At 44.0% G+C, this 1,110,740-nt stretch overlaps 4 protein-coding genes, 9 long non-coding RNA genes and 1 pseudogene across 25 annotated transcripts; 9 read left to right on the top strand and 5 right to left on the bottom strand.

Annotated features, from left to right (window-relative positions):
- Nucleotides 1–6,524: 6,524 nt before the first annotated feature.
- On the top strand, nt 6,525–12,559 carry LOC144382793 (uncharacterized). The gene is made up of 2 exons (XR_013450195.1): nt 6,525–6,852; nt 12,122–12,559. It is a non-coding gene; the product is annotated as an uncharacterized LOC144382793 (long non-coding RNA).
- A 4,804-nt stretch (nt 12,560–17,363) lies between these two features.
- Nucleotides 17,364–32,503, top strand: LOC118551586 (uncharacterized). 2 transcript variants are annotated; one of them, XR_004925143.2, is made up of 3 exons: nt 17,364–17,482; nt 26,283–26,467; nt 29,723–32,503. It is a non-coding gene; the product is annotated as an uncharacterized LOC118551586 (long non-coding RNA). The 2 variants fall into 2 exon arrangements; XR_013440750.1 differs by lacking the exon at nt 17,364–17,482 and having other exon boundaries at nt 26,132–26,467.
- On the bottom strand, nt 25,838–33,764 carry LOC144378865 (uncharacterized). Its single transcript, XR_013440749.1, has 3 exons — nt 33,669–33,764; nt 26,267–26,352; nt 25,838–25,986 (listed from the first exon to the last, which is right to left on the bottom strand). It is a non-coding gene; the product is annotated as an uncharacterized LOC144378865 (long non-coding RNA).
- Nucleotides 33,765–48,621: 14,857 nt separating this feature from the next.
- Nucleotides 48,622–142,474, top strand: ACTN1 (actinin alpha 1). Of its 3 annotated transcripts, XM_036117433.2 has the most exons (22): nt 48,623–49,003; nt 99,759–99,873; nt 103,801–103,920; nt 110,815–110,901; nt 112,699–112,786; nt 113,364–113,442; nt 116,899–116,980; nt 118,303–118,388; nt 125,639–125,731; nt 127,085–127,315; nt 128,988–129,135; nt 132,255–132,405; nt 132,864–132,972; nt 133,510–133,650; nt 134,464–134,646; nt 134,950–135,084; nt 136,276–136,455; nt 137,124–137,270; nt 138,177–138,257; nt 138,728–138,793; nt 140,020–140,178; nt 141,633–142,474. In XM_036117433.2, the coding sequence occupies exons 1-22, from the start codon at nt 48,899–48,901 to the stop codon at nt 141,789–141,791; spliced, it is 2,745 nt and encodes a 914-aa protein (XP_035973326.1). In that variant the 5' UTR covers nt 48,623–48,898; the 3' UTR covers nt 141,792–142,474. The 3 variants fall into 3 exon arrangements, with proteins under 3 accessions (XP_035973328.1, XP_035973326.1, XP_035973327.1); XM_036117435.2 differs by lacking the exon at nt 138,177–138,257 and having other exon boundaries at nt 48,622–49,003; XM_036117434.2 differs by lacking the exon at nt 138,728–138,793.
- A 29,202-nt stretch (nt 142,475–171,676) lies between these two features.
- On the bottom strand, nt 171,677–184,213 carry LOC118551583 (uncharacterized). The gene is made up of 4 exons (XR_004925140.2): nt 183,722–184,213; nt 176,501–176,908; nt 175,505–175,802; nt 171,677–174,132 (listed from the first exon to the last, which is right to left on the bottom strand). It is a non-coding gene; the product is annotated as an uncharacterized LOC118551583 (long non-coding RNA).
- A 65-nt stretch (nt 184,214–184,278) lies between these two features.
- LOC144378864 (uncharacterized) lies at nt 184,279–185,628 on the bottom strand. Its single transcript, XR_013440748.1, has 2 exons — nt 184,794–185,628; nt 184,279–184,475 (listed from the first exon to the last, which is right to left on the bottom strand). It is a non-coding gene; the product is annotated as an uncharacterized LOC144378864 (long non-coding RNA).
- Nucleotides 185,629–185,639: 11 nt separating this feature from the next.
- On the top strand, nt 185,640–192,339 carry ZFP36L1 (ZFP36 like 1 zinc finger CCCH-type). Of its 2 annotated transcripts, XM_036117431.2 has the most exons (3): nt 185,640–187,135; nt 188,101–188,193; nt 189,542–192,339. In XM_036117431.2, exons 1-3 carry the CDS (start codon nt 187,079–187,081, stop codon nt 190,499–190,501), a joined length of 1,110 nt encoding a protein of 369 aa, XP_035973324.1. In that variant the 5' UTR covers nt 185,640–187,078; the 3' UTR covers nt 190,502–192,339. The 2 variants fall into 2 exon arrangements, with proteins under 2 accessions (XP_035973324.1, XP_035973325.1); XM_036117432.2 differs by lacking the exon at nt 188,101–188,193.
- Nucleotides 192,340–203,661: 11,322 nt separating this feature from the next.
- LOC118551580 (uncharacterized) lies at nt 203,662–303,985 on the top strand. 3 transcript variants are annotated; one of them, XR_013440745.1, is made up of 5 exons: nt 203,662–203,811; nt 211,858–212,056; nt 213,910–214,037; nt 302,095–302,306; nt 302,788–303,985. It is a non-coding gene; the product is annotated as an uncharacterized LOC118551580 (long non-coding RNA). The 3 variants fall into 3 exon arrangements; XR_013440746.1 differs by lacking the exons at nt 302,095–302,306; nt 302,788–303,985 and adding an exon at nt 276,653–277,211; XR_013440747.1 differs by lacking the exons at nt 302,095–302,306; nt 302,788–303,985 and adding an exon at nt 257,357–257,453.
- A 32,181-nt stretch (nt 303,986–336,166) lies between these two features.
- Nucleotides 336,167–342,508, top strand: LOC118551575 (uncharacterized). The gene is made up of 4 exons (XR_004925130.2): nt 336,167–336,474; nt 336,743–337,024; nt 339,179–339,264; nt 341,974–342,508. It is a non-coding gene; the product is annotated as an uncharacterized LOC118551575 (long non-coding RNA).
- Nucleotides 342,509–365,169: 22,661 nt separating this feature from the next.
- Nucleotides 365,170–373,282, top strand: LOC144378863 (uncharacterized). The gene is made up of 3 exons (XR_013440744.1): nt 365,170–369,142; nt 372,191–372,424; nt 372,511–373,282. It is a non-coding gene; the product is annotated as an uncharacterized LOC144378863 (long non-coding RNA).
- Nucleotides 373,283–483,876: 110,594 nt separating this feature from the next.
- RAD51B (RAD51 paralog B) lies at nt 483,877–1,045,647 on the bottom strand. Of its 6 annotated transcripts, none has more exons than XM_078053834.1 (12): nt 1,045,596–1,045,647; nt 1,042,457–1,042,567; nt 1,041,271–1,041,384; nt 1,034,574–1,034,690; nt 1,015,767–1,015,903; nt 1,006,264–1,006,383; nt 1,005,024–1,005,207; nt 638,900–638,996; nt 536,185–536,288; nt 493,877–493,955; nt 490,057–490,203; nt 483,877–484,348 (listed from the first exon to the last, which is right to left on the bottom strand). In XM_078053834.1, the coding sequence occupies exons 2-11, from the start codon at nt 1,042,538–1,042,540 to the stop codon at nt 490,058–490,060; spliced, it is 1,182 nt and encodes a 393-aa protein (XP_077909960.1). In that variant the 5' UTR covers nt 1,042,541–1,042,567; nt 1,045,596–1,045,647; the 3' UTR covers nt 483,877–484,348; nt 490,057. The 6 variants fall into 6 exon arrangements, 5 of the variants coding, with proteins under 5 accessions (XP_077909960.1, XP_077909964.1, XP_077909963.1 ...); XR_013440743.1 differs by lacking the exon at nt 483,877–484,348 and adding an exon at nt 493,247–493,384 and having other exon boundaries at nt 490,162–490,203; XM_078053838.1 differs by lacking the exon at nt 490,057–490,203.
- Nucleotides 563,121–616,621, top strand: LOC118551577 (uncharacterized). Its single transcript, XR_013450194.1, has 5 exons — nt 563,121–563,504; nt 583,604–583,712; nt 584,233–584,440; nt 589,612–589,653; nt 616,494–616,621. It is a non-coding gene; the product is annotated as an uncharacterized LOC118551577 (long non-coding RNA).
- Nucleotides 1,037,104–1,038,105, bottom strand: LOC144382792 (elongation factor 1-alpha 1-like; annotated as a pseudogene).
- Nucleotides 1,045,648–1,047,111: 1,464 nt separating the features above from the next.
- ZFYVE26 (zinc finger FYVE-type containing 26) lies at nt 1,047,112–1,110,483 on the top strand. Of its 2 annotated transcripts, XM_036071183.2 has the most exons (42): nt 1,047,112–1,047,171; nt 1,047,662–1,047,938; nt 1,049,379–1,049,457; nt 1,053,733–1,053,822; nt 1,055,153–1,055,675; nt 1,056,271–1,056,401; nt 1,057,002–1,057,166; nt 1,057,313–1,057,401; nt 1,058,314–1,058,477; nt 1,063,084–1,063,287; nt 1,064,582–1,065,193; nt 1,065,433–1,065,519; nt 1,066,817–1,066,885; nt 1,067,583–1,067,734; nt 1,069,849–1,070,050; nt 1,071,029–1,071,292; nt 1,073,098–1,073,217; nt 1,073,310–1,073,474; nt 1,073,996–1,074,214; nt 1,075,231–1,075,333; nt 1,076,178–1,076,923; nt 1,078,563–1,078,759; nt 1,079,780–1,079,884; nt 1,081,492–1,081,614; nt 1,082,018–1,082,194; nt 1,083,641–1,083,887; nt 1,084,621–1,084,722; nt 1,086,717–1,086,880; nt 1,087,928–1,088,064; nt 1,089,959–1,089,990; nt 1,090,687–1,090,823; nt 1,091,923–1,092,143; nt 1,095,515–1,095,662; nt 1,095,923–1,096,132; nt 1,096,614–1,096,832; nt 1,101,366–1,101,563; nt 1,102,267–1,102,466; nt 1,103,511–1,103,652; nt 1,103,948–1,104,007; nt 1,105,220–1,105,402; nt 1,105,995–1,106,039; nt 1,108,432–1,110,483. In XM_036071183.2, exons 2-42 carry the CDS (start codon nt 1,047,745–1,047,747, stop codon nt 1,108,633–1,108,635), a joined length of 7,629 nt encoding a protein of 2,542 aa, XP_035927076.1. In that variant the 5' UTR covers nt 1,047,112–1,047,171; nt 1,047,662–1,047,744; the 3' UTR covers nt 1,108,636–1,110,483. The 2 variants fall into 2 exon arrangements, with proteins under 2 accessions (XP_035927076.1, XP_077909959.1); XM_078053833.1 differs by lacking the exon at nt 1,063,084–1,063,287.
- Nucleotides 1,110,484–1,110,740: the final 257 nt, after the last annotated feature.

The raw sequence follows: 1,110,740 nt of genomic DNA, 5'->3' as shown, positions 1-1,110,740 counted from the left end.
CAAACACCGACGGCTGCAAACCCCATTCTAAAGCTCAGCCCGCCAAGCGTCCTGGCAGGTGTGCATGAGCTTGGAAAGAAAGACACTGGGCACTGGAGAGAAGCAGCTTTGCAACCTATTAGCTGTGGGACCTTGGAGAAGTTACCTAAACTCTGAGCTGGGTCTTCCTCATCTGGGAAATGGCAATAGTATACTCTACCCTATAGGGCAGTCGTGAGAATTACATGAAAAAAGAATATGCAGCGTAGTCTCCAGTTTCACTGTGTGGGATGAGAATTATGAATCAGCCCCTGTTCAAATATTTTTCCCAGAGCCTGAACCACCTATGTGCTCCGGCATCTGGCCCTCCACTTTGACTTCCTCCCCAGGAATCCCAGGGGACTCACAGGGTTAGGGGGAGGAGAGGGGGCTTGCCAGATTGCTCATAACATGGAAACTGGGGTCACTTGCTTGCTTTTTGAGGGTGCCTGTCCCTATGGAGATCATGACACAGGCAGATGACAAGTGAATGAGTATATAAAAGGACCACGTTGTGACACAAGCTGTGTTCCAGTAGACATTAGGAGGCTCCTAGGTTCCCAGCTAGGGTGCCGGTGTCCTTGCCACCCCAGGGAAGTGACAAGTGACTTTCCATGCACCACTCTACCCAGACAATAGGCACTTGCTCCCGCAGGCAGTCAGCCTGCTACCAGCATCAGTCGGGGTGCTCAGAGGTACAGCCTGCATTACCCCCACCCCAGAGAAGCCCCTTCCCTCAGGCTGTTTCGGAGGGGCACACCTGGGCTCAGCCCCCAGCTTCTGCTCGCACCACTGTTGTGAGTACAGATTCCGGGCAGCCTTGGGAGAAGCTAACTCCCCTCTCAGAGAGCTCCATGCCTGGCTCTCCGCAGCTTGTTTCCCTGCCTTTTTCAAATCTATTCAAATGTCACCTCTCCCTGACCACCTGATCTAAATTAGGCAGCCCCACGCATGACCCCCACTCCACTCTCCTCCCTGTCCTGCCTGCCCATCTCCTTAGCCAAAACTAACAAGTGACTTTAGCAAGGTCATAGGATACAAAGTCAATATACAAAATAATTGCATTTCTTTTTATTTTATTTTATTTTTTAAAAGATTTTATTTATTTATTTGACAGAGAGAGATACAGTGAAAGAGGGAACACAAGTGGGGGAGTGGGAGAGGGAGAAGCAGGCTTCCCACGGAGCAGGGAGCCCGATGCGGGACTCGATCCCAGGACCCTGGGATCATGACCTGAGCCGAAGGCAGACGCTTAATGACTGAGCTACCCAGGCGCCCCTATTTTATTTTATTTTATATTTGTCAGAGAGAGAGAGTGAGAGAGAGAGAGAGAGCGAGAGCACGAGCAGGGGGGAGGGGTAGAGAGAGAGGAAGAAGCAAACTCCCCACTGAGCAGGGAAGCGGACCTGAGATCATGACCTGAGCTGAAGGCAGATGCCTAACCGACTGAGCCACCCAGGCGCCCCTAGCTAAAGGTTTTTGTTTTGTTTTAAAGATTTTATTCATTTGTCAGAGAGAGAGAGAGCACACAAGCAGGGGGGAGCTGCAGGCAGAGGGAGAAGCAGGCTTCGCACTGAGCAAGGAGCCTGATGTGGGACTTGATTCTAGGACCCTGGGATCATGACCTGAACCGAAGGCAGACGCTTAACCGACTGAGCCACCCAGGCATCCTAAGGTTTTTAAAAGATGTCCTTATCAAGGCACCTGGGTGGCTCAGTTGGTTAAGCATCTGACTCTTATTCTCAGCTCAGGTCTTAATCTCAGGGTCGTGAGTTCAAGCCCTGTGTTGGGCTCCACACTGTGGCATCCACCAAAAAAGGAAAAAAAAGATGTCCTTATCAAGTTAAGAAAATCCCCTTCTATTTCTTGTTTACTGAATGGCTTTTGAATTTTGTCAACATTTTTATGACTCTAATGAGATGATCATGTAGGGTTTTTTTTTAAATTGTGCTAGTATAGGGAATTACATTGATTAATTTTTTAATGGTAAACAAATATTTTATTCCTGGGATAAACCTGATTTGGACATGCCTCATTTCCCTTTCTATCTATTGTTAGATTTGATTTGCTAAAATTTTGTTAAGGGTCTATGTTCTTTACGGATTAATTTCTTTCCTTGTAATCTTCTAATCAAATCTTTTGTTTGACTTGGATATCAGGGTAGTATTGGCCTTAAGATATGAACTTGGAAGTGGCCCTTTTTCTTCCACTGTCTGAAGGACTTTGTGTAGAATTGATCTTATTTCTTCCTTAAAAATGTTAGGTAGGATTTGCTACTGAAGCCATCTGGACCTGGAGTTTTCTTTGTGGGAAGATTTTTTTAAAATCAATTTTATATTGAGATAAATTCCATGTAACATAAAATTCACCATTTTAACCATCTTAAAGTGTATAATTCAGTTTTACTACATTCACAACATTGTACAACTGTCACCATTATCTAACTCCAGAACTTTTTTATTTTCCTGAAAAGAAACCTCATACCTCCCAATTCCCTCTTTCCCCCATCCTCTTTTTTTTTTTTTTTTAAAGATTTTATTTATTTATTTGACAGAGAGAGAGATAGCGAGAGCAGGAACACAAGCAGGGGGAGTGGGAGAGGGAGAAGCAGGCTTCCCGCGGAGCAGGGAGACCGATGCGGGGCTCGATCCCAGGACCCTGGGACCATGACCTGAGCTGAAGGCAGACGCTTAACGACTGAGCCACCCAGGTGCCCCTCCACCCAATCCTTTGTTTAACCACTTCTACTTTCTGTTTGTATGTATTAGCCTATTCTGGATATTTTATAATATATGGCTTTTTGTGTCTGGTTTCTTTCACTTAGCATAATATTTTCAAGATCCATTTATGTGTATCAGGTATTAGTACTTCATTCATTTTTATTGCTGGATAATATTCCATTGTATGGCTATGCCACATTTTGTTTATCCATTTATCAGGATGGACACTTGGGTTGTTTCCATTTTTTTGTCTATTACAAATAGTGCTCCTATGAACATTCATGTACAAGTTTCATGTGAACATGTATTTTCAATTCTCTTGGGTAGGAGTGGAATTGGTGGTTCAAATGGTAACTCTGTTTAACTTCTTGAGGAACTAACTGCCAGACTGTTTTTCAAAAAGACTGCACCATTTTATACTCCCAACAGCAATATATGAGGTGCCTGAATTCTCCATATCCTTGCCAACACTTGTTATTTTCCATTTTCTTATTATAGTCATACTAGTTTGTGTGAAGTGGTATCTCATTGTGGTTTGGAGTTGCATTTCCTTAATGATTAATGACATTAGCCATATTTATATCTTCTTTAGAGAAATGTCTATGCAAATCCTTTGCTCATTTTTAAATTGGGTTGTCTTTTTATTGTTGAGTTATAAGTGTTTTTTATGTATTCTAGATACTAGACCTTTATCAGACACATGATTTGTAAATATTCCATTCTGTGGGTTGTGATTCCACGTTTTTGATAGTGTCCTTTGATGCATAATAATCTAATTCCATTTTTTCCCTTTGGTTGCTTGTGCTTTTAGTATCATAATTAGGAAACTACTACATAGGGGTGCCTGGGTGGCTCAGCTGGTTGAGCCTCTGGCTCTTGATTTCAGCTCAGGTCATGATCTCAGGGGTGTGGGATCGAGCCCCGCATCGGGCTCCCTGCTCCGCGGGAAGCCTGCTTCTCCCTCTCCCATTCATTCCCCCTGCTTGTATTCCCTCTCTCGCTGTGTCTCTCTCTGTCAAATAAATAAATAAAATCTTTAAAAAAAAAAAAAGACTGTTTCTCCCCCATTGAATGGTTTTGACAACCTTATAGAAAATCAACTGATCATAGAGGTGTAAGTTTATGTTTGGATTGTCAGTTCTATTCAATTGATAGACATGTCTATCCTTTGTCAATACCACATTGCTTTAATTATGATAGTTTTGTAGTGAGTTCTGGAATCATGAAGTGTTTGTCTTCCAACTTTGTTCTTCCTTTTCTTTCTTTCTTTTTTTTTTAAGATTTATTTATTTGAGAGAGAGAGAAAGAGAGAGGGTGAGTGGGGGGAGGGGCAGAGGGGAAGCAGACTCCCTACTGAGCCACCCAGGCACCCCCTATTCTTCCTTTTCAAAATCGTTTTAGTTATTCTGGGTTCCTTGCATTTCCATATGAATTTTAGGATCAGTTTGTTCATTTCTGCAAAAGAGGCCAATAGAATTTTGACAAGGGTTGTACTGAATCTGTAGATCAATTTGAGGAGTATTGCTAGCTTAACAATATTAACTCAATCAATGAACATGGAATATCTTTCAATTTTATTTAGGTCTTGTTTAATTTTTTTCTACATTGTTTGTGGTTTTCAATATGTAAGTCTTGCACTTCGGCAGGAAGGATTTATTGATTTATTTATTTATAATTTTTTTTTTAAGATTTTGTTTATTTATTTGACAGAGAGAGCACCAGCAGGGGGAGCGGCGGGCAGAGGGAGAGGGAGAAGCAGGCTCCCCACTGAGTAAGGAGCACGATCTGGGGCTCAATCCCAGAAACTTGGGTTCATGACCTGAGCCAAAGGCAGATGCTTAACTGACTGAGTCACCCAGGCACCCCTCCTATAGAAATAATTTATGTCTGCTTTCTTTTTTCTTGATCAGGCTATCTAGATGTTTATGAATCTTATTCATCTTTTCAAAGATCCAGCTTTTGATTTCATCAATTTTCTCTATTGTTTGTTTCATTAATCTGTTGTTTCATTTTCTGTTTCATTAATCTCCACATTATTATTGTTTCCTGCTTTTTGCTTGGGCTAATTTAATTTGCTCTTCTTTTTCTAGTTTCTTAAGGTGCAAACTTAGTTTATTGATTTGAGATCCTTTAATTTTTTTAATATAAGCATTTGATGCTATGAGTTTTTATTTTTTTCAGTTTTATTGAGATATAATTGACATACCCAAATCTTTTTTTTTTTTTTAAAGTAAGCTCTGTACTCAACGTGGGGCTCGAACTCATGACTCTGAGATCAGGAGTCACATGTATTACCAACTGAGTCAGCCAGGCTCCCCACTATGAGTTTTATTTTAAGCATTGCATTAACTGTATCCCATAAATTCTGATATGTTATACTTTCACTCAATTCACAGTATTTCCTGGTGTCCCTTGGATTTTTTGTGGTTTGGGGTTTTTTGACCCTAGGTTTATTTAGAAGTGTTCTTTAAATTTCCAAATATTTGAAAAATTTCCCAGAAATCTTTCCAATTGGTCTTTAGTTGAAGTTCCTTGTGGTCAGAGAATATACTCTGATTGACTTCAATCACTTTACAGTTATCTGACTGTTTTATGGCCCAGAATATGGTCTGTTTTGTTGACTGTTTCATGTGCACTATAAAGGAATTTATATAATGCTGTTCTTAAGTGTGTATTATAAATATCAATCAGATCAAGTTAGTCCATATTCTTATTTTTTATTTATTCTATTACTGAGAAAAACATTGAAACCTCTAACTGTAATTATGGATTTTCTAATTTCTCCCTTTTATCTTTTGATATGTTTTAAAGCCCTATTATTAGGTATATATACATTTAGGATTGTTATGTCTTCTTGATGAATTGATCCTTTATCATTTTGAAAGGTCCCTCTTTATCCCTGGTAATATTTGTTATTCTGAAGTGTACTCTGTCTGATATTAAAATAATTGCTTCAGGGCACCAGGTTGGCTCAATCAGTAGAGCATGCAACTCTTTTTTATTTTTTTTTAAAGATTTTATTTATCTGAGAGAGAGAATGGGAGAGAGAGCATAAGAGGGGGGAGGGTCAGAGGGAGAAGCAGACTCCCCGCTGAGCAGGGAGCCCTGTGCAGGACTCGATCCCGGGACTCCAGGATCATGACCTGAGCTGAAGGCAGTCGCTTAACCAACTGAGCCACCCAGGCGCCCAAGCATGCAACTCTTGATCTTGGAGGGTCATGAGTTCAAGCCCCATGCTGGGTGTAGAGCTTATTTTTTTAAAAATGCTTCAGTGTTCATTCTTTTTTAAGGTTTATTTATTTATTTATTTATTTGAAAGGGAGAGACGGGGTGGGGAGAGGAAGAGGAAGAGAGAGAGAGAATCTTAAGCAGGCTCCATGCCCAACACAGAGCTGGATGTGGGGCTCAATCTCACAACCATGAGATCATGACCTGAGCCAAAATCAAGAGTCAGATGCTTAACTGCCTGAGCTGGTCAGGCACCCCAAGTTTTATTTTAACTTAACAGCTTTGTTGGGATATAATTGACATATAATATATTGTACATATTTAGAAAATACAATTTGGTTATAAATTTTGATATATGTATACACCCATGAAACTATCTTCACAATCCAGCTTTCTTTTGATAGTGTTTGTATGGTATGTCTTTTCCTATTGTTTCACTTTTAATGTATCTATATCTTTATATTTAAAGTGGACTTCTAAGGGTGCCTGGCTAGCTCAGTTAGAAGAGCACACAACTTTTGATCTCAGGGTTGTAAGTTTGACCCCCACATTGGGTGTAGAGATTACTAAAATAAGTAAATAAATAAATAAACTTAAAGAAACAATAAAGTGGATTTCTTCCTCTTTTTCAATAAAATGACAATCTCTGCCTTTTAAGTGGAATATTTAGACTATTTTACTTAATGTAAATATCAATACATTTGGGGTTAAATGTATCATTTTACTACATGTCTTCTACTTTTCTTTTTCTTTCTTTTCTTTTCTTTTTTTTTAAGTAGGTTCCATACCCATCTTGGAGCCCAGTGTGGGGCTTGAACTCAAGACCCTGAGATCAAGATCTGAGCTGAGATCAAGAGTGGAACACTTAACCTACTGAGCCACCCAGGTGCCCCTTCTTTTTTATTACTTTTTTTAAGATTTTATTTTTAAGTAATCTCTACCCCAGTGTGGGGCTTGAATTTACAACCCTGAGATCAAGATTTTCATGCTCTACCGACTGAACGAGCCAGGCACCCCTGTTTTCTACTTTTCTTTGTTCATTTTCCTGCCTTCTTTCTGATTATTTTTATGAATCAATAGTATCTCCACTGTTGCCTCAATAGCTCTATGTTTTTGCTTCATTCTGGGAATTCTCACAGCTCTTAGCTTATCCATAAAAGAAATCCAGTAAGTTGAATTACAGTTTATAAGTGAATCTTTGCCAAGGTGTTGATGACTGATGATATGTTGATGATGACCTATCCAGGTGACATATTTGCACTTGAGACATAGTTTCACCCCTTCCTGAAGTGACCAGTAAGGAAAGTTTTCTGATCCAATAAGCCAAGTTCTGTGGGCTTATTCGACAAGTACATAGCCACTTAACCACGGGTTATGAGAGGTGCCAGGACCTTCCTCTCCTGGTTGTTGTGAAGATTAAATGAGATAATGCATTAATTCAACATACATTGATTGAGCACACACTATATAGCAGTCACAGCTCTAGATAACTAAGGTACATCAAAGAACAAAACAGGCAAAAATCTCCAACTTCATAGAGCTTATGTGATAGTAAAGGAGGACTTAGAATAAACATACAATCTCTGGTATGTTCCATGATACTCTGTGCTATGTTAGAAACATAAAGCAAGTAAGGAGATTTCGAATGTTGGGAGGTTCAATTTTCTTTCTTTTTTTTTTTTTTTAAAGATTTTACTTATTTATTTGACAGAGAGAGACACAGCGAGAGAGGGAACACAAGCAGGGGGAGTGGGAGAGGGAGAAGCAGGCTTCCCGTGGAGCAGAGAGCCCGATGCCGGGCTTAATGCAGGGCTCGATCCAGGACCCCGGGACCATGACCTGAGCCAAAGGCAGACGCTCAACGACTGAGCCACCCAGGCGCCCTGGGAGGTTCATTTTCAACCAGGGTGGTTATAGAAGGCCTCACTGAGAAGAGGATGCCTTAGTAAAGATTAAGGAGGTGGGGGAGTGAGTCACGCAGGCCTCTAGAGTGAGAGGGTTCCAGCCAGAGGGAACAGCAAGTGTAACGACCCTGAGGCAGGGGGACAACTGGTGTTTGCGGAGTAAGGAGGCCCCTGTGGCTGTTGTAGGGCGGGGGAGGAGTGGTGGCAGATGAGGTCGGACTGCACAGGCCTTGCGGTCCGCAGGAAGGGTTTCGGCCTTCGCTCCGAGTGAGATGGAGCCACTAGAGCATTTTGTGCAAGGGAATGACAAGAACCGGTTGACATTTTAACAGAATCCCCTGTGTGTGCCGCCACGGGGAGAAGAAACCAAGGGGCCAGGTCTGAAATGGGAAGACCAGCTGGGAGACCGTAGCGACAATCCCAGCTAGAGGAGCGTATCAAGCATGAGTGCAAAGTGACTGGCCCAGCAGGGACCTCAGGCAGGGACTCAGTCAGGACTGGCTTGGTTTCCAGGAGCAGAAACCCATTCACTCTGTCACAAGTTAAAATAATCAGGTCCAGGGGCGTCTGGCTGGCTCATTCAGTGGAGTCTGCAACTCTTGATCTTGGGGTTATGTGTTTAAGCCCCATGTTGGGTGCAGAGATTACTTAAAAATAAAAAATCTTTTTTAAATGGGCATTAAAGAGGGCACGTACTGCATGGAGCACTGGGTGTTATACGCAAACAATGAATCATGGAACACTACATCAAAAACTAATGATGTAGGGACGCCTGGGTGGCTCAGTCGGTTAAGCGTCTGCCTTCGGCTCAGGTCATGATCCCAGTGTCCTGGGATCGAGCCCCACATTGGGCTCCCTGCTCAGCGGGGAGCCTGCTTCTCCCTCTGCCTCTGCCTCTCTCTCCCTGTCTCTCATGAATAAATAAATAAAATCTTAAAAAAAAACCCTAATGATGTAATTTATGGTGATTAACATAAAAAAAAAAAGTCAGATCCAGGGGCATCTGGCTGGTTCAGTCGGTGCAGCATGAAACTCTTGATCTCGGGATTATAAGTTTGAGCCCACGCTGGGTTTAGAGATTACTTAAATAAATAAATCTTTAATAGGGGTGCCTGGGTGGCTCAGTCAGTTAAGCATCGGACTCCTGATTTCGGCTCAGGTTATGATCTCAGGGTTGTGAGATCAAGCCCCGGGTCAGGGTCTGCACTCAGCGTGGAGCCTGCTTCAGATTCTCTTCCTCGGGGTGCCTGTGTGGTTTAGTCGGTTGAGGGTCCCATTCTTGGTTTCAGGTCAGGTGGTGATCTCGGGGTTGAGAGTCAGGGTTGTGGGAATGAGCTCCCCACTCAGCAGACTCTGCATCCCCTTTCCCTCTCCTTCTGCCCCTCCCCCTGCTCGGGTGTGCTCTCTCTCTCTCAAATAAATAAATATATATTTTTAAGATTTTATTTATTTATTTGACAGAGAGAGAGAGAGAGCACAAGCAGGGGAGCGGGAGAAGGAGAAGCAGGCTCCCCACTGAGCAGGGAGCCCAATGCGGGGCTTGATCCCGGGACCCTGGGATCATGACCTGAGCTAAAGGCAGTTGCTTAACCAACTGAGCCACCCAGGTGCCTCAATAAATAAATCTTAAAAAAAAAAAAGATTCTCTCCCTCTACGCCCCCCCCCCCACCGCCACTAATGAGCAAGCATGCTCTCTCTCTCTCTCTCTCTCAAAAAAAAAGGGGGGGGGGTGGTCAGGTCCAGAGGGTGGTTAAAAGCACAGAAGGGAATCTGGATTTGGGAACCCGCTAGTAAGTTGGTGAACTGCAGGCTCCCCCCCGCCAGTAGGTCTCAGTGGTCAGTTGTCTCTCACCTGCTCTCACTCTTTCTGTGCCTGATCAGGACAGGGCTGAAGAGGAGCTGTCCTTCCCTGGTCTCCAAGGATGGTGTCCCCTCCCCTTTTAACTGGCCTGACTTCCCATTATTGACTAGACAAAAGCAGCTCCTGACAGGCCCAAGTCTCAGCCTCTCACAAAGTCCTCTATCCAGTTCTATTATTAAGAATGATAAAAATATTTTCCATTTATGTCCGTGTTTCATAGTTTTTAAAGCTGGAAAATAGCATTATTTAGGGCAGAAAGCATTATGGTTAAGATGTGGTTCTGGAACCCAATGCTTGGAGCTGGAATCCTGGTTCCACCACTTATTAGCTCTGTGACCTTGGGAAAGTTATGTGACCTCATTTATAAAAGCCGTTTCATGTGTTTGCTTGAATCGTTAGTCCATGCACAGTATAAAACTCAGAAGACAAAAGGATATACAATAACCATAATTTCCTCCCACCCCTGTCTCCTAAGTCATCAGTCTCCACATGGGAGTTAACTAACTACAGTGATCACTTTCTTACTTAACCTTTTGGAGCCTCAATTTCCTTTTCTGTAAAATGGGAATAGTGACACTTGCCAGCTTCCCACCCAAAGCTTTTATAGAGATCAAATGAAAGAATACGTGCAGAAGTGCTTCATCAGGGAGTGGCAGAGGCTACACAAATGGAAGGAGCCAGTGACTCTTGAACTCAGGTCACACCTTTCAATAGCCGGAGTTCATCAGATTGTCCTCATTGATCCCAAGTCTGGACTTTGTTAAGATAAAACAAACTGATTCACGGAGTCTCTCATAATTTTTGAATTGTCAAAATCCTACCTGTCTTTCAAATCCCAGCTCAGGCGTCGCCTGTTCTGAGAGGCTTTCCCTAGTTCCTTATGCAGACCCCTCACCCCAATTCAGATGTACTTGCTGTCTCTTTGGGACCCACAGAATCTCCTTGTAGATCTTTCTCTGCTGTGAGAGGTGTTTCCCTTGTTTGCTGACATACTGTAAGGCAGCCCTGTGCGGTGGGTCAGCAAAGCTTGGATTCTGGCATCACTTCCCATGGGCTGTGTGACCTCTAAACCTCAGTCCCCTCATCCGTAGATTTTGGTTAATAGCCACCTCTAAAGGGGCGCCTGGGTGGCTCAGATGGTTAAGCATCTGCCTTCAGCTTAGGTCATGATCCCAGGATCCTGGGATTGAGCCCCATGTTGGGCTCCCAGCTCAGCGGGAGTCTGCTTCTCCCTCTCCCTCTGCCTCTCCCCCTGCTTGTGCTCTCTCTGTCTCTCTGTCTCGCTCTCTCAATAAATAAATAAATAAATCTTAAAAAAAAAAAAAACACCTCTAAGGCAGCAGTTGTCAGATGTTTTGATCTCAGGACCCACAAAGAACTTTATTTATGCAGGTTATAGCTGAATAATTATTTATCCGAAAATTTACTCTATTATTATAGCTATATTTTTATTTATCCATATGTATCATATTAAAAATTAAAACTGAGAAATTAAAACATATTTATTTATTCCTTTAAATATAACAATAGCCAACCCCTTGCATGTTAACAATGTTATTTTTAATTTTAAAAGTTATTTGTGCTTTCCAAAACAAAAATATTTATGAGAACGATGTTCTTTTACATTTTTGCAAATCTTTTTAATAGAAGATAGCTAGATTCTCATTATTTATTCTATATTCAATCTGCTGAGATACGTACTTTTGGTTGAAGTATATGAAGACAATCCAACCTCATGCAGATATGCAGTTGGAAAAGGCAGGAGTATTAGAGTGGCCTTTTCAAATGATCGTGGATATTCTTCTTTGATATTATACCAAAAATCAGCAAGTGGGAATTTCTTAAAGGTCAACTGCAAAGTGCAACCTGAAACTACCCAAAAATCTTTTCATATTCTGTCCCATTGAAATCCATGGGTCTATCTTGTACTTTAAGTGGATCTTTTACCCATGCACGATCTTGCAATTCCGTGCATTTGTCATTTGGAAAGTATTGTTTTATTGCAAATCTTCTAAAAGGTGATACATTTGTTATCAACATAAAAAAAAATCACATGGCTAATACCACCAATTTCATCAGAAAAGCCTTTAAGCATCAGGAAGCTGTCAAGTTCACAGGGGCAGATACAAGTTTTCCAAAATTCTTACTGTTGTTCTCTTTGAAGTGGCAGGCTCATTTTGTTTATTTTTGAGAAAATGTCTGCCAAATATCCAAATATGAATACCATGATTGTCTGTCAGACTCTCTTTCGAGTCAAAATGATGCTCCATGAAAAAGGTGGCTAATTGGGGTCACAACTCAAAAGCACAGGTACTTTTCCTTGAGACAGCTACTGTACTTCGGAAGGCAATCACAGTGCTTTCTGTGTGCTTCTCATTTTGTCACACAGAATGGTCAAAAGCCAGGCACTCAGGGGGAGATTTAACAAAATAATAATTCTTACTGCCTCGTCGGGGACACTCCTCAGCGAAACCGGACTCCGCAAATGTGTGGTGGCGAGAAAGCCACGACCCTTCGTAGACTTCGGCACCGCTGCCTTGCCTCCTGCTAACACATCAGCGTCTCGGGCCCACCATTGCTTTCGTACCATCGGTGCAAATGTCCATACAGTGAAGAAGGCAAGTAACATCTTAGTAGTAGTATGCAAATGGTCCTAATCTTGAGGGATCCCCTGCAAGGGTCTTGGGGATCCCCCAGAGGCCAGCAGACTACACTTTGAGAGACACTGCTCTGGGGTTGTTGTAAGGATCAGACAAAATAATGTATGTAAAGCAGTCGGCATGGTGCCTGGCACATTCTAAGGGCTTAATAAATACAAGTGATTCTATTTATTATTCAGAATGATTTCACATATTTTATCTCACAGTGACCTCTCTGTCCCTACCATATCTAGCTCAGTCGGCCTGCGTGGTATGAGTTCACTGGGTTATACTTATGTAGGAGCTTCTCAAGGGCATGCATCTATAACCCAGAGGTTTGCCTAGTGTCCACCTTATTTAAATGAATAAATTAGTGAGTCAAGGTCTAGATGCCAATTTCCTATGCTGAGTGTCTGCGATGGAGTGACTTTTCAGCCGGTCACTGTACTGATAAGGTCAATGCTGAGGAGCAGGGGAGAGGGCTAGGCAGCAAAGTAGGGGAGATAATTTAAGGAAAAGACTGGTTACAAGGTGTGGGCATGGCTCAGGGAGACCAATAAGGAATGGTAGAGCCCCAAGATCTAATAAGAGGGACCGGTGGCGAGAACAACCTAAATCAACCAGAACTGTAGCTTTAAGGGTGGGCCACCTGGCAGAAGCTGCGGCCTTAGGGAGAGGAACACAGCTAAGGACAAACTGTGGACTAGCAAGGAGGGAGGCAAATACCCCGACATCTCTCTTCTCTCTTCCTGCCCTCTGATCTGGTTGTGCCCCTACTGGCCAAGCCATTGGGAATTTGGAGGGCAAGGGAACCCAGGGCATGGAGCAGGAAGGAGACAGGTGGAGAGTAAAGCTGAAGGGGCAAATGCAGAATATCAATCAGAAGTGTGATGCACTCGTTGCAAATAATGAACTAGATGTGCACAGAGCAACACGGATGGGTCTGAAAATATAGGACTGAGAGTAAAACCTAAGAAACAGAATGAGATCCACAGCACGATGCTATTTACGTCATTTTAAAAATGCATACAAGCTGGGGCGCCTGGCTGGCGCGGTCAGTACAGCATGCGACTCTTGATTTCAGGATCCTGAGTTCGAGCCCCACGCTGGGCACAGAGATTACTCTAAAAGATGCATACAATCTAATATATATATATGTAATTATACATGTATCATATATTAATAAAATGATACATAATAGCATAAAATACCTGGGAATCATGTAAGTGGAAGATATATATGCCCCGTACACCGGAAATGAGAGCACATTCCTGAGAGAAACTAAAGAACAAAACAAGTAGTGTGATATGCCCTGTTCATGGACTGAAAGAATCAGTATTGTGAAGACATCAGGGTTCCTCAAAATCAGTGCAATAGATTCAACGCAATCCTAAGCAAAGACCCATCAGGACAGCTGATTCTAAAAGTTATACAGAAATGTAAAGAACCGGGGCACCAGGGTGGCTCAGTCAGTTAAGCGGCTGCCTTCAGCTCAGGTCAGGGTCCCAGGGTCCTGGGATCAAGCCCGCTCAAGGGGAGCCTGCTTCTCCCTCTGCCTCTGTTCCTCCCCTGCTCGTGCTCACGCTCAGTCTCGTGCTCTCTCTCAAATAAATAAATAAAATCTTTTAAAAAATGCAGAGGACCAATAATAGCCAAAAAACATCTTTAAAAAGAAGAAAAACAATAGAACTCCACACTGCCTGATTTGAAGACTTATGATAAGACTATGATGATCAAGACAGTGTGGTATTGGCAGACTACACAAATACATAACAGGAGAGTCCAGAAGCAGATCCATGCAAAATATAGTTCATTGATTTTGAAAAAGACATCAAGGCAATTCAGTGGGTACAAGAAAGTTTTATCAACAAAGCATTCTGGAACAACAAGTTACTCTTTTTTTTTTTTTTTTTAAGATTTTTTATTTATTTATTTGACAGAGAGAGACAGCGAGACAGGGAACACAAGCAGGGGGAGTGGGAGAGGGAGAAGCAGGCTTCCCGCCGAGCAGGGAGCCCAATGCGGGGCTTGATCCCAGGACCCTGGGACCATGACCCCAGCCGAAAGCAGACACTCAACGACTGAGCCACCCAGGCGCCCCCAACAACAAGTTACTCTTATAGAAAACAATGAACCTTGACCCCTATCTCCTACCATACACAAAAGTTAGTTCAAAATGTATCGCAAACCTAAACATAAAAGCCAAAACTCTAAAGCTCCTGCATGAAAACGTAGGAGACCATCTTCACAAGCTTGGAGGAGGCAAGTTATTTTTTAGATGGGGTACAGAAAGCAATAACCCTAAAAGAAAAAAATTGATAAATTTCTCCCTCTTTCTAGAAGAGTCCCTGAGTCTCCCTCCATGGCTGGCACGCCTCCTCTGCATCTTGAGGTGTTGACATTCCCCACATGCCCCATGCAGAGCCCCCAGCCCTCCACTCCCACTGTTACCGTGTTTCCCCAAACTGAGGGCCTTTGGGGATCATTCATGCAACTTTGCCCCGATCTACTCAACATTTTCCTTTAAAGCAACTCACGCGCTTTCACTTAAACTTGCCCTACCTTCTTTAGCTGTGTCATAAACCATCATTGCTGTGAAGTCCCTAGTTTGATAGGCGTGTCGTTTTTCTCTATTTCATATTAAAATAAATCCTTAACTATTAAAGATTTTTGAAAATATGTGAATAACCTAAAATTATTTCATGTACTGCATTTTTTACATGTTCTTGGGAATATGGGTGTAAGGGTGTGTGAGCATGTATGTGTGCATCTGAAGGTGTGTGTGAGTACGTGTGCCTGTGTGAGCGTGTGTATGACTATGTGTGTGAGGGTGTGGTAGGTGAGTGTAGGTGTGTGGGGGTGTATGTGTGAGTGTGCGTCAATATGCAGGTGCATATCTGAACGTGCTGCTGTGTTCCTGAGTGTGCCTGGAGGTGTAGGGCTGTGGGGGTTAGGTGGGATGAGTTGGAGGAAGACTAGACAATCCACATAATGACGAGTCCTGGTGGGGGGTGACCACCTCCCCCTGCCCCCCAGCAACGAGCCCCACTCACCGGGAGCCATGCAGGGCAGAGAAAAGGCATGTGGCCAGCAGCCCCTCCAGTCACTTCCCTGTTTGTTATCCACAGGCCCTTGGAGGAGGAGGGAAGAGTGTCCTTGGCCAAGGGAGCACCTGGTTACAGCCAGCATCCTGGTAACCATCACCAGGGACTGAGAGTACTTCTGGGAACAGCAGGAGCCAGCAGGCGGGGGCAGATTCTCTGTTGCTATATTTATAGGTCTGGATTTAGCTCAGGACCTTGAGACAAGGGACTGAGCTCCCAAGGTTTCAATATGTTCATCCCCCTGCCAACCTTGTGCAAGGGATATCTTTCAGGAGTTCAGAGAGGTTAGGTAAATTGCCTAAGGTCACACAGCTAGGATATTCAGAACCAGAGCAGGACCCAAGTCTTCTGGCTCTAAGGTCAAGGTTTTTTCCACTATGGTGCAGGTCCACTTCCTGGACATGAGAAGCAAGAACGGCAAGTGTCTCCTGATTTCACTGTGGCTGTTTTCATATGGGTCAGCCCGCATGGTCTTGGCTAAGCAGTTCTTTGGCACATTTCCATCCGGGTACAGAAAACCCATGCGGGGGATGATACTCCACACAGCTCCCTGCGCACCAGGGCAGTGACCAAACAGACCTAACTTAGCTTGAGGGGCTGGGGCAGGTCCTGGTTGAGGGTGAGGGTCTCCAGGGAAGGGCAGGGGCAGCCAGAGCACTGGGGACACTTAAAGTGGGGGCAAGCTCAGGACTGGGACTAATTACCAAGCAGAATAGAAGCACGTCAATACTCAAATAATTCTGGCACATTCTGGCTGTATGTCAGCCTTATGCAAAAGGATTTCTGTACTTTGACTCTTCTCAGAGGTGGAAGATGAGGCGGTTCCTCTTTCCCTTCCTCCGTCCTCCACTCCCTTGCATTATAGACTGAGCCCTTTAGTGCTAGGGAGCACAATGCTAGAAACAAAAGATATTAAAATTTGGATCTCTGCCTATGCCCCAGGAGCTCCTGTTCTCCTTTTCTAAGAGATATGCTCTCAGAAAGCCAGCCCCAATCCTAGGCTGTAGGGGTGTGTCATGTGTCACCAGCCCAGGTTTTCCAGGACAGACATGCTAGGTAAACAGGCCCCTCAGACTGGCTCTAGAACTCAGTCCCCCACTGTCTCCTTCAGACTCCCGAGCAGCAAACATATCCATGAACAAGTCAGGCTTCACACTGAAGAGAGCTGAGTAAATCCTGCAGCAAGCATGATCATGGCCAACTCAGGGTGGATGGTTATTCCGAAGGCCCTAGACTTCTGCTTAGGCACCTGCCATACTCTTGCTTAGTGGTTCTCAAACTTCAGTGAACACAGAATCGCTCTAGGGAGTTAATAGTTAGGGATTTACGTTCCTGTGAAATGGAGAGAAACGACATACTTACCAAACCAGAGATTTTTTACAGTGGAAATTCAGGTAAGAATTCATGTTGCGGCCCTGAGTCCATATTCCACGGGGACTGTAGGCTGGGTTTCTATGTTGCAGTCTTGGTGCAGAATCCCGTCTTCTGAGACCTCAGCCTTTGCTCTTAAGGCCTTCAACTGATTGGATGAGACCCACCCACCTCATGGAAGGCTGTCTGCTCTACTTAAAGCCCACTGATTGTTAATCACATCTAAAAAAATACCTTCACAGCAACATCTAGGCTGGCATTTGACCAAATAGCTGGGTACCACAGCCTAGTCAAGTTGACATGTAAAATTAATCATCACATTTTCCTTGACCCCTAGGGAAGATGAGCACACCCTTCCCTCCGCACTCCATACTTACATGCTATTCTCGAACTAGGTACCTCTCCTTCATAGAACTACCATACTATCTAATACTATCTGCTTGGCTTTGCTGTTCTCCAGATTTTCCACCCTGTGCCCAAGGTGTGAATTTGTGTTGTTTATTTTCTCAGGACTCTGGGTGTTTATTCTCTGAAGATTGAGGTTTTTCCTCAATTTTGATCAATTCCCAGCCATCATGTCTTCAAATATTGCTCCCTTCCCATACACTCTTCAATCTCCTGGATATGCCGGCTAAGGTGGGCTAGATCTTGTCATTTCTTTCTCTATATCTCTTAGCCATGGTTGCTTTCATATTTTTCTTCTCTTCATTTTCTTACTGTGTACTAGCAGAGTGATTTTTTTCCCAGAGGTATAACGCAACTTGCTAAATGTCTTATTCTGATGTTTCACCAATTAATTTTAATCAATAATTTATTAAAACTGTATTTTTCATTTCTAGAACTTCTATTTGGCTTGTTTTCCATCAATTTTTTTTTCATATTATCCTGTTCTCTATTATTACTTCTTTTCTTTCTTTTTTTTAAGATTTCATTTTTAAGTAATCTCTATGTCCAATGTGAGACTTGAACCCACAAACCCGAGATCAAGAGTTGTAAGCTCCACTGACTGAGCCAGCCAGGTGTCCCTTCTTTTAAAAAATTCTTTATAATCACTTAAAATGTTTATTTTGCTTTTAGATTTGTCTATTACTTCTATTTCTGAGAGGGTGAATTCTTCCAAATTTTTTGTCTTGTTTTGTTTTTGTATTTACTGATGATCTCTTATCGATAGTTTCTTTCCCTGTGTGGTTTGTAATTTTGATTGGGAACTCATCTTCATTGGGAGTTGTTTTTGCTCTGGGATGTTTGTGAGCCCTACATTGTGAAAATGTTCTTACAGAGTACGTTGGGGTTTGCTTCAGTCAGGGCGTTAAGTTCTGAACTAATTTTTATGTTAACTTTTGGCACAAGAGTCCTGGGACCGGTGGCACAATGAGGGATAGGGAAGCAGTGGGAGCAGTCCGCCTCTGTCTTCCATGTGGGTCAGGCCCGGACCTTCCATCTTTCATAGGAACTTTTCTCCCCCCCAAGCCCAGGATGCTGAGAAAGTGTTGCTCCTTCTGCAGGCCAGGTTGGTAGAATTTTCCCAGCCTCCTCCTTCCCTGACTAGGGTTCTTTTTAAGGCTCCAAGCCTTAAAAGGATAAGTTCAGGGGCATGAATTCCAGCTCTCCTGCCTCAGACAGCCTGGGGCTACCTCCTGTCTCTAAAAGGGCCTTAGAACTCCAGGCTCCAGGCCGTAGAGCCTTTGTCTAGTCAAAACCCCATGAATCATAGGCTGAGCTCCCATTCCTTACTCTGGATTTGAGTTCATGCACTATCCTGGAATCTGAGGATTTTCTTTTCTTTCTTTTGAGCTCAGCTGCGTTGTCTCATGCTCTACGCAGCAGATGGTAGCAAGGGAAAGGCAACCTGAAATATCTCAATCTGACGTGTTGCCAAAAAGATTCTGATACATTGATCTGTGTATTGTCCAAGTAATATGAGTCTCCCTCACTAGACTGTAAACTCCATGAGGCAGGGACTGTGTTGGCTTTCGCCCCCCAAAAGAGCTGAGCATATGGTGAGAGCTCAATAAATATTTTTGAATGAATGAATGAAGAAATTCTCTCTGGGGACGTTAGTATCTAATTCATAGGGCTGTTGGCAGAACTTAGCAAGAGAAGATATGTCAGATGCTTGGTATATGGTAGGAGCCCAGAGACGGCATCTATTATAGTAACCATGTCTATTAAGGCAGAGGCTCTACCATGATGGTTTCCCTATGATTCAGCTCCCACCCCTCAGCTCAGACATTAGTTCTGGCCTAGCAGGGTAGACAAGTTCTGGGGGTCTGGCCTGCTGATCCTTCCTCAGAGGACAAAAATCAGCCCTTCCCGCCAGAACAGCATCTTAGTTTTAACCTGAGCCCCAACACCTGGATATGAATTGGCAAAACCACCACATTCTGAATGATCCTGTCCTGTCTAGGGGTCCCTGACCAAGCCATTACCAGTGATCCCTCCTATGGCCAGGACTTTTCTCTAGAAATCTTCATTTTTGAGAGGTTTATGGAGGAAAAATGCATGTAAGAGGTAATCATTGATCTATTTTTGCATCTTAATTAATCAAGGGCATTTAACTGCCAGGGCTTCCAATCAGTATGAGGTAAGATAATTTTAGCCGAATGCAAGGAAACAACATATCAATCAGGCTGTGCAGCTTTTCCCGGGTGAATGCGTGGGGGACCCTCTCCCCATTCCTAACCCAGGGATTTGAAGACTCCAAATGAGAAAGTCCTGTCCCGGCAGGGGGGACCCCCTAGTAAGAGCAGTGCCTTACAGATCAGACCTAAGGAGGACACAAAGAACCTTCTTACATGGGACCCAGGGGCAACCTTATAAGCATTACAATAATCCCAAGAAACTAGTTGGCAATGGTGTGAGGCAAGAGTGGGACTGACGAGGCTTACAGTTGGATTCATGCAGCTTCAAGGGGAAAAATTTTAAATGTATGTGTGTGGGGAGGGTAGGTAACATCTTCTTGGGCATGTTGTAAGATATACTTAACCAATGAGGGGAACTTTGAGCTATGGCTATAAATAATAATACATATTAAATTCCCATTACGTATCAGGCACCCTATTTAACTTGATGCTATTCCTCAAAACCCACCTGTGAGGTTGATACTGCCCTCCCGTTTTATAAATGAGGAAGTTGAGGCAGAGAAGTCTTAAGGAACTTGCCCAAGGCTATATGGCTAGTAGGTCAAGAGCCACTCATCTGACCCTCAAACCAGCCTCCAGCCGCTGGAGTACTGTCTCTCGTGTGCATGAGAAATGAGCATCAAGCACTGGGTCTCAGTTTCTGCTGCCGGTTGGAATCTCCTGGGGAGCTTCACAAAGTACTGATGCCTGGCTCCTACTGCTACAGATTTTTATTTAATGGAGCATCAGGATTTTTCCGAGGTCCCCGGGGGGTTCTAACACGCAGCCGAGCCTGAGCACCCCTGGCTTTGTGGATACCAAGCCCACCACCTGACCACCCCCAGGATTAAGAAAAAGACCAGCAAAGCCCAAGGCAGCAGCCCAAGCTCAAAGTCCAAGGTCTGTACCTGGGGCTGGCCCAGAGCCCACCGGGGAACTAGGAACCACTAATGGTAACATAATGTCAGTGACGGCGACGGGACAGTACTTTGATGGTAGTGGATAGAGCTGTACGGTGCTCTGCCGCTCTCTCTCCCCGCGGCGTCACTCACAGCGATGCCCGGAGGTAGGTGCAACAGTGTGTTTCTCCAGTTTGTAACTGAGGACACTGAGGCACAGACAGGTTAAGTGCAGGGTCACTCAGCTAGGCTGGGTTGGACAGTCGACCCCTGGCTTCTCTACGCTGCCTCTCCAATCCAAGGCCATCTCCAACTTTGCAGCCCCTGGGCCCCCTCGGAAGTCTTGTGCCACCGACAGCCCCCAGTGCCTGATTGGCTGGGTGTCTGCTCGGCCCCGGAGAGGTGGGTGGACAATAAAGGTGGGGAAGGGGGAATCCTGTCCCCCACCCCTGATGGGTCTCACAGTCTGGTAGGGGAGGGAAGGCCAGAGTATCCGGGGCTCTTAGAGCAGGCAGAGCGAGCCAGGACCTTGGGTGATCGGGGGCACATGGACACAGAGGACTTGAGGGTGTTGGGGCTCCTCCTGACTCCCCAGCTGATGGAGGGATCCTAACCCCTGGGCAGCAAGCTTCCAAGACCCCTCCGACCCTCAGGGTCAAATGTCAGAGGCTGGCTCCCTGGGCTCTCTTTCTGCCCCCACATAGCATCGGGACAGAGACAGAAGAGCAGTCAAGACACACGGGGCTCAGGGCCAGAACCTTCACCTCTGTGGACCCCGCTCCCCTCCCATAACAGGCCCTCCCGGCAGGTTCGGGGGTGGCGCGAGCAGCCGGGGCCAGCCGGCAGGTAGTGCTGGAGCCAGCCTGGCACTGGTCGGCGCCCCTCGCCCCCAGCCATTTCCTCCCCTCACCCTGCGCTTCATCACCAGCGCCCAGCGTGGCTGTCGAGCCACTTCCCGAGCTCTGACCGTCTACAGTGAATGGAAAGTCTGAGAGGGACCATGGCTCTCTGCATTTCCCCAGCAACCAGCAAGCGCCTGGCACCGGGCTTCTTCAGCAGCGCTCGCCAGGCTGAATTGTTCACGGCTGGCGGCGCGGCTCGGTGACTCAGACTGTCCGGAGCGATGCCCACGTACCCGGGGCCTTCGTTCCAGTCAGCGCCTATTAGCCAGCCCGGAAAGCCAGGGGTTCTCGGGCCGGCTGCGTGGGAGAGTCCGTGGGGGGCGCAGTGGGGGGTGCAGTGGGGGGGGGCGCAGAGGGCGTTCAGGTCCTGAGGCCCAGGGCGCCCCAGACCAGCCAAATCAAGGCAGCTGTGTCGCTTACACAGTCCCTGCCGGTGTCACCTGAGGGTCTTTGTGTTAGAAGACAGGAGTGTTAGCTTACCATACAGCTTCCAGGCATAGGCCCCAAACCAGATCAGTCTATCCTTTGACCCAGGCCTGAGGGATTTCTTTTTTCCTATTTTCTCATGATTTTATTTGCACAGTAAGGTGGAGGAACTTCTGAAGGACACCAGGGTGAAGAAGAAGCAGGCCCGGCCCGCGGGGGTACCTGGCATGGTGTAGCGGTGGAGGGCGTGAGGCCCTGGAGGGATGAGGAGGCACCTCTGCTGAGGGAGGGCCCAGGCAGGGCAGGAGGGTGGGGGCTGGGGGACTTCTTGCAGGAGGTAGGGCCACATTCCTCTCGTCCCTTAAGAATGAATTTCTGGAGCACCTGAGTGGCTCAGTTGGTTGAGTGTCCAACAGTTGATCTCAGCTCAGATCTTGATCTCAGGGTTGTAAGTTCAAGCCCCATGTTGGGTCCCATGCTGGGTGTGGAGAGTAAAAAAAAAAAAAAAAAAATTCCTTTTTTTTTTTTTTAAGATTTTATTTATTTGTGAGAGAGAGTGCACGAGAGGGAGCTAGAGAGAGAGAGCTAGAGAGAGCATGAGCAAGAAGCCCGATGCAGGGCTCCATCCCAGGACCCTGGGACCACGACCTGAGCCAAAGGCAGATGCTTAACTGATTAAGCCACCCAGGTGCCCCAAAAGAATGAATTTCTAAGGGTAGAATTTCCAGGGTGGTAAACAGAGAGGCAAGAGGAGCTTTTACTAATTTACTCATCCATCCATCCATCCATCCATCCACCCATCCATCCATTTATTTACTTCCTCTAATGTACTCCGGGGGCTAATCAGCTCGCCCTGGGGCAGCCTCCAAGGTCGGTTTCTCTAACCTCCCAGCCTGGGCTGAAAGGACCAGTGCAGGAACTCACACCAACCCCCAGGGAAGCTGGACGCAGGACAGAGAAGGTGTGGGGGTGGCTTTCAGTCCCCGGAGAGCCCTGGGAGCTCCTGCGCCTAGGCCACAGATCTGACCCAACCGTTCCCGGGGCCTTCGGAGCCTCAGGACCGGGAATGAAAGAGACCAGGGTCTAAATGGCCCCCAGGGCTGGCTGAGGGATCCCTGGGAGGCTGACCCCGGGGGCGGCAGCCATGGATCAGGTGACCACAGGACCATCCTGGGAACGGGCCCCTGCTTCTACTCCAGAAGCAGCTCTGAGGCAGACATGTGGTCTCTTAGGTGCATTAGCCTGAGCCGAGGCACCTTCCTCACAGTATGTGTCAAGTGGCCAAGGCAAGACATGTTCATTCATTCATTCAACCCTTGCTATGGGCCAGGCACTGTGCTTGGCTCTGCAAGTTAGCCGTGAACGACACAAATAAGGCCCTGCTCTAGTGGGGTTTACAGACAAGAAGGGGAACAGACAACAAAACCATTATAAACACATCAGTACAGAACCTAATCAAGTCAGTGGTGTCAGGAAAAAAGATGAAGCGAGATAAGGGGAGAGACAGCGTGGTTGGGGTGGAAAGGTAAGCTCTTTCTGCTCCTGCGCCAGGGAAGCCTCTGAAGGGAAGACACTGAACAGAGGCCTGAGGGAAAGGAGTGGGACCAGCAGATCTGAGGGAGGGAGCTGCAGGTATGGAGGTCCTGCGGCCGGAAGGAACTTGAGGAACTTGAGGTGTGACAGGAGGTCAGCACGGCTCCCGCGGTGGGAAGGAGAGTGTGGCGGCAAATGGGGGTGCAGAGGTAGGCAGGCCCGCATCTCTGTGGCCCACGGAGCCCCGCTTTTTCTGTGTGTCTGCAGGAGGCCACAGGTTGGCTTGGGAGGTGCGAGGAGCACGGGATTTGAAAGCTGCCGACTATTGGGAAAGTTGACGGGAGGATTCGATGCTGGGACGGAGGCAGGTGTTAGGAAGGAAGAGGCAAGGCTGGTTCCTAGTTTGCCTCCTGAGTTTCCAAGTCGACGGTGCTGGCGAGGGGAAGTTAAGAATTCTGCTCGGGACACGTGGCACTTGAGGTGCCCGTTGACCACCCCCAGGGAGATACTGGCGTGCGGCTGGAGATGGGAGGCCGTGAGTCCGGATCTGGGGTGGGGTCGGGCATGGCTTGCAGGTGGAGCTGACAGCTATTGGAGAGATGGGGTCCCTGGAGAAACTTAGAAGGGAGGAGCAGGGAAGAGAGCACCGAGCCCTGGGCCTCTACCACGGAGGTCCGCAAGAGGAGGCTGAACCAGCCCGAGAGACCGAACAAGAGGAGCGAGAGAGGAAAGATGAAGCCAAGCGGGTGAGGCGTGCTGACCAAGTGAAAGCACGCCGGCAGGGAAGGGGCAGGCTGACCTCCCAAAGCTGCTTATGGGGAGAATGTTTTAGACCGGCATGTTGGAGGCCATGGGTGACCTGGACGAGAGAGCCTCAGCGGGCTGGTGGGGACTGAGGCCTCAGGAGACTGAGTGCAGGCATGCATGGGACAGAGGGAGACCCAGATGCAAGGGCAGACAGATCTCCTTGAGGCGTTTGCTGCACAAGGGAACAGGGAAATGGAGCCGTAGACTAGCCAGTCGGACGTGCAGGGAGAAGGAGAAGGCAGGGGTCACCGATGACCTTGCTGAGAGCTTTCAGAGCTGCAGAAGTAGCCCGGGGACTGCTGTGTTAGTCGGGAGGCTGGCATGTCATCTTGGAGATTGGAAGGAAAGAGGTAAGGAAGGGTAAATATGCAGATGACTCTGAAGGGGACGGAGGGCCTCTGCCAAGGCTCTTTGTCTCTGGCCTGAAATTTCACCTTGACTGTTTTTGGAAGCCTGACTTTTAGCAACCAAAGAGAAAGATGCTACCTTAAGTGGCACTCCCTTATTACCAGCCAAGAGCAGAGCTGAGATGGAGGCTAGTGGAGGAAGGCCCCCAAATAAAGGGGGAGCTTTAGTTAGAGCCCTTTTGCCCACGGCTGCAGAGGCCTGGGTGGGTCATGAGAGCTGGCCTGGCTGGGGCCGCACCCCGGAGAGGACACCAGCAAACAGCCAGCCTCCCAGCCCAGGATTTTGCTTACTACTGGATGAAGCATTGACTTAAGAACCCATCAGCTCTGGCTGGGGGCCTGGTGACACAGAGTGGCTAATAGACCCCTGGCAGGGAGAGGCCCTTCCTGCTGTCTCGCCATTCCCAGAGGGCTTCCTCCACCCACACCAGTGAAATGATGAGGATGGACTTCTGCCTCTAGAAAAAGGATGTACCAGTTAGGATGCCTTCAGCCACTGTAACAGTAATGCTCCATACTCAAAGTATGGTCCCTGAACCAGCAGTATCCACATCAACTGGGATCTGGCTAAAAATACAGAAGCTCGGACCTACCAAATCAGTCTTAGTTTAATGAATTCCCAGGTGATTTGTAAGCACGTAAACACTGGCTTATGCTATTGGGTCTCAAATTTGCTACACCTTTGCATCACCAGATTTTTTAAAGTACTGATGCCTGAGTACCACCCTACCTTCCGCAGTCCTCCCAGAAATGCTGATTTTTACTGGTAGGGGCTGTGGCGTGGGCATGAGGAATCTTAAAAGCTTCCCAGGTTATTCTTTTTTTTTTTTTAAAGGAAATTTTTTTCTTAAAGATTTTATTTATTTATTTGACATTGAGAGAGGACACAAGCAGAGGGAGTGGCAGGCAGAGGGAGAAGCAGGCTCCCTGCTGAGCAGAGAGTCAGATGTGGGACTCGATCCCGGGACCCTGGGATCATGACCTGAGCTGAAGGCAGTTGCTTAACCAACTGAGCCACTCAGGCGCCCTTCCCAGGTGATTCTAACATGCTAACTTAACCACAAACTTTGAGAACCACTAACTTAAACTGTAAAGAAATTTATTTTGGGAGTTAGATTCCAGGGTACCTCCAGGGTAGGTTCAGCAACCCCCCGTGATGTAATTGAGGACAAACCATTATTAGAGGTTTTTTTTTGATCCTTAGGCTGGTCACCTCATGGTAGCAAGATGACTGCCATAGCTCCTGGAATCATTCACCCACATGACAGGGGTCAAAAGTTGGGAATGAGGTGCAGGGCCAATGCGATGAGTTTGTTTTTTGACTTCTCTCCTTTTGTCAAGCGGGGAAAAAACATTCTTAGATCCTTGCAACAGCTGTCCCCTTGGTTCTCATTGGGCAAAGATGGGTCACCCTTAGCTGCTGGGGAGACTGGGAAAGTGAATTTTGGGGTTTTTCACTGTCCATAGCGGGAAGCAGAAAATGGAGAAGAGGGCTGGAAAGGCTCCCGGGCAGGCAGTTATTGGTGTCCACCAGAAAAGGCACATCTGAAATACAAATGAACAGGCGGCAAGCTTAACGCGTGACGTAACCAAGTCATTAGTTAACTCCCCCCGCCCCTAAGCAAGAAGCTGCTCCCTGACTCCCCCACCTGGGAGTGTTCTCGGAAACTTCTGGAGACCCCGCCCACTTGGCCCAGTTTATGTTTTGGTGGAAACTCTTAATATTTCCATTGTCTGACTTGAGAGTGTTGAAATTATTCATCTTAATTACGTGTTGCCTAGGTGTTATTTTGACAGAGACTCTCACCCATTGAATTTTCTTTACCTCTTCTTTGTTTTAGAAGCCAAGAAGGAAAACGTATTGGTGGGAGGGTGACTTTCCCGCCTGCAGTATCTGCATCTGAAAGATTGCTGGAAGAAATGACAGTCAGGTTGGCCCCAGGCTGGCCTGACTTCCCACTCAGCCAGGTTTTTAGAAAGCCAGCAAGAGCTCTTTCTTTGCAGAAGTAGCTGCCAGGGTTCCAAGGTAAGTCAAATAACATCCCTTACTTAAGTAGACCAGGTGCTGGTTTCACAAGTGGACATTTATCCTCTGGACTAAAATGTGCATTCCTAATGTGTGCCAGGAGGTTGTGTGAGGAGAGGGAGCAAGTCTAGACAGGTGACCATGGGCAGCCTCTCAGAGGTGGTGGCATTTGAGCTGAGACCTGAATGGACATCCAACCATAAGCAAATCTGGGGAAACGGAGTTCCAGAGGAAACAAGGGAAGAGTCTCATGTGGGAATGAATTTGGCCATCTCTAGGAAAGACGGGAGCGTGGGAGGTCTTTTCCTAGGATAAATTCCCACAATGGGGTGACAGGACCAAAGGTTATAGATTTTTTTTTTAAGATTTTATTTATTTATTTGAGAGAAAGAGAGACAAAGAGCAGGGAGCTGGGCAGAGGGAGAGGGAGAGGGAGAATCTTAAGCAGGTTCCACGCCCAGCACAGAGCCCCATGCAGCACTCGATCTCACAACCCTGGGACCATGACCCAAGCCAAAACCAAGAGTTGGACGCTCAACTGACTGAGCCACCCAGGTTCCCCAGTTATGGACTTTTTTGTATGACTTTTGACACACACACATGCATATATATGGCTGGCTTGTTTTCCAAAATGAACATATATAGGATCATGTGTCCAATTGCTAACAGTTGTTATTCCTGGGGTGTGGGATTCAGAGGTTGACATGATGAGAAAAGGGGCTTTAAATTTTCCATCTTCTGGGATTCCTGGGTGGCTCAGTCGGTTAAAGCGGCTGCCTTTGGCTCAGGTCATGATCCCAAGGTCCTGGGATCAAGCCCCACATCGGGCTGTCTGCTCAGCAGGGAGCCTACTTCTCCTCCTGCCTGTCTCTCTCTCTTTCCCTCTCTCTGACAGATAAATAAAATCTTTAAAAAAATAAAAAAATAAAGTTTCCATCTTCTGCATGATTTGAATTTTGGCTATATATTCTGGTATATATCATTTGTAAAACTTAAAGTGACCTAATGTTTTAGAACATTGGTAATAAGCAGGGTTGTAGATACAGTGTTCTATTATTCTAAATATCATATATGCATTATATGAATCCCATTATTAGTATGAAATATTTCGTACTAAAAACCTGATTTTTATAAAGTGTATTAATTTATACACCACCAGGTAGCTCTAAATGTGACAGTTTCACTACATACACACGAAGATTGATGATTATTCCTTTTTAACATTTTTGCTTCTTTATTCGGGTTTAGGCTCTGATTTGCTCTGATGAGCTACTTTATACTCCGTAGGTTTCAGTTTTTTTGTCAAATGGGAAGAAAGATCTGACTAACCTCTCAATTCCCTAACAGAATTGTTCAGGGAGTTAAATAAAATAGTAAATGGAAGGCACTCTGCAAATTTTTATTTTTTTAAAGATTTATTTATCTATTTGAGGGGGAGGGGCAGAAGGAGAGGGAAAGAGAGAATCTTTTTTCTTTTTAAGATTTTATTTATTTGAGAAAGAGAGAGAGAACATGAGTCAGGGGGAGGGGCAGAGGGACAAGCAGACACCCCATTGAGCAGGGAGCCCGATGTGGGGTTTGATCCCAGGACCCTGAGATCATGACCTGAACCGAAATCAAGAGTCCGATGCCCAACTGACCGAGCCACGCAAGCATCCCTCTGTAGATTTTTAAATGCAATAGAATAGAATGGAGGAGGAAAGAGAATTAGGAAGGAATTTCCATCAGGAATGAACTCCCCCTTTAATCACATCTCACCAAAGCCAGCAGCTTCTCAGAGCAGCCTTCCTGGACTCTCCCATTCATCCTGATCTCTCCATTCTCTTAATTCTGTCTCCAACGTTCTTAACCCAAAGGCTACACGATGTGACCCTTTGATGGTTTTGTCCGCATTGACGATGACCTCCCCCGGTGAAGGGCCCCGTGAAGGCACCATGTCCTGATGGTGGGATCTGAGGCATTAGTGAGTAGGTAGAGACAAGCTAATTTGAGGGGAAAGGGTGGTCTTTCACAGAGAGTTGTACATGTTGGGAAGAGCTTCAAATTAGGCTGTGGAAGAACTAAGTTCTAGTTGGAGTATTTCAGTGACAAGCTCTGAGCATGTCAAGTCTTTTCACCTCCCTGGTGTCAGTTTTCTTGAGCTGTGGGGCAGTTTACACCTTCGTTCTGCCATTTACTCCCTGCGAGTCATTAAATGTCCCTGTGGTCAACGTGCCCTATGTTCACCACTATCCGGGCCTCCTCCCCTTCGCAGGGCCTGGAAGACTCAGCCCTCCTGCCGTTGGCTGGGGCCGTGGGACTAGTTCTGGCAAATGGAACGGGGTCCAGGCGAGCGAACACCGCATGCCTGCTTCTCCGGGCTCCCTCCTGCCCTGCCACGGCGATTGTGGAGGAGGCCTGGCGTGGACCCGGTGTCCTGAAAGGTGAAAGCAGCCGGGATCGCTGAGCCACAGCACAAAGGCTGCTGTGTGGTGGGAAGTGCACTCTAACTGCATAAAACGGCTGAGATTCTCGGGACCGTCTGTTACTATAGCACAGCCTAGCTGAGCCTAACGCATGCACAGACTGAGCCTCAGTTTCCCCTCCTCTGGGGGGAATGACACCTAGTTTACGTGGTTGCGGTGAAGACTGAGAGGATGGGTGTCAGATTCTGAGCTCGATGTCGGGTCACGGGAGGAGCTCCCTAGATGTTCGCTTCTTGCGCTCCCCTAGCAAGGTGCTCATTCTTGGCAAAGGCAGGCAAGGCCACCTGACCAGACCTTCCCGTGGACCTCTGGGGCATAACAGTGAGGTCAGTAGCTCCTCATGGAAGGAGGCACACAATCCTTATTAAGCAGCAGCTCTTCTGAGCTCTGTCTCTCCATACTTCCTGGTCCCTTCCATGTACATCCCGGGGCAGTAGTTTGGGCTTGTTGAGCGACGTGGGATGGACGGCTTCTGACATCCACCTTCCACTAGCAGCAAGCCGTGGCAGCTGCATGTTCTCCCCCCACCAGCACCAGCTGCCTCTGTCTTGCTGGGAGGGGACCGCGTGGGTGGGGGCGGGGGTGGGGGTGAGCCTTCCTCATTTACCGTGAACTGTCCCCTTGGTGCCATGAAACAGGGAAGACAGATTTGGGAATATGGGCATCCGGTAGGGCCTCTGCGCCTCACTTCGCCTATGCCTTGACTCTAATAACAACAGAATAAAAATAAATAAATAAAGTGAAAATAAACCTCTGAGCTGCAAATGCCCTTTTTTTTTTTTTTTTAAAGAGGGAAGTTTAATGAACCGGTGGTGCAAGGAGCAGAACATGAGCCGAGAGTTCGATGGGGAGAAACCAAGCCCCCACGGGAAAGCCCCCTTGCCTTGTGAATGATGGCCGGGTCTGTCGGGACGCGGCTCTGTGTCGTGACTCCTGCAACCAGGCGGACACTTCCAGGCACCTCAGGACGGCAATTTCTTGAATCCCACAGTGAGGGACAAAGTTGGTTAAAGCATTCTTAGGAATTTAAATCAGCGTGATGGCAGGATTTTCCAGAGCCAGTGACGCAGGATTGCTCACCTGGACACCTTCCCCACCGAAATCCAACCTCCCCCCCGGCCCACATCTAGTTATGGAGGAGAGGATGGGAGCAACTTGGAAATGCTTTTAGCTGAAACTTGAAAGACTCAAAAGAAAGTCAAGTCCATTCTCAAAGTCTGGGCCTGGCTGTGGGAGGGCCTGGTCCTACTTCAGCCACTCTCCCGACCCACAGGAGCTGTGGCCAGACAAGTAATGAGCTATCCTAGAGAGTTCAGAAAGATGGATTCCACTGCCTGTGCTCCATCTTATGAGAAACAGATGACTCCTTGCTCTGAAATGGCGAGTGCCTCCAGGAATCCATCCTCGTCCCTTCTTTGTTCCAAAGCAAACACTTGCCTTGGCTTCTGTTCTCACGCCCAGACGTGCTCTGTGGGAGTGGAGGTCCTGAGCCAAGGACCTGAGACCTGAATTTGAATGGGACTCAACAAGCCTATCCATGAGCTGTGACCACAGAGTAGTGGGACTGCCTTCATAACAAACCTTCCAGACTTACACATCCACCTAAGCATCGTCCCCTGCAACACGGTCACCTCGGTGGGCTACAGATTTATATCCAAGGTGACATTAATAGCAAGGTACCAACATTTATGGACCATTTACCAATTGTCAGGCTCTGGGCTAAAAACCTTATGGGTATTTCTCATTTGACCCTCACAGTCCCATTACCAGATGAAAAAACTGAGGTTTAGCGAGATCAAGTCATGTGACCAGAGGGTGATGAAGCTGGGAGTCAAACCCTGGCCCAAAGCTCTCCACTCCAGGGTTAGAATGACCTTGAGAACTTGGAATGACTGCTGTCCTTTCAGATCCTCACTGATGATGTGAGGATTCACCTTCACTCAGGTTCAGCCCCAGGGAATCAGGAACTTTCACATTCCTCTGCTATGTGTTGAAATCTCCCCAAGGGGAGGCATGCGGACAATCATCCCAGCCCCCAGCCATCTTCGGGAAGAAGCCAGGGACACTCAGAGAGGGTAAGGAATTTGCAGGAAGCGGCAGTGCAATAACTCTCGGGAATGGACTTGATTTTTTTTTTTTTTTTTTGAAGCAGCCAAAAGCTATTTGGAGCCAAGTCTACTAATCTAGGTAATTCATCCAACTTGGCAAAATTCGGCATGTTCAGTATAAATTTACAGAAGACTGATCATCTTGTGGGGTTCATGGTCTGGTCCTGAAGGCAATTCCAGAAGAGGCGTTTCAGGAATGGTTAGAAATTTCTTTCTAGTCTGAACCAAACTCTGCCTCCTGGTAATTTGCTCCACTTTGAATCCTGGAGCCACAGACTCGGCCTCATCACCACCACTCTCCACACCCTGCTCCGTCCTCACAAGCTCTGTTATCTGGTTTAGAAGCAGCAAATTAGAAAAGATGAACATGCACATTACAATCACCTGGGATGTCTCTAACCTACAACGTCCAGAGAGTCCAGCTTTATCCAACAGCCTGATGGATAAAAGCATAGTTGTTTTTTGCAGTTTTTGAAGTGACTTTAACACAGGGTTGAGAACCACTGTGTTAAGAAGAGAGGAGAAGTTAAACCTGGAGCAGCTCAGTAACTACTAGCCCAAGGCGTCACAGGAACCATGCCCCAGAGCTGGGCTTCGAGCCACCGCCCAACTGCCCCTTGCTTCCTCTGGACATGCCCACTCTCTTTGACCCACAAGGGTTCCCTGAGCTTGGGGTCCCAGCAGGGACAACAAAGGAGAAACAGTCTCCGCAGTGTGCCCCGTTCTGAAGGCCGTGCTCATCACCCCCCAACAATGCTGGATTCCTCGTTTGGAAGGCATCTGTGTGGGATGTGCTGTCTGCAATGCTGGAAAGCTGGATGCAGACAACGCTCAGGTGCTCCGGGGTTCTGACTCTGCTCAGCCTCCACATGAGGATGCAGCCCCAGCGACACGGATTGGGTCCAGAATCAGGAGGGGCCCGTGTTTGCGGACATTCTCTTGATAGCACTGGATTGTTAGAAGTGCATCCTCTGGAACTGTGATGTAAGCTCCATTGTAACAGGGTAAGGAATGCAACTTTCCAGTGAGATCTTACCTCCCAGGGATGAAGGCAGGCAGGCACCCCTCCCCACCCCCTCCAGAATTCCAAGGGCCAAAGGAAGCTACGGAGCTATGCTATCTCTGTCACTACCTTTCTTCTGATAAGATTTTGAATCCTTCTCTAATTTAATTTAACCTAGCCTTACAGGGATCGAGTGTAGCATCAGTCCCCATAACCTTTAGCTGGGGACATGAGGGCGGGCTGGCCTGCTGGCCCTCGCCCTGAGCCTGATAGGAATAACGGGCCTAAAGGAACCAAGGCAGGGGTGGGCTGGGGTTGCCTCCACTGCGGCTCCTCCCGGAGTCTGCCCACTAGCCAGGCCTTGCCTCCCTGGTCCCTCTCTCTGTAGGCCCTCTATTTCAGCCTCTCCAGTGGTCTTTTTTTTTTTTTTAAGATTTTATTTATTTATTTGACAAAGAGAGACACAGTAAGAGAGGGAACACAAGCAGGGAGATGGGAGAGGGAGAAGCAGGCTTCCCGCCGAGCAGGGAGCCCAATGCGGGGCTCGATCCCAGGACCCCGGTATCATGACCTGAGCCGAAGGCAGACGCCCAACCATCTGAGCCACCCAGGCGCCCCTGGTCTTTTTTTTCTTAAGCCCAAAGTCTCCCTAAACGTTCTGGTCCCAGCTCTCTGTTAGCTCTCTGCTGCTAACAGAGACCCCTATCTGGGCTGCTACCCCCTTTCCACTTCCCTTCCATGGCTGTCCCCACTCCCTTCCATCACGTCAAGGACATGCTTGGAAACGACAGGAGGGAATTTCAGGCCAAGAGCGAGGCACGGTTGTAGTGGTTAATCAAATGCCGACCATCTATTTACATGAATACAAATGAACTGCTTCCACAGACACAGTGATTTCTTGTGGTCTGCCATCAAAATAACCTTGTGTGATAATGTTATGGGCCCACTTGACTAAGCCACAGGTGCCCGGATATTTGGTCAGACATTATGCTGGGTGGTTCTGGATGAGATTATCATTTAAATCAGTAGACGGAGTGAAGCAGATTGCTCTCCTTAATGTGGGTGGGCCTCGACCAATCACTTGAAGGTCGGAATAGAACAAAAAGGCTGACCCTCCCCTGAGTAAGGGAGAATTCATGCTGTCTGATGGCCTTTGAATTGAGATGTCAGCTTTTTTCCTGCCTTCGGACTTGAACTGAACTGAAACACTGGCTTTCCCTGGGTCCTGAGCCTGTTGGCCCTTAGTACTGGAACCACAGTATCAGCTCTCCTGCTCCTCAGACATTCAGACTCGGACTAGAACTAACCACCTGGCTCTCCTGAGTCTCCAGCTGACCAGCTCACCCTGCGGATGCTGGGACTTGTCTGCCTCCATAATCAGGTGCGACAATTCCTTATAATAAATCTCTTTCTCTCTCTCTACATCCTATTGGTTCTGTTTCTCTGGAGACCCTGACCAATGTACCTTGCCTCACAGATATTGCTAATATTCCCATTCTGCTGATGGAGAAAAGGGCCGCCCCCCGCCCCCCGCTCGGGTGTACACTGCCCTGCCCTCTCTAGCAGCACTACCTGGATCCCACTCACTCCAGCTCTGCTCTCCTCCCCTCCCCTCTCCTTCTCACCTTGTCTCGGCCGAAGCTCCGCCTCCATCTCTCTGCCCAACTGGGCCAGGATGTGCCTGGATCTAGGATCTGTGACTCTTCCCTCCTTCTTTCAGAGACAAGTCAATATTCCTGGGGGAGTTAAAACACACTTGCTGGCCTTCGCTGGTTCTGCAGTCACTTCCTTTTTAAACAGTTGGAAATATTTCAGGACCCACATGATTCCATTTGGTTGTCAAGCCACATCATTGTTTTGGAGAGCAGACTGTATTTCCTGGAGACTGTGCCTAATCTCCATTTCTTTCCCCACCTCTTTACACATTCCTTTCTCACTCCAGACAATCTCCTCCTGCCTGCAGGTTTATTTCCAAAACAACTCAGGGAAAGGTGCTCCACTGGCGCATACATTTTGACCTGCTGTGTTTTCCCAAAATCTAGGGGGTAGATTAGCTTCTTCTTGGCCATAGGCTGGGTAATTTTCGTGCTACAGCAAATGTACTCTTTTAGATGGTAGAAAGAAAGGAAAGAAAGGAAGAACAAAGGAGAGGAAAGAAACCAATAGCAACACCCAACAGCCAAATTGATATGCACATTATGGTAATAATTCTGCAAGAAGAGCTTGTACTTGCAGATAACTTAGCCTCTGGCCAACCAGGAACGGGGGTGGGGGGGGGTACCAACACCCGGCAAGCTGTTCACCAACCACAGGATTATATCTGCCCAGGTTTGTTCCCATCCCTATTCAAAAACACTTTGATACATCAATTCTTCCTTCTGAGCATACAGAGAAACAGGTCGGTGAAGGGGATTGCTCAGGCTGGTGGACCAACGTGGGAGACAAGAAGATCTTTGAGGCCTGGACAGGGTTCCCCATGAGGCTTCTCCTCAAGGCTGGGGCTTGGGAGCTGGGTCATAAGCTGTAGCACAGTGAAGTTAGGGAAGGTGGAGGAAGGCTTTCCAGAAGGCGGGAGCATGATAGAGGGATTGAAGAAAAGGCTTGTGGAGGGCGTGCCAAGAGGGCCATGAAGTAATGTTCCCAGAGCCCTCCAGCCCTCTGGTTAAAGGACCATTAACAACGAATTATTATCCTGGCTATTATTTCTGTCTGCAATAACAGCCATGACAATGGATGCTGCAAAGGTCAACCCTGGGGCTCCTGTTGCCTAATCCATTTAGTGAAGGTTGGAGGCGGAAATGAGCTGATGAAGTTTGTTGTTGATCCAGACACGTTTCGGCTGGCCGGCCGCGAGGTCGTGAGAAACTCCAGATGGAGTTAATCTCCTCTGTGTCCCAGGCAAGGAGGGGAGCTAAAATTGAACCTGAGCACATTCAAGGTAAGGCACAAGGAGTGAAAGCTCATCTCTGCTTCTTTTGTGAGGACACGGGGCCGAGTCCTGACAGGGATGGGCACACGCCCGGTTTGGGGCAGAGGCCCGCCTTGGTCACCAGAACACGCAGCTTGCCTGCTGTAGAGGGGCCCCGGGCCCCGGCCTCCTGAGCAGCTGCTAGACCCACAGGGGTCTGGGCTGCCCATTTTATCTGGGGTCATCTCAAATCCCACCTGGCATTGCCAAGACCAGCCCAAGGTCACCCAGTTAGATGGAGGCTGAGCCAGGACCAGAAGCTGTGGCCCTTGGCTTCTGGCCGGAGTATTTCCACTCCACCTGTCTGCAGCTCCCCCGCCCCACCGGAGGCAAGTAAACGGCAGCCTTGAAGCTTCCAGCTGGAGATGGTGGGGGATGGGGAGCCCGGGGCCACCCCCCTCTCATGTGCTCTAGTCAGGCCTTCCAACAGATGCACATTGAGCACCTACTGTGTCTCACGCACTGTCACAGGTGGGGGATGAGGGCACGGGGTTTGGAGTTAGACCTTGGCCATTTAATCCTCTGAGCCTTGATTTCCTCATCTGGAAAGTGGGCAACATTAATCCCTGTGCCTCACACATATAGTGAGTGCTCCATGAAAGGTGGCTATATAAGAGGAGGGCCTGGCGCCCAAGAAGTTCTTGGTCTCTCAGCGGAGCCAGATCCATCAATAACGACACGCAGTATACACGAACAGTGTTTGGTAGCAGAGGCCGGAATAACTAACTAACCAGGGCGCTAACTAACCAGTGCTCTGCCACTCACCAGCTGGATGACCGCGAGCAGCTTCCTCAACCTCTTTAGAGGGGCCTGAATCTTCTTACTTGTACATGGGGATAATATAAATAGCACGTAAATTCAGGGTTATGGATTTGTGATTGGGACCTAGTAAATATGAAGGGCCTGATGCTCGGTAGGCAGCAATAGTCTCAGGATTATCACCAATTTTGAGGTGAAGTCAGAGAATCTTCACAGGAGGGGTGATACTTGAATTGGGTTTTGAGCAGAGCTTTACAGGGAGAAGTTAGGCAGAAAGGCATGGACCAGGGCATGAAGATGTGGAAGATATTCAGAGAAGAGCAAGCAGCTTGATGAATCTGAAGCAGGGAGTTCGTGGGAGAGCGATGCGGAGGGCTCTGAACTTTTGGACAATGAGGGCGACTGGAGGTTTTTGAGCTTAGGTAGCACAGGGTCAAATTGGCATTTTTAAGATATACTTTGTTACCACTTTATTGGTTGCTGGTTTTTTGTTTTGCCAAGAGCCATGTTATAACAGCAATAATACGATAGTGATGAACTCCCGAATAATTGTCAGAACTCTATCGGTCGCCAGTGACAGAAAACCAAAATCAAACTAGGTGTGGTGGTTTTCGGATATGTCCACAAATTCTTTGATCTTCCTTCCTTTGAGAAGGATTCCCCTCACTTTGAATATAGGCTTAACTCACTTCTAACAAACATAGTAAGTGGAAGTGACAACATGCACATCAGAGACTAACTCAAAAGGCACTCCTCACTTGCTCTCTTGGATATCTTGTCCTGGAGGGAGTCAGCTGCCATGTTGTGAGGACACGCGATCAGCCTCCAGAGAGCCCACATGACAAGGAGCTGAGGGCTCCCGCCACCAGCCCCACTTGGAGCCATTGGGAAACCATATCCTTCAGGCCCAGTCAGGCCTTCAGAGTCCTTGCTAATGCCCAGACTGAAATCCTCTGAGAGACTCTGAGCCAGAACCATTCAGCTAAGAGCGCTCCCAAATCCCTGACCTACAGAAAGTGAGATGAGAGATGTTCTTTTCAGTCACCACATCTTGCAGTAATTGACTGTACCGCAATAGGTAACTAATACACCAGCTTATGCAACAAAACAAAACAGGGAATTCATTGGTGCACATAAATTGAGACGTTCTGAAGTAGGTACCACTTGATGCAGGGGATCAAAATATGTCTCCAGGATTCAGTTTCTTTTCAGCCCTTAGATCTGTCTTCCTCTGCATTGGCTTTTTTCCTCAGGTTCCGTGTGGTGGCTCCTGAAAGCTCCAGGCTCCTATCATCCTTACTGCTAGGATCTCCAGGGGAGGAGACTGTGTCTCTCTCCCCCAAGGGTGCGTCATTCATTCTGATTGGGTCCCAAGCCCATTCCTAAACCAATTGCTGTGCTCTGATTGGCCAGTCCCATCATTTGCCCCGCCCTGGTGGTTAGAGGTGGGGCCACCCAACCAGCAGGATGGGGCCTGGGGCAAGGGAGGTGCCTCCCTAGAGGAAAATCAGGGTTCAGTTGCCAGGAGGGGAAATGGTTGCTGGGCAGTGAAACAATGGGTATCTATTATACCCACATTTGCATTGTACTTTTCCGCGTCTGCTATGTGTTATTCCACAATAGACACCTGATGTCCTGGCGGTTCCTCAAAATGCTTTAGCTTCCTCCATCTCATTTAGGTCTTAAGTGTTACCTACTCAATGAAACCTCCCCTGAACATGCCATTTTAAAAATGTAACCTCCCTCTACTTCTCCACTGAGATATTGTGATTTTTTTTTAAGGTTATTATTATTATTTTTTTAAGTAATCTCTACACCCAATGTGGGGCTTGAACTCACGACCCCGAGATCAAGAGTCACATGGTTTTCTGACTGAGCCAGCCAGGTGCCCTGATATTGTGATTTATAATAAGAAATATATATTGGCCATTGTGCTCATTTCTGGCACTAAGTTCCTAAAACCCTTGAAATTTCCTATGTGATAAGAGCAACGAAGGTGCTCTTATTGAACCCCTTCAATAACACTGGAGTTTATGTAAATGAGGTGATTTTTGGAAAGCACTGAGTGGTGCTGGTTGCCGGGGGAGCCAACCATGTGATGGAAGGGTTAGAACCTTCAGTCCCATCCCCCTGACCTTTGGGGAGAGGGGAGGGATCGGAGGTTGGATCAACTGCCAGTGGGCAATGCTTTAATCAGTCATGCCTATGTAATGAATCCTCCATAAAAACCCAAAAAAGGATGGGGTTTGGAAAGCTTCTGGGTTGGTGAACATGTGGGGAACCCAGGAGAATGGCACCCTGTCCCATAGGCATCTCTTCCATCTGGCTGTTCCTGAATAATATCCTTTTATAATGAACCAATCATCTAGTAAGTAAACCATGTCTCTGAATTTTGTGAGCTGCTCTGGCAAATTAATCGAACCCATGGAGGGGGCTGTGGGAACCTGGGATCTATAGCCAGTCAGTCCAAAGCGGAGGTAACATCCTGGACTTGGGATTAGCATCTGAAATCTTGCGGGTGTGAGTACTTAGCCAGGGGGCCTGTTGCTGGCACCGGGTAGACAGGGTCGGAATGGAGTTGAATTGTTGGACACTCCGATGGTGTCAGGGAATTGCTTGGTGATGTCGGAAAACCCACATTATCAGATCCCTATATGCTGTTCCCTTCCCTGCTTTGTTTTTTTGCCTTCATACTATCATACTATTTTCCTCATTTATCTTATTATCAGTCTCCCCTACTGGAATATCAGCTCCACAGGGCAGGGATTTTTGTCCATTTTGGTCACTGCTACACCCTGTGTGCCTAGAACATAGTAGGTACTCAATAAATAATGATAGGATGAATGAATGAATGTTCACAGTCATCCTGGGAAGTAGGTAGAATCAAGGTGATTCTCCTTCTCTCTCTCTCTTTTTTTAAAGATTTATTTATTTATTTGAGAGAGAGAGAGCTTGTGCGTGGGCCGGCAGTGCGGGGTGCACAGAGGAAAGAATCTCAAGCAGACTGCCTGCTGAACATGGAGCCCGAGGTGGGGATCCATCCCTCCAGCCATGAGATGATGACCTGAGCCGAAATCAAGAGTTGGATGCTTGACCGACTGAGCCACCCAGATGCCCCAGTGATACTCCTTCTTTTATAGATAAGGACATTGAAACTTTTTTTAGATTAAAAAAATTTTTTTCAGGGCACCTGGGTGGTTCAGTCGATTAAGCATCTGCCTTTGGCTCAGGTCATGATCCTGTGGTGCTGGGATTGAGCCCTGCGTTGGGCTCTCTGCTCGGCGGAGAGCCTGCTTCTCCCTCTCCCTCTGCTGCTCCCCCTGCTTGTGTTCTCTCTCTGTGTCAAATAAATAAAATCTTTAAAAAAATTTTTTTTCTAAGTAAACTCTACCTCCAACGTGGGGCGCAAACTCATGACCCTGAGATCAAGAGTAGCACGCTCTACCAACTGAGGCTGAAAGGCACCCCAAAATTTAAAAAATTTTTAACTGAAGTATAGTGTACATATGATCTTGTATTAGTTTCAGGCATACGACGTAGCGACTCGACAATTACACACGTTACTATGTACTCACCATGGTAAGTGGAGCTACCATCTGTCACCACACAAAGTTACTACAGTATTATTGACTATATTCCCTATGCTGGACTTTTCATCCTTGTGATTTATTTATTTTATAACTGGAAGTGTGTACCTCATCCTCCCCTTCACCTATTTTGCCCATCCCCCGCCCCAGGATATTGAAACTTGAGAGAAGGATCCTGTTGGCAAAAAGATTAAAAAGAACTTAAAACAAAAACAAAAACAAAACCTTTAATTGTTGAGTGATAATGAGAACACAGCAGAAGGGAACTTAACCCATTATAGTGTGTTCCCACCAAGTGAAGGTTAAATGGTGCCCTGCAGTGGTTCAAACTGAGAAAGAAGTAGGAGAACGGAGTCACTGCCTGGTAGGTGGTGATGCCGGGCGTCCACCTGCTCGATCACAGTCGCCCGGCAGCCTCTGTCTCGCTGGGGGTAGCAGGTGCATTTCGCCAAATAGCAACAGTCACATTCAAATTAACATGGCTTCTTTGAGTCTTACTGGTTTCATAGTTTCTTGTAGACAGGAATTTGTAAGCTTGTTTTGATTTTAATTTTAAAGAACCTAAAACCCTAAGAAGTGTGTGCCAAGTTTTATGTTCGTAAACATTTGAGAAACATGAAAACAAAAATTAAGTAACTTTGTGAGAACTTGTATCCTTTATAGAGGAACTTGCTTATATTCAAGATTGAGAAGATTGAGAAGCAGGGATTCAGAAGACTCAAACCCTCTTGTCATTGGTGGCAGAGAGGAGCCTGAGAAGGATGTTCTTAGGACAGGGCTCAGGGCTTAACGACCACCAAGCCCTCTTACTGTGCAGGTGAATAAACGGACCCAGGGAGCACAGGTCCCCTGATCCCAAGGATCTTTCTCTGATGGTTATCCTGCCAGCCAGATAAGGACACCTGACCTCCAGAAGATTTTTTTTTTTTTTTTTTTAAAGATTTTATTTATTTTATTGAGAGAGAGAGAGCACAAGAGGGGGGAAGCAGGAGAGGGAGAAGCAGACTCCCTGCCGAGCAGGGAGCCCGATGCGGGACTCGATCCCAGGACTCCAGGATCATGACCTGAGCCGAAGGCAGTTGCTTAACCAACTGAGCCACCCAGGCGCCCGATTTTTTTTTTTTTTAAGTTTTATTTATTTAAGTAATCTCTACATGCGACATGGGGCTTGAACTCATGACCCCGAGATCTAGAGTCGCATGGTCCTCTGACTGAGCCAGCCAGGTGCACCCCCACCCCCCACGAAGATATTCTATCACTTCTAGGAAGTGCCCTGGGCAGGCCTCTAGGGTTGAGCTTCTGAAGACCAGGGGGACCCAGCTGCTAAGAGGGGGAAGCTGAGGTTAATCGGGCTCCCCTGCAGCGACCTCATTCCCCGGGCCTGGAGTCGGCCGGCCAGCTCCTAAAACGGGGCAGAGGAGTGTCTTACTCAACAGGAATGTCCCAGCTGTGATTTGGGTGTTCTGCTCTGGTATTTGCTGGGAAGTAGAGCTAGCCGGGGGCGAGCTCGCAGCCCTCCTTGGAGTCAGGTGGGGCAGCTATCAGGCAGGACTATCTCTGCACCCGGAGCTGACCTCAGGGAAACTCTGAGCTGGAGATTTCTGAGGGCCCTGCTTGGATTTGACCCCTGGAATTTGGGGTAGAGATATATGCGAAAAGATGAGAAAGAGGGCCCCAGAGAGGCCAGATGTTCCATCACCTGACACCCAAAGCCGGAGAACTGGGCAGAGCACGGGAACCAAAAACTTCTGCCTGCTCCAGGCCAGTCCTTCACGAGACCGGGCAAGAGGGAAACTGACCGTGTTCTCTCCTCCCGGGAGCAGCCTGTGGTGGGAGGGGCAGGAACTGGCCTAGAGGCAAACAGCCTTTCACTGGTGGTGGAGACGTGGGCCTGGTGAGGGCTGAGAGCTGCTGGCTGAGGCATGTGAGCAAGATGGCCAAGTCAGTGTCTCCAGCACTAACCTCTTGGGTGGTCAGAAGACCTAGGAGATACTTACATGGACTATGTCAAAGGACTGGCCTTCCAGGGCCTCCCACAGCTTGATGAGGGAAACTGAGGCACAGAGATAGAATGTGCCTAATGCCATTTTTCATTCAGCAAAGATTGAACTGGACCACCTATGGTGTTCTAGGCCCTGCGTTAGGCTGTGTGGGGGAAAGAAGAGGGATAAGACCAGAGAGGGACAGTAGGAAAGAAAATGTGGACAAAGGAACACAATAAAGCAGAGGAAGTTATCTCAGTCAAAAACGGTGTCTATGGGAGTTCAGAAGAAAAAGCGATCATGAATTAAATTGCTACTGGGACTGGCAACAAAACTAAGGTCTCTGACCAACTGAGCTAGAAACCCAAGAAACCATGGTGATTTTCCCTCCCTCCTTTTAGCCTTCTACAGATACCACCATGCCCTTAGGTCTCTTAGGAAGAGCCGAGAAGGAGCCTATTACCATTAGGTGGGAGGGTTAGAGATTCAGGACACGATGAAGGAAACCCCCAGATCTTTGGGCTGGGAGGTCCAGGGTACTTTTAGTTTCCAGAATCTTGCAGATCCTACTTTTTCTGTGTTTCCCCATGGGGACTTACAAGGCCATAGTAGGGAAAGAAAAGGAACTTCTGAGCATCTAAGTGGTTGGTCTGCTGCATGCCAGGCACGAGGCTGGCACTCTACACTCCTGATGTCACCTCATGTGGCAGTCCAATTCATTTCTATTCTCTCGGCCTGTGCCTGTCAGTAAGTATCTGTTAGATAGTGAATGCCAGGGGAGGAAGCCCATTGTTTGGTCCCAGCTAGACCAGAAGGTTTGGGAGGAATAGGGCTCTTCTGTGTGTCTCCTAGCACCCTGCCTGGCACAGAGTGGGTACCCAGTAAGTACTCCCAGAATTCATAGACCTGAGAATTCCTCCTTCTTTCTAAGGAAACTGGGTCATCTACTCCAGAGCCAGGTTCTTTCAATAGCAAAGCACCTATGGCTTTCTGGGTGACTCATTCCCGACTGGCTTGGGGCAGAAAGAGCTGCCTGCCGTGCTGGTGGTAGATTAGGCTAGTTTCAGAGCCTGCTGCTGGTGAGTCAGGAGATCTCCCTTCCTCGAGCAGCTCCAGGGAAAGGCCTGACTGGGGCCTGAAGGGGCATCAATGTTGTCTTCCCTGCCTTGACTTGAGCAAACTTCTTGAGCCTCCGTTCCTGCCCACTGGCCTGTAGAATGGCAAGAACTCTGCCCACAGTCTTGGTTCCTTTGTTATTGCACCCAGAGAAATGCAGAGGATGAATGGAAAAGGGGCAACAGCGCGGTCAGGACTGCTTCGCAGATGAATCCTCCCATTTTCTTTCATGACCTTACCTCACTCCATTTTGGCAGCCCACATGACTCCAGGGATTTTGTTTTGTTTTTCAAGAGCTGTTTTCTCTTAAACTTTTAATTGAAAAGTCATATGAAATGGACATGTTCCGGCTTCCCACCAAAACAAGCCCAAACAAAACAGCTCCCATGGGGGCCCAAACAGCCTTTCCAAACAATCATTCACGGAAATTTATTAAGCATCTACTGTCTATTCTAAGAAGGACATGACCACTCTTGCATCTTTATCCAGTATGGTGCTGGGCATAGAGAAATTGCTTGCTAAATATTGAATGAATTAATTTGGTGAAATTGATATCATATGCATGTCATTGTCCCTTATCTCAAGCCCCAACACGGGGCTTGAACTCACGACCCTGTAAATCAAGACCTGAGGTGAGATCAAGAGTTAGATGCTTAACTGACTGGGCCATCCAGGTGCCGCTCAAGCAGTTAATACATCAAGAATCAATTGCTATTAAAGTGAATGGCAGCGGGAATGGAAGTTTTTTATTCAAAAGGTTGATAAGCCTGTGGCAAGATTAAACCCATAAAAAGAGACCACTCCTCACCCACTGTAATGGCTGAAATTAAAAAAAAAATTGAGAATACCTGGTGGTAGGAGGATGTGGAGCAACTGGATTTCCCACACCTGCTGCTGGAGAGTCAATTGTTACAGCCCATTTGAAAAAGTTTTTGGCAATATCTACTAAAAGTGAACATAAACCCACCCTATGACCCAATAATTCCATTCTTAGGTATATATCCAAGAGAAATGAATGCATATGTTTACCAAAATGCACATAAAAATGTTCATGGCAGGGACGCCTGGGTGGCTCAGTCAGTTAAGCGTCTGACTCCTGATCTCACCTCAGGTCTTGATCTCGGGGTCATGAGTTCAAGCCCCAACTTGGGCTCCATGCTGGGTGTGGCGCCTACTTAAAAAAAAATCAAAAAAAGAGTATTCATGGCAGCTTTATTCATAGTAGGTCCAAACTGGAAACAAGGCAAGTGCCCATCAATAAGAGAGTGGATAAATTACTTAGGATATACTTACACAATGAAATACTACACAGCAAAAACAGAAAAACAAAAACAAATTAACTACTGATACAAGCCACAACATAAACTAATCTCATAGACATCAAATTGAGTGAAAAATCCAGAAACCAAAGTGTACGTACTGTGTGATTCCATTTATATGAAGTTCAAAAACGAGTAAGAACAATTATCGGCAGTAGGAAGTCAGAATAATGGTTTCCTATGTTGATTGTGAGTATAGATTGGGAGGGGGCATGAGAAACCTGAGGTGCTGAAAATGTTTTATCTTGATGTGTGGGTAGTAGTTTCCTGGGTGTAAACCCAGGAGCAATTTCATTGAGCTGTATGCGGAACATTAGCACCCTTGGGGAATGTGTTTTACTCTATGTTATACCCCATTTTTTTTTAAGATTTCATTTTTTTTTAGGAATCTCTACACCCAGTGTGGGGCTCGAACTCATAACTCCGAGATCAAGAGTTACACGCTCCACTGACTGAGCCAGCCAGGCGCCCCTGTATGTTATACCCCAACTGAAAAAAAAAAAGAATGGATATTATAAACATGCATATAACTTAGTATCCCTAAAAAATTAACCCGTTTAGTAATTCTGTTCTCTCTATAGAAGGTGGTGTTATATGGGACTAATATCACCAGTGTGATGGCCACTAGTGAGTCCTGGATGGAAAGACTAGTCAATTCATCACCTTTGGTCCATCCCTTGGGGACTCCTCCCTATTGAGACACCTAAGACCCTCTTCCTATTCACTTATGGACACCCACGCCCATCCTCGGAACGCCTCCCCCTCTCAGAGCACCAGGGCCTTTCCTCTCTCTCTTTTTTTAAGATTTTATTTTATTTTATTTTTTAAAGATTTTAATTTTTATTTATTTGACAGAGAGAGAGAGAGAGAGCACAAGCAAGGGGAGCGGCAGGCAGAGGGAGAGGGAGAAGCAGGCTTCCCGCTGAGCAGGGAGCCCGATGTGGGGGCTCGATCCCAGGACCCTAGGATCATGACCTGAGCCAAAGGCAGACGCTTAACAACTGAGCCACCCAGGCACTAAGATTTTATTTTTAAATAATCTGTCCATCCAACATGGCTTGAACTCACAACCCCGAGATCAAGAGTCGGATGCTCTACTGACAAAGCCGGCCAGGCACCCCCCGCTTTCCTCTTATTGGCCCACACTTTAGCCCGTGTTCTTGAATCCACATGGTCCTGTCTCCTCAAGAACTATGCCATCTCTCACTTTTCTCTTGCTTGCATTTTGAATTCTTTCCTCTCAACTGAATCCTTCCTCTCAGACTACAAATAGCTCAAGTTTCTCCTATTAAAAAAAAAAAATTCCTCTTTGGACCCTCTCTAGGAATGCCATATATATATATATTTTTTTTTTTTCCCCCCCCTTCTATCCCTTCTATATTCACTGTTGTCCCTCATTCACTGCCTAGTGTCTCTTAAATTCACAGCTTTGGCCACACTACTAAAATTCCACAGGCAAAGGACACTAGTGAATTTTCAATGATCATATGCAAAGAATACTGTTAGGCCTTATTTTCCTGATACATCTGATGCTGCTGACTCCCCTCACTTTGAAACTTCATACCTTTGACTTTCACGACACCATGTGGCCCAGGCTCTGTGTTCTTGCTGACCCCTTCCTCTCTGTCTCCTTCAAGGCATCTTGTTCCTTACACTCCCTTCTAAGAGCTGCTTCTCCGGGTTCCACCCTTGGTCCCCTTCCCAGCCCCACTTAGGCATCCTTCATGGGTGGTCTCATGGTTGTCAATACCATCTGTCTGTTGACCCTCAGATCTGTTTCCCCTGAGTTCAGTCGGGGCCATGAGGTCAACTGATTGCTGGGCAACCGAGTCTGAACGTTCTCAGAGCACTTCAAGTTCAATGTGTTCACACTCAATCCAGGATTCCACTCCCAAACCTGAAATTCTTTATCTCAACGGTTGTACTGCCACCATTCACGAGATCATCCCAACTAGAAGCCAATAGTGAAGGCAGGGGTTCTCAGCCCTAGTACTGTTGATAACTTGGGCTGGATCTTTCTTTGTTGGGGGGAGACTGTCCTGACCCACTCGTAGATGTTCAGCAGCAGCCCTGGCCTCTAGTGACTGCATGCCAATAGTGACCCACCAGTTGTGACAACTTTTAGAAATCTCTCCAGACACTGCCAAATGTCCTCTGGGAGGAAGGCTGTCAAACTGTCCCCGGGTTGAGAAACACTGGGTCCAAAGCATGGGTTTAGGAGTCACATATCTGCGTGTAACCTTGCACTAGTTAGCTACCTCCCCGAGCCTTAGCTGGCTTTTTCTGTAAGGTGGAGACGGTTCTCATCTCATAGTAGAGCTTACATAGGTCGTATAGACGAAGTGCATGGTCTGTCTCACATGGGGCACTGGGCGAGAGGAGCAAAGACTCCTCTCTGTCCTCATGTTGAAAACCCTGAGGCCAGGGTTTCAGACAATACAGACAAGAATTTCTTGTCTACCCACTCTTCTCCATTTGCAATAGACTGAATGTTCATGTCCCGCCAAAATTCCTATGTTGCAAGCCTAACCCCCAGTGTGATGGTATTAGGAGGGTGAGTAGGTCATGAGGGGAGAGCCCCTTGCACCATGTGAGGACACAGAAGATGGCTTCTAGCAACCAGGCTGCAGGGCTCTCATCACACTGAACCTAAGCTTGGACTTCCCCACCTCCGGAACTGTGAGAAATAAATGTTCTTGTTGAAGCCACCCGATCTCCGATATTCCGTGACAGTGGCCCAAATGGCCCGAGACACCACTGCTACCTGGATGATTGAAACTGCTCTGCACCTGGTTCTCAGCTTCTGTCCAGCCTTGGTCCCCTCAGATCCGCACTTCCCATGGCGCACCGGGCCTCGGTGGTCTGGCAGCTGCCCACCTCCACGGCCCCGTCTCTTGCCCCTCCTGGCCTTGAATGTCTAGTCTAGCTACGCTGAAGTGTTAGGCAACCCTTTTATACCAGGCAGTGTCCGGCCCCCATGTACTCAGACTGATCCTTCTGCCTGGAAGAGCCTCCCATGCTCGGCGTCTGGCTGACTCTTGTTTTTAAGGCACACTTGAATTTCACCTACTCCAAAAAGTTACACCTGGAGCCCCCTTTCCCCTGCTGGGCTCGGTGGTCAGAGCTTTCCCGCTCACGGCTGCCTCCTCCCGCTATATTTTTGTTTCTGTATCTGTCTCTGCGCTGCATGGAGAAGGAACTGTGTCTTTTCATCTCTGTATACATAACATCTAGCACAACCCCTGACACGCAGACAACGCTCAGCAAGTATTCATTGAGGGAACGAGTGGCTACAGCACCGTATTACCCTCTAGTTAGGTTTAGAGCCACAGTTTCGAAATGGTTCTAAAATAGTCCGTAAATCGGGGGCAGTGCGTCCTCAGCCAGGGGCTTGTGGCCAGCAGGGCGCTGACCCGTAGCACTTGCACAAATGTGAGGTTGACTAATGATGCCGGTAGCTGACAACAGCATCTGCTGGCGGTTCCAAGAGGCGGAGGCACTCTCTTCACCTTTTCCATCTGTGGCCTTTCAGGTGTCCTCATTCAAGGCCCTTCCTGGCAATGCACTCTTCTTCTCACTCCTTCATTCGCCCCTGGATTGACAAGACAAGCTGGAGTTTCTGCGGTTGGCTCAGCCGACCCTCGGGGCACAAATATAAAAGCACTCCTGTGTGCATGACCTGTTGGAGGACTGTTCTTCAGTCCGGGATCCCCTAGAGGAGCCCACCAGGAGGTCAGGTCTGCCTCTTCCCAGTATCTGTCACCGCTGGGGCGGTGTGTACTAGGCCTGGGGAAGGAAGCCCAGGCAGGCATCTAGAAGTTAGAGGTGTTTGGCCAATCTTGCCCTCCTTCCTCCTCGAATAACAATAAGGCTTTGTTTGTCAGGCCTGAGGTTACAGGCTGGGCCTTGGAGTCCTGAAAACCTGCTAAATCCCGTTTCCAATTCAAATCGTTGAGCCTCAGTTTGCCCATCTGTCAGGTGTGTGTGTGTTGGGGGCGGGGCGTGGAGTAGGTAGACCACTCAGGGCCCTCCCTCCCAGTTTTCAGGGGGCTGCTGGGGCGTGAAAGAGGGTGGATCCCGGCTGCCCGCCTGCGGGGACGGGCAAGGGATCCCAGGAAGCGGGGCGACGTAGGCGCCCCCGGGAAGCCCTTAGGCAGAGCGGTCCCCTGAGCCGGAGGTCGAGCCAGAAAGGACACTGTGGCGAGGCGGGAAAGCTCTGTGGCCCCCGAACTCCGTTCGCTGGCCAGACCCCGGGCTCTCGGAGGGCAGGGGTCGGCTGGGTCGCGACGGGCGGGGCCGGGAGGGAACGGGAGGGAGAGAGTCAGGAAATTCCCAGGAAATTCCTTTCCATTCCAGCATTCCCTGCCCCCTTTCCTCGGGTGCTGACTTCTCCGGACCCTAGGAAGGAGACATGAAATGCGTCCCGGGTTTGCTCGCGTCCCTTCTCCAGCCCCTGGCAGCGTAGGGGGCACAGTCAGGCCGGCGCGCCCGAGTTCGCCGCCTTGCCGCGGGCGGGGAGCGTGTCCAGTCCCCGGCGGCGACTGGAGCTCCGGGGAGCGCTGCCGCTCGGTCCCAGAGCTCGGGGAGGCGTCCCCCGGCTTCGGGTCCCGTTCAGCTTAAGCTGGTGTCACATGAGCGGCGGGGGAGTGGGAACCCGGGGAGTGGGCGGGGGCGTGCGCGCCGGGAGGGGGCCGCCCAGTCCACCTATATGCGCCGCGGCCCGGCTGACGGATGCCAGGAATTCCCAATGAAAGGCGATGGGGGGAAGTTTGGGCAACTCGGCCTGGCCAATGGAGAACCTCGGGAGGGCTCTGCCCCTTCCCCCCGCCCCCGCCCGCCTCGGCTCCCGCAGCGCGAGTGTGTCCGCCTCGCTCACTGTGCGTGGAGATTAGGTCCCAGGCAGGCAGTCCGCGAGCTCCAGCCGCCGCCGCCGCCTCCAGCAGCAGTTATCGCGAGCAGCGCCGCGGCGGAACCGGGCGCAGGGGAGCGAGCCCGGCCCCGCCAGCCCAGCCCAGCCCGGCCCGACTCCCTCCCCACGCCGGGGCAGGAGCAGCAAGCAGCCGCCGCCGCCGCCGGGAGAGAAGGTGGAGGAAGAAATCCAGCTCGTAGCACGCGCGCACCATCATGGACCATTATGATTCCCAGCAAACCAACGACTACATGCAGCCCGAAGAGGACTGGGATCGGGACCTGCTCCTGGACCCGGCCTGGGAGAAGCAGCAGAGAAAGGTCAGCAGCCTCCCCAGCCCGCCGCAGCCCCCCGGCCCGACCAGCTCCGCCCGCCGCGCTCCCGGCTCCCGGCTCGGAACGGGCTCCAGGCTCTCACGAGCGGGGGCGGGGGATGCGCGGCCGCTGCGAGGTGGGGTGTTGGGTTACAGGCGCGGGCGGAAGGGGGAGAGCCCCTTTCCCAGAGCCCGCGAACGCCGAGCCCGAGCGCGGGGAGGTGGGGCCGCCGGCGGGCAGGTCGCCTTGGGGTCCGCGATTCTGGCCACCCGGCTGCAGCCGCACGGTCCCCGCGTGGGCAGGGGGTGGGAGGCGGTGCTTGGGAGGCTGGGGCTGAGCCGCTGGCTTGGTGGCTGCTTGCTCCGGATCGATTTTCCCTTCCCTTCCCCGCCCCCTGGCCGCCTCTCCATATGGCGTGCGGTGGCAGCGCGCTTCCTGGGCCGCCCTGGGCTCCGTACCTGCGGGGGGCGAGCAGCGCGGGACCCTGCACCTTCCAACCTCAGCCCGCAGGCCGCGGGGGGTGGGGGGGAAGCGGGCGCCGCGGGGATTGGCAGCCACCTTCGGGTCTGCCTGGAGGTGGACCTGCTGGAGTGGGGCCGGAGCCGAGAAAACCAGGGGGCAGAAGCCGGTTCCCCAGCAGGCCCTTTGGGGGCGGGGTCAGGACGGCAAACCGTTTTATTGCTAAACTCAGCTGCGGGCGGAGATGGGTTTGCGTCCGCGTCCTGCCCCTCCGACACCCGCTTATTCCTGGGAGAAGGCGAATTTGGGCAACTTGATCTGAGTTGAAGGGCTCCAGGACAAGAGGTTGTTTACTGGGATATCTGGGGTCAGTCATTGGGGAATCTCTGCTTAGCCACCGTCCCCAGGCGTCCCAGACGAGGTGTACCGGGTGCGCACCCCGCCACGGGGGCTGGCTCGGAGCTGGCGATGGGACCTGGGCACAGTGGCCGGTGGCAGGAAGAGGTCAGAAACCACTCTTGTGGGGAGGGAGGGGAGGGCGCCCCAACCCTGCCTCTGCTTCCTGCCTGAGCTATGAGCTCTTGCCCCAGGCGGCCACGTACCCTGAACACCCTCTTCTCCTCCCCCCTCCCCTCCAGTCTCCCCCCCAGCCTCCCCCCCCCCCGCTGTCCGCTCCCATCCGGTCCCTCCTCATTTCATCTCCCCCCGCCCCCCGCTGATCTGGGAATGGGGGGGGGGACAGGATGGCGCGTCCCTTTGGATAGTGCGGTTAGGGCTGGGCTTGAGGGAGAACGCTCATGTCCAAAAATGGTAACATTCATTCCCTTTTTTAAACTTAAAAGGGGGGGGAGTTTAGGGAGCCGACTGAAGTTTTTTTTTCAGCCAAAGGCATCCTGTATTAGCTCACTCAGGAATCCTAAACCCTGAATCGGCGCCCTTTTACTCACTTCATCATCAGACAAACAGAGGTAATTTAAAACACACGCACAAAGGGCTTCCTCAAAGCCCTGCGACCTGAGACCCAGGCAGGGGCTTCTGCTGGGCCTGGCCCTGTAGGGCAACGGCAGAAGGTCTCCGGCTTGGAGTTTACTTACTTGCAGTGTGACAGTTGCTTAAACATCCCTCCCCCTCTTCCTGTTGCCCCCCCCAATCTCCGGGGGGGGGTGCTGTGAGAGTCCCTCACTCACTGGGCTTATTTCCTGGGACAATTGGGCAGTTGGTGGAGCTCAGAATGGAGTGGTTAATTTGAAGATTCTTGTGGGGTCAAGGTGGGGGGGCCTTTTTAAAATTTCAGGGTGAGGACTTCTTGAGACTAGATTTTAAATTGGATAGGAGGGGGTGGGATTAGGGTGGTGGATGTCTTGGGCTCTTCCATGGCCAGTAGCGGAGACATCCCTGTTTGGAGAGCACCTATTATATGCCTAGTTGGGGCACGAGTGACAGGATTGTGGGATGAAGTTCTTGGGAGGGCAGAAACTCTTGTCTCCCCAGTGTTGGTCACTGGACCTGCGTATAGTATTCTGTATTAAATGAATGAATGAATATATTAAATATAGTTGGGGATAAAATTATATTGTCTCTGTCTCTGTATTATATATATACACACATATATAGACTTGTAAAACTCTGACGTGGGCGGTGGTGGGTGTGTCCCAGGCCTCTGTAGCCAGGTGGGAACGGGTCATCTGGGAACTGTGGTGATCTACGGGGTAAAATCAACAGTTACAAGGGCTGGCATTGGATGTGAGCCTGGCACACCTGAGGTTGAGGAAATGAGGGGCAGAGGGGAAAGTAACCAGTCCAGAGTCCCAAATGGTGCATGGCAGGGGGCTGGGGGGAAGGGCAGCAAAGTTGGACTTGGCATCCAGAGCCTGCAAGGACCTCTGGACCAAGGGAAGCCAACATGTGCTTTGGCAGGGTTGATGGAGGGGGTGGGGGCGTGGCACAAGCTCTGGGCCTGACTTTGAAAATCCAAGGTTTTTTTTTCTTTTTGTTTTCTGCCGTTAATTCTGTTACCTTGCATGGGCCTCAGTTTTCTTGTCTGAAAATTTCACCTAGTTCTCGGTGGGGTGCTGGAGATATAAGGAAGTGGTATTATGTGGGAGATCAGACCTAAAGTAACTTGTTGCTTTTTTTTTTTAAGATTTATTTATTTATTTGAGAGCGAGAGAGTGCACAAGCGGGAGGGGCAGAGGGCAAGGGAGAGAGCATGTCAAGCAGACTCCATGCTGAGCACCGAGCCCGACATGGGGCTCGATCTCATGACACTGAGATCATACCCTGAGCCCAAACCGAGAGTTGGAAGCTTCACTGACTGTGCCACCCCACGCGCCCCAAGCTGGGTGTTGCTTTTGACAGCCTCCCTGCTGAGCGTGGGAGGTGAGGGATGAGGACAGACAGACTAGTGGACAGAGGAGGCTGGCCATTCCAGAAGGAGGCAGGAGAGTGAGTACGTAGCTGGGTGGGTGGGAGGACACAGTGCAGTGGGCTACAAAGGCCTCTGGGTGGGAGGCAGAAGGCCCTGCTTTTAGCTGTGGTGCACTCACAACAGTTGGAGAGACTTCGGGCAAGTCATTTCATTTCTCTGAGCTTTTATTAGAGTATTCAACAAATACTTTCTGAGAACCTCCTCCGGCAGGCCCAGTTCCAAGTGCTGCGGCTGGAGCAGTGAATGCTCCAGACAGGTGCTTCCGATCTGTTTCCTCCTCTGTAAATGGGCTGCATTCCTGTCCTGCCCTGTCCTGCTGATCCCTCAGGGCTCTGACAGGCCTCGGATGAAATGACGTGGTGGCAAGTACTTCCCTGGTGACTGGGTGGGCCTAGGCAGGTGCAGGCAGGAGGCATGACTCAAGAACCCGCATCGGTGGGCTGTGGCTTGTCCCGTCTTCACAGAATGCTTCCGTGCAGAGTTCATGGGCCTGGACTCCTTGCCTCCAGACACAAAATGCAGTGGCTTGGGGAGTTGGCTGGCCTTCCCAATCTTCCTGACCTTCGAGGCTGAGCTCTAAAGCCGCCTTTTTTAAGGGAGCAGGTCTGAACGCCCCATCTTTGCAGGATGACGGTACCCCCGGTTTATTTGCTCATGTGCGTTTTGTTTACACCCTCCTGTGCGTGCCGGCCGGACACCAGGCCAGCTGGGGAGAGCATGGATTGAGTAGCACCCTGGCTCTACTTTTGCAGGCTTGTGACCTTGGGCAAGTTACTTTAACCTCTCAGCCTCCAATTCCTTATTTATAAAAAGGAGCTAATATCCCCACCTGCTGGGTTGACGAAGATTTGTAAAATGGCAGCTTTCAGCTGTTAAATTTTATTCTCTCTTCTCTCTTGAATCCCGGAGGCTCGGGTTTAGTGGGTATTCCCACAGATGCCAGTCCTGGGTTTTGTTTTGTTTTGTTTTGTTTCACATATAGGAGCTTTGTCAATATTTGTTGAGCTAATGGTGTTGAAATAGGCATTCACCTGGCAGGTGAATGAGGGCCCCGGTCCCGAGTCTGCACCCACACCATGCCAGGGCACAGCAAGATGGGCCCCCTTGTTTATACTCCCTGCTAGACTGCAGGACCATTGCAGGAGCTAGTCAAGGCCACTGGTCAAGGGGGAGGCCTGCTATGGAGGGGTTCACCTGGGGAGGAACAGGACATCGCCTGCCTTGAAGGTTAGGCTGCAAAAACCAGAGTGATGCCTGGTGGAAGTAAAATGTGCAGGAGGAGAGAACTGATTCTCGTTTCAGTCTTCCTGCCCTTCGCTGTTCTGCACTCCTGCCTGCTTCACCTTGTGCCCGTGGCCGTGGGCACGGGGCCCAGCCTCTTCTGTTCTCTGCTGAATCCCCGGTGCCTAGTACAGGACAAGGTGTTGAGAAACATAGCATCACGCATGGCTCCCAACTCCGGGATGGGGGGGTGGAAATAGGGATGGAATATTTTACATTCCAGACAAACCAGCTCATCTGGGGCTGTATCCTGGCTCCAGCCTCTGCAGACATGCTCTGGGCACCCTGGGTTCAAATCTTGGCCTCTTCACAGACTGCCTGTGTGATCTTCAGTGAGTTACTTACCTGCTCTGTGCCTGATGATGCCAATGGGGAAATGAGGAAATTAATCATTCCTGCCTGATGTAGTTGAGTGGAGGTTTAAACCAAGTTAATGTGTGTAGGGAATTTAGCATAGCACCTAACAGGGAGTGCTCAATAAATACATGTTAACTCTTTTGAGGAGCCAGAGTTTCTGTGGCCTTTACCCTATATTCTTGGGAATAAGGTGTAGTATATAAACCCATCTTAGGAGGAGCCAACTCCTAGTTGGCTAGGAGTATGCGGAGTTGTGTTCTTTGACCTTGGACCTTGAAGTCAACTCTGGCTCATTCCGCGTCACTTGACCTTTCTGGTTGCTCAGTCCCTTCACTATAGAATGGTGTAGAATCTCTTGCCTACCCTTTACCTACCTCCTGGGTGTCCAGGATGAAGAGATGAATGTGAAGTGCTCAAAAGCTTTGTCAGTTTGTTACAGTACAGGTAAAATGACCTCAAAGTATGAATTTCCTCTAGAGGATACAGCCTGGAGTGTCTTCAGGCCCCACGGTGAAGTAGCTGAGGGCATTCTTGAGGCCCTGTCCATGCCTCCCGGCAGCCTACCAGCCCTGCTTTGCTGCTTCCTCTCCCAAACCCGTCTCATGTGGGTACTCTGAGGACACGATTGCCAAAGCCTGAAGGAGCTGGGCGGGGGTCTGAAGCACGGGGCTGCGGGGCTGCCTCGGGCTACCACCTAGGCTTCCCTAGGATAGATGCAAGAAGGCCTGGAGCTCACTGAGAACCAGATTGTCCAGTTTTGTGGAATGATGAGATCTTTTTTTTTTTTTTAAGATTTTATTTATTTATTCGACAGAGCGCATGCACAAGCAGGGGGAGTGGCAAGCAGAGGCAGAGGGAGAAGCAGGCTCCCTGCCGAGCAGGGGGAGCCTGATGTGGGACTTGATCCCAGGACCCCGGGATCGTGACCTGAGCCGAAGGCAGACGCTTAACCGACTCAACCACCCAGGTGCCCGAGGAACGATGAGACCTCGAGGGGCTGTTAATCACTGGAGTTGGGCTTGTGGGTGTGATGGGCTTGCAGGCTCCTGCAAGGTCTGTGGTCACCAAAGGAAAAGGAGGGAAGTCATTTCCTGAAGCTGACTTCTTGAGGGGGTGCTGCCAAGGCTGTGCTCACTGGAGTGGGGGTGCGGGTGGGGGGGCCTGGACCCCTGGGCCCGTCCTTGCAGGCCGTTCTAAGTGTGAGGAGGTCAAACCACACGGGCATCCTGTAGTTTGCTGTTGGGATTTGGGCTTCCCTTCTCCTTCTCCAGGAAGGCCTGGAGCTGGGCGCCTGGCCAGTGGCCACAAACCCTAAGCCTGGCTTGAGGACTTGTCACACAAGACCTGGTGCCTCCTGTGGTTCTGGAACCAGGGTGGGGCAGCCCGAGCCTGAGACCTGCCATCTGCTGCTGTGTGTCTCTAGAGAAGAGCCGGTGTCTCTGCTACCTGCTAGTCCCTTCTAGTCCCTTCTTACTGTAAGAACATCCACGGTGTCTCCCGGCGGAGTCCATCAGTGAGCATTGGGTGAATCCCTGTTAGGTATCCGACGCTTCACCCGCCTGGGGTCGTGCACATCATGGTTTAGGTGGCGAGAGAAGCAGAAAGATAGAACGTCACACCAGGCAGCGCCCCAAGTGGCCCGAGGTGTGGTGGCGGCCGCTGTCAGGCCAGAGCCAGCCCTGCTCCCTGCCTGCGCTGGTGGAGAAGGGAGAGAAGAGCTGGTGGCATTGAGCTGCATCTGGAAGGATAGGCAGCAGTTGAAGACTCTGTGGGAAGCCTCCCCCACCTTCCCTGGCAGTTGGGCTGTGTGTGTGTGTGTGTGTGTGTGTGTGTGTGTAAAGGAGGGCAGGGCAGGAGGGAGCCAGAAGTGTGGAAGGGCAGACCAGAGGGCAGCCATGTGTAAGCTGCTGCAGGCCGGGCAACCCCGCTTCCATTGTTCTCGCTCCTTGTCCTTCGCCCAGAGCTGACCTCTCACCTTTCTGAGAGGCCAGGCTGTTTGTACAGCTCACAGGTGGGGCTCTTGAGCGCCGCACCTGTGCAGGTGTTGTGGGGACCATCCCAGCCAGTTAACCCCACCTGAGCTGCCCCCATGTGTAACCCACCCAAGCTTTTCCTAGGACGGGGTGTGCAACTAACGGGCTTGTGGTCTTGGGGCACCTTCCCCACTAGTCATGCTTTTCTCCTCTCTGAGTATGCTTGGTGGGCACGCATCTCTGCAAGGGCCTGGGGAGTGGGGCTCAGTTACTCGCCAAGGCCATGGGAGAGGTTCCAGAGCCCCCCCGGCTGGTTTGGACAGGTTAGTCCGCAGCTCCCTAGAGAGGTCATGGCCGAGAAGCCGTGGGCAGCGGAAACCCCTTAGCCTGCTTCCTTAGTCCTGGCCACAGTGGGTCAGCCCGCTCAGACTCCTGATTCAGACCCAGGGTTGTGTCTCATTGCTGAGGCACCCGTGTCCTGCTAAGCACTAATTGCCCGGACCTGGTCCTGTTGGAGGCAAGGGGCCTTGGGAGTGGTGGGGGCAGGAGACCCAGCAAATTGGGGCTCAGAGACAGCCTAGAAGCCCACTTTCCTCCTTTTTTTTTTAAATAGATTTTATTTTTAAGTAATCTCTCTGCCCAACGTGGGGCTTGAACTCACAACCCCGAGATCAAGAGTCACATGCTTCCCTGACTGAACCAGCCAGGCATCCCCACGTTCCTCTTTTTTTTTTTTTTTTTTTTAAAGATTTTATTTATTTATTTGAGAGAGAGAGAATGAGAGAGAGGGGGGAGGGTCAGAGGGAGAAACAGACTCCCTGCCGAGCAGGGAGCCCGATGCGGGACTCGATCCAGGGACTCCAGGATCATGACCTGAGCCGAAGGCAGTCGCTTAACCAACTGAGCCACCCAGGCGCCCCCCACGTTCCTCTTAACACATCAAGATTTCTCACTGGGTCCCAGGCTAGGCATCAAGTCCAAGCTCCCAGAAGCCTTCCTTCTCAGTGGGCAGGGGTAAATTTTTACACAGAGGGCTGGTCAGCTGCTCTCTTCTCTGCCTTGCCTGCCCTCACCCCTGCTCCCATGTCCTGGCTGGGGATTATCTAGCAGGTTCTCAACACATTGGGCACCTGGAGTCTGGGATAGTGATGCATCAGCCCCAAAGCCATGTGGGTAAGTCATGACCCCAGCTTGCCTCCTCTGTGTGCCCCATTCAGCCCTCCCAGACAAATAAGCAAAAATGATGGCAGTCCCCAACAGCCTGGGCACAGTCATCTTCCCAGACCAGAGCTGGGAGCAGAACTGTCCTTAAAAAAAAAGCTTTTTCGCATCATATTCATAGGGGCTCCCCCATTTCTGAGCACAGGCTAGGTATCCGGCACTGTGTTGGGGACTCTGTGCTGCATTAGCACATCTGATCCCGTGAGGTGGGCACTTTATCCCCATTTTACAGACGAGGGAGCTGGCTCAGAGCAGCTGCAGAACTTCCAAGATCACACAGGCAGTAAGAGGTGGGCCTGGATCCCCGGCTGGGCGGTGTGGCTTCCTCTGTCTTCTCACCACTTCGCTGCTTATTCAAGAAATGCTTGTGTTATCTGGAACATTTGACCAGAGACAAACATAGATGAAACAAAACCCAGGGATGAAAACATTCTGGAATTAGATAGTGGAGCTGGTGGCACAACCTTGTGAATACACCGAAAACCATACACTAAATATACTAAAACTTGCTCAAAACATGTATACACTAAATATATGTAAATATAGTCTAAATATATACATATACTATATATGTATAAATGTTCTAAAACCCACTCAAGTGGGTGACTTGTGTGGTATAATTCTATCTTAATTTAAAAAACCTGAGAACATGCTAAGTAATAGAAGAAAATGACAATTGCCTGTCCTCCCACCTCTGGAGCTAAGCAGCCTCCCAGGAGTTGCTGCTGCTCTCTGCCTCCTTGCCCCTCTTCCCCATTTGTGTCTCTGTTGCTCACTGTTTACTCTAAGGTCAGGGATCCACGTTCATGGTGAGTGAGTGGGAGAGCTGCAGAAGAGGAAAATAATCAAGAGGGGCATCTTTCATAAAAAAGCTTGATGTGACCCTGTGCTTGGAAACTGCTTAAGAATAGATCACACACAAGCACAGGCAAGTAGAAGGCTGGGGTGGGGAAGGAGGGGGTGGCTGTCCTCGTTTCCCCAAGGCCGAGTCCCACTGCCACCTGCACCTCTAAACCCTGTTGGTCTGGGAGCGCTTCTCACCTTCTGCCATCCCCCGGGTTAATGGGGAGGGGTGGGAGTGTCCAAGGGGGGCAGCTTTCCCCAGGCCCGAGTCCTGGGAAGGGGAGGGGGCCCGGGGTCCTCCCCCAGGAGGCAGCTGCACTGCTCTTAGGGTTGCCTAGCAATAGTGGGAAGAGGTGACTTAGCCCACTACAGAGGCGGGAGGAGAATCAAAAGCAGCCGGGGATGGAAATCGGGAGTAGCTGCAGAGGATGCTGTTACCCTGGAAACTGCCTTGGTCCTTGGCTGTGGTGGGCTACTTTGGGGCTGGGGTCTGTTCTTCATTGAGAGGTTGTGGGGTCCTCTCCAGACCTGGGGGGTGGGGGACACAGAGAAAACCCCTCTTGCACGTGGCTTGCATGTTAGACATGTTCTTTCGGTGGCCCCATTTAGCATCAGTGGCAGCCTTGGAAGGGATGTGGGATGATCACTCCTGACAGATGAAAATCCCAAGCCGGGAGATAGAAAGTAACATGCTCGACAGCTGCAGAGTGAGAAGGGCCTGGGAAGGAAGGTGCTGGTTGCCTGGGTCCTTAAGGGGAACCTTTTGGTTTAAAGCATTTCCCAAGCCCAAGATCTGGGAGGTGATGTAAACACTGCCTACCTCCTGGGGAGGGAAGAGAAGATGAGGAAGGGAAGGCTGGGAAGGAGTGTGTTCTGCTTTATACCAACCAGCCAGTATTTATTAGGAACGTCTTGGTTCCCCAAATAAGTAAAATGACCGATTGTTCACACTATTTGAGGGTTGTATGGCTTGGATTACCTCAATCTGTCAACCCTTTGAAGAAGGTACTGTTAATTTCCTTGTTGCAGACAGGGAAACTGAGGCTCAGAGAGGTTAAGTATCTTGCCAAGATCAACCAGCTAGTAAGCCAGGTTATGAATGAGCCCAGGCAGATCGACCTCAGAACTCAACTCTTAACCAGAAGTACCGACAAACCTTTTGCTATTCTGTAGTTTATGTTTTGAGAGACAAGGCTTATATAAATGAAATCATAAGGAACAACTAAAGATGGTTTATAATCAAGTGCTCATTATAGGGTTCATGGTTTTTTTTAAAGATTTATTTATCTGAGAGACGGAGAGAGAGAGAACCGGAGTGGGAGGGGCAGAGAGAGAGGGAGAGAGACTCAAGCAGATTCCCTGCTGAGTGTGGAGCCAGACATGGGGCTTGATCTCATGACCCTGACATCATGACCTGAGTGAAACCAAGAGTTAGATGCTTAACCGACTGACCCACCCAGGTGCCCCAGGATTCGTGCTTTTTTTTTTTTTTTTTTTAAGTAAACTCTATCCCCACTGTGGGGCTTGAACTCATGACCCTGAGATCAAGAGTTGCATGCTCTGCTGACTGAACCAGCCAGGTGCCCCACGATTCATGGTTTTTAGCATTTATGCTTTCACACGTGGTTTTCTCTTCATTAATCATGATGAGCAAACTTGTGAGGTCTTATCCCCTTTTTGTAGACAGGGCAAGTAAGGCTCTGAAAGGTGAAGTGACTTTACCAGGGTCTCTCTTTCAGCTTGAATGGGGTGGAGTGGTTTTAAGTCCAAGTCTTTGACTGAAGGGTCTGACAGGCTAAGCCAAGGGAGCAGGGCCTATCCAAAGTTACTTTTCTTGGTTGAAAAGGTAGGAGAACATTCTAATTGTATTTCTCCACACTTTTGAGTAGAAGGAGTAACTGACAGGAATAGACTCAAGTCCCCTGAACCTGAAGGTCCCTGTGTCCCTGGTGGCCTCTGTAGGGCTGACCCCAGCTTTTGGGAACTGGCTTCCCTGCTTTAAGACTCAACTATGTCCCTCCTCTTGCTCTGGTTCCCTCAGCCTCACCTGCTCATCTTTCCCTTTGTTGGGTCCCCAGGGGAACAGGCTTTGAACCAGGTAGCACGAGGCTCACTGTTTATTTTGATTTTAAATGAAACCCAAAGCTGGAGGTTCTTGTTTAAGCATTTAGACTGTTAAGAAAGTTGGTGAGGGAGAGTTGGGGGGCTTAGGTTGGAGTCTGTTCAGGCCTTTCAGCGCTGCGGGCCAGGCCAGGGGACAGCCCTGGGGGGAGGACGGTGCCCTTCCTGACCCCCAGTTTTGAACCTTTCGGCTCAGAGTGTAAATCAGAGGCCCCAAGTGGTTCAGCGGGCGGCGGAAAAGCGGTCAGTGGGGGAAGGGAGCCCGTGACAAGCTGCCTGCTGTCTGCCCTGTTTTTCCCGTTGCGTGCTGGTTGGTACCGGGGCCCGGTCAGAGCGCAGACACAGGCCTGTGATTTGAGGCCAGGCCAGGGCTCACAGGGCAGCACTTTTATGGACCCGAAGATTTATTTTTTAAAAGCCATCTGTAAAGCTGATTATAAACGGATGGGAACAGAATGGAGGGGTGCTCTGAGCTCTATTTTCAAATCCTCTGTAGGTGAAACGCCAGGAGGGGTGGGTACGTCGAGGTGGGTGGCCTCCTTCACGCAGGTCTCCGAATGGAACTTGGCTTTCTGTCTTGGAGGACAGGCCGCCCGCCCTGCGCGTGGGTGGGTGAGGGCCTGTTACAGTCAGACTGTCTTCTCTCCTTATGTCCGATGTGGGACTGTCCACCGTCACAGCCTGGGGTTTGGGGATGCAGAGAAGTCGGCCTTTCAGTTCTTCTCAGTCCCACCGCCAGGAAATGGGATCCCCACGGCCTCCCAGCGTGGGATCTGCGGGGCTGGGTGGGGGGGGCAGCCGCTTGGCAGAGGTGCTGTGCTCCCGACCTCCGTGTCTGTCCCGGGTGTGCAGGCCGTGCACACGCGTGAGTGCAGGCACACGTGTGTGTCCCTCTGGATTTCACAAGCCCCTGTGTTGATTTTGGCCACCGTCTTGACTTCGGCAGAGGAGTGGCTCCCTTTCAAACACCGCAGACATCCTCCAGATAATCCATAATGGCACTTTCCAGTGGAGTTCCCGATATTTCGGAAAGGTCTTTCTTTCCAGGAACCCAGAGTGCTTTTCCAGACTTGGCTCTGGGAGCTGGGAGATGGAGGAGGCGGCTTATGAATCCTGCTTTCCCGGAGCAGGGGAAGCGGGGCCAGACCCCTGGTTTCCTGCCCTTTATCCTGGATCCTGGCTGGGACTGTTCAGAGGTATCTTTGCATGCATGAAACCCTGAGGCCTCTTTTTAATTTAGATGTTTCCCCAGACTTGAGTCTCTGTGAAAGCCACTGTTTTTGTTTAAGTTAAACAGTAGTTAATTTGGAGGTTCATTGTACGTTAACTAACTTTAAAAAAATATTAAGGAATGCTGCACAGGGGTCTCAGTTCAGGGGGCCTGGCCGGAACCCCTGTAATGGAGCTGCTTGCACAAGCAGTAAGGACACAGTGGGGCGCAGGGCTGCCAGGCTCAGGGACGTGCCCCTAATTCCCTTTCCACGGGAGCTGCTGGTTCAGAAGGCCCAGGCCCAGGGAATGTGTCTGGGGATGTGGAGCTGAGCATCCGCCCCCCGGTGTGTACCAGCCCGGTAGGGTGGTGTGGGCCGGGCGCGGTCAAGGGTTTCCCAGCTATTAATTCATTTAGTCTTTTTTTTTTTGAAGATTTTATTCATTTATTTGAGAGAGAGGGAGCACAAGCAGGGGGAGGGGCAGAGGGAGAGGGAGAAGCAGGTTCCCTGCTGAGCAGGAAGGCCGATGTGGGGCTCGATCCCAGGACCCTGGGATCATGACCTGAGCCGAAGGCAGACGTTTAACTGACTGAGCCACCCAGGCGCCCCTCATTTAGTCTTCACAGCACCTTATGAGATGACTTAGCTGGAGATAAGGAAATTTAGAAAGGCCTGCAAAGGCTCAGGCGGTTCCAGCTGGTATTTCTAGGTTTTCTGCTCTGGAGGCCAGTGCACCAACACCATGTGTGTTATAGGTGGAGGTGAGGGGCCGGCGTGCCTGTCCCCCGCGCTGTCGTCGTCGTCCCTGGAAGTAACCGCTATCTGGTGTTCGGTGCTTTCTGTCCTCAGCGTGCGCTGTAGTAGGCACTCGCTGCCTGCAGAGTTGTCGGTATTTTAAATGGTGTCCCAGCCAACGTAGCACCGCACATGCACGCTGTCCTTTCTGCTCGCACCTCTCCTGTGCCCTGGAGCTGTCGAGGTTGGACTGGCCCCCCAGCTTCACGGATGAGACCACAGCTGAGGCCTGGAGGGGCTGAGGGACCTGAGGGACTTGTCCGGGTCGGGTCGCACAGGGGCTTACAGGTGGAGGCGAGACCAAAAGCTGGGTTTCCTGCCTCTGCGGGCTGCTCTCTGTGTTACCCTTCTGCTCCGCAACCCCCCCCCTCGCCCGGCGTTCAGGGACTCCCTGGTATTTGAGGAGGGAGGGGCAGGAGCAGCCAGCCTCAGTTTCTTCTTTTCTTTCTTCCCACACGTGTTTTGGCACCTGGCTCCCATTTCCTGGGGGGCACCTGCACCCTTGCCCGCGGCTCTCCTTTCCTGGGGCCTCCGAGAGTCAGCTTCTTAGGGACTCACTGCGTTGCCAGTTTTTCTCCTCCCAGAGTAGCAGTTGTGCTTTTATTGCTTCTTGATGAAGCAAATATGTAATGACAGAAAGCTACTGTGGATTTGGGAATGCTTCTAAATGAGTTTGCATTTTATGTCTCGCAGTGGCATCTTGCAACATCGGGAAGTTAGTCGTTCTCGGCACGTAGAGTTTGGGAAGAGGCCGAGGTGGGGAGCCACAGCTGAGCCCTTCCTGGCTGGGCCCCAGGGGCAGCCGGTGGGATTCCAGTTATGTCTCCCTGCCCCGGCCTGGTTTCCTGGCTCTGGCCTTTTCTTCCTTCTCTGCTGGCTCTCGGCCACTCAACGCTTGCCTCGCTCACTTAGCGCCTGGGTAGAGGATGGAAAGGACAGGCGTGTTGGCAGCCCCTTGGCAGCCCTCATCACCCTCGCTTTGGGCATTGTTGTGAAACTCTTGGCTCTGAGGACATTTGGAGGGTTCTCAGGGGATGTCACTGATCTATGAATGACTTGAGGCTCCTTGGATGATTGGAGGTGGGTCTGGGCGGGGAGGGGGGGTGGGCATCTCAGGAGCCCTCCAAGTAGGGGGTTTGTCGCCTGGCCTTCCTGGAGGCTCTGCTACTGCGATCCAGACAGACTCCTGCCACCTCGTCCCAGAGCCTTGAAGCCTGGAAGGGTGGTTCTCAAACGTGACCGGGCGTCAGAATCACCCAGAAGGCTTGTTAAAATACAGATGCTGGACGCCTTCCTCAGGGTTTGTGTCGGTCTGGGGTGGGCCCTGAGAATGTGCATTTTTTTTTTTTTTTTTAAAGATTTTATTTATTTGACAGAGAGACACAGCGAGAGAGGGAACACAAGCAGGGGGAGTGGGAGAGGGAGAAGCCAGGGAGCCCGATGGGGGGCTCGATCCCAGGACCCGGGACCATGACCTGAGCCGAAGGCAGACGCTTACCAACTGAGCCACCCAGGCGCCCGAGAATGTGCGTTTTTAACAAGTGAGCAGGCACCTCAAAGTTACTAGCAAAGGAGTTAGACCCAGGCAGGGGCCAAGAATTGGGGCTCCTTTTGCAATCTGCTATACAGGTTTTGACGTAGATGGTGACTTTGCTGATATTCACTACCTACTGCCTCCTCCCCCTCCCCCAAAATAAGGGAAAGCTGGGTCCTTTCTCAGTTTGGGTGGCCCAGGCCTGGGGAGGGAGATGTGCTTCTGCACCCTGAGCAGGGTGACTCCTGAGGAGCCTCCTGCTGGCGCAAGGTAGGTGCTCAGCAAATATTAGATGTGCTGAGCGGTGACAGTGGGTGCCTTGGGAGGGGGTGTGGCAGCCACAGTCCAGCAGGCGATGTCTGACGGATGCTCAGGTGTTGGGTGGCGACAGTCCAAGTCACCAAGGGCCGCAGCAGTGATGGGGAAGCATCAGCTGGAGATGGGGTCCGAGCCTAGGATGACCTCAGGCCCTGCTACGCTGCTCTGCAGCCCGCCTCGGGGTGTCTGATTGCAGGGTGGCCTGGAGCCTGTGCGCCCCCCGCCCCTGCCCCCCAGCTCCCTGTTAGGCAGCCCTGCTGTGTGTTTTCCTCTTTTGGCCAGTGGCCCACTTCAGATTCCTCTCCCGAGGTCCTAGTCATGCTGACACGTCCCTGCGCTCCCTGCCCTTGTTGCATTTGGCTAGCGCCCCTACTTCAGAAAATCTTAGGGAGTTTCTGGTCCTCTTGTGTGGGTTTGTGGGCCTCAAAGGAAGTAAAACCTCCTTCCAGCCCCAGCACTGAGGGTTCTCTCTCAAGCGGTGGATGTCAGCAGCCTGCCGTCTTTAGCCACAGCAGCCTGGGGGGCGTGGAACCTGACAGAAGCTTCAGACCCTCCAGCTCACCAGCACTGGGGTCCAGCAGGACCTTGGTCCACCTGCCTCCCTTTCTGTTGGAACCCTGGTGGGTGGCATTTAGGAGAGGAGTAGGTGTGGAAAAACCGTCCTCTTCGGAGAGAGCTTCCAGAGAGCTTGGGAGTGCTGGGGAGGACCCTGTTCTGTCCTCTGGGAATAAGGAGAGCAGGCGGGCAGGATGTCCCAGGGCTTGTGGCTGCTGTGTGATGCTGGACAAGCCGGGCCCGATCCTCACCTACAACATGAGGGCCTGGGTTATAGGATGGTGGGAGGGGCGTGTCCTAAATGCCTTACCTGGCTTTTCACATGGAGATGATCTCTAAGGTCTGGGTCAGGGCCAGCACTCTGTGTTTCTGTCCTCTTGATGGGGATTGCTCGGGAGAGCCAAGCACTTCTAGAGGTGATCTTGAGGTTGATTCCTGGGCTTCCCAGCCTGGCCCTGAGACAACTATTCTGCCAACCCACAGAGACTCTTATCTTTAGAAGTCTTCCGTGTCCTCAGCTTTCAGGAATTTGTTCCCACCCTCTAGGGAGGGCGTGGGTGGGGCCAGGTGAGTGAGTTTCCCTTATGGATCCAGGGGTGCTCTGTGTTTTGGGCCCTGCATGCACTCTTATTCTGGAAATGCCTGCCTGGGGTGTGGCCGTGTGGGAAGCCTGGTGCCGGTGGAGGGTAGGGAGCCTTATTTGGGATTGGTGAAGGGTCCCTTAGCTCCGCCTTCTCACCTGGGTGCTCCAGGTGTGGTCCGGGGGTGGGGAGAGCATCTCTGCCTACTGCAAGATGGACCGTTCATAATCCGTCTTTTGTGTAGGCTTAGCTGCATCACAGGACTGGTGCGAGGTAGGAGAAACTCCAGCCTGTGCCAGGGAGCAAGGATTTCAGTTTGGAATCTGCCCAAGGGACGGGTGTCAATAGGCGGCCTTGTCCTTCACTTTGTTTACTTCTAGAACCCAACTCTGGCCCTTCTTTCCCTTGTAGCAGTGGGAAGAAATCAAATCAGAATGCCAGAGCCAGAAGGGGACTATACTGTCACCAGGTTCTCCCCCCACTCAGATGAAGAGACTGAGGTCCATAATGGTGATCTGACTTGTGCAAGGATGCTCTGCCATGGGTTCATTCCTTGTGGGGCTGGTTTTGGGAAGGACTGTTTATTCAAGCCCATATGCACCATCTTCTGAGGTCATGCTTGTGGGTGGGCTCCAGAACACCTGCAGATAGACAGGCAGCCTGAGCCTCTGTGCTCTGGAGGCAGAGGGATGGAGCTGCTGGGGTTCTGGCTAGTGTGTGGGTGGTCAAGTTCAGGTGGATTTCACACATGACGGCAGCAGCGCTCTGCCAGGTTGGAGGTGGTGAAGGACAGGTGGGTCCTTTGTATGGCTGCCCTTATACTCAGATGTTCCGGGGACTGGCTCCCGAGATTGCAGTTGAGGAAGGGAGTGAGGAATGAGCCAAAGGGTCAAGGCTGGTGGCGCGGGTGGGACTAGCGGTCTCGGTCTGGTATTTACAGCTAACACGCCCACACGCCCAGGCTGTGCTAAGTCCGTGATGTGCTTTCAATCCATGAATCCTCATAACCACACTGTGCAGTAAAGGTACTATTCCATTCTCATCTCCACTTTACACAAGATACTGAGCTTTAGGGAGATTAAGTAATTTGCCCCAACCCACACAGCCCTTGAGCCGTGTTCTAGCCTTTGAACCCAGGGCTGCCTGGCCAGAGCCCACAGTCCTCACCGCCGACCTGACTGGAGACCGGAAGCCCCTCACTAGAGACAGAACTGGGTCTCCGCCCTCCTTGGGCCCCAAATACCTCTCTGCTGACACACACATTCTTGCACATTCCTGCGGAACCTGGAGCTGCCTATGGCTGCTGGGTGATGCTGGACGCGCCACACCTGCTCTTCACTTACAACATGGGGGGGGCTGAGTGATAGGATTGGGGGGGTGCCATGTTGTCATTGCTGCTGGAGTTCTGGTCCCTGACACTCCAGGGCCCAGTGCTGTGTCAAGCAGTGGACATGGGGGCAGCTCAGGGCTAGATGGGGGCTTCTCTTTGGCCTCTCCCTTTCTTCCCCATGTCTTTTCTCTTTCCCTCTTGCCCTGTGTGGCACCCCGGGCCCTGGCCATCCCCAAGGCTGGTCTTGGGAATGAGGCTGTACTGGGCCTTGCCTCTGGGGAGAGGTGGACGTCCTTGCCTTCCTGGGAGCGCAGGGGTGGTGGCCACGCTTCTACCGACTACCCCAGAGTGTGGCACCTTCTTGGCCACGTCCGGGGTGGGCTGGCCCTGCGTCTGTGGTCGTACTCCAGGCTCCACCCCCTGACCCAGTCATGGGGGCTGGAGGCCCTGTGTTGCACATCACGCTCTTACTTCATCCCCGCAACAAGGTAGGAGGCATTAACTCTATTTATAGGTGAGGGGATCAAAACCCTGACAAGTCAAATAACACACCGAGGCTCGAGTGCTGCAGGCCGAGATTCGCACCCAGGTCTGTGGGGGCTGAAGTGCCCCTCCCCTCTGAGGCCCAGAGTGAGCAGAAACCGGCAGCTGGCTCCAAGAGACAAAATCCCAAACCCCAAACGATAAGGAAACGGTGCTCAGCCTGGCTACAGCATCCTGGGTCTGGGCAGGCCGGGGAGGAGAAGGGCGCGGCGGCCAGATGGAAGGCTTCCACAGGCTTGCGGGCACGGCGTACGCATTAGGCTGTGGCTGGGGCATCGCTCGGGAAAGCTCCGGCGGGCCGGCAGAGTGGTGCAAGGACAGCCAGAACCAGTCTGAGCCTGTCTCTTGAATCTGGCCTTGCCTCTGGGATTTTGTTCTTTGCATTTCGAACTACGTCGTCACTTAGACCTGTTAACAGGCCGTAGGAGTCTGGTGAATAATACTAATGCAGGAGTCATGAAGTAACTCTTCCAATGCCGCGTGCCTGGCACTGTCCTTAGCTTTTTACCTCCAAGGGCTGGGGCAAGGACTTTCCACGCGCTGGTCCATAAAATCCGCACGACAACCCTGGGACGTGGGCACTAGGATCCCCATTTTACACGTAGGAAAACCGAGGCCCAGAGAGGTTTAGTCATTCACCCAAAGTCCTGCAGCCAGTAAGTGGCAGAGCTAGGATTTGAATTCAAGGATTTCCTGTCCATAGGACCATGATTCCCTTGAAGTCAGGGACCTCCGTGTGGCCTTTATTTCAATCTCCAAAGCTGGCCTAGCACCTGATACTGAGAGGGCTTTAGGAAAAGTTGTAATGATAGAATGAAGGGTGTTTGAATCCTGCCCTTTGAGGGAAAGCTGTCTTTTGCAGGTATCCTGGCCTGGCTGCCTGTGGGCGTGTGAGATCTGCAGCAGCCCCAAGGCCCACCCTTGGTGGCCCACCCTTGGTGTCCTGCAGCCACTTACTAAAAGGGGGGCTGCCCCCGTACAGGGGGCGACCGCAAGGGTAGGTGGAGGAGGCAGGGCTGGGGAGACAAGCCCAGGAGACACAGCGCCCAAAAGCCCCTCACTAGCTCTTCTGCCCTTTGGGGAGATCAGCATTGTCTTCACGTCACATGTGCCATCAGATGTTGAATTTTCCAGGAGGGATAAGATAGCAAAGAATTTAGAATTTAATCAAGTTTTCAACTCATCGTGGGGGGAGGGGGTTGTTTCTTATTTCTCTCTTTTTCCACCATGCCTGGCGTGTGGTAGGCACTTAGGGAATGTTAGTTGCATGAATAAGTTAAAAAAAAAAAACAACAAAACTTATTATGGGAAATACAAATACAGGAGTAGAGAAGAGTATAATGAATCCCCTTGTACCCATTACCCAGCTTCAACACTTAGCGAAACTGCCCTGTCATATTTAGCCATCTGGGCTAATTTACATGAGATGAACGTGCTCGCGTGAACTGCTCTTCTCACGTGTACAAAGGACAAGCGGAGACGAGAGGACCTTATAGCCCTAACGTGAACTCAGCCTCGTGTCATCTCCGTTCCAGGCACGGACGTGCAGTGCTCCAGAAGGCTTGAACTACTTGGTACCTGGCCACATGGCATGGCCCCAGCCCCAGGGTGGGAGGGAAGGCTCTGAAGGATGAGTTCAGCCAGATGTTTGAGGTGGCCAGACATACTCCGGGGCCAAAGGCACGCAGCCAACGGTAGTCTATGCACTCAGTTCACATTTACTGTGGGTCATTTCATTTTTTTTTAAATGACATTTTAAATCTAAGAAAAAGTATGGAGCAGAGTACAGCAAAGACCGATGAGCTTACCACCCAGATTTAACAGATATTAAGTACTTGCTCTTTCCAGGTCAGGGCCAGGTGGTTGAGAGCAGGTCAGGGTCAGGTGCTTGAGAGGCCTGTGGGTGACAGGCCTATAAACCTTGTCACAGTAAAAGACGTCACATGCAGTATAGTGAAGGGAGCCCAAGGGAGGCCTCAACCCACCTTGGAGGAGACAGGTTAAGAGTTCCTGGAGGAGGTGATAAAGTGAGCTAAAAATCGAATCTCTGGTATGTCTGGGTGAGTCAGGCCAAGGGTGGTGGTGGCGAAGGGCGGGGAGGTGGGCCAGGCAAAGAGTGTGACCAAAGGCATGAGCGATGAGTATCAGGCTCTGGGAAGGGCGGGGCAGGGGATGAGCGAGGAGGAGTGGGCTGGGAGCTGCTGGAGAGAGAGAGGCCTGGGGGTGGGTGGCAGCCTACCGGGTGAGTCAGCAGAGGGATGAGCACGGCCATCTTCCGGGCAGCAGTGGGCTCTGGGCTTGACCTGAGACCTGCTTGGCGCTCGGCTCTCTGGACCCTGCGTGCTGAGAGGGCTGGAGACCCATATGGTCCAGTGGGGAGGGTGGGAGCCATGTCAGGAGCAGTGGAAGGAACCTGGCTGTGTAGAGAAGGCTCCAGGCCAAGTTGCAAGGCCCAAGGGAGAGAACGAGTACTGGTGAGAGATGGAGTCTCGCTCAGAATTTCTAGTCGTCAAACTTTCCAGGGAAGGAATGAACTGTGGGGTCATGAGTTTCCTGGTCTTGAGGGTGTTTGGGTAGACTTGTTGAAGCCCGTGGGGGTGCTGGAGGGAGGAGGGCTCTGCCTTGCCTGGTGCCCAAGGTCCCTGCTCACTCTGTTCTCAGGCTTGAGGCTGGGGAGGGCGGGGTAGGTGACCCCTGTCTCGGTCGGAGGGTACTCCAGGGAAGCGGCTGTGGGGGAGGTGCTGGCCCGTTGCCATGGGAACCACCTCTGCTGTGGGTTTCTAGTTCTGAGGATGCCCTGGAAGGGAATGAGCTCACTCCACCTGCGAGGTGGTGATTCAGCCTCCTGTTTGCTCTGCAGGGCGAGGCTGTGCCTCAGACCACCGGGGCTTCTCTGCCCGACTGGAGAAGAGATGGACACAGTAGGGACAGCCGCCAGCCATTCTGGCAGCCCCGGGGACCCTGACTGCAGTGGAGGCCGGAGGAAGCCTCTAGTCCACTCGCCCTAACCTTGGCCCTCAGCAGGGGCTGAACCATCCCGTCCGCGGGCCACTTGGTTCCTGTGGCCCGGGCGCCAACCGCAACCGTGCTGGCCTTGGGCTCGCAGTCGGTCCCCTGGGCTGGACAGACACGGAGGCGGGGGTGTGGAAGGAGGCACGCAGGCCATTTGCAAATGTCCGTCAGGGGTGAGGGTAGTTTCTGGGGGTGGGTGAGGAAAGCTTCCTGGGGGGAGTGCCGTTTGATCTGACGTGGGAAGGCTGAGGGGTCGCTAGCTCGCCAGTCAAGTCCTAGGCATTTGGAGGTCAGGGGTCATGGCCGATGGCTCCCGCCTCTCTCCACAGCCGTGTGTCCAGGTGTCTAGTCTGTCGTTCTTATGGGGGTGTGCTCGGCACATGGCTGCTGGCGGATAGCGACGGCGAGAATCTCCAACAGCTTTCAGGGCACCAGGCGTCTTCCTCAGGACCCTAAGACATCCAGACCACACCCACTGGGTTCCAGTCCCTAAGGAGCCAGATGGGGGCTTGTAGCCCATCCCCTCCCCCAGTGTGGCAGCCTGGGGGGTGACAGGGGAAGGCCAGGGAGCTCTGGCCTCTGCTTGCCTGCTTCCTTCATCCACATGGGCTTCTGTTTCCATTCGAGAAGATAAACAACTTCGGGGGGTCGGGGGGGACATGACCATTTTAACCCTTTTACCTAAACACACAATTTATAGTTCCAGAAACCTATTTTTGTTTTCATCCTCATATATGCGTTATTTTGATAGTGGTAATCATAATGTATATACAGTTTAGTTCTGCTTTTTTATTTCTCCACATGGCATTTTATCAAAGTTTTTTTTTCCCCCCCATATAGGAACACAGCCTTTGTGTTCCTTCCCTGGAGAAAGTGAGAGCCAAGTATAGAGTTTGTTTCATGAATATTTTTTTATTTGTACTTTTTTTCGCCTTTCTCCAAAAAGCATTTGAGGAGAGCACATTAAAAGGCTCATGTATAACAAAGTTTTAAAGTTGCAAGATCTGAGCTTTGTCAGGGTGAGGAGGAGATAGTTGAGAAAACAGTGTTATAAGAGGTTAGTTTTTGTAAGTTTGCCTTGACCCTAGTTCGGAGCTTCCTGGTAGCCAAAGCAAAAGGGGAAATTGGAATTATCATATGTTTGTTTCTAATAAAAGGAAGTATATCAGTTCATGGGAGCGACACTTTTTGTAAGTACTGAGGGCTTGAACTTACAACTCTGAGATCAAGAGTCACCTGCTCCACCTGAGCCAGCCAGGCACCCCTGCATATTGGTTCTTAAATCAACCCCCAGGAGACATGATGTTAAGTCACAGTTAGATGAAGGCATTTCTGTGAGAAACTGAATAATGAAATCTCATCCTCTGCTTCTAGAGGTTCAGCCTTGGCGAGGTCTCACTCCTTGCAGATGCTTGTCACGGGAGACCCTCACTTGGAGTTGTTTGTCTGGGGCTGGAGAGCCGTCTGTGTGGACTCCTGGGCCCTGTGTTTATTAGAGGTTTTCCAAGACCTTTACAGAGAAGAGAACTGGTTGCTTTAGGTACGAGGCATGTGAGGACCAAAGCTGCTCTTTTGTTAGGAAAAAAAGAGTTTGGCCCGTCCACCTTTTCAGAAGGAAGGTGGTGGAGGCCAAGGATGTCCTCCAGAAGCACTTTTGGATTTGCTCCATGTCTCAGCCAGGCGTTTCTGGCCCAGAGCATCCCTTGCCGTGGAGCAGGGATGAGGCCCTGCGGGGAGAAAGTGGCAAGAAAGTGGCTTGCCAGTCGGGGCTGGGCCTGGTGGGACACCTCTACTGGCTGCTTCACTCCTCACTGAGGCGACAAATATTCTCCTCTTCCTTTTCCCAGTGGTGGACATTTCCATGCTTTTCAGTTTTGGGCTATCCTAGCTAATGCCTCTGTAAATATTACTTTCATGTGGATACTTTCCTGCATTTTAGGTTAATATCTGGGATCTGAGTTAATTGGCCAAGGGAGATGACCATTTTACATATTCATCAGTTGCCTTTATAAGATGGACTGACTTAATATGCCACCAGCAATACCAACCTATTTTTTTTTTAAACTAATTAAAAAGGAAAGTAATCCTTATTGTGGAAAATACAGCTAGGTATCAGGAAGAGAAGAAAGATGACCTGGAATTCTACCATGCTGAGAGTATGGAGGTGTTGGTTTTGGGCGCTGCTGGAGCGAACCCACTGCCCCTTGTCAGGCTGGGGTCAGAGCGGGGGCAGTCCCCTCTTAATGGCTGTCTTAGCTGCCCCCTACCCGGCAGGGGGGCCCCCGATTTTCCTCTGACCCCAGATATCTTCGCCACTGGCCTGCCTGGCTGTGGGCTTACATTTCTAATCTGAAGGCCTTGTTCACATTTTCATCTAGTGTTAGATGTGTAGAAGGTGATTCAGAAAACTGTCAGGACTTAAATATTTGGGAGGAAGATGTGAAATATGATCCCGCAGTGACAACTTAGCAGATTCTTCATGCCGGGGCTGGGCCTCGGGGACGGGGGCACAAGGAGCATGAGCATCCAGGGAGAAGTGGAATCCGAGGTGGGAAAGATTTCGCCCATACCTGGCTGCTGACCACATTCTCCAAGTTCCTGTCTCTCTGTGAGGCTTGTCAGAAGGACCAGGGCGTTTGGTAACCTTGAAGGGAAGTGGGAGAAGTCCTAGGGGAGAACCTAAAGCTGCTGGCTCTGCACCGGGCTCTCACTTCTCCCCGTTCACTTCCCCGAACCCAGCCTTCCCCGGCCCAGGCGCCGCTCTCCTGTCCCCCCCCCCGCGCCCCCCCCATCCATCCGCAGGAGGAAGCCTCAGGGCGGGAGAGCCTGCTTCCCGCACAGGCCGGGCCCCTGCTGAACTCTTGGCTGGGGTGCTGGTTCTGGGCTGAGGGTGGCCGCACCCCCAACCCGCAGTGCCGCTTCTGTCCCCGGGCAGCTCCACTGTCACCTGAGCAGTCACGTATCTGACAGAATTTCCCAGACGCTCGGATGGGAAGAGGAAGCTGGACTGTTCATGAAATGACTTGACCTGAAATAGGGAATGAGTCCTGTGTCCTTGGGAGCTCTAAGAGCCAACTGAGGATTTCTTAGGATGCTTCAAATGCCCACATGGGGGATGCATCGGGAGCACTTGGTGCTGTGCACGCACCAGTGACAGCCCTGGATGTTTGCATCATTTTCAAGACAAAAGAGGCGATGCACAGAAGGTTCCTTTCTCCTGCAGCTCTGGCCCTCCCAGTTTTTCCTCTTCACTGAGAACTCGATACGTGGAGTTGGGTGCGCTTTGGTCGGGCACCGTACCTGGAGGTCCGTGGGTGTTTCTCGGGGGAGGAAGAGGTGGTGCTTCCATGATGGCGTCTTCGAGTTACCCAAGCCCCTGTACCCACATGTGGAACTTTCAGGCTGTCTCGGAGGTGCACCTAGAGGATGTTAATGCTGAGTGTCCCTAATGCTGAGTGTCCTGTGGCCAGCCCATCCGACACATTGCACAGCCTTCCAATGTCCAGGGGCTGTGGAGGACCAGAACTTTGGAGCCATGGGATTTGCCAGGGGGGGGTTCTTCGTGCTGGGACATTTCCTTGGGGGCACCGAAGGGGGAAGCCACTGGAATGTCTCAGCTGCTGTTCGGGTTGTTCGGGTAAAGAGCTCCCTGTCAGGGCCTCATGGTGCTCCAGCTTGCAGCCATGTGCACGGGCTGGGATTGATTTGTTCTGTCTGGCTTGCTAGACACTCTACCCTCTTTGCCTCTCCCCACCCAGAAAACCACAAGGAACTATAAAGGCTGGTCTAATTAAGACTCATGGTCATTGGGAAGGAGAGAGGGACTCCTGAGGAGCCAGCAGACTTGTGCTTTGCTCTGTGAAGGAGAGGTTCCTTTGCTCTGAGGAGTGGAGGCAGGGGACAGTGAAGGGCCTCCTGCCTACACTTTATTGAGCACCCACTCCAGGTGACCACAACTCCTATAGGTCTTTTGGTTCCAGTGGGCATGTCGGCTCTCTGCCACTGATGCAGAGAGTTTCTTCACTCTGATGCCATATTTACTAAAGGGTGGTCCACGGCCCACCTCGGGTTCATGTACGAATTGTAGCCTCCTGAGCCTTGCCCAGACCTGCCATACCAAATGCTCTGGGTGCAGAGCCCAGGAATCTGCATTTCTAGCAAGCTCCCTATATCATTTTTGGATAACACTAGAGACCTCTGTGCCTTCTTTCCTGGAGAATCTTGTTGCTTCAGTCTGAATGGTAGGAGTATCCCCAAAATGTGAACCAAGTGTCTCTTCTGGACCCTAAACCCACATTACTTAGAGGGAAAGTAAGGAAAGGAAGGAAAAAATCTGTTCTTGCTTTCCTGACTGTACGTTGTTTTGGGCCAGTTGGCTATCTGCAAGGCTGTTTTATTTTATTTTTAATTTAATTCTTTTTTTTTTTTTTTTTAAGTAGGCTCCACACCCGATGGGGGGCTTGATCTTACGACCCTGAGATTAAGAGTCGGCATGCCCTCTTGACTGAGCCAGCCAGGTGCCCCTGCAAGGCTGCTTTAAAGCAATACTGCAGGGGGCGCCTGGGTGCCTCAGTCAGTTGGGCGTCTGCCTTTGGCTCGGGCTGTGATCCTGGGGTCCTGGGATCGAGCCCTGCATCAGGCTCCCTGCTGAGCGGGGAGTTGGCTTTTCCCTCTCCTGTTCCCCCTGCTTGTGCTCTCTCTCTCTGTATCAAGTAAATAAATAAAACCTTAAAAAAAAAAAAAAAAAAGCAATACTGCGCTGCTCATGCTTTTCTCATACTGGGCTTTCTGAGGGGCCCTCTCTACCAGACAGGTGGCCCTCCCTGCTCACCGAGCACAAACATCCGTGTCCTTCAGTGACTGTCCAGCTCTGTTGTTTGGTTTCCTATGGAGAGAGGGCTTTTCAATGGTCTGCATCCTGCCCCGCCCTGTCCCACCTTAGTGACCTCTGACCCTCTGGTGTCCATTGAGCCAGATGCTGCCTGTGGGGGCTGTTGTCTAGGTTCTAGCTTTCATGCAGACAGCGTGACCGCAGGGGTTTGGGTCGGCTCTGGACTGTGAATGCCTCCTCATTGTCATGCTCCTGGGTCTTTTCAGCCAGGGGTGGGGTGGGGGGCTGCCAGCAGCAGTGTGTTTTATTGGCCCAGACTCAGACTGGCCCCTGAAGATGGGCCCAGGCAATGGGGAGACTAGAAGGCCTGTGAGACTCAGTTGACCAGGGCAATTCAGTATCCCTGGGCATCATTTTGGGGGGCTTTAGGTTGAGGAGCCCTTAGCTGCCTGTCTATCAGGAGTTTCTCAGGGGAGATGTGGTACTGTGGGGCCGCTGTGTGGAAGGGGATCAGGGATCTCAGGCGTGGGGGAGATCGAGTTTGGTAGAGCAGGCCTCAGGCGAGCCACAACTTGCCAGTGACATCAGAATGGACTAGGGTTATCAGGATTGGCATGGAGAAGTTGGGCCTTGGAGCGAAGATACAATTCAAAGGATCTGTGGAGCACTTATTCTGGAGGCCCAGAGATGATGAAATCTTCCAGGCAATACACCTTCACTGAGAAAGAGTTCTACCAAGAAGAAGATCCAATCCAGGCAAGGTTCTAGTTGAACAAGTGGATGCCCTGTGTTCTGAAGGCGCTCGGGATTGGTGTGGCCTGTGGGTCAGCATGGTGGCTCATTTATGTAGCGAAAGCTGTGCCAATGTTCATACCCTTTGGCCTGGTCATTCTACTCCCCCAGCCTCCAGGATTTTTTCTGAAGAAAACTGTCTGGTTGAAACAGAAACACCAAAGAATGTTCTCTGTGCTATCTGGAAAAGAAGCTTCCATGTCTAAGTAACATTAGGGGAGGAATCTCACAAACCCTCCTGTTACCTGATAGTGCTGGAACATTTTTTCAGCTTTTAAAATGACATTTATAAATATCATACAGGAATGAAATATTCCGTGGTCTGTTGATTATTAAAGAACACTATATGGTATGTGCATTATAATCAGTTGCAACCGTCAAAACTAGTGTAAACAGAAAGATAATAAACAAAAATGAAAATGTCTGTGTTGAGGTTGTAGGATGAAATACTTTTTTTTTTTTAAGATTTTATTTATTTGAGAGAGAGAGAGCGCAAGCAGGGGGAGTGGCAGGCAGAGGGAGGGGAGAAGCAGGCTCCCCGTTGAGCGAGGAGTCCAACATTGGGCTCGATCCCAGGACCCTGGGATCATGACCTGAGTCGAAGGCAGTCGCTTAACTGACTGAGCCACACAGGTGCCCCAGGATGAAATACTTTTTTAAGAAAAAATAATATTTCAATTTTATAGCAAGTCAGGTAATTTCTGTCTGAAGCACCATCCCTCTCCAAATATTTTTTTGCTGTCACCTGTCCTTTGCTTGATTAATGGCGGCTCCATGAGACTTTACGGTCTGTCCTGAACACGCTCAGTGTGTGCTGTGTACTGTTAGGTGCTGTGGAGTGCACAGAAGGTATACAATGTGGTCCCCCGAGCTTAAGGGCAGGGGATGTGTCGCCTTGCTAGGGAGCTAGGATGTGCTTCCGCTGGGCCAGCTTATTAGTGCTAGGTCCTGAGGCATGGCACCAGCACGGATAGGGGGCAAGGGGAGGTGGGGGAGGATAGGTGGATGGTCTGGGCCTTCAGCTGGGGTTGGAAGGATCTGTTGGACCAGGAGAGCTTTCCGGACAGGGGAGCAACCAGTCTGGCAGCCCAGCAGACTCCAGCTCTCTTGAGGTGGGCTCTGTCTGGATCCTCACAGCCTTGCATGAGATCAGAGATAAATAAGATGCTGTTATTCATCCTTAGAGACTGTCAACTCTAGTCTTGGAAATGGACTCTTCTAGGAATCTCCACAGTCCTCTAGGGACAGGGCTGGTGCTCCCCAGGAGCTGACTGCCCTGCCTTTGCAAGCCCTCTCCATGCCTCCCAGGGGCAAATCCCCAGGCGCAGGAACCACCTCTGGAAGGCTGCCCTTTGGTCCCTTCTGGGCTGATGGTAGAGGATCAGCATTTCTTCTCCAGTGACCTTTCCTTTTAAATCTGTCCCTGGCTCGCATGGGTGCCAGGCACTCCTGGGGGGCCACCCCATCCACATTTGCCATTTGGGGACTTTGACATTTTGTTTAAGCAGGGATGTGATTGAGAATGTGTGAGGGTGAGAACCGGAGGTGCTGGCTCTTTAAGGCTCGGCCTTCAAGTGAATTTGGCAGAGGAGACACCGAATGTTTAATTTTAGGGCCAGGAGGGGGTGGGGGAAAGTCCCTACCACATCTGGTTTGTGTTAAGCCCTTCCCTTCAGAAAAGGGCTGTGTTTATGGTTCAAATCCGGCAGAGATGGTGCGGGAGGGGCGCCACTTTCCCCTACCAGGCGTTGGGGCGCCGAGAATGCACAAAGCTTCCTTCTGGTCCTGTGACCCCCACCCTGAGCTAAACAGTACCAACTTTGAGAACTCCCCGACATCCATTTTATCCCTGAAGTTACGGCAGATGTTCGCCTTCAGACGGCCTCTAGCAGCTGGGATTGCGGGGCTGAGGTCTGTCCCTGGTGCCGCAGAACTCCCCAGAGTTGGCCGGCTGTCAGCTCGGCCTGTCTGGGGTCCGAGGGTCCCGGATGGTGAGGGGTCAGCAGTGCTGCTGGGATCCCGGGATCTCAGAGATGTTCCAGGCTGTCAGAGCTGGAGGGTCCCGCAGAGACCAGCCCCAGGCCCCTCTTGACAGATCAGGAAACTGAGGCCCCAAAGGGCTGAAGAAGCTAGTCCAAGGTCATGCAGCGAATCAGTGGCAGACACGGGATTCAAACCACACTTTCCTGGCTCTCATTTTAGTTTGGCGCTCTTTTCAGGGCCCTGTATGGCTTCCCCTTCTGCTCTTGCAGGCTCTGCTCTCTCTGAGGGCTGGCTTGGGGACAGGGGGTGGGGTGAGACGTCTGGGAGGCTGTGAGTGCCTTGAGGCTGGGCTGCCCACCGGTTTCCCAGCTCTGGCACGGCCCCTGGCACAGGGCGAGAGCTTAGAAAACATGCAGTGAATGAGTCGTGTGGTCTGAGGGTGGGGGTGCTGGTCCCGTTAGAAGCGTTGCTTCCGGTGGGGGCTGGATACCAGGCATGTGTCCCTGTCTCGAGGCTCTCCTTGTTCCAAGGCCATGTCTTGTCTTCCCCAGCCCTTTCCCAGTGCTGGAATATCACCCAGCTGGTTCGGAAGCCCACGGTTTCAGAGCTGAAAGGAGCCGCTGATAGCAAGTGTTCCATCCCTTTCAAGTGACAGATGAGGACTTGAGGCAGGGCCACGCAGCTCGTCGGTGGGAGCATCGGCACCCGAGCCCGAGTCTGCAGCCCTCCTGGTGTGCTCACGGTGGGAGCCGAGGGTAGAAAGAGGAAAGGCCCATCTTGTCCTCTGTGCCTCCTCCACCCTGAGTCTTCCTCCATCGGGGGAACGTTTTCTCCGTCTCCCTCTTCCGTGCAGCTTCCTGTCCCCCTGAGGTGGAGGTGGCGGACGGGAGGTGGTTTCCCCAGAGCCCTCCCAGGCAGGGACTAGGCTAAGTCATTCCCTCGTGCCTTCCTAGAAGGGGAAATGGGGCAGACTGGCTCATTTCCTCCCAAAGCCGGAGTCACCTTGGAGTCAGAGCCCAGGGAGGGGCACCCCAGTTACCCTTCACCTCTGGCCCTGGGGGTACTTCCCTGCTGCTGTTTTCATGAAGGGTGAGGGTCGGGGCAGCCCTGTGCATGATCGCTGGCCCCCACCCCAAGTCTGCCTTTACTGCTTTTGGGGGGGGGTTGGTTTCTCATCCTCGGTGCCGGGCAGGCTGGCGCTGGTGGCAAGGAGAGAGTCAGGGGATGGCCTTGCCCCGTTGTGTGGAGTGGGCAGCTCTTAAACACCAGCATGGCTCACGATTTGCAATGTTTTGTGTTGATAAGTCGTCAGTGTCTCTTTTTATTGTATTATGAGAGTATAACTTGCTCATGGTTAAAAAAAAATTCCCTGCAGGTAAAATGGTTATTTTTCCTATGCCACACATAAGGTTTTATGTTTAATCTGCATCTCTCTATATTTATATATATATATAGAGAGAGTTTGTGGTAAAATATATGTAACTTAAGATTTACCATTTTTACCATTTTTAAAAAACTTCATTTATTTGAGAGAGAGAGAGAGAGAGCGCACGCACAAGTGGGGGGGAGGGGTAGAGGGAGAAGCAGACTCCCCGCTGAGTGGGGAGCCCGACGCGGGGCTCCATCCTAGGACCCTGAGATCATGACCTGAGCCGAAGGCAGAGGCTTAACCAGTTGACCCACCTAGGCGCCCCCCATTTTTACCATTTTTAAGTGTCCAGTTCAATGACATTAAGTGCATTCACAGTGTTGTGCAAACATCGACTCCATCCATCTCCAGAACTCTTGTCATCTGGCAAAACTGAAACTCTGTCCCCGTTAAACACGAGCTTCCCATGTCCCCCTCCCCCGGCCCGGGACAGCCACCCTCTGTCTTCTCTGTGAATTTGACTGCTTTGGGTACTGCGTTAAAGGGGAATCATCCAGTATTTGTCCTTTTGTATCATGTCCTCTGGGTTCATCTTTGTGGTGGCCTGTGTCAGGACTGCCTTCCTTTTTATGGCTGACCAATATTCCATGGCATGCATCTGGCACATTCTGTTTACCCATTCATCTTTTGGTGGACTTTTGTTTTGTTTTTTTTTTTTTTGGTAGACTTTTGGATTGCTTCTACCTTTTGGCCGTGGTGCATAATGCTGCTGTCAACATGGGTGTATGAATATTTGTTTGAGTCCTTGCTTTCGATTCTTTTCTGTATCTACCCAGATGTGCAATTGCTACGTTTTTTGTATTGACTGTTTATGCTTTTCAGGCACTTTGAGCCTGCAAGGCAGGGTTGATAGGTCAGCAGAGGGCTCTGGACACCAGCCCTTTTTCCTCCTCCCCCAGGGCCAGGTCCCTGGTCCGTTGGGCTTGCCCCAGTAGCTGCCTGCAGAGGTGAGTCGGCTGGCCAGCCGGGGGGTCACCATGGGGGTACCATGAAGTCTGGGGCCACTGAACTAATGAGAAGCTCTGGCATCTTATGGTGAAGAAGGGCCTTTTTGGGCCAGGTCCCAGTCTTCCTCCTGCTACAGATCCTGGGAAGGGGACTGCAGCCTCCTGGGCACTCTGGGGAGGAGTGGAGACCCCAGAACCAGAGGGCCCACTCTCCCCATGGCCACCCCCCTGCCCCCTCCTGTTCTTCCTGTCCCGTGCTGATTCTGTGCCAGAGGCTCTCCTGGAGGGTAATTGTGAGATAGATTTTTGGCCAGTGAGTTACAGAGACTGATGTAAAATTTCCTAGCTTCCGCTGGAGAGCAGTTCTGTTTCTTGATAACAGAGCAGGATCTCCTCTCCCCATTCCTCCTCTCACCATGTCTGCTGCACCTGCAGTTGACCGCTGGCTCAAGTCAGGCCCTCAAGTATGGCTGCACCCCAGAGCCCCACACGGAGCAAACTGGTTTCTGCCTGCTTGCTGGTGCAGACCTCCACCACGAGCCAGGACCCTGGCTCCCTGCAGGGATCTGTGCGTCATTCCCTCTCGGGTGTACAGTGATCCGTCAGCTCCATGTTGGCTCCCTGAGAGTGGTAGTTCTGGTAGTAGCTGATCTGCTACCGTGTACTCAGCGGAGGCTCAGTGAGGGACACAGAAAGCAGGGGAGGAACTGTGGAATTGGGTGTTAGGGAACTCCTGGGTTTCGATTGAGGGCTTGTTCTTTGCCAGCTGTGGTGCTTAACCCTCTGGAGCCTCAGTTTTTCCATCTCTGAAATGGGGTTCAAAATCTTAACTTGTAAGGTTGTGGTGAAAAGTCCACGTGATAACCGGTACAGAGTGCTTGCTTGGTAAGCAAGTGTCACTGAACGTCAGCTGTGGGCATTGCTGTGCCCTCTAAGGGGGAGGGGAGCCACCAGCCAGCAGGCTTGGGTGAGGACTTGGTGCAGGAAGGCGAGGTCTGGGGGCTGCCCTGTGCTTTCCCTCTGCTGCTTTGTTGTCTGGTCCCAGGCCGAGCCCCCCGGGAGAGTCTGGATGAGAGGAGGAAGGGGCGCTGTGATGCTCTCTGGCTGGGTGGCTGCAACTTCCTCCCGGTGCACTCTGTCATGGGGCCGGCTGCAGCTCCCTTAGCAGGGATTACGTGTTTGGGGGAGGGAGGGGGCCAAGGTACCTTGGGCTTCATTCCAATGCAACGTGTTTTTGGATCCCGGCACCCTCTCCTGCCAGACCCTCTTAGAACTCCTCACTTCTGCGCCAGGCATTCTGGCTCAGCACTCTCTCTAAGCTGGGTCTCCGAATGACTGTTTCTTAGGTGGGTCCCCCCCACCTTCCTAGATTGCAGGCTCCAGGACCCCTGCCCCCTCTTATTTGGGGACAGGAAATAGCAGCCTCCCCCTCCAGGCAGTGGAGTGCCCCTTTCTCCTGCAGGATAGGATGATTGGGACCACCCGTGCATGGGTCACGTCTAGGCTCGGGCGAGGGAACAGAAGGGTAGTCCTGCTTACTGCTGTCTTCTCCTTTCTGTCCCACCCCCTCCTCCGAGCAGGAGAGTCCGTCTTGCAAGGCTGCAGTGTGTTGAAAAGAGCCCAGCTTTGCGTCAGCAGTTCTGGGGTGAAGGGAGGCTCTGCCATCTTCGTCCTGTGTCCTGCAGGGTCACTGCCAGGACTAACTGAGAGGACGGATGTCAGCCACCCCTGGTGGGCTCCCTAAGTGTGGGCAGGGCTTGTTATTTCCTATGTGTGCACAGAGCCAGGGAGCGATTTTAGCAAACCCTTCTTGCCCCTCTCTGCCCAGGGGAGGTGGTAAAGACTTCCTCTGTGCTTCTCGAGCCTAGTGCCCCAGCTTGCTCGATTATAGGATTCACGTGGAGTACTTGCTACTTGTTAAAATTCTGATTCATGGGTCCCACCCCAGAACTCCTGAACCAGAATGGCGGTTGTTGGGGTGGGATCTGCATTTTCAGCATGTTTTGTAATGAGGCCAATTTTGGAAACTCTCATATTTGCTGCTTTCGGATTCCTGTCCCAGTGGCTGTATCATTTGATGTCACAAGAGCCCACTGAGACAGCTCTGAGGCGTGTACGGCCCCCCATAACGTGGAAGACTTTCTAGGTGAGGAGATGGCGAGGCTTCCAGGGCAGACTCAGACCCTGTGCTCCCTCGTGGTGGAATTGGAATTAGAACTCGGACCTCCCAGTCCCGGGTGTCCATTGTGCCTGCCAACGTTCTACTGAAGCATGGAGAAGGTGGGGGATGGAGAGAGGTGGGGTGACAGGAAGGAGGTGAGTATCACGGCTGCGGTGGTGGCAGAGGGGGAACAGTGGCGTCCTGTTGCCGCCCCTTGAGGGAGGCCCGCGGAGACCAGCCATAGTGAGCGGGCGGCAGGGCGGCGGGGCGGGAGCTCCCCCAGGTGTGCCTTCTGGAGGCCGGGGCCCCGCTGAGCGTGGTGAGCCGTGGGCTTTGTTCCGGGGCCACTGCGGATCCACAGAGGGAAGGAGGGTAGGGAGGCGGGGGGGCCAGGTGGACAGGGCTCGGACACCGTCTCAGGGCCGTTGGTGGAATCCTGCAAGTCCTGTGGGTAGCCAGTGTCCACTTCTCCTGCCCTTCCCCCCTATTAGGTTAGGTCTGGGAAGCCTTCTAGAAGCACAGACAGGGTGAACCCCCCTGCTCAGCTGGTGGAGGGCAGAGTGTGCAGGAAGTGAGGAATGGGTATTGTCAGGCCCCTCCAGGGGCAGGGGTCCACTGCCTCACTGCTTCCTTATTCCCAAGGTTGGCTTGGTCCATGAAAGGAAAATCCTTTTAGGTTCTTTATGTACCCCCCTCTTCAGTTAAGGGGCTCTTAATGAGGCTTTTAATGATTTCAACCTGATTGTCTCTGGGTTTTGGTGGAAAGGCTTGGGGAGGGTGGGAGGGAAGCACTGGATTTACTCCGTTAGGCTGTTCTAAGGCCCCGCTTGTCCACCCCTTCTGCGCAGTAGGATCGCCTTCCCTGGGGAGGCCTGTGTGTGTGCCTGTGCAGGCTCCACTCCTGAAGGGTGATCTGCCTGGGCTGGGGGGCTGGGGGCCAGTGGGCCGTGAGAGGGGAGGAGCCTCACGCTGGGCTTGTGTACGTCACCTGCTGCTGGGTGCTCGGAGGGGTCGGGAAAGAGGAGGTCCAGGCTGACCGAGCCTGTGGTTAGAAGCATGGGCTCTGCAGCCTGAATTCTGGCTCTTCCATGTGCTGTTTGATGTGACCTTGAGTGACTTTGTGTGCTCTGTGTGTGCTTTCTCATCTGTAAAATGGGATTGATGATAGTACCTACCTCATAGGGAGGTTGGGAGGATTAATGATGCCGATGCTGATAGAGCACTTGACAGTGAGCTTGGGAGGGAATCGTGGTCTCTCAGATCCTTTTCCTCTGACTTTCACTTTCGATTGTCAGGCTGAGGGCTGTAGACCGTCCTTTGTAGCCATGGTGAGCTGCTGGAGGTGTCTGGGTGGGCAGGGGAGTGTGATTTCGGTGGATGGCACCTTCATCCATTCATTCCTTCATCTCATGGCCCAGGTACAAAATCTGAGGGTGATCTCTGATCCCTCCCTGACCCCCAGGTGTACTTGCGTCTACCCGCTTCTCTGTCTCCACCACCGCCACCCTGGTCTAAGCCACTTTTCTCTCTTGCCTGGACCTTTGTGTGGTCCCTTACTGTTCTCTGCTGACATTCTTGTCCACCTCTGATCTGTTCTTCACACCAAAATTAGGAGTCTCTTTCCAAGATGCAGGTGTAATTATGGGTCAGCCAACACCTGATTCCTGCTCCCACCTCATCCTCACCCTCGACCCGCAGCCGAAGTCAGACAGACCTCTTTGGGGGCTTCCATTGTTCTCAGGAGAAACCATCCTAACCTCCCGAACGAGCCTCAAGACCGGTGGGCTGCTGACCTCAGCCTCTGCGCCCCGCCTTTCTCCTGCACCACATTCCAGTGGTTTGAGCAAGGCTTCATTCCTTGTGCCTGAGCACTGTGATACTTCGTTCCCTCTGCTGGGGCGGCACACCCGACCCCACACACATGCATGGGGTGACCATATGGCTTGGTTTGCACCTGTTGCCCTGATGTAATTATTTTTTTAAATTGAAATTTAATTAATTAACATATAGTGTCTTATTAGTTGCAGAGGTAGAGGTCAGTAAATCATCAGGTGCATATAATACCCAGTGCCCATGACATCACATGCCCTCCTTAATGTCCATCACCCAGTTACCCCATCCCACTCCAGCTTGTTTCCTGTGATTAAGGGTCTCTTATGGTTTGTCTCCCTCTCTGATTTCATCTTATTTTATTTTTCCCTCCCTTCCCCTATGATCCTCTGTTTTGTTTCTTAAATTCCACATATAAGTGAGATCATATAATTGTCTTTCTCTGATTGACTTATTTCACTTAGCATAATACCCTCTAGTTCCATCCATGTCATTGCAAATGGTAAGATTTCATTTTTTTGATGGCCGAGTAATATTCCATTGTATATGTATACCACACCTTCTTTATCCATTCATCGATCGATGGATGCCCTGATGTAATTATTAATAGCACCTCCTTTTATTTTGAAGTACCCTGGTTTGGATGATAAATTATATGGTCCCCCTTCACATTTGCAATCTTTTCATCTAATTAAAATTCCTCAGCTTTAAAAATTCACTGACTGGGGCGCCTGGTTGGTGTGTCAGTTAAGTGTCCGACTCTTGGTTTTGGCTCAGGTCATGATCTCAGGCTCAGGTCATGATCTCAGGGTTGTGAGATCCCGCCCCATGTTGGGCTCCGTGCTCAGGGTGGAGTCTACGTGAGATTCTCTCCTTCTCCCTCCGCCCCTCCCCCCCCCCCCGCTTGTGCTCTCTCACTCTCTAAAATAAATAAGTAAATCTTAAAAAGAAAAAAATTCACTGACTTCCTCAGGCCAGCAGTCAGGTGTGTGTGTGTGCATGCACGCTCCTACCCACACACGACCAGCCCTGTTTTAGCCCCAGACCTTCTGGAACTTTTCCTGTATGCATTTAAACTCAGTTTGCAAATATATAGTCATTTATATGAGTCTCTGATTAACATTTGTCATCCCCAGCAGACTGAAGGCTCCTTGATTTAGGAGCCCAGCGTGTAACCCCAGGCCCCATGTGAATCTGGCTCCCAGCTCACAGGCGGGGGATCCTGGAGCCTGGGTGAGTCAGGAGCATCTGCAGTGGACTGCTGTGGGGGAGGCTGCTGACATCAGGCCAGTCCAAGCCCAAACAAGCCAGTTGCCCACACTCTGGCATACATACCCCCGACTTGGCTGCCCCTCTAATTATACCTGATCTCTCTCAATGGGCTTTGTGTTCAGAAAGCCAAAAGAGATCAGAGTTCAAACCCTCTCTCTACCTCCCTAAAACTGAGACTTAGGAGAAAAACCTGCCTGGCCCATTTTGCATCCCCAGGGAGCCACCAGGTCCAGGACCTTCTCTCGTGGCTGGATGTGAGCGCTGGGGGTGACTCTTAGCCTAGTGTCCTGGGCTGCCCTTTAGCTACCCTCCTTGACCCAGGCCCAGGGACAGCCTGAGGACAGCCGCACCAGGTGCCCATGTGGCTCTAGACAGACTCAGGGCTGGTGCAGGATGGTGGGCGAAGCTGGGTGGTTGGGGCGGGTGGTGTTGGCTGATTCCTCATTTGTTTCCCACCCTGAATGAAGATAGAAGGCTTCCCTGGAGGGGCCTCAGCCCTAGCATAGTGGCAAGGGCTCAGGCTTTGGTGTCCTATGGACCCGGTTAAATTTCAGTTCTGTCTCTCACTAGTTGTGTGCCTGGGAAGGTTGTGAACACCTCTGGCCCTCGGTTTCCTCCTCTAGCATAGGATTGTTGAGCAGGTTTGCTGAGGTGGTGGGTGCCTCGCAGAGTGGTAGGGATAGCCAACATCTTTGATCTCATTGCCTCTCTGCCCCCCTCCTTGGGGCCAGAGGTCCCCATTGCCTTCAGTGCCCCCTTCGCGGGGGCTTGACACTGTATTTTTCTCAGTGGTTGTGGTGTGGTTGAGGGCTGTGGTGCCCTCCAGCTGCCCCTGCTCTCTGCACGCTTTCTGAGGTGAAGCCCAGAGCTGGGGGACAGAGCGGGTGTGGCTCTCCCAGCTTTGAGGGAGGCTGTGACCACACTCCCCCACAGACAGAAGCCCCGTGTCCTGCCGGGTCCCAGCAGAGTTGGAGGGTCCTGGCCACATCCACCTGCAGCTGCACTTCTTCCCACCCTTCCGAAAATGTGGATGTTTCTGTAGACACATCCCTGTTCCTCAGCCTCCTGCTTCCTGCAGCAGATCCCTTTGCTGCCCTGTCCCTCGAGCTGGGCTGGCCACCTGGCCACAGGCCCGCCGTGCTGGCTGCCAATGCCCCGTACTCCTGACAGGTCTGGTGGCCCGGCCGGGAGGGCAGTGGTGGCATGGGATTCCATCGGCCTGGGCCTGGGTGGGCTTTTCCTTGGCTCACGGGTTGTCTTTGGGTCCTTAATAGGGGGATTTTGGGGTTTCTGTGTTGCTTTATAATGTGCTGATCTGTGTTTGGGTTTTGGGAGAAGAAACTTTATTTTCCTGGACCTCAGGTGAAGAGAACTGACCTAATTAGGCCCTCAGCTCACAGCCTACTGTCACTGCAGGTCCGGGCCCGGTCACTGTGCATCCATCACCTTTTTACCCCACCGTCTTCCTACACTGGACGTGCGAATTGTCCCCAACCCCTCCCCTGCCAACACAGCCGATGGAATGATGAACATTCTCCCACCGGTGGGAGTGCCCGGTCTTCACCACGGGAGGAGTTCTTTGGGAGGGGGACTTCCGGCGGGCATTGCTGGGTAGCTGGGCGGGTGCACGTTGAGGTGCACGTTGTGCTTGACGATCTAGTGCTGGGTTGTGCTCCAGAAGGGCTGCACGGTCTGCTCTCCAGCAAGGCATAAGAACCCCTGTTTCCCTCGACCCCAGCAACATCCTAATTGCTTACCAGTCTCTTAGGTGTAAAGGGACAATTACTGCTTTGTATGCAACTCAGGAGGCCCTCCATGTGCCAGCCTCTCGTTCCCTTCCTCCAGTCAGCACTCCAGGAACCAGAAACTTCCTCTTAGGCGTGGGGCAATTGCTGTCACAGAGGAGAATTATGGAGATCTTCTGCAGAAAGCCCCCATGCCTTGGGGAGTGGCAGTTTATGGAGTCTGCTGTTGCCGCTTAGGAAGTTTGCGCCTCCCCCCTCCTGGCCCCCCCCCAGGGTGCCAGTCACCGGGGTGACTCCTCCTGGCTTGTGATGCTCCCACGGTTGTTGGACTCTGAGCTGGCGCCACCACCCCTGCTTTCTGCTTGGGGCATCTCTGGGCTCCCTGGAGCTTTGAGTTTTCCCTTGGGAGGCCGTGTGTCTACCTGTATTTGGTGGGAGGTCATGTGGCTGCTGGGTGGCAGTCCCCTCAGGAGGGAGGTGGGAGGCATCACGGCGTTTGGCTTCAGTCTGGGCCGACTGGTGCTGAGGGCCTCTCGAGGGTCATGTGGCCTTGGCTGGGTCAAGGAGTCCGGGGCTGGAGGAGCTGGGTCGCAGGGCCTGCTGGAGCATGCTGACCCAGACTCGGGAACACACACGGCACCGAGGCGACCTCCCTAACTCCCGCAGGGTGCCCCCTGACCGTTTTGCACACAGTTCATGTCCTCTTGCAGGACCGTTCCTGCCGAGTGTGATTTCACAGATGGAGGCTTTGAGAGGTAAAGTTGACGGTCACACCTCAGCTACACAGGGGAGTCCAATTAGGGTCAAGTCAGCCAGACCACAGATTCCTATATTTTAGGAATACAAGGCTGGGCCAAATCCTTGTCATCCAGGGAAGCATTCTGTGGAACTGAGTGGCCCATAGCTGTAAGCATCGGTGCCAGGAAAACCAAATGACCTCACTTTTGGGTGGCTTTTCCTTCTTTGGAAAAGGAATGTGTAGGCTACTCCAGCCTGCCGAGGCCTGTGTGCCGTCAGACCTGCAAGGGCCAGAACTGGACTCCAGACGTGGGGGAGGTGTCACAGGCGGGACCAGCTCAGGGTCAGCCGTGGGGAGCAGGCCGTTCTCACACTGGTCTCCAGAGCAAGGTGTCGCCCTGCTGCAGGGAGGTGTGAGGTGTGGCCAGAGGAGCAGGTGCTCTGGGCTGTGAGCTGCCCTGCAGAGTCACTACTCCTTGGGGAGGCATCAAGAAGGCCAGTGTACCTCCAGCTCGGTTCAGGCCTGGCTCCACCACTACATGTGGCAAAAGATGAGGCCAGTCCCTGTCACCTTGGAATCCTCCAGTTAGCTTGCTTTCAGGCCACAGGCAGTAGCCGGCTAGTCCAGTCCATGCCCTCAGCGCCTGGACCAGCGGAGGGTCCAGGGCCTGCCTCTGCGGCTGGTTTCTTGCCAGTGGGACTAATGGGTAAACAACAACAACAAAACCGCGGTAAAAGGCTTAGTGGGGTCCTGGAACATTTTAGTTTAGTTTTGTCCTTTTTTATAACAGCTTTTTTGAGATATAATTTACATACAGTTCACCCATTTAAAGGGTGTGTTTGGAAGGTGGTTAGTGCACTCACAGCTGTGCAACCGTCCTTACTGTCAGTTTGAGAGCATTTTTTTTTTCTTTAAGATTTTATTTATTTATTTGACAGAGTTGGGGGGGCGGAGAGCACAAGCAGGGGGAGCAGCAGGCAGAGAGAGAGGGAGAAGCAGGCTCCCCGCAGAGCAGGGAGCCCGATGTGGGGACTTGATCCCAGGACCCTGGGATCATGACCTGAGACGAAGGCAGACGCTTAACCGACCGAGCCACCCAGGCGCCCCTGAGAACATTTTCATCACCTCAGAAAGAAAGCCCATGCCCCTTAGCTTAACCCCACTTTCTCCCCTGCTCCCAGCCCCAAGCAACCAGGACTCACTTTCTGTTTCTGTAGATAGCTTTTTGGTTTTTAACATCTAGTGAGCACTTAATCTGCATCTCGCACTGGGCTAAGCCCTTTGCATTAGCTCACACAACCCCCCCGTGTGGAATAGACGCTCATTTTTGTCTTTGTCTTCCTGATGTGACAACTGAGGCCCGGTGGATCCGGATCACAAAGGCCACCAGAGCCTGCTGATGCCATCGCTGTACTTTGGCCTCTGGCTGCAGAGGTGGGGACGGTGGAGGCACAGATTCTCATTGGCCAGGAGCTAAGGGGACCGCCTTTGCTTCTTCACGGGGATCACAGGCCACCTGTCTTTAAAAAATGGTTCCCCATTCTCTCAGGAGCCGGCAAGTTCCCCCTACCCTGGCAGGAAGGCACTGGGCTGCCCAGGCCTCTGTCTGCTTTCTGAGGCCCTTGTCAGGAGGGAGGCCGCGGGCGCTGTCTCCAACCCGGGTGTGTTCATCGGGTCAAACCGCCTGCCAGGATGAGCCATTTGGGCCCCTGCTCCTTTGTCTCCCAACGTGGGCTGCAGGTGGACATAAAGGAGGAGACAGACAGGCCCCTGCTCCCCCGCCTAGTCTCCCCACCCTGGCTGAGAGGCTGGTCTCGAGGTTTCCTCATCAGTGGGGCAAAAAATAACAGGACGTCTTTCTTTCCAGCCTGTAGAGCTCTGTGAATGATTAACCTTGATTAAACAGAAAGGGATGGGAAGTGAGAGCAGTACGACCGCGGATGTTTATGGGCTCCTTCTCTGTTGTGTTTGCTTCCTTCCATTGGCCTCATTTTGACAACAGCCTGCAAAGTAGGGATATTATGTGTCCCCATTTGTCAGATAAAGTGTTGGAGGCCTAGACAGGTTAATTACGGTCCCACAGCCAGTGAGGGACAGAGGGGGGCTGGATTAAGACTTTTTAAGTGTCTGCTGTGAACATACTACCAGGCCGTCTTTGATTAAGTACATAAGATCTAACCTGGTTCTTTCTGATGCTGTGCTGTGTAGGTCCTGTGGGTTTTTTTTTTTTTTTTTTGTCAGAAAGAGAGCACAAGCAGGGGGAGCAGGCAGAGGGAGAAGCAGGCTCCCTGCTGAGCAGGGAGCCTGATGCGGGACTCGATCCCAGGACCCTGGGATCATGACCTGAGCTGAAGGCAGATGCTTAACCTACTGAGCCACCCAGGCGATCTGCTGTGTAGGTCCTGTTATCCCCATTTTATAGGTGGGCATCCTGAGGCCGAGACTGAGAATCCTGTCCAAAGAGAGCTAGTGAGAGGTGTAGGCTGGGGCTGCAGCCCCGGCTCCCTTGGGTGCCCCAGCCGCCTGCACCCTGAGTTTCCAGGATCCCAGCATTCCCATGGCCCCGGGGGGCAAGCTGTGAGAGAGGTACCCTTCCCAAACAGAGGAAACTGCCTGGCCGTTCTCAATTTTGTCAGCAACCACTCCCAGGTTGGGGGAAAGTAAATAGATCTGGGTGGAGATGTTCTTGAGGACTCTGCTTTTCATCTTCTAGCGAGCCAGCTGACAGCTTGCTTTGAAGGACTGGCAGCATGCCCTTGATAAGTGAACCAGATACTCCTGTTTATGTTACGAGAGCAGCGGGCATCTGAGATCACTTCTGGGCAGCTCTTTGCCTACACACACCACCCAGTGCCCACACCCTGGCTAGACTGGCCGCGTGCGGGGACCAGAGGGTCTGCAGGGTGGCCTGCGGGAGAGAGAAGGCACCCTGGGGGTGCCGGCAGATGCTGCGGAGAACTCGACCCCGCGCACATGTGGAGGAGCACCCACTGGGAGGGGGGTCGGGGCTGGGGGCCAGAGAACTGATTTTTGACTTGAGGAGCCTAAACCCGGTCCCTGGTTGTTCTACTCCAGGGAGGGGCACTGAGAATGAGCAGCCAGGTACCACCTTCAAGAGGCTGAGAAACTAGACTGGGGTTTTCTGGAGCCTCTTGGCGAGGGGCTGCTGCCCTTCATCTTCCCCTATGGTTAGCAGTTTACTAACTATTGGGGTGGATGTGTGTGTGTGTGTTTGATTGCTGGCTTATCCTCCTGTCCTGGGCCCTAATTATGACTTTCTTGGGGAATATTCTACACGGATAAGGCACTTTAAAGTTTTTCAGAACACCTTCTCTATGTAATATCTTATTTGATTCTCTTACTAATTTTTTTAAGTAGATGGGACAGTTTTTTTCCTTTTTTACTGTTCTTTTTTTACTTTGGAAACATCTGTTCCCCCCCCCCCCCGATAATACATGAGCACAGATCCCTCACCCCCACAAAAGAATTCCTAGAGAAATGGGAAGTTCCCTATATCCCATCCCAGAGGTCTGACTTAGATAAATGTATGCAGACAGACTTTTCTTATATTTGCATAGCTTTTTTTAAAAATAGGTAATGATTGTATGTGGTATAAAATTCAAAAGAAACAGAAGGGTATTCTGTAAAAAGCAAATGTCCGTCCCTCCTCTGTCAGGAGGCCCCAGCTCCCCTCCCTGGAGGCAGCCACTGTCTCAGGTCCCTGTATGTCCTTGAGGGACATTCTGGCCTACAGCTTTTGTGGATGATCCAGTAAACTACTAACAGGTGTCTGGTTGTGAGAGTGGGAACTGTCGGTCTCGAGATGGAAACACTGATCATACTTGGAGTTCATTGAGAAGAAACTGTCCCTATGGAATTTATTGGCCTCTTTTGATAAGCAGCAGAGCCTACCAATCCGAATCAGCCCTACAAGGAACAAAAGATTGCCCCTGCATGCTCTATTTGGTTGTGCTTTTTTTTTTTTAACTGAAGTATAGTTGACACACAGTGTTCCATTGGTTTCAGGTGTACAATAGTGATTCTCGACAATTCTATACATTTTGCTATGCTCGCCACAAGTGTAGCTCCCATCTGTGCTTCTGTCTTTGAATTAGGCACGTTATGATGGGAAAAGTTGCTGGATTCCAGCTTGCAAGGTGTGAGGGACTTATTTGGGGTTCCATAGCTGGAAGGGGTTGAGGTGACTTATCCGGGATCACACGCACACCAGGTTCCCTGACCCCTGTCCTCTGAACACTAGCTCCCCTGGAATGATCCCAGAGGAGCGGGAGGATGTGCCTGGGAGAGGTGTGGTCAGCACGTGAGCCTGGGGCCTGTGGTGGCTGGGTGAGGTGGCGCTGCTGTCCCCCCACCACTGCCACGCCATCTCATTTGGCTGCAGGTGGGTTATCTTGTTTACTCTGTTGCGCGACCAATAGAAAAGGCACCTTTGTCAACGGAGGCTTCTCTGGTGAGGTCAGCCAAGAGTGGATGGCCTGGATTGTGCTCGGAGGCGAGTAAACATCAGAAAGGAAAGTGCTAGCAGGGAGAAGGGTGAGGGGGCAGATCGTTAACACCGGCCATATTTGCGGATGCCTGATCAAGAAGCGGAGACAGTCATGGACATTCGCTTCCTGGAGCACCGGCACTGTTCACGTGCGGATGGGTTCTGTTTCGGGAGTTTTTCATGTTCCTGTGATCACTCACTTAGCTTTGAACCTGCAGTACATACAGTTCTGTATTCTGCTTTTTTGTTAGTTATATCTAAGGGTTCTTTCCATAATAATACATGGTTTCAGAACCTCTCATTTTGGCCGTGTAATGTTCCATTAAGTGGATGAATCATAATTTACTTTACTGATACTTTATTAATATAATTTGGGGCCATTTCTAATTTTTTCCTCTCAAGTAACGCTGACAAGAACATTTTCATGCTCACGGCCTTTGTTTAGCAGTGTTTGCCCAGAATAGCGCCCGGGCATCGGGCTAGGGCTTGTGCACATTTTACTTCCCTTTGGTGAGGAGCTTTCCCCAGGGTCATCCTGCGGCAGCCCGCCCACCGCGACGTCAGCCCGCTCGCTGTGACGTCAGCCCGCCCGCCGTGACGTCAGCCCGCCCACCGCGACGTCAGCCCGCCCGCCGCGACGTCAGCCCGCCCGCCGCGACGTCAGCTCGCCCGCCGTGACGTGTTGCGTGCCTTGTCACGGTACCCACGCTGCCATGGGAATTAGCAGAAACTTATTTTTGCAAAGGTAACGAATGAAAATCGGTACCTTTGTTTCAGTTCCCCAAGGACGGCAGTGTGCGTGGTACATCTGTCATCCCTGGTGACAGGTATCAATCCTCAGTCAAGCCCGAGTGAGGGGAGCCCCCTCTTCCCCGGACGGGAAGTCCTGTCAGCTTTTGCTACCAGCTCCCTGGATGGCCGGCGTCCGCTGTGGTGGTAGGAGGGGTGCCCGTGCTAAGCACTGTTGGGTGCTCAGTACTGGTGTCAACACATTGTACGTTCCTGTTCTTGTATGCGCCACTTTTTTGGTGAGGAGACTTAGAAAGATTTCATGTTTTCCCACTGTGGAGCCAGAGACCCTAGGAGTCTTTTTTTTTTTTTTTTAATATTTTATTTCTAAGTAATCTCTACACCCAACGTAGGGCTCCAACTCACAACCACGAGATCAAGAGTCACTCGCTCTACCAACTGAGCCAGCCAGGTGCCCCAGTCCTACTTGCCTTACACTTGCCCCTTCTGCTCATTTATTAAACCTCTTTGACGCTTCGTTTCCTCATCGGTAAAATGAGGAAGAATAATAGCACCTGCTTTAGAGTGGTGTTGTGAAGATATACGAGTTAAAGGGGGTAAAACACTGGGAAGAGGGTCTAGTACATAGTATGTGCTTGGTAGATGTTAGCTGCAAATATTGCTATTATTTAGGGCATATGTTTGTCTCCTCTAGGTTCTTGACTGAGGGTGATGTCTGGTTGTCACCACTTGGAATGGGGAGATGTTAGTGGCATCTCATGGCAGGGCCCAGGGATGCTGCTGAACATCCTGTGATGCGTAGGACAGGCCCCCCAACCCCTGACAAGAAACCAGCTCCAAGTATCAATAGTATGGAGGTCGAGAAGCCCTGCTCACACGTTTAAGTGTGACTCTTGGTAACTGATCTCTTTAAACACGTCTCTAAAGTAACATTTTCAAGGACTGCCTTGGTCTCTCAGCGAATTAGCATCATAAGGGAAGTTATTTTGCTCAGTCCCCAGGGGTGTGTGGATCCCTTCCCAGCGCCCTCACCAAGCACATGCTGTTGGCAGGTAGCACACTGTACATTCGACATGTGGTCTGTGACGACACCGAACTCTAGCCTTCCCGGCACCTTCCTGTCCTCCGTCCTAATAATGTAGCCACCATTCTTTGAACTTTATGCGTGGGTGATTGTGCTTAGCAGTTGCCATGTATTTGCTGCATTGATCCTCACCATCCTTTGAGGTGGGTTCTATTCTTATACCCATTTTACAGATGTGGAGATCCAGGGTAGGAGAAGTGAAGTCACTTGCCCAAGATCGCTCAGGGGCAGAGCTGGGACTGGATCCGGGTCAGTCTTGTTCTAGAATCTATATTTCTCACTTTGCTTCCTGCCTTGTCCTGCCCGGGGCTGCACCCAAAAAGCTTTTTGCTCATCCACGGGAGGGTCTTTCAAATCTTTGAGGTGAGCCGCTGAGTCCTCTCTTCTGTCCTCTCTGGTCAAAGAGTCCCAGTTCTCAGAGTTCCCCACGACGAAATGTTTCTGATCTGCTCACTATCCAAAATGCTCTCCCATGTCTTGGTAACCACCTGGCTCTGCTCCTGTCGCCTCTCTCCACCACGCTGCCCCCACAGAGGCTGCCCAGCCCATGCTAGCTCTGCTGATGCTCCATCAGCTCAGACTCTGTGCCACCGCTGACCCGAGTCACCCAGATTCCATCTGGTTGGTGGTATCATTTCACAGTGACCCATTTGCAACGATACTCCGTAAGATTCAGCCCACCCATACTTGCACCTGAAATCCACAGTGTCCTGGTGGAACAGGGAGTCAGGAGGCTGGGTTGTGAACATACCCAACTTTGTGGCCCTGGAAGAGCCACTTGCCTTCTCTGATCGTGTGTCCTCCGTTGTAAAGTGAGGCTTTGACTTGGGTGCTGTTAGCATCGCTTCCAGCTCTAACATTCTTCGATGATATGTGTTGAGCAGCAAGAACTTGTAATAATTGTGCTTCTAATTATTGTGGTAGCAGTAATAATAGGTAATTATTGGGCAGCCACTCGGTCCCAGGCTCTTTTCAGTGTTTTAAATGGATCATCTTGCGGAATCCTCCGACCTGTGCTGTTATTACCCTCATCATATTACCCCCACTCCACAGATGAGTGCCTTGAGCAGAGCCATGTTGAGTCGCCTGCCCACAGTTACCACCTGACCAGAAGTGGTTAGACCTGGAGTTTGCATCGTCTTCTTTAGAGTGAATCCTTCCAGTCTCTCGGATGCTTGCTCTCTAGAGTGATCCTGAGCAAGTGTCCTGACCTTCCTGTGTTTCAGCATCTCATGTTTGAACACTCCCTTCTCCCACCAAGATGAAGGGTATGAACACCACCTGACTTTAAAGGCTCAGCCTCTGACTCATGCTTATGGGGTGATCCTCTGTACCCCAGATCCCAGCTGAATGTGATTATACAGATATTCTTTTGGAACCTAAAATATAGACAATAATGATGGTGATTGTGACTATTTCTTACACATTTACTGTAGTTCAAACATATATTAGTAATACATTATCATTATTAACATAAGTTAGCAATATTAAGGTTAATATTATCTTTTTTCTAATTTTCTATTGTCTAATTTTATCTTACTTAATTTTCGTCACAGTTCTGCCTGGTAGATGCTATCATCCATCCCCATTTTACAGATTTGAAAACGGAGGCTCAAAGAGGCCCGTGTGACTAGAGTCACATTCTAGTGCATCTGAGCTGGGAGTGGGGGACAGCATGTTCTCAAAAGCCATTTGCTTTCTCAACACGTTTTAAGGGAAATATATACTTGTTAAAGATATAGTGGAAAGGTATTAGAGGATTCTCTGTGACAGCAGGACTGTGAGACCCATAGAGAAGGCAGACAAAGGTGCTTCTCCATGGCCAGCTCCACGGGACTCACCTGGGCTCAAGCACCCTCCTCACCTGTCTCCCCTGCTGTGATGTGTCTGTCTGTCCTCTCGCCCCCAACTTGGGGCCTGGCCAGGCCTATTCGCAGCCCTGACTTTCAGTGCTGTTCATTAGATAGGGTTAGATATGCAGATTGGATATGGGTAGATAATTCAGGGTCAGAGCGAGGTTGAACAGGGGTGCGGGTTCTCTGCCAGCACCCTCAGAGGTTGCAGCTGGAGGAGGGTGAAATGGGAAAGGGAACTTGTGAGCACTTCCAGCATGGGGCCCCAAGCACGTTTCCTGGGACCTCCCTGCATCTCTGAGTCCATTTCTACAGCAGAGTGCATCCACCAAAGGCCCATCAGCAGCTTCTTTCCTTTCTTTCTTTTTTTTTTTTTTTGAAGATTTTATTTATTTATTAGAGAGAGAGAGAACATGAGCAAAGAGAGAGGGAGAGGGAGAAGCAGACCCCCTCTGAGCAGGGAGCATGATGGGGAGCTCCATCCCCATCCAGGACCTGGGATCATGACCTGAGCTGAAAGCAGACGCTTAACTGCCACCCAGGCACCCCCCCATCAGCAGCTTCTGTCTCTTTAGACTGTGAGCTGAAGAAGGACCCAGTGATGGGCCTCTTGGAGCAACGGGAAGGTCCTATAGGGTGAGGCGGGGTTGGAACTAAGGCAGTAAAATGGCCCCTGCCCTTCATTTGAGTGAGGCTGGACCATAGCCCTGCTGGGGTAGTACTGCTCACCACGCTGGGGTGTCTGGGCTGGAGGCCATGGGGCCCTGGGGTCTCTAGCCATGGGCATCACTTGTGGTTGTTGGCGTTTCCTCCTTGCCGGACCCCTGGGGCACTGCTAAGGGGCAAGTGTCCTCCTCTGTCATAATGTTGGAGCGTGAGCGTCAAGACCAAGGTCTGTTGGCGCATCTTCACCATTAACGGGGACATCTCCACCCTTTGTGTGTCTGGTGGAAATTACTTGAGCTCTGTGCTTTGAATCCAGTTTAATAAGTCCTTTACTAAGGAGCTCCTGGAGGGCTGCCCTGGCCAGGGAACCGTGAACCTTCAGACTCAGACACAACAGGTGGGGTTATACGTTGGAGGAGAGAATATGGCTGTGTGGTGTGCCTGGAAGCCCACATTGTCCTCCCCACTCCTTTGCCCCGTTGATTTCTTCTCTGGTGAGGATCCACAAGGCCACTGTCCAAGTCACAGGCTTTCTGCACCCCACACCACAATGTTAGTCCTTTCCCGCAACACATCAGAGTTCTCACACACACCAGGCGTCATCTTGGGAAGTCAGGGCAGCACTTTCAGGGTGACAGAGTTTGGTGGCTGTGGGCAGGGAGGAGGCCGCAGGCTGGGGGCACAGAGCAGGTGAATCCACTGGGAGGTTTCAGGGGGAGCTGCTTTTTCTCTTCTTACCACCGGTGGTGCGCTAAGTGACAGGCACTTTATAAGTGTTTTCTAGTTAATCCTCCTGACTTTATAAAGTGCTGTCACTATCTCGCTTTTACTGGTCAGGGAACTAAAGTTTAGGGAGGGTAATCTCAAAATCACACAGCTGGAAAAGAGTTGAACTCAGATGTGGTACACCCTGACATGCATGGTCTCAGTCACCGAGTGACCCCCACCGTTCCCTACCTCGGCCTGAGCTGCATGAGAGGTGCTGCTTATTGGTGGAACTTTCCTCATTTGGGAGGTGCTCAGACGCCCCTTCAAGGCAGTTACCTGTGAGGCCCGGGAAGGGAGACTGAGGGTCTCCCAGGGCCATGCAGCCCCGGAGGCCTCAGAACTAGGGCTTTGTGTGGGAGCCATGAGCAAACACAGGTGCATTTCTGTCTCCTAGGGCTCTGAGCCTGGCTTCCCCAGGAAATGGGGCTGGCCTGCTTTCAACAGCATTTTCCTCTTGCAAAAGCAGTATTTTTTTTTCAAAACCAGTCTCTTCTTCCTCTCATCTGCAACCCCTCTTCACAACTGAGCAATAAACAGATTTCACAGCCCCCAGCTGTGCCAGTGTGGGTGATTCTTACCAGGACCCTGGCCACATTGGACCTGGACTGTCCCCTGCTGGGGGGAATCCACTTCCCCTCGAGTCTGTAGAAAACCCCAGGCAAGGGCTGAGTGAGGGCCTGGAAGGGAGATGAGAGCAAGGTGCGGTGGAAATTCCAGATGGTGGTAAATGAGAAAAAGCTGCCCTCCCCCCACATTATGTACAGTGTGATGACACCCGGGGCAGGAGTATGTGGACAGGTCACAGCTGGGAGAGAATACGGAACCACAAGATAAATTCTCTTCAAGATGAAAAAATTCTCTGATATGTTTTACAACAAAAAAAGTTTTAACAAAATGCAAAAAGAGGCTCAGTACCGTCTGGTCCCCTGCCGGGTTGTGGTGCCAACACTAGAGGCAGGGCACCGGGTAAACAGGCCTCCTCTGAGCTGTTTTACACTTCCAGAGGGTCCCTGAGGGCACTCTTTGGCCCATCAGCCCCCTGCCCTGATACCATCCAGCATCATCCACAGGTGTGGTTGGGTCTTCCAGAAACCCCCGCCCCCCGGCCTTTGCATGAGCTCCTCACTGGCTCCTTCACCCAGTTGTCATCCCCTAGAATGTCCACTGCACAGGGCAGGGGTTTTTACTCTTGGGTCACTGCTGTGTCCCTGACTCTGGTCTGGGACTCTAGGCAGAGCATTGAGTCCACACCCTCAGGAGCTCCCATTCCGACAAGTGGCCAGGCAAGGACCGTGCACTGGGATATGGGCAACGATGGTGTGGGCGCGAGCTTTGGGCTCTGTGCCCCCAACCCAGATGTGGCGGTGGGTTGTCAGGAAGGCTTCTGGGAGGAAGTGATAACTTGGCCTGATCTTGGAAGATGAGTGTGAGCTAGCCACACGTGACATGGAGGACATCCCAGGCTAAGGATCAGAATATATCCCCTGCCCACCCTCATCTGTGTGCCAGTCTTCCCAAAGCTTTTGGATAGCATCCACAAGCCTCTTCTCTGTCATGGGAGCAGACTGGCCTGCAGAGTGGATCAGTGTTTGTAGGGAGAGAGAAGTCACCTCGTGAGGCATGATTTAAAGATGAGGCCCGGACTTGGGGGTGTCATAATGCTGCCTCCTCCTCCCCACCTGCCTGGACTGACACCATCCCTTCTTCTTGCTCACAGGCTCTTCAACTCTTGCTTACCTAAGCAGCCGTTTCTTTTCCCCTAATGATCACTGGGGTGACATTCCTCCCTTCAGCCTGTTCATTGCCACTTCCCTTTGTTCCCCAGGGCAAGAGGAAGTGGTGGGGGAAGGGGGTCATGAGTCTGGTGACCTTTCTTAGGAGGAGGGGTGGTTCTGGTGTGGCTGTTATGGGTTGAGCAACACACCGCTCACCATTGCAACTTTGCAGGGCGGGTGGGAGGGCAGCTGACTGGAGCTGCTGTGGGGGGCTGGACATGGGCGCCTGAGCCCCCGTGTCGTTGAGGGTGCCATTTGAGGCAGAGAATTCTGGAGTTGCCAAGAAGTAGGTTGCATCTGAAGCTAGAGAGCTCTTCTTTCTGTTTCCCATGGAATGTGACAGCTGGGGAGAGACCCCTGCCCCAATTTTAGGCGGGCCTGGGAAGTGGAAGCACGCGCTTCTGTTTCTGCTCGTCGGGTCAGCCTGTTCCTTGTGCAAGCCTGGAGCTGGTGCTGTCGGCGCAGGACTGCTCGGTTGATCCAGGGGCCGCTTTGGGCTTGCTGCTCTCCCCCCCACAGACTAGAAAATCACAGTATAGATGGTCTTTCATTTAGTCTCCTCAGATTCCCTTCTGGAATTCTTCCTCACACATTTGCAGCTTGAGGTGCCTCACACCCCGACGCCAGACACACGCATGCACGCACACGCACATTGGGGTCCTCACCTTTGTCTCCTTGTCCTGAAACCGCGCCTCTGAACTCTGAGCCCAACAAGACTTACTAATTCTTTCCTTAACTGGCTGCCAAGTGGACAAAGATTTAATCAGCTCATTTGCCCTGATTAATTAAGGCTTACTGTGTCACCTCTGGGGTATTCTGCCTTGTACCTGTGATGATGGAAACTAAGCCTTATAACCTAAAAGGTAAATTGCTGGCCCTCCCAGCTGCAGGTGGGGAGGCATTAAAGGAGGGTCCATCCCACGGTGCCCACCCATGCCTTCCACACAGCAACCAGAGAGGGCATGAGGCAGGCGGGTCCTGGGGACGCACTGAGGCCCCCGTGGGGGCCTCAGAGACCTTGTGATGCATGGGAAGCTTGACCGCTTTCTCGTCTTTCCTTTGCCCAGACGTTCACAGCATGGTGCAACTCCCACCTCCGCAAGGCGGGGACGCAGATCGAGAACATCGAGGAGGACTTCCGGGACGGACTGAAGCTCATGCTGCTGCTAGAGGTCATCTCAGGTGAGGTGGGCCACCCTGGCCGAGGATGAGGTGCTTGCCTGCTGGGTTCGGCCACTTTGGGGATGCTGCCCCGACAGCTCGGCTTCTGCTCTGCCTTTGCTCATGGTGAGCTTTGGGTCTCTTGAAAGAAGTTGGGGGTGCCATGTGTGAATTCAGACTAGGAGACTGGGTTTGGTCCTGGCTTTGCTGCTGACCGTCCACGTGTCCTTGGACAAGCCACTGCCTTTCTGCCTCAGCACCCTCATTTGCAAAACAAGGTCAACCATGGCTGACCATCTCCAAACCTTGACTCCACTAGTACCTCTCCACCTATATGCAGCTGATCTCACTCCCTTATCTGGCCCCCAGGGTAGAATTTGGATGTCCAGAAATCCGGAGAGACAGCTCCCCTTGAATGCAGATCTCCGCTTTCTTATGAATACCTTTCCTCCACCATGCCTTAGAGGTTGGTGGTTCCAACATTCTCGCCTTGGTTCATATGCTGGGTATCTTAGCTACTCTCTTCACTTTACCTTCTACCTCGACACCAGTGAGTCCCAGACCTGGTCTCAGTCCAGCCTTTTCCCTCAGGCCCCGTCTCCACCCAGATGTCCCCCAGCGCCCCCTCAGCATGCCCGAGACTGTGCGGACTACCCTTGGCCCTGACTGACCTCTTTCCTCCTATAATCTCCATCTTGTTCTCCTGAACCTAATGTAGGCATCAGAGATAGCTCTTCCTTTGCTTTGCTTTCCAAGTTGGCATTCAGGTCCTGTTCATTCTATTTCCTTCTTCTGTTAGCTGTTTAACCTCTGCTGCCGCAGTGTCAGCATGGGCCTGCGTTAGCTCTCACCTAGATGATCCCCAGAGGCCTTCGACCCCCTCCCAGCTCCTTCCCCACTGCCGCAGTCCGTCCCCCGCACCACAGCCAGCCAGAGGGGCCATCTGACGGCCCAAATATGGTCTCGCTGTTCCCTGCCCAGAACCCTTCAGTGCCTCCCCAGGGCTCGAAGCCTGCAGCCCACATTCCGTAGCATAGCTCACAGGATCCTTTGTGAGCTGGCACCTTTTTGGTTTTCAACTAACTTCCCAAAAAGGTATCAGACCTCAGACCCTCTGCCACCCCAAGAGACACGCAGTCCTCACCAAGGGCAGGCTCTCTGCTCTCTGTGCTTCTGCATAAGCTCCAACTGACTTGTTCCCCAGTACTTTTAAATATCTTCTTGCAGGTGAAATCTGTGTGTCGGAGGGTGGGGATGGGGGATTGTGTGTGTGCGGTATAAACTACAGAACATAAGATCTAGCGTTTTGAACATTTTCAATTTCATTGAGTATTTCGTACACTCCCATTGTTGTGCAGACCCACCAGTGTCCATCTGCAGACTTCTCCGTCATCCCGCACTGAGACCCCATGCCCATTAAACACTAGTTCCCCGGTCCCTTCTCCCTCGAGCCCTGGGCAGTCACCCTTCTCTTAGTCTCTGTGAGTGTGACTGTTCTCAGCACCTCATATTAGTGGAATCAGACAGTATATGTCCTTCTGTGGCTCATCCACGTGTCAGACTCTCCTTCCTTTTTAAGGCTAACATTCCATTGTACGTACACACTGCATTCTGTGTACCTATTCATCTTCTGATTCACATTGGGATTGCTTCTACCTTTTGGCTATTGTGACTAGCACTGCGGTGAACATGGGTGTACAGGTATCTTATTTGAGTCTCTGCTTTCGGTTCTTTGGGGTCAATACCCAGAGGTGGAATTGCTGGACCATATGATAATTCTATGTTTAATTTTTTTTAGGAACCATTTTTAGGTACTGTTTTCCCCTACCTGCCTTTTAGAATGTCCTACCCTGCCTCCTCTTCCAACATTTCTTAGTTTACACAAACCTGGTATTGTTCTTTTTCATTCTTTAAAACTCAGCTCAGAATTTGCTTCTAGGAAGGCTTTCCCCATATGAGTGGCTGTCCTCCTCTGGGCTCCTGTCACACCCCATTCATCCCTCTGTTGTGTCCGTTTCCCCATGGCATGATCATTTTTGGCCCATTTGTGCTTTTCTCCATTCCACCCTGTGCTGCTTGGGGCAGGGACGGTCTCATCTCTGTGTCCCAAGTGCTCAGAATAGCACTTGGCATGTATGTGATGCTCAACAAATATCAGAGTGACCAGATGCCCTGCACTGGGCTTTTCTGCATAACTAGCAGCATTTTCCCCACGGAACAGGCGGGCCTTTGCACATCTGTGAACTGGACTTGTCTCTTTCCCTGGGGTGGGGGACATCAAGTCACTGAGACATTGCCTTTTCCTCCTTGAGCATCGTGAGGTGAGTAGAAGGACAGAAAGAAGGGGCTAGTGCCCCGAGAGGTCCTCTGAGTAGCGTCCCCGGACCACCCACACCAGAATCCGCAGGACTGCTTGTCCACATGCAGAGTCCCAGGCACACCCCAGACTTCCTAAATTAGAAACTTAGGAGGCAGGAGAAAGGGGCTGGGCATCAGAAGCGCGAGAACTGCTGGCCTCACTGCCTTCCCTGTCCCAATGGAGAAGTCCTGTTCCAGCCAGTGTGCACAGCTGGGGCGCTGGCTGGGGAGCCTAGGCTCGGCATGACCTAAGGGCTGGGGCTTTAGCAGGAGAGCCTTCAGGGTGGGGGTGGGATGGGGTGCTGCCTCATCCATCCTATGGGAGGGAGTCCCCGGGGCATTTTGTCTGCCCAGGGGGATGGTGGGGTACCTAGCTGGGGAGGCTGAGCAGCGGCCACAGCCTTGGGAGAGCTGCAAGTGGAAAGTCTTAATTTAATCATAAAAACCCAGCTGTGCTTCCCTGGGAGCTGCCAGGCCTAATCACATCTGTGGCAGGAAGTCTGCTCTCAAGAAGCCGGTGGCGGGGGAGGGTGGTGCTGGGAGGCCCCCTGGAGAAGTGCTGCTACCACATTGTGGCAGCCCCGCTCCTTGAGCAGTCATGGCGAGGCTGCTTACGTGCTGGGTGTGGCGGGGTGGGGATGTGTGGCGAGGTGGGGCTGGAGACCGTGGCAGGTGCAAGGGTCCTGAGTTTCGGGCTCTAGGATGGTAGTTCTCAGCCTTTTGGTGTCCCTGGCCTTTTAGAGACTCTATAGCTATGTGCCCTTCCCCCCGCTATGGGCACACATGAGTTTTAATTTAAAGAGGTCCCCGAGTGCCTCTGTTCTGAGCTGAAAGTGCTCTTAACGGGGTGTTTGGAAAACCAGCTCTTTTCCTGAAGCTTCTGACCCTGGAACCTGCGTTGGAGGAGGGGGCGGGCTGAGGGTGGGGAGTTGGCTTGGAGCTGAGCCAAGGAGAACCCACAAGAGGCAGCGGTTCTCCAGCGAGAGAGGAACACCGTGGGCAGCTCCGTTTAAACACTAGGGGACTTTTTCAGAATATTCTAAAGTGCCCACATATCTTCCTGGGCCAAACAGTATAGACTAGAAGGGGTTCAGAGCCTTTGCATGTGCTGTTCCTTCTGCCTTGATCATCGCTCCCTGCTGTCATGGCCCGGCTGCCCTCCCACTCGGAGGCCTTTCCTAACTATCCCACAACTCCTTCATCCCCCACCTGCCCTCCTTTGCATCCTCTTTTTAAGCATTTATCCTTCTTGATGTTTGTTCATTTGCATATATTTGTGTGTTTCTCTGTTTGAAGGTCTGTCTCCTCCTGGGCCAGAAGTGCACGAAGGCAGGAAAGTGTTTTGTTCACCCCTGTATTCCTAGCACCCAGCCAGGTCCCGGACATACGGGGCTTACTACAGATCTGTTGGGTGGAGGCAAGCAGTTGAGGTCTGAGAAGTGGCAGGAAAGAGGCAGGATTGACTCTCTCTGTTGTTCCCTGCGAGGGTGGCCCTCACTGCTCCTGGACAAGGGTGTCATGAAAGCAGCCCTGCTCCCGGGAAACAGCATCTGACCCTCCCTGCCCCCCCCCCCCTTGGTCTGCATTCAGGGGAGCGCTTGGCCAAGCCGGAGAGAGGCAAAATGAGGGTGCACAAGATCTCCAACGTCAACAAGGCCCTGGATTTCATAGCCAGCAAGGGGGTCAAGCTCGTGTCCATCGGAGCTGAAGGTGAGTGAGGCCTGCCGTCTGACTGCTCTACGGAACCTGATTTTCTGCTCCCTGTTCTCTTCGCCTTTTCTGCCTGACTCCCGGGTTCCCACACCCCTGGGTGCATTGGGAAGTGGGGCCACCAGCACCTCCATCTGGTCGACCTGTGGATTCTTCGTGTAACAACTACACTTTCCATCCATTCTCTGCCCCCTGGAAAACCAAGGGCCTGCTCCCTGCTCCTGACCCCCCTAACACCAGCCGAATCCTGGTGCCCTGAGATCCCATGAGAGTGGAATGCCACCTCCCTCACCCACAGGCCTGCCTGCACTTTGCTGCCTGGGGCAGAGAATTCTGCTGCCTGCAGAGTGTCAGACCCGGGCTGGGTGGAGGGTGAAGGCTGCCTTGAGGCCCCATGGAGCCCTGGGAAGACTGATGTCCAGAAGCCTTCAGGAATATTCCTAATAGCATTTCTCTGCAGATTAGCTTCTTGACTCTTTCTCCTTAGCTTGAAAAAAAAATTTTTTAAAGCTCAGTATAAATTGTTATTCGTTTGTTCTTAATGGCTTAAGAGAGGCAATGCAGTTTTTTGTGTGTACTGTGGTGGCCCCAAAGGATTTGGGGAGGGAACACTGTAGCCAGGCCCTGTCAGCACTGCGCCCCTTGGATTCAGCCGGGGCTCACTGGGCACCTGCTGTGCGTGCCAGAAATCTCAAGCTAGGGAGGGTTTCCATCCATTCGTTCATCATTTGACGTATGCGCACAGCTGTGATCCCCGAGCAACGCACCGTGGCAGGTACTATGCCAAAGCCCTTGGTGCTGGCATCTCGCGGATCCCTCCCACAGCCTCTCTGGTGGCTCTCGTTATTATCCTCATTTGATGAGAAGGAACCAGATGCCTAACGAGATGAAGTACCTTGCTGAAGGTCCCAATGTCAGTAAGTGGCAAAGCCGGAGCTCAGCCCAGGTCTGTGTCCGAGAAATCCCCCTAGAGCGTGGCCTTTTCTTGAAGAGGGCAGGGGACTCGCTCCAGCAAATCAGAGGAGTGCATCTCTTTTCTGGTGGGATGAGTCTAAAGCCCTCCCCAGGCCCCCCTTTCTTTCCAGAAATTGCGGGATTTTATATTGCTACGTCAAACGCGAATGTTCGCATGGTATCGGCAACCCCCAGTCCGCGGTGTCAAATCCGGCCGACATGGGTTTTCGTAAATATTGGAACCCAGCCACACCTGTCTGTTTACATATTCTCTGTGTCTGCTCTCCTGCTACAATGGGCAGAAGAGTTGTGACAGAGACCGTATGGCCTGCAAAGCTGAAAATATTTCCTGTCAGCCTTTGGCAGAAAAATTTCGCCAAGCCCTGCCTTCCTGGGGCTCAGGCTCATGCTTGAGCAGTTGTGGGTGCTGCCTCATGTGTCCCACCCAGCACATCTTCAGCTGTGAAGCAAAGACCGAGTCTCTACATCCGTGTGGCGCACACAGCAGGTGCTCAGGAAATGTTCGAAGGACTCGCACCTAGCGGGGTACTTTGTTTTGTGAGTGGAAACATATTCTCTGCTTCTTAAAAGAGTAGTTTACTCTCTTAGGGAAGATTAAAGACTTGGCAGAAAACGTTTCAACTAAGCAGGGCTGGGAAACCAGAGGAGATGGCGCTCAGCTGGTCTGGTGCAAGCTCACATGCCCCCTGGGACAGGGAAGTAAAGGATGTGTAAGGGGGGCCAGGGGTGACAGTAGGGATGGGTGGGGATTGTGGAGAACTGGGGAAGGCATGTCCTTCTAAGTGGGGCACCTACTAATCATTTGTTGCTGTGGGGGTGATACAGGTCCAGCATGGCTAGATCTTCCCATTTTTTCAAAAGAAGCCAGAAATCCAGATTTTTAGAAAGAAAAATTAAACAGCTACCTAACAATTTTTTTTTTTTTTTTTTTTAACTCTGAGGTCCAAAGGGGAGGAGGAAGGGGGAAGATGGGAGAGAAGAAGAGCATTGGTTCTAGCTCTTTGGCTAGACAGGATGCTTGGCATGGGCTCTCCCCTTCCACCTGTGGGCAGGCCTGTAGGGTGGGTATCACCAGCCACATTTTATAATCAAGGCAACTTAGGCTGAGAAAGTTGCTAGGGTGGAAGCCTGTGGTGTGCTTGAGCATGGGTTCTGGACCAGACTCCTTCCATGTGGCAGAGCCAGGATGAGCCTGGGAGTTTGGGCTCCAGAGCTGAGGTCTGAACCTATTCCCATAGCTGCGGACATGGCGCGCGGGGGCCGAGGACGACTTTCTTGTCTGCTTTTCCTCAGCTGCGGAGGGGTGGGTCAGGTTGGCTGTGCCTGCCTGGGCAGAGGGCGAGGAGCAGAGACAATCTCGGGCATAAACTCCACCGGCCCCTCTGACCTTCCGGGAAGTCAACCTAGCTGGCCTCAGATTTCCAGCTTTTCTCACACAGGCCTCACTTCTCTGAAGATTTTGAAAGGCTCCTTTAAAGTGAGATAATCCTGACCTCCTCACTGCCCTAGGGAGTCCGTGCTTTAGGCCGAGCCTTCCACTTTGAAATCACCTCTCCTGTTTCAAACTGAGCACTCAGATGAGGCTGGGATGGTTGCTCGGCTGTGCCAGGAAACTGGATGAGGCCCCAAATGGGTTTTGTTTATTGTAATGAAGTGCAGTTTATTGCTGTAGACTATAGCATAAAAGGCAGTAGAGCAGATCCCTTGGAGTGAGCGCTCGTGGGGGTCCAGGTGGGGAGAGATGTTGCCCGTTACGCTGAGGAGCGTTCTGGGCTGAGGGGGGCAAGCCCAGCGTGGGCAAGACCCCAGATCTTTAAAGGATTATCACGTGGTGCAGGACTAGACTCTGGTGAACCCCTGAGGGGCAGACCCAGGCCCAGGAGGCCCTATGGGAATGGAATGGCTGCTCTGGAGGGGCATATGGGCCCTGTCCCTGGAGGTGTGCGCTTGAGGCTGAAGGCAAGGAATTTCCGTACGTCCAGGAGGGATTAGAATAGATCCTTAGGGTTTCCTGTACCGTACTTGATTTAGAATGTCTAGACTTCATGGAATTGAGGCTTGACCTAGGTGAGTGGTTGGGATTTAACCAGGTGAGAGGACCCGGAAGGATTTTTTATCTTAGGATCTTTGGGCGGGTTGGGGGGGGGGCTTGATGGCTTTGGGTGCCAGGAGCCTGGGCGTGATCTTGATAATTGATCACCTGTCCTTGGGGCGGAGGGGGTGGTGGGTGCAGTAGCTAAAGTATGGGTCTGGGAGCTTGGTGACCCCCAGGGGTCTAGTTTCTGTCATGTGGAATGTCTTCATTCTACCGCCTGCATCCCTGGGGTGGGGGCAGGGGGTAAATGCAGGATGTGAATGCTTTTTGGCTGGCTATAGACCAGGAATGGCAGAAACATGCCCCCCCCTTCTTCTTGTACCCACAGCAGACATTATAGTCCATTCTCATGTTTTGTCCACAGGGCCCAGTTGTGGCCTGGGGACCCTCCTTTTGGACCCAGCATGCTTGGCAGCCCCATGACATAAAGCTGCTGGTGAGATGGGGCCTCCCTGATCCAGACATACAGATGCCTGGGAAAAGGATTTGCTCTGGGGGTGGGACAGGGAGCCAGTGGGCCCTGAGGCTGGGGTGGGGCATGGCGTGTCAACACATCCCACTCTTTTTGCCTGTACTTGGCTCTCCTGTTTCCTGCAGGATCTGGTATGAGTGAGAATTCAGTGAGCGATTCAGTGAGTTTCTGGGGGAAGAGAGAGAGGAATCAGTAGGCAAGACCCCCAAAAGAAGCCACTCTTGTCTCCCTTAGTGCTGGGAGGACACTGAACTCAAGGCCACAGGAGGCCAGGTATTTGGCCTTCACACGGGCACAAGAGGGGGCTATAGGATGGGGCAGAGGCGGGGGCCAGTGCTGCAACCTCTGCTCTTGGAAAGGTCAAGAGTGGAGGCCTCTTTCACCGGAGCCTCTTCTAGACGTTAAAAAAAATCCCCTGTATTTGAAACACCGTCCATGAAATTTCACACTTGTTTTTTCCACTTTCCATATTATAAAGATTTCTCCAGGTCATTAAAAACTCATGAATGTAATTTTTAGTGGCTATGTTAATTGCTGAGCATAGCTGCGCTCTGTTCCAGACCTGAGTTTTGCCCTGGAGGAGCCTGAGTGTGGTTATGTTCTCCCAGCCGCAGACCTGGGTAACCTCTGCCCATTCACCCATACATGTGTAGAGCCCTCCAGTACTCATTCATTCATTCATTCATTCATTCAACAAATATTGATGGAGGGCTGTCTCTGGGCCAGGCACTCTGCTGGGCTCTAAGCTGTGATGCAAAATGGAAAAATTGTTCCCCTCGTGGAGCTTATGCTCTGGAAAGGGGGAGAGAGAAAATACACACACACAGGTGTCAGGTGGAGAAAGATCAAGCAGGGAGTAAAGTGGGAAGTTTCCAGGAGAAGATGAGGTGGAGATGGAGAGAGGTAAGGGGCAAGTCCCGTGGATATCCAGGGAGGAGAGAGCTATGGGGAGGGTGGAGGGGGACTGTCAGGGCTTCACTGGCCGCTGGCTTTGACTCCGAGTCAGGTGGGAAGTCGAAGTCGTGGAGGTTCTGAGCAGATGGCTGACGGGCAGGGCATCTAACTCCATCACACCTTGTACTTAGTATATTCTCGCTTTCCAACTTGGGGCCATGATAAATGACCCTCTTCTGTACAGCAGCCTTAACTCTGTATGTCAGATCATCGGCTGGGTGTAGATTCCTAGAGGGAGACTTCACTGTCAAAAAGTCGAACAATTTCGGGGTCCCCGGGTGGCTCAGTCAGTTAAGCATCTGCCTCCCCTCAGATCATGGTCCCAGGGTCCTGGGATCGAGTCCTGCTTTGGGCTCCCTGCTCAGTGGGGAGCCTGCTTCTCCCTCTCCTTCTGCCTGCCACTCCCCCTGCTTGTGCTCCCTCTGTCAAATAAATAAATAAAATCTTTAAAAAAAAAAAAAAGTCAAACAACTTCAAGATGCTTGATCCTGTTGCCAAATTATTTCCCAGAAAGTTGTTGTTGTTGTTTTAACATTTATTTATTTATTTGAGAGAGTGCAGGTGAGAGCATGAGCGGGAAGGGCAGAGGGAGAGAGAATCTAGAGCAGACTCTGTGCTGAGCCTGGAGCCCGATGTGGGGCTCGATCTCACGACCCGGAGATCACATCCTGAGCTGAAACCAAGAGTTGGACGCTTAACCAAGTGTGCCACCCAGGCTCCCCAGAAAGTGTTTTTTTTAAACCAATTTACACTTCTAGCCACAGTGGGCCAGGTAGGCTTGTTACCATCAACACACATGAAGGTGTGGGTTCCTTGTTTTTTAACTTTGCTAATTTAAGAGCTGTAAGATATTATCTTCTTTAATTACAAGAGAAATTGAACATACTTATAAATTGGTTATATTTCATGCTTTGTGAAGTATTTATTCAGGTCTTTTGCTTATTGTGAATTTGGCCTTTTTCTTATCAATTTGTATAAACCCTTTAAACATTATAGATATGAAACCATTGGAAATCACAAATAAAAGGGCATTTTTTAAAAACCAGATCTTTATGAACTGATTCTTAGCTGATTGACTGCCTCTGCGTCCCCCGAGCGTGCTCTGCACAGTGCTGGCTGGCTGTTTTACTTCTTAAAGGAGATGGTCATGTACTGCTCATTTCTCTGTCTCTCACCCAGGCCCTCCTCCGACTCAGGTCTGTGCCCCACTGGTGTCTGCGGTTCTGGGAGCGGCATGTAAGGCCCTTGTTAGCAGGAAGAGTTACATCCTGTCCCCTGCCCGACATGGACACTTTTCGTCCTCAGCACCCCAGTGCAGGTTCAGCGGAGTTGCCCGCCCTGCCGGGAATTAGCAACAGCGCTCTGTACCTTGTTGGGCCAATAGCGGCTCGCAGTTTTGCCCTCCCTTTTGAGGAAGGCGATAAGATCTTCGAATATCATTTCCTTAGTGGAATCCACTCTTGCTTAATGGGTTTGTGGGAAGCAGACCCTAGTGGACATGGGCTCAGGATATTGGGAGTTCCTGCAAGTTACCCCTTCTCATGGTTCTGTTAGGTTTCTCCTGTAGTCAGTTTTTCAGGTTGGAAAAAATAAGATATTCTTTGGATGCCAGACTGTTAGCTGAAAGTACTTTGCCAGGGGCTGGGTTACTGTCTCCTGATTTGGAAGCAGGTGAGGGTAAGGAGTCTACATTTGATTGCCACAGGCTCAGCCCCCAAGACCTTAAACGGCTCCCTTGTTTTAGGCTCCTTAAAGACAGGTATTTATGTTTGTATTCTCTGCCTCTGGGCCTGGTACAGGAAAAAGAAATTACTTCATAGAATTTATAGCATTTTTTTAAAGTCTAAAAAGTGTTACTTAGACTGAATTTAGTGGGTTATCTCTTAATTGTGATCTTGAAGCTGTTCTTTGATTTTTTAAAAAATATGCATTTGATACCCAAGGGTTGATTTGTGACTTAGTGGATCCTTCAAGATGTCAGTTTACAAACCTTTGTTGGATTGATTCCTTTCTGTTGCCTACACTGGCTTTTTGGGTGTGGATGGCTATTTTGAGAGCTGTGATTGCCCAGACTTCCCCAACTCACAGAGTTGCCAGAACACTTGTGATGATTTAAAAACTTCTCCCTCTTCTCTGTCAGTCTCTCTTGCCTTCCCTGATGCACCCACTGGAATTGATCACCTATCTCGTGTTCCCCGGGTCACCCGCAAATAGACTTCTCTCCTGGCACCTGTGATATCTAATTGTACTTTTAAAAACATACTTACTTTTTCCTAAAAGTGGAGCTGTGTGGTCTTTGATTTCCTATGTGGTACATGCAGTGATGTGGGCACTCTGGGAATTTTAACTCTGCCCCTGTTAACAGCCATCCTAACATGTCCCGATGCCATTTCTGTAGAAATTGTGGATGGGAACGTGAAAATGACCCTGGGCATGATCTGGACCATCATCCTCCGCTTTGCCATCCAGGACATCTCTGTGGAAGGTGGGTCTCCTGCTGTTTCATTAGTCCCCAAGGCCCCCCCCCCCCCCCCCCCGCCCTCACCATCACGTCTTCCTCCCTGAGCTCAGCCTGGAGAACCCCCTGACCCCTGGCAGTGGGGGCCCAATTGTGGGCCACATCCTGGCCCCAGGGAATCCCACTCACTTTGGGACTGCCCAAGGGTGCTGTGGGGAAGTATTGGCTCTTGGGTTGTTAAATCCAAAAGGGCAGGGAAATAGCTTGGCAGCCAGGAGGCTGTGTTGCAGGATTCCGAGTGGACCCGAGGTCTTCCACTTCGCTCCCATAGCCCCCTCTGGTGGCCACGTCACAGATCTTTAAGAGGCCACTAATAGTCTGGGGCCGCGCGATCTCTTTAAACTTTTGGTTCCACACTCCAGCAGTTTTTGAGCTTTATTATCTGATATGTGTATATTTATTTTGTAATAAATTGTATTTGCGTATTGATATTCGTATTATGAAACACACATACCAAAACAAATTTTAAAAAGGTGAGATGGAGATAATATTTTAAAAATATTTTTTATTCATGGGGTGCCTGGCTGGCTCAGTTGGTGGAGCCTACGACTCTTGATCTTGGGGTTGCGAATTCGAGCCCCACACTGGGTGCAGAGATTCCTAAAATAAATAAATACGTAAACTTTGCAAAATATATTTTTATTCATTTTCATGGCCCAGGAATCTTATAAATATTTTTATTCAAAGTAATTCTTTTGATGGGAAGAATGTGGAATAAATTGCTTCCTTCTGGAAATTTTGGTTTGACACATGATGAGATAGCCATGTGAAGGCCTAAGTTTGGTTTATAGATGCTTGGTATTTAGGGCTGAAGCGGTTAAAAAGGTGTCCACAGTAGTCACTTCGAACATGGTTCTTGTGAGTGATGGTGGATATAAATCCATTTTCAAATTGCCTTCTTGGTGAGATCAATTTGATTCTTTGGGGGCTGATTTCTTGTTAGCTCTGGTTAAATTGTCATTGTTTTAATCTTGTAATATGGCTGATGAGCTTGAGCTGAGGAGAAGCATTAGCTTTGCTGATTTTTTTCATTGTTTGCATGTGCTTGAAATATTATCTTTGCAGAAATCATGTCATGTCATTTTAAAGTCCATTTTGTGAATTGAGAGTAAATGAGATCACCCATGAACCCTCTTTGCTGGGGTTCCATTTCTGCAGTTCACAGATGCGAGCACATGGGGGCAGAGTGGTTTACAGCCCTTCTGTGCAGGGAGCTCCTGTGGTCCCCTCAGATGCCTACCTGCTTTACCTTACAGACATGTGTCTGCTTCACACATACAGCAATGGCATCCACCCATGCATTAAATATAAGGAAACTTTATTTTTTAGATGATCCTAATGCTTCTGTCCCCCACGGTTGTGTGCACTCTACACCGCCTGAATACCCCAATGCGGAGATCCCAGGACTTCAGATTTCATAGACCAGTCAAACATAGACCTGACACGGGTTGCTGATTTACTTTGTAATGCTCCCTGTCTTTGAATAAAAGGGAAGGATGGGGAAGAGATTCTGAAAGTTTGAAAGGCCATTAGATCAGTATTTACGTGTGTTATGTGGCTAGCTCGTAAACGCTGCCTCACTTGCTTCTTTGTTTCTCAAATAACTTCTCAGACTTTGTTGAGGAAGCAGACTTAGTGGCCTGGTAGCCCCAGGGTTGGCATCTTTGTGTAGACCCCTCGTGTGGCGGAGCATGGACTCCGTGGGCACAGTGGGTGGGGCTTCCCGCACACTGACCTCTCTGCCCGCCGCCCCCCTCCTCCCAGAAACTTCCGCGAAGGAAGGGCTACTCTTGTGGTGTCAGAGAAAGACCGCCCCCTACAAAAACGTCAACATCCAGAACTTCCACATAAGGTGAGTGGCTGGGGGCTGAGGGGCTCTTGCAGAACCTGGGCTGTTCCCCCAAGACCCCCCGGCCCCCTTTGGCTGGGTTCGTTTCAACTCTAGAACAGAGCAGAGGTCCCTGGGGAAGACGTTGCTTTCGAGGGGCGGGTGCCACAGACCCTCTGATGCCACCTTCCCTCCCAGCGGTGCCTTCGATCTAGCTGCTTGCTACATACGCCTTCGGTTGATGCTCCTCGAACTGCTGGGGAGCTCCCCAAGGAGAGTGTCCAGAAAGTTCCAGCCTGGGGCACTGGAACAGAGCAGAGAAGGGGAGGGGATGGAGACCTTGGTGGAGAGTAGAGTTGGATGTGGTAGGTGTCTCAACTTGCCAGGCCCCCAAAATCTTGACCCCAGTGCCTGGGATTGTGGCAGGAAGAAATGCTGCTTCCCATCCTGTCTTCTCCTCACTCCTGCTCCGAAGCACTGTGTGTTCATCTCTGGAAAAAAGGAGGACCCTCCCCTGCAATCCTCGTTTAGAGCTTTCCCCTTAGTTAATGCCCAGTCCCATTTACCAGCTCGCCCCCCACCTTCTCTCTCCCTCGGGCAGCTGGAAGGATGGCCTTGGCTTCTGTGCCTTGATCCACCGACACCGGCCTGAGCTGATTGACTACGGGAAGCTGCGGAAGGTACGTGCGGTGGCTCCCGGCTGCCAGGTCCCTGCCAGGTAGGGGGGAGGTAGAAGGGCAGGCCTGGGGCCCTCTTCTGAGAGCCCATGGCCATGGTCAGGGGTGTCATTCCCCTTAGACTGGCCCCAGAGACAGCCTGTAGAAGTCAGAGAAAAGCATCTCCACTATGAGGGCTACTTGGGTTCCCTGTGTGCACAGCATACGTGTCCTTGCTGACCCAAATAGCCCACAGCGTATTAGAACCCTGCAGCATGTTGTTGGGGTGATGGGATCTTCACTCACATTTTCCCCTTCTATTTTTTGGGGTTTATAAAATGGTATAGTACTTCCACAATTTAAGCTATTGCATGTGAGAGGCATTTGCTCCCATCCAGGTCCAAGACTTGCTGTACAGTCCCAGCAGATTTCCACCAAACTCATTGCTGAAGTTTGGCTGGGGGATTTTCTTTAGCTACTGCTTAATTTCACTTAGGCTCTTGGCTTGAAGCCGCTGGGGGATTTTCCTGAGCATGTGTATGTACTGAGGAGCAGACCAGGCGGTGGGAGCTCTTCTGGTGTCGGGGCTGGCCTAGACCTTGGAGAGGCCTGTCGGGGACCGCTCTGACCTCACTCACCAGCTTCCCTCTGAGCCCATCCCGGTGCCAAGAGGCCACCCGTGGAGCCCTCCCCACACCCCCAGCTGATGATCTAGAGCTCGGGTTGGAATGTTGCCGGTCCGTGCGTGAATCTCTTGACAAGGCAGTTTCTAGGAATGCCTGTTCTTACATTTCTCCACTTGACCCTGACACTTGGAGAACACAGTGTTCAGTGAAGACCCCCACCTGGCTTGTGCCCCCAGAGGCCAGGCTTGATGTTGCCAGTGCGGGAGCTGCTCTGGCAAGTCCATCATGGTGTCAGGGCCTTAGTTTCCAGGGTGTGGGGGAGAAAAGGAGTAGACTCCCATATCCTCCAGTCACTCGAAGCCAGGCCGAAGCCTGAGGCTGGGCCCCGGGCCCACCTTGTTTTTTTTTTTTGTTTGTTTTTTTAAGATTTTATTTATTTATTTGACAGAGAGAGAGAGAGCACAAGCAGGGGGAAATGGGAGAGGGAGAAGCAGGCTCCCCACTGATCAGGGAGCCCGATGTGGGACTCGATCCCAGGACCCTGAGATCATGACCTGAGCCGAAGGCAGACGCTTAACCTACTGAGCCACCCGGACCCCCCTCAGGCCCACCTTGTGAAGGAGAGAAGCCCATGGCTTGGCCCTGCATGTGTCTTTGGTCAGGGGTCCAGCTCTTCCCAAGCCACCATCTTAGTGGGTGGGAGGGTCCCTGCACTCCAGCTCAGCTGCCTCGCAAGGAAGAAAATCAGGTTGAGAACCGCCTGACTTACCCGAACGCTGTGTGGCCGAATTAAACAGCCGAGGCAGGAAACCCTAGAGGTGGCGATCTTCTTCTTTCAAAGACATCATCACACACCTCCTTACTGTTTGCCTGATGCACCTAGGTGATAGTTGTGCGTGTGTCTGTTCCTGTGTCCGTGTGCTGGGGTACAGCCGGTTAACCCATAGCCGTCTGCCACCCCATATAGAGAGGGGCCCTGCTGACTGTAGCTCTCCAGTCCCTCCCCCCATGCCACAGACTGTAGGGTCTTGGCCCTCTGGGAGGTGAGAGTCTAGGGCCCTTTGCTACCCAGCCAGCTGCCCACCCCCGCATGTCTTGTCTTTTCACTGTTTCACTGTGTCTGTCTCTCTTCTCCTTAATTCAGTAGCATCAGTAAAATCCAGCCCAAATCCTAGCACAGACCTGGTCCCACTGAACCATGGATGCTTTCCAGAAAGCACAGGTTGCTGGAGCCAAGTGGCGTTTGAACGTAGGGGAGAGCTGTGGGGCTCTCGCCGGGAAGCTCTTCCTTCCCGCTGTGGCCTTAGCTGGGCCTGGGAGCCTGGCTGTGCCTGGAAACTGAGTGTGGCCGGCGGGTGTAGCCCGGGGCCCGAGGGCTGCTTGAGGCCCTGGACGGAAGTGACTTTCACTGCTTGGCATTGTTTTTTTTTTATCATTCTGGAAGCTGTCAGCAACTTTCCCAGAAGGACTCCACCTTCTCTATTTTGAGCAGTTTCTTCCTGAAAGCATCCTGGATGAATGTATTTATTTCTTTGTAACTTTGTGATTCTTGTCTTTGCAAACGGGGACACTGAGTCCTGGGCTGGAAAAACCAGGTTGCTGTAGGTTAGTCTGGGGAGCCAGGAAATAGTGGGGGAGGACCCACAAGGAACTCCCATTGCTACCTAGTGGTTTTTTCCCCACGTTAAAAAAAATTCTTTTAATTCTGGTAAAACATAAAATGTAACATATGTAAAAACACAAAACACGTATGATATAAACACTTGAGCCATGCTGAGGTGTACAGGGTGGTGGCAGGGACATGTCTCCCATGCTCTTGGTCCCGCACAACTGAGACCCTGCACCCATGAAACCATCACGCCCCGCTCCCCACTCCCCCGGCAGCCACCGTCCTACTTTCTGACTCAATGAACTTGACTACCCTAGATGCCTCGTATAAGTGAATCATATAGTATTTGTGTCTGGCTTATTTCCCTGAGCGAATGTTTTCAAGGCTGACCCAGGTGGTAGCAGGTGTCAGAATCTCCTTCCTTTTGAAGGCAGGATGATAATCCATTGTATGGACACCACATTGGTTTGCCTGCTCATCTGTCAGTGGGCAGTTGTGTTATTTTTGCCTCGTGGCTCTTGTGAAAATTGCTGCCATGAATATGGGCGTGCAGATATCGGTTTGAGTCCCTGCTTTCAGTTCTTTGGGCTGTATACCCAGAAGTGGGACTGCTGAGTCATATGGCAGGCAGGCCGAGGTTTAACTGCTTGAGGACCCTCCATACTGTGTTCCCAGCAGCTGCACCAGCTTGCATTCCCACCCACGGTGCCCATGGGCTCTGCTTTCTGCGCATCCTTCCCAGTCCCCAGTCTGTGTTCTGGAGATGGTAGCAGAAGTCAGAATAGTTAAATTGTGGCTGTTTGAAGGAGCCCCCAAAATTTCATGGAATGCGAGCAGCTTGAGGTCTCCTAGTCCGACTCCTAAATAGCAGAGGGGAAGCCGAGGGTGGGTTGCTGAGCAGTCGCACCGGCTCCTGGCAGAGCTGAAACCAGGAGCCAAGACGAGCAGCGCCCAGGCCTGTGACCTGCTCCCGGTGTGTACTTCTTAGCCGTTCTTTCTTGGGCCGCAGGCCAGTATGCTTCACGCTCTTTCTCTGACAAACTGAGACTTGAGGAGGAAAAATGGCACTTTAAACGCCCACCCAGCAAGCTCTAGAGGGGAAGCCGGCCTTGTACACCCAGAGCTGGGCCCTGGGGACCAGGGGGCCATAGACGTCCTCTCTGCACCCCTGTCTTTGATCACCCAGGTGTGGGTGACCAGTGGCTTCTTGGGCCCCCCCATGCCTTCATCCTCTTCTTCCTCTAGGACGACCCACTCACAAATCTGAACACAGCCTTTGATGTGGCAGAGAAGTACCTGGACATCCCCAAGATGTTGGATGCTGAAGGTAAAAGGTGTTTCCTTCTGTGCCTGCAGCTCTTCTCTCACCTGCCCTCCCCCCTCATCCCCCCACCCACCACTCCGTGACCAAGCTGGGTGGGCCCCAACGGCCCGAGGTGGGAGGGGAAGAGGCCTGGCTCTGCGACCTCATCTGGGGAGCCCTGGGGGGCACGTGCCTATCAGGGATTCCTCATGCCCTGCCGTTTGGAGGGGAGGCTAGCTGGTGCCCTTGAGGCTGATCTGCATCAACGGCCTGTTCTCATTTCTGTCTTGGAGCTGGGGTGGTGGGTGCTGGGGTGGAACACAGTGTTCCTTTGTTGTAGGGGAGGGAAAAACTCTTTTCCCCTACTTCCTTAGGCACTCCAGCTGGGATCCTGTAAATTAGACTGGCAAAAGACAGATTAACAAGAGAAAAGCAAAGAGGAGTCTATTAACATGTGCATTCACAGAGAGCTCTCAGTGATGAGTACTTCGCAGGGGTGGTTAGGAATTTGGGGTCTATATCCACACCTAACTTGTAGGGGAAAGGGAAGGGATATCCAGCATTTATGGAAAAGCAAGTGACTTTTTAGAAAGATGACTGGGCCCTTAGGAGACTAGGAGGGAGAGATGATAGTTGGTGACAATGTCTGTCTGGGAGCATTTTCCAATCTGTGCAAAAGCAGGAAGAATAGTATATAAACTTCCATATAGCCATCATCCCAAAGAAACAATTAGATTTTGCCACTTTTTCCCCTTTTGTTTTCTTAGTTGAAATATTTTAAAACAAATCCCAGACATCACAGCATTTCACCACTACATACTTCAGAATACATACTTAAAAATTTGGATATCTTCTTATGTAACCGTAAAACAAATTCCATACCTAGCAAGGTGACTGTAATTCCTTGATATATCTACTGCCCAATTCAAAATAAAATTCCCCCAGTTGGTTCTTTCGAGAGTTGGTTTGTTTTAATCAGGATCCCAGTAAGTCTGCACGTAGCATTTAGTTGTTCTGTTTCTCCTGTCTTTTCCCATCTGTAGCACCCCCCTCCTCCCTCCGTTCCTTTTTATTCCTGCCACTGAACTTGTTGCAGAAACGGGGCCAGCTGCTCGTGGAACGTTCCTTATTCTGGGTTTGTCGTTTGCTTCCTTGGGACACTGTTTCTCTGCTCCCTCTACCTCTTCTATTCTTGTAAGTGGAGGTTGATGCCAGAAGCGGGTAGGATTCAGGCTCAGCATTTGGGCAAGAAGACTTGGAGGTTCTGTAAACTTCTTTCCAAGTCACATCAGGAAGTGCATCACGTGTTCGCCAGCTGGCTTTTAACTCCAGATATTTCTTGACAGACATCGTTGGAACCGCCCGCCCAGATGAGAAAGCCATCATGACTTACGTGTCCAGCTTCTACCATGCCTTCTCTGGAGCCCAGAAGGTACCCGGGGCCCCCTGCTCCTTCGTCTCGCAGCACACCTCATGCCGGGCCCCAAACCATGCACTCCCACCCCACCCGCCTCTCCCTGGCAACAGGGTCCGGATGGTCTGTCTCTTTGGTAGAGTTAGCTCCCGGTGCCAACGTGGCGCACGCTCTTGCTCGGCTCTCTCCCACCCTGCATCTCCGCTCCTTCTCTCCTCTTCCTCTACAGTCTCTGAGAAGCCTGGGCTAGAGCTCGCCTTCTGGGACCCAGAGGCCCGGCTTGAGCAGGAAGAGCTGCATGTGTGAAATCAGGCTGGGGGTTCTGGACGCCTGGGAGGCGCAGTGGGCAACAGCCCCTCTGTGCCCACCTTTGTTGAAGCTACAGGCTTTCACAGAGCCACAGGGCTTCCCCTGGGGAGGCATCTCCTGTCTCCACTGACCTATTTTACAAAGGTGTCACGAAGCCCCCACCTTTCTCCCATTCACGGGCATGATTTAGCAAATCTGTCCACAGCTTTTTTGGGCCCTGGTGCCTTTTATATCCTTCTATATCCTGCCTGGGACCCGCATGTGGGGTCACTCTGCACTCTGTGTTCGCAGACATAAGCACAACCCCTTGGAGTGCGGGGGGAGGGGGGAGGTGGGCAGCTGTGAGCCCCTTCAAATGCTCTGGCTCAGTTTTGCTCAGGGAGGCCTGAGTTTAAAGTCCAGTTGTGCAGGTTCCGCGCTGCACAAGGGTACCACAACTAAAGAGCACCCATTCACACTGCAGACATTGAAGATCTGAATATTTTTGTTACTAGGCTTAGCTCAGGGAGCAGAAGCCCCTCTCCTAGACCCCTCTCACAGGCAGGACCCTGGAAACACAACAGGCCGGGCCTTCATGGTTTCGGGCCGAGGACCTGTCCCATCACATGGATGTGCTCAGGCAGATTTCCCACCCTCCGCATGGAGTCTGAGTGACCTGTCTCCAAATGCATGATGGGGGTGCTCCCCGCACCTCTGCCCAGCCTTCCCCTCTGCTCTCTCTCCCCCTTCCCTGTCTCAGTCTGTGCTCTCCCCTCCCCACCACTTTCTCCTCCCACCATCTCATTTCTCCTCTTTCTGCCCATCCCCTCATTTGCTGTCTCTGCGACCATCCTGTGTTCTCTCTGGCCACCACGGCTGTTTGGGTTTATTCTGTGCTGCTGCCGCCCCCCTTTCTCCTCTCAACCTCTTCTCCTTCTCTGTGCAGATGTGTAGGCACGCTAAGGCTGGATGGGAAGGCCATGTGACCTATTGTTTCATGTCACTGCCACGCCTTCTTGGGTGCGCAGAAGGTGAGCTCTCCCTCGGCCTCGCCCGCTCTCCCTGCCACCCTCCGCCCACCTCTTCCATCCTCCTGGGATGCTCCAGCAACAGTCCCGGGGGGCCGCGGCCCCTGCAGTGACAGGAGGGACTTGAGAAGGCCCCCTGCCTCTTGTGTTCTCTGAACCTTGGCCAGGACACCTGAAGACGCCCGAGAGCCCCAGCCTCTGGCTGGCCCCCTGTGCCTCTGTGCGTACACGCTGGGCTTAGTGGAGGCCACAGATGAGAAGGGAGCTTGTGGTCTCAGCTCCTTCCCTGGATGCTGAGTCAAGGGCCCTTATCCCAAGCGGCACAACTCATGGCTGTGCTTCCTGACTACTCCCTGAAACATTCAGGACCCCTTTGTGTTCTCTCCTTCCCGCTTAGGCAAGACCACCCTCTGAAATTACCCAGCAGAAGAGGCAGGGGGAAATCTTCCTGCCTTCTCCCTGGTATCCAGGCCAGAGGCTCAGGGCCCTTCCCAGCCAGGCCTGCCATGGCGTGGTGCAGGCTGCACACTCCACAAGGGTGCCATGGGTGCCCCATAGACCATGGAGGTGTGAATATTTCCTGCAGATGGCAGGAAAAATAGGCCCTAACCTATCAGTATGATAGTTTTCCATTAGAAGTGCCTTGGGGAGAGGCGCCTTTATTTAAACCATCCCACAGAAGCACCGTATGGGCTAGCGGCAGCCCTGTTCCCTGGCTGGATGGGCACCCAGAACCCTCCCCGCCTTCCTTCTGGGCCTCGCCTCGTTGGCACGGAGACAGGAGAGCTGTCCCAGGTGGAGGCTTCCTCACAGGTGTCCTGGCCCTCCCAAGATCTCCCGCCCCTTCCAACCTCCTCTCTGGTCTGCCTCTTGCTTCCTGTTTCTCTCTGTCCCGCCTCCACTGCTGCTGTCTTGCCAGCTTCTTCTGGCCCCTCTGACCCCCCAACCTTTCAGCCAGGCTGTGAGCAGCATCTGTCTACTTCCGGGGCGGGCCCCCAGCCCTGATAACCAACAGAGGGCCCGCTTGCCTGCGTCCGTAGCTAGAGGGCGCTCTGCTGTGGGGGTTTCCTCTTTCCAGCTCTTCCCCTCCCTCCCCTGCTTCTCCAAGGGTTCTGTCCTGGGCTTCATGCCTGCTGACACTGGCCTTCCCTGTGTCCTGGCTGATGATGGTGCTCGGACGGGAGTGTGTGTGTGTGCGCGCGCGCGTGCGTATGTGCGTGTGCATGGAGCAGCCTGCTTTCCTCCCTCCCAGACCTCATGCCACCTCCCCCCATGCCCTCCTCCCTCCCTCTCATCCTTGTTGCAACCATTTCACGCTCCTTTTGTCCACATTCAAGGACAAGGTCACCAGTGTGGGGCTGGGGGTGGGGTAAGGGTGGTGTGCCTCTCATGTCCTGGGTCGAGAGCCTCTCCCAGAGTCGTCCTGGAACGCTTCTAAGGATTCAGGCAACTGCTTAGAGCCAAGCGGGCCAGGCCGGGGGGAGGGGAAGCTTCGCCCTCTCCTATGGAAGAAGGAGGGTTCTTTCAGACTCACACACTCTTCTTGTCTTGACCGTCTCCATGTCTCGTGCCAGTCGGGGGACATATCCTGAAACCCATGCCCAGGGCCCTCCATCCCCACCACTGTCTTCCTCTTGTCAAGCCTTGGACGGTGGAACTAGAAAGGCAGCAGAGTGCCTTGCATCCACGCACGTGTCCACACGCGTGCGCGCGAGCGTGCCAAGTAGTCTACGTACCTGTACAGGCGTATGGCACGCAAGTGCACATCATTGGTTTTCCTTGTCGGACGAGGACCGACTTCTGTTTGACATGTTGGTTTGGGTTCTGATTGTTTCTCGGTTTCCTTTTCCCTTCCTCTTCCCCCGTGTTGATATAGAATCAACAGAAAGCAACAGATTTTGTTTATGTAGTTTGTGCTTTAAAGTTCATGGTCTATTGGGAACGATCGTGAGAAATAACCATCTAAGGCACAGACTAGCTCTGCTGTAGGTGTTTCTGGATGCTTTCAGGAGTAGATGGTGATGTTTGCATCTCTCTGGCCCGTCGGTTGCTTTTTTCACATCGTGAATCTCCTACGGGAAAGAAACCCCATTCCTGCCCTCAAGGGATTCACGGTCCATCTGGGGGAAGCCCTTACACCTAGAAGCCAACAACGGCTGCGGTCCAATCAGTGCCCGCTTTGCTGCAGACTGAGCGGGGGCGGGGCAGGCCGGAGGGCTGCAGGGCTGCACAACACGCATGCTTTCTTGAACTTGAGCTTGGGGGTCTTCAGGGTTGAGTAGGGGCCCTCAAGTGAAGATGTGGCAGGTGTGGGGAAGGCAGTCACAGCGTATGTGACAGCTTGGAGGTGTGACAGTACAGCTGCGAGGAGAGGGCGAGTTAGCCCTGCTGGCCGGGGCTCTCCCGCGGCCCAGAGCGAGGCACCCAGCGGAAGCGGGAGATGGCAGGTGGGGAGCTGAGCCCCTTTGCCCACGGGCCCCGCTGGTGGGGACACCGGGGCTGGGTGCCGATTTAGACACAGGGAAGGGCTGAGCTGTGGGAGGAAGGAAATGGGCAATTCTAGGTAGATTTGGGAAATTTTTGACTAAAAAGGTCACAGATGACATTTTGGTGGCATTCATGTGAATGCCCGTGGATGGTGGGTGACAGAGCCACTGTGCGTCATTTGGCCACATTTGGATGTTAGACGTCACCTTAATTAACTACCTGGACCAGTGAATTTGACGTTGCTTTTGAGAGTAGCAGCCTGGATTGGGATAGCTGAGTTTCATGTGGGATAGCTAAGTTGTTAGTACTCCAGGAATAATAGTCCCTAACTTGGGAAAAACAACACTATTATAAAACCAAACAGATTGTTCTGTGTTAAGCTGTATAATAATATAACTTAAAGTAAGTCATGAAAAAACAAACCAAGGGAAGGTAAACACAAATTTCTAGAAGTCTTCCTTTGGCATTTAGGAGTAATCCTTTTGCCTAGTGTTAAAAATATTTTCTCAGCCCATTAATGATATTTGTGCTTATGTCCTTTATCTCATGCAAATTCTGTTAACATCAGAAAGGCTGGGCAGTCTGGTTCTTCTTCTCGGTTCCAAAGCAGCCCTCCTCTTGCAGGAAGGATTCTTCCAGGGTCGGTGTTCTGATGGTGCTTCAATTTCTCTTTCTCTCAGAGAATGAATCTTTCCTCCCCTAGAACAAATCTCTCCTTTGAGCCGTCTTCATGACTTGGTGGTTCTGGGTACCTCTCTCCTAAATCCCCTATAGTGATGGAGTTCTTGTAGCCACAGGAGAAACAATTTCTAGAAAACTAGAAAGTGGGACAACTGGGGTAGGCATCGGTGTCCCCCCGCACCCCACCCCACCCCCCCCCGCCAAGGGTCTCACTTGCCTTCCACCTCAGCGAGTATGTCCCAAAGGTCTTACTTCCCTGCATGGCCTCTGTGGCCTCCTGGGCTGGGGGTGGTGGGTGACCGAACCCTTCTTTGTAAAGGGACCAATGTGGAAGCAGGTGTCACCTTGTAGGCTTCTGCAGGGGGAGTTACACAGTGAGCGAAAGAAATGGGTCAAGGTCTTGAACTTTCTACCTGTCTTTTTTTTTTTTTCCCTAAAATTATATCAGGATTCCAGGAGCCTGCTTCTTTCCTAAAGGGAACTGTGGGAGCAGGGCTGTCACTTGAGGGCGGAGGCACCCCTGGTGGAGTTTGCAGACGGGCCATTGCCGTTTCTAAAGAAAGTACTCTTCTTCCGTGGTGCCTGTGCTTTCTTTCCAAAGGCAGATATCCTGGTTATAATGATCGGTTTTCTCAGTCTCTCTGGGTGAAGCCACCTGGGCATGGGCAGGCTGAGTTGCAGGCTTGGGAAAGAGGCGGGTCTCTGTGAAAAATCCCCAGGTGGGCCACTGGGGAAGTCCCCCAGACTTCATCCGAAGGAGCCTGCCTTGACCCTGGAACAGGCAGCAGGCTCCGAGGGATGGGCGGGGCTCCCGAGGGAGGCTCCCAGGATCCATCTCCTAAAATTCCACGAACACAGGCCTCATTCAGTCTGCCGGTTTGACAAAGTGAACACAAGTCAAAGCTTAGGACCACTGAGCCCGGGATTTCAAGATGAATCAGGAGGTTAACAAGGCCAAGGAGGGCTTTATCCATGAAACATCACAGTGGTAACTGCTACTTGCCTGTGATGCGTGGCCATCTCTGATTCTTACCCACTTGGTCACCATGCTGGACATAGCTTACCTATGTCGGTACAGAGACCACTGGCTCCCCCGGGTCCCTCTCCCCAGCCTTCAAGGGAAGTGGCCCTAGTGACTTCAGGTGGATTGCTACCCCCAGCCCTCCTCGTGGGGCATGTCGGCCTGTTCCCTATGACCTTGCTCTTTCCAGGGCCCCACAGGGAAGGAATTTCCCTCCTTGTCACCTTTTGGGATTCCCTGTAGTTACCTGTTGGTTTTTAAGAGGAAGGATGATCAATCAGGAGTTCTACATGAAAAGTGGCCATGGCATCTCCAGGGCAGAGTTAGGCTGGAGGACAGAGGGGTGAGGGTCTAAGGATGTGACTCCTTGCCTCAGTGTCTTGAGACCTGGGACTCAAAGCACCCATCCTGTCTTGGAGACCCTCTGGCCATTCCCACAGTTGGACCTGGTGGAGGCCTCCTTGTTCTGACACCTCACCCTAGAGGTGCAATCTCTTGACTTTGAGCTTTAAAGGACCTTTATGCTGACCTCATTCTGCCCCCTCACACACACACATCCCAGCAGGCCCTCCCAGTACATGAATCAGTGGGTATGTATCCTATTTGAAAAGTTCTGCAAAAAAAAAAAAAAAATTTACATCTTAATTATTTCTTTTCAGTTCAAAGCACCCTCATTCTCAGGAAATTCTTCCTTATGCCTAGCCTCTGTTTATCTTGCTGCAATAAAAACTCATTTTGTCTTGTTCATCAACCAGTTGTGAGGTCCCATCTTTCTGTCCCTTAAGCCCTTGTCGTCTGCAGGGTCACCCTTCTCTAGGGCCCCAGGATGCATATCTGTCTTTTCATCGGCATTATCTGCTCCCACCCCTAGGCTGTCTTTCTATCCTAGGACCCCCAAAAAGGCTTTGAGTTCCTCTCCCCTTGTAGTTGGGTCATGATGTGAAAAGATGAATTTTAAAAATTACCAGAGCTCCTGGTGATATAGGGACATGTGGCCCTTGCTGGTGTTGGGTCCACAGTGCCCTCCAGGGCCTGAGAAGGCAGTGTCCCCTGGAGTTTCTGGGCCTTTGCCTCTGATTTCCAGTCAGTCCCCTCTCATTCCTCTCGTCACCAGGACCCATGTGGGGCATCTGCTAGCCCAGCACTCCCTCAGCGCAAGACCCGCACTTAGCCTTCCCACAGGCGCCTAGCTTTCTGGACCTTCTGCCTGTGCTTGGTTGGTCCTATATCTCGCCTTCATGCCGTAGAGGGTCTCCGAGTCTTCTCTGATGTTCTTTAGGCTTTGAGCCAGGAGCAGATTCTGTAGGGATCCTGAGAGGCCCTGCTGCTTCTCACTAGGCACCTTATTCCAGACTCCCAGCTTTGAATTTCTGCATCTCCCAAGATCCTGGCCAATTCAGCCTGAGAGCCTGAGCCTTCAGAATCCCAGGGCCTCCACTTGGGATTCTCGGCTGGGCGTGAATTTTCTCACCTCTTTACCTGAACATTTTGATTGTATCAGTCATCACATTAGTGTCTTCCCAACATGCATGATTGGCCTCAAACTCAGGTCCTTTTCCAGGGGCCCCCAGTTCAGCCACCAAGATCTCTCTTTGGGCTCCCTTGATCCGTGGGACCCAGCGTGGGCTGGCAGAAGCTGGCGAGGAGGCGGTGGATTCGAAGCCCTGAGAGCTGCCTTCTTGCCACGTGGAGCTGCAGGGGTGAGAGCTCTTGCTACCCAGGGCTGACCGTGAGCACCCCCTCCCCACCTTTCTTGTTGCCAGGCGGAGACAGCAGCCAATCGCATCTGCAAGGTGTTGGCCGTCAACCAGGAGAACGAGCAGCTCATGGAAGACTATGAGAAGCTGGCCAGCGATGTGGGTACCTCCTGGGTTCTCCTGGCCCGGCTCCAGCCAGGCTCTGCTACCCCACCCTGGGGGAAGAGGGAGCCCCCAGAACCTGTCCCCCCAAACCCGCCCCTGGGGCACAGTCTGAGGCTGGGTGTAGTCCTTGGTCCCAGCACAGCAGATCCAGGGAAGCTTCCGCTCCTCACCCATTCGTTCTCCCAGGAGGCAGAGGGGGGCGCCAATCGAGCCGAGTCCCCAGCTTTTTCTCTCACCAACAAACAGTGAGCCTGGCAAACTCTGCACCTCTCTGGGTCTTGTTTTTTTTTTTCACTTGTCAAGTGAGAGCTAAGCCAAGAAAGAGATCTCAGGGGCCTTTCTAGCCTGGTATACTGTTGTTCTGTGAGAGGCTTGGCCTAGAAAAGGAGGACGCCTGGTTCTGTGAGGATGTGACCTGGAGAGGGACCCGTGCTGGCTCAAGCTAGCTTAGCAGCTGGGCCCACCCAGGGGACAGGAGGAGATAGCGCTGGGTCTGCTGTTCTGGGTTTTGCCATTGACTCTATTTGGGTCACTTTAGGCTTTGAGCCAGGAGCAGATGCTGTAGGGATCCACTTGCTTTTTCCTTAAAAGAACTCAGCCTTCTGAGCCTCTGGTGGATCTGCCATCCAGCATACTAAGAACCCAGGTGCCAGGCTCTATCCATGCTCTTCCATTCTAGCCTCCTCACCTTGGCACCTCACGGTGCTCGGTCACCCCTCTGCAGCCTGGGGGAGGCTCACAGCACCTAACCCCATGGGGTTCCCGTCATTATGCCAGTGAGTTCGTTTGGGGGACAGGCTGGTACCTTGCAGGCGCTCGTTCTGCCTCCTGTGACCACCAACACTCCCCCCCCCCCCAGCTTCTCCACTGTCATCACCTTACCCAGGCTGTTACCTGCCTGTGCCCCAGAAGCCGGCCTCTTCCCTTTTGAGTCAGAGATCCTCATTCTAGAATTCTAGATGGCCAGGTGACTGACAAGGGCCTCGGGAAACAACTGTGCACCCCTCCCTGGTACGGATGAGGACACGGAGGCCCAGCCGGGTGGTAGAGCTGGAACCAGAGCTCGGGTCTGCTCCTAGTCGCGCTGACTTCCCACCAGGTCTGGCAGAGCAGGGAGGTGGAGTTGGCCTCCTCCCCTAGCAGAGAGGAGGCTGGTGGCCAGGCTGCATGAAGGAGCACCCTGGAACCTGGCCTCGTGGCCGGGGAGTGGCAGTTGGGACAGAATGTGCTGTCAGGAGAGCCCTCCCCCCAGCTCCCACAGCGTGGGAAGGGCCAAAAGGCCATCAGGAGGAGAGGGAAGCAGCCCTTGCCCCCGCTCCCAGCACCCTCACCCCTTCCGCCCTCCAGCTGTTGGAGTGGATCCGCCGCACCATCCCGTGGCTGGAGAACCGGGCGCCGGAGAACACCATGCACGCCATGCAGCAGAAGCTGGAGGATTTCCGGGACTACCGGCGCCTGCACAAGCCGCCCAAAGTGCAGGAGAAGTGCCAGCTGGAGATCAACTTCAACACGCTGCAGACCAAGCTGCGCCTCAGCAACCGACCCGCCTTCATGCCCTCTGAGGGCAGGATGGTCTCGGTGAGCGCCGGCCCCCCCCCCCCCCCCCCCGCCCCAGGCTGGACCGCCGCCTCCAGCCCCAAGCTGCTCCCAGTCAGGGCAGGACGTGTCTTCCCCTGCCTGCCCCCCAGGCTCAACCCCCACACCCCCCACTATTCCAGGCCCGACTCGCCCTGCCAGACCCAGAATATCCACCTGGACCCCCCAGCACCACCTTCTCCCCCACCCCTCAGAAAACCATCTTGGCAAACAAAATGCCTCTTGACATATTGAACCAAACAGGGCTCGATTCAATAGCAATTAAGATAATTTTTTATTGCCATGGAATCTTTTTTAAGCACTTTAAAAAAAGTGTTTTACCATACAAAAAATGTAATGGATTTTTTTTTTTTTTGGTTGGATATTTCAAAGATACAAATAGGCAAAATACAGAAAATAGAAATTACTCAATCTCAATTACCCAATATCAACTTAAAAAATGTTAGGGTGGCTCAGTTGGTTGGGCATCCAACTCTTGATCTCAGCTCAGGTCTGGATCTCAGGGTCGTGAGTTCAAGCCCCGAGTTGGGCTCCATACTGGGCACAGAGCCTCCTTAAGAAAAAAAAGATTTTTGGAAAAGATTCTTTTAGTCTCTGTAAATATAATTTTTAAGGAAATCCTAAAGCATGTTATTTGATAAGTTGCTTTTTAAAAAGAAATTAAAATTATATTGTGAATGGCTTTCCGAGTTGTTAAATTCTCTTCATTTAGGTTACTTAGGTTATTACTGCTTCCCGCTTACCCTGTCCTCAGACTTGGGAAGAAATGTTATGAGCCAGGGAAGCATGCAAAAGAAAATTTAAGAATTCACCAAGATAGAGCTTTTGCCCTTTAAAATGAGAAGTCATGAGGAGGCGTGGGCATATAAGGCGGGAGGGGCCGGGGACAGGCAAAGCCCGTTGGAAGGAGGCGGGATCCCGGGGGACCCTGGAGGAGAGGAAAGAGTCTCTGGCCATTGTATCTGCACTTTGGAAAGTGGCTGTCTTTTTACAGATTCCAGGCTAAAACAGCAACTTTTAGGTGGCTAGAGCCCCTGCTAACAGAGGGTACTCTGTGTGAGTTAGAAGAGCCCCCTCCTCCGGGTGGATGTAGCCCGTCCCCGGGGCCTCCAGGTGGCATGCAGGCCGGTTCAGCCCCTATCTGCCCAGCGGGCACCCTGCACTAATTGTAGGAGCGACCCTGTGGGTGGCTCCCTGTCTGAAGGGCTGTGGGTTTGTGCTCAGCAGCTGTCACTGTCCTCATGCTTGGCCACCTTGCCCAGACCAGGGTCTCTGCAGGCTCTAGGCTACTGCCCAGAGCCCATGAGCAGATCCAGAGATGTGGGGAGCCTGGGAGGCTCCCATGCCTGCTTGCCTCATTCAATTGTTGTTCTTTTCCCCTGGCTGGCCCTACATTCTCTGTGATTGGTCAGCATCCTGGGCCACAGAGGGCCTCGGGCTCTTTCCGCATAGAGCTGCACGCCCAAAGCCCTATAGCTGGGTAGCCCTTGTGGACTTGGGGCCTCACTCCCTGCCCAGGAGCCTGGGAAACACCAGTGTGGGGCTGGGTGGGCGTGGCTGAGATGGGGAAGGGGCTTCTTCTAGAAGGCATGGGGCAGCTGTGGTGGGTCTCGGGGGCCAGGAGGGGCTGACCCTGTGCCTCCCATCCCTACAGGACATCAACAATGCCTGGGGCTGCCTAGAGCAGGCGGAGAAGGGCTACGAGGAGTGGCTGCTGAATGAGATCCGGAGGCTGGAGCGGCTCGACCACCTGGCAGAGAAGTTCCGGCAGAAGGCCTCCATCCATGAGGCCTGGACGGACGGTGAGGCCAGCCCAGCCTCCTGTTTCCCCCCGGGGGTGCCGGCTCTCGTGCTCTACCAGCTGAGCCGCCAGCTACGGCTTCTCTCTCTTGCTGCTTGTTTGTTTTGTCTCTTACCAGTTCTTGTCATTAGACAAGTTCATTAGCCTTTTAGGTGTCTCCACTTCCTCGTCTGTAAAGTGGGGATAATCACAGTGCCAACTTCATAGGTTTAGGGGAACGGAATGAATGGATACCTGGGCTAGGATGATGCTACGTATGTGTAATTCATTGTTGGTTTTGGTCACCGTGATGATGTCTTCTTCCCTGAGTCCGTTAGGTTGGGGTTCTCATCCCAACTCTGCCACCTAGAAGCAGGGTAACTTTGGACCAGCGATTTAGCCCCCAGGTCTCGTTCCCTCATCTGTGACATGCAGATGACCATGCGCCCTCTCCTGTGTTAGCTTCCTAGGGCCGCCGGTGCAAAGGACCAGACACTGGGTGGCTTCACACAACAGAAACGTGCTCTCTCAGGAGGAGGAGGTCAGGAGGAGTCCAAAGCAGAAGGGTTGGCAGGGTTGGCTCCTTCTGGAGGCTCTGAGGACGAGGCTCTCCGTGTTGCTCCCTGGCATCTGGTGGTTGCTGGTCATCCTTGGTGTCACTGGCTTAGCTCAGTCTCTGCCTCCAACCCCCCATGGCTGCTTCTGTGTCTCTCCTTTTTCTAATAAAGGCTCCAGTCATTGGATTTAGGGCCCTCCCTAGTCTCCTATGACCTCATCTTAACTAATTGCATCTGCAAAGATCCTATTTTCAACTAAGGTCAGATTCTGAACTTCTGGTTTGACATGAGTTTTAGGGGACACTGTTCAACTCAGCCTGCCTCCTCCTAGGGTTGTTGTAGGAGTAAACATCATAAGGACATTTTATGCTTAGCTGAGCGCCGGGCACATAGAGCCCACTCCGTAAATGGTAGCCCTGGGTATTTTTCCTCCTCTGCCTTCCCTCTTCCTGTTTCCAGCCTCCCGTTATAGTGATCCAGAGCCTTTGCCGTCTTAGCACACGCGTGTCTCCATTACTCCAACTTGGAGGCACTTGGGGCCATGTCTGGTGTCTGCTTGTTGGCAGCTGAAGTTAACTCCAAAGAAAGAAAAATCACACCTGGAATAGTCTTTTCCTCTGGAGAGGGACCCACACTGCCCATCTCCTAGGGTCCTGCGGCCGCTGCAGCCGGAGCCTCTGGGGCAGACCCTCTTGGCTGGTGGAGCGCAGTGTCTCCACTCTCCCCCAGTCACCTCTGTCGTGCTCCTCAGATCTTGGGCTGGAGACCATTAGGGACGGCTGTACCCTGTGGCGTGGTGGGGGATGGGAGCGTGCTTGACTCGGCCTGAGGGGCTTGGGTTTAGCTCCACGTCGTAAGTACACAGGGACGCAGGTTGCTCTCCGCGCCGCCTCCGCCGCACGTGTAGGAAGCTATTCATCCAGGTGCGCCTGGTGCAGGGTGGAAGGGGGGATCGCACCAGCTCACCCACATGTTCCGATCACGTCCGCTCCAGGGCCAAGGCGCAGCTCACAGAAAGGTACAGAGCAGGGGCCGGCCCCGTCAGCCGGCCGCCACCAGCTGGTGTGCGGGCCGTGGACACTGGCACCACCTCTGGGCAGAGCAGTCTGGCTGCGCACGTCCACGCCCAGCCGTGGCCCTGCCTGCTGAGCCGGGAATTCTTGAGACTGTCTGAAGAATTAACCCTGAACGTGGGGAAATCACACGTCCAGAGAGATTTGCTGTGAGACCCTCTCTAATAGCACAAGCTGAGGGGCCTGGATGCCCCACAGTAGCGTGGCAGGTGGTCATGCCAGTGGTGGCTCAGCCACGGGAGGGGACACGTGCGGCAACTGGAGCCGGAGCAGAGACTCTGATGACGCGCTGCTGAGTGTTTGAAGGCAGGAAGGGCAGCTTAGATGTCCCTGCCGGGTGTAACACAGCATCTGCCTAAGGAAAGATGGGAACGGAGTAGGAAAGGAGGCTCAGCTGTAATTTTTTTCCCCCTAAACTTGTCAAATTATTATTCCGACTTAAAGAAAAAAAAAGTGGAGGGGCGCCTGGCTGTCATGAGACTCTTGATCTTGGGGTTGTGAGTTTGAGCCTCACCTTGGGTGTAGAGATGACTTAAAATCTTAAAAAAAGGGGCACCTGGGTGGCTCAGTCAGTTAAGCGTCTGCCTTCGACTCAGGTCATGATCCCAGAGTCCTGGGATCGAGCCCACATTGGGCTCTCTGCTCCATGGGGGTCTGCTTCTCCCTCTGCCTCTGCCCCTCCCCCTGCTCATGCTTTTTCTCTCTCAAATAAATGAATAAAGTCTTTAAAAATTCTTAAAAAAAAAAAAGAAGTAGAGGGAAGGAAAGAAAGGCCATATCGGGCACCGTCTTCCAGCCTCCATAGCCCAGCCTTCATTTGTTGAGCAGGACTGAGCATCCCTGACGGGCCCAGATGGGGAGGGTGGGCGTGCGGGCCAGGCCAAGCCAGGGCGGCCCTTGTCCTGTACCAGATGCTTCACGAGACAGCTGTCAGACATCATGTAACAACAGTCCCAGGAGGTTCGTTTCTCATCCCGTTCCTCCCGGGAAGCAGAAATCCAAGACAGGCCAGCCCCGCCCCACTGCTAAAGAGAGGGCGGTGCCCCTGACAGAGAAGGTTCTGGCCACTGTTGGATTCTGTGTAGCGTGCACTGGACATGCTGACCACAGTGAGAGTAATTAAGGGGTGGGGTCCCTGCAGGGCTGCTGGGGGCTAGCAACAATAACTGGAGAAGCTCTAAAGATGGGGCACCCCTGAGGCGCTTGGGTGGTTCTTTCCTGGCTATACCATGGGGCCTAGCCCTGTGTAGCCTTCGTGTGTAACCACTCCTCGTGGCCCCGTACGTGTTCCATGGAAAGTAGGAACTTCCCCGACTCGGCCTCTTAGTGGATGTTCCCGCTGCACATCACTTTCTGAAGCTCCAGATGATCGATCGCTGTATGGTGGACATCTGGGGATGTCGTGCCCCCGGATATGGGGCTCTTGGGGCCCCGAGGGGTAGATGGTCGGGGCCAAGAAGATGGGGCCTCCGGCTTCTGCTCAGCCTCGTACCCCCTCTCTCTGAACCCAGGCAAAGAGGCTATGCTCCGGCAGAAGGATTATGAGACTGCCACCCTCTCGGAGATCAAGGCCCTGCTTAAGAAGCACGAGGCTTTTGAGAGCGACCTGGCCGCCCACCAGGACCGCGTGGAGCAGATCGCTGCCATTGCGCAGGAGCTCAAGTAGGCGAGGCGCGGCAAGGGCTGGGGCTGCCGTGGGAGGCGGGGTGTGGCTGTGAGGCGAGGAGGGGGTACAGTGGGCGCCCGAGTGGGAAGGGCATCAATACAGAAGACTGAGTGTCGCCCCAGGCGGAGAATGAGCCCGTGACCCTACTGCTGAGGGCATCTGGTCCTTTCCTGGAACTAGTGCAGGGCCAGAGCTCTTGCTGGGCCTCAGAGGCTCCCTGCCGTGGGGCACTGGGGTCAAGACTGGCATTGCCTCCAGCCGAGGTGTGCCAGGGGCCCCAGACAGAACTGGCCTTCATTTGTCTCCCAGCAGTCTTCTGAAAGCCAAGGAGTTGGGGGGTGGGAGGGGCACCTAGAAGGCCCCCCCGTGCTTCTCGCACCCCCAGCCCCAGGGAGGAGAGCAGGTCCTGGAGGTAACCCGGGTCACCGGACTCTTCCTGTCTCTTGCCTTCTAGTGAGCTGGACTATTATGACTCACCCAGTGTCAATGCCCGGTGCCAAAAGATCTGTGACCAGTGGGACAATCTGGGAGCCCTAACCCAGAAGCGGAGGGAAGCTCTGGAGGTGAGGGCCCCTGAGGGAGAGGGAGGCCTGCCTCTAGCAGCTCTGGGTGCCTCTTCCTGCTTTGTGAGTCCCTTTGCTTTGAGCCAGAAGGCTCCGCTGGGTTCCCTGGACCTGCTCTGGCCTGCCTGTCGAAGGTTCACCCTGGCACTGGATTGAGCTCTGCCTTGCTGGAGACGCCTCCTCTCTGGCCCTAACCACACCTCCCCCTCCCGGTCTAGTGCACTTCGCAGCCCAACCCTAGCCATTTGAGAACTTTCCTATTCTACAGGTCAGACCGGGGGCCAGGCTGGGTGATTCCAAATGTGGGAGGGTCTGTAGATCCCTCATTATGAACCAGTGTCCCAGAGAAAGCCTAGTCTTTCTGTCTGACTTAGTCTGGTGCATCCAGACCTAGACCCCTTGTGGCTGGCCAGGAGGGTCTTGGAGGCCTGGGGCGGGGCGGGGGCGGTGCGGGGAGTGGGCAGGGAGTGATGATTCTGGATATGACTCTGCTGAATATTTCCCTGTCCACCCCTTCCCTTCAATTGTCACTCCCAGCGGACAGAGAAACTGCTGGAGACCATTGACCAGCTGTACTTGGAGTATGCCAAGCGGGCCGCACCCTTCAACAACTGGATGGAGGGGGCCATGGAAGATCTGCAGGACACCTTCATCGTGCACACCATCGAGGAGATCCAGGTGTGCTGCAGACCCCTCACCCCCGGAGGCCGGCTCCCCCAGGCCCCTGTGCAAACCTCGCTCCTGCAGAACTGCTCTGTGGGGATGGGGATAGCAGCCAAAGATTTTATACATTTGAATGAATTACATTTTATGTATTTTGATTAGGTAATATATGCAGATGGTATAAAATCTAGAAGATAAAAAGGATATGCTGTAAATTCTCCCTCCTACCCTAGTGCCCTCCCCAGAGGGAAGGGCATATGCAAGCATTTTTTAATTTATTCATTAATTTATATTTATTTTTGTGTTCTTTATGTATTTATTTATTAATTAATGTGTTCTTCCCCATACCCCCTTTAACACAGAATTATATACTGTATTCTGAACCCTTGTTTTTAACTTAATGTTTTGGAGCTCATTGCATATTAATAGCTTCCTCATTCTTTTATACAGCTGCAGGGGATTGGATTTAAAAGATTTTGCAAAGGAAGCCTGGGTTGGGGAGGGTCACCTGGGGAGCAGACCTGGGGCACCCTTGTCCCTGACCCGACTGTGGGGTGGGGTACACTCTAGGGTGGTTGCTCCTGACTTCACCGGCCCTAAGCATGAAGCTATTGCTTTGATGGCTCTGCCTTCACCTCCCCGTGGCTGGCCCTGCCCGCCTGGTTCTCAGCCATGAGCATCCTTGGTTGATGCTTCTGGGTCTCCCAGCTGGGGTGGGGCCAGGCCTTCAGTGGCCCTGGCACCCCTCTCTACCCTGGGACCTGTAGGGCTCCCTTAGTTCATCTTGCCCACAGGAGGCACCGGTCACTGTGCTTCTCTCGCACCCAGGGACTGACCACAGCCCACGAGCAGTTCAAGGCCACCCTCCCTGATGCCGACAAGGAGCGTCTGGCCATCCTGGGTATCCACAACGAGGTGTCCAAGATTGTCCAGACCTACCACGTCAACATGGCGGGCACCAACCCCTACACAACCATCACTCCTCAGGAGATCAATGGCAAATGGGAGCACGTGAGTGCAAGGGCTGGGTGGGGCATTGGCTGGGCCATTGAAAGTTTTATAAGGGCAGGGATTTTGTCCCCTTTTTTGGTTGATTTTTATTGATTTTTATTGATCTTATTTTTTTCACTATCACACGGTAAGTACTCATCGGTCCAGTTAATGAACGATGGAGTTTCTGGAACAGGTCCATGTGTTCACTCCTGTTCTATACCTGCCTGGCCCCTTCCCTTCATGCCTCTTCCATTTCCTCATCTGAAGTATGGGGCAGGTGGCCGGCCCGTTGCCCACGTGCCATGATTGTCCCCACCCCAGGTGCGGCAGTTGGTGCCTCGGAGGGACCAGGCCCTGACGGAGGAGCATGCCCGCCAGCAACACAATGAGAGGCTACGTAAGCAGTTCGCAGCCCAGGCCAATGTCATCGGGCCCTGGATTCAGACCAAGATGGAGGTGCGTCCCCTCACGGGAGGCAGGGATGGGGGCTTCTGCCCCTCTGAGCACCATCCCAGCCGTCAGGCTTGCCCTGTCTCCTCCTAGGCGGGACCCCGGGAGGAATGCCTGTCCCAAGCCCATGAAGGGCCTGCTGCCCTACAGGGGTGTGGAGCCTGTCAGGGAAGGCCAGTGGGTTGATCTCGATCTCTGGTTTGTGAGCAAAGACCCACCCAGGGCTGCCATTAAAGAGCCACATGAGGAAGTCCCACAGAAGGATGAGTGCCTGGGGAACTGACTAGCTGATTTATCCTTTGGGTTCTTTGACTGACCAGGTCTCCCTTCCTCCTGAGCAGAGAGCTTTGTCAAAGAGAAGGATCTTTCCAGAGAGAGAACTGAGCCTCGGGCAAGCATGGAATTTTTTTGTTGAGTTGTTGGGCCAGATCTTGGGGCACTGTAGATCAGGGAAGGGGCCCTGCTTGGGTTAGAGAGCATGGTGTCCCTCTGAGCTCCTTGAGGGCAGAGACCATGTCGAGCTCATGTTTGTGTCTCTCCTGCACCCCACCCCCACCTGCTTAGCACATGGTGCGTAGTAGCTGCTTAGGAAATATTTGCTGGGTCAAATTGAGTGTACAATTGAGGCTTTTACAAACAGGTTTTGTTTCCATAGATGAAGTCAAGACAGAAAGGGGGATGAGGCCTGGCCCGTGGGGCAGGTGGGATCGAGGCAGGCCAAGGCAGGCCCTGTGGGGGCAGAACAGCAGGTGCGTGGCCACTGAGGAGGCGCGTCAGGTGCTCTGAGGCTGTGAGGAAGCTGGATCTGTGGGCAGAGAGAGAGTCCCTGAGGTGGGTGATAGCTGGAAACAAGGCTTGGGTGGGGAGTTTGAATGGCAAGCAGAGGAGCGAACGTTTAGGTGAGGAACTGACTTGCAGCCCCTTTCTAAGGCTGAGAGGCACCCGAGAGACGGGAAGTATGTCATCTGGTAATGACAATTCTTCTCATACCCCTTTATGGTGCTGTTGCCACACCAAGGTGTGTCCCTGCTCAATGTGTCTTGTTCTTGGTTGACTAATGACCACTGATGGGTTCTCTGGTACTGGGGTGGGAACCGAGAATCGTCTGAGGGGCTTGACCGATGACCTGGGTGCCCCAGTCCCTACCCCAGGGACAGAGTGGGGCGGTCTGACAAGGACTTCCTTCCGGGTGAGCAGGAGATCGGGCGGATCTCCATCGAGATGCACGGGACCCTGGAGGACCAGCTCAGCCACCTGCGACAGTATGAAAAGAGCATTGTCAACTACAAGCCCAAGATCGACCAGCTGGAGGGTGACCACCAGCTCATCCAGGAGGCCCTCATCTTCGACAACAAGCACACCAACTACACCATGGAGGTGGGTGGCGCCGACCTTGCTTCTCCAGGAAGGGAGCCCCATATCCCCTTCTGCTCCCCACCCCCCGGGCTGGCGCAGGGGGCAGTTACCCATCTTCCAAGGGAAGTGCTCGTCGCAGGAGGACAAACTCTCACTTGGGAGTGAGGGGATACTCGCTGCTGCTGCCCTCTGGAGCTCTGGGTCTTCAGGCTCTTCTGAATTTCACAGGGAGGTTGTTGAGAATGCAGACTCGCAGGCTCCAGCTCTAGGATTTGATTCACTAGGTCTGGGATGAGGCTGAGCACCCTGGTGATTCAGATGCAGGTGGTCTCCAAACACTGGCTTAGGCACCTGCTCTCCAAGTGGTGAATTGTTTGGACCGTGAAGGTGTGTGTGTGTGGCGCTAGAGCGGAGATGTGCAGGGCCCTCCTTCCTGACCTGGCTCACGCCGTCAGTTCTGGTCTCTGCTGCCTCAGGTGGAGGCCAGCGCCCTCCTTTGCTTCCCCTTTCATCATCTGGGTCCTCTGTCCTGGTGTGTTGTCCTTGTCCTGGTGATGCTGTAAATCTGGCTGGCGGTCCGGATTTGATTGCTTGGGCCGTTTCAGTATTGGGGGAACGAGTAGCTGGGAGCGGCAGAGGCCCAGGCCTGGGGCCCCTTTGCTGACAGGCTCCTCATCCCCGCCCCCCAGCATATCCGTGTGGGCTGGGAGCAGCTCCTCACCACCATCGCCAGGACCATCAACGAAGTGGAGAATCAGATCCTGACCCGAGATGCCAAGGGCATCAGCCAGGAGCAGATGAATGAGTTCCGGGCCTCCTTCAACCACTTCGACCGGGTGAGAGCCCCACCACCCGCACTTAGAGCAGTCCCCAGCCCCTGCCCCAGGGCCCTGGAGGGCACTGCCCAGGAGGTGGGCAGCCATGCTGGGCCAGTTCCTGGGCAAGCGAGGAGGAGGAGGAGCAGAAGAAGGGAGAACAGGGAGTCAGCCTGCCCTGACTGCACCTCCCAGCCGGCCTTAGAAAGCCTGTCCCGGTGTGCTGTCCCTGCTTTTGCGGAGCAAGAGTGCATGTAGTGAGTGGAGAGAGGATCTCTGGCCCCGACCCTTGCTCTCTGGCCACGAGGAGTCAGCCCTTGGGAGCAAGGCTCCCCTAGCCTCAGGGAGGCTCCCTCCGCCCACCCCCAGCAGTCTTTGGGAGACTCTGTGGGGCGTCAGTGTTGTTCGTCCTAGGTTCTCATCCTGGCTCTGGGACAGGCTGGGTTTTACGTGGGCCGGCCCTCCCAGTGCCCTGGGGCTTCTGGGCGGCCAGAGGGGTCAGAGCATGGGGTTCAGTGCTGCCCACCGCCCCTGCCTCCTGCCCTGTCCTCCAGCCTCCTGGGTGGGTGAAGCCTCCTTGGAAAGCCGGGTTGGGGCCTTGGGCACGGGGTGGGCCGGGCCCTTCTGGGGGAGCTTCTCACCCCTGTGGCTCACCGTGTTCCCCTCTGGCCTGCTTCCCAGAGCAGGGCTGCGTGTGCCAGGGAGAGGGCACCCTCTGGACCTCGTCCGTGTGTCTAACCGTGTGCACTTTTATTTCCCCTCCCCCCCCCGCCCCTTCCACCCTCCACCCTCTCCACCCGCATGCCTTTGTCCCCGTGTCTCCCCACACACACCACCCTCCACCCGGGGCATGGCCCACCCCTTCCCCTCACGGCCTCCACCTCCCTGGCACCGCATGGCTCGCTGCCTGGCGCACGGCGGCCCCAGGATCACTCCGGCACGCTGGGTCCCGAGGAGTTCAAAGCCTGCCTCATCAGCTTGGGTTATGATATTGGCAACGACCCCCAGGTACTCGCCTCCTGCATGGAGCATGCTCAGGGGTGGCATCCGGGCCGAGAAATAACGCGTTTCTCCTTTTTCTTTTCTCTCTCTCTGTCTGGATCTCCCTGTCTCCCCTTTCCTGTGGGCCTCGGGGCTCGTCCTCTCCTGCTGTCTGGCCCATGTCGGGCTCCTCTTCCCACTGCTCCAACTGCTCTGACCTGTGCCTTCGGTCGTCTTTCGTGGGAACCTGCCCGGGGCCCACCTTCCTCTCTCCTTGTCACTCTCCATCCTGTGGACGGACTTTTGCCTCTCCCTATTCTCTCTCCTCCCTGTGGATGTGTCTCTTCCTGTGTTCCTTTTCCCTTCCTAACCCCCCCCCCAACCATACACCTCGACCTCCCCTTCTGGCCATCTGCGCCCTGTCCTCCTGGCCCTGGGCCGGCCCTTCCTCCTCCTGCCTCTGACCCTCCGGTGTCTCGGTGCCACTGCCCCCACAGAAGAAGACAGGCATGATGGACACGGATGATTTCCGCGCCTGCCTTATCTCCATGGGTTACAACATGGTAACGTAAACCCCGCCCTCTGCTCTGATGAGGGCCCGCCAGCTGGCCAGAGAAGCCGAGTCCTGGCCAGGGCAGGCTGGAGGCCCTCAGGCTAGGGGCTGCTCTCGCTGGAGGGGCCTCACGATTCTAGTCTGTCGGGAAGATGGCGCCCTGCAGGCTGGGCCCAGCCTCGTGGCCTGTGTGTGTCCCAGGGGTCTGGCCTTCTCACCTCGGTCTCTGTGCTGGCGTATTCTTTGGCACTTACTGTGGAGATGGGCTTTTTCACTCCCATGGTGGATGGTGGGGCTGAGCCCAAGGCTGGCAGGGAGGACTGGAGGTTTGGACTTCCCGGGTCGGGTTGGGCTCGACTTCATCTTTCAGGAAGCACAGAGGTTTCTGCCTCCGCCGTGGCGGTGGCTCCGGCCACGCCTGCCGCCCCTTGGCCTTCACAGTCTTCTCAGCTGTGTGCCCTCACGCAGGCCTTCTGAGCAGAGTGGGGGCCTGAGCTGGGCAGCCAGGCAGCTCCTGGGCCGCGGTGCAAAGGGCAGAGCTTGTGGGCTGCCCCGTGCCAGGCAAGGGCGCAGGCTTGAGACGCAGGGAACCCAGGAGTAAATCCCAGCTCTGCCATCACCAGCTTGGGGACCGGGATGAGGCGAGGGGACCCCAGCAGGACTGCGGTCAGGGCTCACTGAAGGAACTTCCGTGAGTGCTGTGCATGGGTCTGACACACAGAAAGTATGGTGTGGGGAGATCACAGGTTGTGGAGCCAGACCATCCAAGCTCAAACCCCAGCTCTTTTACCTGCTGGCTGTGTGACCTTGAGCAAGTCACCAAGCCTGTCTGGGCCTCCGGTTGCTCGTCTGGAAACCCGACAGAAGGAATAAGGACCTGCGCCATGCAGTGGTGGGGAGGGTGAAAAGAAGCGAAATGCCTGCAGCCGTTAGAAGAGCGCCTGGCACACGGTCCATGCCCCGTGCCGTCAGCCTCGACAGCTGTTGGCAGGACTGTCGTCGTTTGCTCCGACGGGAACCTGTGGGGCGTGGGAAGCCTGAACTGGGTCTTCGCTCTTGGGTCTGATGTCCCTGTGACGCCCTTAGGACAGCCCAGGTCAGGTCAGGGGGCCGCTGTGCCCCCCTCTCACAGCCTCAGGCTACTTTGAGCCCCCAGGGGCTTCAGGTCCATATGAGACATTCCCAGCAGCCTGTGGCTGAGAGGTTGACAGGCCTGGGGTTGGCTCTTCTCTCCAGGGAGAGGCAGAATTTGCCCGTATCATGAGCATCGTGGACCCCAACCGCCTGGGGGTAGTGACGTTCCAGGCCTTCATCGACTTTATGTCTCGGGAGACCGCCGACACAGACACAGCGGACCAAGTCATGGCCTCCTTCAAGATCCTGGCTGGGGACAAGGTGGGTCTGCTATGGCGTGGGTGCTGTGCAGGGTCCACTCCGATCTGGAGGGGAGGTCACTTGCACCCCGTGACCCCTTCCTCCCACTGGGCCTCCCCCTGCTGTCCACCTCCACCCATTTCTGTAATGTTTTGGGATCAGCTAAGGTGTTAGGACACAATATGAGCCTGTGGGGGTGGGGGGGTGTCTCCTGCCAGGGAGCGGGACTCCTTCGCACTTGGGCTGGAGCGATGAGTGGTAGAGGCGGGTGGAATGGGGTGGGGATGTGACCGAGTGATGGAAGGGCCGTCTGAGAACTCAGACTTCACCCTTACGTCGTGCCGGGCACAGGCGGGGAGCGGGAGGGAAGCATGTCTCGCACTGGTCTACCCTGAGCAGCAGTCAGTTTCGGTTTCCAAATTTCCCAAGTCCCCTGCCTGGCAATGGAACAGTGGGAATACCAGGGGAAACTGGCAAAGCGGGGGATGTCTAGAGGCCAGAGTTCCTTTCTGTAAAATTCATAGGATAATCCTTCTGCCATCCTTCCTCCAGACTGAAAAGATTGAGTTATAAAAAGCCAAAGCCAATGGGGAGCATAATTTCTGGAATGTCTCAGTCTATAAGGGAAAAAGACTGAGCCAATAGAGGTTCCTAAAGGTCGGTTCCTAAAGTTTAAGGACACCCTATTAGAGTCCTAGCACCTTGGAGCTGGAATGACCCTCAGAAACCACTTACTTGAAGTGACTCTGGGTCTCTGAGGTCCAGAAAGGGGCCTGGGCTCCTGACTTTTGGAGTGACCTAGGGGTGACCCCACCCTCCTCGAAACTGGTTCCTAGGGGACTCTGGCAGAGGTAGGGCATGGGGCTGGGGGCCCACCTTGTGGGTCAGAGCCTCAAGTGAGCTGTTCTGGAGCCTAAAACTCCTAAAAGAAGCAACTTCCCAGTAGACCTGTCACGGACACACACAAACCTGGGCTGAGAACCAGGCAAGGTGGGGGCAGGCCCACATCTCGCAACCGTGGTGGAGACAGCTGTCCGCCACGGCGATGTCACGCTTGGATGCTCACTGCATTTGCTGAAATTACGTGACCTCCAGAGTGTTCACTTGAGCGGGTGTGCGTCCCAGCCGGAGTCCCTGCTGGTGCTGCCCCAGCCCGTGGTTGCTGCAGACTAGAGAGATACGTGGAATTATAGGTGCAGGTGGCGCTTGAATTAGCTTGCACACAGGCCAAAGTAGGTATGGAAGTGGCAGGACAGGAGATTGAAAACGAACATATATTTTGTATATACACACGTGTGTATGTATGCAAGTGTGTGCATTATAAACACGTGCGTATATAAATGTATACGTGATATACATGTGCATGGGTGCGCGTGCACGTCTCTGTATCCAGAAGCAGGAGGAGGGGACGGGGACGGGGCGGGGTGCTGCCACCCCCAGTGACATCCCGGCGGCCCTGCCCGCGCTCTCTGCAGAACTACATCACGGTGGACGAGCTGCGCCGAGAGCTGCCGCCCGACCAGGCCGAGTACTGCATCGCGAGGATGGCCCCCTACGGCGGCCCCGACGCCGTGCCGGGCGCGCTGGACTACATGTCCTTCTCCACGGCGCTGTACGGCGAGAGTGACCTCTAACGCGCCCGCCCAGGCCAGCGCCCTCGCCCTGCCCGCTGTGCGCCCTCCCCCGCCCTGCGCCCCTGCTGCCCCCTCTCCCGCCGGGGTTTGGTCTCCTCGCTCAGCCTCGAGCCCGGCGAGCCGGGACCCACATGGCGTCAAGCCTCCCTGCCCGCAAAGTGACAGTTTACAAAATTATTTTCTGCAAAAAAGAAAAAAAAAGTTATGTTAAAAAAAGTAAAAAAAGCCAAAAAACCACATATTTTATTATAGAAAAAGTATTTTTTTCTCCACCAGACTTAAATGGAAAAGAGGAAAAATTAACTGTTTGCACCGAAATGTTTTGTTTTGTTGTGACATAGGACAATAACCAAGCACAATGTTCTATTCTGTACTTTTTATCGATTTTTTTTTTTCTCTCTGTATCATCTGCTGTATTCATTTCTCCAATCTCATGTCCACCTTGATGTGGGAGCGGGGGGGGGGGGTATCTCATCAGAAGGCACATTGGTGCATGTGTGTTTGCTAGCTCACTTGTCCATGAAAATATTTTATGATATTAAAGAAAATCTTTTGAAATGGCTCTTTTTTAAGGAAGAGAATTTATGTGTCTTGTCTTCTCGTTTTTAAGCCCAGAGGTGTGGTTAGTGCACTTTTTTTCCTTTAGTTTTAATTATTGCCGATTAAAAATGAGTAAGATTGGAGAGTGTGGACAATTTCGATATTACTTGTCACACACCATATTAAAGCAACAGTGCTCCCATGACCATTCTTGGCCTGCTCCTTGCTCACTGTTTTCCAGAAGCGTGCGTGGGTCAAGGATGATGGGGGCCCACTGTACCCAACCTTAATAGGTTTTTGACCCTGGCACATTCCATCCTCCTACACTTTGCTATCTTTATTTTAAGAAAGAAAAGGTGGTTTCCTCTGAAGGCTCCTGTGATTTGAAGATAAGGTCATGGATGTGTAAGGAACGGGCTGTGTAATAAGTCCTACCTTTGTTTTCTGTCGCATCAGACAGCTCTGTGACATCTGTGTGCCCCTCCCTTCTGCTTAGTTTTGCTATAAGGGAACACACGGAACTGTCTCAGTAAGAGTCCTCTTGACCCTCACTATTCAAAATGTCCTGCAGTTGGGGCGCCTGGGTGGCTCAGTTGGTTAAGTGTCTGCCTTCGGCTCACGTCATGATCTCGGGGTCCTGGGTTTGAGACCCGAGTCTGCTTCTCCCTCTGCCCCTCCCCCTGCTTGTGCTGTCTCTCAAATAAATAAATAAAATCTTAAAAACAAAACAAAATGTCCTGCAGACAGCAGCAGTCCAGCATCACCTGGGAATTTGCTGGAAATGCAGTCTCAGGCCCCACCCCACACTTTCAGAATCAGAATCTGCATTTTAACAAGATCCCCAGGGGATCTGTGTGCCCTGCTCTAGCCTCTCCGGTTTTTTCTCCTTGCCTGTCTGTCCTTCCTGAGGCTGTCTTTTACTTACAGGACAGGGAGTGACGACTATCAGTGATAATACCAGTGCAGTAGACTGTTGTTTCCAGTGGGGACACTGCACTATTGTTCCTTTAGCTATTAAGTGGCAATAATAGTGCTGTTGGAAAGCCAATGCAGTAACACATAGAGCTCCTAGAATCTTAGAACATTCTGGAATACTCACTGCCCAGGGAAAGAGGCAAGAGGACTGTTCAGAAGGAAGGACATGGGGTAGAGGTTGGCATTTGCTTTGGGAAACATTCCTGTAGGATTTACCACCGGCTGGTTAAAAGTCCAGTAAATGCTCGGTGTCGGTCTGTGGTGGGTGCAGCTCCATGGGGACAACCATGGAACAAGACCAGAGCCTGGCCTCAGAGGGTCAAAGTCCTTTGAGAGAGGCTAATACACAAGATACCCGGTTTTAGCTATTTACCTGCAAGTCTAACCGAGGGCACAGTGGTATAGGAGTTGAGGAGAGGGGGAAATTGTTCCAACCAGAAAGTTCCCTAAACCCAAGGTGCGAGCACTTGACCATACCACAGTTTCTAGAGGTCAATCGACCTTTTCACTGCTCACGTTAGAAAAGAACTGGGTAAGGCATTTGAACGAAAGTATGCTTACTGAGTTATTCTACATCCTTAGACAAATGCCTTTATTTGATATTCTCAATATTCAAATTTGCTTGTATGTGTGCAGATGACTATATCCTTACTTTACATTTTCAATCCTGCTAAAGAGATAAAATTTTTTAAATCCATTTCTTAAGCTATTTAGGTTATCACACACATCTTATTATATGGATAATGCCATTTTTTCTGTAAACATAGAAACCCTCTTGCTTGTCCTAATCATTCCTACATGTAACAGTTAACCACTCTGCAAACAATCCCATTTAAATCTCCCAAAATAAGTTCTTGTAAATATTTTAAACATATTTACAGATCTCAATAATTCTTTCCAGTACATCAGACTCGCCACTGAGGCAAATTCAAATTGAGGCCGCAAATTCTTGCTCAGCACAAAGCAGTTGAAATATTATTAAGTGTAAGTCAAGTTCTCTGGAGCAGTTCAAAGCTGTTTACTAACAGTTCTCTTCCACCTCCAAAATGAAAATTACACATCTAATCTCAATTTCACGTTCCAGGTAAAAACCCCAAAGCGAATATATGCCAGATTCTCTTATGAGTTCAAGCTCCTTAAATTAATCCACAGGTTGTCATGAGTATAAACCTGCTGAACACCCCCCAAAATCTTAATACTGAGAGTTGGATTTACTTCATCCTTGTACTTCTCTCTACGTAGGTGATCTCAAGTCCCCTGGTCACTCATTGCTGGGTTTTTGGGTCACAGGTTGAGAATTGTGACATGCATCACGTGAGGAGTCCGAACCAGGACACAAGAGGAGGCGCTCACCCACTTCCGGGTTTCACCCAAGGCCCCGGGGAACTCATGGCCTTGATTCAAGAGTCCAGCGTTGAGTGCGGTGTCACCAGGGTCCCCAAGCCCTGGCCCCTCCTCTGGCACTTCTGTCGCCTCACTCCCTCTCTGGTCATCTTTTGTATCTCACCGTGGGCCACTCTTCATCATAAACCATTCCAGCCTACTCTAAATGATTGGATGGATGGAATTTTCTACCCTGACGAAGGGGGCAGTTGATTGTTCCTGCATCGGTGGGATGAACGCATCGAATCTCTTTCTTGCCTACATAGGGCATGCATTTCTTTTGTGTTTTTATCTGCCTCTGCCCATACCTTTGGGGGGGGAATTTGTTGACAGCCTGATAAAGGCCAATCTGTAAATAGAGCTCCTCTTTCTCTGGCCTGTCAAGCCTTCGGTAAAATCCCACGACCCTTCCAAATCCCAGGCCTGTCTTGGGAATCTGCTGTGTCCTCTGTCACTGGGCCAACTCAGAACTGTCCCCTGGATACAGGACCAATGCCCGAAGAGTACAGTCAGTAGGGTGAGTGAGTTACCAGCACTGAGAACAGATAAGGTTTCCTTAGGTTGTAAGGAGGTCAGAGGCTCCGTCAGTTCTTTGGCCTGTGCCAGACGGCGGGGGTCCTCGGCAAGGACAGCGTCCAAGGGTGGTGTGAGGGGTGGGGAGTGCCCCTGAGCCAGCCCACCTAAACCTAGCCCTGGACTGGGGTCTGCCTTCCTGTCCCTGAGGGAGGAAATACAACCTCTTTCGACATCAGTGCCTTTCAAGGGAGACATGTGGGCTCAGGGGGGCCCTGCTACTTCCCAGCTGGACACATAACCTCCCCACATGGCGGCCACCATGCCTCTTTCTGTTTGTGCTGGTACATGGTAGGCAGTTAATAGGTGACAGTAGGTATTCATACAGGTGTTTTTTCTTTTTAATTAGCTGTGCTTTGTTAAGCTATTTTAAATATTCTTAAGGCAAAAAGGCCTGACTCTAGAAAAGTGTTAGTAAGGGGAGTCCTCTTCCGGTCTCTGAGCTCTGTGGGGGGCTGAGTACTGGTCACGCCCTAATCCCTGGAGCCCGTGGTTGCCTTACTTTACATGGCAGATGGGACTTTGCAGACGTAATTAAGGGTCTGGAGATGGGGAGATTATTCTGGGTGATCGGGGCGGGCCGTCATAAAGAGGTAGGCCAGAGTGTCAAAGTCAGAGAAGGAGAAGTGATGGAGGTAGAGGTTGGAACGCCGTAGGGCCGTAAGCCAGGGCATGTGGGCAGCCTGTAGAAGTTAGAACAGGCGAGGGAAGGGATTCTCCCCTAGAGCCTCCAGAAGAAATGCAGCCCTGCTGACCGACTTTGGGATTCTGACCTCCAGAACCATAGGCGTACCTTGTTTGATGGCACTTGGCAGATAATGTGTTTCTTACAAATTGGAGGTTTGTGGCCACACTGAGTTGAGCAAGTCTATCGGTGCCATTTTTCCAACAACATTTGCTCACTTCATGTCTTTGTGTCAAAGTATTTTAAAATCAAGGCATGTGCATTGTTCTTTTTTAGACGTAAGATTGTCGCACACTTAATAGGCCGAGGTATAGTGCAAAAACAACTTTTATATGCAGTGGGGGACCAAAAATTTCAGTTGGCTTGCTTAGTTGTGATGTTTGCTCTGTTGCAGTGCTCTGGAATGGACCTGCAGTAGCTCCGAGCTAGATGCCTGTATAAGATGATAAATCCATGTTGTTTTTAGCCACTATGTGTATGGTGATTTGTTATAGCAGCCACAGGAAACTAATACATGCTCCACTGTCCAGGCCTCTGGGAAGCCTGGCTGCCTCCCTGATGTCAGCGGCCCAGGTTAGAGGCTTAGGCTCTGGAGTAACCGCTCCAGCTTCAAAGGCCTGAGTTGTCAGTGTTGGCCCTTGGGAGGTCACCATAGCTGTCGAACCAGAGCCCCTAACCCTAAACACGCTAACCCACAGAGTAAGGAGATGGAAACTACCCAGCCCTGAAGCCCCAAAAGGGCCAGAATGGCTGGGCCCGGCAAGAGGTGGGGGAGCTGGTTAGTGGCACGGGGCTGAGGGGCTGGGGGCTTCAGGCAGGACACAATCTAGGACACTAAGTTGTTTGAGGAAATCAGGAGTTGAGGTTTTTATTTCATTCTCAGTCTCTGTGGATCAGACTTAATGGAGATGTCTGTCCCCTTATCCTTCCTTCCAGAATTTTCTGGGGAGCTCTCCCACGCTCTACTCACTGCAAAATTCTTTTTGGTTCCAAATTTAGATCCAGTGGTGAAAGCAGCTTTTCAGGAAGAGAGGGAGGAACCATTATCGTTACAGGTAGGAGCACGGTGAATGTAGAGGGGATGGGTGAGAGATTTCCAGGGAGGCCTAAGCGGGCCTCCGTGACAGGCTAAGTGTGGGATGAAGGACAGGAATGTCCATGGTATGTTAGTGTCCGAAAACCGTGGAGGTCACGGAGTCCAACCCTGCCATTTGACAGAGGAGAAGATTTCGGCTTGAGAGCAATGTCTTGTTCCCGGCCACAGAGGTAAGCTGAGGCAGAGCTGCGGGAGAAGCCAGGTCTCCTGACTCACAGCGCAGTGCTCTGTGCAGAGCAGCCAAGTTGGACACAAGGTGGGTGGGAGGAGAGAGAGGCAAGAAGAGAAAGAGAGAGAGGGATATTTCGTTTTCATACACAATCAGCATAATTAGATGTAGTAACTTGTTACCCAACCCAGTGTCATTTGTGGATGGTGCTCAGCAACTGCTAGGTTACGTACTGATTAGGACACTTCTAGTTGTCAGAGTCACACAACCCAACCTAAGCTGCTAACGCCAGACTGGTAGTTTTACTGGCGTGGATACCTGAAGTGTGCGGAGGTCATGCTGGCCTCCCAGGTGCCTGAGGCAGGGCCTCCCACAGTACCAGCGGCACGTGGTTTCTCTGGATTGATTCCATTCTCAAACAGGCTCTCCCTCCCAAATGGCCAGGGGCCCCCACCTTGCAATTTCGAGTCTAGCGAAGAGACTCTTGGGGAGAGAATGACATCCCCCGGAGGTAGGGAACATGGTGGCCTCAGCCGGGGCAACGGGATCTGCTCACTGGCTTAGGCCTGGCCTGGGTGCTCACCTGGAGCGGAGGGTGCAGCCCCAGCCAGGCCACCTGCACTTGGAGGGGGTGTGGCAGGACTCTGTTGCCAGCGACACACGAGACTCTGCCTCCCCGCAAAACTCACATGAGGAGTGGGCTCTCCAGAAGCTGATGCTGGCCAGTCAACAAACAGGACATCCTCCACGAAAGTGGGAAGGAATGGATTCCCAGCCCAGATCAGCCTCCAGAAGCTGCTCTCACGGCCCTGCTCACACCCAGGCAACTTCCACCTCCAGTTCTTGCATCTCTGTGCCTAGGGACTTTCCTCCCAGAGCCACCGAAGGCCACCGTGCCTGAGGATGAGGCAGGCTACCAGGAAGTAGCTCCCACGAACAATGCGTACCAGCTGCCTCCCGCCTTGGATGGCATTATTCTGAGGCTCGAGTTTTGCACGGTTTCACAGAGTTATCCCAACAGGATTAAGTCCAGCTTCACCCCGAGTTTATGGCACAAGCTCAGCCGAGAGGCTGCTCTGGGGATAACCCAAATGAACACACAGCCCATTCTCGGGGACATGCCCTGGAGTGACTTCACCGGAGAGCCTCTGTCTAGACCGTTGAGATGTGCTCCAAGGGAGTCCCATGCCCCGTACAAACACCATGCTAGAACACTTGGACCTGCTGGTTGGAGAGTCTATGCCCGCTGCGTGTTGAGAAGGAAACACCAAGTGCGCAGGCAGGGGGCTGCCTCCTCTCTCTGGGCTGCAGTCCGCGTGGTTCTTTATGTGTAGCCGGTGGCTGGGGGGGAAGGCAGGCGCCTCCTGTGGGCTTGCAGAGGAGTGGGGCATCCTGGTGTCAGGCATGTGGACACTCAGAAAACTGTCCCTCGGCACCTGTGGGGATCCCCAGGTTTAGGAGCAAAATTCCCATTTTATAATCCAAGGCAATGGGAAAACAGAGCTCTTCATGCAAAACCTTTCTTTATAGGTTATATTTAGGACACATCTATCCACTAAGCGCTGCCTGGAGGAGGGTGGACGTTCGGTAAAGCAACCAACCCAGAGTCCAGTAAGTCCTAATTAAGGCTTCCACCCTCCCCGCACTACTATCTGAAAATGCCATTTGAGAAAGCAGGTCTTAAAATGAGCTAGGTGGCTGTTGCCCTCCAGTGGCCAAGTGTGTCCTTACAGCGTGTGGCAGGTGGAGAGCGCAGGGAGCAAAACCTGCTTCCATCTGCTACCAACGTGTCTCGCCTGGGTGATTTCTGGGATGGCGGGGGTCCTTGATCTGTGCCACAGAGGGGAGGCAAAACAACCGGGCACACTTAGCAGGAGAAAAACAATGGCTAGCATTTGTTGAGCACTTACCTTGCTCTGGCCCAAGTCCTAAGCCATTTACGTGCATTTAATCTTCACACAGACTAATATTATCCCTTTAAAAACCAGGAAACTGGGGCGCCTGGCTGGCTCAGTCAGTTAAGCGTCTGCTTTCGGCTCAGGTCATGATCTCGAGGTACTGGGATCGAGTCCCGCATTGGGCTCCCTGCTCAGCGGGGAGTCTGCTTCTCCCTTTCCCTCTGCCCCCACCCCTGCTCGTGCTCTCTCTCTCTCTCTCAAATAAATAAATAAGTAATATTAAAAAAATAAATAAAAATAAAAACCAGGAAACCAAGGCATAGAAATCTTAAGTTAGTGACAGAACTGGGATTTGAACCCAGGTCCCTCTAATCCCAGAAGTAGAAGCAGTGTTTCATTCACCTTACTAGAGGTTCTCAGACTCTGCTGTGCTCAAGAATTGTTTGGGAAGTTTGTCAAAGATGCAGAGTCCAGGGCTCTGTCCCCTGAGCACATGATCAAGTAGGGTCCAAGAGGAGCAAAGACAACTGGAAATCTGTCCTTAGGACATTCTGGGCAGAATCCAGTAAGTAATCCAAGCAGGTTCATGGGCCACAGTTTGGGAAGCACCAGAGTAAAATCTCATCATTGCCAGGAGGGTGATTTTGTCTGGACACAAGAAAGAACTGTCTTTTTTTTTTTTTTTTTTAATTTTTAAGATCTTATTTATTTGAGAGAGAGAGAGAATGAGCGGGAGGGTGGGGGTGAGAGAGAAGCAGACTCTCCACTGATCAGGGAGCCCAATGAGGGGTTTGATCCCAGGACCTCGAGATCATAACCTGAGCTGAAGGCAGATGCTCAACCAACTGAGCCACCCAGGGCTCCAAGAAAGAACTTTCTAGTCATATATGCGGATTCAATTCATGTCTGCATGCCAAGCATTTTGATAGGTGCTCTCATGAGCACAGTGTCAGTCCCCCTCCTTGGTAACTCTGGGAGCTCAGTGTACCCAATGTGCAGATGATGATGCCTCCAAGAGAGAGCAAACCCCGCCCCCCCGCTTTCTTCTACTTGGAGATCCCTTTCATTCAGCATTCCACTCTGTGTTTACAGTGGGTCTCCAGTGATGCCCTCCAAAATAGGCCACTTTGGCACAGGGATTATTTTGAACTGAAAGTGATTGAAAAGCAGATACAAGAAAGGCGCCCTGTTCTCCTCCTATTTGCCGGAAAGCAGGACACGCAATTGTGAAAGGGTCCCCTTCTCCCCTCTCTACTAGGAAAGACAGACGTTGGTCACCAGAGAGAGCGCTGTACCCATATCTGCCCACAGTGGCACCAGAGGGGCCCATATAACAAACCTTGCTAAAACTAGCCTTTGCTACCATGCATTTCCCCATTTGCCTTCCCACAATTTGCTGTCCTAGAAACCCAAAGTCTTTTTCCTTTGTCTTGGTGCTTCTCTAAAAATGTATTGTTTTCTGTCAAGACGCTGTATAAGCCCAAGTTCTAACCACCCCTCTGAGTTACTCAACTCAGCTCTCCTGTGCGTATGTGGGAAGAACATGTTAAAAAACTTCTGTTTTTCTCTTGCTGATCTGTCTTTTTTCATCAAAACTCCACCCTTTATCATTAACTTACATTTACTTCATTTGGTACTTCAAAGTGAAGGATAACTTGGTATATTAAAAAGTTAATGAAGATGAAAAATTATCTCAATTTTCTTTATCTACCTTTTAAAGCAGTAAGTGAATTCCTTGTTTTGAGCCTTTTCCTCTGAAGTACAATGTTCATTATTTCAGATTTATGATTTTCACAGAGAAATATGGCTTGAATCAATAATCATCCATCTGACTTAAGGAAGATCTACCATTTAAAATAGACAGGGGTGCCTGGGAGGCACTTAACCTAAGTCGGTTAAGTGTCTGACTCTTGATATCGGCGCAGGTCTTGATCTCAGGGTTGTGAGTTTGAGCCCCACGTTGGGCTCCACATTGGGCATAAAGCCTGCTTAAATAAATAAATAAATAAATATTAGAACAAATACCTGAATCACTCCAGAAGATCTATCATTTGTTAACTTTGTTTTTTCAAATTTGTGAAGTATTTGTTAATTTTTTTTGAGAATCTGAGTCCAAATACCAATGGAAACAAAACTCAGAAGAAAATTTTTGTTCTAATATTACATCTGCTATTATAGAAGTAGCTCTAGATAAAGTGGAAAATACTTCTGAAATGTCTTTTGTTAGTCTAATTTACAGTGCCCCAGCCAATGAACCTGAGATGGGTAGAGGAAAAAAAAAAAGGTTTTCTTTCCTTCCCCTACACCCCCGTGGAAATTAAGCACCTTGATGTTGTTGGGGACATTTGCATTATCTGGCAAGGGGCCCAGAGACACATCTACCAGGACCCATCATCTGCGAGGAAGAGGTCCTGTGTGGTAAGCTGAGGAACCAGAGCAGCATGAAAACTCCCAGCAGCCTGGGAGGAGGAAGGCCAGCTTGCTCACAACTGGGGGCCCTACCACTGCGGCTCCTTGTGATCATCTTCCAAATAAACCATTGTTCTTAAACCCCGACTGAGCGTCTGTTTTTAGGGAATACTCAAGCCAAGCTGGTGCCCCCCCCTCCCGGGCCCAGAGCCTCTGGCATGTTGCTCCCTCACTGGCATGCTAGTCCCCGTGTGATATCTTGCTGGCTAGCAAATAAGAAAAGCTCTGGTTTGCAGTGTGCTGGTTTCTGGGGCGTGAGTACTCCCACTGTGGCTGATTTCCATCGGCCAAGTTGACGTCCCTGCCCACAAGGTAGAGAGGAGGTGCCCACTGCAGGCTCTCAGGGTGGTGTGAGCTGGCCCTGCACGGCCCCGCCCCTGGAACACCCGCCACGAGCTACCGTGAGGGTCCGCCCCTTCTCCGCGTCGCTCCGCGGTGTCCTGGCATCTCAGCACTCAGCAGTGTCCACTCATCCTCTCATCCTGGGAACAAATATTTGTTGAGCTGATGAGAGTAGCAAAGCCACAGTGGTAGTAGAGTAGAGGACTGCCAGGGAGGTGTGTCTGGGCAGAGGGGAAGGGATTCATGGGCCTGGGAGAGCCAAAGGCTGCCTGGAGGGAGTCTTCTGGACCGAGACCTGAGTCTCTGAATATAAACTTCGAATCTACCAGGCCTGGCAGGGAGAAACTGAACACACAGGCTCAGCAAGAATAAAGCCCAATTGGGGGGTAAGGGGCACGTGGGGGAATGTCAGTTCTTTGGGAAACAGGTGGCTGCAGCATAGAGGAGGAGAAAGGAGAGGTGTCCCCTCAGGGGACACCGACCCTGGTTTGATCTGCTATCCCACTGGCCCTCCCTAACCCCCCAGGCTGGAAGCCAGACAGGCCCTGCCAGTGGCCCACCAGCTGTTTTGAACATGGGAGCCCTGACTTGGCCATCCTGCTAGTCAGTTCCAGTCTGACAAGAGAACTTGCAATTTGTGTCTTTCCCCAAACTGCCACCTTGAGGAGCTCCTGCAGCCTCTTTCCCCAGGGCCTGGGGAGAGAAGCAGGGGGCAAGCTGGGTTAGTAAAGACCTAGTGGGGCTGGGAAGGCAACAGGAAACCCACAATGAGAGCCCGGGAGGACAGGAGGTAGAGATAGGCCAGAGAGGCCAAGTCCACTGAGTGGCTGCAGAACCAGGTGAGCTGGGGGCTATGAACCAGGCCTTCCAGAAGCTTCTGAGCTTGGAGCTGAATACGAAGGATTCAAATAGAGCAGATGAGAATGACCTACCTACCCTGGAGAATTAGCCAGGGCCTGAGGACAGAAAGGACAAACTGGCTTTGGTCTTGCCCCCCTCACTTTACCCAGAAGGTGAGACTCGGACAACGTAGTGGGAAGCATAGGGGCCAGCAAACCTGGGTTTGAATCCTGCTTCTGCTGCTTACTAGCTTTGTCACCTGGGAAGGCTGTTTACCCTGGGTCGCATTCCTCATCTGTGAGGTAAGGCTCCGGGGTTGTATAACAATGTTTGCTAGCTGACCAGCATGGTGCCGGCAATAGAATTAGGGTTCAGTAAATAATATTGGATTTCACTGAATCTAACATGTCATCACTTCTTATTTCTCACTTTATTGAGATATTATTGAATGCCACCAATTTTAAGAGGCATCTTTTGGGGGAGAATGCTTTTACAGCATGTATCTTGTACACTTTAAATATCTCACCATTTTATTTGTCAGCTCTACTTCAATTAAAAAATAAAATCACCTTTATTTTATGCTCTTCTAAGAAAGAGAACAAAGCTGCCATCAATTGTAAGATATATCCAGATTTCAGAGATAACAAAATGTGAATAAAATGCACGTCTTAGCACTGATGACATGCTGTAGTTCTTTTTTTCTTCTCATTTGTGGTTTTTATGCTTCTGGACTTTTCTGCCTCTGGAATATTGTAGAGTGGCATACCCCCTCACTGAGCACCCCGTCCCCGGCTGGGCTGAAGACATGGTTTCCTATCCTCTGCCCTCTCTTTTCCTTGCATATGCCGCCACTCTCCCACCGCTGGTGCTTGGGGGCTGGGGTCTGTGCATCCTTTCCGTTTCAAGGGGCCCAGGAAGTCAGGGTCTGCAGTGGCTCACACTGTGTCCAGGACTTTCTGTCCTCCCAGGGCTGTGGATGTGGGCCCACGTGGGTCTCCCATCTTTTGGGAGGCTGACAGGCCCGTCTGATTTCTCCCAGCTACGGCATGCAGAAGTTTAGGATACAGTGAAACAAGCCACGGGCTCCCTTGAGCTGCAACCCTGACCATGTGTACCCCAGGGGCTGGTCTCGGAGCCTGATGCCACCCAGGCACACGTCCCTTCAGTTCTCTGTCCTGTCCAATGTTTTCTTTTAATGCCCAACTCGTGACTTTACTTCCCTTTTACTACACTCTTAAGGTAAGGCTGATGGCTATGAAGCAAAAATTTGTTTCCAAAAATTTGTTTTTGCTGTTTTGAGATATCTCGGCTAAATGGTTGGTAGTTCTGTTTTGTTTTGTTTCTCTGTATGAAACTTATATCTGCATTCCAAAACCTACTGACCAATTCATGGATCTGCTCGGTGTACTCTGAAACCCGAACCCTGACTTAACCCTCACCCCAGTTTACCCTGGGTACTTGGACACCGAGAAAAATGGTTTTCTTTGGAAAATGTACAATAGCTTTTTTTATTTTATTGAAGCGTATGGGTTTTAGAATTAGATGGACCCTTCCTGGTGTGTTGCTCTTATTAATGAAGCTACAGAGGAAATTCTTGAACATTATCTTTGTACCCATGAAGGTGGATGTGTCTGTGAGGCTCATTATCAGTAATGGGATTGCTGTATTGATGAGTATGTGCTTTTATAATTTGATAGGGTGAAAATTCCCTCTCATTTATGTTCCCACCTTAATGTTTAAGAGAACCCATTTGTTTAAAGGTGAGCTTACGATTGGGACGCCTGGGTGGCTCAGTCAGTTAAGTGTCTGCCTTCAGCTCAGGTCATGATCTCAGGGTCCTGGGATCGAGTCCCGAAAGGGGTACCTTGCTCAGCGGGGAGCCTGATTCTCCTCTGTCTGCTGCTCTCTCTGCTTGTGCTCTCTCTCTCTCTGACAAATAAATAAATAAAATCTCAAAAAAAAAAAAATGAGCTTAAGACAATCTAATAGGATAAAAGCTGCATAACTAATTTGATATACGAAGTGGTAGGGATCATCATCAATTAGATGTCAGGATATTTGTATGTGTGTGAATACAAATACATAATCTTTTCATTGCCTAAGGTTTATAAATTGTGTGCCTGTTTAAAAACACTGCTTTATTGAGGTCTGATTGATAATTAGAAAGCTGTGGATATTTAATGTATACAAGTTGATGTGTTTGTGTCTGGCACCTTTTAAGTCTCTCCATCCCTGGAAATCACACAATTAACGTACGTGGGGCCAATAATTTAGACATCACTGTTGTTACGGGGCTTTTAAAATGAGAAAAATCAAGTCCAGTTGGGAGGACCTTGCCGCAATCCTGCTTTGGGCCAGCAGATGGCGCCTGTGCTCCCCCGTAGCCACCCCGCTGTGAAACTGGACTTAATATAGTAACCCCACGTTGCCCTGAACATATAATTTTCAAACCTCCTATCCCACCACAAGGAAAACCTCGGAGGATTTTCTTCCAGGAAGAGCAATTAGCCTAACCTCTTAGGAGGAGAAATTGCATCCCCGAGTTTGACTGGGAAAGTAAAATATCCTCCCTAAGCGGTCTTGGGGGGTGGAGAGAAACCACCATAGGCCTTCGGGAGGGAGGGGTTGCTGGGGAGGGCTGGGAACTGCAGGATCGGGGTTAGGGCTCGGGGTGGGAAGTGCCTCCGATCTGAGAACATCAGTTCCCAGCCTGTCAGCCTCTGGGTTTAGGTGGGAGGGTGATAGAGACACTGAGGAGGGGCAGGATTACTTGGGGTGGGAAAGGGGCCTCTTACCTGAGCCCAGCTCAGACCTATGGGGACCAGGCCAGCGCAGGAGACCTCCCCCCCATAATCTATAGAGATCAGATGTCATGGGGGATGCAGCTGTGACAAGGTAGGTATTGTCCTCCCCTCACAGAGCCTGCAGTTTGGGGTGGGAGCAGAGCAGCCTTTGGTGGGGTCGGGGACCCAGGTCAGTTGTCTTAGACTCTGGACACCCTGGGATTGGAGAGAAGACTGGAGGGAGTGATCTGAACCAGAGAGAATGTCCTAGAAAGGCCCGCACAGCAGGAGGAGAGCCAGCTACAACCAACCGATCATTGGGGGAGAGTGGAGAGCTCGGACGGAACTGTGGGTGGGGGTGGGGGTGGGGGCACTTGTCACTAAGGCTGTCAGTAATTAGAGCCAAAGGAAGCATCCAGATGGCCAAGACTGTGTGGCCCTGGGCAAATACTTAGCCTCTCTATACCTCCGTTAGGATCAACATCATAGGGCTGTTAAAAGGGTTAAACACAAAATAATGCTTGTAAAGCATGTAGCACCGTCCCTGGCCCCTAATAAGTTCTCAAATGGTTGTTGCTGCTATCATTTATCATCATCGTCATTATGAGTTGTCATCTGCTGGAAGAGGAAGGATGGGAAAAGATAGGCTCCAGATGGGCACCGAGAGGACAAGTCATGGGGTGGGGGAGGCGGAGCAAGCTGGACAGTGAGGGAACAGTGGGAGCGAAGGCCATGAGGTGAAGTGTCAAATGACAAACGTAAACAATTTAGTAATATGTTTGGTGTCTTTTATTTGAGGGGAATAACAGTCCATGGATGGAGGAGTACAGAGCCTTGCAGACGTGGAGCAGGCTTTCTGAGGGATTTGGGGCAAGAGTTTTTCGTGGAAACGGCGTGATTGGCTAGGGGGCCGGGGATTCCCTTAAAAATAGGCGGGTCCTATTTTCTGGAGTGGCGTGAGCTGGAGGGTTGTGATTGGTGTGTTAGGTTTCCTGACAGTGACGCACTTCCTGTTCAGTGCGGCCGGATGTAGGTTTAGACCCGTGACGTGGGCCAGGCCACGGGGGCGACCTCCATGTTGTGGGTCCGATGTATGGATTACTTTTATCAGAAGGGAACAGAGTCCTCGCTCCTCACGGTGTGGCCCGAGGACCGGCCGCAGCAGCCCCTGGAGCTCGTTAGAAATGCACACTCTTGGGCCCCAGCCCCGGCCTCTGACTCGGAAGGTTCTGTTTATCAAGCCACGCAGATGCTTTGTTTGCGTGTTGGCATCTGCGAAGCATCCTGTGAGCCAGGACTCCTGGGCGAAACCAGTTTGGTGTGGCAAACGGAAGACGGGAGAGACAGGTTGGGACCAATCAGTACACTTACCCCTGAGTACTTCTACATGCACCTTGTTAATTAGGACTCCGTATTTGTTTGTAGTCCCCCCCTTGAGGTAAAACATATATACCCATGAAATGGACATACTAACTGTCACAGATGCATCTGCCGATGAAACCAGGCTCCAATCAAGATATAAAATGTTCCCAGCAACCAGCAAGTTCCCCCCCGCCTCTTCCCAATCAATCCCTGCCCCAGCCCCTGGCGTTCTGATTTCTTTCCCACCAGAGGTTATTTTGCCAGTTTCAGAACCCCGCATAAGTAGAACCACACGGTAGGTTTTCTTGGCAACACTTCTTTCACTCGGCATAATGTTTCTGATACATCCATGGCATCGCGTGTATCTGTGATGTGTCCCTTTTCCTGGTGGAGTTGTGTTGTCTCAGCATGCCACTATTTACCCACTAGGTTGTTTCTGATTTGGGGTTCTTAAGGAGTAAGGCTGCCAGGAACATTCCTGTGCAAGTCTTTTCGTGAACATGTGTCTTCATTTCTCTTGGGTAAATACCCATGAGGTGGAATTGCTAGGTTATAGAGGAGGTGAATGTTTAGTTTTAAAAGAAACCTCTAGACCTTTTCCAAGTGATTGTACCATTTTATACTTTTACCAACAATGTATGAATGTTCCAGTCAACGTTCTCACTAGCATTTGGTTTTGTCAGGCTTTTCTTTTCTTTTTTAAGATTTTATTTATTTATTTGAGAGAGAGAGTGTGAGAGGGAGCACGAATAGTGGGGAGGGCCAGAGGGAGAGGGAGGAGCAAGCTCCCTGCTGACCTCTAGATCATGACCTGAGCGGAAGGCAGATGCTTAACCCACTGAGCCACCCAGGTGCCCCCAGGTTTTTCAATTTTCACCATTTTGATGAATGTGGAAGGGTATGTCACTGTGGTGTTATTTTGTGCTTCCTAATGATGACTAATAATGACTAATAATGATGACTACCTTCTTTTATACGCTTATTGGCCATTCACATATCTCCTTTTGAAATCTTTTGTTTAAATCTTTTGCCTATTTAAAAGTGGGGTTATTTGTCTTTTCATGACTGAGTTATAGGAGTTATTTCTATATCCTGGATACTAGTCCTTTGTCAGATATGTTTTGCAAATATTTTCTGTGAGTGGATTTTTACAGGAATCTCAGCTATTGGGTTTGGCCCCAGGTGGGGCTTGTGTGGGCGTGGGGCTGGAAGCGGAGTGGACTGCTTTGGGGTTGTTCCTTGTATGGGGCCATGGGCCCCTCCCTCACAGGGCTGGTGTGAATTGGGAATGAGAGAACACAGGTGAAAGTCCTTTACAAAGTATAACAAGATAAGCAAAAGTTTATCCTTGACCCTTTAACCAGGACAGGAGGAAGGACCATTTCTCTGCCCTTTCCCCAACAGTGCAGTCTCTCTTGGGAGCAGGAGAGAAAAAGCTACCCTTTGGCTGGAAACGGCCTCTCTGGTTAAGATCTGAGTGGTTATAGCGGAGCACCTAAAACGGTACAGGTTTGGTATCACATGTGGACTCAAATCCACATTCCGCTAGATATCATCTGTGCGCTCTTGTGCAAGTCCTCATTTCATCTGGAAACTGGAAATAACACCTACCTCAGCCCGGTCACTGTGAGGATTAAAACAGCTCTTACTCGTGGTGTTATGATTATTTGCAGGATGGTATGCTAAGAGGGCTGCAGATGCTTGTGCAGTCCTCACAATGACCCTTTGATGTAAGTTGTCTCACCTTCTGTTTTGGTTTTAGGCAGTTGGTGGTTGCTTAGAAGATGCTCCTGGAGCCTGTAGGAAGTTGCCTTGAGGCTGCGCTCCCTGGAGTCCCGTCGGGAGAGTGCTGCTCTATGTGCCGGTGCCAGAGAGGAGCCACCAGAGGGCGCTCGCCGCCTCCTCTGGGCCCGTGCTGAGACTGGGAGGTCCCCAGCCCCGAACTTTTTCCCACTGCCACCCTGCTCCCTTCCAGACTGTTCTCTGTGGCATTTTTGAGGATAGAGTGTAGTCTCCAGAAGGTCCCCATTTGGGGGTAGGGGGCTAAGTAGCCCAAGGGACCCTGCACAGGAAGGCCAGGGAGGGCAGTGTTGGTCTCTGTCCCCTTAAAGGTTTCCTTGGGACAGGGGTTCATGCAGGGCCCGAGGGCACAGGGGAGGGAGGCAAGCTGTTGAGCAGCTTTCTGTGCACCCTCCCCCACCCTCCACACCCCCTGTTACCTCCCTGGACTGCATGTCACACACCCCCACATACGCCCCATTGAAGGTACGGGTAACAACTCACGGCTAGGCAGGGCTGTGCCTGACCAGGCAGGACTCTGGGTCTCCTTTTGGCTTCCTCTGTCTCAAAGTTGAGGAGTATTTGGCACTTGTTCTCCAGAGCTTCTTGGGCTCCCACCTGCCCCTTGCTTACTTCAGTCTCCCCCAGAGAGTTGGCTGGGGGTGGGGGTGGGGAGTCCCTCTGTGTGCCCTTTAATGCACAGAAGAGCCTTAACTTGGTCCATTTACTTTGCCTTTGTGCTTCATGGAAGGTGTTGGGGGTGAGCTCATAGACCCCTAGGCGCCCCTCCCTCCAGCTCTAAGATACACAGCCCCACATTAGAGCAACAGCCTCATCCTCACCCCCTTTCTGACACATTATCCTTGCTCCTGGCACCATCTAGCCTGCCCCACCCCCAGTCCAGAGCCCAGGTGGGGTCTTACCCCCAGAAAGAGGGACCCTTGGCTCTCCTTGGCCATGGCAGTGAGCCCTTGGTAAGCCACTTCCACGCCAGCTCAAAGCCACCCCCTTAGGCCAACAGGCCGGGGCACTGAGCCCAGGGCCCAGGGGCCAGTGGCCAGGGGTGCTGTCCTGGCCGGGCCTACCTGCCTGTGCAGGGCAGCAGTGAGGCCTCTTGGCCGCCCACCCCACCTCCGCCTCACGCAGGGCCAATGGATCTCTTGCTCCTCTTTTCCTCCCAGCAGGGATGGGCAGGTCGATACCTCCCGGCCCAGGGTCCTCTTAGGCAATCCAGTTCTCAATGGCCCGTCGATGATTGACCGGGCCGGCCTGTTACTTGGTCATCGAGTGTGCATGTGTCTGGCAGGCACATGTCTCCCTTGTTCTGGAGACGTGCTGTCTAGGGAAGGAGACCTGGGGGGGAATTCATGGTGAGCCAGCACGTAATGGGCCACCCAGTCTCTCAGAAGCCACATTCCTTCCTCTCTCCCAGAGGCCACGTGACATAGCAGCACCGGCTCTTCCCTCCAGCTGAGCCATTAACCACCCAACTACTGGTTTACTAGTTGACTCATCCACTTGTGCACTGGTCTCCTCACCCATCCATTGGTCCCTTCACTCACTCAGCCACCTGCCCACTTGCTCACCCACTGGGGGCTGCGGGACATGTGGACCCACTCCTCCACTCCCTCATCCCCACGCCTGTCCACTCGTCTACTTGCTTGTGCACTCCCTCCCTCATCCAGTGAATGTCTGAATACCTCAGGTGCCGCTCCTGGGCTGGGAGTAGCCAGTGAGGAAGTGCTAAGTGGTGAAGGGCAAGAGGGACCAGATGAGAATCCTGATTGTAGGGTTTCCTGGCCACGTGACTATGGGCACATTCTCAAATTTCTGAGTGCCAGCCTCCTCATCTATAAAATAGAGACCCCATGCACCTTCCTCCTCCCAGGGTGGGTGTAAAGATTGGCTTCAGGATTAATTAAAGTGCTTTAACCAGAGGCCAGGAAACAGAGCTGTGGTTACTGGGCCTCTCAGTGGCCATGTCCTGGCCGTGGGGACCACACTTGGCCTATTTCCCCATGGCTACCCTGTCTCATCCCTGCCTCTCAGCGAGGCTATGTTCCTTGGGCAGGTGGCCCCCACACCCAGCCTTGAAATGGAAGGCGATAATCACAGCCTTCCCACGCTCCCTTCCCTCTGCCTTCTTGCCCATGGGGCACTCCGGGGTTGCATCAGGTCAGCCAAGACACCTGGAAGATCCAGCTTGCTCCTTCCCTTTTTGCAAACAAGCTCTCCATGACAGCTGTGGGGGGTGAGGGGGGTGGGGACAGGCCTCCAGCATCTGACCCCTTGGAGGGTCATTTCCCCTCCTGTCTTGAGGCCCATACCTGGCCAGGACCCAATTAGCTCCCACCCGGTTCCCTTCCTCAGGCCTGGTGTGGACTGTTCCCTTCAGCTGCTCTGGGGGCTCCTTGGGGGCAGAAGATGCTTCCTGGCTGCAGAAAAACTGGCTGAGCTGGAAGGGTCAGCTGGGGCGGAAGAGGGGAGAGGGACAGGGATGGGAGGTGGTTGAAGTGGTGCTCTGTCTGCGGGATTGCTTCCCCACCTCCCCAGCCCCGCCCCCGCCCCAGACAGTCTGGCCAGGAGGCTGCACAGTACATGGGGGAGTGTGGTGTGCTAGCCTCGGCTGGGGGAAACGTGCGCAACTGTGGGCTGTGGACTTTGGAGTGGGTCAGACAGGAATGCAAATCTTCTCCTAGCCCCATGACATTAAGTCACTGGTAAAACCTCAGTCGTTGAAGAAATGCCTGTGAGGGGCGCCTGGGTGGCTCAGGGTGAAGTGTCTGACTCTTGATTTCAGCTCAGGTCATGATCTTAGGGTCATGAGATCGAGCCCTAAGGCGGGCTCCTTACTGGGTGTGGAACCTGCTTAAGATTCTCTCTCTCCCTCTGCCCCTCCCCCACCTCCCTCTCGGGGGTGGGGGGGAAAGACAAAGAAATGCCTCTGATGTGCTGAGCAGGGAATGAGCCTGGCACCTAGGAAGTGCTCTGTCATCAGGGCACGCGGCTGTGGGCAGTGGCAGTGTACCAGCCTGGGTGGCCCCTGGCCATTCGACTCCGCCCAGCACCCTTACAGCTGCCTCCTGGAGCCTGAGGTGGGGTCCTGTGAGGGCTTGGAGGGATCCTACCCTCCCTCAGCCAGTCCTCAAGGGCACCTCTAGGGGAACCTTTCCTTGTTGGGAGAAGCCTTCTGTATTCTGGATGGGGGTGCCGGTGGGGGTGGTGGTGAAGGAGCCCAAAGCCCTCCGGCCTGTGTTTTCAGACTGATCTACTGAATGAACCTGCCTGGGGGGATTGTAGTCTAAAGATGGGCTCAGCTGTGGCGCGCACACAGGCAGATGCACACCCACACTTCAGCTGCAGCTGCCCATGGGGTTGGGGCCCCACCTCTGAACTCCTCACCCCTGGCCATGTGGTCAATATTAGTTTGATTAATTCACTCAGTTTTTTTTTTTTTTAGATTTTATTTATTTAGAGCGTGAGTGGGGGGAGAGGCAGAGGGAGAGGGAGAGAGAATCTCAAGCAGACTCCGTGCTGAGCACATGGGACTCGATCCCACGACCCCGAGATCGTGACCTGAGCCGAAGTCAAGACTCGGACCCTTCACCGACGGAGCCACCCAGGCGTCCGGAGTTCACTCAGTTTTAAGCTTCTAAAGGACAGGGACTTTTTTTCCTTTAAACCTGTGTCTCCTTTTTGCCTAGTCGTGTGACTGGCTCTGGCTGAATGAATGAAATGAATGGCCACTAGGCAGGCATGAGGTCAGAAGACGGCAGAGGGACAGTGAATACCATGTCTTGCCTGGGCCCCGAGTGAGCCAAGGTGGGCACCCCGGGCGGGCGTTCCGGAGTCCTGTGCACAGCCTGCCCCGTGCCCCCTACCTGCACTGAGCTGGGAGGCCCCGCGTGTGTGCAGCCTTCTTGAGCCAGGTCAGGGCTTTCCTATGCCCTCTTCCTGGGGCCAAACACTTCCTCTTTGGGGGTTGGCACCCTCTTCAGAAAAGCACTGCTTTGAGGGCGGGGGCTGCAGGGCACCTGGCATAGAATGGGTGCTTAGTAAACACTTGTCCACTGAGGCATCCGCTCGCTGGATGGGCCTGGCAGCTCTGCCCGGGAGCCGGCTGGGGACAATGCTCAGGACCTGGCCTGCCCAGCAGGCTCACCCCAGGGCTGAGGCACCACCCAGCCTCATACCCAGTCGAGAGGGAGGGCTTGAACCCCAGGAGGCTGGCCAGGAGCTGGAATTTCCCCTGAGGACGTGGCCTCTTCAGCTGCCTCTGGCCGGGCCCGGAGCAGGCTGGCTGGGAGGCCACCCTGCCCACGCCGGTGAGCCGGTGCAGGGAAGAGGCCGGGTCGCAGCTGGGGGAGCCGGCATCTGCCCGCAGCGGCAGCCCTCCGCTAGAACTGCAGGGCCAGGTTGGGGCCTTCCGGGGAGCGGGCGTGCTCACATGCCACGTTTCTGCCGTTTCCACCGTGGGGCTCAGTGCGATCAAATCGTGCTTGGCCACACACTGGCTGTGACCTCCGGGTGTTGCTTGTTTGCCCTCAGTCTGCTTCCTCCTGTGAAATGGAGGTGCTTCCATACAACGGAGCATTATTCAGCCGTAAAAAGAAACGGAATGCCAAGCGGGGTTAAGATGTGGAGGGACCTTGAAAATGTGCTAAATGAAAGAAGCCAGACACAAAAGGTTTGGCTATATGAAGTATCAGAATAGGCAAGTCCAGAGACAGAAAGCAGATTGGTGGTTTCCAGGGGCTGGCGTGGAGGGGGAAATGGGGAGCGACTGCTTAATGGATGCGAGTCTCCTTTTGGGGTGAAAATGATTCACAACTGGATAGACTTTGGCGGGGGGGGGGGGGGGGGAGGGTTGCACTATGCTTTGCCCGTACAAAGTGCCGCTGAATTGTTCACTTTAAAAAGGTTCCTTTTCTGTCATGTAAATGTCACCTCAATAACAACGATGGCGATGGCGTTGTTACTGACCTCACTAGGGGGTTGGGAGCATCCGGGAGAGGGTGCCTGTGAGGCCCTGGCTGGAGGCACGGAAGCCGCATCACCCCGGCAGCCCGGCCAGGTCCCTTCCTCGCTCTGCCCTAGACTCTGGGGTCCGACACAGAGGCCGAGGTGGGGAGGAGGGCAGGGGGCGTAGGCTGGCAGATCCCCTCCACCCCGGGGAAAAGGGGACTTCACCGGCTGCTTCGCCAGCTGTGGGCAAGGCTCCTGCAGAGGACCCAGGCTCCGGCCTCCAGTTTGCTGGGCGGCTTTGGGCTGGCCCTGCAACCCTGGCCCATTTCTTCATCTGCTCAGGCCTGCCTCGGCCTGCCTTGGAAAAGGTATGTGACCACTGCGTTTGACATGTCACCCCGGTCACATCCCTGTGGCCCAACTCCCATCTTCTTCACAGTGCACACCATTGCCGGGCAAGGTATCAGGAATCTCTTGGTTCTTGTGTTTATTATGCGTCTTCCACATAGAACGCAAGTTCCCAGGCGCCTGGGTGGCTCAGTCAGTTAAGCATCCGCCTTCGGCTCAGGTCACGATCCCGGTCCTGCTCAGCAGGGAGTCTGCTTCTCCCTCTCCCCTGCTCATGTTCTCTCTCTCTCTCTCTTTCTCTTTCTGAAAAAAATAAATCTTTAAAGAAAAAATGCAAGTTCCACAGGAGGAGATGCTTGATCTGTCTTGTCCATGACTATTTCCAGCATCCATTGCGGGGCACATAGTAGGTGCTTGACAAATGCCTGTTGACTGAACAGATACATGAATCCTCCTTCTTTGCACGGTGGCTGCCCGTGGTAAGTGCTGCCAGCGAACAGCTGTGAGGCCTGGGCTGTCAGTATGCCCCCCTTGCAGATGAGGAAGCTGAGGCTCTGGGACAAGGACGGCCACCACGGAGCTGGGATTTCCACCCAGCAGCCTGGCATCAGAGTCTAGGCCATCTCCTGCCCTCAGAGCTCCTGCTCTAGAAGGCAGCCCGGGCCCGGAGCATCCTGTTCCCTCAGCAAACTGGCCCCTCCCACTCCAGGACCTGGGCGGCCCCACACTCACCGCCCCGGAGCCTTTTTCTCAGGCTCACAACCACCTCAGCCCAGCTACCTTCCCTGAGAATCTCTGTCATAAAGAAGGTGAGGCCCTGATCTGGCCTGTCTCTCCACCCCCAGGCCTTCCTCACCCAAGGGAACCTTGGTTATAAATACGGGGGGTCACGCCTTGCGTTTGTATTAAGCACCTTTCATCTGGGGAGCTCCTGGCTGTGGGGAGGCTAATTAGCTGCTCTCTGGGAAGAGTGAGTAAGAGCTGACGTCCCAGCCCGGGCATCGGCTGATGAGAGCTGGGGCTGGCTCTCCCGGGGAGAAGTGGGCGCACCACCATGTGGGCCACTCACTCCTCCGTGTTTCTCTTTGCCGCAGGACCTCTTCACAAGGGTCCCCTTTCTCTGGCTGATAACGAAGGCCACCATTTACTGAGTGCTTACCATGTTCCAAGGGCTTGCTGAGCCCCTTCCGTCTATTGAATGTAGCCTCGTGTACCAAACACGGGGGCCCATGGCGACATGAGAGCAGTGGGACTCCCATTATCAAACCTTCCTCCTCGTGCCACAGCGGCCGGTGCTTCATGCAAGACTTCATGGAACTGACAAGAAGCCCTTATTAGCACAGTGCTTCGCGTGGAATAAACACTCGGTAAATGGTAGCTAGTACTATTCATCTTCAGAACGATCCTATGAGGCAGGTACTGTATGATCTTCATTTCCCAGAAGAGGAAGTTCAGGCCCAGAGAGGTTAAGCCACTGGCTGGAGATCACACAGTGAGTCGGGAGCAGAGCTAGTACTTGAGCTAAGCCGCACTTAGCTCTTCAGGTGCTCTTTCCTCTATCCCCTCGAGGCTATGACCCCAAAAGCCTTCCTTCGCATTGTTGTAGGGTCACTGAGCGGGGGCTTCTACTCATCTATCCCTCCAACAGCGTGGGCTTGCACCAAGACACCTTGGGGATCACCTCATACAACTCCCCCCCACCCCCCATTTTTCAGATGAGGAAACGGGAGGGCAGTGACTGTGCAAGGGGACAGGCCTAACGGGAAGATGCGTCCTCCTCACAGCAGGAGGAGTAGAGAGCAGTGGGGAAGGGCCGCAGCTTACCCCTCCTTCTCCCTTTAACCCAAGCATCCTCACGACAGAATGCCTGGCTTCCATTCTGTGGGACCCAGCCTGGCCTACCCGCAAGGAGCTGCCCGAGGGACACACAGGTGGGATGGGGGCTCCTGCTGCAGGCTAGGGACCCGAGACTGGGGGTGAGGGGTGGTACTGCACCTACCGCCCCCGCGAGGCGCTTGGAGCAGCAGGCCTCCCTCTGACCGCATGCCTGACGCGTCACGGAGGGACTTTGGTACAGACCCACAGTCGGGACTTAGAAACGCTCATTGGAGCAATGGCTGTGTCCTGGACCCACGGTGGGGAGATGAAATATGGAATGTACAGAGGGGTAGATGGCACCCCATGTCTTCTCCCCGTTGCTGGGTGAACTGGGTGATCCATCAAATGTGGCTCTCCTGTAGGCCTTGGGAGGGGGCCTAAACAAATCTGGTTCAGGCAGCGCTGGGCCACGCGCACTTAGCTGAGGTTCCCGCAGGTGGGACACCATTCCTGGGTGCTGAGGGCGTGGCTAAACACTCAATATCCACCTTCTCTCCTCCTCTCCTCTGAGTGTTGACCCTTCTGAAGAGGCAGGTCTGTGGGTACCAGTTGCACAGACCTAGGGGGCTGTGACCCTCTGCCTGCCCCCCAGCTCTGCCCCTCCAGCTTCTGCACCTCCCCTGGCCTCTACAGCTTCTCCCTGCTCTACCCGCAGCCTCACCCCTCCTCCCCTCCTCCTTCTGGCCTCAGCTTAAGGGTTTCCTCAGAGATACCTTCTCCAATAGCCCATCCCAAACTGAAAGGAGTTCCCCATGTAGATATCTGTTCTTTGAGCATCTTATTCTTTCCCTTCACAGGAATTGGAAAACTTTTCAGATGGAATCTTATATTTATTTATGAGATTATTTGTTAAAAACGAGTCTATCTCCTCTGTTACGGTAAGCCCCGCAAGGGTGGGAACTTGGTCGTGGTGGCTTCTTGTCCTTAGTGCCCAGCAGGTGCATTATATATTCAATGAGTGACGCCAGAATCCCCAGGACGGGATGAGCAAACTGAGCCCGTTGTTCTGTAAATGTGGTCCCAGGACCCCCAGCAGCAGCAGCCCCTGGAAACTTGTTAGAAATGCAAACTCTCTGCCCTTGAGTGTGGGGCCCAGCACGTGGGCTTGAACCAACGGTCCAGGGCACCCTGGCGCATGGTGAAGTTTGAGAACCAGTGGAGGAAGCAAATGCCCTGCTCTTCCGTCGGTGTGCACTGTGGCAAGGGGCAGCTTGGGCCGCCTGTGAGGAACCGGGGGTGAGCAAAGCCACGAGTTCAAAGGCAGCCGAGGGGCAGCCCTTCTCCGAGAAGGCGGGCGAGCGGGTGGACGCCGGGCCCCGCACGCTGTTTGGCGGGCCGGCCACTGGAGGGCAGTGCGACCACGTTCATGGCGCCCCTGCGAAGGCCGCCGGCGGGAGCGGGAGCAGCCCTCGGAGGCCAGCCCGGGACCAGCTGGGGTGGCTTCAGCCCGGAGCGGGGGAAGTGCGGCGGGGGTGGGGGGGGGCGGGTAGCCGGTGCAGCCAGCGGCCTCGGCCCGCCTCGCCCAAACCCTGGCGTCCCTCCGAGCGGAGGGCAGCCGCGCGCCCCCCTGGCCCCCGTCTCCCCGACGGCCCTCCCTGCCTCGCCGTCCAAGGCCGGCCTGGTGGCCAGTCTGGCTCGCCTTGGACCTGGAAAGTTCGGCGGGACTGCAGGACGCGCAGGGGAGGAGATACCGTCAGGCCGCCCGGGGCACAGCGCCAGAGAGGGCGGCGGGACCTTGACAGCCTCCCCAAGGCAAAGGGCAGCCTCCCGCGTGACCCCTCCGAAGTGCAAAACAAGTCGGCCATCTTGGCGGCCGCTTAACCCCCTCGTGGCCGGCGGCGGCGGCGGCGGCTCGGGGCCCGGGGCCCGCGTGCCCGGGAAGGGGGAGGGATTGCGAAGAACTCCAGGAAGACCCGAGACCGTGGCAGCTTCCCCAGGGGTGTTTGGAAGTCCCATCCCATGAGCCCTAACGAAAGCCCGAGCTTTTGTAAGAGAACTGGATGTGTTGCAGGGCACCCTCTTTCTTCTTGCCCCGTTTTCAAAGAGCATAAAGCCAGAGGCGGTAAAGTGGCTCCTCCTGGGCATCAGGTGTTGGTCCGGAGTCAGGATCTGAGACGTGTGTGTATCCAAGTGTGGTATCTTGTTGCTCACAGCATGAAGTGCCACTCCTTCCCAGGTCACACCGGTGTCCAAGCCAAGGGTCCAGGGCTGGCAGCCAGGGGCTGAGTCTGAGTGGCACCACGAGGACTTTCAATGCCATTCCGAATGCCACTTGAGGAGCTACAGGCCCGACAGGCCACACCACGCCTGTTGTCGTCTATCTGACCTGGTCTCACATCCATACTGTCTCTCTGTTATCTGGTACTTTTCAGCTTCTAGAATATTCTTAATATTGCCAGTCCTTCAAGGCCCAGCTTAAATATCAGCTCCAGCAGGAAGCCTTCCTCAGTTTCCCTCCCTTTGTTGCCAGTCTCTCTGCTCCTCTGCCCACCTGTGGTACCATTAGTCTTTTCTAACAGGACTCTCCTGTTTTCCTCCCTGCGTCTTCCTCCACTGACTTGTGGGCGCTGTGAGGGGAGGGACCATCAGATAGTGGTCTTTGTGTCCCTCCTGGTGCCTCACACATGTTGGTCATTCAGGAAGGGGTTGTTGCAAGAGAATCATGAGATTATCGAATGGGTTTTGGTGTTGGAAACAAAGTTCCCAAATATTTTGAACCTTGGGCAAAGGAACAACATATAATGCTGTTTTCTTAGGCCCTGTAATGGAATCCTTTTGTGTTTTTAATTGCTTTAAGTTATTTTTAGTGGAAATGTCAGGGTGCCATAGGAGAACAAACACCACCAGTCTGAGCTTGACCAAGGAGACTAACCACTGAGTCCTGGGATGTTGCTCCCTCTGTGTGGCCTTGGGGTGGGAGCCTGTGACAAGGGATGCCAGTCTTCAGGTCAGGCCCCAGGGGCCAGCCAAGGAAGGTCTGTGCTGGGCCTGAGGTCATGATTTCAGGCTGAGATCGCCAGAGGAGGCAGAAAAGAAAGTGCCTGGAGAGCCTTGGAGGAGGCTGAAGCTAAAGGAAGAATCCCTCTTCCTTTTAAAAGAATAAGCCAAAGTGCTTCATGAAGGACTCCAGAAAACCCCTTTCATGCCTCACCCACAGATGATTTGCTGAACGCTCATTAAGGGGAAAACAAAGAGGTGGTTTTGTTTATTTATTTAAGAGGAAAAATGAATGAGCTGTGACAAAACAATTTGAAACCAGGCCCCTCCGAGACCTGGGCTTTCACTTCCTTGATGGGAAGTAAAACAGAGAATCGAATCCCCCTCCAAATAAAAGTGAAGTTAATAATCAGACAGCTCGCGCCCTGGCCACATCCTGTGTCAGCTCCCTCCCTCCCTTGGCTCACTGTTTAGAGCTGCAGAGCCGCCCTCCTGAAGCCCAGAGTCAGTTTAACTCTCTCGTTCCCATCCCAGGGAAAGCCCAACCCTCTGGTGCAGGCGGGCCTCTGCAAGGCCGGCTCTCCCCAGGCCGGCCCTCCCCAGGCCGGCCCACGTGGGCCTGTCCCCCACGGGGCAGCCAGCCTGCCTCTCGGGCTCTGGCTGATCAGTTTAACAAGCCCCGCTTAGAGTTGAGTGATGTTTTCTGCTTGTCTGCAGCTGTACCCGGGCAGTTTTCCTTTCCTTCTCCACCCTTCCAGGGCACCACTAGCTATCATTTCTCCTCCAGCCTCAGGGCCTCTGCTCTTCGCAGCCTCCAGGGCCTGGTGGTCTCAGGAGGTGCATTCTGATAGAAGGAAGCACAGATACTTGGGTCTTCTGGTTTGCGTTGAGAACAGTACTCTGTGCATGTCCCCGAGCTGCTTTCTATGAAGACTTTAGGCTTCCTTCAAATACCTTCCCACCTTGTAGCACAGCTATTTCTTCCAGGAAACGTGGGGTTGTTAGTAGTGCATCCCCACCAGGCTGAGGAGGAACCCTTGCTAATATTTCTGAGGGCGGTTTCTGTCTAGCCATCGTTGTAAGCCCCAGCTCTGCCCTGTAGGCCCACTTGTTATAGACAGAGGCCCGGAAGGCTAAGCATCGTGTCCATTGTTACAGGGCTGGTAACTAGCAGAGCTGGGATTCGAACTCGGGCACCGTGGCTCCGAAGCTCTCAGCCCTCGCCCTCGAGGTCTCCCAACAGAGATTGTTCTCTTCTCCGGAGCCAGGGCGCTTGCAGAGAGTTTAGAAGAATCCCGCGAATGCATCTCAAAGTTCCCAAAGCCCAGGGACCTTTCGAGAGTGTTCAAATTTTGTGTAGGGAGGCCTCCCTCCATTCTGTTTCTTCCTAGGGAGGAAGTGCAAAGGACATGCAGCCGGCGGGGTGGACAGTGGTCTGAAGGAGAGAGGCTAGGGCGTGGAGCAGGTTGGGATGGGACAAACACTTTCATCACTTGGCAAGAGGCCATAGAGCAAGAATCTAAAGACTTGGGGTGGCTGCTTCCTAAGCCACAGGACTACCTTCTGCTCTGTCCCCTTGTCCCTTCCGGTCCTGTAGCCCTCACCTAAAGTCACGAACGCCTTCTCCTGGCTGGCGCTTGTCTCTAGAAGCCACTTACCAGTTGCCTGGGGACAAGTGGCAAAGACTCATGAACTGGCTCTGTGGGTACCTGCCTCTCCTGGGATCCTGGCCTCTGGACGCCATGGCTGCTTAGATTTGTTCTTGGAAGGGTTGTTGGTGGTCCACTCACCTTGCCCAGCCATTTGGCACCTCATCCCTCTGACCTGGGAGGGTGTGTTCTGCTGCCCCCTGGGGTCTGGAGGCCTTCATGACCGCCTGCCTGTAACAGCCCGGGTAGGCTGGAGAAGCTCCCTGTAGGGGTGCGCTGCTGAGCACAGGGCCTGCTGTCCATCTGTGTGCCCTGAACTCCTTGCCCCTGTCTTTGGGAATGAGATGATCTGCTGATCGTCTTCCTTCTTAGGATGCAGTTTGCCATTCAAAGCCACGGCCCCGAGGGGAGAGTGCCCTATTCCTCATTTTTCAACTCATTCTTCAACTAGAGAGAAAGTGGGGGGCTCCAACCCAAGTGGCCCGTTCTTCCCAGAGCAGGGTGACCCTTCTTGAGAGGGAGAGGACAGCAGTGGCTTCTGTGACACCCAGTAGGATTCCCAGCCCAAAGAGGTCTCAGAGTATGTGTATCTTGAGTTTGATCTAATTGCGATGTTTAAGTGAGGCCACGGCCGTTCAAACAGAACACCTAAGATGGGGGTGCCTCCAGTATGGTCCCGAGAAGCTAAAGGCTGACATTTGCCAACAACCCCTCAACTCAGACCCATCCTTTATCAGTGCTGACTAGTGCTAAGATGCTTCATGTACATTAATCTCATTTAACCTCACACCCTAGGAAATGGGGCACGTATGATTCTCCCCATTTTCCATTTGAGGTTAGAGAGGTTGCCCAATCTGCTATAATCGCTCTATGCTGGAAAAAATAATTCATCGTGCTTTAAAATACATTGAAACCAACCGAAGGATAATTTTCACTGAGTTTAAAGGCAGTGCCAAATGAACACCAGTCTCTTTGACGGTTTCTTCCCAGGCTGGGAGACCCTGAACGACGGGCCAGCGCTCTTGGTTCTCATGTGTGTGGGGGGAGGAGGGCTTGGGGCACTTTCCTACCCCCTGGGTGGTGGTCTTCCTGCCTCTTCTCCAGCCCTCCCCACTCCTGGCAGGTGTCCCACAGCCTCCTCTCCTGTCCAAGAGCACATGTCCTCAGGAAGTAAATATCATGTTGCAAGAACCAATAAGACAAGAATCCCTGAGTTAAAAACGTTTCAGCTTTTATGAACTTAAGACATTTTATTATGGAAAATTTCAAACACATACAGGAGGAGACAGAGGTGTGTGATGAATCGCCATGTACCCATCACCAATATCACCAACTCCTGGCCAAGCTTGTCCCCTGACACCACCATCTGCCTCCCCACCTCCCATATAATACTGAAGGAAATCCTATATATCAGGGCATAACATTTCATCTGCCAGTATTTCAGTATGTATCTCTAAAAAAAAACGAGGGGGGCTCGTTAAACTTAGCCACACGGTCTTTATGTCACCTAAAAACTAACAATACCCCTTAAATGTTAACAAGATTCTGTGAGTGTTCACATTTCCAGAACATTTTTGAACTCTTTGCCTTTCTACTTTAAGAAGGAAAATTGGCCCTGAAATAAGAATTTCTCAGCATTTGGTCATATCCTTACAGTCTAGCTCCTAAAAGGACAGATCTCTGAATTTGGACAGAAATGCCCGGTTATTAAGTCTCTGAGGCTCGTGATCCCTGCGTAAGCTTGCTCCCCCCACCGCCCTTGGCCTGGCCGGTGCTGGGCACATGGGGGGTGCTAGGTAACTACGTGCTGGGGTTCACGGAAGGATGAACACATGCAAGGGTGGGGATGCAGCCGAGTTGAGCTAATGCGGGAGGACTGGAGCGCAGCCCCCTGCGTCCTCCCACCCACGCTGTGAGTGGCTGTCCTTGGCTCTCCGCGCAGTGCTCCACCCGCCAGCTGCCTGGGCCTCCTCTGGGACCCTCTCCTCTCTCTTGCTCGGGATACTTGACTGTGTTCCAGTGACTCCGTGGAACCCCACTTTGTGGGGCCTCCAGCCTCCCTCTTGGTCTTGCCAATTCGCTGCTGAACACACAGCAACAGTTGACTGGGGGTGCTTTTAGGGAGGGAGGGCTGCTCACATGTGCCAAGCGCCTTGCTCATCTGTCCTCGCGGCCGCGGCCCCAGGAGATGGGGGTTGCTGTCACGGCCATTTCATAGCGGAGACTAGAGGAGGCAGGTAAGTCCCTTGCTTGCCTAGGTAGTGCCAGTGCCGGGATTTGACTGCGGTCAGCCTTGAACATGGGCTACTCTCCATTGGTTCCCAAATGTTAAGACTCGTTTGGCAAACTGCTCAGCAGCGTGGCCCGGGACCAGGCACTTAGCCTTTTGAGGACAAATCTCAACAGGTTGGGATCTTCAATCACCGTGCACTTTTCCCGGCAATGTTCACATCTTCCAGAACAGATATAGCATGACTTATTATTATACACACCCTTATTAGGAGATTAGCTCAGTTGAATGGAATAAATTTTAGGTCATTCAGCCTCTAATTTCCTGGTTTGTCTTTTCTCATGGTTAAATAATAGTTTGAGTCATAGATTATACGACTGTGGCAGGTTGGAAGGTGAGGAGGGAGGAGAAGAAACCGGGTTGAGTATCCAAGGCTACAACCTAGACGTGATCCCTGCGGTACATTTGGCCACATCTCTCCGTTTTTGATAGAAGAAAAATGTGACTTTTGGAACGTAGAGAACCGGGGTCAAGTACTTAAGAATTCTTGGGGACAAGGGCCGGTGTGCGCACTGTTTCCTTTGTCCCAGTCAATCAGAGCTCAGCTTGTGTGGCTTCCCCTTGACTGAACTTTGGGGGAGCAGTTTTAGGTGGCCTGGGGAGGCTCAGACCCCTGTGCACCAGGAGGCCTCCTCACCCGCTGCAGACGGCCGGGACGTGCCAATGCGGGGCGCTAAACCAAACTCACATTGTTACTTCCTTTGCTTCTTGATTTTGCCTTGGTCTGGTTCAGCTGTCTCCCGGAGACCCGCTGCCCTAGAGAAACGGACGACTGGGCAGAAGTGGGTGTGATTAAGTAAGGGAAATGAACGACCTGGGCAGACACAGACAAGAGACACTGGCTGACTCACGGAGGAAAAGAGGGGCAACAGAAGGCTGAAAGGCCCAGCTGACAAAGGGAGAGGAACCAGGGTCTTCTGCAAGTGTTCATGGGGTTTATGGATAGGAGGCATTTGAAGGTGAACTTCAAGAAACTAAGCTGTTTGCCACCTATCAATGAGAAAACTGTAGCTATCTTTAGGTCCCAGTTGGGAATGCCTGGAAACAAATTTAAATCATCTAAGTTGTTTCCAAAAGTTGCATTTGCTGGGACCCCTCTGGCTCTGCACAGAGTTGGGTATGCCGTCTTCCAGGCACCCCAGCTGTGTCTGAGGGCTGGGTTAGCCCTGGTCCCCAGCAAGGTGGCTGGGAAAAGCCCACCCTAGAAGATGGAAAGTGGATGGTACATCTGCATCGCTCCGCAATGCTTCTCCGTCACAGAGCTGCTCCTGCTCAGATCTCCCAGTGGGCCCTCCAGAGGGCACCATGATGGAAGCCACCAGACTCTGGGGTGAACTGGAATGGTTTTTGGCCTTGGTCCGGGGAAGATGAGCTCTCCCTCTGAAAAAGACCAACGGTGGCGCTGAGCTGGGGAATTGTAGGAAAAACAAGGGCATGCAGGAAAGCTTGTTTAGGACTGTCCTCTGCTCAGCCTTAGAAGAGTCTGAAATCCACAAAATGCACTAAGACTCAGAACATTACTGAATGTGGTTGGTTGAGGGTCAAAGCAGTTTTAAACTCATTGCTGCCTCTCTTTCCCTCCTGGGTCTCTCTCTCTTTTTTTTTTTTTTCTGGTATTGTTTGCTTTCACATTCTTCTCTTTCCAGAATATTTATAACTGCCCTTCTCTTCTTTTTCATTCTCAATTCCCTTCCCCACCCGACTCTGCCTTCTTAGCATAATTTTTCTTTTCTTTTGGCCTTCCTTGTTTTACATCTGGATTCCCGGATGGTTTATTTTGTCCGTTTCCTGAATTCCCCTCCTCTCCTGTTTCTTGTAGTTCTTCCTCTCCTTTTCCTTCAGCGTCAGTTCCCTCCCCTCAAGCTTTCCTTGGGCCACACAGGCTTTTAGTCTTGCTCATCTGTTTCAGCAGAGCTGGCAAGAAGGAGGCCACAGCCGGCAGGCAGAGCCACGGTGGCAGAAGAGGACCTGAGCATCTGAAGATTCTCCCGCAGTGGTGTCTCTGGAAGAGGAGCCCCCTCCTTGGGGAGGGGAGCTGGGGGACAGGGCTCCTCTCCCCCCACCTCAAGGGTTCACATCGGCTGCCAGGCCGGGGCTGAGGGCCGGGGCAGATGGTGTTTCCTCCACGGTGTGTGGGCCTGGGCCCCACTGCTCAGGGAGGCGGTGGAATCCGTCCCTCTCTGAGTGGACAGGTGGGGGATTCACCAGCTTCCACCCTAAAGGCTGGCGCTCAGGGGAGGTGCATGCCCTGGGAATGTATTCCTCGCAAAGCTCTGTGCTGTGGGTGGGACGACTTGCAGCCTAGGGGGCTGCCTCCTGGGGGAGTCTGGGTGTCCTCTGAGAGTCGCTCTCTGGCTGAAGACCCGAGGCGGTTTCCCGGCAGAAGGCCCTTCCCTCCCAACACCCCCAGCCCAGCCAGCGGGTGTTTTTAGGGCACAAGGAGAATGCAAGTGGTGGCTGATCATTTCAAGGTGTCTTAAAGGCGGTTGGCCACTGAGGAGAGGAGCTACACAGAGCCTACCTGTGGGAGGCCCTGAGGGTCAGCCCCATACTGATAGAGGCAGGTGGCACTTCTTGAAGGGTGCAGTGGCAGAGAAACCCTAGAAGTCGCAGCCGCGCCCCTCCTGTGTGGAGTGACGGGGGGGGGGGGGGGAGAGGCGCGTCCTGGCTCTGCTCCCCAGCTGTCTGAGGCAGATCGACTGGAGTCCATCTGGCCGTCCCCCACCCTCCCCACCCCCCGACCCATGCCTACCTCCCACCCTGGGACGTCGGTGCCACTGGGGCCTGGCTGAGCTCTGGGTGGGCCTAGATGAGGAGCAGCTGGGTCGATGCGCACCCGGGGCTGCGCTGCATCCCGGGCTGCCGGGGCCCAAGAGCACCAGCTGGGTGTCCGTCGGGCCGCTCCGTCTTCTCCTGGGCCCCGTGGTGATGGTGGCCGCGTGCTGCCCTGCAAGTGCCACCAAGGGCTCCTTCGCCTTCTCCACGCCTTGCTCGCCTGCCAGGTCCCCTCCGTTCCTCTTCATCTTCATCAATGTCCAACGTTCCTGCTACTTTAGAAAAATAGCGTTGATTATATAGAAGCTGGAGAAAGATCTTTGCTCATTTTATATTTTGCTTCTGTTTTCTAAGCCTTCAGCCCTAGAGTCTAACTCTTGGGGTCCAGCATCCTTTCAGACTCTAGAACCAGAAGCCCCAGGAGCCCAAAAGTCCTCCCTCGCGGGCCCTGAGGACCTGCCATGTCTCTGGTTGAAGGCAAAGCCTCCTTCCCTGCAGAGGCCTATCCTAGTCCGGAGGAACAGTTAGGGGACTTAGAGGAAGGATGGTGAACTTTCTTCTAAGTTCTCCTCTCAGCTCTGGCGGGAAGGCTGGGGGCAAAGACAGGCCTCTCTCTTTTTTTTTTTTTTTAAAGATTTTATTTATTTATTTGAGAGAGAGAGAATGAGAGAGAGCACATGAGAGGGGGGAGGGTCAGAGGGAGAAGCAGACTCCCTGCCGAACAGGGAGCCCGATGTGGGACTCGATCCAGGGACTCCAGGATCATGACCTGAGCCAAAGGCAGTAGCTTAACCAACTGAGCCACCCAGGCGCCCAAGACAGGCCTCTTTGATGTAGGAATTTGGGGGGGCGGTAGGATCCTAGTGGCCTCTCACCCTTCCCACCTGAGCCCGAAGAGCAGGCTCCTTACACCCTGCGGCCTCAGTGCACCTCGTTCCTGCCACCTCCCTCCGCCTTCCCTCTTCCCACATACCACGTTGTATAAATATTTACACCCCCAGGCTGGCAGGAATCTTTCCCTAGCCACTTCCACGGTCTCTGGGAGAGCTTGTTCTCTCCCTGAACAGCTGCAGCAGATCTGGTTGCCTTTGGTCAGACGAGGGCAGGCCCTGGTTTGGGGGGCCCATGGCCCCCGCAGGGTGGAGGGTGCAGTAGGCGGGAGAAATTCAGCTCGGAAGAAGTCACAGGGCTGTGGCAGAAATCCATCCTCTCTGTGGCTGCCTATGTGATGAGCCTCCAAGAGTTGTCTGATCCCGGCTCTGGCTGGGGAGGTGGGTCCTGCTTCTCAAAGGAACAGCTCCCCAGGGTGGGGTTGGTCCCTTTCTGGGCTGGGCACTGGGGGAGAGGGCTGGAGGATAATTCCAAAGCAAACTGGCTGGGGCTAGGACAAAAGAGAAACTTAGTTTACTTGTGAGCACAGTATGTCTGTGGCCTTTATTCTCTCTGAAGCAACCACCCCAGTTAGGAGCAAGAATCCCCTGGAGAATCTTCATGTCAGGCCTCTCCCGGCCTCCTGCCCCAGGCCACTCTCCCTCCCACCAGTCCCCGTTCAGTCCTTCTACCTGGGGGCTGGGGAGTGGAGAGGACGATGCTCCTTTCCACATCCTCCCTGGTGACCCGGGAAGCAGGAGTTTGCCAAGGAACGAGACTGTGTGCGGTACTTCTACATATTCTCATGTAATTATTTGAGTCATAAGCCCAGCAGATTTTTTAGCTTCCTTGTGTGTGTCTCCTCTTTCTGTCCTCAGAGAGCGAGCTGCATAGCAGCAAGTTCCGCGACCCAGGGCCCCATCTTTCTCTGGTCCTTTCGGGTTCAGTGGGTACCTCTGAGAGCCAGTCGGTGGACACAGAGCTCACCTCCCCTTCCTGTGCCTCAGTTTCTCCCACATCTGTGGGAGGTGATTAACCTGTGTTCCATAAAGCATTCCAAATTCAGCACAAGAACAGGTTTTTAGGAAGCAACATAGTGGTTTCATTTAACCCCCTTTTCTACGTATGGGGGGTGTGTGTGACACGAGAGACCGTTCAGGTATCAGGCAGAGGAAAATGTGTGTTCGGTGCTTGGGGGAGGCTGAGGAGAAGGAAGACAGGATTAAAAAGGCCTGGATTTCATATCCAAGAACTCCCCAAATTCAAACAGTAGAGCCACTGAGGATGGTGTGGGGTGTGTGGGATTGGGCAGGGTGTGCTGATGCGGCCAGGGACAAAGGTACCCACACTTCGTGCCAGAAAGCAAACGACCAGGTTCAATCTTCTCACTCTCTTGGAGGGCTCAGACCCCTTCTGGGAATGGGAGAAGAGCAGAGGTCACAGGTGCCTGGATGAGATAGCTTGGTGTTCCATGGGTAGAGAGCCCCCCTAAGGTGCGGTGGGAGGGGGCTGGGTTTGGCCTGCTGGGGAAGGCACAGGGAGGAAGCTGGGCAGCTGCGAGATATTCCTGCTTGCTGTCGGCCTGCCTGCTTCCCCACCCTCCAAAGGTGAAACAAAACCCAAATAAAAGCCTGACCCGGCAGATATTAATACTCCAGAGCCAGGGCTGGTGTGCAAGCAGCCACCTCCTCCCCCTCCTTGTGTTTCTATAAGCGGCTGAAATAAATTTAGCGAAACAACCCCACCCGTCTGAGGGCCTAAGATTTCAGAGCAGGGTGACTCTTTCCCCTGAAAGCCCCTGTTTTTCAGAGCCGAGAGCTTTTTGTTTAAATTCTCTTTGGGAATGGAATGCTCTCAATCTGAGATAATCATGGTCCTGCAGTCACCTACTCCTCATTGACGACTACGCCTTCCACACAGCATGGCTTGCCAGAAAGCTGATCTGCAGATGGGCTCCAGCTTCAAGTAGTCAACGCGATGGGGCTAATGCCTCGTTGGATCCACTCGGGTATTTATTGTAAGATTATTCTTCACAGTGTCTGAATGTTCAGGCAGGCCCCTCCGCTGTCCGTCACGAGGGCAGCGGTTACGGCTGGCTAAGTCACTAACGTAGAGAACCACTGACTGAGAGCCTACCGTGTGCTAGGTTCTGTTCCAGGCACCGCGGGTTGAGTTGAGAACAGAGCATATGTCCTCGTGGGAAGGGAGATGTCAAAAAGGTAAATGACTATAAAAAAAACCCTTGCAGCTAATGTTGTCCTTAATAGGAGAAGACTGAATGCTTTCCCCTAAGATTGGGATCAGGTGAGGGTGTCCACTCTCATTATGCCTATCCAATATTGTATACCATAAGTCCTAGACGGAGCAATACGGCAAGAAAAAGAAATGGAATGCATGAGATTGGAAAGGAAGAAATTAAGCTGTTCCCTTTTGTGGATAACACAATTGTCTATGTTAAAAACAAACAAACACACAGGGGTGCCTGGGTGGCTCAGTCGGTTGGGTGTCCGACTCTTGATTTCCGATCAATCATGAGATTGAGCTCTGTGCTGGGTGCGGAGCCTGCTTGAGATGCTCTCTCTCCCTCCCCCTCTGCCCCAGCCCCTGCTCACGTGCATGCTCTTGGTCTGTCTCTCAAAAAAAAAAAAAACAAAACCCAAACCAACAACAAAAAAACACACACAAAAAACAAAACCGAAGGAATCTACAAAAAAAAGCTTACAACTGAAGTGACTTTTGTAAGATCAAAGGATACAAGGCCAGTACACACAAAACTGTATTCCTGTAAGCTAGTAATGAAAAATTAGAAACTGAAATTAAGAGAAATATTATAATAGTTCCTCCAAATGGGGAAATAGTAAGTATAAATCTAACAAAACATGTATAGGATTTATATGCTAAAAACTACAGAACACCAATTAAAGGAATCAAAGACCTCAATAAATAGACATACCATGTATGTGGATTAGAAGACTCTACACAGCAAAGGTGTCATTTTTGCTGAATTGATCTGTAGATGTAATGCAATTCTAATAAAATTCCCAGTATGATATTTTTTTGTAGATATAGACAAGCTGATTCTGATTTTTTTTTTTAAAGATTTTATTTATTTATTTGACAGAGAGAGAGAGCACAAGTAGGCAGAGTGGCAGGCAGAGGGAGAGGGAGAAGCAGACTCCCTGCTGAGTGGGGAGCCCGATGTGGGGCTCGATCCTGGAATCCTGGGATCATGACCTGAGCTGAAGGCAGACACTTAACTGACTGAGCCACCCAGGTGCCCCTGATTCTGAAATTTATATGAAAAGGCAAAGTAACTAGAGTAGGTAAAACAGTTTTGAAAAATAAGAATAAAGTTGGAGGAATTACACCACCTGATTTTAGGACTTAACATAAAGCTACAATAATCAAGACAGTGTAACATTGGCAAAGGAGTGAACACACAGATCAAAGGAACAGAATCAAGAGACCCATATAACTATGGCAAACTGATTTTTGGACAGGCACAAACAATTCAATGGAGAAATGATAGTCTTTTAATAAACAGTGCTGGGATTGGACATGCATAGGCAAAAAAGCAAACCTCAATCTAAATTTCCCATCGTATATAAAAACTAACTCCAAATAGATCATAGATCTAAGTGTAAAACATAAAACTATTGAACTTTAGAAGAAGACGGAATCTTAATGACATAGGGTCAGGCAAAGAGTCGTGGATGGGCCACTAAAAGCATCATCCACAAAAGATAAAACTGAAAAACTAAACATCAAAATGAGAAACTTCTGCTCTCTGAAAGATATTTTCTTTCAGAGAATGAAAAGATAAGGTGCAGACTGAAGAAAATATTTGCAAATTACATATCCCACAAAGCAACTGAAGCCAGATTATATAAAGAACTCTCAAAACTCAACAGTAAGAAAACAAATGACCCAGTTAAAAAATGGGCAAAAGACTTGAACAGATACTTTACCAAAGAGGACATACGGATGGCAAATAAGCACATGAAAGATGTTTAACATCATTAGTCATGAATGAAAGGCAAATTAATTCCACTACGCAACCTATTGGAATGACTAAAATAAAAAATACTGACAATTTTAAGTGTTGGTGAGGTTAAGTGATGTAGAGCAATCAGAAACTCTCACATATTGCTGTTGGAGATGCATGATGTTGTATCCACTCTGGGAAACAGTTTGGCAATTGCTTATAAACTTCCACATACACTTACCATTTGGCCCAGCAGTCCCACTCCTACTTACTTACCCTAGAGAAACAGGCAGGGTGTTCACACAAAAATCTGTACACAAATGTTTACTGCAGCTCTATTCATAATGGCCCCAAACTGAAAATAATCCAATGTCCTTCAACAGATGAATGGATAAACAATGGTGTACCCATACAGTGAAACAGTAGTCTTCAATGAAATGGAACGAACTACTCATACATGGGACAACACGGATAAACCTGGAAGGCATTATGTTGTGTGAAATCATACATACTATGCGATTCTACTTATATGGCATTCTGGGAAAGAGGAAATGACAGTATAGAGAACAGATCAGCGGTAGCAGACTAAAGGATGGGGAAGGGCATGACTACAAGGGGGTAGCATGAGAGATGTTTTGGGAGTAATGAGCTGTTCTGTTTCCTGATCACGGTGGTGGTTGCATCAATCTATTGATGTTAAAAGTCTGTACACCAAATATAGCTCAATTTTTCTGTATTAAATTAAAAAGTAAAAAAAATGTTACAGGAACGAATATATACTCATAAACTGAAATAACTACTCTGAAGGAAATGAACATGGCATGAGGACATAAGAGAGATGATAGATACCTTGCCTTGTTGAGGGGAGGCGGACTCCAAGAATGGTTGAGGAAGTGATGCTGGAGCTGGATTCTAAAGGATAATTTACAACTTACTTGGGCCAAAGGAAGGTCAATTCAGATAGAAGAAATAGCAAGTGCCAAGGCCCTGGGGCAGAAGGAAGTATTGTTCATTTTCATCTGAAACTGACCAGAGCACAGGGAATGCCCTGGGGGGTGGGAGAGGTGGTGATGGGGAGGGAGGGGTATGAAAGCCCTGGCTGGAACAGTAAGACAGTCAGATTCTGCGGGACTGAGGCTATGGTTTTATTCTAAAAGGATGGGCAGCCAAGGGTTTTAGGCAAGTGTAACAATAGATCAGCTCTAGGTTTTGAAAAAGATCCCTGGGCTGCCCTAAGGAGAGGGGTTTGAGGGAGAGTGGGGATAGAGCCTAAGTAAGTACACAGGAATCTTGGAGTTGGAAAGAACCTCTACAACTGGGTTTCCCAGTTTGGGTACTATTCACATTTTGGGCCAGATACATTTTGTTGTGGGGGCTGCTGTGTGGTTGTTTAGCAGGCTATCTGAACTCTACTTTCTAGATGCCAATAGCATTGACCTTCCTTCCCCCAACAGTGACAACCAAAAGTGTATCTAGACACCGCCAAATGTTTACTGGGGGGTGAAATCATGCCTGGTTGAGAACTACTGCTCTAAAAGAAACAAATCCAGTGTTTCTGGCTTCATAACAGAATCATCTGGGGACCTTTGAAGATACAGATGCCGGGCCTCACCCCAGACCAACCGAAGTGGAATTTGTGGAGGTGGGGTGGGAGGGGGTGGGACAGGGCATCTGCATAGTTTTAAAAGCTCCCCAGATAATTCTGCTCAGAGTGATGGTTGAGCACCACCCGTCCAGCCCAACGCTCTCCATCTACAGGGCAGAACAGGGAAGCCCAGAGTAGAGGATGACCTACTGACCTAGAAGCAAAGGAGCTCTAGAATCCAGAGTCCTGACTCCTAGACCAGTGCTCATTCCATTAGACTCTGTCACCTCTTAACAGCTGCACAGAACATGCCCTGGGCAAGCTGCGGAAGCCCAGCCTCCCTGAATGACCAGCTCTGGCCTTCTGAGCCTCCCAGGGCTAAGACTGCCATCTCCCCTCGTGGCAGAGCCCAAGCCCTCCCTTTCTGCCACTGCTGGAACCTCTGTGATCCTTCTACTCCCAATGCCAAATGTAGGGTAACCAACATGTCCGAGTGGTTTCAACGGCAAGGGTCAGTAATGCTGAAAAAATGTATTACGTATCGTGTACCTACTCAGGACCTACTCCTGAGGCCCAGGTAATAGAGCTGCCCTCATCCTCAAGGAGCTTCTAGTCCAGTGGGAATAAACAGATAATTCCCAGAAAATGCAGCAGAAGGCTGGAGCGCTGTAGGCCGCAGGGGCAGGGCGGGGAGAGAGGCGGTTTGCCTGCTCAGGGAGCTGCCTGAAATCCCAGCAGAGGAACCTCTTGAGCAAAGCCCCAGGGAGGGGTGTGCAGCAACCACCAGCAACTGCGAGCACTTTGGAGTGACTGCAGGGCAAGGGGCTGTCTGAGCTAAGCACTGGCTGGAAGAGTTTAACCTTCCCCACCATCCCAGAGGCTAAGGGACCTGCTCGAGGTTGTGCAACTGGTGACTCGCAGAATTGGGCTTCCCATCGAAAAGTTTAGGTGGCTCAAAACTCATCAGCTTTCTTGTGTCCCTAGGCAGGCCCAGGCAAGAAAGGAGGAGGTGAAGCAGTGGTCAGCTGACCATTTCATGGATGTTTATACTGAAGAATCCTTTTGCAAAGTGAATACTCCTCCAAAGGTGTTTTGTAGGTGTAATAAGGCCCCCAAGAATGGTTTAGGTTACATACAATGGCTAGGCAGATAAAAGGTTTCTGCTGCGCTTGAAACTAAGCACTTCATCCGCCAGTTTTAGGCAGTATCATTATCCATATTCTAGAGATGAGAAAACAGAGGCTTTGGTCAGGGTCTTGAAAATGGCAGAGCCAAGGTTTGGATCCAGATGGCCCAACTTCAAAGTGTTGGACCACTGATTCCCAAACCCCTAACATCTGAGTCACTAGCAGGAAATTACTAAAAATGCAGATTCCTGACCCCACCTCAAAGCATCTGATTCACTGGGCCCGGGTCCAAGCAGAGGAATATGCATTCCACGGGCACTGCAGGTAAACTCTAAGCCAGGTAACTCTCAGGCCGCACTTGGCCCTACCTCCCCCTCTCTAATCCAGACACCTTGCAGCTGTCCCAGGGTCTCAGGTAGAAGAATTTGGGGGGTGGGGGGCAGGGCGAGACCCAATCCAAAGAATTTGGGGGTTTATGCAAATGACCTGAAGCCAAAGGGCTCTGGGATGGCAGGTCCTGTGTTGCAACCAGGGCCAGGAGGGGATCCCAGGGAGGGTGCCTTGGAGGGTGCTGGTGACGGTGATCAAGGCCGCGCCGACTAGGGGCCCGGCGCCCCACTCTCTCACCTGCTGCGAGGTGCGCCCACGGTCCAGATTGGCTCATGAATATGTCCGTCGCGCTTCCTCAATTCCGAGGACTTTCACTTTCCTCCTTGAACAAAACCTAACACCCCCAAGCCAAAAATACCTGGTTAGCCCCTCCTCGAGAGGGTATCGGCTCCAAGGGAGCAGCGAGGGCCCGAAGTCGGGCCTTGGACGGGGGACCCGGCCGATCGCCTCCCGGTCGGAAGCGGCAGTGCAGGTGAAGGGGCGGCTTCTCCCGACCCGGCGCGAGTTAGGAACCCGAGCGCCGACCGCTTGGCGAAGGAGGCGGGGAGGGCGGCGCACGGCTTTTGCCCGGCTTCCTGCCGCGGTCGGGGCTCGAGGCCATCCCCGCCGCCTTCGGGCACCTGCAGAGCACGTCCGGCCGAGGCGCGCCGGCTCGGGCCCCCGGACTCCCAGCCCTCCTCGGCCCGGCTGGACGCGGCTCCCCGGCCCGCCGGGTCAGCGAAGGGTTAAGGAGGCTCGCTCCCTCCCCCCGGCTCCCTCACCCTTGGAAAGTCCCTGAAATGACGTTTCAACCCGACAATTAAAAAAGAGTTTAATTATAGAGACAGGCTCTGAGAGCTGGAACAAACTCGGTGGGTCGGCGGGGCCGGTAAACAACTCCGGAGCGAGCGGGCCAGGCCGCCGCCCCGCGGAGCCCGCGCCCCGGGAGCGGGGGAGGGGAGCGGCGGCCGGGAGTTGGAAAAGCGGAGGAAATTCGAGGAATCGGCATTCTCTTTCGGGGGGGGGGGGGAGAAAAAGAAAAAAAGAAAAAAAGCCTTTTTAGCTAGCCTGCGGCGCCGGGGCCGCGTGACGGTACTTCTGGCCGGTCCTGCAGCCGCGGGGGGACAGCGGGTGCGGGCCGGGCCTGGGGCCGGGAAAGCGGCCCCACCCGCTCGGGGGCCCCCTTCCCCCTCGCTTCTCCACCCCACCTCCGTCTCCCCAGCAGAGCTTCGCGAACCCTCCAGAGTTAAAGACCAATGGGCCTTTTTTGGTGGTGGAGGGGGAGGGAGATAAAAAGACGAAATAGCTTCACATCAGGACGCAGACTAACCTTGTGGTTTTAACGCGCAGCCTGCTCTGTCCTGAAATCTGGAACTCATTACCTCATCACCAAGAAACTGCACGAGCCCCCCCCCCCCCTTCTTGGAGCTGGGGAAAGGAGCGAGCAGACACCCCTTTAAGAAAGAAACCTACACTTGTATGATTTAAATTAAGGTGGATGGAAGTTATTTCCCTTTCTGGCGCTTGCCAGATTTCAAGAAAAGCTGAAAAATGGGAGCAGGGGGAGGGAAGCAACAGGAGGCTGGACGGCAGCAGAAGGAAAGGCAAGGGGCAGCAGCCGGGTTAAAAACGGGGGCCATCATTTTAAGTCTGAGGGGCCAAATAAAAGCAGACCGGGCTGAGATCACGTAGATTCGTGGCTGCAGCAAAAGTTGTGTGTTTCGCAAAGATGAAAAACAACCGGTTCCTTTCGTTGTGATTTGGAAGTTTTCCCTGGGTCTGCTCGGAGGTTGACGAATACATCAGAAATGTAATAAAAATGCGTGTGTGTGTGAGTGCGTGGGTGGTGGTGGTGAGAGCGCGACTGGAGCGCTCTGCTCCGCCCGCCCTGTCCTTTCCAAAGAAACGTGCTCATAATGGGGTGACCTAATTACATCGCAATGGAACCCGCTCTTAGCCACTCAGCGCTCGGGGTTTCATAACAGACCCGGCGGCCTCGAGTGCTGGGAAGAAACGTGCGAGGGCCGAGGAGGCGGCCAGGCACGCGGGGAAATAGGAAAGAAACACAGCCCCGCGATTTCCGCCTGGGTCTTCGCTCCAGCACCCGGGGGGCCGTGGGCGACACGTTAACAACTTTTTATTTGGGTGGATGGAGAGGCATCCGAACCTAACAGTAAATATATAACACTCTTAAAAGAAGTAATCTATTGGGGGGTGCTTTCGGTTTCGAGGGTCCCGTACCTTCCTCCCCCATCCCGCCAAAACAGCGCAGCGTGACAAGCCATATGTTCCGTTCCCGTGGGGGCGGGGGAGAAGCAACAATAAGTTAAAAGTGTCGCCTCCCCCATTTCTTTACCTTCATTCTTGCCAAAGTAACTTTTTTTCATTGTTCAAGCGTCTAGGGGTGTGTGTGTGTGTGTGTGTGTCCCCTAGTTCAGAGCGCGCGTGGAAAGTTGTGCGTTAATGATTTTTTTTTTTAATTGGTGGGGGGGCGGACTGGAAAGGGCATTCATGAGGGTTCGGGTTTTCTTTATGAAAAACTTTAAGGTGGGACGCGTGAAATAAATCCCACTCCCAGGCCTGTTAAACAAACAAGCAATCGGCCCGGGCGGTGGTCTTTTCCGCCCCCCCCCGCCGTCCGGCTGCAAAGCGCAGGAGAGTGTAGGCGCGTGCGGCGCGCGAAATCGTGCTGCGCTCGCCCCGCCGGGCCGGGTCCTCCCCGGAGAAAAAAGTCTCCCTGGAGTTTCCCCCACCACTCTACCTCCGCCACGTCCTGCTGAAAAAAAAAACAAAACAAAAACCCGAAACCCCTAGACCTGAATGCTTTGTGCGTCCCAAATTCCCGATCTCTTGGCCCTGCCCGGTTGCGGAAGGCAGCCGAATGAGGACGAGAACTCGGGAAAAGAGTTAAGTTGTGGGGGGCACTTGGAGAAGTTTCAGGGGAGATCTGCTCAAGATGGAAACCGCAGCCCGGGCGCTAAGGACGGGCTTCTGCTCCCGCTTGCAAAAAGAGAAAGTCGAGCCCGCCTTCCTGCCCGACAAAAAACAACAACACAACAACAAGAACCCCGAAGAGGGTGGAATGAATGATGTCACAGAGCCGCGCTCGCAGCCTGACAAAGGGGGGGCGCGCCCCTCCCCCTCGCGCCGCTCGGCCCCAGAGAGGGGCGCCCCAAGCGCCGGGTAGCCGAGCGAGCGGACTCGAAACTTTTCCTCTTTAAGAAAAAAAAGTTGTGCGCTGCTCCCAGTTGGTTTTTTTTTTTTTTCTTCTTCGGCTTCTTTCCTCGTTTCCCCTCCCCCTTCTTCCTTTTGAAAGTTTCTTTTTTTTCCACCCGAGTTTGACCGCATGGCTGATTCAACTTCAGTGTCAATCAACTTTTTTTCCCTCCTCTTCCTCATTTAAATAAGTTTAAAGCTCCTCCTCCCCCGGCCCACCAAATCTGAACTTTATAAATTGGGCTTCGCGCGCCGCGGCCGAGGAGAGTCAGAAAGGCGAGGGGCGCCGGGAGCAGGCGTGTGGGACTCCAGACCGGAGAGCCGGAGGCTGCGCCTTCCCCGCACCGAGACCTTCGCGACACACCAGATCCCCGTCCCTGCCCCGTGCGAGCGCCCAGGATGACCACCACCCTCGTGTCTGCCACCATCTTCGACTTGAGCGAAGTTTTATGCAAGGTAAAGTGGGGCGGAGGGTTTGCTTCTCAAAGTTTCCTTTTTCCTTTTTTGCCTAAAGAAAGAACCCCCAAAAGTTCAGGTCTTGGGAAGCAGGGAGGAGAGGAGGCGAGGCGATATGGGTCTTTTTTCGGCCTCATTTCCCACCCAGTTTAAAGGAATTTGGCGCTCTCCACCCTGAGTTTCAACAGGTCCTCGCGGCGACTGCATAGGAATTTGGAGACCAGAGTTTTGGGGGGCGAAGTTTGAGTGGCGGGGCTGCCCGGGGGACGCGGGGCATTGGCGGACTGGGGCAGTTTTGCGGTGGTTCTGTCGTCCCTAATGTGCTGCTTGAGCCCGGTTTCGCTGATCTGCTAGGGTTGCCCGGTGCGCGCTCCGGGTCTCGCCGCCGCCGGGAGGGGTTCGAGTCTCTCCAGCCACACCGCCAGCCTGTGGGGTCAGCAGGGGCGCCCCTTGGGGAAGTTGAGTCTCGGGAGGACGCTTTGCTGGGAGATTTCCTCCTCTGATGTGGAAGGGCTGGGAATCTGCGAGAAAAAGGCCAAGAGTTGTGATTCAAAAGGATGTTGCAAAACGGGTTTGCAGTGGGGCTTCCTTCTGTGATAGCCTACAGTGCTGCAAACTTTGGGATGAAAATGGGACTAGGGTTGAACCCCTTACCTGTTTTCCGAGGGGGTGGGGGGACTCGACAACAAAATGCCGGCCTGAGCTCCAGGGGCTCTGCGAGGAAGGATTTAATGGGGCCTCCTTAAGTGGTGTAGCTTGCCAGCCGGTGTGGAAAAAAAGCAGGTTTTAAACACCGAATGTTCCAGGAGTGCGGTTTAGGTGTACATAGCAAAAGCCAATGGATGTTGAATTATTTTCGCCCCCTCTCCCCAGTTTGAAAGCAGGGAGCTGCTAGGCTACTTTTAATTGCTAAAGTGTTTTGCCTTCTTTTAAACACGTCGGGTCATGTCGCTTTCTTTTCTCAGCTTGCTTCTCCAGTCGGCCCAGCTTCCAGGGCCCCAGGGCTGCAGGGCTGGGGTGCAAGGAGGCCGAGGAGCAGAAGAGCAACATCAAAAAAAGTTTGAATTTCAGCTTCTTTCCCTCCTTGCGCCTTCCCAGACTCCTGTTGCCCTGGCAGCTCCCTGAGCTCTCCTGCACTTTTCCTTCTCTTCCTGGCTTTCTCGCTCTTTGATCTATTTCTCTTTTTCTCGCCCTCTGCACAGCCCCCCTCCCCCGCAGGACTTTTTAAATGAACCTTATTGTTGGGAACCGGCTCTCAACTTGGTTCCTGTAATCCGCTCCGTGGGGTGGTTGCTGTTACAGATTCCCGATCCCCTGCAGCTGATCCTAAGGGACCAACTTTAGAATTTGCACAATGACACCCACATGGGCTGGGAGCCAACTCCCAGGTCCCCGGCTTTCCAAACCTTGGGTACAGATTGGGCAGGTGACCAGGGGCCCATTGGAACAGAAACCTGTTTGTGGTGGCTCTGCTTCCCTCCCCACAAATCCACTATTGACTAGGAGGCGGGTGGGGGGATTTGGTGCCTTCCTTTTCCTTCCCACCTGCAGCTTTGCGTTAAAGATTAAACACTGGCGCTCTTATCCAAGCCTGCCCTTGCAGCCAGAAGACTAACAGCAAAGGCATCTTCCCAGTGGAGGGGGTGGGGTAGGCTGAGAATGGTGGGGAGACCATTGTAGAAGGCACCCCTTCCCCAAGCATGGGGCAATGCATTTTGTTTTTAGGAATCCCATCCTTCCTTCTCCTGGCCCTGACCCCCACCCCTGACCTAGGATTTCTCCTGTCCCCTTCCTCTCCCCCACCCCTCAGCAAGATAAAGCAAAGGCAGTCTGGAAACCTGTTGCCAAAGGAAGGGAACACTTCTGAAGGAGGAAGTGGAGAGTCTTAGGCCAGGTTGTGTGTGTGTGTGTGTGTGTGTGTGTGTGTGTGTGTTGTTAATGAAGGAGGGACTGATTAAAAGGGAGGTACTCATAGTCTCCTGAGGTTTACCTGGTTTTGTTAGGCGGAAGGGGAATCTGGAGAAGTCTTGAGTTGTGTGAGATATTTTGAGCTGAGGAATCTATTTGGGAGGTAAAGAAGTTAGATTTTGTGGATGAACGAGGTACTTTTGGGGACAGGATATGGGGGCACAGTCCAGGGGTGTGCAGGGAGTAGGGTGCATGTATAACAATTTCATAGCGGTGGGGATTTTGTGGTTTCTTCTGTACGGGGCCAAAGTAAAGCTAGGTGACTGGTCGTAGGGGGAAGAGTGGGAGGGGCTTGCCAGGACAGAGTTAGAGATGGTTCCTTAGAGACACAAGGGGCATTTCTGCTTGTGGAGGGGCTGCCCTTAGCGGTCCCTTTCTTGGCCCTGGTGGATGGCCTTTGTCACTAACCACGCTCTCTCTTCCCTCCCTTCCCTCCAGGGTAACAAGATGCTCAACTACAGTACTCCCAGTGCAGGGGGCTGCCTGCTGGACAGGAAGGCGGTGGGCACCCCTGCCGGTGGGGGCTTCCCCCGGAGGCACTCGGTCACCCTGCCCAGCTCCAAGTTCCACCAGAACCAGCTCCTCAGCAGCCTCAAGGGCGAGCCCGCCCCAGCTCTGAGCTCTCGCGACAGCCGTTTCCGAGACCGCTCTTTCTCAGAAGGGGGCGAGCGGCTGCTGCCCACCCAGAAGCAGCCGGGGAGCGGCCAGGTCAACTCCAGCCGCTACAAGACGGAGCTGTGCCGGCCCTTCGAGGAGAACGGCGCCTGTAAGTACGGGGACAAGTGCCAGTTCGCGCATGGCATCCACGAGCTCCGAAGTCTGACCCGTCACCCCAAGTACAAGACGGAGCTGTGCCGCACCTTCCACACCATCGGCTTTTGCCCATATGGGCCCCGCTGCCACTTCATCCACAACGCCGAGGAGCGCCGCGCCCTGGCCGGGGCCCGGGACCTCTCCGCCGACCGTCCCCGCCTCCAGCATAGCTTTAGCTTTGCGGGGTTTCCCAGTGCCGCCGCCACCGCCGCTGCCACGGGGCTGCTGGACAGCCCCACGTCCATCACCCCACCCCCCATCCTGAGCGCCGATGACCTCCTGGGCTCACCCACCCTGCCAGATGGCACCAATAACCCCTTCGCCTTCTCCAGCCAGGAGCTGGCGAGCCTCTTTGCCCCTAGCATGGGGCTGCCTGGGGGTGGCTCCCCAACCGCCTTCCTCTTTCGGCCCATGTCCGAGTCCCCTCACATGTTTGACTCTCCCCCCAGCCCTCAGGATTCGCTCTCGGACCAGGAGGGCTATCTGAGCAGCTCCAGCAGTAGCCACAGTGGCTCTGATTCCCCCACCTTGGACAACTCAAGACGCCTGCCCATTTTCAGCAGACTTTCCATCTCAGATGACTAAACCAGAGTAGGGAGGGACCCCCTGCCTACTCCACCCCTCCCATCCTTACCCTCATCTCCCTACCCATCTGATTCCCGACAACCCCTGCATTAACAAGGTTAAGCTCAACCCCTTTCCCCCAGAACCTTGGAATGCCCCCTCCCTCTCCCCCCTCCTAACCCTCCCCCCCAACATAAGGACAAGTCAATTTGTCAGTAGCTTCCTCTGGCTTGAAACCCCCCTCTCCTCGATTTTATAGCCCACTTACCACGCATAACAGACAAGTCCCATATTTGTCAGTAGATGCCTTTTTCTCCCCCCGGCTTAAGCCTTAAGTGCCAAATCACAAAAGAAAAAGCAGTAACAGTTTACAGAAGCAATTTAGTGCCTTGTAATCTAACTTTGTCACTGTGACTACATTACCTCTTCAGCGCCAGAGGGCACCCGTGGGCCTCCCGGAGCCTCTGCCCATGGGGAGGGGGAGGGGACCCAGAACCAGCAGCTCCCTCCACTGGCGACCCAACTGCACCTTCCCTTATTTCAGCCTCCCACACACTTCCTCCTCCCTCTCCCCACGACCCCCACACCCCTCTTGGGAGAGTTGTTGCCAGACTCGGGTTTTTGGGGAAACCTATCTTGACATTCAAAACCTTTTTCTTCCCGACCTGAACCTCTGTTGACTAATCTTGCCTGGGTTCGTGTAGGTCTACAGGAAGGAAGACTGAAAAAGTGGATGAAGATTGTGACATAAGTGGGACTTTGTGATTTAATTTTTTTTCTTTTCTTTTTTTTTTTTTTAAGTGGGGAGGATGGGGAAGCTAGATGGACTATGAGAGACTTGATTTTGGTGCTAAAGTTCCCCAGTTCATATGTGACATCTTTAAACAAAAAAATAACAAAAAAAATGAGAGAAAAGCTAAAAAAACATGTAAGGGGTGAGCAGTTAATGGTATTCATTCCACATACAATATCTGTGTAAAACGATTTCCTGTAGAAGTAGCTTTAATGGTTTTTGCTCTAGAATACCGTAGGTCTATCCTTAGAGCACTCACGCCATGCTTTTTTCCCTGGGTTTTAAACTTCATATAACTTTCAGAAATTGGAGAGCAAAAATTTTGCTTGTCACTGCACATCAATATAAAAAAGCTTATTTAACTTATCAAAACGTATTTATTGCCAAAACTATGCTTTTTTTTGTTAATTTTGTTCATATTTATCGGGATGACAAATCCATAGAATATATTCTTTTATGTTAAATTATGATCTTCATATTAATCTTAAAATTTTGTGACGTGTCTTTTTCCTTTTTTTTTCCACAGTTTTAATATATTATTCTTCAACGACATTTTTTGTAACTTTACACTTTTTTTGGTTATTTTATTTTAAAAAAATGAAAAATTAATTTAAAAAAATGCAAAAAACTGTTGGATTATTTATTTTAGAAATTTCCCCCCTTTGTGTTGGACTGCAAATTGAGTTTCTTCTTCTTTAGGCCTTTTCACAGCTAGGACTGAGAATGTATGTCAAAGTTCTGTGACAGTACAGAAGGAAAACAACTTTTATGTATGGCTTCTAAAAGGGAAAAAAAAAAAAAGAAACCCTTTGACTTCCACGTGCCCATCTCAAGACATTCCGATTGCAGATTTGAGGTTCTGGATTCCAGGTTTGGAGTTTTCCAATGTTAATGCAAACAGAACTGGCACACACATTAAGATGAATGTAATTATTATTCCTCTTGCTGGTCACTACCGTCGCTTTCTATTTCTCTTTCTTTGTGTGAATTTATTTAAAAGAAAAAAAACTTTTTGTAACGACTATTTGCAGTTTAAAAATCAATAAACCCCGTTTTTTTCAAGAAACATGGATGGTGAAGCTGGTTTTACTTGGTTTGTGGTTTTACTTTGCCTGTAGGTTTGTCCTTTGTATAGGATGCAGGTGCTGGGGAGGAGGAGGGGCACTGGTTGTTTTTTTTCTCCTCCTTAGAGCTAAACCTATGGCTTTGGCTCCCTCTGTTGATGCCGGAAGTCTCAGCGTAGAGGGGATGGGATGGAAATGTATTGCAAAGGAGCCCGCATTTCTGTTATCTTCCCAGTGTGTTGGTTCTTGATGGTGGACCAGCCTTGGGCACCCGGGCAGCTTTGGAGGGCCTTCAGAAAAGCTGAGGCCCATGGTTTTCCAGTCTTCTGTCTGTGGTCTTCATTCGTTTGGGTGGTGATTGGAGTGCCAAAATGGTGGAGGGGGAGCCTAGCACATGGTACTCCAGCCAGTTCGGGTTTGAGTGGGCATGATGAAGCATTGGCGGCTTGGAGAGGAGCATCTAAGATGGTCAGGGGCCCAAACCAGAGCCCTGGGGATGGGGGTGGTTCCCCCTGGAGCTGACATGCACTTCTGTATTTGGAGGGCTGTTAGGGGGAAGTGGCTGTTAAACCGGTCAGTCATAACAGGAAGTCCTCAGGAGTTCCCACCACCTTAGTCTTGTTACGCTCCCGACGCCATGCAGAATAGGTGGGTTGTCATCTTGGGGAGAGTGGGGTCCTCTTGGCTAGAAGCATTGCAGCCAAGGCCAGATGACCACTGGGCTGGATCCTACTGAAAACCCTGAGTCCAGTTCTTGAGAGCAGTTCTTTTTGGGGGAGGCAGGGATGGATATTGCTTTTGGAGGCTGCCTTTGGTTCCTTGCACTTGGTGAATTGTGGGGGTGGGAGGAAGTAAGTTGAATTTCCACCTTGATTCCACCTGGCCTCTCCCAAAGGCAGTTTGATCTGCAGCAGACATTGGCTGGGCTGTCCTTGAGGCTTGAGAAGACCTACCTTACCTACCCTGTCAACTCTTACTTCCCTGGCCAGCAGGTTCCTGCTGGGGGGCAGATGCATGAGGGAGAAAAAGGGATAACTACCTTTCCTAGGGCAGGGGCTGCTGGTGGAGGTAGGGGAAAAGCAGCCCTCCTTGGGACTGGAGTGAACCTAGGCTGGTTGTCCCTGAGGGAGGGAATGAGGCGTGTGTGTGTGTGTGTGTGTGTGTGTGTGTGTGTGTGTGTGTGTGTGTGTTGGGTGGTGATGGTGGTGGTTGGGGCATGTGATCTTCCTCACTGACTAAAGGCAAAAAGACATTTAATTGTCTACCTTGAGCTCATTCCCTGTAGGCGTAGATGAACGTATGGCAGACATCTTTCTAGTTCTTCAGCTCATGGTGACACTGGTTGGGTCCCCAGGAGCTAAGCATACCCATGGGCCTCCCCAGAATTGCTTCAGCTGGAGTTGGTCCCTTGAGTGATACCAAAGGTAGAAGCATTGACTCCTGGAGGGTGGGGGTTGCCTGTGCAGGCGAGGGGAGGCTCCCATGGCCTTGGGAAGCTCCCTGTCCCCAAACCTTGACCCTTTACCCCACCTAAGTGTCTCCATTGGAAGCACACAGGCTGGGATTGCAGCTGCTCAGGCCCATGCATGGTTATTACCACAAAGTTGGATTTTCTGCCATTTAGGTCTTTAAGGTAGAGGATGAGATAGTTTCAAAGCTATGTGGGAAAGGAACTATCAGGAACATTTTGGGCCCTTTCTTCCAGGATGTTAGAAGATGGAGGGGCCTGTGCTCTAGGCTGGTGAGGGTCCAGGAAGGTGTGAGCCCAGAGCTGGCAGGAGACCTCCATCCCTGAGCTCCTCTACAGCAGGGAGGTCAGGAACCTTGTAGGGATGGCTGGCGGTAAGGCCTACACCAAGGGAAGTGGAGCAGGGAAGGACCTTGCCTTTGTCAGCAAGGTCCTTGAGCACAAGGACTACTTCCCCACTTCCTGTCCCCAACCTTGGGGCATCTCTGGTTTGGGGGCCCACATGAGGGCAGGGCTTCCATGGCTGTTGACCTGGTAACCCATGGTCTGACCCTTGGCTGCAGGTCTTCTTCCCTTGGAGCAGCAAAAAGAAGTGAGCTATTTTGGCCACTGAGCAATGACTTACTTCTCTGGGCCAGGAGCCTCATTTTCAGGAGCAATGTTGGGGTCCTCCTGTACCTCATTGGCACTCTGGAGAAAGGAGGACCTCTGAGAGAGCAGGGAGCAGACATGAGATAGGTTTTGCAGCTCATTGGATCGTGAAGCCCTGGTTGCCAAAGGGACAGAGAGAGTCATGGCTGGAGGAAGCTTCCATGGCATGGAGAAAGAAGGGAGATGGAACACTTTGACCTGGGTTCAGATCCCAGCTCCCTTTGTGTCAGCTGTGCCTTGGGCAGGTGACTCAACCTTGGCTTTCTCATCTGTATCTCAAGAGGTGACTGATGATCAAGTGAACGGTTAGCAATGACAGCTCTTCGTAAGTGGCAGGGAGTCAGAACTTCGTGTGTGTGAGCTCCTTAAATGCTCATGTGACCCCATGGAGGAGGCACTTGTCTCATTTTCCATATGGAGAGATTGGGGTGCAGAGGAGTTCACTAACGGGTCACATAGCTCGCGGCGTTGGGCTTTGGAGCCAGGCAGGCCCGCTCCCTGATTGCGTTCCACCACCACGTCACCGGCTGGCGGCTGAGTACATTCGGCACAGTCCCTGGCACACAGTAACTGCAAATCGACCAGTGTCAGTTCCCGTCTCCCTTGGCCCCTGGAGACTTTGGAGGGGCGCAAGAAGCAGCCAGTTGGATTAGATGACTCTGCACACACCCCTTCAGTGTCATGATCTCATGTCCCACGCGGCCTGGGGTTGGCGTGTTTGGAGGACAGTGCCTGGGAGGAGGGGCAGGCCACCCCCTTGGACTTTCCCCTTCTCTGCCTGCCATGGGGTGGCTTCTGTTAATGATCAACAGAGCAAAGGGTGCCCCAGGGCCACCTGGGGAGTTGGCCCTGTGCCCTTCTTCCCCTGGGATCTCACTCCCCTGCACGTAGCCAACCATTTAATCACGTCTGGCTGGACTGCCTGAAACAGTGCCTGAGTTCAGACGGGGAGGGGGCTGGGGAGACTACCCAGGCTTCTCACCTCCCCCTGCTGCCTTGCAGATGGCCCTTCTCAGGCCGGTTTCTGGTCTGCTGGGCACAAGCAGGGACCCCGAGAGTTGCAAAGCAGGACAAAACCTTGGCCTTTTCTTGAGGTCAAGTCAGCACTAGGAGTCCCTGTAATGACCCGCGTTTTGGTGGGTAAAGCTTGGATTACAGGAAACCTTCTGGCCTAAGGGCCTACAGTGCTTTTGCAGGAGTCACAGAGGGTTACATCTGAGTTACTGTTGTGGGAAACTAGTCTCTGAGGAGCCAGGGCAAGGGCTGTCCACATGGCAGACCAGGTTCCTTCCTCCTGCCCCTGAGAGCCAGCTGCTGGGCAGGGGATGAGGATGCTCCCACCACATTTAGGCTGTTTGCAGTTGTTTCGACATGTTGGCGAAGGCCAGGTCTCAAGGTACAGAGCCAGGAGTGACAACCGTACCTGCGCCATCAGCTTGGGGGACAGTGAAAATAAATATTGGCAGCGGCCAATCTGAGGCAATTTTCTCACCACCCGGGGCCGGTCAGGTAGCTGCCCCCTGACTCCCACTTGTACCTCAGGGAGAAAGAGGTCATGACCACATGGGACAGAGTTCATTTCTGCCCACCCCACTGCTCCAGGGGGATGGTAGGCTTTGCTGCCCTGGGTGAGGAGCTGGTTTTGGCGTCAGAGGGCCATAGGTTCAAATCCCTGCTCAGGGTCAGCCTCACTCTGTGACGTCCAGCTAAAAACTTAGCAAGCAGCTTAGAGCCCCAGCTTCTTCATTTGCAAGATGGGATGAGGATGACGAGATGATGGTAATTACATCCAGTTCAATGGGTAAGCTGCGGTGTAGTCACACAATGGAATATTATACAGCTGTATAAAAAACAAATGACTGATAAACACAGCAACATGGATGAATGACAAAAATATAAAGTTAAGGGAGCGGGGCGCCTGGGTGGCTCAGTCAGTTAAGCAGCCAACTTTGGATTTTGGCTCAGGTCATGATCTCAAGGTCGTGGAATCAAGCCCTATGTCTTAATCTGCTTGCCCCTCTCCCTCTGCTCCTCCCCTCTGCTTGCTTTCTCTCTCTCTCTCAAAAATAAATAAAAAATCTTTTATTAAAAAAAATGTAAAAACCCCATAAAGTTAAGGGAAAGAAACCAGTCCAAAAGAGTGCATGTCGTATAAGCCCATTTATATGAAGTTCATAAGCAGGCAAAAGTGATCTACAATGACAGAAATTCCATTAGAAGATAGAGTTCATATACACCAAAGCTCATGGAGCTGCATGCTGAAGATTTACACACTTTACTGTGTGTAAGTTACACATAAATGTAAATACTTATAGCATTGTTATAAGTATTCCTACAGATTCAGGAAAAGTGAAATTCATCAAAAAAAAAAAAATGAAAAAAACGAAATGAAATGAATACCTGGCCTGTTATAGGCACTCCGTACACCGTGGCTGATTTTTATAATAGCCACGACCTGAGGATATCAGTCCTGTTCCCCTTGCCTTGTTATAGAAGGAGGGGATGGGTTCAGAGCAGCTGAAAAACTTGCCTAAGTGAAGTGGGATTTGAATTCGGGCACATTGGCCTTTAAGCTCACACAGCTGCCCGCTACCCAGGATGCCCCTCCGTGCACAGGTGTTGCTTCCTGAGAAAAGCTCAATACACAGTAATCCAGACGCAAGCAAGCTAATTAGTAAATTAAAAAATTTAATTAGTAAATATAATCATCCGCATTTAGGAGAGAGTTTTTCACTTTGCAGATTCAAAATTAATCTCCTGTGGCTAGTTGGTACCTCCCACACTTCTTGTGAGGCAGGGAGAGGCCAAGTTGGAGCCTGGCTGAGCTCTGTCTGAGGGGCTGGAGAGAGGAGAGCATGGCTGGGCAGGCCAGCATCCCTGTCCTGGGATTCACCCACGTGGCCTGCCTGTCCAGGTCCATCTCTCCCTAAGGCTGATGGGGGCTGTGAGGCCTCCGAGGGGACTGCCTGGCCCAGCCTGTCTTCCCTGGCCCTCAGGCTCAAGGGTGCATGGAAGCCTCACGTGGCCGTTGGGGCACCACTTTTGACCTCTGTTCCATTCCACTCTTTTGGGACTTGGTTCCAGTATTAAGGCTTTGGGAAAATATTCTTGGATCCTGCCTGAGGGAGATACCCAGCTCAGCCGATAGATCTGTCCACCTGAAGCTCCAGGGGCAGGTGGAAACAGTGCTCTGGGAAGGGCCCAAGGCTTGATGGGCTCAGGCAGCCGGACAGAATGTCAGATGTTCACTCAGGATGGTCCAAGTGAGTTCCTCCTTAAACTTGGCCCTCTTGGCACCTCACTGGCCTCCCTCTCATCCTACCCTGTCCAGCAGGCCTGGATGGGGAACCCTCTATATTGTACCTCAGTTTCCCCATTTATAAAAGAGGCAGAAAATCAGCCTCTCCTCTGCTCACCACCCCGACCCCCTGGGCTGTGGAGAGGGTAACCAGAGGGGATGGGCAACATCCCAAGAAAGGACAGGCTGAGGGGAGACATATTCTCCTCCAGGCCTGTGCGGCCCCAGGGGAGAGTGACTATTAGAACCCAGGCACTTACAAGTGGTGTGATCTTGGGCAAGTCACTTAACCTTTCTGGGACTCATTTTCCTTGTCTGAGCATGGGTACAGGAAACGCACCCTGCCCACTTTATGGGACTGTGCGGAGGACCAGATGGGGTGGAGAGGAAGGAGTTTTGGGGAAGCGAGCCCCTGGACAAAGGTGGCATTGGGAGTGTGGGAGTAACTTATGGCCCTCTGGAGGGACAGAGCCCCTCCTCCACGGATGTTTTCGTGTCATAACCTGGCGCGCTTTGCTGATGTGGCCCACCTTCCGGAGGTCCTGCCTCGAATTCGCTGTGGTGTGTCTGCTGTAGGTGATTCTTCAAAATGTACATACTAAACATAAGAACACTGCTCAGTGTTTGCGGAGACTTACTATGCATGCCAGTGCTGGCTTCAGCCCTCCATCACACGGTCTCACCTGACAGTACCTATAAGCAAGTACTATTATTAGACCCATTTTCCGGATGGGGAAAGCCAGGCTCAGGAAGAAGCCAGCATTCCCAGTCACATAGTTGTACCTGACTGAGCTGTGACCCCGGTCTGCCTGACCCCACCATACAAGCTCTCAGCCCCCACAATCCAATGGGGAGGCAGACGTTAGATGTTAGATGTTAGAGGTCACCCAGCAGATCTGGGTTCTAATAGTCACTCTCCCCTGGGGCCCCACAGGCCTGGAGGAGAATATGTCTCCCCTCAGCCTGTCCTTTCTTGGGATGTTGCCCATCCCCTCTAGTTACCCTCTCCACAGCCCAGGGGGTCGGGGTGGTGAGCAGAGGGGAGGCTGATTTTCTGCCTCTTTTATAAATGGGGAAACTGAGGTACAATATAGAGGTGGGGAGTGCACTGGGATCACCCTCAGGTGCAGCAGCTGCCTTGCAAACCAAGTCTCTGTGTCACCTCTGCTACAGTCTGGCTAGGGATGGGGAATGATATTTTACCACTCGGAGGGGTGTCGTCCTGCCTAATGAGTGACGGAGAAATCCTGGCTCCTGCAGGAGGCTCCTAAGGGCTAAGGGGATGGCGTTCTAACCGGCCTTACTGTCCACCTGAACGTGGGACCTGGGGGGCCTCCTCTGGAAGGCACTGGACGGTTGCTGGAGTTGTGTTTCTTCTTTTGGTGCTTCCTTTTCTGAGAGACGCTGCCTGTAATTATTTAGTGGCATTCCAGCATTCCCCATCCACCCAAGAAAGTCATTTATTCCTGCTAATGCAGGGGTCAGAGGGAGGAAAATGGTAGGTTCTTGAGCTCCAGCCAGTCCCTGAAGCCGGTGAGGGCAAAGGAAGGAAGCACTGCCCATCACCTCTTGCACCCCCCTCCTCAAAGCCTCCCCCAATTGCCTCAAGCTGGGGGCAGGAGGGCAGGACTCAGGGTGCTTCATTGATTGGCTCCGAAAGGCCTGTTTCCTCAGGCCTTTTCTTCCAGTGTTCCTGACCATTTTACTGCCCAGCCTGGAGTGCCCTGAGGTATTGTGCGAAGCCAGGCAGTTGGTCTGGGCTCGAGTAAAAGCCAAAATATTTTTGGTTTCTGTGTTGTCCTTGCCTCTGCTTCTTTCCTTCTGTCCTGCAGCTTTGGGTTTGGTTTGGAGCTAGAGCTGAGTCTTCCTGCACGGTGGACGGCCTCACAAACCGAACAATGCACATCAAAGCCAAATAGGGGCCCCGGCCCCTTCGGTGCGTAGTCAGATGTTCATGATGATTCCTGGACTGCAGGTCCACATGCAGGGGTGGTAGGGAGCTGGGCTTTCTCTTCTTAAACATACGTTAAAAATCACCGGAGGATTGGAAGTCCACGCCGCCGTGAAAGCGAATGTGGGATTCTATGTTAGTACCACTGCCCAATTGTGCCTTGCCTGGTTGGGAGGCCAGAGAGGACAAGTCCCACCTCGACCATCATTTGCTGATGAACCTGAGTGACCACATCTTATTTCCAGCCTTTCATTTCCTGGTTTTTGAAATAAGGGGGTTGGACCAGATGAGTTCTTAGGTTTGTGATTCCATGAATATCTTAGAAAGCAAAGCACACAGAGCCAAACTTCCTTTGCCATGCCAAATGATGGGGCAGTGGAGCCAGCAGGGTGGATGCTCGAAAGCCCCAGCTAGAGTTTGAGACAGAAGGGAGTTGCTGTGTCCTGTGAATGATGTCAGGTGACTCACGCGGACGGGTCTGGAACTCTAGAAGTTGATTGTCTGAACCTCCTTTGAAGTGGTGGTTTGAAGCACTTTTACGAACTGAAGGTTGAATGAGAACATGTAAGTCATCTCGTTGGTATGTTGTATTTTCCCAAACACACCATTTAAAATCAAAACATTGAAACACTGCCTTATTTTAGGATTGTGCTTTGCATTTGAACATGCTGCTTAACACCATTAGCTGACCGGTTTCTGTGACACTTGGAGAAGGAGTTACTCCTCCCAGGGAGGTAGATTTCAGCTCATTTCAGGAAAGAGCTTTTTCACAAGCCAAGCTGGCCTTTGGAGGTAGGGAATTTCCCGTCACTGGTAATGTTCAAACCAACGCTAGGGGCTTACCAACCTCCTTCCCAGGCTCCCACCGTGTTCTCCTGCCCACAAGTCAGGGAGATGGCAGCGTGATTCCCTGACACCCTGTCCAAAGCAGCCCCCTCCTCCTTACCTTGTTATACCATCCTGGTTTACTATTTTAGTACTTATCACTCTCTGAAAGTGTCACACTCATTTTTTTTTTTTTCTAGGTCATCATCTTGCCAAACTCCAAGGTCATTCTGGAGAAGTAGGCACCTGGACCCTTGTTCCCTGTTCTGTCCCCAGTGTTCCATCTCCTGGCACTTAGCAGATGCTCAGCACATACTGAATGGATACAGTTTTGCTATTGGTATAGGCTTTATAGCTTCTGAGCCTCCGAGCCCCTCATCCTCCCAGATTAGTCCCCTCAGGAGTATGGTTACAGATCTGGAAGGAGCTGAGGGAGAGTAGAGCGAGCACTGGGGATCGGGCGGGCAGAGACTCTCTCGCTGGCCATATCCTTGGGGTTGTCACCCAAACTTTTGGGGTCTTGGTTACTTCATCTGTAAAAAGAGAGAGCTGGATTCAGTTGTCTCAAGGCTCTTTCCAGCTGGACCACCTTGTGATTCAAGTACTCTGTGTTTGTACTCACTCCTCTGTTTTCAAACTGTTTGTTCAACTCCCTTTTATTAGGGGTTCTAGGGCTATTAAAACAGGAAAAAAAAAAACCCAACTAAGTAGCCTTGGGAAGTGAAGGGTAAACACAAGTGCAAATGGATTATTTTATTCCACATAACAAATTACAAGGACTGCAGGTAGTCCCCAAGGTAACTATTTAATTAAATGATCCCCAGGTTAAATATAGATAGTTTAACCCAGTCACAAATTAACAACTGAGGATGTTTTTTCCTGATATACTTTAGCCACCTAACAATGCGCTCAGCTTCAACACATCTAATAATCTCTGATTTGAAATATATTTTATAAAGAGGTTTGTACGGTCTTCCTCCTCTTCGGCCTCTCTAGGAGATGGTGAGTAAACTTGGATGATTCCATTTTACTTGTGAGAAAATTAAAAATAAGATAACTTTTTATTTTATTTTATTTTTTAAAAAAGATTTTATTTATTTATTTGACAGAGAGGGAGACAGCGAGACAGGGAACACAAGCAGGGGGAGTGGGAGAGGGAGAAGCAGGCTTTCTGCTGAGCAGGGAGCCTGATGCGGGGCTCGATCCCAGGACCCTGGGACCATGACCTGAGCCGAAGGCAGATGCTTAACGACTGAGCCACCCAGGCGCCCCAATAAGCTACCTTTTTAAAAAAATTTTATTTATTTGAGAGAGAGACAGAGATAGTGAAAGAGAGCACAAGCAGGGAGGAGAGGGAGTAGCAGATTCCCTGCTGAGCAGGAAGCCCCATGCGGGGCTCGATCCCAGGACCTGGAGATTATGCCCTGAGCCGAAGACAGATGCTTAACTGACAGAGCCACCCAGGCACCCCCAAAATAAGCTACTCTTCATGACACCATGAAAGCAGCCCCCTGCGGCTGTTTCTGGCTGCTGGCTTGTACAGATGAGCAAGGCCAGAGATGGCTAATTTTTTGCTGGTAGATACATTTGGGACTGGCCTCTGCATATTCCTCTTTCTTCCCTACATAGCGCTCTTTCTTTGTGTTTCTGGAAGAGATTTCTTCTGTATCTTGAAGCGTTAACCCACATGCTACAAATTAAGAATTACCTCTGTGCCGAATCCGTCAACCTATAGACAGGTATTGGGTACTAATACAGTGTGAAAAGTGCTCTAATGGTTCGAAAGGACAGAAAATGTGATCCTTGTTCATAAAGAGTTTGCATTTCAGTTGGGGAGGTAAGGCGTACATTAATGAGACTGCATTTTGTGCTCTGATGGCATTCTATGCTGATACAACAAAAGACTAGCTTGAGATAACGAGGGGATAGCTCGCCTTGTGATACTCTGTGAATTGGGTGGTACATTTAGTGCCAACGAGTCAGAGGAGGGAGAGGCTAGCAAGGACCAGTGTCTGTCTGGAGAGAGGCTAGCTTGTAGCTCCACACTGGTCTGGCTCTGGGGAGCACAGGAGGGACCCTACAACTGCTCCAAGCCATCCATCTCAAGGAACTGAATGTGAGTGGCGCCCCGTGGAGCGGTGTAGCACCCTGGCCCTGTATCAGGAAAGCTCACACTGTGGAGACCTAGACATGGTAAAAAGATGGAGAGGTCTCAAGGTCACTGTCCAAGGTCTGAGTCAGCCTTTGCGCCCATGAAAATGTACTGTGCCTTATACAATATTTCTAAATATTTCGAGCCAACATTTAAAAATCAAGAGATTTAAAAAATAATAACCCAGTTTTCTGGCATTTCTTGAAACCTTGGTATATCTGGCCATGGAAGACTCATATTCCCCTTTGGCATCGTTTGAGGTGTCAGTCACGTGGATCTAAGCAGTGTCTTTTAAGACAGGGCTTGTGGTGTCTGGCTTGCCCCGGTCCCCACCATTCCCCCCAAGTCCCCAGGACCTCCTACACCTTTTTCTCCAATGGTAGAGAAATATTTCTCTGTACTCCCATCCCTACTAAGAGTAAGAAAAATAAAAGCCCAAGAGGGCTGTGTGTTTAAAAAAAAGGGGGGGGGGGCAACAGGAAAAAGCCCAGTTCTTCCTAGAAACGAAGAACGTGCAAACCAAGGGCAGCGCTGTTGGAGGAATTCAGCCCACCGGCCTCACTCCAGTACATTCCCGCTGGGCCCTGTGCCAGGGGAGTTCGCGGCAAACACGGCCGACTGTACAACACAGAGGTACCGCCTTAACAACAGTCCTACTAGCTGAGCTCTATTAAGGGCTTATAGGTGTCCGGGTTACCTCACTTAACCTTCCCAGCAGCCCTGCGATATAGGTACTGCCTCTAGCCCCGTCTCAGAGTGGGGAAACAGAGAGGTTCAGCAACACGCCCAAGGTCACACAGCTACTTGGAGACAGAATTTGGATACGTGTCTGCGTGACCCCGGAACCCATTCCTGCTTCTGCTTCCTCCGCGCTGTGGGGCTCGAAGACAGATACCCCCCGCCTGGGGTGATAGATACGGGCCGCGTGCGCGCCTACACGCATGCGCCGTATCTCAGCATCCGGAGCAGTCTTGGCAGCTGAGAGGCTTTCGCTAAGTATCTTTGAATGTGTGCGCTGGGCAGATGGCTCCGGAGTCCCCGGGGGCTGGGGCTGTTTGCGGAACTTCTTCCTCTGAGTACGATCTCCTGCTGGGGGCTCAGCTTGGGCCTTTTGCCAGATCTGGGCAGGGTAAGAGAGGCGGGAGAGCCCCGCCCGCTCCACACCTTTCTGTTCCAAGACTGGCTCTTCCTCGTCTCTAAGTCTTTCCTCCTCCACCCACCTTCACCCTCCAGACCACGAGATGAGACAGTTGGTGGCTGGCAGAGTGAAGGACAAAGCAGCAACTGTTGACAAAGCCAGATGGTGAAGGAGGTGGTTCTTCAAGCCACTAGGGCCCTGTGAGGGGCTGTCCTGGGGTGTTTGCGCGCAGGGGCGCTGGGGGTGGGTGCGAGGGCAGTGTCTATGCAGCTGGCTCCCTGACTGGAGTGGGGGAAGCAGTGGAAGCCGAGGTCAGAGGCTGAGGGCAGCAGTGATTCTGTGGGGAAGCCCCAGCTCAGTGCCCACTGGTCTTAGTGGCTTAGAAGTAAACCCCAAGATAAGGATCTGAGTGCTGCTAGTTAATTTGAGAGGTGATCCCAGGAAGCCCCAATAGGAGAGTGGGGAAGTGAGTCAGAGAAGGCAAGGCAGCCAATGAAGGGTTTGTTTTCAACTTAGTTATCACTGGGTTGGCTGGACCTTGATCTTGCTGGGACGATCTAGGAACCAGTAAAGGACACATGCCTCAGAGAAGCATACCCAAGGCGGGGAAGGAAGCTGGGTATTCATACACCAATCTCTCAGTCACGGGTTGAGGGTCACTTGGCCCTTCTGGCCTGCTGTGGGGGGTGGGGGCAGGGGGGCTCTAGTGGCCAAAGAGAGCCCCCAGGCAGAGATTCAGGTGCTATAGTCGGCAGTTGGACAGGGATGCGCTGAAATGGGGAGGGTGAGGGGACGTGGGTGAGCGCCAACCCCCCTGCCACTCCCCTGCTGTCCATGTAGATGGAGCATCATGTCTGGAGCGTGGGGTGCTTTGCAGAGGTTCTACACCTGTCCTGTACCAATTAGCTTTTGCTACATAACAGACCTCCCCCTAATTTAGTGGCTTAAAATAGCAATCGTTTATTTAACTCACAGTTGGGGCGCGGGTGGGCAATTTGGGCTGGGCTTAGTGGGGTCATTCTGGCCTCAGCTGTGCTCACTCGTGTGTCTGTGACCAGCTGGAAGGTGGGCTGGGGGCTGGCCGGCCTGGGACCGTCTCTCATCCGCGGCAGGCTAGCTGCGGCTTGCTCTCTCGGCGGTGGCAGCACTCCAAGAGAGTGAGCGTAGGCAGGGGAGGGCTCTGGAAGCCTAGGCTGGGAACTGACACAGCATCACTTCCACCGCATTCTGTGGGCCAGAGCAAGTCATCAGGCTTGCCCAGATTCAAGGGGTTGGGAAAAAGACTCTGCCTCTCGGTGGGAGGAGCTGCAAGGTCACATTTAGGAGGATAGGAACATTTGTAGCCATTTTTACAAATGATCTATCACATGTCCCGTGCCTTTAGGCATCTTGTGGTCTGGTGGACAATCAAAACCAGTGTTTGTTCTACTCTTTTAGACATAGTAGGAGTCAGAAGCTGTCTGGGTCAAGTGTGGGAACGTCTCTGTCCTATAATATCTCCTCCACTGATGCTTTCTGTTAAACATTGTCCTTTCTTTGGTCGTCTTTAAGAAAGCAATTCTTTCTGAGGGATAGCACATTAAGCCTCTACTTAGGAGGCAGAGGTTCTGTGTGGGTGGGGAAAGCAGCCATGAGCTGAGTGGCGCCGGAATCCGCGGACCGCGTTCAGGGTCTGAACCTTTCCCCGTGTTCAGGGAACGCCTGCCTTCCTGCTCCTACTGGGTGGCAGCAGAGCCCGCCCCTTCAGAAGATGCACGTGCCCTACCTTCCCCCTCCCGGCCTCCCTTTACAGCCAGGCCATGAGCTTTGCCCATCCAACCTGCTTGCCCCCGTACTCAGAATAGGAGCTAGTGATGCGAAGACGTGGGGATCAGTAAAGTCTCCCTGGAGGTGGTGTGAGTTCCAGGGGCCAGTTCCAGCTGTGGGGCGAGGAGTGGGGTCCTGTGCCCGTGGCAGCCGTGTCCTCACTAGACAAGGCCCCGGGGTGTGTGTTAGGGGGATGGATTCTGGCTGCCGAGTCTCAAACTTGGTTCTCTAGCTCTTCCACAGATTATGTGAAGGATGAAGTATCCTTTTAGTGAATTTCTATTTTGCTGGGATCAGCCAGACCCTATTTCTGTTGCTTGCAGATAAGAAACTCCAACTTGTATGGTGGGGGTGGAGAGGGAAAAATACAGAAAGAGAGTGTGTTGGGGGTGGTTTGAAGGAAAGGAGAAACGGGTTCTATGTCACCATTTTGCCTGATGTAGCCCCGTTGGGAACTGAAAAAGAAAACCAGCTAACTGTTTTTGAAAGCATGTGATAGTTCGTTCGTTTAAAAAAAAAATTCCAGAAGATAAAAGGTTTGCCCCTTTTAGAAGCCAGTTGAAAAACTGACAGCTAGCCCTCTGAGAGTGAGGTGCAGATATGAGCCATAGGGAGGTTGTGTGCTTCCGGTTTGGAGCCCTGGAGCCAGACAGAAACGTCTGAGACTTGGTGGAAGGCCAGAGGGGGCTAAGGGGGGGATGTGAGGCCTAGCTGTGCATCCCCGAGTAAAAGGACAGAGTAGGAAATTCATTTATTTTTCTCTGAAGAGCATCCAGAGTTGGATGGGGACACGCTGCAGCAGTGAAGTTGAGCAAAGAACACGTATTTTTTAAGGCCTGGTAATTGCTTGGCTAATAAAAATTTTATAGAAAAAACATCGGTGAGTGGATCATGTAGGATATTACTGCTTCTCTTGGTTTATCAACCCTTAAGAGAAGTTTATTTTATTTTTTTTAAGATTTTATTTATTCATTTGAGACACAGAGATACAGAGAGAGAGAGAGAGAGAGCATAAGCAGAGAGAGAGGCAGAGGGACAGGGAGAAGCAGGCTTCCCGCCGAGCAGGGAGACCGATGCAGGGCTCGATCCCAGGATCCTGGGATCATGAGCTGAGCCGAAGGCAGATGCTTAACGATCTGAGCCACCCAGGCTCCCCAAGAGAAGTTTATTTCTGAGCTTGGGGAAATTTGGCAGCTATCTCAAATGTAGATGGCATATCCAGGAGGTAGTAATTCACCTCCCTACGTAAAATGCAAAAGAAATACAGTTACAAAAGGCAAGTTAAAGAGCATCCAAACAGTGTACAATACGGCCCTGCTGTTTATCTTGAGTGGATAGTTCTTGTCAAGACGTGGCGGGCGTGGGGTGGGGAGGACAGGTGCCTAGCAGTAATATTTCTTGGGCTGCCTGGGGTCATACCACCATCTTTGGGCTACCCACCCCCCCCCCCCATCGCACAAAGTGCCTCCCGCAGGCCCTTGGCTTTTTCTCTTCCACCACACTGCTCTTCCTGAGTTTACCTGAGCTGCCGTGTAGAACCCCGTTGTGTTCCTGCAGCACCATCAGGCTCAGAAGAGAGCAAATTCAGGTGTTGTCCCGAGGGCTGGATCTACAGAACCAGAGTGGGCAGGGAGGAGAGAGACCCCAGACCTTCACAGGGAGGAGATCCAGCCTGGAGAGCTAGACTTCCGTGTGAAGGAAGGCTGAGAGTCTCTGGCCCATCCGCGTTCACTGGTGGTGGGGGTTTGCTGAAGGGTGTGGAACAGCGTCGATATTAAGACATCCGATCTGCAGTGGTTGTATTGGAAGCCCCTCCTTCAACCCCAGGAAGTAGAACTGTTCTGCTTCTCCACACAGGACCAGCTGGGTGTGACCTGAGCATGCACAGTTCAAATACTCATGGCTCAGGATGAATCTGCAGTTCTCACTGTGCATTCTGGAAGCCAAAGGGACCTTCTTCTTGGCCCTTGGTGCCACTGACTGGGGAGACTCAGTCAACCAGCCCATAGCCTTTGTGAACATTTATGGAGAAACTCTTTGCCTGAAGGGCTCTCCTTCTTCCTGTTCTTCACCTCAGTCCCTGTTTTACAGGGATTTTTTACGGAAACTGAGGCTTCTAGAGATCAAATGGTTTGCCCAAGTTTACGGAGGTAGTAAGAAGTGGAAATCAAGTCATTTAATTCCAAATACAATGCTCCTATCTTAATACCTCACTATTAATCTTGAATTTGCTCAAATACTGCATTGAAGAGAAATGATTTAGAGTACAGATTTGTTAGTAGTCTTCCTTCAAGATGTTATACACTTTAGGAATGTTCCAGCCACCTTTTGTATGGCGTCACCTCTGTGATGATTAATTTTATGTGTCAACTTGACCGGGCTAAGAGATGCTCACATAGCTGAGAAAACATGATTTCTGGGTGTGTCTGTGAGGGTGTTTCTAGAAGTGATTAGCATTTGAATTGGTAGACCCAGGAAAAAAGAGTGCCCTCACCAGTGCATAATATTCAATGAGGGCCTGAATAAAACAAAAAGACGGAGGAAGGGAGAATTTGCTCTTTGTTTGAGTTGGACTGTCTTATCTTCTCCTGCCCTTAGACATTGGTGCTTCTGCTCTCAGACCTTCAGACTAGGGCTGGGATTTACACCATTGGCCCCCCAGTTCTCCGGCCTTTGGACTCAGAGCGGGACCAGAACTTACACCATAGGCTCCCCTGGTTCAGGCCTTCGGGTTTGGAACCACACCACTGGCTCTCCTGGCCTTAGGCTTGCCGGTGACAGATGGTGGGACTTCTCAGCCTCCATAATCCTGTGAGCCAATCCCTGATAATAAATCTCTTTCTCTATATCTCCATATATCCTATTGATTCTGTTTCTCTGCAGACCCTAATACAGACCTCCGTTCCCCTTCCCTGTATGCTCTGCAAACACACGTTTCTCATTGCCTCCTGCCCACACGGCCTTTCCTTCTCCTGGTGGGTACGGCCAGTGTCTCAGTACCCTCCCCTCCCCCATCACTGCCTCTGGGTGGTTGGTGCACAACACAACGGGGTGTCAAAGAGCTTGGGAAACCATGGTCAACAGGCCCATCTTCCACTGCTGTCAACTTTACTGGAAAAGTTTTGGGGGGAGAATCATAGTACAACATATATCTACCTATGCAAGAGAAAGTATGCTTTGAAGACGAGTGTTTTTTTATCTTTCAAATTAACGCAAAGAGATTCTTGCTTGCAGCAGCTGTTTCCAGAGATAGCCCTGGAGCTTCTAGAGACAGCTCAGTCTCCTCAGCAGGCCATGGGGGTTATTTGCTGAAATACAACCCTCATTATCTGAAAGGCTTGTTGGGTGTCTACCATAGGCCCCAGGACAATGTACTGAGTTCTTGCGTTCCTCATGTGCTGTCAGATAACTCTTCTAGTCCATCCTGTTAGGTTACACCCATTCTGAAGCTTTTGTAGCAGTAACAGCAAGTACCTACTACGTGCCAGGAGCGGGGCTGGGACAAGGGTGAGGCGAGCAAGGCACCTAGGATATAAAACTTAAGGGCACAGCTGTTGCCAACCTTGTACTAGCATGACCCCGAGAGACAGAGAGAGAGAGAGAGAGAGAGAGAGGGAGGGGGGCTTGTTGAATTTTGCACCGTAGGCTCCTCCCCTTTCCTTGGTCCTGCCCTGACTGATTCTTCGAATCCATTTTCTCATATGTTTTGTTACAACAGCCTCATTTTACGGATGGGGAAAATCTGAAGCCCACGGTGGTTAAGAAACTTGCCTGGGGATCCCACAGCTGGTTCCAGTACACTGTTGTCTGACGCTGACCTTAACCTCCTTTACTCTTCCCACCGCCCTGAGACGTAATCGGTCACCCATAGTATTGGTTCAAGAGGGCCGATGGCTAAATTTCCAGGAATTCTGTGAGTCAGCCATTAAACATGGCCCTTATTAAATAGCAAACGAGACAACCATAAGTAATTAAATAAACTCGATCAGAAGCGAATGTAGTAAGTCCCCCCAGCTCATTACTTTCTAGTTCTGGTTCCCCAGGGTCGGGAGGGAGTCCTGGCTCCACCACGTAGCAGCTGTGTGACTTGGGCTGTTCTGCGAGAGCCATGCCCTGAGGAGCCCTCCGGAGAGTGGAAGGGCAGGGAACGAGGCCCTCGCATCCAAGTCCCAGCTTCGCTCCAGCGATCGGTGTCCGTTTTCTCATCTGCAGACTGGGAGCAACGGGCAGACGAGCACCTTGTCACCGATGGCAGTGTCTGCGGGATCTGTCACATGCTGTTGAACACAGAGCTCTGGAACGCTGGCTGACCACTCATTATGTGCCAAGCATTGTTCTAAGCCCCTTGCTTATATTTTCTTACTAGCGTTCCAGCAACCCACTGAGATAAGGATTGTTTTTCTCCCATTTTTAGATGGGGAAATAGCCTCGGCACAATGGAGTCCCTTCCCCAAGGTCACACAGCTGGTACGTGGCAAAGGCAGGAGTCCCTCTTGGACAATCCCTGGGACCTAGGAGATGCTCAGTGAATGTGACTGATCAGCTCCCGCAGCCCCCCATCCGGGAGATGTCTTGGGCCCCAGTGCCATTTTCCCTGGGAGCCTCCAGGTCAAGTGTCAGAAAGCGTAAAGGCCCTTCAACTTTTCAGATGGTGGGTCCCAAAGCTGGCCGGACCCCCAAGCAGGCAAGCGGCAGAATCCTGCCGCTGCACCCAAACCCTCCTGTCCTCCCTGTCCAAGGGCACCTCGGCAGCTGCCGCTCTGGAGCAAAACATCCCTTCTCTTAAGGGCGGGAAGAGGCCAGCTCCTCCCTGAGCCGGCCCGGATGCCACTTCTTCCGGTCATTCTCCAGGGCGGATACATTGTGGGAATCAGCCACGCCGGCCACAAGGAAGAAAAACACCCGCTTCCCATACTCCCAGCACCAGTGGGGGGAAGCTCCAGGCTTGAGCTCCCTGAGACCTCTCCCTGGGTCCCAGGAGAAATCGGCTCCCCCCACTGGGGTGCCGTGCGTCCGTAGCCCACAGGGCCCGAAGGGGCTGACGGCCGAGGCTGAGGAGGCAGCGGGCCCCAGTGAAGGACCCTGGCTCTGTGTACCAGGCAAGCCTGGGTTTGAATCTCGCCTCTGCCTCTTATGAGCTGGGTGTCCTCGGCTAACTTTTCTGAACTTCAGTTTTTCCTTCTGCAAAATGGGAGAATACCCAACTTATGGCGTCTTACAGAGTTGTGGTTTAAAAGTCAAAGAAATGTGTACAAAGCACCTAAGACACAAACGGTGGAAGGAATGGAATACATGGGAAGTGAATGAATACTCATAGCAGTTGTGTGCTGGGCAGTGCGCTAGGCAAGGGAGGGCCCCACAGGGGCGGACGCGAGTGCAGGGCCCTGCAGAGGCAGAGAAACCGAGAGAGAAGGTGCCGTGGTGGCGGGGTGGGGGAAGAGCAGGGAACATTAGGCCCCGTCCAGACGCTCCCTGAGTTATTCTTGAGACCTACTATGTGCCCGTGGGGATTATGGGGGATGCAGCTATGCACATAGCCCAGCCCTTCCCTCTCAGACACGACACTGACACGCACAGAAAATTAAATGACAGCACAGGTGATGAAAGCCTTAGAGACTGGGGCACCCGGCTGGCTCAGTCGGAGGAGCGTGCGATGCTTGATCTTGGAGTTGTGAGTTCGAGCCCCACGTTGGGTGTAGAGATTACTTGGGAAAATTAAATAAATGAGAAAAGCCTGAGAGACCAAGGTGCAAGGAATCAGAGAGTGAGAAATGTGGTGCTTGACCACCTGAGAGGGACGGGCAACAGGGAGGACCCTTGTTCAGACTTGCAGTGGAGACCTGCAGGTGAGGGGCTTCCGGGGAGGCCTGAGTTTTTCTCCATTTTGTTTAACAAGGTGCAGGACAGAGGATGGGCCTGGCCAGAGCTTGCTTTCCTCTGCCCCAGCGGTCCTTCCCCCAGCGCCCCCTCTCTGCTTCCACTGCTTGGGCCCAGGGCTGAAGCACCATAGGAGCTGTCTCTATGGGACCTCGAAGCCAAGCTGGGAGCCTGCCTTGCTAGAGTGTCCCCACTCACGTGCCGCAGGAGTGCTGGTGCCATGCAGGGAGAGGGAGCGTGGAAGCTCAGGAAACAAAGCCAGTTCTTAAGTCCCTTGTGGGCTGGGGGGACTGGGATCGGAGCTGGCCCTTTGTCACTGATCTATTTCTCCCTCTTTGGCTTCCTCTTGTACAGCTTAGTCTCGGCTGAGTCACGCGGACCTTCCTGGGTTGAAGAGACAGTTCCAGAAAGAGTATGGAGGCAAGTCGGAACATGAGGCCCTCCCCAAACTTCCCAGGCGGGCCTCCTGCAAGGCCCCGGTAGGCATGGCCACCTTGCTTCCTTGGAGGCCTGGGTGTGTTCCTGCGACTCCCCTGCCCTCCCTTCGTGTGAGGTGAGTCTCTCTTACAGCACATTGTCTGCTGTGACAGCACGTTGGTGTGGGGGGACACAGCCTCTTGGTATGTGTGCCCTTATGCTTTACCAAGAGGCCGCTTTCTCCCCACCCAGTAACAGTGAACCCTTAAGAAGCAATAAAGGAGACAGCATGGTGATAGCCCACTCCATGCTCCATGCCCACATGACATTAAAAAGGGATCTGTTTTTAAAATTAGGGGAGCAGATGAAAAGCCCAGTCCACTTAATCATGCGGGGTGAGGGGCCATCCTGTCTCTGTGCTTGCCAAGCTCGCACCTGTGTCGGCGGGAGCACTGTTCTGTGGCCCCTACAGGGGTGTGTTTCCCCCAAGTGCATTTTCATGTTACAGATCACATTACCCTCAGAGAAGGTGATTCTTTTTGGAAGAAATAGGCTGTTTCTCTGCTCCTTATGTGGGGGATGGGAAGGGAGGTAGTAAGGACTGGTGATTACAAGAGTGGGCTCTGGGGGCGCCTGGGTGGCTCAGTGGGTTCAGTGTCTGCCTTCAGGGTCCTGGGATCGAGCCCCGCATTGGGCTCCCTGCTCGGTGGGGAGCCTGCTTCTCCCTCCCCCCACTTCCTGCTCCTGCTTTCTTTCGCTATCTCACTCTCTCTCAATTAAATAAATAAAATCTTAAAAAAAACCCAAAAACCCAAAAAAACAAAAAGAAACCAAGAGTGGTCTGGGAAGCTGGAAAGCCAGGTGTTTTGATCTGGACTTTGCCCTGTTACTCCTTGTATAACCTTGGGGAAGGCGCTTGACCTCTTGGAGCCTCAGTAGCCTCATCAATGCAGATGCTAAGAGTGAATGTCCTCGCAGAGAGCTTGTGGGCATTAGGTGAGGTCATGTGGGAGTGATGGAGCAGGAGGTCCGTGTGGGGGCCTCGGGGCCACTTCTTGCTGTGTGTGACTCTGGAAAAAGCACCAGCCTCCTGAGGTTTGCTCACGTCTGCAGTGGGGGTTACACGTCTGACGTGTGAGTTAGGGGAGGGTCAGATGAGGTCTCTGCACGATGAGGAGCAGGAGGTAAGTGCTCAGTAAACACGGGCCTGTGACAGGCTGGTATGACGGGGTGGGGAAAGGACAGGAAGATGACATCCTTTCCCACTTGGCTCTTTCTGTGTTTCTCTTAGGAAGCCGGGTCCTGGGGCCTGGGGCGGTGAGCAGCCAGCCCCCTCCCCCCCCGGGGGGCACCCTCCCTGCTCCTTTCTTGAACGGGCCTGGCCATCAGTGGCGCTAGGTGGGTCCACGCCCTCGGCCACGACAGAACCACGCTCATTTTGCAGCTTCCTCCGTGTGGAGGCTTAAATTCAATGGCTCCCGGACCGCGGGGCCACCTCCTCCCATGACCCGGCCATGTTTTCATTCCTAACCATCCTCACTAACCCAGAACACTTGGGATTCTCTTGTCTCCAGCAGAACCCCAAACACCTCCCACCCCCTTGTTGGTATAGTGGTTAATTAAGTGTCTGTCAGTCACAGAATCCAGAGGCAGATATCAGATGACTGTTCACTCAGCCTTTTCCCGAAAGGCCCATCTGGGCTGGTTTCTTCAGCTCAGCGACATCGGCACTCCTCGACCACCTGTCTTCTCGGCCACTAAGGGTGATGGCCCTGGGGCTGGTGAGCAGCTGTTGTCCATCTCCTGGAGCCAAGCGGGGAGCTCAGGCTGCAGTAGACAGCCATATCTGGTAGAGGCCAAAGGGAAACGGCCTGCTGATTATTGGGCTGCCGTGAAAACTTCACCCTGGAGGTCTTTCACAAACAGGATAGAGTTTCACCTCTCTGGAATGTGTTAGAGCAGCAAGGCCTACCCGTCCTCTCTGCCCAGGTGAAATTCATCTTCCATGAAGGACTGGGCCCCACGTCTGAGCTGCACAGACCTACATAGACCTCCACGGATAGAACATAGAGCCCCATCCATGGTTGCTAAGGCCTTGAATGACTATCTTTCTCCAGGTATGTGTTTATTTCTTTAACTCCCTTGAAGGTGAGGATTACGTCCCACGTGATAGCCACACATCACTTAGCATGGCGCTGGATACTTCTCAAGCATCCACTGAGGCCCTGTGGTAGTTAGGCGGCTGCCCCTAAGAGGGGAGCAGAGCTTCAGAGGATGGCTCACTGCACTGGTAGGTTTTGAGGAAGCCAAGGAGGGCTGGAGTTTGGGGTGCTGCCTAAGGAAAGTGGGCTCCACAGTGGGGCAGGACAGTGGGGCTCAGTGCTGGGGACAGCCAGAGAAGGTAGTAACCTGGGGAGAGAGGGCTGGAGCCTAAAGACAAGAAAGACAATCGATGGCCTTCAGAGCTTTGTTGAGAACCATCCCTGGAACCCCCCACAGGGTGCCTCTCTTTGTGTCAGCGTGGGGTTCAGACCTGGTGACCGCTGACCTCCAGCTGACCTCCAGCTGGAGGGGAAGGGGTGCAGGAGAAGTGCAAATGAGATGTGGTTTCAGGATAAATGGGGCCTCGGGTGGGCAGAGCCTCCAGGCCAGGAGTTTTACAGGGAGACAAGAACTCAGAATGCCCCAGACGGCAGGGCTTCCTGCAAGCCTGGGGATGTGGCCGCGCCCTGTGTCCTTAAGGAGGGATGGAGGCCTGGGGTTGACTGACCTGGGCTGACCCCTGGGGTGAAGGGGAGAATGAATAACAATGGTGGCCATAGCAATGCTTCACACACAAGTGTGGGGTTTCACAGTTTTCAGAGGGCTTTTGCACCTGTTAGCTCAGGAACAGGGAGAGGGGGCAGAATTTCAGGTGCCCCTACCCCATCTATTCCGGGAGGGCCTTAACCCTGACCCTCCCATTTCTCCTCCCTCTTTCTGGGACAGAGCACTCGTACTGGGATGTGCCGCCTCGCGCAGATCTGGAGCAGGGTGAGAGCAGGGACAGGCTCTGGAAGGGTGCACCTTGGAGCAGCCCTGCCTCCTCTCTCTTAATCCGGCCCCTCCTCCTTCCCAGAGGTGTGATCCCACACCTGGCTCACCTGGGTTCCCAGGAAGGCCAGGGAGGCGGAACCCCTCTTTCTATGTCTCCCAGAAGGGAGGAGCTCTGGGCTAGGAGCTTCTAGTACCTTATTGGCATCACAATAATCTGTTTCTTTCCTCACCTGTTCTACCCACTGGGCACAGCCCTGGCCTCTCTGTCTTGCTCTGCCAGTGGCTCTGTGGGCCTGGCGGCCCCAAAGGTCAGAACCTGTTTCCCACACTGACTCAGATCTCAGCCTCCTTCCTGACAGATGGCACATGGGGCAGCCCCAATCCTGGCCTTGGTAAATGCCCCGATATTCCTCCACCAGCACACGAATCTTTCCAACTTAGGGATTCTAGCTTCAGGAACTTCACCCAGCATCTGCAGGCCCGCCCTGGGCTGGCAAGGGATGTAACAGAGTCAGAGGAAAGGTATACAGAAGCCCAGAAGACACATGTTTTTGACAAGAAACAGGGGCATGTATCGAAGAACAGGAACGGAGGGCCACAGGGGAGAACTGCCTCTCTCGGAGAGATGGGACAAAGGGGCCAACACGAGGCACTGTGAACTTCGTTGAGTGTAGGGTGAAGAAGGGGAAAGTCGGCTGGGCCCAGATGAGCAGATCTGGTCTGGCTACATGGAAAGCACAAATAAGTTTGTTGTATATGATTCTGAACTAACCAGAGTGGCAGATCAGGACATGGATGTAGTTTTTGAACGTCCAGTGGCCTCACCTAGAATTTTCAGGCTAGGACATAAAAGTGTGAGTTAGATGGTCCCACCTGTTTAAAAAAATATCTTATTGCAACCCAGATCCACAAGACGTTGTCCCTTAGGAGTCACAAAAAGAAGTATGGGGTACTGTGAATGTAACAGTCAAGCATAATAAGTATTTATTCATTCATTCATTCATTTAGAGTGTGTGAATGGGTAGGAGGGACTAGAGGGGGAGGGAGACAGAGAATCTTTTTTTAAAGATTTTTTATTTATTTATTTGACAGAGAGAGTTAGTGAGAGCAGGAACACAAGCGGGGGAGTGGGAGAGGGAGAAGCAGGCTTCCCGCCGAGCAGGGAGCCCGATGTGGGGCTCGATCCCAGGACCCTGGGATCATGACCTGAGCCGAAGGCAGACGCTTAATGACTGAGCCACCCAGGCGCCCTGAGACAGAGAATCTTAAGCAGCCTCCACGTTCAGCATGGAGCCTGACACGGAGCCCAACAGGGGGCTCGATCTCACGACCCTGAGATCATGACCTGAGCCAAAATCAGGAGTCGGGTGCTTAACTGACTGAGCCACCCAGGCGCCCCATGCATAATGAGAAGTCTTATGTGGAGGGCTGCGCCGTACAGGAAGAGTGGTAGAACGTACCGCAGTCTGGAGAGTTTGATGTCATCCACTGGAATCAGGTGATCATTTCCCCAGTGAGAGTCAGTGGGGAACTAGAAGAAAAGCATACAGTCAGCTTGGCTGGGACACAACTAGTTGGCAGAAACAGAGTCGGGGTATGTGCGGTTACGCTGTGGTAATAACCACAAAATCTGGGTGGCTCGTGATAACAAAGGTTATTTTTCATTTGTACCACGTGTCTGTTGTGTGTTGGCTGTAGGTCTGCTCAGTGGTTTTCACTCCTGGGCTGATGGACAAACATTGGGACTTTTTGATCTGGGATTCTGACGGTTTCATAGCAGAGGGAAAAGAGACATGATGAATCACTTACTGATCCTCAAAACTTCTGTCTGGAAGTGACACCTGTCACTTCTGCTCATATTTCATTGGCCAATGCGAGTCATATGGCCTAGCCTAACCTCTCCTGGGAGAGCAAAGGATAATTCTCCTCTAATGAACAATAATAAATTGACCCCCAAAAAGTCCTAAAAGTCATTTTCTGCTTTAGGCCATAATTGGGGTCCACCTCACTAATTCTTGTGAGATGTAGAGACCTCAGAATTTAGTTGTGGACAATTGTCTTAGGATGGAGTTATAGACCCGTTGCAGGAGTAGAAGCTCCCAGGAGGGACAAGTGTATTTCATTCACTGGTATATCCCAAAGGCTAAGAACACGCCCCTCAACATATCTTTATTGCCGAATGAATTATACATGGGTTCAAGACGCAATATGACCCTCCCTGCCTCAGCCAAGGAGTATCCGTGTCCCATGTACTGACTTCTTTGGGTGTGGAGATAAACACGCTCAGAGAACCTGTGTCTTTCTGATGGATCCAGATGAGTTGGGGCTTCACCTTCTGCTTTGGGATGCTGTGTGTCCAGCCCAAGAGTCAGCAAACTTTTTCTGGAAAGGGCAGATATTAAATATTTCAGGCTTTGCACGCCATATCATATGGTCTCTGTCACAACTACGCAAGTCTCTTGTGGGGCAAAGCAGCCATCAACTGTATGTCAATGATCGAGGGTGGCTCCGTTCCAAGAAAACTTTATTTGCAAAGCCAGGCAGTGGGCCAGAATTGGCTGGGGGCGGTAGTTCGCCTACCCCTAATCTAGCCACGAAGCTGGCTTCTCAAGCTTTGCTTTCCCCCCGGGAGGGGGGGGTTCCTTTTCAGGACCATGTTAGAGGCATACATTTATCACTCTCATCTGCATAAAATGAATTACCACGAAATTGTAGTTTTGAAACGTCCTGATGTCTGGTTTGGGGTGTTTAGGGCTTCGGTTTATTTTCGTCCAGGGAGGCAGGTCCATCCCCAAACACCCTGATCTGGCCAGGTTTTGGCTCTCGCTGTGCTGTTGTAACTCCCAGGTGCTCCCCTCCCTCGGTATCCCCATCTGCCTTGCCTTTGGGGCATGCACCCACTCTCCCCATTTCACTTGCTCCAGGGACCCCCCAGACTGCCATGGGGGGAAGGGAAGGGCACATGGCTGGCTGAGGAGGAGGAGCTCGCCCCTCTCCTCACAGTTCAGTTGGTCTGAGAAGTACAGAAATCTATTTTCTTAGGGATGTGGCTCGGATATTTTCATTTCATGGAACCTGATGCCTCAGAATCACAGATTTTTTTTCAGGCCAGAATGCCTCTGGTATGATGTGACAGTCTGGAGGGTAATTAGCAGCCACCCCTTCTTTCTGGGTCAGTACCAGGCTTATGTAATTAGAAGTCCGAAGACGAGACGGGGAGACAGTCAGACTTACCCCGGCCAACAACCTTCCCCCAGGAGCCTTCTAGCTGGTTGTCACAGAATTCTAGAGCAGGAAGAGACCGTATACCTGGCGACCTCTCCTCCACCTGGCCCCAACTGGACATTTGAACATCATGAGGATCAAAATGCAACCCTCTTGTCCTAGGTATCAAAGGCGGGGCTTCAGACCCCATGAACACTCCACATCCTATCCTTCAGCTAACTTCCAGACTGCTGCCCGCCCCCGCTCCCCATCTCCTCCAACAAGATAAACACATCTGTGACCCCATCCTGAGGGGACCTGGGGGAAGGAAGGAGGGAGGAGGGAGCCTCCCCAGTGCAGACAGAGACTCGGCCTTGACTTGCGTTGTTATGATAGGACCTGCCTCTCTTCTCCAGCTGGTGGGAGCACTGACCCCAGGGAGCTCAAGTCCTGGGGGAGGAGAAGCTGGTCAGGGAGAAAAGATAAGGGAGAGAGGGGAGGAGTCTGGCCAGCTCCCACCTCCTGGTTGCTGTTCCAACCAAGTTGCTGAGCTGGAGAAAGAAAACTGATAACAGATAAGGATGCTTGCTTTCCTGTGGCCTTGTTTACCTAAGCTTGGGTTCTTGCTGGTCCCTGGGGGTGGGGTGAAAGAACTTTGTGGGTGGAAGGCAGTGCGGGGTTCCTGGACTGAGACTTGCTTTCAGCTGCCTGAGGTCTGGGTGGCATACAGATCTTCTCTTACCTCCCAGCCCCACCCCAGACTTCCTGTAAGAAGCCAGCTAGACAATGGCTTGACCTGAAATACGAGGCTCTCCACACTTGGAGTAGGGCCTTTCACCCCAAAAGCAGTGGGCTTGGTGACTCTGCCTCTCACCTGGCCTCCTGGATGTCTGAGCACCTGGGTAAAGATCTCCAGCCCCAGGAAGCCTTATGGTAACCTGCTTGAGCTAATCCAAATATTCCCTACCTTGTTTTTTCTGCACTGCGTTCCTCAGCCATCCTGCAGAAATGGAGTCTGAACTATACTATTATCTGAGGAGCTGAAAACCATCAAAGAGCAGTTGCTACGTGCTAGGGAATAGGCACAGAGTAATGAAAAAAATAGACACAGTCCATGCCCTCATGGAGATTCAAAGCAGTTAAGTGATTCTGTGAAGGATGGGCTAAGGCAGGATGTGCTATGGAAGCACCTAGAAGACACCTAACCTTCCTGATGGTTGGGAGAGACTTTCTGAAGGTGAGTAGGATTGTCTCCACAACTGAGAGAGATACAGGGAAAGAGCATCCCAGGCGAGGAAACACTGCAGATGGAAGCATTGGGGGGAAGAGAAAGAAAGTGGGGTATTTGGGGGGTGGGGGGAGAAAATAGTAGTGTTTTGTGAGACCCAGAGTGAGAAGAAGCAGTAGTGAGAGATGAGGCTGTGGAGATAGGCAAGGCTGGGTCATGGCGGGCAGGGAGAAGGAAGAAGGGGGACCTGGAGGGAGGAAAAGAATGGGAGCAGTGGCGGACTGGTTGGGGTGGGAGGTGGAAAGACTCCAGGAGACCTTCCTCTACAGAGAAATGAGAACCACAGTCATTTCTGAGATACTCTTAGCTGGTAACTCCTGGGGCTGAGCCCTCGCCAGCCTCAGCTGGCTGCCTTCCTGCGTCAGTGCTCCCCAAATGCTTGTGGGTTTGGGGCTGCCTCCCGTGGGTTCCTCTTGGTCTCAGCCTCGTTTGTGGTAGGCATCTTTCTGGTCCCTCCGCCCAGCCCTGGGTGGTGTGACATGACCCCAGGCTGGCAATGTTGTCCTGAGTGGTCAGCATCTCTGAAGCAGCTCACCCAGGTAGGACCTAATTCCTTTGAAGCTGCCCACCATCTTCATCTTGCCCTCATAGGGCAGCAGTTAGAAGGATCCAGAATACCTTGCTAATTGAGCTGAAATATGAGGCTCAAAGCTCGTATGTGTGTGTCACCCCCAAGACCCGTCAGCAACTCATCCATTTGCCCCGTACTCATCCCTTCCTTCCTTCCCTTCCCTTCAGTGGTTATTGGGTGCTTATTGACTCTCTGGACCTAGCGCACACTAGGTACCTTCATTGGCTCGAGCTCTATTCTCAGTCCAGGCAGTCCCAGAGCCGGTAACATTAAGTTTAGTGGGTCAGGGTACTGGCTCCAACTTCAGACCATGGGGGTTCAAATTTTCTAACCACCTCAGTGACCTGGAGGAAATCACTTTCACACGTCAGTTTCCTGATCTGTAAAGCAGGTAACAATAGGACCTACTGCATAGGCTGTTGGTGGATTAAAGGAGAGATTCCTGTATAAGGTTTTGAGCACAGTAAGTCGCTGAATATTAGTTACTACTGTTTATATACATCAGCTGCTTATTTTGGAACAGGAAATTGTTAGGAGGGAATCTTTTTGGAGTTTTTTTACTGAGATGGTAACACAACAAAATTAAAGCTATCTATGCTAACAGCAACTATTTTTATATTCACTTCCAGTATTTATCATGAGATAATAACACGAAGAAATCCAGAAGTCCATAGAACTTTAGACTTTCTTTTCTTTTCATCTACTCTAGTAAACTTGCTATATATAGACTCAGGAAATGACTGTGGTGTATGCAATCCACCCCCATGTCCATGCCGAGATATAAGAATGCTGGCTTTACACTCCTTCCACCTTGTGTGATTGTGGATAGCATCTTGGAACCTGTTTCTCCTCATCTGTTCGACGGCGATGATAATACCCTCTCTGGGTTATGGGAAGTAGCACTAACATGGGCAAAATGTCCAACACATAACAGAGGACTAATAAATGGTAGTTCCTGCCCCTTCCTCTGATGTAGTGTGGGGTTCAGAAAATGGGAGGTACCTAGGGGTTGTTGCCCCCAGGCTGTCCCAAGCCCCTCTGGCCTTCCCGTAGGAAGCCCCCAACCTACCTGAGAGGACTGGAAACTCTACTTTGCTTTAAAGAAGTCAAGGGGGTCAGCCAGCCTCTAGTTGTCTCTCTTCAGGGAAGGACCGGGGCCATGCCAGCTTCCTCAGCTGGCCCAGGGGAGGGGACCTGGGAGTGGGAGAAGGCAAGGCGGAAACACTTTCCTGGGAGCCCTTGGGGGCTCTGTCCTCTGTGGTCAACGTGGCCTGACAGCTGTTGGGAAGAAGAACGGTGGCACGTGCTGGTGGGTGAGCTGGGGATCGCAGTGTTCCGAAAGAGCTGATGGAACAAGCCAGGCACAATGAGAGAGAAGCTTCCATGACTGGGGTTTTGCGGCTCATTCAATCAGGCTGATGGGAGCAACCTGGCTGAGTCACCTAAATCCCCCTCTACTTCCCCCCACAGAGGGCCTTTCTCAGACACCAGGAGAATATTATGTTAATAATGAATAATTTTATGGGGAGCCTGGGTGGCTCGGTTGGTTAGGTGTCCAACTCTTGATTTTGGCTCTGGTCATGATCTCAGGGTTGTGAGATCGAGTCCCGTGTCGGGCTCTGCGCTGGGTGTGGAGCCTGCTTACGATTCTCTCTCTCTCCCTCTCCCTCTGCCCCTGCTCCCCTCTAAAAAAATGAATAATTTTTTGTTTGTACAACATTTTAGAAATCACAGCATTCTTTTACATCCATTTTCTAATTTCAGTCTCACAAAGAGGCGGGAAGGGAGGTAATAATCCTCGTTGACAGATGAGAAAACTGAGGCTCAAGGGGGCTAAGAAACTTGACCAAGTGTACGCAGTTCCTGAGCTGGGATGTCAAGCCAGGCCTTCTAGTGCCACGGTACCCACAACTGGACGATGAGCAGGAGTTCTCCAGGCAACTAGTGATGGGTCACTCAAATAATTTAGAACTTTCTTCCTTAAAATTTTTAAAAGATGACGGTACTGTCTGGCTCTTATTCCTGTTCAGATTCATCGGCTTCTCTTCGGACTTGGGAACTGAGCCCCATGGGAAAAGCTCCCTGGGGACAGAGCTCTACAGTCCTGCCCAGCTGGAGGGTTTGTGGCAGCCAGCCCTGCAGAAGGAGTTCAGAGTTGCTTGTTAATAGGTGACTAATTGAGGTTACAAAATCACGCTGTCTGGACATCAGCTGTCACCAATAGGATTAGGAGCCTCTTATCCATTTAGTCTGTCTCTAAGACATGACACTAACAAACAGTGTGAATGTGGGGCCTTGGGAAGCCCCATTCTCCTCTCTGGGCCTCCGTGTCCTCATCTGTAAATGGATAAACCTTGCTCTCCCCTCACCCCTACCTGCCATCCCGATTACCTTAATTTGATTTTCTGTGTGCAGGTTGGTGGCACAAACATTTCTTGAATTCCTGGAAACCAGTCTGGCTTTGCTATTACCAAAAGGTGGCCCTGGACCTGTCACTTAGCCTCTCTGGGTCATGGTTTCCTCCTATAGGAAAGACTGATGGTAGCTCTTTGGGGTCCTTCCAGTTCTAGTGTTCTCTACGGAGGCCATTCACCAGTGGTGGGCTGGGAAGCCTGCGAGGAAAGTGAAGCCTAGGGGCTTGCCTGGATGGGCCCGAATGACGGGACCGAGTGGGTGGGCAGTGGGTCATAGAAGCCAGTGGAGGGAAAGGAGGGCCTGGAAGGTCAGAGTTAGGAGCTGGGGCTGTGAAGAGGGACTCAGAATACCTGGCTAACCCCCTCAGGCCTTGCTCATCCTGCTGGGCTACCTTAAAGGAGGCTCTAAGGCCCAGATACAGGCTGGGGAAATCCTATAAGGAGGCTGGAGCCAGCTACCGTGAGACAGGCCTCTTTTCCTCTGCAGGCCTGTCTGACCTGCTCTCGGCTGAGCCGATCTGTCTGAGGCAGGCAAGGAGGAGAGAAATCCCTCAGCTGGAGCTTACTGTGGAGGCCAGCATGGCCAGGGCCAGGCTAGCACAGGGTTAAAACCAAGCTCTCTAAGCAAACAGTATCTTCGCTATCTGGTGTTTGGATCCCAGCATGGAGGAAAGGCGGAGTCCATAGGAGGCCACCGCTGTTATCTTGAGGCAGGGCGGTTCAGGGGGAGGGGGAGGGGGAGGCAGGCAGGCCTGCAGATCACTGTTCACTCCAGCTCTCGGGGCTCTTTCCCATGAGGACCACTGCCCTTCTTTAAACAAGTGCCCTGGAGCCACCTCTAGTCCAGAGAGACCTAGATTCCTTTTTCTCTCGGACCAGGGTGCAGAGCAGAGGGGTCTTGTGGGACCTGAGTTTCAGTTCTGGCTACCCCCTCCCGGCAAACTCAATCTCCCCTCTGTGATGCAGTGGTTTCATCTTTTCTAGAAGGAGAAGGGTCCCTTTGGCCACTCCTCTCCCTCTGGCTCATGAGGGTATCATGAGGATACAAGAGGTCCTGTTGGTCACAGAGCTGTGGGTCCTTAGTGAGCCCCTAGGAAAATATGGAGGTATGAGGTTCAAGAAGAGCCCGATGGTGTTATTACTCATTGGGTCCTGGCCACCATGCTGGTCCCAGGTGGGATGTGGTTAGCCAGGCTCAGACAGAGCAGGAAGCCAAGTGCACTTCCTTTTTTTTCTTAGTACAACTCAGCCCTTGGAGTCAGCTGATTCCCCTTGCCTGGCAGCCGGGAGAGAGTGAGCATGTTGGTTTCTGCACGGGAGCCCCTGAGTCTTCTTGGAAAATGACACATGTCTACAACCAGCCTTGCAGGCCATGAGCAGCTGAAAAATGGGACTGCAGGGCCATTGGCCCTGAGCGGTCAGCACCCTCTGTGATGAAAGGGTAAGAGGTGGGGACTTGTGTGAGGTGTCTCCTATCAGCTGGAGACAGGTGTCCGAACCCCAGAGTCTGAAGGCAGATCCCTGGGGGCTGCACCCCAGCCACGTGACCTTTGTCACACAAAAAAGTTCTCTGCCTCAGGTTTCACATCTATAAAACCAGCACTATAATAATAATACATGCCTTATAGGATTGTTGCAAGAATTAAATATGATCGAGAATGTTAGTGGTCCTGGTGGAAGCTTTAGCACGTTGAAAATGCTCAGTAACTGTTAGAGAAGGGAGAGAAGACAGAGTGGAGAGCAAGAGGAGTGGGCAGATGATCTTTCCTAACCTTTTGATGCCGTGAACTTGGGGTAGAAGTCCAGTGGAGACCCAAAGACACTAGTCTGTGGGGGGAGCGTTCTGGCCCAGGCAATGCCATTCTTTGGATAAAGTTATTTGGATTAAAGGGACAGAGGATGTAGAATAGGAACAGGTTCTCACAGGCATCCGCCCTCCTTCCCTCAGAGCCTACAAACAGTTCATCACTGAAATGCTCAGAGCCCAAAGGCCTTTGGAGGCAAGTATGGGGAGAGAGGGCAGGTTCTGTGGTCAGAGCCTAAGGCCGGGCACAGGGACTTCTGTTCTCCCGGAAGCTGCTTGTTACATCAACTGGAACAAATTTCTTAACCAGTCATCCCTGGGCAAAGGGTGAGGCAAATAGGTCTTGCTGCTTCTGAGCTGGGTGACCTTGAGCATGTCATTTGACCTCTCAGCCAGGGTTGCTCATCTGTGACGGGGATCATAATCAAGCCTCCTTAGGAATGCTGGTGAGGATGGAAATGAGATCACCATGTGCATTGGTCCTGCCTGGTGAATGGAAGGAGTGGTTGCAAGCGGCAGCTTCCGCTCATGTCAAGGGGCAGGGCTGGCCACCACCTGGAGTGAGCAGGAGGAGGTTCTAGGATCTTCTCCATCTCAAACACGGCCTCTGAGGAGCTTAGGTTAAAGGTACGTAGGGCCACCAGTTCAGAGGGCAAGGCTGAACAACAGGGAGGAAGGTTCTCAAAGTCTCCAATAACTTTGTGGGGCCACCTTAAGAGAAATTGGTTTGGAGCCTCAATTCTGAAGACTGGGCAAGTCCTACCCTCTTCCTAACAGAAGGAACAAATGAGAATTAATTAGTAAACGTGGCTGTCAAACGTGGTTGGTGTTGTTATTAACTTAATGTGTTTGTTTAAAAAGGGAGGCAGGCCTGCTCCAGCCTGGGTGTGTGAGCTGCCAGCCAGCCAGGTTTGATGGGAAACCCTGTAGATTGTTTCCACATGCGACTTCACAGCAAAGATAATTAGTTGCAGTGATGGAAGGCCTTGGAGGCAAGGACCGAGGGGTTCGGATGATGGATTTTGCAGTCCTTCATATAAAGCGCAGAGGCAGTCCCTCAGGGAAGTTTTGTACCAGGGACAGGGTGCTCCAGGCCAGGCACCTCTGGGCCAGCAGGCCGGGTGACCAAAGGTGTGGGGCGGGTGGGGGTAGGAGAAGACGGTGCGGAAAGGCTTGCTGGTAATGAACAACCTGAGTTTTCTAAAATGTGTTGGCATGTGAGGGTCGGCAAACGGCATCTCTTCTCTGAACGCCGCTTTAGTTGACTCTGGTTTTGGCTTTATTTATCTACTTCACTGCTCCTTCTTTCTGTATGCTGGGTTCCCAAGGCAGAATGGGGTAGCGGCCGAAAGCAAGGGCTCTGGAACCAGACTGCTTGGATTTAAATCCTGGCTCCATTACTTACTAGCTGTGTGACTTTGGGCAAGTTACTTAACCTCTCTGTGCCTCAGCTTCTTTCATCTGTGGAATGGGCGTGATGATATTTTATCAACTTGATTGTGGGGACTGAATAAGTTAACATTTGCAAAGCTTTTAGACCAATGCCTACCTAGCACATGGTAAATGCTACATAAAGGCTAGTTAAACAAATGAATGGGTTCTCATTGCCCTGATCCAGCGGCAGAGTGGGCTGCTTTAGGTTGCCCGTATATTTATATTATTTCCTATCCCCCAAGCCGTTTCAACACACAGTCTAAAAACAGTACGTTTTCCATGCTTTTGACGTTTCATTGCATGGCTCTTTCTGACCCCTTGGCAGCTTGCAAGCTACCTTACCCTGAGCCCAGCATGACTCTGTGCACCAATTTTCCTCATTGGGATCCCCAAATCTTGCCAGCTGCTGTGTCCTTTGTCCTTTGCAAGGTGATTCCTCATCAGGGAGGGTGGACCCGGCCTCTGTCTACACCCACCCTCCCTGTGCATCTGCCTTCCAGGGTTGGGCATTGCCTTGAACCCAGCAGAGCACTGTTCTTGTGGCATGGGAGACACGGGTGTGTTGGGGCACTGCAGTGTCCATTTTGGGTTCTGTCTGGAATCCTCAGAGTACCGTGGATAACTGCCGCGCTGGTTTGCCATGGGGCCAGGCCAGAGTCTTGTATGCATCAATGAAGGATGTTTTATTGACCGTCCCCTCGGTTTTTGCCTACTTTGTTTGGTGTGCCTAACTCAATATTTTCAGTAGTAAAGATAGAACACTGTGGAAAAGAATGCTGGAAAATAAAAGCTAGTATAAACCACAAATATAGATAAGTAATCAGCAACTATTTCTCCCTGAAACTGAGCAGACTGTGTGGTTAAATGTGTGTATAGGCGTGTTGTGTGTCTATCGAGAACCTTTAAAATGTTCACGTCTTTCAAAATAATATCATCTCTGGGAAACCATCCTCAGGAAACGCTAGGAAATTTACAAAATGTTTTATGCACAAAGATGTTCTTCATGTAGTTATTTATAAAAGGAAAAATTGCAAATAGCCAAAATGTCCAGCATTTGGGGTAAGGTGATATAAAACTATGGTTATACCAGTTCCAGTGGTTTTCAAATTTGTGTAGCTTTATGAATTGCTTGAGAAACCTATTAGGATGAGGATTCCCAGCCTCCACCCCTAGAGATTGATTTAATGGGTCTGGGATAAGATCCAGAAATCTGCATTTTTAACATACCCCATATAATTCCGATGCAGATGTTCTGCAGTTCACATTTGAGAAAACTGATCAACGTAATGGGATATTTTGCAGTTATTTAAAATGATGTTTATAGAGAGATTGTAATAACATGGAGGAATGCTTTAAAATAAAAAAGTATGTAAGATTGTATATATAACTCTGCATCCAATTATGAAATAAAGCTATGTAAAACAAAGCAAAAATGTATAAAAATGTAAACAGAGGCAGTCTCAGGGTGGTAGGGTTATGGCGATGTTCTTCTTTTTTCGTTTTTTATATTTTCCAAAATTTCTAAAACTGAGTATTATTTTTATCATAAACCCCGTCAAACCTATATGTTTAAAACAGAAGTTGTTCTTTTTGCAACAAATGAAGAGGCTCCCCATTTTGGGGGATTCATACTCTGTGGGGTTTCATTTTGTCTGTAAACAGACCAAGGACCCTGAAGCAAAGCAATGCTGAGTTCTTCATCCTCTGAGGGGCCCAGACCCTTCTTGGAAGTGCTCACCGCCAGGCTTCAGCTACAGACAGTTAATAAACTTCTAGAGTTATCCAGCACACATTTGTTCCCCCCCCACCCCCCAGTCATTGTTAAGAGCCTCCATCTAGGGGCGCCTGGGTGGCTCAGATGGCTAAATGTCTGCCTTCGGCTCAGGTCATGATCCCAGGGATCGAGCCCCACGTCCAGCTCCTGGCTCAGTGGGGCCTTGCTTCTCCCTCTCCCTCTGCCTCTCCCCCTGCTCATGCTCTCTCTCTCTCTGTATCTCTGTGTCTCGAATGAATAAATAAAATCTTTAAAAAAAAAAAGAGCTTCCATATAAAGAATTCTTTTTTTTTTTTTTTTAAGATTTTATTTATTTATTTGGCAGAGAGAGACACAGTGAGAGAGGGAATACAAGCAGGGGGAGTGGGAGAAGGAGAAGCAGGCTTCCCGCGGAGCAGGGAGCCCGATGCCGGGCTCGATCCCAGGACCCTGGGATCATGACCTGAGCCGAAGGCAGACGCTTAATGACTGAGCCACCCAGGCGCCCCCATCTAAAGAATTCTTAGCATGGGATGGTACGGTGGGTTATTTTGGGGAGCTGGACCATTTCAATGAAGGTGTCTTGAGAAAATTTTCGATGAGATTACAATTTGTGCAGGATGGTGACGTCCTCTCTCAGGGAGGTGGAGATAGAGAAAGCACAGCTGTTTTCTGAGAGATGCATGCATCAGTGTGCTAGCGCTACCCTAAGGAAGTACCACAGACCAGGCGGCTTAAACCGTAAAAATTTCTTGTCTTGGTCCTGGAGGTTAGAAGTCCGAGACTGAGGGTCAGCAGGGTTGCTTCCTTCTGAGGGCCCCAGGGAAGGATCTGTTCTGGGCCTTTCTCCTGGGCTTATAGATGTCTGGGTCATCCCCCCTCTCCCCCTCCCCGCCCCCCCCATCTTCACATCATCTTTCTTCTGTTCATGTTTGTCTTCAAATTCCCTCTTCTTAGAAGGACACCAATCATATTGGATTAGAATCTACTCTCATGACCTCATTTTAATTGAATTACCTCTTTAAAGACCCTGTCTCCAAATATGGTCACATTTTGAGGTGGGGGGCCTGCTTGTCAGAACTTCAATATATGAATTTGAGGCGGGAGAGACACACGGTTCAGCCCAGAGGAAAGCTTTACAGAGCTAACAGATGGTAGAAGGCAGACTTCATTTCAAGAGCCCAAATCGGTCCCCGACAAGTCAGATTGAACCGTTGGAATGTGTCCTGTAGCTTGAAAACGGAAAGTTCGAGGCAATGTGAGCTGTTTTTTTACTGAGCGCCGGCCGGAGAGGGGCCGCTCGGGCCCGGGCTTGCCACATGTCTGGTGCTGGTGATAGGTATGTGGCCCAGCTTAACCTGCTTCTCTCCCCGTCCGGTTGTTGGACTTTCCAGTCATGTGACGCGGGGGGATTGGTGCAGGAGCTTCTCCGAGCCTCCCCTGTAGAAATGGGAATTAAAAATTCCTGTCCTGTCCTATCTCCCAGGCTGTCGGAGATAAGGTAAGGAAGGCGCTGTATACACTGCGAAGCTCGTTCTGTGCCCCCCCCCCCCCCCGGCAGGCAGTGCAGGGACCATCCTGTCTCCCCGGCAGCCGGTGGGCACGAGTCTGTGTCTGAAGGCTTTGGGTTCACTTGTGCTCAGAAACAGCGTTCAAGAAGGTGAGGGAGCCTTGACTCTGTGCCGTACATTTGTTGATGAAGCACCATCATAAGGGCCCTAGTCATAGGCTTCCGGACATTGTTAAAAACAAAAACAAAAACAAAACCACCTTATTATGAAGGTCACGTATGTTCCTTACGTGAACATTTATAAATTGGATATAGAAAAACAACAAATAAAAGCTCCCCATTCCCTACCATTCTACCTCCTTCCTACCATCCGGAGACACACCCTCGGCCCCTGCCCCCATGACTTAATATCTTCCTGTGTTTCCTATGCTTATACAAATAGGTGTATACATACTTTTAAAAAAATGATAATTTGGTTCGTACTGTTTGAAAACGTGTGTTTCCAACTTAATGACTAACTGTGGCCGTCTTTTCCATGTCTTCTCAGGGAGATGGATCTTGAAACTTAGTGCTGCATAGTATACCATAAAATGGATATATTCCTTCATTAATGGACATTTAAGTTATTTCCAGTTTTAAAAAACATGATAAAAACGACTGCAGTGGGTATCTGTGAGCACTTGTGTGAATGGACCTCTGTAGGATGAAATTCTAGACATGAAGTAACTGACTCAAAGGGGATATTTACACATTTAAAACATCCATAAGTTTTGTAAATTGCTCTACAAAAAAAAAAAAAAAGATTGTATCAATTTACACTTTCTCCAACAGTTTCTGAGAAACTGTATTTCCCCATATTCTTGCCAACAATGGACGTTATGTTCTTTTTTTGCTGTGCATTCTCTAGAATGTCAAGGATGCCTATTTTTTTGAGACTGTGTTCTTTCTTTTTTTTTTAAAGATTTATTTATTTATTTATTTGAGAGAGAATGAGAGACAGAGAGCATGAGAGGGAGGAGGGTCAGAGGGAGAAGCAGACTCCCCGCTGAGCAGGGAGCCCGATGCGGGACTCGATCCCGGGACTCCAGGATCATGACCTGAGCCGAAGGCAGTCGCCTAACCAACTGAGCCACCCAGGTGCCCCGAGACTGTGTTCTTTCAATATCTTCCCAGAGGTACTCAAAATCATGATCACAAGGCCTACTGGAGAGAAGCAGCTGGGTCCAAGACCACTGGGATTTGTCAACAATTTATTTCTCAAGGAGCCCTCTGAGCACTGGGAGCTTATCTGAGGGGATTTTCTACCTGAACCCAGTTATTGCACAGACCCACAGAGAAGCTCATGTCTTGTCTTTCTTTTCATGTGAGAGAGGAGAAAAGAAATGAAGGCGAGTTTGAGCATCCAACCGGACCCACTGACCTTGAAACAGTTCTCTAGCTATCTGTCTATCTCATCTGATTGGTTTTTCTGCTTCCCTAAATAGTGCTTATAAGGGGTGCCCCTATGAAACGCTTAGTCAATCAACTCCTTATCAGCAGGGAAGGCTGGCCTTGCCTAAGCTCATTCACTCCTGATCTTGTGAGGACACAGCAGACACTGGCTTGTGCCCAACCCAGGAGGCAGGCCGAGTGCCTCTTAGGGTACCAGTGAGCCTGGGGCCCCAAAGCAATGAGAAAAAAAAAAAATGCAGCTCTGATAAAGTTATGCAGAATATTGCGTTTGGAAACACATAGAAAGAAGCGATTTTTATTTCTGAATAGAGGCGAGTTTTTCATAGTGTTTTTCTCTCGAATCCCACCGCAGATGGTGCCATATGTTTAGGGCTTAAGAATCAGTCTGAATCGATTCCTCTGGCATTTTCTCCCACCCCCAAGTCATGGCAGATTAAGCGTGCTCTGAGGCTCTGGGATTTTCCAGTCTTTCATGGAGGCCCTGCCTGCTGGGATTCTTGAGATGGGGCTTCATTTCAGTGATGTGTTCAGAATCACTACATCACAGGGTGGTGGTGGGGATTTCACTAAAAAGCATGTGAAGGCACCTGACAGGGTTGGTACTCAAGCGATATTAATTTCCTCCCCTCGTTAGAAGCTTGTTCCATCTGAATCATGGGATTGACAGGGCGGGACTTTAAAGACTTTAAGAAGTCCTTTATTGCTTTAGACACAAAGTTCTAGGGAAAAAAAAAAGGGAGAGGTGTGAAATTGGCATTTTGCTACCTTTCCTTGAGGCTATAGCCTATACTGGGCCCACCATAGGGTCCTCATACGTAGTTTTTCATTGAGTTGAGTTGAATTGAATCGAATCATGCTTGTCTTCTCTCTATCCAAGGTGAAATGTGTGTGATTCATGGAGCAAAAGCTTTCCTCCTTCCTAGAGCTTCTTAATTTCTGCATTTTCATGACCTATGGAAGACTTATCTTTCATGTTGGAGGGAGGGAAGTCAAACTGTGCATTTCCACAATGTGCTAAGCATGGTGCTTCATGTTATCTTCCCAACAGCACTAGGAGTATTGTTATTTTCTAACAGAAGAGCCAGAGTTCCAGGCATTTCTTTCCAGGGTCACATAGGTGATCAGAGGCAGAGCCGGGACTCAATGGCAGGTCCGCTGGACCGCATTTCGCTCACCGCCTCCTTGGCATCAGGCTGGCCGGAGTGAGTCCACATCAGCAATGTCAGCCCATTGTTGAGTTTTAGGTCCAAGTATACAGAGAACCCCAGCTCCCATGCCTTACCGGTTGGCTGGAATGTCAGGTGCCTCAGAAGCACCACAGCTGGGGGATAAAGCCATGTCATCCAGGGCCCAGGAGCTGGGCACAGAGGGACAGAGAGGACTCCGTAGGGGTCTTGGTGAGGCGAGTTTGCAGCCTCCTCCACATCCCAGGCCTTTCAGTGTGTCCTGATCAAGACCCTTCCATAGCCCCTTTCTAAGGAGAGACTCACCCCTTCACTAAGCCCCAAGGGACCACAGTGGCCCCTTAGAACCCATCCATTCATGTGTTCTGTCATTCATTCCTTTGTCTAGTGACTGTTCACTGAAGCCCCTCCTGCCCCCACCCCCCACCCCATTACTCTGGGTGCTGGGGATAAAGCAGTAACAAAGGAAGACACTCTCCTTGCTTTCCAGACGCTAACTGGGCAGCAGTGAGATAGCTAAAGTCAACAGATACAGAGGAAATGCATGGATCACACTTTTATAAGTGTGACAAGGAGAAGAAAGTGCCCAGAAATCTAGAAATAACATTTACACTGAGACCTAAAGGGTGAGCTGAATTTGGCCAGGCAAAGGGGTGGACAGAGCATTTATATAAACCCACCAGGCTTGTTTTAGTGCTTTATAAATACTTACTTAATCCTCCTAACAATCCTATGAATGGGTGCTATTATTATCCTCATTTTACAGATGAAGAGCCTCAGGCACAGAGAGGTTAAATGACTTGTCCAAGGTCACCCACCTAGGAAAGATCAGAGCCAGGGTGGATGCTCATCAGCACATGGATGGTTCTCAAAACAGGGATGGGATGGGGTCTCACTGGGTGTAAGCACAGCCCTAGAGAAAGAGAAGACTTAGATGGAGCGTGGAGTTAAGGAAGACCTAGCCCAATGGACTGAAAACAGTAGTTAGGAAGTTGGAATCAGAGGCAGGCAGGTGGGGGGCATGGAAGGAAGTATTTCTGTAAGGAGGGAGCTTTTACCTGGCCAAATGCTGCTGACCGGTGGGGGGATGGGGACTGAGAAGTAGCTGGTAGGTACTGTTGTAACCCTTGGCAAGAGGAGAATGGTGGGAGCAAAGCCCAATGGTAAAGGTTCAAGAAAAAAGGGGAGGAGAGGAGGTAGTGACCATGAAAATCAATAATTATTTTGAGGAATTTTACTCTAAAAGGAAGATGACAAATATGGTGGTGCTCCAAGAGAGACCTAGTCCCAAAAGCTCTTTTTTCTTTTTCTAAGATGGAGGTAGTGTAACACGCGTGTGCATGGGGCCGGGCTAGCGCACCCAGTACACGGTACCGCCCCTGGGGAGCGCGGGGGGGGGGGGGGGGATGGAGTCCAGGCAGAGCGCACGGCTGGCCCTGGGGTCTCTGCAGGTGGGCTGACAGCCACTGCCCCCTGCAGCCTTCCTGAGAGTCTACGGCAGCTGCCCTCGGAGCAGCACGGTTCTGTCCCTGGGTGTCACCAGTCTTTTGCTGATGGTGCAGGCTGAGGGGAGAAGAGCTGATGGTGGGGGTGCGGGTCAGTCTAGGCTGTATGCTTGCGGAGCTGGGAGCTGAGTGAGTAGGAGAGCGTTAGTTGCACCAACTAAGGGGAGTTTCCTTGAAGACTTGTGTGGCCCTTGCTTTTCAGGGGCCCTGGAAATCCCTGCTGTCACGTGATGGACTTGGGGGACACATAGCATCAGCTTATTGGACCAACAAGATAGCAGTGAACCAACAAGATAGCCGTGAACCAATTCCAGCAAGTTTTACTGTAGAGTTTCTAATGCATAAAATTGGCCAATCGGTGCCCTGGGGTGATGAACTCTTCTTCAGGGTCTGAACTTAAGAAATGCCTAGCCCACAGGAAGCACTGCGGGTTCCATCCCAGCACCCCAGCGTATACCTGCTCAGCCTGGCTGCGTCTGACAGAGAAATACACAAGACAAAAAGAGGGGAGGAACTACATTGGGAGAGCTTTGAATGCAAAATCAGGGGATTCCCCATTAGGGAAAAATTCCTCTGGTTAAAAAAAAAAAAAAAGAATTGGGTAAATGAGGCAGAAACACGGCGCTGTAAGACACCCGGTACACCACAGGCCTGCTTACCTCATTAACCACTTTCTCATGTTTTAAAAAAAAAAAAAAAAAAGAGTCTCAAAAATAATACATAGGTAGATAGCCCCTGCTCTCTGCCCAGGAGAACGTGTGTCAGTTTCTCTTTTCCCCAATTTATTGTAGGTTGTATTGTAAGTCGTCTTCCTACAAAGTAATAAAATGTAAATGTGGGTTTTAGGTATGCTAATGTTTCCGGCTGGCTGAGCAAGAATTCCCAGCCAGTTACGGGGCGAGGGGCCTACAAGGAAGCTGTGGGAACCGAGTGGGGGGTGGGGAGTAGAAGGGAAAACAGAAGTTCCCCATTGTTTCAGTTTGAGAAAACCAGGATTTAGGAAACCGTGTGATTTGATGTGAGCAGGAGACATCAGAAGGGAATATATCCATTAACCATCCAGAGGCAAGTTGGCTTTCAAAGGGCTGAAAGCAGTGAGCACAGCCCCTTCGGAAAGTCTCTCCAACCACACAGTAGGAGAAAAGGAGGAAGGATCTGCTTCACCTCTGGGCAGATGCTGGTGCTCTGCCTCTGGGAGGCTGAGCTTGACTCCTCCTGAAGCCCACCTCTGCGGAACCGGGCCGAAAGGGGCCCTCCGGGTCACTGGGATAAGGTCCCACGATTGCCCCAGCAGAACGTTGGGAGGCCTTCCGTGGGCTCATTTTCTTTTTTTGTTTGAAGTTTTAATTTTAATTCCAGTTAACATCCAGTGTTCTGTCAGTTTCAGGTGTACACTAGAGTGATCATGAACTCATTTTCTTTCAAATCAGTCCTCCAGCTTATAATGGACATGGGTGGTGGGGGAGGATTCATGTACAGAAATTGGTTAAACCCACGTTGATTTGGTAAACTAAGAAGTACCTGTAGCTCTAGGGTGGAATCCATCTGGAAAGACGGCACAAAAGCACGTGACTTGGGTTTCTCATTTCTGGATGGAAAATCCAACATTTACTATAATTTGAAGGCAGGCTGGGCCCCTCAGGGACTCCAGGCCAGCTGGGGAGACCCCAGGATGGAGGCGCAGAGGGCCGGCGAGGGGTGTGTGAGGATGCTTGGGGGCTGCTTAGGGGGCCAGACTGTAAAGAGAGGTTGGAAATCTACGAGTGGCGTGTTGGAATTTAATAATAGCTGAGAGCTTCCGAGAGCTTCAGGGAAAGTGATTTGATTCAAAGAGGTCTTGAGGCAAGTAGAGAGGCTGAAGCAGGGGGAGTCTGAGAGGGAGCTTCAAATTCTGTTTCAGAGATAATGGGCAAGAGGGACCGATGCTGGGGAAGGGTCGTCCAATTGGTGGAGAGCCGCAGAGAGGACAAGGAGTAGTTATCAGGTGAGGTGAGTTAAATGCGGATATAGGCTGGGCAGCAACATGTGCATTTATAACTATCGCCAGTTCCTGAGGGCCTACTATGTGCTTCCAGACTGTGGCCTCCCCGTGTATCCCCAGAACCTAGCACAGTGCCTGTACCTAGATGACACCCATTCATTATTTGTCTGATGAACGCATGGATGAAGAAATAATAACAACTAAAATGTCTTGAAGCCACTGTGGAAAACAGAGCTGTGGTTCCTCCAGAAAATTAAACATAAAGTTACCATATGATCCAGCAATTCCACTCCTGGGTATGTACCCCAAAGACTTGAAGTGGGGATTTGAGCAGATCTTGATATCCTTACACCACGTCCTCTCTTCTAGTGCCAGGACAAGACCAAGAGAATCAGAGTAGTCAGCAGAGTTCATGCAGGCACATGTATTAAGCACCAGCTGTATACTCAACTCTGGACTCATTATTAAGAAGATCAGATAAGTAGAAACACTATTCCTGCCCTCAAAGATGACTTAGTTATGTGGGACCATGCCGCAGATATCGATCTCAAAGGATCTCGGACTGGACAGCACCAGCCCCGTGGGCTATGAGATACAGAGGGAGCAACTCAGGGTCGGGGTGAGATCGTGGAAGACTGCTGGGGCCAGGGCTTCCTGGGAAGGAGTCATCCAGCACATATTACGTTATGACAGAAAAACCCAAATGTGTAAGTATAAACAATATTAGTACAAAGTCACAATCCCTAAACTGCAAGGCTGAGATTCAAAGATCTCAAAAAAAAGTTCTGGTTTTTTTTTTTAAAGATTTTATTTATTTATTTGAGAGAGAAGGCACGCACGCACGCGAGCTCGGGTTGGGGGGAGGGGCAGAGGGAGAGGGAGAAGCAGACTCCCCGCTGAGCAGGGCTCCATCCCAGGACCACTGACTGAGTCATGACCTGAGCCAGAGGCAGATGCTCAACGGACTGAGCCACTCAGGCACCCTCCCTTCCCCCCCAAAAAGTTTTATTTTGTTTTTTTTTGTTGTTATTATTTTGGACCAAATCTTATCTGGCAGCAAAACTTGACCTGAACTGGAGAGGCTCTTTACTGTTCTTACTTAAGCCCCTCCGAGTGAATGCTGGTGTGTTCACTGCAGAATCCTGAATGTGCCTGATGGTGGGCACTGCTCCAGGGCCCAGCGAGGGCAGTATGTTAGAGATGGTTATGCACCATGACTTCCTAAAAGAAGAAAAAAAACCAAGTGAAATAAGTGAGACAAGGAAAGACAAATACGTATGATCTTACTTACTTGTGGAATCTAAAAAAACAAAACACCAAAAAATAAACCAAACTTATAGATGCAGAGAACAGACTGGTGGTTGCCAGAGGTAGGGGTTCAGGGGTAGGCAGAATGGCGGAAGGTGGCCAAAAGATACAAACTTCCAGTTATAAGATAAACAAATCCTGAGAATATAAGGTACAGCAAGGTAACGATCCTTAACAATACTATACTATACATTTGAAAGTTGCCAAGAGAACAGATCTTAAAAGCTCTCATCACAAGAAAAAAAATTGTAATTATGTGTGGAGATGAATGTTAACTGAACTTACTGGAGCAATCATTTCACAATATGTACATCTATCAAATGATTAAATTGTATATCTAAAACTAATACAATGTTATATGTCAATTCTATCTCATTTAAAAAAAAAAGAAAAATGATCTTTGGACCAAGAGTTTGGATGAAGGATTGATAACCTATATTCGTCACATGTCAGACCATGTGACCCAGGCATTTTGCCGAATGCTTTCCCCACATTACCTCACTTCATCCTTACAACAGCCCTACGAGACAGGTCCTATTATTATCGCCATTTTGCAGATGAGAAAACCGAAACCAGAGAAAGTAAATAGCTTGCTCAAGGTCACAAATTTGTAAGTGATTGGGCCTGGTTGGACGCTAAGGTTCTTAGTTTCCAGTAGCATCTCGGTATGGCCTTGGTGGGAAGAATTTCAGAAGCAAGGTGAAGATGGACCAGATTATGGAGGCCCAAGGAGGAAAAAGCTGGAGGGGAAAGGGGACTCCAGGATTGGTTATCCATCTGGGTGTTGATAAGGAGGGGAGTACAGGTGAGGGTCTGAAGTGACATTCAGATCAGGTAGGCCCAGGTAGATAGCCAGGGTTGGGGGCTGTAGAGTGATTGGACCTCTTAGGGGAGTCTGGGCTCCCTGTGGTTGAGGCTGCAGTTTGGAGAGCACAGGACCCCTGAAAGCCTGGGTCCCCAACCTTGGCTTTAATTTGTCACCTACTCCCAGACATAAGGGGCCACCCTTAGGCCTGCAGCCATTCCACTTTCTGTTGAAAGAGGAAGCAACCCTAGAAGATCCCCTTTACCCACTCTCTGTGGTGTGAAGAAGAGGAACCTGGATCTGATTTGGATTTTTTGAAGAAATCTTGCTTTAATGTAGACCTATCCAACTTCTTCATTTGCTGTCCTAACAAAGACTGTGGTTGCTGTGCCTCCTCAGGGACTGGCCAAGGGGACTCTCTCAGCCAGGGACCCCTGAGGGTGGAGTTTCCCAGCCCTGGTTCCGTGACTCCTTGGGATGCCTCTAGTTATCTCCAGGGCTACTGGAACCTTCTTAAGTCAAAATTTAAATATTGAAAAAAAATTACTGCAAAGATAGACCTATGAAAAGAAATAAACCTATATAAACCTAACCAGTATTTCCTTGGAGAGGGGAGGGGAGAGAGAGTTATAATTTTTTCTTAAAGATGCCAGTATTCTAGAGGTGCCTGGCTGGCTCAGTTGGTGGAGCATGCAACTCTTGATCTCAGAGTTGTGAGTTTGAGCCCCAGATTGGGCATGGAGCCTACTTAAAATAAAAAATAAAAAATAAAAAAAGATGCCAGTATTCTAAAAACTGTCATCCATTCTTTTTTTGTTTTTTTATGATTTTATTTATTTATTTATTTGAGAGAGAGCACGAGCGAGCGCAGGAGCAGGGAGGGGGTGGGAGGAGGAGAGGAGGAGGGAGAAGGAGGAGGGGAAAGAATCCCCAGCAGACTCTGTGCTGAGCTCAGAGCCTGAGGCAGGGCTCCATCTCACAACCCTGAGATCATGACCTGAGCTGAAACTAAGAGTCTGATGCTTAACAGACTGAGCCACCCAGGCATGCCAAAACTGTCATTTATTTGAAAAAATGGCTCCAACAATTTCCTCACTGTATGACTTTGGACATGTCTCTTAAAGTCCTAATAAGGTAGGGCTAAAGATGGTCCTGCCAAGGTTGCTGGGAGGATTAAGCGAGATGGGGTCCATGAACGTGCTTTGTAAATTATAAGGCATTACACAAAGGCGAGAGATTAATGCGGCTGGGTCATCCCCCCAGAGCAGAAAATCCTTCCATCTTACCTGCATAGATTCTCCTTTCCTGATGGAGGAGGGATCTGACAGGCATCATTCAGAGTTACTCAATCCATACTTCCTTTCTCTAGGCCTCGATTTCCATATTAATCAGGCTAAGCCAGACCATGCTGCAGTGACAAAGAAACATCCACGTTTCAATGGCTTAGCACAATCAAACTTTATTTCTTGCTTTGATGAGCATGCATAGAACCTCTTCCATCTTGTCGCCATGCTGTCAGAGCCTTGTGAGCTGTAAGTTCACAATGGCAGGGAGAGGGAGGGACGGAGGAGACACATCATCTCTTTACTGTTTGGGTCCAGAGGTGACACCTGTCACATATAGTCTACTGGCTATAATTCACCACACGATCCCTACCTCCCTTCAAGGAAGACTGAGGAATGCAGGGGAGTGAATGCAAATGGACTCTGTCACGGTTTCCTCATCTCTCAAGTGGGAGGGTTGGACAACAGGATCTCAGAGCAGGCATCACCCAGCTCTGGCCTTCTGGGATTATGTGAGCCAGACCCCTAGAAGTTGATGACCTGTGGTGAGTGTTAGTGCCCTGGGCTACTGCGCACAAGCTTCCACAGAAGAACTGTATACCACCCTCCAAAAAGTCAATTTCACTTTCCTCACTGTCTCCCAGACCCATCTCTGCTACTCCTCCACGTAGTCCCAGATTCTGCAGCCTGTGCGGCAGGAAGGCCTACAAGCTGCCCCACGTCAGTGAACATGTTTTGCTTTCTGAAGAAATGGGGCCTGCCTTGAAGCAGGACGTTGACGAAGAGCTGATAGCCAGGCTGCTGACAGGTTGGGACCCTCTGGAATCACTGGGCCCTGGGATTCACCTTCCCTCTAGCATCTCTAGAGGGACTTGGGAATAACTCTAAAGACCTCCTCCATTTGCTTTCTCCAGTTTCCCTCTTGATCTGTGTACTTCCCACTCTCCTTCCCAGTCTGGTGGGATCTGCACTGCTCTTAGCTGAGATGATTAAAGACGGTCTGTGTGCATGGTGAAGGAGCCTGGCTGGCTCAGTCGGTGAAGATTGTGACTCTTGATCTTGGGGTTGTGAGTTCGAGCCCACACTGGGTGTAGAGATTAGTTAAAAAAAAAAACCTAAAAGGCATGGTGATCACTAGAAGCTTGCATGGGTTCACCAGGAACGAACCTTGGTCCCCTTCCCTTTTCTGATACAATGTCTGAGTTGTCAGATCAGGAATGGGCCATAGAAATATTTTTAAGTTTCAGCACAGGCATGCCATAAACTCCCATGCATTCTCAGGAGAGGAACTAAAGGTGCTCAGCTGAACCCATGTGATAGCATCATGTCACATGCTGCTGGTCTGACTCTGTGCACGTCCCAGTTGTGATAACTGGGATTCTGCCTTTTCCAGGAGACTCAGTATCCACCTTGAATCTCTGCTTTATTATAGGGTTCTTATCGTGGTAGCCTGGCCTATGTTCCTCTCTGCAGGAATGTCAGAGGTTTTGGAATATTGCTTCTCCTCGATTACTTATCACCGTTGAGTAGCCTGCTGGCTAGAATGTGGGCCCTGGCTTGGTGAGAGGGTACGGACTCTAAGTACTTCTGTAGCTGGGTGTAGGCTTCCAGTGCTGCTGCGTCTGGGCTCAGGTTCTTTGACATTACTTCCATCCGGAGGCGGGATCTGTGCTCCTCCCCTTGAATCTGATAGTCTTGTGAGGGCTTTGATCAGTAGAGTATGGAAAAAGTGATACTCTGTGACTTCCAAGGCGTGGTTCATAAAAGGTCCCACAGCTTCTGCCTGCTTCTCTTAGAATACTTGCTCTTGGAGATCAGCTGCCATGCCATGAGACACCCAAGCCACATGGAGAAGCCACATGTAGGTCTACGTGGAGCAGCTGTAGCTGAGTCCAGCCTGTGGGTCATCCCAACGCTGGTACAAGACGTGTGAACAAAGAAACCTGCCTTCCTTCGTTGGTATATAAATCGCTTTGATTTTTTATTGATATTTTGTTTATTTTAATTTATTAGAAACATTAAAAAATTTTAATTTAAGTATAGTTGACATATGATATATTACTTTCAGGTGTACAACATAGTGATCTGACAATTATATACATTATGAAATGCTTACCATGATAAGTGTAGCTACCATGCAAAGTTATTACAATATTATTGACTATATTCTCTATGCTGTACTTTCTTCTGTGTGACCTACTTATTTTATAACTGGAAGTTTGTACCTTTTAATCCCCTTCACCTATTTCTCTCATCCCCCTACCCTTCCAAAGAAACCTTTAGATAACTCTAGCCCCCAACTGTTCAGGTCACCCTCCCTCCCCCTGTAGTTGACTTTTCCCAGCTGGAGCCCTAGACATGGAGCCGAGAAAAGCCGTCTCTGATATGTTCTGTCCAAATTCCTGACTCACAGGATCTGTGAGCATAATAAAATGGTTGGTGTTTTATATCACCAAGCTTGAGGTGGTTTGCTCCATAGCGAACTGGAAAACCACCGTGTCCTTCTGCCATTAGCATGAAGATGAGCGGATCATTGTCAGCTTCTAGGAGGGAAGTCTCTGGTAGTGGGCTGCAGGACCCCTTCCTATCCAATCTCTTTAATGGTGACTTACAGGGAGCCATGACAGCAGGAGTGATAAAAACCACAGAAGGATCATTTGAAAATTGTGAGCATCGCACATTGAGATACGCAGGCAGGACACCGGGGGCTGGGGTCCGCATCCTGAAAGATCTCAACTGGCTAAAATGAACCTAAACCCTGCACTTACATTTTATTTATTGATTTATTTTATTATTTTTTTATTTTTTAAAGATTTTATTTATTTATTTGACAGAGAGAGACACAGCAAGAGAGGGAACACAAGCAGGGGGAGTAGAAGAGGGAGAAGCAGGCTTCCCACAGAGCAGGGAGCCCGATGCAGGTCTCGATCCCAGGACCTTGAGATCATGACCTGAGCCGAAGGCAGACGCCCAACGACTGAGTCACCCAGGCGCCCCCTGCACTTACATTTTAAAATCCAAATGTATACATAGAGGGTGGATCAGGGGTTAGCCGGGTGAATGGAGGGTTGACGATCCAGGGTAAGAGGGAACACTTGGAGTAACTGAGGGGGGGTCCTGTGGGTGGAGCACAGGAGGGAGTGATTCAAGATGACACTGGTAAGCGGGGAGGGTCGTGTCAGAGAAGGTCTCAAGGGCTATGGCAGGAAAGTTGTAAAAGGTGCTGGACCCTGGGGTGGGTTTACCCCATACCTTACCCTGCGGAACTCAGAAGTCTAATGGATCTGTCCAGTTAGAATCTTGCATTGCCAATCCTCCTTGCAGATCCTAAAATGGTACAGAATTGGTTAAGCTAAGCTAACTTCTAAGTATACAAAGCGGGAACCCAAGGACAAAAATGGCTGGGCTTCACAGGAATGTATTCTGTTCAGATTCTTTAGGGGCCCCCCCACCATCCAGTCCACTTACAGACTGGACACACAGCACGTTGGAGTGACCCCTTGGGTAGATGGCTAGGCCGGGGGTCCTCCTGACCCCTTCCCTTGGCAAACCCTGGCAGCGCTCATGCATTAGATTGCAGTGGGTCCCCATCTCACTTCACGATGCTGCTGAAAAGGCTGGGGTAGGGAGGACCCGGGATGGGGATGAATTCCTGGGGCCACTGTGTCTAAGCATGCTGGGATATGAGCACTGTGGCACATAGGCAGGGTCTGGTCTGGGTGCAGGGCCTGGGAAGGGAGAGGACCCTGCCAGCATGCGACTTCTGGGTGGCTCGACAGAGGAGGGATAACGTGGGTGCAAGTGGAGCATGGCCTCTGGCTCCCTGTCAGAGCTTATTAAGAGGCCATGTCGTAGCCAGGCTTGCTCCTCCTCCAGGCCTGCATGTCAGGGCTGTAGAAAAAACGAGGCTGCTGAGCAGGCAGTGACCGTGTCTGGACGGCGAGGCCCCCTCTAGGTTGCCTTCTGAGCCTCATGGGTTTGGGCAGTGAAGATGCTTTTGGAGACACCAAGCAAGGAGCAGAAGGGCCTTTTCTGTCCCTTGAAATTTAGGATGGAGAGGCCCATCCCGAGATTGCCAACTTACTGGGCCACCTGATGCTCTCCTGCACCCGCAGCTGCCACCTGTGCGAGGCTCTTCAAAGCCAGCCTGTGCCCATGGCCCGGGGCTCCCCCGTCACCAGCGCTGGGGGCCTGGGCTCTGCAGGGCAGGCAGAAGAGAGATGAGGGTGACCGCTCTCTGAGCAGGTGATTATGCCAGACTGACTTTTCACAGAACCACCTTGGTGTAATTCTCCTAGTGATCCTTTGAAACCGGTATTATTCCCATTTTGTAGATAAGGAAGCTCAAACTCTGAGAGGTTAATGGGCAGGTCATATTGTTTGTTAGGGGCAGAGCTGGGACACAAACCCACGTCTGCCTGACCCTAAACTCAGGACCCATTGCCACCTTTGAAAGGCCACCTTTCAAAGTCATGGGCCAGCAAGTGGAGACCCCCTGGGAACATGAAGCTGTTGAGGGGTGGTCCTGATGAGTATGGGCCCCGGGAATAACCACGTGGGAGACGTGAGCTGCAGCATGATGGCCCAGCAGAGTTCTACCTTGCCTTGCCTTCCCTATTTCCCACCCATGCCCTGCTGAGGGGCACAGGCTCTGTGGACACCATCTGACCAGCTCTCAGCCCTCACCTGACTGGGACTGGGCAGAGAGTGCCTCCGGATCCCCAAGACCGCATCCTCGGGGCTCAGCTTCCAGGCTGGCTGGGGTTGGAGGAGGGCAGGAAGTGAGGCTCTCCATCTGGGACATCAGGCGTGGGAAGAGGGCAGCCAGGTCTGACAGGACTGAGGTGGGCACTGAGGAAACACTGAGGTGGAGGGGCAGCCTGGGGGGGTTTCCTCACGATTAGCACGGCCCTGGGCATCGGCTTTTGTGGCACAGAGCCCCGCGGTGAGGGGCCACCTGAAGTTGTGTCTGGCAGTGGAGGGCGCCATGCTGGTGGCAAAGGTCCGGCGGCTCTCTGGGACATGGAGGCCTGACAGTTCTCTCTTCGCAACATCATTATCTTCTCTGTCAAACAGACTGTTTTAAGTTTTACAGGGACCTTGCTAGATATGGTACCTGAGCGCAAAATCTCCTGGGGTGGACAGAAGGTTGAGGAAGACTTGAGACGGGCAGAGGATTTCAAAATAACTCTGGGTTTGGGTGAAAATTCTAGGTATGGAGTTGGATGGGAGAGAGACATGGAAGCTGGCTGGGAAGAAACTCTGAGGTATTCCAGTCAGAAACACCTCAGGGCTCTCGCTCTCTCTCCCTGTGCAGAAGGCATCAGAAAGCTCCCTACCTACTGATAGGGTAAGAATTCTGGAATACTTTGTTGGGTGAAAAAGCCTGGGGCGCAATACCATGTATGTATGCTGTTATGTTACCTGAGTGCAAAAAAAAAAGAATGTAAAGGGCAATTATCTGTAATCATATTTGCTTGTAACTACACAAGCAAAATATGTAAGAAATGAATAAAGATAGGGATGTGGGCATAAGAACTGGACAGATGAGGGACAAGATAGGAGTGAGGCATGACCTATCACCTTCTATGCTTTTACTTCTGTTTTTCTTTTTTCTTTTTTTAGAGAGGGAGAGAGAGAGGGGGAGGAAGGGCAGAGGGAGAGGGAGAGAGAGAATCTTAAGCAGACACCACACCCAGTGTGGAGCCAGACTTGAGGCTCCATCTCACGACCCTGAGATCATGACCTGAGCCGAAATCCAGAGTCGGACGCTTAACCAACTGAGACACCCAGGCGCCCCTCTATGTTTTTATTTCTGACCATGTGATTATATTACCTATCCGAAAAATAAAATAAAATGTCCTTTTGCATTGTTGACAAAAACTCCAACCAACCCAAACCCTCTAACTCTTAGGTGCTCTCTGGGTCATTGGCTACCATCTTCTCCCCCTCCTCCCCGCTCCATTTTTGCTAACGTTCTCACTGCTTCCTTTGCCTGATTTTTTTTTATCTGAGCCTAATTCCAGACCTCCTGCTTTAAAGCAGAACAAACAAAGCTTTCCAAGCCTAAAATCTCTGTGGAACTGTCCTTGACTAGATGTAAACGTTGATGGTAATTGGTCTCCTTTATTCCTTCAGGATTCAGGCTCTGAAATCTGATTGTCCGACTCTCCTGGAGAAGGTGAGGCTGTCCCTGGCCATGGTAACCTGCCCCACACTCCAGTCATCTCCAGGACGTTCTTGAACATTCCACGTGGACACTCCTGTCTGGGCCTGTCCACCTGCGCTCAGCAGCTGTAGAAATGCAGCTCTGCCAATTTCTGTCGAATGACCAGGGCTGGCCAACTTTACACTTCTCCAGTGATCTCTCGGTTCTTTCCTTGCCAGGCTAAATAATCTTGTTTCCCATAACTAACTTTACAACCCAGTCATTACGCTTCTTTTGAAATCACTCTGAGCATCTCTCAATTTCTCGAGCCTCTGTTACATAACAAGAGGCTAAGCCCTAAGTACACAGAGACCAGTGAAAAGATCGCCGTGTGGCTTCCCTGCTTTCTTGCTTGGGTCCCTGTCGAACACTCAGGCTAGTCTCTTAGATGTTGTTTTTTGCAGTTTACAGAGCACCACCATCCCCTCGACCTCAGTCCATCAGGTCTTCTTAGTGTCTTATTATTTCCACTGATTCAGGGTAAGCTTGGCCCACTGTGGTCTTTATTTAGATCATCTCTATTATACCTGTGGGTAGATCTTGTAAGCAAGCCTTGGCACGGCTTTATTTGTGGGTTTCCTTTTAAAAGGTCACTGTGAAACAGGAAATGTGACTAAGAAAATCTTCTTCTTCCATGAAACCCTCTTCATTAACTGGAAAAAGGCACCCGTTCCCTCTCCCCCAATACTTACTCATGGCCCAAATAGACACATTTCAAAAGAACACATAGTTCCCAAAACACTGAAAAGTGCACCGTAAGGCTCACATGTGAGGCGAGTGGTTATTTGTCAGGTTGGCGCTGTCTGGGGCCGTCCTCATGCCGACACGTGCTGACTGTCCCCGTTCTTCATAGCGTCTGAGGACGGATGGGAGCCTGGGAGGGCCGGGAAGCCTCGTGGCTGACCGAGGAGGGGCGTGCCGCTTAGGAGCCAGAACAGTTGGGGGTGCTCCTCTGGATAAAGGCCGAGGCGGATGGGATCCCGCGTCTCCTGGCCCTGCAGCCACATTTGCCCAGTTAAACCACACGCCCATCTCCTTTAGCTTCTGGAAGGGCCCCCTGCATCTTTCTTCCTGTCTAGAAGCCAAGTGATGCTGCAGTGGGGGGGACACGGGCTTGCCAGGAGGGGCCCTGGGCACACAGTTCAGGCTTCCTGATGGGGCTTCCTTGAGGAGGCCGTCGTGGCTGTACTTGGGATCACCTGCTTTGCAACCTCGCTTCACTTTCCTCAGCCATACATTAGAAAAACAATAGTATAGGTTATCATGAGATGAAAATACATTAAAACACAGAAGGCGTCCAGGACAGTCTTGGTCTGCCACCCCTCTGTAAATGTTAGTTATTAGTCTGATGGGTTGGTTAGATTTCCTTTCAAGTGAAGGATTTGGCACCAACTGTGGGCTTTGTTGTGAAAATGGCCGCATTGAGGTCTTATCCTTGGCTAGTCCCTCAATGGCCAGTAGTTTGTCTTAAGAGCTGAAAAAAAAGGAAAAATACGGATGGTCCAAAGGCATAGTCAATACCGCTGGGGTCTGGGGGGGGGGGTTGCCTATCCAGACAGGCTGTGTGGCAGGGAGCCCAGGTCTGAGATGGCCTGGTTCAGGCCTGTGAGCAGCATCCGCTCCTCAAAGACATTGAGTGAGTGGTGTGGTGGGCCCTGGCGCCATCCCAGTGTGGCCACAGATCTTGTTATGGAGAATACAGACTGAGGCGCAGGATCTGGGGCTCCATGTACTCGGACCTGACGCACACAGGGAGTGTGGGAGGATGTGCGGGGAGTCTTGGCCAGGCTTAGGGGCGCAGGGTCTCAGCTTGACTCACCCCTGCATCTGCTGCTCTCACTCCCAAGGCCTTTGTATGCTGGGAAATTCCTGGGGGATGGCTAAACCCCACCTCTGTCAGGCCTGAGACTCTTTTCCTGAGCAGCGAGTTGCTTCATTCTGCCTAACAACTTCCTGAAAATGTAGTCTTGCTACACTGGAGGAAGGCTAGGTCACCGACAGTGTGGGACCCTGAGTCAGCAGGATTTAACAGGGGAAGCCAGCGCCGCGGCTGCATGTGTGAAGGTAACAAGGCCGAAGTTTTAATAAAATTGTTATTTCTGTTGCATGTGTCTATGCATTAGGCACCAGTCTGCATTCCTCCAATGTCAGCATGAACCTTTTGACTCTGTCTTCTTCCCCAACAGCCGACACAGCAGGGTCAGGGACCCTCTGTCGGGGAGTGAAGCAGGTGTGGCCCAGGTACAGAGACACCCTTTGCAGACCCCCCACTGCGTCTAGCCAACGCGTAGGCCTGGCTTGTGTCCTGCTGTGTAATCAGAGCCTTTTCTTTTCTCAGCTACTTTTGGTGGCTAAGATGAGCTATGCCTTTTCGAATGTACCTGGATGCATCTTAGTTGGCTTGCTGTAAGTGGAGGGGGTTGATGAGCTCTTAGAAATTTGCTCTGATGTAAATTATATCTCAGTGGAACTGGGACCCCCTGCCCCCATGTGGCACAAAGCTGGTATTCAATAAATACAAGTAATTATGATCCCATCCCCAAGAAAAAGAAAAAAAATGTGCTCTGTTTCTAAAGGGGATCAAAATTAGCCTAAAATTCTTTTTATGGATCCCTACTTGGGATCCATTCCATATTAAAACAAAATGACAATGGGCCAAATTTTCATTGATTTTGAACTGATTTGCCATGACACTAAATTCCTGAGTAAAAAGAATTTTTGGTAAACTTCAAAGTGGGACTGCTAGGTGTTTCCCATTTATTAACCTAGTGTTTAAAGGCATCATGTCCTGATTTTCCTTTTTTTCACTTTCTCTGAGGTCCCTCACTTTCCTTCCCTGAGTTCCTTATGCAGATCTGGGGAGAGGGAGCAGGGAGCGAAAATCAGGAGTTGGTTTGGGGGTTTGAAATGGGAAAGAGTAGACATTTCCAGTTCCCAATATCCCTCTAGTCCTGAATGTCTTCTGAATTCTTGGCTGCTTCCGTGGCCTTGAAATTGTGCTTGCTTCTGCCCTGGCCCCTGGGCCTTGGTCGAGGCACCCCTCTGCCAGCCTCCTGGGCATGGGCTGGGGGGGACCATGTGTGTGCGGGGGTGGGAGCCTCACACCCTAATGGGCTGAGCTGGCCATAACGCCTGTCTCTCCCAATTAGTTCCCCAAAGGGAACAAAGCCTTATTTCTTTCCTCTCTCAGTTCCCAGGCACTGACTGGGGAAAAACAATCCTTGGCAGCTCAGGGGTTAAAAATAAAACACAGCAAGGGGGAAAACAAGCCGGGCAGCTGCAGCGGCTCCTCACAGCCCACTCCAGGCTAAACAGAGGCCCCAGCAACTCCTTGGAGACTTGAACCCTGGGCGATGGAATTTTCCCTTGCATGGAGGCTATTGTCCTCTGGAAAGGGCCAGGGCCAGAGGAGGGCCTGGGGAGCACTGATCTCCCCGAGCTCACAGCCAGGAAGCTCCTGAGAGCCCAAGGGCTCTGTCCCACCCAGCTGGGGTTGGGTGAAAAGGCACTGGGGGTGCATCCACCCCTCCCCCTTTGAGAAAAAGGGGGGTCCATTGGGGGCTTCCAAAGGCCTGGGCACCAGTTGTTACCCCACTCCTCAGCCTCAACCAGCCAGTCACTGGGTTGGAATAAAAGGCTTGGTTCCCTTGGCAACGGCAGGGTCTATGGTCTTTCACAGAGTACACGATGGGCTTGGGGGTAGGGGTTGGGGGGGCGGCATGGGGGGAGGTGAGGGGAAGGGGGGGATGGGCAGCCTGTTTACCAGCGTTGTTTGAGGGAAGCTTTTGTAGGTGCTGGCTTGGGAAATGCAGGATACCCGAAGTGTGGGGGATGCTCTTAACTGCTTCCCAGTTTCAAGCCACAGTTGGTGGTCCATGGTGGGAACAGGACTGTGTAGGCCTCACGTTGACTTCCTGGATGGCTCAGGAGAGTCAAGTAGAGCCTACCTTTATAGGTACCAAGGTCTGGCCCTGTTTTATGACTGGAGACCCCTGGAAGTGTTGATAGATGCTTGAGCCCATAGAGAGCTATTTGTGAAGCCGAGATTAGAATAGCAGGCGCCTGTCTCCTGGGTCTGATCTCGATGGACCAGACAAAGCTATTTTTAATATCAAGCAAGAGAGTTGCTGAAATAATGACAAAGTGCAGAGCCTGGGCTGATTTTGTCTCAAGCACTAGACTTTGTGAAAGGAGTTAAAAAATCTATTCACATACCGAACAGATGCGTTTAGCCTCAGTGAAAACAAGTGATAAGGGACAGGAGACCTTGACCCAGGGTTTTGGGATTAGAGGTCCCAGCGTGTTGTCACTAGCACAGAGGTGTATGGGACTCTTGGTGTAACCTTCTCTGGGGTTTTCTATGGTGAGGGCTTGAAACCTGGCATTGGCAGATAAAGTACCTTTTGCGATGTCTTTCAAAGGGGGGGCATCTACCAAACAGAACAAGAGAATCAGTAAGTTGATATGGTGGCTTAAGAAGAGAGATGACTAGTGTAAATCAGCACATTGTTCAGGAGTCTTAAAATGATTTTCTTTTAAAAAATGAGAAACAAAACAAAACAAAAAACCCACCCAGATTCCTATCTGGTGTAGCCAGGCAGGTCTTAGAGACAATGAAAACTAGGTTAATGGTTGCTTCTAGTGGAAATCTTGCTTAATTCTTCTGCTTTTGCCTGAGGATTTGGGGGTGAGGAGGGGTCAGGGGAGAGGTGACCGAGTTTCCCTGAAAGAGTGGCCAGCCCCATCATCAGTGAAGTACTTCCTCACGCACACCAGGGTCAGTTCCTTCGAATCTGAACTCCAGTGGGTGGGTCTTCTCTGAAAGACACAATTTGAGGAAACCTAGAGGGTGGGTCCTAAGATGAGGAAACACCTGGGTGGCAGGTTCTCGATAAGGAAACAATCCTGAGATACCACTGCGGCTGCTTTGCTTGCATGACCTGTGGCCAATCAGACGGCCGCCTGTTTTAATCATCACCATCAAAATAATAATAATAATAATAAAAAGGAATCACTTATCCCCTAATTAATTTACTTACCAGCTGGTGGATTGGCAGAGAATAAGTCTGAGCAATGCGGAATAATAACCCATTTAGAAAGTATACAGAGAATGGGAACCCAAAGAAGAGAGACTAGCATGGGCTTAACCACACCTGTGTAGTTGTTCAAGTACATACAGTCTCATTTAAGTTTAATGACAATTCAGTGAAGTTGGTGTGATTATTATTCCCATTTTGTAGATGAGAAGACTGAGGCCTGCGTAGGTTAATTCACTTGAGCAAGATCCCATAGCTGAAGGTAGAGAGAACTGGGTTTTGAATCCTATCTGATGATCTTAGATGCACATAACAGCCACTTTCAGATATGAAATCTCACTTGATTCTCAAAACCACTTATTAAGGCGGGAGATTATTTCTGTTTATAGCCTCAGAAGCTGAAGGTCATGGAGTTTAAGTGACTTGACCTAATCACAAGACCAGTATGTGGTAAAGCTGTGACCGCTCTGGGGCTTTTCCCACAGTGGCATGTGGCCCGGTCTCAAGTTCCATTCTTCATGCGTCTAAGAAGATTTCAACGTCCGCCATTCGCTCATTCATTTATTCATGCAGTCATTCAGCTAATATCTGCTAAGTACCTGTCACAGACGAGGCATCGAGGGGAGCAGAGAACGAATTAGATTTTTAAAAAGTCCCTGGGAGTGAAAGGATTTTGTGACCTCGCTGTCCTGTGGCTGTCAATGGAAATCTTCCCACATCAGTGCGCTGATGTGTCTCATTCAATAAGCCGATACATTTACAACGGGAGAACGAAAACAGTAGGAACTCCTGAATCACAAACAAGGCGGGGAGACCTTGCTCCTTTAAATGGACATGGTCATTCAGCAAGCTTTGGCCAGACTCACGGTGGCATGGGAGTGAAGAAGTAGAGGGTGTGGCCAAGGCTGGGGGGGCGCCACATTCGCGCAGCCCCCCAGCCACGTGAGCATTCCTGTCTCCATGACTCCATGGTGAGGGGCCCCTCCCAGGGACAAACTTCCTCCCCCTATCTGATGTCACGGGCTAGCTCCTTCCTGGACAGAACCTAAACTTAACATGGGCCCGAGTCGGGCCGTATGCTGGGCATAGTCCCTACTTACCCATCTGCACAGGATTCCTTTTTAAAGATGATTTCTCACACACAGCTACCACGGGGAAACCCCCCCTCCCCAAGTGACCGAAGTCACCATAATACGTCAAGGGAGATCAGAAGCTCTTAAAGACAAGTGGGACGTGGTTGTTGCCTCTGAAGAGCACGCAGTTTCAGGCGGGCCCATAAACAAAATTTCATCCCGTCCACATGGCCCAACATTTATTCATTCATCTGGGTCAAGGTGCGGGTTTTATTAGAGCACAAGGTGGAGGGAAGCTAAGGAGTTTTTACGAGGAAAACAGAGATGATAAAAGAATGGGGGTAGGGTGGGGAGGGGAAGACAGGCCTCTGAAGAGAAAGGGTTGGTTCAGGTATTCATTCAACACTTACATACATTGAGTGCTTTCCCTGGGTCCTGGTCCTGCTCATGTTTACCTCGTGCCCAGTGCTTAGTAGGATCCTGTGAATCGAGGGCAGGACTGGGTTGTACAGGCTCTCTCAGAATTAGGGGTTGACCTCTGAGAAGGTAGGGACTGGACAGAGAGGAACATGGACACCAGCGTTCTAATGCTGACCTCTACCTCCCTCTGCAAGGCCTGGGGTTTGGTGCTGAGAGGCACCCGGGACACACTGATGGGGGAGACCCACTTGCTCTCCGTGACAGGAAAGAGTCTAAATTTTGGAGGCTTGATTAGGAAACCCTTCACATTCTTTTGGTAAACATTGATGACCCTGTTATTCATAAATGAGACTCAAACTTTTTTTTTTTTATCTTTCACATTTTGCTAGCAATTTACTTAATTTTATTGCCCACAATCTCTGTCTCTTTTTCCTTCTGCCTAGCTTCCCCTTCTCAAATAGGACTGCTGGATTTAGCATATCAAAATACAGGACACCCAGTTAAGCTGTAATTTCAGATAAACCACAAATACATTTTTTTAGTGTAAGTATGTCCCAAAGAATGCATGGGATATACTTACACTAAATAATTATTTGTGGTTTATCTGAAATTAAAATTTAACTTAGGTGGCTTGTATTTTATCTCATGACACCGCCCCCCCCCCCCCCGCCCCGCCACCTTCCATACCTGAACCTCTTTGGATTTATTTATTTGGATTTTTATTACCTGTCAGCACGTAGCATATCTCAGGGCAAAGAGTTTCCAGGTTCGTTTTCTTCTGTGTGAAGCAGTGTCATGAGCTGTCTTCACCTCTCTTCACTAATTGTCCCCTTCCCTGATATTTCGGAAAAATGGTGTATTTCTGTGGAGTTTATTTTCTTTTAATCTATGGGGGTCCACGTTCACATTTGGCTTTCCAAGCAGGACAGTGCTAGGCACATCCCTGACATTTTCCCATGACCAACTTATATATTCCTCCCATTTGGGGGGATCACCTTTCCTCGGGTCTCTGGTAGAGACTTCAGAATGGATAACATTTAATTGTAGCACGAATCCAGATATGAAGACCCAAGGGGATTAAGTATCAGCAGGCTGAGAGTCAAGATTCTCTGATGTTTTCCCAGTTTCCTTCCTGATAATGCCCACATTAGCCAAGAGCCAAATGTTTCTTGAGCCCATAGAAGATTGATAGGGACTATAAGGCAGTGCAGGTCCATTCGATAGAATCTTTGAAGTCTATATATTTTGGCTTTTTGTATTGTGTGTGTTGTATGTGTTATATGTGCGTGTGTATTGTGTGTGTGGGGTGTGTGTGTGTGTGAGTCTGATAACAACCTAGTAAAACAACGGCAAGAGTGGAGAAGGAAATAGAGTAAGAAAGACGATACTGTGGTCCTGATAGTGCTTTCAACACAAGAAACTCCACAGTGGAGACGGTGACTGTGTTCGGAGGCTTAAATTATGATTCTTCTCTCTCTTCTGCTTTCTAAACCATGCAATATAATTCTCTAATTTTTTTTAAAGATTTTATTTTTGGGGTGCCTGGGTGGCTCAGTCAGTTGAGTGCCGACTCTTGGTTTCAGCTCAAGTCACGATCTCAGGGTTGTGGGATCGAGCCCCGTGTTGGGCTCTGCTCTCATCAGGGAGTCTGCTTGAGATTCTCTCTCTCCCTCTCCCTCTGCCCCTCCCCACCCCCTGCTCGCATGTTCCCTCTTTCTCTCAAATACTTGAATAAATAAATACATAAATAAGATTTTATTTTTAAGTAATCTCTACACCCAACATGGGGCTTGAACTCACAAACCCGAGATCAAGAATCATGTGCTCTACTGATTGAACCAACCAGGTGCCCCTATAGTTCTCTAATTTAAAAATAAAACTGGGTGCCTGGTTGGCTCAGTCAGTGGAGCATGCGACTCTTGATCTTGGGGTTGTGAGTTCGAGCCCCATGTTGGGTGTAGAGATAACTTAGAAAAAAACAATCTTTAAAAAAAACCAAAAACCCCAAATTTGAAACTGTGCTTAAATTTTCAGTTTTTTAAAAGTGCAAGGTCTTGCTATTTAAATAGCATCGACTATAAAAAGAAAACATGGCATTATAAAATTGTCAAAACATGTAAATGCTTTATAACTTTCCATATTATTTTCTGAGTAACTTTTCCATGATCCCATGATGAAATGGTAGTGTTGCTGGAACCGCAACTCATGTCTGCCTGGCTGAAAACCCAGGCCCTTCCATTGGATCATAGTAGAAATATACTAGTTAGATCTTGTAGGAGCGTGTCTGTTCAGAATCTCAGGGGTAAATCTCCAGTAAAATAGACATGGATCCAAAAAAAAAAAAAAGGAATCTCAGGGCTAAAAATCACATGGATTTCAGCACTTTATTACTAAGTTATTTCTCTATCCTTGGAAAGCTTACACTGCCTACCTACACAATAATTGATTTTCATTATTGATTCTTTTTTTTTTTTAAAGATTTTATTTATTTATTTCACAGAGAGAGATAGCGAGAGCAGGAACACAAGCAGAGGGAGTGGGAGAGGGAGAAGCAGGTTTCCCGCTAAGCAGGGAGCCCGATGTGGGACTCGATCCCAGGACTCTGGGATCATGACCTGAGCCGAAGGCAGACGCTTAACGACTGAGCCACCCAGGAGCCCCTTCATTATTGATTCTTCTGCACAAAATTTATAGGGCTTAGGAATGAGTCAGCAATGAAAAGTCAATTATAATAATAGCTACTGTTTCTTGGATGCCACGCACCAGGTACTGAGATGACATTTTCATTCGTTTCACTAATTTAATCCTTGCAATCATTCGGAGGTCAGTTCTAACCCCATTTTATAGGTGAGGAAATGGAGATTCAGAGAGTAAGAGCCTACAGCTGTAAATCTGGAGGCTGAGATTCAGAAAGAAGAGCCTGGTTAAGTGCAATAGTGTTTCATTGTATGCCAATCCTTTAAAAATTCCATCACCCTTACGGAGGGTAGTAACTCTATGCATCAGAAAAGGAGAGTACTTTCCTCCCATCCTGCTTCTCTAAGCTGTGGGTAAACAGTTCCCATCTTAATAAGATCCTTAGAAGAAGAGAATGAGAGAGAACAGCTCAGATGGAATCACAGTCCACCGAGTCGACTTAACCCTTTGGATGCCTACAATTAAACTCAGAGGCACTTACTTTCTGAAGGAGCAACAACTCTGACACCTTTCTGAATACCCTGTTAAACTGCCCCTTTCCTTGGAGATTGTGTTGTGAAGGTTTCAGAGAAAATCTGCTTCTTCATTTCTTCCCAGGCCTCGGGAGGCTCATTTTCCATATTAAACAAAGCATCATACATTCCTGAGAACGCCTCTCCCACAGACTTGTTTTGACAACCAGGAGGGAAGATGGGAGGCCGGTAGAATGGGCTGCATGAGAACCCAAGAGGATCTAGGAGAGCCCTTTCCAAAACACTGGTTGATTATTTCCAGCTCCCTGTCAAGCTGGGCTTCTCAGAGAGCAGCATTTATCAAAGGAGAGACACCCGGTTCTCTAATTACCTTCCCCCGTGTCAGAGGTGTGTTCCGAGCCTTTATCACCCTGAAGGTGACCTGTTAATGTCCATGATTCTGGCCAAAGGTTTGTTTATGTGTTTCCCTGAATAGGTTGAGCATTTATCAACCATTATTGGTATTTCATAACTCTTCCTCTTGGTGTTGTAATTAGAATTCTTTTGCATTCTCGAATTTTGACATATGATTGTTTTTGTATGGGATACTTTGGTTTCAAAACCATGCAGTTTTCCGCTTGTGTGTTTGTATGGGCATGCAAAAAAGGAGCTCAGGAGACAGGATTCTCCTAAGACTTTCAATCACAATGCTTTCTTTCCAGAAAGCCCCATTTGGCACTGTTTTGGTAATGGATTTTATAATTAGGTTATGGGTTTCCTTGCCTTTATATCTCCATGGCAGGCATTACTTCCCATTTTATACAGGCAAGGAGAGATTATTGCCTAAAATCTTCGTGATTTTGCTTCCTCCCCAGAATAGCACTTTTATCGTTATGTAGCAAGAATATCTACCCAGATTTATTTGGTAAAGATTCTATTCAAAGGTCTAGGTACTGATTAACGCTGCTTGGCCCACTGAACAATGGGTGTAACCTGGGTTTGATAAACCAAATAAGACCTTTGTCTTGTTTTGCTGGCTGGCAAAATTGCCTGTACCATAAAATCCTTCAGCCTCCAAGGGGAGGCCAGGATTCTTCTGCTATGACCTGGTTTTTCTTTCCTGTCCCTGATGGGCAGTTGAATCAAGGGCGGCACGCACTGATAGGAAAGGCCTTGAGGACGTGTGTGCGCACGCTTCTGAGCATGTAGGTGTCTATAACACACTTGTGCACATGCTCACAAGTATACCACCAGCTGGGATCCTCGTTGTGGGGGATGGGATGGTGAAGCCTCCATTTGCACATGGAATATTGTTTGTGTCCAACTCTTGCTCCAAAGCATCCACATCCTTTTCCTCACCTGCACTGGTCTGGGTCACTTTGCTCAGGTGGATGAAACAAAGGCCTAAGGAAATTCCAGCTCCAGTAGTTTCCTGAAAGAGCTCCTCTGGTATCCTCTTTGATGTCTGGAGGATAGTGAATTTGAGTATGAGACTAGACTAGTACGAACCCACCCCTCTCTTGGGAAAACCGCTTGGGTTTGTTCCAGAATGGGGTCAACAGTGTCACACTTATTTCCTAAAAATAGCCCAACTTGCTAAAAACTTTTTTTTTTTTAATGGAATCCTACTATACCATGGTGTAGGTCTCACAGCTCTCAGAATCCTCCCTGTACCTTCGGATGAATCCCCGAGAGTGGGTTCCTTGCCCCAATTCCTGACATGGATCTGGTCTTCAAGATGAGAGAAAGAAATATTAGGAAAGCCCCACTCCAGCAAATTTGATGCCTGTCCATTAGAATGCATTACTTGGAGGAACTGAGGATGCTTAGCTTGCGGGGGTGGGTGGGTACTCTCAAAGGGGAGCGGGCTTATAGCTTTAAAATACTCAAAGGGCTGCCATGGAGAAGAGGAAATAGACTTATTTAAGGGTGGAAGGGTGGAAGTTTCCAGAAGGAGTATTTTGGTTCGATATAAGAACAATTGTCTAACAGTCATCCAGCAATGAAGGGAAAGCTTTCTTGAAGGTGCAGAGAAAGGGTCCAGTCTCAAGACCCTGCATGCAGAGGACAGCAGGGATGTTGTAATGTAAATTCCAGAAGTACGTGAGGTTCAACTGATGACCTCCAACGTTCTTTCCAGCTCTAAGATTATATGATTCTATATCTGTAATTTTCCATTTCCCTATTAAGAAAAAATTTTCCACATTCAAATTTTTTTAGTATTTGATAAAGGTTGTAGGATGATTTCTGCTCTATTTGCTCTAACATGGGGCTTACCCCTTTGCTCCATGGCTTGACAAGACATAAACAACATCAGTGCTCTTTGTTGAACAGAGATGGGAGTTTACTGCTGGGTGGGAAGGTGCTGGTTACATGGGGCCTGGAGTGGAGAAGTTGGGAACTCCATATCTTGCCTCCTACCCAGAAATTCCTCCACCCAAAGGATATCTTACCTCAGTCTTGGATGGTGGACACAGCTGAAGTGGTCTGGAGCCTGACTGCTCCTTAAACCTACTACCTCAGCAGTTCCTCTAGCATTCTTCCAACCCCCTGTCAATTCCATATCCTTCTCATGGACACTGTATAATATGGATATCTTCAGGAATCCTCGGAAGCTCTTACCTAACTTGAGGACAGAGTGAACTTTCCTTGAAAGCTGACTCTCTTTCAAGTGCTCCCTCCACTGAGCTATCGTAAAAAATAAAAACCTTCTATTTAAAAAAAAAACAAAGAGAAACACTAGCCTAAACACCCATTAAGTACTAAATTATAACTTTGACTTTAACTTTTAAGTGGAATGTTCTTTTGTTTAAACAAAGTTAAATCTTTGCCTTGAAGCAAAAATTGACTGGGTGATTTTTTTTTTTTCTTACAGTTACTTTAAGAACACCCTTTCTCTCTCTTTTGGGTTAAGGGTATGTTGCAAGGAGAGTTCTAGGAGTTGAAAGTAAAATCTGATAATCCAAAAATGAATAAATGCATCCTAACTGACTTTATATCAGTGTTCACTTCTATTAGTAGAGTGTGTCAATGATCTGAGATATGAAGACCTCACCCTTGATGGAATCCCCTGGGGGACCCAATGCTCAGCTCTTCCAGCAATCAGCAAGGAGAGATAAGCATTAGCTATCAGATCCCTTTAGCTAAATTTCAAACTAAAGGCAATGAACAAAGATGTTCAAAGGTGTTCAATTAGTCACCGGAGGAATATGAATCAAAGAGACCCTGAGATACCATTACACATCTATCAGAATGGCTAAAACTTAAAAAGAATGAGATACTCAAGTGCTGGGGAGGATGTAGAGCAACTTGCAAACTCACACACTGCTGGTGGGAGTGTAAATTGGTACAACCCCTTTGGGAAACAGCTCGGCAATATCTGGTAAAGCTAGAATGCCCATGATCCAGCAATCCCATTCCTAGGGATATACCTAAGAGAAAGGAGTTCATGTTAACAAAAGAAATGTGTACAAGACTGCTTTTGCAGTTTTATTCATAGCACCCCCAAACGGGGACCCACCACAAATGTCCACCAATAGGAGAATGGATAAATAGATTGCAATGGAATCCAACACGGAAATAAAAAAAAACAAACAGCTGAAATGACTGACACCACAACATTTTTTGAATGAAAGAAACCAGACCCCAAAGAGTATTTCATTTAAAGAAAGTTCAAGAACAGGAAAAGGAATCTATGATGATGCAGAACTATGATGACTGTGGTAGGGGGTAGGAAAGGGGAGGTGGGATGAAGGACATGTTCTGTATCTCAATCTGGGTGGTGATTTCATAGGTGTATGCATTTGCAAAAATCCATCAAGCTGATAATTTAAGATTAGTGCAGTTCAAATCACAGTGAGATACCACTTCATTCACAACCACTAGGAAAACAAAAAAGACAGTAACAAGTGTTTTGTTAGTGAGGATGAGCAGGAATTGGAGCCCTTGTAGATGGCTGGTGGGATTGTGAAGTGGTTTTTTAGAAAACAGTTTGGCAGCTCTTCATAAAGTTCAGCACAGAACTACCCTATGGCCAGCAATTCCACTCCTACGAATATATTCAAGAGAATTGAAAACATCCGTCTGCACAAATATCTGGATGTGAGTGTTCATTGCAGCTTTACTCACACTCACCGAAAAGTGATAAGCACGCAAATGTCCATCAACTGATGAATGGATAAACAAAATGTGGTGTATCTACCCAGTGACATGTTCTTCAGCAATAGAGAGGAATGAAGTATTGATACCTCCTCCAACACGGATGAATCCTGGAAACATGCGAAGTGAAAGAGGCTGGTCACAAAGGGCCATATGTTGAATGATTCCATTCACGTGAGATGTCTGGGATGGTAGACAGGAAGTAGATTAATGGTTGCCAGCGGCCGGGAGCGGACGCAAGGAGGAGGGACTACTAATGCGTACAGGGTTTCTTTCTGGGGGAATGAAAATGTTCTTAAACAGTGGTGATGGTTTGCACAATTCTGTGAATATGGTAGAAACCATTGAGCCGTACACTTTAGAAGGGTGGCTCAGTGGGTTGAGCGTCTGACTCTTGGTTTCACCTCTAGTGGGTAGTGATCTAGGGGTTGTGAGATTGAGCCTGCGTCAGGCTCTGTGCTCAGTGGGGAGCCTGCTGGAGATTCTCTCTCTCTCTCCTTCTCCCTCTGCCCCTGCCCCCACTCGTGCATGCTCTCTCTCTCAAATGCATAAATAAATCTGTCTAAAAAAGGGTGAATTTTATGGTATGTGAATTACATTTCAATAAAATTGTTTTTTTAAAAAAAGATTAGTGCACTTTGTGTGTATTTACACTCAAAAGAGAGAGAGAAGAGTAAAGATGGATTCTTCAACTGAAAACAACAGGGAAAGAAATGTGAGTTAAGGAAAGAGAGAAGAGATCTGATTTGCTTGAACATCTTCCCAAAGTGCCAAGTACTTTATGTAGAGCATTTCATTTAGTTGTCACAGGAGTCCTATTACACGGGCATTTCCACATGAAAGATGAGGAAACTCTCTTCTTCAGTAACTTGCTAAAGTTTCCAAAGCCAGGAATTGGGGTCCACGGCTGTTTCTTTTCCTCCTCTTCCAGCCCTCAGGTGCCTTCCTCCAAGGGCTAGCGTTGGCCTGGGAGCTGATTTTGTCTGGAATATTCATGTGGCAGAAGAGGACCCTGAGACCTAGGCATGTGGTGTGGCTTGTACTAGATCCCACGGCTAGCCTGGGGCAGAGCTGAGTTATACCCTGAGGTACCAGTGTAGGATTCTTTTGTTAATAGTTGATAAAATTAATAGCACTGTGCTAAGCCCCTAATTAAATAGCTCTGTTTGGTCCAGTCATCTCAGAGAGCAATCTGGAAGGGCTCAGTGTAGTGAAGATATGTCCACCTGGAGCCGAGAACCCCCTACTGGGATTCTCACTCAGAGCATTTCTTGCACGGGGCATCAGAATATTCACTTCAGCCTTGTTTGTGGCAGGTTAGTGATCCATCACCAAGGGAATGGGTAAGTTAACTGTGGCAGGCAAATACTGTGGACTATTCCCAGCTTTTAGAAGCAGGGAACTACAGGTACATTCCATAATATGACAGTTTTCCTAGAGCTGGGAAAAAAAAAGCAGGCAACCAAATGCTCTTTAGCACATACTATTCATAAATTAAAAACACAACTCTCCACAAAATAATACTATATATTTTGTAAGGATATATACGTAACAAAGGCCATCTAGAAACACATTTGTGTAGTGACCTTTGGGGTGAGGGCAATGCAGTGGGCATGGTGATGCCTTGAGTAGAATAGCATGATTAGCTCAATTCTTTATCCCTGAGGCCTTGGAATTTTTTTTTTTTTTTTAAATAGCATCAGATATTTTATGGAGACAGAAAATTGTCTCCTTTATTTAACTGACAGAGGCCGGAGTTCACCTGGAAGTGTCTAAATCAAAATCTACAAACAACACCTTTCAAAGTAAGGAGAAATTCCAAAGAGAGTGGTCCCTGGCTGGGTGGTGTTCCTTCTGCAGATGCTGCTGGCCTTTCAAGGACAGCTCACAGGGGGCTCTTTACTCCTTTCCACTCTGACATTCATGACACACATCTTCTTGAAGGCAGACAACCACACTGTCTTCCTCAGAAAGCCCACTGGCCTGGAAATGGGTTCTAGGTGAGGAAAATGAAGGCACAGAATGGGAACATGATTCAGCTAAGGCAGGTATTATGGAGCTGAGTTATAGCCAAAATTTGTATGTTGAAGTCCTAATCTCTCTGTACCTCAGAAAGTGACTATATTTGGAGACAGGGCCTTTAAAGAGGTAATTAAGTTAAAATGAGGCCATTAGGGAGGGCCCTAATCCAATCTGACTGGTGTGTTTATAGGAAAAGGAAATTGGACCCACAGACCCAGGGGGTGGGGGTCAGGGACATGTGCAGAGAAAAGGGCTTGTGAGGACATAGTGACAAGACAGCCATTTGCAAGCCAAAGAGACAGCGCTCAGAAGAGATGAAACCTACCAAGACCTTGATCTTGGACTTCTAGCCCCCAGAACTGTGAGAAAATCAATTTCCATTGTTTAAGCCACTCAGATCATTGTCCACTGCCAATAATTTCTTTACAAGTGCCACAGGCCTGAGTAAATATGTAAATATGTTTAATTCTATGAGATTTTATGGCAGCCCTAGCAAACGAATACAGTAGGAATCGACAGAGCTGAGATGTAGCCTCAAGAGGTTAAAAACAAGTCTCGGTCCTCTGCCCCCTGATTAGTTAAGTTGTCCTGGAGGTCTTGTCTTAGCAAAACTCTGGGGAAGTTTTCCCATTAAAGACACCCCCGAAGATGTGTCCGCCTGGAGCCCAGAACCCCCTCCTGGGATTCTCACTGAGCCTGGGAGGCTCAGTTGGTCTAGCTTTTGAGTCTTGATCTCAGCGCATGTCTTGATCTCAGGGTTGTGAGTTCAAGCCCCATGTTGGGCTCAATGCTGACTACTTTAAAAAACAAAACAAAACCCCATCTTTTGGGAATTGGAAGAGATGACTAAGGTGGATCTCTGGGAAGAACAAGAAGAATTCAACGAACTCACCCAGTCCCAGCACCCTACAGTTAGGGAAGCCTTGAGCAGCTGGCCGACTGACAGGGCACCTGGCAATTATGGGGCCCCAGGTGAGGGGGAGTCACCATATCTGGGGAGAGACATTCAGCTGGAAGTGCCCCTCAACTGCCAATCATTCCTTTACAAGTGCCACAGGCCTGAGTAAATATGTACTTCTCATGAGCTTTTTTTAAAGACTGCTTACTCAAACAGCCCATTGTAGGTTTTTAAAAAGCCCAAGTTCCTTCTGATATCAGACCAGAGATTATTGTTCCTATATCAAAGGACCAATGAAGGTTAACAAAGTTCAGGAATGGAGGGGCTGAGTCTGGTCAATCCACAGGCTGGGGAGCTCTGCTGGTACGGTGCGCCCTAGGAAAATGTCCCAGTGGGGAGCAGAGAATAAAGGTTACTTCCTGTACTCTTGAGTTTTAGTGATGTTGAGGCAAAGCAGCACCCGGTGCTCTTGATAGAATTCATAGTGGCCACGTTCTCACTCCTCAGTGTCACCGGTCTCCTAGGAGCCAAGGAGTTTTACTGGTAAAGGAGAATAGACACTGTGTGCCTGTGTATTTGGGGGGATACCTTGTAGCAGCAATTTGGGGTATAGGGATGTGATGGGAAGGTAGGGGTAAAAATAGGCAGAAAAAGGGGGAGGAGGGATAGCTCAAGTTCCACTGGCGCCCCTGAAAGTTTTGACAACCTCCTAAAACTTGGGCTTTTTTTCAACCAGCAGCAGGCAACCTTGGGGCCTGCCTTAGAGCCTTGTTAATGATCACAGGCAACACTGTTCCCACGCTCTTACCCTATTGGTCCATGACAGACCAAGCCAAGTCCTATAGGATTTAAGGCAGCCCAAGCCTGCCTGGGCCATTTGTACTTGTTTGCTTGGTTGGTCCAGTCGAAATACCTGTTGAAGAAGGTGTCTCAGTTTATCTTGGCTCAAGGAGGTTGCCTACTTCCCATACCCATATTCGAGGCACTGTGGCTGGAACCCAGCTAGATAGTCCTGGGGCTTCATATTCTACATCTACCACTTACATGGTGTGAGACCTTGGCAAACTACATAATACGTGAGCCTCAGTTAGCCCAACCATAAAATGGGAGAATCATTTTGATTCCATAGGGTTGCCGAGAGGAATAAGTGAAATAAAAATATAAAATGCTCCTGGCACAGGGTGGGCATTTAAAAATACTAATTTCTATCCTTTCACTCAAAGGAAGTTTGTATCATCCATCCATCCATTCATTCATTCATTCATTCAACAAAAGCTTATTTATCTATTTATTAAAAATTTTTTTGGGGACGCCTGGGTGGCTCAGTCAGTTAAGCGTCTGCCTTCAGCTCAGGTCATGATCCCAGGGTCTTGGGGTTGAGTCCCACATCGGGCTCCCTGCTCAGCAGGAAGCCTGCTTTTCCCTCTGCCTGCCGCTCCCCCTGCTTGTGCTCACTTGCTCTCTCTCTGACAAATAAATAAATAAAATCTTTAAAAAAAAAAAAAGTTTAGTGTTTAAAAAAAATTTTTTTTTAAGTAGGCTCCACACCCAACATGAGGCTCCAACTCATAACCCCAAAATCAAGAGTCACACGCTCTACCAACTGAGCCAGTCAGCACCCGTGCTCAACAAAGTTTTATCGAGTGCCAACTAAAAGCTAGCAATTGATGCCCCCTGCACTTCGGCAACATGGTGGCCCAGATATCCCTGCCCTTATGAAGCATTTAGTCCAGTGGGTAAAAGACAAAGTGGAATCAGGTGTCAGGGAAATTGTGGCGTCATGTTTTCTCAGCCTTGTTCTCCGATGTCTTGTCACTTGGCCATGGGGCTAGACATGAACATGATGCTCAAGGGGAATTCTGTGAACCAACCTTGAGAACAAGACCATGGTGACTCACAACAGGTTAGTTTCCGTCAGCAGCACACAAAGGGCTGGGGACGAGGTCAGGGAGCTCAGCAGCTGTCACAACAATCAGCACCATCTCCTACTTACGTGGGACTCTTCTCCCCTTGCAAGCTAAGTGTTTTCCGGGCATTACTCAGTGAATTCTCACAGCTTCCTCAGGTGGCAGGAGGGGCGGAGGTTATTAGAGATGAAACATGCATGGCGAAAAGATAAGTGCCTTGCCTGAAGTCACACGGCCGGCAGAGGCACTGGATCCAGAATTGGGTTGCCCAACTTGGAGCCCATTGGCTCACACTCTGACCGTCAGGGCCGTGAGGTCAGGATGCTGTGTGCGGCTGTGGGAGGCGGGGCTGATGGGGGTAGGACAGCCTTCCCGCTTGTTGGTACAGTCTTCAAATAAGGGTTCTAAATCTGCACTGTATTCTGTTCAGGTGGCTCTGAGTGTTCCATTTAGGGATATCCCAGTGTCCGGCTCTTCCTTGTCCCTTGTTACTGTCCTTAGGATGTTAATACAGTGGGACCCTAGAGGCAACCTAGCCCAATCCCTTTGTGGCACATATGAGAAACTGAGGCCCAGAGAGAAGAAATGACTTGCCCACCGTCCCACAGATGGGAAGTGGCTGGACTAGGTCTGGAACTCAGCTCCCAGCCACCACCAGCTGCCCTCCCCGCTCTGCCACTGGGAGGGCTCCCAACAGTGGCCTGGCTTTACAATCCCGACCCTCCCTGTTCTCATCTGCCACTCCTGACATCCCACGTTGGAGTTCCTCCCAGCAGAGCGCCTCTTTGGGATTTCTCTTGGAGCCCTGTCTGCCTTGAGAGCTGTCTTGGGTACTAGCCACAGGATGGATGCCTGGAACTCGCAGCGAATCCTGGAGCGTCCAAGGAAGGGAGCCAGAAGCTGCTGCCATACTTGCTCTTGTCTGCAGCACCAGCTCTTCTGAATCACCTTTCTCGCTTGAGTGCCGAGTGCACTTAGCACATGTGGGAATATTTTCCGATGACAGTAACTTCTTCTCCGCCAGAGATAACATCTGCGTTAGTAAACTGTTTTACCTACCAAGCTTGCCACTTTCTTCCACCACACGGTCACACACCTCGGGGGCCTCCTGTGCTTCAGTCAGCGGCTGCCATCTTGGACAAAGCTGTCTATGGCCTCTGTCCGCTGACTATCCTGCCTCTCCCATCGTTTGCCTTCTGGAGTCTTGTGGGCCAGCCAGACAAATTACACTCTGCTTCACCCTACAGGGTCCCCACACTTGAAGCCTTCTGGTACAAATGTGGGTAGATGGCCATGGGTGGGAATGATCTACTTTTTATGCTTGGATTTTGATGTCACCTTAGCGTTTTTTGGGGGGTTTTTTGATCTTCTCTCTCTCTCTCTCAGGGTGCTGGGAGCAGGGAGGCTTAAACTTTGTAGATCCCTGTGGCCTAGTTTCTTGGTACACTCACACGGACCTCACAGACACTCCTGCCACCGGGACGCTGCTGCCGAGGACTGTTGCAGATGGACCTCCCTCCCTGCCTCCCCATTTCCCCCCAGTACAGCTGGCCTGATCCCTGCCATCCTGTAGGGGCTTGCTGCGGAGATCCCACGGCTCTGGTTCACAGGAAGGCAGGAAGGGAGAGAGGAAAGGTCCAGGTGCAGTGAGGTGAGAGATCACTGATTCTATTATGAAATGAGTCCCCTGTGGCCCAAAGGTGATGCTGTCTAGTGACACAGCTCTAAGATTCTACAAGCATGGATGGGAGGCCTTCCCATGGAGCTGTGATAGAGCGCTCAGCACGTTCTTCTCGGTCAGGAGAAATCTGCTTTGGGTATCCACTTCGTGTACTACCTGCCCCCGTGGGGTTATCTAGCACCTCTCTTCCTGATGCTGCAAGCATTCGACATTTATCTCGTCCATCTGCACGCTCTGAGAAGTGGTATTATTACCACCATCTTGCAGATAGGGAAACTGGGGCTCAGAGCAGGTGTGGCGCATGCGTGGAGTGAGGCTGAGAACACAAGTCTGACCCCAGCTTCCGGTCATACTGTATCCTGTCCTGTCCACATTCACACCTAAACCCAAACGGCAGGAAAAAATGGCTTCAGAAGGAAAATAGTGTTAGTCATTTATCTGATGGTAAACATAATTTTTGTTGACTGTAAAAAATTCCAATAGTCACCAAATTTGGGATATAGATTCCTCAGATGGGGAAGAAGGGGGAGGGATGAGTGGCATAAGGATTGTCTGGGGGCTTCAGTTGTAATAGTAAGGCTTTCTGGTTTGGGTTTTGTTTTTGTTTTTGTTTTTGTTTTTTTGGTTGATGAGTGCATGGATGTTATATTTTTCTCGATTTCCTTACTGTATATCTTAAATGCTGCACACTAAACTCAAATCACTCAAGACAATCTCCAGAGCATTAGATTATTGTTGAAAATGAAGGAATTTAAACTACTATTTCTAATACCTGGGGCATTAAGGACTGAAAGGATTGTTTAAGGAACCAGAAAGGGGTGTACTTCCAGTGAGAATGGAGAAAAGCACTTTGGCAGAGAAACAATCATGGAATTCATTATTATGAAGTCAAAAATTACATCCGGCATTCTGCAAATAGTTAATGGGGGCCTATATGTGTCAAGCACTGGGTTAGGCCCTAAAAAATAGACACATTCCTCTTCTCCTGGAGCTTTCATCCTAATGAGAAACAAAGGTAAACATAGGTCAGTAGTAAGCAAAGTCATTGTACAAACTGGGCTGACGACAATAAGAAGGGGTTTAAGTAGAGCTAACATTGCAGGGGAGAAGGCCCCTTGGAAGAGAGGAGCCCCCAGTGGACCCATCTCTTGGTCCCAAAAGGTTCCTCTGTCATCTCCTACTGCACAGATTTGAGGAGCTGCACAGCAAACTCGGGGAACGAGGCGAGGGTGGAGACAGAGCCGGTATGAGGAGGACCAAGGAGGCCTCGAAGCCCCAAACGCGACCAGTCTGGTGCTGGTTCCACCCTGGGTGTGCCCAGAGCATGTGCATTATACTCTAATGAGGGGTTGGGCCAATGGTGGTGTGTTTCTTTCTTTTTTTTAATGAGGTGCTGCTTTGCATAGATAAATACTATGATTGTGATGTGGGAACCAAATGGCAGATCATTATGCAAAAAGCACTGGCAGAGGTGAGATTATGAAACCAGTTCTGCTTGAGGCCTGCTGCCTGAGCGTGGGAACTAGGAGGTGTATGACTGTCTGCGCCTCAACCTGGGCCAACTGGATGGAGGCCGCCCTCTCCAGCTCATCTGACAGCTGGGCCAGGGCAGGAAGCACTCCTCTTCACTGTGTACCACAGATTCAGAATCCCAGGAGAGGGAAGCAGAAAGGGGAAGGCAGGTGGCTCCCCCACTGTTGGTGGGACCAAAGCTCTGCCTTTAACTGATTCCTGATTGTGGTAAAACAAGAGTGGGGGCTGTGCGTGTCCCGCATGAGGCTCCAAGATATCCTAGGCCTGGGAGGAGGCAGAGGATAGGGAAAGGAAGAATGACCTTGGTTCTGAGTGTACAAGCTGGCTTTCCAGGGTGGGTAGCTGGGTCTCAGAAGAAGGAGGTGAGGACCTGCAGGGAGATGCTACTTGGGCAGTCAGAGAGGAAAACTCCAGCAGCCTGGAGAGAGGCAGAGAAGACAGCCGAGGAGGGAGACCCAGGGTTCCAGCATCCAGACAGAGGATGCTCCCGTGATGCCTCAAGAAAGGGGGACTCAGGAGCTGCTGGAGTGGTCAACCAGCTAATAACCATAGTGCACACAGTTTATGCTTTGGTGCGCCCATCCGTCTGCCTTTTGTCAGGCTCAGAAAACCTGCTGAGGGTGAGCATTGTTGACAGCTTCCAAGAGGTCAGATCCAGGAGATATATAAAGCCAAGGTCAGCAATGCCAGGGAGGAAGACACAGCCTCCTGCATCCCAGGTGTTCGCTGCAGTGAAGGCTGCAGTGAGAGCGCCCCCTACAGAGCACATCAAGGAGAGGCAGCCCGGGGAACAGGGAGCCCAAGGGTTTATCAGGCTGGGCAAAAGCCATCAATTCTTTTACTCAATCAAGAACTATTTGTTGAGCAACTCATGTTTCCATGGAAGTGAAATCAGAATAACCTCCTTATGTTACACATCTGGAGAGCAACCAGAGTTTTCCTTGGTTCCTCAGCACACTGTTACAACATCAGCTCTAAAGAGGAAGTGAGACTGGCTAATGGTCTTCATGACATCCAGATCTCCCTTCCTACTTCTACTGGCAGAGCAGCGGGAGAGAGGGCAGCATGGGAACTGGGGGAGGTGGTTCCACCTTTCCCAAGGTCTTGGGACTCAGTGGGACGCCTCTGGATATTCCCTAGACATGTTGGGTGATGTGGCAAGGAGTGTTAATGATGCAATTCAATTATGCCAGGCTGTTAATGAGCTAAGTGCTGTATCTTTATTATGCATCAAATACTGGAAGACATTAAATACCTACAGTGTCCCAGGCCTTCCTGATACAGAAGATCATAATTCTGTAAGAAGCTCGGAATCCCTACTTGTCCAACTTCTTCAACGACCTGATCTTAAATTGATCCGTAAAACTAACTATGACTCTTATTCCTAGGGCTCCAAGAGAGTGAATTAATGGGGGATTACAATATTCATGTTTCATGTCATCCCAGGAATGGTCTTTGGATCTTGTTCTACTCTGTTCTTATTGTCGATGCCCACCACACTACTGGTTCCAGTTCTGGGAATGAGTTCTAAGGAAATTATTCAACAGAAGCAAAAAACTGCATGTTCCACAATGCTTGCTGTTGTTAAAAATGGGAAACAACTTAGCACATAGGAGATATGAAATGTTAGAAAGCTAGTTGAGATGATAGCAAATCTGTAAATGGTACAAGATACAACCATTAGAAATGGTAATAAGAATGCCTTTGCAGAATGGTGGAAAATATTTCTTATTCGGCAGTAAATGGAAAAGGTAGAATATAAACAAGTATGTATATTTTGGCAATCTGTAAGGTATGCATTGATATTGAAGGCTGTTTGCAAAAGAGATAATTGTATTACAATGGTGGAATGCTGGGGATTTTATTATTTTACAAAATTAGTGTTAATGTTAAATGTAATTTAAATGCACTCTAAAAGAAGAAAAAAAATGCTACTTTAAAATATCATAGTAACCCTTCATGATTAGCCATTTTCCCTATGACCCTAAAATTGATTTTCAAAGTGAGGCGTGGGGTGACCTTGACATTATTTTCAACACGTTGATCGGGCCCTGCCTCACCTGGGACCAGAATCCCCTGCAACAGTAATCCAAGAATGAGAAGTTCAGCCAGGCTGTGAAATGATTCTAATGCCCATTCATGTTTGAGAACCACTGTTGTAGAAGTTCTCAGAATCAAATTGTAAACAAATGACAAGAGGGAGAAATTGATTTTCTTTCCTGAGAAGCAGACCAAATTTTTCAACTTAGCAAACTTATTTTAAACTTGTTTTAAACAGTAATCTTCCAAAATATATTCAATGAATATATTCTCCATGAACATCTGATTGCATTCTGCCTGAATATGTTGGTAACTATGCATTAAGAATATATTCTTATTCGATTCAATATATTCCTCATGAATATATTTCTTGCAAAATATTTTCATTAAATAACATACTTAAAAGAAAATATTTCATAAGAAGGATATATTTATATGAAAATTAAGTCATTCTAGGTCTCTGAGTTTTTGAAAAATGGAATATTCCTTAAATTGCTGTTAAGAAAAAAAATATTCATTGAGAATATTCAAGAAGTTTTTGTGAAATTAGTAAATTTAGTGAATTCAGAGTTGTCATTCAGCAAATTGATCCTTTGAGGGATTCAACTTTTGTTGAATTGACCTAGAGTCCTCTCGAAAAGCCCAAGGGACTCTGGGCTATGCTGAAGTTCAGGAGCAGATGAAGGTCTAGGAGGCTAAGGTTGGGTCAGCAGGCTGAGTAAGGATCTGGGTGTGGGAGGTGTCTCCTAAGAGGTCCTGATACTCACCCTGAGAGTCCTGAGGAGGCCAATGGTAGCTCTTCCTCTTTCCACATCCAGTGGGGGCTGGAGCCTGCCGACTGTTTCATCACAGGGAGAAAGCAGCCCTTACCACTGTTAGAGATGTTAAGACCCATTCTATGGAGTTTCAGAAAGGAAGGTAATGGTTTGCAATGCAATTGGAGAAGTGGGGACAGATTGCATTCTTAGAGGGAGCCACCGTATGTCTTACACCCCTCACCTAAGGGGGGACTTCCCCACAGAAATCTACTCTCTCCCCTGGGTGACCTTCCTCTGTGACTCTGCCGTACGTTTGTTGCTTATGCAAATTTGCACATGACCACCATTTTGGGTTTCACCCTGACAGCGTAGTGGCTATTGAAAGAGCCCTCAAAAGGAGCCTGTGCTGATGCCAACGGCCACAGAGAGTCTTAGATAATCCCTAACAACATCAGCTCACATCTATTGGTGCTTTCCATATGAGAGTCGGTGACTTTCCAACTTGCGTGCACAGTCTCACTTAGTCTTCACTACACTGAGATCCAGTGATGCTAACTCGTTCCTTGAGGCCTCACAGCACTGTGCAGTTGACCTGAACTTTGACACCAGGTAGGTCAGCTCCAGAGCTTCTGCCTCCTTTGGTTAGAGAGAAACACTCAGTTTTATTACCCGAAATCTGTCTGCTGCCAGTGTAGTCTTGAGGACAAATATTTTAAAGAGAAAATGAGGAAGTGAAGGAAGAGGTATTCTCATAGGTGGCCAGCTGTGAGCTTGTTACAGTTACAGTTTTTTAGACTGGGCCAAATGGACTCCGGGTCTTGGGACCAACAGCAGATGAAAGCTAGGGATTCTCTATTCAATAAAAAAGGAATCAATCTGCAATACAGGTCCTGAGGAACTCCTCTGAGTGTCATAGCCCAAGGGAGATACAAAGCACCTGACAAGGGCTTGTGCTTGTTTTGTTGGGTTGCTCAAGAAAATACAAGATGTCCAGTTAAATTTGGATTTCAGATACACAACAAATAAATTTTTAGTATAAGTATGTTCCAAATATTATAGGGGATATACTTATCCTAGTGAATTTTGTTGTTTATTTAAAATTCAAATTTCACTGGGAGTCTTGTATTTCTACTTGCTAAATCTGGCAACCCAATTTCTTGGGGGAAATAGCTCACAACCCAGGCAGTGTGTTTAATAAAGACAGAGCGAGAAGTACAGATAATGGGGCCTTTGGAGAAGGGAGAGTTCTGGATGTAAATCCAAGGAGGTAATGCGATCTTCTGGGCAACAGATTTAGTGGAAGGAGCTTTGTGATGGGAAGGCTTCCTGGAAGAGCTGGTTCCTAAGGATAGGAGGGAAGGATCCAGAAGGGTAGAGAGGTGGGAAGCCACCTCTCTGCAACACACACACACACACACACACACACCCCACTGTTGCTTATTCGGTTTATATAGGTTTCCACAGAAAATGAACTCCTGTTTTAACCTCAGATAATATTTACTAGGGATGCAATTTCAGCCTTGCATTCTATTATTTTGCCTCCAGCCAGTCCCCTAAAGATCCATTCCATTGCCAAAGCTGACCCTTCTTCTGTGGGTCCTCCTGCAGCTAAGACAACCCCTATTTCTTGTAAAATGTTTTGAGATCCTCCAAAGAAAAGTACTTCGGCAGCACATGAGATTGCTGCTACGTGACCAGCTCATCCCTTGCTTTGGCCCTGGCGCCAAGCCAATCCTGAAAAGCCCACTCAGCTGTTCTAGGTTTTCCCAGAAGAGCTACCTGGGCAAGAAAGGAGAGGCCCAGACATGTTGGAGATGGCAACTGTTCCAGCCCTTTCCTGGGACTGGGTGGGACGGGACAGATCCACAGGGGCAGGGCAGGAGGGAGGAGGCTCCCCCAGCAGGGGCAGGGACCTGGGTCCCTGGCTCTATCTGATCTTCTCCCTACCCTGGGGTGATTGAGGGCTGGGCTTATAGCAAGGGTGACTTTCCAGAATGGCCTGGAGGACAGGTGTGGCCCCAGGGAGGAGGGAGAACGTTAACCCATCCCCCACCCCCCAGCATGGGATCAGTACTCAGTGAATGCAAGGTGTTCAAACCCTAACTCAAACACACCATTTCCTGCCTGCTGCCCGCAGGTCTTAGGCCAGGTGACTGCTGCCTCTTCCTCCCATGGGCAGAGTGGGTGTGCGTCTGTCTCGGTGTCTTCCCTGGGGGACTGACCAAGGCCAAGGTGTACTTGGGCTCATGTCTCTTGCAGTAACAACAGCTAGCTTGCTCACGCCTGGATGGCTTGACCTTGGCATCAAGGTGACCCGAACTTCAGGGGTGAGAGTGGGGGGGGGGGCAACGTGCAAACTGCCCATTCATCCTCATTGTGCCAGCCACTTTCCCATGGGAAAGCCTCACAGGCTCACTTTACCCTCACACCTCATTGCCCAAGAGCTAAACCGTGATGCCCATCAGGGGTCCTACCCCAGCCCCACAGACCGGCAGCCTTTCCCCGTTCTTTCGGCAGCCCTGGCCTCTGCCTGGACTGTGTACCCTTGCCCTGAATGTCCTTCTTCCATCAACTTCTCTGTCCGGAGAACTCCTTAGGGGACAAAACTTGCCCCAAAGTCATCTCTCCCATGAAGCCTGCCAGTTTTCTCCTTTGATGCCTTCTTCTGAGGGCTCTCTTCTGTCCCTTTGCTGGAGAGAGCGCTTACAAAACCTCTTGCTCTGGAAGCTTTGTGTCCCCAGCTCCCGGCCCTGTGCAAGTCTCCACAGTTACTCCCTGACCCAGCCCGGGTCCACTGAATGTTTGGGGTCTAGCCTGGCTGGACTTGGAGGGTCTCTGGGAGACAATGCCTACAACCAGGGCTTTGACTTCCCTTTCCGCTTCCAGTGGCCTCCCCAGAGGTGGGCTGTTGCCCAAGCAGGAAGTACCCGGGTCAGTGCCCATGCACACCACCTGTGGCTTGTTTCAGCCTCACACCCGCCTTCTCTGGCTCATCTCGGAGGCACTGGGTTCCTCCTTTATCCCCCAGACTCCTCCACTGACCGCTCCCTGGCCTTTCCTGCTGAGTCAGCCCTCTGCTAATTGCCACCAGCTGGCCAGGCTGCCTTCCCGAGATGCAGCGGGCTGCCTGCGCGTGGAGGCCGACTCTGGGTGGCTCGTTTGCTGGGGAACTGGCATGGCTTCCTCCAGTGAATGTTGGGGGAGCTAGCCCAGCCAGGCCTGGGGGTAGGGTGAGCGAGGGAGAAAGGCCCAGGAGAATGTAGGGAGATGGGGAATGGGCCTGGGGGAGACCAAGGGGCCCCCTTCTACTGTCCATAGCCTTTCTTTACAGCAGTTGTTCTCAATGAGGCAGGGTGATTTCCTCTCTCCACCCTCACCTGCCTGGGGCATTTGGCAATGTCTGGAGGTGTTTTTGGTTGTCACAACTGGCAGGGGGAGGGGAGAGCTGCTGGCATTCAGGATGTAGAGGCTGGGGATGCTGCTAAACATCCCGCAAATGCACAGGACAGCCCCCACGACAAAGTATTATTTGACCCACAGTGTCCACAGTGCCAAAGTTGAAAAACCCTCCTTTAGAGAAAAGAGGCTGGGGCTGGCTGGGATAGGGGCCTCATGTCTGAGAGGTGGGCTTAAGCAGGTTTTCATTTGTCTGGGGGACGACTTGTTCTTAGGGCACACGTGCAGCCTATGCGAGCTAACCCGCCCCTGCGGGTCCGCACAGGGAGCCACCAGCGTCTCCCTGCCCTCGCCTGCTCCTCACGGTCCTCCCCGCATCCCCACCTCCACAATTCAAGCCCTGGGAGGGGGGCGCATTTCTGCAGCCAGCAGGTATTAGATGCTGAGAAATCCTCTTACCTTCCTTTATTTTGCCTCCTATCAGCCCATAGTTTCAGAAGGGCCAGGAAGCAAGGGCTTTCCTCCCATTTTTCCAAAAACACTATATATGAAGGAACATTTTATTTTCCTTCATCCCCTATATGATAACATTATTCACCACCATGCAATTGATTGCTTATTTTGTACCTGGAACTTTCACACACATGATATGGTATCATTGTCACAAGCTATGAAATAGCTACTGTTACTCCTTGAGGTCCAGAGTAGTTATGTAACTTGCCCAAGTCATGTAGGTAGAAGGGGTGGTGCTGAGATTGGGACCAAGTCCTTGGCCCCCAGATCGGTAATTGGAACACCGCCAAAGATTTCTCCTGTAAGAAGTCAGCATCATAGAGGAACTTTCTAAGTGAAAAAGACCACAGGGGCTCTTGTGTCTTCCAGAACTTTATGGGTATGAGTAGGGGGGACCAGGAGAGAGGCTTTGGGCCGCTAGGAAAGAGGAGGCTACCAGAGGACGCGACTGATTCCTGGGAGGGGTGACTAATGCTGCCATGAGTCAGCCTGGGCCCCGGAAGGGTCCTCTTCCTCCTCCAGGGCGCATGCTCCCTAGCGCTGGGGTTGATCAGGTGCCTGGAAGGAAGGACCGGGTGCCCCTCCCAGAGAGCATGGTCTGGCCCTGTTCTGTCCAGGCATCCATCCGGGGAGCTCTTGCTGGGCTGCTGAGCGCTGCTGGAGCTTAGAGGCTGCAGGAGGCAGGCAGTAAACAGGAAATGGTTAAGTAAGAGCAGGTGGAGCATGCCGGGTGCTGGAGCAGGGCAGGAAATAGCTAAGTGGCTGAATGGACTCAAAAGAATGCTCTGCCCTCCTCCCCGAGGCTTTGGCCAAGGGCTGTCCACCCACCCCTCCCTGCCCTGCATGGAGAGGTACCCAGCCCAGCAGCCTCCTGACCCCCCACTGCCCTCCTCAGTTCTGCTGGCGCCGGGAGGTGCTGGGAGGAGAGGGCCCAAGGTACCAGGAAGCCCAGCCAGGAGCGATGGGGCAAGAAGGAGCGGGTTCCTTCCCTCCAGGGCTGTGAGCCAGGCCCAGCTCCAGTGGCCCGGGAGTGAGGGGTTGGGGGGCGGGGCATAGACAGCCTCTCCAAGCCCTAGAGGTTGTTTTCCTCCTCCTGGTTCTTTGTTCCCTAGAGGGCCCTTTGTATTGACTGGGGCTCCTACCCTGGGCCAAGCCCACAGCCAGAACAGTGGCCTGGGACCTGGACAGAAAAGGCCGGATGCCCCAGGGGCCTCCCCTGCTCTCCCCTTTGCTCCTTACAGCAGCAGGTATCCCTGGCAGAGGGGTGGCACTCTCCTCCAACGTGGGATGAGGAGCCTGAGGTTAGGGAAGTTACGTGGCTCACACAGGGAAAGGGCGCTAGGGCTTGAACCCCCCTTCTGCCTCCCTGCCCTTCCCCTGCTCTCCCTCTGCACCTCGGTGCCTCTCCTGTTCAGAGAATTTTCTTGCTCTTCCCCGGAGTAAAATCAGTGGTGCTCTGGGTACTCTCTTGACCCCTTTCTCAGGGTACCTACCCTCGTGGGCAAGCAGGGCTCTGCTTCCCAGGGTCCTCTTGCAAGTGGGCTTCTTCTCTGCAGGGCAAAGGGTCCCATAGCTCCAGTCTTGCAATGTCACTGGCACATTACTGTCTGAGGACTCTGGGGCATCTAGGTATGAATACCCAGCCCTGGCCTCAGCAGGCAGGATTTCCTGGGTGCCCGAGGGGCCCACAGGGACACTGAGGCAGGCTTCGCCTGTTCCTGGTGCTGGTTGTTCCCCAGTACATGGCTCCTGGGTGCAGCAGTCTTGCAATGGGGAGTTGAAGGCCTCAGCCCCTGCCTGAGTAGGGGGAGAAGCTGTGCTCACGTATTTTCCTGATAGCAGTGGGCATCAAGGGTATCTCAACCCCCAAAGAATGGGGACAACTCAAGTTGATTGGGTGTTATGTTCTATTTGTTTATAGTAAGTATATATTTAAGTATGTGCATGTATATATTTATACATGTATTGACTCATGTAATCCCTACAGCAACCCAAAGAAGAGGTACTTGGTTTACTCCCACTTTCCAGATGAGGCCTAGAGAAGGGAAGTCACTTGCAGCGGTGGGTGGGTCAGGTACTCTGACTTCAGCCCCGGGCAGCTGGCTCTGGCCCATACTCTGGCCACTAGGCTGCATTGCTTTGTGCGGGAGCCTTTGGAAGAGGCCACATTTGTTCTCCTCGAGGTCCCTCATAAGATCCTTATTCTTTATGAAAAGTTCCTTGTCTCTCAGGAGCCAGAATTTCCTGAGCATCCTTCAATATATCTGAGTCTCTCGAGGTCTCTGATTGAGAATGCCAGAAAAGAGGAGGAGAAAATAGCTGGAGAGCTTGTCAGTTCTCCAGGCTGGGCCATGAGCATGGCCTCTTCCCGCTGCCACTGTTATGGGGCCCTGGGGAAATTCTGCCATCAATTCTGTTCATTCAAGAGCCGTGGGTTGGCACCAACTTTGTGCCAGTCCCTGGGCTGGGCACTGGGAGGAGTAGCTAGAGCAGACACATCGTGTGCCCTGGGGGGGTTGGCGGGAGCAGAAGAGTATTTTCGTGCGTCTTTTGATTCAATGTGGTAGATGCTCAGATAGAGGGAAGTGTGCGGGTGGAGAGCGCGGAAGCAGAGAATTGGTACTCAGCCAGCCTGGGAAGTCAGAGTAGGTATCCTGCAGGTGAATGAGCTTGGCTGAGCCTTGAAGGATGATCCCACTTAACTAGGAGGAAGAAAAGGGGTCCGTGCCGGGGGAGGGGAGGGTGGGCAGAGGTGACAGTGTGGGCAAAGGCTTGGAGGCCTGCCATGCTGGGGAAAGCAGAGCATAGAAGCACCCCAGCATTGCTAGAAGTAGCGAAATGGGAGAGGACCCGGTGGGGATGGCATCGCAGGGCCCGTGAGCCCACGTCAGGGCCCCAGAGCTTTGTCAGCCTCTGCCTCCTGGTCTGAAAGATCCCCACAGAGAGAAGGGACTTGGGGGAAGACAGCGCAAGAGGTGGACTCGTGCTCTCTGTTTTCAAGAATTACGATGAAGCTATAGTAATGGAGACAGTAGAAGTAATGGAAGGACAGACATTGATGATAGTGGGCACGGTAGAGAGTGTGGGAGATACCCCCCGCCCCATGCACACTCAGCTGCATGTTGAAAAGTGCAAAGGGAATTCCATGGGGAAAGGATAGTCTTTTTAAACAAAAATGGTGCTGGAAAATTTGGACATCCATAATGAAAAAAAAAAAAAAAAGGTTTGGCTTCTAACTCAAAAAATATCAAAGAAAAAAACATAAGAGAAGGTATGAAAGAAAAAAACCTAAAAGTATGAAAGAAGAAAATGCAGGAGAAAATCTCTGTGACTTGGGTTAGGTGAAGTTTTTTTTTTTCTTTCTTTCTTTCTTTTTTTGTTTTATTTAAAGCAACTTTTTAATTTTAGGCGAAGTTTCTTATTATGACACCAGAAGCATGATCCATGGAAGAAAAATGGACAAAGTGGACCGAACAAAATTAAAAACTTCCAGTTTTCAAAAGACATTTAAGAAAATGAAAAGAAAAATCACAGACTGGGAAAAAATGTTTGTAAAATCTGTATCTGACTGAGAGACTTATATTTAGAATATATTTAAAAATTTCCCAAACTCAATAATAAGAAAACGAACAATTTGGTTTTTAAAATGGGCAAAATAGAGGAACCTGGGTGGCTCAGTCGTTAAGTGTCTGTCTTCGGCTCAGGTCATGATCCCAGGGTCCTGGGATCGAGCCCCGCATGGGGCTCCCTGCTCGGCGGGAAGCCTGCTTCTCCCTCTCCCACTCCCCCTGCTTGTGTTCCCTCTCTCGCTGTGTCTCTCTGTCATATAAATAAATAAAATCTTAAAAAAATAAATAAATAAAATGGGCAAAAATATTTGAACACACACTTCACCACAGAAGAGATACGGATGGCAAATAAACACACGAAAAGATTTTTAACATCATTAATCACGAAATTAAAATCATAATGAGAATCCACGATATCCCTTTAAGGATAGCTAAGACATACACACACACACACACACACACACACACACACACACACACACACACACACACACACAAGTTAAAACCCAAAAGCTGACCATACCAAGTACTGGTGAGGATGTGGAGCAACCGAAACTCTGATTTGTCGCTGGTGGGAATGCAGAATGGCGCAGCCCCTGTGGAAGACGGTCTAGCGGTTTAGTGTACAGCTCAGCATCCACTTACCCTATGACCCGGCAATCCCACTGTTAGATACTTACCGAGAGAAATGAAAACTTACGTCCACAAAAACTTGTATGCAAATATTCACAATGGCATTTTTCATAATGGCCAGAAACAGGGTACAACCAGTACAATAGAAATGTCCCTCCATTCCTGAATGGATCACACACTGTTATGCCATCCATGGAGGGGGACACCGCTCAGAGATGGAAACAAACTGCTGATACAAGTCATAACATGGGCGAATCTCAAGTGCACCAGGCTAAGTGAAAGGAGCTGGACTCCCGTGGGTGGCTTTGTACTGCAGGATTCCATTAGCAGGCACACCTCGGAGATATCTCGGGTGAGGTCCCAGACCCCTGCAATGACGTGAATATCGCAATAAAGGGAGTCCAATGAATTTTTTGGTTTCCCGGTGCATACAAAGTTATGTTTACACTGTACTGTGGGCTATCAAGTGTGTGATGGCATTATGTCCACAAAAACAATATAGCCCTTCATTGAAAATGCTAACCATCATCTGAGCTTTCAGTGAGTTGTAATCACTGATCACAGATCACCATACCAAATACAACAATAATGAAAAAGTTTGAAATATTGTGAGGTCACCAAAATGTGACCCAGACACACTGTCAGGAAAGCGGGGCCGATAGACTTCCCCCTTGCACGGTTGCCACAAACCTTCAATTTGTGAAAAACAAAAAAACAAAAAACCACAATATCTGAGAAGTGCAATAAAGTGAAGGGCAATAAAGGAGGTATGCTTGTATTCAACATATTGGAAAAGGCAAAACTACAGGAACAAAAAAATTAGTAGTTTTCAGGGCTAGGGCCAGGTGGAGCAGGAACACTGGAGAATTTAGGGTGTGGTAGAACTCTTCCGTATCTTAATCATGATGGTTACATGACTGCATGCATTTGTCAAAATCCATAGAATGGATTGAATTTTACCATATGGAAATGATATCTTAACAAACTTGACTTAAAAAAACCCCAGTGCAGTACACTAGGTTATAGAACCTCATCTTATAACTAGGCTTTAGGCCTGGGAGTTGGGGAGACTCCCCTCTGGTCTAGTTCCTGATGGCCATTCTGCCCCCTCGGACCTCACCCACCCACCAATGGAAGCCTTGCTCTTTGTGATGTCAGAGGGCCGGAAGGGGAACCATTAATGAGCCTCACCTCTGGGCAGTTGTGCTCCCTGGTTTTATTAAATGCAAGTGCCCCTGGGAGGGCGAGTAACTTAAGCTGAGGGAGGCTCTCGCAGAATGAGAGAAGGGGATGGAAGGATGGGAAGGGAAACAGTTTCCCTGAGGTTGGAGAAGGGTGGGGGCGGGGTGGGAGGTAAGCCTTCAGTTTGGTTGGGGGCACTGGGCTGTACCCATACATAGGGAGTGTATCGGGGGCCAGGGATTAGGAGCTACATGGAAGGTAGACCCCCTCATTGCTTTGGCTTAGTATCCAAAATCCTCTTCCCCCACCTGGCGACCACAGCCCCTGCCTGGTCTTCCTTCCCCAGCACCTTCCTCCTCCACTTCCTAATTATCCAATCCCAATTATGGGCTGCCTAGACAGGTTGGGGGGATGATTTCTTTCTGGCATCTAAACACAAAAGACCTCAGCATCCTTTCGCCCATGTATTTCCACTCCTCTGGGTCCTTTGGGGTTCAGATCACCTTAGGCATTTCTGTGTTGGGAATATCCTTGCCAGAGAGGAGTAGAAGGTCTGAGTGGGCATCAGGGCCCCAGGCTTCAGTGGTCTTGTGATGCAAATTATGGAGTGGGAGGATTGGTTGGGGCACCTGCTTGGCTTGTATTTGTTTCTACAGCATTTTCTTCAAATGTGCCATTTACGTTCCCACCACAGGGCCTTTGCACACACTGTTCCCTCTCTCTGGGGCTTCTCACTTTCTGAAGTTTAATATAACCAGAATTTACTATGCCTTACTGTGTGCCTGCTATGGAGGATGCAGAAGGAAATAAATCTGGTCTTTTTATGGTAAGAACAACTTTGGCCTGGGGAGATGGTGGTAACAACAGCAACAGCAACAAAGGCAGGGCCATTTAAGGAGCAGTCACCGTGGGCCAGGCAGGCATTTATGCAGACAGGGTCATTCAAAACTCAACAGTCCTAAATCCTTGTCATTACTATTATTCCCATTTTCTAAGTGAGGACACTGAGTGAGGCTCAGAGAGGTGAAGTCGCTTGCTGAGCTGGCACAGGGCAGTGTTGGAACTGAGTCTGGGCCTCTGGATCTCCAAAGTCATGTTTATGACCATAGCATCATCCCACCCTCTGCCCCACGTGGAGGAAGGTCACCATCCAATTCCAGCTCCAACCTGGCAGGTCTTCAGGTTGATCTGCCATCGAAGGAGTGAAAAACAAAGAGCACGCTGGTCTATTCCATGGGATGCAGGCTGTAGCTGGAGATGCCAGCCCAAGATTGGGCAAAGGGGGCTGGGCAGGGATGCAGCACGCACTGGCCAGCCGGCCCCCACCTTTCCTGCAGGACCCTTCCCACTCACAGGGGATATTTTCCAAGGTGTGAAACACAGGACCGCCTGCTCAGGGGGACCAGAGGCTTCTGGAAGGTGCTCCGAGGATGAGCCTCCCTGACTCGATGCTCTCGCTCTCCATATTTTGGACAGAGGGAAGGCATATACTTGATGTCGAGTCCACGGCAGACCAGTAAGTCAGAGTCCCGGTTGGGCTCTGCTGTCTAGTAAACCAAAGACAATCATTCATGAATAATGTGGGCGTGATATTGTGTAACAGGGCTGGTGGATGGGCTGGGGGGTGACTCATTTCTGGAGGCCTTGAATCAGACCACTGTTCCTTCCTTTGGCTTCCAGTGGACCTAACCCGGACTCCCCTCAACACCTACCTGCCTCAGTCACTGAATCAGAGATGTGGGCTCTGGTAGGCTGTGGAGAGCTGTGACTTTAATGGGGGCCGAGGCCAGTTAGAGACAAATGCTTCGAGGAGGAGGTGATGTTACACGCTTTACAGAAGGGCTGTGGGACGAAGCAGGAAGAGGGAGCTTGGGCCAGGTGAGGTGATATTGAGACCACAGAGAGAGGGGAGTGCTGTATTTTCTTTGAAGCCAAGAAAGCTCAGGGGGAAAAGAGACAAAATCCGATCCTCCTCGAGAAAGATGAGACTCTCTTTTCTCTCCCTCCCTTCCTCCCTCACTCCCCCTCCCTCCCTCCCTCCCTCCCCCTCCCTCCCCCCCTTCCTCCCTCCCTCCCCCCCTCCCTCCTCCCTCCCTCTCCCCTCCCTCAGCACCATCAGTGCATCCTGAACTTTGGACAGAGTAAGCAAAAGCTCATCAAGGAAAAGAGGCCCAAAAGAGGGTGTGGAGGAAGATACCAGGAGGGTGACTCTGGGGCAGTCACCATGGGCAGTCATGCCCCTGGAGCTCGGGTGGCGGCGGGGTGGGGGGGCAGGCTAAGAAGGACATTTGACAATTTGACAAACTGTGCAGGTCCAAGTGGGAGGTGCCAGGCCACACAGAGTCAGGGGATATGGTTAGGAATGGTGCCCTGCTTCAAGCAAACCCAAGATACATGGCAATTATCCAAATAATCTATATCTCATGAAAAACACTGTACAAAGATTGACCCCCTCCCGGGACATCTAAAATTATTACTTGAATTGCACCATTTTAGCCCCCAGCCAGATTGGGGAACATATCAAATGCACAAAGCCTATTTTCATGCAAAATGTGCGAATGACAGGTTATTGAACTCCTGGGTCTTTGTTTTGTCACCCATCTCCTCTGTGACCTCAGAAGCCCCATGCCCAGGACAATTTGCTCCACAGATGGCCTGGACTCCTTCTAGAGGACATGGGCTGCAGAAGTGGGGGTTGTGCTGCTAAGGGTTTGCTTGGCAGCCTAGGCCCGGGGCTGGCAGGTGTCCCCCCTCCACAGTAGGAAGCGGAAGCACTGACAGGGTAGGCTCCCTTGCTTTGGGGCACCAGCCCTGGCATCACCAGATGTGAGCACTGGAAGGGGCTCAGAGACCTTAGTCCAACCCCGTCCTTCCTGGGAGTTCCTCCTAGAAGATTCCAAAGGCTGCTCTGTGGCTGTGTGGACGTGGATAGCACGGTCACTCATCTGGTTCCCGCTCCTGCCCACCCCTGTCTCACACATTGCCAGGCCTGTGCACCTTGCCCCAGACTTTACCCTTCTCCCTCACCCCTTCCTCAGAGAGAGACGTTTCCACGCACGGGTTGTACTGATGCTGCTTATCTAATCCAAGGGGGTTGGAGTGATGGGTATTTGCTGAGCGAGGCCTCTGGGAGAAAAGCCTATCTGACTCAGTGCTTCTGGCGAGTGGGGTAAACAAAGGCACAGTCTGAGAACAAGTTGCCATACAAAGAAGCTAGTGGTGAGGGTTAACAGGAAGCCGTGGGCTAGAACACAGCATTCTACTCACCGTCTTCCCTACCTTCCTCAGCCCCTCTTGGCACGTGTCCTCTGACACTCAGCCACAAACTCCCAGGTTCCTTGGCGTGCGGGGCATTCACAACCTCACCCCCCCCCCCCGGGCCTCCCAGGCCCCCGATCCCTCCCTCCACATTCTCATGTGCTAGCTACACTCATCCACCGAACGTTGGCGCCAGCGGTGGGCTTGGCGGCTTCTGGGCCTTTGCACCTGCTCTTCCCTCGGCCTAAAACACGCTGTTTCTCTGAGAAGCTACTCATTTTCAAACCCAAATCAGATCTCCCTGCCTGGAGTCTTCCCTGGGTCCCCACAGAGAGGGTTAGGCTGTCTCAGGGAGAGTTGCCAGCCTCCTTGAGGGCTGGTTGACCTCGTTGCACTGTAATTAATCGCTGGCCCTCCTGTCTAACTCCCCTGCCAGAGTGACCCCCTCGGGAGCTCCTGCTGCACCCCGCAGTAGTCGGCACTCAATAAACAGTCATGTGAGCGAAGAAATGAAGGAATGAGCTGGCGGCAGCTTGAGAAAAGGAAACAGAGATGCATCCTTCATGGGGAAACCGGCCTCTGAGCACCTTATCTGGGGAGTCCTCTCCAGAGGTCGGCTTCAGGCGCTGCTTCTCCCCCTCCTGCCCTCAGTGCAAAGAAATTCCTCAAGAGGCTGTACCACCTGCCCGGCTCCTCGAGGGATTTCTTCCTTGCCAATGGCTCGCTTGTGGCTTTTCTGGTCAGTCCAGCGCAGGGCTTGCACATGTGCTGGGGACTCATTGCCCAAGAAAGCCTGGGGATCTGGTGTGGGTTAAATCAGAGGAAGGACCTTACCCTGTGCAGTGAGATGAGAGAGCACACCCAGGGGCTACAGCAAGAACAGACAGGAAGGTGAGGCTCCCAGGTTTAGGGAGGATTCCTTTTTGGGGTGGGGGCGGGGGGGAGTCACAAGGACAATTGATTGGGTTGAGGTTGGGCGGTGGGGGGGGGGCTCGGGGGGCGAGGCAGGGGTGGGTACTGAGGGAGTGAATGTATGGGGCTGGCAATGGGAAGGGAAGGTGTGGGCGAGGTGTCACCGGGAGGAAAGAAGGGAACAGGAATGCGGGTGGCTCGGTGGTCCAGCCCTGCAGCAGCTGAATCTTCAGTCCTTGCAAGGATCTGCAGGGAAAGCTGGAAAAAGAAAATGAATCAAGGAAGCACAGGGGCCAGGATCTTGGTGGAGGGCACAGTAGCTTGGAAGTGCTAACTGGCGCAGAGGTTGCTGGACGCACAGGCGGAGAAGCAGGAAATGGACTTTAGGATGAGGCCCATGCTGGGAATGGTTCTGGACATTCCCCATCTTCCTCACAACACAGCCTTCGGGGAGCCCGAGGGATCTGGGGCCCAGGCTAGGTCCCTGAGGGACCCTGGCCCCACACAGCTGAGCCTGTTTCCCCACCGGCCCCCACCCCACCCCTGGTAGTTTGGATACTAATAGCCCGGCACCCCAGGAGGGGGCGAACGGGGATCCATTTGTTTTTCCAGAGTTTGACCTCTGGGTAAAACTCTTCCCCCAAAATGTGCCGGTTTAAGTGAAAGCGATAAATCAGCCCCTTTGAAATGCAGAAGCAGCTTGGGGAAGCCCCCTTTGATATGCAACTTGGAAACGGGGCACTTAAAACCTGGGTTAATTCTCCGTCCGGCTTTATTGGAGGCCGAGAAAGGGAAGAGGAGGAAACCCAGGGCCACTCATTAAGTCTGGGGCACTTGAAAGGCCTGGGGCAGGGGCCGAGCGGCCGCTAAGAGATCACGAAGGCACAGCGGCCCTGGGAAAAGCATCCCTGTCCCCGACCAACTCTAATCCCGGTTCCCACCCAGACAGATGAGACGCAGGGGGTTGGGGGGCGGTGGAGCGGAGGGGCGGGCGGCCTGGGAGAGGCTCCCGAGGATGGGGAGGCGGTTGCTGTGGAAACGGAGTCGGGGCGCCGCACACGAGAAAGCCAAGGGCCAACCTGGCAATTTCCTGAAAGAAAAGCTGAGAATTCCAGAGTGTGTGTCTCACTCCCTAGGCAGCTCCTCTCTCAGAGACCTGGGGGTTGCAGCCCCTCCATGGGAGCCAGGCGGGATGGCTTGCCTGTGGTTGCCTCCGGGGCCCTGGTCTGGGCCCTTCATTAGAAACATCTGCTCCTCGTGGCTCTCCATGTCACAGGGTGGGCTGAGGGCTCCGTGCAATTTTCAGGCAGGGGTGGGGCTCTGGGGACAGGCGGCTTCCACCATCCCACTCCAGAAGGGAGGAAAGGCTGAGTGTGGGGACACAAGGCCCCGAGGCCACTTGGTGCCACTGAGGTGACCCTGTGTCCTGGATTTCAGGATGGTTCCCACTGCTATCCCCACAGGTGACAAGTCCGTGTCTTGGATGGGTCAAGCAGAAGGCTCCGATGTGAAGCTGGGACAAGCAGCCGGGTAACTCTATAGTGGGATTCCCTAGAGCTTCCGAAGCGTAGCACCCATGGCTGATGGCCAGTCCTGCCTCCTCCAAAGGGCCACTGGCACTGCTGTGGGCTGTGGGCGGGGATGTGCAGGAGACAGTTTGGTTGCTGCCCTCCCAGCCCTGCTCTGCCTGCTCTGTTTTCTGTTGTGTGTTGTTTTGTGCAGGGAGGTAGGTGGGTGGTGGAGGATGGGAGCTGAGAAATTAAAAACCTGACCCTTCAGAGCTTGGTCCTCCCATTTCAGACAGGCCAGGGCAGACAACAGCTGACAGGCTCTTGTCACCCCCTTCCCCCCCCGACCTTGGGGTGCTGAATTCTGGGGAACGCATTCATCATGCAGCTGGGCTGGCCGTCGCCCCACACAGGTCCTGCCTCAGTGGGCTGGGGGCGGGGGGTGCTTGCCTGCAGAGATGCTCAGGGTGAGCTTAGCAGCCAGTGACAGAGGCCTTTTCTGAGCCCTCAACACATCTCCCCAATCCCTCCCTCATCACGGGAATCTAGAACCCGTGTCCAGTTGGAGGAGTTTCACCTTCCCCTTAGGCGCCAGCCCACCTTGGGCCACGCAGGGCCTCATGGGGCTGCCAGGATCTCCCCAAGCCTTTCCCTGTGTTAGAACAACATGCTTACAATTGCAGACCTACCCTAGGTCTCAGACATAGAGTCAACTAAATAAATCACAGAAATGACTCACTTTAAGCTCTTTTAACTCAGGGCAAGCTGAAAGCCCCTGGAAGGCACGAGCAAAGCAGGGATTTTTCTGTCTGCCACTCCTTACCCCTGAGAAATGGGAGGGAGGAGGGGCAAAGGACCAGGCGCAGCTCCCACAGAGCTTCTGCCCACCTCCAAGTTCCTGTCCTGCCCTTGGGGGTGGCCAAGAGGATGGAGGCTTCCCTGTCCCGCTTTGTCACGCCTCTCTCTGCGCTAATCACCTTCAGTCTCCAGATTAAATTAAATTAAATGACTGGAGCATTTCAGCAGGGTCGAAGCAGCAGGAGCTGGGATAGACAAGCTAGCTCCATGGTCTTCTAGAAGCCCAGGGCAGAGGCACCATTTTGTTCTCGCCTCCTCCCCAACTGCAGGGAAGGAGGGGCTTGGGAAAGGGGGGTGGGGAGCCAGGCTCACAGAATGCCTGCTTGGAAGCAGAGCCAAGGGGGATTAAGAAATTCGGGCAGCCCAACTGGAGCTACAATCCACTGAAGGCCCCACAGACAAAGGGACAGATGACGGAAAAAGAGGAGGTATGTAGGTCCAGAGAAAGGAAGGCAGGCGAGAAAAGGCAGACCACAGTGGCTGGGGGAAATGTCAGAACCAATCCCTGGTCAAAGGCCAAATTTGTATTGTCTGAGGTGTTGCTGGAAAAAAGAGCTGTGGCAGTGGTGATGGTGGGCGGATGAGTGTGCCTGGCTTTGTGTGTGCAGGAGACAGGAGCCTGTGTGTGTACACGCACACACACACACACACACACACACAGCTATTGGGCACACACATGCACACACACACACAGAGCTATTGGGTAGGCCGGTGCCAGAAACTGCCGCATTCCTCCTAACCCCAAAGCCAGCCTCCTTTCCAAAATGCTTTCTCATTATTCGCAGGCACATTTTTCTCCACCACACTCGGCTCTTGTTTCTATATTTCTATACGCTTGCTGCCGTTGAGACTCTTCCCTGCTCTGTAATGCAACTGTAAAAACACCTGCATTTTATTAATGCTGCCTGGAGCCGGGCGGGCTGGGCCCCTCTGCGCTCGCCCCCTGCTCTCCTTCTCCACCGTGCTCAGTGAAGCACAGCACCAGCGTTAACCCTGTGTGGCTGGGTCTCTGTCCCGGAGCCCTGGGTACCCGGAGGGGTGCAGACCCGGCAGAGGAGCTGGAGATCCCCTACGTCCCCGAGATGACGTGGCAGGAGCTCGGGGGCCTGCCCTGGCTCCATGCTTTCCTTGCCCTGGACCTTTGATCTGTTTCTCTTATCACTGCTCCTCAGTTTCTCTCTCCAGAATGTGAGAACACCATTTTGTCTTGAAAGGAATCCTGGCAGACTTCTAAGACAAACTCCTTAAGAAGCCTGGCCCTTTAAGTATCTACTCTGTCCTCTTGCCTCCAGGGGCCATTGAGACGAACCATTCCAGAAAAAGAGCTGCTTTCCTCTTTAAATTATTTTAAATAAGGAAAGCATAAAGAAGAAAAATGCCCCGGGGCGCCTGGGTGGCTCAGTGGGTTAAGCAGCTGCCTTCGGCTCAGGTCATGATCCCGGGGTCCTGGGATCGAGCCCCGCATTGGGCTCCCTGCTCAGCGGAGAGCCTGCTTCTCCCTCTCCCTCTGCCTGCCGCTCCCCCTATTTGTGCTCTATCTCTCTGTCAAATAAATAAATAAAATCTTTAAAAAAAAAAAAAAAAGAAGAAAAATGCCCCATAATCCTATCACCCTGGGAGTCCTGTTAACATTTCTTTTAATGCAATACATGCACATGACTAAAAAAAAGCGTAGAAGGTATCACATGAAACTTAAGTTTTTCTCCCTCAAACCACAGTTGTTCCTCCCAAAGCTAATAATTCTTAACAGTTTGTGTATCCTTCCAGGGAAAGAATTTGGGTATATACTGACATCTTTTTTTTTTAAATTAAAAATAAGTCTGGAATTCTTGCCATATCAGCACATGGAGACACCCTTCATTCTTTTTAATGGTTGCATATTAATTCGTGGTGTGGTTGCACCGTGGTTTACTTAACCAGTCTCCGAGTAATGGGCTCAGAGGCTGCTTCCAGTTTAGAATCTTACAAACACTGTTGTAGTGAGGATCTTCGGACATCTGCCTTGGGTGGACATATATGAGGATATCTGCAGGGAAATTCCTGTAAGTGCAATGGCTGGATCAAAGGACATGTTCATTTAGCATTTGTCTACTCTTTTTAAAAAAGAGTTGTTTTTTTTTTCCCCTGCCCTTCTCCATTTTTTTTCTATCAGGCAAACTCCTAGTCATCTATTTATTAGAATCCAGCTCAAATTTCTTCTCTTCTGTGAAGCCTTCCCTGACTGATCCAGGAGCCTGCTGACTTCCCCTTCCATGCTTCCTTAGCCTTCTTACTTAAGCCTTATCATAGCTCAATTTTCTAAAGTGTTTGTTCTCCATACAGGATTGCAATATGAGCACACTGACATCTCTCTTGAGGCCTTTTTTTTTTTTAAGATTTTATTTATTTATTTGAGATAGAGCACAAGCGGGGTGGGGGTGGGGAGCGGCAGAGGGAGAGGGAGAAGCAGGCTCTCCACTGAGCAGGGATCCCAACGTGGGGCTCAATCCCAGAACCCTGGGATCATGACCCGAGCTGAAGGCAGACTCTTAACCGACTGAGCCACCTAGGCACCCCTGCTTTTGTCTTTTTAAAAATTTTCCTTGTGCAATTCCTCTCCTGGGTATACCCCAAAGAGTTGAAAGCAGGGACTTGAGCAGATATTTGTACATCCATGTTCAGAGTAGCATTATTCACAATAGCCAGAAAGTAGAAACAACCCAAATGTCCATGACAGGTGAATAGATAAAATGTGGTACAGTGGTCTCCCTTATCTGCTGTTTTGTTATCCCCGGTTTCGGTTATCTGTGGTCCATTGTCTGGAAACGCATGATCCTCCTGATGTATCTTCAGAGGGTCAATAGTAGCCTAATACTACCTCTCGGCGCCTACGTCATTCCCCTCACTTCTTCTCATCACATAGGCATTTTATCACCTCACATCACCACAAGCGGGGTGAGTATAGTAGAGTAAGATCTGAGAGAGAAACCATAGTCACATAGATTTTATTACAGTATATTGTTATAATTGTTCTATTTTAATTTTAGTTGTTATTAATCTTTTACTATCCTTACTTTATAAATTAAACTTTATCATAGGTATGTATGTATAGGGAAAAACCTACTATATATAGGGGTCAGTGCTATCTGTGGGTTCAGGCATCCATTGGGGGTCTTAGAATGTATCCCTTGTGGATGGACATATATAACAGGAGCCCTAAAAGGAATGAAATTAGACACATGCTACAACATGGATGAACCTTGAAGGTATTATGCTACGTGAAATAAGCCAGTCGCGCAAAAAGGACAAATATTGGCTGATTCCACTAATATGAGGTACAAAGCCTAGTCAAATTCACAGAGACAGAGAGTGGTATGGCGGCTGCCGGAGGCTGGGGAGAGAGAGAATGGGGGGTTAATGTTTAATGAGCACAGAGCTTCAGTTTGAGAAGATGAAAAGTTCCGCAGATGGACGGTGCTGATGGATGCTCAGAATGTACCTCATGCCGCTGACCCGCACACTTAAACATGGAGGTTGGCAAATGTCATGTTATGCATATTTCACCACCATGAAAAAATCGTACCATGTCATAGACTCAAAGTTGTTTGCAAGCTCTCTCCATGGGTCAACGTTACCATCCCCTTACTTCAAGGCAATGCTGGCCCATCCAGGATGGGAGAGTACTTATCCTATTTTCAGATATTTCCAGGGAAGGGAGCCCATTACATTATTAGGCAATCTTTTCCAGTGTCTCAAAACCCCAGACATTCTTGGTACCAGACCTTTCCTGCTGCACCTGAAGTTAATTTTTTCTTGGTCAGTAAGTGCTTTGTCAGGCCACTGACTCTTCACACACTCAGAGGCTCTGGTTACTTCCCCCGCCCAACCCCCACCCAGTGTCTGGGCCAAGGGCACCAAGTAACAGGCTCATGGGTGGACTTTAAGGGCCTCATGAAACTCCCTTGCATCTCACCAGTATACTGGATGGAAGGAGCCCACCCATCTCTCACCTTATTTGAGATGCGGTTTGCGGGGTACTAGAGCTTTTCTCTCTCTCTCGGCTCTCACCTCTGCACCCTTCTGTTGAAGGCCTTTTGCTGACAGGGTGGAGCCCCCCCAAAGGACAGGGGCAGAATGGGTGACTCATTTCAGTAAGCCCCTTAGACTCTCCTTTGACCGAGACCACACGGCCCCTTAATGAGCTGATTGGAAGGGGTACTTGGCTGGCGTGTTCTTCACGGCCTGGAAGATGCTGACCTTGTCAGCTTAGAGACATCAAAGGGCTAATGAGGGAAAAATAGGGGCTGAGAGAGACACCATCACCCGGGTGCCTGTTGACTGCAGGCTTGTAAGGCCTGACGCGGCTGAGAAATGTTGTCAGGAACTCGGAGGAAGTGGGGCCTTCTCTGTTGTGAGGACCTGCTCCCAACCCCCTTCTGGGGCACAGGAAGGGGAGGGGGCGAAGCTAAGTGGCAGCCCCACGCTCAGTGGCTCAGAAGTCACTGCTACCACAAAGGGAAATCCGTGTGGGGGTGGGCACTTCCAGAGACCTCACTCACCTGCAGTTCGGGGGCTGAGAACATCACCCCTGTCTTCCTGTGCCAGGCCTGTCAGCCTCGGCACATTAGTCAACGGGCTTGGGGTGGTGCTGACATTTCTGATTTCAACTCATGGTTTATATGAAGGACCTGGCCTCAAGAAGAGGCTGACCTCTGAGGAAGACAACAGCCCTCATAGGTCCTTCAACTAGAGTGGAGATGAGGAAGGAGAGTCCCCGCGGGTCAGCCCAGTACCTGGGGTTTCATATGAACTAGACGCTGCACACTGACATTCATGGAGTTTGTGCATGATAAGCTGGTCTCCGTCCTTTACGTTTCCCAATAAGCTGGAATGTGGAACAGAGTGAATTCCAGATGCTTTGGTAGAATTTTCATTATATTCAGGTGGCTCAGGGGCTGTCCTCTACCTATAAGCATTTTGGAAATGCTAGTATTCGTATTTGGTTGTTTTTGTTTCTTTCCTTAAAATCACAGTGTGTGTGTTTATTTGTTGTTGTATTTATTCCTATCACACCCTCCCCCCAACCCCCAGACCACCCACCCAAGGAGCTGGTTTCAGGAATCACAGTCACGTGCTACAGAAGGTATGGGAAAGGTTGCCGGGTCTCACGTGAAGAAAAGGATTATATCTGTGTTATTCACCACTGAAGTCCCAGGACCTTGCACATTGCAGGCATATAGAGGCTCTGATTCATAGCTGATAAATCTTACAGAGAGGAGAGAGTTTACTTGAGCTGCCCGATATTCCACAGCAGATCAGCAACGAAACCAGGAGGAGAATCTCCTCTTCCCACCCACAGGCGAGTTCTCTGCAGGAAGCCATGCCCGTCTCTTTATAAGCATCCTGGGGATGGCTTTAGGTGTCAAGTAGCTCTCCCAGGGGAAGGAGTGGACAGGGTGGAGTCTTGAAGCTCAGGACTGGCTTTGGGACTGTGCCTCTGACAGGATGGGCAGGGCTCAAGGGCCTCGAAGGCCCTTCCTGCGGCCACCGGCAGGGGGATTGGCTTGGTCCTTGGGCTGGAGTTGCCAAATAGCTGAAGGTTAGGACGCTGATTACTGGAGGTGCTCCTGGAAAGGGTCTTCTTGCAGCCTGGCCCTTGGAGCTGAGGCAGGGCTGGGCCCTCTCCTCTAGGACAGGCTCCAGAGAGCCCAGAACAAAAGGGATCGTGCATCGGCCTTGTTCCTTCCCTTAGGGCTCTGTTCTGTTTCTTAAGGAGAAGTCTCCTTCCCCTTGGACAACTCTGACTGGAGCAGAATGTGAGCAGGAGGGAAATTGTCTTTCCAGGAGTGCTCTGTGCTTGGATTGACCATCCTTTGTGTCCCAGGACTGAGAGCATGGGCCAGAGGCAGGAGCTGAGCCAGGCTTTAGAACACCTTTGTTTGCTGTGCGTCGCTTTCGGAAAGCCAGCCAGGACCACACCTGAGACTGTGGGCAGCTCTGGTCCTTCCCTGGCTCCTGTTCTTCAGACTTCCCCAGAGTCGGATGTCCTTCCACGCAAACTCTTGTTGTTCAATCTGTGGCCTGAACAGCCTGAGGCCTGAGATGATGGTGGTTTTGCTGAGGCCATCAGAATGCTCAGTTGCTGGCCGGGCTCATGCCACCTCGCAGAACTGGTGTGGCTGCCATAGGCTTCCGATGGGACAATTAGCTCTCCCACTTAAAGTCCATCAAAGGACTGGGTCAATGTTCTGGTCCCCTTTCTGTTCATGTGCCCTGTCATCCCAGCACCCTCTCCCACTGCTGTGCCCCCCCCCCCCCCCAGCCACCTCTTGGCACCACAGCCCGCAGGGATCCTGACACCTGGAACACCTCGCAGAGCCAGCTTTTCTCAAGACAAGCTCCATTGCTGTGAGGAGTCTGAAGGCGTTTTCTTTTAAGGATAAGTTGGGAGAGGGTCAGGGAGTGCTGAGAAGTTATGCCTGTTTCTTCTTTCCTTTCCTTTCCCCCCCCTGGGGCTGACAGACCAGATTTTTTCTTTTTTACAGTACATTTTGGCAAGCCCCATTTTTTTCTGACAGAAAAAAAAATAACAGGCATATTTTGGGCGATTACTCAACTGGGGTCCTTTGTGACAGGATACGCAGCTGCGTGACTAATGGAGCTGGCTTTCTCCTGGCTTCCTTCCCCTTTCAGAGCTCTTGTTTACTGCCCTATACCCCCCCCCCCAACAAAAACCATAAGCTACAGATTTTTATATAAAAAAATGCCTTGTGAGATACTCAAAAGCAATAAATCCTTTGGATATTCCATTTCGAGGGCTGCAAACTCCCCACCCTCTCCCACTTTTTCTTTTCAAATGCTTAAGCTCTTGACTCACGACATGTGAATCTTCTTCTCCCACCCCCACATCCCTGCTTTCTTCTCAACATATGTCTAGCAGATCGTGTGTGTGAGTGTGTGTGTATGTTTGTGGCAGGGGGGCTGGGGGGAAGCAAGATGGGAACCATATTTTTGATGCTTAACTCAGCAATTGCTAAAGGAAGGAATAATGACTTCCAGGGGCCTCGGGACCTTTTTTCCAAGGCCTGTGTGTTTCCATAATCTATGACAATTTTGTGGTGTAAGCAAAAGTTATTACAAAACATAGAACTAGCCTAATGAGGAAGGGTATGTTCTAAACAGGGAGGGACTGTCTCTTTATAGAGGAAATCCAAATTTTGCCTGGCTTTGGAATTGAGAATCCTTGGGCTTCCCATAGAGCTTTTGGAAGAGATTCTCTCCAGCTTGTGGTGTTCGACAACTGGAACTGGCCTTTTAGTTTTTCTCGAGATCAAACAGCTTTTTATTTCAAAAAGTGGCCTGTGGATGGGAAAAACGAACTAGCTAGTCAGGTTTGATAGAGACAGATTTGTGTAGATGAGGTACATGATCTGTGGCCACTTGATGAGTTTGAGCCTCAGTTGGGATCTGGAGTAGGTCGTTTAACAACTGTAGGTCTCAGTTGCTCTCATGTGAAAATTAGGATAGTGTCCCCTCCCCCTAGGTGGCTGGCAGGAAAAGTGAGATGACAGAAGTCCAAGGCACAGGAAGGAACTGTAAAGAATTCAGTGACGCTTCTTCATCCAAAGGGCCGCTCAAACTTTAAGTGGGGGAGAGAGGCTTGTTCCACAAGAACTCACGATGAATGGGACAGAGGCTATTTATACAGCGGCCCGGGACACGATCTACGGGGGTGTTTCTGAAACTGGTATTGCCTCCAAGTTTGCCAAGTCCCTAGTGCTCTTCCATGTGGGTCTCAGAATCCTAACTTTGATCACGTACCTTTCCTACTTAGGAAACTTTCATCAAACCCAGAGAAAGGCACCACTAACCCATCTCACCTACCTTTTCTGTGACTAGCTCATCCTTTGCCCACACGCTGCTCCAGAGACGTGAACACTGACTGCAATTTACTCTAGCCCTCAGCCCAACATTTTCCCGGATGTTGCTTGGAGGCCCCCTCCTTCTAGTCCTCTTCCCGCTGCTTTCTGGTAAACCTTGCTCATTCGTCATTTCCTATAAGAGGTCACCTAAAATTTAGCTTTTCCTAGAGTCTACACTGATTAAGGACACCTCCAGGGGATACCCCGAACCCTCCAGCAAACCCTAGCAACTATCTTTCTTACTCTCCAGAGCTCAAGTCTAATGTCCTTGGTGAAGGCATTTGACTTGATTGCACCACAGGGTAAACTGAGGCACCAGCCAGGGAACCAACTGGCCAGGGATAACATACCAAGTCCTTGACACAGACAGGAATAGAAACCCCACATCCTGATTCCAGTTTGCCTGGAGTTTAAAGAGGCACCTTAGCTTGGATATCCCAGAATAGTTTCTCCCAGGCTGACCAGCTGTAAAGTGATATGTTGCAAGGGTTATTTTTTGCCTTGGCTTAACTCTTAAAAAAACACCCCAAACTTCCTAAAATCGGCCTAAGAAAATCCATTTCTCACAAAGTCGTTTGCTTGCCAAGTATAAACCTAGTATATTACATCATGGACGCCTTTGGACCTCACTCTCAGCTTACAACGACACTCAGGTATCTGAATTAAATTCAGAAATCACAGTTTATTGAAGGAAACAGATCATTAAGTCACTCCACTGGACTGCCGTCGACACTGCTTATTTGGAGAAGCTGAATGTTGAATAATGTTCTCTTGATTTAGGTGGACCTGGACGAGCTGGAGTTACTCAACAAATGGTGTGGCTATCCCATGGCATGAGGCCTGTGGGGGCTCACAGGAGGAGGGGAGGGGACAGCGGTATGCTGGAGCTGCCTTGCATTGGCTGATTGTTAAATTTTCAGGAATTCTGTGAGCCGGTTGTTAAACACAGCCATTATGAAAATGAAACTATATAAACCTACAATTGAATACATTATATTAAAAACAACAATAATAAGTACTAAAAACAGATCACATTCTAATTACTTGGCTTCAATTTACTATTCTCTATGCTTGTGAGTTACATGTCTCTTACATCCATATGGTGGGGATACCATATAGTCGTATGCTGCTGTGCATCTCTTCCCAACTCCACATTCAGTAATCTCACATTGGGTGGTTTAAAACCAGCCATGGTGAGAATATTTATGCCACAGAAATTGGCAAACTCTACAAATCGGGGCTTGATTTATGGTTTTGTTGGTTGCCTAGACTTAAGAAAGTGATAGCGAAAATACTAACAAGGTAGATGAAATATAAAGCGTGTCAGGTCTGTAGCCGTGACATTGTGAATAACATAAGGAATCGAGCTGATATTCTCCCAGTATCCAAAAATAACGATCCAATCCAGCGGTTGCTCCTGTCATTGACAAATGAGTGAGATACGTCTTGGTTGTTTCGCTGCTGTCTTACTTATCATTGTAAATGAAATTATCAACCAACAGTCATGTGAGTGGTACACTTGGAAAGCCGATTGTTAGACATTACCATCCCCTCCTGGAGAGGAGTGTCTGCCGACTGCTCCCTTGGGGTCCCAGAGGGAAGACCACTGTGGAATACCTGCAGCTCAGTGGTAAGGAGCATGGCTGAGGGACAGCTGTGGAAGAGGAAGGGCTTAGTCCTGGGAAGACACCAACACAGACGATCCAGTGTAGAGCCAGCAGCCAGAGATGAGCCCATTGGAACAGGAATGTGGAAAATGTACTAGACTGGCTAAGATGAAAGGTACCACTGGATACTGACAAGGTTAGATAGTAGAAAAGCCATGACTTCTACATTCAAGGTGAGGGTTAACACTGCATATTCACAGTGCTTTAAAGTTCTCAAGGCCTTTTTGATCCATGAGCTCATGTGACCACCGGGACAGAACCATGAGGTAGATGGGTAAGTTAGCTATTAGCCCCGTACCCGTTTTACAGATGGGAAACCGAGCCAATGGGTGGCTACGTAGTTCAACCAAGATTACTCTCTCCACATAAATGGCTAAGCTGGTGCTTGATGAAGAAACAGAAATAGCACAGACTCTGGGGTCAGACACATCTGGGTTAAAAATCCAACCTTGTTATTTATGTAACTTTGGTAAAGTTACTTTGCCATTTATTTATTTATTTATTTATAAAGATTTTATTTATTTATTTAACAGAGAGAGACACAGCGAGAGAGGGAACACAAGCAGGGGGAGTGGGAGAGGGAGAAGCAGGTTCCCCACTGAGCAGGGAGCCCAACTCAGGGCTCGATCCCAGGACCCTGGCATCATGACCTGAGCCGAAGGCAGACGCTTAACGACTGAGCCACCCAGGCGCCCATACTTTACCTTTTAAAATCTTTTTTTTTTTAAGTTACAAAATGGGGACAACAATGCCTAGTTGTCACAAGTATGTAGTGAGGGTTGGTTTAAATGAGATAAAAGGTATAAAGGAATTGGGACTTAGGACACTGTCAATAAATGTTAATTTCCTTCTCCCTCCTATCATGATGTTTTAAAATTATTTATATTTGATCGTGAAATGCAGTATATGACTCATTTAGCTAACATTTATTTTTCTAATTATAATCTTTAGGTTTCAGTAAAATTATTCTGCACAGTTTCGGCGGAAACTAATTAGAGGAGGAGGGGGCCGAGGCAGGAAGGAGAGGGGGTGGGCCTGCAGAGGGCCAGCCCAGAGTCCAGATTTCATAAAGGGCTCCTTCACTCACTGGTCATGGGAGAGAATCCACACACGCTGTCACGTTCAGCAAGGCCTTTCTGTACACCAGGACCTAGAGCTCCAGATGGCCTGCCCCTTCCTGGACCTAGGCAGAAGTGGGGAGGCCCAGCCTCTTAGCCCTCTGTCCCCTGAAACACTCACAGCCTCACCACCATGCTTTGCCTTGGGGCAAGACCAACCCCACAGGAGGCAGAGGCCTCAGGCCATTCCTCATCTGGCCAGAGAGGCAGCCCGCACACCCACCGGGACTCCTGCCCCTTCGGCCCAGATTTATCTTTCTTCTTAGCACTTGTCTCTCTATTCTGTGCTATGTAACTTATAAAACTGTATACTCCATGAGGGCGGGGCTTTTGTTGATTTCATTTGGGACCTAGAACAGGGACAGGGAACATGGAAAACTCTCACTTAAATAGTTACCCAAAGAAAAGAGTAAAATGGGTCATCACCCCACTCCCCAGTTTTTTCTTTTTGAAACAATAGTCCATTCTTTGATGGAGTTCAGTGGACTCAGATATGGCTCAGGCGTCACGAGTGTAAACTGTGGTGGTGGAGGGTGTTGTCAGAGATCTGAGGCAGAACCCCAGGAAGAGATGGGGGACCTTGAGGATGCTCCGCTGACTGTCCCATAGGGACTGAACGAGGCAATGAAGCTCTGTGGTTAAGAGCGTGTTGGTTAAAATCTGGCCCCTATCACTTATTAGCTATGTAATCTTGGGCAAGTTATTTTCTCTCTCTGAGTCTCATTTTTCTTATCTGTAAAATGTGGATAAAAATATCCATAAGGTTATGACATGGATTAATGAGATGAAACATGGTGCGTGCTTAGCACAGAGCCAGGCATGGAGAAAGGGAGCGATATCCTTCACATTGCAAAGGAGGTGGCAGAGGGGGTTTGTGCAGGGTAGATGAGCACGGCTGGGGGAGCTGGGAGAAGCCAGACATGCTCAAAGCCTCGGCTTCTGCAGACACAGCCAAAGCCAGCCTGGCATGGGGCGCTGCAAAGGGGCTCTGGAACAACAGTACGGACCCAGGGGGACCTGGCTGAGGCTCGGAGTTGCCTCCATCACAGCCGAGCCTGACCCAGAGGCTGCTGGCATGACTCCGGTGACTTCGCCTACATACGGCGTCTAACACAGCTTTCTGTCCTTGGGTAAAATAAGCATAAATGTACCTCGGCCCATGGGAGAGTGTGTAAGGGGAAGGATACAAAGGCTGACGCCATGCCCATGAATAAAGGACACAGGGATTCATGCAAGGCACAGAGTTGAGGACAATGGGGTTTAGAGCAGTAAGGAGGAGGAATAGGGCAAATGGGGAGGGCAGCCTCATTTTCCTTGTACAAGTCAGTCACGGTGTCATTCTGAAAGGTGGGTATTCAGGGGGCATTGAGGGCAGGGGGCATGGTGAAAGGGCAGGAGAAGACACATCAAGGACAGGAAGTGACATGTATGAAGGGGTCAAGTTCATGTGAAGAGGACTGGGCCGGGGGAAGCAGGGCAAGCTCTAAGTCTATGCAGCGTCTGGGCAGGCCCGGATACACCCATCACTAGGCGAACAGACTGTCCCCGAATGGGCTCCCTGGGGCCAGCCTGATTTAGGCCCGAAAGTCCCTCTTGGGCTTGGTATTTTAAATGCCAGGGGTGCTCGAGACCGTATGGTATACGGGAAGATAGAACTGGAATAGGGGCCAGGAAATGTAGTTTGAGGTTCCCGAAATGTCATTTTCTAGCTTTGACCTTGAGCCTCAGTTTCCTCATCTGGGACACATGGAGGACCACGCCTGGCTCCTCCACCTGGTCCTCACTGTCAGGGTTGAATGAGGTGAAGCATTGAATGTACGCAGTCTGTCTCCCAGGCCTATCTCTTACGAACCCCTGGGGCCTTTAGTTCTGGGTGCTCCTCAGACCACTCACTTCAGCAAGCCCACCTGGCTGGTGCGGCACCGTGAAGGGAGCAGAACTGCCCCAGTTGGTTCTGACCTCCTGCTGGCCTGCCTGCGAGTGGAGACAGTCCCTGGGTGCTGGGCGGAGGGGCTTGTCCGTCAGTCAATGCAGCTCAGGCGCTAAGCGCATAAATGGATGCCTGCAAAGCACTCTGGGCTCTTTGCTGGAAAGCCATTGGAGTGAGACAAAGGAGGCCTCCCTCTCTGCATTCCTCAGCAAGGGCCCCCCTGCGCCTGCCTCGTCCTAGAAGCGGCCGTGCAGGTGTGGACGAGTGCACTTCCCTGGACGCTGGTTCTACCCCCGATAGCGTGCAGCGCAGGTGCACATTCCTCTCTCCTGCCCTCCCTCTGCAGCTGTGGGCACGCCCCCCTTCCCTAATCTCCCGGGGTCTCAGTGTCTAGCGCTACCAAGTAGGAGCCATAGATACTCTAAACCTCCTGCCTGCTGGGAAAACTTCCAAAAGCTATTATGGAAGTTTTAGACTCTCTGGGACCTCTATGGGCCAGCCTGGGTTCCCATGCCAGAGGCAGCCGCTTCCCAGGTTCAAGTTCAGAGCCTTTGGTGTCCCCGAGTGTTACCTACGATGAGGGTGTAGAGCCAGCCTGACGAGAGGGGACTCTGGCTTCTACTTACTAGCTGTGTGACCTGGGCCAATCGCTTTAACCTTTCCGTGCTGGTCTTCTCGTCTCTACAGGGAAGACTCGTGGTTGCATTTACCTCAGAGGCTGTTATAGCGTAGCATGAGCTCATCCATTTGAGTTATGAGTTAATGCAGGAGTTAACACAAATGTATGACTTCATACCGTACATGTCAAGTGCCTGGCACATAGTAAGGCTAATTATATAAGTGATACACAATAATAACAATTACTATTGCCCATTTTCCACCCCAGTTATCATTCTGGTCCCATTTTCCCAACTGGCTCATCATAGCCTGAGGGCCTGGCCCTATTTACCCTTGGCTTGCTACTACCATGAACACCCCAAGACTTGTGGAAGCAGTGGGTGGAAGAAAGGTTGCATAAAGCAGGATGGGATAGAGGATTGAGAAGAGAATGCGACTAGGTTTAAGGGAGGGCCAGGGAGATGAGAAAGGCCTAGAAAACAGGATGAGGGAATAATGCCCAGGCTAACCTCTCAGAGGCCTGATAGCCCGAGGCAGTAGCAGAGTGTCTGTGGAATTGTTCTCACATCTGGGGTGCCCCAGCACCTATGTTTTTGGTGAGTGAGGCCTCATCTTTGCGCTCCTTGCGTGGGGTGGGAACTCAGTAAATGACATGTGAAAATTAGTGTGCTAACCAGTCAGTGTAGTAACTGTGGCTTCTGGGTCTCCGCCCTAGGCCTTTTCTTAGCACTTCGGTTACTGAGTTGGCCCGTCAGGGAAGCAGGAATTCCCTAGACACCCAAGCAAGCTGGGAGAATAGGGGTGCTGTCTCATGCTCATTTGCCTAGACTCTGTGCCCTTCCCTCTGTTCTTTTTCTTTTTCTTTCTTTCTTTCTTTCTTTCTTTCTTTCTTTCTTTCTTTCTTTCTTTCTTTCTTTCTTTCTTTCTCTTTCTTCTTTCTTTCTTTCTTTCTTTCTTTCTTTCTTTCTTTCTTCTTTCTTTCTTTCTTTCTTTCTTTCTTTCTTCTTTCTTTCTTTCTTTCTTTCTTTCTTTCTTTCTTTCTTTCTTCTTTCTTTCTTTCTTTCTTTCTTCTTTCTCTTTTTTTTTCTTTCTTTCTTCCCTTCTTTCTTTTTTTCTTTCTCTCTTCCTCCCTTCCTCCCTTTCTTGATTAGGGAGGGAGGGGCAGAGGGAGAGGAAGAGAGAATCTCCAAGCAGACTCCACACTGAGCACAGAGCCCAATGTGGGGCTCCATCCTATGACCCTGAGATCACAACCTGAGCTGAAACCAAGAGTCGGAAGCTTAACTGACTGCACCACGCGGGCACAAGCCCCCTCCCCCATCATTTCTAACCCATCCCATGGCACCATGTTAGGTTTGTGCCAGATAAAGCCCGAAGACTTGAGATCTCCTCAAACTATATCTCGGAAAAGCAGGGCCCCAATGCAGATGTTTTTAGATCCCCCTCAAACTCCCTCTAGATGTTAATAATACCCCAATCCTGAAGCTATGATCTTAAGGAAGGGGGCAGGAAAGGCCCACCTTGTTTAACTGCTGCTTTTCTTCCTCTCTCTCCTCTGTTTTTCTTCCTGGCCTGGAAGAGCTTTCTACATCCCTTCCCACCTGGAGGAAACTTCCTCGGGCTACCTGCTGTCTTTTCTGCACCAAGACATACAGTAAAGTCCCATTATTAGATTTCCTGACTTTGTTCTTGTTATGTAAAAGGAAGATTTTAGAATTGAGGAACCCTCTTTCCAGAAAGCCTCTAGCAACTCAAAAAAAGTCAACGTGGACCTTCCAGGCTGAGCAGCGGCCCATAGTCCCAGGTGGTGTCCCCTTGGCAAGAAGAAGCCATCTCGAGAGATGACTCACAAAGGAGAGGAAAATACAGTGGTTTAAGATGTTCACTGGTATTATCCCAGCATATCGAGGAAAGACACCGTATCATGATGCTATTTCTGTATAATTTGACATATCATTTAGACACCGTATCATGATGCTATTTTTGTATAATTTGACATATCATTTTATGCTTACGTGTGCATATTTAAAATAAATGGGAAGGCCATATGGTCAGTCTTTCCTGCATGGTGGCAATAGACATGATTTTCACTTCTTTCTTTTGGCTCAAGCATATTTTCTACAATTAATAAGTTACCTTAGAGTAAAAATTAAAAGACAAAATGGGTGATTTCTGACATTTGATGTGAAATTTTATATGAAACACAAAAATATATATATTTCATAAATAAATATGTAAGAATATATGTGAACAAATGTTTTATATGTAAAAAATTCTATATACCTCTTCATTTATATAATTAAATACTATATAATATATAATATGCAATATAATATATATTATCTATTGGTATATAGGTGACTATTCATAGAGAAACACTGGAAGGAAATTCAACAAAAACTTTCAACAGTTTTCCAGTTGTATTTTTCTGTATTTCCCAAGTTTTTGTTTTTGTTTTTGTTTTTTTTTTGCATGGAGCATTGGTTACTTTTGTAATCTGAAGGAAAAAAAAAAGCTGTGTGTGTATGTGTTTCACACTTTAGTGAAAACAAAAATTGTCAATACTTTCAGATCATTATTTCTGTGTGTGCTGGTAAGGTTATCTGCTTTTCTCAGCATGAAAACAGGCACAACTTTTTTCCTGTTCAGTAGCGTTACCACAGGATTTGATGTTTCCATTTGGCTAGACATGACTTGTTCATAGAACTGGTCAGCATGGTTAGGCAGACTGCGGATTAGCATCTAGGTTTGTTTACAAACAGCAAAAAACCCACACGGTAGAGAATGTTCTGGACTTAATTTCCATGCACGAGGAGCTCTGTTTTGTAGGTGTTGCCTGTCTGGAGGGGATGGACGGGAGATTAATCAGAAACACTGTTCACCGTCCAAAAAAGTGAAAGGTGAAAGACATCCAAAGGGGGATGGCGAGACTGCATGGTGGCTGTCCAGGCCCCTGGGGAGAGCAGCATGAAGGTCTCATGGTTATTTTCCATCCCTTATGACCTACGGGACTTCCCTGACGCTTGTGTAGCTGTTTGCCATTTGTCCTTTGGCTAGTACTTTCTAGATTGCTCGGAGAGAAAACACTGATTTCTCCATTTGTATTCTGGGGTGTATAAATAGCAAAGTTTTAGGTTCCCACCCTCTGTTTAGGGAGTGCTCCAGAGAAAGAAAGGTCTGAAATAGGTGGATCTAGACTGTCAGGAACCTCTGGGCCCAGATGGGTCCATCTGCAAACAAGGACTTAGTGTATCTCCTCCCAGTCCCGTTGCCCTCGGAATTCTCTGAGGGAACTTCCTCTCTGCTAGAATTTTGACATTCTCTGATGGAAGCTTGGTGTAATGGGAAATGTACTTTTGAGGCCCCAGAATGTTTTCCACTCTTCACCAATCAACCTTCCACAAAGCAGTTTTTAAATCCTTCCCTAGCACTAATAAGGATTGAGAAACAATAGAGGTTTCATGCTCTTGTCCAAATTGCATGGAAAGTTCCAGGGGCTACGGGAGGGAAGGATGGGGAGGAGAATAAAAACAGAACATCATGGTCTCAGGATGTCCAGCTTAAAATATTAGCCTCTGAAACTCACTCTTTCAAACATGTCACCAAGTCTGTAAATACCATTCTCCTCACCTGGGGTTGTAAAGCTAACATGGTTTAGCTCTCTGGCTTTGCATTTATGGTCTTGTTTGATTGCAGGACACTGTTCACCCAACCGCCACCTTCCATGGGCCTCTGTGGGATTCTAGGACCACCAGGGACTGCTTAGAAAGGGAAACTTGTTACACCACTGCCCCCAAGAAGGGACCACCTGGGCCCACACTCACAGCTAATGGAACATTTCTATAGTTCTTCCAAATTATACCTCTTTCTGATCACTTAACTATCTTTTTGGATAACCAATCACATCTGTAAGTATTGCCTAAGGCCCTACAGTGCTCAGAGCACTGGGGAGGCATCCTTGGGGCACACGTTCTGGGATAAGGTTGGGGGACACACAGAGGTCAATACATCTGAAATGAAGAACATATGCGATAGTCTTCAGTAAAGAGGTAAACTTTATTTGTGTGTGCAGTAGACAAAAAGAGCCACGAGTGGAGAAGGAGAGGACATGGGGGCTCCAGGCTTCCCAGAGGTGTGGCCGAGGGTTGGGCGGAGAGTGGAGGGCAGGGCTGGAGCTGGATCTCTGAAGATGGGCAACATCTAGATAGATATTGTAAGCAAAGAGAATGGAAGGAGCAGGATACAGGGCGGGTCTGTAGGTCTGGCCGAGGTGGAGTTCTTCGGAGAAGGCATGGTAGAGCAGACCAGAAGAGCGGTAGCATGGGGCTCTATCATGGAGGGCTTGCAACACTTCTTTTTCACTCTAAGTTCTCGTGTGCTCTTTTCCAGATAAAGACATGTTGCCGGCAACGACCTGTCCAAAAATCTGACATTTGCTCCAGACCTCTTCCTCTTGTCTCCTCCCTCGTACTGACCCACTAATACGCCCCCAAGCCCGGACCAACCCGGGACAGGTGGTTTGCCCTGTTATCCTGGGTGCCTCGTGGACAGTCCAGGCAGCTTTTCCTCTGCAGGGAGCTTCATTCTGCCAACAGAGCTGGACTGGGAAGAGGCTGGATCAGGGGTTTGGGCTGTGTCTCCATAGGCTACCAACTTGGGAGGGCCGGTGGCAGACGCCAGGAGCTGCCGGCTGGTGTCAGAGAGCAATCCAGTAGCCACTGAAGAGACCCTCATCCTCAGGGTCTGTGAGGCCACAGACACCTGCTTGGCTTGGCTTGCCTTGGCTGGGAGCATTTCCGGCAGAGAAGAGCGGGAAATGGATGGGTGGTGAGAGGGAGGAAAGGGCCTTCAGGGCTGAAATGAGATATTTGTGAACCCCTATCTGCAAACAGACAAGTGCTGGCCTTGGACGATGCCGCTGGCAGATGTGACTCAGGGGCCACTGTGGCCTGGAGAACTCCAGCGGGAGATGAGTGTGGAACAGACCTGTCGGTGCAGCTCTGCACGTGAAGGGAAGAGTAAAATGAGCTAGGAAGGCGAGGTGGAATGTGTAATGAGACAGAAGATGTGAGGGCTCAGGATGGGAGAGGGAAAGCCGTTGCTGGGGATTGCTGGGGATGGGCCACTCTCAGGGATGGGAGCCATGGTGAAGCGGTTCTTGGACCCTTTCCACGTCTGTGCTCCTGGCCTATTGCCTTCTACATGGATTCATGAGACCAAGAAGCAAAAGTAAAGGAAGAAGGGCTTCTCAGCAGAAATGCCGCACAAACAAAGCCTTACGGCCATGAGCAGAGCTGCAGCAGGGAAGGGGGCACACTTGCGACGCCTCCCTGCCTCGGAACCATGACTTTCTCACTCAAAGACTGTCCATCTGTCCATCCATTCCGCCAAGCCCCAGAACCCCATGCTGATTTCCTTTGGAAGAGCCCCAGCTCCTGGAGCGGCCACGGCAACAGCAGGCCCATGGACTGCTCCAATCCCCAACTTCCCATCGCAGGCAAGGGTCGGCCTGGTCGGTGGAAGTTAAAATAACACACTGGCTGTTTATGAGCAAGAGCCCTCAATAAAGTCATCGGTTGGTTCTCTAGGCAGCGTGTCTAATCTTCTCTGGCTGCTTTTCTGGGCCTGCGGCTCCTGATCTATTTTGGTCTTTCTCTTCTTTGACTCATTCTGGGACTTCCGTGCCATAAATCTGAGCCCCCTCCAGTGCCTGGTCCCACCAGCAGGCAGACAATTCAGAATTAGCTGTGGTCATGGTTGTCCAAACTGACAGGCAGGGAAACTGAGGCACAGCAGGCTCCAGGACCTTGTCTTGTCTCCCACCGCGACCCAAGAGCACAGCTGCCAGCAAAACCCAGGGTTCTGGCTGGGACTTTCCCACTGGAGTTCGTAGGGAAGGCTGGGGCCCTGTGAACGGCTATAAAGCTCTTATTGGGCCACACTTGGTACAAATCCCAGGGATGGGTGGCAAATGGGACTGCAGTGTGTGTGTGTGTGTGTGTGTGTGTGTGCGCACCTCTCAGGCTTGATGGTGGTGTTTGAAATCATCCCCATTCCTGGAATTTGACAAGCACAGTACAGAGAAGGACCAGAAAACCCAAAATAGTGGGGAAGAGAGAACAAAGAGCCTTCCCAAAGCCATGGTTCAAGCTGTGGGCAAAATATCTTCCTGTTTCTCATGCAAAGCCCCTGCTGCTGGGCCCAAGGGGCTGGATGGGCTGTTTTGGCCAGTCCAAGGTCAAGGCTAAACTCCGGACTCCAATCTCTCCCGCTGCCCCAGGCCTCCCTGGGTGCAGGCTTACGTGCTCTGGAGAGGGGAGTGGGGGTGGGGGAGGTGGGCAGGCTGTTAGGGTTTCAGACACTTTCTAGGTGCCTCGGGGGACCTACATATTTCCTATGTAAAGTTCAGTCTGTTTGCAATTAGGCTTCTCTTCTTTGCTTATTTCCGGAGAGATTAAAAATAGCGAAATCAGCTTAATCTGGGACTCTCTGAGATCAACAAGGCCACTGTTTCCAACAGTATGAAAATACCAAGCAGTCCCACCCACATTCATGGGTCACACCGCATGGCAGGCCTGGTGGGCTTTCTGTAATGAAGGAACTTTAAGTTGCATGAATTCTCAACAGATCAGGCTCTGTTTTTGGACCCCAGCAAGGATATTTTCAACTAAAATGGAAAGGATGTCACACTGTTTCGGGCCTGAAATCCTCTCTTTCCTTCTAAATGAGCTCGAAGCTGTGAATGTCTTTTCAGGAAAATGTACCTTGGTCCAATTACTTCACCAGTTTTTGCCTCTCCTTAGGGATGCGAGCACAGAGTGCATCCTGGGCAGGTGTAGATACAAGGATGCTGCTCCCAACCTGTCACCCTCCGCTGTTTCCTCCCAGGCTGGGAGCCATGTCACTGATCCTCGGCAGGCCCGGGGCGGAACAGCCCCCATCTGGGAGCTGGCTCTTTGGGCTGAGGAGGGCCACGGGTTGGAGGAATGTGCCTTTTAATGTGCTACATTGGTCAGAATGGGAACGCCATGCTGACATAACAAAGAACCCCACGTCTCATTGGTTATGTCACCTGGGACTGTGATGTCAAGATCGCTGTAGTCAGGGGAGACAGGATGGATGGTTGCTGAGATGCTTTTAAGGGCCAGCCCTCTAAGTGCCTGGCATCACTTTTGTCCACATCCCTTTGGCCAAAAGCCAGTCACATGCAAGGGAGGCTGGGAAACGTGGGATTTGGGGTGAGCAGGCATCATCAGAGGCTTTGACCTGCCATCATCAGCCATAAGGGCACTGAAGCCTAAAGAACACCATCAGAGAAACCTCTCGAGGCTGCCGGCAGAGCAGTACTATGAACTGACGGGGCCTGCCTATTGCTCTTGGCCTAGATGCCCATAGGAGTGTGGTTGCCTCAGGGAGGCATCCTGGAGCCTAGCCCCAGGCTGGAGGCCAAGACGAAGCCTATAGTAGGTAACTGGAGTGAATAAAATTAAGTACCTGGGTTATTAGTGGGTGTAGATGTCTTCCAGACCATCAGAAGGTGGGGTGAGGCCCTTTGGTTGGCAGCACAGGGATTTGTAATAACTTGTCCTTATTCGGGCCACAAGTCAGGTTTCCTAGTAGACCGACCAGGTGGAACGTTTTCATGTGTGCTTCCGATGAGGCTCTCCCACAGGCAGCACTGGGGGGGTGAACGCTCCCTCCTGCGGCAGGTGCCTTGCTTGGCACCCAAGGCTGGTCTGCCTTCAGCTAGGACACCAGGGATCTGTCTTCAGCCACTGGGGCCCCTGGGACAGGGCTCAAGGGCTTTTCTGGGACGGTGCTGGGAGGGGAATTCTGCAAATAGTGAAAAGTCAACCAACGGAGATCTAATAAATAAGAGCTGATTCACATATTTTAACATCAACAGAATTAATAAAGCATTTCCTCCAGATGGCATTAAATGATTATCATGGATTTTCTTCTCTGATGCGAACTGATAAGGGATGTTCTTTGTACTGTCTTGAGACTCTAAAGCTGAACCCTCACTAATATGTGGATGAGCAGGTGGGAATATAGTGTTTCACATGGGGTGAGATGGTTGATTTTACGTGTCAACTTACCTAGGCTACGGTGCCAGTTATCTGGTCAAACCCCAGCTCAGATGTTTCTGTGAAGGTATTTTTTAGATGTGATTAACATTTACAATTACTTGATTTTAAGTAAAGCAAATGATCTTCCACAATGTTGGCGGGCCTCCTTTAATCAGTTGAAGGACTGAAGAGCGAAGGCTGAGAATTCCCAAAGAAGAAATTCTGCCTCCAGACTGCAGCATAGAAAATCTGCCTTGAGTTTCCAGCTTTTGGACTCAAGACTGAAACATCATGTGCGACCCAAATCCAGTCTGCTTGCTGCCCTGCAAGAACCCATGAGCCAATTCCTTTAAATCTCTCTCAATCTCTATCTCATTATATATATTTTCTGGAGGACTCTAACTCTGTACAACTGGGGGGAAAGCAGATTAAATTAGAAGTCATTTCATGATTAATAGACATTTGTATTAATTCGTAGGGAAAGGGAGTAAACTATAGGGAAATACGAGTCATGATGCATAAATACGAAGTTTCACTATAGCAGTAATATTTCCTATTACATTAAATGTACAACGTGGGTTGTAACAAAGGCTAAACTTGATGGAAATGGTTTGGTGTTTTAGTAATTTCAGTTCTAAAGAGGTGGTGTTTGCCGGGGGAGCTTCCTGTTTGGGGCTCAACCTCTTCCTTTCTGGGCACATCCTGGTGCTCCTCTCCTCACATTAGAAGCCTCTGTCTGTGCACCTGACCCACAGCCTGTGTTTGCAAATTGCATGCCTATGGCTGGCCCTTCGTTCCGTTTCAACTATGCATGTGCCTTGAAACAACAACTGTCAACTAGGGCTCTTTGGCTGCCAGACAGAAAATTTGTCTCAAGGTGTTTTAGCCACAGAGAAATCTAATGGTCCGTGTAGCTGAAAGGTCCAGAATCAGGGTCAGCATCAGACACAACTGGATTCAGGGCTAAAATAATATGCTCTTAGGACTTCATTACTCTTCAGCGCTCAGCTCAGCTCTCTGCTATGTTGGCTGAAGACTCAGAGACAAAAACAGCGCCAGGCCTCGAACCTCTCAAATTTGAGGTTCAAGGGAAAAGAGGGAGTCTTTTCCCTAGAAGCCCTAGGAAAAACCTCAAGATATTTTATTGGCTCTGATTGATCAGATGCCTCTTCCTACACCAATCACTGTGCCCCAGGAAAACGGACTGCACTGATTGGCTGAGACCTGGGCCATGTGCTTCCTCCGGAGCTGGCGGTGGTATTGGCTGAGCTGGAATCTCACTGAGGGAGAAGAGAGGGCAGTGTGGGATTCCCCAGGAAGGAAATGGAGCATGGGTACCAGAAGAGAGTGGACGAATGCTGGATAGTTAAAAGGACAAATGAGAAAGCTTAAATATTCATAATCTATTTATTTATAGAAAAGCAGTTCTGGGGGCAGCTTCGATGTGAAGTTGGTTCACCCTTTTTTTTGACGTCCCCCGGATCCCTTTACATATGTGCTGGTACAATTGTGACTGTCAGGGTGATGTAAGTTCCAGCAGTAAAGTGTTCTTCCTTAAGTCCCTTTCCCAACACCCAGCTCTATTTCCAGAACCTGATATAGACACAGTTGGGGAGGAGGTAGGGGGACTATATTTCTGACAAAGCAATGTTTCCATTTCACACATATGACTAATAAGGAACTTGGCCAGGAATAGCTCTTTTGCAGTTTTGGAAACCCTGGCCTAGACCATAAATCACTGAATGAAGCTCTAGCCACATCCCTTAACTTAAAACTCAGTTTCCATTTGCCCAGGATCCTGCTTGAGGAGTGGAGCAACAGAAGAGCTGACCTTGGGTGTCTAATGGTGTCATCCCATTGGGACAGGCCCCAGGCCTGTTGGGAGGTCACCTTCCCATGGCATTGCCCTCAGCAGCGATCTAGGGTCAGGCAGAAACTCTGAGCTTGGTCCCTCACTCCCTTCTCCTGCTGCCTTGCCAATACAAGCCTTAAAAGTCATGGAAACATCTCTGGTTTTCAAACTCAAGGGATTCCAGCAACAGAGGTCAGAGAGCAGAAGGTCACATGGGTGTATGTGGAAGGACAGATATCGCTGGGCAGAAAGATGCTTGCCCTTGGAGCATCTGTGTGAGTAAGGGGAGATAGGGGATGAAAGCACAGAAGGATCATGGCTTGGGCCTCTCAGGAAAGAGAAATCAGGAGTGAGGGGCATTGGCAGGAAAAAGAAACATGTCTAGGCTGAGAATCCAGGACACTTAGTCAGGCATTTCCATTAGGATAGACATCCAGAAAACCTCAAAGCTTCTGACATAAAGGATAACATGGCAGGAGATGGCCCACAGGATGAATGGGTATGTTGATAGTTCAGTAGGAATGGTTCAGTAGTAAAGACTGGGTTGGAATGGCAAAAACCAGACCAACTCAATGTGATCAAACATAAGGAAGACACAGTAGATGGAAGATTCAGGGGCAACGAATAGATAGGAGAGAACAATTCCCTCCTTTATTGCCCTCTCCTAATGGAGAGAGCTGTGTCCCTCCATCTTGGCAGAATCTCCAACTTTCACAGAGCCCAGATCTTGGGGGAACCTTGTTTTGCCCTTTACCAGCTAAAAATAGTAGGGTGAAATGTGACTGACCAGAGAACCATTGACCTCTTTTGGGTTTAACTTTTGGACAGAGTTAAGAGACTCTCTTCTGAGTTTTATTTTGGTAAGAACATCATTTGGGGGAAGGATGGGGTGGGAAGAAATTCTGTAAGGGCAGGCTGAAGGGCACCATATTACTTTAGCTTAAACACGTAGGAATCATACTTTATGGTTGGGGAACTTTAAGGTCATGCCAAAAAGGGATAGGAAAGGGGTATTAGATAGAATGTAAAAAACCTCGTAGATGATTCTTTGCTTAAAATTTCTCTTGAAAATAAGTAATAGAACTGAGAGCTTCTCTAGCTACTAACATAACAACAACAATGGTACTTATATTTTCTTTCTCGTGTAGTATGTGGGCAGATTACCTGAGGTTCAAGTTCCCTGGTAGCCATAAAGAGTAAAACCTTGCAGCACATTGCTAGTTCATCCCAGCACCAAAGCAACACTCTCAATGGTGAGATTTTCTCTTAATAATAATCTGTAATAACTCTCCTTTCTTAAGTGCTTGCAATTTGTCATAGTGGTGGTCCTCAAGGTCAGCCTCCTGGGGCACAGAGCAGGGGGAGAAGGATGGAGAGGGGTCCTGGAGGAGTAAATGGACATGTGCAGCATAACGAGTTAACAAGTTGGGCTGTTTGAGGGCAACTTCTGCTTTGGGGTTCAGGGATCATCTCTTTCATGTAGAGGCAAAGGGAAGGCTTCTGAAGACTTAAGAAAGAAAATGCTGACCATTAGGAATCAGCATGGATTCACCAAGAAAAGAGATGGTCTACCAGTTGTACTTTCTCTGTGGGGGGCATGGGATGCCTAAGTTTGCTCATGGCATTGCAGTAGGGCAGCAGAACAGGAAGCTTATGGCGCTCTTGAGGACAGTGAGGGCTGGAAGACAGTGTAAACACAGTGGCTGGGGATGTGCTGAGTGAGTGATAAGCAGACAAAGTCAGCCTGGATGGGTGGTCTCATCCCACATCCCAAAACACCCTCCCGCCCCCCAGCCCTTACACTTCAGTGGTCTCACTAGAGACTAGGAAGAGAGTTCAGAGGGCAAGCTCACCCACTTGCAGCTGGAAGGAGTAGCTCATACCATGGGTAACAGAATTAGAATCCCCAAAGGTGACAACAGTTTGGATTAATTCTGGTGACATGTAACAGATGAGATATAATAAGGTTAAATGTACCTCTGGAATCTTGGGGAAAAAACAAAAGGAACTAGGCACATCTAGAATGGGGGAGATGTGAAAAATTTGGGGATCTGTGTTGATGGTAAACTTGAGAGGAGTCAACATGCACGATTACCAAGAAAACTGGTGTGATCTTAGGTGACATTAACTGAAGAAGGGCTTTGAGGATTAAGGAGGTGTTTCTTTTGCTGGACTCTTTACCATCCATCCCATCTGGAATGCCACAGCAGGTGTCACTTTTAAAGGAGAAGCACAAAGAGACTGCTGCATTTGGGGAGAGGCATGAGGACGGGCAAAGGGCCCTGACAGCATGTCACAGGGGGACCATGTGGCAGAAAAGAAGAGACAAATAAGAGGAAGGGCTAACAAGAGAGAAGTCTTTGAGGTGGTCATACCGAAGAGCTGTGTCCGTGTCATGCAGAAAGCAAGCACCAAGGCCAGTGGGTGAAGGCTAAAGGAAGCAGATTGAAGCTCCAGTTGCTGGCAGTCAGAGTGGGGTGTGAGGTCGTGAGTCTGCTCTCCCTAGAGGTGTTCCAGCCAAGGGCTGAGGGAGAGCATGCCCAGGCACTAAAAGAAAAGGACAGTCATATTGTTTCAAAGGAGCTCTGTTGACTCTGAATGCCTGGCCACATGAGTCATGTTTGCACACTGCACTTCCTCCATGTTGACCATCCATCAGCCATGGTGACTGATGATAAGCATACCCCGTAACTATTTGAGAACATTTGTGAAGATAGGTTTCCCCAGCGTAATGGAGAAACCCTGGGCTTTGGTGTCAGGCAGACCTGGGTTTGAGTCTCATCTTGGCCACTTCTGACTATGAGACCTTGGACAAATCCCTTGGCGTGCAGCATCACTGAGCTCCTACGTGCTGGCCCTGAGTGGGGAGCAATGAACGGATGACATTCCTGTGCTGGGGAGCTTGCTTCACTGCACAGATGGGACGGGAGAGATTGCTGCTCTCCGGGTGTGGTGAGGGACCGGGGACTAATGCATGAGGAGCCTGGGGTCAACCAGAACTGGTTTCCTTTCATTCTCTCCCTTACAAGTAGCTCAAAGCTGTGGACATTGGCAGGAAATCGTGGGCACCCAGAAATGCTCGTGGGCACTGGTGTGAGATCTGTCCCTTTCTGTTCTTCCGAAGGTTGCTGAGTGTCAAGCCTGCCCATGGCTAGCTCCTCCACAGCAGCCCTTCCTCCACCAGCTGCACTCCATTCTTGCTCCCCCACCCCCCAACTTGTCCTTGGAGATCCTACCCACAATTTGGTGGCAGTGGGGGGGACAGGTGGAGTGGGGAGGTTGGTGGCCATTTAGGGTGGGCACCCTTTCTTAGCAAGTAGGGGCTGCCTGGTCCTGTAGTCCTGGGTCCTGATGGTAGTGTTCTTAGTGTCCTGGGTGGGGCGAGAAGTCTTTCAGGGTCAGGTGTCTCCCTCAGCCTGAACAAGTCGGGGTTCCACCCATTTTTCAAGGTTCAGCCCAAACACTGCCTCCTCTGGGAAGCCTTGTCTGGTGTCTCCCCATCCCCAAACATTTTCTGCCCCATGACCAGGCACCGTCAGGGGCTGGCACGCCACTCTGTCTCCCCGCCACAGTGTGACCCTCAAGGGTTGGGACCAGGTGTTCTGATTTTCTGAACCCATAATAACTTTAGCTCCACGAAGACACATGGGCTCCTAATAAATCTTGCTGTTTGATTCTTTTTCAACCTTCTTCTCACAGATCCCTTTGTTAAGTCAAGAGTAGGAGGAGTAAACAGTAAGTTAGCATTCACTCATCCCACCAATATTTTACAAAGGTTTCAAACCCATGATTCACAAACTAAAACCTGGCTACAGGCACTCCTCATGAAGCAGACATGTTTGTTTGTTTTTAAATTATTGCAAATGTTAAAAGAAAAACAACCCAAACCCTGGAGATTTTACACAGAACTCTGAGTTTTTAGGTTCTCTTAAATATTAGCTGAGACTGACTTGTGGCTGTCCCCTTTGGATGGGCCTTCTCTGGGTCATGGCAGTCCCCACCCAGCTTCACTCCTCTGGCTTACTGCTGGTCCCCATCGGCATCTGAGTTTAGTTGGAGAGCTACTGACATCAATAGGAATCCTCTGAAATTTTGAGCTTAGCAACATCTGACTTCCTGGGTTTATTTCCTGACCCACTGTAGGATGTGCTCCTCCAACCCAGTCCAGGTCAAGATTCTTTCTCCCCCGGTGCAACCAAACCCTAATCTCCTTGTGGTTGCCGACACCTCCCGTTGCTCTTGCTGCCAGCTTTGCTGGCCCAGGACCCTGCAGAGCTTTTGGGGAGCACCAGGTGGGCTGGTGTGTGCCCCAGCAGGGCACGGCTCCAGGTTGAGCCCAGAGGGCCCCAGCAGCTGCTGTCCATGTGTCAGTTCCGAGGCAGAGGAAGGCTGTTTGGGGAGACCACCCACTCAACGGCTGGGCCAACCCTCTAGAACCTCCTTTCAAAGACACCCCTGGAAGTGACCCTCCGCTTGGCCCGGTGCAGTGACCTGAGGTTGCCCACACTCTCGGGGCAGGAGGGACCCTGCTGAGGTCCCGTTTCCTGCCTTCTGCAGGCCCAGATTTCAAAGCTGGCCATTTACTCTTCCTTCTCCTCCTGCCTGCCTCCCACCCTCTTCTCCTCCCCAACATTCTTTGCTTCTTGTTTATATTGCAGAAAACATCTGTGAGAGTAAATGACTGAGATGAAAGATCCTGGCAAAGGGCTATTTTTCTTTGCTTGGCTTAAAGGGGACAGATGAAGACTTCAGCCTCACCCTCGCCTTTCCCCCGACGTGACTCCCTCCCCCACCTCCCGGAGAGAGGAGAGAAATGGGATCTGAATGAAGACAGCCCAGAAGGTGGCCCAGCCGGCCCCAAGTCCCCAGGCAGGGGAGATTGTTTTTCCAGTGGAACAGGCTGGCCCAGAGGAAAAGGCTCCACGGAAGGTGGAGGGGAAGAAGATGGGCACGCTTCAGCTTCTGCAGCTGGCTCGGCCCTCTCTGCCCCACCGGCCTGGCCCTCTCTGCCCGTATTTCAGGCTGCATGGCCACTGGCCTCCACCCACAGCAGGCTCCTTGTTGCGGGTGCCTTGGCATGCACGCTATGGAGGAGAGACCACCCCCCCGCCCCTTGCTCTTCTCTCCTGAGTGGCTGTGCAGGTTTGCAGGGAGTGATGGCCTGGGCCTCCCGTCCTCTCTCTCACCTCAAAGGAGTTGCATGGTTCTGGATAAGTTAGTAATTTCTCTGATTCTCAGTTTCTCCATCAGCCTAGTCATTGTAACTAGTGGGGGGTGGTCAGTGGCCTTTGTCATCTAGACGAACCCCTGGCACGTGCAGCCTGAGAACAGGCCTGTCAGAGCTGGCTGGGGCCCCAGATTCTCCGTCCTGGTAGCCCCCACTGTCACGGCGTGGTGGCTGCAGGGTTTCCAGGATGGCTCAGGAGATCCCACAGCAAAAGGCAGAGGATGTGGCAGCCCCCCGAGAGCTGTTTGGGGAGCTCTTCCCACTCCATCTCACCTGCCCTCCCCTCTTTCCCACGTGGCTCCTCCTGGAGTCCTGCAGTGGGCACCGGCTTCTTGGGAAGGGCAAGGGCCGGAGCTTCGGAGGACATCGGCATGGCAAGGCAGTTGTCATTTGGGAAGATAATGAGCAAGTTCTTACCAGGATAGGAGGAAGTTCTTACCAAGATAGGAGGAAGAAAATTTGACACAGAGGCCTGGCTTAGGAAGAAAGCAGCCAGCATTTGAGGACAAAGGCAGGAAACCTTTTCCTGGCCACAGCATCATCCAGCCTGGGTCTACGAGGCTCCCCAATGGAATCCAAGGACGTTTGTTCGTGGAGGATGAAGCTGGTGGACACAGAGCAGAAGGCCCAGGCCTGGAGACCTGTCCAGAGGCTCCCGGACCTGCCCTGTTTCTAACTTCCATGGAGACATAACCTTTTCCTGGGCACAGGCCTCCCTCAGTGGACAAGTGCACACCTAGGAAGGGAAAGGCTGCATCTGTCTCCTCCTTCAAAGTCAGAAGTGTGAAACCCCCAGATTGGTCTCTGCGGGGGGAGGTGAAGGGATGCACCTTGGCCACTAGCTCATGTCTGCTCCTATGAGCTGGACGCCTAGCACTTGCTGCCAGGGTACACAGAAGCCTGGCTCCCATGGGGCTCACTTAGTAATGTTATTCAGCCATGTATTTAAAAATGGGGAAATTGGAGGGCCCTGGGGGTGGCTCAGTGGGTTAAGCATCCGACTCTTGATTTTGGCTCAGGTCATGATCTCAGGTGGTGAAATCGAGCCCCGCATCCAGCTCCATGGTCAGCAGGGAGTCTGCTTGGGGTTCTCTCTCTCTCCCCTTCTCCCTCTGCCCTTCCCCCTTGCTCTCATGCACGCGCGCTCTCTCTCTTTCTAAAATAAACAAATAAAATCTTTAAAAAATGGGGAAACTGAATACTGAGAAGTCAAGTCACACAGCGGTAAGTGTAAGTCACAGCCAGCGTGTGAGCCTGGGTCTCTGCCCCTCTCTGGTCGACCAGCAGTCTGCTATAGCAATATCAGGAGCCGCACTTAGCATCCCCAGGTGCTTTCATGAACTCGCTGAAATGAAAAGTCCAGTTTCTCAGTCACACCAGCTACACTTCAGTGCTCGCTAGCCACACGTGGCTAGTGGCTGTCACGGGGACAGTGCAGATATGGAAACTTCCATCTTTGAAGCAAGTTCTCTTAGCATGGCAGCTAGACTGAACTGACCTCAGCCATGCCGTTTAAGCTCTTTTATTCAGTTACAAATTAATCTATTCTCCTGACATCTATGCCCCTTTCCCCTACCCAGTCTGCCCGCAAGGAGAGGGTAATTATTCATGCCCTCTGGGGATGGATGGGAGCACTACAGAGCAGAGGGGCTCCATGGGGGCAAGGGCCAGGAACTCCGCCCCATCCTCTCTGCCACTCTGAACCATCCTTGCTGTGCCTATGCAGAACCAGGGCCTGGCTGGTCCCCTCCGGGCTGGGGGGCCACGGGGCCTGACTCCTTCACCCACTGAGGCAGGCCCAAAGGTCACACTGCCGGCCTGCAGTCGCCTTTTCAATTACCCAGCCCTCTGAATGGGACCCTGTGAGTGAGCTTTGTGCAAGCGCAGGAGAAAGGGGCTCTGTCTGGGAGTCTGGGAGCTGCTCTGAGCCCCGCACAGAGGCCAGCCCTGTGCAGCACCGCCCCGAGAAGTCCGGCCTGGGAAGGGCGATGACCTCCAGCATCCCACGCGGGCCTCCCTGTTCCCATATTGGCTTGTGTGTGATGGACCAAATCCTCAGTTACCCTACAGGGAAAAGGGGAGAATGAAGAATGTTAGAATCAGGCAAAGCTTCTATACCCTGCTGAAGGGTTTGTGCACCGCCTCACTGGAGGCCCCAGCTGCCCTGGGAGGTAGGCGGGGCCCCTTCCACCCTCCCTTTTGGCAGAGTGAGATGCCTGAGGCACTCAGAGAAACTTGCCCCAGGTCACCCAGCTAGATGGTGGTGGAGGAGGAGGCTGCCTGGAGCCAGGTGAGCCGGTTCCTGGGTCTCTCTGAGGAACGGAGGGGGTTCAGATCTGGATTTGCTTGAGCCCCTTTCACTTGTGCTATAAAAGCGGGTCAATCCGTTTGGCTTCTCCATTAGCTGGGGACTCCCAGAAGGCCCTGAACAGACATTAGATGGACGGACAAATGGCTGGGGCTGAATGCAGGTGAATGAGTGGGACAGCAGCGTCATCTGGCTCACGTCTGCTGGGAGGTAGGCAAAAAGTGGAAGCCAGAGCCCGGGGAAGTCCTCTCTGTTACCACCTTAACAAGGCACCGGGATGGAGACATTGGGAATTTGTGAAGCCAGGCCTTTTGGAACACTTGGTGCTCTCCCAGACCCCCAGATCTTAGGGACGGCCTCTGGTTCTTCTCCTGCCCCTTGGCCCTGGCTGTTGGAAGCCTGAGGCTCCCCCCAGGGCTGGCTTCCCGTGCCTGCTCGCTCCCCGCCAGGCCCCAGGGCTGGGCGGAGACTGTGTAACCGAGCAGGAGTGGCGTGTCAGAGGGGACAGGGCTGCACAAGAAGGCCTCAGCCAGGATGAAATAAATCTGCCCATCTCCCCCCACTCGCCTGCCCTCTCCCCCGACCTGCACAGGTTTGCAATTCATCCGCCGTCCTCAGATGCTGTTCCTGCTATCAGATGATGAAAATGGAGATTCGTCTTGAAGAAAGAAAGAAGTAGCTTGCTCCCCCCGTTCTGAGTCTATTTGAGCCCCCTTCCTCCCCCCTCACCATGTGTTCCTGAAACCTGGGGCTGTTCCAAGTCCTAAATGTGCTGGAAAGTATATCCCTGAGCAGCTGCGAACCTGCTCAGGCTGCAGTGGCCCGGGGTGAATCAGAAACCAGGAGCCAGGCAGGCTAACAATGCAGCCCCTTGTTCCTGCGTGGAGGGAGATCACCATCAGGGCCGGGGCTCCTGGGAGCGAGGGGCAGTGAGCTCACACACACACACACACATGCACACACACGCACACACACTCACACCCACCATTTACCTCTGGACACCATCCAGCCCACCTTGGCCCCCAGAGAAAGGCTGGGGAGAGGGGTTACATAGCAGGCCAGAGACCATCATGAACCAGCCAGCTGGGCTAGCCTCTGTCTAAGCTGCCTCTAACTCAGCCTCCTGCTCTTTCCTTTCACTCTAATGTAATTGGAAAGGCAGGGTGGGGAACTGGAGGGGAGGGTTTGCACAAAACCAAGCAGGATTGTCTCAAGGTCTCCCACTGAGCTGGGGGACCACGGGAGACAGTGGGATGCACAGCCAAAGGGGCTTCTTGGAGCCTGAGAAGGTTTGGGGAAGCGTATTTGCAGGAACCAGATACCCTGAAAAAAAGAATTTGCAGGCAAGTCTCAAAACCCGGTCATAGAGTTGGCAGCCGCTCAAGGCCGCGGTGGAGTCAGGGGGCCTCTCCATCAGGCCTGATTACAACCACTCACAGTCCTGGCCAACTGCAGGCATTAAGTGCCAAGTACCTACGGGGGTCTGAACCACCCACAGAAACTGCTCTGTTCATACTCACCACATCCTGGAGAGGTGGGGGTGTTCTCCGGTCACAAACGGACAAACTGAGGCTCAGAGCCACCTCAATGCCAGCCTGGTGGTGACAAAATTAGATGCTTAGTTCCTTGACCCAATTCTTAATGGTTGGGTTCTTGCCTCCAGACACCTCCCACCAGCCTGGTGTAAAGGCAGTCCAGGAAGAAGGATTAACATCCACACGTCCAACTCCCCAGTGTAAATGTACCCCCAAAAGCGCCATCTTCCCATGAGAGGCAGGCACAATGCAAGTGTGTTGGGAGTGTTTCCAGGACAGAGAAAGGCCTCAACTCCACGACTGATACTGAAGGGTTCCATCCACTCTGAAGCGTCAGGGTCACCTCCAACTCTCTTCCCTCTCTTTGTTCCTTAGCCACTGTGTCTGAGCCCTGCACGTTCTGTCTCAGAACAGGTTCTCAAATCCCGCTCTTCCTTCCCTTCCCAATCACCAAGGCCTTAACCCAAGCTCACCTCACCTCCTCCTGAATTACCATCATAGCTTCTCCCCTCACCATCCCATCATGCATCTATTCATCAGGCTCCCCAGCCTAAAAATCTCCTTGTTTTCTCTTATCCTCAGGATCAAGTGCAAACATCTCAGTCACACATGGCCCTTTATAAACAGAGGCCAGCCCCAGTTTGTCCTCATCTTCGGTTTTTCCTCCCCAGGCACTGCCATGTCAAGCACATTGAACTGTTCAGTGGCGCCCCTGTGTCTTTGCACATGCTGCTCCATCTGCCTACAATATTCTTTCTCTAACATCTGCCCAGAAAACTTGTGTCTATCCTTCAGATCACAGCTCAGATGCCTTCTAACTCCAAGCACAACCCTGCCTTCACACCTCTATTACAGGCCTTCTATGAACTATAACCATCATTTATATATTTGTCCAACCCATTAGACCAATGGTTCTCAACCCTGGGGTGACGTTGCCTCCAGGGGACATTTGGCCATGTCTGGAGACATATTTGGTTCTCACAACGTTGGGGAGGAGTGCTATTGGTATCTAATGGCTAGAGGCCAGGGATGCTGCTAAACATCCTACAATGCACAGGGCAGCCCCAACAACAAAGTCTTTCCTGCCCCAGATGTTAACAGGTTGAGACATTGTGCACTAGAATGTGTGTCTCTTGAGGTGACTTCTTATTTGTATCTTTTTATCTCCAGTGCTTGGTCTAAAGAGGTGTCTAATAACTGTTTTGAGAATAAATAAGCAAACAGACTGACCGATTGTTTCATACACTCTCTATCTAGCATGTGGCTCACTTTGAAACCACTAACTTAGAACTCAAGAAGATTGACTAACAGTGAGTGAGCATATGGAAAAGGATGGGATAAAATATGTACTTGGACCAAAATTTGTTTCCAGTGCAGAAAAGGACTGATGCTACACCATTGGAGTGGATCTCAAGTGAGGCAAGGACGCATGTCTTCACTGTAGTGCTTCGTTTTTCATGAGCCGGGGGCCTGTGATTGAGAAGTGTCAGGTGAATTCCTCCAGTATGCTCACCTGGCAGGAGTCAAACCTTATTAAGGCAGAGGACTCAAGGCCCAGGTCCACATCCTACGTGGGTTATGGCCAACTTGGAGACGGTACAGAAAGAATCCATGAAAAGGATGAAAGTTCTGGACACCTAGGCTTGATGAAGAAAGGCAGAAGAAATTGATACTATTTAACCTCAAAGAAGTGATGGTTGAGGGAGTAGGTATTTTCCAATAACACAGGAGGTTGCTAAATGGAAAGAGTGACCAGCCACTCTTTGGCACCCAGGACACAAGGAAAAGAAGCCAATGGGAGGAGGGTGGGAGTGGGATGGAGATTCAATGGCTTCCGGACAAAGTGAAGGGATGGCGAGAACGCATGGAGGCTCATTGTTGAGGGCCCTAGAGGACTCTGTTTCTTGCCTCTTCCCTAGATGCTATCCCTACTCCACCACTAGTACTAATGGAGAGCTGGGGAGAGGGCTGTCCAGGCTTCGGGGCTTCCTTCTAGAATTTTCCTTTGAACTGGGAAGGTGGGAAAGACAAGAGGAGCCTGGGAGGTAGAGGCAGGAATCTCGGGGAGGAAAAAAAAAAGGTGAGAAAGCAGGAGAAAGGAAAGCAAGAGCAAAGAGGCAGCTGGAGAGACATCAGGAAAATGTCAAGGCCTCCGCATCTGGAAAACAGACCGGAGCTATATTTAGACTGCCATGACTTGCAATAATTTGTGTGAGGGGCAGAAAAGGAAAATGTGTAGTTGGCGTCATTTTGGGGAGGGAATGAGTTATAAGAAAATGATGGCTTGATAGGGGAGAGCCTCAGCCCTTAGCCCTTAGGAAAGGGCGTCTAAACAGTGTAGGCCATCAAGAGTGAGCGATGGTGTTTACCGAGCCTCGTCCAGCTCATGTCCCTGTCCCCAGCCGAGAATTCAGGTGCATTCCTGGGCATACCAGGTGGCCTGGCTGCCACAGCACCAAGACGTGTCCGTGATGATGCAATGCAGGGTGCTTTCTGGAGAAGGAAGGGCCGAGGCCGGGGCTCTGCAAGGGGGCTCAGGAATACGTGAGCAGCACTCTGTAAATCCTAGGAATTTGTATATATTGCTGAGGCCTTTCTCCAGCTGGATTATAAATAGAGGATTAGTTCAAAGGCAGGCAGCCTTTTAAAGAGATGGTGCCAAGCAAAGCCTGCAAACCAAATACAGTAAAACCTCCTTAAGCCCCTGTTGGTTTATTCCAAATAGCATCTAAGTCAAAGTAACAGCATTTCCTGGGCTGACTAGGTGCCCCAATGTCCTTTCGGGGAAAGTCTAGAGGGTTCCAGCGGAGCTATCATGAAACCTCCATTAACCAAAGAGAAAACTGTCGTAGAGAGTGGAGCTCACCAGTAAGCTATAGGTTTGCCTTTTGAAATATCACATTTAAAAATTCAATCATTTTGGATGGAAATCTTTCTTTAAAAAAGTTACATACTTCCCAGCTTTTAAGATAGAATCGACTGATTTTAATTTAATATTTTTGTTCTGCCTAAGGTCATTTTGATCAACTTTCCTCACTGTGCTATTATTCCAGCAATGCCCAAACCCTTGAGATATGTGTGGTCATTTGTTTCTAGTCCAAGTGGGTTCATATTGCTGTGCTTTTGGGGTTTCTCGGTCTACTTTTTATCAGGGAACATGCCATTTTACCTTTAGTGACCTCATGACCCAGCTTCTTTTAGTCCATTCTGGGTTGAGAAACCAGATATGCAAACTCGTTAAAATTCTGTGCAGAGAAAAAGTAAGTAGATTATAAGTGAGGAACTTAGTCTTTTCTCTTCCACTTGGATTTATCCAGTCTTTTGTAGAGGGTAATAGTTCATCTAGTTCCCTGGGGACAGTTGCTTTGAATTATATGCTACTTTAAATAAACCAATATGAGCCCATGAAGATAATTTTGGCTGCTTAGACGTCACTTGGCTTCTCTCCAGGTTCTGGGCTGATTTTAGACAGTGAGGTGTTTGGGCAGTTGTGTTTTGGGTAGACAAAGTCTTACCCTGTTTGCAGTCTACATTCCCAAGGCCCTTGCATTTGAAGTAAGTGGGTTTTTTGCCTACCTATATTTGAGGTTGATAGAGTGATTAAACCCAGTGCAAGAAAGAGACCATAAAAAATGACCCTGGCCATTTGCTCATTAATGTCTCATTTTCTATGTCTTGGAAGATGATGGGGATTTCTGAGCAGGATGCTGAGCAGAAGAGCCACAATAAAGAACAGGAGGATAAGGGCGCCTGGGTGGCTCAGTTGGTTAAGCGTTAGACTCTTGATTTCGGCTCAAGTCATGATCTCAGGGTTATGAGATTGAGCCCCAGGTCGGGCTTTGAGTCTGCTCAAGATTCTCTCCTTCTCTCTCTCTAGCACCGCCCCCCCCCACCACCCAACTCCCTGCTCACATGCACTCACTCTTTCAAATAAATAAATAAATAAAATTTTTTTAAAAAAAAAGAACAGGAGTATAGTGACTCAAAGGTATTGGATTGTACATTGGTTCAGGGAAGCAAGGAGAAATTGGATATTCAAAATGGCTGAAAAGAGGCCAAGCCAGCCTGGGAGGGCCAAAATGTCCTTGGGTTGTTTTTGGCATCTTCTGGTTAGGCAGTGAAACTCTTTCTGTGGTTAATTAGATTTGGTGCTTTGTAAAGTCCTCAAATAGCTGATTTCCCATCGGCAAAGACTGGACATTCCTGAGAGATATTAGGCTCCAGCAGGGAAGTGACTTTCTATTCTCATAGGCCAACAGGCCAAAAGGTGACTCTCAGAGGCCCTGCAGCCAGGCCACCGCCTCAAGGCAGCCCTGGCAGCGAGTCTCACATTCTTTCATCAGTGTCCTGAGAAGTGCTATTCCTGACTCCTGCATAAGAGCTCAGGGTCAGACTTATTCTGCTCTCACATCAGTATCAGATTAAAAGACAGTTGGTCTTTTTGCTGAAGATGTTCCTCATGGCCAGTCTCCCACATGCAGATCTGAGGAAATCTGTCCAAAACAGCCATGTTCTGGAGGACATGCCTCATCTCCCCCGTCACGTGATTGGACCAGGGTAGGCACCTGACCCAAAGGTGTCCACTTACTGGTGACTCACCAATTATGACCAGTGATTGGGGTGGCCTGGCTCACAAAGATGAGCTGGGGTAAAGAAATGTAGCTGTGGAGTGGCGACCCTGATGTTTGTCTGAAAGCTGACCGTACTTTGGTGAAGTGGAAAGTGGGTGTAAGAATGGAGGGTGTGGATCCCGAGAACAAGCAGAATGCAAAGCCGCTAAGAGAGAGGTGTGTGAGTTCCTCATAGCCTGGTTGTTCTCATGAGTCTGGTTACGCTTGTGTTTCTGCCTGAGGATTTCTAGGATCTATGGTCTCTGCAACAAAAACAGCTTCGTCTAAGACTCCTGCAATCTCTTTAAAACACTCGCTTGCACGCCAGGAGCTTGAGGCTAGACCCATCTTAATACGTGCTTCTCAAAGCTGAGGAATTCCACGTCTGACTTTTCCCCAGAGGACCCATTTTCCAAGGCTTTAATCCTTAGGTTGTTTTTCTCTCATCCCTCCTAAAGATTTCCAAATCCTTCATGTTCCACTGCTTTGAATGGTGCCACGGTTGCCCCTGGGGATGGCCAGAATTGATTTTAGTGCACATTGTGGTCCCAGCCATCTGCCCTAGGACTGCACTCTGCTTGATTTCCTAATGGCAGAGCTGTCCTGCGGGCGGACTCGCAGATCTGCTTCTCCCTCACCCAATACCTCCCCAGGGTTATCACTGTTACAAGATGTTGGGGCAGGAAGGGACTTGGCGGTCATCTAGACCAACCCTGTCATTTTAGTAATGAGGAAACTGAGTCCCAGAGAGGCTACATAACTTGGCCAAGGTCAGGCAAAGTTGAATAACTTGCTTTGCTCTCATTGTGTACGTGCGCGCCGCACATGTGTGTTTTTGCCATTTTTGAGCTTGATCTCAATAGTTTAAAAATTCTTCAAGCTTCAGAGGGCATTTTGAAGTGTGCACATTCAAATTCAAATACATTATTTGTAATCCTTGGTGACCGATCGAAATGAACATACAGATGTTCCTCAGAATCCTGTATACACCCGGGGTAGAATGAACCCACAAATATCCTACTGATACTCATCTTTTTTTTTTTCTTTAAGATTCCATCCATTTATTTGACAGAGAGAGGCACAGCGAGAGAGGGAACACAGCAGGGGGAGTGGGAGAGGGAGAGGCAGGCTTCCCGCTGAGCAGGGAGCCCGATGCGGGGCTCAATCCCAGGACCCTGGGATCATGACCTCAGCGAAGGCAGACGCTTAACGACTGAGCCACCCAGGCGCCCCTGATACTCATCTTTTATATGACTGGTCTCTGAAGTAGGATATGTGCAAGCTGACTTATTGGGGTAAGTGAAAAAGATTAGAATGTCTATTTAAAAAAATTTTTACTATAATACATACATTGTAAAACACAACACATACACATATGTATTTGCGGGCTACAGTTTTTTTGTAATAAGCATGTGCAATCGACCTTAACACACAGTTCAAGTTCACAAAAACACTATATGATATAACATGAGGGGGATTGTGTAAATTCACCCTAATTCTGCTTTATGCAATCCCACTGGGCGAGGAGTATTTGTACTTCACAATTGAAAACTCACAAAGAAAAAAATGATACAATATTCATTTTTTTCCTAGAGATTTTATTTATTTTTTAAGTAATCTCCACACCCAATGTGGGGTTCAAACCTACAACCCTGAGATCAAGATTACCTCTACAAAATACTTTTAATAAAAATTAATTAATCACTCTTAACTTTTCCTCTTTTCTTTTTTAAAAACTTCTTAGGAAAATAAGAGACAATTACTTTGTTAACATGAAAATACTTTTTTTAAAATCTTAAATAAAAAGCCAAAGCTATTCTTAATGGCGCAACATTAGATGCCTTCTTGTTAAATGCAAAGATTAAAATAAGGATGCTAGCTATTACTTTTACTATGTAGTTTTATTCCGTAATAATAATTTTGAAGTTTCTTCCCATGCAGTAACACACAATATGGCAATAGGAGGTAAAACTCTTGGAAAAGAGAGAAATAAAATTAAGCTACAGTAAAATAGATTACTGTAAGATACATGAGTAAATACCAATAAGAAAAGCAAATTATATCACCATCCTCCAATGATCTGAGAATACATACATAGAAGTTCCTTTATATTTAGAATTTTAATGTTGGAAGAAATCTTCAAAATACATCTGACCTACAGAAGATGCTCAATAAGTATTTGTTGAATGCATGAATGATTAAATGACATAAATAAGGTCACTTTTTAAAAAATGATTTTATTTATTTATTTGACAGGGAGAGACAAAGTGAGAGAGGGAATACAAGCAGGGGGAGTGGGAGAGGGAGAAGCAGGCTTCCCGCGGAGCAGGGAGCCCGATGCGGGGCTCGATCCCAGGACCCTGGGATCATGACCTGAGCCGAAGGCAGACTCTTAACGACTGAGCCACCCTGGCGTCCCTAAATAAGGTCACTTTTAAGAGAAAATGGATTTTGCTTTGCGTAAACGAAGAGGCACCACAAATCATTGAGAAGGGAAGGACTTTATTCAGCAAATAGAGCTGAAACAAATGAAAGATTTGAGAGAAAAATGGATTTAGAAGCTCACTGCACATTGTTTCCAAATAAACTCCAAGTGGTCTGGAGAGTTAAATGCAAAAAACAATAAAAAGAACCCATACAGATATCTAGAAGGAAATATAGGTGAATAGATACATCTAATCTCTAGATGAGGAGGGACTGTAGGCCAGGGCAAGAAAGACTCACGAAAGAACTGGAAATTTGATTACATGTAATGTTTACATGCCTTTACTCTGGAAAATAATAGAAACTTAATTAAAAAAGCAAACAACAAACTGGGAGAAATATTTGCAGCAAAATGGGAAACACATAAGGTTATTATCTTGGAAGAGTCCATGCAGTTTGACAAGAAAAACAAAAACATAAGCCAAGTCAGGAACACGTAGTTAACATAAAGGGAAGTATTAAAGACCAGCCTTTGGAAATGAAGGGTCAGTTTCATTGATGATCAAAACTTTTTGAGTGATCATTTTCTATCTATCAGAGAAGCAAAGTTTTATTTCTTTTTTCTTTTCTTTTAAAAAATATATTATTTTATTATTTATTATTGTATTTAAATTCAAGTTAGTTAACAGATAGTGTAGTATTGGTTTCAGGAGTAGAATTTAGTGATATAACACCCAGTGCTCATCACATCAAGTGCCCTCCTTAATGCCCATCACCCAGTTACCCCAGCCCCCACCCACCTCCTCTCCAGCAACCCTCAGTTTGTTCTCTGTAGTTAAGAGTCTCTTATGGTTTGCCTTCCTCTCTGTTTTTATCTTATTTTATTTTTCCTTCCCTTCCCCTGTTTGGTTTCTTAAATTCCACATATGAGTGAAATCATGATATTTGTCTTTCTCTGACTGACTTATTTTGCTGAGCATAATACCCTCTAGTTCCATCCACATTGTTGAAATAACTCACAGCTGCCACTTTTGTAAGGAAACAGGCATTTTTGTTCACTCTTGGGGGAGAGGAAGCTGGCAGTGTTTTTGCGAAAAGACCTTTGGCCATAGGCACCCAGAACCTTGAAAATGCTCATCAACTTTGATCCATTAATTCCACTCCTGGGAATTCTACCTATGGTAAGTTTGCTAGATTTAGCAAATAAAAATATACAGGATACCTAGTTAAATTTGAATTTCAGGCATATAACGAATACTTTTTAAGTTTGCTCCTGGCAATATTTTGGGCAAAGTATACCATAAAATTATCCATTGTTTATCTGAAATTCAAATTTAACTGGGCATCCTGTACTTTACCTGTCGATCCTTGCTTATGGAAATAATCTAAAGTGCAGCAAAGATTTATGCACAAATCTTCGCTGCAATTTTATTTATAACAGCAAAAATACTGAGAGAAAAAATCCTAAATTTTCAGCAATAGGAGAATGAGAGAGGGGTCTGTGTCTGAAGTTCTTAATGCCAATGCTTACAATAGAAGGTAAACTTAAAAAAACAAGCAGGCGCCCCATACCCATTAGGATGCTACTATCAAAAAACCCTCCAAAAGAACAAGCATTGAGAAGGAAGTAGAGAAAAAATTAGAACCTGGGCGTGGATGGTGGGAATGCCATTCAATACAGCCAATGTAGAAGACCGTATAGCAGCTCCATAAAAAATTAAAAATAGAATTACCATGTGATCCAGCAACTTCATTTCTGGGTATATCCTCCAAAAGAAGTGAAAGCAGGGTCTCAAGGAGATTATTTGTCCACCCATGTTTATAGCAGCATTATTCACAACAGCTAAAACATGAAGGCAGCCCAAGTGCCTATTGACGGGTGAATGGATAAACAAAATGTGGCATCTGCCTGCAGTGGAATATTATTCAGGCTTAAAAAGGAAGGCAATGCTGACACAGGCTACAACACGGATGACCCTTGAGGACATGACGCTGAGTGACATAAGGCAGTCACAAAAACACAAGTACTGTATGATTCCACGTTCAGGAGATACTGTGAGTAGTCAGATTCCTAGAGGCAGACAGTAGAAGGGAGGCTGACAGTGGCCGGGGGAGGGGGGCATGGGGACTTTGTGTTTAACAGGGACAGAGTTTCAGTTTTGCCAGGTGACAAGAGTTCTGGAGATGGACGGCGGTGATGGTCGCACGACTCTGTGAATGCACTTAATGTCACCTGACTGCACACTTAAAAATGGTTTAGATGGTAACTGTGAATGTATTTTACCACAGTAAAAAACTTTTAAAAACAAAACAAGTGAGGCCAAAGCTATGAGCTCGAGTACATAAAACAATACGCTCAGGAGAGGAACACAAAATGTCAACAGTGGCCCTCCCTCAGCGCGGCCATGATGGGTTATTTTTATTCTCTTCTCTGTACGGTTCTGTTTTGCCTAATTCCCCAGCATGAGCACATAAAACCTTTTTTTTTGGGAGGGGGTGGTTGGCAAAACCAATTAAGAAAAATAAAATAAAACAAAACAGACTCAGGGGCTGATCAAAACCTACACTGCCGAGCTTGATGACACACCTAGGAGGGTCTGAAGGACCGATCCCTGAGGGGAGCTGGGAGGCAACACTTCAACCTCTCCCTCCTCTTCAGGGCGTGATTCAGGAAGGAGGACAACTCTTAGGGTGGTCTGTGGGCTTCAGAAGGTAGTAGGGAAACCTGTTTCCAGGCAGGGCCCCAGGAGGGACTCCACGCTTCAGAGGTATGCTGCAGATGGCCCTTAGATGGTCTCACAGAGAAGGATTTTGAGGGGGTGGTTCATGGGCTGGGGGCAGAGAAGTGGCAGAAAGAGGTAGGTCCTATAGCCACATGACCAGGAACAGGCCCTACAGTAAGGGTCCTGGGCCATGGCCTGGCACCAGAAGGGGGGCAGACACCTGGCCCGGCACAACCCTCCCCCCCGCCCCCCCGCAAAGACCATAGGGGCAACCTTCATTTCTGAGCATCCAGTAGGTGCTCACTGCATGACTATCGATGAACAGATAAATGCTTGTTGCATGAATGAGGATGCCACAATGCCCAGGGCAAGCCTAAAGCAAGGCCCAGGAAGAGGAAGGGAGAAGGGGAGCCATGGGACAGAGGAGGAGGCAACAGATGGAGGCAGACAGGTGGCAAAGCACCCCCATAACAAAGAGTAGGCAGCCCTGGAGAAAGGCTGGGGACCCACCCTGGGAGAGGCCAAGTCCAAAATGGAAGCTGAGAGATGGTGGCTTACTGATTCCAGCACCTTCTCTCATGCAGAGAGGCCCTGCCCCCCTTGCCATCTCAGTTCCTCTCCCCTGGGAACCTGTGTCTCTGCAGGGAGTGGGGTGGCTGGGACCCAATATTGTTGTGTTTGAGGCACAGCCTTCGAGGAGAGGTGGGTGACCCTTTCAGACCTGCCAGAAAAGGGGAAGACACAGGACTGGTCTGGTTTCTTTCCTGGCATGTGTTTAGCGTTAATGGTATTTTCTGTGAGTTATGTGTTCTGAACACGTTGGCCCCTTCCGCAGAGGAGTAGGATAAAAGGAAGTGATACGGGCAGACCTCATTTTATTGAGCTTCACTTTATCGTGCTTTGCAGATACTGTGTTTTTTTACAGACTGAAGTTTCAAGACTACAGTGGAGGAAGTAACTGCAGATGTGGTGGAAATAGCCGGAGAGCTAGAATGAGAAGTGGAGCCTGAACACGGGACTGAATTGCTGCGATCTCGTGATCACACTCGAACAGTTGGGGAGTGGCTTCCTACAGATGAGCACGAAAGGGGCTTCTTGACGTGGTGGGATCGACTCCTGGTGACGGTACCGTCAAGACTGTTGAACTGACCACAGAGGTCAGACTGTTGCTGACCACAACACAAGACTGTTGAACTGACCACAGAACTGATCACATTTGTGTGAATATGACACAAATGTAGTTGATAAAGCAGCCGCAGGGTTTGAGAGGATCTACTCCAATTTTGGAAGAAGTAAAGTGCCATCAAACAGCATCGCATGCTACGGAGAAATCGTTCATGAGAGCAAGAGTCGACTGATGTGGTGAACTCCATCGCTGTCTTATTTTCAGAAACTGCCACAGCCACCCCAGCGGTCAGCAGCCGTTGACGTCCAGGGGGGACCTTCCACTGGCAAAACGATTAGGACTCACTGGAGGCGCAGATGATGGTCAACATTTTTTAGCCACAAAGTATTTTTTAATTAAGGCATATACATTTTTTAAAGATATGATACTATTGCACATCTAATAGACTACAGGATAGTGTAAACATAACTTCTATATGCTCTGGGAAACCAAAACATTTGACTTGCTTTACTGCAGTGGTCTGGAACCGAACCGGTGGGATCTCGGAGGTGTGCCTGTGAAGGGCAGGGAAGGAGAGCGATTCTACCATCCACCTGCGACCATTTCTTCACTTCCCTCTTCAAATGAGGAAATAGAATGGCTCGACTAAACTACTTGCTTATTTTACAGGGATCTGGTTTAATCTTTATTCCTTTGCAGCTGCCATCCTCCTCTGGGCTCCCCTTCTCTCTGTAGCACCCAAAGCAGAGTTGACAATGAAGGTGGCCATCATTCATAGCCATGGCAGCCACATATATCCAGCTGACTTCTGCTGGACGCTTCTATCGGGTGTCCTTCTGAGGGCTTCAGACCCACCATTTCCCAAACAGAACTCCTTGTCTTCCCCCCAGACCTGCACTGCTCTGGCCTCAGTAGCTGGAGGAGGCACTGCCTTCCCAGCGGAGGGAGGCAGGAATCATCATCCCCTCGATATTTCTGAATTGGTGAAACGGTTAGGGCCTCTGGCTTTGTGATAAAATCCCGGCTCTGCCTCTCACTAACTGTGTGGCTTTTGTCTGTTTACTCACCTCTCAGTCTCAGTTCCCTCATTTATTAATGAACTAAAAAATCAAGACAACGCCTACAAAGCCCTTAGCGCTTGGCCGGCACGTAGGTCCCCTGCCTGATAACAAATGTTGTCATTATTACTACCACTGTCCTCTGCAGACCTTTAGCATCTTGTGTCTGAACTGTGTCTTGGGCTTCCTTGACTCTAGCCTCCTCTCCTGAAGCCTCCCCTCCAAGTAGCCCCCAGGATGAGCTCACCAGCACACACAGAAGACCATTATCCGTCTCCTGCTTAAAGCTCTCCGTGGTCTGTTACCACACTGGCTAGTCCCCACGCTCAGGGTCCCGCTGACACTTCCCATAGTATCGCTGCCTGTTCTGCTTCAATTTTATGGTCAGAGACACTAAACTCTGAGATTCCTGCTTCACCTGTGTCCCAGCACCTGTTCCAACACACACGGTGCCGCTGCTCCTCTCTGCTCCTTTGCTCCTAGGACTATCTCGATCTCTGCATTTACCACACTGCAGTTTAGGATCTGCTGGTGTGTCTGTCTATCCTATCAGAGTTTAAGCTTCTTGGGGGAGGGAATTTTGTTTGGGTCCTTTGGATATTCAATGCCCAATAAGGTGCCTGGCTCTCACTAGGTGCACAATAAATGTTTGCTGCACAAGTAACTGAGTATTGACACCAAGTGAAAGTCTTCACAAAGCAGGTTACTGCTAATCCTTACAACAAACTTGGAAAGTAGGTACCAGTACGCCCATTTCATAGATGGGGAAACTAAAGCTCAGAGAGGTTACATTTGCTCAAGGTTAAGGTGGTTACGTCTGGATTCGAACCCAGATCTTCTGACTCCTAACCCATATTCCTGCTGCTGCACCACAGAGAGTTGTTAAGTGAAGATAAAGCCCCACCAGGGGGTCGTGGGATGTGCTTATGGAAGATGCTAGGGAATCATTGTTGGCTGCTTCCCAAAGCCTCGAAGGCTGGCTCAACCCCACCTCCCCCTAGGCCTTGCGGGACTCAAACTGAAGGGCTCTTTTTCAGTACCCTTTCCTTGAAGTCTCTGCGGCGGTAACCGATTCCCTCTCTTCCCCCTGCTGCCTCCTTTTGCTTTCCTTCTTTGGCTCCTCTTCTAACTCCTAAGTGTGGACACTCTCCCTGCTTCCCATTTGCATTTCTGTTGCCACCACCCTCCTTCAGATCTCGGTCCCTGTCCCTGTCCTGTTGCAGAGATGACCACCAGATTGTCATGCCCCCCAGAGACGCATGGCCAGCCAGGACTACACATCCAGGGCCCCTGCCTGTGGGTGGGGCCAAGTGGCTGAGGTCTGGCCAATGGAATGTCTGGCTCATAAAAACCACCTATGAGATCCTCCACATTCTCCTGTGCCAGATGGATGTCTATTGAAGGGTGAGCCCCAGACCTTCCCTCAGTCAGGATCTTTGAATTACCGTAGGAGCAGAGCCCTGTTGGCGTTATATGAGCAAGAAACGAACTTCCAGTGTGTATCTCAGGCTGGCGAGGCTGTTGCAGAAGCTAGCACGTCTCCACTAAGATCCCTAACTGACCTTCATGTTCCTGGGCTCTCCCCACCCCAGGAGCCTCCCCATTCCACTCTACCCTATATCCCATTGTTAACCTAATCTTCCTTCAATCCATCTGGGGCATGTCCCTACCTCGCCCCCAAATCTTCAGCGACTCCCTCTCATCTACAGACGCAAGGACAAGCTTCTGGAAGAGGCATGGAGACCTCAAGCCACCTGCTCTCTCTCACGTTCTCATATTCATGTGAAATCGGAACGCCCAGAGCTGCCCAAATGTATCCTGCCCACGCTTATGTTTTCTCTCTGTCTTTGTCAAAAGCCCTCATTTAGAATTCTTCCTTCTCCAAGATGGACTTTTTGGGTTGTCCAGCCCTATGGACTGAGGAATGCCCACCTCACTCTGCCTGTGTGTCACCCAGGGCCCTCAGTCGCTGCCCTCCATTGCAGGAGTGTGTGCTCCCTCCCACCGGACTGTCGGCTCCCTGAGCACAAGCGCAGGTCCCCACTGTCACCCCTGGGCCAGCCAGAGCCCCCTCCCCTGCTCCCACAAGCCTCCACCTTTCTTCCTTCAGGGTGAGGCCGGGGGATTGCAGCTCATCCGTCTTCCTCCTCCCTACACACTCACAGGGCCGGCTGTGTGACCTTTTGCATCTGTGGATTCCCCCTCATGCACTCTCTCTCTTTTTTTCTTTTTGAACACAGGGTCTTGGAGCTCGCTCGGAGGCCTGGCCCGGCTGGGAAGAAGTTGTCTGCTCATTTATATTTAGGCCAGCAGAGACATCAATCTAAGTCTCTTTAAAAATAAAGTCCTGTTTCAGCTGGATCTCTGAGCGCGTCCCCACCCACTCCTAACGAGAAGCCGTTCGCCTCCTCCGGGTCCCAGTCTCCATTTCAGACCCTTCATGTGGCCCACACATGTGTGAACGTGTGGTAGATGTCCGTGAACAGTTGCCCTCCCTGGCCATGTTCAAAGGAAGATTTCTCTCCTCTTCTGGGCCTTCCTTTGCTGGGGCTTTTCTCTCCTTGCTGTTCTGGGGATCTTGCGACCTTCAAGTGTTCTTCCCTCCCAAATTAGCCAGAAGCAGTCCTCGTTGATGGAGAAAACACTGCCTCCTCCAGAGTTTCTCTGTCCTGCCCTTCTCCTTGCCCACAGGGCTGCTGCCTTGGCGGCCACGGGAAGAAGCAAACAGAAGACAAAGACCAGAGACTGAAGCAGAGAGCGGGGCTTGCAGTTAGCTGGAATGTGGGAGGGGGGCCTGCACGTGAACACTCCTTGTGGGCAGCCTGTGCGTGTGTGTGAGTGTGCACACGTGTGTGGAGCGTACCGAGGCGGCGCACGGGAACACTGGGGCCGAGCCTTCCTTCTCCTTGACTTGGCTGCTGCAGCCCTGGTTCTTTTCCATCCCCACTGATGAAACACTTCTTTATGTCTTATTCACATCCTGTCTTGACTACCACAATTGTCTCCTTGCCGGGCCCACATGTCTCTCATCACCAATGGGATCCAAATGTTGCTGACAAACTAATCTTGCTGACTTTGTGCTGCAATCACATTCCTCCACTTTTCCAACATTTTCTCTGTCTCCCGTTACTGGGCGAATCGCACACACAGACCACCACCTCTCTCTGCATCTTCGTTTCCCCCTCAGCCCCCACACCCATTCTTCTTTCTGCCTTTCCTACAGGCTCCTTTCCCTCCTCTTGCTATTCTTGAGCTCACGGCTCTTTCGGGCCTGGGCCGGTGTCTTGGCACAAGCTCCTTGCACTGTGTATTCAGTCGGCAAATGTTTATGGAGAGTGACAGGCACTCTTCTAGGCACTAGAGTGAAGCAAGAAACAAAACTGAGGGTTTTGCTTTGCTGAGTAGTCAGCAAAGAAAAATAGTCAAGGACTGTGAGTACTATGAAGGAAACATAAGCAGAGAGGGTCAGAGAGCAGCTCTGACACAGGGTGGTTGGGAAGGCCTCCCCCAGGAGGCCTGGAACGTGCTCCCCACCTTTCTTCCATGTGGGGCTCAGGACTGGCCTCTCTAACATCCTCCTGCTTTGCCAGAGGCCTCCCTTCACATCCTTCTCTTTGTTTGGATCATGTTGACCTTGACCTTGAGAGCCAGGGAGGCACTGGGCATAACTCTGCTGCAGCAGGAGACCTGCTGCATTATTGACTCATGGAAGACTCACTGGGCAGGAGGAACCGAGCACGCACACACGAATCACCAAACACAGGCCCAGGCCTCTTGCCCTGTCCAGAACACAAACGGTCATCTAAATATGGTGTCTGAATGACTAGTGGGAGCTCTGCCCGGCTGTCCCATCAATGTCCGAATTGTGTCTCCCCTTTCCTGGAATCAGCGAGCATCCATTGGCATTGGTGATCTGGCTCTGTGTACTCCAGCCAGGCCTCCCCCTCTTCAAAGCGCAGCAGAGCCTACCGCACGGCTGCCTGATGCCCAGTGGCACCATCTTCAGCTTTGAACAGCCTACAGGAAAAGCGTCAATGAACAATTTTATTAACAAGTGAAATGACTAACATTAAATTTGCATCAATCACAATTACTACCAGTTGTTTTTTTAAAGATTTTTTATTATTTATTTGACAGAGAGAGAGACAGCGAGAGCAGGAACACAAGCAGGGGGAGTGGGAGAGGGAGAAGCAGGCTTCCTGCAGAGCAGAGAGCCCAATGTGGGGCTCTATCCCAGGACCCTGGGATCATGACCTGAGCCGAAGGCAGACTCTTAATGACTGAGCCACCCAGGCGTCCTGCAATTACCACCAGTTTTTAACAAAATTGTCATCTCTGCGTGTTTTCCTTCCTGGGAGGGGGAAGCCTAGGAGGGGTAGGAAGATGAGGTCTGGCTTTCTGTTTAGATTGGGAACAAAGTTATGGATTGCTCATCTTTTCACAGAGGCTCTCGGGCAGCCAGCTCACTAGTGATCGTCATGCAGCCCGTAACAATTGTCCTTGGCCCAGGTGTCTTAGCACAGTCTAGCTAGATCCCCAGCAGTACATCAGCCGCCCATCTCAGCAGGCTACACGCAACTGGGGTGTGGCCAGTCTGAATCGATGCATGTTACAAGTATAATACACCCACCAGATTTTGAAGACTAAGTACAAAAAAGCAAACATGAAATACCTCACAGATCATTTTTATATTGATTACATGTTGAAATGATATTTTGGGGCTCAATTAAATATATCATTATATTAGATAAATATTATAAGTAATAATACTTATAAATGTATTTTTAACATTAATTTCACCTGTTTATTTTTACCCTTTTTTTTTAAGGATTTTATTTTTAAGTCATTTCTACACCCAAACTTCCAACCCCAAGATCAAGAGTCATTTGCTCCACTGACGGAGCCAGCTAGGTGCCCCCATTTTTAACCTTTGCAATGTGGCTATTACAAATCTAAAATTGCATATCAGCTTGTCTTTGTGGCCTGCATTACCTTTGTATCAAAAAGTGCACGTCTTGGATCAGATCTTTGCCTTCTAGAACACTGTTTATGGCAGTTATACTTTGGTCAACAGCAATTGTACACAGAACTCCGCTATCTAAAGCACCTAACAGTGGGGCTGCTCAGGTGAGAGAGGGGGATATTTGTAGGGAGAGGAGGCTGGGAGCGGGGGAGGAGCCCTATCCATTCTCTGAACCTGGCCTGGCTCAGTTATTATTGGATTGGGTCCTCTGTTCATCTGAAATGGGGAGAGGGGAACAACTTGAAGGAGGCCCCCATTCAATCACCCTAAGTGGAATCTGATCGTTATCTTGGGATAAACATTCCAAATGGAAGGTGAGTGCTGGGAGATTAGGAAGATAAGGAAACCATATGGCCCTGTCAGGAGGTTCCCAGGGCCTTATTCTTGAAAGGATTAATGAATCCAAAGAGGGGGGCCGTCATCTCGGTGTTGTTTTTTGAGGAAGAAGAAGTCCCAAAGCTGCAAATAGGGCTGTGGACCATCTGGAGGAGGAGGAGGAGGACTGGAACTCAGGACCCTTTCTTGCCTTTCCTGGCTGCTCTGCCCCTCTGCACTCTGTGTGCGCCCTTCACAGCAAAGCCTTTCTGAACTGCATTTAGCACTCAGGCCCTCAGAGGCTGGCGTTTCCGGGATCTGGATCCCTCACCCCCTTGTCAAGCAAAATTTCTGGAGATTCTACCTCTGTCCCCCTAGCCCCCCTGCCGCCCATGTTGGCCATTGGTGGACGTTAAGGTGGGTGCACAGGGGAGAGGGGCTCTCTGCGCAGGGCTGGGGGTGGCCGGGACTCAGGGCCACATGGTGGGGCAGAGAATCGCCAGCTGTGGGGGAGGGCAGGTAACATGAGCCCTGGCCAGAGGGATCTGGGGCTGAGGCGAGGGGGAGGGGGAGGCGACGGGCTTTTGAGCACGTTCTCTCCTCCCCTATGTCATGAGGCACTTCATCCTTCATTCCTCTGGCACTGTCTGTCTTGCACAGCTGTTCTCAGACCCACAACTGGAGGCTGTCAAAGGTATTCGGTTTAGGCGCAAAAGTGGGTGCTCATGGCAGAGAGGGTGGCTTCAGGACGGTATGATAGAGGTCACTAGTGAATAAGAATAATGTAAGACATAACCAGTGTTTACTGAGGGCTCATTTTGTGCCAGTGTCTACCTCGATTACTTGGTGAAATTCACAATGGTTTGACAAGGTAGGTGTCATTTTACCGAGAAGGAAACTGAGGCTCAGAGAGGCTGAGTCACTTGCCCAAGGTTGCACAGCTATCAAGAGCTGGAACTCGGAGTCAAACCCAAGACACTGAACCTTAAGGCCCAAGTTCTTGACGTGGACAGTGGCCCAGCACTCAGTTATTCCCATTAGACCCCGACAGTGAGGAGGATTTAGGAGAGACTCTCCTGCTTGGGTTTTGGACAGCCCCAAGGTAACGAGCAAGGCCAGTGGTGTCTGGTGCCAACCCAGTGAGTCTGGGCGGTCACACCTTGCCTGGGGGGGCGGGGGAAACCCAAACCCACTGTTGTCCAAATAGCCCCGGCCAGGAAGAGGTCACCCTGTCACTTCCTTAGGGAGAGGTGGGAACAACGGGGACGACAGGGGTCCCACAGAGCTCCAGCCATAGGCTTCCCGGCTTCAGGCTGGCCCTGGCCGATGGCTGGTTTGGGGGCTTTTCTGTGCTCTGAGCACATCTAAACATTTGGAGCAAAACAAGAAAGTGAACAATAGACGTTTGTGGGTTAGAGGACAGGGCCGACTTCCCCCTGGGACTCAGCACTGTTCATAAAGCGCCCCAGCTGCACTCTCACGCTGGGGATGTCACTGGGGCCTCCTTGAATCACAGCCTTGTCCTCGCTGGGGGCCGGCGACTGGCTCCTTTTATATCTCGTTGGGGGATGCAAATGCCGGTGGGGCAGCCGGCTGCTCAGGGGGAAGGCATGTTTTCCTGCCTGAATTTTGGGAAATCAGAAACAGAAAAGACGCATCCGAGCCTGGCATTGTAGCTCTGCCAAGTCCTCCCCTGACAGACGTGTTCTGATCAGAGCTGTTTGTCCCACAGGAAAAGAATCAGCTTTCTATCAAGTGGACTCTGGGCACCGCCCCAGAGAGCTCAAGCTCCCAAGGACCTGGAGAGTAAGTGGAACGGACTAGTGCTGAGAGCAGTTTGGCCAGCCAGCGATGGTGGCGGCACCCTCAGAAAGGGGCCGTGGGGTGTCGTGCTGGGTGGGGTGGGGGGCGGGCCAGTGGTGGGCTTCTCCGAGCTGAGCCCCCTCGGGCTGTTCAGACCATGGCTTCCCATTGTCACAGCCAAGGGCAGCAGGGCAGGGAGGGTGTTAGGTGCAGAAAAAGTCAGTGGGTGGAAGGGTACAAACTGGGGCTTGGACCCCCTTCTCGTTCACAGCTGACCCAGTCATGCCAGCTGAGGCCCAGTCAGTCTAAATCCCCCGATCCAGCGCTCCTGCGTCTACCCCTAGGACCCCCAGACAACTGAGAGGGGCTGACATGGAGTGTCCCCGCCTGGATGGCATCCCTGGAAAAGGCTGGAGTGTTTCTAAAGAGGCTGTTCAGACATCACATCACAGTCCCAGACGGCCGAGAGGTTCTTGCACTCACTTGGCTGCCCTCCCTGGGAAATGCTTTGGATCAGACAGCACTTCTGGGTTGTTTTTGCCTGAGGAAAGTGGTAAGAATTCAGCAAGAATCCCATGGTTGAAGGAAAAGTCAGTGGATTTACTTAGCAAAAGTATTTGCAGAGAACCGTCCCGGAGGTGAGCAGGGTGGCGCTGCAGGCCCGGGACTGAAGACACTGGTGTGGGCAAGAAGCCTCCAGATGAGAGCACCTTGGGAGCAGACCAGGAAGAATCTAGAGACAAATGGCTTGGCTTCTGGAGAATAAAGAAAGGGGCTTTTTTAGTGCCTAAGAAGTTCAAAATGGCCGTGCTAGGTCACGCCTGCAAGCTCTGATAGACAGTCTCGTGCTACAGAGTTCTTCCGGAGGGTCTCCCGCGCCCCGTGTCCCTTGGTCATTTAGCAGACGCTTCCTGAGGGCCGCCAAGCTCCTGCAGGCAAGGCAGCCGTGGTTGCACGGTGTGGAGGGTGGGCAGAGAGTGCTCGGTGGCAGGGCAGAAGCGTGAGCCTGGGTTCGCAGACGCCGGAGCCGAGTCCTCAGGAACGAGCCAGGAGTTGGCCGGGCAGTCGGAGAGGAAGGACAGCTAATCCAGGCAGAGCCCAGAGGGAAAGCATGCCCCCTCCCCACCCCTAGAGACAGCTGGGACAATGGCTTATGAGGGGAGCGGGTGCCCAAAGCAGAGTAAGGCCAGCCCTGCATTCTTTGCTTCGACTCTCACGGTTTTCTGTCAGCCAGGCGCGGGCGGGCTGTGAAAACTTCCTGGCACGAGGACCTCTGTTGAGTTAAGTTCCATCCCTTTTGGCACATTGATTAAAGGCCTCATCCCTGGCTTCGGTGCTGGGGTGACCCCCACAGAGAATGTGCCTATAGGACACACTCTCCTTTCATACCTAAAGCTTTCCTGAAAATTCGCCGGTCTGACATGCAAGAGGCAAAGCGAGCACTTGAAAGCTATAAGGGAGGGTTCCGTTCCCAGGGGGCCGAACAATATTATCACTGTATTTTCTTGATTTCCAGTCTCACAGCATCACCCTCACCCTTGCTCTGAAACACTGTCATTAAATCAATGCAGCTTTAGAACTGGGGGAACATGGGAAATTCCCAATCACACCTCACCTTTCGATCCAATCTTTGACCATGTTAGGTACGGAATGTCCTATATGCTCTCTAATTTATTATTCTCCTTCACAATTGAACACACAGGCGACTGGCTGAAATCCAGGGAACGTTTGATGGAGGCCACGTATTCTTGTGGCGCGCCTAATGATTTCCATCTTTGTCTCAATTATATTAAGTTTAGGAGACCTGCCTTTCTTATCACCAGCATCAGCACTTCATTTTTCCATTTTCCACTTGTTCTTATAAAATAACAAGGTCAAAATGCAGTAACATATTCAAATACTCGCACAAACACTGCTGAACAGTCAAAAGGTGATGCTGCTGAAACCAAACCCTTGGCCGCCAGGCAGCATTCCCACGTGATGGCTTGAAATGTGAGTTCATCTGCCAACGTGGGAGAGCTTCAAATCAGTGGTTGGCTGGCGCAAGGGGTCGGGGTGCTGTATATAGGTCAATGTAGAATGTATGAAAAAGAAGGGTGGGCCAGAGTGAAAGGTACAAGCGGAAGGTCGTCTACAGTGATCCCATCCTCTGGCGCTCAGTGGGGTATAAATCCGGCTACCTCCTGCCCAGATGTACAGGCGCCGCCACGCAATGGGACTGTTGCTGATGGCTCTTCTCCAAGCAGGTTGTATTGCATCACAGACATGCTCCGGTACACCTTCCAACATCTCTGAGTCTGCAGGTGTGTGTGCGTGAGGGAAGAGGGGTTGTACGGACCACCATCCCATTTTCCTATTCTGCACACTCATCGCAGAGAGAAGTCAATTCTAGGTAACACTTTCCCAAACAACTCAGCTGCAGGCTGATCTGCAGGCAGCGGGGGCTGGGGGCTGTTATCATCTCCAGAGATAGGGGGCTTACTGGCCAACAGAGTGGCGAAAGGACACTTAGTGTTAGCTTGAAGAAATTCCTAAGAAGACGGAAGGGTGCCTGGAAACAGGCAGCCAGGATTTCTCTGCCACTTAGCAACCCTGGCAGCTGAACGTGACTTAGGTCTCTAAGCTTGTAGCGAGTGTGGAGTGTGGTCCTAGCACACTCAGCAGTTCTGAGGGATATACTGAGAAGAGACTCTTCATCTCTCCACAGAGCTGTGTGAATACCAAGAACCTTTCCTCAAAGCGCCTGGCTCTTGAATCAGAATCCTTTATGTGGGAAGGATTTGTGAGGAAGTGGTAAGTGAAAACCTGGTCTTCATTCCATGCCAACTAGCACATTAGAAGTTAAAGAATCCAGTCGTGGACATAGGAGACCTGGCCTCCAGGCCCCCCTCAGCCCTGTCTTCCTGAGTGGTTCTGGGCAGCTTCCCTCATTTGCAAACTAAGAAGGTTGTTCTGTATGAGCTCTCAGCTCGAATACTCACTGTACTGGGGAGTTGAGACAACAAGTGAAATGTGAATCAAAGTGTGATTTTAAAAAGTACATCTCGGGAAATATTTATGGCCTTCGCAACTAGAAATGTGACCAAGGCAATGTAAGTCAACCCTCAGATTTATAACAAACCACGAGGGAGGATTCGGGGGCTCCCAATCAGGCCTAGAACACAACAAAATTACAAAGTCCTTTGCTTCTGAATCAAATCCTCCCAAGCCGGTTCCTCCTCCTTCACCTGCCCTGGGGTGGAAGGTTCACAATTTCCCTTCAAGATTCTGAGGGGTATGGGGGCTTTGGTTACAAGCGAAAAGAAGAAAACCTCCTTTTGATTAAACTGAGGACCAAACACTTCCCAGAGTTGCTAAGGCCCACATTTTGTGTTTTGCTTGAAGTTTGCGAGACCTAGTCTGAAAGGCAGTGTCCCCCTACCCTTAAAGAAAATGGGACGGAGAGGTGGGATTTGTGATTTTTCTGTTGCAAACCTTCCCAGTGCAAGGCCTCCTCCTCCTCCTCCTCCTCCTCCGTGCTCGTAAACAAACACCTGAGCTGGGAAGGAAAACTACCTGGGAGTCTGCAGGGAATGCCAGCAGGACAAGGGGAGGGAGGGCGCAGGGGCAGAGCCAGCTCTCCAGCGAGCTGAAAGCCTACTTTTGTTTGAACCTCATCCCAGTCCTCACCTACCTACCCTTGAGAGGGAGGGGCCAAACCAGGGAAGGTGTGATTTCCCCGAGGGCCCATTCCTAAAACCTGGCAGCAAGAGGGCCAGAAAGCTGTGGATGCAGAAAGCCCGGGGTGATGTCCTTTCTGCAGCGCCCCTTGGGGCCCCAAACTTGCGGGAAGGAAGGATTCCACACCTCACACCCACCTCCCCCCGTTCGGGTAGGTTTGCGCACGCCCGAGTGCCACACTTTTCAAAGTGACTGAGTGATAGGCACTTTCTAAATGCACAGCGACCGACTGAAACCAAGCGTCTGACTTGGCGGGTTCGCACCCCCCTGGCTGCCCGGGCACTGGTGCTCGGCTGAACTTCAGCACCTCCTTCCCGGCGCGCTTTGGAATGCTTCTGTTCACCCTCAGGGTCCCCATTTTCTGATTCTTACTGTTGGGGACCCCCCCCAAAGCCTCTGCACCCACCCCCAAGACGCAGCCCGGGCGACCGAAATGGCTGAGTCAACTTGGCGAAACAAGAGCGTCCCCAACGGGCCGGCCGCCCCCAGCCCCCTTCGCCCCTCGCTCGGCCCCACAATGCGCCCTTGTGCCGCGCCTGCAGCCAGGCCCGGGGATTTGGCGCAGGGATTGGGGGGCGGGGGGGAACAGTCGTCAGATATTTAAAACAGAGCTGAGGGAACAAAGCAGGCCTTTGTGCACAGAGACAGCCGGCAGCGGGGAGCGGGCAGCGCGAGGGGTGCTCGGCGCATGCGCGAGGCGGGCCGGCCGCGCTCGGGTTACCCAGAGTTTTCCACCAGGGTCCGCCCGGGCCTGTGTTAACCCCTTGCGGGCCGCTCCCCGGGGCGCAGGCGGACGGAGACGCTGCCTTTCATCTGCTGCCCGTTACACGTTTAATTGAAAAAAGAAATAGTCATTTTCCATGTTTCTATAGGAAGCACAGATCATTAAAATAAAATGATATACCAATTGGGAACCCAGATTTTAAATGAGCGGGATTTAATGGGACACTTGGGCAGTGTAAAAATCGAGGCATTTCGAAAAGACGCCTTCTTTGGACGCCAGTGAAACTTTTTTAAAGGACTAGCTTCTTCTGTCTTGTGTATGCTGGGTGATTGGCTGCTTCGTTTTCCTGTTTACAGTCGCTTGGGATTTGGAAGATATGTTGGTTATTGTCAAGGTTCTGACTTTTGTTTGGGGTGGTGGGCTGGACGGTGCTTATTTTTAAAAATAACTAAATAGAGGTAGAGTGTGCATGGTACAAAGATGAGATTGGGTCATGAACTAAAGAATATAATTAATCTCATCTATGCACTAGAGTTTCTTATAGAAAGACAGAGGGAAGGAGGGAGGGGGAAGGAAGGAAGGAAGGAAGGAAGGAAGGGAGGGGAAGGAAGGAAAGAGTTATTAAGCACATTTTGTTGTGTTGGGGGAGGAGATTGAAGAGGTCTCTCCAGTAGTATAGAGTAGGAGTGACTTGGGGATGGGATGTGCAAAGTACTCCATCCTGCTTTATACTAGCAATGATCACCTTCCCCTGGTATGTAATGAGGAGTGGCAGGCAGAGGCTGGGGAAGTTAACTGCAGATTTAGAAGTGAGTTATTATGCTTGAATTATCCAGATTCTTATCCTCCCTGGGCAGTCTCAAACCTCCAGGTGATTCTACAGCCTTCCAAACAAATCTCCTGGGCCTAAGGTTAGAGGGACAGCCCCCAACAAAGCAAGTCAGGGGAAGGGGAAGGACATCTCATGATGTGTGTGCTAGGACTCTGCATCAGCTTACTCTGCTCTGCCTGTGTCCATACATCTGAGGAATTTATGGCTCTTTCTCTTTCCTTCATAGCTTCATGACCAGGTGGTCACAAGAAAGCGGAGATTTCCGTGTGAGGTCATCTTGGCAAGAAGCTCCCTCACCATCCTTGACTTCCGGGTCTCCAGGGCAACCACTGCTGGGATGTCATAGGCACCAGAGCGTGTCCCTTGAAGTCCACGCTGCGCAGATAAGCAATTTTTTGGCAACTGTCATGTAACAAATTCATTCTCAAATGAGGATGATGTATATGGTTTTTTTCCACTCTCTTCCACATTCTGGCCCAGAATTCTGGGCATAGGACATAGTCTAAGAATGTACCTTGGGATGTGAGTTAAGAGAATAATGTGAGGAAGGACTTGGAGAAAGAAGTACTTCTCATCTGAAACTAATGATGTACTATATGTTGGCTAATTGAATTTAAATTTTAAAAAAAGTACAAAAAAAAAAAGTACCTTCTTCTGGACAGAGGGACAAAGTAGTTTTCCTTTTGGCTTCCCCAGTCCATAGCTTATTTTCTCTCCCTCTCCAAGCTCAATAAAGGAAGTTGTGGTAGACAGTCTCCAAATTGGTAGCCCCCAGTCTTTCCCTCCTGATGTTTATGTGCTGCTTCTCACCTCTCCAAACTGGGATAGCCATAGTGACTGGCTTGACCAACAGAATACAGTAGGTTACATTCTGGAACTTCCAAGGTTTGGTTATCAGAAGCTTTGTGATATCTGTCCGGGTCTTTTAGAAGCTTTAGTCCTGGGACACTTGCTCTAAAAACCAGCTACCATCCAGTAAGAAGTCCAAGCCACACAAAGAGGCTGGAAATAGGTGCTCTCATCAAGAACCCCAGCTGAGCTCTCCACCAAGATTCACATCACTGCCAGCCTTGTGAATGAATGGCATCCACTTGGCTGTGCAGCTCAGTAGAACTTTGGGGGCACTCCAGCCCTAGCGACCGGGTGACTGTAACAGCAAGAGATCCTGAGTGAGAACCAGCTAGCTGAGCCCGGTCAGCACAGGTATAAGAGAGAATAGTGAGTTGTTTTAAGGTACTACGTTTTAGGGCGTTCTGTTATGTAGCAATAGGTAATTGAACAGGAATGCAATGCTGGGTGGGGAGTGAAAGGAGAGGAGAGGAACTTCTGACAACGTAGTCACTTTGAGGGGCTCTATTTCTCTTTCTCTCCCCCTCGGTACCCCCAACACCAGCTGTTCTTTCTGAGCTGTGCCCGGCCCACAGCCCACAAACCTTGTCCTGCTGCTGATTGTTGCGTGTGTACTCAGCTCCTCCGTGGGATGGGGGACACCCTGAGGGTAGGGCCCTGTCTTATTTGATTCTTATCCTCCCTGGTACTGACAGATTCATCAGGCTGCTCTAGTGGATACACATGGAGAATAACTGCTGGAACAGGATTTCAAGGTGCTTAAGTGACTTGGCTTCTGATCTTTGACATTTAATACCTGATATCTTATGTCCCGGCTGCCTGGGCCCACCTAGGGGCTAGCCACACCATGGGGGAGTCTGAACCCCACCAACACTCAGGCCACTCAAGAGAAGGAGATCAGGGCCAAGGGGGCAGTTACAAATCTCCTGATTGGATTTGTCCCTCTGGAGGCTTTAGAACCAGAGAGAGGACACGTGTGACGGCTCTGGGAACCAGAGGGGGTTTGTAACTGTGCGGGTGGAAGGAGACCCCACGAGAGTGCAAGCCCCCAGGACTCATTAGTGGCACTCCCAGGAACAGCTGAGAGCCCATCGTGTGAAGGACACTTCCACATGTTCAAGGCCTCCCCCAGCTGTCCATCACTGGACGTGTGTGTTTAAGCCATGCCAGCCAAGGTCAGTGGCGGAGATGCGGGTCAGCTTGTGTAGAACCTGGTGTCTGCTCAGGGGCCCTGCTAAACCCAGGGCACACTCAGAGCTTGTGACAGAGGGAGGAGCAAGGCAGGGCAAGGGCAGCTCAGGAGAAATTTCTTTATCCCTTCAATAAACATTCACCTGTAGTCAAGCTTGGCTCCAGGCACTGGGCACACTGTAGGAGGCAGCCCCTGCTTCTGGGGGAGTTGTATCTCAGATCACGTCACCTGTGTCAGTAAAGCTTGGCTGGCAGTGCAAATCAGGGGAGCTGTATCTTCCCCCCTCATTACAGCTTAGCCCTCTGACTTCATTTAAAGGCCCGGAAATCCCCGTGCTGTGGAGGTGGTAATGGGTGTGGGCACAAAAGCCACATGATCTGGGTTCAAGTCCTGGCTTCACCAGAACTTACTGGCTGTGTGATCTTGGGCAAGTTGCTTAATCTCTCTGAACCCCTTCCCCATCAGTAAAAATAAGTGCTTCATCTCAGGGTTGTGTGGGGATTTGATGAGACCCTGTTGGCAAAACAAGCACTTAGCTCCATGCCCATAGCTTGTTTTCTAGCCTCCAGGAAGACTGGGCAGATGGGCAGATACCACAAGATACCATGCTGGGAAAGCATTTCTGAGACAGGGCAGCTGCCTCTGCCCACAGGTATGAGTTACTTTTGTGACACGTTCCTGTGATGTAAAGAAATCAGTGAGGGACCACGGCCCATTCTCCTGTAGCAAACAAGCATTTGCTCGAATCGCAGTCCTTTTCCCATAACACAGGTGTTATGCCACCATTCAGACGACATTGTCAGCTAATCATTCTGAGCATGGAGTATGTTCTCTGGTGAGAGAGGGGAGGGTCCATGGGGAGGGTCGTTTTTCTGAGAAAATGCCCACTTTACCTCATTTCTCAGGCTGTACTTCCTGACCAACAGGCTCCAAGTAAGTGAAGCTAGAGCTTAGTGTCTGGGAAAGATTCTAAACCCCTGGTGTTTCCAACACAGAGGGGATATACTTCCTGTAAATCTTCACTCTCCTTAAAGTAGTTTAACAGAAATAAGGCATTTGATCCTTCCTTAGTACATCTCAATAGTTCAATTTTCACTGTCATCTGAACTCAGGACATAGAAAAATAAAACAGAAAGCCTTATTGGGCCTACTGGTTTATCCATCATATTCTATTACCTTCTAAGAAGTCTGTCCAAGTAGCATATCTGGCCACTTGAGGAACACCTGGCTGGACTATTTAGGTGGTGGCAAGGGAAGGATTGGCTTATTTTCCTCCCCAGATGTAATTCTTTGGGCTCTCCACCCAGGGTCACTGCTAGCTCACATGCATCTCTGTGCAGACAAGAAAAAGGCACCCGTTCCTCTGTGTGGAGGCAGCCATGCCGGGGGGACAGCGTGGCCAGCAGAGCGAGGGCTGGATTGCAGTCCCTACTCACCATCTTGTGCCGTGAACTGCCTGCATGGCTCCACATGGTGGCCCTGCCTCTACCCACATCAGCAGGGTCACTAGGTCTGGTTTCTTTTCTTGGAGATGTGTCTGCTGGAGGGGGATGGGGAGGGGGTACTCATTGCCGTATGTTAGAGACAGGTTTCCCGAGGCCCAAGAGCAACACCTAATGTGGGTATGTTTGGAGGTCTGGGAGACTTTCAGGGTATGTGTAGTAGGGGCACTTTTTCAGGGACAGAGAACCCAGTCTTTGAAGTTAAGACAGTTCTGGGGGATGGAACAGCTGGTCAGTCTGCCCACAATCCTGCCGGGAAACCTGACAGCAAACGGCCTTGGATTTGCTCATTTGGATGCTTTATGGTCATTTCCAAGAACGCTTTACAGTCTTCTGAGAAAGAGAGGGTAGGCTCATGGCACTAGTCTCCCCTTGTCTTCTTTTGAGCTCTGTGGTTAGGACATCTGGGCACAGGAGTTTAACCCATCTCTGCTTTCATATCTAAATCCAATCACCTGTCAAGAGGCTGACCTTCCCTGCTTTAATGAGTCCATTTATGGAGTTCTCCATGGTGTGATCTGTCGGGGAAAGGGGTGGGTCCGGAAGACTCCCTGTGGGATCTCAGGGGTATCATCTTCCCTAGTTGTGACCCAGCAAACTCACCTCTAAAACGGAATGAACAGCACGCAGTGCATCCATATCATGAATAGATTCATGAGGACTCACGAATTTAAGTTTAGTTAGATTTTTTTGGTAAATGGATACATTACCAGACCCATCACCAAATGCTGTTAGTAACCAAGGGCTCTCAGGACATGTGGAGATATTTGTTCATTTCCTAGTTTATTCGTTCAATAAACATTTACTGCATACTCCCATGTGCCAGCTCTGTACTAGGCTCTGGGTGAAGAGGCAAATGAGAAAAACACTCTCTTGCTTTCTGTTTAAATGCCATTTCCTTGGGAAGGCTTCCCCGACTACACCCTCCCAAGGCTTGGGACCCCTGTGTATATTCCCTTTTGGTAAACAGCACTGTACTTTAATTACTTGATCCATTTCTATTTTCACCACTAGACAGCTTCAGGAGCAAAGGGGCCATGTCTGGTTGGCACTAAATTCTGGCGCCATATGGCCCCCCAAAATATGGATTGAATGAATCCATTTGTAACCCATCTCGTATACTAGATCAGAGTGGCTTCTCCTCCTGTGATACTCCTTTGTTTAGGGCATCCGGCTCATGTGGAGGGTTGAATCCCAAGTAGGGATTCCTCTGTTCCTGAGAGGGTCAGGACCAAATGATTGCCAAGGACTGTCCAGCTTAAAGCCAGCAGTTCTAGGACAGATGGGGCTCTAGAGGCCTAGACAGTAAATAGGTAACCAGAGCGTGGGGGTGTGGGCCAGGTGAGAGGCATGCTTGCAGGAACATTCCAGGTGCCTAGGCTCCAGACCTAATCCCTTCTTTGGGAAAGAAACAAAGATGTGAACTGGGAATGCAGCTCTGAAGAGGAGCCCCCTGTGGGCCTGATGCTGACCATCCTCCACTCCTAGCACATGTGCTTCAGTTGGGGGAGGTTGACCTCCAATGGGTCTGCCAGAGGCAAGAGGAGAGAGGTGAGTGGTGCTGTGGCTGTTGGCCTGCCTCCTACACCTGAGAGCTCTGTGTCTGGTTACACTCATTGTCACTGTGCACAGAACGGAGGTCACTGCTGAAAGGAGATTAGTTGGGCCCTGGTTGCTGACAGCACTGTTTTAGTCTTGCCTGGCCATTAAATCCTGGCTTTGTTGTTCTGTTGTCAATAGCAACAGGAGGCAAGGCAGTTTTCTCCATGTTGGGAGCTTATTTTTCTCTCCTGTTAGATGGGCTATCACCAGCCCAGGGCCCTTGCAAGCAGGCTGGGTGCCCTGGGTTCCTCATCAAGGCCTTAAAATCCACACCCTGGTGGCGGGGGAGGAAAAGGTCAGGTTAGCTCTGCCCAGACACACTGGGAGTGGCAGGATGAAGGGGGACCTGTGAGTGGGGAGTTATCAGCTCTTCTAAGATTGGGCTCAGTTGCCCCTCTTTAGTTTTAATAGCTACAAAATATCTGTGGTGGCTGCCTTAGGTATGCTTAAAATATGGGGAGTAGAGGAAGAAAAAGGAGAGGAAAAAAGGAGAAAAAACAGAAAAGGAATTTTAAGAGTAGAAGAAAAAGAGATGGGGAGGGAATGAGAAGAGGAGAAAGGTGTCTGTGGAGAATTGCAGTAACCCTAACTGCAGCCTCTGGCATCACTTGGGATTTGAAGCCAAAGTGGGGTGACCCCACAGGCCTGGATGAAAAAAACAGGGATACTCTCTGAATGGGGCTTTTGCTTCCCATTGGGAAGGAGCTGCCATCATGGAGGGGTGGACGGATGGATTGATGGATGGATGGATGGATGGATAGATGAATAGGACAAAGACCAGTGGGGTAGGATTTTCCAGGGATTGAATGAGTGAAAGGGGAAGAAATAGAGTGAAAAGTGAGAGAATCCAGTTATGGGGTGAACCATTTTAGACAGGGACTATCAACTATGATATTGGTGCCAAGCAGTGGTAGTGGGGGGACTTCTCTCCGGCCTATTGCTGTCTTAAATAAACATATGACCTAAGAGAAAAATAGTATTTACTATACAAATAGCTTGAAGAAAAATCCCCTAGCCTTTGTATTACCCAGTTTTCCATCTCTAGGTCCTCCTTTACGGGAACTCCAGAGCTGCCACTGGTCAAATGCAAGGCATTGTGTCCCCTTTAACTAAATCCCTTCCAAGACCAAGTGAATTTGGCTTGGATAGATAGGCAAGGGCCTGAAACATAATTAGAGGAAGCAGGGAAAATAAGCTTCAGATTAATTTGAGGATAGGAAGAGTTAAAGAGCCTCAAAACTGTCAGTCACTCCTACTCAGGGATTTGGAGTATTAATTACTCTAACAATAGCAAATCATTGAGTGGATTGTCTCTTTTCTCCCTTCAGTAAAAAGTGTTAAGTATAGACCTATTCCCAGGGAAAGCCTCAGTGGGAATTAGGGTCAGGGTCAAGGGTTAGGGGTCAAAGGGTTACACCCTCCAAGCCTTGAACCAATAGTGTGGGTGGCTGGCACAGAGGTGAGCCAAGCTTCTTTCATGGAAGTTCCTTATCAGAAGTCAGACTGCACAGAGGGATACTGTCAGTCAGGTTATAACAACTAGTGGTGGTGGGAGCAGGTCAGAAGGGGCATCAAGTAGAGGCTGTAGGGTAAGATTGCCATTCTTTGGGCCCTGCTACTGTAGGGGCCTGATGACTCACTTGGGAATCCCTGAGCTCCTGGGTCGATCCAGTCCAACAACCTGCCTAGGTACATCCTCAAGTAAGTCTGGGTTGCCTTCAATATCAACAAAATAATAGGAAAACACTGGCCTTTTCTCTAAAGAAGATGCAGTGTCATGTTCAAGCCTCTGTAAGAGTTGAAGAATGAGGAGGTCTGGTTCCCAGAGAGGTGTAAACCTTACCTGAAATCTTGGAAGTAGCCCTAGAGAGGGAGGGAAAGAGAAGGGCTAACCCAGGAGTAGTGGCCCAGGAGGCTTTGGCATTGAGCTCCAACGTGGGCAGAAGAAAGGTACATTATATTTAGGGCAAGGATCAAGTGAACCTCCAGGAAAAACATCAGTCCTGGAAGAGTGAATAGGCTTGTCCTGTTAGAAACCTCTAAGGGGACTTAAGTGTTCCTTTGATCAAGGGGAAGACACAAAAGGTGCCCTATGCAGAAATAACCTCCCTAGGAAGGCAAGTAGGTTTAATGGGTTTTCACAGAAAGGTGGAAGACCATTTCATCTTCCCTCTCTCAGACAGGGAGATGGAGATGCTGGACCCAAAGGTAACATGTTCACTTTTATGGTCTTCACTGTGGCCTAATATCTTTCAGGATAGACAGCCACTAACTTTTTGGTTCTTGTTGCTTGTGGGTTCCTTCCACCATTCCTTTGGCTTCCATTTCTAAATATGCTTCAGCCTGGGGGAGGCTGTGTGCCCAGCCCTGTCTAACTTGCTTTCTTGACCTCAGGAATACCTTTGTATAAAACTAACCTTCTAAAACTAATGGCTTTTCCCTCTTTATTATTTAAATTCCTGATTTTTAAAAACATTTTTCTTTATTCATGCTATTTATCTGTCTTTCTAGTTAAAAAATAAAAATGCCTTCTCCAAGGTGCATGTATCAGGAGGGGAAGATTTTTTCCTTGTGTGTTGAACCCTACTGGCCAGGGCCAAATGCTGAGTAGCTTGTATGAACTTCACCTTGATCCCAAAATGATGGCCATCCCCCTGTAAGTGGTTTTCATTTGGTCTGATGCTTTCTCAGCTCTCAGCAAGTTGTATCTGTTGCTAAAATCTGGAGGGAGGGACTTGAATTATCCTATGAAGCAGAGCAGCTAAACCAGGAATTCCAGTGTGGGAGTAGGAGACAATAAAGAAAAGGTAAGGTGTGGGGAGGGGGCACTAATTGCCCTAGGGCTTTTACTGTGGGGTAGTCTGCTGAAATTGAGTTTCTGATTTATAAGGCCCCAAATAGTCAAGGGTAGGCCAAGGGCAAACTAAAGAGAAAGTCAGAAAGTGGTCTGCCTAAGGTCATACAATTAGTGGGCAGTACATTGTTCAGTTAGGGACAGCATCAATAATTCTATAGTATCAGGGTCCTGGTGGGAAAAAGACAGAGAAGAATTTAATGAAAGGATTATTTAGCAAGCTTTGACTAGGGTTTAAGGGAACTAACAAAAATGGTGTGATACTCAAGGTTTAATAACATTGAGAAGGCATTACCATCCCTAAGTCTGAAGGGTCATGAGAAAGGAAGAGTTACTAGAACCTAGAGAGAGATCCTGACAGGACCTGTGACCTATGACATCTGCCAAATTCACAGTGATTTGGCAGAGAAGAAATTAGGGGAATAAATGATCTTCCTGCCTTCCAGCTTCCTGCTTGTACCTCTCTTTGCCTGAGCACAACTAGAAACCAGAGTCAAAGGAGCCCTATTGATGCAGTATAGACAGGTTAATCCTCTAAGGTATGGGGCAGGGTGAAGGGTGGAGAGTAGATCTGGAGAAGCAAATGGAAGCTATCCAGCCACCTGGGAACACAAATGAGATTTGTTTTTATAGCCTTTGCATTTTTGTTCCTTTCTCCATTGTCCTACTTGCTCCTGCATGGCCTGTAGATGCCAGGGTCTTTCTGCTGCCTCATACCCTGGGATCCCCAGTAAGTCATTAGTGTCTAACTTTTGGGCATGCCTTCCCTCACCATTATTTCTTTATCAGAATCAGGTCTTAAGATTTCTGCTTCTGGCCATGACAGAGCAACAGAATCCAGACTTACTTTCCCACCATAAACAACTAGTAAACTAAACAAAATAGATACATTGATGGCTTTTGATACTGCACAACAGGCAGTACAAGACAGTGATCCCTGAGATAGAGGAAATAAATGAGATGAGTCCAATGATTACCTCCGTTTCTGATTGGAGACACATTCTGGTATAGAGCAGGAGAAGGAATCCCAAGCTGTCTGGTGGTCTTGTTGAGTTAAGAGACAGAACCTGAAGGTCAATGAAACTTCGGATGGAAGTTGTGGGGCAAAGTTCTAGAAAAGCGGAGGCCTATGTGGAAAAAGCCTTAGAAATCTGCATAAGGGTCCTCTTGAGTATTTGCTTAACATGAAGATGTACACAGAGTGAAACTCCATAAGTCTGGGCAAAGAATGATCAGGAACTATCAGCTGAATAATTCAGAGTTCACATGGGACTGATAAATGTTCAAATATCAACCAGTTGGATCACTCAGGGCATTTAGTAGAGACCCTGTAAGGGTCATGCCCATTAGTAAGTTTAAACTGTTCCTAGAGAAACTTTAGACCCACCCTAAAAAACTTAAAACATGCCTCTAAAGGATTGAGCTTATCCATAAATAACCTAACCGCTTTCCAGATAAAACTTAACATTTTTAAAAGAAAGATAACAAAACAAGACAATCAATAATATAACTTAAAATACCCAACATCCAATCAAAAATCACTAGACTCATCAGGTAGCAGGAATATGCGACCCATAACTAAGAAAAAAAATCAGTTAATAGAAACAGACTTTAAAATGACAGAATTGATAGAATGAGCAGACAGGCACATTAAAACAGCTATAATAAATGTGTAAAATATGCTTAAGGATTTAAAGAAAATCATGAATAGAATGAGAAAAGAATGAAAGACGCATATATATGTATATAAAGAACCAATGGAACTTCTGGCAATGAAAAAAAATACAATATCTGAAATGAAAAGTCAATGGGTGGAATTCAAAGCAAACTGGACCTACAGAAGAAAAATAAATGAATTGAAAACGTAGCAGTAGAAACTATCCAGAATGAAGCACAGAGAGGAAAAAGGCAAGACAAAACAAAACAGAAAAAAGTGACAAGAGTCTCAGTAACCTGTGGGTCAATATCATGTGGTCTACCACAAGTAATTCAAAGGAGAAAAGGGAGAGAACAAATTTTTGATAAAATGATGGCCAAAAATTTTTCAAATTTGATAAATACTATAAGCACTTAGAGACCCAAGAATCACAATGAAAGACAAGCAGGATAAACAAAGAAAGCCAACAAAGAAAATCAAATTGCTAAAAATTAGTGATAAAGAGAAAATCTTTAAAGCAGCCTGACGTAGATATATTTTATGGAGGCACAAAGATAACTGCAGACTTCTGATCCAAACTATGCAAGCCGGGAGACAATGGAATGATATCTTTAATGTGCTGAAAGAAAAACTGATCAACCTGGAGTTCTCTATCCCGCAAAAATATCCTTTAAAAATGAAGGCAAAATACTTTTTGATATACATAAAATCTTAGAGAAATGTTAAAGGAAGTTCTTTAGGCAGAAGGAAAATAATACTTGGATCTACATAAAAGAATGAAGAATGCCAGAAATGGTAAACAAGAGGGTAAATATAAAACACTTGTTTTCCATTTAAAAAATTTAAAATATTAGAGCAAAATGATAACAAAGTACTATGGAATTTATCACATATGTAGAAATAAAATGTCTAACACAATAACATATAGGATGTGAGAGTATAGTTAATAAGTCAATATAGATAAAATGAAATCATAAAGAACCCTCAATCCACAAGAAGGCAGTGAAAGATGAAAAAGAGAACAAAGAACAGATGGAACAAATAGTAAGATGCTAAACCTACACCAAACGGATTGTAAGTACATTGTAAATACTTGTAATTAAATGTAAATGGCCCAAATTAAAAGGCAGAGATCATTAAACTGGATAAAAAACATTTTAAATGAGACCTATTTTGAATGTGAAAGCATAACTAGTTTAAAAGAAAAGAATAAAAAAAGATACACCATGCAACCCTTATCATAAGAAGGATAGACTCTATCAATAGAGAAAGAAGACTTGAGAACAAGGAATACTATCAGAGATAAAGATAGATAATTTCATAATGATAAAGAGAAAAGTTTTTTTAAGAAGACATGACAATCCTAAATGTGTGTTCATCCCCAAGAACTGACCAAATTGACAGGAGAAATAGACAAGTCCACAATTATACTTTGATATTTCATCACTTCTCTTTCAGAAACTGGTGGAATAAATAGGCAGAAAAAATAGAAGACTTGAACACTACTATTCACCATCCTGAACGGACATTTTTAGAACACTCCACTCCACTCAGCAACAGCAGAATACATATTTCTTTTCAAGTCCCATGGAATATTGATCAAGATAGACTACAATTTGGGACACACACACACACAGAGACACACACCTAAAATAATATTTAAAATGTAAAACTTTATTATAAAATAATGAAACTAGAATGAAAGCCAAGCCAGGAAGATGTTTGGAAAATGCCCACATATTTAGAAGTTAAATATCACATTTTAAATAGCCTATGGGTCAAAGAAGACATGCAAAGGTAATATAAAATGATTTTAAATTGAATAAAAACAAAGGTACAACATATCAAAATTTATGGGATTCAGCTAAAGCAGAGTTTGAATGAAGTTTTTAAAAAAAATCTTATTAAAAACGTATTTATTGATGTGCAATTTCCATATTATAAAATTCACCTGTTTTAAGTGTACAATTCAATGATTTTAAGTAAATTTACAGGGTCATGCAACCATTACCATAATTCGGATTATCTTTTTCTGGTCCCTCAGAAACTACTGTTAAATTGCAATTGCAATAAGGTAACAGTTGTTAACTTTTCTTCTCATGCATGCAGCCAGCTTAACATTTTAAAATTGAGATACAATTCAGATAATATAAAATTCATCATTTTAAAGTATGCAGTTCAGTATTTTTTTTACTATATTCACCATGTAATACATTAACAATCATCACTATCTTATTTCAGAATATTCCTATCACTCCAAAAAGAAACCCCATACTTATTAGCAGTCAGTCCTAACTCCCTCCTCTCCCTCTCCCCTGGAAATCATTAATCAACAACATTCCATATCTATGAATTTGCCTATTCTGGACATTTTGTATAAGTGAATCTTATATTATGTGGCCTTTTGTGCCTGGTTCTTTTCACTTAACATTTGGATGGAATTTTAAAGCTTTAAATGCTTATATTAGAAAAAAAGATCCATTTTTTGACATAGTTATCAAGATAGTTCAATAGGAATAGAATATTCTTTTCAACTTACAGTGCTGAGACAAATGGATCCCTACTTCACACCATATACAAAAATTAACTCAAAAGGATCAAAGAGCTAAATACAGAAAATTCTTAGAAGAAAGAATAACATGAATCTTTGTGACCTTGGATTAGGCAATGGTTTCTTGGCTATGACATGAAAAACACGAGCAACAAAAGAAAAAGTAAACTGGACTTCATAAAAATGAAAAACATTTGGGCAAAAAGATGCTATCAAGAAAGTGAAAAGACAACCCATGGAATGGGAAGAATATTTACAAATCACATATATGATAAGAGATTTGTATCCAGAATATACAAAAAACTTACAATGCAACAATAAAAAGACAAACATTCTAAATTTTAAAAATAGGCAAAGGATTTGAATAGACATATCTCCAAAGAAGATATACAAATGGCCAATATGCACATGAAGAGATGCACAACATTTTTAGTCATTAGGAAAATGCAAATCAAAATCACAATGAGATACCACTTCACACCTACTAGTATAGCTGTAATAAAAAAGAGACAATAACAAGTGTTGCAAGAATGTGAAGAGATTGGGACACTCCTATATTACTGGTGGGAAAGTAAAATGGTACAGCTGCTTTGGAAAACAATATGACAGTTCCTCAAAAAGTTAAACATAGAGTTACCATATGACCCAGCAATTCCACTCTTGGGTATGTATCCAAGAGAACTGAAAATACATGTTCACTACACTTATGTATGAATATTCATATCAGCATTATTCACATTAGCCAAAAAGTAGAAACAATCAAAATGTGCAACCAATGAATGGATAAACAAACTGTGGTTTATCTGTGCAATGGAATATTAAATCATAAAAAATAAATTCTGATTCATGCCACAACATGGATGAATCTTGGAAACATTATGCTAAGTCAAAGAAGCTAGACACAAAGGTCACATATTGTATAATTCCATTTATATGAAATGTCCAAAATATGCAAATCCACGGAGAGAGACAATAGATTAGGGGTTGCTTGGGGCTGGGAGGAGGGAGGAACAAGTAGTGACTGCTAAGGGGATTTCTTTCTGGGGTGATGAAAATATTCTGAATTAAATAGTAATTGATGACCTTGTGAATATACTTAAAAAAAAACCCCAAAAAACAAAAAACAACCAAACCACTGAATTAGGCACTTTAAATGTGAATTTTATGGTATGTGTATTAAAAAAAAAAATAAGGATCTGGGGCACCTGGTTGGCTCAGTCAGCTAAGCATCCAACTCTTGGTTTTGGCTCAGATCATGATCTCAGGGTTGTGAGATCGAGCCCTAGGTCGGGCTTCATGCTCAGTGGGGGGTCTGCTTGGGATTCTCTCTCTCCCTCTCCCTCTGTCCCTCCCTGCCCTCTCTCTCTCAAATAAATAAATAAATAAATCTTAAAAAAAAATAGGATGTGATAGAAATGACTTTATGCCTCAGTACTGATAACTGATAAAGGCTTAATGTGCCACTCTTACAGGAATATCTGTTTTAACTTGGACCAACCCCTTCTGCCAAAGGCTACAGAATTTATTTTCTCAGAAAGTCTGGCTCCTAGGACTTGTGATTTTATTCTCAGCTGTGATTTCTACTGGGCTGCCTCCAAAGCCTAAAGAATCCTGTAACAGGTCATGCAGGTTGAATTTGTTATTTTAGGATCTATGCTAACTTTCCTGCCATATGAATTCTTTAAAATCCATTGTTTATCTTGTTCCCATAGCCAGGCTCAGGATAAAAGATGAGAGTGAGGTACTTTACAGTTTACAGAAAGCATTTTCAGATTCACCACTCTTTTGATGTTAGGCATTTAAATTTAAATGGACGTTATAACTGGCCGCATAATGGCAGGCCCTGAACCCTAGCCCCAATTTCTCCAACTCCAAAAATCTAGTCTTTCTTAGAACAAGCCAAATGCGTTTGTGAACAGGTCATGGAGAAAAGGCCTCCCGTTCAGCCTTCCAAGGATATTACACAGGCTCTTTGGCATTTAAACAACAGCTTCCACTGAGAATCTTCCATTGGTCTGCATTATACAGAATGACCCCCAAATTCGTCATGGGGAGCACCCAGAGATTAAATGGCTTGCTTCAGTATGCCCACCTCCTTCACCATGCCATTTATGGACCCATTTTCACTCCTGCAGGGTCACAGACACTCCCAGCATGCTTGGGTGCCTGTGCGCGTGTGAGCGCACACACACACATACACACACACACACACACGCACACACACACACACACACACACACAGCGCACACACGCACATACACACAGCGCACACACACACATACACGCACACACGCACACACACACACAGCGCACACACACACAGCGCACACACGCACACAGGCACACGCGCACAGAGACCTCTCTTTAGGGCTGAGAACTGAGTCACCTGGCTGTCTTCTCCCAACAGGGTTGTGATCTAGGCTGAGTCCCCACTTGTATTTCTTTTGTTTATTATGGTAAAATATGCATAACATAAAATGTACCATCTTAACCAGTTTTAAGTGTACAATTCTGTGACAGTGTTCGCCACTTGTCTCCAGAACTTTTTCATCTTCCCAAACTGAAACTCCTTATCTGTTAAACACGAACTCCCCGTTCTTACCCCGCTACCCTCCATCCCTGGCAACCACGTGCTACTTTCTACTCCACTTTCTGCGTCTATGAATTTGACCACTCTAGGTGCCTCATATAAGCAGAATCATACACCATGTCACCTTCTGCCACCTGTATTTCTCGATGGCAAAGGGTCATCTGATTCCAGAGCTGGCCCATGGGACCGGGTGTTTGATGGGGTGACCAGCCCAGGAGGAGTGACAACAGAGTCCGGAGCACAGAAAGAGCCCTGGTCAGAATCAGGGTGGGGTGAGGGGCTCTCTCACCCCTACAACAGCTGGAAATTCTTTCTGCTCTTCTGCGAGCTGGGTGTGACAAACCGGAAACTTTTCAAACCCAATCCCAAACACAGGAGTTCTCCCCTCGTCAGTCTGTCTCCTGGGCCCCAGTGAGACCGCTGTACTCCCACGCAAAGCAAAAGCATTCGAGTCTGAGAGCCCTTTCCTGGGTCAGCTTGCTCCTGCTTAGCCTTGAAAGAGAACATAAGCTCCTCCCGAGAAAGAACTATTTTTCTGCTCCAGGTTGTATGGAATGTGGAGTAGAGGACTCTCGAAATGTCCCTTGCTGCTCCCAGCAGCGACGGCGCCATCTACTCCATCCCAGGTGGGCGGGGCGATTGATGTTTACTCAGCCAGTTCTTTGAAATTTACCAAAAGGATTTGAGTCTCAGGCATGATCCTTCCACTGGCTTTTGTGAAGGTAAATGAACCAATTCCTTCTGAAACTGAAAAACAGAATCCTTCTTTGGATTTGAGGTAAGGCCACAGCTAGACTGGAAGCAAGGAGTGCTGGAAATGAATCTAACAGGCGCTGGGATGCCCCAGGCCGAATCTGGTGGTAGGGGCTGAGTGCATTCTGCGCTGCGGATGCCCCGGCACAAAGCCCTACATAAACCTTTGCTGAATGAAAAAGCTTGGCTTTCTCCAAATTCCCACAAAATACCTATGTGACTGCCCAGTGTGGATAGTCATACAGAGAGAGGCGTGGTGTCCTATTGGACTTTTAGAAAAACACACTGATTTGTTTATTTTTATATGGTGCATTTCCTTATAGGAGCTACAAGCCTTAACAAGCTCCAGAAATCTTCCTGCAATGAAAACGGTGCTGTGGGGAGCACAGGAAATGCTCTTCCCACCCCTGCAGAAGACCTAGCTGGAGGAAAGATTTATCGAGGGTGTTGAGGGTTGGAGGGGTGGGAGATTTAGAGTAGAACAAAGAGATTTTTCCCTGGAGATGTTGGGGATGATGGCATCCTTTGCTAAGAAAGGTGAGCAAGCAATTTCCCTAGAGGGTCAACTCACTGTTGGCTATTCAGTGTAGGCCTGGGGGTGGTGGTGGAAAAACGGGCTGGGTGACCCCTGGCTCCTCATCCAAGGTCTCTCTGTTCTGATTCCATTCCACCCAGTGTGTGGGAGGAAGAGAAGAGTTGAAGGACAATTGAGCACATCTGTGGAGGGCACGTGCCATCAGACGATGGGCACTTTGTCACCCTAGAACTGCACCAGGAACCAGGAGGCCAGGGCTGGGATGTGATGCTGCTGCCAACTGGCATCAAAGACATGGGGCCACTCAGACCACAGTTTTATCATCTGTGAGATGAAGGGAAAGGACCCGATTCACATGTGTAGTTTCGAGTTGCGTAAGAGCTGTTCTTTGGCCTGTAGGACCACACAACCAGGGAGATGTGACACACACACACACACACACACACACACACACACACACACACTGGGATGCAGTTGTAATAGGAATCAAACACTACTCTAAGGGTGAATGGGGAAGGAGAGAGATGGATTCTACCTTTGGAATCTTACGGGTTTCTTGGAGAGGTGGGCTATGGACTAGGCCTTGAGTATGGTTGGACGAGGTGCTGACCGGTGGGTATGGGAGCAAAGAAGAGGAGGTGTCTCTGGCTGATGAGACAAGTAAACAAAAAGAGGAACCAGAGAACTGGGTGAGTGCAGGATAGCAAGTTCTGGGAGGGGAAAGTAGGGGACTCTGATCCAGGCACAGGAACACATCACACGGCAGGTCCTCAGTCAGTATTTGCGAGTGATGATGGCAGTGACAAGGACCCAGCTGGAAGGATGGGAGGGTGTCTCCCTGGCTGGGGAGCCAGGAGCAGCACCAAGGCCACATGGGTTTCAGAGAGGGAGACCGGCCACTCTGATGGGCTCGGTGTCCAAGAGCAGATGGACACAGAAGGGGTGAGGGGAAAGGTCCAGGGGAGAGATGACAAGGGTTTGCATTTAGATAGCGACATCAGGATGGGGAGGGATATACAAAATAGTGCAAAAGGAGATTCTGCAGGCTTCTGGAGGCTGATCAGATATGCAAGGAGAGGAAGAAGGAGATGAAGACAATTCTGAGGGTTTTGAGGCTGGGCAATGGGAGGAGTGGAGATCCATGAACAGAGATGGGCAAGCTCAGGAAGAGAGATGGGTGGAGAGAGGAGGTGATCAGTGTAATGGGAGAGACACTGGGATGTCTACACCAGGTGTGTATCTAGAAGGCCATCAGGATGTTTCAGTGGCTATTTGGGCTCATGGCAGTAAGGGTTGAAGATGTGGATGTAGGTAAGATGGACCGGGTGTGTGGGGAGGAGAGGCCAGGCAGAGGGGCAGGTAAAGAGTACCTGCATGGAGAGGAAAATGGAAGCCGGGCAGGAGGTTGCCAGGAGAGCCCGAAGAGGGAATCTGAGGGGGTCAGTGGGGGCCGATCCAGGCGAGGAGGAGGCGCTGGAGGTGGCTCCCGGCCACGCCTGTGAAAATGGCCCCAAGGAGCAGGCAGCTGCCAAAACCTGAGGAAAGGAAATCGAAGCAGGAGGTGTAAGGGACACTATAAAGAAGTCTGTAATAAATGGAATGAGCGCAAAACGATGGTGAGCTGAGAGAAAGTGGGGCCAAGGGAGGCTATTCGAGGGTAAGGAAGACATGGCCACGTTTTGGCCCTGTGCTTCTCAAATGTGAATGTGCACTTGCATCATAGGGAATCCCACTAAATGCAGCTTCCGATCCAGGAATGAGGGCAGGGGACGCCATGGCACGGAAGGGACAGGAGCCGATGATGCCCCCCCTTGGGCCAGCTAAGTAAGTTGTTTTGCAGAGGGGGACGGGGTGTCAGCTGCACAGAAGTGTGATGTGAAGGAACCGTGAGGTGGGGGAAAGAGGCACGAGGAAGCCCCTCCAGAGACGCCTGGACCTTCTCGGTCTGGTGAGCAGTGAGGGATTCTGCAGGTGGAAGGTGGAGGTGGGGTCTGGTGGGGGGGGGGGTGGGTCCCTGGAGGGCCGAAGCCTCAGGGACAGTGGTCTGGCTGACTTGCCGGCCAGACAGGAGAGCGGGTAAGTTGTGCAGCTAGTGTGGCCACAGAGTGAACGGGTGGTGGACCCACTGGGGTTCCTCAGCCTGAGGGTGCAGATGAGCGCTTGGAGGAAAAGGAAGCTCCCAAAGGGACATGGGGTGGGGGCGGGCACAAGAGAGGGTGGAAGAGAAAGCAGGAGAAAGGAAGAGGTGAGAGGGAAGCCAACGTTCCAGAGCTGTTGGTGGTGAGGTCTGGGAGGTGAGCACTGGAGGTGGCTCAGGGGGCCAGGTAGCCGAGACACAGAAGGCTGGAGGCTGGAGAGAGGAGGCCGTGCAGGTGAGGGGCCGAGGCACGAGGAGAGGGAGGCTGGTCTCATGGCAGAGTGATGAGTGACAGGAAGAACCAGGGCCCAGCAGCTCCAGGAGGGTGGAACCCAGGCCTGGCCTGTGAAATCGCTGTGGAAAGTCCTTCCACTTGTTAGCCATGGTGTTTGTTTGGAAGCCAGAATGGTCCCAAAGGCAGAGGGGGCCTGCCTTGCTCGAGCTTACTCAACCCCCACTTCCTGAGGCTCCTTGAGTGCGGCCCCGGGCTGAGCCTCATGCCTCTGGATGCGGAGGGAGGATGTGAAAAGTTAACTCCCTCCGGGAGGACTCACAGGCACCTGCTCGAGGACACACTGTGGTCACCCCAGCGACCTGCAGCTGCTACCCGGGGCCAGGAAGTTTCGAACCCCACTCTGAGGTCAAGCCATTTGGCCCTGAGATTCCAGCAGTTCCGCTTTCCCAGCCCCTGGGACCACCCCTCACCTCTCCCACACTGCCGGACCCGTCTGGAAGCCAGTGAGTGCTCCTGGCACAGCCCTGAGTGGGGGAGCTCTGCTGGGGACGGACGACAGGCCATGGGCACTTCCTGCCCTGGGACGACAAGCCAACCACGCGGCTGGACACCCCACTCTCAGTTTGTTCGGCTCAGTTTGATTCTCTTTCTCCCCCTGGTGAGCTTCAGCGTGTAGCTATTTGCTGGTCATCAGCAGTTTATGGGAACTGTGGCGTCGGGGGAGGAAAGAGGAGGGACAGGAACTCTCAGACACGGTGCTGGTGCCCAGGAGGTCTCCCCAGGCCTGGGGCGGGCCTCCGTGGGCTGAACCCTTGGACCCACAGCTCTTGTCAGACAGCCCCTCGTGGTGTACTTTTTTAGGCCCCTTGGGACTCAGACCAACGCCTGCCAGAAACCGCGTGGGCTCCTTTCCTCCAAATCAGAACTTCCTTTCTTTATTCCCTCTGCTAAGGCCTGGGGTTTCTTTGCCTTTCAGCCCGACTCTTCTTCCCTCTGGAGGTCTTTGCAAGAAGGGGGTCGGAGGTGGGGTGGCTGGCCTTCCTTTGGCCTTGTCCTCCCTGGGTGATCTATGGCCGCTCCCGCGTTGCCAGACCCTCTCTGTCCCCTGTACCACGGCGGGGGGGGGGGGGGGGGAGTGCGGGGGGGTGCGGGGGACAGCCTCTGGCCCTTCCTGGCGTTGCCTCCTCCGAGGCTGCTCGGCATTCTATCCACCCATCCCTGTGTTCCCTGTCCCTGCCCCGTGCCCCCGGTGATTTGTCCACAGAGGAGGAGGGAAGCTCTGAAGGATTTGTGCAGGGACCCCAGACAGAAGAAGATAAATGGAATTTGCAATAAATCTTGGAGCAAAGTTGTAACTTGACTTAAAAACAAACAAAAGGGCCAGAACTGCACTTAAGCTCAGCAGAAGCTCATCTCCCAGTGTAAACAGAAAAGGGCGGATGTGGGCCGAGGAGCCTCACTTGGGCCTGGGACAGCCAGGGAGGGGTCTGGAGCTGGCTGGCGGCCGCCCACTTCCTCTGGAAGGGACGGACGGGTGGTGGGGAGAGGTCTCTGCCCCTGGTGAAAAGAGAAAGAAGATGCTGGCCCTGCTGCTGTTTGCCACTCGTTTTCCCATGACTTACCCTTTTGAAATGACACTCTCAGGACTGGGAAGAGAAGGTTGTTTGGGGGGAAATGCCTTCTCAGCCTGAGACTGGGGCTGCGGCCGGGTAGATAAAAGCTTAGAGCAGTAGAGCACAAACCAAAGTGACGGGCGTGAGCTCCCAAGGCCTCAGCCTTTCCCGGACTGGAACATTAGGGAGTTCACTTGGACCTCTCCGCTGGCTCCAAGGGGCAGAGCTCACCGCACTGGTCTCCCCTCAGACAGTGGCCTGCTCAGCATGACCCTGGAGGGCTCACTCGGACAGGAATCACCATGCCTCACCTAGAAGTGTTAGGATGAAATACCACAGTTACAGGACCTTGCCTTTACGTAGCATTTTGAAGTGCTGCTACACAGATCCTCTGAGGTGGAACAGATATCAGCAGCATTTTACAGGCAGGAAAACTGACACAGAGAGGTAAAGATACCGATCCAAGGTCACACAGCAAATCAGCAGTTGACCTCGGTCGGTGCAGTGGAAAAGTTGGGTCTTGGGATACGGTCAGCTGATGATGAACTGTGTGACCTTGGGTGAGTTACTTAATCTCTCTGGGCACAGGTTTTCCTCCATAAGATGCAACTCGCTCCAGAGTTTAAGCAGATTGGCTGCCCCCTCTAACACTCTGTGCCTGGGCTTATCAACCTCAGGGGAACTGAAAGGTATGTCAAAAGAATATACAGAGCCACACTTTAAACATGGTACATCTTTCTGGAGCCTCATTTATATACTTGGATATTTCTGGAGGGGAAAAAAAAAATCTTTTTTTTTTTTTTAATTGTAAAACAAGATGGCTATACTATAGAAGGGAATGCAAAATTCACACCTTCAAAGTAACACAGGAAACTTAAGGACATTCTGTACTTGCTGCTGTTTCAGGTCCTCCCAGGACGTATTTGTTCTCTCGTGCAGCCTGTGAACTAGGTGGGGAGTTTTCTAAAGGGTATTCAGGGCCCACTAGGCAATGAATTGCAGAAACTCATATTCTTGGTGAATGTGTGTATGTGTATGTGTGTATGGGGGGGGCTGTATCCCCTTCATAAGGAGAGAGCTGTTTTCACAACATCTGACACAGTTGTTCTTATCCTGGGCTTCACATTAGAATCACCTGATGAGCTTCTGAAAATACCCACGTCAGGTCTTACCCTGACCAAGCGAAGCAGCATCCTGGGAGAGTGGTTAGTGCTCCATGTGTTTGAAGAGCTGCCCGGGTGATCCTAGTATGCAGCGTGGGCTGGGTAAATCAACTTATAGTTCAGACCTGGCAGTTCAGGGAGCCCCAGAGTGTCCATGTCCATGGAGGGAAGCAGTGACAGACAGACAGCTCCCTACCCTCTACCTCTTTACTGCTGCTCAGACTGGTGAGCGGATGAGGCCACATTCCAGAAGCCTGCACCCCCAACTAAAGGAAAGGGCAGTGAGTTTAGACGGAGGTGGAGAATAAGACAGAAGTTTGTCAGGGTGGGGGCAGGAAGGCTGTTCTGGGTTGGATAGTATCACCCTAAAATTCATGTCCTTCCTGGACTCTCAGAATGTGTCCTTATTTTTTTATTAAAATAGGATCACTGCAGATGTGATTCGTTAAGATGAGGTCATACTGGGATAGCGTAAGCCCTTAATTCCTTGCAAAGTTTAAGCAGGAAAACTGATGCAGAGAGGTAAAGACACCTATCCAAGGTCACACAGCAAATTGGCAGTTGGCATAGGTCAGTGCAGTGGAAAAGGTGGGTCCTGGGATACAGTTCCTTACAAGAAGAGGAGAGACACAGAGGGAGAACAACGCGTGAAGATGGAGGCAGGGACTGGGCTGATGGCACACCTGCCTGTCAGGGAATGCCAAGGAGAGCAGGCAACCATCAGAAGCTGGAGAGCGGCCTGGAACAGATGTTCCAGGGGAAATGTCTGTTGTAAGCCCAGCTTTACCAAGTTTGTGGTCCTCTGTTACAGCAGCCCTAGGAAACTAACACAGAGACTGACGTTAGGAATCCTTTGCTGTAGACGCTCCTCCTGAGACACTCATGCCAGGACCCCGGCGGGCTTGGGGCCGAGGATTCTGGGAGCTGGGAAGGGAATAGCAGTGGGCTCATTCTACCGAGAAGCTGAGGGCACAGAGTAAAGTGTGACCTGTCCAAAGTGTGAGTCTGTGAAGGTAAGACGAGAACAAAGGAGTCGGTTCATTCATGCGTTCACTCACTCATTCACCTCCTACTTGGGGGGCCCTACTATGTGCCAGGCTCTGGGAACACGAAGATACAGAGACCAGAGCCAGCCCTGCCCTGCCCTCAGGGAGCTTGCAGCTGAGGGGTCTCCTGCCCCTCAGTGAGGAGGTTGGGTCAATGAGCACTAAGTTTTCTTCCAGCTCTGACATTTGGTGGCTGGAAAGGGAGCAAGGAGGGCGGCCTGGCTGGGAGCCACTGGGCTGCCACTGGGGTATTTTGGGGGGCCACCGCTATCTCTCTGCCTGCAGGGGACGTGGAGCTGGACCCCTGCTTTCCTCCGCAGGCACAAAGGGTGAAGCGTGCCTTATTGGAGGGCCACGGTGGTGGGGGACAAAGGCTGGGCCCTGCCTGGCCATTGCAACCACCGGCGGGACACTGGGACACTGGATGCGGTGAGCTGGGCCTCAGCAGCCACCACTAATGGTACAAGACCGCAACATCTCGAGAATATTTTCAGCCTGTTTGCACTTATCAAATATCACACTGGAAACCCCAGAAATGTGCATAGCATCCTTTCCAGAATGAGGGCGATTTCACAAATCTGGCCTGGTGCAGGGTGAGTTTCTTGGAATTTTAGCCTCGGAGTGGGCCTGGCCTCCCTGTTCTGGTTCACCTGCCTGGGTCCCCAGGGCTCCAGCCCCTCGCCGGCCCACCTGCCACATGCCCAGGTGGCTCTGGAGACCCACTCTCCAGCCACGAGGTGTCTGCACTCCTCCTCCGGCTTTTTGGCTCCCTCTTCCCAGCTCTGGGAGTCCCGTGGCACTCAGCAGCTGGTGATTCTGGCAGTCTAAGAACTCCAGAGTTCAGGGCCCGAGGTCGCTGTGGCCTCCGCTGTGGTTTTTCTGAAGCTCCATTTCATGGGGGCCAGAGGTGAATCCTTTCCTCCAGAGACCCCGGCAGGCGGGTCTGAAGCAAAGTTCAAGGAACAGTCGCTTCCACCATGGCTGGGGTGTTGGGCATCTGGCTCAGACGCAGCCTGACAGCACTCGGACAGGCGGCCCAGAAGCGGCCATGGGACCGGGGCGGCGGGGGGGGGTCTGGGTGGGGTGGGGTGGTGGGGTGGTGGTGTACTGAAGTGGCCCAAGGCAAGGCGCCGTGTACCCAGCTTCCCGGCTCGGGCTTCCCACCAGTTTAACAAGAGCCGTCATCATTAACTCCCTGAATGCTTTTATTAAAAGTTCCATGTTACCCGACACTTGAACATAATTAAAACAGAACAACCGTTTGCAGTTAACTTTACCTTTTATGACCTCACAGATTTTTACAAGGATGTCCCAGAACGCCTTCTTTTCAAAGGAAAGCCAAGAGGTCTGCCAAGGGCCCCAAGAAAGTGCAGAGAGCGGAACCCTGAATCTCCTCATACTCATAAATGAGAAGATGAAAGAAAAAAAACATGTACTGTTTTTTTATGGTCATAAAAGTAACACATGGTCACAGAGGACAATTTGGAAGACACAGAAAAGTATAAAAAAATCAAATAGAAGCCACCCGCAATCCCACCCCTCGAGACTACTGTCAGTGGTCTGTGTGTACATGCCCTTCCTGAGTATGAAAATATCTCTTGGCATCTGCCCCTTTCAAAGAAAGGTAGAAACAGACTGGGGCACTACAATTCATGCTTTCATAAATGAGGCTCTAAAATGTGTCCTATTTCAGGTAAATTTGATATAGGGATCAGTAAAAAGAATCAAATGAATGAATCCACAAGTAAGTGAGGGCCTGCTTTGTGTAAAGTACTGTGGGGGGATTAGAGATACCCGTGGCATGGCTCCTGGCCCCGAGAAGGCAGAGGGAGAGGACAAGCAATGTGGAGAGTGGCTTTTGACATTTGTATCCTCAGTTCCTAGTGGAGCTCACTGTTGGGCCCTCTGCAGGGAGCTGCGTAGTGCCCAGCACAAAGGCTATTCATTATTCATTTACTGAACAGGTCTTTACCTCATGCCTAGTCTGAGTCAGGGGGAAATGTGTTCAGGTTTTGGAGCAGGGAACCATTGTGATGAGGGCAGCGTTTTAGGAGAATGACGTGGACACAGGCTTGCCGGCTGGTGGGGTGGTGGTTACCTTTATGTGTCCACTCCGCTAGGCCGTGGTCCCCAGATACTTGGTGAAAACAACAAGTTAGATGTTGCTCTGAAGGCTTTTTTCAGATAAGAGTAACTTTTAAATCAGTAGATGTTGCGTAGAGCGGATGACCTGCTGTGATGTGGGTGGCCCACATCCAATCCGTTGAAGGTCTTGAGAGAAAAGACTGGAGTCCCCTGAGGAAAAGGGAATTTTGCTTCCAGACTGCCTTTGGACTCAAGCTGCAATTTCAGACTTGCCAGCCAATTGCATGAGCCAATTTCTTAAAATCTGTGTGTGTGTGTGTGTGTGTGTGTGTGTCTGTCTGTCTGTCTGTCTGGGTGTGGCTGTGTGTCTGTCTGTCTGGGTGTGGCTGTGCATGTAGCTACATCTCTTCACACATCTGTATACATCAATGTGTGTGCGTGTCTATGTGCGTGTTCATGTGTGTCTATTTGTTTGGGTCCACTGGGGGCTGTAGGCAGGGATGAGTCTGTCATGGAGTCCCCAGAAGAGGACTTGGTTGCTAGATTTTCAGTCAGTTCAGACAGCTTGCTGGGGGCAACAGTCCACACCAGTCTGGGAAGCAGGCAGGAAGGGGGGGGGCAAGTGGGAAAGCAGGTCCTGTGGTGTCTGGAGCTGGAACAGCCCACAGGAAAGGGGCAGGAGACTCAGGTGGGTTTGGGAAAAGGACAGCCAGAGGCCAAAGTGGTACAGAGAGGCCTGGGAGACAGTTCAGGGACATACATGCCTCAAATCTAGAGGCATGCCTAGGGATGGGTTTTTGCCAGGACCGAGCAGGCTGGGACAGTAAGGGCCTGCACTGGGGGTTGTCTGTGGAGAGCGAGGTCTCGAAGTCAGGGCAGGGGATTGATTTGAGGACAATGGTGACTTCAGTTTGGACCTGTTGGGCTTGAGGAAGTCACAGAATAAGACTTTCAAGGGTGAGGAACAGGTAATGACCAGTGTCATGCTCCAGAAAGGACAAGGAGAATGAGGAATGGGAAAAGCCATTGAGCTTAACAATTAGGTGGTCTTGGTAACCTCAGTGGAGGTGACAAAAGCTGGTGTGAAGGAAGGAGGCAGTGGGTAATCGTGGTAGGAGGGGAGCAGCGTTTGTACTGTGCTATATGGAAAGGAAAAAAGAAAACAGGATAATAACACGAGTGGACAGCAGAGTTGAGTGATGGGAGCCCAGTGCATATTTGAATCAAGAATGAAACTCAATCATCAAGATATTTAGCCCTGATCTCATTAAGTACTTCCTCTGAGAGTTAGCAAACTGATATCCTTTAATCATGCCTTATATTTATAAAGGCGTCTCTCCAAAGAACTCCAGGTGCTCAATAAACATTAATTAATTCACTCTTGCAGCCTCCTTTAGGGAAAAGTTGGTGGCAGGTATCATCCTTATGTTTATGGGCACGGATATTGTGGCGGAGATGAGAACCAAGTTCATGCAACTAGTCATACCTGGCTCTCCCCCTTCTGCTTCTAGGCCATTCCTAAGTCACCCACATCTTGCCAGGACCCCCATGTTACTGGGGAGACTTGGCTCTGAGACAGACCAACTACAGGGTTCATGCTTTAGAGGGTAGCCTCAGGATAATCCCGGGGGGGTCCTGGGGCTGCCAGCTGTGGGGCTCTGGGAATGAAGCTAGTGTTTGCTTAGTCCTGGGCCATATGGGGGCCTAAGCAGCTTACTCTGTCTGCTGAGTCCTTAAGGGTCACAAACAAATGCTGAGTCTCAGCAACAACAAAATTGCCAAACTCAAGAAAGCATGCAGTTGTTCTGTTTGTGTTTCATGGGTACTCTCACATGGGAAATTCTCCAGTGTCTTCTAGTAGGGAAATGCCCCCGGTCTTTATGCTTTGCACTGTGCAAGATCCAACCATTTGCTCAGAAGCCAAATGATCTCTAAATGCCAATAGTAATCAAGGACAGTCCACTAAGATGATTTAGTCACCTCTGGTGGTGAGCTTGGGCTTTATCGGGCCAAGAAGTGAAGGGAATCCCCAAGATCCCAATGGTGAAGTTGGTCTGCAAAGCCCCCCAGCTGTGGCATATAGAGGGACAATTAACCTAAAGTCATGCTGTCCTTCCAGGATTGGGCCTGCCGACACCTGTTGAACTCTGTGAGCTGGCAATACTAAGACTCCTAGCTAATGAACACTGGCTCTTATGGGATCAGCTAAGCCGTTCACATTCCTAGTCCGGTGTTTATGCCACTTGGGTGGACCTGGGAAAATCAAGGGGCCACCGGCATGTTGGCCCAAAGCCAGGGTTTAATTAAGCCTTAAATCTCCAGTGATTCCACCAGGGGCCTGATCCTCGTGAGGCCAGCCAAAGGGAGAAGCATCCCAGGGAGCACTGGGTCGGCTTCTTTTGAGTCTTCCCCTCAACCCATTGTTTGGGGGAAGCCTTGCTTGTTAGTGCAAATAATCCCCTCAAAGTCACAGAGCAGCGTAGAGAAAACCAGAGGACCAGCCCTGCGCTGGAGCAGCCTAATTATGGCACCTCTATCACCGTAAGCAAGTTGTTTCCCACACCCGTCTGCTGCATTTGGTGGAACGTGGATATCCATGAGCAAAGAGAAGATAGATTAGCACAATAACACTTTACTTTCGAAGTTTCTGTTGAAGGATTCTTGGTGTTTGATCATAAATTACCAAAAATAAGTCTTGTTCAGGAAATGGAATGATTAGGGATGACTATTTGAATTGGAAGGCCGAGCAGGTCCTATTACCCTGCAGGGCAGAGGTCTGGGACACACAGCCGAGGTCTAATCTCTGGGGGACCAGCAGCCCCCTGGGAAGGAAGAGAGTGATAAGAAGTGCTTCTAATGGGGGGAGGGACCTGGGATTTTCTGGGGATTTTTATCTTTTCCTTCATGTCCCCATCCCTCTTTCATAGCCTTGGAGCAGAGAAATCGCAGCCTTTTACAATTTAGGGGAAGAGGACCAGTGCCAGAATGGGCAGTCGTGGTGCAGACCCACCTCATGTCTGGATGGCCAAAGGTGAGAATATTTTCAAAGAACTGCTGGATGAAGGACATGGATGCAAGTGGACCGCAGGTGGGGCTGATGGGATGGAAGATTGTGGGAAGAGAACTGCAGAGTCTCGTCTTTCTCTAGCTTATTTATTTTCTTATTTGAAGAGTGTAAGGGGTAAGTCCTCGGGTCTTGGGGTCAGATGATCTGAGTTTGCACTCTGGAAAATGCCACCTGGAAACCTGGTCCCACCCCATTTGGGAGCCCACCAGCCCCACAGTTCCTGTACCTACACGGAGTCAGTGGCTTTCCCAAAGAGGGTGGGGCCAGATTTCTGCCTTGTGGCATCTCCCTTCTGCAGCAGCTGGGGAGGTAGCATGCTAGCCTCCTGGATATTTCTGAAATGAGTTGTGACCTGTAACGTTAGGATGGCATCTGGCACTAAGTAAGTTTTCTGTGTTGTTAGCACCGTCCTCCTCCTCCTGAGCCTGGAGTTGGTTGAATATGGAGATTTGCCCCTGCTGCCCTAGCTCCTGGCAGCCTCCCTGGGTGCAAAGAGTGTGGGAACAGGGCACTGGCCTGTGTCTGATGGCTCGCACTGCAGTGGGTCACAAAGGAGCAGCAAAGGGAGCGGCCAGCTCAGATAGGGCTCTGGAGATGAAAGCCACCGTGTTTGCCTTCCCAAAGTGCCGCTGTGTTCCTGAAGGCCTGCAGCTTCCTCTGCCCTGCTGGGGTTTTTTTTTTTTTTTTTTTTCTTCCCAGTTCCTCTCAGTGATATCTTAAGAGGCAAACTTCCAGCACTAACAGGAGGTCTTTTGTTCTCCTTTTCTCTAAGTGGACTTTAACCCAGTTACGACAGATGAGTCATTGTAAAAACAAACAAATAATAATACTCCATTTTCTTAAAGGCTCTTCCATGCCTGCTGACAGAAAAGGGGGAACCTGACACTGCACTGGGCCTTTGGGGCTTCTCCCTGCCCCAACCCTATGGAGGCACAGTTCCGAAGAACCTTCCAGAACACACGAGAGCCCAGCACTGTGGAACTGTTCAGCAAAGCTCTGGCTTGTTTAGAATTGTGTCTGATTTGGGGTGGCCCTGGGGGCTCCGAGGAATTTTGGTCTCTGCACAGTCCTGCTTGAGATTTACAGTCCTGGATTCAAGTAAATTCTGGACTTACCTCCCTTCACACATTATTTATATGTGAAACAGGGTTAATAGACACGTGATGATTCTATCAGGAAGGACTTTGCAGTAGAATATCTTCTGCTCTGTTAGATGACATACAAGTGCAGTCCGCATCTATTCAATAAAAGTTCACCAGGCACTCGGGCATTGGGGTTACAGAGATGAGAAAGACCCACTTCCTGCCCTCAGGTAGTTAGACCTATAAGTAAATGAATACAGTGACTTCTGATACAGGTGAGACACAACATGTGCCAAGGTGGGGTAAGAAAGGGGATGACATTTCTATCCAGAAATATTGGGAAAGTCTTCTTAGAGAAGATGGCATTTGAGCTAAGTCTTGAACCATGAGGTTCCGGGAGGAGTGGGGCGAATATGGCAGGGAGAGGGAGAAAGGGGCATAACAGAAGGACTGAAACCCATGGCAGGTTGGGACCCACCCTGTGCAAACCCCCTCCAGTCTTTGTCCAGGCATTTTTGCCTACATGCTTAAGTAGAGCTGGACCCTCAATTTCCTAAGAAGGAGCCAGCTCTGGATGAACATGCTCAGGACTCAGGTCTGAGATGTCTTCTGGCTGCATCACCCATTAAGGCCTGTGTAGGGCCACTAGCCCCCAGGTTCATTGCTAGAGCACAGCGATGGCTCCTGAGGGGTGATGGGACACATGTTCTGCAGGATGCTGTCACCCACTGTGTCCTACATTCTGGAGCTCAGATGCATAGTGCAGTACACTCATGTCCCCAATGAGACCATCAGTCTAATTGCCTGGAAAACTCCTACTCATTATTCACCTCAACTTACAAGTCTTCTTTACTGGGAAGAGCTTCTAGAAGCTGTGGGTAGAATTAACAGCACTCTTCTTTGTGTACCCGTGGCTCGTTCTTCTTACCTTGCTTTAGGCTTTAACCATAATCTATTATCATTTCTCACTTTCCCTGAGTTCCCTTCTCCTGGGCTGTGAACTCCTGGAGGGGATGGTTGGTAATGCAGAGTATTTGGTTCATGTACATACAAGGTGTTCAATAGATGTTTGTTAAATGGACATGTGAATGAATGAATGAGGTTTGAGTTGGTGTGTTTTGCATGGTCTGACAATGATATCAACAGAAAGCTTCACCTTCATCATCTTTGATAATAAAATGATAGGGCCTAAGGATTTCCTACTAAAAGCATCACTTTGTGCATAAGTAGATTTCTCACCCCGAATGTACTTTCATTGAGAATTTAGATTAAAATCAGATTGAACCCTATGGGGTTCTAGGGCCAAGAGAACCCTAGTCTATTTTTCCAAGCTGACTTCTCTGCTATAGCCAATCCTCAGAACTGAAGCAGTGAGGCTCTTTAGTTTAATCTGTTGTTTTCATCCCCTGAAATACAATTCTTTATTTCTGTGTCGATCATCTGAAAAGTGAACATCTCCCCAGCTTGTGCTCTGGCAAGGATAGAGAAGGGTAGACTTCTGTCCAGCAGGGTCAGGCTATTCCCTTTCTCTCTTTCTTTCTTTTCTTTCTTTCTTTCTTTCTTTCTTTCTTTCTTTCTTTCTTTCTTTCTTTCTTTCTTTCTTTCTTTCTTTCCTTCCTTCCTTCCTTCTCTCTCTCTCTCTTTCTTTCTTTCTTTCTTCTTTCTTTCTCCCTCTCTCACTCCCCCCACCTCTTTCTCTCTTGAAGAGTCTTATCAAGGGCCAGGATGGTGGGAGCCTTATTCTACAGGGTAAGTGCTCCTCAGCTGGCCCTTCCTTGCCCACTCTTTATTCCCCCACAGGCAATCAAGAGTAGAGGGCACAAAATGAAATCAGTGGTAGGGCTGGGGCGATCATAGCTGCTGGGGATGGACCCCAGACTCAGTGCATAGCCTGGCCCAGCCTCTGATTCTTTGCTTTGGGATACTGCAGGGCCCTGCTTCAGACCTCATCTCCTGGGCTTTAAAAGGATGAGTAAAAAAATTCCAGGAACAGGCTTGGTCTCAGACATGAGATGGTTAATTACTTCTGTGAAAATGGAAACCTTCGTCTCCTGATATGTGCAATGACAGGCACCAGAGGAATTTTCCAGGACAAGAGAAGAATGAGTTTTCCAAGGACAGGCTGACTGAGAAAAGCCACCATCTGACCATGCACGAGAATTAGGTAATGCAGTCCCCCCCGGGGATGGCAGGGATGACCAGCTGGAATAGCAGACCACGAGAACAGTGACGCTCCCTGCTACCTTCTAGGTGTGTCGCCAAGATCTGCCACTGCCATTTCCAGTGAGGAGAAGGGGATGATCTTGACCATTCTGCTTCGGAAAGAAATGGTGATAAAGAAGAGCTAAAACTAGATGGGTTTTTAGAAATCTGTGACAGAAATGGTGTGTACGATGGCCTGTTCTCTATTCAGCAGCAGATTTTACAGTGGTTTCCTTCCATGAAATCAGTTATTGCTCCCTTTGTCCACTCTCAGCCCCCCCTCTATGCGGGACGCTGTTCCGTGAACCAGACAAGCAAAACCCAACTGTGTCAGTCCCTTAATTGTGTTCTTTCCAGTTCCCTTCCTTGTCCTTCCACGGTTCTCCCAAGCCCTCCCCTTCTAGCTGCGACAGCAGATTTTCACAACTCGGAGGGATAGGGTGCAGTAAAAAGGCTCAGGAGAAGGGATGATTCACCCTCATGTTTGAAAACCCACGGAGCAGCTGTTGAGGTTTGTAATTGTTCTCTGTGAGCCCCTATCTACTCATTTAAGATCCCGTGGAGAAGTTTGTTCCTGGTTAGAAGAAAAATTGGTTTTGGTACCATTAATTCCCAGTGTCAGGTGGGAAGGAAACCTTTCCAAAGCTGTTACTGTCAGTGAGTAATTCACCTTGGTGATGTTGCTTAGGACATCAACAACTCTGTGCCTCTTGCTTCTTAAGTATCTGTTGTGGGAAGGGCTGAGAAATTTGAATTTCCAAAATAAAATAGAGAATAGACATGGGATAAGAAACAGGAAACCCATTTTCTGGCCTTTAAGACAATCTTTTTTTTTTTTTTAATAATTTTTTCCCCCAGGTTTTGGAATAATATATGTTCATGGAAGAAAATTTGAAAAAATAGAGACTGGGTCGCCTGGGTGGCTCAGTTGTCTGGGCATCCAACTCTTGATTTCAGCTCAGGTCATGATCTCAGGGTCATAAGCTCAAGCTCTGAGTTGGGCTCCTTGCTGGGCATGGAGCCTGCTTGAGATTCTCTCTTGGCCCTTCCCTCCCCCCCAAAAAACAAAAAATAGAGACCAAAATAAAAAAAGTCAAGCCAAATCTTACTACCCAGAGATAGCACAATTAACATTTTTATACATATTCTTCCAGTTAAAAAATACACAATACTTTATTCTTACAAGACTGCTATGTTCTGTCCATACTGCTTTACAATTTGCTTTTTCCTTTTAATGATATGCTGTGAATATTTTCCCATGAGATTAAGCCTTCTTCTAGCACATAATTCTAATAACGGCCCACTATTCCATTATACAGATGTTTGTGTAACTAATACCTTATGGGTGACATTTAGGTTGTGTCTATTTTTTTTAAAAAGATCTTATTTATTTATTTGAGAGAGAGAATGAGAGAGAGAGAGCATGAGAGGGGGGAGGATCAGAGGGAGAAGCAGACTCCCTGCTGAGCAGGGAGCCTGATGCAGGACTCGATCCTGGGACTCCAGGATCATGACCTGAGCCGAAGGCCATCGCTTAACCAACTGAGCCCCTAGGTTGTGTCTATTTTGTGTTATTTTAAGTAACATAATGTACACGCTGGGACACTAACTCAGGCTGTTCCATTGTCCCGGTCATCAGTCACGTGGTCCTTCCTCAAAAGCCATTGGTCATTTTGTGGGCCAGAGAAACTATATCACAGGTGATTTCATAACCCTTTCTCAGAACACAAGGACAAATTTGATTTACTCAAATAGATTTAGCCTTGCAGGTTCTCTTAATTCCACAGAAACACCCACCAATGTAAAAAGACAGTTGTGTTTAACTCATTTATTCATATATGCACTATTTCAGACAAAACACATTCCCTTGTTTGGTTCCCCTTTGACTCCGGTCGTCTTTTGACAGGGAAGGCGAGCTTATTGTAATAGCAGCAGAAGCTTGTAATGAGCAAGGTAAATCAGTAGAGGCACCTGGAAGCATGCATTCTGGGATGAATCACAGGCCATTTTGAGTCATACTCTGCGTCTAGTACTTCCGGTGTCACTGTTCTGCTTGGTTGGAGTAGATAGTCCAGAGGAGAATAGCAGAAAGGACCAAGGCTCCCAGCAAGCCAAAGGGTTAAGAAGACTTGGCCACTGAGCAAACTCCCAGCTGAGAATTTGGGGCAGAATCTAGACCACTGGTTCCTGGTTTGAGAAACTCAAGCTGCCACCTGAAGGTATGCCTTACGTGCCTCCCGTTTCTATATTGCTGGCACTTTAGCCTAGCAGGAAGGCCCAGAGGAAACAGGCTGCCAGGTGAAGGGGCAGGTGCTTCATGCCTGGGAGCTTGGTCTGGGTGGGGCAGATCAGCAGAGCCACCTCCCGTGCCATCGCCCCTTCTCGTCCCAGTGGCCTCACATACACCTTCAACAGTCGTTGGAGGATGAGATCGCTAAGGAAGAAATTCTCATTTTGTGAGGCAAAGTCTAGACCCTCTTGCCATCTCTGAGGCCTGAGGCTTCCAGAAGAGGCTGGTAGAGGGAGAGGAGTTCAAGGGGGATGGCATAGGAACACACATGGTGGCTGAAATATGCAAAGTGTGAGAAATTAAAAATTTGCAGGGATGGAATGGTGGCATATGTGCTCATACTCACTCACTCACTCACTCACTCACAGTTTAATGGGGTTTCTGGGAGAGGAAATTGTGATCTTCAATGTCTATAAAAAGTCCTGGAGTGAGCTCTCAAAAGAGAGTGGGGGTGGGGAGCTGGGCGATCACAAGGTTCCCATCAGGCGAACATGTTTGTCTTACCTCGCTTCTCAGCTGCTCTGATATGTCACCAGACACCCCTGCCCAGTCTGACAGTCCCCTGGCCACAAACAGCACCCCAGTGAGCCACTTCTTTCTGGACTGCTCCAGCCCTGGCTGATGAGCTTAGTCATCTCCTCTTCTAGGAAAGCAGGCCGAGCTTCTAGGAAAGATTAACTGCAACAGAACATGGCTGCCTCCCACCACCTCCCTCAGCCACCCTGGTCTTTCTTCCAGGCTGAAGACTGATGTGGGGGAGGTTTATAGACGGGATGCTGGGAATAGATCAGTATTCCTGCCCTGGGTGATTGAGGAGCTGGGCAGAGTCAGCAGGAGCCTCTCTTCATGCCCATGACTGGACACCATGGCGCCATATAAATGCCAGCCCAGAGAATTCTCCACCTCCAACCAGCCCAGGTGACAGGCACCTGCATCTTGGCCTCCGTTAATTAAGAAGAAACAGCCCCATGCTCATTTGCCAACCTTTTATACCAAGGAATTCCCTTGAATTCCCTCTCTGTCCCATCAGATTTCATCTCTCCCTCTCCTTGAAGCCTATAGGGATAAGCCCTCACTGGTTCTTTCTACAGTTTTCTTCTCCCTACCAGTGGGACAACTTGGCCCCTACCTGCAGCCTCTGTCCACCTCAGCCTCAAGGATCCCATGTGACCATGGGCTGATGAGAGCTTGAGAGCCAACCCAGAGAGCCCACCATGGGGAGGCCCAACTCTAAGGGCATGTCAAAACAATTCTGTGGAATGGGCTCTGTTATCCTCATTTTCCAGATGAGGATACTGAGCCCAGAAAGGTTCATTAATTTTCCAAAAGTCACACAGATAAAATAGTGGCAGAGTGAGGATTTGCATCTGGCAGCTTGGCTTTGGAGTCCTGCCTGCAAGGCCATATACCAGATGGAAGGAAAATAGCTCTGTTTCTATCCGTCCTACTGCTGTCCCAGATCTGACCTTGGGCCTCAGTCTGACAGGAATCTGTCTTGCTCCTGTGCTTGGACTCTTGTTTTAGAGACTTCCTGGTATGCTTATCTCTCTAGGATACCTTAGGATACCCTAAGGTATTCTTACCATCCCTCATTTCAAGTTCTGGAATCCTACCCTAAGCCCATGTCGATGGTCATTGCCCTGGACCTTTCTGACAGATCCCAGACAATAAGATTGATGTCTTTCTCAACTCTGAGTCCCACACAGAGCTCCTAGCACAGTGCCTAACACACAAGAGGTGTTTCATTTACATTTGCTGAGGGAAATCAATGTCAAATGCTCTGCGCCTCAGTTTCCTCATCTGTTCAGCGAGAGCATCATAAATAGAGTTTTGTGAGAATGAATTAAGTGAATCTATGTAAAGCTTTTGGAACAGTGCCTGGCACATGGCGAGTGCGCTGTAAGTGTAGGCGGTTACTATTGTATATACAGGTGGAAGGCCATTCTGGTGAAGACTCTGGGCTCTGGGTCAAATCCTATCTCTGCCACTTCTCAGATTTACGATTTTTGGCATTTGACCTAAACTTTTCAATGCTTGTTTTCCCATTTAAAAATTGCATAACAATCCTTGTACCTCACAGGGGTTTTTGAGAATTAAATGAGATAATATATGCAAAGTGCCTGGCATAGAGAAAGATATCACTAAATGATAGCCAAAAAATGATTAACTATACTATCGTGATTATTTTACAACTGAGATGCATATGTTTAAAGCATTTTGGGTCACTCAGTCTTCTTCTTATGACAGATTTCTCCCTTTTCTTTTTTAAAAATATAATGATTCCACAATTCTATACATCACTTGGTGCTGATCAAGATAAGTGTATTCTTAATTCCCTTCACCCATCTTATCCATCCCCCTACCTACCTCCCCTCTGGTAACCACCAGTTTGTTCTCTGAAGTTAAGAGTCTGTTTTTTGTCTCTTTTTTTCTTTGTTCATGTGTTTTGTTTCTTAAGTTCCACATATGAGTGAAATCATATGGTATTTGTTTTTGACTGACTTATTTCACTTAGCATTATACCCTCAAGCTCCACCCATGTTGCTGCAAATGGCAAGATCTCATTCTTTTTTATGGCAGAGGAATATTCCATTGTGCATATATACCACATCTTCATTATCCATTCATCTGTCAGTGGGCACTTGGGCTGCTTCCACAGTTTGGCTATTATAAATAATGCTGCAATAAACATAGGGGTGCATGTATCTTTTCAAATTAATGTTTTCATATTCTTTGGGTAAATACCCAGTAGTGGAATTATAGGATCATATTATAACTCTGTTTTTAATTTTTTGAGGACCCTCCATACTGTTTTTCACAGTAGCTGCACCAGTTTGCATTCCCACCAACAGTGCTTGAGGGTTCCTTTTTCCCCACATCCTTGCCAACACTTGTTGTTTCTTGTGTTTTTGATTTTAGCCATTCTGACAGGTGTGAGGTGATCTTGCATTGTAGTTTTGATTTGCATTTCCCTGATGATAAGTGATGTTGAGCATCTTTTCATGTGTCTGTTGGCCATCTGGATGTCTTCTATGGAAAAATGTCTGTTCATGTCTTCTGCTCATTTTTAATTGGATTATTTGGTTTTTTTGGTGTTGAGTTGTGTAAGTTCTTTATATATTTTGGACATTAACCCTTTATCAGATATGACATTTGCAAATATCTTCTCCCATTCAGTAGGTTGCCATTTAATTTTGTTGATTATTTCTTTCACTGTGCAGAAGCTTTTTATTTTGATGTAGTCCCAGTAGTTTATTTTTGCTTTTTTTCCCCTTGTCTAAGGAGATGTATGTAGAAAGAATTTGCTACTGTCAAAGTCTGAGACATTACTGCCTGTGCTCTCTTCTAGGAGTTTTGTTTGTTTGTTTGTTTGTTTGGTTTCAGGTCTCACATTTAGGTCTTTAATGAATTTTGAAATATGTTTTGAATATATTTTTGTGTATGGTGTAAGAAAGTGGTCCAGTTTCATTCTTCTGGATGTAGCTGCCCAGTTTTCCCAACACTGTTTGTTGAAGAGACAGACTTTTCCCCACTGCATAGTCTTGCCTCCTTTGTGGAAGATTAATTGGCCATATAATCATGGGTTTGTTTCTGGGCTCTCTATTCTCTTCCATTGGTCTATGTGTCTATTTCTGTGCCAGTACCATACTGTTTTGATTACTACAGCTTTGTAAGTATATCTTAAATTCTGGGATTGTGATACCTCCAGTTTTTTTCTTCTTTTTCAAGATTGCTTTGGTTATTTGGGGTCTTTTGTGGTTCCATATAAGTTTTAGGATTGTCTGTTCTAGTTCTGTGAAAAATGCTGTTGGTATTTTGATAAGGAGTGCATTAAATCTGTGTATTGCTTTGGGTGGTATAGATATTTCAACAATGTTTGTTCTTTTGATCCATGAGCCCAGAGTATCTTTCCATTTGTTTGTATTGTCTTCAATTTCTTTCATCAGTGGTTTTTTTTTTTTAAAGATTTTATTTATTTATTTGACAAAGAGAGAGACAGCGAGAGCAGGAACACAAGCAGGGGGAGTGGGAGAGGGAGAAGAAGGCTTCCTTCCGAGCAGGAAGCCTGATGAGGGCCTCGATCCCAGGACCCTGGGATCATGACCTGAGCTGAAGGCAGACGCTTAACGACTGAGCCACCCAGGCGCCCCTCTTTCATCAGTGGTTTATAGTTTTCAGAGTACAAGTCTTTCACCTCTTGGTTAAGTAGATTCCTCCCTTTGATATTCGAGAAACACCTCTCCATTTCTCTCTCCCTTTCCTTGAACATGCACCACACACACACACACACACACACACACACAGGAGGACCTGGTACCTCAAGGGACAAACACCCAGGGAAGAAGACTGTCAGAGCAACACATGGGGCTCATGTGTTGATTTGATTTTTTTAAAGATTTTATTTATTTATTTGAGAGAGAGAGAGCACATGCGCAAGGGTGGGGAAAGGCAGAGGGAAAAGCGACTCCCCGCTGCGCAGAGAGCCCGCCACGGGGCTCGATCCCAGGACCCTGAGATCATGACCTGAACTGAAGTCAGAAGCTTAACTGACTGAGGCACCCAGGCGTCCCTGTGTGGATTTGATTTTAATGATCTGAGGGAGCTCTAGTTATATTATATATAATATTATATATATAATAACACCATGTAGTTATTTCTAGGGAAGTGTCCATCTCGGAGGGGTATTCTGGAGGGATTATGGATGGAAAAGCCAAAGAGACAGCTCCCTTCTTCCTCTTTACTAGTGGATGTGAGATAAGTGAAGCAAACAGAAAGGGGCATGCTCGAGACTCAGCCAGAGGAGCATGGCCGCCGTTCAGAATATACAGCTTCCCCAGCAGACTTTGGCATGTAAGACGGCCATTGTCCCACTCCTACTTCCAGGTCTTCTTCTTACTTCCAGTCCCCACTGCCCTCACACGTGTCACCCTGCTATTGGAGCCCAAGCTCATTACCCTGCGACAGCCTCCCCTAACCCACTGCAGGGAGGGTGCCATGACTCAGTTTCTCAACACAAACAAGAACCAGGGTTTTAACTTGTTTTAATAGGAAGGAGGGAGAAGGATCACAGGTGAGATGTATATGGCGACACTACCATGATCGGGCGAGGTGGAGACAACGGCTGCCTGGCCCTTCTCAAGTGGGGGCTGTCATCTAGTAAGGACATGCTGAGGTTTAGCTCAGACATCCCCCTCCTGTCCCTCTGGAAAGGCGCCTCTGTGGTGAGGATGTTGGAGATGGGACATTCTGAAGACCCCACCTTCCCCCATGGTCAGTATCAGAATGGCTCACAGTAGTCTGCAGTAGTTGGCGGTTAGCTCAGTTATGACCATGCCCTGAGAGGTAAATGCTTTGTTAAACTCTTCGGTAGAAATGTTGCAGAGACATGGAGAAATTAAGATTGGATGGCCCCTCAAAGGCAATGGGCTAATGTCAGGTAAGGCAGCAGGTGGTGCTAACATTTAGGACTCCAGGTAGGTCTGTCTCTACCCCCAGTGGGGCCCCCCCGAGGAGAAATCCAGGTGCATTTCTCAGCCTTGGGAAGCAATAAGGGGACCCAAGTCCCAGGTGCCTTTGACATGGACAGGCCCTCGGATGAAGACCTGAGGTCTCCAGGCTTTCTTTGCTGTGGGAACCAGACTCTGAGACAGGTGACCCCAAGCCCTGCAGGGTGGGTGAACGTGAATACACTGCTATGTAGGCAAGCTGGGTGGCATTACAGGTGTTGATGTGAGGAGCGGCCAGACTGGTTTCGAGCTTGTGACCTCCCCGCTGAAGACTGGTTTCATTTTGTAGCAACTGTCAACTCGGCCCCACCTGAGCCTTGGTGGCCTGGCTGGCTGGGGGAGTGGAGTGATACACAGCCGTTGGAACCTCGGCGCTCCCTCCATCACCCAGCCCAAACCTTCCACAGCGGGGCTCCTCAGGTATCGAGCCAGAGACTGAGGCCAGCCTGAGCTTTCCGCATCAGCATCTGGGAGGACGCACTAATCGGGTTGTCCTGGGGTGACCTGTGTGGGGACAGGCAGGGGACGAATGTGAGGTGAGGGTGGAGGCAGGGAAGGAGGCTTTGAAATGGGACTAAGTCTTAATGAAATAAATGTCAGTACCATTAACAAATACACATCGCGAGCACAGATCTGAATGCATCTAGAGCGTGTGTGTGTGTGTGTGTGTGTGTGAGTGAGTGATTTGAAGAGCTAAGGAAAAAGGGTGAAAAAATGAAAAAGAAAAAAATAAATAAAAGTCCTTTCTATCCCTGTAACCATTAGAAAGAAAATGAAGTCCAAATTGCGTTCAGGGCTGCTGGGACAGAGGAAGAGAAGCAAGAATGGAAAAAACAGGCCATAAAGATGCCAGGGCTGCTTAAGCAGAAACATCTGTTGAAGTCATAAGACTCGGGCCTGGTCAGGCTTCTAACAAACCCAGGAAGAGGAGAGTCTGTGCTGGTTCAGGACGATCCTCGTCCGCCCCAGGCAGGGCCCCTGGGACCCGCGGACGTGCAGAGGAGATACCCTCTCCAGGGCTCTGCCTGGGCCTGGCTTCCAGCAGGAGAGGAAGAGAGAGGGAGGGGAGGGAGAGGCGTCCCCAGGTCAGGAGCAGTTTTGAGCTTATATTTATTTCAAGCTTTAAATTCACTGCAGTAGCCTGGGGGAGCCACGTGTGACAAGCCCTGCAGCTGAAGAAAGACAAAATGAAGGTGGGGGAGGAGAGGGTCAGTTGCTGACCTGCACAGGAGCGGGGAGGCTGTGCTTGCTGTTTGCAAATGGGGAGGCCCCTTTCTTGTTGGTGATTTTCAGCCTCGGCCCGCTGCCGGAGGCTCACCTCTTTTAACAGCTGCAGGAACCACAGCTAACGTGTAGTGACCATACAGCACTCTCTGGGCCATGCTCCTTATGGGTATCACCTCATTTAATCACTCCAGCTCCCTGTGGTTCCTGAGTCCCCAGCATGGGTAGAGACTTGCATGGCATCTTCAGAATTGCCACCCCAGGAGGAAACTGAGGCTTAGCCAGGTTAGACGAGCCGCCCGGCTGGCCAGGTAACCGGCCAGCACATTTCAAGGCACACCCAGGAGCTGTCCCTCTCTCTGTCCCCCAGAATGAATTTGAAAAGCAGCGACAGCCAAGCGCCGCTGGGAAAGCAGCTTTGCAAAATGAGCCCAGCGGTCATGGCCTCACAGCCCCAGCGGGCCCCTGTGGCTTACGTGTCCCGGTGCTCAGCTGCCTCAGCCTGGGCAAGAAGAGGGAGCTATGGCCGAAGAACAGGTCAACACAGAACAAAGGGAAGATGGTCAGTGCTCCTCCCCCACAGGGACTGAACACTATCATCTCCCAAAGAAACGCAGAGATGGTAAGAGAAATGAAATCCAGACTCTATCCTACTAGCTTGTGGGAAACGGTCAAAGTGCCATTTATAAAGCTCCATCCCCAAAGTCAGATGCTGTGTGTGTCTCCTCTTCCTAGAAGTCCCTCCTCTCGACCTCGCCCTGCCTGTCTGTTCAGTCAGCTCCTTCACCCACCTCCATCTGAGGCCACAACTGTTGGCTTGGGGGTTCAGGTCAGGGGTCTATGAATCCTTTCAGAAAATACAAAAGTGAAAGCAAGAGGGCCAGCTGAAGCCCCATCTCTTGCGTAGCTGAAGCCCCATCTCTTGCGTAGCTGATTTGTGGAAGCAAATGATAGTAACGTTCCCTGAGCAATCAACTCTGTGCTGCTAACATTTACTGGGTTGGAGCCTCCAGGTGCCAGGCGCCTGCCTCATGTCAACCCTTTATGATATAGGTAACATCACCTCCGCTTTACAGGTGAGGAAGCCGGAGCTGAGAGAGGGTGTTTCTGTGCCTAACGTCACACTGTTACTGAGTGACAGAACTGGAATTAGAATCCATGCAGTCAGAGACGGAAGCACCCATATGTCCCCTTCTGTGCCCCCGTGAGTTGCAAACTCCACCATGCCTCCAAATACCTGGCTGTCACGTTAAAACGTATTTCCTGATTAAGAAGAGGTCTGAGACCTGCCTCTGTAAGGTGATGGCCACGCGCGACCCCAGGACCAGAGTTTGAGAAGCGGGGGTCAACACCCCGCGGGCTTTCTCAACCCATGCTCTCTGTGCCGTCGGGGCTGGCACTTCTCTGGCTCTCCAGTAGCTTTGCCACCAGAGCAGACCGAAAACCACCCGTGCAACCCGGCCAGCTACAGTGATGCACCTCGTTACTGATCGGCATTTCCTCCCCGCCATCACCAGGCTGAGTAGAAAAACCCCACCCGGCTTTAGGTAAGAGAGGCTGGCCGCCTGTGCTGGGTCCGTGAGGCCCAGAAGCGGATGTTGGGGCTGCCCTCCCCCCACCCCCCGGGCTGGGATAAGACTTTGATATGATTCTGTATCTCGGGGGGAATCTATGTGATGAAATCTCCCCCAGTTGGCCTCTCCCATAAGCTGACAGGAATTTCCTGTTCAAACCAGCAGAGGAACTCAGGTTTGCTCCTCCAGGGCCAATCTTGGTGGGAAAAGGCACAAAACAGCAAGAAGGCAGAAGCTGCTTTTTTTTTTTCTGAGCCCAGACGACTTGGGGTCCTGGTTCTGCTCCATTGGTAGCTGGGGGAGGGGTCTTCTGTGGCTTCTTAGTTGCAGCCCTCAGGGCTGGCTCGAGGGCTCTGAGTACAGATCTATCAGGAAGGCTGGGGTGACCTGCATTCCACAGAAAGGAGGGGCTGGGAGAGGCTCTGGCTCAGGTTTGCTCAGGAGCACAAAGACAGGCTAGAAAGAAAACCCAGCCCCTGCAGCCAGCCCCCTGACAACGCTCCTTCTTTCCTGTCTTTCAACGGACACCACTGAGAGCCTCCCAGTGCAGGTGCGGGGCTGACGCTGCGTGCCCAGAGGCCGGGATTCCCTGGCTGGGGCCCTGGGGAGCTCACAGCCAGAGGGAGCTGGTTCTTAAACGGATCTCTGAAGTTCCATGGAGTCTGTGCTGAGAAGTGGGAGTGTCTGCAGTTGGGGGGGGGGGGTTGCGGGGTCGAGGGATGGTTACAGGCTCTGGGTGCATATTCCCTCCCTGGTGGCACAATCACGCACTCGGGCTTTCCTTTCTCCAAGGGAAAACCCTCACCTCTTCTGGCTGGCGTGCCCACTCTCACTGCCTCACAGACATGGGTCTCCCCGTCTCCTCTGGCCAGCTTCCATCTCCCCTGACACCACCCTTTTAGGTTCCACTGGACACCTGGGTGAAAACCAAAGACCCAGACGGGCTTGTGCACCAGTGGGCATCTGGAAACTATCAGCGTGATGACTGGTGAGGTCGTTCCTTGGGAACTGTGCAAATGTTTGCCTTGGTCAAGAATAAAGGTGTGTATGGAGGGGAAAGGTTGGGTCAGCCCGGCAAACAGGAGGGGTTAGAATGGGATGCTGTTACGGTCTGGTTACCAGGGGCTTGTTACCACCCAAATTCCAACAGTCCTGGGCAAATGGCAGCCTTCGGAATGGGACTACGGTGGCTCTGTCCCTCCTCACCAGCCTTAGAGAGTTGGGATTGTAGCGTTTCTCCCCCTTAATGATCTCCTCTTCCCCAGGCTAGGAGGTGATGGGGTTGAGCGGTGGGGGTTTGGAGGAGGACTGATTGCAGCAGATTCACGATTAAAGGAAAAGCCTAACATGCTGCGGATGCCTTGCAGGGCGTGATGGGGTCTGCAGCGGATGAGCAGTTGCCCTGGTGACGCTAATGAAAAGCAGGCCTGGGAGAGGTCCAAGAACCCCCATGGGCTGAGTTATCTACCCCCTCTGCCGCTCCCCTCGCCTCCCCACCACCAGCCTCAGATCAAACTCCCCGAATATTTATAAAATCTCAACCAGAAACAGAGAAAGTCAGCCGCCCAGCCAGGCGTCTGCCCACGTCCTTCCGGAGCTGCTCGGGTGACAGTCTCCAACGTGGCTCATTATTCTAGTTTTCTTCCCTGCAGTGAGCAGGGCAACCAGAGCAGGAGGGAGAAAAGAAAAATGTTTGCTCTGCCCTATTCTGGCTGATTTTTGAATCAGGGAATTTACTTGGAGTTTAGGGGCCTATTTTGGGCAGGTCACCCTGTCCTTAGCCCCTAGTGTCCCTGGGCCACTTCCTGCTCTTCTGTCCCCAGTCTGTTTTTTGCTTGCTCCCACCCTCTATTAAAGGGGGCTCCAACCTAGACCCTCCACTTAGTTACTTCTTTACGCAGCCCCTTCCTGCTGTGGCCCACCAGCTTCTCGTCAGCCCCTGGGAAAGTCAGAAGGGACACTTACTAAGAGGGGAATCTGGGCTTCCAAAATGAAAATGCAAGGGATTATGGGGATTGGCTGGCCCTGTCATGGTGGAGCAGGAATTGGGCTTGTTCTCTCTGGAGAAAAGGGAATTGGGCCTGGCCTGAGAAAATCTGGGTGACCTCTGATAATCACTCCTCTCCGGGTAGTTATTAAAGTGGATAGCAAAGAACTTGAAAAACATAAGGTATACAGAAGTGAGCTGCAGCTCTGGATTCTGTCCTGCCGGTCACCAGGGAGGCACCATTTGCCATTCGATGAGTATATCGCGTGATTGTCTTTCATGACTGCCCCCTCCTTTGAGTGACAGAGACTTCTGTGTGGAGAGGCAGCGGGGATTTGTGGGCAAGTCCTAGATTGGGTCAAGAGGGCTGAATGTAATTCCAGCAGGTTCAGCCTGGCTATGTTATAAAACCTTTCTCTCTCTTGGTTTTACCTTTAAGACAACGAGGGTTGGACTGGGTGATCTTTAAGACCTCTTCCAGGCCTGTGATTTTTATATAACAAGCAAAGAATAACAATGTCATATGGTATAAAGGACTACCATGAACATAATTCATTTGACCAAGTGTGGGGTCTGGGTGATAAAAAAAATACAGGTGAGAAAGCTAGGGAAGGATTAATGGAAGGTATTGGGAACCTTTCATGGGGGTGGAGCCTCAAGCGTCTCTTGAAGAATGAAAGGGATTTGGACAGAAATAAGGAGCAAGTTGAGCCAGGGGTAGATGAACAAATATTGGGAGCAGGGGAGGAGCCCCGGGGGGAGCAGATGAGGTAGATGGAGTCAAGGTAGGTGTTGGGAAACACTGGAAGGTAAGGGTCAATAGAGAGGGCTGGCCCAGGCCATGCGGGAGGAGCGTGAGTGTAGGAGAGACCGAGGCTCTCCTGCTTCTCTGGAGATCAGTGGACCTGCTTTGAGTGACTCCCACCAGCACGCAGCAGGGAGAGGTGAGAGGAAGCCAGGTTGGTAAGTGGAGGTCAGGACCCTAGGCCACTGGCTCCTATGGCCTCAAAGAGGCTTCAGGGTCTGACTGAGGGATTTGACTCCTCAGAGAGAGTCCTTTTGTCACCTTTCTGCCAAGGAGGCCAGCCAAGTGACACAGGCTGGTGGGGATTAAAGTCAGGGACTGTGAGAGGAGGAAAACAAGCTCCCTACTGTGTCAGGACTGTGAGACCATGATACCTGAATGACCCCGAGGCACGAGGTGTCGGGCAGAGGCCCAGCCTGGGACAGGGAGGCACTGGGCATCCTGAGGACTCTTCTAGGAAACCTCTGGTGCTCCTCCTTCTAGTTTTCACTGGCCTCCCTCACTCCCACTAGGCACTGGCCTCAGCCTAGTGATGAGAGTGGCCCACGTATCAGGGGCCTGCTCCGGCCCTCCTCCAGCCACGGCCCAGTAGCCATGGGCCAGGTGTTCACTGGTGTTCACAGGTTAGAGGGCCATTTCCCCAAGAGCCACGCATGTCCTGCTGCTGGACCTTGCTTCAGGTACTGGGATCCTGGCATCCCCTCCCCAGTTCCCCGAGCTGAACCCCAATGCCAGGGCGGGACTCGAACCTAAGTCTGTTCTGCCAGCCAGAGTGGACTGCCACTGGTGTGCATACCTGTGGACCTCAGGGGGATGACCAAGGGGTGGCTTTTGGGGTGTGTGTGGATGTGGAGCTGGGATATGTGGGCTGGGTGTCACACATGTGTGCTCAAGGTGCTTCCTAGTGCCAGATGGAGCCAGGGTATGAAGCCAGCCCAGGGCTGGCACTCCTTAAGCCACTACGTTCCAGTGTGAAACTCCAAGGACTCCGCCAATTCTAAATTCAAATTTCACCTTCAGGATACCATGAAGGTATATTTGTCAACTTAAGAGAAGGCAACATATTCTATTTAATAGTTTGTTAACTTAATTTGCAACTTTCAAATATTTAGACATATAGAAGCTGGCCTCCATTGTACTCTTACCTGGACCCCCAAAGTCAGGGGAGGTCTACATTTCCTAACCCATTTTACGGCCTGTCCTCTGACTTACATGACACTAATGGTCACCTGGTCTCTGAAGAGCTCATGCCCTTCTGACAGGCCTACAGGTGCCCTAGGCAACCCTGATGGGCAAACCCAATGGACCCAAGTCCTTGGCAAATCACCCCCACCCAGCAGCCAGTTCCAGCAGCACAGCGGCCCAGAGTCCAGGCCTGCAGAGGGCCCTACACTCTTCCAAATGTGTTTCTCTGGCCTTGATCACCGCATGAGGCTAGGGATCCTGTGTGGGTGGGCAGGGCCTGCTTCACAGGAAGGCAGAGTGGGCCCCTGTGTGATTTTGAGGGAACCTGCAGGATCTCCTTGGCTTGCCAAAATACCTGCTCCCCACCCACATCCTCTGCCTCCACCAGTGAGGCCTAATATTTCTTTACAGGTGCCAAAACTTTTCAGTCACTTCCAGGTCTCAATTCCGTGCCTCTGCTCAGACTCTTATACTCTGAAAGTCTTCCCCACCCCATCTTCTAAAGGCAGACTGCTTGACAAAGAAGGGCCTGGTCAGAAGTCACCCATCCCTTCTCCTCAAAACCATATTGTCATTGCACTTACTATTATAGAAGTAATTCATACTCATGGGAAAGATCACACATCTTCCAGAAGGGTAGAAGTGAAAAGCAAAAGCTTCTGAGCCCCAGCTGCCCTTTTCCAGAGATGACCACGGAGACATAGTTGCTTGCGTCCCTTGTAGAAATAATCTGAGCATCTCCAAGGCTAGGTCCTCTTGGCATTCCCATCTGTGACCTGAGATCTCCAAGGGAAATGATAACAGAGATGAGAACAGAGCAATGCCTAGAAAGAACCTTAAGGAAATGGGCCTGGTTGGAAGGGACCGAGAGAGGCAAATGACCATGAGAAGGAAGCAGAGATGTTAAAGAGGGAGGGAAGAAACGTGGAAGAGCACGGCATCCTGAAAACCATGAGAGAAGACAAGGTCCCATGGACACCGTGAGAGAAGATGGTGGAAGGTGTGTGTCAGGGACAGCAGAAGGCTCAAGAGGATGAGAACTAAGAACCAAGTCACTGGAGTGGTTGAGGGAGCTGTTCAGTGGAGCTGCAGGGGCAGAAAACCACCCACATCTATAACAGTGTCTTCCCTATGCTGGTCACTGTTCTAAGTGCTTCCCACATATTCACTCATTTCAACCTGACAAGAATTCCCATTTGCAGATGAGGAAATTGAGGAGCAGAGTGCTAAGTATTTCAAGGTTACACAGCTAGGACAAGGCAGAGATGGGGTTGGAACCCTATGAGACCAGTGTAGTGTAGATCACTACACTCTAGCCAGACCATAGCTAGTCTGTGAGTAGGACGTGAAGATGTGGTGCCAAGTAGCGGGGCCTCCCCGATGTGGCTTCCGCCATGTCCAGAACTTCCCATAAGGTGTCCATGTCCACCATTTTCCAGAAGACTGAGACTAAGGAGGAAGAGGGGATAAATCAAAAGGGGAAATGAAATGAGAGGATCCTAGAGACCGGGCCCTTTCTGTCCTGGGATAGTGGCAGCCAGCAGAGGCCTCGGGAGGGGTAGCTCAAATGACTGCTCTGCAGGAGATCAGTGCCTCCTGAGATGGCACCTTTCAAAAGCCCCCTTCAAAGCTCCATGCTTGCCCTGCTGGGCCTTTTCCCTCTCCCCAGTCTCCAGTCCCTGTTGCCACCCACTCCCAGTTCTCTTCCACCTCCTCTTCCTGGTAAGATGGTCTTGAAAAGGCCCTTTGCAGATCTCTGTGCTCTTGACTGTGGGGGGCATATGCCACCTTTAGCAGCCATGAGCATTTGCTCCCTTGCGTTTTCTTTCCTGGGTGCTTTGGCAGTGGGGTTGGCCAGCCCGATCAGAAAGGATACCTGTGGGGAACAGAAGTTGGGCTCAGAAGTTGTGCCCCACACAGCAAGCCCAGTTCTATCTAGGCTGATTTGGGACTTACTGGTGTGTTTAGAAATAATGCAAATAGAATGCCAGATAAAATACAGGAAACCCAATGCAAATGGGATTTCAGACAAACAAGGAATAATTTCTCAGTGTAAGTGTATCCCAAATATTTTATGGACCATACTTATACTAATATATACATATATATATACATACATACATATATATATATATATTCACTGTTTATCTGAAATTCAAACTTAAATGGTGTTCTCTATCTTTATTTGCAAAATCTGGCAATGCTACCCTCAAACACAAAGCTACAGCCTGGCTCCCAGGACTCTGTCAGAAGGCGAGGCGGTGCTATGCCTTTGATCTAGTGGACCTGCTTAAGTCCTTGTACTCCAGGAATAAAAGAAATCTCTGAGCTGCCTTGGTTCATTGTCTGAGAAGCTCAAGTGCCAAGTGAAGAGGTCCCTCCCCCAACCCTCTCTGCCTACATCTCCGTGGGTGGTAACCACAGAGGGGCAAGGGGGGAGCTTGGTGATTTGGAAGCAGCTGGACAAAGGTCTTGAAACAGAAAGCCAGGGGCTAGTTCCTCACATGTGAGGCTCTGAAGTGACTTGCTTTTAGACCCTTGAATTCTCAAGGTTGAGTAAGGCCATGTGTGTAAAGGGAAATTGGTGGTGGTCTCGCTGGAGGGAAACCAAGCCTACAACCCAGATAGCTGAATACTTCACTACTTCTAAGAGCTAGGTAGGGCAGAACAAAAACCTATTAGATATCCCTCAAGTGCACTCTCCTGTCCTCCTTTCTGTTGTCAGCCCCGGATCTGCCATGTGTTGGAAGGCACACGGGTTGGGACATGATGTGTAAATCCAGACCACTTTCCCTGAACACCTTTGTGAATTTTGGTCCTCGTGATCCTGTGACCTACTCCTTCCAACTTGGTCTTGGAGTCACTTCAAGGCCTTTTCCCTATGAATTAATATATTTTTTTTTGAGGAAAGAGATTATCAAAAGACATTAAGGACCTGGGACTGAGATATGAAGCTTTGTTTGTTTATTTTTAACGAACTGTGTAGCATATCTTGCATGAGGTGAGCTGGTAGATTGTGAAAATCTCTGTGAAGGCTGCCATGTCACACTATCTGTGGAGAGAAATTACTTTATTCATTTTTGCTTTCTTTGCTATCATCACGATTAACAATGAGTTCTATGAGAGCTATAGCCACATTCTGCCGTGTGGGCAGCAACGGGTTTGATGCCAAACACACACCACAGAATCAGGAAGGTCAGAGTGTTTTCAGGAGTTTGCCTGATGGAAATGAGCCAGCTTCAAGTCCTACAAGGCAGCAGGCACACCCGACATTCCCTCTGAGTTACAATAATCTAGGCGAGAGATGATGGTAACTTTGACCAATGAAGCAGCAATCGAGGTGGTAAGAGGTTGTTGGATTCTGGATTTGTTTAGAAGAATTTGCCAACAGGATTTGCTAATGGGTTAGATGTGGGGTGTGAAATCCCCAGAGAAGGCAAGGATGACTTTGAGACTTTTGGCCTGAAAAGCTGGAAGGATGGAATTACCCTTTACAGATAGGGGGAGGCTGAGAGAGGTGCATGTTGGGGGACGCGAATCAGGAGTTTGATTCTGGATCCGTTAATCTGAACATGCCCAGTAGATATCCCAGTGGAGGTGTCAAGTGGGCACTTAGCTCTGCAGTTCTGGAATTTAGCGGAGAGGTCCAGGCCAGAGATTCAATTTGGAAGCTGCCAGCAGATAGATGTCCTACCAAGCTGTGAGACAGCATGAAATCATGAAGAGCGAATGAAGATGGAGAGGAGAAGGGGTCTGAGGGTGGAGCCCTGAGGTCCTTCTCTGCCATTCACCAGCAGTACTAAAGAGCTATGCTCAGCGTTCAGTGGCCAGTGGGTCACCCACAGCAAGGGCTGGTTCTTTTTGGGTGCAGGTTTTCTAACTCAAGAATAGGCTTGGGAGTGAGTGATGGCTGTAAGGTGAATTGCAGACCTGTTCTTTTGTACTTGGAAGAGGTATTCAGGGAGATAGGCAGAACTTGGTGCCCCAACCAAATTTCCACCTAGTGAAGCAGGCCATGAGACTAAAGGCGTGCACAGTGGGAACCCCTCTGAGAGCACGGAAGCTGGGCTACATAGATAGGAGATTTTGGTTGGAGACGGTCATGTGCTGGGGCTCTGTGAACCAAAGGTGTGGGCCAGACAATGTCTCATGAAGTGGGTTCCAGGAAGCTGGCTATGCTTAGGCAGGTGGGTGCTATGGAGAAGGGTCTAGGTAGATGAAATGGGAGAAGGCAGAGAAGAACTTTTCAGTGCAGTGCCTCAGAGAGTGGGCTCTGTAGTCTGGCTGACATAGGCTCAACTCGGGCAAGCTACGAAGCCATGCTATCAATAAGGAGTTGAGCATGGTGCCTGCAAATGCCCAATGATCCATAAATGGTAGCTGTTAGTATTTTAACGATCACTCATGATTTTAGGACACTGTGTCTATATCCAGGCCTATTCAGACAGAGATTGGAGGATACGTTTCAGAAAAAGCAGAGACAGCACACTGACCCTCTAAGACATGAATCCAGTTTTTAGAAATAGCTATACTGAAGTTTTACTTTCCATGCAAGGAGGACATTTATTTTTATGCAGTGGGGAGCAGCTCCCTTACTGAGAGAAACACACCTTGGAAGAACACATTATTGTCTCCAAGTGTGACAAGAAAGGGAGGAAGGCAAAGCAGCAGAGTCCAAAGCTCAGCCCTGGGAAGGTGGGGCAGATGGACTGAGTTGGTCATTGTATTAGCAAATAGGCTGACCTCAGCTGCAAGACACTAGGGAGGTACTGTCCGACACATTGTTTTTAGGGGGAGGACTGGAAGTGCATCCTGGGACCAGCCTCACCCTTTCATTTTGAGAGGAAACAGAGGCTCAGAGCAGGGAAAGAATCACCGCAGGTCGAATGGCTGGCGGGTTGAAGGCTAAGACCAGGTCCGGGAAGGCAGAGGCTGCGGAGTGGGATCTGGGTGAGGTGTGAGGAAGGTGTGAAGGGTAAAAGGTAGGAACTTTGGCTTATGGTCTGGGATGTAGAACCCTATGGCAATGACCAGCCCAGGATTGGATTTTTTTATTCTTTTTAAGTAAAAATCAGAGGAACAATGAGTAAAATCATTAGAATAATACTTTTACATTCCACTGTGGAAGCCTCTAGATGAAAGGAGTGAGGATTTGTCCTTGGTTATTCCTTTTTGAGGCTGGGCCTCCATTTTTAAAATGATTAAAATCATGGGTGTTGGGGATTAAGGAGGGCACTTGCTGTAATGAGCACTGGGTGTTGTGTATAAGTGATGAGTCACTAAATTCTACACCTGAAACTAACATTACACTGTATGTTAACTAACTGGAATGTAAATAAAACCTTGAAAAATAAAAAAAAATATATAAATACAATGATTAAGATCATGGACAAGGCCATAGGATAAGAAAGGCCCAGTGGCTTTGCTCTAGTTATCCTGTGGAGGGGCTAGTTCCTTGTGTTCCCATGAGCCTAGACCACGCAAACCTGGCATTGCCCCCTCTCTCCTTGCCCCGTGGTGTCTCCTCTTGAGTTACAATCATCGTGGAGATCAGGTTGGCTCTCTGGCTTTTAGGCTAAAGGTCAAGGCCTGAAAAGACTTGGAACCGAACTGGAAAATCTGCTTCCCTCTCCAGAACTCCCTGTCAGCTTTTAAGCTCCTTCTGTTTATACAAGTCGTGGAGAGGGCATTGGTCTCTTGTGTTCTGACATAGGCGCTGGCCTCTTAAGCTTGCTTTCCAGTGAATCTCAGCAAACCACAAACAGAATGGCCCTGTTTATTCCTCCTTTATCCAGAACTTTTTTCTAAATAAAAGAAAATTAAATGCTTTCTCTTGCTTTTGAAATAGACACACGCCAAGATCTGTTGTACCAAGGCAGTGGTGAGCTTAGCAAGGAGCATGGATTCTGAGTCAAGAGTTGGCTCACCCAGCCCACGCCCACCTCTGACCCCTTACTGGCCTTACATCATGCCCATGTCCCAAATCAAGGTCCCAATCTCGCCTCCAGCACAACCAATCCAACAATAGAGTTCAGAGGAGTAATACTGATCTAATTGTGAAGAGGCAATGATGCCTCCTACCCAGGAGCTCTAAAGAAATGAGGCCCAATCCTTCTCTGAGAATGTTTCCCTGCATCTCTCAGCACTAATCATGCTCACTGCTTTAGTGTCTCTATCTAGAAAGTAAGACTCATTCCTCATCACCAGGCACCATGGAAATGATGCCAAGAGACTTGCTTTAGAACAACGATTTTAAGTTTCACGCATCCTCAACTTTCCTGCAAAGGTCTTGATATCTCATTCTCCAAAGCCTGGAGATCCACAAAGGATGAAATTGGCTGCCTGGTGGGCAAACAGCGCGGTTGCAGGGGTGGCTGCTGGTTTCTAGAATGAGCAGGGCAGAGGGCCCTGGCAGTTGCCTAGCCTTCCTTTTTGGGACAATCCCAGCTCAACAAGGGTGTGCGCGTGTGTGGTAGCGGAGGTCATAGGAAAAGAGACATAATGTGTTCTGGAATCTAGTAGGCAAGGTTTTGCGATTCAGTGGTCAATTTCAACTTACCAAATGGGGTTCCAAACCCAAAGAAGCACCCACTGAGCTCATTTCACTCCAAATCAGCTGGACCCCAAACCTTTGTATGTTCTCAGTCTGGAGAAAAAATGCAGTCCAGGAACCTCCAGAGAGACATCAGAGGGGACTTGTTGTATAAGTTTTGGAGTCAGACCCAAGTTCAGATTCTGGCCCCACTCTTTAGAAGCTATATGAACTTGGGCAAGTCAAGTGACTTCTCAGAGTCTCAATTCCTCCATTTTCCAATTGGAGATAAAAAACACATCCTCATAGAATTCCTCATTCAGTAATTTTGACAGAATACCCCTGGCTAAGCAGTAAGGAGATGCATCGAAAGGGTGTGCCCCAAAGCCTGGCACAAAGCAGATGCTATCACTTGTTATCTAAGCCCATTCCCGTGGTCTTCCATTAAGGAAATAGTCATTCATGAGAAGCTTCTTGGAGGCTAAGGTCTTTTTAGTCAAAGACTTTTTTTTTTTTTTTAAGTAGGCTCCATGCCCAGTATGGAGCCCAACATGGGGTTTGAACTCACGACCCCGAGATTGAGACCTGAGCTGAAATCAAGAGTTAGACACTTAACCAACTGAGCCACCCAGGTGCCCCTAGTTAAAGACTTATTAAGGCAATTAGAAAACCAGTCAAAGACACATATTCCTTTTCTCTAACCTCAGAGGGGGTTTGGATGAGAAGACTTCCTTCACCCTCCTGCCCCTTTAGCCCCTTGGCCTATTTCCCCAGTTCCCCCCACACTCAGCAGCTTGAGACAAAAAGCCCTGGCTAAATTGGCAGGCTTTCACCCCACTTCGAGGACCTCTGGAATTGACTAATGAGGTCACCACTGGTGCCACCTTGCCACTAGCCATGAAAAATAAAAATAAACTATTGTCTGTTGGAGAACGGTAATAGGAGAAACATGCCCAGAACCTGGTACTATGGGGAATCTCAAACCACAGGGCTGTTTCAGTAACACATTTCTGTTTCACCAGCACAAGGTCCACTGACCATTAGGTAGGCCTGGTGGACTCAACGTGGGGGTCTGGGTGCTCTGGTCTCACTCTGGAAGTCCTCAGAGTGCTACCTCCACAGGCTGCTGAAGTACTGGATGGGAGGACAGGAGCCATCTTTTAGGAGAAATCAACAATGAGTTCTCAGGTCTATTATTTTAAATACTGTCCAGTGGGTGTGTGTGTGTGTGATTTTGAGGGCTAAGCATTCAACCCACGTGGCCAACAGTGTTGTTAGTGAAGATGTAGCTGCTTGCCATCCCTGGCTTGCTAGAGTCAGGGTGAGGGTAGAGGGAAAAGCTTTTGGATTCCCTTCAACAGGCAAGCGAGCATAGATAGATAGAGCAGTCAATGAGAATGGGAGATTGATCTTAGCCCAGAAATATGTGCTGCATGTTCTTGTTTGCCAGGATACGTGGAAGGAACGGGGCACCAGAGTGAAGCTCTGTTTTCATCTGTGAGCTGAATGCAAGGTCTTCCACCTGATGGCCCAGAAACAGGCATAGGTTGGGACCTGGGATCTGGACAGTGTCTGGAGGCTCCTTAGAACATCAGGTTTCTGGGGCACTTGGGTGGCTCAGTTGGTTAAGTGTCTGCCTTTGGCTCAGGTCATGATCTCAGGGTCCTGGGATCGAGTCCCACATCGGGCTCCTTGCTCAGCAGAGAGCCTGCTTCTCCCTCTCCCTCTGCTGCTTCCCCTGCTTGTGCTCTTTCTCTCTCTCCCTCTCTCTCTGTCAAATAAGGGAATAAAATCTTAAAAAAAAACCCATCAGGTTTCTGAGGGGAGTTTGGGGGATTTATATATTCATTCAACAAGTACATGCCGCAGCTTTGTTCCCAGCGGGAATGACATAATAAAAACAGAGACATATCTCATGTGTTATTTGATGATAATTTTATGGAGAATAGTCAGTCAGGTAAGGGGGATAGCGAGACTTTAGGTATGAGTGCCAGCAAAGATTGTTTCTTTACGTAGAATGTCAGTAAAGACCTCCTTGAGAAGGGAACAAACCAAGATACAGGGTCGGGGAGGGCAATCAGGGAGAAGGACTAGTAAGTACACGGGCACTGAAGCAGGCAGGAACCTGGCTTCCTTGAGGAAGATCAAGGAGTCCAGTGTGGCTGGAGAGGAGGAGAGAAGGATGGGGAGACAGAGGAGGTGAGGGCTGAGAAGGGGCAGGGCTATGTCATGTGGGCCTCTAGGCCACTGTGAGCCTCTGGCTTTTACTAAATAAGATGGGAGCCACTGGAGGATTCTGAGCAGAGGGGGGGGACATGAGCCGATATACTCGGATTACCCTAGCTGCTGGTGCCCCACAGCTAGGTTTGAATCCTGACTCCACATATGACCTATAGCACCTTGAGTGAGTTATTTAATCTCTCTGTGCTTCTGTCTCATCACCTGTAGAATGGACGAGTACTCGTTCTTCATAGGGTCCTTCCTAGGGTTGTTGTAAGGGTGAAATGAAGTAATGCATACGCAGTGCCTGGCATGCAGTAAGAGCTCAATCATTAGGCATTATTATGCTGCTGCTGATGCTGTTGGTGGAACACAGGCAGTATGGACATAGGAAGGCAAGTTCTACGGGGGCAAAGGGGTATTAAGATTGAAGTCACCAACAGGAAGATCAGTCATGGAAGCCAGGACTCACTGGGTCAGGAGAAGCAGCGATCAAGAGTGGGTGGACAGCCCAGCTCCAGAGGCCAGGTGATAGTCTGCAGGTGGGCAGTGGGGGGTACCCCAGGAGTTATCTGGATGGCTAACTGGACCTTGGCACCAGACCAAGAAACCAGGAAACAAGGAGGTGGGTCCCAGTCAGAGCATAAAGAAGGGGCTCTCCAAGAGAACTGAAGAACTGCCCAGCTGCAGGGAGAGCTCAAGAGCAAGTGACCAATGCCTACATTTTATTTCAAGAGTCCTGATGGACTTCATGAAGAGCAAGCTTTAGCTTCTAACAAGGTAGAAAGCGAGGCAGTGGCTGACAGTCCTACTTACAAGATGCGAAGCGGGGAGGTAGTTGGGCAGGGTCCATGAGGCAGGGTTGGGGCTGATGTGTGAGAGAGGGAATTAAACCCACTGTAGGGTTGAGAGACTCCAGGGGGCTACTAGACACTTAGTAGAACCCACTAGTGTATTTGAGTTAGAGATAATATCTCAAAAGGTTGACCAGACATTTAAAAATGTATTACAAACATCCCTGCTTCTAAGCTTAGACACAGGACATGGGACAAAAACCAAGGTCTTGAGGCCAAGTTTCTGTATGGAGTATGAACTAGCTATGAACCGGGGTCTGAGAGGGTATGTGGGCTAACAAACTACTCCAGAATGGCATGTTTTCTAGTTCTTGGGATTGTGCTTTATAGGTTTATTCTGGTAGGCAGTGAGATAAAATCAATGTTCACTTCCTGTGTCTGCCTCCAGCAGGCTTTCAGGCTTACAAAGCCCCTTCTTCCCGTTAGAGACTGTTCACTCTTATTTTTCTCTTCTTCTAACAGTCTTGATTATCCGGCTCTGGAGTGAGGACCTGAGCTGGGGTGTCTTTCAAAAACAGTGAGCCAACAACCAACCAAAAAAACAATTAGTATCTGACCAACAACGAACCTACTAACTTAACCTGGTAGGCAGAACAATGGCCTCTTAAGGATGCCCATGTCCTAATTCCTGGAAACCACGCTATGTTACCTTACAAGGCAAAGAGGAATTGAGGTTACTCATTGGCTGGCTTTAAAAAAGTCATATTGTCCTGGATTATCTTCGAGGGCCCAATGTAATCACAAGGGTCCTTAAAAATAGAGGGAAGCAGAAGAGGAAATCAGGGTGATGAGATGTGCGAAGAACTCAACCCACCGCTCCTGGCTTTGCAGATGGAAGAAGCAGCCATGAGCCAAAGAATGTGGGTGGCCTCCAGAAGCAGGAAAAGGCAAGGGAAGCGGGTTCTCCCCTGGAGCCTCCGGAGAGGAACGCCGTCCTGCCAATGCCCCGATCTCAGCCCAGTGACACCATGTCAGATTCCTGACCTCGGGCACTGTAAGAGACCGGATTTGTGTTGTTTAAGCCACTAAGTCTGTGGCAGTGTGTTCCAGCAGCAATAGGAAGGGAGCGCGGTGACCACCCAAACTCTCTGTCCCACTCAGTCCGCCCAGGGCTGCAGCACGTGGGGCCCTCAGCCTGGCTCGCTAGCCTTGGGGCCTGATGTCGCCTGTCTTGTCGCTTACCGTTCCTTGACCGTCCCTGCCTCTCACCTCTGCCAGTGTTCAAGACTCCTCCTTTTTTCTTAATTTTTTAAATTAAAAAATTTTTATTTTTTTATTTGAGAGAGTGAATGAGAGAGAGAGCACGAGTGGTGGGACGGGCAGAGGGAGAAGCAGGACTTGGGGCTCGATCCCAGGACTCCGGGATCATGACCTGAGCCAAAGGGAGACGCTTAACCGACTGAGCCACCCAGGTGCCCCCAAGGCTCCTCCTGAAAGGATTCTTATGTCTTATATTTGCACAGAGCTTTCAGGCTTACAAAGCACCTTCAGTGGCTGGTGTGAAGTTGAGAAGAAACAACATACATGTGAGTGCTTTGCAAACTGGAAAGCGAACACAAGCATGAAGTAGTGAGAGATTTTGTGTGGGTGACTCTCAGGCGTCCAGCCCAAGGCCTCTGACTGCCCACGGGGATTCTCCCCTCAGGGCGCTGGCCACAGTGTCTAAATGGTAGTTCCATGTGTACAAAAGTTACCCTCTCACTAGGTCTGAAGCCTCTTTGAGGGCAGGGCTCCGGACTTAAGTATTGAGCCTGGCAACCCTCATAGGGAGAAGCTTAGCTGTAGTACAAGTGGGCATGGGGATGAAAACAAGAGTCAAAAGGTCACAAGAGTTGCCGAGGGCACTGGCTCACCTCCCTGCTTAGCCACAGCTAAGACTCCCAGACTCAGACTCCCTGATGACTGGGCCATGCTTTTCCCCCTTCAAAGTAGGGTGTTTGGTAAACAGTTGTTGGAAGCATATTTCTCTCAGTACCCTGCCCTAAGTTCTTTTAGGTCCTACCATGAATTCTTACAGATGCCTCTGGCCCTTGTTTGATTCCAGATCTTCTTCTTCTTCTTCTTCTTTTTTTTAAGATTTATTATTTTTTTGAGAGAGAGAAAGCGCGCGTGCACAAGGTGGGGGCAGGGAGGGGCAGGGAGAGGGAGAGAGTCTCAAGCAAACTCCACGCTGAGCGCAGAGCCCAACTCAGGGCTTGATCTCACAACCCTGAGATCGCAACCTGAGCTGAAAACAAGACTTGGACACTTAACCGACTGTGCCACCCAGGTGCCCCTGGTCCCAGATCTTCTTACCTACAGTCAAAGGGCCCCGTGAAGAGAGGCTTGATTCTGGGCCCTCTCCTAGTCTCTAGCTCCCTCACTGGTCCTGCCCTGGGCTCTGCTCCAGGCAGGACAGCCCTCTGGCTACTCCCTGTTTCCACCGGTTGGGAGAATGGATGCAAAACAAGGAGCCATAAGGCGGAGGGACCTGGGTATGGGGACCAAGGGGCCACCAGGGCAGGCTTGCTTTTCCCGCTTGCTGGCACAGCCTATCCTGTTACTCTGGGCCACTTTAGGTAAACGGGAAAAAAACAATGTCTGTCAGCTACAAAATGAACCCATCAGGAAAGGAATGTTATTGCCAAGTGTTCTCAGAGGGCATGACAAACAAAGAAGGTGAAAACCTGTCTTTAACATCAGGCTCCAGTTCCTGACCGTGGCCCCTGGTGGCCTTCTGTGCACAGAGGTCTGGGGCCCTTTAAAAGAGAGCTCTTGTCTACCTGCCCCTCTTCACTTTTCCAGGCTTCCCTGGCCTGTTGCCTCAGCTCCGGGGTGAGGAGCTCCCAAACGAACAGCCCATGGGGCACAGAGGCTGCTGGGATTCAGGCTGCTGTCGGGCCAGGCTCTGTGGCAAACCTGAGAGCCCACCGCAGTGTCGCAGTGTCGGCTGCTGGCTGTGCCCTTTCTATAGTGGCATTTCCATCTCCAAGGAGGCAGCCACGTCAATACAGGACGTTCAGCGTCTTGCCCTCTGGGCGGGCAGGGGTGTCCCCTAGCAACTGGAGCTGTGATCTGCATATGACAGCACATTGCATCTATTCAGGACTTTCTTTCCCTGCTTTCTTTGAAACAAGCTTGCCCTATACCCAAGTTCCCTGTGAACCCCATACAATGAAAACAGCAGTTGACAGGTTCCCTGTAACTCGTGAAATCTGAGTGCATCCAAGGGGAGAAAGAGAGTGCTCATTACTGAAACACAAAACGAGCCCCTTTCAAGGCACAGCGCGTCGGCCCCTCAGTTTGCTGCCACTGACCTCACTGCCCTTCCAAGCACAATAAGCAGAGGGAGGAGAGGGGGAGAGAGAGGTCTTTACTCCTTAAGTTGCCAATTGATCATCCTCCTAACCCCTATGGGGGCTTCTTCGTCCAAACAATTCAGGTGACAGAGGTCAGGGCTCCAGCCCATTCCTTGGGGAGATCTTAGCTCTCCCTGCAGGGACTTTCCCAGGTGAAACAAAGACAAGCTCGAGAAGCCTTAAACAAACTCCTGCTGATGACGCAGAGCAGAAACAGAGAAAGGGGAAATTAGAGGTGCCCAGAATCACAACACTGGGCCTCAGCCCTTTCATCCAGCCAGACCTCAACACCCTTTTCACACTCCAGGACTGGGCCATACATTGTGGAAGCCCAGTCATGTCCAAGCTCCAACATGGCAGCTAATGACAACCACCTGGTAACAGGGTTGGGGAGAGAAGCCATATACGGGGTGGAAATGGCTCTATTTTTGCCCACACTGGCTTTTAGCTGATTAACCAGACTTCTCATATACAAAATATCAGAAGAGGAGAAAGAAGAGGCAGAGAAAGAAGAAGGAAGAAGGAGGAGGAGGAGGACTAGGATGAGGACAAGGATGAGGACGAGGAGGAGGAGAAAGAAGAAAGAAGAAAGAAGAAGAAATAATTTATGAGGTAGGTCTAAACAGTGCAAGCTTTCAAAGAAAGCCTGCGGAGAACTGCCGCCCATTCCTGAGGCTGTCCAGTGAGGGCTCTGGAGGATCCAGCTCCACTGCTTGAATGGTATACCCTATTGTGCACAAAGCAACACAAGCTAGTGTAAGTGAAAAAATACACTGGGCCTCTTGGGTTTATCCCATCCAGTCCTCAGAAAAGCAAGAGATGGCCAAGCAGGATAGGGCTTTGTTCTTTTATTCCTGATTCCAGAAGCAGTAACTGAGAGTGAGCATGCAGCCATGTTGTGCTAATGATCTCTATGGGTTTACTTGGGGACCACAGGCAGTCATCTAACCACTGGGCTTTTGAGTTTATCATCAAGAAATGCACTGTACCACTTGTAAGTCTCTAAATATGCCTTGTACTTTCATTTTTCCAATACGGTCCCTTCATGCTGAGTGCCCTTCTTGCATTCACCTACCTGGCAAATTCCTGCAGAGTCTTCAAACTACGTGTCAAGTGCTATGTTCTTTATATATATTCATATCTTAGCAGTGTTCACATTGTGATTTATTTACTTACTTTTCTGTCATAAGACCATCATTCTTTTGAACGCAAGATCACTGTTTGTGTGTTTTTTTCATTTTAGTATTGGTGGTTAGTGCATAGTAGCTACTCAATAATCACCTAAAGAACTGAACTAAACCATGATAAAGACCATTGTTTCTTTTTCAGGTCCTAGATTGGGTTTTATCCAATCACCAAGGGACTTGTGAACAGGGCTCTGGCATTGCATAACTCCAGGGACCCCATTCACATAGAATATAGTGGGAATGGGGCCCCTAAGTCTACACAGTATGGTGGCTTTGCTTATGGAACTCCTGCCATAGGCCAGGCTAATGGGGGGAATCTAAGTAGCAACTTACTCTCTAGTTACAGAGACAGAGCTAATATGGAAAGACGCAATAAAGACATAGTCAAGAGTGGCCCTGCCTATGGGTGCAGCAGGAGGCCTGGAAAAGGAGAGATCAGTGTGGACTATAGTCACTGGGAAAGGCTTTGTGAAGAAATTGCACTATCCATGATGAATGGGGTAGAAAATAGAATGATAAAAAGAAAGCATGCAGAGCCCAGTGTATTTTTAGGTCGTTGAAACTATTCTCTATGATATTATAATGGTAGATACATGTCACCAAACATCTATCCAAACTCATAGAATGTACAACACCAAGACTGAACCCTAATGTGAACTGCGGACTTTGGGTGATAATGATGTGCCATGGTAGGTTCATTGACTGTAAGAAATGCACCACTTTGTCAGGGGATGTAGATAGTGGAGGAGATTATGCATGTGTAGGGACAGGAGGTGTATAGGAAATCTCTTTACTTTCTGTCAATTTTGATGTGAACATAAAACTTCTCTAAAAAATAAAGTCTATTCAATAATTTAAAAAGAATGAGTCTATTTGGGATATTAATAAGAACAAGTATATTGAAAAAGAAGCAAGCAAAGCACAGAGGAAGATAATAAACGATGTGGCCTGACCATAGATGGTGGGAGGGAGTATGGATTGAAGAGTAATGAGAAATTAGGTTGGAGAAGTAAGGTGGGGCAGACAATGAAGAATCTTGAAAGCCAAGCAGAGAAGTTGAGACTTGATTTTGGAGAACATTGGGAACCTTATAGGTTTTAGGGCTGAGAAGCAATACAACGAAAATAGTAGATGTAGAAGTGGAGTTTGAAGAGTGTTTAGAGCGAAGAGAGACTAGAACATTCTCCTAGTTATCAAGGCACCAGGAGTTTCTCCAAGCTCAGTAGGTGTATGCTATGATCTCATGACTGTTTATGGACAGAGCTGTGGAAGAGTGTGGTTGATCTGGCAGCCGTGGGCAAGATCCTACAGTGTTCCATGAGTATGTGGATCAAGGTCACATGATGAGTGGAGTCTGCATGACAGCATGTGAGACAAGGAGTTCTCAAGCTTGAGGGGCTGGCCTGGCTTTGCTGCTTACTTACTTTGCTACTGTTTGAAATTTGGCTTTGATGTTGTTTTCCTAGTATCTAATAAGGATGATAAATAAGACAGTTATGTGGGCAATGGGACTTCTTGTTTATTGTTCATCTTCTTTTTTATTCTCTGGATTTTTAGTACAGAGTGTAAGAGATGAAAATGTGGTTTTCTGTATCTTGAAAACCAGACAGTCATTCAACAAAGAGTTATCGAATCTAAGGACAGAGCAGCAAAGAAAAGAGACAAAATCCCCTGCCTTTCCAGGGCTAAACATTCTAGTAAGAACCAATGTAAATTAGTTTCTCATCAGTTGGAGGGAAGGGGGAGTCCTGGAAATGTGCAGCCTGGAGCAGCTGGGAGAGAAGGTTGACAAAACCCAGGGAAATGTGGGGGGTTGGCACCAAGAATAGGGAGCAAGCTTACTTTGTTCTAGAAAAGCAGTCCTCAAATTTTCCAGCCAGCATACCCAAGGGATGCAAGTAGATATAGCCTCCCTCAGCAAGAGTGGCTTGTGGCCACAGTGGTACTAGGGAAGGATGGGAGTAGCAAACACCCTGAGAAAGAAGAGATCTGTGTTACACTCCTTAGCTGCATGGGGATAACCTGATGGAGGCATGCAGGGGAGCAGTTGCTTCTTTTGAGCACATTCTCCTAAAAACGCATCTTTTTAGCAATATCTTAAAAGATATTACTGATATGAAGATGTTAAGCCCATCATGAAAAAGCACTAGGGAAAAAACAAGAGTCAGTCTGTCCAGTATGTAGTCAAGATATTAATGATCAGGCATGAGATGTAGAGAGAAGCGGGGGCGGGTATGGGGGAAAGAGGTCAGCCTTCTTTATATGTCTGGATATCGGAACCTGGTGAAACTGCTGGTCAGCTCTGGAGAATTATTGTAAAACTGGGTCAATGGATCAAAGTCACAAAGTGGTGGATTCTATCTCAATATAAGAAAGAACTTCCTGAGGATGAAAACTTTCCAACAATGGCTCAGATGTCTTCCCAAAGTAGTGCGTATCCCATCCTGGAAGAATTCAAACCCCGTGATGGTCATCTGTCAGAGCATCCTGTGTTGGGATGACCAAGCAAAGCCTCTAATGCTTCAAATCTCAGATTCTGCTAATGGAAGGTAGAGGCCTGAAGAGTGGGATGAATCTGAGGACTATTCTTACCCAGAGCCCAGAGAAAAACCTTCCAGCAACAATCATAGGAGCCCAGAGACTGGTTCTTAAAACCGAATGGCAACAGAATCTATTCCCTCCCAGCTCTTCATCACCAAGGGCTTGGCAGTCATTCCTCCGTGTCATTATTTGAGGCTTGGAGGCATTTTCAAGATGGCTGAAATGGAGAAGTGAGAAGGTGAAGGGCCTAGTTCAAGGGGGAGACTTACCTAGGACTAGAACACAGTGAGGTTTGCTCTCAAGGGGTGCTGCAAAAACTCCAAAACAGAAAGACCTGGCTCTGACAGAGTCAGTTCTCAACTGCCCTGGGCCCTCCTTGGTCTCTTTTGAATGGGTGAACAAACGGCTCTAAATCACCTTTTGCGGGAGGAAGCCTGGTTCTCACCGGAGGGACTGAAATTGGCCCCTGATAAAGCAGCATGTCCTGTCTGGCTCCCCATCCACACCTTCCCAGCTGGGCCCCACTGTGGATGCTGTGGAGTTCAAAGACACTGCTTCCCTTGGACCCACATCAAGGACTGGAATGAGAAAAGGGTCCTCTGACCCTCCCATAGTGAAGGATGGGACCACCTTTGTGTTGCATGTGTTGAGAGGGGGAGTAGATTTTTCCTGTCACTATTGTGTTTTCATGCACTGGATGTAGACTATCTAAAAACAATCATCGGAAATAGTCTTTCACCTATGGCCCGGGGCTGGAGCCTGGCCCAGTGTGGGGACAGGCTGTGTCCACCCAGGGGGAACCTGGTGGCCCATGTTTAGGACACTCAGTAGGGGGCACGGCTGGGCTTTCCTAGCCCCTGCCTTAAACACTGGTGCTCTGTGACTCCCTTCTAGCTAGACCACGGGCTCTAATTGCAAGTGCCTTCTGCTTCCCAGTTTTCTCCACGGAGACAAACACCTAGAGGCCAAACCTTATCCTAAGTCCCACAATCCACCTCAATCTTAAAGTTTTCCACTTCCCTTCAATCCAATTTGATAGTCAAGACCATTCCAAGCCTGAAGTTCAGCCCTCTCCTGAGCTCTTGGGAAGGTGCCACGCGGTGGTGGCAAGCCGTGTGGGGAGACAGTCGGATTTCCACCCACCCTGAGGTTAAGCCTGCTGGGTGCTGGTGGTGGGAAGCTGACGAACTCTGTGGCTGGAAGTAAGGGAGGGGAAGGCTCCTCCAACCAGAGCTCCCCCACTCAGGCCTGGACCAGTCTCCTCTCTGGGAAAGAGGACCAGGCCACATTCTTTCTCACAGGCCTGTCCCACACTGGGAGAGATCGCCAAGCTCCAGAGGCCTCCTGTTATCGAAAGTGCCCCAGCAGTGCTAACAGGGGCGGTCCGGGCCTCTGCGGTGCGACCTCTCCTCAAAGGAGCAGCTGGACAAGCCATGGGCCAACACCCACAGGCTGAAAAGGAGACCGGGTACATTAAGGAGGGAAAAAATGAGAAGCATGAAGATTTGTACCAGACAGATCCTGGCCACAGCAAGCCTCTCTGCAGCCTTTTCCCACCATTCTCTGCCGGCCCTGAGGTTTCAAGGACCCAGTGGAGAAAAATGGAGCCCCAAACTGATTATGGCCCAACTTCCCCAAAAGACGTAGATCACCCCCTTTTTTTGCCCCTAACACCAGGTGGAGCAAATGCTATTAATAGCCCCGGCCCCTTCCCAGTCCACACTGGGTATGCAGGGCTGGAGGCTGCTTCTCGAACGCAGGTAGCTGTTCTGAAACAGGTTTGGGAAAGTGATCCTTGGCACATAATGAAAAGGGTGTGTATGTGGGGGGGGGGTACCCAAGAACTCTCTATCAGGGCCAATAATATTTTTAATTGCCGAGAATTGGCCTGTGGTTGTTGCTCAAGGCTACAGTGCGCAGGCTTGCCAAGCATCAGAAACTAATTTCAGAGGAGGTAAGAAAGCACGTCCCAAGGACTGTTCATTACGGAGCTGTCATTTCTTGTGGAAAGTCAGGTGGCTCCTCGGCGTTTATACAGTCCTCTCCCTACCACCTCTCCCTCTTTCGTTCCCATCTAGAAAGGGAGCAGTGAACTTGAGCAATCTGGGAATCTGGGTTTCTGCCCTCCTCCCGAAGCATGACCGATGGCCCATTTTTCAAGCCAAATCTCACCCCTTGCAGGCAGCTGTCAGGAAACCACAGAAGGCTCTTTGCAGGAGCACAAGAAATGGCTGGTTCTAATCTGGAGAAGAAAATGAATTAACAAGGCAGCTACTTAGGGAAGAATGTTTTCTTTCCTTCAGCCTCAGCCTGCATATTTTCACAACATGTGTACTCTGTTACCTTGTCACTTCCCTGTTTTCTTTGGGTAAATAACTGGGCTCTGGACTTAGGGGAAAGAAAGAAAGCAAGCCAGCCAGCCAGCTTGGGAGTATCACCGGGAAGGCTTGCCTGGCTGAGCTGGAAGGGAAGAAGGAGTATGCTCTGGGCATGAAAGGGGCGCATTGCAAACCCAGCCCGGCCCGTTCTGGATGGGGCTTTTCACTGACCTCTGCAAGTCACCGTGTGGGAGTCAGAGAAGGGAGGGGAAACCTGCTCCCGCAGCCTTGGGGCCTGCAGGCCCGGGGCTGGGGGAAATAAAGAACTTTTCTCCTTTGCCAAGTCAAATGGAAAGCCCTCTCTGAACTCGACAGAGTCAACAAGGCACACTGTGGCTCTGCTCCCAGCCTCTGCCTTCCCACTGGCCTGGGGGCCGCCAGGGTGAGGGAGGACGCCCTCCCGGCCCCCTCACCGTGCCCACGGTGAACCTTGGCAGGACCCGGGTCCTTCCGTGGAGCAACAGGCATAGGGTCTTTGTGGAGATCCATGGCCAGTGTTTGCATGTGTAGGCAACATTCTCCATCTAGAAAATGCCCGAAGGTTTTTGAGTCTCTGTCTTGCAGAGGTGTTGCTCCGTCCCTCTTCCCTTCTCTGGACTAGGAATGCTGGCCTTGTCTGTGCCATACACCAGAGGAGCACAAAACCACACTGGTTTTGTAGGATACCTTTTAGATACGCACTGTTGATGAGGGTGCAAGGGAATGACTAGTTTGTGGGGAACGATGAGTTAGTTACTCTGCTGAATTAGGGTCTTTTATTCATAAAGCTGTAGCGACACTTATTGTTTAGGTCCTCACAGTGAGTCATTAGAACAGAGAGCCAACGCTAACGTTGCTCCGAATATTGCACGGCATATAAAAGGAGTTCGTTTACCTCGCGCCACAACACGCCTGTGGGTGCTGGATCCATCCTGCAGGGGGAAACCGAGGCAGAGAGCACTCGATTTTGTGCTGAGACCAGCACAAAAGCCCCCACAGGCAACAGGACAAAGGCACAGGGGGATTCACTGGGTGCTCTCTGGGCTTCTGCATATGTGCATTTCCTTTCCCCATCTGCTCAGGACCCTTTGATTCCAACCTTGAACTCCCTATCTCACTTTGTAGATCACACAGCCTTCATCAGGCAGAGGTTTGGCATTCAAAACCGGAGTTTTTGGTTGCAAAGGTCTGGCCCCCACCTGTGGAGCGGTTCCTTCAGTATGACTGGAAGGGGCGGCGGATGTCCCGCAAGGCAGGGCGGCTTGGAGGGGAAGGGGGCTGCCGCCGCCGCCTAGTCCACAAGAGCACTTGCAGGACAGCAAGGGCTTGCAGCGGGAGCAAGAGGGAGACCCCAAAGCTTGCTGGGAACAGAGAGACAAGGACCCTCAGGGGCTATCCAAATTATTCATGTGGTCTAATTCGACAAGAGGTAGCTGCTCCCGGCAGCTGCGAGAACAAAGACGGCAGCTCGCCTTCCTCCAGCCCTGGCCGCTCCCAGGCCTGTCGAGCGCTTGGCGCAGTGACCTCAGCTACTCCCCACGAACCCCCTGAGCTGAGCTGGAGGAGCTTCCTCCTCAGAATTAGGGCGTTCGGGAGCAGCTCCTCTGTCTGGCTTGATGATGCCCCCCCGCCCCCCCCATTCCAGGAGAAGGCTCTACCAGCACCATCCCCAGTGGCAGAAGATTGACATGGCTCTTCAGTCACGGGGCCAGCAGTGTTTCCATGTGGAACCCCACAGCGCTGGTCCCTGAGCCGTCACACTGGGAACCTGCCTCCACCCAGCTCCCAGGTGCGGGCCCGCACCTCTCCGGTTTACGCCGGCGCCTCGGCCTCCAGGGTGCGGGCCCGCACCTCTCCGGCTTACACGGGCGCCTCGGTCGTGCTCTTGCTCTTCTGTCTTTACTGCGGCCTAGTCACCTCCACTAAGTGCCCTGGGCATGCTTTGCTGAGCTGAGGCCCCTGTGAGCATGCCTGGCCAAGCACTAAGCCACATTGCTCCCAGGGTGGCCCCTAGGCCACCAGCACCAGTCTTCTAGGTGCTTCAAGAATGCACATTCTCTGGCTCAGTAAGATTTTTGGCATTGGGACTGGAAATCTTCATTCTTAACAAGCTCCCCAAGGGACTCTGATGCTCCCTGCAGTTTGAGGCCCACCAGAGAGGCTCTCTCTGAACTAGGTTGTGTTGAACATAAGGCAGATGTGGCCCAGCAGAAACCGGGCACTCTGCCTCTTGTCCCCCCGGGGCTCTTGGGTGGGCACCGTGCGAAGGGCTCAGAGTGTGTTTGGGCACAGGCATGGGTGTTCTTACGTGGGGAGGCCGGGGTGAAAGGAATCGGGGGGTGGCAGAGAGGGTTTAGGAGGCTGTGCACCATTTCTGCCAGGCTATTTAGAAGTCCTAGATGGCAAAGGCCCTGGCAAAAGTCTCCAGCGAAGGTTCCAAGCAGAATGCCTCCAAAACCCCATTAAAAAGTCATTCCTAAATCTGGCCCATTTCCTGCTGGAGGATCCCAGCAAGCAGGACGGAGTGAATCAGACCCTAGGGCTTTCAGAAGGGAAGTCAGGCAGCCTTGCGAAGAGGAGAAAGCAGGGTGAAGCCCCAGGTGGGCCACCTGGGGCAGAGGAGTGTGTGAGGGTAAGAGCCATTTCAAGGCCTCTGAAGGTCACTTTCAGAGAGGCGTGGAGAGAGGGAGCTTTTGAGGGACCCTGAGCCCCTGGCTCATTAAAGGCATCCCAGGCAGGCCACTGTGTCCAGAAAATGAGATGGAGCTTTTAGTCAAGACAGTTTGGAGTTTGAAAAAAAAAAAAAGAAAGTTCTTTTAAAAATCCTTCATAAAATTGAAAAAGAAACGGGTTCCCCCCCCCCCCCCGCCACCTCACCAACAACCCCAGGACAACTGAACACAAAGGACTTTAAACTTGGCGTGTAGCAAGACCTCCATGAAAATAATTTCCCAGCTCATTTGCAGGGAAAACGGTGCTATTTTTGTGACCACCTATAACATCTGGGCATGCTCAGTGGAAGTAACTCAAGTGAAAAATCTATTAGTTGGGGAAGTGGGGCACAGAGGAGATACAGAAGGAAGTGGCGTGAGTCGGGGAGCCTCTGGGTGTGCGCAGACCCGACTTCTACGTGTCGCGACCTGTTTGTGCCCCCGTGGACCTGGACGAGCCATGTCATGTGTCCGGGTCTGGGTCTTCTCCTCTGAAACAAGGTAGGGGAGAATGTCGCTCGGCCAGCAGAGCTGCTGCCCTGTGGCCCGGGCCCCCCCGCCACCCACCCGGGCGGCCACACATGCCTCTGTCTATCCCGCATGCTCCTGTCCTTGTCAGAGTCCACCCCCAGCCAAGACAGACCTTTCCCATCATCTCATTAGTGGGAAAACCACAGGAAACAGATTAAGAGCAGCTCTGTGGTCTCTAGATTAATAAAATTAGGGCATTACTCAGAACTGCTCCTATGATTGGTATTTATATAGTGTCAAATATGTATTTATTAGTGTCATATATATTTATATGATGTCATACATCACATATACGAATCACATGTCCCTGCCGTTTGTATTTATATAGTGTCATTTGCAGTGTCATATGTATTTATATAGTATCATACATATTATGATATCATATATGATCATACATATATGATACAATATAAATACAAATCAGGGGTATTTGTATGCATATTACAAATAACCTATTATATCATAGTTATATATAGGTAAATGCATATTGTAGGTATTTTTATATACATATATACACACATATGTGTGTGTAGGTATTTGTGTGGGTATATATATATATATATGACATTATATAAATACTAATCACAGATACACACACACACATACACAAACACACAGTCACTAGTTGAGTAACCTAAGGCTTCCCAGTGAGGCCATGGACAATAAACATTTGACTCCTATTGTGGGTTGAATTGCATCCCAAGAAAATATATTGAAATCCTTATCTGTAAATATGACCTTATTTGGAAATAGGGTCTTTGCAGATGTTAACTAAGCTGGAAGTTAAGAGAAGGTCATGCCAGGGGAGGGTGGGCCCTTGTTCCAAAATGACTGGTGTCCTTATAAGAAGAGACACACTTAGACATCCACAGGGAGATGACACAGACCCACAGGGAAAACAGCCACAGGAAGATGGAGGCAGAGATGGGTGTGATGCATCTACAAGCCAAGGATCAACATGGTTGCCGGCAACCACCAGGAGCTGGAAGAGGCAAGGAAGGAGACTCCCCTAGAGCTTTCTGGTGGTGGGGCCCTTCTGACACTGTGATTCAAACTTCCAGCCCTCTGAACTGTGAAAGAATACACGGCTGCCATTTTAAGCCACCCAGTTAAGCACCAGTGTGTGGCACCTTGTTAGGACATCCCCAGGAAACTGACAGGACTCCTGCTGCAGAGTGGTAGGGAAGCACTGACCAGGCCTTTGCATCTGCTGAGCCCCCTGTTCTTGGCTGCTTTCCCTGGCTCGCTCTCTCCTGGGGAAGGGGTGGGGTGGAGATATTTAAGTGTTTCCAACTGAAGCCAACACTTGAAAGGTTATGAAGGCCCCCACACCCCCTGCTCCTCTGTGGTGATGGCTGATGGCTCAGGCCACCCCTCTACCACCCTCAGCCCAAGCTGGATCATCTGGAACTGGGGAGAGAGGATGATACTTCGTAGCCTTACTCTCCCGCACCAGCACCAGTGGCTTTGAGCCCTCAAAGGGTGCTGGGAATTTATGGGTAGTCTGCCTCTGGATCAGAGTTCCTGCTGTGAGAGGTTCTCTTTTTTCACTTTAATGGTACACAGGAATTCTTCCCATGCCCCCTCAAAACAGCTACACATCTTTTTAAAATTTGCACCTTTTTTTTCAGGCTGGTTTCCTATGGTGAAGGAGAGGCTAGGAAATGCCCAATAAATCATCTGTCTGTCCTCACTCAATTGAAAGGCAGGAAATGCAGAGAACAGTCCCTTACCTTTTCCACTTTGCATATAACAAGAGCTATTGGGACCTTTCCGAGGGCAGCCCCTCTGACAGTAATACTAATTCTTCAAGGCACTGGAGTTGTTCCCAGGGACTAGACCCAAGGGGGCAGGCACATTTGGGATGTTGATTGCCTTCACTACCAGCACTTTCCATGGGCAAACTTTCCAGGACTTGCCCTGGGAATTTGGGTCAAGGAATTTGCAATCTAGATGGTACAACAGCTAAATTGTGTCCAAGAAGATAATGACCACCTACAAGGGAGTTTATGGAGAATGTCCAAGGAGAGGTTGAGGGTGTGTGGGGAGGAACAGAGGATGCTTCCTGGTAGCCAGCAAAGACTTCTTGGAAGAGGTGAAGAAAGCTCTGGGCGGAGGTGTGAAGACTCGCAAGGTTTGGGAACATAAGAAGAAGGGATGAGACTGCTGGAGAGGCTGGGGACTCCTGAGAACAGCCTGGAATGGGGGGTGAGAGAGGCAGAAAAGCATATGGCTAAGCCAGGGAACCGTGGAACCCCATGGTGTGTGGAAAAGTTCAGGTGGGGTGGCAGGGAACGAGGCTGGCAAGGTAAGCGGAGGCACTTCTCCAAGAGGCCTCGAGAGCCTGGCTGAGGATTGAGGACCTGGAGAGAGGGGGACTGGAATTGTGCTTGTGACCTGCGCAAAGGGCTGGCCGTCCCTGCAACACGGCTTCCACTTGGACTCTCAGTCAGAGAAACACGGCAACTCCTAACACTTTGGGGCCTAATGTGATCGTTACTGCGGGTTTTCTCCAGAAGCCATGCAGGGGGTTCCCACAGTGCATTCACACCATACCCTCCCCAAACATTTCCCCTCTGGTTTCCCACACTCAGATTACCCCTCAATCTCTCCTTTACTCTCGTTCTCTTTCTAGCCACCTCCCCTTTGCCTGCCCCACCTCCACCCTGTGGGTCCCCCCACTGCTGTGGGCTCCTCCTCTTCTGACCTGCTTTACTCCCCCCTCAACCCTGGCACCTGCCATTCAGGACAGGTGAGCCTCTCCTTAGGGAATTAGAGGCGTCTTCTGCTGTGCCCACTTTTCTCCCCATGACTTAGCCCTCCAGCTAGCCTGGGGCCACAATCCTCCATCTGGCTCTGGCTTCTGGAACAATCTCAGGGAGGGGGAGATGCGGGCCTGCACTGCAAGGAGGGAGGGCACAGACAGGAGAGCTGGGAGGAGGCCACTGGTTCCTGGGCCTGGCCTGAGCAAGGCTCTAGGAAGAAAAGACCCCAAAGGGAGATAGGAAAGTCAGACCAAAAGGTGGCCCTGGGTCTGGACAGACTTTCAAGTTTGAGGTCTGTCCCGTTTACAGACTGGGAGCCATAAGCCTGAGTCTGTTCTGTTTACTCAGCTTCTCTAGGCCCTAGCACGGCGCTGAACATTCGGTGAACATTCAGTACATATCTACTGAATAAATGAATGTGGGGACGAAGGGTGGAGTGTGTAAGTGAGTAACTGAGCAGTGCTCCAACTGAAGAGAAGGGACCCTCTGCAATCCCATGGCAGGTGATGGGATTCAGAACACGCTACCCCAAAACACGGCACCTTGGCATATTGGGTATTTTTAGCTGAAGGAGTAGGAGGAGATGGCAGAAGCAGGCGTGTCACTCTGGGCCCCTCCCTCCCCACCCTGCTGCTCACCAACACTGCTCCCCTGAAACAGGTCATAAAGCCTTCATGTGAGGGGTGCCCTTCCCATACCCATAGGCATCTCTTATCCCCAAAGAAAAAGGGACAAGGAGAGGAATCCTCACAGACAGGCTTTCCTAAGCTTCCCCACAGTTTACTACACTTGCCCCCTGTTCCTTAACCTATCCCATTCCTCCACGACTGCCCACCCCTCGGCAAACCTAGCATCACAATACTCAGATCCAGCTGTTTCTTCAGGCCTCCATTTCCTTGTGGAGGCTCCCGTGTCACATACGACTTACATCACCCAAAATGGGTGCTTTTTCTCCTGCTACACTGTCTTTGTCAGTTTAATTTTCAGATCCAGCCAGGGACCCCAAGAGGGGTGAGGAAAACCTTTTCCTTCTGTATACAGGTCAATGAACAGATGTCCCAGGATTCCCCTGCCCAGCTGCCCACAAAGGTGGCAATTCCAACAGGTGAGCGGGAGGGAGCCTCCCTCCACCAAGGTGCCCCCTGCCTGTCTCCCATCTGCCCTGCACTGATTCACACCTGGCTGGAGTCACGGATGGTGTGGGACATGCCCGAGGAGACCCTGAGTCCCCCTCCCACCAGATGGACCAGGAGACCCTGGCTGGTCCAGGGTGTGACTCACCCACTTCCCTTGATGTGGGTTTTCCCTGCAATATCTGTTTCATGGATTGATGTCAAGGCTTAATGCATTATCCCTTCCAGAAATACTGCAATTGTAAAAGATGACCGTGCCGAGCAGATAACACTTAGCATGGGAGAAGGGAAAGAGAGAAAGGGAACAAACGTGTAATAATTCCCTATCATGAGCTAGTCACTGTGCTGATGTTCTTAAGGGTTTTTTATGTATTCTAATACCTCTACTGTTAGTCATTCAGCAATTACTCTTTGAGCGCCTGATATGTTCCAGGCTTGTTTAAGGCATGGGAAAAAGCAGGGAACAAAACAGACAGAAATCCTGTCCTCATCACACATTCTAGCAGAGAAACAAGAAAATGAATAGAACGCATAGCCTATTAGAAAGTGATCAGTGCTGTGGAGAAAAATAAAGCAGGGAAGGAAGACAAGGAAGTGCCGGCAGTGGGTGAGGGTGGCCGGAGGAGTGCAATTTAAAACAAGGTGGTCCGGGAAGGCACCACTGAGAAGGTGACAATTTAAGCAAAGACTCGAAGAGGGTAGGGCATGAGTCGTGGCCACATCTGGAGGAGAAGATTCTAGGTATAAGAACCACCTGCATAGGGAATGGTCCCGCAGCAGGAACGTGCATGGTCTGTTCCAGGCACAGCAAGACCAGTCTGGCAGGTAAAACACTAAGCCCTCTCTCTAAACATGGGAAGAACTGGCTTTTCCTGGTAGCTCAGCAGGTTAATTCATCTTGCTAAGGAGGTCAAGGTCGCAGGCAGAGGATATATTTGTTTTCCAACAAAAGTCATCTTGCAAGGACAAAGAACTTGGTCACAAAAGAATGTATTCATTATTCCAACTCTGTCCTTCATGCTGGTCTGGAGCCCAATTCCACTGCTGTTTGCACTGAGACAAATCATGCTATCTGAGCCTCAGTTTTCTCTTCTGCAAAATGGGGAATAAAGTTTAATAACACCTATCCCAAGAGATTAGGCTAATACATCGCATAAAGCACTTTGTAAACGGTGACACGTTATAGAAACTGTTCATTGCTGTTATTATTATACCGTAAGAGCAACTCAGGGTCTACATCCAACTCAGGTTGGGTCTGTAAATCTATTTTCATAGGCAAAGAGAACCTCTTAGCTCTCTTTGTTAGGTTGCAAAACTATTTTTACCTAGGTGTTACAGTAATCTTCCTATTTGGGGTGGAAAAAGATTTCACGAGGCTCTCACCAGCCCCTCTGAACTTTGGCTGGATCTGTCAGACCATTTCCCAAACCTGAGTCAATTCTATCCCCACCCTTACCCTCACCCCACCTTGGCTTCTGTCTCCCAGCTTTGTGGAGAGACTTGGGAGTCTGTGTCAATGGTCTTTATCGCTAAATCCCACGGGGTGACAACTGGGCTCTCAGTGGTGCCAAACAATTTTCATCCTTTGGTTAAGTCCTTGTTTGCTTCCTGCGGTGAGAGCTCGGCAGTCTAGTCCCCAACCCCTCAGCCCCTCCCCTCACTCTGGGCACATGGCTGGGCTGCAGCTGCACTGGGAGGTACAAGTTCAAACACACGGGCTCCTCCCCGCCTGGACATTCCTTACCAGACCTCAGTCTCCCCTTTACTCCACCCTTGTTCTCTAGATCCAGAGCCAACACCATCTCCCTGCGGAGGGGATGATCTCTTCCTGTGCCCATGGCTGATAGCACGCTTTCTATAGAAATAATCAGAGTGACCCCAAAGAACTTAGGAATAAGGAAGCTGATTGCTGTATTGTTTATTTTAAAAACTGAGAAGCGACTCTATGTCCAACCAAAGGGGATTGATTAAACTGATGATGGGCGCAGCCATGAGACGGCCAGGAAAACTTGATATCAACAGTATGTCCCAATCTTGCCAAAAGCCAAATAAAATCGGCAACAACAAACACAAACATTGCGTACGGGGGCGGGGGGGGGGGAAGACTGGAAGGAAATATACAAAAATATAAACAATGATTATCTTCAGGCGATGAAATTATGAGGGATTTTTTACTTTTAGTATTTTGCTACATTCTGAAATGTCTCCTGTAAGCAGACAGTATTTTTTATAATTAGAACAAACAGCAAAAATATGATTAACACTTCTCTGTAAAAGCTACATGTGCTTCAGTTCTTCTTGTCCCTTTAAAAGCAGCCTTTCCCCGGTGGGGTCTGGTTGGCAGCTGGACAGTAACTCTCATGACAAGGAAGGCCTAGAAGAAAACCATAACCAATTAACATTACCGCGGGAGCTGAGGCATGCAGAATGGAAATGCCTCAATGGGAACATGTTATTACTAATTTTTTTTTCCATCGTGGGACAGGTGTTTAGAGGAATGTGCTAAATTTGCTTCAGATAATTTATTTTTTAAGTACTATGGTTACTTCATTTTTCTGCCTCTGTTTACATGAGAACCTTTACTGTGGGGAAGCGTTTAGGGCAGATACTTCGTTCTAAGCCTGTTTAACCTTTTTACCTGAGGCCCTATTGTGTGCCCACCGTGGTGATACAAGGGGTTGCCTGTCGGTGTTTCTTACCAGGGGTTTGGAAATGTTTGGGGGGTGATTGTGATTGTCCAAATGATTGAAGGAAAGTGCTATTGACTTAGAGGCTGAGGGCCAGGCTTGCTGAATATTCAATACTATCTGGGACAGTCCCATGTAACCAAGAATTGAGGTCCCTCTCAGGCCACACCCTGGGGGAGAATCCATGAACAGGACAGTGGAGGCAGACAATGTCTGGAAGGGCCAGAGAGAAAGGAGGGCCCGGCTGCTTCTCAGCCTTATGCTAGGATTCAGGGTCACCGGATCTCCCCAGTTTGTCAGTGTAGCCAGAAGTGTAGATGATGATGTAAAATTTCCCGATTTTTTAAAAACACTGCCTGGGCCAAACAAAACACATCTGTAGGCCAGATTTGGCCCTCAGGTTGCCAATCGGCAACCTGTCTTAGGGAAAGACACAGTCCCTGTCTCCATGAGAGGAGTATGACGGAGCCCGTAGGAGTTCGAGTTCAAGTTCTAGAGTGGAACAAGCTGGGTTCAAATCCCAGCTCTGTCATTCACTACCTACAATTGCAAGCAAGTGAACATCCTCTGACCCTCACTTTCCTCCTCCCTAAAATGGAACCAATGGGAACACTCACTGGTTCATTACAGAGGTGAATCCAGGAAGGGGAAGTCCCCAGTGGGTGCACATGGGAAATGCTTCATGCAGTAGGATCGCAGTCTAGAATCAGTACTTTCTGTGAAGAGTCCACTGTGCTAGGTGCTGAGGGCTTATACATAAGTGTGAGAGAAAGCCCTGACCCAGAGGTGTTTTCATTCTGGGAAAAGAGATGAACCCGGGTCATAAATATTGTAAGCCGGTCAGATGTAAGAATGTGACCGACATCAGACAGTTTTAGGAGATCAGAGGCTGGTACCTCTCATGAAGGTGGTGGGGGGTCGGGGAGAGGGAGTCTAGCCAGGGAGAGAGGGAGGGAAGGAGTGGCCTAAGCCAAGGACTGATTATAAAATCATAGTAAGAACTAAATGCTTCCCACATGCTGGCCGTTCTCTGGGCACTCCATGGGGTGGCAGATCTGCTCCTTTGGCCTCATACACAGGAGGGATAAAGCATGATACTGGAAAGTTCCCCTGGAGCCGGGGCATGGGGGTGCTGACTGCCAGGCCAGAGCATGGTGGAGTATTCAATTTGTGGGCAGAGGAGTGGAAGCAAGGAAGTGACCTGCAGGAGCAGTACTCTGGGGTGGCACACAGGACGGAATGGACGTGGAGACGAGGCAGCAGACTTGTGGGGAGGCCATGCGTGAGGCCAGGGGATGGGTGGGGTGGGGTGGGGAGCCCCGTGGAGAGTTTTCATTACCACGTCTTTGTACGGACCCAATTTGGGGGGTGGTGGGGGATGCGGTCCAAACTGATTGCCTAGGGGACAAGGGGAATTTTATAGAGGGAAAACAGTTTTAAACTCCTGTCTTGTACCATCTCCACGCCCTCCTTCCTCTCCCTCCACTAACATGTCCCTGTTCTCCATTGACCAGGCCTCGTGGTTATAAATACCTTCTCCTTAACTATTTTTGAAAAAATTGGAAGCAATGCCCCTCTCTCACTCATGTGCTGTTATTTTCAAATCTCTCCAGAAGGCCTGTACCTACCCTCCCCGCCCCCCGCCCCCCAACCTCTCTAGAACACAGATGACTGCAAGGATGGACGGCTTGAGCTTCTAGACTTCTGGCCCATCGGGGCTGGCTGATATAAAATCCCATACTGCGAATGAAGAAAGAGTGTGCTTAGTGAATTCTATGAAACGCTTTGTTTTTGTTTTTTTTTTAGGGGGAAGTTGTTAATCCACTAGAATTAACTGTTTCCAAGTACTCCGATCTATTTGCATGTCAACAGGCAAAATGCTGTTTACACAGGAGGCCCATCTTTTTCTCAAAGTAGACCAGGCCACACCTCTTCTAGGGAACACTGTGTTAGCTGTGATTCTGATTTACTCTATAGGACTATAGGACGGAGAGCAATAAGACCATTTTGCTGGGGATGTTTGATGCCTGAGCTTCTCTAGACCCTAATCTGAACTAGTCCAGATCAGTGCAGCTTCGCTGCAAGGCAGCTTCAGCATGAACAGCTCGCAGCAGTAAGGAACTGCTACGAGAGTCCGAGCGGACCAGGGTTTTCTTAGGGCAAGTTTCCTATCACGGGAGGAGACCAGCCGTCATATACTAGCACTAGGATCCTGCCGTGGCTTCCCCCAGGAATCAGTAACAAAGAAACACCTATCAGACCTTTTTTCTTTCTTCTAGAGGTTTCTATAAAATGTATCCAGGGCAGGAACTAAGCACCAGATGTGGGCTAACAATCCTGTGGTTACCTGGCTCTGTGATTTGGCGCAAGTGACTTCTCATCGGGTTAGACTCAAAGAAATCTGAGCAGGCTCCTGGGCTCAAGCATTCTATGACTTATAGACAGAGACTCAAAAATGAGACCTTCCAGGTCCGACTCAGAGCCTTGGAATTAGGATTGTCCTGCTGAGGAGGTGGGACAGACAGCTGGAAGTCTATCTGGTGGATTTTGAAGGACCTGACGGGGCCCTGGCCTCAAAAGTCTCAGCTCCTACTCTGATTCCCCTTGCCTGAAAAGGCCTTGAAGTCTCTCCCTGGGGGATTTGAATCTCCGACCCTGTTTGGGGTCCCGTAATCAAATGCAAATTACGCCTCTAAGCACCAAAAGGGTGGGAGGGGGGATTAGCTGACAACCCTGGGAGCGCTGCCTAAGGCCCTTGGGAGTGACGGCCCCCCACAGGGGGAGGTCAGGAGGGAAAGAACAGAAAAGGGAGAGAGCTCAGGAGGGGTCAGGGGCCTCCGGCAGCCCCCACTTCATCCCCAGTGTGCCCCGAACACGGCCCTGGGTGGGGGTCTAATCCCAGGGCAGCCTGCCCTCGGCATTGTCTCGCCCGGGTCAGGACCCCCACCCCATGTGGCACTGGATGCATTCTGGCCCCTCAGCGTCGGTGCTCTCCGTGCTAACCCGCAATTCTCCAGGCCAAGGGCCCAGACACATTTGATCTGTCCTTCTCACTCCTCCCCAGGCTCAGAGAAGTCAGGCCTGAACACAAAAAGGGGGGGGGGGGGCTGATGGGGCCACAGCTTGGTGAAGAGGGGCGCACAGAGGGTGGCAGAGCCAGCTGGGAACCAGCTCCCAAAGAGTAAACCAAACTGCTCTCCTCCCCTCCCCGCAACTCTTTCCAATCAGGGAGTCTAAAATTACCATATTTACAGCATCTGCAGCCAAGCCGAGCACTAAACAAGATGAATAGCGGTGACGCACAAGCTGAGTAGAAGTATGTGGCAGGGCTGGGCTGGGCGGGGGCCCAGCGTGTGTGCCCCACGCGGGAGAGCGGGCAGTCCCTGGCAGGGGGACTGACAGGATTCACCCAGCACCAAGCCCAAAGGGAGGTGGGAGACAGACAGACAAAATGTGAAGACATGATGCCGACTTTACAAAGCGTCTCCCTGCTCAAGAGGAAACTGTTGAGGTCCCGAAGACAGGATCACTGGGGTCTTGCTTACAGTGGGACACCCATGTCTGTAAGTCTTCTTCCCAGGCAGCCTTTTCCGGGGAAGCTGTGGTCAACCCACATGGACTAAATGACTCCATTCATAGAGAAGGCCCAAGAGCCTGAGCTAGGCAGCTCTGGTAGAGACCAAGGCTGGGGGGTGGGGGGAATGTTCTGGGTCGTGGTGCTCCACCACTCTGCACCAGCCTGGACTCTTCTTTCTCTGGGAGGGAAAAGGCCAGGAAAAGAGTGACTCACGACCAGCAGATGCTCTCTCAGAAGTTCAGAGCCAGGGGGGACCTCAGTCCGACAGAGACCAGGGAAGAGATGAGGCTAAGGAATCTAGGCCCCCAGACTCTAAGGCCAGTGCTGATTCTCCTGCCTCAGAGGCTCACAGCAGATCCCCTGGAGCACTAGGACTCTGAGGGATGGGATTGCTAGACCCCTCCATTCCTCCCTTTAGCTAGAACATCTTCTCTTTGGTCCGTTTTGTGTCCTGGGCTTCCCTTTAAGTTCTCATTTCATTTCTGCAACATTTTCAGTGCCTGAAATAAGCACTGGCTTGTGGTAGCAGGCAGGAAATAGAAGGTAGTAAGTAGTACATGGGTGGCAAGAAGAAAGGCAGAAGGAGGTGTTTGTAGAAACAGGGTTGGATGGGGCAGGGAATGCTGAGAAAAAGAGGTTAATATGGAGGGAAGAACACTAACTTGTGAACCAGCTTCCAGAGGAAAACCTCTTCCTTGAGAGAACTGGAACCAGCCACCATTTGCAAAAACCCTGCTGGAACCTGAAACCAGATCCCAAAGTGGGGGCCATTGGTCAAGCAACTGCTTAATCCACATGAGCCATTTTTGGTAGGAGGTGATAAGAGGCAGGATTTGCTGGTGTTTGAGTTGTAGCTGTCCACTCAAAAAATGTTTCTAAGTTGAGAACACCATTGAATAGGCACACCATTCAGCTCATGACTAAATCTGGCCCCACCCCCAGGGTCTGTTAGAAGGAGAAACTACACAGATGTGTTTCTGTTCTTCCCAGTGACCCAGAATTGCTAAGAGCCTCCCTTTACCACTAACATGGTAAGAAATGGGCAGTATTAGTCAGCCAAGATGGCAGCTCCTATTCTCACTGCTCTGTCCTAGGTGGGGCTCTGATTTCTCAATGGTGGCCAGGAGTCCCCATCTCTTCTCCTCCTACTTCTTGGACCTCCCCTGTCTTTCCATTGCTCCTCTTTCCTACTCTCTCATTAAATTGTGTTTCCTCTAGGTTTGGGCTTCTGTTGTCTCTTCGAACTCTATTCTCCTTGAGCAACCTTGCTCTCTGCTGGCTTCATTTATCACTGAAAACCTGTGACCTCAGCCCCAGCCATCTCCTGGATTGTCCACATATATTTCCGACTGTCTGCTGAACATCTCCAGTCAGGCATTCTACAGATGTCTCAAATCACACATGTCCAAAACTGATCTCATTATCTACGCTCTCCTGCTTCCCATGACAAGTCCCTCCTTGGGTTCCTCCCCTCTCCTTTCTCTCTCAATGGTATCACCAGCCACTCAGACATCCCAATGGAAACCTTAGAGTCACCCTCTGACCCCTCCTTCTCCCTCATCAAGATCTGTCAGCGTTAACTCCAATGAGTCCTTTAAGTCTATCCCCCTCCATCTCTGCCACCATTGCCCCAGATTAGGCTCGCAGCATCTCTCTACTACTATCGTCCTTCTTATGGGATTACCCACCCTCACCCCTCAGATCCCCTCCACTCTACAAACAGGAGACAATTCTCTGAACACAGATCTGATTTGGTAAATATTGCTGAGGGCCCACTTTGTGCCCAGAACTGGGCATACAACAGTGAGTAGGACCAGGTAGGGTCCCTGTCCTCATGGGGCTCACATCCCCACTGGGGAGTCAGACAGGAACCAAGCACAGACCAGACAAGTGAATAAAATACTTCCAAGTTGTAGTAAGTGCTAGGAGAAAAATGGATCAGGGGCTGAGGTCGGAAATAATGGGGTAGGGTGGAAATCTGTGCCACCACCCACATAAAGACCTTCAAAGGCTCCTCGTTATGCACAGAACAAGGTTCAGACTCAGCTTGGCATGCAAGGCCCTTGCCAATCTGGCCCGATCTGTTTTTCAGCTCCTTTTCCACCCCCTCCTCCCTCCCCCCTCCCCTCTAAACCTATGCTCCATGTCCTATTCATCTTTGAATTCCCAGACCCATGTTTCCTGGCAAATAACAAGCAGGTAATAAATATGTGGAAGAATGAGTGATGGACAGAGTCCCCTATATAGTCAGGCCCTTTTCCCTTTTTCACGTCTGCTTTCTGGTGAAGCTGCTTTACAACAGCTCCTTCTCCTGAGTCTCCATAGTGTTTCTCACACTATTTCTGCCCCAGCTTCTTAGAACACTTGACTGTCTCCCGTGGTAGACTGCTAGGGCAAGGGCAGTCTTGTTCCACTCTGAAGAAAATGCCTGGCACACAGCAGGTGCCTGGAACATGCCAGTTGAGCTGATGGGAAGAGCATGAAGCAAACGGAAGTGATTGGTGTTCTTTTTAGACTACTTGCTGCTAAAACAACTCCAGTGGCCAGAATAGTTGGGTGGAAAGAAGCAGTGTGAAGTCCTCATGCCAAGTGGACAGCCAGAGGCACACACCTCCTCTCACTCAAGGAACAGCCTCGAAGAGCCCAACTTTATCACTATGCCTTTACTTTGAAAATACTTTTGCACAACCAAAGCAGGGAACAATGAAGCAAATATGTACCCCTGGACTCAAAGATCTGCCTGTATCCATGAGAACAGAAACTCCCCTGGGTTGGGAGTTGGTTCTAGGGCTCAGCTTATCCTTTCACAGGATCTATGAAGAACCAGCTCCATTTCCATCTGAGCAACCTAGGGTACTTGCTTCTTTCCAAGGACCTTAAGTGAAACCTAACTTCTCTGCTATTCCCACATCCCATTCTTGGAACTCCTTAATCATTATTCTCTGAGGCCAGAATAATTGAACACAGGGGTCTGTTGGTCTTTGGCAAATACATTTGTCAGGGTGGGGGGGAAATGGACAGGGAACCAACCATAAAAATTTTCAATAAAAATCTGATTAAAGGTAAGAATAAAAATGAGAGGTAGATTTTGTGAATTATTTTAGGCTTAGTGCCTGCTCTCAGAAAGGTACTGGGCAGGTGCCAATCTGCCTGGCTTTCTCAAATCACTGTTGATTCGTTTGAGTTTCACACATGGTCACCTTGTCCTCCTTTCTTTTTTGAATCTTTCCAGAAGGCACCCCACTCCTGACCTGAGCATTTCATTAGTCCTATCTCCTTGGAGACCATTTCAGATTTTTCTTGACAGCCTTATTTTATTCACTCTGGCTCGATGTCACCAACCCAAATGTCCTTAGCCAAGCCTCCAAAGGAAATATGATCCTCTTGCTGCGTCAGATCATTTGGAAATAGACACGATTGGCTTGGAGTCACTCCATGCAGGGCTATAAAACTGCTCTCTCTCCTTCTGAGTGGGTTGGGTCAAGCCCAAACTGAGGCAAGAGGTTTCCAAGGAATACAGAGAAGAGGACTATAGTAAGTGGTGGTGATTCAGCCAGTGGTCCTCTTGCTTCTGAGTCAGTGTTAACCTTTCACTGGTGGCAAGTATGCATAGGCTGCCTTCACAGTCAAACAAAATGGTAAGGTCTTCAGCACTGGGGTTCATGAAACATTTGACAAGACTAGCAGGGTTGCAGGCTTGGTGCGAATCTCTTCATTCAAGCCAATTTCTAGTCTAAATTTTTATGTTTCCAAGAGAAAGGAAAGTTAGGTAAATTGATTGTGAGATTTATGTATCTTGTGCAAAGTTGGCAAGGAGTTTATATTTCTATTGGGCCAACTCGACAAACTACCATTGAAATTCTCACATACGTTGTCTCAAGTTCTCTTTGGAATCTCACATGGGATCAGTTTCTTCTTTGAACTAATTTTGCACTGTGTCCTTTTGTTCTAACTGCTTGAGAGCCTCCGTGGTCTAGTGAAAGAGGCTAAGTTGGAATCAGAACACCAGGGTCAAAGTCCCAGCTCTATCATTCTTTGGAAAAATTATTTAGCATGCCTCAGTTGCCTCATCTACAAAATGGGAATTGTGCTACTTGTTTTGCAAACCATAAAGCAACATATAAACATAGGGAGGTTTTAACCTTAGCAGTGGCTGTGTGGTTGAAAATGAAGTGATTCTCCATATGCTGTTGAAGCCGTGGACAAAAGCAATGTGATGAGAACATGAATGTGGATGATCAGGTGAGCAGGACACTGACTGCCCTGATAGAAAGCCTAGTTTTAACTCAAGCCAATTCTTTTAATCTCATTAACTAGGATTTTATGCAATCTTTTACTTAAGATAAGTCTTAGAAGTAAACCATTCAATCTTGTACCCAATGGAAGAATTTTCCTCCATTTTTCCACCAAGAATATCTTGATAATGCTTGATAATCAATAATACGCCTTTACTGAATGGCTTCTAGGTCCCAGACTTCTAGCTTCGAAGGAATCGGAATAAGTCTTTGACTTCAAGGGATTTAGTCCTTTGAGGAAGATGTGCTTTTAGAACAGACAGTCATGGAGACAAAGCTAGAAGGGCAACAAACTGTCTAGGGCAGGGGTTGGCAAACTATAGCCCTAGGGCCAAATCTGGCCCACCACCTATTTTTATAAAGACAGTTTGGTTGGAACACAGTCACACTCATTTGTTTCCATACGTATTATCCATGGCTGCTTTGGTGATACAATAGCAGAATTGAGGAGTGGTGACAGAAACAGCACGGCCTGCACAACTCGAAATATTTACTATCTGGCCCTTTATAGAAAACGTTTGCTGACCCCTGGTCTAAGGGAATCAGGTCTTTTAAAGACTTAACTTGGGTCCTCAAAGTTGAGGAAGAGTTAGCCAAGTGGAGGACAGGAGAAAGGCATTCCAGTTTGGTCCAATAGGAAGTACAAAGGAATAGAGTTATTAAAAGGTATTTCATATCTAAGAAGCAGTGAGAAGTCTCAATGGTACATGACAGAGAATGATGGGAGATGAGGCTGGCAAGATGGACTGGGGTTGGACAGAGAAGGCCTTTACCTCAACGTTAATGTGTTTGAAATTAATCCTGTAGACCTTTGGTTTCCAAATGGGATGGACACCCCAGAGTTCCACAAGATGATCCATCAGGATTCAGGCAGAAATTATTAGAATTTTAACTTCATTTTTATCTAAGAAATAAGAAATTTGGCTTTATAATGTTTAATATACACATTGACACTCCATTCATGGCTGGGGCCATGGGTCATGGATGGTAAAGCATCCTGTGGCAAGATTTGGCACTGCACAGTGCAGAGGGCTCAGTAGTGGTGTCCTCAGTCCTCACTCTTCTCCGGGCTTTGAACAAAAGATAAATGACTACAGTTTACGTGTTTTTGGTTCATTGCATTATGGATGTTATCTAGTTCAACCTCACATATACAAAATGGGCAAGGGGACTAAAAATACTCCTGCATAGAAACAACAGATCAAAGACAGTGTTAGTAGTATAAGCACGGGTAAATAAGAAGACGAGCATTTATACTTCTCTTAGAATGAGTTCTCTTCAGTCATATTCTAGCTGAAAAGAAGTATCAAATTTTCAGATGCAACAAGAAGGAGAACCAACCACAATTAGAAAATTCTAAGAGAGCTATCAGACGTATGGATTTGCATCCTCTCTCAATTATGGTGAACTCTGCCTGACACATTTATTGAGTTTTGAGATAGCAGGTAATGACAATACGACGAAGCCATCATGATTAGCAAGATATTTTAAGCTGTTGCTTATGTCAACTTTACTTCAGCTTTCTAAAAAATGTAATCTTGTGTATGTTTTCTAATGTACATACATAGTATGTTAGTAAAGAAATACACATGTATAATGTAAAAATAAATATATATATATATAATGGGAGTATATGTTCAAAAATTGTTTAATTTTAGAGGGTTCAATAAAAAAGGGTGCTTGATGGTGTCAAACAAAAGGTGTAAATACTAAGAGCTGTTATTACAAATTCCACTCTGCCAACTCTCTCTTCTTTCCAAAATAAACGGTGTTAGGCCCAAGCAAGGCCGCAAAGGTTGGTGCTGACAATATAGCTCTGTGACGAGCTAAGTGAGTTGGGTGACATAAAAGCCCAAGAGTAGGTTCCAGAGATGGGAAAACATACCCTAAGAATATGGCATGCCACCCAGACTCAACTTTGCCCTCTGACCTACATGGGTTTCCAAGGCAAAGGATTCTTCAATCCTGAGGGATGTAGCCACTGTTTCAGCCAGAGAGGCCATTCCTGGTGCTGACAGGCATGATGAATTGAATCTGACGGGCAGATACATTCGATCAAGACTGTGCATAGAGGATGTGGCTTCTGGGAAGGACTATGGCATTTCTCCTGGGAAATGGGCCAGGTAGGCCATTAACCTATTCCAGCCAGTTCTCCTTAGCCATCTATTCCTTGCTACAAGGAATCTAGTTGCCAGATTTGAAGAACTTAACTTATATCCTTTCAAAGTCCTCAAGAACAGAAGAAGCTAAATGGAGCATACAGCCAGGGCAGTCCTTGAGAAGGAACCAGCACGGGTCTTGAACCTAAACCAAAAGCCCCAAAACATCAAAGGGAGTTTCCTTCTCTGTGCTCCACGAAGGAGGGCATGCCCTCTTCCTTGCTTTCTCTTTAAAGTGCTGGGATGGTGGGTAGGGATAAAAATAAAAACAAAATGAAAGCAACAGCAACCACTTTTTATGGACAAAGGTGGACTTAGGAAGGAAAAAAAAGAGCACACTCCGGCTTTCACGACTCTACATCATCTGGCCCTACTCTTCACGTGGATTCTTCATTCCAGTAACATCTGTTTCCTTCTCTCAAAAACACCATCCAATTCCACGCTTTGCTTCTGGTTGAAATTCTACTCAAATTTGGAGCCCTTGCAAGCCTCCATCAGCTTCATTTGGAGGGTGCTCCAAAACCCACCCTCTCTTTCTTCTCCTGGTAGGCAGTTCCAAATTCAATTAGGGCCCCCTTGTGTGTTTCTCCAATCGTTTCAGGTCTCCCCAGATGACTTTCTTGGGGGGGGGGGGGCTGTGTCATTTTGTGTTTCCACAACACCTAGATCTCAAGCCTCAAAACGAATGTTAGGAACTCAGAATTCTTTGCCCATGTTTGACCTGAGCAGATTGTTTTAATTCACTAGATCTTGTATTTAAAACAAAACAAAAGAAGGAACAAGATGGGATTCACTCATGACCTGGAAGCACTTGGAAGGGGCCGAGAACAGACAGATCTGTCCAGTGGATTTTCTCTGTCCTTGTTAGTTCAGCACAGCTGCTGGGCATGGATGCCAACACAGCCATGCTCTTCGGAGGACACAGCCTGCCAGGATTACAGGGACTAAAGGAAACACCGCCACCGAACACAAGCCTCACACCCTTTCTTATTGCATCCGTAAAAAATAGCAGACACAGGAGGGCTTAGCCGACAGCAGCCTAGAGGATGTGGGGCCCTGCTGGAGGCCACAGTTTAGCATCCTTTCACCCAGATGAGGGAAAAAGTCCCTTCTTTTCTCACCCCTTCCCCAAAATTAAAACAACGAAAATCAGTTCTCATTATCCCAATAATTAAGTCCCATTCAGCCAGCCGACAGCAGCCAAAGAATGATTTTTCTGTGCTGCGCTGTGTGGTTGCCCTCCATGGCCCCATTCATGGGCCACTGTGTGCATTTAATCACCCCGAGCGGGCTGAGCTAATGAAATGCTGGGGCCTTGCCCTGCCCTGACCCTGCTGCTATTTCTATCTGAGCTCAGCACGTCTTTTGCTTGACAGTTGCAACCGAACAAGCAGATTTTTCTCTCCCATCTATGGAGTGTAAAGAGCCTATTTGGGCAGCCTGTGGGGCTGGGGACCCCGCTGGAAAACCAGGGAATGCCCCTGGAGGTTAACTTGCAAAGCTGTTTTCCAGACCGAGAGGCGGGGTGGAGGAGAGGCTGAGCACCGGAGACCTAAAGGTTGGGAGGCCCGTGGCCCGTGTGCCTGGGAGAGAAAGGGCACGGGCTCCTCAGCGGCAGAAAAGGAAGATGAGCCTGGAAAAAGTAAGGGGCCACGCCATGGAGCTAGCTGATTTATCCGATGCAAACCTGAACAAAAGCTCTTTGTCAGTTATCAAAAAATCTCCCTCCCTCGCCAGGGTCAAAGTGAGAAAATCCATTCCGTTTGGTTTCCAGTTAGGAGGGTGCCGTGAAAGGGGGGGATCCCTGCCGAGAGATTGCTCTCTTGACATTCCTAGCTGTTGTTTTAATGACTCTCTAAGATTCAGAAGTTAGGGAATAGGATGCCAAAATTATATGCATTTATCCGTATGGAAATATAGGGGATTACACTTCGCTAATGAAAAAAATAAAACCAACCCAGTTTTCTCTGAGGGAAGTTGGAGAGAAGAGACAAAAAATGTGTTCAGTGGGTCAGCATGGCGGCTTTATATAGAAAAGACATATCTGATGAAGGACTTAAATCAGAGGTGACAAACTCAAATGCCCCCAGGGGCCAGAGAGGTCACCAGGATGACTGAAGGGAGGCGGGTGGGGACTGGGGCAAGCGGGACAGCCTGCCTCATCTAGAGCATGCCGTTGTTACACGGCCCCGGCTCCTTTCTGCCATATAGGTAGGCAGGCCTGGAATGACATGATTGTCTGTGTTTTGTTCAAAAGAGAAACCAAACATCTCTATTTTTATATGAAATCTCCCAATTGTTAATGTTGGAAACTAATTCAAGATGTTAAAAAAAAACCAAACCAAAACAACCCAGCATGCTAGCCAAACTAAATACGTTGGCATACGGCAAGCCCACCGCTCACATTTGCAGGGCCTGGGGCAAGAGGAGAAATGGAGGCCACATCTCATATGTCTAAATATTGAAAAGGTATAAATCAAGCTCACTGACTGTTAAACAAAATGTGCTCTGTCTGCCTACAGTGAAAAAAAATATGCTTTTCTAGCAACCTGGTAGCCAGGTGTGAATTCAGCATTCTGGGACACCACGGAGTCCCTCCCAGAAGTGAGGCGGCAGGGGGAAGAGCTGGCTCCTGGCCCCCAGTCCGTCCTTTCCCACACCCCCACTCCACCCTGCATTACCAGGGGTCTTGTACACTCGTGTGGACACTCCAGCCCACAAGTCCGAGCTCCGGCTACCCCCTACACCTCAAATGGCTGCCCCTTGGCGGCCATTCTGGCTTAGTGGTGCCCCCATCAAGGGTGCAGTCTGGCCTTGGGAAGGCAGACTCAAACGAGCTTGGAGACATTCGACAGTGAACTCCAGGGTTCTGGGATCCAGGATGTGGTCCAGGATGCGGTCGTCTCTGAGTGGTCACACCACTTTGGCCCATGAGATAAGACAAGGGCCAGAGCGAGGCCCTTTAAATAAAGAGCGGCATCTAAGGCCCCAAGTAAAGTACTGGCGTCAAGTTTAAATCCCTGACTTCAATAATCATATGCCCAGAAGTGAAGACATTCGATTTGGGGCTTGATTTTATGACTAACTAGCTATGTGACCTTGGATAGATCACAATCTTTTGATGAATCAGTTTCTACATGAATCAAATGGGGACAAAATACCTCTTGTAACCAACTCACTTGAGAAATAAAATGAGATTATTTATTAAAAAACTTTAAAGGTAGTAACTAAATAGAGAAATTTTTTAAAAGATTAAGGAAATAATAACTGCCACAGACACAGATTTTTTCAAAGAGAACATATATCTGAAGGTCTCACTCAAACGATCTCATTAAAAATCTATTTTATTCTGGGCGCCTGGTGGCTCAGTTGGTTAAGCGACTGCCTTCGGCTCAGGTCGTGATCCTGGAGTCCCAGGATCGAGTCCTGCATCGGGCTCCCTGCTCAGCAGGGAGTCTGCTTCTCCCTCTGACCCTCTCACCTCTCTTGCTCTCTCTATCTCATTCTCTCTCTCAAATAAATAAATAAAATCTTTAAAAAAAATCTATTTTATTCCAAGATATGGGCTAAGTCTACAAGAATTGAAATGATAATACTTTTCATCGAGAGTCTTTTCTCTTTTCCAACAATCCCTCAGAATGGGTCTCCTATCACACTGATCTTAAAGGATGTTGCAGAGGTAAACAAAACAAAACAAAAACAAAATAGATTTGTAGTGATTCATGATTCCTTTCCAAAAACAGAGCAACCCCTTTTAATCCACATTAGAACAGGATCTCTCTTTAGGGATCACATATGCTGTTATTGTGATAGCCATTCTAGAAATGTCGGGTCCCAGTTTTTAATGAAAGAAAACCAATGGGAAAAGTGGCAAAGGGAAAAGAGGGAAAAAGTATGAAAAATCTCCATAACAATCTAAATCGGTAACAAGTTAAGAATTTTATTTTTAAAGCCAAGAAAAAATAACTTCACAGAGGGAGACAAATTGTACAAAAGGTAACTTGGTATACCCGGAAACATTCATGTGACAGTAAATTGAAGAGTTCCTTCCAAAGAAATATTGTTTGATATCAATAATCATGTCAAAACATGGCTGGTTTGGTACTAAAAGAGATCTTTCTCTTCAGACCAGGTTAGGACTGACCCCGAAAGTGCAGCCAGAGAGGAGCTAAGGTTTTGTGACTTCTTAAATATCCATGGAGGAGCTGGGAATTGTGAGCATTTGTTGTGTTAGAATGCCTAGCATTCATTTCTTCTTCTTAACACCACCCCGTTTTCCTTTTGGGAGATAATCTCTTCCGCTTAGGATGAGTCTGTGGATAGAGCTGGATAGGAGGTTTGGGACCCAAGTTAGGCTAGTCAGATGCTCCCCCGTGGAATGTGAGTTTGGAGCAAAGGGACAAAGAGAATGGAAACATTAGGAGGGTCATCGCATCCAGGTTGGGTATCCTGACCAGACTTTTGGGACCCTTATTGAGGTTCTTACTTCTGGGTTCTGGAGCTTGATTGCCTCTTGCCCATTTCTGAGGCTGGTTCTCCAGTCTTCCAGGGAGCATATGCCTCAGTGCAGGACATGAGGCAGAGGCCTAACACACAAACAAATTTCCTCTACCCAGTTACACATACCCATTTTCTTTCTTGGTTTTCCGGAAACGTTGGAAGGTTCATTTAGTTTTTTACTTCATAGTGTGAGCTGTTCATAAAATGGCCAGCAGAATCTCAGCACTTCAAAGGGCGCTTCCAGAATGAGTATATAGTTGGAATCAGTATGACAGTGAGTCAGCCTGGTGATCCTCAGGCCTGCAGTAAGATTGATGTGTCAATATCACATGCTCAGAGCCTAGGTTCCAATGTGCATGACTGTCCTTGAAAAAAGTTAGTGGAAAAGGCTGAGGGTTTGCCAGGTGAAACTAAAAATAAGCAAGGAAGGGAGATACGTGGCGGGTAAAGATATGGAGGAAAGAACTGGAAACTCACAGCAGAAAGTGGCTGGTTCATAGTGAGAGATAAACAAGAGTGTATGACATTCAGGGCAGCAAATGCCCTACTCTAGCTTTGAGACTAGCTTTTGAAATCTGTAGTAATATTTATTGTTTAATTTTTAACCTCATTGCTCTTTGGTCATTTACCATCATCTGGGCTCTTAGATTGATATTGCACTGTATGTCCCCCAACCATAGGGAGGTGGGGTAATTTCGAGGTTCCGGATATAGGGGCCCCAGAGCCAAACTCCAACTAGAGTGTGTTTGGACTTCAGCTTTACCACTTGCTAGCTCCACAAATTAAGGCGAGCTATTTAGCTTCTCTGTGCCTCAATGTTCCTATCTATAAAATGGGGTGATAATAATAATACATATAAAACACTTAGCTATACCCTGGCACATTAGTGTTCAGTAAATAGTAGCTACCCTTATTTATTCAACAAATATTTACTGAGCATCTAGGATCTCCAGGCACTCTTCTAGTCTTTGAGATACATCAGTCAACAAAATAGACAAAGATCCCTACCCTCACAAATTTGATATGCTAGTGGGGGTAAGGAGAGGGGAAGAGACAATAAACAATGTTGGTACTGTTATTAATATCTGACCCAATTATTATTATCTGACTCAATATCCACCTTCTCCCCCAAACTTTCTGGAACTCCTTTAAGTCCTTATCCTCTTCTTTAAACATTCTGTTCATCTTGGGGCCATCACTGAAACCTAGTTGGCCCAAGTATATATGGTTTTCCCCATCGCACTCAAAAGTGGGGTCTGCTTTTTCTCTCATTGTCCATGTATCCCAGAGACTGACAATAGGAAAGTTGTCTTCCTTGCTTCCAACTTCTTCCATGCCTTTTCTCCAACTTATCCTATAAAAACCACAGCTCTTTGGATGCTCATTTCTTCAGACCATGAAACCTTTCTCCATTTTGTTGCTGTCATCAACCATGTCTCCATTACTCATTTATTTATTCAATACAGGAGAACCCAGCTCATCCTCCTCCCATTCACCCCTATTTCTGTCATCATTCTTGGTGACTTGAACATGCCTGGTCTCTGAGTTCCTTGACCTCCTCACTTCCACTGACTGTTCTTCCACCTTCCTCAGCTACTTTTAAATGGCCATAGCCTAGACCTTGTCAGCACCCCTTTCAAGTCTAGATTTTAATTGTCATATGAACCAACCACCAGTTTCATCTTTCCAGCCAGCTTTCTCTAGTGTTCCTTAACCAATCATGTAAGCTCACCTGTTTATTTATTTGTATTTTTGTTTTGTTTTGTTGTTTTGTTCTATCTAGGCCAAACTTGCCTAGAACACCCCCATGCTGGTTAAACCCAACTATTGGCTTAGCTGCAATGGCTCTGAGGCAGTTTAAGATGAATGGGGAAAATGACACCCTGAGTTGAATGATCCCACTTTAAGTCCAGGACTACTGTGGTTCTCAAATGAGTACTCTATATTGCCCAGAAATCCTGCATTATTTCTCCAGCAAGTTCATTCTGATTTTTGCAAGATCACTATTTGTGTCTCTTCTCCCCCTCAAACCTCTAATCATGACCCACTCTCGGCTGATGATCTGAACCCATGTCTCATTAAGAAACAGAAATGATCAGACTGAAACTCTCATTTCCCCATCAAGACATCTGCTAAAGTACTGGCGTAGTATCTGTGTCCCTCTTCCTGTTAAAGCCAAACCCCTCTAGTGTTTTGGGTCCCATCTTCTCTGATGTCTCAAGGACTTTGTTTCTGATGTCAGCCCCATCTCCCTTCTGCACAATCAGCCTCTTCTACTCTACTGAATTACTCTATCAGCATCAGCAACAGAATGCCCAGCTATCTCTCATCTTTAAAAACCCTCCCTTCATACCATGTTCTCCTCCAACTACCATCCTATTCTCTGTCTCCCTTCAAATTAGTTTTATGTAGAGGGAATGCCTTGACTATTTTTAAAAAGACTTTATTTTTTAGAGCAGTTTTAGGTTCACAGCAGAATTGATCAGAAGGTACAGAGACAGTCCCCTGCCCCCCCCACAGCCTCTCCCATTATCAACAGCCCCCACCAGAATGATTCATTGTTATAATTGATGAACCCACATTGACACATTATCAAAGTCCATAGTATGCACTGCAGTTTGCTCTTAGTGTTGTGCATTCTATGGGTTTGGACAAATGTATAATGACACGTATCCATCATATGGATATCCTCTGTGCTCTACCTATTCATCCTTCTCCCCCCACAACCCCCATCCTTTGGCAATTACAATATTGATGTTATCTTCAGCAAACTGCCTAACTCCCTTTTTATTTATAATACTTTTCCTATAGTATGGATTTTCTGTGTAAACAATCTTATTATCTTTAAAGGAAGCTCACTTGTCTTTTCTCTTTCCAATTCTTTTTTTTTTTTTTTTTTTTTTTGATTTTTTTCATTTATTTGACAGAGAGAGACACAGCGAGAGAAGGAACACAAGCAGGGGGAGTGGGAGAGGGAGAAGCAGGCTTTCTGCCGAGCAGAGAGCCCGATGCGGGGCTCGATCCCAGGACCCTGGGATAATGACCTGAGCCGAAGGCAGACGCTTAACGGTTGAGCCACCCAGGCGCCCCTCTCTTTCCAATTCTTATATCTGATTTCACTTTCTTCCCTCATTGCCTTGATAGGGCTGATAATAGGTATCATCATCTTTTTTCCCCTAATTTTAACAAGAATACAGCTAAGGTTTTACCATTGAGTGATGTTTACAAAGGTATTTGTTATATACTCTTTACCAATTAAAGAAGTTCCCTCCTATTTTTAGTTTGCTGAGTTTTTATAATGGAGAAACTTTGGATTCCATCAAATGACTTTTCTGCGTCTATAAGATGATCATGAACCTTGTCTCTTTTAATCTGTTACAAGTGGCCTCTTATGTTAGCAGCTTCTGATGTTGGGTCATCCTTGCATTTCTTAGATAAATTCCACTAGAAGATTTTTTAAAAATACATGCACACATCTTATCATCATCATCTCTGGTAATATTTTATTTAGGAATTTTTCATCTATGCTTGTAACAACCAGTCTACAATTGTATAGTCTTGGGTTTCATATCAAGTTTATACCAGCCTCATAAATTGGGAAATTGTCCTTTTTCTATACTCTAAGACAGCTCATATAACATAGAGTTTAGCTGTTCTTGATGGGTTGGTAAAAGATTCCTGCAAAACGACCTAGGTTCAATGTCATTTGAATGGACGATTTTGAATAGTGATTCAGTTCCTTCATGGGTTATTGGTTGATTTAAAGTTTCTAATTCATTAACCTTGATTCAATTTTGAAAATTAATTTTTCTAAAACTTATCAATTTCATCCATTGGCATTAAGTTGTTCATAGAATTGTTCATAAAGTTGCTCATCCTATTTTATTATGATTTTTTAAATCTCAGCCTTATCTGTAGTTTGAGCCATGGTCTCTTTTTTATTCTTAATATTATTTATTGGTTTTTTTTTCTTTGTTTCTTGAGCAGTCTTTAGAGCTTTATGTATTTTACCAGTCATTTCAATAATAACTTTTGGATTTGTTGATTCCATATTTTGTTGTTGTTGTTTCTTTTTCTTTTCCATTAAGTTCTGATCTTTATTATTTTGTTATCTGCTCTCTTTGGGAGTAATCTGTTGTTTTCCTTGCTTCTAGATTAAAACATTTAACTTCTTATATTTATTTTTTTTATTAATGAATTTCAAGATTGTGAGTTTCTCTCTTAAGTACTTTGGCTTTATCGTCAAGCTTTGATGTATAACTACATTTTTTTCTTTTTTAAGATGAGTTACTTATGAGATTAGCTTTTATTTAATTTCACTGTGGTCAGAGAACATGTATGTATAACATCAATTCTTAAAAATTTGTTGAGACCCCTTTTGTGGCCTGTTATGTCAATTTATGTAAATGTTCAATGTGTTCTTAGGAAAGAATATGTGTCCTTAATTGTTGGATTGTGAGTAAAGTGTATAGCAGTTTGTGGTTATATCTTTTAAGTTCTTAAAAAGTGTCTTTGAAAAAATGCGTTTCAATCTCCTACCATGATTGTACATTTGTAATTCCCTCAGTTTTTATTTTATATATTTTGAAGTTTCAAGATTGTGTTTTTAGAGCCATACAGATTCATGATTGTTATGTCTTATGGATGGAGAGTTCCTTCTATCATTACATGATTCTCTTTATCCCTATTAATATAAATTGCTCTAAATTCTATTTGTCTGCTATTTATACTCTGACACCACCTTTCTTTGGGTGTTTCCTGGTATGGCTTACATCTCTTTATTTTTAAGGTTCTGTATAGGTTGGCCTAGGTATGTGTTTCAAAAACAGCCTATAGCTGGATACTTAAAAAAATTCTAATCTGATAATCTCTGGCTTTTAGTAGGTATATTTGGTCCGCTTATACCTATTGTGGTTATTATATTTGACTTACTTCTTCCATTTTACTTAGAGTTTTCTATTTATCTTCCTTCTTTGTTTCTTCATTTTTTCCTTCTTTCTTGCCTACTATTAAATTGATAAGGTGTTCTGTGTTCTATATTTTTCTCTTTGTTGGTTTGGAAGCTACAGATTGAAGTTCTTCTCAGCTCATGATTACAATTATAATTGTAAATGTTTCAAGGTATAAAGATTTTTAGTATCTTATCCTCTTGACCAGAAAGGAGTCTTAGCACATTTTAACTATCAAATTAACTCTCCCTCTCCCATCAGATTGTCTCAATTAATATTTTGATTTAACCTTTATTTTAAACTCCATATTTACTTATTTTTATAATCAGTTGAAGTGCATTTTAATCAGTTTATTTCTGTGCCCACTATAGTTTTGTGATTCAGACACTTTACTAAAGACTTAGTCTTTTTCTTATTATAATATATCCTTTAAGGGTACTTACAGTGATGATCCAAGACTGACAAACTCCATTCCTTTTTATTTCTAAAAATTCCTTTAACTCTCTTTTAAGTGCTAGTTTAGCTAGATATAAAACTTCAGATTAACAGATTTTTCCCCTCAGATCTTTGAAGATACCACTCCATTGTCTTCTGGAATCTCTTGTTGCTATTGACATGTCTATTATCAATGCCATTATTATTCCTATATAAGTAACCTCTCTTGCCTTTCTGGTAATTTTCAATATTGTCTTTTTTTTTTTTTTTTAATCCTTGAGGGTCTATAGTTTCACTATAAAATATTTAAATGTGGATTTACTTTTATTTATCCTGCTCAGTATTCAAAGTGCTTTTTCAGTTAATAGCTTTTCAAATGTGGTTTCTTCAATATCTCCTCAATGTTTTTCTTTCAGAACTGTTACTAGACATAAATTGGAACTTTTCAATCTACCTTCCATGCTCTTAACTTTGACTCTGGGCTGCATTTTGAGTGACTTCTTTCTGACTACATTCCCATTCCCTGATCCCCTGTTCATCAGTGTCTTGTCTAAAGTTTATCCTATCTACAGATTTTACCTTTTTAATTGGTTCTTTTTCATATTTACCAATTCTTATTTCACTTATTCCTGCATTGTTTCACAATTTAAGAATAGGTGTTATTCCTCTTTATTTAAACACACTTAATTTAAAGTCTCTGCCAGATTATTCTCTTAATTTCTTTTGGATGAAATTCATCTAACAAACGTTAATTTTGTTGATGGTTTCTCTTAGTGTTGGATATCTTTGTTTGGATGCTAGTTGGAGTGTGTGTGTTGAGAGGAGGGTCGTCCTCTTTCTTTCTCTTTACCTATTCTATCCTAGAGATTTTACAGAGGTTTCTGGTTCAGAACCAAGTGATAGTTAGAAGCCTTGCATAGCCATGATAGTAGTGATGATTCCCCTAGTAGTTGAAGCATCCTGGTTTCTGTTGCTGGACTATGACTACTTTCTCCTGCCACCAAAGGCCTACAGTTTCATAGAAGCAGTCCCAGGTAGTGTCATCAGCATCTTTTTTCAGCCTCCTTTCCCTAGTGAGAAAGTTCCACCTCAGTGTTTCATTTCTAGCAGTGAGCCTAACTACAGTCATCTACCATGTTTGGAGCAATTTAGTCCCTGTTACTCCATGGGGCCCTCTTGTCCAGCTCCTGGATTTGGAACTCAGCCAATTCACCGTCTCCACATTAATCCACCTAGAAAAAGAACATCAACTGCATTTCTTGAAGCAGAATGGGTTGGAAATTATTTAGAGTGAACAGACCAGGGTGTCAACCACAGACTCATCATTTACTGGCTGGGAGGTTGGGGGAAATTTATCTAACTTGTTTGAGCCTCAGTTTGCTCATCGGTCAATTAGAAATGATAAAACCTTCACCACAAGATTGATGGGATAAAGTTTAAAACAGTGTCTGGCACCCAGTAGGTGCTCACAGCACATATTAGAATGATTATTAAACAATCATTTTAAAAGGTAAATATTTTGTTTCAAGCAAATCCATATTTGAAGTCAGAATTTTTTTTTCACTAAATATGGGACCTTGACTCAAGAGACTTTCTCCTTCATTCTCTTCATACCTCCTTCCTGGAACTTACTGGTCAAGATGTTTAGAAATATGAATTTTAATGGGCTGATCATGGGTTATTACAAGAGAATAGGTAAAATTTCATTTATTTTTTTGTACTTTATGATTTATATCCAACTTTCAAAGTATTCTTAAGATAGTTACAAGAAAAAAAATGTGTACAATAAGTTGGATGAATAAGATAAAGAGAAATTTAAACCATAGAGGTGGAAGAGAAAATAATTATGCCAAAAACCTGAGTTAACCATTACTGTAATTGAGCATTAAATTTGTTCAAGGCTTCTTGGCAGCTAAAGGCAAAAAAGAGGAAATGTGATGGGTGACATAATTCTCAGTGGCTAAAGTTTTTCTCTTAAGTAGTTTAGCAAGGTTATGGTGGGGTAGAAACCATTTGGGGGTTAAGCTCCATTGGGGCTGCCTGATGTGGAGAAGAAAGTATTCTTTACAAGGGATGGTAGAGTCTATCCCCATGGTTTTAGCAACAGATTAGATGACTTTAGCTTTGGATGGCTTAGTGCAAATTTGACTGGAGCCAGGAAACTGAGATTGATGACTTTTTAAACAATGATATTTTTTAAATTTGAGATAATAAAAATACATATTTATTATCAAAGATTTGAAAAATACAAGAGTATAAAGAAAAAAAGTATCTTCATAATCCCATCACTTAGAAACAATCATTATTAAAACTTTAATGAATTTCCTTCCAAACTTTTTTCTATGTGTACTTATATTATCTGACTTCTTACAGTTTTCTTCTAGTTAGATGACTCTAAATTAGGTGGCCTTTGGTCCAAGCGGTTGTTATATTTAATAATAAAAATATCTACTGCTTTCCTATTGAATGTCTAATGTGCTCCAGACCCCTGTATTGGTATTTCCAGTCCTTCTAATACCAACAGGTACAGGGCAGTTTTTCTGATTTGCAGAGAGGTTATGTAACTTGTCTACATCATGCAGTGAAAGGAGAGCAAAAACACAGATTCAGGTGTATCTGACTGTGCAGCTGAGTCTCCTTCTACTACCAGGTGCTGCTTCCCTGAGACACAGGCCTCTTCCTGGCACCTGTGGTTCACCTGGGACTCCTGGGAGTGGGGGTGCCTGGATCTGACATCATCTTGGCTGACTCATGGGGCCCAAATGGCCAACACAAAAAGCAGAAGGAGCTCATTCTTTCCCTACTCTCTCTCCTCTTTCCTCCCCTTCCCCTACATGCTAGAAGTCAAGAAGCTAAATTGCTTAGGTTCCCAGGTTTGTCCAGGCAGCTGTTGTGATGGTTTTGGCTTAGATAAAATTTTCTAATTCAAACCTCTTTTATAGAAATAAAGTTAAGAGAAAGTTGAGAATCTCAGTTCCGTTATTTTCAGTCCCAACGATACTAAAGAGCATGGAGAATTTTTGTTTGTCATTGTTATTACTACGGTTTGTAATTGAAGCTTTGTGCAGATATGACTTTCTTCTCTCCTGAGCCCCTGTATCTGCCCAGAAACTTCTTTCATGAGTGAGTCACAGATCGAAGTGTCCTGCAGCAGCCCCCAAGTAGCCAGGAAGAGCCTGCTCCCTCAGCACAGACCGGGCCACGTGGTTGCCACGGTAGGCTGGCTGCCACACCCAGAAAGGCAGCCTATTGTGAGTGGCCTCTGGCCAACACAAGCAGTGTCCTGGGCTGTAGGGGTGCTTCCTGCCTGAAAACTGGCCAATCTTCCCCCCTCTCTGTCACCACTTCTGGGGACCTATGAGCTAAGTCTTGAAGAACCGAGAGGCCTAAATGTCAGGGCTCCTGGTTGGCCACACAGTGAGCTGAGCTAACTGAGAACAGAGCTCTGAACACTCTGGGTGCAGCCTAGGCTGCCAGTGGGCATGAGTCAGCAACTGCGATGCCCTCTCTCCACTACACTTGCACGGCTCTAAGCACAGGGCTTGGTCTTTCCCTACAATCACTCATCTGACCCTGGCACAGCAGGGCCTGTTTCCCGAAGAAGGTGTTTGGGGGGAAAAAAGCTTTAAAAGAGGATGTTACACACCTGAGCTTCAACACTGTGTGGTGGCAGTTCCTGTCAATTGCTGGAAGTATAATACATGGCAAACCATGAAGAAGCTGGTTTTCCTGATGTGCCAAGTGACTTGCCCCTGAGAAATAGGACCAATGTAATTATAACAACATCAGAATGCTAGCAATACTAACAACTAACACTTACATAGCACTGAACACATGCCAAGCAGTTCTTGAAGTCCTTTGTGTTTATTAACTCGTGTATTTCCCCCAGTTTACAGATAAGAAAACTGAAACACAACGAATTTAAGTAACTTGCCTGGTGTCACACAACTAGGAAGAGACCAAACCTGAACCCCAGCAACGTTAGCTTCTTAACCCAGCTCAAGAGTTTGGCTTGGGTGTTCATGTGAGAGAAATGGCAGAAGATTGGGATAAATCACAAACTTTCCAATAGCTTCTTAAACCCAAGGGTGGCTCAGGTTGTCCCCCTGCACATGGTTCTATCATGCTAATTCCATATTCAGAGATCATAGATGTTGTGGCTATCTATCCGGAAGAGGAGAAAAATCCCCCAAACTTTGTGCTGGTCAGAAGTATTTGGCCTTTTTGATGGGTGTGAAGAGCAGCTCAGGTAAAGCCATAGATGTCTGGACCACACTGGAGAGAGGCCCTGGCAACAGTGCCCAGAAGTGGAACATCCCTAGCTGAGAAGAGGCCCCATCCAGGGAGAGCTCTGATGGCTGGAGTGTGTACATGTAGATGGTGCTTGGCCGGGAGGGCAGTGAGGGTTTTCAGATGGTCATTGGGAAAAAGCTAAGGTGACCATTGTGATTTTCAATCCCCAGATCATGGGATGGGGGGATGTTGTTGTCTTTTGCATTGCAGCTGTCTACCAGGCCCTGGATTTGTTTTCTATTGCTGCTGTAACAAATTACCATAAGTACAGTGGCTTAAAGCAATCCAAGTGTATTATCTTATAGTTTGGGAGGTCAAAAGTCTCACTGTGCTAAAATCAAGGTGTTGAAAGTGCTGTGTTCCTTTCCAGAGACTCTAGGGGGAAAGTACACTTTCTTGCTTTTCCAGTTTCTGGAGGCTGCCCACATTTCTTGGCTCCTGGCCCCCTTCCATCTTCAAAGCCAGCAATGGGTCACATTGCATCACTCTGGTGCTGACTCTATGCCTCCCTCTGCCACATCCAAAGACCCCGTGACTGCATTGGGCCTACTTATGCAATCCAGGATAATATTCCTATTTTCAAGTCAACTGATTAGCAACCTTAATTCCATCTATTACCTTACTGCTCCCTTTTCATAAAATATAACACATTCACAGGTTCCAGAGATTAGGACATAGACATCTTTGGGAAGCCATTATTCTGCCGATCACAGGCCCCAAATGGAAAAGCTGAGCATCCCTATCATGGATTTTCATAGCCCAGCTGAGAGCCTACTTAGGAACTGGCAGTCTATGCTGCGTGCTAGAGAAGAATCACTGGGGACCTGCTTCAGAGAGAAGGTTGGGCAATCCATATACGGTGTTCAAAAAGCTACAGATGCACCCACCTTCTTGAGAAGACCCAAAACACAAAAAGTCTCGAGTTTCAATGCTTTTGCTCCCCATCAGAACCTAGATAAAGAACCCATCCCTTGGGGTCAGATCAATGACACAGGCAGCTGGGAATCCTCCTTCATAATGACCGCAAGGGACAGTTTATAGGAGAGTGTGAGCATTCTCCCACAGTTAATGCAGCCTTAAAATCTCAAAAGCATGTCTCCAGAACATTTTTAAATCATGTGTTCTAGATCCGCCAGGCACACTTTATGTAAAACCAGCTTGAGCCTGTGGACATACTTAGCCTATCTATCTACTAGGGAAATTAAGTGTAGTACTTGTAATGTGCTTATATTTCTTGGTCTTGAAATACCTCTTTCAGAAGTGTTTCTAATTCCAACAGTCTAGTGGGTTATCCACTCAGAGTATCCATATACTATCTATATCCATTCACTTTTAGTCTATCCAGACTGAAAAGGTCGGATTTTTACATTTTAAGCATCTTGTTATATATGTTTCAAACTTCTCAGTGCTTCTAAGCCACTCTGGGATCATGATGGGAGCTTTCTCTGTTGGTCCATTATGAGCAGTGCTGATTCTGTGTATGTTCTTGGGCAGGTCATGTGACCTCTCCCTCTCTCACTTTCCTCATATGCAACATGAGGATAATAATAGTACCTACCCTATAGAGCTGGAGTCAGGAGTAAATGAGTGAACCATGCAAAGCCTTTAGAACAGTGCACAGTACTTGGTAAAGCTGTGATACATCTTGGCTCCTATAATTATTAAAAGAGCTAATAACACATGAACCTTTTCTCTTACAGTCACAGAACCAGCCATTTTGTTGTCTCCGGACATTGATATTCACCCCGTCTTGAGTGCAGCAGACACATTCCTAATCAAAGTGCCTTTTTTGCTTTGCTCTGTAGGCATACTATTCCCACAAAGGCTGCTGCTTATAGTTAAGGCAAGACATTAAGATCCACTGTCAAGGCAGTGGAGACAGGCAGATAGAGAGCTGAGTACTTACGCCATGGCCAAGAGAAAGCTCCTCTTCTCAGCTTGGGGTAGGGGCATGAATCTAGCAGAGTGGGTTCTCTTGGGGCTCTTTGGTGCCACATTTTATCCTAATCCAAACTCAAAAGGGAGCCTCCTCAGACAGTGTCATGTTGCCCTAATAGTCAATCCAGTCCTATTAATTCAAAAGGCCACCTGGACAGTCACTGTCATGAAGAGTTCTTGGCCAAGACAATTCTAATGTGGCTTCAACCTCCATACCCCAGCTCCACTTCCATCTCTGCACTTTGGGGCACAGTGCTGAGTGTCACAGAACTGCCCTGTAAAGAAGCACGAGCCCTAAAGCTTCCACCCCACCCCGGGGCTGCTCACTGACCTTTGACCTCTTGCCCTGTATTCTGTTTTTTGCTCTCATACCATTGGCTGCCCAGCCTGACTCCAAATGGCCGGATTCCACCACTAAGCCCAGAGGACTTTCGGGGCCAGAGAACTTTAACTCCAAATAGCACACAGGCCCCATAAATTCCTCAAATATGCACCCCAAAACAAGAGTCCGCAGGGATTCAGTTTATCTCACCAAGTTTCAGCTGAGGGAAAAACATTCTAATGGCATGTAAGGAAAGCTGTCAGAGAACTGTTTTTGCTCAACATCAAATGCATTCCAGCCCTTATCTAATCAGGGAGTCTTCTTCACAGCTGATGCAGAGGCTGTTCCCGGGCCAGGAGAGAGGCCTTGATTTTAAATACAAAATCATGGTTCTTTTGGCACAGGCAAAATTGGTCGGCAGCTGGAGGTTTGGAGTGACCCCTGACCCTCTCCCACAGCTCCTCCTGAGTCCCGCTGCACAAAACTAAGCCATGCTCAAATCCCAGGCTCTAATTGGCTCTGGTTTGTTTTGTTTTTCTATTCTACCCAGAGCTTCAAAAGGCGTTTCCATAATTGTTTGAGGCATGAAAAAGGCAGGTTTCAGCTTTCCTAACTGGAATTGGAGGTAATTACTGTCTTGCACACACGAGCCGGGACATGCTTCAAATCAGATGGCTCTGGGTTGTTTTATAAAGTGTAGCTGGGCCTCTGAGCCAGGACAGGGAGGATTATGGAACCTTCCAAAGGCGCTGTTCCGGAAAAAGAAAAATTCGGACACCTCAGAAACAGTGAGGGAAGCATCCATATTCCTCTGTGGTTACTTTAAGCGCTGCCCAAGGGGTTTGGCCTGAAAAGATTGTGCCCTCAACCTCATCTTTTCTAGGATGAGGAGGCATTTTGTTTTTTTTGGGGGGGGGTTTTTTTTTTTTTTTTTCGTCCTCTCTTTCAAGAGACAAAAGCTGACACCCCACATGACTCCCATCTTGCTTGTAATCAGCAACTGTGGGCTTGGCCTGGGCTGTCCACCTGTGAAACCTCAGAATGGGGCAAACTGAGTCAGGCATTGTAAGAGCCACCTCAGAGAACGAGATTGGGGATTCACTTCTGGATTCTCAGGACAGCAAACAAACATGGGCAGTCTCTGGCTTCTATCCCACCCACACCACCTGAGTGTGGACTGCGGAGCAAGACGCTGTTTCAAATCTAAGTCTTCTAGCGGTGTGTCCATAGGCACCTGACTCACCTCACTAATCCTCCATGGCCTTACCTCCAGAACGAGAATGGTGACTGGCTCAACCTCACAGGGTTGCTCTGACATCTCAATGAGGTCAACCTGTGTCACATGCTTGGCCTAGTATCTGCACATGGCAAGTGCCCCATAATAGCTATTGTTAATAATTGTCAGGGGCATATGGCCATGAGGGCCAAAGGGACCACTCTGAGAATGGTGGAGGTTTTCAAGACTCTAGAGATTCAGAAGTAGTGGAAGAAAAGCAGCTGCAGTACAGTAGAAGGAAAGGGGAGGAGAAGCAGCCTGACAGCCCCCACCTCAAAGTGTCTTCCCTCCCAAGGGCATCATCTTAAACATACGAGGTGGCCTGAAATTCCACAGATGAGAGGTTTAGCTCTGCCTTTTTTCAACAATATATCTCAGTGAGAACTAGTTGGTTAAACAGCATTCACACATCAGTGTAAACTGGTTTATTTGCTTTCTTTCTAATCCCTATGCACTCAGCAGCTTGGGAGTTAAGGAGCTTGGGACTGAGGAAGGAAGAGATAGTAATACTGTCTGGGACAAGGCCAGTCTGAATTCCGAGAGCTCCAGTTCAAGTCACTCACTGGTCCACAGACGACAGCCTGCCCGGCTCATGGGACAAGAGGAGCTGGGGGTCAGATGTGTGCTGAGGGCCCTGAATGCTACTTGAATGTGGACACTCCGAAAACAGCCGCTTCCAATGGCTTCCAGGACTGTCTCCTCTCTGGGAGCACCTCCTTCCCTGCCAGAGAGAGGTCACACACGGCAGCCCAGGGCACCGGGCTCAGACCTTGCTTCTCCTTTTGCACATCACCCCTAAATTATTATCTCAGGAGGGCTTGAGTCTGCCTCTGTGTTGCTCACTCCCAAACCAACCTCTCTCTTGATTTGGATATTTAGCTGCCTACTTGACATCTCCCTTTCAAGTGTCCCAAATTCTCAACAATCCCTTATACCACTGAAAATGATAAAAACAGAAAACCCCATTAACCAGGTCTCATATAAATGTTCTCATTGCAGATGATCTTTCAGAACTGTTGCCCTTTCTCTTTGTACCATGTGTGTATCTTTCACAGCACACAAGACAATGTATAATCACATATTTATTTTTGTATTTATTTGTATAATATCTGTCTCCCAGGAGACCATAAGCTTCATGAGGACAAGATGAGGTCAATCCGCCTCCTGTTCTTCCCGACACCAGCCCAGTGTCTGACATAGATTAAGTCCTCACTATACATTTGCTGAATGAATGAATGATTTCAAAGTGGACATGGGTCCCTGGATCAGGAAGAGAGTTTCTAGGTACAAAAAAGGGCTATGAAACCTGGCAAAAAATACTTGAGATCACATCTTGTTTTCCCAAAGTGGGCCATTTGGCCACTTCCCCCTCCCATTTGATGCAGTTTCATGTTTAATAAAAGCTCTGAACAGTTAGAGCAAGCATATAGGACTTGATGATGAATTTGATGAACCACTGCAAGCCTAAATGTCCGGTATGGGGAATGCCTAAATTATATTCATAAACATGACCGGCTCTCAATTATTCATTCCGGTGGATAATCTAATAGCCAATAATCTAATAGTTTGTAATTCAATAGTTTATAATCTTGAAAGTTTTACATGTGGCTTTTGTGAATTTGCATCAGTGCATAAGGAGCTCTGATGGTTTAGGAATTCACAACACTTTGAGCTCAGATGTTCAATGTTACCATCCCCAGTTGCCTATTAAGGACTTCTCTGGGCTCCAACCACATGTGGAGAAAATACTGCATTGTGTTTGGGAGGAAAGCACATTAGTTTTTTTTGTTTTTCTTTTTGTTTTTGGTCATAAGAATTGGGGTCTGGCACTTACCTGCTCTGTTTTCGTGTTACCTGGCCCCGTTGTTTTCTCATCAATACCTACCTCCCAGGACTGTGATGAAATTTTTCAGGAAAAATCAATGGGAACCACTCACTTGGGTAGATGCAAAACAAATCAAAAGTAGGGTTGGGTCATCCATAAACTCTGTTTCACAGCTGAGGAAAGAAAGATTCCTCTTTTTATCTTTTCTTTCTTTTTCTTTCTGCCTTAAGGGAGCTTCTCATCCAGGCTCAGTAGGCTAAAGTAAACAGGGTCCTTGCTTCACAAATCACATTTGGTTGTGAAAGCTTCTGCTAATGCCTGTACAACTCTGAAAGAAAAATGCTGTCTTGAGCAATCTAACATGAAAAACTGACCGTGGGCCCTCCCTGGGCTCCACCAGCCCTCTCAACAATACAAAGGATGGTGCATATGTCTGGGCATTTGCCCATGTCATCTTGGGTCCAAGTGTCAGGGTTAGAAAGTAGAGACATCCTAAGATCCAAGGCAGAACCAATTGTCTGTTGGGGGGAGGGGGCTAGAACCCCAGAGTTCCCACCTCCTTTTCCTGTCATGAAGTTTCTATCTCGAGGGAAAACAGCTGTCCATTCTCAGGCCAACTGGGACTGAAGCCAACTGTTGCTTCCAGATGCCAAGAGCCAGATGTACACCCACTCTTCTCTCCCACTCCTTAAGCCTGAAGTCTTTAACTTCACTGAATTTATTAATAACCTTCGCAACGTGCTAAAAAGGCATTTCCTCAGGCTCCCCCTCCAAAGAATCTGATCCTGTTAGTTCAGGTCGGCCAAGAAATCTACATTTTAAATAGCAACACTACCAGCCTCATCTTCTCTTTTCCCTAGGAAATGTTGATATATATATTATATATATATATATGATATATAATATAACTGATCTGAGAATCAGACTTCGAACGATCATCTCTATAGTGGAGGCAGCAGCTGGTAAATGTGTAAGGTTGGGAGTGGAGAAAGCCTGGTTTGCAGCTTGCCGATTTCTGGGATGTAAATATTCCCACCATGGTCAGTTTGAGTGACCAACATGACATCGTGATTTTGAAGTCGGGAAAAGGAGCATGCAATCAATCCTCACAACTCATAGGAACTGGTTCCAGCACATCACTGGGTAGAAGTCTCTGGATGCCTCCAAATGGTGTTTCCTGGGCTTTGGCATAGAAGGGCCACTGTTCAGCCCATGATGTCACATCCCTGAGTATTTTTTCCCCTCAGTCCTTAGCTCTTTGAAGGGTTTGTTTTGGTGACTGGTTCCCAGAGACCTCTAGGGGTTCCAAACCAGAAAGAGAGGAAAGAGAGAAAGAGTTCCAGGAAAGAAAACGCAATTAGCGTGGGATGTTGGCCTCAGCCACACTGTCAACCTTGTTCGACCCAGCTTTCAACAGGGAGGAGCTTTGCAAACACCTGCTTCTGCCTTCATTTGATAAGCTTTCTGGTCAACTCCCATGAACCTGATCCTGCTGACCTGGAGAATGATGAAAAGGCTGAGTGTTGGGGACCTGAGGGGATGAAAGGGGACGGGGGAGGACCACGGGGTGGTCATATGACCCGGGGTCGCCAGCGGCTTAAGGCTTCCCCTTTGTCTCCCTGCTCTGGCCCCATGTTGGAAGGTTCTGGTGATTTCCTCCCGCCCCCGACCAGGCCAACAGATGTGGAAAGGTCTCCAGTTCCCAGGGATCCGGACACAACCGCTTGTTGTTTCCCGCCTGCAGACGGGGCCTGTGATCACAGACAGAACAGCTACACAATCACTCACCGAAGAGCTGAGCCCAGTCAGGTGCGGGGTTCCAACCTACTCTGCATTTCTGCAGCAAGAAAAATGTGTGAGGGAAACTGAACGAGAGTGAAAAAGAACCATGTCTCTCCCTGTGTTCTCTGTCAGCTTCATAGAAATGCTGAGGGCTCCAGGAGAGGCTGTGTTTTTAGCTCTTCCACAGTGACAAAATCCTCACGGATGCCGTGACCGTTTGAGTATATGCCACCTTTTGGGCCTGCTGCTTATCTCATGGATGCAAGTAAGACCTCTGCCCACGTTAAGCTTGAGCTTGAAGGACCCTGCTCCCCTGAACGGGATGTCTTCCTCAGTCCACTGAGCTTTCACTGTGTATTGGATGAAAAGGAGAGAAGAAAATGTTACAAAGGAAGGGGTGCAGGTGTCAGCCTCCTCGTTTACCTTAATTATTCAATGTAGATAGTCTGAGAAATTTCTCGGTGCCTAGCTTCCTCCTGCCATGCACATACCTTTTACGAGTGGGGCAAACAGAAGCGTGAAAACACTCTAACTTCCCTTAAAGAACTTGTCTCACATCAAGTCCATCCACAAGAATAAGCTGATGCCTAATGATATATTTTCTAGTTTATGCAACAAAGGATGGCCATTACAATTGGACACAAAGACCTGGTACATGTATGTCTCAGCATGTAGTATGTTCACCCATAAATGCTTCCAGTGATAGAATGGCACCCTTTTCTCTAAAGCAGTGGTTCTCAAAATAAGATCTATGGAACCCTGGGGTCCCTGAGATCCTATGAGTGTGTCTGCAAGGTCAAAATCATTTTCATTATGATACCAAGTTGTCATTTGCCTTCTTCACTGTGTTGACATTTGGGTAAGATGCTGGCCTCAGACATTGTACTGGCGGTCATGATATTCTTCACTGCCAAAATGTCACAGGACAAAAAAAAAAAAGGAAACCAGTTTTGACTTAAGAATGTCTTAGACGAAGCAGTCAAAATTATTAATGCTATGAAATCTTGCCCCAAGTGCACGTCTTTTTACTATTCTGTGTGGCGAACTGGAAAGTAAGCATCCTGAAGCATGAAGGTGGTTTGGAAGAAAGGCATTCGTGAGGGGAGGAAGTTATGAGCTGAACTAGCCCTTCCATGAAACACCGTGTTTGCACAAAAGGACCAAATAACCTTGGTATTCAGACTTGGTTCTTGGACAGACACTTTCTCCCAAATGAACAAACAGAGCTTGTCACTTCAAGAAAGATAACTGACAGTATTTGTTGCCAAAATAAAAGCTTTTGAGCAAAAATTAGAATTTTTGAAAACTTGGATCTGCCACAGTGAGCTTAACACCTTCCCAGTACTTAAGGAAGTTTCTGAGGAGACCAGTGCTATTATCAAATGTGAATTTTTAGTTTTCATCATGAAATATATCCAATTCAGAAGATCTGCAAAACTTAGTAAAGCAGTATTTTCCAAATGACCCATGCATAGCATTATACGACCACGCATGGGCAGAAGAGCCATGCAAAGCGCGAGGCGGACCAAATGGATTTTAATGTAACTGAGCATGAAAAGTTCATGGATATCGTTTCAGATGCTACATTGCAACTAACATTTAATGAACTACCATTTGTTGAGTTTTGGTAGAGTGTCAAAGAAGAATACAGGCCAACCCCACTATCCAAAAGTAGAGTGTTCCTATGAAATCTTTTGTAAGCTGAAAAGGTGTAAAGAAGCAATCACCTTTAATTTCTATGGAAAAATTGTTTGAGGGTTCTCAGACTCCAAAATACTTCTCTTAGGCTTTTCTCATACCTTAGGACACATCTTGCTAACCGATGCACCTCAGAGACGCAGTTCAAAGCTCTCATGGCTGGATGCTCAGATGCTGAGTATAGTTCCCGGGGAAGGAGCGGGGCGGCGCCACTCTCAGTGGTTGGGGTGCACGCTGCCTCCATAAGGGTTCCCTGCAAAACAAATGCTGAATGAACAATATTTTCACTTTTTGCCTTTTCTCATAAAAGCGAAAATCCTCTCAGGATTTCTTTTGGTTAATGAAAATAGGCACTAATGTGGGTCTTTCACAGAAGCAAAATGGTGTAAAACAGACTTTCGGAAAAGTGGGGGTACCTGTAGCCACAATTATCTGAAAAGGCTGTTAAAATAGCCCTCCCTTTTCCAGCTACATATCTATGTGAGGCTGGGTTTCCTTCATATACTTCAATCAAAACAACATTATTACAGCTGATTGAATGCAGAAGTAGATATGAGAATCCAGCTGTCTTCTATTAAGCTAGACATTAAAGAGATTTGCAAAAATGTAAAACACTGTCACTCTTCTCACTAAATTTTGTTCTGTTTTGTTGTGGAAAGCATAGTTATTTTTACAAGAAGCTTAAGTTATTTTTAACTTTTTACAAATAAAAAATGTATGAAACTTAATGAAGTAATAGATATGACTATTCCTATAAATGAATATTAGATGGATTAACAATATTAAATATTCTTCTTTTTTAATTTTTAATATGGTAGAGGATTTAATTATCTGTTACTGCATAGCAAAATACTCCAAAACCAAGTGGCTTAAAACAACTATCATCATTTGTTACCCTCATGGTTGCTGTGGATTAGGAATTCAGAAGTGGCTTGGGGTCTCTCATGACGTTATAGTCATCTAAAGGCTTGACTGGGGCTGGAGGATCTGCTCTAAAAGTGGCTCACTCACAAGTCTGGCCAGTTGTTGCTGGCTGTTGAGAGGGGGCCTTAGTTCCTCCTCATGTAGGTCTCCCCCAGTTACTCAAAACGTGGTGGTCGGCTTTTTCCAGAGCGAACAACAGAAGAGACCAGGCAGAAACGTTGAGTCCCTCTTATGATCTAGCCTCTGAAGTCACACACCCTGTCTTCTGCCATTCTCTACCGGTCACCTAGACCAGACCTGATTCACCATGGGAGGAGAATACACCGGGCATGAATGCTAGGAGATATGGATCATTGCGGATACCCCAGGATTCATCAATAGATCCTACCCACAGAAACAAAGGCTTTTTGGGGTCTTCAACAAATTTAGAGTGCAAAGGAGTCCTTAAGACCAAAACATTTGAGAGCTGCTATCCTAAAGGAATTGATCCATATCTTAAAAGGGTCTTCGCCTCTCCTCCTCCTCCTTCTTCTCTTCCTCCTTCTTTTTCTCCTTGTTTTTTTGTCTTGTTGCTTTTGGTTATACCAGCACTTAAGCAGCTTCTTGCTCCACGAGCTCGGGGACACTGCTTTCTGGCTTTGTTTCTTCTGAACTGCAATTTATTGGGGACTCCCTCATGAGTTTAATACCCCCCGTAACCCTGGTTTGTTGGGTCTTTTGCTTGGCAATGCTTGGGACCTGCTTCAGTTCTATTCATTCTCTGATCAGGCTCCCTGAACAGCCCACGCCTCCAAGAGGGGGTCACCAGCAGGCAAACTCAGGTCACTAGTGGGCAAAGACGAGCAGCTCTGAGCCAAGGGCCTAAAGGCAGTGGAGAGAGCTGTGAGCTAAACAGAACAGGGTGTCTGCCCTCGTCCGGTATTCCTGGAGTTTTCTGTAAACCCCCATTGCATTCATGCCCCCGGGGGTGTCGGGCAAGCCTCCTTAGGAGCAGAGGTTCCAATGCCTTGTACAGACCTTCTACTACCTGTGTTGTAGAAGACAGTAAAGAGAATCAAGCACTGTGTGCAATTTTATTTAAAGAGTGCCAGAATGTTCTTTTTTTTTTTTTTTTCTTTTTCTTTCTTATCGGAAATGAAAGAAAACAGCCAGGGGAGATAGGATCTCAGGTCAAGAAATCCTAGCAGGTAATTTGGGAGTTGAAAACAAATCTCCCTTGAAATGAATTAAGCAGGTGAAGGGGATTCCAGCTTCACCTCTTAAACCACACCTTATCCTGGCCTGGCAAATGACTTCCTTCCAGCCCCAGGCAAATCCCAACTTCCACCCACTAAATGCCTGTAGTTAATAAATGTTAAAACAACAACAAAACCCCGAAGTGGAAAAAGGAAGACTGATGGGAGGCCAAGATACCAGAAGGACTGCTTGAGAACCTTCCCTGGGAGCTGCATCTACAGAAGAAACATTTAAGCAAAGAGGCAGGGCCTGGCCTGGGGGACCCAAGACATGACTGTTTTCAGAACATCAGAGCTAGGTAAATATCTGACTTGAGTTAAAATGACTGTTTTTCTTGATCAGACCTGCCCACTTGTTTCATTAGAACTTCATACCATGAACCACGTTCAAACCCTTCAAGTTGGCTAAAATCTCCAGAATCTATTGCTGAGCCACAATACGAGTCATGCCTCCTGCTAAGTAAGCCAGGACTAGAAAATCCCAAACTCAGGTCTAGATACGTCAGCTGAGGGTTGACGAGGAGGTTCTTATAGGTCCAGGGAGAAGTGAGAAAAATAAGCATCAAGTTATACTCTGAGGAATTCATTCAAGATTACTTTTTATTCCCATTTTACAAAACAGAAGACTGAGGCTTGGAGAGGTCGAGTGGCCCCACAGCTAGCCAGCAGCAGAGATTCATGTGATAAATCATAATGTCTATCATTTGCCGAGCACATTTGATGAGACTGGCAAAGGACCTTGTGCTCTGTGCATGTTAACTTTTTCATTTCTCGTGGGTTACTTCCTTTCTAAAGAAGTGAAACTGTCCAATAGAATGTCCTGCCATGTGGGAAATGCTCTCTATCTGCACTGTCCAATCCCATGAGAGTCACCAGCCCCACGTGGCTATTGAGCACTTGAAGTGTGCCAAGTGAGACTAAGGAACTGGATATTTTCATTTTATTTCAGTTTAATGGATTTAAATTTAAATAGCCACACATGGCTGGTGGCTACTGCATTGGACAATGTAGTTCTGTGAGGTTTGGTAGCTTTTTAGAAAAAGCTTTCAAAAAGGGGGCACCTGGGTGGCTCAGTGGGTTAAGCGTCTGCCTTCGGCTCAGGTCATAATCCCAGGGTCCCAGGATTGAGCCCCACATAGGGCTCCCTGCTCAGCAGGCAGTCTGTTTCTCCCTCTGCCTCTCCCCTCATTTCCATGCTCACTCTCTCTTTCTCTCTCTCAAATAAATAAAATCTTTAAAAAAAAAGAAAAAAGCTTTCAAAAACTTAAGTGGAAAGGCAAAGGTTGCATCCTAGGCTGACTGAACCCAGAGCCCATGCCTTTCCCTTCTCCCCTCCCCAGTGAGGTAGTCTGCATTTTGCAAAATGAGAGGCCCTGGGAAGGAAACTGACGAGACAGTATACAGTCAGGCAAAAATACAGCCAGACCCCCTAAAGGCCAGGTCTGTACTTGAGTCTGATTTTTCTGAGTGTGTCTAGAGGCCCCCACAGAGGTGCCAACAAGTGGCCAAACACCCCAGCTAGAAGCTCGAGACCCTGCACCAGCCACTTCCCAGAGTGTACCAATAGTGGCCCGGTTGATTGAGGGTTCTATGACTCATGGGTCCCAACCCTGCTATTTGAACATCAGCATTTCCTTTTTTTGGGCTTAAGACTAATTGGTATAGAGGTAGTGAGCTCCCAGGCCCAGCCCCACCCTGCTGAAACATGTAGCCCTCAAAGGTTTCCACTTGAGGCACCACCCATGAGGTAGAGCTACCATCTGCCACGTGTCTGAGCGCAAACATTTAACCCCAGCTGGCCCGTCATGCTGTCGTCAGCTTCCCTCCAGCCTTCCAGTGTGCATCCCTGCCGCATCACTCCCCTGCTCCAAAGCCTCCAGAGACACCTCATGATGCTCAGAACAAACGCCAAAGTCTTCCTTCCCTGAGCCGGCCCCACCCACTTCTCTGACCTCTGTCCCAGGTCATGCCTACCATTCACTCTGCTCCAGTCCCTGATCTCCTAGCTGTTCTCCCACACTTGTCACACTTGTCCGTGTCCCAGGCCTGGAATGCTCTTTCTTGGGCTTGAGTGTGGCTCACTCTCTCTTCATTCAACCTCTGCTCAAATGTCACCTCTTCAGATAGGTCTTCCTGACTCCACTGTGTGTAAAATAGTGCACCCCTCAACCCCCTCTCTACGCGGCTGTACTTTTTTTCACAGGCACCTATCACTAGTTGATACATGTGGATATCTACATATACACATGTGTATTTGTTGTCGGTGCTGGTTGGTTGGTTTGCCTATTGTCTGCCACCCCCACTAAGATGCAAACAGGGTAAGGAAGGACATTGTCTTTTTTCACTCCATATCTTCAGTGTCTAGAATAGAGTCTGGCACATAGGTGCTTACTGAATATTTGTTGAATGAATCAATGAATGAATGCATGCATGCATGACTTCTTACTCTGAGTGCAAGGGGGTGGGGAGGGGTGGGGAGGCTCAGGCTTGGCTCACTCTACACAGATCAGTGCTTCCATGGCTTGGATACTGAACCATGAGAAACAAAGAGATTTGTGGGTTTAATTTCTTTTGCCCTGGGAAAGTTAAAGATCACAGATAATCCAAAACTCAGTGCCAAGTTCTCTATTTATAATCACGGAATTATTCATACAGAGGTAAACAAGAGCAAAGGACTGACAAGTGAACTGTGGGTGGAGAATGATGGGAAACAGATTGAGGGCCCCGTACATCTGTGTGCCTTCAATAGGCCTGGGTTCCCACCAGCATTCACTCAACCTTGGATCCCGAGAACCCTTGACAATTTTCAGTCCCAGAGTCATTTGGGCCAGGCCACCCAGGTGGCTGTTGGGAGTGAGGTGGGGATTGTAAGCAGACACCGCCAGGTGAGTCCCATCCCTACGCCACAGTGATATCATTCGGCCATCTGAGAGGTACACCCAGAACAGCAGGTGTTTCTCTAGAATGTCCAGGCTCACAAAGTTTTCCTAAGACCTGGATTTTGGGGGGAAATTTTTTCCTTTCCTTCTTTCACGTATTCCACAGAATTATATCTCTTTCATTTCATCTCAAAACTTCAAAAAAACAAAATTAGCAGTGTCTAGAAGTGTCTGACACACAGGAGATAATCAGTGAGTACTGAATGAATGAATGAAAATGTCAAGGCAAAGTGAAGAATGGTATAGTTGAGCAAACTCGGATCGCCGGGAACCATGGGCTGGACCCTCTACTCCAGCTCTACGGCCTCGGTTCCCTATCTGTAACACTGGCTTGGATGAGCGGGACTTGAATTTCCCTTCCAGTTCTGACACTCTCTAATCCTCTGAAAAATTGTCTTAGAGATTTATTGTGGATCAGGTCTACCTAGCTGGTGTCCTACTGAAAGGAAGGCTTGCTGCTCTGGAGACCGTCCATTGTTTTTAAGCACGAGAGATTATTAAATAGCAACTCTCCCAAAATATTTTTTATGTCCTTAATGAAAGAAGATTCTGGAAGGTAGCCATAATCAAAATAGGAAGTAAAGCCAGGCTGGTGTTCCATTTAGCAGATAACGCAGACTCAGAGTTCCTGTCACCCCATATGGTGATTCTGGGAGCTTGACCAGATTTCAGAGGTTTTATATTCAGAGTGGTAAGAAATCATCTCTGTGGCTTGTGGGATTTAGTACCTATTTCCCTCCTTTCCTCAGCTCGGGGTTCTGGGTGCCAAGATAGGCTCCAGTGACTCTTCTCTGAGGGCCTCGGTGAAGCCGGTCTAGTGTCTGAGGAGAGCTCGCCCGATTGGCACCTCCAGGTCTCCCAGCGCTGGCTCAGGGGGCTCCCCTGTCCATGTAGCATTTTATTTTAAGCTACATGTGAGCGTGCCATTTCCCTCTACTCTTAGAAGTGTCCTAAAGCCCCAGTCCAGTAGAATTCAGACTCCTTCTCTACCTTTCCGACTCTGTTCACTGCCTCAGTGCACCAGGAGGATAAAGAACACCTCAAGAGTCTGAGAGAAGAGATGGGATGGCTTCTGCCTGGGGAATCTCCCTAGGCCTCAGTTTCCTCAGATGTGAGGTCAGAACAGAGTGCTGGTGGGTCACCCTGTCTCTTCCAGCCTCATGATCCACCCTGCCCCCAGCCCCCCCAACCCCCGCCCCGCACCAGCCCAGAGGCAGCACCAGCCCCTTCCTATGAGGGAGTCACAGTTTGCACTATATGTAACTTCCATCAAGGCAGGGGCTCCTCTTTTTCTTTTCTTTTTAATGTTTTTAGGTACCCTAAGAAGAGAGAAACATTTTTATGATCCCGGTAACCAAACAACATAATGAAAATCATGGCAACCATCAGCCTAATAAAACCCATGGCAAAAGCCTCCCCATTCTCAAATAAGACCCTGGGAATTCCATGCTTTCTGAAGCCCTAAGTGGCCAGAGCCTTGCTGAAGGCCTTGGGACGCCGGCTGATGGTTGATGAAAGGATTTTAACGCGCCACTGAAATTCTCTTTTCCAAAATAACCACTTTGAAACCTGTTAATTACAGACACACAACCAGCCCCAGCCCCCCCAACAGGACCCGGGGCTTTCACCAGAGAGAGCCTAGCTCCAAGGCTGGTTGCTTCCATGACGCTACACATGCTTTGTGTTGGGTGAATTAGCTTCAGGAAGAGAATCCAAATTAATTAAAACCACATGGCCACTCCCCTCACCCCCAGCCTCCTAACCCACCTCCCTCCCCTGGAGACAGAGGCCGGTTCAGTCTAATTTGGTCCAGTGTTTTTGTTTCCTAAAATCTGTCTTGGGCTCTGGGCCATTAATAGGTTGCAGCTGATTTTAATCTACATGAATCAGAGACCTCACTTCTTTGGTTTTAAGGAGATTACAAATTGTGTGTCCCACAAACGGGATGGAGGGGAAAGGTCCTGGGTAGGGTGGGGGGAAGGGGACAGATCCTGGAAGTCACAAAAACTCTGCTCTCCATTAAGTGGGTGGGTTTGAATGAGCCTGTGATCTCTCAAAGCCGGAGGAGGGGGGGTGAGGTGGAGGTGAGGGTCTTGCCGAGGTGACCCCATGGTAGGAACACAGAACCTGAGCCTCTGTGAATAGAATTGAAATCAAGGATCTGGAGTTGCAGAGAGGTCTCTACTCACCTATCTTCAACACATCCATTTCCCAAGTTTTTCCTGAGCACCTATCCCGAGCTAGAACGGGGCTCTGCAAACCATGGCCCATGGGCCAAATCTGGCGCACAGCCTGATGGTTGCTACACAGCCACGCCCATTTGTTTATGGCTCATCTATGGCTGCTTTAGTAGTGTGGCGAGTCCCAGTGGCCCACAGAGCTGAAAATATTTACTACGTGCCCCTTGTTGGTAACAGTTTGCTAACCCCTCAGCGGGAGAAGTACCGGAGAGCTGTTGCACTTACGTGACAACAAAGGACAGACGTAGGATCCACTCAGTCCCCACATCACAGCGAGATCTAGTTCCTTCTAAACATCACTCTTCAGGAAGTGTCTTCATGTCATTTAACCGATGGACAGCGCTAATAATCGTGCCACTCAGTTAAGGGCTTAAAGCACTCACCCGACAACCCTACCCTTCCACTTCACAGATGAAGGACAAGAGTCACTGAGATAAAGCAACTCGCTGAAGGTCACGTGGGAAACAGCACAGTTAGGAAGAACCAGGCCTCTGTCCACCAGATGATGGTAATGAAGGGAGTTGGGGGACTTCAACATAACACTACTCCTTATGTGTGTTGTACTGGCCATTTTACGAAGTTTTTTCATGTATGGGTCTACAAATAATCCAGTGAGACGCTCAGGGAAATATCCCTCCATTTTTTAGGTAAAGGTGTGTAGCACTGAGTATCAGTGGATGGGGATGAGAATCAGGCCAGACCCCTTGAAAAGCACCTTTATCCAAGGCCCAGTGGCTAGTGAATGTTGAGGGTGACCTAGATGACCTTCACCCAGTCAGGACCCCAGGCTGCCCCACACCCTCCAGGGTGCCTATAAGATAGCCCCTGGCCTTTGGGGACTTCCAGGCAAGCAGGGAAGACACAAGAAGGGGCAGATTATGATTCCATGACAGGCACAGTGATGGAGGTGTACATGGGGTTCCTGGGGAGGACAGAAGAGGGGAACCCCACCCTTCCCTAAAGGTAAACCCCTCTGTAAGGAAACCTGAGTGAAGAACCTCTGATGCCAAAGCTACTGGCTGGACATGCAATCAGGCCCCCTTCCAAGGCTGTTGGGGGCAAAGTAATTGCTGGGGTTATTGTGGGGCTGGGCAGGGAAGCCTGAAAAATCAGCATCCTCCCAGGGCCTCGTCTTGGCAGGCAGATGGATGGTGCCCAGGAATCTGCTGCCTTGAAGCAGGAGGGGCAAGTGCAAGTCTCTTCCCACAGGAGCCCATTTCCTCCAGGGCTAGGCCCAGCTCCAGGTAGAGACCCTTTCAGCCAAGGAAGGACATGTCTCAGGCTGCGATCATAGTTGTCTAGAGCACTCCGGAAGGTGGCTCTGTTGGGCCTTGCCCAGAGTCACAGATCAACAGAGTACTACCCTGGCTTGCATAGAAGGTTAACTCTATGTAAGGGTCCCCAGCAAACAGGAGCTGAGCGGGCCTCTGAAGAATGATGATCTGTACCTCGTTGTCTCCATCTCCACTGCTGCCTCAAGGTCTTTTTTCCTGGGCAAGCTTCTCCCTGAACTTTAGGCATTGCTTCAAAGGAGTTTCAGAATTCACTGAGGAGTCATAGGTCCCAATCTTTCGAGTCCTGCCATTGTTCAGAGGTCTCCCAGTGATGGGATTTTATGAATTGCTTGAGGGTGATGGAGGGTTGCCAACTGAGCAGGGATGGAATATAAAGCAAACTCCTATCACCATAAACAACTGAAGTCCTGCATTGGACCAGGGCAAACCCTGGGAAGTGACCCCATCGGCATCTTTGGGTCCCACCGCCATAGGAGCGCTGGGATCAGAAACAGCCTTAAGCAGGTCTTAGACCTTGGCCTGATAGAGGACAAGGTATGGCTCTTCTCACTTCTACCTCCCAGTGAGCCTCCTAACACACTCCCTGATTGGTACTCGTTCCTTCCACCACCACCAAAGGTTGTGGGTGTGATCTTCAGAGCTGTTTTGTCTAGACTTGGTTTCCAGATAGCTTTGGGCTCTCTGCTTCATGGAACCCAGGAGCCAGGAGATTGTGCTTCTCCTTCCTTGAGTCTAGACTACAGGAAGAACAGAGGCTCGTGACTCTCACACAGGTGCATCGGGAACCCGTGTGTGTTCAGGGCACCTGATCCAGCTACGTACCGTGCTCTGCTGAAGAACAATGGTGGCTCCGTTGACTCTGATAATGGCTTCATGTCCCTTGATTGGAATAGAATGCACCAAGGTTAATTAGCAGTCGCTGAGCATTTATTTTTTATTTTTTTTTTTTTGTTTTTTTTTTTTTAAAGATTTTATTTATTTATTTGAGAGAGAGAGAATGAGAGACAGAGAGCATGAGAGGGAGGAGGGTCAGAGGGAGAAGCAGACTCCCTGCCGAGCAGGGAGCCCGATGCGGGACTCGATCCCGGGACTCCAGGATCATGACCTGAGCCGAAGGCAGTCGCTTAACCAACTGAGCCACCCAGGCGCCCATCGCTGAGCATTTATTATGATCTGGGTGTCGCATGGATGGATAGACTCTGAGGAGTTCGCGTGCCAGAGAGTTTGTTTATAGAGTTCAGTTTCCCCCCATACTGAAGTGTTCAGCAACGTGTGCTCGTGTGCATGCCATGGTGGCGCTGGGTCGAACTCCCCAACTTCACTGGCGCTGCCGGTCCGAGGACCCTGTATGACCTGGGGCCCTCATACCAAGCACAGAGCACTTAAGTCAAGCTCTCCCCTTCCATGCCACCACACAAAAGCAAGTCAGAAGAAAGCAGAGTGAAAAAGCTCATAAACACTTCCCGGGGCCGGGCTCACAAACGAAAGCTCCAAGCAGAACAAGCCAGACAAGTTTAAAAACACACACACACACACACACACACACGCACGGGAAGTTCCAGCTGCTATTGGAGGAGCGGATCGAGCACTAACACAGCTTCGGAACGACAAAGGACAGAATTTTAAAATCAGATCTCTACCTTCTCTCTCTCCCAAGCATACGAGGGTGGGAATTATGGATTAATATTGAAAATTGATTTCACTGGTCCTTGAAAAGACACAGCACAGTGACTCCCCTGCACTCTGCTTCCACACCCTCTCAAAATACCCTGGCCCTCCACTCACCTCTGATACCTGGAGGTTTTGCTTAAATCATATTTTGTGTCCTGCATAAACAAGGGCTGGTAAGTAGTACAGGAAACGAACTTCACAAGCATTGAATGTGTACCAACCTGTGGCATGGGGAGTTGCCAAGATACTCTTCTGAGGATTTTCGTAGACTTTTGAAACTTTCTTTCAGCTTCCCCCCTGCACACTTGCATGCATGCACACACGCCATACGTGTGCACCTACCCGAACACTAAATTTCCCCTGAAATGAACAGAGGTCTGTGCTCCTACACAGACACACTCCCGCTCTCAAAACTTCCCCTTGGGTCCCCACTACCTCCATCTGTAAGTTCGAGCACCCAGGCGTGTGGGTGCTCCCGGAAGCCCCCTGATACACACACAGCTTTTGGCCCCCTCAGCCTATGCCCAGCACACAGGAGCCCAGAGCCATAGTTACAGCCCGAAGGGTGCCCACGCGCATGTGCGAACACACACACACACGGGGCCACATTCCAACCGGTTCAGTCACAGCCATGACAGGCCTGGGTCTGCTTCTTTTGTTTCTCATTTGCCTCTAACGGGGCGTTCATGTCAAAGAGAGTTCTGCCATCCCCTCTTTAGCATTTGCCCCGAGTCAGAGTGTTGGGAAGGTGGCTTTTAAAGGTATGTGTGGATGGCAGAGGGAAAAGCAGGGACAAAGGCGTCCCTTTGGGTCTCCTGCCTTCGCCTCACAGGCTAATGAGCACTGTTCTGGGTTGTTCGGGGCATTTCTTTATTTGCTGTTGTGTCAGAACCCAGGCTGGGAGGATGGAGGCTCAGCTGAAGACCTTCCGCAAGTCCTCTCTCAAGGTCCTGCTTTGCCACCTCCTTTTGCTCCCAGTATTCTAGGCCCCCCCAAGCTACCTAAGGGCAAAGTCTGGGTGGGAGGCATCAGCCACATGAGCAAAGACTAATCTGGGTAGAAATTCAAGGAGACGAAAATAGGCCCCGAGTGACCACTACCCCTGTGGGAACTTTGGTGCACAAGAAGAGCTGGTGCTCTGGAGGGCTCCCGTCCCCTCCCCGGACAGCAGGACAGCACTGCATGGGCAAAGGGGACACTGTCTGCATCACTAATAGGACCAGCTACTGTACAACTTCATTTATGTGTCCAAGAGCCAGATGGACTTCATGCATCTGAGAAACTAACCAGCTCGGGTGCTGCGTCCGCGGGTCTGGACAGGGGAGCGCCTGCCCTCGCGTCATTTACACACCGTCCTTTACTCATGGTACGCACGCACGGGGCTGCGACCGATTTCTCACTGCTCCACTGAACAGTGGCGAGCGGCTGTCTAGAAGTCTGTGTACTTTGTCCTCGGCCACTGCCTGTAAACTCCACCCCACTCCCTTCCCCAGCAGAGTCTGTTTTTCAAATAAAATCTTACTAAAAAGCCCGGTGTGCAAAAGTGATAAAAGTAGAGATGCTGTGGTTGCAGGGGGAGGGGATGAGTTAGCTGTGTGTGTGCGTGTGTGTGTGCATGATGGTGGCGGGGGTGGAGGGTGGTCCCATCTGCTCTGGCTCCATCCTGATCCGTGCCCCAGCTCTACTTCAGGTACTCTCTGGGGGGTTCCATGGAACCCAGTTTAAAAACCATTACCATAATGCACACCCTTTCTTGTGATAGCTGTTGAACTTTAGTACCCAAGAACACACACAATGACAAAGAGCTGTTAGGAATTTGACAACCCTTTCAAATAGCCTTTTACATACTATTGATTAGGGCTGTAGCCCACATTTGGTGTGGTGTACAGAGTTACAGACCCCTTGCTAAAACTCTACACCCCTGACCACAGGTCTGCAGCTCACAAATTGGGAATCACTGCACAGGAGTGAGAAGAAGAACAAGAAATAAGACTGGGGTCCCAGATGGAGTCATACCACGAAAGGGCTTCAGGGTCTAGTGAAGCAATCTGTTGCCTAACGCTATTCCTACTCGGCAGTGGAGAACCACTAGAAAGCCATGTGCAATTATTATTATTATTATATTATTAAAGCCAAGAAATGACATGATTGGGCATGAACCAGCAAAAAAAAAAAAAAAGGATTACTCCTTTGCAGTTAAGTCCCCTTACCCACCTCCAGTTGTCTGAGCCTCAACATCCACTGTATCCACCAGGAGCACTTTCCCCCCAGAGCTTCCCGGGTGGGTGTCAGCCCAGACACCATCTTCCTGTCTCCATCATCAGAGGGGCTAACTGTCTGGCATATTAGCACCCACTGATGTACACGATGAACACGCACCTAAATTAAAGAACGTGCATATGGGTAAACAGGGGGATTTATACTGCATGAAGGCCAAAATGAGATCTAATGCCTCAGCTTTGCCCCCCTCATTCCTAAACCTTCTCACTTCCACCCCCACCCCCTGAACCTCTCAGAAAACTTGGTATTATTTGCCGAGCCAGAAAACACAGCTGGGGGTAGCATCCAACACAGGTTTGGGGAATGAGGTCATGTTCCCTTCACCTTGGGGAGAATTGCAAAAGCTTTTGGTACCCAAACCCATCCATGCCTAAAATGAGGGGTTCTGTTAGCATGCGCTTACCAACTTCAGAAAGGGCCTTGGGGATGAAGATGTAATTAGAGCCTGTGAATGCTTTGTGCTTCCTGGATGAAAGACAACACTCTGAAGTTTTATTATCTACCTACTCTGCTTTTTTATTGTTCCAGTTCCCTTCTGTTTTTCCTTTTGGGGGTCTGTGTAAACTTTATTAGGTATTAATTTCAAAAAGGGCCTCCTTGCACCTCAGAGAAGGATTTTATTTGGTGCCTCAGAAAATTTCTTTCCATAACCCGGACCCTCAAAGGATTCCTCTTAGGGTGAAAGAGGCCTGCGTGTGTTCAGCTGCTCAGTTCAGTTCAATTTAACAAATATTTACGAAGCATCTACTAATACATGCCTAGCCCCGAGAGGCAGGGCAGGCCTGGGAAGAGGGGGGAAGGTTATGAACTTCGGAGCCAGGCCTCCTGAGGATTGAGCTCCAGCCTGGCAGCTCCATGTGGTCCTCGGAGAGCCTTGGTCACTTCTTGGAATCTCTGTTTCATCACCTGTAAAATGGAAATAATCCCGTCCATCTCTCCGGGCAAAGTAATAAAAAGATATAAATCTCACCGGGAGTAGTGGGTGGCAGGTCAATAATTCCCAGCTGCCCACCCCCTTTTTAGGATCTGGCCTCTGGAGAAGGGGGAGAGGAAATGCCTCTACCTTCATTTCTGTCTAGTCTACCCTGAGGCCCTCTGTCTAGTCCCTGTTCCTCCATTTTGGAAAGAATGCCAACTGGTTAAACCAGCAGTTCTGGAACATTCTCGGCTCAGCTTCCCCCAGCGCTGCTGGGCAACCCATTTCCTCTACACATTCCCCCTCTACCCAAATACCTCCCAGGCCTCCACATTAATATCCCCCTCCACCCTCCCTTCAAACCCATTCCCAGGAAGGAGAAGAAAAGAACTTTCTCATCCCTTTGAGAAGGAGAGCACAGGGGAAATGGCTTTGCTTTGTTGCACCCAAATGCACGGGCTCCTGGGAAGGTGAGCTGCAGGCAGGAGGGAAGGGGCACGAGGCCAGCAGGGTGGGCTGAGGATGTCCAGTCCGGGCAGCACCAACACAGCACTCAAGACAGAGCCTTTTCCCACGTTCCCTTGCCCCCTGGATGCAGCGTAGAGGATGACCCTAGAATGTTCCCTGCCAGATACCGCTGTCCAGTCTGAGAGAAGCGCACTAAAGGCACCCACACAGGACTCTGTTGGGTCCTGAGTGAGGCTTCTTGCTGTTTCTCAGGTTGCCAGGGAGGAGAGTGGATGCAAGGAAGCTCCGAATAGGCACCGAGAGGCCAACACACATTGAATTCAGCTGCCGAGGGGCCAGGCATCCCACAGATCCCCGGGAGCGTGGCGCTTGGAGGCGGCCTGTTCAGTCTGTTTGTTCTTTCAGAAGTGCACCAGGGAAGCCAGGAGCTATTGTTCCCGGAAAGGTAGGCACTCATCAGGTGGGTGGTCCTAGCATTTGCCGTGTGCTTTGATTCCCTCCCTCTTCTTTTCAGGACCACTGAGGGGGTTATTTCCCCTGGGCCAGCCGCGCTGGGGGGGGCTAGCCACACTGTGCCTCTGTGCTGGGTTTTCCCACAGGCCCCCGCAAGGGCAGCCTGCTTGCCTTCAGAATGCTCTGGGCGGCCCCGTGGGGGGAGCAGGGCTGCAGCTGTGGGCCCCTCCCTCTGCAGCAGGCTTTGATCAGTTCTTGTGGGGGCTGTGTGCAGCCTGACCTCCCATCTCCAGCGCCTCTCAGGTGGAAAGTTCTGTTCAGCCTGTCTGTGGCTTCAAAGGCTCTCCCTCCTTCAGGCTGGGACGAGACTGATAATGGTTCTCATTCTGTTGTCGTGTGATCTCCCAGCAGCCCCCATCCTTCCATTGACAGGCTTCTGCTTGTTTGCTTGGGCTGCTTTGGCCGAACTCAAACCACCTTTCTGGTTGAGGAAGCACATTGACATCCTCCCCCATTGAGGCGCCTTTGATGGCTCAGACGTGGCCTCCAGCCCAGACAAAGGTGACCGGGCCACCGCAGCTGGGCACCTGGTGAATCAGACTCTGGGCGTTGGGCAGGGCAGCCGTCGGAGAGAGGCAGAGGACTCCCCAAGCCTGCAGCCTTCAGGAGGAACCCGCAGCTCCGCTCTTCCCGCCTCGAGGACGCCGACCCTTTCTGCTCCAGCTCCCCGCAGGAATCCAGATGTGGGGGCTGCGACGTGCACCACCTGTGCCCACGTCTGGGCCTGGCTCTGTGCTGGGGAGGCCTCGAGGCCTGCAGACCCCAGCTTCCCAAGAACCCACCTGAGCTATTTGCTGTCTTGAGCCTCAGGCACCAGGCCAGCCAAATTCGGGAAGTTCCTTTTAGGGCTGATTATTTCCAATGGCTGTGGCCTTCTGGCCTCAGTTCTCAGCCCAAGTGGTAAACAACAGCGGAGCGGCCACTCCAGGGCCCACTTCCAGCGCCCTCCCCGCTCAGCTGCTGACCCTGAGCCTGGGCCTCCCAGCCCCCTGCCCAGGGTGAAAGGACAAGGCCAGGGTGACCCAGGTGGCTGTCAGCGAGTCTGGGCAGGATCGCCGCCTCCCCAGAGGTCCAGGGGGCCTCGGAGCGGTGCGCTGAGCCTCTCTGCGGATGGGGTTAGGCTGCACACTGCCCTTCGGTTTCCTCATATTTAAAATGAGGGTGGCCAAGGGCAACAGGAGCGGTCAGGAGAGCATCCTTCTTCCCCAGCCTGATAGCACAGTGCTCTTCCTTCCTTTTGATCGTACTCAAAACAACTGCTGCCCTAGAACAATGAGCCCGGGAGGAGGCCGGAGGGGATTTATTACGCTGTTGTCCCGTGGCACAGCCTCGCCCGACTTTATCTTGCACTGAGGCCTGCGTAGGAGGAAATCTGGCAGGCCCTGGGGTCGCCTCCCTGCTCCTGCACTCCCTCAGCTCAGATGCTGGAAGGACAGGGAAGAAGCTGCTGCGATGCACGCCCCGCACCCCCCCCCCCACCCCGCCGAAGCGGCAGCCGGAGGGAGATCAGTCCAGATCTCTCTCAAACTCTGTGACTCTGGGAAAGGCACAGGGACTCCAGGTGTCGGGCCCGCCTGCGTCCGTCCTGCAGAAGAGAGGGCCCCAAACAGTGTGCGTCTGCCCAGGACGGGGCTTGAGCAGAGCCTTGCTCTCCAGCCAGCTTCCTCTCTCTTCTCCTGGCGGGGCAGAGAGTTATGCTGGGTGGTTCTGTTTGTGGACTGTCCAGCGTCTTGATTAGGGGTTTCATCCCCCGCCCCCCGCCCCCGGCGTGGCTGAGGGGGGAGAAAGGCTCGGAGCCTGGGGGCTGAGAAGATCTTGATCAGTATCAGTTGGGACTAGATTTTCCTGGAATGTGGATGTTTTGCTGTCCATCTGCTATTAGCACGGTCTAACCAGATGCTCACCCGAACTGTAGTGTCAATGGTGCTAATATTTCGAAAATAAACAAACCTTTCTCATCAGCCAGCCGGGCACTGAGGGATGCTGTAGGATGCCCAAACAACTGTCTTTTGTAAGGCTTGAATCTTCCGTAATGCTGTGGATTCAGCACAGGTCTGGCACCACCATCATTCCCTGGATGACCTTGAGCAGGCTACATGACCTCTCAGAGCCTCTGTTTACTCATCTGTAAGGTGGGGATGAGAATACTAACCTCATAGAATTGTTTTGAGGATCAAATGAGATAATGTATGTAAATTACATAGCGTGTGTTAAACGTTCTGCAGAACATGGTCACTATTATTAGCACCATTTCAAATGGTCTGACCTGACCTCCTCAGATCCTGAGTAGCATCCTAGAGTGAGCTGTGGGCCCCGCTCTCAGCCGTGAGGGGCGAATACGCGAGGATCTCAGGAAGAAACAGACCTGCAGCACAGAGTTGATAAACTTCGCCTCAGACTCCAGCAGCAAATCCAGGCACTGGACTTGGTTTTCTAGATTCTCTCTCTCTCCTGTCACATCATCTCTCTGTGCAACCCCATTGTATTAGTTTCCTAAGGTGGCTGCAACAAATTATCACAAACCCGGTATCTGAAAACAACAGAAATCTATTCCACCACAGCTGTGGAAGCCAGAAGTCCAAAATCAAGATGTCGGAAGGGCCATGCTCTCCCTGAAGGCTGTCCAGGAGAACATGTCCCTGCTTCTCCCAGCTTCTGGTGGCTCCAGCCGTTCCTTGGCTTGGGGCTGCATGACTCCAGTCTCCGCCTCTGTGCTCAAAGGGCCTCCTCTTTTTCCTGTGTCTCTCCTTTGCGTGTCTCTTACAAGGACACTTGTCATTGGATTTAGAGGCCACCTGGGTAATCAGGATGATCTTGTCTCAAGATCTTTAACTTAATTACGTCTGCAAAGACCCTATTCCAAAGAAAGTCACATTCATAGATTCCAGGGGTTGGGATGTGGACATATCTTCTGGGGGCTGCCATTTAGCCCACCACATCCATCCACCCTGCAAAATGTCCCGTTGGATTATGACTAAAGAGTCAAGACGAAAGCTCTCACTTACGGCTGGTGAGGAGGATCATTCATTTCCATGTTGACATCACTGGTTCTCCACTCGGTCCCAAGAAAGGGGCGTGGTCCATCTTCAAAAGGTAATCTGGCTGTTCGTTCTTTGTTTCCTGAAGGGTAGTGAAGACAAGTTCCTCCTGCCCTGTGAAAAATTGAGATGTCCCTGTGTTCAAGGGCAGCGCTCAAATCAGAACTGTGTCCCAGGGCTTTTTATTCTTAGCCAGATACACTGGGGTTTCAGAGCCCATTGTGCCCCTGAAGCCTTATGAGGGAGCTGCGAAGACCTATTTCCAAATGGTGTGTTGAGTCTCCTTCCTGCCAAGCCCACTGGAAGCATTAATTCTCCCAGGGCTCACACCCTTCCCCTTCTTCTCCTTGCCATCCTCCTGAGGACTTATACTCACAGAAAATGCCCAGGAGACCCTACCTTTCGTAAAAGCCTCCTCTGGCCGTCCTCCTTTCTCAGGGCCATGCTCTGAGAGCTGCCCCCTGCTCTATTTCCTCCTTTCACTCATGTTCGGCCATAAAGATCCATGTTTAACAGAAAGGACATTGTCCCTGGGCTTTCCAGCCTCTCTCTCAGGAAGGCCTTCCTGCCAAATTGCTGATGCTTCAGCTAACCAGACTGTGAGAGAAGAAAGATTATCATACAGCAGTATTTTTTATTCGTCCAATCAAATGATACTTATATATAGATTTAACATAGGCCTTGACTCCTTCCAAATGGTTTCAAGAAAGAAACCAGCTCTATGCCCCTTTCTTCTGACCAGTCCAGTTCAGTGGGGCTCTGCTGATGGTCTGGCCTTTCTCCTCCACGGTTACTATATAACTTTGCTTTTGTCGCTTTCTCTTTAAAGGTGTTCCTCCTCTTTCTGGCCCACAGATGGTAATGGGTGGCATAGGTAGAGTTCAGCTTTCACAAATATGGAAGCTCTAAACATTGGACCACATACTAACAGAATCCCACATGTTTACTGGAATCTAGCTAAAGGTGGAAAGTCATTATGACCCTACAGTCTTGATAACGAGGTAGTTGTGACTCCCATCAGGATAAAATCTGACCTGTGGTTTTACATTGCTGGTGGATTGTAAAATAGTTCAGCCATTGAGGAAAACAGTATGGAAGCTCCTCAAAAAGTTAAACATAGATTTACTCTATGACCCAGCAATTCTACTCTTGCATAAGTACCCCAAAGAATTGAAAACAGTTACTCAAATAGATACATGTGCATGCAAGTTCATAGCGGCACTATTCACAATAGCCAAAAAGTACCAACAGCTCAAATATCCACTGGTGGATGAATGAGATAAGCAAAATTCAGTATATCCATACAATGGAATATTACTCAGCCAGGAAAGGAATGAAGTCTTAAACTATGCTGCAAGATGGACGAACCTCAGAAATATGCTAGTGAAAGAAGCCAGACACAAAAGGTCACGTACTGTATGTTTTTATTTACCTGAAACATCCAGAATATGTAAATCCATAGTGACAGAGTGCAGATTGGTAGTTTCTAGGAGCTGAGAGGAGGGGGGGATTTGGGAGCACTGACTAATGCGTGTGGGGTTTCCTTTTGGGGTGAAAAATGTTAGATATTGGTGATAGTTGCATAGCATTGGGAATGTACTTCTTGCCTCTAAATTGTTTACTTTAACATGTTTTGTGTTAGGTGAATTTCACCTTGATAAAAATTTCAAATGTAAAAAAAAAAAAAAGAAAAACGAGTAAAAGAAAATCTGACCTTTGTGCTCCATGCACACATGCCCTGGGTCTCACGCTCATTTCACACGTCCTTCCTTCCTGGGCACACCTGTGGGCCCGTTCTCAGCGCCGGAGCACCAAATCGGCTTAGAGTGCAGATTACTGTCAAGCTTGCTCTTGATCCCACTTCTGAGGCACATCCTCTAAAATTCCATGACTAAAGCTGAGTCTACACAGCAGCAACCAAATGTTTGAGCAGAGAACAATGGGTGTGGGTGAGAACACCTTAATAGCCAGACTGTTGTTTCCCAATATTTTGTTTCTGTGGCGGTAAAGTGGATTTTCTAAGCAAGATTAATAGGCTTGTACTTTTCCCCGTCTTTAAGAATTTCTACAGGCTAGGAGAAGACAAAGGACACAAGTGACAAGATACCTAGAAAAAGAGGTTCAAGGCCAGCATGAAGCCCACCCGGGGTTCTCTTTGAAACTATTGTTTGTTGAAGTTAAGGGGGAAGAAAGTTCATGCTCCCATTGCACCTGTTCCAACTTCATTTGAGGAATAGGAAGAGATCTTTTCATTTTGTGCTTCCAGAACAGAGAAGATTTGGGACTTCGAGGTGAAAAACGCCTATCAAAGGAACTGGGGCCATGGGGACTTCCCCATGTTAAGTGGGATAGAATGTTGGAAGTCTGATAACTGAGCTGTCATTCATCCAGGCACTCGCTCCCTCACTCACTCCACGGGGCCCACCGTAAGCCAGCAGGCAATGGGCCAGGCCACTGGCTGGAGTAGTCAGAGGGGCCCAGCGCCTGTCCGGACAGCATTTGCAGCCCCGTGGGGAAGTGGGGTGCACACGCTGCGGGCATCATGGCCATAGGGCGCCTGCTCAGTCCGAGGGCCGTGGAGCACCCAGAATCAGTATCCGAGGTGATAGGGAGAGCCCCTCCCTCCAGGGTTGGTGACATCTGAGCCCAGAGGCAGGGGACCAGCATCACAGGCAAGTAAGCACGGCAGCCGCATTGGCAGATCTGGGGAAGATGGCATGTGATTCCCACGAAGAGGGCCGTACACATCTCTGGAACATGTAGGAAAGGCCTGGAGTGACTGAGAGGTTGTCGCTGGAGAGGTGGGGAAGAGGATGGGTTCGGGGAGGACCCCGGAGGCTTTAACTGCTTTGGTGACCTTTCATTTCTTAAGCTGGGTGTTGGTGCAGGGAAGCTCTATGCCTTTTTGTACGTGTGAAATGGCCTCAACGACTTTTCAGTCTCTGCGGGAAAGCCCAGGGTATGCGGAGGCTGAGGAGCCCTTGCAAGCCTGGGAGCTTCTGAGCTTCCCACTGCGGGGGCATGTAAGCTGCTATTTTGTTATTCCCTTTGCCAAGGTCTCCGAGGCAACACCTCCACAGAAAAAGCAGGACCGTGAGCTTGACCCTCCCAGCCCTGGGGCGTGCGGTTACTGGAACTGAATGTTTCCCATCTAGGGAAGTGCGAGGAGAGAGGAACGAGTCTAAGCCCCATTTTGTGTCCTCTGGGACAGCTTATACGGCCCTTGATGGACACTGCCGCAAGTTCTTTTTCAAGTGAATTTCCCTTCAGCTACACTGTTTGCTTTTCCTGCCAGAGCATCCTGCCCCCTCCAGTGCAGTCCCGAGGAGGAGACCCAGCCCCTGCCTTCCTGGTGTGCAGAGCTTAAAACAAGAGCCCTCTGCCCATCGGACATCCTTACCATTTCCAGCTATTGAGTGTAATCAGGTGTGCCAGGATCTGATTTCAAAGCCCAAATCCAAGGGGCTCAGAGGAATCCTTTCTCCCTGTTGCTCCAGTGGGAGACAAAGGGGACTGAACAAACAGGATGTGCTGAAGCTGCACAGAGCACTGCCCTAAGCAAGACGGCCGGCCTGGCGGGAGGCAGGGCTGGACCTGACGGCCTGGGAGCTGGGGCGTTGGCACGTGCGGTTAACCATGCCCGAGAGAGAGAAGTAAGAAGCAGGACAAGAAGAGCAGACGCACGGATCCATCTGACAGCCTCTCTGGAGGATGGTTCCTTATGGATAGTCACGCTCTTACAGGGTCTGGGGAGTTACAGGATCCCTACCTACCAGAAGATGCTGACTCTGGCCATTCACCTTACAGAAGCTGTTAGTATTTCTAGAAATTGTGGGGCAGGAGAGAAGCGGAACTCAGGGATCTACAGACAAGCCAGGAGTGATGTGAGGTGCAGTTGGGGGGAAGACACACCGGTCGCAGCCCACTGTTTGGGTCCTGGTGATTCCATGTGTTTCTGTCCCGATTTCTGTCTCTTTTATCCCAGACTCTAATTGCTGGGCTTGGGAACTTATATCTAATGAACTCTCTCAATCATTAACTTGACAAAGAGTCCAAAGTCATTCTGGAGAACAGAACCCTTCTTAGGAGGATAGTTTCTCCTCTCTCTCCTACTGCCCAGTTTTGTATGGGAGAAATCAGAGTTTAAAATAATATTTATTGGGTGCCTGGTGGCTCAGTTGGTTAAGCTTCTGCCTTCGGCTCAGGTCCTGGGATCGAGCCCCACAACAGGTTCCCTGTTCAGTGGGGAGACTGCTTCTCCCTCTCCCACTCCCCCTGCTTGTGCTCACTCTCTCTGTCAAATAAATAAATAAAATCTTTAAAAAATAAATAAAATAATATTTATCAAGACCAGATTTGAAAGCAAACAAAGGTCACTGAAGGCAACAAGAGTAGGAAGCCATTTACACTGGGGATAGGCTCACCCTCTCACCAACGGTGGAACTTAATGATATCTGCCCCCAGTTCACCATCTCTCAGAGATATGGTCACTGGTACTTTCAGTCAGGGGTACTTGGAATATTGCTATAGGCACTTCTGGTTCTTCCAGGCCCTGGGGGACCCACCTCACATTCTGTGGATGAGGCAGGAAGGACAAATGTCCTCCAGGACACAGGGCAGTCCCATGCAACAGGAGAACTATGGCAGCCTTTTACTAATAGAGCAACACTGGTGGAATTGGTCGTTTCTGACACTCAACCCTGAGCTTCTCCGACCGAGAGTCTTTCAACATAAACCCTACAAAGAGTATCTGAGAGGGAGTAGCAGATTCTAAAGGTCACTGTTGGTTCTTGATGAAATAAAAAGCACTGGGAAAATGAAAACCTGCATGACATCTATAGTTCATCATTGTCTCTAAAGGCAATTCTGAAATAAACTCAAAAGTTTCCAAGAGACATTTTAATCTGGCATAAAACATCGGATTTATGGAGATGCATTGGATTTATGGAGGGGCTAATGTTCTAGGAGCTAGGGATTCAGAGGCTGCCTCTCAGATAAAATAGATCTGGGCATATACTTAGTTGCTTTGTCCCTGAGTGGTATAAATAGCTGGCATTTCCCAAGAAGGGCTAAGAAAGAAAATCACAGCTAGGGGTGGGTATATGGAAGGCATAATGGACATGCCAGTTATAAATGATTTCTGTTTATGTAAAGAGACAACATGATCGGAGCTTTTCCTTAGTTAAGTGGCCAGAGTGAAAACTGCGTGGGGGTTCTTGAGGAATTCTAGCTACATTAAATGAACTAACTAGAGCACGTTTGGGAGGGGGCAGGGGGAAACCAACAGATACATCCAGATATTTCTCCCATCCAAGTACTAACCAGGCCCGACCCTGCTTAGCTTCCAAGATCAGATGAGATTGGGCGCGTTCAGGGTGGTATGGCCGTAGACCATCCAGATATTTCTTAAAGGGAGAGACTTGATGAATCCATTATTCTGCTCATCAGCAAATGACCTTCCCAAAGAATTTGAATTCTAGAGAGAGCTTGAGCACAAAATTGCAATGTCTTTCAGAACTTGATCTGTGATTCAAGATGAACCACTGCTAACTCTGGGGTTACTCAGCCAGGGAGGGTAGGAAAAGCAGACTCATTCATCAAAAGGCGGCAGGAGACCCCTCCAGGTGGTAACTGAAGGAAGGGAAAAGGTGAGCCCAGGTGGAGAAGAGAAAGCCAGGAAAAAAAGAAATACCCCTTCTCTCTTCTCCTGGTGTGGCCAGGGGATAGATCTGCTTGAGGGAAGCCCAGGGGGCTGGTCTAAACCGAATTCTCTCTTGGAACCAGAGTGACTGGAGCTCGTCTGAGTAGAGTTGAAATCCTTGCTCCTCCACTCACAAGTTGTATGACATTAAAGCTGCCTAACCTGAACTTTGGGTCCCCACTTGTAAGATGGGGTTACTGGTATGCCTGCCTCAGGGTTGTTAGGGAAACAAGTGAGCATTTATTGAGCACCTTCTATGCGTCAGGCCTGGCGTCAGACCCTGGAGAGCCAATGGTGAGAGGGCTGACGGATTCACGAGATCACGTATGTAGTGAACCGGGTGCAGACACTGCCTAGCACATAGTAGCTGCTCAACGAAGTCTTTACCAATGTTTTCCAGCCTCAAATTATTACAGTCATGCTGTGTGGAATGAAGAGAGGGTGGACAGGCAAGGCTTTGCTGAGTGGTGATGGTGGAGCCGAGACCTGAAAGACAGCAAGGATCCAGTCTTGGGATCTTTGCCCCCTCCCCGCCAGACCCCTTCCACTCTACCAACTGGGCACCTGCTGTGGACAAACCGTTTTGCCAGGCCCTTGGGCCTGACATTACAAGCACTTTGTAGCTTCAAAACTGGCTTTACATATCAGAACGAATGTCAGCAGTTTTCTAATTTTTCCTTGGAGCAAGGTATTCCATGGAGAGCCTGCAGGCGTGGTGGGAGAGATTTTGAACTCATATTCCCTTCAACTAGAACAGTCCTTCTTTGGTTGGTTTTATATCCTGGACCCCTAAGAAAGATCCAACCTATTTACTGAGTGTCCTTGATGTGCGTGACACTGCTCTGGTGCTTAGGGCATTCAGTGAGCAAGTCAGAGATGCCTGGCCTCCAGAGCTTATATTGTAGCAGGGAAGACACACAGTGACTGGTGAACATAACCAGTTATTTATTATGTTGCATGGTGATGAGTGCTTTGGGAGAGGAAAAGTAGAGCAGGATGGGGGTAAGGAAAGTGGGCTGCAATTTAAACAAGGTAGGTCTCATGGAGAGGTGACATTTTGGCAAAAAGTTAGAGGTAAGGGTGTCATGGGAAAGGAGGTGAGGGCATCAGCTATGGGACTGGCCAGGGAATAGGATTCCCGCAAAGAGTTCAAAGTACAAAGTCTGTGAGGGGAAGAGTGCTTGGTGACGAGAGGAATAGCACAGAGAACGGGGTGGCTACGGCAGGTGAGCAAGGGGGGGCAACAAGAGATGGGATGGCAGGTGCTGGTGGGCACATTGGGCTCTAAGGGACAGTGGAGAGACTTTGCTTTCAGTCTGAGTGAAAAGGGAGCCACTTCAGAGTTTTGAGCAGAGGAATAGCATGATCTAATTTAAGTCTTATAACTACAGAATGGGTCATTGCATTAACCCAGGCTCAGGCCACCAGTGAAGGCTGGAAAACTACCCATTCATCTACATGGTCATCCCCATGGCCCCTTGGAACGAAGACTGGGCAGATTACTTCTATGCCCATTTTACACATTGGGAAATTGTGACTCAGGGAGGTCACAGGGGTCCTCTGAGGGCACAAAGCTGGAACGTGGTGGGCTGGGGATTGAAGACCTACACCTCCCATGACTTGGTCTTGGATGGGTTGCCAGACACGAGGGGCTAGCAGTCACCCCACTGTCCACCGGGGTCTCTTGTGTCCTTGAGAACTATTTCAGTGCAGACAAAAGACCACCAGGGTCTACATGGTTTTTCAAAATTAGTATTTTATTCATTAAAGTCACACATTAAAAAACTCAGCTGTCCCTTAGGCTTTAAAGTTCACCTTTACAAATCTTATTTTACTCTAGTTATAAATCAGATGCTCAAGAAAAGTTTGTGATGTCTGCACATTTCAAAAGCTCCTTCCCTGCCTTATGCCTTAACAATGAACCCAATACATTCCACCTAGTACATTGCACATCATGTATCCCACAGTAAATCATGCCAGAAAGGAAGAGAAAGCCCTGTTGGAGGTCTGGGCCAGACATGACCGTGACCCCAGGCCCGCGGGGTGGGGCGGACTTCCTGCCGGCACCCTGTTGCTGGCCAGGGTACCACGGCAGAAGATTCAAGAGGCACATGGATAAAGGAAGAAAATGAAGGTTTTCTCTTCCTCTATTCCCTGTTTCCCTTTTGCACCCTTACTCTGGAGAAAACTTTGTGAGGGCAAAGTCGCAGGTTGTTGAGCAGAAGCTCAAGGGGCAGCTTTCCAGCATAGACTCTCCAAGCTCCCCTCCCCTTCTGTCCACTGTCTACATCCCCCCACCCCGCCCCCAGTGCATCACAGCTTTGCTAACTCCTCTGCCCTCCCTCTGCCTCTCAGGACTCCAGTCTTTCCCGTTCACCCTCCCTCCTGCTGCCTTCCTCCCCTCCCCTCCCTTCTTTGGGCCTTGGGAGCTCTCCGCCCTCCCCCTCCCTGCGTGTCCTTCCAAACCCACACTCTTTGTTGCTGAATTCAAGGTTCTCAATACAATAAAGCTTTGATGATTGGCCCCGATTGAGAAGGAATGTCAGCTTAAATTAATGAAGGGTCTGAATAATAGAATTTTAAAGCAAAGTTTAGTTGCTTTCACATTTGTAAGACATCCTTTCCACAGGGGGAAGCCTTTGCATTCAAATGCAGTAAAAGCTAATGCTGAGAAATGGGGCAATATGTCTTAGAGACTCTTTTAAATGCTTTAACAGAAAGGACCCTCTATAATTGGCATATACTTTCTTTGAATCTGAGTATTTCTGCTCCTAAAACCTTTCATTTTTAGCGATCAACATTTCTTTTTATCACTGAGATTTTACTGGGCTTCTCTCAGATCTACCACAGTTTCAACTCCTGAATTCTTTATGACAGAGACATTTCCACATGAAAGTCTCTAAAAATTTTTAATTTTCAATTTCGTGAGCAATACAAGAACATGTTCTTGTTTTCTTGTTTGCAGAAAATTAAAACCTTAGAAATAACAATAAGTGAAAGCCTTATAAATAATAAAAGAATTCGTGTCCCAGTTTATATCACTTTAAGATGGTAACAATGTATGATCTATAGCAAAGGATCCTGCACAAAACTCCCTTTTCAGGGTCCCATCCAAAAGGAAACCATCTACATCTGACGGGGTCTTGCTTTCTTGCAAGAATAAGGCATCCTTGAGGTAGGTAAAGCCCACTCACTCCCCCGTCTCTCCCATTCAGTACCATGATGCCTCAGTCCATTCCCATTTCTGTACTGCTGCATTCCACCCCTGAAAGGAACACTCACCAGGATGAAACGAATATGGCCAATGGTAACAATTATTAAATCTAGATAAGGGTACTTGGGTGTTCAGTATGCTATTTTCTCTACTTTTCTGTATGTTTCAACTTTTTATAATAATAAAAGAAAAACTCACCAAATGCTACAAATAGGAAAACAGCCAAATAACCATTGGAAGAGAAAAGGACTGGTTCTAGTTAATGCTATTCTCTTCTTCATAGGGATTCCCAGCCCAGCATTGGGCAAGGCTGAACCTCACTTATAGGTACAGTTAACAAAAGAAGTGCATGGTGTACTTCTTAGCAATGTGCTCACATTTGTAAGCCCTTTCATACCTATTCTTCTTTTCCTTTGGGGGATAGGTAAGGCATGTATTGTCCCCACATTCCAGATGAGGAAACCAAAAGATTTGGTGACCCTACCTAATAATGCTGGCTCTGTTACTGCTTTCTTACTAGGCAGCAGGTATTGTTGTAGGCACCTACATGTATTAACTAATTTTATCATTACAACAACTCTGAGTTACATGCGTAACTTGCTCAAGATTGCAAAGCCAGTAAGTAGTGGGCTGGAATATGAACCCAGGCAGCATACTCATGAGCTGGAGCTCTTAAACACCTACATCCTCATGTGATGACAGTACAGATGTCTTCCCAGTAAGTAGTCCAAGAGTGGAAATCTGGCAGCCTCCAGGGTTCACTCAGACTGTAAATGTGCTGATTTGGCCCATCCAGTATTTTACAATTTTTGAATTAATTGCCATAATTTAAAAATTTATCTAAAGAAAGATTTCATCAGAAAATCAAGATTTCTTGTTCTCTTGAAAAATCAGACATATTGGCAACTTTAGGCTAGCATACCACAAAGTAGTAACTGGCTGGAACTGAGTATACATGGCCCCGTAGGCAGGGCACACTCTTGACAATTTGTCACATTCCCTACTACTCCCTATTATTGCACCTGGCCTCTTTTTGTAGCTCTGTTACCTAATGTGAGCATCTGAGATTGCAACCCCTGCACTGTAAAAATTTATACCCCCAAAGAAGTAGAATGTAATGTCAGCCCTGGTGGCATCGACGCACTACCTAAGTCATATATTCATCCATCTGTCTATCCATCCTACCATCTCTTCATGTATCCAAACGTCCATCTTTTTGCTCTGCCTATCTCAGCCACACTCCCTACCTAGCTTAGCCATTCTCAAACTGACTGTACAGAGTCCCATCTGCCATTTCTTGACCAGTATCTACTCTTCTCCCACTCAGATGGGCAGCATCAGAGGATGGGAGATTATCTGTTGAGGAAAAGTTATGGCAGCTGTTATGGACTGAACTGTGGCCCCTCCTTCCCCCCCTCCCCCGCCCCCACCGCTCCGCTACCACCACCAAATTCATATGTTGAAGTCTTAACCCCCAATATGACTGTGCTTAGAGGCAGGCCTTTAAAGGGAGGCAATTAGGGTTAAATGAGGTCGTAAGAACAGGATCCTAATCCAAGAAGACTGGTGTCATAAGAAGAGGAAGAGACACTCGGAGCGCACACATATGAAGGACCATGTGAGGACACAGTGAGAAGGTGCCCATCTGCAAATCAAGGAGAGAGGCCTTGGGAGAAACCAAACTGACACCGTGATCTTAGACTTCCAGTCTCCAGAACTGTGAGAAAATAAATTTCTGTTCTTTAAGCTATTCTGCGATGACAGCCTTAGCTGACGAATACAGCAGGAAACCATTTTTCATGTGTCCCCCACCTACCCTTCCACCTCCTCAGCCCTCAGCCCTTTTCCCCTGCACAGACTAATCACCTGACACCCAAAGCCATTTGGGCTAGTTACTAAGAGAAGTCATCAGCAATCCCAGTTAAGAAGGTCTGCTATTTCCCCAGTGGTGTAAACACAACCATTGGGATGCGCTGGGAGGGTGGGGAGAGTGTGGGAAGATGCCACCAAAGAATTTCATCAGTGAGATGCACTCAGGACATTTCACTAAGCCCCGTGTACCTGAAATAGGGAGATGCTGCCTGAGTGCATAGCATAAGGAGACTCTGGAGCTGAGATGTGGACATGGAAAATATTAGTAAAACCTAAAGTGGCTTAAGGAACATTGAAAGCCACAGGTTCGTCCAGCTAGTTGGCTGGTTTTAGCAAGCCCGTTTTTTTCCTGGACAGTCTGAGTCCAGCTTAAACAGTGATGGTCAAAATAATCACTGTAAAATTGGCTTCATCCTAAGGCTTCCTATGGGTTTCCTCCAGGTGTTCTGGTTAGAGAGACTTATACTATTAACATAAAGATAGGTGGTTGCTGATTAACCCCAGAAGGGCCTAGAAGACTGGGAGAAAGCCAAACTGGCTTCTGCTCCATCTCTGCATCAGCTTTCAAGCTGTTAGAGTGGTAATGCCTGTGGAGTTGGACAGTGGTGTTGGAGAGAGAGACAAACCCCAGATGGGTTTTCAGATCCCAGGGGACAGACAACGGCAATAGATTTCAACCTCAGATCTTAAATGGAATGGGCAGAGATCTGGAACTCATCCAGAAGAACTGGCTCTAGAATCCCACAGCAGCAGGTTTAGAAACGCCATCAGAACTACCTTCCCCACCATCATAGGCTCCTAGGGAAACTGCAATTTTAGTCAGGAGATAAAAGTTTGAATAAGGTTTGATGAATGATTTAATCAACACTGACATACCCAGAGCTCAGGAAAGGGCAGGGAAATCCAGGGTTGTTTAGACTTGCCTCTAATTCACTTCTAGCCTCACGTCGACTGAAAAGAATACAGAGATGCTGACATTTGAATGTAGGTGTTTGGGGTTGGCCTTTTAACCAGCTGACGAGGTATAAAGGCAATGGTCTCTAATGAGTAAAAGGCAAAGCCCAGTATCATAATTCAATTCTCCCCTAGTCCTCTCCTTGAAGTGTGAATTCAGACAAAGCATAATTTCTCTGACTCAGGTGAAACAGGGCAACACCACACACGACCAGTCCTCTAAAAATACCAGGGAGATTTGTGAAAACTGCCAATGAAGAGCTTTGGGCATACTGGGAGAACACGATTGGCAAAGACCTTATCTACACAGACTCCTTCACTTGTGTTTTAAACCATATTTTGAAAGTAAATTGCTTTGGACTTGATATTCAAGACTCTGGGACCAGGGCCCCATGAGGCCTGAGGGTGGGGGCCTGGGGAAATGCAAGGGTCTGAGATGGGAACTAGGGATCCTTGCAAGGGTCAGAAAAAGCTCTGGGGGATTAGCAGAGCCAGACTATCTTCCTGCTCTGCTCCCTCTGGGTCCCTTGATGGAAGTTTCTTATGCTTCTGCTGATGTTTGATTTTGGGGAAAGGAAAATTGCTCCAAAGATTAGGAGAAAGAGGAAAGGTACTTGGGTCCCATGGTGGGAATGGGATTTTCTTCAGCTAAGAAAGGGTTTTATTTCCATTCTTCCTTCCACATCTTCCCTAATTTTCCTTATATTCTCTAATAAATTTTAAGAGCTCTTCCTTCCCACTCACTAGTCCTATACCTCTGTGATTATGCACTTTAACAGGGTGAGAAGCAGGATGCTGGATCAGGGGTTGGTGTATGAGCGGTAATGGGAGCCCGGGCTGTGGCTGGAGATCAGGCCTACGGTGATGAGATGGGGGGAGGAAGAAGCAAGAGAGAATGAGTATCTTTGCAGCAATCCCATTAAGGGTTCAAAGAGCCCACCAGGGCCCATCCCCTCCTCATTCCCTCACAGACCCTCTAAAGGAAGCTACTTTGCCCCATGCTTGCAGCTCATCCCTCAGCCCACAGCTGACTGGCTGGCTAGTGACCAATGATGTTATCTGAGACAGAACAATAAGACGGGCCTGAGCCAATGAGATTGTCTCTTAGGAATTTTAACTAAGAATACCACGGAAAAAAGCCAATGGGAACTGAGGTTGAAAGGCTGAGGTATATAAGGAGGAGCTCAAGAGCTGAGGATGAGCCACATGCAAGCTGAAGTTTTGAGTAAGCGGAAACTGCAGTCTATAGGACATGTCTGCTGGGACATGAGTACCTCAGGCAGAAATGCAGAGGGAAGCAGAGACTCAGAGACAATAAATCCCCACGGCTGCCTCTGCTCCTAAAGGCTTTCCAATTCCAGGCCACTTATATCCTTAAAAATACCTGTTCCTTTTTACCCGAAGTAACTAAGACTCTTCTCAATGAAGAGAGCCCAACTATAACTAATAATTTGTACCAGTTCCGTGTAGGTAAGCTGACAAGGAATTATCTGAAGACATTTGCTTTGGGGAGAATGAGTAGGCTGGTTCCCTTGGCAAACCTGGCTACTGCCATTGCTTACTTGGAAGCATCTTGTGTACTTGAGATCAGGTTTTAGGCAGGAAATAGTGTGTCCTAAGTTCTCTCTTTGTTCTTATGATGTCAGGGTAGGCTAAGACAATGTTTGAATCCTGAAGAAAGGAGGTCTTGGCATCTACAAAAAGTGGGCTGGTCTGAGAAAGCTAAGTCCTTTTTAAGTTACTAAGATCCAGGTCTACAAATCTCTTAGAGGGAAGCTTTAAAACCATGACTTCTTACCTAGTTAAAAGGAGCAAAGAGGTGTGGCAGCCATGTTGGTTCACCAGTGGGATCTCGTGAATCATTTCTCATCTCCAATTTCAGGGCTTAGGAGGGCTAAACTGGAAGGAAAACTGAGAGCAGCTCTTGTCAATATGAGACCTCATCTATTATGTCCACAGCCTGTTGGAAATGTCCCCCGGCAAGGCTGCCATCAGCACTTGACTGAAAACACATGGAAACAGCCCACTCAGAGCAGGAATTCATTATTGGAAGTATAATAAGGGAAAGTTTTTTTTTCCCCCTCCTCTCTCTCTTTCTTTCTCTCTCTCTCTGCTGGGAGAGCTGCTTTCTGGAAAAGTCACAGGGCTTAGAGGGAATTTGAATCATGTCTGGTAATAAGGGGAGGAATGGAGGAGAAAGGGCACGTTTCCAGAAGCCCTTTCATACAAAGCGTGATAGTTATGGGCAACTCAAAATTAGTATTATTAATAATGTATTATTGAAATCAGGCCATGGCTCCCTTTAACCCCTTATCCTTTCCTAGAGTTATTAGTGTCTGATAGCTCCAAGGGAAAAGTATCCAGAGTTAACTGGTTTTCCATGGCTACTCCTCTCTTTCAAAATGGTTGCCTATAGACTAAAATGGGCTATAAAAGTATTTGGTCTTCTTTCCCCAATACTAGCCCATAAGTCTTCAATATACACTGGGTGATCCAAGGGAAAGTTATGTGCAAGGCATGAGTATGAAAGAAGGAGATAAGTGCCAGCTCGCTGGCTACAGCATTATGTGGCAGACATTACAAGTGTTCACTAATATCTAGTTCTCCTTCCCTTCCAAATTCAGGGAGGTTTGTGTTTCCCACCTCCTTGGAGCTGGGTGTGGATGCATGACTGCTTGGCCATGAGAGCAGAAGTGATGTGTGTCAATTCTGGGGGAAAGAATTTAATTGCCAGTGCACGGCGCTTCTCTCTCTTCCCCTCCTGTGGAACTGTGGAAGTGCCTGTGGACACTAAAATGGAGTCCTGAGTCATCACATGGAGGACAACATCCCGGGAGAGTCTCTCAGACAGGCAGACTTTAAGTCACTAAGATTTTGGGGGTTATTTGTTTAGGTAGCAAAACCAAGCCTGCCCTGACTTATGCCCACTGCTGACTGGTCGACTCTCTTCCCAGATCTTTTGGAGTTCTGGAGAACTTGTGCTCCATCTGAACACTGTGCTCACTGAAATTCAGAGAGGTAGGCAGTGTGCTCTCTCTCACGCTTAAGATACTCTTTTAAGGATTGCGATGGGCTCCCTCCTTCCATTTGAGCAAAAGAGGTCTCTGTTGAATTCTGCAGTAGAATAAAGAAAGCCCTTTCACAGCCATAGGACAAAAAGCGATGGCGACAATACTGAAACCAAAGCTCAGAAAAAAATGACACTCCCAAATGGCTCTAAGACCACACTTTTAAGGTCAGAATCTGATATTTTTGTACTTCCTCTTGCTTTCATTCCCCGCTTCCCCCTTACCTAATCCTCATTCCTCAGCTCCAGAGTTCTCATTTGGCACTCCTGATTTTGCCAGATAATCTTTTAAGTCCTGTCCCTGAGCAGTAACCTTGCTCACAACATACAAGACCCAATGCATAGAATTCAGCACTTCTGGGTTCCAGAAATGTTTACTCTGTGGGCTGATAGGGGCCACTTCGGAATCCTCACTAGGACTGCTGCTCGGAGGTTAGCACAGTTATGGAAGCAAAGTTGGACTCTGATATATAAATGTATATGTACACACACACATAGGGAAAAAAATCAGTGAGTTGCATCCAAGGTCAATACAAGATACCTCCCTAGCCTCTCACGGGAGGTACAAGTTTGGCAGCTTCTCAGCTCATGAATACCCCCTGTGTCTTCTTTCTTGTGAACATTTCCTGGGGCAACTTTCCAGAGCCCGTCTCCTAATCTTTAATCATGGTGGAAAGAGAAGGAGGTAGTGATGGAGTCTCTACCAAACTCTCAGCACCACTGCTCAGGCTTTCTGCAGCCACTCCTCCCAGTGCAAGATCAAACCACTAGTATTGCTGCTGGTGATTCTTTGGAAAACATTCATGGTGGTCCTATTATGTGCATGGTATTGTGCTGAGTACTTCAGTGAATTGAGGATGACGAGGAGAAGTTGTAACAGATGTGAACAGAAATACGACATGCGTGAGGGGTGAGAGAGGAAGAAGCAAGACTGAGTGGGTTCAAATCCACCTTCCATCACTTTCTAGCAAGAGACTGGACTTCTGCCTTGTTGCTCATCCGCGCAGGAGGAATACTGCGAAGTCCTACTGTGAGACTGTTAGGATTAGGTAAGCTCCCACATATGTAGTGTGTCTCAGACATGCAGCAACACTTAATAAATACTGGCAAGATGCAAAAACAGCACGTAGGTCCTGTCCTGGCAGCGTGGTGTGTGGTGAAAAGCCCTGTTGGAACTTGGAGCGGGAGAGTGCCGGGATTGATTTGCCAGTCACCGGGTGTAGAGCACTGTCTTAAGGTTTCCTGGGGTCAAAAAAATAGGCTCAACGAGGAAGACGTTTAATCCTTGCCATTTGGGATTGGGAGATGTCTTCCTTGTACCTTTCTCAGACACTGCCGATTGCCCTGTTTTAATGTGTGAACTGTTTAGCTTTTCTCTCTTGGTGGGCAGTGAAAGTGGAGAGAGACCAAATTAAGAGATACAGAGAATAAAACATCTTTCTCAACTTCTCAAATAGTCCCTTGAGATGTTTGAAATTAGTCAATTCATGTAGTAAGAACTCATAGGAAATGTACATTTATTCAGCCGCAAAAACTCAGCTTGGTTTTCACAAATGTTCTATTGGAGACCACAAGTTCCCAAAATGCATCTCACTCTGAGGGAGACAAATGACCACAGTCTGGAAAGTCTGCCTCCCCGACCTCTTCCAGGTCTACCAAAACCCTTCCTGCCTTCCATTGCCCAGCATGTTGTTTGCTCTCCAGGAATACCTTCCCTGATTCACTCCAGCTGGATAAAATGTTCCTGCTCTGTCCTTGCAGCATGTGGCTTGGATGTACATCTATCATATCATTTTATTTTATTCTGTTTTATATTATAGTTAGTAGTATGTGAGTCTTTTCCATTCCTCACAGTACAGTTCTCGAGGATGGGACGCATATATCCTGTTTTTGTGAGCTGCACCACAGCATTTGGTATGTGCTCAACAAATACTGAGTTGTTCAAAGACTTAGGCATTCACTCACTCTTCACTGATCCGTACCTACTTTGTGTGCAGCGTTCTGCTGGGCACTGCCGGGCACAGGAAACATGAGATAGGATAAGACCTGACTGTAGCCTCCAAAGCATTTAAAAACCTCTGGATGGGGAGCAGGTCCCCATGCCAAAGGCCGGGAAGATTTGATGCCTGTCTTTGAAGGAGCTGAAGCCCCCAGGCCTTGCTCTGAACCCAGTCTTAAGGCTTTGGTTGGAAACTTCATGGCAGTAGGAGGGCGTAGGCTGGGTGTTCTGCTGGAAACGACTAAATTACCCTATGGGTCACCAATTGGTTTATTTGCTAATTGGCCCAGCTTTGGGCTTTAAATCTAAAGAAATCATTTCATCCTTTATTAAATACTGCATGAATCTCACTCTTTGTTCTGCAGGGCTATACACAATATACTAGTGAAACTTGAATTTACACCACAATAGCCGTGCTACTAAGGACCTTCCAAATGCCACTAATACCATACATGTTCCGCTTCTCAGCTGGATCCGAACCTGCCAGTGAATTCTGAGCCCATCGACCTCCCTCTGACACAGGAGCAGACCCCCACACCCATGCCCGCCCCCAGCCTCCCCATCTTTCCATGATTTAATTTCTGAAATCAGTTACTCTGTGGAGACCCCAATTCCTTTACACCCACTCTTTTTATATGGTGGACAATACTTTATTCGGAAATGTTCCCTCCTGTAATTACAAATCCTGTTAGTCATCCTCCTCCTCTCCCCAGGGGGATTGTGGGCTTTAATTAATTAACGTGGCTAAACCGCTTTGAGGTGCCTGGTTGAAAGGTGCTATATAAGTGCAAATTATTATTATTATGGCTGTTGACATCCCATGGCGGCAAAGCCTTCAGCCCCACACATCTACAGACCTAAACAAAGGCTTCTTCATCCTCACCTTCCCTGCTAGGTCTGAGATGGCTGGCTCAATGGTATGGGGGCAAATCTGTTACCATCTCAACATCAATCAACTAATTAATCCCCATTATGTTGGCTTCCGTTTCCTTCTTCCAAGCAGCACCATCCTGTTTCATTTCACAAATCGTGCCCCCAGCAGCTCTAGACAACGGTCATAGTGTCCCTATGGCCTCTGTTGGCCTAAAGGAGAGAAACAAAAAAAAAGAGGGAGAGAAAATAAGTTTGAAAAAAAAAGTGTCATCATGAAATGCACTAACTTCTCACTAACAGTCTAAATAAAACTTTCCTTCCAGCTGTAGTCCCCTTGCACACATACATACCTTTCTATTACCTAGGGAGCCAGCAACCTCACAAACCAGAGACACCCAGAAATACAGCATAGGTGTGGGGTAAGGTCCCGCAGCCCTGGCTTGACCGCTGATAGCTACAGACAAAAGCCCTTTCTGGGCTGGGTGGGAAGAGGTCATCCAGAGAGGTGGGAGCCCCTCTTTGGCTTCCTCCACTAGCTCCAGGTTTCCCCTGAGAAAGCCAGCTGCCATCTGTAGCCAGGAAGCCCTCACAAAGACAGGGGACCATGATTTAGATGTTTTGTGCTGCACCTAGCAAACCTCAGCCCTTAACAAATGCCCAGTACTTCCACTGTGATGGTAGCCATTGAAAGCAGCCCTGTGGGGGAGACGTGGCCTCTCGAAGGGACGCTGCTGACCAAAATGCTCCTTACAAGGTTGTGCCTCAGACCCTTTGTTAGCGTGGACGTGGGCGAGCCTCAGGGGGTCATGTCTTCATCTGCCTCCATTTATCCTCCCTATTGAAGGGCTCCTTCAGGACATCGGTCAGTCTCTGTGGGAAGTGATTTGGAGGGCAACAAAAGAACTTGGGCCCTTTGGGGGGCCTTCAGAATTCAGTAAACATCTGGACACGGAAGGCCAGGTTCTCAAGCAGTCTAGCTGGAGAGATGTCAAAAGAGAGAAAAAGCTGTGTGTGCAATGCAATCTCTTAGTTCTGTGGCAACATTTGTTGGAGAAAAACACAGCCGCCCCAGTAGGTAGATAGGAAGATTTTTCAAAAGCTCCTCTATTTGTCAATTTTTGTGAGGGCAGAGTACTGTTTGTCAGCTCTTGTGGCATGTGTGAGGAAGTAGAAGTTTCGCATGGCTGGGGAGCAGCATGTGATGGATGTTCCGATTCTCTATGTACGATGAATAACCCATGGTTGCACAAGCCTGTCCTGGGAGTTGTTGTTAAGCATTTCTGTTATCCCTGAGGTTTGGAAAACACTTTCTAGTCAAGGTAACTTGTTAGATTCTCATCATGAGCACATTTTAATTGACCAAAAAATGAAGTACTAAGGCTAAGGGATTTACATTTCATCACATGGTGAAATACAGGATCTGAACTCTTGACTCTCAACATTCCCTTTATTATTGAATCAATCCATTAGAACACATTAGTCAGCATGATTCAACATTAGTCACATGACACTAATCAGTATTCCCCAGGGTTCCCAAATCTATCCTCAAACAGGGAAAGAAACTGGCCTCTATCAAGAGATAATCAGGGGCTGACGTCCAATTCAAGCCCCCCTCCCCCATGCACACTCTCAGGAACCTTCCTCAGTTATCCATTTGAAATGATTCTATTTCCTTTATCCATATCACATTATTTGAACCTCAATAATAGGTGTCACAGTTTGCCTTTGATCAAACTTATTTTGTTTTTGAGCTAACTAGATTTTGAGCTACTAAAAGAGAGGGACCATTTTTTTTTTTTTCCAGGCTTATATCCTCTGAGCACCATGGTTTACAAACTGTAGATACCTCAACAAATACCTGCTGAACTGAACTCACTGAAATGGAGCTTAAGTCATATTCCAGAAAGAACACCAAGTCCTTTTGGAAGAAGTTTTCAAAGAAAATCAACAACCTGAATTGATTTAACATCTTTTAGTATTATTACCTGGGCATTTTCACAAACGCAAATTGTTAGCTCTGCAAAGATAGCCAAATGGCTTCCAGGTTCTAAAAGAGTGTGGATCCAGTCTAACTATAGTCCAGGCCTTGGAATACAGTTTTTTTCTATAACCTTATTCCAACTGACATTTTGTTCCATGTTTAAAAAAATGTGGAGACAGGAAAAAACATTTTGGGGGAAAAATGTGTTTAGTCTATGACTTTGGACCAAAAGTCATACCCTGCTTTGTGCTATAAGCACAAGTAGCTCTTGTTCAAGTATCTTTCTTGCATAGTGTATAATAGCAGAACACATACTAAAGTTTCGGCTTGACAGAGATTCTGTTATGGTGGGGGACCAAGATTTTTGGTGCTGATCCTTGATGGCATTACTGATTGTGATACCCTACTTCTCTGCTCTAGACTCTACCAAAAAGGGTACTGATAGCATTTTTAACATACAATATTTATAATACAATACTTATGTTGCATTTCAACATGCTAAGAGCCCAACCCTAGGGTCTGTACTACTGCACCCTGGGGTCTAATCTCTGCAACTGTGCTCCTCTGAAAGGGATGTGTCACTGAATATTCATCTCTCCTTCTCTCCCATGGTAAAACTCCCAAAACTTAGCTGGGAACATGGACACCCAGATAAACAACTGCATTTTCCAGTCCTTCTTCCCATATATCTACAAATTGGCCAATATGATAAAGGTAGAAATAGTGTGTGTAACTTCTGGTTAATATCTTAAAAGAAGGAGGTTGCCCTTTCCTCCCACCATTATTCTCTACCCCATACAAATTCTGCTACAAATTCTGGATGGAGGTCATGATGTTGAGCCATTGTGGACCATGACAACAAGGGCAACATCCTAGGTGTGATGGGGCAACAAGCTAAGAGCCTGGGTCCTTGGACAAACACATGGGATGAGCTGCTATACTAGCTCTGGACTGTATTCCTCTGCAGTGCTATGTGAGAAAGCAGGAAACCTCTACTTTGTGTGCCACTGTTAATTTAGATTGTGATTCCACCCAGCCAAACTTACCACCCACCTCAAGAACTTTCTTGAGGGATTGATTACATTAGTGTGACTGATCCATCCTAGCTTAGGATTTCAAGATTCAAGATTCAGGACAGAACTGGTATATCCCATCAGAGGCTCATGAAGCCTGAGAAATAAGTTACCAGAGGGGCTTCCGTGTTGGAAGATGAGAGGATCCAAACCCATTTCTGATTTAATAAAATCTTAGGAGCCCTGAGTACCTAAAAAGGGCTACAAACATAATTTTGAGGCAGTGAACACCACTTTGCCTTTCTGGAACTCAGTCTGCTGACCTGAAAATAAGGGTGATGGACAAAACTAAAATCTCTCATTCTTGGAAGTGTATATAGCTAACTTTGGGAGGAATTAAAGTAATTTTTGTCAACTAATCATCTAAGTATATGCATAAAGCACATGTGTTATGCAGAAGATCCCTCTAGAGACTATGGAAAGATTATACCCCAATGGCAGAAATAAAAGAGGCATCCATAAAGAATACAAAGAAGACTGCCCATGGAAACATGACAACAAACTTATAATTACACACAGCTGTGTAGAAATTGGTCCACTACCTCCAGAGGAAGTTTAAATTGGTAAACGTCCTTGGAAAGCAACTTGGGAATATATAGTAAAGATTAAAATGTGCATACCCTCTGACCAGTCATTCCACTTTTTCTATATACCTACAGAAACCCTCATACCAGCATACCAAGTAGCACGTGCAACAGAATTCACTAAGTTAACAAATGACTGAAGTTTACATCAACAGGGGAATGGATAATATGGTATATTCATACAATGAATATGGATACCTCATTAAAGTGAAAGAATGTTCACTATGATACACTATGTGTATCAGTGTGGATAAATTGTAAAAACACAATGTGAAGTGACAAAAGCGAGTTGTGGAATGATGTGTATAATAAACCATTTATGCAAACTTGGAAAGCACTCAAAACAAATCATAATATTATGTGTGGATTCACATGTAGAAAAGTTCTTCAGCATGATGAGAAGGATGTATACAAAACCCTGGAGAATTTTTACTTCTGTGGAGGAGTGTGAGGCAGGGAAGGGAAGGACTGGGACAGGTACAAAGGAGTTTTTTATTTTGTCAAGTTTTATACCTATAATAAAAAAAGACCTGAAGCAAATGTGACAAAATTTGAGCATTTGCTAATTCTGGGTGTTCAAGTCATGGGTTTTATTATTTTCTGTCCTGTTCTGTATTTAAATTTTTTTTTTTTCACACTGAAAACAAAATCTCTCTTTGAAGCTGATAGCCAGAGTAAAAGAAGTAAACAAAGCAGAAGGTTGGTGTGAGGAGATGTCATGGAGGCTGGGAATGTGAAATAAACGTCAAAAAAGAGGAGAGAACTGGCAGAGGGGCATCCTTCCTCATTTTCCCCGGAAAGCTCCTCCCTGACAGGTAGGCAGGAGCCACAGAGGTCAAGGCCTTGGCCTGCCCCAGCTTTCTGAGGCTGCAGGGGCACCTGGCAGCCAAGAGACAACATGACAGACCTGCTCTGCCCTCTTGTCTGTGACCTCTGGGAGAGGAGTTCACTCTCTCTGCTCCACTGAATCCCAGGGCTCTTTGCCCAGGCTCCCACAAGAATGCCAGGCTATGCCAGGTGTGTGGGTTGTATTTATGAAGGAGACCTCCATACCTGGATGGAAATGGACTGAGAATCTTCTGGGTCACTTTGAGTCTACCAGGCAGAAAACATTTATATGGGTTACTAATTCCAACTGAAATCTGATGAACTTAGATGGTAGTATTTGGGGGAAAAGAATTTTTCAATAAATCATCCATTTGGCTCAGTGACTAAGAAAATGGGATGGAAGAATCTAACCCAACTCTGTGACAAGGGAACAAATAGAGGAGATTAATGCCTCTCCCAATAAACTTCAAAAGGCGATCAAACAACCGTTCTTGATTTTACAAGAAAGATGAGGTGCATAGCTTTCCAGCTCTTAAGAAAAATCATTGTTTCCTTGTTTTCTGGTTTCTTCTGAGTCCCTATATTAGGTGGCTGGAAAAACAGGAAACTAGCTTCATTTGCAGAGTCTTCTCTGGACCCATCTCAGGGTGCCCTGGGCTCCCCCTGAGGTTCCTCAGCCCCATCCCAAGGTTTATGCTGCTCATTCAGGCTTAAACTAATAAAGGACAGCACCAGAATCCAAATTCAACCTGTCCTACCTAATTTTAATTTTTTAAAAACAACATAAAAACCACAATTCTGTCCTACCAAGAAACTAAGCCATTATCTTATGTCCTTAACAACCTGGCTTTTGTTTTTTAAATGCTCCCTGGATTCCGAGGAAATGGAGAGAGTAGGGCAAAGGAAGAGTGAATAAGGAGGAGCCCCTGCTGACTTGGCCTCTTCACCCTCCCTGGCCAGCCCCGCTTCCTTACCAAGTCGACAGGCCTCCACGGCCACGAGGCCAGGACGGAGGCCAGGCTGGCTCTGGGAGAGCCTGGCCTTGGGGTTTCCCGGGGCCTCCTGCAGCATCAGCAACACAGCCTGGCTGTTTTCAATTACAGAATCTTAATCTTTATTTCTGGCCTGACCCAGAGGTCCAGAGGTCCCAGCTGTGTTCTGCGGGGCACAACATTTGGGGCTTGTTGGGGAAACAAAGAACACGACCAGAGCAGAACACAGGTCAAGTTGGAGTTCCCTGTAAATGCTCCCTTCCCTTCTGTGGCCATGTGGTTTTTGTGGGCCCATAATTAAGGCCGATTCCCAAGGCCAGCCCCTGCTTTTTCCTCTCCCCTAGGTTCCCGCGCCCCTTAGCCTCACTCTGAGCCGGCCAAAACTCTCAGCTTTTCTACCCAGTGGGCGCAGGAGAAAAGGATTCATGGGAGCCACCCCCACACCCTCCACCTTTCCCACCTCAGTTGCACAAAAGGTCTGTCTCTCCCTCTGCTGGGACCTGGCCCGTCTCAGAGTCTGAACCATCAGGAAGCTGGTGGCTGTGAGCTTCCACTCCTTTGGGGCCAAGTATTTCCAGGGTGTTGAGCCCAACCATGAGGCCACGATCTCGACAAGTGCAGGATAGACAAAGAAAACACAAACAGCAGAGCATTACCATGGGAATGGCCTGAGCAGGCGGCTTCCTGAAAATGCCGGGAGGATGGGTTTTCTTTTTACTTTTTCTTTTCTTTTCTTTTCTTTTTTTCCTTTCCTTTCTTTTCTTTTCTTTCTTTCTTTCTTTCTCTTTCTTTCTTTCTTTCTTTCTTTCTTTTCTTTTTTCTTTCTTTTTTTCTTTCTCTCTCTCTTTCCCTTTCTTTCTCTCTCTCTCTCTTTTTTTTTTTTTTCTTTTTGCAAAAGGAAAATAGTTCCGCTTTCTATTTTACGACAACAATAGCACGGACTGGCTCCTTCAAGTATTTCAAAAAGCAGCCTGAGAAATCTCTAACCAGGCCCCTCAGTCTCTCCGGCCTGCGGACGTATTGTTCCTCCCAGCCCAGGGAACAAAGGGGCAGGAAGGGTATAAGGCCCCCAGTTGCTGGCTCTTCTTAGCATCCTAATCCTTGAGAACTTGTGAGGGGAATGGCCTGTGGAGCTGGGAAATCGAATTTTGGCTCACCTTTTATTTCCACCCTCTGCTTATGCACACAGGAGCACTTCAGGTATTATAAAACCTCCTGGTGAGCAGGCTGGTAGGAGTCTTGGACTTGCTAAGGGGATAAAAGGCACTGAGGGATCATACCCACATTCACTAACCCCCTGAAAAAAGGGTAGCCTATAGGAATTGTTTCTTCTTACCACTCCAGGCTGGCTCCATTACAAATCCCGAATGTCCAGTCCCAAGGGGCTGGGCTGGCAGTTTCTTTTGTAGTCGGTAGCTGCCCTCCCTCTTCCAGCCCTTCCCCTCTCTGTCTCTCTGCCCCTCAGACATGGATTACATTCCCCCACCCCCCAATTCCTCAGTACTAGGTACCCACCAACCTCCATGCCAACTTGGGGCTATCTTGCCAGAGCAACCCCTCACATAAGGAAAGCTTCTTGGCCTTGGCTGTTGGTATCTTTCCAAGGGTATCACCCAGGAATCAAAGGTTTCTTTGCCTTAAACCCGGGGAATTGTGTAGGTGGGTTTTGTTTTGTTTTGTTTTTTTTAGCTCAGTCATCTGGTAAGAGTGGGGGGAAAAATAAGCTTTTATATTCTGGTGTGTGGAGATCTCAAGGTACAACTCTGCTGAGCTAAGTGATGAAAAGTACGCCATCTCCTAGGAGAATCAGATAAGCTGAAGGGTTAAGGCCTTTAGAGGTCACCCAGGCCAATGACTACAGTCCAAGTAAGAAAAACATTTTGCACTGTATATACACAAATTCATAAAGAACACACACTGTCACACAAGAAATATTTCATGAAACAGTGCAATACGTGTGATGTAATCTGATATTTTCTATTCTCCTCTATTTGATTTTTAAAAATTCTGGTTGTGACTCATTAATGTCATTTCATGACCCACCAGTGGGTTGCAACACAGTTTGCAAAGTGCTGAATCAAGGTCAACATTGTCATTTTCAAGCTGACAAAACTAGGGTGACAAGAGATTTTTCTCAAGATCACACCAGAGCTGGAACAGAAATCCACGGGGTCTCTCCACTAAAGGAGGGATCGTCATCTTTCTCAGGTTCAGAGCTCCTTTTTGTTTTCCCAAAGTCTTGGGAGCACACAGCTATTGGGGAGGGAGTGCCCAGAGGTTTGTATTCAGTGGCGTTCCTGCTAGGGGCAGAAGGGTTCTGCTGCCCCAGAAAACCTTACAGAGGGAGGTGTAGCTGGGGGAGTGGGGTCGAGAAAAAGCTTCAAAAGCAACCAGGTGAGGCACTGTGGCCTCCCAGACATTTTTATTTACTGGTCGGGGTTCCTGCATCATCGGACACTTTCCTGAATTTTTCTCTTTCCTGGACACACAGCTGTAGGTCAGCCTCCTTTAGTAATCCACCTTCTCCTTTGTTTTTTCTGGCTTTTTCTAATAGTCTTTGCAGATATTTAACCTCTACCAATTCATTTCACTTCTAGCCTCTACTCTCTGTCCACAATTCCTATTTCCTGTCCAAATCACGATCGTAGCAATGAGTGCCAGAGAGGCAACTCTGTGAATCTTGTTCCCACAAATATTATCCTAAAAGTATCCTAAAAGATTAGGTCAGGCTTAGAAATGCTATTTACCAAAAGGCCCAGGGATCAAGAGAGAGGCATGGTATCAGGCTCTCAACACAAGCCATCTGGGCAGAACCGCCTCTTTGCTTCCTGAAATTGCCTTGTAGTCTTCCATAGAATTTCTTAAAATCTTCATCTAAATTTGCTACTTAGTTGATTTCTAATCTTTTAAGAAAGCCTCTAAAAATGAAGAGCCAAAAGCCACACGGTGTCCTGGGTAAATAAAAGTTCAGCTTTCTGATTGCTTATTAGTTATACACCCTTAGAGAGTATGTAACAAAGGGGCCTGCTGTTTGCTTTGCTTAATCTGGTCTTAAAATCTCTGCTTCTTTGTCAGAAAACAATATTTGCAATTGTAAAAAAAATATTTACCAAGGAACTTGGATAGCATAAGTCAAAGGCTAAGAGCCAAAGGTCAGTAGTTCTTACCCCAAATTTCCCTGGACCTGAGTCCCTGCTGTGGGGCTCAGCTGCACCAAACAAACAAGCTGCTTTCCGGGTCCACTAAGAAGCAGGCGTTTTAGAAGGGGAAGGAAAGGGAAGGCTGCAGCTTGTTCCTCGGTCCAAAGCATGAACCCTCCGGCCTGCCCCACAGAATTCCTGCTAGATCTCTGCAATGCAGTGTGTCTCCATGGGAACATTGTAAGGGCTCTCCCTGTTTCATAGACCTGGGAAAAGCACTCAACTTACAAAATCCTAAAGGGCAGATATTCCTCCCATCGACAGCAACGCCAATATGCTCCCCTGGGCTTCAGACCAGATGTTCACCCGTGCATTCTGTGGGGAGGGCCTCCTGCCTGACAGTGGGGGACAGATGTGCATCTGAGCACCTCTGTGGGGACCGTTCTCAACCTACAAAGCAGCTTTGGACATCTGGCTCTGTGAGCTAAGTTCAGTGGTGTTCGAATTTACCTCTCATGTTCATTATTTTCTGCAATCACCAGAAGATCCAGCATTGGGAACCAGGCCTGTAGATCAGTGAGTTCCAGGTTGTGGCGTGGGGGCACTCGACGGTGAGTCAGAACTCCACTCCTTCTGAGTCCCAGGCCCCTGTCACCAGAGCAGGTCAGCAAGGCCTGGTCCCCAGCTGGGACTTGGGTAAAGGGACCGGACATGGAGTAACCAGAAAGAGGCCAAGGAAGTAGTGCTCACGGAGCCATGACAAAGTGCCCCACAGGCGGCCAGACCAGATGGTTTGTCAGGTCCTCCACACTGGTGTCAGAGGCCTACTGCCCACTTCCTCACTCCATAGGATCTGCGAAGAGGCCTGGGGGTTGGCAGTTCCTAGATCTGTGCTTTAACCCTCAGTCTTTGTTGCACTCTGTTAGGAAATTTAGCAGTTCTCCCCCAGCCCTACCTCCACCTTCTGTTAAGTTCTTGCCACAACTGCCAATCTCTTTTATCTCATTAGGATAAATATCATTGGCAAATTCATCTTGGCCTTTGATTCTGTCCCGAAGTAGCTTCTACCAGGAGCGCACCAGCCATAGGCAGCACTGAGCATAGTCAGCTTAAAGAAATGGTTTAATCCGAGGATCTTACCTTGAAGAACCAGGCCTTCCTTCTTGATGGTGTAGGCAAATGAGGTGAAGGGAGCCAGAGGGGACTTGGCGATGAGAATCTGCACACAAAGCATATTTTGCCAGGGCTGGTCAAAGGGCATATCAGAGATGACCCTCTATTCATTCCCCTTCCCATTTTGAGACAAAGTGGGGACATGTGACTACAAGCTATAAAGTTTATTTTAAAAAATTATTTTAGAACCAAATGAGTGTTATTCCTTCAATCAGCTGGTCATTTTGGAAAGCTATACATTTATCCCAACTATTCTGCCACTGAATGCCATATTCCTGAGCTGGTTCTTCTAGAAATGTTTCATTATTTTATGTCACATGCTTAAACAGCTACCTTTCTGCCCAAAGATAAACCTAAAGTGATTCTCTAAACTTACTTAGAAATTTAGCTATTTTGCTAAAAAGAAATTCAAAGCTACCCTCAAAAGATAAAGATTTACCCTCATTATAAATATTCAAAATAACTCAGTAAAAGCAAAGCCATGATAATTTGCTTTGTTGGCCCCAACTCTTCACCAAGGCTATTCATACCGTTTGCCACGTGACCACATTTCCTCTTACTTAAGGTGTAGGTGTTTCCCATGGTCCTGGACCATGGTTTTGGCCATATAACTTGCTTTCCTAATAGGTTCTCTACCAAGGCTTCGAGAAGCCTCTCATATCTTCACTTGCTCATATGTTTCCGCTAACTGCCAGAGAAAAACATGTCCACGCTAACCTGCTCTCTCAGAAGGAGGATGAGAGACACCTGGAGCAGTGCTGGCCAGCCGGCCCCAGTCTAAAGAGCTGACCCCCAGGAGACCCATGTACCCATTGGTTAAATGCTTCTTACTGCACACCTCTGAGATTTGGGTGTGGTTGTCCTGAAGCATCACTGGAGCAAGAGCTGACTGCTATACCAGCCAACACACAATATCAAAACTATTTTGAGCAGTGGCATTCTCCTAACAAAATACCTCCTTTAAAAGGGACAGTTATTTGATCATTAAAAAAATGATTACCATTAACAACGATTACCATACTTCATATGGTTCCACAGTAGCTCTAAGGACTGGTGAATTATTTTATTATAACAAGTCTCTTGAAGGAAGATGAAAATCAGTTTCCTGCTTTAAAAAGTAACATTGTCAAAGATAGTGACAATTTAGCACAGAGCCACTTAGGTAATCAGGGAGGCAAGAGAGAAGGAAGAAGTACTTTCAAATAACCAGAAGGCTTATGTGTAATATCTCAATTTATCTCAGTTCAACAAACATTTACTGACTGTCAACTATGAGAAATGGTGGTATAATGTGGTGGAAAGATCACAGGTTGTAGTCATAGAGTTTGAATCTCGGCTCTTCCACTAATCAGCTTGGTGCCTATGGCAAGGCCTGCGATTTTCCCCTCATAGCCAATCTCCCTTCTTCTTTTTAGTTAATAACTCCCCAGGTTTCAACATTTCTTTGCCTCTTTTGCAACTGGGTGTGGCCATGTGACCAAGCTTTGACTGACAGACCGTGAGTACAAGTGACAGGTAGCACTTCCAATATTTTGAAAACTTACGTTTTCATTAAAAAATTATGTGCTCTCCGCTTTCCCTTTCCCTCTTCCCAAGGGCAGGGACCAGCTTCAACCCCATGGAGGTGGACATCCTGGGAGATGATGAAGCAACACGGGAGAAGGAAGTGGGGTAACCTCATAAAGCATCCGCACTTCCCACCTGGGGTCATCTGCCCATCTCAAGATAGAGCCACTTTCCTGAACCACTGAGTTCCCACTGTTTTTGTTACTATGGTGTATATAGCCTGAATTCTAACCAATACTGTGGCTCTGCACAACCTAACCTTTTGGATTCTCCATTTCCTCACATGTAAAATGGGTATAACAACATCCACCTAAATGGGATTATTGTGAGGATTAAATTAAATATATAAAATTCCTGTCACGGGGTCAAACTCACAAAAACATTTCCAAACAACTCATCACATATGCTCCCAAGTGCTTCCCTTGATTTTCACTCATCAAAAACAAAAATACTTTACTTTTACTGGAAGGATTCAACTCAAGTTAACTCTCAATAATTTTTACTACTGCTCCAAAGTTATCTAGATAAACTTGCTCATCATTCTCAGAACCAATGAGTAGATGGTATAGGTGGGCATTTGCATCTTCATGTCAAAAACATCTCCCCTGAAAATTAGATGGAACCTTTCTGACAGAAATAGTTTAGGGATGGTTCAATGTGAAGTTTATGGATGCCCCTTGGTAGGAGAATGGCATAACAGAAGAGAGGATAGTGCTTCCCAAACTTCAATGTGAGTATGAATCACCTACAGATCTTGTTGACATGCAGTTTCTCATTCAGTAGATTTTGAGTGGGGCCTGAGAATCTGCATTTCTAGCAAGCTCTGAGGAGATGCTGATACTACTCCACAGACCACATTTTGAGCAGCTGGCTTCCAGGAAATTAGCCTGACTGAAGAATCTAAGATGAAGAAGCAAGAGACAGGAGTCCTGGAGCCCATTAGAATGCTACTGTGATAATTCAGGGATGAGATGACAAGGGCCTCAACCACAGCTGTGTCAGAAAGAATGGGAAAAAAGGAAATGGAGAAAAGAAATATAAATCCTTTAGATCAAAGAGCAATAGAAATAAACTAAACATATCCCAAACCTCAGATCTTTATTGTCTGCATGAAGCAATTGGACATGAAACCAAAAGGATATAAATAAATAATAATCAATAAAGTATCACACTATATTTTTGAAAATTATATTACCATTTTTACTTGATAGACTGCAAAATCTGAGACTCAGGAAAACAAAGGATGTGATATTCCAGTGTAATACAACAAATGGGATCTAAGCCTAAGCCTCTAGCTCAGTGGGGCTGCCTCCATCATTTGAATGCTTCCACTCCCAGCAAGCACAATGCTCACTGTGAATAAAGCCAGGAGGGCCTCACCTGGAGGGACTTCACACCTGGAAGGACCTCCCTTCCAGGGAATCACTGGGTTTGGGCAGGTCATTGATTAATGTCCTGTTCTTCCTGTGTAGGGTTTAAAATGGGTTATCAAAAGGATGGTTTGTATGCAGTTAGAAAGAGGAAGTGATCAGTTATGTCAGATGAATCCCACTTCCTTTTTTTGGAAAGAATTGCCAGATTAATAGATGAGAGAGCTACCACCAACATGAAATATCTGATTTTCAGCAAAAAATGTAACAAATTCTCAATATCCTTCTGGATAAAGGGAAGACATGTTGGGCTGGATGCTAATACCATTAAGTAGATCTGGAAGTGACAAGAAGATCAACAGCAACCTCTAGTAGAATGTACTGGATTCTAGCCTTGGTCCTGTCAATGTTCAACATTCTTACTGACCTGGATAAAGACAATGATGTAATCAACCGTACCCATACAACAAATATGGGATCCGCCAGAGAACAGAACTAACAAAAATTGCCACTCTAAGGGAGCTTATATTCTAAAGGAAGAAAAAGATAATAAACAAAACAAATAGGTAGAATATATGGTATATTAGATGATTATGCATGCTGTGGAGGGAAAAAAGGCAGAGAAAGATCAGAGAAAAGGGTCAATTTTAAATAGAGTACTAAGAGAAGACCTTAAAAAAAGGTGACATTTAGACTTGTGGATCATGTAATTAAACACATTAATGGGATGCTGAATATGGTAACAGAAGACAAAAAATTGAGAGGTGTTGGGTGGCCCAGTCAGTTAAACATCTGCCTTCAGCTCTGGTCCTGATCCCAGGGTCTGGGATAGAGCCCCGTGTTGGGGTGCCTGCTCAGCAGGGAGCTGGCTTCTCCCTCTGCCTCTCCCCACCATCCACTCCCCTGCTCATGCTAGCACGAGCTCTCTCTCTCAAGTAAATAAATTAAATCTAAAAAAAAGTTTTATATTGGATTAGATCATAATATCAAAACAAATCTCAGTTTAGTTAGAAGGTTGGGACAAATCCTACAAATATTTTAGAATGAAATTTTATTGAAACATGTGTAAGGCCTTGTCCTTGAGGACAGAGGACCAACTACTGGTTACAGAATGGGGGACATGAGATTAAACATTCAGAAAATGGATTAGGAGTGCTAGTTAACTACAGTTCAGTGTGAGTTGGTTGTGGGATGTGGTTCACAAAAATCTAGTGTGGTCTCAGGTTGTTTCAGTGCAGACGCAGTATCTGGAACAAGAGAAGTGATGGTCCTTTTCTTCTCATTCAGCAAACCATACTGGGTGCAGCATGTTTGGATCGCAGCCTAAATTCCAAAGGGGAAACCGACAAATAAGAGAACAACTGGAGGAGAACCATCAAGTGGTTAAACACGCAAAGCAACCCATGACCACAAACACTTCAACGCAAACATGATGTTAAGAGGTCTGGGGTGAAGGTGCATATGGCTTTTAATATGGATTTTATTTCTTTTTTTTTATATGAGTTTTCTGACATGAAGATTCTGTAGTGTTACATAGTAGAGAGGGGAAGTGTAAATTCATTTTCTAGCCCAACACATTTCAGAGAAAAGGTGATGTTTGCCATGTATCTTTGTGACACATACAGAATCTTCCCTTTTGAACACTTGAATGAATACCCCATGCCCTTGTGCCTTTCTGCCTTTCAAACTATAAATTATCCTTTTCTAAAGCAAACAACCTTCCCTAGTAGATGGTTTGGGCTGTTCTGTTTTAGATGTTCAGTCATCCCATAAATTTGGGATGTTCTAATCATTGTCTGACTTGTGCTGTTGTCAAGTATCATTCCACCTTCTTCAATAATGACCTACAGGGAGGGTCTGACTGCTTAATAAAACTCCAGGGCCCTAGTGAAAAGTTTTTTTCATACTCAACCCTGTGTGCAGTGTGTGAAGTTGGTTTTAGAATCCTCTGAGGGTTCACAGAAATATGTAGTTGGGCAAGAATGAGTGCAGACACAGTGGCTCAGAAAGCCCAAGGCCCCACAAGGCAGGTGTGTGATATTGTGAGCTGTTATCCCCCCTGCAAATAGCCAGGTTGTTTTTTCTTGAATGTTTCCTTCATATCAGACTAGTTCAGCTTTATACTCTAATGAATATATTTTCTCCTTTCTTCACCTATTCTTGCAAGGAAAGTGGTCATCAATATTTTAAAAGTCTTTGGAGGAATACTTAAGGTATAGGTGTGCTGGGTCCCAAATCCCACTACTATCTGGACATAATTTCCACTACTCGTGCCACCCACCCATCTATCCATGTACTTATTCAACCCACAAATATTTACTGGGCACTTTCCTTTGTGCTAGGCACTGTTCTAGATGCAGGGGATATAGCAGGGGGTGAGACTTACACGGTCCTTGCTTTCATGGAGCTGACATTCTGGTGGCAGAACACAGACAATACAGGGAAGCCTTTAGGCCTTTGGGCTTTTCTCACATTGACATTCTACCACGAATTCCTCCTTCCTGAGCACTCATTCATTCATTCAATCCATTCATCAGTAAACATTTATTGTTGGGCCAAGCAGATTCAATTTGCACTGTGTGAATTTGCATTTTCTAAAGGATTGCTATCTATTTTTACCTCAGTTTACTTCTTAGGTATATGTTCTGAATTCTCGATGGGATTGCAAAGATCAGGGGCATGTTCTTTGATCCCACACCCATTCCTTTTATAGGGCCCAATCCAGTGCTTTGTACCAAGTGGGCTCCTAAAATGATTGATGGGTATTTTCCTCACTGTTCTTTACTTTATCCCTGTGCTGTATGTGTGAAGGTCTCTCCCAATTTACATGTGAAAACACAGAGGCCTAGGTATTCTAAATAAGATGTGGAAAGGGAAGTCAGCCCTTGGAGCTCACTAGCCTCCCCTTACAGACCCTATTCTCCTTCTTTTATGTCCCTTCAGGTGCCTGTTTGGCTCTGAACAAATAAATTGTCAACTGATTCTCTTTAGCTCTAAGGTGACAGCTGATTTAAACCTTCCAGTGTTACCCTTTCTAGTGTTTGCATTTTAATATAAGACTCCTGAAGGAGAGTAATGGATCTAAAACAGTGGAAAAACCTACAGGAATGGGGTGGGTGAGGGAGCTTCCGTGGTTCCCATAGTAATGATGATGATGGTGGTGATGATGATGATGATGATGATGAAGAAAACAACCCTTTGAGGTAGGCAACTTATAAGTGCTGAAGTCAGGATTCCAGCCCAAGCCAGCTGGTTCTATAGTCCATACTTTTAACCACCAAGATGGTAGCCCCCAATTTGTCATGCACAGATCAGTCTACTTCTCAGGGATAATACATCAAATGAGGCAGAATATATAACAGCAAATAAAGGCATTTTTTCCTGCAGCATGGATATTGCACAATTCAAGACAAAGAAGGGAACTGGATAGGGCATCCATGCAGGTTGCCTTGAATGTTCACAAGCTTCCACACCGGCAGTCTTGTTCCTGCCCTTCTTTTCTGAACGTCCAAATCCTACCTATTCCTTGAACCCCATACAAACGCCACCCCTCCCAGAAAGCTTATGCCAATTTCTCCAGCCTGAGGTAATCTGTCGCTAATCCCATCACACTTCATCTATACCTCTAATAGCGCTTACTGCTTTCTCCACGGTTCCACAGTTAATGTTACCTGGGCTCACTGCCATGTATTTGAAGGTAGAGACCGTCAACATCATTGCTGCTTCTCCTAGTCCCACCAACCTCCAGTATGGTGCCAAATATATAATAGAAGCTCAATTATAAAACCCAACAATGGAGGAGCAAATAAATGCACACACTGGTGACCTTCAGAAGCCCTGACTCATACCCACTTTGAGGACTTAGTTGGCACCTCTTCCCAGAGTTGGGAGACTTAGAAGATGCCATATAAAAGAGCAGCCTGCCCAGTCAATCACTGCCAAGATTCTCAGCTTGGGCAGGTCCAAAGTCAAGTCTTTGGTTTCAGCTTCCTATAGCATCACATGTTTTTCCTGGCCTGATCCCACTTCTAAGAGTCTCAGAAAGTGGAAAAGGAGCCATAGAACAGAAAGTGCTGGCCATAGGAACCTCAGGCCTCCTTCAGTATGGTGACACCTTCTAGGGATAGTGCCTATGTCCTTCTAAAGTGTAGGTGTGACCGTCCCCTCATCTGGAGCAACCCAGACCAGGCCTTCTCCTTCATGGGTGGTCAGGAAGGCCAATGTGGAGCAGAAGGCACAAAGATGTCAGGAACCTTGGGTATAGACTATCCTGGAGGCTGCTTTTATAGAGTTCTGGTCCTGGCAGTTCACCTGAGTTCCTGCAATACAGCCCCAACTTTAGGAAAAAGTGAGTTTTGACTTTATGGCTCAAGAAAGTAGACATGAATAAGCAGCCATGTGCTGAGGGTAATCTGGCACCAATTCTTCCTCTTTCTCTTCTCTAATTCTTGTGCCAGGCAGGCTTCCTTGAACACTGCTAATGAATCCTTCCTCTCTTCTATTTCCTTCCCCTTCCCACCCACTACCCCAAATCTCACACTGGTTGGGGGTGAAGGGCAGAGTAAAACCAGCTGGCAGAGGACAAGAATAAGCAGAAGAAATTCTTCTGGTAGGGGCAGGTGGTAGGCCTGGCTTTCTTTCTATCCCTGCTCTCTGCTACAAAATTTAGAGCCCAAAGACAATGTAATATGTTGAGCCAAGACAACTGGGGTGAGAAGCAATTGGGATAGCTGAGAAATATGAATTTACAACCATCCACAATTTCCTATTTTGGTACTTAATTAACCCTGCTTCAGTCTCCTCTGTGATCAGCAAGATTATGTGGTTGTTGATGAATTCAGCAGTGATGTCCTTGTTGAATGCATCTGATACTTTCATCAGCATGCAAGGGTCCTTCTGAGAAGCAAGGAAGGAAACCTCCTGACTCTGAAATGTCCTTCAACAGGGACCCTATTATCTCACTTCAACTGGATGCCTGGGCTAATAAAACCCATTGCTGAGCTAAACAAACCTTTCCTCTAGCTGTGCCAAGTGTCTGCAACAGAAATCCTTCATGCCAGGGATTTTCCTCCTTGTCCAAGACTTAGAAAAAGGTTGTTTTCTCAGCTGCTTTGAAGCCCAGGAAGACAGCCAGGGAGGCAAACAAGCCAGTCAGTCTTGCAACAGATAATTCAACAGGCTTTTGATAACCTCAAGTCTTCTGTCTCTTCCTCAGGTTGAGCTAAACTCTCCAAGCCTAGGGACAGAAGGGCCGGAAATGCTCCAGACAGGAAGATTTCTGTGGCTGGAAGGAGGCCACAGGGCCAGGGGGACTTGAAGTATACCCAGAGATCCTCAAAGGAATTCCCTAGTCATTGTGTTAGGAGAGCTGGAGGGAAAGGTGGCAGAGGTCCAGCTCCCAGTCCGCATCTGGATCATATACTGATTAGAATCTGCTTCATCACTTGGAAAATCACTCTCCACGGAACGCTGAAGTGTCAGTACCAACAGCTTTGCAAGATTATGAGGGGAGAGTAGAGAATGAGTTTAATGGCATCTAAACTGCCTTCTCAAAATAGGGGAGAAAGATCTGTAGAAGCAATATAGTACTGGAAAATGATAAGGTGGAAAAATGAACCATATTTGAGCAGGCATGAACTTATTAATTTATCTACATGTGGCCTGTTTCACAACTTTCCCCACAGAAATTAGGGGCAGAGATTAAGTTGATCTGAATTGCTAATGAAATATAATTCTAGACTCAGAAGATTCTCCTAGAAAGTTTGGCCCTGAGGCTACAAGATCTTATTCCCCAATAGAGTATCACTATACTCTTTTATAACATCTCTCTGGTGATTATTTAAAAATGTTTATCTATAATACATCAGGTTCCCAAAGTATATAAACTAAAAAAGCTAGCTCCCTAAAGAAAACATTAATTTCCTCAGACCAATAGGATATTAACTTAGTAAATTATGATAGTAATTCTTCAGGGTCAGAGTAGCATTTTGAGTTTATTATTTTTTTCCCAACATTTTATTATGAAAATTCTCAAACATAGCGCAAAGTTGAAAGAATTTTATAGTAGGTACCCATAAACCTATCAAGTAGATTCTACCACTAACATTTTATTATACTTGTTTTTATCGCTTATCTATCCATCCATCCATCAGCCCATGTTATATTTTTGTTGTTGTTGCATTTCAAAGTCAATTGCAAACATCAGTGCACTTTCCCCTAAATACTTTGGCATGCATATAGTTAACTATATGCTTAATACTTGTTCATATATTTTAAAAACCATGTTGGTTTTTTTTTCCAGTGAATTTTACTTGAGATTTGAAAGGGTTAGTGATTTTTCCCAAATTATACTAACATCAGAGAGAATTTAGTAACTACACATCTATAGATAGCTTACAAATGTATACAGTCAAAGAATATGGGTCATTCTTTCTATATTAAATACCAATTTTATTGAGGTATTACTTATATGCAATAAAATTCTTTTTTAATATAGACACTTAAGCTATAAATTTCCCTTCAAGCACTGATTTAGCTGCATCCCATAAGTTTTGGTGTTTTTTTGTTCTCACTTTCTCAAAGTATTTTCTAATTTCCCTTGTTATGTTTTCTTTGACTTATTGCTTATTTAGGAGTGTGTGTGAGTATGCACTTAACTTGCACACATTTGAGAATTCCTCACATTTTCTTCTATTATTGATTACTAATTTTATTCCACTGTGACTAGAGACATTTACATGGTTTCCTTCAGGCTCAGTTTGTGGTGTAATATACGGTCTGTCGAGAATGTTCCATGTACATTTGAGAAGAATGTGTTATCTGCTATTATTGAGTAGAATGTTCTACAAATGCCTATTAGGTCTAGTTGGTTTATAGTGTTGCTCAGGTCTTCTACTTCCTTGTTGACCTTCTGTCTAGTTGTTGTATCTATTATTGAAAGTGGGTATTAAATCTCCAAGTACTGTTGTTGAATTGTCTATTACTCCCCCTCAATTCTGTCAGTTTTTACTTCATGTATTTTGGGGTTCAGTTGTTAGATGCATATATGTTTATTATTATTATGTCCTCCTGATGGATTCACTTTTTTATTCTTTTAAAATGTCCTTTTTGGGGGCACCTGGGTGGCTCAGTCGTTAAGTGTCTGCCTTCGGCTCAGGTCATGATCCCAGGGTCCTGGGATTGGGCCCCGTGTCGGGCTCCCTGCTCCGCGGGAGGCCTGCTTCTCCCTCTCCCGCTCCCCTGCTTGTGTTCCCTCTCTCACTGTGTCTCTCTCTGTCAAATAAATAAATAAAATATTTTTTAAAAATGTCCTTTTTGGGGGCACCTGGGTGGCAGAGTTGGTTAAGTGCCTGACACTTGATTTTGGCTCAGGTCATGATCTCAGGGTCATGGGGTTTAGCTCTGTGTCAGGCTCCACTCTCAGTGTGGAGTCTGCTGGAGATTCTCTCTCTCCGTCAGCCCCTCTCCCCATTTGCACTCTCTAAATAAATAAATAAAATCTTTTTAAAAAGAGAGTCTTTTTGGTTCCAGTAATAATTTTTTTTTTAAGATTTTATTTATTTGAGAGAGAGAGAGAGAGAGAGAGCATGAGCAGAGAGAGTGGCAGAGGGAGAAGGAGAAGCAGACTCCCCCCTTAGCAGGAAGCCCAGATATGGGGCTCGATCCCAGGACCCTGAGACCACAACCTGAGCTGAAGGCAGATGCTTAACTGACTGAGCCACCGAGGCGCCCCTCCAGTACCTCCAGTAATAATTTTTGTCTCAAAGTCTATTTTGTCTGATGCTGGTAACCAGCTCTCTTTTGGGGTTACTGTTTGTAAAAGGGTTCCTGAAGCCAATTTCAATGTATGTGTATGTTGAGGCTTCCCCACACCAAGAAGCTATTCTCAGACACCAGCAGGGTGTCCAAGAATTCAACTCAATGCTGACACTATCTACCTGGAGACAGAATCAGATTCCACACGTAAAGGACTTAGTCCCACAAGACTGCCTTCCACTTCAGATGCCAGTCACAAGCTCATGTTACCTGTGCTTCTGACAAACTGGCCACATTTCAGAGGTTCCAATGACCCCTCCAACTCTGGATGTCAATCGCAAGTCCAGGTTATTATCCATACTTCTGACTGACTGGCTATAAGTCAGAGGTTCCCATGACCTCCCCCTTGGGTTCAATTAATTTGCTAGAATGACTCACAGAAATCAGAAAAACCCATTTACTTACTAATTACTGATTACAAAGTATATTAAAGGATACTAATTAACATCCATCTAAAGAGATGTATAGGGTAAGGTCCTGAACAAAGGACCTTCTGTCTTCGTGGAACTTGGGGCCTGGCATGGTGGCATGTGGAAGTATTCTGGATCCCAATGTGGAAGCTGTCTAAACCACCTCCTTCTGGATTTTGTAGAAGCATCATTATGTAGGCATGATTACTTATTGCCCACTGGTGATTGATTCAACCTCTACCCCATTTCCCCTCCCTGGATATCAGGGTGTGAAATTGTAAGTTCAAACCCCCTATTCATGGTTGGTTTTCCTGGCAACCAGACTGCATCCTTAGGTGCTTTGCAAAAGTCACCTTCATTAACATAAACCCATTTGTGGTGGAAAGGGCTTGTCATGAATAACAAGACAACTATTTCACCTTTATGGCTCTGAAGCATTTTCAGGAACTGGAGACAAAAGACTAAGTATTATAACAAAAGATGCTCCATTTCTCTTATTGCTCAGGAAATGCCAAAAGTTTTGGGATCTGTGAGCAAGGAACTGTGGAAGAAGTCCAAATATATATGAGAAATATATTTGGGTCATCTAAATCACAATATCACCATTTGCATGGTATGTATTTGTCCATCCTTTCAAACAATTTGTGTTTTTGACTCTAAAGCGTGTCTCTCATAGACAGGATTTTGTTGTATAATATACTTATACATACATATATATATGTATTTATCAATCTCTGCTTTTGATTGGAATATTCTGCCAATCTCTGCTTCGGATTGGAATATTTAGTTCATTTACTTTTAATATAATTATTGATAAGGTAGGATATGTCTGCCATTTTGCTATTCGTTTTTCTGTGTGCCTTATGGATTTTGCTCCTCTATTTTTCCATTACTGACTTCTTTGTGTTAGATATTTTTCTAGTATACCATTTTAATTCTCTTATTCCTTTTACTATACATTTTTGAGTTATTTTCTTATAGGTTGCTCTGGGAATTGCTATTAAAATTTTAATTTTAAACATTTTAGTTCAGACTGATAACACTTTAATTTCAATTATTTACAAAAATTTTGCACCAATATAGCTCCATTATCCTCCTTTCTTTTGTACTATTGTTATACAAATTACATCTTTATGCATGTTATCAACATAGTTTTATATTTATTGCTTTATGCAGTTGTCTTTCAAATCAGATAGGGAAAGAAAAGAACTACCAAAAAATACATTCATACTGTCTCTTATATTTACCTATGTATTTACCTTTACTGACGCTCTTTGTTTTTTCATGCGGATCTGACTTACCCTCTAGTGTCTTTTCATTTCAGCCTGAAGAACTCCTTTAAGTACTTCTTGTAGGCCAGGTATACTAGCGACAAATTCTCAGATTTTATATTTCTGAGAGTGTCTTATTTTTTCCTCTTTTTTTTTACTTTATCCTCATTTTTGAAGGATAGTTTTGCTAGATATACAGTACTTGGTAGACAATCTTTCTTTCAGCAATTTGAATATGTCATTCCCCTGCCTTCTGGCCTCTATGGTTTCTGATGAGAAATCATCCAACTAATTTTATTGAGGATCCTTTGTACATGAAATCACTTATGACTAATAATTGAATAGCTAATGATCAAAAAGATTCCCTAAATACCTTGAACCAGTGAGTCTCCCCACCTTTGCCAAGGGTCTCTCTGTGTGTTGACGCATGCCTTCAACACTCCAGCAAGCAGTTTAAAACTCTTGTCTTAACCTTTACTTCTTGCTTGCATAGAGCCTTAAGGTCAGCCAGAAGTAAGAGCATAAGGTCTTCTTGGGTCCTTCCTGGGCATGAGCAAAGCCCTGTGCATTTGTGTGGCCTTCCAGGTTCCCAGTATATGTAGGACATTTACAAAGCTCCCTGTGGACATCTCATATCCCAATTATTTTTTTCTTTTTTTTTTTTTTTTTTTTTTTGGTCAGCCTCTACGTGGTAATGGAACCTTAGACAGTCATGATGGTAAGTAACTGTCACTGATTATCTTCAACAAATTCCCTGTGGGTAGGGCTGTTCACACAGACCAAGCTCTGAGGCAGGTCAAAAAAGACAAGCCCTGAGAATGGAGCTTTCAGTGAGTTGTCAGACAGGTCAAATGGTGACAATTCTCTCAGATGGGGCTTTTGGGGAGCTGGAAACCTGTTCTGCCTCTTCCAGTGGCTGTTAGGCTGCTGGCTTACAAAGTTATTGTAGTTGGAAGATGGTCAGCTTTCAAGATTACTGCAGAGCTGGGGAGGAGGAGGATGGGATTAAGGAAAGTTAAAATGCCACAAATGCTGCTGTTCTTATCAGGATTCTTCTGCTTTTCTTGAATAAACACTCCTCAAATTGTTACAAGCTCTAGTTAATTTCCAGAGTTCTGAAAAAGTTGATTTTGACAGTTTTTGTCAATGTTCTTCTTGCTTTGTGGAAGTGCAGACATTTTGAGTGCCATACTCTGTCATTTTGTATACTGATTCTCTCAAGGCACAATTTTAGACATCCTGATTGAATGAATATTCATATGTTATCTCCCCCTATTCTTTTTCTGTTTTAAATATTTTCACAGTTTTAGATGATTGGGTTTTTTTAAAAGATTTATTTATTTATTTATTTGAGAGACAGTGTGTGAGTGGGGGGAGGGGCAAAGGGAGAGGGAGAGAGGGAATCCTCAAGCAGACTCCCCGCTGAGGACCAAGCCTGATGCAGGGCAGATCCCAGGACCCTGAGATCACGACCTGAGCTGAAATCTGGAGTCAGACGCTTAACTGACTGAGCCACCCAAGTGCCCCTGTTTTGTTTTTAATGAACTTAGTGCTTATACATACTTTGAAATAGCAAATAATATCATTTGGTATTATCTTCTACCCTTTAAATGAATTTATGTTGGCTACCATATTTTTAATTTCCAGGAGCTCTTTCTTGTCCTCTATTTCTAATTCAGCACATCCTATTCTTGTTAATTCTTTAATTCTCTGAGATTAATTACGTAGTTTACTTTTTTTTTCTTCTGAATTTTGCATTAGCTCTAATTCCTCATGGAATTTTTTCTTTTTTTTCTGTTTTATTCTCTTTTTGATGGGGGAGGCATTTCCAAATGATCCTTGCTTGTTCAGTCATATTTAAATTACATAATGTAAAATATATTTTATTCTAAAAATATTATTAGAAATACTACGTATATGGACAACATTTGTTAACTGGTGGTTTAGAGAGATCAATGTCAATACACACAGATGCCTTCTCAGAGGTGGACTGGTATTTAAAGAAAAGAGTTCTCCAATCTCTTGTCTAGTTCCCACATTCTAGAAGCACGACAGAGAAAGATTCACCATTTGGCAGGTATAATCCCGTTTAGCCACATGCCTCCCCATATCCTCTGCTTTGTTTGGAGTCCCAAGCCTGAAATTTCTCAAATTCATTTTTTCCAAGGATAAATTTTGGCCCCCAACCTGTGTTGGAGAGATTTATCACCTGGCTGTCCAGGGTGACAAAGGGGGGGGGTGTCCAACTATCTCATATACAATTTTCAACCAATCTCTTGTCATCTTCTCTACCTTCTGTGATATCTGGTGCTTCCAAGTCCTGAGAAAACCTCTTGTGTTCTACTGTTACACTACATTGAAGGCACTTTGGTTTGCAGTTTCCTCTGTTATGTCCTGTCAATCTTCTATCACTTCCTGTCTTCCAATACTTTGTTGAAATCTGTCGATGTCTCAAAATGATTCTCAATGTCTTTGCCCTTTTGGGTTAATATTTTTTTTATTATTATTAAACTGAAATAATTTCAGATAGATCATGAGAAAGAGTAGAGATAAACATAAGTGGTTAAACCTCCACATTAAAGAGGAGGCTGTCTTTGCAAGCTTTAGTTCTATCTCCAAACAGGTAGTGATTTGGTGGCATCATCATAATATTAGATTTGAGGGTCAGTTACACACACACACAAACACACACCATACGTATAAGTACTATATGCACCAAAAAGCTCCCCTCAAGGGTGCTCAATATAATTTTTAATTATCCTTGGGGTGCCTGGGTGGCTCAGTCGTTAAACGTCTGCCTTTGACTCAGGTTATGGTCCCAGGGTCCTGGGATTGAGTCCCACATCGGGCTCCCTGCTCAGCGGAGAGCCTGCTTCTCCCTCTCCCTCTGCTGCTCCCACTGTTTGTGCTCTCTCTCTCTCTTTGTCAAGTAAATAAATAAAATCTTTTTTAAAAAAAAGCCTTTAATTTTTAACTATCCTCAAATCATTCTCCCGGGAGGCTAAAAAAATACGGCTTGGGGCCAAGTATGATCATCATTACAAAATGTAAAATGCTTTGAATTTAGTCAATCACGGCTTCACATGTTGGCTGTATGATTTTGGGCACCCTAGCTTCTCCAAGCCTCACTTCCCTATCTCTAAAATGAGCACAATAAAACCACCCTTACGGGCTTATTGCAGAGATTAACGAGATGAAGGAAATGAATGAAAAATGTGGTACTTTATAAGTACCTAAGAAATTTTAGTTTTTTTCCACCATGGTGGGGGAAGGGGTAAAAAAACACAGGAAAATTAGTGACTGCCCCTGTCTTGAAGGACAGTCAGCTCAATGATCTACCTGTCTTTGCCGTCCACACGAGAGTGTTTGTGTGTGTAAGGCTAAAGTATCATTTCACACACAGGCTGTAGCACTGTACGCTGAGGCTTCAAATGAGATTTCTAACCATTACTGAAATTGTTAATATTACCATTGGGTGCTGCTAAAGGAAGAAGTAAGAACTGGTTGGACCCCTAGTAAGTTAATGGCCATCAAATATCATATTTAAACATCGTTTTTAACTTAAAAAAAATCAAAAATAAGTATGAGCTGGTTTCATTGTTATCTAAATTTGGAAATTTTAATCTAGCTCGACTAAAGCAACCAAATACTGTTACATGCAATTTCAAGGGACAAAGACCTATTCCCTTTCTCTACCCTAAATCAGGAGTATAAACATGACCAGGAAAAAAAAAAAGATGCACAGGAGGTCTGTCCAGCTATAAACACTAAGCTCTCTGAACATGCAGCAAGTCAGGCCTGGCTTCCCAGCACTGTCCACAGGCCTGTAGGAAGCAGAGCGGCATCTTCTTGTCCAGGCCTGCTCAGAAAGACAGCCAAGGTAAGGCAGCTCTGGCCTGCAAAGGTCACAGAAGTAACGCTGTGGCTGTGTGACTATTATGGTAAAAGGATGCCAGGAACTCCGAGGGTGTGTCTTGAATTCCGAAGCACACATCCCTGTTACATCATGCTTGGGCCACACGGGATTTTCTTTGGTCTCGCAGGAATTGATTCGAGGAAGGCAACATGTTTCTATGTAAAGAGGCTGAACTCTGGGCTTGACATATCCAAAAACAGCTGGTCAAGTGGGACTGGTTTGTGTAATGTACCACATCCCTGGCTCTGTTCTGATGGGTGGAGAAACTATTGCTAGTGGGAAATAAACACACTCTTGCTTCAGAGCATGGTCAAATTAATTCCCTCTGTTAATGCAGCATTCTTACTATTTCCCTAAAGCCCTCCCCCAGTAGAAAAAAGGGCAGAGGACAAGGAGGAAACAAGACAGGATTGCCAATGAGTTTGAGAGTGTAACAGAGAGACAGCAGAATATCATTCCCATCCTTTCCTTTAGGGCTTCAACTAAATCTAGTTTGAACTAGTCTTTGCAACAAGCTTAGTAAGATGGCGGAGAGCTGGAACTTTATACAGCAACTCTCTTTGGTGTTGTCAGCACGTAACTGGGGATCTGTCAGTTAATTGCTGTATTTTTAATATTTTTACTGTGACTGTGTCTAAATTTTACATTATATATAAATATACAGTAACTAATTTTTCAAGTATTGTTGAAGAATTAAGGTATCTTGAGTCCATAGAAACAGGCTCACAGACTGAAATAATTCAAGAAATGGGGATCTGCAGGAGAAGGACTTTAGAAAGAACTTGGTAAGAAGAGCTTGATAGAAACCTGGAGTTAAAAAACTGTCCTATTTCTTTGGGAACCCACCAGGTTTCCATTTGGAGCTTACTTCAAACATCAGGACTCTTGGTGGACTTGGGGTAATAATAGTGACAGGAGCTAACATTTATTAATTAAGCTCTTGCTATGTGCCAGGCACTGCGGGTAAGACATGTAATCCTCATATCAACCTTATGAGGTAAATCCTATTATTATCCCCATTTAACCAATGAGGAAACTGAGGTACAGGTCAAGCAAGTCTACTGATCAATATAGGGGAGTGTCTGGCTTCCCATGCCTAGAACTTTTATTTATAGAAGCCCAAGAACAAGGGAGCCCATCAGGCAGCCACTTATGGGGTCTGATTTGAGGGGTGACAGAGGGTCCCTAGTCACAATCTTCCCCCTCTCATTGACTTGTTAGGGTCTGAAATTCTCAACAGAACCATATATTTGGACCAAATCTGTGTCTTCAGGCAGCCTCCCTGGTTAACACAAAATGTACCATCAGGCAGAGCACATTCTCCAGAAGGAGTCAGTAGGTAATCTTACCTGAAAGGCTGGACCTTGAAGCTCGAATACAGATGAATATTGACCATGAAAGAGGTCAGAAAATTGACCAACATAAGATGTTCCCTGGGATGAGAAGTCTGGCCAGGGCCCTTTGCGGGGTGCAGCACGGCCTGGCACTGAGCCCCCAAAGGAAGGAGGTGGGGGGGATGTTAAAGTCTTCCCTTTTTGTTACCATGCTAAGGATTAGCCCTGCTCAGAATTTTCAGGGGCCTTTTAAAGTATCATAATCCCACTAGCACTTTTTTACTCTCAATGTTGACCTGACTGTGCTATGGGACCATTTGCCAGTCCCATTAAGAAATTGGCTTTCTCTTTCTTTACCCCTCCCTGCACTATGAATATAGTTTTATGTTCTTCTGATTATATAAATAACACATGTTCACTATAAATAATTCACGCAATATAGAGTTATGTGGAATAAAGCAAACCAGCCCCTTCCCAGCAATTCTGGGTGAGGGAAACTCTTTATGTCAGAAACTACAGAGCAGAGTGTAGGGGTCCAAGCTCTCTTCTCTCCCCTGGGGCCCTTTAGAGGTTGGAGAGGAGACAAGTCCAGAAGATGTGGCCTTAAAAAGTCCTGAACTCTGGTCCCACGCCTTCCAATGTCAGCTTCAATCTGTCACCCCTCTGCTCCTGTCCTCCCACCAGGCAGGGAACTGTTTTCTGGAATGACACACAGCAACCTTGGCTTGGCCCAATTAGGATGCACAACAATGTGAAAAGCCTCTCCTTTGTTCCCTCAGGGTACCCATCTTAAATAACAACCCTCCACTTTTCCCCCTCCTTCCCAAGGATTTAATCATGTTTTAGAAGTAAACTAGAGCTCTGCCTAATGACTACAGGACAAAAGCTTTTTTCACAGAGACAAGAGCCCACACACTGAAGAATTTTCTTAGTGCTCAGGCAGAGTTCTAACCCAACAAGGAGGAACGAATTAGAGGTAACCACCCTAATGACACTGCAGGTTCATCCCTAGGGGAGCCAGCCACGGCTCTGTAAAAACTGAGATACCAAAGAGAAAGAAAGGTGACAAAAGAGAACGGAAGCAAAAAACAGAAACAAAAGCCAGGTTCAGCAACTCAAGAGCCGAGCAGGGAGACCTCAGTTCTGTGGCGCCCAGCTATAGAATCTCAGACTCAGAAGTCACATGATGAGGGAGTGTGATCTTGGGGATGGATAGGCGGATGGGCCTAAAGGAATCTCATTGTTCTGAGCTTGGATTATTGGGTGAGACATTCTGAGCCATATTCCCCTTTAAAATCAGGATCAATAAAGAGCACCAATTAAGGCGGGCCTTATTAAAAGACATTTAAAAACAACAACTATATTTAAAGATCCATTAAGTCCAGCCTAGTACAGAACAACTTTTATGGATTATTTGTATAATGTTGGCTATGCTCTTTGGGGTTTCCAGGTAGAAGGGGTTAGACAAGGTTAACAATGAAGCAAAGCATGTCTACGATAATAATAGACTTAAATCAGCTATTTCTGAAGTGAAACTATTGATTAGTACTTCTTTAGCTTGGATCAAAGTTATTTGTTTCTTTAAATAATTACAAACCAAAACACGTAACATATTTTGAGTTTAAGAAACACAATATTTCATTCATTTTAATGTCATCCTCTTGACCACATTTCTGTTATATCTACACCATAGAATACTATGCTGAGATGAAAAAAGATTAGTAACTATATTTACACGGCAAGATTATCCATGATGTAAGGAAGATCTGGAAAGCAAGTTATAGAACATTAGATATTATGAGCACACACTTATTTTCATATACGCATAGAAAAAGTCTAGAAGATTATATACCTCTAGAGGATTTTCCCTCCTACTCTGTATTACTCTATATTGCTTGATTATTTCTCCACAAGTATACATTACTTTTATGTTTCCCATCTCTGAATAAATAAACAGAAGCATCCTGTCTCCTGTATAGGCAGGAAAAGTCAAGTTAAAGAGAGGGTGAGTGCTCTGCCGTACTCAGGCAGCAAACTACCCTGGATATGCAATTCATTGTTGCCAGAAGTTTTCTGTTGAGCAGGCAGGGGCTCTAGCTGAATGCCACTGAAAGCAGATCATGCCACAATGAAAATAGAGGACCTAAAAAGGGCAGACACACTTTGTAATTATATAAGGCCATTATATTTATAGTAAGTATAAGCAACGGTTACTTAGCGCTGAATGACTTATTTAATGTTATACTAATTCAACAAATATTTACTGAGAATCTCCTATGTCCCAGGTACTGGGCTAGACATTAGGGAAAACAAAGATGGATATGATGAGGTCCCCGCTCATAAGAAGCTAAACAGCCAGCTTTGAAGTAACCCAGAAGGCCTCAGGAATCCGGAAGATGACACACACTGAAAAATACTCACTTCCCAGCTCCTTGCTCCAGGACAAACAACAGTCCAAGGCTTTCGGGGCTTAAATGCCTGTTCTTCTTGCTTTTCCAGATTAGAGGTATCCTGGTAGAGTATATGGCTCATATAGCTACATAATCTTAAAGTGAGTTTTCTCTCTCTGTCAGACAAGCAAGACCCCTGCATACAACCCAACAGTCCTTACCCCCAGACCACCACAATCTTAGCCTCTTGAAAGCCATGCTTGGCTCCCTAGTCTCTACTTTTCTTTTTAAACTCTTTTGTGGGTCCTTCCCAACCTGAGCCAACTCATTGCTCCAGTCTCTCCTCTCCCCTCTCCCTCCTGATCACTCAACCTGATTCTGCCAATTAAACACGTCAGGCACACCTTTACTTTACAGGGGCTGTTCTCTCTCCTCTGAATGAACTATGTTAGAGCCCCGCTTAAAAGTCACCTCCTCTATGTAAAGTCACCCCTCTCTTCGCCTCCATTACGAGGCCTTGATTATCAAATGACCACCAAGCTTACTCAGCCCATTCCAGTTGTCAAAATACTGAAATAATGCCATGCCATCTGGCAGACAGTTACTGTTCCTACGGTCCTCAAGGACCCCATTGCTTCACCGGCCCAGCACCCTCCTACATGACCCAGAAACTAAGGCACAGTATGAGGGGGTGACTCCAGAACTCACTTCTCCCAAAGCTTGGCATCCGCTCTGCCAGGTCCCTTCCTGTGCAGAACTAGCTGTGAAATGTTTTTACTATCTTCCTGCTCATCACACTACACTGTGGTCAGTGGTTCCTAGGCTTGCCGATCCAGCTAGATTTTGAAACTATGTTTTATTCGCCTTGGCTTTTTCCAGAGCCTAGTCCAGTACATGGTACATGTTCGGTAAATGCCAGCTTGCTAAATGACCACATTTCCCAAATTATTACTAATGTCATCTCAGTTACTTATTTGATGCCACTTTTGAACTGGAAAGAATATTTTACAGCCCATCATTAATGATTAAGTGAGACTAAACCAGAAAAAGTTGTATTTTTGCCATGGAAGAAATGACATCAAGGACTTCCATAAAGCTTAATATGTGGCAAAGAAGCCACGACTAACTAAAACCCTGAAATGATTTTTTAATTGCTTTTAAGTCATTATTTTTAACTTACTCTTCATCTGAACCTTTTCAAAGAGACTTATAAACAAGGAAAGCTGTTTAATAAAAGTTTCATGCTTTTAGTAGAGGTGAATAATGAAAAGGACAAAAGAAAACCAAGGAAAGAGCAAACATAAAAGGAGGAAGAGAAAAAGCAAAGAATGGAATCATCTAGAAAGGAGGAAGGTGAACCTGAGTAATCATAACTGGCCTCTACCTAACGGGAGGACATAAACACCAATTTAATAATAAAGTTTCTCATTAGTAGAATTTTTCTGCCCTCACATTTGTACATAACTATGAGCATCCAGTGTGTATATTATTCAGTACTCTTTCTGTTGTAAGTCACAGAAATGCAACTGAGACTAAACGAAAAAGGAAAGTTACCCGCTTATATAATTGGAATGTTCAGGGGTAACTGACCTGAGGCACAGGTGGACTCAGGGCTTTAAATGATGACCTCAGAACTTCTCCTTCTTCCCCATGGAACATTCTCTCAATCTCTTGGTTTTGTTTCCCGCTGGGTTGACTTCATTGCCATTCTTAAGTGGGTTCCCTCTGCACAGTGTCCAAGATGGCCACCAGGAGCACCGGGCTTACATTCTACCAATTTAGCAACTCCAATTGTTCCAGCAAAGTCCTGGGTTTACTCTAATCGGCTTAGCTTGGGTTAACTGATTATTGCAAACCAATCTCTATAGAAATGGTATGTGATTCTTCCTTTGGTCAGACCTCTAGACAGTGGGTACAATCAGCCCTATCTCGATAATCTCGGCTGAAACTTAAAGAGGGGCATTTCCTTATAAGAAAATCAGGGTACAGAATTTAAAAGAAGGGGTAAGAGATCAAGGGAGAGCAAAAATACCAGATGTGTACCATGCCCTTTATGAAGCAAAACAATCTAGTGGCTAAAAGTCACTTTAGAGTTAGACCTGAGCTTGGCTCCTTTTTCTACCATTTACTGAGTGTTGTTAAAGATTTTTTAGGGGCGCCTGGGTGGCTCAGTTGGTTAAGCAGCTGCCTTTGGCTCAGGTCATGATCCCAGGGTCCTGGGATCAAGCCCCACAGGGAGCCTGCTTCTCTCTCTCCTTCTGCCTGCCACTCCCCCTGCTTGTGCTCTCTCTCTCACACTCTCTCTCTCTCTCTGTGTCAAATAAATAAATAATCTTAAGAAAAAATAAAACATTTTTTAACTTCCCTGAGCCTATTTCCCTATCTGCAAGATCAGGGTAATTGTACCCACTTCACGGTGTTGTTGTAAAAACCCACCTCATAGTATATTGTAAAGAAAATGTTTGTGTAGCTCTTTTCATGTGCTGGTCACAAAGAACGGCAGCTGTTAATGTTATCATCAGCATTCCCTGGGGCGGCCGTAGAAAACACAAAGGCTCTTTCCTACAGAAATGGGTAGGAAAGAAGGTGAATAGCTATAGCCTAGATGCAAACCATGGTGCTCAGCCTCATCTTCAGGCCCTCTGGAGTCCATTGGTTTGATCTTGGTGGAATCCCTGCCTCCCACTTCTTACACTCTTCTCAGCCCAACACCACATTGCTTTCCCTCTCCTGTGCAGATTTAGTAGGATGGGCGATCCCACTTGTTCACCAAAATGATCACTTTCTATATACCTGTTTATGACTTTGGAAAAGTCCCAATTATAGATTTTCCAATATAAGAATAATATAACTTGAAAATGCCCAATGCCTAGTTACATTTAAGGTGAGTCCACACTTAAGAATGCTAAGTATACTAAATCCAGTAATTTTTTAATCTGTGGCCCACTGGTACAGACTGAGGAGGCAGTGTTTCAGGAAAGCCAGTTGATTTTAAGATATATCTGCAGAGTTGTACCTTAACTTAGTGAACAATAATTAAGAACAACAACAATTAACAATGACTTAACCTCTTTGTGCCTTAGTTCCCTCACCTGTGAAATGGGGATATTAGTAGCTACCGTACAAAGGTGTGATAATTAAATGGATAATTACATGCACAATGGTAGATGGTTAAGCACCTGGTAGATGTGCTCAGAGCCATGTGAAGCTCAGAGCCCTGTGAGGCTGGGAAGAGAAGCCAGTGGTCTCTTTCCCTAACTTGTCCCTTTGTTGTAAGCCTGTGGGCCAGCTCTTTAGCCTACCAACAGAGTGTGAATGTGGGAGGACATCCTGTAGTTCTAGTTTGCTGTTGGCTTTGCGCTCCATAATGAGGGTCTCTGCCTACCTCTGGACCTCATAAACACAGACTTGAGAAGAAAAATTTGCCAAAGTTCAATTGCATATCAAAGAAAACCACAGAGCCGGAGAGCTCCCTGAGGACCCACACAGCCGCTTTGTCTCCTGCCAAGCCATGGCCCCAGTGCATGGATACGCCTGCAAAGCCAAGAGCCAAAGCCACAAAGTTCCACCAGTTCATTTAGCCTTGGCATTCAACGCACTGAGGGATCTGTTATTTGGGTTGTTGTCTCATTGTTAAGGGGTAAAAACAGAAACATCCTCGTCATCGGAAAACTGGTTTACTAAATTCACCACCACTACTCCAACCCCACCCCAAACCCTACCGTGAGAATAGCTCCACTGCCCTGTGTGACGAAATGGAGCAAATGCCCGCTTCTCCCCACTGGTGAACTCTGCTCTCCTTGTGGTGATTCTTTCCCACGGGCTGACTTGGATGGGCCAGTTGCCGCATTCCAGGGTAGATACAGCCCTGCAGCCAATGCTACCAATGCTCAGAATGGGCTGGGGTCTACCCTGTCTCAATCCCGGCCCCTTTAAGATGAAGCACTGTTGATGGTTTAATTTCTATTCCAATAGCTTTTCAAATCTTCCCTAACATCTCCCCCTACCCAAAAGTACAAACAAAAAAATTCGTAAGTCCTTCTGCACTTGGGATGTGCTTGTTTCTTCAAATGGTGCCCCCAAATCCAGTGACTACAACTTCTCTCCCTGGATGCCATGATGCTTTGAGTTCCAAAAATGTCCCCAAATGGAAACCTACATAGAGGACTTACACCAGAGAATTCTGAAGTTGCAAATAGTAGCTTGTCTTGGAGACGTTTATTTCCTTTAAGTCAACAAATACACGTGGGGCATGTGCTCTCTGCTGGGACATTTAGGAGTGAGTCAACCCTGCCTTCTAATTTAGCTGAACACCTAACGTGGCAGGGAAATGGTAGCAGGTAACTGCACTTACAACCATGTGCAAAGGAAACCCAGAGAGCCACTTCTTCATGGTGGTTGAGAAGGATGTTAAAAAAAAAAAAAAAAAAAAAAAAAAAAAGATATTATCCAGGCCAGGCCACAAAGAAAAAGTAGGATTTCTTCAACTGAAAGACATTCCAGGCAGGTACAGCGTAAACAAAGGAAGTCAGGCTGGAAAGTTCTAGGCATTACCATACACTGCAAAGTCTTACTAGAAACATCTCATTTATGAGTAAATACTAAATTATGAGTAAAGAAACGGTACCTAGTGCTGGCAATACTTATCCGTGAATTCTGTTTGAATGCTCAAAATTCATCTTTTACTAGCAGAGCTTTTACTGTTTGAAGCACACAGCTGTTTTGTTTTGTTTTGTTTTAAACAAGTTTATGTTTTTAGACAGGAAAATGCAATCCTTAAGAAGAGACTTATGCAAGGCTGGGCAAAGGTCAGTGTCTTACACTCTCCAAGTGGCCAGGCTGGAGGCTGACCTGAGAATTCCCATTTCCTACATTACCCCCAGACCACCCCACCATCTAATCAAACCAATCCTACGTCTTGGTTTTGAACATTTGAAGATGGAAAGAAATGTGACAGGTCAAAATCTCAGATTCCTTGGCTTTATGATTACTTGCAAATCCACACAAGGCTCACATATCACTTTCCTCTCATTTTGTCAGCATCTGAATTTGTTTGGTTGTCGCGTGAGCGATGAAGACTTACAAGCTATGTTGATATGTACAGCATGTGGAAAACCACCCCCAGGTTCTCTGCTCTGAGAATGCCAGAGGTACATGTACACATTCTTATACACCCAGACTATCGGTCCACTTGTGCACACACTCAACATCACTAGACACTCATTTAAAAAATGCAGCGTACTGTGCACTGACTTGATGGGAAGCCACAGGCTAAGTTCTCAGACACTGGCCAAGAAGAGATGGGATCCAACCCATCCCCAGACCACAGGAAAAATACTTTCAACCACAGAGCTGGCTGCAAAATATTCTTTTTGTAGGAAACAAAATGTTTCCAGCCCTGGGATTTTTTTTTTTTTTTTTTGGTCCTTTCACTGTTATTGAGTAGGAAAGGCAAATGCTTAAGCAAGAGGCCAAGTAAACATCTAAGGAAACCAAAACCAGGCTCCTCTGCTGGGAGAGTGGAACATAGGGTGAATGAGCTGCATGCTGGACAAGCCCCGGGCCTTTAGAAGCTTTGGGGGCAACGGAACCCGGGCGATTCTTCGAGTGTTTATGACTCCGGCTTAATCCCACTGCACTGCAGCTCCATTTATTAACTAGGTAGTCTCGGACAAGTGACTTCACTTTTCCAAGCCTCAGTTCCTTAAGTGTCAAGCATGGACCATAGATATCATAGATTACTGTAAAGAATAAATGAAGCACATGTAGAAGTCAAACAATGCCCAGCACAGAGCAGGCACTCAAGAAACACCATTTGTTAGGGTAGGGGCAGTCACTCTTACAGGTCACTGCAGAACTATTTTCATGGATTGTTAGAACCCAAGAATTCTAGCCCCCACATTTTATAAATAAGAAAACAGTCCTAGAGAGATGACAAGGTGTGGCCAAATCAGCCAGTAGAGGCCCAGAGCTAAGAGCCAGACAGTAAACTAGATGCAGAGGGCAAAGGGAGTTATAGGACCTCCCATCAGAGAGCACACCCGTGCTGTTGGTTGGCAGTGGAGCTCAGACTCTAGTGTGCCTAAGAATCACTTGGGGAGTGTATAAAAATGCAGGTCTCTAGGCCCACCCCTGGCACTACTGATTTAGCCTGGGAAGGCCCAGGAATCTGAATTTTTAACAAGCTCTGCAGGTGAATTCCAAGAGGTTTTCCTCTGACCTTTGGTCAAGAAGCATTACAAGAGGAAGTCATTGGCCAAATAAAGAGTTGAGCTGAGTACTAGGGTGGTATCCTATGGTTTAGCACAAACAAATGATGTGGCAAGCCCTACCATGAACATTGAACAAAATAATAAATGAGATATAGCATGACATTGTTTCTTCTTCTGGATCATTAACTGTTTCACAGAAGAGGAGCCTACAACTCAGTTGTGTGCCCAAGATCACATATCTAATTAGAGACAAAGCTAGAATTTAATTCTAAAATATCATTATCTTCTTCACAATGCAGACTCTCTTCTTTCTGTGCACCTGGAGGTGAAGACTGTGGACTTATGTATGTATATGTCAGAATCCATGCATTACTTTTAATCTCTGACATAATAAAAAAAATCATCCTAGCTTTTTGAGGCATTCAAATGGAAAAATCCTCTCATATTACTCCTGGGGCTATAATTCATTCCACCGGCTCCCTTGTAGGCTAATGGAAGAAACTTAGGAGGAAGAGTAACAAAGCCATACAATGCTGGACATTTCAGGAACACCAGAACTATTTGCATTGGTGCACACCACCTGCTTCCTTTTCATTAAATTCCTTCTCCTTCTAATATAAAACATATACCTGACCCCGAGGTCTATAAAGTTCGGTGCATCATCAGATAACCACCCAAGTATCCTAACTGTACTAAAAAAATTGGGGAAACTTCTTAACACAGCCCAAATAAATCAATATGTGACTAGATTCAGAGTCATTCTTCAAAGGATGGAGTTTCAGCTGTTCCGTGTAGTGATGTAGTGATGTAAGAGTCTCTTAGCAATTCTGGGGTTTTGCCCCCACAGACTAGCAATGATGGCTACTTTTTACCTTTTGGTCCAATACTAAAGGATCCGAGAAGGTACACAACTCTAGCTCCTTCACTTCTACTTTTCTCTGATGAATGCTTTAAGACAATAATAATCTCATCCCCCAAGAGACCCTTCTGAAAGTTGCTATGAAATGTGGGCAATATAGCAAAGTGAAAGCCATGGCCTGGTTGAGGAAACCAGTAATGGACTCTGCAGTTGGATGATGCTTATCCTCACAAGAATCTCAGAATGCTCCAATTCATTAAGTTGGTAATAGTGGCCTTAGATCGATCTTAACAATGATTATTGGCCAAAGAAGGGGATTATGGAATTCTCCTTATAGAATCTGAAGTGGAATCTGAATTAGAATCCAAATACTAACCACTTAACCATCCTTTCCCTCCTGCAGAGAATTCTGGCCTTTGGAGCTACTCTGCTCCATGTCATCATTGCATTCAGAAGTTGCCAACTTCTCTTCCATGATATGAACCCATTAAAGGATGGGAGTCTGCCATGCTTTCAACAAGGGAGGACCAGGGTCTTGATGTGTATATACAGACCCTGGAACATTTCAACACACCTCTTATAGAGGAGGTTCTGTTGGTTTCAAACCCTCAAACACCCCAACATATATTTCCAGCCATTAAAATGTTTCCTGAGCTTAGATACAACTGGAAAGTTTTGGAAAATCCCACAGGAAGGAGAGTGGGCCAACAGAGCTCCTTTTCTCATGCCATTCAGGAAGCACTGAACAAAATGTTTGCCCTCCAAGACAGCTCAGCCTAAGAATCTGACTCTTAGGGCTGGAGAATCATGGCAGGCAGAGGAGCTCTTTGGGGGAACTGAGGCACTGGAAAGTATTTGGGGTCTTATATTAACCATGTGCCAATCAGAGAGCTTATGTAGAGCATGCCAGTCAAGGTCCATCAGGAAAACAGGACTCATCCCATGTAGTTAAGAGAGAGAATTTAATGTTGGGAACTAGTTACAAATGTGTTGGAAGAGCTGAAAGGAAAACAGGGGCAGTGAGGCAGTCCAGAGACTAGCAGCGGTAGGAAGCCACCACCATCCTTAGGGCTGGAGGAGCAAGGGAAGAGGTCCTGTTACTAGAACCCAGAAAATAGAGCTGCCCAACTCCATCTCTTTGTGGAGCTGGGACCACACAAAGGTCATGGAGGAGGACTAGTGTTACCACCACCTGAGACACCACTGGAAGCAGAGAGAGGGAGGCAGAAATACATGACTTCTCCCATACTTCTGCCCTCCACCCTCCCTTCAGGACCCCAAACTAAGCAGAATCATGGAAAGAGAGCCTGGGAAATGCAGATTGTAGGATCAGTTCCATGTGGTACCAAGCAGAGCAGGGGAAAGACAGGGAGGGGATCTGAGCAAAGAAGTAATCGACTGGCATGACCCAGTAAGGCCTGGATTCCTAATTCCCAATTTGTAAATGGGGATCTTTGAGAAAACCTTGAAGCCTAAACTGGTAGTTCTCCAAATTAGTTAGCGATTCCATATCCCTGGACTTTAAATATGCCAGAATTCACGGGAGAGGAAGACACAGTTATCCATACGGCCCTCTCCTCTCTGAGCTCAGGGGCTTGCATGCATAGTTTGCACCTTTCCCTTTCCCCTGCAGGTGTTTTCAAACTTCATTTTTCATACACTCTGATGCCCAGTGTCTTTTTATAGAAGTCAGGGTTCTAAAAGAAGGAAACAGTGCCGAGGGTGGAGAAGAGAAAGCTGGGCCGCTGGAAGCAATGGTGCGGGGTATGTAGGGGAAAAGAAAGTTTTGACTCAAGATTCTGCACAATGATAAGAAATCCCTTCTGATCTCCAAGCTAATCACTGAGAACAGTCATTGAGGTCTGAGCGGAAGAATGGGAGCAGCCACACTGTCACATAAAGCAGGGTTGCCTCTTCTCTCCCTCCCAGGCCTGTTCCTCCTCCTGTGCTAGCCCATTCAGTGGGTGATGACCTCATCTACTCACTTCCATCAGAAACGGTCCCTCCTTCCAGATTCTCTCTCTGCGTAGCTGTTGATCCTACCTCCTGACCATCTCCATCTCTTCCTTCTCCATCTCAATGGCCACTGCTTTGGTTCAGGTCTTCATTTCTTTCCATCCTATTTCAAACCCATATGGCAAACCTCTGCCTGAGAGAACCTTGCAGTACAGATCTGATGTCATAGTCCAGCTGAGAGCTCTCAATGGGGCTTCTGAGAGCTGTCAGGGTCAAGTCTGATTTGCCCTACCTTTCTTTGCTTTGCCTTTATATACAGATTCCATTTCCCCTGCCCCACCCATTGTACAGACACACACATACCCTCCCCTGTAGCACTAAAGAAGCGCTACTTCTTTGCAGTTCCCACCCCAGAGCCTTTGTTCATATTGCTTCCTCAGCCTCCTTCCCCATCTACCTGGCAAATCCTGATATACCGTTCAAGTCTTCTCTCAAACATTATAACCTCCTCTGAATCCTTCCCTGATCAGATCTTCCCTGATGAGAGTTCTGACCATCCTAATACTGATGCTCACACTGTACTCTGTCACAGTTCCCTCAATACCTACTTGTAAGTAGTTACATGTCAGTCACTCTCAATTAGGTATTTCTCCCTCCCCTACGGTTCTTCAGGGCAGGAAACTGGGCTTTATTTGACTTCATATTCCCAAAATTTGGCACACATATCTACCCAGAAAGGATCTGGAGGTAGAAAAAGAGGAGTAAGGGATGGAAGGAAAAGGGAGTGTCCAATACAAAGAAAACTTAATCGTGTAGTCTAGATAAAAATACAAGAGTTATAAGAGGATCCATGTCTATGGTTAGAACACATGCAAAGGACTATTATTACAATTACAGTCTTTAGAAGATTTATTGCTAAAGATTTTAAGTTATAACATACACTATTTCTTAACTGAGGAAAAATATTAAGATTTTTCAGAGATGAAAAAAAGACTTCACAGATGCTGTGGCAGTCACTTAGCCAACTTGTCTCAGTGGGTTTTCTTTGAAAATATTTAGCCTTTGGACAACATTACACAACATGTAATGAGACCCCGTATGCACTGGGGTCCTAGAGACAAATGAAGCCCTTGGTAGAAATGCCTGCTGTTTAATTTAAACTGAGATTATAGGCTGGTTCTGAGACAGACTGGCCTTCTCAAGTCAATGGGAAGAAATGCTAACAGACTCTTAGCAGAGCCAATCCCAGGGATCTTGGAGCAAGGTCTAAATGAGAAAAGGAAAGTGGGAGGCATAAAAAGGTAAGGCTAGTGCCAGCATGGAGTCACAGGTAGAAAATGGAGATCAGTCACAAAGAAGAGCCTAACATTCCTGTGCCTGGGCAGTATAGGAGAGTATGTCTGGAGAGAATACTGTATAAATAGCTACAAATAAGACAGAGCAGCTACGTATAAGGGAGGTTATTGAAAGGTTAGAAACTGCACTGGATCTACTGAACCTCTGCACTCTAAGGAGGGACCTGTAAGCGAACATAGAATGCCAGAGTCTTCCCGTTCCAGTAGACATTCACTGAATCTCCATTAGGCTGCTGGGATAATACTTTCAAAGAATAACAGACTACTCAGAAAAATTTTTAAAGGTAAACCATGAAATTGATTACTATGTGGGGAAAGTGACTTTGCAAGGACAAAATAAAGGGATAAATATCATTTATATGTCATTCTCTATCATCCATGAGGGAAGAGGTTATCTCCTCAGGGTGCACCACTGTACCTCCTGGGTCCTGCAGGTTCTCACTTGAGGAGACCAGGAACGGGTAGGTACAGGTCTGTCCCCACTGTGGGCAAGACTCCACAGAGACTTTCTCTTTCTGCTTGGACATCGTAAATATCAGACACTGAAGCCAAACCCAGAACATGGAAATGATGCTGGCTGGAAAGGCCAGAACTTGGAAGTTGAGAGAGGAAGGGCCAGGACTTCCCCTGACAGAATGGGGAGATGTCCCATGGAGCTCATTCTTCCTCAAGAGCGTTCTGTTGCCACATAGAACCACATTGTTATAGGAAATAACTGATGATTATTTAACAGAGATAGAAAAAGCTCTCTCAAGGTAATGACTCATTCCACTCTTTGAGGGGAGCATTCTGCCTAGTACAACCACTGAGAGTGGCCACACCACAGTGGTTGAATGGAGAAATTTCCTGCAAGTAATTCCAAGCAGCAGGCATGAATAATCTTACTTTAACATGGGAGTCAGTAGAGGATAATGGTTAAGAACTCAGGAATGTAGGGGAGGGATTATATGTATGTGTGTGGGGGATGAGGGATCCTTAGAAGCCATGGGACTCAGAGCAATTTTTAAAAGTTCTATAAACTTTAATGTACTCATCTAGGACGTATACCCAGTAATATCTATCTCGTAGGGTAGTTGTGAGGTTTGAACAAGAGAATGCCCACAGAGCACTTAGCAGAGTAATTGGCACAGAGGAAACGCTCAATAAATGTTGGGTAGACAGAGCAAAGAAGTCCGAAAGCCAGGGCTGGAGGGGCTTTGGGTGATTTGTTCTCAATCCCTCCCAGTTATACCAGATGCCTCTGTTCTAACTTTTTAAGGTTTATAACAATGAACTTCGTTCCAAAGTTTTGACATTCAGAGAATTTTGTTACTTAGAGTCATGGATCATAATTCCAGCTCCAGCTCTCATTGCCAATTCTGAGTCGAGGATTCAGAAAGTAGGCAGTGGGGTATAGCCACTGTAGCTTGGCTCTCTAAAGGTGTTCTCAAAATCATAGTCCCTTTGGTAACAATAAAACAAGGGTCCAAGACTCAAGCACACATGCTCTTTGTCCTAGATGCCAGAATTCTTAAGGTCTGCCAAACCAAGAAAGGAAACTTTCAGAAAGATACCCTCTGTGGAAAATCTCTGCTTCAAACATTTGAACTCTAAGACAGTTGCCAGGAGCCATTGATTTAAAAATCCAGGGAAAGTTTGGGGAGGGGGGGCGGGCAGGGAGAAAGTGTGCAGAGAGGGGCAACAGGGTAAGAGGAAGGTTGAGGGAAGGAAAGAGGGCATATGTCAACTCTATGGTAACTGAAAATTCCAAATTATTTAGAGCAGCAGAAATTAGAAAAGCTCAATGACTTATATTACAGTTGACAACAATCATGCATTAGATAACGTTTAGCATATCATAAAATGTTATGGTAACTCATCAGACTTACCTAAATTCAAACCAAATCCTAGAAACGTATTTGATTTGTCTTTCCCTATACCTCCATCATGTAAATCCTCAGTCTGCTTCCCATCCCCCCACACCAATTTCATAAGCCATGAAGATTTTAGAAGGGTCTGCACCCACTGCCCCAATCAGGTTGAAATACAAACCAGCATCGTACCATGTTGTGACCCTCTTGGCCACAGTGGACCCTGGGGAGAAGCAGAGACCACAGGCCCAGGCAGGGCACTCCTTGGGCAGGCATACTCCCCTGGCAACAGCAACCAGATGACGAATTCTCCAAGCTGGATCTGCTTCAGCCATATGTGTGACAAGCTGTGCTATTCAAATCATACACACAGACAGGGCAAGGAGCATTTCTGAATCACAGTCACATGCCAGGAGTATTTCTCAGCCAAATAATGGCAAGAACAAGAGGAAAAAAAGCAAGAAGCAGCTCATCATCTCCTTCCTAATGTCCCTGGCCCCAGAGTGCAAGGTGCTGTTCTAATATGTAATTCAGTAAGCTTTGGAGGTAAGCTAAATGACATTCTAGATCCAGTCATCCTTGGGGGACAATCGGAGAGAAAGATAATGAGGACCATTCATTGCAAGCCAAAAGAATCATCACTAAGGCAAGGCCTCATTTTCTAGCACCTCATCTGATTCCTAAAGTAAAAAAAAAAAAAAAAAGTGCCCACATCTCAGAGGACATGGTATATAGCAAGAAGATTTAGGCTTGGAAGTTAAACAAACTTGGTCTCAAATCTTGATCTACTACTGAATAGTTTCTCTATTTGTGAAAAGGAGATGATAAGATCTCTGTTGAAGGCTTGTTGTGGGGTCAGTGGAAATAATGCATGTGAAAGGATCAAACGTGATGCCTGCAACCATAAGTACTCAATAAAGACTAACCCCCCAGCCTCCTGAGACAATAAAGAGGACTTTAAATTAGTGTTGCCTGGAGCACCAGAAGCCAGCAAGGATGCCCTTCACTACCAAACTGTGGGATCCTGAGATGGCAGGAAATGGGTCTCCACTCGGGCTGCCTCCTTCCCCCCGTTCCACTCTCTTTCTCAAATGAAGATGCAAAGACTCAAAAATATGATAATCACAAAGCTTCTCTCATTCTTAGAAGACCAAGCAAACAAAAGACCAGAAAACTCCAAGATTCCCAAACCATCACATAGCCCTTGAAGCTAGGCAATAGGAAGCTCAAGACGAAGGGTGACTCTCCATGAGCACACATGACCATCTGTGGAAGAGGGGCAGAGAAGACAGCCTTGTTTGCTGGATGTTGTCTATAAAGAGTCATTCGTCTGGAAGTCCATGCTCATTGTGAAGTTCAACTTATAAAAAGTCATGTATTCACCAAGAATTTAAAATGCTGATTTTCTTTCTTTCTTTCTTTCTTTCTTTCTTTCTTTCTTTCTTTCTTTCTTTCTTTCTTTCTTTCTTTCTTTCTTCCTTCCTTCCTTCCTTCCTTCCTTCCTTCCTTCCTTCCTTCCTTCCTTCCTTCCTTCCTTCCTTTCTCTCTAAGATTTATCTATTTACTTAAGAGAGAGAGAGCGTGAATGAGAGGGGCAGAAAGAGAAAGAGAATCTCAAGCAGATTCCCCACAGAGCGTGGAGTCCCATGTGAGGCTTGATCTCATGACTCTGAGATCGAGACTTGAGCCGAAACCAAGAGTCAGTCACTTAACCATCTGCACCACCCAGGTGCCCCTAAAATGCTGACTTTCATCTGGTGATTCATTGCAGTGTGGGGTGGGATGGTGCTTTAAAAAATATATATATATTTTTGCAGAGTTCTGTAGAACCTTTTTATAAGCCACTGAAAGTCACAGAGGATGCAAATCCGGAAAATTGATTGGGTTAGGGCACTTTTTAGCCCAGAGTTTCCTATTAAAAGTCAGCATAGTAGAGTGAAAATAGCAACAGATTAGAAATTAGCAGAATTTAATTCCACTTCCATTTGTGCTACTTATTAGTCGTGTGACCCTGAATAGGTCACTGAACCTCAATTGCTTACCTCTGTCTATAAAATTAAGTGGCTAGAATACAGTGTGGTTCTGAGGATCACCCTGCTGAGAATCACTGGAAGTGCTTGCCCTTACGGAGTGGTCACTGGGGCGGGGCCTAGGAATCAGCATTAACAAACACCTGTGATTTTTTAAGCTGGCTGTAGTTGAGAATCCCTGGATAAGATCATCTCTAGGAGGCATCTCAGATGGGACATTGTCATATCCTAAAGGCCTTTAAGGGCTCTAGTGAAAGCGCTGGTTCATTTGTAAATCAGTTCATAGTTTATGTAGCTCTTGCTTTTCCTAACCAAAGCTGTTGCCCCATTTTCTTCTCAGTCATAGCTAACCAAAGCCAAAATACAACATCCTGTCCAACCTTCATTCTCAAATGAGCCAAATACATTTCAGTGTCCTTGACTCTCAGGTCACCGCCTTGTCCAAGAGATCTCATAGCTGTTTCCTATGTTGTTTCCCAACTGAAAACACTTCTCTTCCCTAGCCGACAACAAGGTCTTCAGTTTGGTTCCAGAGCCCTGTGTCTCTTCCACTTCCTGCAACAGCTGAGATTTCTCTGGAAATCTCTCATTCATATATTCGCCCTGGTTTACTTAGCAAGTTAGAGCTGGGAGGGTCACTGCATAAGGGGATTTGGTACCAGACAGTGTATAAAAATAAAACTAGTTAGAGCTGGAGGAGAATGACAGAGGTGATAAAATACTGGGAAGGTGAGTGGCTCAGTAAAGGGGAAGTAACCCGAACACTGTGTGAGTGGACTGGTCACTCAGCCTCTCATGGTCAGAGATCATGATCCTCAAAGACAGAAATAAGGACATGTACTAAGTCTTCCATAAAAACAAATATATTTGATTTATAGTAGTATTCTTTATTCACAGATAATGTCTTCTCTATTTTTTGGTGTTAAAGTATCTTTTCCTTTTTGAAATGGTGCTAAAGCTTAATTTTAAAATTCTGCTTTTTAATAACATTTAAAACCCTGTGATGCACCCCCCCACCCTTATTTTATTTTGATTTTGAGTTGAACTTCTCTTGACTCCCTGTGGCTCAAAATCTCCTAGGGAAGACTGACTCTTCCCCTCAGCTAAGGTACATTGTCTATCATGGCCAAGGCATCTGAAAAGCAGACCCCCATCAGAAGCATGAGGGCAACTGTACTAATGAATTTTTAACTGGCAATTTCCAATGGAACCCCTTCAAGGGAAAGTTTTCTCTCCTTGAGCCCATTTAGAAGTAGTGATTTTTTTTTTTTTTTTTTTTTTTTTGAGTACATTGACTTTTTTCAGAGAGAGTCCAACGGAGTTTGGGGGTTTTTTTGGTAGGTGGTGGGGAAGGCATTACTATTCCTATCTCAAATGTGGAGACAGAAACAGGGAGTGTCCAATTGGGTGTCTATGTTGTCCTTTCTCTGATGGAGCCTGTCTTTAAGCTCTGAGTCTTAGCTCAATGTATTCATTTGCTGTTACTGCACAACTTCAGGTAGGATTTCCTCAGATTTTAATACATTTGCCTGCTGACCTGAAAAAAAAAATCCTTTTAAAAGTCACCATTCTGGGTTCCTCTTTTATACATTTTCCCAATCTGCTCAATACCTGTTAGAGCACTTCTGATGGAAGAGTGTGGGCAGGGGGTTAGATTTCACACTTGAGCAGTTCTGAAAAGGGATGGAACATTTATACCCAAGGCAATGTACTTGGCTGGGATTCTATGTTCCCTTTGCTATTTCTGCAGACATTTATGCTTAAAAAGAAATTTCTCCCACCCTGCAGCCAAACTTCTCCTCTGGCTGGATACACACACATACACACCAGTCTCCTTTCCTAAAAACAGCAGATGGGCTGAGGTAGAAAGAAACAGAATAAACACAATGACCCGGAGCCATTTTACAAAGGGAGAGGGGTTCATTTTTGAGTGAGGGCAACTAAGCCTGAATTCCTCTCTGGAGGAATCTGTGAATAGCGAGATATAAAACTATGACTTCCATGAGGCAAAACATCCTCTTCAATGTCTTTCTTTGGGTGAATATGATTCTATGCCTGACATTCTTGCCCCAAACCTACCCTTCAGCTTATCTGGGAGAAAATATTTCTCATCTTTCTTTTAGTTAGTCAGTCCTCCATGAAGCCTATCCAAGCACAGACAGCAGAACTCATGACTGGTTGGAAGATGGCAACAAAGATTTCTTATCCTTCCCCTCAGCCAACGTCCACAAGCTGCCTGTTCCCTGCAAGCAGCTGCAGGACCCCTTTCCCTCACTCCGCCTGGGTCTGTGTTTAGGGCTCTGATATGCTTACACAGAGGAATTCCAGCTAGGATTTCAAGGGAAGCCTGACTCTCACTCTCCCATAGCCCCCAGCAGGCCGGTTCTGCAAAAAGATACTCCCATCCTCAGTACCGATGCAGCATTTCTTTATGAGGAGCTGCTTGTAATTGTCAAGGTCTGATGCCAATCTTTTTAACTGACAATTACTAATACTTTAAAGGAACTATTAAGCTGTGTAACTAAATTCCTATGGGGAAGAGTGATTCAAATAAGCAGTATGGCCTTCTTCCTCAAGACTGGGTTCACATACGGATACGAGGAGTTTCTCTCTCTCTTTCAAAATATATGTATTGAATGTGTAAGTGTCAAGCATTGTTCTGCTTCTGAGGGTATACAAATAAGATTCAGTCACAGCCTTCAAGGGGCTCACAATCCAGACTTCACTCGTGCAAGAACAGAGACAAGTACTAGGTGCATCTGTGGGCAAAACTGAGGGAAACGGGGCTGATTAAAGCTTGGTGTCAGGAAGTCTCCACAGTGATGGTGTTTTGAGTCTTTTAAAACACAAAATAGATACTGAGAGAAGAATTATATCACCAGAAAGGAGACACTAAATACTTCCCAGATGCAAAACAACCTGGGACCTTGAGAAAAACCTAAGGATTCCAGTAAGGACCAGGAGTTTGAGAAACACTATGGGTCTTGTCAACAATTTACTGGGTACTTTAGGCTCTTCCCTCAAGCGTTCTTTAACTTCCGGGTGACTTCTAAATAGAAGATGAAAATATTATTATAAAGTCCATTTAAATAAACCTACTATATGAAAAAGTGTCTCTTCCCAGTTTGTTGAAAGGAGAGTCATAATATTTATTTCATCAAGGGGGTGTGAAGCTTAGTTGGGATTAATTTCCTTCATGACTCCTTCCAGGATACTAAAAAATTTATATAATCCCATATGGGGTTTGTAGGAACGGATTTCACGACGACTTAATGAAAAATAGTATGAATATTTCACCAAGTTTTTTCATCATTCTTTCAAGTATAACCGCCCTCACTCCTGCTTTTCCAGCCCCCCATGACGACGCGCCTGGTCACCGCCAGCGCCTGCTGAAGGAAGGCCTCAGCCAGTCTGTTGTGTGTGTTGCTGCTTCACCAAACACCCCAGAGCCTTCCTTTGTGGAGGGGTCTGCCCTCTCCTCCACGCTCACTAGACCCATCATGCTCATGCAGCCTGTACCATTTACACATTCACCTCTTCGCCAGGTGATGGTGAACATCTTCAGGGCATCGACTTACCCATAGTTTGAATCACTGGCATCTTACATGGTGACTAGCAGAGAAGAGGTGAGCAAATCAAGCCTTGTCAAATGACTGAGGGCACAAACCCTCTGCTCTCATGACAAGGCCAAAATCAACCCGTGTCTTCTGAACATGGGACCTGCCCTCCCGTTTGTCTTCTTTTCCTGTTCCTCCTTACCCTGAGCTTTCCCTTTACTTTCTCTCTCAGGAACATCCATTTATCTATTTAGGGCAGCAGTTTTCAGTCTTGGCTGCACAGTAGAATCACTTGGGGGGACCCTTTACAAATACACACTGGTGCCCGGCCCACCGAAGCCGATTCTGATTTAATCGGTTGGGGTGGGGCTCTGGTGTTGGTATTTTGTAAATGCTCCTGTGATGAGTCTAAAATGCAGCCAGGCTTGAGAAACACTGATTTAAAGTGATAACTCACCTCCCGTCTTTTAAAAAGACTAATGTGGCTCCGGTGAGTTTACCTTGTCTGGTTTCAAAGCAGGTACCGTCTCAACCACTTATTAGGTAACAAATCAAACACTGCCTTATGACCGCGCTTCACTATTGGTTTGTTCTTTGACTCCTGCCCTTCATTTTGATGACTTATGAGTGTATACACACATGGACCATCTCTCACGCTAGACCAGAAGAACCTCGAAGGCAGGAACTCTGTCTTCTACTTCTTTGCATCCCCAAGCCATGCACATGGTGGACCGAAAACATATTTTTGATTATTAAAAGAAAAAAATCCAAAATACTAAAAGATAAAAAAAAAAAAAAACCTAGTAGAGGCCATTTTATTTCCACTTTAAGGACATGCCTTTGGTAAGAATAAAAATGTTGCAAAAAGGGTGGGGCAGGGTAGAAGCAGACTAGAAAAAGAGTAAATAAAAGTCAAATGGAAAAAAAACTAAATTAGTCCAAAAGAAAATGTTTCCCAGCTTCTTAAGAGGGTTTTTGCAAACACTGAAGCAGAATAAACAAGAGAATTAACTTGGCTTGTACCCTGATAAGGAGATTTCTTTCTCGGTTATATAATTTTACAAAGTTTCCAGGGTGTAAAGAAAATAATCAGCCAGGGAGGACTCCTTCCCTTGGACTATACAATTCAGCTCTTGGTTTAATCGGCTCGCAGAGCTGCTCAGCTTGACCTGACCTCCTTCCAGCCCTGTGATCTCAGACTAAGCCTCACATTCAAGAGCCCTGGTATAGAGCTCAATGTCATAGAAACGGGATAAAACATAATCCTCATTCCATGTCCTTGATCCCTTGGTGTAGTGGCCTCTGTGCTTTGGTGGGGGTGGGGAGAGCTATACCAGGTATGTTCTCCTGGTGGTTCGTGTTCCAGAGATCTGCTGATGCTGGAATGATCTAGGCATGTTCTCTTACCAAGTAGTGTTATAAAGAAGTATTGCTTGGAACAACTACCTTAAAGACTAGCTCAAAGTACTGTTTTGTGCACATATCTCAGAAAAGGTTTATCTTCATATGGCTTCTCTACTTTGTCATGAAGTTAAGACCACAGGAAAGGCTCGGTGAATCACGATGCACATCTTCTGCTAAAGCGAGATAAGTTCATCAGATGGAGACATGTTTTCTACATCAAATTTTATCCTAGTTATTAGGCCACAAATTGAAGGACTGGTCCCAAAAGGCATGCACATTTCTATAGATTAATTAAGTGTACGTTCTTTTGCCTGGGTTGGCCATTTTAACACTGGTCATATTTTACTTTGCTATAGCATTTTATTATACTTTACTATTTTATTTACATATTTTACTAATTAGTGTTTGAAAACATGATTCAAAAGCATTTAACTCTGCTCTTGATTGATTAGCAATGATAGTAACATGTTGTCATTTGTAGATTAAGATAACACCACTGACTCATTTGATAGGATATGAGTTGATAAACTGTCACTGATCTATCCATGCTGTGCTCCTCATTCTTCTTGTGACTAGTGGCCTGTGTTTGACCTTATGAGCCCAAACCAAGAGCCTCCAAAATCCTGCAGTTACCAAAGAGACATAAAATAATAGCATTTGTCCTAGCAGTTACTTCTACTGACATTGAAAAAAATGGAAATGACAGGCTAATTTATTAAAACAAAAGGAAAAGAAAAATGTGGCTCTAACTTCTTTGTATACTAATAAATGCTAGCTAGAATTGGTTAAACAAGGATCTGGGAGTCTGGAGTCCATGCTACCATATATAACAGCCTACATCACAAAATCAGTATGTGCTATCTAAAACCTAAAACAGATAAACTACACATTTTCAAGGAATGGGGTTAAAGATCCATGACAATGAATGGACCAACACTGATTCACAAGGACTTTTGCTTCTTCAAATAAGAGTTTAGGCAGCAGTGCCTGACAGCTGCCAACTGGGTTTATTTAACATAATTTATAACCTACGGTACAAACCAAAGGTCATTAGGTTCTACAGGAACATCTCTGGCTATGTTCCACTGAAAAGAGAAGTGTGGATTCAGAACCCAGGATACTTGAATCATTGGGGAAAAGGTATCACTGAGGTAATGAGCACGCCAGGGCCTGAAAACTTAAGAATGTTCCCCTAAATGAAAACAAGCAGCTCCATCTTCTCAGAACATGGCTGACTCAATCATCAAGCTGGAATGTTATTTACACAGTCCCAAGCAAACCAAGAAGAATCCTCTGGTCTGTAACCAAGGGCACTCGGAAAGTTATGTCTGGAACAGGCAAAGGCTCATGTCTGTTTCTGATGATTCCTGACTCCTTGAAAGACAGCCAATTTACCTAATGCAGGTAAAGGGCAACAACTCCTTGCCACCTCCCCCAGAAAGGACCACCAGCATGATATTTCATGCCTCTTTAGTGAATAACTTGGACTGTAATATACTTAGCAAGATGGGCAAATCTGGATTCTGAATTCTGCCCCATCCAACAAATCAGAACAATCACCCTATCTTCTCCCTCCTCCTGCTTGTGGGAGAGGTCATGATGGAACCTGATCCACACAACAGAATAAAGTTGAGGTTAGGCATCGGGAAAAATAAATTCCCTAATTATGAAACATTTTACCAAAGGGGTCAGACTGTGGTGTCCCTTTCTTTAGAGTGAAAGAAAGGGTATAGAAAGTTAAACTTTCTGGATGGAAGGGGTGGGGGAGTTCTCATTTGAGGCCAGGATAGAAATAGGGAGCTCTGGGAGAGCTATCATCCTTTTGTGGGGGGGGGGGGGTCTCTCTAGCACCTTTTGGTACTTGAACCTACTGGCTTAGTAGTTAATGCACAGGTACCCAGAAACAATAGAAGTGTTAATTAATATGCAAACGGTGAATAGAAAATATGGTTTAACTGGTCCCCATTAGGCCTTTTAAAAAATTTAGGAGTAATCCATAAATACATGTTTGTTGTGAAAAATTGAAACCTACTGAAATTTATGTAATAAAAATGTTAACGATCCTTCCTCACATTACCCTCCCAAAGGTTACCAGTGTTTGCATTTAATAATACATATCCTTTTATGGTTTTTTTCTGTGCACTTAACCTAAGTGTGAATATGTAAAGGGTTTGTTTTGTACATAAATGGGATTATACTAAAATAAGTAGTGCCTATTTTTAAGGATAGGTTAAATTTGTGAATGATTATTTCAAGTATATTGAATAAAATAAGACAAAAAAAAAAAAAAAAAATTTTACCAAAGGGGTCAGACTGTGGTGTCCCTTTCTTTAGAGTGAAAGAAAGGGTATAGAAAGTTAAACTTTCTGGATGGAAGGGGTGGGGGAGTTCTCATTTGAGGCCAGGATAGAAATAGGGAGCTCTGGGAGAGCTATCATCCTTTTGTGGGGGGGGGGTCTCTCTAGCACCTTTTACCAAACATTTTACCAAAGGGGTCAGATTTTCACCCCTCAGGGTCTGGGGAACAGTTTAATCACATGGCAGGATCTGTCTGGCCTATGGTTTTCAAAGCATACTAACCTCAAGAAAAAGCACTATCACTATTTAATTTGTACACAAATTATCTAGTCCTCAACAAATACCAGCTCAGTGAAATGATCATTCATCCTTTAGAGATGGAGAATTTGAGATCCTTAGAGGGTGGACCTTGGTCACTTCCAAGCCATTGGCAAATATCAGGAGGCATGCTAACTCGATGGGCTCTATTCTTACACATTTTTTTCCTGTGAGCGACTGATTTCCCACTTCATTACAATTGCTGTTGGGGCGGGCAGGGATGCTGGTTTCTTTAGCTGCCCCCTGACAGTGTTGGCCCAGGACAGACAATGTGGCTGATGCTTTCAGAAGATGAACACTCCGATTGCTAAGTACATCTTGTTCTCTAAACTGGACAGTTCAAAAACGCTGTCAAAGCACTCACCTGTCTTGTCTCTGAACCAAGGCACTGCAGAATCAGCCGGGTGTTCACACTGTGACTCCAGGTGGTTCCCAGGGCAGCTGTGACACAGCTGGAGCCAGAAGTGCCTGAAACGAAACAGGGCAAAACCATGATTATGAGTGCCCATTTCTTGTAATGGTGTTTCACATAAACAACAGTCCAGTTGTTGCTCATTGCTTAGAGACTCCTGGGGGACTCAGTTCACTACCACAAAAGTTGGCAAATTAGAGAAGGAGAGGGGTTAAGGAACTTGAGACTAAAAATAAAAACCAGCATGAGTTTCCTTCAGCCTCAGTGAAAGCGACCACCACTGGGCTAAAAGATAACAGAGTTATATATCAATAAGAGGTTGCATGCAAGGCAGCTTGGAGCCATTGCTAATAATAAACTGAGCCACTCAACATCCATGGCAGAAAGGCATAATGCTACTGCAGAGAATAAGAGCCAGGTATGAAACAGTCTTAGTTTAACAGAGCTGTAAGACTTGTTTAACTTGATAAGAGTCTTAACTCAGTTTTCCTAATCAATATAGAAATGGTGGCATGTGCATATAAAATTCTTTTGCCCTTCCAACCCCAGCACACATGCGAACACACACCCAGAAGAGGAATCCGGAAGATCTAACCATTTCATATCTAATCTGTATTAGACAGTCTTATCCCCAGAGAAACATTCCTTCACCTTCTAAGACTTTCCTGTAAGGGGGAGGATGTGAAGGATTCATCTGAGTTTCCAGTCTACTCCAAGTTGTGCTTCAGCTACCACCTTACATCTCCAGAGCTCCACTGATCCCTCTTTTTTTTTTTTTTTTTTTAAGATTTTTTTATTTATTTGACAGAGAGAGACACAGTGAGAGAGGGAACACAAGCAGGGGGGCATGGGAGAGGGAGAAGCAGGCGTCCCGCCGAGCAGGGAACCTGATGTGGGGCTCGATCCCAGGACCCTGGGATCATGACCTGAGCTGAAGGCAGACACTTAACGACTGGGCCACCCAGGCGCCCCTCCACTGATCCCTCTTGACATCATCAGGAGGAAACTATTCCTGCGCTCCTCCTCTTCCTTCTCCTTAGAGGCAGGCTTACAAGTCCCACCACTTAGAAGCCTGCCCACACCCCCCACCTCATATCTGGGACATCTTGAGGTCTCCTCTGAATTCCTATGTGCACTTTGGCTCGGGGCCATGAGAGGAATCCTAGCCCTAGGGAGCACAGTGGGACATTCATTATGCCTTGTATCCTCAAGATGCCATCTCTTTGCAATGAGGAGACTAAGTACAGAGAGGCTGAAGTCCACCGAATTAGCTAAAACAACATGAGGCCTTGAGCTTCTCATTCATTGCCTGCTTACTGCATCATCGGATTTTCACCCCTCAGTCTGGAGTATTGGTCTTTTCTTCTTTTCTTTCTTTTCTGGACCTGTCATCTTTCAGGGTGGTCTACCAACTTTGCATGGCCTTACACTCCTGGGCCCAAATATTACAGCAGATGCATGTGGGTCAGTGGTTCTAGGCTGGAGGTGATTTTGTTGGCAATGTCTAAGTGGGAGTGCCACTGGCATTTAGAGGGTAGAGGCTGGTGATGCTGCCAAACACCCTGTAACGCACAGGACAGGCCCCCATAACAAAGAATTATCCAGCCCCAAAAACGAGAGTGCTGAGGTTGAATGCCCCTGGGTTAGACAACACCAACCATACATTTTCTCTGGTTCAAGCAGGTACAGGAATGAATTAGATGGAAATCAACAACTGGGACCACAACAAGCCTGGGGATTTCCGAAAGAAGAATAATTTAGCATAGGAAGGAATAAAATTTAGGGTGACCTTAGTGCATGATGTACATCATTCAAAACATACACAAATTAATTTGAAAACAAAATATCTAGACCGTGCTCATCTAATCACATCATTCCCTTACTCAAACTCCTCCAGCAGCCCTCCATGCTGAGGAGAAATACTAACTCCTGAACAATGCACCTGGGGCACTTCATCATCTGCTCCCCAGTCTCTCTCTGGCCCCACTGCTCTAAGCTTTCTCACTGGATGGTCTCCTGTAACCTCCTGACTTCTCTGTCCCCATCCTCCTTGACCTCTTGTCAGCAGCTGATAAAGCTTCCCCTTCTTTTGACATCCAATATACTGCTTCTTCTGCTTCTTCTGAATCCCAATGAGTATTCTTTTCCTTCTCTGCTTTTCTTCTCCCTCTCTTCCTAGTTGTGGGTGGACCCCAGGGGGCTGACCATGACTGATTTTTCTCCTACCACCCAAGTGTCTTCAGTGGCTAGGAAGGTAACGTGCATTAGTAAAGAGGCCAGGTGTTTGCATCTTAAAATGCAGGAATCCTTTATTACTGCAAAGAGATATACTTTCTTCCATTCTTCTTAAAATATACAACCCTCTTGTCTTCCATTTTCCCCTTTTTGATAGAGACATATTAATAAAGAAATATTTTCTGTTATAAGAAAACCAACCCTGGAAAGGCAATGCAACTGATTTTTCTTTTCTATTTTTTTCTTTATTGCATTTTATAAAACAGCTTTTTTGAGATAATTCACACATCATACAATCCACCCAAAGTGTACAGTTCAATGGTTTTTACTATATTCAGAGTTGTTCAAGCATCACCACAATCATCACCTCAAAAAGAAACCCCATGCGCCTTAGCCATATAAGCCTCAAGCCCCTCTTTCCTGCCCCCCAGCCCTAGGCAACCATTACTCTGCTTTGTGTTTAATACAAAGTATTAGGAGATGACGGGGAGTAGTGGAGACTGTGGTGAATGAGAGCATCCAGCCATGATCGCAAGGGGGCAGACCCTGGCTGCTCCAGCTATTGCTGTCACGTGACAATATGAGTTCGTAGTCAGCCACATCTTTTGAATTTTAAAAGAGAAGCCAGAAGTCGATGTTTTAAGTACAATCTCCTGGCTTTAACATGTTGGCTTAATTTAACAATTTTTGCAAACACACAAATGAACATACTTAGGAGCCATATATCACTCATTCCCACCAAGCTTGCAACCTCTGCTCCATATGGCATGGCCTCATTGTTGACAAGGACAACACCCCCACGTGGATGATTTTGAAGGCTTTGTCTCAACCTATGACCGGCCTTAGCACCTGTTCTCCTTTATCAACAACAAGAACTACAAGCTTGACCTAATGAATTTCAGCACCGTAAACTGAATATCTTCAAATCAAGCTTATGTCTTCCCATATAACTCACTCTTCTTTCTTTGTCCCTTTCCTTGGCCTTCTAGTTAATCTGGTTCATTCCATTTTTAAATTTCTCCTTCTCTCATGCTTCTCAGTTCCAATAAATTGTGACGTTCTATTGACTGAACTGTAAAATCTCACCTATATCCATTCCCTACCGTCCTTTCCTCCTACCCCAACCTTAGATCAGACCCCCATTAGCTTTCACCTGGGGATGGCTGCTAGAGCTTTCTAACTGATGTCCATGTTGCTGTCAGTTCCTCCTCACTAAAGCCCATTCTCTCTTCTTCTGCTGATTAACCTCCCCAGGCACACACCTAAGCACACTCCCCTGCCACTTCTGATCAAGCATGCTCGAAAACTTTCAATGGCTCCCAAGTGCGTCCAAAGAGTTCTAAATTCCTCAGATTGGCATTCAAAGCTCTTCTAGTCTGTGCCCAACCTGCCTTTCCACACAGCTCCCTCCATTCCACTTCATAGAGACTTTGCTCCAATGTAATCACTTCTTCCCCATGTCCCTTCCACACCTGAAATGCCTCTAGGTCCACACGTTGTCTTCGATACCACTTCCTGCACTCCACTTTCTTGGTCATCACAGACATACTGTCTTCCTCCTCTAAATTCCCATAATACTTTATTTCCCTCTCTCATGTTTCACCATTTTCTCTCCTGTGGTATATTCCTTGTGTGTGCTTTTCTTATCACCCCTAATACATATTTTAAGAGGGCCAAATCCATGTCTGATTTATGCTAGTCTGCCTGAATCACTTAACTTATGCCTCAATCATTCTGTGTCACTGACACACAGAAGATACTTAATAAATCCTGATTAAATAGTGAATAAGTTATTCCTACTCAAATTTGAACCATGTTATATATATTTGTTCTAGCAGCAGATTTACATTCTTAATTAATAGCATTTTCACATTTTTCAAACAAACTTATTAGAAGCTTGTTGCTTCTAACAAGATGCCTACTAAGTGATAAGATGAAGTAAGGCTGAGCTTTCAAGTTTGCCACGAAAAAGTTACATGTGACTAATCAGGAGTTAGTTAAGCACTCAAAAAAAAAACAAATATATATATATATATATATATATATATAGGTAATAAAATCATAGGCATTTCCCAGGTCTGGAAGATGTTTTCAGGAGTCAGAGCCATATGGGGCCGGGGGTGACTATTTAAAGGCTGCCATGTCCCTAAACCAATGAAAACAGTATAACAAAGTACCCATATATCTGGCTGCTTTCTGGACAGGCAAGCTCAGGTCCTGACAAAAGGCCATGAGTGCAAATAACTGTGGAAAAGTTTCTAATGGAAACCCCGAGTGAGTGGCTTGAGGAGATCTACTTTCAGGAGTGCTTACAAACATTACGTCACCACAAGAGCAGTAACAGAGGACCTTGAAAGCTAATGATAAGAAAAGACAATATTTTTAAAGTACTACAAGTGAGGCACTAGGTGAGCCCTTTATATAAAGAGGGCTTATGTCTTGTTTGAGCTTCATATCTTAGTTACATCTTTTTTTGATCCTCACAGCCACCCTCTGAGGTAGGGAATATCATCATCCCTATTGACAAACTGAGGCTGTGAGAGATTAAGTCACTCTCCCAAGGTCACATGGTTGGTTAATGACAGGGCCGGGACTCAAACCGGGCAACTGTCTTCACCACTACTCCAGTCGGCCTTCTCCAGGCTCCTTATGTCAAACAGCCCACAACTGGGTCAGCCCAGGGGGCCTCGGGAAGGGCCTGAAGGGCCTGAAGAGCCTGAAGGCCCACCTCTGAAAAGACACTGATGGAGGCGTATTGCAAGCATCTCATCACTCATCTGAATCTGTGTGTCACTCTGGCTCCACAACCAGCTTCCTCTGTTCTGATATACAGTGATAACTCAGGGCAACGGGTTTCCAGAAAGACAATGCATGCCCTGGCTTGGAAGTTATTTAACCTCGCGCAACTGGCCCAGCAGCTGATTCATGTAAATCAGGTGGCCCAAAACTGACCCTCTCTAGTTGAAGGCCTAAAAATCTGGTCAGAATGGAAAACTTATTTCACTTAATAGGACCCTGAAGAGTGGCTATAGGTGGTGGGATTACTTGAGAGAGAAGTGGGAGAAAGGAAGGTGGGGAAACTGTCAGTTACTATAAATTTATAACTTTTCTTTTTTTTCAGATTTTATTTATTTACTTGAGAGAGAGAGAGAGCACGTGTGCACAAGTGTGTGGGTGGAGGGGCAGAGGGAGAGGGAGAAGCAGACTCCCTGCTGAGCTGGGAGCCCAACGAGGGCTTGATCCCTGAGATCATGACCTGAGCCAAAGGCAGATACTTAACCCACTGAGCCACCCAGGTGCCCCTGGGTGTCCCTGTAACTTTATTTTCAACTAGAAAATTCAATGGCCTCATGTCTTTTGACTTTCAAATATTTCTGGCATAAATAATCATTAATGCTGTTTATGGGAAATTAAAGGTAGAAGGAATCTGCTTTGCTGGCCTTTCAGAAAAGGTGATTTCCTGAGCAATGACCTAATTGGTCAGGAAAGAGATAAGTGAATCTTCTCTACGCTCATTTTAAGCGGAAGTTCTAAAAATTAGGGCACTGTCTCCTTTTCTCCTTCTTGATGACTCTGATATTTAGACCTGCCAAGGCAGAATGACTTCATTGTACTGGAATTTGGTTCATTTCAATACAGATAGAAAAATCAAATAAGTGAACTGGGTTTTGAAAATATTTTCATTATTGGGGATTTTTCATCATCACAGGATTGAGCTTGTGGAAGTACCTGAATAAGCTACACGGAGAAAATCAAATTTGTTTACACTGAAGTCAGGTCTCTCTAAAACAGACTGTGGGGACATTCGTTCTCCACTCTCTCAGACTCTTTTAGGTAAGTCAGAGCATGTTTTCTTTCTGTGACTGCTTACCCATCTGTAAAATGTGAATAATAATTCCTGCCTCCGGGCAACCAAAGGTTCATGGTGACTCTCAGATGGAGATATTTGATATGTATAAATGACAGGAACAATGCTGATTAAACACTGAAGATGAAATTCTAGAGAGAAAGAAAGCTGAATTATCATCTCCTACATTTTTTATTCTATTAATAATGAGGCAAGCTAGTAAAGCTCAGTCACGAAGTGGTTAAAACAACAGGACTTGGATTCTGCAGTATCTTTCATGACTACTATCTTTTGGATCCAATTCCCCATGCCTGTGGAGTGGGAGTTGGTTATGAAGATACATTTCTCACAAGGCAAGAGGCTCTCTCCCTGTTCTACACACAGGGTATAGTCCTTGTGTAATCAGACTGGAGGAGGATAATCAGGTTGCTATGTAGCCTTGATTTCCAAAAAGGTAATGGGCTTCTGGTACCAGCTTGTGTCAGTATCTAGAAGAGGTCTGTTGGGGGGCCTTCAATGAGGAAGCTCCTTCTCTGAAAACATTTCAATTTCTGACTCCTGTGCTAAGCATTTCTGGGAGGTCAAACTGAATCTCCAGTACATAACATAAAAGTGTCTGCCCTGTAGCAAAAGGATCAACTTTAGAAGAATAGACTTTTCCATGTTAAAAATAATGAAAGTATAAACAAAGCACTGACTCCCAGGTCAGGGGTGGGGGGAGGAAAAATTCACAGCCCAGGAGGGCTGGATATCCTGGACATTGGTCCCTCCTGTCCCTTTAGATGAAAGGCAACTTATTGAGCTTGAAAGAGGAAAGAAAGAAGGAAAGAGAGAGAGAGAGAGATGGAGGGAGGAAAGAAAGGAAGGAAGGAAGGAGGGAAGGAAGGAAGGAAGGAAGGAAGGGAGGGAGGGAGGGAAGGAGGAAGAAAGAAAATACCTATAAATCTTTTCAGGACTGCAATAAGGTCAGGAAGGAGATGGCATGTTACCATTGGAATGAACAGTCTCTTTCTTATCTTTGTCCTCACATTCTAAAGCATGTTCTGTATAATGCATGACAGCACATGGTCAGCTGCTGGCTACATGGCAGGACCCTGGAGTTCTATTTCCGACTCAGCTGTGGGCTTTTAACGGGGCCGGGTGGGAGAAGGAGAGTGATGTAACAAAGAACATCAGGGCAGGTCTTGCTAATGACCAGTTACTTTGCCTCTCTGAGCCTCAGTTTCCTCATCCACGACAAGGGGTTGTTGAAATTGATCTCAGAAGTTCCTGTCTCTCCTAAGAACTTTGAATCTATGGCATTTTGATGACAAGAAATTAGCTCTTCATTCTGACCTCACTTTTCCCAGAAGTTTGAGAATGTTCTACTCCGTGTGCTATCTTTGAATGGCTGTACCCTACCTAACACCCATTTAAGCCTACAGAGAGTGCAGACATGTGGTCCTTTTCCTAAGAGTAGATTTCCCTACAGACTAGGGATTTTCTAAGTCTCTCCTACCTACTAAAACCTTATGATGGGTAAACATGTGATGGCCAGTGGCCAAGTCCCAGCAAACACGACTTCATAACAACAAAACTTAAAGGTGGGAGTCTGAGTGAGAGAGTAGGGATCAGAAGGGGATTACCATCCATTAAATTCAGTTTCTCCTGTTTAAAACCAGGCCCATGGAAGTGGCTGAGCTTCAGCATATACTTTTTGTTGGATCATTCATTTGAACTGGGGAAGTGACTGAGAATCTTGGTTAGCCCCAGTCAAAAGATGAAGTAGGGAAATATTTAGATCTGCTTTTTCCTAAGTTACTGAGAGTAGCCTAAACTACCTCTGTTAGTGGATCATCAGGTCTTGTTGTCTTGTTTTATTTGACAAGGAAGCCAGAATTTCAGCAAGCAATGTTGAAGAGGATGAATGGGGTATAAAAGGGAAGAAGACTACCTAGGATAGGCTCTTTCTAGAATAAGGATTCAAGATGACCTACAAGCTCCATGAGGCCACAGTGCAAAGGTATCACATAAAAAGAGATTTGGACAGGCTCACACATCTATCCTCCAGCAAAATTAATTTCCTTGGGGGTTTGTGGTTCATTAACTGAACCTGTGAACCAGCTGTATTCAGTGTGCACTCTACTTCCCCAGGCCTTTAAAATTGACAATGGTCTGTAGGTCAAGTTCCAACGGAAGTGATATTTCTGACCTAGCTCTATAAATAGAGCACTGGAAAAAACCCATCAGCTGCAAATGGCCCAGGAAACACACGCTATCTATTAAGTAAGTAACCACAGTATCTGTACTGCCATTTTAGATGAGAAAAAAATATCTTTTGTTATTTATAATCTTCAGAGCTTTGAGATTCTCAAAATACTTTGAAGTTATTAGTCTTCTTTCAGATTTACAAATAAAGGATCTGAGGCATAAAACCGCACACTAACTGCCTCAGTATCATCTGTGCCCTGAGGAAGCATTTGGCCTGGTAAAGGATAAGGCTGCTTCACTTTGGTAAAGCAGAACATTTCATCTCCAATGTCTCTCGGCTAGAGGTGAAAAGATTTGAGTGCAGTCCAGAGTCTTTACTTGCACAACACACCTAGGATCCACGTTCCAAGAAAACTCGTTAGTGGGAAACGTTAGAAAAGTGAAGAAGACAAGAAAACGTGGGGCAATCAGAACCTTTGGAATGCAAGAGTTAGGGATGGGTGAATCCTCCACAGCAGAAGGAAGAAACAGAGTTAGCTAATCACTAGGATGAAGACTGGTAGGTGCCGGCACAAACCACTCAGACAGCTCCATTGGCTTTGTGTGGGGAGAACATACGTTAAGTTTCCCAGAGTCTTAGTATGGTTATGTAAGTCATCAGCCAAACAGGACACTTTTGAAAATGAAATGGGGACATTTTAATGACTATATTGGGATAACAGAGATGAATCAGGACTGTTCTGGGCAAAGTAGGATGCATGTGGGAAATTCCTAGAACAGGATGAGGGTGCTCACTCACCCTAGTCTACAACGCATCTAATTTACCAACCAAGAGTTCTGTAGGGGACACTGCACAGAACCGCTCTGCTATGTTTGCAGCGACAATCATGAACGTCCTCAAGGATAGCTATGAAAACAATAACAGGCATGGGAAGCACAGAACTAGGGTGTCTGAATAGAAAGAATTAATCTCCTCCCACCCAGCTCTGCTTCCAACATTCCCCAAGAGGCCTTGTCCCTGAAACCTTTCTTTAATATAGCTTTCTCCAGCTACCTTCTATTTGGGGGTGGGGGTGGGGAAGCCTGACTGGTGACCTGTAGCCAGGTCTCCTGACCCTTTGAAAAGAACTCTTTAATTAAAAATAAACTCACTTATTAGAGGAAACACATACTATTCTTAAGTAAATACTAGCAAATCAAACAATGAAAACAAAAACCCAAACATTTCATTTTCTTTTCATTTCATTCTGAGGCATTTTCTTTCTGAATTAGGCTTAATTCAACAACAACCAGGAAGATGCTTATGTGAAATGGGTTTTCTTCCATAGCAGTGTGTTCTAGATGCTCACTGTAAATAAGTGAATTCCTCAAATCATGCCAATCAGCCATCTTCGTATGAGCTTTGCTTTTCTACTCTAATTACAGAATCTAAGGCAACAGGAGGATACCAGAGCTGGATTCTACTAAGTCCTGCTATTATTATATGTGGTCATCTCATTTTTTGACTGTCTGATATTTTTTTCAGGTGACTTTTTTTTTTTTTTCCTGGCCGAAGCAGAAGAAATACAGTCACTTAATCTGATTTCAGGTTATCTATAGTCCTGGCTGCTGGGGGGGAAAAAAAATCCCCCTCAGAGGTATGCATTCAGCCAGCTGCCTCTGGAGAAAGCTAGGAAGGACAAAACGTGGCATATCCTTTATCGGTTACTCTTCCTGGGGAGATTTAAACTAGAGTGAAGTAATGCTTGGTAGCTTTACATATCCAGGGAACTAGTCTGGACAATGATAGCCTACCTGACTGAAGAGCAAAGGGACACACTAATAGTGATGGGGAACTAGCTCACTAGGCAAACCCAGGACCAGGAGAGAGGGTCCTTTCCCAAGGCCTCAGCTGAAGTCTGCTGTTGCTCAGGCTGGACTGCATCCCTGGCTCTTTGCAGGTAATAAGGATGGGTGGGAGTGTGGGGGGGAAATGCTGTTGTCTATCAGGAAATATGTTCTTCAAGAAAAATCATTAAAAAAGCATTAACACAAAGAGACATTTCAACTAAATAGAATGTCTAATCCTGAACTGGATCTTGGATCAGAAAAAAAAAAAAAGTTGCCATAAAGGACATAATTGGGACACCTGACAAAGTTTGACTTTGGCATATTAGATAATAGTATTATATCAGTGCAAATTTCCTGGGTGAGATCATTGTATCATGGTTATTATGTAAGAGAAGTTCTTGTTTTTCTGAGATAAATGCTGAAGTATTTGGAGATGAAAGGTCATGATATCTACAGCTTATTCTCAAATGGTTTCATAAAGATAACAATAATAAATTCATATTATAAAAAATAAGTTAATAATAATAATATGAGGGAGATTTTAAAAATGTGGCAAAATGTTAGAAGTTTAGGTGAAGCATGTGTGGGAGTTCATTGTACCTTCCCTGGAAATTTTCTGTAGATTTGAACTCTTTTACTTAAAAAAACAAACAAAAATAAACAACTGTGAAAATGTAGGTTGGCCTACTCTAGGAGCTGACTTGGGTCACTGATAGAAAATCAGGACACAGGACTGGATCTATGGAGAAATTACTAGGGCATTGTTTCATTTGCATGTTTATGCATCAGAATCATCTAAACCAGGTAAACCACTTTTTAAAATGTAGAATCCTTGTCCCTATCCCAAACCTAATGAATCAGCATCTCTGAGGGGTGATGCCCAGGAGTCTACATTTTCAAAAGGCTCTCCCAGATGATCCCTGTATACATTAAAGTTTGAAAAAAATCACGTACCAGGCATTTGCTATTTTGCTTGCAGTTATAGACTACTCAGACCCCATGGACAGTCCGTGTACTGTTACGGATGCACTTGCATTTAAAAAAATCTCCACCTCATATCTTGTCATGTAGCTCTGCATTCTTTTCATCAGTGGAAGACACGGGGCTGGTGAATGCCCTTTGGCCCAGTTTTTAAGACTCCTATCTGCTGATTTAGCCCCCACCCTACTTCCCAAGGGGAACAGTGAAGAGATGTAAACTGTTTAGAAATGCCACAACTCATCTGCTTGGAGCTGCTGTCAGAGGAGCAACCCAAAACCCTAAGTCAGAAAGTGGAGGAGGGGCAGCTGGCGGCCTGCGGCATGAGACAGGACGGGGCTAGTGATGAGGCCCAGGTCCCCCGCAGGCAGAGACCCTCATTAAGGTCCCTTGTCAGTCAGGCTCCTTGACCTGCATTTCTTCCAGACACCAAACACAGCTTAGCTTTCAGAGCTCGAGCTTCCCTTTGTTTCTTCAGTGAGAACAGGAACAGAGCGCAAGCGAGGGAGTAAGAGAATCAGGTGGGACAGGAGCTAGGGGCCCTGAGGTGCTCTGAACAGTCCAGAGCACACAAGTGCATCTGACCAATTCAACTTAAACTGCACTCATCGCCTGCTTCCCTCGATCCCACCGCATCCGTGTACTCACTATTCCCATTTCATAGTCTAAGAAGCGACTGTACTGAAACCCACCTAGTGTGAGGCCGAGCTGGGGCCCAGGCCCAGGCATGCTAGGACTTTCTGTTGACCAGCTGCCTCCCTTTCGGCCTTAGAGAGCACATCGCTGTAGAGAATGCTTTTAATTATCACCTTGCCCGGAGTGCAAAGATTTATTGTTAGGCTTTCTTCCCGCCCCGTCTCAAGCACCCCTTTGGGAAGCAGCCTGATCATGATAGGAATCAGGATATTTTCATGCACGGGAGGGAATGGAATGCTGGCATATCACACGTGTTTGTTGCCCCTGAAGGCTGTGAGAAGGGGGATGGGGGCTAAGAAACAGAACGGTGAATAGTTCAGTGAGGCGATCCCCGGGTCCTCAGCACCCTGAGTTTTAGACAAGAACCCAAAGGTACTTGGGATGTCTTTTCCCACAGTGGTGAGTTCAGCTGGGTTGCCAGGTTCCTGCAGTTCAGCCTGTGTTTCCTTGACATCTAGAGCTGGGCTTCCTGCGTCAAGGTGAGGAGAAGCTGCTGCACTTCTCGCTTTTTGGGGTATGCAACCGGATACACACCCCCACCCCCGTGGTTGTCATGCCAACATAAGGCTCCCAACAGATTGGGGCCACAGAAGAGAGGGAAAACTCCATTCTGACGGGAATTCACAGTGGCCTCTGGATCACAAGTTGCAGGGTCCCTGCCATGTGCGGATTGCCTGGGTGTGGGGGACCTTGGGCAACGGAGACGATCTTCCTTTAACTCCCTCCAGTATTCCCTCACAAGACTGCCCCAATCCCGGGTGGTACAGTCAAGTCTTTTTAGGCAGGAGCCTCATGGCAGGAGAGGGAACTGATGAACAAAATGTGCTGATGCTCACAAGACTATTTTAATTGGGGGGAACTGGTTTTGGTGACAGCAGGCGGTCAGTACACATCTGTGAAATATGAGTTCTTGAGCAAAGCAATTTCCTTCTTCCTTGAAGGCCACTGTTTATCTAGAAAGAGGACAGAACTATGGGTTTACTGAAAATGACCAGATTCAACAAAGTGATCAAGACCACCTACTTGGTATAACTTGTCCCATAGCTCTGACGTCACTTGTTACAAGACATTACAGTAAAGAATTATGAGGTAACATTTTGGAATAATTAGTATGTTCCAGACTCCAGGTTCAATACCTTACACACATTAGCTCTATGAGGGAGATGCCATTATCATACCAATTTTCTACAGAAAGAGTTTGAGCTACAGAGAGAGTAAGTTATTGCCCAAGGTCACCCTGCAAATGGCAGAGCAAGGCTTTGAACCCAGCAGCCTGACTCGTCACTTCTTTCATTATTTCTTTCAGCCATTTAGAAAATATTTAAAGAATGACCATTCATCTCTCTCTCTGGGAGAGAAAACTCACCCCATTTTCTAGATACTCCACTCACGTTCCTTTCCTCATTAAGTTGTAATATTCAATTTCTTACTCAGAGTCATCTGTGCCTGTCTAGGAAAGCATATTTTAATAATGTTCTTTCCCTATTGTTGGGAAACTCTTAGTCATATGATACATTTCTAGAAACTGATACCAAAGAAAAATAAATCTCCAGGTTCTGTAGATTTCCAACTGAAATTATGTAAAATAACCTTAGTTGCCAAAATCGTGATTGGCTTTCCTTCCATGAATATAATCTCCACATCTGGTTTACCTTCTTTGCCAAAAGGACATGATTACATATCTTTTTTAATACCTTAGGATGTTTCTACTTTATGACATTTCTAAGTGGAATTGCTGTGTTAATCATCACTGCAATCCCATTGATAATTACATTACTTCTTTTATCAATATTAACTCTACAATGAAAAATAAAGCAGCAGAAGCTAAATGTGATAGAGTCAGAAAAGCCCCACAGGAAGCCAGTTAGCCCATTTTCTCATCTGTAATATGGCCGTGGGATAGGAAGGGGGTCAATAATCATGGTTAACATTCACACGCATCTACAATGGGCCAGAAGCAGTTCCAAGTGCTTTACGTGATACAAATCTTTTAGTCATTCCAATAACAACATGAAGTTGGATATTATTATTGCCCTTATTTTAGAGATGACAAAAATTTACCCACATTTGTGTAGCTAGTAAGTGGTGGACAGAGGATTCAAACACTGACAGTCAGACCCCAGAGCCTGTGTTTCAGCCTTGCCCAGGACTCCGGCAAGCAGCCAGGGCTGGGAGTCCTTGTTCTCGCTGACTTCCCACACCAGCAGCTGAGTCTGACCCCAGCAGTAGATTATTACAGCATCCTTAGCCAAGGATGGCCCATAAAGTTTTCATGACATTATCACAGACTCATCTTGTTTATGAAACAGAGTAATGGTACACATAGAAAAGTCACATATTAAACATTTTTTTAGTAAAGGATTTTATCATCATTGTTTTAAGGGAAAGTGACATGCCTAAGGTCACACACCGAGGTACAGGGTCAGTCCTGGTACAAACACCCCTTCCTGGACACTCCTTGGACCTCAGGCTCTGTTGCTTCACTGGGAAGACATCGTGGCTTCCCCGCCTCATCAGGCACTTCTGTGGCTGCGTAGAGCTCTGGGCAAGACCAAAGGGATCACGGACCCACCTCCCAGCAGCCCTGGCTCTAAATTACAAACAGCACAACAGCAACAACATAGGAGCAACAACAAAATTATAATAAAATACTTGGCGGAAAGACCTTTAGGGTACAAAAATTTCCTTAAACTGATCATCTAGGGAAGGAAAGGGAGGGTTCCTTCTTTTAAGAGGCAAGTGCCTGCCAGCAGGAACCTAAAACTCATTATTATTCTGTATTTTCTTTTTGCATGACTGAAAAATTTTTCTATCCTCCTCCCTCCCATCCTTATCAAAAGAATACCCCCAAGACAATCACAAACTTTAAGAGTAGCAATGTGTCACTTCAAAAAAATTTAAAAATGAAAAATAAAAAAACCCACGGTGGTTGCAAAACAGCTTTGTGTGGAAGAAGGGCAAGTTTTCTCTTAAGAGAGGCTAATTTCATAGGGTTGGGAAAGAGAGAGATGAGGGGGAAAGGGTGGGAGCGCAGAAGAAGGGGAGGCGGGAGAGGAGGGGATAAAGGAGGAAGAATCGCTGGCTTTAAAAAGCAACATTGTCCAGAGAGGTGAAAGGGAACAGATGGCCGTGGAGAATGTGGCCCTCAAAGCCCAGAAGAAAGGGGCAATGCTGACAGATCTTGCTGTTTCCCATTGACGCCTGAATGTTCTAGTGTGGGGAGCCGAGGCCGGTGCAGGGGACAGACCTCTGTTCCCAGCGGCTCACTGGGGCACTGGCGCTGAGGCTCACTGAGAAAAAGAGCAGGGGAGGGGGGTGGGGAGGGCAAGCAGCTGTGGCCACAGAGGGAGGGACAGTGGGGGGGGCGTGCGGGCTTCCACAGCCTTCTCTTCTGGCCGGCCCGGGAAGGTCAGCCCAGTGCCGGTCTGTGCCCTCGCAGAGGTGAAGGAAAGGGCAGCAGCTGGGGCCCAAAGTCTCGGCGTCTTTCCCTGAAAACACACTGGGGGAGGCATGTCTGGGACAAAATAGATACCTTGAGAGAGGGAAATGAAGAAAATATTCCAAATGCTTTTGGAGGATTGAGACATTCAAACTACAATAAACAAGAAACTTGGGTCTTTGAAGGAGGTCAGAGAATCCTGCCAAGTAAATCCCATATTATTTCATGGAGTCTCAGGGCAGAGAAGGGATTTGGAGAGGAAACACAAAAGTGAGTTGGTGGCTGACCCAGGAAGGAAGGAATCCAGGTGTCGGTTTAGAGGTCTGAGTCGGCCCCCAAAGAGGTACAGGATTCACAGTGGAGCTTCGGAGGACACAGTGGGGTGACAGGAGGGGCAGAGGGGGCTCCCGCGTCCAGGGTGTGTTCATGTGCGTTCACGTGTGTGCGTGGGACAGGCATCTGGGGGCTCTGCTTGCGGGCCTGTTGCCTGTGGTTGCACCACACTGGAGGATGTTACTGGAAACTCACAGGTCACCACAGAGCGACATTAGTGCAGGCAGCTCTTGCCACCCAGGAGGGGAAAGCCCGACAGGCAGCCCCTGCGGATGGAGGTCTGGAGAATGGGTATGTGTGTGTGGGGGGGAGCAAGGGTTTGAGGAAGCGGCCATTACAGAGAGGTCCATAGACTTCAGGGGACAAAGACACAATTGGTGCAAGTTCCTCAATATAACTTTGATTGGGAAAATTATTGTTCCAAATGATCTCCTGACCTCTCCCTACACCCACCAGAGGACGATGATAAAATTTAGCCCCGCTCCTGCCCACTAAGGAAGGAGGAACATTCTTTTTGGCTCATTGTCCAGCTGGCCCACAGAGAGCTGCACGAGCTCAAAACATTTCTCCGGTTTTGATTTTCTTTTCTCGTCTTCCCTGACCCTGAAAGTGAGAGAGACCTGAACTCAGGGCGGAGGATCTTCAAACAGTGGGGTATGAGTGTGGAGCAACAGATCCTTCATCAGAATAACCATTTGGAAACATTCCCACATGTCTCAGGCCCCCATAAATTGCTCGCTTGTCGAGCCCTTGGTGGGGGAGGGGACATTAAAAGGTGGCTCTAAATATATTTAGTGACCTGGCAAATTCACTTTCACTTGGGCTACATCTCTGTTTTCACATGCAAGAGGATGCCACGATGGCCATCAGGCCCCGTGTTTTGCACCATACATACATCTGAGTTCCTGAGAAAATCCCCGAAGAGTGGGGTAGTAAAAAAGGATCAACCATGATGAAGACCTTGCCTTTTATTTCTCTGCTTCATCCAAATTGCTCCCCAGGCACTTTTAGATTTAGAAGCTCCACTAATCAACCTTATAAACGGCAGTCCAGCCACTGCATAGAAATTACTTTGTATAGCTTCTCAGTGAAATTACCCCAGGGGATAGAAGATGCCCAGGGCTTTAACAATGACAACATAACACAGCCTCGGTATGAGAATAGAAGACAAGTACACTTTGACATCCCAATTGAAACTCCAGGCTGAATCCGACACAGAAGAATGTCATTACCTTTCCTAGTCTGACGGCACACTAAAGAAATCGGAGAAGTGGAATACCTATTAGGTCCCCGCTAATCCTCCTCCTAAATTCAAAGCAGGGCTAGTCCCTGGAATTCATTTCTGAGTATTCTTACTCTCCACTATTGTTAAACAGCTCAACTGATAAGTGCTTGCAGCTAATAATGCTTTCTCCTGAACTCACCCCTCCTCTTTCCCAGCGGCTCAAAGCACTTTACAAATATCACCTCATTATTCTTTATAACACTCAAGTGAGCCTGATAGGTGGAAAGGTTCATTATCTTCTCTTTACCAATCGGGGAAATAGACAAAGGAAGAAGTGACTCGTTTAAGCCAACAAAGCAGAGGCAGAACCGGAAGGGGAAACTCGGCCGTCCTCCTGACTCCGAATGTGTACATGTCCTATGTCAGCTTGCAGAGACATTCTGCTGACAAGGCAGGATTCTCTAGCTGGGGGCTGTGTTGGAATCAACAGGGTTGCAGAACTTGCAGCACTGGCTGGAGGGGAAAGGGCAGGAGTTGAGATGGCAAAGCCCCACTTGAATGGTCTTCACTAGTTCGGGCAAGTCACTTCACCTCTGAGTCTCAGTGTCCTCCTTAGGGAAAAGGAGGGGCTTTGATTAGAGGATCTTGAAGGTCCCTTTCAGCTCTCAGATAACTAGTGAAGTGCAAGTTTCAAAAGAGGGGTTCGTGTTTTCACCAGCCCCTTGTGATGTCCGAGCTTCATTTGTCTTGTAAGCCTGAAATAGCACCCTTGTCTCTTTATAGAGTGCTCTGTCATCCACTGTTCACACAAATGATAGTGGGGATCAAATCAGTCAATGCAAGGGGGGAAATGAAAGAGGTATTCCTGGGGTATCAAGGCCAAGGGCTAAAGAGAGGGAGAAAGGCAGGGAGCAGGATGACAGAAGACTAGAAGGGTCATAAAAAGAAGAACTGGCATACGTTTTGAGTTGTGCCCGCATCCTACCTAGGAGCACTCCCTACATTCCAGGGAACCTACGACAAGTCCTCCAAAGCTAAGAAGGCCCCACAAAAACAAGGTTTGCTTTGCTTTTTCTAAGTACACGACTCACTTGCCAATGCCCAAGCCCCGGTGAACAATGGCCCAATGTACCCTGTCTTGGTAGTTTTCCATTTAAATACAATTTCATTTTAATGAAAAACACCAATGTGCCTTCAAGTTAATTAAAACTGGATTTTATAGGTGGCTTCATTAGTTCATAATTTGTGTTGCTTGAGCCAAATATGCCAGAGCCTTTAGAAGACCTGCAGGATTTTATCTCTCTGATCTTTTATACTTTCTTTCCCTAAATGATGCTTTGATACTCTTCACTTGCCACAAAGAAAGTTGGAGAGAGAGGACATTTAGTAAAACTAACATTTGTTTGCAGGAGAAGCAGCCCCCCACAACCAGAATAATGACCCTGGAAAGAGTTTGGGTGATGAGCCAATTATAGTGACTGGATATAAAGGACCGACTGCACAGCTGCCAGAAAGAAACACATTTTTGTAATATCTCAGTTGTTTCTATTGGCCTGGCCTTCCTTGCATTCACCATGGGAACTGAGTCAACACATTTTCTTGCCTTTCTTTCAGTGATTGCAGTGCATTCTCCTCCCCCCACATACAGGGAAAAAGAAGTAGAGAACAGATAGCCCCTGAGAAGCAAAGGCTTGATGATCCAAAAAAAAAATGGGTATGATTTTATTTATCTCCAGGTCCAGCTGCAGAAGCGACTAGTTGCAAGCTTTATTCCATCTGCTCTCTCTGAGGACCTCAGCCTGACCTTGTGGAAACTTCTTTCTGGGAAGTTAAGGAATTTCCAGGATTAGCTCAAGTCCTGAGGCTGCCAACTGTGACAATCCACAAAGCTCTCTTAGGTAATGATTCAGAGACCCCACTTCTGCTCAAGGCCAAGACAGTCCCCAAGGAGTTGGAAATATTCTCATTGCCTGGACCCAGACTAATAAGGCCAGTTGACCCCGGAAGAATTTCAGAAGGGCAAGCTCAGCATCTCTGCATACTAAAGACTCAACAACTGATACATCTATGAAAACAGAAATGTAACTGAACTTGAAAAGTGAGGATTAAGAGGTTGGATCAGAAACAAGTTTAAAAAAGAATACCACAGAAAAAAAGGGAAGTAGGGAAGGAAGAAAGGAAGGAAGGAAAGAAAGGGAAGGAAGGAAGGAAAGAGAAAGAGGGAAAGGAAAGAAGGAAGGAAGAAAGCCTCATAAATTTAATAGCAGTTGACCTCCACCACCTGATTCTGGAGAAAGGCATCTTCTGAATATCTCCGGAACTAAACTTTTGAATTCTCCAGCAGAAGGCCAAGTTTCCAATGCCCATCAGGTAAAATGCCAAATTCCTCTCACCATCACAATCTCTAGATGAGGAAAGAGGAAAGATGAATCAATACTCTCTTCTGTGGGGTGACCTGGAGAGGAGTAAGGCTTTAGATGGTACCAGAGATTGCACTAGTTTAATGCAGTCTAGATCACCCTAATTACTCCTCAGACATTGTCTTTCCCTATGCCTCCTAAAGAATACAGACATCTGGCTAGGTGATGGAACATCAAGCTTCTAAGTCCATTCTGTGACCTCCTTAAGCCTCAGTTTACCCATCCGAAAAATGAGGGAGTAGGACGAGAGGCCTCTAATGCCCCTCTTATCTCCAAGACGCCTTACTACTATTATATCTCTGCATAGATTGGCTCCAGCATTTTCCCCGCCATAGTACATTTTCTCTTTAAGAAATGAAAGCTTTGCTCAGTGCTGGTCCGAAGGGGTCCCTGACGTGTCTGAAGAGTGTCAGGTCAAGAATTTGTACGGGCTAACAGGGATATTTACTTCTCTTCACTCCCGTAGGGGAAAGTTAATGTCAGAATACTAGTGTTCCAGCTGACCTCACTCAGGAAAACCCACTGGCATATGCCAATAGATACAATCCAAAATGGGTAAGGATAAAGACCCAAGTGGGAAGATTTAGTGTGGAAACCAAAACTACAACAGGCTAAGCTCTTAGTGTTAACATCTAGGAAATAAATGGGTAGCTTTTTAAATAAATGACTGGAACCTCAAGGTTTACATGTTTCCACTACTCAAGATTTGCAGTCTAGTTATGACCCCGCTCAGCAACTATATCCATGACAATGGATTTCCACAATGTTAGTTGAGGAAATTTTAAGAACAGTCAGCAACTTGACAGAACTTTTCATTTAAGGACTCCAAAATGTTATATAAGTATTATTTCTTATGATCCCAAACAGATGTGCTGATGAGACTCTCCATTTAAGAAATAAGGAACATACTACAGACTTATCTCAAGTTAAAGAATAAGCTAGGACTTGAACATAGACTCCACAAGCCACTCAGAAAACTATCCACGTTCCTAATGTGTTACATATTATCAGAATACCTAGGTTTAAAACAGTAGAGAGAAATCCAGAAGTTTCATTGAGAAACAAGAGGCCCGACTCAGTCTTGAGTGTATCAGTGGTCAACCTGGCAACTCAGTGGTCCATTTGCTTACCACCTTTATTCAGAAGACTCCTGGAAACCTGGCCAAGATGGACCATATCTAGATCTATCAAAATCAGTACTCTAGATACTAATGTTTATTCCTGATTTTAAAATAAATAAGTTTCCACTTTTTTAAAAAATATTTTTTTATTTTATTTTTAAAGATTTTATTTTTAAGTAATCTCTACACCCAATGTGGGACTTGAACTTACAACCCCAAGATCAAGAGTTGCACGCTCTACCGACTGAGCCAGACAGGTGCCCCAAGTTCCACTTTTTAAGTTATCTTTCAGGTCAATTCAGAATGCAGCTTCCTTAAGAGAGACCAATATTTAAGATACTTTGGCAGATCTGATATATTAAACAAAAGAGCAAATCACAAAGTATTATGTGTACTATGATCTAATTTTTGAAAAAAATTTCCAAAAGTATTTGTATTGCACAGAGAAGTGCCTAGAATTATAAACACTGATATTTTACATTATTTTACAATAGTAGGATTGTAATTTTTATTTTTTGGCTATCTACATTTTCTATATATATATCTCTCTATATCTATATATTACACGCAACAACATGGATAAATTTTATAAAAATAATGTTGAACAAAACAAACAGAAAAAAAAAGAAACGGTACCAAGGAAAATGTACTATATGATTCCATTTATATAAAGTTCAAAAACAGGCAAAGCTAATCTGTGGTTGTAGAAATCCAGATGGTGGTTACCTTTGGGTTGGGTAGATATGGGTAGTGACAGGAAGAGGGAGTTCCTGGGGTACCATTAAGGTTTTGTTTCTTAATCTGGGTGCTGGTTATACATGTGTGTTCACGAGAAAGTTCACGGCATTGCACACTTGTGATGTATCAGTTTTTTGCTATGTTACACTTAATTTTAAAAGCTACTTAAATTAAAACAAAACAAAAGAAAACCTGATTAAGCTTCCATACACATACTGCCGGGAAGTCAGGAGAAACAATTGTCTTTTGGGTGGGGAGAAATATCTCAAATTGCACTTCCAATTGCACAACTGTTTTCTCTTTGTGGTGGTAATGACGAAGAAGACATGACCATATCTCCATAGCTCCATCCCTGAGAAAGGGGCTCTGGAACCTGGCTCCTCAAAAGCAGGACAAGAAACATAGATTTACATCATGGAAAGATCCTGATTCATTACTGTCAGCATCCTTCACATCACCCTTGACAACACCGAATGTTGACTCTGGAAATCCAAGTTCTCGTCTCACTCAGGCTCACTCTAAGGGTTGATCAGGTTGCATCAGATGCAGCCACACGGAGAAGTGCACTTCCTGCACTGAGCTTACGGTCACAAAAGCAAACAAAAAATGGCTAAATCCGCTAGAAGAGATACTCAGGGAAGGCTGAGAACTTTTCTCCCCCAGTGCCTAATCAAGACCTAGCATAGAAGAGGGGCTCAAAAAGTACCTTTCAGGTGAGTATATAAATCCACTTTCAATAAGAAGAAACTGTTACAGCTCAAGTAGGAGTCACCACGAATGGTAAAGGGAAGGAAAAAGGATGGAGTAAGATGACACATATTTGATTGGTGTACGTACGGTTTCCCCCTGCTATCTGAAAGTAGACTGTGCCTCTGAAACCTTTTGTAAACTGAAATGGCATAAAGTAAAGAAGCAAACACCATGAATTTATATGGAAAAAGTTCTGAGCATTCCCAGACTAAAAAAAATAACCTGTCGCGGGCTTTTCTGATACCTTAGGACACATATTGCTAATGGATGCAAAAAAGAAATTGAGAGAAAGCAAGATGCTCACAGACACAGTTCAAAGCTCTGGGGGCTTGAGGCGGAGATGCCGCAGAGTGTGGTTCCTGGGGAAGGAGCCGGGCAGGGCCCCATCGTTGCTCAGGGGCACCCTGCCTCTCACTGCAGAACCCACACTGCATGAACGCTATTTTTGTTGTTTTCATAAAAACAAAAATCCTTCGGATTTCTCTCATTAATGAGAACAGGTATTGATATAGCTCTTTCATAAAAGCAAAGTGGCATAAAATGAGCTTTTGAAAAGTGGGGGATACCCATATGTGTCTGATTGTCCTTTCAGTGATCCTCAAGCAAGCTAACTCAGGCTAAGGCATGGAGAGATTTGTGTTGCTCTAGATATTTGGTAAAGCCATTTAGAACAGCACGATCCAATAGAAATATAATGCAGCCCACAAATGTAATTTCAAATTTTCTAGTAGCCACATGAAACAAAATAAAAAGAAAAAGGTGAAATACATGTGAATTATATATTGCATTCAGCGCAACATATCCAAAACATTATCATTCGACATGTAATCAATATGAAAATTGAGATATTTTGCATTATTTTTCCTGATACTGTTTTTTTTGGGGGGGGGAAGGTAGGGGCGGAGGGAGAGAGAGAGAGAGAATCTGAAGCAGGCTCCACGCCCAGCATGGAACCAGATGCGCGGCTTGATCTCACGAACCTCAGAGCACCACCTGAGCTGAAATCAAGAGTCCGATGGTTACCTGACTGTGCCATCCAGTCACCCCTCACTTCCAGCACATTTCAAGTGTTTAAGAGCCACATGTATCTAGTGGCTATTGCATCAACAGGGCAGGTCTAGGACATCCATCTGGTGACAAGTCTTTCAGAACAGATGAACGGGGTGTGTGTGTGCGCACGTAAGAGAGCTTGAGAGAGACGAGCGAGAGACTAACTTGATGGTATTTAACACCAGTCTCATCTGTTCCTGAAGTCAGCTGCATCCCTATCCTTAGCTCCTGCATATATACCAGTATCCTTGTGATAATTTCCACTTTTGCTTACACTACTTTGAGGATGGTTTCTGCCACATGCAATAAAGAGAGTCCTACCTAAAAGGGTAAATAGAGAGAAAACATGCCCTATAGGGACATCCTGCTTTAGAGGCACAATGCCTGTTCAGTAGTTGATACTAAATCAACATTGTGGAATTTGTAAATCAAGAAATAAAGTTATTAACAGAAATTCTACTCTGAAGGCTTTTCTGTCACTTGCTGGAGGTTGCACAATCAATTTGTACATCACTTTTGAGAACAAATGAACCAAAATCTAGTTCCAACTTGAAATATTCCAGGTGCATTTTGGCTGTAAATTCTGAATCCAACAGGAGTTTAATAAGGTGCAGGCACTGCAGGTTACCTGGATGCTATCCATCCGAGGCTGCTGCCATGTAGCAGAAATGAAAATGACAGCCCTTCTATCAGCCAGCCTGCCTCCTGCTTCATCTCAGGGCTTGTCTTCCTGCCAACACGCATTTATTTCCGTGCGTCTTCAGTTAAACATGGAATTGGAGTTTGAGGGGAATAGGCCCGTGGTTTAACTGTGCTGAGGAAAAAAGCAGCAAGCAACCTTGCTGCTACCATGGCCCAGATGGTTTTGTTACTGAAATGCCATCAATAAGTTTGGCATTTCGGTATTGCTTTTCATTCTGCTCTGTTAGGTCCAGACGTGCAAGGGAGAGGTGAATGGACACACGGGTTCATCTCGATTCGGGTTTTTCAAGTGTCACAAACCAGTCTTCGGGCGGCCCAAGTTGCATATGCTTTCCCTGTTCCCCGGATATCATTGCAAGCAGTCTTCCTGAGCTGGAAAGGCAGCAGTAAATGAGAGGCAGAAACAATCCCCTTCCCACTGCTCCATGAGAAACCCCTCTGGAGACAGACAAGAGAGAGAATTCTGTAAAGAGGAGTTCTGGATCAGCTCTCAAAACCAAAATGCTAAAGCATATGCCATCCAGGGAGACGGGAGGAAATAGGAAGGGTCAGTCGGGTACTAGGCAGCATCAGGGCAGAGATAGTCAGAAAGGACCAAAAAAAGCAAGCTCTTTGTCATCTCCGGCTGTTAAAATCCCTAGACAAGCCCCGCATGGACTGAATGTGGGAGGAAATTTGCAGAATTCGCTGCGACCCCTGCTATCCAGAGAGGTGCAAGATATTTAGTGGGCGCCTTACAGCAAGGAGAGGAATGGGAAACCGTATGTTATTGCTACATTAGTATGAGTCATAGGCTTATAAATGCTTTATATCCTGCATAGATCACTCAACTTTTGAGTTGGGAACTTAACCCAAATGTCTATGGAGCTGTTCCTGATTGCTCTCGTGACAAGGGTTAAGCAGGTCAAAGAATACTTAACCTCTAATATTTGAATTTTCTGCTCATCATAATTATGAGTGGGAGAGACACTTAGCAGATGGAGTCCCCAGCAGGAAAGCAGGATTCCTGGGTTCTGCCAATAGCTGGTGTGTGGCCTTATGTAAGTCCCTGCTTTTATCTCAAAATTTCTGTTTGTACAAAGGGGGCAACAGTAACTTCCCAAGGAGAAGTTGGCCTAAATGTTGATGAGATCACATCTAAAGAACCTGCAAACTTTGGAAATTATGCTGAGGGAATAGAGCAGATGGAGTGTTTAAGGGGCCACCTTAAGTGACCACAGGAAGTGGCTAAAGGCATAGACTCTGAAGCTAACCTCTGGATTTCAATTCTGGTTTTGTAACTTACCAGCTGTTTACCTTGGGACACACTGCTTAACCTCTCCGTGCCTCAGTTTCCTCATCTATAAATCAGAGCTAGTAATAGTACCTACCACATGGGAACTCAAATGATTTCATATATGTGAAATGCCTAGAGTCGTGTCTGGCATATATGTAAATATTAGCAAATTTTGCTATTAATAAGTACAGCATACTTCCTTTTTATAGCTGGAAAAGATTTCACAAAATATCTAGTCCTTCTCAGAAAATACCCTTTCACAGCTGAGAAAACCAAGGGTCAGAGAGGTCAAAATAAGTCAGCAGAAATGATTTCTATATCTTAGCCAGAGCACCAGCAGAGACAATGACATTTCTGAACTATTCTCAAACAGGGCCATAAGTGTCGTCGTTGAATGCTCTTAACGCTAGACTAGGACCAGAGAAGAGACATGTCCTTTTGGATATAGTCTGGGGGACAACTTAGGCCTTGCTTTCTTAGCTGCCCAATGGGCTCTTCTGCGAGACACAGAAAGCACAGAAGAGCATTTGGTTGGTGGTACACTGCCATCCAACTTCCAAGATGTCAGCCTGAAGTTGCCAGTTGCCTTGAGGGGGTGTTAGGAGGGAGGGGGTGTTAGGGTAGAAAGGCCCAAACCTATCACATTGACTAGAAGAGTCTTTGGAAGAGTGAGCTAAGTCTGGAGGCTTAGGTTTCTGTTGTAGGGGCTGGGAAGCCTCAGCTCAATGTGATGCAGCAGTGAGGGGTGGCAGACCTGGCAGGCTGCCCAATGCAGAGAGGCTGTGGCCCAGCTGACGGGAGAGTCAGGCCGAGCAGTCCCACTGTTCCCTGGAGATCTGGAGCCAGCTCATAGCCAGGGGAAGTGAGGATTAACACAATGTGGTGTCCGAGCTAATGAGTTAGCAAAACAGAGACAGATGGCAATTGTAGTAACTTAAGTCGCCCATCTCTGTTTGCAGTGCACTCCCACAAGCTTCTCCTCTGTCCCCTCCATCCATCCCGGAAGGCCACGGTGACAGAGAAATCAGCCCACGTGAAGAGGGGTTGTCACACTACTTTCTACACACAACTGTCACCCACAATTGGGGCGTAGTGGTGAGGAGGAGCTCTTTCAGACAGCTTTGGAGAGGTACTAGAGGAAATGCAAAGTTATTTTTATTGAATTCTTCTTATTTTGTACTTGTCATGTAATTCTTCACAGCAATTGCTTAAAAGGTAACCAGTTGCATATCAGAATGCTAGAAAGGGGTATAATTTGCAACTTGAGGATGAAAACAAGAAAAGGGAACTTTAATCTGACCCCAACACAACTTTCCTTTAGTCAGATCAGATCAATAAACTGGGGAATGGTTTCCTTCATAGGCATTTACCACATGTGATAAATGATGTTAGTGCACGCTTAGACCAGACATGCCAACCTGGCTATGCTGGGAGGCAAACAACTGCTTTACAAGTTATTTATCACCCTTCTCCTCCTTTAAGGTCCCCCCCGCCCCCAACTTCTTTCCCAGTGGTTATTGTTTCCAGGTGTCATTAGTGTTCCAGCTGCTTAGAGACTCACTTGGTACCAAGACCAGCCAGGACAGAGCCATATTGGGCAATCCTGCCTCATACTTTTGAGAATTGGTTCATTTTTATATTAATCTCTTTAATAATAAAATTCTACCATGTAAACAACAGAAGACTTTCAGGAAGAAAAATAATTTAAAAAATCCCTGATTTATGCATTTTGGTAAAAATTTTTCCTCCCTACTCTTAGTTCCTCCATTCAATAAGGTAAGAAACTTAAAAAAAGAAAATCAAATGGGTTTTGCTTTTGCAAAGTGAAAAGCTGACGCATGAGAAGAAATTTAAGTGGTCACTGAATTATTCAACAGACCGTATACCTAAATAGGGATATTGAGAAAGAAGCTTGTAAGCAGAAAGTACTCCTACCCACAACCCCAAACTTCCCATCCAGTGAAGCTCTCCGGGGCTACCTGCTCACCTCTGTCTTCTTGGAACGGGCCTTGGGACTTACACAGAGTACAAGTGATCGGTTGTAAGAAGCTGCAGCTTACCACCTGGTAGGTTCAACTTTAGACCAAATGATGCCTGGGGAAATATTTGTATTCTACCCCTCATTATATGCCTGATAATGAGGGGCAGCAAAATATGCTGGTGGAGACCTTGAACAGTGGGTGCAGAGAGTAACACTCTGAGGAAACCAAATACAACCTCCTTGGAAGTAGAACTTCATTGTGGAACACACTTTCCAACCCTGAGGATCAGCTGTCTTTCATGGGAAGTAACTAGGCACAGCCTCCTGGTTGTGGAGGATATCCTGAAGAAGTAAAACTGATAAACAACCAGCAGCTAGTTCATTTACATTTACTCTGTGTATGTCTGTATCATACGCTACAGGGTTTTCTCAGCCTCAGCACTGTTGACATTTTGGGCCAGGTAAGTCTTGATTGTGGGCATTGTCTTGTGCATTGTAGGATGTTATGCAGTATCCTCGGGTAGACCCCAGTAGGATGCCTTTCCAGTTGTGATAGCCAAAATGACTTCAGATGTTGCCACATGTCCCCTGGGGGGCAATATCACCCTGGGTTGTGAACAACTGGTATACCAGTATATGTGGTTAGGCTAAAAATTCTGAAAAAGCTTGAATGAGAGCTGTTATAATTTTATGGTTGATACCTTGAAAAGTTAAATAATTAGCTTGTAAAACATATTTTTATCTTGTTTAATAAGACTCCAACTCACAAGTATCCAGAGAGATTAAAATGCTGAAGGGGATTAGTACCAAATGACAAGAGGCATTGGTTGCTTCCAGGGAAGGGAAATTTAAGAGCAAATTAAAAATTAATTGATTTTCTCCAGATGTGGTTTCTTATCTAAGAAGAGGAATCAGAGTAAATTAAAAGAGTATAATAACTGTAAACAAGGCCTTCTGGTATCAGAAAGTATAGTGGTGTGATCTAAAGGCCAACAGACCTGGGCCCAGTTGGGCCAAAAAGAGCCATGTGACACTGTGCTAGTGAGGGTTTTTTTTTTTTTTTTTCCCACTTGTCCCCAGGAGTCCTTTCAGCTTTAACCATGCCACCTTCATCCCCCAGGAAGCTATCAACACACCATCAGTAGAACATGTCTTTGAAGTGTGTGTGTGTGTGTGTTTTAATTAAAGTATGGTTGACACACAATGCTACATGAGCTTCAGGTGTACAACATAGGGATTCAACAGCTTTACACCAACCCTACATATTATGTTAATAAAATTCTTCCAAGAAACAGGTAAAAATATATTTCCCCAAGATGACTTACCTGGTAAAGTGGAAAGACTGGAATTCCGGTGACCCAGATCCTAACTCGCTAACTAGCTGTGTGATTCTGAAAAGCCACTTCCTGTCAGTGTGACTTGGTTCCTTCAACCAAAATAAGAGATCAATTCCAGCAGCTAAATTTGGCAATTGACAGGATGAAGAAAAGAGAATATATAGGGAAATTGGAAAAAGTGAGGAATTCAGAATAAACAAGACAATGATTTCATGGTTTAGATTCCGCACTTTTAATTTAGAAGCCTATCAACTCATGCCAATTAAATTCCCCCTACTGATCAGATGGAACTTAAAGTGACTGAAGTGCCCACCTCATTTATTTTTACGAGCCTTGAGCCACGACTCTTTCAAACGGAAGGTTGCCTTCTGTGGGTTTACACAAAACACGGCCTTGATGGAAGTAGAATTAGAATGTTTTTCTTCCTGCAATTCAAGTATTCTAACCTAACGCCGAGAACCTTGAGACTGCAGCTACAGATTTGGGATAAGGTTTTCACTGAAGTGACACTGGAGGGGGGGGGTGCCAGGCTGACTCCTGACTGAGTTATGGCACAGACACAGACCAGAGACTTGGCTTTTCTCTGTTGCTTTTTCAACTGATGACTCTCACTGAGACCGTAAAAGCCAATGATCCCTGCTCCATCCCCCGCTCCATCTCTCTGTGGGGAATTATAATATGATTAAATACTCTTAATTATACACACACACACTGACATCCTGAGGAAACTGATGAAAACTACCTGGCAGAAAGCACAGGTGTATATTAACTCCAACCATCTGGGGCCTGCGGGGGCACTAACCACAATCCTTGGCTTTTACTCCCCAAGTGAGATGTCATTCTGAGACCATGTGTGTGGTCAGTTAATCATGTGTGTTTCAGTTTGGCTGAGTGAATATGCTCTGCAATTTCACTTTGGCCCCCTCACATTCTTAGCTTTTTGAGATGACCAAAAACCCCTGTCAGAGAGGAATGATTGGGAGGGAAAGTAGCCTCCTCACTGGCTGAGCAGAGCCATACAATGCTACATGGTTTCCAGGAGCTGCTTAGAAGCCCACTTTAAGCACATCTTTAAGAACATCTCCAGAACCCTGGGGCTTTGAGAAAGAGGCAATTTAAGGGAATGACAGTAAAATAAAAGCCTGGAATTTCAGGAAGTGGTTCCAGGGACAATGAGTATATACAAACGAAGTGGGATGACTTTTTCCAGGCAATCCACTTTCATAGACAATGCAATCAGATGACAATAACTAGCATTTATGAGTATGTGAGCACACACTGTATGTTTATAGATACCACAGAAGCGACCAACAGCGGAAGAGGGTGAGTGGATCCCTTTGTGAGTAGCAGCCTGTCTCTTCATTGCTACAACTTCACCACACCCATGGGAGCCTAGCTCACCAACCAGTCCAGCAAGAGCTGCCTTGATTAAAATGTGATGTCTCTGGTCACTAATAGTTCTCTTGGGACGTAAAGGGAAAGGAGCCAAACCACACTGCAGGAGAAGCAGACAAAACATCTCTTCCCTTCCCATTCAGACTGATCCTCACCACAGAAATTGTCTTCCCACCAACTCTTCTGCTCTCCATTCTAACCTTCCAACTTGCTTCCATTTATTTGCCTTTCCACTTACACTTCACATACCTCCAGCATTTCTCTCCTCTCCCTATGGTGGGGGTGAGTATTTCAGTTAACTCCAGGCAGACCAAGTGACATCATCTCCCATATCCACTCTGAGGCCTAGGAAATGGATCAGAGACAGGAAGGTAGATAAAGCCAGAAAGGGGATTTTCTCTACTGGTGTCCCAGTGCACCTCTCTCTCAGTAGTTCCCTGTTCTTTTCCCTTTAAAGTCCTTAGCAGTCATGGAGCAAATCCTCTTGACTTCCAACTTGAAAAAATGTTGGCAAAAATCTGTGCAGCAAAAATTATCTCTGATGTATAAATTTTTATCAGAAGGATGACAGAATGATTTTTTTTTAGATGTATTCATTCAGCCACTCATCATCCAATAAATATTTACTGAGTAATTTTCATGTACCAGGAACTGGGCTGGGTGAGACCGGCTATGGGTCTTTGGTAAATAATGGCATGTGACTTCTGTCAGGCTGAGTAAGCCCGGCAATGTCAGTCTATCCTTGAGTGAGAAGCTCCACTTAGGATTTCCTAGAACAAATAACAGTGGAACAACACAATATGGCAAATAGCTACCCAATATATCTTTGTTGCTGGTATTGGATGAAGGTGCATTGTTGGAAAGAACACATAAACTGAGTTCCCACAAGACACCTCTCTGAGTCTGAGCGTCCTCATCTGTGAAATGGGCATCAAGCTACCAGCTTCATCGATCCCACAAGACTGCAGTGAGAATCAAAAGAGAGAATGTCTGTTAAGAGTGGAATGCAGACATAAACTACTGTCATGATTGCTCAGTCTTGAGGTCACTGACAAGAGTAGCTCAATTCTTTGCTTCAACCAACCCAGAAGCTCTTCTAGAGGGAGGTGGGCTCTATGAGATCAGTCACCAGTAAATTAAATCATCCTAGTCTTAAAGGGAACGAGAAATAGCTATTGGCAGAAACATGCTCTGTGTAAATTAATACACAGTGATTGAAAACAGGGAATATTTCAGTTATGAAAACAAAAAGAAGCTCATGTGCTAACAGACTTCAACATATTGGGGTGGTCCCCAACTAATTAGGTCAGGTAGGATGAGGATAAGAGAGTTAAAGCTAATATTTTGTCCCACCTCTATATCCAGTTTGTGAGCCTATGGGAACAGTCCAGTGCTTCTCAAATTGGAGTGATATATGAACTCCTTTGGAAGGGAAAAAAATTATTTGAGACATCTAAAACACATTTAAAAACCTCCAGGAGAACTTAGCGCCTAGGCAACCTCAGACCAGGTTTCAGGAATCAACTTAAGAAACTTAAGATTTACTTTTTAAAAATGTCTTTTAATTGCTAAGTATTGTCTTTATGATATCTTTCAAGTAAACACATAAAGAATGTAAAATCCCATGGAATATGCAGACCCCAAATACCTGCAGCCTCCAGTTTGAGAAATACTGACTTTTGTCTCACCCTTTCTTTTTTATGGATGAAGGAACTCGGGGCCTGTGAAGACAAAGTGACTCTCCTAAGCCACACACATGGCTATTAGCAAAAGTGAACCATAAGCCCAGGTCGCCTATTTCTACAGCAGGGCACTCTCGATCTTTAGACAAGGCCTCCTCTGTTTGCGGCAGAGCTCACGCTATCTGCTCCAGACAGATACTGGTATTGTGTTAGCCAGTGACAGGGAAGCAGATGGAGGCAGGAAGGTTTGAAGGGGAGGTGATGTGGGTGTGGCCGATGCAGGACATCACTGTGGCTCAGAGAGCGAATTTGTTGAGAGGTATTTCCAAGACCAGATTCTTTTGCTCACCATTGAAACAAAGAAACTCTGGGTGGAAAGCACGAGCAGTTTTAATAGTGGTAGAATTTCTGCCTAACAAGTTTGGGCAGAAAAGTAGGAAGAATACCATCTCAAGCTAAAAACTGAAGAGGAACTGCAGAAGGCATGAGGTTATAATTCAGGGTGGCCAATTTAATCAGCTCATGTTCATTAAACACCCACATCCACATGATGCTTTACAACAAACCCCTTTCCTCATTCTGAAGCATCCACGGGCCTGTTTTAAATGGGCCACCCTGTACATGTTGGGAATCTGGCCAAGGTGTTAAGGCAACTGCTTCCTTTCCTAAGAAAAATAGGGTAGATTTTTAGACAACCACAAGTAAAGATTAAAGCCTCTAGTTTTACATCCTATCTGAAAGCTGGGAAAGACTTGGGGAATCCGTTTTCTAGGAATCTTGTTTTAGGAGCTCAGAAATATATTAAACCCTTCCATTTTGGACCAGTAATATCCATACTATCTACCTTCTCAGGTTTTACCTTGCAATTTTCCTGGACACATTCTCCCTCTTAATCGGAGCTGAACTCAAGTGCTTTATTAATATTCCCACATAATGACTCTTACGAAGCTTTATGGCCCTTGAGTTATATCTAATTAGCCCATCAGCAATTTTGGTCACTTCTGGCCTTTGGATAATGAACTCATTGAAACTACAGAAAGCATGGTCTTCCTTCTGCCTATTTAAACTGCCAAGAATATCTTCAGCTTTACTGATTTATTAAGCAACTTTTCTTTGCAATCTGATGAGAAGGCTGACTGGGCCCACTCCCTGACATTCCCCTGTGGTTGGGCTTAGCAAGCTTCTGGTATCAGGTGGTCTCTGAATGCCAGGGAGCAATGCAGTACAAGCTATCCGACTTGGGTCCCTGCCCAAGTGTGTTGGCAGGTGCTGTGACTTTTCCAAGATATCTCTGATACTTCTAAAGATGGTGACCCACACAGGAGGGTATCAGAACATGAAGAAAGACTAAAACTTTGCCCTGACATCAGACCATTCTCTGATAAATTTCTCCTTCCTACATGATGATATCCAGTAGAAGTCCCCAGGAAGCTCAGGACAGGACTCAACCTTCTAATTATAGCTTATAACACAAAGCACACAGTAGGTGTTCAACTAGCCATTGCTGAGTGATTGCTTGTTTTTGTTTTTAATTTGGGTTAGTTTCAACAGGTGGTTTAAGAAAGTGAGATGGGTTCAAGAAGTAGTAGATACAAAAGGATAGACAGCATAGCTTGTTCTCAGTGGCTTCGCATGTCTTCAAAGATATGAACAGGGAACAGGTATTTGTCAAGGCATTTAGGCAAACAGTCATAAGAGCTATAACATAATAAGGCCACTTTAATAACACTCTCACTTTCATAAAATCCTTAGCTGGCCCTTTGGCTTTTGCCTTGGGTATACATGGAATAAATAGCAGGTGGTGTATTTGGCATGTCCCTCTAGTTCAGGAGTAGGTCTGGGGCCCCTGGATTCGAGGGATCCTCTAGCTTAAGAAACAGAACATTACCGATATTCCGAAAGCCTCTTGTGTAATCCCTCCCCACTGGCATTATCTTTTCTCCCAACAAGAGTTAACCATCATTCTAAACTTGGTGATTTTCATTCAAGCTCTTGTCAACAGTTCAAAAATCCTGTCAAATTTACATAGCATAAGGTTTCCCAAGCCAATACAAGGGAGAAATTCCTTTTATTTTTCACTGGAATCAAATCAGCTAATTCATTAATTTATTCAACAAAGGTTTCTCGAGTACCCACTGCATGTCAAGCAAAGACTTGGGCACTGGGGAAATAGCCGTGTAAAAGACACGGTCCGAACAAGACAAGTGTGGTCCCTGTCTTCACAGAGCTCACAGCCTAGATAAGCAGTTACACAAATCATTAGTTGTAATTGTGCAAAGAACTCTGTGGATGAGCTCAAGGGTACTCTGTGAGGTGCACCTGGTAGGGGAAGGCATCCCTGAGAAAACACGATGGGTGGAGATCAGAGGCAGAAGGTCCAGCACCAGGTGTCAATGAAGAAACAGAATCATTATTTAACCATCACAGTTTGTCTACTAGGCCCACACGTTCAAAACGCAGGGTCTGTAAAGAGAAATAGAATAAACAGTGAAGAGTTTGGAAGCCACTGCTCCAGAGTGACCCATTAACCACAGAAGCTGGGATGGGAGAAAGAGCACGTTAGGCAAATTGAACTTTACCATCACGCACAAGGAGATTAAGGAAAACCCTCGCACCCTGGCTCCTGAATGCTGTTTCCCAAGATCAAGCTGCAGAGCAGTTCCAGGTCTACATAGGGTGGTGCCGTTTTGGTTGTGGAAGCAGCTCCTTCTCCACTAACCTTTACAAACCATGACTGTGTCAGTTTTTCCAGGCCAGAGAAATGGGTGGAAAGCCAGGCCACATCTTAATAGGGCCCGGGTGAGCTAATGGCTGTGATGATTTCATTGTCTCGGAGTCACGCCAGCCCAGGCTCATCAGATACAGGCACAATCCAGGAGAAACATGACCTCACTTTCGACAGGGGACTGCACACTCAGATGCCAATAGGAATTTAGGGATCCCTTAGCGCAGGTAAAACTGAGCTCTTTACGGTTCCAGCTAATGAGAAGCATACCAAAGTTACCTAAAACAGTAAAACTAATATTGACATTAACCTACTAGATACTGTTAGGGTAGGTGAAGCCAGGAAAAACTTCTGAGACCATCTGTACTAAGTGTGTCACATCCATAATAAGGTATGTATTTAAGATAAATTGCCATCTCCTTAAATGATTAAGTACCAGATTTATAGAAAGCTATAACCCCACCGGGACTGCAAGGTTGTTAAGTGGTCAGGGCTATAAAGGTGAGAATCTCAAGATTTCGGTTATGTCACAAAATTGTCCACTGACTTGCAAAAGTCTTTGCCAAGGTAACTTTTGTGCCTCAGTTTTCCCAACAATAGAAAAGCAATTCCATCACTGAGATTGCACAGTGGTGAGAAGAGCAAGGGTTCTACAGTAAGAAACATACATGCATTCACGGATTCATTTTCAGAACCTTCCACTGTATCAGGCCAACATCCATTAGAAGACCCTAGGAAGCACAACACAAGGTTGGATGCATTTTAATTGCAGCTCATAGCATGTTCAATCATTAGCCATGCAATACCAGACACTAGGGACATAATAGTGATTAAAAACATACTCTCTCCCTGCTCCAATAGAGCTTAGATTTTGCTAAGGGAAGCACCAGAATTGACTCTTTTAACTCCTTTGTGAGCTGCGGCACTACTTAGGGAGTCCTATCTTATTCTGGACTCTCTCTCTCTCTGCTGAGTAAATCACCAAGTCTAGACCTAGCATCTATTTTCTCATGAAACCATGAAGGAATCGAAGGCAGTGGTGGCAAAGTGTAAAGACTGTCTGACTATTCTATCAAATCTTCTCCAGTCTCCAATTTTCCCTTTCCTTTCTTCACTTTCTGCTGACCATCTCATGTCTTATTTCACTGAGAAAGTGAAGCCATCAGAAGAAAACGACATCATCCTCACATCACCAAATCTATTAGCCTGCTTGCAGTTATACCCCTGTAGTCTTCCTTCTTTTCTGTTCCAATGGATAAGCAGTCCTGCTTCAACCTGTTTTAACCTAATCAGCATGGACTTGTACCCCATCCCTTCCTACATCCTCCAGGTCCTTGCACTAGTGGTATCCTATTTTCTCTCCAACATTATCACATTTTCCCTTTCTACTAATTATGTTCATCACTACAAAAATACAAAATAAAAACACCTTTGACTTCTCCAGCTACCTCTCCATTTCCTTGTTTCTAGTCATAGCAAAACACATTTAAATAGTTGTCCTTCCCTCTGTTTTTACTTTCTCACCTCTGATTCTTTCTTCAACCTATTCTAGTAGGCTTATATCCCCAACACTTCCCTGAAAAACACTCTTTTAAGGACACCATTGACTGTATCCTGCCAAATCCAAGGGTCAACTCTCAGTCCTCACCTCACCTGATCTCTCAGCAGCATTAGGTCTGGCTCCTTTCTTCTTGAACGACTTTCTTCATTTGGCTTCCAGAAAAATCACATGCTCATGGATTTCCTCCCACCTCACCATCCCTTCACTCCCAGTCTCCTTAAAGGTCTCCCCTCTTCTTGGCTCCTAAGTGTTGCTGTACTCCCAAGATCAGTCCTTAGCCCCTTTCCTATCTTCAGTTCAGCCCACTCCCCTGGCCTCCAGACTCATATAGTCAGCTGTCTACCTGACATCTCCACTTGCCTGTTTAACAGACATTTCAAACTCAACTTTTCTAGGACAGAAATCCCTCCCTACTCTCTTCCATCCAATCTGCTCTTCTCAACATGGTTAGATTTTTTTGGCTTAAATAATAACTCCATGGAACTTCATAGAAAAAAAAAATTCCCAGAGTCATCTAGGACAATTCTTGAGACAAATCTAGAGACAATCTTGTGTTTTTTTTTAATATTCATACTTCATATTCAATCTATCTGCAGTTCTTATAAGTAGTTTCTTCAAAATTTATTGTGAATCTAACCACTTCTCACTCCCTCCACCACAACCACCCCGTCCAGGCCACCATTATCTCTCACCTGCATTAATGTTGTGTTTCCTGACTAGCACCTAGCTTCCACTCTGGCCCCTTTATAGTCTATATTCCACACAGCAAGCTGAACGATCTTTCTAAAATGTATATCATGTCATGTCCATCCCTAGCTTAAAACTTTACATCATGCTTAGAATAAAGTCTAAACTCCTTCCCTTGCTTTACATTCCCTAGTCCATGCTTACCTCTCCATCCAACTCACCAGCTTCCTCAGGTCATTGTGAATATAAAACTAGATACACAAAGGAACTTTGAAATTATTAGGCACCATAAGTAGATGATGTTGTTGCTAGGTTATATTGGATTGGTTGCCCTCTGGGGAAGAGTTTAAATATGTCTTCTAAACAAACTGTAATTCCTGCCAATAGCTGTACATTATTACAAACAGATTGTGTAATAGGCAAATTCTTTCATTTTCATTAATAGGTTCAGTCATTACCCTCTTGCTATATATTTAACTTTGTCTTTTTCCCCTTCTGGATGTGGGATGTCCCTTGCAGGAAACAGCAGCTGTGTCAGTAACCCTGGACGTGGCCCAAGGCCATTTCCATATCCTGTGGGAGAAGCATCCCCTCAAAGTTTGTTTTTGCAGCACAAAGTAGAAGAAAGATCATTTTTAAAAATATACATTGTATACAGCAGTTTTTGTCCAGAAGTGACTTCTGTATGACCCGGAGAGATGACTAGGTCTCCAATTTTGCAACTTGTACTAAGCTAGTCATTACAATTATTCCATCCATTACTTGGATGAAACAGGCTCTGGAATGGAATCTAGCAGCCAGAAATAATGTATAAGGACTCGGGAGGGAAAATGAAGGATGTGGCACCCATTTTAAAGAATAGGAGTTTACAGAAGAGGAAAGTCATTGACTGAGTTGCCCCAAAATTCCAAAGCCAAGCAGCTAACACTTTTTTCCCATCAAAAGGGTAGCACACCAGTTTCACATTTTACCCAAGAAAGAACAATGGTATGACCAGAAGAGAACCTTAGAAAATATAGCAATATGTTGTGGATCACCAATACTACTTCCTGAGTTCTAATTTTCCTAGGGAGGTTTTCCATAATCCAACTCAGTGGCCTCAATCTGTGCAAGAGCTGGTATGCTGAAGCACAACATGCCAAACCTGATACAACGCCAAGAAAATCCTGATGGTGGTTTCCTAAATGAGTTTCTAACTTTCACAAATAGCCAAAACCATTGGCACTAAGCTATTTGCCTTAAGTGACTTTTATTTTTAGATGAAAAGTCAACAAACACACGAACAATCTGGGGATTCAAGCAATGAGCCCAATGGGTGATACCAATATGGAGTCATGTCTCAGGTCCCAAAAGGGATGAATCACCAGCCTCCTCAGGACAAGCCAGAGCTGACTGCAGGAGGAGAGCTGGGTACTGGCTAAACTGTACGGCCAAGGGATGTAGGAGGCTGTTGCTTTTTGTGGTCACCATTTTGTTGCACATAGAGGGAAAAAAATACAATAAAACTAAAAAAAGAAAAGAACAGATTCCACAGCTACCCTGAAAATGAGCCACAAAATCCTTACATGATTTTGCAGTCACCCTTCAGATGTTTGTAATCTATTTCATTTAGCCTCCTTCAGACTTTCCCTTCTAATTCTTAGACTGCACATCTCTCTTATAAAGTCACTGCTCTTTTTCCTTTCTTTATGTAGCAGCAGGATGTTCCCTACTTTGGGAAATAGGCATGGCTTTCTTGTCTTAGGACTTTAAGTGATTTATCTCACTCACCACTTTGGCGGTGAAGTAAAGACCCTAAAGCAGCAGCCTTGATAACAGATATGCAGCACACATACTGCCCCTCCCACCCCTACATGGAGCCCAGGGGAACTGCTGCTAGACAGTTACAATACAGCAGCCCAAGCCACCACTATTGACCATTTGGAGTAGAATGGAAGATGGAACCTATTTGCCGCTTCCAGCTAGAAGCATCCAGGTATTATAGAAAGAAGGAGGAAGAGGAGGAGGAGGAAACACATCTCTATAGGAAGAAAAACATGATCAGTGACAAAACCAAAACAAATAGGAGAGAATTCAAATGTCTGCCTTTACTCTTGTAGGTGGACATAAGCCTGAAGATCTAGCTCTGGTGGGAAAGAGTATGCCTAAGAGGGAGGACATGGGCTTTGTCTCATACTGTCTGTCCTGGGATTCTGAGGAATTTACTTAACTTCTCTGAGGCTGTTTACTCACTTGTGACTATGCAGGTAAAATAGCTGCTTTACAGGTTTCTGTAAAAATTGCAAGAGAAAAATGAAAATAAATACTTGGGGCATGATTAAAGATAACTCCTTTTCTGATTAGCTATCTGGTATTCTAGTTCTTAGAAGCAACTCTACCCAGCTTTAGTAATATTTTTTAGTGAAAAAACACTACCTTTAAATTGAATCAGTGATAGATAAATAGTAGAATTCTGCAAACGCTTTTTGGCATCCAGATAGATCAATAGCCATTAAGATAAGAATCAATTCTAGAATGTTCCCCCATGAGCTCTTCTTTTCTATGTGGTTGCCAGAGGTCTCAAAATATTCATACTCTTAAAGATACATTTCAAAACAATGCATTTTTCAGAAGTTTTCCTTTGCTTCTCCTTTTCTACCCAACTTGTGACCCCAGCAGTTGCCTCCATCACTAAAAATATAATTTCTTCAGGACCCAACAGAAACACCTCTTGATCCCTCTCCTCCAAGAGAAGATGACAATTTTGGCCTGCATCTTTTATCTGGGTCATATTGATCACAAACAGCCTTTCTGAGTAACCTTTTTCAGTCCTGAGTCCTCTGCCTAAAATACCCTTCTCCATTTTTCTGCCTCATGGATTAACCTCTTGTCACCTCCATTAGCCTTCTCTGGACTTCCCCATTCCTAAGAAGTAATGGCTCCCTTCTCATGCATTCCTTCAATCCTTATAAGCCTGAATTTCAAATATCTGTTCATGGATCTTACTCTACTTTATGTGTTTTTTTTTAATTTTTATTTTCAAGTCTGGTATATAGTAGGTATTAAATAAATATCAAGTAAGCAAATTAATGAATAAACTAATTCTTAAAAGTTCTCAGCTTTTCAAATGACCCCTTACAACTCACGCATAAGGATATAGGTCTGTGGTGAGTCTTGGAGTCCTCCAAATCAGCTATAAAGAATCGGAAGATGGTGAGCTTTCTGTTTCATAGATACCATTTAATTTAGTCTAGATAATAAAACCATTACCAAGGAAATGAGTATCAAGCACAATTTGAAAAATATTATTGGCATCATCTTTTAGTTCCAACAATACAACTCATGAACGGTTTTATTAAGTGGCCATTTTGTAAAGGCTTTTAGGTTGCTCATCACACTGGACCAGACACAATTAAAAGGATTCCACAGCAGTCTGCAGTCCCTTCCTGCATTTTATAAAGAGCACTTCAAAATGCTCTGGAAAAATCTGTTTTTATGTCCTAAAGCTCCTGAGAGTGAAATGTTACAGTTGGAAGCCGCCTGAAGCTCATTTATACACTGAAGTTATTAATCCCCTTCTTATATGTTTGATATAAGCCTAGGGCACTTGGGAGAGCGATCCAATTACCCAATTCAGAGAATTGCCCTTTTCTTTCAACCAAGTTCAGAGCTCTGAAATTTTGTTCCACCAATGACTTTTTGTTTCAGTCAAACAAGGTCACAGAAGAGGCCAATATCCGCCAAGGCCAACAGGGGTTTCATTTACATGCCCACTAATGCGAGCAACATAAGAACCTCTTGAGAGCATTCAACTAGGGTGTGGGACAACAGCCTGTTATTTACTTACCAGCTCCCAAAGCTACCACAGGCAGTTTCTTGCTATTCAACATTTTTGGTTACCATTTTGAACTTAATCAAACTCATCTTCCATGCATCTGGAAGAGGCAGTGGAATTTGCCAGTAGGCAAGGAACCTCTAGGGATATGTTTGGATGAGCCCTGAGGGAAGGCAGCTCCACCAGGCACAATCTGCATTTCCTTAGAGTCAAACATTTCCAAAGGTGGCCTGTTCATGACTGTAGATCAGCAGTTTTCTTCTACTGTTCATCCTCTGCCACAGACCTATATTAGTGATTTTTATTTGTTTACATTTGTTTCCTTTATAATAAATATTAAAACATGAGTCGGTCTACTTTAGCTAAGACTGGAACACTTCCAACATGGCCAGAGAGAAGATGGTCTGGTCAATGTCCTCTCACTGTCAGAAACACAGGCTATCTGTTGGAATGGACTGTGGTGTGTTTGTTGTTTGAAGCTAATGAACAATTGAGAATAAGCATTTAGCAGATGGTCCAGAGAAATAAGGCAAGATGTCAATCTATGTACCAAAATTTCCAGGACTCCCACTTTAGAATTTGTGAACAATTCAAACGACACTAAGGTTGTTAAGAGAAAAGTTCATCTTAGGAATGTTTATTAAATTTAAGGATAAGTAGTTATCAAAAAAATATGTTTCTTTAATTTACCAAATAGTGATACCAGTCTTTGAACTGTTCTGTGTTTGCAATACAGCAATCAACAGAAACATCTGGAAAACTCTCCTTCCTGCCTGAGTATTTCACAAATGTATTAAAATTATCACTGGAAAAAAGTCAGGAAATGAAAAGGGAAGGGAAAAAATATTATATTCTTCCAGTGGCCCAATCATAAAGCCAATAGTTTTTGCATCTGATATGTCAAAGAGGTGACAAATTTTATAAACAGTTGGAGATATGACTGATAAAAAGCAAAGGAAGAAAAGATAGCTTAAAAGTAGAATTTAGGCAGTCATACAGTTTCTGATACATACTGCTCAGATGAGAGAGTATCCTGTTTTGGGAACGAGAGGAAAGAATTCATAGATCATACTTATTAGTTAACGATCTGGTCAACGAAAGGCCCCGGGTTTTAATCTCAAGCCTTGAAATTCATCATGTGGTTTGGGAAAGGCTTATTCTACCACCTAACCTCAGTTTCTCCAGATGAAATATGTACATTGTCTGAGACAGCATGAGCAGTACGACCAAGGTGTGGGTAGACATCATCTCACATCTTTCCTCATTAAACAGCTAAACTGGACACAAAACCTGACTCCAATAGTCCATATTTCATACGCAGGCCTTTGCCTTCCTTTGTAGTCCCCTGAAGCTCTGGCATTAAAGCCGACGGTCTGTTCTGAGGCAACCCACAAAGTACTCTTTCCTCCCACCTCATTTTCACTTGGCTGTGAATTCCAGCCCTGGGTATCCAGTCCCAAGCACGATCTTCGGGCCCAGGATAGGATGAGAAAAGTGCCGGGTTACTAAATCCCTGGTGGACTCACCCAGAGCGGCCTCCCCACAGCTGAGGGAAGTCAGATGCCAACATGCAGATACAGGCATCCCTCTGCCCCAACACCTGCCAATTCCTGCCTAAAACTATCCAAAGAACGCTGGGGTCTAGGGAGCATGAGTGGGAAAAGGGTAACTGGCAGAAGGGAAAACACGATCCTGGTCTCAAAACAGCAATAAAAATAAAATTAAACCCCTCCCCCCCCCCACACAAGATTCTTTATGTCTTCAATTGGAGCTGCCTGAGTACTTCACACTGGAACTACGCGCAAAAGGATTTTCTGCACAAACAAACCACACACACAACAGACCTTACTGCTCCCTTGAAGGGGCTTATTTAAGGCCAAACAAGGCCTCCCATCATTCCTGGGAGAGATCATTGTCCCCCTTGTTGCCACAGCGCCCTGTGAGGCTGTGGGAAACAAATGACCTCAGAGGCACTGCAGTGTGTGTCACTGCAAAAGAAAAGAGAAGCGAGGGGGCCGGGGGAGGGAGGGGGGCTGCTGGCGAGCGGAGCCCTCCGGGGCGGGGGGCGCCGCCGCCCTCCAATGGTATCCCCCCAGGCACAGCAGGAAGGAGGCGCGCGGGCCCCAGGAGTCTCCAGCCAGCCAGTAACGGGATTAAGCTCCCATTCCCCAGAAGCAAAGCGTCTTTCTGGATGTCCTGCTGCTCGTCCTGATCAATCTGGCCTCTAATTGGCCCTCCTCACAAAGTGCCCAGTGACTGCTAGTGTCTCACTTTGTTTAATGGGTGTCTTGAGTCAAGACGGGGCCCTCCGGAGGCCCATGCGGGGCGAGTGGTGGCGGAGGGAGGGGACAGGGGAGAGCCAGGCGGGGGAGTGGGCTAGCCGGGGAGGGGGCAAGGGACAAACGAAGGGGGAGCGGTCCAGAGAGGGGGCAGCCGGAGGCAGGGGGAGGAGAAGGAGTCAGGAGCGCGGGATGGTGAAGCCGAGCTGGAGTAGGTACTGAGCAGACCTTTCCTCTGCCACACACTGTGCTTGGGCACTGGGGACAGAAGCCGCGCATCCTCGCTCTCACTCAGGGCGCGTGCGTGCGTGCAAACAAGTGCGTGCGTGCAAACAAGCGAGTAGGTACTGAGCAGACCTTTCCTCTGCCACACACTGTGCTTGGGCACTGGGGACAGAAGCCGCGCATCCCCGCTCTCACTCAGGGCGCGTGCGTGCGTGCAAACAAGTGCGTGCGTGCAAACAAGCGAGTAGGTACTGAGCAGGCCTTTCCTCTGCCACACACTGTGCTTGGGCACTGGGGACAGAAGCCGCGCATCCCCGCTCTCAGGGCGCGTGCGTGCATGCAAACAAGTGCGTGCGTGCAAACAAGCCGGCAGCCCGCCCGCGCGGGCTTTTCCCAGCAGAGCTCACCCTAACACAGCATTGATTTTACCTCTTCTTCCACGAGCTCTGTCAGTTCAAGCGATTTCCGTCTTACGTGTGGGCACGCAGAAGCATGACAGTGAAGGGCAGGCTCGGAGTCTTCGTAAGACGGCACCTCTACCTTCCGCACACACTGAGACATCACACACAGAGACATCACACAGAGACAATTCACACCGCCACCGCCACCGGTCTCCGTTTCGGGGGCTCCCTGGTAGGTGACAAGGCTGCTGGAAACACTGAGATAGAGCATCACGTTTACCATTCAGAGATGACACCTGCTCTGCTCCTCTGCTCCTAGCCCTCCGACCTGAACCACAGAGCTCTGTGAGCCACAGGGTGCCAAGCAAAACGGCAAGGGGAGCAGAGCACAGCATGCGGGAGTGGGGAGGCCTGAGTGAGAGCCGGCGCCCCTGAAGGTGGTCCATCTCCACACTGGGGAGCATGTAGAAAATGGATAAATAGAATTAAAATAAAATATGATAGAGTAACACATATACACACATAACTGTATCATAAAGTTTATGTATGAAATTCCTTTTATAGATGTGTGCATTTCCTAAGCAAATATGGAATGTGTGGCTGTATACATTTCTTTTTACTGACTGTTTAATCACTTATGTTCATTCACCAAATATTTGCTCAGTGCATAGTACCTATTTTTTAAAAAGGGCTGCAAATATTGAGTTTATCTCTAGGCTTTGTTTTGGTCTCTATAAAGACGAAGGCATGGTATTTTGCAGTCTCAAGGGTAATGAGACCAGTAGGGGTAGCTGAATATGAAAAACAATTTTGTACCAAAAACCTTTCCTCACAAAACAGCCTCAACTGTGGTAATACAGGTTTTTGCAGCAGCCTGGCACCTGGGAAATACTGGTTTGGCGAAGCTGGGTTTGGTGCACAGAGGTCCTGCCCATTTTGAGTTGTTTCCCAAGAATGCGGACGTCTCTGGGTTGCCCTCCCTCCTCCTGGCGGTGCCTGGGGACGTGCAAGAGCACCAGAGGGCTTTCACAGATACACTCAGTCCCCTGAAAATACAAATGACAGATAAGAATGAGAAGGATTTGGTATAGTACTTTTCTATTAGGTTTCCATTATTTTTCAGAGTGGGATGATTATGAAAGAGCTCCAGGACCAGAAGCTGGGACCCAAGCTCCCCAAATTAACCTCTCTGTTGTCTCCACCACCCTACCTGGGAAATGAGGCTGGTGATGGTACCCACATAATCAGACTGTTGTGAGAATTACAATTATGTTATAAGAATATGGTCAAGGGGCGCCTGGGTGGCTCAGTCGGTTAAGCGTCTGACTCTTGATTTCGGCTCAGGTCGTGATCTCAGAGTTGTGAGATCGAGCCCGGCGTTGGGCTCCATGCTGGGCGTGGAGCCTGCTTAAGATTCTCTCTCTCCTAAATGAAATAAAACGAAACCAGAGAGGGAGACAAACCATAAGATACTCTTAATCTCAGGAAACAAACTGAGGGTTGCTGGAGTGGGGGGGGGGCGGGGAGGGATGGGGTGGCTGGGTGATGGACATTGGGGAGGGGATGTGCTATGGTGAGCACCGTGAATTGCTTAAGACTGATGAATCACAGACCTGTACCCCTGAAACAAATAATACATTATATGTTAATTAAAAAAAAAAAAGATTCTCGGGCGCCTGGGTGGCTCAGTTGGTTAAGCAACTGCCTCCAGCTCAGGTCATGATCCTGGAGTCCCGGGATCGAGTCCCGCATCGGGCTCCCTGCTCAGCAGGGAGTCTGCTTCTCCCTCTGACCCTCTCCCCTCTCATGTGCTCTCTCTCATTCTCTCTCTCTCAAATAAATAAATAAAATCTTTAAAAGAAAAAAAAGAAAATTAAAAAAAAAAAAAGATTCTCTCTCTCCCTCTGCTTCTCCCCCCCCAAAAAATATTAAGAATATGAGTCAACACATGAAAAATTCCTATAACAGTGCTTGGCATATAGTTATTAAATATTAGTTGTTGTAGCAATTATTAATCTTAATGTATTTCCCTAGTCTCACCCCCTTTTAGGAATTTTAGTACCCCATTCAAGGATTAATAAATATGACGAGAGCTAACATTTACATTTTTCGGGAACTCACTACATACCAGGCACTAGGGGTCATTTATATGTATTATATGTATTTAATTCTTACTCCGTGAGGGAAGTTTGCAGGCATTGTCTTAAGGCCTCTGACAGAGGCCCTGTATTAGCTTGACCCATATGATACGGCTGATCTTCAACTGTTCTGGATCTATAAAAACAGTGACTTCATTTAATTTACCCTAATTTATTTAGGGTGACTGAAAAGAGATCAGGAAAATAAGGGCTAGTTCGAGGAAAGTAGACATGTGAGACAAGGAGGCTACCCTTTGCTCCATCCCCAGCCCTGGAGCTATAACATGATGAGAAGGTATGGTTCCTAGAGGGAAATCAGGAGACAGGATGATATCAGGTATAGAAGGAGAGCGACTAAGGGTCTAGGGAACCCAGTTAAAGGACCAAGCATAAAAGCCATCAGAAAGACTTCCCCAAGCTCAGAAAACAATTTCAGGGCCATTCATTCAATCCAGAGATATTTCCTGAGCATCTAAGGAGAGACCAGGAAATAGAGTGGAAATGAGTAAGATCTGCATTCCAACTTTGGTCCGGTCATTTGCTAGCTGTATGACCCTGGCTGAGTTTCTTAACTCCTAAGCCTCAATTTCCTCATCTTCGAGCTGGAGATGATACCACCTATGATGTAGGATAACTGGGAGGATTAGGGATAATACATGAGAGAAACACATGGGACAGTGCCTAGCACGTGGCATGTGCCCCAGAGAGCATATTACCATTATTACTGTTACTACTGCCGCTGCGGATACTAAGGTCCCCACTCCCACCGCCCTCCAGGCATTGTGTTACACACCCAAGGTTGCTCCCTGCTCTCAGGGATGTCAGCCATGGAAGGGAAGCCTCAGCGCATTTAGGACAGCCTTATATGGCCAGAGGACTTCAGCAGGGAAGGGTGGAAAGAAAGCATTCCAGGGGAGGGAGTGGCACCTGCAAAGTGGAGAAGCCCAACAGGCAGGCCCCTGAGCTGGGGGGCCAGGAAGCAGCTGAGTTTAAGAGTGTGTTTGGGGGGGGGATGAAGAAGGAGACAAGGCCCCCGAAAGGCGGCTGGGCCACTGGATGGAGAAGAATGAGTAAGAGCATTTTCACCTCTACCTTCACCAGGAAGTCAAGAACGAGGAAGATGAGATGAATTTTAGGAGATTCCTCTTTTAACTGCTGAAGAATTTGGGGGGGATTGTTTGTTTGTTGTTCAAGACCAAGGAGCCCAGCCCAGGCTGCCCAGCGTTCCCCAGCAGCCTGCAAACACAGAGAAAGGTAAAAAGTAAACAACTAAAAAGTACCCAGGCCAAAGGCAAACTGTGGGTTTTTTTTTTCTTTCTCCTTCCAGTCTCTGAAAGGACCCGTCCCTACTGTCTATTTCAAACAAAAAGAACAGACAGTTCCAGCTTCTAAATATTGGCAGAGACGAACAACCACTCTTTTTAGAGAAATAAAAAACACACCACCCACCACCCACAACTTTCAGCAACATTTTTGCCAGCAGCATTCAAAATGATTCCCTTGAGTTAGCCAAGAGGAGCCCTCAAAAGGTGAAAAACCACGCAGATCCGCATGGCTTCTGCAGGAGGTCATTGCCAGGCCCTGCTGTAAGGCTCTGCTGCGAGGCTCCTGCCCAGCCCCCCTGTGCTTCCAGGCAGCAGCTGTTGGTGTTCACCACTCAGCACCCAGAAGCAAGGACAGAGGGGGTTTCGTCTTCATTCTCCCCAGTGATTGCTATCCACAACCACCCCCCTGGAACCGTCCCCCAAAACAACAAAACATGCTGCCTTCCCGTGAGCTAAAAGGAATCCAATCACCCAGAAAGGGAGATTTTATGAGCTTTCTGGGGGCCCTGGGCGGATGGAAGGGATTAAAGCGAGGTGTGCTTTATGTCTTTTGTAGTTTACTCTCCTGCTGCCCCATGGAGTAGCCAATTCCCCACCCTCAGACAGGTCTGCTTATTCCTGTTGGTGACTTCTCTTTTTCTTCTCTGCCCCCATGGTTTTTTGTGAGTTGGGAGAGAGGATTCAGTAAAACTTCCATTTCAGACGCATCATAAAACTCAGAGGCTGGCTGATGGCAGCTTCCAGCAGGTGGGGTACTCCTGACTGGCAGCTCCTCTGCAGAGGTTTCCAAGAATTCAGTCACTGCTTGCTAGGACCGCAGCAGAGGGGCACAGCCCAGGGACACCTTCTCTAGAATTCTAGAATCGGCGTCTCCAATTAGCGTTGTGAATGTCTTCTTTTGTTTAGGATACGCAAATGTCACGGTATAGTAAGTCATAGAATATTCTTAAAATATCTTTCTAATGGTTTTAAATTTTTTTCTTTACTATAGGCTTTCATATCTTGCAATCTACCTGACAAATAATTTATAGTCCGGGCCCTGCATTCCATGGACCAACCAGACCAGAGCACTCCCAGAGTTTTCAGATGGCACTAAGCAAGTAAGTCACAATAGGAAAAATACAAACAGCAATAAACATACAAAAGATGGTCAATCTCTCTAGCAATCAAAGGAAAGCAAATGTAATCAACTATAAGATATCATTTTCATATAAGAGGTTCACAAAGACTGAAAACAAATGTAACCCCCAGTGTAGGTATGCAAATTGATACCTTCCTGACAGGTAGCTGGCGGTACATATAAAAACAGAAATATGCCCATCAATATCATTGCAGGAATGTATCTTAAGGAGATAGACAAGTTTGGAAATCTGTATGTAAAAGGATAGTCATTACAATGTTTTTTATGATAGTAAAAAATAGAAAAAACCCTCAGTAACCAACAATTGGGAAATGCAGAGCTATTTAATGGACTGTCATATGTAGCCACTCTAACAATGTCGTTCTTTATATGAACATTCAGCTGACTCTGGGGATATTACTCAGTAAGATTGGTATTAATGTTTTCTTTACACAATACAAAGAGTTACACACACAAAAAATTGTGTCTCCAAATACCAGGCAAAAGAAGAAGTGGGATGTAAAAACATATTTGAACGAGGATCACCAAAACAGGAATGCTGGCTCTACTATTCCTGAGTGGGATCCCCTCGGCGGCAGCCTGCACCCCTCCAGTGATGAGACAGAGTCCTCTTCCCTGTACATCACGGTCCCCCCTGCAGCCAGAGAGTTCACAGCCTTCACTGGAATTTTTCCTAAATGCTGAAAGGTACTCAGATACTACTCTCGTACTGGGATTATCTTCTCCTTTTACAGAAAGGGAAACTGAGTCACTCTGAGACCAAAAGGCTTACACAAAGGCATTTCAGACCTCAGAACCTGAAATGGGACTCTGAATTCAAAATTCAGTCTTGAGTTCACCATTGAGTTGTCTTTTTCTCACACAAATCATAGGTGATTCCAGAGGCTAGCCTGCAAGTTCCCAAGGGTTGGCCTGACTTACCTTCCCTACCAGACAGCAGAAGGTTTGGGGGCTTTTAAACTTCCAAGGGCCCAGTTAAAATCATTATTAGAATATGCAAAAGTTCTTATAACATTATTAGAATATGCAAAAGTTCTTATAATAGGCACACTACATCTACTGTACCACAAACAGTAGTGACTATGGCTCCTTTTTCTAAGTTCTTCACTACTTTCCAAGTCATCTCTTTGTCAAGAAAACATTACCATTATAGTCAACACTTGTAAACAGTTTTTTGTGTCATGGAAGTGGTGAAGAGAAAGGATCACATACTTGTTTTTTGTTTAACTTCACAGGTGGTTCTTATATTGTGTACACGTGATTGAAGTACATCCCTTAGAGACCCGTGGGCTTGGGTTACCCCACATGGTTACACCAGTTGGGTGGCCTGAGCTTCCCAGAAACCTATTATTAGAAACATAGCTATGTGGACACAGGGAAAGTCTTCCTGAACCATTCCCCCAAAGTGGCAGCTTTTCAGAAAAATTTTAAGTGAAATGTTGACAGTTCTGTGCTCTGTTCCTCCTGCTCCGACAACCAGACAATCGGCCAAGGCCGATGCCCCTCAACACCCCGCTCTCTGTTCTGTTATTACCTGGCTCCACCTCTGCTTCCAAATTTTTATCCTCTCTGCTGTTGACCCCATGGCTACCTGGAAACCCACCTTTCTCAACCCTGGTCTTTGATCTCATCTTGCCCAAGTGCCAAGGAAGCTACTCGGGTTCATATGATCTCACTAGACTATGGTGATCTCAATCTTTTGTGAACCTACCACTACCATCAATTAATCACTTTATCTTTCTCTATGGGCTTAAATAGGGTGACCATAATTTATCTCCTATATTTTTTAAAGGTAAAGGAGGTGCTACTGGCAATTATGCCAAAGACATTAGGCATAAACCAGAACAGGCCTCAGAAATTGGGATATGTGTTCATCCTAGGTCTCAGGAAAACAACACAAAATAAGGAGAGGTTAGGGAAGAGGCCAGATGGAGTTGTTTTGTTCTCAACCCACTTTCTGACATTGCTGGTAATTAAAAACCTTAGAAACATCCAGAGTTGTATGCTTGCTTTAGGAACTAGAAAGATGAGAAAAGTTTTATGACAATACTTTGTAGGCTAAGCATGGGGAAAGAAATAGCACCATCAGATTCCTACCTGCTGACAGTAAAAGCAAAGGTCACAGGCAGGCCAATCCTTGGGGTCCTCAGAAAGGATAAAAAGGAGTGAATGGGTTCAGGTGCAGACCTAGAAGAGCCTCAGAGAGCTTGCACTGCTAGGGGTCCCAGAAACCCCTGAAGACCCCCCCCCCCCGAAACCAGTAAGCCCCTCCCAATCACAGCAAGGTAGGCAGTCCTGTCTCTCAGTGCCTGGTGAGGGGGATGGGAAGAGAGTGGAGAGGAGTCCCCAGGCCCATTCCCAAGGCAGCAGTGAGGGAAAGCTGTTCTGGTAATCCAATGTCCTTTTGAACTTAATGCCCCTTAGAAAGGGCCCTGGTCAATTAGGATCAGTTGGAGTCTCTGGTGGCATCAGCCTAGGAACCTAGGTGCTTCTTTGGAAAGGAGTGTTCTACACTCCAAACAACCATCTTCGTTGGAAGGTTTTAGGAGAGGTATCTCCATGTGGGCAAGGGAGTGGCCTGGTCATTTCCCAGGTACTTGTTAGCTTTTAGAACGTGTCCATATGAGGCATGAGGAATAGCCACAGGACAAATAATTTGCTTTGGCATCCTCCCAAGTGATAATGAATAGTTACAGAAATACAGCATCACATAGCTGTTTAGGCCCTCTTCTTCTTCTTCTTCTTCTTCTTTTTTTTAAAGATTTTATTTATTTATTTGACAGAGAGAGACACAGTGAGAGAGGGGACACAAGCAGGGGCAGAGGGTGAGGGAGAACCGGACTCCCCGCTGAGCAAGGAGCCCGATGTGGGACTCGATCCCAGGACCCTGGGATCATGACCTGAGCCGAAGGCAGACGCTTAACGACTGAGCCACCCAGGCACCCTAGGCCCTCTTCTTATTCTATGTTCTCTCTTCACCCAATCTCATCCCCTGACTCATTCTATCGCTCATTCATTCAACTAACATTTATTCATCCACACTCAGGGTTTGATTACCATCTACAGGGAGATGACTCTGAAATGTGTATCTCCAGCCCAGACCCCTATATCTTCCTGGTATATCTTCTCAGTGTCTTAAAGGCACCTCAAACTCAACAAACTCCAAGGCCAAGCTCATATTCAGCCCTTGAATTCATTCCTTTCACTTCCTCGCTGCCACCATTACCCCAGGGCAAACAACCCAAATATGCCATCTGGAAAATCTCATCTGCTTCTCACTGGGACTTCCTGAGTGTCCCCCCAACCGCATGCCTCTAATTCTTTATCCTGCAGCCAGAGCGACCTTTCCAAAAAGCAAATCTCACACTTCAACCCACTATTTGCTTGAAACAAGTCAATGGTTTCCCTTTACTCATAGAATAAGGACCAATTCCCTATCCTGGTGTGCTTCCTAACTCTCCAGACAGCTGCACCTAAGACGGCACATATCCTCACTTTCAGAGTGTCTCATATGGGCAGTGTGCACTCTGACCTGTTTTCATGCAATGCTGTCCCCTAACCCACACCTACTCACCCCTCTAGCCACAGGACATCTCCCCAGCAAAGTCCTGGGAAGTATGTAAAATTCTCCTGTAATGCTCTCTCTTAGCCAATGCACACTCACCTTTGAGGTAAGGATCACAGCTGTAATCTGTCATTTACTTTGGGCTTCTTTGATTCATGGCTGTCTCCTCCTTTAGACTGTAAGCTTTGTGTGGACAGTGGCCGTGTCTGTGTGGTTTACCACAGGCGTTCATTAAATAATTATTGAATAAAGAAAAGAGGGGAGGAAGAAGGCAGGGGGAGGGTGTATTCCCATGCTCCCTCCACATTCTGAACTTTCCTACTTTTGGAATTTTGTTTATGCTGTTCTCTCATCTAACAGATTCTTCTTCCTCCTGCTAGTCAAATCCCTCATTCCCACCCAAAGCCCAGTTTCAATGTCTCCATTCTGTATCTGCCCTTCATTTCTGGCATTCTTCGAATCTGGACTTGATTAGGGTGATTCATATACACTGTCACCTTTTGAGAAGGTCCACGTTTCATTTGTCTCTCTCTCCCATCCCACCCTACCCCACCACAATCAACCTCTGGACTTAGGACAGTGTCTTCAACACGCTTACTGAAAAGAATTGAATTCAGCTAAGGCACCATTAATAAGGTTGGAGCCACAACGAGAAGATTTCTTTATTCTAGAGTTAGGAGATGTCATAGTCCATTGTCACACTACTGCCCAGTACCATCCTACTCAAGACTTGATGGAAGCTATGCTGGCAGTTCTGCTAGAGTTAGAAAAAAATTTTTTTTTTTTTTTTTTTTTTAACTAGGCTTCATATCCAGCATGGAGCCCAACGTGGGTCTTGAACTCACAACCCTGAGATCAAGACCTGAGCTGAGATCAAGAGTTGGACGTTTGACTGACTGAGCCACCCAGGAGCCCGTCTGCTAGATTTTTTTTTTAAAAAGAAGCCAAACAGATGCGATTTCTATCTTCTAATATCCCACTATCTAAAATGGAGGATCATAATAAGCCAAATACTTAAATGTCAGCATTAGGGTATGTGTGTTTAGTGGGTTTGATGAATGGAGGTGGAGGGAGTTAGCTACCCTGGGGCAACCATCACCTCCCCTTCACTCCATCAGGGAAACTGTCTATCTTCACATAATTCTATTTATTTAACATGAGCCTAAAGAAAACTTGTTTTACTTTATCCATCTGTCTCATGGTTGCCACAATATAATTTTCAAATGAAATTTCTAAATGCAGACCACACACGCTATTTCAGTGGACCTAACCCTGATTTATGCTGAAGCTGGGGGAAGGGAGATACTCTGAAGAAAGGTGCTTAGCCAGCAGTTTCCTGATGGCCAGCCGTTGCTTGCTCTGCTATAGCAGCACGCAGATGTCGTTTAGTGTCTCAGTTACTTCTGGATTTGGCCCATTCAAGAGTTATATCATCTATGTTCTACCAAGTGGGCATGAAAGTCAAAACTGTGATTCCTAAGACAACCATGGTGATAGAATATAAATTAAAAGGCCCTTGCTTGCTTAGCCTTCATCTGAAAACATCAGAATGCAATTTGTTGGACAGATTCTATAATCTGCAGATGAAGGCAGTTATAGGGCTCAAGTTTATCCAGCGTTAACAAGCCCTAATAGTCTAGTTCAGCTCAGACATAACAAACGGAAATGGCTTTAAATTATCCTTCCCTAGAGACATGATTTCATAAGAGAACAAACTCTATATGCGCACAGAGAGATTTCCAATGTAAACATGTGGTGGAAGCTAAAAGCTGCAGCAGGGTTTCAAGCCTGGATATGCCAACGGGAGGGTATTTGATTTCAAAGACACTGATTTCCTCCCAGTGCAATAGCATGCATGCTTTTTTTGCTGACTACACTTTGAACTGCAGAATACACACAAGCTTGCATATATGTGTAATTTTATAGTTTTCTTTCTAGCTAGGATATTAATAGATTTTAGCCTTTTCCCTGCACAAGTATGGCTGGGATATAGATGCTTAGGGATAGAGTTCCTCATGGAAAACACAAGGCTCACTCATCACCTGGGCTGTCTGAAATGTAGACTGGCCTCTGAGGCTTTGGGAAACGCAAGGTGAGCAACTTGGCACTTCCATGTTCAAGCAGGACATCGATCCAGCCTCCTCTGAATATGAAAAAGTGAGGAAAGGAGAATTCCCATGCACTACACAAAGGGCAGAACACCCTAGCTTGTTCCTTTGGGGCTAGTCCAGTCTAAAAAGCCTAAGACCAAGATTTGACAATGACAATCATCCAATGTCCATTTGACCTACAGGACAGATGAAGTCAGCCTCCTGTTCTTTGAATGGCTCATGAGGTAAGAAGTTTTTGCATTTTTAAATAATAGGGAGACAAGGCAAAAAAAAAAAATTTGTGACATGAAAATTATATGAAATTCAAATTTCAGTGTTCATAAAGTTTTATTGGAACACAGCCACACTCCTTTGTTCATGTACCGTCTACGGCGGTTTTCACACTACAGGGGCAGAGTAGCTACGACAAACACCATATGACCTGCGATGCAAAACTGAAAATATTTATTATCTGGCCCTTTACAGAAAATGTTCATGGGTCCCGGATCTAAACTATGAAACAAAGGCAATGTGAATCTTCAATTTTTTTGGTTTGTTTTTAAATAAACCTATGCATTATGCCTAGGAACTCGCAAGTAAGTTAAATATTCTCTGTGTTTATATGAGAATCCACTTATCCAAAGTTGAAAGCCTTTGTACAGTCTTCCCGCAACCACTAAGTCATGTGTGAATCATTTAGGCCTGAGATCACAAAGTCAAATAGATTTAAGAGCTGGGCAGAAACCACAAGCAAGAAATCTGAATTTTTATTAAAAATTTCCTGAATTTGAAAATGTCGTATGACTCTGACCCAGTGGGAACCAACCTGCACTCTCTGATTTAGACCATGAGCATACCCCGGACTCTTCATTTTTTAGCCGCTATAAACTGTAAGGAAATTGTGCTTTGCAGAGTATCTTCTATTTTTATATAATCAAAAAATAAAAGTAGCCTACATTTATCATCAGAACCCAATACATAAGGTCTACTCGTTTTAGTGATGTTAATCACCTCGGACTGTAAACTCTTGGACTGTCCTTCTTGCTTAACTCGTCAGTGCCCTTCTACAGCACGGGCCAGGCAAGGGCCACCTAGTAAACACTGGCTGACTCTGTCACCAGTCTTCGCTTCTTAACTTCTCTCTTGCCCTGTTGGTTTTCGCAGCCTGGGTGGGATACTGAGCAAGTTCTTTTATTTCATCTCTGCCCTGGGGAGATGAGTAGTTAAACTACTCCAGAAAGAAGAGGCTCTCTAAAGCTTCAAAGTCCTCTCTCAATCTATACAGATATCCTCTACTTGGGCTCCCATGCAATCCTACCGTGTGCATGTTTATAAGATAGAGGCCCAGAGTGACCAACAGTCCTCTCAACCCTGCAAGGAACAGAGGCTGCTAACATCAGTAGTGGAAATTACTGTAAAGCAGAGCCTGCTCCTGTTCACAAGCCTGCTTCTTAAGGCCAAATCTTTGCAACACTGAGCCCCCACCCATTCTGTGGGAGTAGCTAATTCTACATCCTCAAAGTTGTAGGAAGTAGAGGAATACTGCTAACAAAAATGCCTACGCTGCTGTTCATTCACATGTATAAACACACATTTAGTCAACAAACATCTCTGGGATGGTCCTTGAGTGTCAGGTACCATGTTATGTGTCAGAGACAACGGAAGGAGCAGGACTTGGACTTGGTGCCCAGGACCTTTCCGTCTACTGGAGGCAAACAGTGTTGCAAACAATTCATAAAAAAAAGAAAGAAAGAAAGAAAAAAGAAATGTGTTGAGAACAACAAGGCACAGAAGTGCACACAAAGTAGAGACCGCTTGCTTCTTCCTAAAGGTGAGTTGTCAAAAAAGGCTTCAGAGAGGAGGGGCACTCTGGTTGAGTCTTGACAGCTGAGTCAGTTTTGGGGGAGGCTAGAAGGCACAAATTATAGGCAGAAGAGCAGCAATGCAACCCCAAAATGTGAAATAGCCTAGCCCCTAAGAGGTACTCTGAGTACTTCACAATGGCTCTAGTGTATGTGTTTGGGGGAGGAGGTGGGTGATGGAGAAATGAGGCCGAGAGAGAAAACATTCAAGGAGATATGGCTGGAGAACTCGGCAGCTGCCAGACCCTTGAGGTCCCTGTATGTATGCTAAGGAGTTTGGACTTAATCCTAGAGGCAGTAAAAAGACCCTGAGGGATTTCAAATACAACAGTAACACAATCACGCTGTTGCATTGGAAAGAACACTTTGGCCATGGTACAGAAGAGGGAATAAGAACTACAGAATGGGGGGGTGCTGGACCAGTCCAGGCGAGAGAAAATTCAAGGTGTGAACTTAGACACTGGATGTATGGCTGGATATGTGAGGTACTGAGGAGAGAAATTTTGATCATGGAATAGATGTTGGGGGGAAGGGGCAGCAGAGAGGAAAGGAAATCTACACTGATTCCTAGGATTGGGGTTTGGTGACGGGGTAACTGGTGAAGCTATTCATCATGAGAAGGGGTAGAGGAGGAGGAATAAGATCTTTTTTTGCTGAAAAACAACAAAAGGAATCAGTGACTTTCTGATTATAATCTAGGCTAGGAAACCATATCAAATGAAGTTGTGCTTCAGGGTGTCTCAGAAAATTCTTTTTCTGTCCTTGTGGCTTTTGAATGTCATGGATTAGATTACCATGGTGAAGATGAAGCCATCTTAAATCTGTTTTGGAAAAAGATAGGATATAAATAAATAACACATAAAAAGCCAAGATATTTAGTTTTTAGATCCATTCTCTACACATATTCAAAGACAAATACAGGATCTTTCTAAACATTTTTTGTGAGGATTGAGGGGACCATTAAGTTATACACCTTTCCCACCTGAATTCTGAACCCATCAAAAGAAACAGAGGAAGTAGAAGATACGGCTTGGGAGCACGCAACAGTGGGCTCCCCCCGAACTAAATTAGGGAGTGGCCCCAATGCCTCTGTGGCTGGTGGAGCACCATACCTTCCTTAAGTTCCTTCCTTATTCCAGACTCACCAGTCAAATGAACCATTCCACTTCCCTTGAGAAGGAGTGATGAGGAAGCAGAGAAGCCAAGAGCTGCTTAGGAAAAACCCTTCCTCATGGAGAATAAGGCCTTTCCCTAAAGCCCTTGCCTAGTAAACTTTTAAAAATTATTCTTTTCCTAACGTAAGCAGTGCATATGTTTCAGTAAGCATCAAGTGGCTTCTGTGTCCCAGGCACCGGATGAGGCACTGAAGATAAAGAAAGACAAAGTTCTGTCTTCAAATGTTCACACCCTATTTCAGGAAGCTAGATCTGTAGAAGGAAGATAACCAAGGGACAGAGTAAAGAGGCAAGCAAGCAAAATATTTGGAAGCAAGGAGGAAGTAACAATTAGTTGTAACTCCAGGGATGAGAGAATATTAAAAAGCACCTTGAATTTTTTCTTTCACTACATACAATATTTGAAGCTCTCATTTCATTTTCGTTACTGAAGGCTTTTCTTTTCCTTTTTTTTTTTTTTTTTGCCAAGGATGTGAAAGTGTCTGACATGCAATTGTGTAATGTATGGGTGGACAGCTGTCCTTTCTGCCTACTCAACACGCCATCCCCCTTTTCTGGTAACAAAAGGCTTCCTTTCCTTTGGAGAACTGTCCCAGCCCCACCTTTGGGGCCCCTATCTTTCTGCCACAGGGGTATGCAAGTAATCCAGTGGGTCAGATGGATTCTTTAGGGGTACTGACTTAAAGGCAGAAAGAAAAAGGACCCCAAGCCTTTTGAGATCCTAAGTGATGAGGACTAGGGAAGCCACTTTGTCACCATGTGGCAGAACCTGCTAAGATTAAAACTAACAGGAGGAAAGCAGAGCAGAGAGATAGAAACAGCACTAGAAACAATGATACACTGTTGGAAACCCAGTTAGATCTACCCCCTAGACTTCTCAATTACCTTAATCAAGAAATTCCATTGGACTGGTTACCTGCACCGAAGACCCTAGATAATACAATGCTTATCATAAGCTTACAAATTACTTGGATTACTTACAGATTGCTTCTATTGTATCTTGGACCTAAAATATTCAAGTTGAGACTTCCACAAAACTTTATGAAGATGCTTACTGCTTTAATGCTTTAAGATATGTCCTAGGAATTGACAATTAATTCTATAAATGATAGTGCCATTTTATGATGAAGCTACTCTAATATGATATCATTTATCAACTATCACTTTTAGTTTTTATTTTTCCAATTATATCATACTTATAGCTCAACCTTTACTAATACATGTTTCTATGATTTATTTTAATCCATTGTACCTTTTTTTTTATTACAGTTTACTAAAATATAGTCACCTTAGTTCTTGCTGCCCTTTTAAAGAGACAAAATTCATTTTCAATTCTAACTTAGTCATTAACAGTGTGCTTTATCTTAATATTCTCTCTGCCCAATCCATCTTAGGGGCATCTGCAAGGTTAAGACATCATCCATAAGTAGAAATTGTTGCTTTTCACCTTCTCTGAAGGTGAAAATACCAGCAAAATTAGAATTTTAAATAGCAGGAATGACTGACCCTCTGTTTACACAGCAGTAAAATAAAGACAGTGAACCCTATTTTCCTCTTCTTGCCCTATAAAAATGAAATGGGACAAGTTAGAACACATAGCTATCTCTGAACACCAAAGGTGGTGGTGTTACCTATCGCTTTTGTATTTTATTTCCTACCAAATTCTGATCTCTTAGAGAGTCAAGTATCATGGATGTCTTTGGCCATCCCAGATAATGTAAGATGGTGGCAAGATGATAAAGAGAGGAAAGAATGAAAGCTTTTCTACTTTCCTTGGTAACTCATTCCAATGTTTCAAAACACCTGGAAGTTATTTCTAATAAATACTTCTAAGTAAACACTATTGGTAAAATACTATCGAATACTAGCCTTGTGCCAATCCTAAAGCATTTCCTCTTTTTTTTAACCCTTTTGTAGACAAAGATAAGGCAGAAGACTTTCCTATAAAAGATCATTATAAAGTCACATCTCAGCATTGTCTGTGATAAACCACCTCAATTCCTTTAAACATTCTTTATTTTGGTGATTAAAATTATATGCCTGCTTCTCCCTCTCCCACTCCCCCTGCTTGTGTTCCCTCTCTCGCTGTCAAGTAAATAAATAGAATCTTAAAAAAAAAGATATATCACTTGCAAATATCTTTTTAAAAAAATTATATGCATCATAGAATATGACTATGCGATTATACCGCTATCGTACTCAACTACTTTTCAACTTTTACTACTTGGGAGAAGCAGATTTGCCAAGGCTCTAATTTTCTCAACATTCAAACTGATGCATATTTATAAGAGGGAGAACTAAACACAGAGGACAGTATATTCAGTGTTTGGCTTAGTGGCATCTGTAAGGTTAAATCATCCTAATATATGGAAATTGTTGCTTCTCACTTTCCTTAAATGTGAAAATTTTGGCAATGAGGCTGAAATCAGAAATAAAGTTATTTGGCATAGATGCCAGGGTAGGATGGAGAATAAGAATACAGAAAATATAGAGAAATACTATGAGACATCTTAACAGCCTCCAGTCTGAACTCACTCACACATGGGGGCCCTTGGCAGCCATGTTTGAAGAATGCTATCTGATTGGTGTAAGGGCAGGCACATCACCTATGCTAGGCCAATCAGATCTTCTTGCAGAAATTTAGATTGAGAGATGCTAGTCAGCCTGGACTGGTCCACTGAACTGAGGATCCATAAACTTGGGTACTGAGAAGGTACCATGTTTGCCTGAGTGCTCACTAAGCAGTGAAAAGTGGTCAGTAGAGAAAGAGAAAAAGAAGGAAGCCGATATATGGAGAGAAGTAGAGCCTTAAGTCCACAAGGTTCTGAAGGGAGCTAGGCAGACAGAGGGATATATGTGGGGGAGTGAGGACTAGCTGCCTGGGTCCTGCTCCATTTCCAGGCTTGGGTCTCTTATGAAGCTCAGATGGATCTGATGCTCTTGGGTTTTACAAAATTCTCCTGCTTTCTTCTGGTAAATTTCTCTTTTTTGTTATGACAATTTGAGTGGGTTTCAATTATTCACAAACAAAAGATTTCTAACCTAGGCAATAATATAGTGGTTCTCAATTGTGTTTGAGCATCAGAATGCCTCCCAAAAAGGTTTTCAAAAGCACAAATACCCATGTCCTGCCTCCAGGGATTCTGACTCAGCAGGTCTGGGACAGAGCCTGGACAGGTTAAATTCTTAAAAAATTCAACCTGAGATCTCATGGAATGACAACCATGGAATAGCGGCCAAAAGCTAGGCATCAAAGGAAAAAGGACATTTTTGGACCAAGATAACAATGGCAAAAGGGAAAAAATAAGCATAGCATGGAAGAGTGCACACCACTTCCACAAAGCCGAATACTGTAAATGACTAATATTAGCATTTACTTCCACGCTGATCAAACTGTGGTCAATTTCAGTCATCTGTCATGAAAAAGGCTTCAAAGTATTGCAGGTTTGATTTACATATCAACAAACTATCCCCTGCAACTTTAAATCTAAATCATTTTGGTACCTGGAAGCATCAAATCTTAAACAAAACAAAACAAAACAAAACAAACTTCACTGAGCTGGACAATTATAGGTTGCAATGGGCTAGGCTAGGCACAAATGAAAATAAGATGTGGGTGTGTACAAAAGAGGCAATTAAGTGGGAATTTGCTATAGAAATTCTTCCCTGAACAGGAAGAAATTGAGTCCAAAAGTTGATTATATTCGTCTGACAGCATGATTAACGCCCAAATTATGGAATAAATTAGTAAGTAAGACTGCAAGTGAAATCACCCTCTTATTACTTTGACAAAGGAATTTATCTCAGGTTTAGAGAGTGGATCTTTTCTAGGGTAGATGAGAAAGTTTACTGTAATATTTGTAAAAAAATCTTTTCCACAACCATGAAAAGGAAATTTGTAATATCCTACTCTGTAGAAATCCATCTTTTAGAACTGCATTATTGGGGAAGGAGGCACTGGTAACAAAAAAAAAAAGATATAGTTACCTCTCTTGCAAAGCCTGGGAATGAATTCTCTACCAGGGGATGGGTTGATGTCTGGAAGTCACATCAGGATTATATACAACAGCAGAAGTTTTAATAAACTCATACAGGAAAAGAGAATCGAATTTATGATTTACAAATCTCCTCCATTCAACAGGTACAAATTTGGCAGCAAGTGGAATTTTGTCATCATCTTATGTTAAGGTTCAAGGCCTTTCTGTCAAAATGACTACAGGAGTTTGGGGGTATTTCCTTCTTGAAAAATTTCAAGAACTTGCTGGTAATTGATTGGAGAGCATCATGTAACAATGTGCGTATTAGAAAGTAAGACCCCCAGCAGGGAGAGCTGTCTACTATGGTCAGTGTCGTTGCTCAGTGGTCCCATGTGTGGCCCCACATGTACCAAAAGGGAAAAAATAAGTGTTGGACGAAATATAATGAAAAGACAATATAACCAGCATCCCACATTTACAACATTGTTCTGGGCAAATAAATACCTTAATTTTTAAAATCCTGCTTTCTTAACTGCAAAACTGAGACTCCCCCGAGTCAAATATGAAGGACGATACTAATGACAGCTTTGAGAGATAGGTATGTGGTTTATGGCAAAAGATGGCAGAACCATAATTAAAGATCTCGTCTCCTCAATAGTTTGTTCTATGAATGATGTAATAATAAGAGCCAGCATTTGTTGAGAACTTATACCACACACCATTCTTACCCAGTACATCTTTAACTCTTTCGCTTTCATTACAGCCACCGAAATAGGTGATCTTATTATTTCCACTTTTACACTGGCACAGAGAGGTTAAATAGCCACTAGGGTGAAAGAGCTGAAAGTGGAAGAGCCAGGATACACGCCCAGGAAAGCGTGACTTCTGACAAAGCTCTTCACCTCTCTGTTACACTACTTCCGTGAATGCCATGACCACACAGACTTCTCACTTCGCTCCTCATCTCTTCAAGCATGGCTGGCCTCAGGGCTATTTCCACAAGACAAACCTGTGGCGGGGGGCCTGGTTGTCCCCAGTGAAGGCCCAGCAGAATTTCCATTCATTCCCACACGTCAGTGATTTTGTTACTGGAAAATCAAGAGTCACAGATTCTGGTACCTACTCTAGTTAGCAGAATTTGAACAAGCCTCTCCAGACCACAGTTTCCTCATTTAAATAAAATAATTACATAAATAAATAAATAAATAAATAAATAAATAAATAATCACATCAGATGATCCCTGAGGCAATTTTCCAACTCTCTGAAATGCTAGGAAAAAGGGAAAGATTCCAGGCCTCTCTACAATTCCCCGCATTGTCGGGTCTTATTGGCACCACCCTCCCTGAGTTTATCAGCAGCTGCAGGCAGGTAAATTAGTCGTGGTGAAACCTGTAGGTGGCAGAAAGGAAAGCCCCTGTGCCTGGCGGCCTGGAAAGATGCAAGTCACAAAATGGCCGCAGGACTACAGTGTGCTGACTGCACAGTCAGATGCATGGAGGAGGATCTTTTTTAATTCTGAAAACATTTTAAATACAGAAGACACAGAGAAAACAGTAACAAACCCTGTTTCTACATTTTCTTCGGTCTTTAAAAAATCCTTTGTCTTGTACATTAAAAAATATATCAAGTCAAAGTACCGCCATTGCATTTCCTTCTCCTGGTGACAACCATTATTAAGAATTCGGTATTCAGGGCGCCTGGGTGGCTCAGTCGTTAAGCGTCTGCCTTCGGCTCAGGTCACGATCCCAGGGTCCTGGGATCGAGTCCCACATCGGGCTCACTGTTCGGCAGGAAGCCTGCTTCTCCCTCTCCCACTCCCCCTGCTTGTGTTCCTGCTCTCACTATCTCTCTCTCTGTCAAATAAATAAATAAAATCTTTAAAAAAAAAAAAAAAAAAAAAAAAGAATTCGGTATTCATCCTTCTAGTCTTTTTTTTTATGAATACAAATATGGCGGTTTGCGTACATAATCTTACTTGTGGAGCACAGAGTACCTCTCAGGCACACATCTAGAACTCTATTTATAGGATTGCAGTGTGTGTGCATTTTCCTGTCTAACTAGATGCTATCAGATTATTCGAAGTGACTGTACCAGTTTACTCTTTCATTAGCAATATGAGTTCTTGTTTCCTCACATGCTCATCGACATTTAGGAGTTTTCATTTGGTTCTGGTTTTGGTTTTGGTTTTGGTAGGGTATTTGTTTCTTTTGGCCAAATTGATGGATAAGAGAGGTATCTCATTGTGTATTATTATTAACTTAATGACTCGTAAAGTCGAAGACTCAAGTTTCTTCTTCTAAAATCTACCAGTTTATAGCCTTTGCCCAATTTTCTATTGGGTCATCATTTTCTTATTTATTCATAGAATATGAATATGCCTAATTTCCTAAGACTAGAGGGTGAGAGAGAGACTAGCTTGGGAGCCCCTGGTTGGCTCCAGTTGGGTCAAGGGGCTACCCGATTGGCTAGCAGGCTTGTAACAGAACCAACATTCAACAGCAGAAAGAGTGAGGTCATTCTAGTCAGGAAAACAGCTAACTAACTGGTTACTCACTGGGTGGGCCGGTTGTGGACAGGGCTCTTGGGGTCTTTTTCATTTGCCCAGCCATTGCTCTGGTCACTCTGCTATGCTCTACCTCTATGCCCTACTCATTAGGAGGGAGAAATATATGCCAGCCTTGCCATTATCTCTCACGGGATGGAGATCTCTTGAGCTTTTAAAGAAAGGTTTCACATAGATGAGATGAATTGAAAATGTAGAGCAGATGAAACGAACTGCAGTGGAATAGGAGGGAGGTATTTAGCTGTATTTCTCTGTACCTGAGTTTTTTCTCCTGAGAAATGGGAGGAAATCATTTTTGTTTTCTTTGCCCTGGAGCTAACTACAGACAGCCTAGAGGTGAGAATACAACAGATGTAAAATCTTCTCTTTCTGTGAGGTGAGCGAGTATGTGGCATGAACTTTTTCCCCAAAAGAACTTGGGTCTTTTAACATGTAGGCCACGAGGCTGCTCCATGGCACCATCCCTAACTTTCTCAGTGGAGAAGAGCCATGCACCCTACAGAGGTTTAGAAAGAAAACAATACTATGAAAGGGAGCTTAGTCTCTCTGGGTTTTCTTGAAATAATGATCTCGTGTCAAGCTCTGACTGTTAAAATGAATATTTTGATTAATGACCTTTATTCTGCTAAAAAAATAAATGACCAAAGTGTGTGTTTATATATGCAGAGATGTATATTATATATATGTGTGTGTGTATCTCCTTTGTGTCCGTGTGGCTGTACACCAGGAGTGAAAGAGCAGCTGTTCTAGCCATTTACGTTTGGGGGATGGGTGGGTAATACAGTAAGTTCTGTTGAAAGGAAATTATGGGAGAGAATCTGATACCCTGAATCTTTCAACGAGACAGAGGTCAGGAGGCAAGTGTGGAAATAAACATAGAAACTAGCTTCTTGTTTCTAAATCAGTTTTTAAAAAGTAAACATATAACATGCACCCTTTTTGGAGGTTAGATTCTTGTTGTTTAGAGGTGTTTGGTTTGTTTGCTTGTTTGGTTGTGTTTCTCAGTTGATTTTTCTTGCATAATTCAATGGGGACGTGAGTTGGGTGGGTTGCCAGGTCCCTTTGTATCAAAACCACCATGTTCAGCAAACTCTTCCCCCAATACGTTCGACGACTGGTTTGCAGACCTGCTATTCTTCTCTCTCTCCACTTACTCCCCTGTAACTTGAAACTACAGACCTAGAAATTATCACTTGAATTTATTTAGAATAAGTGATTGAGAAGTCAGTCAACCCCTGCTTATTAGCAGATTCACTTAAAGGTTGGAAAGTTTCCTAGATGAATTACTTTTAAGTGACCATGTGGGCTCCACGAAGAAAATGACTGCTGGTGTGTAATATATGGAAACAGCAGCATCTAAGCAATGTGGCCAAGGAAATTGCAGAACCCAGTCGTGGAACTAATTAGTAGATATGTGGGCGCATGAAAACTGCAGCCAGAGGAGCTCGTGCTTGTACAAAGCATCCTGTGTCATCACTTGGTAGAACTTGAGATAATGGCCCAAGTAGTAGAGAAGAAAGTGGAGCAACCTGTGGCCTTGAATTTTTTTTTTTTTTAACCTTAACTTTTAAATAGGTCTCGATCCATCAAAGCAGTAATAATGCCAAAACTATTGTCCTTTAGAATAGCTTTTCCATGTATAAATCTAGAATTGTTTCCCTAGATGAAATCCATTTTCCTGAGTCTTGGTTTGAAGTCTCTGGATCTCAAATGAGTCTGGTCAAGTTGTAGTAGGCAATAAGCCACAGACTTCCCCGGTGTCAACATTAAATGCTCCTGAATCAGTGGAACCCATACACTTAATTCTACCCTCCCAAACTACTGACACCAATGCTAAACTATCACATTATTTGTCTCATTTATACAGTTAGTGCAGAAACGAATTATGATGTTCTGCCCCACAGCGGCAAATGAAGGAGTAGAAAATAGAAATCCTAGGTTTTATCCTTCCTTCACCACTATGTTTTTTGTTTTTCTGATACTGTTTGTCCATACACAGTATTTGCTTCTTTACAGGCACATTATGGGTGTTGGAAGTAACTTCTGGACAGAACTACACCTAAACCAAACCAGCCAGTGTTTGTTCATCTTACAGTTTAAGATATGCAGCAGTGGTTTCAAAATTCTTTTGAAAAGCAAATCTACAATGTAGTAATCAGAATCTTAGTGAAGAGGAATCTTAAAGGTCATCTAGTCCAACCTTCACCCAGTACAAGAATCCTATGTGCTTGAAAAAAATCCTTCTTCTGTACAAATGAAATGTCTAAGGCCGTTTTTTTCTTAATATACTCAGTGAAGGAGGACAGCATCTGCCACCTTTTTCTTTATAAGAACTCGTCCTATACTTAAGTACCATTTATTTTCTCCCTTCAATTTTCTTTTCTTTAGGTTAAATAGCCCACTTTCATCGTTCTTCAGAGATCTGATTTTCCATGCTTTTAATCATTTCAATTGCTTTCCACATCCTCTCAAAATGCACAAGCCCAAGCTGGGCATACTGGCTGAATGAGAGCTTTGCTAATAATATTTCATTAATGCTGAATATGGTGACTCAGTTTTTCATGCCAGGCTCCTGTTAACATAGTCTACCATCATGTTAGATTTTAAAGTGTGCTTGAAAAATACACACACACACACACACACACACACACACTTGATTCTCTGACGTCTTTAACTATGTTATTAAAATATTTTTAACATTAACTTGTTTAAATGTGAAAACTCCTAAATCATTTAGAATGCTTTTCCCCCCGCTAAGGTAAAACCCAGAACTCACGGGGCTTTAACATTTAATCACAGATGTCACATGCAGCTGGTGATACACCTTGTTATCCGTCCCAAGTCTCCTCCTGGAATCCCCAAATTCCATATGTGTGTCATCCTGCTTTCTAGAACCAAAGACAAGGAAAAATACTCTGTAGTTCTCTGGGACTTGCAGCTCAAGCTGACCATACTATCTTTTTAGTAGCTTGTGGCCTCTATGGGGCTGCAGGTTCCAGAAAGGGTTGAATTCTCAGATGTGTGGATATTTTACTCAAGAGTCCAGGTTATAAGTGACAGAGTGCCAACTCAAGTTGTCATAATGGGCAAAACAAAAGGTAGGGCCTGTTAATGGGTCACATTTCCAAGGTGGGTGGACCCAAGTGCTCAAGTGATGATGGAATCTCTTCCTCCACAGTTCAGCTCTGCTTTCAGAGTGTGGATGATCTTTTTTTTTTTTTTTAAAGGTTTATTTATTTATTTGACAGAGAGAGATACAGCGAGAGAGGGAACATAAGCAGGGGGAGTGGGAGAGGGAGAAGCAGGCCCCCCGCTGAGCAGGGAGCCCGATGCGGGGCTCGAACCCAGGATCCCGGGATCATGACCTGAGCCGAAGGCAGACGCTTAACGACTGAGCCACCCAGGCGCCCCCAGAGTGTGGATGATCTTAAGCAGGCTCCCCCTACGTGCTGGCTATGGGCTTACATTCTACAAGTTTAGTGACCCTAGCAGACAGAGCGGGCCCCTCTTTCCTGGTAGTTCCGGCCAAACTCTTGTGGTGGATTCTCATATCCTTAGCTTGATTCACATATTTATTCCTAAACCAATCACTGAAACTCTGCTTGGTCTGATCCAGGTTCAGAGTCAACCTCTAGAGCTGGAGGGTGGCATCAGCCTCATATGAACCACGCAGATGAAGATCCGGATGGGAAAACTGAGGTGTTGTTTCCAAAAGAAAGAGGAAGCAAAGCTTGTCAGGGGAGAGCACAGCACTCATCTACTGCTAGGCCTTCAGTGTCTCCTCATGCCTTTCAGGGAGTTCACAGTGGCCTGGCCTGTGACACACAGTATGGGGTCAGCAAAGGCTGAACAAATGAATCCACTGGCTAGGGGCCTAGCCCATCACCAGCACAAGACCTCAGAAATTAAGGACAACAGTGGCATTGCCTCGCAATGCACAGAAGAAAATGCTTACTGGGTTGGGATGGTGGTACAGGGTGAAGGGAAAAGGGCTGAGAAGGTACAGTTCTTTCTGTATAATTTCAGAAAGTGCAACCTAAGAATTAGAGAAATCTCTCCCATGGATCTAAGACAAAGCATATACTTAAAGCCTATAATGAGAATTCCCTTAGTATTTCTTTGATCCCCAATTCAGTGAAGTTCTGATCAGAATTTTGTGGTCGCTTTAGGGCAGCTCAGTAAAATAGGATGACCACAGATATACAGCTGGATAAAGGTATAGGAGGTATATGAAAAGTAGGAGGGGCCAAAGGGCTTCATAGACAAGTGGGGCACTTCTTCGGGGCACTGAGCAGAGGTAGGATAGCTGTTCTAGGAAATCACCTACCTTGTGAAAGTGATTTAAGGGGTTTTATGCTGGACTGTCAATATAAGATGAATGAACATTGGTAAATAACTCTAAGAGTCTACACTGTGACTTCCAGACACTGTGCTGAAATGGACCATAATCACGTTTCCTATGGCACAGTGATAAACTTTTAAATTCCAGTTTATTTGGCCTTTTTGTAGTCACAGATATTCCTTTGCAATTATGAGTCGATATTTAATTTGACTACCTTATACTGTGTTCAATAATACTTTTTTAAAGATTACTATCTACTCATAGTGGTTAGAACTTGAAATAATTACAGTCTGTTTACCTTTGGTTCCTTGTTGAGTCTTAAGTTAATTATAAAAAATATTTGTAAGTAATAAAAATAGCCTTGTTGGGTAACACAGGCCTTGGTATTAAAAGCAAAAGGGAACCAGGAAGTTTAGTTGGGTTCCCAAAGGAGTTTTTGGCTGAGAAAGGTTTGGGAAGCACCATGCTAGAAGTCTCCAAATGTAATATACTCTTGGCCTAAGCACAGTAGGAGAAAGCAGTGTAGAGGAAAAGAGGAGGGAAAATGAAGCAACTCTCTTTGTAAAAAGAAGAATCTCTGAAGAATAGTATTTTTATTCTCTGTGCACTCTGGAAGAAAACAAGCTAATTTATACATAATTCTCCCCAACCCCCAAATGGGCTAAACTAATAAGACACTGAGAAAAATAACTGAGATCATCAGATTGATGATGAAGTAACTATGGTAGAAATACTTTATAACCTATTAAAAATTTAGCTTGCCAAAACAGATAAAATTGAAATACACATCCCCACCTCTAAAATCAAGCATGAAAACATGTTTTCCAGGTATATTCCTGTGGGTCACTCCAGATTTACTCTCCATCCTTCTCCACCCTGCTGTCTGCTTTGGAACCTGACCTGGGTGGACCACATCCACAGGACTCTTCCCTGGGTTTGGCCACTGGGGGGCGCTAGCAGGGGACTGGAGGGGGTCCAATGGCCTTGGGCTGTGGGTTGCCCATGCCTCTTAATGAAAGGTCTCAGATCCTGCCCATTAGTCCTCCCTGTCTCCTGTTTCCAAAATCCAGCCCATCCTCTTGCCCTTTCAGTAGGATACTAGGGTACTAATGGAGCCAATGATGATTAGCACCAGAATACTGCACAGGCCCTGTGGTCTCCCTGCACCCCGGTCCACTCCATTACAAGGACTCCTTTTATTATTCAGGTTTTCTGAATGATCCTAATAAAAGTGCCATCTTTTCCTGATGGGATCCTGGCTGATACAATATGTAATGTACTCAGTTGAAGAAAAAGTTGTAGAAAAAGTTCTAGTAAGTAACCTATGCCTCCTTTTATTTCTAGTCCTAACATTTACTGTTATTTTTATTAGAGTTGAATGCAGGCCAAGCCTAGGCATAAGGAGGTTTATGACGAAAACCGCCTTCAGTCCTCTACTAATGATCTAGACACAGATACAGAGCGGACTGGAACAAGAACTGCTTGGCTTTCATCACATTGACACGAACCTGCTGCTTCCTCCCCACGGTCTTCAAAAATCCCGACCTCATCCTTATAACCTGGCACCCTTTCCTTCTATTAGGTAGTGGTGGGGCAAACAGCACTGTTTGTGAGAGTGTCCAGGACAGTACGAACACACAGTAAGTACAACTGGGGAGATAAGTCTTACTTATTAATGAGTAATAAAATTATTCAGCTAGTGTTTCATAAAAGATGAAAAGGAATTGCTCTAAGCCCTGAGCACCTCCACAGCAGGAACCATGTCTCAGACATGGTTCCGGTCCCTGACCTAGCTCAGTGCCTGGCACTTAGTAGGGGCCCGTGAAAACACTGAGATGTGTCAGTGTTACTTTCTAAGGGGCAGTGGGATGGTAAGGGCTGTGGAGAGCCCCACTTGTGTGTCCTGGGTGTACATTTCTACCGTGTGCACAGTTCCTCTCCCTCTTCTTCACAGAAATATCATCAATGGCCCCCTCAATGGCGCTTAGCCGATTTGGGGTCATGGACGTCCCCCTTTGAGAATCTGACACACCAACAGATAAATAGAGGTCAAGGACAAAAAGTAGAACAAAACAAACCTCTTAGTTAAGATGCTCTACACAGTCCTGAAGCAGACGTATTCCCTGTGTCGAAAACGGGCAGGGCACAAGGTACTCCATGAGGAATCTGAAAAGGCGCATTCCAGTCCAGACTTCACAAGACTACAGCCCAGAGGAACTTACTTCCTCTCTGCAGACTCTAGCTTCTGATACTGAATACCTATGGTTCGTGGTGGTGATGGTGATGAGAGCTGTGCCTATGGGCTCAGGTGCTGTGCTAAGTGTTGCACCTATCTTAACTCGGTTAGCCTCACAGCATCTTTATTATGTAGGTACTACTATCATCCTCATTGTAAAGAAGAAGAAGTTGAGACACAAGGAGGTTTAGCGGATGGTTCAAAGTCATAAAAGTCCTTCATGAAGAGCCCAGAATTAGAATCCAGGTAGTCCCGGGGCACCTGGGTGGCTCAGTAGGTTAAGCATCTGCCTTTAGGTTCAGGTCATGACCCTGGGGTCCTAGGATCTCTCCCTGCATCGGGCTCCCTGCTGAGCAGGGAGTCTGCTTCTCCCTCTCCCTCCCCCTCTGCCGCTCCCAACCCCCTCCCGCCCCCGCTCTCTGTTGCTTGCTTACTCTCTCTCTCTCAAGTAAATAGATAAAATCTAAAAAAAAAAAAAGAATCCAGGTAGTCCCACAAAATGCTTGAGCATCTGCTCACATCTGCTATTGCTCCCTAATGAGCTAGTAACTATTTCACCTCACTAATGGGACGTTATGCACACAAGTTCCTTGAGTATCTACTGGAGCGTAAGGCACTGTGCTAGCTGCTACGGGACAGGAAGAGATGTGTGAACCAGTTTCACCTGAGGAAGGCAGAAATGCTGGGCGAGGGGGCAGGTTTAACGCCTCATTTGCATTAATAACACGGTACGCACAGGTGAGGAATAACTGGGGCGGGGCATAAGCGCGAGTGAGATGAAGCACTGAGTGGATGGGTCTAAAGTAGCCTGAAAGGTGACATAAACTTCAACGGAAAAGGAAATTTGACAGCCTGAAAAAATTATTGGTAGGAATGAAAATGCGAAGTAACTGATAAAAAAGACAGTCACACTCTGGGAGGAAAAAGTACGTTCATATACCATGAAACACAAAAGTTTGTATCTAAAGTATATTATTTATATGATATACAAGGAAAAAAAGTTATGAAGAGTCTTTTCTATCATTAGAAGATGCCACTTGAAAGCAGGGAAGTGCAGAAGGGAGCCCGGCGTCAGCTCAGGAATGTGGGAGACCTGCAGTTCCAAAATGGACAGTCCTGATTCTGGGGCTCACCGTGTGCCAGGCTCTGTGCCAGGTGCTGGAGATGACCAGGATAGGATACCTACCCTGAAGAAGCACATAATATATTGGGAAAGACAAACTGCTTTGCAATTTACTATAAAGACTTTGTGATACCCACGGTAAAAGGGGATGAACAAAGAGTCTAGAAGATGAGGCCTGGAAATTTCATCAAGAGTATTCCCTCCACATATGCAGATTCGGAGCAGATAGTTTGTTCAGTTCACCTGGGCTCATATGGTCCATCCTAACACTGTCTGAGTAGACTTTAGAACATAAAACAAGGGCGCCTGGGTGGCTCAGTCAGTTAAGCATCCGACTCTTGATCTCGGCTCAGGTCATGATCTCAGGGTTGTGAGATCAAGCCCAGTGTTGGGCTCTGCACTCAGTGCAGAGTCTGCTTGTCCCTCTCCCTCCCCCATGCTCGTGCTCTCTCTCTCTCTCAAAAATAAATAAAAGCTTTAAAAAAAAAAAGAACATAAAACAAGAGATTATTTGAGATCCACTAAAATAGCACCGTAAGTAAACTACATATAATTTGCTGATATGTTGGGCACTGATGAAATGAGTGATGGTGTGTACGACTATGGGTGTGGTTTTATTTATGGTCCTCTAGGAGGTTAGTAAACTCTCATGGCCGCTGGTGACTGCAGGTGCCTGTGCTAGCCCTTTCTCTCAGCTGCTTTTCCTGCCGCTCCCGGCTGGCTTTGCAGCTTCTTTTTTAAAAGATTTTATTTATTTATATGACAGAGAGAGAGAGTACAAGCAGGGGGAGCGGCAGGCAGAGGGAGAGGGAGAAGCAGGCTTCCCGTGGAGCAGGGAGCCCGATGCGGGACTCCATCCCAGGACCCTGGGACCGTGACCTGAGCCGAAGGCAGACGCTTAACGACTGAGCCACCAGGCGCCCCAGGCTTTGTAGCTTCTGAGGACTCCTAACGGCACGTCCCAGTCAGCAGGGTCTCTGAACTCCTGCATGTTCTCTTAGTATCTGAATGTCACGGTCCAAGGTCAAGCTCGGACTCTCAGAAGACTGTCCCTGCTCCCGCTTCCGCTCTCTGGAGGCAGAGCATTGGTACATCACTTCCTCTGCTCCAGGGCTCAGTTTCTCCAGGGCTTTTTGTTTGCACTGTGCCCCCTCTCTGGCAGGCCTCCCAGTTCTCTACGGAATGCCACCCTTCACGGCCAAGGCCTCCGACTCAAGGCCCAGTGAGGTCACAAGTCGGGGCTCAGCCCAGGATCTGGCACATAGTAAGCGCTCAGTAAAGGTTTGCTGCAGAATGGAGACATGAAGAAATGAATGCCCACAGCTTTGGGCCCCTAAGGGACCCTGCCCTCGGCTGCCACAGGCTGCCTGGCTGGCCGGCCCCTTAGCAAGTGACAGTGTCAGCGAACATTTCACCCTCCCGTCTGTTCCCGCTCCCAGAGCCCATGGTCTCCCTGGGTATTCCTGTCTTTGAGTGAGGAAGGCCTATTCGTCTTGTCCCTGGGCTCTCCTTGGAGGAGGGACAGCTTCTGGGCAGAGTGCTGCTGGGAAGATGAGCCCCAAGAAACAGTAGATGGTCTTCCTCTCTGTATTCTTGCTTCCCCTTTTGCAATCCTCACAGTTGCCACATCTACTGGTCAAGGCTACTAAAACCATACATCTCCAAACATCAAACACTACCCACAAGTGGGGAAAAAACACACAGTATTTTTTTTTTAATTCTTCTGCTGTCTTTGCCAATTGTATCTCTAACATGTGAGAATTTACTTTGGAAAACAGTTTTTCCCATGTAATTTTATTTATCCACCCACCAAAACTTGCCCAGGGTATGGATGCCAGCACTTTTTAGAGAGTGTGCCTCATTTTAGAGAGTGTACCACTAAGGGGCACACCAATCTCTCCATCTTGCTTCACCCCGTTCACCCTTCAGTGGTGCAGCTGCACTTTTTTCCAGCTCTGTGTTTTGTCCTTTACCCACTAGGCCTGCAAAGCTAGAACATTTTCAGAGGCAGCACTTTGTATAATAAAAAAGTGTATTTTAACTGTCCCTTTTTAACCCTTTCTCAAGGTGCTAATTAAAAATGTTCCTGGTAATTGTGCAAAGCCAATGCCTATGGCCTTCCGCTTACAGGCACACCTCCTTTCAGCCCGAGTTGGAGTCCCAGCACAGGACCAACCCCCCTCTGCCCCTGCACACACCCTCCCCCTCAGAACTTCACAGTGGCTTCATCTGCCCTGGCCTGTACTGGGGGCTCCCATCAACCTATCACAAAGCAGGGAGACCCTGGGCTTTCAACAGAACACATCGAAGAGGCCTAGAGGCAAGATTCTACGAGGTGCCGCTTGGCTCTAGGCCAACAATCTCCTAATCTGCAAAAGCTCAAATGAGCCGATCAAAACACATTGATAGAGTACCATTTATGCACAGGGCATGAAGAAGGATACACAACCATCAGAAATGTGGCCCTCGTCCCCCCACAGAAGCTTACGATCTAGAAGAGGAAAAAGGCTTTGCCCTTAAATCGATGTCCAGTAACACTTGGGCCACACAGGCGGACAGCCAGTATGAGGTAAGGGCAGCAAGGGCAAGTGGATACAGGGGAGGGAAGGGGAAGGGAATCTGAATGAGTTAGAGTGGGAAATAATCAGTCTGGCTAAAATACGGGTGAGAAGAGGTATAATAAGACCAGATTGTCAAAGTCCTTGAGTGAAATTATGGAATGTGTTATTGTGCAGTCCTTGCAAACTGCCACCTGGATTTATTTTGGACCTTTAAGGTGTGAGACAGAGCTGAATATAGTTATTCAGACATGGATCAAAAGAAGGACATTATGATTTTTTTTTTTGCTTCATTATATTTACTTATTTATATCATGCTTACTATATGCTAGGCACTGTTCTAAGTGATTTATAAATATTAACTCATTGAATCCTCACAACAAATGCTACAAAGTCAGGATGATTTTTTTTTTTTTCCCTATTTACAGATGGGGAAACAACAATACAGGGTTTAAGTGACTTGCTCAGAGTCTATACCTGTGCTGTCTCTCTTGCTCCCACGGAAGAGCAGATTATGGACCAACTGCTTCTGTTTTCTGAGCCTCTCAGAGGCAATGAAATACCAAGGGCAGAGACTAACCAATAATGTCTTTCCAGAGCTTCTTCTGAAATCTTCTAAGACTATCACTTACTGAATTGTTCCTGAAAGCCCTGTTGGCAGCAGCATTCCATCACCCAAAAGGAGAGAGAGAAAAAATGTCCAAGTTTACCAAGTGTATGAGTTGACGAAGTTAGACTTGCAGTGGGGAGAGGGGTTCCAAAAGGGCAGAGGAATGTGAGGAGTGTGGAGTGGCTGGAGCTGCCCTCCTCTTGGAGAAGAGAACAAGATTATTTTTCTCAGACATGTAGGGCTGAGGAAGAGTCTAACAGTATGCCCCTACCTCTGCTGTTTTCCTAGTTTACCATTTTTTTGTTTTAAATTCCCTTTTAGAATTAGAATGACTTGAATTTAGAAACTTTGAGGAGTGTGTGGTGAAACAGGAAGTAGGAGAAATGCAGTGTGATGGGGACGTGGAGCCAGATGAAGAGAGAGCCGAGGAGAAGAAAGGAGACCTGCGCACGATGGGTAGGAAGATGAGAGGCGTGTTGGAAGTCAGAGGAGAGAGGGTGGGATAACTTTTCACCAGAGGCAGTATTCCAGTGTGACCCTAGGAAAGACATTCTTCCAGACCCTTGGGTCCCTCACACACAGTTTGAGCAATGCCATCGGGATGTTTGGTAGGCCACACCCATAGAGATATTTTACACTTAACAACTGTGGCCACAGCACATGATGGGAATGGAATAGCTAACTTCATGAACTTTCCCAGCTGGAACAAGTAAAGCTTTACTTGACGAGCTCAAAATGCTGACAAATCATTTTGTATAACGAGTGAACCAGGAGGAGCAAGTGTTGATTCAAAAAGAAAATGGTGAGGGGCTGTGTATCTTTGCCACTTCTTTACCAAGAGGAAAGCCAAGAGGGGGGAACCAGTGGGGAAGAGGGGTCTCTGTCTTTGTCACGACAGTTGGCTGAGCACTCCAGCAGCCCTGCAGAATGTAGACAAATGGCCATTTTGGAGCAATCATGTGATTCCTATGTAAGCCCATCTTGGAGCTGTTAGCTATTTACAGTCTAATGCTTAAAAGTCTCTTCAGGCTCTTTAAAGATATTAAAATGATGACACATTTTAAAATGTGGTAATAAAGTTCCTGGGCTTTTTTTCCCCCATTGGTTTAATCATTTTCATATAAAATAGGAAACATCCAAAGTTAACATCTTCCCATGCCCAAATTTCTGTGTCTATTGCAATTGCTGCACGACACACATGAACAAAGATTATTTAGGGCCAATTTCAGATGGGAAAGTGCTCTAGCAGTTCCAGCTAGTAAGGAACAAGGAGAGAAAGGGATTACTCCAATATCAAATCAAACTGGGGGCTCGGGAGGGAGTGGAAGAGTGGGGAATCTAAGGGTACCACGTGTGGTAACACAGAGATCAAGCAAAGGGGTTTTGGAGTCAGAGGGAACTGAATGCTAATCCCAAGTCTGCCTTTCCATGGCTCTGTGAACTACAGCACACTACCCAATCTCTTCGGGCCTTCATTTCTTTATTCATAAAATAAAGATAACATGCATGTCTCGTAGGGTTGTTGGGCAACATGAACTCATGTAGGTAATGAAGGTAAAGCAGTGGTGCATTTAGGCAATCAATACATGATGGCTATTCTTCTTCTCAGACACATGCCTAGGCTGAGCCCACATCACTAGGCCAGATAGAACTTTATAGAAGCAAGAATTCAAGAGGGTCCAAAGCTACCCTATGGAGGCCAAGTACTTTGGATTTAAAAGGGAGCCCCAGTTCTGACCTAATCATCTGAATTAGAGCCAGAACAAAGAAGTCATCCAAGTGTTTTACAAAGTATGACTTTGAGCTACACTAGAGCTAGGAGGGTTACTCTCAATAGAAAGGGATCCTCAGGGCTAGCTACACAAAGATAAAGAAATGGGAAAGGACCCTTCACCTTTGTATGACTAATTTGATTCTATTTTCAGTTTTATCTCCTAGATTGTTCTGCCTGGGTTCAAAACTGATAGTGACCTTCAGTAATCATAAAAACTCCCAGGCTTCTTGGGCAGCCTTTTTTATTATAGAAGTAAGTTAGGGTCACCAGATTTAGCAACTAAAACTACAAGATGCCCAATTAAATTTAAATTTTTGATAAAGAATGAATCTTTTTTAGTATAAATGTGTCCCAGTGCAATATGTGCAATGAACTCATACTAAACAATTATTTGTTGTTTATTCAAAATGCAAATTTACTGAGCATCCTGCATTTTATCTGGCAACCCTCATCAGCAGCCAAGAAGCTACCCTTTCTAACCCGGAGAGCAGCAAAGCAAAGTCACCTCCCCTTCATAATTAGTAATGCACTGGAAAATACCAGAAGAGAAAAAAAAAAAGTCCCACAGTTTCTAGGGCTTTTACTTCTAAGCAAATACAGTACTAAATTTACAGACTTAAAAAAAATATATATCATTTCCCCAATCAGGGATTTTTTTTTTAAATATCTCAGTCTAAAGCAAAAAAATAACAATGGGAGGGGACTTCCCCTCAGATGACATGTAAGTAATAATTGGTAGACAGACGTTTGAGACGTGATGCTTGTAAGAGCACTGACCTCTTGCTGCTTTAGCTTGTCTAGCAAGGCCAATAAGCTAAATTCTTCCAAAAATCCTCTTTATTCTTCATGAACAAAAATAATACACATACAGAAATTATATTTCCCCAAATGAAGCACCATTTTCCTTGGCAGGCTCAATGCCACAAAAGACTATGAAAGTAACCTTTGGGGCCTAAAGGGCAAGGCCCAGCAGTGCTGGCCATTGTTTCTAGCTCCAGCTACAGCCTGGCTATTCACACTGACCTCAGAGAGAGAGGTCGGCCATGTTGTGAACACGGCCACACAGTAGGTGGACCACCCATGCAAACAAACAAATGCAAAACTCCCTCTTCCTTGGTTATATCAAAACCAACTGAGTTCTTTCCTTCCTGATTGAACGCCAACAATATTCCTTACTTTCCAAAATATCCCCAAGCAACCCCAGGTTCAAGGTCCTTGGCAATCTAAATTTAGAGATAGGTTTACCCCATGGAATCCTGGGAATTTTAAGCAAATGGTACCACTCTTCTTCTTTTTCTTCTCAAACCTCTAATCCACTTCCTAAGTCTACTCAGGTACAGCAATTACCCCTTCAAAAGTTAGCAGCCAAAGTTTCAAGGAGCTGTTTTTTTAGTCATCTTGTAAGTATTACATTAAGCTTCTGGGCCCGAGTACAACAGGCCTATGGCCAGGTTGAACTGGACAAACAAATGGAACTGGTTCCAGCTCACCAACCTGGCCCCAAAATGTCCTGGTCAAAGAAGTGCTTTTTAAATCATGGGGAACCACTACCGAAAATCCACTAATGCTTTGATGGTGGCCCAGTAGGTGGTGGCTTCATGGTGAATCATAAAAGAAGAAACTGAAGAAGGAAACTAATCATCATATCATCTTGGCATAAAGCCTACATAAGGGACAGAGTGGAATGAACTGCCTCTCTAGGAAGCCTTCCTTGATACAGCCAAGGGAAGTGAGAGCACGTGATTTACTTGATTTCCCTGTTTCTGACACAGATATCAGAAATAGTGTATACTGTATGACACATGCATCAGCCCATCTTGGATGACTCACTATTTTCAGAACATAGCTCTCCCACCCCCGAGCCTTCGCTCACATCTTTCTTCTGAACCACTTCCCAAAGCTTGCCCATGCCTGCTGAAATCCTACCTTTTTGTCAAATGTCAACTTTTGAGCTTTTTGAGCTTTTGAAGTAGCCTGTGGGCTACTTCTTTTAAAAAGACTTCTTGAGATGGTTTCTCTTTTGCCTCTAAATTCCTGGTGCATTTTGCTTTTTCCGCCCATAGGCAGTTATCACATATAATTGGAAGTAACAGTAGACTTGTTTCCCCCACCAATCAGGGACCAGATCTCACAGAACCTCATTCAAATGGAGCAAAGGACAGGTGCCCACTGTATGTCAGCAGGATTGATGCAATTATTAACCATGTCTTTGATTTCTTAGTAACATCTTCTCTAGTCCTAATCTTTGCTTTGATGACCTTTCTGATACAACGCAGCACTTGTCTCTATCACAGAACTTACAACATCATGTTGAAACTATCATATTACCTATGAGCCACTAGACTCTAAACTTTCAAGGTAGGGACCTTGTTTCACTCATCTGTGTGTCTGCAGTGCCTAACATAATATCTGAAAATGAGAGGGCACGTAAATAAATCTTTGATGAGATGTTAAAGTGGGCTATGAGTTTTTTGAGGGAAGGATCCACACATTCTCATCTTCTGCACCTTCTCTTTATAATCAAGAAACACTCATTGATATTGATATGTGAGGTAGGTTCTATAGAAAACAGTTTCTCAGTTCTTTCAAGTAGGTCATACCATTTGATAAGCAAAAATATGGAAAAGTCTTCTGAAATACAAATGCTAACCTCAAGGCTTCACGTACTTTGAGAAACTCGAGACCTAGTTGTCTCCAGTGACTTGTTGGGTGGCCTTCTTCCCTAGCCCAAGATAGCCTCAAAAATTTATTTTGCACTTGACCTGCATTCCAATTATGATTATTTGGCATTTTCAAAATAACTCCAACGAAAGTTGTAAAACTGGATTGTGGTGATGGTGATATAATTCTCTACATTTACTAAAAATCATTGAATTATATACTTACAATGAGTGGATTTATATTATGTAAATTATACCTCAATAAATCTGTAAAAAAATTAACTTAGACTATTCAACAAGAAGGACAACATCTTATTTTTCATTTTGCCCTCCAGGGTCTAGCATCCTAACAGATAGCGTGGCTGTTCCTTGTTAGCCAGGAGGTGCATCCACGCTGGCAGAAGTGCTCGGTCAGGTCACCAAATGTAAACAGCTCTGCAGAGGTCACCACAAAGGCACTGTTGTTCTATCTCATAGCGAGAAGGAAAGGAGAGTCGCCATGGAATATCTACTCTCTCTTGCATCCTTAATTAGAAACATGTGGAAGAGGGCCCACCCACGGGTCAAATCAGCCAGAAAGGCCTCCTTTCTTCTGCCTAATGTTGCATGTTGGCTGAAGAAAGACCTCTCCCTGGGCCTGCCATAGAAATGGTTTCAAATTATAAAAGTATCTACAAAGGCCACCATCAAAGCACCAATGGATTTTCACTAGTGGCTCCCCATGATTTAAAAAACACTTCCTTGACTGGTACATAATTAGTGCCAGGTTGGTACATATGACATATGGTAATTCGTCCAGTTCAACCTGACCATGGGCCTGTTGCACCCTGGCCCAAATCATACACTGCTCAGACCCCCATGGGTAGGTGAAATGCAGAAGTCACAAAATATACAAGCTCTAAGCAGCACCTTGGTAATTCAGATCACACAGATGTCTGCATTCTTCCTTATAATCCATTTACATTGAACTTAATACTTTGGTTCTTTTCATTTTTGGCACCAGTATCTAAACTATCTCAATGAGATATGAAGAAAGTGAATGAGAGATTATATAAACTCTCTTTGTTAATGTCCTAAAGAAAATGCCATATTAGGGGGCACCTGGGTGGCTCAGTTGGTTGAGCGACTGCCTTCGGCTCAGGTCATGATCCTGGAGTCCCGGGATCGAGTCCCGCATCGGGCTCCCTGCTCGGCAGGGAGTCTGCTTCTCCCTCTGACCCTCCCCCTCTCATATGCTCTCTCTCTCTCATTCTCTCTCTCATAAATAAAATAAAATCTTAAAAAAAAAAAAAAAAAAGAAAATGCCATATTAGTCGAAGATGCTATTCATTGTAATGCTCCCCAAAGAGCAATACTCTGTTCTCATTCAGAAAAATCCCAGTAAATATTCACTTTTCTTCAAACTCTAGTGACTTGTTTTAGTAGTAGAAAATTGATATAAAGTCAGCATAAATAAACTAAAGTTTTACTTTGGGTCTAAAGAACTATAAAAGCTGGCTGACCAAATTATTTAAACACACTAAAATGGTCTTTTTTTTTTTTTTTTTAAACACAAGGAGCAATCCATGCTAAGACTGATGTGCTGGCCCAACATGGGGCCTTTTGCGAAGAGCAGATAGTCCAAGAGGCTTGCTTTGATCTGACCAAAGATGGGTATTTAATCTCCTATGTAGAAGAAAGCTATAGTTTTTAGATTAATTGCCCGACCACAGATCTGCTGCCAAGCTGCTCCAAGTTTCTCCTCCTAATGTGAAATAAAATGGCCATTTACTTTAAACCATGTGGTAGAGCCAGCTCATGCCAGAGAATATGCATTCCTTCTGCACTCATTTACCGATTATGTAAAAGGTCAGTGCATCATTCACGTGCAATGGGAGCAACAATCAGTCTGTACTCCATCATCTCTTCTAAGTTTGCCAGACAGAGGACTGGGGGCTGACAGTGGGTGATTCATGGAAAGAAACTGTGAAACCAGAGAAGAGTTCATTTTGCATATGAAGAGTTATCTTCTTGGTTGAGATGCACACCTAAAATGAGACAAAGACGGAAAGGCCTTCTGGGGGAACCCACACAAAGTGTCATTAGCTGGTGTTCTACAGAAAACTGAGTGGGTTCCAGCAGCTGGATGGTGGTGTTAGTAGGTGGGGAGAGGGAGTCATATTTAGAACCCATGGTTCCAGTTACAATGGTTGTATGCTCTACAGGAAAGTGACCACCACTGCCTGTCATGAAGACCAAAGGATCAAAACTTGGACTCACTGGCTGATCCTGAATGAATTTCCAACCCTGCCTGTGTCTCTGCTGCCTCAACCATTAAAACATAAATAAATATACCCACCCACTTTGGTGTGCAATGAGGTTGCATCACATTTTTGGCTCCATAATCAAGACGTGTCTTGTTAATATTACACTGCTCTGTAGAATCAAGCATGTAGAAGCTTTGGGCTTCCAATATATGAATGAATGCCAGTAACCATGTGGTCAACAGCCAAATATGAAATCAGATTCTCTGAAAAGAGGCAAGTATTTTAGGTCTGCCTTTCAAGAAGCTGCAGCCCCACCCAACTACTAAGGTCTAAACGGAAGTGACTTAACACCATTTGGCTGCATTTTCTTTGGCTGGCCAGTGCCTGAATGACCACCTCCAAGAGAGATCTGCACAGGGCGAGCGACCTGAATGAGTACACAGGGGTCAGAGGGCTCGGGGTAGGGACAAGAAAGGACACAGCTGAGGGGCAGTAAACGGGGTAGTGAATTGTCCTTTGAGCAAATGCTTCTTTTTCTCCAGGCAGAATGATTATAGGGACCTTGCTGTCAGCACTCTTGGACTAATCTTTCCAGACACTGATTTCTGAAGAGATCAAACCCAAATCAGCAGTTGAGGAGGTGGAGGGGGAATTTTAGAAGCTGGTGATTCACTCCTCTGGCACACAGCACTTGCTAGTCCCTAAGCTTGGGCTCCCAGGCCTGGAGAGGCTACAGCCATCAGAGGCCACAGGGGTCTTTATGCTCCTTGCTCCCTGACTTGAAAATAGCCAACAGAAAAAGGAGGAAACCAGTAGCTAGGAATCCTGGTCCTGAACACTCCTACCTATTGTCACACCATTCCATATGCCTTCTATCAGCAAAACCATTGATAGCACTCCACACCTATCCCCACCCGACAATCTCCTGGACTGTCACTCAACCTATGATGGTTCCAGGGGAACTGCAGGCCCAAAGTGAAGGATTCCTTTGTTCCCATCTCTATGATAGGATGACATGTGGTCCTGAGTGCCAAGGTACTAAGATAAGAGGGGTGCTCAAAATGCCCAGATGGCTGGTGAATAAAAACCCTGAGAACAGAGCCAAATTTGCACAGCAGACAAGGGCCACTGTGGCCAGGGCTGGAAGCACAGTGCTTGTAGCCCACAGCAGCAGCGGAACTAAAGGGAAGCCATCCCCCAACTCAGCTGGTGGGAGTTGGGCAACTTCCCAGCTGGAAGGAGCTCTCAAACACATCCCTGTAAGCTACCCATGAAAGACAGAGATGCCGTTAAAAACAACAAACAAAAGGAGCCGCTAATCAAGAGGAACTTTAGACTTAAGAATGGGATCCAGTCATCCTTCCAGAAAGATGCATGTCTGGACCAAGGCCCAAGAGCATGACATTCAGCTGCCGTACCCCTCTCTGGGGCCCAAGTTTGGAGGCGCTGAAAGAAGAAGAGATTCACAAAGGAGGCAGATGGGAAGGCCCCCATCCACATGCAGTGTGGTTCCCATACAGAAGATTAGAATTCACCAGGTATAAGCAATCACAATTGTAATCGGCTGCTTGGAACTGAAGTCATGTTTTGAATAAGAAACCAGCAAAGATCTCAAAACTCCTATCATTCCCTCTCCCTCTCTACACTTTGAAACAGTTCTAGCCATTTGGCGGTTGGCACTCAGTGTCAAAGCAGAAAGCAGCGACCACTGAGCTTGGAACCACGTCAGGACACCCCAATCAAGGGCTTTCTCTATGGTTAGTAAAACAAAGGAATTTTGCATAGATAACCCCAGTGACTTAATTTTTCTCTTCCAAGCTTAATACTTATAACCAGGCTATTTTGTTAATAACGGCCCCTCCCTCCATTTCTTTCCTAATATTTTCAGTACTATCCAAATTGCTCCTAGCACTATTTTATCTTCCACTAATTCTTCAGATAGAAAGGCTATGACATTGCCAAGCAAATCAAACAGAACAAGACAGTGAAAAAGAGAAACCGTAACAGCTTCATGACACTTCTGGCAAAATCCTATGCTGTGGAAGGAACTGCTAACCAGACATTCTAGTTTAATTGGGCTTTGAGAACTATTTAAGTGGTTTCTAGAGTTGGGCTTTTTCTTTTTCTCCTGAACGTCCAACTGCCTTAGTTCAAGGGGAAAGATAGGTATACCTGTTGACCCAGCCACTGTCAGATGACAGCAGGTTTAAGACCAAAGGGTCTGCATGGTCTCTGAAAACTTGACTTTCCTACCAACTTTGCCTTGATGGCTGGATGGGACAAAGGCGAAGCAACAGAGTCTTCTTCCCTTAGACTTTAGTTTATGACATGTTTTCAACTGGAAGACAATAGGAAAGCAGAATGGTGGATTGGTTCTACCTTGGCTACAAAGCAACCGAGAGGCTCCAGGGAACCCAATTTTGCTCTTCCTGCTTGTCTGGGTAGTGCCCGTGCCGACTAAGTGACTCAGTCTTCCTCTTCAGAAGCAGCTGCTCCGTGTCTAACTTACCCATGGGTGCAATGCCTTTTGCCAGCATTTGTTTTCTTAAAACACATTTCTCCTTCCTGGCATTGCTATTCTATATGGACTGGGGCCTTTGTGGATGAACAGCACTCAGTTAACCCCACAAATGGACAAAATAATATTGATTTATACAACATGAGTTGAAATCACAGAGCTGAGTTTCAATGGGTCCCTTTGCTGAATTATAATATGTTTGGGGCCAATATCCACTTACTTCCTTTTTTCATCCAGCCCTTGTGCCCCACCCCCCACCCTGCCAGGACATCAACATCCATGTGTAGAGTCTTCTAAACAGCACTGGTGCTATTTTAAGTATGATAACAGAGGGGGGAAAGATGATCTTGAGCTGAGATAGCATGAGGATTGCAATAGGAACAGGATACCCTTTGAAAAGAGAATGCAAGCTCTTCATAAGAGCAAGAATTCAGGATGTCCTAGGTCACTGTTGGTGGCATTGTCATTTATCACTGGCTGCAGAACACAGTGGCCAGATTTCCTGGGAATAAAAAAAGGCTTTTTTCCCCTGAATTTTCTCTTGACGTCAACTACTATCTATTTGCAAGAGATGAGGGGAAAAAGGCATAGACATATGTTAGAACTTCGAGCCTTTAAAATAGTCATTGCCTGCTTCCGCAAATGGCTGAAGTCTCATTTTTTTTTTTAAAATAATTATTTCCTCTTCAGACAAAGCTGCCTAGGGGTAGTCCGCTAAAATTGATTTTGTTGGTCTGGTTTTTTCTTTTCTACTAGATTACATATTGGGCTGCAGTTAACAAAGTGGACATGGCACCAACACCCTAGTCTGCACTCCTCCACGCACAGAAACTTTCTGGAGGGAATAAATTTCATGCATACAAAGATGAGATGTACAGGGCTGGGCAAATGGGAGATGAGGGGGTATGAGGGAATGGAAGAAAGGCCACTCTAAAGGGGTACATCTCCAATACACTGATGATAGACAGGAGCTCCCAGTCAGGGGAACAATGTGGCCCAAACTTTCTCCACAGAAGAGGCTGTGCCATGACTGTAATGTCTTGAAAAAGTCTGTGAGAGAGGACGTGAAATGGCTCACAGAGGAGTTAAGAGGGAAAAAGCAAAAGAAAAGGCCAGAACCTGGTTTGAATAAGCAAGGCTGCTCACCACTCTGTAGCGTTTCTTTTGTTTTAGACAAACTAGCTTTCCTTAGAAAGAAAGGCCATCTGCCTTTTTAAAGACTGCCCTCTACGGGGCGCCTGGGTGGCTCAGTTGGTTAAGCGACTGCCTTCGGCTCAGGTCATGATCCTGGAGTCCCGGGATCGAGTCCCGCATCGGGCTCCCTGCTCGGCAGGGAGTCTGCTTCTCCCTCTGACCCTCCCCCCTCTCATGTGCTGTCTCTCTCATTCTCTCTCTCTCAAATAAATAAATAAAATCTTAAAAAAAAAAAAAAAAAGACTGCCCTCTTCCTCCTCACCTTCAGCCTCACTGGTCCTACCTCAGGCACTCAGACCTGTAATAGTCCTGACAATAGTGTGGAGTTGTCCAATATGTTGTGTTCAGATGTTTCATGTGGTTCACAGGCTTCGTGCTTCCTAAAAAGCACAAGCATGAAGGATGAAAATGTAGAACATTTAAAAATTCATTGGGTGATAAGAGGAAATCAGGCTTGGGTGCCTGAGGGGCAAACCGCCCACAGAGTTTTGATGGGATCCTTTCCATCCTAGAGTGAACAGGATGTCTGATCTTACTTGTGCCCAACTTCTGCCAGAGGAAGAAGAGATTTATGTAGGACAGATGCAGGCAACCTCATGAGGTTTACAAGTCTCCCCAGGAGCCTCTACGGGGCAACCAGCTGATTCAAAACTAATTCATTTTTAAAGCTTTGAATTATAGAAAACAGGAATCTAAATGAAAGATGTCCACACCTGACAATGGTATCAAACTAACATAAAATAAAGCAGAATAAAATAAAATTACAAAAAAAATCATATTAATCAAATTATGTTTCCCATGATAGACAGTCAAGTTGATTTACATACAACGTCTTGGTGTGTCTAAGGATATTCCTTATATAATGTCACCACATTCTGTTGAATTTCCCGAAGCATCACAGCTAGAATAACCATTTCCCATGAGTATTCATTTCTTTTGGTTAGAGGAACTAGTTAGTGTCCAACACCAGAGGCTCTGTGTCCGTCCATTCCCTCACAAACTCTCAGGCAGAGATCCTGACTCTCCTATAAGTTGCAATGCTTTACAACAAATGATACTGCACTGAAAGATGCTTCTTTAGGAAGATTTAATAAAAGCGATTACAATCATTATTATTGTTGTTGTTGTTAGGAAAATATTGTGGAAGTTTCTAAGCCCAGACAGAGAGCTCCACACCCCTTGCATGGCTCGGCCTGCAATAACTAGTCTCCAGCACCTTCGTCCACCCTCTGATTTTCATCTCCAGATATAATGAAAGCTAAATCTAGCAGAAACTGTTTGGCTCTCTGCTCTTGGAAGATGCAGTGTTGTTTCATGTCTGGCTGGATTCGTCTTTGCCTTTTACATCTCTCTACCTCTCTGTGATTCTCCTTTCTCCCTACCTGAAAATAAATGCTCTTTACTCTGGGGCCTGCCATTTTCTGATGCACGGCCCTCTGAATCATGAGGCTGTGGATGAGTGATGAGCTCTCTGTGCTCTTTTCACAGCCAGGACCAGTGGTACTGAGTCGGCTTCTACTTCAATAACTGGATAGTGGGCAGCAGAAATCCACATGCGATGAGGCTGCTCTGTCACAAACGCTCCCCATCAGACAGATGAAACCGAGCTGCCTTTCTTGGTGGAGCACATGAGCTATCTTGTATGCCCTCGTAGTTAATGAAGGGTCTTGCTTAAGAATAGCTTTCCCAGTCCATTAGCAAGATAATTCTCTAAAGGATCTGTGACCATTTCTAAGAACTAAATATGGAACACCGATCTTCAAGTGGCAGGAACAAAATAATATAGAGCTGCATCGGAGGTCTGCAGAGGCCTGGCAGTGAAATCACTGGTGTTCCATAGGACAGCAAGGATGTCCCCTCTGTTTTATGAGCACCCTCTCGCTCGGTATTGTCCTTGAGCTGAGATCAATGGCCACTTTTCCAATAGAAAGTGCATTTGGTTTCAATTCACTTTCATAACAACAGAGACTAATGCTTAGCAAGATGGAGAACATTAAACGCTATTGTTCCGGCTGAGGAATGGCTGGCTTGGGTGGCAGGAAGCAGAACAGTCTCTTCTCTGGAGAAGAAAATGCCCGTGGGTAATAAACCTCATTCCCATACAGCCTTCTTCTTCTTCTTTTTTTTTTTAAGTGACAGTGAAAGAAAATCAAAGAATCATCTCAAATCATAGAAGTGAAAGGGATCTCAAAAAAAAAAAAAAAAACATGTGATTCAACCTCCTCTAGAAGGTTTTTGTTTCTTAAATAATTATATAAACCCCAAGGCATTGTGATTTAATAAGGTCTAAGGGCACAGCAAAGTATTTTATAAATTATTTTCCTAAGCCCCTTGTGGAGCCTTTTATTATCTTAAATAATGAGAAAATGAATGAGATTCTTTAAGATTTGCAGCTTTCAGATTTTAGAGGTTGTTACGTGGAAAAGGTAGGAATAGGATCCCAGTTGTGTTCTTTTGGCAAAAGAAAATACCCATGCCATTGGTTCATGTCTCAAACAACCAGAAACTCATTCTCCATCACTGTAATTATTCAGAAATACCCTGCCAGTTACATTCCCTTTTCTCTCACTGATGGAAAGAAAGGTGTGTTGGATAAGCTAATACAATGGAAGAATTCTGACGTACGAAATGTCCTAATGAAGGGTCCTTCAGGGAAAAACAAAACAAAACAAAACAAAAAACAAAAAACAAAAACCAACAACCACCCAAATGGGGAATTATGTAATTCTATCTTTATATTATTTAGAACAAGGCAAGGGGAAAAACACCATCCACTGTATGTTCCTTGAGAACCTCCAATCAAGGGCTCTAGCCATTTAAAAACATGTTTCCTGGCTTCAGACTGGCTATAAATACATTTAATAAGGATGAAAAAAAAAAATCCCTGCATCATTTAAAGTTCTCTCTCAACTCCAGCTGACAAAAATCCAGTCCAGATGTTTATTTTGCAAGAACAACAGCAAGAGGGTGAACTTCAATCCTGAGCATGAAAGCCCCAGGAGGAGGGGGTGTGTTTGTAGAGAAAGGGACAGCGAGGTTGGCAGAGAGGGTGTGGACAGACCTGGTTTGATACTGATTTAACAGAAACACAGTAATTAATTTATTTTGTGTTTAAGAAATCCAGTTTACTAGCCTTGCCCCTGTCTCATCGCCCTTTTCAAAGCCACAGGGCCTTGGCTGGTGAAGCCTGAAATGGTTGTTTCATAACCTTTGCTTTTAAATTAAACAAATGACCTCAGATTTTGGAGCAGTTGTTGACTCAGGGGAAAGTATGCCATTAAAAGTGTGCCAGAAACAGATTTAATTGGTACAAGTCCCAAAAAGTGCTCGAAAGAGAACAGGCTTCCCGCATATAGATTTCAGGGAAATTACTCAAAGGCCGCACAGCTTTGTCAGAATTCGAGATGTGAAACAAGGCAGCTGAAAGACTCCATATCAAAAGGGTAAATTCAATTCAGGAGATATTAATCTGATTACCTAAGTGAGGCCGCGAATCGGATATGCTCCATTGTGCGCCCTGTTCAACCTGGACAGCTGGAGGAGCCAATGGCTTCCTTTTCCCCGACATATAATTAAGTTTTAAGAGACGATCGAGTTACGGATACAAAGTTTTAAGAAATATTTCATTCAGGAGTGGCATTTACAGTGCTCGCCTGTCGCAGGAGACATTGTTCACTTGATTTCCTTGAGCCACGCTGGAGAGTGTGTGGATTGGGGCCTAGGGGCTCAGTGTTTGTGTTTCGGGCTACAATAAACGCCCTCTGTGCACCTGCCTGGAGGAAAAACCAGTCCAGTCACCTCCCTAGACAAAAGAGCCCTGTATTAAGTGCTGAAAACCCAGACGTGAACTGACCCTGTCAAATTCCAGATAGAAAAAAAAAAAAAATCAATATTTTTGTCCAATCCAAAACAAAGCTGTCATGTAGGTTTTTGGCTTTCCTTTCTCATCCTCACTGAGTCTGAACGACAGTGACCTGTCAACAGAAGTCACCTTCTTTCTCACGAGTCTCCTCACCTTTCTAGATTCCTTTCCTGATGGCGCAATCCATCGCCTGGCGCTCTGTAAGCTGTCCTCCAGTGATGAACATACACCCTTAGCTCTTTCTCCACCAGGCCCTTGCCCTGGAATCTCATTTCAGTCTCTAAGGTCATATATCTTCCCAAAGAGATAGCATTACTAACTTACATGTTTTCAAAGATTTCCCTAATACACGCTTATCACAAATTCCACCTACGCTTAGAATTGCAAGAATGTTTATCCGTAGGGCAAAATATCAAGATCATAGTTCCTCCATGCCCGCTGTGGTTCCTGATGCTAGTTGGGCAAAGGCCAGGCTGGGTCATGCGTACCCATTTCGGATGACTCCTTCAGAGAGCTGTTCAGCTTGGGTTTCTTCTAGAATCAGTCATGCTAGTCTCAGCTGATCTGTGCATTCTCGTGAAGGAAAGTGATTTCTCACAAAATTTGAAACTCAACTAAATGAGGTTTTATTTGTGAATTCCACCGAGGCCTAGGCAACTCTATCCCAGTTCACAGATGAATAAACGAAGAAGTGCAAGGTGACTACCTCAACCTGAGAGAGCAACTTGGCTATCAAACCAGAAAAGGATCCATCAGTTGCAATCTCCGACTTCTCTAAGCCATCCCTGAATTGAGGGTAAAATGAATGAAATCATGATTTTGATAATTATTGAAAACTGCCATACATGGTAAGGCTTTGGCTGCAAACCATTTTTGAATATATTTGGTGAACAGCTAAACCCCTTTTAAGGGTTAACAGCTTTCTCAAGGTTGCCTCAACGGCTTCTCCAAACTCTGACCCTGAGGGGCAGGAAAACCAGATGATCAGCACAGGAAAGCCAGGCTCCCTAACATGACTATTCCAGCAGGATGTGCTTAATTGTTTGTGTCTGGAGTGAGCATAGGAACCAAGCGCAGTTTATCCGATCTGGTGCTTGTGAAACAGCTGGCCAAGAAAAACAGTCACCCACCACAGGTGCTAAGCTATAGAGAGCTACCTTGGCCAGCCTGGCGAGTTCCCAGTGCAGCATGCGGCTGATTCACAGCCTGCACCTTTCTGAGTGATGGAGGTTGTCCACTGGCTGATATATAGGGCCCTACATACATTGTGATTCAGGACAGACTGGTCAGGGAGTCCATCTTCACTGTGTCCTAATATCCTAAGATGGTGGCCCACGCCACCAAAAGATCGTGATAGTCTCTCCTTTCCATGAGTTTGAGATGAATATTGAGACATTGAGAATCTGCCGCCCTCATCCTGGCAACTCACTGAGTGCTGTGCTCCGTGTGACTTTCACTGTCTCGTGTGTGTGGACCTCATACTCTGGCCTTTCCCTCTTTTCTTATCTTTTCCCATCCAGTCCATTGTAGTGCAACACATACAACCCGTTTAGATGTAAGGTTTGGCTTCATTACAGTATGCAGGAATTCTAGGATTCCAAGATAAGGCTGACAAAAATTAGAATTAGCCTTTATGTTCTAGAGGGCAGAGGCCAAGCCTGATATTGTTCTTGTTACCCCTGAACACCCAGCAAGCTTTTTACATGATGGATGCTTCATACATGAATGAATGAACAATCAAAAGAATGGAGCCGATGCTCAAGTTTTGGGCTCAGTCTCATTCTTTTGGGGACAGTAAAGAGCTTTGCAATGAGAACGAGGAAGGGAGAAATTTGAACTGTCCCCATGACACCGCGGCAGGCATACATATGATGACTCACTGGGATGTGGGAAGAAAGTATTAGAATCTATTTCCTTTTTTAAAACCTCTATTTCTGGTGTGTTTTATATAACCTAATAGCATAGTAGCTCTATATTTTACAGATAGCAGTTTTACATATTTTGGGCAGTGTGCTCAAAGACAATTGGGTTGTGGATTCAAAAAAATGTGAAGACTGCTCTATATAACCAGTGTAATAATAACAGTGACAAAGGATGTGCCAAAATGCTCATAGGGGGTTTGGTCCAGCCTGGGGTTTGCTTTGTTCATCTTTAAAGGAGAAACAGAGAAGCTTGTCTGAAACTTGAAAAAGAAAATATCAGTTTGGCCTTTGAAGAAGCAAACTTCACAAGACATCACCTAATGCAACAGCCTACCTATGTGGCTGAGGGAACCGAGGCCCGGAGAAGTTAAGTGACTTGCTCAAAGTAACACAGATGGTTTGTGGCAGAGCTGGCCCTTGAACACAGGTCTCCTCATTCCAAAGGCAGTGCCTTGTCTACTGTTTAAAAACACCTCTTCTCTAATGTCTCTCTGTAAAGAGACTTCAGGGTGCCTACAAAGAAATGGCCACAGTTATCATATCACTTAGCCTGGGACCCTCTCAACTCCGGCAATGGCAGGCAGAAGTATGTGATCCTAAGCTCAGTGAGGTAGTTGTATGATCATCTTGTAGAACTGAGTATAATGTACTGGTCAAGAGCACAGACTCTGGAGCCAGACTCTCTGGGTTTGAATCCCAGCTAATCGCTGGTTAGCTGACCATCAGCAGCTTATGTAAATGCTCCACACTTCAGTTTCTCTGTTTCTGAAGTGGAGATAATAATTGAACCCCACAAAGCTGTTGAGAATTTTCATGCTCGGTACAATGTCTGACACATACTGGACACTCATTATTCTCACCAGCAAAAGGAACACAAAACAGATATTAATTTCCATAGGGCCATTTAAATCATTTGCTATTTTCTCTCACCACCTAGCTAAGAAGTACGGATAGGCCATGTCTAACCATAAGGTGCCTTGATAAAGGGAAGGCTCACCTGATGCTACTCAGGTGCCCAAATGCACCAAAGAAATCCCTCCTGGGTTGATGAGGTGGGAAACCAAAGCCAGACCTGGCCACCCAGACTTTAGAATGGTTAAATCTTATTATAAAGTTCCCATTGCCTTGAGAAATTTAAAGCTATTCCCACCCAAAGGTGATACCCTCAAAGAGATCAAAATCCAAGTTCTCTAGTTTCATCCCCATTCCCTCTAACCTGTACATCACTCCCTGAGAAATCTCTTTGAAGCACAACATCATCCGTCTCTTCCCTGTTTCAATGGCTCCCCCACATCCTCAGGAAAGAATTCAAAGTGACGAGCATAATGAAGAGCGCCTTTCACAACCTGGCCCCTGCCTGTCTCGACAGACGGACCTCTTCCATGCCAGCCATAGTACCCCTCCCACAAGTGTCCTGTGGCGCCCCAGGGCGTGGCACACTCTAGCCCATTACATGGGCTTTTCTCGAGGCCAGGAGCACCTTCCTGTCCTCTTTCTCCTCTTGGGAACTGTTACTGATCCTTCAAGATACAGCTCAAGGGTCTCCTCACTGGAAAGCCTTCCTAGAGAACTCCCATCCCTAAACCAGGACTCCTGTGAGCTTCCCTGCAACATCCTCCACCCAGAGCCATCGTAGCACACTTTGCTTGCTCCTCCATCACACTGCCTCCCACCTGACTGTGAGCTTCGTAAAGAGCAGGGGCTGTAGCTTCTGCCTCTGCACCCTTAGCATCTGCTAAGCACAGAACCTAGTAGATAGTAGGCTCCTATTGTATATCAGACTCAACGGCTTTAGTTACCACGCTGGTGTCAATGGGGGAGATCTCCCCTTCAAAGGCAGAGTTACTAGGCTCCTGTGCTTTCCCTTCTGACACTTTCCCTGCACTGCCTAATGTTATTTATCATACACAGTCAGTGCAGGTACAGAGTTAAAGCTGACTGCACTTTGGAGGAATTTTAAAGCATATATGATTACGTCTGGTGAGAAAAATCACAATAGTGGTTTCATGCTTCTTTAAGGTAAATACACATCTAAAGCTTTAAATAATTCAAAGTGATTGCCTTCACTTTGCAGCTGTAGGTGCCTCATTCATCACCAAATATTTATTGAGTAACTACTATACCAGGCACTATTGTAGGTTCTGATGATCTGATAGCGAACAAAAGAGACAAAGATTCCTATCCTCAAGGAGTTGACCTTCTAATGACCACAAGATAAGATTTTTTTTTTTTTTTTGCTCATTTACCTGATTTTTGTATCATCATGTCAAAGTACAAGCTATTTTCCTTGGTTCCAGTGTGGTCCCTGAAGGAGCCAGGATTTCTGGTCGAGCCTTGGACCTACCCCTTAAACTCTGGTAGCCACTTATTCATTGACATTCCTTTCCTGGGCTCTACCTTTGAAGATTTCAATGACTTATTCTATCTCTGGTCTATAGCTATCTTGAGGGCATGTTCTCTTTGTGACTTAACTTAGAAACAAGTTATTTTGCTTCTAGCCTCATTTATCTATATACTGTATTTAAAAACAAAATGAAGTTTGTCTCCTTATTCCTCAGCCTGCTGGGGTATCATCCATCCTCTATGGCTGGAAGTACTACTCTCTTAGCTGCTTGTATGGGTCTCTTAGTTTAGAAGCATGGTTAAGAAAATCAACATCAGAACCTAAAAAGACCTCACTATCTTTTATTAAAACACAGAAACCCCTCCCCAACACACACACACACACACACACACACACACACACACACACACTCTCTTGGATTTAACCATAAAACTCAGACCCTCTCCTGAGCGTAGGTAGTAGTTTTGTTCCAGCATATCATAAATTGTGGACAGGATGGAACTTACAGATATGGAGTTCTCCACTGCACATTTTTCTGTTACCCAGCTGCCATCTTGGCTTCTCTGGCTTATCTTGTCTTAAGCAGTGGTAAATGATGGCAGACCACAGGATACAGTCTGTGCTAATGTGCTGGTCACATGTCCCTGAATAGGAGGTGATTTATACACAGGTAAGCTTAGACCTCATGTCTTATCAGATAATAATTATTTAGAATAGGTGGTAGATTCCAGATAAATAGAAGAGACCTCTCTCATCCCTGAAGAAAAACTCTAGGGTTGACTGTAGATATAAAGAAAATTAAAGAGGAATCAGATGGTTATCTGGGACAGGAAAAAAAATATTTTCAAACATTATTATTTTTTTTAAGCAGTGTATTCACTCAAAGGCATGGACAAGCAATAAGTAAGTAATACCAAAAAGTTAATCAAGAAGGAGAGGATTCTGAAAATGGATGTGACTGATGGATTGACAGGGATATACACACCTCTGGGTTTGTAAGGAAACTTATAATGATATCTGCTTAGTTGGACAAAGTTCTTTAACTAGATGTTATGTTGGAGTAGGGGAATCTGCCTTTCACACATAACCTGTTATAAGGGAAAAGTGCCCCTTATCCATGTACCTCACTGAAAAGATAGATGTACTGGCCTGTTCATATGACTTCTCGGTCATGGGTGATGGGGACAAAGGACCACTCATCCACAGAATTACCAGGTGTAAAAAGGTAAATTGGACCAATCAGATCATAAGGTCAAGGACCAGTGCCATGGAAAGCTGAGGCAGGGATGAGAAAAATGAAGAGAATGGCCTGTTTCCAATTCCTATGTAATCAGGTCATATTTTAGATCCTATTTGCACATAGCCATGTATCCTTACAGAAGAACCTAGTGGAGAAAAATGTAAGTTCTGGAGCCAGACTTCTGGATTAGAATCCTGGCTCTGTCAGTAATTGCATTGCTTTCTAAGCCATCCACCTCAGAGGGCTGTTGTAAGGGTTAAATGCAACAATGGATGTACAATGCCAGATATACAATATGTGGTCCATACTGTTAGTTACTGTTATTAATAGTCCTAACTTTTTGTAAGCAAACTTGAGTGACTTTCCATTTCTTGCTACCAAAAGGGCCCCAAACAGTCTAGTAACTACACGATCACAGACCTGAAACAAAGACTGGTGACCCATTAAAGGCATATGGCTACCGTGAGTCCTTCTAACATGTCTATCTCCTCTCTTAAGATAGTCTCCTTGAGAGCTCAGATGGAGACGCATTCATCTTACTATTCTTGGTGTCTAACACAGATAAGAGATTCACTGAATAAAGAGTGGTTCTCAAAGTGTGGTCCCTAGACCAGCAGGATCAACAACTCCTGAGAATGTCAGAAATGCAAATTATCTGGCCCCTCCCATGACTGACTGAAATTCTGGGAGTGGGAGCCCAGCAACGTGTACATTAATACCCGCCCCTCCCACCCCCCCACCCGGTGAATCTGATGCATGCTGAAGTTTGAGAACCACTGGAATAAAGGTTCTGGTGTGGAAACACAACCACTCCATATCCTTGACTAAAGAACAGCCCTATTCTATCTGGGGAGGTCATCCATCTTCTTTGATTGAGCATGTGGCTTTGGAAGGGATACACATGGAACTGTAAGGGAGGAAAGAGAAACATTCCTAGCCAGTCAAATAAGCCTCATCAATCATGTTGATCAAGGAAATGACGTGTTGCCAATGGATTATCCTCACATTCTTCTCACAGGGGCTTCAGGAAAAATCATAAACTCTCTAATGTGGCATGCCAGATGTCCATGATCCACACTGCCTACTTCTCAAGTCTCATCCCTTGCATTTCTCATACATCCCCCCGGCACTCCCAACCATAAGGAATTATTGTAGTTCTTCAAATGACCATGCTCTTCCCATCACATCTTTGATAATGATACTAAAATGTCATTCTTCAATCTGTATATTCTTAGCACTAAGTATAGTTCCTAGTACATGAGTGCCCCATTTCCCTAAATATTTGATGAGTTCATTGTTTCCCTACTTCCAATCTCCCTATCCCTAAACCATCCTACACATCTCATCTAGATAGTCTTGAGAGTGTATAGTTATGATCATGTTAGCATAAAATCTAAATTCAGTCTGGCATTCAAAGTCTGGCCCCAATCTATTTCTAGATTTATTATAAGTGACCACCCCAGGCAAATGAGGCTTCTTTGCCCTCTTCCGAGCATATCCTGCATTTCCCTACAACACAGCTCCCATATTTATTGAGTACTCTCCAGGAACTACAGAATACAGGAGTGATCAAGACAAAGTCCCTGCCCTTGAGGAGATTATACGAAAGCAAAGGAGGCAGACAGTGAACCCACAGACAAATTTATAATATGAGGTCAGGCAGTGATAAGGGCAATGAAGAAAAATAAAGCAGGCTTGGGGGATAGAAGAGGATGGGATGGGGGATAGGGGCCCCATCTCAGACAGAGAGGTGAAGTAAGACATCTCTGAGAAGATGACACTTGAGCAAGACTGAATGTAGTGAGGGAGGAGGCCAAGGAGGGATCTGGACAAGTGCTCCAGTCAGTGGGAATAAATGCAAAAGCCCAGAGGCAGAAACACTTTGGTGAATTTGAGAAACGGGAGAGTGGGCTATGAGGCTAGAACAGATAGGGGGAGAAGGACAGAAGATAAGGGCAGGACATGGCCCATTTTGAACTTAGTGCCTTAGTTCATAGCATTTCCTGATCTCTACTCTTCTTTGCCTATTGAAATCCTATCTATCCCTGCAAGGCCGTCCCTTACATCTTCCTCCCTGGACCCTTCAGATTCCCCTCTGCTGAAAGAGATATGCTCCTCTTCCTAAATCCTGGAGGCTTTGGTGCATACCATCTTGTCTGAAAGCGCCACCCACATTCTACCTAATAATGTTCGCCTTTAGAACTATTCTCAATCTACACTGTAAATAGCTTGTGGGCAAAGACCATATCTTGCTCATTTCTGGATTTCCTATAACATTACCATAGTGCATATAGTAGGGGCTCCACAACTCATAAAATATCAGCTGGAAGGCACTTGAAAGTCTCTTCATCTAGCCAAAAAGTTTTTTTTGGAGGGGCCATAGTGCTAAAATTATGCTAATATATGCAGGAATGCAGCTATTGCATAGGAAATGTCAGTATGACTGAATGAAATGCAGCTTAATCCAACTAGAGTTTATTTAGTGGCTTATCAGAAAAATGAGGAAAAGCAAAGCCCTTAGAGAGATCTGAGCCTAGGTCAGAGCTCAGCAGGACTGTCCTCGGGCTAGACCACCTTGCCAGACCTTATTATAATCCCCCGCCAAATCCTAGTAAACATCACAAATGCATTCTGAAAGTTTTTCATGCCACATTACAATGCAAACCAAGTTATTCTCTGGGCACCACTCCTAGAAACCAGCCATTCATCCCTTCTTTATGATCTCTGACCTAGAGGCCTCTCATATTTGGTATTGAATTCTTTTTGATGATGGTAAACACGGATCTTGTCTCAGAAAATCCTTCCAACTTGAAGCCCTCTGGGATCACACCCCCTCTTGGCATCCCATTCTTGGGCTTTTGGCCCCGTCATCTCTGTAGTCGAAACAATTGACAAAACTGGCTTTGGTGCTCTCGTCTCTTCTGCCTTCATGACACGGAGATGTTAACAGGAACATGTGCAGATCTGGGAAATTAGCCAGTAAATCCTAAGTAGTGAAGAAGTCTGAGGGTAAGAGGAAAATACTTTCAAAACATCTAGCCCAGCCCTCCCACGAACCACCTCAAAGACTGCCCCCCAAGAAAGCTCTCTCTCATCTCATTTGATCGTAATGCACCTCATGCTTCACATGTGTCTCTCTTTGGCAAACTATTGCTAGCAAAACAGAGCTACTGACCAAGAAATACTTCCTGGTGGCTGACTTCAATATTCCCTTTCTCCTGTTAGTCCTTCTGCCTTGATCCTATTATCCCCTGGTCTCCCTGCTGGACATCTTCAAAAAGTTCCTCTCCCTTTTGAGATTTACAGCTTGTCAGACGTTTGTAGGCTCTGCCCTCCCTCTCTCAAGTCTAGCTGCCCCTACCTCACATAATAATAAGTAGGCTTTCTTTAGCTAAACAACACAGGGTTTGGGTGCTTTTAATCTTTTTCTATAAATTAGGCCTTTCACGGCATCTGAACAGTTGCTGGAAGTAATATTCACCCAGCTAAGTGCCATGGATTCTTGAATACTAGGGAGGGTGGAGCATGGGTAGGTATGTGTCCCTTGTGAATGGAAGCATGTGAGGTGGTGTGTTGGTATATGTCTGTGACTTGGGAATCAGAAATCGAAAGGTCACCAGGACACTTAAACATTTTTATCCAAAACTCCTAAGAGGCAGCCGTGGCCAAATCTAGGAATTCACAGGAGGGGCTCTAACTTCCGTTCCCGGCACCACCACTTCTCACTTATTGTGTGGACTTTGAGCAATTCCCTACTCTCCTTCATGCTTCAGTTGCTCGAGGTGGTTTAAGTGATTCATCATTTTAGGACATTTTAAAATACTATAGAAATGTTAAGGTCAACCATGCTGATCACAATTGTTAACATTAACCTCATTGTCACGTGGTGATACTTTATGTTTTCAAAGCAGTAGTTATAGCCAACCTGCACCATACCCCTAAGAAGTGGATTTTTAAAGCTGCCCCACCCATACTCATTTGTACATGGTCCTACCCAAACCAACACACATTTCTAGTTTGGGATGAGGCTGTGGAGGGCCTCGGAGCTAACGTGTGGAGAGAGCTCTGCTAACTTGACCAACCCACCCCAAAGCCTGTGGTTAATGGATTACAAATTTGGGTAATGCTGGACAATAAATTACAACTATAATAATAAAGCTGAAAGTACACACAATTTAAGCAGAAACACCAGTGTTTTTTATCGGAAATGAAAGAAACCATTGATCATAGCAACTGTCTGAGATTAGCAGGGAGCCACATTTTCAAACATCCTGCAGTAAATCCAGAGCAGATCCAGCTGGAAAGCAAGAGTGGAAATAAAACTTGAAAATTCATACCACACTTTGAAGTCTGCTTCTTTCACAACCGTGAGTCCCTGATTCGCCCCAACCATTCTGAGCTGCTCTTGCTTGTTGAATTTATTTTAAAAGAGACACAAGCCATGCACTTGCATATAATCTTTCAAATGGACTCCAGCTTTTTGCAGGGATGGTTTGTTAAGGAGTATGAATCCCAAAATACTTTCTCTTGCACATGAAATCAGCCATCAATTCAAATGGAATAGAAAGTCTTCCACTACTAAAACTAGAAAGCACTCTTGAGTCTAGTAAGTACTGCTTTTTCTCTTGTGTTCTTTCCTTTACCCATCCATGCACTTTTAATTTTTACTTTTTGAGTGCTATTATCTATCAAGAACTATTAATGCAGATAAAAGGATACTAACATGCCAGATGCTGGAAATGCCAGGATGGCAGCCTAATAATGTCTTCCTTTCCATGAAGCCATCTGGGGCTCCTGAAATGGGCCATGTCGCCACACTGAAGTGACTGCTATCCCATTAAATCATCAGAGGAGAGAAAGCCTGTGGTGTAGGTTGAGCAGAGCTTCAATCTTGCACAGGGCCCACTGTCACCATACGTCAACCTCACCTACCAACTGTGCTTGTGTGGACAGGAGCCCAGCCAGCCCTTCTGCCCAAATCCCAGGTGACTTCAGAACAGGGTATGGAGTCTTAGGCCAGCTGGACTGTTAGATCCTTTCTCTACTGATCATTACAGGGAAAAGAGATATTCCCTAGGACTGAGATCCAGTCATCCTTAGTATTTTTGATGACCACCAGGAAGAACTGGTAAGGGCAACTAAGAAACATGTCCTTGGCCACAGAACAGTCACAGTAACCTAGTCGATAACCAGTCACTCAACTTTGTAATCATCTAGTTGCCTGAGTTTCTGTCAACAAAACAAAAAAATAAAGAAGAAAATACTTTGATTCACAGTGCCTGGTCAAGAACAATGTAGATTCTAAAACCAGAAATCTGGATTTCTGCCCTTAGGTTCACAGGGCAGTGAATTGTGGTCAATTTGCATAAGTCTTGAAGATTCCATTCTCTCCACTGAATGAAATAATGTTTGTGAGAGGCAGGCTGAAAACTGACAAGCACACTGCACCTATGAGAAGTTATTTCAACAACCTAGGGAAAATTCAATTTGCCCTCTGATTCCCTCACAAGGCACAAAACTATGGGGCAGGAACAATGTGCAGAAAGTCCTTGACCTCTGGGGTCCACTTTTCTCTTCTCTGGCTCTCCTACCTGGGAGCTGGATAATCCAACAGTGGAATGGAACTCCAATGAAGGGAATCATACCAGGGACCCAAGCAGTGAACATGGTCTACATCATCCAAGCAACAACCCAGCCATAAACTTAGTAAGGAGGGAAAAAAAAAAAAAAAAAACTAGCAACATAAAAACAAAGAACTCTCAACTTTACAAACACTGGGAGGGCAACAGCTGGTCAGCCGAGATTAAAGGAGCGTGAGAGAGCACCTCCCCATCTCCTGACTTCTCCTCCCCCATAGAGGTCCCTGCAGCCAGCCAGGGCTCACTTGCACAGCTCTGTGAAGATGACCTTGTTCCAGCTAAGATAGGGGCTCTTTTGATCTCAGCAGGGGGGATGCTCTGGGCCTGCAGCTGGCAGATATTAATAGTACAGGATCCGCTGGGGTGGAAGAGATCTCTCGTTGGGCCAGGTCACTTGTATTCCCTGCGAGCAGAAGGGACTTCATTTCCCTGAATTGGCCCCTGCTGGGTATTTCCCTTAGGTCAACTCAGATCATTTTATTGCTGGCTGCTCTTGGCCGCTTGTTCTCACCCCACAACTGTTTTCAAGGGAGCACTGTTTAAGCTGTGCCCTCTGCTCTGTAGCTGAAATCTATTCCACGACAGGGTGGACCTGGAGCTCACCCCATCAGTGTGTTTCTCACTCTCACTGGTTTGCACACGCATCTTCTTGTGTCCACGTCCGTGTGGGAAAGAGGTAGAGAGAGCAAGAGACAGACGGACAAGACCAGAATGGTTTACAGAGTGAGGAGACAGCAATGTGGGGCAAGGAGGTTCTTATAGGTATGCCGAAGTATCAATGCTAAGATTCCTGAAGATCCTTTCTATCTTGCTTAATCTAGGAAAATACAAGGCCATTCTTCCACTCCATAAATCAGAATTTTAAAAACCCATCAACAAGTGAATGCTCCTGATTTTCAGACCCACATCATGATCTCACAATGGGAGAGCTAGAAAAGACTTCAGCAATCTTATATTTCCAATCTTGAGGCCCAAAGTCCATCAAAAGACCTGCCCAAGGTCCCAGGGCTAATAACACAATAGCAAAGTTGATACAATGGATCCTGGAAACAACAAAGTAATTTGTACATATTAACCATAGTGGCATTAACAACCATTGCAATGTATTTGAATAGGTATAAATGCATTAAGAAAATTGTCCATTTTAGTTCACTGATAAGGAGCTTCATTATAGACTTCAGGAAAAATATTTCTATAGCCTCTTTACCTGCTCAGCTATGCAAAGGAAAGATCTAGAAAAACCAACTGTTTTCAGTCTCCCTAGGATTTCAAAATTTTAAAAAGTTGTCTAAGGATGAGCTGGTAAGACTCCCCTTGTCATGAATACAACTTTACCATTTTGTGGAAGCGGTTACACTGGAGTCCCAAAAACAATTTCCTCTGTATCTGTTCTGCTCCTCTTCTTTGCTTAAGATAAAGCAAAGTGCTATTACTTATTGGTTTTTTAATAAGGAAACAAGATATTTTTTTTTCTCCTCAAAGCTGAATAAATGTGTATGTGTGTGTGTGAAATAATTACAACAATTTTTAATGAGGTGCTTTATGTGAATCTCATGGTTACTGTTTACAAAGTATTTACTGTGGTATCCATTTAGCATTTATTTACTGCCTACTATGTGCCTAGAACTTTGCTAGTCACTCAGGATATGAAAAGAATACAAGATAGCCTGTGCCCTTAAAAAATCTGCCAATCTAGTCAGGAAACCATGAAAAGTTAAATTAAGTTACCTGGACCTTTTCTTTATAAAGCAGAGCAGGTAGAAGGGCCACAGAGGAGGAAGAGAGAGCGAGACTAGTGCAGACTGGAACAAACAAGGAGGTTTTTTGGGAAGAGGTGGTCTTTAAATAAACCTTGACTGAGTCGGAGGATTTGGGAAGAAAGGAAGCGGTAGAGGTAAAAAAGGGCAATGCTATTCTAGATAAGTTGAGCTGTCTCTGCAGCAGCATGGGGCAGGAGTGGGGAGTGGCAGGCGTGCTTGATGGGGGAGCTTCCTGCAAGGCCCTGGCAAGAACCAAGGGGAATGGGAAGGACAGGGCAGACTGTGAGGAGTGAGGAAGCACTGTCTCTAGTCGTGTTTTGGAAACTGATCCACACAAAAGAAGAGAAAAAAAAAAAAAAAAAAAAAAAATCCTGATTTTTAGTATGTGCTGATTCCCATGGTGTAAATACTTCCACCCTGGCTGATTTCAGGCTGACAAGCCACAAATTCCTGAATATTTTAAAAGCAGCTTATTGATCTTGGCCCATTCTCAGAAAATGGGCTGATACAGTTCCCAGACTTCTGAGTAGGAGAGTGGCACAGTAAAAGGAAGCCAGATTCAGAGAGTTTCATTTGGTAGTGGCAGAATGGAAATGGTAGAGAGGCTGGAGCTGGGAAGGCCATTTTGGAATTTATAAAAATAATCCAACTGTGAGTTTAATAAGTCAGCTGATCACAACACAAATCACAAAGAAGAGGCACCTGGCTGGCTCAGTCGGTAGAGCATGCCAACTTGATCTCAGAGTCATGAGTTCAAGCCCCACAGTGGGTGTGGAGCCTACTTTAAAAAAAATGTGTAATATCCATAGACGTTTTTTTTAATTACAAAGAAGAGGGGGCAGAGGAAGACTATATTTGGAAAGAAGAACCAAGAAGACTGGATGAGAGGAGTGCAGGGAGGGAGGAATAGTAAATGATTTGGGTTTTCAGTCCAGGTGATGAGGGGGAGGGATGACATACCACTGAATGTGGAAAGAGGGGACACAGAGCATTTTACAATTTTTATAAATAAGTAGTTTTTCACTCTGAAAAACACCACCAAGAAGCAGGGCTGTGATCCTTCCAATTTTTGAGTCCATAAACTGTGGTCAATCCACGTTAGACCACCTGGCAGTCAGGAGCCTTTTGAGTCCTACAAATCCCATCTGCTCCCTCATGAACACTTCTCAGAAAATGGAAGTGCAGGGGGTCTGTCACAGCTATGCACATTTATCCAGCCCACAACTAGCAGAACTCAGAAATGTCACATAAGAACTTTCAATAAAGCTAGAAACCACCCACTGGCTCAGTGGCGTAATTCCCCTAGCTACGTAAATCGTAGCTAGGCTGACCTTTGCTAGCATGGGAGGGTGGAGAAAATTTTGCAGATTTACCAATGTGGAGAGTTTCTCTTAACCCTTTTGTAAAGTTGGCCGGGAATGCCACATCTCCAGCCCACGACACTGGTGCACACTTTTAGCCAGTCCCAAAGCACCCAGCACAACAAACAAAAGGCTGAATTGCTATGGGACCACCAGTAAAGCCAACCTGTGAGGATCAGTCTCAAAAATCAAGTCACTTTGCAGTTGGCCTTATACCAAGGACCCAAAATCAATCTATGGAGGTGTGACAGGCTTCAAGGTGGAGGTGATTGGATGTCCGTGAAGGTGACTCACTTGGATGAAGGAAGCTGGCCTATAGAGACGGGGCAAGAGCCTCTCCAAATACAAGGGATCAGATGCCGGGGAAGTTGGCTAAGCCTAAATCACCAGGATCCGGCTGTGTTCACTGGCCAGGGCCTCTCAGCGCAGCCTCCCAGCGCAACAGGGGGCGAGAGGCAGAGAGGAAAGGCGGTGGGACTATACGTCAGTGTCAAGTTTCGGCCCCTCTCGGACAGATCCCTTACCTTCAGACAGGGACAAATCATCAGCTGGAGACACCAGGTCTGCCTGAGAAGCTAGGGCTCTGCTTAGATGCGTTGTAATTTGATTCGTCAAGATAACCTGTGAACAGACAGGGAGAAGGTGGGGGAAGGGAGAAGAAAGAGACCAAATTAATTATTAGAGTTCTCAAAAGAACAGACTGTGGTTCAGGGGAGGACTGATAAGCACAGGTAGGAAAAGCCCAGTTCTGACTTTCATCAGTTTTATCTGCAGGCCAGAATATCTGGCGAAACCTACAGGTCATTCAAAACACAAAAAAGGGGAAACAGGCTTCTTTTAGAGCTTAAACCACCAATCGGTTCCTTCTAAATGCTGAGTAAATTGGGACTGAGAGGTGTTGTCATATTAGCTAAATAACAGAAGGCTAACCAGAGAATTAAGATGCATATGAACACATTTGATCAAACTTCAATTTTTAGGATTATATCCACAGCCCAAGATATTGCTAGTGCTAAATAAAAGCAGTAATTTAAAACTGGAATGCCTGTGGCTTCTTCCATATTAACTCAAAGTCAGAGTTTTATTTCCAAATTTGTGAAACTGTAATAAGATTCATCCGTAAAGGAACAACACTGTTCTTTTAGATTCGCTGAATGCCAACAAAAACATTCCAGTCTCACTATGCATTTAAAACACAAATTAATATAACCCCACCTATACAAAATACGGTTCATATTTAAAATTATATGATCCACTTATAATTTTATGATCAAATTAAAATATGATCAACTTAAAATTCATATGATCCACTGCCACACCATGACATTCACTTCAGTCAAGAAACTATTCTTTTCCTTAAAAATCTTCGTTTATAAAATTTACTATATTGTTTAGAAGGCTGAAGGAAGAATAAAATACAGATTCTCTCCTGGAACATTACATTGACTAACACCACAATCATTTCCCAAGGTTTGGGTGTTCCCATTACGTGGAAAAACTGTGAGCATCTTGGTCACTCAGAGGAAACGTCCCTTCTGAAAATGATACTAGTCACTTAGTATCTGGAATAAGCATCGAGTTGGACTGTCTTGGTCTGTCCCGAGGGTCAGCTATGGTTTTGTTGCCACCCGAATTTGAACAGAAGTGGAAACTGTCTCTGTTCTTCATTGTCCGGCTTTTCAGCCACACCTCTGTCACTGTCTCTTGAATGAACCAGGGACACGTTATAAATCCTCTACCAATGGCAGCTTAATTGAGGGCTGAGAGTGGAGCATGATGGCAAGGTCAGGCAAAGAAATGAAGTACTCTATTAGCAAAGCCAACCTTTGCAAGGTCTCTGCGTGTGAGCTAGGCATATGAGTCTCCAGCTACTCTGAAATGATGGTCAGATCCTGCAGCCCTCTGCTGAGTATCTGCTCATCTTCTCCTCATTCTTCTACATTGCTACTTTTCATCTGGACTGGTAAGAATCACATGCCATGCGTCTGCAATTACAATGGCTTTACATAGTCGAGTAACAGCCTACTCAAGAACAAATGCTCATTTGTAGGAGTCTGGATAAAAATTATGTTCATTTCTCTCTTTATAATATAGGGCGTGGGCTTTGGAGTTTAATTAAACTGAGTTCAAATTCTGACTCTGACACTGCACACCCTGGGAAAGTTACTTAAACTTTTGAGTTAAGTAGCTTCATTTGTTCATAGGTAAAATCATACCCATCTTACAGAACTGTTATGAGAATTAAGTGAGATAATCAATGTGAGGCATCTAACATAATGTCTGGCACATAGTAAATAGTCAATAAACAGAAGCCATTGTTATTGGTGTTATTTTCTTCAGAACGATGCTATATAGATTAAGTATATATAAATATATAGTAATACCATGTGCTTCAGATAATTGAATCTAACAGGAGAACACTAAACCACAATTTCCTACATTAGGATATACTTCAGGATCTGATCATTTCTACCAATCTTAGTCCTTCTTAAGTTTTATTCAATGGCTAGGAATTTGTGCAAAAATCTCAATAAGAAAAAGATAGCAATCATTTACAGGCAGGCCAATAGGTACTGGTATTACTCTGAAAATACTATGCGCTTTATTTACCAATGAACAAAATAATATATCTGTCTGTCCTAGTTTTTAAAAATGTGAAGCTTCTGAGAGATCAAAATAGGAAAGCTCTACTTTTTTAGAGAATTCTTCTAAACGATGGCTTGGTAAAAATGAAAGAACTCTAATGATATGGTGATGATAATACAAAAAAAAATGTATTGAATACCTACCATGCAAGGCCTGTCACCATATATACAGGGAGAAACAAAGAGGTGAAGGCTCTGTATGTCTTCTCTAGAAACTTGTAAGTTAACAGATGAGCCATTTACTAAAATATTCAGATCACTTTTTCCCTCACTTTTACTATTATTTCACTGGTCCTTCATGGAAACTTGTCTTGAGATGATGGTTTTATTATACAGAACTAATAGAGTTATGTCCTGCAGAACCTCAAACCAAACTCCAGATGTCCCTCAGAAGGTACTCAGCACCATCTCCACTTTCAACGGGAGATGAGGTGGAGAAGACATTTCACTCTCCAAGGGCAAGAGTGGTTTTGCTAATAATCCTCTCCTTTTGTATTTTGCACCCGAAAGCCAAATCACTGAAGGACACATAGCAACCAAACTCAGGGCTTTGCTAATCACACCATCTTACTAAATTGTTGTGGTTTTCTAAACCCGTGTTCAGCAAAATGATAGAATGGAAACATTTTCAAATAGCATTGCTGACAAATAACCATGGCTTGGGCAGAAGCTCATAAATGTATTGTCCTCTGGAGACCCGAAAACTACACCCTTAAAGTAACCTATAAAATACTATTACACATTATACAATCTGGTTTCTGGAAAGTTGTTCTGACTGACACTTCAGAAGGGCGTCCTTGCCATTTTGCTCCAATGGAAAGACTGGGGCTTCCGATGCTTGGTGCCACATTTGTGGGAGCGCAGTTTGCACAGTAGTTAGGGTAAGTGCTTGGGAGTCAGACAGACTGGAGTTAAGATCCTGGGCTCCACCACTTACTAGCCGTATGACATTGGGGAAGTCTCATACCTCTCTGGTATGATAATACTGAACTCACAGGGTTTCACGAAACTGGATAATGCATATAAGATCCTTAGCATTAGTGCCTGACCAGTGGTTAATGCTAAAATGTTACCACTCATCATTGTCTTTAGTTATCCTTTGCGGACTGGTACCTTCCTCTTTAGATAGAAAACATACCTGATTCCCTTTTGTATAACATACAGCCCACTGCTGACAAAGAACAATTGTTGATATGTTCAAAAAGCAATGACAATTTAAATGAAAGGACATCAACTCTTTTTGCCACTTCTCTGAAAGTATGGCTCATTGAAAACATACCCCCCACCCCACCACCCCCATCAACTACAAATCCAAAGGCCAGAATGGGACTCTTGGACTAAGGGGAAAATAGGTTCGTTTTTTGTTTGTTTGTTTTAGTGGTCATGATTACATCTGAAGCCAGGAGGAGACGGAGTCTAGCTTAAAGTTTATTCTTCAGGAAGGAGAATACCATCCATCTACAGGGAAGAGGAGGCTTTGTAAGTCAGACAAAGTAACAATTATCTCCACTCAACTCTGTATATCAAGAGACCACTTACTCCCAGGGCTTCTCCGTACTGCCCTCTGGGCTGCAGGATGCTTCAGGTACACTTGACTTGCAAATGGTAAGTCAAGTCTTCTCATACCACATAGACCTTAAGTCTCATTTTTAGTGCTCCTCTCCCAAGGCAACACTGGGGTGAGACTTCTCCCTCCAAAGACCATGTCCCTGGGTTCCAAGTTTTCTCTTGCATTATCTGGCTTTCTCTAAGTGCATCCTACTCAACCCTTCTGTGTACAGCATCTATGCTCACTTTAAGGGCACCATAAAGCTCTTTAAAAAAGAAGAAACTTCAGGGTACATATTCATAAACAACCCAGTACGTCCTGCTTTCACAGAGAACAGGTCTTAGAGGAAAAAAAGGTGGAAAGACAGGAACCAGTTAAAGACCAGGTGAACTAAAAAGGCAGATGGATGGGAAGGAATGTCATTTTGGTCAGAAGACAGGGTCTTGTGGATGAAAAAGCCAACTAACACACAAACAGAAATATGACTCATTTCCATTAAGTATTAAAAAAAATAGCTTAAGAGAGCAAATAACTGGAGACAAGAAGGCAGGAGCAGAATAAACTGATCAGAACCATAAGTCCTAAGGGTCAGGGGGTTGGGGAGCTAGAGTCCCCTGGGCAATTGAGCCTGCTTTTCCATGAGTCTCTGTGTCCAGTGCAGACCACTTGCCTTCAGTTGACCCATCTTTCTTTGGCTATGCTGTGGCCAAACTATATCTATGCTGTACCCACGCCCCCATCCTACTCACACTTCCTGGTCCAGAATATATTCTACCTTAGGGGCCACTGTATGTCTAGTCTGATCCACCCTACAGTGAAGTATTAGAAGTATTTCTGCTGGGGCCTCCAGGAGTAGCCACTTAGTATATTCCAGCTCATGGTGAGTACTGGAAAATGGGAGACAGAAGAGAAAATGGGACAGCCCTGAAGAAATCAGGGTGGAGAACTGTCAGATCTAAAGGCACAGCCTTTGGCAGAAGAAGCTCCTTTTATTTGACTCTTGGAAGGTGACAGAGAAGAAGGACTTTATGGTAAGCCAGGGATAGAAGAGGTTGGAATGGAATATCTGGCCCTCTTTGGTCAGCAGAAGAAATATTCATGGTCAGCAAAACAATAACTCAATATTTACAAGTCAGATTTTTTTAAGGACCTAAATATATGGCACATGCCCTCATTCAACTTTCTGTGGGGGCAAGTGAGAGGCAAAATTTGTAAGCCCCACTTTCTACCAGGTGAACTAGAGTCACCTGCCTGAGGTCAGCAGCTCAGATAAGAAGAGGGACATGCTGGCTTCCCTGCCCACTCTTCCTTCCAAGGCAGCAGTGGGCAGAGGAGAGGAAGGAGGACCTCTTAGCCCAGACCCTAGGATGGGTGACTTTTCCAGGCCTGCATGTCCTGGTCTAGAGAATTTGATCTATAGATTTCTTTGTTCATTATTTTTAATGTCCAGAAATTAGAAGATTATCAGAGTGCTACATTGTAACAAGCCCGATCTTATGACAAGAGTCCTTTTGGACTCTGATGCTACGAAATAACCATAGTCAAGTGGGTAAGTAGCTGCAGCTTCTACAAAAGAGCCAGGCATTTGAGGCAATCTGAGTCGAACTCTCCCTATCTTTTTGGTGGTTTTCAGTGCCCCAGATGCATGTGGCATGTCATTTCCGAGGCCCACAGGAGGCCTGGAATCTAAAGCTCTTCATGGAACTCATGTCTATGTGCAAGAGTTTAAGGGGGAGGCTGGGTTAGAGTAATCGTGTGTGAGGCCCCTCGGGGGGGGGGTGGCATTTCTATGCCCATTAAAACACCCACTTCCTCCTCCCACCCCCTCCCTGTCAGAAACCTGCTACAAGCTAACCCAGAGAATCAGACAAGTTTCAAAATCACTTTAATTGGGCCTGTAGCGCTGGGTGCAGCGATGGTCCCGATACTCCTGGTTACTCAAGTGAACAGGCAGTGCACCAGACAACCTGGCCAGCCAGAGAAAGGGCATCATCCGAGCGACGGAGAGAGAGGCTGGGGGCTGACTCTGCTCACAAACTGCCTGCCTGCTGCCAAATCTAGCACTCTCAAAATGACAGGGCTCTGCTTTTCAAAGGTTCTGAAGTCATAGTTCATTTTTTCTTCTTTTTGTATTAAAAATGGTCTATCTGCCCACGGTACACTTTTTTAAACTGTCATTTTTGGTATCTAAAATGATCCTAATTGCCAGATAGGACAGTGATCGAGCCTTTCTATCTAAACATAGGCCTTGGATAAGTCAGAAATTCTGGGTTTTAATCCTGGCTCTGTTAAGGGTTGCTGAATGTCCTGCTTTTAAGAAGACAGAGGCTGGAATTTTCCTGTGAGAAATTGTTAAGGTTCATTGAGTCCTTTCATCACCAAGGCTTGAGAGAAAGGCCCTGGAGTGGTTTTCACCATACTCTCCTCTTGATTCCCAACCATGACGGTGTCTGCCCCAACCCATTCTGCTGTACAGGAGCTGGGAGTGGGCCCCCCCTGCACCCCCCTGCACCCCCAACCCCCCCCCCCCCGCAAGAAAGTGGGGGAGGGCACAAGGGATGGAGCAGCTCTGGGTGCAGTGCAGGAACAGAGGGAGTTCCTCCAAGAGAAGCCTGGAAGCCCACACTCATAGACACATGCCTCTCCCCCGCCTCTCCCCATCCCAAACCCTTCCTGTCACTTCCAACTTTGAAAAGAGATATCCAGTATTTGTTGTGAGGAAAAGTCAGACCAAATATTTTGGAGTTTGAGCGTCACAGTTCTGGTTTTACTATTCACTGGCTTAATTTTGCCAAGGTCTGGAAAATTATAAATCATTCCATTATGAAAAAAAATCATTTTTCTTTAGCTTCAGCCCAGAGAATATCAACTGTCAGTTCTAAAATAAAGAACTGATAAGGTTTTAGTATTCCAGCCTGCTTGAAGGTCTGTATGACAACTGTGTTCTGGGAAAATCTGAAAGACTGTGGGGGATTTTCCTTTCAAAATATTTGTGGTAAAAGGATCAAACTTCAATTTGGCCTGAAGAAAACACTGTTGTGGGAGTCAGGCATCCTGCCTCGTATTTCTGGCTCTGTCACTAGCCTGCTGTGCAATTCTGGAAAATGCTCCTAACTTCTCTGAACCTAAAAAGTGTTGAGTCAAAAAAAAAAAAAAAAAAAAGTGTTGAGTCCATAAAAGACATAAAGAAAATGAATATATTCTGGCTGCAAATGTAGCAGGCTGCTATGAAAAACATTATACATTTCAGTTCGCATCGGGATGAATATTACACTTAAAATTCCACCTTATCATTGATTCTCATCATCTCCACCCTCAAGAAATCCATTTTACACAGAACCAAATGGCAGTGGCTGAGGAAGAGAGAAAGAAAGAAAAAAAAAAAAAAAGAATGAAAGACACAATTGCAAATAATTTGGTATTTATGGTGAGAATACTTTCAAATCTTGACAAAAATTCATATCTCTTATTACGAACCTGGAGGAAAAAATCTCTTTTGTAGGTTTCACTGTGGAAATTCACAGGCAATGCTCAAGAAACACTGCCTCCCAGGAGAGTCCCTAAAGTAGGAGAGTCCCTAACAAAGATACTGGCTCAGTAGGAGGCCACGGAGGTGGGGGGAGAGAAATGAATCTCCACAGCTTTGCACAAACACACACTCAATTACACAGAGACTGGTAACACTACTGCTTCTGTCTCGTGTTAGCCATTGTCTAGACCTCTGAGTTCAGAGGAAGCGAACTGAAATAAAACTGTGCCTGCCATTTGGTCAAAATAAAGACACAAGAAAACGGCAGCACGGCAGGGTGGCTTTCTCTTTGGCCTCCTTCTCCAGGGGTGCACACGCAAGGGGATGCGGTGGGGAACCTGGGGTGGCAGCTACTGCGTGGGCGTGAAAGCTCGGTCCCACTGCTCCAATGGGGCTGAGGTTAACACACGCTGGTTCCGGGTCTCAAATGGGGTGACAGTTGTAACGAGGCCACAAACAGCAGCCTGGCGTGCTGTTTCCACCTGCAGCCCAACCTGGGCGACATCCTGTCAGTGATCTAGGGCTTGTTGCAGGAAATAACACGCGCCGCTGGTGACCTGCGACAGTGCGTTCACAGCAGCTTCAAATGGTGCATTCCCCAGCCGTGGGCGATTTTGCCCTTAGCATGGGATCAAATAGGTCTCTGGCCAGCTGGGGCTTGGAAGCGAACAAGGCCAATTGCTGGATGACTCTGAGGTTCCCAGATGTGGAAGAAACCTTTCTACCAGCCTTCACTGCACTGTACGTTTCTTGCGGCCGAGTGGCTTTTGATGGTTTGTTTGGTTGTCCTCGCCCACTCCCTTACTGCCCACTGAGCCCCACAGAAAGGCAGAGGAGGTGAATTTCCAACAGCCCTCTGAGTTTCTGCTGACCTTTTTAGGTGTTTTTGTTACTTGATGGTGCTTTCTATTCACGTGTACGCCTGGGTTCTGGGGATTCCCCTCCTTTTGATTTGCAAGGAGGGTTAGAAAGACACAGCTTTGTGATCAGTCCATCACAGGCAGCTACTATTGACTGATTTCCCCTCCTTAGACTCATCTGAGACCAAGAAAATAGTTCTGTTGAGTCACTTGCTCCCCAAGGGTCTGAAAATATGGCTCTTGGGGGAGTCCAGCCTGATAAACACCTACTTTGCTATTCTCCAGCCTCAGCCAAACTTATAGTGGCTTAGAGTGGGGAGGAGCTGAAGCCCGGAGGAGCTGAAGCCCAGAGGGGCCTCTGATCTCACCCCGCCTCTGAAAAATCTCCAGAGGAGGACAAGCCAACACTAATCTGACTTCTGTATCTCTATGCCACTCAAGCAAATTGCATTCCAAGGGCTCTCTGAACTCAGAAACTGGGTGCATGCATCCAATTCTATCTCCAAAGTCAATCTGTAGCATAAAATGAGAGCAAAGATCATTCACAACCTGTTCAAAAGGAGGTCAAAACATCTGCCTAGGAACAAATTTCCAAAACAGCAGCCTCGTGAGAGAAGCCTTTGAACAAAAACTATTTATTTGATATCCTCAAAGAAGGGATATTGTGTAAAGTGTTGTTGTTGTTGTTTGTTTTTTAAAGAAGGGTGGGGGGAATTGGGAGCTGAAGCTGTCTATATCCATATTTAAATAAATGACATCAACATCCATAAACAATAATAACCTACAATTAAACAGAGTCAACATAAGAGAGACAGAAGAAGAATAGGCCCAGAACAAATACATTAAAATGGCTAAATATTTACATGGCAAGTGAGGATGGGCCTCCTTCCATGGCAATGCCCTTGGAGTGGAGATCTTTGATCGTGGTCACTAACAAGCCAATTCCCATCATGTGCTACAGGCCCATAAAATGATGTCCTAGCCAAGGGCAGATCACACTCAAGGCATGAGCCCCAATGCCAGGTGACAAATAGGTTTTTAGTCTCCAGTATCTACTCTGGTGCCTTGGGAATGGCCACCTGGAGCACCGTCCCAAGAGGAAGTGTGAGGTTGTGTCAGGCCTCTGAGTTGCTAGAGGGGATGGTGAGGGACATGAGCTGCTAAGTGTAACTGCACGAGAGTGCTATCCTGTCATTTTTCCTCCCGCATTTTCATTTGCCTCTCATCTAATGTCATTAACAAGAATATTGACAGCACTTTATGTGTGCATGATGCTTTATACTTTTCAGAGGATGCTCACAGAGTGGTCTTAGCTCATCCTCACTGCCTCATGAGGGAAACAGCTCTTGTGTATTAGGAGGGTGGGCTCTGGAGTCAGACCTCCTGGGCTTCCGTCTCAGCTCCACCACCACCCAGCTGTAGAATTTCAGGTAGATGACTTAATCTTTCCGTGCCTCACTTTCTTCAACTGCATAATGAGAGAACGATTGTACCTGTTGTGAGGATAAACGAGTTGGCACAGAAAGCACTTAAGACAGTGCCTAATACCCAGCAGGTGCCTAACAACTATCAGCTTTTTACCTACTATTCTACTCACTTCCATTTTTTTTCCAATGGGAACACTGAAGCTTGTGACACTCTTATTATTCTTCTCTGTGTTTCTCATGGTTCGCTCACTCTGGCTCTCATCCCCATGTCAAGTGCCCCATGCCAAGGCTGAAATGTCCTTTACTCTGCTTCCAGCTTCCCTCTTTCAGGACCAGTTCAAATTGCACCTCTTCCATGAAGTCTTTCCTCACCATGCCCGCTGCAGCTGACTCGTCTCCCAGTTCCTAATGGTCCCCCTTGACAATCGGTCCCAAGTAATTTAGTACCAGAATTTTTTCTCGGTGTCATGTAGGTGATTCTTCCCTCTCTACCTACAGGGTCAATGTTCTGAGACTTCATGGGTCTCTGCCTCCCTGTACCCATTCTAAAGGAGGGAGAAGGGAGGAGACTGTCTACTTCCTGTGGATCCAAGCCTGTACCAAGTGCTTTACATACATTAGTTCATTTCATCCTCACACCTCAGTGAGGCAAATGTTATTATCCTAGTTTTGAAGATGAGGAAACTGAGGCTCAGAGGAGTTGAACCGTTTTCGGGGACGGAATAGCTAGTGCGTGGCAGAGCCAGATTCAAACCCGGTCTGTCTGCACCTCCAGTGTGTGCTGGCTCTACCACATAAAAGCTCCGTGACAAGAGCCCTCACAGCCTCATGGATATTCGTGGATTCATTTCCTTAGAGCCTGGCATTTGCTGAGATCGGACGGACCAAGTGCCATGTGATTTACTGCAAAATCACACGGAAAGAAAAACTGTACAAAATGTTTAAGAATAAGACAAACTTTCAGTAGCAAGAAGAAACCAGTCGACTGTTCGAATGCTGTTTGGTGGAGCTGGAAACACTGAGTCTTCAGTGCAGGGAGGAACCACGCTCCAGCAGGTATGGCAGAAGAAAAGGCACAGACTCCTGGATTCTATTTCTGTCTTGGCCGCTAACCTCTCTGCTAATATTTTCACTTCTGCTAACATGTGATGACAAGAGTTTCAGAAGAAAGGTTGCCGCCGGAGAGCAGAAAGAGGACAGGCAGTTAGCTGGTTAAACGTGGTGGAGCCACAAACGGCGCTGGGATCTGGAGGGGGAGTTCGCAGCCGGGACCGATCCCATGTGGGCCTTTATCTTTCCAGCTCTACTTCAACTCACAGGGAACAGCCCTGGATACACCGCCCTCCTTAAATATAAATGATAGGAGTTTCTATGTGTTTAAATACCCTAAAAGGACTGTCTTCAGTTCACTTAGGATCCACGTGAGCCATTCAAAAAGTTTGTTCCTGTTTTCCGACTTGAAATGATGTTTGCATTCATTTTCTGACTGGTTACACCATACGATGGTGGTGCTAAATAAGAAAAAAAAATCAGTCGATTCTTCATATGTTTGGTAATTGATTCCTGAAGTGTATTGCTGCTGGTGCTTGTGATGGAGGCCCTGGTCTATCTATGGTGAAGACACAGCCGGGATGGAGCGGGTAGGGGCAGGGGTTTGTTCTTGGTCCTTGACATCATCCAGCCGAGAGGCCAGGCCTGGAAGGACTGGTAACCCAGGCAGGTTTGTGGTCATGCTGGCAATCATTTAAGGGGCATGATGAGCCCTTTGAAAACAAGAAACACGGGACCTGTGGATGGTGTCTTTACATTTCCACATATCTGAAGTCCCACTGAATTCAGAATCCTGGAGCTGTGGGCAAGTCTTGTGGAAGATTTCCTGCTCAGATTGAGGCCTGGAAAGGGATCACTGCTGAAAATGAACAGCCAGCTGCTTGGGAATGGGAGGACAAGGAAGCTCTTCTCTGTCTGGTTATTTACAAGGCAGCGTTTGGGCTCACAGACTCCTCCTGCCCTCCCCAGGACAGCACTGAAACGACTAAGTATGCCTGTTACTCCAGTGAATCCAGTCAAATAAATAAGTCAATTCTCTTTAAGTTTGTGGTCTCAACTCCTTGTTGGTTTATTGCAAAATTAAAGGGCACACAGAGTAGAACCATCAATCAGTAACCAGCAGAGGAATAAGCTCTTTGTGGAATGTACTGAGAAGCAGGAAAGAAGAAGGGAAAAAAATGAAAAGAAACCTCATGAAATGGTCATTTGTTAGGAGAACAGAGGGGGGAAATCCACATTTCACATGCAGCATCATTTAGGAAAAGTCTTATTAAAGGTTTCCTATCTCGCCAGGAGAGCAAGCACAGGAACGCAAACAAAAATCCCTCAAAATGATCTGCCATTTATTAGTGCTGGTTTCTTGTGGCCTTTGCTGTGTTCCGTAGACACAGCCAGAGATCATGGGGCCAAGCAGCTGGAACAGTGACTCAGCAGGCTCAGGACCAGAGCAAGGAGACGAGATACCACTACTGCTTATTACAAGGCAAACATAACTGGCTCCCTCCATTCTTCATCCCAACCTGATGGTCCCGTAGCACCCTGTTATTAAAGCACCTCCTTAGTACTGTGCCTTATTTGGAATGTATAATAAATGTGATTTGATGAGGGTAAAAACTGAAGAGCAATATATAGTCTAGAGGAAAAAAACTAACACTCATTGAGTACCCACTGGGTGCCAAACAGTACGCTCAATGCCTTATTTACGTAACTTGCCTCATTGCAATCCTATGCGGTAGGTGACGTTGTTCTTGGGCTCTCAAGATAAATGTATTTGGTAACTTGCATAGCTTGCAGCAAGCAGCCACATCTATGTGACTCCAAAATCACTTCTTTCAACCAGACTCACCATGTTTAATCATGGCACCAGGAAAACTACTGTGGATTTTAAATCCTGCTAGAAGAAATGAAATAGGTAGAATTGGAAATAGCAGAATGGAAACTCACCAGTCCTATGTCTACCCTGCACATTTTCTACTTCAAATAACTTCCTTGTCTGGACAACTGATATTCTTGACCATTTCACAAGAGAGGAAAGCAAGGTGCCAGGGGGTGGAGGGAATTGCTCACGCTAGTAAACAGAAGAGCCATTAGACCATGACATGGCTCTGATTCTCACCCATGGCAAGATGTGCCTTTTGAAATAACTTGGTAATAGGGAAGAATTCTTTATGTTGCTTTAGAAAAAATGAAGGGGCTATATACACAAGGCATAAACAAATACAGAATCTCATTCTGAACCTCCTTATCATCTAGTGATAAGGTAGGTATTACATCTCTTTCCACATCAGAGAGGAAAAGTGAGTAGCCTAAAGTTCAGAGCATATAAATGGACCCATACCTGGGTCTACTGATTCCAGATCCCATGCTCTTTACACTCCTTGATCCTGAAGGGGAGTGCACCTCCCAGAGAGAGGTAGATTGACGGCAAAGGAATAACTTTCATGAGAAAGCTGGGTCTCAATGTCTTTCTGAAACAAGGAGGAACTGCTTGTGAAGTTGTGATGCCCAATGCAATGGGATCTTGGTTTTATTTCCTCTCTCTACAGAGGTGACTATCGATAGTGTCAGAACCTTTATGCTCTCTTTGAAGGTGGTCCTCTGTTACTCATGTGAGGCTCATTTAAGTGCTGGTTATGATTTATTAGAAGTGGCCCCATTCATTAATTCAGCAAAGGAGTTCCTAAGAGAGGACAGTGGAAGCAAGAAGTGAAAGAAAGCTGTATCTGGGACTAGGTAGGTTTGGGGCAAGATTGCAAGGAGTTAAAGAGTAAAGTGTATATTTATGGCTTCCCTTCCCAACTCCACCATCTTCTTTCTGCTATAAACCCCATGGGCTTTGAACACTCAACCTTCCCAACACAGTAGAGTGGAACCCCTCTCAGACGTCCCTTCCCCAGCCAGCACCACCTAGAAGGGCTTTGAAAGCCCAAGATTCCATCCATGTACCATCCACTACTACTCATAAATCCACACAGTCTTTTCTCCCCTTCTCTCTTTCTAATGAGCTAAATCTTAAATTGTCTTAAGTGACTTTTGCTACAGATCTTTATGCTACTAGGGAGGGCGCCCAGTGACATACCAATTGCTCTAAAGCAGTGACTCTGAAGTGATTGAGGTGGGTGTTGAATCTAGTCTTCCGACTCCAAATTCCATGTTAATTCCTCTACACATTCTTTTCCTCCCTCTTCTGAGATAGAAAATCTGGCTCTACATCTGACTGACAGAGTCCCCGATAGATATTTAAAGCATAGCTGAAATATAAGCTGAATATCTGACAAAATAAAATCACTCAAGTCATTTTATTATTACAATTCAAAATGTTGATAGAATATTTATTAAATACTAACTGGGGTCAAAACAAAGCAAATAGAAGACTGCTATTTTTCTGTTAAAAGGGAGAAGTAGTATGAGTATTACTATACAAACTATAATGAAAGGGAGCAAATAATCCTTGTCATAAGGAGGGTGAAGAGAGAGTCTAGAAGATGGGAAAAGATGGCTTCTCACTGGGGAACTCAGGAAAAGTGTCATTTGATCTGGGCCTTGAAAGAAGGTGCAATTTTGTCATTGAGAGTTATGTGGAAAGTTTTTACAAATGGCAGAAGAGGCCCCAATATTATAAGAATTGAACTGCAGAGTATTTAAAATTTTTTTTTAAAGATTTTATTTATTTGACAGAGAGAGAGACAGTGAGAGAGGGAACACAAGCAGGGAGAGTGGGAGAGGGAGAAGCAGGCTTCCCGCTGAGCAGGGAGCCTGATGCGGGGCTCGATCCCAGGACCCTGGGATCATGACCTGAGCCGAAGGCAGATGCTTAATCGACTGAGCCACCCAGGCGTCCCTGAACTACAGAGTATTTTAGAGAAGGACCTTAAACTCTGGAATACTGGCAGGCACTAAAAAGGTAACCAATCTGTATGAGTAATACACCAGGCATTTATACCAGGAATTCATTTTAATCCAAAGAGGTCTTTGAAAAGCATGGAAAAAGGCCCCCTAGCCAAGAGACACTAGAGGAACCAACTTGCAGGAAGGAGACACGAGTTACCTTCAGAGTTTCATCCTGCCACTGAAGTTGACTCTTAAAAGGCAGGTTCTTACAGTAAAATAACAATACTAATAATATGTCAATTGAGAAAATTACAAGTGTTGCGTGCATGTGTGTGTGTATTTCAAATTGTATGTAGAAGCTAAATTCTGCTAAAACACATCAAGGGTACCAGTCCTCATTATAGAGGAAAGGAAAAGCCCTAATCATATGCAATAGGGTTTAGAAAAATCTTTATGAAAGACGTCTTAGTAACTAGAGGAATAAAAACTAAAACACAACAGCAATCAAAAAGTCCTCAAACGACTGTGTGTCCTGTGTCCGTTCTGGTAGCTTCCCTCCAATCCCCTCACAAGCAGAAGAGATTCCAACAGACTGCAGAGCTTCCCTGCCCTGGAGAAAGGAGGCGTTAGAAACTGAAGCAGAGTCTTCTTAAAAATCTATTTTTTTTCCTCCCAGTTACTTTTCAACATGACTGACAAGAAAGCTTTCCACTTTTCTGTTTATGTTTTCTAAGCCAATAGCAAAGCTCAACTAGAGGTTCAAATAAAAACATTAATCAACACAACATAGGAGCATATTACTTCCAGGTAAATTCAGTTAGCTATCTGGTAGGACCTGGAGTTACACTGGAGTCAAACTAGGTAATCAGCACTTACTGGGTCAGAACTGAATGACACAACGAAAGGACAGGATATGTGCCCCATAAAATGATGAATCTAGGTAATGATCATCAATGGATTAGGGGAAAAGTTGATAGGGAACCTGGCAATGGAATGATCAGCTGCCATCATGTGAACCCTCTGATCAATTTAATCACCGTTAAAGGTGGCACAACAAGACATTATTGTTTTATGGCATGATAAAATAGGAAGTAAACAGCACCACCTATAGAATATTTTTGCTTAAAAAAATCTAAGTCCTGGGCACCTGGGTGGCTCAGTCGGTTAAGCGATGGCCTTCGGCTCAGATCATGATCCCAGGGTCCTGGATCGAGCCTCATGTCGGGCTCCCTGCTCCTTGGGGAGCCTGCTTCTCCCTCTCCCTCTGCCTGCCGCTCCGCCTGCTTGTGATCTCTCTCTCTCTGTCAAATAAATAAATAAAATCTTAAAAAAAAATCTAAGTCCTAATCTAATAGGATATAGAAGAACAAGTTAAACGACACTGTGAGGAAACCATCCACCAAATCTAAAATGTCAGGCATTCTACATCCAATTTCTCCAACAAATCAATGTCAAATAAAAGAGGGGTGGGCGTGGGGTTTTACAGAATAAAAGAAAGGGAATATAACAACCAAATACAATTTGTGGACCTTATTTAGGTCCTTATTCAAATTAACCAACTATAAAAGGACATCTTTGAGACAAACAGGGAAATTTGAATATAGGCCAGGTATTGGATGATATCAATGACTTGTTACTTCTGCTAGGTGTGGTGAAGGTATGGCAGTTATGGTTTCAAATGCCCTTATTAATTTAAAGATGGAGAACAGGTGGAGAAATATGTTCCAAAGAGAAATTTAAAAATACAAGGAAGGAAGAAAAGGAGGGAGAGAGGGAGAGAGGGATGAAGGAAAGAGAGAGAGAGAGGGAAAGAAAGAAGGAAGGAAGGAAGGAAGGAAGGAAGGAAGGAAAGAAGAGGAAGAGAGAAAGGAAGGAATAAGGAAGGAAGGAAAGAAATATAATCATAGTACATTTAGTAGCTCTCTGTGAGTACTTACATTGGCAAATAACATAAGTGCTAAATACGGTTCTAACTAAGTGTTAAGATGAGACCACATTGGAAAGAAGCGAAGAGCAAAACTGACAGGGAGAATGGTGACTCAGTGGTCATCTTTCATAGAGTCATCTTCAATGGAAACATCAAGAAATAGCAATTCAGGCATATCATTTAGAAATAGGGAGACAAACTAGCAGAATCAACAACTCAATGGTTTGAAAGTGGCTCCTCCAAGAGACTAAGAATCAAAGGGGAGAAGCGGCCTTGGGGCCAGGAAATGCTGTTTTTTGGTTTAAGTATTATATGATTATTAGATTTATAAAACAATACCCATGTTTTACTTTGATGAAAAATAAAATTTAAATTAAAGCAAATGCATCAGAAGTGTGTGAGGAGGAAGTTAGTCAGCCAAAAAATGAATAGAAAGGGTAGTCAGAGAGGCAAATGAGGGCAGTGCAGAGTCGAAGCCCAGCTAGGGCTGCTAGGGGCCCTGCGTGGCTCAGGTGAGCGCCTGGATCAGCCAGCGGGCAGATCTGGGCTGTGGCAACAGATGCAGCAGGCTACTGGCCACCCACCAGAAACATCTGAATCACGTGGCTCCCTTATTGTCAACTCCACACTGAAACAAGTCACCTTCCAATAACTTGATTTCTCATTTAACTTGCTTTGAAGGGGAAATGTGCTAGTTGGACCAGCGTGCCTGTCCAGTGCACAGAACAGCTCTTTTTCATGATAAAATTAACAATCTGGCATTCTGCTTTTATAGCTCAGTCTGGCCTGAGAACTTTGGGACCATAAACAAGGCCAGGTCCACCTGAGTGTGATGAGCTCTGGGTCAGAATTTGGGCTGAGGCCAGGTCATCAGGTAAAATCCATCTTGTGAGACCTTCCTGACTGGGCTAGCAGCTTCCTCTCCGAGGGCTGCCCTGACCTCAGGGTCTTCCCCACATTGCCCTGAACACCCTCATAACAACCCCGTTATGCCTATCATTTCCCTACATTATGCTGAATAACTGAGAGGCAACTACCTTTGATCACTTCTCAGAAGACACAGTGGACACCTGTGGCTCTTTCCTAAGCAAAGATATTTTTCAGCACATGCTTTCAGGACCCCACAGGACACTATGGGCAGAAGCTGGAGTTCCCTGGCTTTCAAAATATAGAAAGTGTTCATAAATTTAAAATATCACAGTACCAGATTATTTCAATTTTTTAGTAAATGACATAATAATAAACATGTAATAGCTCATTCAATCCTCACAAAACCCTACAGTGTAGGACCATCCCATTTTTTATTAGGTACAGTGAAGTTGTCTAATTTGGCCAGGGTTACACAGCAAGACAGAACATGGACTCATGGGCCGTACAGCGAGAGGGTCTGGTTGAGGTGAAGTGTCTTGCCGAGACTCACACAGCAAATGAGCAGAGCTGGGAAGAGGCATCTCTTCTTACAGAAGGCAGTGGAAGCCAATCGAACCCTTGAGATATCACCATCTCCCAAAACCGGTATCATTGCCTCTGAACAATCTAACCAACACCCAAGTTATATAAAGTCCTCCCGATGATCACCTGGTAGGGCGGAGCCCCTGTGGCAACTCAGTCCTCCAAAATTCAAAAATAACCCCTGAAATCATAATGGAACTGTCTCATTAAAGAACAAAGAAAGGAGTATGGCACATAAAAGTTGTTCACCGTTCTATTTTCATTTTGAAACAAAAAGCTCACAGAGATAGCAGCTATTTGCTTTACTTTCCCTGGAGATGACAGAATTGGAGGAAAACAGTGACATTAATTTAGGAGGTTCCCAGAGTCCTAGTATTGTTCTTTTCTCAAACCTACCATTTATTGAGTAGTTACTCTGTATGAGCAATGAGGCTAACTTCAAACATCATCACTGTTCTCAAAAGAGCTTGAGTTCATGGATCCCTTACTATGAGTTGGTCGGTCTGGTAAACCCTGCACATGGATTACCTCTTTAATCCTGCCCTCTGTCCTATTCGTCAGGCCATAGTATTATATCCATTTTACAGGTAAAGAAAGTGAGCTTACAGAGTTTCTAAACATTGCAAAAGGTCATGGGAGAGCCAGAACTTGCAACTAAAGCCCAGATCCCAGATCTACTGGAATGCAAAGCCTTGCCTCTTAGCCACCATGCTATACTATCTCTTCTGATCTTTACAACACACCATCAAGGCCAGTGCTATAATCCCTATTTTACAAATGAGAAAACTGAGGCTCAGAGAGGTTAAATCACTTTCTAAAGACACACAGCTGCTAAGCGGCAAAGCTGGGATTCAAATCCAGGATCATGGGACTCCAGAGCCCAAGCTCTTTATCTCTACACTATATTAGCTCTCCCTTCACTGGGCCATTGGCTCATTCACTCAAGGCATATTTACCAAGGGCTTAGCTATGCACCAGGCACTGTTCTAGGCACTTAGGCATACAATGTGCACAAAAGGGCAAGAAATCCTTGCCCTGTGGAGTCTGTATTCTACCAGTGGGAGGCAGACAATGAACACAAGAAGTGCTAAGCTATGTAGTGTGTCAGAAAGTGACTATTTCTAGGGGAAACAAATTAGAGGAAAGGGATTTGGTATAATGGATGAGAATAGGTTGCAATTTTAAACAGAGAGGGCAAGAGGGGCCTCATGGAAAGGAGAAATATGAACACAGACTTGAAGCTGAAATATGAACACAGACCTAAGGCTGAGGCATGAATATGAAGCTGAAATACGAACACAGACTTGAAGCTGAGGCACGTGGCTATCAGTCTACATCTCCTCCCAAGAGATCTTTAAAGAGAAAATCCTCCAACCCCTTAATATCCTAGCTCACGTGGAAATACCAAGGAAGCAGAAAAGTTAAAAAGCCAAGGGCCTTTGCTTGGCCCCTCAACTTGCCCAAACTGCATACTGCAAGGTGATAAGAAAATATGCACATGGCTCATCTACCATTACAGATGGAAATGGTAAGGTTGGGTGGCTGTGCCCAGGCAAGGACGAGAAAAGTGTTACATATTTTACTTACCAAGAATTAGCTCCCAAGGTACATGGTCTTTCCCAGCAGTCCAGCTCTCGGTCTACAGATGTTAACATTATACAACTATTCCCATAAAACAGCTCTGTGTGACAGAGACTGGCTGAACCCCTGTAACCCAAACCCGTGCTATCGCCGGAAAAACCAACAAGGCGAGCTATGTTACACTCTCCATGAGTACACAAGGCCCAGGCCATCCCCCTGTAAGAGCTCATTACACTGCAAGGGTCATCCAGGAGTTCAGCCTGTGACTGTGGGAAGTTACAGAGATAATCTCTCAAAATCCAAATAAAAACAGAATTCCTCTCTTAGGAAAATCCTGAGAACTCATCCTTCTATTCCAGACTTTCTGATAAGAAAGAGCTAAAGCTAGGTCCACTCAACTTTGGTACTTGGCCTCCTCTATAAACGGTCTCTGGGTGAACCATCGCCCTCTTCCTCTTCACAGGCACATTTCTCTGGCCATATCTGAAGATTCAGCAATCTATGTATCTTACAAGGCATCTCTCGTATTGGGCTAGATCGCAGGGCATCTCACAAATAAAGGAACTAAAGAAGCAGTTCAGTAACGGAAATTAAGGTTGAAAGGTGTTATCAGAGTTAATGTTAATAAAGTATTAAAGATTGTTTGGAATTTCTTTGTAGTTTTGATTTACTTATTGACCAATAGAAAGAGAGTGGTTCTATAATAGCTGTTTCCAATTGTGCAAGGCCAAAAGCTTCAGATCAAGTGAACAGGGATGGATGCCCAGGGCTCTAGCGCAAGGCCTGTCGTCCAGCATTAGATCACCCTGCTTTTCCTATGCAGGTTCTGCACAATAAACAAGAGAGAAACGGAGAGAGAGAGACAGAGAGAAGGAAAAGCCGAAAGAGGTAAATAATGAGGATTCCATCCCTCACTGAGTCTACAAGTTATATGTTTATCGAGCAGCCACTGGGTGACAGGCACTGTTCTAAGTTCCAGAATAACAAAGAACAGGACTAATAACACCTGGGTGCCCTAAGAAGTGAGTGTACACACTAGTCAGAGTCCAACAATATACAAGGAGACCAGGAGATGGGCCAGTCCATTTCAGATACGGTGAGTAACATGAAGAAATAAAATATCGTGTGTGGGCCTACTGATAGTATGGTCAGGGAAGCCCTGTCTGAGAGAGGACATCTGGGCTGAGATCTGAGCGACAGCTCTGGGGTGCCACGGAGTTCAGGGCACAGGCTGAGGCAGAAGAGTTGAGCATTAAGGTTCTGAGGCAGAAACAAGCTTGGGGTGCTCTAAGGACCCAAAGAAGACCAGCCTGGCTGGAGGTGAGTGAGTGAGGAGAGGGGTCAGGGAGGTGGGCCAGGCTGAGTCAGGCAGCGACTGGGAGGCCCCGCACGAAGGCTTCAGGTTTGGCTCTAAGCATGATGGGAGGCCTCTGGCAGGCTTCAAGTAGGAGATTGATGTGATCCGGTTTGTCTTAAAATCTGCTTATTCGGAGGAATTAAAACACCAACATTTAATCCCCCTTGTGAAGGTACAGATTTTGTGTTCTGTGAAACCCACTTAAAATATTCATGAGAGGTCAATCCCTCTTGGCAAAAAAAAGTGGATGAAGAAAGAGGGGGAGAATAAGACAGAGGGAGGGCGAGAGAGAGAGGGAGGGAGAGACAGAGAAAGAAACAGTAAGGAAGGAAGAGAGGGAAAAAGAAAGAGAGAGGAAGGAAGGGAGAGAAGGAAGGAATGTCCACTGAGGCTCTACCTCTCTGGCTGCTAAGAGTTGGGAGCAGGGTAGACACTGAAGCACAAGGCCCCAGAAACAGAGTACGGTAGAAGACGACCCACTAAGGGCCTAGACTGGAGCCGGGGAGTGTGTTCACAGCCCCATTTTTGGGGTGACCAGAGGGTGAGACCAGAAGGAAGAAGGTATCTAATCACAACACACCAGCTGAATCTTAACAGTGGCGACGGCACTGAAGAAAAGTATTTCTAGCTGGGAACACTTTCAAATGGAATTCCAGTTCACCAGAGGCAGGATGTGGTCCCACTGAGTCCGTCAGCAAGTACTTATTACATCTCTACCAAATGCAGTGTAGGAACAGAAAAAGATGACAAAGCGAATATTGTGTAAATTACAGACGCAGTGGGCTTTGAGGATTTGAGAGTCTCATAGGGAAGCTAGGAGAGGAGGGGGAAATTCTCCGTAGTGGTAGTCAGAGCTATGTTCACATATATGTAGATATTTAGAGGTAAATCTCAAACCCAGGTCTTTGGATTCCAGGTTCATCACTGTCTTAGGCGAACGGACTCACAAAGCCCAGGGTTTATGATTCGAATTGTAATGGGATGTGATCAGACATTCTGTCTGCTATTACCCCCAAGAAGACAAAGGTCATCCATAAACAGCCACTTGGCTGAATCCACTTCAGCAAATTCAATCTCTTCCAACCCACCATCAGTTTCACTTCCCTATGGGGAAGCTACAAAATGTACACGGGAGGAAGTGAGAGTAACCAGCTGGTGGTCACTTGTCTCTTTTGAAAATGCACCATCTACACATGACATGTATGGATACACAGAGATGGATGGCAGCTTGGGGTCTGTGTGTGTGTGCGCACACACATGTGCATGTGCAAATATATGCATTCTAACAGCTCATCCAGGAAAAACAAGCACAACCTGAATATGTCAGGTGTGTCTACAGAGTATCTGAGGAAAGATAAAATTGGCCTGGTTTTTCTGACTAGCAGGGAATGCAATTCTCTTCTTGCTTCCCAGATAGAAATGTTGGCTCCAACAGAGGATTTGTTTTATAGGTTAGTCTCTGCCCACCACTTAAACCACTTTCAATAAACATGGCATTTAGTTCGCTTGTTTAAGACAACAGCGATTTATAACAGTCGCTGATATACCGCATGGAAGCCTCTGGCATATTACATGACATCTGAAAAGTTCGGTTTTTATCTGTATAAAATGGGAACCGCAGGACTGAAGTGGTTCAGAGTCAGGGCGGTAGGAGCTTGAGCGTGGAATCACCTCTGTGGCATCTTACGATGAAGCGCTGTGAAAACAGTAGCCACTCTGAACATTTTTATATTATACTCATACCCAAAGTGATACATGGGATTAATCTGATGTTAACTCGGAACTACCATCTGGACAGACATGGGGCTCACTTGTGGGCCCATGAGCCAACCATTTCAAAGAGAATTTCCTTTACAACCACAGGAGGACTCTCCAGGGGCTCTCCAGGCACCAAGGAAGCTCTGGCGCAAAACTCTGTGAAATGGCTCAGATCTACGAGTGCCTTCCTTTTGATTAACATTAATATTTGCTAAATGACCCATCAAATCCTAAACACCTAATTTCCATCTATTATTTCTTTGGATTTTTTTTTTTAAGATTTTATTTATTTATTTGACAGAGAGAGGCACTGCGAGAGAAGGAACACAAGCAGGGGGAGTGGGAGAGGGAGAAGCAGGCTTCTCCCGAAGCAGGGAGCTCAATGCGGGGCTCGATATGGGGCTCGATGCGGAACTCGATGCAGGGCTCGATGCAGCGCTCGATGCAGGGCTCGATCCCAGGGCTCGATCCCAGGACTCTGGGATCAGGACCCAAGCAGAAGGCAGACGCTTAATGACTGAGCCACCCAGGCGCCCCATCTCTTTGGATTTTTATAGCAACCTTCTGAGGTGTATAGAAAAGTTATTATTGTCCTCATTCATATGTTAAAACTGAGGCTCAGAGAAGTTACTGGAATTGCACTTTCTAAAAGAGGTAGGATTCTAATCCTAAAATTTGATGATGTCCAACTATCATTATTTCTGTTAATCAGTAAATTAAAATTAAACTTAAGCAAAACCACAGCAAATCAGAAAGCAAATCAGTGTTCGCCTGGGGCTGGGGGAAGGGAGGGGACTGATTGCAAGGGAGCATTCAGGAAATTTTGGGGGTAATAGAAATATGGTTATTAGGTACACCTATTTGCCAAAACTCATCAAACTATATAATTCATGTAAATCAAAAATTTAAAAATGTGATGTTAATGTAACCTCCCAATTTTGCTTCACATAAACAAGAGAAATGATTATCATGACTCCTTCTACTGCCTTGTCCAGAAGATTCATCATTTCATTTGAAATCTTCTTGTGGTAAATATGTCCTCTGTCATCATCTCTTTGATGTTAAATGCAATGACATTAAACTTTTTTTCATATAATACCATATGTATTTGCCTTATCTTGGTTGCCTAAATTGAGATATGTTTTTAATATTTGTGGTTGTCACCCTGTGTCTATTATTAGGGTTACTCTGGGGATCAGAATCAGCTGGATTGTTCACATTCAGAGCTCAAAACCAAAAGAACAAACATTTCTAAAGAGCAAAAACTGTCATGTCCTTCCTGAAAGCACAATATTCTCCCCCCTTTCCAAATTTTCTTTTACCCAGCAGAAGAGCATACCAGGCCCATGGAGGCAATGAGGTAGACCTGCAAGTCTACTTTTCAGGGTAAGAGCCCCTAGTGAGGACTCAAGGCTTTGTTCTCCCACTTTGGAGCTGATACAGAATCCTGGTTCTGTTTTCCTAGAAGATGGGACCTATATCTCTGTGGCTGTGCATATTACATAGAACTACATAAAAAATGGCTTGCTGATGTTTTTGATAAAATAACATTTACATCTTTTCACAACCCTTTACACAGTGCTTTCACATTTATTACTGCACTTGAGGCAACAATCTTGGGAGGTTGGTACTATTATTAATTCTATTTCATAGAGGTATCAAAGTCACCATGAATATATGCAACTTGTCAAAAGACACTCAGCTTTTAGGTGGTAGAGTAAGAATTTTGTCTTATAGCCTGTCCTCTACTCATTCATACCACACTGCCTCCATAACTCCACGTAGATTAAAACGCCATCCTCCTTCCAGAGAAGGAAGTATCTAAAGCCTATTTTCAAGAGTGCAAACATTGATCACTTGGCTAGACAAGGACTTCCTCACAAGTAGGGAAAAAAAGAAAGAACAAACATGATGAGATCATCTCCCTACCACCTACTAAAGTCCAATCTGGTTGGCCCTATATCTTACTAACTGTGCATATCCAACTATATGTAAAATTCATATTTTCCCAGGGTGCCTGGCTGGCTCAGTCAGTTAAGCACCTGTCTTCGGCTCAGGTAATGATCCCTGAGTCCCAGGATCAAGACCCACATCGGGCTCCCTGCTCAGCAGGGAGTCTGCTTCTCCCTCTGCCCCTCACCCTGCTCTTGTGCACACTCTCTCTCTCTCTCAAATAAATAAATAAATAAATAAATAAATAAATAAATAAAATCTTTAAAAAATAAATAAAATAAAATTCATATTTTCTTGAGCATAATATTCATCCCTCAAAACACTAGCCATTCGCTCCCTCCTCAATGAGGTCTTGTGTGATCTTCCAGAGCAAACGGTTTTCTTCCTCTGTGCTACTTGATTCATACCAATAAAATAGCATTTACCATCTTATATAGCACAGTTAATTATTTTCATACCAGTATGTCCCACTGGTTTGGAAGCACCTTATACACAAGGCCCATGTGGGGTGTGTGGCTGGCTCAGTGGGTGGAGCATGTGACTCTTGATCTTGGGGTTGTGAATCCAAGCTCCATGTTGGGTGTAGAACTTACATACATACATACACACATGCATAAGTAAGTAAGTAAGTAAATAAATAAATAAATAAAATATTTCTAAAAACAAAACAAAACAAAAAACAAGGCCCATGTGTCATTCACCTTAGTGCTCTTGGCACAGCACCTGATACATAGCAGATCCCAAGGCAATTACTGCTGAAAACTCACTACGGAACCTAAAAATTACGTGTTACATTCTTAGCCATAAATAAGTGATAAATTTTAAGAGACCAAGCTTTACTAAGGCCTAATCACTGACCCAAAGACATAAAAATTCTGCTATTATAATCCTATCTGCAAATCCAATTTAAGAATTCTATTTTAACCACTGATGAAAATTATCACAGATCTCTAGATCCTAAGGGATGGCACTCCAGACATCAGGGTAATAGGAAGTCCTATCAGTTAAGTGAACTAGATACAGGATAGGATGATGAAATCCAAGACTATCCCACTCATTCCAAGACATCTGGTCACTTGGCCAGTATTCCACCTGACCTAGATTATCTCGTTTATTTTCCACCAAATTTTGTGATAAGCATTATATGCTAATGCAGAGGTACAGTTCAGAGAGATAAAGGTCTTTAGACACTATATTCCATGTTTTTCCCACTATACCACGCAGCCTCCATACACATACCTTCAATTTGAGATTAGTAATATCCAGACAAGGCAGATGAGAGGTGGTAAGGGAGGTTAAAACACAATGCCAACTCCTCTCTTTCACTTCCTGCCATCCATTTTCCTTGGATCCTGAAAGCTTCTGGCATCTTATTCACTACTCTGTAATCCCCCCAAACTAGATTCTACTAAACTCTTTTCTGATTGAACTAATTCCCAGCCTCAACCTCTTGCCTCCTAACTATGTCAAGGCTCCATGAAAGTTCCAAAAACCAACTTGAATCCACTCTTCCTTTCTTCTCTTTTCTAGCCTCTAAAAAGGTAAATATCCTATAAGATGCCTCCTGTATCTCTGGCATTTCCCACAAATTGGTAAGTTCTCTGATCCCCACAGTATCACTTATTGGCTCATCTAAAATCTTCTCACAAATCCTTGGCCATCCAAAATACTATCTGTTCAGAAAATTTTCTCTTCTTTTCCACTCTGGTAAATTCCACCACTAAGCTTAAAAACCTCAGATAATATGACAGAAATCTGGTTCCATCCGTGCCTGTAAGTCATTCCCAGTCACAGAATTCCTAGAAAACTAAGAACTTTTAAGGCATTCAGACTTCCCTGATGATGGTCCCAAATGGACTGGGCATGTTGACCAATATGACAACCCTACCCCTGACTACCAGAAGACAGGGTGTCAAAATAGTCCTACTAATTTGGAAGCCATAGTCCTAGACAGACACAATCCCCACCCCTCTCCAAGCTACATATCCTAAGCTCTACCCATTGTTTTTAGTGAATTCTGATGAAGTGGCAAGAGAGGTCATGAAGTAGAGGGTATGGTTTGGCAAAATGCGACAAGCACCCACCCCTGTGTTTTGGAGGCCTTGGCTGTTCCCAGAAGAGAAGTATAAGTCATTAGAAGATAAGCACCCAGAAGGTGAAATTTACATATGAAGTAAATTTGCTGCTGACTTCTCTTTGCACATTGCTTTTTGGCAACCCTTTTCCCTACTATATGTTGTTTATGATTTTTGCGTTCTGCCTTCTGATGATCAAGGCTGCCATTAGTGCCCATTTAAACCAGATGTTTTCCACAAGAAAATGTCAGATGAGGGGAAGGGCTAGACCTGTTATGAAAGAACGTAGGCCTTACAACTTTCCTCCTCCACAAGACTTTGCAGATTTGACTCAGGTTTCCGAATTGAAAGCCTGACACATTCTGTTTTGCTTACAGTAAAATGTAGTTTCGTGTGTTCAAATAAGAACTAGTGTCAGAAGAAAAAAAAGCACTGTGAAATATACTAGTCTTTATACGTAACCGATATTAAATAAATCTACAATGTAAAATTAGCATTAAGGATTCATAATGAATGTTAATATAAAATACGATCGAAGTTCAAAAACCTTACTTAAATTTGCCTGAAAATATGTCGTTAACAGCGCTGGGACTGTCTACCGTGTGAGTCCCCATTCCGTCCCAACCCTTCTATGCATCTATTTGTATCCTTGCTCCCTTTTCACTTCTTAGGTCTTCCCTGGCTTCTGTGAAACCAGAAATTCAGCTTTTTGTAGAAGCTGGTTAGGTTTGGGTTTTTATCACTTGCAACAATGAATCTTGACTAAAATGTCGTGCTATGCATTAGAATTTTGTGTTCAAACTCCTGGGTGGGCAGTTTGTTTTATAAGCGATCGGCAAACATTGGGGAAAGTGCCTGGTACCTTCAACCCTCACAACACACCAGTGAGGTACGTACCATCTTCTCAATGCTGATGAGAAAACCGAGGCTCAGACAGGAGCTCGAAAAGCGAAAGGCTAACTAACTGGGGAGGATTCCACCTTGGCAGAGGAGACTCAGAATTCCATTGACCTCCTAAAGGAGTTGGGTGAGAGGGCAGGTGGATATAAATTTCAACTACACTTAGTAAAAAGCCTAAGTGGTTTGCTGGGTTAGGTTGTTCCCATTTCTCCCTTACCAGATCTAAAAGTTTTCTGCATCGGATTAAACAGACTCTGCGTTGGGGGTGGGGCTGGGGGTGGGAAAGGGGTAGGGGGAGTGGTGCTCCAAGGCAGCGCTGGAGCGGGGCTTACAGGTGCATACAAGTTTGACCTTTACTCTGCTCCACTCCACAGTGTCTCAGGTCCCACCCCAGCCACCTCTGCCCCATCTAATATGGCCACAGCCACAGAATAAAAGGCAGAACTTGCTCCTAGAACTGCTGCTCATAAATCCTCATGCCTCCCTGGCTCTTCTTTCCTGCCTGCTGCTTTTCCCTCCTACTCTGGTTACAATGTCACAAACCCACACCCCCACACACTCAGCAGCATTCGCATGGAACAATGCACAAGTAAGCTTATTACAAGGTGAAGGACTCCAAGGAAAAGAGCAGGGGTTACTCCCCTTGGCTGGGATGGCTGTAGCCCTGCACTCACTAGAGCAAACCTTCTCACCCAGAAACTATCAGCCCCCTTCCCTGCCTGACTTCAGAATCACTGGCCATGGATTCCCTTGTTCCTCTCTTTTCTGTCGAATCTCACAAGTTCCTTCAGCCTCATCTTTTTTCCACGCATAAAGCCCAATACCAACCCTATACCTGTTACTGGCGTTGGGGGTGAGAGTGAGTTTGGCTCTCAGTGATGCCTACTCCTGTGCTCTAGGATCATAAGTGATTTAAAAAAAATTTAATATAGAGGGTCACATTTTACATCAGGATTGCATTCTAAAGTTGGCGTGTAAGGCAAAATTTACGTAGTCAAAATTACCCTGGAAAATCCCTTAAGCCTCCTAGTAAAAAATGTATGATTCTGTAGTTACAAGCTGCACAGTAATATGTGTACACAGTAATATGCATAGCATATAACTAAAATTACAAGTGCAAAATACAATTCTGCAGCATTTTTAATTATAAACAAGAAAGTGCAAAGCTGAACTTGAATAAATTCAGTGGGGTGCTGATGCTACTCCTCCGCATCTTTCCCCAACCACCACGGGCTCTCCACACACGTCTAAATAGGCTTAAGGGTTCCATTTACATGAAAAGACACATGGCTCCGGGAACCTTTGAGGCCTTCTCTTAAGATACACAATCACCACAAAAGGAAAAGGGAGACCATTCTTTCACACAGATCTCTTTTCCTGTTTTTGCCTTGTGGCAGGAACAAAAGAAGATTTCTGAAAGAGAAAGCCAGCAAAAACTGCAGGCAATCACTTCTACACTAGGCTGTGAAAGATGCTTCAGGCTTCCTTTAGCTTCAACATCCCAGAGACTCAAGAGTCCGCCCGACCGATTGGCCTAAGGTCTCTGAAGGATGCTCCCGCCTTAAGAGGATATCAACTCTAAGGAACCATGAAGAATTGAATTAGAAAGGCGCATCCTAGCTGAAGTCTGGGGTAAAAACAAAGCTTATGTTAGCTGCTTAAGGATTAACGGAAGATTAGTAATTTTTGCGAATGTGCTTATAGTTCTTTAAGAACACATTCTCCAAGTATATCTTGATATATGGTATCAGTGATTATTTATGTTAGCGGTTGAATGTTCTCATAAATGTGAGAAAACCAGCTTCTATCACTATCCCTGTGGTCTTCCTCTCCTCCCCATTTCTATCCCTCCCCACATACATACACACAAACAATGTCTCAGTCACATTGGCTGCCCTTTTGTTGGAGAATTCTCCAGGCTTGCTCCTACCCCAGGGCCTTCGCATCAACTATTTCCATCTTATCTTGAATGTTTTCCTCAGTTCTCCTCATGACTGGATCCTTCTCATCATTTAGGTCTCACTCAGCTCAAATTATCTGCTCAGAGAGGCCTTCTCTAACTACCCATTTTATAGCAGCCAGTCTCTCCACCACTGCCCACCCATCTCCCTGTTACCACCTGCCTTGGTTTTATTTCCCTTGTCACATTTATCACTATCTAAAAATACTTCAAATATTTGGGTTTTTTGCTTATTGTCTGAATCCCTCCACTAGAATGTAAGCTCCTTGAGGACAGGATCTCTTTCTTGTTCACCACTCTCTCCTCAATGTCTGGTTTGTGCCTGGCTCAGAGTAGGTGCCCAATAATATCCAATGAGAGAACAGATAATTCTCAAGCTAAATAGCCATAAAGCTGTGGGCCATATAGCCTTAGCCCTCCTGCTTGGACCACAGCATCAGGGCCAAGGCACCATGCCTAACTGGTGCCTGCTACCTTAAGCACTAGGGAGAGGTCAAGAAGGAAAATGAAGCTTTAAGAGGTCAACTTGCAAGCCTAAAATTATAGAGAGCCAAGAATTATCATAGAATTGATTGGTCTGAGGCTTCTCTATATACCATTTTCCCTCTCTGACTACTGAAAAAAGGGGAGAGATGTCAGAGATGCAGAACTATCACCCATCAGGAATACCGGGTACATTACTGTCTGAGATCTCCAAAAGAACCAAGTTCCCACGCCATAATGAAAACCTAGGCTCCTTCTAATTGGCCCAGCCAGACTCAGCAAGAACACAGGGTTCTAATCTAGGATATTATGGGGAAAGCAAGCATGGTTATGATGTAACCAGTAGACCCATGATGCTTTCTTACTTCACTAAAAGAATATACCCACCTTCTTTTATGGTACCTGTTGAAATCAATTCAACAGAACTTCCTAAGTACATTGCAGACCAGATACTACACAGAGTGCTACAGAAGACATTGAGATGAGAAAGAATCAGTGGGTTCAGCATCAACAACCTGACTGTGGGAGGCATAAGACGAACAAACATAAATATACAAGGCTAACAGAAGTACCAGAAGAGGGCCACAGAGTGCTCACTTATTACTATAATGAATAATCTACTCAGAAGGTAATATACAGAAGGCTGATGGATCCAATAATAAATTTTTGTGTCCCTATAATCTGAACTATGGAGGGCACTGAAATAGCCAGCTAGGGAATCAAGGATACATTAGCATGATAGTAACAAACCATGATGAATGGGGTAACAAACAAATATTTCCCTTAGTATCTTGCAATGTGTCAGACATCATCCTTGTTACCTCTACAAGGATTATTTAATTTTTATAATAACCATGTAAGGTAGAAATTCTATTTTTATCCTTGTGTTTACACATGAGAAGCATGGAGCTCATAGAGCTGTGATAAAGGACACGAAGGGGACACATCAGCATTTGACCCAATCTTGACTCAGCCTCCAGTCTCCTTTTCATTCCCCACAACCATTTCCTTGATCAAGATGTCATATAACCCATCTGTGTGAGACAGAAAACCACACATCAAATGATTGTCCAAATCCAGCTTTTTTGGTGATAATTACATAAACTTCCAAATTAAAGATAAACAAATAAACAAACAAAAACATGGAAGTCAAGAAAGCTATAGATCCCAGAAGGCAATTTCTTCTCCAGATGGCACAGAAATAATAGTACCAATTTTGAGCTATATCATTTATTTTTCAGAAATTTTTGGTACAAATATCCACTGGAAAATATCTAACTAGAAATTTAAAAAAAGACTAAAATAAATGTAATCACTGGCTGCTTACCAAAATTTTCTAGGATGACTAAGAGAATTTAATTTTACAAAATGTGTTGCCAGCTTCTTTGAATTGACCTGAGCGCTAATGTAAAAAATACACTGGTGCCCTGTGCATGTATCTCCCACAGACCTGTGCTCATCCTCGAGTCTGCACTCCATCGTACTTGGAATCATATGAAAATAGGGCCATTTATAGCCATATTGTCAGATTACAACTGCCATTGCATTCTTGACCTTGTCCAATTCTTCAGTCCCTAAAAAAAGGCCAGTGCCTTCTTGCTAAATCATATGTGATGAACCCAGCAAAGGCCTTTTAAGCATTCTATTTGTGCTCTGAGTTTTTAAATCATCCTCTTTTTCTTTGCATTTTGTTCAGTGTTTTCAAACGAGAAAGAGAGTAGATAGGCCGGATGGAAGAAAGATTGAGTGAGGAAAGACCAACATGCTGAAGGTGCTGTATCTCCACAACTTCCTGAAATCCTCATGCTTCCTCTAAATGTGATTTCCAACATTGAAAAATTCAAGTTAAACTGCAGTACATTTGTTGGTAATTCTTTGATTACTAAATAATTCTTTGGAGAGATTATCTGTTCTGTTTTACTATTTATTACTTTTTAATTTTAATTTAATTTAATTTTATTTTATTTTAAAGATTTTATTCATTTATTTGACAGAGAGAGAAAGAGCACAAGCAGGGGAAGCTACAGAGGGAGAGGGAGAAGCAGGCTCCCCACTGAGCAGAGAGCCTGATGTGGGGCTCCATCCCAGGACCCTGGGATCAAGACTTGAGCTAAAGGCAGACGCTCAACAGACTGAGCCACCCAGGTGCCCCTTGTTACTTTTTTAAAAGGAGTTTTTCTTTTTTCTTTTTTACTTTTTGACCCCATCACCCATTTCTCGTCCCTACCCACCTCCCCCCGCCCCCCACCTCTGGCAACCACCAAACTTGTTCTCTGGATCTATGAGTTTGTTGTGTTTATTGTTGTTGTTGTTTAATTCCACATATAAGAGAGATCATATGGTATTTGTCTTTGTCTGGTTTATTTCACTTAGCATAATGCCCTCAAGGTCCACCCATGTTGTTGCAAATAGCAAGATTTCATTCTTTTTTATGGATCAATAACATTCCATCACATAAATATATACCACATCTTCTTTATCTGTTTATCCATTGGTGGAGACTTGAGTTGTTTCCATGTCTTGCCTATTGTAAATAATGCTGCAATGAACATGGGGGTGCAGGTGTCTCTTTGAGACTATGATTTCATTTCCTTTGGATAAATATCCAGAAGTGGATTTGCTGGATCACGCAGTGGTTCTATTTTTAATTTTTTGAGGAACCTCCATGCTGTTTTCCATAGCGGCTGCAGCAATTTACTCTTTTAAATACATGGAGAATAGAAGAAATAAAAGACACAGACTCTACTTCTACAGTGCTTACAATTAAGTTAGGAGGCCAAAAATCATCACAGAGAGCACGTTAAAACCTTAATATATCTATATACATAAAATTTAGGATTTTATAATATCTACAATGGGAATCTTTCCAAAAAAATTACCAAACCCATAACCTTAACAAATATATGTTTTCATTTATCCATGTTCCCTTCTCATCTTGATTCACATATACACATTTGTATAATTTTGTATTCTTTTATTGCTTACCATTCTACAAAAATTCTTATCAATGCATAATCTTTAAAAATCATTTAATTTAAAATTGTTATCAATAAAGGCACGGTGTATTAAGTATATTATATTATATATTATATACATATATACATATGTTATAATATATGTATATTATAGTTGAACTAGTCATTTTTCCATTGTTAGACACTGAGGACATTTTTCCCTTGGTAATTAATGCTGCAATTAGTGCATTGATCATTTTGTAATTTTTTTTCAGTTTCAGATTTTATTACTTTTTCTCTAGATCCTATATCCCTAGCAATAAAATGTTACATATGAACTTTGTTCTTAGAAATATCACTTATAATCTCTTTTAATATATCTTAGGTGAATAAAACCAGATTTTACACGATAACTTTAGTACTTATGGGACTCTATTAGGCTGCTTCTTGTGCCAAAGTTTATCTTTTTGTACAAACTGTCAGACCTGTAGAAGTCTAGTGGCAAGAGAGATTGGTGAAGGATTAAGACAACAGGAAAGCCTCCTGAAGGAGATGAGATTTGACCCAGGCCTTGGAAATACAGTAGGATGATGAACTGACCACAGAGAAAAGGGACAGTACAGAGAAGGAAAAAAGCTTGGGAGGAAAACCAAGTCATTATAACCAAAGTATAATGACTGAGCAGTGTGCTTTCCAGAGCTATTTCCCTGAGAGTGGAAGAGGTATCGCTGGGGAACAGCTCCAACAAGCCTGACTAGGAGGAGAAGGGACATACCGTGGGAGGGACTGAGAGCCAGACACAAACACGGAGACCTTCCCAACTGAAAGTAATCCAGAGTTACAGTCATCAAATCAGATGAAACATTTAATGGACTATTTGATAAGTCAAAAAGGTGACTTCAGACACCGAAATCTTTCTGGCAGAATGAAGAGAGACCTCTTACTCCTCTCCACAGAGAACACTTGGCAGACATCAGATGTCGAGGGGCGTGACAGAAATGGCCAGGGAAATGGCACGAACATTGGCCAGGACAGGTTACAAAGACAGTGTAACTTCAGTTATAAGGGCTATAAGTCCAGGGACTAGCCCACAAATTCAATGCCAAAATAGGGCAAATCTATAGCCATTTGTCAAAATCAGTGTGTCACCTGACCAAATCTAGTCAGAGGTAAGGTGCAGCATATATTTTTTTTGGTTGACCACAGTATAATGTTCTGAATCCAGATGAACTTTCTTTGCACAGTATTTATTATTCTAATATACTAAATGGAATGTTTAGAGATGACTAGAGCAATCTGATTGGCAAACTTACAGGGCATTAATTCTTCCAAGGTGACTGGTGCATAAAAAGTGAAACTATAGCACTCATGTAAACAATCCACCTGCCTCATTTCCCTCCCCCAGGCACCTCTAATTTTCAGTTTATGTTAGCTGTAAGACAAGCTAATGTTTTTAGTGTAGAAAAATGGCATTATTCCAGACATAGAACTTCCTTTAAGAAAAAGAGGACAAATCGTATAGCCATACAGATTGTATCAATACGTATCCATGACCAATGACTAAGATGAATTGCTATTACATTTCAGTGGATAGGTGAGACCATGGCACGAGCATTTCAGAAACTAAATCCTAACTTATTCAGGCATCAGAAGTTCCACTTTAGGTGAAAAAACTGTGTGATAACTTCTGCCCATAAATATGTGTACTTTTGAACTCATCCGAAAGAAATGACCCAACTCAACAATACAGTCTAATTTCTCACTCTTTTAGGTCCTTCCCTGTGGGTACTGTGAAAAATAAGAGTGAATGATTGTCTTATGAGACAAGCAGGTTATAAAAGGAGCTGAACAAGTCAGATATGAAAGCAGGCCTTGAAACTATGGGGCCAGACAAGCCCCTTAGAGAGGTATACATGCTCTTTCCTGGGGCCAGACAAGCAACGAGGTAGGTGCCCTCTAAGGTCAATTCTTAATTATCTCCAGGTAATTGCCTTATACTTATACCTTTGGCAGATCTTATTCTCCACTTCTGGTTGATATTATTAACCCTTTCTATCAACCCTTTTGTTTACCCCTGTTCCTAAATTCATTCTTAGATCCAAAAGAGGAAACATTTTTTGAAAATAGTTGAAACACATATTCCTTGAGACATTAATGTTTTCAGAGTGGAGAGCGAAAGAAGAAAAGGAAGAGAAAGAAAAGGAGAAAGAGCACAGTGAAAAAGGAAGAGGACGAGAAAGAAGGAAGAGAGAGAGTGTGAAGAAAGGTACTCAGTGAAAAGGGGGGAATTTAAAAGGGAAGGAGACAGAAGAGAATAAGCACTTCTAGTTAGGATGATAAAGAGAACTTTTCCAGAAGTGAAAGGATCAAGGCAATAGAGAGGGATATGCTGGACTGTTTTTCAGCCTTTCCCAAATCACCTCTTGATCGCTCAGTACCTAATGAGTATTGATAAAGCCCAATAGTACACCTTGCATTCAAATAAAGATAGAGGTTCTTCATAATGTTTATGCCATGGACCCCCTTGGTGGTTTGATGAAGCTTATGGACTCCCTTAGAAGTGTTTCTAAGTGCATAAAATACATAGGATTACAAAGAAAGCCAATATTATAGAAACCCAGTTTCTAAAATAATTTTTAAATATGTAAAATATTAGTAAACATGCTTCTGAATCTATTACATAGCAAAATTCAGTAGTGGGTCTAATATGAATATATGATGTTAAAGTAGTGATGAGTATAAAAATATTTCAAGATATCTGAAAGAACTACAGTGTAATATTAAATATCTGTAGTTTAAAATCATGGGCACTGCTAATCCTACCATGGTTTGTTGCCTACATTCAAAATTGAAGGAAATGGTCAATTTCAGTTATAAAGGTTAGTGAAAATGGAGATGTAATTCTTTTCTTATCCAAGTTCATGGATATCCTGAATTCAGAAGTGGGGAAGAGCAGGTCCATTGACCCTAGGATAAGAAACGCTTATCCTACTCTTATTTAAAGAATAAAAACAACTGGAAGAGTTAGTTTCTCTTGTTTAAGACTGTTTTAATCTGGGGACAGCATCAGATTCCACAAAATTATGCAGACCAAAGTTGCTGAGAAAACCAAGAACTCTGAAGAAATGTAACTGAAGAAACAACAAACATGAAGTGGCACTAATTATAAAGGCTTCTTGGAAAAGGCAAGTCCTTTCCAAAGTCCTAAAAAAAAAAGTGCTAACATATTGGTGACATTGACTAATTGAAAAAATTAAATCTGAGCCCCACCTCATACCACACATCAAGGTGAGAGCCAGAAAAATGAGAATGAAATATAATTAAGACTACTCAAAACACTAGAAAAAAAATGGGTATTTTTCTTCTTTGTTTTTAGTGATTGTTGAGACACAGTAGGATTTAGTACAGTACTCCAGGCTTAACAAATATACTGGCAAAACATATGGCAATATAATGAAGTGGGGAAGAATGTGGGCTCATAGACTAGACTGCCTGGGTTTATACCACTTCTATTTATATGACTCTCTCTGCCTTAATTTCCTCATCAGTGAAACAGAGATAACATTACCTACCTCATAGGTTTGTTATAGAGTAAAAATATATAAATTTACATATATAAAACAGTTGGCATGGTAGCTAAGTGCTAAAAAATGTTTTATTTTTATTACTGTATGTATTATTATTATTATTACAGCTGCCTCTTTTAAGGTCCTTTTAAGCCTACAAAAAAGAAGCTATAAAGGAAAATACTAACATATTTGATTATATAAAAATTTAAGACTTGTATAATCTGTTATGTTATCTGTTATGGTTCTATAAACAAAATTAAAAGACAAATGAAAAACTAAGGAAAATAATTGAAACAAATATGAAAGACAAAAGGTTAATAGCCTTACTATATAAAGAGTTCTTACAAATCAATATAAAGACACACATTAACATTCCAGTAGAAAAATGAATAAAGGACATAAACAGACAACTCACAACAGACAAAATACAACATGTAGACAATCTGTTCAAAAAAGGTTTAAGGATGCAAGAAAATAGCTAAAGTAAAATGTTAAATAGAAAAATATTGGACCAAAACTATATACAGTGTGTCAGTTTTGTAAATACTTGCACAAATACATTGAAAAAGGCATGGAAGAAAATACACAAAAATGTTAAATCCTAGTTAGAGGATTATGAGTAAGTGATTTTTATTTTCTTCTTCATATTTTTCTGCCTTTGTGAGTGGAGAATTTGGCCAAATTTACAATGAGGAACATTCCTTTTTGATTTAAAAAAAAAAGTACATAACACACAACATTGCTTGAAATAATGAAAAATTAGGAGCCATCTAACTGTCCATCAATAACAAATAGGTTAAAAATACACATAATATGTATGCATGTATTCAATATGAATAGGCAGCTGTTAAAAAAGAATACAGCATATTTCTTTCTGCAATGTTTTTACATAAAAAGAAACAACTTGCAAAACAGTTTATTTAAGCATGACCCCATTAAAAATACTGTGTCTATTTCTCCATTATTTGGCAAAAATATGTGTGTGTGCACGCACGCACATGCATGCATGCCTGGAAGGAGGGGTGGTGAAGGAGAAGTAGGAAAATAGATTAAGGCCTGGGGGAGTGTACTGAATTTCCAGAATCTAAGATAGGACCACGTTCACATTCACATGTAAATTCAAAAATACATATCCCAGCTAGATTTACATTAGTTAGATGGCTCCTATTTCTCCATTCACATAATTTCTCAAGACCTACACAGACTATTTCCAGGAAAACCAGAACCTAATCATGCTCTAAAGCCCAAAATGTCCACAGCTGAAATACAATTGTGTGTGTGTGTGTGTGTTTTACATTGTATTTTGCTGTTTTCAAGTTTTAGCTGCCTGCCTATAGGTATACTCAGTTCTTTCAGGCTGTAGGATTAAAAGAGGAATTTGAGCTCTTTCTCTTTTGTAGAAGCTGCAAAAGACCCTTTAGAAATAAGGGACTCAAAAAAGAAAGGCTGTGAAAGACACTCCTTTTAAATTCTCAATAAAAATCAGTTCCTTCCTGCGCCTTACAGGTTACAAAGGCTTCCCCAAATGGCAGACGGGTCAATCTTTCTGTGCGTGGCTGAGTGAGAACCGTGTTCAGTCCTAACAGACACTGGTATTTTTCCCATAACATCGGAAAATGGAGAATTTCTACATAAATGTGTTAGCATAACATCTTTAAACAATACTATTCCTTCTCATTATCGAAAGCAACAGTATTTCACACTTTCACAAGGGTTGAGCTGGAGAAGTACAGCACTAAAGTCCGAAAAAAATCATCAGGGCAACGAGCAAAGGCGCGGGGCCCAGCAGACAATGGAGGCAACGTCAGGCAGCGTGTGCACACCGAGGACAGTGGTGGTGTGTGCAGGGCACTTCAGAGAACAGAAGCCCATCATTGGAAAGTCTCTTTTCTTAAAATTATTTCCTTTATTCTGTTCGCCTAAACATTAGAGTCAAGTGACAATTCCTCCACATTCCTTCAAAAGTCTCAACAGGTTTTAAGCTATTTACCAGCATTTAAAAGCGAAAAAGACTCTTCCCTTCTGTCGCTACACTCCCCTCTAAAAACACAACACACGCTTGGCTCTTTCACCTCATGCTTTTAAGAAGGAATTTTAATGGGATGGAGCTCCTCGAGGTGCGCAAACTTAGGGGGGAGGAGCACAATAGTAAATTATACAAAGAGTCTGAGCCCACTGGCCACTGCCAGTGCTGTTAAGTCCATAAACAAAATCTGTCTTAAAGAAAAAAAAAAAATTCCTCCTTGAAAGGTGCAACAGAAGAAGATGAATCGCTTCTTTTTCTCTGGGTCTGTCATACAAGAGCCAAGGACTTATCAATGCCTCCAAACAGCAGGGCCCTGACAACTGGTCAAAGACAAAGTTGTTTTGTCCAGCACCTCTCTCTTCTCTGGAAGCATTTTCCTCCCAATTAATATAACTTAGGAGGCTGCACTGGAGAGCTCAATAAATGGAGACTCAAGAACATTCGTTGGCTCTTTAATGCTGAAAACCATGGTAAACTGGTATCTACAGCTTGTGTCCACGAGGGCGCAGGTGCCGGAACTTCTGGTCACCCTTTGCTCACAACTGTGCCACTGCACTGGGGCTCAGCCCCTGGCTCTCGTCTGCCGTCCTGTTTGGCCAATATTCTCTCCTCTCCTACGCATGCCCCCCCAACTCCATTCCTCAATTCTACTCTATTTTCTTAGGGCTAGACCCCAGCCCCTCAGGTCTCTGGTTTTGAGATGTCATTTGGATGTAGGTATAATGCCCTCAGTGAATTAATGCTGGTTGTCCTGAGGCTATGAGCAGGGCTGGGTAACACCTAAAAAGCCTGTTCCCAGAGAATCTGGCCTGTTTTGGATGTGGTTCCCCCCCACCATGGATAAAAATAATAAAACCACTACCGCTGTGTTGTTCACTTTAGAAATACAAATCCAAAGAATTCTGCCAATATATGAAAACATCTAATTAAAGAAATTGTTTAAATTTGGGTTATTTCCCTTAAAAGTAAACTACACAGCTCTATACCTTGAGCATTATAATGAGAAAATTAAGCTTCTTGACTCAGAAACAAATATAGAAGCAAGCCGTGACTCATTTTTACCATTGTTCTATTCCAGAAACTTAAAAGCATGGCCTGCATAGTGAAGATCCACATAAAAATGCACAGACACATTTGCTGTAGTCCTGAGAGCAGAAGATATCAATTAATTGGAGGGTGTGAAAATAAAGACAGAACAAATGGTGGGGTAGGGTGGGGGGAGTAGGGAGGGAGGAGTGACAAATAACAGCAAAAATATCATAAATAATTCAGAATGGATGCTAAATACAAAAGTGGGAGCAAAGCCAGGCTATAGTTCAGAGACTGCATCTAGGGTTATTTTGTGCAACACATTGATTCACTAAAGCACCAAAGCAGCTATTAGAGGAAACAATAAAGAGGTCCCCTCCCCCTGGAAATTCGAACCCTGCTTTGGAATTTTTATGACATTTCATTCTTAACAAACAAGAAAGTCTCACAATCCTCTTCTAGCTTCAAAGCATCACTATGGTGGTGGCCTGCGATAGATATCCTTGGTCTGATTTATATATGTTTTTTCAGGTATTCTCAAAAGTTACAGGGTTTAATCTTTGAAAGAGAAGCAGCTCTGGCAGGCAAACAATAAATAAATAAATAAATAACCCCACCCTCTCCCTAACCTACGGGCTTATCCTGATTACTACCACTCACCTGGGTCACTTCTACAGGCCCTCAGGTCGTCAGTGCCTTCTCTGCAAAAGTAGGATCATACCAGCAGCCCCAGCTACAAATTAAAAATACCCTGAGATTCCCAGGTGGAAAGTAGCGTAGAGTGTGGTATAAGTCTGTGTATAAAACTACTGTCCAGTTATTCTTTGTTTTATGCAACATGCGGGCTCCTGAAAAGTCAAGCTTTAAATACTTTTTTTCTCCCCCATGTTTGTAAATGGAATCGTTTACAATTCACATCAGGAACTTGCTATTTAATGAAATCCGATTGTGGTTCCAGCTGTAAAGCACAGAATGCTTCCGTAATTAAAATAAAATCTTTTTTTTTTTTGATCCATTTTAGACATTTGGACTTGGTTTCACTGGAGTTCCTTTAGGCCGAGTCTACTTAGAGTGTTATCCCTAGTCGTATGTATGTAGTTTTGTTTTAATGCTACTCTTTCCCTTTTCAGCAAAAACTCCAAGAAGTATTTCTGGACCCCAAGTTCCCACTCTTCACAGCATGGAAGGACACACCTGGTGCTGCCGTTTTCCTGAGCCTCGGGCTTCCTGTGGCACGCGGGGCGCCCGGGGGACAGACACTTGGAGGGTGCGGAGACACCAGCAAATCACCAGGGGAAAAAAAACTGGAGGCAACGTTCCCCACACCACGCAGCAATATTTCTAACAAAGCCAATGAGCTGAACCACCGTCCGGCGGCTCTTGAGAAACAAAAACCTGTTCTGTATACCTGAATCGGTGAGGGCAGCATCTTCCGGCTGACCCAGCTCGGCCGCTGCTGCCAGAGCCACGGGCACGACTCAGGGCAAGGGCTCAGGCGCCTCTCCACACCTCCCCCCGCCCCGACCCTCGACGAGCCGCGGGCGCTCAGGGCAAGAGTGCCAGTGCCGCTGGGGGCATCCACCCCAATCTGCCATTTCAAAGAAGCTGCCTGCAGGCCCTGTCTGCCCTCTGCTACGGGAAGGCAATGGGGCAGAAAAATTAAAATGCTGGGGAGCTGGGCGGGGGGTGGGGGGGCGGAGGAGAGAAAGAAAGAGGGAAACCTTAAAGGCAGTATCTTGGAAGCATATGTTTTAGAACCACTGCAGCCAGTTCCCTGTCAAGAAAATGCTGGCCAGGTTGTCTGGTGCGATGTCATGCAGACACAGAGGCCTTCGGCCTCACTGCTCTGGTCCCTCCACCGGGAGCAGCAAGAAACAAAGGAGACCCTACTTTGTGGTGTAGTCATTCTGCCACCTAGTGTTGTACATGAAAACAAACAAATGACCACTTGCGTTAAAAGAGGAAAGAGAAGGGAGAACATGGCTAATTGCGTTTTTTTTTTTCTTTTCTAAAAAAGAACACCCTTCACTTACGCTACCAGCCTAGGGAGGCATCACCAACATTTGCAAAAGTCCTTTTCTCATTTGAAAGGAAAGCCAGAGAGCATTAGGTCTGCAGTTTCGGATGTAAAGGACAAAGGAGTATAACCTTGAAAACCCATTTTAATGATTTTTTTAAAATCCTATGCCTCCATGTAAGGACGAATGTAAGGTAAGGGCAATACCTCCATGTAAGGTAAATACCACAAATATGATAATACAAACCACAAAGCAAAACCACCTAGGACTGGGCAGGGACGGCACAGCCCCTGCACTTCCCGCCCTGGAGAAGAGAAGAAAAAGCAAACAGAGAAAACAGGGATTTCTATTTAAGGCATTATCACTTCTATAGCTAACATATGGGGAGGTCATGAAATAGGCTGTGACTTTGAAAGAAAGTCTTGAGTTTGAGTCCCAGTTCCGTAGCTTCCTGGCTGGGCTGGGTGAACCACTCAGGATCGCTGAGCTGTGATCTGCTTTACTAGAAAACAACTGTACTTACGTCTATTCTTCCTACTTTCACAAAACTGTCCTAGAGGGTCCATCAGGTAATGTAAGTGAGGGCATTCTGTCAACTGTAAAGCATTATGAAGACCATTTATTATTCCTTCTCTGGTTTGTGGCTGCCACGGACACATACGTGGCCCCCTGTGCAAAGGGCTTGTGTAACCAACTTGTCCTAGAGTGCTAGTGTTTACCCTCAGATAAGGTGCTTTTATGGCTAAAAGAAATATTAAGTAAGAAATGTTCAAATATTCATGCAACATATGAAAATATCCCCCTACTAGACTAATGAAGAATGAGCATTATACTTTAAAATCCGGTTACTCCAAATGTTTCTCCTTAAAATTTTGTTCCCTTGAGAATGATAAGGTTATCTTGATTAGCTGTTTCTACTAAGATTGATATAGTCGTCCAAGTTCTTAAAGTGACAGAGAGCCTGAACTGAACTTTCCCTCTGGTGGGCATAGCCTGCACGGTGATGATCAACCAAACATCAGGAACTCTAGTTTTTCATTTCTGTTCCCGCATTAACCAAGTCAGGCAACTGCAGGCAAGTCACTTAACTGCTCTCAATTTCGGTTTCCAAATGTGCAAAAAGTAAGGGGTAGAATTAAAAAAACACTCCTTCCAGTTCTAGAATGAAAAGTTGTTCTTCCGCTTTTGATAGTGAAATTCAAAGCTCAGAGTAGACGAGCTTTGCTGTATTTCTTGAGAAAAGTTATACAAATTTCCAGTCACCGGACAGGAGGGACAACCTCTGGAGGGATGGCCACTGCAGAAGGGGTGTTTGTGTGTCCTCTACCAGAATCTCTTCGAGCTGCTCAGAAACCACCGTGGGCTAAAATCAACAGGCTGCAGGAAAGTGCTTACCCAGCCACCTACCTAGGCTTTCAAAATTCCAAAGGAAGATTTTGCTTCCATTTAGCTCTGAAAACACTTTTTGCTCTTTTTAGTAATATTTTTAACAATGCCAAGAAAAGAGTTCTATTTATCCAGATTTCCTCCCTCCCTACAAGTGTCAACATGACTTGGGAGTACAGCACAAACAGCCTGGAGTTTTCATTTTGTGAACATCAGACCAAAGTCACATTGCAGAGGGATCAAACTCAGAACATGATTGTCAGTAAAGGATACCACTCATGCCTAGAAAAAGCCAGCCATTGACTTCTCTTCGAGAAATCATAACCACACTGGGTTTACAAGCTCTTCTTGCCATATGGAAGCCACCTTATTTTAAATGTCCCAGACTCCCTCTCCCTCAGGGTGATGCCAGTGCCAGTCAGGTAAAAAATGCTCAGCTTTGCTCAGTCCCACCCCCAGCTGCTGTTTGTGTACATCGTGGCACATTGGGGCCAGGAAGATTTAGTCCTTCCCCTTCCCCCATCTACTGGAACTCCCACCACCCATATCAAAAGGATTTTTTCAGGCCTTGCCAATAATCTGCTGGAGGCCATGGAAACAAACTTAATCAGGGTTCTCATCAATCTTTCCCCACTGGCCAAACAGAGCCAGGAGGCTGAATGGAAAGGTGGTGTTGGACTCTTTTTTTTCTCCCTCAAGACACACTTCTGTCCACAGAGTTAGGCCCACTCTGCATTCCTGGGAGCTAACATTTTTCTGAGGAAAGTTCTGGGATTTCACATTTGCCCCAAACTAAATACACATGAAACTTTAAGTCTAAATTCCACAGCGCCTTTTAAAAGGAGGGGCTTTGCCTCCCCTTGGCTTACAGAAACCCTGAAGGCTTGTTGTAGCTCATTCATTTTGGCAGTTTTCCAGGACAGCTGACAAACTGAAAATAAGCACGCTGCTGTCCCCCCCCTTACTCCCCACACCACCTTCCCCCATTCCCTGACAACCAGCCCTCCTCACTTAAACACACAGACCCCATAGAGTCAGATAGACTCTCAAAATAACATAGGTGAATACCACCTCTGCCTCATGGCTCAGGGTTTAGTAGAGATCTTGAACATTCCTGGTTTGAGATTACAAATTTAAGTCATCATTGGTTTAAGTCAGACTATGGGATTAGAGCCCTGTTCAATATGTGAGAGCAGCAATTCACCTTTTGGGGGTAAGTGTCTAAGGTCAGAAATCTCCTTGGAGACAAGCCTGCCTCCCTCCACTCCCAAACCACCTCTGTGTTTCGGTCCTTTTCGATAAGCGACAGGAAAAGATATACAGGATAACTTTTGTTGTACAATTTGAAACAACTATTTGAGGCAGGCCTCTCCATGCTTGGGAACCCCTGTTGGAAAGGTGATTTGGGAGACGGACGTAAGCAGCAACACACACTTGCAAATCCCACCAGTGCTATAAAATCTGAATGATGGGCTCCAAGTAGACAACTGGGTCCCCATGTAAGGCACCACTGCCATGTGCCATTGATATATTACAAATCTGATCAACCATGGCTGGAAGTCTACTTGACTCAAACATAGCAGAAGGTCCAGTTCCCCAAATGGGGGAGGAGAAATAGGCATCCAGTTTACAAAGCCTTTCAGAAAGAACCACTTCCTCTGAAGTATTAAATTTATAGCCACCCCAATTTGCTGGACCTCACCCTGCCTGGGGCTCCTCTAGATCACAATATGAGTGGAATTAAGACCCCTAGGAGCAGGACAAAGCCTGATGGCCTAGAGAGGATGGAGGAGACAATGAGGACATGGGCCACAGTTTTGCCTAGGTGTTTTCACCTTGGTGTCAATCAACACATCTCAGCTCTTTTGTGTTAGGATATTCTCCAACAACTCCTTTGAAAAGAAAGATGATAAGCCTTTCATACCTCCCTCATTCAACTATGCAAACGTTAGGAGATTATTTTCTTTATGAAGTATGCTGATTAATTGCCAAGGCAACACCTGTGCATTCCCCCCCCCCCTTTTTTTTTTTTGGCTATGGGAAGCATTCTAGGAAATTCATGTACAAGACTGCCCAGAGATCACCCACCCATTGGCTTGGAATGCAGTGTGACCAAAGGCATTTCCAGAGAGCTCACAGGGCACAATGGCCATGCATGGGTGGATTTGCTGGATGGATTAGACAAACCAACCGCAACCTTTCCATCTTTTGTTTCGATTCCTTCCAGTAGATTGGCCTTGTTACCAATACTGATGCCAAGACTAGCAATTGCTTGCAACAAAGAATTGTTGTTAACCCCTACCCCCTGCTTCATTCACCCTAATTATTCTCCAACAATACAATGGCTTCAAAAAGCCTCCAACTGTCCAGCAGACACTATGGGCCAGAGAAATCACTGAACACAAGCAGCCTATCAATAAAAGACAAAACTGAAGCAGCTTCTGTCTGGGTATTTGCCCCATCTTCCCTGAGACAATGGGAGAGAGAGCTCAGGGAATAAAAAGGAAGTCCTACCCTACAGATCTTTTGTTTGTCTGCCAATGCTGTATCTGTTCCAAGTTCTTGGGCGTATCCTTTACCACTCCCAAATACAGGAAAAAGCCTCAATTTCCTAGGAAATGCAGCTTCTATGTTTTTGATGAATTCTTATTGTAGCCAAATCAGACTTCAGTGAGGATTCTGGTTAAGACTTTTTTTTCCTTAAGTTCAAGTACATCTTATATACCAGAGATTTGTGGGCCACTGAGATAATTCATAGTGAGCAGTAACAACATAGTTATTTCCGTAACATTTTAGATGACAGCACAGAGCCTGCCAACATACCAGCATTTTTGTTTTGTTTTTTACTCTTTTAAACAAATAACATGGGTTGACAGAGTAAATGAACAGATAAATAATAGGCTGGAAGCAGGCCAACATGAAAGGAAACCTGTTTAAGAAATTGCAATTGATATAATAATCCTGGAGGTTTCCAAACAGGGAGAAAATAAAGTCAGCAGAAAATTAAATGAGAGGAAGCTTCTGTTGATTACAAATCAACACATAATTAGATTGGGATGCACCCATGGTGATGAAATGCCAGCAGAAATAAAAGGTCAGTTGTTCCCAATACTCAATGCTGTCGTTCCCATGTTTAAGGAGAACAGACCAACACAGTGAGCCAGAATCCCAAAGATATCCCAGAATAAAGGGGATTCATTATAGTCTATTTGAGTCATCAAGTAGTGTATGTCCATATGTAAATGGAACATGGGACCTGGAATGTGTATTGTATGTCAATTACTATAGAGCAATTGAAGCAATGAAAACCAAAGCTCCAAACCATGCCCACAGCAGAGCTATAAATAAGTGAACAAAGGGAAACTTAATTCCCCAAGGAAGGAAAAGACTGGATCAAAAAAATCAGCAAGCTCTAGACCTTAGAAAATACAAATAACACCAAGAGTGACAACTTCATCATTATGTTACGCATTAATTCTCACATGCCGGTGACCTAATCAAAAAGAGAAACTATTAAAAATATGAAATCATGCAGAAAGTTGCTTTTTGCCTAAAGATTTGTATAAGAAAATTTACCCTAGGAAAAAATTTGAACAATACTTTATAGAAGAAAAAAAAGAAACTTCAGTTTACCAGAACTTGCAAAGCCTAAAAAATGTAATCATCTTGAAGATATGTCACTAACTAGAAAGCAGGCATGATAGTTCTAGGCAAGTTTTGGGTGCATTTTCAAAAATTATAATACCAAATATTGTGGCTACAAAAAAGGGGAAAGAAATGTCATCGATTATCATATGTGAATCAAGGCAATGCGTGATTTAAAAGTAACCAGTACCAATTTGCTTTAAAATCTCTCGTATAAAGTCCCAGCTTTTAGATATAAATTAATTCTGATGATCATGTCTCAAATTAATAACAGTGATAATACGGGCGCCTGGGTGGCTCAGATGGTTAAGCGTCTGCCTTCAGCTCAGGTCATGATCCCAGGGTCCTGGGATCGAGCCCTACATCGGGCTTCTGGCTCAGCGGGGAGCCTGCTTCTCCTTCTCCCTCTGCCTCTCCCCCTGCTCATGCTCTCTCTCTCTGTATCTCTGTGTCTCAAATAAATAAATAAAATCTTTTAAAAAAAAATAACAGTGATAATAATGCATAAGGTACACACTACTTATGGTATCATTAGATGGTAGATATTAAAGTTCACTGTCCAAAGGCCCCTTCAAGGAAGGACTTGTTGTATAGCCATGGGGTCTATGGTCAGCAGATGGCCTCCAACATGAGCTCCTTTAGGGTCAGCCTCAGTTTTAAAGGGCCTCCTTGCCCGAGGTCATGCCCTTGTAGGAGTAGATCACATCCCTTAACTAAGAGGCACAGTGGGGTAGGGGGTGGGTATAAAGGCCACAGAACGTTCTAGAGTGAACCTGATTTTAAACCATAATGATAGTTCTTTATTAGTCTAGTGGGGGTACTTTTTAAAGTTTCATGTACTCCAGAACTTGTTGCAGGATTGGCTGAAGCTCTGTTGGGTCTCTATCACAGCTCAGTTCCTCCCTCTGCTCAATCCTGTTCCTTTCCCTTCCTTTCACAAGCATTGATCCCTGCAACATCTTGTATCCAAAGTCTACCCAGTATCTGCTTTTGCAGAACCCAACCTGAAGCAGTTAACTGCTCCAAACTTCATTCATTCACTCAACATATAACAAATACTTATGTATGTACGTATGTATGTATGTATTTTTTAAGTAGGCTCCATGTCCAGTGTGGAGCCCAACGTGGGGCTTGAACTCATGACCCGGAGATCAAGACCTGAGCTGAGACCAAGAGTCAGACACTTAAATGACTGAGCCTATTGGGCACCCCATCAACATACAACAAATATTTATTAAACACCTATTATGGATCCTGGGGATGCAGTGCTGAGTAAATCCCTGTTGCTGCTGGGCTTCGATTCCAGCAGGGAACAGACAGTATATATATATATATATATATATATATATATATATATATATATATATATAAGCAAGTAAATGTGATCAATTCACACAGTGATAAATGGCCAGAAGAAAATAAAACAGGGTAATCAGGGTACAGAGTGTATCGAGGAGGTGAGAAAGAGGAGTGCTACGTTAGCTGGGAAGTCCAGGGAAGTCTCTAGAAGATGACTTTCTAGCCAAGATGATGAGACATGCAGCTGTGAAGATCAGGTTTGAGAGCATTCCAGGCAGGAACGGACTACTGCAGGTGCAAGAGTCCTGAGGCAGGAACAAGTCTGGCAGGCTGAAGGGACAGCGGGAAGGCCAGGTGGTTAAAGTGCAGTGTTAGGAGATGAAGTCAGAGAAGAAGGTGTGGACCAGCCCACATATCTTTGCTACTGGACACTTAGTAACTCAACGGAACTATATCTTATTTATCTGGTTAAGACCACAGGTTTGGGGGTAGACAACCTGGGTTCAAATCTTGGCTCTACCAATGACCAGAGCTGGGTGAACCTGAACAAGTTAGTAACTTCTCTGGCCTATAATTTACATTGAATACACTGATAATAATATCTTCCTCATAAGGTTGTCATTAGTATTAAGTAAAAAATTGTGACAAGTACTTACTTAGCATGGTGTCGAACACCGAGGAAGGGATCAATAAATTGTAGCTATAATTCTTATTTTTAACTTCAGCAATTAGCATAGTTTCTAACATTTAGCAGGGACTCAAAAAGTATGTGTTGATGAAGTAAGGCAGAATCCTGATTGCACATATACTCTATCTTCCTCTGTGTGGACATTAGAGGAAACGATCAAATTCAAACTGAGAAGGCAAAATGGTGACAAAGAGAGCTTTATTATTTATTTGTTCAATATTTATTAAGCACTGACACGTATGAAAAAGTAGACTTCCTACCTTCTTGGGGCTTACAACCCAGAAGGGGAAACGAGATCTGCTATTATTTTCATTTTCCGGGCAATCTGCTGTACCATCCAGCAGACTATTCAGTTCAGAGACTGGAGGTCACCTCTGCTCCCTAGCTAGGGTGGCTAGGGAGGGTACTTGAAGGGTGATGGATTTTTGACAAGCAAAGATGAGAAAAGAAACTCACCCAGGACAAACAGGATGGAATAAGCCAAGTGTAATGTGTAAAAGGCAAATGCATCTTTAGGGAATGATGGATGACTAGCCCAGGCTGGCTGGAGGACGGGAGTTTACGCCGGGGAGTAGGGAGAGATGGGTCTGGAAAGGACGGTGAGGACTAGCCTGGATGGGCCTCAGAGCCAAAGCACAGGAGGTGGGGACCAGAGGAGCTTCAGAGGCAAGGTGTGGCCAGGCTGGGACAAACTAATCTGTCAGCTGTGTAGAGCGTTGACCCAAGCAGGGGCGATCTGGAGATGGCATGGACACTACAGGTCATTTAATCCTGATAATAACCCAGCGAGTGTCTTTCAATAGGGAAAATGAGGCAGTGTGTGCCCAAGGTCGCACAGCTCAGAAGTGATGGGGATGAAGTATGAATTCTGACTCCAGAATTCATGAAGAGAGAGACATGATGGGGCAGGGGAACCATGTGATGGTCTTTTGACTGGTGGGGAAATAGACATGGGCTGAGCTGCCTGGGGTGAGGTGGACAGAAGGTGGGCAGAAACAAGTTTTTAAAAAATAAAATCTGGGGTGACTGCGAGGCTCAATCAGTTGAGCGTCCAACTCTCAGTTTCGGCTCAGGTCATGATCTCAGGGTCATGGGATTGAGCCCCGCATTGGGCTCTGCGCTCAGCATGGAGTCTGCTTGTCCCTCTCCCTCTGCTCCTCCTTTTCCTCTTCTTCTCTTCCTCTCTCTCTCTCTCAAATAAATAAATAATAAATAATAAATAAAATCTGAGACCCCAAAGAACTTAAATCTAAATGGAACCTGTATTTATTAGACTTAGCCAAAATGATGAAACCAAGTATTTTTTCATGACATTATGATTGACAATTTTAAAAGAGCATTAATATATTTTTCTCATAACAAAGGAAGAATACAAAGAGAGAGAAAGAAATGGAGAGAGCAAAAGAAAGTTATTCAATGCTGGGTCCCAATGCTAACTAGCAGCTTACAAGAAGGAAGAACGTACCATTTGGGTTTGTCAATGTACCAGAGCCCCACTGAAAGGGAAAGAGAAGAAGATGTCACAGAAGAGGCCCTGGGGAGCTTGGAGTGTAAAGTTGTGATAACATACAGCGACTGGCTAACAGAACAAGTGAAAAACATGCAAAGATGGCAAGCTCACTGGAATGGCTTTGCAGCAGACACATAAGAATTGGGTTTTATGTTAGTTTAATGAGATAATCCATGTAAAGTGACCAACACAGTGCCTGAGGTGAAGCAAATGCTAGGTCCTTTGCTTTTCCTTCTTGGCTTCTTCCCATACTAGCTAACACAAAGGTAAGACAGATAACCTTTCATTCTCTGATAGGTTCAGCTGGAAAAAAACAACAAGAACAAACAGTTCTATACATCTACAGAAAGAAAAACATCAAGGCAAGTTTTCATGGGTTAAAGTCCTTGAGTTCTGGCATCATTTATGAGTGAGTTGGGATGGGTATGAGAACAGAACCTGTCTTCTTGAGAAGTAAATGAAGGCAGGGATGTGAGCAAATATTAGGCCACGTAAAAACAAAAGGCCTTTTGTACTCTGGACACTTTATCTTTATTCTCGTAGTGACTCACCATAAAGAGCCAGTTTCTGTGCCAGTTGAAACCTCTAACTTCTTTAGAGAAATATCATCCTTTATTACCATTTTAGCTCCTAGCAGTTGATAAGTAAAGCACTTCTAAAGAGGTATTAGGTAAGAAAGTATTGATTATGCATATGCTGTCGAAGCAGCACACTGGACACTCACAGGAGTGTGGAGTGCTCGTGATCTCTGCTGCTAGTGCATACGGTCTTCTCTTTCTGTGAATTCTCCCCGAAGAGACAGTCACCAGAAGTTCCTGTTTATCGTCTGTCCATCCTTAAGGGGTTGTGTAAGAAGCGTGGAGTTGAGGCCGTTAAAGGCTTCCAGATCCTGGGGTGAAAGGTGCTGTTTTAAGTCATCCTACTATTAAGGCCACAACAGGCATGGGCTGTGGCTCCAGCTACATACAATGAGGCCGGTTCTGAGGTGAAGGAAATGCAAGATCCAAGGCGGTCTTTATGATTGCAGATATAACACCCAGGGTAATAAGGGGTGCCCTATAAAAACCACTACTGCTGATAGAGAGGGGCTGGGGGTTCCTGCACAATTTCAGTGTCACGCTTAGCAAAAAAGGTCTCTCTGCTCCAGATGCCTATGTGGACACTCTCGTGGTCCGACTCTGGCCTGGTAGACTATGTAAAAATAAGAGATGTAGTGGCCAGAACAATGTGGCTAAGGTAGCTTTTACATATCCAACCTGAGACCTTCCATTTTTCTGTTAAGATATTGAATTATACTCAGGGAGGCCAAATTTGCTCAACTACAAACCTTGTCAGTAAAGTATAGGTAAGGGGAAAATGGAACAGAATATTTGAAAGGAGATTGTTGAAACATCTGATGATTATAACAGACTCTGCTGAACAAAGTGGCCTCGTCTGGTTCTTCTGGCTGGAAATGATTACAAAGAAGACTCCAGAGTCTCAGGACTGGATCAGTACCCCTGGGCGGGGCTGCCGGAATGGGAAGATGGAAGTGAGAAAGAGTGAAAGAAGAGAGAGAGCAGTGGACAAAAGAAGAGAGTAGTGAGACGAAGAAAATATACCAAAGTTGGGTACTAGAGTGGGGTCCTAGGGCTCAATGAGAGAAAGAGGAGGAAAAAAAGGACTATGGAGAAGTGCAGCTTCTTGGGCAGAGGTAGAACCTGAGTCTGGAGCGGGACAACTGCCCCTTTCCACAGAAGGTCAGTGTCTTGGTCTGCTGGGGCTGCTCTAACAAACTACAGTTAGCTGGGTGGTTCAGGAACAACAGAAATTTATTTCTGACAGTTCTGGAGGCTGGGAAGTCCAAGACCAGGGCACTAGCAGGGTCGGGTTCTGGTTCTTTTCCAGGCTGCAGACTCCCTGCTTCTCATTGTACCCTCACATGGCAGAAAGGGCAACAGAGCTCCCTGGGGGCTCCTCTATAAGGGCACTAATCCCATTCATGAGGGCTCTGCAGACCACAACCCGGGGTAATATAGCAGTACTGGATGTGGTCTGGCCGTAAGAGTTGAGACCAAGCTGAGAGTTCCAGTGATGAGTGAGGGTTAGCATAATCTACCAGCAATATTTCCTTATAAAAAGTAATGAATTCCATTGTGTAAAAAAAAAAAAAATGTGTGTGTGTGTGTATATATATATACACACACACATACATTTAAATCAAATCCACACTGAAATACCAATTCACAACAACTAGCATGGCTGCAAGATGGACAATAAAAAGTGCTGTTGAGGATGTGGATAAACTGGAAGCCTCACACACTGATGGTGGAAATGTAAAATGGTACAGCCACTCTGGAAAGCAATTTGGCAGTTCCTCAAAATGCTAAAACATAGAGTTAACATAAGACCACCCCGCCGGCCAAAAAAGACCCAACATTGCCACTCCTAGGTATACTCCCAAGGGAAATGAAAACATATGTCTTTGCAAAAATTTGTATACAAATGTTCATAGAAGCATTATTTGTAATAGCTAAAAAGTGGAAACAACCCAACTCCATGGAGACAGAAAGTAGATTAGTGGTTGCCTAGCGGTAGGGCAGAGGATGGGGGTGGAGGAATAGGAAGTAACTGCTAATGGGTACAGGATTTCTTTTGGGGGTGGAAATTTGTTTTAATTCAATAGTGGTAATAGTTGCAGAACTCCAAATAAACCAAAAAAATACTGAATTTTCCACTTCACCTGTGTGACTTTTCTAGTATGTGAATTATTATCTTAATTTATCTCAATAAAGACTCGATACATTTTAAAACATCATATAACTTTTAAGGGTTCTAAATAATTTTGCAAGTAGAGCCTACACAGAAAAGCCTACACAGGCAAGGCATGAAACATATGAGTGAGGTGGGTCAAGTATAAGAAAAGTAGGAAGCAGTGGGGACTTTGGCAAATGGCGGAGGCATGCCCACTCTAAAGGGGGAAGAGTTATGCAGGTCTATCAGTTGTCAACCTATAAGAATGCAGCCCAATGTTGTAGATCTTCCAATTTTTAGCAGAAGTCAAAAAACTGGATTTTTATATAAGTCTCAATTTTTTAATACTGATGCTGAATTCATATTTTCTTAAAGACATCATTGAGACATCAAAGTAAAATATGTCTGTGGGCCAGTGGATCCCATGATCGCCAGCTTGTGACCTTGAATCAATACATGCACCTTTCCTTCACTGTTAGCACACTGCTGGGCCCCATCTTGTGATACTTAAGACTGGCTCTGGACTATCTGAATTCGTTTATTTTTCATTGCTGCAGTGAACAGCAGGAGGAAATAGACTCAAGAGTTTCTAAATGTGCTTATGAGCTTCAGTTCAAGATGCAGCCCATTCTTCCCGAGTCAGGGGGGAACAGACACTTGAATCCAGGTGCTCTGTAGGCTGGAAGAGATTTAAATCCGAGTTGGCTCAAAAGCAGAAATACTTTTTTCAATAATTCTCTTCTGAAGAAATTTCCCAGGACAGGGAGTTTTTGTGGCAGATACATCACTGCTCACATAATTGAAATAGCAGGGGGAGGGGTCAGCTGATTTGATGAAGGGTCATACAGGTGTCCTTGAAAAAGAACAAGCACTGGAGAAGCAATTTGTGTGCTTTCTCAGAGACTCGGGAACAGACTGTTACAATTAGTTAAGGGGCTGCATACAAATGACACTCCTTTTGTGTGGATGCCTGCAAATCTCTATAGGGCCGGCAGTCGTTTGGAATCCAGGTCAGCCGGGGAAAGCTGAGTGGGAACATGTGTTTCTGTGTCTCTGAGAACAATTCTCCAACTCCTCCCCAAAACAGCACACACAGATAACGGCCTACAGGGGGTCAGTGTCCTGCTAGCCTTTGACTGAGGCTTCCAACCTCATTAAGAAATGTATTAGTCATGTGTAGAAAAATAAAACAGAATCCAAAGTATGTCTCGCATAGAAACAACAAACACGGTTGTGAAACAGCCAATTAGTGATCCCTAAAACTCTTGACACAGCATGAATAGATTCCTGATCTATAGTCTGAACAGAATATACTCTCTACTGGCCCCCTTTCTCTTCTGCTTCATGGATCTAATCAGCTTCAAGTACTTCAGGTACTGCTCAGCTGATCTCTTTCTTGACCTATGCTCTGACGGCTCCCTGGACTTCTTTACCCCAATGTCTCACCTCATTAGCACCTTAATTTCAACTCAACACGTCAAGTCAACTCCACAAGGCTGCCTTTCCTCTGAATTTCTTATTGAAAGCATCGTGATCCATCAAGAGACCCAAGTCCCTACCCTGGGTCCCAGCTCCAGCCCTGTACCTAACCAGTCTTTACAGTCTGCCCGTTTGACTTCTGAGACGCGTCTCAAATCTGCCCCCTTACCTTTTTGCCCCCAGCCCCCACGGCCACTTCTACACTATGCAACAGCTTTCTAACCGGTCCCTTGTTTACCCTCTTCTCCCATTCTACACTATCAGAATTTTCTTCCTTGAAAACATAATCAAATGGAGTTACTCTTTTTTAAAACTTCCATGGGCTTACAGGTTAATGTCTTAGTGTGCTATACAAGGTCCATCACAAGCTTACCCCAACTTACTCTATTTTGTCTCATTTTTTTGCCACAGCCCCATTTTTTAAAATGTCTTATTCTACCCTAAACATGCTATGCTCTTTCATACCTCTTTGTATTTACACATGCTGTTCCCTCTATTGAGGATGCTCCTCCCCCCCTTTGTCAGTCTGGACACTTTCTATATATTCTTGAAGTTCCAACTCAAGTGTTTCCTTTGCAGAAATATGTGCTGCTTTCCCTGTGCTTTCTCAAAGTATTTTGCTCATATCAATCTCAAAGCACTAACACAACATGTAACTTCACGTCGGGGTGATGTCTCCATGACCAGTACACTTGGGTGCTTAATAAATGTCTTGAATTGAATGAATAAACCAGGAAATTAAAACATTACAAAAGAAGGGAAGCAGACTTTCCAGTATAATTTAAAAATATCATCATGAATCTAAAAATAAATATTTCTTCTAAAATAAATTTCATGATGAGGAATATTGGCCAGATGAAATAATGTAATCGATATATATGGCCTTGGCTTAGATAACCAGAACTAACCTTTTAGTCCTGCAAATAAGAGTCTCTTAGGGAAAACAATTAGTATAGTGCCTGACAAATAATAAGCAGTATATGTGTGTTTGCTGTTATTATTATTAGGGGGCTATGATCTGACCCATAGTCCATCTAAAGAGATATAAATATAAGCTGTCATAATGGAATTTTACTGGCTAAGTGGCCTATAATACTAAACCTTACATTAAGGAACTAAAATACCCACACATACCTAGGTTTCCTAATGCACAAGAAACTATTCTACTTCAAACACATGAATGAGCCAATGGCCGGCCTTCAGCCATAGCCCATATACTAGCATCTGAGGACAGTGTGCTTAAATGTTTTGGCAATATCTTCTAGGTTTTTCTATAGACCAACAAGCCAATTTATCTGACCTCCTTGATCTAAACAGCCTATCCAGTACCTACAGCTATGTTCTAGAGACCTGAATGAGTCAGAAGAAGAAAATGATTAATCAACTTGGAGAGATTTGAAAGCTGGAAGAGAGCCATCCTGTGAGTAAAACTTCGGAGCTATGGGATTGCAGCCATTGGAAAGTTAGGGGATTTCCATGGTTGAAAACATTTGGCCGGCGTGCTGTAGTCCCCTGACCTTGCAGTAAAGACAAAACAATCTGAGCTGGGTGATTTACCTCTAACAATATCCTATGTCTGCTGCCTTTGGCTTTTCACTCTGACTTGACAAAACTGAAGTTATTCCCCCTTAGTGTTATGACTTTGGAACTGGCTCAGAAAATTCCCTCTGCTTTTTCCTCCCAATGGATATCATTCTGGGCCCCCTTGGCTTCACTTTTATGTATAGTGAGGTTTAAATCAGAAGTATACGTAAAGCACCTAGCAAAGGACTTGGCAAACAGCAGGTGGGTCTGCTCTTTTTTAGACCAGGTTTATCCCTTGACACTCAAGGTATACAGGACCATTTGCTTCTCTTTTTTCGACAATTGTTAAACTGGTAGTACCATTTAAATCGCTCTTCCTACTCAAGAGCTGTATCACTTACCACTGTTCCTCATTTCATCTATTTGAATTCTTCCAAAATTCCTTATATCAAGGATTTGATTTTTGAAATTAAATTTTTTAAAGATACTACTCTAATATTGTCTGGCTTTTATTTTCCTAAAATACTACAGACACTGCATCTGAGCAGTATAATTGCATATTCGCTGTTTGTTGTTTAACACGTGATGGTGATATTTTATTAATGCAAGGACAGCTTCCGAAATTTCTGATCTGTTTCCACCACTGTATCTTGATTTCCATCTTCTTGCTCTTTCACATATGTACACTGCCCTCTTTCTCCTTTCTTTCATTTAAACATATGAATCACTTGGATTTTATTACCACTTATTGCCATCTCTTTCCTGGTTCTGCTTTCTGTTCTATCACTGCATCCATAATACATTCTTTGTGTCTGCTATCAATAGTGTGTCAGCAGGATATGCTAATGCTTAATTGTTTATTGGTCTCCTGTCCCTGTTTCTCTCTTTAATATAATCTATTTTCCTTATGTAACTTCTTAGTACCTTGTCCATTAACTTAATAAAGAAATAAATTTGGGGGGCGCCTGGGTGGCTCAGTCGTTAAGCGTCTGCCTTTGGCTCAGGTCATGATCCCAGGGTCCTGGGATCAAGCCCTGCATTGGGTTCCCCGCTCAGCAGGAAGCCTGCTTCTCCCTTTCCCACTCCCCCTGCTTGTGCTCCCTCTCTCACTGTGTCTGTCTCTGTCAAATAAATAAATAAAATTCTTTACAAATATTAAAAAATAAAAGAAATAAATTTGGGCAAAGCTTTCAAGTTAACCCTTCCTTACCAGAAAAAAAAGAAAAAAATCCAAGCATCTCTCCATTGAACAAACTAGTTGCCTGGACACTGTCGCACGTCTCTATATACATACAAAGATATCTACATAAACTTTCACTGGCAGGGTTCTTACCCATTGATTCATGGATCACAAGGCACTTGTTGAGCAATGATAACTGCTGCTTTGCACAGCACTTGCATGGAGAGAGGGCCCTTGGGGATTGTGCCATTTGGGCCCCAGGTCAGTAAAAACACATTGGGGATTAACAGTGAAGAGAAAAAAGCTTGGGAGTGAGGCACTAGAATGCTGATTTGGAAGAGGAGAAAGAAAGGGAATTTCAGGAAAAGGAATAGAAGGTATGGACTATAAGACCAAATAAGGATAAGAAAGGGAGAGATGAAATAGGGTTAGAGAAAAGAAGCTTTAGAGAGAAAACACAAGAGTAGATTAGAGTAGAGTGCTTCAGGAAAAGAAAGAAATCAAGAACAGAGGCAAAGAGAGAAGAAAAAGGTGGCAGCAGCTGGTCCTCCACTTGAGAAAGAAAGCATGAAGGAATATATTTAGGAATAAGTAAATACAGATGAGAAAACATTCCAAATCAATGTGTCATCCTCATTTTAAAATCCCCTTTGTTATTATAATCTACTACCCACAATATGGCTTCTTGTTATAAATCCCTCAGCCTATAGAAGCAGAAATATCTGTCTTGCTGATTCGTTTGAAGTCAGTCACTCTCATCAAAGCCAAGGGGTAGGCTTATAACCCAAGCCAGCCAATCAGACACTCTCTTGGGAATTTGAATAATTAGCTGAACAGTAAAGATCAGAAAATGTCTGTAGTGGATTCATCACAGAAGTGGTACTATGATGTGACTGTCTATCCATTTCTGTTTCTTGTATTCCTAGAGCTGTCCTGGTCTGGAAATCTGTCTGCTTTACTTTTCCTTCAATTCTATGACCTACTCCACATCCATTCAAACATTGCTTTTTTTTTTTCCTTTAAGTTAGCCAGAGTTAGTTTCTGTTGCTTGTAATCAAAAAGTCTGTTAATACAATCCACATTCTGTTGAATCAAAAAGTCACTGTGTAAGATGGTCCTAAATTTGATGACTTTTGTAAACCTCTCAACTGGCTACAGGCTCATTCTCCATGCCTTCTCAGCCCTGGATACCCGGTTGAAAATGTTTAACTTATTCTGAAGAGCAGGGGTAGAATGCGGTGACATGCTAGAAATGAAAGGAGTTATTTCAACCTAGTCAAAGTTGAAATTTTAGTGTGAGATGAGGATGTAGGCCGGCCTCCGATGGCCCCAGAAAGTGGTCACAACGATTCTCTCAAATCCTAGCCATTAATCTAGAGGTGAGGCAATCTAAAGAGCTGGTTGGGATGCACAGATACAACTATCTGCAACACAGCTCTGATCCTGGCCCTGGACTGAAGGCTTGTCTCCCACACTGGAGCCGGGATACTTGCCCTATGGGTTACAGTTTGCAGGGGCAGCCTCTCTGTCTGGAGACAGGGTGACTGACCAACCAAAGAGGAAACACTGTTCAGCATATGCCTAGGGCCTTACAGGAATGTAGCCGAGCCCAGAACTGGAGACTGCGACCTAGTTATTCCCAACATCCCAGAGAGTGCTCTACTCTGAAACTGGCTGTGAGATTAACCCAGATTTTACTGTAGATGTCTACTCCATGGGGCCATTTCGTTCTCATCCTGCAGCATATGAGACCTTGAAAATGACAATTCCTGTCACCGTGAAGATGAGTAAGCCAGGGGAGCATCTTATATAATGCCACATTCTTATCTATACTGGGAATTATCCAGAAGTCTCAAACATTATTTCATCACCTTGGTTCTTACCATATACTATTCTAAAATGCAATGTGTTGCTCATCTTATTCACAAAGGTCCCTCCCAGATAGTTTTATAAGAACTCCTAACCGCCAAGAATTCAAAGGTAAGCCAAGTATATAATTCGGCCAACAGTGACCAGGTTCTCCAGCTCCTGGCCATTAAAACATGTTAGCTTGGCCAGCATGATAACTATAAGTCAATATAAAAAGATTTAAATGTAACAACTCAATGTAAGAAAGAATAATTAATTCTCAGCTGTCCATAGATGTTTGTTTACAAGTGCACTTTCAATTTATGAATTTTCAAAATTATAAAGCTATGTCTCCGTCAATTTAGCCCATCAGCAAAAGATATTAGCTGTTGCATGAATAGTATCTTTTGGGGCTTAGAAACAAGTAGACTTTTGGAACCTATTTGTTTATAAGTTAAGAACTTCTGTAGCTATTTTCAGAGAACATTGGGTTTTCTTCCCAAATCTGCAAATTTCTAGGGTTACAGATGAGTCACTGAGATAATCATACTTTATTTCCACATACATAGCCTAAAGAAAGCTACAAAAGCTGAGACCTGGAAAGGAACTAGCAATCATTTAGATTAAATTCCATCATTTTGCAAAGTCAAACTCCATGTGAGGGCCATTCAAGAAGTAGTTACTTGACATAAGCCACACAGCGGCCAGGCTAAATCTAGAGCACAGATGATCTAACCTGCCTTCAGAATTTGTTTTACTATATCAAGTTATTTTAAAACAAAGCTACTAAAATCTCATTCATTCACTCCATTCTACACAAATTTATGATATGTTATGATACTATATATGGTATTATAAAATTCTGATATGCCAGGAGCTGTTATAGGTAGACACAAAGTGATAAATAGAAATAAGTTCCTTTAAAAAAAAAATCAAAGTTGGTTCTAAAAATAACACCTCTCAGTGTTTTTTTTGTTTTGTTTTGTTTTTTTGTGTTTGTTTTTTTTTTAGATTTTATTTATTTATTTGAGAGAGACAGAGAGACAGAGAGCACTAGAGAGAGTGAGCGTGGTGGGGGGGCATGGAGGCAGAGGGAGAGGGAGAAGCAGGCTCCCCACTGACCAGGGAGCCCTACACTGGGCTCAATCCCAGGACCCTGAGACCACGATCCAAGCCGAAGGCAGACGCTCAACCGACTGAGTCACCCAGATACTCCCACCTCTCAGTGTTTTAACACATTTTCACACTGTGGTAAAGGCAAGAGAATTGAGACAAAAATGAAGTAAGGTTGTATATTCCTACTAACAATAATGGTTCAATATCAGTTAAAACAGTGTGTGAAATTTTGGCCAAAAATAGGAAACATTTTCACTAAGCTTATAAGTAAGGCCTAGAAACCATTCCCAGTAAGACCACGAAGCCATTATGACCTAACCTATTCCTGGCCCAGAGGTAAGACCTCTAGTCTTAGGATGGCAAAAAAGGAGCTATGGTAAAAAAGATCATGGGCATTGGGCTTTTGAACTAGAGAGACCTGGGTTTAAATTTTGGCTCTGCCATTTACTAGCTCATGACTTTGGACAAGTTATTTCCCTTCTCTTGGTCTCCATTTTTTCATCTCTAAAATGGGGGTGAGACCACTTACTTTACATGGTTATTGTAAAAATCAGATATAATACATGCAAATCATTTAGCTCAGTTCTGGCACAGAGTGGGCCCTTAATACATAGAATCTACCATTACTGTCACCAATAATAATTAATGGCATAATAATACAACCTGTAGAACAATTCTATAGGAACAAAATTAAATACATGAATTCCCAGCTGATATGTTACAAAACTTTACATAGGTGTGTCCACCATACTTAAAGTTTTCTCCAATTAAACATTAGAGTAGAGATATGAATTTAGGTTGGTCAGACTATAGAACCTGAACACATAACCAATCTGTATACTGTCCCCAAACAGACATATACCCTAGTAGACTAATCTTCAGGAAGAAAGCACAGGTTAAGTGAAAGGACCTGGGAGGGCTCTGGCCTCCTCAGGACTAGCTGAAGAGACCATTGCCCGAGGAGGTGAGAGTAGTGTTGCTGTCCAGGAAATCAAAACTGCTAAAACTTATTGAGTTCTAATACTTATTGCTTTCTTAGTAATAATCATAGTCTCACAGGTATTGTTTCATTTAATCCTTACAACACCCTCTGACGTAGATATCAGTATTATTACCCCCATTTCACATATGGCTTAAGTAGCTTATCTGAGGTTAACAGTTGCTGAGTGGCAGAGTAGGGATTTAAACCCAGGGAACCTTCAGACTAAATGATTGACGATAGCCTTGGGCCCCAGTGCAGGGGAGGGGTGCAGTCCTGGGGCTCCAGAACCTGGTCCTGGGAGTTAGGAAAGTTCCACCTATCTTTCGGCCATGTTGAGGTCCATATCAGAAGGTCTGGGAGAAGAGGGGAAAAGGGGAAGGGGCTCTTTGAAGAAAGGCAGGAGAAATTTATGAAGCCATAGAAGGTAGGTACCTCTACCTCTTGTTAGTCTGCCTCTGACCACAGACAATTATACCATTAAAGGTATCTATGTGCCTGGAAAAATCCAAAAGCCTCTTTTACTATCTGAAACACTTTTTCTTTGAATTAAATATCCTTGAAGTCTCCATCAAAGTTCCATTTTTATAACAAGCACTTAGCACAGTGCCCACCATATTAATAGGGCACAATAAACATTTCTGTAAGGAAGAAAAGAGAAGTGAAGATTTAAAAAAAGTATAGAAATGATTCTCAAATACTGAATCAGAGCATAATTATCAAAGGCCTAGCTCAGTGAAAGAGTACTGAACTGGCAGTCAGGAGATTTGGGGTCTACCCAGCTCTGACTGCAGCCATATACACTGGCAAGTCATTTAGTCTTTCTGGCCCTCTGTTGGCTCATCTATAGAATGGGTTGGACAGATGATCTACAAGTGAGATAATTTGTAAAGGGGTTTTGCTCAATGGCTGGCCCAGAGAAGGCTTTTAACCTATGTTTACTAAATATGATGTTTCCCATTTTTAAAACTCCATTCTAAGTCATTTAGCTGGGCCCCCTCATTTTATAGATGAGAAAACTTAAGCCACAGCAGAGTCAAGTGATTAGTACAAGATCACCCAATTAATTACCGTACACCCAAGACGATAATCAAACTCCCTCAACTCTCGGCCTGGTGCTCTTTCTTCTACATCACACTGCTTCTTGACTTGATTGGTCTACTTGCTTCTCTCCTACTACCCATGAAAGAGCTTTTAAAAATAAAAACACCACATGATTGATGGGATTCCAGGAGGCCCTCAAATCCATGCTATTGTCATTAAGCAAGACTCATCTCAAAACACCCAAAGAGAACAGAATATATAATTTCTAATCCTCAGAGATGGAAATTCCATATTTCCATATTTCTCAGTAGTCTCCTCCAGTTTTGCTTGTTACTAGATACCTCCTTATGTCCCAAATCCTTCATGCTATAGTTTAAGCCTCTTGCGTTGTCCTCAGGTGAGATGGAAAACACTGTGTTGTGCTGAGTCTTTTCATAGGCAAAGATGGCTATTAAATTGCCCTTTATCCTTCTTTCTTTCCAAACCGACTAATCCCAGTTTCTTTAAATTCCTTCCTAGTTCTTCATTCCCAATGCTTTAATCACCTTTGTGGCTAAACTCTCAGCCACCTCTGCACTCAACCCCTCCCTGTTGATTACAAATCACAGAACTGGGGATGATTTCCAACTATGGTTCTGAATGTTGACCAGCGAACTGATTGTCTCATGGTTCCTACGGGATAGTTCCCGCAATTAGCATTCCATGACCATGCTTTGGTTTGTAAAACTATAGGCCACCCTATTTGGGCTGAAAGTAGATGATTTGCAGTTTCTCTGCAGCAAACATAAATGTGAACTGGCAGTCTCCTAACTCCTAGCCTATTTTTAACTACTTCTCCTCCAAGCAATCAGGGAGAACTAACTTTAATAAGAATCCAGGTAAAATATAAGTAAGAAAGTATATTAGCTGAACAGGAATCCTAAAATGTGTATTAAATATGAATATGAGTAGGTTTGGGTTTTGTTTATGACTGTTCCCGCATTTGTACACATAATGCAGTGGTATCTAAGAAGCAATGAGTTGCCAAAGCACAGTTTACTTATCATGTATCATCCCTATAGTGTTTCCTGTTTATTTGTACAATCCTTCTAAATTTACAATACTTTAGAAAAAAAAATGTTTTTCTAAAACGCACAACAGTATGTTTAAATCTTTTTCTATAATCAACATATCTTTCTCCTGTGTTTTCTATATATGCTGTTGAGGCTTTTTAAAAAAATAACTTTTTAAAATGTTTTTGTCATTTCCATAAAAAACAAGATCATGGTAGTATAAAGTTAGCCATCTCCTGAGCCACATATTAACATGAACTTAATGAAGATTTATCAGGTACCTACTATGCACACACTAGGTACTTGAAGGCAGGATAGAATATGAGCAAAGCACAGTATGAACCTGAAAAGCTTTTCAGAGGAGGAGACATTTAAGTTGGACATTGAGGAATGAGTAGGCTTTCTGGCTGACACCCAAACTGAAGGAACATAAACCAGGCAGAAGTAACAACGAGCCAAGAAAGGCAGAACAGCAGCAATTGTACAGCTAACGAGACATTGGCCTAGGAAGTGATTGGGAAAGAACAAAATTGGATTCTGGAGAGATGCTATTTTTACAATAGTTTTTCCAACTAAAAGCTGTCCTTGAGAAGTCATCTAAGTCCGTTAACAGAGTCACGCCATTTCAGTACAATCTTAGGATGAGAAAACAACTAATTAACATAACAGGCTTCGTGCGGGATGGAGACCGCACAAAAGGAGGCACTTAAAAGGCCGAGCAATCCAGGGAAACAAAGTCGTTTGCTTTTTATGGCTTAAATAATTTCACCCGCTATGGTTTCACAATTTTTCTTCATTCCACACAAGGATTGTTTGGTCCCACTTGGCAAACATGGGACTGCTTTGCCTGTGCATGTGTGTTTCTCAGCAAAAAGAACAACAAAAAACATGTGGCTGAGGCCGAACTGTGATTTTTCACTGTGGCTTTGAGTCATGTATGGTATCAGCACAGCTACAGAAATTGGGTTTGTCAGCTAAGCCTCCCTCCCTGCCAGCCAAGCAGCAGAGCATGAAACATAAACCATAAAGAAACAATAGCAGGACTTGGGGGTTATTTATTGTTGTTCTCCAAATACATCCTAGTGACAAAATGGAAAACGGTCAACTAGGAATCCAAACTATATTCTCATCGAGGCCAGGATAATTTCTTAGGGTAGGATTTTCTTTTCTCTCTTTCTTTTATTATTATTTTTTTTTTAGTTTTTTTAAGTTTTTGAAAATTTGTTAACAAAGGAGAAGGAAAATGGTTGAGCAATGTCTGAGAATGGTTTGGCAGCATGGAGTATGTGGCTCAACTGGCCAGAAGGTATTTTGAGGTATCATGGCAGAATTCTCAACCCACATCCCCGTAACAATGACACATGACCGTAGGCCCATACAACGTAAGACTCACCAGTCAACTGAGGGAGTTAAAGGACTGGGCAAGAGTTGGTGAACTTGGAGGACTTGTGTGAACACTACATGTATGTGCTTATAGACACACACACATTCATGAGTGTGTGTCCTTTCAATAAAAAATGAAAAGCTATAGAAAAAAATACCTATTCACTAGACATTTATTAAAAACATGAGCATGAGTATCTCGGATCAGGCCTTGGGCTGGGCAGGGATAATAAGTAATGAGCAAGGATCCCTGTCTTGCAGGTGATCCAGAACCAGAAGGAGAAAAAGGAATGTAAACATCTTTGATCTGGTATGGGTAGGAAGGGAAAGGGGGAATTCCTCTGGCCCCAAACTGTGATGTAGGCAACTCTGTAGATAATGGTTTTTCCCACTAACCAAGACAGGAAAAATGTGAGAGATAATCATTTTGGAAAGAAAGACGAACAGTTCAGACTTGAACACCGGAGCTGCAGGTACAACACAACCTGGAGTTAGTAGGACACTTGCGGCAAACACTTGGACACATGGGCCTGGAGCTTAGGAGAGAAGTCTGGGCCCAAGGCAGAGACGTGAGGCTGGTCAGAGTGAGGGTGGATTCCACAGACATAAATAAGAGACCACCCAGAGAGGATGGACAGTGAGAAGAGAACCAAGGTATCTAGAATGCTATAATAGGCAGCAATTCAGCAAACACCTCTTGGGAAACCACTCTGTGTAGTCATTTTATGAGGTACTTCTAGGCATAGAGAGGTGCGGAGAATGGAGTTCCAGCCCTCACAGAAATGACTACTCCTTATGGGTATTTGAGTAAAACAAACATTTCTTTCCTGATATCATTGGTACTTCCCCTAAACTTATGCCCCAAATTTACTAAAATGACATAGAAAATATTATTTTATCCTTTCTATGCCTTCTCAGTACATTGTCCTACGTTTTTTATTTTGTTCTTAAATTTAGGATTATCAATTGTTTTGTCTCTGCCGTTAGAATACTAAGCTCCTTGAGGTCAGGGGCCACTGTAACACCTATTTCTCTTTTTAATTCTCAAGACTCTAAAGAGAATAAGAACTACCACTTAGTGAGCATGTAACATATGCCAGGCATTATTTGTGAGTCCTTTACGGAAGTTATTTCATTTAAACAGCACAACAACGCTACAAGGTTGGGATTACTCCTCCATTTCACAGATGAAACAATCAGGGTACAACCTGATTGGCAAAGGCACAGCCGAGACACAGACCCAAATTTGTCTCGTGATCACAGGAGCAAATCATGCTCTTTTAAATGTCCATGTGCCATCTCTGTGTGTCTACTCCTCATGAAGAGGGAACAAAAGATCACCATCAGTGACAGGAGGGGGGTTTTGTAGTAACTGAGGATCTGCCATCAAGCACCCTTGTCCACCTCCACCGACTCTTGGGACTACTTTAGAAAACCAATTAGCATGCTTTGAGAAGTACTCCTCTTTAAGACTATTCAGCGAGTGGGCGCCTGGGTGGCTCAGTTGGTTAAGCCACTGCCTTCGGCTCAGGTCGTGATCCTGGAGTCCCGGGATCGAGTCCCGCATCAGGCTCCCTGCTCAGCGGGGGGTCTGCTTCTCCCTCTGACCCTCCCCCCTCTCATGCCCTCTGTCTCTCATTCTCTCTCTCTCAAATAAATAAATAAAATCTTTAAAAAAAAAAAAAAAGACTATTCAGCGAGTGTCCAAACTTTGGAGGCATGAAAACCTAATGAATGAAAGGGGGTTGTTATATTCCTTACATAATGAAACATACTTATTTAAAAAATGGAACAGGTAACGTTCAAGGCAGGTTTGCAAGGTTGGCCTTGGACCTTTTCTTCCATGTGTAACTAATACTGCCTTGGGCAGTAAAACTGGGGACTCAAAGGGACCTTATTAAATTAAAGAATAAAAAATCAAAAAGCTAAATGAGATTCAAAAACATAAATTTGACAGAATGTCCCTGAAGGAAGAACAGAGTGGATTATTTGGCCTTGATATACTGAGTTTAACAAGCAAGCAAGAATAAATAAAATACGGTGTGTCCATACAATGGAATATTTTCAGCCATAAAAAGGAATGAAGTCTTGTGCTACAACCTGAATGAAACTTGAAAACATTTATTTTTTATTATTTATTTTAAAAAGAAGTTTTCAGATCTTATTTATTTATTTCAGAGAGAGAGAGTGAGAGAGAGAGACAGCATGAGAGGGGGGAAGGTCAGAGGAAGAAGCAGACACCCCGCTGAGCAGAGAGCCCAACGCGGGACTGGATCCCAGGACCCTGGGATCATGACCTGAGCTGAAGGCAGATGCTTAACGACTGAGCCACCCAGGCGCCCCTTGAACCTTGAAAACATTTAAAGGAAAGAAGCCAGACACAAAAGGCCACATATACTGCCTGATTCCATTTATATGACATGTCCAGAATTTGCAAATCCATAGACACAGAAAATAGATTAGTGGTTGCCAGCAATTGGGGGGAGGGGGGAATGGAGAGTGACTGCTAACAGGCACTGGGTTTCCTTTCTGGGGCAATGAAATTGTTCTAGAATTAGATAGTAGAATTGTTACATACCTAGTGAATATATTTAAAAACCACTAAACTGCACACTTTAAATTGGTAGGTGACTCACAGCTTAATTAAAAATTACAAGTTAAAAAATCAAGCAAGACTATGAGATTCAGTACTAAGAAAAAGTACTTAGGAATCACAAAACAATCTTCTTTTTATTAAGTAATTGGTTAGACCCTATGGACTACAGCATCAAGTTCTGGGATCCAGATGGTTTCTAGGAGAGGGTCAAAGCTGATTAGACTTGGAAAATAAGACAAATGGAATACTAAAGAGATGGGAATGATTCTATCTAAAAACCCAAAGTAAGAGGGGGGTTGATTTAATCAGCTTCTTCAAGTATATAGGGATTCTTAAGCAAAGAATAGTCACCAGCTGCTTTCCATCTTCTGTGAAGATAGAGCAGAAAGAAGGCTCAAAAGATAAATACAAGGGACTTAGGATAGACACAAAAAAAGTGCATCTTTATAGTCAGAGTTTAACAAAGGGCAAGGTTACTAAAGGAGGCTGTGGGCTCTCCACTACCTCTGAAGATCTATAAAATAAGGGCAGAGGCATCAGGACTTTCGAGAATGTTTTCAAAGACCCATTTGTGAATGTGTCATCACATTACTCCAGAGGGGGGACGCCCTTTCTACGGTAAGGTAATTGAGTGGGATAAAGGGAAAAATATCCTATGGACTAGATGAAGTCCAACTGGGTTTATGTTAGAGTAAATTTCTTTAGAATAATTCCAATTTCCTGTTGTTTTCCTTCATAAAGCATCCCCATGGGAGAAAAAAAAATTATCAAAGTCTCCTGTTTCCAAATGAACTTAGAAGATTTGATACACAAGATTCCGGTGCTCGGTCACAACAACACTCCCATGCCAGGTGTTTTAGCTGCTCAGAAGTTCCCTTTCTCCTTATCAACGTTTTAAGAATTCTGTCATTTTTCTCTAATTCTGAAAGTATTTCTGCTGTCAGCCTTGCATCCACCTACCCAGCCTGTCAGAAGGCAGGAATTTTCCCCTCGCCCTGTCACCAGACGTCGTGCTTTATGGAAGCGCGACTGCTCCCAGCGACCTCGAGTTTGACTGCGTCATCCACCATGTCTAGCGGTGCCAAGTGGGAATACGGATAATATCCATGCACTCTACTGTCTAACACACCGTTATCTTCATACTGAGAATTCCACGACTTTGAACTTTTAGATTATGCTGTCATCTATGTTAGTTGCCTACTTTTTCAATAGAGAAGTATGAATTTTCCGATCTGAGTACGGTAATTTTTCACAGTCCTTATGTGTTTTTCATCTCTAAGGAAAGACCAACATACTGATGTCATAATTATACATTTGAAATTTCTATCTCTTGATTAAATAGCTGTAAGTCAATGTCAGTGCCGTGTCACAGCACCCACATTCCTGGAATGGCAAAATGCAGTCATCACTTACAAATTGGCATGCTTTCTCATAAGCATGTATTTGCAGCATGCCCACCCTCAGAGTATCACAGATATTCCCGACAGCCATATAAATGGCCATGAAGTGTACTGTCAGCTGCAATAATGCTTAACAAAAAATAGACATCTCACCCTACAGAAGCCAGAATCAAAGTCAGACCAGAAATGAATCCAGCAAAATTACAACCTTTTTCCTAACCCCTCGTACTAAGTTGGAAGTGAGATGGGGGTGGAGGAATAACATCAAATAACCTTTACAAGTCAGAACAGAACAGGTCTTAAAATTGTTTTTGGCTCCACTGCCCCTAGGTCAGCTCCTGAAACAGAAGTCAAGCTGTGACTTATAGGCTTATATTAATTTTCCTTATGCTGCTTAATTTTAGTAGCATAGTTTCCACATACTCTAATTTCTTGTTTTCGGTGTTGTATGACATGTCTTGTAAATAGTGTGAAGTTGGTTTAACTGTACAACATTAAAGTTATATCCCCATTAGGTCTATAACCTAAAGACCTGCTACTTCTAGATAAGGAACAGTTCCGACCTCTGGGAACTACTGAGAATTATGAAGAAACCCAACAAGGCCCTCTTACTTGCTTGAGACTAACCTTAAACAAGAAGGCCTTGCAAACGTATACAAAGTTGTCCTTTCAAAATCAAGTAGACAAACACTTCCTACTCCAGACCCGGAGTCTTCCATGACTTCCACTGTTTTAGAAAAAGATCCTTCCACATGAGTGTCCAGCTCTCTGCACCACATTGCAGAGGTCCCACTCCTCCACAGACAAGGAAAATGAGGTTGATATCATATTTAGCTTGGCCCATAGCCACAGAGTCCCATTAAGTAAAATATCTCGTGACTATCACTCGAGGGCAGGGATTGTGTATTTTCCACATTTGGAACGGATCCTAGGAGCATGCTTCATACAGGTTGTCCACCCAGTAATACAGAGCCCTTGCACTCTGATGGGGTTAAGGTCCCAACTGCCAGTCAGCCTGATGGAAGAACCTACTTCCCCTGTCCTGCACATCCTCCTCATTGAACACTGACTGACTGAAACAGCAGTTATGTTCTTGATCAAGGGATCTTTACAAAGGTTCCTTTGTAAAAGAGCCACAGCCTCCATATTAATCGACCACAAGTGACACATCTTTACATTGTGCACCATTAAGCTCTCTGACATCTCTATATTACTGATAATATGAGATTCAAAGCTGGGGGTGGGGGCGGTGTTTGGGAAGGAGGGATGAAGAATGATCTGAAAGCAACAATGAGGAAAAGGATGATACCCACCCGGCATCCAGGCCTGGTGGCAGGAGACAGTAGGAAACAAAATGGCCACCACTAAGAGGACAACACACTCAGAAGAGAGACATATTTCTGTTAGGTTTAGAAGGTGAAAGGAATGTTCCAAGAAGAGGTTGGGAATATAGGAGATTTTGCTGATGCTGGATTCTGAATTCTAGGGGACACAGAACTTGGGGAGGAGTGGAAAAGGAGTAGAAGAGAAAAATTAAGAGTTTGGGAGGTAAAGGGTTTCCTACAAGTTGGGCTTCTTGTGGTGACATCTAAACAGTGGTCAAGCATAATGAGATCAGAGCTGCATTACCAGGGGCAGATATTGGGGACGAGGCTGAGAGTGAGGTCAGAGAGGGATGACCATCGGGTTCCCTTTGACCTCTCTTGATGGAAGGGAGGAAGCCCAGGGGAGTGGGATTGTATGCTTCTATTGATCCCTGATGATGGAGGAGGTAATAAACAAATCCACACAACAGAGGAATGTCATATACATTAAAAATATTTCTATGTAATTCTAGATTTAATTTTATGACAAGTAAAAAGGTGAAGGAACAGCTGGAATAATGGAACTTAGATGGGACTCTTTAAGACTTTGACAGCCTTATCTGGGAAAACTGTTAGGGAAAGTTAGGGATATTTCATGGCTTCTGGGAAACTGAAATAGGTATGTTTGATTTGATGCCCTCTTAAACATTTATAAGATACTAAAGTGGAGTTTACATTGGGAAAGTTATAAAATCTTGAGATTCAGTTTCCTTATCTGTCAAGTGGCTAGAAGTGGGATAATACCTAATAATACCTATCTCCTAAGGCTTTCATGAGGATTAATGCTGTAATTAATCATGGAAATGCAAGCAAAGCACCCAGCATATAGTATAGGCCCAATAAATGTATTTTTTTATTTGAGTATAGTTGACACGCAATGTTACATTAGTTTCAGGTGTACCCAAAGCAATCAACAGATTGAATGCAATCCCTATCAAAATACCAACAGCATTTTTCATAAAACTAGAACAAATAATACTAAAATTTGTATGGAACCACAAAAGACCCTGAATAGCCAAAGCAATCTTTAGAAAGAACAAAGCTGGAGGCATCACAGTTCCAGATTTCAAGATATACTACAAAACTGTAGTAATCAAAACAGTATGGCACTGGCACAGAAATAGACACATAGATCAACAGAACAGGATAGAGAGCCCTGAAATAAACCCATGATTATACGGCCAATTAGTCTATGGCAAAGGAGGCAAAATTATACAATGGGGAAGACCGTCTCTTCAATAAATGGTGGTGGAAAAACTGAGTAGCTATATGTAAAAGAATGAAACCAGACTACCTGTTAATACCATACACAAAAATAAACTCAAAAGGGATTAAAGACCTAAATGTGAGACCTGAAACCATAGAAATCCTAGAAAAGAGCACAGGCAGTAATTTCTCTGACATTAGCCATAGCAACATTTTTCTAGACATGTCTCCTAAGGTAAGGGAAACAAAAGCAAACATAAACTATTGGGATTACATCAAAATAAAATGCTTTTGCACAGCAAAGGAAACCAACAACAAAACAAAAAGACAACCTGTTGAATGGGAGAAGATATTTGCAAATGATATATCCAATAAGGGATTAAGATCCGAAATATATAAAGAATGTATACAACCCAATACCAAAAAAAAACACAATCTGATTAAAAAATAGGCAGAGGACCTGAATAGACATTTTTCCAAAGAAGATATACAGATGGCCCACAGACATATGAAAAGATGCTCAACATCACTAAACATCAGGGAAATGCAATCAAAACCACAATGAGATATCTTACACACCCGTTAGAATAGCTAAAAAACCAATAAACATTAAATTACCCTTTTTCATATAACAAACCCATGAGTCAAATGTTATCTCCATTTTAAAATGCAGAAATAGACTTTTAGTGAGAGTCAGTAACATATTTAAGGTGCCTCCTTTAGTAAGTCTGAGCTGGGATTTTTGACTCTGCTTGGACTGATGCCCAAGGCTGGTCTGAGCTCTTTCTGCTGAACCTCGTTGCCTCTCCTGTTTGCTTTTCTGCTACAGTTAATATCAGAACTTATTTCCCCAAAACTGACTAAGAAACATACTGCTTCTATAAATGCCAAACATAGTAAAACAGGTGCACCTGGCACAGGCCCACATGTGAATCACTCTCAGACAAAAACCACCTGTATGCACTGATGGTAGTGGTGGTGAAGAATAAACAGAATATGACGAGAACATTAGGCACTTAAAACTCTCATAATAGCCTGAGATTCCTTATGATGCTGAGTGAGTTCCTCTATGTTATAAGGGTACAGTTTGGCTCAGTTTTCATTTGTTTCCTCTTTATGTATTCAGAACCAATTGTTAATGAAAACCAGTGAAGCAGCTGTAGTGTATAGTAGAAAATGTGCTACACAGTCTAAAGACATAGATTCTGACCCTGCCTAGGCCACTGGGCACCCGGATGGCCCTGGCAGGTTCATAACCTCTCTGGTAGTAATAATCTATTGATTGAGAACAGGGGTTTCAAAATCCAAAAGCTCTGAGTTTGATTCGGTTCTTCTACTTACTACTGTGTGACCTTGGACAAGATAGGCTCTTGAGCCACAGCTTCCCCATCCCCAAATGGAGAAATTAATACCTAACTCAGAGAACTATTATTACAAGTATTAAATAAACTACTGCAGAGAGTTGGCACAGAGTTGGTGTTCAAAAAACATGTTATATTGTTACCACCACCACTCTCTGACTTTCACATTCTCTGTCTCTGAAATGGGACAATAATACCTGTCTCGTCTCCTCTGTTCTACCTTCCAAACAGGATTATTTGAGATGACCATCTTGTGTAAAACAGCATTTTGTAAAATATAAAAGACTGTTTAGGAATAAAGAGTTATTATGATGGTAAGTCAGGACAGAATTGAATACACTATTGCTGCCAAGTGACAGGAATGATTACTCTTGAAATTTTGGGAAAATGATAACCAAGTCCTAAAGGTCCTAAATATCCAGCTGAGGAAAACAAAATGTTCTTCAGGCTCTCAGAACTCCAAGTTCTTTTTTCCATAATATAATTGGAACCCCTAAGGGTCCATTTAATTCACAATATAAACGTAAAACAACAACAACAAAGTTGAAATAAAGGGAAAGATGGTTTCACAGATTGCCCACAAAACTGGGAAATTGTTTACTACAGCACAATGCAATAAAGAGGCTTACAAATTGAGTCCTGGGGGAAGGACACAAGCTATATTTGTTGCATGTGGATATCAGAGGCCAGAAGTTGGCTTCTTCTATTCTGTGAAGTGCCATGTGCGTAAATTTGTAGATTGTCATTCCCTTTAACTCAAAACACTGGTGAACAAACAGTTGGAGCAAAGCCACCTCCAGAACATGACCAGCCATAACTCTCAGAACACTGACCCTCTCTCATTGCTCAAACAAACTCAGCCCCTAAATCATTGCCTTGCTTAACTCAAGAGTTGTTGTTGTTCACCAATGCAAATCTTCACTGATCTCAGAGAATCTTAGGGAGGGGGGGCCCGTATAAGTCATCTGGACCCCGCCCCCCACCAAGCCCTCAATGCTAGGAGTGTCTTTTTCACACAATTCCCTACAGAGGCAGGACATTTCAGAGACAAGAGTGCCCCCACTGGCTTGGTGGCCCCCACTGGAGTTAACAGTTGACAAGTACCAGGGCTAACACAATTCCCCTGCCCTAAGGCTTCCATGAGGGGCCTCCTGCTACAGAACATTCTGATCTCTTTTGCAGCCCTCTCCAAGGATTCCGGGAAGAACTTCTGTGCAGACATGAACTAAGCTCCTTCTCTCTCACTCAGAGTACAGAAGTCATTGTTTTTTTCTTCAAGCAAGTACATGACAATATTGACTCACTGTAATTTCCCATCAACAAACAACCCTAAAACTTTTCCACATTACTTGTTATCAAACCAAACTCCCACCCTCCTTTTTTTGGACTTAATGTAATATTTTGTTAACCTAAGTGTAGGACTCCACAATGACCTCTGTAAAATTTTGACTCACTGACTCTGGTAGCATAGTATAGTGGTTAAGAACATGAATTTTGATGTTAAACAACTGGTTTCTGTTCCAGCTGTGCTTCTTATTGCTGCGGGACTTGAGTAAATAACTTCACATCTCTATGCCTCTATATAACTACTATCAAATAGAATATTATTAGTATAGACCTCAGAGGGTCATGTGAGGATACGCAAGGGAATATACGTAACACACCTGGCATTCTACCTGGCAAACAGTAAGTCCTCAGTAAGAATTATGTGTGATTGTTTTTTATTTTTTTTATTTGATAGAGAGAGACACAGCAGAAGAGGGAACACAAGCAGGGGGAGAGGGAGAGGGAGAAGCAGGCTTCCCACGGAGCAGGGAGCCCGACGTGGGGCTCGATCCCAGGACCCTGGGACCATGACCTGAGACGAAGGCAGACACTTAATGACTGAGACACCCAGGCGCCCCTATGTGTGATTGTTATTAGCAAACCCATCCCATCAACCTACACAGATCTTTTTAAAATCTTGTCTCTCTTATTGGGTATGTTAGCTATCTTTTCCAACTTTGAGTGAACCATACGTTACACAACCACATCTTTTACGCTTTCATCAAAATTTTTAAATGAGTAAATTGGACAGAACAGCATCAGCAAACAGATTTCTGAGTCCTTCCACATGGACATCAATCCATCAATCAGCTCAAAACTACTTGGTTACATTTGTTGAACCAGCTATGAATCTACTTAATTAATCCCTACTAGACAACAAGAATATAATAAAAATCACTGCCAAATTCCTCCCAGAAAGAAAAATCCACTCTATGACATTCCTATAATCAGATTAGTTGGAAGAATAAAAGGATGTTAGAAATAAGAATGTTTTGCTTTTTGTGAGCTCATATTGGCTCTCAATAATCATCACAAGGTGTCATTTGCCTTGTGGTGGTGGTGATGATGACAGCAGCTATGTGTAAGGCTCTGAGTCAAGCACTTTACATGGATTATCTAATTTAATCCTCAAAACAACCCGTTTAGATTGGTGTTATGATCATCTTCTCTCCTTTTTGCAAAGAAAGAAACAGGCTTAGGTCATACAGTTTGTAAATGACAGACCTAGCATTCAAACCCATGTCAATTTCTGGAACCCAAATTTCTACCTAAGTGCTATCTTACCTCCCTTTTGTACTAAATGCCACCTAATGCCTATGCGAACTATGCAGCTGGGTTCCAGCTCCAGCCTCACAGACCCAAAACCTGGACGCTGTCAGTATCCCTGAGTTGACTAGAATTAGTCACGGTCCTCACCCTAACAAAGTTCATGATAAATCAGTGCAGCAACCCAGAATGCCGATTTAATGATTTAGAATAATAATGTATCTATCACATAGACCATAACAGTCATAATCGTCTGACCAGAGCATTTTCCCCTTTAGACAGTTCTACCTACAGAGGCAAATTCTAATCACAAGGTATCAGAATAAGAAGTTTGCTGTAGGACTGAAATGTTAAATTGAATTGCCCACAAAGGAGGACTTGCAAGTAGAAGCGAAACTTTGAAGGCCGCTGACAATCCCATTTCTAAGGACAGGTACTGGGGGCATGAGGCACAAATAGTGTGTACTTTTGGGTACTTGTGATGTTGACCAGCTCCCATTCTGACACATCTGTGTTTCACTTACATTTACGCCAGTTTTTGGCTTAGAGACAATCACTCTCTTTAGGTGACTGTCCACAACTCTGCTCTGATTCATTATCTGGTGGCTATATATATATTAATTTCTTTCCCAACCAAGTTCTTGAGTAACCCCATATCTTAGTCTATGCTCTGTACTATAATTAGCTCTGGCCTAAGGCCTTTGACTCACTCAAGACAACTAGGAGTTCTCCTACTATCTTTTCTATTTTTCTTTTTTACCTCTTAAAAACATATCTACCATATTCAGTTTGGTGAACGTAGTACAAAAATAGGATTAGGTATGTTTCTGTGAACATTCTGCTCTCTTCTCCAAACACTGGTTTCAATGGGGGAAAGGGACTAGAGGGTAGGTAATGTGATCAGAGAGAAGGAAAAAAAGGATTAACTTAACTCTTTATAAACAGTTCTGTATTATTTTATTATAAAATGCATGTGTTGCTTTCATGGTTAAAAATTCTAATACAGTTTAAAAAAATAAAATAAAAGCTATGTAGTCAAATAATATAAATCCTCTCTACAATACACCTTCACTGGTTGTCCAGTTTACTTTTAAACACCTCCAGTAATGGAAACTCAGACTCTTGAGGCAGTTCATTCTACCTTTGAACAGCTCTGTTAGAATCCTCTTCGTATCACCAAGTCAAAATTTGTCTCTGCGCAGCTTTTACCCATGGCCTCAGTTCTATCCCTCGGAGCCCCAAAGAACATATCTCACCCTTGGACATTTACAGGCCTTTAGATAGTAAATGCAGCATAACCCTACTTGCTTGGCTTCTCTTCTGGGCTAAATATTTCCTAGGGTTTATGAGAAGGATGCTGAAAGATGACAGAACAATATATGCTATGCATCTTTTCTAGACTATGATTCCTGAGACTAAGCCAGAACAGCTTGGCTCCTTAAGAGTCAGCTATGGAAGGGTTCACTGCCATGTTACAAGTCTCACTTACAGAAGGAAGCAGGTAGTCAGACACTAATAAGGGAACCAAACCACAGTACATGGAAAGGGGGGACCCTGTGCATAGGCAGCCAGGCCCTTGACCTAGAAGTGGAAGTAGCCCTATACACAAACAAATCAGAGCCAGTAGGCCATGGGTGGGGAGGGCAGGGGGAAGGTTCCTAGAGAACGTTCTGGGCTAGGCCACTTGTTGATTTTCGACATTCCTACCTAGGAAATGCACCATGAGCGACGCTCACATTCTGACCACAGTGCATTAGTCAGATAAACAGACTTCTCAGAGAAAAGATCAAGGAAGACAATGCAAATTTTTAAGTGTGGGAATGTCTCTGACACTGAACCGAAGCTGGAGAACTTGAAAGCGAAAGTGACAGGAAATGAAGTGAAACCGGGTTGCTGGTCAAGAATGGAATGTGAAAATGAACCGAACATCTTAAATGGAGCACACTTCTCATGACCCCTCACTTTACTCCGTGACTCAGACAGGGAGTTTCTGCAGTACATACAGAATTCTGTTTGGTAAAGTGACCTACCGACTCTTTTCTGACGACCTTATCCTGAATATCTGGGGAATAACTCAACGGCGCGTCATCATGATAATGATCACAAGCATGTGTGCCCCGCTCTCGCAGAGTGCTACAGAGACTACGAAGCACTTTCCCAAATAGTTTCTCATCTGACCCTCACACAAACTCTGTGAGGCTGACATTTTTGTCCATTTGTTACAGGTAAGGAAACCGCTTTAAGTTCAAGGACTTTTTTCCATGATACTACAGCAGTGGGGGCTGTGACTACAGCCCACGCAGACTTCCCAGCAGGCGACCCAAACACACACAGTGATGACTCTACCACCCTTAATTCGCCTGAAGGCTCGTCGTCCAAACAGGTCCAGTTTCTGCATGGATTTGTGCACACATACACAATGCAGCTTTATCGGCCCTAACATCTTTAAAATAAAACACACGTGGACAAGAGTATTTTTCAGGTAGTCCTACATATTTAGCCCTGGTATATTTGAATATGGGACAGAAATACTGCCTGCCTTTACGTGCTTCAGGCGCTGGCATATAAAACCCGGTTCCACTGATACCTGGTCTCAAATTTTCCAACTATAGAACTATTCTAAAGATATTCCTAGAGTGTGTTTCACTCAGATTCACACAGCCTGATGAAATTTCAGTGCCAAATAAGGAAAAAGATCATGTGCTGCATTCCCTGGAGGTATATTATAGCCTGGCAAGCAGCTTCCTGCAAGACCCATTTAAAAAGATTAGCAAGAGGAAGAAATCCAAGGTTACAATAAAAGAATTATCACTAACAGTTCTCAGTGTAATTCCTTTCTTTGAAGCCTAAACACAGCGTCTTCTAACATGATGGTAGCTAAGGCATGTGTATCCAAAGGGCAGTAGATCCCTGAGGGTATAGAATATTTTAAAATCACCTTTTTAAAAGTAGATTTAAAGGGGACTTTTCCATTTTTCAGGCCTAAATATCCTTTCTCCTTGTCCTCACTTCAGCTCTTTCAAATGTTGAAGACAACTGAAGTAAAAAAGACAACAAAGAAACTTTTAAAATTCTTTTGGAAAACCTCATCTTTTTGAAGGGAATCTTAGTGGGAGGGATGACTTCTCCGGGGGAAGAATCAGTGAAGCTGAGAAAACACAAGTTCTGGGAGCCAGAGAGGTCACCCACCAAAGGCTGCAGCAGGGATGGTCAGCAAGGGTTGCCGTGCACACTGTTCCTGCCCCGAACTTAGGAAGGAGGACGGCAGTTCTCAAACGCCCTTGTTATTCCTAGTACGGTGTCTGGCTCACACAGCGTTCTGTAAATATGTGCTGACTGAAAGCAGATGAAATGGAAACAGCCTCCCATATGTCCCAAAGTGGTAGACATTAGCGTACTAGAGTAGAAGTATTCTCTGTTGGCAGAAAAGAGGAAGAAATACGATTTTGAATCTAATGTCTTGAAGTCTTGCAATGTGAAGGATGAGAAAATCCTCCTGATCCCATCAGTCTCCAGACTGGATCACCTATCATGAAAAAGGAGAGCGCTTCCCTAAAGTTTACAACCTATAGCATGTCTTCAACCCCTCAACCCAACAGAGCTTCACCTCAGGACGAGCCTATCACAGATCTCCACAGATCCCGTTCAACTCTGAAAATATTTTACGTTCAGCTTACCCCCTAGGTTCGCTTGCGGGTGCTCGTGACCCAACTGCTTCTTAACACGATACAACTCTATGTTGGCACAGATTTGGTACACAACGTCTAGAGTATAATGTATTGCCCCAAAGAGGTTTTGCTGCTGAAAAGAGATGCTATCGTGTATGACACACCTACAGACCTAGGTGCACGGTTGGCTGGCCTGAGTTCAAGCTCTACGATTTTCCAGCTGTGGGGACATGGACACATCATTTCACCTGAGTCTTGATGTTTTCATCTGGATTGTGAGAAGCTGAAAGTGGTTCATTTCAAAGATCCTTTCTAGCTTCTAGCACTTCTAATACTCCATGACTCTGGGAAGAAAAGCAACTAAACTTCAACCCCTTGTTGCTTACATGCTGCATAGGAAACAGGTTGATGCATCAACAGGTCACAAAGACCTGGATCTTATTAGCAAAAGCTCAACCCTTTCTGTGGCTGAAAGGAATGGGAAGAATATTTTGGCTTTCAAAGTGGGCAAAGATTTGGTTTGGACTTCTCTCTAAAAAGACAGCATGTCTCAGCAGTTAGAAATGATGCCAGTAGCCACAGGCTGGGTCACTGCTTTTAGTGAGGGAGGCCCAGCATGCACAACACAAATTTCTTAATTACCATTACTATAACCTTTACCACACCTTGTTTTTCTTGGGGGCTCTCCTGGTCAGGTAATCTGAGTTAGATTCAACCCAATTTATAAAATTTGAAACTTTTCCCACTGTAGGTAAGATTACATGCTATTTTAAGAAACCTCTTGGGGGATGAGGAAATATGTTGTTTTTCTTTTAAATATTATACTGTATATCAATTCCAAATGCTAACTGAGCTTTTAAAGAAAAACATGAGTTCCCTAAAAATAGCCTGTCTACAATGCCTCTTAGATTTGGGCACTTTATACACAAAGCATAACTTGCTTAGCATGTAATTAGAAATAAAATTATATTTGGTGAACATATCTAAAAGGTTAAAAAAACTAAATATAAGTGTCATATATTTTTTTTTAAGATTTTATTTATTTATTTGTCAGAGAGAAAGAGCACAAGCAGTGGGAACAGCAGGCAGAGGGAGAAGCAGGATCCCTGCCAAGCAAGGAGCCCGATGCGGGACTCGATCCCAGGACCCTGGAATCATGACCTGAGCCAAAGGCAGACGCTTACCGACTGAGCCACCCAAGCGTCCCTGTAAGTGTCAAATATTAATTAATGTGAGCTGAGTTGCTAATTTAAAGTTGTACTCTCAGAAAAATCTCAAATGAGCTCCGAAATCCATTTTTAAAAATATCTGGTAACCAAACGTCAAATCCAAAGGTCTAGTCTTGGTCTTGTTTTCCCTGACCACCCAGCAGGATTTGCTGAAAACCTTTCTAGTCTTGACCTTCATGACTACACAGGACTTGCTCTCATTCCCATCTCCTTTCTGGGCTATTCTTATTTGTCTTCCTCTGCGTCCTACCACAACATCTTCACGGATCTCAAAATTCAGTGACCACCCTATCTCCTTTCTCTTTTAGCATGTTTCACATACAATCTCGCCTTTGGATTTGGCAAACTCTAATTGTGTTCACCCCTGATCCTGGGTAGATGACACCCTAGCCTTAATTACTAAATCTAATCCTCTTATGTGTGTTTCAATTTTCTATCTCCCCTACTGCATGCTGGACATCTTCACCATTTCGCCTTCTCATTATTTCAGACTTGGAAGCGATATAAAACTGAGTTGAGCAAGAAAGAACCCTGTGGGGATGGACTGAAACTGGAGGTATCAGAGTGATTTCACAATTTCTAAGATATACCCACACATATTTTAGAAATTGTGAAATCACTCTGATTTCACATATATATATATGTAAACACATATATATATACACACACACATATATGTATATACATTTATTTATTTATTTATTTCCCAGCTCTGTCAGCTGAAAGGGCCAAGAAACACAGAGCACACCTACTCCCAGAACCTGGTCCCTACTACCATTTCCACTGAAAAAGAACTTGGGGATTCTTGGGAAAATGGGTGATTTAAGGGCTGGGGAAGGATAGGTACAAGATGAGCCTGGGAATTCCTTTAAAAACAAAGGAAAAATATGGTAGGGATATGACACAAGAACACAGTGGCTAAATCTGGGACAATTGGAGCATCAAAATAATTCAGTACAGAACTAAAAAGAAGAGGAATTCATGAGTTCAAACTGGTAAGGGATGGATGGATAGATGGATGGATGAATGAGAAAAAGAGAGAGCCCTCTTGCTTACAGGAAAATGTCTAGTGATGACTGGTAAATGTGGAGGGAATGTTAGAGTTGGAAAATCATGACTTTGTAGCTACCTTATAGAGCTTGGACTATACAAGAACTACCAATGAATACTAAATGTGAGTGGATGATGAAAACCTTAAATTCACTTCTCACTGACTGCTGAGTGTCTGCAAGGGAAAAACAGTAACTATATGGAGGAAAAATTAGATAATACCTTGACCTAGTGATTGAAATTTACATCACAATGAGGGGCAGATGGACATTACATTATACCTCCAGATATGATAACCTGAGAAGGACAAAACATCTTGTGGCTGGCAAGGTATCACCTGAATCTAATTACAAGGAAACAGGAGACAAATTTAAAAAAAAAGCGTATAAGGGAGGAAGCTGTATTCTTCAAAAATGTCCAAGTCATAAATAATAAAGGCTATGAATATGCTCCAGATTAAAAGAGACTAAAGAAACATAACAACTAACTGCAATACCTAAATCTAGACTGGATCCTGTGCTAGAGGTGGTGAAAAAATGCCATAAAGGACACTCTTGCATCACTGGGTCAACTGACAAAACTGGAATATGAATCGTAGATTAGGCAAAAGTATTTAATCAAATTTATTGAAGTTGATAATTCTCTAGTGGTTATATAAGAGAATATCCTGTTTCTTAGAAATACACACTTAAGTATTCTGGGGGTAAAGAATCAAGATGAATATAATTTATCCCCCCAAAATCAGAAAAATATTATGTATATGTATATACATATGTAGTTATTTAGATGATACATACATAGTGGTGGGTAGGTAGGTAGACAGAGTAAATTATAAAGCAAATGTAAGGTGTGCCTGGGTGACTCAGTCGGTAAAGCCTCCAACTCTTGATTTCAGCGTGGGTCATGACCTCAGGGTCATGAGATAGAGCCCCACATCAGGCTCTGTGCTAGGTGTGAAGCCTGCTTAAGAGTCTCTCTCTCGGGCGCCTGGGTGGCTCAGTCTGTTAAGTGACTGCCTTCAGCTCAGGTCATGGTCTCAGTGTCCTGGGATCAAGTCCCGCATCAGGCTCCCTGCTCAGCAGGAAGTCTGCTTCCCCTTCTGCCCCTCCCCACACTCTGTTCACTCTCTCTCTATCTCTCTCTCTTGAAAAAAAATAAATAAATAAATAAATAAGTCTCTCTCTCTCTCTCCCCCTCACCCTCTGCCCCTCTCCCCGTGTTCATGAGCACATGTTCTCTTGCTCTAAAAAATAAAAAAATAATAATAATAAAAAAAGGAAGGAAGGAAGGAAGGAAAGAAAGAAAGAAAGAAAGAAAGGAAAGAAAGAAAGAAAAAGAAAATGTAAAATATTAGCAAGAGATGACTCTTGGTAAAGATATTTTAGTGTACTTTTTCTTCATTTTTTTGTATGCTCTCACTTTTTTTTTTTTTTAAAGATTTTATTTATTTATTTGACAGAGGGAGACACAGCGAGAGAGGGAACACAAGCAGGGGGAGTGGGAGAGGGAGAAGCAGGCTTCCCACTGAGCAGGAAGCCCGATGTGGGGCTCGATCCTAGGAGCCTGGGATCATGACCTGAGCCAAAGGCGGACGCTTAATGACTGAGCCACCCAGGCACCCTTGCTCTCACTTTTTTTTTTTATTTGGGTATAGTTGACACATAATGTTACATTAGTTTCAGGTGTACAGCTTAGTGACTTGGCAGGTTTATACCCTACACTATGTTCACTGCCAAGGGTAGCTACCATCTGTCCCGTGATATCATTGTTGCACTATCACTGACCGTATTCCTTAGGCTGTACCTTTTGAGTGTGCTATTTTTATTCTTACAACTTTTCTATACTTCCAAATAAAAAAGTTAAAAAAAAAAAAAACCCAGTAAACAACAAACCTGGATTGAAATGATTTATCTTGGCTTCCAAGCAAGCTATCTCTACCTCCATTAACTTTATACTCCCAGGAAAGTTTGAAATATTGTAATTGTCCTTGGGACTCTTCCTTCTCTCACCCCTCTCAGAGACATTCCACCAAATATTGCTTATTCACCCTTTGTAATGTTTTACATGTAGCCTTTCTTTTGAATTCCTACAACCACCACACTATTTCAAACGTCTATCATTTTATTTTGTTTGTTTGTCTATCTATTTATTTATTTTGAGAGAGCGCGTGCATGGGGGGGGGCAGGAGGGGTAGAGGGAGAGGGAGAGAGAGAATCTTAAGCAGGCTCCACACCCAGCATGGAGCCTGATCTCAAAACCCTGAGATCATGACCTGAGCCCATATTAAGAGTCAGTCAACAGTCAGAACAGCTAAAATTAACAGATCAGGAAACCACAGATGTTGGCGAGGTTGCAGAGAAAGGGGAACCCTCTTACACTGTTTGTGAGAATGCAAGCTGGTGCAGCCACTCTGGAAAATAGTACAGAGGTTCCTCAAAAAGTTGAAATAGAGTTACCCTATGACCCGACAATTGCACTACTAGGTATTACCCTCAAAAAACAAATGTAGTGATCCAAAGGGACACCTGCACTCCAATGTTTACAGCAGCAATGTCCACAATAGTCAAACTATGGAAAGAGCCCAGATGTCCATTGATAGATGAATGGATAAAGAAGATGCAGTACATATATATACAATGGAATATTACTCAGCCATCAAAAAAATGGAATCTTGCCATTTGCAACGACATGGATGGAACTAGAGGGTATTATGCTAAGCAAAATAAGTCAGTCAGAGAAAGACAATTATCATATGATTTCACTTATATGTGGAATTTAAGAAACAAAACAGAGGATTACAGGGAAAGAGAGAAAAAAATAAAACAAAATCAGAGGGGGAGACAAACCATAAGAGACTCTTAATCATAGGAAACAAACTGAGGTTTGCTGGAGGGCAGGGGGTGGGGGAATGGGGTAACTGGGTGATGGACATTAAGGAGGGTACGTGATGTCACTAGCACTGGGTGTTGATAAGACTGTAGAATCATTGAACTCTACCTCTGAAACTAATAATACACTATATGTTAATTAATTTAATTTAAATAAATTTTTAAAAAAAAATTTTAGGTCGGTCAAATGTCCATCATTTTACAATAAAGTACTGCTACAACCTGCAGATTCATCACTCCAACACGAGGCTCTCTCTACTCTAAAACATCTTACACTCCTCTACACATTTATCACGCAACAGTATTATTTTCATTCTGTCACTTATTTACTCAGATTTTCACATTGGACTCTGTATTGCCTAAAATAAATGAATAGCTCGATCAATAAGTGCCTAACTTCTTATCCTCATGTAAAAAAAACTTAATTGCAAAATAGCACATTTTCATGGCAGAAGAAAGTTGAAAATATCAAAGAAGATCAAAATAAGAAAGTTGAAAATATCAAAGAAGATAAAAAATATCAAAAAGATCAAAGAAGAAAACTGAAATAACTCATAGTCTTGAAACATATACATAACCACTGCCAACAGCCTGTCGTTTGTCCTCCCTGATTTTTTTCCTCATAATACATATATTTTACAAAATTGGGATCATACTATATATTCTATTTTATGAACTACATTTTGCACTCCTCCCCATACCATGAGTATTTCCCCATTTGAATAAAAAGTTCTATACAACATGATTTTTAATAGCTATAGAGCATTCCATTGTATACATGTAATCTAACTTAATCAGTTCCCTGAGTTTGGGTTATTTTCCCCCCAAGTTTTCATTCAAAAATATCTGTACATACATATTTTTATTCATCTCTTAATGATTTCCTTAGGAAATCTGTTTTTAGAAAACTTAAACTGAATCACATCTTCTATGAATTAATCTTCTACTATTTACTGTATACAAAATACACTATGACTTTTTCACTCCTATGCTTTTATTCCCTTTCTCATGTTGCCTTTATGTCCCCTCTATGTCAATCCAAATCAGAATCAGGCAACATATCTTAAATGTCTTTGTATCACAAGTCCTCAAAAAATGGTCTTTGAATGATTAACATCCTCTGTATTCTTCCAGGCCTCACGCAACTCTCCCTTCTTCCATAGAGCTTTCCTCCTTACATCTACAGGCCACAGTTATCCCTCCTTCCTGTTTACTACTGAACAAGAGATTGAAATATTTTCTCGCATTGACAAGCAGGTGACAAGTACCTATGTCTCTTCCATTTGGCAGGTAGGAGTAACATGACATGGAAAGGTGACTTACTAACGGTCTGGTTCTGAGTCTCGGAGTAGGTTTTAGAGCCTGTGCCTAAGAGAAGCCACAAGAAGCGTATTCCCTGGGAAAATTTTGTGATACTCGACTTGCCTCTGTTAGGCCCTATATGTCTGATGAAAGCACATTTTGACTGGGTTAGCTTAACGTTAAAACCAGATGGTTTTAAAATTAATTATATGCACGAATACTTCAGGTCAATGAATTCTCTTTCCAAAAATATCACTAAGATTCAAGAAGTGACCTTTTCATTATTTTCAGGTAGATATATTTCCTAGAGCAATGCTGAAACATCTAACCGAGAAGGGGTTTCACAGAACTGCTTGAATAAATAGACACAAGTGATTTATACTTATAAGCTCAATAAATGATATCTGAATAGAAACTTCTAAAGCATATGAAAGTACTGGAGAAGATTTTTTAATACAAAACCTCCTAATAGGGGCGCCTGGGTGGCTCAGTCGTTGGGCATCTGCCTTCGGCTCAGGTCATGATCCCAGGGTCTTAGGATCGAGCCCCGCATCGGGCTCCCTGCTCGGCGGGTAGCCTGCTTCTCCCTCTCCCACTCCCCTTCCTTGTGTTCCCTCTCTCACTGTGTCTCTCTCTGTCAAATAAATAAATAAAATCTTAAAAAAAAAACAAACCTCCTAATATGATTGCATTTTAAAAACAGATTCCTGAGGAATCAGAATAGCAATGGGGCTCCAATATTTCAGCAAAGCAGTCAGCACTACTTTGGACTCTGGGAGTGAAATCTTAATACTACCATAGCCTCTGGGGCATCCAGCTGCTGCCTTCATACATTTATAGAGAAAATCACTGTTTTATTTTACTGAGTTCCTTTAAGTAAAATTTTAAGCATGAATTAACTAAGTCATGGGCAAAGCCATCACTGAAGCTACCTTTGAGGTTCATGCAAGGAAGGGTCTCTGAGGATTAAGTTAGAAAACACATTTGCAAAATTTTGTTCCTCAGCATTTTTTGGTCTATTTGGGAATTTTCTGTAGTAGAGTTTTATGCACATTTTTTTTTTTTTTTTACAATTTTAATGGGAAACACTTTTTTTAAAAAGCCATGACACAGCACTGTGCATTGCCCTTTCCAAGATGGACAAGTTCTATCTTGTCAAAGGGAGTTTGGAAGGGGCAGCTAATACTGCTATAGTAATCCCCAAATCAAAGCCTCCATGTGGATGGCCTATGTTCTCAGGCTCCCTCATGCCGGACACTGAGATTGGTTTCAGGGACAAGGAAGGTGCCACAAAAGAAATGATTAAAAACAACTAGAGGACGATTACTCCTTTGTGACTCCTGCTTGAGAGCCTGAAATCTGAGCAGAATTCATCTCAGTTTCTCTAATGAATTCCTCTGCTGCTGTCATGCGGTTAATTCTCCACATTTTCTACTACTCTGATTATTAAAAAAAGAAGTAAAAAGGAAAAGGAGCCAGCCAATATAAACATCAAAGGGTACTCCCACTTCTGTGGCCTTCAGATATTTTCCAGAGCTGGATTGTGGGGACAAAAGAGAATAGGGATTGGAGGGGGGGTGGAGGGAGAGGCTTGATTTCTGTTTCCTCTGGGAGACACTGGGAAAATCAGCCCCACAATGCCGCAGCACAAGGAGGTGGCATGTTCCGTATCACCAGGCAGCAAAGGTTTTCTCAGTGAAGCTAGATGTTCCCTTGGCTTAGCCAGACAGACCCCAGCTATTATTGAATGGTGGCATGTGGAGGATGAGAGCTGAGCTCTCCCTAAAGATGGTCTAGCTGCAGACACCCTCCACTGGGCCTCAGACCAAAACACTGAAGGGAGCTGGGGGATGAAGTGGAGGAGGGAGGCGGGAGGCAACTTAAGAAACTTAAAACCAGCATAACTTTTCATTTCCTGAACTTAAAGCAAATAACTGTTTGTGGTATTCACTGGAGTTTGAGTTTTTTTTCTTTTGCCAAGCCTGTAGACTCCACCAATGTCAGTCTGAAGTTAACAAGAGGAGACGGAATGGGAATAAATGTAAAAACCTATTACATGGCTATAAGAAAGTTCGGGATAGGAGGGTGACCAGGCTGAACAAGAGTTCATGTGAAAAAGATCTTGGGTTTTAGTTGACTGTGAACAGTGTATGAGCCAACAGTGTGACTTGGCTGCTAAAAAATCCAATGCAATTAATTTAAGGCCAGATTAGCAGAAGTATGGTGTTCAGAATAAGGGGAAAAATGGCCCCTCTATGCTCCACGCTGGTCCAGACACAGCTGGAGTGCTGCCTCCATTCTGGGTGCCAAGTTTTAAAGAATACAGAGAAAAACTGGAGCATGTCAAGAGTGTCACAGAAAGAAAAGGGGTGGAAAACATGTCACATGAGGAATAACTGGAGAAACCAGGATTGCTTCAACTGTGAAAAAAGAACTTCTTGGGTGGGTTAACTATCCGAAAATAGCTGAGGAGTCATTGTGTGGGAGACAGAGCAAGCTTAACTCCATATCTCCAAAAGGCAGACAAATGGGCAGAAAAATAACCCAAATTAACAAAACCATTTCTAACAATTCAAATTGTTCCAAAATGGAATAGGCTGTTATGTATAATAGTTACTTCTCCAGCATTGGAAGTGTTCAAAGCCTAAACCTGCCAGGGATGCTATGAATATTCTAGTATTAAGTGGAAGACTGGGCTCAATGGCTCATTAGATTCAGAACCTGAGAACTATGATGAGACAGAAATAACATTAAAAAATAAAAGGCAACTACCATTTGCTTAAATCCTTCCCTATATCAGTGGGAAATTTACTCAGTCATTCAACAATACCACTATGGTGGTATTTCCGTTCGGATTAAGAGGAAACAAGGAAATCCCTCCTCCTGTTAGGGTCTTAAACTAAAGAAAGCATTGTTTGTAGGAATGCCAGCATTCTAACACCCTTTTTACTATGTTTTTAATCTGTTTTGCCTTTTAGATATCTTACCATCAGAAACTCTAAATGCCAAAAAAGCTGAACCCCTTGAGAGCAGGGTCTATGTCTTATTTACCTTTGTACTCCCAGGACCAAGCACAGAGCTTGACACAAAGTAGGTGCTCACAAAGATTTGTTAACTGTGCTAGGACTGTGCTAGGTTCTGGGAATACAGCAAAAACAAAACAGACCTGGTCTTAGCTATCAAGGAACTTGCAATCTAGTGGGCACCATCCATATTCAACAAAAAGTCATAAAAAGAAACACATGGGTGGGGCGCCTGGGTGGCTCAGTCGTTAAGCGTCTGCCTTAGGCTCCCGTCATGATCCCAGGGTCCTGGGATCGAGCCCCCTATCGGGCTCCCTGCTCTGCGGGAAGCCTGCTTCTCCTTCTCCCACTCCCCCTACTTGTGTTCCCTCTCTTGTTTTATCTCTCTCTGTCAAATAAATAAATCTTTAAAAAAAAAAGAAAAGAAAAGAAACACATGGGGCTCCTGGGTAGCTCAGTCGGTTAAGTGCCTGCCTTCAGCTCGGGTCGTGATCCCAGGGGAGTGATCCTGGGATTGAGCCCCACAGGCTCTCCACTTAGCGGGGAGTCTGCTTCTCCCTCTCCCACTCCTGCTCCCTTTGCTTGTGCTCTCTCTCTCTCTCTGTCAAATAAATAAATAAAATTAAAAAAAAAAGAAACACATAATTCTAAAATTATAATAAATACAAAAAATAAAAAGTAAAGAGAAGAATGAGGTGTTATAAAGAAAATCTAACTTTGTTAAGGGAGTGATCTTTACAGAGTCAAGAAGGAGAATGGGAGTTGACCAGGTGAAGGCTGGAGGAAGGAAGACTATTCCATGGAGGAGAAAGAACCTGTCTAAAAGTGCTGAGAGGTGGAAAAGAGTGAATAGGAAGCAGAGGTAGGACCTCGCAGGACCTCACAGGCCAAGCTATCATTTCCAGATTTAATCCTAAATGCAGCAGGACGCCAAAGAAAGATTTTAAGCACAGAAGTGATAGAAACCATCCCCCTGACAGCTGCACTGAAAAAGAATGTAACAACCAACCAGTGCTGGCAGGGATGTGGAGAAAAAGGAATCCTCGTGCACTGTTGGTAGGAAGGCATGCTGTCACAGCCACTGCGGAACACAGTATGGACGTTCCCAAAAAATTAAAAACAGAATTGCCATATGATCCAGTAATTCCATTACTGAATATTTACCCAAAGAATACAAAAACACTAATTCAAAAAGATACATACACCCCTATGTTTATTGCAGCATTATTTACAATAGCCAAGATATGGAAGCAACTCAAGTGTTTAACAATAGATGAATGGATAAAGAAGATGTTATATATATGTGTGTATATTTATATAATGGAATATTACTTGGCCATAAAAAATAATGAAACCTTGCCATTTGCAACAACTTTGGATGTATCCAGAGGGTATAATGCTAAGTGAAATAAGTCAGTCTGAGAAAGACAAATACCATATGATCAAATGATCAAACTCATATCTGGAATTTAAGAAATAAAACAAAGAAACAAACAAAGAGGCAAACAAACAAAAAAAACCACAGACTCTCAGCTATAGAGAACAAACTAGTGGTTGCCAGAGGGGAAGTGGGGGGGGGGATGGAGGAAATAGGTGAAGGGGATTAAAAGTACACTCATCATGATGAGCACTTAGTAAGATATAGAATTTTTGAATCACTATATTGTAAACGTGTAACTAATATAACACCGTATGTTAACTACATTAGAATGAATAAATAAATGGAAGGAAGGAAGGAAGGAAACAAAGAAACAATGAAAGAAAGAAACAAAGAAAGAAACAAAAGGACTAGGACAGTGTATTTCAATGCATTAGTGGGTCACAAAATGAATTTAGTTGATCCATGCCCAGGATGAAAAAAAATAGTTTCTAAAAACATCAAACTGCATCTTACACCGTAAAGGCAAGTATTATTTTATGAATCTTTTGTTTCAGATTTACTTAAAGATACACAGCACACATATATATGTATGTGTACTGGGAGTATCATGCATATGTGAGTCATAGTCAAAAAAGTTTGAAAGCCACTAATTAGAGGGAATCAAGAGTGAAAACTGGGAAACCAAGTAAGAGGTGAATGGAATAGTCAAGATGGAAAATATGTTGGGAAGTGGACAGATCCAACGTATACCTGGAGACAGACATTCGAAAGGACTTGAATATTTGTATCTTGAGGATGACTCAGGTTTCTGGCACCCATTAACTAGAAAATTGAGTGAATGGGTGAGTGAACAAAGGAGTAAATGATGACGGCACAGTAAACCTAGCTAAAGTTATAATTTTCTTCATATTTAACTATAAAAACTCTATCCTATTTAAAACAGTAAAAACTGATTTTCCCTCCTTGGTTTCTGCAGTCTTCTTGTGTGCTTTTCATATAGGGCCCATGTCTTCTTCAACCTTATATTCCTAGGTCCCATCACAGGAACTGCTGTGTGGAATATGCTCAGTAATTATGTGCTGAATGGGTTAATGAATGGAGTAAAATAAAAATGATAAAGCAGGGGCACCGGGGTGGTGCAGTCGGTTGAGTGTCTGATGCTTGGTTTTGGCTCAGGTCATGATTTCAGGGTCATGAGATGGAGCCCCGCGTTGCCTCCACGCTCAGTGCAGAGTCTGCTTACGTTTCTCTCTCCCTCTCCCTCTGCTCCCCCCACCCCCCACTCTCTCTCGCTCTCTCTCTTAAAAATAAATAAATAAATAGTGAAAGAGTAGTCAGTCTTTTTATTTTTTTAAAGATTTTATTTATTTATTTAATTGACAGACACAGAGAGAGAGACAGCAAGAGAGGGAACACAAGCAGGGTGAGTGGGAGAGGGAGAAGCAGGATTCCCGCCGAGCAGGGAGCCCGATGTGGGGCTCGATCCCCTGGGATCATGACCTGAGCCAAAGGCAGTCACTTAACGACTGAGCCACCCAGGCGCCCCAAGAGTAGTCAGTCTTAACAAGAAAATGAAATGTCCTAACAACAACAACAACAAAAAATGTCCTAGATCTTTAAAGTCAAGGAAGAGCAAATCAACTTGGGACAGATTTTTATTATAAATCTCCACTTATTAATTAAAAGTAATATTTTATAAAACCAAAGGAAAACTATCTTTAATTACAATCATACTATAAAAGCACTCTCACTCCTTTATTGCAGAGTGCTAATACATCTTCAAAAGTCCTCTTATACCATGCTGTCACATCTCATTCACACTCTGTGTTTATAGATTTGCAAGAGATTCAAAAGTTATAAATTCACAGTCTAAACATTACTCAGATTATTAGCATGTACTTGGTAGAGGGCAGGTATAATCCACAGTTTAAAAGAAAATAAATGAGTCATGGAGAATGTCCAAGAAATCTAAAGCCACCTAGCAGCAGAATCCACAGTAATCCATTCCTTGCCTTCTGGTTTGTAGTCAGCCCTGTGGCACTTTGGTGACACTCTGCCTAATACCATTCTTTGTTGATCCTGGTACATATGAGCCGTCTATTAAACTTCCACTCCCTCGGGGGCAGACACTGTGTCTTCTACTCTTACTGTACTGTCCATGATGCTTAGCAGTCCTGAACACACTAGGCACTTAATATTTCTTGACTGGACTACCATTAAGAATAAAATGGAGATCTGCTGAGTTAGAGGCTGTTGAACTCAACTTTGCTCCCTTCATCGAGCTGTGTTGGTGTTGCATGCAAGTTTTATCTCCAGCCGACCCAGTCTTCCATTACAAAATAGCAATTGCCTCCTTCCAAAATGAAAAACATTTTCCATTGTAAATTATACTTGCAGCTGTGATGTTGAAATGTTCCTCAAGCAAAGATTTTTATCTGTGCTGCAAAGGGGAAAGTGTAGCTCATAAGCTTAATTCTTTAAACAAATCCAGTAACTCTGTTCCTTTGGTCGCAGACAGCCCTCTTAGCTTGTTTGTTTGTTGTCACGCCCCACACTGTTTCCCCCGAGGTTCCTGGTAGTAAATTACCCAGTGCATGTGATCACACCAAGACAGACTATTGCTGGTGTGAGGAGTATGATCTCTATGATCTCTTACAGCTAACATGCCATCCCGCACAAAAAGAACAGTGAAAGGATAGGTACAAGCAGAGAGGAAGCCAAGGTTAAGAACCTTGAAAGAGGTCTAAACAAATATGTTCAGTCAGAAAAGCTCATTCCCCAGCACTCTTGCCTGACTTGGTGAAAAAAGACTGGAGGCAGATAGTACCTTTTATTCTGGCCAACTGTCTCTCTTGAGTTTTAGGTTTCAGAAAAGTGCTAATTATGTGTTATGTCACACATCTGTCACTGAAAACTTGAGGTATTCATTTTCAGGACAGTATTGACTGTTTTAAAGAGAATTTTGAGTTTGACCATGTGTTTTACTATCAGTCTCTGAGCTCTTCCTCATAGCAGTTCTGAGAAATCTAAATATCACTGTTTCCATATTTTTCTGAGAAACCAACAGATGCACACAACTTTGCACTGAACCAATCATTTGGATGCTGCTTAAAGACAGGGTCCTGGTTCTCAAAGTTTGCCTCTCATAAAGGAGGAAAACGTGTACTGAAATCAGTTAAAACACAAGGTAGAGTGAACTAAGTGTTCCAGTAATAGGTCAAAGAGAGTGCTGCAAAGAGCGGTACTTAAGTCCAACTGGAAATCAGTGGGCAGAATTCAATGATGGAAGGAGCATTACAGCCTTGCCTTGAGAGATGTCAAATATGCAGGAGATGAGAGAGAAATACCAATATGGAGTAAGAGCATAAGTCAAGTCACAGAGGTATGTAAATGCAGGCTGTGTTCAGGGAACCATGTAAAACCTACCTGGCTAGAGCACAGGACTTGGAAGCGATCATCAAGTGAAGAGTAAAAGTTCACATGAGTGAAATCCACAAAAAAGCTATCAGCAAAAAGTAGAGGTGATTTTAAAGTCTGGAAACATTTTGAGTGCCTCAAAGAAAAGCATCTGTACCAGCTTTAGTGTTACAAATCCAATGTAGGATAAAGCTGACAAATCAACAAACCTGAAAACATAACGCACTATTATATTCTTAGATTTAAAAAATCCATTTGTATAAGCAATCGATTCCAAAATTCATTCATAAAGTGATCCTATCCAAATTCCTGGATCTGACCCCCTCTTTCAACAAGGGTAACTCACCAGATGAATTCTCACAAAATAAGGTAAGGGTATAAAGGTCAAAAAAGGTAGACACTGACATTTAAGGTTGCATCCATCAGGTTGGGGGACAGGAAAAAGAGCTGTCTGTTGAGATCTAGTCTGTTTACATTAACATCAGTGGGAACATATGGTTAAAAACAGACACTCTGAATTCTGGATAGCAAAATCTGTTTTCGGAGAGACAATATATAACATTTGGTGGCTGACATTTAAGAACTAATCCAGTTTGGGGCCAACTGAAAGAAATTGTCTGGAGAGGCCTACTGTTTCTATTGTCATTAGCTGAAACTTAAAGATTACAGTTTGATCATTTCAATTTGGAATAGAAAAGTCTGTTTTCAGAGAGACCAATATATAATATTCAGTAACTTGTGCAAGTCAACACGGAGTCCTCTTCTTCTCACAATGAAAGGGGGAGAGCATCCAAAAGGAAGACTTCATGAAAGGCTCCTTTCAAACAGTGGCCCTTGCTGTGTCCTCTTAATTAAGGGCTCATAAATAAAAGGACACAACAGCTGCAACTTATGATTAACCACGGTATAGTATTTCAAACAGTGAATAACATTATAGTTATTGCAACTAACAAAACTCCTTACATTGGTTCAACACATGACCTTGGTTTTGTCTGGCCTGTAGGTGACCCGAATTGAAGAGAAATGTCTGGGTTGAAATTTAACTCGGTGTCTGAAAAGCTATGTGACATGGCTGGAAAGCCAGTAATGTTGCAATTTTGGGAACCCCTGCTCCTCTCAATATGATTGGATGGTGTAAAGGTAAAGCTGAGAAGAGCAGTGAAAAATAAAGCTAATTGGTCAGTCTAGGACAGCCCTTGAATAATGTCCAAACATTTGCAAACCGTCTGAGTAAACCACTCAGGTTATCCTTAAACAACTAAGGTAACTTTACTGCCTGCCATGGGCAAGTGCCCTTTAGATTAACGTGGTAAACAATTCTTGAGTGATTAATGACATACACTCTTTCTCTGCCCTCTACTGAGGGCAGAACTTTCTTAAGGAGGGCAGGAAAAGGTTTTATCTCTTGATTTACAGGCTAAGACCAAAGCAATCTGAGTTTTCTCTGAGTGTAAGAGTCTATTCCTGAGGAAGATACGGGCTCTCAAAAGAGAGACCACAGAAGACAAGGGAGAAAGGGTCTTCCGTTATCTCTTTGCTCCATTAACTATGCTCTGAGAAGCTGCCAGTGTCCCTCCAGTCTTATTTAATTAGATGGGTTCAGGACCTAATTCTAAGAACTATTTTCCCCATGACCATAATAGATGAAAACTAAAGGAAGAATCTGACTTTTCTCATTTCAACTGGTAAGTAATCATATCACTTAGTACTTAGTTTCTTATCATAGAAACTCCAATACCTTTTATTGGGTTGTCTTTAAGTGGCCTGATCATCTTATGGTTTTAAACTGCTAAACAGAAACTCACGTTTCCATAAAAGTAGACCTATGGTCTCTATAAAATAATGACCAAGGCACATATGATTAATATGTGTCTGTTTATCACTAGTTCACATCTTAACACAATGTAAGATTTAAGCAATCACATTTCTACTCCCAAACTCTGCCAACGAACCACTCAATTCCTCTAAAAATGAACAATAACATTTAACATAAGCACATTCTTTTTGAATTTACAATAGCCCTTTGAAAAAGGATATTGTTTCTTTAAAAGCCCTGCAGTGATATAGCATTAACTAAAAGTAGTTAGACAATTAGTATTGGGAACTAGGAAGATACATGTTTCCCAGGAAAGAGGAGTTTGCTTGGATCTCCCAATTCATTATTACTAACGAAATGTATAACATTAACCACATGAAGAACTGAAAATTCATTAGTCATTATTTAAATCAATGGGATAAACTGCCAGCTTCTAGAGAGATTTTGATTATGATCTTGAACAGTAGTGAGCACAGAACAGATCCTAAATGGACATTCATTAACTGGAGCCAATTAACCACAGGGAGTAAAAATAATTTTTTAAGAACAGAGAGCTGAGATAAAATTTTAATCTGAACTTGTTATCTTGGTACCCCCAGAGTACAGAATAAAAGGCATCAACAATGACTGATTATGTGAATAGATGAGCTGATTAATTAATTAATGGAAGAAGGGCAGTTCTAAGACAAGCTAAGAAGGGATAAAGCCATCTAGGTCACTAAGAATAGTAGAAAAAGCATGTCCATTTGGTGCTATTATTTACCTATTTCTATATATACCTTTCAAAAAGGAAAGTTTAAAATCTGAATTAGTGCAAAGTAATGATATTTCAGCCCGGATTTTCTAGCACAGAGAAGGTAACTAGACCAGCCTCATTTTAAATAGGGAAGTTTATTTTATTTCCTTTGAGAGCCTAATGTAAATTAAAGGGCTTGATTTCAGAATCATCTTTCAAGGAAGACTACTAAACCCTTTTGTTAAATCAAATTACTCTAAGTAAGTTTTCTGATATCTAGCTTAAAAAATGCATAAATACCATTTCCCTTAATATGTCAGCAACTCTTAATGGGAGAAGTAATTTTGAAATTAAATGTCATTCCACTTCTTATGCAATTTAAACGTAGATTTAGGAATTTAAGGGAAGGATTTGTTGCTTTTTTCTACTAGGAATAAATTGTAAGAAAAAGGCAGTTTTATCTTAACTCTATCTCTTTTCTAAAACCTCAGGTCTTAAGATTTATAGTTTCTTTTTTTAAAGATTTATCATTTCTAATAAAACTTTATCAAATGGGTAGAAAAATGGATGAAATTTGTTTTTATTCATGGATCCATAAATTGCCACTGAGGAAATCAATAGTAATTTACGCTATATCTCTTTTGAGGCTAATAGCAAGGAAGTGAACAAATATTACTTGGTGTAACAGTCCTACAAAAAACACCCTTTAATGTCCCTTTCCCATAAAGAAATCAACACTAGATGGATTGAGGAAATGACTGGTCCTTCATTCATTTAAGCACTACTAAGTATCTCTGGAGCTATAAGAATGAATAAAATATGGTTCCGAAACTCTGAAGGCTCACAGTCCAGGTACAAATTCAGACATGACAAATTCATCAACTGTACATTTAAGATTTGTGTACTTCATTGTCTGTAAATTACGCCACAATAAAAAAAATTAAACCGGTGAAGACACATTAAGGTAAGTTATACTCTAGCATCAGAACCACCATAATAGAAGTAGAGAAGAGGAAAAAGGAGTCCAGGGAGTCTAGCAAAGCCTGACCAAGGAGCTAATGAACATGCGAGCTTCATTTAACAAAGAGCATCTTAGCAGAGGGTAAGTCAACGCAAAAACACAAAGGTGAGAAACAGCAAGAAATACAATGTAGCAGAAGCCATGCATGTGGGATAGGATGCTGGGAGTTGAGACTAGAGAGGGGGACCAAAAAAAACCTGACATACCCAGCTAATGAATTCTACCCTACAGAGAAGTCAAGAAAGGTTTTTAAATAGGAGAGTGACTAGATCAGATTTGTTTCTAAGTGGATAACTCATTTCTTCTTTCCAGAGCAGATCAACATCACCTCTAAACTCAACTGGTTTTCACAAGCTCATTGCTGGAAAGAATGCCAGGGTGGGAAAACTGCTCTCCTGAAATCATTAATTCCAGCTTCACACTAGAAATACAATAACCACAAGTAATGGGTTGGCCAATATGAAAGTAGAGTCATGGCCAAACCTAAAAGTTCTTGCATAAAAGAAAAATAACAACAACAACAACAAACGGTCACCCTTCAGCTCTCTTCCTGGTAACTCTGTATTTACCATCCAAATCAGGGTCTAAGGGGTTCTGAAGGAATATGAGAAAAGAAAACTGGTATAAAAAATCCTCCTATAAAATTTGTCTAAGATGTAATATGAGAAAATTGTGCAAACCAGCATATAACAGAGAAACGCATTTCTTGTTAAGAAAATGAATAGTAAATATACTCATATATGCATTGAAAAAGTTTGAAGAAATATCAAAAGCCTACAATCAGCAGTTAAGTTTAAGATTATGGGAGACTTTCTCCATAATATATATATATACTTTAAAGATTTTATTTATTTATTTGAGAGAGAGAATGAGAGAGAGAGAGAGAGAGCATGGGGGGAAGGGTCAGAGGGAGAAGCAGACTCCCTGCTGAGCAGGGAGTCCCATGCGGGACTTGATCCTGGGACTCCAGGATCATGACCTGAGCCGAAGGCAGTCACTTAACCAACTGAGCCACCCAGGCGCCCTCCATAATATATTTCTTAGAGTATGAATTTTGTAAGTATGTATTACTTTTACAGACAGAAAACACATGAAAGATCAATTTAATTTAAATGAAACCTTTCGATGGTGGCCTATAATCACAAAGGTTGCGGGAAGCCAGATAAGTGAACTAAGAGCTTCCATGTGAGATTCACCACTAACAAGCAGGTTCATCACATTTCTGTGTGGTCAACATGACATACCATGAAAACAGGAGAGTTTTCAGATTAGCAGGCAATCCTCATCTATCTGCCTCCTACTCTCTCTCCCTAATTTACTCAAGAACATGGTGTAATTCCTTGCTAAGATAATTTTTTCCCTGTGGGCTTTAAAATGATGATTTGAATGCTGATTAATTTATGGTCAGTCTATACCAGCCACAAATAATCTTCAGTTTTTGTCTTTGTGAGAACAAATATGCATTTGGGGCCTGTGGAATTTCCTCTTCTTGGAGAAGCAACAAACCCAAATGGTGAATTCAAGAGATTCAAGATTTCTGCATGCATTCCTACACAGAAACCCTGATTTTTTAAGACTAAATCTAACCTGCTGGCAATAACTTGCCAGCATTACCTTATGTAGTTATTTTTCATTTTTCAAAGTGCACTCTTACACATTGTTTCATGTTATTATAACTCTGTAAGGCAATTGGGGCTAGAAATTATCTCCATCCTTTTTGTTCTTCATGAGTTTTACATCTTAAAAGATACTGTACTTGGGAGGGGAAGTAAATACAAAAGGAACGCATTCCCAGGGCATAAAATTTTGAGGGCAAAAAATAAAAACAGTAAAAAAAAAAAAAAAAAAAAACCAAACCAAACCAAAAATCATTCATAATCTTACCACCAGACATAACATTATTACTATTTGATTGTATAGGTTTCGCAACATTTCTTCTCTGTATTCCATTAAGCCTATTAGAAGATGAGAAAATTTTCACATGGCTAATGAGAGTCAAAGCCAGGGCTAACACCCATGAACACTATCCACCATACCAGGAAGTTCCTTCCTTCTTACTAATCTGTTCCTCTTTCAAAATGTCCAAGCATTATAAAGAAGAAAGCTTAGAAACACAGATTTTGATATATTCACGGTTTGTTTCGATGTACTAAGTAAACTTACCAATGGTCTTTAGACATTAGTACCTCTAGTAAAAAACAACTGTCAAGCTCAGTGATCTCTAAAATGCTCTTTAACTCTGTAGTAATTCTAATCTTCCTGAATGAAAAATGGCCAGAAGACAGGGTCAAGAATCTGAGTCAAAAGGATATCAGATGTGGGCAAGTTAAGTAAATCAAAATCTCATAAAAAAAGAGTTAGCCAAACTAGAATCAAAATCATAAATCAATATGTCATACATTGGAATAAGGGTCAATCAAGGAAAGAAAAGAAATGTAAGTCTGGAAGGAAGAGGCTGAACCAACAAATACATCTGTCAGAGATTGCTGGTTGATCACAAAACCTATTTCTTCTTCTTCTTGCACACACAACTACATCACATTTTCTAGTTGTACTTGCAGTTCAGTATGGCCATGTAAGTTCTAGCCAACAGAATATCGGTGAAAATGATCTGAGAATACTTCCAGGCTTGGCCCCTAAAAATCTCTTAATTTATAATCCTTCAGGCTTTCTTCTTACAGGGTGACTCTGGAAGTCATCTGTTGAATATGGTAGAGCCACAAGATAGAAGGAACCACACGATGGAAAACAATCCATCAAGCAATCCATTGCTTGAAGAAGAGCCTCCCATCCATCAAGAACATCTAGTTAAACTTGATGTGAGCAAGATAAAAATGTGTATTTATTATGTCATTGAGATTTGGGGTTTTATGTATTATAACAACTAGTGTTACAGTCTCTCTGGCAGGTGATGCATAAGCCAGGCCATGTGGGCAAGGCCAGACTCAGACAAGGTCATGGATTGCCTGTCTTCTTCAGTCTAGGGCCATACCTGCTGACCAGGCTTTGATAGGCAAATTCACCATGCTGATTTACTTTTTGTCAATGAACTCCTACTCTGAATCTCACATAAGCTAAGCAAATCAAATGACAGATGGAATCATACATGTGTTATAGGCAAATCATGAAAAGATTCAACAAAATCCAAATGTCCACTCAAGTTTTGAGAAGACTTTGATAGTGTTTTACAGAAAGAAAACCACAAAACAGATTAGAGCATATAGATTTTCCAAATCAGAAATGCAAAAGGGAGAGAGGGAGGAGCATATGAATTAAATGTTTGTGTCACCCACCAAATTAATATGTTGAAACCCTAATCCCCAACATAATGGTATTCCAAGATGGGGCCTTTGCAAGGTGGGTCATGAGGGTGGAGCCCCCATAATTCAACTAGTGCCCTTATGAGACACAAACGAGCTTTCTCCTTTCTCTACTCTTAGCCATGTGAGGATACAATGAGAAGGTGGTTAAGACAAAGAGAAAGTAAAACTAGTATTTATTCAAAGTCTATATCCTAGAAACTTTCACATATATATTCTTAGTTAATCCTCACAACAAATCTGTGTGATAGTTATTACTATCCTCATTTTTCAAAAGAGAAAACTGAGGGTCATAGCAATTAAGTAATCAATCTAAGGTTACACATCTAGAAAGTGGTGGGGTGAACATTAAGCCCTAGTTTGTCTTCCTGCAAAGCTCACGTTCTTTTCACCATAGCCTTGTTATCTTGATATTTGCACACGTTTCAAAAGATGTGCAAAAGTTTCCTTGACCCTAATACATTTCTTGGCTGGCCCCAAAGGTGACTGCCCTATGTCTCACCTCTCTAGGTACAGTCACAGAGTCAATGCCTCTTAATTCTCTAAGAAACAAAGAGACAAATGTCTCAAAATTTTTCCTGGGAGGTGACTTCTTAGAACATGCTTTGGGAAGGTGCCTTAGAACTCATCTCTGCAGTGGATGTTTGTTCCAGCTTCTGGCAGGTGATGAGAAGATTAACATCTCTGCCTCTCTTTCACTATATGAACACCATGTGCACATGCACACACGCACGCACACACACACACACCTGCGTGCACGCACACCCACTTTTTAACTGGCTGCATTTCAGGTCACCTGACCTTCAAGTGAGGTCACCCATAATCAGAAACTGGTATATATCAAGAGGATATATGAAAAAGAATCCAAATTGAAGGGGATATTAAAACATTTACAGAACTTACATATTTCCTGTTCAAGCAAATTCTGCTGCCCTCAACTCTGCAAACACATTTGTCTATATTATGTTAAATCATTATATTGGAGATAAAGTTAAAACCAACATGCTGATCTGAACTAGTGGGCGACAGACTGAAATGCTTACAGCAGTCAAAATCAGAAAAAAGTAAATCACAGACTTACCCCGTCCACCTCATAGCTGTTAATTTAGTTTTGGAAAAATCTCTCTTAAAGCAGAACTTTTAAATGGAAGCCACAAGATGGCCTGAATAATGGCAGTGGTTTGTAAGGGAGGCCGATATCCCTTGGAAGCATAGGGACCACACAATAGACATGAGGGCTTCTCAAGTACCTTTTTGCTTCACCCACTATGTCATCATGGCAAAATACCTCATAATGCTCTAGGGCTTGAAAATCTTAATCTATAATGCACACATAATTATATTCTTTAGGATGGTATTGGATCTAAATTAAAAAAAAATAAATGTACTGTTTAAAGCCAATTGTACTTATTAGCCATGTAAGATTGGAGAACAGGATGCCTGACTTTTACTCAGAGTTTTTCCAGTGACTCACTGTGTAATTCTGAGGACACAGAGCTTTGATCTTTAGTTCCTTAGCCTATAACCAGAGAGTTTTAAATTGTGCCCCCCCCATCTTTTTTGGAGGGCACCCTCTCTAGCTTCTTTTGCCCTCAGATGAAAGGATCTATAGACGTGGAAAATTGTCGTTTGGTGATTTCCTATATGCCCCTTTCTAGTGTTTCAGCCGTTCTCCTTTTACATCTGAGGGACACTGCGGAGAAATCACTGCTGTGCACAATCGAAGCCACAGGCTTAAAATTTCACTGTTGGAGGGGCAGGCTGAGAAGGAACAAGTCTGGCTTTAACACCACAAATATCTCCAATTACCAAATGTGGGCAGAAAGAATACAAAAAACAAGGAAAGACAGAAAGACCCTTGGTATTCTTCAAAGCTTCCCTTTTGGGATGAAAGTTCTTTTTTGAGGCTTCCAAGGCAGAAAGCCTGGGCAGCCTGCACACCTGGAGTGCATTAGTGGGCCCTGGACTCAAGGTGAAACAGGCTGAATTTCATCTAGATGCTTCCCACAATCCATTCTCATAAAAGCTCACAGTAATTTACCAGCTTAGGAACACGGCATGGTATTCATGGAGTGTTGAACCCTGGGATTACCTTCCAGAGTCACTGGATAAATCCCACTGCTCATCTATGTAAACACACTTTCATCTTGATTACCTTTAGCTCAAGGAGAGTTTCATTTTGTTTGCTGTGGCACAGGGTCAAGACCAAAACCCACCCTCAAAATCACTCTCATAGCTCTTTCAAAGAGCATCCAAATGTTGATGTAACTCATGAGTGCGTTTCCGCATTATGCTATGTATTCATCTAAATATAAAACACCAATGCCTCTACGGTTTGTTTCCCTTTCTTCACCCGCCTCAAGTAGGTGAGGCCAGCTTGTCTTTCCAGTTCCCCATTTTAGTGCCCCCAGCTGTACAGAGAGGAAGTTTTGCTGTAGTCACCAGGCAGGCTCCAACCTTGCCATGACAGCCAGTATGGCTGCTCCCACGTGGAAAAACCCTTTGTCTTCACCCCATCTCTTTCCTGTACCTCTTCAAGTACAACTCAGAATAGGGCCCACCCGGCTACTATGATGACTGTATTCCTTGCATCTGCTCCCTAAGGTGCCTCCCCCCCCCCCCCCCCCCACTTACTTAGGGAAGAAGTACAGCAAGGCCACAGGCTTTGGAGCCAGACACTCTGGTTTTGCACTCTGGCTCTGCGATTTATTACACATAAGATCTTGGAAAGGTTACTGAGTCTCCCTTTGCCTCAGTTTCCTTCTTCGTAAAATGGGGATAATGATGGTAGCTACCTCATACATACAGTTGTTGTAAGGATTAAATATATGATCTTAGAATAGCGTCTGAAATATTGTAAAGCACTCAACAGCATGATGCCGATCATGCTGATACCTTCAATTTCAAGGTCGAGTACTTTCTTTAAAAAAGATCATTCCTCTAGCCGGCCCTCTCACACAGTACAACTCCCTCATGCTGTAGGATAAAAAACTTTGGGCAAAATACTACACAAGGGCAAAATAAAGATGAATGAGATGGAGCTCTCCAAACATGCTGTACTCCATCAAACTAAATGCTCTAAAAACGTGGGCTATGGCTCCAAATCTACCCGAAGTTGGGGTATTTTAAGGTGATAGGTGGTGAAACTTCTCTCCTTCACTATTAGGATAACTACTTGAGTTAGGCAATGCTCTGGCCTACAGATGTTCCTCAGGACTGAGAAATTGTTGTTGCCAGAGATCAAACTCTAGTCACAGAGTGCCAGGTAGGAAGAAAGGGTAGAATAAGAAGCACACCCACACCCCACCCTCAACATACACACACATGTGTACCTTCTACCATTAGTGTAAGAACCAGTTGTCTTGAAATACTTTAAGACATGAACTGGCTGAAGTCGTGGTGTTTGTGGCTCCCAAGCCATTTTTATCTGCAGCATCATGTTAGGCATGATACTCCTACAGTGTGAAGAATGTATTTGTCTGTTTACTAGCACAGACTGACTAGCAGTCTAACACATGAGCTCTGTGGCAGCATTACTCCCAACAGATACAATAATAATGTGGCATAACATCAAGACGTACATCTTTCTGAATTACGTTATTACTAGAGATATTCCTTGAAAAGAAATATTCCATGTGCCATATAAATAGTATCAACTTCTATGTGTACTATGACATAAGAAAGATTGTAAAGCATTGCTCTAGACTACTATCAGAAAGAAACTTACTGGTTCAATAGGTTCCAAACATTTACTGAGAAACCAATAAGTATAAATCATGTGATACTATGCCTTTAATAACCTGTACTTTGATTTCTTATCTGTAGGTCAGCAATAAATACATTTGTCTCAGAGGATTGACCAGAGGGCAATAATGGCCATAAGTGCTTTGAACTTTTTAGGTAAAGAAAAAAAAATTAAATATTTATTTTTAATTTGCTGCATGAAATATGCCTTATCCCCAAACAGATTCTTGCCAAAAAAGAAAAAAGAAAAGATAACAGAGCCTCATCCTAAAAACAAAGCCTGAAATCCAGGGCTTATATATGAAGAATATCTACCACATTCTAGTGTAACAGGGAAATCACATACCACTAAACAGTAATTTAACTGTAGAAGGAATGCTAACACCTACTAGCAGCAGCTCCTTTATCTTCAAAGGAAAAATATTAATGAAGGAAGAAGGGGTTTTAGAGTACTTTGCAGAAAGGTAGCATTGATCTCACCTGCCTGTGTCAAAGTGCCAATACAGAAACATAACTCCCACACTCCCACGTCTATAACCAAGCCTTTGGCATTCTCTCTGATTCAGACCACAGCAACTTTTATCTCTGTATCTCCCTCAGAGTGCTTCTTACTTCACCTTCTTCAACACAACCAAATACTTTGCTCTAGTTCTGACCTCAAAGAATCCTGTCTAGAGTCTGTCTAAAAAAGTGGGGCAAAATGATTTTTTTTTTTTTTTTGACAACCTAAATGTCCTCAGTTGCCAGCCATACAAGACAAGGGCAATGAAATGGATTTTGCTAATTGGGGGTGGGGGTGGACTTTTGTGGTGCTTTACTGAGAACTCCCTCCTCTCTTGACTGTACATTCTGCCAATATGCTAGAGATGGGCCAGAACTAGGAAGAAATTACAACACTCCAGATGCAGCCTAAAACTCCTTTGTTGACTTAAAGGAATAAGATAAAATCAAAAGGCCTGACCTTCAAACTTTTAACTTGAAGGATTTGGAAAGGAATGGGATTGAACAGGCCCAATTACTTAGATGATGGATCTCTTAATCCACTCTCCACTGCCAACTCCTCATGTGTGGTTACAGTCAAAGAGTTAACCCCATTTCTTCATTCATAAAACCAGAAGGTAGAGGCAGGGGGACAGTGACAGAAAAAAGAAAATTTGCTCAGCTCAGCACACTGCAAAATGGAAACTGGTATACAACTAAAATGATAAAGCATATAAAACAGTAACAGCCTTTCTCCTATGGCTTCAGAAAAAATGTCAATTAATTGGGTCACCAGGAAAAATTTCATATAAAATTTTGATAAATGGGTCCAAAGGTTTAAAAAGCTACTTATCAATGAATTCATTCCAGGTCTTTGTTCTGCAAAGAGATATGGGTTTCAGTTGATACTCTTCGCTGGTGTCAAAACAGCCTCAGGGCAGGGAAGGAGGTTGAGAAAGGAAGAAGACCCTGATGATTGCAAAATAAAGAAGGCAGCATGGTCACCAGCTCCATGTTAGAAAAAGAACCTTAAGAATGAAAGCACTGCTGAGATGACCTGGTATTCTACCTGCTTGGATGAGCTGCCTCCTCCTCAGTAATGCCAAGGTCATGTACACTGAGCTGTTAAAAATACCCGGGTAGGAAAATATTTTCCAGCAAGGTGACTTTCTTTAAAGTGTGCTCAGCACCTGGTCATCTGTTCATCTCAACAGTGGCTCAATGATAAATAGACAAGACAGAGTTAAAAGGTGAGTCCAAGGTCAGAATGTTTGAGCCTTTTGGCTGGAGAGTTAAACTCTTTTAACCCTTGGAAAGCTTTCTTAAAACCAATTTATTTATATATGTTGCCAGAGCTTTAGCAGACTTTTTTTTGTTTAAACTTAATTGCTTTTTATATCCATTTCTTCATGTCTTTCTCTTCCTCCTTCTCCCCTTCCCACTCCCTCCTCTTCCTTACCCCCCTTTCTTCTCTCTCTCTCTCTCTCTCTCAAGTCAATTTAGCATTGCTTGGAGAAGCTTCAATGATAATGCCAAAATGAAAAAAATTTCTATATATTTTCCCATTATGAATGGAACTGAGTTCTATCCTAGTGAGAGAAAAGATACATGATTAAGTGTTTGTTTTTAAAGAAAAGTCCATTGAGAAAACCTAGTTAAACTTGAAAAATGGACTTTGGTAGATGGAAATCAGTAAAGCATGTGTAATTAGATCACTCTGGCACTGGCCAGCAACAAAGATCATTCTGAAACAAAAACAACAAACCCCCCAGGTGCCTTTATGTGCCTGGGCCCACACACATGCAGGGGCAGCTGCTGGTAGGCTGACAGTCATTCTGGCACCCAGGAAAAGGTGGCACTTCTAAAAGTTCCCAGGAGAAACATCACTGTGTCTGTTTGTGTACAGAACTGCATGCTGGGAGTAGATGTGGCAATGTACACAATCGGTAGTATTCTGGAGTCTGGCAGAAACAAGTCTTAATCCTCAATATTATCTTTCTTGGCTTATTCTAGGAGTTATACTCTGGGCAAAAAGCTCCTTTGCTCATTTTGTGATGTGCCTCATTTGTGGATGGCACACTTGATGACAATATTATGAACAAAGTGATTTAGAACAGATCTCTAGTAAAAAACAGAACTCAATCTTGGCATAGTGCAGTAGATTAATATGCCCTAGGCCGAAGAAATACATACCCTTGCTGCTAATTGAAACAATCCAGAAACAGAAACCTTCTCTGGGAGTTACCTAGGTGATATTGTTCCATTACTCTACCCTCTTTTGGCACTGCTATAACTATTTTAAGATTGGTTACCATTTCATTCCCAGAATCAGGATATTCATGGTCCAAAGGTTACCTTTTTGCATTTAAAATGAACATGCTCAGAAGTCTTCAATATGAAATATTAACACTAGAAATTCATGCAATGTTCCTCCTCTCTGGAGACCAAAGGGCTTTACTAATGCTATTTTACTTTTTAATGCTTATTCTACCCCTGAGCGATAGATATCAGGATCCTCATTTCCTTCGTAGAGAAATCATCCAAGGATGATTGAGCTGCCCGAGGTGAAGTCAGTGGTGAAACTCAGAAGTGAAATCTGAATTTCCTGAGTCACTATTGCAGTACTAGATTTTATTATCTTACTTGTAGACATGATGAAGGATTTGAGAGCTAACTCTTTGAAAACAGCATATTAAGAACACAGGCTTTGGAATTATTTGGACCTGGCATTGAATCCCAGTTCCACTATTTACTGTTGTGGGTCCTGATCAAGTTACTTAACCTCTTGTGCCTCACCTGCCATTCATCCATGCAAAGGCCCAGGAAAGTAGATAGGTGTAGACGGGTGTGAGGTGGTATGTTTCCCAAGATGCATTCCTAACAGAGAAAACCTGCCTCTTCCTCATCTCCTAAAGATGTTTTAAGGATTAGATGATTGGCAAATCAGCACACACTCAGAGAGCCCATCTAATAGAACACATCCCCCACATGGAGCCCAGGCTCAGCAAGAGGAACCAGTCTATTAGAACACACACCTGGAGATGTTCTAATGATTGCAGTAGGCAGGCTGCTCTCTCAGTTACCATGATACAAGAGGGAGACAGGAAACACTTGGATGACAGATACTGCCAATTCTTTGCAACTACTGTAAAAACTGAATATGTAGTTAAAAAATGTGAAGCCATTGTCTTGGAACTACCAGAGTTTACAAATGAAGAAGTGGAAGTCAGAGAGGTTCACTCAACAAAATTCATACAATAAGAGGTAGTAGAAAGATTTGAACCCCAGGTCAGACTGATCCACACATTTTTTACAGACACTCTGAATGTACTCGAAGATAACAATCCAGTGTGTAAATGTTAACTGATAATTTATCTCAGCCACTTGGAATTTAAACAGAGGCCATAATTCCAAAACTTGAATTTGGTTTGGGAACCATAAAAGAACCCTGGTCCTTCTGGTGAGGCACTGCAGTTAGTATCATGTCCCAGCACCGATTTAGACAGAAAAGAATCATAAACTGAGTCAGTAATAGCTCATCCTATACAACCCCAAATAGGTGTTTCTTAGTTTCCATATAAAGACTATCTCCCATCATAAAGACAATCTCCACATAAAGACTACCTCCCGTGCTATGTTTGTGAGGTATGATGAGCTCATCCCAAACACAGATGGGAGGGCCATGGACAAGTGCACCTACCACATCTTTATAAGCCATGCCTACAATGAATAAAGTGGAAATAATCAGTCTGACACATGTAATAGTTAAATTACCCTGCATGACTGATGAAACTCAGACACTGTGCCTCTTTGGTATATTTTATTTCCAATATAAACACACCAACTATCTTTAAGTTCAGCAAATGTACCCTGAATTCTTTCCCTCATCACTGACATCAAAAAGATAGAAAAAGGAGTCTCAAGTTGCAAACTTCCATTGAGAAAAGGGAAAAAAAATAAAAGAATAAGAAAAAAACCTTGGGGAAGAAACAAATGGAATGACAAAATGTGCTGTATCAGTATAAACAAACATTACATATTTCACTTTATCAGTATCGCTTTAATTTTTAATCTTCAGGGAAATCCTGATTACCAGGATTCAAAGGATAGTTAGAAAAAGGAGAACATTCTGTTCCTTTCTCATGGGCAAATATTATTAATATTTGTACTAACTGAATACCATTATTTGCAAGGAGCATTAAAATAAAAACTAAGATGTGGATCACACCACTGAGTTCATCATCTATTGCATTACATTTTCTTGTGTTACACAGGATTAATCAACAATGAGGTTTCAATGAACTCATTCAAATCACTGCAAGTTTAAATAATTGGGTCAGAATAGATCTGTAGGTCTCATTGAGAAGATGACATTTAAGCAAAGACTTGAAGGGGATGAGGAAGTTAGTTATGTGTATCGGGGAGAGGAGCATTTTAGTTCAACCCAATGCCACTGGTCTTGGCCCCACTGGGGAGAATCTCACCACATGTCTTGGCTTTACTCCAGCACTGTTTTGTATTTTCAATGTATGCTGTTCTATGCTTATATGCTTTATTTTTAAATAGCTTTCATTAAAGAGCTCAAAACACAAAGTCTAAGCTGCTCTTGTCTTGGCCTGGGGTCACTGAGGCCCATCAAGGTTACATCCTTGTCTTAGTCAAAGGATGTAACTTAACTATCCTGGACTCTAAAATCTACCAGTAGGTAGAACTTACCAGTGCCTCCATTAGAGTCTAAACATGCAGAGTAAAAACTAGTATTATGTGCAGAGTAAGAATCAATAGCACCATATGTAAGGGTCATTAGAAGGATAAGGGGGAGGGAGTAGGATTAATAGGCAGCTGCTAATCACTTACATAGTCAATGCTACACTGGAAACATCATGATGAAATAATCTAAGACTTGGGCTAGTCAGTGCCATAATTACAAAGATGCCCTAAAGAGTAAGTCTCTAGTGGTTGAGGTTTCAGTGGCTAGAACTTTCCCCTTCGTGGACCAATGTGTGGCCACAGATGTCAATTTAATGACCTATGTAGGTCATTTTGTGTATCTTACCCATCTTCAAACTTCACTCTTTCAATGCTAAGCATTCTTCCTTGAGTAAATATTTATCTATGCAGTCTAGTGGTTATAGCCCAAGGAAAGAAGCCAAGAAACATGGATCCTAGCCCATACTCTGCCTCTGCTCTTCAATATGACAATGCAAAAGGCATTTCTCTTCTAAGTTCCCACTACTGAGAAACTGAGATAGTCTATGCCCTGGAACCAAGTCCTAGAGACCTTTACACAAAATCACTCCTATTCTATATGATTCTTATTTCACAGAAGGTGTCCAGACCTTGGAATCTAAATCAGTGAGTAATCACTCTATTCTTGTCACCTCTGAGATTGTGATTAGGACTTTCTGTCCACATAAGAAAAATCTGCAGCCCGAAGGTGATCCCCCAGTTAGATCTCACTACACCTGCTGACTGCTGTGCTGGAGAATAAAGTCTTGTTTCTGAGGTCAGGTTTCCCCAGCTCTTTGCAGAGAATATTATTCTGATAAGTTTGACTTAGGCTACAGTGGCAACAGATCAAACACAAAAATTTATTAACTACAAATGACTCAAGCCAGCCCTACCTGGCTTTATAAATAAAAACAAAAATGAGTTAGACACTGAGCTAAGTATCTAAGAGTGTACACCCATTTGAATTCTGCCACTGACTTATGGAACTTTTGGCAAGTCCAAACTTCCCTAAGTCCAACAGCCTCATCCATTAAAAAAAAAAAAAAAAAAAATTAATGATATTTTACTAACTAGGTTTTCATAAGCAATAAACTTAAAAATGCCTTTGAAAAATGCAAATGCCTGGAGCTGTATAATCAGTCACATCATCTTCAGAGTAAAACAAAGGCCCAACTCCCTGTGATCCAGGTGTCCCTACATTCAATAATAAGAGACCTTAGAGATTTGGCTCAGAAATGAGTAAACAGACTACAATACAGGAAGGGCAAGCTACTGGGAAGGGAGGCCAATGCAGGTTAATGATTCACAGGATTAAGTGTCTTGTTTCTCTTTCATAACAGAGGCTTGACTAGCATACCCAGCCAAGCACAAAAAGCCATCAGTGGTTAAAAGGAAATAATTGAATGGGAAAGGAACCATGGTTCAGGTCACATCACTTTAATTCTCTTAAGTTCTTCCTTTTTAAGGGTCTTTCTTCGCTTGAAATTTGGAAGATACCAGTTCAACCTGGATACATGGAGATTTAATTATTTTCTTACCCAGGCAACCACTTACATATTGTAAAAATGAGCCTCCCAAAGCTTATGAATTCTTGTGGAAGAGCCCGGCAAGGGTTCTGAATCCTGTGCTTCGCTTCTTGCTATGTGACTTAGAAAAGTCTCTTAATCCAGCTAAACTTCTTTTTCCTCCCAGTTAGAAAACAGAAATTAGGAATTGGGCCCTGGCTAATGAAAGGACAAGCCCATTAGTGCCTGGCTCTCCTTTCCTTAAGTAATATGTTTGTACTTTGCAATATGATCAGAGGTCAAGTCAATAAGGACAGCACAGGTGTACATGTAAGAGGTTAAAAATATAATGACAGGAAAACAAACATACAGTATCCACACACTCCTCTCCACAACTGATGAAGCATTTCCTTACCCCTTCTAAATAAGAATTGAACAATATAAGGGAGAAGGGAAGGTATAAAGTGAAACTGGGGGAAGGGGCTGTTTAATTGAAGACCAAACAGACTGTAACGGAAAGAAGTATATTAAAATTGGCTGCCAGATATGCAAATTGAAATGGGGCTATGATACAGAGGTGTGAAAATTTCAAATATTTTCATCAGCCCCAAATAAGAATATGAAATATGATGAATAAGATGAAAGGTAACCACTGCCTAAAACTCTGCATTTAATTTTTTTCTTTAAAAAATAATAAATATTTCTAGTGAAAAGACTGTAGTGTTTAATCCTTTACTCCAGAAATGATTCTTCAAGAAAAAGAGAACATCTTATATAAATACAGGAACTCAGTCAGGCTGAGAATCTGTCCACCTGTTCACACAGAAGAGTGAGAGACTGCTCCACTAGCTGGGGTGTGGAGGCCGAGCTAATCTGGATGTTGACCTAGAAACTCTCCCTGGGCAGGTGGGTCTTGCCCTTTTAGTGACTCCTGTTGAAAATTTACTTTGCTCAACCCAAAGGCTAAAACCAAGACACAAAAGCTTTTATTTTTAGAAACTTTGGTCTCAAACTCAAAGGCATTACTCTCTGCACATTTTTTTTTCTTTCACATAAACCTTTTATGCTGAGAAATGACAATAAAAGGTCTCATGGTCTTTCCAAAATGCAGCTTGCTTTTTACAATTGTGAAAAATAGACACAACCTATATGTCCAATACTAGAAGGATATGTTACAATCATGGGATAAATTATTATGCTGCCTTTAGGACTGTGTCTACAAAAATGTTTTTAATAGGACGGGGAAATGTTCATGATAAAATGGTAAGTGAAAAACACTATGTAAAAACCATACATAAAATATGAGCTGAATTATGTGAACATTTTAAATTTATATAAAATAAGACTAGAAGAAATATAGGAAATATAACAAAATGTTATTAAGTAGTAGACATTTCAGAATTGAGTTTTAGGTGATTAACTTTTTGTAGAACAGCTTTCCTGAGATATAATTCACATACCATACAAATTCACCCATTAAAAAATGTCGACGGTTTCTAATCTACCCACCAAGTTGTACAACCATTACCACAGTCAATTTTAGAACATTTCTATCACTTCCAAAAGAATTCTATACCCTTTAGCTATTTATTATCCACAAGTCCCCCATCCCCACCCTTAAGCAACCACTAATCTAATTTCTGTCTCTATAGATTGCCCTGCTCTGGACATTTTATATGAATGAAATCATGTAATGTGCACTCTTTTGTGAATGGCTTCTTTCACTTAGCATAATGTTTTCAAGATCCATCCACATTGTAATATGTATCAGTACTTCATTTCTTTTTATTGTCGAATAATATTCCATTGTACAGACTTGCCACATTTTGTTTATTCATGCATCCATTGATGAATATTTGTTTCTACTTTTTGGATATTATGAATAATGACATCATGTACAGATAACTGAAAATAGGCATACACCCAGGAGCAGTTGGGTGATTTTCAAAACATCACCCATGCTCCCAAATTTTCCACAAGGTATGTATAATACTTTTATTATTTAAGAAAAAAGTAACAAAAAAAGATACCCTTTTGATTTTCATTCTCTTGCGTGCCAGTGCTTCCCCTGCCCAATCTCTCATTCTCTCCTAAACCCAAGCCAGACATTTTGTAGTTAATTAACTAAAATGTTTTTAATGAATGCTTGCTCTGAACTGGACCCTGTACTAGGCAAATTAGAGGATATGAAATAGGAAATGAGGGCTTTGCTTTCAAGAAAGAGATGCTGCTTAACTCTAGAGAAAATGCTTGGGAGGAGAAACCACCAACATTAACCTAGGAATTAGAGGAATCTAGCATATTCAAGTGGGGTGGGTTCCATCCTGCACTTAAAAGTGAACCGTTCCATTGCTCACCATAAAACCAAAGAGTTCTCTCATATGCCTATGCTCTCACCAAGAAGTCAGAAAACTGAACTTCACAATCATTACAACCTTCTGGAGGAAAGGCATTTTCCTAATGAAGAACCAAAGGCTGGGAGATGGTTATAAGGTTCTTTTGACCACAGCTAAGAGCCCACAGAATAGTATTATCTGTTATTTTCTGTGTGCATGCATGCATACATGCAAACAAGACTTGTATCCATTTAAAAAAGGCAGTGATGTCAGGGTATATAAGAAAGTGGGGAAATGGCACTGCTATAAGGCAAACTAGGAGTCCATCTAGGGCCTCCAGGTCAAAATAAGCCTCTCAGTTCAATGCATGTATCATGACTAACTTGCAAGAACAACCAGCCCTCCCGTGAAAGCATATCACTAACTGCCTCTCAGACCACCTGGGCCACAGGACAATTCAAGCCGTGAGGACTCAGCAACATCTACAGAGAGAGTTGTTTATGATACAAGATATCCCATTGAGGGAGGGAATTAACTTTTTAAAATGTAACTTACTATTTAAACTATATTTAAATGTTCTGAAGAATAATATAATACCCAGGTACTCAACTTAGATATAAAATATCAATGAGGTATATTGTAAGGAACAGATAAATGGAAAAATCAAATTATGCAAAGTTAGTGTCCAATAATAGAATTGAATAACCATCAGCAAGAGGCCTAAGACTAGGATAAAATGCTTTGGGAACAGAACATTTGAATCAGGCACTAAACAAAAACAAAAACAAAAACAAAAAACAAACAAAAAGAATGAAACTAGGCTACTTTAGGATAATGTAACTTGTCCCAAATAGGACTCTTGCCTGGGCACTCCCTTGCCCTCCTACATTGCAGCCTCCTTTGAAACCGTGCTTCTCCCAGGGTACCAGATGAATCATCTCTTAGAAAAATGAAGAAAACAGCCTCAGCTTGAAATGAACAGAGACTAAAATTCATTAAGGTTCCTATGCATGCTGAAGTCTTCAGGGAACAGAATCTACATAAACTGCTGTTATAGTGATTAGGAAAACAACAACAGCTAGAATAATCCTGCCCCAACAACCTCCCTGCCCCCCCCCCCCCGAAAACTGAAATAAGAGAGTGCCAGGAGTGAAATGCTTTAGTGGAGGTATGCCCAGGTCCTAGCACTGGAATAAAAGCAGGTTTTAAAGGGCAAGTCTGAAATGTACTCGTTGAACATGACCTGCCTTGCTAAGCCTGGTTCTTGTCACGGCTATTATGCCCTCAATTTCATGAACATCATGTTCACTTGGAAAGAAAAAAAACTTGTCTTAGTAGTAATTGCACATCAATACGAGAGTCCTATTATTTCTATTAAGTTAATTAACCTATTTTTGAAAAGTATACAAAATAGGTCACTTAAGTGGGTGTGACCTTACCCAGTGAACTATGCTTTTAAACTGTCTCCAACTATTAAGATTTATAGATGCCTTTATCAACATCTTAGTTTGAAAAGACTGGCTGAGTGAAAGGCATGCAGCACCAGGCAAAATCAGCTTTGGTCCCTATCAATCAGCCTATTATAACTTAATGATATTTAGATGATGTGATTAGATTTTCAAATTGAATGCTGCTTAATCTAAATTCCAGAGTGCTTGTGTAATCGTGCCATATTTTAAGGCTTGGGCAAACAGACTGAAGGACAGAACTTGATCTGAGGTCTATAAAAAGTAATGTTCTTCCTAGGCTGATGAGGAAGAAAACTGTCTTACCATAGTACACATATGTGGGTAAAAACTGCTTCTAAATTATCACTACATCATCAAAAGCATAAAAGGCCTTTGCAGAACTGAGCACGGTGCTAGGCAACAGACAAACATGTTGTCTCTCATTTTGCTCCTGATTAGATGGCATAAAAATCCTAGAAGTCCATTTCTATTACCTTTAATAAAATTGCAGTTACAAAGTAATAATGTCCTTTCAAGCCTCTTCTCATCTGAGGGTCTCTGGTTCCGTGACCATGTGACCTAGCCCAAGGAGCGCTGTAACTGATAACATCTAGATGACAGGAGATGTTTACAAGCTCTCACATTCTAACAAAATGGTTTCACTATCAGAGAGGTGCAGATCACAAAAAAAGAACATCAAGCCTCCCAAGCATGACCACCTTCTTAGGATCTGTGAGCTCCAACATTATGCATATGAAATGTTTCCCATGTTGAGACCTCAATTAAAAAATAGTGAATTGTGTCAAAGTCACAGAGCAGCAACCCAATTTAATTCATTTTTAAATCCCTGCTAGTTTATCAGGCACTCAGAAGCGGTCTTAATAGTTTAATGAACCCGTACACAAAAGCTGGCTCGTTGGCACCCCCAGAAGAAAGTCCAAGCTTCTTAGTCTCGTCTTTGAAGCTTCAGTCTCCGTTCTCACCTTTATTTTGCTTCTAACACAGCTCTTCATGGATGCTTCCCTCTAGGGAAGGTGACTTAGTGGTTATTTCCCATTCACTCTGGTTTTCCTGCAACTTCATGGCTTTGCTTGTATTATTCCTTATGTGGAAAGTTTTCCTCACCCCCCTGTGTTCAAATCCTACTCACACTTTTAGTTTGGATGTGACATGCTGCACATACTTCCGAGGTTTATTCCCTGGAGAAATGGATCTGAAGGGATTCTGGACTCAAAGACAGAAAGTGGGGCTGGGGGAGTACTAAACAGAACCGAACTGAACTGGGAAGTTGACAGAAGTCTGTACAGGGAGAGACAAGATCCCTACTTATAGCCTTTTTCCTTCTCTCAGCTCCCTAAACTCGGACAACCATCTGTTTCACCCTCTCTACACAAAAAGATGAGCTATAGAGAAAAGACATACAGTTGCAGGGATTTGGAGCTACACCCAGAAAATACTGGGATCCGTGCCCACAACCTTCTAATGAAGACACCAATCAACATAACTACCCATATACCTAGAATTACCAGTATATGTGTGTGTGTGTGCGTGTGTGTGTGTCTGTACGTGCATGTACCTCTTGCTCTTCAATATGTATGGATTACCAAGGATCAGCAGACTTTTGAAGAAAGCCTCCCACATGAAAGACAAAGAGCAAATCTTAATCCCACCAGTAGTGTGTCATAAAAATAGCTTGTGTCTCCCACGAAACAATTATATTTAAAGATTTTAAAGAACATTTTTGGGGATATTAAGTATATGATTTTCGGGGCGCCTGGGTGGCTCAGTCGTTAAGCGTCTGCCTTCGGCTCAGGTCATGATCCCAGGGTCCTGGGATCGAGCCCCACATCGGGCTCCCTGCTCAGCGGGAAGCCTGCTTCTCCCTCCCCCCATCCCCCTGCTTGTGTTCCCTCTCGCGCTGGTCTCTCTCTGTCAAATAAATAAATAAAATCTTTAAAAAAAAAAAAAAAAAAAAGTATATGATTTTCAATATTCAGCATCTCGTACTTCAATACGATCTAGATGATTATCAATATAATGATGACAGAAACTTTCTATGCATCTTTTATTGAGGTTAAGTTAAAATGTAGCTTTAGCAAAGAAGTGGTGAATGAAGAAATATAAATTTTGTATATTTATATTAAGATAGTGTCCATCCTAGGGGTGCCAGTTGGGTTAAGCATCCGACTCTTGGGTTCAGCTCAGGTGGTGATCTGAGGGTGGTGAGATCCAGACCCACAATGGGCTCCACACTCAGGGTGGAGTCTGCTTGAGACTCTTTTTCCCTCTGCTCCTCCCCCCCTGCTCTCTCTCTTTCTCTCTCTCTCAAATAAATAAATAAATCTTTTTTTTTTTTAATTTTTTTATTGTTATGTTAATCCCCATACATTACATCATTAGTTTTAGATATAGTGTTCCATGATTCATTGTGCATATCAAATAAATAAATAAATCTTAAAAAAAAAAAGGGATAGTGTCCATCCTAGGCCCACTGTCACATCTAACCAAAGTCTAACTTCCCTGGGCTTGCCCCAGCCCCAAAAATGATCCTTTATCTTCTTTCTCTATACTATTTCTCTTTTTCAATAGAAATTACAACTCTCATTTCCTCAGAATTCTCTTGGTGAGCTGGCATGAAAAAAGTGATCTGTTTGACTAATATATACTAAGGTATTTAACTGCTAATACATTTGTATCTCCTTCTAAGGTAAGGGCCTAAAGAAAAGAGGATGCTGGAATCAGTGAACCTATGTGCAAGCCCTAGCTCTACCATGTCAATGAAATGACCTTAGCTCAGTGAATTGTTTTGAAGTTACATTTCTTTATCTCTAAAACATATATGATAAAAATCCCTCTCATAAGGTTGTTTCCAAATTAAGTAAAATAATGTTTATGGAAGGACTTTGTAACTATAAAGTTCTAAGAGGGCAAGGCGTGCAAGTGGGATATCAGAACCTTAACAAATGAGCTTCATGGTGAAATTTCAGACTATCTGTGAAACCTTTGGGCAGGTGGAAAGGCTAAAGGGACATTCTTGTTGGCCCTTCAATCATACCGATAGTAAATAAAGACTGAGTACATCCATCAAATCTTAATCTGGGTACTTTTTAAGGCCATTTCCATTCAATACTGAAAAGGGAGTGGAATTTGAGCAGGTAGATAACGATCATAGGACTTTACTTCACCCATCCATCCAATCTATCAGTCAAGTCCTACCTCTGTGCCAACCACTGAGTCGGACATGGAAGTACAAAGATGAACAAGATACAATCCCTCATGGTCAACTAGGAAGAGAAGGACAAAGTAAGTGCCATGGGTTCCACAGGAACTATGTAAGAAGTATGCACAGGGTATGATGGGATACCAGAAGGGAATAATCAATTCCATTTGAGCCACAAGCAACATCATGCTTGAATTGGGATTTAAAAATAAATGTTTTCCAGTCAAAGAAGTGGATGGAGAGAGTGTAGAGTGTTCAACAACATGGATATCTAGGAATCCATAAACTTTCAATGTGGCTGGGGCATAGGTCACAAGAGGATCCAAAGCCAGAAACAAGGTAAAGATTACTAAGATCTCAATAATCAATATAAGGAGCTTAAATCTTGTCCTGTAGGACACAAGAGGCCATTAACAATTTTCTTCTGGTGAGAAAGTAACACTTTATGATATGCATTTGGGTAAGGTTAATCTGGAAATGGTATGGAGAATAGACCACAATCCAGTAAGTCCATGCAGGCAGGCAACTGCAGCCCCCCAGTGACAGAGAGCAAGAAATTCAATTAAGGTAGTAACAGGGGGAGGGAAAGAAGGGGCATAAAATCCTGGTAGTCAAATCCATAGACTTTGAGGGGAAGGGGTGAGACTTTTCTGACTTGAGAGATGGGTGTTTTCATTCACAGAGAGAGGAAATTCAGGAATATTATATTAACTTAAGTTTTGTATATTTTGAGCTAGAAATTTATCAGAGGCCATCCAGGTAGAGAGGTTGTCTACTTAGTTGAAATTTATGGGTCTAGAACTTTTTCTTATTCAGGAAAAAGATCTAAGGTAGAAATATAGATCTGAGAATCATTAATAGATTGGGACTAACTGGAATTATGAATTCAGCAACACTTTCCTAAACACTTTCTTTGCTACTACTTTACTTAGCCTATGTCACCAGACAAATAGTCTCAGATCATTTAAAATCAAGGACACTTTGAAGATGTGACTTGGTTTATAGCTTAAAAAACTGTATTTAACTGAAGTGTTGGTACAGATAACAAAATAACTCCTTCTGAAAGTCATGCCATGGATTTTACTATACTCTGGGTCTAATTAAAAGAGAAAAAAAAAATTAAATATGGCAACTGATTCTTACATGCAAGACTAGTAAGTATAACACAGAAAAGGTTTACTCCAAAGGCTTACTCTTCTGAACTGTATAAATAATTTCTACCCATTGGTTATAGCACCTTTTATCCTCTTAGACTATAAGAACTTTATACTTTCTCTTCTTAGTTTTAACAACATGCCTGCCAGGTAGGCAAATGGACTAAGACCTGTATCTTCATGACATAGCTAGAGAAACTAAAACATAAGCAGTAGAAATAACGTGCCTCCGGTTTCCCAGCAGGTCATTAAAGTGAAGCTGGAAACTGAATACAGATTTCCAAACTCCTGGCTTTCACTCTACACTGTCACCATCATCAATCACTTTTAGGGTGGTACTACTAGGTACCTGGTATTATATTCATGGCCCCATATCAGGCCATCCTCTTGTATAGGGTAAGATACTAATGCAGAGATCATTGGAGGAGTGGGGGTAGAGGTATGAGTAGGGAATTTTCCCTAAGGCCTTTCAGCTATTTCTTTATGTACCATGTTCACCAAATTAAATGGATTATTACAGAGTATGGAAAACTAAAAAGAATTTTATAAAGTACTTGCAACCGCAAGTATAAAGACAATGCAAAAGATTATCTTGGTAAAGAGAGTTGTTTTAATGATTACTAAAAAAGAAAGTTTGATGAGGTAGACAAGATGATACAGAGAGCTGGCATAAGACTTGGAAACCTATACCACCAGATCACTAGTTCAAACCTCGTAGAGGCTTGGTGTAAATGGAAGTTACTTTGATATAATACTGTTTTGTTGGCTAGTGTGAAATAACTGATCAGTTTCATGCCACTTCTCACAAGTCAAGAATCTACATCACAAAATAAATAGTACCTCCAACCCTAATAGGGCTCTTTGCCCAAGAGAAAAAAATCTGTATGAATAAAGTCTGAATTTCGGCCTATCCCCTCTCTCCTCCATAAAAGCTGACCACTTTCTCACTGTTCCATCCAAATCAATAACCTCTAGATGGATGTTATCTCTGTCTGGCAAAGCTTGCATGCCACTGTGCAATCTTACTTTCCTTCTGAGATGAACCACAGAAGTTTCCAGGTTTGTATGCAATGTTAACTGGTGCAAAGTTCCCAATGTGTTATTAATGGGACAAAAGAAATTTCATTTTAGAGCGATTTTCAAATCTCCCTACAGATGGACATCTGAAAGTACTTAAGAAACACACTGTATTTCTAGTGGTTGAAAGGGGGAGAAAAAAAAAAAAAAAACACCTCTGTCTTGCTCCATAAAGGTTATTGAAAATACCATGCGATTAATGCTATTTATATGGCGTTGAGCTAAACTCGAAAGGTAACACTTAACCACTCTGTTTACCAAGTTAATCTACCAGATTTGTTTACTTTGTCTGATTTACGAAGACAAATACGTTGAGTGTCTGAAATGTTTTATCTGGCCCTGGGAAAGGAAAACTAAAGGAGTGTTGTGCTTTTATTAATAGATAAGTGCAAACAGGCCCTATCCTATCAAATGAACAGCTAGGACCTTTGGCCACTGTTTACTGAAAATAAAATTAGCCTTGGCTGGCAGGTACTTATCAGATCTGAGAATAATTAACTACTCACATCTGGTACATGTTACTGAAAATGCTAGTGGGAGCCATTAACTTTGGTAAGGGTTATTTTTCCTGAACAGCTAACATCCCCCTAACATTCCAATGGAATGCACTCTTTCCTCCCAAACACACTCATGGCAGCACCAAAAGCAGTTCCACAAGCTGTTTCCCCACTAGAAAGCCAAAAAAAAAAAAAAAAATTTACTGAGACATGGTTCCTAGCACACTCCACAATGCTTCCCAATGGGATCACCTGCCCCAGCAAGCACTAGAAGCTTTGGAAACAAACAAGGGTCATTTTAGTTAATCAATAATAACATTTTGCACTTTATTTGTTTTTTTCCTCAAAGAACTTCAAGGAACATCACCAACACAGAATAAAATGAGTGCAGTTTTCACAATTCAAAAGGAGAGCCTAGGAACCAACATCCCCCATTACCAGTCAGTTGAGAAGGTGGTAATCAAATTCAGGTACATTGTGCCTAGTTCATTTCTTTTCTATCCTCACAATTCCTTTACTAGGTAATAGTTTTCATGATTTTATTAAGGGAAAGGAAATGCTCCAAGGCATTCATATAAATAAGCAATGCAAAATAAATCATTTTATATTTATGTCACCGGACCTAAGAGACAGGAACTCAAGAGCTCTGCAATTAAGCTTGCTGTGAAATTCTAAACAGGTCAAATGACTTGTTTAGTCAAGTGACTTCTCATCCCTGTGCTCTATAAAACTGGGACTACCAACTTACATAACAAAGCTGTGGGGAGGAGTAAACTTCCAACAGCACCAGGAAAATGCTCATAAACAGAAAGATAAGAAATTCCAAATCTCCAAGAACATTTCTTCTCAAGAAAAATAGTAGGCCTATATAATAATAAATTATAACATTTTACCCAGCACCATTTATCAAGACAAATTACAGACAAATATTATTGCCTATTGTAACGTGACAAAAGAATTTGCATTCTAGTGATTAAGACCTTGGGTGGTTTGAAAATCAGAAGTTGCCTTATTTCCAAGGAAACTGCAAATTGTATTCTATTAACAATGAACAGATGGCCTACTTGTACACACATACCTTACTAAAATATGCTTGGTGGGTAGACATCAGACACCTTCGTAGATGAGGTCATGAACAAAGAAACAGAGAAGTCTCAGGATATGGAGCCAGTAAACAAAGTTTGGGAAACAGAAGGAAGTAGGAGTACTATGTGAGAAAAAAAAGATAGTACAGGGAAGAGAAGAGAGGCCTCAAGAGAGGGAAGAAACACAGAAGAAATAGAAAACCAATGAGCATTTCCTGGATTAGGCAGAACGGTCAGGTGAAGGACTGAAGCCAAGCCAGTGGGGATGACAGGCATGAGCTGGAGGAATCTCAAGTGATCAAGAGAGATGTGAGGAGGCTTTTCCATGTGAGATATCAAAGCAAATAGGAATTATCTGGTTGAAATCAGAGAAAATGTTGATCTCAGTTGGGTCTAATGAGGTTGAAAAGAACCAGAGAGAGGAATGGTTTCCATGTATGTGGTCATGAGGCATCTGGAACATAATACTAAAGATTTATTTGTGTAAAATTGGCAAAATTAGAAAATGCTAAGCCCCAAATCTTCCAACTCCAATAATAAATTTGATTTGATGGATTATGAAAGATTTCTTATGTGAATGTGATCTGTAGTATCCCCCTAATCATTTGATTATTCTCCTGGAACACTACTTGCAGGTAACCATAGACACAGCTTTCCTAGGATGATTCATATTTGCATAAGTCAGAACTCACTTGCAGTCTCAAGGAAGTGGACAGTTCAATCTCTTTTAATGTCATTAAATAAGAAGGTTGATTTCTCTGAAATGTCAAACCCCAAAACTAGCAGCTATAACACAGTCAGTGCACTCCTCTGCCTTCATTATTCTTTCATATAGCACATGCTCATAGAAAGAAATTAAATCTCTTACTAAATTACATCTCTAATCATTAAATCTCTTATTATCATCAGAATTTTAAAAAATGCTTTGGCTGAGAGTTGTAAAAATATTTCCCCTGGTATAGAATCTTCTTTTTGAAATGTTTAAAAGGCTTCCAAGATAAACTTATATATTTGTTTTAAAAGCATTCAGTACTTGATTTAAAATATTCCTAGATCTACATTTTGAGGAAAGTTTATATGGCTTTGGAATGAAAAAATTATGCCTGGGAAGTTAGCTCAAGCCTGCATAAAACAATTTTTTTTAAAGGAACATATGTGCTATTTCAATTTACCCATTAAATAAGAGAATGCAGTCCTCTAAAATTGGCTGCTATGATAATAAAAGTTTCCCTTAATTGAGAAGTTACTTAATTATACCTAGGTATCTGAATTATTTCAGTCTTGCTCTTTATTACATCTTTCTTTCAAGATTTATGTTAACAGTAATAGCCTGGAAATGGAACCTGTAAAGTAGGGTTCTGTTCTCAACTTCAGCTCTGTTGCCACTTTGGGCTGGGAAGCTCTGGCGGTCCTGCGACTGCAGGATGGTCTCTCCTCATAGCACCCCTCCAACCACCCTGCACTATTCTGACAACCAACAATGTCTCCAGACTTTGTCAAATTTCCTCCGGAGGCAAAATCACCTTGTTGGCAAAGTACTAAAGAGATGGCAACCGTCACAGTTTCATGGAGAAACTTGAGGAGAAGGAGTGTGGTATTCCAGGGAGACAATAAGGTGTGGAAAAAAGAGGATAGAAATTAGAGTTAGGCAGATTTGGGCCAAAATTCGGACTTAATCCCTCATTAGCTGTGTAGCCTTGCAGAAATTAAGTTAACTAAGCCTCGACTTTCTCATTAATGAAATGAGAATGACATCCCAAAAGACATTTGCCTTTGCCATTCAGCATCCCTTCTGGGGGGGAAGCAGTTAAGAAGTCCCCTTCCTGTAGGGGAAAGGGCTTTCCCACCCTCCGTCTAGCCATTGCTCTGGGACTGAGCACTGAACCACACTTAGTCAATGAAATAACTACATCCCCCAGGCCTTATTAATGGTGCATGAATGAGCATGTGACCCATGCTGGGCAGATTATAACTAGTTCTGAGGCCTTTGCTGGAGCAATCAGGAAAAATTTATTCCCTTTCTGAAGTTACTAAGCTAGTAGAGTATAAGCCTGAGGCTTCTGTGTGGGAAAAGCCAACTGCAGAAAACAGATTCAAATGATGTAGAGACCAAGCCCTAATGAAATGTGTTAATATGTGAAGTCAGATCTACCCATTAGATTTTCAGTTGTCGGCTAACATAATTCCTTTTATTTTAACTTAAGTCAATGTGAATTCTCTTTTATCATCTGGAACCAAAAGAATCCTATCTAATAAAGTTACTTATCTTAAACAGCTGTTGACAGGACCAAGGAAAATAATGAACACAACAGGCTTATAAAGAGCTTCCTTCCCTGATTTATAGAAATAAAAACAAACGCAATTACGTAAGAGCTTACAATACAGTGAAGAATCAGAAAACAGAACCCATGACTTAGCTTTGAGCTCTTTTCAATAAACTGGTAGACAATTCTAAGTGTGCTTAAATTCACGGAGCCAAAAATTACTATGCTTTGAGTTACCTACAAGCAAGTCAATGAATAGGACATGCAGATTCTGGTTTTTCTTCGTTACCATCACTTTTAGGTGGCTAACAGAAAGGGCTTGCTTTGAGTATAAAGTTTCCATGGCTTGATTTTTTTTTAATTTTATTTATTTATTTTTTTACTGCCAGAAGGCTGAAAGGACTTAGAGAGTTAGGGGTTAAATAAAAATAGCAGGGCCGGGGCTAGGGTGAAGCAAGGGAGGCACCAACCTCAGATGTAAAATCTTAGAGGCTGCCAAAAACCCAGTAATCAAGACAAAATAGTATTTTAATGCAATTTTTTAGAAATCAAAATTAATGCCAAAAATCCATAATGAAGAAAATACCAGAATTTTAAACAAAGACAGGATCATATCACTGAATTTTCATTTTGCCTCAGGCTTCAATATGGCTCAGCATGGCATTGCAAAATAGAGTAAAATTTCTAAGCTGTAAGAAGCAAAGACAGGGGTGCCTGGGTGGCTCAGTGGGTTAAGCGTCTGCCTTCGGCTCAGGTCATGATCCCAGGGTCCTGGGATCGAGCCCCACATCGGGCTCCCTGCTCAGCGAGAAATCTGCTTCTCCCTCTCCCTCTGCTGTTCCCCCTGCTCATGCTCTCTCTTTCTCTCAAATAAATAAATAAAATCTTTAAAAAAAAAAAAAAAAAAAGAAGACGCAAAGACATTTCTAGTGTTCACAAATAACATCAAGGACCTAAACCACATGAGAGGCAACCTAACTAAGAACTCTGAATTGAAAGCTAAGGGACTCAAGTTCGTGTTCCAGTTCTGCCAATACTAAGGTATGCAACTGTGCAAATTATTTGAACTTTTCTAATCTTTAGTTCTTTCCAACATAAACTGAAAGGACTATACCAGGACTATACCAGAAAGATGAAGATCTTTCTTAACTCTGAAGTTCTATGATTATAGTCTAAATTTGATTTCCTTTGATGCCTAAAAACAAATGACACAGAATATGTTGTACTTCCAATTCAGCATTTGTGTTATCTAGGAGCTTATGGAATGACAAGCTTTAACCATTCAAGTCTTACTTGTGGAAGAACCCAGGTTGAGGGTGATTTTGTTTGTTTGTTCAATATGAGTTCTTTCACATGTTTCAAATGCTATTCGATTGTAAGATGTTACAATGGGGGGGGTCAGCAGTTTTCTGTCATGAGTATAGGGTAGCATGGTTGATCTGCGTCTCTAGAAGCTGAAATAATTCACAGGCCACCCACTGACAAGCCCATTGAAGCATAAAGTAATCAAGTTAATAAGTGACTGCTCATAATTCCCAACAATTTCCAGAAATAGGAAAATGAACATCTAAAATCAATAATGACAAAGAGAAGGTGACAAGTGTCTAGAACAGGCATAAGAAAAAAAAGTAATCTCTTAACTCTTTTAAAATAGCATATTAAATTAAAAGTTCTTAAAGCAGCAAGTGGTTTAGAAAGAACTGGAAATAGAATATAAAAGTTGAATATGAAAAACTAAAATGTCTCTGCTAATAGGTTCAAGCATATAAGGTTTTTCCCATGTTTTTTGCTGAACCCTAATAAAGTATTCTCCATGCCTGAGAGATAAAGGACTCAACAGCTTTTTAAAGGCCTTCATAAATAAAAACAGGTGCTATTATTTTTTAAACTTTTTATTATGTAAACTTTCAAACATACACAAGGTATACGGGATAATATAATGATCCCCCATATATTCATTAACTGCTTCAATAATCATCAACTCATGGCCAATCTTACTGCATCTATAGTCCCACTAATTTCCCCCAATTCTCATAAAGAGCTTTTCACTTTAAGCCCAAAAATAAACAAATCTTTTGGGGCTTCAACTTCCCTGTTTGTAAAACACAGGCAACTATAACTAACCTCCTCACCTACGAATAAAGTTATGAAAAATAGCCAAACCTTTCAAGCCTCTTCTAACACTTACAGTGGTATTTGAACATAAGAAACAACATGATAGCAAATGGAATCAACTTTGGAGAATTTATCTTTCATTCTCCCAGCACCTCTATGCGGCAAATGGAAGTATTATTATTCACCTTTAGCAGATAAAAAAATTAAAGGAAAAGGAAATGATTCAAGCCAGATCAAATGAAAAATCATTAGTAGGTGCAAAAATAAGTCCACATTTTGTGATTCCCCATGTTCTGTCATCACAATATGCCACTTCTATCAACAGATGTCAGTGAAAATGGTTTTTCCCCTAAATAAAATGGACTTGTACTCTATTAAGGAGTTTGTACTTTTAAAAGAGCAGTGCTATATAATATGTAGGCCTTCAAATATATTGACTGACTATAAAGTTCACCTTGTAGATTCATACAAGAGCACAATCTTAATTTAGTTGGTTCAGCCTACCTAAAAAAAGACAGTGAGAAGTAAAGGAAGGAAATTAAATACACCTGTGGTTCCCTGGAATTGAACAATTATAGCTTGCCATTTCATAGGTTTGAAATTTAAACTATTTACTTGGCAGATGCAAAAATTATTTCAGCATTACACTGGAGAATTGCACTGTTTGGGCCCAGTCCATAGTGCCACAGGCATGGATGATGCAATTTCTAACTCAGTTGCAGAATATTTTTATAGCACTTACCAAGTCATTATAACTTCATATATTTAAGACACTTTCCTTCCGATTCATACAATGGTTCCTGTTCATTGCATTTAGTCAAGGCAAGTTGGGATGGTGTGGGGGAAGGAAAAAAAAAAGGTCATGGAAAAAGTGTGGTGAGAACAGTCTGCATGAACAAGGCTTACCTAAGTGTTGCCTATTATTCATTTCATGGGATACATCAGGGCAAAGGCTCTTTCTCTGTCTATGGTCTCAAAAATAGTAAGCTGTGACCTCAGCAATGTCTTCTAGGACCATCATAGCAGAGATGACAACTACCTAAACATTCAAATGAACAGCTTAAAAGCTTACATAAGGGGATTCTTCTCCAGTTACTTTTCTCCAATTTTGAAAATAATATTAGAGGCCATGACCTATCTAACACCTGGCTCCCTAAGGCTTTTTGACAAGCCAAACAGAAACCAACAACCAGCCAATAGGTTTAAATTATATTTTTATAAACATAATAGTTTGTTATTGTGAGTATTATTGTTTGTATTCAGGATGTAGAGATCATGTGGATTGTTGCTTCTAAAATAAGGCAGAAAACAGAATTAGGATACAGGAGAAAGGATAGTGAACTGGCAGTTATGCAACCTAGGTTCTCTTCTTTTATCTGCACTAACTGGCTCTATGTGGAAGGCTGATATGCTTCAGGATAGGACTTTTCTCAACTGCCACATGAAATACATGGTCCAAAGTGGTTTCTAAAATTATTTTTAGTTCTAAAATTCTTAGACTACTAATTCCTTACCTTTATTCTATTATTCTATTTAGTGTCCCCATTTTTCATAATGTCACCCTTTTCATATAACGTGCTTAAAAGTGTTAATCATTTACTGATTAGCTTATAGAAAAAGTTCAAAGTGGAGAAAGAAAAAGAAGCACTCATATTAAATGAGCTTTTAATCGCACTCTTTTATAGGTAAGGTTAAAAAAATAATAAGATTTTCTAGTCCTTCTCTAAATCCCACCTAATCATAGGGCCACTTTCTGAGATTCAGAAACAGCAGTTTATAAAAGGAAAACATATAGATGTCTGGCCTAGCACCTGGCACATAATAGAAGCTAGATAAATATTTGGGTACCTCACACTTCTCCCCCAATTCCCACCTTCCCAACACCACCACCTCCACCTACCACAAGTCCTTTATAAACTGCAATACCTTCTTTCATTTTTTGTTAAGATTTTATTTATTTATTTGAGAGAGAGAGAGAGAGCACAAGTTGTGGGGAGGATCAGAGGGAGAGGGAGAAGCAGATTCCCTGCTGAGCAAAGAGCCCAATGTGGGGACTCGATCCCAGGACCCTGAGATCATGACCTGAGCCAAAGGCAGACGCTTAACTGACCAGCCACCTAGGCACCCTGCAATACCTTCTTTCAATCAGAGATGCATGTAGCCAGGTTGAGGACTCAATTCTGAATAAGAGTTTATACTTTATGTAAAAGAGTTCAAAATTTCACCAGAAAAAAAAAAGTATCAAAGTTTCTGTTTTCAAACTGTCAAAATCAGCCTTGGGTGAAGTACTAATAAAAGGAAATTTGTTAATAAATGTAAATCATCATAACTCATTATAGCTCAAATATATTTTATATTTTCCCAAATACTTCCTGAATAAATGTCACTTGGTATGCACTGACCTTATTATAATGAAATTAAATATGAGTAAACATAGAACATGTAATAATAATAACTTTAAAAATACCTAAGCCTTCTGGGTATACTACATGTACAACTTACCAAACTAAGACCTGAGCAGAGCAAGATATGCTATTGCAAGTTTCAAAAATGCCAAGAGAAATCATTTTTCTAAAGTGCTTTCTTGACTTAAAAGAGGGATCCACCTAAAAGCTGATAATTAGATAAAGGGGAGACCAGTCTTCCCCCACAAAAGGGCATAAAAAAAACTAAGAATAGCAATGTAACAGGAAAATATTCTGGAATTTTACAACTTGAAATACAAAAGCCTTTCTCTGTAGAGATGAACTCCCTCCATTCTCCAAGGGCTCTGTCAACATCACCAACCTCAAACACTTGGCTCACAAAAAAATGTGATGATGCAGGAAATTGTCTGGGAACAAACAAATAAACAAAAAAGCATTCTCTCTCCCTGGAGCCAGAGCTGTCCCGACAGAGCAGGCAAGCAGCCAGGATGTAAGGGCTTCATTTTAAAGTCCGTTTTAATTGTTCCATTCCAATTCAATAGTCCAAGCCCCTCTTCCAAGAAGTACAAGAGTGGGGGGGGGGGGAACAAAAAAAGATCTTACAAGATATTATCTAGCTCTTACTTCACTAGCCCCAATTGAAGAAACTCTAAGTGCTAATTAGCCATATATACTGGGCCAATGAACTCCAAGTCTTTGTGTCTTTCTAGTCCAACTTAGAAGGGTCTCTATGTGCTCTGAGGGCCTAGTCAATCTGAAACTCACCCTGGATTCACAGTTGCATTCTAACCATTGCTGTTAATCCATGAACTTTTCTACTTTTCAAACTATCTATAAAAGGAGAAAGCAGTTGCAGCAACTACCTTATTACATTCCAGTTGGATTTTTGCAACCATTTATTGACTTGGCTGACATTATAGGGGCTATAAGAACTGGAAGGAGATAATCTACATTTCTTTAGCTGTTTGATTATTTTTTCTTGCCACTTTTGTTGCCAAAGATCACTGCAGCTTCCCAGTAAGGCAAGAAAAGAAAGAAGGAAGGAAGGAAGGAAAGAAGGAAGGAAGGAAGGAAGAAAGAAAGAAGAAAAACAAGCAAAAACAAAAATCTCACAGCTATTTACTGATATAAAAAAATTAAAATAATACTGTACTATGATACCAACTTGGTTCCCTTTGCATCATTTCCTTTTCACAGAATGGATTCTATGAAACATAATTCTAGTGGCTTCTGTGTGTCTTTTCCCCCAAAATACAATAACCTACCCATTGATATGGTGGACAATGTATACAAGGAATTTCATTAGGCAGATATTTGTGAAGGATCTGAGTAGAAGGAAGAATAGCTAATAGTAATTCTGAGATGAATTCTTTTTCCAAACTCTCAATCATCATGGGTATTTCACTTAGAGAATCCATGTTTTGCTACTGGTCATTTCTAAAACCACCTTTGAAAACTTAAAAGAAGGCTCTTTTGCTTCTGACCAAGATGGAGTAAGAGGGACCAGATTTACCCTATCACCTAAAATAACCAAAAGTTTTTTGAAAAGATAAAACATATGAAACAAACTTTCTTCAAGACACTAAACATCAAGCACTGAAGGACGGTGATCCCTTAGAAATGGAAAACAAACAAGGAGAGCTTTATGACTGCCGCAGCTTACGGCCTTGAAAGAATTTCCAGGCCATGGTACAGGGAAAGGAAACCCAGGTAAAGTCCAGACTCCCTGAATTGAGGAGATGGAACTGAGGATCTGGAAAGAACAAGGTACTAGAGTTCACAAGAGAGATCTGTGGAGAGTCCCCTCAAATCTTCAACAGAGTGCTGATTAGTGCAGACATGTGAGGAAACTACTTGAGGCTAGAGAGAGAGTGATCTGAAAGAAGTACAGAGAAGAGTACCTGGCACTCAGACAGGGCTATTCCCATGAATCAGATTAGAAAACTTTATAATTCATAGAGCACTGGGAAGAGTACTCAGAAGGGTCTTGCCTTAATAGTGGAGAACAGTTAGCTTTAAATTAAATGGTTCTAGTCTTGTCAAAACAAATCTTAAAAGCAAGATCCAAAAGGATCAAACTGTTTCCAAATTATTTAACTGCATCTCAAAACAAAGCTCAAGATTTGTAGGAAGACAAAAATATACAGTATCCAAGAAGGTAAAATTCACAATGTCTGGCATCCAATCAAAGATAACCAGACATACAAAGAAGCAGTAAAGTAAGACCCATAATGAGGAGAACAGTCCATAGAAATGGACTCAGAACTGACATAGATGCTAGAATGAGCAGATAAGGACATTAAAATAATTATTATACCTATATTCCATATGTTTTAAAAGTTAAGTAGAGATACTGAAAAAAACAAAATCAAATTTCTAGATAAAAAATACAGTGTATGAAATAACAAATACACTGGATGGAACTAATGGTAAACTATACATTGAAGAACTAGAAGACACAATAGAAACCAGTAACAATAGAAATAGACAATAACAATTAGTGAATTTGAAGGAATAACAATAGAAACTATCCAAAATGAAACACAGAGAGAAAAAAAAGTTAACAAAAATGAAAAGAGCATCAGTGAGCTGTTGGACAACTTCAAGTGGCTTAGTATATGTGTAACAGAAGTCCCCAAGGAAGAAGAGGTAAAGAGAGAAGAAAAAAATATTTGAAAAAAATCATGGCCAGGATTTTTCCAAATCTGATGAAAACTATAAACCCACATATCAAAAAAACTTCAACAAACCCCAAGCATAAAAAACATGAAAAAAATTACATGGAGGTACATGATAATTAAACTACTCAAAACCAATGAAAAGAGAAAAACTTAAAAGGAACATGAGAAAAAAAAACATGTACAGAGAAACAAAAGATATAGATGAGTACAGTTTCTAGCTGGAAACAATGAGAGTGAAATTTAGTGTAATAACAACTTTAAAAAACTGAAAGAAAAAACTGCCAACCCAGAATTCTATTCCCAGCAAAACTATCTTTCAAAAACAAAGATAAAATAAAGACCTCTGCAGACATGCAAAAGCTGAAATAATTCATCACCAGCTGATGTAAACCACAACAAATGATATAATAAGAACTTCAGGTAAAAGGAAAATAACACCAGGTGGAAACTGGGATCTACCCAAAGAAATAAAGAACAATGGAAATGACAGTTACTGGTAAATATGTAAGGTATTTTTATTATTTAAATATATTTTACAGATAATTGCTTAAACAAAACTGTATTATAGAATTTATAACTTATGTGTAACTTATATGTAAGTAAAATGTGTGACAACTACTGCAAGGCCACTGTAAGTTTCTTATACTACATGTTAAGTGGCATAACATCACAAAGATAGACTGTGGTAAGTTAAAGATACATACTATAAATCCTAAAGAAATTACGACAATAACTAAACAGAGTTATAGCTACTGAGGCAACAAAGAAAGTAAAATGAAATTGTAAAAAAACAGTTTATCCAAAAGAAGACAGGATACAAGGTTAATGTACAAAAGTCAATTGTTTTCTTACATACCAGTGATGAACAATTGGAATTTGAAATTTAAAACACAACATTTTATACTAGCATTTAAGAGAGAGAGAGAGAGAAACACTTAGGTAATAAACTTAACAAAGTATATATAAGATCTATATGAGGAAACTATAAAACTCTGATGAAAAAAATCAAAAGGGATCTAAATAAATGGAGAGATATTCCATGTTCACAGATAGGAAGACTCACTATTGTCAAGATGTTGGTTCTTGGTTGGTTCTTCACAACTCAACCTATAGATCCAATGCAATCCTAATCAAAATCCCAATAAGTTACTTTATGAATATGGGCAAACTGATTCTAAAGTTTATATCAAAAGGCAAAAGACCCATAATAGCCAACACAATATTGAATATGAAAAACAAAGTTGGAGGACTGAAACTATTGGACTTCAAAACAGTATAAAACTATAGTAATCTGACAGTGTGGTATCAGTGACAGAATAGATAACTTGATCAATGGAACAGAATAGAGAGCCCAGAAATAGACTCACATAAATATAGGTAACTGAATTTTGAAAAAGAAGCAAAAGCAATTCCAATAGTCTTTCCAAGAAATGATGCTGGAACAACTAGACATTCACATGAAAAAAAAATGAATCCAGACACTGACTTTACACCCTTTATAATATTAACTCCAGGTGAATGATAGAACTAAATATTAAACACAAAACTGGGGTGCCTGGGTGGCTCAGTCTGTTAAGCGGCTGCCTTCAGCACAGGTCATGATCTCAGGGTCCTGGGATTGAGCCCCACATCAGGCTCCATGCTCAGCAGGGAGTCTGATTAAGGATTCTTTCTCCCTCTCCTTCTGCCCTTACCCTGCTCGTGCTTTCTCTCTCCCTCTCTCTTCTTCCCTCACTCTCTAAAATAAATAAATAAATCTTTAAACACACACACACACACACACACACACACACACACACACTATAAAACTTCTAGAATATAACATAGGAGAAGATCTAAGTGACTTGGCCTGGCAATGAGTTTTTTGATATAACACCAAAAGCACTATCCATGAAAGAAAACATTGTTAACTTGAACTTCATTAAAGTTATAAACTTCTGCGGTGCCTGGGTGGCTCAGTCAGTTGCACATCTGCCTTCGGCTCAGGTCATGATCCCAGGGTCCTGGGAGTGGGCCCCGCATCGGGCTTCCTGCTCAGCGGGGAGCCTGCTTCTGCCTCTGCCCCTCTCCCCAGCTCATGTGCTCGCTTGCTCTCTCTCTCTTATTCTCTCAAATAAATAAAAAATCTTAAAAAAAAAAAAAGTTAACTTCTACTTTGCAAAAGACACTTATTAAAAGAATGAAAAGACACTCCACAGACTGGGAGAGAATATTTGCAAAACACTTATTTGATAAAGTACTTGTATCCAAAATAGTCAAGGGACTTTAAAACTCAACAGTAAGAAAACAAACAATCTGATTTAAAAATAGGTGAAAGATCTGAAGAGACACCTCACCAAAGCAGATATACAGAGGACAAATAAATATATGAAAAGATGTTTAACCTCATGTCATTAGGGAATTGCAAATTAAAACAATGAGATACCACTATACACCTACAGCTGAAATTCAAATTATCAAACACTGGTGAAGCAACAAGAACTCTAGTTCATTGTGGGAATGCAAAATGGTACAGTCACTTTGGAAGACATTTCAGCAGTCTTACAAAGCTAAACGTACACTCTCCTATGTTCTAGCCATTCTACTCATGAGAAAAGAAAGCATGAGAAAAGGTATTTACTCATGAGAAAAGAAAGCATACCTATATTCAACGACTTAGAGTCAAAGGGTGTTCATAGTGGCTTTATTTGTTATAGCCATAAACTGGAAAGAACCCAAAATGTCTATCAATAGGTGAACAGATAATCAAATTGTGGTATATGCATACAATGGAATACTATTTAACAATAAAAAGGAATGAAGTATAACACCATGGATGAATCTCAAAATAATTAAGCTGAGTGAAAAAGCCAGACCCAAAAAGAGTTTATACCATATGATTTCATTTATATAAGACTCTAGAAAATGCAAACAAATCTTTAGTGACAAAACAGATCAGTGGTTTGCGCAAGGGGGTTAAAATGGAGAGGGACAGGAGAGATGGATTAACAGCCATGTGGAAACTTTTGGGGATGATGGATATGTTCATTATCTTGATTGTGGTGATGATTTCCTGGGTGTATACATATGTTAAAACTTATCAAATTGTGCTAAAGATGTGCTGTTTATTGGATGTCAATTATGACTCAATAAAGCTGTTAAAAATTCTTTTAAAGCTCCCAATTTTTCCTTCCTGCTGGGTTGTAAGTCTCTCTCCACCATAGTCAGTTGTTTAAAATATAAAGAACTACTTCTTCATTCCCATTAAACAGAAAATATTTAATAAAAACCTAATGTATGTAAGTCAGTAGACTGAGCACTTGAAAGGGATACCATTGGATAATACAGGGATAGATGTCAGAATACAAGGAATAAGTACTACTGAGGATGACAAAGTGTAGTGGCAGGTGTAGTTTACTTCGATAGAGTATTAAAAGGCTCAGAAAATGATTAAACAGGAAGGCAAATTTTAGGTCATGGAGAGCCCTTGCCAGAAAGCTTTAAAAAATGGCAAGGTTAATATGTCAGAATTTCAAGAACACAAAAGAGGCCAAACACAAGTTCTTAAAGTAAAATTCTTTTATAATCTTCTCGTTTGTTAAACAGTAGTATATTAAACCTCGATGGGAGGACATGAGATTAGGGAAGAGCTTATTTTGAAGACACATTCACTCATAGTATTTTTTTCTGTATGAAAACTATGGGAATACATAGTCCCAGTATCATCTAATTGAACTATGTCTCCTGAATTTATAGACTTCAGTTGATTGTTCTAAAATTTATCAACTTTGGCACTCTTCCTTTAAGGGCCAGGAATCTCTGGCTATTATGCCTCAAGTGGAATAAGACTCCTGGAGAAATTCTTTTGCTACCACAACTATTCCAGTGCGGTTAAGTGGTGAGCCCCAGTGCTTGCCAAATTCCTCTGGTTTGATCCCATCTGGATGAACCCAAAATATAGCAAAATAGCACCTTCTACTTCCTGGCCATACTTGATTGTCCAATATACTTCCAAAATCATGCATACTTTTTATCTATAAGAAACTACTGGCCCAAGGCTTTTAATCTAATACAGGACATTAGGTACAAACAGGCACAAGGAACAACCATTTAATTCTTAATCACTGCTACATTCTCTTTCCCTTTCATCTTACTGAAAAAGTAATCAAGAAAACCCTAAGAATGTTTACACCTTTTACGTGTCTAATCATAGCTATGGACCAAATTATATAAGCTTGAAAGTCCCTTGGCAATCAAGAGTTCTATAAGGAGGACCCCACCATGTATAAAGCATAAAGTGTCTCTTTCTGGTTCTCTTGATGTCTGTGTAAAATCTAAGCCAAAGCTCCTTCTCCTAAGTCCTCTCTTTATTAGAGAAGTAAAATTCTTTCTGTCTAGTTTCTCAAAGTCCTTCCATCCACTTCAAGCTTAAGTGAATTCCAGTCAACCAACAACATCTATGCAATCCGAGAGGCCCTCAACTGAAATTTCCTTGAATCACTAATTCTGAAGCTTCCAGACTTTCTTTTGCTGCTTCTGGACTTTGCTAATTCAAACTTAGCTTTTGTTTTCTAACTCATTTCTTCTCTCCACACTACTGGGTTTGGACAAGGTAGTTCTGCTTCCTTGTAACAGAACAATCTTTGACCCCCTTTGTGTTGAACATAAGATAACTTATTTTATTTATTTATTTTTTTAAAGTAGGCTCCACACCCAGCGTGGAGCCCAACATGGGGCTTGAACTCACAACCCTGAGATCAAGACCTGAGCTGAGACCAAGAGTCAGACACTTAACCAAGTGAGCCACCCAGGCACCCCCATAAGACAACTTCTACCTATACTCCAAACAGGTACATATAATTTTAGACTGAAGCCATTCACTACACAGTTCAATGAGTTTCAGCATAACACTAAAGATCTCAAACTTCTCAAAAATATGAATGTAACATTCTATATAGATTATATTTTACATTTATATCCTAGTGTTTAGCTAATAAGAAAAGCAGGGGATAAAATCAAGTACACTCCAGATGTCTTCTTTGGGTGAGTTCAACTTGTACAAAAATTTTTGGACAAGATACACTGCAGCTAAGTACAGATGAAAGCCATAAAGAAAAGGGAAATGCATGAATCACAGTCATGGTATAAATAACTTGCAGGAATTCATTTCCAGACAACTCACTTCATTCATACTTCAATGCAGAGTTTAGGAGAATACTACTGAATAAGAGAGGATCAGAACAGCCATTTATAAAATACCTATTTTAAATTATTATTTGTGCATATAACATTTCCCTATGATTGGATTTTTGTAACAATAATAATTTATTGAACTTATGTACAACAGGCACTTTATACAGTTTATACTATCCAGTACTCACAATAACCCTAACGTATTATTGTTATTATTCCCATATTGAAGAAGAAGAAAGAGTCGCCAAAAGTTTTAGTTACTGGCCCAATTTACCCTGCCAGTAGGGGGTAGAACAAGATATTCAAACCCAAATGTCGCTCCAAAACCTGTGCCCTTTCCAGTAGGATGCACTCACTTGCTGTTGAAGTACTTATTACTAGTCTAGTGCTTTGGAAAATTCCTGACATGTGCAGCCTGGGGTGCTATAGCAGAAAAACACTTAGGAACCCAGGCTGTAGCACGTATGTGACCTTGGCCTAATCATGTCCCTTTTGTAGACTTTCTTTTTGTCATCTATAAACTGAAGAGTTTGGAAAGTTAACATCTAGGGGACCTTCCAGCCACAATGCAAAAAACATGGACTGGGGGGAAAGGATGAGTGACAGAGGGTTACTTGGGTATTAGGAACAATATAGCCAAACAAGTCCAGGACTAAGGAATACAGACAGGCTGAAATGAAAGGCAAGTGTAGTAGTATTGTATTCCCAGTATGAATAAAAAGACTTTCTATAGTATGTATAAAGTTAAACAAGATCCTATCACCAAAAAATTTGATCAGACTCACCTGTTTGAATTTAACATCAATTAATATTTAAATTATATGAAATAAAATACAAAATACAGACAGACATGAGAAACCATCAGACAAACCCACATACAGACACACTTTGAGTTTTGTTTTTTTTTCACAAGGTTCTGAAGACTAAGTACAGCTAAGTACAGATGAAAGCCATAAAGAAAAGGGAAATGGGGCTCCTCTTATACAAAAAAAGGTATGAACTGGTGCAGCCAGGCATAGGGCAAGAGAGTTGATGGAGTTTCTAGAAAGAGGGGCAGAGAAGAACAACTCCATATGTCTAAAAGAGCTCTATTCATGAACAAAAGAGAAATGCTGTACCACAAAAGACAATGACTGTATAGGATTATTGTTTTGTTTTGCTTCTAAGATTCAGGCCAGCAAAGTCGGTCTGTGCACAGTGGAACAATTCAAAACCTTCATAATACATGGCTTCTCCTTATATTCAGCCAAGATTCTTCAGTTAAGATTTCCTGATTCTTCCCTGGCTTTCTAAAATGCTGAGAACCAAGTGCCTCTTTGCTCAGCTGCCATCACTAAGAGCCAATATGAGATGTATGCAGACAAGCTCCGTGGGAAAGTAGCACAAGCCAGAGGTGAAAGGACAGTAGAGCTAGCTCTCTAGCAGCTGGGGCCTGACAGACAGCGGATGGCCAAGAGCTCTCTGGGCCTTGGGAGACCTAACGGTTTGGGACATACTGTCAGAGACGAGAAAGGGTCAAGTGTCTAGGCCTGTGAGAGAGTACAGAGGCTCTGGTTATCCATCTTCAGCTCTCTCAATAGATAAATATGTTTTATGTGGAAAAAAAAGAAAAAAATAAATAAAAGACAATGAGCAGCTTGGCAAAGGAACCTAAGACAAGCCAAATCTTCCACAGGATGTTCGCAGACAAAAAGGCTGAGGAATGTAAAAGGGGGATAAACCTCCCCAAAGAGGAAGGGAGGGGAAAAAAATTAAAGCCATCAGTTCTGACTTTTGCCAAGGAAGGAGAGTGAAAACATTGTTCGAACTGCCTGTAAACCAGGTAAAAGTGACTTGGTTCCGACTGAGTCTACACACCCTAACAACACCCCACCACCAAGGCCGCCGTCCCTGTGCCTCCACTGAAGACAGCAGCTGCTTCTCAAAGCCCCGGAGAGCAACAGGCAGAATATAGTGACAGCTGGAAGGAAGGGGATTAGGCGAGGACTTGGCATACACAGAAGTATAGCCAAAAGGCACAAATATGAAGAGAGAGAGACCATTTTCCTGTGCGGTTTGTGTGTGTGGTATGAGGGGGAGTTCAGAAAACGAGCTAGCCAAAGTTCTGGCCTTGATTGCCTGAAGGATTTGGCAGGCTCAGCCTTTCTCACGGCAGGCAGGCCAGGAAATGGAAGCTTTCGGCTGTCTGCTTCAACGTTTTCCTCACTGTCACCATTTTCACGTTTGGCCCCTGGCTCGTTTGTATGTTCTTCTTCTTTGGGGATTAGCACGTAAGTGTGGACAAAATCCATTTTGGTTATTCAAGACTGTGTCATTTCCTCCCACACCGTATTTGTCAACTAGGGACTTCAGGAACATGAAATTCTGACAGAGTACAAAACAAACCATAGAATTAGATGATCTGAAAGGGACCTTGGAGGCCATCTAATCCAGCCTCGTTTTACAGATGGGGAAACTAATGGCAGCTAAGAGAAGTAAAGTGATCTGCTGAAATCACACTGATATTTAGAGAGTAGCCAAGTGGGGACAAGCATCCAGCTCTCCCATTCCCATCCAGCCAGTGCCCTGTTCACAGAAAGCAGTGTTCCTTTAGGATCCATCTCAGACAAAATGCTAATCTCCCCACAATGATCCCTTTTTTAATGAGGACTTACTAAGAATTGTGATGCTTTTTCCCTCCCTCTCGCCCTCCCCCCTCTGCTTTCTGATCAAAAATTCACACATAGGTTTGGTAACTAATTATCCAAAATGTTAGGTCTCAACAAAAAAAAAGTTGGATATTTATATAACTAATAGCACTCTGAGGAGATGCTACCTACAACCGAGCAGAATGCATGTCACTAAAAATGGGCTTCATCAACTTAGATGTTGACTTTCATGTGTCATGTATAATTGCCACTATTATTAAATCATGAAGATAATGCTGCTACCCAAATAAACTGTGGCCTCAGTGTAGCCTGCCATGTTGATTTACAAGGTAGCAGATTAATTTCAGGTCTTGGAGATAAATTAAGCAGGTATTTTATTTTATTTTATTTGAAGATTTTATTGATTTATTTGAGAGAGAGAGAGAGGGCACAAGGGGGGAAGGGGGGGAAGGAGAAGGAGAAGCAGACTCCCCATTGAGCAGGGAGCCCGACACAAGGCTAGATCCCAGGACCCTGGGATCATGACCTGAGCCAAGGCAGACTTAAGCAGGTATTTTAAAAAGTAGTATTTCTAGCTCAAGAACAAATTATAAGATCAGAAGATGCTATTTTCACTTGAAAGAAAAAACTATAAAAAATAATGAAATGTTGGGTGCCTGGGTGGCTCAGTCGTTGGGCGTCTGCCTTCGGCTCAGGTCATGATCCCAGTGTCCTGGGATCGAGTCCCACATCGGGCTCCCTGCTTGGCGGGAAGCCTGCTTCTCCCTCTCCCACTCCCCCTGCTTGTGTTCCTGCTCTAGCTATCTCTCTCTCTGTCAAATAAATAAATAAAATCTTTAAAAAAAAAAAAAATGAAATGTTATTTATGAAAGAACTGAACTTGTATACAAAAATTATTTCACAATTTTTCCCTTTTGCCAATGGAAACAATTTCTGATATTGAGAAAAAATCACATTCTCAGCAATAGGTGAAATTTTTTAATTCCAGTATAGTTAACAGTGTTATATTAGTTTCAGGTATACTATGTAGTAATTCAACAATTCTGTACATTACTCAGTGCTCATCTTGATAAGTGTACTCTTAATCCCCTTCAAGAAATAGGTGACTTTTAAGGGCTCAAAAGATTTTATAAGTGTGGAGTTTGTAAGTGTGGAGGGGAAAGTGGATATACATTGGTTTACATGTAAGGTCATAACTAAGCAATCGATCTAGTTTTATCAAATTATGCCTTTTTCTGAGTAAAAATATTTTTCAGTACTACAGAAACCATTTTGTATGACATTTTTAAAAAACTTCACTTCTCTTTGCCACATCTACTGCAAGAATGGAGACCATTCTCAACAATCAGACTGTGGACATTCCAGAAAATGGCAACATGACTCTGAAGAGACTCACAGGTACTATGTAGGGGCCCCAAGGAGCCCTATGGAGGAATGCAGTCACAGCAGTATAGAATTCTGCCTCCTTGGAAAGAAAAACACCTGCAGGGTATCTCAAGTCCAGAGAGATGAGCTAATTCTTGAAGGAAACAACACTGAACTTGTGTCAAATTCAGCTGCTTCGATACAGTAAGCCACAATAGTTAAAAAAGAATATCAGAAAATGTGGGGATGGTAGCTACATCTTTGAAAAAGAAATAATTAGGGGCTCCTGGGTGGCTCAGTTGGTTAAGCGTCTGCCTTTAGCTCAGATCATGATCCCACGGTCTTGAGATTGAGCCTCCACAGGAAGCCTGCTTCTCCCTCTCCCTCTACCTGCTGCTCCCCCTGCTTGTGCTCTCTCTGTCAAATAAATAAATAAGATCTTTTTAAAAAAAGAAAAAGAAATAGTTCAACACACTGATGAATAAGATCTAAAAGCTGCACGGCTAGAGAAACAAGACGCTGGGTGATTCTTAAGGAAAAATGACATCATTGTTGTGTCAAAATAAGATTTAATAAAGAGTACTCGAACACATTATAGAGCAAAAGACAAAGACTTAAAACAAAACAAACAATAATGTTAAGGTAACACCCAAACATAAGAGAACATGGTAACTTTCAGAGTTGTCACAGGGGCTTTGTCTCCCCATATTTATATAGAGCACTAACTGTATGCAAGGCTTTTTGCTAGGTGCTGTAATAGATGCAACGATGAATAAACTGGTCTCTCCCATCAGGGAATTTATCATCTCACTTTACCTGCATGTTCCTTCCAGGGAATGAGAAAGGTCGAGGGCAGCAGTTCTCAAATCTTTTGGTTTTGGGACCCATTTACACTACTAAGGACTCAGAGTTTTTATTTATGAGGGATATGTGTACCATATTAGAAATGAAAACTGATGAATTTTTAAAGCACTTATTTGTTAATTCACTTAAAAACAACACTAATAAACATATAACATCTTAACACAAATAACATTTTTATGAAAAATAACTGTTTTCTAAAACAGAATAATTTGGTGAGAAGAATGGTATTGTTTTACATTCTTACAAATCTCTTTAATGTCTGGCTTAATAGATGACAGCTAGATTCTGGTGTGTAGTTCTTCATTCAAGGTGTTATAATATCATACTTCACAGGTCCCCTAGAAAGCTCCACTGTATACTTGTAAGAAAATGAGAATGAAAAAGGCAAATAGAATGTCTTAATATTATGGTGAAACTTCTTAGACCCCACAGACCCCTTGAAAAATCTCCTGGGACCCCCAGAGATCTCAGACTTCATTCTAAGAACCACTGGTCAATAGCAATAAAAGTAATGTTCAAAACTAGGTAAATTAAGAGTGTGAATTCAAGCTTACTCTACTTAAGGTTTTAACTGAGGGACATCTCATCGTAACAGAGTTCATTTCTTAGCCTACTAATCCTAAGACTGGACTTGTTTTCTTGTAAGTGAGACAGTCCAGGTCGCACGATGGGTTTGCTCTCTCTGGCGCTGTCAAGACTGCCTCCTCAAAAGGCTTGGGCTGGGTGGGGGTTGGCACAATGATGAAGGGAACCATGTACCCCCTTTGCCTAGGGCAGTCCTGGTTTCGTCCTATTGTCCCAGAGTCATCATTAGTAGAACCCCTTCACTCTGAAAAGCATTCTAGTTTGGATGATAAATTCTATGTTCACCTCGACAATGCCTTGCAAAAGCAGCGCTAGCATTCTGCTTCTTTCCACTGTGTGGCCAGGTCTAAAAGAAGCCATACTGGGTTTGATACATGGTAATATTCCACCCACCTCTTCTCCAAAAAGACAGGCAATCAAGGGAGAAAATTCCTCACGATCTCTTGGTTCTGTGTCCTCTTTTGCTTTCTGAAACTATTGACAGAAACCATTCTCGACAGTTCTCTATGGCAGCATATGTGCTGTTAGTTTTTTTGCTGTGTGCCTAGTTCAGAGTTTGAACTATAGGATGTGACTCTTGCCCATCTGCTTCAAATTGGCTGGAATATAACCTATAGTTTGAGGGCTACAAATTAACCAGACTGGGTTAACCATGAGGCTAATAAAACCCTAGGCAAAACCTAGTGCATAGATTCACCCCCTAACCAGAAATTGAGGCAACTCGGTAAGACAAGAGACTTCTTTGAAAAAGTATTAAATCGACCAGGCCTAACTCCGTGAGCATGGCAGGGGGGATGAAGAGGACTGGAAAAGAAGTGCTGTAAATTTTGATTAGTGAACCTTGAAACTGACACGAATTTGGCTCTGCATCCCCAAGTGGCAGAGAAACCTCAGCGGTCATCCGGCGCTTTTAGAGAGTTGGGTAAAATTATAAGAACATTTTTATGAGTTGTGGCTGGCAAGCCCTGGCCTGTTAAAACTCTTTAAAAACCAATGCCTTGGTGGAGGTAACATTTACTGTTTACTGTAGCTCTGGTTGTTAGGGGTTATTGCTAAGGTCCCCGTTTTCCATGACATCAGCAGCATTCCAAGGGAAGTGTGTGTCAGTGACTTTCAGTAATGGCTCCTTTTTCCAAATGTTCAAAGCTTCTGCCAAGCTGCCCTACACCTGCACACCAGCTGAGTTAGAGGAAAAGGAAAAGCACGATGGATTAAGTGGGATTTTTGTCTGGGTTCCTTAATGAGACTAAAGGCTTTTCTTTCTTCAGCGTTTGGTTTTGTGTAATAAATTGATGCCAAACGCTTTAGGAGTGACATGACTCATCCTTAACATTTCATAAACCAATCTGACTATCTGTCATGACCTCTTGCTGTCATATTCTGGACTAGCCTTTCGAGAGTTTTCTTCGGCAAGAAAAGTTTAGAGCTTAGCAGGATGATCAGCATGGCATGCCACACACTTGAAGAGGGTTTTGAGGGAGGCATCTGCTGCTCCCCAAATTAGCAGGAAACAGAAGCCTTGAGGAGATGTTACTGTGTAGCTGCTTTAAGGATCACCTGGCTGTCAACATTTCATACCAGATGTATACTCTCAAGGCAGCAGCAGACTCACTCCAAAGTCCGTCCTCACCAAAACAGGGATCTGGCTAACCTAATCCAAGGGTGCTTACTGCCCACTCAAGAAGTTTGTCAGTGGTACGAATTGTGTGCTTACATAAGACTTTTCTTTTTTTCTAATTTTTTTTTCACATTTATTTTATTTTTTTAAGACCTTCCAAACTGTGATGTGGAAATATTGATGGTTCCAATGAGGAAATGCTGGCGAGCTGCACAGATAAATTTGACAGATAACCACTTACACAGCATTCTTCTAGGTAAGGGCAGTGAATTCTCCCATTTCCTACTGGAGGATTTAGTTAAATAAAATATGCTTATTAAACATTTCCTCCAAAGATGGTTTCCTTAGTAATCTGGGCATTTTGTTCAAAAAGGGATAACATTGTATTCTTGTGTGAAATGTAAAAAAGCAAGTCTTGCCTAATGATAATGCCACATTGTGTGCATTTTTGTTCAGCTAAGAGGTAGAAAACAAAAGTACTCGTTTGCCTTTAAGTTCTGACAGCAGTTCCCACCAAAGTAAGAGTAAGTGAAAAAAAACCCTGAATTTTTGCATTAAAAAAGACCTTTATTCCAAAAGGTTACCAGCATTTTATCAACATTAAAACTCATCAGTATTCATGACAACCCTCTGAAAGGTGGAAAATACTAGTTCAGGATGGTAGAAATTGGGAAATGACATTAAGGAGAATTAAGTCCTCTTGCAAGAGTGAGACAGGAGAGCTCACGGAGCCCCCACCCCACACCTTCACCCCTTAGGTAACTGACCCCTTTCCAGTTCTGCCCAGGCTCCACGAACCTGCTCTCCTGTCCCAGTCACAGGACTGTGAAAAACAAGCCCTGTTGTTAATGAGGCAAAGTTTCCTTTGAAGCTGTCAAAGGAAAACAAGAACAATTTTATGTAAAGGTACAGAGGAATGCCCTCCTAAGGATTTTGATAAGAATGATTTATTCATTTAATACCTGCTTCTAGGAATGACATAAGGCAAAAGATTCCATCTTTTTGTACCTTAGTTCCTTCATCTATAAAAGCTAAAAAAAAAAAAAAAATTGTTTTAATATCTCCAAGAGATGTTTTGAAATTTTAATTTTTTTGAATTGCATAGAGAACTTTGAGGATCTCTGAAGTGCTATGAAGTATCCTCTTTTATGGTAGATGACACAGTTGTAGAGGAAATTCCTTTAATTTAGGAAACAGGAATAAATTCAAGTGCTTTCCAGTGATTTTTAAAATAAAAAAGCCTCTATAATTACAGAAAATAATAATCATCTTCATCTGGAAGAAACTACAAGGAATTTTTTTTTAAGTCATAGGAGTGGTATCGTCTGTGGTTTGTGGCAGCCACACATACAGACTAACAAAAATGGCTATGTTTCCCAATTTCTCTTTGACTTCATCAAAAAGGATTCAAACAGGAAAAAATACTAAAGGAATCATTCTCATTCAACCATAGATTGCCTGTGAAGACTGGAAAACACAACTGTTGAGTTCAGTTCCTGAATTAAACTATGAAAGTCTGTCCAGTATAATCTCACATTGAATCCCGAGCCTCAGTTTCCCTGAATACTTTTTAAAGGGGAAATTTTATAATTATGGCTTAATAGCAAAAGATTGAGCTACTATCAATTATAAAACAAGGTCTCAGTAAAAGTTCTGGTACATCGAATAAACAAAATTATCTGAGAGTAAATTCCACCAATCATTTTCATAAATAAATAAATACATAAATTAGGAAGCGGGGGCGGGGAGTGTTTTTATCCAAGATGCTTAAGTCCTAAGAAAAAAGAATTGGGGGGAAAAAAAAAATCTTTTCTTCTTGAAGATAAAAGATTTAATGAGTTACTAATCCCCTCAGTAAAGTTCCTTTGGTAATTGCCCCTATTCTAAGCCGCACTGATTTTGCTAGGAGCTTTTGCTGTTAAAAGATGTTGTTTTATTATGTTAAACTACACACAAAAGCAATGTAACAAACAGCAAAATATGCTTCTCATTTTGTTATGCTACCAACCTATACTTATCCAGAAATTTTAACTGCCAAGTGTCTTTTATCTAATGCAGACTTCATCTTTCACCACCCACCCTTCACCACATGAAGTAACAACGTCATTAGGAGTGGAAAACTCTGTGGGAATAAAAACCTGAGCCCTGGAAAAAAGTACTAAATGGGAATCTGCCTCCAGCTCTGCAGAATTTTCAAGCTTATCCTGGCCTCTTGGGTCTGGAAGCTAGACTTTTGTGCCCAGAATAAGGCTGGATGAGGAAGGCAGTCTCAAATCACACCCCGAGGGCTAGGAACAGAACACACAGCCTACAGTCCTCTATAGAGGTTTGAGGGCTCCTGCTACAGAGGATCCTTTCTCATTGGCCCTTGGTGATGTCATGCCCATGTCTCCAGGGCCCGGGAAATGCACCATGACTAATGGAGTGCCTCATTTGTGAATACACATTCCATCTCAGAGGAACAGCAAAGGCCGAGTTTCAAGGCACTGAAGGCCCAGAGAATGCCAGGCAGCCATGCACAGAGGGCCTTCAGTAGTCCCAAAATAGACTCCTCTTGTTCACCCCCTCGGAAAACCCTTCAGCAACTGCCTGTATGCCTATGGCCTGGACTACTGCAGGACAGTAACCCTAAAACTGGTTTAAAATTACTCTCTTTAAGGAAAGGAAAGTGGTCATTGTATAGGGGCACACATCCTTCCAGATTTCTAATGTATTAAGGCAAACTTTTTAGGTGAAGGACAAGATAATACAAATTTTAGGCTTTGCAAACCATAGGGTCTCTATTGAAACTACTCATTTCTGCCTTGCAGTGTCAAAGCAGTCGTAGACAAGACCTGAATGAGTAAGCAGGGCTATGTTACAACAACACTTGATTTTACAAAAACAGGCAGCAGGCTGGCTTTGGCCCATGCTCTGGAGTTTGCGGACTTCTGTATTAAAGGGTGAATCACCCCTTCCTCTGCCACATGCCCAGGCCAAAGGACTCTCAAATAAGAGTGCAGTGACAGGAAAGAATGTGAAGGAGTTTTCACAACCTGCGATGGTTATCCCATGTAGATCGTTTACAGAGGTGGTCTGACCCACGGTTCCAGACTGTGGGCTTTGAAGCCAAACAGCTGGGTACAAATTCTGACTCTGCCAGCCCTGAATTTAAGGATTTGGACAAGTTACTTTATTCCTCTGAGCCTTGGTTTCTTCATCTGCAAAAGGAGGTCCCCAGTTATTCTTACTTAGATTAATATGAAACTTGAATGAGAGAATATTTTAACAAAGCTTATTAGCATAGTGTGTCATGCTCAATAATTATCTGCCATTACTGCTAGATTTAAAATTAAAAAGTGACCATAATTACAGCCCCTGATTGCAGTAGCCCAAAGTGAAGAGGCACAGATCACCACAAATACAGGACATTGTGAATTTCTTTCCAACTCTATTACTATCTATTAATACTACCATCATCTTTAGTAGCTGCATATAATTCCACATGGAATGCACTAAACTTCCTATTGTTCAACATTTGCTTAATATCTTTAGCCATTATAAACATCAGTATGATAAACATCCTTAAACATACACCTTTGAACACCTGTTCAACTTTGTTCCTTGGGCCAAACAGGTATGCACATTTTAAAGAACCTATAACTAACTATTCTGCCAATTGGCTCTCCAGAAGGTTGTACCAATTTCTACTTCAACCAGCACTGAGAGGATTTGTTCCCTAACATTCCTGACAACACTACAAATATTTTGTTTTAACATTGGAAAAACTAAGACCCAGAGAGGTTAAATCACTTGCTCAATTTTAATAAGAAATGCTTACTGTTTCCTTTGGCCTACAACTTTATATAAAACATTTTATAATTGTTTTGCTAATGGCCAATCTTTCCAGAACCCATACGATTGGCAATTATTATTATTAATAATTCCATTTTGTGATTGGGAAAGCTGGAGCCCAGAAGTTTACTTAAGATAGCCAAAGTTCTCCAGATAAGGCAAAGAATAGAGAGGAACATGATCAAGCTAGAAATAAACTTCACCCTATTATTGGGGCATGCAAGGCTCACCATAATTTCTCAGACAAAATTTAATTTTCAAACAGAGGAATATACTGCCTTCTCAGGAACTGATTTAATTTTTCTTTCTTTTGGCAATTAGCTAATCCAAACAGAACTGTTTTATTTATTTATTTATTTACTTACTTACTTATTTATTTATTATTTATTTACTTTTTTGCTGTGAAACTAAATAAGCCTATAAACCAAATGTCCTTTTCCCAGAGGGAAAATATTTAAAACCCTGAGCTTTTGACAAAAAAGTCACAGATCTAGGCATTTGTTAAAACTTACTTCATTCACTCTATCCTATTCTCTTGCTTTATTTTCTTCTCAACACTTATCCCAATTTGGAACTTCTTTTTTTTTTTTTTTTTTAAAGATTTTATTTATTTATTCATAAGAGACAGAGAGAGAGAGAGGCAGAGGGAGAAGTAGGCTCCCCGCTGAGCAGGGAGCCCGATGCGGGACTCGATCCCAGGAGTCTGGGATCATGACCTGAGCCGAAGGCAGACGCTTAACCATCTGAGCCACCCAGGCACCCCCAATTTGGAACTTCTTATTTATTTCTTTGTAACAATGAAGTTCCATGAGGGCAGGAACTTACTTAGCCTCATTTACTATCTTTTCAGTACCTAGAACAGTACCTGGCAAAGAGCAAGTGATTTATAAATATTTACTAAATGGATGGATCCTCCCAGATGCCATCTACACATTTTCCTAGCTATATAACCTCTAAGACAGGCAGGCTTTGGCATATATCCTCTATTAATAAGAGCTGCTATTTCCTATTTACGACTTTGCAAAACAAACCAGCTTCCTAATCGAGAAGAGCAGCCTGTTTCTCACCATCAGAGTTCCTAGCCAATTATATCCCAATCAAACCTCCATTATAAGTTGACCCACACCACATGCTGGCACATGCCGGCACAGCCTGATTTCCCACCTTACCCCTTCAACCAGGATATTCTGCCACTGTTTGTCCTTGTAAGCATGTGTACTGGTTTTGTATTTGGTTTGTTTGACTCCAAAAGAACCTCCCGGGTGGGTCAGTAATTAGATTGAAGTTCTAAAGACAAATAAATATACCACCTGTTCACTGTTTTATGAAAGATGTTCTATTAAAGATGTAATAAACATGGTAGTTGGTCAACTATCTAGGATCCATTCTGTCCCAAATGACTGATCTGGTTCTATGTGGCCAAATATGGTATCCCCTAGCCACATGTGATTATTTAAATTTAAATTAATTCCAAAAACTCAGTTCCTCAGTTGCACTAGCCACGTTTCAAGTGCTCAATAATTGCCACACGCGGCTAGCAGCTACTGCATTGGAAACACAGATACAGAACATTTCCGTCACTAAAGAAAGTTCTACTGGACAATATGGGATCTAGACAAATGTGATAATCCCATTCACTTTGCCTGCAATTGATTTTTAAATGGGCACGTGACAGAAATCTGGTCAATAAAACATGAAATCTGTCAAGTGGCTTGGGAAAGGTTTCCTTATGCCAAAAAAAAAAAAGCCTCACAAGAGATGGTCTTTCTTCTATCTTTGCATAATATTGGTTTAGAATGTGAGTCATCTCGTGAACCTGAAGGGAGCCAGTCTAAGAACAAAGGCCACCCACTAAAGATGGCAGAGTAAAGCAATGGAAGGAACAGGCCTTCTTTTTTTTTTTTTTTTTAAGATTTTATTTATTTATTTGAGAGAGACAGAGAGTGCCAGAGAAGAGCAAGCACAAGTGGGAGTTGGGGCGGCTAGGGAGGGCAGAGGGAGAGGGAGAAGCAGGCTCCCTGCTGAGCACGGAGCCCAACACCAGGCTCCATCCCAGGACTCCAATCCCAGGACTCCAGGATCATGACCTGAGCCAAAGGCAGACGCTTAACCAACTGAGCCACCTAGGCGCCCCAGGAATAGGACTTCTAAATGAAATCACTAAGCTATTAAATTGTTACCAACTCTGTATCCTCATTATGTGAGATAACCAGATGACAAATGTCCTTAGTGTTTAAATCATTTGGAGTTCTTGAAGTTTGTGTAACTTATATCCAGAGCTTTATTTATATTTTTGTATTACTCTTTAATAAAAAATTACTTTTTAATAAAAAAGCCACAATGCACTGCTAAAAATCTGCAAGGACTTTCCACCATGATGTAGGTCTCAAAGTTTGGCTACAACAATGTAAATAATATTGCCTCTCACAGATCTGAGCATCTTAAAAATAACAGAGGGAGAAAGAAACTATTTACCCTATCACTTTTTCAACTAAAAAATCTAAGTTTAAAATGCAATATGAAAAATATTTTACATTTGCAAACAAAATTTCAACAGTGAAAGCTCTATTTCTGATGGATAGCAATAAGAATTCTAGGGTAGGATTAGAAATTTCAGAGTTCTCAGAATTGGGAGGACCCTCAAAGATTGCCTAGTTCAGCGTTTTCATTTACAGCTGAAGAAACTGAGATCCACAGAAATAAAGTAACTGGTAGATGGACCAATGGCCCTCCAGAGATGCCCAAGTCCCAATCCTCAGGACCTGTGAATATGCTATCTTACATGGCAAAAGGGATTTTGCACATGTGCTTAAATTAAGGATTTTGAGATGGGAAGATTATCTGGGATCATCCAATGAGCCCACTGTAGTTACAAGGGACTTTGTAAGAGAGAAACAAGAGGGTAAAAGAAAAGAAAAAGGTATGTAACAATGGAAGCAGAGATTGGAGTGATGTACTTTGAAGGTGCTTGAAGGGGCCACAAGCCAATGAATGAAGGTGACTTCCAGAAGGTGGAAAAAGCAAACAAATGGATTCTCCCCTGAAGCTTCCAGAAGGAAGGCAGCCCTACCAATACCTTGACTTTAAACTTCTCACCTCCAAAAATGTAAGAGAATAAGCTGATGTTTTTTACCACTAAATTTGTGGTAATTTCCTATAGTAGCAATAGGAAATATGGTTAGTTACCTCCCCAAAGTTACCCAGCTTGGACTGGCAATTCCAGAACTCAAATCTTCTGACTCTAGGTCCAGTTTTCTTCCTACCAAAAACTTCTATGTATTACTTCCTTTTCCATGCTGCTTTCTCAAATATGGGAAAATCTCACTTTAATGCCTTTATAGTGTGATATGGAAAAACACCTGATTAACCACAATATGGGGCCATTGTGTAGTGGTTAAGAGCAGAGCCTCTAGGGCCAGATGGAATGACTTTGAATCCTGCCTGGCTCTGCTGCCTATCAACTAACTTTGGGATTTTGGGGCATAATAGCCATTCTGTGCCTCAGTTCTGCCATCTATACAATGGGGCTAGTAATATTATCTATTTTAGAGGTTTATTATGATAATTTAATTAGCTAATATTTGTGAAGAACATAAGACATGCCCAGTACAGAGGAAATTGTGTATGTCTGTTGTAATATTATAAACCTTTAGGAATCTGGCTGATCTGCAAACTGTCACATGTGAACTTGTTCACAACAACAACAACAACAACAAAAGCCTATTAGATAACAAAGAATTTAACTCAAAATTAAATTTTCAACTCAGGATGTTTCTTTTTTTTTTTTTTTTAAAGATTTTATTTATTTATCTGACAGAGAGAGACACAGCGAGAGAGAGAACACAAGCAGGGGGAGTGGGAGAGGGAGAAGCAGGCTTCCCGCAGAGCAGGGAGCCCGATGTGGGGCTTGATCCCAGGACCCTGGGACCATGACCTGAGCCGAAGGCAGACGCTTAACGACTGAGCCACCCAGGCGCCCCTCAGGATGTTTCTTAACTAACTTTGATTTCTAAGTAACACAGTTTAGATCTCTTTTAGAATTTTCTGTATGTTTGGCAAACTACATTTAAGCCAGACTACAAATAGGTCAGCCAGTTTACAGGTAGGAAAAGTGTCTCATTTATACATAAAACCAACAGGGAATCAGTTTTTATAAATAATATAAGACTGGGATTTTTAAAAACATGGACTATGCAAATGGTATTTGATTAACTAGTTCATTCAAATGGTTGGGCTTCATTTTATAGAATAAGGTGAATGGAAGCCTTTGAGATCTCATATTCAGATCCTCAATCACTCTTAAGGTAACTTAAGGCTCTGCCAAAAATTTCCCCAATTGGCAAGAAAGTAGCTAAATGTGAGGATTTTTCTGCTCATAACATATTCTCATGTGCATGCTTGTAAGTATTACTTGTTTGGCTTGGTTTTCATCTTAATGGAATGCAGCCACTCCCAAAGCATTAAAACCATTCACTGAGATTTGGACGCGCTGCATTTTGGACGAATGAGGAAATAAGGATATTTAATTGAATCAGTGAAATATTCACAGGCAGCACAGTCTATAATGATAAGAAATAAGAACAAAAATATAAACTCCATGAGGGCAGCACCCATGCCTATCCTGTCCCCATTATAACCCTGAACTTAGCATTATCCTGACACACTGGTAGGTGCGCAGTATTTGTGGAATGAACTAATGGACAAAGGCTAAATGTGTACAAACAAAGCAACATGGAATGTTGCTGCACTTTCTGGTATGTTCAGGATTGTGTAGAGAGGAAAATATTAGTAATGTGAGGTGTCTTTATTTGCAAAAGTCAGTGAAATCTTGTTGAATCTCAGAATGAAGCTACCTCCTTAAGAGAGCTGAAATTTTCTTCATTAATTAAAACACCACTGAAGAGAAAACTTGGTACTAGAACAGAGCCAAACACACAGGAGTTCCACTATACTTGAACACAGTATACTGAATGATTTTATTCATCTTAAATTTAGCCATGTCTAAGCTGAGAAAGAAGAAGGTGGAATAGGTAACTTGGCAATTTAAAATTCTTTAGATCAATCACAAATATACAATAAGAGAGCCATCTTCATCAAAATTTAAAACTTGTGCTCTGCAAAAAACCATGTGAAGGGGATTTTAAAAACCAATTCACAGTCTGGGAGAAAATATTTGTAAACCACATATCCAACAAAGGACTCCTGTACAGGCTATGAAGAGAACTCTCAAAACTCAACATTTAAAAAACAAATAATCCAATTAGAAAATGAACACAAAGATATGCATGCACATTCCACCAAAGAAGACACACAGATGGCAAGTAAGCACATGAAAAGATGTTCGGTATCATTAGCCATTAGAAAAATGTAAATTAAAATGACAATGGGGGCGCCTGGGTGGCTCAGTTGGTTAAGCGACTGCCTTCGGCTCAGGTCATGGTCCTGGAGTCCTGGGATCGAGTCCCACGTCGGGCTCCCTGCTCAGCGGGGAGTCTGCTTCTCCCTCTGACCCTCCCTCCTCTCATGCTCTCTGTCTCCCATGCTCTCTGTCTCTCTCAAATAAATAAATAAAATCTTAAAAAAAATTTTTTTAAATGACAATGAAATATCACTACATAACTATAAAAAGGGCTAAAATAAAAATTAGTGATAACACCAAATGCTGAAGAGGATACAAAAATTGGATCACTCGTATGTTGCTGGTGGGAATGTAAAATGGAATAGTCAACTCTGAAAATAGTTTGACAGTACCTTTTAAAAGCAAAATTCAATTTATCACACAAGCCAGAATTGCACTCTTAGGCACATATCCCAGAGAAATGAAAACTTATTTTCATTTAGAGACTTGTACAGGAATGTTCATAACAGCTTTATTCATAATAGCCCCAAACTGGAAACTATCCAGATACCCTTACAAGGGTGTGGTACCTCCATACCACAGAATAATATTCAGCAATAAAAAGGAATGAATTATATATCCACACAACAAGTTGGATGAACTGTAAGGAAATTATGCTGAATAATTTGAATAATGCTCCCTGGACATTTCTTTGCACCTTCCTGTGAATCTATAATTATTTCAAAATAAAAGTTTTTTTAAAATCCTCTTACAATAAATCATTCAGATTTAAGAGTGTTCTATCCTTCTGAAGCTAATCTATGTGATTTTAAGTCCCTAGGTTCCATTTTTTTGTAAGTATAAATGATTTCTCCCACACTGAACACTCATTTCTAAATAATAAAATACTTTCCTCCATTCTCAAACTCAAAAATATATCTGGGTAAATGCTCCTTGGCTTCCAACAGAGTAATCCTTGAGTTGAAATACACAGGAAAAAGAAAATTTCAGATATAACCTAAAACCAATATGTGCCTGCCTTACCTATAAAGCAGGTAGGATATTTGCATCTCCAAGTTAAGAAGAACTTAGGGGTCTTCCGGGTTCAAATTCCCACCAACATAAAAATCCTTTCTGTAACTTTGTTCGATCCAACCTTTGTTTGAACATATACAGTGATAAAGTAATAGACATTAATTGTTTTACCCACCCACCACATTCCCTTCTGACAAAAGCATCCCTCTTTCTTCTGTGAACTGCTTTTCTCAACTGTAGTTCTACCAAGGGCTAACTTTTCCCCATACGCTAGTTCAGTTCAGAGAAGGCACCTGAATCACACAGTGTCCTGACCCTCAGTAGGGGTTGATTTGTCCAGAGTTGGACACCTGACCCAAACTGGACCAGAGCCTTTTTCCCCAAGATTTTTCTCACTAAATGTGATAGAGTTTCTCTGCAGTGCTGTGAGATATGAAATGCAGGCACTCTTAGCAGCCATGTTTCATATGATGTACATGAAAGAGTCGGCAGAGAAAGGAAATAAAGCCAATATCTAGAAGAGGAGATAGAAAGAGAAATAAGGCCAGCTGCATTTAGGTCTCTGGTTCTAGTTGTTTCTGAGGCCCAGTAGGATGTCTGCCCTTCCCACAGTTTGGCTGGTCAATTCTTTCTTTGTTCACATGAAATATTCCTAGTATTTTTCTAATAATTTTCTCCTTTTACCAAGCTAGTACAAGTCAAATTTCTGCCACATGCAACCAAAAGAATCCTAATAAAAATGGGAGGTCCATAACCTCACAACGCAGCCTGTTCACAGCTCTCATTGTTAGAATGTTCTTCCTCAAGCTGAAATACAGTAAGCTCCCCTGGACATCCCACCCATTGCCATACATCTGTATTAAGTCTCACCTCTTTTCCAAATATGCGAAGATCATGATTACATAACCTGTTGCAAACATCCACTACTTTTTGACTGTATACCATACATTTTCCTACTATTTTAATAACAGCACCCCCGTTCTTTGGGGAAAATCACCTCAACCCTACTGAATGTAGCGCAGTAGGACTATGAGTCAAGGGTTCTGCCTTCCTTTAACCAGAGTGAGCATATGGCCCACGCTAGACTCCCTAGTCTTGAATCTTGACAAAAATGCTGACAGTTACTGGAGGATGATCACTCTAGCAGTGAAGCTATGAAGAATATGACTACCAGGGCTGCAGAGACTTTCTAAGTTGCTCTGACCCCTATCCTTTCTAAGCTGATTCTTCAACCTCCTCTTTGACTCTGTAAGCTGCTTGATACTCTTCCAATCAGGTATGTTATTGTTTAAGTTTCTAGTTTATGCAATCAAAGGGTCCTAACTTAAACGTACCCCAAAAGTTCTTTTTTAGAATAAGTAATTCCAGTTTGTTGAACTGTACTAATTCATGTGACTTGACTTCCAATCTCTAATCTGACTGATCCCTCCTAAGTAAATTCATTTATCAAAATCTTTCTGAACAGTCAAACAAAAGGTGGTCAGCCCCGAACAGAGATAAGAATAATATGTCCATCTTTGATCTGGACATGTGCTTATGTTAATGCAGCTACAAAGGCCATGACACAGTGGATGAAACTGAGGGCGGATTTTTAGCTTCTAGGCAACTATAATTCTAAGTCTTGTTCATGTTAACTTCTATAAAATTAAGTATTTCCTGCCCTAAAATATATAGTGGACTTCTTAAAATCTAAGTAACATTTCAGTGTGTTGGATTTATGCTGTTCATTTCAGTTCAGTCTACAAAGGTTTACTACATAACCAATGTTCTGATATGGCTATCACCGACTTTAGGAATGAACTCAAATAGAGACTGAGTTTTACTCTCTGACAGTGTGAGACTATCCTGATCTGACAAAGGAATGAACTAAGAATAATCCTGATTACCAGTCTTTACTAAAGGAATTTAAGAATTCTATATTTGCATATTTGAGTTATATAAAGGAATCAGCTAATTAAATTTGTATAAAAGGACCTCCAGGCCATTGATACTCAAACAAATAAAGCTAGACTTTTCTTAAGGGATGAAGAAACAAAAGTAGGCAAATAGAAGTATAACACAGACATACACAATCAGGCATACAGACCAGGTACTGAAAACCAGTAGATCACAAAGCCTTATTTGTTAACTCAACCATTTGCAACTGCAATGCACTCCTCCCTGATGGTTGCAGGAATTCCCTTGGGAAGAGAAGTGAAGCTGCCACTGTTACACCCTTTCTAATTTTATTTTCAAGATCCCACTTCAGGTCAGAAACTTCATCTCAAGGCTTTAGTAAGAGAATCAATTCCCACACAAAGAGCATTTGGAGAGACTGGCTAAAGAAAAATCACTGGACATTTTGTTTGAATTTCTAAGAACTTTTCCATTTTAATTCTAATCATGGTTTCAATCTAGGGTATGCTATGTAATGAGAAGTTTGAGGAACAAGTACCGCTGTAAAGAAATAGAGGGGGATGATGATGCCTAGGAGGGCAGGCTGGCTGCCCAGTCTGTCCCCAACAGTGGTTTTCATTTTGGTGAGTTTTTCTTCACCCACAATCTGAATCACAGCTAATCAGTCTCAAAACACAATGTATTAAACACAGCAAGACTGGGACCATATACTAAGAGGAGATCCGCATTAAACAAGTTCACAGGGCCTGAGGTGTATAATCAGAATACTGATCTATTAATTTCGTCAGAGAAATTCAATTACTGCATAGACCAGGAACACCTGAGTCAGACAGACTAGCATATTTTCTCCCTTCAAGGCAGCCTCTATGGACCTAAGAGTGACCTCCAGGAGCCAAGAGCAGTCCCCAACTCTTGCTAGCACTGACAGCAAAAAAACATGACTTCAGTCCTAAAGCTGTGAGGGAGTGAGTTCTGCCAATAACCAGAATGAGCCTGAAAAAAGACCCTGAGCTCCAGATGAGAATGTTGCCAGCCAACAACTTGATTTCAGCTTAAATAGAGAACTCAGCCAGGCTGTCCTGGATTTCTGGCCTACAGAACTGTGAGCTAATAGATAGGTGCTGTTTTAAGCTCCCAAATTTGTTACACTTCATTAACTTGTTACACAGTAATAGAAAACGAATATACCTATAGACCAGTGAATTTCCAAATGTAGTTCTCCAACCAGCATCAGTATTATCCAGGAACCTGTTAGAAATGTAAATTCTTGGGCCCTAAGAATTTGGAGGGTAGGGCCTAGCAATCTATATTTTAGTAAGCCCTCCAGCTATCTAGTAAGCACTCCGAAGTGCACTGAAGTTTGAGAATCATTGAAGTACAGGATGTTCAGGTAGGCACAGGTAACCTTTACCTTGTGATTCGACCTTGTCTATGCTTCAACAGCTGACCAACATATTTTCTGACTGGTACACTCTTTCTCTGGGATGTGAATGTGTGCTCTTGAGTTCTCCAGTCGTCTTTATTGCTTTGGCAACATATTCTAAGACAATTGTGTAAATATCCACTGTGATCCAATACTTACTGATTCCTAGCTTAACACTAAGGAAAAACCTCACCTCCCTCATTAAATGAGGCTTCTCACTGTTGTTCCCCTATGGTGCCTACACTGTACCTAATGGCTAACTCTCTAGGTAAAGAATAATGTATTTAAGCCTTTACATGTTGGCTGTGTGTTGCCACCCAAAACACTCAATTCATATAACTCTGATTGTCACTTGCAGCCTGGAAGTGAGCATCTTGCCTCACTAGATAAAGAAAATCCATAAGGCATAGTAGAAAGAGATTTGGACAAGCTGTGAAAAGACTGAGGTTCCAGTTTAGGCTCTACCATGGACTAGCTATGTAATCTTACACAAGTCAGTTAAAATCTTAAAGCCTCTTTCCTCATCTATAAAATGAAGAGCTCAAAATGGACAGATGATCTCTAAGGTCTCCAGCAGCTAAATCATTGTGCGGCTATTACATTCATAGTGCATTCCTCTAGAAGCAAGACTAGTGCCCTGGATGATAAAAGAAAGATATAAAGTAGTAGATGATATTGCAAGTGGCTTAGTTTATATATTATCTCATAAGAAGTGGAAAAGACTAGCTACCTTTCAATCTCTAGGAAGTTATCCTTGGGATTAAAGAAAAATTAATTTCAATGACATATTAACTTTCAAAATTAGAGGGTTACCAAAACTAAGTTGAGAGTTTAAATTAAAATTATTCAATGCCACTTTAAGAATAAGGGAATAACTTACTAAGAGCTGTATACTTAATAATATATTTTCTTAAGATTTTATTTATTTATTTGAGAGAAACAGAAAGTGTTTGAACAGGGAGAGGAGAGAGAGAATCCCAAACAGACTCTGCACTGAGTGCAGAGCCCAATGCAGGGCTCTATCTCACAACCCTGAGATCATGAACTGAGCCAAAACCAAGAGTTGAACACTTAACCGACTGAGCTACCTAGGTGCCCCATAAGAGCTGTATATATTTTTTTTTTTTTAAGATTTTATTTATTTATTTGACAGAGAGAGACACAGTGAGAGAGGGAACACAAGCAGGGGGAGAGGGAGAGGGAGAAGCAGGCCCCCTGCTGAGCAGGAAGCCCGATGTGGGGCTCGATCCCAGGACCCTGGGATCATGACCTGAGCCGAAGGCAGACGCTTAACGACTGAGCCACCCAGGCGCCCCAAGAGCTGTATATTTAATATCAAGTGATATTAAATTTAATATCATGTGAGAATAGAGTTATAGAGCAGGATCTATAAGCTCTTTATTAATGAAACTTGTACTTCTGTCAGAGTCAATCTGAAAATTACAGAAAATTTGATTGATGAAAAACTTTACTCTTGATTTTTCCTCACATTACCTTTTCTAAAAGTTTATTTCTCTGAGTAAGAATCTAAGACAGAGACAGAGACAGAGAAACAAACAGGATTAAGCTTCTAAAGGAATTAAGTTTAACATTCTAAAGGAAGAATCTGGGAATAACCAAAACCAGACCCATATTCTAACTTGCAAATACCACCATCTTTGCAAGGTTTCAACATTTCTTTTAATAGTCATTTGGTCCCAGTGATTCTACCAGCAGTAAAAAGAACTTTCACTTTGAAGTTAAGATAAAGAATTTGTATAGGTTTTTCTAATTGGTTCATACATTCATTCTTACATTCAATTCAATAGATATTTATTGATCATCTACCATACTCTCTAGGCTCTATGCTAGAAACCTGGGGATAAGAGGTATACCTCTTGGAACTCAGGGAGCTTACATCTCTGGGATAGCCAGACTAATTAACAGGTAATTATAGCAATAGATAAAATGAAAACTCAAAAATTCAAACCTGAATCTGATTACAGATCAAAGGACAACAATCAATTCTATTTAACCTTCTAACAGATGATAGATTACCATCTCTACGTTTTAAAGTAATAGTTGAAAGCAACATATTCTTCCTGTCATGATGATATGACCATAAGCAGAATATTCTTGGTACTTATGGTTCTCCAGGGATAAAAATCACTAACGCATGTATATGCCTTGTAATGTGCAATTGTCATTTATGCCTATTATTATTATGCAGTGCAGCTAACCTTAGAAAATGGGCCTTTTTTTTCCTGTTCCTATAACTCAAGGCCACTGCTCACTGAGTAAGTCCAACATTTCATTTAGTAGAAATGTAATTAGTACTCTCTGTGTTCTAGCATTATGCTAGGCCCTGGGGAAATACAGATGGAGGGCATGGGTGTGTCTCCATGGAATTTGCAGTCTAATAGAAGAAACAACTATATAAACAAGTCATTGGAATAGTGTGTAAATCGTGCTTCAAGAGCACATAATCTGCTAGCAGAGATGAGGGAGTGCACAGACCTTAGTGGAGGAAATCAGGTGGGTTGAGGCATGTGCTTATCTATGGCTACATTCAAGGGACTAGGTATACCTGTTGGGGGAATACAAAAATGAGTAAGACAAAATTTCTACCCTGATTTCAGTGGTAGATGGGGAGAGAAGTGAAAAAAATATTTCAGAGGCAGACTGAGATGTGAGATAAGTGCTTTTTGGAAGTGGAAAGTGCTTTGGAAAAGCAGAGCAGGGAAGACTTTCTTTGTACAAGGCATTGAAGAAGGCTTCACAAAGGAGGTGGTATTTGAGGTGGCTCATTGGCTTATACTCTGGAAGGTTCTATTTATGCCAGCAGACATAAATGATTTCAGTTCTGAAGAGGTGCTTTTAGACTTTCTCTTACTTTAAAGTCTTGACAGAGAAACTGCAAGAAGCAAGTATATTTTTTGCAGAAAGAATCCACCCAAACACCTTGACATTCTCATTCCACATATTTCACACATGGTATCTTTTATGTCTGGGAAAGTAGACTAGGAAATGGTTCAAATACCCAAGGGCCTCAAAACATATATGTTGGAAAGTGTACCTAATTTCCAAAAAAGGTCGAATTGCAAAAGAATCCATTTTGATTGGAAAACAAGCTGTTCACTTGTGGGTCTGGAACAGCTGCCGCAGTTTAGGCACAAAGGAAGTGAAAGGCACCTCTACTGTCAGGAAAGTCCTTGTACAGCCTCTTCTTCAGACCAGCAGCAATCTCATACTGACCAGAGTGTCACATGAAAAACCCATTTGGGGGGGATGGCGGCGGGGGGGGGATGGCGGCGGGGTGGGGAGGCCAGGGACATAGGCAGAGTTTGATAGAGCTGTTCAAAGGGGTGGAATGCTTCTGACGGCTGCTTCTGATCTTCGCCGACAGGGATTTAGCACTGGAAGACTCAAATACAGGATAATCCATAAAGAAGGAAAGTAATTTTGCAACTGCCGAGTGTAAGTTGTTTTCTGGCACACACGAGAGTTAAATGGCTGCCCCAGAAAAATAATATGCACAACAATAGAACGGAGGGAATGAAAGTGATCAAGAAATTAGGCCACACTAACTAAAAGCTAAGTAAGAATATTTAAAAACTGATAAAAAGAATGATCATTTTTTGGCTACTACAGAAAAAAAAAATTATCATCAGCCCAAAGAAACTGCACAGCTCAAAGACATAGATGTATATAATTCAATCTCCATTTCATTACAGTTATGCAGCCAAGTTACTCATGTCAGATCCAGCACCTGAGAAGGCACAGGGCAACACCGGGTTGAATGAGAGTGCCCATCAACATAAATACTGATAGTCTTTGCGAAGACCTGCTCTGGGGACATCTTGCGTTGACTTCACAGGTATCATTTCAGTAACTGTTTTATAAACTCTTTTTATGTGATCCTATGTATCATGGTGGCTTATTATATTTACTACACTTCTGAATGACACCGAAGAATGGGCTTTGATGGAACTACAGTTCTATGAACAGAGACTACTATCAAATTTCACAGCAGGTTACGTGATATTTAAGATCAACTGTCTCATCCGTCATCCAAAAAGTGGTTTACCTTTTCTTTGTTTTAAATTTTATTTATTTATTTGACACAGCGAGAGAGGGAACACAAGCAGGAGGAGAGGGAGAGGGAGAAGCAGGCTCCCCATCGAGCAGGGCGCCTGATACAGGGCTCGATCCCAGGACCCTGGGACCATGACCTGGGCTGAAGGCAAGATGCTTAACTGACTGAGCCACCCAGGCACCCCATTTATTTTAAAAATAAATCTCTTGAATAAGTAAATAAATGAATAAATATAAAATAAATATAAAAATAAATAAATATATAAAGTAAATAAATATATAAATAAATATAAATAAATATATAAAATATATAAAAATCTCTTAAGTATCTAAATGGTTCCAATATCCCCAGAAATGAGGCATTTTTGGCTTTCCCCAGGCATATTCAAACCTCTTGGCAACCAAACTGACCAAAGGCAGACTGTACCAATTATCCCCACAAACCTGGGTGTGTGACACGTTAACCAAAGTGCTCTCCCACTGCTCACCCGGAAGCTCAGCCTGAATGTCCTGTAATTTGCGTTCATGAAGCCCCAGTTCCAAGAGCTATCAGACTCCGTTCCCATTTAGGGGAACACAGGGCACTGAAAATGACACAGCCAGCTACTGACAAACGACTGCGTGTGCTTTTTCCATTGCATCGTTTCTTCCAGCTCTCATGGAAACAAGCACTGCCACAGCCTCGTGATGAGCCAGCAGAGCCCAGTCATCTGGCAGCCATGACCGGTCTCTGGCATCTGAGAAGAACATCAACGGAAGAAAATGAGAGGATAAAAAAAGAAGTGAACACAGACCATTCGTTTCTTGCCCTCTTCAATTCTGCAATTCCACTTGCCTGACTCTAAATTAATTTCACCTTGAATGCTCTAGAAACTAATGTGAGCGCACTACCCAGTTTTCAGACCTCTTTGCTATACGCCTAGTACAGGGCTCAGTAACCTTACTGCAGGCTTGAGTGCTCCATAAAGCTTACGACTCACTGACGTAATCTTTTAAAGAAGGATATACTTCTCATCCAAAATGACATTATGTGGGAAAATTTAGTTCTGTCATCTGTTTGTCATGAGAGCTTGCGAAAGTTACATAATCTCTTTCAACTGTACCTTTATCTCATCATTAAAATGAGAGTAAGAAACCCTGTCTTTATTATTATTAACTGTGAGGTCTATTGATTATGCAAAATGAGCAAAAACTATTTGCAAACTAAGTGACATCAGGGAGCTGGTTCACTGTTTTACCTTAGGAAACACTCTTATAAGGCCTCAGAACAGAGACGTCACAGTTGTGTGATCTCTGAGTTCTCTGCTAGTTATCTCAATGACCTTATGAAAATGCATTTGGTGTTCCTATTAAGCAAGAATTTAGCCTCTCAAATAAGATATATACACACATATATATGTATGAGAAAAGTATCCTTACATAAAAGTATCCTTACACAACTCTTAGTGTGTCATAGTAGTTAAAAGCACAGACTGGAACTAAATTCTACATATAAACTGTGTGGTCTTGAGTAAATAAGTTACTTAACCTCCTTGCTTTTGAAGACAATATTATTGCTTCATAAGGTTTTTGGAAGAATTATATGACTTAGAACTCATAAAGTGCTTAGAACAGTGCCTAGAATGTAGTAACCATTCACATCACAGATGCTTGTGAACACTACCGTCCAGGGACATTACCAAACCAATACTTCTTCACATCAAATTAATCAGCAGGTTTTTAGGCCATATAAATGGTTTAAATTTCTAGCCCTAAACCCACATTGGACAAGTTTTGTATAGAAATTCTCACAATGACCAATGTCCAGAAGGGTGCCTAGTACAGAACAGGCACTTAATAAATATTTGTTGAGTGAATGAATGAATCAATGGGAGATTCCCACCCCGCCCCATACACACCCTTTTTCCCCCCTGATCCATCCAGAGCCATAGCTGAGAAGAGCAGGTCTCCTACTTCAGGGGCAGCTTTTCCTAGTTTGCCCACTGAGGTTATTGCCCTTTGGAGTCTCAGCTATAAGCAGGAAGCTCCCATTTACCCTCTTATCCTGCTCAGACCCCAGCTTTGTCTCCTATCCCCTCAACTCTTAGTGTGTCATGTGCCCATCAGAACCCAGACTCTAGTTCACCAAGGACTAGCAGCTGCTCTCAGGGGAAAATCCTCCCCAATTTTTTTCTTCTGAGAAATGTTCTTTTTTCAGTTATTTCTGGCCAACACTTACTTTTCTTATCTCCAGATGAACCATGCTTCAAAAAGACAGATTTTACATTTTAACCAGAATTTTAAGGTTAATGTACTCATCTTCTATCATATTGCTAGATGTAAAATTCTCTACAACCATTTCTTTAAAATGGAAAGAACGGGTTATAAGAAAGTTAAGGTTTCTGAGTTTTGGCATTGTATCTTAACTCCTTGGAAGTTAGAGCATTTTTTCTTTTGTGTGTTCAAGATTAGAACACATTTATTATTACCTCATATATGAATAACACTAACTATAACTTATTGAGTACTACTGTGTACCAGGCATTTTACATATATTATCCCTAATCATTACACTAACTTTGCAAGCATTCTTTATTAGCCTTATTTTAAAAGTGGAGAAACCGAAAGCCAGAGTATATGAAACTGGTAGTAAGAGATTGTAGCAGACATGTATTATGGCACTTGCCTACCCACATTCCTCTAAGGAATATTATTTTACCCTGTTGAGGGGTAGCAGCCACAGTTTATACCATATGATCCTACCCCCGTGTCCCTGCCAAGTGAATGAAAGGTACTATATTGACCTAAGAATCCACAATTTATTTGTTAGTCAATGCCCTCTGACCAAACCTAAACGTTGATGTGGGCCAATCGGGTTCTCCCTTTTTCATAAGAACTTTGCCAGGGGTAGGTTACCCCTAACAGTCAAAATTTCCTTTAAACAGTTAAGTGTTGGGAAAAACAAAAAAATAAGTTCTAGATGGTCAGAGTCTTGAGAACAAATGACAAAGGACTACAGTTTTCAGCCCTCTGCCCCATTTCTTTGTAAATGCACCATTTCTTATTTAAATAAGAAAAATAGCCTAATTGGAAGTGCTGTAGGTAAGGAACAATGCAATAACTTCTATAAAATTAATCCACATCTTTATTAAATCTCAAGTATTTGTGAGACCAGAGGAAACAGGAAAAAGAGCCACTATTTGTTTAAAATTTCCCTGCTTGGAATTGGTTAACTTTAAAGCACTTGAACAGTTTTGGCACAGTCCCTTATTGTACTAGAAGGAGCTCAAGTCAACTGAAGCACTGAACAAAAATGTGTTCATTCCCTTTAATCATACTAATTTATTCATTTATTCAATGAATATATATGTGGTGAGTACCTACTGTGCTCTCAGAATTGTGTTGGGGGCTAGGAAATATGGTGATGAACAAAACAGATTTGGTTCTGGACTTCACAGTATTTACATTCCAGCAGGAAAAAGACATCAAACAAATAATTGCACAAATAATTACTTACAGTAGCAAAAAATTCTATAAAAAGGAAAATAAGATATCTAATAGAAGAACCAGAGAATGAGGAACTAGCACAAAAATATGAATATTCAGATAAAACTGACTCATTATAGATACAAAATTTTAAATAAAATATTAGCAAACAGAATCCATCTTGCAGCACCTTGAAAGAATATTCAGCATGACCAAATGGGGTTCATATAGGAATATAAGGATAGTTCAATATTAAGAAATCTGTTAATATAATTTACCATATTAGAACATCAAAAGAGATAAATTATATTGTCACCTCTATACATGATAAAAGGCATTTTATAAATTTCACCAAATTCTTGATTAAAACTCTTGATAAAATAAGAACATGTATTTTTATTGACTGCTTACTACATTCCAGGCAGTTTTCTAAGCACTTTATGAGTTTTGACTCATGTAATACTTCCAAAAACCGTATGAGGCAATAATATTATGGCCAAATCATAAAAGGCCTAATAGGCCTTGCTGAAGATTTCAGATGCTATCATAAGAAAATTGGGAAGCTGCTGAAAGGGTCAAGCAGAAGCATGAAATAATCAGATTTGCATTTTATAAAAGATCACTCTGTCTATGACATGAGGGTACAAGAGCAGATATGGAGCAACCAATTAAGAAGCTATTAGCGTTGTCCCAGTGATTAACAGAAGCATTGGGTCTACCAAGTTATAAACTTGGAAAATTATTAAAAATTTAACTTGGGGAGAGCTACTAAGAATTATTGAATACAAACTATAAAATAAAACTAGGAAAAAAAAGAATGTGCAAGACAGTGACAGAGATATTTTTGGAATCACATTCAGAGTCTATGGCTCTTTCTTTTCTTTTCTTTTCTTTTTTTTTGCAAGGGTTGGAGAGAGGTGGTACTTCCCTTTAAATGTCCTCATGGAACTGTCACAGATCAGGAGAGACCAAGGACAGACACATGACAACAAAATGAAGTAGTGTGGGATCCTGGATTGGATCCTGAAGCAGAAAATGAATATTATGGGGAAAACTGGAGAAATTTAAATAATGTCCATAGATTAACAAATAGTATTTTATTGATGTTAATTCCCTGATTTTGATAACCATACTGTGCTTAAGTTAGATGTTCACATTAAGGGAAGCTAGGTGAAGGATATACAGGAACTCTCTGTACTATTTTTATAGCTTTTTTAAGTCTAAATAATTTCTTTTTTTTTTTAAGATTTTATTTATTTGACAGAGAGAGACACAGCGAGAAAGGGAACACAAGCAGGGGGAGTGGGAGAGGGAGAAGCAGGCTCTCTGCCGAGCAGGGAGCCCGATGCGGGGCTCGATCCCAGGACCCTGAGATCATGACTTGAGCCGAAGGCAGACGCTTAACGACTGAGCCACCCAGGCACCTCTTTAAGTCTAAATTATTTCAAAATAAAAAAGTTAAAACAATAAATACCTTTGTTGATGGCAAATCTTTATTTTTTTAAAGTACAGAACTGACAACAAGAAGAGAAAAGAAAAATTAGTGCAGAACAAAGGCTGGTGAAAAGTTCAGTAATCTATTTGGGTAATAAGTTTCTTTGCATGGGGAAGTGTTGATTAAAAAAACATGGTATGCCTTTAAGTAAATATGAGACTGCTTTCCTTTACAGTTCATAAATGGCTTCTAAAGGCAATTCAAAAGGACGAGTTCTAAAAATATTTTTTGCAATGACAGCATTGTTGGATTTGTGTAATGAATGGCTACATTGAAGAATAGAGGTCATTTAAACAGTGTACCTTACCGTATATTTATTTTCAAAAAAATCACTCTTCATTACCTTCTGGTCACACCTCAGGGTGTTAAAGCAGTTTCTGTGCATTCAGTAAGTAAAAGAAAAGTTAATTGAATGCAATAATTTATCATGTCTCCTTCTGCTTTCTAATGTAGGGACCCAAATCACTTTTTAGACTACTCTTCTGTTATGGGCAATCTTGTTTTACCTTTTTGAGCTTGTGAGCAAATTTATTACTCTCTAGCAGAAATTTGCTATTCTTTGGTGGGGGGAGGAGGGGAAAGGAAAGTACAAAAGAATCAGAGTGACAGAGAGAGAGCAGACATAGGCAATGTGTGGTCAACAAGGTCAGCTCTCCTGGGTCATACCTCTGTTGGTCTCATAATGTATTCTCTCTAGATCAACACTGAGCATCAACTGAACAAATTCACCAATCTGTTGGTCATGACATCTGCAGGCTTTTATGGAGAATTTATAACACAGTACCTTATCCATGAGCTAATAAGCTCAGATATTCATTCATTAGAATTTTTGTTAGAAGGCCTTTGAGCCAAATAACCCCCCAAAAAAGAAAATAATATATAAAATTATATAAATATTCATAAACATTTATCCAAATAGGCACTATGCCCATGTCTGTAACAAAACAGAAGCATTTTATTTATCTCCCTAATGAAGCAATGTGGTATAGGACATAGGCCCACACCTTAGAATCAATGTCCTAATTTTTGTCACTCTTCTTCTTGCCACTTAATTTGCCCACATTTTGCCCCTCTTGCTTATAAAACACATGTAATAACATTGTTACCTTCCAGGGGACTTATGTAAATTAATGAATATGGCTGTAAAACATTTTGCAAACATGAAGTGTTACATAATTACTAATTCCTTGACTGTGCTCATTCTATTACCCACTTTGAACCTTAATATTTGCTTATAACTCTACACTTCAGATTTCCCCAAGGAAGAAACTCCAACTTTACTTGCCTGTGGCTTTACAGATATTTCTTTATATAAGCGAAGTCCCAATTCAATAGGACACAGAACCATGAACAAACACTACTAACTAAAAATCAAGCACTATTCACAGATGCTCTCAGCCTGTGAATGTACAAAATGCACCCTAGTAATAGTTAGGCACATTTATTCAACATTTCCAGTTGGGGATTGTAACAGAAACATAACAACTTACAGAGTTAGATAGTAAAAATTAAAAGTTCACAATATAAATCTAATGACTCTCAAATTCTCTGCTTAAACAGAAGACCATATTTTCTCACTATTCGAAGGGCAGAATCCTATGTGGGCTAAAAGAAAATTTTATATCTGAACAATATCTGAGTAATTTAGCCTGTTGCTCTAGCTTTACACGTTTTATCAATGAATCACTTTATACTACTGTTACTCATGCTCTATCTTAGCCCATCTGAAACTATCACCAACTTGAAAACACAGTGTCATACTAAAAATTACTAAGATAACTAATGAGACAGTACATGAAACATTCTGCACAGTATCTGTTATACACAGTAAGCACTCAATAAATAGTACTTACAAAAAATGACATGTAAATAATAATTATCTCTGACAAATCAGCTGATGCCCAATGAAAATGATATTATGGAAGACTTAGGGAAATACCAATATTTTTACTTGTACATTAAACCCATGACAAAGAAACACAGGTTGATAAATATTTAGCCCATATTTGGATAATAAAAAATTCATCACAAAATGAAAGATGGTAGCTACACTTGTGGTGAATCACTATGTTGTACACCTGAAATTAATATAACATTGTGCATCAACTATGCTCAAAAAAATTTTTTAAATCTCATCACAATGAGAGTAACAAAATTAAGAAAACAAATATTCTGATGTAACAATTTTTATATATCGATATATTATAAAATATAACACAGAAACCATCCTGTATTACTGTACAAATTTAATGGCAAAATGCTATGTAGAACCTTCAAAAGCCTCCATTGAAAGAATGACTATCACAGTAGGATGGTAAATAAGAAAACTGTCATTTGATTGTATTACACTCAGATTGCATAAAGGAAGGATGAATGTTATGGTAAGTCAGTATGCAGTCTATATAAATGGGTCAGTGTGAAACAGATGGTTTGTTTTCTAATATTGTAACTTGGAACAATTTCTATTATTAACAGAAAATAGTCCAACTCCACTTTAACAGATTCAGATATAAAACAAAAAATATGATTTAGTGCAAAGCATATTGTTCACTGAGGCTGAGGGGTTTGCTATGACTCAGGATTGGACAGCTGTCACTAATAATGATCACAAGTATGTAGGATAAAATAATAAAACAACCATAAGTGCCACAACTCCTAGGGCATCAGCGAGTTCACACAAGAGAAAAACTATACATGCACTGAATGTGGAAAAACTCACAAAAAGATTAAGACTGCTTGCACACCAGAAAATTCATACTGGAGAGAAACTATGTCTGTACTGAATGCTGGCAAGCCTTCAGACAGAAGTCAGAGTTGATTACTTATCAGAAGATTCATACTGCAGAGAAACCTCATGGAAATAGTATCTGTGGGAAATCTTTTGCTAGGGAAATCACATCTTCAAGTGCATCAGTTAATTTATACAGCAGAAAAACGTCTATGTGAACTAATTATGGGAAGGCCTTCACTAACAGGTCAAATGTGCAGAAACCTCCGAATGCTCCTACTTAAAGTCTCTCAATGTAGTGACTGTGCTAAGGGCTCCATCCAGTCACCCTGACAGCCAGATATCAGCCTCGTGTGCACCAGAGTATTCATACCTGAGAGAAAAAGCTATTGTTGTTTGAAAGCAATAAAGCGTTCTCACAGGAATCAGATCTAATTGTAAAATCCATGCTGCAGAGATCCATACGAATGTGTTATATGTGAGAAAGTCTTCAACAAGAAGTTTCTCGGATGTATGGAGACAACTCATTCCTGAGAGGACCCACAACAATGCCCAGCTGAAGGAACCTTTCCTTATTTGTACCAGTCTCACTGAGTATCAATCACACCTTTCTACTGACAGCTTAATGCATTAGGAAAAGCCTTCCTGTAGCATGTGCTAAAATTTGCATTTCTTTAAATAGTATCAAGGTTATCACTGGCAAATTGTAGTTCTTCATCTATGAACTACTCGTTCAAAACTCTTACCTATTTTTCTCATGGATTTTCTTTAATTGATTTGTACAATTCTTAACATATAATGGATATTAACCCCTCATTTGTTATGCACTGCAAAAATTTTATTCCAGCTTTCACTGTAGTATCATTTACAAAAGGGATGATATTGATTAATCTAAGTTAGAAATAACAGACTTCCTCCAAGAAAGTTAAAAGTAGCTAATGCAGGGGCACCTGGGTGGCACAGTCCGTCAAGTGACCAACTCTTGGTTTCGGCTCAGATCATGATCTCAGGGTGGTGGGATCAAGCCCCACGTTGAGCTCTGGGCTCAGTGCAGGGTCTGCTTGGGATTCTGTCTTCCTCTTCCTCTGCCCCTCCCCCCTGCTCTTGCACATGTGTGCTCTCTCTAAAATAAATAAAATCTTTTTTTAAAAAAATAGCTAATGCAAATTCTAGTGAAATTAATAAAAAAATCAGTAAACCAACTGACTATATTTTAAACATAAGTATACTATCCTACCCAATAGAATCTATAAAATATTTTCCGGCAAAAATTAGATACCATAGATCAAAAATCGTATGAAAGTTCAGAGAACTTTAAGACAACCAAATTTAAAAGCATGTCTTTGTAATTTAGGGGAAATACTGCCTAATTATATAAGGTAAATATTCTTTCTGTGTAGTGAGTTTATTGAATTTGTAAAGAAGAAAACGGTGATGACATGCCCACTAAACATGAGCTATATTCTTAATACCTTTTCACTGAAGTCTCGCTTCCTGAGTGTTAATTGAACTGACTTCAAAAGCATCTGGCAGGTATTGCCTTGGATGACCAAAGAAGACCATCTCCTGGAGCGAGGGAGCCTGGGGAGCTGCCACCACTTTTCCCTCTGAATACAGCTCAACAGAACCAGCTGGGACACAGCTGCAGCCCAGCTGTCGGCTTTGATTTCCTATGGCTACACTAAAAACAATCACCCCAGCTTGATCACATGATAATTAAATCTGAATTACGATAGCTAAGATTCACAATGTTAAAAATTAAAATTTGCCAAGAATTGAGAAAGATTATCTAAAGAAAGAATTACATTTGTGGCTGTGTCATCATGTACCCCAACATACATCTTGTTATCTCATCTGAGAGCAGGTAGACAAAAGGGCTGATCATATTTTGTGGAGAAGATAAATATTACATTGGCCAAATGAAGAAGGGGAGAAATATATTATTAAGGCCTATTATTGACATAAATGCCATTAACAGAGTAATCATCATATCGACACTCAGAAAAACACTTTTCCTCAGCACAGCTCACCAGATCGTAAGTTCTCAAAAGCAGGGAACATAGACTACCAATTTTTCTAACATCAGCCCAAGCACAGTGCTTGGTACTCAACAAATGTGTTCTGAATGAATGAGAAAGGAAGCTGGTAAGATAAGTTATACAATAGTTAAATCTAGCTAGGTGACAATGGGATAGCCTGATGATTTAATTCTTTATGTGATGCAGAGAAAATAAGAGGTAGAATATTCCTAATTTCCATAGACTCTGCCCCTTCTGGCCATGACTCTCACAGAATCTTCCTCAACAACTTCCTGATTATAAAGAGGAATACTGTTGGTATCTACTCTGGAACACAACCAGGAGGAAAAGGCAGAAAGCATTCAGAGTTAACCAGAAGCACTTCTTTGAGGATTAGGAAGCAAATATTATCCCCCCAAAAAATCTCCAGTAGGTTCAGGCTTACTTTCAACAGTGACATGAGCTTCAGTAAATGTATTTTTAAAGATGGGAAACCTCGCTGGGTGCCTCTGTCCTGGTGCCTGCCCCACTTAGTTTGTTGAAGTTGTACTGAGTGTAGGAGTTGTAACATAATCACTGGAAGGCCAGAAACCCATTTATGTAAATTATACGTAAATTATATTAGAGAAGTGGGGAAAATAATCAAGACACACTTATTTTGCTAGCACTTTTCTCCTGGTCAGAGAAAATGCTGGGTCTACCTTACGGGAGCATTGGCACTTTAATCTTTCATTACTATTCCCAAATGTGGCTTTATAAATGGGGAACTATGGGATCCCCAGGACGTTCCTGTGACTCAGTTTGAAAATGTGTCCATGTGCATGGCTGGAGAGACTGGAGATGGTGCCATGTGCTAGGCTCTTGCAGATATGGGAACGGATCCTCCAGGAGTGGTGATAGGATCTACCCTGTGATTAAGATCAGTAGACAGGGAGGGCAGGCTACAGCTGGGCACACTGAATCATGTGATTCCTTAATCTCAGCCAAGGGAGAGGATGTGGACCTGTATTCTGCATCAGAAAAAAGGAAGAAGGTACTGAGAAGATACTTTGAGGAAGGCAGTTGAGATTGGACCTTAATGAATTATGGAAGACCACTGTTAAGTGGGGTTGAAACCATAAAAATGCAATGGAAGGAGAGGCTCTGGAGACTAAGACTTTATGAGTACAACATTATCCGAGGATTCCTAACTTTGAATGCTAACTGAATTTCCTGTATGAGTTTATGCTGTGGATAGGTTACACTTCAAGAATAAAACCCCCAAAGGCTTAGAAAACAATTCCTTAAAAGGCAGTCCCACGTGCAGCACCGTATCTGCCACTGGAGCCCAGCAGAGATCCTACTATGCGCTGGCAGGAAGGTTGAAGAGAGCCCAGTGAAGCTAGCTGTTCAGCAGTGGCAGGGCTTGGGGGTGACCTATGAAAACACATGCCCAAACAAAGAGCAATGGGGTCTTGGGGGCAGGGAGGAGGATCATACAGGTAACATAACTTGAGGGCCTGGAAGGTACACAATACAGTCACAAATCAGAGGCTTAATAAGGTCATTAATACTTATCACCACAGGTGATCATCTGCTTTCAGTCTGTTGTGGGATGTAACTGCTCCCTTCTTGCTAGCTGCCATTTCAGAAGACCCCAGTGGGACCTCTGGCAACCTGCCCAAGGTGGTCCTTCCCCTTTTGTCTTTTGACAGGAACAGAGAGGTATACTGGGGTAAAGGAAGTGGTTTGGTGAACATGACTGGATTTGTAGTTTAACCAAAACCAAAGTACTTAGAATGGCATTGTAGTGGGGTTGTGCTGTATTTACTTCTCAGAAAAGAATGAACTGCTGCACATTTGATATGGGAAAAGAAGCCTTGAAAGCAGACACCTACGCACCAAGAGCAAACGACAATTTAAGATGGATGAACTAAAAAGACACACAACAGCACAACCACATGAGAGCTTTTGTGTATGTAAATTTGCTTGCTTTTTAAACCACCGATATCCTGTTTCTGAAAACTTATTCCTAGCCCCTATTCTCCTCTAACAGAACCCAATCAGTTTCTGACAGCTCTTTCCCAAACAGCTGTCTTTCATTTAATTTCATTTAGTGTGCAAACCGTTTCAAGTTGCACGCACAAGCACACTGTGAAGAATTCATTTTCTCTAGTTTCCTGGCGACGATAAAAGAATTTAATAATAATAATAAAAAAAAAGTTGAACTTTGGCCTGAAATGTTGCTGTCCTGCCGAAATGGTGAATTATACAAGTGGAAGTGATCCAAAGGTTATCTGGTCCACCCCCTACCATGCAAAAAGAGCCTAAACAGATCCTTTCATGTAATTATCTTACTTGTCCTTTTAAAATCTTGTAAGAAAAATTCTACATTCTCACTAAATAAATTTGGTCCAGACCTTGATAATTTGAAGAATGAACTTCCCTAGGGATCAGTGCAAGGGGGGGAAAAAAGGATATAGGACTCACAAACTGGAACGAGTCAGAATATAGAATTAAAAAAACAAGTATGATCCTAGAGTACTTTCACAGGGAAGATTTTTGTTTAAAAAGCTGAGTTCTTGAAAGAGAGAAACACAATAGTGCACAACAGTTTAGAGCACAGACTTTAGAGTTTCGTGCCCATGGATTCAAATTCTACCAATGCTATTCTAAGACATGGTTCTCTCGTCTCCAAAACAGAGGTTAACCACAACATTTATTGAGCTCTTACTGCCTTTTGGGCAGTATTCTAAGTGTTTACATGTATTAATTTATAGAAAAATGCTATTATAGTGTTGTATAGATTAAATACAACAATATAAAGCACTTAGTACAATTCTTGTTTTCAGTAAGTGGGAATAATCATTATTCCAGCTTTTGCTCGTGAAAACCTAAACTGACCATCAATAAGACTTTGGCACCCAAAGACCTAAAAAAAGAACTAAAACAAGTAACACCACTTTGCTCCCCCCACCCCGGCTACTTCCCATCCATCCAGTGTAGGAAACAAACTTGAGACAGGCATGAGAAAGGAAGGAAATTCAGTTTTGTCCTTTCACCTGAGTAATAATGGTAAGAAGAAGGGATTATGGAATAGGGTGAACACCTTCTGATTTCTTCTAGCCCAGTTAAGAATCTCATCATCCTCTACTTTTCACCCCAATCATGCTCCTTGTAACATTCTGAGTTTCTAACCCACCAGGATTTTGAATGCCACAGGGTACTTCAAAGAACTGGCCCGTTGTCCCTTGTACAGTTTTGCCCCTATCTTAAACTTCCACCTGTCACAAAAGACATGCTAAACTTAACTTTCCCAGTTTCTCAGTGGTTCCTGAATGTGACAGTCCTTGGAAACAGCATATGTGTTGTTATGAACTTCAGCAGAATTTGGGAATCTATTAATGATACTTCAATCTCAGCACCTCTCCAGGTAATAAAACCAGACTTCTCTGTTCAGTTCAAGCACAACTTGAACTCAAGGGTGACTATGAAGTCACTTGTCCAAGAGATTTTTCCGTATTTGGGGGAGAAATATTTAGTGTAGAGAAGAATGACTGGCCTCAGATTGAGAGCGAATATAACATCTACCTAATAAATAGGGAAAAATAAGTGAGAAAACTGAATTAACCTTGCTAAAGGAAATAATTTTAAAAATTTACAGCATAATTTCCCTGATAGTGAAAACTGGTAAATTTTGGTATGAGTTATCTCTTTAAGAAGTTTTTAAAATTACTTAAAACTCTTATTTTCTGAGGATGTTTTTAGTAAGGCATTCTGTTAGAAGAAGAGGGTGGATGATATCTCAAGATTTCATTTAACTCCAAGATACCGTGATAATTCAAATGTTTTTCTAGCATAAAACTATTTCTTTGTTTTAGAAATTCAAGTGAACAAATGGGCATTATTCAATGTACCCACTCCTGCTACCTTTAAAAGCTGAATAATCTACTCTAGTTTAAGTAAAATAGATCACCGATTTCATCTAGATTCAAAACTGCTTTGAAGAATGGAAAATAATTTTTTTAAAAAAAAATATGCCATCTCCCCAGGGAGCTGTTGAAAGCAACAACTATAAGGTTAGGCAGGGATTCAAAGGAGCTAAATTTAGAGCTTGCTATCACTTGCGCTGGGCACAAAGACTAAGAGGCAAAGGGAAAGTTGCTTGTGAATAGGATCAATGCATGAAAGAGTTGATTAAAATTAACAGTTCAAATGTGGCTGAAACTGAAGCCATGGTACAGAATTCTCTCCATGTGTGCCAATACTTGGCAGGCAATGGCTACAGGGATACTTAACATTCAACTTGACAAGAGGCTAAGACATAATCAGTTTTAAAAGAGAAGACCAGCAATGACATTGGCGATGCCACTGTCTTGTGTTATCAAGTACCGCCATCCACTCTCTTCCGTCCGGCCCATATTGCCATCACTAGCAAGTACGCCGGAGCCAGACACCACATTCAGAACCATGGCTCCTTGCTGTCTATACTCCAGGCCCCAAATAACTGGTTTCTTTATCCAGTCACCCTGAATAAGAGGGAATATTGTCTAGCAACTATAGCAGAGGATCCCCGGGCACTCCCTGGGGAAATGCATTGGGAATATCAGTGGAAAGGAACTGTCCCCCAGCAAAGCGTTTACCTTCTCATTCTCCCAAGCCCGTTATTTCTCTCAGAAAACTTTGCTTCCTATTATATAATGCTTTGGGTAGGACACTCACACTTCTCCCTAGCACCATGCCAAAACATTCAAGAAATAAAACCTACTTCAATTCCATGTTTACAAAAAAAGAGGATATGCACGAATTCATACCATAAGCTGGGCTCACAGACACATTATAAAAGTCATATTCAACCTGCCTGCATTTTATCAAACCATGAATCATTTCTACACTGACCCCCCAAGATTCTTGTGCTCTGGCCAAGGAGCATTTTAAGTGTGTGGCCATCAAGTGCCATGAATAACAAAGAATGCAGGAAAAGCAGTTTCTAAATCAAATCCGTACTCTTGAAAATAAACACATTTCCAAATGATGTAATTGCAACAATATGCCAGTCTTGGTTTGAAAATTAATATAACATTAAGGTTTGTTTTTTTTAAAAGACAAAGAAGGAAGTATAAACAAAAATGACATCATATTACTCTATCAATTTTTGCCTGTATGTACTAAGACTAGCTGATGGAAACTAAGGCAGTAGATAGATATATAAAAATAAAGAAGATTAAAGGTCCTCATGGGTAAAGTCTAGATTACATTGTACTCAAATTGAAATAACCCAAACACAGATAATCCAAAACCAAAGTAATAGATTTTTAAATACATGTAACAGTTTGAGATATAACTCACCATAAAACTTACCCCTTTAAAGTAAATAATTCAGTATTATCAAGCACACTCACGGAGTTATATAACCATCATCAGTACCTAAATCCAGAAGATTTTTATTACCCCCAAAAGAAACTTTGTACTCATTAGTAGTCACTCCCCGTTCTTTTGCTCCAGACCTTGACAACCACTAATCTATTTTTTGTCTCTATAGATTTGTCTATTCTGGACATTACACACAAATGGAATCATACAATCTGTAGCTTTTGTGCCTCTTTCACTTAACATAATGTTCATCTATGTTACTGCATCTATCAGTACCTTATTCTTACTCATTGCCAAATACTATTCCATTGTATGGATATACCTCATTTATTTACTCATTCATCAGCTGATAGACAACATCAGTTGATAAGATATTTGGGCTGTTTCCATTTTTTGGTTATTATGAATAAGGCTGCTATGACCATTCATGTGCAAGTTTTTATGTAAACATGTTTTCTATTATTGTGGGCATACACCTAGGTGCAGAACTGCTGGGTCATATAAGTAACTCTATATTTAACTTTTTGAGGAATGCCAAACTGTTTTCCAGAGTGGTTACAATATTTTACATTCCCACTAACAAGGCATGAGGGTTTCAATGCCCCTACACCTCATCAACACTTGTTATTGTCTGTCTCTTTTTAATAGCCATCCTAGTGGTATGGAGTGATATCTCATCCTTGTTTTGATGTGTATTTCACAAATGGCTGTTGAGTATCTTTTCATGTGCTTACTGATCATCAGTATATCTTCTCTGGAAAAACATCTATTCAAATTTTTCATCTGTTTTTAGTTGGATTATTTATCTTTTTATCGTTTTGTTTCAAGTGTTCTTTATGCTTTCTGGAAACTAGACCTTTATCAGATATAAGATTTGCAATTATATTCTTCCATTCTGTGGGTTGTCATTTTACTTTCCTGATGGTATACTCTGAAGCACAAAAAGTTTTTTATTTTGATGAAGCTCAATTTATTTTTACTTTGGTTTCTGGTGCTTTCGGTGTCATACCTAGGAAACCAGTGCCTAATCCAAGCTTATGAAGATTTACACCTATGTTTTCTTCTAAGTCGTAGAGCTTTATAGCTTACATCTAGGTGTCTGATCCACTTGATATATGGTATGAAATAGGGATTTAATTTTGCTCTTTTGCATGTGGCTGTCCAGTTGCCCCAGAGCTATTTGTTGAAGACACTAATTTTTCCTCCATTGAACTGTCTTAGAATGATTGTCAAAATTCAACTGACCATAAATGAAAGAGTTTACTTCTGTATTCTCAATTTTAATTCACTGATCTATATTTCTATCCTACAGCAGCACCACACTAGCTGGATTACTGTAGCTTTGTAGTAAGTTTTGAAATTAGAAAGTCTGAGTCCTCCAACTTTGTTGTTCTTTTTAAGATTTTTTTGGCTGTCTGGGTCCCAGTGAACTTCAGGGTCAGCTGGGATTTTGACAGGGATTATGTTGAAACTGTAGATCAATTTGGGGAATATTTCCATCTTAACAATATTGAGTCTTCTGATCCATACACATAAGATATCTCTCCATTTATTCAGGCTTCTTTAATTTCTTTCAACAATGTTTTGTAGTTTTCAGTGTACAAATCCTACCTTTTTTTTGGTTAAACTATTCCTAAATACTGTATTCTTTTTGATGCTCAAAGTATTAGGTTTTAGTGTCTCTTCTAACCTTCTTGAAGCATCAAGGTAAAAAATAATTCTATCCATAGTCAAGCATGTTCAGACCAATCCTGGGTGTGTAAAAACATCTTTAATGAGGAAGGAAGAAGTATGGATCTATCATAAGGAAGTAGAAAGGAGCAGAATGCAGACTGGAATCAAGTAAGATAGGTTCAAACTAAACCTTCATCACTTATAGGCTAAAGAATGCTGGAAGATTTGTTTACCTCCTGCCTCAGTTTTCCCATTTATAAAATTAAGACAATATCTATCTTGTACATTTTATATAGATTAGAAGCAATATACCAAACATAAACTTCTTAAGGGCTTTGTCTTATTCACTCACCATATATCTTTAGACCCTAGATCAATGTCTGGGGCATAGAAAGTACTCAAATATTTGCTAAACGAATTAACAAAATGTCTGATGTAGCATCTAGCAAAAATAAGAACTTAATAAATGACAACAATAGTTATTATCATCATCATTGATATTATCAACATTAGTATAAATAACCTAATGCTCCAATGAAGTAAATAAGCCAAATTATACCCGTACCACAACCCTAAGAAAGTGAACGAACAAATACATTTAGCCAGAGGTAATGCAAATCTGATAATAACAAAGGAAAACTTTAACAATGCCAATGTGGCAGATCACCTTTAAATTAACTTTTTTGCTTACTTCCTATTTTTGAATATAGGAAAGGCTGGAAAACACTGTGCCAGACGGGGAAATACGCCAGAATAGCTGAAAATAAAAAAACCTACCATGCCTATATTATACTGGTTATAATAATAAAAATACATTAACAGAGCTAAGAAGGCACTCTGATTTTTCAAAAATAAAATGGAATGTTCCTTAGGTCCTTATTTTCTGTAAAGTTCATTGTTTCAAAAAGAATGAAAGAAAAGTAGAAAAGATGATAAGACAAAGAATTCTACGAATACGCCAGGCTAGAAACTGCTAGTGTGGGGGTCCTTAGAGTTTTTCAAAACAACATAGGAACATCTGTAAAAATTGGACAAAAGGATAAAAACTAATGCTTAAACCAAAATTCAAGTCCAGCTGCCATGTGCAGCTTCTAAAAATGCCTTCTGATGTTTCAACAGATTGTGCTTTTTAATTTCCTGTAGTTCTATCTTCTAAGAAGAGGGAGCCACTGTTTTGTACTTTGATACAGCATTAAGAAAGACTCTACACTCTGAACTTGGCGCTCATCATTACTAATTCATAGGTTTGAAAACCAATTTTTTCCATTTCTGTTTCATTCCCATAGCTGCAAATCAAAGGAAGATGATTCTACAAACTGTCACTGATAGGCTAAAGAAATAATAAGATCTTTTAGAGTGTCAAATAAATAAAAATTATATAATCCTATCATTAACATTTTTTTTTAAAGATTTTATTTAGTCATTTGAGATACAGAGAGATAGAGAGAGCATGAGCAGGGGGAGAGGCAGAGGTAGAAGCAGGCTCCCCGCTGAGCCAGGAGCGGACGTGGGGCTCAATCCCAGGACCCTGGGATCATGACCTGAGCTAAAGGTAGACGCTTAACCATCTGAGCCACCCAGGCGTCCCATCCTATCATTAACATTGCTAACCCTTGCTCCCATGCTTTTAAAAAAGCTGTTTATTTCATCAAACAAAAGTAGCTGCCGTCATTGATAGACAGGATTCAAAAGACCTTTCTTACTATAGTAAGAGCAAGAAATCTACTTATAATTTCAAATAATATGTTAAGGCTACATAAAATATTTGGAATCTGAAATTAAATTCCAAATACTGTTATCCTGGTATGCATTCTGTAATGATCTCAAAGTCATCCTTTTGTCCTTTTAAAATTAATAATAAAGCCAATTTTTTTTCATTTTTAAACAATGCATGGACTTAGTAAAAAAAAAAAATAGCAAGTAAAAGTATAAATCAATGTAAAATTCTCCCTCTCCACAGACCCATTGTCCTACCCCCCCAAAGAAACCGCTATTAACTATTTCTTATTAACAACCTGAAATTTTCCATGCATAGGCAAGTATACCCAATCATACATATACAAAAGAAATTTTGATTCTACTCTTGACAACTACAAACCATCTCCTTTAATACAAAATAAAATTATGCATTTATCTAAATATTTTATTATCAGTGTATGACTATAATACAGTAATTAGAGAATTTAGGTGCTTGAAGCAACCCTGGGAAGCATTTACCAATCTCCTTGTTTTATAGTTCAGGAAACTGAAACTCGGTTAATTAAAAGTAACTTGTCCAAAGTTAGTTTAAACCAGAGCTATTCCTAACTGACCACTTGGAAGTTCCGGTATTTTGTTCATTGCGTGATTTTAAAGATATTACTACCCTAATAGACCTTAGAACATCCTTTTTGACTGAAAAAAAAAAAATCCTGAAGTTTAGTTTAAAGTGAAGAAGGTACACACTGTTAGTCTCTCTCACTATGCTGGGGGGGATTTCATTTAGTTTCATCCAAAACAACAGTTCTGCCTCCTGGGCAGACGCAACAGCCCTATTCACATCTGTAGTCTTAAGTCAACAAGTAAAAATAAAGTGCAAACCTTATGAGTTTAGCTAATTCCCATGCAAGCATAGTAAAATGATGGATTTGGCTTTCTCAGTTGAACACCAAAGAGGTGTTCAACAGAGGACTGACAGGCCCCAACCTGTGCCCTGAGTAATAAAGCAATAAAACTATCTCTTTAGGAAGCTCAAGAGGCGAAGTTCTTGGTTTCATCAGAAGTGAATGAGATATATGGTGGATTCCTTGTAATCCACTTAGAAAAATCACATGGGCCAATATTCACCCAATTGGTATGGGAGCAGAGACAAGATGTCAACAGAGTCTAAAGATAACCTTGTTCCAAAAGTCACTGTGTTTAGAGCAAGATTCCCGCAGTGATGAAAAGTACTTTACTGAATGACTGGTGGTTGAATATGCAATGAAGCGGGTAGATTAGATAATTCTGTCTTGGTCACACCATGTGACCACAGGCCTATCTTCTAAGTGCTTTGTTTCTCAGTTTACCTGCTTTTCTGATTGGTCACAAAAGTATTTAGTACTGGTTTGGGGAGAGGCGGGGGTTTCAGAGACTTTGGACAAACAAAGGTTTTGCTCAATGAACCATAGAACTTACTGTGCTTTTCCACTTCTTTTAATTAAAAAACAAAAAACAAAAAGCCTAGAAGCAGTAGTTTGCCTTCCCTCATGTCTTTGCAAGGTTCTATAGAAGCCAGAATCTCCATCCTCTATTATATAATCTTTTCGTTGACTTTTTAAACCCTTCAGAATCACACAGAAATAGACACTGCCCCTTAAGCCTGACCTGGCACTAAATACTAAAACTTCTGTAGACTGTTAGCAGTAAAAATGCCAAATAAAAATCTCCCGGATACACTCTCTCACTCTGTGTATGCTGTTACCTTGAGTTTCTGGGATTTGTCTCCAACATAAACAGTCCTATTGTCACACGGAAGGAGGTTACCTCAGCCCTTCTGAAAATTGGGACTGGGTGAGTTCTAGTCTCTAAAACAAAGACAAAAAGAGGATGGGCCAGACAAGCGACAACTAGTACCTACCACTAGCACTGACAACTAGTACTGAAAACCAGTACCAACAAATGCCAACTATTGCTTCTGGTGGGGTACAAAATATACTGAACTTGCAAAATTCCCGATATTTTTACAGTTATAACTAATTGCATTTTTCAACCACAAAGCATCTTCTTTTGAGGAGTTATTTGATACTAATGCCTTTATTTAATTGATTTTTTAAAAATTTGTTTGCTCCCTGTCTGAAGTTGTTTGTCAGAAGTCAGTAATTTTCTTCTCCTTTATCCTAGTTGGGGCAAGGACCCTTCTCCTTCTTCAGCCTATCCTCTAAGGAAATCTAGAAAACCTTCCCTTCCTCAACAGGTACTAACATTTTAACTGTGCACCCCGGAGAAAATAAAACAAAGAATTACTATAGGTTGGGGATGCAGACATAAAACATTATAATAGTAGTCCTAGTTTAGAATCTCAGTGATTGGAATCTGATAACCAAATATCTTTGCTTTTGTTCTTCACCTCCTGGTTGCCTAAACTGGGGCTATTTTTATTTTTTTAATCACCATATTCTCCACAGCAGGAAGAAAAACACAAGAGATTGCAGCCCAAGGTGGTCATTTACTTCCTAGTTGCTCTCCTAAAAAGTTTGCCTGGAAATAGAGATTGAAACTATCATGCTGATTCATATGAGGTTCTGAATTATACAAGGAATTCATTTAATTATGTTATGAATTATTCTTTATAAGTCAATAAAATAAGATGCTGTAGTTCTCTGCACTGCGTGTAACACTGAACCCTAAGCAGCTCAAAAGATATGCATCAACATAGGAAAAAAGAGTGCTGGGGGTCAGGATCTGAGGGGAGTCCCTGCACATCTCTTTGCTAGCTGAATGCCCCTAAGCAAGCCACTGATCCTTTCAGGGATTCAGTTTACTCTTTGCAAAGTGGCAGGGGTGGGCCAAATGATCTCTAAAGCTCTAGAAGTTTATGAAAAATAATGAATTATTTTTAGCTAATTAAATATCCATAGCCCCTTTGAGGTAGGTCATGCTCACATTAAAATTATTCATAAATATTAGAAAAAATAAGGAAGGCACAATGGAAGTATGAGAGACCAGTGTCCACACTCAGTAAATAGAGGCGCTAAGTACCGCAGTAGTTTACCAACCTTAGAACAGGAGCCATAAACCTTTCCTGAAGAAACTACAGACTTTCAAAATTAAACTTTGTACAACAGGCCAGAGTTTCATATGTTCCATAGGCAAATAAGCATCCAATATGATTTGTAAAATAGTTTGAAAAGCCATTTTTTCCCAATAAAGAAATTTGTATTTGATCATTTTTCCTCTACGGTTGAGGTCGTGCAAAACACTTCTATCTCCTTCCTTTCCTATCAAACTACAACATGTTTACAAGGGCCAGGACTAATCCAAGCATGAACGAGGTCATGAGACAAGAGCCTGATCAGGAAGAAAGTCAGCAAGAACTTCCCCCACCCTTTGAAATTTTAACTCCTGTCCAGGCACTCCTTCTCACCCCATACTCCTCTCATAAAACGTGGTATTTATTTATCTTTGATTCTCCTCAAAGGTGCCTGGAGAAGCCTGTCGAGTGAGCTACCACCTTCCAGACTTAATCGGTTTCCCTGAGTAGTTGGGCAGCTCTAAAGGCAGAAACCAAAAACTCTTCCGCCCGATTGGGTTTTCTCAATACAAGAGCTGGCATAGTCTCACACAAATTTCATCTAAGCGGAACAATAACAATATTAAGTTCCCTCCTATCACAATGGCCCTACTGTTATTTGGTTGGGTTGTCACTCCACCTGTCAGCTGCCACCAGAGGACAACGAATTTGCAAATTGACACAGTTTTCTTAGGAATGTTCTTTCTTTTTTTTCTCTTTGGACTTGACATTTCTGTGGCTCCTATTCTTCAAGGGCATGGGGCTTATTTAAACATAGATTTTTACAACTTAACTGGAAGGGTGCCCTGCTTACACATGGGAAACTGCCACAGAGCAGACTTAATTTATGTACTAAGCAGGTGACAGAGCAAGAATAGTGGTCAAAATTATGATTTCTTGTCTTACTTAGGGAAAAGGGTCTAAGCAAGTTTATCCAGGGTTGTGGACTAGATTGGGGGTCTGGGAAAAGAAAACGGTAGTATCTATATCCAGTTACATTAAGGGAATTTTATATACATCCACAACTTCAGTCAACTCAAAGACACAAAAACCTAAGACGCTTTCACACATCCCTGACCACCATGATTAAATATGGAGAGATTGGAGATCTGTCCCCTAAATCAGTATCCTACTGTGTTAGGAGCCTCTAAACAATAAAAATCTATGGATTCTCCTCCCAGAAAAAAGAGTAGGAAGTGACAAGCAGTTGGGGAGAACAAAGGGACTTTCCCATGTTGGGATTTTTGTTTCAGAAAATCAAATAATTAAAGAAAGGTATGATATAAAATACTGAAAGAGAACAGACTGCATAATTAAACAATAAACAATGCTAATGTTTAACAGTCTTTTCATTGCCATCTCCAAGGCCCCTAGAACAGGGCCTGGTACATAACAGATGTCCAGGAATGTTATCCTCTCTACCCAGAACCACCCGCCCTCTCCCCAACACCACCACCATGGCTACATGGCTCCTCTCTCACTTCATTCAGGTCTCTGCTCAAAGGTTTCCTCTTTAAACATGCCTTGCCTGACCATATGCTCTAGGACCTCCTTATTCCTCTTCATTTTCCTTACAACACTTACTACCCAACACTGTGTATCTCTGTGCTTGCTTTTTAATTGTCTGGTAGGTACTGTTTTTGTTCATTGTAGGATCCCCAGCCTCTCAAACAGTACCTGGCACACAGTAAGGACTCAATAAATAGTTACTGAATGAATAAACAATCAGACTGGATTACAACCTACAGACTTATTCTATTCCATGTTCAGTCAGCCCGCCAATAATTACTGGCTATTCACTAAATGTTGGACACTGTCTGGGAGTAAAGAACCTGTGTTAAGATCAGGCCCCTATGTAAGAAAGTCACGATAACAGTTTAATAGGGGACATGTCATGACACTGTGCATAAAGGGATATGTGAGCAAGGAAAAAAGGCATCTAACTCAGACTGGCAGCATTGGTCAAGTTCTCCCAGTGACGCTTCAGTTAGGTTCTGCAAAGTGAACAACATGTGGGAGGAAATGGAGCACGTTGCCACAAGATGAAACTACATGGTCAGGAGAGAGAAATGGCAGGAGGTAAGACCAGCACAATGCAGGGGACTTAGCATGAAGGGCCAAAACTAATCTTAATCCTGAAAGCTAGAAGGAGCCATTGAAGGTTCTAAGCAGAGGAGTGACAGGATCTGACTAACATCTTAGGACTATCACTCTGACAACATTAGGAGGAGCCAGAAGTGAGGCAGAAAGTCCAGAGAGAAGCAATGAAACTAAGACAATCCATCCCAACATCCATTCGTTCATTTCTTCAAGAATTTGAGTGCCTGCTTAGGCAAGGCTAGGCTCTTGGACCAGGAAAGAGCAATGGGGATGGAAAAAGGCTAGCTTCAAAGCTGTGGAGTAGGTAAAATATAAAGAACGGGGTGACTGATAGGGACACCTAATATAACAGCCATATGTGTGGTTCAGAAGACTGGGGGGCAGAGCAGTGCCATTCATCAAAATAAGAAATGAAGTGGGAAATGGGGTGGGGAAAGTGTGGAGGTAACTTTATTTGGGGGGAAAATTATATGGGAAGTTTTAGACGATTTGAAGTACTAGTTGAACATCAAATTAGAGATGGCCATGAGGCAATAGGGTATTCATTACCTTCATGAGAACAAGCTGAAAAAAGCATTCTCTTCTATGTAAACTCTCAAAAACTTCTATAATGGCACCCCCCCGAGATTCCAAATTTCCCTACTCTTATCTTTATGAAAGCAATCAAATTAGTTAAATGTCTTTATGTTTTCATAAAAATTAAATGTATGCCTTTACTAAAAATTGAACTTGGAGAAATACACATTAAAAGACTAATTTTTCAGAAAAATAACTCTTTATGTTCATACTCAACAATGAAAAGCACCACTGACATTCCACTAATACATTCATCAAGAGAGAAATCCATAATAAATGATGGAAAATTAGAAGGAGATGAAAGAAAGGAGGAAAACAAATGAGGAAAATGAACATGTATATATGACACTCCTAGCAGGAAGGTGATTTAACTATCAGGTCAGGAAAGCTTCAGTTCATCTTAGATGCGTTATTTGTACATTTATATTCATCACCAGCAAAGGGATATGTTGCAGTTTGTGAAAATACATTCAAAGCAAAGATTTTAAAGATTTAAATTTTAAAGATTAAGAAACATGAGATCAAAGAGGAACATAAACAGGAAAATAATGCTAGGAATAAGATCAGTGCACAGATATATATTGCTTATTCCTCCATGGCCATTAGAGATGGTCTGCAAATTTGGCTCTAACCTTCCTAATAACTAATGTAAAGAAGACAGTATGAACAAGTATAAGATTCATCATAGCCACAAGATTTTTTTAGAAAATGAGTCAGTGCTTCCAAACTTTGAGATCTGAGAAGAATGTCATCTCTAGGTCCTCTCAAAGATGATGCCATGTAGTATAATAAGTGGCCTCATTAAAAACTCATAGAATAGTGAACTTCATCCAGTTATTTGCTATAACATCCATCATTGAAGGCCAGTGACTTAACACTGCTATTCTATAAATATCATTTCTCAGAAGTAGGTTTTTAAGCAACTGGACAACAGAGAATTTAAAATTCTAATCTCAGGGCACCTGGGTGGCTCAGTCCGTTAAGCTTCTGCCTTTGGCTCAGGTCATGATCCCAGGGTCCCCAGATGGAGCCCTGCATCAGGCTCCCTGGTGCCCCTGCTCGTGCTCACTCTCTCTCTCCATCTCAAATAAATAAAAATAAAATCTAAAAAAAAATTTTAAAAATTCTAATCTCTAAAAGGAACCTGAACACAGATTTTTTTTTTTTTTGTGGTGCAACTTAAAAGTGCCACATCCTTTAGCAATAGCTACCCTCTGCAAGAGCAGAGGGTAGGCTTAAAGTCCTCTTAAAAATTAAGGAGTCTAATGAAGACGTCGCTTTCTATACAAATTTGGATTTTGTAGAAGATAGCCCATGAAAAATACAGTGTAGTCAGGAAGGGAAAAAAAAAATGAGCTTTGGAGTTATGTTTGGCTTCAAAACCTAGTTCTGTTACTTATAGCTGTACAGCCCTAGAATAATCACTAAACCTTTTGGAGTCTGTTTCCTTTATCTATAATATGCAGGTTGCAATGAGGAATAAATGAGATTATAAATACAAAGTGTTAGTATAGTGTTGAATATGTGGACATAAGATAAATGAGGGGGTGTGGGGCAGAATACCAACAGAACTATCTATAGCAAAAAACAGTATACGTAATAGTGAGGGGAAGGAAATATGGAATCTGTATCTGGCAGAGGAAGACTCCTTTATACTGTAACTAATTGAGTTTGGTGCCAAGAGAGTGCCATTTCTACCATTGGGAGTATATCATATTCCCCAAGAGTGTTGGTTGAAATTAAGTTGAGAACACAGATCTAGACCACAATCTTCTTTACTCCCTTCAGTTGCATACAATTAGTCAATGTTCAATGTTTGTTATGAATAAGAAGAACCTACACATCCAATGACAAAGGCCAATAAAATAACTCATCCATCTAATTTATAAGTAACCACCCGCATATCACTTCTGTATATCATCAAATTTAACATGCAGCCCAGAGCACACATGATAAATGACTTAATTATAAACCTGTACTTGCCAGGGAAAGAGTTTTAATTTAACAAGCAACATAAAAGACAACCAGAGCCTGTTCTCAATAGTAGCTACTCATTTTGTCCTGTGGCAGGTGTACACATGGACTTGAAAAGAAACATCTGCTTTCCTTATTATAGATATCTTCACCTAAGGAAAAAAAGAAAAGTTCCTGTTTCTCCCGCAAAAGCTTTAAAAACCAAAAAGGCGCAACCAGATGTAGTTATTTAGGGGCATTTTTCTTCCTTACAGACATCTTGCTTATGAATCATAACACTTAAAATATTTTATTTCTGTTTTCCTTCAATTAACCATTTTTTGACTAACCTATTTTCCCGTCACCTCTCCTAAATTATATTCACTTATCCCTGGACTACTGAGTTAATCATACTTCTCAGCCCAGAGTATACTATGACTATCAGTCTGTGGAAGGCCCCTCTCTTGGTTTATTTATTTTAATGGTTTTTCCCCCTTTATCTCCAATCCCCATTCTCTCCTACTTCTATGTAAACAATCACTTAATTGTCTGGCATCTATCTTTGGATATGGATTGTTTATCTGAAAAATATAAAGTGTTATTTTGTGTATACATATGTTTCAAATTTTTCATCAGTGGCAATGTACTATGCAGAGCCTTCTCTCCTTTCTCATTAAATCCTCTTTTCAAACTATATCCATGATGCAGCATGGCCTTTTAGTCCATATGAAACTGTTGCATTGTATTACAAACAATGAATCTGTTACCTCAAACAATGCTAATATATCCAAACGTGACATCTAGATGAACTGAAACTTAAATGTAAAGGTGGCTAACAGTGGGGCGCCTGGGTGGCTCAGTCAGTTAAGCGTCGGACTCTTGATTTTGGCTCATGGGTCGATCTCATGGGTTGTGAGATTGAGCCCTGTGTCAGCCTCTGCGCTCAGGGGGAGTCTGCTTGGATAGTCTCTCCTTCTGCCCCTTCCCCCATTCATGCTCTCTCTCTCTCTCGCAAATAAACAAAATCTTTAAAAAAAAAAAAAAAAAAAAGGTGGCTAAAAGAAAAAAATATCAGATCAGAGAGTAACCCCGGAATCTAAAAGCATAACTTTAAGGTTAAAAAAAAAAAAAAAGGAAGGAGGAGAAGAGATATATTTGATGAATTCAAAATTAAGGTCTACATCAACACAAAGTCTTAAGTCACAATAGTACAACGCCAAATAACTAGTATATAGAGACTAAACCTCACTAATAATCAAAGAAATGCAAATTAAAATGAAATATCTCTTTATATCCATCAGTTTAGAAAAATGAAAAGTCTATATAAACGTCAGCAAGGATATGGGGAAGCAGGAGCATTCATCTACTATTGGTGGGACACAGTACAGCCACGTTCTTTTAAAGATTTTTATTTATTTTAGAGAGAGAGAGCACAAACGAGGGGGAGGGACAAAGAGAAAGGGAAAGAGAGAATCCCAAACAGACTCGAAGCTGAGTGCAGAGCCCAATGTGGGACTTGATCCCAGGACCCCGAGATCATGATCTGAGCCGAAATCAAGAGTCAGATGATTAACTGAATGAGACACCCAGGCACCCCCAGAATGTGTGTTCTTGATGATCCTGCAATCCTACTCCCAAGTACACACCCCAAGAGTACAAAGATGTTCCTCATACCATTGTTTGTGGTAGCAGGAAGAGATAATCCACTCCTTGTTTTATGCAATACAAAATTGTATAGACCCAGACTATGAAAATATATATCTATTATCTCTATAACCTTCTTAAAGCAAAGATTCTATCATAAATTTTCTGTAAAAAAAAAAAATTAGAGCATGACTGCAAACTTGAAGCACAAAACAAAAGTAACATCTCACATTTGCAAATAGCATGTTATTTTCCTATAGAACTAAAAGAATCTTGCCTAAATAAATGAATACTCTCTACAAAGGTCCTAAATATCTCATACAGTCTGATTATTATTTAAATACAATAGCAATGTACTCGGAGACTTTTAAAAATTTAGGACAATTTATTAAAACTGCAAACCTTTCTCTGTTATTGTAACTACAATATGATAGCAAATCAAAGGGTAAGAGTTGAGTTTTCTAACGTTACACTGGTCATTTAATGACAAAAGTGTCCTATTCTTATTTTCCTGTGCTGCCTTAAAATAAGTATAGTCCAAGTTCTCAAGAACTATGGATTATAAACGCTGTAAGTTTCACAAAGCACAATGCAATCAGTACTCCAAGTGCTTTAAAGAAAGGTTTGATGGTGGCACCTGGGTGGCCCAGTCGGTTAAGCATCTGCCTTCAGCTCAGGTCATGATCCCAGCCAGGGTCCTGGGATCGAGTCCCACATCGGACTCGCTGCTCATTAGAGAGCCTGCTTCTCCCTCTCCCTCTGCTGTTCCCCCTGCTTGCATGCTTTCTCTCTCTGTCAAATTAAAAAAAAAAAGAACTAAATAAAAAATAAAGAAAGGTTTGATGGACACTGGTCATGTTTGTGTCACACTCAATTACTGAATTAGTTCATGCACAGAGACAGTTCCCCGGGTGCCTGGGCTTTAAATAAGACAATAATTTGGTCACTCGGGAAAATTAGGAAAAACAACTTGAAATATAAATATGCAACTCAGTTTTTGATAGCATCTCTACTTTTCATGTACTTTCCCAAATATTAGATGCAAATCTGAAATGATATCACCTGGGGCATAAAAGCCCACAAGTAACTGCCGACACCTCTCATGAGAAACCACCATCCTGAAGTGCACTTTAAATACAACGGTCCTTGCCCAGAGCCTGCTTTTTCACACACACGGAAACACCGACTTGACACAGAGGCTACCGAAAGCACTACATTCAGAGGAGGGAAAAGAGCTGGGAGTGAGACCGGTTCTTGGCAAGGATGGCAATCCGAGAGGCCCAAGCAGATTGGGATGGATGGCTTTGTTCCATCCAAAAGTCATCTGAAGCCCAGTATCATTTTTATGGTAGGGTATTGAGTTCTGAGATCTCTGATACACCCCCAGGGAACCAGCAAAATCTACTCTCCGCACTGTGCCAGCCCCCTGCCAGCTCGCTAATGAAGGTGAAGAACTGCAAGTGCACCCAAATAAAACACAGGGAACGGCGAAAAAGGACTCCGCGCTGGGTCCATTCCTTTTATTCCAGGAGCAACCTTTTCTGCACTTAGGGACTAATGAGTCATGAACAAGAGGTGGGAACAAATCCCACGGTGCGTTACCAGGAGGGACAACACCGTCGGCCTTTGTGTTCAGTAGCTGGTTCAGTTTTCAGAGCGTTTCCCAGCAAGAACCAAAAGCAACTAGAACAAAGGAAACGGAGCAGATACTTGAACTGTCTCCATTAATACTCCAGGGAACTGGGTGCTTCAGCGTTGAAATGATGGTGCAGGTGGGGAGGAATATATAAGTAAAGGGGCTCAGGGAATCAAACAAAGATGACTTTATCTGAAAGGTTCATAAAAAATTTTCTTTCTCCAGAGTTGTTATTTTAAACAACCTTATCTTTTCTAAGGGACATGAGCTCTGATCCCTCAGCAGACTTTTAAAAGGAAAACAGAAATAAAGCTTGAGGTATTTTATTTTTTCCATCCTTACCACTTAATTAAGAAGGGCCTTTACACTGTTCGAAGTTTTAATTGCCTTCTCCCAGGGCGCCTGGGTGGCTCAGTCGTTAAGCGTCTGCCTTCGGCTCAGGTCATGATCCCAGGGTCCTGGGATGGAGCCCCACATCGGGCTCCCTGCTCAGCGGGAAGCCTGCTTCTCCCTCTCCCGCTCCCCCTGCTTGTGTTCCCTCTCTCACTGTGTCTCTCTCTGTCAAATAAATAAATAAAATCTTAATTGCCTTCTCCCCCTCCCCAGCCTCCTCCTCCAGTTAGGCCCACAGAGTACCTAAGCCAGAGCCAAACACATATTGAAGCTTCTCTCAAGGAGGGAAAAACACCAGCACAATTATCCTAGACACCACCTCTCCCTTACTCCTCTGCCCTGACTCTCCCCTCCCTCAACAAGCACACATCTACAGCATTCCTGGTGTACAAGATTTCCTGGCATGACTGAAAGCACCAAATGCTGCAACAGGAGAAAGTTCCCAATAATCTGCAGAAAAGGAAGAAGGGGGAAAAGAAGTTATTAAACAGAAGAAAAAAAAAAAAGATTGGAGAGAAGCTAAATCTGTAAAAAAATAACATCTTCTAACTAAATTACATTAATGGAAAATAACAGGGATCCAGAAAAATTTGATTTGCTTCCTTATACCTTAAAAATCTAGAATTTTACCTCTTTTCTTGTTATTTACTATGATGACACGTAGGCCAACAGAAGATGTTTTTAGCTGGCCCAGAATTATCACAAGACTTCTTGACTACCAAAACTTATACCGTGGACATCACCATTAATCTCTCTTAGACCCATGGAGAAAAAAAATCCTCAATTTTGATTAGGTATTCTAAAATTAATTCAGAGTGTGCGCGTTAAGGGTCTTATAATAGGAAATAATAAATTATTTATTTATTTATATAAATATAAATCAGCTCCTATTTATTAATACCAATAATGTGCTGGCATATATGCATGACCTCTAATCTTTGTAACCATGATGCAAGTTAGATATTACCAGGTATTTGCATGAGGATATTAAACACTAAATGACGTGCTCAAGGCCACATAAATTTGGTCAGTGATGGAGCCAGGATTTGAATCTAGTTTTTTTCTGGCTCCAAAGACTATACTCTATTAAGCCACAGAAGAAAGTGAACTATAATCAGTCCTTTAACATTTGAACAGTAAAATTTAGGCTTAATACTATGATAACACTGAGTTTTCTATAATCCTCATCATATAGATCAGTAATAATGAAGAGTCATAATGAGAATGGCATAGTTGCTAATTAAAGTAGATTAACTATATGTGATCTCCAGGTTGTACTTCAACACCTGTGTAAGTTTCCAGAGGGTCTCAGGACACCCTGATACTCTGATTATTTAGACTAGAATTGGACACCAAACCCTAACCTATTTCAGAGTCCTATTTTAGTATATGTCTGCTACCCACAATAAAGAGAGACATCAAATGAATGCAATGCAGCTTCTAGGGATCAATGGCCCTTTAGGAATTCAGAAATGGTATGGATTTTGCCAGAGGTCTCTTAGTGTCTCTGGTACTCTGAATCTTCAGGAAGCCCCATAAGTAGAATTCCCTGGAAGACTGGAAACTAATCCCAGCAGAATATGGACCTTCTCTATCACTAACAATATCCCTCCAGTTTGAAGGGTACTCCTAAGATCAGTCCTTCTCCCTGTGCTCTGGACTCACCCCATCTCAAGTTGCTCCCATCCCCAGGTTCTCCTCTCCTATATCAACCTTTACGTCTCCATTGTCTCCTATCTGCATTTATGCTCAAGCCCTCATGCCCTCCCCCAGCCCATACCTCCTTCAGATACTATCTTCAGTCTATTCTCTTCCTTATAGCAAAATACATCAAAGCATGACCTGCACTTGTTGATTCCATCCACTCACCTCCCACTTAGTCCTTAACCAAATTTATTGAACTCCTGCAACCAACAGTCTACCAAAAAAGGTTCTCAAAAAGTCAACAATGCTTTTTAGTTGCAAAATCCAATGTCATTTAATCAGTCTTTATCTTACTTGACCTTTTAGTTGAATTCAAAACCATTAAATACTCCCTTGCTTTAAAATTCTCTCTTCTTGGGTGCCCGGGTGGCTCAGTCGTTAAGCGGCTGCCTTCGGCTCAGGTCATGATGGGTATCCAGCTCCGCATCAGGCTCCCTGCTCCGTGGGAAGTCTGCTTCTCCATCTCCCACTCCCCCTGCCTGTGTTCCCTCTCTCGCTGTCTCTCTCTCTCTCTGTGTCAAATAAATAAATAAAATCTTTAAAAATAAATAAATAATTAATTAAATAAAAAAAATTCTCTCTTCCTTTGGTTTCCATATAACATACACTCCTGATTTTCCTCAAACTTCTGCAGCCCCTCCTCTTCAGTTCCTTGAATATACCTCCCAGTGTGTTGCTATGCTAGGCCCTCTTCTCCCTATAGGGATTCTCCCTAGACAATTTCATCTGCTTCCTTGGTTTCAGTCAAGCCAACTATTTCCTGAAGAATACCAAATCTATACATCCAGCCTAAACCAGTCTCTATCCCTAGAAATGTAGACACCATATGAAGAACAGGATATAACAGGGAACAAAACAGATACAATCCCTGCAATTCCCAAGTTTATTGTCTAGCTCATCCTCTTGGATATCTCAGAAGCACCTCCAAAGGAAAGTATCAAAAACTGAAATCAGTACCTGCCCCCACCTCAAAAAAAAGCCCATTCTTCCCACTCTACTCATCTTCATGAATGCTGTCACTCTACACTCTTTTAACTAAGCCAGAAACCTGGGAATTATTCTTGACTCCTCCCTTGCTCCAATCAATTACCAAATCCTAATGTTTCTACCTCTAAATATCTATGAAATCTCTTCTCATCATCCCCCTGTCACTACCCAAATCCAGGCAACCACCATTTTTCACCTATATTATATCCAACAGCTTCTTAACTGGTCTACCCGCAGGCTTACTTCCTGCCAATTCACTACATACAGACACAAGAACCACATAATAACACACATGTCACCAACACTGAGATTGGCCTATAGCAGGAGCTTAATGTATTTTGTTAAATGAATGAGTGAATCAATCAATCAATCAACCAACCAATTCAGAGCTCAAGGGCTAGCTTTAATGATTCTTAAAGAATTTCCCCAAAATTGAGTGGTGGCCTTTAAAAAAATAGAGATTGCCCCCAAATTTGTGCCTTTGTATTGCTCTGCTGCTCCGGATCACAAATACTGGGGAAGTGCATCAGACTGTTGAATACCGTGTGGGATCCACATTTAAACCTGCTCTGTAGGATCACTATGTATGCCTATAGTATTGACTCTCAGTTGAGGACATTTTTGTCCCCCTGGGGGTATTGCTATTGGCATCTAGTGGATAGAAGCCAGGGATGCTGCTAAATAGACTAGAATGTACAGAACAGACCCTCACAACCAGGAATTATCCAGTCCAAAATTTTAATAGTTCCCAGATCTATAGTTACGAAATCAAAGTACTACCATAGTAACAGTAACACTATTTCCAAATGCCACAAGATCAGGAAGTCACAAGATAATAAACCTTTTTATTTTCTCTGAAAAATGAGATATGACACATTCTAGAATAAAAGTTAATGGGCTTCTCCAACTATTAAATGGAGATAAAATTTAAATAATGATTTAACATTCCAGCTCTGGGAATAAAAAATATATATATTTGAAACAAGTTCTAATAAGATTTATTCATTTCTTAACAGTATGGAGGATCCTCAAAAAGTTAAAAATAGACCTACCCTATGATCCAGCAATTGTACTACTAGGTGTTTACCCAAAGAATACAAAAATACTAATTCGAAGGGATACATGCACCCTAATGTTTACAACAGCATTATCTATAATAGCCAAATTAAGGAAAAAGCCCAAATGTCTATCAGTTGATGAATGGATAAAGAAGATGTGGGGTGTGTGTGTGGGGGGAGGTGTGGGTGTGTGTGTGTATATCACAACCTACTTTATATATATATATATATAATGGAATATTAGTCAGCCATAAAAATAATAAAATCTTGCTATTTGCAACAACATGGATGGAGCTCGAGAGTATTATGCTAAGCGAAATAAGTCAGTCAGAGAAAGACAAATACCATATGATTTCACTCATTTGTGGAATTTACAAAACAAAACAAACAAACATGGCGGGAGGGAAGGAGAGGAAAACCAAGAAACAGACTCTTAACTACAGAGAACAAACTGTTGGTTAGCAGAGGGAAGGTGGGTGTGGGGATGGGTTAAATAGGTGATGGGGATTAAGGAGGGCATTTGTTATGATGAATACCGGGTGTTGTATATAAGTGTTGAATTACTAATATTACACTGTACATTAACTAACTGGAATTTAAATAAAAACTTAAAAAAAGATTTATTCATTTCTTTATTGAAGAGAGCTTTCTCTATTCAGAATTAAAATAAACACAATAATGAAACACCCCCATATGCACATAATGTTTTATTATTCCTTTTCATGGCTTTGAGAAACAAGATTGTTTCTCTCTCACTCCTGCTTCTATCTTCTCCACTCTATTTAACCAACCATAACATAGTTGGGGAGTATGTTTGTTTGTTTGCTTTTTAAGATTTTATTTATTTATTTGTCAGAGAGAGAGAGAGAGCACAAGCAGGGGGAGCAGCAAGCAGAGGGAGAAGCAGACTCCCCACTGAGCACAGAGCCCGATGCGGAACTCGATCCCAGGACCCCGGGATCATGACCTGAGCTGAAAGCAGACGCTTAACCGACTGAGCCACCCAGGCACCCTGGGAAGTATGTTTTATTGTCTGTTGTACTAGTTGATATGCTTCTTCTTCCTAAGATAAAAAATAAGTAGATTTCTTTATATTTCTCTCAGAGAACAAAGACAAAAACAAAAATCTGAATCAAGATGCTTTATTTGCATGAATGGAAACATATTTTTTGAAAATCAAGAAATAAGAAATAGTCTCCATTTCTATCTTAACCAAATAGCCATGAAACCAATAGCAACATAAAACAATTCTAATGCCTTTTTTCCTGTTTACTCTCTTTCATAGATACCACACTTTTAAGGAATGGTGTTTTCTGCAAAAATCAAGAATAAGTTAAGAGACCAGCAGTTATAATTCACTGAATAAAAAATTTAAGGGAAATGAATACTCCAGTGATTGAATACGAAAATCTCCATTGCTTGCTGTGACAATATTCCTTTTTTGTGCTTCATATGATTCAGTGAAGATTTAGCATAACCTACTATACAGGTCAACAAACATGCTCACTGATTTTGTTGTGTAATTACTATATCCAATTACAACCTTAAGATTTTTTGATCAAATGTACCAGCTGTGGTCTGAAGAGAGATATATGATGTAGGCAGAAATTATATATAGAGATCTTGGAAGCAAAGAGTAAAATTGTTTTGATTATCCATACTCATCTCACCCTAAGAGCTTAGATGGCTCCCATTTTCTTAACCCTACTTTATCAATGATGCACTTTTCATTAACATGACTTGAGTCATGTTGAGTCATGACTTGAGTCACCAAATAAGGACTGTCTCATCGAACTGAAACATTGTATATTTCATAGTAATAAAAATCACAGGTTAGTAATTGTAACTCTTTAGTTTGCCAATAGGAGCTATGACCTAGCACTTGTACAACATAAAGATCTCAACCAATAGCTTTTACTTTAGGTGAGTACCCTGGGAAAAGAGACTAGAACTAGATAGGTTAGCAGTGTGTACATGTACCCAGAAGTCTATATACAAACACTTCAGATGCGTCAGATTTTAGTACCAATATCCAGGCCCTGACTAAAGCAAGAACTGAATTTGAAAATGAAAAATAAGCAGAAAGCAACATTAATCACTGTTAATGAAAATAAAAGATTGGCAACAACCTATGTGTCCATTAGTAAATGTCTAGTTAAAAGAAATTGTGATCCACCATATGATCCAAACAATACATACCATGAGACCACAATAACAAGGAAGTTTTTTATGTATGAACATAGAATGATTTTCAAGTTATATGATTAAATGAAAATAAGACATACAACAGTAGTAAGTAGTAGTAAGCATTTGTGTGAAAAGGAAAATTATTTTGTTTATATATGTATTTATTATATATACATGCATATACATATACACATAAACATATATCTTCTATATGCATAAAATATTTATGGAAACAAAGAAGCTAGTAGCAGGAACTGGGTTTCAAGGAGGCTAATATGGTGGTTTGGAGAAAAGAGTGAGTGAAAGACTTCTTCCTATATACTGCTCTCTGTACCTCTAGACTTTTGAACCAGGTGAATGTATTTCCTATTGCAAAATAAATAAAACTGAAATTTAAAAATATCTTATTTGCCAAAACATTCCATAATGGTTCATTAGGGGGAAAATTACTTATCACTCCCTAAATCAGTGGCTTCTGTTAATGTGTAGATCATAATGTGTGCCTCGACATTCCATTAACATGGAACTGGTAAAAGCTCCTAACAAAACAATAATGAACTTTAAAAAAAAAAAAAAAACAACGGAGGAGCAAGATGGTGGAGGAGTAGGAGACCTAAATGTCGTCTGGTCCCAGGAATTCAGCTGGATAGGGATCAAACCATTCTGAACACCTACAAACTCAACAGGAGATCGAAGAAGAGAATAGCAGCAACTCTCTGAACAGAAAAGCGACCATTTTCTGGAAGGTAGGACGTGCGGAGAAGTGAATCTGAGGCGATATTTAGGAGGATAGACGGCGGGGGAGGGGGTCTCCGTCGGCCGCCACCTGCAAGTGATAGAGCCGCGGAGCACAAAATCGGAACATCTAGAAGTCCGCTCCACTGAGGGACGTTGCTCCAGTGGCTGAGCGGGGGGGTGGAACCCTCACCGGGACAGTGTGGTCTCAGGACCCTTGGGGTCACAGAAAGACCGGGGGTCCCTGAATGTGGCAGAGCTCCCAGGTATCGGAGCAGGGAAGCCGGCTGCAGAGATGGAGCCAAGGAGTGGGCTCTCAGCTCGGGGTTGCCATAAACCGTGATCTGTGGCACAGTCGGGCCACCGCTCTTCCAGCAGGGACCCACCAAGCAGCAGATCCGGGGAGACTCTCCATCCTCCCCTGGGAGGAGTGGCGCGGGAGCGCACTGCAGGGATCTGCTGGGTTTGGAGACTCCACACGGGGTCATGTGCCAGAGATAGATAGAAATGCTTGGTCACAGGCCGGGTGAGCATGGAGTGCAGCCAGAGACTGGGGAGATGGGAGTGACTGACTGCTTTTCTCTGGGGGTGCACTGAGGAGTGGGGCCCCGAGTTCTCGGCTCCTCCGGGGCGGAGACTGGGAGGGCGCCGTTTTCACTCTCGTCCTCTGAAGCTATACAGAAAGCTAGCAGGGAACAAAAGCTCCCGAGAGCAAACCCGAGCAGATTACTTAGGTGGGACCTGGCAAGGGCGGGGCAATTCCGCCTCCGGCAAAGACACGTGGGAACCACGGCAACAGGCCCCTCCCCCAGAAGATCAGCAAGACCAGCCAGCCAAGACCAAGTTTACCAATCAATGAGAACAGCAGAACTCCAGCGCTAGGGGAATACTGCACATAGAATTCATGGCTTTTTTCCTATGATTCTTTAGTCTTTCAAAGTTAATCTTTTTTAACTTTCTCTTTTTTTTTTTTTTGAATTTTTCTTCTTCCCTTTTTCAACCAACATCTTATCAATCCCTTTTTTAAAAATCTCTTTTATTTTTTATTTTAAGAGTCATATTCTACCCCTTCAGAGTAGTTAACCTTATTTTTGGTGTATATATATATAAGTTGTTCTCTCTTTAAAATTTTGGGATACAGTTTCTTCTAACAGACCAAAATATCCTAAATCTCTAGTGTATGGCTTTGCTCTAGTCTCCTGCCTGATCACACTCTCTCCCTTTTTTTTTTTAACCTCTTCTTTCTTTTTTCAACCAACTTCTTATCTAATCGATTCCTTTTATAAAATCTTTTATAATTTTCATCTTTACAGTCATATTCCATCCCTTCATCATATTTACCCTTATTTTTGTACATATATAAGTTTTTCTTTCTTTAACGTTTTGGGAGGCACTTTCTTCTAACAGACAAAATACACCCAAAATCTAGTGTGTGGCACTAATCTATGCACCAGCCTGATCATATTTGATCATATCCTGTTTTGTTTGTTTGTTTGGTTGGTTGGTTGGTTGTTTTTTTTTTTAATCTTTTTCTTTTTCTTTTTTCTTTCTTTATCTTTCTTTTCCCCTGGTTTCAGGTCTCTTCTGATTTGTTTAGTGTATATTTTTCTGGGGTCGTTGTTACCCTGTTAGCATTTTGTTCTCTCATTCATCTATTCTCCTCTGGACAAAATGACAGGACAGAAAAAATCACCTCAACAAAAAGAAGAAGAGGCAGTACCAACTGCCAGGGACCTAATCAATACGGACATTAGTAAGATGTCAGAACTACAGTTCAGAATGACGATTTTAAAGATACTACCTGGGCTTGAAAAAAGCATGGAAGATATTAGAGAAACCCTTTCTGGTGAAATAAAAGAACTAAAATCTAACCAAAATCAAAAATCAAAAAGGCTATTAATGAGGTACAATAAAAAATGGAGGCTCTAACTGCAAGGATAAATGAGGCAGAAAAGAGAATTAGTGATATAGAAGACCAAATGATGGAAAATAAAGAAGCTGAGAAAAAGAGAGATAAACAACTACTGGATCACGAGGGCAGAATTTGAGAGATAAGTGATACCATAAGATGAAACAATATTAGAATAATTGGGATCCCAGAAGAAGAAGAAAGAGAGAGAGGGGCAGAAGGTATATTGGAGCAAATTATAGCAGAGAACTTCCCTAATTTGGGGAAGGAAACTTCAGGCATCAAAATCCAGGAGGCACAGAGAACCCCCCTCAAAATCAATAAAAATAGGTCAACACCCCGACATCTAACAGTAAAACTTACGAGTCTCAGAGACAAAGAGAAAATCCTGAAAGCAGCTCAGGAGATCTGTAACCTACAATGGTAGAAACATTAGATTGGCAACAGACCTATCCACAGAAAGGCCAGAAAGGACTGGCATGATATATTCAGAGCACTAAATGAGAAAAATATGCAGCCAAAAATACTCTATCCACCTAGGCTGTCACTGAAAACAGAAGGAGAGATAAAAACCTTCCAGGACAAACAAAAACTAAAGGAATTTGCAAACACGAAACCAGCCCTACAAGAAATATTGAAAGGGGTCCTCTAAGCAAAGAGAGAGCCTAAAAGCAACATAGACTAGAAAGGAACACAGACAATATACAGTAACAGTCACCTTACAGGCAATAGAATGGCACTTAATTCATATCTTTCAATAGTTCCCCTGAATGTAAATGGGCTAAATGCCCCAATCAAAAGACACAGGGTATCAGATTGGATAAAAAAAACAAGACCAATCGATATGCCATCTGCAAGAGACTCATTTTAGACCCAAAGACACCCCCAGATTGAAAGTGAGGGGGTGGAAAACCATTTACCATGCTAATGGACATCAAAATAAAGCTGGGGTGGCAATCTTTATATCAGACAAATTAGATTTTTAAACCAAAGACTATAATAAGAGATGATGAAGGACACTATATCATACTTAAAGGGTCTATCCAACAAGAAGATCTAACAATTGTAAATATCTACGCCCCTAACGTGGGAGCAGCCAATTATATAAGCCAATTAATAACAAAAGCAAAGAAACACATCGACAACGATACAATAATAGTGGGGGACTTTAACAACCCCCTCACTGAAATGCACAGATCATCCAAGCAAAGAATCAACAAGGAAATAAAGACTTTAAATGACACACTGGACCAAATGGACTTCACAGATATATTCAGAACATCCATCCCAAAGCAACGGAATACACATTCTTCTCTAGTGCCCATGGAACATTCTCCAGAATAGATCACATCCTAGGTCACAAATCAGGTCTCAATTGGTACCAAAAGACTGGGATCATTCCCTGCCTATTTTCAGACCACAATGCTTTGAAACTAGAACTCAATCACAAGAAGAAAGTCAGAAAGAACTCAAATACATGGAGACTAAAGAGCATCCTACTAAAGAATGAATGGGTCAACCAGGAAATTAAAGAAGAATTTAAAAAATTCATGGAAACCAATGAAAATGAAAACACAACTGTTCAAAATCTTTGGGATGCAGCAAAGGCAGAGCTAAGAGGAAAATATATAGCAATACAAGCCTTTCTCAAGAAACAAGAAAGGTCTCAAATACACAACCTAACCCTACACCTAAAGGAGCTGGAGAAAGAACAGCAAATATAGCCTAAACCCAGCAGGAGAAGAGAAATAATAAAGATCAGAGCAGAAATCAATGAAATAGAAACCAAAAGAACAGTAGAACAGATCAACGAAACTAGGAGCTGGTTCCTTGAAAGAATTAATAAGATTGATAAACCCCTGGCCAGACTTATCAAAAAGAAAAGAGAAATGACCCAAATAAATAAAATCATGAATGAAAGAGGAGAGATCACAACCAACATCAAAGAAATACAAACAATTATAAGAACATATTATGAGCAACTATACACCAGCAAATTAGATAATCTGGAAGAAATGGATGCATTCCTAGAGATGTATCAACTACCAAAACGAAACCAGGAAGAAATAGAAAACCTGAACAGACCTATAACCACTAAGGAAATTGAAGCAGTAATCAAAAATCTCCCAACAAACAAGAGCCCAGGGCCAGATGGCTTCCCAGGGGAATTCTACCAAACATTTCAAGAAGAATTAATACTTATTCTTCTGAAACTGTTCCAAAAAATAGAAATGGAAGGAAAACTTCCAAACTCATTTTATGAGGCCACCATTACCTTGATCCCAAAACCAGACAAAGACCCCATCAAAAAGGAGAATTACAGACCAATATCCTTGATGAACATGGATGCAAAAATTCTCACCAAAATACTAGCCAATAGGATCCAACAGTACATTAAAAGGATTATTCACCATGACCAAGTGGGATTTATCCCTGGGCTGCAAGGTTGGTTCAACATCCGCAAATCAATCCATGTGATACAATACATTAATAAAAGAAAGAACAAGAAACATATGATCCTCTCAATAGATGCAGAAAAAGCATTTGACAAAGTACAGCATCCTTTCTTGATCAAAACTCTTCAGAGTATAGGGATAGAGGGTACATACCTCAATATCATAAAAGCCATCTATGAAAAACCCACAGCGAATATCATTCTCAATGGGGAAAAACTGAGAGCTTTCCCCCTAAGGTCAGGAACACGGCAGGGATGTCCACTATCACCACTGCTATTCAACATAGTATTAGAAGTCCTAGCCACAGCAATCAGACAACAAAAAGAAATAAACGGCATCCGAATTGGCAAAGAAGAAGTCAAATTCTCACTCTTTGCAGATGATATGATACTTTATGTGGAAAACCCAAAAGACTCCACCCCAAAACTGCTAGAACTCATACAGGAATTCAGTAAAGTGGCAGGATATAAAATCAATGCACAGAAATCAGTGGCAATCCTATACACCAACAACAAGACAGAAGAAAGAGAAATTAAGGAGTCGATCCCATTTACAATTGCACCCAAAACCATAAGATACCCAGGAATAAATCTAACCAAAGAGGCAAAGAATTTGTACTCAGAAAACTATAAAATACTCATGAAAGAAATTGAGGAAGACACAAAGAAATGGAAAAACATTCTATGCTCATGGATCGGAAGAACAAATATTGTGAAGATGTCAATGATACCTAGAGCAATCTACATATTTCATGCAATCCCTATCAAAATACCATCAACTTTTTTCAAAGAAATGGAACAAATAATCTTAAAACTTGTATGGAACCAGAAAAGACCCCAAATAGCCATAGGAATGTTGAAAAAGAAAAGCAAAGCCGGTGGCATCACAATTCCGGACTTCAAGCTCTATTACAAAGCTGTCATCATCAAGACAGTATGGTACTGGCACAAAAACAGACACATAGATCAATGGAACAGAATAGAGAGCCCAGAAATGGACCCTCAACTCTATGGTCAACTAATCTTCGACAAAGCAGGGAAGAATGTCCAATGGAAAAAAGACAGTCTCTTCAACAAATGGTGTTGGGAAAACTGGACAGACACATGCAGAAGAATGAAACTGGACCATTTCCTTGCACCACACACAAAAATAGACTCCAAATGGTTGAAAGACCTAAATGTGAGACAGGAGTCCATCAAAATCCTAAAGGAGAACACAGGCAGCAACCTCTTCGACCTCAGCCGCAGTAACTTCTTCCTAGAAACATCACCAAAGGCAAGGGAAGCAAGGGCAAAAATGAACTATGGGGACTTCATCAAGATAAGAAGCTTTTGCAGAGCAAAAGAAACAGTCAACAAAACCAAAAGATAACCGACAGAATGGGAGAAGATAGTTGCAAATGACATATCAGATAAAGGGCTAGTATCCAAAATCTATAAAGAACTTATCAAACTCAACAGCCAAAGAACAAATGATCCAATCAAGAAATGGGCAGAAGACATGAACAGACATTTTTCCAAAGAAGACATCCAAATGGCCAACAGACACATGAAAAAGTGCTCAACATCACTCAGCATCAGGGAAATCCAAATCAAAACCTCAATGAGATACCACCTCACACCAGTCAGAATGGCTAAAATTAACAAGTCAGGAAACGACAGATGTTGGCGGGGATGCGGAGAAAGGGGAACCCTCCTACACTGTTGGTGGGAATGCAAGCTGGTGTAGCCACCCTGGAAAACAGTATGGAGGTTCCTCAAAAAGTTGAAAATAGAGCTACCCTACGACCCAGCAATTGCACTACTGGGTATTTACCCCAAAGATACAAATGTAGGGATCCGAAGGGGTACGTGCACCCGATGTTTATAGCAGCAATGTCCACAATAGCCAAACTCTGGAAAGAGCCAAGATGTCCATCGACAGATGAATGGATAAAGAAGATGTTGTATATATATATATATATATATATATATATATATATATATACACAATGGAATATTATGCAGCCATCAAAAAACCGAAATCTTGCCATTTGCAACGACGTGGATGGAACTGGAGGGTATTATGCTGAGCGAAATAAGTCAATCAGAGAAAGACATGTATCATATGATCTCACTGATATGAGGAATTCTTAATCTCAGGAAACAAACTGAGGGTTGCTGGAGTGATGGGGGGTGGGAGGGATGGGGTGGCTGGGTGATAGACATTGGGGAGGGTATGTGCTATGGTGAGTGCTGTGAATTGTGTAAGACTATTGAATCACAGACCTGTACCTCTGAAACAAATACTACATTATATGTTAAAAAAAAAAAAAAAGAAAGAAGATAGCAGGATGGGAAAAATGAAGGGGGGGATATCGGAGGGGGAGACGAACCATGAGAGACTATGAACTCTGAGAAACAAACTGAGAGTTCTAGAGGGGAGGGGGGTGGGGGGATGGGTTAGCCTGGTGATGGGTATTAAAGAGGGCACGTTCTGCATGGAGCACTGGGTGTTATGCACAAACAATGACTCATGGAACACTACATCAAAAACTAATGATGTAATGTATGGTGATTAACATAACATAAAAAATAAAATAACATAAAAATAAATCTAAAAAAAACCCCACTCTATGGCAACTTTTTTCTCAATAACTTTCTCTTCAAATCAGTATAGGACTTGAAATGAAAGAGGCAGCATTAAGGTTTAATTAATAACTCCTAATTAACTTTCCTTAATTATGAATAAGCGGGAAAATTAGATGTTTTTGTCTAATTTATTTGTCTATCAGTAGGAAATACATATAAATGCAGAAGTTTTGACATAGGTGGTTCCAACTTTAAATGCCAGAAAAGATTCTGCCCTAGCTCCTCTCTTTCTAAATAACACCTGTATCATTTAATGATGTGACTGTGTGACCTGGACACATGTCCCAAGGCCACAGCTAAGAGAAATTTGAGAATTGCTCTTCTAAGCTAGGACCACAGCTCCACCCACACATTCTAGGAGTAGGCTCAAGAAGCATTTGATTCTTTGGCCACCTTCTGAAAGAAAAGAAAAAATTAAATTAAAACACCCTCAGTATCAGTTATGCCAACTCAAACCCTATGATCTCTGGAACACTCTCTTTAGTACTCAAACAGTACTAAACAATTACATCCTTTATTTTTTTTTTTTTTACTTTTTTCTTTAACAATTACATCCTTTAGGTATCTCATTATAGGACAAAAATTTTTAAGTTCTGTAAGAGCCATATTAAAGTAATAGAGACTTTAACTGGTAACTCCTGACTTTAAAAGCTACCAGGACAAGGTAATTTTTTAAGGTCATGTTAGTGCTAAAGACCTCTGGGCTTCAACTAAGTACTTGTTCTCGTTGGACTTCATAAATCATATCAGGGCCAGGTTTTCTGCACAGCCTTATAAATGGTTAGGCATTACTTTGACTCTGACCTTCAACAAAATTCTATCAATGAACAATTTGTGTCTACATTTCAATGTCTTCTTTTTTCCTCTTAAGTTGACATTTAAATGTTAATAGTTTATCTGTAATTAATGGTGACACCAGATATTGACTACTAAACTATTTTTCTTTTCTCAGTCAGTATCAGACAGACTACACACACACACACGTGTGTGTGTGTGTGTATATATATACATATATTATATATATATATATATATATGTTAAGCCTTGTGGTAAAATATTATATATATATATATATATATATGTTAAGCCTTGTGGTAAAACATCTGTTCTTCAACTGGGAAACTGGACTTTTTAATGCTCTTAAAGAGACCACCAAATTCAACCCTCAGTGACGGCATTATCACTTAGGTTAAAAGAAATGATCACTTAGGTTAAAAGAAAAGAAGGTATCTGAGTAGACCAGAGAGAGATTTTCAAAAAAAGGCTGAAACACTGACCTTGAGCTATCTGCACTTCCGACTGGGGACACCCCTTTTGGTATCCCCTTCAATGGTCTGGGGCCTAGGTTTTGATGGACACTCAAAACAAATGCAGATATTCAAACATCTGCCCATATCTGAAAAGTATCTTGAGTACTCAAGTGCATTATGGAATGTGATTAACATCCTTTGATTTTGAAAAATCCCAGAAAGGGAAAAGAATGTAAATAAAAGAATGGAATATATATACAATCAGATATTAGGGAATCAGAAGTATGGACAGAAAATATACAAATAAGATTAAGTTAATACATCTGGGGAAGGAAACACTAGTCCATTCATAAATTCTCTATAAAGTAAATGGGAAGCAACTGTTTCTATTCTCATTTTGCAAATAGGAAAATTAAGGCATGAAACAGAAAAGTAACAATGTGGGGGGAAGTTTACAGGTTTACAAAAGTAATGATTGAGTTAGAACACTAAGGCTAGTCTCTTGATGTCATAATTTACTGTTCTAATCTTTCCTTATCACAGAAGGACCTCATTTGTTCTTCCTACCTATTCTTCAGGAAATTTGTGAACTACCTAGTAACCACCATATTATATAATTATCATTTTAATGCATACAGAATATAATTTTAGGCAGGTGTGGAAGATGGGGGAGAAAGGGGAAAAAGGCATGGCCTTTGATTTCCAAGAGATGTGTGTGTGTGTGTGTGTGTGTGTGTGTGTGTGTGTGTGTGTGTGTGTATGTGTTGGGGGCAGGAGGGGGGAGGAGTGAGGGAGGGGACATACTGGAAATCTTTTCCGAAACAGAGAGGAATGAATAAAATTTGTTTTAAAATAGGTGGCATAGATGCAGTCCAATATCCTATAAAGTGAGAAAAAATACACACTTTAAAAAATTTTTGTCTTTTATCTTTTAATGTTTTTTAGTTCACATGACATTGGGTGCAACAGCAATGAAAAATCAACTACAATATTTAGATTTCATTGAGATAGGCAGGCTCATTCTAATTCTAAAATATTAGCTTATACTGCTAGTGATACATGTTACAACTAATAATGAAGGGAAAACTACATACTATGGTATCCTCTGCTTGCTCAAACATATCAGAGTTCAGGCAGAAGTAAATGCTAAATACTGCTCTCAAGTAGAGCTTAAGAGCTCTGTGGGATTGATGTACATTTTTTTTAAAGATTTTATTTATTTATTTGACAGAGAGAGAGACAGCGAGAGAGGGAACACAAGCAGGGGGAGTAGGAGAGGGAGAAGCAGGCTTCCCGCTCAGCAGGGAGCCTGATGCAGGGCTCGATCCCAGGACCCTGGGATCATGACCTGAGCCGAAGATAGATGCTTAACCAACTGAGCCACCCAGGTGCCCCTTGATGAACATTTTTTAAAAGGCCACAAATATTATGAAAATCAATGGAACCATAAGTTTCTAAGCAGAATGTGACTACAATTTAAACATAATTGTGAAGATCACATGAAACTTCAAAAGTAGGGTGAGTAATAATTTGCCTGCACAAGTTCTGATTGAACATGCATCCCAAGCGCTCCTTTCCTGAAATCACACTGACAGAGTGGAAAGTTAACATGTGAACAATGGAAAACAACTGAATTAAAATGCATACTGGACTCAAAAAGAAAATTATTATTTTGGAAAAAATAGGCTCTGAGAAATATCCATGGCAAAGTTGGTTAGGTCCTAAGACCATAAAGATTCCAAAAGCAAGAAAGTATAGTATGTTAACGCCTTTCTAGCAAGAAAATTTGGATAGCCATTTAAAATAAATCCAGGATTTTATTTTATTTTTTTTTCAAAGATTTTATTGAGAGAGAGAACAAGCGTATGGGAGAGGCAGAGCGAGACGGAGAAGCAGGATCCCTGCTGAGCAGGGAGCCCGATGCGGGGCTCGATCCCAGGACCCTGGGATCACGACCTGAGCCGAAGGCAGACGCTTAACGACTGAGCCACCCAGGTGCCCCATAAATCCAGGATTTTAAATAGACCAAAGTTATAGTTAAATATACCAATGACCTACTCAAGTGGAAATCAAATATCTCTGTATCATAGCTAAAGTTGGTCTCTTAGAAAACATCCAAACAATTTGCTAAGTTAGCTACTAATTATCTTTATAAGGTTTTAAATATGACATCCCACTTAGACAATCTTGTTCATCTTTATTTAGGAAGGAAAAAAGACTACAGGCTTTTTATTTTTACTTTACCATGTTCTGTTGATAAACTGTTCCTTTGGTAGAAAGAATAAGAGCTTAATATAAACCAGAAATGACACCCTTCGAACACTGCAAACCTAAATGCCCCTTAAATACAGACATCCTGTGTTTATAATATATATTTATATTATAATAAAATATTCTTAGCCATTCAATTAAAATATATATATCATTCAAATAATGAAGGACTAGAATATGTATAATACTTCATATAATATCTGTACATCATGTGTATTTTATATATCTGACATACCTAGTATACTGGGTAGCTCACAGACACTTAAAACATTTGTTATCTTCCACCTTATGTACATATAAAAATAAACACACATTTTAATGTGATATATTCCCAGCAATTATAAGACATATAAGTCATATTTTTGTCTGGGGAGGAAAGATTGGGTGTTTTGCTTTTTTTGCAATTTGAGATTAAGATAGTCTTTTAGCATTGGTCTATACAAATAGTACGTGTGTGGACATTTAAAAAAAGCAAATGTCTTTAATATACAACTTGAAACATTCTCAAGTTTATATGGAGCCTCTACACAATCAGTAGGTTAGTCCTCCCAAAGTGAAACCTAAGAAAGATAACCTATTAAATAATGAACAGCCTAGTGGACAGTGATTATAAGTACCCTGAGGCCAGGGACCATGTCTTGTATTCTACATTCTGCCCATCATCTAGCATGGCACCTTGCACATGATAGTTACATAATAAATACTAGTTGTCCAGAACAGACTCAAACAGCCCAAATCCTGGCTTTACTTCTACCACTGACATTTTTGAAAATGAAATAAATATTTTGGGAAGTGTCTAGCCCATGACTTACTCCATCTCCCCTCTTAGAGCTATTGGCCACAGTACAGAGGAAAAAGCCTGGGCCTGCTGCCATTTTAATCTAGTTTCTATTATATGACCCTTTCTCCTTGTCTATAGCTGATTGGATCAAGGGTAAACTCATGATTCAAACAAAGGCAATGAGAGCATCTCTTATGAAAATTTGAAATTAGAAGCACATAAACTGGTATTTGGAAACTAAACAAGTCAGTGGGGCAGAGTATTAAAACAAAGGTTCACCTGAGTTTCTCACAACTTTGTTCTTTTTTTCTGAGGCTAGCTGCACAACTATTCCTTCAATTCTGAGAGGTCCTTTATATTCTTTTTTTTTTTTTTTAAGATTTTATTTACTTATTTGAGAGAGAAAGAGCGTGAAAGAGCACGAGCAGGGGGGAGGGCAGAAGCAGAGGGAGAAGCAGACTCCCTACCAAGCAGGGAGCCCGATGTGTGACTCGATCCCAGGACCCTGGGATCATGACCTGAGCCGAAGGCAGACGCTTAACCAACTGAGCCACCTAGGCACCCGAGGTCCCTTATAGTCTTAAAGAAAAATTCCACTTTTGAGTAGTAAGTAATAGAAATGCACTAAAGTTTTTTTAAGCAAGAATCTAGGGCAAGTCACTTCTCTTCATAGGTATTACAACACATGAAAAATATTAGATGTAGTCTTTAAATAAGCAAGGTCCTTAGATAAGTTAATTCAAACTTTCTCTCAATCAGAAATTCCTTTGACAACCCCCTAAGAAGTAGCTCATGCTAACTACTTCTGAACAGAAGAAGCCAGCTCTAATCACCAGGTCCCTTTCTAGAAAGAGCTAAAAATCCACCTTCCTATAACTTTGATCCGGTGGTCCTAATACTGTCTTCAACAGAAATTTAAATAAATTTATTCTGTATTCTATGTGCCAATCTTTTTAGCTTTTTGAAGAGAGATGCCCTATTATCCCCTTATATTCACTCTCCTCCCGTTTAAACTTCTCCAGTTCATTCAATTCTTACTCATACTTGGTAAGACACTTGATAAAATATTTATCAAGATAAGATACTTGATTTCTGTCCCTGGCTACTGAGATGTCACCACTAAAGGAATTCTGCATTCAGCTCCCCAGTCTGGGAAGAAAAGGTGTGGAAAAAGTGCCTCTATGCCCAGAAAACACTTCTTTTATGGACAAGTAATATTATCCCAGTTAGAGACAAGGGAACTGATAGCAGCCCAATTTCAAACAAGCAATAGCAAAGTTTGATATTCCCCTCAACATTTCCTTCCATATCCGCAGGTCCACCCACTGTGTCATGCTGCCATGCTTTCCCCACAAAATTATTTTCATCGGTCTGTAGAAGGTATGCCTAAATACACTGAGGCGTCTGTATGCCCTGCTCCAGTTTCTAAGGCATAGACAGCTCTAACCAAGGCATAGCAGGTGGTACCCTTGCTCAGAAGCATTTTTTTAAAGGCACACTAGCAATCTGGTACCAAGTCATCTCATGGCATGGAAACAGTATTCAGGAGAAGCAATTTCAGAATGGCAGTGCAATGATCTTTAAAAAGATCTTAGAAAAATCTTGTTGCCCATTCATAAAAGCAACAAGAATGCTGGCAAATGTCAAAATCAACTCTCCCAGAACTTTACAAATTAACCAAAGGCTTGCGACAATCAAGAATTTACTAGATGATCCACCTATTCCCACTTAGATATAAACCCAAGAGAACTGAAAACATGTCCATACAAAAACTTACACATATTCATAGCACCACTGTTCATAATAGCTAAAAAATGGAAACAACCCAAATGCCTTATCAACTGATGAATTAATAAATAAAATGTGGTATATCCATACAGTATAATATTTGGCAATAAAAAAAAATTAAGTACTGATACATACTAAAACATGGATGAACCTCATGCTAAGTGAAAAAGGTTAGTCACAAAAGGGCACATATTGTATGATTCCACTTATATGAAATGTCCAGAATAAGCAAATCCATACAGACAGAAAATAGACTAGTGGTTGCCAGGGTCTGAAGAGTAGGAGAAATGGGGAATGACTACTAATGGGTGTAGAGTTTCTTTTTAGGGTGATGAAAATGTTATAAAATGTTCCAAAATTAGGGGCACCTGGGTGGCTCAGCTGGTTAAGTGTCCAACTCCTGATTTCAGCTCAGGTCATGATCTCTGGGTTGTGAGATCAAGCCCGGCATTGGGCTCCACACTGGGCGTGGATCCTGCTTAAGATTCTTTCTCTCTCTCTCTCCCTTTGCCCCTTCTCTCTCTCTCTCTCTTTCTCTCTCTCCCTCTCAGAAATAAAATAAAATGTTCCAAAATTAGATTATTGGTGATGGTTGTGCAACTCTGTAAATAATACTGAAACCACTAGATTATAAATTTAAAGTGTTATAATAAGTTGTTATTTAAAAAAGAATTTTCACTGATCTAGAAACTGCTCCCATGTTTTCTCACCTTTGTTTCTTTGACCGTGTCTTTGCTCTGCCTGGATCGCATTCCCTTTTATTTCTAACTACTATAATCAGACCCATTTTCTAAGAGCCCATCTGAATGCCACTCTTTCCACAGAATCTTCTGATCCTCCCAGAGTGACTTTTTCCTTTGGACTTCCAGAATACTTTCTCATGCTTTAGCTCAACTTAAATGTGTTAGCTTTAATTCTTTGTGAACATCTTTTATCTTCCCTACTAGATCCTAAGATCTCTAGGGTCAAGGATCATGCCTTCTTTGTGTAGATATACCCTGAGTATGTAGTAGTTTGTTCTTAACCTAGAAGGTATTCTCAAAGTTTGGTGAATGAGTATGCTTTGCCATATGAGTAAACAAAATATATTTAATCACCTCTGCACAACAGTCTAATATTTTTCCATTTTTTCCTGTCTTGTTTCTTTTTAGGAACATATAATAAATTGCTTGAAGAATTAATCATCTGAAATTTTTCATGTCATGTTTCACATCAAACGTGGTCTCTATTATAAGTCTGTTTTTCAGTGCTTTTCCCTTAATTAAAACACTATATATATACATATCTTCCAGAAAAATGGAAAAGCAAGAAAAGCAAAAAGTTTTAAAATTATTTATATTATCTATCCAGCAGGAAGACTAACACTTTTCTGTATTTCCTTACATACGTTTTTCAATGCATCATTAACAGTTTGAGATCCCAATTGTATGTACAATTTTATAAATTTTCCCCTTAATTATGATGCTTCATCACACCATTACAAATTCTTTGCAAACATGAAATTCTTTCCTATAACTGAACCATCATTCTTAATTCTCATAATATTAGGTTGCTTTCAAAATTTCACTATTATGTATATGACAATAAATTACTTAGTGAATAATCTTTCTGTATTTTTTATTATATATTTAGAATATACAGCAAGTCAATAGATTTATGTGACCAGGTCCAAAGGAAGAAACACTCCTTTTTTTTTTTTAATTTTTAATTTTTTATTTTTTATTTTTTTTTAAAGATTTTATTTATTTATTTGAGAGAGAGAATGAGAGAGAGAGAGAGAGCACAAGAGGGGGTAGCAGGAGAGGGAGAAGCAGACTCCCTGCTGAGCAGGGAGCCCAATGCGGGACTCGATCCCCGGACTCCAGGATCATGACCTGAGCCGAAGGCAGTCGCTTAACCAACTGAGCCACCCAGGCGCCCAGGGAAGAAACACTCCTTACAAAATGACATCCATTAGCTTTTCTTTTTCTTTTTCTTTTTCTTTTTTTTAATTTAAGTATAATATACGATGTTATATTAGTTTCAGGTTTACAACATACTGATTCAACAATTCTATACATTACTCAGTGCTCCGTGTAAGTGTAGTCCCCGTCTGTCACCATATGATATTAGAGTATTATTGACTATATTCCCTCTGCTGTACATTTCACCTCCATGACTTACTTATTTTATAACTGGAAATGTATACCTCTCAATCCCCTTCATCTATTTCACCCATCCCCTGCCTGTCTCCCATCTGGTACCCACCAGTTTGTTCTCTGTATTTGGGAGTCTATGGAGGTTTTTTGGTGTTTTTTTGTTGTTGTTGGTTTTGTTTTATTTTTGTTTTTTTTTGCTTCTTTGTTTCTAGCTTTTCTTTATCATAAAAACTGTGTATGATCCCTAAAGAAAAAAAACTTTTAAATACATAAAGTATATAAGAAAAATCACTCACAATTGGTGTATGTGTTTCAAGTCTTCTCTGTTCTCTGTCAAATACATGAGCTCGTGTTTTATGCAGGTTACTTTCCTGTCTTAATTACCATTGTAACATAAGTATTTTAAAACTCTATTAAAAGTTTTTGTAGGGGTGCCTGGGTGGCTCAGTCGGTGAAGTGTCTGCCTTTGGCTCAGGTCATGATCCTGGGGTCCTGGGATCGAGCCCTACATCGGGCTCCTTGCTCAGCGGGGAGCCTGCTTCTCCCCCTGCCTGCCACTCCCCCTGCTTGTGCTTACTCTCTCTCTGTCAAATAAATAAGTAAAATCTTAAAAAAAAAAAAAAAAGTTTTTGTAAACATTTTAATGACTTCATAATACTATACTATATAAATATACAATTACATATTTAATCACTGAGGAATATTTGGATTGTTGGCTATTTTTTATTATAAACAAGACTGTAGTAAATATCTTTGCATATAAATATTTATATACATGTATGATTATTTCTTTAAGATAGATTTTCTGTTAACAGATTCCTGAGGTCAAAAAAAAAGGCTGTGGGTAATTTCAATACCCCTGATATTATGACACCAAGTTACATTTCAGTAAAGTTACAGTATTTTATACTCTCAGAGGTTTATGAATGTGACCATATCATACCCAGCATCAGGCATTATCTTTAAACAAAACCAAACCAAAGAACTAAAATTTAAGTGTGCCTTTTAAATTTGATTTTATTTTTGTATTTAAATATATTGTATATATTAACATTTTAACACATAAATCTACTAATCTTTTATTTTATTTTTTCCATCGCCCTTAGGCTTAGGAAGTTCTTCTCTATTGAGATTCACATCAATACTTACTGATACTTTCTCCTAGCTTTTTTTAAAGTGCTGTAAGTATTACTTGGGAAATATCCAATTGAAATACAATATCTACTTCATTTTCTTAAGTTTTTATTTAAATTCCAGTTAGTTAGCATACAGTATAATATTAGTTACAGGTGTACAAGATAGTGATTCAACACTTCCATACATCCCCCAGTGCTCATCACAGCAAGTACACTGCTTAATCCCCATCACTCCACCCCCATGCCCATTCCCCTACCCCCCTCCCTTCTGGTAACCAACAGTTTGTTCTCTATAGTTAAGAGTGTTTCCTGGTTTGCCTCTATCTTTTTTTTCCCTTTGCTCATCTGTTTTGTTTCTTAAATTCCACATATGAGTAAAATCATATGGTATTTGTCTTTCTCTGACTTATTTCACTTAGCATAATACTCTCTAGTTCCATCCACATCATTGCATATGGCAAGATTTCATTCTTTTTTATGAATGACTAATACTCCATTGTGTGTGTGTGTGTGTGTGTGTGTGTGTGTGTATACATATATCTCACATCTTCTTTATCCATTCATCAGTTGATACACACTTAGGCTGTTTCCATAAGCTGGTTATTGCAGATAATGCTGCTATAAACATCAGGGGGAATGTATCCCTTTGAACTAGTATTTTAGTATTCATTGGGTAAATACCTACTAGTGCAATTGCTGGATCATATAGTAGTTCTATTTTTAACTTTTTGAGCAACCTCCATACTGTTGGCTATACCAGTTTGTATTCCCACCAACAGTGCAAAAGGTTTCCCCTTTCTCCACATCCTCACCAACACCTGTTGTTTCTTGTGTTGTTGATTTTAGGCACTCCAACAGGTGTGAAGTGAAATCTCATTGTAGTTTTGATTCGTATCTCCCTGATGATCAGTGATGTTGAGTACCTTTTCATGTGTCTGTTGGCCATCTGTATGTCCTCTTTGGAAAAATATCTATTCATATCTTCTGCCCATTTTTAATTGGATTATTTGGTTTTTGGGTATTGACTTTTATAAGAAAAAAAAAGAAATACAATATCTATTTCAAAAAATGTATGCGTTCAAAACTGAAAAAATTGGAGCCAAAGTTAGACTGAAGTTTGAAGGAATCTCAGATGCTTCTGCTGCTGTCATATCAAACTAAATAAAATGTCAGTTTACTTGCAATACTACAGACAAAGGGAAATTTCATTGAAGAGGGAAAATGTAAACTCTGAAGAGAAAAATAGAGAAATGAAAGGAGAAAAGAAAGTGGAATAAAGGAAAAGCTTTTATAATGTTAAAATGTTCAAGATAATTGAAATTACCTTCATTTTCAACAAACTTGAAATATAGACTTCCAACTTTATAAAATAGATAATAAAGGAAACTAATTTTTAAGAAGTATTTTAGGTCTGGAATGTAAGGAATATAATATTCTGGTTGTTAAGAGGAACTCATATCAGATAGTGTCATCTACTGGCAAAGGATAATACTGTAACCCAATTCTAGTAGACATTACAAATATCCAGAAAGTATCTGTGTGATATTTTACCTTATACTTTTATAACGATAAAAATCTTATATTTTTAAATACTCAGCAAGATTTCTATATCTAGCATTGCTTATTGATCCTTTGCTGCCATTATCACATGATTGCTCTCCATCTCACAAGGTAGGATTTACCAGTGAAGTCATCTGATCTGGGACTTTTGTTTGTTGGGAGACTTCTGATTATAGAATCTATCTCCTTACTAGTAACTGATCTGTTCAGATTTTTTATTTCTTCATGATTTAGTCTTGGTAGGTTGTGCGTTTCTAGGAAGTAATCCATTTCTTCTAGGTTCCAATATGTTCGTGTTTTCATCTTTTTTTCAGAACCACTATTAGGGAATAATTTTTGCCTTTAATGATGTTGATTTCTCTTAATATACATAGTAAAAAATATAAACTAATACTGTTTATCTGCAGAGCATCAGAGTTCTTGGATACTCATTGGCTATACCAGTTTGTATTCCCACCAACAGTGCAAAAGGAATCTCAGATGCTTCTGCCACTGTCATATCAAACTAAAGAAAATGTCAGTTTACTTGCAATACTATAGACAAAGGGAAATTTCACTGAAGAGGGAAAATAGAGAAATGAAAGGAGAAAAGAAAGTGGAATAAAGGAAAAGCTTTTATAATGTTAAAATGTTCAAGAGTTCAGAGTTCTTAGATACTCATTTCATATAAAAATATGTTAGTAAATCAATAATCATTCATTCCCCCAAGGGATTTATTAAGGGGGTGAGGAAGATCACTTCCAAAATCATCTTATGAGACTAGCCCTACCCTGATACCAAAACAAGAGAAGGACACTACAAGAAAATAACATTGCAGGCCAATATTCCTAATGAACTAGATGCAAAAATCCTCAACAAAATATTACAAAACCAAATTAAACAATACATTAAAAGGATCATATACTGTAATTAAGTGGGATTTACTCCAGGAATGCAAGGATGATTCAACACCTGCATATCAATCAGTGCAATACACCACATTAACAAAATGAAGGATAAAAATCATATGATCCCATCTTAATCATAGGATGTAGAAAAAGCATTTGACAAAACTCAACATCCATTCATGATAAAAACTCTCAACAAGATGGATATCGAGGGAATGTACCTCTACATAATAAAGGCCATGTAGGACAAGCCCACAGCTAATATCATACTCAATGGTAAAAAACTGAAAGCTTTTCCTCTAAGATCAGGAACAAGACAAGGATGCTCATCTTCACCAGTTTTATTCAATATAGTGCTGAAAGTCCTAGCCAAAGCAATTAGGCAAGAAAATGAAATAAAAGGCATCCAAATCAGAAAGGAAGAAGTAAAAACTGTCTGACCTGATATATACAGAAAACAAAGACTCCACCAAAATAAAACTATTAGAATTAATAAATGAATTCAGTAAAGTTGCAGGGTACAAAGTCAGTATACAAAAATCTGTTGCATTTCTATATAACAATAATGAACTATCAGAAAGAGAAATCAAGAAACAATCTCACCTACAATTGCATCAAAAAGATAAAATACCTATATGCTGAAAACTATAAGACATTGATGAAAGAATTTGAAGAAGACACAAATAAATATAAAAATATTCCATACTCATGGATTGGAATAATTCATATTCTTTATATTTCTATACTACCCAAAATAAGCTACAGATGCAACATAATCCCCATCAAAATTCCAAAGGCATTTTTCACAGGAATAGAACAATCATAAAAATTGTTTTTATGAACACAAATAAAATAAAATTAAATTAAAAAAACACAAAAGACCCTGAATAACCAAAGCAATCTTGAGAAAGAAGAACAAAACTGGCGGTGTCACACTCCCTGATTTCAAACTATCTTACAAAGCTATAGTAACCAAAACAGTATGGTATTGGCATAAAAACAGACACATAGATCAAAAGAAAAGAATAGAGAGCCCAGAAATAAACCCATACATATATGGTCAATTAATTTAGACAAAGGAGCCAAGAATATACAATGAAAAAAGGACAGTCTCCTCAATAAATGGCACTGGGAAAACTAGATAGCCACATGCAAAAAAGAAAAAAAGAAACTGGACTACTTTCTTATACTATATACACAGAAATTAACTAAAAATGGATTAAAGACTTGAACATATGACCTAAAACCATAAAAATCCTGGGAGAAAACATAGGGGGTAAGCTCTTTAACATCAGTTTTGGCAACGATTTTTTGGATTGACCTGAAAAGCAAAGGCCATAAAAGGAAAAATAAGTGGGATTATATCAAACTAAAAAGTTTCTGTACAGCAAGAGAAACTATCAACAAAATGAAAAGGCAACCTACCAAATGGGAGAAAATATTTGCAAACCACATAGCTGATAAGGGGTTAATATCCAAAATATATAAAGAACTCCTACAACTCAAGAGCAAAGAAAAAAACAATTCAATTAAAAAGTGGTCAGAGGGTCTGATAGACATTTTCCCAAGGAAGACATACAAATGGTCAACTGGTACATGAAAAGATGCTCAACATCACTAATCATCAGGGAAATGCAAATTAAAATGACAATGAGATATCACCTCACACCTGTTACAATGGCTATTATCAAAAAGACAAGAGATAACAAGTGCTGGGGAGGATGTGGGGGGAAAAGGAAACCTTGTGCACTGCTGGCGGGATTTTAAATTGATACAGCCACTATGGAAAACAGTATAGAAGTTCCTCAAAAAAGTCAAAATAGAACTACCACATGATCCAGCAATTACACTTCTGGGTATTAATCCAAACGAAATGAAATCACTATCTCCAAGAGACACTGGCGCCCCCATGTTCACTACAGCATTACTTACAATAGCCAGGACATGGAAATAATCTAAGTGTCCATCAATGGATGAATAGATAAGGAAAATGTGATTTTATATATATATAAATACACATACACATTATAATATATATTGGAATATATATGTAATGGAGTATTATTCAGCCATTAAAAGAGAAAATCCTGTCATTTGCAACAACATGGATGAACCTTGAAGGATTACGCTAAGTGAGTAAGTCAGAGTAAAACAAATACTGCACAATACCACTTTTATGTGAAATCTAAAATTTAACCAAAACCAAAAACAACAGTGCTCATAAATACAGAGAACAGACTGGTGACTTCCAGAAGGGGGTGGGCAAAATGGGTGAAGGGTGTCAAAAATTACAAACTTTTATTATAAGATAATTAAGTCCTGAGGATATAAGCTACAGCACGGTTATAGTTGTATATGTGTGTGTGTGTATATATATATATATATATATATATATATATATATATACCATGCGACTACAGTTAACAATATTGTATTATATCTTTGAAAGTTGCTAAGAGAATAATTTTTTTTATTTATTAGAGAGAGAGTGCATATGCATGAGAGAGAGAGAGCAGGAGCAGGGGGAGAAGGAGAAGCAGACTCCCTGATGAGCAGGGAGCCTGACACTGGGCTTGATCCCAGGACACTGAGATCATGACCTGAGCCAAAGGCAGACACTTAACCGACTGAGCCCTCAGGTGCCCCTAAGAGAATAAATCTTAAAAGGTCTCATCACACACACACAAAAATGTATAACTATGTTTAGTGATGGATGTTAACTAGACTTATGGTGATCATTTTACAATATATACAAATATTGAATCATTATGTAGTAAATCTGAAATTAATATATGTCAATCATACCTCAATAAATAAAAAGCTCTCACCACAAGAAAAAAATTGTAACTCTATGTGGTGATGTATGTTAATTAAATTTATTGTGGTAATCATTTTGCAACCTATATGTGTATCAAATCATTATGCTGTACACCTAAAACTAATACAATGTTATATATAAATTAGATCTTAATTTTTTAAAAAGAGTTTAAAAATATACTCATGTCTTCAAATTAGCTGTACTGAACAAATCACAGGTTTTTTTCTTTTTTTAATATTCAAGATGTAAAGGATGTTAGACATCATCTAGACTAACATCTTTGTTTTTATAGATATGGAAACTAAGACCCAAAATCATTATATATGTAAATAAGTACTTTTCACTTGTTAGTTATTACTAAACTGTGGAGTTTGGGGAGATTATTACAATACACTATTACCACCAAGATCCAACCAACTCTCCAAACTGATTATAACTTAAAGAGAAAAAAGTATGCTCATTACAATTAAAGATTGGTTCAAAATGTCATCTTATGATATATTGATACATCTGAGTACTATGCAGTTGAAAAAAAGAATGAGGAAAATCTTATGAAATGATATGGAATGATTTAGGGATATATTATTAAGCAAAAAGTACAGAAGAGTATTTATAGTATGCTACATTTGTGTAAGAAAGAAGAAGAAATTAAAAAAAATAAATGTGTCTGTTCAAATAAGAAAAACATACATGTCTGCAAAAAGAAACACAGGAAGAATGAATAAGAAATGAGAGAGATTATTAGTTATAGGAGGTGAGTGAAAAAGGGAGATAGGAATGACACAGAAGGAAAGGGAGGTGATTCTTCTCTGAGTATACTTTTTCGTACAGCTCTGAATTTTGGAAACGCTGCATGTTTTACACAAACACATACACACTCAATAAGAATGGAAGAAAACTTTAAAATGAAATGTAAACAGAAACAAATGAACCAAACTCATATTTCAAATGAGTAACACAACTACATTTGGTGAAGGGATACAAGAGGACAGAGAATGGAAACCAACCCAAGTAACTTATAAACACAGTATTTGCAGTATCATAAATACAACCATATTTATTAGGCTAAAAGCAAAATAACACTCTAAACAAATACTGAATGCTACTTTGTAGGGTTTCTTTTTACAGATGTATGGGCTAACAATTCTCAAACTGCTTTCTTTGTATCCTAGGATTGAGTAAATAAGTAAGTATATTGAGTATAATGGAGCTGGCTTCTCACTGTCAAAGATAGGAGCTAAAAATATGGAAAGGAAGCATGACAGAATGAACCCTATTGTGCTGAATTGGAATTGAAGTTATCAGTAGGAATGCAGTGTTTCTCGTAGGAATAAAGACAAAATATTGCTTTTGTGGTATTACTGTTCAAATGTCTAACTTGAATCTAATCTTAAGGAGTCATTAGACAAACCCAAAACGGAGCTCTGTTTATAAAACAGGCCTGTACTCATCAAATACGTCAATGTTGTAAAAGACAAAGAATGACCAGTAAACTGTTCCAGAGTAAAGGAGAGTAAGAGGCATGGCAACTGAATGCAACATATAATAGGGATTTAAATTTGCTATAAAGTCTGGTATTGAAACAACTAGAAGAATCTAAATAAGATCTATAAACTAGATAATAATATTACATCAATGTTAATTTCTTGATTTTAATAACTGTATCATGGCTAATAAGAGACTGTCCTTGTTTTTACGATACATACGTGGAAGCATTTAAGGATAAAAAGACATCATGTCTCCAGTTCCAAAATGGTTCAGGAGAAAAAAGTGTGTGCATACGTGCATGTGTATGTGTGTAAAGCAACTGTGATAAAAATTAGCATTTGGAGAATTTAAGTGAAGGATATTATACTAGAACTCTTTGTAATATTTTTCCAACTTTACTGTAATATGTCAAAATAAAAGGTTTAAAAGCTAGCCCCTGTTCACTGCTGCAACCTCAATGCCTAGAACCTGGTAGAGAGCTGGTATTCAATTAATATTTGCTCAACAGATGAAATCTCACTATTAAGTTATAAAACTAAATTCAAGTTAGAAAGAAGGAAAGAGCTTGGAGCCTCATTAGGAATCAAATTTCTGCCTCCTTTCCCCATGATTGCAAACACATCAGATACCCAGAAGAGCAGACTACTGAAAGGGGGAACTATAGTTTCTACTCTATAAAAAAAAAAAAAAAAAAAAAACATTTTCCCCACCTTTGATATGTGTATTTGTGAACAATCTATCAGCCTAAATGCTAATATTACCCACTGCACACATACATAAGCCTGATGTCAGAGTAAAGTGAGATCAACACTTACCAAGAAAATTATATTAGGGTATTTGTCAGAAATAGTGAACTTTTGAAGGAGACTAAGCATTTAAAGTAACCTAAGAGATCTAAGGACGCTAATTAGAGTTATTCAAGATAACACATCCAGGTATTCATAGGAAAACTAGGAATAAAAGGTGTTTTATGAAATATCCAAAAGGTTCTTTCTTCTTGACCAAAGCATCTGACCTCAATATATAAGGATTATTGCTGGTACAGCCATCAGTTAAATAATCTTTAGCTGGAGGGGAGCAATCACTTCTAGAAAAACCATTTTATCTTCTTATTCTCTATAATTCATTTATTCCATTATTTACCAAGGCAATTTATATTTATTGAGCACTTACTACATGTTAGGTCCTATGCTAGCATTCTGGTGACCCAAAACCATAGATGTCAGTGATGCATATAAGAGATACCTCAAAAGACAGGTTCTGCTTGATTCATACATTCTTTCATTCCAAAGAATAAAGCAAAGACAGGTAGACAGCTTATTCATGTCAAAGATTGGCCTAGACGTTCCCAATAAATAGTTCCATACTTCTAAAGTTCCAAAATACATTTCAAGAGCCCAACACAACCTTTCAGAACTATTCAGGGGCAAACAGCCTTTTTTTCCCCTAAAACTATACTCTGAAGTTCTAAAGTAAAAGTAGTCCTCCAGCTTCCCAATTCTGAAAGGACTGTTCTATTGGAGAATGAATTAGTATTTAAATGGCAGAGTCCACAGCTCAATTAAACATCAAGGTAAATAAACATTCTTTCCAACTGAATGGGCAGGGGATACTCCCTTTCTCTATGGATGAAGATCAAGCCTAGGTAGGTTAAATATAAATATGGCTACCTGTAAAACTAATGGGTGATAAGACAGAACGCAAAGGGCAGAAAAAGGCACATTTTGGTGTCCATATGACAGGGACACGTGAAGTGAGACAGGGAAGTGAGACAGATGAAAGGAAGACACCAAAATAGTTAAAGAGAAAAGGGATCTAGAAATGACTAGAGAATATGATGCAGGAGTTAGGAATAAGGAAAGAAAAGGCTGAATGGAAGGAGTGTTTAAAGTTAGTGGCAATGAAGCCAACTGCAGGAGTCTGTCCTCTCATTCAATGGCAAGTTAGTTCGTTGCACCTAAGGGTAAGTTTATCAGGAAAAAAAAAAAAAACTACTTAAATTTCTTCTCGGATACAATGCACAGTGCTTGGCATATAGTATATGTTGAATACATTAAATGTTAATTATCACTGTTATTGTTAATTAATTAATAGCAGCAGCTGAAGAAATAAACATTGATGATGTTACCCAAGCTGGACTTAAGAAGAAAATTAAGACATTTCTGGTATAGAATTCCCTAGATGTCACAGTGCTTCTTTTAAATTATTTCCTCAACATGATAGTTAATGTCTTAATTGCCCTAGAGGCTAAAGGAGAGTAAAATGCAGAGAAACCCAATCTTTCTGTCGTGTTCAAGAAAGTTTGGAGTCTGTAGTTCGGTTATTGTAATTTGCCTATCTGTTTGTGTACCATTTACAATTCACCATTCAAAAGGTCTTAAACCTCAAGAGTTCTTAATTTTGAAAGCTAGTGAGTTAACCCCATCATGTTCCTAAAACTGAGTTACTGAAAAAGAAAAATACATATGTCAAATATAAATGTCAAATAAATGTGAAAAAAAATGTTCAGTCTTTTTAGTAAACAAAGATTCCCCTGGGAATTAGATTAGCAAAGTCCATTGTTAAGAGTACAATCTTTGTCTTGTGACAAAGGCCTTAAAAATGTGAAAATTCATCTGGCTATTTCACTTCTAGGTTTTTTATTTTATAGAAACAACCAAGGTTGTACATAAGAATTTATCCATAAGGATGTTTCCTACAGAATATTTGTAACAGCAAAGAAAATACTGGAAAAATGGAACAACCTACATTTCAAGTAATAGGCCAGATAAGACTATACAGCCATTAAAATCATGTTCTAGAACTCAGCACAGAAAACACGTTTGATATATATTTTTATTTAAAATTTAAAAGGTAGTTCATCTTCTTAATAAATTTATTGGTTATTTTCAAACACTAGTTTTTCTATATAAACTTGAACATTATTTTATCCAGTTTTTAAGAAAATCAGGATTCTAGCCATCTGGTGACTTTTGCTTTGAACTTATCCTTAAAGATTTTAAAGACAGTTGACACTGCTGTAAATGGAACACTCTTTTTTTTTTTTTTATTCTAGTTACTTAATGGTACAGAGAAAAGCTATTGAGATATATATATTTAGTATCTGGTCATCTAATCAGATTTTTTCCCCTTATTAATTCAAATCACTTGTTAATATTTCTTCCAGAGTTGAATGTAAAGCAATTAATTCTCTTGGAAGGATCTTCTTAATGTACAGTTAAGGGGAAAAGATTCAAATAACTGTATATAATATGATCCCATTTTGGCAACACATACAAATATGTCATTATATAGATTTGTATATGACTAAATGAGCTTGGTAAATGCTTAGACACACAGCTTGTTCACATGGATGTCTACAGAGATGGTGAGAAAGGGGGAGGAAAAAGAGGAAGGTAAACTTTCTTCTACAAAAAATTAAGCATTTTAAAAAGATATTCATGAAAAGCAGTATGACAGATGTCAGTGTGTGTATGAATAGAGATGCCTCAAAAGATAGTCACCAAAATGTTCATAACTTCTTATGGTGATAGGATTTCAGGTACTTTTTATTTCTTTATATTTTTATGTAGGTTCAAAAATGTTTTATATGAAAATATATTACATAATATTAAAAAATAAGTTCTTTTCAATATGTGTATCAAAATATGGCACACACTTGAGCATGATAAGGCTTTCAAAAGGAAAAGGAGGAATTTGATGGAAGGAAGTGAAGATAATAGTCCAGTGATTTTAACTATCAAGGAGAGGTAATGGGGACAAAGCTGGAGAAGGAAAAAGAAAAAGAAATAAGCTTCTGAAGGGCACCTGCTTTATGATGATAATGAAGAAAAAGAAGGAGACAACATTCACTCAGTCTTTATCATGGTTTCATTGATGAAAAAGTTTATAATCTAGTTGGGGAAAAATAACTTCCATAATGACATAATTTCATCTATCTAATATGGTGTATAAGAGGAGTAGAGAGAAAGGAAAGACCTAGGTGGACTGAATTAGGAAACACTTAATGGAAGAAATGGAACTTGAGGATTTGAATACATTAAACATTGAAGTAAGGATTTTCTAGTTCTGTGAAAAAATAAGATCAAAGGTATACAGGCTGAAATGCATACCAATGCAAAGGTAGCTTCATGTGGCAAGCAGGAAATAAAAGCATGTAGGTGGGGGTGGCCAGGTCAGAGAGAGCCTCAAAGGACAAGCTGAGAAATATAGGCTTGATGCTCAAGGCATTCTTGAGCAGAGGAATGACAGGAGAGGAATGTTCTAGAAAGATAAATCTGGAAGTGGTATGTCAGAGGGTGAGCAGTGAGGGAAGAAGGAAAAGGGCAAGGTGGGAGGCTGTTGGGAGCAATGAAGACCTGGATTCCTATCTTGGCTGTGGTGATTGATACACAGGGGCAAATCCAAGAGACACTTTGAAGGACTATCAGGAAATTCCTGCTATAAAATCTCAAAGTCTTAATATTATCATTCCAAGGAGACCTTGAGCTCTAGGAGGCACAGATCATCAGCACCTGGGAAATCTGGAGTTGTTTGTAATCTAGAAGGTGAAGGAAAAGGCAAGGAATGACTTTGTGAAGGGAAAATGGAGGCCTCGGGTGTTAGCAGAGGAGCAGGGACACTGAGTTGGATAGGTTTTCCGGGGCAAGCATGAATGCCATCTCCGTGGGCTCTGATGAGTCCTGGCACCTTATAGGAAGTGCTGGCCTGGCCCAGGCTCCAAGTAGCATTTCTAACAGCTAACAAAATGTCCAAATTGCTGATCCTTGATTCAGTTCTATCATATAAGCTCTACCTAGACTGATCTTAACCTCCTAGTAAATGAGTAAAGAATGTTTTGATTACTCACTATGAAGCTATCTAAATATTGTAAAATTCAGTTACTCCCTTGTATATTTTATCTAGGTGTTGGAGGAGTGAACGCCCAACAAATATGTCCATATCATTTTCAAAGCAGCCTTTCTTCTGATAAGACTTCTTTACCATTTAGAACTTGTTGACATACTAAATGCTGCAGATAAGGTTTCGGTTAAAAATTTTTCATTCTTTAAAGAGGACAGGTTCCTTTTCCTTCCCTCTAAAATAAAACCTCAAAGAGCCAGTGAGTGGGAGAGCAAGCAAGAGAAAAAGTGAATGAGAGAAAGAGCGAGAGAGAGAAAAAGAAAGCAAAAGAAAAAGAGAAAAGAAAGAGAAAGAGAAAATGAGAAAGACTGAAAGAGAAAGAGAAAAAAAGCACAACATGAAAAATGTCTAGCTTTCTTTCCTGTTGTCTGCATTTCCTCTATACAGTGAAGCCCACTTAAAGAAGCAGACTCATTTATTTGACATTCCCTGAATCAGAAGCTCAAAGTACAATAATATCTATCCTCATGGTGTCAATAAGAGGAGATAGTATTTGTAAAATGCTTAACATAGTGCCTGGCACATTGTAAGTACTCAGAATGAGAATACAAAATAATGATCAACACAAACAATAGCAGGCCAAGACAGTGTTCATACAGCATGATTTCAATTATATTAAATTACATGAAAAAAAAAACATCAGAAATATCCTAAAAAGTTAAAAGTCCTCAGCAAAAAAAAATGATCAACAAAATGAAAAGGCAACCTACCAAATGGGAGAAAATATCTGCAAACCACATAGCTGATAAGGGGTTAATATCCAAAATATATAAAGAATTTCTACAATCAATAGTAAAAAAAAACCAAATAATCCAATTAAAAAATGACCTGCATAGACAATTTTCCAAAGAAGATATTCAAATGGTCAACAGGTACATGAAAAGGTGCTCAACATCACTGATCATCTGGAAATGCAAATTAAAATGACAATGAGGTATCACCTCACACCTGTTACAATGGCTATTATAAAAAAGACAGATAACAAGTGCTGGGGAGGATGTGGAGGGTGGGGGAGGAATCCTTGTGCATTGTTGTGGGATTGTAAATTGATACAGTCACTATGGAGAACAGTATGGAGTTTCCTTAAAAAGAGAAAATCAAAATAGAACTACCATATAATCCAGCAATTCCTCCTCTGGATATATATCCAAGGGAAATAAAATCTCCAACAGAGAACTGCACCCGTATGTTCACTGCAGCATTATTCACAATAGCCAAGACCTAAGCATCCATCAATGGATTAATGAATGAAGAAAATGTGATATTGAATTATCTATCTATCTATCTATCCATCCATCTGTAGGAATATTACTCAGCCATAAAAAGGAAGGAAATCCTGACATGTGTGACAACATGGATGGACCCTGAGGATATTATGCTAAGTCAAATAAGTCACACAGAGAAAAACAAATATCGTGTGAGCTCATTTTTATAAAGAGCTGAACTCACAGAAACAGCTGATTGGTGGCTGGCTACCAGGGGCTTCGGGGGGTGGGGTGAAGGTAATTAAAGGGTACCAACTTACAGGTTTAGGATAAAAAAGTTCTGGGGATCTAATGTATAGCATAGTGACTATAGTTAATATTGCACTGTATATTTGAAAGTTGCTAAGAGAACAGATCTTACAAGTTCTCACCACCCATATACACACAAAAAAAAACAACTGTAACTATGTGAAGTGATGGATGTGTTAACTAACTTTACTGTGGTAATTATTTCACAAGGTATACATAAATCAAACAATCACACTGTATACCTTAAACTAACACAATGTTATACATATATTTCAATAAAGCTGAGAAAAATGAATGTTATATTAGTAAGTTGCACAACCATGAAAAAAAAGAAGAGTCATCTCTGGGTGACGTCTCTTCACTTTTCCTCATTCTTTTCAAGTTTCTCACAACAGGCACACATTTCTTTTATAATCATAATGTGAAAATATCTAATAGTAACAGGGTTTTGCACAAAAGAGGGGCTGGGAGAGGGACTTACTGCCCCTGTTAAGTAAAGATGGAAAGAATTTTTTCTTCTCTCTCTGTTGAACATCTTGGCTCCTTTAATGACAAGACCACACCTCATAAACTTTATTGTCCTTCTACTTGTTCCCTCTATTTCTTTGAAAGTTGTCTACCTGCTATTCTTTCTTTTACTCTCTGGTCTTAAAGAATAAAAATTTTAGGGCACCTGAGTGGCTCAGTTGGTTAAGCGACTGCCTTCAGCTCAGGTCATGATCCTGGAGTCCCAGGATCCAGTCTCACATCAAGCTCCCTGCTCAGCAGGGAGTCTGCTTCTCCCTCTGACCCTCCCCCCTCTCATGTTCTCTCTCTCTCATTCTCTCTCTCTCACATAAATAAATAAAATCTTAAAAAAAAAAAAAGAATAAAAATTTTAAATGTATAGGGGAACCTGGGTGGCTCAGTTGGTTAAACGTCTGACTCTTGGTTTAGGCTCGGGTCATGATCTCATGGGTCATGGGATGGAGCCCCATGTCAGGCTCCGTGCTCAGCATGGAGTCTGCTTAAGGATTTTTTCCCTCTGCCCCCCCACCCCACACTCACATTATCTCTCTCTCTTTCTCAAATAAATAAATAAATCTTTAAAAACGGTTTTTAGTGTACAAAAAGCAAACAAAAATTGACTCTACAGAAGCTTACTTCTAAGTAGAAATCCTACTTATGTAGATACATGACATATTATAATAAAAGTCTCCTGTAGTGAGCATATGATGTTATGTGACCTCTTAATATAGTAGAAAAATTGTAAATGTTATAATTTAAAAAACTTCCAGAATCCTATTATCTTATTTTAACTTTTTTTAAATGACACATATTATAAACCCTATACTAGAACGGAAAATCTTTCGTCCAATGAGCTTAAACTGGACCATAGCATAATTCTATCTGATTTGTAGAGAAATATCAATGATTGACCCCATTTAATACCAAAAACTACAAAGTGTGTAGATGACTCTAACGTTTTTTAGAAGCAATGTTCCAAAAGGCTACAAGATGAACAAGCTATTCCACAGAACCTTTTTCTCTACAATGAGATATGGTATTCTGCAATTTCCACAGGAGAAAGCCAGGGCTTCTGCTGGTGCTGCTGTTAAATCTGAGGAGGAAAAAACTGACAAGAATTGAAGATAGCTTCTGTGTCCAGCCTTGAAGAAAGAATTAAAATATTTATATTTCTAACATCTAATAATTTTAAGCCCTTGAATCTATAAGGCTTTTCTTTTTAAGCAGTTTAAATCCTCATCCATAAGGGCTTGCCTATCTTGCTATTATGAGCTGAATGTATCCCCCCCAAATTCACATATTATAGCCCTAACCCCCAATGTGATGGTATATGGAGGTGGGGCCTTTGGGAGGTAATTAGTTATGGATTAGGTCATGAAGGTGGGACCCTCATGATGGGATTAGTACCTTTATTAACAAAAGGAACACAGAGATCTTGCTTTCTCCATACATGCACACATGCACCAAGGCAGTGAATGTGAGTACAGTGCAAGAACAATGTGTCTACAAGAAGGGAGAGAGCCCTCACCAAAAACTGAATCTGCAGGTACCTGGTTCTTAGATGTCCCAGCCTCCAGAAATATGAGAAATCATATCTGTTGTTTAATCCACCCAGTCTATGGTATTTTGTTATAGCAGGCTGAGCTAACTAAGGCGCTCTCTCTTCTCTTATCCCATATTACACCTGGCTTGTCTCCCCGTCACTAATACCTACCATAGGACGGTAATAAATACAGAGCTAAGGTATTTTTACATTATTGTTTCACAGAATGCTTTGCTCCTTGATGTTAATTTCAAATGTAGAATTTTTTTTCCTAAAAAAAACTTATAAAAACTAAATTAAATTACTTTTTATTATATGATCCCCATTTGTTTTTGTTTCCTATAAGACAATTGGATTTGGGGCAGAAAATATTGTTCGCCATTCCTGGATTACATATTAAGATACAGAACTAAATATCTTCCCTCATATTCAAAAATTAACTGAATTAGAATCAGTAACAATTTTTATTCAGCCTCTGCTATATAAAAGCACTGTGGGAGATAAAAAAATATGAAACAAGAGCTTCCCTCAAAGTGTTTACCTATATTCACTATTATCCAAGGTATGCCCTCAAAAGTGCAACAAACCATCTTAATTCTCTAAAAAGTAAGACCATCAGACTCATGGGATCCATCTTTTCCTGTCAACTTCACACAAATCATGCCTGCTGGAACACACTACAGTTGGGCAAAAAGTAAAATGTCACACTGTTCCCACCAGTCATTGATAAGCACTCACTATTTGGATTATTACCAGTAAGAAAGGGAAGCACAGAGGGACAAAAAAAAGAAGGGTAGAGAAAGAGAAAGAAAAAAAAAAAAAAAGATTATGTTTATCAAGTTGTCTGTTTTAAGATAACCAGGACCAAGTTTTAAAAAGAAAAACACGACTTTTTTCTTATTCTGAAAGGAACATTTAGAATTACTTAAAGAAATACATGGAAAATTAGCCCAAATTAAACACTTTAGACCTATACCAGTGTGGATCTCTAAGGGTGACCTAATACTCTCAGCAGCTAAACCAGTGCCAGGATAAAGTCAAGGACTCAGAACAGCTCTTTTTGCTTATTTGGCATTTTAAACAGTTTAAAGAACACATGTATTAAGGGGGGGGGGTGGGGAACCATCAACACTAGCCCAATGATATGCTTATAACCTCCCACACCCCACCATTTGAAACAAAGAAGAGTCTACATCATTCTGTCCTTCTCCTTACACTGGTTTGCAGAATTCGAAACTAGAATTTTCCAGTACTTCCTACCAGTTGGTTTCAAAATAATTTGAACATGAAGACTTCCATGTCAATTTGTTTAAAATGCTTCCTTCCTTCTCCTGCTGGATGCTTAACTGCACTACCGTTTTCTCAAGGAGACAGTGAGTAGTCATTCAAGTTTCTGGCATTACTTTCTCTGGGCCAGTTACAAAAGATAACAATTTGACAGTAGACAAGAAGAAACTTGCTTTTATCTTCATGCTATGTTGCAACCTAATGGGCAAGAAGAAGTTCAGTGCCATATGTAGCCATATCCTTCCCCTGTTCTGTAAAAAGTTTATGGTGTAGTCCTCATTTGTAAAGTCTCAGCATGCTTCCTTCTTTTACAACCTTTTCTACGAACTGTAATGGAAAAGCTACCTCATGGCAAGAGTCGTCTCGGAGTGGTTTTGGCAAACCTCTCAGGGGTTTTGCCATCCCTGGTAATTTGGCTTTCAAAACCAAAGATCTGCCCTATGCTTATTCTCCTTGGGTTGGTGTGTGTGTGTGTGTGTGTGTGTGTGTGTGTGTGTGTGTGTTATTCCAACTTATTTCTCCAGAAAAGTGTTGTTCTCTCTACTTACTTGTTGAAAACCTTTTTTCTATTGTTAATTTTCCAAATTAAGTGTTAGCCCAAGATTGCAGATCAGCTCTGCAACTTTTCTAAAGATTTGCAGATCAAGCCAGAGAAGTTGGGTCTGGTTTGCTTTTGTGGAAAAAGTGATATGGACAAAATTGGAAACTACTACTTAAATATTCCAAGTTCCAAATCTGACTGAAAATATTTGGGGCGTGAATTCCATTTTTATCCCCATCTAAGAAAAAGTTGGTACTAAAAACCTGTTTGTAAAGTTCCTAATATTTCTCAGTCATCAAGTATCTTTTCCAAAACAGCATTCTGATCAGTATAATGCAAATGAATCACCAATAAAGCAATTAAATTCCACCCAAAATATTCCTGTACTAAAATTCAAAGGAAAGTGCTTGGCAAAATGCATCTTAGGATCTGCCAAACCCCAAACATTTGAAAACAAATAATAACTCCAGGATGCTTTTCCAAGCCCCCAAAAGCTAATGGCCACTGCTCTTTGAGAATGTATGTTTCTGAACATCTTCTACTTAGACTTCACAGTTTAAGCCCTTCAGCGTCAAAGGTGAAGGACCACCAACCAAAGAATTAGTAAGACTAAAGCTCTAGGTAAATAAACTTAAAACTCCAAAGCTCTGTCAGATAAGATTCTCACACAGTTCATCTGTTGAGAGATTTCTATTTTTTTTTTTTCATTCAAGGAGCATTTTAGCCTTAGGATTACCTTTCATTCAGCAAGGATCACCTACATTCTAACTCTTGCGGTTATTACAGCAAATCATGGGGTGTTGAGAACTTGGCTTCCTCCATCTTAATAAAACAGTTCAAGTCCTAGAGGCAGTTAATCCTTGGAAGGCTTTGTGATCCCATCCCCTGACATGTTTGATAAATATGGAAATTGTACAATGTTCTGACTTGTTAAAATTTTTTCAGCCTACTTACTGTGCTCTTTGGCCTTAACATGCACAGAGTGCTGACTTGGCGTGCCCAGGGGCCTCCATCACCTTCTCTATTGTGTATACACTGACAGCCCCTGAAGCATAAATAAGTCACACTTCACAAAGAAATGTTTATTCTACACTCTAAGAGGGACTCTCCTTTTCTCAAGGAAACAAAAGTATGGCAAAGGGGAGGGAAGATGGGTGTGTACAAAAAAATGTGGCAGAAAGGAGGGGGGAGAAAACCTCAATTCTAAATGATTGCAAAGCTGGAGACCATTAAAAAAATCTGGGTTGGGGCAGGTGTGTCTACAGTTGGCTGAAAGACTCTAAACAAATCTTTCTTTCAGAGTCTCAAATTACTATGGTAAGAAACAAGTATTCTTCTTTGGTTTTCACTTTACAAAATGTAATGAATAATATTGTTTTCTTTCAGTACCTCTTACACTGCAAATGAGTCAACTCCCCTTTAACACCATTCAAAGTCAAGAAAATGAAATACTATGATGACCTGTATATCTGGCCATCAATGAGCAAGAAGGCAAGCTCCAGTGTCATGAGTAGGCCCAACTTCTACTCATCACAAATAACTAGTCATCTTGGAGATTGAATAAACAACTACATAAATACCAGAAAGAGGGCCTGTAACTATACAAACTGGGTGTGGTGTCTAGAAACCCTGCAGACTCCTCCGGGCACAGTATTCACAGGGAAATTCTATGAAGAAACCACAAAGACAATACACTGATGAAATGATGATGACACATTGGAATACTTCAAAATTTATGGCCAGCTGTACTCGTCAGTCACAGCCATTCCTGATATTCCCAGATCCAACCGTCGAATTCCCAACTTTTCCCACTTTTACCATTTCCAGAAAATTGTCTTTATGACATCTCCTGAGGCTGCTGCTTCGATCAAACTTAGAAATGTGAGAGCAACAGCAAGAGATGCATGGTGGGATGGAAACGGAGGTCTCACAGATGCAGAGATAGGCACACCTTAGTGAAAAGAAAAGCAAGCAGTAAAATACCTGAGTGGCACAGGGCTGGAGAGAGAAGTAAAGAAGCCAAGAGTTAGGTATACATACTATTAAAACCATCCAAAAATAATTGAAAGTTAGCTGGAGCTCTGCAGACGGTTCAAATGATTTTCAGGACCTAGGGAGGTTTAGGGGAGGCAGGAAAAGGGACACTAAAGGGCAAGGTCTGTGGCTGCTGGGAAAGGAAAAAAGAAAAGAGTGAAAATGTTGACCTTTCAGCCTAGTCTTATTAATCCAATTAAGGAAAGAAGGTAAGTGGACAAAAGATGACTTTAGGAGAGAAAATAATCAAAATGATGGGAGAATATTCTCTCCTGTCTTCCTATCAATACCAACTTTCTTAAAAAGACCTGTAGCTCAAAGCAACAGGACATGAAGAAAATAACACTGCAGAGAGAAAAGGAGACCAGCCAAATCAATGACCAAGTCATCCATCTTCTGAGAGGCAGAATACTCTGGAGTCCAAATCAAGGCTTCTCAAACCTTAATGTGCATGAGAATCACCTGGAACTTGTTAAAATGTATATTTCGACTAATTAGTTCTAAAGTGGGGCCAGAGTTTTTGCATTTCCAACAGGCTCCCAGATAATGCTAACATGGCAGGTCCACAAACCATGCTGTGACTAGCAAAAGTTAGTATGGATCTTGGTCAGGTAAATTCTGGCTTGCCCCATGACCCTGGAGAAGTTACTTCTCTAATTTCATTTATTAAATAGAGATAATAATACCTACCTCATAAAGCTGACACGAGGAATAAATAAAACTATTTAGCCTAATGCCTCCTTATTACCACCACTGAGTATTTTCCAAAGTGTGGTACACATACCATTGGTGTTACAAGGACAAACTTAAAAGTTGTAACTTGTAGGCAATATTTTCATAGGTATTACAAAAAAAATTACTGTTACCTTAAACTCAAGATTTCCTGGGTATTATCACTTAAGAAAAAGCTAAGTTTAAAGGAAAAAGTTCTAAAAAATTACTAGGTAAATAAAGGTACAAGAGGTACATGGATATGAAAAAAATGATGGGGGTGATATTCAACTAATTAAAGTCTGGGAAACATCAATTAACACAGAGTTACTAAGTTTCTGAAGGGAGGGGCTTGACCCAATCATCCCATTATACAGAACAGGTGTGTGACAGAGCCCTGCATGTATTTCAAAACCTGGTCACTCAAGGCTTAGAAACCACACTTTAACCAAGTACTATTCTGATTGCTTGTATATATTGCATACCTATGCTATCATAAATCATCAAACTATCCATAAGGCTAAGGAAAACAATTCCGTGGAATAAAGCCTTTTCCCCCTTTGATACGTAAATTAACCAATCTAAACTACCTCCCAAAAGTGGGCTAAATAATAGAACCATGCCTCCAAGGAAGGAAAGCTATGATTTCATAAATCCAGTATTATGTTTCCTCTTTTCCCACAAACATTTTGTAACACCATTCTAAGGTAATTTGTGGTCAAAGAGATGGATGTGGATGACTGAACACTTTACAAACGAATTTGTCATACCCTTTAACAACAACCTTTAGAGCTAGGACAGGAAGTCTGAAGTCACATATAGTTGGAAAAGAGACAGCATGTTTGTGAGTAGCATGGTTTTCAAAAGAGAACTATAAAAGGATTCCTGATGTATTTAGCATCTGATTTCTGGTACTCTTGGAGCAATTTATCATTCTTACAATTCTGCTATAGCTGGTCGATGGTTCTATTCAACCTAATGAGCAAAAAGAAAGTGAACAAAGACGTATGTCAGAACTTCACTCATTCATTTGTCCATGATGTGAACCACTTCTTTGCTGAATTGGATAATAGTTTCAAATACTGGAAGAACATTTTCTCAAGTGTTTTGTGCTATGTATAATATGCTGGCTGTAGACATGACATACGTTAATTTGCATTATTAACATTTTCTCCATCACTTTCTTAAGTCTAGACAATTAACAAAACAACAAATCAAGTCCTGATTTGGGTTTGCCAATTTCACAGTGTTAATACTTCTCCTGTGGCTGATTTCAAGTTGCCAACATGACCTCAGTGAACATGGAGTTGGAAGAGATGTGCAGTAGTATACACCATTACATAGTATTTTCAATACAGATGCAATAGACTTGCTGGTTTCAAGAGCATAGATAATAATAAAATGTGTAAAAAGAATTATGAAGTAATGAGTTTTGAGCATTTTTTCAATATAATTTTTTTAATTGTAAGTTTATATAATTTAATTGGTAATGATAACCAACTGACACAATTTCTAAAAACTTAATAATTGGCTCTTGGGAACTTGTAGGGCTGGCTCTAGCACACCACTCGCCAAGAACCACATCCTACACATTGTTGCTAATCCCACCAGATTTACACATTAATTTTGAGTCTTCCAAGTTAAAAATCTCTTAGAGAAATATGGTAAACCTTGTGTATTAGAGACAACCACAATAAAAATAAGCTGACGGATATTATAATCAGATTTTTTATATAGCCAAGTTTGTAGTTAACGATAGAAAATAGAAACAATAGAAATAGGCCACAAAGCCTTAAGGAAAGCAACTGACAAAAGCACCTTTGCATCTTGGGAGAAAGAAATGTAGGCAATAGGTATTTGTTTGGGTAAAAAAGGACATCAAGGTAAGAACAAAGATATCTGAATCAATTTTCACAAATAAAACTGGTCAGAAAGACTTGACTTCCTAAGGGAACCAAAAATAAAAGAAATAACTGCTTACAATATTCTATAATATTCTTTCTATAGACAACCACCAAATATAAATACTTTACATACCATCATTACATGCCAATACCAACTTTCTAATTTGTAAAAGATAAAAGAGGAAATTATAAGGAAATCCAAAGCTATTTCACTAATCCCTCTAGCCAAAATAAACTGCTCAGGGAATGAGAGAACTTACTCCATGAAATGGTCATTTATGATGTTAACTAGCTCTTTTGAAGACTTTCAAAAACAGGTCTGCACTGCCTTGGTAAGTCTTCGAAAAACTAAAAGCAGTTAAGGTGTTCTCAGTCCCTTGGAAAAGTTCGATTAACCAGTTAATGTTAAAAGGGTGAAAATTCAGCTACCTTCCCTTTTACGGAGGACAGTCTTGTGTGAATGACTTTCCAAAACCGACTATAATATCCTATGGAATTGTTCCTTTCAAAAGTAAGTCTTCAAAGCTGAGGGAAATGTACAGCACACACATTGTTTATCTCTACAAGATGGAGCATATGGAAAAATTTATAACTGTCAAGTGTTATTACACTGCAAAACAAACATGTGGATGTATACAACAGGGATAAATAGAGTGAGATTCGTTCACAAATTGGAGATGCTGGAAGCACATGGAAGAGTTTACAAAAATTGCAATGTTTAAGAGATCAGGAGGACAGTGGTGCTAAACTGGCTTCACAAAAAGATTGCATGCAATAGATTCCACTGTTTCTTCTGAATGATAACACAGGTTTGGGCATGCAGGTTAATTTGAGAAGCAGCCCTTAAAAAAAAGGAAAGAAGAAAACAACTCCTATCTTGTGTTAAAAATTTCAAATAAACATTATGGACACTCAAAAAAACAGGAGTAAAACCATTAAAATCATAAATTAAATAACCAGTGAGTGATAAATATTGTAAAGAAAATAGAGCCAAAAAGTTATTTTAACAAAATATTTATTATAAAGCAAACAATATCATTTTCTTAAGAACTTTAATGAATAGCAATGTAAATTGCTGAATTAGGCAATTTTAAAACAAGCCATTTCTGCAATGACTTTCAGGTAAAAAAAGAAAAAGGGATAAAAAGGGCACTAAATGTAGTTTTAAAATGGAGAATTTTGAAATTATCTCCCCAAAATCCTCCTTCAATGTGGAATATTGGAATATGCAGTACTCCAAAAGTCCAATTTTCACATACAGAGCTTTAATGAAAAAAAAAAAAAATTTCCCCCAAACTTTTCAATATCAGCAGTGCCCTGAAAAAACAAACAAACAAACAACAAAAAAAAAACCCTTCCTAAGTGGAGTGTAACAACAGAGAAGTACTCCCAAGGAAATAAAAGTATTCTCTGTCCGAAGCGCACATGTACAAAGTGCAGAGGCTGAAATAAGGCTCGGATGTTCTTTCTATTTTCTTCAGTCCTCAAGTCATTACTTTAACAGGCAAAGAATAACTAAACAGCAAAACTTTGACGGAAGCACATACTTTCCACACACTCTAAGTGTCACAGGCCTGTTTAGAGAAAAGCCAAAGAATCTATTGCATCTTAGTCAGAAGGGCCAGAATTAGATGTTTCTGACTAAGGAGACTATTTCTGCCTCTACCATGGCCTCATTTTGTAATGTTAGTGAAGAGATTTATCTGTTCCTCACTTGGCTTTAAAAATAAAGATTGAGCCACATAACCCCTTCTTAGTTTCCTAGAATATTGTGGCACTATAATAAATAATGCTCATAAAAGTTTTGATCTCTTCAGGGGGGAAAAAATTAATTCTGACAGAGGCAAGAGAGGTTTTAGAGGTTCCTGAGAGACCAATGCTAGGTCAAGGTAGAACACAAGGAACAGATAAACCACCAATCACTGGAAAATGCCTGTTAACCCTCCTTATTTATTTTCCAGGTAAAAATGGTCTTTGAAACTAAGCCCATAAACTGTCATCTAGATCAAATCCAATTTCTACTTCTATTGAATCCACTTATGCCATCACTACAAATTATAACATAAGAGCAGGTAAGAGACAACTAGAGTAAACAGACTCATGATTGGAAAACCCGAGGAAAATTTAGGGTTCTTGATTTCTAGGCCTGGTTTCTCCTGACATTAAAAAAATGAGGAATTAGAAAGTTAGTTTAAAAAAAAAAAAATAGATCTCAGGCCTCTTTATAGTCCCATCTGTTTCTCTCATGAGAAGTCATCGATTATGGCCGCCAAGATTTCTTGGTGGGAAAATTATTTTGTAAGATGAAACAATTGCACTTAATTGAACCTTAGTTTCTGGATATATGCCAGAATTTGCATTTACGTTATTAAGGACTGGGACACAATGGTTTCAATTGAATCTACTCTCTGAAGGCTCTCCTGTCTGCAATGCATATAATTTATATATTTTCAACTATTGTACATATAATGATGGCAACAGTTTACTTCTTTTTTTCCCTAGAAGTTTGACTCACAATAGCCACACATTTCAAATACCAGATACTTACTAACATACTGTATGACAACAGAGCAGCATTTAGAGATTTATAATGTGACATGAAATCACACAGAGTAAAAAAGGAGAAAATAACAGAGTATGTAAACAATCTTAGCAAAATTTCTACATCTTGACACACTCTGTGTTTGTTCCATTGACTACAGTCTTAATCCTTAGGGTCTGAAATCTACCATATAACTAACCTTTAATCATTATCATCTTCTAGGAAAGAATGGTAGGTCACTTGTAATTTTTAGCTTTAATTCTTTTTAAGATTTTTTTTTTTTTTTTTATGAGAGAGAGAGAGAGAGCAGGGGAAGGAGCAGAGGGATAAGAACAAGCAAACTCCAAGCTGAGCTGGGAGCCGGACATGGGGCTTGATCCCACAACCCTGAGATCATGACCTGAGCCAAAACCAAGGACTGGACGTTTAACCAACTGAGCCACCTAGGCGCTCCAAACTAATCCTGATATTTTGTCTGTTTTACAGAGATAACTGAATGTGCTGTTGTTATCTTAGTCTATGTCATTAATAAATTGTCATCAAGGTAATAACAAGAAGGCAATAATAGTAAGAGACCTTTGAAGACTGTGACCACCTTTATATGCTCTGTAATGGTAGGCACAGCTCTACCAGATGGATGAGAGCATGAACATAAAATATCACATTTTTTTTCTAACTCTCACTTTCAAATTCATTTAAGCATAAGAAAAGGTGGTTTGCTGAAGACTAAACAAGTAAATTGCGGAACAGGGATTTGAGCCCAAGTCCATCTTGCTTCAAATGTATGTGTTCCTTCCACTATGCCATGGGGCCTCTCCTCAGGGTACAGTATTTTCTGCTTCTGCCAGAGGAAGACAAGGCCCTCTCAGTGTCCTGCTTCCCCGACCGTTCCTAATACAGTCAAGCAAAAGGAAGTGGGGGGATAAGGAAGCTGCTCTGATGGTTGTTCCCTATCTAATTCTAGAAATATTTTTCCCATAGAAATAGAGTTAATTTTTTAAATGGCAACTGGAATCCACCTTCTGAAGTGTTGAAGTTCTAAAATAGGAAGGAGGTAAGCTTTCTTTGCATATTAGTTCTCAACAAGGGAAGATTAATGTTAAAATTTCTTATTTACATATCCCACCCAAGAATATAACACAGAATCCAGTAGTCTGTGAGAAAGTCTTCACTTTTTAGAGATGTATATTAATTTTCTTTGTATTAGTTCATATTTTCAGAGTACCTGAGCGTGTGTATAAAACAAAAAGAGCTCATTTTGAACACTTTAAAAATGACATCCTGCCAACCTTCCTAATAGACAAATACCTTAAGTTACTTTTTTGAAGATAAAGAAAAAAGAAAAAAAAAGTCAGACCCTGGAAGTAAGAGATAAAAGGATGAAATCCATGAATATAAACTCCTAAGCAGTTTAATTTATATAAGAGGAAATAGGTAAATTAAATTATCAGAATCCAAAAGAATCAGAGATCTTATTGCAACTAGGAAGCAAACCTGTCCCTAACACAGATTTAGATAATGTATTTAACCTTGGAAGCCCAAATCCCTTTCAGTCACATCCTCTTCTTGCTTCTGCTTGAAACCCAAAGTGCATGATGGTAAATTTACCTCATTTGCAACAGCAGGAATACCAAGCTCTTCAAATAAGCCCCCCAGGTTCTCTGGGTAAATTGCTGGAGAAAAATGTTGAAAAAAAATTATACAGCTTACTCTTTCTCCCCAAAGGACTTTTTTTGTAACTGTCTAGCATAGCCTTTCCTCTGGGGGACTTTAAAACAACAGATTTATCTTTTTTACTAAAAGTGGTATTTGAGTCTGCCGGAAAACGTGCAGAAGGGACATCCATTATTTAATTAACTCTAGTTGATGATAATTTTGTATCAAATGGAATTATATAGATAAACTATCTTCCTAACATTCTTGTTACAGACTTAAGAAGGCAAATAATCTTTAAAAAGTTTAATCTGTTCCAGGTCAGAAAAGAGTCCTGAAAATTCTATCTTCCAGTGGTATGAAAGGCTCAGTAATTGCAAGATTAGGAATATTTCCCTGTAAAATATTTCTAATTATGTTTTTGACCCAAGCAAGACGCACTAAAAAAATGAACAAAAGCTCCCCTAAACTACATTCTCAAATAGTCAAAACAGCGGTCATATCAGTAAGGCAAGGAAAACTAATGTATACTCATCCATTTGTATCTCAGATTAAAAAAAAAAAAAAAAAGATTTCTTTCTTAGGAATAATGCAATCAAACACAATCATTATCAACTACCTTCTATAATGAAGTTTTCATAAATAAACTTGATAAAAATGCTTCTTAGCTAGCAGGTTATATTCAGCCAGAATATGAATGCTTTCCAGAGGATTCATTTTTCCCTGTCAAGGATGATTCAGCTCCAGTGCCTACTTCAGCCCAGTGGTGACTGAAAAGGAGAGGATCATTAATCCATCAACAGGTTCCCCCTGAGGAGTCTCCTGTGTGTAGCTGCCTGTGGGAGGGGTCTGAAGGGGCCGAAAAAGTCAAAGCCACAGCCCTCTGCCCTCTTGGTGCTTTCTATTTGTCCTGGAGAACAAGACAACTCACTGGGCTTTCTTATTTTTAGGATACACCACAGTGAAGACTGCATGATTTAAACACAACTTCTAGCTGAAAAACTTCACAAAACTATCCATGGAAATGTCATCCAAATAAAGCTGGAGGACCGAATGAAAGTTGGCAGAAGTGCTGATGTTAAGTGGCATTTTACACTCAAAAGCATCCAAATGGGGGGGAAAATGTGGTGTTTGTAGTACAGAATGAAAACAAACATTAAAAGATTTTAAAATAAGGAAATGTGTGAGGATAGAAAAATAAGAGCATGTGTGGAAAAGCAGTCTTACTATTTCTACAGTTACTTATGTTTAAAGAAATATTCAAAGCTAAATACAGGAACACCATATGTAGCTCTAAACCCTAACAAATGTTGTGATATAGGATGGTTCTTCTCCTCCTGTTGTTAATTAACAACATTTAACAAAATTTTCCTGAGTGTCTACTACAGGCCAGGCACTATATTAGGGAATACACTGATGAACAAAAAGGCACGGCTCCTGCCTTCAGGGATCTTGAAGAGACAAGGAACTATAACATGGAACCAACACTCTATGATGACAGGGTCAAACGGGACAGACCACAGAGACACCAAGCCTGCAGGAAGGCCCGTTTGTGGAAGTAAAGTTTAGGTTGAGACCAGAAGTCTAAGCAGGAATTCGACAAAGAAGGATGATGAACCCTTCTGGGACCTTTTTTCCTAACAGAATGGACAGAGGAAAAAAACCACATGAGAAGGTTTATATCTTAGGTAGCAGATGAGAAAGGAGTTTTCCAGACTTGGAAGTAGTCATTTGCTGAGTATCAAGACAGAATTATTAAGATGCTTGAGAAGAGTAGAAAATAATAGAAATTGTCATTCATTCACTGAATAAAATTTTTTGAGTGCCCACGCTGTATTGGGTACTATTCCAGGCACTGGAGTTACAGTAGTAAGAAAAAGAAAGACAAAGTTCCCTGTTAACGTGATCTTTACGGTCTTGGAGGGGAACACATCAAAGAAACAAGTAAATTAATACAGTAATTTCATACTGCGATCCTGTAATGGAGGAAGTGAAGCAGGATAACGGGACTGGGAGTGTTTAGGGAGAGCTGTTTACACGAGGTGCTCAGGGGAAGGTCTGTGTGAGGCAGTGGACACAAGCTGAGACTGGAAGAAGCCCCAGGCGAAGAATGTTGTCCTGGCAAATGGAGAGAGTTATTTAGGGAATAAAATAAGATCGCTGGGTAATGCTGAAAGGACAAATGAGGTGGGTGCCCATGTATTTACAGTGACATTAATCTCCCCCACTTTATATTTTTCTCTAAATAAACTCAGCAGCTCAGGAGAAATTACAGAAAAAGCTCCAGAGTCACCCACGTTTGGGAATTTGCCAGGCAGATATAACAGATAATGGGGCACAGGAGTTTAGTAAGGTGACAAGAGAAAAGTTGGATTTAAGGTCCATGGAACCTAAACTGAAGAGAAAGGATAGTGAGTTACCTATCCCACATAATCCCAAGTCCCCATGAGGCTGAAGGTTTGGTGATAAGCTGGAAAGATAAAAAAAATTATGGCCAGAGAGGAAAACATCTGAATTTTAGAAAAGTGGTAAAAAGTGGGAAGAAAAGTGGCATGGAAGAAAAGGGTATTAAAGACATAGTTTTTAAAGAAATGGAGAGAAAAGGGTATTAGAAGAAGAAGAATAGGAGACATGGTGGTACATATACATACAAGACAAAAAATGAAGTGGGGGGGCGGACAATGACAGCTAAACCAACCGTTATTTCTTTTCTGTGCTAAGTAGCAAAAGCATCCTCAACAAAGCAGAGTATTTAAAGCAGGTAAAGAAATAAATGATGGCCTACAAGTTGTAGGGGGGACTTAAAAGGACAATGGCCCTGCAACAATGAAGGTGTGGGAAAATGTAAGCAACCTCTCAGAAGAGCTGCAGCACCTCAGGGGAGAGCTGGACCTCGAGTCAAGAGACCTTCCTAAGAGTGGCTTACCAATGCTGAAATTTCAGACACGCCTGCCATCATTGGCATCTGATCCTTGTGTGAAGGAACCATTTCTCAGGGTATGATGCTCTCCATCCACAATTCTCTTTTGCCCTGATTCCTCTAATATGACATTAACATAGTAAAGGAAGAAATCCAAGAGAACCACTAGTCTGGAATAAACATCCTTTTACACAAATTAAAAAAAAAAAAAATTATGCTTTGGAAAAAAAAAAAAAAACCAAAGCTGCCATGTTGACATCAGAACAGTAAGGCAGTTTATTTAGAGAGTCATTTGAACAAGGCAGACACAGTTTAAGGACCCAGAGGGGTTTTCAGTTTCCACCATCTGGTTATTTCCCCGAGTCCTCTGCCATGCATCACAAAGCGCTCTGTGAATCCACTTAAAAAGGAAAGAGCTAACATTCCTCTTTATTTGCTTTAACACTGCCCTCAATAAAAAGTGGTACATCCAAAGGATACAGTAAATATTCAGCCACAAAAGTCACATTGCAAAAATATATTTCTTTATGTGGAAAGGTGTTCTCTTTTCATTGTTAAGTATTAAAAGCAGATTATAATTTAAGATGTTGAGTGTGATCTCATTTTTGCAAATCATAAATGTTTTTTATTGTGATAAAATAAACATAACAAAATTTACCATTTTAGCCAAAATATACATAACAAAATTAACCATTTTAACCATTTTCAAGTATACAGTTCAGTGGCATTAAATGCATTCACACTGTTGTGCAACTATCACCACCATCTCTCTCCAGAAATTTTTCATCTTCTCAAACTTAAACTCTGTACCCATTACACAAAAACAATGAATGTTTACATAGGAACACACAAGAAGTCTGAACAAACGTATATCAAAAATGTTAATGGTAGATAATGCAATTATAGGTGGTTTTTCTTTTCTACCTTTTAGTCTTCCCTATTTTCTGATTTTTTCCTAAAGGAACTGCATTTCTGGTGAATTTTTTAAAGTAAATTTAAGTGATTTTTAAGAAAGACATTGATAGTTCAAAAGAAAAGAAAGACAAGATTAGGGGTCATGCTCATCACTTTCTTTAGATATGAACTAGTTACTAAAATATATTCTATGAGTGATCTAAAGCAACTCAAATTTTCTATGTATTTTTTAGAATGGAAATAAAAGCCAATGACCAATTGCCTAATAAATACTGCAATACTCAAAAATAAAAATGATTACAGCACCACAGACAGCTAATTGTCCCCCATTGCCCATTTTCCCCTTCTTCCTAGTAATAAGAACCCAGTTCTGAGCTGGGTACATTGGTGCCCAACCAAAAGAATTATTTCCCGGTTGTCCCTCTTGTAGTTAGTTGTGGCCACATGACTAAATTTTGGCCAAAGAGGAAGCGCTATGTGCAGTTTCCCAAAAGGAGCACATTCTTCTTCTCTCCTCACTGGCTGTAGTACTGATTGAACAGCTTAAGCTCTAGCAGCTATCTTGGACAAGTGAGGCAACACTAAGAATGAGGAAACAAGAAGACATCTCTCTTTTCATTATATGCTGTCAACCTAATCTTAACTGAAACAATTACCTTCTAAATTGCTTTCCTTCTAACATACCTTACATTCAGTCCTATACCTTTATCAATCATTATCATAAAAACATAACACTGGTAAATAATAAAGTTGACCAAATACACACATGACCAATTCTTAGCCTTCTTCCTACTTGAATTCTATACAGAATCTGCCACTGTCACGGCCACTGTCAACCAGGCCAACTTTCTGAAACTCTTTTCATTGAAAAAACACTTTGTAGATTTTGCTTCCATCTCTTTATTTGTTCCTTTTCAGTTTCCTTACAAGGCTCCTTTACAATCTGGTGGTCAATTTCTCTAAACTGTTTTGACTATGATTAATTTTTTTGTATATGTTTAATCGCTGTTTCAATAATCAAAATTTCCCTGAAGCAGTCGGCTATGGAGGAACTTAATCGTGTTCCTTCAAAACTTACATGTTGAAGCCCTAAACCTCAATGTGATGGAGACGGGGCTTTTGAGAGGTAATGAGATTTAGTGAAGTCATGAGGGTGGGGCCCTCATGATGAAACTAGTGCTTAAATGAGAACAAACACCAAAGAACTTGTGCTTCTTCTCTTTCTCTCCCCTCAACCCTGTGAGGACACAATGAAAAGGTAGCCATATGCAAGCCAGGAAAAGGAACTGAGTTGACTGGCACTTAATCTTGGACTTCCAAGCCTCTAAAACTGTGAGAAGATAAATTTCTGTTGTTTAAGCACCCAGTTCCTTGGTATTTAATTACAGCAGCCCAAGCAACTAATATAGAGTTATTCACTCAATTATTACTGAAGACCTAATAACTAATCACTTATTGAATGCTTACTATATGCCAAGAACATTACATATTTTATCTCTAACCTTTTCAGTAACCCTAAAAGTTAGAGATCATTATATTCATTTCAGAAATAGGAGGCCTGAGGCCTGAAGAACAATTATCCAAGTTCCCCTAGCTGGTAAGTGGAAGAGTCAGACTTTGAACCCAGGCTTACTTACTCTAAAGTTCACCAACCATTATACCCCATGGCACACACAAGTTTCTGCCTCAAGGAGTTTATGGTATTTTAGAGAGGCAATCCAGACAAATAAAAAGCCGAATAATTCAAAAGGCTAATAATAGTAATGACAAAAACACAAAAATAATAAGAAATACTAGGAGTTCCTAGGAGGGAGAGATCACTGAATTTAACAGATCATGAAATGCTTCAGTTTTTTCCCCCATATAATTATTATTAAACCAAATCCTTATTGAAGCCCATCCAAACCAACTAAATAAAGTGATAAGAGACATTTCAACCTTGAAATAAAGGTAAAACCTTAATAGAACTTGCTTTGATATTTAAATTAGTACCTTTAAAAAGTCACTTTCCTTCTACAAGGTGATTTGTTTCATCACATCTTAATCTTCACAAGAAAAAATTACAAAAAAAGCTTAGCTTTTCTAAACTGTCTACTAAAATTAACCAGTGATTACTAAAAAGGGACAGGAAAAGTAGTTAAAACTATTTTCAAGAAGGTCATGAAATTATATTGTCTTGTTTTTGAAGATACAGGTATCTCCCGCTTTTCGAAAGTTCACATTATTACACCACTTCAGTTTTGCAAAAGACTTTCATTAGTACCTAACCGAAAAAACCCTGAAGATGATTTTCACTTTTAAGAAAAAAAGACAAAAAGCAAAAAATGGCGTTTAGCATTTGTTTTGCAGCAAGACCTTTTAAAGGCAGCCCGTCCCCCAAATAGTGAGAGCAGCCCTGCCCAGCTCCTTTCCGGAACCACACTCGGCAGCATCTCAGCATCAAGCCACCAGAGTTTGAGCTGTGTCTGTTGAATATCTGTGCTTTATCTCAATTTATTTTGTGTATCCGTTAGCAAGATGTGTCCTAAGGTATCAGAAAAGCCTATGAGAGGTTTATTTGAGGGGTCTGGGAATCCTCAAAATTTTTTCCATACAAATTAATGGTTATTGCTTCTTCACTTTATGCCTTTTCTGCCTACTAAAGTTTTCATAGGAATGCTCTACTTTTGGATAGTGGGGGAAACCTGTAATTTTCAAATGTCTGAGAAATTCCTTTATTAAAGTAAGAAGAGCTATAAATGATCAAATAAAATGTTAACAATTCATACGTTAGACAGGAATGTAGGACACACAGGACCTAGTCTCAATTTTGGAACAACAGATCTTCACTTTTCTTATAGTGATGGCTAGCTAGCTACATTAACTACCAAGTGGTTTTTAAATAGATAATTCTGGAGTTAAAAGAAAATTTTAATGTGGGATACTTTGATAAAAAATCAAAATCTCCCATGGAAATCTATGATAGTCTGCACATAAAATCTAGGAGAAAAAAACACAGTATTGATCTATAAGAAGCAACTTCAATTTCTATGTTCTAATGGTGTGAGGAGAAAATAAAACTTCTAACAGGAAAGATCTATTTGGATACTGCCTTTTATTTATTTATTTATTTATTTTAAGATTTTATTTATTTATTTGACAGAGAGAGACACAGCGAGAGAGGGAACACAAGCAGGGGGAGTGGGAGAGGGAGAAGCAGGCTTCCCACCGAGGAGGGAGCCCGATGCGGGGCTTGATCCCAGGACCCTGGGATTATGACCTGAGCCAAAGGCAGACGCTTAACGACTGAGCCACCCAGGCGCCCCTGGATAATGCCTTTTAATTCAACAAAAAATTAGATCTATTAATTAGAATTTAGTTTGTGACAAAAATGATATATTTTCATTATAAATATAAAATATACTCCTGACTGGAGATTTGGAAAATGAAGACAACGGTAAAGAACACAGTGTATCCTTATAATCTCCAAACACTAACATTTCCTTCTTAGCGTATTTTTATATTTCTTAAAAATTTTGATCATTCAATGTAAATTAAATAGCAGTCTTTCTTGCTTGCTTTTTTGTTTCACTTAAACATATGGTATTTTCCCATGCTGTTATAAAACCTTCAGAGAAGTCACTTTTAATTCCAGGAAACATTCCAATGAGTTTATTTAACTATAATTCACTTTAAACAATCAGGTTGCTTTTTGTTATGTTAATAATGATGTCGTGCTGAACATAGTTCTGCTTTTTCCAATTCACAGATAATTTCCCTAGCACAAAATCCAGCAGTGAAATTACTAGCCAAAGTCATACAATCACTAATACCCAGGTCCTGGGTAAAGAGAAATGGTAGAGTCAGCTCGTACTGGTTCATGAGTGCTGCTTGCTAAATTTTCAGAAATTTTCTAAGCCAGCTGTTAAATTATACATAGCATTAAAAATTAAATTTCGTCAATGTACAATTAAATAGATTTTATTAAAACAAAGATAATAGATACTCAAAACTCACCATTTATTAATTCTGTTACTACAGTTTACTATTAGCTTTGCTGGGAGTTATTTATATCTACTGTATCTATATGGTGAGAATACTACCATATAATGCTGTCCCACTGTGCATCTCTTCCCACTGCCACATTCAGTGATCGCATAGTTGGTAGCATGAATTTTGCCATAGTAGGAGTATTCATGTCATGGGAATTGGAAAATGCTGCAAATGAGGGCCTTTTACTCCCCTAAAGAATCCAGAGAATGAACCTGATTATTCAGATGGTGAGCTATCCATGTATCTTGTTTATTTCACCCTGAAACTGCCTATTTTTCTACCTATCTAAGCCTTTAAAGAGCCCTCAAAAAGGTAGAAGTAAGACACATCTAAGTATGTTAATGTTTTCCTACTTGAGCCACTCAGTAAATGTTTATAAAGTATTTCTGAAGAGTACTATGTTGAGTGGCTGTCAGTGATACAGAAATGTTTAAGTCTTCAAGTAAAGAAGATAAGATCCGCACAATAATGATTTAACAAGATAAAAAAAAATGATAAATACTGTAAGATAAAATGATACAGGGATGCAAAGCAAGGAGAGATTATGTCCTGCTGAAAAATTCTAAAAGGTCTGCTAAAGATATCGCATTTTTATTTTTTTTTATTTTTTTTTAAAGATTTTTTATTTATTTATTTGAGACAGAGAGAATGAGAGAGAGAGAGCACATGAGAGGGGGGAGGGTCAGAGGGAGAAGCAGGCTCCTTGCTGAGCAGGGAGCCCGATGCGGGACTCGATCCAGGGACTCCAGGATCATGACCTGAGCCGAAGGCAGTCGCTTAACCAACTGAGCCACCCAGGCGCCCAAGATATCGCATTTTTAGACGAATAAATAATGTCAGAGAAAAGTGAAATCGTTGTTTAAGGCTACCAAAACCTCTATCCCCTTCTTTTCATAGCACTTTTACATCTGCTTTATAACATATCACTCCCCCATCCTATGTTGCAATGACTATCACTGTTTATACCTCTGCCCCACTACACTACTCTACCTTCCAGAGCAGAGCTTTATCTTTATATTCCCATCATAACAAATATTCAATAAATGTGTCTTTCATGAATGAAGACCTTGCCACTCTCCATCAAAAAGTGGGGTCTATTTTTCTCCCCTTGAACTTGGATGGACTTGTGACTGTTCTGACCAACAGAGCAGGATAGAAATGATGTTCTGTGATTTCCAATGCTATCTCATAGAAAGGATACAGCTTCTGCCTGGCTCTCTCTTTTTGGAATGCATGCTCTGGGAAACCCAGAAAGCCCACTGAAGGAAGCCCAAAATAGGTCATTTGGAGAGGTCACAAGGAGAGATACATGGGGAGAGGAACTGGAATCCTCCTAGCCAACAGCCAGCAACAACTGCCAGACATATGAATGAACAAGGCTTCAAATGATTCTAGTTCCCAGCCTTTGAGTTTTCCAGCTTCAGACATTGTGGAACAAAAAGAAGCCATCCCTGCTGCACCCTGTCCAGATTCCTGATCCACAGGATCTGTGAGCATAATAACGGATTGTTCTATGTCACTAAATTTGGGGTAATTTGTTACACAACGTTGGGAACAGGAACAATACAACTGCCACACTTAAGATTTGTATTTCAACTAAAATCAAAAAAGATTTTAAACTCGCTTACAAAATTGAATATAATGCAAATAGGGCACAGATAAAACAAACATAGAAACTCATAAAACAAAGTAGAAACGAATGTCAGGCAAACAACATATTATTATAACAACAAGAGCTAATAGCTAGTGCCTCCATGCATAAGGCACTGCAAAGAGCATTGATTTAAGCCTCCTAACAGGCCTATAAGGATACTGGTGTTATCTCTATTTTATATACCACACACAAATCAGAAATAAAATACCTTAGGACTAAAACTATGAAAAACATATTTTTATCTTGCTTTGTTGATTCAGATGGCACTTTGGGGATTCTTGTTATGGGTTGTCATCATAACTATTGCTAATATAGACCAGGGGTTGGCAAACATTTTCTTAAAGGGCCAGATAGCAAACATTTTAGTCTTTGAAGGCTATATAATAGTCTTTGTTGCACATTCTTCTCTGTTTTCTATTTGTTTGTTTGCTTGCTTGTGACAACCCTTTAAAAATGTAAGACCATTCTTAGCTTGTAGGCACTACAAAAACATGTTGTGGGCTGGACCCTGGGTCATAGTCTGCCCAACAGACCATTATAGGGAAATGCTGAATACTACAAGTTTAATAAGCCCACTTTTATTATAATACTTGTAATAGCATCTACAGTTATACTAAATTAAGAAAGCATCGTTTCTGGCTTCAGCCTATTATTACCCACTAAAACCACAAGCCTCCCTGAACTGTTGGTAAGTGAAAATGTAGACCCAAACATCCACAATTTTCATTACAATAAATGTCTATTCATAATTGACATTCACCTACTTTGAAAAGGTCTGGAAGACTGTCTGAAAGAAATTATAGGGTCTAACTGCTTCTCTAGGCATCTACATAGATATCTCTATGTTTGTTTATCGAGATTCATGACAGCCCAGTGTGACTGATAAAACATTGAACACTTCTAACCTTTAGAATTGCTCCTTTGCAAGAAAATGTTTATTATTCTTGGCAGGAAATGATGGAAACTGGTAAGAAATAGCCAGACTACCTTCATATGTAAGTGAACTGGAATTTTTAGGGAACAGTTTCCCCTAGTAAATTTGTCTACACACTGCTTAATCGACCAAATTTACAGCTGTTAACAGGTTGTACCTCTGTATTCCCGAACATATAAATAAACTTCTTAATCAGAACAAAAACAGGTTTGGAGTCCAGTTGTTTAAACTGGAATTGGTACAGCCAGTACCTAACTGTAGTTAAATCGACTCTCAAGGAGAATCCCAATCTTAGTAGAAAAGTTGTTTTCCAGTTTCCTCAAAGCTACAAAGATGCTCCTTGGCAAACACTTCTGTGATCATCTAAAACTGAAATTACATGATCTCATTTAAAGCATGATGCCCAATCTAATGCCAAATCAATCATACAAGTTTTCAAATTGAAGTTCCAAATTAGGAAGAAGCTAATTACTTACATTCAATTGGAAGAGGAAAGATTTTTTGAGAGCCTGTAAATCAGAAGGCCCTTAGAAATTGGAATTTGGAAATTTGGAGTACCGGAGTGAGGAAATGAACTCCTAAGTATGAAAAATGTTACTCATTTTGCTTAGAAATGCAGGAATAAATAAAGTTTAAGAAAGTAAAAAATAATAAGTATGTTTACAGACAGCCCTCTTTACAGACTAAGAATAGATATGAATTGATTACTAGTAGCTAAGGTGTTGGCCATGTCATGTTAATAGAAATGAGTTGCCTTGCTCAATTAATTAATTAAAATAGTCATCGAGAAAAATAACCAATCCAATCACTAAAAAGGCACAGATGGCCAATTTACATGCTCCATTTTTTAAAACCCCTGAAAAATCAGAAGTACTATTACAAGGCATCTGAAATTTGTACTATTATGTATGAATCCTCACATTTCTTTCATCTAAAAGATCATCCAAAAGACAAAGAATTTTGTGATAAGCATAGAATAGAGCAGCTAACCAAATAGAAGAATCTATCACCATAAAAATAGCACTTTTGAACCTATATTACTATATAATTGACAAACTCTATTATAAGTTGAGCTTAAACAATGCCATAGCCCATATGAAACCTAAATTTTATGATACTCAAATGCCATAGTATCTGCCAGATTCTTCTTTGCTCAAATTATTCCAGCATGACTTTGACCTAAGTGTCCACAGTAAAAGTTGATCAGAAGAAACAACTCAGGTATACATATTTTCTAAGTACTGGGAAGGGATCCAATAACATTTAAAATAATGACATTTAAGCAAGAGTATCTATTTATAAGCATCTGAATTCTTCTGACATGGGAAATATTTTTATACTGACAAAACAGAGCCTATTACTCTAAAACTTATATATTTATAGTAGAAACAGGGAAAGATTTGGACTGAAAAAATAAAATGAATAAATGATACAGAACACCAAACAACTATCAGCTTCTCCAATGAAGCTATATGTCTAATGACCCAATGTTTCAATTATTTTTTTCTTCTCTGAACTTCTATAGCATTTATGAACTAATCAATCACATAGTCAAGCAGTTGATTATATATTTGTATTGCTTTCAAGTGATTTCTTATGTTACTGTCTGTCTTTAAAATTTTTCAACTCTCCTAGCCAGCTAAACACATCAATAAGCAATTCTTATGAACTACTCACTTCCTTAAAATTCTCCTTAGTGCTGTGGAAAGGTATGCTCTAGTTTAGATACAAAGAGCTTTGAATACCATTTAATTTAAAGGATTTGCCCTTAATTCAGTGGATCATGGCAAGCCACTGAAAAAGAGTGAAATGGTAATAGGAATACTTGAAGAGAATAATCAGACATCTTATGCAGGTTGGATTAGAGGACTGAAGGAAAAACAAAACAAAATTAAGAAACTATTTAATTGTCCACAAATAGGTGGCCAGTGCCTGAACTAGAGTGGTAGGAGGGAAAATAGAATGTGCAAAAGCAAATCAACAGATTGAGGGAGCCTGAAAATAAATAGTCATAAAGTGGTAATTTATTGAGTATAAGAATTAGACCAAATGGTCAAAGATGATTAGTTTCAGTTCAGCAAACATTTGTGGAAAACCTACTTTGTACAAGGCACTCAAAAATATGAAAATAGATCAGTTTGCAAGATGCTTAAAATCTAGTAAGGCACAGGTGCCTGGGTGGCTCAGCTGGTTAAGCGTCTGCCTTTGGCTCAGGTCATGATCCCAGGGTCCTGGGATCAAGCCCCGCATCGGGCTCCCTGCTCAGCAGGGACCCTGCTTCTCCCTCTCCCTCTGCCTGCCGCTCCCCCAGCTTGTACGCTCTCTCTCTCTTTCTCTGTCATATAAATAAATAAAATCTTTTTTAAAAATCTAGTAAGGCAGACAGACAATATCCTCAAAAATAATGAAGTCTGACCATAATGCATATTATAATATAGGTGAAAAAAACATGTTACCGTAATCCAGGGGATGACACAATCAATCTTGAGTAAAACTGGGAAGACCAATGTTTTTTGGGTTTTTTTGTTTTTCTTTTTTTAAGATTTTATTTATTTGTCAGAGAAAGAATGAGAGACAGAGAGACAGAGAGAGTACAAGCAGGGGGAGCAGCAAGCAGGTAGAGAAGCAGGCTCCCTGCTGAGCAAGGAGCCTGATGTGGGACTCCATTCCCGGACCCTGGGATCATGACCTGAGCCGAAGGCAGACACTTAATTGACTGAACCACCCAGGCATCCCTGGGAAGACCAATGTTTTAAGCCTGAGTGACTTTTAGAATAATGGTATTCTTGTCAAATAATGTGTATTCTTTCTTCAAAATGTATGTTAATCCACCTCCCTTAAATCTCTTTCTACTAAGAAAGTCTAAGCACAGGTCCTAAGTAAAGCCAATCAAGTTAATTAACAAAGTGTTAGCCCACTGCTTTCAACATGCTACCACTCTCTTATGACTCTAAGGGAGAGGAGAGGACTTTGGTGACTTCTAGTGAGTCTGAGGATCAACCTGTTGCTCCCAAAAAGGTCATTTCTCTAAGCCTCTCATCCTACCTTTCATCTGAGCTCCTCTCATTTTACATTCCTTTTTAAAGAGACATACTCTTACTGTAAAGGTGATCTGAGGAGCACTTGACTTATATGAGTCAGAAAATCTGAGACTGAACACTGGCTCTGCTACGTCCTAGTTGTGTGATTTTCAGCAAGTCAGGCGGCACTCTTATTTCTGTATCTGAAGTAATAAAGCCAACCTTGTGGAGACATTTTGAGGATTTATGTAAAATTTTTATAAAGTGAGAAGTCAGGATATAAACTGTAAATATGAAGATGAGTACAAATCCCTATCAGCTAAAGTCAGTTCTTTACCTAATGAGTAACCAGTCTACATAGTTCAGGGCCTAGGTCAAGAATTGGCCATACCAAGTTTCTGAGTCCATTTGTTTTGGCATGCCAGGCTAATGGGGGTAGTTTTTAATCTATATCCTTGGAGTAATTTCCCAAGACTGCTGAAGCTTTTGGCTTTGTATCCCTATCCAAGCCAAATAAACTGAAGTTTTCATCTATAAAGAAAAACAAAAGCCTAACTGAACTTTTTAAAAAACATAATTAGATTAGAATTTCCAATAACTGCTCCTACTCCGTTTTTTAAAGCATTTGTAGTTTGGGAAACTTTAAACTTTTTTATGCACTATTCTCCTCTTCTATGGAAATGTTTTGCTAGAGTCCTCTATCTAGTCATGTGTTAACTGTCTACAACAATGCTGTCCAACAGAATTTACTGCAATGATGATTATGTTCCAGGTCAGTGCTGTCCACTGTACCACTTCTGGCTATTGAGCACCTATAATGCACTACTGCGTCTAAAGAACTAATTTTTACTTTAATCTTAATTTAAATGGCCACAGGTATCTCCTGGCTACTGTTTTGGACAGCTCAGGGCTATTCCATGTATACCAGAGACAGACCCATTAAGACTTATAAAAGCTACTCACAAGGTTGGCAGCTAGATTGTCCATACCACCCCAGTTATAAAAATGCTGCTGATACTCTTCAGAGTTGGGAGCTAGCTCCCACAAGTGCACCTGCACAACCATGACTCATTCATTGGTCATAGTGTTCCCTCTGCTTCAAATGCCCTCCCCCCGACCCCACCAGCTTCAAATATCCTTCCCCCAACTGTGTGCCAAGCAACGCCTAATTATCTTTCAAGGTCAATTCAAATGTCACCCTGCCCATGAGCCTCCTTTGATTTTTTTTTTAAAGCAACACAGTAGAGTGAAAAGAGCTATAGTTAAGAAACAAGGCAGATTAAAGTTTGAATCCTAGAAATAGTCCTTACTAGCCAGAACTTACTAAACCTTGAACTACTCTTCAGCCTCAATTTTGTCATTTACAAAATAATAGTAAAAATACCAATTTTGCAAATTTGTTGTAAGATTAAAAATTCTGAGCAACATCATATTATGGCTAACATTTATTGTCTACTTGTATCAGTCATTGTGGAAGTACACCACCACTTAATTTTGTTCATTTTCACAGCAACCTAAAAAGTAATATTCCTTTACCTATTCATCCATATATTCAACAGTTTCATTCATTTATTCATTCAACAAACATCTGAGAGCCTAATATGCCTAGTGGGAAACTGAGGATTAAAGAACAAACTCCTGGCAATGACAGGTCTTATATTCTAGTGAAAAAAGACAGGCAGTAAGCAAGAAAACAGATACATAATATATCAGTACTGTTAAGTGTTATGGAGAAAAATAAAGCAGGATAAAATAGAGAAAAATGGAGGATGCTATTTTATAGAAGAGGTTGTCCAGCAAGACCTCTCTATTGAGATGAAAATTAAACAGTGAACTAAATAAAGCATGAGGATGAGTTATGTATAGGTATGTGGGAAGGCTGCTCCCAGGAGAAGGAACACATTGGGAATGATTATGTAGCAGACCTTATGCTAGATGCTAGACATGTATGAGTAAACTAGACAAGTGATTGTCCTCCAGGATTTTATATTATTGTGAATAAATGAACAAAACCATGAAGTCTCAGAAGTAAAAAGTTCAACGAAGAAAAGGGAAAAATACAAGGAAATAGTGATGGAAGAAAGTACTATTATTTCTACTTCACAGATCAGAATCCTGAGAAGTTAAAAAATAAGTAAATTGTAGAGTAGTTCATTCTTTTAATTACTTACCATGCCATTCTCTTCGCCCTTCCCCTCCGCGCCCGCCCCCCCAACTCATACTACAAAATAAAATCTCCACTGGGAACCAGAGAATGGCAAGGATCACAATCTATTCTTTGTTATATCCCTACTATCAGTGCAATGGCACACAGGAGATGCAAAATGAGGTTGAATTAACTCAGACTTCCACTCTAGATACAACATAAAAACTCCATTATAATTAAAGAGACCATGATACTAAGACCAGAAAGATGGTTCTGCTTATTAAGGAAATCCCATTTAAAAATTCAAAACAAGAGGGGCACCTGGGTGGCTCAGTCAGTTAAGCGTCTGCCTTCGGCTCAGGTTGTGGTCCCAGGGTCCTGGGATCAAGCCCCACATTGGACTGCCTACTCAGCAAGGAGCCTGCTTCTCTGTCTCCTCCCCACTGGTGCTCTCTCTCTCAAATAAATAAATAAAATCTTAAAAAAATTCAAAACAAGAAATAAAATATAACATTTAAAGGAAAAAGTGATAGGTTTTGGAAGGGGGTTGGTGTGAGAGAGCTACTCAAATGGCCCTAAGTGGTTATTACTGCAACACTGAACTACTTATATGGGCTTGGTGAAGGGTGGGATGGGAGACTAATAAAAGGGGGAGGAATAACAAAGTTATCATTACACAGATGTTAACCCAACTGGTGACAAGTTAGCAATACATATCAGGACTTACTGACATTATTTGCCAAAGCATTTTCTTCATTGTAAATCCTTAGGATTTAAAATACCTCAAGTTTCAAAGCTGCTTCCTATCACTTAGCAAACCAGTTCACAACTGTCAGCACTCATAAACTAAAGGAAGAAAATCCCAGGGCCATATGGAAAAAATTCTCACCATGCCATAATAATCTATTTAATCTGTGTGAAAACATCTTATTCATAAATACTGTACTTTTTTCCTAATTAAAAAAGCAACACATATTTATTTGTGAAAATCTAGAAAATTCAGAACTATATAAAGGAGAAAATATCAACTTTAATTTTATCACCCAAAGACAGTCACTGTCAATATGACGAGGTATTTCTTTTTCTATATGTATATGTGTGTGCATGTTTGATGGTTGTTGTGTGAATGATGGTTGTTTTTTATACAACTGTTATCATACTTTTTATATAGCTTTGTATCTTGCAATTTTTCACTTAACATTAACATTATATGAAGAACTTGTCCATATTTTAAAATATGAATTTTAATAATGGTAAAATATTCTACTGTGTGCAATTAACCATCTCTGTACTGTTGATTCCAAATTTATGCCATTAAACATGCTGAAATGAACATAATCATACTTAATCCATGTTAAAGACAATTATTTTTTCAGAATAAATTCCAAGAAGTAAAACTACTGGTTTAAATTATATAAATATATCAAATTTTATAAGTGCTATCAAATGTAATGCCATTTTACATTTCCACTATTTAGTTATCTGAGTTTCACTCCATACTCACCCATAAAAAGTATCATATTTTTCTAAAATATGCAAGGCAAAAAATAACATGTCACTATTTTAATTTGCATTTATTTCATTCATGAAGCTAAATATTTTTCTTTTCTCTATTAGCCACTTGTGCTTCTTCTATGAATTCTTATTTTAATATATTTGGCCATTTTTCTATTACAGGTTACCATTTTCCCCTTCTCATTGATTTAAAAGAATACTTCATATAGAAAGATATTTGCCCTTTACCAACATACATTTAGGAATATTTCTACCTCTTTATTGTTGGCCTTTAAAGTTCTTCGAATGTAAAGATGTTTAAATTTTTCATGTAGTCATATTTTTTAGCGCTTTGTTATTACTTTGTTCCATTGCACTTATACCTTTGCTTAATACCTTTCTCTTATAATTGGGTTGAAGCTACCAAAAACTACTTATACCTAGAAAATCTACTGGTGAATTTCCAGTAATACGGGGAAATGATATAACCTAGAACTCTCCAACCATACACACATATACAGTTACTCTCTCTTCTCTCTAAACATATAGAAATGTTAGATAATATATATGTAGATTTTTGTTTTATAAACACAGATGAGCGTCAAATTAATAAAGGAAAATCCCTAAATGCCAGGGGTGAAAAATGAAAGTCAGAAGAGAACAATATTACACTTCTTTGGCTAAATTTATTCCTAAGTATTTTATTGTTTTCTTTCGATTGTAAATGGACTTATTTTCTTAATTTCATTTTCTTTTTTTTTGACCATTTTTTTAAAAGATTTTATTTATTTATTTATTTATTTATTTATTTATTTATTTATTTATCAGAGAGAGAGAGAGCACAAGCAGGGGGAGTGGCGGGCAGAGGGAGAAGCAGGCTCCCTGCTAAGCAAGGAGCTCGATGTGGGACCCGATCCCAGAACCCTGGGATCATGACCTGAGCCAAAGGCAGACACTTAATTGACTGAGCAACCCAGGCATCCCATTTGATTTCATTTTCACATTTTCATTGTTGGTATATAAAAATACAACTAATTTGGTTTATTGATCTTGAATCTTGTAACTTTGCAGAACTCATCTATTTAATTGTTCTTTTTTTTCTTTTTGGGAAAATTCTTTTGGGGTTTCTATATATAAAAGATCATGTAATCTGCAAATAGAGATAGTTTTACTTCTTTTCCAAACTGATTGCCTTTCATTTCTTTTTCTTACCTAATTGCTCTGGCTAGAATCTCCAGCACAATGTTTAATAAAAGTGGCAAGAGCCATTATTAAAAGAATTTTTAGGGCACCTGGGTGGCTCAGTTGGTTAAGCGACTGCCTTCGGCTCAGGTCATGATCCCAGAGTCCCGGGATCGAATCCCACATTGGGCTCCCTGCTCAGCAGGGAGTCTGTTTCTCCCTCAGACTCTCCTCTCCTCGTGCTCTCTCTCTCACTCTCTTTCAAAAGAAGAAAAAGAAAAAAGAATTTTTAAAAGATCTTAAAAAAAAAAAGGAAAGAGAACCCATGTTCACGGATTTGAATACTTAATATTGTTTTATTTATTTATTTATTTATTTGACAGAGTGAGGCACAGCGAGAGAGGGAACACAAGCAGGGGGAGTGGGAGAGGGAGAAGCAGGCTTCCCGCCGAGCAGGGAGCCCGATGTGGCATTCGATCCCAGGACCCTGAGATCATGACCTGAGCCGAAGGCAGACACTTAACGACTGAGCCACCCAGGCGCCCTTGAATACTTAATATTGTTTAAATGACAATACTCCCCATTTGATCTAAGATTCAATACAGATTCTGCTCAAAATTCCAGTTGCCTTTTTTTTTTACAGAAATGGACAAGCTAATCCTAAAAATCACATGAAAATGCAAAAGAATCAGAATAGTCAAAACAATCTTGAAAAAGAACAAAAGTAGAGGACTCACTTCCCTATTTCAAAACTTATTAAAAAGTCACAATTATCAAGACAGTGTACTGACATAGGACAGGTAAACAGTACAATGGAATAGATTTATGAGTCCAGAAATAAACCCATACATCTATGGTCAAAATTATTTTCAACAAGGGTGCCAAGATCATTTGATGGGGAAAAATGGTCTTTTCAACAAATAATTCTGAGACAACTGGATATCCACATGCAAAAGAATGAAATTCGCCCCTTACCTGACACTGTTTGCAAAAATTACCTCAAAATGGGCCAAAGACCTAAAAGTAAAAGCTACAACTATAGAGTAAATCTTTGGGACCTCAGATTTTGGCAATAAACTCTTAAATATGACACCAGAAGCACAAACAATAAAAGGAAAAATAAATAAATTAGAATTCATTAAATTTTTTTAAATTTTGCTTCAAAAGACACTATCAAGAAAATTAAAAGACAATCCACAAAATGGAAGAAAATAATCAAATAATGTATCTGATAGGGGTCTAGTAACCAGCTCAACAATAAAAAGCTAAATTACATAATTTTAAAAAATGGGCAAAGGATCTGAATAGACCTTTCACTAAAGAAGATACACAAATAGCTAATAAGCACATGAAAAGATGTTCAATATCACTAGTCACTAGGAAAATGCAAATCAAAACCACAAGATACATTTTCACAATAATTTCAGACAGCAGCCATAAAATTTTAAAAAAGAGAAAAGAAAATAACAAGTGTTAACAAAGCTGTGGAGAAATTGGAACCCTTGAATATTGCTGGTCGGAATGTAAAATGGTGCAGCTGATAACGCTTTGATAGTTCCTCAAATAGTTAAACATAGAATTACTATATAACCTTGAAATTCCACTCCTGGGTACAGACTGGAGAGAACTGAAAGCATATGTCCACACAAAAATCTGTGCACAAATATTCATAGGAGCATTATTCATAATAGCCAATAAGTAGAAACAAGCCAAATATCCATCAACTAAATAGGGTATACCCACACAATGGAATATTATTTGGCCATAAAAGGTATTAAGCATAAATACATGCTATAATATGGATGAACCTTTAAAAACATTATACTAAGTAAAAGAAGCCAGACACAAAAGACCACATTTTGTGTGATTTCATTTACATGAAATGTCCAGAGTAGGCAAATACAGAGACAGAAAGTAGATTCATGGTTGCTAGGGGCCAGGGGAAGGCAGGAAACTGCTAATAGGTACTATGTTTTGTTTAGGTATGATGAAAATATTCTGGAATTAGATAGTGGTAATGGCTGCACAACACTGAATATACTGAAAAAATACTGAATTGAACCCCTTAAAATGGTGAATTTTATTGTATACAAATTATATCTCATTTTTTAAAAGATTTTAAAAATTAAAAACAGAACAATAAACATAAAAGTTAATACTGTACCAGCCCAGGGATTTATGAGACCAGAAATTCCACTTTATGAATTTATCATCATTGTAGCTGTGCTTGTTATAGCAAAAGACTGAAAATTATTTAAATGCCTATTAATAGGGTACTGTGTAAATAAATTATTACATAACATTACTATATACTATGAAGCTATTTTTAAAAATCAGAAGCTCTAGGGGCGCCTGGGTGGCTCAGTTGGTTAAGCGACTGCCTTCGGCTCAGGACATGATCCTGGAGTCCCGGGATCGAGTCCCGCATCAGGCTCCCTGCTCAGCAGGGAGTCTGCTTCTCCCTCTGACCCTCCTCCCTCTCATGCTCTCTGTCTCTCATTGTCTCTCTCGCAAATAAATAAAATCTTAAAAAAAAAAAAAAAATTTAAGAAAAAAAAAATACTCACACGTACTCATATATGCTTGTATATACAATATTTAAAGAGATAGTGACTAATAATTTTCCAGAATTGAAACTTTATATCAATAGATTTAAAAACAGATAAATCAACAACCTGACAGAAAAAATTATTAAAATAATCTCAAAAGGAAACAAAACTTGAATAACTATTAGAAAATTTAAAAACTAATTTTAAAACTACCCATAAAAGAAACTATTTGCAGTACATATATCCAACAAAGGATGCGTATCTGTAATATATAAAGAACTTCTATAAGTCAATAAGAAAAAAGGAGACAATCCAAACAGACAAAAACTTGAATAGGCACTTTACCAAAAAGACTATACGAATGGCCAATAAGCATATGAAAAAGGTGCTTAATGTACCTAATCATCAAGGAAAGGCAAATTAACAGCATCCCGTGATAGTCAACATACCAACTAGAATGGGTAAAATAAATTAATGCCAAGCCCCAATAAGAATGTGGAACAATCAGAACTCAAAACACAGCTGGTAAAAATGTAAATTAGTTAAACAACTTAATTGGCAACCACTAAACCACTAAAGCTGAACAAAGGCAAAGCCAATGACTGTATAATTTAACATGTAGGTTAAAGGGGCATGTAAATACGTTCACCAAAAAATATATATAAGAATGTTCATAACAACCCTATTTATATTAGCCAGAAATTGGAAAGTACCCCCAAATCCATTAATAGTATAACAAGTAAATAAATGTAGTGTATTCTACTGTATGATTATTCAGGCAATAGAAGACTACACAGCAAATAAAATGAATGAACTATAATTACACAAAACAACAAGATGAATCTCACAAATATACTGTTGAGTAAAAGAAGCCATATGCGAAAGAATTCATCCTGTATGATTCCACTTATATATAATTCAAAACCAAACAAACAAACAAACAAACAAAACCCAATCTACAATTTAGAAATTGGAGTAGTGGTCTCCCCTGGGGAGAGGCAGTGGCTGAAAGGGCATGCAATAGAGATCCCTGGGGTCTAGTAATGTTTAGTTTCTTGATCTGGATTATGGTTACATGGATTTGTTCAGTTTGTGAAAATGCATTGAAATGTACATCTATGATGGGTACACTTTTCCATATGTATGTTATACTTAAGATTTTTTAATCTACAAAAACAAACAGGGGCACCTGGGTGGCTCAGTCAGTTAAACATCTGCCCTCAGCTCAGGTCCTGATCCCAGGGTCCTGGGATGCGCCTGCACTGGGCTCCCTACTCAGCAGGGAGTCTGCCTCTCCTCCCTCCACCACTCCTCCCACTCACCCAGCTTGTGCTCTCTCTCACACCCTTTTTCTCTCAAATAAATAAAATCTTTAAATAAATAAATAAATAAAATAAACCAAAAAACCCTCCCACCTAAAAACTTCACCAGGTACAAAGCATATAAAGTAAGTTTTACCATACCTTCAGCAAATAAATCCTATGTTACACAGATTTTTCCAGATATTAGAAAATTAGGAAAAGCCTCCAAGCTTATTCTATGATCAAAAATGTATAATACTAGAAAGGGAAGTCACAGGGCATTCCCAAACAAAAATATTAACAAAAAAAAAATCTAGCAATATATTATTTTCAAGTAACTAAATAGAGTTTGTCTGGGAATACAAGAATTGTTTAACACTAGAAAATCCATTAACATATTTTATTACATTAACAGGATAAAAAAAGAAAATTCACATGATTTATCTCAGTAGGTATAAAAAAAATTTTAAATTCTATATTGATTCACTACTTTAAAAAATGCCAATCCAGCAACAAAGAAAAACTTCCTAACATGAAAAATGATGTTAGGAGTCTCTTTAAGTCAGGAACAAAGCAAGGTCCCATTATCATCACTTCTTTTCAAGAATAAAGTAGTATGAGATTTGAAAGGAAAAGAAAAATTGCCACGGCATATGATCTGATTCTTTCCCTGGAAAATCTAAGAAAATGTATAAACCATTTTAAGAAACAAGTAAAGCAACTTTGCTGGCCTCAAAATCTATATATAAAAATCAATTTTCTGAGGCAACAACCAATCTGTGTAACAAAAAATAATTCCCATATTTAAAGACTATTAAAAATCCATTAATAAATCTAATAAATGATATACAAGATCTTCAGAGATAAAACTCTGTAATTATTGAAAAAGGCCTAAATAAATAGAGAAATAAACCATTTTCATGAATGAGAAAACTCAATATTGGAAATATGTAAATTCCCCTCAATTTAACTTATGAAATCAATGTAATTCTCATACAAACACAAAAGGACTTTTTTTGTGAGAACGTATCTCAGAGAAAGAGAGGGACATTTATAAATGATTGGTATTAGAGAGAGAGGCAAAGGACTTTTTAAAACTTGAAATCCACATTTCAAGGGTGATATTTGAGTTTTGTTTTTGTCTATTTCTGGTCTTACCATTTTCAGGGATAACAGCTCTCTCCATGAGTCTTATTTTTTCTAAAATATTCCAGAGCTTCAGAAACCAAAGAAAACAATAACTGAATAAACACCTAAAGGCCAGATAAAAGTTACCCACTGGAGAAATGAAGCAAACCTAACCCAGGAAGCCATCTGATTCTTAATAAGCAGTGTAAAAAATAATAATTTAAAACAAAAAAAAAATCAAAATCTCATACAACCAATCTTAACCTCAATTAAATAAAATACTTAAGTTTAGAATCCCCTACCAAAAGAAATGTAGAATATATTATTTATATATTTTACTAAATCCTTGACAGTAATCCTACTAAATGTGAACACAGAAAGACATACCAGAGTCTACGAAATGTCTTTTCAGTACTTTCACATTATCAATCACTGAGAAAACCTAGGGAATCAAGTTTCACTGGACAAGAAAGATAAAAATGGAAGTAACCCAAGGAAACAGATAACAGAGAAAAACAATTCAGCAAACTCTTGGAAACTTGGGAACATGCTCTAGAGTTTAATATTAATGAAATGATCAGCTTAGAATATCAACTTAAAGTAGTTTTGAATAGTGGTTAGGAAAATATCAACCCACAGGAATTTTCCACAGGCCTTCCCAGACTTATTACTCACGGCAGTAAATAGGAATGGCCTAAGGAAGTATACTTTTACTATGGGTTACATTTTCTGTTTGTTCTTTTTTTTCTTTATTTTTACTTTCCTACTACTAGGATTCTTTTTTTAAGACCCACACTGCTTTTCTTAAGGCTCTGGACTATGCTAACTTCCATAAGCATTATTTTCAGACTTCCCCACCTTTTACACCTTTGAGCCCTTGCTCATTCAGGTCCTTTAAAGTAGAATGTCCTTTGAACTCATCTAACAGGTATCAAAATCCTATTCTGCCTTCAAGACACAATTTAATTGTCATTTCCTCCCAGAAGAATTCTGCAATAATAATTAACTGCTCCTCTGTCCTACATTTATTCTAAGGAGAAAGAAACAAACACTTAATGAGCCTCTACTACATGCCAAGTATTCTATAAAAGAATTTCATTTCCATTTTCTCAACAGTGCTACAAGTATTTTCTCCATTCTGCAGAATGAGAAACTAAAGCTATGAGAGGTTACACAGCACAATAATAAGTCATAGAGTTGAGATTCAAATGAAGCCTATCTTATTTCAAAGTCCACAATCTTCATATAATTTCATGTTGCTCTATTAGAGCCTTTATCATAAGCTGACAGTCAGCCTTCTCTCATAGGTTATGAGATCTTTGAAGGCAAAGACCCTAACCTATTTAGGTTTGAATCCTCCCATCCTAGCACAGTGTCTAATATGCAGCACATATAGCACTCTAGTAGTGCCAGAAATAATGTGAAGAAATTAAAACAATGTTCATTTGCCTCATAGAATTAGCTTTCATGTGACCTCAGGACCATAAAAAATAAGTACCTGGCTTCCAGCCACAACAGAGTAACTGGGACTGTCTTCCTGCTATAAACAGTGAGAAACTAACCAAAATACATAAAAGAATTACTGTCACATATTGGACAAAAGTCAGTGGAGGACTGTGATCCCTAACTGCACGGAAATGAACAAGTCTCCAAAATGTCCCCAAAATGTCTGTCTGGAAGTACTTTCTGGAATGCAACACAGGAAATGCTAACCTAAGCAGAGTATAGATGTATTGTTGAATTGGGGTGACAGAGCTCAGACATTAAAGAGGAAGAAAGGGATGGAATCTGTAGAACAGAGTACTAAAAAGAAGAGAGCTATGCAGACAAGAGCTCAAGAAGTCACAGAGGTCCTCTTGAGACTATGGGTGAAAATTAAGCTGCACAAGTACAGAGCAAATGCCACAAAGCCAAGCAAAGTATCATGAGTGGTAATCGGAATAATATTCAGAACTCATACAATGCTATGTGATATTTTACCAGCTAAAGTAGAGACCTGGATAAATATCTGGAGCATTGAAAAGAGACTCCAGGAGGGCGCCACACACTAGCAGCAAACCTAAACTAGCTCTAGAGTAGTGATTCTTAAAAGTTAGAGTGCATCAGAATAACCTGGAGGGTTTGTTAAAACACAGACTGCTAAGCATTTCCCCCACAGTTTTTGATTCAGTGATCTGGAGTAAAACTCTAGAATTTACATTTGTAACAAGTTCCTAGGTAATAATGATGCTGTTGGTCCAGGTACCATACTTTGAGGACCACTGCCCTAGAGGAAAGACAACTCTAGACACACTAAAAGAAACTTCAAAAGAATTGAACGGATCCACAATTAACTTACTACTTATTATAACTAAGCCTAACAGTCTTTACAGAAAGACAATAAAATTCTGCACTCAACAACAAAACATTCACAATATCCAGCATCTAATCCAAAATTGTCAGACATGCAAAGAATCAAGAAAATGAGACCCATATATAGGAGAAACATTAGAAAATAAAACAGACATGTAAATGACAAAGATCTGGAAATAGCAGATAAAGACTATAAAACATACATGCTCATGGATGTAAAGGAAAACACAAAAATAAGGAGAGAAATAAAAGATTACAAAAACAAACAAACAAAACAAAGAGCCAGAGCTTCTAGAAATGAAAAATACAATATATGAAGTGAAAAATGCATTCATGGAATTCATCACAGATTAGACACAAGAAAAGATCACTGAACTTGAAGCACAACAATAGAAATTATCCAAACTGAGGCAGAGAAAGAAAAAAGACAAAACCAGGCTCACTTTCTGTGGAACAATATCAATTGGGTTTAAAGTGTTAAAAGGAAAAAACACAAATCATTGTCAACCTAGAATTCTATATCTAGCAAAACTGTCCTTTAAAAATAAAAGTAAAATTAAAAAATGTTTCAGGAAAACAAAAACTCAGAATTTATTGTAGCATGTTTGCAATATAAGGAATCTTAAAGAACATTCTTCAGGATGAAGTTAAACATCGCCAGATGAAAACCTGGATCTATGCAAATAATGAGGAATACCAGAAATGGTAAATATGTGGCAGTCAATATTAATATTTAGTTTTAATACTTAATATTTGTTAATAAATTTAAATAATTATCTATAAATTATGTTTATTTAACAGTATTTTAAATATTATTTATAAAATAAGTTTTAATTCAATAAATTGATAAAATAAATTTAAATTTTAGTATTTAATATTAAAATAAGAATACAGAAGACTTTCCTCCTCATTTACTTAATTCCTTCAAACTGACTATTTAAAGCAAAAAAAATCACCCTTTAACAAGCATTTGTTTGGTAACAGTGTGCGTTACACATTATGTATGCTAGAGTCTGGGGATAGAGAGAGAAATTAGGAATAATTTTTGTACGCACAAAGCTTATGAGGGAGACAGAAAATAAATAACAGCAATAATATGTTATTAAGGGTCTTAAGAATAGTATGTTACTGATGAAACTTGGGGCAAGGAAAGAGGTGGTCAATTCTGCTTGGAAGTGAGTGCTACAGAAAACACTTCACCCAAAGGTAATGCCTGAGTTAAGATTTGAAAGATATATAGGCTTTTGATAAGTGAATTTGGGAATGAGGGTAGGAAAACACAATGTATTCAGAAAGAGAGAAGAGGCAGGAGATAGTGTGAGAGTCAGAAAGGGAAGAGAGATGAGACTAGAGAAACAGAGATGGCAGATCATAAAAATCTGTATCATGAAAAGGAGTGCAGATTTCATAGACAACTGGGAATTACCTGATAAAATTTTAATTACAGAGTAACATTTTCTTTTGTGTTTATGTGTCTTTGTGGTTTTGTTCGTTTGTTTTAAAGAACACTTTGATAAAAGACAAAGCAGAGAAGGATAGGGTATATGGAAGGGTTTGAGAACAGAATAAGAGAGAGTATACAGTATAACCTAAATAACTATGAAGATCTAGGGGCGCCTGGGTGGCTCAGTCGTTAAGCGTCTGCCTTCAGCTCAGGTCATGATCTCAGGGTCCTGGGATCGAGCCCCGCATCAGGCTCCCTGCTCGGCGGGAAGCCTGCTTCTCCTTCTCCCATTCCCCCTGCTTGTGTTCCCTCTCTCGCTGTGTCTCTCTCTGTCAAATAAATAAATAAAATCTTTTAAAAAAATAAATAAATGACTATGAAGATCTAAACCAAGGCAATGATGAATCACTCTCTCTGCGATTGATACATGTGCTTCATTTGCCTTCCAGGGCACCACACTTGATTTCTCCCTTATCTCACCAGTTGCTTCTTCTCAGTCTCCTTGATCAATTTCTTTTCTTCCCCCACCTTAACCCAACCTAGATATCTTTGTGTTGAAGAGCCCTGAGCTCAGTTCTTGTCCCTTTTCTCTACCTACTCATTCTAGATTTCATCTAGTCTTTGGCTTTAAATACCATATATTTGCACATGACTCCCAAATTTATTTCCACTGGAATTCTGAACTCATATATCTGTCTATTCCATACCTCCATCTGGATATGAAATAGACTCCTCAAGTTAACAAGTCCAAAAATTCAACACCTTCCCTCTACACTTGTTCCACCCTCAGCCTTCCCATCTCAGTTGATGGGAAATGCAGTTAACTTGGGACAAAAAAACTTAGACTGACTCTCTTATACCTGATGTCTAATCTATTAGAAACTCCTATCAACTCTATCTTCACTAACCTAATCTCACCACCTCTATCAACCACTACCACCAACCACTCCATCAAGGATACCTTCATTTCTTGATGAAGAAATCTAACTAATCTAACTGAATCTAACCTAATCTCACCACCTCTATCAACCACTACCACCAACCACTCCATCAAGGATACCTTCATTTCTTGATTGAAATATTCCAACAACCTTCTATCTGGTCTCTCTGTTTCAACCTCTTGCTCATACAATCTACTCTCAACCCAGCAGCCAGAATGACTCATCCATAATACAAATCAGGTATTTCTCCACTGCTCAACACATCCATTATCCAAATGCCCCACAAAGACCCTATATGAGCTGACCACTATTACCTCTATGATCTCATTTCCCAGGACTCTTCCCTTTGCTCTCTCTACTCCAGATGTACTGTCTTCCTTGGTCTTCCATGAACTCACCAGGCATGCTCTCATCTTACAGCCTTTGTGCTGACTCTTCCCCCTGTCTGTAAGGCTTTTCCCCAGATATAATCATGGCTCATTCCCTTACCCCCTTCAGGTTTTTGCTCAAATTTCATCTTCTCAATGAAGTCTATACACACCACCATTTTTTAAATTGCAACTCTCTCCCCCTACACACACTCCCAAACCCCCTTTCCTATCCTTTTTCTTTTTTCATGGCATTAACACCTTCTAAAATAATACATAATTTATTTGACACAGATATATTCCTTATTATTTGTCTTTCCTGCAAGTTCCATGGGGGCAGGGACCTTTTTTTGTTCATTGCTATAGCCCAATCAACCAGAACCAAGTCTGGCACCTTGTAGCTGCTAACAAGTATTACCTGAACGAATAAATTGTACCACTGATGCAGAGAAAGCAGATAAGAGAAAGGTGAAAAATACATTAAAAGCAAGACTTGGCCATCACTAGTATCTGGAGAGTAAAGGGAAAAAAGACACATGGGTTGACATGCATATGTCTAACTTGGGACAGAGGAAACAAAAACAAATTTGTAAGGAAAAGATCCCAAGTTCAGTTTTGGACATGCAGAGTAAATGACTAAGCTATATCCTTTACTGAGTTTGTCTTACAGCCCAAATCCTGAAGGTCAAAGCCAAAAACCTTTAATCTGATAACCAGTCAGTTTTGATAGAGGACTATTTTTTTGTTGTTTTTATTTTTGTTATTTTTCATTTCTCTGCAATCTTAAATTTTTTAATGTAAAGGGAATGTTTTTATTTAGCTAGCCTTTTGAAGTATTTTTGAAAGTTCTTTTTTTAATTGTGGTAAAATACATACTACATGAAATTTACCATCTTCATCATTTATAAACATACAATCTAGTAGGTTAGGTATATTCACATTGTTGTGGAATCAATCTCCAGAACTTTTTCATCTTGCAAAACTGAAACTCCACACCCATTAAACAACTTCTAATTTCTACCTTCCCCCTCCCCTACCAACTACCATTCTACTTTCTGTCTCTATGAATTTGACTACTCTAGATCTTTCATATAAGTGGAATCATATACTAATTGTCTTTTTTAAAGTTTTTTTTTTTCTTAAGATTATTTATTTATTTGACAGAGAGAGACACAGTGAGAGAGGGACCACAAGCAGGGGGAGTGGGAGAGGGAGAAGCAGGCTTCCCTCTGAGCAGGGAGCCCGATGCGGGGCTTGATCCCAGGACCCTGAGATCATGACCTGAGCCGAAGGCAGACACTTAACGACTCAGCCACCCAGGCGCCCCACTAATTGTCTTTTTGTGACTTAATTATTTCACTCAGCATAATGTCCTCAAGGTTCACACATGTGGTAGCATATGTTAAAATTTTCTTCCTTTTTAAGACTGAATAATATTCCACTGTATGTATACACCACATTTTGTTTGTCCATTCATCCACTGAAGGACATTTGGGTTGATTCACCTTTGGCTATTGTGGATAATGCTGCTATGAACATGAACATACAACTATCTCTCGCATTTCTCTACAGTCTTGAGATAATTACGGGAAATGTCAGAGAAGATTGTAAGCCTGGGACAGAAAGACTAATGGGCAAGAACTAACATTTTGCTAAAGAATCCTGGAAAACTTCAGAGAAAGACACTCTGGCAGAAGCAACAGTCTTAGACATGTATAGATGACTTGAAGATCAACCAGAGGGGACCCCTCCCTGCCTTAAATCTTGTTTACTATAGTCATACAGAGGAGCACCGGCTTCTCATTTTACATTTCTAATTGTAAAACTAGATACTACTGCTCTCCTCTACCTGGGTGTGATAATGATTTATAAGCTAATGTTAATAGGTATACTTTTAAGATGAAAGACAGAGACTTACCTTCTTAAATTAAAATAAATTAAAGATAAAACTTGGCAGCGTAACCAGTGAATATATTCAACTATTAACTTATCCTTCAGGCAATGCCTTTGTTGGCTTCGTATTTCAAAAGCTTTCTTTTTTCAAGATCATTCTTGCCTACTTAGCAGTACTACGCATTGAAATTAAAACTGGCTAAAAACATTTAGCCAAGAGAGCAAGAAAGGCATTTTTCCTCAAAAAACAGTGGTCAGCATGTATTTTAAAAACCCTTTACATAATATTTTATTTTTCCTTTCAAAGAAAAACATGGAAATTAATAGTCCGAAAAAGAAAAAAATACACAAAACTCTGACACTATAAAAGAAAACTCTGAAAAACCAAGTTCTATCTCAGAATTCAGTTTCAAAGCAATGTTAATACCAATGATGTACACAAAAGTGTGATTTTGTATGAATATACATAATAGTTAACATACAGTTAAACGGGATTTTTCTAGCAGTTCTTTTATACTTTTCTTTGTGGTTTACATCACAAAAAAAAGTAAAAAAAATGTAATACCTGTTTATTATTTTAACAAAAGTGTTTCTTAGCAAGTTGTAAGACACAGAGTCTACTAACAGATTTTCCATCAGAGAAATTATAGTATATATCAATTTCCCAACACCTAACAATGCCCAGCTCTTACCAGGTTAGTAAAAAATATTTATAAATGAAATGAGTGAAAGAACAAATGAGTGAACAAAACCAATTAACTTGGTTATTCTGATGTGGCTGTGTGATTTGATTTCATAGTACTATCTTTTCATAGCTGCCACATGATCATCTTGGTTTTGGTGCTAACCAAAATGTGTCAAATTATAAACAAAAATTGTTTCCTGGAAGCAATACTATTTTCCCTTATAAACTCCTATGTTAAGTCCTTCTAATTTCAGGAAGATGTTTTAGGAGTGAGTAGACAAGAATAAAGCTCCTTGCACAAGCAACAGGCATGTTTTGATAATAACATAAACAGATGACTCCTGCTTCTCAATTTATGGTCAAAGACATTCTCTGCTTCTTAGCCAAATGACAGGGAGTAAGATTGGTTGTAAACAAACAGGGAACACACCACCAAAAAAAGTCAGACTGCATCTTAAAAATCAACTAGTTTTAGTCCCTATCTGATGAATAAATTTCTTCTATTGCCACAGGCCCAGAAGGTAATTTGGCAGCACCCTGGAAAATTCACTTCTTAATTCCTAATGCAATCCATTCCACGTTTCTGGCACCTCTAAGGACCAGAGAACTCTTCTTTATCTGGAGCCAAAAATCTATTTCCACATAACAGCTAACCATGGGTTGTCGTCTTGCATTCTGGAGCCTGAGTCTCATTCTAACCACTCTTCTAAGAGATTGCCCACCAAATATTAGGAGATGGTTTTATGACCCCCTACAGACTAAGATCCTGTCTGTCTTTAGTTTGCTTATATGAAAAATCCCCTTATCATTTTAGCCATTTTCTTCTGGATGTCCTTGAAGCTTGTTACTCTTAAAGTGTAATAATCTATTAAGGAATAGTCTGATGCACATAGAATAAAGCAGAACTATCACCAAACCTATTCTAGACTATTCTTTTTTTTTTTTTTTTAAGATTTTATTTATTTGACAGAGAGACACAGCGAGAAAGGGAACACAAACAGGCAGAGTGGGAGAGGGAGAAGCAGGCTTCCCGCCAAGCAGGGAGCCCGATGTGGGGCTCGATCCCAGGACCCTGGGATCATGACCTGAGCTGAAGGCAGATGCTTAATGACTGAGCCACCCAGGCACCCCTCTAGACTATTCTATTAATGTACCCTAAGATCATACTGTGTTTTTTCAAAAGGAACATAAAGTTGTTCATATTGAGTTTTTAACTTGAAGATGTTTTTTCTACCCCTACATCTAAGCCACTTCTCCCCCATTCTGTAATACATAATATTGCATATTACATTAGAAATTTGTTCTCAGTAAATTTTATCTTCTTTTTTTTAAAAGATTTATTTATTTTAAAGAGAGAGAGACTGGGGGAGGGGGAGGGTAGAGGGAGGGGGGGAGAAAGAAAATCCTCAAGCAGACTCCCTGCTGAGCATGGAGCCCAACACAAGGCTCGATCCCAGGACCCTGAGATCATGACCTGAGCCGAAATCAAGAGTCAGATACTTAACTGACTGAGCCACCCAGGCGCCCCAGTAAATTTTATCTTCATGACCAAGCCCATCATCCCAGTATGTCTGGACCTTTTTTGACTCCTGTCTCTATCCTAATAATTTTAGTCATCCTTCCCCTACAAATTTGATCAGTGTGCCAACTATATTTTCCTTTAACTCTTTGTTTATATATTATATAACATGAAGCTGAAGACAGATTCCTATAGTTTCCCAGAGTCTTCCTTTTAGATTAACACTTTTTCCATTAAATAACACTCTCTCAGATGGTTGTTCAACCAGTTGCATATCAACGTGATTGTGTTATCATATCATATCACTGTCATCCATCTTGTCCACAATGATAACAAGATGGGCCATGTCAAAAAGCTGCAGGGGCGTCTGTCTTCAGCTCAGGTGATGATCTTGGGGTCCTGGGATCTCAGAGCACTGGGTCAGGCTCCCTGCTCAGTGGGGAGCCTGCTTCTCCCTCTCCCTCTGTCCCTCCCCCATCCTCCCCCTTGTGCGCACTCTCTCTCTCTCTCTCAAATAAATAAAATCTTTTTAAATAAAGCTGCAAAAAATTCAGACACTTGTATCTTGTGATTAATAGTCTAATAACCCTTCCAAAGAAGAATGAAATTAGATTAATCTACCATAACATTTTTTCATAAACTCAGGCTGGCTCCTAGAGATCAACATTTTTCCCTCTGAGTACTGAACAACCATCTGCTAAATCATCTAACCTGGAATTTTACTGAGGATTCCCTCCAGATTCACCAGCTGTAGGAAACAAGAAAGAGAGAGAACCTACAGATGATATTGCCTTAGGCTCAGTGATTTGTTCCCTCTCTTCCCCCTCCCCCTCCCGCCCCCCAAAGCTCCATCTCCAGGGATCCTGACCAAGCTGCAGACAGAAGCACAGGGGAAAAAAGACACCAACAATGGTTTTTCCAGATTTAAGTGTCCACCCAGCTCCTGTTCCCAATGGCCTTTCCCATGTTCTTTATACCAATAAAGAGAAGCAATCATTATCTACTATTTTTGACTTATCTGTACTACTTTTCTTCTCCATTAGTATATGGCATAGAGTTAACTACCTTGAAATGGTTTATTTTAAGGCTTCACTTCCCACCCTCTCTGAAAAGAAACAAATGCTAAAATTTTAACACAGCCATAGCCTGTGAGCTAAGAAGAGAGTAGCTTGAGATGCAGCTATATGATCATACCTTTCTGGTTGCTTTTCACTCTATCACCTACTATTACAAATTATACACATTTATAGGCTTTTAGCTTAAAAATATGCCAAAGTACTTATTGGTAAAACATACTATATCATTCTTCAGTTAAAAAACTCAAAGTATCGGGGCACCTGGGTGGCTCGGTTGTTAAGCGTCTGCCTTCTCAGGTCATGATCTCAGGGTCCTGGGATAGAGCCCCACATCGGGCTCCCTGCTCCGCGGGAAGCCTGCTTCTCCCTATCTCCCTGCTTGTATTCCCTCTCTCACTGTCTCTCTCTGTCAAATAAATAAATAAAATCTTAAAAAAAAACAAACCTCAAAGTAGCAATGCTTAGTTTTTAAGCAGTAATCATGTCCAGTAATTGTGTGTGACAGATCAGAATTTAAAGTGGGGAATTTCATCATCAATTAAAAATGAAGAAAAAAATACAATTCATTTTTCCTACAAAGATAATTCTAGCATTTGTTAGGAAGTTTCATAACTTCAAGTATTAATTCAGTCTTTTAAATCTTTCAGGTTTATGTTTGGGAAATGTTTCTGAAATTGCAATTCACTTAAATATTTACTGTACTTCTACTATGGACCTATTACCATGCACGTTTCTAGAGGGTCCTGGCTATCATTAGCAGGTTTCTGACCATAGAAGACATCTTCTTAGCAGGTAAAGAACTGGTCATATGACAAAGAGAAGCCAAAATCGGATTTGAAATGTCATGCTCCCTAATGATATTCTCTAAATAGCCACTGGACTTGAAAGATTTTGTTTATTCTGGGGCGCCTGGGTGGCTCAGTTGGTTAAGCGACTGCCTTCGGCTCAGGTCATGATCCTGGAGTCCCTGGATCGAGTCCCGCATCGGGCTCCCTGCTCGGCAGGGAGTCTGCTTCTCCCTCTGACCCTCCCCCCTCTCATGTGCTTGCTCTCTCTCATTCTCTCTCTCTCAAATAAATAAATAAAAAATCTTTAAAAAAAAAAAAAAAGATTTTGTTTATTCATTTTTGCTTTTGTTTTTTGCCTGATTGTCCTATTAGGAACAGTGACAAAATTAATTAAATGGTGTTAAAAGTCTAATCATTATACCTGGCTACCATTTGAAAAGAAAGAATCATTTTGTAATTTCCTCTGGAAAATTAGAATCAGGTTCAAACTTAAGGACATTTCATAGGTGAGGCATATAACAGCCTACACTGGGAAAAATTCAGGGGTAGGCATGTAAATGCAAGCAAAGCAGGCAATTTCAAAGAAAGACGTTATATCCTCAAGGCTAAGGTAACGGCATAATACAGGAAATTCCAAATGAAAGTTCTCTCTACAGCTGTGGCCTTATTGTGGGATTGCCCCTCAACCCACTACCCTCTACCCTAGCAAGACTTAAAAGTCACATAGTTGTCATTGTTGTTGTTGTTTTAAGTACCTCATTTCCATATCAAAATGCAAGGTCAAAAACCATTAATTCATGCACTATTTTAAAAACATCTTTCTTTTAGAAAATGTGTCAGGAATTTCTATTGTATTCTGCATTACATCTATCATAGACACCATAGCAAAGTAGAATCATAGAATTTCAGAGGTTGAAACCCAGGATATCATCTAGTGTAAGGCTTTCATTTTTCAAAGGTCCTAAAGTGATTTGCCTAAAGTCAAGCAGCCAGTTAGTGGATAGATCTAGAAATAATAATCACACATAATTTTGTTACCTGGACACTTGGACACTGGGTCCAACAGAGCACACTGATAATCCTTATTTTTTTATAGGAATCATACTTTGCCTGACAGCCAAATATTTTACATGTTAAGTGTCTGCTAATTCAGAAATCTAATAGTTTTCATTTAAGTGAAACTAAAACATTTCAAAGCAATCATAACTACAGAAAAATGGGTGAGGTTATTGTACATTTTACAAACCACATTATAATAGTCTAAGTGTGTAATAATCAAATAGCATCACATATAATTAAAGATAAATTCAACGTCAAAATAGAAGATCAAAGCACTTCTAATATGGCAGTGGCCATCATTTTCAATGGCTAGTTCCTTGATCAATCCTTTAATTCACACAATTCAGTGAATCACAGTGTCTCTTCCTGCTGTAGTACAAATATGCCTCAAAAAAAACTCTATTTTTTTAAAAAAATAGAGTGAACATGAAATATTCCCAAGTCATGTCTGTGAAAAGATTAGTGCATGATCAGTTTTCTATTAAACCTGATCCTGGAAAAAATAGTTGAGATGTTATTTTTCATCCTCTAAATCAGATTCTGATATAAGCATACATTTTTGAGTTACAAGGATGAGTTCTTGGCTTCATACTGTGGCAAGAAAGTAGATCATCTGAATTACCCGATGTTTCCTATTTGTTGGTGGTTGTTGGGTTTTCTTTGTTTGCTTTGTATTATTTTGTGTTCAATACCTTCCAAGGCAATGAAACATTACCTACTACCTGAGTGATTCAGTAAAAAAGAACCGAGGATAGTATCACTTGGCATGATACAAAAAAACTCCCATTTCGGTTATTTCACTCCTCTAAACTTTGGCTGAACCACACTGACTGTTAATTCGCTGCGAAAGCGATTGCCAAGTTATCCACAGGCACATACACACAGACAAACCACAATATGGAGAATGTCAGCCGTTACTCCTCTAAGAATATCTCTACTAAAGTATGTGCTGAGTAACGAAGAGTGATTCAGTAAGTTCAGATAAATGCAGAGTTAGAATAAGCCTTCAGAGATAAAGAATCAACTGAGATAGTAATTGACCCAGACAAGAGTTAAGAAACTCAATACTAAGGATATTACATGTTCTTCATCAAAACTAGAGAAAATAATGATCTGGGAGTTCCTTAAAGCCTACTGATTTAAAAATCCTAAATAATCCTAAATAACAAATTCAAGTTTATTATGGACCTTCATAAAGAAGTGATGGGTTGTGGGGAAATCAGAACCTCTAAAAGGCTATAATGCATTTTTTCAGACGCTGGCTTTAAAATGGAAAACTTTTAAATTGTGCTTCCCTTAAAACTTAGGATGAGCCACTTTCTTATAACTCTGTTTAGTTGATAATGAGAGGATAGTTAAGGATAATAAAAGATTTTTTCTTGACAACCTCAGATATTTCCGATCTTGAGAAACATATTTTTAAAAGTCCAAGATCTTTCATGTTAATTTCACTGCCCACTGAAATACCAGTCAGATGCAAATGCTATTTTGGAACTCTGTATATGGAAAAGAGGTCAAACATTATTGCAAAGGGTTTCCTCAGAGGAATGATGAAAAGAAATAACACATGTCAATTAGTACAGGATTCACAGTGTTCTGTGCATGCCCCATATTATATTACACTCTGTAGTAACCAATTTCCTCCAAGATTCAATAAAATAAAATAATAGTTCCATTGTTACCATGGCATTCTTTGACCTCCTTAATTACTAGGAGTTCATTAATCTGATATATCCTTCTCTGTATGTTTTAAAGCATCCTTTTAATCTATAGAATATGTAAGAACTTTTGACTTAGGAATATATTTAATTTTTATTATAGGCCAAGTATTATACACGCTTGGAAGTGTGAAGAACAAACATTAAGAGGATGAATCATCTCCGTCTCCAAGGCATTTACAATGTAATTTGGGAAAAAGGACTCACAAATGAGCACACAGCACATGTGTATGCAGAGAGAGAGAATTAAACTACAACAAAGAAAAAAATCAAGGTATAGTAGAAACAGTTATGCAAACCCAAAAGAGACTTTCTACAAAATTAAGGACCTGTACTCTTAAAAAATGTCAATGCCATGAAAGACAAAAACTAAAAAAATTGCTCTAGTAAAGACAACTAAAGAGACATGACAAAAAACTTCTCATCCCCTAATCCTCAAATTAAGGAAAAAATAGCTATAAAGTTTATACTGGAAAATCAGCAAAATTTTAATATGGACCCTATATTAGATAATAATATAGTATTGAGTTTGATGAATATACTATAGTTATGTGAAAGAGTATCTTTGTTCTTAATAGACACACACTAACATATTTTGGGTGAATGGTCACAACCTCAGTAATTTACTAGCAAATGGTTCTGAATAAAATTATAATGATATGTATGTATATGTGTATTTACGAGAGAAAGAACCAATGTGGCACAATGTTAACAGTGGATAAAACTAAGTGGATGGAATATGGGAGTTCATTATACCACACTTGGCAACTTTCCTGTATGCTTGAAATTTTTTCAAAACAAATTTTTTAGGGACGCCTGGGTGGCTCAGTTGGTTAAGCGTCTGCCTTCGGCTCAGGTCATGATTCCAGGGTCCTGGGATCAAGTCCCACGTCGGGCTCCTTGCTCAGCAGGGAGCCTACTTGTCCCTCTGCCTGCCGCTCCCCTTGCTTGTGCTCTCTCTCTTATTCTCTCTCTGACAAATAAATAAATAAATCTTTAAAAATAAATAATTTTTTTAATTCAATGAATATTTAAGCTACAAAAAGACTTCAGATGTTATCTAATTCAATCCTAGACCTAACTTTACAAATGAAGAAACAGACCTGACTATTTGGGATATATGATTAATAGCATAGATCGGTGGTCTCCTAACTTTTTAGTTGCCTCATCAGGAAAACATTTTGGGCATATACCCCCCTCAATTATTTTATGTCTTCTGTTTGGGTACTAATTGATTTTGTACATTATAAAACTTCGCAAATATTTTTATCTCATCCTAATTTTTATTTTTTTTATGTGTAAAGTTCTAATATTTTCTTTGTGGAGCATCCTTGGCATCCTGTCCCGTTACTCCTACCCTGGTGACCACTGGTACAGACAACTCGAAGCACAAATGAGGCATAGATAGTATGTATAGATAGACTGTCACAAAAGGTCTGACTAAAGTGGCATCTTAAGTGTTATAGGGCTTAGATAAGTAAATAGGGAGGAGAGAAGGGCGGAGGGGCCAGACTGAACAAAGACACACAAAAGACAAAGAAGTAAAAATAAACCCTAGAAGTTTTGGCAATTCATACAGAGGAGCAGTGACACAAAGGGTTAAAAGACAGACTGGTCGGGCGCCTGGGTGGCTCAGTTGGTTAAGCGACTGCCTTTGGCTCAGGTCATGATCCCGGAGTCCCAGGATTGAGTCCCACATAGGGCTCCCTGCTCAGCAGGCAGTCTGCTTCTCCCTCGGACCCTCCCCCCTCTCGTTCTCTTTCGCTCTCTCTCTCTCAAATAAATAAAAAATCTTAAAAAAAAAAAAAGACAGACTGGTGATGGACTGTTAAAGGAGAAATGACATACACAGGTAATGAGAAACTTTCGAAAGTTTAGAGTAAGAAGGTGTCTTGAAACCAACAATTAATTGTTTACAACAATTAATACCTGGCAATGTCTTGCAAAATTAGTTCAGGAAGATACGTAAGTTATTACTAGATTACTCACCAGGAATTGCCATAACTTCTAAGAACCAAACTAAATCTTTAATGAGAACTTCATTCTGCCTAATTTTTTTACTTGCCTAAATTATTGCTGCCTTTAAACAATACGGGTTTGAATTGCATGGGTCCCTTTACATGTAGACTTTTTCCAATAAATACAGTACAGTACTGTAAATGTATTTTCTCTTCCTTGTGATTTTCTTAATAACATTTTCTTTACTCTACCTTACTTTATTGTAAGAATACAGTACGTAATATATATAATATATAAAATATGTGTTAATTGACTTTATGTACTCTGTAAGGCTTCTGGTCAACAGTAAGCTATTAGTAGTTAAGTTTTGGGGGATTCAAAAGTAATGTGCAGATTTTTGACTATGGGGGTGGTCAGTGTCCCTAAACCCCACATTGTTCAAGGGTTATCTGTGTATCACTATAGACCTGGGTTGTTTTCCATCCACCAAGGTGATTTTCCATCAAGAGATGTACCAAACTATTTTCAGCACAGACCACTTGTTTTGTCCTTGTTATTTCAAATCCAAATTGCCAGCTGGTCACACTTTTTCCTCAAAAAAAAAAAAAAATTTAAATAGCTGATAGGATATTCTTATTACTATAATCGAGAACTTTTTTAAGAAAGCAAGGACTAATAACTCTGCAGGCTCATCTGAAATCATTACAGAGCTTTAAAATTAAGTTTAAGTATCTCTTAAACATTATATATAGAAAGTAAAAATCATCCCTATTGTCAGCTACTTCGTAATTTAGGTGTTAGTTTGCAGTATGAAAATACTAATAAATTTGTATACATTTTGTACATTGTTACATGTTAATGCAGAACTGTCCAAGTGGTGTCACTGAACCTTAGCATAAACTCATTATTTTCTTTAACTCACAATGATGTTGACATATGGTGGCCTACACAGAATTCCTTTAAAAAAAATAAACAGACCAGTGAGATCTGAGCCTATAATAGATAAATTAAGCACAATACATGAAATACAAAGATAATCCTAACACTCTACCTGATTTAGACTCTTATTTTAACCACTATATTGGTTGGTTCTCATTCCTCACTTGTAATAAAACACAACAGTTTCCTTCCCCAAATTATCCTGTAAATTAGTTGCCTAACCAATACCATGTAATAGTGCTATAGTTTCAATGGATTCATCCTTATTTTAGTAATCACTTGGTTTAAGAGAACACATAAGAAGAAACAGAAAAATATAGGCTTTATCAAGAAAGTGAAAGAAGGAAAATATTAATATTTAGATAAAGATTGAGATAGTCTTCTAGAATTAAAAAAAAATTAAGCTTGTTCCATTTTTACTGTTATCACTGTAGCTGTGCAGATCCTCTACGCAGAGCGAAAGATGAGTGCTAGGTGGTCAAGGTGTAATAAATTCCTTCATAAAATGGTCTTCTCAGGGCACTTGGGTGGCTCAGTCAGTTGGGCGCCCTTTTGATTTTGGCTGGGGTCGTGATGTCAGGGTCGTGGGATTGAGCCCGACGTGGGGCTCCACACTCAGCTGGGAGTCTGCTTGGGATTTTCTCTCGCCCTCTCCCTCTGCCCCTCCCCCCACTTTCATGTGCACGTGTACTCTTTCTCTCTCCAAAATGAATGGATTGGATCTTTAAAAATAAATAAATAATAATAAATAAAATGGTTTTCTCCTTTAATATTTTAGCAACTCTATAAAACCAAAGATGATAGATAACATGTGGGTCTCTTCAATAATATATATGTTGTTATATTTGTGTTTCTAAATATACACATTATATTTATGTTTATATTACATTTATAATATGCTAATGTATATATGAAATGATACTGTTTTTGCTGCTGAATTATACCCCCAACACCTCTTTACCAAATTTTTTCCTTTTTTTAGTTGATACAAATTTATTGAGCTATGAAAAACTGCAAATATTTTAAAGTACAATTGGTAAGCTTTGAATTACATATACACCTGGCAAAACCATCACCACAATTAAGAGAGTGAAATTATCAATCACTCCCAATAGTTTCTTTGCATCTCTGTGTACTCCCTTCCTCCCCACCTATCCCTCATCCCTAGATAACCACTGATCTGCTATCACTATAGAGAAGTTTCTATTTTCTAGAATTTTACACAAATGAAATCATATAGTATGTACTATTTTTTGTCTGGCTTCTTTCATTCAGCATAATTATTTTAAGAGCTATCCATGTTGCATGTGCCAATAATTAATATCTTTCATTGTTGTGTATTCCCTTGTATGGATACACTACAGTCTGTTTATCCATTCACTTGCTGATGGGATATTTGGATGATTTCCAGTTTGAAACTACTACAAATAAGACTGCTGTGATATTCATGTACAAGTCTTGTATGAAAATATGCTTTTAATTCTCTTAGGTAAAAAGCTAAGTAGAGTGGCTGGACCATATGGTAGGTTTATGTTTAACATTTAAGAAACTGTCAGAGGGGTGTCTGGGTGGCTCAATCAGTTAAGCATCTGCCTTTGACTCAGGTCATGATCTCAGGGTCCTGGGATCAAGCCCCGCATAGGGCTTCCTGCTCAATGGGGAGTCTGCTTTCCTTCTCCCTCTCCCTCTGCCCCTACCCCCACTCGTGCTTTCTCTCTCTCTCTCTCAAATACGTACATATACACATACATAAGAAACCGCCAGAGAGTAGAGTGGTAGTTACCAGGGACAGAAGGTGGGGGAAATGGGAAGATATTAGTCAAAAGGTACAAACTTCAGATTAAAAGGTTAACAAGTTCCGGGATTTAATATATAGCTTGGTGGTAACAGCTAATAATACTGTATTATATACTTAAAATTTGCTAAGAGAGTAGATCTTAAATGTTCTCACCACAAAAAAGAAATAGTAACTATGTGATGTGATCTACGTGTTAGTTAATGCAAATGGTGGCAATCATTTTGCAATATATAAATGTATCAAATCAATATTTTGTATGCCTTACATTTACACAACACTGTAATGTCAACTATATCTCAATAAAGCTGAAAAAAAGAAAAATAACTGCCAAACTGTCTTTCAAAGTGGTTGTACTGTTTTATGTTCCCACCAGCAGAACATGAGAGCTCTAGATCCTCCACATCCTTGCCAACACTTGGTATGGTCAATCTTTTTTTTTTTTTTTTTGGCCACTCTTTTTAATTTTAGCCATACCAGTAAGTATGGTATCTCATTTTAATTTGTGTTTCCCTAATAATTACTGATGTTGAGCTTCTTTTCATGTGCTTATTTGTCATCCATATATCTTCTTAGGTAAAATATCTGTTCAAATTTTTTTGTCTATTTTTTGTGGGTTATTTATTTTCTTATTATTGAGTTTTGAGAGTTCTTTATATATTCTGAGTATAAGTCCTTTATCATATATATGTCTTGCAAATATTAACTCATAGTCTGTGGCTTGTCTTTTCATTACCTTTTAGTTTTATTTATTTAAGTAATTTCTATACCCAATGTGGGGCTCGAACCCATGACCCTAAGATTAAGAGTCGCATGCTCTTCTGACTGAGCCAGCCAGGCACCCCTTCATTACTCTTTAAAAGTAAAAATTTCTAACTTAGAAGAATCCAATTTATCCATTTGTTCTTTTACAAATCATGCTTCTGGAATTATGTGTAAGAAACATTTGCCTAATCCAAGGGAACAAATATTTTTCTCTCTATGCTTTCCTATAGGAGTTTTAGATTTTAGGTTTTATAGGTAAGTCTATGATCCATTTTGAGTTAATTTTTTATATGGTTTGATATGAATAATTTTTTAAAATACAAATATCTAATTGCTTTAGCATCATCTTTTAACAAGATTGGCCTTCTCCAGTGAATTGCCTTTACACTTTTGTCGAAACTCAGTTGCTCAGTTATGTATGGATTTGTTTCTGGACTCTCCACTCTTTTTAATTGATCTTTTTCTCTATATTTATGCCAATACCACACTGTCTTGATTGTTCTAGGTTTATAAGTCTTGAAGTCAGGTAGTGTTGGTCCTCTAACTTTATCTTCTTTTTCAAAGTTGTTCTTTAAAATATTTTTTTGGTGCATGATGCCAGTGATAAAAATGAGAAAATGGAATTTCTATTTATAAACACATGAACCCCAGAACTTTTTCTCTATTTAAAAGATAAAACCATCAATTCTAAAAGCCAAGCAATAAATCTTTAAAGAAGACAAAGTATAGACTTCAATAGGATTTATTATATAGTCTCCAGTATATATTAAGCATTGTGCAGGCACCATCACTCAGCTCTTTCATTTAATAACTTATGTAATTTAAACAAAGCCACAATTTTTAATTTAATAACTTGCAATAACAGAATATATACTTAATATCCATTATTTGTTCAGAAGTGTTTTGGACTCCAGTTAAAAGAAATAAAAGACAGTATTTCTATCACATGGATATCCACCTCGAAAGGAAAGAACACACATACAACAATAAAAAAAAAAATCTTCAATAAATCAACATAAATATAATAGAGTAGGAGCTTGGTTGAAAAGTACTGTGGAAAAACAGGGCCAGATGGGATTATCATGAAGACCCCTTCAAGGAAATTATAAATCAGGTTTTGAGAGAAATATTGGTGAGATTAGGATAAATGAGAAGAGTTGATAGGAAAAGGCATAATGTTATTTAAGAAAGATTATCCTCTAGCACTAGGTAGGACAGGTTAAAAAGGAGAATGACTGATGCTAGGGAGATCAGGAAGAAGACTTTGGCTATAATCCAGGCATGAGGTATCAGGACCCAGCCAGAGCCGTGGCTATTGGAATAACGGCCTTGAGATACACAAAACAATCTGAAAGCGGAAGTACTTAGTTATTTAAAATGTTCAAACCTGTTACATATCAGAGTTTAATACTACATTTTAACTGCATTTAAATATTTGGAACCATATAGAAATAACAATTGCATTTTTAACAACTTACTTCGGTGGGGCAAAAACAGCTCTACTCTCATCTCGAACAACAGTGAGGCTCAGAGCTGCAGAGCTGTTTATAGCGAACACTGAGGGGCCACAGTTGCCAAACCTGCCCACATCGTAGCTTCATGTTTATATGACAGCAAGTCAGTAAAGTACGTTTTTCTTTTTTTTCTTTCAGCAAAATGAGTAGACTAGCTTTTAGCATATGGAAGCACTTTCATATTGCAAGTTCTAGTGGGCAGGGGAGGGGGATAATTTGCAAATGCCATCAAATGAAATGTGCACTTTCAAATGAGGCTGATTAGACAAGGTTTCATGTGGCAAAAGTTGCATCCAGTAAGTCCTTTCCTTTCTTCAAGAAGGGAATGTTCAATATTTTTGTATAAAATGCAGCAGTGATCAAGAAAGATGGAGACTAAGCAAAAACTATGACATTTCGTCTTAAGAACATCTTTGGAGATTTTCAGAAAAGCACTTGTATGTGAGCATTGAGGACTGAAATTCAAACAAATTTGTTTAATTTTTATTTTAAACTCCTTTAGAAATATTAAAGTGGTGGCAGCAGGAACATGGCAGAATAGGGCAGAGATTGGTTAGAACAGGCGGTCGAGTCCTTGGAGGACTACACTCAAACTCTTCCTGATTTGGTTTCATGTCTGTCTCTGCGCCTTCCTCGCTCTCTCCCCCCCACTTCTCTGCCTCTTTTACCTTTAAACACAGTGGAATTTGCCCCCTGGATAGGGAATTGTGGAGAAGTATGGGATGTGTCAAGAAGAAAACTAAAAGGTGTGATAGTCAGAGCTAGTATCACTCAACTGGCTTTCATAAGGAGGCCCTGATGGGTGCAGGAGGGCTGGAGGAAGGAATGCAGAGGCAGGATGTAGGAATTGAGGTATCCTTTATCTTCTCCAGGAAACATATCCAAAAGTCATTAGCTATGAGGATAAAAGGCAAGAATCAAGAGCGTTAACCTTTCAACTTCCTTAATTTCTCTAATTCAAATATTCCAGTGCTAAAGACAGGAATCTTGGCTGAAACAACTACATGAACAAAAAACAAAAGGAAAAAAACTTCTTTGTATAAATACCAGTAATTTAGCCACAGGGAAACAAAAAATATGCAAATAATAGCCTAAATCACAGACTTGGCATTATAAATAAGCCTAAAATAGAAACCTAAAGAGAATTTGAGACTGCTGTAACGAAAATTTCTCCTCTTCTATTCTAACCATGACCAAACCTTACCTATAGCTTTAGAGGGAAAATAATGAAGAGGAACAGAAAGGTAGAGAAAGAGGAAGAACAAAAAAAAAAAAAAAAAATAGGATACAAAGGAATATTGGTAGAAACTAACAATGTAAATAGAATTCTATCTTGGCAAAAGCATAGAATTAAAGTTACCCAAAGAACTGAGGCTTTACTTCCCACGGACAGACCTCATTCTCCGAGGCTGATACAAAATTATACCAAGAATGTTATGGAGCATGATTAGCCCAACATTATTTTCAGTCTATATGTGTACTTGTACTTTGATTAGTATTATTACCTGACTTTAACTTTTCTAGGTGAATGAGAAGGGCTGACACAAAATTTCAATGATTGCCCTTTCTTTGTAAATCAAACCCATGAAACGTGAGAGAAAGAGAGAGACCAGATAAAAGTAAATTCCTTGTTCTACTTATCTATGCCAAAGGGCTTGGCCAGACCCATAGCTGAAGCAGGCCAGGGATCAGAGACCTTGAATTGCTTGCTACTTAATACCTGTTCTGCTCCAGGCAACTCTAAAGCGTTTGCTTTGATAGTTCAAGGCTAAAAGCCAGTTTTGATAGTTGGCCACAGGGAACTTTTTTTTTAATTAATCACTTTATATAGCAACACTTCTTCAGGAAAATGATGAAATAGTCCCAAACTGTCCTCAAGTCCCAGCTCACCCTCATTTCCAGCTCTGGGAGTTCAAATTCATTCAGCAACATCATGAAGAGGTTTTGTTTTTTTGTTTTTTGTTTTTTTACAGCTAAGTCAAGTTTTCTAATTGTTAGTCAATCAACCAACATGTACTTAAGAGAGAACAATACAATAGAGATGCAAGAAGTGAAAGGATTTTGCTCTTACAGAACTGGAATTCTAGTCAGGAAGGGAAATTAACTCAGCCAAATAAAGATAAATATACTGTTTGGTATTGACCATTAATATAACAGGAATTCAAAGATTAAAAACTGGAGTGCACCAAAGAAGTCTAAAGTACTTGATGAAAAAGGTGGAAAGAAGGTACATAATGAGATCTGAGCTAACAAAGAATCAGTAAGATATGAAAAACCAAGGAGAATAAGCAAGACAGATGAGGGAGATAATCAGAGATGAAGACAAAAAAAAAAGAGTAAAACTGAACATAGTATTAGGGATAGGGTGGAGGTTGGGTATGAGGTATAAATAACCAGTTTAATTAAAGTAGGTATTTGTTAAGAAACATGGCTGAATAAATAGGTTGAGGCTGGTATATGGAACGCTTTGCATGCCAAGAAGACTAACACAAACTTAAAGATTAGGCCTTAAAGATCTTAAAGATCAGAAGTGGTTGAATTTCTTTAGAAAAGGCAGTTTAACAACAGCATGAAAGTAAAGACTGGAAGCCAGCACAGAAGTTAGTGGAGTCATTTAGGTGTGCAGTGATGAGAACCTCAACTAGCATAACAGCATCCATTTATGAAGATTCAACAATATTTATTGAATGCCTGAATGCTTATCATGTGAATGTGGTATTATTGGCCCACAGAAACTGTGAGATAACAAATGTCCATTGTTGGGGCGCCTGGGTGGCTCAGTTGGTTAAGTGTCTGCCTTCGGGTCAGGTCAAGATCTCAGGGTCCTGGGGTTGAGTCCCGCATCGGCAGGCTCCTTGTTCAGCAAGAAACCTGCTTCTTTCTCTGCCTGCTGCTCCCCCTGCTTGTGATCTCTCTCTGACAAATAAGTAAAATATATTTTAAAATGTTCATTTTTAATGGGCACCCCTCCCATAACAAAGTAAGAAACTTTTAATTTATTCAAACCTCTGTCACATCACCTACCACGTGGTGCTATAAATTATTTACATGTTTGCCATCCCTACTATCTGTAAGTTCCTCCAAGCAGGGACCTGTAGCTTATTCATCTTTGAAGTCTCAGTACCTAGAACAATAGCTAATCCATTGCAGATTTTCGGTTGTTAATTGAAAATTACTAAATGTCAGGGCACCTGGGTGGCTCAGTCAATTAAGTAACTGCCTTCAGCTCAGGTCATGATCTCAGGGTGCTGGGATCAAGCCCACGTTGGGCTCCTGAGTCTGCTTATTCCTTTCTCTCTGCCTCTCCCCCACTGGTGCTTGCTCTTTCTCTCACACAAATAAATTAAATATTTTTAAAATTTTAAGAAAAGAAAATTACTAAATGTAATAAAAAAATGTCTTTCCAAACATATTCCTAGATCATAGATCCTTTTTGAGGAGTTAAGATTTTTCTTCCACTTCTGTCGCTGTTGGATAGTATCTCTTCACCGTAATTCCCTACTTAACAATGTCCCATTTGTCCACCTTAGAAAACTAGCTGAGGTCCTTCTATCATGTATGTTCTCTTCTGCATTTTTCTACTGATTCTGCAGATTTCACCTCTGATGTTAAAAAGACATTTGAGTGTCTTTTTCCTATCCAACTTATTGATATTCAGTGAATTAAACTGAGTATGTTTCTCAAAAGATAAATCCCCAGAAAATAAAATAGTAAGAATTAAAGACAGAAAGATGAGTGGACAAGTTATCATCAATTGTTAGACACCATTCATATAAGTTCCTGCATCACCTTTTGCATGAGTCTCTTGAGTTTCAAGGTCTTCATGTCTGTAAATTCAACTGCATTTCAGACTCAGTTCTAACTCAATTCTAACTGAAACTTCCATCTCAATTATACTGAACCGAACAATCCTGAATCCATATCCTTTCATGTCTTTCTTTCCAGATCATTCCAAATTTTGGTTTAGAATGTCAAAATATTTATTTGGGTATATCAGAATCTAAAATTCTGTATTCTCTCCTGCTGAAATTGATAATTGTCTGAATGAATTAAGTAATGAAGTCATTAAGAGGCTATTTTCAGGAGAAATTTAAGTAGAAGCATAAGAAATAAGAAAATAAGGTGAAGTTATATAAAAATTAACATTTAAAAAAACATCAGATGCTTAACTTTTTAAAGGTCTATTGACAAAACAAACCAATCACATTTTTAATTTTTAAAGTGGTCCTGATATACCAAAAAAATAGATTAACTTCACTCCTTAAAATAGAAATAGGCTACTATCAATCTTAAGGAGTTATAATCCAGACAAATCTTACACTGAAAATGTTTATGGGCATTCACGCAGAACAGCTGCCACCCAGGATGACTAAAATAACACAAATTAGATGTAATTGAGTTAAAGGACCACACCAGGTTTGTAATTCAATTTGTCCTATGTGGTTTGGGGTTTTTTGTGTGTTTTTTTTTTTTTTTGCCCCTCCAGCAAACCACAGTTTGAAAACTTCATCAAATGGGAAGTACAAAGGAATAGGAATATATAATGAAAATATTTAGCATGAACAATTTACATAAAATTTACTTTAACAGTTGAAACCATTTTTTTAAGGTCCGAGCGCAACAATCACTTATTTAATAAAGCTTCCTTCGAGGGTCCTATTCACTAAAACTTCTTACTGCCAATTTCTCACTCTATCATAATTTATCCTAGCTGTAAAGTAAGTTTTGTTTTGATCTAGTTTCCTAACCTAGAAGTATACAACAGAATCCAGGTTAGATTCAAGGCCATTTACAGAGTTCAGTCCAAAATCCTTAGGGTCACTAATGAGAGTCAAAAGTAGAGCCAGAATTTTTACCACAGTGGACCTTTCAGCAGCCTTAGATATGGTTGATTATACACTGCTGATAGATGTGGCTAATTACATTGTCATCACTGTGTTGATAATTTTGATATTTATAGGTCTAGCCAGCATAGACCTGTCCCCAGAAGAATGTTTAAATAAGATGTCCTAAAACTAACCAATCCCAAACCCTTGTTGGGATCTACTCATACAGGGCAATTTGATTACTGAGAGATTTTTAAGGAAAAGAGTTAGGTTTAGAAATCTAGAGTTACCTCTTACTGTGCCCTTTCCATTAGAAGCCATGGATTTGAAGCAAAATTTGAGGTGAAGAATTTTCCAAATGAATAGGTTGAGTAATCATCTCTCAGTTCATGCCATGACAACAGTTCCACATAAAGCCAAAGAAGCTGACATAACTAAAAGGCTTCATTTCAGAAAATGCTGCTTAACAAGATTTCTCTGATAATTACAGTTTAAGCAGAACATAGCAATAGGAGTGTGTATCAACTTGACAACCCATCAGAAAACAAATTTTTTATATTGATTACCTATAAAGTAATCAAATTCTTGCATGTATTAAAAAGTCATTTTGCTCTGGAAAGAGAACGTATTTTTACTGAGACATTCTTGCCCCTTTGGTTTTTGGCTCCGGCAAATACAGACATGAAAGGCAGCTGGCCTAAATAATTCTTCCTTGCAAAACACTCCAGAACACACCACAAGCCCATCCCCTCTAAAGCCTAGGTACTTCCAGCTTACCTAAGACTCCAAAACCACACACAAGAAGCTTAAACTTCTTAGGTTGTTCAGATAATAAAGTTATTAATCATGTCAAAAGTAAGAGAAAATGATTTTTTAAATCATATTTTAGTAATACTGGTATCAGGGAAACAACTTTTTTAAATTACGAGAGCTCGTTATTCAGTATCCTGCCTGCTATCTGACACCACCTGCAGTATACTATAAATCTTCATGAAAGACGAGGCCAAGAGGTACTACTGGCTGATTATAGGGGTCTCATGTACAGACCAGATGCTGAATACAAGATGACTAAGATTATTGCAAGCTAGAACATGCATAAGGCACCCAAACTATCTTGAGAGCCTAATCATTATTTTTATGCCCACCCCCCCCCCCCGCAAAAAATGTGGTTCCAGTCTTAAAGGGAGAAGAATGCACTAATGTGGCAAGGCTATCTTCTATACTAAACTCATTCACAATGAAAAGTCATCTCTACAACTTTGAAATGTTTGCCTCCACTGAATTAAATAAACCTTGAATTATCTAGCTATATGTATGTATAACATACTAGTCACACAGAACACAGACTGTCCAGGAGGCAGTCTGGAATATATTAAGAACCATGTATTCTTCAAGACCCAGCTCAAATCCCGTCTATTACAGTTCATTCCCCTCCCTCCATTTTCCAAATTTTCTATGCTATCAAACTGCCTTTATTTTAATAACAAGTTTTTTTTGTTTGTTTGTTTGTTTGTTTTGGAGAGAGGGGTAGGGGCAGAGGGAGAGAGAATCTTAACCAGGTTCCAGGCTTAGCACAGACCAGGGGCTCTATCTCAGAACCCCGAGATCATGATCTGAACCGAAACCAAGAGTCGGGCACTTAACCAACTGAGCCACCCAGGCACCCCAATAACAATTTTTAGAGTACAAAGCTACAATTCAGTTTACGTTTGCAGGCAAAGAAAGGAGAAACAACAGAGATGCAAAGCATGTCAATGGTATCCTCTCTAATCGCTATGCTTGGTTACTTGACTGATTTGGATTGTAAACTTCAAGAGGAATCAAAAAGTACCTTGTTTTACCTGCAAAGCTATACTCAGACACCAACTCTACTAAATCTACAGATAGAAAGAAAACATGTTCTGCTGGCATAAGAAGTAAACAAACTTAAATTTGGAACTAACCAAACACCAGCCATCTTTCAAAATTCATATGAAACTGCTGAATAAGGAAACATCCATTTTTACAACATCAGTTCACAATGTCTTGCTTCAGCTGAGACTGGTCTGAAGCATTCCAGAGTAGTTTACCTACTGAGGTATAAACATAACCATTCCATTTCAGCATAGGTTATACAAGTTTCATATGTGTTTATAAATACTTTGATTGTGAAATATATACTTTAAAATTGTAATCTTAATTTTTCACATCATAACAGAATAGTCTCCAGATGCAGAAAACACACAGCAAACACTGCTGGACTTCATGCAATCAAGTGTCAGTTTTGTTCACCAGTTGGACATTAAGCTTTGAAAGAATTCTCACATCCCCCTGGGGTGACATCATTTTGGAAAGAAGTACAATGAGAAAGAAATGCATTTCTTTAAACTCTTCCTCAAATATCTCCTTTCATTTACAATTGTTTTTTTCTTTAAAGAGAGTTTACTGGTGTTTTGCATCAACCAAAAAAATAACAGGTATTTTTCAAGAAAGTTAAGAGTCTCTTACCTGTTTTTATAACAAAAAGCAATCAATCACTAGGTGAAAAGTGGAATTCAGAAAGAGAACCTGAACACAATAGCTCCACAGAAAGAGTCAGAATTCAAGTAAAATGGCAAATTTTACATATGACTTTCTATTCCAAGATTATCTAAATGACAGAACTCATGGAGACTATTTAAACAACATAAAAATGCAAATATCCTTCTCCCCTTCCCTGCAAAAAAAGAAAAACCAAAACTAAAAGGTAGGTCACTAACTTTGGTAAAAAGCAGCAAATGACTCAGAACATTAGAGTTGAAAAGAGTTATGTAAAAACATCATGGATTTACTCCTACAATGTCACAAACCTTTCCTTTTCTATTAGTTTTCAGCTTTGTTCTACCTAACACAGAGCATGCTTTGTTGGCCTAAGAGAAATGATAGACAAAAACTTTAGATGACCTATTCCGAGTACTTTTCTCACTTTCAAGAACTTTCTTAAGTAGTGCAAAAACCACCCTACTGCTTCCATTAATTTATACAGAATCTCTACCAAGCAGCACAAAATAACCAGCAGTGGTTATCTTTATTATTTCAGAAAACATCCCTTTGTAAGTTAAGAGTCAGAAATAATCTACTACATGCTACAGATGGGGAAATTTAAGAGCAAGGAGTGACCTGCCATCACAAAGTGAGTCCGTGATGGGCTGGGACTGATTCCCCAATTCCTGACTCTTAACCCTTTGCTCCTGGTATATAATGGGACCTCTTAAATCTTTAAACACTCAAAAATGTATAGTAAGTGCAAACATCTCACAAGTACTTTCTCAGAACCTCCCCTTCACTTAGACCCAGTCCTACTTTTTGGTGGTTCTGAAGTCCTTTGACTGGCTAACGTTGAACATTAAAGGAAAATTCAAGGAAGAGTGACAAATAAGTAGCACAAGTTTTATCTATTTCGATGTTATTAAATTATCTATATTCATAATTAACCACAGCCTAAATCAAGCACAGAAAAGTTTCAGTTTATCAGAATGTATTCTCTAAATTAAACTGTCTATAACTTAAAAGAATCCTAGAGCTATAAAATCCCTAAAAGATCATCTAACACCCTCATTTTGCAGATTACAAATTTGCTTCTTGAATTAATTTGGGAATTTAAATTAAGTGCTAAACAGAAGTAATTGAGGAGGGAAGACTTAAGCATATGGAAAAGAGAAAACCAGATGTATACATAGCACAAAGAGCCCTGGTTACATTTAATTTCCAGCAATACCAGTCAACTGGAGGGTAGGGGAAGGGAGGGGGGAGGGTGTTAATGTCAGTGATGTCCTTTGAACTGGGTCCAACAGTGCTTCTAAGACAGTCTAATTTTTAAGGAAAACATTCCTCCCCCAGCCAGCAATTGCAAGCTTCTTCCTATTTATATGGCAGCAGGATCAATACTTGCTTGTTGTACTTTTTTCTCTATTACCTTCTAATTGCCCATATGAGATTACCAAGAGAAGAGGAAAAGGACAAGCTGGCCCTAGAGATGATAATATGTGGTAGAAGTTGAAAAAAATGTGATAAATCATCCATACTAGTATGAAAAGATTTCCAAGATATACTGTAGAATCTAAAAAGCAAGTTTACCAAATGAGAGGTAGTATGATACCACTTTTGTGGGGAGAGCAGACACAAACACACACACAAAAAGCAGTACTATACATCTTTCATAAACCTATTTATCTACCCATACATGTACCTCTAAGTCAATGCATAGAAAAAGATCTGAGGGATAGACCCAAAACTGAAAACAATTGTCATTTTCTGATGTCAGTGGGGAAATGATTGGGATTGGGATGATGGTGGTGAGGGGAATGTCAAAGGAGCCTTCACAGATACTCTGAATTTCCGGAACGTGTTAATATATTACTTACATAATAAAAAATAATTTCTTAAAAAAAGAATCAGACATGTACAAAAAGGAGAAAAGTTAATCGGGAATATGCAAAGGTTAGGTAAAAGCATGCCTAGGCACAAACATGAGAAAGCTTCTACTTCCTTACGAGCTCTAAGTAAAGAGCTGCTGTTTTCCTTCATTCAGTTTACTCCTTAAACCCACCATCTCTGGCTCCATCCTGTTGACTCTTAATGCATCAGTATGAAGGCTCTTAGTGGGTTGTTGTTTTTTTAAAGATTTTATTTATTTATTTGAGAGAGAAAGAGAGTGAGAGAGCACAAGCAGGGGGAGCAGCAGAGGGAGAGGGAGAAGCAGGCTCCCCACTGAGCAGGGAGCCCGATGCAGGGCTTGATCCCAGGACCCTGAGACCATGACCCGAGCCAAAGGCAGTTGCCTGACCAACTGAGCCACCCAGGCACCCCTTTTTGTAGGTTCCTATCCATTCTTTAATCCCTTGGAAAATGAAATAAGGCAGGAGTAGTAGGTAGATAAGGATAATGAGTTTTCTCTTAATTCTTGAACTATACCAGGAATCTACTAAGGCTCTTTTCTTCTATCCTCCACCTATAAAAATAGGAGCTGGCTCTCGACTATCTATAGTAATAGGAAGGAGGCATTCCTCTAATACCATTACAAACTAGCTCATCACTGCTCTGGCTCCAGTATCTTCTGGAATTAAGCCTTTCCTCCTGGCTGGCCTCACGTAGAAGTAGTCTGCAGCTCCTAATCTGACCTCTGCTCTAATGGTTGTCCCTAATGCCTGGTTCTGTGCACATGGCTCATTTCTTTTGTCCTATTTTGTCAAAAGTATTCTTTGTAAAATCTTGGTTTCCTCAGTTGTTCCATACAAGCAGTTTATCAAAGAAGAGTATTCTGTGAGTATGGAGCAAGATACAGTATGATCAAAAGCACAAGGAGAGAGCAAGCTCAGGGAACTATAAGGAAACTGGCAGGACAGAGTAAATGTCCATGTGTGCTTGGCAGCAGAGAGTGGGGGTGGGGGTGGGAACTGTGGCAGAAAATAAGGTGAGAATAAGTAGATTGGGGCCAGACTATGAAACACTTGCATGACAAGCTAAGGAGGTTAGACTTTACCCCTTCAACGTAATAGGGACCTATCAAGGGTTTTTAAGTCAGAGAATGAGATGATTAGATCTGTCTTTAAAGAAACTTGACAGCACTATGGAGGATGGATTGGAAAAGGAAAGCCTGAAAGTAGATAAGCAGCTCGCCTCAGAACTGGAATGAAAGGTGAAAAGGGCCTATGCAGGGCAATGGCTATGAGAACGGAGAAAGGGAAACAAACATATTCAAAAGCAATTCTGGAGACAGAAGAGACAGGACCTGTTGATGGATTGGTTGTGGAGACTAAGAAAACATAAGGGCTCAAGATGAATGTGAGGTTTCCCGCTGAGAGGATGGGGAGGCCATTAAAGAAGATAGAGAATAGAGGGAGGGAGGGGGTGTTTAGAGAGTGTGTGGAAAATTGAGTTTGGAATTTGTTGAACTATATGCTAGCATATCCACTCTCAGTAAGCTCCAAAAGGAGGATCTTGTTTGCTAATTTTCTCTGTGCTGCACCTAGTGCAAAGCCATGTGTGTTCAAGTTTGTGAGGACAGTGACAATAATGTTAACCTATCCCAGGATAATTGAGACTTGACAATATTTAAGGTATCTCTTCAAGGTCTCTGTGTGGAAAGGAAATATGAGACAAGGAGGTTTGTTTTACTTTTCTGTCAAATTTCTTCTTTAGTAGTTTCCAAAATAAATTTCCAATAATAATAGGGCTTTTAACAAGAAGGCCCATTACTAAGAGTAGCCTGCGGCAGACCAGAATACCTCTCACAACTTTACATTCTACACATTCCAATAATCAAGTCACATCACCTTTAATTCTCTTTCTTGTTGAGGAACCCGTACTACCACTTAAGATTCTAAAACCTGCCACTCCCAATAGTCAAACATAATCAGAGCCATTTAAACAATCTGAAAACAAAAAACAAAAAACACTGCTGTGTTTTATTTGAAAAATCTTGAGAAGGGGATGTAGGGGGAAGAAAAGCACCATTTGTTCTGGTTGGTTTTAGTTGTGCAACGTTTTCTGGGGTTTGCCTTGTAGACATGTTGAAATCATAACTAAATAAATCAGCTTCGGCAACACAAAGAAACAATATTCCCTTCCCCCTTGGACGCCTGAAGGAAAAATGGCATCTCCATGATGTGCACACACTTTGGAGCTGCTTTGTTTTTAATCCTCTGCCAAGTCAAGTTTTAGTTTTATTTTAATCTCAGTAACCACAGTAAATTCCAAATCTTTGACAAGTAAATGCTTTCTTCCTTGCCAGAATCCCACTCACTTTCCTTTCTAACTGTTAGAACTTAAGAGTTCAATAATGCCTGCACTGCTGATCTCTTTTCATAAAAAAGAAAATAAATACACTATAAATTAGGTATATTTCCTGATATTTACAAGTTAGTCTACATGTGAAATAGGTTAAGATAAATTTATACCATTCCTGCCCATCATTTTAAAAAACATATATTCACATGTACTGTAGGGGAAGAAACAGATAGGAAGTCAGGAGATCAGGACTCAAGCCTCATTCATTTTAGTTGACTGGATAATGTTAGTCAAATAACTTAAATTTGGTTTCCTTATATGAAAAAGTTAGGGAGGGGTGGCTCAGTCAGTTAAGCGTCTGCCTTCAGCTCTGGTCATGATCCCAGGGTCCTGGGATCGAGTCCTGCACCACTGGGCTCTCTGCTCAGCCGGAAGCCTGCTTCTCCCTCTCCCTCTGTCTGCCACTCCCCCTACTTGTGCTCTCTCTCTGTCAAATAAATAAATAAAACCTTAAAAAAAGAAAGTAAGGGAAATAGGATGGATGGTTTTTAAAGGCCCTTCCCTTTTACTTTAAAATTCTGATTTTTAAGATCATAGCTATTACCTGATTTTTTTAACACATGGAAAGCAGTCACTCAAAAAACACTCCTAAGAAAAAAAACTAGTTTTTGTGGTAAAACAGAATAAACCTCAGAAATTACCTAACCCATACAGCTTTGAAACTATATTCCAAGATTTATATATTCTTTTGTTTATTGGAAAGGTTCTATAGTTTAAAGAAAAAGATTGCAAACTACTAATCTAATCCAACTCTGTCATTACAGATGAAAAAACTGAGATCAGGATTGGAAAAACAAATGTAACAAATCCATAAAATACCATGCAGCTATTAAACATGATGGCAAGAGATAAAAGGTCATGATAAACTTAAAAAGAAGTGAGGATATTAAACTAAGTATTAAAAAAAAGGTATATAAGTATAAACCTATATGTAGTCATTGTATTACTTTCACTAAAACATTTTTTTAAACATTTATTTATTTATTTTAGAGAGAGAGCACATGTGTACACAGGGGAAGGGACAGAGGGAGAGGGAGAATCTCAAACTGACCCCATGCTGAAGCCCAATGTGGGGCTCCACCCCATGACCCTGAAATCACAACCCTGAGATCACAACCTGAGGTGAAACCAAGAGTCGGTTGTTTAACTGACTGCGCCACCCAGGCACCCCTCACTAAAACATTTTTACTATCAATATTCAAAAACACAAAATATACAATAAAAAACACAACAAATGATCCAAAATCTCAACATTGAGATTCAATATTAACATTTAGTGAATATCATCCCAGACAGCTATTCACATATACAGATGGATAGATGGATGAACAGGAACAAATTTATCATTTCTGGGAGGAGAATATACTAACTTTTAAAAACAAAAAAAATTTTTATTTTACTTGAAATTAACAGAAGCTAAAATAAAACTGAAGAAATTTTAAACCTTAGATAACTGCTTCTTCACTCAGAAACCAGTAACTATGGAAAATCCTGTTAAGTTTAAGAAAAATGATTTTAAAAACCATAAACAATAGATTAATATTACTTTACAACTCTCTCAAATTTTAGACATTATTGATAGAATTGTTGCTGTGAAAGATAAGGAGATTGACAATTTCCATTTCCCTCCCACCTACCTCCAAACTTTGTTTTACTTTGCCATGATATATAATGTTTACATTCTGTTCTGTTACCACAGTTTCCATAGTTCCTAAATCTTAGATTTATATATAAATGTTATTTTGTTTTTTTTTCCTTTAAGTAGGCTCCACATCCAGCATGGAACCCAATGTGGGGCTTGAACTCTTGACCCTGAGATCAAGACCTGGGCTGAGATCAAGAGTCTGGAGGTTACCTGACTGAGCCACCCAAGGGCCCCTAAATATATTTAATATTCACAACTGGTTGTTGTTTTGAGCCATCTCTTGGTTAGCTCAATTCTAACAAGTAGGTTTTTCAGAAAGATCTCACAGATGCTATATTCTCCAGGTTCTTCTGTATTTGAGGACTTACATGTCTGTCGCCTTTATTCCTCAGCAACAACTTGGCTAGATAAAATGCCCTTGGGTCATACTTTGGGTCAGACCTTCTTTTTATCAGAACTTTGTTGATACTGCTCCTCTAGTGTTGCACTTTGTTGTGGAGAAATCACAGTCTAATTTTCTCCCTTCCAGATGACTTTTGCTTTTACATGAATGACTGAAGGAGTCCTTCTTCAGTAACAATCAGAATATGAGTTGATACTCTACCAATTTCAGTATTCAATGTAACTTTTTGATCTGCAGATTCAATTTTTCACTTCAGTGACTTTTGCTCTATCAATTCTCTAAGTACTTTTTAGTCCCATTTGTGGGGTCCTATTCCTCACAGACACCAGTAATCTTTTTTCTTGACTCTTCTTTGTATCTCATCTATCACTGTTAAGCAGTTTGCTTTAAACTATCTTTTACCCCTGTGTTTACTGTGATTATTTCAAGCTTTTGCTCCAAACCATTAAATTTTCAGCCACATCTCTTCTAGTCCCTACTGGTTCTGATCACTTTTTAGTTCTTCAACGATGTTGTTCTAGTCCTTAATTTGTTTCCTTAGCTCTACAACCTCATTTTTCATCAATATGAATTTCTTAAAATTTATTTATTATTTCTATCTGCATATTTGGGGTGAGTCTATGTGTGTGTATAATATGCATGTACTATAAAAGCCCAAAACACTATACACCAAAATTTTAATAGCTTTCTATTGTAGTCAGTGATTTCTTTTCCTTTTTGCCTATCTAGATGTCCTAAATTTTTTCACAGTGAACATATCTATTACTTGTACATTGATACTGATAAACACATACACATATATATAAATATCATATATGTATTTTTAGGGAAAAAAAACGTATTTCTAGAAAAAAATATTGAGGAGAGGTGAAATAATTTGTCTAAGGAAGTTATTGGTAGGATTGTAACCTTCAACTCTACTATGTTGTTTCCAAGATATTTGTTTCTGACAGCATACCTGTAAGTTTTAAGAGAACTGAAGTATCCAGCCAAGGACTAACCATCTTTACGTCAGTGATCCAAAATGTATAACTTTCCAAGAATAATATTCTTCCTCAAGTTATGTGTGGTTGTAGTCTTTGGAAAATTGGAAAGTAAGCTGTATGAGCAGATGACCAGCATATAGTCTATATCATAGAGAGATACAGTGGATGTGAGTGAAAACCACTCCTACTTTCTTTCTGATTGATTTTATTCTGTTTCAGAGGTTAAGCAAGTATACACCTCAGATGATTTTTCCATGAATACTTTATCTAGAAAAGGAAATTCCTCTCAGAGTCTGGCAAATTGTTGATTAATATGTCTAAACTCTATACGATGTTTTTGAAAATATATTTCTCTTAAATTTATTTCCTCTTAGATATGTCATGGGTATATTGCTGTACTTATGTTCACTCTGATTCTCATATCAAATTCCTAAAATCTTGGGACAGGGTCCTGGAACAAAAAGCAATTTTTATTTTATTTTATTTGTTTATTTATTTGAGAGAGAGAGAGGCACGCATGCACACAGGAGGGGGGGAGGGGCGGAGGGAGAGGGAGAGAATCTCAAGCAGACTCCCCACTGAGATCATGACCAGAGCCAAAATTAAGAGTCTGACACTTGACTGAGCCACCCAGGTACCCCAGCAATTTTTTAAAAACAAAAGATAAAAATTATAGGGTCTTCTGAAATGTTTAGCTGAAAAAAACAAGAACCTTCAGTGATGGTTAAGAAAACAAATGTGATTTATAAAAAACAATCATAAAAGATCTGAATTTCTTTTTGGAAGAGATGAAATGATGTCATAGAAAGATCAAGTGAAATGGAATCAAACTATTCCCAAATTTGAGTCTCAGCTCCTACCAAGCTGTATGACTTTCAACAAACCTTTTAACTTCTCTGAACTTGATTCTTCATCTACTCAATAGATGAACAGTATTTATTTCTGTCAAGTAATATACTTATATACTTATTATAGAATACTAACTTTATATGTGCATTTTTATTTAAATTTATAAAGTGATTTTACAAAAGTGACCACCTTTCTTCCTTTCATTCTTACCATTCTTGGTAGGAATGGACAAATATAAAATTGATTTTAAAAGTTAGTTGTCTTTAGGGGCGCCTGGGTGGCTCAGTTGGTTAAGCGTCTGCCTTCAGCTCAGGTCATGATTTCAGGGTCCTGGAATCGAGCCACACATTGGGCTCCCTGCTCAGTGCAGAGCCTGCTTCTCCCTCACCCTCTGCCACTCCCCCTGCTTGTGCTCTCTCTCTCTTTCTCTCTAATAAATAAATAAAATCCTTAAAAAAAAAATAGGCAAGGGGACGCCTGGGTGGCTCAGCTGGTTAAGCATCTGCCTTTGGCTCAGGTCATGATCCTGGGGTCCTGGGATCAAGTCCCACATCAGGCTCCCTGCTCAGTAGGGAGTCTGCTTCTCCCTCTCCCTCTGCCTGCCGCTATCCCTGCTTGCACTCTCTCTCTCTGGCAAATAAATAAAGAAAATCTTTTAAAAATAAATAAATAAATACAGGCAATTCTTTAAAAAAAAAAAGTTAGTTGTCTATACACACACATACACACACTAGAAAGAAGACACAGCATGGTAGTTTTTCACTACTTTATAAACTAATCATTAACCACCTGATAACACTTAGAGGTACATCAGGATATTTATCCCTGGGCTATCTTTTATTTTTCAATGCTAACATAAATTTCAAAAAAAAAGTACTAACCAAAGGAACCAAGGAGAATCCAACAGAAACACCATGAAAGTCAAAAAATAATAATCTAAATTTGAGAACTGATAACATTGGCAATTGATTCCTATTTTTACACATGTAAACCTCAATAGGTTATAGAATAAAACATAAAAATGAATCTAGAAATCAAGTAATACAAAACATGTCATTTATAATAGGTTAATGTAACAAAAGTAATTTGAAAAACTGACTACAACAAAAGATGTAGCAAGTAACCTCTGAAGCTTCCTTGAAATATAATAGAAAAAGTCATGATAAATCTAAAGAAAGGGCAAAAAAGGCAAGGTAAGGGGGAAAAGAATGGTTTTCAAGGAAATATTAAAAAGCTACCTTATCAGTCTAGGAAGTTTCTTTTTAGTGTCTGGAACATTCTAACAAAGAAAACTAAACTTAATAGTTGTAGCCACATAATGACTTCGGATGCCCAGTTTTATAATTTAGTAATGCAAGTTAAAATAGACGGACTCTTTGAAGGAGAATCTATTAGTAAAATTTGTTTTTACTCAAATAAGAGCTGGAGCATCTTCAAAAAGTACTGAGACCTTATTCACTTTGCTCCAGCTCTGTTTCCTCAAATTTGCATTCAATCCCCCAACACTACTCCAGAAGCCTGTCCCAAATAAGAATAGGGATAAAAATAAAAAGGAATATTTGTTCACTATAGCTTTTATCCGAATTTCCTGTTTACTGTATTCTGTCTTGATTTCATATGAAGTTTATTTGACAAGCACTTGGTGGTAAAACTAGACACCAAATTTTTCCTTCATGAAAACCAACGTGGGTGGCTTCTCTGTATTTTTCATCTTTTTACAAGAGGGCACCTCTTTGTGGTGGCATAAGACCTCATATAGCTGTGTGAGACATTCTGCTGCCCACACTGACTAGGCATTCAGTTAATTCCACCTCTCTGTGTTCTACTGGATGAATAGTTATCAGAAGATTCGGCCAATCTAAAGACAGGAAAGGGAAGAAATGCATAAAGAAAATCATCATCATCAAATAAAAATAAAGCTTAATGTACAGAGCTCTTTGCTAAGCATTATGCAAAATAAGCAGATATAATCCCTGCCTTCCAGAAGCCTCCATGCTAGAGCAGAAGATGTCGACACAGACATATAAACAGACTTTCACAATGTAGAACAGAGACTTGACGACTGCCAGTAGAGCAGAAATAAATCAACAACAGCTAAATATTTACAAAATGTGAGAGATTTATTATGTGCAATGTATTTTGTATAATACATAAAATAATCTCTGGAATTGGTGAGGGTTGAGTAAAGATACGTTTCTTTTGTGTCCTGATCCTATCTCTCTCTGATTCCTCATGTAACCCTTAGGTTTAAACTACAGTGACTATTTGGTGTTGCCCTATAAAAATGAAATAATAGCATTTAAATTTCTTCCAGGTTGCATATACTATAAGTGCACAGGCTCAGGAAAATATAGCACAGAAAATTATATTATTATAATTTCTAATGAATTGAATCAGGACAGAAATTCAATTTTTAAATACCTTATGAAAAATATTCTCACATGATATATTTAATGATACCAACTTAGACATTTGGGAACAAGAACTTTTGAAATAGCTGATCTGATATTTTGACTAGAGACGAGGAATCTGAGTGTTATATAACTAGTATTGTCATTCCCAATCAAACGTTACCTGTTTTATTACTCTGAAACTTCATCTGGCCATCTTCATTTCTTTTTTCCTTTTCTCCAATTTCCTTTCTTTTCACCTCTTCTTGTCCACCTCTGACTGTGGGATCTACAAATACAAGCTCCCCCAAATAGTCGGAGGAACCAGGGACCTTTTTCCCTTCAGATTCAAAATAGAAGGGAGACTGTTTTTTAAATATTTTAAATACATCAAAGACTCCAAATTAAAAGACCTTACAGATTATCTGGGCTCCAGGCACAGTGAACATCTTTCAGTCCCTGAAACGTGTCATGTTCTTTTACACCCAAGTGTTTTTACACTGCTTGGATCATCCTTTCACCCACACTCTCCAACTTTAACCAAACCAACACCTACTCACCTTTCCCCAGAAGTAAACCTTGAGTCTTGCTTCTGTACTTTTCCTCATATATGTTCACAACCTCCTGGGTTTCGCCTCCTATAGTGGCACTTATCACATCCTATTTTATTCACCTATTAACTTAGATCTATCCTCCACAAGACTGAAAGATCCACATAGGCAGGAACTAGGACTTTTTTGTTAACACCTGGCACATGGTAGACATTTATTGAAGGTTTGTTGAAGAAATGAAATGACTGGGGAGCCTGGGTGGCTCAGTCAGTCAAGCATCCAACTCTTGGTTTCAGCTTAGGTCAGTCAAGCTCTGCGCTCAGTGGGGAGTCTGCTTGAGATTCTCTCTCTCTCTCTCCCTCTGCCCCTCCCCTGGCATGCACACGTGCCCTCTCTCTAAAATAAAATAAATAAATCTTTAAAAGAAAAAAAAGAAAGAAAGAAATGAAATGACCAAGCAAATCACCTGACCTCCAGAGCAGCACCACCCAACAGAGCTTTCTGCAGTAATGAAAATATTCAAATATCTGTGCCATCCAGGACAATAGCCATTGGTGTGGCTACTAAGCACCTGAAATGCAGCTAGTGTAACTAAATTTTTAATTGTATTTAATTTTCATTCATTTTAATAGCCACTTGCGGCTATCACTAACATATTACAGCATAGCTCTAGAATCACAATGGTAATATAAAACACTATGCATGACTTGGTTTGCTTATATTATTTAACATATTGAACTTTTAGTTATAGTTAGTTTGCTCAAATAATTAAAATTTCCAAAGTGAAATTTCTCTTAACAGAGTATGTACTTTTTGAGGTCAGGAATTTAACTTTGTTCATCATCTTCTTATATATAGTAGGTATTTAAAAATAATGTTCAGTTTAACTGAATGATGATACCAGTTGCTCAAGTTTAAAGACTTTGGTGTCTCTTTCATTTTTTTTCCAGTTTAAGAGTAGCAGGTAAAACTAAAAAATAGACAACTACCATACTGTAAAGTAAAACACACCATAAAGTAAAACAGAACAAAAAAAAGATGTTATATTATCTGGACTGATTGTCCTCTACAGTATCAGGCAGCTATTTGAAGTCTTTACTTTCAGAAAAGGAACTAAGGAAAGTAGTTTCCTAAATATGTACCACATCTCCCACCTCTGTTCCAAGTTTGCTTAGGCTATTTTCTTTGCCAAAAGCTGAACTTTTACCCCAATGCCATCATAATCTGTCCGAAGTCTACATGTATTACAATGTCTAGCTCAGATGCCCTTCTCTCTTATGTAGACTGTCTTCTCAGATGGTTCAGTTCTGCTTTGCTCTGTAGATGTTTGTCAAGTTCATTAAATACAATTAGTGTTAGCCACACAGAATTTAATGCCTCACTTTTCTAAACTATCAGCAATATCTATATGTAATGTTTCATTTTTATCATAACAAATTCTGAAAATTAAACGTCTTCCTGGATTGAGTCAAACATCTTTTATACATTAGCCTGTTTCTTGATTTGGTGTATTTCCAAACCTAGAAAAATATCTTTCCTATGAAACAGATGAAATCAGAAACAAGAGGAGGCAGACACTGTGTCATGTAAAACCAGCCACTGAGTGACAGAAAAGATATGCTTGGCAAAATCCCAAGCTATTCCTAGAACGAACTCTTAATCCCTGAAGAGATTCTGTTTTCTTATACTACTTGAAAGTACCTTCAAGTCCTAAGTGTATATTACTTTTTTGTGATCCAGCAATACACAGTAACAGTACCATCATCATTTATATTTCTGGATCCAAGATATGTGCATCAGCATGAATTAGCTGACAACAAAATTCTTCACATTTCTGAGTGCAGACTTTCATGGAATTTTCTTCTGTCCTTTTAAGCAAAAAAAGAAAGAAAGAAGAAAGAAAAGGAAGGAAGGAAGGAAGGAAGGAAGGAAGGAAGGAAGGAAGGAAGGAAGGAAGGAAGGAAGGAAGGAAGAAAGAAAGAAAGAAAGAAAGAAAGAAAGAAAGAAAGAAAGAAAGAAAGAAAGAAGGAAAGAAGGAAAGAAGGAAAGAAGGAAAGAAAGGGTTTTACTAGAGACAGGCAAGAAATTAAATCATCTATCCTCAATTATGTCCTCACTGAAACTCAACAACTCATCTCATTTTAACTACCTCTTACTACAACCAATCCACATCTTTTCTCCTCTCCTTTCTCCTCATTCTTAGCAAATGGCCTTACTTTTTTTAATGAGATGTCTGAGGTCATATGGTATATCCTCCCTCTGCATCTGTCCTCTCTACCAAGAAGCTCCCCTGTACCTTCACCCATCTTTTGTATTCTTTCTCCTCTTATCTCTAAATATTCCCTCCGAATATCAATACCTCAACCCATATACTTGATCTCCTTCTTTCCAGACTCCAAGATCTATCAGTCAGTAATCAACCCCCTATTTCCCAGGACCTTCTCTCTCCTTCTCCAAAGACTCCTTTACCTCTGCCCATGTTCATTTTCCCATTTAAAAAAAAAAAAAAAGATGAAGAAGAGAACAAGCCTTCCTTTCACCTTAGTCCTTCTATGTCTAACATTTCATCTCTCTACTCCCATACATCTCCTAAACCTTGAAAGAGTAGTTTATAACAATTAAGTTCATTTTTTATAAGGTACTTCATTGTTTAACTTTCTGGATTTTCCCACCCATATCACTGTGCTATCTTCTTAAAGGCCATCTATGACCTCAAAACCACCAAACCTCAGGGTCTTTTCTTAATCCTCCGTTATTTCCTCCTCTGTGGAGCATATGATACTAGAGAGTAAACTTTAACTAAAATTCTTTTACGTCTTGTTTCCAAGTCACGTGCTGGTCTAGAGAGGAAACATGACAGCCAGTATCTACACCTACAAAATGCCTACAATCATTTCCCTCACTCATAAGACACAGGAAAAGAAGCAACAGACTCAGTGGGTCTGTCCCAAGTGGGGAATTAGCACATAGAATCTCACCTATCAGGTGAGCTCAGGAATGATAATATAACCTTGGCACTGAGACTGTAAGCCTCTGATTCCTCATACTGTTCTGTTGATTACCAGTCCCTACAGCTTCTGTGATGTTTAAATAGACAGAACAATGGAGTTAACTCAAGTTAGAGGGCTATGGTAACTGATTTCCCAAAAATTCAAGGTGGGGGCACAGTTCTTGGCAAAAAGGCCATTCACTGCAACAGTGAAAAGTCTCTGGGGGAGTATACAGTGGAGACGGCCGCAGCCTTAGTAACACAGGATCACACAGCGAAGAGAGGCTTCTTAACAGACTTCTTTCCCCCTCTTTGATCACTCTTACTAACTTCTTTTCTTCTATTAGATCCCCAAAAGATATGTATTTCTTAAGGTTTCATCTTCAATCTTCTCTGTTTCTTTCTCCTCCTTACCATTTTTGGTGCCCCTACACATTCATCTCAAGTACTTATTAATCTTTTTAACTCCCCAAACCAGCTTCTCCTCCTCATATTCCTGTTTCTGTTACTAGCATCACCACTGCCCTAGCTACCCAAATGAAAGTCTTCCTCGAATTCTCTCTTTTCCTTTGTTCTCCACATACAATCATGGCTCAGTTCTGCTGATTCTGCCTACCCATTGTTTCTCCTTTCTTTTCCATTTCCACTGCCACACCTTATGTCAGGCCCTTGTTATAGTTCACCTGGGCCTCTGCAATGTCCTCTAAATTCTTTTCAGTTCCAGTTTCTCCCTGCTCTGTTGTATCCTTCCAGTCAATCATCCTAAGCACAGCTACCAGCTCCTCTCCTGTTGCTGCACTGCCTAGAAAATAAAGTTCAAAATCTTCAGGTAACTCTGAAAAGCCTTCCCTTCCCCTTTTATCTCCCACCACTGCCTCCCATAAAAGCTATACTTCACCCTACCTCAGCTACTCCCTATTCCTAAATATCTCCCCATCTCTACCTCTGCTCCATCTTTGCTCAAACTTTTGTCTTTGCCAAAAGCCTAACTCTTACCCCAATCCTATCTTAATCTGTCCAAATTCTACGTGTACTACAATGTCCGATTCCCATGCCTCTTTCATGAAGCATTCATTCTGACAAAAGGATGAGATCGGGCTTGTCCACAGAGTCCTCTCAGACAGTTCATTCTGCTTTGTTCTCTAGATGTTTGTATATTTATGCTCTCTACCTAACTAAACAGTAAATTCTCTGAGGACAAAAACAATACCTTAGTAGATGGGACTAGAGTATGTGCTGAATTAATGAAGTCACACAAAATTACTAGTGTAATTACAGACACTCAGTTGAAAATGCCAAAGAACATCTGATGCAGAAATACTTACATGCTAAAAAAAAAAATTTTTTTTTTGCTTTTAGAATCCTCAGAGAGCTCTGAAGTTGCACTCTTCCAAAATTCTCACTGTATGCACTTTCAAGAGTTGGGACAACATTTTTTAACTTCCAGTTATCATTTTCTTTATGAATGAAGCCAGGAAGAATTTTCTACATTTGGTTTGGGCAACATTTGATTATCCAAGGAGATGATCTTTTGTGAGGATACTGGTATTAGAGTATCAACAAAACTTACAGGACCAAAAAAATTAAAGAAATTCTGGAATCAAAACACTGGAAAGAGTGACTAATACTTCATTTGTCCTGGTCTTCATATATCCCAACGAAGAACTAATTTTAAATACCTGCATATTAGTTTGACCATTCTAATAGCATTTGGAAATATCTATTGCTTTTACCAACATTTGTAAATCACACAGGGTTATTTGCTCAAAAGAACATGAGGTGCAGAAATGTTTCCATGTGCTAGAAAATGGTTTCATCATTTTAATAAGACAGCGGGGGGGGGGGGGATGTGGTTTATTTTGCAAATAAACACTAAGTTATAGAAGGTGTCCTTATAAGAATAAGTTTTTTTCAGGGCTAGCCATAAACAACTTTGCAGCCACAAGAGATCACCTCACAAAAGAACAGAAAATAATAAAGTCAATTATGATTTACATAAGTTTAAAAAATGCTACTATGGTAAAATATAATTTAATATCTAAATTCACATAAACTTGAACTCTTGCCTTGATAAAAAGGCCCATTCTTTTGTGACACTCGTGATCATATGATCGAGATGAGATAGGTTCCAACTTTCTGATTTCAAAACCTTTAACCATTTTTTTTTTTTTTAAGATTTTATTTATTTATTTGAGAGAGAAAATGAGATAGACAGGACAGCATGAGAGGGGGGAGGGTCAGAGGGAGAAGCAGACTCCCTGCTGAGCAGGGAGCCCGATGCGGGACAGGATCCTGGGACTCCAGGATCATGACCTGAGCCAAAGGCAGTCGCTTAACCAACTGAGCCACCCAGGCGCCCACCTTCAACCATTCTTACTCCACTCTGTCCGAGCCTTTTAAATCTAGAGGACAATAAGCTTTAGGGGGAAAAAGTGGATACTACAGGTATCCATTAAAGGCTACAGGTAGGGGCGCCTGGGTGGCTCAGTCGTTAAGCGTCTGCCTTTGGCTCAGGTCATGATCCCAGGGTCCTGGGATCGAGCCCCGCATTGGGCTCCCTGCTCCGCGGGAAGCCTGCTTCTCCCTCTCCCACTCCCCCTGCTTGTGTTCCCTCTCTCTCTGTGTCTCTCTCTGTCAAATAAATAAATAAAATCTTTAAAAAAAAAAAAAAGGCTACAGGTAATTGCCTTATTTTAGTTAATAAATAATTTAATTTTCCATTTCTATTTTTCTGAAAATGTTCATAAAAATTTCACTTATTGGCACACTACCAGAGAAGAAAGAAGACCAAAAGCCCTTGACAACCAGATGACACTGTTATTACAAACCTCATCCAACTCTAGACCAAATAAGTAACACTATATTTCAATGGCACCAAACCACAGGCTACCAACTACATATACTGTAAGCAAATTTGCCATGAAAACAAAAATACTATAACACAACATGTTGAGTAGCATCTATCTCCAGACCCTAATTCCTAGTGCAAGAGATCTATACTATATCCACTCTGTCCCAGAAGATGTCCTAAGATCACTGTCTATTTGTAGGAAACAAGGAGGTAACACTTCTATGACTAAAGAAGTTCAAAATGTCCCCTAATCTAAACTCAATTTAGGATGATTCTAGAACCAACCAAGCCTCATGAGAGTCCATTTTTCAAAAAGGGTCATATCTACAATATTCCTGTAGACTATAATAAATTATTATGTATATCTGGACTCCGGTATGCAATAGGAATACTAACCTATATGTCCAGTTAAATACTTAATCTAAATATAACTCCAAAAGATGAGAATTTCCCTTAACAGATGGGACAATTATTTACTTAACTTTGTCATAGTGGCCATACTTCATTATGATCAGTACTCATTTCTGAAAAATATCATGTTTCCTACAGTTGTAAATGTTTTGCTGGACTATGTAAAGTTCTCTAAAATAAGAGAGTAAAGGGTGTTTCTTAAATATCTTACTGAAGACATTGCTTTTTTAGGCAGATTTTTCCACTATCATAAATACACAGGTACACAAGGTAATTTAAGTGTTAAACATTAGTGACTGCCTGATATATACACAAATGAAGATAAAGTTTTTTGTTTTAAGACCAAATATTTGCCTTTCTACAAAAAAAATCTTAAACCTGAATGTTCTTAAGTTGAATCAAGTCTTATTTCCCAAGTGATTTGTTTCAAACAAAACAGCCTTGTTCCAAAAAAGATCTGTATTTTCATCAATAATTCTAAAAGAGTCACATACTGATGTGACTCTCTCATAAGAAATTCTTAATATGAAAACAGCAATTATTTTTGCAAACCAAAGGAAAAACAAAAAAGAAAACACAGACAAATGAAGACAAATATTTAACAGAACAGGATGCCTGGGTAGCTCAGTCGGTTAAGCGTCTGCCTTCGGCTCGGGTCATGATCCCAGGATCCTGCAATTGGGTCCGCATCGGGGTCCCTGCTCAGCGGGGAGTCTGCTTCTCCCTCTGCCCCTCCCCCTTCTTGTGCACATGTGCACTCACTCTCTCTCTCTCTGACAAATAAATAAATAAAATCTTTAAATAATATATTTAACAGAACATCAACCATGGGCCAAAGACCAAGATGGGAGCTAAGGATAAAGGTAAATAAAACACAGTCCTGGCCCTCTGGAAGCTTATAATCAATTTGATGACATATCTAGATTTTTCAAAAGAACTATCCATATTGCTATTAATCTACAAATGAAAGCTAAACATGTCTTGAAGAAAACTCTTTTCTAACCCGTGGAATAATCTGCTCCTCTAAACAAGACCCTAATCAACCTGACCTTCCCATTCCTCTATGTCTTTGGGTGATTTTACTATCTGTTCCTTATGCTGTACATTCAGTCATAAGGATACATAATACATGTTATTAATAATGGTGATGATGATAATAATGATAGCAATAGCTAATACTTATTAAGCATTTATTAAATTCCAGATATTGCACTAAACACTACATTTATTATTTAGTCTAATCCTCACCATATCCTATTTGGTAGTTACTACTGTTATGTTTGACAGAAATAATATTAAAAGGTCATTGTTTAATTAAAAAATGTTAGATCAAAATAAGAGACTTAAATATATCAAATTAAGGGATCTAATTTTACTTCTTGATTCTTCTATCTAGAATCATAGGTAATAGCTTAACCAGAAATATATAACTGTGATTTTAAGTTATAACTACCTGCTTCTCAGCAAAGTATATGCAAAGGTTAGGACAAGACAGGCAATAGGGAAGAGAAAAGTATATGCATCCCCTCCCTCCTTAAGCCTGTGTCCAAAACAACAACAACAACAAAGTATAAAATCAATTTGTATTATCAAATGACTTATACCAATAACTTTTGTCTGATCTAAAGGAACTCTTCTAACCTGTGATAAAATTTAAGATTTAGGAATTAATTTCTTCAGTTTTTTACCAGGAAGATCTAACAACTTTCTCCCCTCTTGCTCCTTTCTATTCCATTTCCTAAAAATAACCCTTCATCTGACTAAAAGGTTGAATTGAAAAGAGGTATTTTCAAGTTCCCCAAAAGGTATCCCTCCATTCAAATCAGTATAACCTACTGAGAGTTGAGAGTTTCAAAACCCCATGGTTAAATACACTTTCAAGGCCCAAATTCACTCAGAATCTCCAAACTGCAGTCCCTAAGAGGAACCAAGGAGGAACCCCTCCTTCTCCAAGATGCCAATTTGGGAAGATATCTCTCTTTTCATGATCCTGAATTGGAGAGAAAGTAACAGACCCCTTTAGGTAAAGCCCTAATTATAATTCTGAACTTTCTAGGGTCATAGAATTCTTTGAGAATCTTAAAAAGGCAATGGACTTTCTTCCCAGAGGAAAGCTCCTAAGTACATACACATAAAATTTTACACCATTTCAGGAGTTCTCTGAACTTAATGAAGCCCAGGCAATGACCTCAATTTAAAACTCTTGGTCTGTGTTGCCTTATCAATTACATATCTTTCTGTAACACTGGGGCTTAGGATCATATTTGGGAAAATAACAGAGTGAAACTTTTTGAAGAAAAATCAAATAACAGAAAAGTGTTACATGTCCCAAGAAGAAAGGGGTAGTACTTGGCCATTTGGGGTAACCCTAGCCTGGTTATACACCAAAAGATTTCACTAAATGGTACAAGTGAAGCCATTTAGAAGTTACCGTGGTCTTACTATGTACAAACTACATTATTTTCTCAGACTCCCATTACTGATTGACACTTTCTTGCTTAGATATTTTAATACCATTTAATCAATGGAAAATTTTTACATTCATATACTCATATTTTCCTTACTCTTCCTGATTCTTATCTGGAAGACAGTTTAGCTCGTGTTGTTTTTCTATTGTTGATTTTATGATTTAACTGTTAAGAGTTAGAGAGGGAAGTCTTGCTTTATCCTTGGCTTCTATGAGTATACCTAAATAAATATTTTAATATAGCAATACATTCAAGCTAGGTATGAGTCTATCCTTCTCTTTGGTGAAAAGGCTCCCTGGTCTATCCAATAATCACAGTGACTCTGAAATACATCTCTGCATCTTTATGACCTACTTCCAATCCTGTAGATTTCAAAGAGACTCCATCAAGTATCTTATAATCTGCAAGATTTGTAAGGGCAAGGTCTGGTCAGTTTTGGTCACTACACTATGCCTAGTGCTTAGCATGACTGGCACATAGCAAGTGCTCAAAAAATACAACTTTAATGCATTGATGAAACTCTTGAAGCAATTACTTGTTCACCCACTAAGTACGTGAGCTTGGCAAGTTACTAAACATCTCTGAGACCATTTATTTATCAAGAAAAGGAAACAATAACTCTCATAAAGTTATTCCTAAGATCAAATAATTTTTAATTTATATACAGTATAGTAGTAACAAAAGTACTATAATTATCCTTTAATGTACACCTATATTTTAAGGCCTACTAAACAAACATAGCTGAATTTTTTAATATGACAACACTATAAATGGATGTGATTCAAATTAATTTTACAACTACATTTTTATAAAATAAATAATAATAAAGGGCCAAAAAAACCACTAGGAGCAGAAATATTAAATACAGGGACAAAGAAGGAAAAAATTCTCATAAATAAGGCAATGTTTTGAAAGAAAATAACTTCCTTATATATTTGTGGCTTAAAACACAACTAATACTTTCCAAGTGACAAACCTGGCACAAAATAGCAACTGGGAGATTTATTTTTGCTAAAATTATTATCCAGCTCTGTCAAAAAAAAAAAAAAAATCCTTACTTCTTAGAGGCACTACTCTAAGATGAAATTGTCTTGGTGGTGTGAAAAAAAAAAAAAGCCCATTAAAATGTGCTTTGGCTTTCTTTTCCTCACGAGTACACGGTTCTTTAAAAACTAAGTCTAAGGCGCCATCTACTGTGTCTGTTAGGATCACATCCCTTTTGTTGGTCTTTTCAGAGTGCTGAAGAAATGCAAACTAGTAAATTTAGAATCTGTTACTTTTTAATATTTTATTTATTTATTTGTCAGAGAGAGCACAAGCAGAGGAAGCGGCAAGCAGAGGAAGCGGCAAGCAGAGGGAGAAGCAGGCTCCCCACTGAACGGGGAGCCTGATGCAGGACTCGATCCCAGGATCCTGGGATCACGACCTGAGCCAAAGGCAAAGACGTTCACCGACTGAGCCACCCAGGCATCCCTAGAATCTGTTACTTTAAAATCCTATTCCCAAAGAAATAAAAGAGGGTGTGCTTTTTTCCCCATTATATATTTTTATACAATATACTTAACTCTAACTTAGACACACACATTGTCGTGCCTCAGCAGTCAGTTTTCCTGCTTTCTTTTCACTTTCTTCTTATGTAGGTCTGAACTCATAAGAAAAGCATCACAATAGGGAGCAAAATGCTTACTTCAATACATTACACAAACACGTAATAATAACAGCAAAGTTTTGTTGAGGGCTTACTGTGTGCCAAATAGTGTTTTAAGTGGTTTTTTACTCAATATCTCATATAATCCTCACAAAACCGCACTGCAAGTGCCGTTAGTATCACCTCCATTTTACAGATAAGGAAATCGAGGCACAGAGAAATTATTAGACACTTTGCCCAAGGAAACACAGCTAGTAAGTGACCAGAGTATGATTCGAACCAAGACATTCTGGCACCAGAGCCCATCTCTTAACCATGATACCAAGCTTTCTATTACTATCAGTGGGTTCAAACAATTATTAACCACACTTCTGTCATCAGAACTGCATAGGACAGGTGTGCCTGGCTGGCCAGTCAGTAAAGCATGCGCCTTTTGATCTCGGGATTGAGTGTGAGCCCCATGGTGGATGTAAAGATTACATAAAAATAAAATCTTTAAAAAGAGAGAGAGAGAACTACATAGGACAAATGCAACATCATGCTTTATTTCAATACATTCTAACCTCATCTAATTTTAGACTTTTTTCGTATATATCTACTTTTAGGAGGTTATCATTTTATGCACAGAAGAACTTGTTAAGATACCTGGGCCCTATTCTGGAGATTCTGATTTGATATGTCTGAGCTGGAATTTGAAAGTGCTGTTTGTAACAAGTTCCCCCCAGTGACTCTGACACGCCAGTCTGGAGCCCTGCATTTAGAACCATGGAGCTTTAAGACATATTTTATTCTTGGGCTATCCATCTGCTCTTAAATTTTAAGTTCTACTGACTTTTCTCTTATTTGAAGGGTTTAAATACAGAGAACTGTAAAGGCAAACTCTGTCATAAATTCAAATATGTGGGCGATTTTGTGTTTCTATTGACTTTCAAAATAGGGAAGCAAAGGATTGGTAAATGGAAATTTTAAATTTTGTTTTAATAATCGCAGAAGAGTAAAAAAGAAATGAAGTAAGCCTCCCTAACACTTTCATAGGCAGTCTTTCCTGACCCTTCAGATAACATATTCTCTGTACCAGGGGTTTTCAAAAGTTTCCCCCAGGATTCTCATTGAGGGGGAGAAGAGAAGGCAAGGATTCAGTACCATCCCTATCCCACTTCTCCACTAATGCTGGTGCAATTAACTGATTATTTCACATGTATACATCACCCAGCAAATAAAGCCAAGCATCTTAAGGTAAGGAGCTATGACTCATTGTTCTTTTGAAGTAAATTAATGGGTGGATGGACGGATGGACGGATGGATGGATGGATGGATGGAGATGGTCAGCCCATAGCTCCTGTGACAGTTGCTATCTTATATATTAACCCAGAGAGTCTTTTTTCATTACATACATGTAGGCTTTACTGAGAAAATATAAAGGCATTTAAAAAAGTCTCCAGTTACTACACAATCTCCTTTCCCCCGCTAAGAGTACACCTGGGGTCACAGAGCTCTAAAATGTTAAAAACAGAAGGTCATTTATAGACATGGTGTATCTATAATGTAAAGAAATGGATGTTTTAAGAAGCACCTAAATGACATGTAAGTTATACATAAATGATACACATATGATATGTAAGTTATACATACACGATATAGTAAGTTAAATGACATTTGTGAAATCAATCAACCAAGAACTTATTCTAAAGGAAATCTTGCCATTTGCAACAACATGGGTAACATGAAATAAGCCAGACAGAGAAATGCAAATACTGTATGATCTCACTTATATGTGGAATCTAAAAAAGTCAAACTCATAGAAAGAGAAAGTAGAATGCAGTTAGCAAGGGCTGGGGTGGGGAAAATGGAGAAATGCTGGTCAAAGGGTACAAACCTTCAGTTATAAGTAAGTTCCAGGGATCTAATGTACAGTGTGATGACTATATTTAACAATACTGTACTGTATAATTGAAATTTACTGAGAACAAACCTTGAATATTCTCAACACACACACAAAAATAGTAACTATGTGAGATGATGGGTGTTACTTAACTTGATTGTGGTAATCATTTCACAATGTATACATATACCAAAATCGTTACATTCCACATCTTAAATATATATAACTTTGTCAATTATACCTCAATAAACCTGGGGAAAAAAACAAAGCAGTTCATCTAAAGATAAAAAAAAAAGGTTATTCTAACACTACTATTACACAAATATTTTTGCAATTTCTCATTGGTAATTTACTTCAGAAATTGTAGAAGCAATAGAAGTAAATTAGTTTTAGTACTTTATATTTAAAATTTACTTAGTCTGATCACTCACCTTATTCATCACACTGGATTCTAAATGACAATTGGCTATATCAAAAATCAAAAATAATCCCCAAAATGAAGACATGCTACCACAGAAAATAGTCAGAAGAATGTATTAGAAGCTATCCGCCCCCCAAAAGAAGCATGCATAAAATGAGTATATAATCTTCCGTGACCATTTTAAGGGAAACAGCACTTAACTACTGCTGGCATTGAAAAAGAAAAAGAAACTCAGACACTATATTTTTAAATCACTACACTTTATAATTACAACTACTGCTACAGAGGTTTTTATTTTTTATATATCAAAATGTCCTTTGTCCTAAGTCTTCCTTTCACAAGAGGAATCAAAGCCAAATCCTTTATTGGGATTTTACAGTCTTCCTCTTGGAAGACTTGGAGGCTTTGTGACTTCAATATATTGATATTACTCCTGCTACTTCACGTAAACCTTCACTTCAAGTTTGGTGTGTCTGACACCACATTGCCCAATTCTTCCACTATTCCAAATACTCTGAAGAAGCTTCCCAGAAATCCCTCTTTGGATCAGCAAAAGCAATTTGGTGTCATCAACAGATTTCACCATTTCCTTCTGGAGTCATTAAAACATTAAACAAGCATGATCTTGGTATCAATCCTTGGAGTTCCTACTATTAACCTCTCTCCAGCTAAAGTCAAGCCATTCTTTGCTATGTTGTGATTCCCATCATAAAACCAGGATGTGTTTATTTGCTAAAAGTTTAAACTTTGATGGACATTTTTTTAACTGAAAGTTGCAAAATGCATTACGAAAGTAAAGAGAAAAAAATTCCCAAAGGAAAGGCCAAATAAACCAGCAAAGAGAAACAGCCCCTACTTGAGTTGTCTTATCCCAGTACTCAAACCACCTCATATTCAACTGATTCTAAAACCTCAACAGAATGTTGACCTTTGCTCTCTAATTATTTACTTCTTTTATAATTGTATGAGAAACCTTATTAAGCACATTTGAAAATTCTATATGAATTATAACCAGCAAGTTCCAACCACTTTATTAGCTTTTTCCCCTCTTTATTACATTTGAAGGGAAAAAAGTAAACAGTCCTTACTCAGAAAGTGAAAAAGCAAATAGCTTTCTCCTCAAACTGGTCTGTACTCTGAACAAGAGAAATCACTCTTTCTTTTATTCAAGTGCAAATCTGTTTGAAGCTTTCATTCTGCTTTCCGAGCCTGCTCTCTGCAGCTGCATAAAAGATGAGACATGGGAATGAAAGAAAATTAGATTGGGGCCAAAAAGCAATACTGTCCATATGCAAACTCGCTCAAAGAGCAGCAAAGCTTCCATACATCCCTTCCCACATTTTCCAGCCTAGCAGACCCCTAGCCAAAAGGAGGAGGTGCTGTGCTAGCCCATGTCCAATCGTGTTTAAAACAACAACTTCTCATATGTAATTAGGGGAAAAATAAGATTACTAGACACCCTCTCCCCACCCTCCCTGGTCCTGACACAGTGCCTGAGGTGGTCTCAGGACCAATCTTTTAGTTCTAAGTTAGATGGAATGAGGCAGAGTCAGGGAGCCAATGGAAAAGACCCTCACAGATCTCTTAAGCTGCTTGTGGAGCAAGAGACTGATAGAAGCACAGCAATAATAAGCAGAATTGATTTTACCTATCTTACCCCACGCATAACCAATGTACAATCTTCCCCCCAGAAAGCCAGATCTGCTGTAGACTTTCAGAAAGTCTGGCAGCCCATTAGCCTACATGAAAAGGTGTTAGCTAACCTTATAATTCCAGCAATCTACTTAGGCCAAACAGTGAACCACACAATTGAGAAAGTTCACCATCAAAATCAAACTCTGCTGGGATCAGATGAGTATTCTCAAGGGTTTCTTACTCAGATGTCATTATAACTCTATGTTATTTTTAATACTGTTCTTTGGATTTTGCCCCACACAGAATTCCCAAGTTACAGGAGGACCATGAACAATGTCCAGATGTATAAAAAGCAAAAATACTTCCCTCCTACTTGTGGATTCCAAGATAAACACCACAAGAAGCACGTGTGACTAAACTCAGAGCTCATTCCAAATTAAATACTGCATCATGTGCACAGTGTAGGGCTTAAAAAACAAAACTGCACAAATATTCTACACGGTTCATAAGCCAGACTTGTGTGAGCACATGACCATGTTATAAGAAGGAAACATGAATTGGAGAGTAGGGGTAAAGGGTGAGAAAAGTCTTAGTCATGACCTTTCCCAGAAAATTGGTGCTATTTTCAGAGAACACTTGTATAATATGGGACATAGATGAAAGACGAAATAGTATTTTTCTTTTTTTTTTTTTCCTACTGATGACCCTCAATTCTAAAACCACCCAGCAAATAGAAAACCCTACAAAGATTTCAAAATCCCTAGCTAAGCCATGCACAAACACATTAAACACACACACACACACACACACACACACACACACACACATAATGAATACTTAAATATCTGGCTGGCCAGCCCAGACCGAATCCTTTTGACCTATAAACTAGGTTCGAGACAGAGTACATGGAACTTTAGGGGGCAGGGAAGTAGGACATTCAGGTCATGTGAAAAGACTTCTACATTATTTTTACTGTGTTTCAAAAATTGAAGTATAAAATGGATAGATGGATGGATGGATAGTAGACAGAGAAGTAGTTTGGCTGAGTGAGTTTGGTTTTTCTCCCACAACTTATCCTAAGTAAAAGCTTTTAATAAATTAAGATTTGGAAATGTTTACTTAAATATCTTAATTTTTAAAAATTACATAACATTGATAGATATAAAAGAATATATATACTATGTAAGTTATGATGCATAATGAAAAAATATATACCTATGAACCCATCATCCAATTTATGAATTAGAATATCCCTAGTCCCAATCAAGTTACACATGGGCCCTTCCTGAATTCCCATCTTCCTGCTTGTCTCGCAGTGGTCATCACTATTCTGAATTAGGCATCTATTTTATTCTTGAGTTTTATAAAAATAGTTTTTACTGCAGCTGATGTAGTTTTCAAATGTATTTGGTAATCCCCCCCCACCTTGTGTATGCTTCCATAATGGGGAGAAAAAAAAGAGTAAAATCCTTACTTCAATGTACGAAAAAAGAATCTGCCTGTGTATCTATCTTCCTCCACATGTAAGTACCTCAAGATCAGGAATTATGTCTTATTTACTCTAACTTCACAGTACCTAGCAGAGCAATAGGTATAGAATATGTCAAATAATTACTTTTCAACTAATCTTTCAAATTACCTTTCTTTAATGATAGACCTCCTATCCCCAGGTCCTAGGGCCCAAGTTTATCAATTGTCTCCCTAGACTACAAATCAATCTAACAGTCACTACATCACCTCATCACACACTAGACACACATCTTAGAGGACACTGAAATTGTCAAATGAGACTGTTTTCCTCAAGGGTCACAGAGTGCTGACTCCTTAGTCTGGAAGAACACATTATCACATGAAAGTTTAATTCAATAGTATTTGAGCTATACTTAACCACAGATACCAATCAGACATGGAGGCATCAACTGTTTTCTACTTAAGGACAGTATCATCTACAAAGCAAACTATACACAAAATGAGTGAGATACTCCTGCTATTTGGTAGCAAAGAGTTTCACAACCACCTTAAAATATCTTTACATTATGTACTGAACACAAGTCTCTCAAGGGCAGTGTTCTAAAGTATAAGCCTACACCCTCAATTATGTCACCATTATGCAATATACTCAGGATTACAAATTTGTCCTTCAGCCTGGAAGAGCAAAACCAACAGTTAATGTTGCTTCAGATTCAGATTATGTTGTGCGACCTCCCCCAGTGTATTAGCGTTAGAAAATTTCTCTGATTCATCTCTTCATTCTGATCAAAGCACAAGATTAAGATTAAAATTAAAAAGATCCAAAATATCTTTCTGGGTGTGGAGAGGAGTCAGGAGAGAATGTTCCTGAAGGACTTAAGCCAGTCATAAGACATCAATCTAAAAGATCTTTCTTAAGAGACAATTGTAATGTTACTCTAAAGGTTTAATAGTTATACTTTAGGAAGCAAAGTTTAGGGAATTGTTCACATAAGTGCTATCTGTAGTCCGGAATTAGTTCATATACTATAAAAAATGAAAATTTTAAAAATTTTAAAGCACTGCAGCATATACCAGTCTCCTTTACAAAACCCACATCTTTTCACATAATAATAAGAAGTCTTAGGAATCCATATTGATTTTGATAGGCCATTCCAGGGGAAAACCTTGAAGAGGTGAACATCCTTCTCAGAAGACTTTTAGTGCTCTATTTCAAACACTTAATGCAAAAAAAGAAAAAAAATCACTCATCTATGCCTATCATTTGCCAGATATAACCATCTCTTCTTTTTTGTGTGTGTGTAGAAAGCATCTTTATTTTTTTTTTAGTTTCAATTCAAGTTAGTTAACATATAGTGTATTGTTAGTTTCAGGGGTAGAATTTAGTGATTCATCAGTTGCATATAACACCCAGTGCTCATTACATCAAGTGCCCTCCTTAATACCCATCACTCAGTTACCCCTTCCCTCACCTACCTCCCCTCCAGCAATCCTGTTTGTTCCCTATTGTCAAGAGTCTCTTGTGGTTTGCCTCTCTCCTTGTTATTATCTTATTTTATTTTCCTTCCCTTCCTCTATGTTCATCAGTTTTGTTTCTTAAATCCCACGAGTGAAGTCATATGGTATTTGTCTTCCTCTGACTTGTTTCACTTAGCATAATACCTTCTAGTTCCATCCACGTCATTGCAAATGGCAAGATTTCATTCTTTTTGATAGCTGAGTAATATTCCACTGTGTATATATACAGTGGAATATATATATATATAAAGAAGATGTGGTATATATATATATATACCACATCTTCTTTATCCATTCATCCATCACTGAATATCTGGGCTCTTTCCATAGTTTGGCTATTGTAGACATTGCTGCTATAAACAATGGGGTGCATGTGTCCTGTCAAATCATTATTTTTGTATCCTTTGGATAAATACCTACTAGTACAATTGCTAGGTCGTAGGGTAGTTCTATTTTTAACTTTTTGAGGAATTTCCATACTGTTTTCCAGAGTGGCTGCACCAGTTTGCATTCCCACCAACAGTGTAAGAGGGCTCCCCTTTCTTCTCATCCTCACCAATATCTGTCATTTCCTGAGTTGTTAAAATTTCTTCACTATTACCACTGCACTTTGATAGCAAGTTGAAGATGTGGTAAGGGGACTAAGAATACCCTTGAATGGACTACTCAGACAGACTGATCAAAAAGATGGGCAAGTGACTGCAACCATCTCACTGTGCCACTCCACATTCATCAAAGTAGTCCACCTGCTCAATTACTAACGGGGCAACATCTCCACTCAGACTGTGATAAAGACACACTCCATTTTCTCTACCTATCTCCCACTCTCCCGCCCATCTAAATATGAGTTTTAGAAGGAAAGGGTTACTCTCACTATACCTAAAATCAAAGAAAAACAACAGCTTGTAGCACTATGATGTCAATCAATTAGGAGGGCATTTCTTTGATGGTGATTTGACAAAAGTAGAACTACTGTCATCCCTACTGGAACCAGTTGGTCCTTTATTGTTTTTTGCTTTATTTTTGGTTATATCTCGAGAATATATCTTGCCTGAGCCACAAAAGAAGAAAACAACTACTCTTTTCTCACCATCGCAACTCCTAGCATTTCTCTACTGGTTTATAACTAGGATAATACAAAGACAGTAGGAGGAAGGTGTGATATATGCCGGAGGACGTTATGCTTTGCTCTTTGTAGTTTGTTCTTTTTTTGGCTTCCTATAATTACATTCCATACTGATTGAGGGAACAGCTTTGAATATTAGTAAAAGACAATTGCCAATGTCCTTGTTCATTCCCTTAAATGACAAGCTACCTGATATAATGAAGCACACACAATGCAACAAATCTAAACCACCTTATTTCATCATGTTATAAATATTGCATTTACATGTATATAAATATATTTGTGATTCAAAGAAGCAAGAAAATGAAAAGACACAATGGGAGAAAATACTTGAAAATCAAATATCTGATAAGGGATTTAGAGTCAGAATATATAATGAGCCTTAACAATTCAATAATAAAAAGACAAACAGAGGCACTTCGGTGGCTTAGTCAGTTGAGCATCTGACTCTTGGTTTTGGCTCAGGTCATGATCTCATGGGTTATTGGACTGAGCCCCACATTGGGCTCTGTGCTCAGCAGAGAATCTGCTTAAAGAGTCTCTCCCTCTGGCCCTCCCCCACTCAAGTGTGTGCATGCTCTCTAAGATAAATAAATAAATCTTTAAAAAGAAAAAAAGACAGGGTGCCTGGGTGGCTCAGTCGTTAAGTGTCTGCCTTCGGCTCAGGTCATGATCCCAGGGTCCTGGGATCGAGCCCCGCACTGGGCTCCCTGCTCAACGGGAAGCCTGTTTCTCCTTCTCCCACTCCCCCGGCTTCTGTTCCCTCTCTCGCTGTGTCTCTCTCTGTCAAATAAATAAATAAAATCTTTTAAAAAAATAAAAATTAAATTAAAAAAAGGCAAACAATCCAATTTAAAAAGAAAAAGAAACGTGCAAAGGATTTCAATAGACATTTCTCCAAAGAAGATATACAAATGGTCAATGGACACGTGAAAAGATTCTCAACATCTTTAATCATTAAGGAAATGCAAAGCAAAACCACAAGGAGATACCACTTCGTACCTATTACTAGGATGGTTATAACTAAAATAAAAAAAAAAAAAGAAAAGAAAAAGACAAGTGTTGGCAAGGGCATGGAAAAATCAGAACTCTCATTCACTGCTGATGGGATTGTAAAACGGTAAAGCCACTTCGGAAAACAGCTTGGCAGCTCCTCAAAATGTTAAACACAGAGCTACCATATGACCAGCAGTTCTACTCCTAGGTATATAACTAAGAGAAATGAAAATATGTTTTGGTACTAGATAGTAGTAAAAGTTGCACAAATCTATGAATATGCTTTTTAAAAAACCCACTGAATTATATACTTTAAAAGGGGAATTGTATGGTATGTGAATTACATCTCAATAAAGCTGTTTAAAAAGACATTTTTGTTATTTGAAGGCTTTTTATTCTTTATAAAATAGCAAGCATTATGAGGTCTATAATGATTTATCTATTTTCTAATATGTATTCTTGAATATGAAAGTTCCCTGGCATTCAATAAGTAGATGTTGATCTACTGACACTCACCTCTGGTGTAGAATTTGCCTGAAGTGAAATCCCTCTCTTCCCACCTTTTCCTCCTCTACTCAACCTTGACTTAGTTCTTAACACTCATCATTATAAAATGAAGTCTTCAGCAAGCCCTAGAGCCTAAGTAGTAAATAATAGATGCTGGAGGAGCAAGATGGCAGAGGAGTAGGAAACCTAAATTTCGTCTGCTCCCAGGCATTCAGCTAGATAGGTATCAAACCATTCTAAACACCTACAAACTCAACAGAAGATCAGAGAAAAGAATAGCAACAACTCTATGAACAGAAAAGCGACCGCTTTCTGGAAGTTCCTGAGAGTGGAGATCTGGATGATGATGCTGAAGCTATTCTAGCTGTAGACTTTGAAATTGGTCACTTTTTACGTGAGTGTATAATCCCAAGATCAGTGTTATACTTTACTGGAGAAGCTATCGAAGATGATGATGATGATTATAATGAAGAAGGTGAAGAAGCAGATGAGGAAGGGGAAGAAGAAGGAGATGAGGAAAATGATCCAGACTATGACTCAAAGAAGGATCAAAACCCAGCAGAGTGCAAGCAGCAGTGAAGCAGGATGTATGTGGCCTTGAGGCTAACCTGCACTGTAATAGCCTAAACACAACTATTATTTACTTACAGCCGTATGTTTTTGTATTTTCTTGGTAGACTCAGTAATTTTTTTTAAAGGAAAGGAACTGATAATTTTAAAGATCAATTTGTTCTACTTAGCATTTTAACTCTAGTTTTTCTGCCAGATCTATTGATTGCACAAATTCTTTCATGCATGTTCATTCATCACCACGTGGTTTGGTTCTTCTGGAGTAATTTTTATCATGTAACAAAGATTTTAGATTACAGCTATGAAAGTGAACAGAACTGTTAAACTTTTTTTTTTTTTTTTGCTTTGCCAATTATTTTCCTGAAGAACCAAAGTATTTTTTTCAGCTGGTAGTTTACTGGGTAGAACTGGGTTTACGTTTGCTTGCACTAGCTGTGCCTTTCATTACTTTGTTGCAGAAATGCAGTGACTTAGACTGAGACAATTCCTCATTTAAAAAAACAAAAACAAAACTTGTTGAGACAAATATATGGTTAAGAATTTGCAGTAAGACTACAACTGATAACTTAGATTATTAATGGATTTTTGTATTTTAGGTGACGTAGTTAGAAACCTAGTGAGGAAACCATAGTAAAGAAACCTAACTCATAGTGTGGTTATTGGTTATTGCAGGGAAGTGAATAAAACCTATTTTCAGAAGTTAAGCCTCATTATTTTAACTGTACTTTTAAATTTAACTTCCATTAACTAAGCATCTTTTCTTTATGGTAGGGTCTGCTTCCCTGGGAAGGATGAATATACATCATTTGACAAGCCTATTTCAAGTTTTTTTGTTGTTATTGTTTGTTTGCTTGTTTTTCGTTTTGCAGCCTAAAATAAAAATGTCAAATATAAAAAAAAAAATAATAGGTGCCATCAGTCCCTATTATTTTTGAAATAAGAAAACTACAGCTTGGCTATTTATCCAAGGCAAAGCAACAGAATCCACATTAAAATTTAGGAGTAAATTTTAATTTACTGTATTACAATTACAGAATTGGTATTACAAGTCCATCTCTATCTTATGACTGGTGTATCTTCTGGTTATCTTTGAAAGTGCACTATATCTTAAACTTCAAAGTAATTGTTAAGGGAAGGCCTTTATGGTATATCCAAAAACTAACTCTCTAAGAAAGGATTCCAGTATAAACCTACCTTACACCAAGTACACTACACCTAAGATTTATTCCTTCTTTCACCAAAATTTTTTGAGCACTCACACCTGTCAAACACTGGGATTGCATAAATGAATTAAATTAGACACAGATGCTACCATAAAACAATTCAGCAGTATGGAGAAGCACAGAATGCCCTGTAAACAGGCAATGACAATGGTGTGCTACAGTGGAGGAGGGTGCATGGCGCTGTCAGGAAAGTCTTCAAAGTCAGAAACCTGAATTCTACAAAGGGAAGGAAGTCTATAAATTCTAATCAGGAGATGGCTTGCTGAGGTCCCCATCTGATCCTAGCATTCATTCAACACATTTAAAGACCACCCTCCCCAACCATTAATAAAAGACAAGTAACGAACTGCATGCTGTACATGCCTGAATTACTAGCCCTTGAGGAGCTAATTTTCAAATACGTTAATAAGGATATTTCTTTTTAATTCCAGAAAAGGTTTACTCTGATAGGAGAATGAAATCGACGATGTGAAAGAAACAAAACTAAAATTAAAAATATTCATTTCCATATTGTTTAACATATACTCTACAAAGAAGGGGTCAAGATTTTAAGCTCCCTTTACCTATAGGGGGACCTGGCTGGCTCACTAAGTAGAGAGCATGCAACTTTTGATCTCGGGGTGATGAGTTAAAAAAAAAAAGAAAAAGAAAAAAAAAGTCTAAACTCCCTTTACCTATAAACTCTCTGGGTAGGAAGAACATCTTGTTCACTATGGTATCCTAAGACTAATTCCCTCTCATTAAATACATGTCAAATAAATGAATTATCAAAAAAATGAATCCGCAACAAATGCCATTTTATTACTTCCTTCACAGTATACCTGTGTCCTTTCTCCTTTTCTCTTCTCTTGCCCTCCTACTTCTCTTTTATCTTTATCTCTTCTTTTCTTCCTCTCTCTCTTATTTTAAACCTATGTCTAGGGACTGCTACCAGCTGCTCTCACCGGCCATTGTTTTTGCTAGATTGATCCCTGCGGAAGCAATAGAGCACTTGCATTTTCTAATTATAAAGCTCCACCTAGCGGTCTAAGCTCCCTTTTTTCTAGAAGGTACCAGATAATAAAACTAGAAAACCTGAAAGTTAACTAAGACTAAGACACATCAGGGAATTTCAGATCCTCTGTTGTGCCAGATTGGTCTTCTAACAGCATCAGATACACTGAACCCATGTCTTTTCATATCTACAACCAAGTTGTCAGAAATCACCGATGTTGATACTCTACAAAGATTCATAGTCATATTTACTTTGTTTCTTACCCTAAAGCAGACAAATTATGTTACTTCAATTCTGGAAGAATTAGCAAAGGTACAATCCATTGAGATATTTTGTTTAAATTACACTTTAAACACTATAAAATACAAATCTGATTATATTTTCCTCTATCTGTGATAATGTTTCCTAAACTTACCTGATCATAATTTACAAGATGTTATTAAGTGACACTGTCCTACTGTCCCAGAATCAGTGACAAGGGCCTGCAGATAAGCGCAAGAGGCAGTAAATGCCCAATCTGAGAGAAACCACCAAAAATTATGTCAAGATAGCTCCGGCAAAGTTTGCTAAGAAGTAACAAAACTGGTGGGTGCATTCAATCAACCCTCCAAGGATAGAACTAAGGCAAGGCAAGGGAGAACCTGGAAGCCTGGCTTCTTGGGAGTGGTATCATTTATAAATGGGCACTTCCAGAGAATGGTCATACAGATTGGGAGGTGAAGATGTCTGCAAGAAGGAGAAACTGTCAGCACGGTCCCAAGTTGGCTGCTTGCTGAGCTGCAGGACCCATAAGCACCTACACATAGAGATACATGTAGTTAACTGTCTGGAGGTTTCTGAAATAAGAGGGCTAGCTAGATTAGTTCATGCCCAAAAGAGGACAGTAAAATATGCAGCCAAAACCCCAAAAGAGGACAGTAAAATATGCAGCTTGCCTGTTAAAAATAGGACTGGGGCTCCTGGTGGGCACATAAGAGAGCCTCATCAATTCCAATGTTCCCAAGTGCAGAAGCATGAAGTAAAAGAAAGATGGGGAAGAAGGTGCCCAGGAGGGTGGCTCAGTTGGTTAGGCATCTGACTCTTGATTTCAGCTCAGGTCATGATCTCGGGTCATGGGATCGAGCCCTGCATCAGGCTCCCAGCTCAGCTGGGAGTCTGCTTGAGATTCCCTCTTGCTCGCGCGTTCTCTCTCTTTTTCTCTAAAATGAATGAATAAAATCTTAAGAAAGTGGGGAGACTGGGTGGCTCAGTCGTTAAGCGTCTGCCTTCGGCTCAGGTCATGATCCCGGGGTCCTGGGATCGAGCTCCGTGTCCAGCTCCCTGCTCAGCAGGAAGCCTGCTTCTCCCTCTCCCACTCCCCCTGCTTGTGTTCCCTCTCTCGCTGTTTCTCTCTCTGTCAAAAAATAAATAAAATCTTTAAAAAAAAAAATCTTAAGAAGGAAGGAAGGAAGGAAAGAAAAAGGAAGAAAGAAAGAAAGAAAGAAAGAAAGAAAGAAAGAAAGAAAGAAAGAAAGAAAGAAAGAAAGAAAAGAAAAGAAAAGAAAAGGTGCCCAGGAGTACATCCACCTTGTCAAGAATGGACCACTAACAGGGACCAGTGGGGGAAGCCATGATTACCCTTCTCACCATTCTCGCTGACAGAAGGGGTGTGGATGAAGTTGGCCACTACTTAAAGAAATAATCATCTATGCTGTGATCACCACATTAGTGGAAGCCATCAGCATCTGGAAGAACTAGAAGATTTAGAACATTACTCTCTGCCAACCACTCTGAAGACCTCTAATTCCCCTATTCCCATACTCTGTTGCCAACATAGAGGGTGTGGATCCTGAGAAGGGAGAATGAACACTATCTCTGAGCTAGACCACAAGCAGCCTGAGTCACAGCTCTACCCTACACTGGGAGACTATACTTCCCAAAGTTTTATGCTGACCTAGACTATTTTAATAACAATAAAATATACATGCATATATATACACATACACCTACACACACACACACACACACACACACACACACACGAAAGTTGTGAAATGTGCCCTTGAAGTCTCACATAGAAAAGAAAATTTGGGAAACAATACTTGCTTATATCCTAATAAACTGAACTTACTCAATAAATAGGTTACAATAAGAACTACCAGGACACTTGTTAAAAACACAGATCCCTAGCCCTCCTCTAAGGATTCAGATTTTCCAGGTCTAGGGTGAAGTTTAGGAATTTATTTTTTTGTTTGTTTGATACTTAACACTTGTGTGATACTTAGGATCACACAAATTTGAGAAACCATATTCTAAGAGGAACCAATTAAACTCCTAAGTGCAGTACACCTGCTCTATGAGAGGGCTCTCCCACTTTCCCAGGCCTTCCTATTACTCTACACTACAAACAAACAGAAATGTTTGCTATTTCCATAAGTAGTATTACATCTCCAAGTCTGTTCTTTTTAATACCTACTTTTCTTGAGATAACCTTTTCTCTTTATTCATGTGGCTAAGTATCATCTAGAGTACTTTTAACCTTCTACTTTACTACATTTGCTTATTTATATGTCAAATTCCTTTCTTTGGGACTAAGAATTATTAGAGGGCAAGAGTGACATCTTAACTTGTCCTGTATTCCCAGGACATAGCACAGAGCCTAACATATGGCAGGTGCCCTAACAATGTTTGTTGAGTGGATTAACTAATGCACCCAGACGGCTGGACAGCCTTATATTATAGGAACTCAACTACCATAAAATCTTACACAATATTAAAACTTTAAATAATCTTCATTTAGATGATCTTTTTCTCCCCTTGCAGTATTTCCTTTATGTACTCACTTATCTATTAACTGACCAAATGAAAAAGCAGATGACACATAAACATGGTTCCATATTTATATGAGAGAAATACTAATGTGACACAAAACTGTCATATTTTATGTTACAGCCAAAGCATACAAAAGAAAAAATGCAAAGTCTAGATCAAATAGATTTATAATTAATTAGGCCATGTTCTTTAAACAGTAAAATTTGAATTTGCTTTTAATCAATCTCCAACTACAAAATAACTGCATAGCAAAGAATTTCACAAGAAAAAAAAAATCATTGGGATAACATTATTTTATTGGTCTAAGTCAGTGGGATATAAGTCATCTTGGGAAGGTAAAAGAAATTATTATATAAAAAAATTCAGTTGCTTCCCATACCTAAAATTAATAACTGAAAGTTTTTTTCTTCACACTACTACATAGCCATGTTAAAAACAAGATATTCTTATAAACATGACAGTGCCATACATACAAAAATAAAAACAGATAAATGCTGATAAATGTATATATGAACTTTAAATTCTTTCAACTAATAATAAACAATGGTTTTCCCCTGCCCATCCTCTGCAAAAGGAAAAGGAAAAACAAAGGAAACTTTCTTTTCTAGAGTGTCGCAGGGACTATTCTTTGAACAACCCAACAGTCAGCCCCAAGCTGTTGGTTTGCCGGGTCAATTACATATGCTCAAGAAGCTATATACTAGATGTTTAAGCCTTCATTCTAACTATGAGTGGTCTAGGAGTAGAGTAACAAACTTTACAAACCTTCACAGAATACTGTAATTGCCTGTTTACTTGTGTGTACTCCCTACTACAGTGTAAGCTCCTTTAAGTTAAGAAGAGTATTCCCTAAATCTCTGAAAGAACTACAAAACTCTTTCGGAATGGTCAAACATGTCATGTATCAGGTCAATTGGTTTCTTAGAGCCATCTTCCTTGGATCTGACCTCCCTCTGCCCCAATGATATATAACTCTATTATATCCTGGACAATCTTTTACCATCATCCTAGGAATTTCCTTTATCTCTCTCCAGCACTGTATCTGTTTTTCTTGGATTTCATGTCTTTTTTTTTTTCCTTTCATGTCTCTTTCAAGTCTTACCTCTCTTTTTGATCCTTCAATTACTTCCTAAGAAAGGATGTATAGGAGATAAATTTTTTGAGACCCTGCATGTTGGAAGAGATCTTTACTCTATCCTCTTAATTAGTGTATGTTGGTGGTATAGTGGTGAGCATACCTGCCTTCCATCCTCATAATTGTTTGGACAGAGAAATACATGTTTGTGATAACTGTCCCTCAGAACTTGGAAGGCATTACTCCACTGTTTACTAGCTTCCAGTGTTAGTTTCAAAAAGTTTGACACTCGGCTGATCTCTGCTCCTTTCTTTGTGACTTGTTTTTACTCTCTGAAATGTCCTGGTAGTATCTCCCCCTACCCCCTTCATAGTGCTGATCACTTTCAATCTATAAATTCATGTCCTTCAGTTCTGGAAAATGTTCTTCTATCATTTCATCGATAATTTCCTCCCATTTTCTTTGGTTTCTTTGAATGTCCTATTAGAAAAAAGTTAGACCTCCTACATGGATTTGCTATTATTTTTAACTTATCTCTGATACTTTTGCATCTCTTTGACTTTTATTTTATGGGAGATTTCTTCAATCTCCTGATCTATTATTTTTTAAGTTCTTCTCTTATATTCTATGAGCTCCTATTCTCTGGACATCTCTTTTGCAACCTTACTCTTGTTTCATGTAACAATATATTCTCTAACTCACAGAGATAATTATGTCAGGTACTATGCTAAATGATTTACATTCACCATATTTAAACATCTCAAATTCAATATATATGGGACTGAACTCTTAATCTTCCCCCTAAAACATGCTCTACCCACAGTCTTCCTCTTGTCAGTAATAACAATTGCACATATCCAGTTCCTCAGATCAAAAGTCTAGGCTCCTCTTTTTGTTTCAAACAAACAACATATCCCAAACCATCAGAAAATCCTGTTGGCTGAACCTCCAAAATGTATAAGGAATTCAACCATTCCTCATCATCTTCAGTGCTACTACACTGATTAAGCCACAGTCACCTCTCACCTACGCTACTATGAAAGCCTCCTAACAATTTTCTCTGCCTTCATCCTTAGCCCCCTACAGTCTGTTCTCAAGACGGCAACCAGAGGCAGCCTTTTAAAACCTTAGTCAAGTCTTCGCTCAAATATCACTTCTCAATGATGCCAACCCCTGACAACCCTAATTCTGCACCTGCTCTCTTCCCTAATCCATTTTTCCCTGCCCCTGTTCTACTTGTTCTTTTTTTATAGCAATTACTATTTTTAATATACAATGTCTGGTTATCGCTTCTCCCCCCACTAGAATGTAAGCTGAACAAAGCAAGAGATCATCATTGTTTTGTTCACTGATGTTTCCCCAAAACAAAGAAAAGTGACTAATAATAAGTATCTGTTGAATGAACAAACGAGTAACTTTTATATATGAGAGTAGTGAGACCTACAGGGATTAACTTGTCTAAGGAGACACATCCAAAACATTAAAAACCTGGTTAGAACCCATGTTGGCCTGTTACCAAAGTCTACATGTTTAAATTAGACTGCCCCTTGACATGTCCATGATTAAAATGAGGTAAATCCTCCATAGACTTCCAAGTTTGGAGGGGTTTTTTCTTATATTTCTAACAAAGGGAAAAATAGATTCCTTTGTATAAATTCAGAGGGAAAACGTTTATGCAAATGTGTCAGGCTGCAGAATGTGATGGCATTTAACTCAACACAAAGGCCAGCAGAGTAAGCAAGACTGGAAATTTCTTTGAGTCCTTCAACTACCTACATGGGAACAAGGTTGCCAGAGAAACTTCTAAGTAAGAATCTCTGACCCCCTGGTAGGATATGTATTCCTCCCACTTTTACTTAGCAAAGCATGTCTTTGAGATACACAGTATATTTACTTTTTCCAGGATTTTCCAATCTTTCTTCTAAAGACTTAAACACATGCTATTATGCATTTTAACTGGACTATTGAAAAGTTTTTGGCTACTTCCTCTATTCCTATTCAAATGTCTAAATTACATATTCTCCTTAAATAAGGGCTAGGGAGGAAAAAAGCTTCAGGCTCCAAAAGGAAATATTACTTTTTTGCATTGGCAAGCTTAGAAAGTAAGGATAGAGACTCTATATGTTGTAACTTTAGACAATACTAACAAAGAGAATCAAACTCCTGTGGTACAAATATATAATTTGATAAATAGTTTATGTGTTATGTAAGAATGACACATTTTACCCCCTAAAGTCAAGAGGAAAGTTGGGGTGAGGCCTTTTATGTGTCTTTGGCAGTAGGTTTGGTAGGCAGGACCTAAGCTGCAGGAAAATAGGACCCTTATGCTTATTTTCCTTCACACTGCTTGCCTGATGTCATTTCCCTCCAGCAAGGATGATAGAAGCCAATAAAACTAGAGGAATCAGTTCTGGGAAAAATAGTAAGCTATTTTTTATATGTGTACTTCTGTTTAAAGACGCCCTATTTAATATATGTTGTAGCTGGTACAATACTTCTAGAATTGTAGGGAAAAAAGCAAGTAGCAGTAAGGAGTCTATTCCCAAAGAATTCATTCAGGCCATTTTCTTCCTCCAAAGTACCACAATTTTTTCCTTCACTATTAAACTCAAATCTATCCAATAAACCTTACCCAGGTATTGCAGCAAACAGTTGCAGCTTTTTCCTGACTGGCACCTAATCTCCACTTCTTTTAATAAATATACCCCATTTCTTTTGGAAAACCCCAGATTCTCAGACCATGTATTTGGGAAGGGTTGCATCCCCAACAGTAGGGGTAAAGTGTGCCATCCAGGTCCAGCAGGGGCACCAAATACCCCCAGACACAGAGGGCACATGACCACGCAAGTCTGACCAAAACGAACCCCAATAACTTGCACAGCAGCTACAAAGAGGAGACAACATACGTTGAAAGCTGTTTTGCCAAAAGCAGACCCTGAGAATGAGGGGAATACTGAAGAAAGTGGAAAAGAAAGATCAAGAGAAAAAGACTGAATCCTGATGAAATCTTTTGAGCTCTCTGGATTAAATCTCACTTGAAGCTATACTGCTCCCAGACTAGTAAGGAGGAAAAAGTGTGTGTGTGTGTGTGTGTGTGTGTACACATATATACACATTTTAATATAAGACATTCACCAGTAATTCTAATATAAGACATTCAATAAACATTTACTATTGTTGTAGGAAGCACTGCAAATCATACTTGATTTCTGGAAAAACTAGAATTGCAGAAATGAGACAAAGATCCATTTTCAGGGTTCAAACAATGTAAGTAACTATTTTATTCACTCAGGCTGCTAGCAAAGTCCAGGAAGACAGTAGAGGCAGAGCTGGTACAATACTTCTAGAATTATTTCTATTAGCTTATTCTGTAAACGTTCAGTCTTAGTTAACCAAGTGAATAATGAAATGTGGTATCATTAAGAACAGCATCCCCTTCCCCATTGAACAGTTTTTCTGATTATTCCAAAGCCTTTTCCTTTCTTACTTGCTTCCTACCTCTGTCCCTTTCAACTCCATTTCCTGTCTCTACTTAGACACCATGATCTTGTCAGCACCAAGTTAGAAACTACTCTTGCAGTCTTACTATATCAAAATTAAAGCATCATTCACTAATTTGATAAAAAATAATATACACCTTAGTCCTAAAGCCAACATCTTACTTATCAAAGAAACACTAGGGACATACCCACTAAAATCAGGTGCAAGGTAAGGATGCCCACTATCTCCACTACTAGTCAACACTGAACTGAAAGTATTAGCCAGTGAAATAGGCAAGAGCCTTATGAATTGGAAAACATGTAAAACTACCTCTATTTTCAGATGATATAATAGGATTACATCGAAAACCCTTGAGACTCAATAATATAAATTAACTGAAAATAATAAAAGAATTCAATGACGTAAGAAATTGTAAAATTAAAATACAGCCTTCATATACAAGCATATTAAACAGTTAAAGGATAAAGAGAAAGAGCAAATTCTACTAAATATAACAACAAATAAGATAGGATTCTTAGGAATAAATTAACAAGAAATGTGCAAAACTTATATGAGGGAAACTTTAAGACACTCTTGAAAGGTACAAAAGTGGACTTGAACAGATGAAAAGATATCTGGTGTTCTTGGCTAGGATGCTTCAACATCATAAAATTACCAGTTCACCTTGAATTAACTTATAAATTTAATGCAATTCTAATAAAAATACCAAGAGAACTGGACAACTTGATACTAAAATTCATATGGAAAAATAAACATGCAAAAATAGCCAGGAAAACACTGAAAGAGAAAAGCTATGAGAAGGAACTACCCTATCGAACATTGGAACATAGTATAAAGACCTCTATAATTAAGACATGGTATTAGCACATGAATAGACAGACCATTAAGTAGAAGACAGTCCAAAGCTGGACCCAAACGCATATAAAACTTAGTAAAAATACAGGTGGCATCTCAAATCACTGGAACAAAGATGGTTTTTTTTTTTTAAGATTTATTTATTTATCTTAGAGAGACAGAGAGAGAGCAAGTGGGGGGACAGGAGAGAATCTGCAAGCAGGCTCCTGGCTAACCACAGAGCCCCACACGGGGCTCAATCCCACGACCCATGAGATCATGACCTGAGCTGAAACCAAGAGTCAGATACCCAACCGACTGAGCCACCCAGGTGCCCCAAAGATGGATTTTTAAAATAAGTAAATAAATGGTGATGGGACAACTCTTTAGCCATTTGGAAAAACATAAAACTAGATCTATACATCAAATCATTCACACAAATAAATCCCAAAAGGATCAGAGATCAAAATGTAAAACATGAAAGTATAGTTGATTTTGTTATTCACAGCAGTTAAGTTCTACAAAGTCTCCACAAACAGTGAATTAGCAAATACTGAATCCTTACTCCTAGAGGAAACACAGGATTAGGTTCCCCAAGCCTCTGGTCATAGTATTTTCATCAGTCGACCAATACATAACTTGTTTTATGTGTACTTCTGTTTAAAGACGCCCTATTTAATATATGTTGTTGGGTAACACTGAACTCGCTGCCAGCAGCGCTAGGTAACTCACGCCTAAGTGGAGCTTATCTCTTCACTCCGTGAGGCCCATCACAACCTCCTCGTGCTCAGGAACACCAGGGAGCAGTGCAGAGGGCCCATTTTAAACAGCAAAAGCACCAACAAAAATCACAAAAATATGAAAACAACGCTAGCTTACAATATGAGAGCTGAGAGAAGAAGGCAGAGCATCACGTTGTTCAACCTCAGGGGGGACCATGAGCACTAGATGAGTCACATTTGTCACCACTCTGCATGCACCTGCAAATGACTGTGAGAGCACCAAGACTATGAAATAGGGAGTTACAAATAAATTTTAGTGAGGAGGCAAACTCATAAATACAGAATCCACAAACAATAAAGATGAATTATATGTGCATACTCAAAGAAAACATGAGTGGCTTCCTCTTTAACCTCAGTATGAGGAAAGTCTTTCTAATCATGACTCACGTTCCAGATATACTTAGAAGAAAATATAGATATATTTGATTAATAAAAAATTTGTGTATGGCAAAAAAAATTACAAAAGTCAAAAGAAAACTAACAGAGAAAATATGTATAAAATATATCACAGATAAAGGGCTAATACTACTAATGAATTTTTAAACCGTTAAAAATTAAAGGAAAGAAAACCATTAACCCAAAAGAAAAATATGCTAAAAAATTAACAATTTACACAAAAAGATATAAAAATGGCCTTTACACATAAAAAAAGATGTTTAATCTCACTCATAATAAGAGAAATGCACTAAGATACCATTTCTTAGCCATCAGATCAGCAAAATTAACAAGTATAATAACACACTATGTTGGCACTATTATACCTTGCTAGTGGGAATGCAAATTGGCACAACCCTTATGGAAAATTTGGTAATTAATAACAAAACTACATGTGAGTTTACCTTTTGACTGAGCAATCCCACTTCTAGAAATTTACCATGACAATATATTTCCAGCAATACTGATATACATATGCACAAGGTCATTTGTTGCAGCATTGCTTATAACTGCCACATACTAGAAAATAACCTAAGTGTCCACATAGAGGAAAGTGGTTGAATAAAGTAATAAACTATCGTGTATCCACAACACAAGAGACTTTTGACACAGCTATAAAAAAGAATGAGAAAGATGTCTATTGCTTGATATAGTTATTTGCAGGTTATATGCTGATTCCATTTATACAAAATCTCCAGAATAAGTAAATTCATAGAGACAGATCACAAATTTATTATCTAACAGATAATATTTATTAGCTGTTAGATAATAAACTGCCAGAGAGTAGGAGGAGGGGGAAATAGAGAATGACTGCTAATGGGTATGGAGTTTCTTTTTGGGATGATGAAAATGTTCTAGAATTAAAGGGTGGTGATGGTTACAAAAGGGTAACTATTATTGCATGTTAGTCATATCTCAATAAAACTTCAAAAAAAAAGAGTATATTATGCTGTCTTATGTGTAAGAAATAAGGGGAAATAATATCTGCATATGTATGCTTTTGTGTAAAAAAAAAAAAAAAACCCACCAGAAACGTATGAGGTTGGTTATCTACTGGAGGTAGGTAGAACAGAATGGAATGATGAGCAGGTAGAAATGGGATAGAGGAATGGGGGGAGGGAGTGACTTTTCTTTCAGTACATCTTTTTGTATACTTCTAACTTTTAGAACTAGAGTAAAAATAAATACATAAATAAAACCAACCAGGGTAGGGAAAGAATTCTAAAACGATATATAACAAAACTATATTCCAAATGTATAACATAGTCACACTGGGGTAGGAGCGGGGGGTAGAGAAGAAACCAAACTAACTTTTGAACACAGTATTTGAATTATATTCCCTCAGACTAAAGATTTTTTTGAATTCCAGATGAATTGTAAACTCTAAATAGAAGGTTTTCTCCCAGAAGTTTAGGTCAGCATTTCTAAAACTACTTTCCGTGTATTCTATGATTGAGTAAATAAGTAAATATACTATGAACAATGGGACATATACTATGAACATTGGAGAAGAGAGTTACAAACGTGGAAGGAGTAAGAAGAGAATGAATCCTGTGATGCTGGATTGGAATTAGAAGTATCAGTATGAATTGATAATTTTATATAGATAGAAACAGAAACAGGTAAAGATATAGACATAAATGGAGAAAAAGATACATATGTATGTGTACGTGTACACACACACACACACACACACACACATTTTCCCCCTAGTTCTGTCTGCTAAGAGGACCTAAAATCGATGAGCACACCATATGCCCAGATTTTGGTTTCTAAATACTATATTAGAAAGAACAAGGACTACTTCTACAGGTAGGATTGGGAAAGCACAAGATGAGCATAAAACATGGTTTTATGTTAGAAAGTAAAAAAGTGCTCAAGGAATGATGAGTATATGTCAAAAGAACACAGAAGCCAGCTTGAAGGGGTTCCTACTGGCCTAATCTGGGATAATTTCAGTATCAAAATAAATAATGATAGTAATGGTTTACAGCCCATTGAGTAAAAAAAGATCCATGAGTTCATACTTACAAAAATAAATAAATACATAAATAAATGGAGAAAAAGGAAATTTATTCCTTATACTAGAAAGCCAATTAATAAATGCAGATAAAGTGACAGTATTAGAAAATCAATTTGACACATCATAGTAATAACTGATTCAGGCAAGAAGTATCCATAAACACTAAAAATACAGCGAAAGTTTGGAGAGTAACAGGATATATACCAAGTCTCAAAGTACCTCTTCAGTAGATACTTATTAATTACAAAGAGGAAAATAGTAATTCTACAGTAGAAAAACTTGGCAGACACATCCTAAGTAAAGTGATTAAAGTTAATATCATCAGTACTGGGACAAATCAATATCAGGTACCTTCTGCTATGCTCTGCTGAAAAGACCACACGTCACTTTTGTGGTATTCCTGTCAAAAAAAGCATACCCTACAACTAAGCATAAGAAAACTCAAACTGGGGGCGCCTGGGTGGCTCAGTCATTAAGCGTCTGCCTTCGGCTCAGGTCATGATCCCGGGGTCCTGGGATCGAGCCCCACGTCGGGCTCCCTGCTCCGCGGGGGGCCTGCTTCTCCCTCTCCCTCTCCCGCTGCTTGTGTTCCCTCTCTCGCTGTGTCTCTCTCTGTCAAATAAACAAATAAAATCTTAAAAAAAAAAAAAGAAAACTCAAACTGAAGGACATTCTACTATTTAGGTGCATATTTAGATCAAGGGGCATGCATATTTATGTCAAGGAACAAAACACTCATAATCACATTTAACCTCCCATTCAACACATCCATTGATGATTACTGCCTAAATCAGTAATTTTTTATAAGGGTTACAAAATGATAATCTTCTATTTCTATCATTCCTTCCGTATTTATTAGCTGGAATTCTTCTGTAAAGGGTTCCTTGATTTCCCTACAGCATAGTTGATACAGAAAACAGAGTAAATACTGAATTCTTTCCTTTAAATTGCCAATTTTCACACTAAGGAATTAGTGCCCTAGGTTCTTCAGTGGTTTCCTGTGAGATGTTGGGTATTTTTCTTTTTATCATAATTATATATGTGATGCTTATGCATTAAATGTGTTTCAATCAATTGTGTGCTTAGTTGCTTTTTTCTGTTTGTTTTTGAGACTCAAATTTTCTCATTGGCCGATAGGAGTCACTCATGCCCTTTGAAGTTCAGTTTTGGACATAATGAATTTGAAGAGCCTACAGGACATATAAGAAAAATTGAAAGGGGTTCTGAAGAAAGAGACAATTCTTGATGTTCCTTGGCTTGTTGCTGCATCGCTCCAATCTCTGCCCCTGTCTTCACATAGCCTTCTTCCCTATGTATAATTCTCTGTGTCTCTATATCCGAATCTTCTTCCTTCTCTTATAAAGATACCAGTAATTGGATTTAGGGCCTATCCTAACCTAGTTTGACCTCCTCTTAACTTGACTACATCTGCCAAGATCCTATCTCCAAATAAGGTCACAAGCCCAGGGACCAGGGATTAGGACTCAAACATACCTTTTGGAGGAACACTCAACCCACTACAAACCTCTTCACACTCTTAAAAAGTATTGAGGTTCCCAAAGAGCTTTCTTATATGTGGGCTATATTCACTGATATTTACTGTATTAGAAGTTAAAATTAATTTAGCACTTAAGTACTTACCTATTCATTTATTTCAAAATAAATAAGCTCATTGCATGTTAACTTAAACAACATTGTTTAAATTTTATTTTACATTACATATTTACATACATTATATCATTAGTTTTTGATGTAGTGCTCCATGATTCATTGTTTGCGTATAACACACAGTGCTCCATTCAATACTTGCCCTCTTTAATACCCATCATTGGGCTAACCCATCCCCGCACCCCCCTCCCCTCTAAAACCCAGTTTGTTTCTCAGAGTCCATAGTCTGTCATGGTTCGTCTCCCCCTCCGATTCCCCCCCTTCATTTTTCCCTTCCTACTATCTTTTTTTTTTTTTAACATACAATGTATTATTTGTTTCAGAGGTACAGGTCTGTGATTCATCAGTCTTACACAATTCACAGCACTCACCATAGCACATACCCTCCCCAATGTCTGTCACCTAGCCACCCCATCCTTCCCACCCCCCACCACTCCAGCAACCCTCAGTTTGTCTTCTGAGATTAAGAATTCCTCATATCAGTGAGATCATATGATACTTGTCTTTCTCTGATTGACTTATTTCGCTTAGCATAATACCCTCTAGTTCCATCCACGTCGTTGCAAATGGCAAGATTTCGGTTTTCTGATGGCTGCATAATATTCCATTGTGTATATATACCACATCTTCTTTATCCATTCATCTGTTGATAGACATCTGGGCTCTTTCCATAGTTTGGCTATTTGTGGACATTGCTGCTATAAACATTGGGGTGCACGTACCCCTTCGGATCACTACATTTGTATCTTTGGGGTAAATACCCAGTAGTGCAATTGCTAGGTCATAGGGTAGCTCTATTTTCAACTTTTTGAGGAAGCTCCATCCTGTTTTCCAGAGTGGCTGCACCAGCTTGCATTCCCACCAATAGTGTAGGAGGGTTCCCCTTTCTCCGCATCCCCGCCAACATCTGTCATTTCCTGACTTGTTAATTTTAGCCATTCTGACTGGTGTGAGGTGGTATCTCACTGAGGTTTTGATTTGGATTTCCCTGATGCCAAGTGATGTTGAGCACTTTTTAATGTGTCTGTTGGCCATTTTAAACAACACATTTTTATGAAAAATAACTGTATTTTCCTCAAAGAAAACTGATGAAAAGAGTGGCACTGTTTTATATGTCTGCAAATCACAATAGAAGACAGCTAGATTCTTATATCTACTTCTGAAATCTATTGCAGTGTAGAGTTTTGGGTGAAGTATCTGAAGATAATCTGGTCTCACATAGATATGTAGTTGGGAAAAAAAATCAAGTGTTTCAACGGCTTTTTCAGATAACTATGGACATCATTCCTTGATAGTACCCCAAAACTCAGTAAGTGGTCATTTTTTTAAAGGCTTGTTACAACATGGACTCTGAAATTATATCAATGAACTTTTTGTGCTGTTATATTAAAACCCATTTCTTTACTTTGCACTTCAAATGGATCTCTACCCATGCATGATTCTATAATATCATGCATTGGTCATGTGGAATATGTTGGTTATGCAGAGCTTCCCAATGCTAACACATTTCAAATACCATCAATCTCATCAGTAAAGTCTTTACGTATCGGGAAGTTTTCCACATTCTTGTTTTCGCTTGAAAGCTTAGATTTTATCATTAGCAATGAAAAAACTCTGTTTGTTCATTTTTGGGAAAATTTCTGCCAAATATCAAAGTCCGAACAACTATATAGTTTGTCTACCAGTCATTTTTTTCAAGTAAAAATGGTGTCCCATGGGGTGGGGGGGAGGGAAACAGCTAGTTTAGCTCACAACTCAAACAACTGCAAAAGTACTATTCATTGAGACAGTAATAAAACTTCAGAATGCAGAAGTGCTTTATGAGTATTTATCACATTGTGAATTAGAATAATAAAACATGTATTCAAGGGGCAAGACTTAATAAATTAATAATTTTTACTGACTCATTCTTAAGCAAAACTAGATCTTTTTTAACAAGTGCGTGGCAGTGAAGAATGCACTGATTACTAATATAATTTGGTACCACTGCTTTAATTTGTGCTATGGCAACTACAAGTCTACCCATCATTGTGTTTTCACCATCAGTACAAAAGGCAAATAATGACCTAGTATAAATATGAAAATAATGACTTTACACACTCCTGAAAGAGTCTCAGAGACCACCCCCCGGGGAGTCTCCAGATCAAATTTTGAGGACCACTGCCATACATAAGTGTTCCTCAGCTTTGATGTGCATCACAATCACCTGTGACCCCAAACTAATGAATCAAATATCTTCATATATTGACAAAGCACCATTATAGGAATTTTAAGGGTACCAAAGGTTGATAATTCCTGGCCTAGATGGTATATAATAGTTAAAACTAGGATTATTGGAGTGGGAATAAACAGCAGGAGATAGTTAGCAAGAAACCCTATTAAAGGGCGCCTGGGTGGCTCAGTTGTTTAAGCGACTGCCTTCGGCTCAGGTCATGATCCTGGAGTCCCGGGATCAAGTCCCGCATCGGGCTCCCTGCTCAGCAGGGAGTCTGCTTCTCCCTCTGACTCTCCCCCTCTCATGCTCTCTCTCTATCACTATCTCTCTCAATAAATAAATAAAAATCTTTAAAAAAAAAAAAAAAAGAAACCCTATTAAAAACTAAAAGTCTTTACAGATTGATGAAATGTGAAAATATGAAAAAAATTTAAAACATCAAAGGTTTTGAGTCTTGATTACTGAAAAAATGGTAATACCATTAAGAGAACGAGAGAAGTCCTAAGGAGCTATGAAGGAACTAGAGAAGTAAGAGGGAAAATGAATTATTTGTTCCCAATCTTCCTGGACAGAATTAATTCCCCCTTCTTCTATGCTCTCACTAAATGTTTTTATCTCTATTTTTAAACTTACTTCACTTAAAATTTTACTTCATCCTGCATTATATTCAGTGAGCTGTTTATATGTCAATCTCCCACTCAGTAGAAATTACACTCCTTGAGTGCCTGAATGAGCTTGGGAGTACCAGTCCTGGACTCTAACTGTATGCTCTTAGAAGTGCTACTTAATCTCTCTAGACTCAATGTTATCATGTCTAAAATAGGGATAAAATGATCTACTTTTGAGGGTAACTGTAAGGGTCAGAGATAAATTTTCCTTGTAATTAGCATAATGCCGAGCACGAAGTAAAACTCAACAAGTAACAACAATATAATCAATCAGCATAGTTGCAGTTCCCTTAAAAGTACTCCTTTCACAGCTAAGACCTTTCTGAGTGAATACAGACCTTTGGTAATTCTCACTGTAAAGGCCACCACAGAAAGTTTATTCTCAATTAATTATAGAAATGATAACCTAATTTGTGAATGGAATCAACCAATTTATGCTGCAACAGGCTCATTAAGGCCTCTAGAAAAATGAACAAACAAGAAGTCCAAGTTTATAATATGTTTTGCCTTTTTGGAATGCTGCATCCAATTCTGCATAAAAAGTAGAAAAAAATCTCAAATAAAATTCTTAGATTGCTAGTGGATTAAATTTACTCATGCTATCCTTAACGTTCATATATCAGATAATTTACAATTTAAGGCAGAGGAATGACATTATTTTCTCTATTCATGTAACTGAAACACACATCTGATCTGAAAAACAGCAGTTTGCAAGAGTCACTTCACAGAGGTTAACAGAATAGAAGTATAGTACAAAACATCATTTAAATGAAACAGAAACAGAGCTGAGGAGAGAATGAGTAGGGGTAATCCTAAGGGAGGTGAAACTCAACTCTCAAAGCTGACTTTCAGCCAGCATTGCTAAGCTTATATTTTCTGACTTGCCAAAAATAACATTAGGGTCTTTTTGACCACAAGCGGTAAGGACTACAGCTTTTGGTTTCATCTAACTATAACCAATCCCCCTAAATATATCAGTCAAAGTGTGACGAGAATTTTTAAAACTCTGTATCATGATCCAATAAATGCTATTTCTATTACAATCAGAAATGGTGTGCACTTCCCCATTATTTTTATATGGCAGACAGGGAGGAGTTTCTAACTCTTTAGAGAAACAAAATCTAGAGCGTCATATTAGGATGCTTTCAGTTATAAGTAAATAAAAACCCAATTCAAAGTGGCTTAAAGCAACACTTCTCCAGCTTTTGCACACATATGAAGCATCTAGGGATCCTATTAAAATGGAGATTCTGATTCAGTAGTACTAGGGGAGGGACTGAAATTCTTCATTTCCAAGAAGCTCACAGGTGATGCTGATGCTGCCAGTCCATGGACCACAACTTCAATACCAAGGACTTAAACCATATGGAAATACATAGACTAACACATCTGGAAACCCAGGATAAAACTGGTCAGTAATGTCACCAAGGACCCAAGGCTTTTCTGACCCAAGGCTCTTGCAAACTGTTGTCTTTTAGACCAGATGTGTGTTTCCCAAAATGTCAGCTTCATTCTAAGGTTGAATATCCTCCCTCATCCCACCAATCCTATCATTTGATTCTGAATCCACTTCATCAACTTTTCCTGCTTTTAGAAATCCTGTTATATTGGGACATCTTTAAAATCTTTACCGCATTCTGGGGCGCCTGGGTGGTTCAGTTGTTAAGCGTCTGCCTTCGGCTCAGGTCATGATCCCGGGGTCCTGGGATCGAGCCCCACATCGGGCTCCCTGCTCAGCGGGAAGCCTGCTTCTCCCTCTCCCACTCCCCCTGCTTGTGTTCCCTCTCTCGCTGTGTCTCTCTCTGTCAAATAAATAAAATCATTCAAAAAATAAAAATAAAAAAATAAAATAAAATCTTTACCACATTCTGCAGAATGGCTTCCTAAGCTCCATCTATTAGAATTTATATTAGAGTATAACTATAAAAACAATTTCAAAATGCTTTATCAACATAAAATGACAAAGAAGTTTATTATTTCAAAATATATAAAATTGTAGCATAATAATAATAACAGTAACAGGGTATATAGTAGTCTAATAATAAAGTAAGAAATAAATTCATATTGTGGGATATACAAATGAATAAATGAGTGGGTGAAAAAATATGGCCTTTGGTCTTGAATCTATCAATCTTTTCAAGGAAGCAAAACTCGTCCCAGGTCAACTTCATGGTACAAAAATTATACCTGAATAAAACTGTTAAAAAACTAAACTAAACAAACAAACATACAAACAAACAAAAAACCTTCCCTCTAATAATACAGAGCAAGAACTTGCGGAGAAAACGTCTAAAAATGACGTAACCACATGTCACAAATTCCAAACATCTGTTCAGTTTAAACAAAAATCAGGATCACATAAATGCAGATAGCAATACCCAAATGTGGACTGCCTGGTCTGATCCTTAATGTTGCTCCACTTCACAGAACTCCTAGACACGGGAAATGTAATGTTCTTTGTAAGAGGTACTCTTTGCTAGTAAACAGAAAGCAAAGGTTGCAGTCAACTATATGGGCTCAATGCTTGCACAAAGTTGTTCCTAAGAAAAACTTGGCAAAAACCTCAGTCATAATTCACTAACAGATGAGACGTTTTTAAAAACGATTAATACTAAAGAAATTTGATCATTTTACAGATTGGGCTCACTATTTCATAAGGATCTCATCTTTTATTCAGCATTAACACTGTAAAGGAAGAACTATTTCAAATTCAGATCTACAATATATAATATAATTCATTATATAAGACTATCTTCAGATTTAGGTCTATGCTTTTCAACTTGATTTCTAATTGGTACCTAATCCAAGTTACTGCATAAATCTAGCACTACACAAATCTAGTGAAATATAAAAAAAAAATTAAATGGTGTTATTATTCTCTATAGCCAAGATACAGAAACAATCTAAGAGTCTGCCAACTGATGAATGGATGAAGAAGACATGGGGTGTGGGCACCTGGGTAGCTCAGTTGGTTAAGCGACTGCCTTCAGCTCAGGTCATGATCCTGGAGTCCCAGGATCGAGTCCCACATCGGGCTCCCTGCTCAGCAGGGAGTCTGCTTCTCCCTCTGACCCTCCCCCTCTCATGCTCTCTCTGTGTCTCATTCTTTCTCTCTCAAATAAATAAATAAAATCTTTAAAAAAAAAAAAAAAAAAAGAAGACATGGGGTGTGTGAATATTATTCAGCCATGAGAAAGAAGGAAATTCTGCCATTTGTGACAACATGGATGAACCTGGAGGACATTGTGCTAAGTGAAATAAGACAGAGAAAGACAAATACTTTATGATCTTACTTATACGTGGAATATTAAAAAAAAAAAAAAGGTTGGATTCATAGAAACTGAGAGTAGAATAGTGGTTAGCAGAATCTGGAATGGAGGAAATGGGGAAATGTTGGTCAAGAGCACAAATCTTCCGTTATAAGATAAATAAGTTCTAGGGATCTAACTTCCTACAAAAGGAAAAAGAAGTATCTCTGGCCTCCAAGAATCTGCTTAACCTGATTATTACTTCCCCTTCAACCTAATAGGTATTTATTTGCCTCATAGAAGAAAAAGTCTGGAAGCAGAGCGTCCAGGGCTGACATCCAATGACACCAACATCCTTAGCACTTTAGTTTATTACATCACGGGCACAAGATAGTTGCTGCTCCTTCAAGGCAAAAAGGGATAAGCATTGAAGGACCATGCCAGAATATCACTTCCCTTTTATCTGTTAAGTAAAAGCTTTCCTAGAAGCTTCCTTCTCCCCACTAAGAAGCCTTCCCTTAAATGTTGTAGCAAAGTGTATTTTCGAAATAGGCCACACCAATATATTTATCCCATCCCACACATTCTTTTAATGGTGTGATAGAGATCTCTAAGTGAGAGGTCATGTTCTCTCCCTTTGCACCTGGGTGGGGACTTGTGACGGTGTCAACCAACAGAGTACAGCAGAAATGATGCTATGTGACTTCTGAGGCAGGGTCATAAAAAGAATGCAGCTTCCATCTGGGGCTCTCTCCCTTGGGAAACTCTCAGAACCCAGTGAACATGTTGAGACCAAGTATAAATGTTGCAGCTGGGCCCCTGGCAGACACAAGCATTAAATGCCAAACAGCGTGAACAAGTCTTCGTAAGATTCCAGCCCCCAGTCTTAGAGTCTTCTAGCTGAGGCCTCAGACATCATGGAGTAGAAATAAGCTGTCCGCATTGCCCCATCTGAATTCCTGACCCATATGAGAAATAATAAATGATAATCATTGCTTTAAGTCACTACATTTTGGAATAATTTATTAAGCAGCAATAAAGAACTGAAACAGGTATCATTGGCCAGAACTGGGTTACATGGCTACCTCCTGCCGCCAAATTACCTGGGAAATCAGAGAACATGACTGCCATGAACTTTTAGCTAAGTTGGACACACTGCCACTGAAACACAACCAGGGTTCTAGTAACAAGTGGAAGATGGAAACTAACAGTACCTGCCACAACCACTTACTTAAAACTTACTATTTCCTACCTTATATCATGTTGATCTTTTAACTACATGTTTTATATCCACTAATAGATATATAAGAGTCTTGAAAGCAAAGACTATTTCATTACAAAATGCTTTCAATGGTGGCTACTCTAAAAATATTACCTATTTAACTTCTGAAGGGAAATATTTAGGTTACACTTTAGAAAGAACTTCTAGGTCCTAGAAACTGTGAGGTTCTGTGCATTTATTTCAGAATGCACAGAAAAAGTTTTATAATTTTTTCCTAGAGTTTTTTTTTTTCTTCAGAATAATCTCTCTGGGAAAGTGTTGGAGCAGCTGAACAAATGAATAAGCTTTGAAGATCCCTTTTGGTATACAGACAAATATCAACTGATTCCAGAGTTAGACTGAGTCGGCGCAATGGTATTTGGAAATTCTGCCCAAAGCTGGCCAACAAAGGCACTCGCCCAACCCTTTATGTAGAGATAAACATTGGTGTGGGCTAATTAACAATCGCAGGGTACTTTGTAAACATAAAGTGTTAAATATTTATTTTTAAATAATCACATTTATCACTAAATGATAATTTATTCTTAGTATAGCAGGAACCTTACTGTATCTCCCAAAATGACCCTAGCCCCTAAGTACTCCAGACCACTCATGATTTTTACTGAGTCAATGCCTCTACTTCTTTAAGTAATAAGAATAATAATATAGAAACCAGACGAAATTGCAATTTAATTTTAAAATAAACTTTAACACTAGTCAGAAGACTTTCCAAAATTTCTATTTTAGCTAACCAGAAGTTAAGTGCATTATCTAAATTTCAAAAACCCTGATTCAACATTCTAATAACTGAAATTGAACACAGACACTAATTCAGGTTCAGTTGGTTATGAAAATATCGACTAATACTCACATAGTGCTTCAGAATTTACAGTCCTTTCATAGATATGTAAGTATATATATTCCTATAAAATTACTACATACGAAAGTGCTTTGTGAACCGTAAAAACCTCTATAAATGTTAGTAATCTAGCAATATGTTTATTATTATTCATTTACTAACATTATTAGTAATAATAATATTAAGCCTTACGAAGCAGGAGCTTTTTTTTATCCCCTTCCTACAGATAAGGATACTAAGGCTGAGAAATGAGAACTGACTGATCCACAATCACATAGCTAGTTGAAATGCATTTGGTTCTGAAAATCACATTTTCTGACTTGAAATTCTAGGTACTTTCACTGCATCATACTGTTTCTATAAAATGTTTACTTTCCAAAGCGTGGTTCCCAGAGACTGGAAGAGAGCGGTAAGAGGAAAGGTCTATAGTTGGACAGAGAACTGTCATTTCCACGGCTGTAGGGCAGGCCTAGCCCATGTTATTGGACAACCCAGTAAACTAAGCTAAAGATCACAAAGCAAAACAAAAGAAGAGATTCATTCAATATAGTCTAAGAAGTGAAATCAATTTTAATAACTTTAAGCTAGGAGCATTAAAAAAACCTTTTCACATTATAACATTTTTAGTATTTCTTGAAAATACTTCACTTTGGTCCTCATAACCACAAGCATTGCTTTATTCCAGTTCAGGTCAGAGCTGTCCCTCCCTCAAACATATACACTAAAGGTCCTTTGAGTCATGATGCTTATAAAAACTACCTTAAGCTGTAAGTTCCTAGGAACTTTTAATTAAATTCATGAACAGCCAATTTTACTGGACACATCTGGCCATGAAACTAAAATGTCTCCTGTCTAGTCACAGCACGTATCGAGTTTTCATTAAATCTCAAAGCAGAATATTAGGAGGTTGTCTGTACTTCAGATGTTTCCCAAGAGAGGTCCAAAATACAATTATTTAGGAATTATTTTCCTAAAACAGCATACTTATCCCAGGACTTAAGCTACAAGGTTGCCAATTCCAGCTTGAGAATACAGAAACCCAACAAGTCTTTAGCATATTCACTGGCAGATAAAAGGCATTAATCATACTCCTAGTATACATGTATGATTTATATGTAGGTAAAAAAGCAATCAAAGCCGAAAAAACAATCAAGTATGCAAGTATTTCTCTTACTTGAAATAGAGATACCACTCACATAGAGGCACGCACACACAGCAGTCAAAGCATAAAGCCAAGTTGAGACTTTCTATTGAAAAAAGACTTGGAAGAGAGAATTCTAAGTACTGAACAGTTTTTAGTATGACAATAAAAAGAAAGGGAGCAGAATAATTTTGACTATTTTAAGGAGCAGTGTTCCATTGTGAATAAGAACACGTGCGTTGGAATCAGATCTGAGTTCAAACCCCACCCCTTCCACTTACTAGCTGTGTAATTCTGGGAAAGTTATTTAATCCTTATAAACCTCAATTTCTTCAACTATAAAACAGGAATAATATAACCTACCTCACAAAGTTACTTAAAGTATTAAATGAAAAATGTTTGAAATATACTCACTACGAAACCTGAAACAAAAGTAAATCCTCGATAAAGTATAGTTATTATTAACAGCCGTTTAAGCTTGTAGATTATTTACATAAACTAGAACAATTTCAACAACTACTTACTTCTGCCAGTAAACTAATTAACACAAACTCTAAGACACTAAATAAGGTCCTTGATCTTTTTTTTTTTTTAAGATTTTATTTATTTTTTGACAGAGAGACAGCAAGAGAGGGAACACAAGCAGGGGGAGTGGGAGAGGGAGAAGCAGGCTTCCCACAGAGCAGGGAGCCCGATAGGGGGCTCGATCCCAGGACCCTGGGATCATGACCTGAGCCAAAGGCAGACGCTTAACGATTGAGCCACCCAGGCACCCCAAGGTCCTTGATTTTAAAAGGGACTTCAAAACCCAAACATTTATGATCAAAATTTAATTTTAAAATTTAAATTTAGAATTTAAAGTTAAATTTAAAAAATTTCAAACTATTAATGGTAAGAACAAGAGCCTTTGCTCTCTTTCTAACCCTACACATTTTTCACTCCCATGACCATCAAGATAGTCTTAGGATTAAAGAGCTACCATTTGATTTAAATGTTTTACTTTTAATAAAACATCTCCCAGCAAAGACTGAATCAACACTAAGAGAATCAAAACAAATAAGAAAATGTGAAATTGATAAGATTATATCTTTTTCAATATTAAGGATAAACAAAAGGCAAAAAATGCGCAGGGAACAGACTGTTCAAATGAGAAATATCTAATTTTTCATATCTTCTATTTTAAATTATCTTATTTGTATTGGAAGGCAAAACCTTTAAGCTACAGCTGTTACATATTTACATAGACTCTTAAATGTACAGAAAAAAATTTTAAATCTTACAAAGTTAATTAACTGCCTACTTCAATTCTTATAATCAGTAACGGAAAACCTTCTAACTGGGGTAAAGTTGTTTTCTGTTTTAAAACTAAAAGTTAAAACTAATAGTTCGGGGGTGTCTGGGTGGCTCAGTCGTTAAGCGTCTGCCTTCGGCTCAGGTCATGATCCCAGGGTCCTGAGATCGAGCTCCACATCGGGCTCCCTGCTCAGCGGGAAGCCTGCTTCTCCCTCTCCCACTCCCCCTGCTTGTGTTCCCTCTCTCGCTGTGTCTCTCTCTGTCAAATAAATAAATAAAATCTTTAAAAAAAAAAACTAGTAGTTCGAACTCTATTAAAATTATGAACTATCAGAGGAATTAATTTACTAACTTAATAAACTTGTAACAAGGAGAAACTTAGCATGTCTGACTCCATATTCCGTCTACTGCCCTTGCTGCTGTGACCTATAGCTTAGGAACTTCTGATTAGCCCTGTTACATAAGCACGTTAATCATCGAAGGAATTTTGCTCATGGCTGAGATTTGCAAAAACTGCTTTTTTTACCCAAAACCTATCTCACTTTAGGAGATAAGGAAGTATGTACAGAAATGACTATGCTATGCTTAAGATTTACAGGAACACATGACCAGATTCCTATACTGAAAGATCAACTGACCAAGGACAAAGAAGTTACACGATCATCCTCCGATGTCTACAGTCACCTTTTGACTCCAACCCCCAATGCTTCTGAGTCGAGAAGGATGTGATCAGAGACATACTTTGAGAAAACTATGTAGCAGTGGTGTGTACCTATACAGAAAAGAGATAAGCAGACCAATTAAGATATTGCAGTAATAATCCCAGAAAGAAGTAGCAAGTGATATTACTCAGTTATGCAAATGATTTCTTAAGGAATCTTTGACAAATCACCTCATTTGTCTGCATCCTTGTTCTCACATGAAAATTAAAGTTTTCCACTCAGCCACCTTAAGATCTTCAATTGGAAAATTTTACAAACACATCAAGGCATTGTGTAACATACGTAAAATAACACTAAAGACTATGACCTGCAACTTGCTTTCATTTCTAACTTTTTCTTAGCAACGTAACTTTGGAATTATGCTTGTGCTTTATCGGTTTAATCACTATCTGTCTGTCTCCAAAAAAGCACTCTCTTTCTGAATAAAAATATACAATAAGGATCAAGATTAGACATCATAGAGGTGTCTGGCTGGCTCACTCAGTAGAGCATGTGACTCTTGATCTCGGAGTTGTGAGTTTGAGCCCTACATTGGATGTAGAGATTACTTAAAAATAAAATCTTAAAAAAAAAAAAAAAAAAGATTAGACATGATAGAGTTTAAATAGAGCCTATGAAGGTCTAGCTACCTACCTTTATTTCTCTCTGTGTAATCTATAGTCTAAAGTAAAGGACAGAGAAGGGCTACAAGCTACTTACATAACTGCTAGAAGCCGAAAAAGAACAGTGGACAAGATGCAGGTTTCCCCCATTATCCAAAAGTACAGCATTCCTATGAAACCTTTCATAACCCAAAAAGGCATAAAGTGAAGAAGCAATTACTATTAATTTATATGGAAAAAGTTTTGAGCGTTCCCAGACCCAAAAAATAATCTCTCTTAGGTTTTTCTGATACCTTAGGACACATCTTGCTAACAGATGCACAAAATAAATTGAGATAAAGCACAGATGCCCACAGACACAGTTCAAAGCTCTGGGGGCTTGATGCTGAAATGCTGAGTGTAGTTCGGGGAGAAGGAGCTGGGCGGGGCTGCTCTCCCTGCTCGGGTGCACGCAGCCTCTATAAGGGTTCACTGTAAAACAAATGCTGAATGCTATTTTCACTTTTCATCTTTTTTCATAAAAGTGAAAATCCTCTGAAAATATTTCTTTCGGTTAGCAAAAATACAGACTCTCAAAATGTGGAGGATACTTGTACTTATTTCATTCTCCATTATACCAGAAAGCTATCTGTCTCCCACAATTTACTTATTTATAAAAGCCTTAAGGACAATGTTTTATCTTTATGACCTCATAGTGCCTCGCACAGAGTTCTGTACACAATTGCTAAAGATTGAATTAAAAAGAAAAAGAAGTCAGAGATCCAAAGAATAAGTAAGTTAACCAGGCAGTATGAGGGTCCAGCAGTAACAGCATGCATCAAAAAAACAGCTAGAAGAGGGTACAATGGTAACACATGATGTTTCTGTCTGAGAAACTTACAGCTTTGTGAAAATATTTGGAGGAAAGATAAAATATACCAAGCATCTGGAATGAGGTAACTATTCAAATTAATAATTAATGGCTACCTTTTACTGAATGTGTCAAACGTTGTGCAAAGAACATTACAGACATTATCTCATTTAATCCTCACACCCCCATGAGTCAGATATTATTATCCCTGTTTTTCAAGTGGGAAACTAAGAGCTGGAGCTAGGATAAATAACTTACTCAGGGTCATAAAACCAGCAAACAGTGAGGCTATGATTCAAACCAACATCTAACTCCAAAGCCACTCTTAACCACCAGGAACCCAGATGATGACACGGAACGTGATGAGAAGTAATCAGGTACTGAATATATTCAGCTAGATTTGCTGAAAGATGACGAGCAGTGTGAGGTAATATCTATATGACCAGATGACTAAATCAGTGAGATGCAATGCTTTAGCAAAAGTAAATCCCCTTCTAGCCACTACTTTCTTTCTCTAGATACAACCAATGGCATTTCTCTATGAGCTGCCAGAGCCAATTTATGCATATAAAAGCACCTCAAACCACTCTTTTTTTTAACTTTTTATTCTGAAATAATCTTAGACCCACCAAACAAGTTGCAAAAAGAGAGTTCCTTTATGCCCTTCAACCAGCTTCTCCTAATGTTAACAACTTATACCACCATAGTACAATTATCAAAACCAGTAAGAGTAATGCAATACTAGTGACTAATTTTGCCAGGTTTGAGCAATTACAAACAAATCTTCCATAAATATTCTTGCACATATCTATTGATGCCCTGTGTGTCAGGGGTCCTCAGGACTACTTTCTGGGAGAGATTCACTAAAAGGACTCACAGGTCTCAGAAAAGCTGTTACACTCCGTGATGGCTTATTACAGCAAAAGGATACAGACTGAAATAAGCAAAGAGAAAAGGAGCATGAGCAAAGTCCAGTAGAAACCAGGCACAAGCTTCCAGGTGTCATCCCATAGTGGAGTTGCATGGACGTGCTTAATTCTCCCAGCAACGATGTATGACAACACATGCCAAGTGATGTCAACGAGGAAAGCTTGCCCAAGCCCTGGTGCCCAGGGGTTTTACTGGGGGTCAGTCACAAGGCATCCAGGACCTGCATGACTAACCACAGCTTTCAGATTCCAGTCCCCAGAGCAAAAATAGGTGTTCACCATAAATCAAATTGTTTGCATTAACTATCTGATCCAACTGGTACTGTGTAATCCAAGGCCTCAGGCATACAAAAACACTCTTTTTAGAAAGAATATTCCAAGAGCTCAGAATCTGTCTCCCAGGAGCGAGCCAAGAGCCAATCTTGAAGCCAATCTTGAAGCCTTTCTCAGGAACATGCTGGGTTTGGGCAACCCACATCAGCTGAGTTAATCCTTTCCTACACAACCTGTGAGTGCATTTCTGGGCTCTCATTCATTTTAACAATGACATGATATTGTATTATCTGGATGTACCACCACTAATTTGGCCAATTACCTACTTATTAACCTTCAAGCTATTTCTAGCTTTTGGCTCCTCTCAACAATAAAAACAAAGTTTTAGAAATTATAAAGAGCTACACAAAAGAAAATACAATTTTCTGAAATTATTGTCACTGACTGATAAATAAAGGTTTAGTCTAGAACATGAGTTTCAGTCACCTGAATGAATAAAGGGTAGCTTTAAGAATAACCTGATTTCAAATGTGAGTGAGCAAACAGAAGGCACTTGCAGAAAAGAAAAAAGGTGTAAAGGACTTTTCTCATCTCCTAGAAGTCCTATGGTGTTTGCTTTCCGTAGTTAATAGGAAAGTAATCAAAGTAAACCAAAAATCACATGATTCCTAGAAAGCATACAATAACATTAAACAACAGCAAAATATAACTGTAGAGTTTCGATAACTTTTTTATATACATCTAGAGTTTAGGATTCCTATTTTACAATCAGAGTAATTTCATATCAGGCTTTCACCATAAATGCAAATACTGAATTTTTATGTTAATGATAAGAATAAATGTCAAAATTAGAGGTACATATACTCTCCTCTATCCTACAAGTCATAAACATACTATTCCAATTTTGTAACTAATAAACTTCAATTATTTTAAATGTACTGGCTTAGTTTCCTATTTTTTAATTTTTTAAGCTTTTATTTAAATTCCAGTTATATTAATATATAGTGTAATATTGGGGCGCCTGGGTGGCTCAGATGGTTAGGCGTCTGCCTTCGGCTCAGGTCATGATCCCAGGGTCCTGGGATCGAGCCCCGCATCGGGCTCCTGGCTCGGTGGGGAGCCTGCTTCTCCCTCTCCCTCTGCCTCTCTCCCTGCTCATGCTCTCTCTCTCTGTGTATCTCTGTGTCTCAAATGAATAAATAAAATCTTTAAAAAAAAAAAAAAAAAAAAAATATATAGTGTAATATTAGTTTCAGGTGTACGATTTAGTGATTCAATACTTCCATACAGCATATTTTTTAAATTTTTAATATTTATTAATATCTAAGATAAGGTATAATCCTACAAGATTAAACCTACTTTGCATGATGGGACAGCTAAAGGTAAAAGGAAAGAAGTCCTGGCCCATATGAAGTTTACCATTAAACTGAGAAAAAAAAAGAATATATTTTTATGCTTTTGTGAAATAATAATAAAAAGTTTAACCTTATATGTGCCTCACTTAAAAAGAGAAACAAGTAATTTCCACTAGTTAATGGTTTTAAACACTTATGTCTTTAAAATAAGAAAATAGGGGCACGTGGGTGGCTCAGTCGGTTGAGCGTCTGCCTTCCTCAGGTCATGATCTCAGGGTCCTGGAATCGAGCCCCACATCGGGCTCCCTGCTCAGCAGGGAGTCTGCTTCCCCCCCTCCCTCTCCCCTGGCTTGTGTTCCCTCTCTCACTGTATCTCTCTCTGCCCCTTCCTCCTGCTTGTGAGCTCTCTCTCTCTCTCTCACAAAGAAATAAATAAAATCTTAAAAAAATAAAATAAAATATAAAATAATAAATATACATATTTCCATTCATTTTTCTGTAAACAGCTTTAAACGTTTAATGAACATTAATATTTCAAAAGAAACCTTGTTATGCAATACATTAGAGCAATGCATAGTCCCAAAACGCACATAATCAAGAACATAGATGACTACAACAGAAAAACTGTTTATAATCACATCTCAGGAAAATAATTTGGATTTTAACAACAACTTTCAATAAAAATAAGACTACCCTTCTTAGATTGTTTAGAGAGTATACCCAAATTTTTCTTGATATACCACTTTTCTAAATACCATTAACTGGTACTAGTTCCCATATACTAGAAAATATTTATACAATATCAAGAAATGAAGGTAGAACAAGCTAGAGGGGAAAGAGACAAAAAACTTCAATGCTACTCATATACCAACAATTGAAATTAATTCATTGAATTCTCTGAGACAGTAAAAATTTAGACCTTAGCATTGAGTGCATTTTTTTGCATCTGGGTTGGCTTGTTCAAAAATACAAATTTGAAGCATTTTTGAAGAAGCATCTTGAAGGTTAAAGTCCTTTTATCTAAGCAATGCATTTTTATTCCCCTTTATTCAAATAGTTTATAAAACTCTAAGATGGAAAGCAAAGCAAATTAACAAAAAAACAAAGCTAATGTGTCATACTATAAAGGCCAATATAAAAAACAGGGCAAGAACATCAGTAGTAAACATAAAAAATTCAAATTACGTTTAAAAAGATAAAGCAAAATTTTCAAATGGATGGAAACTATATCTATATGTAGTAAGTATATTTTCATAAGCCTTAATTATAACTTTTTTTTAACTTTTCAGGTCCCCTCAGAATACCCTTAAAATTAGGTCCATCTTACTTAGGCAATAGGTACATGTTCTAGTAACCCAAACTATTACTACTTATCACCATTTAACCAATTACTTTCCTTATTCAGCTTGAGAAAGAAAACTTTACTTTCAGCCCCTCTTCACACATGTTGAAGTTAATATACAACTCTGTGTTATTATTTCGGGGTCCCATATACACTCTTTTTTTTTTTTTTTAAAGATTTTATTTATTTATTTGACAGAGAGAGATACAGCGAGAGAGGGAACACAAGCCGGGGGAGAGGGAGAGGGAGAAGCAGGCCTCCCGCAGAGCAGGGCGCCCGATGCGGGGCTCGATCCCAGGACCCTGGGATCATGACCTGAGCTGAAGGCAGACGCTTAACGACTGAGCCACTTAGGCGCCCCCCCCATATATGCTTTTTTAAAAATGGAGATATAACTGACATTGTATTAGTTTCAGGTGTACAATATAATTCAGTAATTGTAATTTTATTAGGTGTTACTTCCTAAGTATTACTTGTCCGCAGTATGAGGCCCTGGAAATCAGAGAAATAGAAGACACAATCCTGTCTTTAAGAGGTTTACAGTTCATTATCATTCTGTAGGTCTCAGGAAAAAAACATAATCCTACAGTAGAAAAAAATCCCAGAACCAGCATCTAAAAAGATCTTGCATTCTACTCACTATCTGTCCTCTCCTATGCTAAGTATTCTTGAACAAGTCAGGTCACTATCCAGCCTCAGTGTCATCTGTAAAATGAAACCGCTGATCAAAGTGACCTTAAAAGTCCTTTTGGCAAGAAATCCTATTATTTTAATCTGATACATAATTTATAATATGTATAATAACTATTCTGCCTATGGTAATCAGAAGTCAGTGATAAACAGGCAACATAAATAACTATAATCGCAATTTATTTTACACAAGCAATATTTAAATTCTTCTCTTCTGTTATTTTCAACCAATATATATAAACACTTTTAGAGCCTTCAGTTTTTTTTCTAATACTAGCATGGACACACTTTAAAAAGACAAAGATTCTCCATCTTACATCCCAATAGCAGAATGTCCCTTATACCTCCTGAATAAACTTCAGGAAATAAGATTCTACAAGATTTTTTTTTTCTTTTTTTAAAGATTTTATTTATTTATTTGACAGAGAGAGAGATAGCGAGAGCAGGAACACAAGCAGGGGGAGTGGGAGAGGGAGAAGCAGGCCTCCCGCCGAGCAGGGAGCCCGATGTGGGACTCGATCCCAGGACCCTGGGATCATGACCTGAGCCGAAGGCAGACGCTTAACGACTGAGCCACCCAGGCGCCCCAAGATTCTACAAGATTTATACAACTGAATCTCTCAAACTGTAGTCTATAAATATGTTCAATGGTCTGTAAATCCTGAGAATTTTTAACTTTTATGTTTTCATTTCAATGATGACCTGAAAATATTAGTACAGACACTTTATAATTGAAAACTGCCACATGATGTCAGTGTCTGTTTTCAATCAAATGGTGCCAAGTAGTGTCACTTTAATTGTCAGGGACTAATGAGAAAAGAGCAATGGCAGACTTTAAATGTATATGCATTCACACCCAGGTGAGGGCCAAATGATGTCACCCTTTCCAAACAGAAGAAGGCTCTGTAGTAGCTCAAATAGAGAAAAGAGGTGGGAAAGTTGAGTCATCACATGAACTACAGTAGAATATATATATATATAATATATATATATATATTCCAAAAGAACCTGTACCATAAGTTAGATTATTTATATTGCAAGCAATAATTTGATTTAGCAAATTATCATCTATCAGAGTAATTAATTTGAATAGTACTGTGTTGTTTGTAAATGCAACCCACTTTTATGGTTTCATAGTGTGATTTGATATAAAGTTATTAGCTTGTTTTATAATTCTGTCTATTTCTATGACATTAAAATAAAACTGAAGTCAATAATGGGAGTTCATGAGACTATTACTTGCATTTAAAATTGAGTCAATGACTTAACTAGTTTGAGGAAATACTGCTTTTATGAGTAGACTACTCTATTCCCTTCCTCCTAATTCTATAAATTGCTGGACTTGTGGTAGCATCAGCCCTGGGTGCTTAGCCTAGGGAGAAGGGAGAAGGGTCCATCCAGATCAGGGGTTGACAAACTATGACCCATGGGTCAAATCTGGCCCTCCACCTGTTTTTGTAATCAAAGTTTTATTGAACCACAACCATACCCATTTGTTTGCAAATGGTTTATGGCTACTTTCAAGCTATAATGGCAGAGCTGAATAGTTGCCACAGAGACAGCACAGTCCACAAAGCATAAAATATTACTACCTGGCCCTTTACAGAAAAAATATGCTGACCAGTGGCCCACAAGAGCTAACAGGGCAAAATGAGAATGGGCCCACTGGCATTTGAAAGTCCTGGAGCAAGCAAATGGGAAACAAAGTATTACCGTTTCTGGAAGAGAGATAGTAAGAGTCTCTCATCTGTAAAATGAAGGTGTTAAATATTAGTTATATGCTTACAGCATTTTTCAACTGATCATTTGTTAAACTGTATGTGAGGCTCTGTGCTAAGTATTTAATTTAATTCAAAAGAACAACCAATTTCTACCATCAGGGGAAACTTTTTTTTTAAGTATCATCCTCAAAGTTTTTTTTTAGAAGTTTATTTAAGTAATCTCTACCCCCAACATGGGGCTCAAACTCACAACCCTGAGATCAAGAGGCTCATGCTCCTCTGACTAAGCCAGCCAGGTGCCCCATCCTCTAAATTTCTAAGGATCTATTGAAAACTATCACTATATCACTGTTTTAAAGTTGGGCAAGTCCCCCTGGGAAACTGAAAGACATAAAAGTTACAGTTACACAGGTAGTAAATGGAGGAGTCTAAACTCTAACCAGGTCCATTTGACTCCAAACCCCATGCTAAAAACTACTGTAAAGTACAATTCTTCTAATATTGTAAAATTCTGTGAGGAGAAAAATTCTCCTCACCCAAAATCCTCCAGCAAGTAAAAACTATCTTTGAGGTAAGTTTTGGCGCAATTTGATTTTTCAGAGACAGCCTCCACAGACATTAAAAAAAATAAGGCATTAAAAACTGTGTGTGTGTGTGGAGGGGAGGGTGTATCCCCTCTACTTGCTTACCTGAAATTCTGAGAGAACCAGAGCACTGGCTGCCACGACTGATCACTCACCAAAGCAGAATTTACCCTTAATGTGTCTTTATTAAGGTACATAGAAGTCTACTGTCTGAATGCTTTGTATACATTTAAAAACATACATAAAATGTAAGTTTTAGAGGTAAAAAGTAAATACGGATTTTCCTATTTTTTTTTTTTTAAAGATTTTATTTATTTGACAGAGAGAGACACAGCGAGAGAGGGAGCACAAGCAGGGGGAGCAGGAGAGGGAGAAGCAGGCCTCCCGCGAAGCGGGGAGCCCAATGCAGGACTCGATCCCAGGACCCTGGGATCATGACCTGAGCCGAAGGCAGACACTTAACGACTGAGCCACCCAGGTGCCCCTGTTTCCAATGTTTTATTCCAATATCCCAATGTATCGTCTAATGTCCACCATATGAACACACTGCCTTGGAGATCGGTGAAGACAATGCTTTCCCTTTGGCAAGTAGAGATAAGACTTGAAATGCAAACGAACCATAGACCTAAGATGTTGGTGAAAATAAATTTGCTGAAATGGTGTAAATGATTTGTTTCTTATTAGAGGAAAAGAGCTAGAATATAGGACTGCACCACAGTGTGGTGGTTGTTGGAATTTGCAGAAGTGTAATTAGCAGCAAAAATCCAACTTGGTGATTCCATCAGACTTGTCTCTACTGCATATTCTCTGAGCAATTGTTTATGTCTCTCATAACAGTATCAATAAATTAGATGGCTTATGGACACTATGTATTTTTTTAATATTGGGTTTCCTAGGTTGCCATATTATAAAATAAATGCTTCCTAATTTAAATACTCTTAGCACAGTACAAGTTTCCCCCTTTTCAAGGCTGCAAGACTACCCATATTGGAGCAAATAATCTTCTTCTGTAGACAATGAAATAAATGGATCTAGTCAAATACATCTAACTTGTACATAGGATTGAGGCATCCCAGTAATATCAAGGGGATGAACATGAATGTTATTCTCTATTACCTAAACTTTTAGAGGAATCATGTCTATGAAGTCCCAAGAAATTAAATAATTATGGAAACATTTCACTTAAGTAGTAAAAATAGACCATGTGTCTATTGAAAACTTGTATCTGCTACCATTTTGTTTTAAGACAGAAACATGAGAGGCACCTGGGTGGCTCAGCCAATTAAGCGTCTGTCTCTTGATTTTGGCTCAGGTCATGATCTCAGGGTTGTGAGATGAGTCCACGTCTGGCTCTTGCTGGGTGTGGAGCCTGCGTTTAGGATTGTCTCTCTCCCTCTCCCTCTGCTCCTTCCACCTTCTCCCTCTCTTAAAAAATAAACAAACAAAAAATAAGACAAGAACATGAACTGAAGCTTAAAATACAATGATATACTTTATTAGTGTCCCAAATATGGTGAAATCGATCAAATATCTCACAAACGTCATAAAAAAGAAAGCTGTATATGTATAAGGTCCTTAGTGTAATGAATCATAAAAAACTTTTAAAAAGATGTTAGTATAACAAAATGTCAGAGGGGGAAATGGCCCTGCCTTGGTCTTCTGCAGCTTACACATGCTCTGGATATTCTCCTAAGTTACTACCTGAACATCTTAAAACTTTGAAAGAGGATCGAGTCACCCATGGCCACCAAATGTCAGAACTTTAACACCCTTGGGGGGCCTAAAAGTCCCTAAAATTTAGAATTTTATGTGCTATATACTACTCCTTCTTCATCCCATTAAGAAAAAAAAAAAAGTTAGTGAAGTGTATACCCTATATAAACTACTCCAAAGAGCTTCTTTTTGTGACTTTCCACAGAACTAATAAAATATCTAGATCTAAATCTCGATTGAAATAATAATAACTTGTTATACAACACTAATGAAGAAAGAACAAAAGAAGACCTTGAGAGGTTAGTTTTTCTTCAACCCTGAAGGAGGACATTTCTTCTTACATCCTTACAAATAAATCATCTCCAGAAAGAACGCATGAATTTAAAATACAAGTTACTGATTTAACTTTTGAGGTTAAAACTATGTGAATTCAAACTGAGACATTTCAGCTTTTTAGAAATTTGCCTCCGCATTTTCATTAAGGATTACTATATTTCCAGCAATCGTTAATGTTCTGGCAGTGTTCACAAACTGTCCAAATATAATTAACTTTATAGACAAAGATATTGGTTAAAAAAAAAAAAAAGAAACATGTTTCAGAAAGAATTAGCAAGAGGCTAAGTATTGGGTTATGTTTCTTACCTATAAGTCTTCAGCAACTTGCTCCTATAACTCAACTGGAAAAAACCTACAAAACTTATTTTGAGGCTAGTATAATACAACATAAAATAAAACTTCAACAACTTGATATTGTCCCATAAATTCTGAAGACAACAGCAATTTTTTAAAAAGAAGGCTGTTAGGCCAAAGCTTGAACTGCTGAACTAAAGTTAACTGATTAAACACACTTGTTAATTCTCTTTTCCTTGAGGTAACAGAAAGTTAGTGTCAAAGAAGAAAGTTCTGAATCATAAGAGATCCTCTAGTGTAAGTGCTTCATTTGCTTTTTGTTGTTTCTTAAGGAAAAATTAACATATAATTTTAAAAACACGCCCTATTTGGGTGTACAGTTCTGAGTTTCGAAGAACTTACACACTCATGTAGCCACACCACGATCAATACATTGACCATTCCCATCGTGCCAAAAAGTTTCCTCATACCCACTTGTAGTCAATCTCCTCACCTTCCCACCCTGAGCCCATGAAACCACAAACCTGATTCTCACTTCCATAACTTTGCCCTTTGCAGAATGTCATAAAACAAATCACATAAAATGTAGCCATTTGAGTCTGGCTTCTTTCATTTAATACAATGCTTTTGAGACTCATCCCTGTTGTTTATATCAGTAGTTTGTTCCTTCTTATTGCTGAGTGGTATTCTGCTATATGAATATTCCATTACTTGAATATGAATTTCTTTATTCATTCACCAGCTGATAAATATTCATGTTGTTTGTGGTATTTGATGATAGTGAATAAAAGTACTAAAAACATTTTCATACAGATTTTTGCAGGAATATAATTTCTTTGCATAAAAAAAAGAATACCTAGGAGAGACTGCTAGGTCACATAATTAAAATGTTTAACTGTACAAAAAAACTGCCAAAGTGTTTTCCAGAGTGGCTACACCATTCAGCATTTGCATCAGCACGGATGAGAGTTGGAGCTGCTCCACCCCCTCGTCAGCATCTGGCATAGTTAGGGTTTTGGTTTTGGTTTTTGAACAATTCTAATAGGTGTATAGCAGTATTTTGTTATGATTTTAATTTGCATTTCCCTAAGAACTAATGATTGAGCATCTTTTTATGTGCTTATTTGCCATCTGTATATCTTCTCTGAAGTGTTTATTCACATCTTTTGCCCATTTAAAACATTAGACTGTTACTGAATTTTCATAGTTCTTATATTTCTAGTTACCAGTACTTTAACATATAAGTTATACAAATATTAACTACCAGTCTGTGGCTTGTCTCTTCATTTTCTTGAGTATCTGCAAAGAGTAGAAGTGTTAATTTATTTTACAGTTCCTGTTTTTGTATCACTAAGAAATCTCTGCCTTGCTCAAAGTGACAAAGATTTTCTCCTGTGTTTTCTTCTAGAAGTTTTATAGTTTTAGGTTTTATGTTATAGTGGATGATCCATTTGGAATTAGGTTTGTGCAATGTGTGAAGAATTGGTCAAGGTTTGTTTTTTACAAATAGATATCCAATTGTTCTAGCACCATTTGTTGAAAAACTATCCCTTTTCCATTAAATTACCTTACCTTCTTTGTTCAAAATTAACTGACCATAATCCATTTATTTTCTGGACTCTCTATTCTGTTCCACTGACCTGGGAATCTACCCTATCACCAATATAACACTGTCTTAATTACTGTGGCTTTATAGTAAGTCTTGAATTCAGAGAGTGGAAGTCCTCTCTATTCCTTTTTATAAACTTTTGGCTTTTCTCAGTCTTCTGCTTTTCCACATAAATTTGACAGCTGCCTTGTTGATTTCTACCAAAAAGCCTACTGGGATTTTCATTGGGATGTGTGTTAAATACATAGAGCCATTTGGAAAGAAATGACATCTTGACAGTATTGAGTCTTCAATCCATAAGCATGATATGTTTCCATTTATCTAGGTCTTCTTTGATTTCTCTCATCAATGTTCGGTAGTTTTCAGCATAAAAATATTAGATATATTTTGTCTTATTTATCACTAAGTATTTCATGTTCTTGGTGCTCTTATAAAAGGTACACGTTTTCAATTTCAATTTCCAATTGTTCATTACTAGCATATAGAAAAGCAAGTGATTTCTGTATAACCCATATCCTGCAACCATGCTAAAATTACTTGTTAGATCTAGTAGTTTTCTTTTTTCTGTAGAATCTTTGGGTTTTCTACTAAAATTATATGATCTATGAACAAAGACAGTCTTATTTCTTCTTTCCTAACCTGAATGTATTTAAATTATTTTTCTTGCCATATTATGCTGACTAGGATCTACAGTACATTGCTGATTAGAAATAGTAAGAGTGGGCTATCTTATCCTTGCTCCCAATCTTAGGAAGAAAGACTGTATTTTACCACTAAGTATAAGTTAAGTATGATGTTAGCTGAAGGGTTTTGTAGATGCCCTTTGTCAAGTTGAGAAAGTTCCCATCTACTCCTGCTTTGTTGAGAGTTTTCATTATGAACAGGTGATGAATTTTGTTGACTGCTTTTCTTTCCTGCATCTACTCAGATCTTTTTTTTTTATGCTGATGTGATGGATTTTATATTTTAATGTTGCATTCAAAATCTACCTTGCATTCCTGAAAGCTCTACTCAGTCCCTTCTTATTTATTGCTGGATTTAATTTCCTAATACTTTGTTAAGGATTTCTGTGTTTATGTTTATAATGGACATTGGTCTGTAGTTTTCTTGTAAATTTTCAGGAAGACTTGTATAGAATTGATATTTCTCCTTTAAATGTTTGGTAGATATTACCGGTAAAACCATTTGGACCTAGAGTTTTCTTTGTGAGATTTTTAACTACAAATTCAACTTTTTAACAGATACAGGATGATTTAAGTTATCTATTTCTTTCTCAGTAAGTAGTCTGTGTCTTTCAAAGCATTTGTTCATTTCATCTCAGTTATCAAACTTAATGGAATAAAGCTATTCATAACATCCCCTCATTATCATTTAACGTCTATAGGATCTATAGGGATATCCCATCTTTCATTTTTTTTTTTTTAAGATTTTATTTATTTGGCAGAGAGAGAGACAGTGAGAGAGAGAACACAAGCAGGGGGAGTGGGAGAGGGAGAAGCAGGTTCTCCGCCGAGCAGGGAGCCCGATGCGGGGCTCGATCCCAGGATCCTGGGATCATGACCTGAGCCGAAGGCAGACATTTAACTACTGAGCCACCCAGGCACCCCTCCCCTCTTTCATTCTTGATATTACTAATTTGTTTTTTCTTTTTCTCTTGGTCAATTTGGGTAAAGTTTTATCAATTTTATTGGTCTTCTCAAAACACTAGCATTTTATTTCATTTATTTTTTCTCTATTGTTTCTGTTTTCAATTATATCGATTTCTGCGCTTTATTATTTCCTTCCTTCTGTTTATGTTGGGTTTAATATATTCTTCTTTTTCTATTTCTTACAAGCTTATTGATTTGTAACCTTTCTCATATAAGCATTTAATTGTATAAATTTCCCTGTAAGCAGTGACTTAGCCACATTTCACAAATTTCGATACATTGTATTTTCATTTCGATTTACTTGAAAATATTTTCTAAGTTCTCTTGTGATTTATTCTTTGCTTAATTACCAAATATTTGGGGATTTTCCAGATATGTTTGTATTAATGATTTCTAATTTATTCTTCTTGTGGGTCAAAAAACATACACTGTACCATTTCAACCTTTTAAATCTGTTGAGTTTTATTTTATGGCCCAGAATACTGTCTATCTTGGTGAATATCTCATGTGTACCTGAATGAAATGCATTTTCTGCAAGCAATGAGTGGAATGTTTTGTAAATGTCAATTAGATCAAGTTGGTTATGTTATTCAGGCTTCTGACTTTCTGGATTTAATTTGCTAACATTTTGTCTATTTTATCAATCACTGAGAGAGAAGATTGAAATCTTCATGCATGCATGCAGGCATCCTTGCATACAAACATTTACAAATACATACAATGTGACAATCAAAATTAAGTATAGATTATACTTTTAGCTTTTCCCTACTTATTAAAAGTATTGCATGTTCACTGAAAAGAAATTTTAAAATTCAATAAAGTACTCATCCCACCACCTAAGGTGATTTTACTCTTTACTCTTATTTGAATGAAATGATATCTAGACTATCAAAGTACCAGGCATGGTCCTGGCCCTATCCACCATCTCAGATCCACAGCCAGAGGGCAGGCTGGAATGCTTGCTTCCTGCCCACTCCTCAGAGGCCATCAGACATTCACTTATCATAGTTCTACTAAACTGAAATAGAATCTTTTCTACTTCCTGGCTTTCTGATACTATATAGATCTATAGATCTGATATATATAGATCTCTAAAGACTTTTCCAAGCTTAAGAATCTTAAGAATTCTTTTTCTTCCTATAAGATGCCAGGGTAATCTGAGTACACCTCCTATATGATAAGACATTCTGCTATCTAATATTGTATTTTATTACTATTAGAAATAATAAACAACATTAAAGATAGGATCAAAATAAGGCTAAAAGCAAATATTAAATATTAAGTGTAATACCAATATATATAAGATTAACTCAAGTCCAAAGAGAAAAGGAATATCTGCAATTCATACATTTGAAAATATTTACTGAGTGACTACTGTGTGTTAAGCACTGTTCCTCCTGCTGAGAATAAAGCAGTGAAGAAAGTAGACAGTCCCCGTGACCATTCTACGGGGTGGAGGAGATACACACACATTCAACATAAATATATAACATGCTAGAAGGTGAAAACTGTAACAAAGAAACATAAAGCATAATAAGGGAGATGGGGAGGCAGGGAGTGTGGTTAATACTTACATGGTCAGGAAAGTCCCCATTAATAAGATGACAGGAGAGAAGAAATCATATGGATATTCAGAGGGGGAAATATTCCAGACTGAGGAATAACAAATACTTCTTGAGGCAGGAATGGTTGTTGGAATGTTTGAGGAACTATAAAGAGGCATATGGTCTGTGATTTTGAAAGGGATAATAAATTAGATAGCGACATATTGTTTTCAGCTAGCTAGTTCCATGTGGAGTCGCCTATTCAAAGTACAGCTTAAAAACTTAAAAGTTCATGATTTTTCATTTAAATGAGGTAATTAGGCTAGGAAAATTCCCACACTTCCTAAAGGAAGTATTTTTCAAAATCCTTCTAAAACCAATACTAACTTGTCACAAAAACTACTACCATCCTGTGTTACAGAAGTGCATGTTATATTCTGCACTTATCTCTAAAGAGAAAAACAAAGGCAAAGACAGAGAGATATGGAAATAATAAGTACCTATTCTTTCAGAGGGCACTAATAAAAACAAAGAAAAGCAGAGCCCTTTTCTCACTCAGGAAAATAAATTACCTCAGAAAAAAAAATGAAAACATTAGCCTACAATTACTATTTAAAAGCAAATAAATACAACTTTTAAAAAGTGAATTTTCATATTTTATATAGGATTAAGTCAAGCAACCACTATGAATTAATAAAATAAGTATACATCCTTACTTCTCCATTTAATCAAGTAACCCCACAAAATATTTTTAAATTCCCTTGGCCAGGGAAAACATGGATTTGGATTTATCATTTTAACCAACTACAATAAAATTTAAAAGATGAGCATCATCCGGGATAAACTTTACAGCCCTTGACTTCACCCAGGAATTACATCATATAATCCAAAATACGAATTAAAAAGCCATTAAGAAATGTAGAACTTTTTATATGTCACATTTTCTCCTTTGACTTCTTGCTTGGGTTTATAAATCTCAAAGGCTGTGTGGTAGTTTACCATCTTGGTACATATTACAAAGATCCAAGCTTTTAATTTTCCAAACACGAATCTAAAGATTATAAAATCATAACTAAATCTTACCTCAGTTTAAGGAATTGTCTTATCTTCTGTTGAGATGATGTCTGGCTAAAATTGAAAAGCCTGACAATACTAAATGTTGCTGAGGCTGCAGAATAAGCAGAACTCTCCTATGCACTGCTACTGGGAAAGCAAACAGTACACACTTAGACCTTATAGCTTAACCACTGCAAACCCTTGCAAGATACCCACATCTTCAGATTTACTCATCACAATCCCCACTATGGAAAGTGGGGTCAACAGTAATCTCTCAAGGTCTCCTTACTGACACTTTCATCACTATCACTCCCAATACTTTAAAATGTGATAGTCAACCTCTGGCCATTTGGAGCAAACCAAATCCTACAGAGTACAAGACAGCACCGAACATAATAACATAATATCTAAATCTAAAATATATATAAAACTGACAAATATTGCCATAAAAGGAACTACAGAAATAGACCTAGGCAATTTCATGTAGTTTTAGTAGTCAATGTTTACCTCGATGTGACAAAAGTAATACAAAACATACACAGAGAGTCAACAATGAGATTGAGAAAAGGACTGACCATATAGGAACTTTTACAAACAACATTTAAATCTGCTCCAGACTCCTGTGAAAAAGATAATCTCAACAGATGAACAAACTTAAGAAGATGGTGGTATTTATTATAGCAATTAGACCATGCTACCTTTAACACATCATGTGTTTTACATTTTCTTCTAATTATATTAGTTGATATTTTAAGTCAGTGAACTTAACATAAAAGAAACCAAAGAAAAAGAAAAAAAGAGAGAAAAAGAAAAAACTTACCGGGATTGAAAATTCCTCAGCCAAATACTTCAAGGAGGCCGCTTCTCTTGCCAAGAACTTGTTTCTTTCTCTCATGTTGCCCTGAAGTTGTGTATCAAACTCCTTTCTTACCACAGAAGCAACAGAGTCAATAATTACAAGTTTAACTCCCTTTGAAATAATTTCTTCTTCCAAAGATTCAATCCTGTAAAAGCAGAATTTGCAAAATAGTAGATAAATTTAAGATATAATATAAAACAGGGTATTGCAAAGATTAACCAACTTAAAAACAATGACAACAAATTGTTCTTTCCTAAGTTACAGTAATGATTGCAAGTATTCAATAATCATAACTTATTTCCAGCTCTTCTATACATATAGCACTCTTTTGAAAATGCACCAACATGTTTTCATTTAGTTTCATTCTCCAGCTCTCCTACGATACTACTAATTTTAGGATAAAACTGCTTATCATAGCCCATCTCCAAAATGGCCCCATTTACTCCCACCTTGTATTGACAGACAGCCTTGTGCAGTCCCCTCCCACATTTACCAGGGTTGGTCTACATGACCAACTGCATATGACAAAATGATGGTATGTCACTTCTGAGGGTAAGTTATAAAAGACTACAGATGCCACCTTGGGCTCTCTCTCACATGCCCACTCTCTCAGATCCCTCTCTCTGGGGGAGACAGGTTGCCATGTTGTTAACAGCCCTATGGAGAGGCCCACATGGTGAGGAACAGAGGCCTCTGGCCAACAGCCAGCAAGGAAGGGAGGCCTTCCAGCAACTACACGAGTAACCTTGGAATTCTCCAAGATTCTCCAGCCCTCTTTGAGCCTTGAGATGACCACAGCCCTGGCCAACAGCTTGACTGCAACCTCTCCTGAAACCCCGAGCCAGAAACACAGCTAACCCACTCCCAGATACCTAAGCCTCTGCTACTACGTGAGATCATACATGTTTGCTGTTTTAAGCTGCTGAATTTTGGGGGTAACCTGTCAATGGAACAACAGATAATTAATACACCACTTAAATAATTAATTAAATCTAAAACATTTCACTCATTCAACTTGTTTTCATTTTTAAAGAAATACTTCATCCAATAGACTGTAGCAAATAAAGAACACTGAAATAATTACTTCCCATAACCCTAATACATATGTAGAGACTTTTTTTTTCACTCAACTGAGAACATAAAAAAACAAAAAATAAATCTTCAAAGTATTTCTAACATACCAAAATCTAAAGCAGCATACCTTTGCAGAACTTCATCACAGCTGAGTTCCCGATAAAGATGAACCTTACTGCTTGTCAAAAGTAATTTTTCTTCAGTGTTAAAATATCTGGGAAAACGAGATTCTGCTATCTCAACCAGTCTGTAGGGAAGAAAAATAGCACAAGTGAAAATAGGTAATGATATTTAAGGCCATAATGCTGAACTTCTAATGAATTTTACTTAGGAAACTCATAAGCCACAAGTAACACTAGAACAAAAATAGAGCGGGTATAAGCAAAACAAGCCTCCCTTTATAAGCACTAAAAGAGGTTAGCAGTCACAGCATGAGACCAGCAAGGGCTTTCAGATCTCATCTAAGGTTAAGTAAGCAACAATGTCTCTGAGGTTTATCTTCCTAGGAATAGATATGTTTTTTAATAAGTGATAATTTGGCTAGCAGCTATAAGATTTATTTAGTAAATAAGAAAAATTATTTCATCATCATGAATGAAAGAAATATATTTGAACAAATATATATTATCATTCTAACAATCAAATATCAGTAAGTCTCCATGTCTCAGAACAGAAAAATATGCTTTCTCAATTAAAACTTAATATATACAAAATAAATGTATCTAATAGCTTCTTGGTAAACAGGAAATTATTTTCTAAACAAATGGATGTTGTCCAATATTCCCTTAGTAGAGAAAAAAGGATTTTCTACATTATGAACTCAAAGCCAGATCTAATGCATGGGGTAGGCCAAGTGTAGGAGAGTGACAAGGCCAAACAAATGCAAATAACATCATTAATAGCTTAAGACATGGAGCTCAGTACCAGAAAATACAAATATTTCTGGTTAAAAATATAAACGTGTAAATCTTTGAGTATAACTGTCTCCTATTTAAAATAATACTTTATCAGCCTGATACTTTATCAGCCTGATACTTAACCATCCAAGGATGACTGGGAGGAAGGACTATAAACACAAAAATCACCCTATACTTTATGTTCCATTTAAAGACGCCAAAGTACAAAGAACAGTGTTTTCATTTCTAGATAGTTAATGAGTCCCAAGAAGAGGCTGAGAACTTTAAAGAGATAAACAAAATAAATTCCTCACATATATTATAATCAGAAATGAAAAAGAAAAATCTAAAATAGAGAAAGGGAGAAAACTGGTCAATAATATTTTTTAAAGTATATTTTGAACAATTTTAAAAAAGGCAACATTAGGTTGAACAGGAAAAGGAAAAATTACTAAAAGATGTGTAAAAAACTGAGAACAAAATGGATCAAATGAGCATTCAGGGGAAGTGCATGAGAGAGACAGGGTGAAATAAAGGAGGAAATGAGGTAAGCGATGAAAGCAGGAAAAAATGAGATGACATTGGCACAGACAGGACAGGCACATTTTAAGGATTTGAGGAAATTGTGTAAATTTCTTGATTAGGGCAACTATTTGCCAAGTTTGGAGCTGGTCAGAGAAGTCAGCTAAAAGCTCTGACACTTGGGACCCACTGATTTTTAATAAGATAGGTATGGCAACATCTGCCAGAAACATGAAGTTTTTCAAAATTGGATGCCTGGTTGATTAGGTACTGAATACTTATCTCAATCAGTGGGTACCCTAACTCATCGGCAACAACAAATGACAGACAATAATAATTTTCTGCCTTCAACACTAGGCTGAATTTCAACTGGTGCCTTGACTGGTAAAAAGCTCTGGAACTTATTACTGCTCTCCCATTCAAGTAAGGCCCCTCAGAAGGAAGGTGGTCAATGCATGGACACAAAGTGACTTTATTCACAGTTACCATGTGAAATAACTGTATCAAATGATTATTTACATATCAGTATGCTATAAGTTTCTATAATCAGTTTCTCCAAGTATTTTTATTTTAGAAAAGATATCTAAAAATATATATAAATCAAAAACCAAATACAAATGTAGTATCTATATGCCTCACATTAATTATAGCAATTTCTTGTGACAATCTTCATCACAGAGCTTTCCTGGCTAGAGTAACAACAGAAAAGATCCTATCTTTTGCTCCCAGACATTAATTACATAAAGTTTGAAAGCAATGCCATCTAGTGGACATCTTTTTCATAAAAAGTATTCTTTTCACGTATGCACTTAAGTTTCATTCATTCAAAACATTTATTGAGGGGCGCTTGGGTGGCTCAGTTGGTTAGGCATCCAATTCTTGGTTTCAGCTCAGGTCATGATCTCGCGGTTGTGGGATCAAGCCCCGCGTCAGGCTCTGTGCTCAGTGTGCAGTCCGCTTCAGATTCTCTCTCCCTCTCCCTCTCACTCACTCACTCTCTCTCAAATAAATACATATTTTTTTTAAAAAAAACATATTTACTGAAGACCTACTATATGCCAGGCACCATTCTAGGTGCTAAGGATGGGACAATGGACAACAACAACAAAAACAAAAAAGCTTCCCTCATGGAACTTACAGTTTACTGAGAGAGACAAACAAATACATATTATATACATCAGGTAATAAGTACTCTAAAGAAAAATGAACCAGGATGAGGGAACAGATTGTGAAAGATGGAAGCAAGTACTATTTTATGTAAAGTGGTCTGGGAAAGCCTCTTTAATAAGGTGAATTGGAGCAATGGTTTAAAGGAGATGAGAAAATGAACCATTTGATATCCAGGTCTGTGGTATTTTGTTTAGATATTATTTAGTAAAATAAGAAACCTGGAAGCAGAACTGATATGATCTGACTTCTTCTTTTTTTTTTTTTTTAAAGAACCACTCTATCAGATTTGGAAAAGAGGCTGTACATGGGGCACGGGGGAAAGCAAGACCAGCTAGTACAGCAGTCCAGGTAAGAGATGATGGTGACTGGACCTGGAGAAGAGCTCAGCTGATTAGAAGTCACTGATATGAGGAATTCTTAATCTCAGGAAACAAACTGAGGGTTGCTAGAGTGGTGGGGGTGGGAAGGATGGGGTGGCTGGGTGACAGACACTGGGGAGGGTATGTGCTATGGTGAGCGCTGTGAATTGTGCAAGACTGTTGAATCACAGACCTGTACCTCTGAAACAAGTAATACATTATATGTTAAAAAAAAAAAAGAAGAAGAAGATAGCAGGAGGGGAAGAATGAAGGGGGGGAATCGGAGGGGGAGACGAACCATGAGAGACTATGGACTCTGAGAAACAAACTGAGGGTTCTAGAGGGGAGGGGGGTCGGGGGGTGGGTTAGCCTGGTGATGGGTATTAAGGAGGGCACGTTCTGCATGGAGCACTGGGTGTTCTACACAAACAATGAATCATGGAACACTACATCAAAAACTAATGATGCAATGTATGGTGATTAATATAACATAATAATTTAAAAAATAAATAAATAAATAAATAAAATAAAAATAAAAATAGAAGTAACTGAACTCAAGGTATAGTTCAAAAGAGGAGCTGAAGGGATTTCTTGACTAACTGGATGAGCATCTGGAGGAATGGAATTACCATTCATTGAAGTGGAGAAGACTGGATTCGTTCCAGGTTTTTGTTATTAGTTCCCCCTGTTACTTCACAGCTCTTGTATAAAAGGGAAGTTAAATGCTTTACATTAGTGACCACATGACAATTTGAAACAAAACACATGCTTAAAAAAAAAAAGTTTTCCAAAATTCTAGTTGAAATATAGCATCATAAATGTGCTGAAATAGAAGTTTATGGTTTCTCAAAGCTTCTTGTACATATGTAATATTTTCCTGTTCATTAATTCAGTATGTATTTGTTCAGCAGTGTGATATAAATACAACAATGTGAATCTATTAGTCCTTTACAGACTCCAGAAAATTCCAAAGTTTTGTTTTCATATTAAGTACTTATGACTAATTTCATTTTCTATCTTAGAACCTCTTCAAGATCTCCCCACTAATTCACCTAGATTCACAAGTGATAAGGCAGCTAAAATTAGACTAAGGTGAAACCTACCCAGACTCATGAAACCATCTTAAAAAATGTCTCTCTGTCTCCACTATTGTTTGCCCCCAGTTCAAAGATCCTGGATTCATGCCAAGAAGCAAATAGGTAAATGGTCCTAAGACCACCCTGGTAATTACCTCCCTAATGAGCCAACGTCATGCCTCGCCACTAACGCTACGTGCCTCCCTCCTGATACACTGATTCAGAGTGACACTCTATATAGTCAGGTGGGAATTGGAGGGCACTGGCTGTGGGGTCCCTAGCAGCTAGCAAGGGGACAGGCAGCTCCTCAGATCTAAGTTTGGCCACTGCTTCCACACAGAAAAATACAACATACACCTCTCCTTTGTACATGGAGCTATAATAGTTACAATTTTACATGTTTATGATTATTTAACGTCTTCCTCCCCTGTTGAACTACGTATTTCTTCCTAGTTTTCAGAGCTTTTCTGATTTCATGACAAGTCAGGATTGTCCACTTCTACCTCCTAAATTCCCAATCCTATATTCCACCTTGGGGCGCCTGGGTGGCACAGTTGGTTGAGTGACCAACTCTTGGTTTCTTCTGGCTCAGGTCATGATCTCAGGGTTGTGAAATCGAGCCCCACCACAACAGGCTCTGGTGCAGACTCTGCTTGGAACTCTCTCTCCCTCTCCCTCTACCCCTCCCCACTGTGCGTGCACATACTCTGTCTCTTTCTCTCTCTCTCTAAAATAAATAATCTTTAAAAGTATATATATAAGTAATCTTTCCGAAGTGTTTTTAAGTACCTCACCTGTAAGGTTTTCTTTTTTTTAATGCATTTTAAACTTAAGCAAGTTTTATTTACTCCTCCTTTGTTTCTCCCTCCTTGATAAAAAGGTATCTAGCAATTTATTATTAAAATTAAAAATTAAGGGGCACCTGGGTGGGTCAGTCGTTAAGCGTCTGCCTTCAGCTCAGGTCATGATCCCAGGGTCCTGGGATCAAGCCCCGAATCGGGCTCCCTGCTCAGCGGGAGTCTGCTTCTTCCTCTCCCACTCCCCGTTTGTGTTCCTGCTCTCACTATCTCTTGCTCTGTGTCAAATAAATAAATAAATAATCTTTTAAAAAATTAAAAATTAAAATTATTTTCCACTTTTTATCACTTATCCTAAATTCTCTATATACAAATCGAGGTTTTTTTTCTTTTTTTAAGAGAGAGAGGGAGAGGGATGGGGTGCGGGGAGGGTTAGAGGGAGAGAGAGAATCTTAAGTAGGCTCCATGCCCAGCGTGGAGCTCAATGCGGGGCTCAATCTCACGACCCTGAGATCATGGATCACGACCTGAGCCAAAATCAAGAGTTGGACACTTAACCGACTGAGCCACTCAGGCGCCCCTTTACACAAATCCTTTAACCTTCCTCAGAATAATCCTTCAATTCACGCTCTCTATTGTGCTGATCAGATAGCTTGCTTGTAAGCACAAAATGAAGACACTGCTACATAAAGAGGCACAAAGAAACCTAAAACATATTCTTCTTTGAGTATCACGTTCATGCCTTTACCTCTTCTCTAAGTCCAGAAACAATCCCAGTGGGACAGACACTATTAATTACCTACCAATATCCATTCCCACTTCTTCTTTACTATGAGAACCCCGATTTTACTCAGGCAGCAATGTTAACCAGCCCCAGGAATCTCATCATGCTTATTATAACAATCTTTTTCCCCTCCTTTCCCCACCCTCCCTGGCATATAGGGGTGGCCCACTGAGAAATCTGCAGGATAATTCCAGAGGATGAAAAGGAAATCAACAGAGGGAAAGAGACAGCTAATCTGGGAAAAACATATTTTCCTGACAAAACACATAGCTGGCCTTTTCCCTTCCCACTGACTGGATAAGATGCCTAAAAATGCACCAGCCCTAGGTCTCCGTCATCACTGAGCAGCAGAATCAGTGCCCACAACCACCTACTCACTCTTCGGTAGGTATTCAGTTACTTGCAGCAGAAAGCTCTTCTAACTGATTAACTAACCTTCCCCAGTAAGTCCAAATAGGGGTCAAGCAGTCCTGTAATAACACAAATGAAATGGGACCAGGCAGTACAGAGCCCGCCCCATTCTCTGACCTGCCATGACAAACTCTCCAGAAGGAGAAGAAGGTACTCCAGAAGGAGGACTGGTACTTTTGACCAGTTCTGACCTGACCCTATCACCACACCTCAGAATGCAATCCATGTGGCAGCCAGATGACCATACTCTTCAAGCCTGTGGAGAACAGACTAGAGAAGTAAAAACAATATAAATTTCAACCCCTAACCTCCAATGACCTTCATTAAGGCTCCTTGTGAATTATGAAACGTAATTCCAGGGGCACCTGGCTCCCTCAGTCAGTAGAGCAAGCAACTCTTGATCTTGGGGTTGTGAGTTTGAGCCCCACATTGGGTGTAGAGATGACTTAAAAATAAAATCTAAAAAAAAAAGAAAAGGAAGAAACATAATTCCAATAAAGGGACTAAAATTTTTACCTCATTTCCAACTTGTCTTTGGCTTGTTAGTTGAAGGTTAGTCACTGACATTTTAAAGAGTACCTTTTCTTTTGGACAACCTGAGTGAACCAATGTCTTTATCAGTGTTAGCATCAAATATATTTCAGTGTTCAGATTTCCAGTGGTCTCATATATTTATGCTTCTGTTCTTTTTTACCATTTATTTGTTTAAGATCCAAATAAGTTCATCACATTGGAACGACCAATACATCTTTTTTCCCCAGCTTTATCGAGATATAACTGGCATATAACATTGTGTAAGCTTAAGGTATACAATGTGATGAGAGCAATATACCTTTCAAATCTCTTTTAATCCAAAGGTTCCTCCTCCAACAATCATTTATTCTGTCATTTCCCAGTTTGGATTTTGCTGACTGCATCTCTCTGGTGTAGTTTAACATGTTCCTCTCTTCTCTGTATATGTTGTAAACTGATAGTTGGATCTGAAAGCTTGATCACATTCAGGCTTGACTATTCTTCCATCAGGAAGTAACACAATGACTAGTTTTCTTTTTGTGATGCTAGTAGGCTTTATGTTTATGAACTATTTTTACTCACAACACTTCTGACACCAAATATTTGGGTTTTCCATACCAAGCAATTCTTTAATTCCCTGTGGACACAAACTGGGACACTTAACTACCAGGAGTTAGCTCAGACTCCACAGTTTAAACACTCAGAACCACAAGACTGCCCCCCCCCCCCGCACCTTGAGACACTAATCACAAGTCCTGGACCTCTGGGACTACTACTACTACTACTACTACTACTACTACTACTACTACTACTTCTGACCAAGTAAGCAACCACAAATCAGGAGTTCCCACACCCCCCTCCTCAATTTCAATAATTTTGCTAGAATGATGCAAAGAACTCAGGAAGGCACTTTACTTACTATTACCAAATTATTACAAAGAATAAAAGATACAGCTCAGGAAAAGATCGGGGAGGGCTACATGGCACACCACCCTCCCAGCACCTTGAGGGTGTTCACCACCCCAGAAGCTCTCCAAACCCTATCATTTAGAGATTTTTGTAGAGATCCCATTGCATAGGCATTATTGATTAAAGCACTGGCCATTGGCAATTAACCAGTTGCCAGCCTCTTTCCCTTCCTCAGAGGTTGGGGAGGATGGGTGGAGCTGAATTTTCCCACTTTATATCACATGATTGGCAACCAGCTCCCATCTGAAGCTATCCAGGGGCCCACCAAGAGTCATCTCAATAGCATAAATTCAGGTATGGTTGAAAGGGGTTGATTATGTGATTATGAATAACAAATGATGGTCCTGGCACCTCTATTAACTCAGGAAATTCCAAAGGTTTTAGAAGCTCTGCGGGCAAGAATCAGGACTAAGACAAAATATGGATTTCTTATTATATCACAATATTCAGTGCCAAGATCCATCAGATTGTTGGGGTTTGTAATTTGGTGCTATTCTATCATTCCTTCTTCATTTATTGCTGGAATACTCCTGTAAAAAGACCTATTTGTTGGGGCACCTGGGTGGTTCAGTCGTTAAGCATCTGCCTTCAGCTCAGGTCATGATCCCAGGGTCCTGGGATCAAGCCCCACATCGGGCTCCCTGCTCAGCGGGAAGCCTGCTTCTCCCTCTCCCACTCCCCCTGCTTGTGTTCCCTGTCTTGCTGTATCTCTGTCAAAAAAAAAAAAAAAAAAGACCTATTTGTTACTCGGTAATACAGTTCATATAGAAAAAGAATAGATGTTTGATTTCCTTTTTTTTAACTCATTTTCAAAATAATGAGTTGCTTCTCCAAAATTTTGGAGATTTACCTGCTTTTCATTTCTTTATATTACAGACTCAAGAATTTAAACATATTTCATGGGTTTTAATCTACTGTCATTATTATCTTATTGGTGGTCAATTTGTCTCATCTTTGGCCAGTGGGCGCCTGGTCAGGTTGACTCCTAAGTAGTCTTTGATAGCTTCCTTGTCATCCATCTGATACGATGTTTCAGACTCAACTTAAAAATTTCCTGCACCAGTGCTAGAAGCAGCCATTTCCCCAAGAACCCTCATTCCTTTTAGTAGGAAATGGTATCTGGATTTCACAGTTTGAGAGTAACGCCTGTCCATCATTTATCAAACATTTTCTGAGCAGTTAATATGCGTCAGTCACTAGATTTGGCTTTGAAGATGCAAAGATATAACACAAACTCACAAAGCTGACACATCTGTGGCATATACTTAGATAACAAGCAACACAGAACAAAGCAAACTCTAGGCAAAATAATCCATTTGGAACTTATCTGGTCAGGGAATACACTTTGATCTAACTAGTATCATTAGAGAGAAATAAAGAGAGACACGTGATTCATGACACAGTTAAAGACAGACTCAAAGGACTATACCTATACTACACCTTGACTGAAAGAACAGAATTGAATCAGTCCCCAGACCTATAAGTACTCCTGCTCATGAAGGTTAATTAGAGCCGGGGGGGGGGGGGGTTGGGGTGGGCGGGGGGGAACGGACACCAAACTTATTTTCAGGTGTACAGAATTACCCAAATAACCAAATGCCTCTCATAGAATGTTAAAGGTCCCTGCCAAACTAAGGAAATCTTTCCTTTCCAAGCATAGATACACTTACTATCAGTGCGTTTCTTATGTTGAATACCATACTATTACAAAGATTAAAGTGAAATACTTCTCAGTCAAAATGTATTTTGAAATGTGCAACTTTTCCATTCACTAATATTTTACTTCCAACTAGAAATTAGTTACAAAGCACCTTGCCTTTTGTCTTTTTTATTAATTTTCTCTCTTCCCCATTTCCACTTACATCCCTCCGTTTCTTAAACTTCTTTCTTCCTGACTTTCTGCAAAACACAGCTTATCCAGGAACCTCACTTAAACCAATGACAAAGGGATAGAAAAGACAAAAAGAAAACTGCTTCCTGTGTTAATCTTAAAAGGAAAATTCAATTAAAGCAGTATCTAGCATTCTGCATTCTCAGGAAGAAAAGGTAAATGTTAACCTGTTTGAAAATGTCACACGCTATAAATAAGTTACAAAATTAAACATTACAATGGAAAATAATAAAATCTCCTACCTTTCAGCACTAAATGCTGACTCTGTGTCGATGTACACAACAGCTCCTTCTAGTCCTCCCAGGTTGGTGGGTAACGTGGCCAAAATGCTCATCATTATACAAAACTGAGTTTTTCCACAACCTGGTGGGCCTGTAATCTAAAAAAAAAAAAAAAAAAAGTTATTTATATAAACATCACAAGCTACTCAAAGCAAAATCCTTTTAAGAACTTGCCTCTTGCACAGTCCCACTAACTTGGGTTCCTGGAGTTCCTTAATGTTCCTTAACATTCCTTAGAATATTCCTTAAACATTCTAATACATCTATTGTAAGGAATTAACTCCTTCCCTATGTGTCTGGGTTGGTACTAGTTAGATACCATCTTTGGGAAAAATGAGAGAATAGTCACTCAAATCATGCTCTGTGTTCTGTAGTTCAAATGAAAAGCTTTGGTTGAGAGAGGCTGGAGGGTGAATTTATACATTCAGAACTGGGAGTTCTATATCTTTTCCTCATTAAGACATTTAGAGAAGGAACTTGAAAATATTTAAGAGGCTTTAATAATTGGATTAGCATCTCTTATGAATTGGCCTTTTAGAACAATTTTGTACTAGTCCCCTAAAATGCTGCTTTGATCTTTATTGTGAATAGTAAAGAATTTAGGCGTGAAGAGTTCTGATGTATACAATTTATTTTCAAATGCTTCAGAAAAAAAAGGCATGTGCACACACACACGTGTGTGTGTACAGAGAAAGATTAAGCAAATGTAACAAAATTCAACAATTGTTGAATCCAGGTGATGCATACTTTCAAGTGTGTTTTGAAATTTTAGTTGGTGAAAGCTATTCTGAGATTATAAAATTTGAAATCAAGAGGCTAGAGATGGAAAAAAATAGGACCTTGTCCAACTAGAAGTAGTTAATAAAAATTAATTTGAAAATGTTAAAAAAATATATCCCCCTGGGGGCGCCTGGGTGGCTGTCATTAAGCGTCTGCCTTCGGCTCAGGTCATGATCCCAGAGTCCTGGGATCGAGCCCCGCATCGGGCTCCCTGCTCGGCGGGGAGTCTGCTTCTCCCTCTCCCACTCCCCCTGCTTGTGTTCCCTCTCTCGCTGTGTCTTTCTCTGTCAAATAAATAAATAAAATCTTTAAAAAAAAAAAAAAAAAAATATATATATATATATATCCCCTTTAAACATATGCTATTTGTCACACTGGCTGTGGCATCCAAATTTTAAGAACCAAAACACTATCCCTTTTGTAAAAATAACACTAATAATTTTAACACAGTTTTTCACAAAGGAAGGGAAGGAACAAGAGGGAAGGAGGAGAAAAAAATATCTCAGGGAGAGATGAAAAAGTCTGAGCGAAGACTGAAACAGACTATAAATATTTGAATAAACTGTCTTAGATACTTCATGAAGTAGGGAGAAATAAGAAGGGATGACCCATGAGTCTACCTCATTCATACCAGGGGTTCTCAAACTGAAGTGAGCACTGGAATTGCCTGGCAAGCTTATTAACCGGCATCTCTGGTTCAGTAGGTCTGGGATGTGGCCTGAGAATTTACATTTCTAATAAATTCCCAGGTGATGCTTATGCTGCTGTACACTTTTGAGAACCAGTCTTAAAATTTAGCCTAAAGCGGGCGCCTGGGTGGCTCAGTTGGTTAAGCGACTGCCTTCGGCTCAGGTCATGATCCTGGAGTCCCTGGATCGAGTCCCGCATCGGGCTCCCTGCTCAGCGGGGAGTCTGCTTCTCCCTCTGACCCTCCTCCCTCTCATGCTCTCTGTCTCTCATTCTCTCTCTCTCAAATAAATAAATAAAATCTTTAAAAAAAAAAAAAAAAATTTAGCCTAAAGCTAACCTTCATTTATCGAGGCTCAACATTAAAAAAACAAAAGCTCACAAGTTAAAAACTATGTGCTGATTTATTTTAATCTCTAAACAGTGATTTAGACTTCCAGAATAAATTGTAGCTACCAATAACAGTTTGCCAGATCATGAGTAATCAGTGAAAAGGGGTCTCTAAACTTTTTTGATTACATAGTCTGACCAACTGAAAACAAATAAAATTTAGTATGGTCTTCCAATGTATGTATATTTATTATATACATACTATTTTACTAATACATTCTATATAATATAAAGCATATATAAAATAGGGATCAAAAAATTAAAAATAAGAATTTAAAAACAGGGGTGCCTGGGTGGCTCAGGTCATGATCCTGGAGTCCCTGGATCGAGTCCCACATCAGGCTCCCTGCTCAGCAGAAAGTCTGCTTCTCCCTCTGACCCTAACCCCTCTCATGTGCTCTCTCTCATTCTCTCTCTCTCTCAAATAAATACATAAAATCTTTAAAAAAAAAAAAAAATTTGAAAATAGTTTCATATCTTATTTATTTTTTTAAAGATTTTATGTATTTATTTGAGAAAGAGAGAGTGCATGCACAAGCACGCATGAGCGGGGGAGGGAGTGGCTGAGGGAGCCCCATGCGAGACTGCATCCCAAGACCCCGAGATCATGACTGAGCCAAAGGCAGACACTTAACTGACTGAGCCACCCAGGTGCCCCTCATATCTTATTAGTTGTACAGATCTTTTTTTTTTTTTTTAAGATTTTAGTCATTCATTTGAGACAGAGAGATACAGAGAGAGAGCATGAGCAGGGGGAGAGGCAGAGGTAGAAGAAGAAGCAGACTCCCTGCTGAGCCAGGAGCCCAACACGGGACTCATTCCCAGACACCGGAGATCATGACCCGAGCCGAAGGCAGATGCTTAACCGGCTGAGCCACCCAGGCGCCCCCAGATCTTTTTTTTTTTTTAAGATTTATTTACTTGAGAGAGAGCCTGAGCCAGGGCAAGGGGGAGGGGTGGAGGGAGAGAGAGAATCTTAAGCAGATTCCCCACCAAGCAGGGAGCCCAAAGCAGGGCTCAATCCCACCACCCTGAGATCATGACCTGAGCCAAAATCAAGAGTCAGATGCTTAACCATCTGAACCACCCAGGTGCCCCCAGATCTTTTCATTCTCATAAAAACTTAACACTTTTAGTGAAGCAATGATAATAATCATAATAACAAATGAAATTATATTATTATTTAAGTATTTTGTCATTCAGTGATTGAAATGTCAGGTCCTAAGTTCCACGTATTTACATGCAATGGCTGTGTAGTTGAGAAAGGGATAATTGCAAAAATGTAAGAACTGAAATTTTTAAAATACATCACTCGTACTTACTATGTTCGTTTTTCAATGACTTTCATCAATTAGCAAAAGTTTGTGTTGAACTTTGGCTAATAAATTTCCATCTTTCCTCATGTCAATCAATTGTTCTTACAACATAATCAAAAGACATAGCATTTTAAGATTTTTAACAATTGGTTTAAAAATAAAAACTCTTTATTTGGAAGATTTTTCAACAGTATAGCAAATATTGTTACAAGGTTTTTAAAGTGTGCAGAAAACAAAGTTTTCACAAGACAAACTTACCTTTGACAACAAAAATAACATTATAAAAGAAACATTTCCAAGCAATGATTTTTTTTTTTTAAAAGATTTATTTATTTATTTATTTGACAGAGAGAGACAGCGAGAGAGAGAACACAAGCAGGGAGAGTGGGAGAGGGAGAAGCAGGCTTCCAGCGGAGCAGGGAGCCCGATGCTGCCGGGCTCGATCCTGACGCTGCCAGGCTCGATCCCAGGACCTTGGGTTCATGACCTGAGCTGAAGGCAGATGCTTAACAACTGAGCCACCCAGGCGCCCCCAAGCAATGATTTTAAAAACACTCTGTATTTTAATCTGTCTTCAAAAAGGCACTGACTCTCTCACTCATTGTTAAAACATCACCTTTACTTTAAAGGGATGTTGTCAGAGTATACCACAGATTTGGGTGGTTGGTTAATTTTTAATCTGCTATGAAGCATATTACATAGCCACTTGTCATATAAAAAAGGTCAGCAAATTTGAGATATCTTTTCATTTAAAAACATGGTTCACCCATCTTTAATAGGTAGAATTCAACAGCTCTTTTACAATCTTTGCTCTGAGATCACCAAAGAAGCCCTTTGGGATTCAAATGATTTTTATGGTCAGTCCCCATCTCAATACAGAGTGCTATAGAGATTCCACACTTCACTAGCCAGGTTTTTATAAAAATTAACAACACTGATACCATCCCGAAGCACTCTCCACACATCTGACATCAACTTCTGTGCTGCTACAGATTGCCTAAGGATGATGCAACAGAAAAGTTCAAAGACTCTTACAGAGAACGTCCGTCCATATACCTACCATTTACTTACCATTTTTACCATTACTATGACTAGACTAGACTAGTCTATCTAACAACCCATCCCTCTATCCATTCATCAATCTATCTCAGGTTTTGTTTTGTTTTGTTTTGTTTTTTAAAGATTTTATTTTTAAGTAACCTCTATACCCAATATGGGGCTCAAACTTACAGCCCTGAGATCAAGAGTGGCACGCTCCACCCACTGAGCCAGCCTCAGCCTCAGGGTTTTTTTTAATACATTTTAAAGTAAGCCAGAGACATCAATGTGCTTTCCCTTAACAATTCAGCATGTATATCATTAATATGAGTTTAATATGTATGATTCTTTTCTTTTGTAAGGTAAATTTTACATACAGTGAAATGCATAATCTTAAGTTTACCATTTGATGAGTTCCAACAAATGTATACATACATGCAATCTAAACCCCTATGAGTCAGAACATTACCATTACCCGAGGAAATTCCCTCATAAACATTGTTTTATGTTCAAGAAATTATTTATATTCAAGAAGTCATATAAACATTGTATTATATTCAGGAGACTTATTAGGGAGAATATATCTTCTCTGACCCATCTTTAGTTTAATGGCACACACAAAAAATTTAGTTCTTCCTGTTATTTCATTACTGAAACAAAATCTAGCTAAGATGATAATCTGGGTCATGGTAGAAACTTCTGTACTTTATTTAGCATCTTTCCACACTGAATAATCTGTTTTAATTCTTAATGTTTCAAATCATCTCTAATGATTTCTATATAACTTCTGACAGTATCTGTTCACAAAAGAATCCACTTAAGTTGTTGCCATATTGTTTTCTATGTTTTATTTCATTCATTTTACTGCAACAGGAAGAATAAGCGTGTTCCTAATGTTATTAATAATGTATTACATTTGGTCTTTTACTATTGAGAAAACTCAAAAGAGGCTTTTAGATATCTATCATCAATTTTAGTGATATTTTTCTAGATATTGAATTATGTATTACATGACTTTAAATGTCACTAAAAACTTATGGAAGTTTGTCTTCCTATCCCATGTGTTGTTTTTTTTTTTTAAGATTTTATTTATTTATTTGAGAAAAAGAGATAGAGCAAGCAAGAGAGAGAACGCATGCGGGTAGGGGCAGGAGCAGAGGGAGAGGGATAAGCAGACTCCATGCTGAGCGCATAGCCTGACACGGAGCTTGATCCCACAACCCCAAGATCATGACCTGAGCTGAAATTAAGAGTCAGATGCTCAGCTGACTGAGCCACCCAGGCACCCCTATCCTGCATGTTTCTTAATTATGATGGCTTCCTACTATCATTACTCAGTATTTCAAGGGACAAAAAACCAGCAAAAGTTTCAATATAAAGGATAATGGATATAATTCCATATATCAGATTGTCTTTAGAATTTCAAAATTTTTTGGATGTCTTCTCAGATGGAATCAGATTGTCACTGATTTACTTCATTAGTCAGGGGAGATTCAACAGCTGACTTGTCTGTGCATGTGGTTCATTTCTAGCACATTATCAATATGGACTCCAATATACGGTTTCTTTGCAGGAATCTTTGCTTTGTGAGATTTGGTTTAGTTAAATCCAAAATCCACTTAATTAGGTATGTAGAACCACAATTCATCCCAGGATGCTGAAAATAAAGGTACAGCAAGGTGCCTCTGTCACAATTCTGTATCATTTCCTCATGGACTATACCTGACACATGACAGTCTGACATACAGACCAAGTGAGGATGCTAGTGTCAATCTATATATTAAATACTCATTAAGGTTTATTTCATTTTTTAGGTTGAAATAACAATAAAAGTTCAAAATATTTTTCCCACAACCTAATGGACCATCTTACATATTCTGCTTTAGAAACTGCTAGTTTTAAAGAGCCCCAAACACTTTTTTATCATTATCAAAGACAGCATGGATCAAGTTAATTATCAGAAATCAGAGGAAAGGTAACTTTTGTCAGTAAAAGTTGGAAGTGGATCTAAAAAATGAAAAATGGTTTCTCTTCACTGCCTTTCTATACATACTGTCTACAGGCCAGGTTTTAAATATGTTCTAAGATTTAATGAGCTTAAACCCCTTAAATGCTTTGTGATTTTTAGTGAAAAGGTAAAACAAGCCATTGTTTTAATTAAAATGATACATATGAAAACATTCAGTAACATATCAAGTCCCATGAAAATGTAAGATATTCTCTTATTATTCCATCTTTAAAGAAAACATGTAAAAAATCTGAAAACTTAAACAAGTATAACTGGCACTTTTTCTACTTCACTATTTTCATGTACTATTCAGTATAGTCTAGGGAAAAGTAGAACATTACGTGAATAACATTATAAGATTTCTGGGTTTGTTTGTTTTGTTTTTACTTTGCATTTGAATTTGGATAATTACATTAATTTAAGCTATAATAACTAATTTCTAATTCTTTAGCAATCTCAGATCCTCTTCATACATTTTTCACTCTCTTCCTAGACTCAAAAAAATTTATGCTGTATGCAATTCTGATGGGCTGACTGGAGTTAAATTTCATTATTTTTTCAGGTTTACTTAGTGGGTTAAAACATTTCAACATTAATAATTTTTAGCTTCAGATAGTTTAGCTCTGAATTCTACCAGCCAAACCACAAAGTTTCAAGTTGTGTTCAATTCCCAGGTTCAGCTCCAATGGTGGTTAGAAAGAGAGAACATGCCAAACCAGAATAGTCTCAGTTAGTTGCTTCTTGGAAACTCAGAGTGAATACAACATTTACACACAGAAGACACCAGTAAAATATAATCAGCTTTATATAGTTAAGATTCTGGGCTTCAACCCTGCCTGAGAAATAAAAAAACTGAAAGAAAATAACCAGTGGTGAAGATCACTCAAATATCAACAAGGAAGCATATTAATAATTAGTTCAAAGGAGAAAGAATTATTCCCAAGAAAAGAAAGTCTAATTGTACTGAAATAAAAATGAAGCCTCGTCATTTTAATCTTTAGAGAGACTTAATGGTTGAGATGAATGTGAAACCTGGACCTGTTAGGACCTAAAACCAAGTTAACTCTCCTCTCATTCAAGATGGGGGCAACAGGATGGGCCATCTCCAAACCAATACTTCACCCGAGAAAATTTAAGGACTGCCTGGTTCTGATCTAAGAGCTTTGGAAACTCTGTATCATTTTGTTTTAATGACACACCTCACCCATCATTTGTCTCCATTTGCTCTACAACTATGCAGAAATATGATTAGGCCTTTAGACCTACAGAATTCATTTGAAAAATAACTAATTCTCAAAATCCTAAAACAAACAAAATCTCAATCTCAGAAAGGCCAGGTAGCACTTTGCCTTGTGAAAAAAACCTTGGATCTTAAATTACTTTACATCAACATGTGGAAGATTTTATACCTTGGATTTTCCCCACCACTCCCTCTTATTTCATATTAACAACTGCTGTCTTTCAAGTACATGGGAAGGGACGAAAAAAGAGAAGGAAGGGGAACAGAGCAGAAAAACACAGGAGGACATGGAAATGACAAGCACCCCAAGCTTCACAGTTAAAAAAACATCAAACAGTATCAAGGGACATAATCATTCATTTAACAATCATAGAACATGTGCCATATAAAAGATTCTATGAAATCTTTATGGAGAGAGATGTTTATTTCTAAATCAGGAAGTGAGTGAAGAATTAGGAACAATGATCCAATCAACCACATCTGCTAAACTCCTGTATTAGGACAGAGGCCTGTTTATCTTGCCTTTCAAAACACTGAGCAGGATAAACAAACCACATCATCGGATAGGAGTCAAGGAAAGCCAATTAGAAATTTCTCCCTAGTACTCCTACTGCTGTTGTTACACATGGAGCACGCCTTAACCTGACTAGATTTCGAAGATGAGACCCATCGTGGCTGACCTGCACACCCATGAGCAAGAAAAATAAATGTTTGCCGCTGTTTTAAGCAGTGTAAGCAGCCAAAATTGACTAATCAAGCATTTATGTCTTGTACTTCACTGTTTACGCATGTCTATCACATGCCTGGCCCTTGTAGGCATTTAAGTTTACAACCCTGCCTTATTAGCTCCTGTGATCTTGCAGGCCACAGCTAACCTTGCCAATAAGAAAGAAAAAGAACTGTATATTTAACTGTTCTGAGGAAAAATTAGGATGCCAAAATAGGACTCTGGCATCCTGCTCCTACCATTTGGGGATAGTAGAATAGTCACTTCCAAAGCAAAACTGATCCACTCAAGGAGGACACCTCATCTCCTTAAATCATGAACAAAGCATGGAAATGAGTCAGGAAATACAAATAATGTAAAAATGTGCTACATCCTTTCTTAGTATTTAGAGCAAGGATCTGGGTATAATCATCCCTCTTAAATGTTATAAAGATTTGGCAGTGCTTCATAGGTTTACTTTTCCAGAGGTACTCTTGAACAAAGATATGCAGATCTTATATCCCTTTTTGTTGACATGAGTTTGGACCAGTACTCTAGTCCAGTAACCTCAGGATTACAATATGAAAACACTTTTTTTGGCGATCCCTTTAAATACAACCTTAATTTTACCGAATCACATTAGCATCTTTATTTTACATTCTCAGCAGGGTGATCTTGACCCCAAGGGTGAAACCTGGTTTTGATGGGGGAGGGGGGAGGTTTTACTCTTTTTCTATCTAAAACACAGATATACAGACCATACATAAACAGGTATACAGTGTATCTGTGGTATTAAAATCTCATGGGGAGGACTTCTTTAGAAAAAAAAAAAAAATGTCTAAAAAGCTCCTAAGGGGAGAAAATGAAAGCAGGATTGAGAAACACTGATTTAATCTACATGATCCCCTATGAGAAAGCTACCATGTGGTTTGACCTCCACATAATGTAAACTTTTAAACTTTAAATTTCAAACGTATCTTTACTACCAATCGTCAGTAATAACAGATGCAGAAATTATCTGCTTAGATATTCCTCAAGTATGGAATTTGACGTTCTTAGGGAATGGGACAAACCCCTGTAGTTCAACCTCATCTGTGATTCTGCAGAGGCAGTTTCTCTTTGATTTTCTCCTCTGCTACTTCTGTTTCGGCACGACTGCTTCTCTAGTTCCACTTTTGATCTTGGTGCTGTAACTGCATCTACACAGATTCAGTGACGTTCACATCAATCAAAAGTGGGGAATCAGGAAAGAGCAGCTATAAAAATGCCAGCAGAATGTTTCCAGACTCATTCTTACTCCCTCCATTGTCTCCAGGCTCATCTAAGTTTATTCTACCAGTTGCCTTACCTATCTCTCACCACTTCTAACTTCTATCTGATATCTGGAACTCTAGGTTTGACCTTTTAACCAGAAACAAAGATCAGGCAATGCAATTAATTAGACACCTGCATTGATACGATATTAGTTCTCTATCACTCTGTAACAAATTACCACAAACCTAACAGCCTAAAACAACACCCGTTTCTTATCTCACACTTCTGTAGGCTAGCAGTCAGTCTGGATGGGCTTGACGGGGCTCTCTGCTCAGTCTCACAGGGCCAAAATCAAGGTGCCAGCTGAGCAAAATCCACTACTCTGCAGCCGCGGGTCTGAGCTCCCTGTTTCCTTGCTGGCTGTCATCCGAGGGCTACTCACTGCTTCTAGAGGCCACCTACCTACATTCCTTCTCACCGTCTTTCTGGTTTCTCCTTCTCTAGCCAGAGAAAGCTCAGTTTCCAAGGGCCCATGGAAGTAGATCAGGATAATCTCCCTCTCTTAAAGTCGATTGTGCCATAGAACATACCATAATAATGGGAATGATATCTTATCATATCCACAGGTTCCAGGGATTATGGCAGAGCATCTCTGGGAGGCCATTTTAGAATTCTGTCTACCACAGTCTCCAAGAACGGATAGGTAATAATTTCAAGTTTTTTAAGACTTACACACATACACACACACACACATACATGCATGCATACATATATAAACACACATATATAGTGATAGCCAGGCTCTAAGAAGGACCCAGTGATCTCACTCTGGTATTCACACCCTTCTGTAGTCCCCTCCCACACTGTAACAGGTGTGTCTGTGTAATAGAATACAGCAGAAAGAATGCTATGTAACTTCCAAAGCTAGGCCTTAAAAAACAACGCGATTTCTACTTTGTTCCTTAAGATCATTTACTCTAGGGAAAGTCAACTGCCATGTCAGGAAGACAGGCAAGCAGTCCTGTGGAGAGGTCCAGGTGGCCAATAACTGAGCCTTCCTGCCAACAACAGCCAGGACCAACTTCCCAGCCACATGAGTGAGCCATCTTGGAAGCATCCCGGCCAGCTCCAGTCAGGTTTTCCGATGACTGCAGCCTCATCAATACCTTGACTGTAATCTCATGAGAGACCATAACCAGAAAACCAGCTAAGATGATCCTGAATTCCTGACTCACAGAAACTGTGAGATAATAAATCTTTCTTGCTGTTTTTAGCCACTAAACTTTGGAATGATTTGTTAAACAGCAGTATATAACAAATCTATAAATATGCAACTACAGATATGCAGATATTAGAGATATTTAAGAAAAAAACTCCTAAAATGAAAGAATCACTGATGTTCATTAATAAAAGATCAATTAAGTAGAAAACTCATATTTCTTAAATGTACTATTTTGATAATTTTTAATGGCATACAAATGAAAATAAATATTATACCTTAGAATAGCAATCTTTAAAAATTACTAAAGTTTGGCTTATTTCAAGATCCAAGGAGAGAATATGAGAGAGATAGCAATAAACAAAGCATTACAGTAAGCAAGCACAATATAAGCGTTTAAATACAAACTCATTCTCTCCACTAATATTTATTAAGTACCTTCTACATATGCTAACACTGTGAATCTAACAATAAAAATAAAAAGACACAATCCCTGCTCACTTGGAATTTATTCTCCAGTGAGGAAGACATGCACTAATTAATCATACGAACACTACAACTTTAACAGTGACAAGTGCTACATAGAAGAACCATAGTACATGGTTCAGTTCTCTAGAAACATATGACAATTCTAAATTATGTTAAGTTAAAACACAATAAAATAGGCTCAAAATACATTAAGTAAAAAATAATAGAACTACAAGTAAATTTGTCAATTCAACAACATTTTAACAACCTTCTCTAAATTACTATTAGGTCGGGCTGAGAAAAAAAAAGTTGGTAAAGATGAAGATTTGAACAACCCAAATAACAAGCTTAATTTAATGGTCATATGCAGAGCATTCAAATATTAGAGAATAATCATTCCTCTCAATCGCACCTGAAGTGTTTATAAAAATCGATCACATATTAAACCTTAAAACAAGTTTCAGAAATTTTCAGAGAATCGGTATCACATAAAATTCTCTGACCAAATGAATTTAGGTTAACAATCTAATTTTGAAAAACTAAATTTTTTAATTAAATAAATTAGATTTTCAAAAATTTCAAATAACTCATGAATTAGAGAAGCAATCATAATGGAAATTTTAAAATACCATTAGAACTAAGTAAAGATGAAAATGCTTTATATAAAAAAAAAAATGAAGCAATGGATATTCATAGCCTTCAAGCTCAGAGTTAAAAAAAAAAAAAAGAAAAACTGAAAGTTAATGGATTAAATGTACAAGAAGTTTGGGGGTGGGGGGAATAATGGCAGAAAACATGCAATTACATAGGAGATAATAAAATAAAAGAAATCATTGAAGTAGAAGACAAAGAAAAGAGAGAGGGGACCAAAAAAGAACAACAAAGAGCACAGTCCTTTGAAAAGACTATAATAAGGACACCTAGGTGGCTCAGTCGGTTAAGTGTCTGCCTTCGGCTTGGTTCATGATCCCAGGGTCCTGAGTCCCACATCACACTCCTTGCTCAGCAGAGAGCCTGCTTCTCCCTCTACCTGCCACTCCCCCTGCTTGTATTCACTCTCTCTCTCTGACAAATAAATAAAATCTTAAAAAAAAAAAAAAAGACTATAATAATATTCAAAACTCTGTCCAGACTTTTTTAAAAGAAAGGGAAAAGGAAGACAAAATAAGTAATGTTAGGAATGAAAAGGGGAAGAAAATCACATATAGGGGGAGGGGGGTGGGGAGACGGGTTAGCCTCGTGATGGGTAGTAAAGAGGGCATGTACTGAATGGAGCACTGGGTGTTATGCACAAACAATGAATCATGGAACACTACATCAAAAACTAATGATGTAATGTATGGTGATTAACATAACATAATAAAATAAAATAAAATAAATCACATATAAAACCAGATTTTTTAAAATTTTTTTAAAACCAGATTTAAAGATAAGGAGAGTCCAGTGAATAACTTTATGACAATAAATTTGAAAAATTAAAGATTTATGGGCATATTCCTAAAAATATCATTCACCAAAACTACTCAAGAAGAAATAGAAAACCTGAATAGTCCTATAAATCATAAAGGAATTGATTTCATTTTTTTTAATCTTCCCACAAGGAAAATACCAAGATCAGACAATTTTTCAGACAAGTTTTATCAAATATTCAAGAAACAAATAATTCTAATTTGTACAAACTATTATAAAATATTAAAAAAGAGATATTACACAATTTATTCTACCAATTAACTCAAAATAGATCACACAAAAATTAACTCAAAATAGATCATAAACTAAATGTAAAACCTAAAACTATAAAACTTTAGAAGAAAACATAGCAAAAACTCACTGTGTCTTTGGCTGGACAAAGAATTTGTAGAGATGACCAAAAGCACAATCTATAAAAGAAAAAAACTGATAGACTGGACTACACCAGAATTAAAAGCTCCAAAAGCTACCATGAACAAACCAATGAACAAACAAGCCACAGATTGGAAGAAAACAATTGCAAATCCTATATCTGATAAAGGACTTGTATCCAGAATGTATAAAGAATGGCTTACAACTGAGTAACAAGAAAACAACCAATTAAAAAATAGGCAAAAGATTTGAACAGACATTTCACTTAAGAAAATACACAAATGGGGGTGCCTGGGTGGCTCTGACTCTTGATTTTGGCTCAGATCACGATGTCAGGGTCATGGGCTGAAGCCCCACCTGGGGCTCCACTCTCAGCAGGGAGTCTGCTTGAGGATTCTCTCTCCCTGTCCTTCTGCCCCTCCCCCTGCTCACGCACAGGCATTCTCTCTCTCTAAAATAAATAAATAAATCTTAAAAAAAAAAAGAAAAGAAAATACACAAATGGCCGGTAAGCACATGAATAGGTGTCCAATATCATTAGTCATTAAGGAAGTGCAATTAAAACTACAATGAAATTGGCAATTCCACAAGCCTGGCTGCGAGAGTGGGGATGAGGTTGCCTATGGTCCCCCCAGTGGCACAAGAGGGAGAAAAAAAAAACCCTACAATGAAATACCACTATACACCCACTGGAATAGCTAAAATCAAAGAGCTAAACAATACTAAATGTTAGTGAGGATGTGGAGAAACAAACCATCACACTTTGCTAGTGAGAATGTGAAATCGTACAGCTACTTTGGAAAGCAGTCTGGCAGTTTCTTAAAAAGTTCAATATACAGGGGCACCTGGGTGGCTCAGTCGTTGGGCATCTGCCTTCGGCTCGGGTCATGATCCCAGAGTCCTGGGATCGAGCCTCACATTGGGCTCCCTGCTCAGCAGGAAGCCTGCTTCTCCCTCTTCCACTCCCCCTGCTTGTGTTCCCTCTCTCACTGTGTCTCTCTCTGTCAAATAAATAAATAAAACCTTAAAAAAAAAAAAAGTTCAACATACAGCTATCATAGGATCTAGCCACTCACTCCTAGTAATCTACCCAAGAGAAACAAAAACTTATGTCCATACAAAGACATATCCGTGAATGTTCATAGCAGCATCATTCCTAATACATGAAAAATGGAAACAATCTAAGTGTCCATCAACTGATGAGTGGATAAACAAAATGTGCTACAGCCATACAATGGAATACAAATCAACAATTAAAAGGAACAAACTAGGGGTGCCTGGGTGGCTCAGTCGTCAAGCGTCTGCCTTCAGCTCAGGTCATGATCCCAGGGTCCTGGGATCGAGCCCCACATCGGGCTCCCTGCTCAGCGGGAAGCCTGCTTCTCCCTCTCCCACTCACCCTACTTGTGTTCCTGCTCTCGCTGTCTCTCTCTCTGTCAAATAAATAAATTTTAAAAATCTTTAAAAAAATAAAATATAATAAAAGGAACAAACTACTAATACATGCTACAACATGGATGAACCTTAAAAACATCACACTATGTGAAAGAAACCAAAGACAAAAGACTACATTTTAATATGATTCCACTTATATGAAATGTTTAGAAAAGGCAAATATATAGAGACACAAAAATAGATCAGTGGGTACCCAAGGCTGAGGATGGAAGCAGGGATTACCTATAAATATGCATGAGGGAAATTTTTAAGGTGATGGAAATGTTCTAAAATTGGATTGTGGTGATGACTTACTAGAAAATTACCAAATGTTGAATTATGCAATTAATAATGGTTGAGTTTTTATAGCATTTAAATTGTACCTTAATAAAACTGCTTTTAAAATAACCAAATGATGGGGCGCCTGTGTGGCTCAGTCGTTAAGCATCTGCCTTTGGCTCAGGTCATGATCCCAGGGTCCTGGGATCGAGCCCCGCATCGGGCTCCCTGCTCCACAGGAAGCCTCCTTCTCCCTCTCCCACTCCCCCTGCTTGTGTTCTCTCTCTCGCTGTGTATCTCTCTGTCAAATAAATAAATAAAATCTTTAAAAAAAAATAAAATAACCAAATGATTTATGAAAAGATATTCAAACTCATTAGTAATCAGGAAAATGAAAACTAAGATCATAGATGCCAAAGATGGGCATAAGTTAAGAAATCTGATAATACCAAGGCATGAAGATGTAGAGCAAGAAGAATTCCTGCACATCACTGGTAGGAATTTAAACAGGCACAACCGCTCTGGAAAACAATTTGTCCTGATTCTGCAAAGTTACATTATGCACATATCCTATAACTAGGAAATCACTCCAAGGTAGATACCCTAGACAGGGGCCAGATAGTAAATATTTTAGGCTCTACAGACCATGAGATCTTTGCCACAACTAACTCAACTCTGCCTTCTATCATGTAAACATCAGCAGACAAAACATAAACAAATCAGCATAGTTGTGTTATAATAAAACTTTATTTACAAAAACAGACATCAAGCTAGATTTGATCATTGGGCAATAGTTTGCCAATCCCTGCCCTAGAGAAATACTTGTACATGTGATGCAGGGGACATGTACAACAATTTTCATAGGACTTGTTTATATTAGCAGCAAACTAGAAACAACCCAAAAGTTCACTCACAGGAAAAAAAGATAAATAAATTGTGGCATATTTTCAAAATGGAATATGATACATCAGTGAAAGGGAATTATACTCCTGCTACCTGAAACAACATGGATAAATCTTAGAAAACACTATTAAGTAAAAAAAACAATCATAGAAGAGATATGATATGATTTAATCACAGAAATGATTTAATAGAGCTCAAAATTAAGCAAAACTAAATAAATTGTTGTTATAGTTCCTATTTAAGTACATAGATGGTAAAAGAAAACTATAGGGGAAAAAATTATAGGAATGGTAAAAATTCAGGAATACACATACACACCTCAATAGAAGGCCAAAGATAGGATCAGGGAGAAGACCACAGTTAGTTTCAATGGTTTTGGTATTGTTCTGGTTCTTACTAAGTCATAGGGTCATAAGACTTCATAAATTACACATGCAGGATATATTTAATCTTACATATATATAAAATACACATTAAAATTTTGTTAATAAAAGGTAAACAGAAATACTCCCTATACTCAGCTGAAAAAAATCCCAAAATAACTGAAGAGGCTACCTGTAACTAAAACAGAAAGTAAAGAACTGGCCACTAATAAGCAGTCAGAGTATTCATGCTCCAAGTCAGCCAAGGAGATCATGACAAAACACCAACATGGCTTGTAACTACCACTTGGATTCAGAAAGAATTGACAAATGCCAAGTGAAAAAGCATTAAAAATTATTCTAAAACTTAGAAAATAAAAAAGTAGCTGTTGGTTAATCTTAAGTTCAGTTTTTGCTATTTAAATAACTTTATAACTATGGAACACTGCTGTTATAAACTCATTTGAAGAGGTCCAGCTAGAGCGCAAAAAGATTATGTACAATAGGATTCTGGCACCATCTGGTGGCAGCACCCTGCAAGAGCAGGGGTTTTTTGTTTCCTTTAAAGATCCTCTCACTCATTTATCAACTATCTAATAGGCATCCTCCAAGCACAGTACACACACATTTTTAAATCTTTCTTAGAAGACAGGGCATAAAATAAGGTATAGTATCAAACAGAATGCCCATCTTCAAGAAGAAAAATCTACACCTGAATTTATGACTATCAGAATGTCAGAGTCTGCTCTTGCTTACAAGTTTGCTTAAAGTATCTATGCCCTTAGAACACTCAGGCAAGAAGTTCCTCAGGAGTATCCTGGTTAAGTCCATGAGTCACAACACCAGACCAGTAAGCACGCCAATGCAGCTTGCAAGGAAAAGAACTGTGGTGGTTTTTAAATATCTTCAATCTCACTATGGAAAACAATATAGAGGTTCCTCAAAAAATTAAAAATAGATCTACATACAACTCAGAAATTCCACTTCTGGATATATACCCAAAGGAAATAAAAACAATTTCATCAAGATATCTGCACTCCAATGTTTATCATAGTAGTATTCTCAATAGCCAAGATATGGAAACAACCTAAATGCCCATCACAGATGAATGGATTTAAAAATGCGGCATATATACACAATGGAATATTACTCAGCCATGAGGAAGGAAGACAACCTCTCATTAGCAACAACATGAATGGACCCTGAGCACATTATACTAAGCAAGGTAAGTCAGACAAAGAAATGTACTGTACAGTATCAGTTATATGTGGAATCTAAAAAAGTTAAACCTGTAAAAAAAACAGAGTAAAATGGAGGTTAAAAGGGGGTGGGGTGAGGAGATAAGAGTACTGGTGTTTGGGGTACCTGGGTGGCTCAGTTGTTAAGTGTCCAACTCTTGATTTCAGCTCAGGTCATGATCTCAGGGTCTTGAGATTGAGCCCTGCACCAGGCTCCATGCTCAACAGGGACTCTACTTGAGATTCTTTCCCACTGCCCCTCATCCCCCTCCCCGCTCACCTGTGCCCTCTCTCTCTCTCTCTCAAATAAATAAATCTTTAAAAAAAAAGTGATGGTGTTTAACAGTACAAACTTGTAATGAAAAGTAAATAAGCAATAGCAATATAATGCAGTCTAATGAATATAGACAATAATATTGTACTATAATTATGTAACGTGATAAATATTACTACATCAGCAATCATATTACAATATATAAATGCATTAAAGTAACATAATGAAAACCTTAACCTTACATAATATTACATGTCCAATTTATTCAGGTAAAAAAAATGTCCTTGGGGCACCTGGGTGGCTCAGTCAGTTAAGTGTCCAACTCTTGATTTTTGGCTCAGGCATGATCTCAGGGCTGTGAGATCAAGCCCCACATGGAGCCTGCTTGAGATTCTCTCTCTCTCCCTCTGCCCCTCCCCTCTCCCCCTCTTGAAAGAAAGAAAGAAAGAAAGCAAATGTCCTTGAATTCTTGACACTTCTTTCAAAAAGTAGACCCAATTTTGCCTTTCCTTGAACATGAGCTGTACTTAATGACTTGCTTCTAAAGAAGAGAATGTGGCAGAAGTTAATGGTATGTAACTTCCACAGCTAAATCATCAAAGGCATCGCCACTCCATCTTGCCTTCTTTTGGATTACTCACCCTAGGGGAAGTCAGCCACCATGTCATGAGGAACTCAAGCAGCCTGTGGAAGAGCCCACTTGGAGAGGAACTGTGACTTCCTACCAACAACCAGCATCAACTTCCCAGTTATGTGAGTGACCCCTCTTGGAAATACCCTCCAGCCCCACAAAGCCTTCAAGATATTGCATCCCTCACCAATATTTCTGAGCTAAGCCGCTCCCAAAGAAATAGAAATAATAAGTATTAATTGTTGTTTTTAAGCCACTTCATTTTGAAGTAATTTGCTGTGCAACAATACATAACTAATACAACCTATCACATCCTAGAACCAAATTTTATCTACAACAGAAACTAAAAATAGCTCACTTCAGTTTAATACTATGATTTGCCCACGTTAATAAAATTTCGAAGCTTCCTTCCTAATACACTAAGTAGTGTTCCTTTTTTAATTCCCCCCAATTTTTCATACTATTTCATAATATTCATTGTTTTCTAAGTTAATTTTAAGAAACAGCAACCTAAGCAGACTTTAGGTGGTCAGCAAGGACTGTTTTGAATATCTTTATTTTTGCAAAGCAACTATACTAGGTCCTGAATGGAGAACCATGCCCTTGAGGCATGAAATAATTCATGTTTTTCAACTAAACTTTTTCCCCTGGCTCTGAAAGTTATAGGTCAATGGGAAGTTTGGAAAGTTTCTCCTTTACCTCTGTGAGGGATCCACAAGCCACACCACCGTGCAGGGCTTCATCCAATGCAGAAAGGGTTGTAGCTAAGAAGGCTGGTGAGAGAGAGGAAGATGTTTGCATCTTCATCCCATAAGCCTGAACAAGAAAAAGAAGACATTCTTTTCAATCTCCATGCTTATTCAAAACCAGAAAACAAACTCCAAACCTCAATTACTAGCAGCTGGAACCCCAATTCATCTCTCTTTTCCTCAAACATTTACTTGTTAAACAAAGATTTAGTCCATGCCAGAGACTGTGCCAGACTATGGGGATATGACAGAAGAGACAGGCCCTGCCCTTAGTACCTATGGTCACCCTGCAATTGAAATCAGGACTGGAAACTAGGCAATTACAATACAGTTATCAGAGATACCATGACAGGGAAAGGGGATTCACAGAGGCAGTGTACCTGATCTATGGATTTTGTGATCCAGAAGACTTCAGAAGGAGCTGGATGTCTGAGCTAAAATGTGAAATAGCTGTTAAGCAAAGGAAATATGCATGTTCTGCCAAAGAGACAGAACATACAAAGAAAGGGAGAAAATGGGAACTAATAAAAACTACAAAAAATGAAGAGTTCATTTAGAAGGGTTGAAAGAGGGAGTGTGGTCACAGTGGGGCCAGTGATGAGGCTGGAGAAATAAGCAGGGGCCAAATCATGAAAGAGCCTTGTTGGAAGTCTGGGGTCAATGTGGAGAGCAACAAGGAATGACATGCTCAAGTTATCTTTTCAAACCAAGGTTGGTCTGTGAAGAATAGCTTGAAGGTACGTACAGTAGCCTGAGAAATGGCCCCCCAAAAGATATCTACATCAAATCCTTGGAACCTGTGAATGCTACCTTCTTCTGAAAAAGGGCCTTTAAAGATGTGATTAATGTTATTACATACCTAGCAATGTTTAAGAACGCTCACCTCTGCAATTTTTAACATTAAAAATTACTACTATTTTATTAAATTGTCCAAATAAACTGAGGTCAAGCCATAGAACTGTAATTATTCATTCATTCATTCATTCATTCAACAAATACTGAGTACCTACTGCATGCCATATACTATGATAAACTCTGGGAACAGAAACAGAGACAGGGGGCGCCTGGGTGGCTCAGATGGTTGAGCTTCTGCCTTCGGCTCCGGTCGTGATCCCAGGGTCCTGGGATCGAGCCCCGCATCGGGCTCCCTGCTTGGCAGGGAGCCCGCTTCTCCCTCTCCCTCTGCTGTTCCCCCTGCTTGTGCTCTCTCACTCTCTCTGTCAAATAAATAAATAAAATCTTAAAAAAAAAAAAACAGGAGATTCCTCAAAACCTTCTAAAAAAAAAAAAGAAACAGTTTTTAACCACTTAAAGTTTACAACTTAATAAATCTATGTATGAAATCCAAGGCCCTTCTGCTTCTGTGAGGATGTAGGAAAACCAGCATATTAATATTTATAAGCCATAAATTGCCCATCTCTGTCCAATCTCACCTATTAAATTCTTAGATCATTTAAACCATGGATTATCACATTTTTCTAAGGCTATACTCAGGTACATTAAAAAAAGAAAAGAAAAGCTACAGAAAAAAGTCATGTGGTATGTATCTGATTTAGAAATACCTGAATATTGTCTACAATATATCACCAGGCTGTTGTCTGATAGGTGGGCCTGGGGACATTTTATCAAACGTGTAAAGGCTGCCCAATCTGTCAACATTAAAGTACTTCCTTTGCAACTATAAGTGTACTAATCACTAGAATAATAGGTTTAGTGACACATATAAAAAAGACTAAAATGAAGGAACAAAGACTTCAGAAATGATAGTATGTATATAAATGAAACAAAAAGGAATATTTTGGTATGCCACTCCACCAGTTTTTCTTCCCTGTTGGTGGCTGCTGCTTCTCAGATGCATCATTATTTAATCTGATCTTAACTGTTGGCTTTGCTCAGAACTTGGTCTTGGATACGCTTATCTCATTATCGCATATTTACACTGATGACTCCCAAATGTCTGCTGCTACGACAGACCTCTCCTTCAGATTCCAGGTCCATGTATTGAACTGCCTGCTTAGTATCTCCATTCAATGTTTCATAAGCACCTTACATTCAGCAAGTACTAAATTAAATTCATGATCTGCCTCCCTCAAGCCTGATCCTCTTTCCAGCATTCCTTATCTCAGGAAGTGGCACTACCCAGTTTCCCAAAGCAAAAGCTCAAGGAATCATCCGTCACTTTCCCGTCTCTCACCACCACCCACCAGCAAACAATCACCAATCCTATTCATTCTGCCTCCTAAATCTCTCTCCTAACAACTGACATATGCCATCTGCACTGGCACCACACTAATAACGCATGTCACAATCACTTTCTGTCGGAATACAGGAGTAGATGCCTAACTGGTCTTCACAAATATTTTCCTACTCCTTTTCAATCACTTACCTATGTTCAAGACTGAGTTGTTGTTGTTTGTCATTAAACTTTTGTTTTAATGGGTCTCAAAATTCTGTGACAGATTTTTGGTCAAGTTGTGTCCATTAAGAAGTACTGATTTTAAAAATTAATAACTTAAAACTGCCACACATACACACAAAAAAACAAATGGTCCACAAAACATTCTCCTTTCCTTCTGAAGGTTTTACAATGCACTGTTATCATTAACCAGTCTTTTACTATTAAACTTAATTGGCCAATTGACACAAACAGTCCTGAGACCTTTCTTCCACCACAGACTGGGGTGGCAGGTATTGGGGATAATATTCATTTAGCCTTCTGAGCTTTCTGGGCAGACTTGGTGACCTTGCCAGCTCCAGCTGCCTTCTTGTCCACTCCTTGGATGACGCCCACAGCAACCGTCTGTCTCATGTCACCAACAGTAAAATGGCCCAGAGGAGGATAGTCAGAGAAGCTCTTAACACGCCTAGGCTTGCCAGGAACCATATCAACAATGGCAGCATCACCAGATTTCAAGAACTTGGGACCATCTTCCAGCTTTTTTCCAGAATAATGATCTATCTTCTCCTTCAGCTCAGCAAACTTGCAAGCAATGTGAGCTGGGTCACAATCCAGCACAGGTGCATATCCAGCACTGATTTGGCCTGGATGGTTCAGGATTATCCTGAACCTGAGCTGTGAAGCCAGCTGCTTCCATGGGTGGGTCATTTTTGCTGTCACCAGGCACATTGCCACGATGAACATCTTTGACAGATACATCATTCTTTTTTTTTTTTGCATTATTTTTATTTATTTGAGAGAGACAGACATAGGGAGAGAGAACACAAGCAGGGGGGAGAGAGAGAAACAGGCTCCCCTCTGAGCAGGGAACCTGCCATGGGGCTTGATCCCAGAACCCTGGGATCACGACCTAAGCTGAAGGCAGATGCTCAACCAACTGGGCCACCCAGGTGCCCCCAGATACATCATTCTTGACATTGAAGCCCACATTGTCCCCAAGAAGAGCCTCACTCAAAGTTTCATGGTGCATTTCAACAGACTTTACTTCAGTTGTAACATTGACTAGAGCAAAGGTGACCACCATGGTTTAGTGGTTTAGTGGTACTGACCACCATGGTCAGTACCATTGGTACTGTCCCTGTGGGCCAAGTGGAGACTGGTTAAGAACACCAGTCTCCACTCGGCCCACAGGGACAGTACCAATACCACCAATTTTGTAGATGCCCTGGAGAGGCAAACACAAGGGCCTGTCAGTTGGATGAGTTGGTGGCAGAAATGCCATCCAGAGCTTCAGGCAGTGTGGTTCCACCAGCATTCCCACCTTTACGGATGACTTTCCATCCCTTGAACCAAGGCATGTTAGCACTTGGCTCCAGCATGTTGTCACCATTCCAGCCAGAAATTGGCACAAATGATACTGTGTCAGGGTTGTAGCCAATTTTCTTAATGTAGGTGCTGACTTCCTTAACGATTTCCTCCTATCTCTTCTGGCTGTAGGGTGGCTCAGTGGAATCCATTTTGTTAACACCAACAATTCGTTGTTACATCCAGTGCGTAAGCCAGAAGGGCATGCTCACGGGCCTGCCCATTCTTGGAGACACCTGCTTCAAATTCACCAACAGCAGCAGCAACAATAAGGACAGCACAGTCCGCCTGAGATGTGCCTGCAATCATGTTTTTGATAAAGTCTCTGTGCAAGACTGAGTTTTTAAAAACACAGATTATACCCTTTTATGACTTTTTATTGCTCTCAGAATAAAGTTCAAAATCCTCTACATGGTCTGTAAGCCCCATGATCTGACTCCTGCTTCTCTGACTTCATCTCTGAGGTCAATCTGCTCCTCACCACTAAGTTCCATTCACACCAGCCTTATTTTACTGCCAGGAAACACCATTCTCCTTCTCTTCACAGGGCCTTTGCACATCCTAGTCCCACTGCCTGCAGACTCCTCCATGCTCACCTCCTTCCTGACTTTGCCTATCTCTCCCCATTCACCCTTCAAGTTTTAGCTAAAGTGTCACTTCCTAGGAGGAGCCCTTCCCAACCCCGGAACTAAGTAATGTACCCTGTTATTAAGTTTCAGAGCTTTTTGTACTTTTCCTTGATAGGACTTATCATTACTACAAATACTAATTGTTTATGTAATTATATGTGTAATGTCTGACTTCTCCCACTAGACTGTAAGCTGCATGAGGGTAGGATGTTACCATGTTCACTACAAGATCCCCAGGACCTGACAGAGTACCTGCTACATGGTTGGCACACAAGAAATACTAGTTAAAGGAATATATAAATGAACAAAAAAATCTTCCCTGGAAAAATAAACTGATGCTAAGCCAATGTTTAAAGCAAGACCCAAATCTACAGAATGCTACGGAAGTGAACATACAACAAAGGAGAAAGATGGCTTCGTGAGGCGGCATTTGGAATGGTATTGAAACCACGGCTGAAGTGGTAGCAGAAGTGGAGACTAAAGGTGAATTTCCTGCCCATGCTCTCTTCTTTATCCTCCAACTAGAACTATGCCATAGATATTGACCAAACAGAATGACACACGTCAAACTAAAACACTTTCTTGGTGCTTTGCAAGCTTCGAAATAGTAACAAGTTAATTTGAACATGGTCACAGAATCATCACTTACTATTTTAGCTCTCTTCCTTCTCCCATAAAACAAAGCGAGCTGTTCAAAGTACCAAGGTCAATGACAAAGCTAAGACAGTGCCAATCCCTAGCTCCAATTCTAATTCTTCTGACTACTTTGCCTATGAGGTATTTTCTTAGATCACAAGCTAAATCTGAACAAAACAAAATACTTTATCTATTCATTAATTTCAGAATTTTTAAATGACACTAACATTCCTTCCTTCCCACTTCATAGAACTGAACTCCACTTTATTGCTCAGTGGTTACCAAATTTCAGTATAAGATGTAAGGTAAGTAATCTATAATCCACCTAAATAAATACATTTGTAAAGCACTGAACAGACTTTTAGGCACTCTTATTCTGGGAAAACAAGATCTTTTCAAACCATGCACTAAACCTACATGTTGAAAAGCTAAAGTTATGAAACAAAGTATAAAATAATACTACAACTTGATGAGGATTTGTTATAAAAGACCTTAACTCTTCTCAAGGGTGAGCAAAGTTTTTGGGTGCCTAGGTGGCTCAGTCGGTTAAGCAGCTGCCTACAGCGCAGGTCATGATCTCAGATCGAGGATCGAGCCCTGCTCAGGCTCTGCATTCAACAATGAGTCTGCTGCTCCCTCTCCCTCTGCCCTTCCCCCAGCTCAGGCTCGCTCACACTCTCTCTCAAATAAATAAATAACAGGGGTGCCTGGGTGGCTCAGTCGTTAAGTGTCTGCCTTCGGCTCAGGTCATGATCCCAGGGTCCTGGGATCGAGCCCCGCATCTGGCTCCCTGCTCAGCGGGAAGCCTGCTTCTCCCCCTCTCACTCCCCCTGCTTGTGTTCCCTCTCTCGCTGTGTCTCTCTCTGTCAAATAAATAAATAAAATCTTTAAAAATAAATAAATAAATAAATAAATAAATAACATCTTTAAAAAAAAAAGTGAGCAAAGTTCTTAAGTATTATTTATTCAATCAATAAGCAAGTGTAAATCCAATATATGTACTTTATGATGTAGACTGATGATGATAAAAGTTAGTATTACAGAGACAGGGGTTCTAATTAGGAGTATATTATAACTTAACCGTGAGACCCACAAATTCCACCCAAACAAAGACAAAGATGACCTTTTGAAATATCACTATTAGCTACAGAGAAAAAAACTTCCTGTTGCTTCCTCATTCCCATAATTAGGAACTCTCCCATGAGCTTATAAACTACATAAATTTTTCACATATATTCTCATTAAAGGACTAACTCGATGGTGTGAATCAATATTTTTGAGGTGTTCATCTCTATTTTTGCTTTTGCCTCATCTCAAAAAAGATTTTATTTTTTTTTAAGATTTATTTATTTGAGAGAGAGAGAACGTGCACGCATGCATGCATGCATGCAGAGGGGAAAGGCAGAGGGAGAGAGAGTCTCAAGCAGACTCCCCACTGAAAGTGGAGCCCAACACAGGTCTCAATCTCATGACCCTGAGATCATGACCTAAGCCGAAACCAAGAGTTGTTTGCTTAACCAACTGTGCCACCCAAGCGCCCCCCAAAAAAGATTTTAAATGAGATAAAGAATGATCGCAAAAATCATAACCAAATCATAATAAAATACATATATATATACCGTTTGCATCTGCGGGGCACAGGCCCTGCTGACCATATATAGAAGTTCATGGACACCTCCATAACTAAGGCCAGTCATCTTCATAAGCTCCAGTGGGGAAAGACATAAAAAGTCCTAAAGAGACAATAAAAAGACTATTTTAAACGTATATGTGCAACAAAGATATTGGAATTAAAAAGAAACTTTTAATGGACAGTATCCATGTATAGATAAAGCATAATTTGTTGTAGATCAAAGGTTTATATGTTTCTTATAGTATTTCCCCCTACATATGCCTTAACTGAAAGATATGATGCCATAAACTTATCTTCTAATTCTCCAATTTAGTTAGCATATATCAGAGGACATATCAAGTAACATCACATAGCAGCAGCCTCTAACCCAGGTGTATATGAGCACCGCCCTGGGCCAGAATTTGGGCACAGACACCAGAATGTGTCAGGTTAAAATGGGTTTCTTACTAAGCTATGAGATCATTCAGAGGAAGTATTTAATAACTGAGACAATAAAACTGACTATGGAATGAAATGTTAAGTCTCATACTTCTAAGAGTGTTTTCAAGTATGAACATGAGGGTCATTAGATGTGTAAGAGGAATCAAAATACCATTAACACACAAAGCAATTTTTTAAAATTGCAGCATATGCTGAAAATCTGTCTTATTAAGGATTAAATCCTAACATAAAACCTTATTTAACCTAAGAGGGATCTGCTTCACTATTGTGCTTAAAAATGCAACATCTGCTCTATTTCTCTCATTCATTGATAGGAAAATTATTCTATTAATTTCTCTTGCTTGCAAGAGACATAATCCATTTTGAATACCATCTCCTCATTTAAGTCCTATTTCTCATGTAACTGAAAAATTTCTTTCAAGTGGACGAAACTTCTGTAGAATCCCAAATAAATGGCATGAGTATACTTTACATTATGCTATAAGCATTCTCCCCTGACCCAAAATGCAAACATATTGGAATCTGGATAAATGAAATCGCATTTGGAAATACAACCTAAGTGGCCTGTTATTTTAAATTAGCCTCTGGAGAAGCACTATAATTTATCTTTTTCTTTTTTTTTTTAGAAAGTTAGATTTTCATATTTCAGGCTTATTTTCGAGTTATTAAGGTATATTTAAAATTAATTTGTATTTAAAGTTTCTCCATGAGAAAAAGTACATAAATTTTACCTGACAGGTAACAATCTGATGTCTGTTCAGACGGTCACACAGCTCTTGTGATAAACCCACTCGTCTGAGTTTCTTGCTACCCATGCCTTCAGATACAGCAGAAAAAGGACCCTGAAAAGAATTGGAAAAGGGCATAAGCAATAGTAGACAGTATCCAAAACAGGCTACAAAATAAAAAACTCTTCAAGCTTCTCCAGATACAAAATAAAATGTACAGTATTTAAAATATTACTGATAAAATAAAGGACAGCTACAGGATCCTTCTAAATGTCTGCCAAACATCCACACAGAGAAACAATACAATGTAAGAATGTGCATTTCACACAATTCTTTGGTATTTCTTACATGAATATAAAAACACCACTTCACATTTGTATAGCATCTTAAGATTTTCAATGCATTTATAAATTTTATTTGGATACGTAATTAACCCTCAAGGAATATTTCCAAGCAGCACTCCTTAGAAAGGCTTTACTTTCATTGCACTGTAACAATAATTTACTGTGCACCTCCTATGTACCAGACACTGTTCCAAAGCTTTACATAAATTATCACATTTAATCTTCTCAACAGCCCTATAAGGAAGTTTGATTATTGATCCAATTTTTACATATGAGAATACTAAAGCCTTGAAATGTTAGCTACTCCATAGTCACCAGAAAAAGTTAATGGTGGACCCAGAATTTCAACTCAGGAAGTCTGACTCTAAGACTCAACCTCTTAACCGTTACACCCTACTACAAGTCCGTAATCATATTTAACCTCTCCTTTTTCTATGAGGCAGAGCAAACCTCTGAATCAAATGAGATTTTATTATTTCAGGTCTTATTTACAAACTGAAATTGTTTTTATTGTATTAGCTTCTCACATTCTCACATGCAATTAAATTTCACTCTTGTTGTTGAACTTCACTAGGGCTAAACGAGGCTCATGAAATATTTGCCTTCAGAGAACTAGAACACAATCACTGTGATTCCTTTCATTATGCATGCAAAGGAGAAGTTGTGTTTCTCACTGAGATGGAAAGATATGCTTTGGATAGAGTAGAAACAGGAACTCTTCATGGTTCCAGGAGATAAAGCAATATAGTTATCAGAAAAGGAGTGACATTTTGGAACAAAAATACATAGTACTGAGAATATAGATACCAGTTTATTTCCAATACCACGGCCCAAATTTCTATATAACATATAAATTCTCTGAATTAAATGAACTCTCTCCCTCCCTCTCCCTCTTCTCCCTTTCTCTCTCCCTCTCTCTCTCACACATTCACGTGTGCATGCACACATACACACACACCTCCCAAACACAAAATACATCCCTCTCATTTCTCTCAGCAGGAATTTGTCAGTATTGATTTGTTTCCCAAATAGTGTCTTTACAGATCAGGTAGTTCTGGGCAATAACACCATTTAGACTGATAAATTCAATCAAAAAGGGGAACCCAAACTACCTGGACTTTAACAATAACCAACTCTGCTATCTCAGCTTATTAGGGCCACTCCCATTATCTGCCCGCACTATGCATACTGCCCCGGGGAGGGGGGTGAGGGGTATTCCCTACACTACCAAAAAAAAAAAAAAAAAAAATCCATTCATTTGGCTCCTTCCACAGACACTTCTTAATCACACGCTCTCCTGAGCCCTTGGGTACAAGAATCATTTAAGCATATTCCCTACCCTTTGCGAACTCACAGTAAAAGATGAAAAGAGATGTATACACAAATAATTACAGTCATGCAATAAGTACTGTCATTGGCATTTAAATGTGCTATGGAAGCAGACAGGAAGAAGCACCAAACTGGTCTGCAAAAGTCTGGTCAGTGCCACAATCCTGCCAGAGGCAGCTACCTAAAAATTTGCTCCAATCCTGTCATCCTTTAAAACTACCCATGGGACCATTGTAATTTACCCATGGGATAAATTCCACACTTCTTAAGATCGCATAAAGACCCTTCATCAACTGGTCTCTCACTTCCCTCTCATTCATACATCTGATTGCAAGGCCCAGATCCCGGCCTTCCTGGCAGCTACTTCATCTCCTGGTGTCAGTGTTTCCTCATCTGTAAAACAAGGGTAATTCAAATATTTACCTCATAAGAACATAGTGAAAGATTAAAGGATTTGGATGGTGTCTGACACACAGAGCTCAAGGTTAACAATCATTACCATTATCAATTCAGACAGCAAAACATCATTTGCCACCTCACTTATCAGCTCTCCAGCCACAATATACTGGTAGGTTACACCAATGGTCAGTCAGTCCTGACTCCTTGATTTTTCTCCACAAAGTCTGCCCCCAACTCTCTTCCTCTCCAATGTTCTCATCATACTTTGTACATATTTGTTGGATAATCTTATTAACGTATTATTACAGCTTGCGTGTTCGTTTCTTCCACCAGACTTAAATTCCTGCTCTGTATGTGTGTGTGCACGGCATGCCCGCACATGTAAACAGGGGTGAGGGAAGCTATTCCATCCTTGAGACTGAAACCTTCCCTCCTCAACAAAATAAAAACCCTTATGTAAGATGTTCAATGAAAACTGTTAACGATAATAGCTAATATTTATTGAGCCCTTATTACATGCCAAGTACTGTTCCAAGAGCTTCCGTCCGATGTTTTACCTCACTTTTCAGACTAAGGATACTGAGGCATTGAGTTGAAAAACTTGTGCAAAGTCTATCAGCTAGCAAATGGTTGAGTCCGCATTCAAATCCAGAGATCAAGCTCCAGATTCCTCGCTTTAACTACGTCTTCTTCAACACCACCAGAAGGCGAGCAGACCATAAACTTCCCTTAATGACGGGCTCCCCTGCCGAGACTCCGAACAGCCAGCAAATGGGAGAGGGGAGGTGGGCATCAAGAGACGAAAATGTCACCCTAGAATCCCCTAAAAATAATTTTTCCAACAAGGAGCAGCTTCCCAGCATCCCCCACAAAAGGCCAGAAGCCCCCAGATCCCGCGGCGAGGTTCCTGTTAAGATGCCTACAGGCCTAAGGGGGCGTGTACTGGACCAAAGAGAGATTCTGCGCTACCCCGAAATCAGTAACACAGAGAGGGGCCCAGAGAAGGAGCAGAAAATAATGAGCGCATCCCGTTTCCCCACAAACGCCCCCCACACGAAACTTTCCAGTACCGGGTCTGTAGCATCCAACTTTCAAAGTTTCCCCCACCCCTCACAGTTCCCCGCGGAAAGCGCCGCAAGGCAACAACCCAAATGCTGACTGGGTCGTCACTCTGGCGAAATACCCAATCAGAGGTAGGAAGAGTCCCAGGTTGGCTCCCCGGCTTGCAGGGAATTGTAGTTCACACTAAAATCAGTTGAGGCGTTCCAGTCAGTTTCTCAATACAGTGATTATCAAAATCTTGTAGAGGAACAGCAGCAAGGAGAAAATGAAGCCAGGAAAAACCTTGCTTGGAATTGTGTCTTTTCTTTTTTTTGTCACTACCTTTAAAAAATGTATAATGGACCAGAGAGACATGTTAGTTTTCAGGGAATAAATAAGAATCCACCTATCCTAGAAGAAGTTTTGAAAGAGAGCTTGGGTTTATTTTGGTTTGCTTTTTTCTTTTAATTTTTCCTTTTTTTTTTTAAGATTGTATTTATTTGAGAGCGCGCTCGCGCGCACATGAGCCGGAGGAGGGGCAGAGGGAAAGGGAGAAGCCGACTCCCCGCTGAGCCCTAATGGGGCTCCATCCCAGGACCCTGGGGTCATGACCTAAGCCAAAGGCAGATGCTTAACTCCCGGGTTTGCTTTATTCACCACACTTTGGTGATGAAATAGTTTGGGAATTGCTGAGTGAAATTGCTCAACTGAAAACACTTAATGGGGAAACATGAGAGTCTGTAGTTTAAGGAGACCATGAAGGAAACCAAACAGAAGTTTATGTGTAAAAGCAGCTGTGATAAGGAAGCTTAGTAAACTGTTGCTTTAAGACTCGGTTTCAGATTACAGTATTATATTTGCAAAAAAGCTTTTGCTCGTTCTTTGCTCTCATCTCTCTGTGCACTTTCTATCCTATAATTTAGCCTACTGTATCCTAATTACTGGCCTGCACTCCTCACTGGACTATGAGCTCGAGGACAGGGTTCGTAACTTAATCAGCCGGTAAAGTAGGGCCTAGCACCCCGTTCAATTAACGGTTGTCCGGTAAATGAGCAAGTAAATCAATGGAATTAGGCAGAAAATGGGAATTCAGGAAGTAGGATTCTGGAATTATAAGAGAGCCCAAGTGGATAGAATAACAATGGAGGAGGATCCAGGTTTCCTTGCTCTCCGTATTCCCACGGCCTGGCAAAACACTGCCACTGGCTAGCACTTATTAAAAGCTGACTTCAAATGCTAGGGAGTAAAAGAGAGAAGAAAAAATCAAGGGACACTGATATTCCTGGCTCCAGCTCCGCCGAACGCAAAACAGAAGGTGCTGAGCGGAGGAGTGGTCAAAACTGAGAGGAACTGTCCTTATTAGCCAGGTAGCTGATTTACTCTTTCGGTGTCCTAGCTTTCTCTAGTCCGAAGAGGTGACGTCACGTGACCCAAACAAATATGGCGCCTTATTTGCATCGTCCCTCCACTGACCAATAGGAGTAGCCGCTGTCGGTCGTCCCACCCCACCCCGCCATCGGGCAACCTCCCGAATGGGACTTATCACCTGACTCGGTTCAAACATGGCTGCGCTGGAAGCTCTATTGCTTTGGGCACCGGGAGAGGGTGAGTGTAAGGCGCCCCAAAGAAGGCGGGGGCGCTCTCCACGACCCCTGTATGGAGCGTCCCTCAGCCCCGATCCCCACGGTCCTTCAGCCCTAACACAGACTCTTCTCCAGACCTCACTCCTCTGCCTTAAGAGAGGGCTCAAACTAGGGAGATTCTTGCTGAATTTCTCATCCTTAAGGAGGCGACCACCTGGGGATTTGGAGTCGGAATGGGCGTAAAGTTAAGTGGGGAATACGAAAGTACAGTTATGGGTCTGCACTCCGAGCTAATAGACCATTAAGATTAATTAAGTATTGGATGCCTGTAGAGAGATGGGATCCACCCCTCGGGGAAAGGTGGAACTTCTCAAAAAGAGTAACATCTCAAATCAAACTTAAAACAATAATTAGGGAAGTAAGTCCCGCTCTTCCCAGCCGGGCTAGTAGTTACTAGTTTGTCTAATTATAGTTCTTCCGTTTCTCCTCATTGTGGTGTGTATTGTTTCTAGGAGGTGCTCCACGACTGAGAAAATTGACAATGTGTTCTGCGTAATTCATCTTTTTCTATCTCCCTGCACTCTGTGCTGGGAAAATGCATCATCCATTTGGACAAGAGGAAACTGCTTCTCAGAAGCAACTTTTTGGGTTTTTCTGTGAGTGCCTGCGCAGAGGAGAATGGGAGCTGGCTCAGGCATGTGTACCTCAGCTACACCAGGCACAAGGGGATATCCCAAAAAAGGTGGAAGATATTCTTCAGGCGCTGGTGGTGTGTCCAGATCAGCTGAGGTAAGGGATCTCTCTTTATTCTAGGCAGTCACAGGGCAGGAGACACAAGGTCAGTATTTGGGCTCTGGTCAACGTGCCTCTCTCACCTACCCTCTGAAGAATTCTCAGAGGCAGAGTGTATTTCTCATGCTCTGAAAATTTACCTCTCTAATACATGTTTAGTACTTAATCGGCTTGGCCTTCAGTTATCATCTGAAACTACATTTAAGCCTGGCCAGCAAAGTGTGCCTGAAACCACCGTTTCTTGATTATTATCATTAAAGTAGATGGTGGAACTGCATTGAAAAGCATTTCCTTTGCCTCCAGAAAAGCAAACCCTGCTCTCTTCTTGCTTATGTAATTGAAGGTATTACAGCTTTAACAAAGGACTGGAAGTCAATTCACTTAAAGTTTTTATTTTGAAATAATTATATAAATATTGTATTGAAAGTTATATAAATAAGTTTTACATTCACAAAATGCAAAAAAAAATACAGAGTACCTTTTCCACAGCTTCTCCCAATTGTGATATCTCATATACATATTGTACAATATCAAAATCAGGAAATTTGACATTGGTACATTTCTGTTAACTAGACTACAGACCTTATTAAGTTGTCACCATTTTTTTAATGTGTATTTGTTTTTATGTATGTAGTTCTATGCAGTTTTATCCAGGTACAGATTCATGTAACTACTACTAAAATCAAGATAGAGAACTCTTCCATCACCACAAAAGAATTCCCTCACTCCCTGGGAATACCTCTTTGTATTTTGACCCCTCTTTGTACCCTAGCAAGCACTGTTCTCTATCTGAATTTCTAATGAAGCTCTTCCTGGCAGTGCTATTAACAACCAGTGGTATAACAATTAAATGTGCTGTCTAGTCTCTCCTTCACTTTTTTTTTTACTTCGACAGCTATGTTGTATTGTATGAACACACATATAGAGACTTAGGTGATTCTTTTTTCCCTTTATTTTTTTTCATTTGGGTTCTAGCCAGTTTCTGTCTAAATTACTATCTTCAAAGAAAGCCTTATGAATTCCTATACCCCTGTTTTCAGCATAGAGTTAAAAATAAATTTTCATGAAGTTCCTTTTTTTTCTTTAAGACTACTTGATTCAGTTTCTATTTTCAAGAATATACTTTAGGGAGCCTTGCTTTTATGGTTTTCTATGAATGTTATTTCGTTTAAAAATAATAAAGACTAGATAGGGAGTTGGAGGTAGGGGTGCGATATTTTTTCCTCTTTTTTTTTTTTTTTTTTTAAATGAAAGCTGCTGACCCTGTTCTGGTTCTAGTTTTATTGATTTATCATAAAATTGAAAATTTCTCATTAGGACAATGTCTTCTTGCCTGTTTAGGTTTAAAACAGACTGAACAGTGAAATCTAAATCTTGGGTCACAAAAGAGTAAAGGTCAGTAGAAACTCGTTTAGAAATTCTTTTCACATTTTTCAGATGTGGACAGGACATCAACCCTCAAAGATTAGCCTGGGTCTGGTTTCTTATACTGGAAAAATGGTTCTCCCAGGAAAAGGTAAGCAGATTTATATTTCAGATTTTTTCCTGAGGCCAGGACTGAGAACTTGGAAGTAGCTAAAGATTTCCTTTTCATCTGTTACTTCCTTTATTATGAGGTTTGTCATATTCCCTTCTCAGTATTGACAGTAAGAATGGCATAAATTTTTATTGCTGTCTCCTTACCTAAATTCATTCATTCATTTACTAACATACATTGGCATGTAATACCATTTAAGGTGATATCGTTTTGTTAAATACCATTGTGAGTCTTGTGCCTGAACAGAACTTTGCAAAACCAAGTGAAAATGACAAAATAGCAAATAAAAGTATGAATCTCATAATACTCAAGTAATGGCGAATGGGTTGAGCTGAAACCTGGTTGTTCTTCCAAAAATCTCATTTTAATTAGTCCAGTACAGTGAATACTTATAGATTTAAACCTCATTGATTGAGTTTAATAATCCACATGAATTAAACTAAAAGTTACCAAATATAGAAACAGACTGAGCAAATTAATAGTGGAAGAAAACTTACAACAAAGTGCTTTTTAAAAAAAAGGTTGCCATTAAAAGCCTTTTTAGAAGTATGTGATAATTATCAGAAGTTGATATCCATTAGAGGAATTTCTCTGAGACAATTTTGTATTAAGCCTCAGACTTCAAGATTTAAGTGAGGAACCTCTGACCCAGAAGAGAAGTGACTAGCCCAGGGACACACAATAAAGTTAGTTGGAAGAACTAAGGCTAGAACCAAGATCTTCTCACTTTGAGTCCCTAGTCTGCTGGTTTTTCCACCTCAACATTATTTGAGGTAGAACTTAAAGAAACCATAAATTCTGTTCTGTAAATGTCTATAATTCAGCCTAATTTTCTTCTTTACTCCCCTCTATCAGAATTAATTTTGCCTCCAGTTCCAGTTTTGCTTGATACTTCACATAGCTGTTAAAAAAATAACAGAAATTCCTAATCTAAATGTACCTCATATCCAGGTTTTTGGCAGTGTCTAAAAAAAAAAAAAAGACCAAAAAAATGACAAAAAGGCTAGTAGGAGAGGGAAGAAAGAGAAGCAAAATTTTTAGATAACCCCAGGATGATTGAGTTAGCTCTAGTTTCAGATCTAAAAGGGAAAACTTGAATTAAAATCTTCAAAGAGAAAAAGAAAAACTGTCTGTTGTTACTAAAAATTTTTCTAGTCCAAACATGGAATTTGTCAAACCAGAGGAACTTTCCCCTCACTGAAAGGTATTTGCCTACTTCGTGGCTGCCTTTTTTTTTTTTTTTTAAGATTGATTTCTTTATTTTAGAGACAGCGGTGGGGGTGGGCAGAGAGAGGGAGAAAGAGAATCCTAAACAGGCTCCACATGGAGGCCCTGAGATCATGACCTGAGCCAAAATCAAGAGTTGAATGCTTAATCGAGTGAGCCACCCAAGTGCCCCATTCATGGCTGCCTTGTTGCTTATTTTCTGTACAGTTGCTCAACCAGACCAGGTGGTTGATTTCACTTCCATGGCTCCTTAGCACAAACTAAGAGTTGTTCTTGTTTTTCCCAATATCAAAGACCATTTAATCTTCAGGCTTCCGTGCCTCAGTTATTTAAACAGTTGTGGGAATGTTTTAAACTTTAAGCAAGGACCCCAGAGACTTAACTCTTAAAAGGACTAAGATTGCAACTCTTACAAGCACTCAGAGTAGTTCCACAAGGCCAGTCGCTAATCCAGAGTGGCCTTCATCTTTTAGGGGACTTGCTAGCTGCCTCTTTTTCCAATCTCCCAACTTCTGCCAAAAGCTTCCTTTTTATTTTTTTTAAGATTTTATTTGACAGAGAGAGCATAAGCAGAGGGAGAGAAAGAGAGGAGCAGGCTCCCCGCTGAGCATGGGGGACTCAATCCCAGGACCCTGGGATCATGACCTGGGCCGAAGGCAGCCGCCTAACTGACTGAGCCACCCAGGCATCCCCAAAAGCTTCCTTTTTAATTATAAGTTGAAACAGTGATTCCATTTTCCCTTTTCTTCATCCTCTTTTGCCTTCTGCCTTTTTATCTTGCAGTGATTTATCTCTACATGTGGAAGCATGTGTGCAAAGATTTAACTGCAGAGATGTTCACTGCCATGCTGCTTCTAATAAAGGAAAACTGGAAACAACTCCCATGTCCACAGTACAGGACTGGCTAATCTATTTGTAAAACACTATGCCACTATTAAAATTATGTAGTAAATGAACTTTTGGTGACATGGAGGGATGTTCATACTCTGCTATGTGAAAAAACACTTTAGAGAACTATGCATTTGGGATGCATGAATAGAAATGATCTGGATGCCCTTGGACCACAGTATTAATAGAAGCTGTCTTTCAGTGGGAAGATTTGGGGGTTGTAGGTGTGTGTTTTCACTTGCCTATTTCTGTGTTCTAATTTTTCTACATTGAACATGCTTTGCTTTGATAGTAAGATCTGTGCTTAGAAACATGGAACAAATTCTTCCCTGTTTTAGAAGTGTTAGTCATTTATGACCCTGCACATGCATAAAGCAGTTTCACCAGTAACATAATTACAAACTAAGGAGTCTTTGGGATTCTAGATTAAAGTCCTAATATCTTAACCAGACTTTGTTCTTTATCAGGGGCCTGCTGTCTGGACATCTTATCTCTTCCTTCCTCTTAGTCCTTAGTTGAAGCATTTAACTTTTAGCTTTCCAGCATGAATTTTCTCCACTGACTTCTCATCACTAGCATTGTATAAGCACTCAGTTGGCATAGGTGCATTAGGCAAGGATGTGGTAAGAAGAAATAGGATTTTGTACCGAGAACATACTAGATCGTGTTAGCCTCTGATATAGTGAATGGCACATGAATAGAGAAAGTGGGCTCTTGTGTTCTAACCCCCCCCACACACACACACACACGCAGTCTTGCAGGTGCTTCTTGCTTGAGATAAGAGACCTTTCAATAAAATATGATTCCTGGAACCTTTAATCAGCCATGTGATTTACAGGTGTCTTTAATTTAAAGCAGTCATGGGGTGCCTGGGTGCCTCAATCAGGTAAGCATTGGACTCTTGATCTCAGCTCAGGTCTTGATCTCAGGGTCATGAGTTCAAGCCCTGCATTGAAAATAAATTTAAAAAAATTAATAAAAAAATAAAATAAAGAAATAAAAAATAAAGTAGTGTTTGTTAGGATTAGTCCTAGATTTTACTCTTATTTGTATTTGTGTCTGGAGAAGGGGAAACTATAATTTTAGTTTTAAGAACCAGGTGAAGGGAAGTTATTGTGAAACAAGCAGGTCCAGGAAGAGCCAGGGGCTCTCTCTTTCCTTACATCAGTCTTCTCTGATGGCATGTCTCATTAACAAATATTTGGTAGATCACTTTTTCTTTTTCATGCTTGAAATAATTAAAAAATACTTCCTAACCATTTCATCGTTAGTAAAATATATGCTCAAGTCACAGGTTTGTTTGATTTAGAGATTAAATGAAATTTTTTTAAATGTGTGAAAATATGACACACAGTATCTGGCACATAATAACCATTAGATCCCTTCCTCTTTTGTTTTCCAACTTATAATGAATACCAAAAACCAGGGTTTGGGCCAAAAGAGGATCAAGTGGGCCGTACCCTCCCAGGCTTACTCATAAGTGGGTGTTTGGACACTGGAAGGGAGATTCTTGGAAAAAGACTTCATGTGAATGTCTTTAATTAGCCGGTGGCCAGGTCATGAAGAAAATCAGTACCAAGCCTCAGAGCATATCTTAGGCACTTAAGTACAGATATAGTTAAGACGTAGTTCGAATCTGCCCCCAGAAGGTTGTTGTGAGGATTATCACATTCAATGCACCTGTTACAGAAGAGGTATTCAACAAATACTATTCCCTTTCTCCCTTTATATTCTCTGTGATACAGTGGTGAATGTATGCATCCAAGTTTAGCTGTTTTTGTTTATAAAGAAAAGTATCTCGGGGTGCCAGGGTGGCACAGTCAGTTCAGCATCTGACTCTTGGTTTCAGCTCAGTTCATGATCTCATGGGTCGTGAGATCGAGCCCCATGTTAGGTTGTGAGCTCAGCGGGGAGTCTGAAGATTCTCTCCCTCTGCCCCTCTTCCTCCTTGCACGCACTCTCTCAAATAAATAAATCCTTAAAAAAAAAAGTATCTCAAACATATCCAGGAATTTAGTGGTTAAAGGTACTTTATCTTAGAGAAACAGCAGGAATAAAGCTAACTGGAGAGAAATACTTTCTTATTATTTGTTAACTAAAGCATATGCCTAATCTCTATCCTTCTTACGATTCTTCTAGAAATTACTCCCAAGTGTTTTCCGGAGAAAGCTTGAGTTTCTGTTATTATCAGAAGATCTCCAACGTGATATTCCAGAGGACATCCTCAAGGTGAGAGAGGGCTTGGGAGCCATCTGCCCAGGGTTACAGTCACTCAACAAGCTCAGCTTCTCCGCATGAGGTTGGCTATGTTCTCAGACCAGACCAGGCTAGGTGGAGGTTCCTCTGAGGAGAGTTCAGAGTTATAATAAACTTAACCTGATTTTAGAATTCTTAGAGTTGGATTATCTAGAAGTTCTAAGTATAACTGGGGATTGAAGTTTTTTTCATTCCACGTAAAAGGAAGACTTAACTTAGATTTAAGCTTAGTATTTGAATTTTTCACCACTGTATCACAGAGAATATAAAGGGAGAAAGGAAATAGTATTTGTTGAATACCTCTTCTGTAACAGGTGCATTGAATGTGATAATCCTCACAACAACCTTCTGGGGGCAGATTTGAACTAAGTCTTAACTACATCTGTACTTAAGTGCCTAAAGTATGCTATGAGGGTTGGTACTGATTTTCTTCATGACCTGGCCACCGGCTAATTAAAGACGTATTAACAATAGGATTTAAGATTGGGACTTTTCGCTTGTATTAGGTCAAGACGCTGTGACCATCTTGGAGGCAGTTAATGAAGAAGCATCCCTGAGCACTGTCCATAGGCATGGTGCTAAAGCATAGGAAATCACCTCTTCCCCATCCTCTTTTCTCCCTCTACACCAACTCTGCAAACAAATTATAGGCTATAGAGCTTCTTGCCTTCCAAGGCTTACCATCTAGTCAGGGAGAAAAGACAAATATACACTTGCCACAATTATGGATTAAACCAGATGCTACTAATTTTGAGTACTTTCAAAGCCCAATAAAGAGGGAGAGTCGTGTGGGTTGGAGGTGTTGGGGAAGGTTTTCAAGGATGAGGAATGGGCTATACCTCAAAGGATGGCTAGGATTTAGAGCAGAGGTTAAAAAATAGTGTGTAATATTCTCTAAAAGTTGAATTTAAATGCCATGGGAGTGGGCATCATGTCTCATGCCCATTTGTTACCTGCTTGGTCTTTGAATTTGCAGCCCCTGATTTAGATCCACACTGCACATTTTGGAGGCGGTGAGGGGGGCCTAGCTTGAGAATGGAGCCCTTGGGCAGTTGAGTTCTTCTTTGCCTCCATCTCTTCATTTGTAAAATGAGGATAATAGTAGTGTCTTCCTCTTAAGGTTGTTGTAAGGGTTAATTAATTTTTCTGTGTAAAGGACTTAGCATGAAGTAACTACTACGACGTGTTTGCTACTGCTACTGTTATGTACACACTCATACTGAAAAGAGGAAAACATCAAGCATATAAGTGATAACATCCTAGACATGCTCACCATGGATCCCTTGCTTCATCCTCTATTTAGGAGTTATACGAAGCCTTGGCACAAGATACAGGAAGCCCTGTGCTTGATGGAAATCAGAGGCAGGAGAGCTGGGCCCCTCGGCTCAGCTCAGAAGCTGTCTCTGTGCTCTGGGATCTTCTGAGGCAGGCTCCCCAGCCAGCACAGGCCCTGCTGGAACTCCTGCTTAGCAAGGACGATGCCACTGGCCTCTGTGGCTGGTCTCTGCAGAAGGCACTGGTGGACCTCATTCGAAGGGCACTTGGAGCTGTGCAGGGCCCCACCGCTGGGCCCGCTGGTATAGTTGATGCCATCTATGGAGCCCTGCAGAGTCTACGTTGCCCTGCAGAGCCAGTCGGGGTTGAGCTGCGTCTCCTGTGTGAGGAACTACTGGAGGCCTGCAGGGCTGAGGGGAGTCCCCTGCGGGAGGAGCAGGTGCTCAGCTGCCTGCTACACAAGGCTGGACGGAGCCTGGTATCCCTGTACGGCCATACCTATGCAGAGAAGACCACAGAAAAGCCAGTGAAGGCCATACCCTCGGGAAAAGGTGTGTTCCCTTTGCTGCTTCTCCTTGCATGTTAGTAATTCCACTGTGTCCAAACTCTGAAGTTCCTCTAGGCTGGTGCCTTCCAAGTTGCTCAGGAAATCTAGTGGAGAGGCTAAGCAAAAATGGTAAGGTATTCTTTCATAGAACTACAAATTTTGTAGTCCAAGATGGAATGATGGAAAAAATAATAAAGTAATAGCAATACCTGGAAAGAGCTTTTCAGAAGCTACTGAGAGAAGTAAAAGTTCCTTTAAGATACAAGTGTAGAAGGGCGCCTGGGTGGCTCAGTCGGTTAAGTGTCTGCCTTCGGCTTAGGTCATGATCCCAGGGTTCTGGGATCAAGCCCCGCATCGGGCTCCCTGCTCCGCGCAAAGTCTGTTTCTCCCTCTCCCTCTGCCTGCCATTCTGCCTACTTGTATCTCTCTGTTAAATAAATAAAATCTTCTAAAAAAAAAAAAAGATACAAGTGTAGAAAACCTGGCTTAACTTTTTAAAAGAGTGAACTCTCACATCTGTTGATTTTTTGAATGGGCCTTAGCTTAGGAAAGAAGATCTCCCTGTTCCCCAGTAACCTTGTCTGGTTTGATTTTTTTAGTGTCCCCCGAACATCTAGATCCTGAGCAGGCAATGCTAGCCCTGTTCTCCAATCCTGACCCAACCCAGGCTTGGAAATCAGCCTATTTCTACTGCCTGAGCAACAGCAAGCATTTCCTCGAGCAGATCCTGGTAAATCAAACTTATTCATTCTCCATCACAGAAGTACCCAGGGATTTTCTATAGGCTTTTTCATTTCTCATTTCTCTCTGACTCATTTATCCAACACAAGGCAGTCTAATTAGTGGTGAGTCATTTGGTGTGTCCATCCCACAGTCCTGGGGGAAAAAAGGTCCTGAGAACCATTATCATTCATAGTTAGAACTGCTCTCATTTTATATATGCCCTTTGGCAGGAACTAAGATGTTAGATACGTATAAGCTTTCTGGACGGTGTGCGGAAGAAAAGACAGTGGCAGCAATATGTTGCCTAGCTGACGGGGGACTTTAATGACTCTAACCTCCGTCCCGACCACAACTGAGCTTTAATTTAAGTCAATAGATATTTATTAACCTCATCCTGTGTGCCATGTACTGTGCTAGGAGCTGGGGTTACAACAGAAGTCAGTCCCTGCCTTCAGAGAGCTTACAGTCTAGTGTTTCTGTGAACATTTTGCACTCAACTGGCCACTCCTGTCGTTATCCGACGTCTCCCTGCTTTACTAAAAAGCTTCCTACCCTAACAAGCCGCAGGTCCACCTAACTGTCTACAGCAGCCTCCATTGGCTTGCAGGTGACGGCACTAGCACTGCTGAAAGAGGAAGACTTCCCAAGTCTTGGCTGCCTACTAGACAGAGAATTCAGGCCTCTCAGTCGACTGCTCGTGCTCCTGGGCTGGACGCACTGCCAGAGCCTAGCATCAGCCAAGAGGCTGCTCCAGACACTCCACAGGGTCCAGGTAACTCTCGCTCTGCAGGGTGAGCTGCTCCAGAAGTAAGTTGCTGTGGGGCTTCGAGGTGAGGCAGAATGCAGGGTCCTGAAGCCGGTCACAGTCTGACACCAGGTGCCTCAGCCACATCTCTTTCTTCTCCCATATCAACACAGGACCAAGGCTGTGACAAGCTCCTCAGGGAGGCCTGTGATGGGCTGTGGGCTCACCTCGAGGTCCTGGAGTGGTGTGTACAGCAGAGCAGGTACAGGCCTGTGTAGCCAGCCCCCTTCCCACCCCTGGGCACACTTGACCCCATGCTCCACGCATGTACCGTTTCAGGCCACCTTCCACATAGATATTTGAGTCGACAGCATTGACCTGCAACTAATAATCATTCCAGCTATTAAACCACGAAAGGAACATAAATGATGATCATCTTTGCCATAGCCTTAAGGTTATACCTAGAGAATAATTTGAGGATGACAGTGATAAATGGAACAAAAGCTTGCATTTCCTGAGCACTTTCTATATGCCAGACATTGCTGTGAGCCCTTTCAGTGGATGATTTCACTTAAGCCTCAAAATAATTCTGTGAGATAGATGCCAATATTGTCCTCATTGTGAAGGCGGGACAGCTTAAGCCCAGAGGAGTTAAATCACATGCCTAAAGTGACACGGCTAGTAAATGTCCATATTCTTAGTCATGTGTTATCCTGGATCACAGATTTATGAGACAACTGCCTTTTGCACTGTGTACAAGGCTGTGCTTCCCCAATAACTTAGCCTTAGGTCTTCCCCAGATCCGGGTTCGTGTTTTGTTCTTCACCCACTTCACTGGCACTTCCTGAGTAGAGTAGGCAGAAGCGGGGGGTGGGGGGGGGGTGCTGTTTACTCAAATCAGAGAACTTAGCCAGGAAGAGTATGGAAATTGGGAAACCTAATCTGGGCCCTTCCTAGGTCCTTTCTAGACAAGTAGAGCTGACTTGATGGATGTACTTTCCTAATGGTAAACAAGTGCTCTGCTCTATCCCAAACCAACTAGAAGTTGGTGTTGAGGGAAGTGAAACCTGTAGTGTCATGGGCCAGAGAGAAAAGAACAAGAGGGAATCGAGATGGGTTTTTCAGAGTCAGGTATAAACTGACTCTCTTCCAACCTCTCAATTTTGCCTTTCAGCAACCCCATACCAAAGAGAGATCTCTTGGGTCATTTACATGGTGGAGACAGCCACTCCGTGCTCTACTCTCTCCATCACCTTACCAACCTTCCAGCCCTAAGGGAGGAAGATGTTCTCAAGCTCTTACAGAAGGCGCCAGCCAAGGACCCCCAGCAAGAGCATGGTGAGTTGGCAAGGAATGACTTGGGCAAGATTCCCTCTTAGGACAATCCTGCACCAGTTTCTTTCAGCACAAGATTTATGTAGATTTGATCTGTCAAGGTGGGTGGTCCAACAGGTGCCCACTAGATTATCACTGTTTGCCCCCATCAGATTATGGGTTGTAGGGACACTCCTCTCCTTTCTTGGTGAGGTATAGGGAATCCTATGAGAAGAGGCCCATAGGAACTTTCATCCTCCTGGAACTTTCTCAGGAACCACTCATATACCTTTATCCCAATGAAGCAAAATTAGGACCTGCCCTCTGAATTTGCAGCATTGTCATGGGCAGTGTTTATGCAAGTTCTTGGTGAGTCTTCCCATGCTACATAAGCTTCTTCCTAGCACATTCTGTGTTTCCTTTCCCTCCCATCTCTCCTTCATAATCTACTAAATAAAGAAGTTTAGAAGAAAGACTTGCCTAAAACAATAACAAAGCCTTGTTTTAACCTTGGATCTCTGCTTATAACTCAGCTCACTGTTAACAAGCTCTTTTTGCTTTCAAAAATCACATCATAGTACAGTCAGAACACAGGCCAGGGACACTTAGCTTAGAGAGAAACAAATGTTTTCATATGGCAATAGATGTTTCTCAACCTAGATACTGTTTTGATTTATGTATTAAAAGAACCTACTACTACCTGGAAAACCAATGTTACTACATTCTATATTTTTTTCTGGAAAAGTAGGGAATTTGTTTACCAGATCTCCTAAAGGAACTAGAATTCCCTGTTTTCTACATACAAGTACAAAAGGCTTCCAGAGAAGTATTTTAAATCAAATCCCTGGTAACCTACCAGGACACACGTGGAACTTGAACTTGGAAAAGACAGAATAAGAGCAATAATAGGGCTGGGATTAAGGTGACACAAGAGAGGCATCTGGGGTACGAAATTTAAGGAGTCACTCAGTCTCAAGGTCACGCAAGTGTTTGCAAGTCCTGACCCTGATCAGTAATGCCATGCAGAGGCCAGGGGCATAGAAAAATATTGGTCTTGTTTTTCATATTACCTTGACCTTGGTAAAGCTGAGGCTACTTTCTAAAAGAAGTAATCACGAGGAAGTCTATACATAAACGGGTTTATTGCAACGTAATAGTAGCAAAGCAGCCCTAACTACTGCATGTCCTGCCCGAAAGGAATCCCTAGGGAAGGGATTCATTCAGTAGAACTATATGCAGCCATCAGAAATTTAGTCCATGAAGAAATATAATCAAATGCTTATACTGTAAAAAATACTTAAGAAATAGGAAAATTAAATAGTGTATAAAATGTCATTACACTCAACTTAAATACATACTCACATATATATATGCCAAACTGTCAAAGACATTAAACCAGAATGTAACAATTATTGTGTTTAGCTGGTAGGATCATGGGTAATATTTCTTTACTTCTTTTTTGCTTTGTTACATTTAGTGCTTCTTTTTTTTTTTTTTTTTTTTTTGGAGCAGGTTGTCCATTTTTTTTAATGCAACAGATTTCTGTATATTAATTTTATATCATGCAACTTTATTGAATTCATTTATCAGTTCTAGTAGGTTTTTGGTGGAATCTTTATGGTTTTCTATATATAGTATCATATCATCTGCAAATAGTGGAAGTTTTACTTTTTCTTTACCAACTTGGATACCTTTTATTTTTTTTTCTTGTATGATTGCTGTGGCTAGGACTTCCAGTACTATGTTGAATAAAAGTGATAAGTGTGGACATCCTTGTCTTGTTCCTGATCTTAGAGTAAAAGCTTTCAGTTTTTCACCATTAAGTATGATGTTAGCTGTGGGTTTTTCATATATGGACTTTATTATGTTGAGGTATGCTCTCTCTAAACTTACTTTGTTGAGTTTTTATCATAAATGGATGTTGTACTTTGTCAAATGCTTTTTCTACATCTGTTGAGATGATAATATGGTTTTTATCCTTTCTCTTGTTAATGTGATGTATCATGTTGATTGATTTATGAGTATTGAATCACCATTGCATCCCTGGAATAAATCCCCCTTGATCATGGTGAATACATTTTTTTAATGTATTTTATTTGGTTTGCTATTTTTTTTAAGATTTTATTTATTTATTTATATGAGAGAGAGAGAGCACAGAGAAAGAGTGAGAGGCAGAAGCAGGACTCCCTGCTGAGCAGAGAGCCCGATGTGGGGCTCGATCCCAGGACCCTGAGATCATGACCTGAGCCAAAGGCAGACGCTTAACCAACTGAGCCACCCAGGCACCCATCAGTTTGCTATTTTCTTGAGGATTTTTGCATCTATGTTCAGCAGAGATACTGGCCTATAATTTTCTTTTTTGTGATATCTTTATCTGGTTTTGGTATAAGGGTAATGCTGGCCTCATAGAATGAACTTGGAAGCTTTTCTTCATTTTCGATTTTTTGGAATAGTTTGAGAAGAATAAGTATTATTAACTCTTCTTTAAATGTTTTGTGGAATTCACCTATGAAGCCCACTGGTCCTGGACTTTTGTTTTATGGTTATTGATTCAGTTCTATTGCTAGTAATGAGACTGTTCAAATTTTCTGTTTCTTCCTGATTTAGTTTTGGAAAATTGTATGTTTCTAGGAATTTATCCATTTCTTCTAGGTTTTCCAATTTGTTGGCATGTAATTTTTCATAATCTCTCATAATTCTTTGTATTTCTGTGGTGTCAGTTATTTCTTCTCTTTCATTTCTGGTTTTATTTATTTGAATACTTTCTCTCTCTCTCTCTCTCTCTTTTTTTTTTTAATGAGTCTGGCTAAAATTTTATCAATTTTGTTGATCTTTTCAAAGCACCAGCTCCTGGTTTCATTGATCTATTCTATTGTTTTTTTAGTCTCTATTTCAATTATCTCTGCTTTAATCTTTATTATTTTCTTCCTTCTACTGGCTTTGGGCTTTGTTCTTTTTTTCTAACTCCTATAAGTATAAGGTTGTTTATTTGAGATTTTTCCTGTTTCTTGAGGTAGGCCTGTATTGCTGTAATCTCTCGTAAAACAGGTTTTTCTGCATCCCAAAGATTTTGGACTATTGTGTTTTCATTTTCATTTGTCTCCATGTTTTATTTCCTCTTTGATTTCTTGGTTGACCTATTCATTGTTTAGTAGCATGTTACTTAGCCTCCATGTATTTGTGTTCTTTCCAGATTTTACCTTGTGATTGATTTCTAGTTTCATACAGTTGTGTCCAGAAAAGGTGCATGAGGGGCGCCTGGGTGGCTCAGTCGGTTAAGCGTCTGCCTTCGGCTCAGGTCATGATCCCAGGGTCCTGGGATCGAGCCCCGCATCGGGCTCCCTGCTCAGTGGGGGGCCTGCTTCTCCCTCTCCCACTCCCCCTGCTTGTGTTCCCTCTCTCGCTGTGTCTCTCTCTGTCAAATAAATAAAATCTTTAAAAAAAAAAAAAAAGAAAGAAAAGGTGCATGATACAATTTCAGTGTTTTTGAATTTATTGAGAATTGTTTGGTGACATAACATGTGATTTATTCTGGAGAATTTTCCATGTGCACTTGAAAAGAGTGTATTCTGCTGCTTTGGGATGAATGTTCTGAATATATCTGTTAGATCCATCTGTTCCAATGTGTCATTCAGAGCCACTGTTTCCTTGTTGATTTTGTGTCCAGTGATCTATACATTGATGTGAGGTGTTAAATCCCCTATTGTTATTGTATTATTGTCGATTTCTTCCTTTATGTCTATTAATAGTTGCTTTATATATTTAGGCACTCCCATGATAGGTGCATAAATATTTACAATTATTCTCTTGTTGGATTGTTCCCTGTATCATTATGTAATGCCTTTCTTTGTCTTTTGTTACAGTCTTTGTTTTAAAGTCTGTTTCGTCTGATATAAATATTGCTACCCCAGCTTTCTTTTCACTTTTATTTGGAAGGTAAATGTTTTTCCATCTCTTCATTTTCAATCTGCAGATATCTTTAGGTCTGAAATGAGTCTCTTGTAGGCAGCATATAGATGGCTTAAGCAGGCTATATTTTGCTATGGAAGGAATTAAGATCAGATTAAAATGTTAGAGACCCTTTAAAAATTATGGTGCCCTCCTCTCTCCTGACTGACAATCAAAAAAAATTCTAATGAGAAATTATTAAACAAGTACAAGGAATTTCAACTGAGTTTGTGTTTTTTCCCTTGATGTCTGCTTCAGTGCTTTCTTAAAAATATTAAATGTTTGTAATTTTTTGTTGCCTTTGCTCTCATTATTCAGTCTAAATGCACTTTAAGCCTAGCTCCTGGATAATGTGGCACTAGGTAGACTAAATATTAACTTGACATTCTAATTTTTTTTTAAAAAAGCAAAACAGGTACTTTAAGAAATATGAGGGAAAGACTTGACAAATAGCCATGAGGGCCGTAGTGAACAGCCAGGTAGAATGGAGGCGGGTGGGAAAAGGAAACAGGGGCTGTAAGTTGATGCTCAGTGGACGCTGGGGCGCAGCCGGGGCGCAGGTCAAACTGACAGCAAGCAGAAATCGGAGCCTGAAGAGCAGTGTGTCTTTTCCTCGGCCGTACTTGCAGCCCCTGCTGGAGAGCCCCGACTCTGAAGTTCTGCCCGTTTCTCCACAATTCAGATTCAGCTGAAGCCACAGTCCCTGAGCACCTGAGCCAGTGTCAGAACCTGACGCTCTACCAGAGCTTCTGTGCCATGAAGTATGCCATCTATGCCCTCTGTGTGAACTCACACCAGCACTCCCAGTGCCAGGAATGCAGAGACAGTCCCTCAGAGGACCCGGCCTTGGCTGCAGAGCCAGCAAATGATCCTCTCTCCTCCCCAGGTACAGACTTCTCCCTGCCACCCCATCCCTGACATTAGCTGGTAACAGCCTCTCCCAGAGAGTTCTTCATGGGATTGGGAGGTGGCCTTGGTTTTATTACACCCAGGAATAATTTCATCCATTTGTCAGCCTCCATGAATCAGAACGACATGGAGAGACATTGCCTAAGTTCTAATGGAGTTTGATCACTTAGTGCAGTGTTTTCCAAATGCTTCTTTTTTAACTACAACCCACAGTGAAAATAGCATTTCTCATCACACTCCTGTTTGCACTTAGGTATATAATTTGCGTGATATATATGTGTGTGTGTGTGTATAAGAGATACATAAACTAAGTTTTAGGAAACAATACTTAATGCTTCCAAATAGAGCACCCTCTCAATTATTTTTCTGTTTTATTTTTTTAATGTAGCTCTCTAAGTCAGTGTCATGGGTCACAGCCTACACTATGGAAGAACCTCGTGCTTTATCCTTTCTTTTTTCTTAATAATTTATAATTCCTTAACTTGCCTTCTGTGACTAGGGGTCAGTTATCTCTCCCATGTGGCTTTGGAATAGACCTTCACCTGTGAGCATGGTCATTTCTGACCAGTGAGTATTTCTGAAAGATCTAGGTAGCTCATAATCACGTTTAGTGTAACAGTGAATGAAAATAGAATTGAGGAATAAGGAGTCTCCATGCTGCCTTCATTCCAGGAACTGAAATATGAAGTGCTTGTCAGAGATAAGGAATAGTATTTGTTTTGTTTTGTTTTGTTTTTTAAACTTTTTCTAAAAATTTTTTCCTTTGTCTTAAATTTAATTAACATATAATGTATTGGTTTCAGAGTGATTCATCAGTGTTATGTAACACCCAGTGCTCATTACATCACGTGCCCTCCTTAGTGTCCATCACCCAGTTACCCCTTCTCCCCTGCACCCTCCCCTCCAGCAACCCTCAGTTTGTTTGCTATGATTAAGAGTCTGTCGTGGTTTGTCTCCCTCTCTGATTTCATCTTGTTTTATTTTTTTTCCTCTTCCCCTATGATGATGAGGAATAATACTTACAAGCAGAAACAAAATAATGAGTGTTCAGTAAGCTATACTCTTGATTGAGGTAACAAAATCTTTCTGCAAATCATGAAGACATGGCTAAATAGTCTCTTATTCTTCTGCCTATAACCACTTCCCTTAGTCATTAAAAAATAAATGAGTGAAAGTTGTGAGAATGTTTGAGTCTGGCAAGTAGTGTTTCTAATGTGTACATTTTCTCTCTTCTCTTTCTCTGGCCTCTTCTCTTATACGTGCTTCTTTAGGTGCTTCAGATCTCTTCTCAACATACCTAGCCAGATGTCAACAGTATCTGTGCAGTATTCCTGACTCTTTATGCCTGGAACTCCTAGAAAACATCTTCTCATTGCTCCTCATCACCTCTGCCGATCTTCACCCAGAGCCTCACCTGCCCGAGGACTATGCTGAGGATGATGACATTGAGGGGAAGGGCCTGTTGGGTTTGAGGTCACCCTCTGAGAGCCCTCAGCACATAGCACAACCTGAGAGGAAGTCAGAACGGGGTTGCCAGGGAGTCCCCAGGAGCCTTGCTTATACAATCCCAAGCTGTCTGAAGACAGAGCCAAAAGACAGTTCCCCAGGGCCCCATGGGCACAGCTTTTTGGACCTAAAGCACTTTACTAGTGGTATCAGTGGGTTTCTGGCTGATGAATTTGCAATAGGGGCCTTCCTCAGCCTTCTCCAGGAGCAGCTGGATAAACTCAGCAGCCACAATCCCCCTGAGAAGCCAAAGCTGCTAGAAGGCCAGAGCTGCTCGGGAAGCAGAGATGGATCGCAGAGCCGCCTGCACCGGTTTTCCAAGGTTCTGTCTGAGGCCCAGTGGAGATACAAGGTGGTAACAAGCAACCAGGGCTCAGGTGAGAGGAGACAGAGCTGGTGGGTCCCAAAAGTGAGGAAGGGAAAAAAGTCCCAGGAATGTGGGAGAGAGCGAGGAGTTATGTGGGAGTCACACCTTAACTCAGGGCATTATCACCATAGCAACCGGTGTCAGAAACCTGTCTCGGAGCCAGTCCAGATCTTCCCCTACCTATTATCCCAGCAGGTGGGTCAAATCAAAATTGAACACTCCCATATGACCCATAGTTTGCTGTTTCAGAGGAGCAGCCTTCCCGAAGATACCGGCCCATTGCCACAGGGCATCCAAGTCTCCGCCGGGGGCGTCGGCCAAGAAGGAGCCGGCCAGGTAATCTGAAGAGTTCTCCCCAGTCCTTATTCCGATGCATCAGGCAAGTGGTATGCTGCCACTTGTCTAGTATTCTTTAAAATAAAACACATGGTCCAAATGAACAAACAAACACAAGGGATCTAAGATTATCCTAATCCCACTCCCCCAAGGTAGCCTTGCTAATAGTTTCCTTCCAGAAATTTTCGTGCAATATAAGCGTATGTTGCATTTTATATATCCCGATGCATCATACTACATTTAGAACTGTATATATTGAGAACTGTGATTTTGTTTTTTCACTTACATTCTTTTATATATACAGATGTATCATACTATATATTGAGAACTTACTTTTTTTTCTCTTGTAATTTAAAGGCTCCTTAACATTTCCATTGTTATATATACCCTTTTGTGGACATTTAAATTGTTTATGTTTTTTACTATTATAAACAATGCTATAGTAAACAACCTTGTACATATGTCTGGGTATACATACATACGTACATACATACATGTCTGTTGAATATAGCTATAGACTAAGTCCCTAGCAGTAGAATAGCAAGGTCAAAGATACATGGATATAAAATATGGGTATTGCCAAATTGCCTTAAAAAAGAGGTGGACTGGGATGCCTGGGTGGCTCAGTCAGTTAAGCATCTGACTTTTGATTTCAGCTCAGGTCATGATCTCAGGGTCCTGAGATCGAGCCCCAAGTCATACTCTGTGCTGGACCTGGAGCCTGCTTAAGATTCTCTCTCTCCCTCTGCCCCTACCGCTACACCTCCAGCACCACCAATACCCCCTACCCCCACCCCCCTAGCACTTCAGAAAGCAGGTGTTGAGAAGAAGCTTTTCCTCCAGGGCTTTAAATACCATGGTCTTTGCCAGACTGGGTCTTATACTTGGTTCCCTGCCTTTTCAAGTATGAGGATACCTTTTTCTATGTCAGAAAATGTTGTGGCCCTCTTTGCACCCTACCACTTTCTGCTCATATTTTATTTTTATTTTTTCAGAATATTGACAGTGCTTAGTAAGCAGATGGGGGTTGCTGACCCCTACAAGTAACTTGAAAGCTCCTGGGGCTCTGAGACCCACAGGTTGGAAGCCGCTACTACTCAAATGAGCGTGGGGGCCATATTAAGCCTACCCTTCACCTTCGGTCTATAGAAACGTGTTTGCTGTAGAAGGAGCGGCAGCAGTAATAGTTACCCATTACCCTTTCACTCTTAATACCCTTGGCTTCAAGCTGACTTCTTACTTTCCACACTATATGGAGTTGAGGGTTGATTCTCTCTCTTCTTCCTAATTCCTTTAGATGGCCGGGACAGAAGTTCCAATCCATCCCTGGAAAGTACGAGTAGTGAGCTGAGCACGAGTACTTCAGGTATGGGGGTCCCAACCAGTTGTCAACTACAAGCAGCTTTGCCCTGATATAGAGTTGCCCTACACCACAGGATAAAATCCTGGACTGAACGGTTTATGCCTGTGTTCAAGAACTTTGGTTCTAAGAGATACAAGCTTTCAGTTATAAGTAAGTCCTGGGGCTATAATACACAGTGTGGTGACTGTAGTTAACAGTACAAGATTGTATATTTGAAAGTGGCTAAGAGAGTATATCTTAAAAATTCTATCATAAGAAAAAAAATTTGTAACTAGGTGTGATGAATGATGGATGTTAACTAAACTTATTGGGATGATCATTTCATTATATATATATAAATCATTATGTTGTTCACCTAAAACTAATACTAAATGTTATATGTCAGTTATATCTCAATTTGGAAAAAAAAAAAAAAAAGGTTGGTTCTGCAGATGGCCAAACAGATTTCAGCAGGGAAAGGGGGAAGGGTTGTCTCACCATCATGGAGTTACCCATCAGCAGAGAGAAACAGGTGAATAACCCAAAAATATCACTTAAGTCTTGTATTCAAAGATAGTAGCATAGGTTTGCCCTTCAATTGAGGAAAAATTAAGCCCCACTTACAGAACTTTTAGAGAAGGACCTTGAAGATAAGAGTGTGGTGGGAGGTGCCAGCAGTATAGTTTTTCCTCAATTTCTATTGCTTCCTTGGCCCCCACAGAGGGAAGTCTGAATGCTACATCTGGAAGGAATGAGCTGGATGTCCGATTGCAGCCCCAATCTCAAAGTTCACTCATCCCCATGATGTTCTCCCCACCTGAGTCACTGCTGGCATCCTGCATCCTCCGGGGGAACTTTGCAGAAGCCCACCAGGTAAGGAGAGCACCTGTGTGGCAGGTGTTAGCCACCAGGCCATGCCTTGTTCTCGTAGAGAATACTAAGGCAGCCTGTAGCTGGCTGGGCCCTGCTGGGCCTCAGGTAAAGCTAGGTGCATGTGCAACCAGAGCCTCGGGAGCACCCGAGGGGCCACATCCAGCAGGAGCAATGGGGAAATTTCCATGTTCAAGGCCCATTCCTCAGCATTGTGAATTTCAAGATTCATCCTGGAGATTTAAGCTATTGAATCATTTCTTAACAGAAACAGTGTTTTAACAAGATAAAATATTTAGCCACAGTTCCACCATTGCAAAACAGTGAAATATTTTTGTCTTTCCTTGTACTCCTTCTGTGAACACATATGTGTTTTTATATAGTTAAAAATCATGATGCAAACAATTTTTAATAATAACTAGAATGCTAATTCATTATACAAGAAGTATAGGGGGACTACCAAACTAGAATGTTCATCATGTTATATAGGAAAAAACACAAGAAATAGAAGTCAGAAAGACTCTTACCGTCTCTGAAATTCCATATCCTCATTTGAAAATTGCAGTGAAATGTAGTACCTGCTTGTCCTACCTCATGGGAATGTTAAGAGGGTATGTACAAGCTGTGAGAAATGCAAGAATCCTCTACTAAAAATTGCTTAAATTTAATGGCATAAAAACCTACTCTTCTGGTTTTTAAAACTCTCTTGGTATTTTTATCACACTTGTGCTGATCCCTTAACACATAGGTCAGAATTTTTCTTTCATTTGAGTTCAGTTGTTCAGGAATAAATTGAGGAGAAATCTAGGTGGTGGAAGAATCTTTGTTCAACTTCCTCTGATCATTTTGGATCCCAAACTTAAATGATAATGATGATTCTGACCCTCTGTGGGAGAACAGGACCCTTGGCAACCTTTTTACACCCAAACCCAGAGAGGAATTCAGCTGAGACCACCCTCCCCCCACTCCAAGGCTTTATTCCTAAAATCCTCACCTCCTCTTCTTTTCCTGGGACCTTGATCTTCTTTTCTTTTTTTTTTTCTTTTTTAAAGATTTTATTTATTTAACAGAGAGAGACAGGGAGAGAGGGAACACAAGCAGGGGACGTGGGAGAAGGAGAGGCAGGCTTCCCGCTGAGCAGGGAGCCCGATGCGGGGCTCGATCCCAGGACCCTGAGATCATGACCCGAGCCGAAGGCAGCCTTAACGACTGAGCCACCCAGGCACCCCCTTTTTTCTTTTTTAAGATTTTTTCTTTTCTTTTCTTTTTTTTTTTTTTTTAATAAAAATCCCTATTTTCTTAACCTGGTTATAGAATAAGTCATGAGTATTACAAGAAAATACCAAAAAATATTAACAAGTATTAACCCTATTGTCCAGAACAGCCGATATTAAAGGTAAAGTATATTTTGCCAGTATTTTTCCAAGTTATGAATGACTTCTATATAGCCAGAATTATTTTGAATCTAAAACCTTATTTAGTGCCTTTTTTTGCATTTGCTTTGTAATTGGTTTTAGTGACCTCACAGTAGTCTGATCGAGTAGGTACATTTGACCATTCCCCTGCTACTAAACATTAGATTCTTTTCAACCTTGTAGATTATCTTGGGCATTAAGTCTTTTGAATTATTTCCTTAAGAAAGTTTCTCATAAAAATTACTAAGTCAAAGAATAAAAACATTTTTAAAGCTTTGTAGATTGTCTTTCAAAAAAAATTGTGGCAGTTCATCCTACCACCACTCCATGAGGGTTTATTTTTACTTTGTCATTGTGATAGATGCAAAGTGGTATTAATGTTACTTAAATTCCCTGGATTACTAGTAAGGGAAAACACTTTTCATCTCTATATTAGTCATACGTAATTAGTCATATGCATTTTTTCTTGGAAACTATTTACATCTTTTGCCTATTTTCTTTTGGGGCCGTGGTGGCTTTCTTGCTGACTTTTATGAGTTATTTCTATGTTTGATCTATTCTTCTAACATTAGGTGATCTCACAAGCCTCCAAAGCAGATGTCTCAGGGCCATACTCTAATGCTAGGCAAGATCTCATGTCTCTAATTCCCTAACTCCGCGGACCCAGCACAACGCCCAGTCCTCCTCCTCCTCCTGTGACAGGTGGTGTTCATGTTCAACCTGAAGTCCTCGCCCAGCTCAGGGGAACTGATGTTCATGGAGCGCTACCAGGAGGTGATCCAGGAGCTGTCCCGGGTAGAGCACAAGATTGAAAACCAGAACTCAGATGGCGGTAGCAGCACCATTCGAAGAACAGGCAGTGGCCGTTCCACGCTACAGGCCATTGGCAGCGCTGCAGCTGCAGGTGCCACCACAGGTGGTGAGGTAGCTGGGGGAGGAGGGGGCCGGGGGAACAGCCACCCCAATCATAGGTTCCTCATGCAGGTGAGCAAAAATCCAGAGCAGGACACTTGCCTTGAAGAATAGCAGTCTTGACACATGCAGAGTCCATTTCTAGCTGCGCCCAACTTCCCTGGCCCCGGTGGTCCCATCCCTGCCACTTGAGCTACTCCATTCAGCTTGTCCTGTGGGATTTAAAGTGGAGGGTGTAAACGCTGTTTCCCCCATGTGTTTTGATGGCCACTAGCTTGGGCTTTGGGGAAATGGTTGGGAGTTTATTTCCCTCCTATGTAATTATTCCGGGATAAAGCATTATCACTTCACTTTTCTGTAAAGTGAAAAAGTTGTGTATAACACTGATGGCTTAGGATTCACAGGTGTTAATGCCCAACATTGGCTGCACTGCAGAAACTCATCCTTTCATGATTTCTTGAAAGTGGAATCCTGCCCCACATTTCTACATCTCTTACTGGTCTAGGCTCCACATATCGAGTACCATCACACATTGCTCTTTCTACATTCTCCCAGAAGTTTTCTATACCTCTTCAAAAGAATATCTGCACATCTTTTTTGTTTGTAATATAAATGGGTTCTTAACAATTAAGTCCTGTTTTCTACCTTTTTTTTTTTAGTACTGTGTTTTAGAGATTTAGTGATTAGTACATACAAATACACCTCGTTCTTTCTCAACCTACCTTTAGATCCCATTGGGAAGAAGCTCCTGATCATCTTGACCATTTTGAGTTTCTCTGGGTCTGCCTTTCCATAACATTGTTTTGAGGCCATAGAGCAGGCTGTAATGATGGTGCTAATATGTATAGAAGATATCCGGTGCAGAAGGATCGCAAACATTTTTTTTTTTTAAGTAACTACTTTTCAAAATAAAAGTGGTAGTGAGAATCATGTTAACCTCTTGCTTTTTACTCCACTGCTGGGTGTCCAGGGATGGTATTTTACTCCATCTCTGATGTGACTGACAAGCTACTCAGTACCTCTGGAGAACCCATCCCCACGCTCCAGGAGGACTTTTGGATAAGCAATACCCTGGTGGAGGCCACTGCTCCCCTGAGAGAGGTTCTGGAAGACCTCAGTCCCCCTGCCATGGCTGCATTTGACCTCGCTTGCTCTCAGTGCCAGCTCTGGAAAACCTGCAAGCAGCTCTTGGAAACAGCCGAACGACGTCTGAACATTAGCCTTGAGAGCCGGGGTGAGTGTGCTTCTTTAGCTTTATTCCTTCATCCTCAAATGAAGGGATGGGTTTCTGAGATGCCTTGATAAGTTATAATAAGAAGAAAATGCTTACTAGGGAAGGAAGGGACAGGGAGAAAGGAGTACTAGTTAATTTCCTCATGTCCAATCTGGTGGTTTAAATATAATCTGAGGCTCTTACCTTCTTACTAGACTTGGCAATCTGCAATCATTTAGGGAAATTCTTTTCTGGTTTATAGATAAATTCAAGGAAGAAATACATATTCAAAAATTGTATAAATAGAAATTGTGCCTGTAGACTGCATGCCCCTGCCAGAGTGAACCCCACTTAACCGAAAACCTAGAACAGTCTTGAATTTGTAAACCCGGCATAAGGGAATATTTTATGGATCACACTAGAGGGAGGATTGTATCTTGAGGTTAATAGTGTCCCAGGACGTGTATATGGAATTCTTGGAGGAATCCGGTATATGAAGGTAGAGGAATGTGAAGAAAGAATTACGAAAAGTTCCATTCCACCCATCCTTGATACACACACCAAACATTGGAAACAGCACACCTCTCTCAGCAACACGGAGAGAGGAATGGTGAATAGGTTATGATAGGATAGCCACTTCTAGGCTCAGTGATGCGTTAGGAGAAGTTACAGAACTCAGCATATAGTCATACTCACGGCTAAAATTTATTTCAGCAAAAAGATATGCAGCAAAATCAGCAAAGGGAAAAGGCTCATGGGATAAAGTCTGAAGGAAACCAGGCACAGCTTCCAAGAGTCTTCTCCCTCTGGAGTCACACAGGGGTGTGCTTAATTCCTCCAGCAGTAGTTGTGACAAGTGTGTACAAGGATGCTCGTCAGAGACTCAGTGCCCAAGGCTTTTATGGGGGGGCCATCTCTGCCCAGCATGTACCAAAATTCTAGACTCAAAAGGGAAGCAGGTGTTCAGCGTAAACCACATTGTACACAGTTTAGGCACAGCGGGCCACTCTCATCACTTACGGCATGTTTTGTATCAATGTCAGAAACCATTTACCAGTCAGGTTTGCAGCTGCCAACCAGTGGCAACCTGGCAAGCAAGCCTTTCTAAGGATAGCAGTCACAGGCCTGCTGTGGTACCTCTTTTCTGCACACCTCTCCAAATCACTTCTGAGCTGTTGGTTAAAATGTCCTTTAATGTTCACATAGTCATAAGAAAGTATACTGTGGCATATGCAGTGTTGTTTTTATCACACAATTTCCCTCCCCCTCATCTAGAATTCATATTTGAAGATAAAGGAGGTATTATTCAGATTGAATGGCTGAATAGCCAAAATGGCTTCATGTCAATCAGTTAGGAATTAATTTAGTACCTATTGTGTTTCCAGATTATCTGAAGTATAGGGGGTACAGGAGAGATATAAGGAATAATCTTTGTCCATAAAGTTGTTCATAGTCTAGTCAGGGTGTCAAGATGCCACTTTAAGCAAAGAGAGAAAACAAATATGATCCCAGCTCACGTTCTCAGCTGAGGACACAACCAGGGCAAATTCACAAGAAGTGATTGGCTTGGGACAGCAGTTCCATAGGAGTGCCAGAGATTCTGGGTCTGCTGCCATTGGCAGCAGAGGCATCATGCCAGAGCTAGCTCTGGAACCTCGGGCACGGAATAAGCCAAGTTAAGCTGGTGTCACCCAAAACGGCAAAGCATACATTTCCTCCTTAACATTGAAGATGATAAAATTTTACAAGTAACTACAGGACTGAGTATCAGTCTTTGAACGTGCCTGATTTTTTCTGCATTCCCTCTTCCTTCAATCCTTTTCCAGGTCGACGGCTAGACCACATCCTCCTCAATGCAGATGGCATTCGAGGTTTTCCAGTTGTTCTTCAACAGATCAGTAAGATCCTCAATTATTCCCTTACGTCAGCTGGACAAACTAAATCAGGTGAGCTGCTTTTCTCCCTTTTTCTCTTTGCTCCTGGACTTGGAACATTAGGTCAGCATCAGAGTTCACTTTTTCTCATTTGCTTTCCACAGAGAGTGTAGAAGAAAAAGGAGTGGGCCCTCTACGGTGCAGCATTGCTGAGCTGCTTCAGATGTGCTGGCCCAGCCTCACCGAGGACTGTGTGGCCAGCCATGCCACCCTCTCGCAGCAGCTGGATCAGGTCCTCCAGTCGCTGAGAGAGGCACTACAACTGCCAGGTACAGGCTGACTGTGTGGCAGCAGATGAGGGCTGACCTGGGGAGAGGAAACAACTGGGAGTGAAGGAGCACTTGAGAGCAGAGGCTGAGGATTCCGGAACTGGGCTCTTGTGGCCCCCTCGTTAGCCAGGGCATGTCTCAAAGCTAACTCCACGTGTTTCCCCACCACTCAAGTGAAGGGATGCTTAATGCTCCATTAGCTGTTACATCTTTCTGATTCTTAATGAGGGATACATCCAGAAGGTACTTAGTAAATATTGAACAACCTTCCCTAAAAGATTACTGTGCTCTTCATAAAGCCATTCCACTCCAGAGATACTGGGGTAAAAATAGGACTATCCACCCTGATATTTCCAGACTCAAAGCTCTTCCTGCCTGAGAATCACTTGTACAGGCAACCAACGTAGGATTTTATAGTTACCTTATAAGTGTAGCACCTAAGCTAAAGGAGGCCCCATTGATCCAAAGCTGGAAGCACAGACTAAAGCCTCCATCCCTTCTCCTGTCATAACTCCTTCCAGAGCCCAGGAGTACTCCACTCTCCTCGCTGGTGGAGCAGGCAGCCCAGAAAGCTCCAGATGCAGAGGCCCACCCTGTGCACATCCAGACTCAGCTCCTCCAAAAGAACTTGGGCAAACAGACCCCAGCAGGCAGCAGACAGACCGACTACATGGGCACCTTTTTCAGTTACTGCAGCACCATGGCTGCAGTTCTCCTTCGGAGCTTGAGCTCTGAGCCTGGTGAGTAGCAAGAAAGAGGAGATGGAGTCATGGCTGGCCCAGTGTTTAGAGCAGGGAAGAAGAAAGGTGCACAATTAAAGAGGTTCTGGGTACTGGGGCACCTGCATGGCTCAGTTGGTTGGGTGTCTGGCTCTTGGTTTAGGCTCAGGTCATGATTGAGGGTTGTGAGATCTAGCCCTGCGTCGGGCTTCTCGCTGGGCATGGATCCTGCTTGAGAGTCTCTCCCTCTGTCCCAGCTCCCCTTCTCTCTAAAAAAAAAAAAAAGAGAGAGAGGTTCTGGGTACAGCAATAGCCAAGAACATTAGATTTCTAGAATCCTCTCTTACTCATCTCTGTGTTTTATTCATCCTTGTCTCCCCACTGCCTAGTACAGCTGTACAGCACATGGGAGTACTTGATAAATTTTGATTGCATTAATGACAAAAAGTACCTCTCTCAGACCATCATGGATTTGAGAACCAGAGAGGATCAAGTCTCTGATATGAGGGCCAGGTTCTTACTTGAGTCCACAGAGCGAGTATTGCGTACACTTTAGTCATGTTGAAGAGAGCAGGATGAGCTATTTGTGGCTAGACCTACCCACTAAAGTCTGTCTGTGGTTGGAAGTCTTTAGAGCATAGTAAGGTGTCGGGGTCATGTCGAGAATACCCTTTACATAGAAAGTATCAACAGAAGGGCTCTCAATGTAGTCTTTTTTTTTTCCCTAAGTTGTGGTTTTTGTTTTTGTTTTTTGAGAGAGAGAGAGCACAGTAAGAGAGAGAATGAGCGGGGGGGTGGGGGCTCAGAGGGAGAGGGAGAAGCAGACTCCCCGCTGAGCGGGGAGCCCAATGCAGGGCTCAATCCCAGGACCCTGAGATCATAACCTGAACCGAAGGCACACACTTAACCAGCTGAGCCACCAGGTGCCCCTCAATGTAGTCTTCATTTTGACATTACTCTTTTTTATTAATTCTGGGAAACAGGCCTCTGAGCTGTTGCAGTCAGTGGTGAAAACAAAAGTCACTTTATCTTTGCAGATCACTTGGAGGTCAAGGTAGGAAATCCATTTGTTCTCCTGCAACAGAGCTCTTCCCAACTTGTGTCACACCTCCTGCTTGAGCGACAAGTTCCCCCAGACAGGTAGGAGCTACTCTGTGGGAGTTAAGCCTTCCTAACTATTTCGTTTCATTAAGGAATGCCAGGGCTCAGTGGGGTTGTGCTTGAATTCAGTACAGAGAGTGGGGATTTCTTCCAGACTTTTCCCTTAATTTGCATTTATTCTTACACAGCTACATTAAAATTCAATTTCAGTTCACCTCATGTCTTTCTGTTTTGCCACCTCTCACAACATTTATATTACAAGCATAAAATTAAGGGGTGAATCTTCATTTATGAAAAAGCAAAAGTCCAAAAATTGGATAACTCATTAGTTGGCTACACTATAGGAAAACAAGCATTCTCATAGATTGCTGGTGGGATATAAATTGGTACAGCCCCTGTGGGAAGACCGTTTGTCCGTATTTATTTAAAAAAAAAAAAAAATGTATACCCTTTGACCTAGCAATCCACATTGGGGAATTTATCCTGTGGCTTTACTGACCCGTGAAAAATTATATATATACAAAGTCGTTTTGTTACAGCCTTATATGTAATAGAAACAGATAAGAAAAATCCACTGTTCAGTAATAGAAGACTAAAATTATGGCTCAACCCATAATGTAATACTATGTAGACATAAATAGGAATGAGGGGGTCTCTGCAGAGGGATGTGGACAGATCTCCCAGATAGGTTATCAAGTGAAAAAGCAAGAGCAGAGCAGTGTGTCTAATAGGCTACGGTTCATGTGGGGAGAAAAGAGGGAGAGCAAGAGTAACAATTAAAGAGCCTGCATTTACATTTGATTGTATAAACAAAGAAATTCCGAGCTTGGGTAATATGCCTATGTACTCAGGTCTTGCGCATCTTCTGCTTCTCTCCTTCTAGGCTGGCAGCCCTTCTGGCCCGAGAGGGGCTCAGCCTGAGTGTGCCAAAGGTCATCGTTAACTGCTGCTGTGAGCCTCTTGCCCTTTGCTCTTCCCGGCAAAGCCAGCAAACGTCATCCCTTCTGACCCACCTGGGCGTCCTGGTCCAGCTACATACCTCCCACTGCCTGGAGGACCTCCCACTTTCTACACTGAGCCCCCCAAAGCCAACTGGGAATTCCACATTGGAGAGAAAGCCCCACTCCTCCCCAAGGGATTCATCACTCCCAGCCCTTACATCCTCTGCCTTGGGCTTCCTTAAGTCCCGCTCAAAGCTGCTGGCCACAGTGGCCTGTCTGGGGGCTTCCCAGGGGCTAAAGCTCACCAAGCCCAGCTTGTCATGGAAGGAGCTTCGTGGCCGCAGGGAGGTGCCTCTCAGTGCAGAGCAGGTAGCCCAGGAGTGTGAGCACCTCCTAGAACAGTTCCCTATGCTCAAGGCCTCCCTCCTGGCTGCCTGGGAGCCGCTACGACGGTCCACCGAGCAGGGACAGAGCCTGGCAGTGAGTCTCTGTGGCCGGGCCAGTCTCTCTACCGTCCTCCTGGGCCTACACTCTCCCAGTGCCCTAGATGTGCTCACCGAAGCCTTCGAGGAAGCCCTGGTGGCCAGAGATTGGCCCCAAGCCCTTCAGCTCACGGAAGTGTATGGGCGAGACATGGATGACTTGAGCAACATAAAAGATGCGGTCCTGAGCTGTGCCGCGGCATGTGGTAAGCAGAAGTATATGCCTCCCCCTTCACTGGTGGTAACAACATTGAGCATTCAATGAGTGTATCATCGCATTTGATCCCCACAGGAACTCTAGAGAAAGCTGCCACTGTAATCTCATCATATTAAAAGGAGACTGTGGCTCAGAGGATAGGAAACTTGCCCGGGATAAGTGGTAGAGCAGAGCTTAGAACCCCACTCTGTCTAACTTTTTTTTTTTTTTTAAGATTTTATTTATTTGAGAGAGAGAGCACGAGCAGCGGGGAGGGGCAGAGGGAGAGGGAGAAGCAGACTCCCAGCTAAGCTGGGAGCCCGATGCAGTACTCAATCCCAGGACCCTGGGATCATGACCTGAGCCGAAGGCAGATGCTTAATCAACTAAGCCATCCAGGCACCCTCCATCTAACTTTAGAACAGGCACTCATAGCCAGTATCCTCAACACTGCATATCAGAAGAAAATTCTATAGACTAGAAAATTCTATAAACTACACTAGAAAATTCTATAAACTACAAATATCTGAACCCAACCCCCCAGAAGCCCAAGATGGAATTCAGGCAAGTGTTGACTTTTGGATATAGAATGAAAGCAGCCAGAGATGATACATAAACAAATGAGGATGGATATATTCTAATACAACTTTATATGTAAAAACAGACTGGGGGCGCCTGGTTGGCTCCCTTAGTGGAGCATGCGACTCTTGATCTCAGGGTTGTGAGTTTAAGCCCCATGTTGGGTGTAGAGATTACTTAAAATCTTTAAAAAACAAACCCAAAAACAGACCGTAGGCCTGTTTGACTACCCCTATTTTAAAAGCTCCCAATGAGGCAGCTCTTTCTGCCCACAGGTCCTGTCCCCGTGCTTTAATAAAACCACTTTTTGCACTGAAAAAAAGTAAATAAAAGCTCCCAAAGAGCTTTCAAGGGAGTTGAGAGCAATGACCTGTAACAATCCACTGGCGGTGGGGGGGGTGGCCAAGAGTTGGACAGGCCGTAGGAAATGGCTTCTCAGGCGGGGGGGGGGGCTTGGCTGCCCTGCGGAAAGGAGAAACTCCCTTCTGGAAAACGTAGAGAAATCCACTGACTGGCTGTGCAGTCTTAATTGCTTTGAGTCTATTTTCAGATCTGTGAAGTGGGTGTAGGAAAGAAAGATCTAAGTAATAATGACAGAGGGCATGGAGGGAGTGAAACTGGTTTACCTGAAATAACTTTGAAGGAGTTCTGTGTGGCACAGAGTGGAAATTGCAGGGAAAACTAAAAGTTCCACCTACAAGCTCAGTCTGACCCCGTGCTATCTGTGGAGCACAAAACATGGAGAGCTTCATGTGTTTTCTAGCTCTTCTTTCTCCATTCCTTCCTTCTCCCTTTCTTCCTTTTTCTTCCTCTCCTTTCTCCTTTTCTCTCTTTTCAGAAAGTCTCATGACTGTGATTAAGTTTGCAAAAAGAGAAACATACAGGCATATAGCATTTGTCCTTTTCATATAATGGTTCCAGGTATAAAAATTAAAGTCAGATGGATCGTAAGGATCCTCCAAGCTCCTGTTTTATGAAATTGAACAAAGCCCTTCTCTAAGGAGTAGCCTGGACTCTTGAGCTCTTCCAGTGCCAGGCTTGCTACCTCTGGGCATCTTTTCATCTTGTAGACAAAGAAGGTTGGCAGTTCCTGTTCCCTGTGAAGGACGCATCTCTGCGAAGTCGGCTAACCCTACGGTTTGTGGACAGGTGGCCCCTGGAGTGGTGCTTGGAGATCCTAGCGTACTGCATCTCAGACACAACTGTCCAAGATGGGCTAAAGCGTGAGCTACAGAGAAAGCTGGCAGAGCTGCGGATGTATCAGAAGGTATGGCTCCCAGCATCAGGAGAAAGGAAATAGGCTTCCCACTGTATTACCACCTCCAGCCTGTTCTCATGTGATGCTGGATTTTAAGAAACAGACATTCTGGACCTGGCTTTTTTTCTGCATCTGGCTTCTGTTTTTAGGTGAACAACAAAGAGAGACCTTATATCTATTTTCTATGTTATTTTCCTTTGGTAATTTTAAATATGTACGCATCAGACAAGGATAGTAATAACAGTCCACAAAGCCTCTTTCACATGTATACTTGAGTTTTGTGCATGTTTTATGTCTGTTATGTGTTCCTTGTTGTTCAGGAGTTCTTATAGAGCTTAATCTCTATTATGTCTTTTTTAAAGATGGTTTTAAATTTCAAGAGCCGTTTTGAAAGGCTGCGTGGAAGTGACAGTTTAAAAATGAAAGATTATTTGGGGATGTGTGTTATATTCAAGATCAAGAGGCCCAGGGAGACAGATTTAGGTGGTATGGCTACATAGCAAGTATAAAGTTTATGCTAATTTTTCCGCGTATACTTGGAACCAAACAGAGTCCAGAGACCCAGCAGAGCAAGTAAAGATAGCAGATGAGAAAGATCTTCTTTCCACTCTTCCTCAGCACTTTTCATGCAGAGCTAAAATGCTTGCATGAAGGGCAATCCCACGGAGCATTCAAGCTGGAAGAATATCTTGGGTAGAGTTTTTAAGATGGAGGAGCATGGGACAAGTGACCCCAAGAGTTTGAACAAGCTATGACACAGAAGCCTCTGAGAATTGCTCTCATAAGTGAAAGGCCCCAATCCTGGCCTCCCCGCTCAGCCTTTGCTCCCTGAGGATGCCTCCTGGATATGTTCACTCACCTTTCCAGTCTTTGCCTCATTTGCTTTAATTCTTCCTCTCTCCTGGCAAGTTTTGACAGCTTGACATTGGGACAGAAACCTAGGGGTGGCCCATCCCTGGAAACTCGATGACTTGTTCGTGGAGGGGAAAGCTGCAGTGTGGTTTGATAGTTCTTCCTGTCTTTCCTTAGATCCTAGGTTTGCAGGCTACCCCAGTGTGGTCTGACTGGCAGAGCCTGAGGAACTGTTGCATTGAGGACCCATCAACTGTCATGAACATGATTCTAGAAGCAAAGGTACTATTTTCCTGAGTGGTATTCCCCTTTCTCCCCTTCTCAGAGTTGCACCTCCTTACCTGGTTGTGTAGACCCCTTTCCGCATATCAGTGTCCACATTTTTTTGGTAACTACATCACATTCTTTTTTTCTTTTTGTGTGTGTGAAATTTACCAACGTACAGAGAAGTGTAGAGAATAATACAATGGATGCGTTTGTACTATCACCCTACACGGTATATACTGAGTGCAGAATGTAGAGCTACTGGTGGACTTGTTGAATCATTAGGCATGAGCATCCGCACCTTTACTGAGACATTGCAAATTGCTCTTAAGATCAGTACACTTGTAGTTCCTGTTACTCCACATCCTTACGGCATTTGATATTGTCCAACTTTTCCCTTTGTGCCAGTAGGATGGTATCTCATTACTGTTTGAATTTACATTTCCATGATTACTAATGACCTTGAATGTCTTTTCATATATTTATTGAACATTTGAGTGCTAAATAGAATTTTATTTATTCTTTAAGGAGTCGATATACCATAGTTCAAAATGTGGTTGTGCTCATTCAGATGTTCATGCATCGAAGAAACCTTTATTGACCATGTATTATTTGCCACTGTAGTAGATGGTGGTGAAACAAAGATAACTAAGCTTAGTCCTTGACCTTGTGTGGCTCACATTTTGGGAAGAAGGGTGATATGGCACACATCCCTAGATGATTGCGATATATCAAGTGACAGAAGTAAACCCAGATTGTGGTGGGAGCACAGGCAGGGCACCTGATGTAGCCTGAGAAACAAAGAAGCATCCTGAACAAGGTGGCCCCAGGCAGAGTTGTGGGGAAGGCATTCCAGATGGCACCATATTAAAATACTCGGGCAAAGCCTCGGGAATTCCATTTTCTGAAACTTTAATCCAAGGTTCACAAATTGGGGGTGGGGAGTAGCAAACAGGGACATGGACAGAATCCATGCCCAGCATGTATGTTTGGCCCATGCAATATTGGTCTGCCGAATTTTGATTTTTTTCATGTTAATTTCATGACCAACATTTTAAAATAGGGAAATTTTTTAATTTAAAAAAATTTTTTTTGGTTTTTTGAAGTTTGGCAACACTGGGTTTGCACATTCATATGGCAACGGAGCTGAGTACGCACTATCTCCTTTGTGTTTTGTTTTGTTCTTTATGTTAATTCCAGCATAATTGACATTTAGTATTGTATTAGTTTCATTGTACAATATACTGATTCAACAATTCTATCCATTACTCGGCACTGTCTCCTTTGGACAATCTTAGTCTTCCCCACTTCCTTAATATCTCCCCAGGGCTGACATGAAGTGTCAGTGACTTCATGTCACCTGTTTCTTTTTTATGCTAGATCTCAGAGGAAAGTGATATCATTAATCATCAATCTACTTTGGTATTTTCATAACTCCCTTGGCACTCTAGTCCTTTGAGTTTATGAGCCCACTTTAATCCCAGAGTGAAGTTCCCATCAGCACTTAACCAAACTTTCCTAGGGCTTTAGCAGACTCAAGACTGCTGAGAAAAATCAGGCAAAAGCTGGATGTGTGACAAGGCCAGTGATTAAAAGGGACTGAAGCCATGTGTGTCTCCTTCCAGGAATATGGACTGTGTGAGGAGTGGGGCTGCCTCTACCCAATTCCAAGAGAGCATTTAATCAGCCTACATCAGAAGCATCTTCTCCACCTTCTAGAAAGAGGAGATCATGAAAAGGCTCTGCAAGTAAGCCTCTGTCTCTTTCCATTTTTCTTTTGGGATAAGACAAAAAGGTCAGTCAAATCAGATGGCTTTGTTCATGCTAAATACCATGCAAAGCATTTGCAATCTCAGATCTACCGCTTCATGTCCTTCGGGAGTCCTTCTTGGCCTCAAGATGATTGTAGTCCTCTTCAGTGAAGGTGCCTAGCCCTGCCTTTAATGCCTGATGGTCAGCAGGATCCAGGATTCTGCTAAACTCTGGTCAAAGTCATCATTTGTGAAGCTGCAGGGGTGGTGAAAGAAAAAGTGCAGAGAAGGGATTAGTCCAAAATTAATAAACCTAAATGTTCCGTTCCCAAATAAAATAAGGCTGGCCTGAGTTCTTTATGGGCTTTCACCTTTCTCCTCTACCCTTCTCTTACAACAGCTCCTGCGAAGAATTCCTGATCCCACAATGTGCCTTGAGGTCACAGAGCAATCCCTTGACCAGCACCCTAGCTTGGCCGCTTCTCACTTCCTGGCCAACTACCTCACCACGCACTTCTACGGAGAACTGACTGCTGTCCGACGCCGTGAAATCCAAGCACTGTACATGGGATCCAAGGTCAGGAAAGAAGCGGGGGAGTTGGGAAGGCATGCCTGGAGGAGAGACCGCCGGCCCAGCTCCCGCTTCAGAACTTAACCTTTCAATGTCTCTTCTCCCAGACATCTGCCATTCTTGGCCTATGCTATATAAAACCTTTATCCAAAAAAAAAAAAAAAAAAAAAAAAAAAACCTTTATCCAGCAGCCCACTCCTTCTTCCCTTAGGAGTTGTCATTCTCTTACTGCCTTGTCTCCAAAGTGAGATCTACATGGCCCTCTTAAGTTCTCTTTGTGGTTTCCCTGGTATCTGCTAGATCAGTGTTCTCAATGCAGACCATGTAGTAGAATCACCTGGACTTGGAGGAAAAAAAAAACAACTATTGACCTTTACCCCAGATCAATTAAAACTGAATCTCTTGGGACAGGGCCTGGCTATCTTCCAAAGAGATTCTGAGGTAAGGATTTCAAACTACTGCTTAATAACCCAGTCTATGCTAAAAAAAGGAGTTAATTCTCTAGGTAATGAGGTCCTTACCTTTGATGTGTAACCTCGGAGACACTAATGGAAGAAATTACAAACTAGAAAAAGTAATCTGGAGAAGGGGGGTTTGGGGAGAAACAGGGCCCTCTGACACTGTTCTAATGATTCTGATTGGTAGTCATATCTACCACTCCGTGAGTATGGAACTCGCCTCACAAATAGAACAAGTGCTGGGAGAACCATCAGTATGAGCACTGGCTCACTTGTTAAGAGTTCAACTACATAAAATGTTCCTAAAGAAGATGCACTCTTTTTTTTTTTTTTTTTTTTGATGCACTGTAACTAAATGGGGGGAATCCTTGAAAACTGGCAATGAGCAGAGCCAGTGGACATATTTCAAGCCTAGTGATAATAGTCTCTAGGAGTGTAGAGACATCATTTACCTCCAGGACGCTGGAGGTGCTAGGTTTAGGCAGCCTACTGATACCACCTTATATTGCTCATTCTAATTAAGCCTCAGATAAACAGAATGGTGGCTTTAAGGATCAGGTAGAGTTCAACTATACCTGGAGGTGCCACCTGTGGGTCAAATCCAGTCCTCAGCCTGCTTTTGTGAATCAGGTTCTTTTGGAACATAAATTCGTATACTCATTTACATATGGCCTTTGGCTGCTTTCACACCCCACTGGCAGAGCTGAATAGTTGCCACAGAGACTTCGTGGCCCATAAAGCCTAAAATACGTATTATCTGACCCCTTACAGAGGAAGTTAGCCAACCTCTCACCTGAAGTACTTCTTGATTGCCACCTGAAAGATTGAAATAGGAGTTCAGCCTTGCTTCCAGAAAGACTACTAGCCAGCCCTAGTAGTTGGCCATGTGCCTTTGGTCCCTGCTCCCCTTCCCCCTCCCAGTAAGAACCTTGGATTCCTTCTGAAATGTTCTAATGATTGTTTTCTTTACTCTGTGGATCTACCCTACAAACAGGTTCTGCTGACCCTACCTGAGCCACACCGGGCCAGCTACTCCCACTTGTCCTCTAACCCCCTCCTCATGCTGGAGCAGCTACTCATGAACATGAAAGTGGATTGGGCCACCGTGGCTGTGCAGACTCTGCACCAGCTGCTGGCCGGGCAGGAGATTGGCTTCACCATGGATGACGTTGACTCACTGCTCTCCAGATACGCGGCAAAAGCCTTGGACTTCCCATACTCTCTGAGGGAGAAACGATCAGGTAACTGCCAACATCCTAATGGCGGCTCCACCTGGAGGAGGAAACACCATACCACATCCTTAGTTATAATTTGTCTTCTTTTATTATTTTGAGTTGATCAAGAGTGAAAAGAATGCACTTCCATAGAGATAGCTCTTTGCTATACAGGAGGCCTCTTGGCCTTGGAGGAAGTGGCAGGCTAACCAGAATTATAGTATGGTAGATTACCACCATGCAAACATAAAGGTTTGGGAAACAAAACATGCTGGGAGTGGTCTCTGTCTGGCCTTGGCGCAGTGGACTCTTATGTACCATCATTCTGTATTGAGGGCATGCACTGTTCCCAGGGTCACATCAGATACCACTACTACGTGAGCCGAGCCTCTTCCAGAATGAAGAAAATGAAATAATTATAGGCTGATGTTCCCAGACAGCTTTTTGTTTTCTTACTCTCTACCCTCCAGGGCCATCATTTAAATGTCTTCTATTTCCCTTTGGGCATTTTTAGATTTATTTTGTAAACTCCTAACAGCTACTTCATTATTTCATGCGTCTAAACATAGTCTGCTTTTTGAGGCGTTGAAGAAGCATGCTTGCTGTTGTCTTGGAAGTACCTCTGCCAGGCTTTTTACACCTGGCAGAATCATGGGATGACAGTCAGCAAAGCAACAGGGCTTTAAATTAAATGTCTAGCAGAGTGAGTAAAGATGCATATGGTAGGATGATATTTTGTCAGCATTTTCCCTCTCTCCAGATTCTGTGACTCACCTCCAGGAAATCAGTCAAGTTTCAGACCTCGAGACCTTGTCTAGATCCCCATCGGCAGAGTTCTCTGCCGCTGCTGCAGCTGTTCCTGGTAAGGACAGGTTCTGAGAGTTATCCATGGTTTAGGTCAAACTTGCCTAATTCTGACTTTCTGATTCTTTTGCCTCTTTTTTCATTTCCAGTTACAGTATTCTTGTTTTTGGTTCATTCCAGCTTTGTATATCCCAGAAAATTTAACAATAAATTCTCATTTGCAGTAGTATTTCTATAAGATCTCTGCAAACACTGAATTAGCAAATACTGAACCATTGCTCGTAGGGAAAATGTGTGTGTGTGTCTGTCTGTCTTGTCACTTAGATTGAAATTGAAATTGAAAACAATTTATCCTAGTAGATTTTATTTTATTTTACCAAAGAGAAAAAGAGGTTTAGAAGTGTTAAAGTGACTTGCCTGAGGCAAACCCATTAATGAGTGCCTAATGAGAGTTTGGGATTGAGACCCTGTCCAGCTCTCCTGAGAGCCGGAGCTGCTTTCACCACCCCACACTGTCCCCTACCATCTCCATCCCCCATCACCTCTATATGAGAACTGAAATAAGAAAGCAGAACATCACCTTGTTCATCCTCAGATGAGAACCTGCATGTCAGGTGTCTCAAATTATTCACTCTGCCCATGTCTACAAAGGCACCGCCAATACTGATTTTGAGGTTACGAGTAAATTTTGGTTGGGCAAATGCACAAATACAGACTCTGCTAATAGGGAGGATAAAGTATATTCAGTCCTCATGATCTTTCTGTCACTCTGCTGCAAGTTCGGTATTTATGTCTGTTACCTACACAGGGCACAGGCTCCTTGAAGGCCTCAGCCATGTCTTGATCACTCCTTTTCACCACCCCCTTCTCCCCCAGTCCCTGGCCCCTTGCACAATGGCCTACAGTCCTCAGAGGAAGCTTCAGCAAGTGTTTGTTTTGCCAACAGTCAAGGGCGCGGGATTCCAGGGGAAGATCTATGGGCACTGCAAAGAGTCAGTATGTTTTTCAGTTCTCTTTTTCTGTGACCTGCCAACCTTTCTCTGCTAGGTGACAGGAAATTTCCTTAGATACCATAAAGCAAAGATGGTGGCATTTCATGGCCGTACTTTGAAAATTAGCCATGCTTTACAGTAACCAGCAGACCTGAGGGAAGGGCTCAGACTTATAGGTATACGAACAGCCTCATGCATCTGCATGTGACAGCCTGAGCACCTTTGGTTTACTTTTTTTTTTTTTAGCTTTTTATTGTGGACATTTTCCAATATACAAAAGTAGAATAGTATACTGAGGTCTCACATACCTATGGCCCAACTACAATAATTACCATCTCACAATGGCCATTCTTGTTCCATTATACCCTTATGCCACTACCAGGTTATTTTGAAGCAAATGCTAGATTTCATATGATTTTGTTTATAAACATATCAGTATATATCTCTAAAAGGTAAGGATATTTACAAAACAAAACCGTAACATCATCATCATACCTAAAAACGAATGATTTCTTATTATTACCAACTATCCAGTCAGCATTCACATTTCCCCAGTTGTCTCATTAATTTTTTTTTAGAATTGTTTTTTCTAGAATCAAAATCTAAATGTCCACACATGGCATTTAGCTAAAATACCTCTCAGGTCTCTCTTAATCAATTAGGTTCCCCTACCTCTTTTTTATCTGTGGAGGAAACTAGCTCATTTGTCCTGTAGAGCTTCCCACATGCTAGATTTCACTGATGGCCACCCTGCAGTCTGGGTCTCAGTCCTCTCTATATCCAGTACACTGGTTGGTAGATCTAGAAGCTTGATTTGATTCAGGCTTAATATTTTTTGGTAAGCATATTTGATAGGTGTTTGTGTGCCTTCCATCAGGAGACACACAGTGTCCAGGTGTCTCTCTTTTTATGATGCAGTCAGCCATTAATGACCGTTAGCTGGATATATTTTTGCAGTAGAGGTTTGAAACATGGTGAAATTCTGATTTTCTCATTCCTTCTTCATTTATTAGCTGAACTATTGATAACCTTGTACTCCGACTTTGGCTCTGACTCCCAGGTGTCTCCACTACACATTCCCCCAGTCCAAGGGAGAGGAGCTTCCCAGAGAGTCAGCCCCCACCAGAGTTTGTCCCCCCAGCAGCACCCCCTGGCAGGCATCAGTGGGTGCCCGATGAGAGTGCGAGCATCTGCATGATCTGCTGCAGGGAGCGCTTCACCATGGTAAGCAGCGTTGGTCTCCAGCTTTGCCTGCCGGGGAAGTGAAAGGAAACTGCCAGTTCATGAGCCCAGTGTTCATAGTCACCTCCTGTCCCCAAGAGGATATTGGTATTTTCAGAAGAACTACCAAATCCAAGACTTTGGGTTTAACTTTGACCTAACCACATGTATTTTCTGGATTCAGACAGATCGTAGACACCCTCAGGTAGCCTTAAATTCTAAAATCTTTGCCATTCTCATGACTAAACAGAGGCAGAGTGGCATAGCAGGAGGAGTCACCAACACCAGGAGATCTTGTTTCTAGCTCCCCTTTTGCTATAAGACAGGGGGCCTAGTAGTGGTTTTATGTACTGACTCTGGAGACAGAGGACCTGGGTTCTAATCCCAGCTCTGCCTCTTATTAGCAGTGTGACTTTTTTAGTCTCAGATGCTCACTTGTAAGCTAGGGATGATATATTATGTGGCACGTAGAGCTATAAGGACCAGCTATGATGACAAATGTTACCACACTTAGCACCGTACTGACTGGCACATTAGCTCAGGGCTGATGAGAACAACGATGATGTGATTGCTCTGTGTCTCTTTCCCCCTTAGCCCCTCATCTGCGAAGGGCGTGTAATATGTCTGTCAACCTCTTAGAGTGAAATGAGGCAGTACTAATGAAAGAATCTTGAAAAAAGGACACTTTCTCGTTGTCATCAATGCCATGAAAACGTGTGATTTGCTTTGGCTGAGAAAGTCACTTCTTACGTACTGTTTTTGCTGTGTCTTCACACTGCCTCTGCAGACAGGTAGAACTTGTTAGGAACTTTGCAAAACTGCCCATCACTTGGGCCCCTTTGCCCACCATCTGAGACATACCTTTAAATGTCAGCTCTTCAAGGCAAGGACTAGGTGTTCTTTCTCAGTAGAAGCCCAAACACCTGGTATTCTTAGTAAGTTGCAGGTGACCAATACTAAAGATAAGTGGGTTGACAGGTAGACTCACAATTCCTGCAATCTCACCTTCTCTCGCTCCCTTTTTTTTCTCTTCCCAATGACACTCATCAGTTCAACAGGCGTCACCATTGTCGCCGCTGTGGCCGGCTAGTGTGCAGTGCCTGCTCCACTAAGAAAATGGTGGTGGAAGGCTGCAGAGAGAGCCCTACTCGTGCGTGTGACCAGTGCTATAGTTACTACAACAAAGAGTGAGTGTCCTATAGTGGGGCCGCTGCTTCCATTGACCTCTGCACACCCATCCTCCCCTGAGGTCGGGGGTTCTTGGAGTCTCATTGTGGAGAGCATCTCAAATCTGGAACAGTGACAGCAAGTTTTAATTTAACAGTCACACTAAAATGCCATTAACTCTACAGCAATACGTTTGACCTTTGTCAGAGAAACTTCTAAGAAAGGAAGGAAGCAGAGCTCAAGGTTCTTACATAGTATTCTCCCTGAAATCAGAACACTTGGTTCCTGACCAAGGCCATTAATCTTAGTTTGCCTCACCAATTGTTCAACCTCACCAATTGTTCAGCCACTCCTGCTTCCATTGGTCTCAGCTGGATTCAGAGGGTTATGTTCACACCTGCTGACTGTTCAAGCATCAACTTGCATCAGTTCTAATTTAGCTAGTCATCCTGGCTTGTTATCCACAACTAGAAGAGCCCCCACACCTTCCTATGCAGTTTATCTAGTAACAAATTTCAGAGACTGCTTATACCTCTGGCAAGACAGATTAAGACTGTGTTTGTTGGCCTAGTGTTGCTCAATTTTTCTTACTACTTCTAGCAGCAAAGGAGGGTGAGACTAAGCCTCCTAGGCCATCTGGGAATATGAGCCAAAGCAACTCCTCAAAAGCAAATTACTTTGAATTCTTCATGTTTTGCTTATAGATTTAAATTGATTTTATGTTCTGCTCAATAGCATTATTGAGTTTGTTTTAATATAAACATTTTTTGTCATTATTTACCATGATGATTACTGATCTCCTAGGAAGAAAGATATGCCATGCTTATATTGCAGTTTCTGTGATCCTGACATACCACTTACGTCCCTTGGGGTAGGGGACAGAAGAAATATCCATATACCATATTGCTGAGATTGGAAATGAGCAGTTAGTATTGATGGAGATCCTTTCATTCAACAATTACTCAAAAATAATCACTTCTTCCTCAAGGAGCCCCCACTTTAGTGGGGAGACCATTAACAGACCACAGACTCATTGGATGAGTGCAGTGGTGGAGCCACACCGCTTAGCCTGATGGTCAGAAGCTTTCTGAGAGGTGTGGCAACTTGTCTGAGCATTAGAGTATGAGAAGTTAGGAAAAGAAGCCAAAACAGGCATGCCCAGAAGTGGGAGTGACAACTGCAAAAGTAGGGGCAGGGAATATGTGGGTGCTTTGAGGAAGTGTAAATAGGTAGGTGGATAGGCTGAGGTATTAGCTGGCATACCTTGGACTTAAAAACCTGACAGCTGAGCCAGGAGGACTTGGGCCCAAAGGCTTGAAGCTTGCTCTTTGGTGGCATGGGCTGGGGTTGACCAGCAGGCTTCTCATGCAGGTGATAGACTTTGACAGGAGCCAGTGGCAGAGTGGGGAGGACTTTAATGAGTTGAGCACAGGTCATGGATGGCAGGAGTTGCTCGCAAGAGATAACCAGGCTAGGTCGCAGGGCTTTATCTGCTGAAACTGCAAATGTGAAATACTTCTACCCTGAGAAGCTGTGGAACAATTTTAAGCAGAAGCATAACATGACCAGATTTGCATTTTTAAAAGCTTGCTGTAGCTATAAAGGAGGGAGTAGGTTGACAGAGACAAGGATACCAATTGGGAAGCCATTACAAAGCCTCTAGCAATAAATGATGAGGGTCCTCTCTGAGGCAGGGATGGAGAGAGAGATGGGGACATTGCAAGAGGTATTGAAGAGACGGACAGAAAATGGTCAGTGATTGGCTATGGCAGGTGAGGGACAGAAAAGAGTTTGGTTGTTTCCCTGATAGATCTTACTTGGGCAACAATGTATATGGCAGTGCTTTATACCAACTGCGAAACAAAGAGGAGAAGAAGGGATTCGGGCATTTCATTTTGCTTTCTCTGTTTCCAGTGTGCCAGAGGAGAGTCCAGGACAACCGGAAGGTAAGGCGGAATCATAGTCCTGTGTCTCTTTGTTTATATGTTCAAGTTGGCTCTTCTTTCAGGGTTTCACCTGCAACCTTTCTTTCTTCCTTGGCCAACAAGTTGGAATGAGTTGCTGTACCCTTAATACAGCAACTCATTCCAACTTGTTGGCCAAGGAAGAAAGAAAATTCTTGGCATTTCTATCAAGCTGTTTCCCTTAAAGTTTATTGTCCTGTTAACCTACCATACTGGCCCATTAGCTTCCAGCATTCAGAAGGCCAGCAACCAAAGAATTTGTCCCTGACTTTGAGTAGGTTATTTCTTTTTTTTCTCCTAGATTCCCTTTCACCACCATCCTACCTCCATATGCTCCCTCCTTCCCCCTAGGCAATCACTATTAATAGTTTGGTTCATATCCTTCCACAGAGGTTAGTTTTTAGGGTAGCCAATGAGTCAGCCCTCCATTTGAGAAGGGTGTACATTTCAGAGTTTCTTGTGTGAAGCAGTGAGGTTGTATGACACTGTAACACTCATCCCGGATCTTCTGTGGGGAAGAAAGTTTGAGGTACCTAATGAGATCTCCTTAAGGAAATAAAAAGGACCAAGGAGAGAGAACAGGCAGGTATCTGCGTGCAGCTCACGCCAGTTTTCTGGCTGGGGTTACACTGGACTGCTGGTCAGTGACTGACACATGAATGACACTTCTCTTCTCAGCACCAGACAGCTCCAAGAGTGAAAGTCCTCCATACTCAGCCGTGGTGAGAGTCCCCAAAGCAGCTGAGGTGGAATGGATTTTGGATCTGAATGAGGAGGAAAACGAGCTGGTGCGGAGTGAATTTTACTATGAGCAGGTAATAGCAATAAAACTTGATGGTCCTTTGAGTTTCTTTACAATGTGTAATTATGGTAAGAAATGCAGAGATAGCTGAACACAGCCTGGCCTTCACGTGCTTAGAGTGTAATAATGTAGGAGCTAAGACAAGTAAACCAAATGAGGCAGAAAATGAAGAGCATCTTGGGAATGTATGAGACAGATCAGGAAAGGCTTCATGGGGCACCTGGGTAGCTCAGTCAGTTAAGCATCCAACTCTTGGTTTTGGCTCAGGTCATGATCTTAGGGCTGTGAGATCTATGCCCCGCGTGGAGCCTGCTTAAGATTTCTTTCTCTCCCTTTCTCCCTGCCCCTCCCCTAAAATAAATAAATAAATAATAAAAAGAAAATTAAAAAGGAAAGGCTTCATGGAAGAAGTAGCATTTAAGATCCTTAGAAGAGTGGTAGGAGTATGACAAGCAGAAATTTGGGGGGAGGGGGGTGTAAGGAGAGTGAGGGTAGGAGAAGGACAAAAAGTACAAAATCAGAACATCTGAGCAAAGGCACAGTGTCAAAAATTGCAGGGCATGATTAGGGGACTGGAAATGGTTTAATCTGAAGAAACGTAGGGTGTTCATAGAGAGGTAGTAAAAGGTAGGATTGAAATGGGCAATTTATGGACAAGGCCTTGAATTCTGCAGTAGGGAAAGTGTACTTGGTCGGCATGAAGGACCATGAAAGGTTTTGGAGTGTGCTTTGGACTATTAATTCAGCAGCAGTGTGTCCAGGCTTGAAGCCGAGACTTCTCCAGCAAGGGGACTGTCAGTCCAACCAGCAATAAGGAGGACCTGCACTAGTGGGAAAAAGGAAGGAAACATGTGGACATTCCCAAGAAGTAGGTAACTCATGAACACAGCTGCCTTCTTCCCAGTATCGTGACAGAAGCTAGCAGTGCCACTTAGAACATCTGAAATCTGTTTAGTTTCACTCCTGCTTTGCCCTGGAAGTTTGGCTCCCTCCTCCAGTATATTTCAAGCCTGGTGAGCTGGGAAGAATAATTCCTGCCATCCAATGACATTTGAAGAATGCTTTGGTCCCTGAGCTCACTGTGCTTTTCTCTCTTCTTCCGCCCTGGCTAGTCCCCCAGCGCCTCCCTGTGCATTGCCATCCTGAACCTGCACCGGGACAGCATTGCCTGTGGCCACCAGCTGATCGAGCACTGCTGCAGGCTGTCCCAGGGCCTCACCAACCCCGAGGTGGATGCAGGGCTGCTCACAGACATCATGAAGCAACTGCTCTTCAGTGCCAAGATGATGTTCGTCAAAGCCGGCCGGAGCCAGGACCTCGCTCTTTGTGACAGGTAAATGGGAGTGAGTCTTGGTTCTTTTACATGGTTATCATTTCTGTCTGGCTTCTTCTCCTGGCCCCACGATGAGTTCTCACATCACCATCCTCTCTCGGAAGATGCACTGAAAATGTTGTGCATCTCAGTTTGATGACAGTGAAATGCTGTTACCGGATCACAAGTGGTCTTCCTCTAGACAGCCTGTGTCCTCTTTCCCTGGGTAGATCCTCAAAGCAGAGTGTTCTCTAGCTCTGCCCAGTCAGAAAGAAAGTCAAGACTTTGGTTAATTTGAAATTAAAATCAATTTAGGGGAGCATCTTTAGTCTCTATGGAACTTTCTGGCTTTTAAAGAAAAATGTGTCCTCCCTAAATGTCCAGTGCTTAGCCTTGGCTGGAACTCTATCCCAGTCTTGACCAAATCCAGAGTGTGGCCTCAGAAGTACTGGGTAACAGATCTATGAAGCACACTGGGGACTGGTCTATCCCTGTGTCCCAGATAGGAATCTGAGTCTTAAAGTACAAGTATCTGTGGAAAAGGTGTGATTAGGCCCCAGAGCCCTGTACAACCTGCTCTGCCTCCAATCATTCACTTGACAATTGAAACTCCCAGTTCCCAGCTTATCCACCCAGATGTGTGACTCATGTTGTATGTTCTCAGCACTCAGTCCTAGCCAGGTTTGGGAGCAGAGAGCGTAATTTTCTTTGAAGTATAAGTGCCTCAGGCACTTGTTCAGAGTATTTGCCTGCAACTCCCAAGACAGCAGAGCGAGTGCAGTGAATCTCATCTGCAGTACTTCCTAGCTCTGTAACCTTGGACAAGTCTGTTAACTGCCCTGGGCCTCAGTTTCCTCCTCTGTAAAATGGGGATGTTAGTAATATTTCTAGGGCACTTAGGATAAAATGAGAGTCTCCCTGTAAAGGGCTAAGAATTGAGCCTTTATACTCCAGAAATGCTAGTTTTATTATTTTCATTAACAAAACCAGAAGATTGAGAAAGGCAGGAGGAGGTGGGACAGAAAGTGGAAGGAAGTATAAAGGAGTTAATTTCACTCTTTCTTATCAAGAGACAATAGATTCTACATCATTTTTCAAGTTAATAAATGAAGAAATGGGTGTATGTTAAAAGTTTTTCACTTTTTAAATTGTTTTTATTTTTTTATTTTTTAAGATTTTATTTATTTGACAGAGACACAGTGAGAGAGGGAACAGAAGCAGGGGGAGTGGGAGAGGGAGAAGCAGGCTTCCCGCGGAGCAGGGAGCCCGATGTGGGGGCTCGATCCCAGGACCCTGGGATCATAACCTGAGCCGAAGGCAGATGCTTAACAACTGAGCCACCCAGGCGCCCCTAAATTTTTTTTAAAGATTTTATTTATTGAGAGAGAGAAATTAAGAGCACACAGAGGGAGAGGGAGAAGCAGTCCCAGCTGAGCAGAGAGCCCAACCTGGGGCCCCATCCCAGGACCCTGGGATCATGACCTGAGCTGAAGGCAGACGATTAACCTACTGAGCCACCTGACACCCCAAGTAAGGTTTTTTTAAAATAACTGTGAAGAGAACCAAAAATCTACCAATTTACCAGAAATGGAGAAGAGGGGAAAAGAACAAAAACCACTCCATATAGCAAAAAGTAGAGTTTAAGGCAAAAATTAAAATATATCTAAATATATTTCAAATATTAATAATGTAAATGAGATAAAATCTTATTAAAAGAAAAAAGTATTCAGATTGGGGAACAAAACAAATTTAACATCAAATCCTATACTTCTTTCAAAATCAAATATAAATGGACGAAATATCTACTCTAGACTGTTGGACAACAGAAATTAAGAAAGTGCTTACTTTGGAAGGATTCTCACCCCCAGATGCTGTGCACTTCTCTTGACAGTGTACAGCAATGGTTTCGAATTACACATTCTTTTTCCCCAATTCTGGATTCACACACCCATTCTAGAGGATTACTTCTTTTGTGCAGGTTTGCTGATGGTAGTGGATTCATCTCTCGTGTGATTTGCAGAGTATTTTTTCACTGTTTTTAACTCTTACTTCCTTCCAGTAGGCATATAAATAAACAAATAAATGTTTAAAAACAGAACTCACATTACCTATTAAAAATGTATAATACAGGGGCGCCTGGGTGGCTCAGTCGTTAAGCGCCTGCCTTCAGCTCAGGTCATGATCCCAGGGTCCTGGGATCGAGCCCCACATCAGGCTCCATGCTCAGTGGGAAGCCTGCTTCTCCCTCTCCCTCTCCCCCTGCTTGTGTTCCCTCTCTTGCTGTATCTCTCTCTATCAAATAAATAAATAAAATCTTTTTTAAAAAATGTATAATACATTGTGATACCAAATTTGCTTTTACAATGTGTACTCTCCCTTACCCCATTCCCACTAAGTTGAAAATGACTGATGTACTAAATCCCTTTCCAGGGAAATCAGCAGATAAGTCAGAATCCACAGGTTTTTTTACTAGAATATAACATATATTGCATAATATATTTACTATGTAATATATATTGTGTAATATATACAATTATATTCAAGAACTTTGAGTGTAGGACTGTTTCAGGCAGCACTGGAGAGAGTGACCCAGTTCTCTGGGCTCTCTGTTGCTGTAAGATTTTTGCAATCACCATGTGTCAGGAGTAAGATCAAAGGTGGCAGTGCTAGTGGGCTATAGCGAGGACCTATTCTTAGCACAGGGAGTCAATGTCAAGTCCAGGAGACTAGAATCCATGTGATTGCCCAGCAGCATCCCCAGGCAGTGGTAGTGATGTGACCTCTTTACTGGCTAGGAGTACAGGCCATGTACTCTCTCCCAAGCAAACAGGGTTCTAAAGAACCAAAAAACAAGTAATTGTGAGCATCCCTACCTTGAGTATTAATATCTAACATTTAATGAGTACCTACAAAATTCTAGACTTAATCCTAAGGCCTTTTACTTGAGCTGTTTCATTTTATCCTTAAAATTCTGTTACTGTATCCATTTTGCAGATGAGTAAATTGAGGCAGAGAAGTTAACTAACTTGCCTAGGGTCATAGAGCTGCTGAGTGATGGAGTTGAATTCAGAGTCTGACTCCAGAGCCTTCTCTCACAGTGTTTATGTACCCCTCAACTCTCATTTTCACATTTCACATTGGAATTGAAATAGAAAACTTGTAAGCAGGGACGCCTGGGTGGCTCAAGCTTGAAGCAAGCCCCGCATCGGGCTCCCTGCCTCTGCCTGCCGCACCCCCTGCTTGCGCTCTTCCTCCCGCTCTCGCTCTCTCTCTTCAAATAAATTAATTAATTAAATTAAATCTAAAAAAAAGAAAAAGAAAACTTGTAAGCAGCAACTATTTTTAGTAAGATTCTGTGGAGCCTCATTGCCTTGCCCCTTCCCTCCCTGTAGCTACATCAGCAAGGTGGATGTGCTGAATATCTTAGTTGCTGCTTCTTATCGCCACGTGCCACCTCTGGACCAGATCCTGCAGCCGGCTGCAGTAACCAGGCTAAGGAACCAGCTTTTGGAAGCTGAGTACTACCAACTGGGTGTTGAGGTAAGACGAAGACAAAGCTTACTTGTGCCCAACTGTAGTGAGTTGCCTTTGCCTACCCTTGCAAAAGGCTCTTGTCATCTCTCAGTTGCCTTCAGCCATGGGGAAGTAGCGAGGGCATGACAAGTTTGCCAGTTGGCAGAAATCGTAGGTGAGGTGATGGGGAAGGAAGATGATTGGCAATAATGGGAAAGAACAGGTCTTTGGGACTTTCAGGCCTGGATTTAGGTACTTCTCACTAAAAGGAGCAGTTTTTCTTCCAGATCTCCACAAAGACTGGCCTCGATCCCACTGGAGCGTGGCACGCTTGGGGCATGGCCTGCCTCAAGGCTGGGAACCTCACTGCAGCACGGGAGAAGTTTAGTCGCTGTCTGAAGCCTCCTTTTGACCTCAATCAGCTGAGTCATGGCTCAAGACTGGTACAGGATGTGGTTGAGTACCTGGAGTCCACAGTGAGGCCACTCCTATCCTTGGTAAGAACATAGCAGGGAGAGGGTCAGTTCAGGGAGGAAGGCGGCCCAGGAGCAGTAATGACCTGGGAAAAGGATCAGCTTCCACTCAGCGTATAGTGGCAGTCCTGGCTCAGAGCTTCCAGGTTTAGATTTCCCTCATTCCATTATACATAATTAGCTAGTAACCATATATGGTTAGATAAGTAATACAAAGTCAATTTAAAAAAAAAAGACGGAAAAGTATTTTTAAAATGATAAAAATGACATTTAATCCCATATCCAGACTTAAGTAGTGTTCAGATTTTGGTGAATTTTCTGTGTTATGTTTTTGAATGAAACAGTATTATAATACGGAGAATTTTGTATCCTGCCTGTTTTTCTGCCTTTCAAACTGTATTGTGAGGCTACTTCCACATCCATAAATATTCTTTGAAAGCAATATTTTCAGAGACTGCTGAGAATTTACTGAGTTTTCTTTTTCTTTTGCACTCTCTCCTGTCAGCAAGATGATGATTACTTTGCTACCTTGAAAGAACTGGAAGCTACCCTTCGGACCCAGAGCCTCTCCCTGGAGGTGATTCCTGAAGGGAAGATCATGAACAACACCTCCTACCAAGAATGCCTCTTCTACCTGCATAACTATAGCACCAACCTGGCCATCATCAGCTTCTACATGAGGCACAGCTGCCTGCGAGAAGCCTTGCTCCACCTCCTCAACAAGGTAGGGACACAGACCTACCTCTCAAAGTGCAGGACCTTCGGCTGGCCCGCTCAGCTTTAAGGGCCGTGGGGGAAGGGGGGATTGGTAAACCCCCTGAAACTTGACACAGTGTTGAGCTATGAGATCATCTCTGGCAGAGTCAGGTCAAAATGGAAAATTCTATCCATCCAAATTATGATTTGATATATGGGCAATAAGTCTTAACCTGGATCCAGATTGCCCTTCTGATTGGCGATGACAAATTTCATCCCTTCTCCCAAAACATAAAGCAGAATCAAATCATAGTTGAGAGCATGGTCTCTGGAATTAGATGGTTGGTATAAGTGGTGTGACCTTAACCAAATTGCTTTACCTCTCAGTTTCTACACACCTCCCCACCTGCCCTGGGACTGTGTCCCACTGCGACTTAGCTGCTAATCTACCCAGAGTTGTTACAAGGGCCAGGAAACACCCATGATCCTCTATTTGGGCCCCAGATACCTAATGGAAGAAGAGTGTGCTCACCTTTTTTCTCTCTGACCTCCTCTGTCCTCCTCCCAAGGGGGCAGAGGCACCTCTGAAGTGCATTCTTTGGAGCCATTGTCAAGCAAAATCAGGATTCTGTTTCATCATGACCCTTTGGCATTCATTTTTTTTATCAGAATGTTCTCCATGAATACTTTCTGAGGAATTGGCTGATCTTTACCAAATTTCATAGGAAATTAAAGGAGTTCAATACTTTAATTTCAGTCTGCTGCCCTAATTCAAAATGGCAGCCAATGAAAGTTTACAAATGGACATATATTCTAGGATTACTCCAAGTGAAGTCAACTGTTCACAGTCATGGTAACCATACCCCTGCAGGGTAACTACTAACCGGGTTCCAAAAATAAAGTAAGAGTTATTTTACTTAGAGTTTAACTGCTAATTTTTTCCTTTTCCTCAGTTTCTAAATGAGTTTTAGGGTAAAGCTGCTTCTCCCAAGCACAGATTGAGAGTGGAAATCAACCAGTTCTGTTTCTTCTAACTGTTGACTAGTCCAGAGAGTTAAGCAGCTTACTTACTTATCTTGGTAGAAGCTGACAACAGCATTACCCTGCTTTACATTTGTCAGATTGAGGAAAGAAGCCTTCTTTTTATCTCCTATAATCACGGTAACCCTTGAACTGAAATATCTTAATTCTCAAGCAGGTGGGGAACAACAGAAAAGCACATTGTGAAAACTCCCAACTGAATGGCTAGAGCCTGGAAGGTGTTCTTTTGCTAGCTTCATTCCCTGCCCTTTTCACCCCTTTTACCTGTCACACTGCCCCAGAGTGAGCTTTCTAAAACATAATACGTGTTATTTGTGTTATTCATAGTTCATGTTATCCTCCTCTCTGAAAGACCCTCAGGAGATCCCCGTGGCCACAAGGTGAAGTCCAAATTCCTTAGCATGCATACAGGACCCACCAAGATCAGGCCCCCTTATTTCTCCCATTTATTTTCACTGCAAGGCCTATATATGCCCTACATTCCAGACTTACCAAATTATTTAAATTTTCCTGATTGTACCTTGCCCTTTCTGACCTCCATGAACCTGCATGTGCTGTCCCCCCTAACCTAGAATACCCTGCCCCTCTTCGTTTTCTTGGAAAACTCCCGTTTATCCTTTCAAACCCTCTCTGTTGAGCATTCATAGAACGCACAAGCAACATTAGGCACCTCTTCTTGTATACACCACTGTACCTAGAATACAGCTCTGTTACTGCATTTATCCTGCGCATTGCAACTGTTTGTTTACAACTGTGTCACCCTTTCTGGACCATATTTTACTTCTCTGTGTCTTCCGATGCCAGACCTAGAGCCAGTTATGAATGAATGAGTGAGTAGGTAAATAGATGAAATGGAAGTTTTTAACGTATTGCTCTTCTGAGAAATTTCACCTTCCTATGCAGCTGATTCCCCTGCCTTTTTTTTTTTTTTTTTTAAGATTTTATTTATTTATTTGAGAGAGAGAGAATGAGAGACAGCACGAGAGGGAAGAGGGTCAGAGGGAGAAGCCGACTTCCTGCTGAGCAGGGAGCCCGATGCGGGACTTGATCCTGGGACTCCGGGATCATGACCTGAGCCGAAGGCAGTTGCTTAACCAACTGAGCCACCAGGCGCCCTCCCCTGCCTTTTAAAATCTGTCCTAAAACTTTTAGATTAGGTCTGGGTTTCTGAGTTAGGAACATCCAGAATCAGGAAAGGAGTCCTCACCCACCGTGGATGTTGTGAAAACTCAGAACTCCAGTTCTAAACAGCCCGTACCCAGTGCTACAAGGCCAACATGGTTATACTAACATGAGTTTATGGCCATTCTTTACCCTCCATTAGTTATTCATACTCCAAAGTCTAAATGCCCGGTGATTTTTTTTCTATGACTATGGAATTCGGGGTTTTTGGTTTTGTTTTGTTTTTTTTTAAGATTTTTATTTATTTATTTGACAGAGACAGAGAGGGAATACAAGCAGGAGGAGTGGGAGAGGGAGAAGCAGGCTTCCCACTGAGCAGGGAGCCCAATGTGGGGCTCGATCCCAGGACCCTAGGATCATGACCTGAGCCGAGGGCAGACACTCAACGACTGAGCCACCCAGGCACCCCAGAATTCGGGTTTATGATACAGCGTCTCTGAACCACAGATGAGCTTCAGAAGGGAGGGGATCAGTATGTGTGTGCACCTTCCTGAGGAGTTGGTCTATAATGTTTATCACTTACTCATTTATCTAAGAAATACTTATTAAAAAGCCAAGGACTGCTCTGGGCACTGTGAAAAAAAAATAGACAAAAATATCTGCTCTCATAAAACTTTACATTATAGCAGGGAGACAGACAATACAAGGTAAATAATATCTGTAGTATAGATGATGAGTAATAAGAAAAATAAAGCAGGGGAGAGGGCAGGGATGGATTGGGCAGTTTTAGAACAGATGCCCAGGGAAGGGGACACTCAGTAAAGGCCTAAAGGAGGTGGGGAGTGAGCCAGGCAGATTATGGAGGAAGCACAGTCCAGGCAAAGGGAGTAGCAAGGGCAAGGGCCAAGGTGACTTGAGCAGAGTAAGCTGGGAAAAGCGTAGGAGCAGATAAGGTCAGAAAGGTAACAGGCCCGATCATACAGGGGTCATATAGGGCCTTGTGGACGTTGTGAGGGCTTGGACTTTATGCTGAGTGAGGAAGACCACTGGAAGATTTTGAGCAGAGGAATAACGTGATGTGACTTACATTTTACCAAAATCACTCAGGTTGATTGGTTGGCATTAGACAAAAAAGAGGCAGGACAGAAGGTAGTAGATGAGGGAGGAAGCTACTGCAATAATTCAGGCAAGTGGTAACGATGACTTGGCCAGGGCTGGACATTGAGGTGGTGAGAAGTGGCCAAATAGATGCAGATGTTGTGTGTATGTTGATGGTAGAGCCAGCAGAATTTGCTAATGAATTTGATATTGGGTGCTGAGGCAGGGGGGGATGGATTTGACTTAAGTTTTTGACCTGAGCAACTAGAAAAACAAAATTGCCGTCTGAGAAAGGAAAGACTACAGAAAGAAGAGGTTTGGAAGAAACAACCAGGAGTGTAGTTTTAGGTGTATTAAGTGTAGTAGACACCCAACAGGACATTTTGAGTAGGCAGTTGGATATAAGTTGGATATTTACTTCTGGAATTCAGGAGGAATGAACAAGGTGGAAATAGGGATCTAGGCATAATCAGCAAATTGATTTAAAGCCATGAGATTATGGGGCGCCTGGGTGGCTCAATCGGTTAAACGTCTGCCTTCGGCTCAGGTCATGATCCCAGGGTCCTGGGATCGAGCCCCGGATCGGGCTCCCTGCTCAGCGGGGAGTCTGCTTCTCCCTCTCCCTCTGCCTGCCACTCTGCCTACTTGTGCTCTCTATCTCTCTGTCAAATAAGTAAATAAAATCTTAAAAAAAAAAAAAAGCCATGAGATTATATTAAATCACCAAAAGAGTGAGTATAGAAAGAAAAGAGAACAGGTTCCTCCTAATCCCTGAGGAAATTAGGAGGAATCAGCAAAGAAGATTGAGAAGGAGTAGCTGGAGAAGTGGAAAGAAAACCTAGAAAGGGTGGTGTCCCAGAAGGCAAATAAAGAAAATTTTTCAAGGAGGAGGAAGCCATCAGCTGTAGCAAAAGCTCTTGATAGTTCAGGTGGAAAACAAGACAGAGATTTTTAGATGTAACAATTTAGAGGTCATTGGTGACGTAAGGGGCAGTTTCAGTGGAGTGGTGGGTGCAAAAACTAGATAAGAATGGGTTTAAAAGACAATCACAGAAGAGAAATCAGAGATGGGGAGTGTAGATGACTTGGTCAAGGAGACTTTCTACTCAGCAAAGGAGAGAAGTGGAGCAGTCACTAGAGTGGGATTCTCTCATGTCTGTGACATGTAAAAAGCTAAGAAGCTAAGGAGCACCACTATAGAAGGAAGCCTAAGATGTGAGAGTAGAAGGAAATCTAGGTGGGTCCCAGACGGTGCCAGAAGCAGGCTCAAGACTTGACTTTTTGCCTTGCCCTGTTCTAGGAGAGTCCTCCAGAAGTCTTCATAGAAGGCATTTTCCAGCCAAGCTATAAAAGTGGGAAGCTACACACTTTGGAGAACTTGCTAGAGTCCATTGATCCAACCTTAGAGAGCTGGGGAAAGTACTTGATAGCTGCCTGCCAACATTTACAGAAGAAGAACTACTACCACATTCTATACGAGCTGCAGCAGTTTATGAAGGTAATAGCCCCTTCCTGCTCTCTACCTCTGTTGATGACACCCTGCCATGCGGGGAGACTGTGCAAGATGAGGGAACAAGACTGTCACTGGGTCCCTGGCCTCACTCTTAGACCAACCCTAGAGCAAATCCATGTGGCTCTCTAGCATTGTTGAATAACATTAGGATTTCCATCCCCATCCCAAAGAGGCAAACCTTAACCTTGTCAATAATAGCATTCTTCAGAATTCAAGGAACATGAAGCTGAAAAAGAGGTCTGTGGCAATTTTAAGATAAGCATGAGGCATGAATGCAGAATTCATAAGGAATGATGGAGAAGTGTTTTTAGAGAAGATGTATGAAGGAGAGGGAATGAATGTCTCCCAATCTGTCCGAGGGTTGCAAACACTAAATCACAGAGAAATTGAACCACTCAAAGCCAAAGTGAGAGCGAAGCCAAGCTGAATGGAGAATCAGAAGTATCCTTTTTGAAGATCTCTTCTGTGGTGGAATAAAGTCCTTCCCGGGAGCTCAGCCAGTCAGTTTTTTGCTTTAGGATCCCTTGGGCTTAGGAGTAACTGATACAAAATAGCTGTGCAGCTGGTGACAGAAGTGGGTGCTGGCAACCAGGTTTCATGGGTGGAAATCAGGTCAGAATTCTCCTTACACCATACCCTCCAGTATCCCTGATCTCATTTGACCTGAATGTTCATTTTCCTCTTCTAGGACCAAGTCCGGGCCGCCATGACCTGTATCCGGTTCTTCAGTCACAAAGCGAAGACTTACACGGAACTGGGAGAGAAGCTCTCGTGGCTGCTTAAGGCCAAGGACCACCTGAAGATCTACCTCCAAGATACCTCCCGCAGCACCCGAAGGAAGAAAACTACCTTCTTCCAAAAGAAGATGACTGCAGCTGATGTATCAAGGTAGCCTGAGGCTCAAGGAACAGTTAGAGTGGGCAGAAGGGCTGGAATGGGGTGTCTGTTGGTGATGAAGCCACTCTTGTCCATTCCTGAACCCTTGAAAGAGAACCACACATCTAAAGGGAATCATTCCTGGGGCACCTGGGTGGCTCAGTCGTTAAGCATCTACCTTCGGCTCAGGTCGTGATCCCAGGGTCCTGGGATCAAGCCCCGCATTGGGCTCTGTGCTCCGAGGGGAGTCTGCTTCTCCCTCTCCCTGTGTGTGTGCGCGCTCTCTCTCTGTCTCTCTCTCAAATAAATAAGTAAAGTCTTTAAAAATAAATAAATAAAGGGAATCATTCCTGAGTGACAGTGGCCAGTACAAGCCTGGAGAACCTACAGAGGAGCTCGTAGGAGAAGAGAGCGGGGGATGTATTAGGATCAGACCCCTTCCAGTAAGCAGGCAAAAGAGGTCCTGCGAGATGTTGGCCTGCCCCCGTCTCCATCTTCCTCTCACGCTCCTCCCTTGCTGAGCAGCAGTCACACTGGCGTCCCGGGGGCTCCTCCACACACCAAGCCCTCCCCTCCTCTCAGTCTTTAGGCTGGCTTATCCATTCACTCCCTCTGCTTACAACACAGCATCTAAAGTAAATGCTGCACCCCGCCTTTATCGCCTTTGTAGGCCCAGTCGCTAAATATTTTATGTGTTCGTTCATTATTCATCTCTCCTCTAGCCTGTGAACTCTGTGAGGGCAGGATTCGTGTCCCTCTTGACCTCTGTTGTTGTCTGCAGCACATAGGTGCGACATAAACACTTCCTGATTCAGGGCCTGGACTCTCTCCGGTCCCACGGAGCCTCTGGCCCCTCAGAGGCACCTCTGTACAGGGCACCAGACCACCCTTTGTGTCTTGTTGTAACTGCTCAGAGAGTATTTTGGATCTCTTCTTCCACCATATCATTTCTTTTGCCTTTTCCAATGCCATCTTCTCGTGGTGTCTCAGTCCCCCGGCTCTAGTCACTCCTGAAGCCCCTCATGAGGCTCGACTGTGCGTCTCCTGTCACCATAGGCACATGAATACACTTCAGCTGCAGATGGAAGTGACCAGGTTCTTACATCGGTGTGAAAGTGCTGGGACCTCGCAGATCACCACCTTGCCTCTGCCAACTCTCTTTGGAAATAACCACATGAAAATGGATGTTGCCTGCAAGGTACATTCGAATGTTTCAGACCTCTGACAGACTGTTCATATCTTTCAGAAGTTTACCACAATTGTTATCGTCTAGTTAGTATTTCAGTTGTTCGTTTGAAGGCTGTCTTCCCACTAGAATGTGAGCCACAGAAGGCTGGGGATCAAGTCCATTTTGATTACTCTTGTATCCCTAGTGCCTGGCACTGAGTAGAGTCTCAACAAATACTTGTTGAATAAATGGGGGCCCTCTTTCTTGATAGAGGGGCTACTCCGTAATTATTGCCTCTTTAAGCACATTTCCCTCTCCTTTTCAGGTCATGCTAGGAGGGAAAAATGTGGAAGATGGTTTTGGAATTGCATTCCGTGTTCTGCAGGTATGACTTGAATCACTCAAGATGGATGGAACTGGCCACAGTTCCATGAGAGGTTATTCTTCAGAAAACTTTTATCCCAAGGGAAGCAGATACACATAGACGTCACGAATGAAGTCACGGTGGCTATTACAGAACTGTGTCAGATTCAAGATTCTCGGGCACTTTGCCAGAAGCCAAGTAACCAATGACAAATTCATCAAGAGCTATCAAATAAAGACCTGAAACCAGGTTCCCCACAGCTGTTCCCCTGCACAGCCTCTGCTTGCCCTCTGAGGGGAGCATGGCTGAAGGAAGTGGCAGGGGGCTGGCGGGGGTCCCGTGCAGCAGGAAGGGCCATCAGCATCAAGGACTGCCCCTCCATCCATCCCTAGGAGTTGGCTCAAGGAGTACCTTTCCCGTGCTTGTGGTCAGAGGACGCAGGTGTGACTGTGGCGCTGGAGCAGAGTCTGGAGCAGGGCACTGAAACCACAAGGGGCAGAGTTTCTCCAGACCACCCCCCACCACCACCCCCCGCGCTGGCCCTCCCCAGACAGCTCCACACAGATACCCTAAGGACCATCACTCTCTGGGCAAGTGGGGTCTGGAACACATTGTGTGTGTCTCGAGGATCAATGGCTTCATGAGTGATCAGACTGATTCCTTTCTATTCCACCTATTTCAGTGTTGGAAACAGCTCTCCACACCCAGATACCCCTGGTGGACAGGCAGAGCCGCAGTTCCTCTCAGACTCTGTCAAGGATTGTCATAGATGGGGCCTAAAGTGTTTATCTGGTAGTTTCTAGCAAAGCAGTCTTTTAGTGAATTGGTCTGTTTCCAAATACTAAGGCATCTCTTGGCCGAGCACCAAGTGTCCATAGCAGCAAATACCAACCCCCAACATCCCTTTCCTAAGACAAAGATGGCTCATTAGAAGAACGAACTGGCCTTGGGAATTTGATTAGAATATTTTCAGAAAGTGGCATGGCATTAAGTGAGGTATACCATGTTAGATATCAAGGTTACGATGTTTATGGTTGCTTCCTGAAATGTCTGCCTCATTCCAAAGAGGAACTTTCTGCTTGTTTTTGTTTGTGTGTCATATGAGTATTTTCTATTGTGACTGCAATCAATATGGCTTATCTACACCAAGCAGAGTGGGGGCTTTTTACATGTTGCCTTCCTTCCTACTGTCGGTGTCCCCTGCTCCCCTAAGCCCCTCGTTCTGTGTTCTAGGACTTCCAGCTGGACGCCGCCGCCACCTACTGCAGAGCTGCCCGGCAGTTGGTGGAGCGGGAGAAATACAGCGAAATACAGCAACTGCTCAAGTGTGTCAGTGAGTCAGGCATGGCGGCCAAGAGTGATGGGGACACCATCCTCCTCAACTGCTTGGAAGCATTCAAGAGAATTCCACCCCAGGTATGCTCACTCCTGTACCTCTTGGTTCCTCCATCTATTTCATTGTCTTCACATCCCCCCTCTTGCTTTTTCTGTTCCCCACGATATACTCATAATGTATTGAAACTCCGCAGGATCCCTTTATCTTTCTGACTCCTCTGTACTAATGTTCTCAGCCAAATCAACCCTTCCCTGGAAAGAAAATTCGCGCGTATAACCTCTATCCCTGGCAGGTGTCCCTCAATATCCACTGTCTAACATGTGCACCTGTGGGCAGACCCATTTGAGCTTCTCCCTGTGCTTGTAGAGGAGGTCAGGGTGGGTCTACAGATGGTCTTTGAGCCTGTTGCCTATGAAATTGTCCCCCTGTGGCTTCTTCGTGGGGTAAACAGAGCCACATCCATGTGTGAAGGCCAAGGACAGTCCCCTCGGGAGCTGTTCTTTCTCCTCAAATTCCCAAACCTAGTGTTAATCATTAGATTTCCTTTGGTGTTCTTATAGCCGAAGTTGAGTTTAAAAAGAGAACAGGCAGGCTGAGGTTGGATTGGGCCTCAGCTCCCACGCTGGGGACTCCTCTTCCTCCTCTTACGACCGCTATTTCTGTTCTGCACAGGAGCTAGAGGGCCTGATCCAGGCGATACACAGTGATGACAACAAGGTGAGTAGAACTGTCTCCAAACCCTGTTCGTGTCATGAGCAGCACCTGGAGCTAACCTTTTCACCTTTATCCCTTGCTCCCCACAACAGTTCCATTCAACCTGTATCTCCACTTCTTTGTCATCCGGAAGTGGAGCAGGGGCCCAGGCAGGGGTGCAGAGGGAGAAGGTAGATGGAGCACACACAAACATTGACTTCATGAGCCTTTGTCTTCCCACTTCTTCACCTCCATTTTCATGCAGAGCTTCTCTCAGAGACCCCTAGGAAATCCTTCACTTCCATCTTCAGGTTGACTGACTGAATGAGGTTCTCAGAGTGGGTAGGCATTTCTTTATCCTGGAGGGAAAAGGGTACCTTGTACCGGAAGGAAAAAACCCTACCCAGCCCTTGAGCAACAAATAGCTATTCGTGTCTCATTCTCCAAGCAGGCTACTTCCCTGCGGTCAGTGAGCTCTTCCCTATTAAGTAGGACATCAGTGCTTCTGCAAGGAGTACCAGGCAGAATAGAAGTACTCCCAGCTGCCCCTACTTGTGCCTAACCACACGCTCATCCACCCGCCATCCGGAGGAAGGCCCACGGGCCAATAGAAGCATAGGAAAACCAAGCCAGACTGCCCTGGCCACTGGCAGCGGGAAGATCTGCAGCTGAGTCCCTCCTGAGGAAAACTAATGTCAGGCACGTGGCTTCTTACAGAAGCACAGAGCTGCTCCCCGTGGTAGTGTTGCTAATCCTTGGACTGAATTTGCCAGGCCTTCTTCAGTCGAGGGATTAGGGAGAATATGTTCCGAGCATTTCTTCATTTATGCTTGCAGCATCCAGATGACCTCGTATGGAAAGGATGGAATTCTAATACTCTGAATTGTAGAGAAGTACTTTTTCAAAATCATAGTGAGAATCCAGCAGCCAGGCCAGACACCCTGGTTCCCTGAGTCCCAAACTGCAGTCCTTTTCCAAGCCTTCAGTGAGCCTCCCCCTCAATAGGACAAAGGCTGCGTCCCTGGGAAAGGCATGCATTAAAATCTCGACAGTTCTTACTTTTTCAGGTCTTTTTCTCTCAACAGCTGTTCTCATGCACTTAAGTGATCTCAGGCCACAAGGTCTTGCCAAAAACCAGCCTTACTCAGTTCCTATTTCAGACTTTCTGGCAAAATGCCCTCCTCTAGGTAGGAATCTTGCCCGCTTGTGATAACTATGTTTAACGCACCATAGGTACTAAGTAGAGCTAAACCTGTGGGTGAGAGCAAACATCCTGGGGCAGCAGGTAGATACCCAGACAGCAGGCCTTGATCATTTAGTAAGCTTAGAGAATATCTGGCATCTTCTAGCTTTAGCAGACTATCTGTAGTTGAGCTTAGGATAGAAAGACTTCAGCGACCAAGACAGAAAAGAAGGTGGAAGGTTGAAACATGAAGGGAAAGGAGTCCCTTCCAGCCACCAGAAGGGACTGTCACAGCAGAAGGGCAGCTGCTGGTGGAAGCTCTGAGGCAGCTCCTGAGGGCCTGGCTGTTGGCTGGCCTAGAACACTGGCAAACCAGCAACGTGCTGGTGAGGTCGGGCCCAGGGAAGGCATGGGCTCTGGTCTCCACTACACTGGGGCTTTTTGAGGTGGAGGCCTCCAGAATGCAAGAGAGACACCCCTCATACCCAAAACTGAGACGCTTCTGGTCCAAACAGCAGAAGTCAAGTCAACGTGTGATGAGACCTTAATTAGACCTTTTCTAATGGTGTGTGTGCATGTTCCTACCTCAATTTCCAGTTACAAGATGTTAAATACAGCAGGTCAAAACAGAAAAACAGTGCAAGGGATATCTGTGTGTGCCCATAGTAAGATATGATGTTTGTCCATTCGTGCATTCATTCATTCACTTAATGCATATTTATTCAGTTCCTACCGCATGCCAGGCCATGCGTGCACTAGGCACAAGTACAAGAAGTAGAAAAAGCAGACACCATTCCTGTCCTCATGGAGCTTAAAATCTAGTCAAGGAAACAGACATCAATCAAATCATCACCCAGACAACTATAAAATCCTCACGTGTGGGCAGTGACAGTGCTGACTGTGAAGCGAGGAGGAAGCTGGAGTGCCCAGGATAGTGAGGAGGAGAGCCTCAGAAGCAATAGACAGAGGCCAGACTCCGCCCGCCTGCCTGCTTTCTTCTTTTTGAAATTCTTAGATTATTTGTAATCATTATAAAATAACACAGTATAATAGCTTAACGTCCAGAATATTTAAAGCGTTGCTACAATGTAATGAAAGACAAGAACCCAATCATTAATTTGGTAGGTGAGAAGTTGATCTTTCGTCTGCCGAGCTCTGGGACACAGCTCTGTGTTTGTTGCTTCATCATCCGTGATGGTTTCTCTCTGGCTGTCTCTTCTGCCCCATTGCCAGGTTCAGGCCTATCTGACATGTTGCAAACTGCGTTCTGCCTACCTGATTGCCGTGAAGCAAGAGCACTCACGCGCCACAGTCCTCGTCCAGCAGGTGCAGCAGGCCGCCAAGAGCAGCGGGGACGCAGTAGTGCAAGACATCTGCGCACAGTGGCTTCTGACGAGCCACACCCGGGGTGCCCACGGCTCAGGCTCCAGGAAGTGATCATGGGCAGCGGGGCCTGAATACTGTGGAATGGGAGAGATGGAGATGATCTCTACCTCTTTCCTCCTGTGCAGTGGGACTTCCCTGGCTCTGCCCCAGGTCGGAAAGAGCTGGATTGGACCCTACTTGCCATCTTGGGCAAGGATAGGACCTTTCACGCCACGCAAGTGCCATGTTTCTGTAAAATTGTGGAATCTGTATGTTTGTCTGGAGATGGCCAGTTCTTTCTACCTCAGAGTGAGTGAGTGTGCGTGCACTCTCCTGTGCACTCATGTTTACACCTAAGCATTTCTGAACAAACAAAACATCCCCCCCCACCCCCCACCAAAAAGAGGCACTTTACTTTAGACTTCTGCCAGTCTGAAAACCTTCCCTGCGTTTTGGTTCTTAACCCGGGTCATCCTGTTTGTATGCAGTTCCCTCCGTGTGGAGATGCTCAGTAGCTCCTCATAATTAGAAGGGTTTTACAGAGAATTCTAGAGCAGCACCAAAAGGATTGCCTCTTATTTCTTCCTTCCCCTCCCCAAATTCAGAGATGGCCTTGGGGCAAGTGCTAACTGTGGAATAAAACTGGTCCACGCATGTCCTGTCACAAGCACAAGGAGTTACCAGGAGTCTTTGGAAGGTAGTGTGAACAGAAGGATCCTCAGGTGCCGGCGTCTGAAAACTGTGGATTCACACAGTGAGGGGGTCAGAGCCCCACACACCGGCAGGCAGGGCACCATCACATCCATCCCACAGGGAGAGAAAAGTGAACCTCTCCAAACAAGAATGCAGGGAGGTTGCCAACAAGCACAGAGCTGGCTTCTGCGAATATCCCTGCCACAAAGAACACGGCTCCCTAGTCGAGAGTGAAGAGAGAAATGGTAGCCACGATCCTAGAACTAAAATGGCTAGACTGCCTGTTTGAATTACAGTCCTATTTGTGCCCCTTTAAAATGGTTAGGAAACTGCTTCCTCTTCTCTCCTGCTTCTCCACAGTCTCAGCAGGACCACAAGATGAAGACGCAGAGGCCCAGGGTCATTGAGAGGGCGGTGCACTTCTTTGTCTTCACAGAGGGAGTCATGGGTTTGGCCTGTGGATAAGAGTCAGAACAAGGGGACAATGAATAGGTCCCCATCCAGTTGGTGGAAAACCAGGTGAAGTACTCCTTTCATTCTCCCACACCAGATGCGATTTAGAAAGGGTCTGTCATCCTTAATGACTTGGATTTGCAAATGAGGGCCCTAAGGAAAGCTCTGCAACTCTGAGCCTCCCACCAGCCGGAGCTCAGTCTGAGGATCTCACATTTGCTGCTGAGACAAACAGGAACTGGAAGCCAAAGTCAGTATCTCTGGTGCTTAGACCCTATGGATTTCTCTCTGAACCAGGTTTTTTGATAGTAAAAAAACAACTATTATGGGCATCTGTCAAATTCAGAGCTTTGGTCCTATAGAGAGGAGAAAGACTCTGCAAAGAAAATATTAGATCTCTTTTTGGGAGAAGTTTAACAAGTGAAGTGGTTTTTCCTTTGAGTCATAGAATTGTCTTGTCTTCCAGGAAATGTCATTCCCTGGCATCTGCTTGCCCTTCTGAGTCTGCCTGTCCTCTTTGCACTGAACATAAGCACTTTATATGAATGGGTTGCAAATCGTGCAGCTCTTAATTTGGGATGTTAAGACCAGATTCTTCTGACTTTTTTCCTCTAACTAGTTGAACTATAAAATAGGTAACCATTGACTGGACTGACTAAGATGAGGCTAAAGGTCTTTGAGCATCACGCTGTGGTCTCCAGGGAAAAAAAAGTACATGTTGAAGGGTTGAATGTTTTACTACAAGCAAGCCACAATAAAGTGTCTATCCTACCAGTTTCTTGGCTTTGTGACTTTTTTTGTGATGTCTTGCTCTTACCCTTCCCTTCCTTTTTGCCTTGTGTTCTGTGTGAAGAGAAACCACAGGTGGGGGAGCTCAGATGGTCTTCAGTTCTTGAATTTTCTTGAAATGATTCCCATCATAACTAATGACTCTTTGGTTAGGATTTTTTTTTTTTTTTTTTTTTTTTTGCGTGGTTAGGATTTATCTCAAGTTTCCTATGTGTTCAAAACTATTAGTGTACTCTACCACC

The sequence above is a fragment of the Halichoerus grypus genome, chromosome 8, assembly GCF_964656455.1.
Source record: "Halichoerus grypus chromosome 8, mHalGry1.hap1.1, whole genome shotgun sequence".
Taxonomy (NCBI): domain Eukaryota; kingdom Metazoa; phylum Chordata; class Mammalia; order Carnivora; family Phocidae; genus Halichoerus; species Halichoerus grypus.
This window is presented reverse-complemented; position numbering and strand designations above follow the sequence as displayed.

What these genes read in the sequence shown, in the direction of transcription:
- ACTN1 (XM_036117433.2), top strand. Translation starts at nt 48,899, where the DNA reads ATGGACCATTATGATTCCCAGCAAACCAACGACTACATGCAGCCCGAA. An exon ending in CCTTCTCTGGAGCCCAGAAG is followed by an intron (nt 118,389 to 125,638) that starts GTACCCGGGGCC and finishes TCTTGTTGCCAG; the next exon opens with GCGGAGACAGCAGCCAATCG. An exon ending in CCATGAGGCCTGGACGGACG is followed by an intron (nt 129,136 to 132,254) that starts GTGAGGCCAGCC and finishes CTCTGAACCCAG; the next exon opens with GCAAAGAGGCTATGCTCCGG.
- ZFP36L1 (XM_036117431.2), top strand. Translation starts at nt 187,079, where the DNA reads ATGACCACCACCCTCGTGTCTGCCACCATCTTCGACTTGAGCGAAGTT. An exon ending in TGAGCGAAGTTTTATGCAAG is followed by an intron (nt 187,136 to 188,100) that starts GTAAAGTGGGGC and finishes TTCTTTTCTCAG; the next exon opens with CTTGCTTCTCCAGTCGGCCC. An exon ending in GAAGAGCAACATCAAAAAAA is followed by an intron (nt 188,194 to 189,541) that starts GTTTGAATTTCA and finishes CCTTCCCTCCAG; the next exon opens with GGTAACAAGATGCTCAACTA.
- RAD51B (XM_078053834.1), bottom strand. Translation starts at nt 1,042,540, where the DNA reads ATGGGTAGCAAGAAACTCAGACGAGTGGGTTTATCACAAGAGCTGTGT. An exon ending in GTGCCCCGCAGATGCAAACG is followed by an intron (nt 1,034,691 to 1,041,270) that starts GTATATATATAT and finishes TTTCTTGTTCAG; the next exon opens with GCTTATGGGATGAAGATGCA. An exon ending in TGTGATGAAGTTCTGCAAAG is followed by an intron (nt 1,005,208 to 1,006,263) that starts GTATGCTGCTTT and finishes CTGCTTTTACAG; the next exon opens with GATTGAATCTTTGGAAGAAG.
- ZFYVE26 (XM_036071183.2), top strand. Translation starts at nt 1,047,745, where the DNA reads ATGCATCATCCATTTGGACAAGAGGAAACTGCTTCTCAGAAGCAACTT. An exon ending in AACAAGCAACCAGGGCTCAG is followed by an intron (nt 1,065,194 to 1,065,432) that starts GTGAGAGGAGAC and finishes TTGCTGTTTCAG; the next exon opens with AGGAGCAGCCTTCCCGAAGA. An exon ending in TGGCAGCGCTGCAGCTGCAG is followed by an intron (nt 1,070,051 to 1,071,028) that starts GTGCCACCACAG and finishes CTGGGTGTCCAG; the next exon opens with GGATGGTATTTTACTCCATC.